The sequence below is a fragment of the Delphinus delphis genome, chromosome 11 (genome assembly GCF_949987515.2).
Source record: "Delphinus delphis chromosome 11, mDelDel1.2, whole genome shotgun sequence".
NCBI lineage: Eukaryota > Metazoa > Chordata > Mammalia > Artiodactyla > Delphinidae > Delphinus > Delphinus delphis.
Genome location: NC_082693.1, coordinates 64,241,555 through 65,394,987, shown reverse-complemented (window position 1 = coordinate 65,394,987; position 1,153,433 = coordinate 64,241,555). Strand labels below are relative to the sequence as shown.

At 36.1% G+C, this 1,153,433-nt stretch overlaps 6 protein-coding genes, 2 non-coding genes and 1 pseudogene across 18 annotated transcripts; 4 read left to right on the top strand and 5 right to left on the bottom strand.

Moving 5' to 3' along the window:
* The first annotated feature begins 66,316 nt into the window (after positions 1-66,316).
* PPFIA2 (PTPRF interacting protein alpha 2) lies at positions 66,317-399,967 on the top strand. The gene is made up of 30 exons (XM_060025306.1): positions 66,317-66,677; positions 205,844-205,945; positions 217,374-217,538; positions 223,954-224,028; positions 253,159-253,275; positions 278,476-278,697; positions 294,530-294,676; positions 295,747-295,881; positions 301,197-301,280; positions 301,535-301,666; positions 303,221-303,283; positions 306,924-307,015; positions 311,468-311,603; positions 313,309-313,529; positions 315,949-316,186; positions 320,254-320,283; positions 323,176-323,306; positions 325,029-325,183; positions 337,001-337,094; positions 362,182-362,263; positions 366,543-366,743; positions 374,101-374,163; positions 375,415-375,444; positions 377,031-377,206; positions 381,079-381,176; positions 387,202-387,377; positions 388,258-388,326; positions 395,879-396,038; positions 397,247-397,338; positions 399,362-399,967. The coding sequence occupies exons 1-29, from the start codon at positions 66,597-66,599 to the stop codon at positions 397,303-397,305; spliced, it is 3,534 nt and encodes a 1,177-aa protein (XP_059881289.1). The 5' UTR covers positions 66,317-66,596; the 3' UTR covers positions 397,306-397,338; positions 399,362-399,967.
* ACSS3 (acyl-CoA synthetase short chain family member 3) lies at positions 394,005-545,099 on the bottom strand. 7 transcript variants are annotated; one of them, XM_060025311.1, is made up of 18 exons: positions 544,668-544,781; positions 537,186-537,353; positions 510,999-511,143; positions 494,651-494,839; positions 490,778-490,912; positions 488,135-488,275; positions 479,105-479,185; positions 478,929-479,024; positions 456,917-457,068; positions 446,250-446,353; positions 432,023-432,118; positions 429,218-429,281; positions 419,368-419,449; positions 417,089-417,211; positions 404,748-404,847; positions 404,487-404,662; positions 401,612-401,733; positions 394,005-396,057 (listed from the first exon to the last, which is right to left on the bottom strand). In XM_060025311.1, the coding sequence occupies exons 3-18, from the start codon at positions 511,128-511,130 to the stop codon at positions 395,991-395,993; spliced, it is 1,860 nt and encodes a 619-aa protein (XP_059881294.1). In that variant the 5' UTR covers positions 511,131-511,143; positions 537,186-537,353; positions 544,668-544,781; the 3' UTR covers positions 394,005-395,990. The 7 variants fall into 7 exon arrangements, 6 of the variants coding, with proteins under 6 accessions (XP_059881294.1, XP_059881295.1, XP_059881296.1 ...); XM_060025312.1 differs by lacking the exons at positions 537,186-537,353; positions 544,668-544,781 and adding an exon at positions 515,903-516,640; XM_060025308.1 differs by lacking the exon at positions 537,186-537,353 and having other exon boundaries at positions 394,011-396,057; positions 544,668-545,099.
* On the bottom strand, positions 434,419-434,520 carry LOC132434609 (U6 spliceosomal RNA). The gene has a single exon (XR_009521333.1). It is a non-coding gene; the product is annotated as a U6 spliceosomal RNA (small nuclear RNA).
* A 3,746-nt stretch (positions 545,100-548,845) lies between the features above and the next one.
* Positions 548,846-948,006, top strand: LIN7A (lin-7 homolog A, crumbs cell polarity complex component). Of its 5 annotated transcripts, none has more exons than XM_060025316.1 (8): positions 548,846-548,963; positions 569,686-569,740; positions 571,596-571,713; positions 695,871-695,989; positions 745,396-745,467; positions 747,763-747,972; positions 779,287-779,505; positions 785,605-790,961. In XM_060025316.1, the coding sequence occupies exons 5-7, from the start codon at positions 745,408-745,410 to the stop codon at positions 779,503-779,505; spliced, it is 489 nt and encodes a 162-aa protein (XP_059881299.1). In that variant the 5' UTR covers positions 548,846-548,963; positions 569,686-569,740; positions 571,596-571,713; positions 695,871-695,989; positions 745,396-745,407; the 3' UTR covers positions 785,605-790,961. The 5 variants fall into 5 exon arrangements, with proteins under 5 accessions (XP_059881299.1, XP_059881301.1, XP_059881302.1 ...); XM_060025318.1 differs by lacking the exons at positions 548,846-548,963; positions 569,686-569,740 and adding exons at positions 633,254-633,331; positions 654,994-655,084 and having other exon boundaries at positions 571,655-571,713; XM_060025319.1 differs by lacking the exons at positions 548,846-548,963; positions 569,686-569,740; positions 571,596-571,713 and adding an exon at positions 633,236-633,331.
* LOC132433258 (lupus La protein homolog pseudogene) lies at positions 742,627-744,106 on the top strand (annotated as a pseudogene).
* Positions 843,158-845,169, bottom strand: MYF5 (myogenic factor 5). The gene is made up of 3 exons (XM_060023863.1): positions 844,669-845,169; positions 843,751-843,826; positions 843,158-843,348 (listed from the first exon to the last, which is right to left on the bottom strand). The coding sequence occupies exons 1-3, from the start codon at positions 845,167-845,169 to the stop codon at positions 843,158-843,160; spliced, it is 768 nt and encodes a 255-aa protein (XP_059879846.1).
* MYF6 (myogenic factor 6) lies at positions 853,212-854,466 on the bottom strand. Its single transcript, XM_060023862.1, has 3 exons — positions 853,948-854,466; positions 853,568-853,658; positions 853,212-853,330 (listed from the first exon to the last, which is right to left on the bottom strand). Exons 1-3 carry the CDS (start codon positions 854,464-854,466, stop codon positions 853,212-853,214), a joined length of 729 nt encoding a protein of 242 aa, XP_059879845.1.
* On the bottom strand, positions 894,320-1,090,936 carry PTPRQ (protein tyrosine phosphatase receptor type Q). The gene is made up of 45 exons (XM_060025305.1): positions 1,090,883-1,090,936; positions 1,090,426-1,090,537; positions 1,089,530-1,089,756; positions 1,089,123-1,089,192; positions 1,084,519-1,084,718; positions 1,083,120-1,083,369; positions 1,081,391-1,081,519; positions 1,078,487-1,078,633; positions 1,072,409-1,072,581; positions 1,063,613-1,063,793; positions 1,062,076-1,062,237; positions 1,061,793-1,061,972; positions 1,061,081-1,061,188; positions 1,060,659-1,060,937; positions 1,052,600-1,052,782; positions 1,052,144-1,052,245; positions 1,048,131-1,048,251; positions 1,030,066-1,030,226; positions 1,029,227-1,029,372; positions 1,025,159-1,025,327; positions 1,023,389-1,023,679; positions 1,022,845-1,023,120; positions 1,022,318-1,022,469; positions 1,017,894-1,018,035; positions 1,014,983-1,015,252; positions 985,878-986,201; positions 967,920-968,041; positions 961,095-961,281; positions 957,644-957,888; positions 955,257-955,323; positions 952,115-952,273; positions 951,323-951,545; positions 949,231-949,304; positions 939,919-940,018; positions 937,297-937,425; positions 922,135-922,161; positions 921,400-921,481; positions 918,191-918,281; positions 913,178-913,254; positions 906,524-906,658; positions 906,183-906,308; positions 905,222-905,370; positions 901,756-901,891; positions 895,620-895,743; positions 894,320-895,368 (listed from the first exon to the last, which is right to left on the bottom strand). The coding sequence occupies exons 1-45, from the start codon at positions 1,090,934-1,090,936 to the stop codon at positions 895,331-895,333; spliced, it is 6,900 nt and encodes a 2,299-aa protein (XP_059881288.1). The 3' UTR covers positions 894,320-895,330.
* Positions 1,090,937-1,121,006: 30,070 nt separating this feature from the next.
* On the top strand, positions 1,121,007-1,121,113 carry LOC132434681 (U6 spliceosomal RNA). Its single transcript, XR_009521396.1, has one exon. It is a non-coding gene; the product is annotated as a U6 spliceosomal RNA (small nuclear RNA).
* Positions 1,121,114-1,153,433: the final 32,320 nt, after the last annotated feature.

The window sequence follows — 1,153,433 nt, the reverse complement described above, 5'->3', positions numbered from 1 at the left end:
ATTTGTAAGTTCGTAGGTGACACTGATGCTACTAGTTTCCAGGTCACATTGTGAGAAACACTTCTCTGGAGAAGAGATTGTATAAGGATGAGAGTAGAAAAAAAGAACTCAAAAAGACACTATTTTGGAGAAATCCAGGAATAGGGGAAAAATAAAATGAGGCTTTGAACTAAGGTAGTGAATGGAGTGGATGATGAAAGGAGGTAGTAGATTGAACTAAGCAGATATCTAGAAGGAAAAATTGACTGGCTTGGTATTTGAATACCAGAGTGAGGGAACACTCTATTGACCTCCAGAAATCTCAATTGACTGTTTATTGGAAATGCCAAAAGAGATAAATGCTGGGAGAAGAAATTGGATGGAGGCAGTTGCCCAGAGTAATGGCAGAGGAGGAGAGGAGATAAGGTCTGATGTGACCATATTAAATCTGAGATAACAAGTACCCATCAATGTGTAAAAGTTGGCAAAAAGGAGCTGAGTCTGAGTCAGGATGTAGCAAAAGGTTCCCTTTATCACCTCAGCCATATGGAAGGGAATAAGGAAAAAAGCAGCACAAAAAAATCATAATGGAAAGTGCTTCAAAGAGGGCACTCCATGGAAAAGGCAGAACCTTAAATCTCTTTGGTACTTTCTTCAGAAAACCCTATTCCATGCAACACTGACACAATTATGTTTTTGATACATATTAGATTTCCTGTCTAGGTTTGAGTTTGAAAAGGATACTTTGAACTTAGACATATATAACAAAAATCTTTGGAATTTTACTTTTTTGCTAAATCCAGTGGCATTAACGCTCTTATCTGTAGGTCAGACAAGGATATTCGTTTTTCCATCAGAGAATATCCACCTCACCTCAGAAAAATTCTGCTTGCAGTTTTATTCATTTCTTCTACAAATATTGAATAAGTATGTTTTCTGCCAAGTCACTATATGGCATGCCAAGATGTCCTCCACATTTTTTTCCACACCTCCACTTACTCAAGAGAGCATAATAGTTAAAAATCATTGCCTCTGAAGTTAGCCTGTTTAGCTTTGAACACTTAGTAGTTAATGTAACCTTTGTCAAGTCATTTAAACTCTTGAAGACTCAGTTCCATCATCTTAAAAATGGTGAAAATAATCAGCTAAAAGAGCTGGGATGCTTTTTAATGAGGCAATAGAACTCTCAGCATGGCATCTGGTACAGTAAATGCTTAATAAATGTTAATTATTATGTTACCCAACCAAGGTCTTAGGGCAGACTTACCCAGTGTGCGTTCAAAAACAAATACAATTCCAGCAACATGAAATACTCAGACTTACTGTCACTTTATAAAATTTCCCTTTACAACCCCTATATGTTGTAAATTCAGCACCTTATTTCTCTGAATTCTTCCTCATGTTATTCTTCAGATTGACATTCTGAAAGATCCTTGAAGTCAGAGAGGATGTCATAGCGTCTGGATTCCATACACCAGATTCAGTGTGGTGCCTTGTGCTTATTTTGTGTGCAACATGCATTTGTTGACTAAATTGTCTTTGTCATTCTCATGCCCTACGAGACTGTGAACTCTTTGAAAGCTGTGACCTTGACTTATTCATCATCATGCTCTCTGTGTCCAGCACAGTGCCTCAGTCATAACAGATGCTCAGTCATTCTCATTTGAAGGAATTAATTGTGTGGCTCAGGGAAAATTCGGATTTGGGCTGGACTATGCTTGCAGTAAGAGTGTAGATATTTTCCTTTATTAAAAAAATTTAAAGAATGACTAAATAGGACTCTTTCTGGCTTCCGTAAGAAAGACGATTTATTGGTTGTGTGTGTTTCTTGCTTCTTCTCTGCCTCCCCGGAAATTTACCCTGTAAAGTTGCCAAGAAAACACTAACAGCTTAAGCCTGGTAGAGGAGGAAGATGCCTCATTAATAAACTCAGCTTCATTATTTGGATGCTTGCCTCAAGGAGCTGGTGTTCTGGGATGAAAGATTGTTTCCATTAAGCCTTATGTAAAAAACTGAATGATTTTTTAAAAGAAATTTTGTTTTCTGACTGTTACTCATTGCCAGTGCTATGTACCTACACACTATGAAATGTTACATAAAAATAAACATTATTGATTTTTAGTTTAATGTATTTGAACTATTTATTAATGCTCAGCACATATGTTATATAAAGTTATCAAGCACTGATTTATTTATTGTGCAATAATTAGGGTATCAGGTCTTTAATTTGAAGTATTGACAGTATTTCACCAGAAGATAAACTTAATATATTGTTTATTATCTATTAAATCATCTTGTGTGTTTTCCTTCTTATGAACTAGAAACTCTGGGATATATAGAAATGTATTGCCTCAAGATAATATAGAGTTGAGTGTCTTTTTTAAGGAGGATATCTCATTAGTGATGTATAATGGAAAAAAATGTACACTGTGCTTCGGGTTATAACACCCAGGATTTCAAAGCTTCTTTGGAGCATTTACCGGCTGTGTGATCTTGGGCAAGTCATTCATTAACTTGTTCATTCAGGCATTCGAAAAAGATTTGGTGTACACACTATTACCTTGAGCCATGCTTTCAAAGTGATACATTTATACAACAATTAGAAATCCTTCATCATTTGTATACTCTGAGACTTGGCTGTTTTAGGTATAAAATTATATTACCTGCTTCACTCATTCAGTCAGTCAGTCATCCATTCAAAAAGTACTTGTTGAGCTCCATGTGTGGCAAACTGCTCTAGAGGCTGATGAGTGGTGCTCATCCCTTGCTGAACTCGTGACAACATTGTTCTTTTACCTTTACTCCTTTGGGCTTGGAGTGGTTATTATGATTTTCCGTCAGTCTCCATGCTTCACATTCCGCTGGATCCATTAAACCCTCCATACCTCTATAAAATATCCTCTGATTAAATGCTCTTTTACATTGTTTTCGAGTTTGCCTTTTGTTACCGGGTAGAACCTTCACTGATTTAGACAGTTAGTTATATTTGGCTTGTTTTTCACACAGCAATGGAGCCAGTGTGGCTGGGTGGCATGAGAAAGAAGGATATGGCAAAAGACAAGATCAGTGAAGTGGGCAAAGCCAGATCATCACAGGGCTTGCATGACATAGTAATAAGTTTGTATTTTGTTCTAAGATTAGTGGGAAACCATGGAGGGGTTTGGATCATGGGAGTAATCTGATTTAATGTGCATTTTAAATAGATAGCTCTGACTGCAGTGTGGAGAATATATGAGGAATGAAGATACAAGAACAGATGCAGGGACAACAGTTAGGAAGATCATTCTTTAGCCCAAGGGAGAATATTGTTGATTTGGTCCAAGGGATCAGGTTGGTAGTAATGCAGGTGGTAAGAAATAGTCTAATTCAAGCCATATTTTAAAGATAGAATTGGCAGGATTTGCTGATGGATTTGGACCTAAGAAACTGGGTACATGGTGATGTCAAGATGGACAGTACTGGGACAGAAACCTAATTTGGGGGAGGTTTTCAGGTGAAAATCAAGTTTGATTTTGCATTGTTTTAGATAACTGTAATACACCCAAGTGGAGGTTGTAGGCAGTGTAAATCTCTGAGGATAAAAGGAATCCAGAATTCATTAGCATACATGGTACTTAGGAGCCATGGTACTAAATAAAATTACACAGAAGGTGAAACTCAATGGATACTAAGACAAAAAGTATTTCAGGAAGGATGGAGTGGTTAACTGTGTCAAATGTGACTTAGAGACAAGAAAAATGATGATGAACATTGCCAGTTGATTCAGCTAATTGGTTGTCATTGGCAGCCTTGATAAGAGGGGTAGCAGTGATGTAGCGGGGACAAAAGCCTGCATCGAGAGAGAACGGAACGTGAGGGATATTTGGGGGGAATTTTTCCATAAAACGGATGAGAGAAATGCTTAATTTTGATATTTTGAATATATGAATTTTGTAAACTTCTCTACAAACATAAAATGTCTCATCATATTTTTAAAGACCTTGAAACAAATTTTAAATATAATAATTCAGTAGATATGGTTGATGTTTTCCTATTGATTTCACTATACTAATATATTTTTGATAGATTGTTTAGTGCATGAAAATGTACTCTATATTGAAATATAATCACTTTCCTCTAAAGATATTCTAAAATAATTGCAAATTACAAATATGCATAAATCAAATTTCAAAATACTCATAGCTGGTAACAATATTGTAATGCTTTAAGTATTTTCATACTATGTAAAGTGATTCTTTAGAAGAGTAGTACTTGAAAACTTGATATTAACTTTAAATGTAACTATTAGGTTTTAAGATATTCTGGGTCTGATGGCATGTGCAATGTTAGATTCAACTGACTGTTTAGAATTTTCTATTCTTCATTTTTAATGTATTTGATACCCAAGCTACCTTAACATCTTTCCCTTGACCGTAACTGGCTGATCGTACTTTTCAGGGATAAAAATAAGGATCCAGCAATAGCCCTGAGTGAAACCTCAACTTCTAATATCCTCCTTTTTCCTACCTCCACACAGAGGAAGCAAGATTTACAACATCTGAACTTAATGATCTGCAGGGCAAACCACATGATTAATCCCTATAGCTCCATCATTCAAATTGTCTGTCAAGGGAAAAATATGTCAACTTTTAGAGCAAGGGAAAAAGTTGCAGATGGGCAACCAACAGCATCAGTGCAGCACAAAGTGGAATTTATTTTAAACCTGGGCGGAGGTGATACCCATGCTCCAGCCTGCCCTCAAATTTCACTCTGCTTAGAGCTCTGACACTGACTGCTCCACTGTATCTGTGGCTCGCCTTTCCCAAGCCTTAAGACTTCTGATTCATGGGTCAGCCTTGAATTACCAGGTTTCCATCTCAGAAGCAGGGTTTTCCCATATTAAAAGAGACTGACTGTATACGGCTTGTGTCAAGGACTGCTAATAACCTCGCTCAGGTATTTGAACCTTGGAGAGGGAAGTGAAACTTTCATTACCTGAATTTTCTTTTTAAGAAGTGAATTGGATTCCATAATTAATAAATCCTAGTTTATTTGGTTCTGTGTAGATAACAGCAGGCCGTATAAAGGAGGCTATATAATGCTGATATTAAGCAGCAAGCTGTCCCTGAGCAGGGACAGGTGTCAGGTTGGCTTGCCACACTTCTGTAGATTTGACTGGGAAGGAGACAGTGATTCCAAATGGATTGAAAGAATATATTACATATACAGCATAAACGAAGTCTCCGTGGTGTCAGCTTTCCACACCCCTAAAAGGGCCAGGACTAGGGTGAGACAAGTAAGGTACTTAGGGCACAAAGTTTAAGGAGTCATTCACTCTCAGGATTGTACAAGTGTCAGCTTGTTTTTGCAGATGTCTAAGAATGAGGTGCCTAGGGTATAACATTTAAGGAGGCACTCACTGTCAGGATCCTGCAGGGGCAGGATCAGCACCTGTATGACCTTCAAAATGAGTGCCTCCTTAAATTTTGCACCTTAGTCACATCAGTAGCCTAAATCCAATTCTGTACTTGGTCGCTAGGCCCATAGGACAACACTAAATTGGATGAGCCAGATGACAGACAACAAGAGTGACAGGCTGCTCTGCTGGGGAGGAGCCCACTCCATATTGCACCTTAGCAGTTTTATAGCCTGCAGATGGATCTGGGGATGGGGGAGATGAGTGCAGTGGAAAGTTCCATGCCTCATTGGTGCCAGGGAGGAGAATGAGAAACAGCCATGTGTAAGGTCTTCATGACTTGCTTACCTGGAGGTCCACAGGATATTCCACCAAGACATGGGCCAACCTAAGGTTAGCTTTGCCTACATGGCCCATGTGGGTATGTGCAAGGTCACCAGGACGCCAGGATAAAGCTGTTCTCCTACAACTGGTATTAAAAACGTAGGTTTGGAGTCAAACAAATATATTTTGTAACCCCACTTCTTAATAGCTGTGTGATATTGGGTAAATTATATAAACCTTTTAGCCTAAGTGAGAAAAGAAATAACTACTTTGTAAGGCTCTTATAACTACCCTATAAAACTGTTTATAATGTATATAAAGCATTTAAAGAGTGCCTGCATGTAGTAAATGTTCAGTAAGTAGTTATTATTTTATTAGCTATTAAATCTAAATGAATATGGTAAGCAACATAGTTTTAAAAAATTCCATAATGTAGTAAAAAATCAAAGTTCGTTTTGAATGTTTTAATCAAACAACATTATTACAGTAGTAAGTTTAAAAACCATCTAGGAAATCAATGTTTTTACTTTTTAGTGTCTCCCTTTTTGTTATCTCTATAAAAATACATGTAAATAACAAGATAGACAAATTTGTCAAAGATTTAAGTTATATTTTGTAGATAAGATATTCAGCAACCATCAGAAAGACTGACTCACTTTCAACTATTTTCAGAGTTTCTCAAGGGATTTATTTCACCTATTAATTTACAACATAAATGCATTCATGCACACTTATGCTTGTTATTCACACCTGAAAATTTTTTTTGCGTCAAGTGATAGATAAGCCATGTTTAATTTGGGCATCTATCCAAGTAGGACACTCTCTCTCAACTTACACTCAAAATAGAAAATAAGATAAAAAAAGATTTTTTAATTAAAAGAATAAACAGAATAAAAGAATATATCTGTATTCTCTTTAGAGCCATGAGTTCATAATTTGCTTTAATTCAACATGTTAAAAAACAGAAATACCAATGCCTTTTCCATTCATCTTCAAAATTCTATTGTTGCTTTATTTTTTTTTCAAGACCATGACTATCATGAAAAGTTTAAAATTTTACAGATCTGAGCATTGGCCCAACTTTTCTACGATGGCAAGAAATCATGGTAGAACTTTTAATTAACAAGATGACAAAATGCCTCAACTAAATTGCTAAAATATTTTTTCTCTGAATTAATTTCCCTATTATCTCTCTGATAATGTCATCAGAAATTCTATTGTTAATATAATTTATATGCCTTTCTATGAATAACGAAGGTATTAACTCAAAATATACTTAACACCTTTTTTTTGTTCTTTTCATTTAAAATGTGCTTGGAAGAAACCTTTCATGTGAATAGAACTTTGTTTTTTGTCATGGTCATAACAGGAGTATTATCAAAAAATGTAAAGGTCTGTGTGTTTTATTTTGTTAATCTAATACTTTAGCCATTTCATTACCATTTTATTTCACTCCATGAAATTCTAAAACAATTTTTAGATTATATTTTAATCTTTGGATTCAAAAGGAATGCTAATTTTGTTTGCCGATTTATAAATATGTTTCATGCTTAATTTTATTGTATACTGACATGATTTACTTAGATAACAATAGAAATGTTAAAGATCACATAAGATCAAATAATTTAGATGATTTGATTGTTTATGGTATGCGTGGTGTTGGAATAAAGAATTTCAATAGGATGGAGAGGGAGGGCCTTTTCAAAATAGACTTAGTATTGCAGACATATTAATTAGGATCTTTTAGTGTTTGGGAGCCAGAAACTTATCTTAAAGTTGCAGGCAGGGAGAACATACAGTTTCAAACATTGCTCAAATGATATTATCAAGGACTTAAGACACTCCCATTATATCTTATAGAATCCACATTGCCTTAATTCTCTGGCAGGCCCCTACAACATTTGAAACAATTTTTATAAACCTCTTTTAGAACTAGAATGGAGAGGGAAGAAGTTCTTCAAAGGGATGCTGGGTAGGAAAAAATATTATATACAATATATGCATTACGAAGAAGACAGTAAGTTTCTTGGCAAGCATTCTTGTGGTTGCCTTATCATTCATGGCCCTTAATAAAATATGCTTGCAGAAATTCATCACTCATCAAGTCAGCTCCTTCAGATGGAAACTTTCACCACACCATCCCTTCCTTCTTCCCTGCCCTGCCTTTAATGTTTCCTGCACGTGCTCATTTGAGTCCCATATTTATTGTTAAGATTCCCCATTTTTGAGATACCGGTGAAATGATGTAATTGAGTCCCGAGTGAATTAGTAGCATATCTTCTTAATGATATCCAGGTGTTGGCTGTTTCTCTGATCAGAGATATTTAAATTTCTTTTCCTTCTATCTTTACTCAATTATCTTTCTTTCATCTTTGATTTCTTACTGAAATACATTTCCCCAGGTTCCTCAAACCTATCCATTCAACTAGATGCAAACAGATAAGAAGTGACCAGGGTCACAATAAAGAAACTTTTTAGCAAAAACTGTAACTTATCAATTTAGCCCCAAACTCCTATTCATCTACCTATGAGCAGACAGGTTTTGTTGTTGTTGTTGTTTTGTTTTTTCGTTTGGGAGGAGTGGGGGGATGGTTTAAAAATTAAAACAGTTGCAAACATTAAAGTCCTGAGAGATTTTACTTAAAAACCTAAAATTCTAGCTTCTTTTGAAAAAGCTATATGATTAGTAACCCTGGGACCAAAGCCGTACAACTGATAAGGCTGAGCTCTAGTTCCTAAAACAGCGCATTTGCTCTCGAGTTTGTCACAGCATCACCCATTTCTTCATTTGTGATACCTTTGTCAATTGTAATCATTTCTCAGGCATGATCTACTGTGGTTACCGATTTAAGATTAGAAATCAATCCTTATAAAAGAATAGCTAATCTGTCCATATCTGTTAATATTTTCATCTTCTATGTATAGTAATAGAGTGAACTGTAGATAATTAGATTTTTTTGTAGTTTAAGCATTTTCCATGGGTTCAGTATTTGCAAATAATATATTAAATTGCAGTTTCATTAAATTTTCTTTTTTCTGTTCTGCCCTCACTTCAGCTTCTTAGAGAATGAAACATCTGCTTTCCCACCTAGAGCCATTTTCTTTACATATTTCAAAAATAATTAGTCTGTTTGTATTTTTTTTCTATTTACAGATTATACAGAGTTGGAGAAAATATCTAGATTTTTAGATATGACAGTTGGTATAGCATTACAGTGTGTAAGACTGTCTCAAAACAAAACAAAAATATAGCTGACTGCCCTAACTTTGTAGCTAAAGAAAATATTACACTGTGGGACTGGGAAATTCTCCATGCTGTTGAGTGGCATTTTACAATCAACACCTCTCCCCTTTTCAGGATATCGAATCCCTAACAGGAGGGCTGACTGGTTCTAAGGGGGCTGATCCACCGGTAAGTTAGATTCTTCCTTAAATTTAACTATTGACGAAATGAATTATGTACATACCAGATCATCAGAGTTACTTGTATACAAATTGTCATACAGGTAACTTTTTGAAATAGTTTCTTTCAAAACTTTATAGCTATTGCAGTAACTAATACAAAAATGTGAACTTGCTCTGAGGTGTCATTTAGTGTTTTAAAAAGTTTTAATACTCATAAAATTCATCTCCATACGTTGATTCTAAAAATAAGAATAAAAGCTTCATTAGTATGTGTAAACACCTTATGTCCTACTAACGGGCTACAAAAAAAGTTAAAGCTTTTTGGAACTTGAGAGTTTACCATTGTAAATAAGTGTATGATTTCAGTTGCAATATACTTTCTAGTTACTGAGAAAAAATTATTTTATCAGCCCATTTTTTTCACAGTATTGATTCTTGATATTGCTGTTTCTTTCCTGCTTTACCCAGGAAGCTTCTAGAAAATTGGAGAAAGTGCTTGAAAGTTTTAAAAGATTATCATTTTTAGGCAATAGCAAGAGATTGATAGTCTAGTATTGGAACATTGTAGTCCTTTCTGTGATGTCTGATTTCAGAAAACATTGAGTAAAACAACATTCCTGTGATTTCATGCTTGAGGCACAAACATGAGTTCATGGTGTATATCTAAAGTAATAAAATTCAATTTATTTCAACAAACAGCCAATGCATACATTTGTATCACTGCTTGCTTTTCACTTAGCACTGTGAGGTTTAATGTGGAACACACAGAATCCTGTGTTGTCAGTTTTTAGCTATACTTCATCTAGGCATCTAGCTGAAGTATATAACTACTTTAAGACACCACTGAAGTGTTAAAAAGATAACTTTCAATTGTAGCTCTTTCTCTCCTGTCTCACTCTCATGTGTCTCATGATGTTCTCTAATCTTCATAATGCTCCTAAAGTAGGCTAAACAACATGTTTTAGTCCTTTCCCTTCCTTTTGTTTTCATTGTCTAAATTTATGCAGGAAAAAAAATGTACTGTCTTCAGATAGCTGCTTATATTTAGTCCCTGAACCTATTATACTGCAGCATAAGACAAGATGAAATGTAAGTCAGTGTAGTAGTGTAGGTGACTGCTTATGTGATGTAATTTCATCCTGCTGCTTTGTGTTATGTTTGTGCGTAGCATTCAACTTTTATTAGAAGAAAAAATTCATTTCCTTTAAAATACTTCCCTCAGTGTTCACTGATTCCTGAAAGAATCCTGCGATTAGAGATAAGTTGGTTTTAAGAGGATTTGTCCCTTGTTCAAAACTAAACTAAACTAAACACCTCTCTTCTGCATGTGACCATAAAACTCTTACCTGCTATTTACATATTAAAATAAATTAGTTTATCATATCCTTTCAAGAAAGCAAGTTTCTAAACATGAAAGATTGAGTCAGCATAAATCCTAGTTACTGAAAGAAGCCCCTTACAGGGGAAAAAGGTCACAGAAAGGAAAGATGGTGACCTAAAGGCGAACTTAATCAACTTAATTCCCAAAAGCTAAAAGTGAACTGTATATTTGTCTGTATTTTTATACTATATGTGTGTATGTCTTTTTTTCTTTGGACATAATTTATAATATTACGAAGATATAGGTTCTCTCTTGGCCATCCCTTACCATGATGATGGGTATTTTATACTGCTACCTACATTTTCTGAAATTCAATGGTAGTGCTTACTTTATAACTTTTTGTAGAGTGGAAAACATCACACAAATGTCAGAGTACATAAGAGCTAAGACAATCTAGGGTGTTAACAGTATACATACATTTAGTGTTTCCCACTGTTAAAGAGATATTGAGAGGATATTACCAAGAGCTAGGTAATAAAATCACTTTTTAATCCTTTATAAAGCTTATATAAAGTAGTCTAAGTATGAAGGTAAAATGGTAATGGTGTCTAGAGTTGCTTCAGTCATTTAAGAATAAGGCTTTGAATTAAGCTATTGTTTTTGCCCCCGTTAGAAAACTGAAAGTCAGATTAAATTATATATAACCTAAGTCCATTTGAAGTTTCATATTACTTTTTCCTTCTTTAAAAAAAGGCCTTTCTAATAGATTATCTGAATACTGTTATCCATTATCCATTTCTAAAGTTGTGTCTTTTTTATAAATGTTGACAGCGTATTACTAAACCCATTCTATGATGAAATTTTCATTGGTAAGAAATTCAAGTTCCTATAATTTTTCCTCATTGAACAGAATATATAAAGTGTTGAATGAATGGTCTCTCACAAGGATATGTAGCTGTGGAGTAATTTCTTTACCAGTATAATAGAAATATCAGATACATCTTTAAATATAAATGGCATATTTAAAAATCGAAAAATTTTCTGTGGGTGGATATAAATATTATTTCTGAAGCATTAGGAAAAAGTGAATTTTGCATTTTTTCAAATAGTAAGCATGTATAAAAAGTTGCAAATGTCAAATTTGCAAATGTCATTATAAATAAATTTGCATATCTGGTAAGAATAAATTTGAGTGACTCCAGGAATATAGTTTGCATTAATACTTTTATTATTTAATATTTTTAACAATATGTTAAGTACATTTTTTGAAAATTCAAGAAGTCTCAGTTTTAATGCTAATAATAACAGAGAATCACTCATTCATTATTTTCAGGGGCAATTCAGGAAGTTTTATAATGGCTTTCTTCTGAAAAGAATTTCAAAAAGTATGTTTTTAAATTTGTAAACTGGAAATCAGTTGCTGCTACAAATAGAACTTGCAGATTTTTCTAAATCACATAGTTATCTTAGAAAATAAACCCTTCTATCATTAAGAAAAATATGGCCCATTATGTTAACTTAAAATTGTCTTTGAAAATTTGTATCAAAGATATTCTACATTCTGCATATATTTTTCATTCATAAAAATTAGATCACAGATTAACCTCCAGTGTAAAAACATAGCATATATTTACATATAAAAATAAAAAGGAAATAGATAATTAAAATCTAAAGGGTAAAATATCATTATTAAGTGCTTTTTTAATATACCATTTTTCTATAGTGTTTTAAATTTAAAATATTACCATTATTAAAAATGAAGAGCTTGTGAAATGTATAGGTGTCAGGGATATCCCTCATTATCAAGTTGTCAGGTCATCAGGCCGGCCATTAGGAAGGCCAGGGTAAGGTCTAGGTAACTCAGTTTCTGATAGCCAAGGGGATTTTAGATGCTGAAAAACAGGTATAAAGCATGAATAGTTATACTGCTATACCAGCTGAACCTGGTATCTGGAGAGCTGTGGATATGCAGGTCCATGTGGTACCAGTAGTGTGACAGATCACTGTCCTGTTTTGAGCCCATGAGCTGGTGACATAGAGGATTTGGAACCTCAGCCTGGAGCCAGGATTCGTCCCAGACTGCGAGCTAGGTCTAAGTCTGCAGGTGGGTTTTAGTAGCTCAGCTGGCTTGGCCACAAAAGTTAAGTTTCGTGATATAGATCTAAACAGACTAATGTATACAATGAGGGGAGTTTCTCTTTGTCATTTGGTTTAAGAAACTTTCTGATTATTTATAAACTGATATAAACTAGCTAGTTACTTTCCTATTATTTCTGATTCTTTTTGAGGGTTACTATGGACAAAATCTAATAAAGAGTAATGTGGGACAAACCCTGGACTATATGAAACAAATTACTGAACACACTGGTCAAGTGTCGAAGTGTCCTGATAGTTCACAGTTCTATTATCAGTGTTTGAATCAAGTCCACCTCATTGCCTCATCCAGGACTTACAGCAAGAATGCCACTGGGGCTATTCAGTTCCTCCCTTGTTTTTCTTTCTATTTGTTACCCCGGAGTGAGAAGCTCTGTAAATTTGCTTCCTACACAACTTAGTATTTTAATTGTTCTAAGTTTCCGTTATTCAAATGCTAATGGTTCTCTTTATTTCTAGAGTGTGATGAATAAGTGAGTATGCATCTAATTGGTATCCTTGGGCTTGATATGCACACTGTCCTGAACATTCTCCAGCTCTATTAATTCTTTCCCCACTGAGGAACCAGAATTGTACATTCCATGTTTTTGTACTTTCTGTTCTCATTTTAATGGTCTTCCTGATGGTTCTTAGCAATTTGAGTAAACACTCCACAGAATTTAAAACAAATTCAATTTCCTGAGGGTGCTATTTAGACCAGGTTATATATTTTTCATATTGTAGATAGCATTAAAATTTTAAAGTCTCCAAAACTGATCTTAATTTGATTATTCAAAAAATGCCAATGTTCTACTCACTTGCTTCAAAAGATAAGGGAATAAAATATGTGAGTCTGAATTTTTATCTAATTTCATTTCTTTCAGCCTGAATGTTATATTGCTATATTACTAACTTTCATTCTCGTATTTGTTTAGTCAGAATTCAGTGTATATTTGAGTGTATGCTGTTTGCTAGACATTTGTTTAGGTTTTGGGAATACAGTCGTAAACAATTCACAGTTTCTTATTTCAGAATCTTACAATATAGTGGAGTAGACAGGTTGGTAAAAACTAATTACAATATAATGTAAGCACAGGATGAAATGAAAATAAGAGGATCACGTAATCCAATTGATGGGAGTAAAAAGGGGCTGGAGGATCAAGGAGGGCAAATAAAAGAAAATAATATCTAATTGTAGAATGAGTTGAAGTTTGCCAACTGAGAAACATGGAACATGGAATTTTAAGTAAGGAAATACTATATGCATAAGTTAAAAATTAGAAAATAACTTACAGTGGCTAGAGTATGAAATAAGCTGAAGGATGGGAGGTAGTGGTGAGATAGAAGGTAAAAGATTAATCCAGGGCAAGAAGTAATTTCATGGAAAAAAATTGTACTCTATACTAAAGAACATGAGGACCCATTAAAGTCTTTAAACAGGAGAGTCACTTTATCAGCTCTGTCCTCTAGAAACATTTTTCTGACTCTAGTGGAGAGTGATTTAGAGAAACGACTAAGCAGGAAAACCATTGAAAAAGGCTCTTGCAGTCATCCAAAGGAGGGATGACAAAAATGATAATGGTGATTTTTTTTTTGTCTGTCCTACTATATTATAAAACTAATTGAGGCAATGTCTCAGGGGAAAGTCAACATTTTATTTTGTTTAAAACAATAAATTTTTAGTATGAGCCTATCAAGTGACAGTGAGAATGGAGAGGAATAAACTGATTCATGAGCTATTAAGGACTTAGTGAACACACAAGAATAAGTGGTTGTTTGGAGGAAGGAGAATAAAACTTATTGAAGAGTCAAGGATGATTTTGAACTTTCTAATTTGGCAATTGAATGGATAAAGGTACCATACATAGAGACAAGAATCCCATGAGGTAGAGCATTTCTGGAGGGGGGATATTGAGTTCAGTTTTGGACACATTAAATTGAGGTGACAGAGTTTGGAATATATGAATGATTTTGGAATTTAAAGGTTAGATATCATTTATAGCCATTAATTTGAACATGTAGAATAGTTAATTGACACTGTTGGAGCTGATGAAATCATTCCAAAAAAATGTATTCTGAATGAGAAGATAAGAGTTCAGAATAAACCCCTGAGGAAGAAAAGCATTTAAAGGTCAGAGGAAAGGGAAAGGGAAAATTAAGAGGAAGAGTATTTCTCAAAAAAGATAAAACAGGTTGGTTACAGGAAAGAATACCAGGAAAGTTTGTAATCACAAATGCCAAGGTCAAGAGAGGGTGGTGAAAAGGGTTATTAGCAGTTTCAGGATGTTGAGAGTTCAACAACAGAGTGCCCCACTGAAATTTAGCAACAAGAGGATAAAGGGTGGTCTAGGTGAGAATAATTTTAGTGGAGTAATTCAGGTAGAATCAAGTTTCCAGTGGCCTAAGAAATTAAATGGAAGGTAAGAATTGGATTCAGTGGCTAAGGAAACAATTTCTAAGTGTTTAATTATGAAGGAAGTGAAAAGAAATAATAGCCAATATAAGCGATGAGGCTGAGAGACAATTATTTTAAGGAGAGAAAATTTGAGTGTGTTGAAACATACGGAAAGCACATAGAGAGGGAAAAGAATTTACTGAGGAAAGAGAAGTTAATTAATAGGTCATTGGATGAAGCAGAAAAAGATGGACTCCAGAGCATGTTACACAGAAAGAGAAATGTCGCTTCAGATGTGAAATGGAAGTAGGAAAAAAGAATGGAAACTGATGCAAACATTTTTGTAGGTGGGGATCTTAAAAAGTGGCAAGAGTTTCCATTTAATCGTTTCTGTTTTCCCCACAAAGTTAAAAAGACCTAATTAGCTGACAGTAGTGGGGAGATGATGGGTTAAGATATTTCAGGAATATAGAGAAGATGCATCTAGCCATTATGGATTGTGGGAGAATTAGGTAGACCATAGATGGATTAGTGGAAAGTGTTGGGGTACACTTGTAGGCAGTGAATTTGTAGTGGTTATAAATAAACTCAAAGGTGTGTTTTCTTTTCCTCCAACAGTGCTCTGTAGCCCAGGTATGGGCGGGGGTGGGGGGGATGCCTACAGTCATTTTAATTTCAGGCTGTGGTTCTGCCAGTCAATTACTGTGGAAGGCCAATGGAGCAAGATAATTGAGAATATTAGCAAGAATGTCATAAAGTCTAAGCTGAATAAGAATTTCAGTGAAGGTAGGAAGGGATTGATGAAGCAGAGTATTCAGGGTCTCAATAAATTTGAAAAACAGGGTGTAGGAAGAGGGATACAGAATTGTGGTGAGAGGGTAAAATGCTTGATTTAAGCATTTTAGGACCAAAACATTCCCAGGTGCTGGTAAGACCCAAGTTATGGTCATGGAAATGGATGAAGTACAGAGGGAATGAAGCTCATTGGAACTGATGACATCAAGGAACTGAGAGGCCAGTTGGATGGATTATCTATGTGGACCCTGCAGTCTTTTCTACCTATATTTACTCCCTTGATAATCCTAGCCTGTTTTACAGCTTAAGTGCCATATAGAAACTGATAACTGAATAATTTACATCTCTAGACTGGATCACTCCCCTGAACTTCAGACTTGTATATCCAGCTAAACATTTGACATGTCTACTTGTATATCCAATATGAATTTAAAGCATAACAAATTAAAAACTGAGCTTCTGGTCTTTGTCACTCTCCACAAACCTCCTGCAGTTTCCCACCTATCAATTAATGGCAATTTCATGCACTATTTACAAAGTTAAAGCCTTAGAGTCATCCTATGAGTTCTGTCTTCATAATTTGTTGATAACTTAACCAATTTTCAGAAACACCCGTACAAAATTACCACCTTGATCAGAACCACCATCCTTTTCATATGTCCTTTTTCAGTGAACCAAGCAGAATAAATTTCTTAAAATATGAGTCAGATCATGTCACATCAAGGCTTAAATCATCATTGGCTTCCCATCAGAATAAAATCCCCAAAGCCCATGGAGTGGTTTCTAAGATGCTTCATGACTTCTCACCTTACAATTCCTCTAGGAACTCATCTCATACCTTCCTTCCCATAGTTCATTCCAACTTGATATCCCTTTACCTGGGTATGCTGTTGCTATTATTCCTTCTGCTTACCATACTGTCTCCACAGATAGCCCCTAAACCTACTCTCTCACTTTCCTTGGGTCTTTTGTTCAAATGCTAATTTATCAGAAAGATCATCCAATATTCTTTTCTCTGGCCCTATGTGTTTATTGTTTGTTTTCTTCTACTATAATATAAACTCCGTATAGTCAGAGGCATTGTCTCTTTTGTTCACTATTATATTCCAAAGGTCTAGAATAATACTGTTATGTGAGTTCCTCAGTGTATATTTGCTGAATGAGTAAGAACAAATACTGTCAAACACATGATTTATATGATCATATTTGTGTACTTAATATATTGATAAGAACTCTAGCAGAATACCTTATGGAGAAAGGGATTGAGGCTGTTATAATAATTCTGGAATGAGATTACACGAGTGTACTTCAGATTATGGTAGTGGTAGCAAGAATTAAAATAGCAGAGAATAAAAACCTTACAAAGGCAGTATTAATAGAATCTTCCGGTGGGAAAAGAAATAGGACTCAAGGATAACTACAAATATTGGCCACTGGGAAAAATAACAGCAGTGCAAAAATCATAAGGATATATTTGGATACTGAATATCTTATTTATTTATCTTGTTTAATATCATTAAATATAATCCCTTTGAAAGCAGAAATTTCTGCCTGGTTTATAACTACACTCCAACAAACAAATGAATGAAGAAGAGGAATTTAATAGGTCTTCAGATGGAACAAATGGAAACCAAGTATTGAAAATTTCAATAAATAAGAAAGTAAAAGATGTGAAGTGGAACTTCCATTGTGGATTCAAAATTTTACTTAGAGCCTCAAAGCATAGTACCATTGGTGATAAGCATCTCCGCATTTCATGAAGAAGTGCTAAACATACCCACAGACTTACTAGTTAATAATTACAGTAGTATCAGTCCTGCCACTGTGAATCACCACCTTTAGCCTCTCTAAGTGAAAACCAGAAAGGACTCATTCGCAGAATTTCAGCCGGTAAGAAGTAATGCAGGGTTTTTACTCTTATGAAGAAGAGAAGGGTGTCCTTCTCCTAAGCCAAATGGGAGTGGACCCAAAGGAATGACTCATAGAAGAAGGCAGTGTTATCTCTGTGTTTAGATTGTATTCAACAGCTATCTCAGCGGGCAATTCCATGGAATATATGTAAGGCAAGGGGAGAAGGAAATTAATGTGTATCCCTTAGAGTTTGAAGATATACACATAACAACTGAATCAAATGTTTGCTTCCTATGTGCCGGTGTGGATAGGGGATAGGGAAGAAACGAATCAATAACTTCATTTTAATTATTTAACTTATCAATATTTTTAACTAGTCAGCTAGTCAGAATAGGTACTTAAAATATTGAAGTCATGAATATGTAGCCAAAATAATGAAAGATAGTTCGTATGCAGGAATTTTGTCGTGAGAGAAATGTAATGCTTTGTATATATGATACCAAAAGATTTCTGTGTTAGGTAATTTCCTATTCATTAATGCATTACTGATTAGACCTATTTAAGCATCTGTATTTCAACACAAGCTACTTATTTAGAGGGCACATTTGAACATGGTTTCCTATATTCAAACATTTATATTATGTTTAATATGAAAGTGAGCAAAGAGATATGAATTACAGACTAACATCTAAAAGTTGGGTTAGAATAACACTGAATGAGGAAGCACTTTTGAGATCTCTCAGCATATTGTTTCACTGGTGATTAATGTGTTAAGAAATATTTTAGAAATGATTTTTTCCAGAATAGGAGAAGTTATTTGGGAAGCTTAAAACAACTTCTTGTTAGAAATAAGGGTCTTAGTTGTTACTTACTATTAATTTCTCATCAATCTATAAGAATAAAGGTACTTGAAATTTTTTTGAGGGAAAAGCAATATATTAATGAAAAAGGACATAATAAGTAAAATAAATTAGGAACTTGCATTATTGCAAAGATATATTATTTTTGTTAATAATAATAAAACAATAAACTATATATTAATATATACTCAGTTTTCTGATCATATAAAGTTTAATATGAATCATTTTAATTTACCTATCTTTGTTCCTCAAAATCCCTATTGCAGTTCTGTCCAAAATAGTAATATTATTTCAATTACAGACATTGTAAATACTTGTATTTTATTCTTTTCCTATCTTTTCTATTTCTCTTTATTTTTATTGTACATAAATTTATTTGTACATATGTGTGTATTTATATATAGCATATATAAGCACATTTAAGTATATATATAATATATATAAACATACATATTTATATATATTTCTTTTTTTTAATTTTAATATGTATTTTCTCCTACAAAAAATGGGATTTTTTTTAGTTTCTTGACTAAACAAGAGGCTGGTTTCTAATTAGACTTCTCTTATCCAACATAATAAAGTGGGACTATTTTTATTCTTGATATTCATCTTATTCATCTTATTCAAAGATGCTTATAATTTTGGATGTTTATTTGAAAGACAGATGGATGAATACAGCTTTATACATGTAATTGCTCATTAAAATGTGAAAAATATGAAGTAAGAATAAAAGTTTATTTAGGAAACATATTTGTAATGCTACTGTGTATGCAGTACTATTCTGGGACTTTAGAAAAAATGAAAGATATCAATTCAGTGCTATAGATTTTTGCACTCTAACTGGTTACCAATTGTTTCTTTTAAAAACATGATTGATAAGTGTAAAACAATGGTACATAGATAAATACTTTTGTGTTATATGGAAATAATCACAGTAAGTGTGTTTAGGGGGGATTTTTTGGAAGACTTGTTTTGAGAGGTGAATGTTGAACCAGATGTTGAAGATCTAATTTGCATTAAGCTAAAATCTTTATTTTGGATGGAAGGAATTAAGGATCTTTCGTATCCAAAAGTAGTTCAACTCTATAGACTTTAGCAACTCATAAAACTGGCTATTGCAACTTATTTATAGTACATCAGTTTAAATTTAATTGCTGAAGTTTAGAGTATAAAATTAAACCTGGTCTTGGGGTACTTTTTTAAAAGTATATGTGAGTTATTTTTTTCTAGGAAGGCCCAGACACCCTCCAGGGGCCTCTGCAGCTTAATGGCTAAACACCTGTTCAGCCTCAATGAGATTAGACTATGGGCCAATTCTTATTTGGCCATTCCAGAAAAGAGTCATGATTGCACCCAGCTGGCCCTCTAAGAAGGAGGGTCTGATGAGCCACTCCTGCATAGCCTGAGGCAGTAGAATTTGCACAGATTTAGGGCTGCTGCTATTGCTTTTCCAGGGATCCCAGTGAGGTGATGCGCTACCTCGTTTGGCAAAATGAGAAAGGAGCTAGTTTTCTGATGATTTGCCCCATTCTACCACTGGTATTCATCAAATGTTGGCTGGAGAAACTGCACACTTCTGTGGCTCCCCTATTTCCTCATTAGGCTTCCAGAGGAGGCAGCATTGAGGCTTACTTGTCCTTCTAGCCCTGCCTAGGAACTTGTGTTGCCATGTGAAGGAACTTACCTGGAAGGAAAACAACTTATTCTAACTACCTTGCAGTAACTACATTGTCTTTTTCAAATGCACACTCAGGGAAACATGAATCAGCAAAATGTGAATGCTGAAATTACATGCATATTCTCTTTTTTCACTTAACATTAATTATAACCACTACAGGCACTTTAAAAAGGAATCTGATTATATATTCATAACAAAGTTATTATTTTGCAAAATTATTATTTTCAGTTGAAATCTGTGTTGTTTCAAGAACACCACATAATAGGAATATGCCTTATGATAGGCTATTACATTATTTTTCAAAAGATATTTGAATATACTTATTTATAAGTATAGGCTATTAAATTAGTTTTCAAAAGATATTATTCAAAAGATATTTGAATTCAAATATCTTTTGAAAAATAATTTAATAGCCTCTACTTATATATATACTTATAAAATTATAAGTGTTATAGGAAATATACTTATAAAATTATAATAAATGTTATAGGAAAAGTAGAAGAGTTATAATATTAAAAATTTAATATTTGGCTAAAAATGTTCATCAAAGTCCCTGGAAAGTTGCAAAATCATCTTTTGGCTATATAGCAAATTCTCCAGATATCTTATATTTTACTCATAGGAACAATTTATATTTTTATTGGAGTATGGTGGAAAGTTTTGTGGTAATGCTAGTTATTTTTTCTATTTTTCCTTTTCTTCATCATAGATTAAAATGAGTAATCCACATGAGTGACTATTTTTCTTCTATGGACAAGCTTTTTGAAAAAAAAAAATTAAAAATCTTGGTATTCATATCCAGAAACACTGGGTTTCATTTAATTTACATTACCATTCTCTAAAAGGCCAGGAAATTCACTAAAATTTGATATTACAACCAACATCATTATTTTAACTTTTAAATAAGTGTATATAAGTAATTGTATTAAATATAAGTGGAAGTAATTGCATTAAATATAAGTGGAAAAAATAGTCAATGTGAAATAAAGACTGTCTGAATGCATTTTTTTTTTTTTTTTTTTTGCGGTACGCGGGCCTCTCACTGTTGTGGCCTCTCCCGTTGCAGAGCACAGGCTCTGGACGCGGAGGCTCAGCGGCCATGGCTCACGGGCCCAGCCGCTCCGCGGCGTGTGGGATCTTCCCGGACCGGGGCACAAACCCGTGTCCCCTGCATCGGCAGGCGGACTCTCAACCACTGTGCCACCAGGGAAGCCCTGAATGAATTTTTTTAAACTACGTGTAGTTTATAAAAGAAATCTAAAATATGGTAATAAAGGTTGAAACTAAAATGACAGAAAAGATATACCATATAATACTAGGTAACAAAATAAAGCAGATGCAGCTATATTAAGATCAGAAAGTGCAGTCTTTCATAAAAAATAGTAAATATAAAAAAGAGAGATACTTAAATATAAAAAATGGTATACCAGGGGGCTTCCCTGGTGGTGCAGTGGTTGAGAGTTTGCCTGCCGATGCAGGGGACACGGGTTCATGCCACGGAGCGGCTGGGCCCGTGAGCCATGGCCGCTGACCCTGTGCGTCCGGAGGCTGTGCTCCACAACGGGAGAGGCCCGCGTACCGCAAAAAAAAAAAAAAAAAAAAAAAAAAAGGTATACCAGGAAAGTAGAAATTTTATATGCTTATGTACCTAATAACAAACACTCAAAATATAGAGAACAAAAGTTAGCAGAAATAAAAAGAGAATTAAAATGCCCTTTGTCATGGTGGAATATTATAACACTTCTTTCAGTACCTGACTGAACAAGAAAATAAAATCTGTAAAGATAATGATAATATGAGCAATATGATAAACAAGATTGTCTTCAGTGATATATAGAGAATCTTGCATTTTATTTCCCAAAATTGACCAAATGTGGATCATACAGGAAAACTCAACAAATTTCAAAGAATTGAAATCATACAGAATATGTTCTCTTACAATAGCAGAATTCAGCTAGAAATTGATACAAAAAATGAAATTAAAAAATGATAAATAGAAAGTACTTAAGTTTTTGGAAAGTATGCTCTGTGCTTCTAATTAACTCGTTGGTCAGAGAATTCAAACTAAAAATAGGAAAAAAATGTTGAATTTAGTGATATTAGAGTACTACATATTGAAACGTATTAGGAGGTAAAGCCCCACTTAGAAATTTATATCATTATTATATGTTAGAAAAAATAAAGGCCAAAAATCAATGATCTAAGCATTATCTCAAGAAGCTAGTAAATAAAAGAGCAAATAAAACCTAGGGTATATAGAAAGAAGGCAAAAATGAAGCTAGCAGCAAAAATTAATAAGGTAAAAATATTTAAATAAACACACCATTGTAAAGCAATTATACCCCAATAAAGATGTTAAAAAAATAAAATAAATAAATAAAATGGAATATAAAATAAAAATATATATATTTAAATAGAGTATAAACAAAGCTAAACGTTGGGTTTTTTTTAAAATTAACTGATAATTCTTTGGTGGGTTGGTAAAGTTCAAAATAATGAGGCTATTTTGAGCACAATTTATGCTGATGAATTTGAAACTGTAGATGAAATGAGAAAATTCCTAGGAAAACACGTCTTAAACCATGTTAACCCAAGAAATTAAAAAGTGCCAATAATACTTCACATGAAAGAAATGGAATCATCAATTAAAAAATCTTTTCACAAAGAAAAATCCAGGGCCAGATGGCTTCACCTGTGAATTCTGTTATCGTTTAAGGGAGGAATTATACTATTAAAATTTCTAAAAGACAATTAAAATGAAGAAGCACTTCCCAAGTCATTTTATGAGATGTATTATTTTTCTATTGCTGTGTAACAAATTACCACAACCTAAGATGCTTAAAGCAACACACTTATTATCTCAGTTTCTGTGGGTCAGAAGTCTGAGGATAGCTTAGGTAGGTCCTCTGCTCAGAGTTTTAACTGGTTGCAATCAAGGTGTGGGCTAGGCGGCATTCTGATCTGGAGCTCCGGGTCTCCTGAGATCACGTGATTATTTGTATATATGTCTATATATACATGTATGTGTGTGAGTGCTTGTGTGTATATGCACATATACACACATGTGTGTAATGATGGTTATGATCTCCATTACCTTTGTCATTCATATTCTCTTTAGTTAGAAGCAAATCACAAGCCCTGTGATGCTCAAAGGTACGCCCCATATTCATTCCTTCTATAAACCCCCTGCCCATGCTCAAAGGGAGGGGTTTATAGAATGGATGAACATGAGGGCCACTCTTAGCTCTGTCTGCTACATGAGGCCAAAAAGTCTTAAAGCAAGACCTGAAGTATTACCAAAATGTTAGTTAATTAAATGAAGCAATACATGAGTATATGACATCAGGACCTAGTTGGGTTCCAGAAATGCAAAGTTATTTTAACTTTCACAATTCAGTGAATGTAATTCTCTGTGTTAATTAATAGAGAAAAGAATTCTTATGATCATCTACACAGATGCAAACTAAATGTAGATAAAAATTCAGCATTTGTTTATAATGATATTTTTATATCATATAATGACCATGTAATGACTTAATATCATTACATATTAATGATATAATGATTATTTATCATGGTAAAATTTCAACATTCTAGAAATAGAATGAACTTTCTTATTAATTATTGAATGTCATTATTTTATTCAAATGTTTATTGAGCAACTAATATTTGCCAGGAACTCAGCTGTTTTCCCTGTTTATATACACTCATGAGAATGTCTTCCTTTAAAATACTGACAGCTCTCCATGCACATTCACTATACAGAGAAGATTACTCTACTTATCAAAGTACTTACACATCAAAAGTACACACAAAGTACTCTACACTTACCATAATGTATAGCTGGGTTTATTTCTATTTAATAATAAATATTTTTCTCCCACCCTTCTATGTTTATTTCCTTCCTTTTTATTTAACCAAACAGTAGATCTTCCAGATCTTTCTATATCTAACAGCTGGAGATGTCTAACTTTCAAAATTCATTTAATATAATTACTCCCTTTTAATGGCTAGATCACACAAACTTACTTCTTGGCCAACCGTACGAAATTAATGAAATAAAAAATCTTTGAGGAAATGTGACTTTCACCCTAGTTTGATTTTTTTTAAAGTGTAAAGAAGATAGATTATAGAAATAAATTATGTGATATACTTTCCAGATTATAGAAGATAGAAATAAATTGTGTGATATACTTCCCAGATAATTTGGAGCATGAAAATTTTGTAACCTGTAATAGTTACACTCATTGTATAGAAAGATAACCAGCACCAGAATGAAGATTTAAAAAGTTATATTATTTTTGTTTCACTACTCTGTGCAGAACTTTAATTCTACAAACCAACCACCAAAATGCATACATAGTAAATGATAATTAGGTAGCGGTTTATATTAATATTCTTTTAAACTACTGGTAAATGTCTGGAATTATGTTTATTTTATGGTTGTTAACATTGGGACTTAATATATCGCAGCCTAAAAAAGTTTCCAGTATAAAATAGTCTTTACCTGGTATTGTTTTTAGAGGATGTAACTAGTATTAAGCTAAAGAGTACAGTTGATATCTTGGATCATATGGTAAGACTCCCTTCCTTCCTTCCCTCCTTCGTTCCCCCCTTTAAAATTTTTACTTATGGATCTATTTCTTTCAAAGCACTAATCAACTCTTTACATTGGATTACATGGCAGTCAGTCTTGATTTGCTTATCTAAACTAAATGATGTTGGATGCCATAAACAACACAGGAAGAATGCTGTGTCCTAGTCCTTAAGAAATGTAGTTCTAAAGTCGTCAAGGAATTAACTTACGTTCACATTTTCAGTGCTATTCAAACAATTTTAGATATTTATTTGGACATAAAGCAATTCCATTTTCAAGATATTGTAGTAAGAAAGGTTGCTGTAGATACTCAAAACGAAGTTTCATTTATATTAATGTTGAAGATGTGTCAAGAATTGAAATGTATTGCCAAAGTGTAACTCTAAAAATGCAGATTTTGCTGAAGTATATAAAGCTTTTATTTAACTATCATATCAAGCAGAGTATCCATAGCCACTCATCTAACTCTTTTATTATTTTCTATCAAGGTTAGATTTAATATGAATGACTGAGAAGGCAACTTTCTTTCCTTTTCTTAAGATGTTATTGCCTTCGGCAAGCTAGTTTTTATGGAAGCAACAAAAAAAATTTCCTTTTGCAGATCTATCAGAGAACTCTATAATCCTTACTCTCAGATTAACAGACTACAAGTTTTATATTTAGTTTTCTTGAACTTTAGATGTTTTTTCTCAACAGCTCATATAATACAAAGTGTTATTGCCTTATGTCTTCCCTTTTCCTTTCCATTATTTTCTCATATTTTATCATTAACACCCGTTTAGATTTACAGGTGTTTTTGTTCATTTTATTTTCTTCCTCACTTGTACTCTTTACTCCTCAAGTAATTTTGTTACTCTTCTCCATTTCTTAAATACTCCAGCTGTTTCTTGCTAGCTTCCTTTGAGTATGCATGATGACAAAGTTAAATTAAGAAATACTCCAAAAAAAAGAGAAATATCCTATGTTCTTAACTGATCATACAGAGCATGTGCGTGTACACACATACACATAAACACGTTACTATATAATGTTTTTTCTTACATTTATACATTTATATTTAGTATGTATATATGTATACATACACATATATGTAAACTTAAATACTCCACTGAAATTATACATGTTTGGCTGGTGTTGTGAAGGAAACAACAGGGGGCTATAATTAAGAATGGAAGACAAGGTCAAAGAAGTTCTCTCTGAGGAAGTGACTTCAAAAAGATGAATTACCTGACGAGTAGATGATGAATGATCTGGGAGAATGTAATAACATAAGGAGAGTAGTGGGTTAAATAGTGTTCCCCCCAAATTCATGTTTACCCAGAACCTTGGAATGTGACCTTATTTGGAAATATAGTCTTTATACGTGTAATTAGTTTAGGATCTTGAGATGAAATCATACTGGATTTAAGGTGGGCTCTAAATCCAATGACTAGTGTTCTTATAAGAGGAGAGCACACAGAGAGACATGTAAAGGAGAATGTCATGTAAAAATGGAGACAGGGATTGGAATCATGCACCTATGTATCAAAGAATGACAAGGGTTGCTAACAATCACCAGAAACTGGGAGAGAGTCATGGAATAGATCCTCCCTCAGAGTTTCCAGAAAGAACCGAACCTGCCCAACTACTTGATTTCAGACTTCTGGCACCCAGAACTATCCAGTTCTGTTTTAAGCTACCAAGTTTTTGGTAATGTATTTTTTTATCTTTTTTTTTTTTTTTGCGGTACGTGGGCCTCTCACCGCTGTGGCCCCTCTGGTAATGTATTATAGCACCCTTAGGAAACTAAGACAGGAATTAAGAGTGACTAAAGTTTAGTAAGCTAAGGACAAAGTGCATTTTCTTGGAGTATTACATTTGATTGGAGTAAGAGAAAATAGCCAGATCATGTCGTGTCTTACAGAAGTGTGGATTTTATTTCAAGTGCTATAGGAAGTCATAGGAGAGTTTATGTGAGAAAATTACATAGGATTTATGTGTTAAAATAATATGCTGGATGCTCTTAAGAACTGAGTAGAATAGGACAAGAATTGAAGCAAGGAGAACCTGGTAAGCGGGTCGGCTACTGTAGAAGTCCAGGTAAGAGATGGCGGGAGTTTGGTGTAGAGTCATGGCAACAGAGAAGTAAAGCAGGCTGAGATCTATTTTGAAGTTAGAACTGATGACTTGCTGATGGATTGAAAGTGCATGATGAGGAAAAATGTTAAATGCCTTCCTAAGTTTTGAGCTGAGCTACTGGGTAGATGTTCATGAAATTTACCAAAACAGAGAACACAAGGAAGATAAAAACTGGGGAGGAGTGAGAAAGGAGGATATTTTTAAACTTTTTATTTTATATTGGAGTATAGCTGATTAACGATGTTGTGGTAGTTTCAGGTGCACAGCAAAGTGACTCAGCCATACATATACATGTATCCACTCTCCCCCAAACTCCCCTCCCATCCAGACTGCCACGTAACATTGAGCAGAGGTTCCTGTGCTGTACAGTAGGTCCTTGTTGGTTATCCATTTTAAATATAGCAGTGAGTACATGTCGATCCCAAACTGCCTAATTTTCCCTTCCCCCCCACCCAGTAACCATAAGTTCATTCTCTAAGTCTGTGAGTCTGTTTCTGTTTTGTAAATAAGTTTATTTGCATCATTTCTTTTTAGATTCCGCATATAAGGGATATCATACGATACTTCTCTTTCTCTGTCTGACTTACTTCATTCAGTATGACAATCTCTAGGTCCATCCATGTTGCTGCAAATGGCATTATTTCATTCTTTTTAGTGGCTGAATAATATTCCATTGTATATATGTACCACATCTTCTTTATCCATTCCTCTGTCGATGGACACTTAGGTGACTTCCATGTCTTGGCTATTGCAAACAGTGCTGCAATGAACATTGGGGTGCATGTATTCTTTCGGACCATGTTTTTCTCCAGATATATGCCCAGGAGTGCCATAAACAAAATGGAAAGACAACCCACAGAATGGGAGAAAATATTTGCAAACAATGTGACTGACAAGGGATTAATCTCCAAAATATACAAACAGCTCATACAGGTAAATATCAAAATAATAACCAACCCTCCCAAAAAAAATGGGCAGAAGAGACCTAAACAGACGTTTCTCCAAACAAGATATGTAGATGGCCAAGAGGCACATGAAAAGATGTTCAACATTGCTAATTATTAGAGAAATGCAAATCAAAACTGTAATGAGATATCACCTCACACCAGTCGAAATGGCTATCATCAAAAAATCCACAAACAATAAATGCTGGAGAGGGTGTGGAGAGAAGGGAACCTTCCTACACTGCACTGTTGGTGGGAATGTAAATCGGTACAGCCACTATGGAGAACAGTATGGAGGTTCCTTAGAAAACTAAAAATAGAGCTACCATATGACCCTGCAGTCCCACTCCTGGGTGTATATCAGGAGGATGTTATTTAGCTTGACATATGTGAGTTCTTTACATGGATTGAGATTTAAATTTCAGGGACTCCAGTATGTAAATAATATTTAAAGGCATGGGAATAGTTAAGGTCATCTAGGGAGAGAGTGTAGAAAGAGAGAAGTCCAAGCCAACACTGAAGCTAATTAGAGGAAAATATGCAATATAGGACATTAAATAAGAAGCTTCCTGCTGGAAAATATATGAATGTTAATGAATGCTATGTTATAGAAAGAAACAGGTAAGTAGGAATTTTTCTCAGCAATACATTCAGAGTAAGTCTCTGGAATTTCTGTGTTTTTAGTCTTTATGCTACTTTTTTACTATTTAAGACAGGATAAGGAATTACTGAAGCAAATTGCCAATGACATTTTTGTAAATCCACAAATCTAATTCACATTGCTTTTGATAGCTTCTACGAGTAATAAACTTCAATAGCATTTTGTCCTTAACTTCACAGCCAGTTCAAATAGTAAACTTTAAAATGTTTATATGTAAAATCCAACTGAAAAGAAAGGTGGATGCAAACATATAGCCCATCCAAAGTTTGGTTCATCAATATGGTAGAACTGGTCTTTTACAGTCAGTCCATTTTTACACTTATATACTGTATAACTGGAATTGACCTTACAAACTGTATGGCTGTATACCTTTACAAATAAGGGAATCAAGATTCAGAAAGACAAATAACCTTCCGGTGGTGGTCATATCTTGTTAGTGGCAGAAGTGGAACTAAGATCACTGGTTTTCTTTTGGCTGGTCAAAGCTGCAACTGTGGAAACCCCTCTTTGGAATTAATCACAAGGGGATGCTGTCTTTAAAAGGCAATATTAGATTTTAGTTTCATTGAGGGAAAGAACAAAAGAGAGAATATTTATTAAATACTGTGATTATATGAGATAGAAATAAAGTCTTAAGAAATGACCCTAGGGTTTAATCCCAATTTTATCACTTTAATAAGTGCTTTGATTTTAGACCAGCTACTTATTCTCACAGAGCATCAATTTTCTCATCTGTAAAACTAAACCCGCATTTCATTGTTTTGTGAGGATTTATCATAATCCTTTAGTAACTATAATTAAGATTCTGAGCCTCTTGTAGCCTTCAGACATAACACCATTAAAGTAACACAATTTTGAATCATCACCTTGGAAGCTGGCCTTGATAGGAAGAGTCAAGTAGAGGGAAGAGGGAGAAAATAATGAAAAAAGAGAGAAAAAATAGCATTTTTATGTTTTAGTCATGTACATACAACATTGATACATTGACATTGTATCATGTACATGCTGGGAGATTTGTCTAAGTATTCCTGTAACACCCTCAACTTTCAGAAGACTCTGCATGCCTGTGCTACGAAATAGGTGGGGGGGGAAATTTCTCTTTGCATTCTTGGGCCCTCCCTAGCAATAGACTACTGTAGCTTGTTATACATTGTGAAGAGCCAGGAAAAGGGAGACTGGGAGTTCATAGTTCGACTCCTCCAGCCTTAGTGTTAAGCTGGTTCTGTGCATCAAGCCTCAGGACAGGGTCTTTCTCTACTTCCCTGGACCTTCCCTAGTGGTCTAGAGTTTTCTACCCTCCCTCCAAGGCAGCTGACCTCTGTCTCAAATCAGTAAGTGTTTCCACAAGCTAGTCTCCTGCCCTTCCCCCATGGCAATGGACCTCTTTTTTATATCATTGCAAAGTCCTAGAATTAGGTCGGTTTCTTCCTCCTCTCCCAATGGCAGATGTTTTTTTTCCTACTGGCCATGATGGTTAGAGGAGGTGGATTTCTATTCCACTCCCAGTGGCAGCTGACCTTGTCCTGGGAACAAGGAGTGAGAGGATTCTCTGTGCCCTCCCTAGTGGCAGCCAACTTCTGCCTGGGACTTAGGGCAGGATTTCCCTTCCTTTCTTTTGCAGACAGATGACTCTTCTTATCAAAGCAGGACAAGAAAGATGTTAGATGCTAAAAGGGTTCTCGCCCTTTCCTCAGTGGCAGACACCTTTTTCTGTTTTTATGCCTATCCCCAAACAGCAGTTGAGCCCATCTTATAAAAAACTGATGGTGGAGCTGGTGCAGGAATTCTGATCTCTCATGATAGCCCACACTAGGCTTTTAAGAATTTGTTAAAATGTGAGTTTATTTCTTCTCACCTACTTCTATGACTGCTTTTACTTGTCTCAACAGTTTGAGCATCCTGTGTTTCCTCAGAGGGTCTTGCCAACCTTGAGTATTTGATTTATCTGGTTGCCTTGCATCCTCAGCTCTCTGATTTTTAAAGGAAAAATTATGTTTTTAGATCACCTTTTTTTTTTCTCATTGTTAGCATAGGAGCAATGTTCTCTTAACACTTTCTGTTATCCTAAGTGGAAGTAGAACTCCTCACCTGATTTTTTTTATTTTTTTATTTTTAAATTTAAATATTATTTTATTTTATTTTATTTTGTCCACGCTGTGCGGTATGTGGGATCTTAGTGCGGCATGCGGGATCTTAGTTCCCCGACCAGGGATCGAACCCGTGCCCCCTGCAGTGGAATCTCGGAGTCTTAACCACTGGACTGCCAGGGAAGTCTCTCACCCAATTTTTTTTTATCCAGTATTAGAATTTATTATTCTTCCTTTGGTTGGTTACTAGGTAAGCTCTTTACCTAGTACTGATGAGTGATGTGAACAAATAATATAAAATTTTGAACATTATCATGGACCTTAGAAGGTGAGAAGTAATACTCTGAGAGACTTGAGGGAACTAAGGGCACTGAAGAAATAGCAAATTCAAACTTCCTACCTCATACTCAAGAAATGAGATTCTTGAAAGAAATGGTGAATAAAAAAAAAACACAGTCATTATTCATTCTCTGCTTTATATCTTTCCTTCTTTTTCTCTTTTTCTATTTTTTCTCCCCCCCCCCTTCCCCAATAGCTGAATTCTAGTTAATAAAATGTGCTTAATGTATGACTTCTTTGTACTTGGCTTGATATTTAAGATTTTCTAGACACTGTTTCCATGCTATATTGTAGCTTCCCTCTATATCCAGAGAAGAACTTCTGTTCCAGACAAACTTATATTCTTATTATCTTTCCCTCCATGTTTTTGCTTATGTATAAAATGCATTTTCCCATTCATGTCCTAACTCTTAATTTTTAAAACATCTAAATTCTCAGTAACTGAATTGCTACCACCACAACTTATTTGTACATTTAACATTTTTCAAATAAAAATCTGACTTTAATCCAATGTGAAATAAAATGATCAGTAAAAATAAATTTTAAGTAACAAATGCATTTTCACTGCTCATTTGATCATTTACAATATGCTGAAGCCTGTACTATATCTTTGCGCAGTATACAAATATAGAACAAAACTACTTTCTGTTGGAATTTTTAAATAAAGAGCACCACCTTGTGGGAATATATGCTTATATGTAATGGAAGACAGGAATAATAAGTCATTTAAAAAATAGTGCTTATAATTTATACTATACTAAATTATTAGCATAGAAATAAAACCTCATGCTTTTTCCTAAGGAAAATTAAAAGATGGAAAGATGGAATTAGAAAAATTTTATTATGCAATCATACATCAATTTTTTTCATATTTAATGAATCAATAAAAATCTTCTGTAAAATTATAACTACTAATGATTCCTTTTATAGGAACATTATTTTAGAACTAGTTTTTAGCATAACATAATAAATAGCATTATAAGGAACTATTAAGATGACCTGACCCCCAAAAAGCCTTTCATTAAAAGTAGGGAAACCAGAATTGAGGGAGTGAATTTAGTGTGTCCACAAACTTATGTATAACCAGTAGAGGGCTAGACGTGGTCACGAAAACATCATTCCTGTTTGCCTGACTGGTTTTGATCAATTGTCAGACATTAGAATATAGTAATAGTTCATTGACCAGTACTGGGGAATCCTTCATTGATCTGTACCAGGAAATAGATTACTTAACAAAAGCGAATTTTGTTATCATAATTTTAAAAATACATACCATATAATATACTATTGTCTACTTAAAAATAGTACTCATTTTTCTAGAATCTTTCTGTGGCACATTATCCCTGTTTTTCTAACAATAGATAATTAATTCATCTAGTATTTAATGGAATTTAAATTGTAAAAAACTTAACATATATTATGGATTAGATTGATACTGGTTCTTTTAGAGCTTCCACGTTTGACATTATTTCATCTCAACTTACTTTCAAAGGTTGGACTAAAGTTTGGTAATATTCCTCTTGCAATAGGGAGCCCAGAGCTGGAAAGTATTTCCTCCTCCCAAATATAAAAAGAACACAGGTTTCATCATCTTACAAAATCAAACATTGTACTTATGCTTTGGGATTCCAAATCACCTTACTACTTTTTGATAACAAGTCATATCACTCTTCTATGCTGAAACTGTGGAAGAATAAAATCCATTCTGGTTTTTGTTCTTTTAATGGTTTATTTTTCAAACATGGGATTTTCTTAAGCCAGGTTTTCCCCACCCTGTTCTAACATGTTTGAGTTGGGCAATTATTTCTAATGAAACTAAGCATCTGACTTTCATTCTTTCAGTTTGTTAGAATCTTTATATATCCTGATTCTGTTCTTTGCTCCTTATTTCTGTAACTTTGAGTGATAAATATAATCTGTAAATGTGCCTTTGTGTCTTCATATACAGCAACAGCAAACTATAAAGGTTCAGTTACAAAAACTTGAGTCTTGCTAATGGTGACCAACATTCAGGTGACTCACAATCCAGTTATTCATTCTGATAAGAAACCATCTCACCATCATATCGTCCAGTCTACATGCCCTTATCTTTTCTCCAAAAGCCTCAACTCAGACAATCAAACCCACCAGGATTATTGGACTATAGCAATATTTCTCTCTCTATTCTTATAACCAATTGTAATTCAAATAAATAATTTTACTTGTAGCTGTTTTCATTCATAATTTATTACATCTAATTAAAGTATGACTCTGAAGAACTACTAGTCACAGATTTATTGGATTTTGCATGATTTCAGACATCATTATACAGGGTAATGCATGGTAGCTTTAGGACAGGAGTCTGTAAAGGTATTTTCGTAGTTGAGAGGTCTTTGGTGTTTTTCTTTTAGTGTTTACATGAGCCAGGTGTGTTCAATAGACAGCAGTGGCAAATGTTTCAAGATAGAGAGCAGCGCATGAGAAGTCTCTTGAGACTTTGATTCAGAACTCATACAACCTCATTTCTGGAGCATTCTGTGGTCCTTAGTATATTGCGTGCCAGTCCAGATTCAAGGAGGAGGTAACTGTAACTCCACTTGTTAGTGGGTGGATCTGCAAAAAAATTGTGGTCACTTTTGTAATCTACCACAACCAGACTTGTAGCCATGGAATTGGAAAAGGTACTCTTTTTGGGTTCCTGGACCACATTCCAATGTGCATGTGTGTGTGGGGGGAATGTCTGATAATTTAATTCAGTTCTGACACTATCTATCCAGAGATAGCATCAGATTCCACAGGTTGAGGGCTCAGTCACATAAGCCCCCACCCCCCCACACCAGATACACACACACACACACACACACACACACACACACACACACACACACACTCTTATACATTTTCAGACACCAGTCAGTTGTAAGCTCTGGCTAAATAACCTGTGCTTCTGACCAATAGGCTATAGATTGGAGGTTCCAACAGCTCCCTCTTTGAGTTTAATTAATTTGATAGAGTGGCTCAGCAAACCTCTTTACTCGCTAGATTACTATTTATTATAAAAAGCTATAACTCAGGAACAACCACATGGAATAGATGCATAGGGCAAAGCGTGAAGAAATGGTGCAGAGTTTCCATGCCCTCTCCAGGTACACCACTTTCCCTGAATCTCCACTTGTTCACCAACTGGGGAGCTCTCCAAACTGTGTCCTTTTGGGTTTTCATGGAGGCTTTATTACATAGTCATGATTGGTTAACTGCTTGGCCATTGGTGACTGAACTCAATGTCCAATCCCCTCACCCCTCCCTGGAGGTCAGTGGGTGGGATTGAAAATTCAGATCCTCTAATTACTTGGTTGGTTCCACTGGCAACCAACCCCCTTTCTTAGGAGCTATCCAAAAGTCACCTCATTAACATAACACTTTATCACTCTCCACACTTAGGAAATTACATGGGTGTTGGGAGCTGTGAGCGAGGAATCACACAAAGACCAAATGTATATGAGTAATATAATTTGGTCATCTGAATGACCAAATATATATATATATATATTTTTTTTTTTTTTTCACAGTATCACCATACACACTGTGAGACAATAATCAATGGGACCTGGAATCAGAGAAACAATTGAAGAAGGGAGAAAAGTCAAATTAAATCATTTGACTTAAGAGACTTTGTAAATGAGAAGCAACATAATTTACGTGCTTAAAGATTTACAGTAAAGTTGACTTGGATTAAAAGTCTGTTCAATTTTATCACTAATTCCCTTCCCTAAAAACTGACCTTAGACATGTCATTTATTTTCTGTAAGTTCTGATTTGTTTCTTCATTTGCAAAAAACTGGAAATGATAATAGCTACTTCATTAGGTGATTGGTTGGATTAAATGAAATCATGAAAATAAAGTGCATAACTATGCTTGATAGAGTAAGGGCTCAAAAAATGTCATTAGTATATTATTTGTAGAATTAATAATTTCCTTAGTAGTATTATGAATAGTGTCCTGATTACAACAAAACACATATCAGAAAGAAAACTCATTTGAAAGTAATCTGTTTTGGACAAGGTGTGATTGTATTGTCAATGGAAATAGTTGCTGAGGCGTTGAAAATTTAAAACTGGGGTTTTAGACGGAAATCACAGATAGAAATGTCCATATAGAGATGACATTTGAAACCTTGGCAATGAAGGAAATGTGGAGCAGAGATCTGTACAAGAAAAAGAACAGGCAGCCAAAACTAAATATTTAGGAATTTAGAAGATTAGATTATGATTAATTTGGCAAGTTTGATCAAATATATAGGATAAGATGGTATTTTTGTTGTTGTTTGCTTTCCTGGCACTAATTTTTGCTCATCATGTTTCCAATCATTGGCATTGTCACCAACTGTTAGAATCCTTTTCCTCTGTAAGGACATTTCATACATCCCCAGCTTTCCATGCTTAATGATCTCAGCCTGAAGCATAGTGTAGGTGAATAATAATAGCTCAAGAAATATTTTAATTTAATAAAAGAGAAGACGTAAGGTTCATAATATAAATAAGATTCCACAAATGTTATGTAGTCCTTCATATTGCATAAACATTCAATTTAAATGTATCTAACCATATATATTTGTATGTAATCATGTTCACATTCAAGGATCATCTATCATATCTAAGTTTCCCCTAAACTCAAAACTCAAGTATTTATTAAAAAAAAAAAAAGTTATTCCTGGTAGTTGAGTATAAAATTAACAGTACCAGGTACAAATGGTAGTAACTAATTGCAATTGATATAGGAAAACATGGAATCATCTGGTTCTTTCAAAAACAACCTTACATTCATTTTATTAATGGCTCAACATAGGGCAGAATATTGTCCAGATTATGAACAATTTTGGACTCCTATATAGCTATTATAATCTTAGTGTGAACTCTTTTTTTAATTGAAATCTAGTTGATTTACAATGTTGTGTTAGTTCAGGTGTACAGCAAAGTGATTCAGTTATACATATATATATTATTTTTCAGATTCTTTTCCATTATATGTTATTACAAGTATGAACTCTTTAGTGAAATATTATGACAGCTTCCAGTTCTATATAATAGACATTTACTGAGCATATATTCTCAAGATGATGTGAAGAATGTTCTTCTTTATCAATTAAGAAAACATTTATAACCTTTGTGTGAAACACATATACTTTAACTTTCTTAGTTTAAATCCAGAAATATTTTCCAGCATTAGTAAAACCTGTTGTGACTGCATAATGTATTATATTTTATTGCTGACTTTAGGAAAACTAAATTTTTCAACTGAGTAGACATTCTTTATAAGTGTGGTTAGGGGGAAAGTGTGTGTTTGAGTCGTGCTAGATGTGGGAAGGGATGTAGGTGGTTGTGTTTTATTTTTCTAGGCTGTAGGCGGTATGTTGATATGTCGCAGATATTTCAAGACTCAGGAGTGAATGTTCTATTGTAGTTTCTATTTTCTTTTGTCAGAGATCTGCTGAATGTTGTTTTTGTTGCAGGTGGTATTTGGAAATTTGATCCAGAAAAACATGTTTTAAGAGACAAAAAGTGGGGGAAAATTGATACCAGTCAAACCTACTCCTACACTACTCATCTGGTAGTTGTTATTGCTTTTGTAGTTTTATTTTGTTTCCTCATGAGGCACATAGTGATGAACAAGATTGTTGGCTTTCCTATTTGACACACTAAGGGCTTTGACAATTCCCTTGCTAATAAGTACTTCCTTCAAAAGAGAGAAGAGAAAAGCCACAGGAAACTAGGGAAGAAATATGGGAAGGAGTCTCCAAAATATATTGAAGTGGGGAAGAAAATTTAAGACAATAAAAAGAAAGAATTGGAACTGCAGCAGTTTTCATCTCACCATATTAAATATGGAGCTCTAAGAAATCTTTGCATAGAGACCTCACATTTATAAAATGATTATCATCCTGGATAGATCATATGTGGGTGAAATCAATTAGACAAACATTGCTCCAAGACCCATCCTCAGCTCTCTACTTGTCTCTCTCCATAAAATCATCCAAACTTGTGACTCCAAGTATAGCTTTAAAAATTATCTATCTCTATAAAGATAAATTTCTCTCAACATGTGCTATTTACTACTTATTATTGATTACTTATGTTTTTCCTGAGTTCTAGATCCACTTTACAACTTGCATGTCACAAACACCTCAAGTACAAATCCAGTATTGCCATCATTTTTTCCTCCTATATTTTATATTTCAGTAAATGGTTCTACCACCAAGTCAAGTGCTTCAGTCCAACACTTAAATATCATTCTTGAATCTTTCTTTTTCCTGAACTACTCTTTCATCACCAACTTCCACCAATGCACTCTCCAATTTCTATCAATTAAATCTTTAAAATACATCTCAAACCCAAACATTCCCTTTTCACTGTTAGAACCCTGGTCCCAATCACTGCTATCTCTCAACTGGACCCCTGCAACAGCCTCCTAATTAGATTCCTTACACACAGCTTCACTCCCTCAAATTGTTCTCTAACTTCTATAGTAAGTGGCTCTGTGACATGTAAATCTGATCACAGCATAGCGGCAATGGAATACAGGAAGAAGTGAGGTGGATCACTGGAGATGGTAGTCAAATACTTAAATTCTTATAGCTGGGCTTTAGAAAATCAGGCAGTCACTGACGATGAAAGATCAAGCCTTGCCGTATGAGCATGGGTGTCAGAGACAAACTAACGGAGACAAGGACACTGAAAAGCCTAAAAAATCAGGTTGTTGAATGAATTTCCTGTCATTTTTCAAGCCATTAAGAATGGCAATAGGAATAGGTTGAGAACCTGGACTTCTGCCCCTACCTGGAATTAATGAGACAGCAAGCACTTCACCCACTGGAGTAGTCAATGGAGGCTTGCTAAAACATAAAATTTAAATAAGATTCAGGATTCATAACATAATACCCAAAATGTCCAGGTTTCAATAGGAAATTACTAGCATAGCAAGAATGAGGCAGAGTTCAAACTGAATGAGAAATGACAATCAACAGACATCAATCCTAAGATGGCACAATTGTTAGAATTATCTGTAAAGGATTTTAAAGCAGCCATCGTTAAAATGCTTCAATGAGAAACTATAAACATGCTTGAAAAAAATAAAGTCTCAGCAAAGAAATACAAAGTTTCATCAAAGTAGTAGAGGATATAAATGGAACCAAATGGAAATTTTAGACTTGAAAAGTACAATAACAAAAATAAAAACTCAATGGCTGGGCTCAACAGCAGATGGAGAAGGCAGAGGAAAGAATCACAGAATTTGGAGATTTAAAAGAAATAGAAATCACCTAATCTGAAAAAAAGAATAAATTGAAAAACAACATAGTCTCACACACATATGGAACTGAAACCAAATCTCTATCATTCATGTCAATGAAGTCTAAAAAAGAAAAGAGAAAGAAGGTGGGCTGGAAACGTCTTCTAAGAAATATTAGCTGAAAATTCCCCATTTTCCCATTCTAGTCAAATTTCTGAAAACAAATACAAAGAAAAAATCTTGAAAGCAGCCAGAGAGAAATGACATGTTATCTATAGGAAAAAATCAATTCAGATGATAGTGGAATTTCATCAAAAACCTTAGATGTCAGAAGAAAGTGGTGTAGTATTTTTTTTTTGAATGCTGAAAGATAAGATCTGTCAACACAATCTTATATCCAGTGAAAATACCCTTTAAAATTCAAGGGATAATCAAGAAATTCTCAGATGAGAGCAAAGTAAGAGAATTTGGCACCCATAGACCTACTCTAAAAGAATGTCTAAAGGAAATTCTCTAAACAGAAAGGAAATAATAAAAGAAGGAAACTTGGAACATCAGGAAAGAAGAAAAAACATGGAAGGCGGATAAATATCCTTTCCTTCATCTCTTGAGTTTTCAAAATTATGTTTGATGGATGGAATAAAATTATTACACTGTCTAATGTGGTTCTCAAAACTAATTATGATGACGGGTAATGTTTATGAAAATTGTATTATAATGTACAGCAAGTTCCTTAAAGGAAAAATACTTCACTTTTCTCCATAAGAGGGCAGTGCAAGAGCCTCTGGGGGCTCTTGTTTTAACTGTGGAGAATTAACGTGTAAGACATGAAAATGACTCAATTTCAAAAAGTTATTAAACAGCTTTCCCTGCTCTAGGGAACAGCCAAGTTACATTTGGATTGGACCACTTCATCAAGTCACCTGAAGACCAGAAATATTCCCTTTGCTCTAAAGAATACAAAATGAAAGCTTAAACATTTTCTCATTCCATGAAAGAAGCTTATAGAAATCATTCTGGCTATGAAAAATGGGAATAGTTAGCTGCAGCAGGAACATTCAAAGAAAGAATAGAGACTTTTTGCCTTATACATAATTTTAAACCCTTAACTATAAAATTCATATTGCAAGCTACAAAACGATGCCAACCTTCAAACCAACAATTTATGTAGAGCAGCTCATGAGAACAAAACCCACTATTAAAAAGATTACAGACATTTCTAGAAATGAAAAAAGCTCCAACTTCTACTTGCATTCATACTTGGTATGGCAGGGCACAAAAACTGCTTTACTGAAAAAAACAAATGGTAACATTTTACTTATATTCCAAGCCATTCCAAAGTGAATACCAGCTTACCACAGAGAGTACCTATAAATAGATTTTTTACTTCCAAGTTTTGCTAAAGAGTCCAACAGAGTTTTAAGTACCTGGTTCTCTCATTTTTGGCATATATTTTCCTGAGATCCCAGTAAAAATAGAAACAATCCCTCTATTACCCCCCAAAAAACACACAGCCACAAAACAAAAATAAAATTACCTTACATATCATCATAATAAGGGATTATGGCTAATTTTACACTCTCCTATCTTGTTTAATAGTTTCCATTGTCTCATTATCTTTTTCTATTTAATTATACAGTTTTGATCTGTATAAATGTGTGACCTTTAGTTTATTAAGATTTCTTTCCTTTGATCATAAAATTCCTCCTGCCTGAAATGCTGTATTGCTATATCTACCGTACTCTTCTCTATTGGCCAGTTCCTTTTTAGCTTTCAAGAACAAATTCAAAAGTCACCTCCTCTGGGAAATCTCTGCAAGTATTTTCTTGCTGTCCTTCAAGAAAAAAAAAAAAAATGAAGAAGAAGAAGAAGAAGAAGAAGAAGAAGAAAAAAAACCCATCCTAACCTAACCATGACTACAGCACTAGTTCTTTTAGCTGAGTACCTAGGTGACCGTGCATCACATTGTATTAGAATTGTTTGCATATCTGCTTTCCACAAGGTTGTCAAAAACTGGAAGGTGAGGACAATGAGAAACTTTTCACCAAATCTCCTGTACCTGGCCCAGTACCCAGCACAGGACTCCATTGTCTGGTTTAGTAAATATTTCCTGTATTTTCTGTTAATGAATACTTTCGAGAGTTGTATTTTGATAAGAAGTCTACATTAGCACCATGTAAAACACCTGTAGACAAATATATGATATCGCTTATATGTGGAATCTAAAAAAAAAGATACAAATGAACCTATTTACAAAACAGAAATAGACCCACAGACAGAAAACAAACTTATGGTTACCAAAGGGGACATGTGGGGGAGGGATAAATGAGGAGTTTGGGATTCACATATACACACTACTATATATAAAACAGATAACAAGAACCTACTATATAGCACAAGGAACTATACTCAATATTTTGTAGTAACCTCTAAGGTTACTACAAAGAATCTGAAAAAGAATATATATATATATACACATATATATGTATATATATATATACATACACATATATATGTATATATATGTGTATATATATATATAGCTGAATCACTGTGCTGTACACCTAAAACTAACTCAACACTGTAAATCAACTATACTTCAATTTTTAAAAAAAACATGTAAAAATGATTCTAAGAATGCTAGTCATATATATGTGAATAAGGACTGTGTTATTTCATTGAAGAAAAATGTGCTCACCACACTGGCGTATGCAGTATATTATGTAAAGGCACATGTATTAAAGGTATTTTCTAGGAGAAAAAGAAATATATTATAGAACACCTACTTCTCGTACATTTTAATGGTTTACAACACTAGAAACATATGGCCTAAATGAACATAGTGTGTGTCCCTAATAATGGACACAACTATTATTCACTCAGTATATATTTGACTCATCCTTGACTTAACATTGCTGATACATATTTTTTAATTATTTTTTTTTTTTGCGGTACGCGGGCCTCTCACTGTCGTGGCCTCTCCCGTTGCGGAGCACAGGCTCCGGACACGCAGGTTCAGCGGCTATGGCTCACGGGCCCACCCGCTCCGCGGCATGTGGGATCTTCCCGGACCGGGGCACGAACCCGTGTCCCCTGCATCGGCAGGCGGACTGTCAACCACTGCGCCACCAGGGAAGCCCAACATTGCTGATATTTATAATGAAAATGTACTGAGTAGTTAGTTATCCTGTACCGGATAATGTGCCAAATCCCTAAGGCATTATGTCATGTCATTAAGTCATGTTTCTAACTTATGAGTTAAGTACTATGATTACTACGGTTTTACATGTGAAGAGGGTTGTTGGAACATTGTAACTAGAACAGGTGAGAGCCAGAAATGGATATCAGATCTGTCAGGAATGAAGTCTTTGCCACTGAACACACTTCTACACTGCTTAAATGTTTAGGAGCCGTCGTAATGCAGTATTGGAATGAAAGTGTTTGTGGAAGCGTAAACACTGAATAGTAGACATTGTGGTACTTATGTTGTAACTTGGCTGAGATGATATCTTCCAAATTAAAATTCAACAATTTATGAGGTAGATATTCTGTACTTATCACCAGAAAAATGTTGAAAAAGAATGAAAAACAATTTTTTTTTTAATTTTTTAAAATTTTTTTATTTTTGCGTTACGAGGGCCTCTCACTGCTGTGGCCTCTCCCGTTGCAGAGCACAAGCTCCGGATGCGCAGGCTCAGCGGCCATGGCTCACGGGCCCAGCTGCTCTGTGGCATGTGGGATGTAGGATTTTCCCAGACCGGGGCATGAACCCGTGTCCCCTGCATCGGCAGGCAGACTCTCAACCACTGCGCCACCAGGGAAGCCCCTGAAAAACAATTTTGAATTTTGCCTTTTGCTTCTGTCTTTTTATATAACAATTTTATAATTTCATACAACATTATCATTTGTTTTCCCTTCATTTTAACATACCATTGACCTTTGGATTGGGTGAGGTAGAGGATTATTTTATTGTGTGTGTGTGTGTATGCATACATGCATACACACACACACACACACACACACACACACACACACACACCACATCTTCTTTATCCATTTACCTGTTGATGGACACTTAGTTTGTATCCATATCTTTTTTTTGATATTGAATTGTATGAGCTGTTGATATATTTTGGATATTTACCCCTTATGGGTTATATTATTTGTAAATATTTTCTCCCATTCAGTAGGTTGTCTTTTTGTATTGTCCATGGTTTCCTTTGCTGTGCAAAAGCTTTTAAGTTTAATTAGGTCCCATTTGTTTATTTTTACTTTTATTTCTTTTGTCTTAGGAGACAGATCCAAAAAAACATTGTTATGATTTACGTCAAAGAGTGTTCTGCTTATGTTCTTTTCTAGGAGTTTTAAACGTACTAGAGATTAATCAGCTTTTTTTTTAAATCTTTACATCTAAAAAAATTTTTTTTAATGATGCATAGGTTTAAAATCTATCGTTAAATCATATATTAAAGCTCATTCAATGAATATACATTTTATTGGTGTAATCGATACATTATAAAATCACTATATATAAATATATCTCCTCAGATCTATGTTATATAAATATTTACAAAGCTTATATGATCTAATTTATGTCCATTTCTGATCCTGATATTAGCCACAGAGCTTGTTTTACCTTTCTTCTTGGCATATATCCCTTCTGGAAGAGGTAGAAAGGTCAACTAATTTAGTTTACCCGGGGGAGCCTGCTCAGCCTCCCTTTGCCTGTGGTCCTTTTCCTCCATTCTGTTGGCTCTGGGCCACACCTTGCTATTCTAGCACTGAGAACAACAGGAGACTGTAAACACTGTGTGTTATTGAATCCCTTTGCTCTGAAAAGAACTATCTCTGAAGCCTGCAAATGGGATCAGGAGGCAGCAGCTTCAAAAAATGAGAACTCAATAGATATTTTGCCTTGCATTCTAGAAGTCAGGTGGAGAAAGTAAGAACAAGAACAGAACTGTTGATTGCTAGTTTCTTCTTGTGAATGGGATATAGTCACATCTGAAATAGGTGTTAGTCAAGATTATCTGGCTCAAATTTCTCTCTTTACAAATCAGGAAACTGAGGCCGAGAAAGCTTAAATAGCCAGCCCAGGATCAATACGTATTTAACAGCTTAAGTGCCTGATAGCATAGTGGTATTATTTTAAGCTGTCTTTGAGAATAAAAGTGCTTTACTAAGTATGTTAGATAACCAAGAAGAAATTCTTTTTAATACCAGTAGTAGTACTTTTCTAATACTAATCTTAGATATTACTATTATATTCTAAAATTTCTTTCTCCTGAAAATTATATTAAAGATAGAACTAAAACTTTATTTTATGAAATTAAACCATTAGCTTTATGGATCAATGAATGTTCATGGTTTAAAACTAATAAATAACCATATCAAACCTTCTTTTACGTATTATATTTCTTGAATAATTTTATTGCAGCCAATAGTGAATTTTCAGAAATCAATATTTTGCTTATAATTCAAATTGAAGAATATCATGGGTATTTTATCATTAAATGTTATAAAATGAATATTCAGATATTAATAAAACCTCAAGGCATTTACCAGATAGAACGAAACAAAATATATGTAGCATTTTCGTTTTATTGTTCGTAGCATCATATATGGCCACAAGAGGGCAATCTATGAAAATAATTGAAATTCCAAGGACCACCTCAACAGCATTTAATGTGTGGATGTTGTAAGTTATCCTTGATTATGAATTTAGTATTATTGTCAGAATATATAAAAGGGTACCATTTTAACTATATAGTATTTAATTTTGTTTCAAACTTGGAAATGAAGACAAATTAAGCTACATATTTTCCTTTAGGTTGTGATGTTTACAGATATGCAATTGATACATCCCATGTGTGACACCAGAATAAGATTACACCGTTCTCGTAATGATATAGTGGAAAAACAGTTGTAATGAACAGCCAGTACCGTCCTAGGAGAGTGACCGTCTTTCAGTGATCAAAATGACTAATTTTTAAAGATTGTCAAGGATTTTGGTGACCCTTGCCTAATCACTGATAATCTGTTTTCAAGCACATCATAGAGCACACCTAAGGCAAAAAAGGATCCCTTATAGATTAAGATCTATTTTGAGAGGTAAAAGTGGATTGATTAGTATTGTCTGTATCCCTATGACTCGAGGTAACGTAGCATAAAATGGGTACTTTCTTTACTAGGATCAAAGAGGAAAAAAGGGTTTAGAGATTAAAGAAAGATTTGGTATACTGAGTACTTCAAAAATCTCTGCCCATGCTAACCTCCCACCCAACAAATTCCCAAAATAACACACATCATTCAAAATGTATGCTTTTGTTCCCAGGGAAATAGTGCAACAGAGTTTCCCAATTGAATTTCTGGAAGCAGGTGTCCCTTATGATAGCATCACCTTAATTCCTGCCAAGAACATAATGTTCAGACCACAATTCCAGTTTTATTTATTTCATTATTGTTTGCAGTACTCTGCCCATTCTACCAGACATACTGCAGGGCGACTCAAACAGCTTGGCAGAATTTCTATTTATATCCAACATTGTGTCTATTTGGTTACATGCCTTAATTTTTAAGAGTATGTGTTTTTTTTAATTTAATAAAGTTGTAATAATACTGGATTAAATATTTTCTGGAATTATATTTTTGTGGTCCCTCACACCATGTAAATTTGAGATTTTGTAAGTTGAAAAAGGCTACATTAGTAGAAAACATCCCTTTGATATGCAATGGAAAAAGCTTGAAAATAGCTTCTTTTTCAATTTACAGAGAAGAATTCTTTCAGGTAGCTTTAAAGTCCTTTTTGACCTAGAATAAGTCCTCTCCACGTGCTTTAATGTTCCTGTAGTAGGTAAGATGTGTACATTACATTTACAAACTTGCTATAAATGGTATCAGCATGAGTTTATAATCTAACTTAGAAAAGGAGTAACAAAATCTAGTGTTAAATATCCTGCTATGGGAACTGGACATTTCTCTCAATTAAGTAAGGCTCTATGTTTGGGTTTTTAATGAAATCTGAGAATGCTTGCTATTGAGAATTAGTCCTCCCTCTTTCTGTGACTTGTGCATCACATTTCTCTCTATCACAAACAGCTAACGATAGCACATAAAAGGATTATGGGGAGTAAAAGTAAAAGAGAGAAAGAATCAGGAAATACCAATAATACTGAGAAAAATACTGGAGAATAATAGAAATATAAATGAAATCAATAGATCTTTTATTTTACTACCTATAATGCTAGTTATTTTCAAATAAGATGTTCAAATACAATCTTCTCAAGAACTCTCTCAGGTATGTGTTATTGTAGCCAGTTTACAGCCTTAGAAACCATGACTTTCAAAGCCAAGAATCTTGCCCAGGGACACAAAATAGCCGCTATGCAAAGTATCAGAGCCAGGATTCAACTCATGCCATCTGAATCCAAGCCAGGTGATTTTTTTTTTTGGCTCTTGTGAAAATTTTTAATGACCATTACTGAATTACCAGAACACTAGAGATCAACAAATTTCCTGGCCTAATAGAAGAAGTTGAAAGAGAAAGGATATAAAAGGAGGAAAAATAGAGGAAGAGCAAAAAAGAGGAAAAGTTTGCCAGGACTGGAGATGCAGAATGTTGGGCTCTGTATCTGAAAGGCACCAGAGCATAGTGGAGAGATAGAAGCCACTTCTCTACACATATGCTCCTACTCACCTGCATCCCATCCTGAACCCTGCTCTACGCATGTGTTGTCAGCTCTCGTGGTCTGTGCATAAGCTGTGTATCACCCTCTCACCAAATGTGATAAGGCTTCCTCTCAGATATTACAGCTATGTCAGTCAACTTTGGCTGAATTTTGAAAGCTCTTTGGGGCTTTTTTTCAGGGTTTTTTTTGTTTTGTTTTGTTTTGTTTTTTAAGCTGGGAAATTTTTGCTAAGTCTGACCGAGGAACCTTGCAAGGAATATCATGTCGTGACATTAATGTATCTATGATACCAGCTAAGGTTTTTAATACACAGCCTTCAGCTCTTTCATATCACACTGAGTTTTCCTGCGTTCGTGGGGTGCCATCCGAAGGGAGTTCAAATTTCAGTAATGAATCTGAGGGCAAGCATAATTTTTCTTGCTAAATTTCTTGTTTCAAGATGTAAATATAGGCTTTGAATTCCTCATTCACAGCTCTTTCCAAGTGTTTAGGACATGTCCATGCAAATTGGACATATTACAGACAACCTTGACGTATCACAGTTATGGAGATTGATGAGCTTAGGCCCCAACCATAACCCCTAGTTAAAGTGTATAAGTACACAGTAGTGACATGTCCCACACTGTCATGAACTTTTATTTAAATGACCATAGTTTTGAGCCAAGTTTCTCTATGACACAGGACAACTCTTTGCAAGACAGTGGTGAGCATGGGGTAAATTCTAGTACCACTTCAGACAGTGATTAATTTATGTGAACAACATCATAGCATCATTACCCATATGCTTTAACAGAGTTAATGTCATTCTACATGAAATTTGCCCAATTATTCACATTTTAACTGAATATTTAAGTTAATAAGCCATTGCAAGATGGCTTAATCTCCCTCACTTTTGCAAGTTGATGTCATATTTAACATATGAAAAGACTTTAAAATTTATATAACCTGTATCTTAGAAGTTGTTACTTCTATCAAAATTTTGTGAAAGGCCAAAACCAGTAAAGGGTATGTCATTGTCTAAATTCTCATTGTTGTCTCTGGTAGAATTTGAGGGGGAAGCCTTTAAGATATTTCATCATCATCCTTATCCTGATTAGATATTGTATATAAAATTGTGACTTGGGACAAGTGCTAAGCAACGTGCAGATTATAGGATTGGCCTGGCTCAGAACCTAAGAAATTAATAATTAAAAAATAGGGTATACAGAAAGTAACGGTCATATATCTACTCTATATTTTTTGGATTTGCAAGTTGGCATGTGATTGTCAACTACTAGGAAGAGTGTATTTTGACATTTAGTGTTTGTAGAGATGAAGATCCATTTTTCAACCTACCTGTCTCTTCCATTGAACCTGTTCCTTCCTATTCACTGTTTCACATGGAATCTTTTCCCTTGGCAAGGGGAAGATATATTAATCACAATAACCAATTAGTGCAAAATAATAGGTGATTCAATATAAAGGATTATTGGTGTTCTGATCAAGAAAATAGTGAATATTGTTTTAGGTTGTATGTCTGTGTGTTTTTTATTATTCTTTTTATGCAGCTATTTGAGTAGTGCCCCAAATTTAGCTGACTTGTTTACAGGAGATAAAAGAGTACTAAGTAAAATTTGCCTTTTTTAACCCCAATATCACAGTCTTACTTTCATCACATCTTAGGTGGAAAATGATGTGGTTAACACTTCTCTATTCAAAATAGACTCCAAACTCAAAAACATGATATCTTTAGCTAGCACATAATAATTTCCATTTCCACAAAAACTTTCTTGGTGTCCTGATTTATCTAACTTGAATTCTACTTTTTAAAGTATTCTTGTATAAGTTTTTTAAACTAACATGTATCATAATAACACAGGCTATTTATCCTGATGTCTATTGTTCTTCATAACAATACAAAAATTAGAAATCTTTTAAATTAACCATTCAATAGATATTGTTTTAAACATTGAGGCATAGAAAATATAGTGGTGAATAAGGATCTTTACTTTCATGAGGCTTACAGTCTTAATTTATAGGTGAAAATACAAAAATACAGATTTGTCTGTCACATTTTATGATTCAACTGTCAATATATTAATGCTAAAGGTTAGTAAGCCATTATACATGCTGTTTAAAAGAACTGACAGTGAATTGAGGGTAATGAATATACAAATAAGTCTAATGTAAGAAATAGTTACAAGCCTTCTAATAAAACTATAAACAGAATCATCTGGGAGTATATGCGAGGAAGAAATTATACCACTGTGGCTGGAGGTTTGTATACAATAATGAATAATTACTATATGAACATTTATATTTTATATCAAATGAATAATTACAACATAGTAATCACACAAGGATGATTGCACCTGTGATAAACTTATTTAGGATGTAAGATTTTCCTTTTCTCTTTCCCATTTTACACACACACACACACACACACACACACACACACACACACACACACAGAGTCCTTTTAAGAAATCAAAGTTGAATACTCATTTCTCTTTTGGATCACCTGCAAGCTGAATTTTAACCAACCCTGTGGTTCTTTATGCTTGTATACTTTTTGGTTTTGTTTGGTTTTAACTACTTTGGCCTACTTTTAGTCTGAGTGGAAAAACCTTATGCCACCTAACCATGTTTTAAAGCTTTGCTCCTTCCTGAATCACCCCTGATGATTACTGGCTTAGGTAAAATTAGAAAAATCAGTTTCTTCAGAATCAGGGACATAGAGAACAGACTGGTAGTTGCCAAGGGGGACAGGGGAGGGGGAGGGATGGAGTGGGAGATTGGGGTTAGCAGATGTAAGCTTTTATATATATAATGGATAAACAAAAATGTCCTACTGTATAGCACAGAGAATTGTATTCAATATCCTGTGATAAACCATAATGGAAAAAACATTTTTTAAAAAACTTGTATATATATATATGTATAACTGAATCACTTTGCTGTACAGCAGAAATTAACACAACACTGTAAATCAATTATACTTCAATAAAAAATATTAAAACTGAAAAAAAAGAAAAAAATGAAAAATTAGTTCCTTAATTTTTATGGTTTGTTTTGATTACCAAATACTGTTATCTTCTTATTTTCACCAAAAACTCAGTGTATTATTTATATATTGGGAATAACTAATGTCTTTTTTTTTTCTAAAGAGTGAATATATATTTTGGGGCCTCCTACCTGTGCAAGTCTACAATTCTACTATGCAAAGTAGCTTGTTTAAAATGGACATTTTACTGACTTCCAGGGACTAGTGTTGTCACTTTGGTTTGTGTATATTGACTGGTCTTCATTCATTCAATAAATAGTCATTGAGTTATAACTTTATGTGAAGCACTGTTCTAAGCCTTCAGGTTACAGCAATGAGCAAAACAAAATTCCCTCCCATTATATAATTTACATAATTCTAGTAGGAGGAGAAAATGAGTGAGTTTCATTCCTTGTCATGTGTTTTTGTATCAAACTTATATAAGAAAATGTCCACATACATATCTTAATCATCAGGATGTCTGTTCTTCGTTCAAATGTCTGGTTTTAGGAACTGTACCCATATACCCACCGGATACAATTGGGGATATACTGGATATACAATCTGAAAGCAGGTGGTGGTGGGAGTCTTATATTGTAAATGTAAGTTACTCTGACATCTTTGACAGATCATTTCACTGCTCACATTTGTAAACTAGTGATATATCTTTCAGCCTTAGACAGAAAAAATAATGTCCCAATTCTATGTAGTAGATGGATGAAGTTAATGCTATATCATTTTGAGCCATTAAAATTGCCTAAGTTCCTCATCACTTTAATGAGCATTTATAATTTCCAGTTTGTATCTCTCATGACACTTATTCCTTTTTATCTACTCTTTGAAATTAGTTCGTGCATTTTGAGTCTCTATTTTCACTGTTTTGAATACTGCCTGAAAGTCTTTTATCTCTAAATAAGTTGGAATATTCCTCTTGAGGGACCCTACAAGATTGCTTTTCTATTCACACTTCCACTTAGTGCTTGCAGGAAGGCTAATCTCCCATTTGATTAAAATAGATTGATATTGGATGCAATTGGAGGTTCATTATCAAGCGTGCTCTTCATTGCAACTTCTGTCTTTCCCGAATTAGTTGTGGAAGAGCATATTCACTGTCTTGTTTTAAAAAACTTTTAAATGCATTTTTACCCCTTTACCTTAGAGTTAATATATTCCTGAAATGGATAATCTTCACTGTATATGTGTATTCTTATTCACATCAGTTTTATTTTCTTCTAGACTATAAATCTTCTCTCTTTCTTTAAATTATAATTTAGTTAACATTATTGCTAGATGACCCTGGTTGTCCCCAGTATGTTTTCTTTAGTTTTGGAGGTTTTGTAACTGAGATGTCATAATTCTGGGGGAAAATCCAAAGTATTGACAACCTGGGCTCAGTCTATTCTATCCGGTCCATTTTTCCCAGACCTTCCCTGACTGCTTCAAATGTCAATTTTTTTCATCTCTGACCTGCTTTCTTTTTAAGCTTCTGCCAGTGCTTTTAAGCCATGTTTACCAGGACTCTAGGACTGTGTCAAGATGCCCCAAGGACAGTCCAACAGGGACTCTGAACAGGCAGGTCTCTGATTCTGCTACTCTGCCTCAAACAAAGAAATCCCACTCTTGTATATCTTATATTGTGGGTTTCCACATTTAATTTTATTTAACATACATTCTTCCATTTAGAAAAAAGTTCAAATTACTAGTTACTGGATTATATCAACATTTTACTCAAAGAATCTATATTATACCCCTTAACACTGACATCTAGCCCTCCAGATTATTTTGGTGTTGGTGTTGAACTCTATATCAAATTGCAAACACATGTTGTTTATTGGTATATTCCCATCCTGGCCTTCCATTGAAGTCAGAATAGGATAATATTTATGTGATAATTTGTCACTTCGTTGGTCACCACTGTGGGTTTATGTGACCTGGTTGGCCAGGAAAAGGCCACCTCCTTTTTCAATCCACCTGGCTTGTTGTCCAAGTTATCAGCTTGGACAAAAGCCTCCCCACTCTAGATAGGAGGCTCTTGCTTCAAGCAGGAGCATAAGAGTGGGCTGCTCCACCAGTGAAATACCAATCCTAGTGTGATGCTTACTGGTGCCTCCTTTTAGCTCCCTTTAGCTTTTAGCCTTTTAGCGTCTTTTGCTGGTCCTTCCTCATTTCACTGGATTCTGTAATATTGGGGTGCTGGAAGATTCTCTCTCTACATTTACTCCTATACACTTAAGCCTATACACTGAAGACTCCCAAATTTATAGTTCTTTCCAGGATTCGCCATTGAAATCCAAGCTCCTTGTCCAACTACCTCCTTGACATATCCTCATGAATGTCTAATAGATATCTAAAACTCAACATGTTGAAAACTGTGCTGTCGATGGTCCTTACAAACCTGATCCAACCGTAATCTTCCCATCTCAGTTTATGGCCACTCCGTCCTTCCATTTGTGGTAGGTAAAATTCTTGAAATTTTGCTTGTCTCCTATTTCCTTCACATCCAAATCTACCTTCAAAATATTTTTAGAGTCCAGCTAGGCCTCACCAACTTCCCCACTACCACGTTGGTCTGAGCCACCATCTGCATTTACTTGCTCAGCCTCCTAGCTTGTTTTCCTTGTTCCACTCTAACCACCCCTCTCCATGCTGTTTTCTCAACCAACCAGTTCTGAATGGTGACTTAACTCAAAAGAAGCAGTGTGATGATGTTCACAAACAATCTTTGTGTTTTGATTTTTATAATTATATATATATATATGCATGTTTGTTAATAATTAAAGATGCTTTTTTAAAAAAAATTATATCCGTCTTCTGAATTGTTGTATCCTCAGTGCTTAGTGCAAAAGTTAGAATGTTATAAGCACTCAATTAACAATTGTTGAATTAATGAGTGAGGGATCTCATTTAGAGAAGTTTGGCAGGTTATTGTTATCTATAAAAGTGCCATGGGGGGCTTCCCTGGTGGCGCAGTGGGTGGGGGTCCGCCTGCCGATGCAGGGGACGCGGGTTCGTGCCCCGGTCCGGGAGGATCCCACATGCCGCGGAGCGGCTGGGCCCGTGAGCCATGGCCGCTGAGCCTGCGCGTCCGGAGCCTGTGCTCCGCAACGGGAGGGGCCGCAGCAGTGAGAGACCCGCGTACCGCAAAAAAAAAAAAAAAAAAAAATCAAAAAAAAAAAAAAAACTTTAAAAAAAAAAAAAAGTGCCATGGGCATAAAAAGCAGAACTTTTTAATATAAAATGTTTTCCCAATTATTGAGAAATAATATATTGGTGATTAAATTTCAGTTTTCTTGGCTCTACCTTTTACATTTAATAACCATTAGCTGAAGCTAATTATTACCTGCATTCACTTATTTAATAAATATTTATTATAACTTTATGGCAAATATTGTCCTAAGCACTGGAAATACAACAGTTAATAAAACAGAAAAAATATATTAATCATAAAATGAACAAATATATAGATATATAATGAAGTGAAGAAAATAAAGCTGATTAAGGGAATAGAGAGCTGCAGTGGGGATTGGGAGTATACTTTTTACACTCTCTTCAGATAGGGACTTCTGGAAGTGTTGACATTTGGGCAGACACTTAAATAATTCATAGAAGGAACTATATGAATATTGGGTGGGCTTGGGGGAGAGCCAGGCAAAAGGAATAGCATTTGCAAATACTAAGGGGAGGATATGCTTAATATGGGATTTGAAATCACAACTAACTAATCTCTTCTTCCCTTGCTCTAGTTCCTGTCCTCCTCCCCTGCTCTACTTCTTTCCATTACACTTATTCCTTTTTGGGGTACAATATAATTTACTTATTATGTTGGTGGTTTCTGCACTTCTTTCCCACTATAGTGGAAGCTCTACAAAGAAGGGTATTTGTTTACTGTATTCACCAATGTACCCTAAATGCCTAGAATAGCATATGACTCATAGCTTGTGCTAAGTAGATCTTCACTGTATCAGTTGACATTATATTTTGGGGCCTGCAAGGAGACTGTGTGGCCACTGGATAGTGTGCAGGGGCATAATGGCATGAAGTAAACAGGCAGGGCCATGATCAAATATTGCATGGCTTTGTAGGCTTGGAAAGGACTTTGGATTTTCTCTGAAGTGTGATAGGAAAGTATTAAAGAGTTGAGAGAAAGAGAATGGAATAGTCTGATTCACATATTTACAGATCTTATAGGCTGCTGTATGAAGAACACAATTCACATTTTCTAGGAGCTCCTAGTTGAGTGGACAGGTGCACCAATATGCTAATAACTCACCTATTGCAGACCTTGTTAAGGGCTACAACTGAGGTGCAGACTAGTGGAGTGAAAATAAAAAAGATTCTGGACTGGTGAGACTTCATAGCAGAGGGGGCACTGGATCTGGATCCTCAATTTCAGTAAAAAGGGAATTCTGGGTAACAGAAGGCAATCAAGAAAGGCAATACAATCTATTGGTGAAAAAAAAGAAATTTAGAAAGTAGATTTGATTCTGAGTGAGAGGGTAATGATGACACTAAGGGCTTTACATACATTATCTCACTTGACTTTCACACCACCACCAATGAGTTAAAACCTATTTTAATCTCCACTTCTCAGAGAAAGAAAACTGACACTCAGAGAGACTAACTCAAAGTTTTATTGGTCAAGAAAGTAGAGGCATGGGGATTTGAATTTGGATCTGTTTGACACGAGAGCCCATGTACTGAGTTGATGATTTAATGATAATACAATCATAACTCAAAGACATATCCTATTCCTTGCATCTAATCAGTTCAACCAAATTAACATTTTTTGCATGACTGGGGTTTCCAGTGTATATAATGCTGTCCAAGACACTGTAATCATATTACTAATTATGTGTCCTTTTGATAATTAAATCAAAGCATTTATAATACAGATTTCTGCCTTTGTTATGAAATGTTAATATTTATGTTCCTTTCATTTATTTATGTGTGGTGAATGTTAATTACAAGGCAGATAAATTGAAGGAATTAATAAATGCCCACAATTTATCGTGACATAATAAACTCTTAATTCTATGTCCACATGGCCTCCTAATCAACAAGCTGCAAAACTGACTTGACCAGAGTCATTTAGGAGTCTGTGTACATTTATAGCTAAGAAGGTGTAATTCAGTAATAATAATTCACTGTCAATGTGTTCAAAATGAAGTTTTGCTGAGGTCATTCCCTAAGTGGTGGTTAATCATTCATTCCTTATTTAGTTATTGCACTGAAGAATGTACTAATAACACAAAACTGGTCACATGACCTGGATTTAGAAGAGAGGGTAAACATAAAAAATGGAATTTAATGGAGAACAAGGTGAAAAGATAAACTTCTCAGAGAGGAAATATTAGCCAGCAAATTTTGAGGACAAGGGTACACTAGATGAGTGTTTCTCAACCTGGTTCACATAATGGCACAAAGAGAAAATCATGAGATTTCTACATCACAGTAATGTAGACAGAGGAGCATACTCAAGCCTACAATTGAGCACCTCAGGAGCTCTGCAAGTCCCAGACTTTGAGGAGTCACCCTGAAACTGAGAAACTGGTGTTGCAGCACACCTGTAACCTATTTGCAGCACACTAGTTGAGATGCTCTGCCCTAGTTAGCTCAGAAAGATTCATGGTGTGACCAAGAAGAGCAGGATATTGTTATCTCTCTTATATTCAGCTTGACTATAAAATAAAAGAATTGCACTATGTCAGTGATCCCTTAATCTTGTTTGTACGTTGAAAAACAAACAAGATTAGAAAAATACTAATTTGGCATCCTTAAACTAATTAAACCAAGTGAGGTCTTGGTTTAAGTGAGGCCTAAATATTGGTATTTTTTAAAGCACCCTAGAGAATTCTAATGTTGGAAGATTCTAATATTGCTAGATGATTGCTAGGGTCTTTTATGTCTCTAACTATCTGAGATTTTAAATAATGTTTGGACATAGTATATAGCAGCCTAAGTTTAGAGGCGAGTGAATATGTGGATGCATTAAAGGGACAATCAAGGGAAATCTGTAAAAGAGACAGTCCTAGAAAAGAGATTGCAAGCCATTGGCAATGATGCTTAAGAAGATCCCTTGTAGCCCTGAAATTGCCAGGAAGCTTCTCTTTCTCGTTGTGACAAAATGAAATAGAAGTATCAGTCTCAGACTTTGAGATGAGAGAAAAAGATAAGCATAGGTGCAAATACATGTAAGCGTATAAAGAAAGGGATTTCACTATAAAACTACTGTTAATCTGTGGAGGGTGAGTGAGCAAGCAGGGGATAAAGGCCTTAAATAGATTGGAGAAAAGTTTATTCAGCTGCTGTGAAAGGAGAAAGAGGGAAATAATGAGGGACAGGCAGCTTAGGGAGCACTGTTGAGGTGGAGCCTGGCAAGCTTGAAAGTGCATTGGTTGTATGATGTGCTCCAGCAGCACACATCAACTCAGGTTGTAGCAGAGAAGATGGACAATTGGATTAAAACAATTCTTTACTGAATGAATCAAATAAAATTATGTTAGGAAAATAGGATGATGATATCAGCAAGAAAATGGAAGTCATAATAGACCATGGATTCTTGGTTAGGTGTGGAGAGAGTGGAAATAAGAATTGGCTGATAAATTGGGAGAAAACTGGATTAAATGATGTCTATTTTCATGCTGTCCAAGAAAAAATATAGTGGAAATATAAGAATATGGGAATGAGAGAATGAGGATTGATTGTTCTGGGAAATACCCTCTCTACCATGTGGCAGGGATCCCATTAAAGTAATACTTCTGGCCTGACTTGTTCTCTTCCAAAGAGAAATGATTTCCTGGGTAAGCCAGTCTGAGAGAATGAACTGGGATGCATGGCTTACTTTTTCGGTCCCTCATTTTATCAGTTTGTGGAACTGCCTGCCTCAGGGGCGCAGGCATTCTAAACTGCTTTTTGCCACACTGTAAACTTTGTAGCTTCTCTTAACCCACACATCTATAGCCAAAGCCTTTAATTTAAGGAGGTAAAGTCCACTGATTTGCTCACATATCTAAGCTATGTTCTTTAATATGGTTATTTTTCAATATTCTCTCTCTCCCCTACATGATTAATTCATACCATTCTCTCACTTCTCAAACATTCAAAACACCCTTCCCCAACCTACCCTCAGCTGATGGCCTTGCTTCTTAAGTTCCCAAGGATTTGCACAAACTCGTACCACCACAGTTACCAGCATAGGGACTCACATACTCTGCCTTCCACCTGTTATCAAATATGGGGTCCTCTTCCTCTGTAAAGCCAGTCTCTGTTCTCATAGATTCTGTCTCCTCTCAGCTACTCAAGGGCCTTGCTCCAGAAATTTGCCTCTTTTCATTCTGCATCATCAGTTTTTCATATTCTACTAGAGCCTTTCCCTCAGCACATCATGTACTTATTTCTCTCCTTCCTTTCTTTGCCAGCCACTGTCCCACTTCTTTAATTCCTTTTGCAACAATATGCTTTAAAGTGTTGTAGAAACAGTCTCCAATTTCTCTCCTCCCATTTTATCTTAAGCTTAACTTCAATCAGCTTTTCTTCCAACCCTCCACCAAGCCAACCTTCACATTGTTAAATCCGAGGGCCAATCTTCATCTTAATTGATCTCCCAGCATCTGATACGATGATCACTCTCAACCCTTGGATTCAGGTTTATCAGTGGCCTTTCAGGATGCATTACTGTCTTGGTCTTCCCCCTACTTTGCTGATTGTTTCTACTTATTCTCCTTTGCTGGTCTCCCAGGATGCTTACTGTTGGAGTGCATTAGGGCTTGGGCTCTTACCTCTTCTCTCTATTTACATTCACTTCCTGATGACTTCATTCTAGTCTTTTGGGTTTTAGTCTGTATGCTAATTTGGGCTCCAGATTTGTATATTCAACTTCCTTTGTAACGTCCCTATTTAGATGACTAATAGAAACCTCAAACTTAACATGTGTAAAACTGAGCAACTGAATTTTCCCCAAACCTGCTTCTGTGGCAGTCTTCTCCATCTTAGTTGGTGGCAATCTCATTCTTCCATTGATCAAGCCAAAAACTTGAGCAACTGCTCAGGTCAAAGGACTTGCAGTTGTACTGGATTATTTTCTGTCTTTCACAACCCACAACTGATCCATTAGGAGAATCTGAACACTTCAATAATTTTAAAATAAATAGTTCGCCAGATATACAGTCACCTAAAAATTTTTGGATGTATGAAATCAATCAATCAATCATGTGTAAATCCTCTTTTCATATTCTGTACTGAATTAAAATCAGTGGTGGATAAAGCAGTGCCAAGATATAATTTTGAGTTACAGTGTGGTTTTGCAATCAGATAAACCTGATTTCAAGTTAAGTGACTTTCTCACTTACCAGCTGTGTGACCCAAACAAGTTATAATTTTTCTAAGACTCAGATTCTTTATATATAACTGAGGAATAAAATACCTCCTTTAGAAGGTTTTGTAAAAGTCAGCACTATGACTGGCATAGAATATCATTCAATAAATGGTAACTATTGAACCATTGTTTTTGCTCTTAACAGAAAATAAAACAGGATAGTGATTGGCTTTAGCTTCCAAAGAAAATTCTTGGAAAAAGTATAATTAAGGAGGAAATAATGTACTTGCTACCATGACAATTTGGCAGTAGAGATTTTAAAAAGAAAGAAATAGTCTAAAGATTAGTTTAGTTCACTCCACAGTTTTGCGTAATATTGCCCTTGTTCCTGTGTTATTGCAATCTTTCTAATCTTAAACATGGGATTATGAATGGAGTGTCCATCCATATAAGTTAATTGTTTTAATTGTTTTATTATTCCAAGCTAACCATGGTAATGTTATCCTAAAGGTCCTTGCATAGAATTGGTTACCATCATGATTTCTCTCATCCTATCAGTTAAATCTGTTTCTTCTGGGGTGGTATAAAGTGTTTAACGTAAAGTGAACCGGATGACAAGCATTAGAACATCTGTCTTGTTTGCTTGGAATATACCTTTATTTTCTTTAATATGGTATTTCAAAGCTCTGGGAATGTGTGCATGGAGAATTTATGTGTACATTTGGGTGAGTGGATACATATGTGTGCAAAGTGAGCTGTCTCAACATATATATTTAACATCTATTTCCTAAACCGCTACATGGCATTATTTAATAAAAACAATATGGGTTGGTAGTTAGAATATCTGGATTTGTTCATTCTTCTTTTTGTACATTTCATTCAGCAAAGACTTGCCTATTATGTACCAAACAGTGCACTCAGCCCAAAGTTGGACTGTTAAATATACAACATATTAACTGTAAGAATCTGGGAATGAGAATAAAGATTTTTGAATTATCAGGACTAGTCAGCAAGTCAAAAAGAGATAGTTAATATTAAAATGCAATCCATGAGAAAAGAGAAGCAAACCAGCCAGAAGAGAATCTTTTTTTTTTTTTTTTTTTTTTTTGCGGTATGCGGACCTCTCACTGTTGTGGCCTCTCCCGTTGCGGAGCACAGGCTCCAGACGGGCAGGTTCAGCGGCCATGGCTCACGGGCCTAGCCACTCCACGGCATATGGGATCTTCCCAGACCGGGGCACAAACCCATGTCCCCTGCATCAGCAGGCGGACTCTCAACCACTGCGCCACCAGGGAAGCCCCAGAAGAGAATCTTTAAAGCATTTCCCAAATATTTATTGGATGCCTATTCTATGGCATGCATGGTACTGGTTTTTGTTAGGGACAGACAAGAAGTTCCATATAAGCCACAACTTTTGCACACTAAGGAAGCTTCTTTTACCTCAAACTTTAGCTAGGAATTATGCTTCCTGATGTAAAAAGTAAAATTCAAATTCTTTATGAGCAACTGAGAATTCTCTGTATTCTGATGCAATAGTTCTAGTGCAGAGTATCTGAGAACATATATGGAAACTGGACAGTATATAAGATTTGTCCAGAGTGGAGGTATTCTGTTTGGTAACAAATGGCTAAGAATTTTGTCAATTTGTAAGGAAAATTGAAACTTAATGTAAAAACTGTACCATATAGTACAGCATGTAGGGCATATTCTGGTTCAAGTTCAACATATAATACTATATATGTAGTTATCATGCCATAGAATGGACCTCCTACTTCTCTACTAACTCTTTTCATGTGTATAAAGTCAGAGCTCTGAAACTTTTTCAGATATCATTATAAAAACCTGAGCTATGTGGGCATCTGGTATCCAGAGTGGTAGATGAGGAAATAGCATCCTATCATAAAACTTTAATGTGATTTCTGTAAAATCAGACTAATGACATATATTTCAGAACATGTAATAAACTTAACATAATGTAATGAAATTATTGACTTGTAGAATTTAGAGTTCTAATCAATTAATATTTTTTCTGCTAAAGGGCCAAACCAAAAAAACTCAATGCTGAATTTCATACAATTAATATTTGTAATTTAAGCATAAAAATATTCATAGGCTACCATCATAATACATGTAAACATTTGTGAAAAATGTGGTTCAAGAGGGCTTCCCTGGTGGCACAGTGGTTGAGAGTCCGCCTGCCGATGCAGGAGACACGGGTTCGTGCCCTGGTCCGGGAAGATCCCATCATGCCGCGGAGCGGCTAGGCCCGTGAGCCGTGGCCACTGAGCCTGCACATCCGGAGCCTGTGCTCCGCAATGGGAGAGGCCACAGCAGTGAGAGGCCCGCGTACCGCAAAAAAAAAAAAAAAAAAAAAAAAAAAAATGTGGTTCAAGAGAAACCAGAGTGAAAGAGAACAAAAAATATGAAAACAAGATAGCATTTAAAATTTTTCTAAGTTGAGTTCTGAAGACAGTATACGTGCAGGTATGTATGTGTATGTATGTGTACACAGGTGTAATGTATATACACATATCTGTGTGTATATATGTACATGTGTGTATAATTTACACAATATATGTATATACATACATATATAGATACATATATAAAACTTTATGAGATAATGTAAAAATATAACACATTATTATCAAGATATGGATTCAAGCCAAATTTAATATTTTTGTTTTGCTATAAATGGAAGCTTGTCAATTTCAATTTCCATATGCTTGATTTTTTTTTCTTGGTCTACATGGTCACAAATCTTGAGGGATACTAAGAATTGTCTTTATTTGGGACACCCTCAGTGAATGGTTAACTAGCTAAAAAAAATTCTTGAACTTGGCAAAAAGTCTCTGAGGCATTAGAAGATTTTTTTTAATTGAAATACTTTAATGCAAGATCTCATTGCTAGACTTGATGACACCTGTTACGTTGAGCATCTCATTGGCATGGTACAAAATGCTGTTTCCCCTCAGTTCACCTGCCTTTCATTTCTGTTCTAACTGTAATAGGGGTCTGGTACATCCTCTCCCTTCAATAAAGATTTGTTGAATCAATGAGTGAGTGAATGAATGAACCAACCTTACAAACTTGTGCACAGCCAGCTGTATCAGAAAGTAGGAAACTCAGAAGCAGGATGTAAAAGTTTTGGCTATCTGTACAGGGTCATCTTTGCTGCGTCCTGAAAACTTCATGATATAAATACAAGGATACAGATATAGATAAAGGTGCATAATTATGAATATATATTTAGATAGATAAATAGATGATTGATAGATACATGATAGATAGATAGGTAGATAGATAGCAATATATACTTAATTATCTTCCATATGTCATCCATATGGATTCACTAGGATGTATTTCCCATCTGGGCTGTAAATTTCACTCCATCTGGCATGACTTCTAACTGGATACTTGGCTATAAAATTCTTTGTTATAATGCTGTGATGAAAATTGTATTGATATCTCTCCTCTCTCCTTTCCTCTTCCACCTCCTCCCCGTCTTTCTTCCTCTTCTTCCTTCTTCTGCACTCTCTCTCTCTCCTGTTCTTCATCCAGTATGGCACTTTCCCCCTGAGCATTTATTGGAAACTAACAGCAAATGAGAAGCCCTTTTCAGTGTATTCCTTTAACTCCCCAAATTCTTATGATTGTAGCAAATTTTTCAACTTGTTATCCAATACCTATAAATGAATGAAAGAAAAGCTATATTGAATTGCTTGTCTTGAAGCAGAATATGTCTAACAGTTATTTGTTGAAAAAAAATTATGTTGAAGGGATATAAAAATGTTTGTGCTTAATCTTCCTGACAGGATATGAAATAGTAGCTCTAACATATTTTTTTTTTTTACATCTTTACTGGAGTATAATTGCTTTACAATGGTGTGTTAGTTTCTGCTTTATAACAAAGTGAATCAGTTATACATATACATATGTTCCCATATCTCTTCCCTCTTGCGTCTCCCTCCCTCCCACCCTCCCTATCCCACCCCTCTAGGTGGTCAATCAAAACTACAATGAGGTATCATCTCACACCAGTCAGAATGGCCATCATCAAAAAATCTAGAAACAATAATTGCTGGAGAGGGTGTGGAGAAAAGGGAACACTCTTACACTGCTGGTGGGAATGTGAATTGGTACAGCCACTAGGGAGAACAGTATGGAGGTTCCTTAAAAAACTACAAATAGAACTACCATATGACCTAGCAATCCCACTACTGGGCATATACCCTGAGAAAACCATAATTCAAAAAGAGTCATATACCACAATGTTCATTGTAGCTCTATTTACAATAGCCAGGAGATGGAAACAACCTAAGTGTCCATCATCGGATGAATGGATAAAGAAGATGTGGCACATATACACAATGGAATATTACTCAGTCATAAAAAGAAACGAAATTGAGCTATTTGTAATGAGGTGTATAGACCTAGAGTCTGTCATACAGAGTGAAGTAAGTCAGAAAGAGAAAGACAAATACCGTATGCTGACACATATATATGGAATTTAAGAAAAAAATAAAGTATTTTTGAACTTTTTATAAAACCAAACTGATAACATACGTTTCAGAAGGCTTAAGAGTAATTATTCCCAGAGGCAGAAGGGTATATTATATGACTTCTGGGAATCTTCTCTGTAAGTCTATTAAAAACAAGTGTCTGGCTTGAAGACTTTTATTTTACCCACTTTTTTAAAAAGTGTAATTTAGTTATCCTTTTGCTTTTTCATTTTCAATTATTTTCTGTAAAAATTCAAGTGCTTGAGATAGCTGACATTAAACCTTCTAGAGTTAATATCGTTAATTTACTTCTGTTGGTGAAAGATATATCTTGAGAGATTTTAGGGAGTGGTTTGTGTGTAACAATTGAAACAGACATATTATTTACCCATCATGTGTCAAACATTGGCTGAAAACCAGTTGCTACCATCAGCACGTTACATTTTGTTTTACATAGTAATACTGTACTTTCTTTACTTTTAAGTTAATAATTAAAATAATCTTATTTTAAATCAGAGACAATTAAACTAAGTATGAAGTTTAATTGTCTCTGATTTCTTGACAAGCCACAGCCATCCTGGAAAGCTATTTGGAAAGCTAACCAAAAGTATGAGAATATGCCTCTACATTTCATAAATTTTTATTTTTTATTTTATTTTTTAATTTATTTTATTTTTGGCTGCTTTGGGTCTTCGTTGCTGTGCGCAGGCTTTTCTCTAGTTGCGGCAAGCAGGGGCTACTCTTCGTTGCGGTGCGCAGGCTTCTCATTGTGGTGGCTTCTCTTGTTGCAGAGCACAGGCTGTAGGCATGCGGGCTTCAGTAGTTGTGGCATGTGGGCTCAGTAGTTGTGGCTCACAGGCTCTAGAGCGCAGGCTCAGTAGTTGTGGTTCAGGGGCTGAGTAGCTGCACGGCATGTGGGATCTTCCTGGACCAGGACTCGAATCTGTGTCCCTTCCATTGGCAGGCGGATTCGTAACCACTGCGCCACCAGGGAAGCCCTCATATAATTTTAGAAGACAAGTATGTTCTAATTTTACTTGATTTCATAGGAATAGGGTGTTCATAGACTGTCTCTTTACTAATTTCACTTGAGCAAATGTTTCTATATGAAAACAAACACACACCTAGCGGACTTACTTCTTAGGCCCTGAAATGTTTTCAGCCATATTTTCCCAACTGTTCTATTTCTATGCCATCTCATATCTTTTCACACATGGATACTTCTCTTTGGAAAGACTTCAACCTCCTATTTTGGCGAGGGTCACTCTGATACATCCCTTGAATTAGATGCTTTTCAAATGACCTCACTTAGTCTCCTTTAGGTTAAGTCAGTCGTATTAATTAAACTGCATTTCAGTTGTCTTGCTAGTTAACTGTCTCTTACTAAATGATGTTTCAACCAAATTTAAAGTTCCTTGAGCACAGATATTGTGTCTTTTATAGGTATGCCCCTAGCATCTGGAAACAGTACCAGGCATCTATAACCAAAATGGATAAGGTAGGATTCTGTATCCTAGCAATTTTCAGAACTGGGCACCACTTTTATTATTGCTACTAGGCAGAGAGAGAAAGTTGAGTTGTCTCCAAATAGACCTTCAGAACAATGAAATAATGTTATTATCATAAATAGCCTACATAGAAAAAAGAAAAGTTTGGGGAAGAATATATACTTTGGCAATTTCAGTGACATTTAGAATAAAGCAGTATGCTTAAAACAATTATGTATTAACACTATTTCTCCTTCCTCATTCTTTCAACATTAATTCATACTGCTTTCCTCCCCTCTCCACAAAAGAAATATGAAAAAGAAAGAACATATATTCTTATTGACCAAATACTTCAGATTTCCTAGCTTATATAGTTTGCTGGATTATGCAAATTCAGCAAATATATGAGATTATTCCAGGAATATGTGATATTATACCAGAAATATTTGATTTATTGTCTATTCTACAATAATAATAAGAAATATAGTGAGTCATTTGATCTAAATTATACCAGAACCAACTTACACGTAAGCATAAAAGTAAATGGGGGTTATAGTTGTACCATAATAATCTACTTGGCAAACAAATTTTTCCTTTAAATCCTGGGTTCCCAAGAAGCTTCAGGTTTGTTTTTGAGACATTTTTTCCACTCACAACTCTTGAGAGTATGAGTTACATGGTCCCACCCACCATAAGAGGAATTATGATCCCAACATTAATTTCAAGGGGGAAGAACCAAAAATTTATATATACATCACTGATTACCACAGCTAATATGTGTATATAGTTACTTTATTTGAGAATCAATGGAATAAACCCCATGTGGGCTAAGAAATCAGAAGGGTAAAAATGATTAATTTGAAAAACAAAATAATATGGCCAATTAAAATAATAATGGAAAACATGACTTTTCAAGTAAACTTGCAGTGATAATTAGAGTTATAGTTAAGGAGACTAATCATTTTAGCAAATAATACATACTTTATACAGGAAAAAACATTTTTTAAAAATAATTATTTGTGCTTAAAGAAAAAAAGGATGGGAGCACATCAAAGGGTAACAGGATCCACCCTGAAGGATCTCCCAGTGGCCAATGCTGGGACAATTTAAGCATCAAATAAATGGTATTATAACCCAAAGTATAAAATAAATATACCTGAGTCCATGCCAATATAAATAAATGATCGAAAAAATAATCGGATGAGAGAAGCAAATCTTCTGTACAGAAGAATTCCGTGTAACATATGTACCTACTCCCACCTCCAGGAGGTAAAGCTCAATTTCACCCCTCCCTATCACTTCTTTGAGAGCATGCTAATGACTAACTTCCAAAGAACAGAGTATGGAAAGGGAAAAATAGTAACTTTACAGTTGAAAAACCTAACAAATATTACTTTAACCAAGTGATGAAGGTTAACATCGCTAGTAATATGTGGATATCATGTACACCCAGTATGATGTGATGAGGTCACTTCATTAATATGAGGTGATGAGAAAGTCACTTCACCCCTGTGGTATTCTTTTCCAAAACCCATAACCCTAGTTTAATCTTGAGGAAAACATCAGACAAAATAATATAAGCATCAGATCAGGAGATATCCTACAGAATACTTGACCAGAAATTCTTGATAGTCTTCTAGAGACTATCAAGATCATGAAAAACAAGGAAAAGCTAAGAAGCTGTCACAGCCCAGAGGAAACTAGGGAACCATAGAAACTAAATAAATGTGGTACCGTAGATTAGAACCTAGGATAGAAAAGGGACATTAATGAAAAGACTAGTGAAATCCAAGCAAAGCCTAGTTTAGTGAATAGTAATGTACCATATCAGTTTATTAGTTTTAACAAATGTACCATAGAAATGTAAGATGTTAACAATTACATAAATTGGGTGAGGGATATATGGGAACTCTTCATACTATCTTTGCAACTTTTCTATAAATCTAAAATTATCCCCCAATTGAACACTTATTTAACAAGTTATCTTCTGATTTATTTAGCAGCTTGCTAAGTAAACAATTACCTACTTACATAATTTACCATAATATAGGAATCCCATCTAAGGAAATGAAAATTTTTTCTACTTCTTCCCCATTGATATTATAAATTTGAATCATGACTAGACAATCAAAAGTAAAAATGAATAATAATTTAAGTTTTAAGAGCTCATCACCATCATATTACTTTTATAGTCTTCAGGTTCAAAGGAGGTGGTTCCTGGTTCTTGATTGTAAATAACTATGTCATCTTAGATACGTTCACAAAGACACCACTTTTGGTTCATTCTAGTCTCTGTCCTCCTGAAGTCTCCGCCTTTGAATGATGTGTAAATGGAACATTTATTTTTACCTCTAAAAAGTGTAAAGTCATCTGAATATGATCTTTTATACAGACTGAATAATCTGTGTGAAAAGACATAGAAAAATGAACATGCATTGCAACACAGCCTAAATATTTGTAATCAATATTTTTAGATCTTGGGTCAAAAATTTTCATGTATCTAAAATATGTTTTATTAATTGCTTTCTATATACATGAGTTAAAGTTGTAATTATTTAAAACACATGTATGGTACTTTTTAAAGCATTAATTGTGAAACAATTTTTTGAATTAATGTGGGGGAAATAAGAAAACAATGATTACATTCATATTCATGATGTTCTTTAAGAGTTTAGAAAAGTAAAAATAATTGAACCATTTTATTTGATAAAGTGCCTAGTATTATATAGCCTTACTGAATTATATGCCTTGCCCCTGAATGTCCTAGCCAGCTAAAATATGACTTGATCTATACATTTTAAAAAGAACTGTTCATTAAAAAAAAAAAAAAAAAAGGCTTTAAAATTTAAAATCTCGTTGAACAGACTGGGATTAACAAAGAGATTTAGAAACATACAGAAATAATCATGATGAAATAATAATTTGTTACTAGATACAGTTTTAAACAGTATAGGAAGCATGCTTCAGGTTAGTCAGAAGAGGTCCTCTGAATTACACTGTGCATGCTTCCCTGAAATGAAACTGTATGTTATTGGTTAACCAGGATATTTAGCATAATCACTCTGCTAGACTGTGGTGGAGGGAGGTGATTATCACTGAGAACAGATGGGCAGGTCCACAGCACTGCCAGATTCTGCACAAGCTCCATTTGTTGTTGGTTCTTGCTTTTTTTCCTTCGGTGTTTAAATTTTTTTTTTAAACATTGTATGTTCTAAAGAACTAGCTGCACAAAAGGTCAGTAGCCGATGACCTTTCAGCTTAGATTTCAAATGTAGGAGAAAGATTCAAAATGCTATCACTGTGTATCTAAGAAGGATGGGGCAGATTTCATTTTACCCTCTAGCCTCCCTCAATGCATGCACGGATTTATCTGTACGCTAAGCTCTCTGCTCTGCATCTCTAGCTCCTTGTGGATTATATTGTCTCTCTGATCAGAAATGATTTTCTCGGATATGAACACCGTTTCTGGCTCCCCTAAAGTGCATCCTCCTAATGGGACCCGGTTTTACACTTTTCAAGTAAGTGTGCTTTAAATGGCTTCACTACTTAGGAAGTTAATATATAGTCAAACTTTTAATAAAGAGAAAAGTAAGGGAAGGAAAACTGCAAAGTGTGAAAGTATTAAAGGGGATGTAAGAGATAGATAATGTGCATGTCAGTTTAATCTGTTTTTTTTTTATATGGAGATGAGATGGCGTTAGGATTCTCTGTGAGTTCAAGCAAAATAATAGTGAACCCTTAATTTTCACAAAGATTCTTAAATCTGCTACAGTATCATCTTTTGAGAGTTTATGAGTTATTCTCCTGAAGTTGTTATTTATGGATGTAATATGGTGAAAATTACAGAGTTACTTCCCTGATATATCACAGAAAGGGTAGAATTAAAAGACATTTTAGGGAACTTTGCAAACTATGTTCTCTGGGCTTAGAAAAATGTTTTGTATTTCATATACATAGCTTAACATAACTCCTGTTATTTAATTTTGTTATGTGTGCAATATACAGTCAATAATACAGTAGCTTAAGTACCAGGTTTAGTATGCTTTTCAATTTGAGATAAAGTAGAAACTCATTAAGATGGAAGATTTTGTGTTATCAAAAAGTCAAAATAATTTACAATATAAATGTAAATGTGAGTTACAAAGCTGTTACCTACTAAATATATTTCAACTGACTGTGAATAAATCAGTCATCAGTCTAGAAAATGGTTGTCTAAAGTAAATCATATTCTACTTCATTTTTATCCTCAAATTGCATTTTTCAGTACTAAGGATTACTTTGCAATTCAGTCATATCATCATTAGATTAAAAGGAAAAATGAAACTCTTCTCTTCGTATATTTTACACTATGGGAATATAAACAGCCTAACATTTAATTATTTTAGCTATATAGTTATAATGCACTGAAAAAATAAGTGTAAAGACCTAGAGAATTAATATAGTATAAGCAGCATGAATTCTTTTGAAAGGGGGCTCTGAATAAATGCACATCTGATTGATTAAAGTCTCTTGCCTTTGCAAACTATAGCAGTAGCTATAATTACTCTCTCCCCCCCTTCTTATACTTCTGTTTTTAATTCTGTCGCCTCTCCTGCCTTACACTGATGTCTACTGGTAGTGCAAGTCTGTGCTGTTACAGAATATATTTACTTCCCAGTGGCGATCAGCTTATTGTGGCAGTGACTCAGAATGCAATTGCCCCAGGGCTGCTCTACAGAATTATTACTTTTTTCTTCTCCATACACTGAGATATAAACACTCCTTACAATATATCCCATAGCTGCCTCTTAGGGGCAGCTTTTGACATTGGGTATTCTGCTTCAGTCTCTTAAAGTTTAAGGGTCAGTGAATTCCATAGCTCAGTCATGACACAGGCTTTTTACAATTCTTTCAGTAGATCTTGCTGACACATTTCCTGGCAGGTGATTTTCTTTGAAAACACACTAGAATGATTTTTAACCACTTATTTTTTTGTTGATGTTGTAACAATTCATGTAAAAACACTAGGATTTCAGATAAAATAGAAATGTTGGCAAATATGAACTCTGTTCTCCTACAGTTTTAAAATCAGAAAATGGTATTTGATCCTGACATTCATGGTAACAGGCAATGTGTGTTTAACTTTTTGTTGCTATTGTTTGTTTTTGCTTTTGGTGGAAGAGAAGGAAGAAAGAAGGATGGTTTTTAAAGCATGAATATAAAGGTTTTTAAAAGTTGACTCTTTGCTTTTATTTTCAAAGGACTGAATTAAACAGAATTATTTTTCTTATATATATATATATATTAACCTGTTTAATGCGGTATACTTTCTTTGGTTGAAATACTGTCATGAGAAATGAGATGCTGTAAAAGTAACAAACCGTTCGTCAAAAAATGTATCTTGTGGAAATGATTAGTTAAATTTTCAAAAGTGGTTCTCATTATAGAATGGCATAACTGCATTTCTGAAATGATTCTGCATCAAGGAATTGAGATTTTAATGCTTACTTTCTTAAAATTATTCTTGCACAAGAGTTAACATATGCAAAAACATTTAAGATAGCTTAGCATGAATGATACTGAGTTTCAGTTCCATCTTCTCATCAAATGTTTAAACTAGCTTGTCATTTTTGCTGAAATTGTACAATATTAAATTATAAAAGTAAGATATAGAATGTATTTGACCTGAAGGGTTCAAAGGTAAAAAGACAACAAATAAGAAGCTGAAGGATATTCTAATTACAAGCCTTTCTTTTTCATTGCATTTTAATTTAGCCAAATACATTCATACTTCTACACACACATGCAAATACTATTTTGTACAGACTAACACTTGATTTAAATTAATTTCCTTATAAATGAGACCTCACTTCAATATTCCGTGAAGATAATTGTGTCTGCATGTTTCTATTCAGAGGTTCTTAGACCCTGGGTGATGCCAACACCCAATTTGCACTATATATTTTGTGCATAACTTATCACCCAAAATCAAATTTTAGAGTATAGTTGCCTAGAATGATTTTTGATTGACGAAAATTAAAATTAATTATAATATTCGTATGTATTAGAGCTGTCAATTTATGGGGCTCAAATATGTACAAATGGGAAACCTACCTTCAAACAAAATTATATTTTATATATATATATATATATATATATATATATGTGAATGCAGTAAAAATTCTTTTAAATTTTATGTCTATAAAAATGATGTCCCACAGCTCGGTGCTTTGTGACCACCTAGAGGGGTGGGATAGGGAGGGTGGGAGGGAGGGAGACGCAAGAGGGAAGAGATATGGAGATATATGTATATGTATAACTGATTCACTTTGTTATAAAGCAGAAACTAACACACGATTGTAAAGCAATTATACTCCAATAAAGAGGTTAAAAAAAAAATGATGTCCCAACATCATTTCACATTTAGCTCTATTTTTGCAAGCAAAACCATTTAATAATGCTTTACTAAACTTCTAGATTAGCTAATCATGACTTAATTTGTTAATTCTCCCAGAGGTATTGATGAGCAACACGCTACCCCCTCATTTCCTAGAGATTAAGTATCTTCACCTAGACATTTTCAAAGTCTGCCCAGTCCTAAGATTTCATGGGAGTTTGTCAGTAGTTGCTAGAGACAGTAGGGAAGAGGAATACATTCTTTTGAGGTTCTTAATGTTTTCTTATTCTACATTTACCTATTTTATTCATTGGAGCTTTATGCAAGCTTTCATGAACTACAACAATACAAACAGTATACTACTATCAAAAACAAAGCAAAAGTGGTTTGTAAACCACTTCCTCAAACCAAAGGAATATATTTCTGATGGGAGCAGTTTTGATCTATTGAATCCACAGAGCAATTATTTCTGCTTAGAATACATTTCTTTGCCATTTCATCCTAGTATTAATAACATTAACTGCCAAGAACGTGTGTAAAAGTCTTTGACTGTTGCCCCCTGGTATCCACTGAAGACAAGAGAAAGACACTTTGTCACAAAATATGGAAACACATTAATCTGCCATTTCCATGTTTAAAATACTTTATGGGGGCTTCCCTGGTGGCGCAGTGATTGAGAGTCCGCCTGCCGATGCAGGGGACACGGGTTCGTGCCCCGGTCTGGGAAGATCCCACATGCCGCGGAGCAGCTGGGCCCGTGAGCCATGGCCGCTGAGCCTGCGCGTCCGGAGCCTGTGCTCCGCAACGGGAGAGGCCACAGGAGTGAGAGGCCCGCATACCGCAAAAAAAAATAAAATAAAATAAAAAATACTTTGTGTATCCCCTGTCCTTAAAGGATAAAATTCACTTCTTTAGCTTGTCATATAAAAGCTCTTCCTGGTCTGGAGCTCATGCAACATACTACTTTATTTACCTGCTTTCCCAGAAATTTGTCTGTATGCTTCTGTTCTTTGCCTCTTCACTGAACCTGCCCATTGGAAAATTGTTTTTGCTTAAAGACTCATCTCAAATGCCACCTACCCGTGAAGCCTTCACTCATTCACCTGCTTCATGCATGATGTATTAAGATGTATTAAGTATATTTCCTTTGATCATTTGCCTGTTTATACCACTACTGAAGCAGTTATTATGCTTTTTTTTCATTGGAGTATAGTTGATTTACAATGTTGTGTTAGTTTCAGGTGTACAGCAAAGTGAATCAGTTATACATACACATATATCCACTCTTTTTTTTTTTTAGATTCTTTTCCCTTATAAGCGATTATAGAGTATTGAGTAGAGTTCCCTGTGCTATACAGCAGGTTCTTATTAGTTGTCTATTTTATATATAGTGTATATATGTCAGTCCCAATCTCCCAAGTTATCCCTCCCTTATTATGCTTTGTTTTAATCCCCGAGAGCATTTTATTAATCTGTGTCCCTAGCAAATGGATACTGCAAATATCTCTGTATAATAAGCAGAGACATATATTTGGAAGGTGATTAAAATATGAAAATTCAACACAATAAGCAACAACTTATTTTTGTGTTAACTATATAAGCAGTTGGTGAGACATATATTATTAGAGAAATATCTAAAGATATATAAAGGTAAATGTGTTTAATACTAAGCTTTGTGTACCAGTGTTGGGGTCTTCAAAATAGATAAGAGTTACATTAGTGATCTCAGGAAAGCTTTAATTTTATTGTTTTTAAAATAGATTTCTGTTACAGCTAGACAAAACCTTTTTGAGATTTTTTTCTTTATACCACTTTACCATTCCTTATTAATTGGGGCATTTCATATTTTATCAAGAGAACTTTAAAATTGATTAATATATAATTTTTCATTTAGCAGATACTATTACTTGAAATATATAGAAGACTAATAGGCAAGTTGGAAATCTCAATTGCATGAAGAATTTCACTCAAATTCTTAATAATTAGGATGGGGCACCATATCTTTGTGATCATATGAGGTTGAGGTAATTCTGGCTTTTCAGGGAAAAAAAACAGATTTTTTTTATATTCTATCATTTTTTTCTCCCTGGGAATATACCATTATTTTTCTATTATTTGGAGCATATTATAACTTCTTACTGTTGATATATATATATTTTTAAAGCTGTGGTTTTCTTTTTTTGAAGATGTTTGGGGTAGGAGTTTATTAATTAATTTATTTTTGCTGTGTTGGATCTTCATTTCTGTGCGAGGGCTTTCTCTAGTTTTGGCAAGCGGGGGCCACTCTTCATCGCAGTGCACGGGCCTCTCACTATCGCGGCCTATCTTGTTGCGGATCACGCGGCTCCAGACGCGCAGGCTCAGTAGTTGTGGCTCACGGGCCTATTTGCTCTGCGGCATGTGGGATCCTCCCAGACCAGGGCTTGAACCCGTGTCCCCTGCATTAGCAGGCAGATTCTCAACCACTGCGCCACCAGGGAAGCCCCACTGTTGATATTTTTTAAACGCACTGGAAATATCTATCAGAATGCTTGGAACATGTTATGTATTTTTAAAAAAAAGAAGAATGAAAGCAAAGTAGCCTAATAGAGATAAGAAAGACAGACCCTTTGGCTCCAAGGTTACAGAGTAATATAAGCAGACTTCCCCAGCTTAGTGAGAGAACTGAGGTTTTTCTCTGTTGCCCAACTGTATGCAGTCATGATTATGATTATGATTGGTGGAGCTAACACAAGAGGTATTTCAAGCAAGCTGACTGACATGTTTAAAGGTACATATTGGTGTCTGGGAAAGGCAGAGTTTAGTATAACTGGAACGTAAGCTGGAGAAGGAAATGGCTAAAAGTCAATGTGCAAACTCCAGAATATAAAAATAGGTTTGAATGTCAAGTCCAGATCCTCAGGAACTTGAATTTAGGATTCAAGGATTTTCAGCAAAGAATGACAAGCTTCGATTTACTGTTTAGTTAGAATATTGGATTGTGCCTTGGCTGGTTGATAGGACAGAGAAAACTATTCAGTAGTTTTCTAGATGAATATCTAGATGAATTGTCATGATTTCCCTGCTTTACAGATGAAAAAAACTGATGCTCAAAACAGGCACTTAAGTAGTTGTTAATAATGCAGGGTATACGTAACGTAGTTTCTGTCTGAATCTGGGGTTATGGAACCCAAAATTCCACAGTCTTTTCTGTATAGTCTTCTTCTGAAATTGCTGATGATTACATACATCAGCAAAAGTATTCCAAGCTATATAATTTCTAATCCTGTTGACCTATTAATTCAGAAACTTATAGAAATTTAACTCTACTTCTTCAAAACATTGTACTACAGCCTCATTGGGTTTTTAAACTTGAGGTTCTTATTCAGTTACATCTCCTCATTTAATCCTTATTAACACAGTTTTCTTCTAGTTGGAAATATGTTTTTATAGTAATCAAATTGCTAATCAAATTGTGCTGAAAGGCAAAAAGGGAAATAGAGGGGGAAAATCTTCCCTAAACACGCACTTTTATTAATATAAGAATGCTCTGTATATCAGTGAGACCAACTGTAGAAAACAATGAGTAGCTCCTGAGCTCCCCATAGGAAATCATATGTCTTCCATCTGCAGAGGTTTGTGCTTGATAGAATTTGGCTAGGCAATATATTCTAAGAGGACAGGCACTGTGTACTTTTTTTTCATTGTTAAATCACTAGCACCAAGCAGTGTCCAACACACAGCCTTGATTTAGTAAGTAGGTGTTGAATTGAATTACAAATTGAAAAGGAGTATGTATTCTGATCTAGAATGACCTCTCCATAGGAATACATAAATGGTTGTAAGATACCCAGCATAGCGTCCACAAATATATTTCACTTATACCTAGCTAACATAGCTTTATATTTCAAGTATTGTCTGCAGGGGAAGGAAATTGGAAGTAGGGAAATTAATTAGGAGGCTCTTAAGATAAAGCTTTTAATGCACAGAGCACAGTGCCTGGTGGTTAGTAAGAGCTCAATGAGCAGCAGTCACAACAACAGCGACCAAAAGTGGGGTCTGCAAAACGTACTAGAGAAGGCAAGGGTATGAGCATAAAGGACAAAGGAAAAGTCATTAAGAGATAGATTCAAAGGAATCCATTAACTTACTGAATATAGGAGACGAGAGAAAAAGGCAAGATTACCTCTAGTGAGGGAGAGAGAAATATGGAGGAGGAGCAGCTTTGCAAAACAATATACTGAGTTTGGGTTTGGACAGATTGAGTAGACAGTTGGAAATAACGGGTTTGGCTCTGAGGAGGCAGGTCTGCCTGAATAGTAGATGTAAATGTGGGAGGCATCTGCTTACAGAGTAGGGAAAACTATGGAAATGGATGAAATGACCTTGGCAAAGAATGAGGAGAATGGGGTGGGGGTGGGGCTGGGCGTGGAATCCTTGGACCCGCTGACTTACCCAGAATTATTATCACTTGGAGTGTGTGTGCTTGGTTTATTTTGCAAACACAGTTTGGAAGCTTTTTCCTAATCACCTCTCCTTGAATATCACCTCTGAACCTAATTCAGTTTAGGTGCTCCTGCCTCTTTGTGTGTGTCTTTGCTTTATTTTGTAAATGCGTTTTGGTAGCTAGCATTTCCTTTTAACCCCCTCAAATATTGTCCCTGAACTTTAATTCAAGTTAAATCCTCCTGTCCTTAACACCTTCACAAAGTAACTTGATATATGTCTATTGTATTATTTATTATACCATATTTAATTTTTTACTTATCTCTCTTCACCACTAGTCTGTGAACTCCTGAAAAGCATGAAATTTGTTTTACTTAACTACTCATATTTGTTTATTGACACCTAGACTAATACTTGTCGTATAGACAGAATCTGTTTTTTGAATGAATGAATTCATGTGTAAATTGAAGGCTAGCTAAAATTAATCCTCTTATATTAATTTCTGAAATCATTTGACACACCTTGTTGAATATCCCCATTATGCCAGACTTTAACTATGGTGAGCAAAATACCAGTTTTCTGTGCTCAAAAGTATCAGTCGCCTCTTGGAATATTATCCAACAGTCATAATAGCACAGTATTTGGTTCTCTGAAAATACTTTGACTTTAAAGGTTCATATAGATATTACTATTATAATTTATGCAATTCCAATTAAATAATTCTAATTCCAAATCTATTTTTAATTCTGGTTCACAGTTAACTTTTCCACTGTTGGTTCTTTCTTTTATATTTTCAAAATATTTTACAAAGAATAAGAATTATTCTCAAAAAATAAAATTGCATGATAGTTTGGAGCATGCCTTTTGAAATTAAACACATGGTCCAAAACTAGTTTCCACCATTCACTAGAGTCTGGCTATAAGCACGTGAAATTATTTCTTTCTTTTCACTTTCCTTGACTGTCTATTGGAAAACAGTAGAGCATGTCATGAGGTTATCATGATGTTAAATTGATTATTTATAGAATAATATATAAAGTATTTACTTCCAATAAAGATGGCATTCAATCAAGATTAGCTAGTGTTGTTTTAATGATTAATGTACTTTCTAAATAATAGCATAATTTATTCCACAAATGATCTTTTTTCCTTTTGCTTATTTTAAATTTAGGAAAAAATTAGTGCTAAGAAAACATATTCACCACTTTAAATACTTTAAGCGCTTCATATATATGCTAAGGGATCTTATTAAAATATATTTATTAATTTTTCAAGATCTTAATTTTATATTAAATATTTTTGTGCTTATAGAATATAAGCTTTCAGAGAATTGATTTAAGTATCCCTTTGAAAGTATACTTGGATTCCTTTTATAAATACATTTTTGGTATTTTTCAATTGTATTTGGTAAAGTTATTTTGATGTTTACCTTGTATCTTCATTATGACTTTTATTACCATCTCAAGTTTCGCACAGATACAGATGCAAATTTAAAATGACCAGTTTGTGAAATTGGCTAACTTAGGATATAATTCAAAATATCTACAGATTAAAAGAGAGTGGCTCACTTTGTATGCTGGGTGCTCCACACAATATGTAAAGATTTAGAGTAATTACTAAATTTATTTAGAGCCAACCAGATTTGATACTATTATTGGCAGCAGAACGGTCAAAGAATTGCTGAGTATGTTAACAATGCTAAGGAGTGTATAACATTTTTAAACAGCATCACAAAATTATTCTCTAAGTTATATCACAAAACAGAAGTTGGCAAAGTTACACGGACAACTGAGCAATGTCATTAGGAAGAAATGAACATAATCTAGTTTTTACAGCTTGAATATTCTCAATTTTAATTATGTTGGTGAAAAAATACAGAAGATACACAAAAAAAGACATACTTATTTGTTGTTTTCTATCAAATAAAATCAATGCAAAAGCAACAGTTGTGAACTACAATGTAATGTTACACTGTTACATAGCATACTGTTTCCTTTTATTTTGTATTTTTGTTTTTCTCATTAAGCACATCATTAATCTTCTCTTTCTCAAATAATCCATCTTTGAAATTACAGTAGTCCTACGAGATGCTAAAAAAAAAGCATTCTTTGAACTCCTAAAACAAAAAAGCTATCATAAAATATTATAAACTCACTATATTTGAAAAGTTATACTTAATCATTGTTAAAGTATATCATGTTGTAATATCATTTTGTTTAGATGTTAAAATATTTAATGCATAAAAATCAAATATTTTAACAATAATACAAGGCAATTCAAACATTTGCATACACATTTCTTTCATTCAAGAAACACTCAGAGAAATTGCTTTAGACGTGGTCTACATTTTCAAGGAGCAAATGTTACAATACATAATAAGTAAAAATAAATATTAGAACAGAGAATCATGCAAAATACAGTGATGTGCTAAAAGAATCAGTTAATTTCAAGTGTGTCTTTGAGAAAGACTTCAAGTAAGAACATTACTTTTAAAAAATAGTAAAGAATTTCAAAATAACTATATCACAGAAATATAAATGAAAAAAATTTTTTGGCCATCGTATACCAGCCATGTTCTATGACTGGCCAAGGGGCCATGATCTGTGGGACCATCCTAGACAGACCTCTGCCCCTGCAGGGCTTTCCCCAGATATTCAGTGTCGTGTATCTTCTTGCAGTTCCAAAACATAGTATAGACACCAGGCCTCTGTGTCTTTACTTATACTTTCTCTGTGTCCGTGTTGTGTCGTGTACATGTAGAGACACTCATTCAATACAACCTTATGTCCCTGACTTCAGATTATACTACAAAGCTAAGTAATCAAGACAATATGGCACTGGCACAAAAACAGAAATATAGGGGCTTCCCTGGTGGCGCAGTGGTTAAGAACTCGCCTGCCAATGCAGGGGACATGGGTTTGAGCCCTGATCCGGGAGGATCCCACATGCTGCGTAGCAACTAAGCCTGCAAGCCACAACTACTGAAGCCTGTGTGCCTGGAGCCCATGCTCCGCAACAAGAGAAGCCACCGCAATGAGAAGCCCGTGCACCACAACAAAGACCCAATGCAGCCAAAAATAAATAATAAATTAATTAACCTTAAAAAAAAAAAAAAACAGAAATATAGATCAATGGAACAGGATAGAAAGCCCAGAGATGAACCCATGCACCTATGGTCAGCTAATCTATGACAAAGGAGGCAAGGATATACAATGGAGAAAAGACAGTCTCTTCAATAAGTGGTGCTGGGAAAACTAGACAGCTACATGTAAAAGAATCAAATTAGAACAATCCCTAACACCATACACAAAAATAAACTCAAAATGGATTAAAGACCTAAATGTAAGACCAGACACTATAAAACTCTTAGAGGAAAACATAGACAGAACACTCATTGACATAAATCACAGGAAGATCTTTTTTGACCCACCTCCTAGAGAAATGGAAATAAAAACAAACATAAACAAATGGGACCTAATGAAACTTCAAAGCTTTTGCACAGCAAAGGAAACCGTAAACAAGATGAAAAGACAACCCTCAGAATGGGAGAAACTATTTGTAAACAAATCAAAGGACAAAGACTTAATCTCCAAAATATATAAACAGCTCATGCAGCTCAATATCAAAAAAACAAACAACCCAATCAAAAAATGGGCAGAAGACCTAAACAGACATCTCTCCAAAGAAGACATACAGATGGCCAAGGGGCACATGAAAAGCTGCTCAACATCACTACTTATTAGAGAAATGCAAATCAAAACTACAATGAGGTATCACCTCACACCAGTTAGAATGGGCATCATCAGAAAATCTACAAACAACAAATGCTGGAGAGGGTGTGGAGAAGAGGGAACCCTCTTGCACTGCTGGTGGGAATGTAAATTGATACAGCCACTATGGAGAACAGTATGGAAGTTCCTTAAAAAACTAAAAATAGAATTACCATATGATCCAGCAATCCCACTACTGGGCATATACCCAGAGAAAACCATAATTCAAAAAGGCACATGCATCCCAATGTTCATTGCAGCACTATTTACAATAGCCAGGTCATGGCATCAGCCTAAACGCCCATCGACAGATGAATGGATAAAGAGGATGTGGTACATATATACAATGGAATATTACTCAGCCATAAAAAGGAATTAAATTGGGTCATTTGTAGAGACGTGGATGGACCTAGAGACCGTCATACAGAGTGAAGTAAGTCAGAAAGTGAAAAACAAATATCGTATATTAACGCATATATGTGGAATCTAGAAAAATGGTACAGATGAACCGGTTTGCAGGGCAGAAATTGAGACACAGATGTAGAGAACAAACGTATGGATGCCAAGGGGGGAAAGTGGGGTGGGGTGGGGGTGGTGATGTGATGAATTGGGAGATTGGGATTGACATATATACACTAATATGTATAAAATAGATAACTAATAAGAACTTGCTGTATAAAGAAAAATAATAAAATTAAAAAAAATACAACCTTATGATTATGGTGATCATGAAGAGGAAATACTTCTTCTTCTAAGAGGCTTTCATGAATAGAATCGTTCCTGAACTAGCATGGTATTCTGAAAAGAGCAATGACTGATTTGTTTTACTAAATCTTAAACATTCAACATTTATTCTTTTTTAAAGCAAAAAACCATTTTGCATAGCAAGAAATAAGCTATATATTTTCTTTGACCCTGAACATACGTATTGATAGAGGGTAGAGAAAGCTAGGGAAATCAAGAAGGGTGAGGCTAAAGGAAGAGCTGCAACATTGGCCTTGGAAAGAAGAATGCTTCGCTTTCCAAGAAATAAAACATAAAAGGTGAAAATGGATCAAGGGATAGAGGCTGTGTCTGGGATAATAGACATCAAGTGGCAATGAGAGTGGAGCCAAGAATGGAAGCATAGTTTTGGATCAGTCTTAAAAAGTGAGTTTCTGTGTTCATCGCCCTAAATGGAAATTGGAATGGGAATAAATATTGGTAAATGTGGCAAAAAAAAAATCAAGTAAACAAAGAATCAAAGTGCTAACAAGATTAAGGTTAAACTGTCTGAACATGGGTCAGTCTTCAGTCTAATACTGCATAGGAAGTAATATTTTTGATTGAAATTATATTTCACTTTTTTTTTTAAAAGGGGGATAAAAGCTCACTGAAAAATTACGCTTTACTCAATTCTTCTATAATATGATGTTATAGACATAAGTTCCAAGAAAATGTATTTTATTTAACAGTGATTCCCAGAACATTCCATCATGCCTGGCACATAGTAAGCTCTCCAAAAATATATGTGGAATGAATAGATGTTCTTTAACAATATAAATTTAAAGATTTTTTAACCTCATGAAATATTATAACTGAAAAAAAATTAATATAGTTTACTCTATTAGGTAATTATCAAAGTTATTTAAATATTTTGCCTATATGTAATATTAAAGATTAAATGGCAATATACAACATGTATTTAGGGAAATATGAGTAGATAAAACATTGTAAGTAATGATAAGAGTACAGTCATAACTTATAAGCTAAACAAAAGTTAGCGGAGTTTGTGCCTTTGTGGGGAAAGCTCTACATACAGTCATATATATAGCATGCCACAGGCTAGATTATCTAGAAAATTGCCCTTACTCTTCACATTACATTAATATAATTTCATTTAATATAGCCTGTTAGGGTACCATATTTTAAGATAAATCTTTAATATGGAATGCTGTCTACATAATTTATTAAATGAAAAATAGATCTTTGAAGAAAAGATGGAAAAAATTGTGGACATTACGTAGCCCAGGGAAAGGAATATGGAAGAAAGACATAATCTCTTCCACTCAAAAGAAATGTTCTTTTGATTTGATACACTGTAATTGTTCAACATATGTGGTGAGAAAACTGCAGGAACACATGAGTCTGAATAAAAATAGAAGAAGTTTCAGTTGGATATAGAAAATGAGTTTATGACTATTGGGGTGATAAAACATGAAAGTGGGTAGTTGTCAGTGATAGCTCAATGAAACCTTTATATTGGGGATTTTCAAGAGGAGGCAGAGTACAAAAGGCAAGGTGCAGGTGAGATAGATTTGAGTCTCATATCTGCAACTTAAAACATGTGCATATGCAAAAAGTATTAAACTTCACTAAGATTCAATTTCTTCACTTTTAAGTAATGAGAATAATACATTTCTCAGGGTTGATGTGAGAAAATGTACTTGAAAGCATTTTATACATTTAAAAACAGTTCAGTTAATGCTCTTTTACAAGCAACAGAAACTGATTATGGTATGTTAGTCAAAAGAAAAATGTATTTGAATGATATGGGAAACACTTTTATTGACTCATACAGTAAACTGTGTGCCTGGTTCTATTCTATGCATTGGATAATTAGTGAGTAAGTGAAAAATGAGGCTTTTATTCTGGTGGGACAAAACAGATAATAAATAGGATAATATATAGCAATGAGCAAGTGAACCATGAAGCTTATATTCTAATTGGATGAAACAGATAGTAAAATAGATAGGACAATGTATAGTATGTTAGATGGTGATAAACGCTAAGGAGAAATATACAGCATAGACAGTGGATAGGGAGCATCGAAGTGCACAGCTTAAACTTTGGGCAGTGGAGGCGTTGTGGAGAAGAGGACATGTGAGTAAAGACCTGGAGGAATCAGAACAGCTTTGGATCTCAGTACGAGAATGAACTGAAGGGTGTACTCTTCACAGTGCTACCACCAGATAGGTTAACTCTACCTACATTCCTTCCATTCAAGATTTAAATTCAAGAGAGAGAAGTCTGGTTGGTCCAACCTGGACCTCACTTAATCATAAACGTGCCGTCATCTACTTGCCTTCTGCCTGGCTTGCTCAACCTCTGTCCCAACACTTTTCCATTTACTATAATGAGGTACACTACAGAGAGAATACAGTGCTCAAACAGATTTTAGCCTTTCTTTAAGAAAAGAAAGTATCCATTACATGTCTATATTCCTCACTCCTCCTAGAACTTCCTTTCCCCATTTTCTACTTGTTTGCCCCCAACTCACTCATTCTTTCAAACTGTTTACAATATGTGTCTTTTGTGGATATGTCAGTTCCCAGCTGTTCACTACCCTCCTTGTTGAGATCCCATAAAATGTTGTGCTTACCTCTATCATAATAATTAACACCAATCTACTTTAAGTAGGCATGTCTGTTTCCCCATTATACTGTGAGTTCTTTAAAGACACAATATATATTTGTTAGCTGAACGAATTATGAGTGCTCAATAAATGTCTGGATATATAAAGGATGCATGTCATTTTCCCAAAAAGTCTCAAGGTGCCTTTTATACCAAGCTTTACGTTGAGACTATGTCAATTAAACTTGACATTGTGACTACAAAATATGAATTATCCAACAGAAGATAGTTATCCTGCCTCTGTGTGTGTGTGTGTGCACGCATGTGTGCATTATTGTTGATGTTGTTTTCTTTGTTTATTTGGTGGAGAGGAGATGTAATTAACAAAATAATTTTTTGTAAAAATTTTGAAAGAAAAAAATTTTAAACATTCCTAAATTTTAAATAAATATATTCATTCTTATTTAATGTTCACTAAATGATATCAGGATCTATGCACTTCATGTGAACTCCATATAACACTTAGATGTTCCATTTCAATGTTTGATGCTCTACATTACCATGCTGTACATCAGCTTCAATTTTCTTTCCCTATCTAATATCTTCCGAAAGCTATCAGGTTTGAATATTAAATCTTCATTAATCTATAGTGCTATATAGTATAGCAGTTTGAAGGCAGACAGACCTGAGTATCTCTGCCACCTACTGGGCATAATCTCTCTAAGTTCATTTTCTTCATCTATAAATGAAGTAGATAGAAATATTGCCCTCAAAGGATTGTCATTAAGGTCAAGTGAGATGTTTACCGTGGGGCTCAACATACACAAATGTAAAACAGAAGTACTTAAAGCATAATTTTTATTAATATTATTATTAAAGTATCAAATATTTGAATGGAATACTTTGTTTCTCAAGACTATAATTACTTCCTACTATCAATGGAAATTCTCTCTGGGAATTGATATTGGGCTTTCAGATTTTACATTATTGACTATAGTTTATTTTATCCTTCCTCTCTCATGGATCAGAATAAAAGATTCTTAGAACGGTTATATGGATTGTCAAACTTTAGAATACATAATTATCCAGAAATGTAAGCTACCATATACCACCCCCAGAGATGATTCAGAAAATCTGGTAAGGGCCAAGGAACTTCATTTTTAAACAGAATCCCAAGTGTTGTCTATGCAGAAATGTCACAAATGGGGAAACAGTGGACAGGAGATGGAGTTCTTTTATGACTATAAAAGGTACTTTCTATTTGAAGGATAACTGGTGGGAAGAAGGTTAAATATCCACAAGGCCTTCTTCTAGTTATAAATAGTTATTCTGTTTTAGAAAGACATGATTTTGATTTGTTGTGATGAATTCATTTAGTTATATCTTTCATGGGCCAATTTTTAACTCCAATTGATGTATGAATTATGAGAATTCCAAACCATTTCTTTGCATTAAAATAAGCTAATTAAATCAAGGACCAGCCCTCAGTAATGATGACCTTTAACTTATCCCTCCTTTAGGGGATGTGTTTGTCAGGGAATTTCCAAATTCAGATTTAATATATTGCTGTGTCAAGAATGATACTCATCTGTTGTTAATTAATGATTTATCTGTCACCCAGAAATTATGTAAAATGAAATAAAACCTTTAAATTATCTACTATAGTAAATGTGACCAGTTCTGTTTTAAAAATTCTGATTTTTAAATTAAATTAGAGCCTGATTAAAGTAATAAGTGTTCATTAGAAAAGTGGTGTTATGTGGTTGCTATTCCTGGACTACATAATTCTTAAATAACAAGAATAAGCCCTCTTGTGTGTTTGATAATTATCTTTATGCCTTCAGCTGAATTTCAATAATAAGGCCTATGAAGTGTCACTTTGCTTTCATAAAATATCTGCCCTTATGTCAAGATGTATTTGCAAGTTCAAAATCACAAGTTCATAGGAAAATTCTAATGTTGAAACAGTCGTGAAGAAAGCACTAGTTTATTATTGGTTATAAGTTCATTAATAGCTGTCTCAAGATTTTTTTGAATTTAGCTTCAATGAGAAGATAGTCAGCAATCTTATTCTAATCTTACAAAATAAGCATCATCATTAGATATATTTTAAGAAAAAATGCTTTTAAAATACTTGAATTATTAGTGTTTGTTAATGCCTCGGTCTCCTGCCCTTTGTGCTATTTTTAAAAAGTACAACAGTCACTATGCAGACATTTTTTTAACATCCAGCAGGATCATCCTTAGAACAGACAATATTTTCTGAGTCTTCGTGGCATGGTTGAAGGAGTGTAACATTAGAAATCAGATCAACAGATATCCGGCCAGTTACCACCTGTGTGACTTTGGGCAAGTTATTTAACTTTTCAGTTTCAGTTCTCTCACTATAAAATGAACACAATAAAACCTATCTCACAGGAATTTTATGAAGATTAAAAATGGGTAAACTACCAAGTACAGAGTAAGCTTTTATAATGATGATAATAATAATAATATTAATGATACATGACTTGGTTTCTAACTTCCAGGGTAACCACCAATGGTTCTCACCTCCTGAAGTTCATGCCTTTGTGTAGACCTCTCCTTCATTAAATTAGAACTGCCCCCGTGTGAATAACAAAATATGGTGTAAGTGGAAGTGCATGCCTTCTGAAATGCCCCAGAAGCCCTATAGAGATGCCCACATGAAACAGAACTGAGGCCCCCAGCCAATAGCCAGCACTAACTTGCCAGTCATGCAAGTGAAATACTTTGGAAATGGATCCTCTAGTAGTATAGTCAAGGCTTTACATGAGTGCTGCCCAAATCAATCTCTAACTGCAACCTTCTGAGAAGTTCCAAGGTAGAACTACCCAATTGAGCCATCCCCTAATTTCTGACTAACAATAATAATGAGATAATAAATAATCACTGTTGTTTTAAGCCACTGAATTTTGGGATTTGATATAGCAATAGATAATTAACACGACTGTCATGGCAACCTTGTCATCTCTAAACAAGTTCACGGTAACCTAGTCTGTCCATTTATATTACATTACCCCTCATATAGCTTTCCTAGCCAAACCAACTTGCTCTTTTGCCACCTGATTTATCTTTGCTCCCCACTTTACCTCCCTGCTTTTACTTCATAAGTTCTTCAATCTTCGAGCATCAATATCCTTCACATGAAAACTATTTCATGGGCCTTTCTTCCTGAAAGTCCTTTCTAAGATGTTTACAAAGTAAACGTATAAGTTGCTTTATCAGCAGGTAACGTCACTTCTCTTTGGATTCTTTTGGCGGCTCATCTGGTTTAACATTACTTTATGGTGGTTACATAAACATATATGTGCTCTCTGGTACTTGCCAAAGGCTTTTTCTTGGTAAGAAAGTCACATGATTGAAGGTCACGTCTACTTGCTAAGATTGTGCACAGGACAGGAGTTTTTCAGGCAGGGGATAACCAGTCCAAAGAGAATATTTGGAAGAAAAAATAAAAGAAGAAACCCCTCATAGGATTTTTTAAGTGGAACATTTTACTGTAATTTACAGTTTTCTTATAAGCAGAATAATTTTAATTTTAGTAATCTGGATAGTTAAAATAATTATTTTATGAAAGAAAGATACACGAATGTTCATCTTCCTTGAATAAAATAGCATTTTGCTTTGAAAGACTTTGAACCCCTATTAAGTAAATATACAGATTAGAGTAGCTTGGTTAGTAATGTATTTTATTATCTTAACAAAATTCAGCATAACATTGATTCTAATGTTTGAAGTGTGATAAAGTTTATGTGAAATTTTAATATCTTCAGTTGTACTTTAAAACTGTTCCTGTCAGCTCTGGGTTTGTCAACAAATAAATGATTGATCTAAAAGTATTTGAAATTGTTTTGGATAAATTTCCAAACCCCTTTCCTCAAAAAATAAATGGTCACAGGATATTTTCAGAGTATGTATATATCAGATGAAAACATAAGCAGTTAAATTGACTTATTTTAACATGTGTTTTCATTGAAATATTTCCTAAAATATGAGATTTTATTATCTAAACATTTTCAAAATCTTTGCTTTAGCTCAGCAAAAAGTGCTTCAAGCAGCTCTTATAGAATGTGTATGTGTATATATATATATATATATATATATATATATATATATATATATATCTGATGACATTTATATGATCTTGACTGTGTGTCTCTGATAATATTAAAAGCTTATATAAGCTCATAAAAGTAAACCTATTATAATTAATAAACAAAACAAAAACATTAATCATATACCAGGCTCAAGAAAAATAGTAGTATAGAGAAACTGGACCTTATCTAAGGAGTTAGCAAAGGCTATTATGTTACATAAAATTAGTTAGGATTCAGTTGAATTGAATATTTTAAAATTCTCAAAATAGAATTGACTACAACAAGAAAGAAGTTCTTTTCTGTACTACATAAAAGAATACTGAATACGAGTAGTCCATGTCCAGCTGTGTTGGAGGCTGGTATAGCCATGTGGATTGTGCTTTAGCCAGGAATTCTCTTCACTCTTCCCCTCTTCCCTAACACTTATTCATTCTTCAAACCTCAGATCTAAAGTCATTTTCTCAGGCAAACTATGGTAGATACTGATACTTGTCTCCAAATATCTATTATTTTATTCTTCTCTATTAAAAGTGACTCAGTTCTTAATTAGGCACATTTAATATGGCTATATCATCCTCCCTTACAGCTAGGTATGGCTATATGACTAAGTTCTCACCCACTAATGTAGTAGGACTAGTTGTGTAATACTTCTAGGAAGCTCTTGAAAAGAGATGAAAGGCACCATTCCCCACTTTATTCCTTATTGATAGTTGGAATGCAAAGCTGATTGTTGGAACTCAAGAAGGCATCTTTAATGATGAGGTAGAAGCACATTCTCAAATTGGCAGAGAGAAGGAATATGGGCCTCTGTTAAATTGGAACTTCCATAAATAGCCTTGGACCACATACATCTATCAGTCTTTTATATGAGACAGCAGTAAACTTCTCTCTTGCTTCTGTCACTTTTATTTTGTGATTTTTATATCAACTGAACCTTATCTTAACTAATATAACAGCTATTGCTAACGCATTAGATAACTTCAAGTTCCTCTGTTTTACAGGTTTATAAGCACCATACTCTTTTCTAGTTAGCTCATTATATAATTATATATATATGGATTTTTAAAATGAAAACTCCAGACAGCAGAGCCCATGTATGGTTTTGCTCACTTTTTTCCACTGAAGCCTGTCTTGATTCTGACCACAAAGTCAATATTTTCATAAATATCTGTTCTATAAGGAATGATCATAAGGTCAATATGTATGAGCTGAGATTGATAAGCTTAAGTGGAACTTTAAATTTCTCATAAAGCACAGAGGCCTCTGTTTATCTGTCCAGCAGTAGTAGTGGATTTAAGACTATCTCTTTGTCATAAGACTTAGCTGGTGAGAAAAGTAGTGTGAGAAATACTCTCTGTTTTGGTGGGATGATGAAATCCACTGTCCTCATCACTTTGATGAAATTCAGTTTCCAGGTTTCTTAATTACATTTATCTTTACTTTTAGGAACTATTTCCATTATGGAGATGGGGGTACTGAAAAATAGTTATTAAGCATTTGTTCACAAGTCTACAGTAAGATAGAAATTTAACAATCTTAAGGTGATTTTAAAATCTCACAAATATTGCATCTTTAAACTTAGAGGATATTCTTCACTCTCTTACATGCTTTGAAAAAATTTATATATATATATATATATATATATATATATATATATATATATATATATATATATATATATATATGATTTTTTGCTTCATTATGAGAATTCTGCCAGTTTTCAGAACCAAAAAACCCCACAATCTTGTTTCAGTTTATTTAGCATTCAAATTAGTTTTGATACAATTCCATGAAAGCAGGAGAGAATATGAAAAGAATTTGGGTTGCATGTCATCTTACCTCAGGAACACAAAGCCTTACCGAGCAATTAAACTTGGCAAATGTAAGAGCAGCAAGAAGCACAAAAGAATCAATTAAATTGTTTAATTGATCCTTGTTTAATCAATTAAATTGTTTCCATAAATGGACATGAATGTTAGCCTTCTCAGGGGAGTGGAGGGTTTTTTTCCCCAAGAAAAAGAGAAAGTCTATAGAGGCACCATGGTAACTACAGGTACAAAAGCATTCGTATGTATTTTGCTCATGGGAACTGGAAAGTCAAGGGCTATTCTAAGGATCATATTACTAAATAGGTAATTGTTGGGTTGTGCAAATTGTTACCATTGCATTCATTTAGTCTTAATAAAAGGATGTAAACATTTTTGCTTGGAAAGCTGAGCGCAGTGGCATAGAAATAAGAATAATCTTCCTCTAATTCTGACCATTTTTTATTTAATGGGATTTCTCTAAGTTTTTTTTTTTTAATACAAGAAATTTTAAAATTCTGATGGGCCTTCTGAAACATCAAAAGAGTCAGTAATGGTTCATGAAGTTTTAGTCTTAGATATATTCTAATTGCTTAAAAAAGATAATCAATTGCTATTAAATAGAATTTTATATTATCTAGAATCCTCCATTAATTCCCTGATTAAAACAAAAATATATTAACAAGCAATACATCAACAGATGGTAAGGCGTGACATGCAACCTGCTGGTTGTACAGAAGTAGATGATAAAAGAGGAAATGTGAAAGTTATTTTTCCTGGGTGTCTACAGAAAATGGATATGCAGCCCATGATAACTGTTTTTGTATTGAGATATTAGAAAATTTAACATTAAAAGTGCAATTGAATACCATCTGTATAGTTGTAAGCCAGAATCATGATCACTGATCAGACATATTAAGTAAAGCTCTAATGAGAGGGTGAAAGTCAGAGGTACAATTCCTACTGAGAATGTTTCCAGACTAGAACAGTGTACAGATTGGATTTATTTTTTCTTTCAGTTGAGATATTAGAGTGCTTTTAAGTTAGAAAGAAATATTGATCACTCTAGGAACTTGGGGTCAACTAAAGCTTCTTTAACAGCAGTAGATATTTCAAAAATAATTTAATACATTTAAGGACTGTAATTAATTTCTGTTCTACAGGAGCATTGTAATTAACAGTTTTGAAGCTTCTAGCAACAGTGATTGAAACTGTGCTGCTCTTTTTCTGTGTTCCTTAAGGGGTTTATAAATTCTTAGCTGGGAAAGTGAAGAAAGACTTGTGATTGTGGTTATCAGACCAAACCCAGGATCAGAATCACGAGGTGAAAGCTCTGAAATTAGAGGCAGAGTGGAATGTGGGGATTCAAGTTCACCAGAAAGAACCTAGAAGTAGAGACAGCTTGTGAAACCTAGGTATTGACTCTGCTGTTTCCCCTTTGAGGATGCAGTCTTGCTAAAGCCAAGTGTGGGTCAAGAATCACAAGAATGGGTGTCTGTAAACATTTTTTAAACGGACATGCATAGATTGTTGGCATTCCAAAATGATGACATAAGGTCTAAGTGTAGAACATTATGTTGTTATTAGAAAGAAATTGGCTATTTTCTCACTACTACAGAGAATGTGATAGCAGTTGTGTAGCCACCCTTTAGGGAGTCAAATGATAAGGAAGAGACAAGCCAAGATATGCTACTGCTTTGGCTGGTACCCCTTCTTTTCTTAAGGTCTGTGACTGTCACCATTTAATTGGGAACTTATAGCACATGAATACATCTGTGCGGTTTCTTCCCACCAATATGCGACAAAATCTGATAATCTGAAGATACTCATATTTGACATTTGGAGCATGATATTTAATTAAACTTATTATTAATTTAATTAATCAAACTTCTTATTGCCTTCTTATGATATCAACCAAGCTATATTAGTTCTTATTATGTATTTTATAAGTACTTTCGAGTTTAGGTTATGAATTTTTATTAATTTTCTTTAAGCATTTTCTTTACATATGATATGTTAATAACTCACCCTTATTACTAAACAACAAAAAAGGCTTTTCTAGAAAAAGAACTTTATTAAGCACTGACCTTTTTTACATGATTATAATTAGAATTATAAGAAAATCCTTATTTTATTCTGTTTTATAAATAAACAGTAAAACTGATGTTTTTTATACAGTTTGATGAATTTTAACACATATATAGATTCATGTAACCACCACCACAATTCAGGTACAGAGCTGTTCCATTACCCCAAAAACTTCCCTCCTGCTATCACTATGCCATCACTCTCCCTCTATCTCTATCCCCTGGAAATTTGATCTCTTCTCCATCATTATAGTTCTACTTTTATCTTTCAAGGATGTCATATAAATGGAATCATACATAATTTAACCTCTTGAGACTAGCTACTTTCACTCAACCTAATACATTTAGAGATTCATCCAAGCAGTTGTATGTATTAATAACATGTATGTTTTTAAAAGCTTCTTATACATAGTTCTGGAGGTAATTTTTATTCCAAATGCCTATATCTTTTTCCTAGTAAATATGCCATCGACCAAATTACAATTTTAATATCTCTTACTAGAAACAGCAAGCCTTAAACTACCAGGCCAAAACAATTTTTATTTGATCTCTATTCACAATAATAGTGTGGGAAAAGGCAAGATTTTATTTTTAAAATTTGGTAGAGGCTTTATCATAAAAGCATTTTAAAATTACATGTTTAAAAATGTTCTTTTATTGGCAATCCTTTCAACCATTTTTATCCCCAAGTATCAGAATAGAGACATATACTTTGTGTTTAATGGGAAGAGTTGGATTTTAACAAATGTAGTTTATATTAATGATCAATTAATTTTTATTTTCTAAATATCTGAAAAGTAGCAATTTGGAGGAATGCCCACAAAATTAAAGAAAAATCAACATGTAAAGCAGTGCTTCCCAACCAGAGAAGATTTTGTTCCTCCAGGGGACATATGACAATGTTTATAGACATTTTATGGGGGTTTTTTTTTGGGGGGGGTGAGGGGACAATATCCTAGCATCTAGTGGATATAAGCTGGAATATTGTTAAACATTCTACAATGCACAGGGCTGTCCCTCGCAACAAATAACTATCTAAAATGTCACTAGTGCCAAGATAAAGAAACCTTGAATAGGGTGTTGTATTCCAGAAATGTTAGCAATTAATTTTCATCAACATTTTCTAATTTATATACAAAGACTATATTATTTATTATCATTATGCCAATTTCAAGCATCCAAGTTTTGACACTTGTATTTCAACTTTTTGTTATGAAAATTTTCAAAATACAGTGAAACTGAAAGAATAGTACAATGAAGATTTGAATCACCGTATCTTGATGCACAACTGTTAATGTTTTCCAATATTTGGTTATATTATGTCTATTTTTTCTTTTTTCTGAACAATCTCAAAGTAAGTTGTGTAGATCATTGCAATTCATCATGAACTCCTAAGAGTAAAATATTCTCTTCTATAACTACAATCACGTCACATGTAAGAATATTAACAATAATACCCCAGTATATATCATCTAATACACACCTCATATTCCAATTTTTCCAATTGTTCCAGAAATATGTTTTATGACTTTATTTTTCTTTTGAAGAGGATCAAATTAAGGATCACACATTGTATTTGTTTTTTGTCTCTTTAGTCTCTTTTATTCTAGAATAGTTACCCAACATTTTTAGCATTCAAGGATCTGTGGTCCTTGACTATCATATTTTCCTTTGGGAATTGTGAAACAGTAACTTTATCATCCTATTATCCCATCTATTTATTAGCTGGGATACTACTGTAAAGAAGAGCATTGTCTTATTAGCTGTGGATGAGCTATAGTTCCACCTAAAATAACAGAGCAACTCTGAATTACCAATAGAGTAAAGAACTGATGCTATAGAAACTTTCTTATTTTGTGTGTGTTGCGTGCATAGAGATTTTATAGGTGAAAATTCTCACATTAAAATAGCACAAGAATCATTTTAGACACAGTACAATCAATACAGCAGTTGTTACACAGTATTGACAACTTTGAATTGTCTCACAAAATTTGGATATATGATTTACAAATATCTTTTTCATTCAGTAAGTTTCCTTCTCATTTTGATTATGGTTTTCTTTGTTGTGCAGAATCTTTTTAGTTTGATATAGTCCCATTTGTTTATTTTTGCATTTGTTTTCCTTTGGAGTCAGATCCACAAAAACATCACTAAATCCAATGTCAATGAGGGTACTATCTATGTTTTCTTCTAAGAAGTTTATCACTTAGGTCTTACATTCAAGTCTTTAATTCATTTTTGAGTTAATTTTTGTGTGTGGTGCAACATAGTGGTCTAGTTTCATTCTTTTGCGTGTGGCTGTCTAGTTTTTCCAACACCATTTATTGAAGAGACTATCCTTTCTCCATTGTATGTTCTTTGCTCCTTTGTCGTAAATTAATTGTCCATATAAGTATGCATTTATTTGGGGGCCTTCAGTTCTGTTCCATTGATCTGTGTGTCTGTTTTTTGTGCTAGTACCATATTGTTTTGACTACTGTAGCTTTGTAGTATAGTTTGAAATCAAGACGTGTGATACCTCTAGCTCTGTTTTTCTTTCTCAGAATTGTTTAGGATATTTGAGATCTTTTGTGGTCTCGAATTCAAATTTTAGAAATTTGTTCTAGTTCTGTGAAGTATGCCATTGGAATCTTTATTGCATCGAATCTGTAGATTGCCTGGGTTTTAACAGTATTAATTCTTCCAATCCATGAACATGGAATATTTCTCCTTTATTTGTGTCTTCTTCCATTTCTTTTATCAGCATCTTATAGTTTTCAATATATAGGTATTTTCAGCTCCTTGTTTAAATTTATTCCTAGATATTTTTTTGAGGCGATTGTAAATGGGATTGTTTTCTTAATTTGTCTTTATGATAGTTTGTCATTAAAGTATTATATAAAAGCTACAGATTTTTGTATTTTGATGCTGTATCCTGTGACTTTACTGAACCCATTTATTGGTTCTAATTTTTTTTGGTGGACTCTACGGTTCTCTCTATATAGTATCTTGTCATCTGCAAATAGTGACAATTTTACTTTTTTCTTTCCAATTTGGATGCCTTTTATTTCTTTTTCTTGCCCAATTGTTGTGGCTAGGACTTTCAATACTATGTTGAATAAAAGTGGAGAGAGTGGGCATCCTTGTCTTGTTCCTGATCTTAGTGGGAAGCTTTCAGCTTTTGACCATTGAGTATAATGTTAGCTATGAGTTTACAATATATGGCCTTTATTATGTTGGGATACATTTCTTCTATGCCCCCTTTATTGAGAGGGTTTTTTATCATAAATTCATGTTTAATTTTGACAAATGCTTCCTCTGCATCTGTTGAGATGATCATATGATTTTTATCCTACATTTTGTTAATGAATCTTTCAGTGTGGCAAATTAGTGTCTCCCCTTATCCCCTTCTCTCTCTCTCAAACACACACACACACACACACAAATCTTATTATGGACTCATGCATTTTTATATTTTCAGTACATTAAGATCAGTTAATCAATTGTAGACATTTGTTTTTATACTCAAGTTATCCCAGATTTAGTCAGTGGGAGCTCCTTCGAGCTGACCCTTGTGTCCTTTGACACGCCTCTGTTAGTCTTTGAATGCTTATTTATTTTCTGTCACAGAAAAGTTGTATTTCAGACTCACCTTCCTTTCCCTTCTCCAGACATAAAATCAGTCAGTTATCCAAAGGATCTTGGTTTCTTTTAATGGTAAAATGTCTTTAGAATCCAGGATCTGAGCACAAGAAGAGCTCATTACTAATTTTTAGTAATTGAACACAACTCCAGATTGTCATAATCTATTTAGATTGTACTCAGGAAAGCAAATAGCTCAAGATGCATTCAAATTGAGAAAGTAACTGCATTTATTCTTCTATTCATTAAATATTTGAGTATGTGCTATGTGGTAGTCACTGTTCTTGAGGATACAAATTGTATCCCCAAGATAGTCACTGTCACTGAGGCTACAAAGAAAGTTTACTGTTGTGATGGTGCTTACACTCTGTGGAAAGGAGATTGAAAATAATAAATAAGCAAATAAATATTTAGTATGTTATATGGTGATAAGTGATGTGGGGGAAAACTAAGCAGGACAAGTTAGGGGGCAGAGTAAAGGAGACAGAGTAAAGGTGTGGTGGCTATTTTATAAAGGAGTCCAAGTGGGGGGACTTGCTGAAATTGGGACTTTTGAGCAGAGACCTGAAGGAGCTGAGCGTGTGAACCAAGCAGGTTATAGGCTGGGGGAATGGTAGGGCTGGGAGGAAGGCTAGTACTTAAACTGAAGGAGCAGCAAATATAAATCTGAAGTGGAAAATAACTTGATGTGTCCTAAGAAAGCAAGGGGACCAGTGTGGCTGGAGCCAGAGTGATCAGATATGGTCAGGTAGAGCTGCATATCTGGCATGTTCTGAGGGATACCCTAAAGCAGTTCTCTCTTTAGCTTCCCTAGGTATCAATATTCATACTCTAGTATTAAATTTACCGGTTTGGCTTATTAACAGGATTAGGGAATATTTTACATGGAAGGCCACCTCTACATATGAAATTGGAAAGAACACATTGGCTTTCTCTTCTATTAAGTTCTTAATTCCTATAACGTATCAAGAAATATTGTTTCTCATCATCTTGGACAAAAATATTCTAGGCCCATAAAAGGAAAGAGAAACAGTTACAGTATTCTGTATATAATTTTGGAATAAGTGAATGAAAAGATTATTGAATGGATTTAATTATCATAAGGTTATAAAATAGAAGGAACCAGGGTTGTTTTTTTTTTTCTCCTACCAACATTTAGAGTACACACCATGTGCTCTGTCCTAAGCAGTTTACTCACATATTAGTTAGTTTAACTTTATAATAATTCAGTGTGGTAGTACTGCTATTATCCCATTTTCAAATGAATAACTTGCTCAGGGTCACACAACTAGTAAGTGGCAGAGCCCAGATCTCAGCCCAAGCAGTCTGCTCCCGAGTCTTTGAACCAATATTATAGAGTTCCTCTAAGTATCAACATGCTGCCACGTTGCTAGTAGAAAGGTAAAACAGAGAGAGGGAGAGTTGGTAGTATATACAGATATTTTTTCTCCTAATATTCTGCCTTTATGTCTCTATTAAGTTGTTAGACATTTTTTCCTTTATTTTTCTCTATCTCCAATGCCCAGTTCAGAGCTCAGAATATAGTTCAGAAACGTTAATAGCAGTAACTAATCACTACATGGAACTCCAAATCTGGATGATATGGAAGAATATTCTACAGCTCTTTTCCCAAGGAATTTTCAATCCTAAAACATCCTCAACGTAGTCACATTCTAATTAGGTTCTGCAAATGTTGATGCCATAACTGGTTGGCGTAATCATAGCATAGCAAAATGGAAAAAAAATCCTCAATATGAAAAAAAGATTAAACGAGTTAGTTCTCTGTTGATTACAGGAAATGTTCTAGAAGAATTCTTTTACTAGAAGATGCAATTTAAAATAGGCCATGTAGGGCTTCCCTGGTGGCACAGTGGTTAAGAATCCCCCTGCCAATACAGCGGACACAGGTTCGAGTCCTGGTCCGGGAAGATCCCACGTGCCATGGAGCAACTAAGCCCATGCACCACAACTACTGAGCCTGTGCTCTAGAGCCTGCGAGCCACAACTACTGAAGCCCACACGCCTAGAGCCCGTGCTCCACAACAAGAGATGCCACCACAACGAGAAGACCACACACCTCAACGAAGAGTAGACCCCACTCACCGCAACTAGAGAAAGCCCGCGCACAGCAACAAAGACCCAATGCAGCCAAAAATAAATAAATTTATTTTAAAAAATAAATAAATAAAATAAAATAGGCCATGTAAATTAAAAAAAAAATTGTGAATCTAGATTTATAGGTCAGTCAAAACCAGCAAGACAAATTTATCTTCAGTTAGTTTCAAACTGGCTTTCTATGATGGGATAATATCACCTGGTAGACACTGTGGAACTATTTTTATGAACTGCATTACAGTTTATTATGTTGCAATTAACATATAAAATTGTAACTTTAAGTTTCATCAATAGATACAGACTTTTTTTTTTACAGTGAATGGGACAAAATTTCTCCCCCTTTTTAACAAAAGTGTCTATCATTCATGAATGTTAATGAATGCATCAATTTTTGAAAATAAACAAGATAGCATAAAAGGTATATAATAGATTATTTTTAATGAGTCATGCATTCTGTATTTGTCTTGTCAAAAATAGCAGTGTCTCTTATTGCTCATAATTCAACTCCTATCACTCCGCCTAAACACATTTCATGATTTGACAACACAGCAGTTGTCTTTCTCTAAATTTAAGTTGCAAGACGTGAAGGGCAAAAAAACCCTGAAAACACCCAATAAACTTTCGTATGGACTTGGCAAGTTATCAGTAGGGCCTATGAGTTTTGAAAGTCTTAATTTAAAATTTTATCAACATTTAGGGAAAAATATACAGACTAATGTTAAATGCAATTGTAAAGTTAAAATAGAGCATCTTTTGTCCTATTTTTACTGGGTTTAGTCACAACAGACTTGTTCTTTGATAGGTTATTTTTGGCTCCTGATGTTAACCATATAGAAAATTATCATGTATTTGAGAAATAGAAAGTAGAGGTGATGAGCATAGATTGGAAACAAAGAGGAGGGGACAAAGAATTGCTGAGCTTTGAGGTAATTGGAGATAATGGGCTAACCTGTGTCTAGATTTAGAGACTTTGTGAAAGAGCTGGTAGATATGGCTCATTCTCTCAGGATTGTTTTTCAGTAGTAAATTTAAACTCCAACTTTAAACTTGGAGTTTAAATTTTAGATAGGCCTGACTTCAAATACCTTCACAAACTATTAGCAGCTCTGTAACCTTGAGTAGTTGACTTAACCACTTCTAACCTACTAAAAAATCGATACAAGGAATAATGATAGTGCTCATATCATGTGTTGCATATTAAGTAAAATAGAATATATAGTTTTGTACAATTCTTATTTTCATTAAGGGTAGTGAAGCTATTGATTGGTGATATTATTTAATAGCTCCTTAATTCCACAATGAAAGTGTTCTGAAATTTTTTAATATTCTAAATTTATATTATTTGTTGTTAAATTAAAAATACAGGGCACAATGTTCAATGTACAGTGTAATCCTATTGTTATAAATGTTTTTGAATGAATGTATTTTTAAAATTCTGGAAGTATACCCTGAAAGATACTACAACCAGATTTTTCTTTCCAGAACAGTAGGATTTAAAGTGATTTTACATGTCACAAAATACTAAAGGTTTTTTTTGTTGTTGTTAGATTTGCAGATTTTAGGTGATTTTATTTTGTTTTTGCTTACTTGTACATTCAAATTGTTGTAGAGTAAATGTACTTTACTTTTTTGCTGAGAGATAAAAGTTACATACAATGCTAATCTTAAAATATTTTAATTTTTCACTTGTACATCAGAGCTAATAAATAAGGTACAAAGTTCTTTCAAATCATGGAAAGCCTTCTAGGTATTTATCATATATTTTGTTTATTAACGATAAAAGAATATAACAGCTCCATTATCACCAGTGCATGCCTTTGGTCTAAATAAAATTGTTGTGAGCTTGTTTATCATTTGGCTCTGACCTGAGTAAACCTGAAAAACTGAAGCATAGAAAGATGACATGATTTATACAAATCGTGATACCATGTAGGTAAATTTTTAGCAATGTTAATGAAAAAGCATGATTCAAGATAAGTGCATATTGGTGACTAAATTAAATAGTTCAAATGTTGGTTTGTTTTAAACAATTCTATTTGAATATCATTATGAAGAAAAGTAGAAAAATATCTAATTTAGTTTTACTTTAAACAGTGGTTTTCTATTTTTGGCTACACATTTTTATTATTTTACATAAGTAATAAAAAATCTATATCCTTATTTAACAAAGGATAATGTTTTGAAAAAAGTTAAACTGAAATAATTTTCCCATCAAGCCATAGTTTCATTGGTAGCTTTTAACCTCTGACACTGAGTAATAATGTAGAGAATGGGTTAAAGCCTGACCCTCTCTAGCCAGAGGGGAAATAAGAGGAATGACAGACAGGAATTGAGCAGTCAAGATATAGTAGGTAAAAGAGAGAGAGGCATATAAGGCAGAGAGAAGATTTGACCATAATGGACTTCCTGTTGAGATTCCCTCAGCTAGGGGCAGAAAGGAATTTGGTTTCCTTAGCATGCCTATTTCCCCTGTAGGGACATATAAACCTGTGAGTTCCCAGACCAAATCTTCCTGAAAGGACACACTGAAAGGAGCTGATTTGAGAATCTGTGGGCTTGCCTTTGGGCTAGGTGTGAGAAAAAGCAATTTGACCCAGCAGTAAAGGTGTGTGTGGGAAGGGGGGACACCCATCCAAGGAAAATCAATGGACTTTGAGGCTTAGGTGAGGATAAGCTGGCTGGCAATGTTGACCAGCTCCAACAGACATCCCAAGCTACATTAACAAGCTACATTAAGACCGTTTGTGAATATAAGAATATAAGATGGGAGATGCACCACTGGACAGACAAGGAACAAAGGAGGTAGGGATAGCATCCTTTGAGGCCCCTACTCTTGTTCTTCTTTTGTGAGCTTATAGAAGCCTTACCACCCTGAGCTGTCATCTCAGAGAGTAGCCAGAGTACAAAATATGGAAGTCCTGGGGAATCAGAGCTTTACCTGAAGGGACTGTTTAAATTGTCAGACTGGATTAAGTTCATTTCTTATCCACCACCCAATGTATGTAGCTTCTTCAGGAGAATTAGGTGAATTACATAGTAAACAAACAAACAACTCACTCTACCTTCAAACATAGTGCTAGTTACATTTATGACATGGTTACTGTAGTGCAGTTCTGACACTGGTTACCTATAGTTAGCACAGACTTCATAGTTGAGGGCACAATCCTTTGTAAGACTCTTCATACTTCAGACACCAGTGGCAAGCTCTGGGGTTCCCAAGCTACCCATACTTCTGACCAACTGGCTCTAAATTTGAGGGTCAGTACTACTCCCTCAGGTTCAATAATTAACTAGGACAAATCAAAGAACTCAGGAAGCCGCTATACTTACAATTAAAGTTTCACTACAAAGGATACAACTCAGGACCAGCCAAATGTAGAGACACTTGAGTGAGATCTGGGAGGGTCCCAGCTGTAAAGCTTCCGTGTTCTCAGGATGCATCACCCTCCTGGTACATTGATGTGTATCACCAATCAGGAAGTTCCTCAGGCTGCAGGTGTCCAGAGTTTTTGTCGGGGTTTTATTATGCAGGTATGATTAATTGAATCACTGCCCAAGTAATTGAACTTGATCTACAATCCTATCCTCTCATTGGAGGTCATAAGGTCAGGCTAATATCACCTGGCTCAAAGCTCCAATCCTCTAATCACATGGTTGATCTTTCTGGATTGCTCTGACCCTATCCTGAAACTATCTGAGGGCCTATCATGAGTCACCTCATTAGCATAAACTCAAGTATGGCCTAAGGAACCCACCATGAATAATAAAGATACTCATCACTGGGGGCATTCCAAAGTTTCAGAAGCTTCCTCCTAGGAACCTGCGACAAAAGACCAAACAAATGTGTTATTATATAACAGTTTACATATTTTAGAAATTGTATTATTGTTAGAATTTTAACAAAATTCAATAGTTTTCTGAAACAAACTTTTATACCATCAAAACATTTCTTGTACTACATATATGTGTATAGTTGAGTATGCATATACATAGTATATACATAGTGTATACATAGTATGCATAGTATATATATCAGAGTATATACAGGTATGTCTCATATATATGAGAAAAGAGTATGTATTAAGCGGGATGGCACCATTTGCACACGTATATTATGTAAATTCAACTATTCATGTACTGCAACAACAAAAGGGGAGACAAATAACCATTTAAATGTTACAGAAGATTCCATGCAATGAACATATTCCCCAAGTGAATGTGATATGGGAAACCTAAACAATATCTGTAGTAGATCCTGTGCTTCTCATGGTGTGAGCACCTTGTGAGGCTGAATGCAACCCCTGTTTTAAAAGATACTTCTCATCCATTAAAAAGTACACATTGTACTTTTCATTCAAAGAAGCTCCATGGCAGGGAAGGTCATGCATCTGGTGCTCTTCCTCAGTGGGAGTGATATGTTCTAACTTGGGAGGAGAACTGCCTGGAATGGACTTAGTGTGATGCAGGATGTCGCTCTCCAGAGTGATGCCTCCCTGAGGGATTTTCTAGAGTGGTTTTGAATAAATTGGTTTTTGCCTTATGAGCTGACTTTAAAACCTAACCCTCTCCACAGAAAAGATGTGATTTCCCTGTAAACATGTATATGTGACAGGTTTGAAGACACCATATTCAGGTTAGCCTTTGGCAACTAATTTTTTAAAAAACAAAAGTGAATAATAGTTGTAGATTTGCCCTAAAATAGAGTGACCAGATGACAGGTAAAAGAAATATTTGTTGCATTATCTGTGACATTTTTTGAGGCACAGCTTGTAATTTTTTACATGAAAGACATTGTTAGGAATCTAATTTTCTCATTCTTGTTTCTTAGGGCAACACAGTTTCAGTTATGTTAAGTAACATCCATTTGAGCATTCCTGGGAGTTTAACACTGTGTTTAGGAGTTGGTCTATCATTTTATAACTGGAGTAAATGGGGGGAACACATGTGATACTCATTAAAATATTTTTCTTTAGCCTATTGTCAATACTTTCAGAAAGAGGTATGTGTATTTCACTATATAGACTTACTATTGTGCTCAATTTGCCTGTTTTAGAAAGATCATTTGGAACAGAGCATCCTGGGTTCTGATTCAATTATGCCCCTACAAATTTGCATGATGTGGAGCAAGTATCTTCCAGAGAACCACTTCTTTCTTTATAAAATAATAGGTTTGGACTAAATGATCTCTAAGACCCCTTCAGCTTTAAAAGACTATATTTTTATAAGTTTTTTTCAGTTCAAATATAAGCCTCTGAAGTGTCATTTGAATAATGATTAATTTCATAAGTATTCAATGAAGATGAATGTTTTCTATTTACAATGTTAATCAGAACTAATATCATTCAAAATAATTATTCTTCATACTTAAGTCTATTTTACAAAATGAATGAGTCATTCATTCTGTGAATTTATGTCATTCACACAGAACTCTTTAGAAGCTATTTTTATTTCTGTCTAAAGGAAGAGATTTATATAAAGTAAGTTTTGTTGATTTTATATACTTGAATTGAAACAATGATTTGTATTAAAGATTTTAAAAATGAGTCCTCTTCCATGATACCATACTGTAATGTAAATATCTCTATTACAGCATTTATCACGTTTTATAATAATTATTTGTGTATGTTTTTCCCCTCAAAAGTTCAAAGACCACATCTTACTGAGGTTTATACTTTAGCATCTACAATGATGCCTGCCAAGTGATAATGGTTTAATATCTGTTAAATGAAAAAATTAATAGTGACCAAAGAATGTGTCATTATAGAAGCCAAGAGTGGAGACAGTTTTAAAGAAAGAAGCAATAATTTGTATCAAACCGCTTATTAGAAGTGGATTAAAAGGATCACTGGATTCAATTCCTTAGAAATGAAGCCAGATTGTAATGAACAAATTAAACCAAGTGGAAGCAGTGAAGTTAGACCACTTAAGAAGCATAGTTATGAAAAGGAGAAATCTAAGGCAGTAGAGTAGAGGTTGTAAATATGTTAAAGGCATTGTTTTTAATTTTTAAATACGTCAATGGTGTATAATGTGTGAAGGTCATGCTGAAGGATCCAGTGGAGATGCTGGGAGAGAAAGGTACCCAGGGTGAGTAGCGGAATGACACATCGGAGGAGGTAGAGGAAAATAAAAGTAATTCATAAACAAATTGATATATTTGGAAAGGAATAGATGACTGAGTTCTTTGGAAAAGATACTTTAAAAAGAAAATGAATGCATGTGTAGAAAAGAGGGCAAGATAAAGAGATTCACACGTAAATAAGAAAGACTAAAGATGGAGGCCATAACTTCTCTGGGTAGACAATGTTCATTGTCCATTGCAATGAATAATGACTTGTAAGAATCTCTCTCCTTGCCTAATGCCCTGAAGGAGTATTCATATTACCATATTAGAATTCTCCAGAGCAAGTGGTTATTGTTCAGTCAACACAAACTCTCTTATAAAATGGCTATACACTTTGAAATATTCATCAGTGAACCATTTTTAGCTATCATCTTTAGTCCTAACAACACAAGAGTTTTCAATGTTTTTCTCTAATAGTATTGTTTCTGTAATTATCTGTAGAATAAAAGCAAATTATCTGTGGACAATAAAAACAGTACACTTTCTCTGAATTATTTTCATTTTATATGCTGGCTTAATCATTTTTTACTTAAGTTATAATTTTATGATCAGAGAACATTTGCAATTAACCATTGGTTTAGATTAGTTTACTGTATTCTTCTTAGTAACTTACCACTTTTAGATTCATTCAATTTGTTTTCTTCTACTGGGTTTTCGTAATTTTCTCCTCCTGTCTCCTAAGTTATATTTATTTTTCTGCAATGCTTGGCAACAGATAACTGCTGTAAAACTGGGTCTGAAAAACATGCAGGACCATCCTCTTCTCGTGAGATAAGAAAACTAGAATTAAGGTAGTTCTGTCAATATTAACTTATTAAATGATTTTTTATCTTTGATGATATCTCTGTTTTATGTCACTAGCAAAAAAAAAAAAATGTGAACACAGAGTATTTGTTACAGTTAAAAGAAAGTCTAGCCAGAATTCACTGGACATAAAAGGCTGTCACTGGACTCTGAATATTACTGCCTCCATTTTGGTGGAATGAATTGGCTCTGTCCATGTTGCTGCCTATCACATGTCTCAGATTATAAACTGCAGGTAGAAGCATCCAAATGGCTGAATGTACTGGTGCTCTGGTCGTTAAGGATCAGGGTAAGCATCTGGCTTTTGGCAGTGAAATGCAGACCTTTCCTTCCATCAAGACACATGCATCCATCCCTCTACCTCTCTCTCTCCCAACTCAGTCACAGTCTAGGCCCTCTGTATCCGCGGGTTCCGCATGTGCGGATTCAAAAATTTTGGATAGGGAACCCGCGGATACGGAGAGGCCGACTGGACTAGCCATTTTATATAAGGGACTTGAGCATTAGCGGATTTTGGTATCCATGCATTGTCCTGGAACCAATCCCCCATGGATACCGAAGGATGACTATACTTAGTTCAAGTGGTGACCACCTTGTCTGAACTCGTCAATGAAATCATTCTAGAGAATTTTAAGAGAAACAGGAAAAGAGGAAGCTCTGTACTTGTACACATAAAGTTTGGGAGCAGTATGGAGTCCCATCTTTTTAAGACTAGGGAACCTAAAGAGAGAAAGCAGACTTTCAGAGGGTAAAATAGAAAAGAAAAAAGATTAAAGAGAGGGGTACAGATAAAAAGAGTGAGTCTGTTGACATTCAAGTACTCTTTCTTTTCTTCATTCCTGAGACTCAGTTTTATTTCTATCCCTGAATTTTATGACACCCATTATTCTTATAATAATTTATCTTTCTTAAACTAATTCGAGCTGTTTATCTGTTAACTATGGTTGCTGTAAGTACATTCCTTATTTGTAGGTCAATTAAAATTTGATAAAGTATGGTGAAATTTGATGTAGATGAGATAGTCATTTATATAGTGTTTGATATTTATAAACCTTTAAAATTATGAACTAAGTTCTACATAAATAATGTCATATAGGTTGGTATAATATAAAAATCCTATTAAAAAGGAGAAAAAACAAAGAAATTATACCCTTGCAAAAGCCTATTTTTTTTGCTTAGAGACAGAATTAGTACTTCAGCGTTTAAACTTAACAAACAATAGGTTATTTCCATTTCAACAAATTACTTGCTTACCTGAGTGTATTTCTTTTGAAAATACTTTAGTGTCTACATTCACACTACAAAGGATCTAAAATTCTTCCAGGATTCAAGTAGTGAGTTTTTCTGTTCAGCATATTAAAATTCTCAATTAACCTTCACACTATAACATTTCTGGATTTAGGGGCCTCTTCTTGAAAAGCTTTTCAAAATATTTATCCCAACTTATAAGTATTATTTAAGAATAATACAGATAGCAGAATTTTAAGTTGGATAATTGTTGATATTAAAATGTATTTGTGCTTTTTATATCTTCTTAATTGTAGATATATAACAGATAGTTTTTACAAGAGATGCTGAATTATACTCACAATTCCTGAATTATTATCACAATTATTTTTATCAAAATATTATTGCTTTTTAATTTATACATATGATTGGAAGAAGAGTAGATATTTTTTAAATTGTTTTTCTTTAAACTATAATGTACGACCATATTTATTCCTTTTTATTTATTGAAAAGTACCCATGTGGAACTTCATTTCTATCAGACAGGTGACTTCACACTTTTCAACACTAGTGCCTATTCCAAGCTCTGTGTGTTATACTTCTCTATACTCGAACCCCCTGGTTCCCTCTTACATCATCCCATTTACCTGAACTCTATGTCTTTCTTCTCTTACCTCCTCCATGAAACATCCTTGATTATCTCCCCACACTCTATTCTCCTTTCCTTGAACTCCATGTGTAATCTTCTAATAACTATCTCAAAAGAGTTAATGCAAACATGAAATTAGATGGCATCTCTACAATGATTGATATATTTTAGGTGCTCAGTGTATACAAACTCTCCCTTTGATGAAGTACATAAGTATCTAGACAGAAATTTTGACTTGACATTAACCAAACCAAGCACCAAATGGGTGATGTTTCATAATATTTTAATTACATAAATATATACACATATATATTTTGAAAAGAAAGTGAAGGATCTTTGGAAAGTGATGGCTTTTACAAAAACAGAAGTTAATTGCTTGCATCTGATACTAATTCCACCAGAACTCTGTGTTATAATTAGGACAAAGTGGTTTGTGAAACTGTCTCAGTAAATGATCCGGAGAATACAAAAAATATTCACCAAGAGAAGACAAACCTTTTATCTACATAGGTTTAGGAACCCTTGGGGTGCCTACAGCAATGTCTCTACACACTGCGGTTTTCTCCTGAGCCACACTTCATGAAGCCATATCTTTCCTATGCGCATCCTCATACCATGGGTAAACCTCCTCTGAAAGTTGTAATAAAGTACGAGTTTAGTTGTGTATTTGTAAAATATAAGTAGAAATCAGCAATTAGCTTTTCATTTTAGAATCAAAGCTCCTTTATTATAATTTGTGCAGAATGTCTTTTGCATAAAAGATGGTTTGTTGATGTCTATTCTTCCTGATCAGAAGTCTCAATAGATTAAATTTATCGGCTGTTTTTAGATAGATATATTTTGTTAAATTTTCTAAACTAAATCCTCTATAGTCACCAAGATATCATTCCTATAATGATAGAATCTGAGGTACCTATACTAGAGCTGAAACTTAACTTAGGTCTCTGTGATTCCAAATATGGCCTCTTTCTACTATCCTATGCTTTCTCTTGCTTACACACATAAGGTTCTATGATGTTTAAAAATAGTAAAGGCAAATTGTTGACATATTTAAGCTAAATTAAAATATTTAGAGCTACAAATTTAAGATCTGAAAAAGTCTTTTTTGAAAAACTGAGAGAGAGCCCAGTTTTCTGCCTGACAAATAGTAGGCTCGTAATGGATATTTATGGACATTTATTAAATAAGTCAGTTCAGTTTTTATTTAAAACATAAATAAGACACCTGATAAATCTAAGTTCTTCTCAAAATACATATGATTCTGTTAATATTTTATAAGAACAATCAAATTTTAAGGTCATATCAATACTTGTAACTAATATATTAGTACATATTGCTTTTCACAAATAATTCTTCTTCCAGTGCTAAAGGATTTTCTCTCTTTCTCTCTCTCATACACACATGCAGAGTTATGTTTCTTAAAAAAAAGAGATGCCAGTACTTCTGATAATATTTTAAACATCTTACCTATACTACCTCTGGTTTCTATATCATTTCAAACATATTTTAGCATTCTTGCATTTTAGCCTCTGATACGTGTATTCCTCAGGATCATAAGTATAGCCAATAAATGTCATTGAAAAAGACAAAAACAAGAAAGGAGGTGCACAGCTCTTCTGCCTGTTAGTGTGAAACAGAATAAGGTGTTATACTTTGGTTGGAGGAGGCCACATAGGTCAGCCACAAATTAGCATTTGAACTTTTTATTCAGGCTAAATGAGTCTACTGAGATAGAATGTTAATTAATTTGAGCAGATGTATGTCAACATCACTCTAGGGAAATAAATGAGCAAAAAGACTGCAAAAGAACTTAGCACCATGGAAAAAGCACCGGATGAGAGAAAAAAATGTAAAATCATTTAGTAAATATTTTTACTTTGCAATTTTAAAGAGAATATCCCATTTAAATATGAAAATGTTTTCTTTTGATGTTTTTGTGAACTCTTTGATATAGTAGAACTTGAATTCATTCTTAAGTCTAGAATTACTGAGCCCTAAAAGCAAAGAGTCTTTTAAGGGCATCTTGGGTATAATTTTCCATATATTTATAAAATTTCTTTAGCTTGAAGTCATACTTTTGGTCATGCAAGAAAGAAAACACTAGTTTAACTTTGGGATAAAAATTATTTTCCTTTCAAATGAATAAAACTATGGAAACCCATAACAGACAGCTCCATGAAAGTCCAATTTTGCATCATCTTTTCTTGTCCTTTAATTGTCTTACCACCTAAAATATGTGTACGCATGTGTGTGCACATACGTGCACGCGGACACACACATACTGCTGTCACCACACCCACATTCCATTTTTAAAAAGAAAAACAATGCTCTTTAACACTTATTTTTGAAATGTAGCTAGCTATTATTATCTGAGTTTTGTACCAGTTAGAGTATCCTGAAGCAATTCTTGATTCCTTTAGAGAAATGGAGGATGACATTTTCTCCCTGTGTTTTAAAATTGTTTCAACTGTTTCGTGTTGTATAGCATTTTTTTTAAAAGGTTCAAAATTTCTTAACTTTGGGATGAATTTTTAAAAAGAGATTAAGCTAGCCAAATAGCCCTATATTGTATTTCAAGAACTTATGAAAACAAGTTTTATGCTTTTCTATTACAAAAAGGACTAAATTTCAGCCTTTTTAATACAAAACATACTCACCTAGACATGGCACTAATGCCATTGTGTAAAATAGAATGGAAACATACATATGTTCATAACATGCATTGCAGTGCATGTTTCCCCAGGCAACTCCAGCCAGAGTGTAAATTGGCAGGTAGTAACCCATATTTTACTATCTGTGCCCTCACTTGCCATTACAGGTCTTTAAATCCTTAGCACAGGGCCAGCCACAGCTTCAACTGTTTTAAAAGTCTCCAGAGATATCTCAGGAGTTCTCCTAAATAAATTCTTTGAGCTACTGTTATCTTCATTGACTGTCCTGGACTCTTTGATGCACATTGCTCTATAGCTCTGTGATCACACTCAGATGGGCTTGTCTCCACTATCACCAATATGCCAGGGCCATGATGTGTTCCATGCAGAAGCATGGGAATCCTCTCTCTGGGTGGTCCAATTATTGGCGACTTATTTGTATTTTAGTTATCTGGATTTCCTGATTATTGTCAGTGAGCTTATCTCAAGTTATAAATTATAAGAAAATATATTCACATTAGGGTAAAGAAATATAGACCATATTAGCTATGCATCAATCCTCCATTTGTTTTAAATACTGATTTAAGTCCAAGCATCACAAATTGAGAAGTCTAGAGAACATTTGGAAAACCATGAATATAATTCTCTGCGTATTTCAATTTAGTTGTGAGAAAAATCAGGCGTGATACAATAGTATTTCTTACTTATAAGGCAGAGTAAATCATCGATGTCTCCTCTGAGAAATGAGCCAACATCTGGGATCCCAAGAAACTATACTTGGTAAACCCAGTAGAACATCATCTTTTTTAGGGTGATTTTGTTTCACGGGATATCTTTAGAATAACAAGATAATGACTCAAAAACGTTTTGGACATTATTATTCAAATAATGGCCTTCTATAATGGCAGATTTCAGCAAGGACCACTTGATTCCAGGGAAAACCCTTTAGTTGTGCCATCCTATGGCTCTTATTTGAGAAGTGCTTTAGTTTACCAAAATATGTACATTTCTTGTCAGTGAGAGTAAGTTAGCGTCTACAACTTTTTTTTCTCTGTTCTACAACTTTTTTTCCTGCATTCTACAATGTATTTCTATGACATATAGATTTAAAACTTATTCTGTTCTGTTTCCAAAATGCATGTGGATTTATATGAAAATATTGTTTATTTGCATTCTATGTAAGATAGCATCAATAAAATATGCAATATAATTTTATTATAATACTAATATTTGCAAATCTAGATAAATTTAGATGTGTCAGATAATTAAATAAATATATTTTCTTACTCCAGTAAGAAAAATAAATGAAAATCTTGTGGTATTATATTTCTATATATTAACACTTTAAGAAAATTGAATTATAAATACATTAACATAACAAGTTCTTCAAAGAGAGCTATTGTAATGGCTGTCATGAAATTTGACCCAGGTACAATTCCATATTTCTACCCTTCAGATTTTAGAGAATGAAGGTGGAACATTTCTATGCCACCTTTTGGCTAATAAGATAGAAAAGGTGATAGCTATTCACCTATGCAAAGACTAACTTTAATGATAGCTGGTGGAAATTGCTGAAATAATGCTGCTTCCCAGAATAATTGATAGGCTTTGTGATAAGATCTTTGAATAAGAAATCATTAATTATAACAATTATATAACTTTTTAAAGTTGATCAATTTTAAAGAACCTTCTCTACTCTCGTAAGCAGAAAAGAAAATATGCAAGAATTCTAACCAGAGTGAGTCTGACAGAAAGGATTTTAAGTATTCCTTTAAGGTTTTGGTATTTGGGGATTTTGAGTCTATCCTGTACGAGAAACTGCTGATCTGGGAATATCCCAATGAATGAAAGTAGGCCTGATTCCTCCACACATGGAGCTTTCTTTCAGTCCTGTTGGCAGACAGTAATCACTCTAAATAGTGTATAGCTGTAAATCAAGGAAGAATATTCAGTTCTCTAAAAATATGTAAAAATAACTTTCCTTTAATTTGGAGAGGGAATAGAAAAGGCTCCCATAGATGAACATAATTATATTTCTTTTTACTTCAAATCTAGTGTCTCATAATTCTCTAGCAGTCTCTGTAATCATAATTTAATGGTAAATTGAGTAGGTTTTACCAATTATTCAAATCTAAATGTGAACAGGCATGGGAACTTTATCAATCAGAATAACCAAGATTGCAAGAATGCTTGGTAGGATTTACATTGAAATGGTTGGATAATCTTAACTTCATTTTATGAAAAAGACTATTTGTGTGTGTATGTGTGTAAGTTTTGGAATCGAAGAGACCTGATAAACCACTTTTTATTTAATACCTTCTTTTTCTTTTTAAAAAATAAAAGTAGGGGCCATCAAGATAACTTAGGTCATTTATATAAATATAAATTTTTTTTCAGCAGTTTAAGAAATTGAGTTGCTACTCAAAATTATGTTGAATCTGAAAATTAGATAATCTGACACATTCTTGCTAATAAATGAAAAATGAAAATATAAATTAAGAAGTGCAAGATGTATACTCCTGATGTATACCTTACATTTTAGCTTCTCTTAGATCTATCATGAATTTCAGTAATAAGGACCCCAACAATGGGTAGCTCTCAGGTTTCATGCTATACGTGGAATTTCTCTCTTAAATTGGTTGATTGCCATTGATAAGGTTTTTGCTTGATGTCTTACCAGCCACAAAAGTTAGTTTAGGGGGTAGATAAATTGAATCTAAACAACCTAGTAAGCATTCATTAAAAGCTGGCTCAAATTTCCCCACTTCCGTTTGATGACAAATCCCACTTCACTGCCTACCTAATCTCATCTTACGCAACAAGCGTTCACTCATAGAATGACCTATCAACACATTTTACATTTAGTTGGTGAAAAACAGTTCAGAATTTTGCATCTTTTAAAATGCGTGGAAAATTGTAAGAAATATTCTATAAATAATCACAAAACCAAAGTCAATCAGGTTCAACAAGGAGCCTGTTTAAAATGTTAGAATGTCAATAAACCCATCCAATTATTCATAATAAGATGTATTATTCACTCGATAGCCGTAGGGTTTTGTTTATTCATTGGGTTAATTTTGGTAAAATAACCATCACACATTTACCAATGAATAATTATTGGACGATCTTCACCCCAAAGTATTTGGCCTAATCAGTAAGTTTTCATTACGATGAATAAGTTATGATAACTAGAAAGTGTGAAAATATAGTGTACATTATTTAAAGTATTTGGAAACAGTTGGCAAGTGACCTGGATGCACCCAATCCAGTGATTCTTCATATCATGGCTAATCATAGACTAGTGGTATCAGAATCACCAAGGGTGCTTCTGAGCATAAACATTTATTAGTTCCTTGCCGACAACTTTTTATTCAGTTTATTTAGGGTTAACCCCTGGGAGTCTCTATTTCTAAAAACTATTTGAAGTATCCTGATAGGCAGCAAGGTGCAGGAGCCACTGAATTTGACTGTGTCCTCTTATATGTTATCGGTGCCATATTCAAACACCCAGAAGAAGTGTAACTGTAGTATGTATGTCTCTGAGCCTTAGGCTTTTTGTTCTTCCGACATGGGTTGAGAGTCTGGATATTTTTTTGCTCTTCATTTACATTTAAAGTGCTATTGTTTATTTTGCAAATGATCTCAGCTCTATCAAGTTACTGATTTGCTGATTTGTGCTCTAATCTTATTCTTGTCCTTTATGAAATGAATTATAATGTTTTGTGTTTTACCAAAGTATCAGTGAAAAGGTTAACAGAAACCCATGACTAAAGAACTACTTATTTTCTCCTAATGAAAGTCTGTCACTGTTTGAAAATTATACCTGTTAAGATTTACAGATTATCAATTCAAAGAATCTCATATTAATGAGATATAATCTGTTTTGGGAAAAATAGGAAAAGAATGCCAATGTTATTCTTTAGTTATAGTTATCATATTTAATGAGATTTCATTTAATGAATAACATGTGATAATGATTTTATACACATTATTATATGTTATAACACTATATTACATACCATATAATCTAAATTGGAATTATAGTTTGAATACTTACCATTTTGAAATCATGGAAATAAGTTTTTAAATTAACATTATCTTATATGCATTTCTCACAACATGTAGTATAGAATATTAGAAAGGTTATTGAAAAAACTTTGTCAACTACATTAGAAAGTACCATATATATGTATATATGTATACATGTATATACATACATATATGAAAGAGAGAAAGATATGTTTTCAGAGCTTTTAATCTTCTATATAATGAATGTCTAAAAGGCAGGCACAAAATGTACCACTTCCAGAATTTACATGATCACAAAAGCCTGTGTTTTTAAAGTATTTAGAGGAGCTCTCTTTGGGAAATGCTGTTCTAAAACCAATTCACTCCCTTAAGATTTGCTTACAAACCATAGCCTTTCATCCTATTCAGCAAAGAACTTCTACCTCTTTTAAAGACAGGAGAAAAGCCTTAGTTATTCAAATATCCACCCAGCCTTGTCACTGAGAATTGAAAATGAATTAGTATGGTACCAAACAAGAAAAACCCTGGCATACATTTCACACAACCTTCAGTTATTGTGCTGAAAATATTGTATAGATTTTTAATTAGCTCAGAAAACATTTCTGTTTCAACTCTCAGAACTAAGAACTTCTACTTGATCTGTTGCCCTTTCACCTGTACAGAAACATTTTCTTCTGTGAGATTATTCACCACACCTCAGACAAAACTCCCTTTGTCTCAAATATCTGCCCAGAAAATTTCTTAAACATTTTGTTCCTAGATCTGAGGAAGAGGAAATAGGCTTTCTCTTGGATTAGGGACTATTAAGTGTAAATCTTAGCCGATTTGGAGGCCATGTTTTCCTCCATTACGTTGAAAAAATTGGAAGAAGCCATTGTACAGAAAAAGAAAAAGTAAATAAAAAAGATTTAGGGGAACCCTTTTGCACTGTTGATGGGACTGTAAATTGATACGGCCACTATGCAGTACAGTATGGAGGTTCCTTAAAAAACTAAAAATAGAACCGCCGTATGACCCAGCAATCCCACTACTGGGCATATACCCAGAGAAAACCATAATTCAAAAAGACACATGCACCCCAATGTTCATTGCAGCACTATTTACAATAGCCAGGTCATGGAAGCAACCTAAATGCCCATCAACAGACGAATGGGTAAAGAAGATGTGGTACATATATCCAATGGAATATTACTCAGCCATAAAAAGGAATGAAATTGGGTTATTTGTAGAGATGTGGATGGACCTAGAGACTGTCATAGAGTGTGAAGTAAGTCAGAAAGAGAAAAACAAGCATCATATATTAACGCATACATGTGGAACCTAGAAAAATGGTACAGATTAACTGCTTTGCAGGGCAGAAATAGAGACACAGATGTAGAGAACAAACGTATGGACACCAAAGGGGGAAAGTGGTGGGGTGATGGTGGTGTAATGAATTGGGAGATTGGGATTGACATGTATACACTAATATGTGTAAAATGGTTAACTAATAAGAACCTGCTGTATTAAAAAAAATTCTTTTTAATTAAGAAAAAAAAAGATTTAGGAAGAAATAGAGAAGAAAGGAAGAAAGAGATGTGGAGACATTAGAGTTCCTAGTTCCAGTTGCCCCAGAGACCCAGACACATCCCAGGCTTTGAGTTCCAGGACAAACCTCACTATCCTGGAAATATGTCCTACTTTGGCTTAAGAAATTTAATTTGGGTTGCTGTCATTTTTGTAGTTGACTGCCCAAAACTGTATCTCCCAACAATTGAGTTCTACAATGTTTTTTTCCTATATAGATCTTGACACCACTTGTATCCTTCCTTCCTTACTGCTGGCATTTTAGTTCAGGCTCATTATTTTCACTTCAATTATTGAAGCACCCTTCTACCTGGTCCCCTGATTCTAGTGTTAGCATCTTTCAATTTAAGTTGCAATATCTAACACATTACTTGTAGAAGATCAATTTCTAACAACAACAACAAAATTGTATCAACTCAATTAGAATTTTTCTGTCTAACCACTGCCTTTAAGATAAAACCCAAGGGAATTCCCTGGCAGTTCAGTGGCTAGGACTCCATGCTCTCACTGCCAAGGGCCCGGGTTCAATCCCTGGTCGGGGAACTAAGATCCCACAAGCCGTGCAGTGCCACCAAAAAAAAAAAAAAAAAAAAAAAAAAGATAAAACCCAAATCTTAAAATTCCATAAAGATAATTCTTAATCTGGTTCCCAGCTACTTTTCCAGATCTATCTCTTACCACCTAGCCCATCATTACCACCAAAACATACACTCTATATTTCAGTTATCTACTGTTGCTGAACAAAAACTCCAAAACACACTGGCTTAAATCAACAATTGATCACTATTTTTCATTACCTGGTAGTTGACTGGATGATTCTCACTTGGAGTCTCTCATGAATTTGCAGTTGGAAAGCAGTTGGGGCTGGAGTCATGTGAAATCTCAACTGGGCTGGATATCAAAGATGGCCTCTTCACTCTATGTCTAGCAGCTCAGCGCTCCTCTGCGTCTTGCCTCTTAGCAGTGCCAGAACTTCTTGCGTGAAGGCCTGCAAGAAGCAGGAGGCAGAAGTTGTTAGGTCATTTAAGGGCTATGCTTGGAGCTGGCACACTATCACTTTTGCCACATTGTATGGGTCAAAGCATTCACAGGGCCTTTCAAGATTCAAGAAGGTAGAGAGATGGAATCCAGTCCACCTCTTGATGATGGCAGGGTAAGATAGCACTTCAGAAGAGCATTCAGGGATGGGATACACAATGTAATATATTAAGCGTTTACTTGATCAGGTTTTCTTCCCCACCCCCTATCCCCAGTGTAGAGTTCCAAGGCTTATATATATGAAACTGTTCATTCTTCAATCTGTAATTTTTGAGAGGCTGATTAATCTTATTAAGCAATTTTACTGTTTAATTATTTTAAAGTACAATAATAATTTTAGTTATATACCATTGTGCTATTATAGTAATGATAAAACAGATATTTCAATTCTTTAAAATTAAGTTGGCTGTACTGAAATGATTTCTTAGAATTTTTGTCCTCAGCATATTCATCCAGACCTCAGTGTGGTCATATAGAAAAGAGCATGTTGATTAAGAGAGGGATCAAATTATTAATTAGGTTATTTTTATTAAAAAACCCATAGTTTCAGAGTATGATCTTATTCTTTCTGAGAAAGGTTTTGGGGAGATAAAACTGAGACTGTAATTAAGGATGTGGCAAAAAATACGTGAATACCCTTGCTTGAAAAGATATTTATGTATACAACTAAAAAGCTATTGGTAAAATAAGCATTTCACAAAGATAACTCTGAGAAGTAAATTTTTATAATACAGAAATAAGTAACTATAAAAATATAACCTTCCGGGCTTCCCTGGTGGCGCAGTGGTTGAGAGTCCTCCTGCCGATGCAGGGGACACGGGTTCGTGCCCCGGTCCGGGAAGATCCCACGTGCCATGGAGCAGCTGGGTCCGTAAGTCATGGCCGCTGAGCCTGCGCGCCCGGAGCCTGTGTTCTGCAACGGGAGAGGCCACAACAGTGAAAGGCCTGCGTACCGAAAAACAACAACAACAAAAAAACAACAACAACAACAAACTATATATATATAAAACCTTTCAAAAATAGATCACTTTCTTATGACAGTATCTTCCTCTGAATATTATAGTAATGTATTGAAGTTTACTAAATTTAATAATGCAGTACCCAATAATAAGTACATTATCACTATTTCATTTGGATATGGATAAACCCAGCATTTTATTTGTCATTCATCTCTTCATTCAGTTACCCCACAAACTTTTATTGCCCATCTGCTAAATGCTAAGTGCTGTTGTCTTGGTCTTGATATGTTGACATTGCCACCAACTTCTGAGTGTGTATTTCTAGCTTGATCATTTCCCACTCCCTGTAATCTGTGTTCACCCTAGCTGTGCCAACTAGATTGCTTTCACCATGTTCTTTGTCCTTCTACTTGCCAAAGTCAATGAATATTTTTCATTGATCTCAGTGTATCATTTATCACTGTTAACTCCTTCCTTCTTGAGTTCTCTCAACAGGATTCTAAGACAGCTCAATCATAGGGTTCTTCCAATTTCGTTCTCAAATTTCTCCCTATCTCAGACTCTTCCTCTCTTTAGCCATTAAATATTGATTTTCCCCAGAGTTCACTTCTTAGTCCACTGGTCTTTTCACTTAAATGCTCTTTCTTCACATTTTTATCATATATTTGCCTTCACTCCCTCTTATGTACTAATGACATTATAGCAAAGGCATCTTGACTTTATTTGTAACTTTTAGTTCTACTAAAGAATTATCCCATATGCATATCAAGATTAGTTCAACTCAAATGCCAAATAAAACCCCCATTAAATAGTACTCTTACACTGCTCTGTGGAGCTACCTCAGCCAGAATCCTCAGAGTCCATTGAAACCAGAATCTGAACAGGAAACTTGTTTCTGTTCAAGTCCTCTAAGACCTGTTTACTTCCACTATCTGCCTTACTTAGATCGTCAAAATATATCACTTTAATCCCCTACCTTCTGGCTAATAGCATCACATCGTTTTGTATATTTAACCCTATCAAAGATATCCCTTTACTATTTTTCCAAATAAATTACTTCCATGATTTTACAGGTGCTCTTCCCTCGGTCTGGAATGCCTTAACTTCACAAATGCCTAGCAAATTCTTATCCATCTCTGAAGACTTAGCTCAGATCATATGTTTCCTCTATGTGAATCCTCCCCTAGGCCATGAGCTCTATAATCTCTGGATTTTCCCTGCTTCTTAAACATCCCATACAGCCCTATTATAGCACTTAATGCATTGTATATAATCTTTTTCACTTGTCTATCTTCCTGGCCAGGCTGTGAATTTTGAAAGGGCAAAAATTTGTGAAAGGGCAAAAATTTGTCATTTACTCTGTATCTCCTGTGTCTAGTGCTAATTAATTGGTCCATTTACTTGGGATTAAAGATTAGAAGTGTTTTTATACTAAATTATTTGTTTTACCATGAAGTTCACAAACTCAATCTCAGCAAGAAAACTCTTTGCTTCAGAATGTATCTTAATGGCTTGGTTTTTTACTTAAGATAAAATGGTCTGAGGCTGCTTTGGGATAGACAGAGACAAGTACACTGCTTCACATAATAAGTTAAATGGGATCTGTGGATATGGAGAGAAAATAATAGAGCCCCCAGCAGGAAAAATGGTCAGTTGGACAGCAACAGATTCACAGTGATGTGGAGAAGGAGTGGCTAAAATAACATTTCAGAATAAGAATAACTCATATTCAGATTACTATCATTTATTCTGTTGTTACTATGCATTATTATTATTTATTCTGAGATTACTATTATTTATTAAACATGCAAGTGCCATATGTGAATGATGTTTTGAGACTGTTTAGGAAAAAAAGGCCATATTCAAGAATTCAGTGAGACGAAAACTTTGAAGTGAAGAAGTTGTTGTGAGAACAAACATGCCCATATTTTTAAAAACATTAAGGAATGAGTTGGACTTCCCATAGGACATGATATGGAGGTAACCAATAATGTTTAAATCTCAAAATGAAAAAGGCCTCAGTTGACATCTAGGTCATATTTTTGTAGAAGCTAAAATGTCTATCAGTTTCTCTAGTGTCTATTGTATATCATTAGGTATCTTAAAAGTGGATTTTTTTCTTAGAATACATTAATTCTTCACTTGTCAATTCAAATACAATCTCCAATTATGAATGGTTGTGACTGGTATCTTTCCAATAAAGCTTACTCAACATCATTAAAGAACAGAAAGTTCTAGGAAGATAGTGGCAAAGCTAGAACTGTACATAAATGAAAGCAATAATAAATATATGGGGCAATGCTCTTTCCAAAGAGGCATGTGTGTCTAAAGGATGCAGTCGGGTTGGGACAGATGGGAGAGTATGACTCACTACTTGTGTGGAGGCAAGCTACGGCTCAAAGACATTGATTTCTGCTATTTATTTCTCTTGTGGGAAAGTAAGCTTCCTTATACTTTTGCTGATAAAAAGCTTACCAACTAAAGCTTTGGAATGACACAAATATTTTCTTTGCAAATGTATTATTATAGTTCTATAAGAAGCACCTGCAGTCTCTTCATGTAAAATCATAGTATCTATTGTAATGTTAGTTTAATGACTGATCTCAGAATTCCTAACTGAAGCTACAGGAGTCATGAATTAATGTTGTTATTGTTTAAAGGAAAATAAATATTCTAATTCTCTTCTCACTTTTTTTAAGGTAATAATAGTCCTTAGCTGGAAAAACACAATACAGTTCTGCTTCATTTCCTTATTACATTTATCCTAGATACTTTTATTGTTCCTATAATTAGAGATCATTTTCCTTATTAAAATATTAGTCACATGGAATTTACATCATTTCTCAGAGAACTTTACAGCAAATCATGGTGGAATATAGCTCAAATCTGCAATTCTCTTTGTTCTTTAATTTTGTTGCCTCTTCAGTTAAATATATCACTGAACCATTTACAAGTTAGTCAATAAGTTAACAGTTACCATAAAGTGAAGAGTATATAATTTTGTATTAGACTGAGGCTCAGAAGTAGACTTTTGATACCTGGATTTGAAATCATGCAAAATGTATAATTGATCAGTACATTTTTTGGTAATAAAATAAAATGTAAATGAAACTTATACACTATAACTTAGGTTTGTAGTTAAAGTGAGCATAGTTCCATAAATTGAGCACGATTTCCACAGAAGATAAATCATTTTGTCATGGACAAATAATTTTACTGCCAACACCAGAATCTAGGTATTGGAAAATATTATTTTCTTTTCCCTTCCAGCACTCCCACCCCCAGCCTCTGCCACACTTCTCACTGCCAGGCTTAGGGCATGATTAGGAACTGAGAAGTCACAACATGCTAACTCTTTCCATACTGCAGAAGAAAACAATCACAGGATCAGAAGCGCCTAGATCAGTGGTGTTCAAACTTCCTAGACCCTAAAACCCTGACTTATAATAAGTCCGTTGCTTTCCAATGTGATGCTCTTTTTTACATCCTCAAGTGAAATTCATACAAAATATTAATATAATTCATCTAAATATATAATTTTTAAAAAGTCAGTGTAACACTCTAACTGAAGTATAAAAGAAGTGTAAAAGAAAGTTAATGCATAGTAAATGGCATGTATTTTAATATGTAAATGTTTAGACATGTTCAGACATAATGAGCGTATTAGATGCCTTTACTTATGTGTAGGATCTTTGTGAATATGACAGATGAGGTATTATATTGGTGACTTGAGTCACTGATAGTTAGACTTTCCAAAATGTTTTCAAATAAAACAGGGTCTGGTTAGTATTCCCTTTGCTGTTGGGGTATCATTACTTCTAGGCCCTCAGCTGAAAGAGCAATTAAATATATGCATGTTAATCTATCTATCTGACCACAAAGATATGTATCTAGATAGCTATCTAGATAAATTAGATAGATAGATAATGTAGATATATAGATCTATATTTGTTTCCTGCAGCTGCTGTAACAAATTGCCACAAACTGGATGGCATTAAAAACTTTTTTTTAAAAACAGAAATATATTCTCTCACAGTCTGGAAGCTAGAAGCCCAAAATTGAGGCTTTGAGGCAGAGCCACACTCCATCCCAAGGCTCTAGAGGAGAATTCCTTCCTTGCCTCTTCCAGCTTTTGGTGGGTCTAGGCATTCCTTGGCTTTTGACCACATTTCTCCAGTCTCTGCTTCTGTGGTCTCATTGCCTGCTCCTCTTTTGTCTCAAAACTTCCTCGGCTCTCTCTTATAAGGATACACGTGATTGCATTTAGGGCCACAGGATAAACTAGATTAAGCTCCTCTCTAGATTCTTAACTTAATCACATCTTTTGCCAAGTAAGGTAATATTCATAGGTTCCAGGGATTAGGACAAACACATCTTTTTAGGGCTCATTAATTATCCCACTACAGTATTCCTCTATATCTCTATTAAGCTAAGCATGAATTCATGAAATGTCTCTAACCCTAATTTGGTATCATATTGATTATTCTAGTCTTCTTCCCTTGCTTCTCTATAACCTATGACTCCAAGAGAGAGACCTGGCTGTCACCATCAACCATCCATTTACTTAATTGTTCAATTCCATTATATATCTATAGTGATTTCAAAACTGTTAAGTTGTAGCCTGGAGCAAGTCAACTCCTGAGCAAGTGAACTCAAGAAAGTGTCTTTTTATCAGAAGCCTGATCACGGTTATCCTAAATACTCAAGAAACTGCTAGTCTTTTGTTTATTGACCACTTTAAAGGCATAATCAATCTGATTAATACTAAAAAAAAAAGGAACTATTTTGTTGAGCAATAACAGTTTTTTCACAAGACTTTTATTTTCCACAAAAGAAAATAAAGACTTTTTCAAATTATCATAGGTACTGTAAAGATCACATGGGGAGCCACCAAAACAAATTTACTCTGTTGTATATTTCTTCTTGGAGGTTACGATTTTCCTTTGGCACTTGACTTCCCACCACAAAAGACAACTCCTCTCATGAGAACTTCTTATAGAAACATTAATTTTTACATAAAATTATCTTGCATTAGTATGGACAGCTGTTGAGAAGGCGCTTATGGACAGGGTAGTCAGACTTGACCATGCTGTGGATAATTTCCTACAGCTGGATTCATTTGAATAGCACTCATTAAAAAAAGAAAATGCCTGCCAATGAACAGTGTGTAATGCAACAAGAAAAAAGGTAGAAATGACTGGATTTCTCTATAAAAGAATAAACTGTTCTGTTCTTATAATAGAAGACTGTTTAGCAATTAAAACAAAGGAACTACAGCTATATGTATCCATATGGACAACTTTCAAAAACTTAATGTTAAGTAAAAAAAACTAAGTTATTTATACAAATTTTAAACACAGAATACTACACGTTGCTTATAAATACATATATGTATATAATATGCAAGAATCCTTATGGGAATAATATACTCCAACCTCAGGATAGTGGATACCCCTGGAGAAAGAGATAAAGGTGGACTAGCTGAGGAGGTACAGGCTTTAATTGTATTTATGATATGTAATTTTTTTTTCCTAAAGAGAGACCTAAAGTTAATATGGAAATATGAAACATCTCTAAAATCTTGATAGGTGTAGGTTGTCTGTCATATTATTACTATACTTTTCTATATGTTACTTTCATTGAAATGCACCAAAATATCTTAGAATTCTAAAATGTAATAATTTTTTAATATAGATAATTATTGCAGTATGTAAATTTTTGTTTGCAATAGTCCCTGTTTTTATCAATAATAACACAAAGGAACACAAAGACATATGCATTATGTCCTTAAAAATATTTTTAAAGCCCTAAAGAACTATATTTAATACTAAATGGTTGATAAATTCCCCATTTCGAAGTTTCCTTCCTTAATGAGAAATAATTTCTTCCATCTATTTTCATGACAACTTAACCTTTGCTGAGTTGGCTCGGCAAGGCATTGTCTCATATGAGAGATTCATTTCAACCCTCATGGTGAGTTTGCAGGGAAGGTTTTCTAGTTGTATACGTATTTATTGTTGAAAGTGAGGAGGTTCTGAGACGATAAATCACTTTCCCCAAATTAGTTGTTCAGCTGGTATCAAACACAGTTTTTTCCATTCTTAATTAATCTTACAGTAAATCTTTCTAATTTCCTTAAGTATTAAAGAGAACTTCAAAAGGTCTGTCAGGTGATTTGTGTGTTTATTCTCTTGCTTTGATAAGGTAGGAGTGGTAGTTGATGAGACATACAGAATCTGCCTAAAAGAGGCAATTTACACAAACTTCTACTGGTTCACTTGTTCTCGCTCTCTCCTCTCCCTCACACTTTGGGAATTCATTTCAGTAAACAGAGTCCTATTTTGGAATGCTGATTATCCCTGGTTGGGTAAAACCTTAGTTAAGTTTTCATTGCTTTAATCAGATTTAATAGAAAGACACTGAAGTTACAGAAATCAACTTGGGAGGATAAAATGTGCTCCAAGCAATCATGCCTAAAAGAAGTGGAAAATGAAACAATAAGGAATATGAAAATAAGTAAAAGCATTAACATAAGTACTGTGTCAAACCCTGGAAAACACTGGTGAAACAAAGAACTCACTAAGAGGAAGAAGGAATTCGTTGTTTTGTGTTTTTTTTTTTTAACATCTTTATTGTAGTATAATTGCTTTACAATGGTGTGTTAGTTTCTGCTTTATAACAAAGTGAAGCAGCTACATATATACATATATCACCATATCTCCTCCCTCTTGCATCTCCCTCACACCCTCCCTATCCCACCCCTCTAGGTGGACACAAAGCACCAAGCTGATCTTCCTGTGCCATGCGGCTGCTTCCCACTAGCTATCTATTTTATATTTGGTAGTGTATATATGTCCATGCCACTCTCTCACTTCGTCCCAGCTTACCCTTCCCCCTCCCCACGTCCTCAAGTCCATTCTCTCCATCTGTGTCTTTATTCCTGTCATTCCCCTAAGTTCATCAGAACCATTTTTTCTTTTTTTACATTCCATATATATATATATATGTAAGCATACGGTATTTGTTTTTCTCTTTCTGACTTACTTCACTCTCTATGACAGTCTCTAGGTCCATCCACCTCACTACAAATAACTCACTTTCATTTCTTTCTAAGGCTGAGTAATATTCCATTGTATATATGTGCCATATCTTCTTTATCCATTCATCTGTCGATGGACAATTAGGTTGCTTCCATGTTCTGGCTATTGTAAATAGAGCCACAATGAGCATTGTGGTACCTGACTCTTTTTGAATTATGGTTTTCTCAGGGTATATGCCAAGTAGTGGGATTGCTGGGTCATATGGTAGTTCTATTTTTAGTTTTTTAAGGAACCTCCATACTGTTCTCCATAGTGGCTGTATCAATTTACATTCCCACCAACAGTGCAAGAGGGTTCCCTTTTCTCCACACCGTCTGCAGCATTTATTGTTTCTAGATATTTTGATGATGGCCATTCTGAACAGTATGAGCTGACACCTCACTGTAGTTTTGATTTGCATTTCTCTAATGATTAGTGATGTTGAGCATTCTTTCATGTGTTTGTTGGCAATCTGTATATCTTTGGAGAAATGTCTATTTAGGTCTTCTGCCCATTTTTGGATTGGGTTGTTTGTTTTTTTGATATTGAGCTGCATGAGCTGCTTGTGAATTTTAGAGGTTAATCCTTTGTCAGTTGCTTCATTTGCAAATATTTTCTCCCATTCTGAGGGTTGTCTTTTTGTCTTGTTTATGGTTTCCTTTGCTGTGCAAAAGCTTTGAAGTTTCATTAGGTCCCATTTGTTTATTTTTGTTTTTATTTCCATTTCTCAAGGAGGTGAGTCAAAAAGGATCTTGCTGTGATTTATGTCATAGAGTATTCTGCCTATGTTTTACTTTAAGAGTTTTATAGTGTCTGGCCTTACATTTAAGTTTTTAATCCATTTTGAGTTTATTTATGTGTATGGTGTCAGGGAGTGTTCTAATTTCATTCTTTTACATGTACCTGTCCAGTTTTCCCAGCACCACTTATTGAAGAGGCTGTCTTTTCTCCATTGTATATTCCTGCCTCCTTTATCAAAAATAAGGTGACCATATGAGCATGGGTTTATCTCTAGGTTGTCTATCCTGTTCCATTGATCTATATTTCTGTTTTTGTGCCATTACCATACTGTCTTGATTACTGTAGCTTTGTAGTATCGTCTGAAGTCTGGGAGCCTGATTCTTCCAGCTCCATTTTTCTTTCTCAAGATTGCTTTGGCTATTCGGGGTCTTTTGTGTTTCCATACAAATTGTGAAATTTTTTGTTTTAGTTCTGTGAAGAATACCATTGGTAGTTTGATAGGGATTGGATTGTATCTGTAGATTGCTTTGGGTAGTGTAGTCATTTTCACAATGTTGATTCTTCCATTCCAAGAACACAGTATATCTCTCCATCTGTTTGTATCATCTTTAATTTCTTTCATCTGTGTCTTATAGTTTTCTGCATACAGGTCTTTTGTCTCCTTAGGTAGTTTTATTCCTAGGTATCATTCTTTTTGTCGCAATGGTAAATAGGAGTGTTTCCTTAATTTCTCTTTCAGATTTTTCATTATTAGCGTATAGGAATGCAAGAGATTTCTGTGCATTAATTTTGTATCCTGCTACTTTACCAAATTCATTGATTAGGTCTAGTAGTTTTCTGGTGGCATCTTTAGGATTCTCTATGTATACTATCATGTCATCTGCAAACAGTGACAGTTTTACTTCTTCTTTTCCAATTTGGATTCCTTTTATTTCTTTTTCTTCTCTGATTGCTGTACCTAAAACTTCCAAAACTATGTTGAATAATAGTGGTGAGAGTGAGCAACATTGTCTTGTGCTTGATCTTAGTGGAAATGGTTTCAGTTTTTCACCGTTGAGAATGATGTTGGCTGTGGGTTTGTCATATATTGCCTTGAGATAATCATCTGGTTTTCTCCTTCAATTTGGTAATATGGTGTATCACACTGATTGATTTGCGTATATTGAAGAATCCTTGTATTCCCGGGATAAACCCCACTTGATCATGGTGTATGATCCTTTTAATGTGCTGTTGTATTCTGTTAGTATTTTGTTGAGGATTTTTGCATCTATGTTGATCAGAGATATTGGCCTGTAGTTTTCTATTTTGTGACACCTTTGTCTAGTTTTGGTATCAGGGTGATGGTGGCCTCGTAGAATGAGTTTGGGAGTGTTCCTCCCTGTGCTATATTTTGGAAGAGTTTGAGAAGAATAGGTGTTAGCTCTTTTCTAAATGTTTAAAAGAATTTGCCTGTGAAGCCATCTGGTCCTGGGCTTTTGTTTGTTGGAAGATTTTTAATCACAGTCTCTGTTTCAGTGCTTGTGATTGCTCTGATTATATTTTGTGTTTCTTCCTGGTGCAGTCTCGGAAGGTTGTGCTTTTCTAAGAATTTCTCCATTTCTTCCAGGTTGTCCATTTTATTGGCATATAGTTGCTTGTAGTAATCTCTCATGATCCTTTGTATTTCTGCAGTGTCAGTTGTTACTTCTCCTTTTTCATTTCTAATACTGTTGATTTGAGTCTTCTCCCTTTTTTCTTGATGAGTCTAGCTAAAGAATTATCAATTTTATTTATCTTCTCAATGAACCAGCTTTTAGTTTTATTGATCTTTGCTATCATTTCCTTCATTTATTTCTGGTCTGATCTTTATGATTTCTTTCCTTCTGCTAACTTTGGGCTTTTCTTGTTCTTCCTCTAATTGCTTTAGATGTGAGGTTAGTTTGTTTATTTGAGATGTTTCTTGTTTCTTGAGGTAGGACTGTATTGCTGTGAACTTTCCTCTTAGAACTGCTTTTGCTTCATCCCAAAGGTTTTTGGTCATTGTGTTTTCATTGTCATTTGTTTCTAGGTATTTTTTGATTTCCTATTTGATTTCTTCAGTGGTCTCTTGCTTATTTAGTAGTGTATTGTTTCACCTCCATGTGTTTGTATTTTTTACAGATTTTTTTCCTGTAATTGATATCTAGTCTCATATCATTGTGGTTGGAAAAGATACTTGATATGATTTCAATTTTCTTAAATTTACCAGTGCTTGATTTGCGACCCAAGGTATGATCTATCCTTGAGAATGTTCCATGAGCACTTGAGAAGAAAGTGTATTCTGTTGTTTTGGGATGGAATGTCCTATAAATATCAATTAAGTCCATCTTCTTTAATATATCATTTAAACCTTGTGTTTTCTTATTTATTTTCATTTTGGATGATCTGTCCATTGGTGAAAGTGGGATGTTAAAGTCCCCTACTACTATTGTGTTACTGTCAATTTCCTCTTTTATGGCTGTTAGCATTTGCCTTAAGTATTGAGGTGCTCCTTTGTTGGGTGCATAAATATTTATAATTGTTATATCTTCTTCTTGGATCGATCCCTTGATCATTATGTAGTGTCCTTCTTTGTCTCTTGTAATAGTCTTTATTTTCAAGTCTATTTTGTCTGATATGAGAATTGCTACTCCAGCTGTCTTTTGATTTCCATTTGCATGGAATGTCTTTTTCCATCCCCTCACTTTCAGTCTGTACGTGTCCCTAGATCTGAAGTGGGTCTCTTGTACACAGCATATATATGGGTCTTGTTTTCGTATCCATTCAGCCATTCTATGACTTTTGGTTGGAGAGTTTAATCCCTTTACATTGAAGTTTGTTATCGATATGTATGTTCCTATTACCATTTTCTTAATTGTTTTGGGTTTGTTTTTGTAGGTCTTTTCCTTCTCTTGTGTTTCCTGCCTAGAGAAGTTCCTTTAGCATTTGTTGTCAAGCTGGTTTGGTGGTGCTGAATTCTCTTAGCTTTTGCTTGTTTGTAAAGGTTTTAATTTCTCCATCCAATCTGAATGAGATCCTTGCTGGTTAGAGTAATCTTGGTTGTATGTTTTTCCCTTTCATTACTTTAAATATGTCCTGCCACTCCCTTCTGGCTTGCAGAGTTTCTGCTGAAAGATCAGCTCTTAACTTTATGGAGATTCCCTTGTACGCTATTTGTTGCTTTTCCCTTGCTGCTTTTAACATTTTTTAACATGTATTTAATTTTTGATAGTTTGATTAATATGTGTCTTGGTGTGTTTCTTCTTGCATTTATACTGTATGGGACTCTCTCTGCTTCCTGGACTTGATTAACTATTTCCTTTCCTATATTAAGGAAGTTTTCAACTATAATCTCTTCATATATTTTCTCAGTCCCTTTTTTTTTTCTCTTCTTCTTCTGGGACCCCTATAATTCGAATGTTGGTGCGTTTAATGTTGTCCCAGTGGTCTCTGAGACTGTCCTTCATTCTTTTATCTTTTTTCTGCTCTGCAGTAGTTATTTCCACTATTTTATCTTCCAGGTCACTTATCCGTTCTTCTGCCTCAGTTATTCTGCTATTCGTCCCTTCTAGAGTATTTGTAATTTCATTTATTGTGTTTTTCATCATTGTTTGTTTGCTCTTTAGTTCTTCTAGGTCCTTGTTAAACGTTTCTTATATTTTCTCCATTCTATTTCCAAGATTTTGGATCATCTTTACTATAACAACTTTGAATTCTTTTAAAGGTAGACTGCCTATTTCCTCTTCACTTGTTTGGTGTGATGGGTTTTTACGTTGCTTCTTCATCTGCTGTGTGTTTCTGTCTTCTTATTTTGCTTAACTTACTGTGTTTGCAGTCTCCTTTTTGCAGGCTGTGGGTTTGTCATTCTCATTGTTTTTGGTATCTGCCTGCAGTGGGTAAGGTTGGTTTAGTGGTTTGTTTGCTCTTTAGTTCTTCTAGGTCCTTGTTAAACGTTTCTTGTATTTTCTCCATTCTATTTCCAATATTTTGGATCATCTTTACTATCATTATTCTGAATTCTTTTTCAGGTAGACTGCCTATTTCCTCTTCATTTGTTAGGTCTGGTAGGTTTTTGCCTTGCTCCTTCATCTACTGTGTGTTTTTCTGTCTTCTCATTTTGCTTTACTTACTGTGTTTGGGGTCTCCTTTTCTCAGGCTGCAGGTTCGTAGTTCCCTTTGTTTTTGGTGTCTGTCCCCAGTGGCTAAGGTTGGTTTAGTGGGTTATGTAGGCTTCCTAGTGGAGGGGACTGGTGCCTGTGTTCTGGTGTATGAGGCTGTATCTTGTCTTTCTGTTGGGAAGGACCACATCTGGTGGTGTGTTTTGGGGTGTCTGTGAACTTATGATTTTAGGCAGCCTCAATGGGTGGGGTTGTGGTCCTGTCTTACTAGTTGTTTGGCATAGGGTGTCCAGCACTGTAGCTTGCTGGTCATTGAGTGGAGCTGGGTCTTAGCGTTGAGATGGAGATCTCATATTACGTGGGGCTGGAAGGTCTCTGGTGGACCAATGTCCTGAGCTCGGCTCTCCCACCTCATAGGCTCAGCCCTCACTCCTGGCTGGAGCACCAAGACCCTGTTAGACACATGGCTCAGAAGAAAAGGGTGAAAAAAGGAAAGAAAGAAAGAAAGAAAGAGAGAGAGAGAGAGAGAGAGAGAGAGAGGGAGGGAGGGAGGGAGGGAGGGGGGAAAAGAAAGAAAGAGAGAGAAAGAGGGGGGGAGGGAGGGAGGGAGGAAGGGAAGGAGGAAGGAAGGAGGAAAGAAAGAAAGGAGGGAGCGAGAGAGGGAGGAAGGAAGGAAGGAAAGAAAGAAAAAGAAAGAAAGAAAGGAAAGAAAGGGAGAGATTAAAGAAAATGAAGTTATTAAAATAATTTTTTTTAAATTATTAACAATAAAAAAATTTAAAAATAATAAAAAAAGGAAAGAAAGACGTGAGCAACCAAATCAAAAACAAATCCACCAATGATAGCAAGCACTAAAAACTATACTGGAAAAAAAAATGGACACACAGAACCCTAGGACAAATGGTAAAAGCAAAGCTATGCAGAAAATCACACAAAAAGAGAAAAAGGAAAATTTTATATATATATATATATATATATATAGTAAAAACAAAAAAGGGAGAGAACAACCAAATCAATAAACAAATCTACCAATGATAATAAGCTCTAAATGCTAAAATAAGATAAACATAAACCCGGAAACAAATTAGATGCAGAAAGCAAATCCCAAGTCTACAGCTGCTCCCAAAGCCAATTTTGGTATGATTCTTTGTCTCTTCAGGTATTCCACAGATGAAGGGCACATCAAGTTGATTGTGGAGATTTAATCCGCTGCTCCTGAGGCTGCTAGGAGAGATTTCCCTTTCTCTTTGTTCGCACAGCTCCTGGAGTTCAGCTTTGGATTTGGCCTCGCTTCTGCGTTTAGGCCGCCTGAGGGCATCTGTTCTTTGCTCAGACAGAATGAGGTTAAAATAGCAGCTGATTAGGGGACTCTGGCTCACTCAGGCTGGGCGGAGGGAGGGGTATGGAATGTGGAATGCAGGGTGAGCCTGCAGTGGCAGAGGCTGGCGTGTTGTTGCAACAGCCTGAGGTGCGCCGTGTTTTCTCCCAGGGAAGTTGTCCCTGGATCACGGGACTGTGGCAGTGGCGGGCTGCACAGGCTCCTGGGAGGGGAGTTGTGGATAGTGACCTGTGCTCGCACACAGGCTTCTTGGTGGCTGCAGCAGCAGCTTTAGCGTTTCATGCCCGTCTCTGGTGTCCGCGCTGATAGCCACGACTCGCACCCGTCTCTGAAGCTCGTTTAAGTCGTTGCTCTGAATCCCCTCTCCTCGCACACCCCGAAACAATGGTCTCTTGCCTCTTAGGCAGGTCCAGACTTTTCCCCAGACTCCCTCCTGGCTAGCTGTGGCTCACTAGCCCCCTTCAGGCTGTGTTCACACAGCCAACCCCAGTCCTCTCCCTGGAATCTGACCTCCGAAGCACGAGCCTCAGCTCCCAGCCGCCACCCATCCCTGTGAGTGAGCAGACAAGCCTCTCAGCCTGTTGAGTGCTGGTCAGCAGGGATCCTCTGTGCAGGAACCTTTCCACTTTGCCCTCTGTGCGCCTATTGCTGTGCTCTCCTCTGTCGCTTTGAAGCTTCCCCCTCCCCACCCCCCGTTTCCACCACTGAAGGGGCTTCCTAGTGTGTGGAAGCCTTTCCTCCTTCACAGCTCCCTCCCAGAGGTGCAAGTCCCATCCCTATTCTTTTGTCTCTGTTTTTTCTTTTTTCTTTTGTCCTACCCAGGTACGTGGGGAGTTTCTTGCCTTTTGGGAAGTCTGCGGTCTTCTTCCAGCATTCAGTAGGTGTTCTGTAGGAGCTGTTCTACATGTAGATGTATTTTTGATGTATTTGTGGGGAGGAAGGTGATCTCCACGTCTTACTTCTCCGCCATCTTGAAGGTCCCCCAAGAAGGGATTTTTAAAGTATTTTGTGATCTGCGCTCTAGTAGAGGTATGTTGACAGTAGAATAAATTGTCTATCAAGAGCATCTACATTTCAGGAGGTATAAGGAGGCATCTCAGGGATCTGGGTTAAATGAGTAAATTTTCCACAAAGTGTTGGTTGAGACTAAGGCACTGAGAAAACTGATGTATTCTTGGATGTCTTCAGTTCTAGTTGGGGCCACTCTGTACTTTTCTCTCTCTCCTTCCCTTATCTCTTGTACTTCCTTTATTTCTCTCTTTTTTCTTCGAAGTTAGGGAGTAAAGGATTTGGAGACAGTGTCTGGATGGCCAATGGGGAGGATTTGTGAAAAAATGGGAAAAGTCAGTCAAATGTTTAGATGCTGAATTTCCTCTACTACATAGTTGTCCCAGAAGAGATTTTTTTAAACCTTATATCACATCAAATAATTATCCTCTGTTTCTGGTTTCTCTATGACTGTTTCAGATTAAACTTTTTGTTTCATCTATAGAATACTTATGTATGTATTTAAGTGCTTCATTGGAAGAGACTTATTTTTAATTCTTTCACCTTCTGCTTTCCACCTAGGTTTTAGGGCTATATTGTACAAACAGTATGTGCTATATAAATTAATATTAACTGATATGAAAAAACAAACTTGTCAGGCACTGGCAGGGAACCATTCATGGCTTTTTAAAAATATTTCTATTTTTTATTTTCTCTAATAAAGTCATTGGGGAGCGGGAAACAAGATGTCTTTAGCTGGTATCTAAAATAAGGCTGGTACTTGAGTAGTTTGGAATATACAATTAGACACTTTATTTGTAAAGCACAATAAGAGTCTGAGATAAAAATTACAGTTTTGATGTAATAAATATCTGAATATATTAGAGTAAAATTGGAAATTATACTGAGCCAGTGAGGATTGCTATGTTGATAATTCAGAATGGATGATACATTTATCTTGTTTCCTGTTTATCTTCAGCTAATCTGATATGGAAGTAAGTAATAGCTGTTGGCTTTGCTGTGATTATTGAATAATTTTAAATGCTTTGATAATTAATTCTTATAGTGTATTCTACCCATGCTGAGATGCTGACTATATTTATAATACTTGTATTTTCACTGAGGACTTAGCTTTGATGATGTGTGAAAATGAATTTGTAGAATAAATTTGAAAATCTGGCTTTGCTCGTCTTTTATGACTTGCCTGATTTAGTGAAGTGACTAACAGCACAGTTTGCTAATGCTTTTCTCCTAGTTGTTACCTTGTATTTTATTCTCGTTTCATACATAAAGGATAGATCTGTACTGAGCTACAACAAAGGCCACATGAGTGAGTTTTTCAAGTTGTTTAAGTCTTATAATAGAACTTAAATTTTCATACAATTCCTAAATATGAAAAAAGTCCTATAAATATCCTTATTTCCTAATAATGAATATCTTCTTGTTCTTCAGCCTTCATTTCCTCATATGAAGAAACATGTGATAGCATCATAAAAGAGACCAAAATGAATAGCTTTTACATAATTATTCAGTTTTTGGGGGGAGGATAAGGTTGGGGAGGGGTTCTATCCATGTCCATGAACTGTCTTCCTTCCCTCCTTGCCCAGATTGTATCTGGATAGAGAGGAAATATTAGGTATTTTTTTGACATTGAATTAGGTTTTCTTAGTTTTAGGTGTCTCACCATGATCTCATAGCGTCTGCTGCAGTGAAATTTTACCTTCCAGGAAATTGGGCATCATGACCTGGTATCCATTGATGTGTGGCTGGTCCCATCTGATCTTTCAAGTATTGTTCTGGAACCCACTGCTGATAGCTATATACCTGGCCTTTGCCTGTAGTCAAGAGTTCCCAAACTCTGGGATGCTCTTATATTTATCCCAGGCCTCTTGAAATCCACCATCATTCTCAGAACTTCTGTGTATCCCTTGGTGTCCATTGTCCGGAAGATTTCAACCACATATTTCATAATTCAGGCTGGAGTGTGCCATATCTGCTGAGGCTACTCTCATGTTTATTCATCTAGACAACTTCTCCTGTCATTACTTTGTTGTGTCATGGAGACCATAGCAACTGGTAACACTGGGGTTTCTCTGAGGGCTTTGGAGTTTGCCAAGACTACACAGGGGGAAGCAGGAAATTTCCAAGATGATCAGTTTCTCCAATCAACCTGAATTGATTCAATCTTCCTAAATCTCTTTATGTGTCTGTTACTTTATCTGCTCTTCTGACATTATGGTCTATCATCTCGGCTTTGGTTCTTAACAGATATAAACTCTCCTTTGGTTGTTTCTAGAAAAACTTGTACTCTCTCTTTTGAAAGTCTGCTTTGCTATGAATTTTTTAGTTAAGTTTGAAACTCAAAGTTCAGTAATAAACTTTTAGTCCTGGAGGTTCCCTCATGGTCTTCTCTAAAATAATTCTAAAAGAATGAAAAGTAACAAGAAAGTAATTTAATTTCCAAGAAAGGAAAATACATTGGAAATATTTCAAAACTTTGGCCTCCTTAATTGCACTCCTTCTTTTACTTGGTAAAATATCCAGCAAGGAAGTGATGATTGAAAGATAAATATTATATTATTCAAGGTCACTAGGAAACAGGATAGCACAATGACTTGAAGCAAGGAAATATGAATTTAGAAACCATTATAATTGAAGATGATCTTTGTCATAACACTGATAAGTTGTAATTTATATTTCACACATTTTCCCTATTCTAATTCAGAACAATTTTTGCACCCAATTTCATTCCCACTCAAAACTTTTACAAGTTTTAAAAACTCATAAGTAGTGAAAATCACTATAGAAATTCTGCAACTGAGTATAATCTACCAGCCCTTATTGCTATAGATTTTGAGGTCTGCTCCATTGTACTCTTTTGTTTGTTTGTTTTTTAATAACCTGGGCCTGAAGAATAGGATAAAAAGGGTATTAGAGACATACACCATTTAAAGAATATATGTATATATTTGATAGACCCTAGAATCATAAATGATCTTTGGAGAAAATTAGTACATTTTATAGAATATTCTTTTATATTAAAATGTTTCAGCATTATTTGTAACAGTACCATATTGAATACCTATAAGCATTTTGAACATTTTAACCAGTGTCCTTTTCATCTAGTTACCCACTGCATTTTATTCATCCCTTTCTTCAGCCAAGGTATTGGTGACATTGGATATGAAACTAAACCCTACTTTGCTCAGACGGCTAAGTGCCCCTTCACAGTATTTCATACCAGTGTTATGATACAAGTTGGAATGTCAGCTAAATTTTGGCCAAAAACCAGTTACATGTGAGACACATTATTAATAGAAAACTCTTAAGGGAAATTTGATAAATGGAGACAACTTCTTAATTGAGATAAAGGGGCTTTTACTTTTATCAGTGAGAAGCTACTTCTGTTAATACGTTGAGAGAGAGGAAGATGCAAATAACAAATTTTAAAACTTTCCTAGGCACACTGCTGAAGAGTAGGTGGTTATGGGATGGGGGAAAAAACAAGCAATAGGCAAAGTTCATGCTTTGATAATTCCATCATAATATCAAGAACTTTCTAATACTTAATACCTAAAATTCTGAAAATGGAATAGACTGTATCCAAAAAAGTTGTGCTTCTGTTAACTAGATATTCACAGAGAAGCTGGATTTTCTTTTACACATAGAGTAAAGGAAAATCCTAACTGCATAATATCTTATGTGTTCGTTTGATTATTGATTTCTTGCATTTTTCACCCAGTTCTCCTTTGGCTGAAAGCAACAGATGCATGTGAACTAGATCGATAACAGGGAGTATTAATTATAAAGGTTTAAAGGACCTCACAGAATCCAAGGATGGGAGTGAAAGGATTATCTGACTTTATGAAAACTGGCAGGCTGAGCCAGTCTTAGGCTGCCAGCTGAGCTGTATGAACAGGCTCTCAGGGACTGCATGATTATTATCTCACTTTCTTTTTTTATGTCTGCTCTATCCTCCTTTCTCTACAAATTGGCTTAGTCATCAGTTTGCACAAGCCTGAAAATATCCACCCCAGAACCTAAGGGTACATAATCTTCCAGCTATGAAGTCAACAGCTCACTAGTAACAATCTCTAAATCTCTAATTTGATTGGATTAACTCATCTGTTAAAGCCAGACCACCCAAGTCATAAGTTTCTGTCTAGCAAATGTCATGGCTGCATTTATTTTAGAAGACTATTTTTGATCCAACTGTGACTGAAGTTGTGGGTGGGGAGACAGGCTTACATTAAAGATAATGCTGACCTTTTAGAAAACTGAGCAGCACGAGTTCTCAGAAAGTGTGTCCATTACATTTATTTTCTTAATTAACATCTACTTAGTTTATTTTGTTATTTCCAGAATTGATATCATAAACCTGGGAACTGACCTCTGAGTTTCTTTCTAATTTTCAGATTCTGTTGTTCCCATTTTTTCTTACCAATTTTGTTATTATTTTAGCCCTTAAATTCACCTCCTTGACTCCAGTCTTACTCCATTTCAGTGTACCTTCCTGAGTCATTCTCCTTAAGAAAAAATAATAATAATAATCTTCAAAACCTCCCCAGTGCCCTTACGAGGAAATCTTCCCTTTCATATCCTACAAGGTTTGTGGGAATGAAGACCTTCTTCCTTTCTATCTCATATCTTGCCACATCTTCACATGCCAATATGTCAATCATCTGATCACTTACTGGTTGCCAATTATTATCTTCTTCTTCATCATTTGTTTGTTTTGTTTTGTTTTGCTGTACTTTGATCCAGCCTTAGCCTACGGAACTCTTCATTATTCAAAATTCCATCCAAATATTAACTCATCCAAAAATTCCATCCAAATATTAACCCTGAAAGTCTCTGATCCTTTGATGCTGCATTTTGTTTCCCTTTTCTGTGATTTCATGGTATACTCTACTTACACTATCATCATATTTCTTCTGTACAGGTAGTGTTGTTACTTAATTATCTGTCTCTTATGCTCTACTAAAGTTTTCTGAAGGGCAGGGGCATTATCTTTTATCTGTGAATGTGTAGGGCCTTGTTGAGTCCTAGGCACATTGTAACTAATTACTCAACAGGCATTTTTTTAATGAATAAATACCATACTATTTATGACAGTTTGATTTGCTGGTGTGGTTTCCATTTTCTGGATGTAATAAAACTGAAAAATTTCCCTTGAGAAAGGTGAATGATATAGTAGGAAAATAATTCAAGTTATTTTTTGAATATAATTCCAAAGAAATATAACTTTTTGCACCTTAGGTTTCTTACTAATAAAATAAAGAACAAGGAATAAATGATCTCTAATAATTCTTCAATACTAAAACACTAATATTATAGAAAAATATTGACTTTTTAGTGTTTAGTAGTAACATCAGGTTTTTTTTACTCATAAATATTGCTATGGTAAATCAAAATTATGTGTTGATAATTGTACTCCAAGCTTATCACTAAACTGATATAAATGAATTTGAAGTATATTAAAACATAACAAAAAAACAGATAAACAGGTGTAAGTCTCAAATGTATTTCTGCTGCCCTGACTTCCACAGAGCCCTGAAGTGTATATACAGCTGCATACTTCACATCTCCCCTGGGATGTCTAACAGACACCTCAGATATCCTCAAAAGAGGATTTTCCACTCTCAAATCTTGCATCTCTCCAATCTTCTCCATCTCAATAAATAGCAGCACCATCTATTCAGATTGCTTTTTCTTTCTTTCTTTTTTATTTTTAGGATTCATTCTTGATCTCTCCCTTTTCCTTATATATACCTCATCCCCCAATTCTCAATGGAAATCAGCAAATTCTATCAGCTTTACCTGATGTCATGCATCCAAATATCCTAATTTCCTTCCAGTGTTAGATGATGTCAACTCTTAACTGAAATATAACAGTAGCCTTTTAACTGGGCCCCGTGCTTCCATATGTCTCCCCACCATAGAAACCAAAGTGATCCTTTAAAATAGCTATCGAGGGCTTCCCTGGTGGTGCAGTGGTTGAGAGTCCGCCTGCTGATGCAGGGGACATGGGTTCGTGCCCCGGTCTGGGAAGATCCCACATGCCGCGGAGCGGCTGGGCCCGTGAGCCATGGCCGCCGAGCCTGCGCGTCCGAAGCCTGTGCTCCGCAACGGGAGAGGCCACAACAGTGAGAGGCCCGCGTACCGCAAAAAAATAAATAAATAAAATAGCTACCGAGGGACTTCCCTAGCAATCCAGTGGTTAAGACTCCACACTTCCACTGCAGGGGGCATGGGTTTAATACTTTGTCAGGGAACTCAGATCCCACATGCTGCGTGACCAAAAAAAAAAAAAAAAAAAAAGTACTGATCGTGTCTCATGTCTTCCATACTTAAACCCTCTAAGGGTTTCCAGTGTACTTGGAAAAAAGAATGCTTCAAATCCTGACTCTGCCCTTCATAACCCTCCTCTACTATGCTCATGCCTGCCTGGAGTGCTCTGACCAAGATCTTTGACTCACTCTTTTTCGTGGGGCGTTTTCTGTTACTTTTATTTATTTTTTAATTAATTAATTTATTTTTTATACAGCAGGTTCTTTTAGTTATCTATTTTACACATATTAGTTTATATATGTCAATCCCAATCTCCCAATTCATCCCACTACCACCACCACCACCACTTTCCCCCCTTGGTGTCCATACGTTTGTTCTCTACATCTGTGTCTCTATCTCTGCCTTGCAAACCGGTTCATCTGTACCATTTTTCTAGATTCCACATATATGCGTTAATATAAGATATTTGTTTTTCTCTTTCTGATTTACTTCACTCTGTATGACAGTCTCTAGGTCCATCCACGTCTCTACAAATGACCCAGTTTTGTTCCTTTTTATGGCTGAGTAGTATTCCATTGTATATATGTGTCACATCTTCTCTCTCCATTCGTCTGCTGATGGGCATTTAGGTTGCTTCCATGACCTGGCCATTGTAAATAATGCTGCAATAAACATTGGAGTGCATGTGTCTTTTTGAATTATGGTTTTCTCTGGGAATATGCCCAGTAGTGGGATTGCTGGTAATTCTATTTTTAGTTTTTTAAGGAACCTCCATACTCTTCTCCAATTTACATTCCTACCACACCAACACTGCAAGAGGGTTCCCTTTTCTCCACACCCTCTCCAGCATTTGTTGTTTGTAGATTTTCTGATGAGGCCCATTCTAACCAGTGTGAGGTGATACCTAATTGTAGTTTTAATTTGCATTTCTCTAATAATTAGTGATGTTGAGCAGCTTTTCATGTGCCTCTTGGCCATCTGTATGTCTTCTTTGGAGAAATGTCTATTTAGGGCTTCTGCCCATTTTTGGATTGGGTTGTTTGTTTTTGTAATATTGAGCTGTTTATATATTTTGGAGATTAATTCTTTGTCCTTTGATTCATTTGCAAAGAATTTCTCCCACTCTGAGGGTTGTCTTTTCATCTTTTTTATAGTTTCCTTTGCTGTGCAAAAGCTTTGAAGTTTCATTAGGTCCCATTTGTTTATTTTTGTTTTTATTTCCATTACTCTAGGAGGTGGGTTAAAACAGATCTTCCTGTGATTTAGTCAAAAAGTGTTCTTCCTATGTTTTCCTCTAAGAGTTTTATAGTGTCCGGTCTTACATTTAGGTCTTTAATCCATTTTGAGTTTACTTTTGTGTATGGTGTTAGGGAGTGTTTTAATTTCATTCTTTTCCATATAGCTGTCCAGTTTTCCCAGCACCACTTATTGAAGAGACTGTCTTTTCTCCATTGTATATCCTTGCCTCTTTTGTCATAGATTAGTTGACCATAGGTGCTTGGGTTTGTCTCTGAGCTTTCTATCCTTTTCCATTGATCTATATTTCTGTTTTTGTGCCAGTGCCATATTGTCTTGATTACTGTAGCTTTGTAATATAGTCTGAAGTCATGGAGTGTGATTCCTCCAGCTCCGTTTTTTCCCTTCAAGATTGCTTTGGCTATTCAGGGTCTTTTGTGTTTCCATACATATTGTGAAATTTTTGGTTCTAGTTCTGTAAAAAAATGCCATTGGTAATTTGATAGAGATTGCATTGAATCTATAGATTGCTTTGAGTAGTATAGTCATTTTCACAATATTGATTCTTCCAATCCAAGAACATGGTATATCTCTCCATATGTTTGTGTCATCTTTGATTTCTTTCATCAGTGTATTATAGTTTTCTGAGTACAGGTGTTTTACCTCCTTAGGTAGGGTTATTCCTAGGTATTTTATTCTTTTTGTTGCAGTGTTGAATGGGATTGTTTCCTTAATTTCTCTTTCTGATCTTTCATTTTTAGTGTATAGGAATGCAAGAGTTTTCTGTGCATTAATTTTGTATCCTGCACCTTTACCAAATTCATTGATTAGGTCTAGTAGTTTTCTGCTGGCATCTTTAGGATTCTCTATGTATAGTATCATGTCATCTGCAAACAGTGACAGTTTTACTTCTTTTTCAATTTGTTTTCCTTTTATTTCTTTTTCCTCTCTGATTGCCATGGCTAGGACTTCCAAAACGATGTTGAATAATAGTGGTGAGAGTGGACATCCTTGTCTTGCTCCCGATCTTAGAGGAAATGCTTTCAGTTTTTCACCATTAGAATGATGTTTGCTGTGGGTTTGTCGTATATGGCCTTTATTATGTTAAGGTCAGTTCCCACTATCGCATTTTCAGGGAAGTTTTTATCATATGGGTGTTGAATTTTGTCAAAAGCTTTTGCTGCATATATTGAGATGATCATATGGTTTTTGTTCTTCAATTTATATTAACAATGGTATATCGCATTGATTGATTTGCATATACTGAAGAATCCTTGCATCCCTGGGGAAAATCCCACTTGATCATGGTGTATGATCCTTTTAATGTATTGTTGGATTCTGTTTGCTAGTATTTTGTTGAGGATTTTTGCATCTATATTCATCAGTGCAGTTGGTCTGTAATTTTCTTTTTTTGTAGTATCTCTGTCTGGTTTTGGTATCAGGGTGATGGTGGCCTTGTAGAATGAGTTTGGGAGTGTTCCTTCCTCTGCATGTTTTTGGAAGAGATTGAGAAGGATGGGTGTTAGCTCTCCTCTAAATATTTGATAGAATTCACCTATGAAGCCATCTGGTCCTGGACTTTTCTTTATTGGAAGATTTTAAATCACAGTTTCAATTTCATTACTCGTGATTGGTCTGTTCATATTTTCTATTTCTTCCTGGGTCTGTCTTGGAAGCTTATACCTTTCTAAGAATTTGTCCATTTCTTCCAGGCTGTCTATTTTATTGGCATAGAGTTGCTTGTAGTAGTCTCTTATAATGCTTTGTATTTCTGTGGTGTCCGTTTAACTTCTCCTTTTTCATTTTTAATTTTATTGATTTGAGTCCTCTCCCTCTTTTTCTTTATGAGTCTGGCTAATGGTTTACCAATTTTGTTTATCTTCTCAAGGAACCAGCTTTTAGTTTTATCAATTTTATCTTCTCAAAGAACAAGCTTTTAGTTTTATTGATCTTTGCTGTTGTTTTCTTCATTTCTTTTTCATTTATTTCTGATCTGATCTTTATGATTTCTTTCCTTCTGCTAACTTTGCGGTATTTTTGTTCTTCTTTCTCTAATTGCTTTAGGTTTAAGGTTAGCTTGTTTATTTGCAATGTTTCTTGTTTCTTGATGTAGGTTTGTATTGCTATAAACTTCCCTCTTAGAACTGCTTTTGCTGCATCCTGTAGGTTTTGGATCATCGTGTTTTCATTGTCATTTGTCTCTAGATATTTTTTGATTTCCTCTTCGATTTCTTCAGTGATCTCTTGGTTATTTAGTGACGTATTGTTTAGCCTCCATGTGCTTGTGTTTTTTACGTTTTTTTCCTTGTAACTGATTTCTAATCTCATAGCATTGTCGTTGGAAAAGATGCTTGATATTATTTCAATATTAGTAAATTTACTGAGGCTTTATTTGTGACCCAAGACGTGATCTATCCTGGAGAATATTCCATGTGCACTTGAGAAGAAAATGTAATCTGCTGTTTTTGGATGGAATGTCCTGTAAATATCAATTAAATCAATCTGGTCTATTGTGTCATTTAAAGCTTGTGTTTCCTTATTAATTTTCTGTCTGGATAATATGTCCATTGTTGTAAGTGAGGTGTTAAAGTCTCCCACTCTTTTTGTGTTACTGTCGATTTCCTCTTTCAGAGCTCTTAGCATTTGCCTTATGTATTGAGGTGCTTCTATGTTGGGTGCATATATATTTATAATTGTTATATCTTCTTCTTGGATTGATCCCTTGATCATTTTGTAGTGTCCTTCCTCATCTCTTGTAACACTCTTTATTTTAAAGTCTGTTTTATCTGATATGAGTATTGCTACTCCAGCTTTCTTTGATTTCCATTTGCATGGAATATCTTTTTCCATCCCCTTACTCTCAGTCTGTATGTGTAGGTCTGTAGTGGGTCTCTTGTAGACAGCATATAGATGGGTCTCATTTTTGTATGCATTCAGCAAGCCTTTAATCATATTAAAAAGAAGGGAATTTACATGGCATAACAAAAGATATGCAAAACTTAATGAAACACAATTCTCTTAAAATTCTCAAACTTATATTTATAGGATGCAGAATGCACTTGAAATGATTAAATGACTTAAGCTGATATTTTTTTTATTGCAAACTGTTTTAACATCAGCTTAACCCCCATGTATGGTATTCAAAAAGAACACAGCCTTTGAATTAGAAAGATGACTTTAGTTAAAACGAGGATTGAACTTAGGAAAAGGCTGGGGTTTCTTCTGAAAGGAATCTTCAAGTACCAATATGTGTAGAGAAAGAATACTAATTTTGGTTACATTTTCCACCTTAATGTTAAATATAAGATCTACATAATACCTTTCAAAATAAAACACTCACATAAGATAATTTTGGTTGGAGTATTTAATCCATTCACATTTAAGGTGATTATCGATATGTATATTCCTATTACCACTTTCTTAATTGTTTTGGGTTTGTTTTTGTAGGTCCTTTTCTTCTCTTGTGTTTCCCACTTAGAGAAGTTCCTTTAGCATTTGTTGTAGAGCTGGTTTGGTGATGCTGAATTCTCTTAGCTTTTGCTTGTCTTTTGATTTCTCCACTGAATCTGAATGAGATCCTTGCCAGGTAGAGTAATCTTGGTTGTGGGTTCTTCCCTTTCATCACTTTAAATATATCATGTCACTCCCTTGTGGCTTGTAGAATTTCTGCTGAAAAATCAGCTGTTAACCCTATGGGAGTTCCCTTGTATGTTATTTGTCATTTTTCCCTCATTGCTTTTAATAATTTTTCTTCGTCTTAATTTTTGTCAGTTTGATTACTATGTGTCTTGGTGTGTTTCTCCTTCGGTTTATCCTGCCTGGGACTCTCTGTGCTTCCCAGACTTGGATGGCTATTTCCTTTCCCATGTCAGGGAAGTTTTTGACTCTGATCTCTTCAAATATTTTCTCAGGTCCTTCCTCTGTCTCTTCTTCTGGGACCCCTGTAATGCGAATGTTATTGTGTTTAATGTTGTCCCAGAGGTCTCTTAGGCTATCTTCATTTCTTTTCACTCTTGTTTTCTTTATTCTGTTCCATGGCAGTGAATTCCACCATTCTGTCTTTCAGGTCACTTATCCTTTCTTCTGCCTCAGTTATTCTGCTATTGATTCCTTCTAGTGTATTTTTCATTTCAGTTATTATATTGTTCATCTCTGTTTGTTTGTTCTTTAATTATTCTAGGTGTTTTTTAAACATTTCTTGCATCTTCTCGATCTTTGCCTTCATTCTTTTTTCAAGGTCCTGGCTTATCTTCACTATCATTCTGAATTCTTTTTCTGGAAGGTTGCCTATCTCCACTTCATTTAGTTGTTTTTCTGTGGTTTAATCTTGTTCCTTCATCTGGTACATAGTCCTCTGCCTTTTCATTTTGTCTGTCTTTATATGAATGTGGTTTTCATTCCACAGGCTGCAGAATTGTAGTTCTTCTTGCTTCTGTTGTCTGCCCTCTGGTGGATGAGGCTATCTAAGAGGGTTGTGCAAGCTTCTTGATGGGAGGGACTGGTGATGTGTAGAGTTGGGTGTTGCTCTGGTGGGCAGAGCTCAGTAAAACTGTAATCTGATTTTGTGCTGATGAGTGGGGCTGGGTTCCCTCCCTGTTGTTTGGCCTGAGGTGACCCAGCACTGGAGCCTATCCGGCTCTTTGGTGGGGCTAATGGCAGACTCTGGGAGGGCTCACACCAAGGAGTACTTCCCTGAACTTCTGCTACCAGTGTCCTTGTCCCCACAGTGAGCCACAGCCACCCCGTGCCTTTGCAGGAGACCCTCCAACACTAGCAGGTAAGTCTGGTTCAGCCTCATATGGGGTCATTGCTCCTTCCTTCTGGGTCCTGATGTGCACATTACTCTGTGCCCTCCAAGGGTGGAGTCACTGTTTCCCTCAGTCCTGTTGAAATCCTGCAGTCAAATTCCACTAGCCTTCAAAGTCTGATTCTCTAGGAATTTAGGAATTCCCCCTCCCATCGCCGGTCTCCCATGTTGGAAAACCTGATGTGGGGCTCAGAACGTTCACTCCAGTGGGTGGACTTCTGTGGTATAATTCTTCTCCAGTTTGTGAGTCACCCACCCAGTGGTTATGGTATTTAATTTTATTGTGATTGTGCCCCTCCTACCGTCTCATTGCAGCTTCTCATTTTTCTTTGGATATGGGATATCTTTTTGATGAGTTCCAGTGTCTTCCTGTCTATGATTGTTCAACAGTTAGTTGTGATTCCGGTACCCTTGCAGGAGGGAGTGAGCACACATCCTTCTACTCTACCATCTTGAACCAATCTCCTGACTCACTCTAAAATGTCACCTTCTTACTGAAGTCTTCCCTGGTCAAGAGTTCAATTCATGTTTCTTTCAGCATACTATGATCCACTTTCTTTTGATGTATATTACTATGTAAAATAATGTACATTTATGGTTATTTATTTTGGGGGTTTCCTTCCCACCTTTCACATATATCTATGAGGTCTATTTTAACATGTAGAAACATTTTATTAGATGATTACTTTAGTTTTAAGAATTAATATTCATTGGTTTAAAGTTATTAGTCTCTTATTCTCTCATTTATTAGCCTTAAATTTTAAATTGTGACTCATATTTTTCTACTCTTAATTCTAACAAATTTTAACATTCACCTTTACAGAGCTTTGTTAAATTTGTATGTTGTCATTTACAAACTTAATTAATACCTTTTTATATTTTGGTCTGCATTCATATAGTTAATACCTTGATTTCCCTTTAATGGTTTAAATTGTTTGGCAGATAACATCATTTTAAATTGCACTTTAATAAATATAATATATTCAAGTCTAAATTCCCTTAAATATTTCAATATTGTAAACTTAGTAAATTTTTTTACTTAAAATAACAGTTCTAACTAAGCTGACACAGAACAAGAAATAGCCTTGGTCACCATTGTACCTAGAACAATCTTGATGCATAGATAATTTATCTCTGTCTCTCTATCTCCTTCTCCTATCTCCATCTATATATCTATATCTATAATTGGAATAAATATAAAGTTTATATTTTTCCCGGAGGTTATTCCTTCATGCTGGACTATTGGATTGGGCTTTAGTTCTCTCATTGGACCTCTCATTTTTTTCTCTCTCTTCCCCACAATTTTTTTTTGTGTTTGTTTTTTAATGCATTACTCATGATTTTAGAATGGTGCAACATAAAATAAAAGGTTAAGAATATTAGATTGAAAATAGGAAAATACAATTTTGAGGAAATTAAGATGTTACTTCATCATTTGATGCTGGAAAGGAAAATGAGATATTAGCATTAGGCTCAGGACTCTTTTTTGATTGGCTATAAAAATCTATAACAACCTCATTTTTATATTTTGTTTCTTAAATCTTTATTTAATATAGAGAAATGTCTTCTTTGCTAATGAAATCCATTAAAATAAAAATAATTCTCATTTTGGCAGTCAGTTTTTTATTCCTCTGACACATTGACTCTGATAGCCGATGCCTTCTTTGCTTTCAGATGAGTTCTTCTTTGTGTTGAAAAGAAAACAGTTTCACTAATGAGTTATATATGAAGATGTTTGATTTCTTGCATCTCATCTTCTAAAATTGTAACTCTTGGTGCAATGCTTTAATTTAGAAATAATCCAAAATTAGAATATGATACATTTTACTGATATTGAAAAATACCACGTGTTTCTTTTCATAGCCATTATTATAAAATATGTCTTTTACACTCATTGGCTTATGTCTAATTGTAGAGTGCACATGACTGTTTTATGTGTAAAATATAATTTTCTTTTGTTCATGCTGCTGATTCTGTTGTGTGGGTGAGCACCGCAGTCCCATGATTCTGAGACAAATAAAACTTGCCTTTAGCACATTTCCTCTGCTGCTGATTATAGAGATAATTATTCTGATGTTTCTGTGGAAATACTTTTAATGATGTGTTTTGTAGCTTGTGTTGCTGGTTTAGTATTTCTGTTTGTTTACTTATTTACAAGTTTGTAAAGTTAAATTATATTTTGTGGGCATAGACAATGATAAGTCACTACTGCTTAGGGCTGAACACATAAGTACCCAGTAATTTGAATGGAATGTAGATTCCCTCTCATTGTCAGGAACTCATTTTATTTCATTCCATAGAAGTTATATTTGTCTGCTTCCACTTATAAAAAAGCTCTGTTCAAAACAAGTTCTGTCTCTAGAATATATGCAGTATGTATGAATATTATTTTCAGTAGAAAGCTGATGCTTTACCTACTTCTATTCTGAAAGGTGGAGTCCTATGCATTTTACCTACTCTTCTTGAGTCCGATTTCCTGTTACCTATAACATTTTTGGGGTTCTTGATCCTTTTCAATCAACCTGTATGCTTTAAGACTGTACCCTGACATCCTCTGCCTATTAATGATGGCTGCCCTAACTCTTGCTTATTGGATCAATGGTGCTCTCTCATTCATTCAATAAAAATTATTGTGTGTCTACTGATGGCCAGGCATTATTCTAGGAACCGGGATACTGAAGTTAAAAAAATAAATAGAAGACTCTCCCTTGTGGAGCCTACATTCTAGTGGGAGTGACTGATGATGATGATAAATATATAAATAAAATATAGAGTATATCAGATAATCATTAAGCACTAAAGAGAACAGTAATTCTGGAGGTATTAGGAAAGGCTAATCTGAGTATTACATTTGGGCAAGAACTCAAAGGAGGTGAGAAATGAACTGTGCAGATATTTGAGAGTGAGTGTGTGGTGTCACTGTATACCCTTGTCAAAATGAGTTTTAGTCAGGAGGGTTTGGAAGGGAATAGAAAGAGTGGAGGTAAATACCGTGAGTAGAGACGACTTCTGTGGTTTTTTGCATGAATTATGGCTCATTTTTAATTTGTATATGGCTCCTTCCAGAAATTGTAACCCCTGTTCTTACAAAGCAGGTTTAAAATAAAAATATAATTTTGTTTAATAGACTGCTCCTATCAGAGGTTGTCCCTATATTAGTTTTCTTTTGTCTGTGGAATGTGATCTGGTGCTAAATTTAAATATAATTTTAGAATGAGATTAAGAAAGTATAATCTACTCTTACTTTGCATGTTTGTTAAAAATTATTTAGCACCTCATAGAGTTCCAGATAAAATGATTTATAATTGAAATTACATTGTTACTAATAACTTTTATGGTGTACATTTCTTTTTGTTAATTAATTTTTATTGGAGTATAGTTGCTTTACAATGTTGTATTAGTTTCTGCTGTACAGCAAAGTGAATCAGCTATACTTATACATATATCCCCTCTTGTTTGGATTTCCTTCCCATTTAGGTCACCACAGAGCACTGACTAGAGTTCCCTGTGCGATACAGTAGGTTCTCATTAGTTATCTATTTTATACATAGTAGTGTATATATGTCAACCCCAATGTCCCAATTCATCCCATCCTCCGCTTTCCCCTCAGTATCCATACATCTCTATATCGTGGAGACAACTTTTAAAAATAATTTTATTCTAAAGAAAAGCAGAAAAATGGGATGGTGGTAGGTAGGAGATGGAAGGATTAAAAATGCATTTTTTAGGATAGTTGAAATTGCAGCATGTTTGTATGCTGATGGGAATGGTCCAGTGGAAAGAGAAAAGTAATGATGCATCAGATGCCCATTTCTGGTTTCTTAGTCTGTTTTTATGTCTTGCTTATGTAGTACTGACACCTATTAAAATTAGATATTGATTATCCCACTTCCTACAGGCAAAGAAAACATTATGATTCAAAAAAATAGATCAAGACACAAATATTTTGACCATATAATTGGCATGGATTTTCTTACAAAATTAACTGAATTTCCCAGCAGTTTTGCTATTATGCCATTGCCTTGGTTCTGATCAAAGTCTAATTTAAATTCTCATGGAGAGAAATTCTTTATTTTAACCATTAGGTCATATTCCTATCTAGAAGCATAAGTATAATTCTGTTATTAGGATTCAAAAATATGAATAACTATATCTATTAAAACAGATATAAATCATATGTAGACTAAACCTATGCAGAACCATTTGACTATGAGGAGCTAGAGATAAATATCATTAAGAAATCAAGTATGTTAAATATTTTTAAATATCAGATATTTGTTACTTCTAGTTTTGTAACTTAACATTAAGCTGAAAAATACATTGTTTTCTGTTTACATTATCATATGAGGAATGTATTAACATGTCAAAATTATCAATTCAGTTATTTGACATTCTATAGACAACTAGTTGAGTGACTAAATGTTTACTTTATATCAAGTCCTAGTAATGCCTTAAGAACATAGTTTTAGAAACTGTATCCATTTTAGAAATTGTGTCTTATTTTAAAGCAACAAAATCCCATCTAAAACTAGTTTTGAACCATGAAGAGATTGACCAGTAACTCAAAATCCAAAAATAAGGTAGGACTCAGTACTAGATGGTACAGTACTTCAACTGTGTCATCAAGAACACAATTTCATCTGTTTCTCTGCTCTGCCCTCCAGAAATGTCATCTCCATCCCCAAAGAGGCAAAACTCACAGCCACAAATTATCTTCCATTAGCAACCAGGGCCACATGAATCTTTATTCACATCTAGTAGAAGACAGAACACTTTCTATTTCAGGATTCCAAGTAAGAGATTCACTGAGGGTACATCCCTAAGATAGTGTCCTGAGGACAAAGAAGTAAAAATGCTGATTTTCTCAAGTCAAAAAGGTACTCTGAAATTAGGAGATTAATTAGCTTTTCCCAGACTACCTGGGATGCATGTAGGAGGGGTAAACAATTGTTCTAAAATCTGGATATTTAGAAAGGAGAAAAGAAGCCAACAATGTCCACTGCTGAGACCTAGATTTTATTAGAATGTCTTGATTTTTAAATTTTATCTCTTTTACTAATGACTAGATTTCTTAGACAAGCATAGTGGAGAAATTTATAGGAATTTTATTGTGTAAGTATATTATTCAATTCAGCAATAAAATATTTACTGATTTATTAAATTTTATAGATGAGATATGCATCTTGCCTTCAAGGAACTCAGAGTCTCACCAGGAAGAAAGATGTGAATGAACCACATTTATAGTATGTTGAGTGTTGTAACCAAGTTAGTACACAATGCTAGGAAAACATATATAAATGATCTGGATTAGTTTCCTAGTGCTAAATAATAAATTACCACAAACATAGCAACTTAAATTGGATGTAGACAGAGCGGCACTGGGGCCATGGTTTAGCTGCTATTCATGAGTCAGTATGGGTTTAGCAAGGCAAGAGGTTTGGGTAGAAAAATTCAGTCAAAGCTCTTGCTGAAGTTAGTAGAAAATTTTCCTTTTTCAGTATCCTTCACATTATGGATGTAAGCTCTAGCTTCTCAGACAACACAGAGTACAGATACCACCCTCAGACTGGGGAAGGAAAGGGCAGGAAAAAAAATCCCTTATAAATAGAGCTTTGCCAAAACAAATAGCATTTTCAAGAGGCATGCAGATGAGGAAAAGGACACAGTATTCAAGAATTGAAATAATTCAAATGTTCAAATGACCAGAATGTGTAAAGCAGTGCACACAAGCATCCATGAATATGTAGCAGAAGAGGTGGAAGGCAAAGAATATTTTTTTTATGTTTAAATAAATTTAAAAGACAAAACAAAACTGGAAGCTAGGTTTTAGAATGGGTCAACCACATGAAGACTAAAACTTCTCACATTGATGAGAATATAGAAGGTGGTCAATTCTAAGAAGGTGTGATTTCTATACGGGTCTCAATGAATAAAGAACTATTTACTAAATAGAAAAATGCCAGTAAGCCTTATGCCTGTTGTACATGAAGCACAGGAGACTGAGAGAGACTGGTTAGCTGTTTAGCAAAACCGGTTTCCTTTCCTTCCAGGCACTGGGCTACAGGATATGTCCCTTCTTCCCTTGCTCTTAAGAGCAGCCATCTGACAGATTTATGGCCAATGAATTAGTGGCCACAAAAGCAAGCACAAGTTTCTGGCCTGTAAAATCCCATGTAATCTTTTGACAGGTGGGTGTTGATTCCCCAAACAAACTAGAAGCAACATGTTAAAGACCACAGAACTTCCATCATCCTGGGTCCTTGATAGAGTGTGTGGAGCAGAGTTCCCTGGCCCACTGATTAGAAAACAATTCCATTGAGGTTTAAGACTTTTTCTGTTGTAGAAGCTACCATTACCTTAACTAATACAGAATATTGTCCCCATGAGTAAGGGGATAGGAGAGTGATGCATTCCAAAGAAAGCTTGGTTTCAGTCAGGGCAGGCAGGTGGAAAGAATTCTGTGAAGAATTAAATAAGAGAGTTATTTTCATGGAAAAGGGCTTCTAAGGAAAAATTTGGATGGGAGGGAAACAAAGTGGGATAAAATGAAGAAGTGATGTAACTTTTGCAGTAATATGTAGGATGGATTTACTACTGAGCTAGAAGGAGCTTGGGGGCAGAAAACTTGTGTCATTTCCTAGTCAGAAATATTTCTATTATGTACTTAAAGAGATGTAGAATGATTGATTCAAGTTTTTATATCTAAAGCTTTCTGTATGAGAACTTTTAAAACATTTTTTTCAGATAGGAATGGTAGTCTATTTTAATGTATCATATCTTCTGAACATAGAGACACATAGAGTTACATTGAATTTTGCCTATATTGTATTTTATATATAGAATCCACACTAGAGGGTCAATGCATATTTCTAAAAAGAAGGTATATGTGTACGTATGAGAATACTTATTCATTCTGGGGGGAGGTATAGGCAGTAGAATCAAAGGAAAAATATAACCTGCAACAGATTATTTTGAAGCAGTTAAATAGCTAGCTTTAAATATCTTGAATAGTGCATGTTTGCAGTCCAGTTTACATTTTTTCCATATTCAAATCTACAGATTTAATATTTTCAAAAAGTCATGATGGATCAAATATACATAAAAAGCTATATTTTAAGTATTTTCCTTAATGCATCGTAATTTATTCCCCTAGATAAATGTATTCTCTGATTATGTTTGGTTGGAATAAAAACAATTGCAAAAATCAATTCTTGCTCTTATCTTTACATAACAACCTAGAGTGTAAACTTTATAATACAAAGTCAAGCAGTTCTGAATGTATTGATAATTTAACTTCTTCATAAGATAAAAAAATTGATTTGTATATAAAAATGTGCAATGGTTTTAACAAAAGTCTATTAACATTTCAAAATCTTTCCATTTGGTTGCCTTATCACTACTAAAAATCATACTTCAATTAAGAAAACAGCCATATTGAGTACTTATATATAAACTGCTCTTGCTATTGTGGATCATACATTGCAGAAGCTTGCAATATATTGGCTCTTTCCCAAGAATTCATGATTAAAGATTAGAATAAACCTCAATTAGATGATTAATATGTCAAATTACCACTCACCAGAGTTACTGTATTGAGCAGTATTTATTAAGGACTGTTATCTAGGGTGTGTAGAAGGCTCAAAACTCACTCTGATCTTTTGTTAGTGATCATTAGGCCACACATTTTCTTTCGTGTGACTCCTTAGATCTGTAAGTGTCAAGAACAGGTTGTTTTCCATTAACTCTAGTCATTTAGTTATACTCTAGCAATCTGTCTATGAATATTTAACACCACTCTTTTTTCAAAAAAAAAATGTTCTGTAGTTTCTGGATTTATGTGATTCTCTAACATTAAATACAAACTAGGACAACATATAATAAAAAGAAGTTTTAACTATTATCTTTTATGATACTTTGATAATTTGACACTACCCATTTTTCCTCCCTCCCAAAAAGCACTATACTGGCTTCCCATTGCACTTACAATAGAATCCAAACTCCCTCCCTGGGCTACCAGACACTACATGGTATGAGTGCTGCCTACCTACTCTCTTTTCACACACTTACAGTCATCCATTCTGTTCCCAACACACTAGCTCTTAGAATATACTATGCTTTTCCCACCAGAAAAGTTGTGTGTATGCTCTCAGGAAAGCATCCTGACCCCTCCCTCACAAGTATTCCCTTGACTGACTGCTTCTTAACCTTCAGATCTCAGACACCTTGTCTGTCTTGTTATTTGTTATTCTGCCAAACCTATCAAAGTACCTGACACATAGTAGGTCACCAAAAAATATTTGTTGAAGGAAGGAAAGAAAGAAAGCAGAAAGGAGAAAGGGAAGAAAACAACAGTTGTCTTTTGCATTGTGAGAGGTTACAAATGAATAAACCCAGATAATTCCATTTTTAAAATAATCCATCATAAATATTATGATAAGCTCTAAATAGCATTTTGTGTGATATGCCTCTACAGCTAAAGATTGTGCAGGTTTTAGCAGCATGTTAATTACACAGGACTTGAAACATTTTTTTTAAATATACTATTTCATGTAATTTGGCATACTATAGATCTCTGGATGGCTCATTATAGTAATGAAAGCAACATCACTGTAAACAATCAAAGTTACATGCATATAAGTGGGCAGATATAGGCTCTCCTATTGCATGCTTATGTAATGTAGATCTCTCTATAATTAGCTAATCAGTTCAAATAATTTTTCTAATTTAATTTTCTTCTCCATTTCCTATTAATAGATTGTCATGGTTGACTTACCTGATGTAATTAATAGCTTGGGAACTACATTATGACTGCTGAAAGGCATCATTAAAATGAATCTTTAAATATTTTCAAGCTTTTTAATTTTCTTTCTTTTTTTGCGGTACGCGGGCCTCTCACTGTTGTGGCCTCTCCCATTGCGGAGCACAGGTTCCGGACGCGCAGGCTCAGCGGCCCATAGCTTACGGGCCCAGCCGCTCCACGGCATGTGGGATCTTCCCGGACCGGGGCAGGAACCCATGTCCCCTGCATCGGCAGGCAGACTCTCAACCACTGCACCACCAGGGAAGCCCCTTTAATTTCCTTTCTTAAAGACAAATTGAAGAGGATAGAATCAGTTTGAAGAGAATAAGAGTTTCAGTACAATATTAATAAAACATATAGTTATTTTAATTGACCAGTTTGAGAATTCATTCAATTAGTTACCTCATATATTTTTAATCTTTAGAAATTATATGGTTACTTTAATTGAAGAAATTATCATTAAAATGATGGGAACTTTTATGAGGGAAAATAAAAAAGAGGAAACATTTCAAATATATATATTCAAATTTCATATAACTAAAAGAATAGGATACCTTTGTATTTCTTGTGTATCACTGACTTTACAAAATGGACTTTTCCATTTAGCTTTAAATGGGTAGACCAAATAGAATTGTAAGGGCTTGCTTCAGCTTAGAATGGCAATTCTTTATGACTCATTTATTCAACAAAATATTTGAGTACCTATAACATGACAACCAGTGTTCTAGTTAAATTAAGGAATTATTACAAGATAACTATGTCATTTATTTACTCAGTTGATATTTTTTGAGTTCTTAATACATGCCAGACAGTATGGTACATTCTGAGGCAAGAGCAGTGAACAAAACAGTCTTTGGCCTTGTGGAAATTATTGTCAAGTGAAAAAAGAAGCAGATAGATGGATGGATAGAAAGGTGTTAGGGAAAATTATAAGGCAAGAAAAATGATTTAGAAAGTGCTGGAGAAGACAAGGCGATGCTTGGAAAGGTGAAGATGTCTGTAAGATTATAATGATGGGTTACAGTATCTAAGATGGGTATCTAGGGATGTGAGGACATGAGGCAGAATGAAGAGATGATATGCAGTGGATATGGGTACTCCTAGCTTTGAAGAATAACTGAATTTTGGGTATTTGAGGGAATAGTTAGAAGTACAGAAAATGATATATAGAAATGAGATATTTAGAATTTAGATTATGGTAATTAGGGTGTAGCTGTTGATGTTAGCAGGACATAGCATGACCTTGAAAGTGGGTGGCTAAGATGTGATTGAGGATCAAATCATTGAAAACAAGAAGGTCAAGATTCTTTTGCATGAATGTTGAATCATCAAGAATTCTGACTGGAAAAAAGAAAGTGGCTTTGAGCCAGATGTTAAAATATTTAAAGTATGAGGGAAAATAATTAAATTACATCTTTAAATTACTACAACAAAGAAAGGTAGCAGGCAGTGTAGCCCAAGAGTTTGGGCTTCAAAACTGGAGATTTTCCAGAAGGAAATAGTCTGACAGTGACAGTGAAGAGTAAGAGCTCCTATACAAGAAATTTCATTGGGCACTCAGCTACTTCCATATCAAACAAACATTGCTAGTTTATCTGGTGGGTGTGGTAGATTGATGCTCAACACCATCCCACTTCTAATGGGTCTTGATGAATAGCAGAATATGGAAAGCTAGAACCTACATTTTCAAGATTCTCTTGCAGCCGGAGCTCCTGATAGGATTTGATTCAGGTTCAGTCAATCTCATGACCTCTCAGAAAGCTCTCTTTCTGTGGCTTCCATCCTATCAGCTGGAAAACACAACAGAGAGGTATTTAGGGCTTCTGTGGAAGAGTTAACAGAGGTCTCAGCATCTTGTTAGCCACTTTGTGGATGCTGAGAGGCAGGGAATGTGGCAGAGATCTTATTGCTGCCAGCTGTAGCAGGTATGCTGGGCTTCTGGAGCTGCCACTGCTGTTGTTTTCCTGATCACTGTGTGGTGCCTGAAAGCTAGAGACTTCCTGACTGGGAAAAGATAGCAGTTCCCCTTGATACTTGTCATGTGGGGTAGCTTTAGGATTCGTTGCTAAATATTTAACCTAAAGTCAGTTTATTTAGCCCTCCCAGTGATTCAGTAACTTAATATGCTATGACGAATCCCCCACTAGCTAGAGTGGATTCTGGTCTCTAATAGCATCCTCTTTAATAGAACAGTATTCAGCAGTTAGAAAGAGCTACACAGAATACCATGTGATAGTCATACAGAGAGAACTTAAGGAAAAATGTTACATGAATGACTTTTTTTCAGCTTCTCTTTTGATCACGAGGCCTTCCCTTTGGCTCTGTAGAATGTAAGGGTAATTATTTGAACATGTTTTCCTCTGAGTCTGATAGAATTTCATGTCTGGCATTATAAATATCTTTCATTAATTATCTGGTTACCTGAGAACTTTACTAAGTGCCATGACAAGTGATCTACGTATTCCAAGTGAGTCTTTTTTCTTAATTAACCTTCGAAAACAATTAACACAAGAACGGACACATTTATATAAAACAGCTGCATTACTTTGCTGAGGTTTCTTTAACAAGGTATTACAAACTGGGTGGCTTAGACAATAGAAATTTATTGTTTCACAGTTCTGGATGCTCAAAGTCTGAAATCAAGCTGTTGGCGGGGTTAATTTCTTCTGAGAGCTGTATGGGAGAATCTGACCCATGCTTCTGGTTGTCTCAGGGATTCCTTGGCTTTAGATAGTCTTCTCCCTGTGTCTTCACATTGTCATCCCTCTGTAAGTGTCTGTCTCTCTACCCAAATTCCCCCTATTTATAAGAACACAATCATATTGGATTAGGACCCAACCAAATGACCTTATCTTAGTGTGATCATCTGTAAAGATCTTATTTCCAAATAAGGTCACATTCATAGATACTGGGGGTTAGTACTTCAACATCTTTTGGGGGAACACAATTCAACCCATAACAGAAACCAAAAAATATATATAAATGTCTGGTAACTGAAAGGTAAGTGCATAGTAGAGTTGATAAAGAGACAAGAAGTTTGTATGTTATATCTAATTCACTAATTTAATCTCAGTAAGAACTCTATCAGGAAATATCATCCTCATTTCACTAATGACTAGACTGTCATGATATTTCTTATTTCTTAGTTTGATAAATATACCAGGACTATGTAAGATGTTGATATTCTGGGTATTTGCATCATTCAGCCAAATTTAAACAAAAAACAGTATTTGTACTCTGAAGTTCTAAAACTAATCTATTTGAAACAAATCTAATGCACTTTTCTACTCTTCTATACTGTTTTCCCCAAATAGAAATTTACATAAGAATTATAAATCTAGAAACATCCTTTCCTTGATTTTCACAATCTTCATGGAAAAAGATAATATTGTAAGAACTAGTTCAAACATGAGGAACAGAAAAGTTGGTATGCTGAGAATTTAAGGTCCTTCCCGGTATGTGATACTGCTATGGTGGAAACTTTTGGTAAGAGTTTCGGTAAGAGGTGATAAGGACTGCGGGGAAGGAGAGGAGGAGAAATGTGTCCAGGGTAGAGTTTATAAGTCTTGATGATTTATTGGATGTGTAGCAATGAGAAAAAAGGAGTTTAGAATGACTCCCAGATTTCTGATTTGAAAATAATGTCATAAAATAATGTCATAAAATAATCCACGTGTATATAGAACCGTATTCAAAAGGAGAAGACATAGAGAAAGTAAATTTTGAGGACATTGAGTTTGAGGTGACTTTGAAACATTCAGGTGACGTGCACTAAGTTCAAATATGAGAATCTGAGCCAATGGGAGAAGCCAATGATAGTCTTCAGAGGCCTGGACTGAACATCAGAGTAAATGTTCAAGAGCAGCCAATTCCAAATATGAGTCATAAGTCAGAAAACAGATGAAGCTGAAATAATTGTGGCACAGTACTTAGAATTTTTTCACTAATTACATTTTTATTAATTTAATTATATAAGCCCAGTATGTTGTACAATATAAATAATATGCATTTGGATTTGTATATTATTTGCAGTTATTAGAGTGTGTTTATACATGTTAGTTAATCCTCAGGATTTTTGAGAAAAAACAGGCTTTGTCCTACATGTAAGTTTCCTTTTGATTTACACTTGCCAATGATTCAGTACATCGAGTTGGCAGGAAAGAGGGGTGTAGCACTGTCGTAGATTACATTACTGTTAAGTTAGCATTATCTGCTATTTTTCAAGTGCCAAATACTGCTCATTACAAATAAAGTATAACTTTGTCAGTCCATTTTTTATAAGTAATTTAAAATTACTAAAAAGAAAATGAGTGTTATAAAATTCATGGAGATGTCAGTAATAGGAACATACTATACTTTCTCTCTCATTAAATTCCTCTTAGTTTTCATGTATATGATCTCACAGATTAAAGTTAATAGCAGGAAAGAACACTGAAGGAATGCCAAAAAATACATAAGAAGAAAAACACTGAGAATCCACAAGTGATTATTCTTTAAAATAAGAGCATAAATGACAGCTTAAATACTAAAATGTCATAGAGTAATAAATGAGTTAATTTATTTCTACAATATGTTATCAAGGAAAGGACAGTAGATTGCAGAAAGGAAAAGGCTAAACCATGCAGGATAGTTTAGTAAGTTTACTATAAGAAATAGAAATCAAATCTATTATTCTATAAAGGTAATTATTTTGAATTTCCAACTTTGTCAGTAATGTGTCATTTATTTGTATCAGAATACTATAACTTCCTAAAGTTTTTTTTTCCTAATTTCCTGGTCTTAATAAAGTATTTATCTATATGTGAATAAGTTATGAGAGAGTGCATCCCTCCAAAAAGATCCTAACTTTGTGTGGGTGAAAATGCTCATTTAAAAAATAACTTCTAAAAGGGTTAAAATAAAGTATCCTCACTTACAATTAATCCATTTCCTCAAATGATTGCAAAAAGAAGTTACAGGCATTTGTTATTATTTAGCAACTCAGTACGTGAATTACTATCATACAATGTAAAAGTCAAGGCCTTCATTCTGCTTGTTGCATATTACTTAAATTAGTCTACTCCCAGGGTGAAAGGTAAGGTAAGGTATTTTGAATGATAGCATCAGTAGGAGTGTACATGTGGGTAGGGCTTAAAGAAAAGAAGAACATTTCTGAGCAGGTCTGCTTATTGGACTGGCTCTACGTACAGAGTTTGTATGGAAGGGTTCAGGGGAGGAATCTGGGCTGGAACAGAGAAGGGCACGACCAATTAACAAATACAGTCTTTCCTTAGATTCTTCTAGTTCTATTGAAACAGACTTAAAAAGATTTTCTATCTATCCTCACAATTCCAATTCAATCTGCTCATGTAGTACTGATTCAGTGTGTCTTTAAGAAATAATCATATAAATAAATGAGAGGATGAAACACAAATACTTGCATATCACTTTTATTTTATTTTTCATTTGTTTATTTTTATAGAACAATGGGGTTCAGTTGTGGCACTGAGGGGGAAAGAATCATATATAAGACAGGCTGCTAATTTATTGCTATTTAAATGTCACAAATGGGAAGTAAATCTAGATTCATTTGATAAATTGCTATTAGAAAACTGATCTTAAGAGGTCACCTACCTATCTATGCTTGATTATTCTACAGTTACTATATGTTATTGATCTATTTCAAATGACATAGCTTTTTAAAAATACATAAATAATTAAAAAATAAAACTGTTAATTTCTTAGTTTGATAAATACACTGGGACTATGTAAGATGTTGATATTAAGAAAATCAGGATGAAGGCTTTATGGGAACTATATCTTTAGAGCTCTTTGAAAAGAAGATAAAACTGTCTTTGTTCACAGATAACATAATAGTCTCTGTAGAAAATCCAAAAGAATCATCAAAAAAACTCCTGGAACTAATAAGTGAGGTGGTAGGATACAAGGCTAACATACTAAAGTCAATCGCTTTCCTATATACCAACAATGAACAAGTGGAATTTGAAATTAAAAACACAACACCATTCACATTAGCACCCGAACAAGTGAAATATTTAGGTATTAATCTAATAAAATATATACAGATCTATATGAGAAAAAATACAAACTGATGAATGAAATTAAATAACTAAACCAATGGAGAAATATTTCATGTTGATGGAAAGAGGCCTTCTATAAATCTAAAAGTATTTTGTAATAAACAGTTAAGAAAGTAAACACTTTTGAAAAAAAGCTAAAATTATAAAAGGAAGTTCAGTAAAAACTAAAACAATCTATTTATTTTAATGGTTGTATAGTATTCCACTGTTTGGAGATATAACACTGTATGTAATTATATGTGAATTAATAGGCATTAAGTTTCTAGTTTTTTTGCTGACACAGAAAGTAGTGCAATGAACATACATTTACATACCTTTAAAATCATTTTAATAGTATATGGCAGGATAAATTTTTAGAAGCAGAGTTAAGTCAAAGAATACCTGAATTTTCAATTTTGATAAATATTACCAAGTTGCCTTCCAAAGAAATGTGTGACTTTACATTTCCCTAGTTGAATGTGTGCCTACTCTGCCTAAATCACCTTATAAATGACATTTGTGACATTAATTATCTTATATATGACAACTATAATACTATGTGGAAACACTGGCTTCCTTTTACAAATGAATAAAGTATATTTCTAGTCACTTAGGATATTTACTTTTTATGTTTATTGGCCTATTGTGTTACTTGGTAAACCCTCTTTTTCTGCCTTTTACCTTTTCTGCCTTTTTCTGGTTTAGTTTTTTTTTAATACAAGATATTCATGTTTTTAAAAATTTATTTATAAATTTTCATTGTTTTGAGTTAATCTTACTAAGCTCTTATTTTTCATTGGTAAACACTGTCACTGTTTGAAAATGAAAAATATCATTTTCTATTTTGTTAGAAAGAAATATTAAATCCTTCCCATTAACTGTTAGACTATTTTAGGAAAGGAGTCTTAATGGTATTTGAAATATCATAAATGCCTTTATTACACATAAGGTTACACATATGCTAATGATGAAAAAAACAAGGCAGATGTTCAAAGCCTATAACAATAAAGTGCTGTATTAGAAAATGAGGCATGCCAATGAGATGCCTATGAACATAAAGTGGTTTATTTCTAATTTGCAAGGTACCTTGGAAAGCTAGGTCCATACTAAATGTGCTTTTATGCTTAATTGGCCTCTTTGGTAAACCTGCCTTAAATTATTAAAATGTTCTATGAAAAATCAAGCCTTTTTGGTTTTGAAACTGAATACTGTAAATTTTAACTAATTCAGTGTAGTCGCACATCAATAAAATGATTTCATAAAGCTCTGTTCTTGTGTCCATACTAAGCTAGCTGAAAACACTATGCTAGGCAATTTATTCATCCCATAATTATGTCTTGAGCCTCTATCTGGGGCTAAGCTTTGTGTTGGGTACTGGAAAAGATAACTAAGACACAGTACTTGACCTTGAACATGTGCCAGTCTAAGTGGAGGTCAGTCAAGGAAAGCTGCAATGACATCAGAGGCCACTGAGGCATGTATGGAAGAGGGACCCCAGATCCAGCTGGAAGAGAGAGAAGGTGACAGTTGTGATTTTAAAGGAAGATTAAAAGTCAGATCAACGGAAAATTGTATTTCAAACTGGGGTACAGCATTGCAAAGTCCACAAAGTAGAGAATTGAGGGAATATAAGAAATGTGGTTTGGCTGAGGGCACCTACTCGTGGAAGATGGGACAGGAGAGGTAGAGGTGTGCCAGGCCATCTGGTGTCTCTTGTGTCAGTATGAGGAGTTTAGATTTTGTCATACAAACACAGGGGAGATGTTACGGGATTTTAACTGAAGGATGATAAGGCAAGATCTACTAAGTATTAGACACACTGTTAGCTAACACACTGACATTGATGGACAGTACGGAAAATAGAACTAAAAGCAGGCAGAAGACAAAAAATCACATTGTGCATCTCAATAGGCCCTAAGGGATTCAATTTACAGTCAGCCCTTCGTATCCCTAGGTTCTTCTTCCAAGGATTCAATTAAGGGCAGATCAAAAATGTTCGTGGGAAAAATAATCAAGAAAGTTCCAAAAAGCAGAACTTGAATTTGCCACAGGCTGGCAGCAATTTACATATCATTTACATTGTATTTACAACTATTTACATAGTATTTACATTTTATTAGGTATTGTAAGTAATCTAGAAATGCTTTACAGTATACAGGAGGATGTGCCTAGGTTATACTCAAATACTATGCCATTTTATACAAGGGACTTGAGCATCCTCAGATTTTGGTATCTGTGGGGGTCCTGGAACCAACTCTCCTCAGATACCAAGGAACAAATGTACTACAGTATTTGTAGCACGTATTTCTTTAGTGCTATATGTTTATGTGTGAAACGCTTTCCATGCCTTGAGTCATCTAAACTACACAAGAATCCTATGAGATTGTAACTAGGCTATTATCTTTTTTTTCATGGACAAATAAAAACACTCTACTGCTTAATTTTGCGATGCTAAAAGAGAATGCAAATGACCCTTCCTTTGAATAGAGGATGTCTGCTTGTGTAGCTGTTCTTGGTCTTTCAAGATAAGCAATCAGCTCAGGAGTTGGAAATGGTGAGGTCTTCAAAGGACTCCTGACCAGGTATCCAACTATAAATATTAATTCATTTGTTAATTTTATTTTTTGCATTGAGCATGAATTATGTTCCTGATATTGAATTAGGTGCCTGAAACATGAAAGTGAACAACACAATTTTTTTCCCTCATAGACCCTCCAGCATAATTTTATATATTTGAAATCAAATTATATATATATATATATATATATATATATATATGACATATATTCTTGTCCAGTGCTTTATGAAACAATACTATTTAGGACTATTTTTCTATACCATTTTTTTTTCTTGTTTTTTGGTTTTATTCCCTGCAGAATTAAAGTACTTCTTCACTCATCCAAGTATTCCAGAGTATACCATTTAAACTGGCATGATTGTAAATGTATTTTAGTAAGTTTAATTATGAATATCATTGTATATAAATCCTGATTTGCATTTCTGATTATTTCCTTATAATGATATCCTGGAGTATATACTAACTTTGTACAAGGTTATACCAGTTAACACTCCCACCAGAAAAGTGTTCAATAGCAATGATGAAAGGGTTTTTTTTAAATGTAAACATTATCTCTTGATGTATTGTTGGAAAATGTTCAGAGATGGGTCAAAAGTGATCACAAGATTGAACCAGAATTTTTAAGGATCCTCTTTGTATGCCAAGGAGTTTTTCAGCTTTCACTGTTTTGCTTGAAAATTTTTCAGAATTTTCTGTTGCTCACAATGACTACTTTCGGAAAATCTGTCATTTATTCTGCAATGAAAAGCTTATAATATGTGGCTTTAGCTTTTCCTAGTAAATTGTTGTGGATTTAACAACTACACATCTATCCCATTTCCATTTGAAGGTTATGGAAGAGATGAAGATGGAAAATAAGATAAAAATAAAAGACAGCTAATTAGAATATTTTAATAGGCACATAAACTTCCCTAGGTGAAGATCAGTTAGTTTTGTGTAGGTGGATATGTTTTCAGACTTGGCCTTCTTTTTATTCTTTCTTGTCATGAATATTTTATTTACAATAGCAATTTCTTTGAAGGCTTTTCTTTTATGATGACTATACAAAATTAGTACATCATAACATTGGTTTGGAAAAAAAAAAAAAAAAACAGAAGTAGTTATGCGTGAAGACTCTGGGGTATACCCTGTGTTTAAATCCCTGCTCTGCCACACATATTTGTGACTTTCTGTACCTCTTTTGTTTTCACTAAAATTGGTATACTCATGAAACTTATCTCATAGTGTTGTTTTTAAACACATTAAAATCTGTGAAGAGCTTTGAATAGTATCTTGTACCTAAGAGGTGATAAATAAATTTTAAGTATAGAATATGATTATAAATATATTTATATATTTTTCTTTTAAAATTCTGTTCAGTAGTCAATGATTTTATTGTGGCTGTACTGATAGATTAAAGTTACACAAGTATCAAATTCAAACTTAAAAACAAATGTGAATTTATCCATGAAAATTGGAAAAACTAACATGTAGACAAGCTTGAGGTTCAAATTACCCAAAGCTCATGAGAGATGTATATTTCTGAGGGAAGTTATTATACATACAATATGTACACATACACACATACACATCTATCTCATGTTTGTATATCTATTATTATGGGAATATATATATATATATATATATATATATATATATATATATATATATAAAATAGCTGTTTGAAAAATATTCAGTTCTTGGGGGTTCAGCTGAAATTTGGAATGTGTGTGAAGATAATTTGGAATCTGCCAAGTGAAGAAACCAAAATATAAGGCATAGGCAATTAGGTGGTTGGAATAGTCGGGTTGCTCTTTATCTGTGGAATATGTTCCTTTCTTTTTACCTCTTCTAGTCTTCCTTAACATCTAACAGATAGAATATAATGGTTCTGAACTTTTTAAAATGTTCGTTACTTCTGATGAAGAAAGACAAGTTTGGGTTCTCACAGAAATGATCTTGAGTTCTTTATTGTCAAGGAAAAGGGAGAATATTTTCTTTAAAGGTGGTGTCTGGCTTCCTCTTTTGTTCAAGTTCTGTTTTCAGAACTCTGACCTGTCCTGGATCCACAGAAGCCTCATTTGATTGTGGAATTGAGTGGAGGTGACCTGGAGCTTTGAGCTTGGGGCAGAGAGAAACCAAAGACTGAATTTCACACGAGAAGACATCATGCAATTTCAAGTTTAAAGAGAAAGTTAAGAATCAAGAGCTAAAATTGAAATGAAGGGTCCTCAAATGGGGCTGGGTAGAGTGAGCAGGTTCAGAAAGCAAAGACTGAAAGTAGTCCCTGAAGCAAGAGGACATGGTTAAGAGGGAGCTATCAAGGGCCCTAAGATCCTTGGGACAGAGATGACTTTATGTAAGTCACTGTAATTAAAAGCTTGTTCACCTCAGCTCTATACCTGGGATTTGGCCCAGATATATCATCTCAGATCAAAGACAGGAGAAGAGGATAATGGGATAGGCACTCTAGTAATATAATTTGAAGGTCTTCTCTCATCAACAGGAGGGCTAGTGTTAAAAACCTTCTTTCCCTTACCATTTTCTAATTCCTGTGTAATATCTGAAGTCCTTGAACCGCTATGGAGTGGTACTACCCGATTTCCAGCATCCGTATATCCATACTTCACTGGGAATTAATGGACAGGTAGTTCTGCTTTGGTTCAGACCCCAGTGAAGTGGTCTTGTTCCTCTTATTCTTTAAAATGCCTTATTTTTTGTATAGTCATGGTAGAGGAAGACTGGTCTAGATGAGAGCCACATCTGTCCCATCACCTATTTTTGTAAATAAACTTTTATTGGAACACAGCCATACCCATTCATTTACATCTTATCTATGCTTTTTTTGTGTTGCAACAGTAGAGTTGAGTGGTAGGAAAGAGACTGTATGGTCTGCAAATCCTAAAATATTTTCTTTCTGGCCCTTTGCTATCCAACTGATAGTCCTGATCAATGAAGATAATATATCTACTGTAGACCTTCCTGGTTATATAATATCTGAATATTATGTCACATTTTTCACAAAAGACATCGATAAACATTAGCTTCAAGATAAAGATTAACAGAATAGTATAGGAATAGAAAACCTAATATATGTGTTTAATTCAATTTATCAACAAATAGTGTCCTTAGTATATATCAGTAATGTATTTTGTTTGGAGTAAAGAATGAGCCACAATCCATGTGCTCAGTGAACACTCTGGGGCCTCTTTTATAAAGGCACTAATCCAATTCATGAGGGCTTTATTCTCATGACCTAATCACCTCCCAAAGACCCTACCTGCAGATACCATCACATTGGAGACGCTTTCAACATATGAATTTGGAGGGAACACAAACATTCAATGTATAGCAGGGTCTCTGATAAAAAGTAAGCCTAGGGAATATCTTATAAACCCAGTTTAACTGAGCATTATATATGACCTCCAGTTTCCTCAACCTTGTTCCTTACGCCTGCATGGCAGCATTCTCATGGTATTAGCAGCTGCTGAAATACTTATTGGTACTCCATCCTCACTCTTCATCCAGAACCTGACAAAGTCTGGGTAGCTCTGTTCTGTGTTCTGTGCTTTAATGAGCCCTGCTCTGGTCCTCCTTTGATCTCATTCATCCCACCAGAACAGGTGTTCTTCAGGTCAAGAGGATATGCTCAACTAGGTCCTCTACTACCCCTTTTAGGTCATCTCTATGTACCAGGAACCCTGAAATGCCCTGATCCAATAACCTGAGCCTGCTCCCAAGGCCTGAAGGGACCTCTTCCTTTGTCTATAGACCTCAACTCTGACATGTGCACCCATAGAACCACTGAGCCAAAGAGATGCTGTTTGTAGTGGAGGAGCTCAAACCTGTGGGCCAGAATGTACATGTGCACACATGTGTTTGAGCCTCTTCACTGTGTGGGACAGAGCTGTTTTGGGTGGGAAAGGAAGGCGGACAGCACTCAACCTCCTTTGTACTCTTGTCATAAGCCCTGCAAATGTTATGGGCAAACCTGTAGCCAGATGCCAGAAAACAAGTACTAACTGCTAGGACCAGTACTCACTGTAGCTCTGGGTACAGATCAGACCTGCTGGCCATCACTGTAGTTCTAGATACAGATCAAACCCACTTGCATAGAGAGCAAGAGCTCAACAAAGACATCAAATAAAAACTGTCATGGGGAAAATACTTGGGTAAAAAGAATAGAATGCCAGATCCTGTCCTTTTGATTGATTGACAAGATTTTCTATCTCTTTCCAAAGATGCCTTGTAACAGTTAGTCTTATTACTCTGAATACATTCAGGTGCAGCTTCTTTTCAGCATTTTAATAGTTTGGCACTTTCTTCTGTTTCCTTTCCATAGTCAACCTTCTTCTGAGCCTCAAAAATCTATGAGAAAGAAGATTCTGTGTTCATTAAGACTTTTAAATACTTGGGAAATACCTAATCTATGTGTAATTAGTTTATAATTAAATTATTTAATATGAAACTGCATGTAAAAGTATCTGACAACAAATAATAATAATCTGCCTCCAGAATATCAGTCTATCTTTAATTGTCTTACTTTAAATGTAGTATTATTTTGCTCAAATTGCCTTCTTTGTATTTTTTTCATAAACTATAACAATCCAAAAGGTTTTCTTTTAAATGAGTTTTTGAACTAAGCATTACTTAGCAGTCTGCCCCAGTTTTCTATACGTTGTAGATTCGGCTTAAAATAACTTCTTTGTGTGTTTAGGCATAAGCATTTGCATGACTACTTAGACTTTGAGGTCAATTTTAAAAATGTAAGATTTATAAATAGGAAAAAATGAACAATCTCCAGGGACCCAGGAAAATCAATTTCTGTATAAAGATTGTAGATTTCAGTTCCTATTCTACCAAAAGGTTGTCAGAAACTGCATAAATGACAAGAAAACTGTTTGCATTTTTTTGTTTTATATTTTCAGTTAGTAAAGGTTATTCTTTTTACAAAACAACAAAAGAGTGAATAGTCCTATGTATCTAGACTTGGCTAGCTAGAGTTGCACAAGAAAATTTGGTCAGAGTCAGGTTATGGAAAACTTTGTATGCCGTGCTAAACCACTTGATCTTGGAACTTTATCATGTGGACAGTGGGACTTTGTCAGGCTTTTTTTTTTTTTTAACAGTGTGATGAGCAGATCTGAATTTCAGGGATTTTTTTTGAGATCTGAAGTTTTGTCTGGAGTGTAAAGATTCTACAAAGGAAACTAGTTAGAAGGCTGTTACCATAATCCTTACCAGAAGAACTGATGTGGACCAGGGCTGTGGCAGTGAAAGGGAGAAAATGAGAGAAAAGGACTCACTAGAGAGAAGTGGTTATGGGAGGTGGGAATGTTTAATAAAACACTGGAGAATAAAAACCACACATAGGATTTCAAAATAATTGAAGAGCTCTTGTTTGGTGTCAAAGTGAAATTAAATATTCTCTCTCTGTCTCTCTTTCTCTCTCTGTGTCTGCCTCTGTTGCACTCTCTCTTTATTTCCTCTTTTAACATTTCTGTAGGTAGATGGCTTTTGATGGAGGCTGGGCTTTCTCCTAGAGGAGACTTTCCAAGTAAAGGGAGCAGTATAAGTGGTATTAGATAATAGATGATGGCCTACTTTTACTAATTGTAGATATAGTTTAGATAAATGATGAAAAATAAATTTAGATTAACTTGAGTTCAGATTGTCTAAGGCTGAGGCTAAGAAAGAAAGATTGAAAGGTTTGCTTATAATGAGAAAGGGTCATTTGATCTATTTTCTTAAAATTATAAATCAGGTCAAGGCATGGATTCGATGAAAACATGGTATTCCCCTGGGAAACAAAGCAGTGCCCCCAAAATGCACATCCCTTTTTCTGAGAGAAAATGTTCCTTATTATGCAACTTCCTCTCAGTGCCAGGGCTCAGATCTCTTTCTCTTCAAAGCCATACTAATGTCTAGCTCTGTGCATCCTTGGCTTTCAGTTTCTTTTTCTTTGCTCTACCTTAGCAGCAAATTGACAATAGGAGTATTAGAAGCACTAAATCTACTTGAGTCAGTCTTCATCTTGGAAATAATATTGTCTTTAGCATATTCTTTAAAAATTTTCATTAAAAATAAAAATATTAATGATAAACATAAAGATTTAGTAAAACAAGACCATATATTAGCTTCTGTAAACTGGCTAGTTTAGTAATATTATTTAGTAATAATAATTACTATTATTAGTTTAGTAACTATTACTAAAAACTAATTACTATTATTAGTTTAGTAACTATTATTTAGTTATAATAATCCATGCCTCAAACATTTGCAAAAGCTGATAATGACATGTCCATTTATTTACTCATTTGATAAATGTGTTTTGAGCATCTGTTGTGTGCCAAATATTTCTCTAGGCTCCATAATATAACATGGTCAAAACAGAGAAATGTGCCTGTGTTATGGAGCTTACATAGTGTTCAGGGGGACTAGACAATAAATGCAACAATTTAAGCAAATATATAGTATGTTAGATAGCTATAAATATCCTGGTTGAAAATAAAGCAAAGAAGGGTGCTGCAAATTTAAGTAAGGTGGCAGAGAATGCCTTGATGACATGAGGGAGAAATTCTCTGGGAAAAGGCAAAGGGAGTAGCAAGTGCAAAGGCTCTGAGGTGAAAGCATTCCTGGCATGTTTGAGCAAAAAGGACAATTCTGCTATAAGAGAATAGATTAGGAAAAAAAATAATCAGTGATAAAATCAGAGTAGAGGCATGCAGATCGTGTAGGACATTGTAGGCAATAGCGGTGACTTTGGCTTTCTTTTACTCTGAGCGAGGTAAGAGGCCCCTCGAGGATTGTGAGCAGTGGGTGGTGGTGCTGGTCTGACTTTGGTGTGAACAGAATCTCCCAGCTTGTGTTGAAAATAGACTGAAGTAGGGCAACTGCTATTATTGGCAATGGTTTTGACTTCTTCCCTGAAGCAGCTTTATCTGAATTTATCTGATTATGAAGAGGAAGTCAGGAGTACAAGAGTTAAGTCCATGGACAAACAGAAACAGCAGCTGAGAAATCAGGCTCAAATTAACAGATAAAATTCAGAAAAGCCCACAGTTCAAAGATACGGGTCATATAGCAGGTCGGGACTTGAACATCATTAGCACAAATGAATGAGTGACCATTTGACACCCTAAATGCTACTTTTATAAATAGCATCTTAAATGCTACTTAATATAATACCCAGGTAAGACAAAAATCTGATTATGTTAATTTAAGTTATATTTTTAAAACAAATAATTTACTGTATTTTTTTGGAAATAGAAATTGAGCAGTTTCTATTGTGTGTCAGTGGCGGCAGGTTGTTAGCTTGACAAGATGTTGGAATCTATTTGCCAAAAGTAGTGTTGTATGTGGAGTGTGCTCTTTGATCTGGAAGCTTTCCAGTCTGAAATGGCTAAAATTTGGGGTAAAATGTATAAATGAACTCAAAATAAATAAAAGATTATGGAAATTAATTAATGCAATGAAGTTTATGGAATGCTCATTGTATTCCAAGCACCTTACTACAAGCAGGGGCTGGGCAGAGGTGGCTGTCACAGGGATGAATAGGATAGAGAGGGCATATACTGCAGTGGTTATGAGGTCAGGCTTTGGGCCAAAGAGACTAGAATTCCAACCCTGATACTTGGTAGCTTTATGACATTGAGTAAGTAATTTAATCTTTCTAAACCTCAGTTTCCTCAAATGTGAATGGTGATTGCATATCTGCTTTATATTATAGGTCTGATGGAAGATTAAATTAAATGATTGTATAAAGTACTTCGCAGAGAGTCAAGCATATAATAATGACTCATTTAATGATGCTAGTTGCTCTGTTGCTGCTTTTTGTCTGAGTTTAAGAGTTCACAAGTTACGATATCAAACTCTACATTTCATAATGTTATGTGTTATAAAATAGATTGGATAGTATATAGATAGATAGACGGTTCAATGTAATCGCAAGGAAGAAAGTACTAAAGGTATCTGGAGGAATCAAAAAAGATGTCAAGAGGGAGCCAATAAGCCGGATTTTGAAGAATGCATTTGAGTTTCCAGGTGGAGGTCGTCATTCATTCATTGTCAGTCAGTTAATTAATATGCATTTATTGTGTGTATGCTATATCCTGGAACTGTGCTGGAACTGCAAAACTTTATAAGAAATAATCTTTGCCAACCCTTTTCCACTATGATGAGAAAGAGCAACTTGTAAAAATCAACTGTTAAACTATGTGAATGTGTATTTCCTAAAGCTGCCTGTAAGTTACATGCCCTGAGAGTAGAGTGGAAAGAAGGTAAAGGTTGATTCTGTTTACAGTAATGAGAAAGGGGAAATCCTGCAATATCCATTCTAGGTGCTTTACACACTCACTTAACCCTTACAACAACCCTCTGAATTAAGTATGTGTTCCTCATGTCACAGATGAAACTAAGGTTCAGGGATTTTAACTATCTTGTCCAGGTCACTTAACCAGCAAAGGGAAGAATTAGGATTTGAAGATGACCACAGCTAACTTCGTAGAGGGGAGGGAAGTGCATGTTGCCATGTGCCCAAAAGAAAAGAAGACCTGGAACATTTGTGAGCATCTCTAATGACAACCACAGATGGCTCCCTTCTCTGAGGAACTGGTCAGTGTTGTGTTGGCTGAAGTAAGACAGTGCAGGAGGATCATGTCCTTAGGTTTAAGGTTTCCTGGTAAGGTCTGGAAATAGCAATGCAGAGTATTGGAAGCGTAGTGTTCTGGAGGGATTATCAAGTAGGCACTTAGGCATGAGGAATAATCAGAGACCCAGACGCGGGATCTCACAAGAGATGAAAAGTTTCCAGGAAGTGCTGGGCAGCCCATGCTGCCATGAGAGTTATGTGATCAGCCGGACTTCTCATTTTTAATAGAGAGTCCTAAGACCTTGGGCATGAAGAAATTTGTTCTGTAAATTCAGGATCTTTACAGATAAATAATGTTAAAGCCAAGTGTAAAGGTCAGAATCTTTGTGTTTAGTTTCTCATTTTGCCACATTCCTACAAGGAATTCTTAGTTATTGTTGAGTGTGACACAGGGAGCCATCAGAAACAGGGAAATCATTTTTGTTTGTACTTTAGGATTCCAGCATTTCTAATACTCATTTGTATTAGAGTAGGACTAGCCATATGAAAGGGGAGGCACTAAACTCTTTAAGGGAGATAAACAAAATCCTTCTCAGACCTCTAACAGGGTCCAGTCTATATATAATCGAATAAGAACTTTGTGAAATCCTTGTGCGTTATGGATATCACTGTTTACATCATCTCTGCCTTTTAAAAGGGATCAGAGCCACAGAAATAGCCATTACCAAATATCTCAGGGTAATGATTGGAGTACCCACCCTCCAGAAGAATGGGATCAGGATTGGATTTGATTGGTGATATCGTGAAAATGTATGCCTTTTAACCTTGGACTGAGAGAGTGTGCATGATTTATACCTCCAGGTGAGAAAGGGAGGGACCTTTGGTCTTTACCCCTTACTACCTGGCTGTCTTTGAAGAATTTTTTTAATCCCACTGAACTCCACTCTCCTCATCTGTAAAATAGGGAAAAATAATATTCACCTCATAGGTACTCAGATTTAAATGGGATCTGATGCAAAGTGCTGAGCATGGTACATACATGGTGACTCATCTTCCCTTCTCCCCCTTTCCCTGTTCTTCAACAATATAATAATTATTAGCTGAGCCAATATCTCCAGGGTGAGAATTAACTCAGGGAAGAACGTGGACTCCCATGGGACATTGCTTTTGACTGTGCCTCTCTGCTCTGATGTAGATTAAAAGAGAGGATTGAGAAAATAAAAGAGAGAAGGAAAGTTAATAGCCCTTTTTTTGAAGTTATCAGCAATTTTCTTAGCTGGAACAACAACAACAAATAACAGTCAGGGACTCCCTTTAGTTGTTATAGTTTTTGACAGTAGAAGATGGAGAGCAGATGTGGAATGGTTCACCCTTCGAAGAGGCTTTGCAGAGACTTGGAACAGAGACAGGATGTATGTCCTGGCAGGGAGAATGTTCCATGCGCTCACTGCAGGGTTGGCAGGGCCTACAAAGATGAATGTGGCAGAAGTACTGGAGTCCTTGCAACACCCTACTTGCTAACTTATAGTGTTGGTTTATGGCCAGCAGGCCAAAACAGCTACCAGAGAGAATATCATAATAATTTTTCTCTTCCATTACTTGGTGCATAATGCTTTTCTTTCCCAGAGGGAAATATGCATTTTTTAAAACCCTATAATTGTACACCCTGAGATGATGCAATAAGAGGGGCACAAAAGTTCATAACCTCAGTGTAATCATGAGAAACTATCAGATAAACCCCAATTAAGGGTCATTATACAAAATATGTGACCAGTCCTTTTCAAAAACATAAAGATCATTGAAGACACAGAAAGACTGAGAAACTGTCACAGATTAGAGGAGGCTAAGAAGACTTGATGACTTAATACAGCGTGGTATCTTGGATTGGATCCTGGGACAGACTAAGAATATTAGTGGAGAAATTTAGGAAACCTGAATAGTTTAGTTAATAGTCTTGCACCAATGTTAATTTTTTTAGCTTTGATAAATATTCCATGATTATATAAGATGTTAACAGTAGGTGAAGTTGGGTAAAGGATATATAGGAACTCTCTGCACTGTCTTTGTAACTCTACTGTAAATTTAAAATTTTTTCAGGTTACATATTAAAAAACCTCTATGGCATATACTACAGTGTGCTCTCACCAGCCAAACTAACTATATGTAAATTTATGAGAAAAGCAGCTATTAGGTTTTTTGTTTATATTATCAGCATTTGGGATACTGTGTCCCCCTCCTCCAAATCAATTTTATTGAAGAGCCTGTGAAAGGACAAATTATGGAAAAAAAGAAATTGAGCAATGCCCATGAAATGTGAAGGAAATGCTTTAGAACTAGAACTTTAGGTGTGTTTAAGAGGATCAAAAAAGGTCCTAACTATGAGTTATGGGGATGTATTTAGACACAAGACCATCATGACCATAATCAGAGCAGAGAGGAGGCCTTTTTATAGTTCATCCCTATTATGTTTTCTTATGTAACCCATATGCCAAAAACATATAGGGAAACCTGTGTTCTTAAAAAGAAAATTAATATAAAGAAGATTAATTTACAAATAATCTTGGTAAGAAAAGATATTGTCACCAGTCTCATCTAGGAATTCAAAGGCATCTCATTTTTTTTTGATACTTAATTTTCAATATTGTTGAGCCAAAAATAATCATGAAATGACCTGAAAATGTAGCCTGGGTGCAAGGGCTTCTGTTTTCATTTTTATGAATCACAAAGAACAATCTCTAAGAGGATTATTTCTGTAGTCACAACTGTCATTGGTGAATAAAGCATTTGGTTGTCTCTAGGGAAGTGGGACTGCTGCCAGACAACTCATATGCATGAGGAACTAAGCATGGGTTAGAACATATATTTTGACCTTTATGATTTGGGACTATTCATTATGGCAGATTTTCATTACTGATTGTTGAATTTTTAAGAACAGTCTGTAACCCCACTCTCCAGGGAAATGGTGCTCCAGTAGGGCTAAAGCCATTTTAAAGTCTATTAAGTCAGCTCTATTTGCTCTGAGGCATGTCATAGTCAAGAAGAAGAGCAAGCTGTGGTACGTTGCATAATATACCACCTTCTCGGGTTTATTTTTATGCCTCAAATCTGTCTCCTTTTCTATCGTACTAAACCATCCTTCTAGTCTTACTCATATAAACATAACATCATCAGCATCCCATGATACACATATACTCAGCATACCCCTTCTGTTTCATTTCTGGCTGTTGAATTATCCCACAGGGTTGGGTGCTAGAAACATTGAACTCTGATCATGTGTATTAAAGCTGACACAGTGTGTAGAGTCAAAGTATATTGTTATCAATTTTTTTCCCTTCACCCTCTAGATTTGATTACTTTGCACATTTGTTTCACCTGTTTCTTTCTCTGACTTTTTTCTGAGACATTATAAAGTAAGTGGCAAATAACATGGTGCCTCACCCCTAAAGGCTTAGCATGTCTTTCTCCCGTTATAACTGCTGTACTATTATCACACCAAGGAAATTTCACATGATACAATACTATTGAAGAAATAATCCATATTCAGTCTTCTCCAGTTCTCCCCCAAATATTCTTATTCTTTGTAGCTTTTTAATTCAGTCCAGAATTTAATCAAGGATCACACATTGATCCATGATTGGATCTTCCATGAGCTCCCTTTCCTCAAACTGATTTGCCTATTGAAGAATCAAGCTGATTCTCCTTTCTCACATCCCATTTCTCAAATACCTATCTCTCTCTCTATAAAAGAAAGAAATATGAAAGGAGAAAGAAAGGAAAGAAGGAAGGAAGGAAGAAAAGAAGGGAGAGAGGGTAGAAGGGAGGGGGAAGGGGAGAGAGGCAATACATCACTTTCATCCGTCCCAAATTTTTCATGGCACATTGCTCTAAATTAGAAAAACTTCTGAGACACAAAACAATAAGACAAAACATGCATTGGCATCTGTGAAGTTTTCCTTAATCAAGTTACAATATTTCCTCCCTATCTTTTTTATTATGCTACGCATTGCAAATAAAATTTACTTCCTGTATTTTATAATTAAACATTCTATTATATGTATGTTGCTTTTCTTTGAATAGGAATTTGACTAATAATAATTAGTCAGTAATTTTGACTAAAAATAATTTGACTAATAATTTTGACTAACAGCAGTTCATGAGAACTCAAGCTAGAAGGAAGATTTAAAAATTGGAGCCTTATGATGTTGCACATTTTTGATTCAATTTATTTAAATATATTTATTGCAGAAATTTTTAATAGGCCAAAATTTACAATATATCAGAAACTGCATACTTTGCTCCCAATTTAACATAGAGTAACAAATTTTATATGTCACTAAAGATGTGTGAGGAGGTGTGTTCTCTAAATTTCTTTTAGGGGATAATTGAACAAATACATTTGAAGACTTGTGTCCTAAACAATACTTTCACACCTTCACTTTCTCTCACGTTTGCAACACCACCTTTCCCATCCTCATTTTCAGTCGCTGACTGCCTCTTACTCAGAGAAAACAGAAATTCCTATCACCACATCTCCCCACCCCCTTGCATCTCATGCTGCTATGGTCTTTCTTCCCTGTTGTTACTGTGGAAAAACCTGCCCTGTTCCTGGCAAAGACCAATCCCTTCCTCAGCTCCCTCTTGCTTACTCAGACGATTTCTATAATCTTCCTCTCTCTCTATGCTTTTCTTTTCCATCAATGTTCAAAACTCTGTTATTTTCCAATATTAATAATAACATTTTTACAAGTTCTCTTGACTCCACTTGTGGCTTTAATTACACTCCCCACCCCAGTTTCTCTCATTTCCTTTACAGCAAAATGACTCAGAAAATTGTGAATGCTCGTTGTCTCCAGTTTCTTCTAATTCTCTCAGGCTCTTGCCCCCAGCTCTCCAGTGAAACTGATAATATCAAGGACATCAGTGATCTCTGTGTTGCCAAATCCAGTGATTAGTTTCTAGTCTCCAGGGTTATTTGGCAGAGTTGATTACTCTCTGCTTGCAACGTCTTCCAGCCTTGTAGTAATAACATTTCTATGTTTTTTCCCCTCCCTCTCAGACCACTCTCTCCTAGTTTCTTTTATTGGCTCCCTCCTCATCTCCCCAACATCCAAACACTGAGAAGCACACCAGACTCCGTCTGTGAACCTCTTCACTTTTTATTCATTTTATCGCATAAATCTTGGCTGAATTATAGATTTGAGTACATTTTATAATTAATGACTCCCACATTAGCATCTTCAAGGTGGATTCCTCTGGTAAACTCCAGACCTCAAAATAATACATCTTCATTTTCTAAATGGCATCTCAATTTAACACATCAAAAACTTAGTTCCTAACTCCCTGCCCCTTGCTCCAAACCTGCCCTTCTCATAATTTTCCAGATCTCTATTCTGTTTTCCAGACGCTTTGGCCAAAATTCTCCAAATCATCAGCCATCATCCTTGACTTTCCTCTTTATGTCACACCCTCATATAATTTTACAACATATTTAAAGCACATTCATATATACACTGGCTACTGAAACTGGCTGCTTCAGTCTGGTCCAAGTCACCACTGCCTCTCTCTGGATTCTTGCAAGAGCCATCTCATTGATCTCTGCTTCCTTTCTTGCCACACTTCAATCTGTCTCTCCAGCAGCTACCCAAAGAATTACATTAACACAGAAATCCCATCATGCCACTTCCCTGCTCAAAATCTTCCAGTTGCTTCCCCAAAGCCAAGTCCTCACAATGGCCTATAAAGTCCTACATGCCTGAGGCCCAAGTTACTACTGGGACTTGGTCTCCTTCTCTTCCTTGTTCACTCTGCTCAGAATACTCCGTCCTTTATACTTGTCCTTCCATCATACCAGAAGCACTGCACCCACCCCTTAGATATTCACGTCTTATTCCTTCATCATCTCCTGCCTTTGCTCAAATGTCACACTCTCCCTGAGTGCTTTCTGCCCTCCCTATCTACATTGCAACCCCATCCCTCCCTGTTTTGGTTTACTCCTTAGCACTCACCACCATCTACTATTCTCTATATTTGCCTATTTGTCTTCTTTATTTTCTGTCTTCTCAGCCCTCACCACCAGCCCTGCAAGGATGTAAGCTCCCTAATGGCAAGGAGTTTTGTCTGTTTTGACTGAATATGGTCTCCTACTATGTTTCCATTTTCTGACAGAGCGCTGGATCCTCAACCAGAAAGACTTTCAGTGTTTCTGAGTGAATGCATGCATGGAGGAGTGTAATGAATTTTTGAAAACAATGATAATTGAGAGATTTTCTGGCTTTTTATTTTGCAACTTCATTATATCAAACATAAACCGTATAGTACTTATAAGATGCTTCTTTCATACAACAGTTTGTAAGACTATTTTAAATTGTCTTCATAGTCAGGAACATAAAACTCTTCCTGCTTAGATCTGAGTAAGTATGAAGAAAAAGGGAATGGTCATTAAATTCTGAAGCATTTAACATAAAACTCTTCCTGCTTAGATCTGAGTAAGTATGGAAAAAAAGGGAATGGTCATTAAATTCTGTAGCAGCTGGAGAAGTGTTCACTGAAGTGCTAGAACTTGACCTAGGCCCGAAATAAAGAACAAAGATTCAGAAATGTAGAAGGGTGAGTGAGAGAATGAAATAGGCAAGAGAAATGATGTGAAACTGAACTGACCAGGCAGGAATGTATGTAAAGATGATTTTTTATTCCCTGGGGCAGAGCATTCCTTTTAAAGGAGTAGTAGAAGTTATGGTTTAGGGCTGTAGGTAGAGGCTCTACAGGGTGACCTTGAACAAAAGCCTAAGGACTTTTATCCTCTAGGCATGGGGTGTTTATCAAATACTGGGTTGGCATATTTTGATTGCAGAATGGGGGAATGAAATGGCCAAACAAGGTGTTGGTTTCAGTGCATTCTAGCTGTAAGATGAATTAAACATAAAAGATTGAAGGTAGAGAACCCAAATTGGGTTTTAGTAGAGTGGGGATAAAGCAAAAAAATATTAATGCTGAATTGAGTGAAAATATCAGAAGGTAATTTTCCAAAAGCATGAAAGAATAGAGAGAGAGATAGTAACTGGTAAGAAAGGGTTGCAGAAACCTAACTTAGAGTGGGTGAAAAGGGAAGCCCTCTCTCAGAAGATGGCATTGAAGAGAGGAGAGCCTTCCAGGCCTAAAGAAAAGCAAATTAGAAGTCCATCTTCAGGCAAGAGTCTGATGTAATAGAGGAATGGGTAAAAGTAGCATTATGCTCAAGTGGGAAATGGCAGGAGATGAAGCCAGAAATTGTCAGAGGCCTTGAAGAAATGAAGTCAGATAACCGCTTACAGTTGGCAAGCTAGGCTGTCATTTCCTTTCATTGAAAGATTCTTAATAGAGGAGTTATGCATCGAAGAAAGTGGAATGAATTGAGGGTGTTAAACATGAGTGAAATCAATGGAACATGTATAAGTAAATGCCTAAGTGCCAATAGCAGCAGCATAAAATGAGAACAAAGCAGGAAAAGACTGGTGAGACTGAAGGAAAATGCACATTGGAAATGCAGAGGGGGGTTCTGTGATAGACAGTCTGAGAGTCTGGAAGTCTAAGAAGTCTGAAGAAGTTTTTGTTGCTTTTTCCATTGCACAGAGCTACTTAAGAAAAATTACTTACGTCTGATGAATGTGAATCTGACTCCCAGATTTCGTATAGGATCTAAGTATACAAACTTCAGCAAACCTCTAATTGCATTTAGTGCTCTTACTTTTGCATTTTCTTGAACATAAACATCCAATTTAGAATAAATAGTATGTTGCTTATTTAGGAACATTAGTGGTGGCAAAATTGTGATAGAGAGAACCATGGAAAAGATTGATGCTGATAGCCCAGATGCATTTCTCTCTCTTTGACAATTATGAGCTTCCATCAAGGTAGGTGTTTATGTTTATGCTGAGTTTCTAATGTTTGCATTTGCAATTTTCAGTGGGCTGCCTTTCTAGAAATATCCTACAAAGCAAAATAAACAAACAAAAAAATCAGAATTTTTTGAAAGGTGACCTCATAGCTCCTAAAATTCCCTGGGTAGACCTATCTGTGAATCAACAGACATTATAAGTTTGAGTTGTGTATTTCCAAACCAATTAATTTGTTTTATTCAATATGAATTTATTAAGCATCTACCATATGCTCAACACTGCTAAGATGTTTGTTCATAATACCAAGACGAATGTTATGTCTTATAATGGGGAAGATCTTGTAATGGGGAAACTGGACATATATTCAAAATAAAGACTAATAGTAAGAACAAATGATATAAGATAATAGATAGATAGATAGATGGATGAGAGAGAAATATAAGGACCATTTATTTCTAACTGGGGCAATATTTGACTAACCTTCTCTATAGTAGTAGAATACAAAATGTATCTTGAAAGATGGGTAGTATATCAATAGGAAATTATGCATAAATAAACCCATGTACTTATGGTTGATTAACCTACAACAAAGGAGGCAAGAATATGCAATCCTGAGGAAAGACAGTCTCTTCAGTTAAGAGATGCTGAGGAGTTCCCTGGTCGTCCGGTGGTTAGGACTCGGTAGTTTCACTGCCGTGGGCCTGAGTTCAATTCCTGATCGGGGAACTAAGATCCCACAAGCTCCATGGCATGCCCCCCCGCCCAAATAAAGAGATGCTGGGAAAACTGGACAGCTTCATGTAAAACAATGATATTAGAACATTCCCTCACACCATAAACAAAAATAAACTCAAAATGGATTAAAGACCTAAATATAAACCATACAACTCCTAGAGGAAAACATAGGCAGAACACTCTGTGACATAAATCATAGCAATTTCGTTTTGCATCTGTCTTCTAAGGCAAAAGAAAGAAAAGCAAAAACAAGCAAATGGGACATGTTAGATGTGAAAGCTTTTGTACAGCAAAGGAAACTATGGACAAAACAAAAAGATAACCTACTGAATGCAAGAAAGTATTTGCAAATGGTACGACCAATAAGGGGTTAATATCCAAAATTTATAAACAACTCAAACAACTCAATATTAAAAAACAAAGAACCCAATTAAAAATGGACAGAAGGGCTTCCCTGGTGGCGCAGTGGTTGAGAGTCCGCCTGCTGATGCAGGGGACGCGGGTTCGTGCCCCGGTCTGGGAAGATCCCACATGACGCGGAGCAGCTGGGCCCGTGAGCCATGGCCGCTGAGCCTGCGTGTCCGGAGCCTGTGCTCCGCAGCGGGAGAGGCCACAGCGGTGAGAGGCCCGCATACCGCAAAAAAAAAAAAAAAAAAAAAATTGGACAGAAGACCTAAATAGATATTTTTCCAAAGAAGGTATACAAATTGCCAACAGGCATATGAAAAAAAAAAAGTTCAGCATTGCTAATCATCAGAGCAATGCAAAAACCGCAATGAGATACCACCTTACACCTTTCAAAATGGCTGTCATTAAAAAGTCTACAAGTAACAGAAGTTGGTGAGGAGGTGGAGAAAAGGGAACTGTTGTGCACTGTTGGTGGGTTTGTAAATTAGTGTAGCTACTATGGAAAACAGTATGGAGGTCCTCAAGAAAACTAAAAATAGAATTACCATATGATCCAGCAAATCCACTGCTGGGTGTAAATCTGAAGAAAACGAAAACAGTAATTTGAAAAGATATGTGCACCCCAATGTTCATAGCAGCATTGTTTACAATTGCCAAGTTATGAAAACAACGTATAAGTGTCCATTGATGGATGAATGGGTAAAGAAAATGTGGTGTGTATGTGTGTGTGTGTGTATATATATATATATATATACATTGTATATATATACAATGAAGTGTTACTCAGCCATAAAAAAGAATGAAATTCTTTTTCAAAAGAATGAAATTTTGCCATTTGCAACAACATGGATGGACCTAGAGAGTATTACACTTAGTGAAATAAGATAGAGACAAATACTCTATGGGATCACTTATATGTGGAATCTAAAAAATACAACAAACGAGTGAGTATAGTAATAAAGAAACAGAGTCACAGTTACAGAGAAAAAACTAGTGGTTACTAGTGGGGAGTGGTAAGGCCTGAGATAGGGGTACTACTATGTATAAAATAAATAGCCAACAAGGATATATTGTACAGCACAGGGAAATGTAGGCATTATTTTGTAATAACTTTAAATGAATTATAATCAATAAAAATATTATACCTGAAACCAATATAATATTGTAAATCAGCTATACTTCAATTAAAAATTTTAAAAATAAAAGACAATGGTACTGGAAAAGGAGACGATGGATAGATACAGGAGATATCAAAAAAGCAGAATGACAAAACGTGATTATCAGTTGGAAATTGTGACAGAAAGACAAGGAGAAATCTTTGTGTTATTTGTCTCTGTCTCTTTTAATTTGTGTGTTTGTACGTGTGTGTGTTGGTGGTAACTGCTCCCAGTTATGATGGAACAGGGAGGGATAGCATGTGATCTTTAAGAACCAATCCTGCAAAAAGACATGTACACCCCTGTGTTCAGTGTGGCATTATTTACAATAGTCAAGATATGGAAACAACCTAAGTGTCCACTGACGGATGACTAGACAAAGAAAATGTGGTATATATATATATATATATATATATATATATATATACAATGGACTATTACTCAGCCATAAGAAAGAAGGAAATCTTGCCATTTGTCATAATGGAACTTGCAAGTGATTTTCACAATGCTAAGTGAAATAAATCAGATGGAGAAAGACAAATACTGTATGATCTCACTTACAGATGGACTCTTAAAAAAAAAAGAGCTTATAGATACAGAGAACAGATTGGTGGTTGCCAGACACAGGGTGAGAGATAGGCAAAATGGATGAAGGGGGTGAAAAGGTACAAACTTCCAGTTATAAAAGAAATAAGTCATGGGGATGTAATGTACAGCATGGTGACAATAGTTAACAATACTGTATTGCATATTTGAAAGTTGCTAAGATGGTAGACTAGACTAGACTTCTTATGGTGATTATTTCACAGTATATACAAATATCGAATCATTATATTATACACCTGAAACTAGTATAATGTTATATGTTAACTCTACCTTAATTTAAAAAAATCCCGAAATGTCAAAATGGCAGGTGATGACAATCGTTAGTAGTGCTGGTGGGAGGAAACAGATGACAAAGTAGTGCATTTTACTCATTTGCGGGTAAAAATTGGAGTGGATCCTGGTTCAATATGGCCATACCCTCTGTATGTGACAAATGTTTCACATTTGTCTGATCCTATTCTCGAAATGCAAATATTTTTAAAAACCTGGAATAATAAAATGATAGGAAAAGACAATGAAAGATCAACTTTCTAATTTATTTTGTGTAGTATTGTTACATAACAGAACTTTTCTTTGGACAAGTGCTGGAATTCTCAGCAATGATTAATATATTCACAAAGTATTTTACAATGTAACATGTATTTTAAATTGCTAATCTAAATGTGAAAATGAATAAAAATTTAAACAAAATGCAAATGCTAATCAAAAACTCAGCTTATGGGACTCATTACCCTCACACACATTCCAAATTATTTGTGAGTCTGATATATTTTTTACCTTTTGTCTTCTATGGTCATTTATATTAGTTGCTTTTTCTGTCCAGTTCTGTCCAGATCCTTTAAACATCAGGCTGGCCATCAAACAACTGTCATTATTATGATATTAGGCCCAAATGACACTTTTTTCTCTCCATAATAGAAATAACTGGAATTGACTATCATAGAATTCTGGGGGGGAACTTGAGAGCCTGGATATGAAATATCATCCATGGAAGCTGATGACTAATGTGACAGTGCCAGTCCTTATAGATAGGTGGGGCTTGGGTATAAATGGCTTACTCCTAGAATCACCTGTGACATGAGCTTCCTGTCCTTAAAGATATGAGCTGTGTGTTCCAATAATAATTTAAAAAATTAATAATAATATGTTAATCAGCAAGTACTTATACTTGCTAAGCACTTTACATGAATAATTTAGTAAAGTCTCACAGCAACCTAATGAGGCTGTGTGATTAGTTCTGTGATTCCTCCCTATTTTACAGATGAATCATATGAGACACAAAAAGGTAAAGTAAATTTCCCAAGGATACACAGCTGCTAAAAGAATGGAGCTGGGATTCTAACAAAAGCAGTTGTGTCCAGAACTGGACACTTAAACCACTTACCTAATTTACCTTCCCAGAAGTCACCTTTCTTTCTCATGTGAATAAACTAATGACAGACTCACCCCCAACAGACATTCTAGATCAGCGCAGTCATGGCCATTGGATGTTACAGATGCTTCAAGCTTAACACACGGTGCTGTGCGTGTTCACATGTTTTTCATCCCTAAGGGAAGCTCCCTAAGGTCAGAAATCACATTAAGTTTTACAAAATATGAATATCCATTGAATAAAGGAATCAATATATACAATTTTTATAAAGAAATCTAGTCCCAGGGTTTTACATGATTCATCATTTGACTATAAGAACATGGAGTTGACTGGCATATGTTTTCAGGTTTACTTAAACATTAATATTTAGCTAAAAGATGACATATTTCTCTTTAATTTCACTTGCACTTTCTCATCAACAAATTGGAATTGACAGTTATGTAAAAACAATACATTTAGACAGACTAAAAATGTTATTTATTATTGTTATAATGGTTACTATTAGCCAAGAGTGAATATATAGCTCTTCTAAACTGAAGATGTATAGTTCATTTCCTATTGTTACTAGAAAGAGTTACATGAATTAAACATGGCATACTTACTAGTTTTAAGATGTAATCACTAGCGGATTTAAGGATTAAGCAACCAAATTTGAAAATATTTGTGTACATTTATTGAATAGAGTTATCATTAGGAATCTGCAATGTTAAAATATTAATATGTTTATAATAAACAGAATATTTCTTAAGTAGTTTGTGCTTGAATATGCATTGGTAATAGCATTTTTTAGAAATACAGTGGTTATTTATCCTTTCTCTGAGCTTATATCCTAAAGTTTCTGCTTTGTACTATATATGAGATTGTGTTACAGTGTCCATGTAATAATGAATGAGAGTGGCATTACTGTGTAGTGCTTTAAAAACAGAACATTGACACCAGACAACTGGCTTCAAGTACTAACCTTTCCATATAAGACATTAAGACATGTAAGTCACTGGAGAAATTACTTAAATTCTCTGTGCTTCCATTTCCCCTCATACAAAATGAGATGTGCATAGTAGCAAGATCAAATAATTATCCTGAATATTAAATAAGTCAACACATGTAATGGTCTAGAACAGTGCTTGAAATATAGTGAAAATTATTGTTTGGGGCTATTATTATTGATCATATGAATTGTGTTTTATCTAGAAACTAATTTAATTTCTACCCCTGAAAATGTATGATAATATAACAGAAATTATCTACAATGAACTGACTGAAATGTGAAGCCTAAAGAGGAAATGTTCTTTCAGAATGTTTAATTTCCTTCAGTAGAAACTTGGTATTGAAAGATAGTGAAATATAAATAAATTAGAAATTATGAATTTTTTTTTTTTTTTTTTTTTGCGGTACACGGGCCTCTCACTGTTGTGGCCTCTCCCATTGCAGAGCACAGGCTCTGGACACGCAGGCTCAGCAGCCATGGCTCACGGACCCAGCCGCTTCGCGGCATGTGGGATCTTCCCAGACCAGGGCACGAACCCGTGTCCTCTGCATCGGCAGGCGGACTCTCAACCACTGCGCCACCAGGGAAGCCCCAGAAAGTATGAATTTAAATAGTATGGAAGCATGATGGCAAACAAAAGCCTGTTAAATGTTTGAATATATTCAACAATATGAAAACAATATCTTTTAAAGCCAACCTTGGCTCCCACACTTACCATTAATCCCACTCCTCTGGAGTGTTCCTATAGCACTTTGCACACTTTTAATCATAAGATCCTGTCCCACTGTATATAACTATATGCTTTGTTTTCCCCACTAGATAATCAGCATCAATGTGATTGAAACTACATCTTATTCAAAAGTGTCTAGCAGAGAGCCGGGCTTAAAATAGTGTGGACTAATTTTTTGAATTTGTGCATTATGCGTACCTCAAGAGCTTTTGACTCTTACCCTGGTGGTTTTAGGCTATTTATTTGGTCTTATATAGGGCAGTAAAATGAAACAAGAATTACTAGAAAACAATGGAGTTATTAATAAGGGAATGACTTTTACCCAGGCACCCGGCATTTAATTTTTTTCAGTGTCCTCTAAGAATATATTACCACAGATGAAGCAGTACGGCATTTTAAAAGTGATTCCTACCCCAAAGACCCTTCAAGTTTCTGCATGAAGACAAGAACCAATTTACCTTTATATGTTCATCAAACCAAAAAAAAGGGGATGGGGGTGATTCTATCAAGTACTTTGAAATTATTACATTTATAATGTTATAAATTCCCAAGTGTTCAGCAAGGTATTTAATTAAACTTGAAATCTATATCCTATAGAATTGAATATATTAGATCTCAAAAATGGAAAAGCTGTCTTCTATGGAAGTCATTTTCCATTTTGATTTTTAAAAACTCTGTGTAGCTTTCTTTCCCTTATAGTTTTTTATAATAGCTTTATTAAGATAAAATTTACTAACTTTAAAATTCACTCTTTTGAAGTGTACTCCTCAGTGATTTTTAGCATATGCACAGAGTTGTGCAACCTTTACCACTATCTAATTTTAGAACATTTCTATAATCCCCACCAAGAAAAAAATACTTGTACCTATTAGCGTTAATTCTCCATTCCCCTTCTCCTCCAAGCTCCTGGAAACTACTACACTAGTTTTCTTAGTCTATGGATTTGTCTATTCTGTGCATTTCATGCACGTTCCATATAATTGGAATCACACAATATGTGGTTTTTGTGACTGCTTTCACTTATCACATTTTCAAGGTTCATCCATGTTATAGCATGTATCAGTATAGTTCATTTCTTTTTATTGCTAAATAATATTCCACTGTATGGATCTACCATCCAACAGATAAAACTTTGTTTATCCTTTCATCAACTGATTGGCATTTGGGTTGTTTCCACTTTTTGGCTATTATGAAAAATGCTGCTATGAACACTCATACACAAGTTTTTGAGTAGAGATGTGTTTTCATTTCTCTTGGGTATATAACTAGGAATGGAATTTCTAGGTTATTTGGTAACTCTATGCTTAACATTCTGAGGGAGTGACAAACTTCCAAAGTAACTGCACCATTTTGCAGTCCCACCAACAATGATAAATGCTCTATATAACTTTTCATGATGCACAGTTGAGTTGCAGAAAAATTGTCTCCACTTTTTAGAATAAATTTCCATTTTTATCACAATATAATATATATCACAGTATATCTGGAACATGTCTGTCACCTCCTTAGACTGTAAGCAGAACTTTAGAGCTGAAACCTATTTCATCCATCTTTGTGATGCCAGCACAATTCTGACACATGACAATCACATAAAAAATGTTGAATTAATAAATGTTGATGTGAATTTATAATTTAATAAAAACATTTTTCTGACTTCCTTATAATAATTCCATCTGTGAAGTAATTCTTCCAAGTGAAAGCCTTTCAAAGGCTAGCTAGGTAGGTAGCTAGCTAGAAGGTAGCTCTCATCCTCTCTCCTCTCAATCCTGAGGTTTTGCTTTTCTTCTTCAGACCAAACATCTTTAACAGAAAGCACTTTCACTGATGAAATGTGAATTTTTTAGTTGACTGAATTATTTTCAATACAGTTCATATTTTATATGATATAAACCTAGATTTCTTGTGTTTTTCTTTTATGAACTTATTAATTTTTTTATGTCACATTTAATCATGTGTCTCACAAACTAGGTAACTCGCAGAGAAAAAAATTCCAAGGATAATTCCATGATAGCCTGAATCATGTTTAATGTTAATTCAGTATAGGAAATCAACATCTCTAAATATTTTATCATGTTCAACTTCCACTTTCTGCTCATGTGGCAAATATGAAAGTCTGAAAGACCTTCACAGTACAAAAGCCTTGGTAAAATGCAACAAATAGGCTGTTGAAAAACCAGTGCAGTGTTTTCTGAAGGCTTGAGCAGCCTGGTGACATTTGCTGAGCCCAAGAACTAAAAACTCGGGGTTTAATGTCAATGGGGTATGCTGGGAGCAGGGGAGGAGACAGGGCTTTGAATCTAGGAAGAAAGAGAATAACTAAAACCCCTGTATAAATCCGGAACCCCTGAAGGACTACACTCCCAGAGACAGGATTGCCTTGAAGAATTCTACCATCAGCAAAAAGATGTCAGACTATCAGTATGAACCTGAGTTAAGGTTTAGAAAAAAAAAAGTTATTACCACCATACTGCCCTTGAAAAGGATTTGAGTTCAGATTTTTAAATTACTAGTCCCTGCTTCACAGTGCCTAACAGAAGGAAAAATATATTCTCTCTGAAGGAAGTTCTTTCAGCCAGACCTCACAGAATTCCCACACATTAAGATAACCAAACATGAGCTTGCAATTTCTATTTTAAATCACAAGAAGAACTAAGTTGCCTTGTGCTAGAATCAGAAGACACAATAAGTAGCAAATTTTATTTCCAAGGATATCAAATTTTAGGATTATAATACACGTAATATAAGTTTAAAATGTTTAAAGAAGAGCGCTTCTAGGGACTTCCCTGGTGGCGCAGTGGTTAAGAATCCTCCCGCCCATGCAGAGGACACGGGTTTGAGCCCTGGTCCGGTAAGATCCCACATGCCACGGAGCAACTAAGCCCGTGCGCCACAACTACTGAGCCTGTGTTCTAGAGTCCACGTGCCACAACTACTGAAGCTCGCACGCCTAGAGCCCGTGCTCCGCAACTAAGAGTAGCCCCCACTCACCGCAACTAGAGAAAACCTGTGTGCGGCAGCAAAGGCCCAATGCATGCAAAAATAAATAAATTAAAAAAAAAAAAAAAAAGAATAGTGCTTCTAAAAGAATGAACCTGGTATGGCATGTTTTAAAATTCATACCTCAATAGCTTTATCAGGAACAATATTTTAGTTATGTTTTTTCTAATGCTAATCCATCTGCATTAAAGTTTTCATTACTAAATGTGAACAGTTTAACATTGTCTTTATTTAACAAATGTAATCTCTTTGACAAACCTAGAGTGAGGAGCTGGCAATATAACAGAGGCAAGAAAGTCTTAGTTCTGGCCCTCACAGAATTTACCATCTAGATGCAGAGTTATTTATATTGGATTAGAACGAAAAGCTTTTAGTCTTCTGTCTTACTGGGATCTGAAGATTTACTAACCTTGATGAACAAAAATCAAAGGGAGAGTGGAAAGAGTAATTTAAAACGAGAGATATCTCACCTAAACATCTCATTAATTTTAATGTTTTATGTATTATTGTGTTCTAAACAATTCATATTTCAACATCTGTCAAGATTCTTCAACCAATCAGGGTCCTCCTTTTGTGTGTACCATTGACTTCACCACTCAAATGATTCTAAGAGTGATTTTTTTTTTCAAAGCAACGGAGCAAAATTAGCAAACTCATGGCTAATTAGAAGAGGACTGAACCTTCTTTAATGCATTAAAAGCAGGGATTTAGAAAAGCTAATTTGATTTTTGCTTACTTGTGAAGTATAGATACAGGGTTTTTAAAGAACACAAGCAAAAGGCAATAATAAATTTCAGAGTAATTAAGTTATTGCACAATGAGACTGGGTGCTAGTATGTATTTAATAGTGTGGGGCTGTTAAAGAGAATGTAAAAACTCAGCACGAAGGAAGTGTTGAAAATGTTTTCTTCCCTGAAAAATAATCTCCTTTTACTTCTTCCTGTATAAAATTTACTCATAAAATATGTTCATGTACATTATTCTTGTACATTCTTCTTGATGTACATTATTAAACATTCTTCTTGATGTACATCTATTCTTCTTGATGTACATTATGAAACAAATTATTTCAACAACGAAAGATAAAATTGGGAAAAAAGAACATCTGAATATATACTTTGACTCATAGCTATTTTCCATTCTCCCAAGAAACATTAGCTTAAAAACAGGTAAGGAGTGCTATGGTCTCTCAGTCAAATAAAGTAACTTTCCTGTGTTGCTTTATCTGCATAATGTGGACAAGAGTCAATCATTCTAATGCAATTTATGCATGTAAACAAAAGATAATAATCTAAAACATGGTTCTGCAGTTGAAAAAAATTTCTACAGAAGTTTATAACTTGGACTATTTGCAAAGCATTAATTTTTGAAGAAGATGTGGAAAAAAATACAATTTCAGAACAGGATGGCAAATAGGGTTCATCTCCTGTGCCAGTTTGGGTAACTAAGTAGTTGCTACTTAAAGTTCAGATGGAGGAATTTTACAAGGCTGCTTCAAGAAATAAGTGATTATTTCACGTTGTCTCAGGTGAGGGAAGATAGAGTGCCAACACGTGATTTATTTGATGAAGCTGTAGAAAGACAGTATAAGACAGTAAAAATCAATGTATTATGTACATGATTATACATTTCACTCTCTATATGTAATTTTATGCACATGTATGTTTATGTAGCAGTTCAGTATTGCTAAGACTTGTTCTATAAATGAATAAATATCTGTAGGATAGAGGGAACTCAAGAGTTTTTCCTAACTTTGGCTAAGTCTTTGCAGATTTCTTATGAGCAATTGAAGAGGTTAAGAATATATGTGAGTTATTTTCCATATATTTCCTTCTTGAAAAATTTATCTTGAAGGGTACTTCCCAAGAAAGTAGAGTCTTCTGAGATTCTTCATGCTTCTATTGACCAGAAGATACTCAGATGTTAGGGGAAGTTTCCTGGAAGGAAAAGGGAAAATGACATATTTCTTATGTACAGTGTTGTTTTAACATCTTTTGTTTTGTTACTGGGGAAGGGATATCAAGATTGTCAAAAAGGGATGGAAAAATTTCTAATGGCAACAATAAATGAATGCTGTTGAAATTAAAAGAATTGGATGTCTACAAGTAGACTGAATGGTTATTAAAAGGAGTATGCCAGGGTGTTATTGCCTTGATAAATTTAGTAAGGCCCAGAATCCTACCCTTAGTTTGGCAAGTCCAGAATTTTGTTGCTTTCAATGTCTCTGAGTGGTTGTTAAATTCATAAGAAGGAAGATAATGTTAATAATGTCATTCACCTGCTTAAATCCCTTGCATGGCTCCCATTGCCCTTCACCAAAGACCAAAATGATTAACATAGCTTACACTACACTGAATCCATACTGAACTGCCTTTTTTAAACAGTTTTGTTGAAGCATCATTTACATGCCATCTAATTTACCCACTTAAAATGCAATTCATTGGCTTTCAGTAGATTCACAGAGCTGTGCATCCATCACCACAATCAGTCTGAGAACATTTTATTAACCCCAAAGCACTCCTGCACTCCTTAGCTATCACCTCCCCCAATCTCCCCATCTCCCCTAGTGCTAGCAACCACCAATTTCCTTTCTGTTTCTATATATTTGTCTATTCTGGACATTTGATATGAATGGAGTTATACAATACATTGTCCTTTGTGACTAGCTTCTTTAACTTAGCGTAACATTTTCAAGGCTCATCCATGATACAGCAAGTATCAGGACTTTGTTTCTTTTATTTCTGCATAATATTCCATTTTATGTAGATACTACATTTTTCCATCCGTTCTTCAATTGTTGGACATTTCAGTTGTTTCCATCTGTTAGCTATAATGAATAATGCTGCTCTGAACATTCATGTTCAAATTTCTGTGTGGACATATGTTTTCCATATTCTTGGGTATATTCCTTGTAATGGAATTGCTGGATCATATGATAACTCTATTTTACCACTGGAGACATGGCCAGACTGCTTTTCAAAGCAGTTGTGCCATTTTACATCTCCATCAGTTGTGCCATTTTACATCTCCACATCAAGGATGTGGCTTCTCTACATCCTTGTTAACATTTATTATTTATCTTTTTGATTATAGCCATCCTAGTGCATGTGAAGTGGTATCTCGTGGTTTTGATTTGCATTTCTCTGATAGTTAATGATGTTGAACATCTTTTCTTTTGCTTATTGGCCATTCGTACATCTTTGGAGAACTGTCTATTCAGATTCTTTGCTCACTTTTAAACTGGGTTTTGTTTTGTTTTTTCAATAAATTTATTTATTTATTTTGGCTGTTGGGTCTTTGTTGCTGTGCTCGGGCTTTCTCTAGTTGGGGTGAGCAGGGGCTACTCTTCTTTGTGGTGCACAGTCTTCTCATTGTCATGGCTTCTCTTGTTGCAGAGCACAGGCTCTAGGCAAGCAGGCTTCAGTAGTTGTGGCACGTGGGCTCAGTAGCTGTGGCTTATGGGCTCTAGAGCTCAGGCTCAGTAGTTGTGGTGCACGGGCTTTGTCGCTCCGCGGCATGTGGTATCTTCCCAGGCCAGGGCTTAAACCTGTGTCCCTTGCATTGGCAGGCAGATTCTTAACCACAGCGCCACCAGGGAAGCTCCTAAACTGGGTTATTTCTTTATTCTTGAGTTGTTATAGTTATTCATATATTCTAGAAACAAGTACTTATAATAAGATACATGATTTTCAAAAATGTTCTCTCATTCTATCAGTTGTCTTTTCTGGACGATTTCACTTGAAGTGCACAATTTATTAGTTTTGATAGCGTATTAGTGAGCTCAGCCTGCCATAACAAAATACCATAGACTTGGTGGCTTAAACGTTTATTTCCTCACAGTTCTGGAGGCTGAAAATCTGAATTCAGGGTGCCAGCATGGCCACGTCCTCTTCCTGCCTTAAACATGGCTGCTTTCTTGCTTCTCCTCAAATGGCAGAGAGAGAAACCTCTGCTGCCCCTTTGTTTTCTTCTAAAGGGCAATAATCCAACTGCTATGACCTCATCTAAATTTAATCATCTCTCAAAGGCCCCATCTCCAAATACCATCACATTGGGGGTCATGAATTTGGGTGGACACAATTCAGGCCATAGCAGATGGTGTCCAGTTTATCTGTTTTTTCTTGTGTTGCTTGAGCTTTTAGTGTCGTCTCTAAGAAGCCATTGCCTAATCGCAGATTACATTTTACCCTTGAGGCTTTTTCTGAGAGTGTTATAATTTTAACGTACTCATGGTTTTTTGGACGTTAGGAAATTGTTTACGCTGTTCCCTAATCTGGAAGTGTTTTTACTCAACAGATATTTTGTCTGGCTAACTCTTACTCATTTTTCATATGATGCTCCCTCCATACACATACCCACTACAGGGGTTAGTTGAACTATGCCTGTGCACGCTCAACACCCTGGTTATAGCTCCATTATAGCATTTCCCACATTGTACTGTAATTGCTTCAGTTACCTTTGTTTACTATGTTTTTTCCACCATTGTACATGTTGTAATATCTGAAAAAAATTACAGGATCTCCTGCATGTTGGACATTCAATAGTATTTTGTGGAGTCAATAAAGGAATTATCAAAATGTCAATTTATTAATTTACAGTGAGAAATAGAATTGTCAAATAACCTGGTCCAAACTGAGCTGACAAATCTCCTCACTGCAGGAAACTACACAGAAAATTCAATTATTCTAAGAATATTTCTTGGTATCCATAGACTCAGAACATGTTACTGAACTTTTAACAGTATATGTCATGGTAGTGTGTCCTGACAATTCCAGAACACACATACACTTGCCTCTCCCCCATCCCTGATGACTCTAATCCTTGAGCCTTGACTCCCATTCAAAGACAAAGTCCTTAGAAGAGCCCTGCCAGCTCTTCTTTTCCTATGGCTTGTTTTTCTCTGTTATTTGGTACCATCATCTCCCCCTTCTCACTGACAATTTCTGCTTTAATTATATATCAATACAACATAATAGGACACAAAATGTTATTCTCTGAGCTCTGTTCCTCTTCTAAATACTGCACACAGTAAAATTCTCCAAGGCAGGGCAACACGTTTTAATATACTTTGTAACTTTATAACTTTCTATAGCACCCACTACCACATTTTAACTCGGTGGATAGCAAACAATTCCATAGCCCGAATATTTTTGGTTATATAATTATAACTCTGTTGATTGCTAGAGAGACATGATTTAGTTTGTTTTATTTAGAGTTAGAGCTTTGTTGGGTTATGTTGGGAGATTTAAATATTCAGCTTGAATGCTATTTTGTGTGCCTGGGAGTGTTCGCCACAGCAGGTGTTACCTAACCAGATGCTAAAGCCTTTTAATTTAATACGCGGCATCTTGTCAAACATGCCTCCTGCTTTACACTGTCAGAGCTGTTGAAAATTCGCTTTTCCTGCCAACAGGGTTTTCGGTTGGCAGTGACTCAGCCCTGACATGCTTTAGCTACAATGCGTATTGGGCCAGGTGATTTTACTAATGTATTTAGAATGTTGAGTTTTAATAAATTTCCAAATTTTTCACGCACCAAATAAGCAAAGATATCTTTTGGACATTGGTAGAGATAAAAGATTCTTTCCCTTTCTTTCCATAAAGCTGAGTCAAGGACAAGATCATTAATTGGGTTATAGAATTAAAAGCCTTAGTTCTCTGTTAGGATTTCCCTCTGGTGACCTTCTTCTCTCTTCTTCCATACATCTAATACAATAAGATCAGGCCTAAGGGCTTTTTCTTTTTTGGCTAAAAATACACTGGGAACTGGAGGAGGTTAAAGGGAAAGGACACTTGAAGTGGGTAACTTTAGTCTTGGTTCTAGGCCATTGATTTTGTGTTTCTCATTCCAGTAATAATAGGCAGAGGGCAGGATCTGGGAGTTACAGAAGCTACTCAAACTTAGTCAGAGGCCAAGGGGGAGGGCTCTTCATTCAACATGGTTCATCCTAATCACCTGGGTTAGGAAATCTAAAAAAGGCTTTAGGCTGAAAACCTGGATTCTGGCCAGAATTCTTACAGGCAGCTGGGCTCCTCACAAACAGCATCTCATAGCAGCCAACACAAGGATTCACTGAAAGCTCCTCAAATATGTTTTATCCTGTCATTTCATATCTGATGATAGACAATATCTTGAGAGTTGTGTAAGCCCCAGGGTAATGGTTATAGATGCAATCAGAGAAGTGAGGAGAGAATAATAGCAGATAAGATCAGAGACATGTGTTCTAGGGCACTTTAAAGAACAGTTTTACGATGTCCAGAGAATTTCCTCATAGTTTCTATCTTTATAGCCATTAATATTATGGCTTAGTTTAATAAGAGAACATAGAGTGTTATTTGATGTGGTTTAGTTAATAATAACCCAATTAACTGATCAGCAAGAATTTACTGAGTGCAAAGGAACAAAGAGGTAAGACAAGTCATTTTCTCTTATAAAAATGTGCTGGGCTTCCCTGGTGGCGCAGTGGTTGAGAGTCCGCCTGCCGATGCAGGGGACACAGGTTCGTGCCCCGGTCCGGGAAGATCCCACATGCCCCAGAGCAGCTGGGCCTGTGAGCCATGGCCACTGAGCCTGTGCGTCCGGAGCCTGTGCTCCGCAACGGGAGAGGCCACAACAGTAAGAGGCCCGCGTACCGCAAAAAAAAAAAAAAAAAAAGTGCTGATTTTACTCTATCCCAATACTTTTGATAATTTTTTAGCATTCTAGTCCACTAATGACACAGTGACCCTCTCCTCTTTATTGTTACTCTTGAGAACAATCCTGCTGTCCCTGATTTATCATTAGGAGTGATATTAGGATCTTCCCAAAAAAGAGGGGATGGTTGATTAGCAATGAGATTTATGTAAGTGATATATTTGTCAGTTATGTGACTCTCCAGTTACATTTCAGTTAACATAAATAAAAAATAAAAAACTACACAATTTTTTTTTTTTTTTTTCCTGAAGCATCTAATGAAGTATCCCATCCTAATATGGAAAATTTGGTCTTGGAAGAAAAAAAAAAATTGTATGTCAAATAACTACATGTAGCTCAAAAATTACTGAGTATATATAATTTATGGACATCTATTGTAACCAGGACCTATGCTAGTCACATTTTTACTAATGTCTCATTTTTTTGTTTTACTCTAAGACTTTATTTTTTAGAGCAGTATTAAATTCACAAAAAAATTGATTGGTGGGTACACAGATTTACCATATACCCCTGCCCCCCATGCACACACAGCCTCCCATGTTATCAATATAGCCCCCATCAGATGGTACAGTTCCTACAACTGATGAGCCTACATTCACGCATTATCACTTAGAAGTCCATAGTTTACATTAGGGTTTATTCTTGGTATTGTACATTCTGTGGGTTTGGAAAAATGTATAATGACATGTATCTGTCATCATAGTATCATAACAGAGCATTTTCACTGCCCTAAAAATCCTCTGTACTTTGTTTTTTCATCCCAACCCCCTCCAACTCAATCCCTGGTAACCACTGACAGTAAAAATTACTGTCTCCATAGTTTTAACCTTTCCAGAATGTCATGTAGTTGGAATCATACAGTATGTAGTCTTTTTAGATGGCTTCTTTCACTTAGTAATGTGCATTTCAGGTTTCTCTATGTCTTTTCATAGCTCGATAGTTCATTTCCTTTTAGCACTAAATAATATTCCATTGTATGGATGTACCACAGTTTATTTATCCTTTTACCTATTGAAGGACATTTTGGTTGTTTCCCAGTTTTGGCAATTATGAATGAAACTGCTGTGAACATCCATGTTCAGTGATTTTTGTGGATATGAGTTTTCAGTTCATTTGGGAAATACCAAAGAGCATGATTACTGGATCATACGGACTAATGATTTCATTTTTACCCACACTAACCCAATAAGAAGGCACTGCCACCTACATTTCCTAGATATAAAACTGAGGCTTAAAAAGTTCACTGCTATTGGCCTAGATATTAACCTTGCTGCGTTTCACTCTGAAATCGGTACTGTTTGGACCAAGCCACACGTGACTTCCACGTAGGCAGAGTATAAGGCCAACTTACCCATTAGCCACAATGAAAGCACCACTTAGACCTCATGATACTTTTAGGAACCCTTGGAAAAGTTTCCATTACTTTTAAAATTAAAAGAAAATAAATGAATATATTTCAGTCTGTATTATATTAATCTTTATATCAGCACAGCCATAAAATAAAGATTTTAATATTTTTTTATGAACAGAGGGGCCCACAAAGGCAAAATTACATAGGGCCCACAGAAGACATAATGCAGTGCTGGCAGAGTCGTCAATTTTGGGGTTCTGAAAAACTAAGTGCCTCTAAATGTGTTTGCTGACAATCTATGATAACATTGCCTGCTCTCCAAAATTCAACCACAAAGCCAAATTATGTCAAACAAATGTTGTTAAAGAGCACATGATACCTGGGGCAGCTCTATACACACACTGACAAATTAAAGTCTGGAAAGCAGAGGAGGGATAAGATATAAAACGGGCACATTTCAGTGGGTGTGTAGCAAGCGAGGCATGATAGGAACACGACTTGATGGCCAGACAGCCTGAGGCTGCCTGACAGCACCTGTATTTGACTCAACAAGCATATACTTTTTGTATGATGCCAGCTACCTTGATTGGAAGATTTTTGAAAACAAAGTTACCCAGTACCTATGGCCACATCTATACCATGAAGTGTCTCTTGTAGCATGTTTGATTTTAAACAGACTTGCATCTCTCAGGTCATTATTAACATAATCTTCTTACATTAACATAATCTTCTATTATGCAGTTTTAGCAAAAAGACAAAACAGTTGTCTTATTGGAATATGGGTACTTAAAAAATCAAGGGGACACAAAATAGTATTTGCATAACGTTTAAATCTCATTTTCCTTTTAAATTGGGCAGCCTTACTCAACAATTTCTGTGAAAACTCTAAAAGTCCTGTTGTGCCTGTCAAATTGTATTATTATGCAGGCATCTCTACCTTCGAGCTGTCTAGCCCAGTGCTGACCATGAGGCACAGCGGTTTCACACAGTAATTTTGGATGACAGCTTTCCCTGAGCTCATGCAAGTCTAGGAGGCAATTATAAGACCAGAGGTCATTAATACCGCATTTGATTATATAACATGAGAAAATAGGAAAAAATATATGTAGAGAGGGAGGGATAGGGTATTGATTCTATGAAACAAATGCTCTTTTGCTTCCAACCTAAATGATTTCCAAACTAAATTTATAGAGACTCTTGTGAATTTATAACAACAAATATTCTGAGATATGTATACATACAAAAGTTAGGGAATATATTAAGTCTTTTAGCTGCTTTGTTTTCATCTCTCCAATGTAATACTTCTGTTATTAATTCTAGAAAGTATGTTCTATGGTGTGGAGAAGGAGATGGGTATCTTTATACATGTAAATTTATGACTATTTATATCCAAATAAATATAAATTTAAAATCCAAAGCTTTCCACCAAGTAATACAAATAGAATTGCTAGAAGAATTTTCAATTTTCAAAAAATGAGACACCAAAATATAGTAGACTGGGGACACAGCCTAAGGAAGTCATTATAAAAACATGTTGAAGTAATTAATTTGTCTAATTTAAATGCTAGATGGTCAAGTCAGCATGCTTTCCTGCCATATGCTTTCCTCAGAGCTATTTTTGAATTGCACAAATGTTAGATGGTTGGAGAATAAACTTAAAAGATGCTTTTTTGTGGTTGGTGAGTGTGTTGGTGGTGCTTAGGAAAGCTGAATTCCAACTCATCCTTTATTTTTTCTCTTCTCTTTCTGACTGATTTACACTCATGGTTTTTCAGCCAGTGCTTACTCAGATATATGGTTGCAGAAATAAGGCCATTGTCAGTTCATTAATTAAGTGGCCCACAGAACGCAAGTTTAATTGAAAGATAAAGAGTGTTAAAATTATAATTATGATGAATGGATTGTCATAGATTACTCTGGAGACTACTGCCTGGTGTCAATGTCTTGAAATTAAAAGGTTGAATTCCCCTTCTGTCATGCAGCTTCTGCTGACTTGCTTTTATGAGGCGAGGACTCATCTATTAAGTCAAGGCCTTTCAAGCTTATGGTTAATGAGAAAATATATCCTTTTTCTTCAAATAAACCTCCTCAAGTAAGCACACCATCCTGAAGTGAGGCCAGGAAGTTAGTCTCTTTCCGTCCTTCCATGTTTAATATTAGATACCAGAAAATGCACTTAAAGATGAACGTGTATAAGAATAGAATTTTCCATATCTGTGTGAAGATGGGCAGCCTGGTAGGTTGTGTTGATTTACAGGGTGGAAAAAGGAAACATTGCCTGAGGGATCTCTGAATCTATACAATGTTTGCCTGACCAGGATGTCTCTATAGAGTGTAAGTAGGCACAAGAACTGAATCAATCTGTACTTTGCCGGTATATCTTCCACTTTGAGAATACACATGGAGGGCCCAAAACAAGAGAAGTTTCTTTCCACTAAACTGATTGAGAACAACCCACTAACTTAAGGGCTGTTAACTGAAATACTAGCAGCTCAGGCACTTGAATTATTCAAGTTCACCCTTAGCTCACTTGCCAGCACTGACATTGTTGTATACTAGCCTGGGCCTTGCTAGAGTTACTTAATCTCTTGCATTCAAGTTTTCTTATCTGGGGAGAATAAGGCTGTCATGATGAATAAATGATATAACATGTAAAATTCCTAACAATATCCCTAACCTATAATAAGTGCTCAAGAAACGATAGCTTAAGAAGAGGATGCGGTGGGTAGGAGAGAAAAGAGGTAACACTAAGAACTTAGAGTTAAAAATTGACCATAAAGAAACTTTGAATTTTATGCAATTTATGAGACTTGTAACTTAGAATTAGGAGGACACAGAAATTAGACGACTCGTGTTCGTTTGTAAGAAATGATGCTTTCCTTTGCTGTACTACTGAAACTAACACAACATTGTAAATCAATATAATCTGATAAATTTTTTTTTAAAAAGAAGGAAAACAAGAAGGCAAGAAAAAAAGAAATGATACTTCAATTTTTTAAAAACCACTAACAGGAAGAAATTTATTTTAATTTGCTCTGTTTTTAAAGGAACTGCTGCTCTGTATCGTGAGTTGAATTAGTACTGAGGGGGATTAATGTAGCTAGAAATGTTTCACTCTGAATAAAGTACATTGAGTGGTAAATGCCTGAAAGCGTATAAACATTTTGAGAGTAGGGACTTTAACTTGCTTCCTTCACTGTCATCTCCCTAGCACATAGGGAGTGCTCATGTGAAGGTTTGTGTGTGTGGTGTTCATGAACACATGCTAAGAAAGAAAAGGGCACTCCCTTCTGTCTGAGGATATTTCTATGGCACTGTGTGTCCTGACCACTCTTTAAAATTCCAAGAAAAAAAATACAGAGTGGGGAAAGTCATTTTGGTTATTGGGAAAGTAAGAATTTTGGCAGGCTGTGTTTGTGGAACAAAATGGTCTGAAAATTGTTGAATATGGTTTATGATTGGCAACTGATCTACTAATTCTGTCTCAGTGATTCAAAGCAAACTCAGTTCTTCTTATAGACTCCTTTGAATTCAGACATGGTGAGGCATGAATTAAATTTTCCTCTAATATTTATCCTTCACTGCCTTCAGCTTCTGACAATACTCTGTGTTACACATGATGTTCTGTTTCTCACCTTTTTTAATGCAAAATCATATTTTTGAATTCTTTCCATGTTGTTATATAAAGATCTAGCCAACTTATTTTGCCTTTTACACAATATTCCATCATGTGTTTTTACTATATTTGATTCATCCATTTTCCTATAGATGGAAACCTGGGTTGTTTCCAATTCTTGGCCACAAAACCAGCTTTCGTCAGAATCTCTTATATTCTGATGTCTATAGTATATTTTCAAGAGCAAATTACGAACCTTGCATCATTTCCCAAATCCATTTGGCCATGCTTTGTTTCTGGGGAGCTTGTGGAAATACTGTTCTATGGAATATAGTTTGAGAAACTCTAGATTAGAGAAGTAACATATGAGTTAAACATGCATTTTTACTTTGAGAATGAACTTTGTTCATGGGACAAAAATAATGTCCCATGAACAAATGATAAATCTGAATGCGTGAATTATTTAGGAACAATAGTATTACTTCATATATGTGCAATAAAATATAGCAGACAATAATGCCACTTCTGTGTAGAATATAGTACAATATAATTTCAGATATAGGCAAATATAGTATGGTATAATTTCAGATATAGGCAAAAACAACAGCTACAAAGCAAAAAGAACATCGGGCATGTTATATATTGAGCAAATTCTAACAGTCTCACTCAGAAAAATAAATAATTCTAATTAATTATACCTTTTAAAAAATGTTTTTGGTATTAAAGTTAAAGTTTAGGGAAAGTGAACCATTCACATATTATTACAACAAAGATTTATTGAATATCCTCGATTTGTCAGAAACTCTGCTAAGTCCTGAGGCTATAAAAATAAACAAGGGGGCTTCCCTGGTGGCGCAGTGGTTGAGAGTCTGCCTGCCGATGCAGGGGACACGGGTTCGTGCCCAGGTCTGGGAAGATCCCACATGCCGCAGAGCGGCTGGGCCTGTGAGCCATGGACGCTGTGCCTTCGCGTCCGGAGCCTGTGCTCAGCAACTGGAGAGGCCACAGCAGTGAAGAGCCCCGCGTAATGCAAAAATAAATAAATAAATAAACAAAGGTAACAAAATTGTCTTAAAGGATCATGCTGTTTATTTGGAGATGAGTACATAATTCAATTATTATGAAAAAAAATGCAGTAAGTGCATTGATAGACCTTGAACAAGGTATTATAGATCATTAACAAGGCAGTGCTTTAAAAATAAGTCAGGCAGATAGGATAGGGAAGAGTATTCCTGGTAAAGGAAATAGTATGTGAAGGAGATAGAAAATAAGAGAGATGAGAAAATGGAAAGGCGGAGATAGAAACAGGAAGAAGTAATCTGTGTCAGATGCAATAGACATACTAAGAAGAAGGTATTAGAGAGGAAGAGTTACCTGTAAGTCAACAGTGCCTCTAAGCACATAAACTAATATTTCTTCCTGTGTGGCACTTTGGTGCTGGGTTTTGAGTGCTTATTAGTGATGAAAATTCCTGATATGCCTGAAATGTGAATTCTGAAAGATCTGTGAGGTCAAGTGCAACAACCATGCCTAAGTTATCTCCATATCTACAGCACTTAACATAGGGTCTGGTATGTGTAGATGCACAATAAATGTTGTATGTATGGATGGATAGTTAGAGAGATGATATGTTTGTATTAATTGTTACTGTTGAAAAATTTGATGATTTTCCATTTTCACAGAGAAGAAAGCAGTGGTGCAGAAATTAAAGAGTTTTGGAATCAAGGAGGATTATTTTTAGCTGTGTGACCATGAGCAAGTTATTCATCCATGCTAAGCTTCAGTATTCTCATCTGAAAAATAGGAAAGAGATGAAGTAATTCATATAAAATACTAAGTTCAGGGCAGAGCAAAGTGGCTCCTGCTCACAATGGTAGTTGCTATTTTTCAATGAGAAATAAAGCTAATTCATTGTGAAAGGGCCATGTTTTAGATGGTTTGGATTTTAAAAGTTAAAACCTGTTTAAATTTGATGTGCTTAAAAGTAGGAAGCTCTGAAAAGTTTTGTGAGCTTGAGGAAAATATAATTTTTTAAAGACTGAGGAAGGACAAATTAGAAGGGGAAAGACTGTAATCAGGAGAGGAAAAAAAACCCCAACAATCTATTTCAGTCATCCACTATGAAACAGATGTCTGGATTCAAAACCCAGCTATACCATTGACAAAGTGTCTGACTTTTGAAATTTTATTTACTTCTCTAGGCTTCAGTGATTTTTTTAAAAAGATTTTATATTCATAGAACAGTTTTAGGTTCATAGCAAAATTGAAGGGAAGGTGCAGAGATTTCCCATGTACCCTCTGCCCCTACAGATAAATGGTCTCCACCATTATCTACATCCCCCTTCAGGGTGGTACATCAGCTACAATTGATGAAACTATATTGACACATCATTATCACCCAAAGTCCATAGTTTACATTATGGTTCACTTTGGGTGTTGTATGTTTATACGTTTGGACAAATGTTTAATTACATGTATCTTCATCAAATATCATACAGAGCATTTTCACAGCCGTGAAAATCTTCTGTGCTCTATTCATCCCTCCACACCCCCAACACCTGTGGCAACCTTTCATCTTTTTACTGTCCCCATAATTTTTTTTGTCCCCATAATTTTTTCTTGTCCCCATAATTTTTTTTTCAAGAATGCCATATGGTTAAAATCATACAGTAGTAGCCTGTTTCAGATTGGCTTCTTTCACTTACTAATATGCATTTAAGGTCTCTCCATGTTTTTTCCTGGCTTGATAGTTTGTTTCTTTTTAGCGCTAGATAATATTCCATTGTCTGCATGTGCTACAGTTTATTTATCCCTTCACCTACTGGAGGGCATCTCAATTGCTTCCAAGTTTTAGCAGTTATGAGTGAAACTGCTATAAACGTCACGTGCAGGTTTTTTGTGCAGATGTAGTTCTCAGCTTTCTTTGGAGTGGCATTACTTTGGAATGAAATACCATGGAGTGAGATTGCAGAATTGTATTGTAAGAGTGTTTAGTTTTGTTTAGTGAGATTTTAGTATTGTGTTACAGAGTTTCATTACGATTAATGAGATAATTAATATAAATTGCTTGGCAGAGTGCCTGGCATATTGTAAGGGCTCAGTCAATGATAACTACCTTTACTGTTACTAGTATCTAGGAAAAGTTGATTTAAAAAATGCTCAGTTCATGTGATAGCCTGGATGGAGGAGTAGGTACCGGAGAGAGAGATGTCAGTGAAAAAGTGTAAAAACATTTGATGATTAACTCCAAACGAGGCATCTGCACCTGTTGCAGTCCTAGATATGCAGGATGTTCTTGTCTAACACTTGTTGCTCTGAATGGAAGGAGTACCCCATTTCCTAGTTCTCCACATTCCCTTTGGACTAATGAAGAAGAATCCTAAAAGGTAATTATAAGTAATGACTATATAATTCTCCAGTTAAAAGAAAAAGGATTGCTAAATGCACTCCAAATCTGAACCATATAAACCTGATGGACATAGCCTCATCCACCAGAGAGCAGACAGCAGAGGCAAGAAGAAAGAACTACGATCCTGCAGCCTGTGGAACAAAAGCCTGTGGAACAAAAACCACATTCACAGAAAGATAGACAAGATGAAAAGGCAGAGGGCTATGTACCAGATTAAGGAACAAGATAAAACCCCAGAAAAACAACTAAATGAAGTGGAGATAGGAAACCTTCCAGAAAAAGAATTCAGAATAATGATAGTGAAGATGATCCAGGGCCTCAGAAAAAGAATGGAGGCAAAGATCGAGAAGATGCAAGAAATGTTTATCAAAGACCTAGAAATATTAAAGAACAAACAAACAGAGACAAACAATACAATAAATGAAATGAAAAATACACTAGAAGGAATCAATAGCAAAATAACTGAGGCAGAAGAAAGGATAAGTGACCTGGAAAACGGAATGCTGGAATTCACTGCCATGGAACAGAACAAAGAAAAAAGAATGAAAAGAAATGAAGACAGCCTAAGACCTCTGGAACAACATTAAATGCAACGACATTGACATAATAGGGGTCCCAGAAGGAGAAGAGAGAGAGAAAGTACCTGAGAAAATATTTGAAGAGATTATAGTCAAAAACTTCCCTGACATGGGAAAGGAAATAGCCACCCAAGTCCAGGAAGTACAGAGAGTCCCAGGCAGGATAAACCCAAGGAGAAACACGCTGAGACACATAGTAATCAAATTGGCAAAAATTAAAGACAAAGACAAATTATTGAAAGCAACAAGGGAAAAACAACAAGTAACATACAAGGGAACTCCCAGAAGGTTAACAGCTGATTTCTCAGCAGAAGCTCTACAAGCAAGAAGAGAGTGACATGATATATTTAAAGTGATGAAAGGGAAGAACCTACAACCAAGGTTACTCTACCTGGCAAGGATCTGATTCAGATTCGACAGAGAAATCAAAAGCTTTACAGACAAGCAAAAGTGAAGAGAATTCAGCACCACCAAACCAGCTCTATAACAAATGGTAAAGGAACTTTACTAAGTGGGAAACACAAGAGAAGAAAAGGACCTACCAAAACAAACCCAAAACAATTAAGAAAATGGTAATAGGGACATACATATCGATAATTACCTTAAACATGAATGGATTAAATGCTCCAACCAAAAGACACAGGCTTGCTGAATGGATACAAAAACAAGACCCATCTATATTCTGTCTACAAGAGACGCACTTCACCTAGGGACATATACAGACTGAAAGTGAGGGGATGGAAAAAGATATTCCATGCAAATTGGAAATCAAGAGAAAGCTGGAGTAGCAACACTCACATCAGATAAAATAGACTTTAAAATAAAGAGTGTTACAAGAGACAAGGAAGGACACTACATAATGATCAAGGGAGCAATCCAAGAAGAAGATATAGCAATTATGAAAATATATGCACCCAACATAGCAGCCCCTCAATACATAAGGCAACTGCTAACAGCTATAAAAGAGGAAATTGACAGTAACACAATAATAGTAGGAGACTTTAACACCTCACTTACAGCAATGGACAGATCATCCAAAGGGAACATTAATAAGGAAGCACAAGCTTTAAATGACACAGTAGACCAGATAGATTTAATTGATACTTATAGGACATTCCATCCAAAAACAGCAGATTACACTTTCTTCTCAAGTGCACACGGAACATTCTCCAGGATAGATCACACCTTGGGTCACAAATCAAGCCTGAATAAATTTAAGAAAATTGAAATCGTATCAAGCATCTTTTCTGACCACAACACTATGAAATTAGAAATCAATTACAGGGAAAAACCGTAAAAAACACAAACACAAGGAGGCTAAACAATACGTTACTAAATAACCAAGAGATCACTGAAGAAATCAAAGAGGAAATCAAAAAATACCACAGACAAATTACAATGAAAACATGATGATTCAAAACCTATGGGATGCAGCAAAAGCAGTTCTAAGAGGGAAGTTTGTAGCTAGCTATACATGCCTACCTCAATAAACAAGAAAAATCTCAAATAAGCAATCTAATGTTACACCTAAAGGAACTAGAGAAAGAAGAACAAACAAAACCCAAAGTTAGTAGAACAAAAGAAATCATAAATATCGGAGCAGAAATAAATGAAATACAAACAAAGAAAACATTAGCAAAGATCAATAAATCTAAAAGCTGGTTCTAGAGAAGATAAACAAAATTGATAAACCATTAGCCAGACTCATCAAGAAAAACAGGGAAAGGACTCAATACAATTAGAAATGAAAAAGGAGAAGTTACAACAGACACTGCAGAAATACAAAGCATTCTAAGACACTACTACAAGCAACTCTATGCCAATAAAATGGACAACCTGGAAGAAATGGACAAATTCTTAGAAAGGTATAACCTTCCAAGACTGAACCAGGAAGAAATAGAAAATATGCACAGACCAATCACAAGTAATGAAATTGAAACTGATTAAAAATCTTCCAACAAAGAAAAGTCCAGGACCAGATGGCTTCACAGGTGAATTCTATCAAACACTTAGAAAAGAGCTAACACCCATCCTTCTCAAACTCTTCCAAAAAGTTGCAGAGGTAGGAACATTCCCAAACTCATTCTATGAGGCCACCATCACCCTGATACCCAACCCAGACAAAGATACTACAAAAAAAGAAAATTACAGACCATTATCACTGATGAATATAGATGCAAATATCCTCAACAAAATCCTAGCAAACAGAATCCAACAGCACATTAAAAGGCTCATACACCATGATCAAGTGGGATTTATCCCAGGGATGCAAGGATTCTTCAATATATGCAAATCAATCAATGTGATACACCATATTAACAAATTGAAAGATAAAAACCATATGATCATCTCAATAGATGCAGAAAAACCTTTTGACAAAATTCAACACCGATTTATGATAAAAAAAAAAACTCTCCAGAAAGTGGGCATAGAGGGAACCTACCTCAACATAATAAAGGCCATATACGACAAACCCACAGCAAACATCATTCTCAATGGTGAAAAACTAAGCATTTCCTCTAAGATTAAGAGCAACACAAGGATATCCACTCTCACCACTATTATTTAACATAGCTTTGGAAGTCCTAGCCATGGCAATCAGAGAAGAAAAAGAAATAAAAGGGATACAAATTGGAAATGAAGAAGTAAAACTGTCCCTGTTTGCAGATGACATAAGAGTATACATAGAGAATCCTAAAGATGCCACCATGAAACTAATAAAGCTAATCAATGAATTTGGTAAAGTTGCAGGATACAAAATTAATGCACAGAAATCTCTTGCATTCCTATACACTAATGATGAAAAACTTGAAAGAAAAATTAAGGAAACATTCCCATTTACCATTGCAAGAAAAAGAATAAAATACCTAGGAATAAACCTACCTAGGGAGACAAAAGACCTGTATGCAGAAAGCTATAAGACACTGATGAAAGAAATTATAGGTGATACCAACAGATGGAGAGATATGCCATGTTCTTGGATTGGAAGAATCAATATTGTGAAAATGACTATACTACCCAAAACAATCTACAGATTCAATGCGATCCCTATCAAATTACCAATGGCATTTTTTACAGAACTAGAACAAGAAAGCTTAAAATTTGTATGGCGACACAAAAGACCCCTGAATAGCCAAAGCAGTCTTGAGGGAAAAAAATGGAGCTGGAGGAATCACACTCCCTGACTTCAGACTCTACTACAAAGTGACAGTAATCAAGACAATAGAGTACTGGCACAAAAACAGAAATATAGATCAATGGAACAGGATAGAAAGCCCAGAGATAAACTCACGCACCTATGGTCAACTAATCTATGAGAAAGGAGGCAAGGATATACAATGGAGAAAAGACAGTCTCTTCAATAAGTGGTGCTGGGAAAACTGGACAGCTACATGTAAAAGAATGAAATTAGAACAATCCCTGACACCATACACGTAAATAAACTCAAAATGGATTAGAGACCTAAATCTAAGACCGGACACTATAAAACTCTTAGCGGAAAATATAGGCAGAGCACTCTTTGACATAAATCACAGCAAGATCTTTTTTGATCCACCTCCTAGAGTAATGGAAATAAAAACAAAAATAAACAAATGGGACCTAATGAAACTTAAAAGCTTTTGCACAGCAAAGGAAACCATAAACAAGACAAAAAGACAACCTTCAGAATGGGAGAAACTATTTGCAAATGAATCAACGGAGAAAGGATTAATCTCCAAAATATATAAACAGCTCATGCATCTCAATATTTAACAAACAACCCAATCCAAAAATGGGCAGAAGACCTAAATAGACATTTCTCCAAAGAATACATACCGATGGCCAAGAAGCACATGAAAAGCTGCTCAGCATCACTAATTATTAGAGAAATGCAAATCAAAACTACAATGAGGTATCGCCTCTCACCAGCTAGAATGGGCATCATCAGAAAATCTACAAAGAGTAAATGCTGGAGAGGGTATGGAGTAAAGGGAACCCTCTTGCACTGTTGGTGGGAATGTAAATTGATACAGCCACTATGGAGAACAGTATGGAGGTTCCTTAAAAAACTAAAAATAGGGGCTTCCCTGGTGGCGCTGTGGTTGAGAGTCTGCCTGCCGATGCAGGGGACACGGGTTCGAGCCCTGGTCTGGGAAGATCCCACATGCCGCGGAGCGACTAAGCCCGTGAGCCACAACTACTGAGCCTGCGCTCCGCAACAAGAGAGGCCGCGATAGTGAGAAGCCCGCGCACCGCGATGAAGGGTGGCCCCCGCTTGCCACAACTAGAGAAAGCCCTCGCACAGAAACGAAGACCCAACACAGCCATAAAAAAAAAAAAAAAAACTAAAAATAGAATTACCATATGACCCAGCAATCCCACTACTGGGCATATACCCAGAGAAAACCATAGTTCAAAAAGACACAGGCACCCCCAATGTTCATTGCAGCACTGTTTACAATAGCCAGGACATGGAAGCAACCTAAATGCCCATCGACAGACGAATGGATAAAGAAGATGTGGTACATATATACAATGGAATATTACTCAGCCATAAAAAGGAACAAAGTTGGGTTATTTGTAGAGGCATGCATGGACCTAGAGACTGTCATACAGAGTGAAGTAAGTCAGAAAGAGAAAAACAAATATCATATATTAATGCATATATGTGGAATCTAGAAAAATATTACAGATGAACCAGTTTGCAAGGCAGAAATAGAGACACAGATGTTGAGAACAAATGTATGGACACCAAGAGGGGAAAGTGGCTGGCGGGAGCAGGGGCTTTGGTGGTGGGATGATTTGGGAGATTGGGATTGACATATATACACTAATATGTATGAAATTGATAACTAATAAGAACCTGCTGTATTAAAAAAAAAAAAAAAACCTGATTAACAGGTCAAAATGGTATAGTGCAGAAGCACTGGACACACAGTCTGGAGAACTGTGTTCACAGCATAATTCACTCTCTATGGGTTGTGAGCTTCATGAACTTCAACTTATATCTTGATAATTCAGTTTCCTCAGCCATAAAATGGGAATGAGACTCCCTCACTATTTATTTAGAGAGCAAGATGAAATAATGAATGTGAAGATAGTGCCTGAAATTTGCTAGAAAGTTAATAAATGTAAGACTAATCTTAATACATGGAGTCACTAAATAGTTTGCTCAGAATCAGTGCCATGATAGTGAATTAAAAATGCAAAGTCTCTGTCACCAATAACATCTTGACTAATTTCTGTCGTTGGTTATGAACACATGATTGTTTCAGTGCACTTACAGATTTATATTTTCTTTTTTCACTAAGCATAAAAGCATTTTTCTCTATTATAGAAAGTTTTGATGACAAATACATAGCAGAAAGCTAAAAACAAAATTCACTGATAATTTTACCACCTGGAAATATGTAATGTTAATATTCTGAAATATTTCCTTCTGATCTTTTTTTTTCTTTCTGTAGATACCAAGCTAAATCTCTAGAAAGATAAACCAGATACATGTTTTGTTTAAAAATGGTATGATGTTAAATGTACAGATTTGATTAATATTTTGCCTTATAATATTCATGAGTATAGGATTAATTTTAAATATATATGTTAATAATATACAATGCAGAATCTTTGTTACTTTCTTCTTTTCTCCATCAAAACTATGCCATTTATATGAAGAAAAATTTTTTATGGAAGTGTTTATTGTTTTCTACTTGTTGCTTTTTTCCATTCTCCACTTAAATAATATACTCAGAGAATATCAACATTGAAGCAGGCACCAATCAGAGGAGAAAACATTTATCTGTAATGCCAGCCAAATGTAACAATGAACTCTTTCATCTTGATTCTACACTAAGTCTACTCTGAGGTCTTTGAAGTACCCACTTGGTTTGAAGCCACTCAGAGAAACTTAGCACAATAAGTGGTTTGAAGCAAACAAAAATATAAACCCTAAACCTTTCCCAGCTTTGCATAATCATCATATTCATTTACTTTTTGCTAAATTTGCCTTTGTGGAGATTAGGTTAACCAAACCTGTCTCCTCATTTTGCTTTTCTTTTTGATCTTCTGACAGTGCTTTCCCAGCCTGGTGCCAAATTTTCCCAAATATTTACATGCATTTGACAAGCATCAATTTTATTACTGAGAATCACTGTAAAGAATTTAATGTTAATATGGATCTATTACTATTTACTATTTTTCAAAATTTTTTAAAAATATTTGTTTGTAAGTTGGAGTAACTGAATAGTTGAATTAAGTGTCTTACCCTTCTTTTTAAGCAAACTTTATTGTGTCTAAATGCATAAATTAATAAGAGAATCTTAGATAATGTTATCAAGTCTTAGATACGTTTATTATTTTGTAAGATACAAGTGCATTCTCTTTCTTCCGCCTATTAAATAAGTAAACTTCTTAATCTCTAAGTAGTTTATTTAAGAATTTTTTTTTTGATTGTTGGTGGTGGTTGTTGGTTTTTTCTTATGATGTAGTATGCTCAGTCTAAACATTGCTATCTGGAACGAGAGTATGAGATCTTTGGAGTTGTTCACAAAATTAGCCAAATTTAAATTATTCTATATTATCAATATGCTATCATACTAATGTTAAATTCAATATGATGTATCTGATACATTTTGAAATATATTTTATGCACTCATCTGAGCAGCGTATTATAATATGTATTTGTTAAATACCGTGTACTAGCATTTTTTTAAAGTTGGAACCAAGTTAATTTAATAACAGCAATGTACATATAAATAACAGCAATGTATAGTAATCTAGGCCATGTTTTCTATTCTCTACACTCAAAAGTTTATATTTTGATTTTTTTTTCTTCCTGCTGGAATACATTTTTTTAATCTGGAATATGTCTTCAAAATTTTTTATTCCTCTTTCAGGAATTTGCTGCACTGACAAAAGAATTAAATGCCTGCAGAGAACAACTTCTAGAAAAGGAAGAAGAAATTTCTGAACTTAAAGCTGAAAGAAACAATACAAGAGTAAGTATAAAACTGCCTTTGCTTGGAATTAATTCCATGTATAGCTCAGTGCCTTATCTCTAGTATACTCATAGAAATATCAGCCTTTAAAAACTTGAGCAAGACTTTAAGCAGACGCCAACTCATGGTCTGTTACTTAAATTAAAGAAGAATTTACTGTACTACAAAAGTCAAAACAGGAAGACAGGAAACCTAAATTACAGTCTCGGCTACTAAATCATTATGTTGCCTTAAAAAAAGTTAGTATTTCTTCTGGTCTTTGCTTTATTCGACTTTAAAAAGAAGAGTTGTATTTCAATAGTGAGTTTCAAACTGTTGCATTGGAATAGGTGGGCAATGATACTTCAGAAGCTGGTGGTGGGTGATGGGGGAGGGCAATGGGTTTGAGAGGGGAGCATGAGTTTTGACTTTGGGGTGCTATGAGGGCATGACCTAACATTCATCCTCACCTCACCCCAGAAAAATAACAATTTTTTAAAAGGTGTTTAAAAACATAAAACCACTGGAACAGGACTCTCCTAATTAAAAGAGGCATACCTTTTCTGTTTTAGAGGATCATTAAGGAGACTTCCAGTTCTGATATTGTGATTTTATGAACCTGATGGAATTTACAGTATTCTGTTCTTGGAAACCCATGTATTTGTTTAATCTCATAACATGCCATGTAACATTAAAGTTTAAAATTTCATCAAAGATGCTATATTTTCTAGTTCAGAAGAAAAATTCACTAAATTTCATAAAATATATAAATCGCCATATTACCCATAAATAAGAGAAGTTCCTCTAGTAAAAGAATGTAGAGAAAAACCACTTTGGTGTGATTATAGTTCAATCTCAATGTGAAGTAGGTGAAAATATTTTAAGTGTTAGAGCTATGGCAGATTCATGCTGAGAAGGTAAGTTACAGTTAACTGTATATTCATTGCATGCTTGGTCTTAGAGAGTAATATAAAAATGACAGCTCCACAAACAGTCAGCTTGTGCCCCTGGAATGAGCTTGTGACCATGGAATGAGAGATACCATTGCATGCATAATAGTTATATGATCAAACTCAGTTTCTTATTTTTCAGGGTCTTACTTTATGGTAAAGAGAATTCACAGGTTATGTACGTAAGGAATTGGTTTTCATTGAGACTTTGATGAGCCAGTCACATGGACTGCCTCTTATAGAACATAACAAGAGCAATTTAGATCGTGTTATCAGGTGTCAGATTATTTTTTTCTGTTTCTTTCTCCCTCTATATATTTTTCCCACCCTTGATTTTTAAATCATACAAATTTAAAATGTATTTTCCATACAAATTTAAAATGTATTTCTGCCATGAGATTTATTCTACCCTATTTCACTATTTTCTATTTTAATGCTTTAGGCAACATTCCCAAGTGTAACTCAATATAGCCAAATGTAAAAGCAGGAACAGGAAGCTAAAAATGGAGGGAAATGCAAACTTCCCAGTAGACTTCCAACTAATCTTATTTAAAATGCACAAGAAACTCTTTTATTAGCCATGTATGTATTTCTCCTTTATACAGCCCTTTAACCCTTTCTACAGCCCTATGAGGGAAATATTATAATTATCCCCTTTTTACAGATGAGGCAGCTGAGCTCAGAAAAGGGCAAATCGCTTACCAGAAATCACACAGTTAGTAAATAGCAGGGAAGGGATTTGAAAGCTAAGACAAACTAACTCCAGAGCCTGTGCCCTTAGCCATGAGGAAGAAACTCAAAGATTTACTACAGTTTAGGGGAAACATTGCCTAAGAGTTGACCACTGTAGTATGGAGTGCGTTATGCCTTCTTGATTGTGACTAATTCCAGAGACTGGGAGGTTTGGCAACAGCATCCTCACAGCTTTCATCACATTACACCCCATGAAGCTTGGAACTACCTGTCGTTATTGCATCTGCAAAGGAATTTGGGGTAACAAAGAAAGCAAGGCAAGCTGTACTTGAAATACCCATTCAGGAATCAAAGTGAGAGAAGTACAAATATTAAGTTCCAATAGGGTAATAGAAAATGAAGCCATTGATTTTTAAACGTGAACCATAACTACTTTGAAAACATGAATCAAGCTGGAAAACATTTTTCTACCTTTCCTAAAGCAATGATGTGGAGGATTTTTGTTGTTCATTATGTCAAGGAAAATAGATTTATGAAACCTTCCTTGTGCAAAATATTGATTATATAATAACTTCTTAAGTTACATAACCACCTCTCACCCTCCCCCACCACCCCAAAAATACCCAGGGCTGAAAATCAGGCCACTTTCTTTCTTCCTCCATAATGCCCTATTAAATTGAGAACATCCAAATAAAATCATCCTAATGTTATTCATGATTATACAAAAATAAAAACTTCATAAATTGTAGTGGGTATTTACAGAAACATTCAACCAAGCTTTATTGTTTAATGTTTCCATACTACCAAAAATGTAGAAAAAATGATGAAACAAATTTTATTATTCCTAAAACTTCTCTGACCATACCTAGGCAAGTTATACTTACAGAAAACAGCATTCCTGCCATTATTTCAACATCCTCAAATTGACTACTAAAACTTATGTTTTGGCAGAATTACCTGAATTAATTAAAAAGTAAAGGAAAACTAGAAATATTAATATAATTATTTCTTAATATCAGAGTAGACAAGTTTTGTTGTTGTTTTGTTGTTTCAACTGTTTTTGTGCCTGAAGATCTCAAAGGATGGTTTATATTATTAACAGTGTTTCAGAATGCAACTATTGTATGACTTTGAAAGAGAAGTTAGGGTTTCAAGAGCTAGTCTTAATGTCAGTTATGAATCATTACACTGTAATTTCATCTCATAGGTTATAAACTAAAAAAAAGACAGTTATCTTTAGTTCAAATGAAAGACTGAATTTGAAACATTCCTTACTATGCCTTTTTGTTTTGATCCAAAATAATTATGTTAAATAAATGTTCAAATACAATCAGACACCTGCCATTAATAAAGAAAAGCTTCCCGTTCTTGACAAACCTGTTTATACAAGTTAACAGATTCCCTCCAAACTTATTTCCTCGATGAGTAGAACATACAATCCAGTTGAGAAAGGAAGACCCTAGTAGTTGAAAGCAGGTGAAGATATGTGCGTGCGTGTATGGATTCATGTATATATATTTTTGAAAGTGCTACAACAAGATATGACTGATACAAGAGTGAATAAGATAGGACATATACCCTCCCAACAGCTATTTCAATGTGGGACTCAAACACATACATAAGAAGACACATAGGTTATCTAAACCATACTTGAGAGTAAAGGATGCTGAGTGGACTGATCATGAAAGCAATCAATTTGAAGGTTTTCATTTTCAGATGTTAGTATTGTGTTATGTGACCATATTACAGAGGCCAAATTAATTTACAGGGCAGAATGCATTTCTACTTGAAAGCCGTGTGTGTTTGAAAATAATTGCACACAAGGTTATGTTGAATTCATATCTAATGGAAAGATTTATAGTTTTAGAAATTTAGCTTAAAAATTCCCAGTGAGGCAGTATGTGTACATGCATATACAATATTATATGTTTGTGTGTATACATATATAGGCTGTGGTCATTTAAAGTGAATTCCAACATAGATGAATGGCCACTCATATGGTCCCTGCAGTCCTTTGAGTGTACCAAAGAGAGTGCCTTCTGCAAGATTTATGAAACATTCGATTAAAGTTTGGCTCCCAGCGAAGGTGTACAAAGTAGTAGACTGTTAGTGTCATCTTAGGTAAGTTCCTTTTTATTTTTATTTTCACTTGAAGTTTAAAGCTATAGAAACATGCTAGATTAGGACATTTTTGGCCACATTCTCCAATATACATAATGTACATTCATTATTAGTTCAATTCAACAAGTACTAAGCATATATTATATAGAATATTTTCCTAGGCATCGAGGAGTATTCAGAATAAATTTTTAAGCCCTTAAGGAGTCTGTTTTATATGAATAAAAACACAATTGGTTTTATTGTTATATGGATGAGAGTTCCTAATTGCACAAAACAACACAGTTTGCTATTTTAATCAAGAAGGCATTAATTAAAGCATATAAGAAATCTCTAAACTGAACTTCCAGGCACAATTTCTAGGACCATGTTTCTTAGCTTTGTAAGTTTATTTTACACCCCAAGTCCCAGAAACATGCAGCATCTGCTAATACCTGTGCCAGCAAAATCGATGCCCCATGCCCAGAATGTTTCCTCATCTGGATCCCCTCAGAATCTGTCCTGTGCAGGGAGCTCTGGCTGGCCGGCTCTTAAGTCACATGTCTGCCACCTGGTGGTAAACATGCCTGAGAAGTGTTCCTTGAATCCTACTGTGGGAAGATGGCGTTCAGAACGTGGAGACCTAGCAAACATGGAGGGTATATTCAAAAGATTTGGGGCAACCTGAAATGGCAGTCTGCACTACCACCCAGATTTTATCATACCCTTTTTTCATATTAAAATGAAATAGGAGCAATACTGATATGTATCTACCCAACAATACAAATAGACTTCTTAAACAAAAATAAAATCACTCTTTATCAAAAAAGAAGGTTCATAACCTCTAGTTAACTGCATCCAGCTTCATCCAGCTTCATGGGGTTCTTCAGTGTGTACAGTCTTACTCTCATTAAATCACAATCTTATCTTAATATTCTGTAACCTATGGACTACTTTAAATGTTCATCAGAATCAACATAACCAACATAAAATAGAGTAAAAGGGTAAAAATATAACAAGAAAATGGGAAAATAATATACTCTATGTGTATGATACAATAAAAATAGAAAGATCCTATTTTCTCCAACTGGTTACAAAGTCCTATTGGCAAATATAAATTCCAATTCTAAACCTTGATTCCTGGACCTGGGTCTATACCCATATATATCGGGTCTGAAACTGAGAGAAACTGAACCTCACTTCCATCACTAATTCTGAGTGTATACTAATTCCAGGATGATAGCATCCCAACCTATCAATGTGTTACCTCTCAATTTAAATTAAAATAGAGTCTTCCTTGGGTCACTTAACCTTTCTTTAGGATGATCTGCTTCTGAACGATGTGATAACATGGTGAAAACAGGGCTGGGAGCATCAGTCAATCGCATTAGCCCTTTCACTGTAAGATGAGTTTTTTTGGGCAGAAGTAATATTGTGTATGATAACAGGATTTTAAGCAAAAATCTAATAAGATGGTGTTGCTGGTAGAGGCAGAGCCATTAGATAAGGCAAATCCATATCCAGAAAAAGTTTTTATTATAGTAGCAAAAGACAGCTGCCTCCCTGATGGAAGGGATTTGATGTAATCTGCTTGATTCAAGATAAGTAGTTTGTTTCTAGGTATATTGCACCATGTCAGGACTTCAAGGTTGATGGCTACAGCAAGTAAATTGGCTATTCAGCTGGGGTGGTAACCCTATCAACCTTAATGATGAGAGGCCCATTTTGTCTCAATGAATAACTTCTATCCCAGAAACCATGGTCACTATTTTATGCCCATTGAGCAAATGCTGTGGTGGCCAAAGAAATAAGTCAGTACCCAGAGGATGAATCATTTTGTCTACCAGATTATTGAACGCGTTTATACCAGTGGGTACCAAAGATATAGTCCTAGTTTAGAGCTAATAGCCAAAACAGTTTTGTATTCTATTTTCCTTAGGTGTTGCCATGCTACATGGTCACAGGTCCCTTTAGGGAAGATTTTCTGATTATCTATTGCTTTATAATAAACTACCCCCAAATTTAATGGCACAAACAATATTTTACTATACACACAGTTCTATGGGTCAGGGATTCAGAAAGGACACAGTGATGACAGCCCTTCTCTGCTCCATAAGGTTTGGGCTCTCAGCTGGGATGACTTGATGGCTAGTGACTGGTAGATGATTTATTTTTATCAGAAAAAGCAAAAAGCACTGATATATACTGTTTGTTAATTTCTGTGGTGTTAATACTCCCACGGTGGCTGTTTTCAAATTTCCAACATGTCACTAAATGCAGAGTTGGGAAAAGATGCACAGTAGTGAACCATTATATAGTATTTTCTGCTATCAAATACCATTGAAGTAAACAACCCTATAGGCATGAGTAATAGTATAATATAGTAAGATAATTAGGAAGTGATATATTTTGAGCGTTCACTATCTTTTAAAAACATTTTATTAAATCATAAGCTTACATAATTTAAGCTTCAACAATAACTGTGCTTAACTACCAGCTCACAAGATTTCTGAAAATTATCCTCTCTCACAAGATAGTATGGACCAGCTTTAGCATATGATTTTCAGGTGGTGACTCAAATATCTGGAGGCTGAAAGATCTACTTGTGAGATAACTCCTTTGCTCTTGTGTCTAGCACCTGGGCTGGAGTGCCTGAAGGACAGACAGATTTAACTGGGACTTTATATCTGAGATCCTCCATATGACCTCTGTGGCACAGTGGTCTCAGAGTAGTGAGTTTTTGTGTGGTGGCTCTGGGACCTAAGAACAAGTACTCCAGTGAACTAGATGGAAACTGCACTGCCTCTTAGGACCTAGACTCAAAGGTCACAAATTGTCACCATCACCATACAACACAGGTTGATCAAAAGAGTCACAGGCCCAACCAGATTCAAGAGGGGGGAACATAGGCTATGTTTTGCCAGGCACCTACTTAATGATTGAGTCATACATAGTTGTCAAGGCAAATAAGATGACACTTATCAGTGAAGCAGGGAGACCCATTGGAATTTGGTGGATAAAGTAAATCAGATTCATCTGAAACTTTCTAAATTTCCTTTCTCTAATTCTTGGTGGTACCTTTTTATTTTCATAGTAGTGCCAACATTTCCAAATAAGACACCTGGCAAGGCTCTGGATTCATCATACATTGTAGTTCAATGACCTCTCCTAGATCAGGCTCTTTATCTTTTGTCCGTTATGTCTTGGGACCTCAATAAGAGGCTGTTATGAGCAGCCATAGCAACTGTTGAGTTCTCTGAGCCTTGACCTAAAATTTAAAACCTTATGCTTGTCATTTTCTTTCTTTAAACTCTTCAATGCAATTCAAAGCACCCAGCTCACCTCATTGTCCTTATATTCTTCCTGCCCTTCAAAATGGTCTTTTGTACATATGACTCAGTCCATCAAAGCCTTACTGTCAGAGACAGCCCATTTCAGGATAACTCAGGTGGTCACTTCAGCAGCTATCCATGAACCACGGGAGACAATGCCCCTTTTTTGACGTTAATCTACTTATTACTTTGTCAAATCTGTCTGGGTCAGATATCCCATATTCCCATTTGTCTGAAGAGTTGTTACTTATAGCCATAGCTGTTAAAAACTACTGTTTTAATCAGGGTTCATTTATTCATTCAACCAAAAATTTATAAGGATCTACTATGCCAATCTTCTAGGCACTGAGAGATACAGCAATGGACAAAATAGGAAAAAAGTAAATAAAAACACTTCATTTCCTCATGGGCCTTACATTATGCTTTGGGAAACAGACTTAAACAAGATAAGTGTATAAAGTAAATAGTGACTTAGATATAGACAAATGCCAAGGGGGAAAAACAAACTGGAAAGGAGATATTTCGTACAGAGGGTGACTAGGGAAAGCCTTGTTGAAAGGTGAGATTTGACAAAAACCACGAAAGAGACAGTGGAATGAGATGGGCATGCATATGTCTGAAAGAGAGTGTTTTAGGCAGAAAAAAACAGCAAGCACAAAGGCCCTGATGTAATAGCATGGATGTCTGATAATGTTAAAACAACAAAACAAAACAACGCTACAAGGAAACCAAATCAGCTAGACTGGAGTGAGCAAGAATAGGAGATGAGTTCAGAGAATTGAGATCCCTTTGGTACTTTTAAGGACTTCGGCTTTTACTTGAGCCAGATGAGAAGACCGTGAGGATTTGAGCAGAGGTATGAATGACCTGGCTTCCATTTTAACTTAAATAGTGTTTTGAGAATAACCTGATGGAAGGATGAAAGCAGGAGGACCAGTTAAGAAGCTACTATAATAATTTGTGGGAGATAATGGGTATTGGGCCCAGGTGGCAAGTGGGTGCAGTGGCAAGTGGTTAGATTCTGGAAGTTGTAGGAACATGGAAAAGATTGATTTTAAAGACTGAACTATAAATTTTAAGATGGGTAAGAGAAAGTGAAGGCAAGAGTATGGTGAGAAGTAGTAATAAATTCCTACGATAAATAGATTGAAGGTGCAAGTATTTTTAGAGTTTGAGCATTTAAATAACTGAACTAAACTAATGATTTGTGAGTTGTATAATAAAAACTGAAATTAGTCGCATTTATTGATAACAGTAGAATCTATCATGAAACCATAATTGTGAGTTACTGAAATAGGGGGGAAATTGAGACCATTGGAGTACACAAAGTCTAGAAATTTAGATGCCAATATCCTGGAGAAATCAGCATATTTAACTCATATATTTAAATGAGTTTTAACTCATATATTTAAATGAGTTATCACTCACATATTTAAATGAGTTATCACTCATATATTTAAATGAGTTATCACTCATATATTTAAATGAGTTATAAAAATCACCAAGAATTACAACCGGGGTAACACTGGAAAAATGACAATAATCTAGTTGCTAAGACATTCAAGGAACAATGACCAGGGTATGGCAGATGACTGTTACAATGAAAGGTAGCAGTCAGTATGACCTGATGTACTGTCATAGCATTCTTACTTGCATATAACAGAATTCACTCTCTAGCTAGTTTAAGTAGACGACAGTGATTTTTAACAGTAATTAAGAAATTCTTACCCAAAACAATCTGTAGCCTAACCTTTCAGGAAAAAATTTTAGAACTTCACTGCAAAGCTGGTAAACAGATTTTTTCTCCTTTTCTGTGCAAAATCATGATTCCACCTCCCATTGAGCAAACTAGATACCTTCACCAACTTATTTATATGGCTTATAACTTATTTATACCACTCATTTCTTGCATGTGTGTAATTAATAGAACCTCTGTGGCACCAAACACTGAGAATTGTAGTTTTTTGCACTCTATGTTGAGAAGGTGGGATTAACATTGTGAGAAATTTGCCAAATGTAAAGAGTGTGATTGAAAGATTTAGATAATCTCCAATAACAGATGTTCTTTATAGCTTCAATATAATACTCATATTGTGTTTCTTGCCTAGAGGGTACAGATTATATCTTATACAATTTTGTATCCTACCTACTCCCATGCAATATTAGAAGCTCAAATAGTTATTAAATTACTGTATAGATGAAGACATCTCTAATTTACAGAGAAACCAGTTTTCTTGTATTATGTCTTGTTTCTTTGTAAGTATATCATCTACCTAAAACATACATACATATATATATATATAAAAACTGTGTTAATTAGCTTAAGCTTTTAGGAAATAATGCCAATTAACCATGGCTGCAGATTTAGCTTTGATATAGGCCAGAATGTACACTGGGAAATTTACCTAATTTATCATTTTTTTCTATTCATTCAATAAATATTTTTACATATGCATAAATGCCAGGAACTGAGCCAATACTCAAATACAGAAAAGATCAAGACAGACATGGTGCCTATCCTCATGGAACTTATATTTCAATGAGGAAATAGAATGAAATTTAGTAAAACTATTTTTAAGAAATTACACACATTATATGAAGAAATGAAGCAAGAGAATGAAATAGAGAGTTATGAAGACTTGGAAGAGAGAGACCTACAAATGCTTTACCTAGAGTAGTGGGCAAATGCTTTATTGAGAGGGTGATATTTAAACTGAGACTTAAAGGTGAGAAAGAGCTGACCAACTAAGGAGCCAAAGGACAGTATTTCAGGCAGAGGGTACAGCATGTGCAAAGGCTTGGAAGACTGAGGAACTGAAAGTAGGCTGGCATGGTTAGAGCAGAGTTTGCCAGAGAAAGACTAACAGCAGATAAAGTTGGAGAAATAGGCAAATCTCTATAACCTATGTGAAACAGCTTGGATTTAACCAATGCACACATGTATCTATAGAAATCAAGAGAGTAGAATACCATGAATATAATCAGAGATTGGTAAATAAAAGAAAAGCTCTTTGAAAATATTAATTGTATCATCTTCATATTGAAGAACTTTTAATATTACTTTGATGCTTACATATGACTCTGGCCGACTGATCTATATACCTTTAAGATCTCAGATATGTCTGGGGTTTTTTCTGTTAATAACAGGCAAAATTTTCTGACACATTGAACCATAATCAGTGACAGTGAATATAGCAAAATTAACCCATAAAGAACTAAGAAATGTGATACTAACATGTGACACTGAAATTAACAGTAGCATTGTTAAAAACAAAAATTTTCTTTACAGTATAAGCTTTAGGAAAAATCTTGAAAGAAAATAGTTTTTCTTTACTTCTTTCCACCTCAGTATCTTATATCTGCTTTTTACTTTATTGTTTCAGTAACTCCTGCTTATTTTGCCTAGACATCATTTGTTAGCCTATGCTTTTCACTAGCCTTCTGAAAATCTCTCCTCCTTACTAGTCATATATTATTCTTCACTAGTAAAATTTTAATAACTGATAACAGTTTTTTATTTTCTTTTCATATATCTTTGCTTTTAGTTGCAGAACTGACTTATAAAATAAAATGAAGGTGAAACTCCAATTCACAGAACATTTAAAAGCAAAATTTATCTGGGAAGTGTTAGAGCATAGAGTCTGGAACCAGAATGAAACATTGTTCACTGGACTTTCCCCTAGTCTCTATCATGGTACCAGACACTGACTGGTGAATGTAGGTTCCAGAGTAGACAGTTTAAAAATTATGTCCTTTAACCTCTTTTCTCAAAATGACTATTGCTGGTCTCAGTTACTATATTCCAGTTGGCTGCATATATTTTTCTATTATGTAATCTAAGAATTTAATTGTGAATAAAATCATTAGTGTTACCACTATAATTGCTATAACAACCTATGATTATAACTATAATCACATTTAAAGCAACATGGTGATTATACTCATTTCCTTCAATTTAAAAAATTTAAATGATCAGATATAAGTGAAATTAATTTTGACTTTCAGTTCTATTCTCTAACAAAATCATCATGCTTTGTTCAATGTTCTTCAGTCATTATCCTATTGGAACATATTATGGTGTGTTCTAGTTCTCCTCAATTTAAACTGAAATTATTAAATCTTCTAAAAGAATGCATATAATTCACATTATATTTTAAATTCAGTAAATTGTTACTTGATAGAAATGCAATTTACTTTTAATATACTTTATGAACCCTGGTTTATGAACTCAGATTTGTGCTTCATTGATGCTATCTGTAGTATAATCTGAGGTTATCATTAGATACTATATAAATCTGAAATCTAAAATGGAAATCATCTGTATGTATTAGTGACTTGTATCCATAAGATAATTACATTTTCTGTTAAACCCAATAGCTGTTACTGGAGCATTTGGAGTGCCTTGTGTCACGACATGAAAGGTCACTAAGAATGACGGTGGTGAAGCGACAAGCCCAGTCCCCCTCGGGAGTGTCCAGCGAAGTTGAGGTTCTCAAGGCGCTGAAATCTTTATTTGAGCACCACAAGGCCTTGGATGAAAAGGTATAGTATTGTGAAAGGATTGTTACAATTTTATGTCAATTATACTTCAATAAAGCTGATTTTTTTTTTTAAAAAACTACTGGAAAAAAAGGTATAGTATTGACAAAAGATTTCAGGCTTAACTGTGCTTTTGTCATCAGCATCAAGCTCCTTGTCTTCATCCATGACTCTTACTGGCTGCTGAAGTCAGTCAGTTCAGAGGAACACGTCTGAACTGCAGGAAAAATCACTAAAAAAAAAAAAAACGCACCCTGACAATTACATGTATACTGGTATTATTCATTATTCATTCATTATTCATTATTCATCATTCATTATATTATTCATAACCATTTTCTTTTTTTAATCCATCTGAATCTATGGTTTATCAAGACTTCTATTACGGCACATGAGAGTCCTAGTCCAGATGGCCATTTGAAATTTAATATTGTCATTTAACCTTTCTGTTTCTCCCTCTCTCTCTCTCATTCTCTCCCCACCCCACAGTCTCTATCCTCCCTACCCCCTCTGAAGTGCGTGGCTATAGATGCCAACATAGGAGACTGTTAACTGACAATAAAACATATCTTGAAGTGTAAATTGGAAATACTTTAACCTTTAGAGATTCATATTAGAATCATACAATTTTATTTTGGGGGTTTCTAATATCTTAGTTCTGAACACACATTTTTAAGAGTTTCTGCGGGTAACAGCATAAGGTATTAGTAGAAAAATCTGCTTTAGGTCTTTTTTAAAGTAACTGTAAGTTTCTCTTAGCTGTTACTCAAATAAGCTCTATGGACATTAATAAGCCAATATGATGATAATATTCTTTGGATATTAGTAAGGCTTATGACATCATTTCAATTCTGTAAAATTTCAAAGAATGAATTTTTTTAAATTAATGAGGCTTTAGGATTTTGTACAGTGGGAATTGGGGCACTTCATTGTAAAGTATCTGACAAGTTCTGAGCATTAAAATCCAAACTAAGGATTATTACTCAGTTATATATAGGTTTTGAGCATACAGACACTTTTTGCTCTATTTAATATTTATATACATATATATTTTTATCATCAGTCTTTCAGATGTTCTTAGAGCAGGGGATTTATGTGGAGTGTGTGCATAGCATATCTATAATTCTGTCTTCTAGATTATTAAGAAGAAATTGTATCTTATTTTTAATTTTCGTATGAGAGGCAACTAGTTTATGAATAATTTTGAGTAAAACAGAAATGGATATTATATAAAAATCCTGATGAATATAATATCAATCCTGATATTATAAATATAATATAAATAAATCCTGATGAATATAATATCAACTAATATCAAATGTCAAATAATAATTTAATATATTTAATGTATTTAATGTTTAATGTTTAAAATTTAATATATTTAATGTTTACTTTCATATTATATTTCATTTCTTATTACAAAACTGCATTATTAAGAATTTGCAAGACTTTACATTTATAGAATATCTATTATGTGTCAGACTCCTTGGCATATATTTAGCACACAAAGATAAATAAGACATTTTCTTTACAAATGTGGAGTTCATAGTTCTGGAGTTCACATGTCAATAAGAGGGAGTGGTAAGAAGAGATATATACGATGTGATATGGAGTCACAGGAAAAGTTGTGACTAATTTTTCCTGAAGAAGTGATGAGAAAGTCAAGAATGTCTTCACAGAGGGGGTGAAATTTGGTCTGGGTATTAGACTGTGTAAGGATTTTTTAAGCAGACAAGTAAACATACTGTAAGCAATATGATCAATATGTGAACTAACCCAGAGCTTTGAAAAGAACATGGCCTGCTCAGAGAAAACTTAACAGTTTTGAGTGACTTGAATGAGGGACTTGAGAATGAGTGATTTGAGATGTTCCCTAGATGTGCTCCCACATCACTTAGGTGAGGGATGCTTTTATGAAAAAATGAATAGAAGGCAATAAACAGCATTTAGGACAAATAACGTAATGAGTGTGAGTACATTTAAGAAGAAAATGGTTGTAGTACAATTTAGGATCTAAAAGTAATTTAGTATATAGATGTTCAGTGAACTTAGCATGACTAAATGAAGTATTTCATACTGTGACCCTAGGAATTGTAATAGGGTTTAGTAACTCACCAAATGTGCCCTGGACATTGGTGAGTTCGGGGCAACAGAACTGATTATCAACTAAGTAATACCTAACAGCCTGAAGGAAAAATATTATGATCTTGGGCTTTGGAGTTAGACAGACTTGGACAAGTACCTTAATTTCTCTTAGTCTGTTTTCTCTTCTTTTGAATGAAGAGAATAATAATACCTACCTAATAGCATTGTCTGACATGCAAAGCTCCTAGCCAGTACTTAGCATATGGCAAATGCTCAGTAAATGTTAATGAATGTTATTGTTAATGATAAATTTCAGCATTTGACAAAAATTTCAAACTAAGTGAAGATATTGGTATCACAGTTGATTCACATGCTTATTTAAATTAACATTCATTTAGTTCTTAAGGGGTTAATATGTGCCTAAGCACCTTCATAAACAATTCCCCTAAGAATAGCTCACAGCTTCTTGTGTAGATCAGGAGAGGTAAGGAGACAGACATATGAACAAGTAATTACAATATTCTATTTTAAGTGCTATGGATATTATGTTAAAACATATGTGGAGGGCTTCCCTGGTGGCGCAGTGGTTGAGAGTCCGCCTGCCGATGCAGGGGACGCGGGTTCGTGCCCCGTTCCGGGAGGATCCCATATGCTGCGGAGTGGCTGGGCCCGTGAGCGATGGCCGCTGGGCCTGCGCGTCCGGAGCCTGTGCTCCGCAACGGGAGAGGCCACAACAGTGAGAGGTCCGCGTACCGCAAGAAAAAAAATATATATATATATATACATATATATATATATAAAAAACATATGTGGAATATCAGAAGAAGATGCAATTAATCATATCGAGGGCAAGAAACTACCAACTTTACCACAGAAGGTTTAGAACACAGGAAGAGATAAATAAAATACAAAAGATTGAGCATAGCTGTGGACAGTTACAATGACTGGCAGTCTTCATTATTGATGTCCTTATTTACATATCCACTGAGTTGTAGGGTAGAATTTACACAATTATCTAAGACCAGCAGTGATTTTGACATAAGTCTCCAACATGTTTATCAATTCTGTGGGCCGGAGGAAATGAGAAGTATACATGTGTTTTTCAATCACTCAGATATCACTGAGTATTTTTTAAAAAGATATACTGGGTATGCATGGGAAATGTAACCAAAACACATGTTACATATACTCCACATATATTCCTGTGATCTAATATCACAGTGCTCAAACTGGATTTAAATGTCTGGTCTAAGATTCCCTCACGATGCTTTCTGTTGCAGGATTGATAATTCCAAAATAAACCCCTGCCATACCTTAATTTAAATTTGAAATGTATGCTTTTCCACCCAAGTCCTTCTTTATCCTGCAACATACTCGTCATTCTTAGGGACTTATTTTAATCCTCAGGGATAACATTTCTCTTGAAACATCTTTTTTTGAGGAAAATTTTTTTCTCTTTATTTTTTCATACCACTATGAAGAAAATAAGTGTAACAGATGAAATTAGAAATCAAAAATTCTAGATGTACATAAATATATTTAGGAGGTTATACTATAGCTCTATAAATAAGCAATCAATATATCTTAAAGACTGTGTGGACAATAGATTAATTGAATGTAATTAAATAGCAAAAAACTAGAAAAAGTAAAGTATATAGCCAAGACCATCAACTGTGTACTTATATTTAGGAAAAAATTAAAACTATAGTTTTTTCTTGTCTAGATAACTTCAAAAGAACACCAAATTCAACAAGAAAAATAAGGATATTATGGCATTCTGCTAGTGCTGTGCTCAGAGCAGTGCAAAAAGCTGCAAGCCTTGTCAGAAATACTATTTTTTCTTATTACCAGTGGAGTTCCAGTTATATAGACAAGATAAAACGTTAGATTCCTTTATACTCGAGAAAGGTTACTCCTTTGAATCCTCCCTTTGTTTTTTCTTTACCAAGTTTAGCAGAGATTAGTGCAAGAGTAAGCAAATATGTTTCATTCATTTGAGTCTTACCCAAGAAATAAATACAGAGAGAATACTTCATTCTCATACAAATGTGAATAAAGCATTCATATCATAAATGTATTAATATTTGTAACATCAATTTTTACATTTATAACATGAATTCAAAATATATTCAGCAATTGTTTTTATTTTCTTGTGAAGAGAGTTTTAGGTTCATTACTTTGTATATAATATAATTTCAAGTTGCAAATGCTGTTATAAATGTATTGAGGGGTGATTTTTCATATTGTTTGAAAAGCTTGATAATTTTTACTGCTCGAAGGCTCAATATAATAAGAATATACATGCTTAACTTGTGGTAAATTTGAAACAGTTTGGAACAGTTTCTGTGATTTTCAGTTTAACAAAGAAAGGAAGACATTTAACCCGCAGTATAGCCTGGTTTCAACTGCTCCTTATGTGGCTTGCATGACTCTTTTAGGAACATCCCAATGCATCAGTATGTCTTTAAATATAGTGCCTTAACCTCTTTATTGCAGTCTAAATGTGATCTGATTATGTTGCATACGTTGAGATTAATTTATATTTAGACTGTTTCATATTGCTGTTCTCATCAACTAGGATTCTTAGATTTTTATCAGAATACCCATATTTTATACCTGCTATTTTAGGAAGTGGACATAAAACTTTACAATCATCCCTATTAAATAACAAGGACATCTACTAAGATATTTGTTGATATCTGTATTCCACATATCAGCAGTCCTCCTCATTTTCATGCCTTTGGGATGTTTGCTTTGTTTGCATCTATCCAAGCACTCATGAAAAAAGTATTTCCCAAGTCAAATCATTAAAGATTTCCTTCTAAGAAGCTCTTGTTCAGTTATGAATCAGCATTAGTTTTATGCATTTTTATGAACAATTGGATATTTGTCTAACAGCACTGGTACCTGGCAGCCCATCTGGCATACTTAAATATCATGAAGGATCCTCTGTGATTATCTTTGATATGAAATGTCCATTTATATATGTATTACTAATTTTCAGAGAATTTGAACCTAAGTAAAATTAATATTAAAATTCCAGTCAGGCATTAATTCTTTCTTATTCAAGATGTATTTCAGGAGTTAAGTGCACCCAGTCACCTGAATATATTTCAGTCATCATTATACATTACTAAAATAATTGAGATTTTTTAAAATTTCTAATTAGATTCTAGATTCATAGGATATCACTTGTTTTTTGTTTGTTTGCTAACTAGAAAATAATTTTGTAACTTCAACTTTAAAATTACTATGTATCTAGGTTTTTAGATATTTTGTGTATTTAACTTATATTCCCAGTTAAATCTTGCTAAAAAAAGAAAAAGACCATTAATTAAAATATACCATTAATAAATTACTAAAATGAATGTTCATTTAAATAATTTATTTCTATAATTAAAATGCACACTGTTATATTCCCATGGTAAATCAATGTTAATTCATAAATAATCTAAAACTCACCATGAATTCCATATTGAATTGAAGCTATAAACTTTGGTGTTTTTTTTTTAAGGAAAATTAAATTGCTGTAGTCATTTATTTTAGTTTAACCAAATTTCTTTCTCTGAACTTTTCTACTTTTGACAAATTTAATATGGAGCATATCTATAGATCTGAACATATAATAACTAAAACAATCTTAGAAGTTCTAAGAAAACAAGGATCAAAGAAACACTTCTCTGAGTTTCATTTGTGTATGAAACATTTGGAAATCATTACTTTCAAACTAAATGTGCAGTCTTTGGTTCTATAAAATATAATGGTTTAACCTTTGGTATCTGAAAAGTATTTAGGAATTCCAGAGTAGATATATACTTTCCAATCCCTCAATAACAATGTAGACCTCAAACTAATACAAAATTAATTTCATGAGCAATGGACAACATTTTTCAGCTTCTAAGAATCCTTTGCTTTTAGACAAATTATTTTGTACTAAATGTCAAAGGAAAACACAGTTATTATTTTAAAGAAGTAGAAAGTTTTTTGCCTATATCTTATGCTTAATCATTGACTGTTTTTCAGATGAATTCATAATAAACTTTTGAACTTTGCCTCCACTTACTATGAATCAGAATTCAGAACAAGAGGGGTTGCTCTTCAACCCCATTGTAAACTCTGTCACGAAACACTAGAAGGACTTGCTTACAAGAAAATCCCTTAATACAGTCATACTATGAGGTGACAATGTAGTCATAGTATTCCTGAGCACTTAAGGCTATATATACTTTAATACTTTTTCAAATGTGACTGTCTCTGATAATGTTAATGGATTCAGCACAGTTTAATATGTATGGGATGTACATTACTGCACATATTTTGGTTTTTCTTCTAGGTAAGGGAGCGACTGAGGGTTTCTTTAGAAAGAGTCTCTGCACTGGAAGAAGAACTAGCTGCTGCTAATCAGGAGGTAACATACCAAACTTTCTCCTCTTTTGAGGTGCAATATCGCTAACCTTATATCCCTTGTGTTTCACGTCACTTTTATTAAAACTGTCACAAAAAATAAATTACATTTGGTATATGCCACTGAACAAGACCTGTTAAAACTAGTTGCCAGAGTCATGCTTTCTGATTTCTGGTGATTCAGATCTGTCACTAAGAGATGAAAGGAGAATTATCATGAGCTAGTGATATGAGAGCTAGTGAGGTGGGGATTTAGAAAGACTGCAGTCAGAACGCCGGGCCTTTTGAGAAGTAAAACACAGCTCCAAAACTGGAAAACATGTCAAATATCTGTTAAATTTAGAAAATGTTACAAATGAAGCATTGTTCCCATGTTTAGTGGCATCATTGAATCCACTCTTTTGCTCTCATTCATAACTCTAAGAAAGTATTTTATAATCATTCATGGGATTTAAAGAGTTGTTTTTTCCTTAGAATATTTTACTTCTTTGGTTATTTGTCTACAAATGAACTTGGGTCATTAGATAAGATATAGATAGGTGAATAGGTGATAGATAAATAGATCTCAAATTAAATGTATATAGGGCACTAAAATAGCCCCATCTCTCTCTCTCTGTCTCTCTGCCTCTGTCTCTCTCTCCCTCTCTCAGATAATTTACAAGGCTACCTTTTTCAGGAGTTTATTCCAGGAATGCAAATGGAGGTATTATTGTTACTAAAACTATTTAGTAATAACTTCCTACTTTTAAATAATTAAGGAAGTGGGAGGCCAGTGTCATTAATTATAAGTCTTACCAAGAGATTCTTAACAAAGTAATATTTACATTTACATTTCACACATAAACAAATACACATTTTCAACCATGCTAAAAATCTTGTTGTTACAAACTCCCTAGTTTTTTAAAATAAGCTAGGCCAATTAAATGAGCTTCTATAGGCTTTTGTTTGTCCTAGGTTCAACAATTTAAACTTCAGCAATGAATTTCCCATTCTCACAGATGGTTTTGGAGTTATCACCCTTTAACACTTTTCTTTATATAATCTCTCCCATGAAGACTTCACCCATTTCTCATCCATCCAAGGTTTCAATGATGACTCTGGTGAAAAAGAAACCAAATCTGTAGCTCAAAGTCCATGCTGTTTTCTGAGCTCCACAAAAGATTGTAAACATTGGTTTGGCATCTCCACAGGACTTTGCTTTGCTAATGTTTGTATAAATTGTTCTCTGACACACGTGTTCAGCAGGGGTTAATCAAGGATTAAAAACCAGCTTAGGGTTTGATAATGAAGACATGCACTAAAGGGACTGTAACCACTTATAGGGACCAATTTTTCTAGTTTACACAAAGGCACCATATGTGCTAATGGGCCTGGATCTCCACTTAATTTTTCCTTGTGTCCCCTTAGGTTCTCTATGGTACATTAATGCAGTGAAATAATCAGTCTTCTTAAAAAGAATATGAGATAACTATATGTTCTGTTCTGAAAAGATCCAAAATGTTCTACTATACACAAAGGAAGAAGCTGCAGAGAATGCTCCCAATTTTGCACAATTACAAGTAATAATAATACATTATTATAGGACTAGGAAAAATGAATTTTGGATATAAATACCAAACTGTTATTATTAGTTGTCTTTGGTATTTGCAAATATGTACTATATATTTCTGTAGTGTTTGATTTTTTAATAAATTTTCATTATGCTTATAAAGAAATGAAATAATAAAGATATTTTAGAGTCAGATGCCATTTTCCATATTAGATTATTCTATTGATAAGTTAATAATAACGATAGCTAATATTTACCAAGTGCTTTAAATCTCTTGGCTCTAGTCTAAGTGCACATATATCAGCAAAATGATACTGGAAGTTAGGTACTACTATTGTTTTACAAGTGAGCCCAGAGAGGTTATTTCTCTTAATGTACCACTGTTCTCTCCTACTTGAAAATGTGGTTATCTTTGAATTTATCTTAGCTCTATGTATTCAGGTGATTCCAATCCATGCATTTAACTATGTCCACAGTCTACCCTACATCCATTTACTCTCAGCTTTTTCTATATACATTAAAACTACTGTAGTTCAGATCTTCATTATTCTCAACTGGGATATTACAGTATGTTTTCTGCTATATAATTCTTCAGGGTTAAAACAGCTAAGCAAAGCTCCAATCATATTGATTATTTTTCATAATATTTTCAGACATGTAATATAATGTAACATATGCCATATTAATATACTACTAACATAATAATATAATTTACATATTTATATATGTTAAAATATAATGGTATCTACTACTAGACCTGTAATATACTATTGAGCACCTCTTCAGTGGTCCTAACCTAAAAATCACCCTTAATTCCTATTACCCCTACTACTCTGAGTCATTCTAAGTTCCTGTTAAGTTATAGTATTCACTGTTTTTGAAAGCAGCCAACATTCTTCCTGACTCTAAATCTTACTTATGCTAATGTCTCTCTTGGAATGTCTCCACAACCCCAATTCACCCACTGAAATCATACTTTCCCATTTAAACTCAAGTTCAGACATCACCTTTTCAATGAAATCTTTTATGATTTCTTGCCAACAGTCATTGCTTCTTAGTTTAAATTGCTTAATCTCATTGCTTCAGCATTTATTATGACTGTTCAACAAGTATTAGAGTTAATTATATACCTGTCTAAGCCTAGTTCCCTGAGAAAGAGGGCTATGTCTTGCTCATTTGTGCTTATTTCACTCAGTACAGTGATACAAACCTTGTGATCAATATATATTTGTCAGATTGCATTGTATAGAGTTCATTCTACCTGGTGTTTTCACATTATTCCTTGGCTATCCCCTTAATAGATAGTTGGAACAACCTGAGGCATGCTCAATAAACAGCAATACACTGATCATATTATTAAATTAAGTTGTTTGTTATTTCAAAATATAATTATCGAGTAACTACTATGTGCAGAAAATTCTGTGAGTTCCTGACAGGAAGAAATAGAAAAAAATAAAATAATTAATAAAGCATTATGCAAATGTTTATATAATTTGCACTCCAGTGATGGAGACCAACATATAAACATATAAGTAAGATGTAATTTAGTACAGAACTAAATTAACATAAAATAGAGACCCAAACAAAGTGCAAAAGAGCAGAGAGAAAGGTATTCATTCTAAACCAAAGTATCAAAGAAGGCTTCACCCTTGAAGGAAAACAATGATTTGGCTTCAAAACTGTGGAGAAACATTTCAAGCTGAGCAAACAGTATGATTAAGGAAACCTAAAATTGCTTGTTTTAGGGATAATGGATGATATTGTATTGGTAAGAATTAGGGTATGAAAAGATATAGGAGTGTAGAGAGTTGATAGGATGCAGATCCTAGAGAACTCTGAATGCAAAGCTCAGAATTTGGAATTTATACTTTATGAAATGAGAAAGCGCTGAAGGTGTAGTTTTGTTTTTGTTTTGTAGTGTTTTGTTTTTTGGTTTTGGTTTTGGTTTTGGTAAAGTGAAATCCACTGAAAGTATGTTCTTTTTTTTTTCTTTTTGTGAACTGTGGGTTTGGGTGGAGTAGAGCCGGAAAGTTGGCAATCTGATATGGCTAGCTGACATAGTCATCTGATATGTGATTTTGATAATGATGCATCAATTAAACAGACATTTATTGAGCATTTTCTGTTTGCCAGTCATTGCATTAAGTACTGGGTATAAATATATTGATAACCTAAGATATTAATAAAGCAACAATTCTCTCAAGTCTGTTATGGAAGATAAACATGGTAAAAAGTAACTATAATAAGGAGTTATTATTTAAAGGATACAGAATTTCAGTTTGGGAAGATGTGAAAATTTCTGAAGTTGAATGGCAGTGATGGTTGCATAACAATGTGAACGTACTTATTGCCTCTTAGCTGTACACTTAAAATGGTTAAAATGGTAAATTTTATATTATATACCTTTTATCACAATAAAAAGTAATTACAATACAATAAGACTAAAGTGAAAATGAAAGTACAAGCTTTAGTAGTATTACAAAGGAGAGTAATTAATTGTATGGGCATGAATGAGGAAAAGCAGATGGTGTTACAAAAATCTTCCTAGAAAATTCCTGCAATTTGCAAGAACATGGATGAGGATGAACTTTGAGGGCATTAGACTAAGTGAAATAAGTTAGACAAAGAAAGACAAATACTGTATGATCTTATTTATATACAGATTCTAAAAATGTCAAACACAAAGAAACAGAGTAGATTGGTTGCCAGAGGCTGGGGTGTGGGGGAAATGGGGAGATGTTTGTCAAAGAATATAAACTTTCTGTTATAAAATGAATAAAATTAGGGGATCTGATGTACAGTATGTGCACTATAGTTAACAACACTGTATAGTATACTTGAAATTTACTAAGACAGTAGGTCATGAATGTTCTCACCACACACACACACAAATAGTAACCATGGGGATGGGGATGAATTGGGAGATTGGGATTGACATATATACACTAATATGTATAAAATAGATAACTAATAAGAACGTGCTGTATAAAAAAATTAAATTAAATTAAAAAAAAACTAATGGTAACTATGTGAGGTAATAGGTATGTTAGTTAACCTTATAGTGGTAATCATTTCATAATATATACATATATCAAATATTCACATTGTATACTTTAAACTTACACATATTATTTGTCAATTATACCTCAATAAAGCTGGAAAAAATTTTTTAAATCTTCCTAGAGCAAAAAATTTACCTAGAATTTGAAGGGTGACTACAAAGAGCTTGTTAGCTGGAGGTGGAGGAAGAAAAGGGAAGCAGGCAGTGGTAGAGATGGGGATGAGGCTGCAGAGAAAGGCAAATCTGAGTTAGGGATGCCTAGAGCCTGGGCTTCGTCCTATAGACAATGATGGGTCAGTGAAGCGTTTTTAAAAGGGAAGAAATATAACCAGATTTTTAAGTTTGCAGACCAGTGTATAAAATTTAAAGATGAAAAAATATATATCCTAATCAAGGTACTGTGTTTATAGTTCAGATTTGTAAAAATCACTACTGTTTCTTGAAAGAAAGGGCTAGTGTTGCAAAATACAGAACTTGCACAGAGAACTTGAACTTGAACAGTCTGGCATTTCTTATGTTCTTTTAGTAGTGGGAAATATAGATATAAATGAAAGAATCAAAACAATATTGTAAATAAATATATATACATAATGAAAATTTGCTGTCATTTTATGCCTCTTTGAATAGCCCTGCAAGGGCAGATTGTATTGTTAACACTGAATACATTTTCCAGGCTATTGTCCTAAAAAAGTGAGTCCAGATTATTTAGACAGAGAAAATACAATCAAGTCTTTATTTCTTGCAGAATATTTTTGTTACTGCTTAAAATTAGAAAACTACAAAAAATGTACAGTAAAAGGAAATAAAGAGGAATAAATAGATTACCTTCTAACAATGTGTTCTCCTTTAGCAGAAGCCCATATGCTTTTTTAATTATTTAATTAAACCAGACAAAATGAATTATTCAGAAGCTACAGTAAATATTCAATTGACAGACTAATTTTCAGTGAATACACAGCTGTACATATTTTAAAAGCTTTTCTGCATGATTGTATTATATATAAAAAAGAACTGGCACATTTAATTGTAGACTGAACTATATTTTTATGTTGCTTTCATTCTTTGTTTTTTTTTTATTCCAACCACTGAATTTACCAACTTTCAATTTGAATTTTCTTAAGGAAATTAGCATTTCATGTTACCTCATCTACAACCAGCCTTATTCCTGAAGTCTAATTTCCTAAGGAAAAATTAAAGAACTTTATGGGCAAACCAGGTATCATTCATATTCAGAAGAATATTGGATCAAGATGGTGAGGGGAGCTAGAGGCAGCAGATTCACATTTTGGGGGTTTATAGGACCACGGAATACAGCCATTGTTTTAAATACATTATGCATTTAATCATCACAACAGTCTTTTGAGTTGAGTTAAGAACCAGTACTCTGTTGAATCCATGGAAATGAATGGAAATATGGAAAAGGTAAATAGATACAGGCAAAGGTGGAACCTACCCCCAAAAGCAAATAAAAGGCAGGGAAGGAGCAAGGAGAGATGTTATGTGAGACTCAAGTGAGTCAAGAGTCCCTGAAGCAAAGAAATGATAGAAAGAGGGAGAGAGAGAGAGAGTGAGGGAGATAAAGAGTTTTAAGTGTAGGGATTGGATGTGGTCGGCAGTATTAAATGTTGCATGAAGGCATGTAGGAATATGTCTACTATGAGGTGATTAGATTTACAATTAGGTCACTGAAAATGTTTGCAAAGACAGTTTTAGTAAACTATAGTGGAAGGAAAATAGCTGTGATGAAAAGAATTTGAGTCAATTAGAAGTCTAAAAATGGGAGACAGTGAGGAATACTCATTTGAGAAGTTTGGCAATGAAGGAGAGAGGAGGCTAAAAGCTAAATAATTAGGCAATATTGAAAGACGGCCTGTTGAAAATGCTTACAGCCAATGCAAAGGAAGAAGAGACAAAGGAGAAGGGATTATTGATGGACAACACGGAAGAGGATAAGCGTGATTTGGAGATCAATGGCAAGTAGCGGAACTCCTTCCTCTGAGAAATGCAGGAAGGAGAACAGAATGTGTAGTAGAGAGATGAATGAAGATTTTGATTTGGAGAGGAAAGAAGACATAGCAATTTTATCAGAGAGGCTTGCCAAGGAAATGGGTTATCTGCTAAGGGAAGTGGAAACAGTTACTTTAATGAGTTTAAGGAGACTAAGAATACGACAATGTAGAATATGGCAAAGAGTCAATAAGACTAAGCAAGGATATTTTAGGGTGGGATGGTAGACCCAGAGGAAGTTCTCATTACATTACCCTGGCAAATTAAATAAAGCCAGTTTCCACAGAACTTATGAACTGAAGCAACATGGATTCACCATGGTATTTCCTTATCTAATCTATGAAGTTCTGTTATTCATCATAATTTGAAAGGAAGAGATACAAATATGAAACTAATGTTGTCTCAGATGACTTTGGTCCAGAGGTAAAATGTTTCCCTAAACTTGACAGGGGTAAAAATCAGGAAGCTTCTGAAATCCATTAGCAGCTCTATATTTAAATAGTTAGAAAGATATTTGATAAAGATGATCCAGAAAAACATATGGAAAGTGGAAAAGTTGTTGAGCAGTAATTATTAGAAAAATTTGCCTTGGGGGAGCTGATAGCAATACTCACCTAAATTTATAGGATCACTTATTTGCAGAATTAATGAAATGACCAAGTAATTTTTTTCTTCAAATTAAAACTGCCATATCTGTCAGTGGAAAATTCCAGATGTAGAAAAAGACACCACTGAAAAAATTAAGTTAAATTATTTCAGAACCCTAAAATTGATAATTATTTATCTTGATAGACCCTTTGCCAGTTACTCATTTTTTTGATTCTCTTAATTCTGTTTCTTTCCTGTTCTATGAGATAAAAGCAGATTTAATACTTTATGTCTCTCACTGCCTTTAAAAAATGATTAATCTTACAGCAGCTTTCTAATTTCCTGCATGTTTATGTATACCACACATCCTAATTCAGCTGATTAATTTAGTTTCATCATTAGTAACTGTATGAAACTGTTTTCATTATTAGTAAATTCCATGACCAACTGTGAATTAACATTCTAACAGAAAGTCAAATATAAGTTTTGTGCTTTATTAACATTGAAGCAAGTCACCATGGCTCAATTTAACAAAAAATAGTATTTTTTTAAATGACAACAGTGTTTGCAGAAGGTAAGGGCATCCTTGCAGCTCCAAACTTACATCCCTTGAAGACAATGAAAAATTCTTTACCAGTTTCCAATAAAGCCAAATGTTATGAGTCTCCAATAAAGTTATGAGTTAGGAGTCTCCAAAATGTTACGAGTCTCCATTAAAGCCACTTATTGGGAACCTACTCTTCCTGTTGGAGTTGTATCATCTGGGGTTAGAAAATTGTATAGTTCTTAATTGATTTTGTTTAATGGAAGAGTTTAATCATAGTTGAATGATGTCCTTTTTTGCTTTATATTGATAAACTCGAAGTTTCAACATTGTCAAACCCATAGTTATTTACAAAGGCCTAAGGTTCCTCATTATACCTCTAGATGTTTCTTTACTATACTGCATTATAAAAATAAGTGTAGAAACTGTAAATTACCCAAATTATTATCATCAATAGAAAAATGTCTTCTTTGCTGTTGATAATTGTACTATTCCTGTACAAAGAATCTTTCCCAAATTGAAAGAAATCAAGACATCTTATGACAATGTATGTTAAAACCCAACAGTGAAAAGAGAGCTAAAGAAATTGCTGTTTGCTACTTCCACTGTTTTTACTATTTCCAAGACCTCTATGAAGCAATTGTTTAAAATATAGTTTAAAATTGTCTCCTGTTGTTTATGAGACTTTTGAAGTCTGTTTGTAAGTCTTTTCAAACTCTCCTGTTTTGGTTAGAATCTTTTCTTTAACGAAAGTATAAGGTTTGTTTTTCTTGTGATGGCAGACTTGGTTGTTTTATCTTTGCACATGGAGATCATGAACTGTTTTTTTCTCTTTTTATTAATAGCAAGATCATGCTTGATATTAATACTTTGATCATAAGCATCACAATTATTTTACACATGTGTTTATTAGAGTAGTCTTATTAATTTTAAAGCTAAATATTTGAGAGATTACTTATCTTTTTAAAAATGTAAGTAGAGTACTGAAATTTAGTGAGATACAAGGTACAAAGTAAAAATAAAAAAGATTCAAGTCAAAAGATTTCGGTTTGAGTTGACTCCTATATCTATCACCTACTGATTCTATAATCCCTGGCAATTTATTTAACCTCTCTGCACCTCAGCTTTTTCATCTGTGAAATGGAATATAAATAGATTTTGGACTAGCCTATCTTTCAAAGAAGTCATGATCTTTAGATAAAATAATATACAAGGAAACACTGTGTAAACTTGAAGTACTAAAGTTGTATTGCTATTATTACGTTCAAAAGGTGAATATCAGGTAGTTATTAGTTAAGTAGATGAAAACTCTCTTCTGTTGACAATTCCAACATGCTGATAAAATAACAGTACTTTATTTTATACTCAGAACAAAATCTCCTTTTATTAAAGGAACAAAAACCTTATTATTCATAGGATGATTCTGTAGCACATGCACTTTATAAATGACTTTGCAATTCACTCCTTTATGCAGCTTGTAAAAATAATAGCATCTACAAATTTGAGGGAGACTATTGTGTGCCTGGCTAAGCACTGTACATATCCCCCAACACACACACACACACTTTTCAGTTAATCATCACAATGAACATCTGAGAGAATTGTAATTATTACTAGCATTTTGAAACTGAGGCTTCAAAGAACTAGGTGAATTGTTTTGCATGTTATCACTAGTCAGTAGCAATCCAAGTCCAGGATATCAGACTCCAAATTTGAGTGTTTAACAGTAGGCACAAGGCTGCCTGGCCTTTCTCTTAATAGCAAACTTTCTTTATATGTGGAAACTGTGTTTCCAAATCAACAGTTTAACTTTTACCAGTTATTTAAATTCATCATGACATCTTTATATTTGTTGTATTTCTGTGGATTACTTCAAGGATCATAGCTTCACTATATTGACAGAAAGATAAAATAGGGATTAATTAATGACACGCATTAAATCAATTAGTTAAATTAACCTGCATTTCAACTGCCATATATTGGGTTGAAATTAAACATTTAACTCTACAGAAAAGATACATTAAAACATCTAGATGCTATTTGCAGTTATTTGGATAAATTCAATTACTGGATTTTAAACTTTTCATCTAAATGTTTTTCCCTTGGTGTACACTTCAGGGTGATGCTGCCTGAAGTCCTGAAATAAACAGCGTGATAGCATTGTATTAGTCCCTATACTTTCAGTGTAGAAAATGTGAGACCTCAAGTTCTACTAAACAATATCAGAGTATTTCGGTAGCACTTCTCTGTTCCGATTTCATTTTGGCAGGGAAGAACAATGGATCTCAAATGTTGAGAAATTTGGAAGTTCCAAATAGGTGAGCCTTGGGGATGCTAAAAGGAAATGTATGGACAAAAAGAATGCACGAATTGCTTTAATCTTGTTTTGTGTATGTGAGTGTGTGTGTAATTAGTAACTTGACTGCTCATGATTTTACTTTTTAAAAAGTTGATAGCAGAAAACATCATAAATTTGATCAGCTTGTATTTACCATATACTATTTATTTGTCTTAGTCTTTTGGGCTGCTAAAACAAACTATTATAGACTGGGTGACTTAAACAACCAACATTTATTTGTCACGGTTCTGGAGGCTGGGTAGTCAAAGATCAAGGAACTGGCAAATTTGGTGTCTGATAAGAACTTGCTTCCTGGTTCATCGATGGTGCCTTCTTACTGTGTCCTCACATGGCAGAATGAATGAGAGAGACCTCTGGGATCTCTTTTATAAGGGCACTAAAACCCATTAAATATGGACTCCACCCTCATGACCTAGTCATCTCCCAGAGACCCCACCTCCTACAACTATCACATTGGGGGTTATGATTTAAGATATGAATTTGGCAGAGGGGGACATAAACATTCAATCCATAACACCATTACCAGCATTTAGCCAAACTGCGAAGCTCCGGGGCACAGTCATTCGCAAGACTGGCCTCACTTCTGATACCAACTGCAAGTTCATGGGGCTCCCAGATTCATTCTTAGTTTTGATAATTCACTAGAAAGACAGAACTCACTGAAAGCTATTGCATTTACAGTTATGGCTTATTACAGGGCAATGATACAGATCAAGATTAGCCAAGGAAAGAAACACACAGGGCAGAGTCTGGGAGGGTTCCAAATGCTAAATTTCCATTGTCCACAGGATGCGTTACCTTCCTTGAATTGATGTGAGATAATTCTCCAACCTGGGAAGTTCACTCAAGCTTTGACTGTCCAGAGTTTTTATTGAGTTTTATTTTATTCATTACATAAGCATAATTGATTGTTTGATTGTCCATGTGATTGATCTCAGTCTCTAGATCGAGACGCAAAGACTCCTAAATCATATGGTTGGTCTTTCTGACATTACCAGTCCCAATTTAAGACTATTAAGCGTGACCAGGCCCATCCTAAGATCCACCGTAATTAGACCTCACCCTAAACGAAAACATTCATATCAGGTATGATGCAGATTACCTCCAAAAGCTGAAGGCAAAGTCGTGACCTCTCTTCGGGCAAAGCCAAATTCTTTACTACACAGCTAGAGATCATCTTAACTGGCTATCCTAACTGAAGATTTTTTAATGAACACTTAGTGTTAATAATATCTCCTTATTTAATAACATGCTGATAAAGCCAATATGTTATTTTCCACTCAGAAAACACTGTAATTGGGAGATAAGGAGGAAGAAAACCTATAGGTGGAATCAGAATATGTGTTGAGGAAGTTTTAAAAGATCAATTAACAAGAGAGAAAGTGAGAAAGGGAGAGAGAGAGAGAGCGAGAAAGAGAGAGAGGGAGAGACGTGTGGAAGGGAGTGGGAGAAAGAAAAATATAGTTTTCTTAAGAGAAAATTGCAATACAGTTATAGTGTCAGAAATATTTGGGGGGCACCTACTGTTTTGAGGCACTGGGCCGGGTCAAGCACTTAAGTGCTGTGTTTTCACAGGCTTCCAGGAAGTTTCAGTCATTTACCTCTCTTCACCTTCAGGTTTATGGATCCCCACATTATGAGATATTTGCTGTTATTAACAGAGAGAGTTTATTGAGATCCTGCTAACGTCTCATCACCTTATAGGCAGAATGTACTGTCACTATTTTAAAGATGCAGAAAACATGGTTCTAAAGCTCGAAGTAACTCACCTGAAATACACAGCTAGTAAATAATTGAGCAACTGCTCTTTTGTTGAGTCTATCCATTTCTTCAGATCCCTACTTTTAAAAACTCTTCACAAGGTATTGATTATTTCCCACTGATTCGCAGACGTATAGCTATTTTCTACCCAAGGAATTGGATGGATTTACACTCTCACTGATGTTTCTGTTGTATCAAGAACAAAAGGACAGGGAAGGAAAATAAGTTAATATTTCAATATTAGAAAAAGAGAAATCTACTGATATCCTTTTAAAAAAATTATTCTTTCCGATACACAGAAGCCTCTCGTAAAGAGGAGAAATAGAAAGGTTGTCCACCCTAGTGTACTAGTTCTCCATCCTGGCTGTACACCTGCCTCACCTGTAGAGCATCTGAAAAATACAAATGTATCCAGAAATTCTGATCCATTGTTAGCATGAGTCCTGGCCATCTGCACTTAAAAAAATTACATAGTATGATTCTGATTTGAGCCTATAGTTGAGAACTATAGTAGAGAAAAATCGTGGGCTTTGAAGCAGACAAACATAGGTTCGACTCAGTCTGCCATTTACAAGCTATGTGACTTTTACAAATAGTATCATTTTATGGAAAAGGAAAAAGGCACAGAGAAGGTAAATAACTTAAGTTCGTACTGTCAGAAAGTGGTAGAACCAGAATTCTACGTCATAGTTCATGATCTTAATCAGTACTCTGTAAAATCTACTTTTTTTTGGGGTCTTGAGGATATACCAGTAACCAAGTAAGAAGTAACTCCCTGCCCTCAAAGAGCTTATGTTAGAAATTTTTGATTTAAAATTAATTTTAGGTAGAGAAAAATTCTATAAAACAAATTACACAGAGCTATGGATAGAAAGCACTGCAAATATAATCCACACTTATTTTTAGGTTTTTTCTGTGTTCTCTCAGTTCTTACTTTTGTAATATTAACCAATGCCATCTAAAACATTCTTATTTAGACATGAGTTTAGCAAAGAGCATGTGAAAAAAACATATCCACTTCATCAGGTAATTGCATTTCAGGGATAATTTATTCTATGTTTCTACTTATTTAAGTGAAATTGGAAATAATGTATGAAAGTGAATATAGAGAATAAGTCTAAAAATCAGGAAGTAGAGTTATAATTCTGACTTTCACTGAGTCCATTTGGACAGTTTATAAAGAAAAATGGACGTGGGCCACTATACCAGGGATCAGCAGACTTCTTTAAAGGGCCAGCTAGTAAATACTTTAGGCTCTGTGGGCTAGAAGCTCTTTACCACAACTACTCTACCATTATAGAGCAAAAGCAATCAGACAATTATGTAAATAAACGAGCTTGGCCCTGTTCCAGTAAAAACCTATTTATGAGCAATGGAAATTGAATTTCTTTTAACTTTTATGTATCACAAAGTATTATCCTCTTTTGATTTTTTTCAACCATTCAAAATGTGAAAACCTTTTTTATCTTGTGGGCCTGACAAAAATAGGCAGCCTGGAGGATGTAGTTGGCCACCCCTGCACTACATGATCATTTAGGTCATGTCCTAGAGGCTTACTCTGTCACAGCGTTCAGCAGCCTTTCACGGGGCTGCTGCCTCTACCTGCGATACAGCAATAGCAAGAAAAACTTCTCTGTACTTGAAGACTTCACATGCGTTGGTCCTCAAACTGAGGGGTGTATAATGGTCACCTGGAAGAATATTAAAATGCAGATTCCATTTTAATGAAATCTGCATTTTAAGGAAGCATCACGATGATGTTGAACTGCTAATAAGTATCTTGATCTAAATATAACATAAATATAGGACATAGAATCCGTAAACTGCAGATTACAACACAGTGAGATATGTATCACAATAGAAAGAAAGAGACAAAAATATGAAATGTTCTATGAGAAGTGGATAGTAAGAAGCAGTTAGAAGTTAGTGTGGGCAAGTGGAGAGAAAGTGGCAAGTACAAAACCATCATTCTATCTAGACTATTCAATTGGGTGCTGTGAATATATTCTGCCCTGGCTGATGACAAGAAAGGAAAGGAGTAAGCATACTCCAAACAGGAGCTGTAACCACCGCACCTGGGTATTTACTTTCCCCCTAAATGGTTCTGCTCTTCGCTAGCTCTGTGACTACAGGCAATTTCCTTATAACCTCTTTGCGTCAATTACCTCAACTCTAATAGAATTTACCTCATCAGGTTGTTGTAAGGGTTAAATGAGTTAATACACTGTCGACTGAAAAAAATGCACAATGTGAGAATTGTGAGTTAGGTTTTAGTTGAGGCAAAATGAGGACTATAGCCCAGGAGATGGCATTTCGATAGCTCTAAGAAACTGCTCCGAAGAGGTAGGCGGGAAGGTCAATATATATGTGATTTTGGTGAAGGGGGAGTACCTGCAATCAAGTACATATTTTTTACAGAAGTTTTCTGCTAGTTTCATGAAGGTTACTGCTAGTCACGAGGAGTAGATATCACCATGAAGGATTTTAGTGCTTTTCTAAATATGAGGAGGTACAAGAATTGGGCTCATAAAATCTTCTCCTGAAAATATCTAACGATCTGAAGACCTGTTCTGCCAGTTTTTCCCAGAGCACAGAGTGCCTCATTCTTGATCTCCACCCTGAACTCCTTTCACAGGGTATTGAAGGTCAGCAGCTGCAGTGGTTCATAATTTAATCTTCGTAGAGGTAGATGGCAAGTGTCAATGGCAAGTGTCAATTTGTCGGTGACACATGTAGAGTGCTTAAAAGTGCTTGGCACGAAGTATCTTTCAGTAAATATTATTGTTATTGATGTTGACGTTGATCTTTTTAGCCATGATACTGTTCGACTCCTTTTTAATAAGATGATTGAACTGAGATCTGGAGAGGTGGAGTGTGTGTCCACCGTGGGACTGACCAGGTGACAATTTGCTGGGGATGGGAAGAGGCTTACCATTCATTCTCTGTAAACTTCATTTTCTTCACCCATAAAAATAAGGTATAAAGACCACATAAGCTGTGGACCCTTCCCATTCTGGCATTTTATAATATGTACACATTTAAAAATCACATAAAAATAAAATTGAAATGCGTGCAAACGAATATAACGCAAGATTACTACCTTTAGAACCCAAGCAAATGGATTACTTTAAAAAGAATTGTTCAGAATAATGGGTTTAGTATGCTGCTTTTGTGATTTCTAAGGAAGGAACTAAATGGATAAAGCCTTTTTATTGCCCTGGCTTGCTTTTTTATAAGCAAGGATGACTAATGGATATTGTTTCTGCCTTCTACAATTTCTCAAGTACTTTCAAGCACTTTGAAATGCTTTTCTTTCCCTTAAGACTCTTTTCCTTAGCATAACAGAGATAAAAGGAATTGTTTCAGGACACAGCCTATAATTTTGTCACTTCTGCCCTGATTGGAGGAAAACAACAACAACAAACCTCAACTATGTACTTACAGTATTAGCCCTGCCTGGCTGAGGAGGTCAAATTTCATGGTGCTGAAAGAATAGTATAGTCCATCTCCGAAGAGATTTATTTTATTTTTTTCATAGGCTTGTTGGCCATTTTGATTTTTTAAGCATTATTGAGGTATAATTAATATACAAAAAATGTACATTTTGTACAAGTATACATTTTGATGAGTTTGGACATATGCATACATTCATGATGCCATCACCACAGTCAAAGTAATAAACACATATATCACCTCCAAAAAAGGTCCTTGTGTTCTTTTGTTGGTTTTGTTTTGCTTTTGTTTTTGTTTTTGTCATAAGAACACTTAGATTAGATCTATCCTCCATTAAAAAATTATTGAGGGGGCTTCCCTGGTGGCGCAGTGGTTGAGAGTCCGCCTGCCGATGCAGGGGACACGGGTTCGTGCCCCGGTCCGGGAAGATCCCACATGCTGCGGAGTGGCTGGGCCCGTGAGCCATGGCCGCTGAGCCTGCGCGTCCGGAGCCTGTGCTCCACAGCGGGAGAGGCCACAACAGTGAGAGGCCCGCGTACCGCAAAAAAAAGATATATATATATATTGAAAGAAAACAATTTAGGTGATACAAACCAGCTTTATTTAACACGTTGTGAAGTGGACAGTCTCTTTTCAGAAAACTACAAAATGGGATGGAAGGCAAGAAGCTTTTATAAGATAGAGAATAAAGAACAAGGAAGAGAAAAATAGAAAATATCTGATTGTCTGGGCCCACACTGTTCACCTTGTTACGGGTGGGAAGACCCAGAGTTGGCTTGGTGTTTGGAGTTGACTGACTGGATATGCTGCTTTTCTGGTCATGAAGAGCATTTACAAGGACAGAGTTACCTAAGTTACCTAAGGTCTGGTTTGCTGATGTGGGTCCATCTCGGACCTAGAAAGTTATTTCAACACCTCCTAACATATGTTAAAGTGCACAATACCATATTGTTAACTATAGGCACTATGTTGTACAGCAGATCTCTAGAACTGATTCATCTTGCATAACTGAAACTTTATATCCATTGAGCAACAACTCCCCATTCTCCCCTGCCCCCAACCCCCAGAATGCACCAGATATCTTTTCTGATCTCTGCAGCTAAGCAGGGTCCAAGCCTGGTTAGTACTCAGATCACAGAGATGAATTTTAATGTGATGTTTTAAAGGATTCAAATATATGTTGATGGAAATATAGCACCTTTGGATTACTAAAACGGAAGGTTCATTCTAAAACATCCCAAATTTCCTGACAGCAGATGGACTGCAGTTGAATAAACAGATGACAGAGATGTGATTAATATTATCTAGACCTACCTTTATTAATTTAATAATCAGTATTTGCTTGATGAATTTAATACTACCTTGTATACATGAAATAACTAAAGAAGAAACTTTTATTCATGTCAGCATAATTCATAAAAGAGTAAATATTGAGACTTTTGAAGACAGACTCTTAGTCACAGAGCGTACCTGCTACTCTATAAACGTAAGTTCTCAATGGACTATTTAGTTTGCTGTGACCCTCTTCTCAGCATAACTCGGTCTCCTCATTTTGCTTTTCTTTTTTGTTTATTTGGAGGAGAAGGGATATATGTAGTCAGTTGTCCCTCTGCCTTTAGCTGAAGCCCAAACCAAATTAGCATATTTTGATACTTCTGACTTTAGAGAGTAAGGGACCTAGTGGTAGTGACTATGGGGAAAACGAAGAAGTAAGCCTTTGTTCCATGTCAAGAAGTACTTTATCATAATCAATACCTATAGTAAGTTCTATTTGCTTTTCTCATTCTGAGACAAGTGTTAAAAGATAAACTGAGGCATATTAAAAATTTGTAAGAGTTTATTGGAAAAAAAATCAAATCGAGCAATGCCAAACCAGAAGTGGTCAGGAGTGCTCCACCATAGGAGCATGGGGAAACCTCAGAAATAGTGCGGGAGCAAAGAAGAGAAATTATTTGATTGGCTGTAGCTTAAATCCTAACTGGCTGTTTGTGATCGGTTATCCTAAGTGTTTTGTTGTGTAATCTTGAGGCGTCACAGGCTTAGATTTTGGTTTGCTTCTGTAGGTCGCTTTGGCATTAGAGCCACCGCAATCTAATGGCCTCCTTTTTTAATTAAACTATTTTTTAAGTAGGATTCTGCTGTCTTCTTTAGGGAGAGAAGTTATTAGCAATGGCATCTTCCAGGGTGATGGAGATTGCAATATACTTTTTCCATGACATTCAAAACTTTCAACTAAATTGCTGCCACCATTCTCAGCACTCAACACTGAATTATTGCAGTTGTTTACATGTGGTGTTGCACTTCTCAGTGTCATTTGTTTACATCAATGAATATTTTCCACCCCTCCTCATTTATTTATTTGCTTATTTATATTTTCAACTGAGGCTTGCTTTCTTGCAGTGAAAAATAAAATTTGTTCAGTATGTGTTTTTCTATTATTGACACTTTGGGAAAACTCTTTAAGACTTCTCTTTTGCTTTTGTTCTCTGGATTAATTCCTGTACTTTACCACACTAACAGCCTCCTTGGCCATTTTTATTACTATTCTTTCATCTAATGTCATTCTTAGCTGCTACTCTACTACAATAGCAGTACTGTGCCTTAACAAAGTCCACTAATACTGTCCAATTTAAGTTGTTTTGTTTATATGCTTCTAATGCATTTATATGCTCCTAATGATGCCGGCATTTGATTTTATTATCGTTTTAAATATTAAAGAATTATTTGAATAGTGGAAATAAATAAAAATAAAGAGTAACCAAGTATCAGAAAAATGTAATGACTGAAATACCAATTAGATGAAAAGGATAGAGATAGTTTGATAGAGAGTTGTAATTTAGATCAGAATTACATATCAATAACTATACTAAAATACAGCTATTGTTGAATGTTATAGTTAACGTTGGAAATAGAAATCTTAATCATTCACTGTAAAAACAAATCTAAGGAAACATTTGAAATGTTATTGTTCTTTCAACCATTGTCTTAAACTTAAAACTAAAAATAACAGTTTTGCATGACAGTTACTGTTTTAAGAATGGTCTTAAAAATCTTTAATATTATCTTAAAAGAATTTTTTCATCATTAAAAACTAGATAAGCTTAGATTCCGTAGTCATACAAGGTATCTTTATGTTTTTAGATATAAGCAGATATAAAATTTGGAAATAGCCAAATTGCATGTACTGTTTGTGTACTATCTTTTTCATCAAAGCGTCACCAGAAACTTACTGGTGATGTGCTTTTAAATTTTAATATCCAGTCAGTTCATCTAATGGGAATTGGAAAGGCTGGTCAGACAGAGTGGAGTAGGTTAAAAATAAAAGTATGCAGTATGTTCTAATTAATTCAGTAATTATTTATTGACTGAATAGTATAGTGGTAAAAATTCTAAGCAACCACCAAATTAAACTATACTTCCCACCTCCAAGCTACCTGGTCATTCATTTGGATAAATGGATTCATTCTTTAAATCATTAATTAAATAACTATTTTTTAAACTTGACAAGAGGTTAATCCTCACAATACAAACCTCTGATTCCCATTTCAAGACAATTTGATTGTTCATTGGATCAGTTACGTTTCACAAATTTTCAGTCTATCCATTCTCACTGAAAAACAATGAAAGTTAATGTTACACATGAGCTGATCAAACTGCATTGGAATACATGAAGTTGCTTTTCACTGGCTTTAATATGCTTCAGTGATGCTCATAAATCTTACGTCCAAAAGCCAGAGCTGGAAAGTGAAATTGCTATTGTCTTAGTATCCTTAGTTCTGTTTGAATAAGTGTCTCAATCTTTTTGGTTTCCCAATTAATATATAACAACACAAATCCAAACTATTGTGTCTGGAGAGTTGAGTTGCTTAAGTGTAAATTGTAAATCCTTTCTGTTCTACTAGTTGCTTTGTCTTTGTTTTTATCATGTTGCAACCTCAGTGTAATCTAAGCCTGGAATTCAGCTAAATTAGAATAAGTTATCTGTGTAGAAGCAAACTATGTGTTGGTGTAGTGAGAATTCTGTAAGTCTCACTCTTGGAATTGTTAATTGAGTTTGGGGTAAAAATAGATGAAAAGAATCTTTGTTAATTAGATGTGGGCACTGTCTGGAAGTTGTTGTTAAATACGTAAAGGCAACTATGAATTTAAAAACATCAGAATGAAGATCTGAGAATTGGCATGAGTATGGTAGACATGATTTATTTTAAAAAGTAGCTGGGAAATTTTCAAGGTAAACTGGAATGGCTGTGCCACAAAAGAATTATAAATAAAAATGATAAATAATGTAAACAGCATGATTTCTATTCCTAAAAATAATTGAAGACATCTTATGTGTCTAAATTGTTTTGCCAAATCAGGGCAGATAAATTCTTCTGCTATCAGACCACAGAACTGTAGTCCTGATAAATATTTGGATTGTGTATGCAGTGAATCATTTCATTAATTTTCAAAAGGCATTATAGCATAATGCTTAAAAACCATCCATTTTGAAGGTATCATACCTGGGTTGGAAACCTTTGTCGTATCTTTTTCTGTATGACCTCAAGTATATTATTTATGCCCTTTATGTTAGTTCCCTTACTTATAAAATAAAAATAATAATACCCAGTTTATAAGGTTACTGGGAAGATTAAATGAAATAATGTATGTAAATTGCTTTGCGTGTATGTGGCATATAATTGATGTTCAACATAGAGCAACTATTATTATTGCTAGCAGTTCTTAATTATACATTTAATTTCTAAACTCCTATTCCTTATTTGTCTTCCTTCCTTATCCAACTTCAGGGAAATATCTCGTACATTGACATTTTCAAAAAGATGAGGAAGAGGAAAAAAAGTGAAAATTAAATTAATTTACATTGCTTTTCTGTTTCCACTTTAAGAATTTTGTTGGCAGAAACAAGTTTCTGGATACCCTTGGAATTCCACTTTCCATCTAATGTCAATCTGTCCTAAGTCTAAAGCATATAAACACAGTGTGTACTTCAGTGCACCTCAATCATATTATCTAGGCTACAATACACTTGTAAAATTTTTTTTTAATATTTTAAGACACAATGAAATTGCCTATTACTTTATATTTATAGAGTATCTCTTGTAGACTTTAAGCTGCCCTTCCGTGGTCCTATCCCTATCCTCCTTTACAGTTGTCTGTGCCTTCTACATCACCTCCTCACACTGAGAGTTGTGAATATCCTACAAGGCTATGTCAATATTTCTTGTTCTTTTCTTTCTGTATTTCCCCAGTGAGCTCTTCCATGCCCAGGGCTCCTTTTTAACCTTGAATCATGTAATATGAACTTTAGGAAAGACTTCAAGTTCATATGGTCTTTTATGTGGATAACTAATTTGCTTCTCCATGTATACATTCTCAAGTATTTTTCCATCCAATTTTTCCAGCTCCCTATAGGACTTTTCCATTCATACCGTCTGCTGTCATTCAATACTCCATAAATATTTCTAGAGTGCTTTCTACTTGTCAGAGAGTTTACTAAGAACTGGGAATAAATAATCAATCAGATATAGTTTCTGGTCTCAAGGCACTCAGCGTCAAAATGGGCAGTCAGAAAACTAACAGCCAATTGTGCTAACGAGTGATAATTTGTATGATATGAGTTATTGGAGAATGCTAAGGAAGTATGTAACTTAAATCGCTGGGATGCCACCCATCCCACAGTGCATGACATATAAGCTAAGACCTGAAAGATAACTGAGAAGAGTTTAGGAGGAGGAGGGGTGTGTAAGGAAAAACTCTGTCCTACCTTCTGTGATTCTCCTTTCCGCTCACACTGCTGCTACACTCGCAGCACTTCCAACACCAGTTGTACGGGAGTTTTTCCCCTACCAAACAATTCACTGCAACACCAACAGAGTGTCCTGTTCTGTCAATTCTGACACTATCTACCTGGAGGTAGCACCAGATCCTACAGGTTAAGGGCTCAGTCCCACTCCCACCCTACTTCAGATGCCAATTCCAAGTCCAATTTGTCATCTGTGCTTCTGACTGAATGGGTATAAATCAGAGACTCCCATTAACCCCTCCTTGGGTTTGATTAATTTGCTAGAGCAGCTCATAGAACTCAGGAAAACATTTACCTAACCTACGTTTACCAGTTTATTAAAGGGTATGATAAAGGATACAGATGAACAACCAGATGAAAAGATACATAGAGTGAGGTCTAGGAGTGTCTCGAGTTCAGGACCTTCTGTCCCTGTGGAGTTGGGATACATCACTCTCCCAGTATGTGGATATGTTCACCAACCTGGAAGCTCCCCAACCCCTGTACTTTTGGGAGTTTTATGAAGGCTTCATTACATAGGCATATCAGTCATTAAGTTCATTTCCAGCCCCTGTTTGCTCTCTGGAGAATGGTGGATGGAGCTAAAAATTCCAAGCTTGAAATCACAGCTTGGTCCTTCTGGCGATGAGCCCCCATCCAGGAGCCCACCCAGAATCCCCCATTAGAAAAAAAGATGCCCTGAGTGCTGTTGTCAGGAATTTTTAGGAGCTCTGTGCGTGAGCATTCCAAATGAATATAAACACTCACAGCCAAGATGGCATTTTGGGTGTGTGTAACTGCAAGTCCTTCAATAAGCTAGAACATGAAGTATGAATAAGAAGATAAAGGTGATCATTGTTACATTATAAATGCTTACAGTACATCATATACAATTAAGTATTTTACAGTCCAAACACACTAAAACATAGGTATTATTATCCCTCATTTTATAGCAGAGGAACATGAACTTGAGGTTAAGAAACTTGTATAAAATCATACAACCAGTAACACCTAGAAGGGCCAGGACTCATCCTAGGCCTTTTAAGAATATTTAAGAATGCTATGCTTCTCGGAATCACCTTCCAAATAAACTACTGTGTGAAATTATTTGTCTTAGGGTCCACTCTCAAGAAATCTTAAACTTGGAAGAAAAGATAGTATAGATGAAATGATGTAAAGAAGAAAAATTTATATAATGTGCTGAGCACAGTTTTTGGCACATTGTAAGAGCTCATTAAATGATTGTTATTTTGTTGTTGTTGCCTTACTGCTTCTTTCTTTGTTTCCTTCATTAACTAGAATGTAAGCTTTTTGAGAGAAGGGCTTTTTTCCCCAGTGGTGTCTCATATTTAGAACAATGATCAATGAATATTTGTTGAATAAATAGATTAATACATTTTAGGGACTTCTCTGGTGGCACAGTAGTTAAGAATCCGCCTGCCAACGCAGGGGACACGGGTTCGAGCCCTGGTCCGGGAAGATCCCACATGCCGTGGAGCAACTAAGCCCGTGCACCACAACTACTGAACCTGTGCTCTAGAGCCTGCAAGCCACAACTACTGAGCCCACGTGCCTAGAGCCCGTGCTCCACGACAAGAGAAGCCACCCAAATGAGAAGCCCGCACACCACAATGAAGAGTAGCCCCCACTCGCCACAACTAGAGAAAGCCTGCGCTCAGCAACAAAGACCCAATGCAGCCAAAAATAAAATTAATTAATTAATTAATTTAAAAAAATAAAGTGCTGCAAAGGACTTCCCTGGCAGTCCAGCGGTTAGGACTCTGTGCTTCCACAGCAGAGGGCATGGGTTCGATCCCTGGTCAGGGAGCTAAGATCCCGCATGCCACGTGACACAGCCAAAATAAATAAATAAATAACAATAATAATAAAAAAATAAAGTGCTTCAAGAAAAGAACTGTCAACAACTCTACATCTGGCAAAAAATATCCTTCAGGAATGAAAGTAAAATAAAGACATTCTCAATGAAGGCTAAGAGAATTTATCATCTGTGGGCCTGCTGTAAAAGAAAGTCAAAGGAAGTTCTTCAGGCTGAAGGGATATGACCCCACAGATAAACTTGGAAGTTTAGGAATAAACAAGGAGCAACAAAATATGAAAAAAAATACATTTTAAACACTTGATAAATGTGAGAATATAGAGATATGAAATAGACTCTATTATTTTCTCCCAAATCACATTTCTCTTAAGAATCACATGTTTCTGTGCATTTCCTGACACCTGAAGTTTCCAAGATGTCAACTTTCAGTGATGTTTTAGCTGTCTTTTGAAGAGGACATCTTACAGCATATGAAGAACTCACTAAAACATTTTTATGAATCTCAAACTTTTGTTTTCAATAATGAATTTCATTTTCTGAACTCTCTGCCTGGAAAGTTTTTCTCCCAGATAGCCACATTGCTTCCTGCCTCTCATCTTCAGGTCTATACTCAGAAATCACCTAATTCCTAATTAAACTGCACCTCATAGCATCCCTCCCTTGCTTTAATTTTCCCTTTGCAATTATCGCCATTTAAAAATGTATTCCACTTATTTTTGTTTGTAGTTTGTCTCACCCAACAAGAATGAATTAAAGAACTTTGCCTTTTCCCCCTATTAATTTTCCTAATACCTGATATATCATCAGTGAAATATCAATGAATGTATGTGAAATGAATGAATCTCTCCAGGTCATCAAGGAAAACTGTTTTTCAAAGAAAGAGGATAGAAGAGAGTCTGTTGCAAGACATACTAGGAACCCTGAAATAGTCTGGTAGAAAAAGGGATGGCGGCTGGGGAATTTTCCTGACTAGAAGACTGGCCACCAAGACCACCAGTAGTCCACTGTGTGAGCTCAGAGCTTGTCAGAGATTGATAAGAGCCAAAAACAACCTGACAGAGGCAAAGGTTTAAAGAAAAAAACTTGGAAGGCTGCCTTGGGAATATAATGGGTTTGGGAGTGCCTAGAAGCAGTGAGTCAGGCTGTCAGAAGCTTAATGAGCTATCAGGAAACACTAAGAAGGGTCCAGGCAAAGCAATAAGCCAGAGAGCAAGAATCACACAGATGCCAGAGTTTTAGCTGAAGTACGTTAGCTTTTTGAGTCACCTGTCATTCTTTTATCTTCTTCCTTTTTTTTTTTCCTCCTCCTTGTCACCTTGACTAGCCTGAATGAGTACTGGTACACCCTCATGTATTCTTTTTTTCTAAAGAACTCTTTTTTTTTTTTGCCCCAGATTTAAAAAAAAAAAAAATTAACTTTTTACTTTGTATTGGAGTATAGCCGATAAGCAATGTTCTGATAGTTTCAGGCGCACACCCAAGCTACTCAGCCATATATATACATGTATCCATTCTCCCCCAGACTCCCCTCCCATCCAGACTGCCACATAACATTCAGCAGAGGTCCCTGTGCTATACAGTAGGTTCTTTTGGTTATCCTTTTTAAATATAGTAGTGTGTACATATCCATCCCAGACTCCCTAACTATCCCTTCCACCCTTCACCCCCCCACCCCCGGCAACCATAAGTTCGGTCTCTAAATCTGTGAGTCTGTTTCTGTTTTGTAAATACATTCATTTGCATCGTTTCTTTTTAGAGTCCTCATATAAGCGATATCATACGATATTTCTCTTTCTCTGTCTGACTAACTTCACTCAGTATGACAATCTCTAGGTCCATCCATGTTGCTGCAAATGGCATTATTTCATTCTTCTTTTATGGCTGAGTAATATCAGATGTGAACTTGTTAACGGTTGATCCCCAAATTCCACCCCACCTCCATGGGTTGTATGTGTCTTTTTTTAAATAAACACACCCCAAATCTCTGGAACATATGGACCTCCAGGATCAGGAGAGGTGTCTGGGAAGTACCTGGCTCGGGTTGGCCAGAAGGGCACATTTCCACCTCCCAAATAAGTGCAAAGACACTTTTAGTTGCAAATGACAGAAAACGAATCCAAACAAGTTTGAGCACAGAGGGGAAATTTTGGGCTTATTTTACTGAAATGCCAGGGATAGAGTTGATTTATGGCTAAAATCAGCAGCAGAAGTAATTCGTCAGGGCTCCAGCTTTTCTACCTGCTTCTCTATGAGGAGGAACTGATGGCAAACAGAACTCTGATCATATCCCACCAGCTTACGTTCCATAGTAGAAAGGAGACTCTTCCCCCATATCTCTGCCAGAAATTTCTCTCAAGGAATGTTCTAACTGCCCTGGCTTAGATCATGTGCCCACCCATTGGCCATGAGTCTGGCCCCCTGATTGACAGTCTCTCTAAGATTAGAGTGGGGAAGGAAAATTCCCCAGTGAAAATGTAAGATGTTGTCACCAAAAGGAATATGAATGAATTCTGGACATTTTAAAACAAATGTCGACAAACACTTGACAAATCATGGTTGATCAGTTAAAATGACTGTAGAAAGTTTCTCTTGACCAGTGTTCCATGGGCCTCAGTGGATTGGTATGTGTGGAAATGCATGCAAAATTCTGCCTATATGTGAATCTGTCCAGGGAGGGGTCCATACTTCAATGAAGTACAAAGGATTCCAAGGTGGGAGGGTAGCAGTGCTTGGAAAGGAAATGCTTCCTTCCCATCCTCACCCACCATTAACTTCCCCTGACTTAATAGAGCCCAAATGCAAAGCCATGTGAGACAATGTGACATAGTACAAGGTATAAAGATAAGGACTTTTGTTTGATTCCTTAGTTCTCATTAAATTCTCTTTATCTCAGTTTAATCACTTGTTAAATGTGGATCATAAGACCTAATTTGCAGGTTAAAATAGTTCAACACAGTTCTTGGCACATAGTGGGTTTCCAGTGCATTGTTGCATTTATGTCACAACTGAGTAAGCAACAGAGACTCCCCAGAAGTGATTTGTCCTAACCACCACGCCATCCTATTTGTAATAGGTCATGCTGTTTAACAGTGAGGGATCCAGTCCTACTTAACTATTCTAGACAAGTCACTTGAGCCCTCCCTTTAACAGCGTTTTCTGTCAGTAGAGCCCAGAGAATGTTTTAAGGCTATCAGCCACTTTCATTCTGCTTGCTATATTTGTAAACCACTTCTGAAGCCACCTACTGCATTCCTTTGTCAAGCCAGCTGGGAGAATTTCCTAAAGAGGCCTGTGCTACCTTCAGCTACAGATTTCTAGGTGACCTTCACTGTGCTTTTGAACACACAGAAGAGCAGACCCAACCCCCAAAGTTGTATTCGCAGGAGAGAACCTCTCACTTTCCCCAGTGTGAAAGGAAGAAGAATCAAGCTTATTAACACCTACAATAAAATCAGATGCTGAAGCTTTGCTTTCATAACTACCCAGGATAATTTGTTAGTGAGCAAAAATAGAACAGAATATAATCATATTAGAATGATAGAGAATGTAGAGGATCCTGCATCAATTCTCCAGTTTCAAAAATCTAATGTGCAGGATTGATTTTTTAGAAAAAGTAGAGTTTGCATGTTAGTGGTTGAAAAGTTTGTCTTGGAATTAATTGTCATGTATATATTTTATGAAAAACTGGAAGTTTGTAATTTTTTAATATGGTGGCACAACCATATTTGCATAAGGTTTTCCATGTGAATTTGGTGTTCTGACTTTTCTAATTAAGGTCATTAATTTATCATTTCACTGAGTCATTCAGTAAATCTTTATAGATGGCCTGCTTTATTTTAGGCACCATGGTGTATTTGATATTTGTCTGAACTACTAAACAAATTGAAGTTATTCTGTAAACTGAGAGTTAAGTTTGATGTTTAAATATTTTTTAAAAAGGTCTCTCTTCACTTCTAATTCAATAATGAAAGAAAAAGCATCGAATTTTAAAATTTATTGTTACTGTTGTCTTAACATATTTAAGTCATGGATGTTATCTTAGTGAAATGTCAGCATACAATACTTTAATTTAAAAATTCATAATAAAGTTTTATTATGTATTGATTATAATATTATTGCTTTATGCAAGAGAAAGATGTTAAGAATGTAATATGAAAATGATATATCCCGGGACTGTTTCATTCTTGTTTTTCCTTTGATGTAATTCATTTCTACACTAACTAACATGAGAGGAATGTCTGATGATTCTCAAGCACAGTAAATCTTTATCTTTTGTTTTTTCTGAATGAATTAGGTTTACATTCTTTGTTTTTCTATATCCATTTATTATTTAATTTAACATTTATATTAAATCCCTGCACATACTAATGTGATGTGCTGCTTCATATGAAAATGTTGTTTTCAATAATGTATTCCTTTGAAAATTATTTTCCCATGAGATATCATTAGGACTTCTGCTAGCTAAATAAACAAGCAAAGTGAGTAAATAAATAAAGGAGTAAAATATTAGTTTTTAATGAGTAAGATACACACCAAAATAAACAGATATATTGTAAAAAGTATAATGGCTAGGTACACTTTCTCTGAGAAGTAGATTTTTCAGCTGCTTTTTGAAAGCTGAGATTGTGTCAGCTGTGGTCTGAGCTGGGGAAAAATCCTTCAGGCAAGAAGATCAGCAAGTTCCTCAGTTCTGGGTGAGAAAGTGCCAGGTCTGTTTGAGGGACAGAAAGGAGGCCATTGTGGCAGAAGGGATCATGTAGGGTGTTACAGACCTTGTTAAGAAGTTTAAAATTATGCTAAACAAGTTGGGAAAACAGAGAGGTTCTTTGGAAAGCTGAAGAGTGACACAATATAACTTAAGTTTAAAAGATGAATCTAGCTGCTTTGTGGATGATAAATTGTAGATGGGCAAGGATGGGAGTAAGGGAACCAATTATTTGGTGATTGCAGTACTACAGGAGAGAAGGGCTTTTACAGAGTTGTTCTTCATTATGTGGTGATATGCCCTTAAGAAATGATAAGTTATGTGTTGAATTGCTGGAGGTCATATGCAAAATCACTTTTTCTCATGAATATATCATTGACATGTGGGCAGCAATGGCAGGCAGCAGGACACATACCCAATCTCTCAATGTCTTTTGTTTACTTGATAATTCTTTGTCTGTGTGACATGTTGGTCTCATAATTTCAACATATAATTTTAATGATTCAATATTTATTTAATATAAATATTCAATATAAATATAAAATTCAATAAATATTGAATCATATTAAACTTATATGCTTAATATGTGCTAAATACTATGGACATTGATTTCCCCTAGAACCAATACTGACCCAATATCTGAGTTGATACTATAATAAAACTTGCCAAGAAACAAATAATTTATGGTATTAATATAATGTAAAATATTTTCAAAATAATATGTATAAATAGCAAATATATTTTTTAAATGCTAGAATGTGATTTTCCACTCTGTATATTATTAAGATCACTTAAACTACAACTATCTGAGAATCTGTTTCTTAGTTCAAAGTATCATGTGTATAAATCTGAGCTAAAATTTTGCAAGAATTAATTGCCTTCTGAGAATTTTTTTTCTGTAAATTAACTATATTTGGACTAGAAGTACTAAAATAATGGCCGTTAAAATAATGACAATGAGACCAATTTAATTTTAAATGCTCATGATAGTAGCACAAATTGTTTAAGTCTAGCTTCTTTATTTGCTTGTTTTAAAATTGCAGATGTGCTGTCTCTTAGGGAAGATGAATGTGCTCATAATTAGTTTTTAGTCGTCAATTTTCTGATTTATCTTTCTTTCATACTTTAAAAATTCAGACTAATACAAATTTTACTACATTTCATAAGTTAAATTAAAAAGTAATTTCTGAATTAATAACACATGGATCATGCCACTGATTTAAAAACATCTCAAGCTAGATAGATACATTTTCCAACTAGAAAATATTTTCTTAATTTCACGTTCCTATAAATATTATAAATATTATTCGAAATGCTAGCTTAAATTTTAGAAATATTGTTGAACTAATAATATGAGTAAAATTTAATGTTTATTTTCTGACTATTTGTTTGTATTCATTAGTTCTTAGCCACATTCAAGTAAACTCAGTTTTCTTATACTTCATGCTCTATTTTAGATTTTAAAGGCATAGTGCTTTTATTTTGCAGATTGTTGCCTTGCGTGAACAAAATGTTCATATACAAAGAAAAATGGCATCAAGTGAGGGATCCACAGAGTCAGAACATCTTGAAGGGATGGAACCTGGCCAGAAAGTCCATGAAAAGGTATGACACATATGACATGCTCTTACGTGGAAGTGTTTACTTGCTATATCGTTTGACAGGAGTATGAAGTATTTGTGTAATTCATGTAATAAACATTACTGTGTTTTGACTTGTTGATCAAAAGTGCATTATTATTTCCTTTATCATTAATTGCTCCTAATTTGATTCTCTCAAAAATAATATATGTGTGGATTTATGCACATATATATATTTGAATTTCTCATTACTTGCTATTAACTTGATTCTCTTAAAAAGAATTTAATTACATATCTGTTTGAACATATCTATAATTGAATAAATTATAAATTGAATAAATATCTAAATATATCTATATATCTCTATAGATATATTAATAATCTATATCCAGGACTGTTTAAAATACAGTAACAATAATTTTGATTTATAAGTGATATTATGTACAATTCGTGACTAATCTGTGGCTTATCACTGCAAAAACTTCTTTATAATATCTTATTTGGCTTATTTTCCATGTGTTTGATAAGACTACAGCAGTACTCCAGTTGATGAAAATTTACATTAAAAGATATCTGAAGTCATTAGACTTTTACTGTTTTTTAGAAGAAATTGATTTTCCTTTCGGGTGGGGCATAGACCCAGGCCAAGGAAACCAACAGTCTGTTTGGCGCTTTTCTGTGCTGAACCACTTGTTCCCAGCACAAGAGAAAGAAGGGCAGTTGCTGGTAGGTCTGGAATCAGATTAAGATTACATAAGCATTTGCACATCCTGTGCATGAGACTTAGACCATCTCCTGGATATTTGCAAGTTATAGCCCTGGATGCTTGAGCTCCTTAATCATCAAGATCTCATAAATCAGGTAGCTAAATTGGTGTCATTGTGAATATCAGGAGGTTTTAAAACATAGCGACTAAGAAGCAAGTGACTGTACCACAAAACAAATAGCACTAGACTTCTTATCATAATAAATTGAGCCCTTCCTCATTCATCCAGTTGAAACAAATGGAGGGGCTTCGTATGTTTCCTCCTTCAACTGTAAAAGCAAAAGAAGCCAAGTAAACCAGACATTTCCTGAGACCACCATCAATTCTGGTGGCTGAGAAGCAAACAACTCTTCATTAAAGGCTTTACTATTTTAGCCTTTATCAATGTATTTTATAGAAATCTTAAGGTAGGTATTAACAATAAGCTACAATCTGACAGCTAGATTTCATGAGCTATATTTCAAATTTGAATAAAACTTATTTCTCTTTTCTTCAGATAAGTAAACTGGCATTAATTCAGTAAATAAACCAGCAAGCTCTTTAGGGCATTTGCACACAATCCTCAGTTTAGGAAACTAACATGTCATTTTACTATTACTGTTTCATTTTAATTATGTCATCAGTAATACAGTGCTATACCTTTCCTCAGAGAATTACAGAATGACATTGATTTGAGTACGAAAATGGACTTTATGGTCATCTAGTCTTTTTCTTAGAAGTCTTCAAAATATAGTGATGCCATATTATGCTTATCTGGACGAAAATTAAAGAAATATGCTTTCAAAGGCATAAAGAACTTAAGATCTTGTCTATTCGATAACAAACCATTTGGTGCTTAAAGCATTCCTCTAGTACTTCTGGGGAGTGGTGTACTCATACATGTAGTTTTGTTCAAATATTATTTTTTTTAAGATATAACCCCTAAATATTTAGGCATTATAGAATATAAGACAATTCATGTCAGATTAATTTTCAGAAACTGATTACAGTATTAGGATGAGGACCTGTGAATAAATGATGTTTGTCTCTATTGGACTCAACAGATAGTGGTATATACATGGAGGTTTCTGAGTATTTGAAGACTTAAAGTACTTGTCTTTAACTTTCTTTGCCTTCCAGTTCTCGGTGAAGGCATTTCAGCCAGTGTAGAAGAGAAATTCTGTGCCATTGCTAACTCACTCACACTTTTTTATACATGTAACTAAAGATTTTTAAACATTGTAATTATCGGCATACTTTTTTTTAATTTCCCAGGATTGTAGGAAGAGTGATTTCCAAATGCTTTGAAATAATGATATACTAGTATTTTTTAAAATATCATGCCCCTATCCTGCAATGTAATCCTAAAGTATATGTCATATATTTTTTTTAATTTTAAAAATAAATAAACTGTGCTTTAATTCATATTACTCCTTAGATGATTCAAGAAAGCACTTTAAAAGTTTTATTTATATCATATTTCTTTGCCTGATATTTCCTTTGTTTTCAACTTTATTGAGATATAACTGACATATAAGATTATATAAGTTTCAGGTGTGCAATGTGATGGTTTGCTCTACAAATTGTGTAAAGTTAAGGTATACAGTGTGATGATTTTGTATAAGTATATATTGTAAAATGATGATGATAAGATTAGTTCATCACCGTGTGTGTGTGTGTGTGTGTGTATGTGTGTGTGTGGTGAGAACATTTAAGATTTACTTTCTTACCAACTTTCAAGTATACAATATTAACTATGGTCACCATGCTGTACATTAGATCCCCAGAATTTATTCATCTTCTAACTGCTGACATTTTTTGATAAAAGCTGAAATAATATCCTAATTATTATTTTTATCATCCCTTTATAAATACTGCTAAATTATGCACCTGAACATTATAAATCATCTTTTTGAAATTATCCCCTTTAACAGGATTCTTTAAGGTATGTTAATACCATTGAATAACAAGTGTTATAGGATTGTAATTTAAATCCTAACACTTAATTTTTCAGTAACAAGTGTTTAAAAGGTATATTAAAACAAAGGAAAAGAGAATATTATTTTGGAGTGTCTATGTAGCAAAGGTTATCAGCGTAGGATGACTGTAGTATTAGTGTATAAACTGCAAAGGGGTTGTTGGGGAGGAAACATGAAACTATGTCAGGTGCTGTGGAGCTGTCAGAAAGTGACTTGCAAATCCTAGTCACAAGGATCGCCCTTTGTTTAGGGCAGTAAAGTTACTTAAATTACATAGTCAGGGTGGGTTATTAGCCAACAGGAGAGGTTTTACGGCAGTGGCTTGAAAACTCTGTTGACAAAATAGTTGATAAAAATAGTCTCATAAAAGCACACTCTGAAACAGGCCTACTACTCATAGAAAAGTTGTGTAATTACTACGAACATTTTGAAAACAAAAATGAAAAGAAAAAAATAAGCTTAACTGAAACAATTTTGTTTCTGTGCGCCATGGATTTAATCAGGTGTTCTAGAAGAACGTAATTATCCACGGGATAATAAAAAATTTTTCAGAATACTAAATTTTACCTCATTAAAAGTTCAGGGCTAGGATCCATAACTTTCTTCCTGCTGCTTTCCAGAGAGGAGCTAACTTGTGAAAAATAAATTTTAATAAGCATGCTTCTCTTGTAAAAGAGATAGTAATGCTCCTGGCTCATATATTCTGTACTTCCAGTTATTTTTTCCAGCTGCAAATGTTTGCTAAGTAATGTGGGTAAGTAGTATGTTAGACAGTGGTTGAGATTCAGAAGACATTCCCTGTAAAATTTGCAGGAGTGAAAATAATATGCAGTGAAAATAATCTGCCCAAATTAATATTGCAAAACATGATGAATAAAGTGGTGTCAAAAATGATACTAGAGTTTAAAGGAGAGATACATTAATTGTGACAGGAAGTGTCAGAGAGACAGTGTGGAACGGTGACTTGTTTGAAGTCAGTAGACCTGGATTCAAATCCCATCTCTGCCAATAACTACCTGGGTGTCCTTACTCTGTAACCTCCCTGAGTATCAGTTACAGGTAAATAGTCATGCCTAACTGGTAGCTTCGTTGTAAAGAATAGAAACACTGACTATGAATGACAAAATTCTTGACACATTGATTACAAGCAATAAACAGTATGGTTATAATATTTATTAATACTGTGTTCTCATGGTCATTCATTTTTCAATAAATATTTAGCGGTGACCTTACTGAAATGCTGGGAAATTTGTCCTGTTCTGGGTGGTTGGGACGCTAATGAATAGGGCAGATGAGGGCACAGACAATAAGCACATACATGTAAAAGGGAGTGAGTGTGATCAAGGGGCAGGTGTGAGGTGGGTGGGGAGGATAGGTAGACATGGCACTGAAGAGCTTTTCAGGAGGTGGAGTTTGAACCGGAACCCAAAAGAATACAGAGAGTTAATGGAAAAGCTTAGAGTTTTTGAAACAAAGGAAACACTAAATGCAAATGCACCGACAGTGGGAAAGAGCTTCTTGGTACATTCTTGGGAAGAAAGGATGGCAGGGTAATGTAGTCTAGCTGTCAGGAGAGGGAGAAGCAGGAGACAGGCCACACAGGGGCACTGAGCAGGGACCAAATCATTTAAGTTCTTGTCGGCTGTATTAAGGAGTCCAATTTTATCTTCAGAGCAATGGGAAAACATAGAAGTGTTTTAAACATGGAAGCATCTTGATTAGATACTTTAAAAAAAATCACTTGCACTACAACTTTATGTCCATTTATCATTTTTTCACATATAATACTTCTGAAGCAGTTAGAGACTTTTTTTCCTTTTCTTAATTTTACAGACAATGAAATTGATGCCTACTTAGAAAAACTAAATGACTTATTTGTCCAGAGCAGGACGAGAACCCCGGTGTTCTCACCTCCTTTGTACTGTCATGTTCCTTCATGCCAGGATGCTTTCTCTAGGTGTTATTATTGATTTTTGAAAATTCATTCTAATTCAACCTTATTTTTTTCTGATCTTTTAGTCTTTCATAATTACACATATTTATTTGTCTAGAGTTGATTATTTTATTCTACTTGAGTATGATTTTTTTTAATTCCTTACTTTTTTTTCCCAAAAATCTCTATTATATTTTTTTACTCTGAACAGATGCTCCAAGGCAGTAGCATTTAAAAATTTTAACTAGTATGAGTATGGCTTTTAAACCTGGGCAAGAGGGGTCCACAATTTAGCAGGTCTATCTCTGGCCCTCTGTGCCTCTCCCTAAGGATGTTGAGTCCATGGGACCAGGGGAAACTGCACAGGTGTGAGCCACACCAGCACCCCTTTGCGACCACATGCCAAGCTCCTGGCAGCCCAGACTTTCTGACCAAACAGACCTTAGCCTTCAGGGCCTTTATGAGCTTGTTCCTAGGAGCAACATCTGTCCCTGCCCGCCCACCAGTGCACCCATCCCTGGACCTAAGAAGAGACCAAGGGATACCTGTTTCTTGGGTCCCACGGAGTTTGAAAGTGCTGACTGAGGTATCCACATACATACAGGTAAAATAGACCGGTATTCTGGAAGGAGCTGAGGCTGAGAAGAGAAGGAGAGCAGGCTACAGTCCAGGGCCATATCTGCGTAACTAAGTTCTGGTGTGGAACTTCAAGGAGTCTGAGAATTACTCATTCTGGCCTAAAAGCCAGTGTGAAGGTATTATTTCAAGGAAGATAGTAAGACATATTTTTATTTGACAGTTTGTTAGCTTGATTTATAATTGTTACATATTTGGAGTTATGGCTTGTATGCCTCTCTTTGCTCGTTTGCCTTGGGCTCCACAAACACTAAGGACCCACCTGTCTGCTACCCACTGTAAGAAATATGATTTAGTTGCAACATTTTACTACGCACGCACACACACACATATGTGTGCACGTGTATGTATACCTCTGTGTGCATGAGGGTGTAAAACTGAAGCTGAAGTTTCACAAAAGAATAGTTACACTTTACTATATGCAATACATTTTGATATTTTTTGTTCATTAGTGGCTGAGGAATTACCATAGTTCTTCCCAGAGCTAAGGGTGGCTGATCTTTCCAGTGATCACACAACAGCACATCCTTGGCACGTCATGGGACGTCCTTTCCAAACTGGCTGGCCTCTTCTCACCTCTCAAGCTTCTCTGCTTGTCACTCCACTTTGAACTTAGCTACTCTGAATGAACCGAGCTGATGCTTCCCTTTTCAAAAGCGTTGCTCTCGTTATTCTCTCCTCTTAGAATTTGACATTAATTTGTGACTGTTCTTTAAATTAATAAAATGCAACATGATAATTGGGTAATGTGTAAATGTGCAGGCTGAATAAATATAAAATCAGAAATATATTTCTGTTTGCATTTTTTCAGTTCTTTAATTCATGCCAGATAGGCAGAAGAACTTGGCCAAAAACATGTAAAACAAAATGAAGAATCGGTGGCAAGAATAATTCTGAGATCAGAAAATCTAGTAATTGTGTAATGGTTGCATTCTGTGCATGAAGGACACTGAGCTGAAGTTTTGTAAAAGATGAAACATGGGATGTGCCTTTACCAAAATTAAGGGTTTTGTGGATTTTTAGTGATACAAGGCTATTTTAGATTGAACCACCAAGGACAAAAATGGGCACTTAGAGAAAGTTAATATGACTATGTGAGCAATATGCACCTCAGTGGTGACAAAAGACCTTTATTTCCTCATGCTATTGTGCCATATTATGAAATACCATAATATACAGATTCTACACAGCCTCATACAGACCTGTTAGCTGTATATTTAAATGTTTGGCTTATGAACATACCACATATCTATTTAAAAATACTGTAAGATACCATTTATCACAAATGCTATTCTTTCAAAGATCTCTGCTATGTTCCGGCTGAAAGCCCTCATCCATAGGGATGTGTCCAGTTATTAACTGTATTTTACCCATTTTTATATGCCCTCTTCACTCCATGTCAACTACTGCCAGTAACTGTTCATCCAAAAACTCAGTTCTTTGTTAATTGTGGCTTATTTTATGCATTATTGATTAAGCCCCAATTTCTTCTCTGTATCAAAGATAATTATCATTTGAATTTTTTTACATCTGAATAACCCTAACAGAATATTTTCTTCTGTGTGTTGATCTCCTATACAGTGATCTAATTTCTCATAATGACATGATAATAAAGTGTATACTTCTCTTTTAATTCATCAATTGAATTTTCAAGCAATGAAACCAAACAGAACTATGGGGTTTATGAATTTGCCATTTTGGGATTGGCACACCTCCTAGCAAAAAGAAGGTCCAAGTATAGCCCTCGATATACGAGGCAGGAGTGGCCTAGAGGACTACGATTGGCTAGAAAAGGGCCCAGAAGAGGCAAGGTTAGGCTGTTTCATGGTTCATCCATATGCACAGGAAGTTAGACTGTATCAATTTTATAGGAGTTGAGTATCAATTTTATAGGATAGGAAGATTATGACCAAAAGTCATCTTTTATATACAATGGCAAAAGTAAGAAGTAAAAATCTAATGTTGTATGGGAATTTACTCAGTTCAAAACAAATCTCTCTCTGAATACAGTGACTGGATTTTTATGCTTTCACTATTCTTTTAATAGATGGGAAGTGAAAGTGGAATTGACTCCTCTATCTTTTTTTTTTTTTAATTTATTTTTGGCTGCGTTGGGTGTTTTGTTGCTGCGCGCGGGCTTTCTCTAGTTTCAGCAAGCGGGGGCACACAGGCTTCTCATCGTGGTGGCTTCTCTTGTTGTGGAGCATGGACTCTAGCTACCCGGGCTTCAGTAGTTGTGGCACATGGGCTCAGTAGTTGTGGCTCGCGGGCTCTAGAGTGCAGGCTCAGTAGTTGTAGCGCACGGACTTAGTTGCTCCGTGGCATGTGGGATCTTCCCGAACCAGGGCTCAAACCTGTGTCCCCTGCATTGACAGGCAGATTCTTAACACTGCACCACCAGGGAAGCCCTGACTCCTCTATCTTTAGTAACAAATTTAGTATCATTTATATTATTAGCCCAGATTCGAGAGAAGCAGAAAAAACAATTTTTTTGCTGAAGTAGGTTAGTTTCAGACTTTAAAAGGCTGAGTGATTCACAAGAGTTTGACAGAAAGTTTGTTCATTTATCTCTGTCCTATTGGCATAATTTGAGTGTCTAGTCTGTGACAGGGACTCTGCTTTCTTATATGGATATAGAGAAGAACAAATACTTTCCTTCCCTCTTCATTGCTTTGTCTGGTCTTTAAGCCAATCCAGGAGAATTTTTAAGTCTATCATTCAGATGTTCTGCAATTGGCCTAATTTTATTTTTCACTTTGGTAGAGTTTATCCATCTTAACATTTCTCATGAAGCACGAGTTCCCCAGAAATTTAATGGATGTTTTACAGAACCCACTCCCACAAAAAAAGAGATTTCTCAGGACAAGAATATTAATATATATAATGCGATACAATTTTGAACTGTTATCTTTACTGTAGTATTTATTAAAATTGCCCAAGAGGAAACATAGTACACGGTGTTTCCTAAACTTGTATGACCAGAAATTCCCTTTATTTGCAGGAGAATTGCACATGCCAAAATGAGTACTCTGAAAAATATTCCTTAATGCTGGCTCTGGCCTTTCAAAGACAGGCAGACTGTTCTTCAAAGCTGTCTGTAAACCTCATTAACAAAAGGGCTACATGCCAATGAGAACAAGATAAATAACTTGTACAAAGCCCTTTACATTTGCCAAAAGTACTTTTACATAGTTGTTTCATTGGATTCCTGTAATAACCCTGTGATGTTTGTAGAGCAAAGATTACTGGCTCAAAGTCACACAGCTTGTGAGCAGGATGAGCCGAGATAAATAGTGTAACAAGTATACAAATATTAAAAGTGAACATGGGTGAAAAAGGTGGCATATAAACTACCTGGTTTCATGGATTTCAAAATATAAGAATATTTACTTTAAGCAAAGTCTTAAATCTGTCCAGATGTCTAAAAGCATGAAAGAGCTTATTAGGCTGAGCATGAGTCTTCAAAAAATAAAAAAAAATAAAAAAAAAAAAAAACACCTTAGACAAAGAAAACTTTGTGACACCTGTGAGTTACACCATGTGATGTCTCCACAATCATGTAGTCAAGTGTACTGCTCCAGCAATTCTTACTGTGCTCTCCTTTGCCATCAGTTTTTTTCTTTATCCATCCCATTCCTATAACATACAAAGTTCTTCCAACTTAAAAGAAATTCTCTTTTGGTCCTACTTATACCATCAGCTATTGCTCTATTTTCTACTCCCCTGTGCAGCAAAGCTCTTCGAAAGGGTCATCTACTCACTGTCCCCAGTTGCTTTTTGTGCTTTCTTTGTAAACCTATTCCAGGAAGGTCTTTGCTCCACCACTACACAGAAACCTCTCCTGTTACCATCATCACTAATTTTATATTGCTAAATACAGTGGCCAATTTTCAGCCCTTCTTGAGTTGATGTCATAGTTGTTCACCTTCTTTTTTTTTATTATTAGATTCTCCTTTATTTTTCACTTGCAGTATAGGAAACTTCACTCTGTTTTTCTCTTCCCTCACCAGTGGCTCAGTCTTTTCTTGGACCATATTCTTCTTCCTGACTTCTTTTTTTTAAGCATCTAGATATGTACTTTATGCCCAGTGAGTTTATTTTATCCTGAGAGTTACATTAAATTTGCTTTAAACTCCTATCCCCATCCAATGGAAGCTCCTATATACTTCCCAAGATTTTTTCAAATTCCAGAAAGTTTACATTCTCATGGTCAGACCTTGCTCTAATATTTATTTGTTTGTTTGTTTGTTTATTAAAGTATAGTTGATTTATAATATTATATTAGTTTTAGGTGTACAACATAGTAGTTCAGTATTTTTATAGATTATACTCCATTTAGAGTTACTATAAAATATTGGCTATATTGCCTGTTTTCTTCTTGAATTCTTAATGTTGAGGTGACCCGGGGCTCGGTTCTCCATCTTTTCTCTCAGTGATTTCAATCAGCCTCATAGCCTTAAATGCTGTCCATATGCTAATGGCTTACAAATCTTTACCTCTACAGACCCTACAACCAAGTATATATATCCAACTGCCTATTGAACATCTGTCATCTCCACATGTGTATCTAAAAGTCACTGAACCTTAAAATGTGAAAAACCTTACCTTTTGATATTCCCCTCCAAAACTCCCTGCATCTTCTCCATCTCAAATGATGGAAATCTCACCTTTCCAGTTGTTCAATCTAAAGAATTTGGAGTTATCCTCAAGTCCTCCCTGTGTCTCACACCCCACATCAAACTGTAAAGAAATTCTATTTGCTCTACTTTCAAAATATATCCAGAATCTGCCACTTCTCACCACTTCCACTAAGCACTCTACTCTAAACCACTATCATCTCTCACCTGGATTATTGTAATCACCTCCTTCCAAGTCTCTCTGCTTCTCTTGTGGGCCCTTATTGTCTATTTTTAACATGACATGAATCAGAGTGATGCTTTAAAACATAAATCCGAACGTGTCAATCATATGCTCAAAATTCTGCGAGTGTTTCCCATTTACACAAGGCTCTGCATGATTTGACTTTCCTCATTCTATGACTTCATCTCCACCATCACCCCAGCTACACTGGCCTCCTGTTGACTTCCGACTTGCTCTTCCTTCTGTCTAGAATGCCCTTCTTCCAGATATCTGCGTGGCTATCCTCACTTCCATCAAACCTTTGTTCAAATGTCATCAATATATTCTGATATTCTAATATAAAGTATGATTCATTTATTTATAATGTCTATAATTTATAGTCTGTCACCCCAGCTAAGAATAAACTCCATAGAGTTTAATTATAATATCAGCTTTTGAATTCCCATTTTAAAACCCTATTGATATTTTCACTGAAATTGCTTAAATAAATTAATTAATTTGGGGAGAATAGTCACTTCTATGATATATTGTCTTGCCATCTGTAATATGGTTTGAGTCTCCATTTATTTATGTATTGTTTTATGTTCTTCTATAAAATTGTTTAATTTTTCACATAGAAGTATTGCAGATTGTTAGATTTTATTTCTTACATATTGGTTCAGTATAGTGTGGAATAGCATGGGTCAGAATGGTATGCTTGACTTTATAGTCTTCAAAGTATCACTTCAAATTCGGTGGCCCCTCAAAATCAAATGCCACCCACGTACTATTGCAATAACCCACTGACATACGAGCTAAATGAAACCATTCCATACCAATCACTGGCCTGGTTTTCAAGTTCCACTAACAGTAGTGTCATTCCCTAACTGAGTGGTTCTTCAGAGGTTTTTCCTTTCTCCAAGTTATACCAGACTGAGGCTTAGTTTCACACTTAAGTTCCCAAATGCATCAAGATGACTGAGCCAGGAAGGTTTTTCCAGTCTTAGCCACACACCAAGCTGGAACCTGCTGACATTGGATAGTGAACTCAGGTCTCAGTCCAGACTCTTACTTCCCTCGTGGTAAGTTCTCCTTGTGAACTCTTGGAGCCCTTTCTGATGTAGTCAATTGTCTTAGTCTGTGAGAGAATTTGAAATAACACTGAACTTCATAATTAAATGGAGAGCAATTGAGTCTCTCAACATCATTAATCATTAGAGAAATGCAAATCAAAACTACAATGATATATCATCTCACACCAGTCAGAATGGCCGTCATCAAAAAATCTAGAAACAATAAATGCTGGAGAGGGTGGGGAGAAAAGGGATCACTCTTGCACTGTTGGTGGGAATGTAAATTGATACAGCCACTATGGAGAACAGTATGGAGGTTCCTTAAAAAACTAAAAATAGAACTACCATACAACCCAGCAATCCCACCACTGGGCATATACCCTGAGAAAACCGTAATTCAAAAAGAGTCATGTACCACAATGTTCACTGCAGCTCTATTTACAGTAGCCAGGATGTGGAAGCAACCTAAGTGTCCATCAACAGATGAATGGATAAAGAAGATGTGGCACATATATACAATGGAGTATTACTAAGCTATTAAAAAGAAATGAAATTGAGTTATTTGTAGTGAGGTGGATGGACCTAGAGTCTGTCATACAAAGTGAAGTAAGTCAGAAGGAGAAAAACAAATACCGTATGCTAACACATATATATGGAATCTAAAAAAAAAAAAAGAAAGAAAAATGGTCATGAAGAACCGAGGGGCAAGACGGGAATAAAGACACAGACCTACTAGAGAATGGACTTGAGGACACGGAGAGGGGGAAGGGTAAGCTGGGACTAAGTGAGAGAGTGGCATGGACATATATACACTAAACGTAAAAGAGTTAGCTAGTGGGAAGCAGCCGCATAGCACAGGGAGATCAGCTTGGTGCTTTGTGACCACCTAGAGGGGTGGGATAGGGAGGGTGGGAGGAAGAAGCAAGAGGGAGGGGATATGGGGATATATGTGTATGTATAACTGATTCACTTTGTTATAAAGCAGAAACTAACACACCATTGTAAAGCAATTATACTCCAATAAAGATGTTAAAAAAAAAAAAAAAGTCTCTCTTTTCCTCTCCCTCCAGAGGTTTCATGCTAATTTTGCAAACCCCCACCCCCACCCCAGCAAGACACTGTGGAAGAAATAATTTATCAAGGCTCCACTAAATATTCTTCCTCTGGGGCAGGGTGTATACTTTTCTTATATTTACATATCTAAAAGGACTCCTTAGTAATTCTTACAGCTAGAAAGATCCTCTTCAGTGTTACTTGTTTATTCTATAGCTGAACAAAGAAACATTTGAAGACTTTCAATTGAAAGCAAAAATAAAAAACAATAACAAACAAAAAAACTCCTTATGTACAATTCATCTCCTCGTATCTTCTAATTATATAGATTAAGAATTTTACAGATGAGTGTTTTTCCACATTAATAATTCAATATTTTTATTTCATGTTGTAATATGAGAAATAGCTACTTTTTATATTTATGAGTGTTATTAACATTGATCATGGTAACATTAGAAATTTCTCATCTTTTATTTAGATTTAAAACACTATAAAAATGAATTATATTTCTATTAAGCCACATACATCAGCTAGTGAATGATGTGTATTCTAGTTTAAGCATTATAAGAACTTCAGAATGACAAGAGATTCCTCAGATGAAAAGATCCTTAAATTCAGTGGAAATTAAAAAGTGATCTAGAATTTCTGTAAAACAATAAATCTGTTTTATACTTATTAACAAAACATTATTGATCACATTAAACAAAGAACCGACAAGCAAAGGTCTATTGCTGGATATTTTAATTGAATAAAATTATCAGGAATTTACTTTATCATAATGAGTTTGCAGATCTCAGTGTTGAACAGTAAAATTATTAATGGAGAAGTAACTATAAGAAATCATTTGGGGGGCTTCCCTGGTGGCTCAGTGGTTAAGAATCTGCCTGCCAATGTAGGGGACACAGGTTCGAGCCCTGGTCCGGGAAAATCCCACATGCCGCAGAGCAACTAAGCCCGTGTGCCACAACTACTGAGCCTGCACTCTAGAGGCTGCGAGCCACAACTGCTGAAGCCTGCGTGGCTAGGGCCCATGCTCCGCAAAAAGAGAAGCCACTGCAATGAGAAGCCTGCGCACCTCAATGAAGACCCAATGCAGCCAAAAATTAATAAATAAAAATAAATATATTTATTAAAAAAAAAGAAATCATCTGGTCTAGAAACCTTCCAAGCAGGGCAATATTTAGTCAATTCTATTATAGAGGTTTGTTTCTTCTAATCATTTGGAATTAAGAGATAAAGTCAAGTCGTTCCATTTGAAATATTACATTAAAAAATAATTAGTTGATTCTAGGGTCTACTATTCTTGGGTCTATTATCACATCTTTTATTACATATATTTCACCAACAATTTTATTATTGTATTACTTTGAAGCTTTTCCTCTTTATGCCAGTTTTTTAGGTTTGATGAATAAATTACATACAGTTATTAGTAAAGTACCTGGATAATATAGATCTGTGGTTCTTAACCTCAACTAAACATTGCAGTTACTTAGGGAGATTTAAAAACAATTATATGTCTGCACCCCACCCTTGGATATGGTCTAGAGTGGTTTCCATTCTATATTTTTATTCAGTTCTTCCAAGGATTCTAATGGTTGAGAATAACTGATGTGGAATACAAATATTAGTTCTGCTTTGTCATAGGCTCTAGGTTTGCAGGGATTGTAAATAAATGATTTACATATAATGAAACAGATTTAAGGAATCATTGTGGAATTAGAAGTAACAGCTGTGAATTCTGTGCTGTAGAATTTCAAATCAAAGACAAAATGTTGTTATTTGTTGGACAAGATTTGAAACCTGAAGTCAGGTCTGATTTTTGAGAGCTAAAAGCAATATGGAGATTAACAAAAGCAGTGTGGGCAGATGCCCAAAAGCCATAGCCTTGAAGCATTAGAAATCCCCAGTGCTGAATTGCTATCTGATCCTTATGAATTTGGTTAATTGGTTGCTTTATTTGGTTTATTCTTTTTTCCCACATTATGCTGCATTTAAGCAGGAGTCTTCATATTCTGAGCACCCAACGTAGTGTCTGGCATATGGTAGAAGCTAAACAGAGTTTTGGTGATTGAATGAATAAATGAAACAATAAGTAGGTTTAATGAATGGATAAATGAAATGATAAATGAACAAGAGAGAATGAACAAGAAAAGAGAGAGAAAATTGACAAAAGAAGGAAGAAAGGAGAGGGGTAGGTAGAGAGAAAGTACAGACTCCTAGGAATATGAAACTGGAATGCCTTCATTCAAATCTTAATCTTATGACTTTTTAGTAGTGTGACCTTAAGCAAAATATATTCTGTGCTTCAGTTTCCATTTCTGTATCCAATAGGTTGTTACAGGGATTAAAGAGTTTATGCACATAATTCATGTGGAACAGTACCTGACACTTAGAACTTAATAATGTTAGGGAAATGGAGTAATTGTTACAAATGAAAGCTTAGAGCCAGAAAAATTTTTAGCTATAAGTTCTTGGGTAAGTACTCAATAAATGTTAGCTATTATTATAATTTGTCATTATTCTAATGAAAGATACAGTCTTATATGGGGATTTGGAGGCAAATCCAAATTTGAGAATTTGAAGTAAATTGGGGAGTACAACGATCTCTTGGAATAAAAGGAAATATTTGCTAGGGTATCAGATTGACTGAAGTCTTCCAAGTCCCTTCTTTGGTCAAGGCCTGGTCTCAGATTTACTCATATAGTCCACATACAGACTTCATTATCAGCCTATGGAATCCCTGACTGGTTCCGTCTTTCATTCTGTTATGTATATTTCTTTCATCCTAATACATTGATGACTCTCATGGAATTTACAATGAACTATCAGCTCTAATTTTTGTTACTTATTATTTTTATGCCTATGAACACTTCCTTTTTATGGATTTGGGGTTTTTTTCTTTATTCTTTGTTCTACATTTCTTTTGTATTACATTTCTCTTTTCCTCACAGAGTGAAATATATTTTATTACTTTCCTGTTTTAAGGATTTCTTCATATCCGCTAAAGAATTATTGGTGCTGGATATTTACGTTAATGATTGAAAATCTTAGTGTAACTTCTTTGAGCAGATAATCAATAATTCATCTCTAACCATAAAATTTTATAGAACTATTTTCAAAAATGAAATGGAACTGCTTATTGTTTATCCCTTAAATGCTGATGAATTTTAAGTATATCTGTGCCTCTAATATCTGAATTAATAGTAGGATAAATTCCTAATTTCCACTCTTTAGCATCTTTTTCTATTTTCTCTAGAAAGATTAATAAACCATGAGAAGTAAAATGCATAAAAGAAAAAAGAGCTTTTTGAAATTCATTAGGAGAGAATCCAAGACTTATGTTTTAGTCATGAAAAACATGGGCAGGGAGGTGTCAAAAATGTACAAGTCAAGTTCAGAAATATGTTCAGAATAAAGTTTAAATTATCAGCTGCCATAGTGACTGTAGTTAACAATACTGTATTGTGTATTTGAAAGTTGCTAAGAGAGTAGATCTCAAATGTTCTCACTACAAAGTAAAAATGGTAACCATGTGAGGTGATGGCTGTGTTAACTAACCTTACTGTGGTCATCATTTCACAATGTATATATACATCAAATCATCACTTTATATACCTTAAACTTGCACAATGTTATATGTCAGCTATATCTCAGTAAGTCTGGGGAAAAACTGTCTACTGCCAAGTGTAATAGCTCCTGAGGAAAATGAAAAAGGTCAACCAAATATTCATTCCGCATGGGCAGCACCATCGAACTCTAAAAATTTATAATTAACATAGTTCCTAAATCCTCTGGAATAGCTTGTCAAGAAATATCTATCCAAGGGAGAAATCAATTATTGTTATGTTAATATAGCAATTTAAATGCCCTCTATTCTGTACACTAAAGAGGCACTCTCATCACTTAAAAGCACTGTGAAAAACTATTTATTATTATGTTTAACAAACTGCTATTCTTTGGCAGGAGAGCAATGTATGGCCACAAATATATGCCCAAAATAAGTAATAACCATTAAAGGAGTATAAAATGCAGAATTAAAATGGTCACATTAGTAATTTAACTGTACCACTGTTTTGTAAACATGTTAGAGTATTCTTTAATATATGCTAAAGCTAGAAGTAGAGTGAAAAAAATATTAATGGTTAGGTCATTTTGCCAGTGATTCTCAAATTCAAAGAGAGACCTATTTCCATTTTTTACCTGGTATAATATGGAAGAACATGTGTAAATTCCTGGCTTCATCTCATGAGAAGTCACTGTGACTGTGACATGATGAGACCTCTGGGGCTTCATTTATTCCACTTGGTCTTGCACATAGGCTGTCTATTTTGACCATATTATTTATTTTAAGGTGAATTTATAACAATGCTTTCCTAATTTTACTTCAAATTTTTCCACTCTTATAGATAATTCATCTATATAGTGCTTTTAAAACAGGATAAAAGAAGACTAAATTCCCTGTCATAAACTTTATACAATGAAAGCTAAGTATATTGTCTCTATATTTCTTTTCTTTTTGAATCCTTACTGTTTTTCCTAAAACTCATCATATTCATTAATGGAAACATTCATTCATTCATCCAACAAATATATTTTTGTGGAAGATGCTGTTTTGGTCACTAGAGACATAGAAGGAATCAAAACATTTATTTAGTCAACAAAAGTCTATTGCATCATGTGCCAAGCATCTTTCTAGACACTTGTGATACACCAAAGAGTAAACATATAAAGGCTCTTTACCTCCTGAAGCTTATAATCCAGCAGGTTGGAGGAGGTTAGCAGAAAATAAACAATAAATATAAATAAGTAAATCATTTGTCATGTTAGAAGATGATAAATGCTATTGAAGAAAAAAAAATTAGAGAAACACAAAAGGATCAAGAGTCCTAGGGAGACATAGGGTGGAGACAGTTTGCACTTTTAAATAAGGTGGTCAAGATTGGCGTCCTTGAAATTGTTGAGGTTTTTAGTCATGTGGGTTACTAGGGGAAGAGCATTCCAAGCAGAAGGAAGAACTAAGCAAAGACTGTAACTTGGGACAGTGATTGACTTTATTAGAGGAACAATGAGTTTGCCAGTGTGGCTGAAGCAAGAGAGCAAATGGGAGAATAGCAGGAGAGAGTTCAGAGAGGTAAAGGCATGGGGGAAGGGGAGGGGAGTAGGGAAGGGGAAGGGGGATGGGGCAGTGGTTATTGCTCACTGTAAGTTTTCGCTCTTGTGCTGAGTAGAATGAAAAACCATTGTAGTGTTTTGAGCAGAGGCATAACTTTATCTATCATGTAACAAGATCACCATGGATCACTCTGGTTGTTTTAAGAATGAACATAAAAGGACAAAGTTAGAAGCAAAGAGACCAGTTAGGAGGTTATTACAGTGATTCTAGTGAGAGTAGATGATGCAGACAAGGGCTGGTGTTGAGCAGGAAAAACCAGCTACCAATCCCAGGTGAGGATTTGCATGGAGGATGGCAAAGATTATAACAGTACCAACCACCAGAAGTCAGAGCCCACATATCTCAGCCTATTGCATCTTCTGGGGTTTCAGAGTCAGCAAAGAGGACTGACAACAAGGAGCTCCTTGACATACAGGAGGTAGCATACATGGGGAAGATTCACATGTACTGCAAAGATAAAGCAAACATCTTTTCCTAATAGATTGCCCCTGCTCTGCTCATAGAATCTTCCTCCGGTTCCCATCTCACTCAGAGTAAAAGTCAAAGTTCTACGGTGATCTCAAGAACCCACATCATCTGCCCATCTATATCCACTCCCATCCTCTTTCTGTAGTTCATTCCATCCTAGCCACACTGGGTCCCCTTGAAAATTCTAAACCCACTTGTGTCTCCCAACCTTTGATCTTTCCAGCTGGAACAACACTACTCACAGAAAGGTGAAGAGAGGCAGCAAGATCAGCATCTGTGGCCTGCACAAATCTCCCGTGGCTAGGGAATTGGTCCTTCCTGGTAGCAGAGGCAGGACAATGGACTGCACGCACGCCTCTCATGCTGCAGGAGAAGACCCGTTCTCTTCCCATGAGGGGCAGATACACTGGTGGGGCTGGCCAGGTGACATATAGCACATGCAATACAAGGAAGTTCACTGCGTACCTAGAACAGGGAAATGGTTTCTCCTAATAAGGAAGAAGAATCTGGGGCCAAGTTATAGCTTGACACCTAGCTTCCATGTAGGGGAATATTCCAGATGCAGGACATTGACTGGGCAATCCTGGAGAGGGTTGGCAGTTTGCATGAAGACTGCTTCCCCAACAGGTGACAGCAGTAGACAGCATGAAAATGAGTCATATTTATTCTATTGCAAAGATAAGGCAAACATGTTTTTCTAATAGACTCAATAGGAGATGGGAGAAAAAGAGAGGACTTGGTGACACCAAAGTTTTTCAGCCTGTGGAAGCATATGGAAGGATGGAGTTTTTACCAACTGAGCTGGTAAAGGTTGAAGGTGAAACAGATTTGGGGAAGAGGCACAGGAATTTGGTTTTGAACATTCTGAGTTTGGTTGGACTGCCTATTTGATATTCAAGCAGGAAAATGGAGTAGTAGTTGAACATACAAGAATATACAGGTTAAGCCTGGGATAGAGAGAAAATTTTGGAATATATATTTTAGTGAGTGAGACAAACAACAAACAAAATGCATATTACATAGCAGGAATAAAAGCCCTCTCTGATAAAGTGATATGTGAAGAGATCTTTAAAGATACCTTCTTAGTCACCTTTGATGATCCTCCCCTCTGACTCCACAGGTGATCTCATCCAGTGTGATAATTTTTCATAGAAAACATCCATGCACTGACTACTCCTGACTGCAGGCTCATGCAACAGCCTAAGAGACTTAACTTCGACATCTCACAAGTTACCTCAAACTTTGCTTCCAAAACCCAGTTCTTTATTTTACCCCATCCTAATCCCAAATCTGTTTCTTCTGAAGATTCCCCCTCTTCTATAAATAGCAACACCATTCTTCTAATTGAAGACCAAAATTCTTAAAGTCCTGCTTGAGTCTATGCTTTTGGTCTCATATCACGTCTAATCCATTGAAAGAATATGACCAATTCTCACAACCTTCACTGCTAACACCCTGGTGCAAGCCAGCATTATCATCCACCTGGATTACTTAAAAGCCTCTATAATTCATCTCTTTAATTTTATCCTTTACTCCTACAGTCTGGCTTTTACAAGAAAGCAGAGGGATGCGTTGAAAATGTGAGATCATGCCACTCCTCTGCTCAGCACCTTCATAGGGTCCCCATCTCACCCAGAGTAAAAGTCAAAGTCCTGCAATGATCTCAAGAACCCACGTCATCTCAAGAACTCATATCATCCTTCCACCTACACCCCCTCCCATCTTCTTGCTGTAGCCTATTCAATTCTAGCTACAACGGGTGGCTTTAAAAATCCTATACCCACTTGTGTCTCCCAGTTTTTGATTTTCCTGTTTCCTTTGTCAAGTAAACACATAATTTATGCTTTCATTCTGGGTTTGGCTCAATGTTTTCTTTGCATAATCAATTCCCCTAGTATATGCTTGACCCAAATACTGCATGAGACATACTGAATAATTTTTCATTGTCTCTCTGAAATTCAAATTTACCTGGGTAGGTAAAAATTCGGGAGATGGATGATGGTGAGAGCAGCACAGCAATGTGAATATCCTTAGTGCCACTGAACTGTACAGTTAAATATGATTAAGGTGGTATGTTTTATATTATGTGACTTTTACCACAATAAACAATTTTTTTTAATTAAAAGAAAATAATTAAGTACATTCCAAAGGAAAAAAATGTTTAACTGGGTACCCTGTATTTCATCTGGCAACTCTAACTGTGGGGAAGTGGGAAGGAAAAATGGATGCTGAGCAGGCAAGCAAAAATTGTCCACTACAGGCAGCTAAGAAAGGCTTTACACAGACCACCAGGATCATGAGATGAGCAGGTTGCCAGCAAATGTTTACAGGTAACTTCCCTGTTCAGAAACCTTTGATGACTCTCTGTCATTCTGTTTATACCCAAAGTTCATGCTATTTCATATGAGAAGTTAAGGACATCTTAATGTATGCTGGCCCTCCCTTTCAGGTCTCATATCCTCCCATTTCCCCACAGCACATCTTTTGCTCTGCACACAGGGCTACTCATAATCCCCCTGCAGAGAATGCCTCCCTGCCTTTGCTCATGTTGTTTCCCCTTCCTGGAATAACTACCCCCTCCCTTATTTTACTTGAAATATAATTGCTTACCTTTAAAAACCCAACTCAAAGGGTGTCACAAAAGGTATCTTCTTTCTGCTCCCATAACACAAATATGTAAGCAAAACATAACTCTATGATAATATTTCATTGCAGTACTTAATACCTGCTTGTTTGTGTGTCACTTCTCTGCTCGATGAAAATTTCCTTAATGGCAGGAATGTATCATCATATTTTTTAAAAATCCTAAAACCTAATTTCTTCCATTTGGCACATAGTAGGTGCTCAATAAATAATTATTGATTGAATCAAAATATATATTTAAAACATTTTATCATCTGAGCCTTTATTGCCTTTGAAAACTAGTAATTTAAGTGTATACTTCTACACTTTAAAAGAAAAAAAATTGAAGTCTTTATAAACTTATGTTAAGAAATAACTTCTTGGTATAACACCAAAAGCACATAAAGGAGAAAAATGATAAATTGGACTTCATTAAAATTAAAAACACTTTCAAACTGTGCCATCAGGAAAGTAAAAAAGATAATCGAAATACTGGAAAGAACTATTTATAAGTCATATATCTGACAAAGAACTTGTATCCAAAGTATATATAAGCAATTCTTATAACTCAATAATAAAAGACAAATAACCCAATTAGTAAATGGGCAAATACTTTGAATGGACATTTCCCCAAAGTAAATACACAAAACGTCAGTAGGCATAAGAAAAGATGCTCAACATAATTAGTCATTAGGGATTGCAAATCAAAACCACAAGGAGATTCCACTTCATACCCACCAGAATGACTATAATAAAAAGACAAGTTTTGGTGAGGATGTGGGGAATTGGAACTCTCGTGATTGCTGGTGGGAATGTAAAATGGGGCAACCACTTTGGGAAATATTTCTTCAAAATGTTAAACATAGAATTATCATATGATCCAGCAATTCTTCTCCTAGGAGAAGAATTCTTCTCCTAGGAATCTCCTAGGAGTTCCACAAGAACTGTAAATGTATGTCCACACAAAGGCTTGTACACAAATGTTCACAGGTACATTATTCACAGTAGTCAAAAGGTGGAAACAATTGAAATGTCTATTAACTGATGAATATATAAATTACATGTAGAATATTCACATGGTAAAACACTATTCAGCAATAAAAGATATGAAATACTGATAATATGCCACAACATGAATGACTCTCAGAAACATTATGTTCAGTGAATAAAGCCAATCACAAGACTATTCTGTGATTCCATTTATGTCAAAGGTACATAATATGCAAATCTGTATTGAAAGAAAGTAGATTAGTGGCTGCCTCGGGCTGGGGGTGGGGGTCTGCTCTTAGGGGACTGCTAATGGGTATGAGGTTTCTGTTAGGGGTAATGAGAATATTCTCAAATTAGATTACATCGATAGTTGCACAACTCTTTAAGTATTCTAAACACCGTTGACATTTACACTTGAAATGGTTGAACTTTATGGTATGTAAATTAGATCTCGATAAAGCTATTTAAAATAAGCATTGATTTTTCCTTTAATTCTCTCATTTGCCCTTTATGTTAAAGTGCCACAATTTATTTTAAAGGTAGACCAAGATAATAATGATTTGGAACAAAGTTGTATATTCTTTTTCTAAGGTATACACCACAGGTTTAAGATGACCTTTCCACTCTGAAATTATGAAAACATATATTAAGCTCAGCACAAAATATATTTAAGGTGATTTGAACAGATGAAATATTACACATTTTTAAACATATAATGTCAATAAGCACTTCAGAGAAAAATTGACTGTTCAAAAATTTTCCATGGGTAGTACTAAATTCCAAAGTAGCATAAAGACTATGCAGTACACATCTGTTACTTAAAGGAATTGAAGAGGTTAACATTTTGAAAGTGTTTTATTTTCGTTGTCTGATTACTGTTTATATTTACTTAAATTTCTCTTACCTTGAGCCCATTAAAAAATTTGCAACTTTTAGACAAGATTTTAATGGACTTCAGGTGCACAGATTTGGAATAATCATTTTTCTAATTAGAAAATTAACATCATTCAGTTGCACTGAACAAATATTTGTAGAATTTATACACGTGTGTGTGTGTGTGTGTACTGTTGTATGTATATTCATATAGCTATACATACACACACTACATTCTTGTTACTTGTCAATACCATCCAGCATGTGTTATTCTATCGTTTTGATTTTTATGTTCTGATTAAAAGTAATATGGCAAAGGGTAGATGAAATGACCTCGGAATTCAAAGTTCTGCATTTTAATTCAAATCAACTTCGTATAATTACCTAAGTCTCAGTTTCTCCAAAGTTCTTAAGGACTCAAATCTTAAATGTAATTTTTCAATGACAAAAAAAATTTTTCACTGCAAAAATGTATTTTCTAATGACTTTTGTAGTTTCTAAAAATTGCCATTTTTTAGTTGACTAGAGGAAATTCTCAATGTGAGGAGGCAGAAATTCTATTAAAGCTTAAGGTTGCCTCATTACTTGTAAGTGGTGTACAGAGTTCGAAGATATTTGCTGTTATTACAGAAATCCTGTAATATCATACCTCAGTTATCCCAAATTTGGACATAATTGATTGGCAGTTCGCTCTAGCCTTTCTCCCTAAACCAGTTCTCAATTGCTGTCTAATGAATATAAATAGGCTTTTCCCAGTTCAATGTACAGATAATGGTATCTTATATAAATGTCACTATGAATGTTTTTGGGTTTTGTGTTCATAAAAACTGTCTAAAATGTTGGTTTTTTATTAGCTTCACAATAATACTGCTCTGCATTGTATGTGGTATTGCATGCCCCAACGGAGGGGTTTAACTTTGGAAAGGCAGTTCCCTTCCACTAAGAGCAATTGCTAGGCATGTTCTCAGCTCTGATCCCTCCACAAGCAAGCAGTCCCAGCAGCTAGGGGAATCAAGACTCTGAAGGAGCAACTGATCAACTGACCTTTGATCCTTTCCAACACTCTTACACCTTTCACTAGATAAGAAAAAGTTTGGCACTTGCAATACAAAAGTTCAGTCATATTTTCAAAGTACTAATTCTGCAAATCCAACTGGTATCTTAAGATGCTATCTTAAGACTGACTCTATCTTTCTCTGCCCTTTTAATTTTGATTTGTCCAACTGTTTCTCCACGTGTTAGGCAACTGGACTTACCAATACCTCTTGCCATTTGTTTGCTTTCCCATTCTCTCTATTTTATCTTTCTCACTGCTTTTTTGATGCTTTCTATACTCCTTTTATCCTACAGTCAGTTTTGTCTAATAGGACATTTGCATTTCAAAATATCATGAGTTATGCAAAATTTCAAAATAAAAATCACAGGGCTTATGGGGGAAAGGGGTTTGCAGTACAACACTAAAACCTTTATCAATGACTTTTAAAATAAATAGAATACTATTTCTAAATACTATTTCTAGTATTTCTAATACTAAAAATAGTAGCACAGTTTTACACATGTTAAATGGTTAAGGATTGCATAACTGCTGTGATAAATTTAACTCTTTACTTTGAAAAAGATCTGAAGTTTGCTGATCACAGTGGATGTCAGAAGGGTTATAGCTGTGATCTGTTGTGAAGTGTTGGAAGGAGGAGTATCTAAAATCAGACAGGTGTAACACAGATATGGATGGGCTGACTCAAAGCGCTTGATGAAGTGTGAGGTTGGTGTTAGATGTTTGAGGAAAGTGCATGTGTACATTTTGTATATTCCTACACTGATTGATTCAGCTAGGTCTGGTTTTCTGTGTTCAGCCAGTGATTATCAGGAATGAGATTGTACATAAGAAAACACAAAAGTTACATTATGTTCAAATTCTTTTTTTTTTTTCAAATTGTTTCTTAATGTATCTGTCATGCTAGAATGAATTCATATTTTCCAAACAAGCATTCTAACAGAATTGATAGTACTTTTTTTTTCTTTTTCTCCATACTTTCCTATTTCTAGTTTATTGTGATCTTTTTCTCTTAGCACTTATTTCTCCCCAGTTCCTGCACTGTCTTCACCACAAAATTTCTCCAGTGCAGGTAGGCTGTAGGTCATCCTTCTGAAGACATGAGTTACCCTGGTTTCCAGGCAGCCCCTTCAAAAAGAGGAAAAATCAATCTCAAAGTATTTAAACTCTTCAGCCTCTTTCCTGTGGATTGTGTGCACTCATTACTTTTATGTTGATAGCAATATAGAAAGCAAGACTTTTCTATGCTATACCTTTGTTCCAGCTAGGTCAGATTCACAGCAGGAATAACTTTCTTTAAAAGAAAAGTGTAAGTTTTCTTTTACTGAGAGTCATGGAAAATAAGACTTGCAAATTCACAAAGGATCTTGAATAAAAATAGAAAATATTACATAGTTTCTGTGCCCTTATTTATTATTTAATAATAACATGCTGTGTTACATAAATATTTATAATAAATTTTATATGTAATTGATTAAAAATAGCTGCCACTTATTGAATGTTTATGCTATATCCATGTTTTGTGCTAAACTGTGTATAATGTAGCATATATAATAGTTTCCAGTTCAAATGCATCTATTAACCTATTTGAAAATTACTGATCTACTTTTATATTTTAATGTCAATTAAGAGTTTTCTCAGAAACTTAGTTTTCCTCCAAAGCTAGTTCTGTTAGAGTTCTTATTTCTCAGTATGAAATCTTTATCAGTCTCATATCTTTAAGTTCATGAATTTTAAATTAATGATGAAGAAAACTCTAAGTGCAGTTTCTTTCTCTTTTCCTGCAGCGTTTGTCCAATGGTTCTATAGATTCAACTGATGAAACAAGTCAAATAGTTGAACTACAAGAATTGCTTGAAAAACAAAACTATGAAATGGCCCAAATGAAAGAACGTTTAGCAGCCCTTTCTTCCCGAGTGGGAGAGGTGGAACAGGAAGCAGAGACAGCAAGAAAGGATCTCATTAAAACAGAAGAAATGAACACTAAGTATCAAAGGGACATTAGGGAGGTAAGTGATTCGCAACACTTTCAGTCTTTGCTTCCTGAATGCTGTCTCTGAGATGCTTTTTCCATAATTTCCCCTAATGGCATATACTCTTTACCTTTTCTCAAAAGACCGTAAATCAGTATGCATTATATTAGTTATGAAACTTGTTCACTAAGGCAAAAATAGTTTACTTCATCACCCCTTTATTTTTACTTTTTTATTTTTTTTCTGCTTTACAACAAAATGAATCAGTTATGTATATACATATGTTCCCATATCTCTTCCATCTTGCGTCTCCCTCCCTCCCACCCTCCCTATCCCACCCCATAAATATGTATGGAAAGAAAATGTTGGTATCAAATCTCAGAAGTAATAAAAACTACAGGTTTTTAAATGAATTTTTAAATGTTTTAAGCTGTTAATTTTAAATAACCCTAGATTCGGGTACGAATAATGAATTGCTATACTCTTAGCAGATGGGAATACTCAAAGACATTACTTTAAAAATATCCCTCTTATTTTGGTTTTCTATCTGTGAATGTGAAAGTACATGTGTGAAAGTGGGAACCTTTCTTTCTCTATATGTTCAGTTCTTACTAAACTTAACATCACTTCATCTATTTGAAAAAGTGGTTACTTTAAAGTTACGACAAAAATTACAAGGAGATGTCTTATTTGTGATATTGCCAAATCATCGTACCAGCTGAGGTGAAAAGTTTAGAATCTTTTCACTGTTATCACTCTATTTAATTAAAAAGAAAATTATCTATATTTATGAAAATTTTATTTTGTGACTTTTCACCTTTTCCATTTTTACATGTTCTTTTAAATCATATTTTTATTTTTTTATCTTTTGTACATCATTAACTAGCTGTTATTGGAGTTGACTCTATGTATCCAATTCTTTTCTTCCAATTCTCCTTTGAGCCCATTTTATCATACTTTTGCCTCCACGGTCCCATCAAAACTGTTCTTATCCAGTTTGACTTCCATGTTGCTGAATCCAGGAGACACTTCTCAGTCCTTGGAAGCACTTGATCTAATTACCACTTCCTGGTGTATTTCTTCACTTGGCTAATAGTACACTACACTGTTCCTGATTTTCCTTCATTTGTACTTGCTACCCCCATCTCAGCCTCCTTTACTGGCTCTACTTCTCATCCCCAACCGTGGAATGCCTTTCCTCCTCAATTTACCTTAACTCCCCTGGTAAATTCATGCCGTTTCATGGCTCCAAAAACTACTCGTGGTCTTATGATTCCCACTTTATATCTCCACATTATCCATCTCTCCTGATTTCCAGATGCCTGTATCTAGATCTCTGACGGGTATCTCAAAATTAACATTCTCAAGACTGTTTTCCTGATATTCCCCCCAAGAAGCCAGACTTACTTGCAGTCTTACATATCTCAGCTGATGGCAACTCCATTATTGGTGCTTAGATCATAAACCTTGGAACTGTCCTTGGTACCTCTCTTTCACTCACACACTGCATTTGCTTCATCCATAAATCTTATTACTTCCAACTTCAAAATATATCCGTCCTGTGACCTCTTCACACACTCTTCATGGCTCTGCCTTATTTCACACAACCACCATCTCTCATTGGATTATTCTAATAGTCTGTACTCAACACAGCAGCCTGAGTGACCTCTTGCAGTGTAAGTCAGCTCAAGTCACTTTCTCCTTAAAACTCTTCAATCGCTACCTATTCTACTTACAGTAAAATCAAAGTCCTTGCAGTGGTCAACAACCCTGTACAATCTCTACTCCCACCCTCTGACCTCTGGGAACTCACCTACTACTCTTTCACTTTAATCCACTCAGTTCAGTTACTGTGGCCTCTTAAGCAAGCCAGATCTATTCTGTTGCATTTTCTTTTCCTTCTGCCTTTTACTCAAATGTCTTAGTGAAGTGTTCCCTAACCGTGGTATTTACACATACACACTCTCCTTCTTCTTTCATTTTTTAAAAATCTCACAGAATTACTGCCATCTGACACAGTATGTACTTTGCTGATTTACTTGTTTGTCATATGCTTTCCTCTCCACTGTATATAAAGATTCATAAGAGCTGGGTTTTTTTGTTTTGTCTAGTTTTGTTCATTGCTCTATTTTAATCACATACACAACTACTGAGTATATACTAGGCACTCAAAAGCTCTTGTTGAAAGGATGGATATTTATGGGTGTTAGGTGTAAACATCAAAAGGCATGGATGAAATCAGACTATGTCCCCAAACAATGCCTACTATCTCAGAGTAAGATAATCCATGAAGTGGTTCTGTCACCGCACAGATAATGATACACCTTTTTATGAGTTAACAGTTCGGGAATGCATCTCTCATCTTCACTCCTCCCACAACCCAAACTCAGAGAATTTATAAAGTACATGCAGTTTAACCCCTCTTCTATATTACTGTTAAGGAACACTAAGATTTTTGACTAGTAAACCACCAGGGCCATTTCTTGAGCTTTTGCTCATTTCCTATTTCTTCATTCTGTTTAGCTGTTTTTAGCTGTTTTTCTTTCACTTAACACTCACCTATTCTATTAATGCTTGTTTAATCCAGTGTCATTTGCAGATAGAGCCCAGTATCTCCAGCTCTCCCTTTCTTATGACCTAAGTAAAAATAACCCTTTGATTCTAATAGTCTTTGGATGTAGGTGACAAAAAACTAAGTCAGATTTAAAATGTCAATCATCTATCTGATGCCAAATTTTTTTTCATAATTAGGAATACCTTCTCATAGGTAAGGTGTTCTGCTTTCACCAGGAATTCTTTGTTTTTTTCAATTTATTTATTTATTTGTTTTTATTTTTGGCTGTGTTGGGTCTTCATTGCTGTGTGCAGGCTTTCTCTAGTTGCGGTGAGCAGGGGCTACTCTTCGTTGTGGTGCGTGGGCTTCTCATTACGGTGGCTTCTCTCATTGTGGAGCACAGGCTCTAGGCACGCGGGCTTCAGTAGTTGTGGCATGCAAGCCTCAGTAGTTGTGGCTCGTGGGCTTTAGAGCACAGGCTCAGTAGTTGTGGCGTACGAGCTTAGTTGCTCCACAGCATGTGCGATGAGCTCTATGAGTTCTGGGTAGTTATATCTTAGAAGAGTTTCACAAGAAAGGAGTATTTCTCATCACTCACCTTTGAGGGGGCTTGCAAACACAAATGTCTTCAAAGCCAGGTAAACAATATAAATGTGTGAAGTGCCAGGTGTAACAGTAGGAAGTGATAGGGTTAATGAGACCTGAACAAGGAGCCTATACTCAGTCTGCCTTTCTAGGTGCATCACGTGTGTGTGTGTGTGTGTGTGTGTGTGTGTGTGTGTGTGTGTGTGTGTGTGTATTAAGCACACTGTGAAGACCAAATAAAATATTTCCCATAAGATTCAGGATGCAAGCCGTGGGAGCCTGGTTTATATTTAATTTCTTTAATTCCTTCTGTCCTTTAGGGAAGGTACTTGTAATTGTGCCATTTTTCTCAGGTGATGTAAAGTAACTTGTCCAAGGCCTAACCACTATTCTCCCCAACACACTACCTTCCCCACCCCCCAGCACCAGGAAGAATAGAGGACTACCCCAGCTTCAAAATCTGTGCTTCTTCCACTATGAGCAGCTTCCAAAATCAACAAGATGCAATCATTTACTCAGTGATAGCAACTATCATAAAAAATGCAGCTGCACTATAACTGCTTCCTAAATAATCAATCTTTTGATCTTTTCAATAAGCAAGAAAATGTGAAAATCACATACTTTAAAAAGGTATCACATAACACTGAAAACTCCATACTTCGCTTTTATGTATTCTTGAGCTGTGGTCACAACAAAGTCTACTAGATTGCATGATTTTAAGTAGAAAAGACAAACAAGGTGATTCTCCTTGCTACCCCTATAGCACTGCTAACCCAGTATGATTTATATATGATATAAGCAATAACTATTTGTTGAATTAATTAGGAAAAAGAATAGAGAATAGGAAAAAACTGACCACATAATTAAAAACTGAAATGCATTTTGCTGTGCATGTGCATAGTCTAATATATCTGAAACAAATTGTGTAAATATATTTCATTCATGGTTTTAGAATATATTTTTGCAATTATTCTTTGTCAAGAAATAAATCTATTCAAAGTTTACTTTTCTTTTTTTTCTTTTTAAGCCAGGGTGATGATTACATCTGTTTAATGTCTTGTATATTTACAAAGTTTACTTTTGTTTGAAGTTTTGTCTTAAGCGCTCCTTAAATTGACTGTCACTTCTTGGAGTAAGGGTTAAAGCTTGGCACAGTACCCAGACTACAAAATATAGTCAGTCTCATATGGAGGCTTAGTTTACCTCTCCACTCTTTTTTTTTTTTTTTTTAATTGGGGTATAGTTGCTTTACAATGGTGTGTTAGTTTCTGCTGTACAACGAAGTGAATCAGCTATATGTATACATATATTCCTCTCCCTCTTGGACCTCCCCCCCATCCCATCCCTCTAGGTAACCACAGGGCACTGAGCTGAGCTCCCTGTGCTATATGGCAGGTTCCCACCAGCTGTCTGTTTTACACATGGTAGGGTATATATATCAATCCCAATCTCCCAATTCATCCGACCCCCCTTTCCCCCTGCCCCATGTCCACACGTCTGTTCTCCACGTCTGCATCTCTATTCCTGCCCTGCAAATAGGTTCATCTGTAACATTTTTCTAGATTCCACATATATGCGTTAATATACGATATTTGTTCCACTCTAATCAAGAAGGCTACTAATTGGGTATTTGGATACTAATATCTCATTAAATATATTGATATTCAAAGAGTTAGAATTTTCTGTGAAGTATTTCAGTTATATTTTGTTTTGTGAATACAGCTTATCACTCCAACTTCTTATTAAGAGCTCTTTGAATGTTCACTATGTGATTATATGAGTGAATACATATCAATTTTGTCTTTTCTGTTATCTGAAACATGGAGTTATATTTTTCACTTTACTAGCTCTAGGTTACTATAGAATTATATTTATTTGATATAATAAAATACAGTTTTAACATAAACTTCAAGTTAAGAGAAAATTAATCCTTTATACAGTTTTTCAACTTTTTTTAGGCAGCAGTTTTCAGGAACTAGAAAAAGCTTTCTTTTTTAAAATTTCCAAGTAACACACAGCGAAAAGATACTTCTCCAACATGTAAATTCAAAATTTATTCTTGGCAACACAGCCTGCAGTTATAAATTGAATCTCCCATATGAATCACTGAATTAAAAATGAAATACCAAAGTCACATCCAATGACTCCTATATGTAATATACGCCATTGTCAGATCAGCTAATTATAGGCATAATAGTAAGAAAAAGATAATACATAAATAATAATAAAAAGCTATTATTTATTTAGTGTGTATTGTACATGGTAATAAAAAAGAATAATAATAAAAAAGCTAGAATTTACTGAGTGTATATTGTACATAAGACATCATGCAAAGCACTTAAAATATATCACAACAATGTCATGTATTAACATCCCAACCAAAAACCGAAATAAATATATATAAGAAAAAAGAAAGCACATGAAGTTTAGAAAAGCTAAGCAGTGTTTACCCATAACAGGGTTAATAAGTATCGAAAACTAGAATTTAAAGCAAGTATGTACTACTTCGTGCTTATGTTCTAAAGAAACACGTGTATGCCTTTAACTGAATTTATGGCTATTATAATTTTGTAAGATGTTTATATATGTAGGCTAAATTTAGAATTTTTTCTTGGGCTACAAAATTGACATAACATTCCTAGAGTTCTGTGTGAAAATGAAATTAACAATACAGAATTAATCATTGTAAGCAGCACTTTGAAGGAATAGTCTAAGATTGAAAACTACCCTCATTGGACTAAAAAATACAGGCAACAGAAAAAGTCAAAATCTTAAGCAAAAGCTTTTTAAATAGTAGCTTTTGTTTGGATGACTAAAATCTAGGAATGCATATATAATGTTGAAAAAAATTAGTTTGGATAATTTTTGCCAAATTGATGGATTAATTTTTGCATACATTTGAACATTAATATTAACATAATTAACCAAGTAGTCTTTAGTTTGGTCTTGAAGTTCAGCAAGACTAAGGTAGTCAAAAAGGCAACAAAATCTCATTCCAGATAGAAATGTTGCACAGTGTGTTAGTTTCCTAGGGCTGCCATAACAAATTACAATAAAAGGGATGGCTTAAAACAACAGTAATTTATTCTCTCATAGTTCTGTAGACTATAAGTCCAAAATCAAGGTATCAACAGAGCCATACAGTATTCCCTCTGAAGGCTCTGGTGAAGTATTCTTCCTTGCGTCCTCTAGCTTCTGGTGGTTGCTAGCAATTCTTGGTGTTCTTGGCTGGTGGCAGTATAAAGACAATCTCTGTCTCCTTTTTCACATTGCACTTTTCTCTGTATATCTTCGTCCCCAAATCTTCCTTTCCCTATAAGAACACCAGTCACTGGATTTAAGGCCCACCCTATCCTGTATGATCTCATCTTAACTTGATTACATCTATAAAACCTTATTTACAAAGGATATCACGTTCCCAAGTCCTAAGTGAACATGAATTTTTCACTATTCCTCTCAGTACATAGAGATATTGTACATAAAGAAAGTGTCAGGAAATTAAGCTATGTGTTTGCAAGGCTTTGTAGCTCAGATTTCACATTGAAGATGGAGGGGAACATACAAAGGTATTGTCAAGAAGCAAGTTGGTCAGCAGGTTGGGAATAAGTAAGCAGGAAAAAAGACTAATGGCAAGATGACAGATTAGGCTATTAAGTGGGAGTTAGGGTAGAGGAGTTTTCAAGGATGATCCTAAATTTCTGTGCAGCACGGTGTCATTCCCTAGTCAAGTAATACTAGGTAGGGGGAGGCAGGGAGACTAAGGACAACATGATGAGTTTCTTTATAGAATATGACTTTTTAATTAATTTTAATTTTTTTATATACACATAATTTTCAAAGTCAAATACTATCAAGAGAGTACAAATCTAAACACACATGTGCACAAAACACATACATATAGAAAAAGCCACCACTTACCTCCCATCTCACTTCCCTGAAATTCTTTTTTTTCCCCCCCACTGTGTCCAAATTTCTTTTTTTTTTTTAACATCTTTATTGGAGTATAATTGCTTTACAATGGTGTGTTAGTTTCTGCTTTATAACAAAGTGAATCAGTTATACGTATACATATGTTCCCATATATCTTCCCTCTTGCGTCTCCCTCCCTCCCTCCCATCCTCCCTATCCCACCCCTCCAGGCGGTCACAAAGCACCGAGCTGATCTCCCTGTGCTATGAGGCTGCTTCCCACTAGCTATCTATTTTATGTTTGGTAGTGTATATATGTCCATGCCACTCTCTCGCTTTGTCACAGCTTACCATTCCCCCTCCCCATATCCTCAAGTCCATTCTCTAGTAGGTCTGTGCCTTTATTCCTGTCTTACCCCTAGATTCTTCATGACCTTTTTTATTTTTTCTTAGATTCCATATATATGTGTTAGCATACGGTATTTGTTTTTCTCTTTCTGACTTACTTCACTCTGTGTGACAGGCTCTAGGTCCAACCACCTCACTACAAATAACTCAATTTCGTTTCTATTTATGGCTGAGTAATATTCCATTGTATATATGTGCCACATCTTCTTTATCCATTCATCTGCTAATGGACACATAGGTTGCTTCCATGTCCTGGCTATTGTAAATAGAGTTGCAGTGAACATTTTGGTACATGACTCTTTTTGAATTATGGTTTTCTCAGGGTATATGCCCAGTGGTGGGATTGCTGGGTCGTATGGTAATTCTATTTTTAGTTTTTTAAGGAACCTCCATACTGTTCTCCATAGTGGCTGTATCAATTTACATTCTCACCAGCAGTGCAAGAGTGTTCCCTTTTCTCCACACCCTCTCCAGCATTTATTGTTTCTAGATTTTTTGATGATGGCCATTCTGACTGGTGTGAGATGATATCTCATTGTAGTTTTGATTTGCATTTCGCTAATGATTAATGATGTTGAGCATTCTTTCATGTGTTTGTTGGCAATCTGTATATCTTCTTTGGAGAAATGTCTATTTAGGTCTTCTGCCCATTTTTGGATTGGGTTGTTTGTTTTTTTTGTTATTGAGCTACATGAGCTACTTGTAAATATCAGAGAGTAATCCTTTGTCAGTTGCTTCATTTGCAAATATTTTCTCCCATTCTGAGGGATGTCTTTTGGTCTTGTTTATGGTCTCCTTTGCTGTGCAAAAGCTTTTAAGTTTCTTAGGTCCCATTTGTTTATTTTTGTGTCTATTTCCATTTCTCTAGGAGGTGGGTCAAAAAGGATCTTGCTGTGATTTATGTCATAGAGTGTTCTGCCTATGTTTTCCTCTAAGAGTTTGATAGTTTCTGGCCTTACATTTAGGTCTTTAATCCATTTTGAGTTTATTTTTGTGTATGGTGTTAAGGAGTGTTCTAATTTCATACTTTTACATGTACCTGTCCAGTTTTCCCAACACCACTTACTGAAGAGGCTGTCTTTTCTCCACTGTATATTCTTGCCTCCTTTATCAAAAATAAGGTGACCATTTGTGCGTGGGTTTATCTCTGGGCTTTCTATCCTGTTCCGTTGATCTATATTTCTGTTTTTGTGCCAGTATCATACTGTCTTGATTACTGTAGCTTTGTAGTATAGTCTGAAGTCAGGGAGCCTGATTCCTCCAGCTCCATTTTTCATTCTCAATATTGCTTTGGCTATTCGGGGTCTTTTGTGTTTCCATACAAATTGCAAAAATTTTTGTTCTAGTTCTGTGAAAAATGCCACTGGTAGTTTGATAGGGATTGCATTGAATCTGTAGATTGCTTTGGGTAGTAGATTCATTTTCACAATGTTCATTTTTCCAATCCAAGAACATGGTATATCTCTCCATCTATTTGTATCATCTTTAATTTTTTTCATCAGTATCTTATAATTTTCTGCATACAGGTCTTTTGTCTCCTTAGGTAGGTTTATTCCTAGATATTTTATTCTTTTTGTTGCAATGGTAAATGGGAGTGTTTTCTTAATTTCACTTTCAGATTTTTCATCATTAGTATATAGGAATGCCAGAGATTTCTGTGCATTAATTTTCTATCCTGCTACTTGACCAAATTCATTGATTAGCTCTAGCAGTTTTCTGGTAGCGTCTTTAGAATTCTTTATGTATAGTATCATGTCATCTGCAAACAGTGACAGCTTTAGCTCTTCTTTTCCGATTTGCATTCCTTTTATTTCTTTTTCTTCTCTGATTGCTGTGGCTAAAACTTCCAAAACTATGTTGAATAAGAGTGGTGAGAGTGGGCAACCTTGGCTTGTTCCTGATCTTAGTGGAAATGGTTTCAGTTTTTCACCATTGAGGACAATGTTGGCTGTGGGTTTGTCATATATGGCCTTTATTATGTTGAGGAAAGTTCCCTCTATGCCTACTTTCTGCAGGTTTTTTTTATCATAAATGGGTGTTGAATTTAGTCAAAAGCTTTCTCTGCATCGATTGAGATGATCATATGGTTTTTCTCCTTCAATTGGTTAATATGGTGAATCACGTTGATTAATTTGCGTATAATGAAGAATCCTTGCATTCCTGGAAAAAAAACCCACTTGATCATGTTGTATGATCCTTTTAATGTGCTGTTGGATTCTGTTTGCTAGTATTTTGTTGAGGATTTTTGCATCTATATTCATCAGTGATATTGGCCTGCAGTTTTCTTTCTTTGTGACATCTTTGTCTGGTTTTGATATCAGGGTGATTGTGGCCTCATAGAATGAGTTTGGGAGTGTTCCTCTCTCTGCTATATTTTGGAAGAGTTTGAGAAGGATAGGTGTTAGCTCTTCTCTACACGTTTGATAGAATTCGCCTGTGAAGCCAACTGGTCCTGGGCTTTTGTTTGTTGGAAGATTTTTAATCACAGTTTCAATTTCAGTGCTTGTGATGGGTCTGTTCATATTTTCTGTTTCTTCTTTGTTTAGTCTCGGCAGGTTGTGCATTTCTGAGAATTTGTCCATTTCTTCCAGGTTGTCCATTTTATTGGCATAGAGTTGCTTGTAGTAATCTCTCATGATCCTTTGTATTTCTGCAGTGTCAGTTGTTACTTCTGCTTTTTCATTTTTAATTCTATTGATTTTTTTTTTTTTTTTTTTTTGCGGTACGCGGGCCTCTCACTGCTCTCACTGTTGTGGCCTCTCCCATTGTGGAGCACAGGCTCCGTACATGCAGGCTCAGCAGCCATGGCGCACACACCCAGCCGCTCCGCAGCATGTGGGATCTTCCCGGACTGGGGCACGAACCTGTGTCCCCTGCATCGGCAGATGGACTCTCAACCACTGCGCCACCAGGGAAGCCCCTAATTCTATTGATTTGAGTCTTCTCCCTTTTTTTCTTGATGAGTCTGGCTAATGGTTTGTCCATTTTGTTTATCTTCTCAAAGAACCAGCTTTTAGTTTTACTGATCTTTGCTATTGTTTCCTTAATTTCTTTTTCATTTATTTCTGATCTGATATTTATGATTTCTTTCCTTCTGCTAACTTTGGTGGTTTTTTGTTCTTCTTTCTCTAATTGCTTTAGGTGCAAGGTTTGGTTGTTTATTTGAGATGTTTCCTGTTTCTTAAGGTAGGATTGTATTGCTGTAAAATTCCCTCTTAGAACTGCTTTTGCTGCATCCCATAGGTTTTGGGTCATCGTGTTTTCGTTGTCTTTTGTTTCTAGGAATTTTTTGATTTCCTCTTTGATGTCTTCAGTGATCTCTTGCTTATTAAATAGTGTATTGTTTCACCTCCATGTGTTTGTATTTTTTACAGATCTTTTCCTGTAATTGATATCTAGTCTCACAGCGTTGTGGTCAGAAAAGATACTTGATACGATTTCAATTTTCTTAAATTTACCAAGGCTTGATTTGTGACCCAAGATATTATCTATCCTGGATAATGTTCCATGAGCACTTGAGAAAAATGTGTATTCTCTTGATTTTGGATGGAATGTCCTATAAATATCAATTAAGTCCATCTTGTTTAATGTATCATTTAAAGCTTGTGTTTCCTTATTTATTTTCATTTTGGATGATCTGTCCATTGGTGAAAGTGGGGTGTTAAAGTCCCCTACTATGATTGTGTTACTGTCCATTTCCCCTTTTATGGCTGTTAGTATTTGCCTTATGTAATGAGGTGCTCCTATGTTGGGTGCATAAATATTTACAATTGTTATATCTTCTTGGATCAATCCCTTGATCATTATGTAGTATCCTTCTTTGTCTCTTGTAATAGTCTCTATTTTAAAGTCTATTTTGTCTGATATGAGAATTGCTACTCCAGCTTTCTTTTGATTGCCATTTGCATGGAATATCTTTCTCCATCCCCTCACTTTCAGTCTGTATGTGTTCCTAGGTCTGAAGTGGGTCTCTTGTAGACAGCATACATACGGGTCTTGTTTTTGTATCCATTCAGCCAGTCTGTGTCTTTTGGTGGGAGCATTTAATCCATTTGTATTTAAGGTAATTATCAGTATGTAAATTCCTATTCTCATTTTCTTAATTGTTTTGGGTTTGTTATTGTAGGTCTTTTCCTTCTCTTGTGTTTCTTGCATAGAGAAGTTCCTTTAACATTTGTTGTAAAGCTGGTTTGTTGATGCTGAACTCTCTCAGCTTTTGCTTGTCTGTAAAGGTTTTAATTTCTCCATCAAATCTGAATGAGATCCTTTCTGGGTAGAGTAATCTTTGTTGTAGGTTCTTCTCCTTCATCACTTTAAATATGTCCTGCCACTCCCTTCTGGCTTGCAGAGTTTCTGCTGAAAGATCAGCTGTTAACCTTATGGGGATTCCCTTGTGTGTTATTTGTTGTTTTTCCCTTGCTGATTTAATATGTTTTCTTTGCATTTAATTTTTGATAGTTTGATTAATATGTGTCTTGGCGTGATTCTCCTTGGATTTATCCTGTATGGGACTCTCTCTGCTTCCTGGAGTTGATTAACTATTTCCTTTCCCATATTAGGGAAGTTTTCAACTATAATCTCTTCAAATATTTTCTCAGTCCCTTTCTTTTTCTCTTCTTCTTCTGGGACCCCTATAATTTGAATGTTGGTGCGTTTAATTTGTCCCAGAGGTCTCTGAGACTGTCCTCAGTTCTTTTCATTCTATTTCTTTATTCTGCTCTGCAGTAGTTATTTCCACTATTTTATCTTCCAGGTCACTTATCCGTTCTTCTGCCTCAGTTATTCTGCTATTCATCCCTTCTAGAGAATTTTTAATTTCATTTATTGTGTTGTTCATCATTGCTTGTTTCCTCTTTAGTTCTTCTAGGTCCTTGTTAAATGTTTCTTGCATTTTCTCTCTTCTATTTCCAAGATTTTGGATCATCTTTACTATCATTATTCTGAATTCTTTTTCAGGTAGACTGCCTATTTCCTCTTCATTTGTTAGGTCTGGTGGATGTTTACCTTGCTCCTTCATCTGCTGTGTGTTTCTCGGTCTTCTCATTTTGCCTATCTTACTGTGTTTGGGGTCTCCTTTTCGCAGGCTGCAGGTTCATAGTTCCCGTTGCTTTTGGTGTCTGTCCCCAGTGGCTAAAGTTGGTTCAGTGGCTTGTGTAGGCTTCCTGGTGGAGGGGACTAGTGCGTGTGTTCTGGTGGATGAGGCTGGATCTTGTCTTTCTGGTGGGCAGGTCCATGTCTGGTGGTGTGTTTGGGGGTGTCTGTGGCCTTATTATGATTTTAGGCAGCCTCTCTGCTAATGGATGGGGCTGTGTTCCTGTCTTGCTAGTTGTTTGGCATAGGGTGTCCAGCACTGTAGCTTGCTGGTCGTTGAGTGAAGCTGGGTCTTGGTGTTGAGATGGAGATCTCTGGGAGACTTTCGCCATTTGATATTACGTGGAACTGGGAGGTCTCTTGTGGACCAGTGTGCTGAAGTTGGCTCTCCCACCTCAGAGGCACAGCACTGACTCCTGGCTGGAGCACCAAGAGCCTTTCATCCACATGGCTCAGACTAAAAGGGAGAAAAAAATAGAAAGAAAAAAAGAAAGAAAGAAAGAAAGAGAGAGAGAGATAGAGAGAGGGAGGTAGGGAGGGAGGGAGGAAGGAAGGATGAAAGGGGATAAAATAAAATAAAGTAGGATAAAATAAAGTCATTAAAATAAAAAATAACTATTATGAAAAAAATTTAAAAAGTAAAAAAAAAAAAAAAAAAAAAAAAAGAACAGACAGACAGAATCCCAGGACAAATAGTGAAAGCAAAGCTATACAGACAAAATCTCACACAGAAGCATACAAATACACACTCACAAAAAGAGAAAAAGGGAAGAAAAAAAAAAAATATATATATATATATATATATATATATAGTTGCTCCCAAAGTCCACCTCCTCAATTTGGGATTATTTGTTGTCTATTCAGGTGTTCCACAGATGCAGGGTACATCAAGTTGATTGTGGAAGTTTAATCCGCTGTTCCTGAGGCTGCTGGGAGAAATTTCCCTTTCTCTTCTTTGTTAGCACAGCTCCCGGGGTTCAGGTTTGGATTTGGCCCCGCCTCTGCGTGTAGGTCTCCTGAGGGGTCTGGTCTTCGCTCAGACAGGACGGGGTTAAAGGAGCAGCTGCTTCGGGGGCTCTGGCTCACTCAGGCCGGGGGGGGAGGGAGGGTATGCGGGACGAGCCTGCGGCGGCAGAGGCCAGCGTGACGTTGCACCAGCCTAATGCGTGCCGTGCGTTCTCCCGGGGAAGTTGTCCCTGGATCCTGGGACCCTGGCAGTGGCGGGCTGCACAGGCTCCCAGAAGGGGAGGTGTGGAGAGTCCCTGAAATTCTTAATTTCAACCCTTTTAGCCATTACTTCTGGTATTTTCTCTTATTTAAACTTATCCTATGTCTTGCTGTTATATTATATGAGGATTTTAACTCTCTTCTTTCCCTTCCTTTCTCTTAACACCCATCCTTCCACTATAATCATCTCAAAATCACATTCAGTGTTACCATTATTATGACTATGTAAATAATTCCACAAATGATCCAAGTAGTCATTTTCAATGGTAATATTTCCTTTTGTATGGCTTTCTATTTTTCTAGGATTTTATTAATTACCTGGTAAGTAAATTTGCTTACTTATTTTTAAAGCTATGGTAAGTCTTTCCACCCACTCCAACAGTTTGGTTTCATAATTTCAATTCAGATTATGGACAATGGTCCATAATTTATCAGATAATTTATCATTCTTATTTTTAAGAATGAGAATAAGAATTCTCATTCTTATTTTCTTCGAATCATCTCTGTTTCCTCTGCTCTCCACCTCTGATCTGTACCAAATTTTTTATAAGCCTGTTTCATTCTTCTTGCTATTGTTATGGGATTTACCTCTACTAGCACCTTGAAAATTCAGGAGAAAAAGTGACCAAATCCCTGAATTAGAAAAGGCATAGGGTTTCCCTGGTGGCGCAGTGGTTGAGAGTCTGCCTGCCAATGCCGGGGACACGGGTTCGTGTCCCGGTCCGGGAAGATCCCACATGCCGCGGAGTGGCTGGGCACGTGAGCCATGGCCGCTGAGCCTGCGCGTCTGGAGCCTGTGCTCCTCAACGGGAGAGGCCACAGCAGTGAGAGGTCCGTGTACCGCAAAAAAAAAAAAAAAAGAAAAGAAAAGAAAAGAAAAGGCATAAAACCCAGAATACAGATAATGACTGAACTTTGAGGGAAGGTGGGACACCTGTTCTAAACTAAAAGATAGAGGTTAAGGATTTATGTGGATGTAGTTAAATTTCCAGATGGTGGTTAGGGAAGATCAGGAAGCTGAAGGACTGTCCATTTAAGGGCTTCTATTTCTGTTGGAAAATTAGAATGGAATTTATCTGTTCTGTGCATGTGGCAGGATTGACTCTGGATCTTGTAGGAGAGTAACAAAGAGACTGCATAGGAACAAGTGGTCAAAGAAACCTGGATGGTAATAAATGGAAAACACCACCATCTCCTCAATGTCAGGCTCCTTATGCAAAGGAGCTTCCCAAATTATCAGAAAACCACACCAGGCCCAAGATGCTCACTTCTGCAGCTGATTTTTCCCAATATCTCAAAAAAGTAGGTTATCTACCTACTAATAAATTCCCATGTAAGCTATTAGGAAGATAAAATCATTTCCATGTTATCTATGAATTATATGGTTTAAAATTATTGCTTAATGTAGTTAATATTATATTAATAATATAGTATTTAAAATCATCACTTCATTTGCACCAATAACTGATTTTCCCCTAGAGATTTGTGTTTGTTGAGTTCTATAAATTCTTTTTCATTGGAATATATCATATTCCAATTAAACAAGGGAAATGGTTAAGTTCCAAAGTAAATTCGTCAATTCATTTGTGAGTGTGATTCAAATTTACTTTTTTTTTTCATTTTTGCCTTCTCTTTTAACCACTGAGCTATTCTTACTTATACATGACAATAAGGATACTGATGATATTTATTATCCTTCTTTGAAAAACCCTTTGCAATTTTGAACTATAGCCACCATTTTACCAATTTTATGGTTTGCAACTCTACCCATAATTATACTTATTTCTACTGTGTAATGAACTAATTTTTCTGCCACTTCTTTTCTAAGAATACCAAGTCTACAGTAAGGAGTTTTAAAATGTGCTCCATTGCATTCTCAGATAGAGAAAGCTTTTTGCTAACCCAAGATGGAAGAAGAATTCTGACAAATAAGTTGAGAAAACTCACATGAAATCTTGCATCCCCTTAATGAAAAGAAAGGAATGAATATTTACCTCAAGAAAGCAATAGTTTCTTTTATAGCTCACTATTTAATTTAAATAATAAGACAATATATAAACTAAGAATCTGATTTTTTAAATTATTTTAATTGTAGGCCATGGCACAGAAGGAAGATATGGAAGAAAGAATCACGACCCTTGAGAAGCGTTACCTCAGTGCTCAGAGAGAATCTACCTCCATACATGACATGAATGACAAACTAGAAAATGAGTTAGCAAATAAAGAGGCCATCCTACGGCAGGTTCAGTATCTCTATCTTGGTTTTGTTCTGGTCTGTGTGTTCTCACCATTCTCACAAAACATGGAGTAAATAAAATATGGTATTCTTTGGTAATCAATCATTCTCTAAAATTTATAACAAAGCTAACTAAACAGATGTGATTTTCAGTATGTAATCTAGAAATCTATCTTAATAATAATAAAAATAATGACTAATATTTACTTTGGATCTAGACATGAACCAGAAACTGTGCTAAACAGTTTACATGTATTACCTCACTTAAATCCAACCACCACCTGTAAGTACAATTATTATACTGTAAAGTATAATAATTATTATATAATTATTATACTGAGGAGTAAAGTAAGTACAATTATTATACTGAGGAAACTAAGGTTCAAAGACATGAATCCTCTCCTAAGGTCACACATATGGTAATTGCAGAGTCAATAATGGAAACCTAGGTCTATTCGGCTCTAGAGAAGGAGTGGGCAAACTATGGCCCATGTGCCAAAACTATGGCTCTGTTTTATAAATTAAGGTTTATTGAAACATAGACATACCCATTCATTTAATCATTGTCTATGACTGCTTTTGTGCTACAACAGTAAAATTGAATAGTTGGAACAGAGACTTTATGATACACAAAGCCTAAAATAATTACCATCTGGCCTTCACAGGAAAAGTCTTCCAACTTCATCTCTAGAGCCTGGACTCTCAATCATTATGCTACATTCCCTCTCCTACTCCAGCTAATGTTACGATTTTCAGTATGTTGCTATTATGGTGTATCTGAAGTCTTAGTACTAAGTTGTATTCCATTTGTCCAGGTTAATACTCACTATTAACTTCTTTTCTTTTTGCTGCCGTCAGTAAAAGGTTTTCTTTTTTTCATGTGCTGAATTTATTAAGGATTATGGATAAGTAATATATGAAAACATGAGAACAATAATCTCTTTGCACAGTAGGTATGGTAGTAGTAGCTTATTTTAACTCTAGAAGAGTGGCTTGAAGCCCACAGCCCCTGGTGACTGGTGTTTGCTATCCTAACTGTGACAATTTAAGTGTCTCTTTTTTCGTCCCTATTTCAGATGGAAGAGAAGAATAGACAGTTACAAGAGCGTCTTGAGCTAGCTGAGCAAAAGTTGCAGCAAACTATGAGAAAAGCTGAGACCTTACCTGAAGTAGAGGCTGAACTGGCTCAGAGAATTGCAGCCCTGACAAAGGTACTGCAATAAAACAGTTGGTCAACTTAGATATACTTATAGAAATGACTAGTAATCAAAATGGAATATATGAAGATTTTCTTTAGGCTTTATGAAGATTAAGTTTATTTAATCTTTACTCTATTGGTCTGTTATTTAGATGAATTTTTATGTTACACATATTTATGTTGAAATGAATGACTGATATATATGATATGATGATTCCTTTGCCTATTTAAACATTAACAAAAACGAACAAAATATCACATCCTTAGAGTTAATTTTCCATGGTTATATTTGCACATATGGATATACATGAGACATAATAATTTAGTAAGCTCAACATAAATTGTACAGTATTAGAAATGTAGGAGATATCATAAGCAGTTGATTCCTTTCTGACTATGGTATGAAAAAATTTTGTTAGAAGTTAGACATTAGATTTGTAGAAGTCTAAAGCCATTAAATAGTCAGAAAGTGATTTTAATAGTTGTAATTTCTTCTGAACCAATTAAAATCAATAATATTCTGAAGAATGTTCAAAATTAACTGCTATGTTATGGACATTAGATTCTGCAATTATATGCATATTTTAGAATTTAGCAACCATTATAATGCTAAAACGACTATTCTTACCTTTCACAGTCAAATGGAATGGCATTGCTTGAAAGTCACATGTCACTAGAATAAAAGTACAGATTTTGTCACTAAAAGCATGTTTGACTTTTAATATCAATTCAAAAATTTACACACATTTTAGATGTTCACATAGTCATTACCATGTGCTGTTTTCCACACCACTGCAGTAAACGGGTCAGATAGATACATGAACTGCAAGTTATAAATTCTGGCATTAGGGATTATCCAAAACAACTGATGCAACAAAATAAAAGTAGCCACATATAGTTACTTTTGGAAAAGTAAATAATTAAAGAGGAACAGTAAACTGTTGCCTATTAGTTAAAATAGGGTAGTTAAACAGGTAGTGAAAAGACAAACAGTTGACAAAGCAGAAAGTATTGGTATAGTTTGTTGTAGAGTATTGGACTAACTAGCTGAATGAAACTTTAGTCTGATTAGGGTGATACAATCTGGATCCTTCCACAGTCACAGACCATGCCATAAACCACTCTGGAAATTTCAGAGATGTGTGATTTCTAAAATAAATATAAACTTATTTAATTTTAGAAATATTATTGAAATTATATAAAAAGTGCAAACATAGTAGTAGTAGTATGCTATTTTTTCTTGCAAACACATTTAAAATTACTATAATATGGATTAAGATATGTATACTTAGGCTTTTCATTTTAGGAATATAAAGAAATTTTATAAAGAGTTATCTTATTGAACTGAACTATTTTAGGGGGAGTTAGGCAAGTGGCTAAATAATAAAAGTAACTTTTGTAATATTTTAGTGTAAAATAATCAATAGTGTCATAAGTAAACTATAAGAAAGTCTGGAATCTCTCCCCCAAAAACATAATTTAAAATTCAGCAAAAAATTGCCCCAAATTAACCTCTGATGGATTGAGAATAAAGCATAATTTAAAATACAATACTTGACATATGAGGCTTTAAAAATTCCTAAGAATCCTTAATTTAGAATGTAAAACAAAACAACTTAAAATAGGTGTCTCATCTGTTTTTCCCTCTATTTTATTTTACTGAGGTCATATTTGATACATATATTCACTTATGCACCCAAAGTAACTTCCTCAGTTCACTCCTACCTGATAATATATTGCTAAAATTCCACTTCATCTGGAATTAAAAGAGAATAGAAAGGGAATTAAAAGGGAATAGACCCCTTTGATTTCCTCACTTTTCAGGAGTTTTACCTCTCTTAAAAAGTATGAAAATGTTAGAATTCACTCTGCTTGTCCTTTTTACTGCTTTCTCTCCTGACTGGCTCTGTATCAACATTATTTCAGATATACAGTTTGTAGATTATCGCCATATTTAATTCATTATTCACACGCCTCTGGTGCTGAGATTTTATTTTCAGTGTACTCCCTCTGCTTGTAACCCTTTTATAACATTTGAAGATCAGTCTTTCATTTGCTCTCCCAAGCTTTATGGCTAAAAAGATTTTTGACCATTTTCTTATCTCTGTTCTCAAGACCTTTAGGGACTGTCTCTAAAACCGGTTTTAGTTATTCATTACTTCAATTCCAATTTGTTTTCAATGTCTTATTATTGATCTCCATAGTCTTTTCTACGTCATAATGTTTTTGACTTCTCACTAATTTATGATTTATGCTTAGTTTAGGCTCCCTCTCCTATATTTTGAATGATATTGTTAACAATCCTTCATATATTTTAATTGGCCTATAAGTATTTTTTCTGCTTTTATTATCTGCCACTATTGTTTTCTTCTCTTTGGCCCTCCTCTCTTTAAATTTGATTGCTTCTCCATTTCCAAATATATTCACATTCTTCTCAAAACTATTTCTGCCTATAAAAGAAAACTGTAAAGTTTTCTTCTAAAACTTTAGCTCGTTTGAAAATTCCCTTGTCACATTAAAGAGTGAAACCAAAATAAGCCCTATATCCCATCAAGGAGTCAAAATATAGAAGATTGTTCTTATGTGACTATAGTATTTACACCAGTTGCTTAAATTGCAGTCTTCATAAGGTTAAGGTGAACATAAATCAATAGTGGTTGCAAATTGATCCAGTGTTTGTTTAGAGATGATGTCTGAATTTATTCTTTGGTTGATAAGAATATCTTTTTTTTTGCCAGTGTGGGGGTGTGTGTGTGTAAAAATAGGTAGCTAAAGCTCATTTAAAAAAGCTTTTAGAAAGTAAGAAGTATTGAATAATGGCTAGGGATAAAATTTAAAATTTGGCTTTGGTGAGTGTATATACAATTAAATAATAACATTTTGGGATCCCAGTCTTATTATTTATGATGTTTACTTCTTTAATTAAAATGCATATTCCTCAGCAAGGACATAATTCATCTTGAATTCCATAAGGTATTTCATTCATTTTTAGTACCAATAAAAAGTATCAACAATAACAGTGATTTAAACATGACAGAATTCTCGTTTAATCTCTGAAGTGAATTTTCACAATGTTTGGTGTGTTTTCAGTAGTTAAGATGGAAACAGCTAGAAGTTTTAAGGACCTACTGACTTACTTGTATATTTGAATAAACAGTTTTGGAAATTGAAATGTTCATGCCTTGACTACCTTGAGTCAGTCACCAGATTAATTGTCATAACATTAACTGCTTGTTAAAATGTACTTTTGAGAGATTACAGATATGTTTAAGAATTTAAAATACATAATTTCAGCAACATTTTGAACCATTTACTATATTCTTAATTGAATTATAAATTTTAAAAAATATTATAAAATCATTTTGTGGCATTTGAAGACTATGGTAGCATTCTGTGTTGCTTCTGGTTGAGGAGAGAAATTGGTTATTTGTTATTTCTTCATTATTTTCCTGATTTATGAAATAAGAATATCAGAAGGAAAATCTTTCAAAATGTAAACGTTTAGTTATTTGCATAAGCACAGCCGTTAAATGTTTATTTTATAGATTAAGTTGGAATTTCTTGCATAAAATAGTACATATGCATATGAACCAATACATGAATAGGTTACTATTTCTTTTCAGGTACTGCATGATATATTTATATATAGTCCTATATTTGCATAAAGTACATTTCACTGTTTTAGAATAAACTTATAAAATGTAATAGAATATGCTCTGGAGTTAGATTTTGTTATACTGACATAGGGTACTTTGGCTGTTGTGATTATTTACCTTGTAATTATGATTAAAATGTTGATGTAACTTTACATGTAATCTGTGCATAACATACTAATACAATTCAGCTATCAGCAATGTCACATGTGTTGAACACTCTGCATCTGTGGTAACCTGACATTCACCTCCAAGACATGTAACTAACCTTGGCACTGGACAAACATTAGCTCACAAAAGGCACTGTGCTGCCTATTCACTTTAGGGCACTATTTTGTTTCCATAGCAACAAATCAATGCAGAATCAGTTTTAGAGTGGTCCCTAGTATCATTCAGGAGAATTCACAATAAGTTTTCTTGTCCTCACAGCATTATTTTCACTTTATTTGAGGACTTCTAATCATTTTCATTTAAAATGTCGAATTAAGGCTATGTCTAAGAATAGGCGCTGAGGTTCTACACCTACAGCCATAGTTTGTATTCAGAGACCAGAAGTCATTTTGTAAGTTTGCCAGTGCTGCTGAGGAAACAATCCTGCTTGAATTGGAGAATACTCATAATAATTAACCCCGTGGCTTAGCTTTTTCTCTAATTTCTACAGAGCTGGGTTTATAATAAATTTTGTTCCAAATTTATTTCACCTGAGTCATTGGCTTGGCCTACTCCTCAATATTGAGGTACTTTGTTTCCATTATTTTTAAGTAATATGATAAACAAACAAACAACCCAAAATATAAAACTTTTAACAATCTATCAGAGACATATTCTAGTGTTTGGTTTCCCATAATTCCAATTATTACATGACTCTTTCAGAGTTGCTTTAATTCATTCTGTAGTGGTCTTTCATTGCCAGCCATCACTAACCTTCCATACCTTAGGTTGGTAGCTTTTTATTTGAGCATATTATTTTTCACTTATAACCATCAATTTCATCATATTCACCAGATATCAGTGTAGTTCTTTCCACATAAAATTCTATTAAAGTATTAAATTTGCTGTCACGTTTTTCTTTTAAGCATTCTGTGCTATGTTCTGTTCAGTGTCAGTGCCTTTAGTTCTGATTTTTCAATTTTGTCCCTCTCCTTTTCCTTGACTCGTTAGTCTGATCCAACCTCTTCTACCTCATCTGATGATTATCAATATGTTATGGAAGCTAAACTACAAGAAATGATCTCCATACGTAGGAAGGTAGTCCTACTGGACTTTACTTTCTATTGCTAAATAGAATTCATCTAAGTTTTTCTTTTCATTTGTAAAAATTATGTTACTTTTATTTATTGATAATCGACCATCTGTGCAGTTCAGTGCTTCAGGAGCTTAAGATTGGACAATGGCAGGTTTGTGTTCAAACCATGCACAGTCTGCATGTTACATTTGGCTGATTTCATTGCTCATAAATAACTCCGATGTTTTGCTGATGCTTGGATGTAACAGGCCTTTGTAGCTGACACATTTCAAGCAATGCTGTTCAGCTGCCTGTTTAAAAAAAGTTTATTTTTTGAAAACTACATTTGCGGTTGGTAGTAGCTTGCTTTACATTTTATTTCAGTTTATTTAGAGGAAAAGTGTTAACCATATCTTACATGTCAGGTGCATTCTTCATATTTCTTAACAGGCTGAAGAAAGACATGGAAACATTGAAGAACGTATGAGGCATCTAGAAGGTCAACTTGAAGAGAAAAATCAAGAACTTCAAAGAGTATGTATTTTAAGACCATCCCTCTCAAGCATCAGTTTATGGATTTATATTCTACATATAAGAACTGAATGTCTTTCTTGATTATAGGTTATATTTAAAATGATATGGATATGCCCTGTGCATTAAAAAAAGTTTCTGCCAATTTAATCAAAACAGACATAAAATTAAATCCAGTTTTAAAAGTAGAAAAAACAAACCCAAATATTTTAAGTGATTTTTATGTTAAATTTATTTATTTATTTTTTGAATGTAAGGCTAGGCAAAGAGAGAAAATGAATGAGGAGCACAACAAAAGATTATCCGATACTGTGGATAGACTTCTGACTGAATCCAATGAACGCTTACAGCTACACTTAAAGGAACGAATGGCTGCTCTAGAAGAGAAGGTAAAAGGACCAGTAGAATCACATAGTTATCAGCTATGTTCTTACGATCATGTTTGTTTTACACTCTGCTACAATCATTGCATTGTTCAGATGATCCATTTACTTTCCTTAATTTAAAAAAAGCCTGATATATTCTTAAAAGTGAACAAATAGTTTCTGTAAAAATATGTAAGATCAATTTTTAAATGAATAAAAAATGTTACATGGTATATAAATCTTACATATTAGCATGATCATATAAGACAAAGGTATTAAAACATGTTGCACTTTTGTGAGGAAAATATTTCATTTGTCTTTCATGTGGTATGCAAAAACGAAGAGTAAGACAAAAATTAGTATTTTGGAGTGTGTGGGGAGGCTTGCTTTGAACCATACAAATGTTTCAAGTAGCTGAATCTACTGCTAGTCTAAAAGCCAAAATGTGAGTGAGTTTATATCACCAATAGCACTAGTGTCAGTCCCACCACAGAGTTTAGAAATGCAAAACTTTCAGCTGCATTGTTTCCAAAAAAGTGTTTCTGTACAATCTACAACTTCATTCACAGTTAATATGTCCGATTAATAGTTGGTGACTACCTGACCAGCAAGAGCTAGTGAGCTGGTTGCCAATTCCAGAGTATAAAAAAAGGTAGGGACTAAAACCTAGGTGGAGAAATCATTTTGGAAATTTAGATGGAATGCCAATCGCTACCTAAGCTAGACATTTTCCCCTGCTCCATACAATAAACCAAAATAGGAAAAATGTTTCAATGAAATGTTAAAGTAGTTTGATTAATTTACCCATTAAGAAGTCATAAGGCATGCCTTCTTCCCATTCAGCACCAAATGCATGCGAATAACCACACTCGTGTTTTAATTTAACTCTATAAATGTGAAAAGAATACATTATTTTAAATCATGCTTTGTAATACTATAAGAAAAGCATAAAGCTTTTACAACAGTAATACTTTTATGGCAAGGATTTTTTTCAAATCTATGATGCAAGTTATTTCCACATCATGATATGTAACATTAGTTTTTTAAAAAGCTAATATTTTGTTTTTATTTATCTAATAATTTAAACATTATTAGAAATTGTTAATTATGTATTTGAAATAAAGATCCAGAAATTGAACTTTTAAAAAAATCTGATCTTACAATTTCTTCTTTCTTCGGGTAGTAAAAATGAGTTTATCTGAATTCTTCTCTATGATAGCTTTGGCTAATATTTTACTTTTTATTCACTTTTTCTCATTTGAAAAGTAACCTAATTATTTCAAATTTTAAAAAGACTGGGAAGAGGCAGTCAGAAATAGCTTAAAAGTTAATATTTATCTTATTTGTCAATCCAAGTGTTACAAAATGACATTTCCTATTTAAATTATGTATTTCTAAAAATGTTAAGGTGTCTTGTTTAAAGATTCCATTGAAACTTGGTTTCCATGGAAACAAAAAAATAGATGTACCAAGGAAGGAATCAAAGAAGATTCTTGAGTGATAAAAAATTAATCTACACATTTAATTATTTTCTGTTTTATTTATTATTTATCTTTTTTTTTTTTTTCTTTTCTGTAGAATGTCTTAATTCAAGAATCAGAAACTTTCAGAAAGAATCTGGAAGAATCTTTACATGACAAGGTATTATGGAAGCTTACATTTTGCCCAGTTTTCTATTTCACATTGGTGAATATTTTGTTATAAAATAAATTTGATAATAAATAATTTTAGGATGTTATCTTTTAAAAATATTTTAACTTTTATATTATACATACAGAAAAGTGTACATATATAGGGAGAGCTTGATGAATTTTTACAAACCAAACACACTGAAAATCAACATCCTGGAAGCCCCACTTAGCATATAATCACTACTCTTATCCTAAAGGATAATCACTAGCTTAACTTCTAACAGAAAAAAAATGGTTTTGACTTTTTTCATGCTTTATATAAATGGGATAAAAATGTATGCACTGATTTGTGTCTAGTTTGAGATATTATTTTAACAGAAATGTATTAAATACCTACTGTGCATAAAATTGTGCTGTTATATTTGCAAACATGAACTTAGTTCTAAAAGTCTAATTGAGAGAAAATTGAAAATTGAAAAGTCTAATTGAGGAGAGAAAACACAAAACAATGAGTTGTAGAGTCACAGATGCCAAGTGTCAAATGAATGAAAGATAGTAAGAACTACAGGTAGGATAGATCAATATACATCGCTGCTATAAAGAAGGCTTCAGAATGCTTTAAGATAGGACTGTTTTGCAAGGCTTTCAAATACAGTGCCTGTGCCATGATTGCAAGTACTTAGAGTGGGGAGGAGGTGAGTAGTGACTTTGATATCTTAAATAATAATGGACATAACAGTTTGGCTGGAATCAGTTATTCTTATTGTAGGATATGTGACAGACTAGGCAGATAAGGACCAGATTATAAAATGTTAAAAGCTGTAATTGCTAATGTGTTTTCCTCCTTCCTTAACATGTAAAATTCTTGTTAGCAATTTTGTCTTATTTCATTTTGTTCAGTATCAGTAAATGAAATAATATAAAAATCACTAACTTAAGAAGTGACTTATAGATGTATATTAAACAAAAGATGGAAGGAATGGAAACAGAGAAAGGAGGGAGAGAGGGAGTAATAGAAGGAAGGAAGGAAGGGAGGAAGAGAGGGAGGAAGGGAGGGAAGGAAGGAGGGAAGGGAAGGAGATCTGGCAACGGCATGTCATTTGGAAGGTATTGGAAAAGATGAGAGAATAAAGATAAGAAAGAACAATTGTACATTTAACTGAATTGAATACTACATATTATGATGTTAATTTAAAAAATAACTATTTAGTCCCACAGTCAGAATGTACACACCCTTAAACCCAGAAAATATAGGTGTATTAGAGCAATACAGTATGGTGCCTAGAAGATAGCATCTAATTCTTTCTAAAGTAGTTCAGAAAGTCTACAGTGAAGAAGATAACATTTCATCAGGCTCTTGAAGGCACATTTGATCTTAACAAATAAAGAATGGTAGGGAAGAAGATGATAACTATGCAATAGCACAGAGAAAACAAAGATGGTTGATTTGCTGAATCACCAGAAGTTTGCTGTGACTGGTTGTGTTTAAAGAACTAGGGTGTAAACGGATTGTGAATTTGGGACTTAATCCTGTTATGGAATGTTATGTTATCCAAAGCTCTGTATGCTTCTGGCAAGATCCCCAGAACCCACTCCCCAACCTCCTACCCAAGCCTGTAGCTCCAAAAGTCTGCCCAGGCAACCCGCAGTACTAATCATTCCATGCTTTGCATTCCTGTTCATGTCAATCATTAGAGGCAGCAAATCCCAGGTCATACCTCATTTCTGAATATCATTCCATACAGCTGAGCACATTTCCTCATCTAACCACATCTCCTATAACTCCTCAAATTTTCACTCGATTATATTTAACTCACAGTCCATTATTAGTAAATATCCTTCATATACTCAACCTCTTCTTTTCATGTTTCTCTTCATTATTTTGATCTCTAAAATTTGAAGTTCCTAGGACTGTCCTTGGATTTCTTCTCTATGTTCGGTCCCTGGTGAGTTCATGGATTTAAATACCATCTGTAAATTAAGAATTTGCAAATTTAGATCACCTACTATACTTCCTCTTCCCTGAGGGAGTACATACATTCAAGAGTCAACTCAGTATCTCTATTTGGACACATGGTCATCTCAGTCTTAACAAGTAATCCCCCAACCCCCCAAACACCACCACCACCTAACCTAATCACCACCAGCAGCAGTCTTGTCAGTAAATCACAACTTCTTTTTCTTAACTATGCAGGCTAAAAACTTTGGAGCTGTTCTTGGCCTCTTTCTTTATCACACACCCCATAGCCAGTCCAAGAGCAAATTCTCTTAATTCTATCTTCAAAATATAACCAATATCCTTGCCATTCTCTTTCTAACACTATTGTTGTCCAAGCCATAATTCTCTTGCCTGTTTTTGGAAGAACATAATAATTTTTTATCTTCTCTACTTCCTAATCCCATTCATCAGTCCATTTCACAGCCATCAGAATGATCAGGTCACTTCTCTGCTCAGAAATCCTCCAATCATTTCCTATCTCACTCAGAGTAAAAGTCAAACGCTTTAAAAGTAATTTGTAGGGCTTCCCTGGTGGCGCAGTGGTTGGGAGTCCACCTGCCGATGCAGGGGACGCGGGTTCGTGCCCCGGTCCAGGAAGATCCCACATGCCGCGGAGCGGCTGGGCCCGTGAGCCATGGCCGCTGAGCCTGCGCATCCGGAGCCTGTGCTCCGCAACGGGAGAGGCCACAACAGTGAGAGGCCCGCGTACGGCAAAAAATAAATAAATAAATAAATAAAATAAAATGATACATCTAGCAGAGGAATGTGTGGGAAAGAGATTGAAGGTAGCAATACATCGTGGAAGCTGGTAAAATAATTCAGGAAAAAGGTAAAAACATGTGTAATGGTGGTAGAAAGAATTTTAAAAAGCAGATAAGAGAAACATTGCAAAGGCCACATTGACAAAAAATTGTGGTGAGAAAAGAAGTATGAGTCCAGTAAAATGTCCAGCATTGGCCACATGAAGGGGGAAAAATAACAGCAATAGAAAATCTGGAAGGACACATTTATAATGTTATAAAATTTATAATTACAACAACAAAATTAAGTCCTTACATGAATATTTAATTAAGGGCTATAAGATCACCCTCATCTTCATAAATTTGCAGACTGAAACTGTTAATGCCAATCTGAGAAAATTATCAGATGCATAAATTATTGTACCAATATCGAGCTAATAATTTTAACTCATATCAAGTAATAATTTTTTTCTCATCCTTTTAATTTAATCTTCCTTGTCTTTCACCCATGTGTCCTTCGACCATTATAGGATGGTTGAAATCCTTTACTTACTGTAGAAATAAGACCTTTTCTTTATTTTTTAAACTGCTATACTTTCTACTCAGATTTTGAAGTGATGTATACATAGCTGGTCATGACCTTAGTTTTCCCATATATTTAGAAAAACTTAGCATTAGTGAATGTTAGGGAATGTAGATAAAATTTTATTGATTTCTGCTGTCATATTTTCATTTCAAGGAGAAAATCAGGCATTTTTTGCTGTCATGTCTAACAATATGTAATAAAAATATGTTAATCATTTTTTCCATTTTTAAAAAGTCATTAAGCTTGGTTGTTTGGCTTATCATAGTTGAGTGTTGGTACTATTGTCATATGCATATCATCTGAGTAACGCCTCTTTGACTTTTAGGAAAGATTAGCAGAAGAAATTGAAAAGCTGAGATCTGAACTTGACCAGTTGAAAATGAGAACTGGCTCTTTAATTGAACCCACAATATCAAGGTAACATTAAATAAAAAGCTTTTTCACCAATAATCATTATGAATTTCCTTATGGTTTCATATCTCCTCAAGTAAAATAAATAAGTACCTCCTATTTCTCAGCAGGCATTGCCCTATTTTGATCCCTTACTGATTTACAGTTTCTACACTCAAAAATAATTCTCTAATTCAGTAATTCTTCCCTTAAATATTCAATAAAAATATAAATTATTACCTTTTGTATTCTGTATTAAATATATAGAGCTATGTCTTCTTATATATTATAAATTATAAATGAAGAAGTGGAACCATATATAGAGAGATTACATCTCTTTCCAGGAAGAGTCATTTTCTCTACATGCAGAAATGTTTTCAATGTTTAATTTTGCTGAAGAAACATCATTGGTATGATCACTTAGTATCTGACTATTTTGTTAAACTAATTACAATAAAAAGGGAAGGAGAAATTAAATGTGTTTAAAAAAAAACTTCAAGTAAACTTGTTTGTACTCATCTACTTTGACTCAATACCTAATCTTAAAAAAAAAAAAAGCAAAGAGATCCTTGTTTACTCTCTAGATAGGCAGATCAAGCTCAATAATTCATGTATAATTTTCCTTTGTGCTTAGAGCCTTTTATTTAAAGTTGATAAAAAAACCATAGAGGGATTCACCCATTTGAGCATTTATTTGATAGACAACACAGTATCAGCTATTTGAAACTTTTGACCACCACAGACTTCTAAAAGTCCATTTTTCTTGGTCTTATGCTTATCCTAAGAAAGTTAGCTCTACAGAGGTTGGATATTTTGTCTGTTTTGAGTACCATAATCTCAGCACCTAAAAAAAGAAACCTTGTATATAGTATACTCTCAATAGATATTGTTGAATAAATGAATATCTAGTAAAGCATTTTTTGGACATTCAGGTGAAAAATCCAAATTAAAAAAAATCCTAAGGGTGCTTACATTCTCTTCAATGTGAGTATTAATAAGGACAAAATTCAGTATTTTGAATTCAGTTTAGTATAAGAAACACAGTTCTGCAGGCATAAATACACCCAAGGAACTTTTAAATAGGTAGGTCTTTAATTTTGAAAATAATGTTTATTTTTCTAATGTTTTATTATGGTTTATATATCTGAGGCTATTAATTCAGTGATATACATGGTGATGATGATGATGACGGTAAAGGAGAAAGAAAGAGCTGATAAAATACCAACAGAGTAAATACATAGAACTAGCATTATTCAGTCAACAAATGAAACATATTTTAATAAGACCAAATGGCCATTTCATCGTCTTTTTGACCTTCAGTCTCAGAAATACAGAGTTCTAGAAGTGTTGTCTAAAAGTTCATCACCTTAGTGAGTCATCTTAGCAGCCTAGCAATGTGACATTAATCCACAATGAAGGATCATCAGGGAAACTTGGGAACTACATACAGAGCAACTATTCTTTGATACAATGGATTGTAATAGAAACGCTAGACCAAAAATAAGAAAATTGACATTCCTAGGTCTTAAACATACAATAACTAGCAGTTTGATTTTGGAAAACCCATTTTTCCTTAATAAGTTCAAATATATATATATATATATGTATATTTACATAACTATATAAAATAATTTTTTATAAAATATATATGTATATTTACATGAATTATATAAAAATATTTTTTATAAAATAATATTTTATGACTATCTCACAAGATTACTTTGCAGATAAATGAGACAAGTGAGAAAAGTGTTTTGTAAACAGTAAATCAACTCAGAAATATAAAGTATTATAGGAATTATTAAGATAGCTAATTTATAATGAGATAACTGAATATTTATTAAAGAGCAATTATTTCTTGAACATTCATATTTCTGAGTGCACATAATTGAAAAAAAACAATAAAGAAGACAGAAAGTGCATGAGAACTTCATCTACTAGTTTTTGATCTTACAGGTGGGGAGGTAAGAAGAGTTGAGCTAAAGTGAGTATCAGTGACTAATATCCTCTACTAGAATCTGAAATGAAAGTAAAATGAGTTCCAGAGTGGCCGAGAAAGCCTGATTTGGCTCAACTCAGGGGAAAGGGTAGGATCTGGATAATTGGAAAGGACAATGAAGGACATCCCAGGAAGCAGAGAAATGGGTAACAGCTTTTCTCTAAGAAAATTCGTGCTTGATTTATCTATTGAAGCTCCTTTGTGAGATTATATTCAAGAGTCACAGGAAATTCAGGAGGGAAAACTACCTGTTCCTTGTTTAAAGGAACCAGTGACTGTATTGTAACTTATATCTGCAAGTGCCTCTCAAAATATTGTACACCAAGAATAATTTTAAAACTGAGATATATGGATATACTGCCTCTGACAGATCACAGAGTTGAATAAAAAGAGAGAGGTGAGGGGTAACTGCTTTAGATGAAGTATAAGCAATGGCTCTTCTACAATTGTTGTTGGTTCAGGTCTTTGTTCTCTCAAGATCAATTAAGTACTTTCTACTTGTGAGCCTGTGACATTGGAGATACAGTGGTGATGGTAGTGAAGAATACATGTTCCAGATGGAAAATGCAGGAATATGAATTTGAGGACTGTTATAATAGAGGGAATGCCAGGAGCTGGAATAGTATATGAGGATGGGACTTTTAAGCTGAGACCTTAAGAATAGTAACCACATAAATGTTTGAAGAGACGATTTCAGGCAGAAAGAATAGCATGTTCAAAGGCTCGAAGCAAAAGAAAGTATAAGTTTGAGGAAAATGACAGACAGCACAGCTAGACGAAGAGAGAAGGCAGAGAGTAACTAGCAGTGAAGCTGGAAAGTAGGAGGGGCCCAGATAGAGGACCTTGTAAGACACTGAAGAGTTTTGAGCAGGGCTTTGATGGGACCAGATCTGTGTTTTGTTTCATGTTTTTATAAATGACTTGGAGTTGAGAGATAAAACAACAAGAAAAAAAAAACAAAACAAGAAAACAGTACTCCTAGTATGAGGTGTTAAAATTTTAGAAATTCTACTCTGATACCCACAGAGTCATTACCCTAAGCAGCCACAGACTAAAGGTCGCTAGGATGTTCTGACCTAGACAGTTAGGACTGTATTATAATCAGTTGCATCCATTCATTGTCTTACCAGATATTTATTAAGTTCTTATTGTATTCTAGGAATACCTCCTTGAGCATACGATAGTGACTAAAATCTGAACTTTTCCTTCATGAAACTTATCCCCTCTGCTATAAATAAAGACTGAGAGTTGTGCCATTTAATGACTATGGCCTGGTTGGTTAGTTTTTAATATATGACTAATTCATAATAAAGCCATTTTGCTTGATTAAGTCTCAAGTTCACTTCTATAAAAACAATAGCTGTCATCTATTTGGGGGATGATTCTTTAGTTCATTTGCTTTAATGTCCAATTTGGCAAAACAAAGACATGCATCAGTTAGGTCAGTGTCTTGTACTTTTTCAAAAACCCAGACCTCACCTAACCTTTTATAATCTTGCCGAATATTTGGGGATGTTTGTCTTTGTTCACAAAGAGAGCTAAGAGTGAAAGCATAGTAGATCAGCAGGAGCCCCAGGTTCAAGAGAAAACATGGCTTTAAGCATATTTCCTAATGATGATGGATCATTTTATAGGACAGCATGTTGCATTTGTAATTATCATCATCATCGTAGCAGTAAACTGAATTTGCTGTAAATCTCTATATAAATAATATATTTGGAGAAACCTTTAGTGCACTTTGATTACAGTGTACTTTATTATCATGTTTTTTGAAAACCAGTCTGACAATATTTTCCAGTTAGAATTTTCCAACTGTTTCGTCTCTAAGCAGATTTCAGAATTAAATGTGCTTATTAAAAGATTTTTCTTAATCTTTTTGGAACAATGTCTTATCAAAAGCTGAAAAACTCTTCTGGTGAAATATCCTATTTTATTAAAAAGATAAGATTATTAACCTTGGGCCAATCTGATTTTAAGTATTTTGTTGATTTTCTAAATTGAAAAATAAAACATTGGAAAATAGATAATTTTGTGACCCAAAAGTTTACACATTTTTCTCTTAGCTTAATGAGGAATATTTAAAACAAATACAGTGATAAATAGCATGTACTGGGATATCCACTAAATAGCTCAAACTAAGAGTTGTCGGAATGTAAGCCAATGGATTTTGGTTGTCAATCTTAACATGTTCCATTGGACTACTGCTTTTGAAAATAATGATTAATAAACAGAAAGGTTTTTTAATATTCTAAAAAGAGAAAATGAACTTGACCTTCAGAATGAAACTGAGGTTTCTGACATAAGCCTCCGAAGAGACCTCTGAGAGTTACAACACTTCAACACTTATTTTCTTCCTTGAAGTTTTTTTTTTTCTTCCTTTGAGGATTTGTGCTTTACTGCCAATTAAGCAGTGGATACTGATTTGCTGGTAAAGTTCAAGTTTTGAGATTGAGCATATTTTATGTTTTCCTTGTTTCCAGAACTCATCTAGACACCTCAGCTGAGCTGCGGTATTCTGTTGGATCCCTAGTGGACAGCCAGTCTGATTACAGAACAACTAAAGTAATAAGAAGACCAAGGAGAGGCCGCATGGGTGTGAGGAGAGATGAGCCAAAGGTTAAACTTTTTATTTCAAGTCTTTGATGGTTTAAGTAAATGCACTCTTCCACTTTGGATAGTATTTTAATACTGAGAGAATTCATTGTTATTAATTTCAGGTGTGATATATAACATATTTTTAAAACTATAACTAACGTTTAACCCCTACTACGTACCAAAAGTTGAACCAAGTATGTCCCAAGTATTTATCCACATAACATTGTAAATTGAGTACTATTTTGTACTAATTTAAGATGTGAAAATATTGAAGCTGAGAAATTTTAAGTGTTCAGACTTACGCAGCCATTAAAGTGATAGAGTCAAAACTTGAGCCTGTATTCGTGTGATTTCAAATTCCATACTTTTATCTATTATGCCATATTGCCAAACAAATGGGCTTTTAGTTTGCTTGGGCATTTAAGCAATGGCACTCATATTGTTAATTAAAATTACATATTTTAATAATAATTACTGTTTTAATAACACTTTGAAGAAAATGTACACAGACTGTTGAAAGTGTTTATAGAAAACTGTTCATTATAAGCTGCAGTGCCAGTCTTTCATTCAGTCAATAACTTAAAATCTGTAGGCTGTATATGTTGAGTAAGTATATAGTTGCATTTTATAGAGAAGTAATATATAGTTCCTGTGTGCCCTAAGTATAGTTTGTTTTCCTCAACCTCTTTTATGTGTCCAAAATACTATATAACCTACTTGTCCTTATTTATACAAGGCTCTTGACATCCTTTGATATTTTAGCTGGCAACTACATGTCATGTATAAGTTAGTCCCTTGTAGTAGGCATTCAATATCTAATGAATGGATAAATAAATAAATGAACAAATGAAGAATAAATAAATCCATCTCAGTTCTTTTCTCAGTTTTATGTGGTAAATAAATTAGTGCTACTTGGTACCAAAACAATTTGTAACACAAGTACTTACTCAGGTCCTCAAATCTGAAGTAACTACTCAGGGCAGTATCTTGTGGTCCCCCCAAAAGTCATTTTACATCATCACAAAAATGAAAAACAATTTTTTTTAAAGCAGAAAATCTAGGACTGCTCTCTTACTTTCAACCATCTCCTACCTTCAGACCACAGCTTGAAAAGCACTGGTCTGTTGGTTACTCAAGACTTTTGTTCACATGGAGGATTTATTATATTCATTTTAAAAACATAGTCATGTAAATTATTGTAGTATGCCTTGGGTTTAAAAAAATCAGTGAGGCATTTAAGTGACCAGAGCACTGGAGACGAAATTAAACCTCTGCACAATATTTTTATTAATACTTTCTTAGAATGTTGGAGAGAGAATTCTTGTGTAATTTATTGAGTGGTAATATTCGTACCCTCAGCCTAATTAGTATAAGAGATGAAAATGCTGAAGTACAAGTGAATAGAGATTGTTATATTTGAAAACAAGTTAAAATGTTGCAAACATAGATGCTTTAAAGTAATTGCTGCCTTGAATTGGGGTTGAACTAAAAATCATGCAGAAGTTTATCATTTTTATTCCTATTAAAATATTGATATTTATGCTGAAAATTAGTACCTACCATTATTTAAGTACCAAGGAACTATTTTATTGAAATGATAAATTAAAATATTAATAGTCAGTTCTACCTTTGTCAAGTAAGCTATAAAAGCATGTATGTTTTCAGTTTTTATTTTCAGAATAATGAGCAGCATGATAAATACTGTAATTGTTCCTTTACCATCTAGGTGAAATCTCTTGGGGATCATGAATGGAATAGAACTCAACAAATTGGAGTGCTAAGCAGCCACCCTTTTGAAAGTGACACAGAAATGTCTGACATTGATGATGATGATAGAGAAACGATTTTTAGCTCAATGGATCTTCTCTCTCCAAGTGGTCATTCTGATGCCCAGACCCTAGCCATGATGCTTCAGGAACAATTGGATGCTATCAACAAAGAAATCAGGTGAGTTCAATGATTTTTGATGGTCTCAAGTGATTAGAAGACCTTGATCCTAAAAATGTGATCAACAGATCAGAAACATTGGCATCACCAATAAAGCTTATTAGAACTGCAGTATCTCAGACCTCGTTTCACACCTACTGAATAAGAATATGCATTTTCACAAATTCCCGGAATAAAATTAGGACAGCTTTTGTAAGAAACATATATGAAAAATATACAGATTAATGATGATATTAGAGCAATATAAAAGAATTAGGTAAAGGTGAAATCTTTGATGAGTTTTCCAAATAAACTGAAAATCTGGGTAGCATTGGATTTTTTGTTTGATTAAACTTCAATCTATCTCTTACTCAACTAGTTCCTCAAAGTTTTACTCTCCCTTACAATTAATAGAATACCTAGAGTTTAAAACTACAATTTTTTGTATAGCAGAACCATATTGCCTCTCACCAGAAGGTTTTTCTGGAATCATTTACCACCAATCATTTGAAAGTACAAAATTTCTTTTTCTTTTTTGAAGAGGAGACAGTTTTTCCATTGGAATGTGTTTGAACATTAATAATGTACTGTGTTACTTGATTAAACCTTCCTTTCGGATTCTGATCTTTGGGTGAAGTTAAAATGCACCATGAATTCACTTTGTTATACAGCAGAAACTAACACAACATTGTAAAGCAATTATACTCCAATAAAGATGTTAAAAAAACATGCACCATGAAAATAAACTTCAAAGTAACAGAATTCATATTCTTTGTGTAAGTGAAAAATTAAAATTAAGAGTAAATTTGCCTCAGTATTTGTATTGATTTATTTTTTAGAGAAGTTTAAATCCACAGCAAAATCAAGGGAAAAGTACAATGGTTTCCCATATACCCCCAGCCCCACACATGCATAGCCTCCCCCATTATCAACATCCTTAACCAGAGTGGTACATTTGTTACAACTGATGAACTTACATTGACACATCATATTATTCAAATGCATAGTTTACATTGTGGTTCACTCTTAGTTGTTTGGAAAATGTATAATAATGTGTATCCATCATTATGATATCATACAGACATAGTATTTTCACTGTCCCCAAAATTCGCTGTGCTCTGCCTATTCATCCCTCTCCCCGACCCAACCCCCAGAAAACACTGATCTTTTTACTGTCTCCATAGTTGCCTTTTCCAGAGTGTCATATATTTGGAATCATACAATATGTAGCCTCTTCAGATTGGTTTATTTCATTTAGTCACATGCATTTATTGTTCCTCCATGTCTTTTCATGGCTTGATAGCTCATTGCATTTTAGCAATGAATATTGTTCCACTGTATATATGTACCAGTTTATCCATTCACCTACTGAAGGATATCTTCGTTGATTCCAAGTTTGGACAATTATGGATAAAGTTCTAAACATCTGTGTGCAGGGTTTTGTGTGGACATAAGCTTTGAAATCCTTTGGGTAAATATGAAGGAACACAGTTACTGGCTTATACGGTAAAAGTATGTTATGTTTCGTAAGAAACTGCCAAACTTTTCCAAAGTAAATACGTAAAAAGAAAACTTTGCAGTGATCATAACCTTGAAGTTAACAGTTATATCATAGGAAATCACAATAAGCCATTTGTAGTTAAGAGGAAAATATCTCAGGAGAGGTGGTTTCTAACTCCATTTTTCAAACAAACTATACTGGTACCCAGTTTTATTATATCAATATGCAAAATGTGTGTAGATTCAACTTAAATAGGATCTTGAAGCAACCCAGCTAAAGTTCTTTATTCTTTGTGTCTTTGTAATAAATAACGTATGCATATTCTTGAAGCTTCTCCCTATTTAAAGAAAGAGTAATAGTGTTTTGTCTTCTCAAAAGCATTATAGCAACAGTATTTTTTTTAAAAATTTTCACTATCTGTCTCTCATATCTACATTATTAAATTGCTTGGTGCTTATGTAAAGGCAACTTGGCTGAGTCAGGGTTTTATTTGGCCAAATTATAATTATGAATGACCATTTATTGAGAATTCTATCAGTTATACTTTTTCATTGGATAGGAGGTAAGACTCAATGACTTTGTTGAGATTTGGGTTTCTAAAAGTCTCATATATTCGTTCCTGAGTACAAATGTAAGATTAGGATTAGTGACAGAAATTAACTAGGCACTCAAGGTTTTAAAAGAGTTTTAACAGGTGGTAGTATAGAAATGGGGTCAAAATGAAAGTTGGGAGGAATTATGTATCATTTGAAAAGAAAGATTTTCTAATTGTCAGCCAGGAAATCTCTGGAATTTATTGAAAGTTATATTGCCTAGGGAAAAAAGAAAATATTAGATTTGATATAAAATGTTCACAAAGGTATTTATTTATTTATTTAGTGAATTCCGATTAACATTATAACAGCACAAAATGTATCAAAAATAAACTGTATCTTTCAGACTAATTCAGGAAGAGAAAGAATCTACAGAGTTACGTGCTGAAGAAATTGAGAATAGAGTGGCTAGTGTGAGTCTGGAAGGCCTGAATTTAGCAAGGGTCCACCCAGGTACCTCCATCACTGCCTCGGTTACAGCTTCTTCGCTGGCCAGTTCATCTCCCCCCAGTGGACACTCAACACCAAAGCTCACCCCTCGAAGTCCTGCCAGGGAAATGGATCGGATGGGAGTCATGACACTGGTATGATGTGTCCAGAGAACCTTTGCTTCCATTAGAATTACTGATGCATTAGCTGAAATCTATTCTAGTCTAAAGACTTTCTGTGTGTTTTATTTTTTTTCTCAACAAACCTATGTGGTAGATACAAATATTAATCCCACTATGAAGTGAGGAAACGAAGCCTACACAGGTGTAACTTTCCCAAGGTCACATAATAAGTAAATGGGAGAGCAGAAATCTAAATATCACATCAGAAATCTGAATGACTTAAACTATTAAATTCGTTTTTACTGATGATACCTTGATGATTGAGACTGGGTGGGTTTTTTGTTTTGTTTTGTTTTGTTTTGTTTTTGCGGTACACGGGACTCTCACTGTTGTGGCCTCTCCCGTTGAGGAGCACAGGCTCCGGACGCGCAGGCTCAGTGGCCATGGCTCACGGACCTAGCCGCTTCACGGCATGTGGGATCTTCCCGGACCGGGGCACGAACCCGTGTCCTCTGAATCGGCAGGCGGACTCTCAACCACTGCGCCACCAGGGAAGCCCTGGTTGGATTATTTTTAACACAATAAGTTTCAAAAATTATTTATTATAATCACTTCAATACACCAACATAGAATGTTATAATTTTATAATATACATAATATAATTTTAAAAGAAGAGCCATCAACAATAGCAGCAATTACCCAATTGAGTTTTATAATTCATGTCAACATTTTCACCCTTCTTTATTCTTTAATTCTTTATTTCATGTATCTTCTTTTGGGATTAAAAGCTGGAAACCTAAATCAGGAAGTACCCTTAACATAAGAGGGAAAAAAATCAAAGTACTCCTTGCTAAAAATAATGTTAGGTGGAATGACTACTGAATGTCATGATGTTTAGTCACTTGATTCTCGTGATGACATTTGAAAATGTTATTATCTCGAGCGAAAGTAACTGAAATGTTGAGAGTATGGGTAAATTGTCCTTGTTCAACACAGCTTGTAAAGAGGGGCTGGATTTTTTTTCAGATTTGCTAACTCAAAAGCATATACTGTTCTTTTTTATTTTTCCTGTGATTACCTGGGAACATGTTGAAATGACAACAATAATGAAGATTTAAATATTCTGAACTCTTTATGGAGGTAAAATTCTATGTTTTGTATAATGAATATTAAAACTATGTTATTAAAACAATAAAATTCCAATTAAAAATAAAAGTTTGGGGTTTCCCCGGTGGCGCAGTGGTTGAGAGTCCGCCTGCCGATGCAGGGAACACGGGTTCATGCCCCGGTCCGGGAAGATCCCACATGCCGTGGAGCAGCTAGGCCCGTGAGCCATGGCCGCTGAGCCTGTGTGTCTGGAGCCTGTGCTCCGCAACGGGAGTACCGCAAAAAAAAAAAAATTAAAATAAAATAAATAAATAAAGTTTGGGGATAGAGATTAAGTAAAATGCAAATAGGTCAAATTATAGTTTGTATATTGCAAAAATCTAGCACAAATGTAACAAATGGAGGAGAAATTAATAACACAACAGAAGAATATTAAGTGTATATAGTGTTTCTGGTCAGAAGGCTGTGAAACTTCTATAAAAAGTGTCACAATGCCTGCATCTCTCTGTGTATATGGGTGTGTATAATATCTGAACCAAGAAGTTTAACTCAATTTCTAAGTGGTATCTTTAAATAACTATGTTGCAATAATGTGTATTGTGGCCAAAAAAAAAAAACCTGTAAAGATTATTTTCATTAGAATTAATTTATATAAATGCACACATATGTGCATATGTATGTGTGTATGTATATATATGATACTCTCACCCCAAGGGGAAAACTACCTTATAAGTAAATAAGTTTTAAAATTTTATCTTCATAGAATTTCTATTATGTCTGTCAGTTTAGATATCTTTTTCTTTAACTTTGCGACTGAGAATTGATACAGAAAACTGTTTATATGGTGAGGCAATATTTCCCATATCCAAACCCTTTACAATTATGGAACTTGCAAGTAAATCTGTATAAATGAGAAATGATGAAAAAAAAATTTTTGAAAGGAAATACTTACCTCCTTAGGCCATTGAGTTTACTATTCTTTGCTTATTTCCGGACTTGATATTAAAGATATTTTAAAGTAGATAGCACAGACAATGGCAAGTCCAAACAAAGACCAGCTAATCAAAGCTGATCCCAGCTAGATACAGCACAAACTTTTAGCCAATGTACTAAGATAAACTAACCCAATATACTGATCTACATTATGATCTGCTTATTTTAGAAATCTAGGAACCGTCCATCTGATTTTATTAACTAAAAATGATATTGTCTCTGGCTTAGTTTATCCATATGTAATTGATGACCTATTTATTATCAAAGCTACGGTAAGAATATTGGCCCACAGAGCATAATTTAGTCGGCATTCAAATTAAGAAAACTTTGGTTATTTCTGTATTGCTATTATTTCCTTACATTTTTGCAACCTAGTATTTTGCCCTTTTAAATATTTTCATTATATATTAGCATTATAACCCTTGACAGTGTTCTTATTTTTATAATAATAAAATAATATATTCATAGCCATTTAGACATAATGTTTATGTATGTATGAATAGGATGCCACTGCTTTCATGCATTTTCTTGAGCAGTTAGTTATAAATAAATCAGTGGTAAATCAGCATTATTATACTATAATTAGAGTACTTAAAAGATATTTAGAGGGACTTCCCTGGTGGTGCAGTGGTTAAGACTCCACGCTCCCAATGCAGGGGGCCCCGGGTTCGATCCCTGCTCAGGGAACTAGATCCCACATGCATGCCGCAGCTAAGAGTTCACATGCCACAACTAGGGAGCCCACCTCCCGCAACTAAGGAGACTGCCTGCCGCAACTAAGAGACAGGGTGCAACCAAATAAATAAATAAATAAATAAGAGACACTTAGTTAAAAAAAAAAAACAGATATTTAGAGCATTTCCTGAGGGTAAAAAAAAATATTTTAAATGTTTAATATCTGACTCAGAAAAACAAAAAATAAAACCCAGAAAGTCTTTATCACCTAACAAAACTTTGTCGTCAAATTCATTATTGTTATAGTGAAAGACAGGAAGGTTTTCTTTTACCTGTAGAAAATATTGGAGAAAAAATAATTTTGTTGCATATAATTCATGTTTGAATATTTAGAGCAAAATTTGAAATTTTAGGGACAGAGATTGGAAAGACATTGTATTCATTCATATTGTATATGTTTATATGTTTTGCAAACATTATTATTTGTCCTGATAATAAAGCCTATTTGTATTTACTTTTACCTCACCACAAATCCATAGGCATAACTAACATGTTAGCGATATCTAATTTGAATATTGAATGAGGTAAATCAACCCATTTTTCAATAGCAACAAAAATGTAAAGTATAATGGAATAGTTTAGTAAAATGTTTTACTTACATAAGAAAAATTAACAAATATTAAGTGAATAAGTTTTATCTAGGATCATAAATAAATAACTATTTTTTAAAAATTCTATAAAAGAGCACTGACAAGAAAACAGCAGCCCCAGAAATATGATATACTGAGGCCAGAGCTTTTGGTATTTGGAGATGGAGAGTTTGTTAGGACGCCAGGAAGTTTGAGATCACGTAGGAACAGCATATCCACCCTGAGAAGGTCCAAAGCCCTGTGTAGATGAGACAAAAGGGAGTGTTTATAAACTACATATATGTGCATTGGATCTTCATTTACACATAGTCTTCTTCACTCCCATCTATATTTTCTCTGGAGGATATAGTCTCATATTTACTTCTGACTAGCTCACTCCATATGTGCTTCATATTCCCTAAGGTCCATGTCTCATGTCTCATGTTTTACGTATATACACATGATCCCATCATGAAGACCTGTCCCCTGCAACATGCCATCTAGGAAGTTTCCTCTCTAAAATAGGTCCCTGGAGGAATGCTTTTATAATGGTTAAAAGACATTTATTTTGAAAAGAATGGAATGAAAACAAAAAAAAGGTAGTTAAATTATAGATACTATTTAACTTGTGACATGGTCAAATGGTAATCATTAATCGGTTCTGTTTTATGTCTCTTTTATTACTGCCAATCACAGCCAAGTGATCTAAGGAAACATCGGAGAAAGGTACTGTACATTTCTTTGATCTGATTACTAACTGAACATTGTTTTTTCTGAGATTTAAAATTATATTTCTTCTAACTGAAGCATTTTATAAAAAATATTAAAAGTATTTAAGTGTTTTTGAATTGTTTAAATATGATCATAAGAGCAAATGTCTCAAAATAAAATTGTTTATGCTTTCTAGGGTAATGATTAGACTGTGGGGACTAAAATATCCCGATTTCCCACAGAATTTTTAGATCTCTCTTGGTAGAATTAGATAGTTTACTATCGATATCTAGAACAACAATGATGCTTGTTTTAAAATATAGGTTTTACCATTATTCAGATATATAAGACCAACAAATCAAGAAACAATTGCCAATAAGTGATAGCTTCTTGCTTCTACTTCCCAAGAGCAAGGGACCTGCTTCACTATGCCAGGTCAATGGGAAGCACCAGGTCAGCAGTCAGAAAGAGTGAGAGGAAAGCATGGGAAGGAATGTTTATTGTGGTTTTTGTAGGAATGGAAAGGCAGGGTAAGCAGGTTTAAGATTGGCTAGTTTGAACAATTTCAGTGGGCTGTAGGGTCTAGGGGCTCTCTCTAGTTGTCAGATACCTGGCCAGGGATGACTAAGACAGAGGAATAGTGCCTCCTGGAATGTAAGAGCCAGATAGAGAAGAGGATCTGAGGTACTGATGAAGATGATTTGTTTGCATATGGAAGACACACTCCAGGAACATAGTTACCTATCTCTAGGAATTAGCTAGCCCTGGGATGGGCATTCTCAGCATGGTCTCAGATACTAGAGCATCACAAATACAGAAAATATAAAAATAGAATTAATATACTACTTTACTGCTTGGAATGAAGTCCAGAGAATAAATATTGGGTATAGGAAACAAAATGCACTACAGTTCTGATTCACAAAATGACAACTTGTTAGATGACTGAGAACGGCAGAGCTCAGACTCACAGGATATCAGATAGGACAAATTTCAAAGGTTCAACCTACTATCCAGTACATCAATCTATTTTCAGCATCTCCAAGATGTGGTAGTCAGCCTACGCCCAAATAATTCTGGAACCAGGGAACTTTTTTTAAATTAAGGGAATCAATACTGTGCTTACATGGCCTTAGATTGATTGAATTTCTTTTTATTTTCCATTGTCTATCTTCTTTTAGCATCTTCTCCTGGACACTACCAGTTAGTTCTCAGCTGTCAAATTTACCATGCATAATGTTATTACTATTTTTCTTTGACCTCTTCCACCACTTAAAAGGATTATACTGGGAATAAAGGAAGAAATCTGAGCAGATGATGTAAAAGAATTTCAGTGTGTATAAGGAAAAAAAAGATCATAAAGGAAGGTCCCATGCAGAAGTATAGCCTCAGGGAATTCAGGGAGTAAAGAGATGATTGGTAAGAAAGGTAGGTCATAAGAAAGAAAACCACAAGTTAAAATTTGTTATATATATATATATATATATATATATCAGGGTAAGGAGTTATATGCATGATTTAATTTGTACATCAAAAGGACAAATTAAACTAAGTATTATCAGTTCTATTTTATTGATGAGGAAATTTAGTCTTAGAGTAGATAAGTAATTAGCACATGTCATTCAACAAATAAGAGAAACCAAGATTCAAATCCATCTCTGATTATGAAGCTTTTCTCCTCCACTTTGTTTATATAGTGTGAGCTCTAAGTGTTATTCAGAGAAATGGTTTGTGTATGATGTTTTTAAGAGCTGATATTTTGGTAAAGTTGGCCTAGTTTGACCCGCCATGTGGAGAGAGGAGGGCATTTTATGAGTGTGTTTCAGGAAAACATCTGAAACAGAAGTAATCAGGCTTCACAGAAACAATTGTGGAAAACAATCATGGTTAGATAATGGAATTGTGAAAACTTAAGTACGTATTAGGAAGAGTTTAGAAATATGCTTTATGAGTTTAGATGAGATGTGAGTTTAGAAAGGGTTTTCCATAGTGTTGACATCATGCTGAAAGCAGTTCCTGAAAACAGTTCTTCTGGTGGCACTGTGCTCGTTGAAATGGAGAGAGGAGATCTTATTAAGATGACTGCCTAAGCTGTTAAAAGTTACCTAGGCTTAAATGACAAGAGCCCAGACAAACAATTTCATTACGTTTCTCCAACACATAACGTCTTTATCATATATAACACACTTATGCATAATAGCTTAATGTAGAAACTAGCAAGACATGGTATAGACAAAAGATGAGAACACAGCTTTAAACATTTCGTTATAGCCATATTGAGAAATTTCTTCGTCAGAACTTCTAGAACCATATATCTTTTAGCTATGCTTTCTACAATCTGTCTCTCTCTCTCTCTCTCTCTCTCTCTGTCTCTGTCTCTGTCTCTCTCTCTCTCTCTCTCTATATATATATATATGTTTTAATGCACAATGGTGCTATGAAAAAATGCAACATTGTTTTTAAAAATATCTTTATTGTACAATTAAGTTGATTTTTGAAAACTCTTACAGTTCTATATATCTATCTCTGACAAAATTTATGGTATCCTGAATTGTTCTGGACTCTGAATTAAATTCTTTAAAGAAATCCCTTCCATCCCATCTGCTTATGGTGCTCTGTATGCCTTTGTCAATTTTCCCATGAGAGGTAATGAAATGAAAAAATTTGCAGAAATTCTGTTCTTACCTTTTATTATTCTCACTTTAAAAAGAAAGCTTTTTTCTTATAAACTGCAGCTCTTTTTTTAAACATCTGGGAACACATTTAAATAGCCTAATTTAAAACACTTTATCTGATACAGTTATATTTTGCAGAATTACTCAAATAGCCTTGCTTTATTGATTCTCCATTTTCATCAGTTTCAGTTGAAATCTAGAAAAAGTTCATCTGATGTATCGTTTTTGCTTCTAGATTGCAGTGGTAGAAGAAGATGGTCGGGAGGATAAAGCAACAATTAAATGTGAAACTTCTCCTCCCCCTACCCCTAGAGCCGTCAGGATGACTCACACCCTCCCTTCTTCCTACCACAATGATGCCCGAAGGTATGACTCTCCCAGCACACTGCACATTGTATGTTCTCTTTCCAAAAATATTCCTCCTTCTTTCAGTATCAAACAGACTACTTAAAAATTTATATAAAATTTTTGATTTAAGCTATAATTCTGCTCCCTCTCCACAATGTCACTTGTGAAAAACACAAATTTTCATTCTGAGATCAAATTTTCAGTTTTAAATTTAACTGTATATTTATGGTCTTATTACTAGCCAATATTTATGAGAATAGATTTTCTACTTTTAGTGGATATTTCCTATTAAAACAGAGTCACACTACAGGAAGGACTTATTAGAATAGTTACAAAAAACTAAAGGATTCTAATACAAGACTATAAATCTGGCTTCTAGTATAAGGATAATTAAGGTCTGAAAAGTCCATGCTTGTACCCCAATTACTCTTAACAGACAGGTATGTAAATCACCCTATTGGTGCTGCAAGTGCCAGCTATAACAGCTCCTCCTTAGAGAAGAAAAAAAAACCACATTTGCCGAAATATTAAAAGAAAAGTTTACATGGGGAAATACCCCATTTGTCATAGCAACTCTTCATACTGTCCTTTCCATCTGCCTAAAAAATTGAAGCAGATCTCTATTAATGCCATAAATAAGTCTAAGCATGCAATTTACATCTTAAATGTATGTTCTTTCACTGTCATCAATTACAGCATCTCTGAACACTTAAGTGATATAACCGAATGTAGTGACTTAACGATTAATACTTTAAGAATCTGTCTTCTAAATAGTATGTGTTTTACAATAAACGGTTTTGAAAACAGAGCTTTCTGTGCCAGCCGACTTTTTTTTTCCTGTTTTGTTTATTTTTAATTTCTAATGTGAAAAAAGTTATTCCAGATTCAAAATTTATACTTACTTTACTCTCAAAAAAAAAAGAGTGAAATATATTGTAACATATGAAAAGCAGTAGCTTTTGGAGTTTAGAGAATATGAACTCAGATTAATTTGGATGAATAAAGTTAAATAACTCATCACAATATTGTCAAATTAACTGCTGTAAAGAAGGATAACAGTATCATTGAACCTATCGTATTAATACAGTGTCAAATACATTGACCAGGAATGGAACCTAGATCAGCTTGCTTGGAAATAATTTCAGCTTATCATGTACCTAAAAGAATACCTGAGAACTGTAAGAAAAAATATACAGTGATCACTCGGGTATATGATTTGTTACTTCAAAATCTCACAGGTGATTTAAAATTCAATGAATTAGTCTCCAAAACTGAGAGAGAGAAAGATAGCTAGAGGAAAATCCAGTAAAACCATGGGCTAGAATAGAGCATAAACTTTATTAGCTATATTTAAATTTCTTGTCATAGGTCATTATGTTTAAGATCTAAAAATCAAACTCTGCAAGAAGGAAATAGGTAAAGAGTCAAGGGCTAATTTATAGAATTTATAAGTTAATAAACCAACCTATGTTCATTGATTAGTTTGATATTTTATGAAAAATAAGGAAAATATATTTGAGAAAAAAAGAAATTTTTCTAGAGAAAACCTGGAGGCTCAGGGCCCTAAGCCTGAGGAAATCACACTTTAATATGCTTAAGAAAAAACATGGGAAAAAAGGAGAAAATAACATTCAAAGTGTACTTGTTCCTCCTTTCGTACTTTTATCAAGGAATTTAATCTTGTGTACTTTGTGGATGCTACACCAAAGCAAGCAGTTTGTCCTCTTTCGTGTTTTACAGTAGTTTAACTGCCTCCCTCGAGGCTGAAAGCCTTGGGCTTGGCAGTGCCAACAGCAGCCAAGACTCTCTTCACAAAGCCCCCAAGAAGAAAGGAATCAAGTCTTCAATAGGTCGTTTGTTTGGTAAAAAAGAAAAAGCTCGACTTGGGCAGCTCCGTAAGTATGCATGTTTGACTTTCCACTGCCACTCATTTTCCTCACTTCTTAGCATCCATCTGTCTTTCGTTCCATTTCTCATATTTTTATTTTTTTCCTACCTGACAAACTTTCTGTTTTAATCAGCTGTATTTAATCCAATACAGCTGAATCAAGCTTGACAAAAGTTTCAAAGGAAGAATATTGTAAAATTTTCAGTCCTTTTGATTTCTCTGTTAATAACAATACCTAGAATTTATGTAATGTTAACACTGTGATAGACACAAGGACCCTCTGAGGCAAGTGATATTACTGTCATCCTTATTTATTGATGAGTAAACAACGTATTAGTAATTTGCAGAACTGAGATAGTTGTCCTAGGACCATGTTTCAAAACCAGCTTAAAACCATTGAGTATACTGCATAGATGTGTATAAGAGCTTAGCTGTGTGAATTTAAAAGCTTTTCTGTTGAAAAAATTAAGAAGCCTACAAAAAATCCAAAAGAATTCTTTTTAGGTCAGAATACATTATAAAGGGCATAAAATGTAAAAAAAAAGACAAGGTTTCTTTGTTTTAAACTGTCACAACTTTCCACTAACAAACTCAACAACATGTAGGTGGAGAGACAGAGGGAAGAATCTGGCAATAGAGATTGTGTTAGAATTAATTATTGTTGGTGACTAATTGAATAAAATAGATCAGTACATTTGAAATGACCCTAGGTAAATATATAAATACATAGATACCTTGTTAATAGATGGATGGATAGATAGATAGATGGATAGATGGAGAGTCTGAAACAAAAAGAATATGTGAGATGTATTTTCTAAAATGATGATATATACACTTGATCTTTTTTTCCTTTGGTGTCTTTCTACATATTTACTTTTTTTCTGAAATCTCTTTTCATCATCTTGGTTATTTATGATTGCCTCTTCTTTTTCCCTGCTCTTCTCCTTCTATTTAATTTAGAACTAGAGTTAAGTTACAGGGAAAAGGATTTAGCTCCTACTTCTAATAGTAAGTGATGAACAGAATGATACAAAGTTCGTAGCACTCCCTTTGGATTCTGAAATAAAGGAATTATTATTCACAAGTAATGTCCCAACCCCTAGACTTAGTTTCCTGCCCTGGCACCGCAAGAATTTCTGAGAATAATATTCATTTTTGCAGATTTACAACCGTGATATTATTCAAAAATATCTTTCCCCACTTCCACAGCATGAATCCCACACAAAACATCAGAAACCATAGGAAACCGATGTTTATAACACATGAACAGCCAGTTGTGTGATTGAGCGTTACCATCAGGAGAATTAAATCCTCTTTGGGTTTCTCTTTCTCAGGATAGGAACCCCTTAGGATATAAAAAAAGAAAAGTATTATTGCATAAGGAAAGAAAAGAAAAGGTGATTACTTGGGGGATACAAAATGTACATGCCAAGACGTTATAAAATTTGTTTTATTTTATTTGACAACTATTCATAGTCAAAATCAAGGTATCCAGGATATAATGTAAAGTCTAGAAAAATATAGAACCTTCTAGAAACTTAGCCTTTTTACCCATTTTCAGTGACTGTGTGTCTCTATGTCAGAACAGATGAGAAGGGAATCAGTTACAATTAGGTTCTTATCAACTCCATCCAAGTCAGAAAATAGCAATAGCTATTCAAGATCACATTATAGTCCTGAGAAGATTTCTGAGCTCTGAGCAATTTTGTTTTACTCCATAGAACAACCGAGTATAAACAAAGCCAGTGTCAGCAGCATAGTAAGGACTACAATGCTGATGAGGAAGACAAAGACAAAAATCTATACCTCTGGAGCTATACAGAAGCTACACTGAGGGTGAATCAAAGCTCCTGGAGAAACCAAAAATAAAGGTCTTTATTGAAAATAATACTTGAGAAAATAAGAAGAAAACACAGACACAAGTAGGTTTCAGGAATTCATATTTTTTTCCAGAAGAAATGGTACATGGTACCACTAGTGCTTTGGTTGAGGGATATGGACTCATGTTTACTTGTGTCCTGAAAGATGTACATCCAGGTTGTGAGGGGAGGACCATGAAAACTTACCAAACCCAGGGGCTACCACTTAATGCTGCTGATTCACACATCAGAAGAAATTAGGGAAACATCTCTAGTGATCATGATTTTAATATCTTGATCTAGAAAATTCTGACATGGGAGCACTGTCAATGTTCTTTCCTCTACCAATGAAAATAGAAATACAAGATAGGAAATGATGGCATGGAAAGTAATATGGTAGAGTGATGATGGTGTCAAAGAACCAAATTTGAAATTTTGGACCATGTCCCAGTATTTAGAACTCTTAAAGAGTTTAGCTCATAAATGCAAAGAAACGTAAGTTAACCTGAGAGTAGCTGTGCTAGATGCCTTTAAATGAAATGAGGTGTGGAAGAAGAAAACTTTCTAAATAGAACTATGAAAATGTTCACTCAATTCCATCAGGAATGACAAACAGAAAGGGAGGAATTCTTAGTAATTCACAGAGAAGAATAATTATAAAGGGGACATTATTTTCCTTATATAACAATCTGAAAAGCTAGGGTAATAAAGTGAACTTCAGTTATGATGAGTCAGTCAGTGTGACTGCATTGATAACCATTAACCATGTAGAATCAAATTCAATATACATATAATCTATTTTTACAAATGTGTTATAGCAGAGGCAATATAAATGTGGAAACTCCAAAAGTCAAAGGAAGCAACACATTGAAAAGCATTTGAATAAAGCTAAAAATACTTTAAAGATAAGTATTTAAAAAGATAAAACATATATATGAACCATGCCTCCTTGAAAGTCACAGTTGAATTTGGGGAGAGTGTCCTGGCAGAGGAAATATTCCTTCTAGCAGACTTGGGGATCTGGTTTTAGTTTCTCTTTCTCTCTTCTTTCTTCTTTCATTTTCTTTATATATTACAAGCACCAATATGAAAAGATGCAAAAACAGGTTCGACAATCTCATTGAGCATTGAGGGACACGGAGACAGCACGGCCAGTAAATACCTCTGCTTACTTCCTAGAGCATACAATAGATACAGGATGCAATAACACCCTTTAAAGACTTAGCAGCTGAATAACCACAACTTTTCCCCCCTGAGTAATGCATTCAGATGCAATGCATCTCTGATATTTCCATTCATTTTTTTTTTTTTTTTTTTTTTTTTGCGGTACACGGGCCTCTCACTGTTGTGGCCTCTCCCGTTGTGGAGCACAGGCTCCGGACGCGCAGGCTCAGCGGCCATGGCTCACGGGCCCAGCCGCTCCGCGGCATGTGGGATCTTCCCGGACCGGAGCACAAACCCGTGTCCCCTGCATCGGCAGGTGGACTCTCAACCACTGCGCCACCAGGGAAGCCCTCCATTAATCTTTAAACATGCTCATGTCTAATCTATATTTTAAAGGTCATCATTAATCCTGCCATCTTCCCAAAATATTGACTTATCTTTTCCCTGCCCTTATAATCCAAGCTTAAGTGAGTTGTCCACAACTACTATTTTTACTTCCTCATCTGTCAGTCACTTCACAACTTTCCATATCCTGACTTCCACACATAAAATTCTAGAAACAAGTTCAGTTTTAACCAATATGGAAGGAAAGGCTAGATAGTATCAAAGCAATTTGAGGATGGTAACAAACTCACAGCTATATTTATGATAATGTAAACTTAAGTAGCAGATCTGAAATAGGTGACCTCTTCCTAAAAACAGATTCTAAAAAATTTTGGTACAAAAGCTGTTATCTAACAAATAATAGATATAAGTGAATGGCATAGACATGTAAGAACAATGTCAAAAAAGCCACCAACCAAAATAAACTGATTATTGGAAAAACTGCCCAGACCAAAAGGGGAATTATAAAATTCTTATTTTTATTATTTTTGTTTAGTAATTTTAAAGTTTAAAGAAAATGAATAAACTGAAGGTGTACCTTATGTGAACAAGATATACAAATAAGTGGACCTATTCCAAAACTCACATTTTTGCCTCTATCTGCTTACTTGAAAAGCAAAACTTCATCCAGAAAAGAGGCACTAACAAGAGGACACCGAAGCCCAAGAGAGTTGATATCTTGAGGGGTGAGACGGGGGGAATGCTGATAATCCAAAGTCATTTATTTATTCCTACTTTGAGTGAATAGCATATGTTGAGCCAATGTGAAGTATAGAGTACCAACCATGGACTTTAGGAAAATGGTTAAAGCATGGCATTGGCATCAAAGAACACTCAATTTAGTGAGACAGATAGTACATAAACATGGACAACCATTCACTTAAAACAAATCAAAAACTTGAATATGTTTCTGGCCCAGAAAACTTTTACCTGCTACATTGTCTGTCCTGTCAGGACAACCATGAACAGGAGTTCTGAACCTCGAGATCCATGATTAGGCATCAGTAATTGGAATCTTGACTGGCTTGACTTTTAATTTTATCTGAAGGCATCAACCTGTTTTGAAACAAAGCAAATTAAATTGTGTTTAAAATAGGCATATCAGATGAAGCGTGTTTGTTTCTTTGACAAAGTTACTTGGTAACAGAACAGGAAAGGCATTTGGGTGAGCTGTAACTCATGACAGCCCTGTAGACAAGATGTCAGAATGGGGCCTGGGTGATGGAAAACTTTGGTGAGATTTATAACTGGTTGCATAGGCCTCCTTTATAGTGATGATAAGTGGAGTGATGCCACCTTGGATCCAGGTTTCTAGTGGCAAGATTAGGATTCACCCTGTTCTTGATCCTCACATCCCCCAATCACTTGGACATGAATATTTCGACAGCCCAGTAATCTGATTTTTGGATCACTGATAGGGAAAGAAATCACAAATGAAAAAAAAAAAAAAATCAGTGTTCTTCCTTAAAGACTACCTCAAAAAACTGAGATTTGGAAGGTCCAAAAATATCCCACTTTAAAAGTATAACTCTCAGGAGCATTTTTTACAAGAAAAATTTAGAATTTTCAGGTAACTCTAAAGTCAATATATAAGTCAGTAAATTTAGTCCACGTTAATAGATGTACAGCATTGAGATAAAAGAAGACTTTTCCATTCTGTTCTGCTATTGTAAAACAAGAGCCAAGGAATAGTATCCATTTCTGTTTACTACACTTTCGGAGGCATATCATAACCTCGGAAAAAGGTTGGAGGAGAGGATTAAGCTGATGAGGGTTGAAATTATGTGAGGAGTAGCTAAGTACAGGGGTATGTTTATTCTCCTTGCTGACCTGTCTGGATGGCTGTTTAAGAATATCTGAAAAGCTGTTATGTGGCGGAATCTTTGGTCTTTTTGTTGTTGAGTGAGGGTACAAAACTGTAGCCAAAGTGTTAAAGTTGTAGAACGATTAACCTCATCTCAGTGTAAGAAAGAGAACACTGGTGAGTCATAATTGTATACAAACAAGCTAGCTTGTCAAAAAATGACTTATTTGTCACTGGAGATGGTCAAGCAGAAGCTAGGTAAATACGAGTAAGAGCTGTTGTGGAAGGGGTCCAAGAATTAGAAAGCAGTTGGACTGGATGGTTTTTAAGATCTATTTCAACCCCAGTAATCCTGAATCTATGAAGCTCTAACATTTAAGCCTTAGACCCAGCAACTCTTCCTTCTACAAAATATATACCATGAGTTATTTACTATGAAAATGCATATTATTTTTAAAATTACAGACTTTCAGAATTAGAAGATATCTAAAGATCATGTAGTGAGCCACATTCTATATTATACAGAAACTGAGATGATTTTAACAATCATCATGGCAAAGCAGCTGCTTGGTAGGAGAATTAGCAGTGGTTCCCAGATGTCACTTCCTGGTCTAGTGCTCCAGACAATATATTCGTGGGACTGTTTCCATCAAAAATTACCTCACTGAGCTCCTAGTCCTGTGGAGCATGTTTGGGAACTTAATGAAATTAAAGACATGATTATTTTTTTCAGAAAGTTTATAACTTCTTGAGGATATTACACACAAATGCATAAAAAGTAAAGAATAATTCAAGGCAATAATAAAAAAGATCACAGAATATATTATAAATTTTCTTATAAAACATATAGACATAATGTCAGTAAAGAGTTCCGATTATTAGTTTTTCTCTCCCTGGATATGTTTGATTCTACTAGGAACATCTAAGTGCTGTTTTCCTTCAGAATTGAAAAGGTTAAAGCTTGAGTTTCAAGTAGGACCTATCTCTGAAAAAAAGGGTACTGAAGCCACATGAAAGGACAATTTCCAAGGGAAACATGATGGAAGGGAACCTGGCTCTTTTTATGGTTAGTTGGGAAGTGGGTACAGTCTGGGGTCCAGAGTGTGAAACCAAATTATTAATATCAAGCAAAAGAAATGATGAAAATTGAGGGTCAAGTTACCAAGCTGTGGAGAGATTGGAAATGCAGAGATTAGGAGACAGCAAATTGAAGCAGACACAACACAGGAAATGATCTAGGTTCCAGGGTCAAGTATCCAAGCAGAAGTGAGAGTTAGGAGTCAGAGCAATCAAGTACCATGCTTTAGAGGCAATTTACCAGCTTAGGGAAACGGTAATAGAGAGTGAAGAGGTAGTGATGTTAAAAACATTTGCTACTTCTGGGGGAGTCATCTGTTCCATATGATTTTAACACATTTACTGCCTAGGAAACACCAGCCCTCCCAGGCCTTCAGAGAGTCCTAATAATAATGACTGTAAAGAAAAAAGAACAGATCACACGTGACTACCCTAGCAGATGTCAACAGTGAATGGTAAGCATAAAGAAAAGAGGCATTACAAGAAGGAAACAGAAATCAAAGACAGAGATTTTCAAGAATAGGGAATTGATCAAAATATAGCAAAGCTATGGAAAAATGGTAAAAGCAGAAAAATGTATGTAAATTATACAGGTAGTATCTCTGATTACAGATGTATAAAATGCATATATTGTTGAGTAAAAAAAATAAAAACTACTCTTGCAAATTTCCTTTAAGTGTATATGAGAAGCAATATATTTCAAAGAGACTTTTTTGCCTGATAAATTGCAGTTTTCTTTCCTTTATTGTCATCTGTCAGATTATGTAATAATGGTCTGAATTCTTTGATTTGTTATAATCAGCATAATGAAGAAAATAATTTCTCACTGACAGAAACAACATCAACATTGCACCAGCATTAGTTAGCAAGCACCTTTCTACATGTAAAATTTGGGTGCCTATGCTGGCCTTTACCCCGAAATTCAGATTGTTCCTAGATGTTATGGAACTAGAAAATACAATATAATTTCCCAAAGTATCAATTAGAGATGAGTCATGCTCTGCATAGTGAAAGGGTCTTCTTTTGAAGAAAGCATTTTTTAGCTTCAATTGTGAATGCATTTATTACATACCATTTATGAGCCAGGCACAGTGCCTAGGTGCATCCTCCAGAGAACTAACAGACTAAGAGTCATGAAACAGTTAAGTAATCACTTATAAATTCAAGTGCATTTAAAATCAAAATGAGTGGTATGGATTAATACTGAAGTGAGGTCAAGTAGAAGAAAGATGAAACTACTGATCAGCAGCAGATTATAGTCTTAATCTCCCTGGAATTAGAGTTCCCTTTTTAATACGATAACAGGGAACTCTGCGGGAAAAATGGAGATACAGAGCTTTTGCAATGTGGGTTTTGGCCAGAAATTCCTACAGACTTGTACCTCAAGGGTCAACATGAAATATATTATTCTGATTGGAGTCTGAGGCCCAGGCATCATAGAGATATTTGCCTTCACAATCCAAACGAACAGATATCTCCAACGAGTACCATCCAAAGATCTGGGCATATGAAGGTCCTTCCTCAAATTCCTCAGCCTGGGTCTTAGGTAACCTCACAGTCTGTAGCACCTCTCTTGAAATTCTCTAAAACCTTCCTTCTGGTGCCTGGGAGAGGTTGGGGCTGGCAATGCCATCCGGGCAGAACACCCTCACCCAAGACCTGGACCTGTGTAGGTCGAGTCTCTAGAAGAATTCAAATTTTTTTTTTACCTTTCAGACCCTGTAACTAGCCAGGAAGGCAGTGCCATCTGGGCAGGGTGCCTAATCCAACCAAACCATGTGCACCTGTGTCCCTGTTTCTCCCTAACTCCCTACCTCGTATCTGGGGTTGACCAGATGCCTTAGGAAGCCCAGAGACTTGCCTATGGGGTTGTTCTGGACCAGTGGCCTGACCCTGGTTCAGAAGGATGGTCTAACAATCGAATCACTCACTCCTGCTGTTAGAATGGTATCATATGAGATTGGACCACACTAGATTGTCATCCCACTAATTTTGGGTTACTCAAAATGTCTGTATAGAAAGGGGTTGGAAAAATATTTGACTAGGCCCCTCACACCCTAAAAGTTATTCTGTCTCAAACACTTCCAAGTCCTTGACAACCTCACAAAAGAGAGTGTGCCTGAGTGATAGAGTGCCCAGAGAACTTCACTGAGGACATGAAGTTTGGCTTGGGCTTTTGCATATGCAAGCACTAGGGGGCCACTGACAAGGTGATAAGCAATTTATTATCTGAATGTACACTGGCTCATGGGACTCGAGCCTTCTATGCCTGAGCACTTTATGCCATGAGACGGATGGAGTTAATGATGCTCTCTCCATATTCCTAAGGGGTCTCCTGGAGAATAAGTAACCCTTAGCGTCCACCAGCCAGTGTTTCTCTTGCCATTTCAAGAGAAATGGGGACTCTCTTGCCATTTCAAGATGGGCAAACTAAAGAATTTTCTACTCATTGAAGGAAGTTTAGATTTCTTGTCTCCTACCTAATATATATCGGTTGCACTTTGCAGTCATTGTGACATCTAAAAATGTGGTCCTCTTCCTCCATCAACATATGCAAATATTTACATTCCCTCTGGAAACTGCTACTGTGTCCAGTATAGAACCACTACTATATAGCACTGCTGAACAGGAATATAATGCAAGCCGCAAATATAAGTTACATATGTAATTTTTAATTTTCTAGTAGCCATATTAAGATAAGTAAAAAGAGACGGGCGATTAATTTTAATAATGTATTTTATTTAAACCAATATAGAAAAAAATATTATTTCAACATGTAATCAATATAAAATTATTAATTAGATATCTTATTTTCCTTTTTTTTGGTACTAATTTTTCAAAATCTTTTGCATATTTTATACTCAGAGCACTTAATTTGGACCAGCCACATTTCAAGTACTCAATGCAATATGTGATTAATGAATACATTGGTCTAGATGAGTAGATATTCCTAAAGTCCACACAGCCATGGGATCCCACTGATGCCTAGGAAAAATTGAAGCAGACTCTCACCAGATTTAGATAATCATCCACAGAGTAAAAGAGTTCATAAGCTGGTTTGACTGAGGTCATCCTACCAGTTAGCTGGTCAGGTGGTTGGAAAGACGAACCTGGGATTTATGGGGCAGATGGATCAGTTCTATGAAAGAATGTTTTTCTCATCTAGAAATGTTTTATTTGGGCTTAAAAAATGCACATAATTAGACTTTTGCTCCTGCTTAAGGGTACGGTTCTACATATGCTGCTTAAAAATAATTTTGCCTACTTTGGCCTTAAGTGTCATTTTCTATTGGCATTTTCAAACAGGATGTGTCGACAATTCTTTATTAAATTCTCTTCAAAGGATATTAGATTTTGAAGTGCTCAGAGTATTTCCAAGCTCCTCATGCTTTTTATTTTTATAATTTTATTTATGAGAAGAAAAGTCTAATATCTACTTTTTCTGGGTCTAGTTTTGACTCACAAAATTCCTCTAGAGCTCTCTTTGTTTCTCCTCCAGAGTGTTAATTTTTTAAAAAAACTGTTCTTTTCTCTAATTAAAATGTTGTGTTCTTGAAAAAAATTTAAATCATAATTTATATGTTCTTTGCTCAGAAGGGCAAAAAGCCTGGTTCATTCAAACGTGTAGTGGTTGAAAATGTCTCATTGTTTATAGAATGGGTCTACTCATCAATCTCTGTGTCCCCATCTGGACTGATCAAGAATTTTTAACTTTTTTTTTTTTTAAGAATTTTAAACTTTTAAGTGAATCATTATTCATTTCCATTTATGTTTCAAGAGAACAATTTTATTGTTGATTGCAGATTGTGAATAGTAATTTATGGGCATACAGTAGGGCAAGTATACCAATGAGAGAAATAAAATGAAAATATTCACTCACTGTGCATAATGGAAATTCCCACATTTAAAAATGTTTCCTGGGCTTCCCTGGTGGCGCAGTGGTTGAGAGTCCGCCTGCCGATGCAGGGGACACGGGTTCGTGCCCTGGTCCGGGAGGATACCACATGCCGCGGAGCGGCTGGGCCCGTGAGCCATGGCCGCTGAGCCTGTGAGTCCGGAGCCTGTGCTCCGCGACGGGAGAGGCCACAACAGTGAGAGGCCCGCGTACAGCAAAAACAAGTTTCCCAAGAGTACTTTAGTCAACTAGTGGATGACTTTCCTAATGATACCAACAACGAAAATCATTCACAATAAAAAGTTCTTTAAGTATTAATTGCATACGTGCATAATTGAATAAATTTCAGTCCTCAAACTCTGAATCCCTGAATAAGATCTAGACAGCAATCAATGTGTTTTCAATTAAAGAGGACTTTCTTATAATTATCCAGTTCAGTAACAGAGTTAGTAGGCTATGAGATTAACTTATTTATATCAATGATCCAGAATTAATAATACTGAGTATTTAAATTATTTGTTAAATGAATTATGAAAAATAATTACAACAAAATTATCCTTAATAGTACTTATTTACTGATATATTGGTGAATGTTTGTGTAGACTCTTAAGAATTAGTATTAGCTTAAATCTTTCTACTTAATCTTGAGCTTAAATGGAAATTTAAATCTCTTCCAATTAAAATGACTTAAAAATAATGAGCATTTTTCATTTACCTTGACTTCATGTTTTTCACATAGTAAATAGCAAAGAGAAAACAGAACCCAGGATTAAGTTCTCATTTTTCAATTACAACAGATAATTTATGAACAATGATATGTTTAAAGATACTAAATAATTGCTTTGTAAAATTGTTTGATGCCCAACATACTTTCCTTTCTTCCTTCTCTTATTCCAAGGTTATATATATATATATATTGGATATATTCCAAAGCCAATAAAACTGACACTACATCAAATAATTTGTGACCCGCTAGGTAAAAACAAGTCTTACCAGGATCTTTTGAAGAAAGATTTCGAATTTTTTCAGGTATTATTATAGAAATTACAAAACAAAACAAAGCCTGCTAGAACATAGGAAGTTCTGGAAGTTACGTTGGTACTGAAGGATATAGGAGTCATCCAGGTGAGCAGAAGAGGGTTCCAGAACAAGATACAGAAAGTTTTGGTAACTCAGCAAATGTTTCTCCATTCTCTCAACTTGGAATTGAAGACATACACCTGAGTTTCTGCTCATTGGGCTATCATTTATTTCATTATATATGAAAAATTTCACACGTTTCAAACATCGAAAAAAACCTCACACACTGCACAGTTTTTTCATTTTTCGTAAGGAAAAGTAGACCTCATAGCTTTCAAACTATATATTCAGGTGTTTGTCAGCGTACAGGCTACATGTATTATGTTGCTACTAGGTGCAATTGAATGGTCTACCAGGAGGTACCTTTTATTTTTTTCATCGTCTCAGCGTATGTTTATGTATGTACCCATGCCATTGAATGCATATTGTGTTAGAAATACAAAGGCAGGCCAAAAAAAAAAAAATGTAATACTAAACAATTGCTCAAATAAACTTTTAAAAATTTAATTTCAGAATTGACACGATATATCCAACCTAATATGAATAGTTACTTCTTCACAGGAGGCTTTATGGAGACTGAAGCTGCAGCTCAGGAGTCCCTGGGGTTAGGCAAACTTGGAACTCAAGCTGAGAAGGATAGAAGACTGAAGAAAAAGTAGGTTTGGAGATTTTTTTTTTCTAACTTTTACTTACTTTGTGTCATTGTTTGTGGGGAATTGAAAAGAGAGTAATTGGAAACAAAGCAATAGACAGAGGCCAGTAGTGTCCTGGTCTTCCCTAAAACTATTTGGTGCACCAGTTTCATGGTTATAATGGGCTAACTATTAAAATAAAAATCTTTGGCCCATAGTAGAAGTAAAGTTTTTTTCTAGAGATCATTTATTTCAAAACTCAAATATATTTAAAATATTTAAATGTAGCCTTACAAATAATGTAATATTCCATTTGATGTTAAATTCTACTGAATTGGTATGATAAAATGAGAGAGTATCCAACTTTGTGTTCCTCTCACAACAATTAAAGGCCCTCCTCTTAAAATGGAGTATTTAAAAGGAGAATGTTTCTCTGACTGACTGAACATAAACTTATTTTAGACTCACAGCAGATTGTTTTGCATCTGTCAGGAAACTGATAGTGTATTTTTTTCATTCATGTATAATATGGAACCTTTAAATGACTTGCAAAACTGGCAATTTTGGAGTCTCAGCAGCTGTTAGAAAGCAAGTGGGTCCATATATAACAAATTTTTTAAAAGCTTAGTAACATTTTCACTGATGAAATAGGACCTTTAGACCATGTTCTTTAAAATCCAAAGAATTTCTCTATATTCCAGAATCATTTGGTTGGTTACTTCTTTTCTTCCCTCTCAAATATTACATTATGTTTATAGTTTTCATATTAACCTTCTTTCCTATGAAAGAATGTTCATTGCTTTAGGCACCATTATTGTAACGTGGTTATATTAGTCATGCTAATGTGCATGTGGTTATACTAGTCAGGCTAATTAATTTATTTCATATTTTGCCTTCTCACTTGCTTTGCAGATGTTTGCTAATAATGAAGAAATACGTAGTTACAAGTTGTAGAAAAGTCCACTAGTCTAATTGCGTCATTAATTTTCTACTTACTAAAATTAGTTATATACCTAAATTTAGTAGAAATACTGTTCAGAAAAAAGAAGTGACCGTGGGAGCATTATTTCTTGAAGACAATTAAGTGCTCAGTCACATTCCACACTAATAAATATTTCCTCTTTCATTACTGATTACTCAAAAGTGTATTTAAATATTATCACAATCTGTTCCTATCAATAAATGTTACATTTTATGGTTATTTACTGAGAAAAAAATTTTCTCCTTTGATTGACTCTAAAATTCATTTGATGTCTAAAGATTTTGAATGTATTTATTTAAGATTGCTTTAAATCTAAATGAATAAGAATAATCAAAACCTAGCCTGACTAATGGACATGGTTTATTTCCCTTAAAAGTTAATTCTCATTTTTCCCACAATGAAATATTTACAAATAATGGCAATCTGGCCAGTTTTCATATTGCATATAAGGCAGTGCCTCACATAGTTCATTTGTTGTTTATGGACCAAGTTAAGTGTCCATTTTAACAGCTACTAAAGTTAAAAAATTCCAGTTATACAATGACTTGACAATATCATAAATTTAGAATTAAAGTTTAGCAATTGTTAAGTTTACAGACTGTTGGATTGATTTGATATTAATTTTATGGAATTATTTCTTGAATCCTAAGTATTCTCATAGTCAGAAAGTGATTTTAGTTCTGGACTTGATTTGAGATCTTACTATGCTTGACTTTATTGTTTCATTTTGCAATATGTTTTGGCAAAATATAATTTTTAAATGTAATAAATAGAATACTAGTCTTGAATATTAAGAAGAATATTAAAAACAAACTATAATACAACAAAGGTTAACATTCCTTAGCACAACTATTTCCTACAGAATAATAATATTTGGGTTAAAATGGATCTAACAAGGCTAGCATTGTTAATCAATGAAAGGACAGAAATATCTCTCTTATTGTTGATCATCTCATAGCAAAGCCCTTTGAGCACAAATATGCAACCTGTATTTGTAAGACATATAAGGAAGTGCTAACACTTATTCAGGACTTCCATGGCACCATGCCTGGGTTTCTGGGTTACCAAAGAGTGAAGTGCTTTCATGTAATGGGTTTTACAAGATAAGCAAAGGTAAATTATTTTTAAATGACATAGTTTCAAAATTTACTTTTATCAAATATATTATTAATTATGATTAAATATTGATCACGTTCTCAAATTTTCTAAAGCATTTACAATTTTATTTAAACAATTCCAATATTCTTTTTTTAAAAGACACCATATCCTCTTTAAGTGTGCTTCAAGGAATCATACTCTTTTCTGTGCTCAAATTTCATGTGTACTTGTCTACTTTCAAGATAGAAAAAAATTCAAGTACTTTTTTTGAAAAAATACACAAAAAAATGGAGGAAACTATTTCAAAATGTTGAACACTATAGACTGTACATGCATGGTTGCAATGACTATAGTTTCTTAACAGTTGTTTTTCTACATTTTATCTAATGACCAAGCCAAATGATGTGTCCAGGACATAGCACTTAGACCTATGATCACTGTACCAAAGTTCATATCAGAGATTCATTAGTCTACCTCTGGGAATAGCAGAGCTGGAAAAAAGTCTTCTTTTTAACTTTACTAGGATATCAGGTATCTACAGTTGACAATCTGTGAATTTAAATTTAATTGGAAGAAATCTTTAAATAAGTTACTTATGACACATTTTTAAAAACCATATGGGGGACATACTTTCAGAAAGCAGCATTCAAGACATTCCAAATTCTTGCAAAGTTCAGAAATTACATTGTTAGCAGTCCCAAACAAAGGTCTAATTTGAGGTGCATTTACCATCCAGCAAATTAAACACGTGTAGATGAAAGCATTTTACTTGGTCTGTGTTCCTACTTTGTTCTACTTCTACTTTGCTTTCTGGTGCAGAAATTTGTTTTTCTTATATTTCTAGCTACTGTCCTATAATGATAAATAGGAAATCAACAATACTGGATCTGTTAAAGCACCTACTGTTCTAAAAATTCTTGAGTATTATCTTCCTGAGTTGTGTATTATCACTCAGGTGCTATTCTTCCATCAGAACAACATCTAATCTTCGGGTCTAAAGTCAATCTATTGTTGTTCTACCTGGTTCATTTTTACTACATCTTATCTTTGTTGTACTTTACTTTAAAGCTTTAATTCCATAAATTTCTTCACCAGGCTTATATAGAGTACAGTCAATACCTACAATAATTGCATCAAACTGAAACTCATCTTGTAATCCTTCAAGTACTTCATATTAATTTGTCTAGCCTTCCCCTTTAAAATTGGACCAGTTTTTCTGCAGTCTTGTTGTATAGTTCTCCTAATCTTTAAGAATTGAGTCACTTATTATTTGCAATATGTGTCTCCGTATTAAATTTATGATGCTCCACAGTTTTCTCAATGTGTCACTACTCTCTGAGATCTTTTCCATCATCCCTTGTTTGATTTCATTGGATGGCAAGCATCTTTTCTGATTTAACACAAACTGAATATCTTCCTCATTTCTAAGACTAGACCTGAGAACTTCACTTCTTCTCTTTCACACTTATCATCCTGATCTTCAAGAACTTATTTCCCTTTCTTAGCTCTCCAACAAATGTTTTACACTAAGACCTAAAGCTACTTGCTCAGGATGGCCAATGAAAATCAACCACACAACTCCAAAAAATAACTGCACAGCATAATAGAAGCTACTTCAAGGTCAAAAATGTACATGGTCTGGCCCACCAAGAACCTCAATTTATGAATGTTCTTTAACTCCCTAACTCCCCGAACTTCACTTAGAATCTAGGTGTGGGTATTTTAATACCCAGTAAATAGAAACTCTGTTCTTTGCCAAAGTTTAGAATTTATTTGGTAATAGACAAAGGAGTCAGACAATAAGAGATCAAAATGTCAGCTTTATTACTGACACAGCTGATAGAACATGATTTAGGTATATGGGAAAAAGGGAGGTTCCTAAAACTGAACCCCCAAGTTAGATAAAAGTTACCTGACACTGAAAGAGCTGGGTAGTCATAGGTTTCCAAGATGTGAGAGTATAAGCCCCATCTCTCCTTAAAAATAGCATCTACAATATTATGGTTCCATAAATATGTTACTCTAGAATCAATAACTATGAACTCACAAGGAAGAAAATGAAATTTTATGTCATTAGCATCTTTGCCTAAAAAAGAGTGTTAGAAGTATCAATATATTTGTATTAATATCTCTTCAGATTTCTTACCTTATTTTTTCTCCTGGAACATATTTAGCTGCCAATTTCCCATATCACCATCTCTGGAAATGTGTTGATAAGGTTTATGACAAACTTCTTAAGATCTGTAAATATATTTTATACATAAAATTAATTGAGGGCTTCCCTGGTGGCGCAGTGGTTGAGAGTCCGCCTGCCGATGCAGGGGACACGTGTTCGTGCCCCGGTCCTGGAAGATCCCACATGCCACGGAGTGGCTGGGCCCGTGAGCCATGGCCCCTGGGCCAGCGCGTCCGGAGCCTGTGCTCCGCAACGGGAGAGGCCACAACAGTGAGAGGCCTGCGTACAAAAAAACAAAAACAAAACAAAATTAATTGAAAATTGTAAAAGTATTGGTTTAAAATAATTTTTCCTCAAAACTTTAAACATAGTGCTCTTCTGGCTTCCAGTTATGTCTAATGTCAATTGATTGTCATTCTTTTATGTATAACATAGGATTTCTTTTTCCTTTCTTTCTCTCTCTCTCTCTCCTGAAAGTTTGAGTTCTCCCTTTATCTTTGAGGTTCAAAAATGTCATAAGTATGTTTATATTCAAATGATTTTTATGTTTCATTTTTCTATTTCATACTTTCAATCTAAAGATTTGTTAGACTAGTCTGTGTTACATGTATTGACTTAAAAGATTTTTATTTCTAGACTTAACTTTGATTCTAAGAAGCTTATTTTTAGAGACTTATGAGATTAAAGATGAAGTTGTCTGTTTCAGTAGTAATACACCCGTCTAACTCTCACGACAGTCCTTGATAGGCAGTGAATGTATTAAAATCGACAGAATACCCAGTGAATGGTTACTTAGCTCCAGAAATACAAATCCTGAAATATCTGTGTCATTTTTTATCTGCTAATGTTTTTCTCCTGCATTTTAACACTGTGTAATTTTTTATTAAAACATATATGCATGTTGAAATCTTCTGTATCTTGAGACTAAATTGAAAGATACCATATGAATATTAATATACTAATATATCATTTTCAATCTTTAGTTATAATATAGGTAATATATTATTATATGTTAGATTTGCTATGTTCTCCTGAATGGATATCACTGCTAAGTGAATATGGAGTTCGTATTTGAAATCAATTTTTCAACATCACTAAAATGAAATTAACATTCCAACTCAGCTATCGGCAGCATCCTCCAGAGAAGTAGTTTTATCCTTGGAGCATAACAGGCACAGTTAATCACTACCGATGAATCTTTATGTTAGAACTTCAAAGACATAAAAGTGAAGCTCTATAGATTTAGTTAATTCATTTCCATTGCAATCCTAAGGGTCTTCTTCAGTGCATAGACATCAATGTGTTTTGAGACTTGGCACTTTTAACCTTTGGCATTTGTAAGTTTCAGAGTTTGCATATCTCTAAGCAAAATAAATGTCACTGAAAAGATTCATAATTAAAGGTATCACAGAAACTCCACAACATTCTTTCATTCAATAAATATTTATTAAGTGCCTATGTGCCAAGTTAAACTTATAAATGAGTCATATTCCAGAGGTTAATTTGTAAGACATTTGTTAGAAGCTTTGAATACATTTGCCCATGTAAGTAAGGTCATATATATGGAAGGTAAATGTCTTTGCTTCCCCCACAAAAATATATTTTGTAAGAATGTTATAGGCACTAAATTTGGCTGAATAAAACAAAAAGGGGAATTCACTGGTAGGATATTAGAGTATCTCAGAGATTGCAGAAGCAACAGTGCCAGGACAACTCTAAAATTTCAACTATGACAGATTATGAAATACTTCTCTAGAGTGTTGTCAAGAACTCATCTTTTCTATTTCACATTTTTAAGTTCTTAGGTGAAAGAATCTGATTGGCCTAATGTAGAAGAGATATTTGTACTTGGATCAATTAGTTATAGTCAAGAGTTCATTTAGCACAGACATGGTTACAGGGGAACACTCTTGGGCAACCAACTCAAAAAGCTCTAATAAAAGTAGAATATTTCAGAACCTAAACCCAATGTTCTCGATATTTATCTGGGAAAAGGTGTCAGTTTCCTACTTGGAATTCCAGAAGTTTGTCCGCTCTGCTGAGGAGCTAGAGCTATCATTGCCATCTGATCATGGATAGCCCTGCCAAGCTCCAGCCATGGACAATTCTAAGAATTTCTTGAACCTAAAAAATACTAATAGCCAAAGGCTAAAGGCCAAAATCCATTGAAATTTGTTAGGAAAAATGAATCTGAGGAAAACCAATGTGCTCTTTATATATATATATATATGTATATATATATATATATATATACACATATATATATACACATACATATGGAGGAAGGAAGAAAACATGGAGGAAATAGGACTGCTCTTATGAACCTACAGTGCAATGTTAATAGATTACAGAGTATGTAGAACCAGAAGCCCTGTATAGTCTCCATATTTGCTGTCCATGAAAATGAAAAGAATAAAATAAGAATTAATAATAGTAAGTGAAAACTCAAGATAGTTACATGTACCAGAAGAATGACCTCCTTTTCTAAAAACTAAAATCCATATTGTTTGTCTTGATTGAAGTAAATCCTGGATTAATGGAACATGCAAATGATAACTTTTCACTCATTCACTTAGTGCCTATTATGTCCCAAGAACTGTGTTAGAAACTACTGATATTTGAATTATACAGTTCCACTCTTCAAAGAGCTTATAGAGACACAGTCATGAAAATAAATTATTGCACTTAAGAATTTCAGTGGCCATGATCCCTTCTCTAAGTCTCTGGTCTTTGGATAGAATGAGAAAAGTGTCATAAGCCTAAAGCCACCTAATGTTCTTATTTAACGGATGTTCTCTGAGCTAAAGACTGGTCACCTCACTGTTAGTTCCCAAAATAAATGTGAAACATCTATTAGGTTATTTTTGAACAATAAGAAAGGGGATTATTGATCACCAGGAGTAAATGGAGTTCCTTAAGAATAAGCTGTGTCCTTAAACTTTTCAAACATTTTCCAGACATGTAGATGAGGAAAAATGCTGCTGAAATACCACATATTGAGTTTAGCAAGGTATTTCAATTACTTTCTAAATGAACATAAGATTAAAATGAGACTAACAACATGGAAATATAACTGGTGGAACCGTTGTAATCACAGGGGCTGAATAAGTGAATTGATGATGACTAAGTGAAACAGAAGGTGGTGGACTCAGCCTTTTCATATTTGATTTAAATACGAATATGAGATTTGTGAAAGCATGAAACTAAAGGACATAGTTAAGTTTTAGATAAATAATTTTGTTTAAGGAAGACCTTTAAAGAGAGATGCAAATCTAACAAGATGAAGTTTAATAGGGTCATTTACATAAATCTGCATCCAACTTCATGACCATACATATTGATTACTTGTGTATAGGGGGATATATATCATTTAACTGCAGCTCCTAAGAAAAATGTTTCTACCAAAAAAAGACAAATTAGCAATGCCTGATAAAGATATTGATTTCCAATATCCAAAAAGCAACTGATAAGGCCAAAACTCTATGCACTGACCAGATCATAGCTGGATATTCGGTTATTTCTGGGAAATAGGCTTGAAGTAGATGTATTCAGACACATATTCAGAGGAACTTGACCAGCATAACAAGATGACACCAAACCATGTCTTCAAGCAGTGTTAGAAATAATTAGGAACATGTGGAGTGTAGACAACAAGGATCCAGATGCTGCTAAGAAAAAGAGCAATCAGGTGTATTCTTTCGACTGCATGATAGGATCTTGGGCCAAAAGTGAGAGATTGTTACAAATAAATTTGAGCTGCGTCTAAGAATTGTTAACAATCACAGATCTGAGAAGAATTGACCGCTTAGAAAGAGAGTTGTTCCTCATGATTATGTCCAACATAGACCTGCCAAGCATATGGATGTGGCAAAATTATTAAATGAGGGATTCAAATTTCAGCTGAGAGATTGGATTACATGCTCTTTAAATTGCACCTGTCTTGGGATTCTGTGATTCTCTACACAATTCAAAGAACTAGATGCAGAGAATCTCCACTTTTTTTAAACATTTGCAATGCTTGGCATAGTGTAGGTACTCAAAACATATGTTCAGAATAAATGAACACAGGACTAGAAGCTGGGTGGAAAAAGAAGACGAAAAACTAAGAATATGGTACAGGAACTAGGGCAGTGACTTTCACCCAGATGACCAAACCAGAAATCTGGGCTTTGCCTTTACCCCTCGTTCTGCTTTGTTCTTACCCTTCCTCTAGGCACCTGCGTACATGATCACTGTCACCTCCCTATACTATTAATCCAGATACTAGGTCTTTAAAATCTCTCAAGCATGTTGATTTTCTTCTTTTCTTTCTCAGGCCATCATACTAAAACAATGTCTATACTTCCAGCCTTGCCTTCTTCTAATCCATTCTTCACACTTCAGCTAAAGAGATCTATCTAAATCATATTTCTGAACTTGCCTAAAATCCCTCAATCATTTCCTAGCATCCCTAGGATAAATTCCAAATGCTTTTATATAGCCCCTAAATCCCTATATTATCTGGTTCCTGTTTATCTCACCAGCTTTATCTGTCTCTACTTCCCATCTTACATGTTATGTTCTTAGGATACTTAATATCTATTTCTTGTTTATAACTTCTTCTGTCTCCTTGTGTGCATATATCCTGTTCCATCTTCATCCTCATCCTTTGTGTAGTAATGGTAATAATGATCTACTTTATATGTAATAAATATTTAATAATCACACTGAGTAGTTGCAGTATGCTAGGCACTGTTCTACACATTTTACATGTATTTTCTCTTTAAGTTTTCACAAAGATTTTGAGGTAGAAACTGCTATTTCCTCCACACATGAAGAAGCATAGCTTTCCAAGCACTGTGATATATAAAAGTGCAGGTTTCCTGAGCCCTGTTTTCTCTGAATTATTTAGGATTCAGGATAAGGCCACAATTTAAAGAGTATGTAGTCCAGTCTTTCAGCTGGACCTTGAGTACCCTATCTAATTTTAAATAGTCTCCATGAGGAGTCAAAAAAAATCTATCTCTTTATACTCTGAAAAGAGTAACATAATTTTTTTCATAGAGAATATTTAGTTTCTTATTTGACCCCATCCCATCCTTCAAAATGAGCAACAAATATATTCAAATTAAACACCTTTTTTTAAGAATGAGAAATGGAGGTAATTTCAAAGTGGTGTAGTTGCTTTATAAAGTTGATTTTTTTCTGATATAATTAGCCACACATATTATCCCAAAGTTTGATATAAGAATAGTAATGCTGGACATATAACCCGAGAAAACCATAATTCAAAAAGAGTCATGTACTACAGTGTTCACTGCAGCTCTATTTATAATAGCCAGGACATGGAAGCAACCTAAGTGTCCATCGACAGATGAATGGATAAAGAAGATGTGGCACATATATACAATGGAATATTACTCAGCCATAAAAAGAAAGGAAATTGAGTTATTTGTAGTGAGGTGGATGGACCTAGAGTCTGTCATACAGAGTGAAGTAAGTCAGAAAGAGAAAAACAAATACCGTATGCTAACACATATATATGGAATCTAAAAGAAAATAAAAATGGTTCTGATGAACCTAGGGGCAGGGCAGGAATAAAGCAGCAGACATAAAGAATGGACTTGAGGACATGGGGAGGGGGAAGGATAAGCTGGGACGAAGTGAGAGAGTAACATTGACATATATGCACTACCAAATGTAAAATAGATAGCTAGTGGGAAGCAGCCGCACAGCACAGGGAGATCAGCTCCGTGCTTTGTGACCACCTAGAGGGGTGGGATAGGGAGGGTGGGAGGGAGACGCAAGAGAGAGGGGATATGGGAATATATGTATGCATATAGCTGATTCACTTTGTTATACAGCAGAAACTAACACAACATTGTAAAGCAATTATACTCCAATGAAGATGTTAAAAAAATAGTAATGATCACTAATAAATAAGCTATGTAAGAAATTTAAATGTGTGCTTGACTCAATCTAATGTTATTCATCCCAGTAAAACGTTCAAAGTTAGTGCCTAATAGCAAGGATAATTAAATTCCTTTATTAAAAGAAAAAAAGTGACTAATTAAGGTAAATTTAAATATAATGCTGACTGACATCTTAATTGGGAGAGTATTCTCTATATTTCCACAAATTTAGGCTCTTATATTAGCTCTGTATGGTAATTTTTATAAGGACTTTGAAGATGTGCTTTTTTTCCATAGTTATTTAAAATTAGCCTTTCAGGAAGCAAGCTTCTCTACCTTGTTTCCACATTTCTAAGAAGGCCACTGATTACGTCCTATTGCTAGGATTTTATAAAACATAGTTCTATAACAAGACTTTTCATTCAAAAATATGTATGTGTATATATGTTATATTTTATGCATATATATATATATATATATATATATACGAACATACAATTAAATGTCTTTATTTCAGATTTTATATACTTAATATTTTAATTTGGGGCTTGACTGTGGTATGATTGCTAGGCAAGTGAATAACAAAAATTCTTGGAAGAATAAAGATTTTTTAACCTCTTTTAAAGAGTCTCAAATATTTTAGCTATTTTGAATCAATATTAACTTTAAAGAAAAATTATTTCTGAAGAAGTATGATGATGAACCATACTTAAAACTTCTGAACCATTTTCTTTCATTTGTAAGAATCACTAGAAATGTGCTTCGCTCTTTATTTTTATCTGTATCCCATCATCTGTCTTTATATGTAAAGCAATTTCTGCCATCACCCCGGGTGCTCTTGTATCCACATAGAACAACCATTCACAACTTAACCTTTAAGTTCACAGCTTCATTACTTCCAATGTCATTCTCTACTCCAAGTCAGACACCTCTCATGCTGTATTCTGAATCTTGTCATCATCCCCAAATCATTCCTGTTCGAAAATTACTAATTCAAGCATATCACTCCTTCCTATCTCCTCCCTTCAGCTCCCTTTATCAGCTTCTACTATCGTCTTTTTAAAAACTTCTATCCTTTCCCAGTGCATCAGCCCCATTTGGTCCTCTTCTCTCTCCCTATTTAGCTTAAATTCTATGTCCATAATTTCACCACACTCAAAAATTCCTAAAGCCCATCACTCCTCTTTCATTTGGTGACATCCACATCGTAACTACAGCCACCAATGAATATTCTTTCTCCATGGCTACATTAGGGCACCTCTGTGCTGCAGGAGAAAATTAATGCAGGGAAATTTGGACCAGCTTCATTTGGGAATTCAACACTGCCAGGTAATCCCAGTACTTTTCTCTCACCGATCTTCTTTCTACTCTCTGCAACTTCTGTTGGAGACCTCCACTGTCCTCAAACCCACATCTCCTGCAGATGCGTTCACATTCTACTTCAGAGGGAGAGAAAAGAAGAGACCAATCTGAGGCCTCTGAATTATTTGCTGCCAAATCCACACTAACACTTGCCCCCATCCTGCTTTATTACAGAAACTAGGTTAATCTCTTCTTACTTAAGAGCATCCTTTCCCATTTTGTCTGTCACGTTGTGCCAGTTTCCCACTTGTACTTATACATTCAAATTCTGCTCTCTTCGGTGTTGTGGCCATCAGCATTTAAACATTATCAAGTTTTACCTATTGAAAGAAATCCTTTCTTCATTCCACTTTTCCACTTCAGTTACTACCTGTTCACTTCCCAATCTGGTGTTAATAATTGATTTTTAAAATTTCTGAGTCACCAACTTGAACCTTAAGAAGCAAGAGGCAACTATATTCCACATATGGAGTTCATTTAGTAAATTATTTCTAATATGGAGTTGTACATTCAAAGTTAGCTAGTTTATAAACCGAAGGCCCATTCATTCAGTAAGAGATCTAGAAGATTCAAGTGAGGAAACTTAAACATTTAAGAATCCGGTTTTGGAATATAAGATATACGTTAGTTGATAATGTCTTCTTGTTTGTGTCTGGATGTATGCTGATGTTCCCAAGGAAAATATTGTGCCAGTAACTGGATTGATCTTATTCATTAGTGAGTACCTTAAAACCTGTTTTCTAGGTCAATGAAAAATTGTTATTTGCCTATTACTTACAGTGGTCTTTAACTGAAAAATGTTAATTCTTGACCAGAATCTCTCTTGCTAGTCTCATAACCTTGACAATCTGGAGTAGAAAGAAAAAGAATAAGAGGTTATATGTTCCTGTAAATAACTGCATGTAGAAAAGAATATCAATTTTTATAAGAAGAAAAATCACTTTATCCAGACCAAAAAAATTATGCAAATATATATTACCTCTGATATGAATTTATAATATATTATCACAAACTCTCTTACAGTCATTTACGATTCTTTGCAGAACATATTTTTTTGAGGGTCGTGAGCTAAAATACTAAAGTGAAATAGCTGCTCAGTATTGCTCTTAAACTAATTGACTATAGAGGAGAAGAAAGTTCATGAAAACTATGAAAAGTCAGATAACTTATATACATCGATACATATATTAGAACTTTAAGCAATACTTCTTGAGTGATGCCTTTATATTTGTGTTTCCTGTTTATTTTCATCATTTCTCTTATGTTTTATATTCAGGGTATTTCTATAGGTACAAGTTTCCTATTTTAAAAATGATAAATATGTGAGAAATATTAATATTCCACTGTGTGCAGATTTGTTCAACTTGTTTTATTGGAGAGCAATTCCTAGGTAGCTAGTAGACTGAGGAAGATTATTTTGTCCATGGTAATAACTGGCCCCAAATACTTTGGCAATTTTCATGAAGAGCACAGAAATTGCCCTTTTCTCAGAACTCATCAAAGTGTTCACAGGTATGTTGACAGGAAAACCACTTTAACCGCCTGGAATGTATCTCTTTTGGGTCTTAATTTTCTTTATGTTGCATATATGATGTAAGAAATATGCCTTAAATTTCTTAGGCCATTGTGATGCCAATCTGTATGGACAATTATGTTTTCGTTTATGTGAAAATTTAAAGAGCTTGCCACAGCTGTTCCGCAGCTAAGGTCAAAGAACATGCATTTCTCTAAAATGCACATTTAATGAAAGAATACACAGTTTCTCTGAATGAATGTGTTTGGAGGAGGCATGTGCAGGGTGTGGCATCGCACGTCCAGCTTTTCTTTATAATGATTGTGCAATAAAAAAGGGAGCTCTCTAACTTGCCTCATTTCTTAGATAGGAATCTCTGCTTCATATTTTGTTATATTGACTCTATTTTATGAGCTATAGTAAGTTTTATTTTTCTAAGAATTAATCTATTATGCTTGTACAGAAAATTTTAAATAATATTCTCATGGCCTTTTGTTGGATTATTTAAATTCCATATTTTCCCAGTGACTCTATTCTATCCAGGGAACAAGTGGGCTACTTCAACCACTACATTTAAATCTACGTTTTTGTGAGGATTTTTCGTAGCATTGGTGAACCAATCTAGTTCATTTTCTCCCTCAGAGCAACATTTATGAACATCTGTCCAGATAAATAAATGCTTCTACTGAAAGACACCCAGTTAGCACAGCTCAACATTTATTTTGGCAGTTCAAATAGAGGAGGCAGAATTCCATGTGGCAGGGGAAGAAGAGTGATAGAATTTTTTTATACTTTCTCATGATCTGATTACTGGCACATAATTATTATTGTTACAGCACTTGTTAGAATTATAAAATTATGGATCTGGAATGTACAAATTTCTTCTTGCCTCAAATTAAGTTCAGGAGATTGAACATCAGAACCTACTAGTGATTTTGACCAAACCATGTATGTGAACTGGAATCCAGACACTCGGACCCTCAAACCAGTGCTTTCTTCAAGTTGCTGCCTTTCCAAAAGTCTGCTGTATTTTTCTTAAGCTCTAACAGTAAGCTTATAAATCTGTATGAGAATCTGAGCACCACTTAGTAAGTTACTGCTTCTATTTGTAAACAGTAGCCTGAGGCAAAAAACATTCTTTAACAAGCTGCCTGACTTCCTCCAGGGGTTTACTAGAGGCTGGGAAAATGTGGTCATGCATGTTTCAGAGTGGCTCATTTTCAAGAGACAGACTTACTGGTCAACTATTAGAACTGCCCTCAGCCTGATTATGCTTTTGGACGCAGTGAGTATGTGTGTCATGGTGAAAAAAAAAATACCATGTCTTTCTCGTATCTGAGCTTCCACACATCTGAAATGATGCTCTTGTTTTATTCCATGGCTTTCTTTGGATTGAAATGTATCCATTAACATTTGTGTGCTTTTCTTTTCCATCCGTCCTTCTTCATCTCATGAAAAGCACGTCAGGGTAAGTTGAATCACAATGGCTGCTGAACATGTTTATTTTCAGCACCATCCTCTTTTTCTTTTATCTTTAGTATTTCTCTTTTCAGTTGTAACACAAGCTGCACTGCCTCTGACCTAAAATGAAAGTTGTGAAGTGTATTCATTTCCTTACCATAAAAGGAATCATTGGTTCAGAGAAATGTTGTTCACATTCAGATTAATCATGTTGTCCTTTCAGGCACTTCAATTTCTTCGGTTCTATTACACATATATCAAAAGGCAATCCAGATGACATTTCCCCTGTTTCTCAAGTCACTCTCTAGGAGTTAGTGTGACATTCAGTGAGGCTTAAGTAATAGCTGCAGGCCACTTGAGTACTTTTGACTGTGCTGCAAGGCTGAGACTACCTGTATGGTTTTCCTAGTGCTTTGCGGTTTTCCACCAGCATTATATTCAAGAGATAAGTTTATTTGTTGATTATTAGAACTACACTTACATGAAGAAGGTTAAATGCTGGATCTTCCCCAGAAGAACTTTTACACTTAGATTCCAAACTAATCCTTGGTTTTGGCTGAACCCTTTGGTTTTGTGTCTTCTTTTGTTTCCTATACTACTAGTTAATTTTTAAAGCTTTGAAAAGGTATATTACTAAGATTATTGTTTCAAATTTCAAATCCTGCTTTTTGAACTAAACTTAGAATTTGTTATTTATTTCTAAAACCAACTGGGCTTCAAAGTAAAACAAATTATGCATAATATTATAAAATATTACCTTCGTGTAAATGTCTGCATTGGTAACATGGTGAGCTACAAAACACTTTAGATCGAGAGAGGTTTTGCTTTTACATTTAAAGCAAAACATTTTGAAGGGACAAGTAAAATGGCTCCAATAAGATGCAATTATTCAGGAATTGTGGAGAGTGTCACTAATTGGCAATATGGATACTTTATATACCAATAAAGGTCATGTGCTTTGTTCATTAATATGGTTTATATTTGTTATATTTTTCCTACTCTAATTTTAAGTTATAGTTACTATTACTAATTATTTAACAATGCAATGTTTACTTAAGTAAGGATAATTTATGATATTAAATTCTAGGAAGTGTTCTTGCAAATGCAAGGTAAGCTGTGATTAGAATACTATTCAACTATGCTGGCCAAATGCAAGTTGTAAGATCTTACTTTTTAAAAACAATCGATATTCTGACATTGGATTTTTAAAGCATTATTTTCATGTTATCATGAATTATTGGCCTAATGATTTTAAGTTTCATGAGGAAATTGAAATAATGAACTTCATTCACCCATCCCTTTTTGAATGAAATATTGAAAAATAATAGATTCATAATGCATCAATATTTATGGACTTTAAGAAACGGATATAATTACCTTAATTGGAAAATTCAATTTCTTGTCTTGCACATGCTCCTGGAATTTAAACATTTTAAGACCTCAAAATCATTCCCTTAGTACAGTTGCTAAAAGAAAGCTTAGGAGGTTAAATGTCAGGAGAAGATAGTACAAACATAGTAAAGACGTGGGAAGATTTGAAGTGGAAAGAATATTGAATTAGGAATCAGAAGACAAGACTTTAAGCCCCAACTTTCCCATGTGTTTGTTGCATACTTTTGAGTGACTGACTCATATTCTGTGTACTTTCTAAAATTGCTGTCAACTTCCCAATACTCACAAGAGTATGAGAAGATATGAATAATCTCAGAAGCATAGAAACTATAAACTTCAAATCTGAGTTAAAGAGGGCTCAAAACTAGATGAAGCACTAAAGCCATCTAGTCTAAATGGCATCCATATAAACCTAAAAAATTACCAGTGTTCCTCCAGTAAGTCCCCAATTTACAGTCAGGAAGGGACTGGGAAGAAAAAACCACAGTGTCTTGCAAAAGTGAAATTGTTTACTGGAAAGTAATACAAGCCCCTCTAGTTTTTAATAACAGCATGAGTAACTGTATTGCTCCATCACATTTGTGCGTGCATGTGTGTGTTTATACCTTTTCAATGGTTTTGAAAGTGATTAAATTCAAAATAAAATGAGGAGTGAAATTATGTAAACCCCTACTCAAATTCACAAATAAATTAAATTTCTTTCCTGAGACCGTGCCCTCCATTTCAAGTAGCTTGCAGGGGAAAAAAAGGTTTCAACATGAATGAACTTTGGTTTTATGTAATTAAATAATTTCAAGCAACCTAGCATGTATTCTGAGAACCTAAATAAAACACTACTTAAATGTATAATGGACTTTTATATGCACTACATGTGAAAATGTGCCATAACAGGATACACAAACACACACACTTGCACTTACACACATACAAAATCGCTGCATGCGGTGCTTTCAAAATCAAGTCAACCTTGTTAATGTCGGATCTGAAACTCTTAATTTTATGGAGCTAACTGTGTTTACTTAGGTAATCAATGTCTGAAGCAGCTGATTAGGATTTGTAATATATTTCTGTTTAGGATAATTATGTTAATTAATATATACATTTTCAGCTTACAGAATTTAAAAAATTTGAAGTGGCACCATATTTCCTTCATATTTGCTGACCAGAATTTCAAACAGTTTCTCAAATATGTAATTTTAATTTTCATGGAATTGATCAACAGATAGAGATTTCTGAATGATGAGATTATAGCTCATTGTCTGGTTGAAATTTGAGGAGATCATGTTCTATTTACCCTCTTGACGTTTATTGGAATAAGATACATTTTATAATTAATAATGGTGTGAAGTCTATGTAAATTTACTGTTATATTATGTAGGGAAGATTTATTCTCTGTGCTACACTTTTAAGAAGTAGATTCAATTGTCAGATTATTTTGACTTATATTTCATCCTTGGTTCTTATCGAGCTACATACTTATTTCTCCCGGTTGTATCAGTGAGTACTTGTTGTGTGCCTCAGTAAGTAAATAAGCCCTAAAGATAAATTATTCAACCAGAGAATTACTTTGTATTACAATAATACAAAATTAATTGAACTGAAACAAATTACAACAAATTCAGCTTTTCCATCCTGATTGTATACATGGGGCTAACCTCCTTCCTCTGGCCAAGATTCAGAGCCTGTTTGTAGTAGGGAACAGCAAGAAAAGAAAAGTCATAGCTCTTTTTTTCTCTTACAGGGTTGAGGACTGAAATGTGTGATAGTGAGGGGGTAAAGACTATCAATATTAGCCAGGAAGTCACATAAATGTATGCCTAAATATGAATGAAAAAAAGGAGAGAAATAAAGGTGGGAAACTATCATTGTCTTTAATTCTAACAAAGAGGTGGTTGTTACTCTCTTCCTTTTACGGTTATGAAAAGTTCAGAGAGGTTAATTAGCTAAAGGATAGTATGGGGTGTTAAGAGGCTGACTGTGTGACCAGGTGGCTGGCACTCAAATTCTGACTCTGCACTCACCGACTCTGTGCTCCAAGCGGCCTCTTTTCTTCAGTGTCCTCATCTGCAAATGTGTATCAATATGTATCTTATTGGATTGTTGTGAAGATTAAATGACTTACACATATAAAGCACTGAGGATAGTGCTTCACACATAGTAAGTGATATATGCATGTCAGCTGTTATTATCTGAGATCTAAACCCTAATTTGCCTGCATATAGAAACTTCGGTCTTTCAAACCATGATATTATATCTTAGAAAGATATGAGGTGGTTCATATGAATAAGAGAGCACATTAGATAAAGTTCTATTATAGTACTCACTGTATTCAATTGCAATACAACTTATTTAATTACATTTAAATACAATTTTAAATGAGAAGTATAGTAAGTGCAATAACTAGAGTATATACAAGTTGTAATATTTTTGTAGAAGAGAAAATTAATTCTCCCTGTGAAAGGTCTTGGCATCTTAACAGGAAGGGTAAAGCATAAATTTTGTCAGAAAGATAAGTGTGAGTTTGTCACAATTATGATGCGAAGAAGGATGCTCTAGGCAGAAGAAAAAGGCATATACAAAGTCATAGAGGGTAAAACAGAATGAGGTATTTGGAAAATGGCAAGTATTTCAGTATTGCTTGAGCAGAAGAAGCTGGGAGATAGCCAAGGGCCAGATCACCAAGGGTCTTTTTAGTTGAACTAAGAAATTTGACCTATATTTTCAGTTGCCTGCTTAAAAACCTCAAGGGGGAGATTTTTAAGCAGGCAACTCTTACAAAAATATTTGTGTTTAGAAAGGTCTTTCTGGAAGTTGGAACAAGGATGAGAGGTAGGTAATACCAAAGGAGAGGCAGACTCTGGGAGTTCATTTCCATGATCTACAAATGAGAATTTGAACAAAAGCTTTGGTAATAGTTGATCAATTTACAAAATGTCATATTTAATGTTAGAGAGGGCACTTTTATTTCTTCCTGCAGCCAATCTGTGTAACAGGTAAGCAAAATTCTTACTTCTTTTTAAGATGTAATAAGTAGTTGGATATTAACAAGGACATAGAATACTTAAAAGCTGCCCTTTGATCAAGGATCCTGGATGGTTGTCAGCACTGAGAGTTCATGGATTACAAAATAGCAATCTTGCAAAAGATATTCTTGGCTAGATCCTGCAAAGAAAAATGCATGGTACAGTAGAAGAGCAAACTCTCATCTCCAGGACTTTAGTCTTGGGTGGGAGATGAGGCCCATGTATGTGCTGCTCATCAACCGTCTTTAGAGCAATGCTGACACTATGAGTTTCCAGATTTTGAAAGATAAAAAAGTCATTGTGGGATCTGGGATGATCAAAAATAAAAGGAAGTTCCATGATTCAGGCAAACAGTAAGATTTTGATAGTGGAGGAAGAAGAGAAAGAACTTACCAACTCTGGAAAATGGTACTTGCAAAGACGGAATTATTCATATTATTTGCCAAAGTAGGTTTTCAGTTCTAGTGAAAAATAAGGAAAGATGATTAGAAAGGAAAATCAAGACTAAACCGATTTCAGTCTTTGTAATCCAGGTTAAGGATTATGCTCTAGGCATTCGAGGAACCATTGAAGGGTTTTCAGAGGGTAGTGCAATGATAAATAGCTCACGTATTGGCTATTTCCTTTGTACAAGTCACTGTTGTCATCACATTACATATATTTTCTTATTCAACTCTCATGCCAACCCTCTGAGGTAGGTACTGTTATCAACTTCATTTTACAGATGAGGAAACTGAGGCACAAAAAGGTAAAGTGACTTGTCTTTGGATGCACAGCTAAGAAGGGAGGGCACCAGGAATCCAGCCCAAGCATTCCCACTTCAGAGCCCACTGCATTACCTACTTTGCCATGACAGCAGATTTTTTTCATGGCAGTGAATTGCAAGGGTAAGAAGCTTGGAGAGTGGGGCCAGTTAAAAGACAGAAAAAAGAATAATGGCAGTGAAAATAGAAAGTGAAAGAAGATAAAATGCAAAGTATGAATGGGAAATTGACAGGCATTAAATGGAGGGTGACTGAAGTGGCCAGTCTGAGTGACAAAGGAAATGGTACCGTGTGGTATTTAGACAGTCATGTTGCAAATTGGCCGTCCCAAAATAGCATCCTAGACTAAGTGGTCTGAGAATAAAGTCTCTTTTCACTGACAGCAATGAACCATCCACATTGGGAAAAATATGGAAAAGGAGACTTTCCTGTCCCCATAGTTTATGAATTTTTGAGTAACTAATGAATTTCATTTCTCAGAGTTTTATCATCTTATTGAATTTGTTGATTTACAAGTTGTTCTCCCAAACTGTAAGGGTACGAGAACAGGGACTTTGTATGCCCCCGGACTAGGTTTGGCAGTCAGTCATTAGATTTTTGTAGACCTACCATGTATCTGGTTTTTGTCCTCAAAACAAAAAATAAAACTGGCTAAATCTCTGACTCAATAAAATGTTAAAGATATTCTAGGGAAAATTGTTTAGTACTAAGGGGCCTATAAAAATAAGTAGTAAATATTGCCCCCGGGTCCAGGGTAGGATGGCTTCTGAGAGGAAGTATTTTTGTTGTGTCTCGAAAATCAAGATAAAGTGAGTGGAAAGACAAGACAGGAAGGTATGTGGATGTTGTTTAGTGTGAAGGAAACAGAGCTTAGAAATGTAAGCATACTCTACCTATGAGGTCAAGACTGAAATAATTGGAGAAAGACATAAAACCTGAAAAGGAGGAGCCAGACATTTCTATTTGGATGGAATCATTTAAGCAAAATCATACTTGCTTAAATTAGTCTGGATTAGTATTTAGGAGCTACAAGCCTGGAAAATACCCTTGATTTATTTACATTTTTAGACGTTCTCAATCCTTTATCTAGAAATCCTTTGGTGTAGACATTACTAGGCTGCCCACACTTCGTTCCTGTCTTCAGAGCAGGCACAGGCAAGTGCAGGCTGCCCTCTGCACATTTCTGTATGAACTTGCCAATTACTCACACACCTGAGCATTCCCCAAGTGCTGGGCCTTCTTAATGTGTCACATTCCATTTACAGTAACTCACTGACACCCTTATCAAGAGAGTCTGAGGCCTTTGGAGGGAATCTAATGGTATTCTTTATTGCAGACAAGAATGTGTTCCCTGAAAATACTCAGTGACTCACAAGTTTTTCTGATTCAAAATGACCTTCCCTTACAATTAGTACTTTTCTTTTTTTGTTTCCACACAGGAAATGACAATCCTGTACCTGAAACTTCCTCTAGAAGGAAGTGCTACTGAATCTGGTCTAAAACTTAAAACAAAAATGGGTGCCCTTAACTATAGTAATGTATAAGTGATTTGAGGGGAAAGGATGGTTAAATATTAGATTGTCTAAAAGAAAGGAAAGAAGGAAAGAGAGGAGGGAGGGAGGGAGAAAGGAAAAAAGGGAGGGAAGGAAAGAAGGGAGGGAAGAAAGAAGGAAAGAAGGGATGAAGGAAGGAAGGAAGGAAGGGAGGCAAAAATGTTTCTTCAGGCCTGAATAGAAAGACAGTAATTTCAGACGCAGATGTGTACTGGGGAATGTGATCATGACATCGCTCTGGAAGAACTGTCACTGAACCTTTGAAAAGGTTGAATCTGGGATACAGAGAGAATGCATAAATTTCTACACATGCACTGGACGAACAGAGAACACCAGTATATACAAAATGCCTGTTTGGGCCAAATCAGCTTTATATTTAGTATTTCTAATATTTTTCTGACAGTGACTTCAAAATATCTAATGACAACAAGCATGGCCCCATAAAATTAATGCTATACATGCCCTTAATAATGTTATGGAATCATCATGTATTAAACTCAGTGATTTCCAACAATTAGAGCATTACCCATATTGCTTTATTTTTCTAACAGTGCCTCTCTCTCAAGCCAATATGCCCAGATATATGTCTCTTATAAATTCTGTATAATGCAGACTTTTTTTTTATAATAGAGAAGAATTAAATGTAATATTGCTTTGAGAATTTCAATGCATTTCTTTACATAATAAAAACTGCCCTTGGGTTAAGGAAAAGCAGGTCTGGAGTTAACATCATGTAGCACACAGTCCTAGAGTAAAATCCAGCCATCCACTCCAATCTGGCCTGTTTCTCACAGTTTCAAGTGTGTCATTTCAAAGGCCTCTACTTGGGATTTAGCCCTGCCAGCTGAGGACCAAAGGGCAGAATCCACTGGACTTGAGCCCCCTTATTTCATTATCTTTGCAAACTCTTACTAAAGTTAATGTGCTATGAGAGTTTGTGATTTAAACACAATAACAAAGCAAAAAAAAGGAAAACTTTCCCAAGGTTTACATCGTCCAATGACTTCTCAAACAATTGTGTGATAAATTTCTGTTCAAAAAGAGAATAGGATTATTTGAACACACTGGATTACCTCAACCAGATTCCTATCAGGGGTCGCAAACCAGATCAGACTCTTACAATCGTGTGGAATGGGTGCTATGCTGACAAAGTGGCTAAAAAAATGGACTAAAAAATACATTATGGGATGCAAGTTGCTGAAACAAGAAGCAGCTAAATGTAAATACTGGCTGACATGTTCAACATTCACAACTATTTACAGAGCACCTCTTTGGTGCCTGACTTTGTTCTAGATGCTTCAAGTGCACTTCTGAACAGAATATGTATATGAAACATTGGTCCTCCTTGAGCTTATTTTCTTTCATGTGATGACAGATTGAGGAGTAAATGACACTGTATGTTAGAAGCTAAGTGCCATGGAAAAAAAATAAGGCAAGGAATGGGGATAAAGAATGTCTGTTTGCTGTTCTGGGAAGGAGGGGAAGAGATATTCAGAGGGAAGGAGACATTTGAGTGAAGATTTAAAGTATGTGAGGGAGTAAGGCATGTGAAGATAGAGGGGACAAGCATTCAAATAGAGGGAACAGCAGATGCAAATGTCCTGAGGCAGAAAAAGGCCTGGGCTGTTTCCAGGGAGCAACAAGGAAACTAGTGTTGCGGAGTGAGATGGGAATTGAGTCAGAAAGATGAAGAGGGTAGGGTGGATCCTATCAGCTGCATGAGCTTTTATTCTCAGTGAGACAGGTAGTAACTGGAAAGTTATGAGCAGAGAAGTTACATTATCCAATTTAACTTTTAATAGGATCACTCCAGCTCATGTGGTGCATTTTTTTAATAAGGAACTAGTCAGAATTAAAATGTTCTAGTTTTCTAAAATGGCGTATGTACAGTTCATGTAATTCACTTGTGAAAATGTTATGTGCTTCCTAAGTGTTGAGTGCATATTGACTTGATTTTTTGCTAAATGTAGCAAAAACCAGTTATAAATGTATACTTGTTTCTTCCCCTTTAATGCCACTCACCTGTCACATAACTGGAAGTATTTTTTTTCCCTAATGGATATAATATTACAACTTTCAATAATGCTCTTGGCTCTGTGGAAGCCTACTCTAAATTTTCTTGCACGTATTCTGTGCTCAGTCCTGCCTCTGCCCATCCACCCTTACTGCTCATCCAGATTGGAACATCATCTGTAACTCCTTCCCACCAGCCCTTCGAAGTCAGTTCAGTTGCTTCAAAGCCTTCACTGATCATTTCCATTGCTACTAACCCCTTCTCCAAAACCCTCACCCTCAGAATATGCATCACTGAGTTTTGGCATCTAATTGTGCATTGTACTACGTTTTTAAACAATTTCATGTGTTTGCTTTTTCTACGTAACCAGGGATCTCCTGGAAAACTGGGTGCATGTCTGTATTTCCACAGGTCTCAGCTCACAATAGGTGCTCAATAAGTACCTGATGGTTGGTTGTTTAACCCTTCAACCCATTTCTGTCAATACATCTGTCACAGTGAGACTATGCTATTCAAATCTGGTATTCAATGAAGGAATGTCACTGGGAAGCCTGAGGGAATGGGTGAGGGTAGAGCAAGCCAGGTGAGGGAGTCCCTCTAGTTTCACCTTGGATTCATGGCACCAGTGTTGCTGTTCCCTTTCCCAGGTGCTGAATAGCTTACACATGCTTCTTTGCTATCCCATGAAATGAAAGAGCAGTTGATTTATGTGTCTCTTCATCTACTATAACTTTAATTTTTGTTTTGCCTCCCTGTTTCTTTGTCACACTGCATTTTTTTTGGTAGCATCCATCACAGACACGGAAAGCTTTTGTGTTAAAAGACATTTTTGTCATATATTTTAACATATTATAGTCCACCACAATAAACAATTAATCCGTTGGTAGTAGGAAATAATTAAATGCTTCATTTTGGAGTTCCTAAGCATGAAAGACACACAGTCAATATAAAGCAATATGTGTAAAAATGTGTGTGTAGGATCAGTGCATCTAAGGAATAGAGAATGTATTTTCCAATCTAGTCCTGGCCAGGTATATATCAATTTGAGTTTCAAAGAAAACAGAAACTTGCTATTTCAATCATGAGCGATCTGAAATTGGTTTTGTAGATGGATGTCAAGGGTCAGTAGTAGAAATAGTGATTAAAGATGCATTTGTCAAGGTTCTTTACAACTTTTTGTTATCAGAAACAACCATTTGTTGTCATTGAGATGTTTTGCTTTCGTTAAAACCAGTAGTGATTATAAATGGAAATAAGTGTACTATTGAATTTTACACCTTACATTGCTTTGTAGTGATGGAAGTCAATTTACCTCGGAGTTCTCTTCAAATGAGAAGTAATTTTGTAGTCTATACAAAAAGCTAACTCCTAAGATAGCCACCTGGACCCAGAGAGCATACTAAAATCAAGCATATCACTTGAATGGGGCTAAAATGACCAACTTGATCTTCTGCCTCTATAAACAGGCATTTATCTCCTACTGAAATAATAAGGGAAACAGGCAAGACAGATGGAAGAAGCCTCATTTAGATCCTGTAGTGCATGCCAGAATACACATATGTGGGCCAGTTTCTTGTTTAAGGAATATGATATTTGCTGATAATAAAATTCAGCTTCTTAGTCCATTAACATTTAATGTTTGACTTTTAGTGAATAAGTGTTGAGGAAAATTATTTTTAGATGTCAGTGTTTCATTTCTAATAAAATCAATGGATGATTTGCATGTATTATTCAAAGGAAGAAGGATTTCTGTTATTTCTGTATTAACTCATAAAAAGCTTATAAAGGATTATTGGGTTTTTAAAAAATATTGTCATTAAAAATAATCACAGCCGTCTTTTCCCATATTACCTGACTAATAATCTTTGCTGTATACTTCAGGCATGAACTTCTAGAAGAAGCTCGGAGAAAGGGATTACCTTTTGCGCAGTGGGATGGGCCCACTGTAGTCGCGTGGTTAGAGGTAAGAGAGTTAAACCAGAAGGCTCTTAATCCAATCACTGCTAACTTGATAGTATTTTTAGAGACAAGTAAAGACCGGTTCCTGACATCCTAGTTTTCCAATAGTCTTGAATAACTTATAAAGAGAATATTTGCTTCATCTAGGGACCCATGGGCATTCTTGTGATTTTACTCTGATGTTTTCTTGCGATTGTGGCAGAAGGAAGCAGGCTATGAGATAAAAGAAAGTTTTGGTAAATTCTATCTTCTTCATATCTAGAGTAAATCAAGAAACGGTTTTTGAGTGATACTTCTGTTGTTGCAAGAAAACACGTGTCCCAGTACATCAGTCCAGAGCCCTTCCTCATCAGCAGGTTAACAGAGAAGAGGCATCTCCATATATTTAACACTCTGTCTTATCCAAGATATTGCTGCCGTTCCTTTGCTTGTAGTATAATTCCTGAACCTAGTTCTTTAAGACTAGGGGCCAGCTAGATTTAGACATTTGGAGCTATGCAGAAGAAGATGCATTCCCTTATTCCCTTCTGTGTCTAGACTGAATGTTTTAATGAAACAAAAATTGCATTCAGCATTTCCTGCATAACACAAGGGTCTGGAAAAGTGAGTTCATACTTGATCAGCTTGGAGGCAGCAGGAGCAGACCAGGACAGTGAACGAAGTACATATTTGACCACGAAGGGCCCCTTCATACCACTTATCAATAGTTTTCACTGCCCCTTCCATTCAGTTCTCTAGTGCGGGCTGTTGGTAGCTGCTAGGATATGCTGATGTCAAGGCAAAGAAGAATACAGTCAGCCCTCCCTATCCATGGGTTCCCCATCGTGGATTCAACCAAACACGTTCAATCCGAGACAGAATCCGAGGATGATGAGCCTGTGTATACCGAGGCCCAACAGTAAGGGACTTGAGCATCTGCGGATTTTGGTATGGGGTGTCCTGGAGCCAGTTTCCTGAGGGTACCAAGGGACTGACTGTATGAACTTTTCTTGCTTGGCAGAGGCAATTAAAACCCATTGTTTTAAAAGGTTTGGGATTATAAAGTTGTCCACCTTCATTATCATATCACATCCAGAGCTAATGAATTAATCAATAAGGAACAATCAAAACTCACTTGAGTGTAAAAAATAATAATATACACATAAATATAACAACATGCTGCATTTTTTTCTTGGACTGAGTGAAAGAAGGCTGTGTCTTGCTTTATTTTATTCTTTTATATCAGTCAGGGAATTTTTAGCTTATTAGTGATCAGAGCTGCTTCTTCCAAATATTTCTTTCAACTTACTATATTTTAAAAGTCAATTATAAGACAAAATGCATAAGAAAGCCCACCTCAAAACTGAGAGCAAAAAAAAAAAAAAAAAACTGAGAGCAATTCTTTGTTCAGTTTCACTCCAGTAAAATGAGCTGCAGTTTGACAGAGAGTTAACTGCTGTTTTGGCAAGTGATGAACAAATCCTTTATATATTAAAAAAAAAAAAAAAAACAGATTTACTGACATTAAGGGGCTAGGAAATGACAGGCAGTGAAGTTTGTGCTAATTAGAACTATCCTGAGCATGCAGAAATTGCTCATAATGTGCTCCGTAAAGTGACTTTATAAAATGACTTTATGCAGTGACTTCACAACTATTTACAGAGCACCTCTTTGGCACCTGACTTTGTTCTAGATGCTTCAAATGCACCTCTGAACAGAGTATGTATATGAAACATTGGTCCTCCTTGAGCTTATTTTCTTTCATGCGATGACAGATTGAGGAGTAAATGACACTGTATGTTAGAAGCTAAGTGCCATGGAAAAAAAAATAAGGCAAGGAATGGGGATAAAGAATGTCTGCTTGCTGTTCTGGGAAGGAGGGGAAGAGACATTCAGAGGGAAGGAGACATTTGAGTAAAGATTTAAAGTATGTGAGAGAGTAAGGCATGTGAAGATAGAGGGGACAAGCATTCAAATAGAGGGAGCAGCAGATGCAAAGGTCCTGAGGCAGAAAAAGGCCTGGGCTGTTTCCAGGGAACAACAAGGAAACCAGTGTTGCATAATAAGTGAAATTATACAATGGAATAAACAAGATGAATGAGGTGGGTGATCCAATGAATGAGGGCTCTTAACTTTCACCTCCTTTAGTATCTCCTTCAGTGCACAGCCCGCTAAGAGTGATGTGAACAAATAAGTCTGATGCTTCACACACCATTTATCGACACCAAAAACTTTGTAGAAGTCTAATCAGGGATGACCTTGGTAACCATGTATTGGCAAGCATTTGGGTAATGTTAACCAGTGTGGAAATCCAAATATCTTAGCATAGAGGAGATGAAAAGAGGTGACAATCTTTAGGGTCCAGTGAAGGTATATTTAGATGTTTAGTTATTTTGAACAACTTGAGTTTACAAACTATGAAGTCAAGTCCCATCTTCTGTCGTAGCTAATCATGTCTGTCAAGGCAAGGTCAATTCCTTTGCCTAACCTGTAGGAGATACTATATTCAGTCATGCACTGTACCTATATCCCCTCTCTCCTTCTCTTATCTCAGTCAGGCCACATTGACTGAAAGATTTGACTTTTTGTGTTTCCTCTACAGAGGCAAGCAACCCTTTAATATGGCAGAATTTTTTAATTAAAAAAAATCGGTGTTACCTATTATCATGTAACAAATTATCCCAACACTTAGCATTTATTTTCCTCCTGGCTTCTGTAGGTCAGGAATCTGGACATGGTTTAGCTACTGTCTCTGTTCAAAGTCTCTCACAAGGCTGCAAGCAAGGTGTCAGCCAGGACAGCAGTCATCTCAAGGCTTGACTTGGGGAAATCCAATTCCAAGCTGACTCAGTTCCTTGCTAGCTGTTGGCCAGAGACATCTGTCCCTTTCCATGTGGGCATCTCAAAGGACAACTCACAGCCCTGCAGCTGGCTTTCCCCAGAGCGAGAGCTCGGAGAAGACAGAGGGGGAGAGGACTGGCAGGAATGAAGCCACAGTCTTTTCATAACCTAATCTGGAAAGTCAGATCCCATCACTTTTATCATAGTCTTTTCATTACAATAAGTCACCAGGTCCAGCCCAAACTCAGAGGAAGAGGACAAGGGCAGGAATGTCAGGAAGTGAGATCATTGGGAGCCATCTTAGAAGCTGCGTAACACCAAGCCTTAGAAATAATAAAGCCGAATCCCTTCCATTTTACAAGTGGGGAAAATAAGGCTGAGGTTTAGAGGACTTGACTTGCCAATGACAAGGAAGGAATGAGAGCCCAAGCCTTCTGATTCTTGATCCAGAGCTCTTGGCATTGTATACTGATGATTTATAGGTTTTCTTCTCTTACTCTCTCACTTTTTCTCACTCTCATGCTCTCTCCTTTTACTCAATCTGTTCATATCAACAAATAAAATCAACAACAACAACAAAAAAAATCAGTATTTTGGCTGTTTAAAACCAAGATTTAAACTGCTCATTTGCATGTGCCTGTTTCTTACTCATAGCTAATGATGGAGGAGGGGTGGGCAGGATTGGAAAGAATATTCCTTATTTAAGTGTATGTAATTCAGATGCTACAACACAGTGCATTCACCCTGTGCTGCAGATAATATGCCAGGCATTATGCTGTGCTCATTGCACTACCAATTCAATTGTCTTTCCAGAGCCTCACAGCAAAGCTGAAGAATCACAATCCCTAATTTCTAAAGCAATATTCATTTTGTAACTCTCTTTAGCTAATGTTTTCCAGATGTTTATAATGTTAGCCTCTTCCATTAGCCCAGCATTTCATTCTCCAAAAAGTATTTTCATATTTAGCATCTAATTGCGTTCATACACCTATAGGTAGAGAGATTGGAAATGTGGATTAGCCACATTAAAGCCTTTGATCAAAGGCACTCAGAATTCCAAAGGAGAGTTATAAACTGAAGTCGTTTATTAAACAAATGTTAATTGAGCCTTTACCAAACGCAGCTTGTAGCTGTTCTTGTCCTTAAACTCAAGAGGAGATTTGGTGAGGTGCAGCCATTATATGTATCCCTAATAATATAAATTAGTTGTTAAATTGCAGACCCTGAAGTCTACATTTCCAACCTTTGTTTCCATTACTGCCTAACTGGTTTTTTTGAATAAATTATTTAATGTCTTTGTGCATCTGTCTCTTCTGGGGAAAAAATAATAGCATCTCTTTCATGGGGTGTGGTAATAAATGAGTTCATACAAGTAAGATACTTAAAATAATGTCTAGCGCATAGACATTGTTAATGGTTAGCTATTATTATAACCTGGGTATGTATTTTTCCCTATCTAACAGCTCTGGTTGGGAATGCCTGCTTGGTATGTGGCAGCCTGCCGAGCCAATGTGAAGAGCGGTGCCATTATGTCTGCTTTATCAGACACTGAGATCCAGAGAGAAATTGGAATCAGCAATCCTCTGCATCGCTTAAAGCTCCGATTAGCAATCCAGGAGATGGTTTCCCTAACCAGTCCTTCAGCTCCTCCGACATCCAGAACTGTGAGTCCATTTGTGCTCCTTCCCTCTCCCAGTGCTGGGTGAATAGCAGCATCTCCAAGTCCACAGAGCAAAACTGTGGCAGCACACATTTCAATGTCAGCATGAATTATTCTGAGGAGATTTAGCTTGCTCTCCATTAACCTTGCTGCTACTTTTAATAGGTTTTCAACTGAGGAGCTGTGATTCCTATCAGACTTGAAGCCTGCAACCAAGATAGACTTTTGAGCTAGCCTCTAGACTAAAGTTTAGATTTTTCTCCCAAGCAACAAGACCAAGAGTTTACTCTTTTTCAGAATTTTTCTTTTTAATGTAATCCAGCATCTCAGGAGATGAGCAATAGGGCATTAGTACTTTTTGAAGATGTAATGCTAGACTCACTACTTCTTAAGCAGTTTTCATAATTACGAAAGTACCTTAGTATTTAATGTTTTATAAATACCAAGTGGATTATCTTCCTTCAAAACCTGTTTGCCTTTTATTTATAAATCCCTATTTCTCTCATAATTTCATCCCTATCTTAATATTAGGAAAGAACAAAATATCTAAAAAAAGGCATGCCAGATGACAAATTCAAACACAGAGGAAAAACTCCCAAATAATATTCATTCTTTCTTTAGTCCTTTCCCAAATTATATCTTTTGCTGATAAAGGATATGGTTTCTGTTGTTAAATGGATTTTTTCTGGTCCCATGTCTTATGCAAAATAATAAAATATGGAAGAATGAGGTAAGTTTGAATAGTGGGCAAAAGATAGAAAAGTGATATTACTTTATTTCAGTTTTCAGGCACAAAGCTAACTTGAGTATAAATTTTTACACATGGTCTTAAACACAGACCATAAATTAGAGAAATTTGCTTCTTTTTTTTTTTTTTTTTTTTTGGCGGTACGCGGGCCTCTCATTGTTGTGGCCTCTCCCGTTGCGGAGCACAGGCTCCGGACGCCCAGGCTCAGCGGCCATGGCTCACAGGCCCAGCCGCTCCGCGGCATGTGGGATCTTCCCGGACCGGGGCACGAACCCGTGTCCCCTGCATCGGCAGGCGGACTCTCAACCACTGCGCCACCAGGGAAGCCCCCCATTTTTATTACATATATTCTTGTATTCCTTCCCAGTGCACTAGATTCCAATGCTAGAAATACAAGGTCAAATCACCATTTGACCAATCACCATTTGACCAAGATCACCATTCTTCTCCAACTCATCCTTCATCTAATGATTCCTGAATGTTCTTCCTCTAAAGAGTTTTCACTAAGCCCCAAAGTCTGGGTTTTCTTCCCTTCCTGAGTTACTACTCCGTATACTTATAAAAGCTATTTTATAATTTTCTCTTCTTGATTCATCCCACACTAAGCCAAGCAAGTATATTATCAGGTTTTCCATAGCCCCCAGGCCTTAACTCAGTGCCTGGCAAATTGTAAATAGTCAGTAAATATGCATCTTAAAATGATGATTGTACAAGTCACTCTACTCACCATTATAGAGGATATGAGATATGTATGCCCTGATTACAGAGAGGGCAATCAAACTAAGAAAAGGAAGATATGTTCACCAGCAGGTTTAGTAGAAGATGACATAGTTTAATTCCTTAATGTGAGATAGAAGCAGAGTGCCGTGGAATTCAAAGGAAGGAGAAATCACTTCTGGTTGAATAAGGCTTCAAAGAGGAATTAACATTTGAAAGACAGGTAATATATTGTTAATTATTAAAATTATTAATACTTTCACTATTAACTTTTTGATAGAGACCTTTTCATTCTATTTCTTTATCATTTTATAAAATTGGATTATTTTCACATAATATTTTATTTTGTACTTTTAAAACTTAGTAATATAGCAGGAATATTTCCCCCATTTTATTAAGTATGCAGTTGTAATATTTTTAATTGCAGCATAGCTCCTTAATGGAAATGCTGTAATTTATTTAACCAAGTCCCTAATATTGGACATTTTGCTTACTTAACAATTTTCTTTGTATTTCTAATACCATAGTGGATAAGCAAGTAGTTATATTATTGCATTAACTGAACTGTAGTAATTTCCATAGCAATATTTGTATACAGGGCATTTATATTCTTATTACTTTTGAACCTTAATTGTCAAATTGTATTGTGTAGTCCTTTTTTCCTTTGTCAATGTTAATGTTACATTGCTTAAATTTACATTTTAGAAATTACTAGTAAAGTTAAATTTTTTCATATGCTTATTTATTTTAACATTTAAATAAATTACCTATTCATAACCTTTTTCATTTTTCTATAGAATTATAGGAATATTCATTTTTTTACTAATGTGTAAAAGCTCTTTATTCACAGAAGACATATGCCCTTTGCTAAATACTGATGCAAGTTTCATAAGAGATAAGTTGTCTCTATTTGCTTTAAAAATAATCTACTGAGTGCTTTTTATTTCTTTTATTTCATCTACATGGAAGTATTTACTTGTTTCTAATATAGTTCAAATATGATTTGCTTTGCAAAAAAACTACATGTGAATTTCTAGGAATTAATCCACTGCATAAAGTGAAGCTGAAAACATTTTAAAGTCATCACCTAAAATTATATACTAGTATTCACACTTTGAAAATTCAAAAGGAGTTGGTTTCGTTTTTTTATTTTTTGTTTTTTTTTTAAGAAATGTTATCATGTCTTCTAGAACACTGCACATAGTTCTGATCCTACAAGATTTTCCGTGTGTTTAGGTTTGGGTTTGGTTTCTAAGAAAGATGTATCTTGTTCATTCACTCAAGTTCTAAGAGGAAAAAACAAGATACTTAGATTTTTTCTTTTTAAACTGAACAGAACTCTCCCTCCTTTTCTGTCTAGACAAAATGGGCTAACATTAGAAAATTCTAATGTTTACATTTATTATTATTATATTATTTACATTTATTATATCTTTGGGCCAGCCCTAATCTTCCAGCTTTCTGTTTCCTCTTCCTAAGCTACAGTTACTGTAGAAGGCCTCTTACAAAATAGAATAGAGATGGAGATATCTATCAGGTAATTGAAATATTTGGTTAAAGAGGTGTGTCATAAAGAATAAATAAATACTTTAAATATTTTATCTTAAGTAAAAATATGTAAATGTTCAGGCATTTGCAAATTTAGATGAAACCCTAGGACTTTTCTTTGAGTATAATTTCCAATGCCTGGAGTTTCACATTATGTTTATTTGATAACTTCATCCATTAAACATCTTCAATTTTTAAAATTTGAGTTTCTTTTTAAAGTGATAACTTGAAGATACTTGAAAAGCTATGTGAGCGCAGAATCCTCCTGGAAATTTACAACTTCTTCCCCAGACTTTGCTGAAGTTGTATCTCACTGACAATGTGCTTTAAGATTTACCTTTATCTGGTCTTTCCAAATAATTCAACTTAGTGCTCATACATGAGCCAAGTTTATTTAATTTTGGCTCTATGTAATATTTATTTAAATTGCCTAATTTTTTAAAAAGTGCAGTGGAAGTAGACAGGTTTGGGAACAAATATAAATGATCTTTAGTAAACTTAGAATTCAGCAAATTTGAGCAGTCACGTAAGGCATAAGATAGGCTTCAGCACAATGTACGGGGAAAATAGCATTTATTAAACTAAAGATTTACTTGGGTAGAGTTTGTTTAATGAAAATTCTAGTGAAATTGTAGTAACAGCCAACATCAGTGGAGTACTTACTAAGTGTCAGTCCCTGTTCTAAGTGTTCTACATGCAATAACTCATTTCTCAGGACAATGCTATGAGATGGGTACTTTTTTGACATCTGTTTTACAAATGGGAAAAACTGATGAACAGAGAGGTTAAATGACTTGTCTAAGGTCACACCCCAGGTTGTTTTGCCCCATAGTCTATGCTCCTAACAAGTGTGCTCTCCTGCTTCTTGAACTCTACCAGTTTTCCTTCTTCTTTGCAACATTCTTCCAGTTTACTTTGGTTCCACTTTTCATTATTACTAACCTCCTAAGCCTCAACCTTTAATATAAATAAGGTGAAATATAATTGTGTAAAACTAGTCTTATTATAATGAGAAATATTTCTCTTCTTATGGTGAGAAATATCAATTCAGATAAGGGAAAAATGTGGATCTAGGCCATTTTGAAAGTGAAAAGTAAATTTCAAATTAATTTACTTTGTAATTCAATTATAAAATAAAAAATTCTTCAAAATGACTTATGTAGTAACAGAAGTTACTTCTAGCTAGGTAAAGTTTAGGATTATTCTGAGGTCTGGCTGGTTTACTTATTTTGTATTTCTGACAGCAAGAGAATTATTTTCCTCCAATTAATTTTCATGAGTTAGCCCTTAAACTCATTTTTTCCTTAAACTCATTTTAATATTAATTTTTATATCATAATTCTGTCCTAAATGATTTAATTAGTTAAGTGCTTTAATTCTCAACATCCTTTAGGAATTTTCCTGCTAGATCTCATTTGATAATACTATCTGAATACTCTACTCCATCTGGACTAAGGTGAGGCCAGCAAGGCACCTCAAATAAAATTGAATGAGACACTCACTGTCAGTACCGACCTTGCACTTGCATGATCCTGAAAGTGAGTGCTTCTTTAAATGTAGCCCCCTTGACACCTCACCTACCTCATCCTAGTCCCAGCCCTGTATCAGAATATATTACATCATAATTTTAAATTATTTGTATTTTTTCTAGTATGAGTATGCACTTTCAGTCTACTTAATGGATGTAGATTCTAAAATCTAGAGAGGTTTAGGAAATGTCCTGGGTAGTTACTGAGAAGTGGCACTGCTAGAACTCAAGCCTCTTGATTATAATTTGGTAAATTTCCAGATAGTTAAAATTTTAGAAATCATTTGCTAGACTCAAATGGTATTCGCCACAAAAAAAAAAAAAAAAAGAAGAAGAAGAAAAAAAGTCTACTGGTTTGCATTCTCCAGCTCAGATACTGGGGGTTGCAGCGTGCACTGATGTAAATGATTTTCAGTGGCTCTTAGAAAACCACAACCAAATTATATGATACTTGTCCTTTATGCTTTTCCAAGCTACTTTTTGCATTGTCTTTATCCTTGGACCCAAGGCACCAGAGTCCTTTGGTTGCTCAAAGCGTCCCACTCTAGCTATTCTCTAAGATGTGCTCTTTGCTGAAACACTCATGCTCTAAAGCACCCTTTTATGACTTACCCTGTTGAAAGTTCCATCCTTTAAACTGGTGGTAAAAATAAATAAATCTGAATAATTGACTTACTACACATGGGTTTGCTTATAAAATAAACTTGTTAAAACCTCACCTCATGCCTAACTGATTGGGTTGTTTAGAAGTCATTTTATGGATTACTTTACAAGACTCTAGAGCAGGCAGTGCTTCTCAGAAGTAAAACTGCAGAGCATAAGTGAACAGCTAACTTACAACTTCAGAAAGTTTTGCAACCATATTTTAGAAAATTGCCCTGGATATATACTCATGTTGCATGTAAAGATACAGATAAAGCCATAGCTTGCAGAGTCCTACTCACCCCAGAATATGGTGATAGACTGGCAAATATAGACTTTAACCTGTGAAAGAGATTATACATGTATGTATTCTAGTATGAAATAATACTGGTCAAGTTTCTTATAGAAGGAGGGAGATCTTCATTGTTTGGATTCACAATCAAGGTCGAATCCTTAGAAATCATTGTAAAACAATCTGGCTTAAATGAATTTCCTCTCAGGTAACCATCACTGAAGCTTATGTTAAACAGTATAGCCACTCAGGCAAAACACTGTTGTCACTGGGTGTAAAGGGAATGTGACAGATGATTGTAAAATTATTTTTAGCATAGTACACGGCTCAAAAATTCAGTAAAAGCAATTTCTGCCAAATGATTTAATGATTCATATATTCATACACAACTTTCTCTTTATAATGAGCACCATTCCTGGAACCTAGGGATAGAAGGGAGGGGCATTTAATGACATGGATGGCTGCTGTATTCTCAGTATATTTTACGGATGTGCACGGTTTTATCTTTTAGGAAAAAATTCATATATGCTCAAAATTCCAAAATGGTAGGAGAATGAGAATTCTTTACATATATATGATGCTTATCCTTTGAGATTTTATGCCCATATTATTTATTATAATTATAAATATTTACTACTCAACTCTGTTTTGTTACACAACTATATATATGAGTAACTCTCTTATATATGAGATTTATCTTATGTCAAATTATATTCATCAATTTAGTTTATATGTGGTTATTTTAAAAATTATATTAAATTATATTATTTATGATAGAAAATAAGTCAACATGGTACTATGTGTTGGTAGAAAAGGCAAGAGAGAATTATGATGATGACTTATGTCGGGGTATCAACTTTGCTACTTCCAATTCTTTGAAACTAGACCCCTTCCAAAACAAGTAACAAGCAATACATAAGATTAAATTCCACTGTAACTATAGAATTGATGTGCTTGGACAACATTGAAATGTTCATAAATATTTCCCAGTGAAATGGTGGAATTTGATGGGAGGTGGTTCCCAGTGATCTGTATGTTACTGAGTGGACTTTGGTCTAGAAATTGTATGTATTAATACTTCAGTGTATAAAACAAACATCATGGGTTGTTTTATTTAGAAGGCAAATGAGACTTCATAATAGAATAGTGCCTGCTAGAGGGAAAATTTCCTTTTACATCTATAATAGTGAAGGATACTGCTAAAAAATTAGGAAACCTAGGTTTTGTGACTTCTGACAATATTTAGTGGAAAAATACCTATTATTAACTCCAAAATAGCATTTCTCTTCTTTTTTCTCTATAAGAATATAGGAAAACAACATATTTACTGAACTGTAAAAGGAAGCGGTCATTTGGGAAAAGCTGATATTGGTTTCCAAACAGTTTATGATAGAGCTTTCAGCTTTGTATTTACAACCAATTTTCTCTTTCCAAGGACTTTGAAGGATTAAAACTTTGTGAACAAAATATAGGTAATAACACAACAAAATACATGTGCCTTTGTTTACTGAAGAAAAAAATAAAAATATTCTTCTACAGATCAAATTTATTCAGTTCTCCATGATTACAAAAAGTGGATCCAATAGCCGCATACCACTGAAATGCAAATTTTGATTAAGCCTTTTTCCTGATTAATAATTACAGAAGTATCATTTTAAATCTATCACATGTGAGCTTCACAGCATGCCTCTTTCTATTTAATCTTTTGAAGTAGAAGAAAAAGACAGCTATGAGAAACTAGCAATGCTGTCTCTTGTGCATGCTATAGAAGCAAGAGCATGGTCGTGTTACTGTGGTACCATTAACTTACAGTGGTGCTGCGTTTCTTCTTTACCACTGCTTCCCTCCCATGGATCCCACTGCTTCCCTCTGGGCCTCCTCACTAGCCTTCAGGCAACGTTTGGGTGACCCATGAAGAAATGGAAAATCTTGCAGCTCCAGCAAAAACGGTTAGTCTTTACAGCTTTGTTGAACATGAAGAAAGTTATTTTGCTACTATTTGGATGGAAAAGCTATTTTGTTTGTGTAGATCAGAGTAAATGGGGTATGTTTACATAGTAATATGCAATGATAACTAACATTTTTCATTATGGTTTTATTTCACTGACCCTAGACATTTTTAAATGAAGCCGTACTAGATTGGCATAATGTGGTTAATGTAAGAGTTTGTAACATGCAAACAATAATCAAGAATTTAATGACACTTATTTATACATTTTGCAACATTGAAAAGTTTTGATAACAAATATCACTTAAAATTGAACATAGTCACAGGTAATGCATGTTACCAAGCCCAATTAAATTTGTAATAGAATGTGTAGATTGAATGCTCATTTTAAATATAATTATTTAGTTTCTTGTACTTTACCATTCTGAAATACAGAGCTTCCTCCTCCCACCCGCATGCAAAGTGTTCATTTAGTATTAAAAGCACAGACTTAAAAAATTCATCGTGACTCATTGTAATTGTCAGCTTTTAAAAATATATTACATATAATCATTTCTCATTTAAAGTAACAAAGTTGGGCATGCCATGCATTTTATTATGAGCAACTTATTTTTAATTTAATGTCCTTTTAATTTTATTCCTCTTTGAAAAATTGATTATCTAGTTTCTGATGAATAAAAATGCCAATGTTGTGTCCTAATTACATTTTTAGTTTGTTGTGCTTGGTTTTTTCTTGTTTAGCTTTGTTTGTTGTTGATTCTTACTGAAACCCATTCGATTACCACAGAGTTTTGTTAGAAGGATGCAGTTACTTTGTCCACTCCATTAATTTACTTTATATAAGATTTATCCATCATATGTATGTATACACATTTATGTATCATATATTTGTATGTATATAATCAGAAATTTTTGTCATAACTTATTACATTTGTAAAATCCCACACTTTTAAGAATTAGAAAAGGTTTGGAATGACCAGATCAAATGTATCATGAAAATTCCATATGTTGTATGTGTGTGCATTTAATTAGAATAAATTAGAAACTGTGTAGGTGCCTTTTTAGTTGCCCTTGAACTGCTCTATTGATTACTGTGGATCTGAATAAGGATCTGTGTACTTATTTGTCTGTGTCTTAATTAACATTTTTAATAACAAAGCAATTTTGCTTCTACTAGCAAAAATTTACTGTATTAATTTGAGATTAATTTATCTTTATCTGCTTTATTAATCATTTCCTGCTGCTAACACAGAAAGAATCTGAGGAAGGAAGCTGGGCCCAGGTAGGAAATTCATGTGCTTTAAAACAATATCATTTAGTAGGCTATAAGGATATAAAGTAAGAAAATTGTATGTCATAATATTATAAGTCTTCACTTAGCTTAAGATTAGGCTAATCATGTATTTGACTTTATTATGTTGAATACTATAAGGTCTTTTAAAATCACCATATTTTGCAAAGAAGATGATCATCATTTTATACCTGGCCTCTTTTGAAAGGAAAATTTCATTTCTCCTTTAAAAGAATGAACTATAACTTAAATTTCTTGGAAATCACCCCTGAATATATTTAATCAGGAATCATTTATGTTGGTTGTAAGCGGGGAGGGGAGATTTCAAAAAACTTATTTGGAATCACCTATTCTTTAAAGTATAATGGAAAGTGTGTGAGAAATGGAGTTGGAGGGACATGTGTTAGCCTTGCGACTACACGTCAGAAGTCACTCCCATTTATTGAGATGGCATATGAGCTAAGCATCTGTACTTTGAACAAACATATATGCTTGCAAGGAAGCTGTTCCTTTTTCAACATTTCTGCATGTTTATTACTAAAAGAATTAATGTGTGTTATAGGTAATGTGATTCAAACTTTGACTGTAAGAAAAATTTTTGTAGTTATTACTAGGACCTACATTTAAACATTGAGTAAATTAGGGTTGCATTAGGTTTTTATTTTAGTGAGAATTTCATTTTTTAAGAACACACAAAATAAAGGGAACACCTAGATTTTCATTAGAAATACATGTTATAATTGTGAATTTGTTGTTTGATAAGGAACTAAATAGAAGACATTATCAAATTAATAGAGATTAATAGTTTTTTTTAAAATTGCTTTAGAGATGATGGTTGATTTTGGTTTTCATTTTGGCTTTTAAGAACAGTGGTAAGATCAGTTCATATTGTTATATTAAAGAATTAGATTGTCTTAGAGTTTGATCATGCTCTGCTTCTTTAAGTGCAGAGTCTGTATTGATTGATATCTATGAAAGACTGACTGCATCAATTTTTATAGAATACGGGCTGCATGCCTCACTAGGTAACAACAATGGCCACATAAAGCTTCAGCATTCTATCTCTCTAGCCTTGTGCCTCCTTTCTCTATTCATTTACTGAGGTTTCTATTTTGACATCAAGATTTGCCATTACACCATGGCAATGGTAATAGTAGCATTGAAGAGAAGGAAATGGTGGCGTATTGGCTAACAGATAAAAATAAAATAAGTTGAATTAAATAAATCTATCAATACAAAGAAAGGATCTTTAAGCTCAGCATTTGTATGATATCATTCATTTTAGCTTTTGAATTAAAATGCATATTTGTATAAAATGTAATTCCTTTTGAGCAAAACAAAGTGAACCTAATCATTCTCTTTAGGCAAGGACCTTGATACATGTACCCAGAGTTCCACTTTGTACCAAAATAAATCAAATATTTAGAGGCTAAATATTATTTCTACTTTGTTTCAATATACCATAGGAATTAAATATCAATTATAATGATAGCCCATACCCTCCAATTACCGTCTCATTTTATTGGCTAAGAAACTTGACTGCTATAAAACAATTCTAGTGTCCGGTTTTCCTACAGACCCTGGCATATGGAGATATGAACCACGAGTGGATTGGAAACGAATGGCTTCCCAGCCTGGGGTTACCTCAATACAGAAGTTATTTTATGGAATGCTTGGTAGATGCAAGAATGTTAGATCACCTAACAAAAAAAGATCTCCGTGTCCATTTAAAAATGGTGGATAGTTTCCATCGGTACGTTTTTTTCCAAAAAGTAATTAAAGTGAAAAATAAATAACTGTGTATATTACTAGAACATAAAGATATTTAAGAAATATAGAATATGTGCTCTTTGAAACATCTGTGTACATCAACTTGGCAAAGTATCTTTATGCAACAAATTGCAGGGACTATCTAATGTAGAGCTGGGTGCATATTACATGCCCAAAGTTTATGGAACTGGAGAGTACAAAATTCTCATACAGCATAGATCTTTTTTTCCCCTGTATCTGTAGGAAATTTCATGTTTGTGATTTGTATCTATATATGTTTTAATATTAGAAAATTATTTATTAAGAATAAAATCATCAGTCTCAACTATATATGGAGTTATAAATTATATAACTTAGGGATATACTAGAAAAAAATTTGAGAAGGAATTCCCTTCTGAAGAAAATTTTTGTTTTTGTGTAAACCTTTTAGTGCTTTTGCTTATTTGTACATTAATTTTCAGGAAAAAAAATACTGAATGGGTTATGAGACATTGGTAAGAGCACAGATAAATGAAAGGCAAATGAAAATTAGTTTTTCAAGTTGCTTATCATCTAGGGAGTAAAAAAATGGTTGTTAAAATGCCATGTCATAAATGTTATGTTGTAGCCTGATCTCTTTGTAGGTTATCTGCAGAATCTGTATTATGATTATTTTATATACAGTTAGTTATTATAATAAATTAATAAATATAAATCTAGACAATTTGGGAAACTGTGTTCACATCCTGTCCAACATTTAATTAGTGATGGAAATTAAAATGGTATAAAAATCATATAGGTTAATGACTAAAGTTAGGATAAAGAGATAATAATTGAGATTCTTCAGTCAAATTTATCAAAATGTTTTGAATCTTAACACAGTTGTTTACACTGTTGGATTAAATTTAGTAGAGATAAATATAACATCGTTTTTAAAAACCATTGAAATGCTGGATGGGGAATTCATGATTTAAAAGCAGTTCAAGTGAAAAAGATGTGATTTATAGTTGACACAAAAATCTCAGTTCTGGTTAATGGCTTGACAGGGCATATCTAGACTGTGTTTATTGGCAGGCACAATAAAAGTCCTATCATGTGGTGAGATAACAATAAGAAACTGTATTAATTTATGGACATTAAATTGTTTTTGATAAAGTGGTAAAAATCTGGGGGAAAGGAAGGAATTAAAGAAATTTAGCTTGGATAAGGGAAGACTTTAGATAAATTTTCTTATGTTTTAATATTATGTGATAGAGTAATATTTGCTGTCTTGAACATGTGCTTTTCTAGTACAAATAGGTATAGATAATAGGGTGAGTGATTTATGTTCAACAGAAAATACAACTTTGTATCACTCTCAATTGCTCTATAGTACACACATTGTGAGGTAGTGAGTTCCCTGTCACTGAACATTTAGGGCCTCAAATTTTGTGTGGTTGCAATAGACTTTTAAATATTAGAATTTTTGATGACACACTTGTGCCTGTTTTCTATTCTTCACTGGATCAACTTTTAATTGCTTTATTATTATAGTAGAAATGATTCATCCGGAGATCAAGTTTTCTTTTTTAAAAAATAAAAATTACTCAAATGGCAGGGTTCTTGTTTGTTCTGGGAAATACACAATCTTCATCTTTATGCTATGCTTAGCTCTGACTTAAAGCAAGTAATACTTTACTGCATATGGCATCCCATTGTCTTTACAGCCCAGTTTTCCATCTGACAAGACATTGTTGTAACAACATATATCCTTTTTATAGCACAGTTTTACATTACATACAAAAATTGGGCAGAAGTTAGGCAAGACCCAGTGGTTTAACCTCAAGCTGGCTAATGTCTATGATGGTTTTTACATCAGTATTATCTGGTATTCCACTGAATTAGTTTGCTTGGGCTAGCATGACAAAATAACATAGATGGGTGGCTTAAACAACAGAAATTTATTTTCTCAAAGTTCTGGAATCTAGAAAACAAAGATCAAGGTGTCAGCATTATTGGTTTCTTCTCCTTGGCTTGCAGATAGCTGCCTTCTCACTGTGTCCTCACATCGTCTTTCCTGTGTGTGTGTGTACTTCCCAGGTTTCTCTGTGTGTCCAAATTTCCTCTTATAAGGACACCAGTCATACTGGATTAAGGCATACCCTGATGATCTGATTTTAACTTAATTACCTCTTTTAAGACCCAGTCTCCCGTCACAGTCACATTCTGAAGTATTGGGCGTTAGGGCTTCGTTGTAAGAATTTGGGGAAACACAGTTTATCCCATAACAGCAATTAATGCAGATTTCTTTCCATTTTCCTCTGATTCTGAAATATTTGAACTCAGCATTGTTCTTATTAAAATGCAGGGCTTAGAAATGAATCCAGCACTTAAGAGCAGCCTGGCCAATGTGTATGTCTAAATTTGTCTATAATTCTAAACATTTAAGAAATCACTAATATTCAGTGCTCTTTGTTCTTGAGGCCTAGAGGTTCTTTTTACCTATTATACTCTTCCACACCCTTTATATATAATATCAGTAAGTCTTCTTTCTTCTCTCTGAACATCTCTGGTTTCTAGATTTTCTTTTCATGCTTTTCTTTGTCCTTAGTGGGACCTTTATTTTGACAGCATTTCTTCTTCAACTAATTTCCCTGTCCCCTAGAATTACCTATTTTCCCCAACTCTTGTGTTACTTCCAGATTATTCTCTCTTAAACCAAAACCTTTTATTGTCATTTTTATCCTCCTGTGAAAATTGTCCAATAATTTTTATCACCTTGATGTGTTCTACACTTACTCTGAATGCAAACTTTCCTTAATGTAACCCCATTCTCCATATAAAATCTTATTCCTCCTAACTTCCTGGCATAGATCTTCACTGTGGACAGAGGATCTATCACCACACATTTAACATTTCATCAGCCATCCTATGTTCATGGTGTTCCATATCCTTTACTAACCCTCCCTTTGCCTGATCCTTTAAGGATCAGTCAGTTTTCTGCTCTTCCACAATATCCTTTCCACATAGAGTTTCAATATCTGCTGACTTGTTCCTTTCACATATTTCTGTATCACTTAGAGTTGGTGGCTATTCATTTTGATATTTGGTTCTGTATGTTATCACTTAACTCATTCATCTTTTTATTATTTATTTATAAATTTATTTATTTATTTATTATTTTTGGCTGCGTTGTGTCTTCGTTGCTGTGCTCAGGCTTTCTCTAGTTGTGACGAGCGGGGGCTACTCTTTGTTGCGGTGTGCAGGCTACTTATTGTGGTGGCTTCTCTCATTGCAGAGCACGGGCTCTAGGTGTGCGGGCTTCAGTAGTTGTGGCACGTGGGCTCAGTAGTTGTGGCTCATAGGCTCTAGAGCGCAGGCTCAGTAGTTGTGGTGCATGGGCTTAGTTGTTCCGTGGCATGTGCGATCTTCCTGGACCAGGACTCAAACCTGTGTCATTCTTAACCACTGTGCCACCAGAGAAGCCCTCATTCATGTTCTTATATTATTTTTCTCATCAGCTAAAAAGAAGAGTATCCCTTTCTTATAATTTCCTTCTTGTCTCCATAATAGTGACTCTTTTCAAAGGAGTAAAATGTTCATTTGTCTTCAAACAATGTTGAAATAGCCTAATGGAAAACAAAGACATGTGGATGAACAACATAATCCAAGATTTATTTTAAGAGTATGGTTATTTTAAAAATATATTTTTTTTACCCCTTAGAAACACTGTGTGCTTAGAATAACTATAATTTTAATTCCCTCCAATTCTAAAGGATTTAATTACAAATGGAATTTATTAACCTGTTGCCTGAAGAAGTAGTGCATAGTGTTGACTATGCTTAATCATCTACTGAGTAAACTAAATGTGTTTTCTCCTTTAAAAAAAAATAACAGAACAAGTTTACAATATGGAATTATGTGCTTAAAGAGGTTGAATTATGACCGAAAAGAACTAGAAAGAAGACGAGAAGCAAGCCAACATGAAATAAAAGGTAATATGTCTTTCTTTCATATCAAATGCCTTTTTTTTTCTGGGATTTTTAGCTTTCACTTTTATGAACCTAAAATGCTGTATGCATTACAATTGTCATTAAGTAACGTAAGTATTCAGCTAGAAGAGTGTCATCATTATTTCTTTTTCATTACTTTTCTGATTAAAACTCAGAAAAGGATATCATCACTTTATAAGATAGATATCCCACTTGGGGAATATTTTTGATTTTCTGAATTGAGATTTATTCCTCTGAACCTATTGCTTATATATACTGTTTATCGTAAACATGCCTCCACATAGTTTTGTCAGACTTTTTATAGAACATTCTCATTATGATTCAGAGAAACATGGTATATAATTTATTTATAGCAGTTTATCCCTGGTTTGCATCATTTGAATTCTATTTCAGTGACCAGATATTTTATTTTTGTAATATAGTTGTTGAAATTATACAGGGATTTTTATATAGAAGTTACAGAGGGAATTTTCCCCTATAAATGAGACTAGTCCATTAATAATTTTAGCTAGGAATGATTTTAGAAACATTACTAACTGCTGCAACAGTTGTTTGTACAAACCAGTAAGACACTTCCTATAACAGACTTTAGAAAAGTACTGTATTTAGTAATTAACTCTTTAAATGTTGAGCAGTACCTTAATATACAGGGGAAATAATTGTTTAAAAAGAACAACATGTTAGACTTTATACTTGTTAGAGACCACTTTATTTTTATTATTGTTGTTGTTGAAGGAAAATTTAATGATTAGGTATAAGATATAAATATCTATGGGACTTTTATGGGCAAAAATCATAAGCCCTTTTATGTCTATTTATACTTTTTAATGGAAAAAAGTCTCAAATTTTTTGAAGAAAATTTTGAGTAGAAGCAAAATAAACTCCTTATATTTCTGTTTACCATTACCCAGGAGTTGATACATGGAAGCATTTCATCAAATTCAATAAGTGTTTGTACATTAATTGTTCAAAGTTAGGCACGAGTCTGTTTATTGTCATCTTCACTGCCTTTAGGGCTTACCTTAGACATGAAAATAGTATATATTACATGTTACCCTTCCTTCCCATATTAAAGTTTAGCACTGTTTTATTCTTTCAGATCACCTATCTTAGACTTCTGTAATTTTCATTTGTGATAAATATTGTCAGAAATCACTTTTATCTTTGGCAGTTCTTGGACAGTACATTAGTTAGAGTGGAATGGGTTTGAATGCCTGTGAAGGTGATTGATTAAAAGTATTTTTCTATATATGGTTCATTGGAGAGTAGACAGACACACAATGGATTTCTTGTAACACTCCATTTGACTCATTACCTAGGAGCAAGAAGGTGTTCTTCCATTATCAAAATTGGGTTATTTGATTTCACTTTATTTTGGGGACCCAGGAAATTGCAAGCTGTTTTTAGAGCACTGCTGTTCAGTTGAATTGAAATTGGGAACTAATTGGCCAAATAAAGACACCAAAAGGAAGTCTGTGCTTGACCTAACAGAGATGTTTTAGCACACAAATAGATTTTACCCGTGGGATACCTGTTTCTGGTTTTCTTTTCTGAAGCATTTTTTCCAATTAGATTTTATTATGCTTGGTCTCATCACATGAAATGCTTCTTATGTAGACAGATGATTTGGCACTACATCAAATATTATATTAGTATTTGGCAATTGCTAGTTAGAGTGTAGCTCTGAGAAAAGCTGCCAGGATTCACTATGATTATACACAGGCAACTCCATGTGTGATGTAGCTGTGAGTGAGATCATACATAGCCCATTTCCTGTAACTGATCTGATGACATTTACAGGAATAACTCTTGACTGTGACTAGGGGTCTCTGTTATTATCTGAAGTGTTAATTAACCTGGACCTTAATGAACAGCTTTCTGAAGTGAAGAGACCATGTGAATATCAAAATCTATAAGCATTTAATTTGTTGCTAGGAAACAGTCAACACTGATCTCTAGACATTTATTGTTTAGGTCAAGAGGATCCTTACAAAGCTTTAAAGTCAGAGCATAAAATTTGCTTGGAAACAGATTTATAGAAAGGGATCTGATTTACAAAATGAAAAGAAAAACAAAACTGTGTTGTTCTGAAGAAGAGAGTTTGGTATTAGTGTCTTATTTACCTTTACCCTGTAAATAAATGGATTATTTTATACTTATTATTTCATGAATAACTACAGATATGGCAATGGAATTTTTGGTAGACGCATATTTGCAGAAATATGGTAACTACAAAATATGTCATAGGCTATCAAAATACAAATCCAGCTCCAGAAAAGAACAAATACTTCCTATTTGCAAATCCATTTAGTGTAAAGAAAACTCTACATTTTTGTTGAACTATTGTCCCATTTTTTTTATTTTTATTTTTTTTAAGGGCTTCAAATGCTTGGCTTTTTATTTACTTATTTATTTATTTATTTATATTTGGCTGTGTTGGGTCTTCATTTCTGTGCAAGGGCTTTCTCTAGTTGTGGCAAGCGGGGGCCACTCTTCATCGCATTGCGCGGGCCTCTCACTATTGCGGCCTCTCTTGTTGCGGAGCACAGGCTCCAGACGCGCAGGCTCAGTAGTTGTGGCTCACGGGGCTAGTTGCTCCGCGGCATGTGGGATCTTCCCAGACCAGGGCTCAAACCCGTGTCCCCTGCATTAGCAGGCAGATTCTCAACCACTGCGCCACCAGGGAAGCCCCCATTAGTTTTTTAAATGTTGCATTTAGTAAAAATAATTGGAGAACTGTTACTGCCAACCATACATACCTACCCAACTTTTGAAGTGCAAGTGTGGTATAACCAGTAGTTAGAACTAATCGGTTGCTATCAACAGCAGCTGACTAATGTAACCAAAATATAATGCCAACCAACTTACATCCTGTTTTCTGAGGTCTAATGCCTCAATGGAAAAACTAATGAATGCTCAGAGGAAAACATATACTTTAGGACTGACCAGGGAGACCCAGTGAATATATATATAATATAAAATTTCCATAGATAGTAAGGATTATTACCAAAGTCCTTTGCTTTGCTGAAGACATGGGGAAAGAAAGAGCTGAAACTCTGAGGGAGACGATAAACATCCTACTTCCTGAAGAAATTCATTCTTTGGCTGGAGCAGGATATAGTAATGCGATTGTGGAAAGTGGGCATTTTGAGTCTTTCCTCACATGTTTCTCATTAAACCAAATCCAAAGAGAGACTTAGGGCCTTTCTTTTGAAATAAAATTGTTCAAGCCACAATAGGAGTTAAGTAGAGGTATGTGAGGTATATATACCTTCCAGATTCATATGCAAATGCTTTACCACCACCATGGATTGGTAGAGACAAAAAGAGTACAAATTAATCTCAGGAATCTCCACTTCTGACTCTAATGGAATACGTTAAATCAACCAAGAACAAGTAGAAAAACGAGATCAATCAATAAACAGCTGTTTGAAGGCAGCAGAAAGCAATTAAGACACCCGAGCCTTGAGAGGCCGTGATCTTGAGAAAAAGAGGAATGTGTTGAGAGGTAAGCCTGGTCATTCTCTGCTGCTTTTCCCTGTCTTACAGAACAGGGGAGGGAACATTGTAATTTAGAGGTGACAAAGCTGCCAGTCTTGAGGAACCAAGAACCTGGAGAAACAAGAAATAAGTAAGCCTGACACTTTATGCAAAGTTCCTCTTGAGGCATTTTTCAGTCATAAAGTCAGGGATTTATATATATATATATATATATATATATATACACACACACACACACACACACACACACACACACACACACATATACATATATATATATGTATATATATATATAAAACATGTCAAATAATGGGGCAAAATGAGGAAAACCAAAAGGAATAAAACAGAAAATATAAATATATCCACAAGTGACCCTGGATGATTTTTTTTCAGACATGGACTTTAAAACAATTGTGATTAATGTGTTAAGAAAATAGGTGACAAAATGGAAAATTTTTAATAAAGAGCTAGAATCAATATGTTAAGAAATGATTAAATGGAAATTTTAAGAAGCAGAAAGTTTAAACTGAAACTAATAATGAAATAAAAGATATATCAGTTGAAAATATCTGGCCTGAAACGTGAAAAGAAACAAAAGGATGAGTGATACAAAACAGATCATTAGAGACACTGGACACAGGGAGGAGTCTAGTATAGGTGTAATTGGAATCCCAGAAAGAGAGGTTAAGAGAGAATGAGGAAGAAGCAATAGTTGAAAAGATACTGGTGGATATATATATATATATATTTTTAGCGGTACGCGGGCCTCTCACTGTTGTGGCCTCTCCTGTTGCGGAGCACAGGCTCCGGATGCGCAGGCTCAGCGGCCATGGCTCATGGGCCCAGCTGCTCCGCGGCATGTGGGATCCTCCCAGACCGGGGCACGAACCCGCATCCCCTGCATTAGCAGGCGGACCCCCAACCACTGTGCCACCAGGGAAGCCCCAAAGCAGCACTATTCTTAATAACCACAGTAGAATCCACCCAAATTTCCATCAACAGTAGAAGGGATAAATTGTGACATAATCATACAATGGAATACTAAATAAACAAGCTACTGCTATTTGTCATAGCATGGGTGAACCCTATACTGAGTGAAGATACATATTGTACGACAGCATTTATAAAAAAACTAAAAAATCAGGCAAAATTAATCTGGCGTGAGCATAGTCAGAATATTGGTTATTGTTGAGGTGAGGATAATTGAGAAAGGACATGAGGGGACCTCTGTGGTGCTGAAGTATCACTTTATTGCTTTGATGTTATACACAAGAAAATCTGAATTGGTTATAAATTAATGCATTAGGACAAATTAGTAATGCTTTTGAAAAACTTAATATATAAATACTCTCCCCCCCACACACAAACACACAAAGAAGAAAATACTAATAAGATTTTTGCAGATAAGTTAAATTGGGGAAATGAACAGTTGAAGTTGAAGAATAGTGCCCAAAGTATTCTTTATACTTTTTCCGGATAAGGTATATATTTCATTCTGAAAGAAAAAAAAATTAATAGGAAAACTTACTTTTACTGTACTAGTAAATTATGGGTTTCATTTCCCTTTCTAGAAATGAAAAAAAGTTTTGATTCTTTTTTTAGAAAAAAAGTTTTAATTATTTTCTCATTTCCCCTTAAGTTCCTCAAAATTCTTTCTTTTCAATGGAACATTCTTGTCCTTCTGACTGTTTTGCTGGCTATTATGTAGTATTATGTCCACTCATAATGAGAAGGAATGTAAAAAGGATAAAATATACTTTGATATGTTATGGTCTAAAAAGGTATATATGACATTTTTCTCTAAAGGTTTTAGTTTTAGAAAATAAAATTCAAAGTGTTTTGTACCTTAGTAAAATATTGCGTTTCAACCTAAAAGGAAAAACAACTTATGACTTGAGAGTGGTTGATTTTTGGATTAGTATGTGATTGAGAAATAATGGATTGACAAAATAGTAGGGTAAGTATCAAACTATTGAGTGCCTGTTCTCTTACTATTCTGTTCTCTGACTTATTGCTTCAGATGGAAAAAAAAAAAAAAGTTTCTTCTAGCCTATACACAATAGTTAGGTAGTAGTTTAAAAATGCTCTGATGAAGAACCATTTTAGATTGTCATCTTGCTCTCTTGACTGAAGAGCTGTATATGGACACAAATAAGAAACGTCCCCATCTGGTGGTAAAAGCATTGAACTTCAGACAGACCCCTAGAGCTCCAGAATGAAAACAAGAAACACTTTGAGACATTATGTTCCATGTGATGGAAATGCTCTCATTTCAGTGATAACAAACACTCTTAAAATCACAATTTTTTTTCTGGGCTAAAAGTAGAAAGGGTTAGTTATTAGAAAGGTAAATACATGTAACACAAGGAGCCAGCTGCACTAGGGAGTGGATAAAGAAGCCAGCATAAATGTTAACTTGGCCAGACGCCTGTGGCTCATTTCAGCCAGCAGTTTTTATTTACTATGCAAAATACTGCAGCCTAAAATGATGCACCTCTTTTTCTAGATGTGTTGGTGTGGAGCAATGATCGAGTTATTCGCTGGATACAAGCAATTGGACTTCGAGAATATGCAAATAATATTCTTGAAAGTGGTGTGCATGGCTCACTTATAGCCCTGGATGAGAACTTTGACTACAGCAGCTTAGCTTTATTACTACAGATTCCAACACAGAACACCCAGGCAAGCCCCTTTGTGCTGTAGTTGCACTGTGTCCTGGTTTATGTAAGGACAAAGTAAACTTTTAGGAAAAAAAAGTCGGCTGTATATTCATGATTCCTAATGGGAGTTAGTTCAACGTTTGATATATGTCACTGGGACTTTAATTTCAAGCTACTGGATTTCTAGCCAAAACAATATCATAAAATTAAGTTGAAAGGGATTTAGAAGTTATGTGGTCCAACCTCCCACCTGAATGCCAGATTCCCCCAATCAATATCCCTGACAGATGGCCTTTAGTCTCTGCCCCTCTGAGGGGCAGTCATTTCTATTTACATGTCTGAATTATACAGACACTCAGCTCTGGGTGTGCCATTGTTTCCCAAGTCTGGATAATTATTTGAATTGCTGGAGTTTCTTAAAAACTTAAAATAAAACGTGCAATCTACATCACAAGCCTAAGAAATCAGATATCAAGAGATAGGGCACAGGAACCCTAATCATTTAAAGTTTCCCCAAATGATGATGATTGGCCAGGTTTCAGGACTACCTGCATAGACTTGATAAAAATGTGGCAGTCTAACTTTACTTTTTATTTCATTTTTGTATATTTCAAAGTTTACATAAAATATTCAATTGGAATAAAGTAACAAAGTGAGGTCAAACCCTTTGACCTCAGACGTTTATGTGAGGCTGTCTCTACTGTCCACAGACTGAAGAAAATTGCCCTTCCTTGTGTTTATAGTTTAAATTTACAATGGCTTATAGATATAGAGGATGAAAAAAATGAGACCCCTGTAAATAAAACAGGGTATTGGAATGTTTTCTCAGGTAAATATAATCGCTATGATTTTTCAAATAAAAGGTGACTTCAATGATGTTAACTCTAATCTGATCTCGACAGGCAAGGCAGATTCTCGAAAGGGAATACAATAACCTCCTGGCTCTGGGAACTGAACGGCGACTGGATGAAGTAAGTCTTTGTCTGTCATTGTCATTCAAAAGGGGCCTGGGACAGTACAAGTAAAACGGCTTTCAAGGACTAGTGCTCAAAATTAATCAGATGCTTGTTCTATGGATAGAATCTAGAATTTTCCCCACTATTATTCTTAAATATTTAATTTTACTAATTTGATTTGGAAAGAACTTTATAAATTCATATATATTATCATATCAGCAGTTAGAAACACTAAGAAGTATTTCAAATTCAGACATTTTTCATGAGCTATGACAGCAAAATAATGTTGAGCAAAAATTTTTTTAAATTGTAAGTAATGACAACACTAGCCCTAATAAATTCAGCTCTTTAATAAGGGATGTGCTTATTTCTTAAATATCAGTATATCTTCACAGGAAATTTTAGGATATTAAAAGGAAGAAAAAACTTGCTTTCAATAAATGGGAAGCTTTTGATTATTTTAGATATCAATATTGTGTTTTCCTTAAAAATATATGAGTAACATTTTAACAGTCATAGGAATTGAAGGTTATATTGAGTGTAAGAATCTCTACACATAGTAAATGCATGTTTAAATGATTTGGAAAATAGTAAACATGTAAGTAGTCTCCCAAGATGAAGGAATACAAGGGACGTTAGCACACTCTGTGCATTGATAAACTGTGGATTTTAATATTCCTTCTGAGGTTTTCAAGGATCTTTCTGGAAGAAATGAGGAGGAAACCTGAGTATGAAGTGGAAAATACAGTGATGCATAATTCTGTTTTGCAAAATGCAGGTGTTTCTTGGCTGTAAAGAAAAGCTGATTAAAATAGTTTTGTGAATGAACACAGCAATTCCTAAAATGAGACAATAATTCCACATTCAAATGGGCAGGGCAGGTGATCTTGGTTTTATAAAACCCAAGCTGTCCTTTTCAAAGGAAGTTAGACGGATTAGCTCTACAGTCTTGACCTCAGCTAACTTCCTGTAAATTCATACTCCTGTCCAATCAGGATAATGATTAATATTTTTTAAAAACAGTTAATATTTAACTGATTTTAATTTTATAACTTTGATAATCTTTTCAATCCTTATTCTTTTTTTAAAATTTTTTATTGAAGTATAGTTAATTTACAATGTTGTGGTAGTTTCTTGCGTACAGCAAAGTGATTCAGTTCTCTCTCTCTCTCTATATATATATATATGTATATATATGTATATATATGTGTGTATATATACATATATATTCTTTTTCACATTCTTTTCCATTATGGTTTGTTTTTTTTTTTTAATTTTTCTTTTGGTTTTTATTTAGCCACTTAATTTTAAAATTTTGTTATTGAAGTATAGTTGATGTACAATATTATATGTTATGGTGTACAACATAGTGATTCTCAATTTTTAAGGGTTATACTCCATTTATAATTATTATAAAATATTGGCTATATTCCCTGTGTTGTACAACATATCCTTATAGCTTATTTTATACATTATAGTTTGTACCTCTCAAGCCCCAACCCTATTTTACCCCTCCGCCTTTCTCCCTCCCCACTGGTAACCACTAGTTTGTTTGCTATATCTGTGAATCTGTTTCTTTTTTTGTTATATTCACTAGTTTGCTTTATTTTTTAGATTTCACATATAAGTGATATATAGTATTTGTCTTTCTCTGTCTGACTTATTTCACTTAACATAATACCCTCTGAGTCCATCCATGTTGCTGCAAATGGCAAAATTTCATTTTTTATGGCTGAGTAGTATTCCATAGTATATATACATGCAACATCTTTTTTATCCATTCATCTATTGATGAACACTTAGGTTGCTTCCATATCTTGGCAATTGTAAATAATGCTGCTATGAACATTGGGGTGCATGTATCTTTTCGAATTAGTGTTTTCATTTTTTTCAGATATATACCCAGGAGTGGAATTGCTGGGTCATGTGGTAGTTCTACTTTTAGTTTTTTGAGAAACCTCCATACTGATTTCCACAATGGCTGCAGCAATTTACGTTCCCACCAGCAGTGTACAAGGGTTCCCTTTTTGCCACATCCCCTCCAGCATTTCTTATTTGTGTTCTTTTTGATGACAGCCATTCTGACAGGTGTGAAGTGATATCACATTATGGTATTAATTTGCATTTCTCTGATGATTAATGATGTTGAGCATCTTTTCATGTGTCTGCTGGCCATCTGAATGTCCTCTTTGGAAAAATGTCTATTCACATTTTCTGCCCATTTTTTAATTGGGTTGTTTCTTTTTGTTGTCGAGTTATATGAGCTATTTATATATTTTGGATATTAACCCCTTATCAGTCATATCATTTGCAAATGTTTTCTCCTGTTCAGTATGTTGTTTTTCTAGCTACTATTGTGGAATGCTCTATTTCTCCCTTCAGTTCTGTCAGGCGTTGTTTCATGTATTTTGGGACTCTGTTGTTAGGTGCACATAATTATATCATTTTGATGAATTGGCCCTTTTATCATTATAAAGTATCTCTGTCTTTAGTATATTTCTTGGTCTTAAACTCTATTTTATCTAATATTGGTATAGACATTTTACCTCACTTGTGGTTACTGTTTGCATGGTGTATATTTTTTCATTCTTTTGCTTTCAACCTATTTGTGTCTATGCATCTAAAATGTCTCTTGTAGGGAGTGTATAATTGAATCTTGTTTTTTTAATCTGGTTTGATAATGTTTAAGTCATTCACATTTAGTCTGAATGTTTAAGTTATTTATATTTAGAGTAATTATTGATATGCTTGGATTTCTCTCTGCAGTTTTATTTTTTTCTATATGCTTCATGTCTTCTTTTGTTCTTGCTGTGCTTCTGTTCTTCCTTTACTGTCTTCTTTTGTGTTAAATACTTTTCTAATGTACCTTTTAATTCCTTTGTGGTTTCTTTATTATATTTTTGAGTTACTAGTCTCAGTTTGTTCTAGAGATTATAATATGTAATTTATCACAGTATACTTCAGATTACTACTAACTCAATTCTAATAAATTATCAAAACTTTGCTCCAATATAGCTCAATTCCCTCCTTACCCTTTGTGCTATTATTGTCATATATATTACATCCATGTGTTATAAATCCAATAATAGTGTTATAATTATTGCTTTATATGTCTTTTTAAAAATTTAAGAGCGGAAAGGAGAAAAAATGTATTTATAGAATTTTTTATATTAAACCACATATTTATCATTTATGTTTCTTTTCATTTTCTTCTGTGGATTCAAGCTACTGTCTGGTGTCCTTTCCTTTCTCCAATATAACTCTATTCCCTCTTTATGTTATAAACCCAACAATTGTTTTTTAACTCAGTTAAGGGAATAAAAGAGAAAAATATGTTTGTAGTGTCTTTGTATTTACCTATATAATTGCCTTTTGCTCTTTATTTATTCATGTGGATTCAGTTTACTGTCAGGTGTCATTTCCTTTTACCCTGAAGGACTTCCTTTAGTATTTTTTATAAGGCAGGCCTGCTAGCAACAAATTCTCATTCTTTGTCTGGGAGTGTCTTTATTTCACCTTCATTGTTGAAGGATACTTTTATTGGACAAAGACTTCTTGATTGACAGATTTTTTTTTCTTTCAGCACTTTGAATATGCCATCTCATTCCTTCTGGCCTCCATTGTTTCTGATAAAAAATTAGCTGTTAATTTTATTGTGGTTCCCTTGTATGATACATCAGTTTCTCTCTTGTGTTCGAGATTTTCGCTGCCTTTTAACAGTTTTACTATGATGTCTACTTGGACTTTGGATGTGTAGATTCATGTTTTTCATCAAATTTTTGAATTTTGGGACTATTATTTCTTCAAATATGTTTTTCTGCCTAATTCGCTCCTCTTCTGGAATTCCCATTAAGTGTATATTGTGTGTTCAAAGATGTTCCATGGGTATCTGAGGCTCTGTTCATTTTTCTTCATTCTTTTTTTCTTTCTGTTCTTTAGACTGAATAATCTCAATTGCTGTATCTTCAAGTTTGCTGATTCTTTATTCTTCCAGTTCAAAGATGCTACTGAACCTCTCTAGCGAATTTTTTTTTTAGAAATGGCTTTTATTTATTTATTTTTGGCTGTGTTGGGTCTTTGTTTCTGTGCGAGGGCTTTCTCTAGTTGCGGCGAGTGGGGGCCACTCTTCATCCGGTGCACGGGCTTCTCACTATCGCAGCCTCTCGTTGCGGAGCACGGGCTCCAGACGCACAGGCTCAGTAGTTGTGGCTCATGGGCCTAGTTGCTTTGCAGCATGTGGGATCTTCCCAGACCAGGGCTCAAACCCGTGTCCCCTGCATTGGCAGGCAGATTCTCAACCACTGCGCCACCAGGGAAGCCCCGTCTAGTGAATTTTTAATTTCAGTTGTTTCACTTTTCAATTCCAGAATTTCCATTAGATTCTCTCTCTCTGTATATATATATAATATATATATATATCATATATATAATACATATCATATATATGTATAATTTCTGTCTCTTTATTGATATCCTCTATTTGATGAGTCATTTGATGAGTCATTTTTTTTTTTCTTTGCGGTACGTGGGCCTCTCACTGTTGTGGCCTCTCCCGTTGCGGAGCACAGGCTCCGGACTCACAGGCTCAGCGGCCATGGCTCACGGGCCTAGCCGCTCCACGGCATGTGGGATCCGCCCGGACCAGGGCACGAACCCGTGTCCCTTGCATCGGCAGGCGGACTCTCAACCACTGCGCCACCATTTCCATTTTTTTTTAAACATCTTTATTGGAGTATAATTGCTTTACAATGGTGTGTTAGTTTCTGCTTTATAACAAAGTAAATCAGTTATACATATACACATATCCCCATATCTCTTCCCTCTTTCATCTCCCTCCCTCCCACCCTCCCTATCCCACCCCTCTAAGTGGTCACAAAGCACTGAGCTGATCTCCCTGTGCTGTGTGGCTGCTTCACACTATCTGTTTTACATTTGGTAGTATATATATGTCCATGCCACTCTCTCTTTGTCCAGGCTTACCCTTCCCCCTCCCCGTAACCTCAAGTCCATTGTCTAGTAGGTCTGTGTCTTTATTCCCTCCTTGCCCCTAGGTTCTTCATGACCATTTTTTTTCTTTAGGTTCCATATATGTTTTAGCATACAGTATTTGTTTTTCTCTTTCTGACTTACCTCACTCTGTATGACAGACTCTAGGTCCATCCACCGCACTACAAATAACTCAACTTCGTTTCTTTTTATGTCCGTTATGTTTTATTACGGGATATTGAATATAGGTTCCTGTGTTGTACAGTAGGGCCTTGTTGTTTATGTATTTTACATATAGTAGTTTGTATCTGCTTTTAATCCTTATTCTTAATTGTTGAATCAAAAAGATAGTCTGCATAAACACATACACACTTTTTTTTTTTTTTTTTTTGCGGTACGCGGGCCTCTCACTGCTGTGGCCTCTCCCGTTGCGGAGCACAGGCTCCGGACGCGCAGGCTCAGCGGCCGTGGCTCACGGGCCCAGCCACTCTGTGGCATGTGGGATCTTCCCGGACCGGGGCACAAACCCATGTCCCCTGCATCGGCAGGCGGACTCTCAATCACTGTGCCACCAAGGAAGCCCCATACACACTTTTAAGTACAATTATTATCCTTACTTAAAAGTTGGAAAAATAATTTTAATAAAAATTATTAAAGATCTGTCATATCATAACAATTCTAAAATGCAGACTGACCTGAAGTAGAGGTCCAGTCAGAGACACAAGTCTATGTGGGTTCTAGTGTTGCTTCTTAAAAGTAATGAACAAGTTGAAAGGCCTATATGGAACGTTATTATCTGCCTTTAAAATATGCTACCTCTTTTTATTACTAAAAAAGCATATGATTTTATCATTCAAACCCTCTAGTCGCTTTTGTCTCAGTTTTTTGTTTGTTTCTTTGTTTGATTTTGGTTTTGTTTTTTGAGTGTGAACAAAAATATCTAAACAACTTAGCTGGAGCCAGAATAGACTTGTTTCTGGGGCTGATCGCATTCAGATTCCACTGAAATGATTTGAGAAGTGTTCATGTGCTGCTACAGACAGAGGATATCCTCAGCTGAGAGCATATCTTTCAGTCTCCTCTCATGGAAACCTTTTCCTGTGATGTTGTTGCTTATAGTTCCCATTAACTTTCTGCAGTAACACTATGTTAAGTTATGCTAAGTTAAGGAATCATGATTTAAATTCTCAACTTACTGGCATATTTTTGAGCCCTTATCTCAAACATTATAGGAGCTGTACATTCCTACAATGTAATGTAATGTTTTATAGAACTGAAGAAAATTTATGTTCATGCAACAACTTCTCCAAGATTCAAGAAGTCAGAGAGGCCACAACTGTGAAATTCTGCTTCTTTTTTCCATCTATAAACATTTGGAGGTCTAAGGCAAAGTCAAATACAGCAGTTGAGAAGAGTAGCAGAAATCTCTTAAAGTGTAAAATGGCTATCAAATCTGAACAAAATTTATATATTAATAATAAGGATTCTAAAAGAAAAATGGATAAATGTAATTACATAAATGATTTTATTTTTCCCAGATTAACCTTGTATGCTACTTAAATTAGTAGTCTATGATGAATACTTTATAGTGTTTCTTATTTATAACAATAATTTAGGCTGAATATCTATCTATATTCTCTATGCCCAAATGAAGTCACCTGAGCTAGCAGAGTCAACCACACATATTTAACTATAATTTTAGGAAGTAGACAGTTCTTCCTTAGATGAAAAACTTAGTGATATAAGAAGATAAGATCTGTGTAGAATGATTAATATTTTCCTTAGATTAGAAACAAAGAATATAATCAGTCAAATGGTAAATTACATATTGTTGCTTACCAATTCAGAGAAAATAATGGTTTGTCTGCAGGTACAATGTGTATGCACAGAGAGGGAAGATTTTATGCAATTAAGATATAATAGAATCAGCAACAAGAATTACATTGTAAAACAGCAGCCAGAGTTACATTATGCTTTTAGTGGCATCTAATGAGCACATGTATTTATTAAAAGGAAGGTGACCATTTGCATAGGTTTTTCAACAAACTACAAGTTAATTCTGTATCAGCTGAAATCTAGCAAATGACAAATTTAGTTTCTTACACAGAATATAAATTATCGTATCCCATATGAGCCAGGCTGTATCAAATATAGATTTCCCATAACATGTATCTTGTATACATAAAAGCAAAATTCATGAAATAATCAAGTGTGAATCAAATAGTGTTTACCCAATACTTATTCAGCTAAGTATATCATCTCATAACATAAAAACAGTTGGCATGAAGTGCAACAAAGTATACCCAAAATTCTTTTTGGAAAAACTTTGGGGTTTTATTTTAAATTTTCAAAGATTTTACTTTCATATATGTTTTAGATTCGAAATCATATGAACTTTTTAATAAAAACATTTCTATTTCACATATCCTGCATTCTCATTTTGGAATCAATATAACCCTTGAAATATAGTATTCCATATGTATACTTTACAGACAATGTAAATAATCAGAGTTACATGTTTTAAGCATCTGGACTAGTTTACTTGTTTTCATTACATCAAATTGTATCTCTGTACTGGCAGAGTGATGACAAGAATTTCAGGCGTGGGTCGACCTGGAGAAGGCAGTTTCCTCCCCGTGAAGTACACGGAATCAGCATGATGCCTGGGTCCTCAGAAACGTTACCGGCTGGATTTAGGTTAACCACAACATCGGGGCAGTCAAGGAAAATGACAACGGATGGTACAGTAGTTTTGCATTTCTGCTTATAAAGTAAAAAGCTTGTTTAGCAAATGCTGTCATTCTCTGATCTTGCACAGCTTTCTGGAATTGATTCTTTTCTTAAGTTGGTTTGCTCTGCTTGACGTTTACTTTGCTTTCATCAGACCATACTCTTTTGTAAGCTGCTAATGCATGAACTCATGGCACTTTATTCATATTTTAAAAATAATTTAAAATATCCTAAAAAGGACTATTTTGGCTAATGTCCACATCTAGGAAGAAAAACATCTGCATGATTTGTGTTTCTTTACTCTTCTATTCACCAAGTAAATAATTTGTTTAGAGGATGGATTTGGACTAAAGATCCTTAATAAACGGAAATTAACTCCACTGTCACCCTACATGCTTGAATATTGCAAGTTTTCTATTTCATCTTAAAAACTCAGACTCATCAGATATTCTCACCTATGACCAAGGCAGAAGGCCTTAAATAAACAAGCACAACCATGAGAAGAGAATTAAACAAACACAAAACCGACAGTAATTTCCCAATTAGTATTTCCTTCTGTGGACATTAGACTTGTGTTATATACTTCACAAAGGAAAACAGCCATTCTGGAGGAGAGACAAATTTGAAGTTGTAGTCACAAAGTTATGTCTGTCTGGTAAGCATCAAACAAAAAAGCCCCACTCTCTTTATTGAGACAATCACCTAGAATTATTATTTCTTGTCAAGGTGATAGTTATCATGACCCTTAAAATAAGTTCCAGTATAAACCATGATCTTTGATCTATATTCCATGATCTTTGATCTCTATTTCTTCTAAGTTGTTACTATTATGGAACACATTAGCAAAATTCGTGAGCAATTTAACATGATTAAAATGAGTATAGAAGCTTTTCAGTATTGGAGGGGAAGACAATCCAGCATACTGACTTCTCCAAGAGCAATCTTTGCTTCAAAAACAGGAGCACCCAGGGGAACTGTTCTTGTTAACAGATTTCATCTAAGGAGGAATACACAACTTGAAAGCTCAGGTGAATCACACTGGAATAAATTTTCTTTAGTAGCTTGTCTTGAGAAAAGGAATATGAGTGGCTTCTATCTGAGAGAAAGAAGGTCTATTAATATGTTCAGATCCCTTTATGCAGGGAAAATGAATCTTTCTCATCTGAAATTTTGTACTCAATCATCCAAGTCCCTCTAAAGCCCTTTTCTCCATTTGCAGTTCCTTCATCAAGACTGCAGAGGTTAGACAACTCCACTGTTCGCACATACTCATGTTGACAAGCCACTCAAAGGAGGCAGCACTGACTTGCTGTGAGTAGTTTTCCTTGGCTGACAAAAAACAAACCGCCAAAAAAAATGTAACCTACATAGACTAGTAAATATACACGATACTCTCCGTTGTGGCGAAGAGTGAGAGAAGTGAGAGAAGTGAGAGAACCCCTTTGAATTGCTAGAGAGTGGAAAGTTCTTTATATTGTAACTCTTAATCTAGGATTTCCTATCACCATCTGTCTGCTATGGTTTAAGGCCCATCTGTTGGAGGCCTGTCACTATCTTATTACACATCAATGGGTTGCTACTACACTGGTTTCTACTTTTTCGTAGCACTTTATATTGATGCATATAGCATTTTACTGATGAGAGTTTGGCACTTACAGAATAACACACTTTTAAGTGAGTATTTTATATAGGGGAAGTTGAAATAGGCAAATAGTATTTTAGTAGGTACCCAGAGTCAAATAGTGGCAGAATCAGGAAAATGATTTGGAGGTGATTTCACATTAAAAACAAAAGTATAACTGAAAAATCTGAACTTCTGGTATGTTGTTTTTCATCAATGTGATTAATACTTGTTGAAAACGTATAGGAATTTTAAGTATCTGGGGTTTACAGCAGATAGAAACCAAGTGAAATAACATTATAACAATGGCGGACAGGACAGAAAACCATCCTATAAAATCATAAGCTATAAGGCATTTGTACTTCGAGAAATACTAGTTGATGGAATCTAATTCCAAATCCATATGAAAATGGAATTTTATTGGAAACCAGTCTTAGTAAAACTGTGTTTTCATAGAAAGTAAATGTCAAGAACTCATAAACATTTCTTAATCTACAACTGTGCTTTACCAAAATATTCTACCATTTACGATGAATTAAAATTTTGGAGAAACACTTTTTAGAGCAATATTTAGAACCAAGTATGTGCACAGGGTTGGGGAGGGGAACAGCTCATCTTGTGCTGTTTATTCATTGCCTTGAACTAAAAGCTCCACACAATTTACTGATGGTCTTTGGGGCCTGATATAGGAGCTGATATGCTGCCTTATTTGGGTCATTATTTGAAGCTGCTGATGATAAAACAAAAAGCTTTCAGATAAGAGATTTAATTTCAGAATGTAAAACCCTAACGTTAAAAATTTAATTATGGTATACAATTTGGCATCTTATTAGGCATGATCTAAAATTTGTAATAATTTGGCTAAATAAGAGGCTTTCCAAAATACTGTTTGTAATAGTTTCTACACATAACATGATAATTTACCAGGAACTAGAATTAGAATACTTCACTGATTTACAAATGACTACTTAATATGTTGAGTAGTGCTTGCTTCTTAGCTCTTGACTGATGGGTAGAATTAGTCTTTAACTATTTATAATCTGTATTTTGTGCTTGGCATTCTAGTTCATATTTCCTAGTTTTTACCATTAAATGGAATAAAGGTATTTATTTCCAATAAGTTAATCTGGGACAACCAATTTCTATTGTGAGGAAACATTAGCATTTTTGTTATTAACACAATTCAGAACATATCATTTATCTCTTGTGTCGGGATAGTAATTGTGACCTTTTCCTAAGTATATTATGACTGGAAAGAATCAGTGATGCCACATCACTAACCCAGATTCTTTATATGTTACTGATTATCATTATGTTTTTGTCACAGTTAAACAAAGGTCTCTTTTAAAGAGCTCTAAAATATATGAGTTAGAATACAGATCTATTCCATGGAATAGGTCAACTCAACTCAATTATTAATGAGCAAGCTGTACGCTTTTCAGAAGGACTGCTGAGGTTTTCTGTGACTACCTCTGTTTATATTACTGCCATACTTTCTACAAAGTTGAGCAAATCTTATTTATGAACTTCGCCTGCACAAAATTAGAGAGGAGCAAATATTAATTACATACAGCCATTGGTTAGACCTGAGATGATATCCTACCCTTAGGACAAAAGTGGGCAGGATGCATGGAGGTGCACCAAGAGTCGCAGAGGGAGATTTTCCAATCTGGGATCTTTCAGTAAACTAATGCTGTCCATTACATATTTTAGATGTCGTCTTTTCAGTCTACTCTACCTAAAGTGCACTACCATCTAAGAAGATAAGCAGTGAAAACCTTTGTGAAGACTGAATTCTAAGGAAATAATCACAACTAATGGTTTATTAAGCTGAAAATGTGATTTTGGGGGGAGTCAGATATTAAGTTTGATTAGTTTACTACAATTGTAAGAAAATGCTTAAGTCATTTGAATAATAAGCATCATCCACATCATAAATTCTGTACAACAGATGCTTTTATGAAATGGAGCCACTTGTTTTTTCATGTCTTATTGTAATATACTTGGCATTTATGTATTACTGTGTATGCATTTCTTTTTAAATGTGTAAGTCTTATGTAAATGGATATAAATATGATTTTTTTAAAAATAAAATATATGGTTCATGGAGTCTTGAGTGCAAACATTTGACAATTCCAAGTACTGTTTGTATTTTACCATTCCACCATTTTTACAGTTTTTGCATTGTAACAAATTGATATGTTTCCTGGAAGCATGTTTCATGCTTCCACATGTTTCTCCTTCAAGTCTGTCAATCCTTAAAGCTGAAAACCTGCCTCTGATCATGTAAAAAAGAATGATTTAACCTGGAACTGGAGCCAAAAATAGACCTTTAAAGGAAATCAGGGATGTCCTATATCTTTAGAAATAGCACTGTGATGGCTCGATCTCCTTTTCAATACAAAACAAAGCCAAACTGTTTACAAGAGTCAAAAGCAATTATTTAAAAAAAATTATAAAGAAAAAAAAATCTCTTCTTATTACCTGTGGACCAAGAAAAAAAAAAAAAAAAAAAAAACTTCTTTACTAAGAACCACATGTTCATCCAAATACCTTGAACCTCCAGCCAGCCCTGTTCAGTGAATGTCAACCACTGCAGAGTCTGAGGTCATTTCCACTGGAAAAAGCAAAACCCCAGAAACCTTTCCCTTTTGTCAATGTAATAGGGCATTAGCCAGACTCATGTCTAACTAACGTTATATGCTCTTAGCCGAGAAGGCCTTGTTGCGACTTCCCTGAAGTCAGTCTTATCAGAGGAAATAAGACAGAATGATTAACATATATAGTGTATAAAAGTATAGAATAATCATCTCTCTCTTCCCTGTGGCTTTATTTGGTGGTGTTACTGTTGTTTATTCTTTGTTTATATGGGAGATTTCAAAGTAAATCTATTTAAGAATACCATTTATCTAACTGCTGATTTTCTGCTGCTTGATCTTAGTAACAGCAAGACCTGTCATTAGTAATTCCTTTTTTGTATTTAATTTGCTATGTTTGCACGTACATTACATTTGTTTTGATGTCAATTTTTGTTTAACAGATTCACTCAAAAGGTAATGGTAACAGAAACCCTCTCCATTGTCAATAAACAAAAATACTTCCAGTTCTCTGTTTAAGCTTTGTTTTCTAGTCACATATAGTTTAAAATTTTACTTAAACTATAATGAAAATCATTCTTTTTAGTGATCAATCTTTTAGCTTCAAAAGTGAGTCTGCCACAAGAGGGAGCACTAAACTTGCTTATGAAAGTGATTTTAAATTTTCTAAAAATGTTGCCTGATTAGAAACAATGGGAAAGAGCTTTTTAAGTTTGTCTGAATATGGGGATCTTGACTTACAGAAATGAAATATAATATAGAAACTACGGTATCATAATAATACAAACTAGATTTGTATCTACTGTTCTGCACAACTTAATTGCATAAACAGTTCTTCCCCTTTAAGAGATCACCTAATAAGAGATATTAACCATTTAAAATAGACTAACATACAGGGATATAAAAGATCCAGTTACTTGCCTCAAAAACCATAAAATATTCTTCGATGTATAAGATCATTTTTGCCAGATTCTAAAACCCATTTCATGGATTAAACTTAGAACCTTGGTTTTCTTCCTTTTAACTATCAACATTATGAATTTTCATATTTTTAATAATCAGAACCTTTACAAATATAATTCTCTATAAATAAAACTGCTTTTAAATGTAAAGCAGTTCTCATTTGTATACACTTAGTACATTTTCACAGGCAAAATAGATCAATTAATTGGCACTTTTCTATAGATTTTAAAATAAAATATTTACATTTTAATTTTAATACCTTACAGTAAAAAAATTCTATGCAACTACCAAAAGAAGATCATGCAGAATTTATTTCAGCAAATTGCACTTTTTAGTAACATTATATTGTTATTTTTAAAGACATTTAATTCAAAATATTTTAAGTACTATTGAGTGAAAGTACCTTATGGTAAGTATTAAAATAGAAAATTCCTTTTTTTTTCTTCCAAAATTTAAGCAATCTGATGACTGTATCTTTCTTGCCCCACATTCAGTCTTGTGAGAGGAACAGTACTTTCTCTGACCCTGCAAAGGAGATCACTTTCTTTAACCAGATACAAGAAAACACCACTTCCCCAGTCTTGTGCACTGTTTTCCAATCCCACTCAACAGGAAAATAACCCAAGCCTGCTTGCTGAAGTGTCTCTCAGATTGATTACCACGAAAAATGTGCAAGAGGATCAAAGATGTAATCGTTAACACAATTCTTGTATATGCCTGGGTTTATACCTTGCAGATGAACTATGATACACAATCGGCTACAGAATTTGCCATTTCAAATTAACTGAATTTTATATGAAAAAAGAAGGTAATACATCTTAATTCTAAGACATTAAAAAGTGTGAGATTACAGTTGTGATAAGATAAAATGTACTCAAGAGAAGAGACAGTTTAAGGAACCCAACAACTTCAAATTATAAGTTGAATATCTATCTAATTAGGTTAACTCAGTCTACTAAAATAATTAAAAGGAACAGTTAGACGAATGTATTTTTTCAGGTGTAACAATCAAAAAGCCAATTTTAGCAAATAATTTACTTTGAGAAGCCATTTATCTTATAGGCTACAGTCCAAAAAATCCTAACATTTTCAGAATGTCTTTATACAAGTTGTAAGCAATTTTTATGAAACAAACAATAAGCTCTTATCTATTATCTCTCATATATATTTTGTGATATGTTACCAGACTATATGTTAAGACAGTTGCTCTTAAAAATAATGTTCCTGATGGACTGAAAGACTGAGGAATACTTTAAGAACCGTCAAGACATGGGTATGGTATTTTTTGAGTTTAAATATATTCTTTGATAACTGATCTCATGTAGAGCCCTAAGTAAACCAAATAAGTAATTATCTGTATCTACCTACTCTGGATAATTGGCACATTATCATATGCTTATTAACAAAGACTAATTTTCAGTTATTTTTTTAATGCGCAATAGCTTTACAGAAGTTTAAATGGAAAGATGTGCTTTGGATATGACAATTTTTTTTTTTTTAGTGAGTTATTTAAAAATTAGAGATTTCACATAAAATCTGGATTTTTGGTTTCTCTTAAAACTCCTCCCGGTTTTTAGCTAATGTAAAAACTTTTACATTTCTTCCTTAAGAGCTTTCCTTGCCAGTTTCCCCATTTCTACACATTTCCTTGTTTCCAAAAGAAGCTGGAATCATTAAGAGTATACAGTCAGCTAAAGAGCCCTCATCTCCATGACAAAGAGATTGGATTAATTGACCTCTATGCTCTCTGCCAGCCTGTGATTCCCCTTGACTAAGTAACAAAGGATTGAAGAGAGCTGTACCTTGGTTGGTACCCAGCCTTCCCTCAGGAAATATGTGACTAGACAGATTCTCCTACTTAGAAAATCATGTCTAGATGATTACCTAAAACTTCCCATTTCATCCATTTCATTTAAAATAACCATGCATGTGGGCATCTCAAGAATATTAGAAAATATTCAGAATTTCTATAAGAAAATTATAATTGTTTTCTGACTTCACTTGAGTTTTAGGTCTTGGGTCAAAGCTGCAGAGTCCTAATTTCAGCAAGTGGCTCGATATTAGTGTCACTTTCAATTAAAATGTTTTTTGGGGGGTACAATTTTTATAAATCGTATGTCAGATATATTTTTCTTAAATCAAAGTTCTGGAAAATCTATAATGAGCAATGTTACAGGTAACCAGTAACAGTGCTAATTGGGCTAATCAAACAGAAGGCCTTTTACTAGTTTTCACGTACATTGTTTTTAGACCAAGCTCTACAACTTACATTTCAGTTTGCATGTAATTTCTATTTAAATATTTATTTCTGGGAAATAATTCCAAAATCTAACTCCAATTAGAAAAGTGACAAAAAAAGAAAAAAAAAGTCATAATGCCTGCTTCAGCATTTCTTCTATGTGCCCAAAAATGCTGGGGTCTTCAATTGTAGGAGATACCTGGAAAGAAAATTAGAGCCAGTTGAAGGTGCTTCATTGAACCCTTCCATTCTATACAATTAAACAATTGTATGCAATCTTGTATTCCCCATTATCTTATCATACTCATATGGAAAGGTTCAAAAACAGGGAACTTTGAACTCAATATTTTAAAATGTATCTATAGTAAAATAAACTGTTCAGTTAGCAAAACTATTGGTCCTAGATGGTACTTTCTTTTATGGGCCTTTCAATGAGCATCTATAGAAAGAATTTTTTTTTTTGGCATTTGCCCATACAACCACTCCTTACTATTGCATCACTTTTTATTAGATCTTGATGATTAAAAATACATATATTTGTGCATGTATAATATGCACAAAATTAAAAGAATGCATATGCTTGAATCAGCCTAAATTACCTAAAATAATTTTCACTCAAAACAGGAAAAATAATGAGCATATATATCAATTAGAATTTTCAAAATATCTATAGCCAGCCTCTCTCTCACTATTAGTCACTAATGACGGCAATGAAGGAAAATTTATCCTTAATTTAATAAGATTGAGTTTCCACAAGTTTGAATTTGACATATTTACTAACAGTAAAATATTTTCCCATACTGGTTCTTATAATCAAAAGTATATGGTCTTAATTAATCTGTGTTTCTCTCCAAAACCCTCATTCCTACAGAGAGAATGGCTATGCAATTTTTCCCCCGTAATATTAAAAAAAAAGTACTGTTACGTGTTTTCTAGGGATATAATTCATGCTTGAGAACCACTGAAAGATCTTAGTTGACACCAAAGAAGTGGGGGAAAACATTTCAAAACCAAGCACTCAACATCCTTGATCATTTACCTTATATGGCTTGCCATTGACAAGGGCAGACAGAGCTGAGCGGGGAATTTTGCCAGATCTGGTTTTGGGTAACTGTTTCACAAACACCGCTTTTCGAAAAGCAGCCACGGGGCCAATGCTCTGTCTAACATGTTTCACAATTTCTTCTAAGACTTGTTCCTCTGTTGTATTTATATCTAGGGAGAAAGTTCAGATGGTAAGCTCTGAATTAACTTCAATCATTCAGGGCCCCAGCAGTCGGGGAGGAGAAAGACCTCTCACCTTTCTTCAGCACGCAGAGTGCTAACGGGACATGACCCTTCAAAGGGTCTTCCTTGCCAACAACAGCGCAGTCGGCCACAGTGCCATGGGAAAGGACAGACTGTAATTTAAAACAAGCATTCATTTAGAATATCTATACACATATATATGCAATATTTATAATTTCAATTGAGGAAAATAGTACACATCAGATAACTTAAAAACCCACAGCTACCTCTGTGAAAATTACTACCAATTCACCGTTCACATCACTATTACTGAGGTGACTGGTTAGGATCCCCAGGTAGTCACTCAGTAAAGGCTGACTAAGCAATTAAGACAAACTGCTTAGCTTACCTGGAAAGTAAGGGAATGATTTCTTCATCTCAATTGTTTATTAATGAAGTCTGGGAAACTATGCAGTGATACCACTTGGGAACAAATTGCAATGAGCCTCGGAAAACAGATGGCCTCATGGTGTTTTGGCTTCAGTGCTGGCTACCATAAGGACACCTTCCAGAGGAACCCAAGGCAGCCCCATCAATAAACAGTGATTTGGGACTTTCCTGGCGGTCCAGTGGTTAAGACTCTGCACTTCCGCTGCAGGAGGCACCAATGTGATCCCTGGTTGGGGAACTAAGATCCCACATGCCGCATGGCACAGCCAATAAGTAAATAAAATAAAATTTAAAAAAATAAATGGTGATTTTATTTCCACCTCTGTTACTGAGCAATGAACAGAGCACACTTCTCTTCTTGAGTGACCACCCATCCAGAGAGGATTTTCCAAGATGTGGAGAAAAGGCTGGACATGGAGTGAAGCCCTGACATCACCACTGTTGACCAACCATTTTCATATTGTTCACCCTAAGCTCTAAATGCCTTAAAGAGCAAAGCAAATTTCTATCTGGAATCACAAGAACTCAGAGAATACAGTAACCACATGAAATACAGAAGCTTAGGATTAAGAAAAAAAAAAAATTCTGCTGTGATTGGACTTTTAAAAATGAATGTTCAAAAAGTTCTTTTCTGAGAGATTAATATATATTTCAAGTGACTCCAAACCCCTATGGCTGGAGAAAACAGTGAGCAAACTTGTAACCAAGGGCTAGTTTGGCAGTCCTCATTCTTTCCTCCATGCATTCAGTCAACAAACATTTACTAATACCTCCTATCCTCCAACCTCCTATATTGCAGTAGACTTGGTGGTGAGCAAAAATAAGCTGGGTACTGTCTCACGGTGCTTACAGTCTAGTAGCAAAGGGTGATGTTAATAAATAATCATGAATATTTAATTACTATGAATGTCTAGATGTAAAGTGGTACAATCTTTGGGGAAATAACTTGGATTTCTAAATGAGAGACAGAACCAAAGCAACCAATGTGGCAGAAGAATATGGATCTCAGAGAAGACTCCCCTTAGGAAGTGACTCAGGATGAGCTCAGGTCTAAAGGGTCTGTATGCAAGGACCCTTGCATACAGGGGCGGGGCAAAAGCCCTGTGGAAGCACGGGGCTTGTACCATTGAAATCTATAAGGGACCAACGTGGTTGGAAAGCAGAGAGCAAAAGTGAGAATGGTGTAAGAGGAAATGAAGCTACAGAGATAGACAAGGGCTGTGAATGCGAAGGGCTTCCAACTATTTTAGTAGCATTGGAAGGTAATAAAGCACTTTCAGGAGGTAAGGAGGCGATGCAAGATCAGAATGGGTTTTTTAACAGACTTTATTTTTTCAGAATAGTTTTAGATTCACAGCAAAATGGAGCAGCAGAAAGTACGTTGTTCCCATATAACCCCTGCTCCCATTCACACACAGCCTCCGCACCATCAAAATCCCTCATCAGAGCAGTAGAGTTACAACTGCTGAGCCAACACTGACACATCACTCTCACCCCACTCCACAGTTCACGTTAGACTTCACTCTTGGTGTTGTACACTCTATGGGTTTTACAGCACGGATCCATGATTACAATATTTTACAGAGTAGATTCACTGCCCTAAAAATCCACTGTGCTCTGCCTATTCATCCATCACCTTCCAATAACTCCTGGCAGCCACTGATCTTTTTAACTGTCTCCAGAGTTCTTTTCCAGAATGTTAATATAGTTGGAATCCTACATATGTAGCCTTTACAGATTGGCTACTTTCACTTCAGAGTGGATTTTGAAAAACAAAAACTTACTTTGGTTCATTGTGAAGAATAAATAGAGGATTGTTGAAGGTGGGTGTCATAGTTTACCCAGGCAAACACCCAGAGAGGCTACAATAGTAGACTAAGGTTATAGTAGTGGGTATAAAAAGATTCCAGAGTTTTTAGAGGTAAAATGGACAGAATTTGATGATAAATAGGATATGAAGTAAGAAGTCAAAGGGGTTAAAGATGATTCTGTGGTTTTTGGCTTGAGTAGCTGGTTGGATAGTGGTGTCATTTTCTAAGCCAGAAAATGCTGGTGAGGGCTAGGCTTGGGAGGAAACATCATGTATTAAATCTTGGAGATATTCCATTTGAAGTACCTTTCAGACATCCAAGGCAAGGCAATTGGATCTGAGGAGAATCTTAATCTGAAAATGTGTATTTGAATGCCATTAATGTATAGATGACAATGAAAGCTATGCACATGGATGAGATTATCTGGGGAGAAAGCAGTGAGAAGAAAAGGTGAAAGCCTTAAAGAACTCTTAACATCTAAGGACCGTATGAAAAAGGAAAAGCTAACAAACTGCACTGTAAAGGTACAGTCAGAGGGAAGAGAAAAACCAACAAAATCCGGGACATGCCACTAAAAATCCCAAACTTTCTATGGAAAAAAAAAAGTAATTCAAGCTGAAAATGAGCTTTCTCTTCTCTGAACTCCTAGAAGACTCAATGAACTGCTAGAATGTTTGGTACAAAGCCAGTGGACTAACTCACACTGCCCCTAATTAAGCATGCAAATCAACATTGCCCCGTATCCTATCCTAGCACCAGCCTTGAAGTATTCAGTTGTGAGGGCTGCCATCGACATAGCTTTTGACTCCTGCAGTGCTCAGAATGGTACGTGATAAATAAATGATTTTTGTACTATATGTTTTATTAACTTCATTGCTGAGGTAAAGGTGTCTACGCCCTCTTTCCTTTAGTTGGTCCTGACTCAAAAGCTTCTGCGAAACACATACTACACAGACCAGACCATACAATACCACCTTCTCTCACTGCTTCAGTGTGAACTCTCAAAATGTTTCCCATTTGTTAAGTTCTTATTTTCTTTTCAGTCTGTATGTTGAGAGTAGAGACACATTTTATTGTCAGAGCTTTGTTTGGGCAGTTAGTCTTGACGGTCACCAGCCCGTGGAAGAGAATAAATCTCTATAGCAGGTAGGACACAGACTTGGTAGGTTCAATCCTTTAAATCCTATTTAGTATTCCCTTAATGAATAGAGAAAAATACTTTTACCTGGCTTACCAGAGTTTTAATGGTCAAAAGCCCATTTATTAAAGTGTTCACTGGTGCTTCTATACCTGAGTTTTTGAAGTTTTACAGTTTAAATCACTGTAAAAAAAAAAAAAAAAAAAACATACATCTAGATATTTTGCACCTAACCAGCATGACTATAATTTTAACTAAATTGAACAACAAAACTTCTAGTCTGCCATGATTTCACCTTGCTATTTTAACTTCCATCCTTGGTCTCAGTGTTTTTAGAAGTGGATGGGAAAACGCTGACTGGTTTTCTATAAGGGCAGAGAGAGTATTTTAAAATCAGAAGTAATATATAACACAATTCCTTATAATATCTAAGTTTCCCATTTTTTGCCAACTGAAGATATGATTCTTAAAAATCTGTGAGAAACATGTCATTCTCCAGAATTCCGTGCCATCTGTAAATGAAGTTCATTATAGTGGATAAAACATTATATTATTCTATCAGTGTTAAAAAAAAATGCCATAAAGGAAGAGAGGCAGCTTTCTGTGTTGGCTCCACAAACAGTATTTGCATGCCAAATAATGATTTCAACAACCGAATTGTGAAAAGGGAAAGCATCAAAATATATCTTGGCAACATATTGGGACAGAAGCCCACCAAATGTCCTATGGGGGGGGGGTGGAAATCAAAAGCCACTCATATATTCCCTCCATATAAAATTCATGAAGTATCTGTGGTTAACTGGCATTCAAGTACCAAAAAAAGTGACACAACTTAAAAGGTAATTGTTTCACCCAAAGTGAGCATATAAATGTTATGGTAACAGGCCTGGCAAGTAACTGTCATTCTTGGTTTCTGCAGTACTGCCATTTTTGTGTAAATTTTATTTGATTTAAATGGTTTTATGGTTTTAGTGGGCTAAATTATACAGGTTTCTTAATTATGTTTTAAGTATTTTAATTTTAGAAAAAATTAGTTTAAATCAAGCACCCTCGTACAATACACTCTGCAGAGGGAGATTGTCTTTGCTATGGGAAGAGGAGGAATATTGTTTTACCTCCTCTGACAATGGAGTCACCTAGGAAACTGCCAGATTCCATATCTTCATCAATATTCATATCAGTGCCCAGGAAAATATTCAGCAATTTTACAACTATTTACATCCAGTAGTCATTTAATGTTGGGTAGAAATGAAATTGCACGGCACCTTTGTTGAATATGCACTTTATGGAAATATATTCAATCTTGAAGAAATTATTCCTAAAATAGTGAACAAAATAGCTAGCTTGAAAAACAAACAGTGATGCTTTGGTCAGAATAACCTTCGAAAGGGAAAACTGTATGCGAACACTGCCCTAGGCTTTAAATGTAGTATTTTAACACCAGGTTTCCAAGTTTCCAAGGATACTCGTAGGATTATTTAACAAACTACATCTTAAGCTACAAGTGAAAGAATGAAATCAGGGAGCCCAATTTGTTCCCTGGAGATGTCTCTGCATGAAAAGATCTGCCCACAACAGTGAAAGAGAACTAAGCAGAAGGACCACATTGACTCCTAGTAACTTGAGCTCGCATGACCTGAACTAGCAGATTTAGGACACATTTTTCTTAAGAATACCTTGAACTTCCACCTAAGTGTCCCAATTGTCCAGCTAGATGGTAGGCTTTCAAAGATTAATCAGCTGTTCAAATAGATTTGGTTATTACTTGATATTTATAGAAGGCCCTCACATGCATTGGGATATGCAAGGATAATGTCCTCTTATATTTCTAAAAGCCATTGTAGGACTCTATTTTCTTATGTCGAGAACAGAAAAGAACATAGCGTTTCCTGAAATGTTTGTGATGTAGTCATTTTAGTAGAATTTCTGTTTGATTTAGTCTTATGTAAGGTGATAAATTTGTCAAATGTTACTTTGGGAAACTGAAAAAGCTCAGATATTTTCACTGTATATAAATAGACATTCAGTCTATTTTTATTTTCTATAAATAATATTCCCAATGGATTTAAGACCCTCAAGTCCTATTTCAAAAAATCAAAGTGGAATCCAGCATTCATTATTAAGACTCCCAGAAAAGCATTTAAATATAAAATAAGGTTTGGGCACTTTAGTAAAAGCTGTCATTAATATGAACATTTCATGTACATATTATCAATTTGTTAAGCAACTTTACTAAGGAGCTGGGAAAAAGCCGGTAAAAATGTTGGTTTTCAACCCTCTAATAGATTCTAACGTGGAGAAGACAACCCAGAATTGAGATATTAATTTCCTTATTAGACATAAATATACAATAAAGAGTTAATCATTTAATTCATATAAAGGGAGACATTCACTTCAAGAAGGCTTAAGGCTGAGAGGTGTCCTGTTACATGCTATGAGCACTCTAAGACCCAGGGACAAAATTCCTGTTAGATGTCATGGATTCTGGCACAGTTTTTTCAATTTTGCTGTTTTAACTGCCTATCTTCTGCCTGCCTCGCTCTGCTGTTACACATAGTGAGAAGCATGTCAGTAGAAACATTAAAGCACAATATATATTTGAATAGGTTGGCACTCTTCATTCTAAAGATAAAAGCACTAAGAATTTTGACTGATAATAAGAGCTATGCATATGTAATCTCTGTATTTTGATTAGCTGAGTCTGCCAGAAATGGACCTAATCTCCTATAAGCAAGAAATTAAAAGTTCCTGAAGCCAGAACCATCTTTTGTCAACACACCAAAATACATGAAGCATAAATTTCAATTTCAGGTTATCACAAAATTCACAGTCAGTTAAAAACAATATTATAACAGCAGATAAAAGTCACATGTTCCAAACTATTTTATAAAATTATTTCCTTTTACTCAAATAATATCACATTGACTGTCACTAAGAAAGAAAAGCCTACATGACAAGACGTGTTAAGTGTTAATTTTGGGCTGAAGTTAAGTACAACCTTTTGAGAAAGTGACCATTTTTTTAATTAGAGAAAGGGGAACTATGATTCTGCATACTCTCATCCTACTGCATTATCAGTCATACTGCTTTAAGCATTTTCTTTAATTTAAACTGCAGTTTGCCCCATTCCATTCAAAAACTATTCTGGGTTTGGTTCTGGAAAAGATGGAGTAAATACATTCCATCTTATCACTTCCACTAATTGTGATGGAATACTTTGGGCTAAAATTCATACCAGAAGGGCTTCCCTGGTGGTGCAGTGGTTGAGAGTCTGCCTGCCGATGCAGGGGACACAGATTCGTGCCCCGGTCTGGGAAGATCCCACGTGCCATGGAGCGGCTGGGCCCATGAGCCATGGCCGCTGAGCCTGCGCGTCCGGAGCCTGTGCTCCGCAACGGGAGAGGCCACAACAGTGAGAGGCCCACGTACCGCAAAAAAAAAAAAAAAAAAAAAAAAAAAAAAAAAAAAAATTCATACCAGAAGACTCTATCAGAACTTGAGAGACAACCTGATGGTGAGTCCCTTGTTTTTTGCTTGTTTAGAAGTTTTTGGTTTTCATTGTTGTTATGGTTTGTTGGTTTGATGATTTTGCCTCCTATATATTCTGGCCTGGGTTCTATATCAGTCAAAAATGTGGAACTGTCAATAAGTACAGACAGAAAAAGCCCTTAGAAATGCCTGCTGTGTCCACCTAGAGGTCCAGGAAAAGGAGCAGAGGAGCTGGGAAACAGAATCATTTTGATTTTATTGTCCCTACTCCAGATGGACACCAATGAAGAAGCAGTGTCTCTCTTCCTTTCTACAGAGCTGTAACCACCTTGTTGACTCTTCACACCTTTCACCAGGTGAATGCAGCCAAAAAGCTGTGTCCTCTCCCTTCTCCACTATCACTGTGCAGCAGATCCTGGGGATGGAGCACTGGGGACTCCCCCATCTTACACCAAGAGAGCCAGGAAAGATTCAGTACCACTTGTGCTCCCCACCAGCAGCCATCCAGTTCCTGAGAGTTGATCCCTGTTGACTAGCTCTGCCCTATACCAGGCAAGTGCTAACAAAGAGACAGAGTCCCTTCCTCTCCCCAGGGACGCTATGTAGGTAGACCTTGCAGGACTGAACCCCAGCAGGAGTACGGGGAGGCTGAAGCCCTGACTTTATACCGAGAAGAGCAGTAAGGGGGAGCCCTGGGAATCAAAAAGTGAAGAGTAGCTCGTGGAGAGAAAGGAGCTAGAAAAAGGGATATTTTAAATCTGAGTATGATGTCCTGAGCCTACTGTAAGTTGTATATGCATGAATCCAACCAGAATCAGCATAGCACAGATTTTGAGCACTTAACTTGAGTTTCAGATTGGCCTCTGGGAGAGAGACACAGTGAGATGTACTAGAATAGCACTGTAAAGGCTTTGAAAACAAAATTGACATTGGAACCACAATCCACAGAAAGTGGGTAAGGACGTGTGGTATGATCTTAAATGGCTTGACCATCTGCTAAAATAAACAATCACAAGAACAAAAATCCAGATGATTTTCAAAGGATCCAAAATCTCATAAAGTAATAGTCAAAATATAAAATGCAAAATTACTGGACATGAAAAGAATTAGGAAAACCTAAACACTCCTTTAAAAAAGATAATCAACAAATGCCAAACCCCAATCCAAATATTACAAATATCAGATAAAGATTTTAATGTAGCTATTATATCCGTAGGGGAATAAAACTTTTCCAGATTTCCTCATTGGCCCTATAAAAAACCCTAGCCTCCTGAGACTCTTCAAATACCTTGAGAATTTGATCTATAGCTGTTTGTTTAGTCAATTGCTCTGATATGAAAGGATAATAAAATTTTCTAATTTCCCTGGGTGGGCAAAATGCTTACATCCTAGACTAGATCCCTAGGTTAAACTCATAAGGTGCTGGGGAGACTGGCCCACTCACTATCTTCCTTGGTATTTCCATGTCAAAAAGATGAAGGCTTAGAAGTTGGAAACATTTCTAGGTTGTAAAAGTTGAGACACAGGGGGCTATCTGCCTCCTGGAGAGATGTTATGTACATACCAAAGAACTGGAGTTTGGATTCAGCCTATTATGTGTCCAAGGAGACCTCTTTAGGAGGGGGAAAGATAGCTGCCTCCTTCCTCTTTATAAGCAGAGAAAAATAATTTTCCTTATTTCTCATCTATGGTATGGCTGGCTACTTATGTAGGGAAATTTCCCATCGGCTCTTGTTGGGTCCCCTAGGGATAAGACTGGGAGTAAGAAAGCAATGACACACTTATTATTAAGAAATCTGTCTTTGACAAAGAATGCCTCATTTGCACATTTAGGATAAAATTAACAAAGATAAATATTAACAACTCCACAGTAACTGTGGCCCAGAAAGTATGGGCAAGCACCCTTGGAATGAATGGAGAAGTTCTCAGCAAAGAAATAGAAGCTACAAAAAAAGAACCAAATGACTTAAAAGAAGGGAGAAAATGTAACATGAGGGAAATAAAAAAGAGAAAAGGCAAGAAGGAAACCAATAATAAACTTGGAGACATAAATATGTCAATACTTAAGTTAAATGTTAATGGTCTTAAAAACACCAGTTAAAAGATAAAAATTATAAAACTGGATTAAAATAAGAACAAGACCCAACTATGTTATCTACAAAAAGGCCACAGGAAACATAATGATCTAGATATATTAAAAAGGAAAGGATGAGAAGAGATAAATGATACAAACACTATTAAAAACATGATTACCACACAAAGCCAACTTCCGATCAGCAAAAATTACTATAAATTAAAAAAAAAAATCAATATATTAAACAATAATACATTGCAACTAAGTGAGGTATATCCCAAGCAATGCAAAGCTGGTTCAACAGTTGAAAATTAATTAATGTGATTCACCATATTAACAGGCTTAAAAAGAAAATCCACACAATCATATCAATAGAAGCAGAAAAAGCATTTGATAAAATTTAACATTCTTTCAAGATTAAAAAAAAAAAAAACCAGCAAATTAGTAATAGAAGGAAACTTCCTCATCTGATAAAGGCCATCTACAGAAACATCTACAGGTAACGTCATTCTTAATGGTAAGATATTGAATGCTTTTACCCTAAGATCAGGAACAAGACGAGGGTAACTGCTCTCATCACTCTTACTCAGTATCATAGTGGAGGGTCTGACCAGTTCAAAAGGCAAGAGAAAGAAATAAAAAATATTCAGATTGGAAAGCAAGCAATAAAACTACCTCTATTCACAGACAGCATGATTGTCCACACAGGAAATCCCAAGAAATACAAACACACACATACACACACATATACACACAACTCTTAGAACTAATAAATGAATTGAGCAAGATCACAAGATACATATCAGTTCATAAAAGTCAATAGCAGTTCTATATCCACTAGCAATGAAAATTTGGAAACCAAAACTAAAAAAAATTCTATTTACAACAGCTCAGAAAACTAAATACTTAGGTATAAATTAAGAAAATATGTTCAGAAATTGGATCATTTGTAGAGACGTGGATGAATCTAGAGACTGTCATACAGAGTGAGGTAAGTCAGAAAGAGAAAAACAAATATCGTATATTAACGCATATATGTGGAACCTAGAAAAATGGTACAGATGAACCGGTTTGCAGAACAGAAATAGAGACACAGATGTAGAGAACAAACGTATGGACACCAAGGGGGGAAAGCGGTGGCGGGGGTGGGGTGGGGTGGTGGTGGTGAGATGAATTGGGAGATTGGGATTGACATGTATATACTAATATGTATAAAATGGATAACTAATAAGAACCTGCTGTATAAAAAAATAAATTAAAAAAAAAGAAAATATGTTCAGAATCTGCATACTAAAAAGTATAAAATGTCAGTGAAACATATCAAAAAAGACCTAAATAAATGGAAAGACATACAAAGTTCATGAATTGGACAATTCAGTAGAGTCCAGATATCAATTTTTCTCAAATCCATCTATAGATTTAACACAATCCCAGTCAGAATCCATGCAGGATTTATTTTAACTATAGAAAAGCTCATTCTAAAATATACATGGAAAAGTAAAGGAACAGAATAACCACACGATTTTTGAAAAGTGGAGCGATTTCGAAAATAGTGGACACTATTCAACTCTAAGACACTCTATAAAGTATCAAGACAGAATAGTATTGGTGAAAAGGTAAACACACAGATCAATAAAACAAGAGATACTCTAGAAATAGACCCACTCAAATACTGTCAGCTAATTTTTTACAAAGGTGCAAAGGCAATTCAATGGAGAAAGTCCAGTCTTTGCAACATATAACACATGGAAGAATTGGCATACACATTAAAAAAAAAATCCTCAACCTACATCTTGCACTATATACAAAAAAAACCCTCAAAATGTAAATGTAAATTGATATAAAATGTAAAACTATAAAATTTTAGGTGAAAACAAAGAAGAAAGTATGACCTTGGGTTAGGAAAGAGTTCTTCGATAAACATCATCATCTATAAAAGAAAAAAATGCTGAATTAGACTTCATCAATATGAAACACACTTTTGCTCTATTAAGAGCACTTTTAAGAGAAGAGAAAGACCAGTCACAGACAGGAAAAAAATACATATCTTCAAACTGCATATCAAACAAAGGACTTGTATCCAGAATACCTTAAAAACTCTCAAAACTGAACAATAAGAAAAACAACCCAATTTTTAAAAAGATGGGCAGAAGATTTTAATGACAGAGAAGAACATTGATGGCAAATAAACACAAGAAAAGGTTTCCAACATTTTAGTCATTACAGACAATCAAATTCAAAGCACAATGAGATACCTTTACACATCTATTAGAATGATTTAAATAAAGAACAATGGCAATTCTGAGTACTAATGAAGATGGGAAGAAACAGACCCCCTCACACACTATGGGTGGGAATATAAAATGGCACAGCCGCTCTAGAGAACAGTTTGATAGTTTCTTATAAGCCTAAACATACACTTAACATGTAACCCAGCAGACTCACTACAGGCATTTATCCTAGAGAAATGAAAACTAACATTTGCACAAAAACCTGAACTTGAATGTATATGGCAGCATTATTTATAACTGCCTCAAACTAGAAGCACTTAAAATATCCTCTAATGGGTAAAGGAAACATAAATGGGTTAGTACATCCACACAGTGGAATGCCGCACAGCAACATAAAAGGACAAATAATCGACATACACACAACTTGAATGGATCTCAAACGCACTTTCCTAAATGAAATAGCCCAGTCTCCAAAGGTTACATACTGTATTACTCCATTTATATGAGATTCTAAAACATAGGAACAAAAAAACATAGGAACAAAAAAAAAATTAGTGGTTCCCAGGGGTTAGGGGTGGGGAAGGTCAGAATAAAAAGGTGACATTATGGGGAAATTCTTGGGCAGTGTTGAAATTTTTCTGTATCCTGGTTGTTGGTGATGGCTACAAGAATCTATACTATAAGTAAAAAACTCATAGTATTATACAATAAAAAGGAGGATTTTATTCTATTTTAAGGTAAAAAAAATTGAAAACATTTTAAAATACTCTTCTGGGGACTTTGTGTAATTTACATTGGAAGAAAATTCTCAGGATTTAAGAGTATGATAAAATGTTGAAATCACACACCCAGTAAAGACTATATGTAAACCTGGTTATCAACAGGCGCAAATCAAGAAGCTAGAAGCAATCAGGTAGCAAGGATCAAGAACCAAATGTATATAGACTCTCCCATAAATTACAAATATATGTAAGTGCTTAAAATTCCTCTCTACCACTCAGGCAGGAATCAGGGGAATTTGGAGAACAGGAAAATCCACAGGAGAGAAAGTGAGGTGAGAGAAATACCAGAGTGACCAACCGAGCCTATGCTTCAAAGGAAGGGTCTGGAAATTTTCCAAGTGGAATGACTTAACCTCAATATGGACAACCTCAGTATTGACTTCAGCTCAGTTCTGTCCCTAAGCACCACCTGGAATAAAAGACCAATAGTCATCAATACCTCTTCAATGGCACCTGCAGAAATCCTGTGACCTGCAACATTTATCACGTCATCAACTCGAGACATAACATATATATAACCTTCTTCATCCATGTAACCAGCATCCATGGTGTCATAGTATCCCTGAAAATAAGAATAAATAATGTCTGATTAGCATATAGTATTAGGTAATGTAATCATTTTTAAGCTTGGTAAAATATAAAATGTGATAGAAATAGGTTTACTGTAATCATTTGAATTATTTTCATAACTAGCCTATGGAATTAAATTATTTTTGATTTTGAAAGCCTACTAGAATCTCTCTGCTCCCCTAACAGCCAGGAATAAAAGTGTTCTTATATATGTTCACGTTAAGTGTTTGAACTGAGAGTTGTAAAGCTTATGAACCCAATTTCTTCCTTTTAATGGAGAAATAATAACTCAATATTTCCAGTATACTTTGGTATTGCAAAGTAGTTCTTTGATAGATTTCTTCTTGAATTGTGTTAATTTTTAAAAGCATTAAAGCTCTCTATGAATAATTACAAAATAGACCACTAGTTTGTTAACATAGATTTGGATTGCACTGAAGCTTCAGTGAAATATAGTTAAATAGTAAGTATAAAATTTATTTTTTTTTTATCGACTCAAGAGTAGCAGTACATCTTCACTGGTCCAGATATCACAATAGAATGAAAAATCAAGAAGAATAAGAAGTAGAAAGAAATAAATATTATTTTCCCTAATGCTTCTGAGTTACATTAATACCTGTATTACAAGCATGGGCTTCAGGACAAATCCAGGTGAGTCACTATTTGTGTTTCTAAATCTTCCTAAGACTCAGTATGCTCATCTATTAAATAGGGTAATGGACCATACCTTATAAGGCTGTGAGAAGCATACATGAGATGGGGCATCTAAAGAGGGCAGACCCTGGCACATCATGAGCCCTGAATAACCGGCAGCTCTTACTGCAATTACTATCAGAGAGTAAAGTAAAGACATGGGCTCTGGAGCCAGAATATATGGGTCCAAATGTCAGCTCTGTTACTTCTAAACTAGGAGCAAGTTATAGAACCCTTCTGTGCTGTTATTAAGTCCTTAGATGAAAGGGTTGAGGTCAGGGTAACAAGACAGAGTATAGATTCACTACATATAGTTTAACCATAAACTACGGTTTATGGGGCTTTGAAGGAGCTTTCAGTGTTAAAGGTGGTCATGCTGAAAACCACATGCACGTATTATGAACCACTGTCAGGTTGTAATTAATCACATCAGTACTCTGGTGATTTGACTGCGGCCCATCAGGCAGATAGATTGGGCTGATTGAAGTCAACTCTACTGACAAATCTTCTCTGTCACAGTCCCTTGGGGCATGTTTAATCTTGGCTACTGAGGTCATTTAACCCTGAGATGTCTTTCTAAAGGAAGCTGTTTTAATTCTTGTCATTTGTCTAGTTGATTAGGTTAGCTGTCCTTCACAAATAATAAAGATAGAATGCTAAATAGACTCACCTTTTTTAAAAATGAAATTCTAATCATTCATTCTTTTTTACCCAGTGTAAAATGAGGACCAGGTATCTCTCTCAGGGAAAGAAAAAGAAGCGAAGAAACAGCAGAAAGATGATAGTGGGACCCTTTCGCGTATTATCAATTATGTGCTGTTATAAACACAAACCACAGAGTAATACGTAAATGATTAAACAGAACACAGAAAGATACTGTTTGTTATCCAGAGCGCTGGAGGTTAGGCGTTGAGAACACTGTCTCTATCCTGTATCTGTATTATAAAATAAAGAACTCAGAGGACACTCAGGAAAGAATGTCAGTAATAGCTAAAGGGATTTAAAAAAATACAACTTCTGGCAAACAGAACAAATTTTGCTCACATAACCGGGGGAGAGGAGGTAAAGAGGTTCTAATGACAGTGTCCAGTTCTGATCAGATGTTCTCAGTCTGTGCAGAGGAATCCAATGTGAGAAATCATACAGAAAGTCCCCAGAAGTTTTAATTTAACAAAACGTTTCTTGATATGAAAGGCTGTTACGTTTCAGAAAAAGCTGCTAAGAGAAACGGAGAAATTTCTACGTCCAGAGATTGATAAAAAATATTAAAATGACTTATTTAGACATTTGAGGTTTGGGCATTCTTATCCCTGAGATCTGGAAACTGGTCCAAATAACCTTTAAAAGTTGCTTTGTGATCCATGATTCTAAAAGCCAGCCACTCAACTTAATAGGCAAGAACTATAGAGAAGTGTGTAAGATGATTTAAAAAAAAAAGTACAATAAAGTTCTTACAGGAAATTTTTCAAAGTATAAATGCTTGAATGCCTCCTGATTCTTCCAGAGTCCTGAAAAAGCTCCAGGTGGTAATGGCAACCTTATATAAAAACAGAGCAGTGAGAATTATGATGAAAATGGTAATAAAGACAGATTGATTAGAACTAACAGTTTTTCACTGCGATGGACAATTACAATTCAAATCCCACATTGAATTGTAACCCCTAAATCCACTGGACAGATCATGTCTAACTGAGGCTGAAGTGGTTGACCATGACATAGCAAAGTCACGAAGGGATGACTGGTTCCTGGGAAGGGCACAAAAGGCACACACATCTGGCATTCAAATAGTTATTAGCATCAATCATTGTTTCAGTAAGAAGCATAACATCTGCAAAAAGGAACCAAAAATGCATCACTGAATGCATTACTTTTTGAGAGAAATATCCTTCCACCATAGGCAAATAAATCTATTTTTTTGAAGTATCAAGGTGCTAACTGCCACCTTTGCCAGTCTCTTTGTGATAAGATGTTCCAATTAAACATCCCACAAACAGTCTTTATCTTCACAATCAATGTGCCTCCCCACTCTGAGAATTCCCTCTCACTCTTCTCTCTTCTGTTCTTTCTTTTCATGAGCATCCAGACCTATGAGATTTCTAACACCTATGAACACATGAAGATAGGTGAGCATATAAAGTAGAAGGTAGCGTATATCTGTTCTTTTCAATCGATTTCCTCTTATATTTCTTTCATTCCTCCATAGTATGAAACAGGTGTTATACACACAATAAGGGCTTAATCTTTATCTATCACCCATCTGTCTATCTATCTATCTTTATGTAAACAAATGAATTCTCATATCGGTTCCCTGTAGGAAGTATTACCTAACGAAAATAACCGCTCAGTGTATTTTCAGGAAACTTTTTAGATGCTTTATAGTTTGGAAATTTAGATACTGTAAAACTTAAAGATTTTCAAAACCCTACCCTCCTGTACTCACAAAAAACACCAAGTGAAGTGGTGACTTCACAGTGCAGATGTGAGAAAATGGAAAATGAAGTAGACATGGTTACTGCCAACATGAGGCAACATCACACACCTTCTACCCCAATATTAGACTTCTGAGACACTCAACTGTATTCTCACATTCTGTCAGGCAGAAAATGCTCTTACCAGTGGGATCAGCTGCCCAGCTGGGATTGCCCATTGCCTCTATGTCTGGCCTACCCATAGGTCCCCCCTTGCTAGGTTTTTTTTTTGTAATATTTTAAGATGGAGGAAAAAAGGCTACATCAGTGTTTCTGGACCTCCCGTAATTTCATAAAATGCATGCGAAAGCATTTTGTAACCTGAAAAAAAAACCCAAAACTACAGAGATGCTGCTATATTGTTGCTGTTGCTGTTGTTACTGTTACTGTTCATCACTAAACCTGCAGGAAGGCAGCAAGCTGAAGCAGATGATCCCTTCAGGTCCTTCTACCTGATTTTTCTATGTTAATCTTTCGAATGAACCTTGTATATAATTTCACTTTATCTGTTTAATTGTTAATATTTTTATAACAAGTGTAAAAATCATCATTACACATTGAAATACAATGTGAATATGGCAACCGCTAAAAATCATTTATTTAGCAGCATTTACAGGATGCTGAGGGTAAACAAATGAAGAGGACGTTAAGAAGAAATGACAAATCAAAAGCCAACATGGGCCACAAGAGGAAACATTAATGAGTGAAGCCTACTATACTCAAAATATACAACTAGAACAATAAACCTGACAGAGATGCATTCCGCTTGCATATTAAGTAAGAAATAATTTTCAGTTGTTCCCCAAAAATGTACCACAATATATAGTACTTTCTGTGTTTCATGGAGATATTCTTTTAACAGACGCTTGGGTATAAGAAAATACCTCCCTACAATAAGAATAAAAAGGCAACTGTGATAATAAATGGCAACTAACATTCAGGCTGTACTGGGGACAACAGAGAGTGGTGCGGTCTGAGATAAGTTTGAATGTACACACCAGGTCGAGTGGCAGCAGTTGTTCCTTAGCTCCACAGATACACGAACACACAGATATCCTGATCCAAATCCGTAAACACAAAACACTGCCCATACGAAGAACAATGCACATAGAAGGGCATATTGTTAAAGCAGTGTCTCATCCGTTTTATCTACCCCAAAGCTAAGACTTTGGTTCACCGGCAACCACGTACCGCCTCTTCACAGCAGAGACTTCTGGGTGTTTGCAATAATATCCAAATGAGTTAGTACTTAGTGTATTGAATGTGAGCTGAGTTTCCTGGTGGCCTAGAATGTATCTAATTCAGTGTGTGCACGTGAGACCAAGAGTTTAGCATTTTCCGGTAAGGGTGTTACTGGAGAGAAAAGGAAATCTTACACTTCCCAGAAGTTGGTTAAGTTTGCAATCTCCATTCTTAAAAGAAGATGGCCTGATAACCTGTGTTTTCTCTTCCTGAAAAAAATTTGGTACTAGCAATTAGTAACATATAGATTATATTCTTGTAATTCATTAAAGCCTAGAGGATTACAAGTAGAGGTAGCCATCCTCCAAAATAAACAAACAAATAAATAATAAGCTTTAAGGATACCAGCTTTCTCAGCTGTTGCACAAAACTTTAAATATTTGCATAAATCTTCTGAAGAACAGGGACCGTAGGGATATTTATATCATGTGTGAGAAAGGTCTTCATAAGTTTGGATATACCTATAGACCTTGGGAATTAAGTATAACATAGCAAGGTATATCCAGGAAGAGATTACAGAATAGGAAGGAGAAATCCAAGGCCAAACACAGTATTAAAGAGGGACCAAGGAAAAAAAGACCATGAACAAAAATAACCAAATCACAACTGTACGAGAACCAGGATAGTATGTGAGGGGCCTCCAGAGCAGAGTTTTAATAATGACTGAGCGTTCAACAAGGTGAAGTGAAGTGCAAATTCTGTTTGAAAGTGGATTCAACAGAGGTCATGGAACTTAGTGACTGAGATGCTGTGAATCTCCCCCAGGATCGCCATTTCTGCAGAGTGGAGCTGAAAGAACTGGAGTGATCAAGGAGTAAGCAGGAAAGTAAGTGCAGGCAGTAAGGTTAGACTATACTTTTTAAAAGTTTGCAGGTGACTGGAAGGAGAGATGTAAGTCAGGGTTTAATGCAGAGAGGCAGGCTGATTTAGGATGGGGAAAAGTTGGGCAGAGTAGCCAATGGAGAGAGGGTGGAGATTTGAGAGTTAGAGAAGAAAACACCAGAAGAATTATTTGAGCATCTAATTTGAGCATCATTCATGTATGCATGCATTAACTCATGCATTTTCTTTATTCAGTCAAGTATTTGTTGAGTGCTTGGTATTCCTAAATCACTGTGTTAGACATTAATGGAAAGAATATATAAACTATTATCTGAGATGCGTGGAGATCCTGGAATATTGTGTATTTACAAGAAATTTAGTAATTTTTAGAATACATATAGGGAGAAAGACTGTAATGAATGATGTCTATTCCATTAAATTAATGACATAACATCGAAATGTAAACATTTAAGATATTTGTCAGGCAAGTTTTACAGCAGATGGTTAAATCCTATACTGACAGGAACTCTTGGAAGGGAAGTTTTTATCACCAGCCAAGGTATGGACCTGCTGCAAATGGCATATGTATCTGGTCCCAAGTCATTTTAGAGATGTCCCTAGAAAACTTCTTCATTATCCCCAAGTCTAACTGAGGAACAGGCTGGAAAGCAAGATATGAAATTACGATTGGTAATTAGTAGTATAAAATAAGAGAACGCTATCCATTCTTCACTAATAAAGCCCGGTGTCTAAAAATTCAGATGTTATTTCAAAATTGAAAAGAGACTCTAAAGAAGGTACCTTGGAAAATGCCATTTATTGGTCCTGAAGAAAAGCAGAAAAGAAAAGGGAGTTCCAGAATTGGAAGTGTGTACATACACACACACACACACACACACACACACACACACATATGTACTTCATATATATATGAAGTAAAACATGTGAGAAGAGAAGCAATAATCTCCAGAAAGAAGTTAAGTGTATATGAAATAGAGCAGAATTTTTTTGCAGTATTTGAAATTAATGCTTTTCTTTTTGCTAACCTAATGATTATTCAACATTAAATGCAGGTTTTCCTTCTGGAATAGCGAGTGCATTGGGGCTCTATTTCTAAAGTTCTAGAAAAAAATACTTTTTTTTCTGTAGTTACAATAACATAAAAATTCACATAAAACATAAATAACATAAAAATTGGACTGGCAGAAGGAAGGAAATTTTCTGAAAATACTAAGAAATATGTCGGGAAATGCCTATCGTCATCCTTCAAATGCAAGATCAAATGTTACCACCCTGTGATACCTTTCCTAACTCTTCCCAAACAGAGTGAAAAGGTGAGTTTTGTTACAAACTATCCAATTGTGAATGAGGAGTTCCTCTTAGAGAAAACCCTTTCCAAAGAGAACATTCTTAAGCTGTAAGAGAAATAACTGAGGCAGCAGTAATGTGTGTGTGTGTGTGTGTGTGTGTGTGTGTGTGTGTGTGTGTGTGTGTGTGTGTGTTGAGGGGGAGGTATCATAGAGAAATCCTTAAATAGCTAATGAAGGAAGAGAATGTCCATCACTGTAGAAGGTAAACATCCCTGACCAATCTGAAATAAATAAAACTCCTAGATGCCTCCAATCCCAGATAAAGGACAGTCTGTACTCACTGCTCCATCAGAAATAGCCATTTGCAACACAAATACTGTAAATTGAAGACAAAACTCCTGTTCCCTAGAGAATTCTGGAGTTAGACCCCAACTTTGCACTCCCAGTATTTCCTACAGGGTCTTTAGGCTTTACTTGTGATTTTCCTATGAAGCTGCTTTTCATCTCCCCAGAAGAGACTGATTAGGCCATAATTTCTTTCTCTCTGGGCAGACAAACAACTGGGTTAGAAATCTGAGTTCTAGCTGTGTAACTGCTAATGATGTTCAGATTCCCATGTCGAAAATGAGATAATATCTGTCCCACTGCCTACCGCACAGTGTTGTTGTAAGACTAATAAAAGATCATACTAAAATCTGCAGAGGAGATTTAGAAAGGAATGGGATTACAATTACACGACATCCTTGGTTTATTCAAAGGATACACTGGTGAAGGAAAGCCGTACTGATCCTCTCCCAAACAGCAGCACAGTAAGTGACCAAATCACTCCTGCAAAACTATAAGGATGTGAACAAACATCATTAAGGACCAAGTGTTCAATATCTGGAGGCCGAGAAATCGGCAGGCACCAGAGTAAAAGCCACTTAGACAAGGCCATCCAGCTCCCTGGCATCCCATCACTGCCTGCAGGGCACAGGCCAGTGGGACAGAGCAGGAGGCAGACAAGCTGCACTTCCAATAGCAACAACCGTGTCTGGTCAGAGAAAAATGTGTACCCACGAATCAGGAAGAGTCAGAGACCTATGGCTTTAATAACAGTGAGCACTGTGGTACTGAGGAAGGCATTGCAGTTAACCTTTTCTCTCATGCCCTGCACGGTGTTGCCTGGAAATCACTGACTCATATTTCTGCACTTTGAAGCTCTGGTTGCAATTACAGAAGCACCTTCTAAAATTCATGAACATTTTGTATTCATAGCAATTCAGGTATCATAATTTTCCCACAAAATTAAGTGCCTGGAGTTAAGTTTCAAAATCAGAAGAATTTTCTACCATGCAGGCATACAGTTTGCTCTTGTACTAGAAAGATAAATCCTTTGAAAGCAAGTAATCTACAAGAACTGCAAGATTCATGTTTATTACATCCTAGGGTCTACAGTAGTTTAGGAATCACTTAAATGTCTACCTTCTAGTTTAGGGATCCCCAGAGGAGCAAAACAGAGATTTCTAGAAAGCCTTAACAAAGGAGTTAAAAGAGCTGAAATGGATCAAGAGGTTTTTTCAAAATTACCACATATCATTATTTCTGGTTTGGGGATGAGTCATCTTAATATGATAAAATGAATCATTATGCTTAGTACCTTGCAAAACTTAGATATATGATTATAGCTTCAGATTTTAAAGAAACTGCCAGAGAAAGATAATTTCAAATGATACTTACACTATTTATAACAGATTTTACAGTGAAACAAGAAGCTATAACTGTATTTACAAAAAATAAATTTGGGGGCTTCCCTGGTGGCGCAGTGGTTGAGAGTCCACCTGCCGATGCAGGGGACACGGGTTTGTGCCCCGGTCCGGGAAGATCCCACATGCCGCGGAGCGGCTGCGCCCGTGAGCTATGGCCGCTGAGCCTGCGCGTCCGGAGCCTGTGCCCCGCAACGGGAGAGGCCAGAACAGTGAGAGGCCCGCGTACCGCAAAAAAATATATAAATAAATAAATAAAAATTTGGGATTAAAACAGTGAGATGTAATTTTTTACTGACTTACTTTAATGTAGTTTGAACCCCATACATTTCAAATATTCTATGCAGCTTTTTCTCTCTATTCTTTCTAATCACTACAGGTATAATTAGTGAACATAAGTAGCATTAGGGAATATTTTTCTTTCAAAGAATATTCCACTTAATTATTATACAAGTAATAAAGAAAAGCATGGGCATGAATAATGGAGAAGAATGGACATCTATCTCTGGCTGGCGGTCTCTCCCCACAGTAGCTTTTAATGCCATATCTGTTTTAAGCCTCTTAGGGACAGAGTCTTTTTTTTTTTTTTTTTTTTTTTGTGGTACGCGGGCCTCTCACTGTTGTGGTCTCTCCCATTGCGGAGCACAGGCTCCGGGCGCACAGGCTCAGAGGCCATGGCTCATGGGCCCAGCCGCTCCGCGGCATGTGGGATCTTTCCAGACCGGGGCACGAACCCGTGTCCCCTGCATCGGCAGGTGGACTCTCAACCACTGCGCCACCAGGGAAGCCCGGGACAGAGACATTCTTATTATTGATGGCCTCACCTCATATCCATGCAAAGATAGTATAATATAGCAATACACCATATAAACTAGAACTTTTTCTGAAAAAGAAAAGGTTATATTTTTGCTTTTGAAATCATACGGCAAGAAGCCACACCTATAGTTTACCACTGGTTATTATTTCTTAGCAATCACTGTACATACTCAGGAATCATGGGAAGTAAGAAAATACAACCTAAAAATTGTTTGCAAATAAAATGAAAAATTTATGAAGACTAAATTGACAATGAAGTTGTTATGATGTTAAAGTTTATAGATTTTCAATTAAATATATATTCATTTTGATTATAAATTTTTCAAGTTTCTTAGACATTAGAATTTCAGATATTTTGTGAACCCTGGAAACCATATATAATCTCTCATCAAACACCTTTAAAAGTCCACCAAGTGGTTCTGGGGACTCAGGTAGCTGGTCCCTGGAAAGTACCCTGCTTTTCAGATCACAGACCTTTAGAATATGGTCTACATGGAAAAAATTATTCTCTTCTCAAATTACACACTGCTTTTTTAAACCACGGTAATTTTTATTAAGGCAAGAAGGTGTGCTTTTTCCCTTCCCTTAATTCAATTAAACATATATCTATTATGTACTCTTAAAAAGCATTCATCAGCCATTTTCCATTCTGGATGAATGATGTGTGTCCCTTCAAAGCATACAGAATAGCTATAGATGGATACAAGCAAGTCTTCTTGATTAAATACAAAAACATCCTATGCATACTGCAAGCAGCTATTGGGACGCATGAAAAATTTTCAGGTCAATGAGTTAGACTGGAATGGCTACTGGAGATGAGGGTTTCAAAAGGAAATCCTTACTCTCACAGATAAAAAGGAGTTCCCGAAATAAGGTTTCAAGACTGTTCTATTACAAAAAGAGAGATCTTGGTGGTAACTTTTTTTCTCATTATTTCTACCTTACTTTTTGAATATAATTTTATATATATAATATTTTCAAATACCTAGTTTCACTATTAACTTAAGGGATGAATCAAAGACCACTGCATGTCATAATATATTGTATCATCGAATAATTTATAATGAAATCTCAGAATCCGAGATCTGTACAATAACATTCCCTGTTTAGGAATAGAGAGGGAAGAAAATCTTTCTGAATTGGTGACAACCTAAAGCACAGAATGTTTTAAGGCAATAAACAGTTCTGTTATTTTCAAGTACTTGAAGTAACACTAATGGCTATGAGAAAAAAAATTATAGTTTATGTGCTTTATTATTTCTGAATGGATGTGGGGTGAGGCCACTGATAATTAGAGTGACAGGATGCATGACGGGTTTAAAACACTACTGGCATCAAACGCCACCTTTGGGATCTTGCGAACATTGCTTTATGAAATAGATGACTCACTTAGAGTTAGGGGTTATTGAAAAATGTAAGCTGCTAGAGTGCTTTTAAAAGCTCTCACAAACCATGTGCTTCCCTAAGCTAGTCAAGCATCCATCCACAATCTTGTTCAGATTAATCATTTAGCAAGCCTTCCTCTTGTCCCCAACAGTTTTCCCCCTCACAGGGAAGATTTCAATCAGCTCTATGTTAATATGGATTCTGATTCAGAAAAATATGAATAGAAATGGCATATTCAGTATTCATTTTTCCATTTTCCAGCAACGTCTTAAAATTTAAATTAAAAAGAGTAATAAAGTGTTCACATGTTTACTGATAACAATAAAAAATCTGAGAAGAAATATACATATAGTGCATCTCCTCTATTAGCCTTTTATAAGGTTAAAGTATCCCTACTTGAAAAAATACATTCTTTTTAAAATAACTATTTTTCATTTAATTTTCAAAGAACTTAAAATGTTTTATTAATCTGAGAAAAATCTTATACCAATCTGAGAATGCCAAGTAATAAGAATTCTTTTAAATAAATAGGAAAATAAAACTTTTTTAAAAGCACATGCAACGTTCTTTATTCATAAGAGCTCATTCTGGCAAATTCTACTACTTAAGGCATATCAGTAGAGATGCCAATATCATGCTAATCAGAAGCAATAAAGCTACCTGTATCAATTATTAAAATGTCACATACTGTGTGTCTCCAACTTAATCAACTTCCAATTCAGCTTCTGCTAGCTTAACAATTTTAAAGTACTGATGTAATGAAAGTACGTTTGAATATTTTTACTACAAATTTTAGCACTTCGTCTATCAAATGAACAATGATAAAAACTGCTAGCAGGAAATTGTGGTACTTGATGAGTCAGGGATTATATATTGTACTATTATCTAACCCAGTAATCACACTTTTAGAAATTTATTCATACTATTGTCATTATCAGAAAAGAAGAATAGACAACACAAAAAGGATGTTCAATACTGCATTATTTATAATCATAAATATTCAAAAAAGACTAAGAGGCCTAGAAAGGGAATAAACATTTTTAAAAGGCAGAGTAAAATTTAAAATGCTTGTGAGACAGGGTTAAGGAAAAACAGGAATACATGAGAATAAACCAAGTTGTTCCAACAACCTAAAACGCATTTCAAAAAGTGGAAAGTCATATATATTACAAAATTAACACTGTATTACTGAAGGGTCAGAGTACAGAAACTTTATTTACTTCTTTATATTTTTGGTACTTAAGTTACTTTTATCATCTATGCATTACTCGTATAATCAGAAATATTTTTTAAAAGATGCAAGATTTATGTTTTTACAAGTCCTATCTAAATTGGTTCCACTTTATGGGGCTTCCATGTTAAAACTACAACAGCTGGCATTGAGTATTCTCAAACAATTTACAAGCTTTTTCTGGAACCTCTTCACTAGTAATATCATTGCAACAACTCTATTTTTTCTTAATTTTACATACCAATTCTTGCTCTTTTAAATAGTAGCACTGCAAATTTTGCTTACTTTACCACAATGTTTCCTAAACACCGAGCCTTCAGTTTTTGCATGTTGTCATCCAAAATCATAACTGGAAAGTAAAATATTAAAAATAAATAAGTAAATAATTGAATAAAAACACATAAACTTAAGGCTTAAATGTTTCCGAATATTTCTATATTCAGCTTCCCAAAACTCTAGCTTTAAAAAGGCATCCTTTAATTCCTGTGAGACCACAAGCGTACATAAATAAGCTAAAATGAAAATTTTAAGTGTACATGTTTTTAATTTTTAATTAGATAATGAATTTTTGCTCAGAATCACCCTTAAATAAAGACATAGTATTTTAAATACACTGGTAATTTTTAAATCTACGTTTATATCCATTCAAAAATACCCCTCCATTCTGTCAAAAATATTAAAAATATGTTCGGCTTTTCAAAAATTAAAGGATACAAAGTGTTAAAACACAGACAAAACATATTTCAAGCAATAAAAATAAAGAATTCAAAAGCCTGGCAAACTCCTTTTTCTGATTTAAGGCTTAATATCCACTTATGAGCTTTAAGGTCAATTTAACCTTCCCAAATATTATCCCAATGTGTTCTATGCTACACTGTAAAAATCCTGAAGGATTTCAAGAGACCAAAGCTTGTATCCACATGCAGTAATCTTCAGTACAAACTAGAGTAAGGATATATCATCATGTTTTAAGCTTTAATAGATCCTTTATGTGGCTTCATCCATCCAGGTTACTCTACTGAAAAATGCTATAAGAAAAGAAGAACATTATCCCCAGAAAAACTTAATTGCTCCTGTGTGTTCCCAGAGCACTTTGTTTCAAAATTCTCTTCTGACAATAATTAGCGGTGTAGGTATCTGTCCCTCACTAGATGTGAGCTCATTAAGGGTGAAGCCATGATAATTCATCTTTGTCTCCCCAGATCCCAGTACAGTGGCCAATTTACTATGTGCCCTGGAACACATTCTTGCTCTATTACCCCTCCTATTTCCCTATCTAAAAAGTGGAAAAAATTCCCTTCTCATAGGGTTGTACAATAATTACTTGAAAAAAAATATAGTGATAACCTTGCATAAGATACTCAATGAATGTGAAATTAAGTATTACATTATGTTGAATGTTTTTCACACAAAAATGATTTTCTTTCCTTTCCCAAAAGGATATGGCTTTTTAACATTATAATAGTAAATGTTACATTATACTTTTGAATCTCTGAATAACCATAAAAATCATGCGTCATAAGGTCATTATTTCCTTGGTTATACTTTAGTTGTAGCATTTAAGCTGTGCTGTCTGTAAGCCAACGGCTTTCAGACAATGAGAAACATCTGTACTGAAATTCCATGAGGCATCAAAGCTTTAACTCTTTCTTACAGCTGGATATGAAAATGGTACTGAAACACTGAAAGGGAACGTAGTTAACATCTCCCACAGTCATCAGCCCCTAAAAATGGTTCAACACAAAAGCAATTTTTCTAATAAAAGGAGTAGGGATGACAGAACTGTTCAAAGGGAAGATTTCATAAAGCTGCGTTCACCCTTCCATGCCCGGAGAAGTCACTGACTTCACAGAGTATCTATTTTTGCCCTTAAAAAAAAATCTTACAAGTCTTTTTATAAATATATCTGCTAGGTTAAACCAAATGATCCTTAACCAGTCATTGTCCTAGAAGGAAAATGTAATATTTTTACATTAGAGAAGCAAAAACACATCTCTAAATTTTGTAATTTACATGCAGATACAAACTGTATGCAGGAATTATATTCTGTTCCTAGATGCTGGGTTTAAGCTAAATTGTGCGACTTTATGCAAACAACGTAACTTCTGTACCTCATTTTCCTTGTCTGTAAAATGAATGTGTAAGACTAAATCAAGTCAGCCCCTCTGGCTTCTCTGAAATATTAATGACACTACCAGCTAAGACTCAGTTCAGTCTTTCTACCAGCAGGTGCTATGTTAGTGCTTCATTGTGTTCCATCAGCAACCCTATGAAGCATATAGCACTATTATTCCCATTTAGAAATAAGGAAGTGGAATGTTTGACTTGTGTAACAATGTATAACTTAAACAAGTCACCTTGTATAAGACATACAACTAGGAGGTGAAATCCAGGGGATTATTGAACTATTATAATCACTACCAATAAGTTAAAAACAAATATGGAAAAGATAGTGTTTCTCATTGTCACATACTGCCAGCAAGGATGAAATTATTTTTCTTTTTAGAATCCTTATCTTTATATTCATTTTTTTTAGCCAACAAGATTCAAAAGCTTTATCATCACTTCTAAATTAAAAGATAGCATATATAATGGGAAAAACTGCAGCTATTGTAACAGAAACAAACAAACAAAATAAAACATAATGGTTTGCATTGTCTTCAGGACCTAATGAGCTGTGTTACCTTAGGAAAGTTATTTAGTCTCTCTGGGCACCAGCTAACTCATCTCTAAAATGTGAATAATATCGGTAAATTAAATATACCTCAGCATTTGTTGAAAAGATGTATGCAAAGTTCTTGGCACCTAGCATGTATTCCATAAGTGTTAATCTCGCGTACATATGCTTAACTTACCTTATATTATGACAGTCATTTAGAATATGTCCTTAGAAGTCTACAATCTTACTTTTGATCAAATTGGCTGATAACAAAAGTTATCACAAAAAGTTAGACATTTTTAATACAAGGCATTCACTCAAATACTTATTAAGCACCTAGTATGTTTCAAGCAATATAATTCACACTAAATACAGAAAAATACCAAATTTATTAGCATTACATATTTCAAGTAATCAGGGTAATTTCTCACCATTGTATCCTGGAACACTTTTTCCTGCTTGCCCTGGAGGAGGTGTTTTAGAATTACCTAATCCAATGCATGATGCTGTAATTGGGGAACCAGTCTCTGGAGAAATAAATATTATTTATAATTTAATATTTCAACTAGAGATCATGATGTTTCTTCAGTGCCTGCACTGCCCCCTCCCTCCACAGAATTTCACTGCATGAGGAATAGATAAATGGTCCAAATGAACTATTTAAAAATGAAACACATCCAGTAATTGATATGATATTGACATTTTAAAAATTTAAGGACACAAATTTAGAATAATATATATAGTAGTGCTTCTTTTAAAGAAAAGAAAGGCCTCTCTAGTGTTTTCAGTTGTGGATCAGCAGGATGAAGGATGGAGAATTAAACGACTGTGATAGTTTTACAAAACATGTTAAAAACTGAAAAATCTCTAGAAAAGATGCTTTCTTTTAACTCACCTAAAGCTATTTTATCAGGGTAAATAACAGCAATGAGCAAAATATTTCTGTTATTTATAGTTTAGTCTCTGGAACAGGTAACATGAAGATTTTTTAAAATATATCAACAGTATCATATTCTAATTTTTTAAGAACTACATTTGCATCTAAAACTGAATTTACCAATGCTTTATCAAATTTCTCTTAAATCTGTTGCTCCTGGACTTCTGAAGGCCCAAAACCTAGGAAGGAAGCTATTTATCTTATGCTGATTATTTCCTCAAGACCAGAGACTTATTCACAATTAGCCTTCATTGATTAACAGAAATGTTAAATTTGTCTTCTCTGTCTCAAGTTGTAACGGTCAGAATAACAGCAGCTATTACATAATAATCATAAGTTCTGAAACTGATAATTTTTTATAAAAGGATGCATTCGTTATTATTGGCAAATACAAGTTTGGAGTCACCAGAATATTTTGAATATGAGATTTGTCTCTATGGAGGGTAAGATAAGAGGGTATTGACTGTAAAAATTTCAGAACTACTGGCTTAATATTATACACATAAATGTACACCTACATACACCCAAGGGATTAACTGCCAAGCCATTCAGATCCAAAGTAATCCAAGATATTAAAAACATCTATCTTCCTAAGGACTCAGAATGTATTTCTTCCATTCTGGTTTCCACCATGATTTATCATGTGTTTATATCACTTTAGAATGATGGGAAGAATTTATTACTGTTCTTTACCTTCCAGAGTAGTTCAGTTTATTATTCACGTTTTGATGGCGGCTCAGCTGGTATCAATAACAGAAGATAAACTCTCGAACTTTAAAACCCAGTTCCTGAGTGACAGTCCAGTGCTTAAGGTGCTAAGCCAGACGGTCACCGCTGAGGAGAAGCAGCGAGTAACCGGAGAAGACATTGCTGGTGTTTGACAAAGAATTCTCAAACACTTTCATATCATGACAAAAAATCGGGAGGCATTTTATGACCATGGCATTCTATCAGCTATGAGCATTCTCCCTACAGCACAATCAAAGCATGGGAGGAAATCCACAGGTTTGGAAATTTAGCAGCATTTTTCCCTTTGCCTTTTGGAAAACGTCTGAGTATTTATCTCAGCTACCCTGCAAGAGCAGTGAGATGAGAGCAGTGGTGATGACAGGAAGCAACCCTGCAGAGTGAGGTGCTTAAAGGAAGGTACTCAGACATAACAAGGTGACAAGAAGAACAGAAGGTACTAAGACACATTAGGAAAAGAGATGTCCCCTTCAAGATGCTGCCGCTCTGCCTCCCACCGTGGTGAGAAGCAGCTTCTGAAGTCAATCTTCTATTTTTAAAGCATATCTTGTCAAGTTCAGGTGCTCAGTAGGGGCACTCCGATTACCTGAAGTACAAACTCTTGACACTTCTCAACACCATAAGGCCTCTCAGCCCTTGTCACCACATAGCTCTAGAACGTACAAATGTACCTTCCAGTGGCTCTAATACCTATCCATGGTTCTAGTATCTGCTGCTTAAAAGAAAAAAAAAACCCTGCAACAATGAAACTGTAACTGCACCCTGCTTCATCTCATCTCAGTGTGGATTCTTATAAAAGACATGGGCACTCTGTTCTTCTGAAAACGGGGAGGAAGGGAGTGTGGGAAAAGGAAGGGAGAATAAAACCTACTCTTAAATAAAGACACAAGAAACTGAAGCGCTGTCAATATCTACTGCCTAAGTTGACACTATACATCCTTCCTGAGATTCTTAAGCATCTTTTCATAGTGATTACATACTCATAACCTTTAACCTTCAGCTGTTTTGTTGTAGTTTATGATTGTAAAGGAACTATGAAAAGCATATTTTTCTATATGATTATTTTGACTGAATTTTAAGGGCAATGAAAAGTATTATTCATTCAGTTACTTCAAGAAGATAATGTAAGTTTATACTTTGAACATTAATAATCTGAGCATCTTGTTGTCTTTATTTTGGGCAGGGGCCATGCTCATCTTCTCTATATCGTTCCAATTTTAGTATATGTGCTGCCAAAGTGAGCACTTATTGACTTTATTTTGATATTCATTTAGAGCATTAAAAATGAACTGTTGGTAGTGACATGCAAAGGATACAGTCAGACAAAATGACAGTTCCTAGGAATCTAAGTATAATAAGCAGCCACAGTTAGGACAAAAGTGGGTTGAGAAAGACCATAATGGTTGTTACAGAGACTTTGGTTTTCTCTCTTTATACCCCTGAACGTCCCAAGACCCAAGAACTGATCAATGTGCACCGCAGGCACACAGATGCATGCTCACACATTCATGCACACAGACTGTATAACCACCCTGGCTTCCCAGCAGGTCCACGTGCAGAACAGGCTTCCAGTTAGGGAAAGCCCCAGGCACGCTGCAGTCCTTAATCAAGCTCCAAAGGACTCCCAAAGCCCCATTTCAAAGACGTTCTAAAAACATCTGCTTCACACCGCCCAGGCTATAATTAACTGGCTAGCAGTTATCTAAGCAGACAGGAAATCCAGATGTCACATTTTGACTGGGAAAGGGCTACATTGAACAAACCAGAACATTCTCTTTGAAGAAAAGAATTGGACACTTCATTTGGAGAAATCTTTCCAAAGAGGTCCAACCTTAGAAAGACAATGCTCAGCAATTCACCAGCATAATTTCCTTAGATAAGAGACAACCAGGAAGAAGATGGCAGGAAATTGAAGGCTGTGAAGAATAAGTTACCTTGGTATGTTTTATATTCACACTGCATGAGAAGCTAATACAGATATTTCATTATTATTTTAGTGTTTTTACTGCCGCACTCCACCTTATTGCATTAGTGAGCTGTTACCTAAATGAATTTTCCTTAAAAATTCTAAAGGAAGAAAAGGAGAGAGAACTAATAAACATAATTTTTTCAAACATGAGTTATGCCATGTACCATGTGCTAAGTGCTTTTTGTTTATATTATTGCATTTAATCCAACTATAAGCTGATAGGGAGAAAAGGAAATATTATTTTAACAGATGAAAAGTACTAAGGCCTAACATAGAAAATTTAAACCATTTGCCCTGGTTCGCATAGTTCTTTCAGAGCAGAAGAATGGCATAGATAAGTGTGCCACTCATGAGGTTCCCGTGTAGAATACAGAGGAGAGAAGAAAATAGAGCTCACCCAGACTACATCCCAGCAGAGGAAGAAAAACCTTTGTGACACGGAGTGAGTCCAGTCTCTCATACTTGCAAATGGAAGTAATGGTGGTACGTACCACTTATTAGCAAACATTTATTGAGCAGCTATTATGTGCTAGGTGCTGTCATTAGAACTGGGGATAGAGCAATAAACAAAAGTGACCAAAATCCCTGCCTTTGTGGAGCTCACATTTTAATTGGGGAAACAAACAATAATAACATTCAAAAGTCTAACATACAGCATGTCAAAGAGTGATAACCACTAAGAACATAAAGAAAGCACAGATAGGATATGAGACTAGGATATGAGAAGCGATGGGAAGGGATTGCAATTTTAAACTGGGTAGCCAGATAAAAACTCCCTGAGAAGTGACATTTGAGTAAAGACTTGAAAGAAGTGAGGACGTGTGCCTTATACATATCTAGGGACAAAGAATCCAGGAGAAAGGAACCGCAAGTGCAAAGGTACCGAGGTAGGTTTATTCCTAGAGTATTTGAGGAACAGTGAGGCAGCCACTGGGACTGAAGCAGAACAAATGAGGAAAGTATTAACAGGAAATAAAGTCAGAGACGTAGTGAGGAGACAGCTCACGTAAAACTACTTCAAAGTCCTCTTAAAACCTTAAGTTTTTAGTCTGAGTGATGTTGTGAGCTAGCGTGGACCTTTAAACAAAGAAGTTAACCAATCGCAACAATGCAAATAGAATCTACTTAAATATTTGAGCACCATGTAGGTTTTATGATCAGGTTTATTTAATTTGGGGCTTTGAGAGAGACGTGGGAGAAAATGATGGACAGATGGGAGCTGTTTTAGGATGGCTGGTTAACGACAGAGATTCCTGTGGCTTTCTGAACAGCAAGAATCAATTCACTAGATTGACAGAAAGACTAGAGCTCAGTTAGGTGGTAGATGGGAGACAGATTGCCCGCACAAGCCAAAGACAATCACTTTTGTTATATAAGTGTTAGTGTTTCTACAAATCAATACAGCATTTCTGAAAGGCGAGTCGGCAATTCTTATAAAAAGCCTTAAAAATGGCAATTTTTCTAAAAACTCTTAAAGGTTGAGCATAGCCTCTAACTCAGTTGTTCCACTTTAAGGGATATACACAAGGAAATATTTGTAAGAGCTCACAAATATTAAGCATCAAGGATGTTTACCATAGTATTGTTTATACTAGAGTTTAAAAGATTGTCCAAAAAAATAGGAATTATTCTATATTAAGGAGTAATGCAAAACCAAACACCATAGGAAAATGTCTAGTGATAGGAAATAATTCTCACAAAATATTGTTTAGATAAATGTTGTAAAATGCACAATGTGATTTAATTTTTTTAATAAATAATATACATTGGGCAAAAATATACATCTTGGCAAGATACACATTAAAATATTAACAGAATTTCTTAACACCATTTCTGAATGGTGAGCAAAGGAGAAATTACATTGAAGAGTCCAAAGGCTACACCCACAACCTTGAAATCTCTCCACAGTTGTGGATTACAGGCGGGTGCAACTTGTTTAATACTTCTTCTACTGTCTTGTGATGGCTTTGAGTAACAGAAAAGAGTGAAAGTGATGTTTTGTCAGTTTATAGGCACAGGCCTTAAGAGATTCAGAACACTGTCTCAGGAACCCGTGAGGGGCCACGTAAGGTGGTCCACTACTCTGAGTCTGCCAAGCTAAAAATGCCACTTGCACGCGTTCTGGACAACAGTCCTAGCTGAGTCCAGTCTTCCAGCAGTCCCAGGCATGAGAGTGAAGCCACTTTGGAGCCTCCAGAGCAGCTCATTCACCGCACGATTCTCTCTGTGTTGTCTCAATCAACAGTACTTGGAGCACAAAATCCCTAGCTGATCTCTACTCATATCTTTGATCCATAAAGTCATGAGATATGGTGGTTATTTTTAGCCACTAGGTTTTAGGGTAAATATTTTTTACAAAGCAACAGATACTTGGAACACTTGACATTAAGAATATTACAAAATCTTTCAAAAAAGAATTGTGCATGTAATTATATGAAAACACTCTCCTAGCCTGCAGTTGAAATCAGGTTCTTCTTGTGTGCTTTGAGAACCATTTGTATCAGCAGGACCAAAGCCTATTCCCTGACATTTTGTGCTCAGGAAATGTTTTCTGACTAGTAAACACATACTTACATAATTTTAGGCTCTGACTCCCATTATTAAGATCCGTGTTCTTAAAAAATAAGTAGCAAATCACACAATGCAATCCCAAAATGAACAAGAGAACAAGAGAAATAGAGGACTCAGGAAAGAGAAAAAAACTGTATGTTACTGTTGCAAGTCTGTTACAATCTTTTTCTTATTCCAAGAATGATATTCAAAGGTCAGTCCTTCAACAAATATTTATTGAACATATCCAACCTACGTAATGCATTTCTTTTGGGGAGAAGAGAGTGTTAAAGATGGAAAGACACACATAACAGAAATAGAAGTTATGTGCAAAGTTGAGACATTAGACCACCAAGGACTGACTGCAAATTATTTACCAGAGCAAAGCTTGCAGGGCTGCTGGGGTGGGGGATGGGCGAGGGGTGAAAGAAGAGAAATAAGGAACAAAATGAGAGGGGGGAGCAAAGGCAGATCGCGAAGTGTTAAGAAATTTGGATATTATTCCGGGAACACTGGGGGACTCGGGGAGTTGTAGCAGAGGAGATTTGTTCAGATTTGCACTTTAGAAAAAGTTCTTCAGTTGCAAACTGTGGCACTAAACTGAGAATCCCAACCCAGAGCAAGAAATCAGTTAGATGTTGGTGGTCTGATGCAGGTGAGTGGCAGTGGAAGATGAGACCAAGTTGGAGTTACACTCAGAATCAAAAGGCCTTGCTGATGGTTTGGATATAGGGACAGGGCAAGAGGGAGAAATCCAGGACAACCCCCAGGGTTTTGGCTTATAGATGAAAGACAACACAGAAAGAGGAGTAGATGTGAGTGAGGGCTAAGAGGAAGAACATTATGGCAGGTTCAGCTCTATAAATAGGTGCTCCTGCTGCATCTGGAAATCTGCCATTGTGCTCCCACTGCGGTTCTAGAAACACTACATTTAAGCAGTATGGATTTTAGAAGTTGGTGGCCCATGCAGAGAGCTGAAGTCCTGGAAAGAAATCGATTCAGTGGCACAGGGCCCTTGAGTCATATTAATCACAGCATCATGATGGGCACAGAAGCAATTTGTAAAGAAACCATTGTCTACACCTCTAAATCTATACTGTAAGCTATAAATACCTTGCATGGTGGTAGCAGAAAGAAAGTAGAAACAGTGAGATGTACAACAGTGAAAGAAAATCAATTTAATCTTTTGTGTTCACGAGATGGTACAATTACATTTTAAAATACTTGATTCAACGCAGCCTACCTTTTGGTACTGGAAGCAAACCATTAATTCAACCTGAGAGACACTGGTCTTATCCTACTCTCTCACCAGCACACTGCGTCTAACCTTAAGAGAAACTCATAAATAACCTGTAGTTGAATTAGATAAAGAATGCTGTATTAATGAAAGCATAAGATAAAACATAAGAAGAAAGGGCTCTGATCAACACAGAACAATGAGAGTTCTAGTTCTAATGTTAACTAGCTAGTTGACACTGGGAAATTAAATTCTCTATGATTAATATTTTCATTTATAAATTGAGCTCTTATGTTCTAACTTTTCTTGAGTCTGGACTATCTACAGACCAGGATGCTAAAAATGGCCTTCATATTCATGAAAGATTATTCACAGAAAGGAAAGGAAAGGAAAAGAAAAATGTTTATTGAATGTTACTATAGGCCAGGAACTTGCTGCATTGTTCATACACATTTCACTTCATTTCAAGGTTTCTACAAGCCTGTGAGCAAACACATGTGCACTAGATTAGAGACTTGCCAGCGGCTACAGAGTAAGTGGCTAAACCAGGATTTAAACAGTCTTATTGGGATTCAGTATCACTTTTTACTACCCACATTGCTTTTCCAAGGAGAATAGTCACCTGTTGTTTTCTAATTAGAACGGACAGCAAAAGAGGAATTGGCAACTACTACTTCATGGGGCCAAAGGGCCCACAGTGCAGAGAATTACATGCAACAAGGGAAAATCAAATTTCCAGACAATAAGGTTTGTTAAGGGAGGGTTTAGGAAATCTTCGTCTCGTAAAGATCTACAAAAACATGACATATTTCCACCTTTCTAGAGTGTATTAAATGAGATTCTTGGCAAGGATAGGACAATTAAATGATATTTCAAAGACCAAACCAACTTCATATTATTAATCAATTTCTTAGTGTTTAGTCTCTTGTCAAAAATTATCACTAATATAATAATGAGCATAAACAGGGATTCTAAAAAGCAATTATACATATCTGAACTACTTCATGTATAGTAATCATATCTGAAAACACCACCAACTTGGTGTTCTTCCTACATTATAATGCTGTAAAGATGAAAATGTCTGATTCAATGGCTGCTATGTGACTTGGGATATTCATTTTCAGATGGATTAATAATTTGTAAACAGTTATTCATTTCAGAAAGAGAAAGTCTCACCAAGCCTAACATTTGACAAAAGATTATTCCTTCCACAGATCAAACTCACACAGCTTACCTCTAAGCTCCTGCTTCTCAAATTGTCAGTAACAATTACCTACTTTAAACTAACGAAGACTTGCTCTAAACGAGAAAAAAAAATGCTGTTGCCAGGCAACAAAGATGACATCAAGACATTTTTCCTCCCTCGCCAGATGAATACTTTCACAGTCTTACTAGCTGAACACTGCTGACATGACACTGTGTCTATATGACTGCTTTTCCCAATCACAACTTCTCATGCCAAACTATCTACAATTTCTTTCCCGTGAATGAAAAAGAGAGATGAATTTATTTTTGACCACTCTGCTGGGAAAAACAAAATTCATCAGACAATAGTGATTCATTCATATTTCTAAAGACTCTTTACATTCTGCTATTTGAACGCATCATAGGGTATATTCTGGACAAGCCAGTTCATGGGGCAATGGCACTGCCTATCCAGTCTAACCCTGAGTTCCACAGTGTGTATTTCAAAAGTCTACTTCAATCCACCGTCTTTGAAAATGCAGGCCTATACTTTAACCAAACCCTACCACCACAGCCCGAATTTGATGGGCTCAGAAAATATTAAGTAAAACCCAGAAAGCAGGGAATGACAGTTGAAAAGTAAAACCTAGAAAGGCAGCATTTGGTTGTACATAGAAATATTTTACTTCAAGATCTGCAACCAAAGGAATGTATGCTAGTGGCTATTGGCACCCAAACCACAGAGAACAGATTTTTGAATAATTAAAGATAGAGTCATCAAGATAGTCACCAAGAAGATACTTTCCTCACTGTATTGTCAGCCATACAGAGCTTTTTATCCCTTAGCCCTAGGAAGCCATTTTGCAGGAAAACATACAGGATTTTGCATGGGGCACAAGCTAGGTATGTTTAAGATGGAAGAAAGTCACACACTAGCACATGGGTGTAACAAGGTTTAAAGAAAGGCAGAAATAACAAGAGTCATAAAACTCCCAATGTGGAATTCCAGGGATGAAGAGAATACCCTGTCACAGACTAAACTCAGAACTACACACTGACAGATGGAAATTCCTCTTCAGTAAGTATATCAGTTCAGATGCCTGAAAGTGGAAAGTGTGAAAATGCAAGGGTAACCAAGGAAGAGGATGATCCAGAAAAAACTGTGGCTTAAACTTTGACACTCTACCTATCAAGTCTTAAATCACATTTAGTCTACCCAGGAGGAATGAGACAGTACTATATTTGAGCCTGTATCACTTCTCATAGAGATCTCTGGTTAGGATAACTGTTATTAAACTATAATGAATTATTCCATTTTGTGGTTTTGATTCTTGTAAATAAAAGATATTGCTGCCTTTAAAAAATCCTGGGCTAATGGATCTTCTCCAGATACACCTAAGGATAAGGACTGAATTTGGTCAGCTTAACCAATTTTTGTGGGTTAAAACTCTTGTCCCAGTTACCTATCCTCAGGAAGTATATCCTACCAAACAGCGCAAAAATAAGGATTATCAGGTCAAGTAGCCTTGACACATTTTAATACTATGGTATTAGGATGTGTGTGCCTTTAGGATCAATGATTTTGATTTAAGAATCAGCATGACTGAAGTTTTCTGGAGCCTGTGGGTCCATTCTAGTAAAATCCAGAATTATCAGATTCTTCCTCAAAGGAGGAGCATTTAGGCTATATATAGAATATAGTTACTTCAGAACTAGCAATTGCAACTAAAACTGCAGCAGTTCGATCAAACAGGGAGAGAAATGTTGTGATTACTTCAAGATATAAGAACTCAGCAAAGGTGGCTCAAGGCAGATAAAGTTAAGATCAATGGCCACCAATGTCTCAATCCATTAGGAGATTACCATTTTCTCATTGAAATCCCTCCTAGGGGTTATAAAAACTCTACGAAGAATTTTACTCCTCCATTAAAGTGATGGAAACAAAACAAACAACAAAATCACCCAGTGCTACTCAAGGTGGTGGTCATTACCTCATTTCAATTACTTCATCACTACGGGGAGGGGGGCATCACTTAAAACACTTTAACATAAGGTTTCTATGTATCTTCTGATGGAAACCACACAGATTTGTTCTGCTAGCAGGTGGAAAGAATCATTGATTCTTTCGATCTAAACCCTTCACCAAGTTGTTCCTTATAAAAGCTACTGTGGAACTTGAGTGTTCTAACTTTGCAGTGGTTATCTTTATTTAAGTGACTGATAGCAAGTAAAAGAATAAAGGTTTTCTACGTAAAATTAAATAACATTAATTTTACATTAATGTTAATAACATTTGCTGCAGTCATTTCTAAACTAGTGCCATATCTTATAGTAAACAGGAAGGAAAGAGAGAAAGAAGGAAGGAAAAAGAAAGGGAAGAGAAGGGAAGGCCAGAAGCCAGGAAGGAAAGAAGGAAGGGAAAAAGGAAGGAGGAAACTTCAAAAAGGGATAAGGTCTACTATGTTTTGGGTTTTAGTACTTAGTTGTTTAATTTTTTTTTTTTTTTTGTACTAGGTGATTCACTCAAAAGGAAAACAGTTCCTTCATACGCATCTTAAATAAGAAAAAAAAATTCTCGCAAAGGACACAATGCACTGCACTGACAGTTCTTTCTTTGTGCTGTTTGATTTCTGGAAAAGCTCATCTTAGTACTAAAAATGATCTATAGCAGTGCAGTGTTTTATCTGGTGATTGTACAACTGAGGGTAATGAAGTTCTGGCGGTTTATTTCTTTGTACACAAATTATCATATCTTAAGGGAACAATTATCAATTCTCTTAATTTCCCCTTTTCAAATTATGATTGTAGCACCTCTATTTCTTAACCCCTATTTAAAAAAATGAAAAATTCAGTCAATAATCCAGATGCTTCCAATCATCTTATGGATAAATTACTATGAAGATAAAGCATCTGAGTAAATGACAATTTGTCTATTACCCAGAATTATGAATCAAATATATACAACTCTCCTATATAAACTTAGCAAGACCAATTTCCTTCATGAGAGCATTAAATGTTTACATTATTGCAATCCAAAACAAGGGGTTAATGCTTCAGTGGTGTTGAACAGAGACAATTCTTTATTAAAATGCCCCTACAAGGAGTTGATCTGTTCTCGGATTTTCCACAGATTAGTTCTCAATTTAGAATCTTAGGTATTATTTAAATCAGACATCAAAGAGTGTTGATATTAACAGATCAAAAGAGGATGTTAGTCACTAGAAATCTGCTGTTGCTAATACAAATTTCACTTGTGTAACAAAAACAACATTGTAATATAAATGGAATGACTGCAGAGTGCCTTCTTATAGCCCAAGTCACAGGAACTAATCAATTTTCACTCATACATTTTAGTTACTTAACATACCCCTGACTAATTCCAAATTACACATCACAGTTTCTTAACAACTCATTTGTACACATATATTAATGTAATCAGAGAGCAAATTCATAAATTATGCATTGCATGGAAGGCTCATAAAAGTGTGTGATTGTATAAAATAATATCAATTTCTAAGTCAATAACAAGGAACAGCAACCTTGTAGATGACTTGAAATTTTAAATAAAGAAAAATATTCCTTTGGGCAAAGCTTAATCTTCCTTCAAATGTGATCAGGTTTTTGCTGATCTACCTCTTGGGGAAGTGCATGACCATCTATTTGATACGTAAAATATTACGAAATTCATAAACGTGCTAGAAATATCAAAATTTTCTTTCTTTGTTCTAAGAGTTAATAATAACCCATAAAGTGCTTGCCTTTCCCCCCATTAATCTGATATCACCTTAAGAAAGGTGAACAGCTGCAAGTATTAAACTTCAGTATCACTTTGCAATTATTTACCACAACATACAACTTTGAAAATACTGAACTGATTTCTTCTATGCAAATAAATAAAGATTCTAACTAAATTTTCTGTTAGTAGCAGACACCTGCACCACGTAGGATAAATTTCTTTTATAAAGGACAAAACCACTAACCTAGCTAGCTAGCTAGCTACCTACCTACCTACCTATCCCTATGTATGTATTTGTGTACTTTAGTTGGACACAATATCAAATGCTGTAAAATTAAATATGGGGGATGGAAAGAATCCGTCATTATTAGTAGAAATACACTGTTTTCCACAGTAATGAGCAGCCATTCAAAGCACACTGACATAATGTGTCTACTAATTCCTTCTGAACAATACGTCAAAGAAAAATTGCAAATTCATGTGGAACTCAGTACCCACCAGAGACCTCTTATGCTTGTTTCTCAGGATTCAGTGAGCTTTTTTGTAAGGCTGGATGCACTAACTACATACATCTGCACAGGCTATTATGTGCAACGATAGCAATAAGCAAAAGTAAAGGAATCATAATTTTATTTATTAATGTGTTGGTTGCCTTCAACAAGCTTTAGCATAGTCACCTTTAAGAGAGCCAGGGGTGGGGAACAGAACTCTTCTGCAAGCACTTGTGTGAGGTCACTGTGTATTGGAAACAAGTTGTACGTTGACCAGGAAAGGAAAACCACCTTGGAAAACCATCTTAAAGGTGATAAAATATTTTCCTCCTTACGCCCAGAAAAATAACTGTTAGAACTTTCTGGATGAATAGGGGATTCATCAAGTCTATAAACACTCTTCCTTGCAGAGGCAATAATTCTTCGCTTGTTTTTTATGTATTTTACGCATAGCACTGCTCTTTCTCCAAATTGAATCTTACCTTTTTTTATTTCCCGAATAGTTACAAATCTGAATTTAGATAAGAAATTTCTCCCTTAGCAAATCAAATTACAGACAACAGAAACTTTCTTTCTGATTTGCATCTTATTTAAAGAACATGTATTCTGCTCTGATCATTCATTTTATGTTTCATATTATAATGAATATAGAAAACACATTTTCCAAAAGAGCAATATCCAAGAAAATATAAAAGTATAATTTATCAGAATCAAAGAGTTCTAAAATATTAAACACTGAACTTCAGTTTTAGTCTCTCACTTGATCTTCTAGATCTTAACATTAGACCTAATTTTTGCTAGAATTTTTAAAATCAGACCTAATTTTTGCTAGAAATTTTATTAATTTTTTAATCCAAATTTGATGCCCTGCCCAAAATGCTCAGAAGATGGAAATTCTGAAAATACAAATATACAATTGTTGATCTAATTAGTTGAACTGAGTAGGACTGAACTGAAATATACACATAGGAAGTCTGTAAAGGCTCTGATAACTCACAGCTGCTTTCAGTGGGCCAAATGGAAAAGCCAACAAAATCACTACATTCGGTGACAAGGAAAACAGATTCCAGGTAAACTTCTTACTTTCACATATGTACACAATCATTCCTCAAAAGAAGCAGCAGAAAGTCTTTTTTTATCTGTACCAGAGTTTTATTCTATCCACTTAATACGACAAGCTGTTTCCCAAGGATCAATTAGTGGGAGGAAAACAGAGAATAAATAAGTAAATAAATAAATTACAGATATAATGATAAGCGTTTTGGTGAAAAATACATTTGTCTGTTGAGTGCTAGGCAGAAGAGATTTGATTTGATTGATCATAACAAAAGAGCCAGAGAACCACAGGAAATCCTATAAAAGAAACAGTGCTTTAAAGAAGTACTCCTGCAGCAGTGTGCAGGGTTATAGGAAAGCAGGGAGCACAGAGTGATGAGGATCATTTAAATCATGGTAGATGACAGTGTGGCTGCTGCAGCTAGAGGCAATGGGAGTACTGAAGATGGGATGAATCCAAAGGGAAATCTGAGATTTAGTGACTCACTGGATATATGAAGCAAAGAGGATGAGAAGCAAAAGTGGTCTTCAGGGCTTTATACCCAGGGACCAAGAGAATGGTAGCATCAATGCCATTTAAGGAGACTTTTTAACAAAAAGATAATCAAAGAATTGCTTATTTCTATCGAAACCAGAACCACCTGATTTCTGAGTTTGTGCCTGACGGTCATAATTCAGAATTTCCTCCTATCCTTGCAGTGCCTCTGAGCATGTCTGCAATATTTAGGTGCGTGTTTGGAAGATGCTCACCAGTTTGCCACCAATGGTCTAGGACAGGTACTCTGAAGACCTTTTTGGACCATTCCAGGGTCTCCACGTCACATCGTTCTCCAGCCACAAATAATGTTTTGAACCTGAATATTAGAGAGAGAGTAAATTCAAATTATTCCTTGAAAATAAACTGAAACAATTTCATCTACCTTCTTTTAAACATTGTAGAATCTAATCACAGTAATTCTGTCAGAGGAAAACACTGTAGAATGGTTGCAGAATGGTTAGAGGCATCATTTGTTTGGACGCGGTATAACTAAATGCATAGCACAGCACTGGAGAGAGATGCTTCAAAAGCAGAATTCACAGCTACAGCTTCTCAGTTCTGAGAAGAGCAACTGAGTTGATCTTTGTAATATATGTCATAGTCACCTAATAATCAAAAATGAAAAACCTTTTTCCTCCTTGACATTATCTCTGCTAATTTTAGCTCCAAATTTGATTGCTGTATTCTACTTAAGTCTATACACAAAAATACACTCTGGAGTAACAGCTAAGGCAACAAACATGCTCATAAATATGATGCACTTGCTCCTTCTCATGAGTTACTTTGGTAAAGATTATTACGATTTCAACACATATTTCCCCTATTCCAAGGACATATTTAAGAAAGATTAGTGATTTAAAAAGAAATGCCATTGTGGCCTTCTAGGTTAAAAAGCCTCCTATCAAAAGGAATATATGATTACTAAGAGACGAAGAATCCTTTGCAGGGAACATCATGCCACAGTGTAGAAAGGATGAAATAGGAAAAATAGAATTGAGTTGACACTATTGGTGGTTCATTGAGAGAATGACTATTTTTTTCTTCTATTCTCAATGCCCCCATGGCCTGTCTGTCAAAGAGTCTGTTATACAGAGTGAAGTCAGAAAGAGAAAAACAAATACCATATGCTAACACATACATATGGAATCTAAAAAAAAAATAGGGTCTGAAGAACCTAGGGGCAGGACAGGAATAAAGACGCCGGTGTAGAGAATGGACCTGCTGACACGGGGAGGGGGAAGGGTAAATTGAGATGAAGTGAGAGACTGGCATGGACATATATACACTATCAAATGTAAAACAGATAGCCAGTGGGAAGCAGCCGCATAGCACAGGGAGATCAGCTCCGTGCTTTGTGTCCACCTAGAGCGGCGAGGGAGGGAGACACAAAAGGGAGGGGATATGGAGATACATGTATACATATAGCTGATTCACTTCGTTATACAGCAGCAACTAACACAACAATGTAAAGCAATTATACTCCAATAAAGATGTTCAAAACAAAACAAAACAAAAAAAACAAAGAATGTGTGTATAAGAGTTAATTCATTATCATCAAAATAAAAACCAAAAAAATAAAAAAATAAATAAAAACTAATCAAATAAAAACCTGCCTACCCATCCTGAACAATGTAGTATAGCCACAGAAGATTTTTTACCCTTCCCTTAACTTACATCATTTCATGATGATCTGATGAAGATTCAAATATTCTCACTCTGTGCTCCAACAACATGCATTTCCTGCCTCTGCTACAAACATATATCTCCTTCTATAGTTGTTTGCTTCTTGCCTATTTCTCACAGTGCACTGTGAGCTCCTTAGGATCGTTCATCCTTATGACTTTGATATCAATCAAAATACCTGGGATTTTTAGGTACTTAAACTTTAAGCAAACTACATATATATTTGCAATTCAAGCTAAAATTCAGGTAATCAAATATGTATTCATTTATAACTTGCTTGAAATTAAAATTTGGATTATCAATTATGACCTCATCAGACAGAAATGTTACAGCAGGATGAAATAAATAGTAACACATTAAGCTATTAAAAGTAAGTTAAAGTATAAGAAAAACTAGTGTAAAGTTTTAAAGTTTAAAATGATGTTGATAGGGCTTCCCTGGTGGCGCAGTGGTTGAGAGTCCGCCTGCCGATGCAGGGGACACGGGTTCGTGCCCCGGTCTGGGAGGGTCCCACATGCCGTGGAGCGGTTGGGCCCGTGAGCCATGGCCGCTGGGCCTGTGCGTCCGGAGCCTGTGCTCCGCAACGGGAGAGGCCACAACAGTGAGAGGCTCATGTACAGTAAAAAAAAAAAAAAAAAAAAAAAAAAAAAATGATGTTGATACATCTATGATTTTAGATGCTATGTAAAAACAAGACAAAATAAAAATATAAACACCATATTGTTGATAATCTTATGAGTGAAAAATATAAACATATTTTAATTGTATCTTATTCAAACTATTAGCTTCCTGATTTTTTTTAAACTTCTGTGATTAAGAATATTATGCATTTCTAGGGTAAACGAGGAACAAGTGATGCCATTTGGAGACGCAGGCCTGGGCCTTGTCATGAAGGAGCTTATAGAGTTTTCTAAGGAATTTGGATTTCTCCATGAAGGTGGTGAGAAGCTAATTAAAGCCAATTAAAGCATACGGTATTTGTTTTTCTCTTTCTGACTTACTTCACTCTGTATGACAGACTCTAGGTCCATCCACCTCACTACAAATAACTCAATTTCATTTCTTTTTATGGCTGAGTATGCTAACACATATATATGGAATCTAAGAGAAAAAAAAGGTCATGAAGAACCTAGGGGTAAGACGGGAATAAAGACACAGACCTACTAGAGAATGGACTGAGGATATGGGGAGGGGGAAGGGTAAGCTGTGACAAAGTGGCATGGACATATATACACTACCAAATGTAAGGTAGATAGCTAGTGGGAAGCAGTCGCATAGCACAGGGAGATCAGCTGGGTGGTTTGTGACCACCTAGAGGGGTAGGATAGGGAGGGTGGGAGGGAGGGAGACGCAAGAGGGAAGAGATATGGGAACATATGTATATGTATAACTGATTCACTTTGTTATAAAGCAGAAACTAACACACCATTGTAAAGTAATTATACTCCAATAAAGATGTTAAAAAAAAGCTAATTAAAGATTTTAAGCAGGAGAGTGGCACAGTGAGATTTTTGCTTTAGGAAGACGCCACTTGCAGGAGTGGGGAGGACAGAAGGAAGGTCAGGACAGGAGCCCAGGGGACCTGGCTTTGGGAGGCTGCTGCCATCACAGAGATGGTGAGATTTGAACCCAGGCAGCCCCCGGGAACCCCCGGGGAAAAAAAGCGGAGGTGGAGACGGGGGATAATCTAGGAGGTCTGAGCAACGGGACTTGTTACCACTGACAGTTCCCGTTTCCTTGAAAAGCCTTTTAGGAATACGTTGTATGTCACTGGAAGAAGAAAAACCAACACATAAATAAACCAAAGACCCAAACTCTCAAATACCTGACACTAAATAAAAGTAACATTAAAGAAAACATGATTAGGAGGAAAACACGGCTATCCATGACAAATTGTAGAAGCAAAAAAGACTGAAAATGTCCACTATTGCTTGCTTTTGTGCTGCCTCAAACTGTACTAAACAGATACCTTTAACGACTGATCATTGATACATGCTTCACACTTTATCAATAGATTAACTTTAAAATACCATATTGCTGTTGTATAATATCACAGGAAATTTGAAGAACAGAAAGAACACACACACCTATATGTGCATATTGGGATTTTTGTTGTATTTTTGCCGTTTATGACTACAAGGGGTTTCAAGCATGGTTTTCTTACTAACCAACAGAGGAGCTATTCTTTGTATTTCATTGAAGGTGTAATCATTTTCTGGAGCATATTGTACCTTTTCCACCTTCTTTCTTTGTAATAGCACATGTATAACAGAATTTATTAGTCCCAAATTTTTCTTTAAGGGCAGAAGTAAATTTCCAATAGTTTGCTGTCTGAAAAAAAAAGAATATTGTGCATTTGGATGATTTGTATTAAAATTTGTAAAATGCTAGGTTTGGCTGATTCTAACAGTACAGGCAAAGAACAACCAAAAGGAAGAGTTTTGTGGATATCAGAGGTCACATTTCCATCACCTGCCAAGCCACAGATTACTTCAAAGAGCTCTGGACGATCCATACAGTCATGTGATTAGTTTATATATGAAACTTAATACCTAGAATTTCAAAAATATTTATTAATGAAAATGTAATGCAAAATGTTGTCACTTAAAAAATGTTAGCACACCATATAAAATAATATTTGGCTAATCCAGGGATAATTCATACCTGATATTACCAGCATTTTTACAAGTTTTAATTAATTTTTGGGCTTTTTTTCCCTAGCCAAGTAAACTATTAATTTAAATAATTGATTGTAATAATGAAAAACCATGCATAGCACTGATTCCTTATCTCATGATAAATTTCAGCATTATATATCTTTAGACGTAGTATTATTATTGTTTTGCATTACATTTCTATTGCCTTTCTTCTTATCTTTTAATTACATTAGTATCATCATGATAGCAATCTTCATAATGGCGCTAATAAGCAAAATAGAAAGGTGTGATATTCAATAAAGAATAGTAAAAGTGGTGTCTGCCTTCTCTGCAAGTCAGAAAAAAATCCCTCCATTTCCATTAAAATCACTTTACTATTTACCAAAAGCAGAGGAAAATTCTGGGGCTCATTGGTAATTTAGAAAAACATCAAATAGTATAGATGATCCCCTTTCCCTAAATACACTAGAAACTATCACTCTACTTTTGTATTAAAGTTCCTAAAACTGCCCCAAAGTTATTATTTTTCTCAATTACAGACTTCAAATTGTATAATATTAATGAGTATAAACACATTATAAACAAAGATAAAATTCAGGAATAAGACATGACTGACAATTTAAAATCTTCTAATAAATATTTAATCCAATATTACTTAACACCTAATTCCTCCCAACAAACAAAACCATGATATGTAATTTTATATTTTTATAACCAAATGATTACTTAAAAACTCTTAGTATAAATCTATAATTGAAAGATAAATTATAAGATAGTTTAAAGATAAACTCATGCCTAAGAGCAAGAGTTAGATTCTTATTTTGTAAAGAACATTTAGTCCTTTAGGCTTGCAAAAAAGGAACTGAAACATTTTTCAACAGTGAAATTTCTCATTAATGACCTTGCCATTATTTTATTAATATTACAAACAGATAAATGCCCCATATTAAAAAATTTAAAAATATATTTTTGTTTACAAATTCATTTCATAAAAGTGAATGGGGAGCTAGTGTTTAATGCGGACAGAGTTTCAGTTTAGAAGGTGAAATATTTGGGAGATGGATGATGGTGAGAGTTGCACAACAGTGTGAATGTACTTAGTGTCACTGAACTGTACAGTTAAATATGGTTTAAATAGTATGTTTTATATTATGTGACTTTTACCACAATAAAAAAAAATTGTTTTAAGTGAAAATTAGCCATTTTTCACAGTAATTTGGATTCTCCGGAGAGTACATTTACCCATATTAATTATATATGTCCTGTCTCTGCACTGTACAATATGGTCGCTTCCAGCCACCTCTGGCTATTTAAAATTTAAATTAGTTAAAATTGAAAAAAATTAAAAATATCAATTTCTTCATAGTATTAACCTTTTGTCAAGAGTTCAGCAGTGACATGTGGCTGGCACCTACTATATTGTAGACATCAGTTTTATTGGAGAATGTTTCCCTAGATTGTTATATACTAATTCAATATATGGGAGATGCTCTGATAATGGTAACACATGGAAAGATGAATCTACTTCCAGATGAATAATACTAAAAGGATAAACAAAATGATAATATACAATACCCAGAGTAGAAAAAAGGGGGAGAGAGATTAATGTGAATGAGACCTATATCTCTTTCCCCAATTCTATATAAAATTGAGTATAATTCAAGACTCAAATTAAGTTGAAAATTAAGCAAAAAGGGAAACAGAAAAATGGTTATGTTGTTAAATTAATTTTATTCCAAAATACACAGGAAGCTGCATAGTAATGGATAAAAAGCCAAAGATAGATTATGGTGAAGAATTCTGAGGTAATAAAGTTAGGGCAGAAGAAAACTAAAATGAATATTTCTTTCAAGGTCCATAAACTACCAAACAAGAGAATATTACTCTTCACTTGTGCCAACAGAAGTTAAATAAAAATAGATTATTTCAGTGATGCCTCATCAACTCTAGTTCACACAACAGAACATCATTATTTTTTTCCATCAACGTCCCTGTGGTTATTTCCATCTTTCCTTCATTCTGTTTTCTTCTATTACTCTCCACTAGAAAATTCAAATTACCTTTTGAAAAAACTCTCCACCGTTTTGTTAGTTATTTATTGCATTTATTTTGGCTTCTGTTTAAACATAATATCCAATTATAATTAGTACAGTAACAACTATATAAATTCAACAACATATTTCATCAGTTTTTGCTGCTGCTTTTTCATATCCCATACCATTTCCCCTGTGTGCATTTTTCCTGTCAAGAAAGTCTCTGGGTTTTAAGTTCTCTTAGCTTTGTCCATATGCACATTTTTCTATTTTGCCCTCAGTCTTCAATAAAAGTTTTTTGTTTAACAATTCTCCCTCAGAACTTTGCAGATCTTTCACTATTGTCATCTAGCATCTATTGGCATCAGTTTGGATTTTCCTCTTTGGTGCTCTGTTGATTCCTCTGGTAGTTTTTTGGATTTTATCTATAGCCTCAGTTCACGTTTTGAGATTTTCAAATGACCTGTCCAATGAGAATTTACTTATATTTAACCTTCTTAGTACTTGGATGGCACTTTCCAACTAGGATCCACATCTTTCTTCAATTCAGTAACATATTCAATTATTGGCTCTTCAACTTTCATTTTTTTTAATGATTCTTCCATTTTCTTCTGAAATTCTTACTAGATACATTTGTAGTTTCCTATTCTTCCCTCCAAGTCTCTTTAACAGTTCTTTCAGATTTATTACTTTGTCTCTCTGTTTTACATGCTGGGTAGTTTCCTCAATAATATCCTGTAATTTTTAACAGTCTTTCCTTGTGCCCATATATTTGTTTCATTTATTTAGTTTACACTATCCATTGTACTTTTTAATTTTTTCATACCCAAGTTTAGTAATTTTACATAAGAGTTATTAGTTTATGACTCTGATTATCCTTAACATACTTATTTTCACGTTTGATTTGGCTATATTACAAAAATAATCTCAATTGGAATGAATCCATGTTCTGTTGATTTTATTAGCATTAGAGTTCTTTGTGTGTTTGGAATTTTATTTCCCACACTCTTTCGAAATAGAAGTTCTTTGTCTTTGTTTTTTTCTCCTTCTCTCTCTCTCCTACGCTCACCTTCTCTGTTCAATAGGTTTGTGAGTGATATAACTATCCTCTAGAGGTCCAATGGCATAATGATGATTCAGAATTATTAATCCACAGTGATACTCAGGATATCACAGATCCTATTCTAGGATGACAGATGGGCAGTTTGGTTCAGTCTCTGGTTGCTTTGTCTCAATCAGATCCCTAGACCAAAGCCTGCTATATGTCATAGGCCCAGAAAACAACTGACAGTCATTGTTATCAGCCTCCTTTCCTGAGTGGGGAGGAACACCCCAGCCCATCCTCAATCACTGAGCAAGCTCTGACTCCATGACCCAAGCAGGGTAATACTGAGTCCCTTTACTCTGCCAATGCATGCTTGTACACCTAGCAAGCCTCTGGCGTCAGCCACCCTTACCGCTTTGCAAACCTAATCCATTTCCAGTCCACAGAAAAGTTTATTTTTCAGCTCAGCTCTGATGCTCTCCTTCTTGTTTTTCATATTATCTCTCATTGTTGTGTAATGGGGAAAGAAAGGCTGCATCAAAGTACAAGGTACTGTTATCTTGAGTGGAAATCCCAGCACAGAATTTTTTCTAACTTTACTAAAATTGAACTAGAAGATCATGGGAAAATAAATCACTATGATGTGACAAAAAAGAGCAGTGAATTAGAAAGCAGAAGATGATAATAATTGCTAAGGCAGTCTATGTTATGAACAGTTCCAAGTGCTTTGCATGGATTATGTACCTTTTATTTTCATTATATTCTTGTACTATTACTGCTCTTATAGTCCACAAAAAGAAAGAAAGAAAGAAAGAAAAGAACAGAGAGGCTATATAACTTTCTCAAGGTCACACAGCCAGTAAATGGTAGGTTTGAACCCAGGGAGTCTAACTCCAGAGTCAGAATCTAAATTACCATACCATACTGCCTAGTCCCAGCTTTGCCCCAGAGTAGCTTTGTAATCCTGGGAATGTTTTTTCACCTCTTTGTACCAAAGTTTTCTCTACTGTGAAATGAAATCATTACACTAGATGATTTCTCATCTATTTTTCCAAACTCTAGTTGTCTGATAAAATGAACTTACAGTTCTGGTTAGTTACCTATTTCAGAGTACCCTCTTAAGTTGGGAACATCTTTAAATTTATTTTAAAACAATCTTTAATGAGCTATGTAACATTTTAAAAAGAAAACTTCATCACTTAAAATGTTCTATAGAAGGAGAGATAAGCAAACTGCAAATCAATCATGAGCCTGCAATTACAATATCAACAGAACATCCATTCAGTAAGTTAGTATGAAATGTCTTGAACGTAAATATAAACTTAAAAGTATAGCTGTATGAGAAGACTTGGGTTCTCTAACTTGGGTTCTCTCTTGTCTCTAACCCAAACAACTTTTCTTGGACCTTGGTTGCCTAGTGAGATAGTTGGATGTTGGAGGTCCCTTCTGTTTCTAACATTCTCTTTAGTCCACAAGTGAGAATCTATGAAAGTAGATCAGTGAAGGTATTATTTGTACAGACTACAAACATATGAAAAGGAAAAGCTACACTTATGCCATGAATGACAAGAATCCCTGGGTCAAGTTAGTTTCCTAATTTACCTTTCATAGGAAGAGTATGTCCATGGAATTTAGTTAGGAGTGTGGACTCTAGTCAGATCGCCTGAGTTACTTTCTTTCTAAAGAGTTACTTAAACTCTCTGGCCCTAACTTCACCCATCTGTAAAATGAGAATAATCACAATTCCTACTTATTGTTATAACCAAATGAGATAACAAACTTTAACTGCTATGCCTAGCACATAGTAGGTGATCAGCAAGTGTTTGCATTTATTAATAGGAGTCATTTGAATAACTGAGGCTGTTTATAGAGTCTGCATTCCTAAATATCTATTAAAAACAGGTTCACATCATCATGAAAAACTTAGATGCCTAAAGACAAAGGGGCATGATTGGGGGAACTCATTGCAATTTCTCTTACCCTAAAATCTCATACTCCATGTCTATACCTATTAGTTTAAAAAAGTGATGTTTTAACAGGTATTCAAAAAAAAAAAGGTATTCATTCGGTATTGTTTGATGCTTTATATTTCAGGCAAATTAGAAATGGTTCTTGCCTTTACAGTAAAGGTTATCATCTAAAACCCATGTATAAATGGGAAAAGATGATGCAGCAAACAAGACACCTTAGCTTGCTGGTCACACATCTACATGCCCTGTAATCAGAATGCATTTGTCAGAAAAGAGACACTGCAAGAACAACAGTCACTGTTTCTTCAAAACCCCTGAATTGTCTTAAGACGTGGAGACGATACATAACCTCAGATGTTTTTACCAAAATCTATGTTTCTATGCTTTTGACTGAAATGGAGAAAACTAAGTTGAAATGTAGTGAATAAAGGAACAAAGAGAGAATGAATAGAAATATAATACAAGATTCATTTTATGAACACATTGTATGCTCATTTTATGAACACATTGTATGCTCGTTTTATGAACACACTGTATGCTCATTTTATGAACATTTTACGTAAATCTGGATCCATTTTTTCATAAAACAAAAAAAAAAAGAGGAAAAAGAAACAAATAAACAAAACCACCGACCCTGCCCAAATTGAAATCTTCTTAATTATATCTGCAATTGCTGTATGATACCTGTTTTAACCCCTTCTTGGGCCATAGCAGCATAAAATTCATAACATCTGGCATTTAATTTAAAATATTCAAACTGACTTAATTCAAACCCACTTTTGACTTGAAGAAACTACAAAATACTTTTAGTTCATGATAGCAGTGACCTATTTCAAAAAGGTTCAATACGATTCGATGTTGGAAACTGCCTTGAAGACACAAATTGCTATAATTATCTTTGAATATACATATCATTAAACTAAAATGAATGGCAATAAACCAGCACAAAAATACCTAAACTATTCAGAGCACATTATTACAAAACAATAGAAAAATAATTTCCTTCACTCTTTCAACATAAGTAATTTGGACTATAGTTTCCACGTTTTATCTCTATAAGTGAAATCAAATAATATTTCCCTCTATTTAGACTATTAGTCTATTTTCAAAAGACAGATGTTATATATATCTGTGTGTATATATATACATACACATATATGTGTATATATATATATATATACACATACTCATTTTAAGTTACACTTAGCATTTTATTTTAAGGAAAATATATAAGCTGAGTAGTTTAAAAAAGAGAACTATTTTGATAAAATTTGAACAGAAATAAACAGGATATGGTATTAAAAAATATTCACAGTATAGTTAAATTTCCAACTATTTCAAAGATATGTTTAGAACAGTCATTCTTAACATTCAGAACCTTTGGCTCTTTCCATAGCGGTACTGCAGTGATAGAAAAAATATATAGGATGTTCAGTTATTCATTCTGATTGCAGTTTTTAATGTAATTTGCCCTGTGCATCCCGAGTTCACCTTGTCAGAGAGTACTGCTTCCCCAAGGCTGCCCCAGGGTCCTGTTGACGGATTGCTCTAATGGCAGTTGGCGCTGTAAACAAGGCAGCTACTCCATGCTCCGCGAGCACACGGAAGTAAGCGCCAGCATCTGGTGTTCCCACAGGCTTCCCCTACAAGGAGATGCATTTAAAATGTCACTGGGTAAAATGTCTCATATTTCATTGACTGTTCAGTACCTACACATTTAACACAGCAATATTAACAAAATGGGGTTCTCAACATTGAAGCTATTCATCTTAGTTTTAAAATATTCCCATGTTCCATCAGAAATAAAACAAACCAAATGCCCAGGCATCAGAGAGCCCATTTGCTCCAATACTGCATCCTAAAAGCTTTTCAAATTGCACTTTTCCTTTCATAAGTTTTGAAAGATAAAGGACTGGAAATATATATATATATATCACATTCAAATTAATAACATACAACAGTCTTGTATTTTCCAAGCAATTAAATACATTGTTTTGTCTGGCAGATTATATGAGAAATGTAGTTGCTATGAATTTCTAATATTAAACTTTTTTCATGATAGCTATTAAAAGTGAAAATAGCAATTCTCAAAATATATGAGAAGACAGAAAAATCTGGAATCACAGTGATTTCTGAGGAATGACCTTTTCAATTAAATGTCTCACTCCAAGAAAAGCAATTTCTAAGAATTTTTTTAAAAATCCAATAAGATATCTCAAAATATGTAGGTTTTCCACAGCCTCAAAATGACATTATGCATGTTCAAAGGATAATCCATTCATAAAAATTTAACAATTTTTATAGACTATACAGTTCAAAATGACACAAAGCATTTTTTAACTGATGTTCCTACAAAGTGGATAATGAGCATGGCATAAATAAATAAGTAATTCTGCAAAAATTCAAAGTGTCCCATAAAATCTATGTTGGCCCAACCATATCCCCTCATTCCTCAATACATTCTCATCACTGGTACTTCTCCCTTTGTTTCTAAAGTCAGGTGTCTGGAATGTTAATATATATATATATATAAAATATATATTTCACAGTCAAATCATTTTGGAAGGGGTTGGGGTAAACAGGTTTACTATTTTGGACCATTTCTTGAGACTAAAAAGTGTTAAAGTACATCAGGAAATTCTAAGAGATGAGTGACTCTATGTAATATTTCCTAAACTTTGTCCACATCCCTCAACTGAGCATCCCATGGACCTTGTATTCTGGAAAACACACTTGGGAAACACTGAACTATGCTAACAAAAGGAAGGGGGAGGAGAGGGGAGGGGAGGGGAGGGGAGGGGAGAGGAGAAGAGAAGAGAGGAGAGGAGAGGGGAGGGGAGGGGAGGGGACAGGGGAGGGGAGAGGGGAGGGGAGTGGGGAGGGGAGAGGGCAGAGGGGAGGGGAGGGGAGAGGGGAGGGGAGGGGAGGGGAGAGGGGAGGGGAGGGGAGAAGGGAGGGGAGGGGAGGGGAGGAGAGAGGGGAGGGGAGAGGGGAGGGTCAGGGGAGAGGGAAGGGGAGGGGAGGGGAGGGAAGAAGGCAGGAAAGAAAAAATTTGCTAGAAGTCAACTCAGAGGTCTCCCCAAATAAAGAATAATAAAGGAGTGGATGACAATATGAGGCCAACCATAGCCATTTAATAATTTTGATTCACTATCCACTTCTAATCGGATCTTTGCTAGAGCACTATTTAGTTTTTACATTTATTTTTTTAATAGTTACCCTTAATATTCTTTAATGTAGTTATATTTTCCTTTTTTTACTACCTCTTTGTTATATTCTGTTGCTTCTTCTCATGCTCTTTTAATACCAAAGAAGATATTTGTTTCAACTAGAAATTCATTTTTATTATCACAACTATCCCAAAACACTTGATTTCAATTTATTTCATTACTATCCCATACAGGTCAACACATTGGCAGAGTATAAAAAGCTGCCAGATACAGTATGGCAACTCATGTATATAATTTAATGCACAAATTTTGAAGCCTTGAGTATATCAGCACTAACTGTATTATTTCTAACCAAGGGAGGTAAACATTTGACTTTTATTTCTTCAAATCTGTCTTAGGCACTGATCACCCTGTGCAGTAGACTGTGTCTTTGGATACTTGACCTCACCCACGTAAAAATGATTTGTCAACTGATCTTACGCAATTGACTTGCCCTGTCAATGCTGCCATTTTCTTGACTGCTAAATAAGAATAAATCACTTTTCCAATATGATTCCGATAAGCTAAAAGCACTGAGGTAATATTTTAAGATGGTTTGACCTCTACTAAAGAAAGATATTTTATAGCTAATTAGAGTTGAATTCCACTGCAGTGCCAGTGTCATGGGACAATGATAATATACTCACTAAAGAATGCTATTAGTGTCATAATGAAAATGCTATACCATAATGACTACCTACATGGAGGACACAATTTGATGTATTTTATAGTGCCTTCAAATTAATTGTATCTAATGATAATGAAACAATAGTTAATTAGAAATAATAGTTAACAACTGCACTATACTTTTTATAGATAATATAAAATTGTTACTGTTGCAATTCTGACCCTGCACCAAGTTTCCAGCAATATTACATTTATTGAACATAAAAAATCAAAATAACATGTCATTACAATTAGGATACTAACGGAAGTGATGCATAAAAGCTCACAATGTTTTTTGTAAGTCAGTTGAATTAAGAAAGGTTCAATTGTTTTGTCTTTTATTGTCCATGCCCCAGAAGACCATTTGAGGCAATGAGTGATATTTCCTTATTTTGGAATTACGTTAATATATATTTTATTTTTTATTTTCTTAAAACTTCTATTTGATCTCAAATTTTGATTAAAATATAAGTTATGATACATCAAAGAAATTATTGTTCCCCAAAACAGCCTGCTGATTAACACATACATTAGGCTCTGAATGATATAAACATCTCAGCAAGTATAATACAGCATAGAATAAGATCTTTCATCAGAAATGATTGTTTGCATACAATCATAATACATTAAACAGTGCTAATATATTCATTAATTTAATAAATACTTATTGGTCATCTACTATGGTCTAGACACTTTTCTAAATTCTGGGAATAATTATTTGAACAAGCCAGGTAAGGTCCTGCTCTAAGGGAACTTACACTTTAGTAATTGGGTGTGTGTGTGTGTAGTAATATTATTAAAAATTACATAGCACGTGCTATAAACTATTTTGTGTCTAATAAAGGGAAAGACTACAGTGATAAACGTAGGACCCATATGTTCTCAGCATCTATCACCACTAGCAGCTTCAGAAAACTGAAGCAATGCCAGTAAGCCTCTTTCATTATGAACTCTAAATGCAGATGACTCAATGCCTTATTGATTTGATCGAACACTCTTCTCTCCTGCCCTCCTGCACATCATAGGCTCATGTGCACACACAGACATGCATGCACACATAAGCAATATGACTCCTTTATAATGCTTTTTAAAAGTAACCAGTAACACACTAAGTATGCTGAGCTGCTTGGAAAAAATGACACTGACTCCAGAACTTGCATATTCAGTAAGGGGCAATAGCCCCAAACCTATTCAATTTTAAAATAAGAAGATTCTAAGATTATAGGGATTTTTAACAAACAACATATACACCCAAAGCAGTAATGCAGGTAACTTAACATCTCTTTAAAACTCAATCGATGTCATTACCAGTTGCTTTGATTCCCTGCCTCTAAACTAAAGTCTACAGTGTTGATTGCTGCCCAGAAAACAAAGGCAGAAAGCAATCCCTAAATGGCAAAGCAGAGATTATGAGCTTTCAGCTGTTATAAATCATGACTTTTTAACATCAGAGATCTATAAAATATCAACTGCTTATATTTATATTGTGGTTTAGCAAAGGTACAAAGCACAGAGAACATGACAGTTCTCTTCAGATACCAAATATCGTAAAATTAACCTTCACTTATAATTGTCTGCCACTTACTGCTTCAATGTGTTAATGTTAATGGACCACAGATGTAAGTTCAGAGTTAGAAAACCAGGTAATGCCTAGACTTCCCACACAAGTTCCAGTGAGGTTAAGTTTTCAACACAGGAAAGTAGTGAAATACAACTTAAAACAAAGGTATATGTAAACATCAGAATTAAATTTTTGAGTAAAAAAAAATTGGCTTTATTATTAATCCTATGATTTCAGTTTATTCAAGGCTTGGGGGTCAACGGTACTTGTGATTTCTCAGATTTTGACATAAAATTTTTGAGTCAACTACAGTTTTTGCCTCTTTTTGTGGCAGGATTTGAAATATATTTGGTCTCTTTTTGAACACTACTTCTGAGAATGTCATGGAAGGCACGCTTTTACTATAGTTCTAAGGTGAAGACAGCAAAAATCCCTTATGGACTAGTTCTGAATTTCATTTCAGCATACAGGTGCCGCAGTGTCAGTTTATTTATTTAGGAAGAGTGATGAAATTGACAATAGCATTTGTTGAGTTCCTACTACATGCCTGGTATCAAGGGATGCAAGTTTGGACATGCAACATCTAAACCTGAGACTTGTTAAAACATAAGCAATTTCCAGGGTATATTGTTTAGTGAAAAAAGCAAAATGTAGAATAGTGTGCATACCATTCGTACAGTGCTGTTTGTATACAAAAAGAAAAGACACTGCTTATATATGAATGAACTATTGTAAACAAGAGATTGATTGCTTCCAAGTGAGAGAAATTGGACAGCTGGGAACAGAGGGCAATGAGGTTTGCACTCTTTACCCTTTTGTGAGTTTCGAAATATGCACCAAGTGTGTGCATAACCTTTTGTAAAGATGGGCTTTTTCTTTCCTGAAGTTCCTCTCCTGATAACTCACATTATCTTGTGCCAATTTTGAAAATATTACTGCTGCTTTAAAGCCAGATGGGATAATTGCCCTATGCCTTAAGACCCTCAGCCCTAAGAGTCTATGTTACTATAGCAGACTCCTTTTTGTTTGTTTGTATTGTTTTTTGTTGGTTTTTTTGTTTGTTTTGTTGTTTTTTTTTTGTGAAAAGGAAAGTTTGCTTTATTTTGGCTGCTGGCAACCACGGGGGAGGGGGAAGGGCAGACTCCTATCCAAAGGCCAACTACCCCCTACTGACAACCAGTGGTCAAGAGCTTCTATAAGGAATTTTTTTTTTTTAAGTAGATCTTTATTGGAGTATAATTGCCTCGCAATACTGTGTTAGTTTCTAGTAAAAACTTACCTATAAATACAAATTAATAACTAAAAATTTATACTGACTAACTCATTATTGACTAGAGATTTCCCATCATTCCACGGGCCTCACCTATGAGAATATACTTTTATCTTGCTTTCCTTCATCGTATCCATACCACCATCTAATTTTACTCTAAACCAGTGATTGTCAACCCTAAATGTACATTAGAACTTCTTGGAATGCTTTTAAAAGGTACCAGTGCCTGGTCCCCACTCCCTGAGATTATGATCTAATCTGCCTTGAGATGGGGCTGGACAGTGTTATGTTTTATGTGTTCACAAAATAATTATAATCCACAGCCAGGATTAAGAACCAATGCCTAGTCCTTAGATATTAAGCATTACCCAAGGCTAGGCTATCTTCCAATATCCACCTGCCTGGTTACCCTACTGGATGAGCCTAGAATTTAACACTAAACTTTGCTGCTTTGTTCCATATGTTATTAATAAATAAGCCAATCAAAGTATTGGTAGAAGAATATACTGATAACTGAAATCTGATAATAGGAAGCCATCTACTGAGAAAATAATTGGAGAGAAATGCCTCATTGCTCCAAATTCTTTATGCCTTGATGTATAACCCAGACTCCAGACTGGAGATATATATATATGATTTGTAAGACTTAGCATGCTGAGTACAAATGCCTTATCTCCAAAGGTGGAATGATTAACCCCAGCTGCTCTTTCGTGCTTTCCAGAGACCTTTGAAAATTAAGTCTTAGTTTGGGATTTTACTTTGGTTGTATCACTGCTTGAGATCAATACATCTTTATCTTTTAAATGAGGGGTTTCTCACCTGAATTTCAGGGGGTTCATAAATATTCTTTTTTTTTTTTTAATGTGTATATGTTCATTTTCCTAGGGAGGGAAGTCAACTGCTTTTATCAGATTCTGAAATCCCTTTCATAACCAAAAGGTTTCTACATATATCCCTAGGTTTCTAGGCAAAATCTCTTCAAAGATTTTGTTTTGCTCTGAGAAACAGCTTGGATGAAGCGAGAGGGCAGATGAACAGGTAGATATCATAACATTTGTTCACTTTCTTCTCCACAGGGTAAATAAGTTTCCCTAGTCCTACCCTTTTAATCCACTTTTATCAAAGGGCTACGAATAGTCTCAAAAACCAAACTTAGTCGTCCACCTGAGGTCCACCTGTCTTTTCCCTCCTATTATTTTGATTATAAAAATTTGCCATTTGTGTAAGTCAAAACCAGTCGAATATCATCAATTTCACCTGGTTCAAATTAATGCTTTCTATAAACTTGTTATTTATTTATTTTTTTTGCCATACGTGGGCCTCTCACTGTTGTGGCCCCTCCCGTTGCGGAGCACAGGCTCCGGACGCGCAGGCTCAGCGGCCATGGTTCACGGGCCCAGCCGCTCCGCGGCATGTGGGATCTTCCCAGGCCGGGCACGAACCCGTGTTCCCTGCATCGGCAGGTGGACTCTCAACCACTGCGCCACCAGGGAAGCCCCTAAACTTGTTATTTTGACAATCCCTCTTTACTATCTCCTGTGGTAGATACCACAGGGATGCAATTCCTCAGGCTTGAGTCCTTGCCTTTCTTCAGTTAAGAAGGACATGCTCTAGCTTCCAGCCTGAAAAAGTAAGACTTCTCCATGACTATATTAAGGGTGTGTATGTTTATCTGTAACTCCATCTAATCTATCCCTTTTGTACAAACCTTCACCTGTAAGATGAATAAAGTCTGAGAATCTAATGTATAACATAGTAACTACAGTTGATAACACTGTATTATATAATTGAAATTTGCTAAGAGAGTAGAACTTAAACATTCTCAACAGAAAAAAAAAAATTAATATGGGAGGTGATGGATGTTTTAATTAAGTAGATGGGAGGAATCCTTTCATAATGTGCACATATATCAAATATCCTACAATTTTACTTGTCAATTATACCTCAGTAGAGTTGAAAAAATTAAAATAGATCTATTGCTTTTGGTTTGGTTCTTCCCCTGCCTTCTCCCATCTCTAGAGTTGACCATACTGGGCCTTGTGGAGATCCTACCCCCAATGAATAAACCACTGCTTCCACCTTGGTCATAAAAATACTAAAAAGATGCTTACCCCCAAAAGTATTAATGGCAAGTGAATGAAGCAGAGCAATGGAACTGGTAATTCTGCAGACCCAGTGCTGAGCTAATTAGGGACTCTGACATATTTACCGTTCTCAGCAGTCAGAGAGCAATTATCACTAGGATAGCTGGTAGTTCAAGGCTTCTAGCAGGACTGCTTTCACCTCTGAATTCCTCCAGGCTGATGAGCAATCGCTCTGCTATCCTGTACTAGAGGTACAAATTCAGGTTTTCTTTACTCACAGTGAGTAGTGAGAGACTTTGCTGTAAGCAGAGAAATTAGATGGCTTCTTGCATTATTACCCTAACAGATTTCTGCCCAGAAAGTAAAGTGTGGCTATTCCGTATGTATACTGCTATTCAACCTGAGGCTGTACAAAGCCTGACTCCTCCGTACATCCAATAATTTACCAGTACAACCTTCAACATGCTCCTATTTCCCCACGTTAAAAAAAAAATGAACACACAAATTTTCTCACGAAACTGCTCTGATCAGGGTGACGAACCATATCCAAATTGCCAAAGCTCTCTTCAATATTTGTCCTACCAGACCTCTCTCTGTAGCACTTGGCACTGCTGATCCCCCATCTTCTGGAAAACCTCTCCTCCACTGGTCTTCAGGACACTTTTCTGATTCTTCCATCGCCTCTCCAATTTCTCACTCTCAAGTTATATTGCTTTCTTTTCTCAGTCTTCACCTCTCTGCATATCTTGATCATCTTAGGGACTTAAATTATTAACTCTTCTACATCTCTAATTCAGAAAGTTCTTCTGAGTTTCAAACCTGACTTCCCAATATCATACAAATGTCTGCACAGCCCCTTTAAACTCTACATTGCCAAAACTCCTCCACAAGAACTGTTGCTCCCACACTATCGTACTTCAGTTGATAACTGCCATTAATCAGTTGTCCTAGCTGAAGACATCAAAACTATTCTCAACTTCCTTTTTTACCTCTGTCTTACAATATCCACTTGACACTCTAACATCCTGCCTTTGCCTTAATGTTCAGATCACTGACACCCTGGCTCTGGCCATCTAGTTTGCAATACTCAAGTTTCCCAATTGTTCATCTTAAGATTATGACTAGAGAACACTGCCTTTGGAGCCAGAAAACCTTGTTTCAAATCCCAGCTCCATCACTCTTGTGCCACTGATAAAGTTATTCAATGTCTCTGATACTCAGTTTCTACAGCTGTAAATCAGGATGCAAAAAATTTACCCCATGGGTTTGGAGACAGAATTAATTAAAACCATGTAAACTTCTTAGAGGAGTTCCTATCATCCAACACTCAATCCATAGTAGCTATTATTATTACTTGTACTGTCTCATCCACAAAGCTTTTCCTGTCTACTCTAGTCCTAAACTTCTCTTAAGGGACTAGTAGACAGATTTTTGAGCCAAGGTGGAATCCAAACACTGCCATTTACAAGCTATGTGACCTAAGGCAACTTATTTAATTTTTTTGAGCCTTATTTAGTTCCATCATCAGAAAATTGTATCAAAACAGGTTCAAGAATTTATTGTAGCGTATTAATGGTTCAATGTAATAGTTTCTGTAAATTTTTTCACATCTTCTATACACTGTAAGAAATTTCTTGGGTAGTGTCTCTTCAATTGGTTTGCTTTCTGTCCTTTAATCTTAATTATTTGACTATATTGTCAGTGCTTTCAGTGCAAGGAGTGTATCTGATACACTCTGCTTCCCTATCAACCCTAGCAAAATGTAGAGCTCACAATAGGCACCAATAAATATTGTTGATGGAGCTATGACAATAGCTGCACTTGCTTGTTCTCACGTAAAACACAGGCACACACAGAGAAAAATACACTCAGAAATAAAAATCTTTGAACAACTAGTCATGTGAGAAACCTAAAAGATGCTGGCATCAGCTTTACAATCTTTTCCAATTGAGATGATGAAATTATATAGCTGGGATCAAAGTAATAACTGAGTCATCATTTTTCTCATTCTGTACATACATAAAAGCTCATTGCCATTATACTAGATTTAAAAGAAATAAATAATTTTCTATTATATGAGGAATAAGGGAAAAGTCTCTGATGTGTGCCTATTGAGTGTACTAGTTAGCAACAGTTGTGGCTACTAGTATTAAAGAAGTAACATACTCTATGCTGGAAAGAAGCAAATCTCTGTCCTTGAAAAGGGGATCATCAATAAAGAAAACACGTTAATATAGGTGGAAGTACAAATTTCTTGCAAAGAGAAGATAACTCTATATATGCAAGTGACAGTTACATTGTTGAAAAGAAGCCTGGGAGGGGCTAAGAATTCAGAACATCCATGTGTGGAAAAATACATCATAGGATGTCTTCATGGAGGTTACAGATCCAGTGCAGCACAGAGCAGACAACATAGCATTGAAGAAACACTGGGGATGATTTAACAAGAGTGTTCAATACAAAAATAATTTGAAAGTAGTTCAAAGAATTATCCTCAATATTCTCAAACACGAGACTTTCATACTGGAAAATGGCTTAACATTTTGATCCATGTATATACAGTGATAATAATGTCTCACATTTTACACAAATTTATATTGTACATACCGTCATATTTTGTATACATTTTATACATACAAATACATACAATCATATTTCTTTGGAGCTTTCAAACTAATTTCACATAGTCTTATTTGATTTTTATACAAATAAAGGAAAGTAAAGAGCTCACTTCTACACTAATCATTCTATAAAGAAAGAAAAAACTAGGGGTATCTAAACTCTTCCATCCTCCTATGAATTCAGGAAAAGAACATTCAGTAAGAGATTATCAAGCTGAATACTCTGAAGTTTTCAAAGACATATAGGCAGTTTAAAAGCCAGTAATGATAAAGCCCATCAAAAATAGAAGTGAAGGGTTATAAATGTTCGGATAATAACGAACCATGAAATGTGTTATATTATTTGCAGATTAAAGACTTCCAGGCCACTCTCATTTCACTCACAAGTTCTACTCTGAAAGGACAGATCCTTGAGGGGAGAGACCCCTGGGTTATTTTCCACAACTGCTGCTCATTCTTCAAAGTTGGTAGGACCAGGATCAACACATCTCTGTGTGCTGATTCCTTTGCCTGGTGCTTAGAAGGGAACTAATGGGCTCCAAAGGGAGTAGCCTCTAGTGTTCTGATGGTCGCTTCACAGTTGTGAGGACAAACACAGTTTGAAAGAAGAAATGTGAGTACCTGAAAATTCAAGCATTACAATGGCCGGATTCCATGGGAATGAATGGTTAGTGTTTATATTATAGAATTTTATTCTGGGAAAGAAAAAATTCATAGTTTTGAATAATAATAGTAGCTTATAATATCTAATATTTATTGTACAATTATATCCTGGTAACTCTCCTAAGGGATTTCAATGGATTAATCAATGTAATGCCATGTAAGAAAGGTACTATTAATAGTGATATTTATTTATTTATTTATTTATTTATTTATTTTTTGCGGTATGCGGGCCTCTCACTGTTGTGGCCTCTCCTGTTGCGGAGCACAGGCTCCGGACGCGCAGGCTCAGCGGCCATGGCTCACGGGCCCAGCCGCTCCGCGGCATGTGGGATCTTCCCGGACCGGGACACGAACCCGTGTCCCCTGCATTGGCAGGCGGACTCTCTACCACTGCGCCACCAGGGAAGCCCAATAGTGATATTTATAGATGAGAAAACTGAGGCTAGGAACAGTTAAGTAACTTGTCTGAGGTCAAATAATTAATATGTAGAAGTTTCAGGAATCATGCTATGGAAGTCTGAACTTCCATGCTTCCTCTCGAACATTAAAAATTTTCATTATTTTAGAATGAAACCTTTCTTCAGTAAATGCGTTTGGAAGGTGAGCATCACTATGAAAAGAAATTGGAATTAATTCCAGAGTTAAAAAATTAAAATGTTATCAAACAATATATTTATACTAGGGAAAAAAAAAACAACCAACTGACTTGGAGAAGATTCACAGAAGTGCAGAGCTGGGAGAATACATGTCAATTCTCCAGCTTTAATGATGAAGAATTACCAAAGAGGGTGAATTCATTTGTCCAGGGTCATATAGGTAGATGAAGGCAGACCAAGATAAATAACATGGATATTCATATTTCCAGTCCTGTGACCGTGCTACTACAACACAACTCAGAATCTTAAATCCTCTACTTCTTCTAACTAATGTATTGCCTGAGAAGGCAGAATGTAGTACGTATCTTCAAAGATAACTGTTGAATTATTAACAGACAACCATCTGCCCTGGTTAATCTAGTGAGGATACTAAAGAGTTTATTGAAATGGCTTGCTGCTATGAAATAGACAATTTGTGAAATGCAAACAAATATAAAATGAAAGCAAGCTTTCATTCCTTGATTCCAAAGAGACTGTTATTACATAAAAATGACAATTGCCACATCAAGGTCAATTATACCAACTGGTTTATAATTTAATGCCAAGATAGATTTATGGTGACTAATAACTAATAATCCACTCTAGGTAATAACTTATCCAAATTGATTTTTTTCTTTTTTATTTAAAGTACAATCTATTTTATTTTGTGTTATTTTTATATACAAGCAGTTTACTATCATTTTTCTCCATTTACACCTTTGTTGAGGTGTAATTAACAAAATTTATATGTATTTAAGGTGTATAACTTGATATTTTGATACATGTATATATCAACAAATAATCACCACAAACTAATTAATATATTCATCACCTCACATAGTTACCATTTTCTTTTTTCTTTCTTTTCTTTGTGTGTGTGGTAAGAACACTTATGATCTACCCTCTTAGCAAATTTCAAGTATGCAAAACTGTGTTGTTAACTATAGTCACATTGCTGTACATTAGATCTCCAGAACTTAATCATCATGAATAACTAAAACTTTCTATCCCTTGCCCAACATCTTTCTACCCAATAGCAGAAAAATATACGTTCTTCCCAAGTACATACAAAACATTCTCTAGGATAGATCATATGTTAGGTCACAAAACAGCCTTTACAAATTTAAGAAAACAGAAATCACTCCAAGTATCTTTTCTGACCACAATGGAATGAAACTAGAAATCAAAAACAGTAAGAAAATAGTAAAATTCACAAATACATGGAAAATAAACAACACACTCTTGAACTACCACTGGGTCCATAAGGAAGTCAAAAGAGAGTTTTAAAAGTATCTTGAGATAAAAAGAAATACATACAAAAAGAAATACACAACATACCAAACTCGTGGGATACAACAAAAGCAATACTAAGAGGTAAATTTATAGTGATAAACGCTGTCAATAAAAAAAAGAAAGGTTTCAGATAAAATAACTTTATACCTCAAGGAGCTAGAAAAAGAATAATAATTAAGCCTAAAGTTAGCAGAAGGAAGGAAATAGTAAAGACTAGAGTAGAAATAAATCAGAGAATGGAAAAACAATAGAAAAAACTAAAATTACAAGTTGATCTTTTTTAGAAGATAAAATTGACAAACCCTTAGCTAGACTAACTAGGAAAAAAAGAGAAAAGACCCAAATAAATAAAATCAGAAATGAAAGAGGAGACAATATAACGGATGCCTCAGATATTAAAAGAATCGTAAGGGACTACTATGAGATGTTTGTCAGCTAAGCTGGTTTCTTGTTCAGCCACCACTACCATGTGGAAAGCCTGAGTTCCATTGTACTAGGCAATTGAAATGTGTGTACAAGATACATATTTGTCCATTAACACCCAAGCAAAGATAAGGAGAAAGACAGGACCAAGGAGAATTTGCTTGCCCTTGAGAAGATGGGTTGGGTTTTGATTTAGCAGATGCCAGGCCTTTTGAAAAAGGGGGCAAATAGGAAATAGAAGAGAGAGGCCAGAAAACATATGAGTATAAACACCATTTACAAACACACACACACACACACACACACATACACACAGCAGGTTGCTAAATTTGTTTATATATGAAAGTTTCTATATTAGAGTACTGTTCGTTACATTCTTCCTCTTTGACAAAACCTCTGTACCAAGTACGTCCTCGTCCATATGTTGCTGGGGATAGGTCTGTTTCAATCAGCATGCATTAATAAAATAAATTTATAGAAAGGTACTGTTTGTTTTCTTCCTCTCAAAAACAAGGACTGAATTATTCAACATTGCTTTACATATTTTAATTGGTCAGTCCAATATGGCTTCCAGAATTGCATACATTAAATATGTCCAGGTCAATGAACAAAATTAACTCTTTGCTTATTAAAAAATATAACAGATTACTTAAGTTGCTCATGAAGTTCTCTAGTAAAGAGAATATTAGAATTACTTTTTCCTCTGTCAGGGAAAAAAGTCCTTACTTACAAATGAAGTTCTTGTGTTTCTTTTTCTGATATATTCATTCAGCCATTTATTTAACAAATATTTATTGAGAACTCAGAATGTGTCAAAAACAAGGCTAAAAGTTGAGACTTGATGGGGAGCAAACACTAAAATGAAACCTTCCCTCTCAGAGTTCAGAACAGAGAGGGGCAAATAAATCAAAGGAGCCTATAAACTAATGTGAAATGGCAACTGTGACACAAGTCAGGAAGGAAAAACTCAAGGTGCTTAAGAGAGACTACAAAGATTTGACCTAGTCAGAGAGGTCAAGGGGGGCTTCCCTCAGGAAGTAACACCTGGCTGTGCTCTAAAGTATAAGAGGAATATATTTCAGGCAACAAGTAGGAAAAGTACTGTAGCAGAAATGAGCATAAGAATAACTTCAAAAAAATAGGAGCATGTTGTGCCTTAGAAGGGAAGAAAGTGACTAAGATAGAGTGAAAGTCAACCCTTTCAAATGTTGAAAAGTCAAGTATGAAGAGGACTGAAAATGTCCATTGGCATCTGAAAAAATAAAGATCACTAGGAAATTATCAAAAAGCTGTTATTATGAAATGATGATGACAGAGGCCAATTGGAGAGGATTGCAGAGTTAAGTTCTAGGTTAGAAAATGAAGCTATTGGGTATAGGCAAGCCTTTAAAGATGAAGAGAGAGTATTGTAACTGCAAGGGGATAGAGAATCAAGGATTTTTGTGGGGTTTTTTGGTTGCTGTTTGTTTGTTTTAATGAGAGAGACAGGGATGTGTTGAAAATTTGGTAGTTATCAGGAAGCTAAAACCAAAGAAAACCACCAGGATTTCCAACATGTTTTTAACCTGCAGATGTTGGGCTATATGTCCTCTATGGCAAAAAAGAAAATCTTATTTAAATATCCACTGTAAGCTTTTATGGTGAAACACAGATTGTTTCAAGTGGGTAACTCTTATGTACTTCGAAGTTAAACTGGGGCTTCCCTGGTGGCGCAGTGGTTGAGAGTCCGCCTGCCGATGCAAGGGACACGGGTTCGTGCCCTGGTCCGGGAAGATCCCACATGCCGTGGAGCGGCTGGGCCTGTGAGCCATGGCCGATGAGCCTGCGCATCCGGAGCCTGTGCTCCGCAACGGGAGAGGCCACAACAGTGAGAGGCCCGCGTACCGCAAAAAAAAGAAGTTAAACTGAATATCCAACTTAGTTATAACCATTTTCAATATTCTTTCGGCCACTGTAAATATAGATTTGTATTAAAATCCAGGATATAACTTTTTTTAACTTTGCTGAGAAAAAAAGGATTCATTCATCATTTATTCATAAGATATCATGAACCATTTGCATTTAATAAAAAGAAATGTTTTATGAACTGGTTGCTGTACTCTAGATGATTTGGGCACATAATGAACTGCAAATCTCTTAATACTTCAGAATATCAATTTTTGTTAAAATATATCATTAAGGAAAAATATTATCACAGATACCAATTCACTGTCTACCTCATTTATAGCTTTGAAATACTATAATTCATTAAGAATGAAAATAAAACTGTGGTCAACTGTATGCTTTTATTTCTCTTTAGAAAAGGTAATCCTATGAAGATATGAATGATCTACTAAACTATTCTGTTTACTATGTAAAGAATGTATTTTTATTATTTAATGGGAGATTTTAGTTTCCTAAATAAAAAATACTAATAATACTAAAATAAAATCATATTAATATTAATTCGGTAATCCAACTAAAATTGGGACACATGTGGGACTATTATTTGGTGGAGGTTAATAAAGATTTTTTTCACTTGCTGTCCTAGTGACAAGTCAGGACTCTTCTATACCTTTGTTTGGTGTTAATGAATCAAGCAAGTAAGTTTTTTCCCAGCATTTTGCATGTTCAAGTTGTGAATCAATCTGCTTAGAAATGGTTCATTCACACAACGAATTTTACCTACTTCCTGAAAGGCACTGTGCTGGACCTTGGGGGTACATAAATGACAAACATTCCCTGCCCTCAAGGAGTTTACAGTATCACAGCACCGTATTTACAAGATCAAAGGAATCTAGATGGTATAACAGAAGCATAAAGAACTTCAATCCGCCTGAGGAAGGCAAAGAAAATATCAGAGAGAAGATGTAATTTAAGTTGATCCCTTAAGAAAAAGAACCACTCGGCTACGTGATCAGAACAAAAGTGGGATTTTAGTAGAGGAAACAACTTAGTCACTGGCAGTTCTGTTCATGTAAGTGCCAGTAGGAGTGGATTGTTGGGTGGGAAGCTGAATTAGGGGCCGGGAACAAGAGACAGACCTTAGAGGCAGGCAAAGGGCAGATGACCATGGATCATTTGTATCGTGCAAATGAGTTTGAATTACGTTCTTTGACAGGAGTTCCCTGAAGCCTTTTTTGTACTTTTTAGTTACATTTTTTATATGAGATAATTGTAGATCCACATGGAATTGTAAGAGATAATACAGAGATATGTCGTGCACCCTTAATACAATTTTCCCTATCAGTAATATCTTGCAAAACTATCGTTTAATATCACAATCAGGATATTGATATAATCAAGATAAAGGACAGTTCCATCTCTACAAGGACTCCTCATGTTGCTCTTTGGTAGCCAAAGGTGTTTATTATGGAGAAAAACAATTGATGTTTGTATGCTTACCTTGTCTCCTGAGACCTGGTTGAACTCACTTATTAATTTAGGGTTTTAAAACATGTTTTATAATTTCCTACATAGACAATCATGCCATCTGCAAATAAAGACAATTTGATTTCTTCCTTTCTGATATGTTTCTCTTTTTGTTTCCATATATTGCCTTATCAAATTGGCTAGAACTTCCAGGAGTATATTGAATAGAGTGGTAAGAGTGGACATCCTTGCTTTGTTCTCAGACATCAGGGGAAGTACTTAGTCTTTTATCATTAACTACTGGCCACTGGCTGTCCTTTCTGGGGAGGCCTAGTGGTGACAAATTCTCTAAATTTTTCTTCATCTTGAGAATGTCTTTATTTCTCCTTTATTCTCAAAGTATATTTTGGATGAATATAGAATTCTGGATTGACAGTTCTTTTCTTTCCACACTTGAAAAACATTGTCACTTCCCTCTGACTTCCCTAGTATTTGAAAAAATCCTGTCATTCAAACGGTTTTACCCATACAGATAAGGTATCCTTTCTCTTTCACTACTTTCAAGATTATTTCTTTTGCCTTCAATTTTCAGAAAGTTAAGGGTTTTTTGTGTGAATGTGGATTTCTTTAGAGTAATCTTGTTTGGGGGTTTGCTCAGTTTCTTAAATCTATAGATGTATATCTTTGGCCAAATTTGAGAAGTTGAGAAGTTTTCAGAAGTTTTCCATTATTTTTTTGAGTACTTTTTTCAGGCCCACTCTCTTTCTCCTTTCCTTCCATGACTGAAGTCACAAGTGCTAGATCTTTTGTCATCATTCCACATATCCCTGAGGCTCTGTTAGTTTTTTCTTTTCAGTCTATTTTCTTTCTGTTGTTTAGATTGGGTAATTTCTATTGTTCCTTCTTCCAGTTCATTAATTGTTTCCTCTGTCCCTTCCATGCTGGTACTGAGCCCATCTATTGAGTTTTTATCTTGGTTATTGTATTTTTCAGTTCTAAAATTTCCATATGGTTGTTCGTTATAGCATCTATATCTTTGCTGGAACTTTTTATTTCTTTACTGTGACTGTCTATTTTTTCAATTGTTTCAAGAATGTCCATCATCAATTGTTGAAGCATTTTTACCACAGCTGCTTTAAAATCTCTGTCAGATAATTCTAACATCTCCGTCATCTCAGTATTGGTATCTATCAACTGTCTTTTCATATTCAGCTTGCGATCGTTTTAGTTCTTGGTATGAGGAACGATCTTTTCATCAAATCCTGGACATTTTTTTGTACTATATTATGAGACTGACTCATATTTAAATCTTGTTTAAAGTGGCTTACTTAGATTTCACTCCAGCAAAGAAGGAAGAGGTAAGGGTAGAAATCCAGGTCCCTCATTTGGCCTCCATTGATACCCAATTGGGAAGATGCACTTCATTACTGCTGGGTTGCTTCTAGTTCTAACGGTAGGCTTCCAATGGCACCTCCCTGGCTGGACAAGGTGAGAGTTCCCTGTTACTGCTCCCAACGTGGTGTCCACTGACACCACAGGGAAGAGACAAGTGGTCTTATTATTGCTGGTGAAAGTCCTGACTTTCTACTAGGCCTCCACTGACCCCATCCATCCCAATGGAGAATGGAAGGGGTACCTCATTACTGATAGGTGAGGGGGATAAGTCCAGCCTCCTTATTTGGTCTCTACTGTCATTGCAAGTTCAAGGGGTCCTCATTACAACCTAACAGGGATGAAAATCTTGGCTCCCTAGTCAAACTCCTTTGACACCACCCTGTGGGAAGAGGGAGGGTTACGGCTCCTCCTTAAAGCCTGACAATTTTGGAAGTCTAAGCTTCCCACTTAGCCTTTGCTGTTTGGTGGTGGGGGTGGGATTATGGATTTTTCTGTGGCGTTTATCTGGAGTAGAGCCATCTAAAAGTTTTAAGTCTTGCTTAGGCTGCTCCTTCCTAATTCTTTGGCTTGAGAGATCAGGCTTTATTTTTTTCTTCTTGGAGGTTTTTTTTTTGTTTTTTGGTCTGCAGTTGTTGGCATTTCTGGATTGCCAGCTTCTTCAGACACAAATGTAAGACATATGAAGGAAAAGTAAAACCCAAGTTCTCATCATTATGTTGTTTTTTGAGTCCCAAGGTCCCTAAAGACAGTTTTCCGTCTTCTCTCCACCTTTCAGTCTTATGTTTGTTTTAGACATAACACCTAAAATGTTTAGTTCTACTTAGCGGGAGGAATAGAGAAAAGTATATCATCTCTATCTTCCTGGAGGCAGAACTCAACCCTTTGAAAAATCTTGGCCTTTGCATTTTAGATAGATAACTGTAAGTGAGGAGAGCTCAGAAATTGAAGTTTGGGTAGAGATGGCCTGGAGGACGTCTGAAGGCAGAAGTATTTGTTAGAACATTCTCTAGAGTGGCTATCTGAAATATACAACTGGAAAGGATAGGCACCACACAAGTGAGATCAGAAGCCAACCATAGAATACACACCAGTCAACAACATACTAGCTAAATTATCAGCCTTGAACATATGGCAGGAGACATGGAAACAAGAAGACACTTTTGATAGGTACTAAAATGTAAATTCAGTAGAATGTAATGAGCAATAGGTTATGATATGTAAGGAGAATGAAGTTAGAATCACTTCTTGATTCTTAGTTTGGATGACTGAGTGAATGCAGGTAACATTAACAACACTGTAGAGTATATGGAAAGCAATGTCTTTGCAGGGAAGAGAGGAGATAGTGAGTTCATTTCACATTGTCTTGAGCATAAGGGATGACTGGGCTGTCTGAAGGTGCCGAATAATAAGCTGATGCTTAGCAGAAAGGTCAGATATAGAAAGGAGGAGTTGGGAGCCTTGGTTTAATTAGTAATACTCAAATCCAACTGCATGGGGATTATCCAGGAAATATAAGCAGAATGGGAAAAGAGGGCTAAGAACAAGACCCTATTAATCCCCAATGTTTAGCATCAAAGTAAAAGAAACCAAGAAAGGAAAAGGAGGACAAGCTGTCAGAGAGGTAGAAAGAGAACAGAGGAGTAGCATACAATTTAGTTCTATACGCATTTGTTAAGTGTTTACTGTGTACTCTGCACTATGCTGAGACTGGCTTTTGAGGTCCCCACACTTTACTAGGTATAAATTCAGGACAGTGTGGTCAGCTCACTAACAGACATATGCTCGGGGGGGCAACAGAACCACAAAAGGGGAACCGAGCACAGCCAAAGACTATGAGGAAATTTTCCAAGAGATGATTACATCTAATCAGAGTCTACAAGGATAGGTAGAATTAACCAAACAAGCAAAGACAGAGGGAAAGTCATGCCAGGCAAAAGAAACAGCCTGGACAATAGCAAAAGGGCAGGGGGCTCAAGAAAACAGAGAGAATTACCTTCAGTCAGCAGGGTTGATGCCACTGAGAGAAAAAATAAAATCAAAGTGAAGGGGGCCCTTTGACTTTGTCATTTATGAAGTCACTGTTGACCTCTGATACAGCAGCTTTATAAAGCAATGTGGAGAGAAACCAGACTTCAGTGAGATGAACAATAATTGGAAGAATATAAAGTTCACACAGTATGGGAAGTGTATTTTTTCAAGGAACTTAGTGAAGAAGAATATAAAGATGGGATAGCTAGAAATGTGCAAAAGTCTAAAAGGCTTTGTTTTGTGATCAGAGAGAATTGAAGATGTTTACAAGTCGCAGGAAAGAAACCAGAGTGCAGAGATAAGGTTTAAAAGGTTAAAAAAAGGATCACTCTTTTGTACGACAAATACTTTTAGAGTATCTGCAATGTTCTTAAGCACATCATTCCAAGATAAAGACAAACAACGGAGCCCCTTGCATGGTGTTAAAGTCATGTTTCAAATAAACTTGAGAAATAAAAAAAGGCCAATGGTAAATGCACAAAAATTACATGTACTTCAGTTCTAAAGGCAGGTTAATACTTATAAATATAAATACTTTTCAATATAATGGCACCTTTGGCTTTGTCACTTTATGTTAGCAATTTCATAATTCATTATAAGTATTCAGTGTTGAGGCTTATTTTGTTTACTTCAAGGGGAATTATTATTTTAATAAACATTTATTCTATTGCAAGGATTTTGGTATGGGACAGATGTGTCAAGATTATTTTATGTTTTAATTATTACAAACACCACAGTGCATGTTAAGTCTACAAAGGACAAAGGCATAGTATAAAATATGTGGAGAAGTGCATGATGGTTTAATACTTGTGTCAAAGTCTGCCTTAGTATCTCTGAGCATTCAGAGACAGAAAACCAGCCAGCTGAAAATGAAGAAACACTCATGTCTTTAAATGGTGACTGGGACTAGAAGACTTCCATGAAGATCAAGAATAGTCTCTAATTTTTTCAGAATCATTGAGTTAAAGAATTTTAAGATTGTAAAGAACTTTGACATCATCTAATACTATTATCCACACCTCGCATATAAAATTCCCATCTTCAAATTTCTTTCTTGATGTTGACAGACTTTAAGTGAAAGAGAGCCTCCTATTTGAGAACTTCCCTATTCTACTAACGGACAGTTAAACTTTCTCTGATTATTCCAAAAGATAGGTCTCTGGAACTCCACATTACTACAATTACTACACTACTTCCTTTATATGTGGCAACTCTTTAAATGTCAAAAGATACTTAACATATATGCACACTAAATATATTATTTTTATCAGACTAACCATTCACAATTCCTTCATCTCTTTCTTGTATGACATTTTCACCCTGGTCCCTTTCATCCAAATTCTTTCTAATAAGTTAATGATTTTTTTCTCCTCCTCATTAAACTGAACACAGTTTTCCAAGTGTGAAAAGATAAGATTATAACATTGCATATGGCGAGTATTTTTTTAACACAATCCTATCAACCGCTCATGTTTGAACTCATAATACACAGGGATTTAACCACATAAACTGCAACCAACTCAAGTTTCCCTTACTTCATTTTTGCAATTATTTTTAATATAAATATAAGATTGTAAAGATTTCCATATTTTCCCATCTTGTGTTTTTTGTCCCAAAAGTCCAAGATCATTTGTATACTGATCTAGCAAACCATCATTTTGCTGTCCCTCTCAAATTTTGATCTCCTACATATCTGATAGGTATGTGTTTTAAATATTTGTATAAGGCATTTGCTAAAATTAAATAGAATAGGCATAAGAGCAGAATTTTCTAATATACACACAAAAATATTATTCCTAGGTAACATTAGTCCATGCAACAGAATCTAAAGCAGTCATTTATTCAGCTATGAATCTGATCAGTCTATGACTCTCTCCCTTATACATATAGCGATCATCAGAAACTACCAAAAATGTCTAGCTAAAATCAAGAAACCACGTATTTGAAATCCATTAATCCTACAAGAACACAAAGAGGTGAATCTCTGTTGCTTGTTTTATGATGGCTGTTTTCTAAGATTCTAAATCAGTATCAGTCTAGTAATATTTTCTAGAAAGTGATAGACATCAAGCTTGTTAGTGAATATTTTTCAGAATATAATTTTTATGTCTTTGTTCAACACAATTTAAATAGTTGTTTATTTTTTTCTAAATATATATTTCTTTCTCTTATGAAATAACTGGAAGAAGATATAAAAACGTCCCCTGCCCCCATTCAATTTTCTTTTCCTACTTAGGACTACTTCTCTAAAACTTTTAGTAAAATTAATATTATGTATATGTAGTACTAATTTTATTTTATTACCTCATATAAAACTGTTGTGTTTCCGTGTAGAAGAGGTCCATAACAGATATAGGAATGTCCGACAACCCAGCCTAAGTCAGAAGCTGCCCACCACACCTAAACAAAAAGAAGATAATAAAATACATATATCTTAACCAGAGAAATGTCATGTAATGTGAATTTAAAACCATGATTACCTCTCCAGGTTTAAGTCCATATATAGAAGACATTGACCAGTTAAGCATTACAGCGTAGCCTCCAGTGGGCCTCACCACACCCTAAAGAGAAAAGGTGAAATTAAAATCAATAGACAGTGTGTTAAAAGATTCTCTCTCTTCATACTGTCCACTTAAGAAAAGTTCCTGTTTAGAGTATTTCATATTCTATAAGCTATAAATAACTCTGGCTTTCATATAATTGTATCTGAATCACTATTTCTTTGGCTCCTCCAATAATAAAAACAGAATAATTTGTCCATATTAGTCCATTTGCAGAATCCATTCTCACAGACCATTCTGAACCTTCTAAAGAAAACATGATTTCATGGAATCACATGCAATAAAAAAAAATTTACAGTGGTAACATAAATTATCAACATTACAGGGAATTCCCTGGCAGTCCAGTGGTTAGGACTCTGCACTTCCACCGTGGGGGGCATGGGTTCGATCCCTGGTCGGGGAACTAAAACCCTGCACGCTGTGCACAGCCAAAAAAAAAAAAAAAAATCAAAGACTTAGCATGAAATTTTCAACAATTACATTTTCACACATATTTCCGGAACAAAAATGGAAACTCTCAAAATTAAGTGCACAGAAATGTCAAAGGTAGCTGTATGCCTAAGAAACAGACTACTATAAGGATATTTATTCCTTAATATTATTAAATAATAACAGGATGCTTAGAGGAAAGAGTCATATTCTAACTGGATCCTTCATACAATGCTACCCTTGTGGTCACACTACCACAGTATCAGAGCTGAGCAGTTCTTTAGTGATGAATTCTCAAACTCTGAGGAATCAATCCTGATGAGTTGGATCTAAGGCTGACAGATTTTCCTTACATTACATTTGGGCAAAAGTAGGGATTGTTACACCACGGTACTATAGTTTCTAGCAGCTATCCTTGACAGTGAACATATTCAATGTTAATACAAGATTAATTTTTGAAAACTGAGCACAAGAGTTATCATAAATAATAACTGATAGTAAATTTAATAATTAATTTCATTTATTGCTTCACTATAAACATTAATCATCATTGGCTCAAAAAGACTTAACGATGTGAATATTCAGAGCAAGAAGGTGAATGCTTGCTAAGAAATATGTTATATTTCACTCACAAATATTTTCAAGCACCTCTCAGGAGAGCAACTAGAATTGCTTTGTGAAGAAGATAATTATTTTACCTGAAAGGGCACACATGGTCCTAATTAACGAACGTGCTACTAGTTGAACATTTTTTGGCACAGTTCTGTAACTGTAACACACATACATGAATCAGGAAATGAAAAAGAAATTGACTTTCTGTTTGTTACTAAAATTGCTGCTCTCCTCAGGTACCACTAATAAAACATAGGTACCAAGCTGTGGAATAGCTGTGGAATACATTTTATCTGGTCTCTTGGCAAACATCACAGGCAACTTTGTTGGCATTTGATGGGTACTTTCTAGGTTGTATGACATGGTTAGCATGCAGTTGGCTCTCTTGATCACCTTGGGAGTATTAGAAATCCTAAGCCCCTGCCAGTAAATTTCACACATGCATTTTCCCACATAAACTGAGCAGCTCTTTACCGAGTATATGCTGTATGGTCTTCCACGCATTTTGCTAATTTGTTTGTCCTATTGAGAAGGTCTTTTCCTATAGTTCAATACCTTGATGAATTTGATATTAATCAACTTGCAAACACTCTTTTCTAAAACTTTTTATTCGTTTGGTAGAGGATAAAATGTGAAGTTTTTTCATAGACAATATGCTATCCATATTCTTTGATAATTAATGTCAGTCATGATTTCACTTAAGATGTTTTAGAATTTCTCTTCACCTGCCTGTCCCTGCATTTAGAGGTCATATTTATAAATAATTCTAAATATCATTATAAATGGGTAAATTTTTATATTAAATGAGGGTAAGATTAATCAACTGGAAGTTACAGAAAGGAATAAAAGGCTAAGGAGAAAATAAATGAGTAGTAATTCACTTGTAAAACTCAGAAGATATTTTAAAGGATAGGTTATCAAATTTCTGTTTGCCTCTCAAGTGAACCCTTCTTTAAAGGTTATTTACCAATGTTGCTTTGTCTGTAAAATGGTGGCTACCTAAATCCATTTGACCCCAAAAAGTTAGACTTAAAAATGAGACCATGCATGAAAAAGTATATAAAATTATACAGGTTAGAATTTACTGTCCTCCTAACAAAATTATTTCCTTAATTCTAGCAATTACTGTTTTTTTTTTTAAAGTTTTCCCTATGCTAATACCACACAAAAGGCAGAAATGTTAAAAATTTAGAGGTTATCATTGAACATTCTCCTTAAAAACAACTAAAGTGGAGCTACAGGAGACAGAAAAGTCATGTCTGTTTATAATTGGTCTTTGATATCCACTTATTTTTATTTTTTTAAAAAATGAGTATAAAAATTTTCTTCAGACGTCTTTTTTTATTCATTAATATAGATTATCGATATGAAATATCAGATGACAGTTTTCAATTTACTGGGTATTTGGTATGGCGTAGAAAATAAAACTGCATCATTTCATATTCTCCATGTAGATCTTTTATAAGAAGTTCAAGAGTAAAAAAACTGAAAGATTAGTTTTAAAAAGAGAGTTTCTTTATTATAATATTAATATGTGACTAACATTAAGATGATAAAGCATTTCTTGTTTGTAACCATATTTTCCAGGTAATGATAATTAAAATGCAAAAGATAAACACTGTTCAGCCTCCGAAAATACATAAACCATGCTCAGAAAAACCTACAAATTATTATACTCTAGTATGCAAAATTAATCAGAAACAAAAAATGGTATTTTAAAGTATATTTGAAATCTTGAGTATGAGATATAAATATTCAACATCAGTGCTTACCCCTAAAACACAAGCATGCTGCATTTCACTCTTTTGAATATGTTACTTTATGTATTTATACCCTATCTACCTTCAAAATAAAGATAGATGATCTAATATATTTTCAGAAAAGTCCCTGCAACCTGCCAATACACTGTTCTAGTTTTTGTAGGATCAGCCATAATACTTCAAGTCTTCTGGAGAACCTGAAAAACATCCAGGTGGGACTAACACTCCATGTCCCTAATAAAGACATGAAAGTGAATTCTATCTCAGAATAGATAGGTGCTCTTTAAACAAAACACTTTTAATGTATGGGTATTTTAAAAATTCAGTCCATATGAGTGAAACTAAAGGCTGATTATTCATCATCCAGGAATGGGACGGCAGTTATCACAGATGGTTCTTTATGATTTCCAGTTTAATGAGCTGCCTTTGAAGACAAGGAAAGCCACAAAATATTATAAATGGGGCCATTAACATAAAACAGAAAACATGTCTGTATCAAATGTGTACTGTTTGGTTGCCAAAATTAAAAAAAAAAAAATACAGTTGAAATAACATCAGTTGTAGTAGAAGAGAAAGGAAGTTTGAGATGTGTGGTAAGATTAAGAGTTTGCGAGTCTTTAAAATGTTTTTTAATAGATCTATAAAAATCTGAATGGCAAATCTCAAACTATTCAGGTAAGAGAAGTCTAGATAGAGTAACCGACAAAACCTCATACTTCCTAAGTTGAGCCCCTCTATCACCCTACTCTGTAGTAAAGACTTGTACAAGACAAATATACATATTTACATACATAAAATAGATATTCATTCACACATACATATGTAAATACATATGCATATATGTTTATATGTACACGTGTATATGCCTATGCTTTGTATGTATGTTGATATATACATTTCAATTCAGTCTGGCAAATTAAGTAAAAACAAAACAAGAAGAAAGAGGAAACAAAAATATTACCTGAAGAAAAGAAATCTATCACCAAAGAACAGTTGGAGTCAGTGAGTTGAAAAGTATGAGGTATGGTTCTGCTTACTTAAAAACTCCAACAAACCAACAATACTCTTGCTCTCATAGTGGTTTTACAGGTGATATCCCCTCTTCCTAGAATGCACCCTCACCCCTTTTCTGAACCTGGTTAGCTCCTACTTGATCACACAAGTACTTAACAACACTGTGAAAGTGTCACCTCTTCTGGAAGCCATCCACACCCACTAGGTTTGTGTTAAAAGCCTCTCTCTCCTCTTTCATGGCCCCAAGACCTGCAAACTTCTCTAAGCCTCTGAGCACTAACAACATGCACATACTGCTAAGCCTCCTCCACCACTCTGGGCACCATAAGAATGCTTTTGTGTCTTCAGCATAGAATAGGCAGTTAATACATTTTCTGACTGATTAAAAGAGTTAACAGTTAAATGAATAAGCACATGTATGAAAACTATAATTTTTTAAAAACATTCTTCTTTGTTCAAGAGAAACCCTTGAAACCTTCAGAATTTAATGAATCATATTAGTAGAAATGGAATGATTCCATTTGGTATATTTCATCAAACATAAAAGCTCTTGCTGTAGACAAGACAATGACTCTGAAGCTGCCTCTATGGAGGATACTTTAGCAGCAGTATAATTTTTTATTGGTCTGAGCAACTGTGAGATAAGGGGCAAAGGTGTAGCAAATTCAGCATTTTAACTGCAAGAATTGTACCACAGATTAAAAAAAAAAAGTTCACAGGTTTTTTTATTTGACTTTCTCTTACTTTTTTCTACAGTATAGAATATGAATAAGTCACCTAACACGTAGGAATAAAAGTTAACATAAATTATATAAATTCACATCAGGACAAAGGACTTATCTACCACTTTCCTGTCATGCCTTCTTTTCTAATTCTTTGCTTTTGGTTTCTTTTCCCCTGTGCTCCTTTGGCACTAATTTTTTTTTTTTTTTTTTTTTGGTTATCTCCATACCTCCATGACAGCAAGCCGGAAGAAGATAAATATGACCATCACTAAATCTCCCACTCCCAAAACGACACCCCATCCAGATGAGGGATTCTTCTATTGTGTAGTTCCTTGAAGTAACTTGAATATAGGTACCTAAACCAAACAGGATAAAAGTGTACAACAGGACAGAAATGTATGCAAAGCAGCTCAGCTGTGGTTGCTAGAATATGTGCAGCAGCTAACAGATTAACCTGTCATATAACAACCTGACAAATCCAGGGCTGGCAGATGCAGAGACGCAAATATGCCCTAGATATATCTGAAAATTCTAACCAAAAAACAGACTGCATTGTGTGTGTCTTATATGTGCCTATGAGAAATGAGCTTTTCTTTTTTTTTTTAGAAATGAGCATTTTTAAGCAGCATATTTTTATGAGCTCACAACATTATTTTTCCTCATGGAGATCAAAGATCAAGAAAACAAATTATATGATGACATGAAATTTATATTTAAATGCTTGTGTGCTCATCTTTCCTGTACTTCTATTCTGGGAATCACAATATTAAAAATTCAGATCCTATTAATTCTGATTATGTCTACCAAAAATGAAGTGAGAATCTTATGAATAAAGAGGCATCTGGATACTCAATATCTTGTAATAACCTATAATGGAAAAGAATCTAAAAAAAGAATATATATCTACATAACTGAATATATACATATACATATATATATATATATAAAGCTGAAACACTTTGCTGTACACCTGAAACTAATACAATATTGTAAATCAGCTATATTTTAATTTAAAAAAAAGGCATCTGGGAGCTAACTGGAAAAGTAGATTATTTAACAAATATTCTGATGATCTACCATGGCCCCATTCTAAGGTTAGTGCCAGAGTGGATTCAAAGATGTATGAAATATATTCTAAGGTCTCAGAGAACATGCAATGTTATGAAAATAAGTAAATAAAAAGTAATATATTAAAAAGTAGAATAAAATAAGTGGCATAAATATTTGTTGGCAACATATAATTTCAATGCAATTGAAATTCTAAAGTCCACTGGAGAGTTAAAGGAAATGTTTCTGAAAGACCTTGAGAAACAACTACTTTGTCTTGCCATTCTGCATGTCCTACTCTGTTAAAACCTACCCGTTCCCATGATTTAAACACCATTCCTCTACAACCAATGACGTTCCAAGGGTCTATCTGCAAATCCAGATGTATTCTTGGACCCAGACTTTCACTTCCAGCTACTGGCTGGGCATCTCCATGTTAATGTCCCAAGGATACATCATACTCAATATGTCCAAAACCTCCCAGTTTTCTCAGCCCCAAACCATTTTCCTTTGTTTATACTTTAGTAAATGTTCGAAACCACTCTTCTATGTTCTCAGGTTCAAGGTCTTGGACTCCTCCTCTGCCTTACTCTTATCCTTGAACCGAATCTGATTGTTCCCTAATAAGTTTGCTGTCCTAAGTAAGGTCCTAAACTAAACACAGCCTGGAAAACCAATCTCCTAGTTTCCATTATGTGTATTTGCCTATCTTCTCAACAAAATGTTGCAAGGGTTACCTTCCTTCATATTTTTTCTTAAGAAGCATTAGTGCTCTCCATTCCTTACATACAGTATATAAACTAAATTTCTTGGCTCAATTTTAAGCAATTGGCCCCTGCCTATATATCTGGCCATTTCTCTTCTTTATCTGCACCAAATGCACTAGCCATCCTGGAACCTTCCTTACACACTCCTGCCTTTGCTTATGTCGACCCAATCTACCTGGCATGCCCTCCTCCGTATTATGTCACCTGATGAAGAAGTTCTATTCATCTTTCAAATGTCACCCTGTCAGGTTTCCCTGGTGGTGCAGTGGTTGAGAGTCCGCCTGCCGATGCAGGTGACACGGGTTCGTGCCCCGGTCCGGGAAGATCCCACATGCCGCGGAGCGGCTGGGCCCGTGAGCCATGGCCGCTGAGCCTGCGCGTCCGGAGCCTGTGCTCCGCAACGGGAGAGGCCACAACAGTGAGAGGCCCGCGTACCGCAAAAAAAAAAAAAGTCACCCTGTCAAGTGCTTTCCCTGACATCTCCCTGATAAAACAGCACTCCCACTCTTTCTATCACCCTATCCTGCTTTATTTTTCTTCATAACACATCACAGATTGTATAGTTCTTTGTTTACTTCCTGTGTCTAGCCATAGAATGTAAACTTCTAAAAGACAGATATATACTTGGGTGCTCAGTAATCTTTGTTGCATTAATGGAATTTAATCTTTCAGACACCATCCAATCTCATCTTTTCTTCAAGAAAGCAAGAAGTAAGGTTGCCCTCTTAGGGCAAGGATCACAGACTATCTTACATTATCTGTGTTGATATATATGCAATCCCACTATGCTGAAGGGGCTGTGGTTTACTCATATTTTTATCTCTTTTAGCACCTAATGAACACTCAATAATGCATACTGAATAGAGCTAAATTCAATGTGAATAGAAATCTCCAAACAATTAAATCCTTCTCCAATCTATAGAAATAGATTATCTTCAGGATGGTACTACATTACAAGGAAAATGAGGATGATTAAAACATCAAACAACCTTCAGTTTGGGCATCTAGGAATCCCACAAAGAACTCCTTGACCCAGAGAAAACCTGGAATAGCTAGGTTTCTTCCTTATCTGGAACCACCACTTTTCAGATTCAATGCCCTGTATATTACTTTTATTTTATTTCTACTACACTAGCTGAGTCAGCTTTGAGTTGATGACAAGCTCTTCTTCGGCCCTCTCATAAGGATCCCCCTCCAGGCCACAGTGAGTTTCAGTGATTTAAAGTCTTGAGGTGACAGAAAAGTTTTTATAAGATTCCTTCAGGCTTTTAAGTAGCTAAATTGATTTTCTTTATTTGGTTAGGTTATACTATGTTTTCAGGGTCAGTGGTTTCATCTCATGCTGATACTTTTATATTAGATTATAACTTGCTGAGTCCCCTTTTATTTTACAGCCAAACGTTCATTTGGACTCTATGTGCATAATGCAGGATTGCAAAAAGTGAAGGGTAAGAATTGCATCCAGCAGATCCTTTGGACTGCTTATACAAACATATCTTAGAGTCTGCAATATAAGAAATATTTATTTTTCAGATGACCAGAGTTCTTAAAATAATCATAGGGCTTTGATTTTACAACAACACAAATATCTTCATGTATATGCATTAATTTATTTATGCACTCAACAAAAATTTGAATACCAACTACATATAAAACACGATGGTAGACCAAAATGTAATAAAACATGGTCTCTGTACTCCGAGAAAATATATCCCTCTACCAAACGTTCTCTTTTTCACAAGCAAGTGAATTTTATATAAAACGACTTAAGTCTTAATTTTCCTTTATTTACATCTAAACTAACATAATCACAATTTTAAGAGTGTTAGCAGGTAATTTTTCAGAATTCTGATGCTACAGAGGTCCGATATCAATAAAGAGGCCAATGTCCTATAGGATTCAAGTGACTGTAAAAGTCCCTTTGCCTGCTAACATTCTATGATTCAATGAATATTGAACTCCTTAATGAAGATTAATAGGAAAATGATATCACAAGTCTTTATGAATTTATATGAAAAAACAGTATTATTTAGAGATACTAGGCAAAAGTGGTATTTGTTTGGTATCTGACACATTCAGGATTATTGACACTTTTGACTTTGTTTTGTGAAAACACCTTTCAGGGTAAAAGACTTAAAAAACCCCTGAGCGTCTTCAGTGCTGCAAATCAAATAGTTCAATCTCCTGGATAAATTCCCTGTTGTTCAGACTGTCTAGGCCAATTCTCAAAGTTGCATTTTTAACGATGAATTGAATTTCTCTAAATCAAAAATCAGTTTTCATACTGTATGAAGGTTATGCCTCAATTTAAAAAATAAAAATATTTCATTTAAAATATGTTTTATAAAATTTTATTAAACCAACTGATATTCAATCAAATATATATTAATTTTAACAGCTTACTAAAGCAATTGAATATTGCTGATAATTGTGAAGATTCTGAAAGAAATAAGGACAAAGCATTTGACATTAAACATAATGAATATTTTTATATATTTAGACACAATATGTCTTTAAGATATAAAGTACTTTCAGTCAGTAGTCAAATATTCGCAGTGCAAAACAATCTGCCACTATCCCTAAGATAGTGCATACCTTTGGCAACCCCGTTGTTCCAGATGTGTAAAGAATATACAGCGGATGTTCGGAAAGAACAGGAACACAGTCATGTGACTGTGCTTTTGCCATCTCTTCATCCCAATCAAGGTCACGGCCTGGAGCCAAAGGAACCGGCTCCTACAAAGCAAAAATATAGGAATATGCACTGAACAAAGGAGATTAAATCAGGAGAACACTGGAGAGTAGCTAAATCTACATTAGTCTGAGCATCTGACTAAAATCTAGGCCTATAGAGCACTAAATATCAGACTTATGACTCAGTATTTCAGGGTCACGAGTTAAGATAAATGTTCATAACAAAATCCAACAGTTTGATGTTGGCTTCAACTAAACTTACAACAGAAAATGTTTTATTCAAACCTAGAGATATCCTTAAGAAATTCAATATGATGCAGGCATGATTTCATCAACAGTCAGAGCTTAACTAACAGAGGTTCATGCTTCTATAAATGCATGTACACTAACACCTTTATAAGCTAACTTCTATTTTCTTTTTGACCTGAAACACACACTTTATTTTTCTTAATTGGGGTATAGTTGCTTTACAATGTTGTGTTAGTTTCTGCTGTACAAAGAAGTGAATCAGCTATATGTATATATATATCCCCTCCCTCTTGGACCTCCCTCCAATCCATCCCCCCATCCCACCCATCTAGGTCACCACAGAGCACCAAGCTGAGCTCCCTGCACTATACAGCAGGTTCTCACTAGCTATCTGTTTTATACATGTTAGTGTATATATGTCATTCCCAATCTCCCAATTCATCTCACTCCCCCTTCCCCCGCCCCTTGTCCACATGTCCATTCTCTACCCCTGTGTCTCTATTCCTGCCCTGCAAATAGGTTAATCTGTACCATTTTTCTAGATTGCACATATATGTGTTGATACACAATATTTTTCTCTTTCTGACTTACTCTGTATGACAGACTTTAGGTCCATCCATGCACCCCAATATTCACTGAAGCACTATTTACAATAGCCAGGACACGGAAGCAACCTAAATGCCCATTGACAGATGAATGGATAAAGAAGATGTGGTACATATATACAATGGAATATTACTCAGACATAAAAAGGAAAGAAATTGGGTCATTTGTAGAGACGTGGATGGACCTAACTTCTATTTTTCACAACCTATTTCTTTTACTTTGGAACTACTGTCTTCACAATGAAATCTCAACTAACCCACTAAAATTTCTCTTTATACAGGGCCATTTAAGAGTAATACTGCAGCCATTTTTCCAAATGAGAGAATATTAAATAACTTTCAGGGGTGGAGGAGTAATCTACTTCTGCTTTTTCAAGAACAAAAATCAGTTTTGAAGTTAATGAGAGTATGAGACATACACAAAAAGCTATCCAAGTTTTCCTCCATCTACGTTATTGACTAATATGGTAGAAATGTTTGTTTTCTTTTATGTTCCTAGAACCAAGCTCTAGTGTTATAAACTTTATAATAATAGAGCCATGAATTAGACAGACAAATCTTAAGTTAGACAGACCTCTTTAAAAATGGTGCCAATGAAATAAGCCAGATAGATGAAGAAAAAGGAAGTGGCTTATGGAAAAATTACTCTAGTGGGGAGTTATAGCTATTTAATTCTAGTTATGATCCAGTACATATCTAGTTATTTTATGAAATGTTGACTAAGCTCAAGATGACACAACAGGAAGTTTACAGTTGGCGAACTTGTTAGTAGGCACAAGGCAAGACTTGTGAAAGTAAGTTCCTCAGTGAAAGTAAGTTCACCACCACTAATACTGTAGTATGAATATTACTGTAATGCCATATGCCATAAAAACTGTATAATTATTCACTCATTAGTGTGTAGGCTGGGCTACTATGAAGCAATCATATCGCTGCTGCTTCTTTATCAATGCATGAATCATTATACCTAAATATTTCTTTTTCACATTATCTTTTCTGTGAATTTCTTTTTCACATTATCTTTTCATTTTTGATGTTTAGTGTTGTAATACGTAGAACATCTACAGTGTTTTGTATCATATAAGCCAATATTGATGCAGGTACTGATAGACAATTCATCTTGTAAACAGATGACATAAACTTATGGTATGAGTAAATATAGTTATAAATCTACTTTCTCTTCCTTTTGATTTTTTTAATAACATTTTCTTTTCTCTAGCTTACTTTATTGTAAGAGAATATAGTATATAATACATATAACGTGCTAATCAACTGGTTATGTTATTGGTAAGGCTTCCAGTCAACAATAGGCTACTAGGTAAGTTTATGGGGGAGTCAAAAGTTATAAGCAGATTTTCAACTGCCCAGTGGGCCAGTGTCCCTAACCCCCGCATTGGGTCAACTGTATTATTATTATAGTTATAATGTAAATTAATAAAGGACACCACAATAGACTATACATTCATTCTAATTCATTAATATTACAGATACTCCTATGTTCCACTCTTTTTGTTTTAAGCTCATTTTTTATAATGACAGAAAATATCATTCTTTTTTGCCAAAAATAGTGGCATTCCTGAAGTATTGTATATTCAACAGTTTATAGATCAAGTGTTCCTTTCAAATGGTCAAAAAGAGTCATCCTTAGCACATCACCATAAGCAAGGACCAAATTCAATATTCAGATTACCATATTTGGACGATTATAAATGAGAACTTTATGTGGCTTGTGTTGTCCTATTCTCAGAGCTTCTTCTAGAAGTGGTATGTATTCTACCTTCCTTCCAGGTTCCATGCCAAACGATGCTGTAACAACGACCTTGGGCTACAATGAAAAATAAGTAAATAAATACATGAGAAAGCCTAACCATCCTGATTAAGGTAACCACAATATTTCAGATGCAGGCTGACAATTTAACATTTCTTAAGAAACGTTTGAATGATTCTGTTCTCTATTAAATAAAAGGCCTGAAAACCAATAAGCTATTTTAAAATGTTATAGCCCTAACCACTTCCACATAAATCTCACTTACCTGTTCAGAATTCCACACTTAATGATGCTTCTGGCTAATAAACATGAGCTTTTAAAAAATACTTTCGAAAGAATTCATTAAATCAGGTAGATGTAAATTTGCCATGAACCAGTGAAACGGAAGCCTAGGGCCCCCTCACTTGCAGAGGCCTGCATAACAGCTGGTTGTTGCTGAAGTTGTAGCATTTCTTAGCGGGGGAAGACCCAGCCTGACTGCTATTAAAGCATTTCTAAGGTTTTTTATGTAAGCATCTCTGCTTGAACACCTAGAGAGAACTCAGAAGGAAGAGACCTGAGTCTCCAATAATTATTTTATGATTCTTTTCTCATTCCAAATACATACTTTTTTCCACCAAATTTTATATTGTCATTTTGTCATATTTTTCTTAAAAGGGCCCTCATTTAAGTTTCAAGGCCCACAAAACCTGAACATGCCCCCGTCATTAAGACACACTTGGCACTCTTCTTTACCTGACAACTTGCTAGTCATTCTTCAAGATATGCACAGGTGTAGCTAAAAGGCTTAGGATCAATCTTCCTTCTCTGGTAGATTCTGAGCAGGCCTCAGATATCCAACTATAGTCAAAGTGTTCCTTTGTCCCCACCTCTGCAGAGGAAGCTCTCCAAGGCCAAATTTGGACCCTGTTACCTCCCTGTCTCCTATGCCTGTTACAATGCTTGCCATACCATAAGCTCTCAACAAATATTTGTGGCACTGAACCAAAATTCTCGTTAATCTGCAAAACAAACATACCTTTATTCTTTTAAGTACACTGTTTCTTCACGAAGAAATCCAAAGCAAAGGAAACAGATAATAAATTACTCAGGAGAAAGATAATCAGTCCAACATAGTGCACCTATTCCTGAATTTTGATTTCTGGTTACAATACATTTCATCTAGGGAAGGTTTATATAATGTCAAATATATGCATATATAGCACTTTCTGGTTTTTAATATCATTTAATATTCATGGAGCTGAGGCTCAGGGCAGTTGCATAGCTTGCTCCAGGTTAGAAGTGTTAGAATCAGAAAGAGGGCCAGTACTGACTGATTTCAGAATCTTCCTCTTTCCACTATTTCAAGCTGCCTTTTAAAAGGAAAGAAATAAAGAGTAAATCTTGTATCCTTTTTTAAAGGTCAGACATTTGAATATAATTCACATTTTAATATCTGAAATATGTACAAAAATAACTCCAGATAACATTCCCTAAGATTAGAATTTTAAATTCTGAATAAATGAAAGTAAGTTATACATCAAATTAAAAACATATATAGAATATATCAAAAGTTGAATAATTTAATAATTATTGATAATTTATATTAATAATTTATAAATAATTTATATTTATAATATTAATATTATAAATAATTATTGAATAATTTAAAGTCAAAATTAGATTCTTCCTCTAGAAAACAATCCCTTTCACATTTCTATTAAGAGCCTTTTATTGGAGGTTTTATTCCATCTCAAGTGGACTACATTCTTCCCATCTTCATCTGTTAAAATAAAACTTTTTCTTCGGCCTAATTAGTTGAAAATTACGACATCAAAATCATCCCTGGTTTCAATTATCATCCAAATATCTACGGTATGTGTCTCTACCTCCATCTCCTCGCCATTAATTTGACTTGCTCAATGGTCCCGCCCATAAGAATATGCACTTACTGCCTAAACTCCTTAACAAGTTTGGGGGTGGGGGAGGTGTCTATGTGTGTGTGTCTTATGGATGAAAACTCCTCCAGTGATACCGCATGAGTTTTATAAATTCTTATTATATATATAGATATAGATATAAATTTTCCCACATCGTATAAAATCTTTTAAAAAAGAAACAATATATCTCATACCTTTCCCCAAATGGTGTTTAAGATTTCTGTAGCTGAAAAGCCAGAGTCTATAGCTTCCTCAGGGAAGTCTCCAACCGCCCACTGATTTGCAGATCAGTGACTGATATTTCCCCCTAGATTTCCCTTCATAAGCACTAACTCAACATGTTTTTAAAAAGATAGAGAAAAGAGAATCCAGCCAGTTAGTGTGCAAACCAGCTTCCTAGTTCTAATAACTGATCTATTACCAGATGAAGTCAGATATGTAAAACCTCACCTCATGCCTAGTACTCTGGGGACCCTCAATATATATTAGTTCCCCTTTTTTTGTTAAGAATGTTTCTCATCCTGGCCTTATAAAACTCTATAAAGGTCAGTCATCTCCTACTCCCATAATGACCTTCCTTCTTTAATCTTCCCACTGCTGTTCTTCTCCTGCACATTGCCCACTAGCCACTGATTCACAAAGAGACCACCTACCAAAGGTTCTCGTTCTATCCTCTCTCCCACTCACATCATATTGCAAGACTTACCTCCTCTTAACATTGCTTAAAACATGACAGTCACCTGCTCAAAAATTTGACCGGTCAGCGTCTACAGGATGCAATTCAGACAATAACTGCCTTTTCAAGCTCACCTTCTCTCCCTCTCCAATCACATTGGTCTATTTGCTGTCCTTTAAATGAATTTTTACCCTTCCCTGCCTCCCATGCTAGACTTTCATTCTTTTTCTAGCCTTTTGGATCCCACTGTCATTCTCTTCAACTAGCTGAATCTTAGCCAAGATGTAACTCAAATCTCACCTCCTTCAGGAAGCTGCCTTCAGCCACCCCAACTAAAAGATATCATTCCTGCCTCTAAATCAGGGATCTGCAAACTATGATTCAGAGCCAAACTCTGCCCAAATTACATTCTGTAAAGTGTTGTTGGAACACTGCTTTGCCCTTAGTTCCTGCAGTGTCTAAGGCTGTTTTTGTGCTACAACAGCACAGCTGAGTAGTTGCAACAGAAACCATGTAACCCGAAATGCCTAAAATATTTACTATCTGGTAACTTACAGAAAAAAGTTTGCTGATTCCTGCTCTAAATTCATAGAATCATAACAGCTAACCTGTTTTTTATAAATGAGTATTATATGCCGGGCACTGTGTTAGTGCTTTAAACTCAGTATCTCAACGATATTTCACAACAGCCTTTCAAGTTTGTGATCTTAGTACCCCACCTAAACGTGTTACTTCACCTGTCCCTAACACACCCTCTTAACCACTGTGCTATACCACCATTCCTGGAAATATATAGATTATAAAACTAGTCATGTGTCCCATCCATTTGATAAGTATCATTTCTTAACCAGTCCCAAGGACAGTACCAGGCATAGCGTGGAAGCTTAATAAATACATGTGGAATGAGTAAATTAGTTATTGTTTTTCTTAAATGTCTTACACAAATATATGACAAGTTAACTTGAAAGGCTTGCACCTTATATGTTATATTCTTCACAGTATCTAGAAGGATGTCTACCACATAGGACTGACTCGAAAATAAAATTTTGGTTAATAGCGTATGCCAAATAAAAAGTAAACTTTACCGCAGTTGATAGGAGGATCTGATAAGTACAGATCACTCTTCGATGGTTCCTCCACAGATAAATACAGCTGTACTATATGCAGCTACAACTTGATTCCTCCAAATAAAGCACTTACCTTTGCATGATCAATGCGACTGCTGAGTTCTCTGGATGCAAATCCCCCAAATATGAGACTATGGATGGCTCCTATCCTAGCACACGCCAGCATGGTGTATATCGCCTGGGGGATCATGGGCATGTAGATAACCACGGTGTCACCCTTCTTGACATCATGCTTGACCAAAACACCAGCCAGCTTAGAGACCTATAACAACATCATCAGATCAGCAACGTGTTCTCTGTGGTAATTCACTGAACTTCTCAGTTACGACAGTAATGCAAGAAGATGATCACTGCACCCCCCAGCCCCCCGCCTGTAGTGGATTATAGAAGTCTGAGAAATACATATTTGATGATGGTGGTAAGAGTTTAGATGGTGACAATAATAACAGACATCTGGATTATAATAACTGACTACAAACCAACTTACTATTATTACCCCATAAGAATTTCATGGCTTAAATTTGCTTAATTACTCATTCAACAACATTTTTACTAAGAAACTATCATGCGCCAGACATTGTGTTTAGGGTTGGGAACACAACACTGAAAAACAAAGACAAAGACTTGTCCCTGTGGAGCTTTTATGCTAAAGGGAGAATCTGTCAAGTGAGCAGAAAAATAAAATAATTACAAATTTAGTTATATGTTGGGTTAACTGTTGAAGGAAACAGTTAAGATCAAAAGCCTTTGTTGCAAGAAACCTTTTCATGGGCAATTACAAGTAGCTGTAGGAAGTATGCCAGATCTAAGTGAGGATCTAAGAAGTTCAACATTCTTTTATTTAAAAAATATATATTGAGTTCCTATACATCACACACCCTGTGTTCCGATACATCAGTAAACAAACAAGACAAAGATCTCTATCAGAGTACTTATGTTTTAGCAGAGGATATGCAATAAATGTAATAATTATGTATTATGTTAAAAGGTATTGAGTGCTATTTGATGGGGGAATAGAGCAAAATAGAGGGGATTGGGAGTGCAGGGGATGTAATTCTCAATGGGACGATCAGAATAGTCCCAAAAGGGATTCCCTGGTGGTCCAGTGGTTAAGACTCCACAATGACGTCCACTGCAGGGGGCATGGATTCAATCCCTGGTTGGGGAACTAAGATCCCGCATGCCGCAGCACAGCCCCCCCCCAAAAAAAGACAGACCTAAGAAAGTGACATTTTAGCAATGACACATAAGAGGTTGAGACTAAGTGGATATCTGTGAGCATACTATTTCAGGCAGAAAGGGCACCAGTACAGTGACGTAAGGGGGATCATAGGTGATGTGACTGAGGAACGTAGAGGAGACCAGGCGAGCTGAAACAGAAAGAGCAAGTGAGAAAGTGGTCATAGATCAGGTCAGAGAGCTAAAGGGTCAGTAGGGATCCACCGGGCAAATGGGAGGACTATGGCTTGGCTTTGAATGTGACTGTTCAAGCTAGTAAACAGAGGAGGCCTGAGAGAAGGAATTAGGCCACACTGCTATTTGAGGTTCCTTTCCTTTCACTCTGCCTCTCCTACTTTTTGAACAAGTTCAAAGGATTCTGAATCCTGATCATTCTTCCTTTTTCTCTCTATTCCCTTCCTCTGTGCAGATGGGGAAAGATGTGGTCAAGGTTAAGGGCTCTGGGGAAAGACAGACAGTAACAAACAACTCTCTCAGTGTTTTATCCTGCCCTATATTGCAAACTCTAATTTAGTGCAACTTTTGAAGAGCCCCAAGTTGCCCAGTAGAAAGTTACAAGAAAGATAAATCAAAGTAATATCAATCGTGAACTTAAATTCTATTATATGGAGCTCAAGAACCAAGACAAACACTGAACGTCATATCCAAATATCTCAGTGTAAACCCTGCAGAAAGTGGCCATGCTCTGGGATCGCATTACTGGGTGTCCTGTTTAAGGTACAGCACTGGGAGAGACCAACGAGAAGAGTTTGTCCTATTTACAGCTATAGCCTTGGCATCTTAAATAGTGCTGAATAAAAAGAATTTTCAACCAAAACCCAATCTAGCAATGATTCAGTAACTTTATAATCCTGTCTTACTTCACAACGTTGCTGGAAGATGTCCAAAATGTTTCTGTCCTCTGAAAGAAATGAAATCAATAAATTCAAGACTTTCTTTAAAAGAAGGATCTCACAATGGCTAAATGTAGCCCCAAGATGTATTTAAGGTGGGGTCATGTCACACCTAAAAGAAAAAGAAATGAGCCAACATATTAAACTTAGAAGGTTTCATATGCAAATTCAGATTTCCAGGTTCTCTTGAAAAACTGGAAGGTCTAGCCACAGTGGGTCTGTGTTCTTGAATGACAACAATCAACTGATCCCCATGATCAGCTGCTGGGTTTGCCGTGAAGTTGCTATTCCCTAGGGCTATTTATAACAGAGCTTGCATTTTTCTTTCCTTCTGGGTTTAAAATATATTCTTCTACATCCTGTTTATTTTGTCATGTGCTTACACCATAGTTCCATAACCACAGAGATGTGATATATACAGATAATTGATTTTTCTCTCATCCATGTCTCCCACTTATATTATCTGCCTGGTTCCTGCAGGCATCTGAGCTGTTAACCACTGCCTTGAAGACAATCTTCAGTCAAATTAAGCTGTACTGTGTCTATATCACCAATAGATGGTGCCCATTTGGCCTTGCTAACCTCCCTTCTTGGAGCTACTCCTCAATGTTTAGATACGATACTAACCACACCAAAGTTGCTCTGAAGACAAAAGTTTTATATGAGCAATAGAGGAAAATACCTTTTTTAGTAGTTTCTGGTGCTAAATGTCACTCCAGTAAAATTTTCCATTGTTACTTCTAAATTTTAAAATATATATATTTATTTTTATAAATATGAAAATGAATGGGTAAATATGTTTCAGGTAAGACTTCTAACAAATAAGCAAATGAAAAATGAAATTTTAGCTCATAGCAAAAGATGGGATTGATTTAATGTGAAAATATTTGAGAATGTTTCATTAAAAAATATTCCTCATTAATATTATATCTAGTGTTGGGACTTCCCTGGTGGTGCAGAGGTTAAAAATCCGCCTGCCAATGCAGGGACATGGGTTCAAGCCCTGGTCCGGGAAGATCCCACATGCCGCGGAGCAACTAAGCCTGTGCACCACAACTACTGAGATTGCGCTCTAGAGCCCACGAGCCACAACTACTGAGCCCACATGCCACAACTACTGAAGCCCGTGCGCCTAGACCCTGTGCTCCGCAACAATAGAAGCCACTGCAATGAGAAGCCCACACACCACAACAAAGAGTAGCCCCTGCTCGCCGCAACTAGAGAAAGCCCGCATGCAGCAACAAAGACCCAATGCAGCCAAAAATAAAAATTAATAAATTTATTAAAAAAATATATTATACCTCACGTTGGTTAATTTGGAAACCCCAGAACAGAATACTTAATAGTCTTACTCAGATGCAAAAGTAATCATTTTGAAGATAAGTGTAAGCAACAGCGAGCAATTAGAGGAAATATCTAGAAATCTCAGTCACCTAAGAGTTCATAATCACTCAAATAAAGTTCTATGAAACCAACACAAAGGACAATCTGATTATTGTTATTTCAGGGTTCACCTTGTTTTCATTGGCTTTTTGATGGAAAATTATCAAACGGTAGATATTATTTTTATTCAACGTTATATTCTTATTCTACCATAGGTGTCTGAGTGTAGATTTATAATTTTTGTTATTATCCAAAAGGAAAAAATTTTAACATGTATTTCATATAACCTACAGTTTTTCAACTGAAGAAAAAATTAAATCATGTGCCACTCACCCAATCCATATTAATCTTTGCACCTTCTTAGAACTATTTTAATTTATCAACTATTTAATAGTCTTACACAGGCACAAATCACTAAAATTGGTTTTCTTTCTGACATCAAGCGCAATACATAACCCATACAATCATGGTCAGGCCATGATACTCCTCTAACATGAGGATAACTGAGCTGGGGACGAAGCCTGAAGAAATGAAACAAATGTATATATACATATTCATTTAGAACAACAGTGTTTGCTTTTTCCCACTAGTTATTTATTACATGAACTAATTATTATTTTGGTACTAATTTAAAGTTATTTTAATATCTAAGTATCCTGCCATTGATTCAAGTTATATAGTATCTGCTATGTGTCCTATACTGAGGTCAAGTCGGCAGGTGCAAAAATGAGGAAGATATGTTCCTTAAGGCAAAGAAATTCACAGTCCAGGAAAAAATATCATACATAAATAGTAATGATAAAATAAGAAAATGCAACAAATATTTATGTAATATAAAATGGTATACACATATATTTGGTTTATATATAACACACATATATTTGGTTTAGATGCAAATAAAAACTTTAAATTTTAGAATGGTAAAATAAAAACATGTAAGCATAAATAATGAAAAAAACTTCAGTAAAATTTTTATGTACTCATTCTGGAAAATCTTCATTCCAAAGCAGTCTGTGAAGAAAGACAAATACCATATGATGTCACTTATATGTGGAATCTACAATATGACATAAATGAACCTATCTATGAAACGGAAACAGACTCACAGACAAAGAAAACAGACCATGGGGGGAGGCGGGGGAGGGATGGATGGGGAGTTTGGGACTAGCAGATACAAACTATTATATATAGGATGTTTAAACAACAAGGTCCTATCGTATAGCACAGGGAACTATATTCAATATCCTGTAATAAACCATATTGGAAAAAAAGCGGTCTGCGACTTAGTAGAATTTCATGACCAAAAGTCCATGACACAAAAATAAACATTAGTCAAAACTGATCAAAGACTATGTTCTATAGAATAAATTAGCACTTGCTTCACAAACTGCCAGTGTGTCCATCTAAAGAAAATCAGGTTTGTATGACAAAGACAGCGTTGGTGTCCAAATCACAGTAAAAACAACAATCAGAGGCAACCTCAGGGCCATGTCAAAGAAAATTACATGGAAGAGAAGACAAGAGAAAGCATGCTTTTCAGTGGCGATGATATTACTCTGCAAACCCTGGTCGAATCAATATCAGAAAATGTAACTACTTTAAAAATCAATTATAATATCTGAGGAAACAGTTTACTAAAATTGGGGATGAATGACCTGTTCTTCAGAATATATAGAATTGCCCACAGAAAGAGATAATCACCTAAAATACCTGCATTTTACTTTTAAACATATAAGTTAATCACACATTTTGTACATACACAGACATCATACACACGTTTTTGGTTTTTCTTGTACACACAGAGAGAGCCACCGAAAAGGTAAAACTTTATCTCTAATGAATTGTTTCTTCTTTTGGCCATGCAGCAGCCATGCATCCAGGTAAATAAATACCTGTGAAAAGAATCAGTTATACTAAAACTGCTTAAGATCTGAAATAATACTAAAACCATCTTTTTGAAAGGAAATCTTTCAGGAATGCAAAATATTTTCATCGAACATAAGAAGCTTCCAGAAATGTAACTTTTTAAGACAGTGACTATTTATTGGAGATGAAATTGAGAGAATTCTCATTTAAATATGATGCTGTATTAAGTCCATTCAATTGTGAGATATTCCTTTCAATAGCAGGAAAGTGGAGGTGATGTGATGTTATTAAAAGAAGAGAAATCTTTCCTCAAAAGATAAAAGTATACCATTTATATTCAAGAGTAAAATGTATTATTACTATCTAAAACAGAATATGTTTCATATTTTAAAACAGAATTCTATTTAAAAAAAGTATAAAGTAGTATCTAATTTTCAAAACAGTTATCTGACAGTGAGCTAGAAAACATTTACTAACACATTTCCTTTCAAATAATTTTCTCCAAATGAAGGAATAAATATCATTACACAGAATAATCATTTTTCTCATTCCCATTTTCTTCACAAGTGGGTTTCAATCAATATTTCATCATCTTAACACTGTACATTTGCAAGCAGAATGAACTGGAGGATTATTTAATCCATTTAGTTCAGGCTCAAATTAACCACAATTTCAATAATCTGTGAGCTTTCAAGACTAATGTGATTTCAGACTATATTTCACAGAAAATTAGTTCAATGCTACATTTCTCTATGCATATGTGCTCATAGACTTGATAAGGAATATGTTCTTCCGTTTCTTTAATATTCATATGTTGTGATTTACAAGTACATCATCAAAATTTATCACATCTTATAAAGGACACTTTGTTCATTTTAAAATAGTACCTCTATGTAACATTCAGGCCATTGTTGACAGAGAAAATAATCTTACATCAAGGAGAAGTCCAAGGTCTAAAAGAACAGAAAATGTAATTGATGCCCACCATTTATTCATGACATGACTACAGAATGTGTAATAAAAAGGAAAGGAATTATATAGAAAAGAAATAATTAATTATTGCCTCCACTTTTTCCCATTTTAACATCTTTCCATTCTAGGCGTTAATGGTCGAGTAATAATGACTTCCTCCTGATTTTACTCACTTGATAGTTTCTGCCAAAGTTCCTAATCCTCATGGAATTTGCTATTTGGATCAGGAATTTGCCTGAGAAAGTAAAGGCAGTTCAGAATGGATAGAGCAAGAATTCAGGGTGAAAAGGTTGTGCGATGGCCTGGAAAGGTATAGTGTCGCATACTGTATCTTTTAGAGCCTTGTTAAGCTCTGTTAAGTTTAGATTTATCCTAAGTTCAATGTGTAATAATTCAAAAGTGTTAAATCCTCTGTAGAAGTAGGCATTTTCCTTATTCTTGCAATGCAATGATTATTGCAAGATCTAGGGTTGTGACACTGGGGATAAACATAAATAATACGATTTGAGAAATACTTCATGTAGACTGTACAGGGACTGATGATTGATGGATGCAGGGAATAATGGGAGGAAGGGAAGAAATGGGCCCAGATTTTTGGTTTTAGCAACTGGTTGGAAAGTGATGTTGTTCACAAAGTTGGTTCCTGGGTTTGAATCAATGTTCCCTGTTAAGCTTGAGGCATGGAGATGGGAAGGTCAAAAGTTTAAAATGGCCTTTGGAGGGCAGAAGACAAAACTTATTAAGGGAATGCTAAAGGAGAAAAAAATACAGCACTGAAGCCCCAGTGGATACCAGGGACCATGAATTTGTAGTAAACCCTTATTTTTAGTGAGTTAATTTTCCTCCAACAGGATTCAACATATTAAGAGACAGGAATGAAGATAACAAAGGACTGGGTTGATCCAAAATGTAAACTAGATAGCTAGTGGGAAGCAGCCGCATAGCACAGGGAGATCAGCTCGGTGCTTTGTGTCCACCTAGAGGGGTGGGGTAGGGAGGGTGGGAGGGAGATGCAAGAGGGAGGGGATATGGGGACATATGTATATGTATAGCTGATTGACTTTGTTATACAGCAGCAACTAACACAACAATTTAAAGCAATTATACTCCAATAAAGATGTTTAAAAAAAAAAGGAAACACAGTAGGCAAAATAAAAACAAATTTTTTAAAATAAAGAATTGGGTTGATCCAGGTCTGGAGTTCCACCACAGAGGTGAGGTAGAACAACAACAGGTAAGACAGGTGAGCATATTAGCAAGAGAGCTGTGTTGTTAAAGAAGCTAACCAGGATAGCTGAGAGATAGAAACAGAAGAACTTAGGTAGTGACTACACACAGTCAGAACCATTTAAAACTACGATATTCAAATGATATTGTGTCTAAAAATGCAGACTGTCTGAAAATGTGGTTTTGCTGCATTGTATACCAGAGGTTTAAAACAGACGCTCTGAAAATTATAAGACCCAATTTACATATGATCTTGACCCTTTCCCCACCTTCCATCCACCAAAAAAGCCAAACTCTAGGGTTGCCTCCTGCATCTGTTTCCAGCTGATCCTTGCAAAGTCCTCCTTTTGTCCTTGGGACATCTACGACGTCCCCCTTTCCCTCCACTGTTCACCCCATCCCTCAGCTTATCCCATCTCAGGTAAATCTCCTTCTCACAGATCCCTCCATTTACTACATCAACCTCTGTAGCTCTTTAAAATGCTCAGAAAGCCCTCTCAAAACTAACTCACTGGTCTCTATCTATCTCTACACTTTCCTCTAATTGAACCTGCTTTTCTCTAGCACCAATATTTCCAATAATTTTTCATTTGTATTCATTTTATTTCCCTCCCTTAATCCCTTGAATTATGAATATTGCAAGAATATTGACTTTATTATTTGTCACTGCTAATGCACTGTATTTCAGCTATATTATGTGTTAAGCAGTTTGGTAGCTACATTGGAACCCAAGCACCACTCAGAAAAGTACCATTCAGAGATATATGGAGAAATATCATACAAATTCCAATTAAAGAGTTCTCAAATGAATTTTTAAAGCATAGCTGAAGTCAAAGTTGATTACTTTCTGTATGTTTCCTAGAGCATTTCTAAAGAAAATATTCCAAGTCCTGAAGCAAGTTTTATTACATTTTTAAAAATATAACCCACCTGGACTGAAATGAAACAAATTTCAACTACTAGAGAAGTCATTTTTCACAATTTTACACTCACAGATCTTTACATAGACATTCTAAAAAAATCTAACAAAGTGTGGTTAAAATATACATTTTTCCAAATTTATGTTTAAAAAGGTACAGAATCTACTGTGTTTTATTAATAAAGAACATTCAATTCAATACAAATTTACGTAAGTCATCTAGATATGGCTATATTCTTCAATGAACATAAAAGCCATGATAATAATTATTGCTCTACGTATTTGTATATATAGTAATAAGCATGCAAAATGTAAAACAAAGTTAATATTTTAAAACAGTTACAGTGTGGCTGCTATAAACACCACATTAAAAGGCTAATGGAGAATACCTTTTTAAGTAGCAGTAAGTGAATTAAAACCAGATTCCTTTCTCTTGGTCTAATAAATTGTTTAATGTTGTGTTTCTCAACCTGGGAGATATTCTCTGTGGAGATATTTTCACAGTTGTCCATGAGTCTTCTATGAGAATTTTTTAATTTTGTGTTTTACTTTTGATGACAATTTTTAAAAATAAGGCAAAGCATATTCTGGATTATATGAGCACTCATGCAATTTCACTGTATTTATTTGTATTTGTTTTTTATAATCTCATGTATATTTATTAAAAGCCAAATGATATCACGATTTTTTATAATAAAATTGTATAATAAAAGGCTTTGTGAAAGTTCAAGTACTACTATGTGACAAGAGAATTAAGGCATCATAGGGAATGTGTTGCCAAACTCAAAGGACCCAGGGCCACAGCACTCAAACCATAAGCACCTTGCAATCAGTCATTCCATTCTAGCTCAATATCATTCACTATATGAAATTAATATTGTCAATTTGAGATTGACTGACTTTGTACATTTGTTTTTATCCTGCTTATAAATCAGACATGGCTTTATATATGTATTGAGCTATAAATAAAGGATATTAAAACCTAGCTTTAATTGCACATTAAAAATAATTAAGTCAATACAAAAAGTATGTAAGAATGTTTTTTCTTTATGAACTGTTTGTATGTCTCAATTTTGAGAGGGGGAAAATGGTTTCTTTGATTTTTCTTCTCATAAAGAAAGACAAATATAAAAGAAGCAAGAGATGTCAACAGGAACCTTGAATCATTTAGAACAATTCTGCACTGATTATTTAATCAAAACTTTAATTGAACAAACACCCCCAGAATTTTTACAAACAGTACATAAAACAGCACAACTAGTCTGGGTACACCAACCACACTTCCCAGAATTTGCCTGTGTTCCTGTTAACCTTTAATGGTTTTGTTGGTCAACACATCCTAAAAGTCAATCAACATATATAACTGGCTCAATTTATATTGAGAAGTTGCTAAATATCCCAGAAGTGGTACAAGGACATGAGATCATTGCAATAGCTGGGTCTGTTCTCAACAGCATTAAGATCAAAAGGAGGCACACATATCTTTAAAAAATGAAAAATTCACAAATATAATGCATACCCTAGTAACTAATAAACAAAGCAACATAGATCATCACACATGCCAAGAATATATCATAAATATCCATAAATAGATCAAACTTCCCATAAAAACTATATATGATAACGCTAACATAATTCAGCTTTATAACAGAAACAAAATGATCTTAAATCAAGTACAGTATGAGAAAATGAACAACCAATTTCCCCAAGAGCTCCAATCTTCACAATAATTCTGCCGAATGCAATATGCATTGATTTACTAACTTATTTAACTAGTACAAATGGCAAAAATATTAGCATAAAACTGTCAAATGAATTAATAATGTTAACAGCATCACTTCCCATGTGTAGATATTTATTGATTTTGAAAAGTCTTATATGAAAATATTTCACTTCATATACTTGAAATATGATTCTATCCTCATATCTTTATTTGCATCTCTAAGACAATCAGTGTCTTCTATTTATGTTAATTACTTTATCCTCTGCTTGCTATGAAAATTATGTCAGGTCAAATAATTTCATAGTTTCATACATTTATTACTAAAGGTCAGAAACTGAAAGGTGATGATGTACCCAGCTGTCCTAAAGTTGGTGACTATACAACAGGTACAGGTGCTTGTCAACAGAAAACGAGTAATTGTTACCAATTCCTTGCACTTCCACCCGTAGGAACATATTTTTTTCTTTTTCTCCTCTGCCCCTTCTTGACTTTAGTAACTGTCTGTCTCCTTCCTTTATTCTTCAACAATCTTTCTATTTGGTTTCCCATTTAATTCATCTTGTGGGCCTAATTTAGGCCAGCAAAGACAACCATTTTTTGTCTTCACAGTGCACACCTTCATCATTAACTATGTCAGGTCCAGCTCTTGGATAAATCTGCTGCAGACCAGGGACACCTATAGGGAGGCCACCTGTGTATGGGGCACATATTTCTATCTTTCTTTCATGACTCAATTAATGCATCACTTCCACGCCAAAGGCTTCTCTCAGCTACTGGAGCCAGACTGGTCCCTTTTTCCTCTGTGCTAAAAATGTTATTGTTATATTACACACAGTTGCTTTTGTGTTTTTCTCACCAGGCAAACTAAGAACTTGAGGGCAGGAACCATTCATCTTTCTGAGCCCACTGCCTAATACAATTAGCATTCTATATGCTGAGGAAAACATCACTGAAGATGTTTTCCTTCTCTACCTCCAGCACACCACCTATGAGACTTTATTTTCAGCTATTATTTACCTCCCTGAAAAATTTTTTATTATCAAATAAAATGTCAATTATAACATTAACAAGTTACAATTATTTATATATAAAATCTGGTATTTGCCTATGGAATGAAAAGTATTTGTGGTTAAAAAAAAAAAAAAAAAAAAACTCCTAATTGCCCATCAAAATCCATCCAGCTACACTACATTTTCCAGCCTTCCTAGAAGCTGATCACCAAATAGGATGTACAGGAAGGTCATTTATGACATTTCTGGTTATGGGTTTAAAACACAGCATGTCTGATCCTCTACATCCTCTCCACCATCCCGAGAGTTGGGACACATATGCCTTTGCCTCAGCTTCAATGATGCAGATGAAAACAAGGAACTAGGGGATGAAGGTACAGTAAGATTTAATCTGGGTCATGCCAAACTGAACCTCATCATCTGACAAGAAATGCATTTTAAAAATTTTAAGTCACGATATTATTTGGCACATTTGTTTTAGCAGCTTAACCTTTAACCTAAAATTTTAAAGCTTTTGTTTAACATTATCTCAATTATGAGGCAAATTTTTAATGATGGTAATTATCCAAATAGTTTTTTGTGTAATATAACCGAAAGAGGGACTTCCCTGGTGGCACAGTAGTTAAGAATCCGCCTGCCAATGCAGGGGACACGGGTTCGATCCCTGGTCCAGGAAGATCCCACATGTGGCGGAGCAACTAAGCCCATGTGCCGCAACTACTAAGCCTGTATGCTGCAACTACTGAAGCCCGCATGCCTAAAGCTCGTGCTCTGCAACAAGAGAAGCCACCGCAATGAGAAGTCTGTGCACCGCAATGAGGAGTAGCCCCCGCTCGCCGCAACTAGAGAAAGCTCGTGTGCAGCAACGAAGACCCAACACCGCCAAAAATAAATAAAATTTTTTAAAAAAGGACTCTCATTAAAAAAAAAAATTTATATATATATATATATATATATATATAACAGAAAGAAAGAAAACTAAAGCGCTTCTAACTAATAGTCTTCTTTTCCTACGATTCTGCTTGAAGACTATACAGAAACTTTCCCTCGGGGCATTACACAAAAACACCTCAAAAGATGGAGAGCTGCAGGGCATCTATAGGTGGCTGCCCTATAATAGACTTAATGAGACTTTTTGCAAACCCATTAGATGAAGCCAGAGATCCAAGATAAGATACATATGTGGAACAGCTTCCAGAATCCCATGGCACAAACCATATCCTATCCTTTAACTGCCCACATGCAAGCACATGTTGGTATTGTTAAGGGGATTTAAGCCCAAGTGGTGTCCATTCATTTCTTTCCTGGATCATTTGTCATCTCCTGGTTTCCAATCTTGCCCACTATGTTCTCTGCTTCTTCAGAGATGCCAAAGTGATTCCTTTAACAATATGGAGCTTCCTGTCATACTCAGAATAAAATATAGTCTTTACCGTGGCCTGCGAGGTCCTACATGCCGACTCCTAGATATTCCCCCATCCTCACTTTCAACCACTCTCCTTTCATCACCAGCCTTCTGGCTCTCCAAGTCTATTCTTACTTCAAGTCTTTGCCTGATATAATTCCTCCAAATGTTCACATGGTTTCTCCCAGCCTTTATTTGAGTCTATGTCACTGGGGCATCTCCTCAATGATACGTAGTTTTCTCTGACAAATCTATATAAAAGGGCAGCCCAAGTTACTCTCTAGCCTTATATTTTTCTTCCCTTATATCGTGCTATCTTTTCACTTATATTGTATTATCTTTTTATTCATAACATATCTCCCCAATTAGAATGCAATTTTCCTGTAGATAAAGACTTATCTTTCACTACTGTAATACACGGTGTCCACAGAAGTGCCAAAAATATATTAAGTTTTCTAAAAGTATGTTTTGAATAAATAAATAAATTTGCCTCCATCACCATTCCAATCCAAGAAAATAAATTCAAAGCAGACTGCCTACTGATTTTATTGAGTTTACTTTCAAAAAGGTCAGAGTTTAACCACCCTGAAGATAAGACAACTCATCTAATAAGAACTTACTAATGAATGATAAATAAATTCATTAAGCAAATGTAAGAATAAAAACTACTATAGACCAGACTTCCAGGTTTCCAAAATGGCCAAGTAAGCTAAATGTTTTAAGCAGAGCTTTGGATGCAGAAAGATATAAACCTTCACAGCTAGGCAATGTGTTAAAATAAAGAAGATTTTCATCCTATTAAAAAATTAAAATTTCCCAATGTAAAAAAAAATTACGGTGTGGAAGAGGCAAGTGATATTATTGGAAATAATCATTTCTCTTAGACAAGAATTAAAGTTTTTTTTTTTACTTTTTGAATGAAAGTAGAACTATTGAATGTTCTATTCATGAACTTAATAACTTCTCTACTTAATAAAATAAAAGCCACAGAGAACCAGGAACAGGTAATCAAAGTGGAGCACAATGCCTCCGTCTTTCCTAACAGTCCTTCCTTTAGTACTTTAGAGAAGAAAAGCCTGGGGAATCAGAAGCTGTCAGCAGGTGAGAGAAACAGGCCTTTTAAGTACTCTGATGTCAGGCTAAACTGAAACCAATGAACCAGTACAAATCTCAAAAGGGTCTAAGAGTCTAGACTCAATATTAGAAAATCAAGATGAGTTAGCAGAACGGCTTCTAAGCAAAATGTGTGTGTATACTTATCATATACACTTATTGATTAAAAAGAAAACAACAGAAAATGCGAATAGAAATAACCATTATTTAACTCTTCCAATTTTATGTTTCTAAAGTTTTTCTTTGATGCTTGGTCATGTGTCAAATTCAATATACTGATACAGATAATATATTTATAATGTATAAATAAGTTTCCTAATCAGTATAGCAATTAAGATTAACCAGTATCTTAATATTAACCTAAGTCTTAATAAAATGAGACTATGGCAATATGCCCAAATCACAGAATTAAGTTTTTAAACATAGACTAAACTTTATCTAAAAGCTGAAAATGCAAACCTAAAATAAAACAGAATATAACAGGTTATCAGGAAATTTCTGTTATCTCATAATAAAACACAGCCTCAGATGAAAAACAAGGTCATTTGGTAACAGAGTGCCTTAACTCCTCAGCCCCAGGATGAGCTCTGTCTCTGTACACTTCATTCTGAAAATACACAGTTCCCACTTACAGACCAACGAAATATATCCAACAGTATATTTGCAGCATTATTTCCTTCTGTTCTGTATTCAGTTGCCCAGTATTTGAACTCCCTTCTTATTAGATTGGAATTCCCCTAGTATGAGTTCTAGAGAGAGGCAGGGCCCCATTCCTACTAAGAAATAAAAAGACAACAAGACAGTTCCTCCCAACTGCCTAGACTTTGGGCATGTAATCTAAATTTGGCCAACTAGATGTACCTACTCTGTCAATCTAGAAGTCAGGTCAGCAAGTCTACTTACTAGACAATTTGTGGATTCTTAACTTTTCACTGCTGCCCCTTCTGCCTTGGGGTGTGCCATTTTTCTGAGCCTAGTTCTTAAGTCCTCACTTTTCATAAATTCCTCTTATGTTCAAATCAGCTGAAGGTAGAATTTGTTGCTGCAGCCTGGCTGATACCCAGCCTGTGCAAAACCACCTTTTCTCTCTTTATTGTTTGTAGCAACTCAGGATTGGGGCAGTAATTGTTTTGTCTCAGTTGCCTTTCTTGAAATCTCTTAGAAAACTAAACACAAATATTGCTGATGCAAAAGGATATTATTTCAGAGAGCCAGGGGGAGTTGACTGAATACTCTAAAAATTGCATGAAAGTTCTAAATGAGGCTTAAAAAAAAAAAAAAAGGCAAAGTAAGAGAATGTGATTCAAAAAGCTTCCATTAAAAAAGCAAAGGCTGGGCTTCCCTGGTGGCGCCGTGGTTGAGAGTCCGCCTGCCGATGCGGGGGACGTGGGTTCGTGCACCGGTCTGCGAGGATCCCACATGCCGCGGAGCGGCTGGGCCCATGAGCCGTGGACGCTGGGCCTGTATGTCCGGAGCCTGTGCTCCGCAATGGGAAAGGCCACAACAGTGAGAGGCCCGCGTACCACAAAAAAAAAAAGCAAAGGCCTCCAAAACCTAGCATGACAGACTCTGCTCAACCAGAAGTTCTCAACTAGTGGTGATTGTGCCACTCCAGGGACATTTCAGCAATGTTTGTAGACATTTTTGGTTATCACAACTGGGGAAGGGGTGCATCTAACGGGGAGACCAGGAATGCTGCTAAAAATCCTACAGTGTACATAACAGCTCCCCACAATAAAGAATTATCTGGACTAAAATGTCAATAGTGTCAAGGCTGAGAAACCCTGCCCTCCACTCTACCTCCCTTCAAATCATAAATAAATAAATGCCCTCCCCCAGAAGCTAGAATAACTCTCCCACAATTCATAATACCCAAATACTTTTATAATTACTTATGCAATCCCATTTCTACCCCAATATTAAAAGAAAAAAAAAATCTCATAACTTATCTGTCAATATCATGATCCATCTGAGAACTACCCAAATGGGAAAAAAACTAAAGAGCGAGCAAATAAGGGAAAGTAATGAGTATGTGCAAAGAGCTTTAAAGGGCCAGGAAGCCTGAGGGAGTGGCAGGAAATATGGGTTGAAAAACGGTTGCGTTCATGGCCAAGAATGTTGGGAAATGAAGCTTGGAGGGATGATGTGATCAGACTCCAAAGTGTCTTGTACATCACAGAAGTCCCGATTTTGCTCTCTGAATAATGATAATTTTTAAAGAAAAGATTTTTAAGTGGGGTAGAGAAATATGTTGTTTCTTAGGAAGAAAATCCTAGTGTCACTTTAGGTGACAGTCTGACAGGAGCCGAGCCTGGTAGTAGAGAAGTTAGTAGGTTAGGAGACTACTTCAATAGTACAAGAGCTGAAGAGAACAGCTGAGCAAAGGTGATGGCAATGTGGATGGAAAACGAAGGCCAGAGAGATTATAAGCATGTTCTTAGAGATTTGTTAACCTCTTCCTTTAAAATAAGTATCTTCCCGTACTGTAAAGTATAATTAAAGTATAATTAAATAAAAATACTTTAAATGCATTAACACACCTCTATTTCCAGTGTGCACCAAAAGTACAGTAACATGTCAATGAATTAAAGTTATGTAATGAGAATGTATGCTATTTAAATAATTTCTGTATGATTTCCAAATAACATGTACAGAAAGTTTATAATATTACCTGCTCCAGGACTTCTTTATAGGTAATAGTGGCTTTAGTATTTGTAACAGGACTGTCATAAATGATAGCAATCTTATCTCCTTTACCATTTTCAATATGACGATCGATGGCATTGTAACAAATGTTAAGCATCCCTTCCACAAACCTGAAAAATAATTGGAAAGTAAAAGTGAATGACTTCAAAATATATATTGTTACTTAACTAGGTTTCTATAGTCCTAGTTTGGCAGAGCTGCCCTTAAAAGTGTTTCCCCATGCATGTTATGTCAGGTAATGATGGCTGTAAACTATTTAAGATGGTACAGAAGTGACACTTTTAATAAATATGTATTTATTTTCATGTGCACAAGAAGAAAATATACCTCGCACTTCAAGGTGACAATTTTGTGGATTTTATTGCTTAGGATGAAACTAGAGTACACAGCACCAAAATAATCTACTTTACATGGATGAAATGAATTGTATATAAGTGCAGCACAGATGCATTAAGCTGAGAGGGCAAATAGTAGATGCATGACTGAAGTTTGGGTACCTGCTGTAAAAAGACAGACTTACTGGAAAAATCAATTCTTCTTTGAAAGATGTATATATGTGTGTGTGTGTGTGTGTGTGTGTGTGTGTGTGTGCGCGCGCGCGCGTATATATACACACACACATATTTGTTTGTTTCAATTAAATGCAATACCCCCAATTTCACAAAGAATAGGTTAGTTCTTTTCTGCATGTGTGAAATGCTTCATAATCTGAATAAACAATCAAAATGCACATAAAACGTTAATAGCTTTTTGAAAACTTTTCAATTCACCACTCTTTATCTCAATTGCTGAGTGCGTTCCTTTGAAAATAAAGACATAATGTAGATAGATGGAGAAAATTTTTAAGAAAATATAGCTCATTTTCCTGAGCATGGAATTTGCCACTTTTTTAGAAGGAGAGTATTAGATACAAAATACAAGTATAGTAATGGTCCATTTGTTCCAATGTCAGACTAGCAAATATTATAAAAATGCAAAATAACAAGAGGAAAATATTGAAGCAACAAGAAAAAGTCCCATTAAATAGCTGAGTATCACTGTCAGGTCTTCACTCAAAGAGCCCTGTGTGAAATGAAGCAGGGAACTAAGAATGCCTATAGATACAGTGGCAGCAATAAGAAATAACAGATACAGAAGGCAGTAGGAGGAGGAATCATTTAATCAGCATCAAGTGACCCTGTATACATCAGTAATGGTGAATATGATGACCTTACAGTACAGCACAATGAGTAATTAATACAATGATTCTGAATTGCCAAGTGTAATAGATTTGATGTTTGCTCAAAAACATTGTCTCTTCTCCTCACCCTTACTTCTATTAAAAATATTTTGTCTCTTCCTCTTGCCTCCATCTTCATCAGTGGAGAGAACTTCCCTTGACTTTGGGGTCATCCATGTGATGTCAGCTCTGGCTAATAAGCAGTCATGAAGCATGCACTTGCTTGAAAGCGCCTGACACGACGGCTTGCTCTCCTGCACCTACACCCTCTCCAGGAGAAGAGCCTCCAGGTATTACTGCTGCCTCCTCCTCAGCCTGGTGCCAAGAATGAGTATTTGCAGATGGGAGCAGAGCCCAAAAGAAGCAAGGAGCCCAACCCAGCCAGACACATGTCTTAGAACAGCGGCCCCCAACCTTTTCAGCACCAGGGACCGGTTTCATGGAAGACAATTTTTCCACGGACCCGGGGGAGCGGGGGTGCAGGGGGGATGGTTCAGGCAGTAATGTGAGTGATGGGGAGCGGTAGATGAAGCTTCGCTCACTTGCCCGCCGCTCACCTCCTGCTGTGTGGCCCGGTTCCTAACAGGCCACAGACCGGTACTGGTCCGCAGCCCGGGAGTTGAGGACCCCTGTCTTAGAATAACATTTCCAGTTGTGTTGATCCCATGACAACCTACAAATTAACTGACGAATAAATACCTTATGGCTCAGAGATTTTTATGGTGATATGCAGCATAACTGTGGCCACAATTAACTAACGCACTAAGAAAAAGTAAAAAATATTTACTCAATATTTTGGCAGAAATAAGGAAAGATACTTTATAGAATTTTCCCACAAAATACTTATTCATATTTTTGTGTTTCTGCTTTTATTTCTGAAAAGAATACGTTTCAGACACATGAAAGACTGACTCACTGGAACACTTCTTGATGATGTCATTATCCTCTATCTACCACTTCTACTCTACCACTCTTTGTGCTCAATATTGAATTATGCCCATAACATTTCATAAAACAAGGAGCCCTCTCGATTCCAAAGATTCATGGAGGACTCACTTTGTCATTTGCCTTATTGTTCTACTTCCTACTTGTTCCTTCTAGATATCTGTTGAAGGAGTTCACAGAGAGGATGTGACCCCAGGTTGACCTGTCAGCTGGACCCAGGCAATCAGAGGATCCCCCCATCCTTGGAACATGTGTGCCACCTACTATTCCCATACTAGTAGCTGTTTCAAGGACATAGTCTTGAGAAAGCAATGTGTTGTTGAGTCCATCTGGACTGAATATGTGTCTGAACCCAGATAAGGACATTATTTTCAAGATTCCTGTGGGTGGGTGCGGAGATCTACTGATCTCCTGGCCACCCACGACACGCCTCAGATGCAAGTTTCCTTGCTTATTAAATCTGCCACCCACCTACCATTCTGGAGGGGCCTGCCCCTTTCTTTGGGCTCTCCTTGCCCTCCATGAATGGGGGCCAGTTTGCGAACCAACAATATTTTTCATGAAATCTCCTTCCTTTGCCAAATCTTTAATTGACAGTAATTTCTAACATTCTGTATCCATCCCTTTGCTCACTCTATTTACATTCCTTGGGTGATCTCTATACTTTTATGGTTTCAACTTCCACCTTTAGCTCCAGCTCTGATCCCCTTTCTGAACTCCATTTCCTTATAGCCGACAGCCTGCTGGACATCTCTCCTTGGAAATAATAATACGTCCAAAACGATAATCATTTTCACCCCACGTCCAACTCACAGCCCATCTCAACTGCAAACTTGTTCCTCCTGTTTTCCATATTTCAAGGAACCACCTTGCACCCACTGCAAGGTATAGAAACTCAAAAGTTAAATTTGATCCCTCATTCTCCACATTCTATCGATTGTATGTACTGTCACATCTGTCTTTGCAATTGTTCAGTTCTCTCATTGATAACCTGGGTTACAATTCCTTTCTCTTAATTAATCTCCTTGCCCTAGGTCTTACCCCATCCTCTCAAGTCATCTTCCTTTGCTACTAGAATGTCTTTCCTCAAATTAAATATTATCACATCAAATGGCACTCAAACTCATTTAATACCTTTCCATAAAGCTCAGGATAAAAAGTATATATCTTTAGATGATATAAAAGACCCTTCATCTACTCAGCTTCATTTCCCCTCATGCAACTTCCCATGCTCCAGCTATATTGAATTACAAAACGTGCAATTCCTAGAGTTCACATTATTCAAAGAATTTCTGTGGCTGTTCTTTCTGTGGCTGTCCTTCTCCTTTACCACCGCCCTCTCCCAGGTAGTTCCAAAGACCTGTGCACATATCTCTACAATACTACTTATCATATTACATTAACAATTAGTCCACTTACTTAAATGTTTCCCTCATTTTACTATAACCTGACAGCAGAGACTATATTTTCCTTATAGTCTGAGAATCTATATATTAGGCACCCAATAAATATTTGATAAATGAAGAATGAAAATACTAGTAAACCTTCAAGACACTTTGGATTTAGGATCCATGTACAGTAGCCAGGGTAGTTTTTACTATTTTATTTTAAAGTTGAGTGAATGGAGTCTTAAAAAGAATAATGCACAGGACATTTGGCTGAGAATTGGAAAAAGCCATACCTGCAACCCAAGTCTCTGGACATCCTGACTGGTGTCCTAGTCCACAATATCCTATTAATTCATTCATTTATAAATATATATTTTTTCTATCCTTGAGTTCACTGATCCTTTCCTTTGTGGTTTTCATTCTGCTGTCGAACCAATTCAGTGAGTTTTTATTTTCATTATCATATTTTTCAGTTCTAAAATTTCCATTTGTTTTTTTCTTTACATCTTTTATTTCTTCGCTGAGTCTTTCTATTTAATTGAGGCTTTTTAAAAAATGTTTCCAATGTGTTCGTAGTTGCTCGTTTAAGCATTTTTTTATGATGGCTGCTTTAAAAATCCTTGTCCAATAATTCCAGTCTCTGTCACCTCAGTGTTAGCATCTACTGATTGCTTTTCTCATTCAAGTTGATATTTTCCTGGTTCTTGGTATGACAAGTGATTTTTGTTTGTATCCTGGACATTATAGGTATTTTATTAGGAGATTCTGGAGCTTATTTAAAGATCGTATTTAAATCTTCTGTTTTATCAGGCCTCCTCTGATACTGTGTCAGTGGGGGAGGGAGACAACTCATTACCACCAGGTTCAGGTGTAAGTTCCAGCTCCCCATTAGGCCTCCACAGACACTCATGAGAGTAAGGGGTACCTCATTACTGCTGAGCTAGGGTAAAAGTTCAGGATCCCACTAGGCTTCCATTACATCATCCTGGCTGATAGTGGGGAATGGCACCTCATTTCGCCTCCCCACATGGACTCCACTGACAATGCCAGGGGCAAGATCCTTCTTACCTCTTTATCTTAGCCATAATGAAAGTTCCAATTCCTGATATAACTTTCTCTAACACCACCAGGGGAGGTGGCGATGTTTAGGACACCTTGTCACAGCCTGGTAAGAGTAGAAGTCTAGGTTCTCTATCACCTTTTCACTGGTGAAGATGGGATGGGAGCCACAGAGCTTTCCATAGTGTTTGACTGTATTAGGGAAGTTACTGGCCAAAAATGTCGTCTTGGCAGGCTGTCCCTCCCCACCCCTTTTACCTTTGAGGGGGAAGGTCCAAAGACGTTTTTGTTGGAACTTTTTTTCTGCACCCATTGGTGTTTCTAGGTTGCCACCTTCTCCAGCACTCAGTATAGGATATATAAGACAAGAAAGAAAACCCAAGGAACTCAGTGCCATGTCATTTCTCATGTCCCAAAGTTCCTAGCTGATTTGGTTTCTTCTCTCCTCCTTTCAGAGTCTTATGTGTATTTTATATATAATGTCCTATGTTTTTAGCTATATTTAACAGGATGAATAGGAAAAAGTGCATTTTGTCCAACTTGTCCCGAAAGTTTCTAAGTAATATTTATTGATCCCTTATTCTAGACCAATATTTCATGTGTATGAAATCATCTAATCAAAAAACAACCCTAAGGACCCTTGTGCACTGTTGATGGGAATGTAAATTGGTGCAGCCACTATGGAAAACAGTATGGAGGTTCCTCAAAAACTTAAAAACAGAACTACCATAAAATCCAGCAATTCCATTTCTGGGTGTTTACCTGAAGAAAATAAAAACATTAATTCAAAATGATATATGCACCCTTATAACTATTTACAATAGTCAAAATGCAGAAGCGACCTAAATGTCCATCAATAGATGTGTTGAGTTGATCAAGAAGATATACATACATACATACATACACACACACACACACACACACACACACACACACACACACAGGAATATTACTCAACCATAAAAAAGAATGAAATTGTGCTATTGGACGTAGAGGGTACTATGCTAAGTGAAATACATCAAAGAAAGACAAATACCATATATTCTCACTTATATATGGAATATAAAAAAACAAAACAAATTAACAAACAAAACAAAAGAGAAACAGACATACAGATACAGGGAACAAATCGGTAGCTGCCAGAGGGGAGGTGGATAGGGGTTTGGGCAAAATATGTGAAGGGGAATTAAGAGATACAAACTTCCAGTTATAGAATAAATAAGTCACAGGGATGTAGTATACTACATAAGGATGTAATATAGTCAATAATACTGCAGTAACTTTGTATGGAGCTAGACAGTTACTAAACTTATCATGATGATCATTTCATAATGTATTTTATTGTCAGATCACTCTGTTGTACAGCTGAAAAATGACACAATATTGTACATCAACTGTACTTCAACTTTAAAAAAAACCTACCCTATGAGGTAGGTACTATTGTAAACCCCATTTTATGTATGAGGAAACTCATCTGACAGCAACTTGCTAAAGGCAGCATATTACGGAACCAACCCCATGAACATCAAACAGCAGTAACTCTACAGGCAATACTCAAAGAACTTCAGATTTTCTTTCCAATTATTTGCAAATTTTGGGTGGTTTAATATTTAAATTACTTGTACCCTAGCATTTTCTTTTTGAAGGATGCCGTTAAAGAAACTTAAAGAATTTTAAGGGTACCCTTTGGGACAGACAGGAAGGAAATTCAAGCAGAGGGAAAGGCCTGCAAGCAGTGTTAAGCAAGAACTGTTGGAGGAAGTAACACATTGGCATGGCTCCAGAAATGGTTATAGGTAATGAATATACCACTATAAACTGGCTAAATTTAAGGACTGGTTTACTGCGGATTACTGGACCAAGTGACCTGCAAAGGGCCTCCTGGCTCAAAGATTTGATTTTTCTACTATGAGAAGATTCTTATTTCAGTTAAAATCAAATCATTTCAGTAAAGGTCAACTGAATGCCTTCTATGTGCTGTCTCTTCAGTACCCCTTCTAAATTTATGAGAAGGTTTTAAATGGTTTGTCTCCCCAGATTATTAAAATAACTAATGCTCACTGCAGAAAACTGAGAAAATATACTTTGGAGTATTTTATATTTTCTATATGTAAATATTCTGTCTCTATGTTTAAGAGTACATTATGGGTTTTTTCCAATGATCTGAACAACTCTCAGAATGCGTTTAATGAAGGCATAATATTCCATTCAACTGCTGTTCAGTAATAGCCTCCGCAGCACTATTTAAGCACAAAGTTATCCTGCATTGTTGCAAATTCCTTTTCACAATATTTCCGTAATTTTAAATGACCCCAGGATGATGTTTCTTGTAGAGAAATATTGGTCACACTGCTTTTTATTACATATGCCAGCAAGATTCCTACAATCAAGCACACACACACTTTCACACATCAAACAACCAAACTGCTTTCCGGAAATATTGAATCAATTTATATTACCGTCATCATTACCTGAAAGTTCATTTTATCACACTCCTCTAAACACAGATTCTTCTCAATCTTCTGCAATTTTAGCAGCAGTTTTAGAAGTTTTAATTTTGGTTTATGTGATTACTAGTATTAAACACAATGTCTTACCAATTTTTAAAAGTTCTTTATATAGGACATTGAATTAAGTCTGACATTGTTACAAGTTATATTCTCAGTTTATTCACTAATTTTAATTCATAGTGTTTCCTGATATAAAGATATTTTAAGTTTGTATGTAGTCAAATAAACTCATAATTTTCCTTCACAATTTTTCCCTCTAATTCATACTACTCTCTTCTGATTTAATTTTTTATATTGATGCCTTAAATGTACCATTAATTTATTCATATATGTATATAATCTGTATGTAAAATCTGTTATATGTTATACACATGTACTATATGTGTGTATATATATTATATATAGATATATATATATTATGATGTGGCAGTACAATTATATTTATTTATCAGTAGTCAATTTGCCAAGCATCATTTTTTGACTAATCCTTACTGTCCTCATTCATCTGTGATGCTGCATTCTTCCCATACGTATTAGTATTTTATATACACACACACACACACACACACACACACACACACACACACACACACACACATATCAGCAACTTTGTCAGGGCTATATAGCTACTAGATAGAACTACTGGAATATTCTACTAATAGAGTCTTTGACTAGCTCTCTTTTTAAACTCAGTCAGATTTAGTTCTGTTGCAGAAAGGAAAAATTTCATACTCTTTATCCTACCCAACCCCTGCCCTGAATTCCTTCTGCAGAAAACTGGAAGCAACCTGAATGTAACCCGTAACCTACTTGAATAACAGAAAAAAATATAAACCTGAAATAAAATTGAAAGCAATATGGAGCCACTAGAAATGGTGCTAGCCCCAGATCAGAACAGTGGAAAAAGTTTTAACATATAAAACAGATAGGAGCAAAGTGACTGCTTAATCCAGAAATCATGAGAAACATGACAGATCCAAGCGTATGATACTGAAAGATTTCCGTGACATTTTATATACTGCTAAGTTAAAAGAAAGAAAAGGAAGGTGTAGAAAAATTTATAGAGCCATACCACAGAATACTCTACATTCATGAGGAACCTATAAACCCTAAGAAGGAAATACAAAGGCTCACCAAAAAACCTCTCTCGGGCTTCCCTGGTGGCACAGTGGCTGAGAGTCCACTTGCCGATGCAGGGGACACGGGTTCGTGCCCCGGTCCGGGAAGATCCCACATGCCGCGGTGCAGCTGGGCCCGTGAGCCATGGCCGCTGAGCCTGCGCGTCCGGAGCCTGTGCTCCGCAACGGCAGAGGCCACAACAGTGAGAGGCCAGCGTACCGAAAAAAAAAAAAAAACCTCTCTCAATAAAACTCTGAAATAACTCCCAGATCAGAGGGAGGTAGGAATAAAGAATGGGCATTGATGTTTAGATGGAAAATTAAGACATAATCAAACACACACACATCATACAATACTTAACCTGTCTAAAGTCTTTCTAAACTAAGTATAATTTCTGCATGGATGATCGTCCCAAAGATTCAGGACCTGTAAAATAGGAACAAGGCTCTGTACAACTTCTAAAAGGCCTAGAAACTCTACATACGATTGCCACATGGAAATCCCCTCTTCTCCCTCAAACAATTATAGGAAGAATGACTCTAGCAGTCAAAACCTGTATTCATTGACAAGTGAACAAGGATCCTTACTTGGGTTTTGAAATGTACTCAGCTACCTGCTGAATCTTGACACTCAGATGAGCATATGTGTGTGTGTGTGTGTGTGTGTGTGCATGTGTGTATTATGTGTATGTGTGTGCATGTATGTGTGTGTATATGAGTTAGAAGACAAAATAAAGCTGAGGTGTGGGGAGGGCATACTCTCAATATAAATAACAAGGGGAAAGGTATATTTGCAACTTCAATAATATTTAAAGTGTTCCTACAAGTCAATAAGAAAAAAATTTTAAATCCAATAGGCAAAGAATTTCAGCACACTACCCATAGAGAAAAAAAATGATAATGGCCAATAAACATAAAAACAGTGCTCAGTCTTACAAACACCAGGAAAATGAACATTAAAGCAATAATGAGATGCCATTTTTCTAAACTGGATTGGTATAAAAATATAATACACACTGTTGGTGAAAGAAAAGAGAAACTGGCATTCTCAAGTAAAGCTGGTAAGCAAATAAATTAGTTGGTAAGCAAATTTAGGAGTGGATATATATACTTATCTCCAAAATGTGCTTTTAACTTAACCAAAGCAAGTTGCTTATGTGTTCATCTCTGTTGCATAAAAGCACAAGAAGGAGTCTAGAAAAATGGACAAGAAAATATTAACAGTAGTAAACTCTGGGTAAGAGAAAGTTGGGGGACAGTATGGAGAAGGGATGGTCTATATTTTTATATGATACGTACTTCCTCTGTTATTTAATTTTTATGAGCATGTATTTATATATTGAATACATGATTTAAATATATTTAAATAACATTAAAAGCTTTAACAGTCTAGATGGCTTGTCTCCTGATGTGACTCAATCATCAACTCTATAATCAGTATAACTGTCATTAATGAAAAACATTCTAATTTAATAAAAACACCTTCTTGAATATTCTTCTGGTAAAAAGAAGCATTTCTTACACTTATGATAACATCTAAACTCAGTTTTAAGAACTAAAATTTGGACCACAGAAACTTCCTTCTTTTTATTCTCACCAGTATTAACTTCAAGCAGCAGCTGAACAGTCAATAATAAATAGCTAGATAGAATCTTCAAATCACATAGAGAGATCTGTCATAAATCTGTGGTCATCATTCCTGCTGTCCATATCATTTTGGTTGTCCTCATTCCAGGCACTTGTAAGACTGCACTTTCATATACACTTGAAATGAGGTGTGGCCATGTGGCTTGCTCTGGCCCGTGCAATGGCAACAGAAGGAATGCAAGCAGTCTTCAAGAGCAAATGCATGCTGACAACTTCTCCTTCTCCCTGCCACAAGGATACTCCAAATGGCAACTGCACTATTAGCTTATATCCTTGAGTGAGGATGGATGACATGGAGCAAATCTCTTGGGTAACCCAAGATAAACCTGTAGTATAAGTGAGATACTCCTGGGCTATTTTAAAACGGGGAGATTTGAGGGTTGTTTATTCCTACAGCATAACTTAATCTATCCTGATACAAAAGTCTTAAGATCCATAAATTTTCACAAATTCAAACAAGCTTTAAAATTGTCATATTTCATAATTTAAAAGGCAAAGGGATGCATTCCAGGACAAACGAAACAGGAGGAATCTCAGCTAGTGTAATTCTATAGTCACTACAGTAATGTTAGATTCCTTGAAAAGGAGTCAGAGACAAGCCATCATCATCAGTGTCTGAGTTCACAGAGGCGGGGCTTGAGGGTATGCAGAAGGGGCTCAGAAAAAAAGAAAGGTTCTGAAATTCGTTCTAGATGTCCTGAACATAATTTTCTATTTTCCTTTGCCTTTTTCTCATCAAGCCCTGCTAGCTTACATCTAGCATAAAACCTTGGACTCAGCTCTTTGGAAAAAGTCTGCCTTGAGTTGTATTTCTTCTGTTCTTCACTTTAGCTGACCTAAGTCTTCTCTGTCTTTCCTAATATTTGATTCTAGCCTACCCTGCATTTGACTTTGGCTTTCTTCATCAAATGAGTTAGACTGGAGTGTGTACTTGGCCCACACATTGGGCTAAGTCAGTGAATGTGGGTGGATGTCTAAAAGATTTTTAAGAGGTAGGGAGCCTGACAAGCGCCATGGTCTTGATCTCTGGATGCCAGAAAAAGCTACTGGCAAATTTTCACATGATTCTTCTGTTCCCATCAATTCCTATAACCATCAACTTCCCCTCTGTTGAGGGTTAAATTTTCTTTTTTAAGCATGTATTTATTGTCAGTTTTCAAACATTACAAAAGGAAATAAAACGCTGACACTCAAAAAAAATAAATAATCCCCGTGTCAGAGGGGAAAATTGATAGCATTTACTCTGTGGATTTGATTACCCAGCAATGTAAAGTTAAATTGGTAAAGTCTAAAATGTTCCTCTCAATTCCACCACTGCCTCCTTTGCCAAGAATAAAATTGATTTAATATACTTTCAACAGTGTAGCCTATGAAACTCTTTCACAAACTGTCATATTTTGACTTGCATAAAATAACTGTTGAAAGCTTCCTCCAGCACAACCATATTTAGTGGTGACAATGTTGTAACCCTCTCTGTACTCTCAGCTGCTCTGTACTCTGCAAATTTTCATTATTAAATAACTGGAAAGTCTAACTTATAATTTACCTTCTGATATGAGTTTACTTCCTTCAGATCAGATTATAATTTCCTTCCTGGATGACCTATGTGGGTCTTCATTTCATCACAGTTTCAGAAAAAAACAAAAACAAACTCCAAGCTCTTTTTCAAAAGTTAAATAAACCTGAAGCCAACATACTGAAAACAATTCAAAGATGATGAACACATTTGGTTATTTGTATACTAAAACACTAAATCTATATACTAAAATAGTGATGAACATATAATCTTTATAATTGATAATTCATTATTTTATAAGAAGACTATGGCAGATTATAACCCCCAGTATTAACTGTCAATAACCCTTTTAAAACATTTTTCTGTTCAACAAATTTAACAGTAAATAATTTGTTGTTGATTAGAACTGAGACTGTGAAGGAAGGGGAAAAAATATAACTGGGTACATGTTCTCCACTCTGAAAGGCAGACTAATTTGCAAAAACTATAAGAAGCAGCAAAACGTGGCAAATTTCCTGACAGAAGTACAAACTAAGTATGATGAAAGCGCAATAAAAAAGAGTTTAATTCCAACTGCAGATATGTGGTAAGGAGAGGGCTGGATGTTGTAAGGAATGCATCAATAGTTAACAGCTTGGGCTTTCAAGTCAAAAGGCCAGAGTTCAAATCTCAGACATGTTGTTTACTAGCTGTATGACTGTAGGCAAATTAACATGTCTAGGCCTTTCTTCCCTCATCTGTGAAACTAGGAAAATAAAATAAAAACCAACTACATAGCACTTACCAAGACAATACTACGAGCATTTAATACAAATTAATTCATTTAATTCTCTTAACAACTCTGTGTGTATACTAATATCACCCTCATTTTACAGATGAGGAAACTGAGGTACAGAGAAGTTAAGTGGCCTATCTGAGGTCCACACTGGAGCGTGACAAGCTGGGACTGGATGTCAGGCTGTCAGGCTCTGAGTCACAACCACTATTCTGTGTGGATGAGTTAATGTGAGAGAACTCTACACCCACCATGAGCACAATTTTATACACATTTCATTGACTCCTTTCAGTAATGCTATGAGGTGATTACTATCACTACATACATCTACAAACGAGCATCTGGCTTAGATGAATTATGAAAGAACACTTTTGTGGCAATGGGTACAATGAGCTGCAGCAGGACAAGAGGAGAGAGGACTGATAGAGATATTTTGCAATAATCAAGTGTGATGATAAAGATGGAAATGAGGGAGAGATCTGAGAAATACAGAAGAATGAAAAGAAAATTTTTAGAGTAAAAACAGGAAGAGAATGAAAAAAGTATCTATCAAAGAAACCGGGACTCTAGAAGGGTCAGCAACCCTAGCCTCACGCCAAATCTGGACAACCACCTGTTTGTGTAAATAAAGTTTTATTGAAACACAGCCACACTCAGTTGTTTATATATTCTCTGTGGCTGCTTTTGCTTGACAACAGCAGAACTGAGTGGTTGCAATGGAAGCTATCTGGCCTGCATAGCCAAACATATTTACCATTTTGCACCTTAAAGAAAAACTCTGCCAATCCTTTCTCCAGAGAAGCCCTGTCCAACAGAAATTTCTGTGATGATGGAAGTGTTTCATATCTCCACTGCTCAACAGGGTAGCCACTAGCCACAAGTGGCTGGCTAAATTTAAATTCAAACTAATTAAAAGTAAATAAAATTTAGTTCTTCAATTGCACTAGCCACCTTTCAAATACTCAATAGCATCATTAGCTAACATAAATTAAATTTTATTTAATTCTAATTAAATTAAACTTAAATTTAAATAACCACAGATGGCTTACTGACTACTATATTGAACAACACAGTTGTGGGGAATTTCAAAGAGGTAGATGTGGTCCCCAGAGTTAAATACTATAGAGAGACCAAGCAAGGTAAGGACTTCAAATCAGTCCATAGAATTAAGCAACAAATAGGCACTGATGAACTTTGGGAGAGTAATTTGGGTAGAGTGACAAGGCCTGAGGCTACCTTTCAGTGGATGCAAGAGTGTAAGGGAGAGGAGGACCTGGAGAATAGACAACATGGCCAAGAAGTCAGCATGTAAAGAGAAGGGGAATGTTCTAGCTCCTCTTATCTTGTGCAAATCTTTCAACTGAATTTTATTAAAAGAGAAGGGTGAAACATGAAGGTAGCTGAGGGGACAGGGACTGAAAACTAATGGAAATACTGTTTGTTTTTTAATGGCATTGGCAAATGGGGAAGTAAAAAACAGGGCAAAGTTCAGGTTCTGTTTTGGAAGTCCAAGTGCATCAGTGCCACTGAAAGAAGAGATGTGTGTTTTGGGGTGGGAGCATAACAAGAGCTAAGGCAAGAAAGAGCAGTGCAAACCTTACCTTAAAAGCCCTGAATACCTCGTTAAGAAAGGGGAGGCCATTAAAGGGGAATGCCCTCTTCAGAAAGGGATTTCAGGTCACTCTTGGGAGGCAAACGAGGAAACAGAATCAGTGAGGATCTATTGACTAGCCTAGAAAGTAACAGGAAGTTAAAAACAAAATGTGGGGGAGGTATAGAAACAAATCAAAGGAGCTAGAAGTAGGAAGAAGGGTGTATCAAAGAAAACTGAGGTCACATCATCTCTGTGTATCAGGTTTATGTTCTCTTTAAGGGACACCTGAAATAAGAAAGAAAAATACATAATTTTGAAGTAAGAGAGGGAGTAACATTTTGTTAATTACCAATAATGTGCCAGGTTCTGAGTTTGGTAAATCATTTAATCCACGCACTACCCCTTCAGGAAGACAGTGTTATTCCTATTTTACAGACGAGAAATGAGGCTTAGAGAGGTCAAATAACTTCCCAGAATTATCAAACTAACACATGGCACACTGGAACCCAGTGCTTTCCCACTCCAGGGAAAATATGATGAATTTCCAATTTTCCATGTCTGTGTGCTAATTTGAGTAATTCTTATATCCTCACTAGACACTGTTTGCTGTGGGCAAAGACCATGTGCTAGCTCATTAATGGCACACAGCAAATTCTCAATAATTATTTTTATCTTTTTTAACATTTTTTAATTAATTTATTTTATTTTTGGCTGTGTTGGGTCTTCGTTGCTGCACGTGGGCTTTCTCTAGTTGCAGTGAGCAGGGGCTACTCTTCATTGTGGTGTATGGGTTTCTCATTGCAGTGACTTCTCGTTGCAGAGCATGGGCCCTAGGTGCACGGGCTTCAGTAGTTGTGGCATGCGGGCTCAGTAGTTGTGGCTCGCGGGCTTAGTTGCTCCACGGCACGTGGGATCCTCCCGGACCAGGGCTCGAACCTTTGTCCCCTGCATTGGCAGCAGATTCGTAACCACTGTGCCACCAGGGAAGTCCCTCAATAATTATTTTTAAATATATGTTACAAGTGTGAATGAATGTGAATTGAAGTAGTACTCTTCTGACACATTAACACAAATAAGTAAAAGAGTCTCATGAGGTAACTGCTCAGCAAAAACAATGACGCACTCAAAAGACTACAATTGCACACAAACAGAGAAGGCTTTAAGCATTTTTAAGAGCGCATCATATTGCTTTGTTCACACTGTGACATCCCATCTAAATTACAGGTACTTGGCCTTGGGCAGTATGAACTGACTGTTCCGGGAAACCCTCCAAATTGGGTAACTGCTTACTTGGGGCAGCATAATAACCTCATGTTAATTGAACCACTAGGATATTGTTTTTGTAAAAGTAGTTGGAAAGCACATCTCTCTATAGGACAACATTTTAACAAAGAAACATAACGCAAAGAGAAATCTGTTCTTTAGCCCTACTGATACTTTCCACATGAGTACACTCAGAACCTGGCCCCATCCCACTAGCTTTCGCCACAGATTGCCCTCATCTCAGCATGAAAGGACAGCCCAGGCATCTACACCTCTGCCAGATCAACTCGGATTAAAATTGAGTGAATTGCCAGTGAGAAATGCAGCCAACAGGAAAAAGAATAAAAAGAAAGGCTTTCAAGAAATCAATACCTGTTATCTGAACTGGATCCACTGTCAACAGAGAGAGAAGGCATGAATGAATGATCCTAAAGATCCCCAGGTTGTGAGTCATGCTTGGCAGCTAAATTCAAAGCAGAAGATGAGGACACAATTTTATCTTGCTTGTTTTATTTTTATTCTAGAGGAAATGCAGGAAAAACAAAGAATTGAAGCAAAAGGAAATGGGATTCAGCTTCATTCAAATGAGGAAAAGATAAAATTATAATTAAAACTAAAGGTCAAATGTAAAAGTGAAGATAGAGATGTTTAAATTTCAAAGCATAAATTTATTAAAATTTAAATATAATTCCCAATAAATATATGTTTAAAAGTACATTCTAAAGGAAAGTAAACTTCATCAGTCAGCCCTATTCAAGAGAGCTACTGAGGACACTCTTTGGAGCAGTGGTCCTCAACCAGCCAACTCGGAAACAGGTCATGATGATCTCATAAGGAACCAAACTCCAAATCAGAGCAGGTTCCTAGAAAACCAGACAGAGACCAGGATGCCCACGGGGACCCTAAGCAGGTAACCCTGAAACCTCAGAACCATCCAGGGAATCAGGAGGGGGCAGAAGAGGAGGTACACTCTCCAATGTGAACCGATATTTGTTGGAAGGGAGAGAAGATGCCTTTTAGCATTTAATCCTAATGATAGCCATGACAACGTGATGAAGAAGGAACAAAAAGGAAAGGGGGAGAGGGAGAAAGGAGAAGAGAGAGCAGTCCCAGCACCATGCAGGTCAGGGGAAAGCCAATTTGTTGACATAGTGTCATCTTGCTTTGGTTAAGGAGGAATGGGAAGAAAGGGGAGAAATAGGTAAGGATTGAAACTAACGTGCTCTAAACCTTAGGACTTTAGGACTGCATATTTTTTCTGTGTTCATATTACATCTTCACCTTAACTATCCATTTCTCTCTCTTTAAGGCTATAACTCAGGCAGAACGATACGCTGCAATGTTCTGATGAAACTGTCCTCTACAGCTGATGCTCCCAGAAGGCAGACACCACATTCATTAACTCATTCTGCACACTTAGCTCATGTCCACAGAGAGATGTCCTATACAAGCTCTTATTAAAGTGGAAGGATACAATCAATCATTTTAGAAGGTCTAAAAAGAACTTTTTCTTCCCATTGAGCCTTGTAAATTATTCTGAGATTGTTTCTGTAAAGATTATTTAATTGAGGGAGATACACAGGGAGCATCAATTTTGTTTGTGTTATTGCTTAAAATAAAACGATCTGAAGCAAATGTGACACAATGTTAAGAGTTTACAACGCACAATGTTAAGAGTTTACAACGCCCCATGTTCAGGGTCCACTAAATTATTACTTTTATTTATTCTCTAAATGTTTCGTAAGGAAAAAGACTGTGGAGTCTTATTCACAATATTTCTTAATATTTTTGGAGAAATATTTTGACAATATACATCAAAAAACGTATAATTTCTCTTTGACCCAGAAATCTTCTAAGAATTCATCAGCAAGAAGGAAGGAAAGAAAGAAACAGAGAGAGACAGATGGACAGTCAGACACAGGGACAGAGAAATCTTTGGAATGCTGCGTCCAAAAAAGCAAGTATTTCTGCAAGTAAAGAGAAACCACCCAAAAATCAACAGGAAGGGATTGTGAAATAAATAATCTTACATTCACCCAATATGTTTAAATATTCTGCATACACTAAAAATCATGAAATAGAAGAATAGAGGAATGGAAACATCACAACTTATTCCAAGTGGGAAAATGAGTTATCAAACAATATGAACAGTATAATTCTATTTTTCTGTAAGAACAAAAATAGAGACCCAGAGAGTCAAACAGACTGACAAACAGACAGAGATAATAGATTTTTAAAAGGCACAACACATACACATACAAAAATATGTGTGTACAAAAACTGGTCGTGAATCTGAATAAGGTTTGCCATCTAAGTAACTATCGTACAAATGTCAGTTTTGGTTTTGATAATGTACTATAGTCATGTAAGATGTTACCATTGGGGAAAGCTGAGTGATGGGTACAAACGACCTCTTTCTACTATTTTTGCAACTTCTTATGAGTCTACAATAATTCCAAAATAAAAATTTAAAAAGAAAATAAAAGACTGAAGGGAAATATACCGACTATACCAAGATATATACTAAGAATTATTTACATATTGAACTATAATTGATATTCCACCTATTTTGGCTTTCCTGAGTTCATCTAATTAAAACTTAAAGTAATACTGCACCTTTGTGGGGGAAAAGCATAAACCTAAATTTCAATCAGAATTACTTTTGAATAACAAATGTCAATGAAAAGTAATTCAAAACTTAGATCTCAAACCTAGGCTTTATGATTATAAAACCGCTGCTCCTTTACCTAAGCCAGATTATATCCCCTCCAATTTCCCACCTTCACTCTCACCAAAACAACTTTACACATAGACAGAAACTAAATCCAACCTAACTAACCAGATACCACTGAGTGTAAGTTAAAACATTAAGGAAAGTAACCTACCGTACAGCACAGGGAACTCTACTCAGTGCTCTGTGGTGACCTAAATGGGAAGGAAATTCAAAAAAGAGAGGATATATGTATACGTATAGCTGATTCACTTTGCTGTACAGTAGAAATTAACACAACACTGTAAAGCAGCTATACTCCAATAAAAACTAATAAAAAAAGAAAAGTAGACAAATTTTTTTCTTTTTTCCCTAGTTTTATCATCAAAAAATCTAAGAACAAGGTCACAAACTACATCTTTGCTCTATCCTTGCCAATTCTCCCACTATCTACATATCATATCATAGATAAAACATTTTCCACTCACATTTCGATAATTTGAAACTTGGACACAGTGCAGCCTGCTCAATTATCCAAGAGTTCACTATCCAGCTGGTGCTAACCAAGCCCATTATGTCTCTTTATTCTCTTTTTTGTTACTTGTCTTTTCTTCACCTTCCTGTGTGTTAGCCCCTCTAGCAGAAAATGAGAGGCTGCACAAAGGGATAAAGTTAAAATTGGTTGACTCTTTTATCTATTAAAGGATTCATTGGTTACAAAATGACCACTGTTCATCAAAATGTGAGCCTGGGTGTTCTAGTCACTCACACCTCAACAGTCAAAGGTAATTCAGAGTAGATTGTAAAATAAAAGCAAATTTTATTACCCATATTTTCAGAAAATAATAACTAGATATCACTCATGATTACTCTCCTTTTATTAAACAGGAAAATGAAAGCTGTCTCATTACAAGCAAAAACACTTTTTTTCTTTGATGTATGAAATCATACCTCAAAGTTATACTCTACCTGGACTCTCATTCAGCACCTGGAATAGTGCCTGGCATGTAGGAGGCATTCAAACATTTGATGAGTGAACAAGAGAAAGAATGAGAGAATAAATGAAGGAACAATTGAGTTAGGAATGGATAAGTTCTAGAGCCAAAAAACTCCACTTTTAACAGGTCAACAAACGTGTGTGTGTGTGTGTCTGTGTGTGGGCATCTGACTTGCTTTTAAATCTGTTAACACCAGTAGTATGAGGATAAAACAGGATTAACTGGAGAGGAAATATGACACAATGAGAAGCTGATACACTCTAAAGTCTAACAGATTTGGTTTTTCATCCAAGATCTGCCACCTGCATTCTAAGTGAACATGAGCTAGTTACTTAACTTTCCCTAAATTCTTCTTTAAGAACGTATTCTCTTGAGAAGTTAAAAAAACTATGGTAAGGAGTATTACTGGTGCTATTCTTACTGTGATAATATATTTTGTATTGTGTAACACTTCAACACACACTCACAAACACACTCACATATGTGCATGCACACACACTCATACAAGTACACATGTACAGAGTAAAATCATCTTTTAGGATTTAAGAGATTTTGATTTGAGTATTATCATTTCCATCAAATACAATATTTGAAATAACTAGATATTTAATAAGAAAAAGAAAATCTTCCTAATTAAAAATTTTTTCTCATGGACATATATACACTAACAAACGTAAGGTAGATAGCTAGTGGGAAGCAGCCGCATGGCACAGGGATATCAGCTCGGTGCTTTGTGACCACCTGGAGGGGTGGGATAGGGAGGGTGGGAGGGAGGGAGACGCAAGAGGGAAGAGGTATGGGAACATATGTATATGTATAACTGATTCACTTGGTTATAAAGCAGAAACTAACACACCATTGTAAAGCAATTATACCCCAATAAAGATGTTAAAAATTTTTTTTTTCTAATTATAAATTTTAAAATTAATCCTTTTATAAATTAAACTAAGGAAAGGAAATTTCATTAAGTTGGATCTTAGGCTGTAAGATCTAAGGTTGTAACAACAAATTACATTTCAAGCAGTTCTTGAAATATTCAGGTGAAATGAGATGTTTAGAGTAGATATATGTTGAAGATCTTGAGCAGTGAGAACTCAACATTTTAAAATAATAATAAAATCAGTTTTGCATTTTTCTAAAATTCAAGCTTTTATCAGATTAAGATCAGCTTTTATTCCCAACAATGTAAATATTAACATTTTTATCATTTGTGGCAATACCATAAATGTATCCTAGAGAAATAATATTTTTATGTTATCTCATAGCTGTCACTTTTTTCTTTCTTTCGTTTTGTTTTTTAAATGGAGGTATAATCCATATATAACATTATATTAATTTCAGTATATAACATAATGATTCGATATTTGAGTACACGGTATACAAATTTTTTTTCTTTTCTTTTCTTATGATGAGGACTTTTAAAATTTACTCTCTTAGCAACTTTCAAGTATGCAATTCAGCGTTATTAACTGTAGTCACCACGCTGCCCATTACATTCCAGGACTTATTCATCTTGCAACTGGAGGTCTGTACCTTTTGACCACATTCACTCATTTCACCTACCCCCAACCCCCTCCCCTTTGGCAACCACCAGTCTGTTCTCTGCATCTATGAGCTTAGTTTTTGTTTTGTTTTGTAATTTGTTTTGGTTTTTAGAATCCACATATAAGTGAAATCATATAATATTTGTCTTTTATTACTTTTAACCAGTGGGCTTTCTTTGTTAAATAAAATTTGGTTTATCTGGTTAAGATATTTACTAAAAAAAAAAAAAAAGACTAAAATATGATAATCTGGTAACATGATACTGATACAACTCTTAAATCTGAAATTCTTGGAACCTGATATGTGCCGAGACAACTTTCCCAGTCCATACTCACATGGGAACTTGGTCTGTACCATATAAGTAAAGTATTTCCCTCCTTGCAGTATGTGTGTCTTTGGCTTGAGGCCTCGATAAATATGTTGAAGAGAAGCAAAAGGAGCCAACTGCCTCATAGTAAAACTTAGACCCATGAAGACAAGAAAATTTCAAACCCTCTGATGCCTAGGTAGAAAGAAGATTCATGGATCATTTTGGGTCTTGGTGGGATGGATGATTCAGGTAATATCTACCTGTAATTTATATAAGAACCTAGATTTAGAAGATGGATTAAGAAGGTTAATCTCTATGTGGTGAAGTTTTAAAATCAGTCTGATGGATATATACAAGGTTATGTGCACTCTACTGCAGAGATAACAACAAAGGTGACTGAGATCTGACCCCTGCCCTTCTATCACCTAGTTGTGATTTTCTTAATTACTGGTAAGAGAAAAGTATCAGTGGAGTATGAGCTTATATAGTGGGTGTATAGTGACTAAATGGAGATGGGAATTGAGCATTCTTTGCCAAACTAGCTTAAAGGGAAATAAGATTCAAGGTGATGGGCTTTTTAGGAAAGAACCATTTGTCAAGAAGACATGTGCAAGTTGACTCTGGGAAAACAGTGAAGATTTACATTCCACTAAAATGAGAGGAGAGTGGAAGACACATAGAAACCTAGGAGACAAATGGGAGAAAGGAAGTTGCATCTCTGATTAAATTTTTTTAAAAATTTTAACATTGTTTTCATTCCTTTGTACTTTCTAGGTACAGTCATATGACAGCCAGACAGAAGAAGTTAAAGAGTGTAGTCACAACTCATTACCAAAATTAGGTTTTTACCATGTGGCCCAATGGGTGTGAAAAATTAAGTCTACCGCTATATTACAAGTCACTTAATCTCTCTGTCCTTTAGTTTACACAGTCATAAAAATGCATTATAACTAAACCTATCTCACAAGGCGTCAGAAGGATTCAAAAAATACATACAGTCTTAGCATAGCATCTGACCCAGAGCAAGTGCCCCATAATTAGTGACGGCTGTTGTATTGCCATGGGTGTTATTACTGTTGTTATTATTATCATTATTGAGAGGCATGCCTCAGTTTTAAAGAAAGGAATGAATAGCTCAGTCATGAGCTAGAGAATAATCACATGTGAGTTTCCTTCTCAATCTATTACAGACTCTCCAAATATTATTGTGTTTCACCCCCTAAACATTCAAAGGAAAATTTAACATTTTTAGATCATTTGTTCCCCAAAGTTTTGCAACACCTATGGTATAACAACAGGTAAGTGAGACAGTCCACAACTCATGGTCCTTGTACTGGATTTCAAAAATAAGATATTCATATTAGAACCAAGAGAGACAGATGCAATATGATTGCTAAAAAAACTCATCTCTGCACTTAACATACGCCATTTATCAAGGCCTGTCCACCTGCACTAGGATCAAGATGAAAAGCAATGAAAGCAAAACAGCAAAGAATACTATACTTGAATGCATTAAAAAAGTAATCAAAATCAACAACTTCCATAATTACAAACATACAACAAGTCCTAGTATTTTCTTTTACTGAGAAGTTGAAGGAAAGGAAAATTTTCAAATATTCATAATTATATGAATTAATTAGGCTACTTATTACCATGTTCTCATAAAAATAATGTTAAAGCATACTACAAGCAATGAGTAATGTGGCCATTATAGATTTTCCTTAAGCCAGAAAACCAACACAGCATTTTTAAGAGAAGGGCTTAATATTGTTTTCTACTGTCCAGGCAACATTTCTAAAGTAGGTAACAATTAATATAAAGCCCCTCTCCCACCACTTTTGGGACTGTTGTACACATTTTAAATATTTTATATTAAAAAAACAGTTTATTTTTTCAAAGAACATCAATCTATTATTCCAGATATAATAGGGATATTTTCCAAATGTTTCTGACATGTAGATCCAGATTTTTTTTTTTTTTTTTTTTTGCGTTACATGGGCCTCTCACTGTTGTGGCCTCTCCCACTGCGGAGCACAGGCTCCGGACATGCAGGCTCAGCGGCCATGGCTCACGGGCCCAGCCTCTCTGCGGCATGTGGGATCTTCCCAGACCGGGGCACGAACCCGTGTCCCCTGCATCGGCAGGCGGACTCTCAACCACTGCGCCACCAGGGAAGCCCGATCCAGATTTTTTAAATTACTTTTAGTGGTTTCAGTGGAGAAGGGGTAAGAAAAGAAAAAAAAAAAAAAAAACCTAAAATTAACTAAGACAATTATTATAGAAACAATATAATGTAGTATATATTTAGATAGAGTACAGACACTAAATTCAGACTGCCTGGGTTCAAATCCTAGATCTGCTATTTACTAGTTTTATATGTTTAGGCAAGTTTCTTAAACTCTCTGTATCTCCATTTCCATACCCACTAAACGAGAATAAAAGGTACCCTACGTCACAGGGTTGTTAGAAATATTAAATAAATTCAAACACTTAAATAAATTTAAGTACTTAGTATTGTACCTGGCTCATAGCATGGATACCATAAAGCTTAGCTGTTCTCACTATATGCTGGACACTCACTATTTATGTACATGAGCAAACTTACTCATTCTAACAGTCCTAGAAGTAATTATTATAGATTATATATATATTGTTGATTTCACAATCAATAAAGATAGGCTGGATTACACACAGTAACAACGGCAAACTCTCAACTTGAAAAAACATTTACTTCTCACTCATGCAACTTTACTCAGGCTTCAAGTGGACTCCTGGAAGCATTGTTATCTATGCATTTTTGCTCAGCAATCCAGGCTACAGGTGCTTCCACGATGGATCTGACAGACCAGAGGGGACTAAGGATTGAAGCACTGGCCACTAAATGTTTCACCAGGAAGTGACACGCCTCAGTCTGGTTGCATTAGCCAAAGCTAATCACATAACCACGCCTGGGTGGGGAAATCCAATCCTCCTGTGTGCTCAAAAGTAGAGAACAGACATTGCTGAACAATAATACCCATCACAGTCCCCATTTTATAATTATTTGGGACAATGTATTGTTCAAAGAGTGGGGCCTAAGTTTTAACCCAGATCAGTTTGTTTTTCTCCACTAATAATGATCCTCGGGGCTTCCCTGGTGGCGCAGTGGTTGAGAGTCCACCTGCCGATGCAGGGGATGCAGGTTCGTGCCCTGGTCCGGGAGGATCCCACATGCCGCGGAGCGCCTGCGCCCGTGCGCCATGGCCGCTAAGCCTGAGCGTCCGGAGCCTGTGCTCCACAACGGAAGAGGCCACAACAGTGAGAGGCCCGCGTACCGCCAAAAAAAATAAAATAAAATAATGATCCTCAATAGTTTTTTTCTCCTACCCACCAAGATAGCTTATCACAGGGGTCCCTAACCCCCAGGTCAAGGACCAGTAGCGGTCCACTTCCTGTTGGGAACCGGGCCACAGAGCAGGAGGTGAGCAGTGGGCTAGTGAGCTCAGCCTCATCTGCCGCTCCCCGCCGCTCCCCATTGCTTGCGTTACCGCCTGAACCATCCCCCCACAGCCCTCACCGACCGTGGAAAAACTGTCTTCCACAAAACTGGTCCCTGGTGCCAGAAGGTTGGGGACCGCTGGCTTATCGTACAAATTCCCATTAGTAACAGTGACAAACTTCATTCGGCCTTGATTAAGCAGGGAGAGTTGGGAAGAAGGCAATGTCAGGGCATTTGTGGTTTAGAAAAGCGCTAAATTCTCAACTGAGAATTGATGAAACTCTACGAAAACTTTAAAGAAGTGTGGAGAGAAAGCAAAGTGAGATTAGTGCAAAAGTAGATTTTTCTAAGCTCCGTTGCATTTGCCTATGGTTATTTTAGCAAACAGTCAATAATAATGATTTTATGTCCCTTCGACTACTAAATTTTTTTACCATTTTATTGTACTAATTTTTCTTTTTGCACAAATATCTATATTGATCATGTCTACAGCAGATACTGAGTATTCTTTCTTTTCCCTTAATCTTCCCAAATTTCTTTTACTTAACTGATGTCTCTTGGGAGACATCTTAAAAATTATACTTGGGAATTGTTGTTATTCTAACATCAAAACCTAAGGAGAACGTATTCCTACTGTCCAGAGTTATCTCTTAAATCAAAGACCTACAGACTTCAGATGAGTTTCTTCCACTGAGAGCAACTTATATGTTAAATCAGTAAAATTCACTACTTACCTACAAGTTATCAATCAAACGCTATCCAAACAATGTATTTGAAAAACCTGTTTTCAGCTATTCTAAGATTTTCAATTGGACTATTTCATACTGGAAACTCTTAAACTTCAATTTTCCTAGATAGTATAAGAATAATACTTCTCCTTTCTATGCACTGTCGCTTACCTCATTTGGCCATAATATCAGCAAAAGTTTATGTAATTCATACTTTTCACAAGTTCTCTAACCACATGGTTTAAATAATTTCTACATTCAGATGTGCTTCCTAAAACTGTAATTTAAAGAAGTTATTACACTCATATATATTATCACAAAGATTCATTAGCCTTCCACACATTTCTTTCACAAATGTCACACCACAATGGAAAGCAATGATCTCCCTCATGGAGTTGCTGCTTAAGCAGAAATTCTTTAAAATAAAAAAAAGAAGAAGAAGAAAGAAAAGGAAAAGAAGAAGCAGGAGGAGAAGGAGAAACAAATAATTTCAACCACTGGATTTTTTTTTCTCAACTAACAGTATATAGCATGAACAAAGGAAAAGTAAGCCACCTTCCAGGAGGTGATAAGAGTTTGGACTTTCTCCCACACTTGGTCACAGCTGATTGAATTTCCATTGTTCATTGATTGTGCCATTTGTCAGGCAATCCATCCTTGCTTATGTAATCATAGCATTCCAGTAGTTCACTCTGTTCTGTCCTGAACGTTCAGCAGCATGACAGAGAAAATTACACACAGAACAGCACCAAGCCGCTGACCTTTAGAATATAAAATAAGGCCGATCTTTTGAAATTGGTCTTTGTTGATGAGGTTATCTGAGGGACAGTATTTATAACAGGCCATTTTTCATGCTGACCAGATACCTTCATAAAATATTTTTTATTTATAAAAAATGATAATTTAAATTTTAAATATACCTGTACTGTGCACAATATTATGAATAAATACATTTCATTTAGAGTTTGTCAAAAGGGGACACATTTTTCATCTCTAGGTAAAACTCTTACCTTCAAACCAGAATTAAGTATAATTTTAATAATACCTGATAAATACGAAGGAAATTTTACAGGAAAGAAATAAAGAGAGAGATTGAATTTCTGAAACAGCTTAACGTGGCTGACTAATTGTTTGCCAAAAAATCAAAATTCAGTAGAGGAATTAAATTACTTTCTGGTTATATAAAATCCGCATTATATTTTCCTTATTTGTTTTCTTTTGAAAGAATGTCAAACTCAGAAAAGTTGCAAGTACAAGATAAAGAACTTCCTTCCCTCTGAACCACTTATAGACATGATGTCTGAAACCCCAGAATAATTTAACAAATCAACAAATCTTAGTTCTTTCACCTTTTTTAACTGTCTCCTTATCTTCTCTGTCAAACTTACAATCAAATGCTTAGATATCCAGCTCACTAGAATCTGCAATATACAACAAGAACATATAGATCTGCTGAGTAGCTTTTTACTCCATCTTTTAGACTTTTCCATTTTGTTCCTTCCATGAACTTGTGGTATCTAAAGAAAAAAAAAAAAGAAAGAAAGAAACCACACAAAGTTCAACTTGTAAAAACACGGAGTCCTGTTGATGGGGAACAGGTTTCAAAATAAGCAAAATTCCCTTGATTCCTATTTCACAGGTTTCTTCACTTCTGCCTTTAAACAAAGGATTCTCCTACAGGGGGAGGAGGGGAAAGTAAAGATAGTGAGGAAACTATTTTTCTGGTAACCCAGACACCTCCACATGCTATCATCTTGTCTCCCCTTCCTGTCACTGTCAAACATCTCCATGGACTCTTCTTCCCTACCATCAGTTCACCCTGTAATGCAGGATTCTGGCTTTGGCTTTCATCTCTCCATTGACATCGCATTATTAAAAGTCACTGAGGAGGGCTTCCCCGGTGGCGCAGTGGTTGAGAGTCTGCCTGCCAATGCAGGGGACGCGGGTTCGTGCCCCGGTCCGGGAGGATCCCACATGCCGCAGAGCGGTTGGGCCCGTGAGCCATGGCCGCTGAGCCTGCGCATCCGGGGCTCGCGTACCGCAAAAAAAAAAAAAAAAAGTCACTGAGGATCCCTGAGTCAAAACTGCTGTCTTTCAATCCTCAATAGCCTCAAAACATCTCTGGAGCCCTTTACCGCTATTGATTTGCCCTATTTTTATCTCTTCTCTCCCTCTTACTCCATGGCACAAAAACATCCTGCTGTTCCTTCTCCTACTTCTTTGAACAAGTCTCATTCACTCTCATAGGTTTTTTTTTTTCCCCTTCCACTTGTCTTCCAAGTTCAGTTTTTAGTATTTTTTTTCTTTCTCTCTCTCCCTCTCCTCTTTCTCCCTCTCTCCCCACTTGGCATTCACCAAGCTTCAGCTCTCACCTCTTTACAAATTTCAGTCAAATCTATAATTCTACAAGTCCTCGCCAAGTTTTCAACTCATTATCTTTAATTTCACAATCAATTCCTCCACTAGGATATCTGAGTCAAATTGTCACGTTCACCATAACTTCTTTACTTCCCTACACCTCACTGCCAGGAAGTCACTATGTCTAATTTAGCTTGGAACAGCAGTCACTCAGTTCCGGCCAAGTGTTGCAATGCAGGAATGCTGACTCACTGCTGACAGATATTCTGCTTTTTTTTTTAAGGGAAGCCCCCAAAAACTGAATCATTAAAGGAAATTTAGATTTTAGATGAAATCTTCCAATGTTTAAATACTGACAACTACTTTAAAAAGCAAACAAACAAAAAGCACCTGGGTCACACAAAACCTATCTGCAGGATTACAATCAGGTTGTGACTTACAGCCTAAGAAGTGAAGGCAAATGCCTTAGCTTCTATTCCAAGCCTTCCAAAACCATCCTGAAACTACCTTCTGAATTCGAGTACCAGTAACTCAAAATAACCACGAGAAGCCAACTGGTCTACTGTTCATTCTATCCTACAAGTGTATTTGGTTCTTTCTCACCGCTATCCCTCTGTCATGTTTGTTCTGCACACAGAAGTGTTTTTCTTTCTAAGTCCTACTTTAAGATTGAGTTTAAATGCTATCATTTCCCTGAAAACTTCCTGGACCATAGTAGCTTATATATTCCAAAGACATTAGTACCTAGGACTGTGTGTCAGGCACAGTCCTAGACGTTTTACATGCTCCCCACCACCAGTATAATCCTAAGAAATTGATACTATCATCATTCTTATTTTATTCTTACTCAATAAGGATAATGAAGCCTGTCCAAAGCAAGCGGCGGACCTGGGGTTGAACACAAACATTTCTTGTTCCAGTGCAGAAAGAAGAGTAGTAAATTCAAGTTTTGATCATCTACTATGTGACATGTGTTTTGTGCCAGGAAATTTTCAAATGCTTAACGAGACTCACCAGACCATTTACAATATGGCTCTCTTCTTCTTCTATTATTTCTTGATAATTTCCCTGCCTCATTAGCCTTCTTTCAGTTTCTAGAATTTACTGAGCTACTTCACACCTCACAGACTTTGCATGTGCTGTTTTCTTTGTCTGCAATGTTCCTCTCTCCTTCTGATTCTAATCTCTACTCATTGTGATCTCAGTTTAACCATCATTTCTTCAAGACTCCTACCATGATCCTTCCAGAAAAGATTATTTTAAATCCCCCTATTATTTCATAGCATCTACTGCAACTCTACATAAATAGGTTTGTAATAATTTAATGTATGTCTCCCCTACCACTGTGTAGTGAGTTTCTCCACTATCTCTTTCATCATTTTCTCTGTACTATACACACAGTGAGTGAATGATTGGTGTCTTTATCACTTATGAGCCATTTTAAGACCTAGAGGGATTAAACAACCTTTATCTCATAGCTAGTAAGAAACTGAGATCTTGCATGTTAACCTAAACAATTTCCATCATAGAGATGTTAACCAAGCAGAAATCATTTTCTAATAATCTGCATTTAGTCAGAGACTTTTCCTTTTCAGGTTATAGTCATTGTTAATGCATATTAAATTCTAAACCAAACAGTATGTGAGAGTCTGATCATTGAATGTTGTTTAAATAAATAGAAAATGTTATTTAAAAAAAATAGAATTGCAACGCTTCCAAAGAAAGGGATAAGGGATGACGCAGACTGAAGAGTTAACCACAATGCATGCAAAAGTGAATTGCCTAATTTTTCAGAGTGGCAGCTGGATTTCATTTTCAGGAAAGGCAGCAGGATGTCTAATTCATCAGGAGAAAATAACCAAAACTTCCATTCTGTTGTTCCAGGATTAGAGAAATTACTAGGAGTTCTAATTGCTTCACCTTATATTGCAGTTCTCTACTGAAGTCTCTATAATAGAGAATTTAGTCCCCCCAAAGCTAGGTGTCAACAATGTGAATTAACCAACAAACTGTGAGGAAAGGTGGTTCTTCACATGTTCCTAAAGCACCTACATGTAATTTGTCTTTCAAAGATCTCAGCGATTACAGTCCCAGAAATGTATTTTACAGGGCTATTGCCTACAATAGAAAGTCCCTAGTATATCACCCTTAAAGATTTCTATTCCATGCTCACACTACTGCATTCGTAAAGTACTATTGGGTAGTGTACGCCATTATGAAAGCTAATATGCATTACTATTTATGCATTGGGGCTTTTGGTAGGCCTGTAGATTCGGAGGGGCGTTTACTTTCATGAAAAATGAACAGACAACCTTATAATGAGGAAAGAGAATCCCTCTTGCCTCTTGGAAGCCAAAGGGCATCAGAGATCTTGACTACACCTATGCCAGCTCCACCTAGAAGAGAACAATTAGCTGTAGCGACCCCTCCTCATTTTACTTAAGAACTTGGCAGTCAACATCTCCCTTCCCCCATCCCAGCTTCAAAAAGAAGTAAGCAAAGCACCTTCACATCAAATTGTGCCTGTATCCACTTACCACCTCCCAAGACATACAGAATCAAAAATCATCAGGTCTATGTATCCTGTTATCTGACTATCACTTTTCAAACTCATATGTCTGTTCTGTCCTAGAATCTATGGACATAAATTAAAAAAAAAAAAAAAAAAAGACATTTGTCCTGCCCTTGAGTTTACCTTTGCAGAAAAATGTTAACCAATGAGAAATATCTGCAAATAGGATTCAGATTGGAACCACATATTGAATGAAGTGTCAGATTAGATGTATGGTCTGCTGTGTCTACTTGCCTCCCCAACTCTGCTCTGCCAACCAAACTCCTTAGTAAGACGGAATCACACTGCTAAAATAAATACAGACTCAAAGACTTATCTGTTATTCACTTTGATCTGTTGGGCTGCTATAAAACAGGTACAGCCACGTGATTCCAAGAGTACAAAGACAGAATTCAGATACAATATTGTCAAATATCAGTGATCTACAATGTAATGAATTTTTGAAAATACCTACAAGGACCCTTTGACAAAAATCCTCATTAAAAAAGGAACATTTTGGGGTTTCCCTGGTGGCTCAGTGGTTGAAAGTCCGCCTGCCGATGCACGGGACATGGGTTCGTGCCCCGGTCCGGGAGGATCCCACATGCCGCGGAGCGGCTGGGCCCGTGAGCCATGGCCACTGAGCCTGCGCGTCCGGAGCCTGTGCTCCACAGCAGGAGAGGCCACAACGGTGAGAGGCCCGCGTACCGCAAAAAAAAAAAAAGGAACATTTTAGGCATACACATTTTTTAAATTAATTTATTTGTTTTTATTTTGGGCTGTGTTGGGTCTTTGTCACTGCATGCGAGCTTTCTCTAGTTGCAGCAAGAGGGGGGCCACTCTGTGCTGCTGTGCGTGGGCTTCTCACTGCTGTGGCCTCTCCCATCGTGGAGCACAGGCTCCAGGCGCGCGGACCCCAGCAGTTGTGGCATGCAGCCTCAGTAGCTGTGGCTCATGGGCTCTCTACAGCACAGGCTCAGTAGTTGTGGCACACGGGGCCCAGTTGCTCCGTGGCATGTGGTATCCCCCGAGACCAGGGCCCAAACCCACGTCCCCCTCATTGGCAGGCAGACTCCCAACCACTGCACCACCAGGGAAGCCTGCATACAATTTTTTAAAATTTAAGCAAGCAACCAGAAATTAAAAAGAGAAAGAAACATCAGAGAGAAAATCTCCAGATCTTAAATGTCTATCTAATGGACACTTTGATTTCCACATTCTCTGCACTCCCTTGAGCCCTCACCAACTTCAACTAATCCTCTAGAAACCTGTCCTTTCCTTTCCATTGCCACCATTGGCAATGGTCTGACCATTGCCTTAGGTCTGGCCCTCATTGGTTTTTACTTGGAATATCCCAGTGACTTCTTAATTGGGTTCTCTGCACACAGTTTTATGCGAAGGACGCTCACGTAAATAATCTCAGTTCCATACTTTATGACATATATACGGACACAGAACTTTTTGAGAACACATTCTTAGGCGAGACAATAATTCTGTGTTTTGATCTGAGAAACACTAGGATTTCCTGTTCTTAAATAATTGTGGTATGAAAGTACAAAGACAACTATTCTTCCTCTAACACTTACAGGGTCTATTTCATTAAGACTTGGTCTTAACCCTTTAATAAATTTATCTTCTTACTAGTTCTACATTTATATACGAGAAAACTGAAGCACAGAGACATTAAGCAACTTGCCTATGAACACACAGCCAGTAACTGTAAGGGCCAGAACTCAAACTCAAAATTCCAGCACCAGATACGATGCTGTTGACCATCATGACTCCTACCCCTACCGCTTTGCCGCATGCATACCGAGTGATTGGGCCACTGTCCAGCACATAAGAGAGGATCTGAAAAATCCTCTGAAACACTACTAAAAAAATTGACTGGTTGGGGAAATATGCTCAGATTCTAAAGATAAAACCACCTTAACAGCTCCAAATAATCGACAGAGGGCAGAGCATGGTGGTGACAGAGAACAGTCTCTGGTCAAGATGTCTTTCTCCATTTCAGGTTCCTACTTTCAACAAGAAGGCATTTGTCACCATCATCAAAAAATCTACAAACAATAAATGCTGGAGAGGGTGTGGAGAAAAGGGAACCCTCTTGCGCTGTTGGTGGGAACGTAAATTGATACAGCCACTATGGAGAACAGTATGGAGGTTCCTTAAAAAACTAAAAACAGAACTACCAGGTGACCCAGCAATCCCACTACTGGGCATATACCCTGAGAAAACCATAATTCAAAAAGAGTCATGTACCACAATGTTCATTGCAGCTCTATTTACAATAGCCTGGACATGGAAGCAACATAAGTGTCCACTGACAGATAAATGGATAAAGAAGATGTGGCACATATATACAATGGAATATTACTCAGCCATAAAAAGAAATGAAATTGAGTTATTTGTAGTGAGGTGCATGGACCTAGAGTCTGTCATACAGAATGAAGTAAGTCAGAAAGATAAAAACAAATACCGTATGCTAACACATATATATGGAATCTAAAAAAAACAAACAAAAAAACTAAATGGTTCTGAAGAACCTAGGGGCAGGACAGGAATAAAGACGCAGACCTACTAGAGAATGGACTTGAGGACATGGGGAGGGGGAAGGGTAAGCTGGGACGAAGTGAGAGAGTGGCATGGACTTACCTATACCACCAAATGTAAAATAGATAGCTAGTGGGAAGCAGCCGCATAGCACAGGGAGATCAACTGGGAGCTTTGTGACCACCTAGAAGGGTGGGATAGGGAGGATGGGAGGGAGACACAAGAGGGAGGAGATATGGGGATATATGTATATGTATAGCTGATTCACTTTGTTATAAAGCAGAAACTTAACACACCACTGTAAAGCAATTATACTCCAATAAAAATGTTTAAAAAAAAAAGAAGGCATTTGTCAAATGCAAACCTGACCATGTCATTCCCCCATCTCACTGCTGGGAACTTGGAAATGGTAGTGGGAAACCTCACTGCAGTGTTTTGCAAACTTTTACAGGAAACATCTCTCCCTAATGGCTTGCTGATGAAAGCAACCACACTGTTAAGGCCCATGGCCCAAAGAACAGCCACAACTCTTGAGTTCTGACTGTGTGACTCACCCTTAATACTCTGGCAAGTTTGAGATTTATTCTACAAATGTATCTGTTTGTTACAATATAAAAACAATGTTTATAACTACTTATAACTGCAACTCTAGGAGGAAAACGAAAAACAAAAAACTTCATTCCTACCATGATTTCTAGCACCACCTACCTGTATGCAAATTCTTTCTGGGTACCCAGTACTGCAGCTTCATATACAGGACAGGGCTGTGGACCTAATCCGAGCTACTTGGCATGATACCTAAATCCCTTCCCAAACCAACCCCTGACTCACCAGCCCCCTTTCCCACCTCTCCAGCCAACACAATTAGTTGCAACTACATCAACAGTCAAATTTCAACCTGTGTTCCACTTCGTGGACTTTAATAATTAGGACCTTGTGGACTTTGAGAAGACATATCCACCCTTCCAAACCCTACTTAGGTGTAATCTTATTGAAGTCGTTCTTCCTCCGAGTGTGTGGATACTTAGTAACACTCCCCTAGTTTATCCCTCTTCTTGCACTTGTTTCCCCGTGGCTGCTTCCCATACTAGACTGTGCTGTCCCTGGGGGCTGGCTCTTGCTCAACTAAGCAGAGCCCTGCCATACAGGTAAATTTCTGGTCTATAGGAAGCGGGGCTCACAATAGGTAACCTAATCCTTCAGGACAAGGCAAAAGAGCTGACTACGAAATTGAAATTAAACACAAATTAAAAGGTCTGAGCATATCTCCAGTCGCATTGTCTTTCCCAAAAGAACTCCAGGTTCCGGTGCAGGGGACGCCAAGCCTTGGCACCCAAGAGAGAGGGGGGTGGGCGAAGGCGTCACTTACCAACTGGTGGAAGGCGAATGTCTGTTCTCCAGCGTTTTGGTCCAGGGCTTGTACCAGCTGATCTGCTCCGCGGCTTTGCCCCAGAACCTCTCGGGGTCGGCCACCGAGGCCGCGAAGTGGGTCTTGTACTCGCAGCCGCCCGAGGACAGCGCCCGGCAGCCCCGGCCCCCGAGAGCGCCCCGTTGGCCGGGGGCCACGTACGCCCTGCGGGCCGGGCCGGCTCCCCGGGCGGGAGAGGACGCGGGCAGGGACCCCCCGAGTCCCCCGGCGCCGGTGACTTTGCGACACTGCAGCCAAGATGGCTTCATCGCTGCCGTTGGCGCCCCCCTGCAGGCTGCGCTGCCCGCGGTCCCGAGCCCACTCCTCGGGCGACCCCTAGGGCGCTCGCGACTTCCTGGAGCCCGAGGGGAGCAGGCAGGAGGCGGGGGCAAATTCCGAGGTGTGCCCAGAGCCCGGGAGTTTGGAAGTCACACTGGAGTCGCCGGGAAAAACCGACCTGGAGCGGCGGGGGGAAGCCACAGGCTGCAGCGGGGGCGGGGAGGGGGGCGCACAGCGTCCCCGCGCCGGGCGAGAGCGGCGCCGCGCGAAACCCGACGCCTCTGCGCGTCTCCAGCTCCGCGACTTCGCCTGGAAAACCGCCCTCAGGCTGCAGAGCGGCCTCCCTTCTCCGACGCACAGGTACCCCTAAGGTGAGGCCGACGGACCCAATTCATTGTTTTCCAGCAAACAAGCAGTGCGCAGCTTCTCGGGGTTGGTCTCTGGAGAGCCAGCCGGTGGAGCGGCCGCGCCTCGGCCCGCAGCGGGAATCCGCCAAGCTGGGCTCTGCGGCCCAGCCCCTGAAGCGTCGAGTTTTGTTTCTTTCTCTTTAAAACAAGCTCCAACCTCGGCTATTTAGAAAACAAGCGGCTCCTGGGTAAGGGCTGCTCCAGGATTTCCCGACAGCTGTGAGAGGAGAAGTGGAGGGAGGTTGCCCAACCGAGTTGGGAAGTGCTTTGGGGTGACTGCCGCTGGGGAAGGTTACGCCGTTGGAATGGGGATTCACTTGCCAACTGGACTCCCCGCAGGATCTAGGCAGAAAGCAGGGTGACTTGTTGATTTTCCTCCCTGCCCATTTGCCTCTTTGGAGTTTCTTTGCCCTTTTTTTTGGATGAGACCCCACGCTCCCCACACCCCAAAAAAAATTTAAGCCCAAACGAAGAGCAAAGTCAAGATGAATCTAAAGAGAAAAAGAGGAAGCTGAGGAAAATTAAAAGAGAAAGGCGGTATAGATTACCGTCTGGGTTTAACATTCTTCAGATTCCTTCACTGTTTTTTCTACCTGTTAGTGAATCACAGATGCGGTCGCGTTTGCCTTTGTTACGCCAAACATATGCTGTTTGGTGTGACGGTGTTTGCAGTTTTAAATGTAAAGATGTGTATTCCCAAATCTGAAGTGGGAAATAATGAATGCCCCGACCCTAGGAAGATTGTAAACAGATTTTTTTTTTTCTGCAGGAAAAGAATAATGTGAAGATAAAGGTTAAACAGAACAGAGATAAATCTAATGCAAAACAAAGAACATTTCTTTAAATAATCACCTCAGCTATTCCCTTTCAACTAAGAAGGCGCTAGACTTTTCCCTAACACCTGCAGCCTACCTCTCTACCAAAGGCCTCACAGCAAATGATTTCCAATAGCAAAAGGCACTTGTCACTATTTGAATGCAGAGAGAGTTAGGAAGCCCGATAACCTCCTGTCCTCCTTCTTTCCTCTGCCCAGCCGTCTAATGCTGCTGTCTGGTCTACAAGATCCTCTGACTCCAAATCATCCCCTATTGTATTACAGTGATGTCCATCCATCTTAGTCGTTTGCTTAACAGATATGTGAGCCCCTGCATTGTGTAAGTTGTGACTTGTTGCGGCGGGGGCGGGGGGGGATATGAAGGAAGCAGGCAGATCTCTACTGGCTCTTACCGTGTATCCACATTGTTCTGGCACGTTCAAATATGTTAGCTCCTGTATTTCCCAAGTACTAAGAAACGGGAAGTATAATCCCAGTGTTTACCACCTTGAGGCTGTGTGACGGGTATCCTGGCACACCAGTAATTCAGGGTGCACAGGCTCCTTAGGTTAGTCCTGCCACCCACCCCAGCATACTATACAAAGACCATTTTCTCTCTGTGCCCCGACTTGAAAAAGGTGGAGAATCTGACTCCAAAGTCCATAATTTTCATACCAGGATGATTATTAAAAAGAAGAAAGATTTTAGACTTCCAATAAAATATGACAAGGTGAATACCCACATCCATTCCTCTTCTTCTAGAAACCTCACTGAAAAAGAAAGTACGGTGGTGGTGGAGGTGGTGGTGATGGTAAACACCCAGAAGAACAAAGAGAACAGGAGAGGACAAGAAAACAAGTGAGAGAATGGAAAGAAAATGAATTCATGGTATGTAATTGGCGTGGGGGCAGGGGGAAGTGAATGGAGAAAATGGATTTCCTCATCACACACCTGAAATGCCTCAGGATTTGGAGGCCCTGGGTTCCCCTGGAGGTTCAGAATGAAGGTTAAGGGCTTAAAAAGCAAAGGCCTAATTAAAAGATTGTGTGAGATGAAATTAAACCCCCCACACACACACTGCTGGGTGGAACCATTTTCTCTGGACCCTGCAGTACATTGTCATGTTTTAAGTAATTTTAGGAAACAGATTGTGAATGTAAGTTCCATTTCAAGCCAAGGGAAGAGCATACAGTACAGTGCAGGAGGAGTGTAGTGGAGAGGCAGAACAGGAGTGGGCAGTAAGACTAGAAACGTGAGCCAGATGCAGAGCTGCAAAATAGCGTCAAATGCAGGCCAGGACCTGAGTTTGAGACCATTCACCTTTGACACTAAAAACCTGTTGACTATCGCCAAGCATGTGAAAAGCTTAAAATCATTAGCCGTTGAGACCCTGTTTGAATCCTAGTACTGCCTGTAATTAGGTGGGAAAACTAGGAAAATGAGCTAATTTCCCTACACTGTAATTTCAGTATCTGTATTTTGAGGCTGATGATCCTTACCTCACAGGATTGTTGCAAGGTTTAAATATGTGTAAATTGCTTAGCACCAAGGCAGTAGCAAACAAAGGTAATTTAAAGCCTGTGAACAAACAGCCACTCCAAAAAAATCAACCCCCAAACCTCCAGCTTCATTAACACCCTTAAAATTTTACAGTTAGAAATTTTTGCAAGAAATTATTTTGATTGAAACATGCATGTACATTCCATACTGCTTCAAAAAATAAAATAAGATTTTTGACTAATTTGGAGACAAGATTGTTGCAATCTTTTCAGTGTTCAAGCCCTCTAAAATTCCACCTTTTTATAAGTACAATATTTATTTCATTGTATGGCAATAAACGGTATATTTAATATGCTATTCAAGATGACATTTTAAAGAAATCTTAAACAAAGATTAATTGATCAGATTATCCGAGAGAAACTTTCTAGTAAATGGGAAAAGCATAATAATGAAGGAAAGAGTGAAGAGAATCAAAAAGTGTGAAAGACTGCTCAAGAAGGAATGAGCGGAAGGGAGGAAATTGGAATTGAAATACTTAATGCCTAAGAAAACGTTGCTGAAAATTAGAAGAGCAGAGTGGAATTAGCATTAAAAGAGAAAAAAGCTACAGGAATCCTACAACTTAATTTTTCTTAGGATTACAATTTCTGCCTAGGATCAGTCATTCTTAGTACAGACTAACTTTTTTCGCAGAGAGTAAAAGGGATTAAAGAGTACACAATTGAAAAGTAAGTGTAGACTACCCTGGTCATGTATTCTGCTGACCACACAATTCAACTTTTTGCATAAATTTGTTAAGAGTTAAATGTCTAACTTTGGGTAAGTATTAGAACTACTAAGATTTTCACTTATGACAAAAGCAAAAATGTTATATATTGAATTTCCTGGATATGGAAACTTGGCAAGTACACATGGAATCATTTGCAAAAATTACTTTATCTCTGCAGCAGGTACATGCTGAGCTGAAATTTGAGCCTGCAGAAACACTGCAAATTTATTCTGATTTAGCAGAGAATTTCTGGAAAATATGCTGACTTTCATGGCTTAGTAAATATTTTTAAAACTTCTAAAGTGAAATGACTCATAGTAATGTAATTATAGACTCCTATTTTGAAACTTTCTTCTTTTTGCCCACATAGTAATTACAATAAAGGCAAGGAGAAAAAGGCGGATGAAAGAATTGTTTTAAAACAAATAACATTCCAGTGGATGGGAAGAACTCTACAACTTCATTTCATTCTAGCAACCAAATATAAGGTATGGGATTCATCCACCAGCCTTATTTTTATTTCTTAAAAAGATGCTAAAATTTAGTGTTAATTAGTAAAAGGTAATAAAAATGTAGCTGTCTTTATCTGAGAAAAACTGGAAAAGGAACGACCTAGGCAAATATTTCCAATCATATTTTTCAAGTTCTTAGGGTTTTTATTTTTTTCATTTTTTTGTTTGTTTTTGTTTTTATCTGTATAGCAATTTCCAGTTGAGGGGGGGAAATCTCATCAATGCAGTTGTGATGGAAAATCCAGTAAAAATGGCTAATATTTTAATCAGATCACCGAAATCCTTGAGAGGTCATTTTAATTCTTCTTCACAGATTATTCCTAAGAAAGTATTCTGTTTCTGTTTTATATTCTTAAACCAAAGCCACTGCTTGTTACTCAATTTTTTGTAATAATACTTTAAATATATAAGAAATGATCTCATTTTCAGGGAACAAATGATGAAAAGGAAAAATATCCTTTATAATAAAATAGTTCATAAAGTGTAGTTGATTACCTAACATTACTTTGGGTTACCAATGTGTGTGTGTGTGTGTGTGTGTGTGTGTGTGTGTGTGTTAAGAAGATATAAAATTAAACTAGAAAATGAAAAACAAGTCCAGTTAACCAAAACAAGAGCTACTCTTATGTAACAAGGAAGTGGGTAATCATTTGGGGGTTTTAAAGACAACACAAATCTTTCAAATGAAGCTATTTTAAAATTGAAGAAAATATGGAGGCAAAGAAATTGCTTACTTTAAGTAGATAGTGAAAAAAGATATCTCATTTACATGCATAAGAAAATTATAAAGTATTTGGACACTTTTTCCAACCATCATTCTGAATGATGAGACTTCAGATGACTCTTGTGATACTTTTCTGTTTTACCTGTTAATACAAATCCCTACCTGTTTTTAGAATTGAACACCTGAATATTTAGAGTTCTAGAGTGTGTTCAGAATTCCCAGTGGAGATATTTTGTGTATAAAAAGGATTTCAATGGACTTCTCTTTGTTATTTGCTTACACTTGCTTTTTTTTTTTTTTTTTTTGCTTAATCCAGATACTCTTATAACTTGGTATGAATATAAAGTTTGCCTCTTTATATCTATATACTTATAACTGTATGTGGATATAGAGTTTCTCTATAACATTATATTGCTTCCTCCCACTGAAACTTTTATTAGCCTAGTATAAACCAACTTATCAGTTTTGAAAGAGTAAGAAAACTGTTATTTTTTTTTGTTTTTTATCATTTTTTTAGTAACATTGTTTCATACCTACGAACTTCAAGTAATGTTTCTGGGAATCTCCCCCTTTCATCTCTGCTGTGACAACCCCAGGAGACAGTACAAAGATTTAGGTTTTTTGATAGACGATTGCACCTGCAAAACTAACTAAAAATGTATGTGTGTGTGAAATGACTAATTTCTGCTTTCTTCTCCTTTGACATTTCTAAAGTCCATTCCTTCGTCACTCCTTCAGTGAGCTAATCTAGTACCCTGCTAGCCCAACTCCCTTTCTGCAGGTTCAACTATCTCCTATCACTCAATTAATTCATAGGGCTTTACTGAGTGCCTCTCCCTCCCCATGCTCAGCAGGATTCTCGGAACACAAAGAATTGTTTATAAATGACTAAGAGGTACTAATAAATCCATCTCTGTTCCCAAGTAGCTCACAGTCTAGTCAGGAAGAAAACACGTCAGCAAGTGCCATATGGTTTGTTAGGCCCTTTAGAGGCAGATGAAAAAGCAATAGTGGAGGACCCAAAAATGGAATGGAAGACCCTAGGATTAAAGTAATCACTCTAAAACATAAATCAGTTGTATCACCATCTTGCCTAAAATCTGTCAGTGGCTTCCCACCTGCCTATGGTGAGAAGTCCAAAGCCCAAAGTCTTTGGCATAGACCTGCCGGTTTCACTTGGGATCTATTCTGCTCCCCTAGAGGGCATTTGGAAATGAGTAGTGTACTATTATCTATTGCTGTCTAATAAATTATTCCCTAACTGAGCACCTTAAAACAACAGATATTTATTATCTCATATGAGCTTCTCTGGATCTGGAATCAGAATGAGTTAGTTAGCTAAGTGGTTCTGGCTCTAATCAAGTGGTAGCCAGGTGGTCTGTTGGTCAGAACTATGATCATGCCAATGGGCAGGGGTATCGAGTTCATGCTCACTTACGTGGCTGTTGGCAGGAAGCTTCAGTTCAAGGGACTGTTCAGAGGACATGGCAGCTGGCTTTCCCCTGAGCAAGATGAGTGATTGAGTGATGGATTGATTAAGTGATGTGATATATGTGTGTGTGTGTGTGTGTGTGTGTGTGTGTGTGTGTGTGTGTGTGTGTGTGTGTGTGAGAGAGAGAGAGAGAGAGAGAGAGAGAGAGACCAAGACAGACTCCACAATCTTTTATGACCCAATCTCATCTCAGAAGGGCAATTTATCACTTCTCCTTTATGCTATTGGTCACACAGACAAACTTCGGTACAATGTGGGAGGAGACTATACAAGGGTGTGAATAGGAAGAGTCTGGATGATTGGGGACCATCTTGTTGGCTGGCTGCCAAAAGTAAGAATACTTTTGCTTTGTCGTAGTGACTGGAGTTTACTTATTAACATGGGCAAAGACCAAGGATACTAAAATCTTGTACAGGAAAGAATTATAGCCCCTTACCAAACTGCCAAGAGTGTTGCCAAATAGTTCTTCTACACTTTGTATATACTGCCTTTTCCTACATGCACACACCTGGCTCTATTCATACCTGGCTTCTCACAGTTCCCTATAAAATCCTAGTCCTTCACCTTCCAGAAATCTTCCTTCTGACTGCAGTGCCTTCTTCACCTTGGCAATGCTTCCAACTCTCTCTTTAGGATTTAGTACAAATCTCTTCATCTCCTAGATGCATTCCCTGATCACATTAAGCAGATGAGCCCTTGCTTTTCTCTGCCCTATTCATATATTTGTTATAGCATACACTACTGTAATTACCTTTACCAACCCTTCTCCCCTGGAAGACTGTGAGCCCCTGCAGAAATATGTGTTATAATGTTAGTTTAACCTCAGTGTCCCCATACCTTACACAGTTCCCACACACAGCAAACACTTCTTAATACAAGTTAGTTGAATGAATGACCAAATTAGTGGCATGTTGTCTGTGTTTGTGTACCTGTGTGTACTGGCATTGTGCCACTTAAGAGAGAATTGCAGAGTGTAAAAGCCTGAGAACAACTGATCTGCTCTGTTTCAATCCAGACACTGCTTGGTTCCATTTGTTTCCCGTTAAAGTACAAATTTGCCTTCACATCCCATAATCTATTTTTGAAATAAACGTTTTATATCTTTGCCAAAAGGATAACCGAAAGTTATATTTTCATAGATCATGTCTATAAATTTTAGGGGGCACTACCTGATTAATACACTTATTTTTCAGAAAATGTTTAAGAGTTTAAGATCCTCTCTAAATCAAGAAAGAATAATCCTGCTTCGGTGCATTTAATGATGTTTAACTGTTGAACTCAAAGAGTTAATATAAATTCTAAATGTGCTATGTTACAGCCTATAGACTTTATTAAAATGAATCTGCAGTAATAGGACAAAAGGTTACTATCCTAAGAGAGTTATTACAAGCATTAGATGAGCCAAGTTATGGGCAAGAGAAATCTAAAGCTATGAAGACTGACGCTTACTATTCTAAAAGAGCTAATGCAATATCCAAATGCATTTACCTAAGGAGTAGTTTATTAACTGAAGCACCTATGCTGTTTAGGAATAATTTGGGAGCCTCTTAGGGCTTGGAGTTTTGCTCCTAGAGCTGGATTCCAGAATTGTCCAGTTTCATGAATTTGTATTTATGAAAGATTCGGCCTCCCAGTCATGATTGTGCCCTGACAGACTTCTGCCAAACCTTCCAGATGTTGAGTGACTTCCTGGACCTTCACCTGCTCCAAAACTCCTCTGTTATTCTGCTTGGAGACATGACTAGTTCGATGTATGCTCATTTGTTCAGGTAGCCCTTTCAGCAAAGAGCTATTGAATATCAACTATATGTCAGGCATACATGGATACAGAGGCCAAGAAGACAGATGCTTTTTGTTAGATCGCATGATGTATATGTTCTAGTAGTCAGATACAGAAAATAATAACTTAGCACACTATAACACAACATATAACTATATTTGAGATAAGGATGTGGGCTATGATAAAAATAAAACAAAGTAAAGGGCAAGTGAGCAAATTCCCTTAGGAAGTGATATTAAACTAAGACCTGATCTATAGGAAGGAACTGCCAATGGGAATATATGGGGGAAGAGAACTTTAGAGAGAGGGACAGATGGAACACTTTTAAGGTCTCTGTGGATGGAACAAGCTTGATAGGTATGGGAGTTAGAAAGTTAACAGGTGATGTTGGAGCATGTTTAAAGGTTGAGAGTTGCTGTATTAGAGACAGGAAGAGCTAGATCCTGAAGGATCTTATAGACTACAGAAAGGAATTTAGATTTTACTCTAAATGCAGTTGAGAGCTATTGGATGGATTTCAAAAACAGAAGTGTATCTGATTTATGCTTATAGAGTTTGGGGGTTTTGAGCCTCCTATTCTGGTCTTTACCATAACCATTAGCTCCTGAATCTGACATCTGTAACAAAAGGCCTTCAAAGAGGTGGCTTTGGGATTGCTAATGACACACTGTCCCTTTTTTCTACGATGTTTATATTTTATGGAACTTTAATACTGAATCCCATCTTGACTCAAGTTCAGGAAGCCCTTTCTCCTAGATTCTGTATTCCAGTTTTACCTGTCATGTAGACAGGCACTTAATTCTTCAATCATTCTTAGCCTTTGCTAATTCTCTTGTCAGGTCCGTATTAGAGAGCTATAAGGAAATTTCACCCTCTCCCCTTGCAAACAACCAACCAACCAACAAACAAACAGAACAAAACCTAAACAACCAACCAAACAAAACCCCCAAACGTCAACATCTTAAACCCCCTTCTGGACTTCATAAGACTCAAGAAAAGTTGAGTGCATTAGCGCCCCCCCAAAAAATACAATTTTAATACTGCCAAATAGTGCCAAATACCCTTATTCTTTCACTGTCATAACTGATAGTAATTTTCCAAATTACAGTACACTCAATGGCTATTCTAGACCCAGAACATCCAGTCTGCTTAATAAAGTTCTTAACCTACTAACCTTAGAAAGAAGATCAGTCATTTTAAAGATATTCCTCACCCCTTTCCTCAAAAACATTCTCCTTGACATCATCAAGACCATGCTTTTCCCATGTATGTTCTCTGTGATGGGAAAACATTAAAAACAAGCAAGAGTCACTTGGTATAAACAAGTACAGAGGAGGCAGAAGCTCAGCTAAGTAGACGCCTCCTTTGTAATTTATAATTTGTCTTCCTGGGAGCAGATGCTTTAGGAAGTGAACTAAATATTTTGTCTTTGAACAACACTGTTTTGAATGACACTTAGACCACAATCAATATTTGAATTAAAAATGTAACTTAAAGGGCTTCCCTGGTGGTGCAGTGGTTGAGAGTCCGCCTGCCGATGCAGGGGACATGGATTCGTGCCCTGGTCTGGGAAGATCCCACATGCCGCGGAGTGGCTAGGCCCGTGAGCCATGGCCGCTGAGCCTGCACGTCCGGAGCCTGTGCTCCACAACGGGAGAGGCCACAGCAGGGAGAGGCCCGCGTACCACACACACACAAAAAAAATGTAACTTAAAAAAACACACAATTTCCTTAAGCATGAACATTTATTCTTTTCAGGATTAGATAAGCAATAATAGAAGAGTGACTGACTTTTGCCCTGTGTACTCCTTTGTTGCTTACCTCATGTGCAATGCCTGTTGATTTTGACAATGCTGCATGTAGTAGCACTCTATAAGACTCTACAGAAGGCAAATAAATTTGAATCTCAACACTGTAAATGCATTGTGGTAATTAAAAAGACCAAACTATTATAATTAAGTTGTAATTAAGATATGTAACAAAAAAAAAAGATATGTAACAAAATTCTTAAATTTCTATGAAAGACAAAATACGTAGAGCAAAGCAAAGACTTTTACTATAAAAACTAAATTAAATCTATACTAGGGATTTAGTTATGTTGTATATAACTGAATGGTAATCAGATTTTTTTGTGATTGTTATGATAACCCCAAAGTTGACTTGTTTCTCCACAAATAGTATTAGAAAATAACATTTAAGTGATTTATTGCAGTATACATTTAAATCAATTCAAAATAAATAATCCTGTGAATGTTTAACTGAGCTGCTGCAATTTTACTTTTGGTAATTTGATCAAGGTTTTTGTGCAAGATCTAGATCTAAGAGATTTGGGGTTTGTAGGCAGTATTCTTCCTCTGTCTCTCAAAACTACACTTAATCAGCTTAGGTTAGAAAGATGACAATCAGAAAGCTTCCCAAGGAAAAAACACAACCCACTTCAAATTTCTCTTTGGAAATGGAATGTAGGTTAAAAAAATTTTTTTAAATAACAGTAATACCATTGGCATGCAATCAAAACAGATTTATTAAGAACAAAAGAGCATAACTATTTTAACTCTACTTTAAACTTACCTGTAACCTCCCCTCTTATTAACAAAAAGAACCAAGATGTCTAACCATACGGTAGAGGCAAATTAACAAAATTTGAGGTGTACACTTTGAAAATACATCAGGTCAAAATACAAGTGGAAGCATTGATAATGAACATGTGTAGCTAACATTTATCCAAGAGGAGAGAGAAATGGAGAAACTTAAGAACATTTAAAAACTATGATTTTTTTCCACTCACTCAAATAACCTTTGATATAGGCCAAACAAGTTGTAAATCCCAGTTCAACAAAAGCAAATGAGTAAATATAATAGGGAGAACCAGGGAGAGATTGTTATAATAGAGAGGCTAGGAGTTCAGGCTCCTGAATCAGACAGTCCTTGCTTTCAGTCCTTGCTCTATCACTTATTAGCTGTGTGATGTGGAGCAAGTCTCTTATTCTAATACTCAGTTTCCTCGTGTGTAAAATGGGAATAATACTGGTGAGCTTAAGTGAGATAATGCATATAAAGCACTTGGTGCAGTGCCTAATTCATAATTGGTACTAAACAAATGGTTATTTCCATTCATTGATTCAGCATGTATTTATTAGGCATCAGATATATGCCAAGCATTCTGTTGGCTAATTGGAATATAACAGGAGCAAAATTCTGTTGTCATCAAATTTATAGTTTAGTTAGGAAAGAAACTTAAATAATCAATTACAAGAAAAGTGCTGTGGGAGTATGGGAGTACATGATCATTCTTGAAAAAAGTGGGGGAAGGAGGTAAGCCAGAGAAGGCTGCTTGAAGGACATGATTTTTAAATGTGGAAATGCAATAATAGACAGGGGTTGAGCAAGAAACAAGTACAAGAGTGTTCCAAGCAGAGGGAAAAGCTTATGAAAATAGCTATAATTTTTTCAGAGGTTCAGATAGACATATGCCTTTCTCATCTTCATCTCTGGCCATGCTGTAACCTCTGTCTGGAGCACACTTGAGCCTCTTTGTATTCTCCCTGCCCCATCTCACCTCACCCAGACACAGCGGTTACTAACAGTCAAGTGAAGACATGGCCAGGACTTGTAATGTCGTCTTAGTGCTTTTTAAGCCACATAAAATAATATGGAATTTATCTTCAGGGTCACAGAAAATTGGAGGCTTTTAAGTACATGCACATGAGTGTGTGTGTGTGTGGGTATCAGACAGTGTTGTTTCCTGGAGGGTTGTAGTCCCCATTGCATTTTACTAGGGCAGCATCAAGTTACCTTGGAGAAAGGAGAAATGGATCTTTCTGGGCTGCCGAGAAAAGAGGGCCATACATGGAATAGTCCAGAAGCATCAAGTAATAGCATTAATTTAAGTTTCAGATAGTTTCATGGTCAATGTACAAACAGTATCTGCCATGATACTAGACTTTTTTTTTTTTTTTTTGCGGTATGTGGGCCTCTGACTGTTGTGGCCTCTCCCGTTGTGGAGCACAGGCTCCGGACGCGCAGGCTCAGCAGCCATGGCTCACGGACCCAGCCACTCCGCGGCATGTGGGATCTTCCCGGATCGGGGCACGAACCTGTGTCCCCTGCATCGGCAGGTGGACTCTCAACCACTGCACCACCAGGGAAGCCCTAGACTTTTTTTTTTTTTTTACAATCACAGACAATTTATTATTCAAAAAAAAAAAAAAAACTGAGGCATAAGGACTCAAAGAAATTAACAGAAGATATTTTACAAGGGACCTTGAAATACTAGACTATTTGATATATAAATCACAAAGGAAAACTGTACCCAGCAGAATATAAATGTTTAAATGTGCAGAATATATAGTTCAAAATACTTAGTAATGGCAGTGATGACAACAGAAGCATGACGGTACACTGAGAAAACTCACAGAAGACTTTATGCCAAATTATGACCCAAGAAATGGACCATTCAGGTCAGAGACAGAAGAGAAACTGGGGAATAATTTGATTTGCCTAGTGTACTCCAGATAAACTCCAAATTCTTCAACCTAACTTACAATGCCCTCCATGAACTATCCTCTCTTTCCCTCCCCTTCCTCATCTCTTACCAGATCTCTAAGTTGCTTTATGACTGGTTCTCACTCTCCTCTGCTAATACACATTGTTTTATTTTGCTAGACCATTCTTTTCTTTTTTCCTAAGATAATTCCTCCTCAGCCTGAAGATCCCTCCTTGTACATTGCCTCTTCCAGGAAGACTTTTCTAAGTATAGTAGGTGCCTCTGTTTCCACTGTCTTAGCACTTATCACAATCCACTCTCTGCCACAGTAAACTCTAACTTCTGAGGGTAAGGATCAGGCTTATCTTGGTATCCTTGATATCTAGCATGGTAATGTTACATGGTAGATATTTAATAGGTGTCTTCTGGAGACTGTATCTGATTGACCAGTTGACTTAAAGAGTGAGTGAATGAATAAGGGAATAAAAGACACACACACAGTCCCTCCCATCAGGAAGCTTGCACAAGCCTCTTAAATAGCCTCATCCACCAGAGGGCAGACAGCAGAAGCAAGAATAACTACAGTCCTGCAGCCTGTGGAACGAAAAACACATTCACAGAAAGAGAGACAAAATGAAAAGACCGAGGGCTATGTCCCAGTTGAAGGAACAAGATAAAACCCCAGAAAAACAATTAAATGAAGTGGAGATAGGCAAACTCCCAGAAAAAGAATTCAGAATAATGATAGTGAAGATGATCCAGGACCTTGGAAAAATAATGGAGGCAAAGATCGAGAAGATGCAAGAAATGTTTAACAAAGACCTATAAGAAGTAAAAAAGAAACACCTAGAAGAATTAGGGAACAAATAAACAGAGATGAACAATACAATAACTGAAATGAAAAATACACTACAAGGAATCTATAGAAGAATAACTGAAACAGAAAACGGATAAGTGACCTGGAAGACAGAATGATGGAATTCACTGCCACGGAAAGAATAAAGAAAAAAGAATGAAAAGAAATGAAGACAGCCTAAGAGAACTCTGGGACAACATTAAACGCACCAACATTCGCATTATAGGGGTCCCAGCAGAGGAGAGAGAGAAAGGACCCGAGAAAATATTTGAAGAGGTTATAGTCGAAAACTTCCCTAACATGGGAAAGGAAATAGCCACCCAAGTCCAGGAAGTGCAGAGAGTGTCAGGCACGATAAACCCAAGGAGAAACATGCTGAGACACATAGGAATCAAATTGACAAAAATTAAAGACAAAGAAAAATTATTAAAAGGAACAAGGGAAAAACGACAAATAACATACAAGGGAACTCCCATAAGGTTAACAGCTGATTTCTCAGCAAAACTTCTACCAGAAGGGAGTGGCATGATGTATTTAAAGTGATGAAAGGGAAGAACCTACAACCAAGATTACTCTACCCAGCAAGGATCTCATTCAGATTCGATGGAGAAATCAAGAGCTTTACAGACAAGCAAAAGCTAAGAGAATTCAGCACCACCAACCAGCTCTATAGCAAATGCTAAAGGAACTTCTCTAAGTGGGCAACACAAGAGAAGAAAAAGACCTATAAAAACAAACCCAAAACAATTAAGAAAATGGTAATAGGAACATACATATCAATAACTACCTTAAACGTAAATGGATTAAATGCTCCAACCAAAAGACATAGACTGGCTGAATGCTGAGTGGATACAAAAACAGGACCCATATATATGCTGTCTACAAGAGACCCACTTCAGACCTAGGGACACATACAGACTGAAAGTGAGGGGATGGAAAAAGTTATTCCATGCAAATGGAAATCAAAAGAAAGGTGGAGTAGCAATTCTTATATCAGACAAAATAGACTTTAAAATAAAGAGTGTTACGAGAGACAAAGAAGGACACTACATAATGATCAAGGGATCAATCCAAGAAGAAGATATAACAATTGTAAATATTCATGCACCACACATAGGAGCACCTCAATACATAAGGCAAATGCTAACAGCCATAAAGGGTAAATCGACAGTAACAAAATCATAGTAGGGGACTTTAACACCCCTCTTTCACCAATGGACAGATCATCCAAAATGAAAATAAATAAATAAACACTAACTTTAAATGATACAATAAACAAGATGGACTTGATTGATATTTATAGGACATTCCATCCCAAAACAGCAGATTACACTTTCTTCTCAAGTGCTCATGGAACATTCTCCAGGATAGATCATATCTTGGGTCACAAATCAAGCCTTGGTAGATTTAAGAAAATTGAAATTGTATCAAGTATCTTTTCCAACCACAATGCTGTGAGACTATATCAATTACAGGAAAAACCTGTAGAAAATACAAACACAAGGAGGCTACTGAATACACTACTAAATAACCAAGAGATCACTGAAGAAATCAAAGAGGAAATCAGAAAATACCTAGAAAAAAATGAAAACACGACGACGCAAAACCTATGGGATGCAGCAAAAGCAGTTCTAAGAGGGAAATTTATAGCAATACAATCCTACGTCAAGAAACAAAAAACATCGCAAATAAACAACCTAACCTTACACCTAAAGCAATTAGAGAAAGAAGAACAAAAAAACCCCAAAGTTAGCAGAAGGAAAGAAATCATAAAGAACAGATCAGAAATAAAAAGAAATGAAGAAAATGATGGCAAAGATCAATAAAACTAAAAGCTGGTTCTCTGAGAAGATAGTTAAAATTGATAAACCATTAGCTAGACTCATCAAGAAAAACAGGGTGAAGATTCAGATCAATAGAATTAGAAATGAAAAAGGAGAAGTAATAACTGACACTGCAGAAATACAAAAGATCATGAGAGATTACTACAAGCAACTCTATGTCAATAAAATGAACAACCTGGAAGAAATGGACAAATTTTTAGAAAAGCACCACGTTCTGAGACTGAACTAGGAAGAAATAGAAAATATAAACAGACCACACACAAGCACTCAAATTGAGAGAGAGATTAAAAATCTTCCAACAAACAAAAGCCCAGGACCAGAAGACTTCACAGGCAAATTCTATCAAACATTTAGAGAAGAGCTAACACCTATCCTTCTCAAACTCTTCCAAAGTATAGCAGAGGGAGGAAGACTCCCAAACTCATTCTATGATGCCACCATCACCCTGATACCAAAACCAGAATAAGATGCCACAAAAAAAGAAAACTACAGATCAATATCACTGATGAACATAGATGCAAAAATCCTCAACAAAATACTAACAAACAGAATCCAACAGCACATTAAAAGGATCATACACCATGATCTAGTGGGGTTTATCCCAGGAATGCAAGGATTCTTCAATATACGCAAATCAGTCAATGGGATAAACGATACTCACAGACTGCAGGAGAAAAAGCATATGATCATCTCAGTAGATGCAGAAAAACTTTTGACAAAGTTCAACACCCAGTTAGGATAAAAACCATCCAAAAAGTAGGCATAGAGGGAAGCTAACCTCAACATACTAAAGGCCATATATGACAAACCCATAGCAAACATCATTCTCAATGGTGAAAAACTGAAATCATTTCCTCTAAGATCAGGAAGAAGACAAGGTTTCCCACTCTCACCACTATTATTCAACGTAGTTTTGCAAGTTTTAGTCACAGCAATCAGAGAAGAAAAAGAAATAAAAGGAATCCAAACCGGAAAAGAAGAAGTAAAATTGTCACTTTTTGCAGATGACACGATACTATACATAGAGAATCCTAAAGATGCTACCAGAAAACTACTAGAGCTAATCAATGAAATTGGTAAAGTAGCAGGATTCAAAATTAATGCACAGAAATCTCTTGCATTCCTATACACAAATGATGAAAAATCTGAAAGAGAAATTAAGGAAAGACACCCACTTACCATGGCAACAAAAAGAGTAAAATAGCTAGGAATAAACCTACGGAAGGAGGCAAAAGACCTGTATGGAGAACACTATAAGACACTGATGAAAGAAATTAAAAGTGATACAAACAGATGTTTGTATCATGTTCTTGGATTGGAAGAATCAACATTATGAAAATGACTATACTACCCACAGCAATCTGTAGATTCAATACAATCCCTATCAAACTACCAATGGCATTTTTCACAGAACTAGAGCAAAAAATTTCACAATTTGTACAGAAACACAAAAGACTCCGAATAGCCAAAGCAATCCTGAGAAAGAAAAACAGCTGGAGGAATCAGGCTCCCTGACTTCAGACTATGCTACAAAGCTACAGTAATCAAGACAGTATGGTGGCACAAAAACAGAAATATAGATCAGTGGAACAGAATACAAAGCCCAGAGGTAAACCCACATACATATGGTCACCTTATCTTTGATAAAGGAGGCAAGAATATACAGTGGAGAAAAGACTGCCTCTTCAATAAATGGTGCTGGGAAAACTAGACAGCTACATGTAAAAGAATGAAATTAGAACACTCCCTAACACCATACACAAAAATCAACTCAAAATAGATTAAAGACCTAAATGTAAGGCCAGACACTATAAAACTCTTAGAGGAAAGCATAGGCAGAACACTCCATGACATAAATCACAGCAGGATCCTTTTTGAACCACTACCTAGAGAAATGGAAATAAAAACAAAAATAAACAAATGGGACCTAATGAAACTTAAAAGCTTTTGCACAGCAGAGGAAACCATAAACAAGACAAAAAGACAACCCTCAGAATAAGAGAAAATATTTGCAAATGAAGCATATGACAGAGGATTATTCCCCAAAATTTACAGGCAGCTCATGCATCTCAATATCAAAATAACAAACAACCCAATTCAAAAATGGGCAGAAGACCTAAATAGACATGTCTCCAAAGAAGATATACAGATTGCCAACAAACACATGAAAGAATGCTCAACATCATTAATCATTAGAGAAATGCAAATCAAAACTACAATGAGACATCATCTCACACCGGTCAGAATGGCCACCATCAAAAAATCTACAAAGAATAAATACTGGAGAGGGTGTGGAGAAAAGGGAACCCTCTTGCACTGTTGGTGGAAATGTAAATTGATATAGTCACTATGGAGAACAGTATGGAGGTTCCTTTAAAAACTAAAAATAGAACTGCCATACAACCCAGCAATCCCACTCCTGGGCATATACCCTGAGAAAACCATAATTCAAAAAGAGTCATATATCACAGTGTTCATTGCGGCTCTATTTACAATAGCCAGGATGTGGAAGCAATCTAAATGTCCATCGACAGATGAATGGATAAAGATGTGGCACATACATACAATGGAATATTACTCAGACATAAAAAGAAAGGAAATTGAGTTATTTGTAGTGAGGTGGGTGGACCTAGAGTCTCTCATACAGAATGAAGTAAGTCGGAAAGAGAAAAAGAAATACTGTATGCTAACACATATATATGGAATCTAAAAAAAATTAATTAAATTAAATGATTCTGAAGAACCTATGGGCAGGACAGGAATAAAAACGCAGACATAGAGAATAAACTTGAGGACACAGGGAGGGGGATGGGTAAGCTGGGATGAACTGAGAGAATGGCATGGACATATATGCACTACCAAATGTAAAATAGATAGCTAGTGGCAAGCAGCCCTATAGTACAGGGAGATCAGCTCAGTGCTTTGTGACCACCTAGAGGGGCGGGATAGGGAGGGTGGCAAGGAGATGCAAGAGGGAGGAGATATGGGGATATATGTATATGTATAGCTGATTCACTTTGTTATACAGCAGAAACTGTCACACCATTGTAAAGCAGTTATACTCCAATAAACATGTTTAAAAAAAAAAAGCTAAGAGAATTCAGCACCACTGAACCAGCTTTATAGCAAATGCTAAAAGAACTTCTCTAAGTGGGAAACACAAGTGAAGAAAATACCTACAAAAACAAACCCAAAACAATTAAGAAAATGGTAATAGGAGCATACATATTGAGAATTACCTTAAATGTGAATGAATTAAATGCTCCAACCAAAAGACACAGGCTCACTGAATGGATAAAAAACAAGACCCATCTATATGCTGTCTACAAGAGACCCACTTCAGACCTAGGGACGCATACAGAGTGAAAGTGAGGGGATTGAAAAAGATATTCCATGCAAATGGAAATCAACAGAAAGCTGGACTAGTAATACTCAGATAAAATAGACATTATAATAATGTTTCAAGAGACAAGGAAGGACACTACATAATGATCAAGGGATCAATCCAAGCAGAAGATATAACAATTATAAATATATATGCACCCGGCATAGGAGCACATCAATACATAACGCAAATGCTAACATCTATAAAAGAGGAAATCTACAGTTACACAGTAATAGTGGGGAACTTTAACGATTCAATTACAACAATGGACAGGTCATCCAGACAGAAAAGTAATAAGGAAACACAAGTTTTAAATGACACAATAGACCAGATAGATTTAATTGATATTTATAGAACATTCCATCCAAAAAACAGCAGATTGCACTCTCTTCTCAAGTGCACATGGAACATCCTCCAGGATAGATCACATCTTGGGTCACAAATCAAGCCTTGGTAAATTTAAGAAAATTGGAATCATATCAAGCATCTTTTGTGACCACAGTGCTATGAGATTAGAAATCAATTACAGGGAAAAAAATGTAAAAAGTACAAATGCATGGAGGCTAAACAATACATTACTAAATAACCAAGAGATAACTGAAGAAATTAAAGAGGGAATCAAAAATTACCTAGAGACAAATGACAATGAAAACACGATGATCCAAAACCTATGGGAAGCAGAAAAAGCAGTTGTAAGAGAGAAGTTTATAGCAATACAATCCTACCTTAAGAAACAAGAAAAATCTCACATACACAATCTAACCTTACACCTAATGGAACTAGCGAAAGAAGAAGAAACAAAACCAAACTTAGTAGAAGAAAAGAAATCATAAAGATCATAGCAGAAATAAATAGAAGCAAGCAAAGTAATAGCAAAGATCAATAAAACTAAAAGCTGGTTCTTTGAGAAGATAAACAAAATTGGTAAACCTTTACCCAGACTCATCAAGAAAAAGAGGGAGAGGACTCAAATCAATAAAACTAGAAATGAAAAAGAGAATTTACAACAGACACCACAGGAATACAAAGCATCCTAAGAGACTACTGCAAGCAATTCTATGCCATTAAAATGTAGCCTGCAAGAAATGGACAAATGCTTGGAAGGTATAACCTTCCAAGACTGAACCAGGAAGAAATAGAACATATGAACAGACCAATCACAAATAATGAAATTGAAACTGTGGTTAAAAGTCTTCCAACAAACAAAAGTCCTGGTCCTGTTGATGGCTTCACAGGTGAATTTTATCAAACGTTTAGAGAAGAGCTAACACCCATCCTCAAACTCTTCCAAAAAATTGCAGAGGAAGGAACACTCCCAAACTCATTCTACGAGGCCACCATCACCCTGATACCAAAACCAAAGATACTACAAAAAAAGAAAATTGCAGACCAGTATCATTGGTGAATATGATGCAGAAATCCTCAACAAAATATTAGCAAACAGAATCCAACAATACATTAAAAGGATCATGCACCATGATCAAGTTGGATTTATCCCAGGGGTGCAAGGATTCTTCAATATACACAATTCAATCAATGTGATACACCATATTAACAAACTGCAGAATAAAAACCATATGATCATCTCAATAGATGCAGAAAAAGCTTTTGACAAAATTCAACACCGATTTATGATAAAAACTCTCCAGAAAGTGGGCATAGAGGGAACCTACCTCAACATAGTAAAGACCATATATGACAAGCCCACAGCAAACATCATTCTCAATGGTGAAAAACTGAATGCATTTCCTCTAAGATCAGGAACAAGACAAGGATGTCCATCTCACCATTGTTATTCAACATAGTTTTGGAAGTCCTAGCCACGGCAATCAGAGAAGAAAAAGAAATAAAAGGAATCCAAATTGGAATAGAAGAAGTAAAACTGTCACTGTTTGCAGATGACATGATATTAGACATAGATAATCCTAAACATGCCAACAGAAAACTACTAGAGCTAATCAATGATTTTGGTAAAGTTGCAGGATATGAAATTAACGCACAGAAATCTCTTGCATTCCTATACACTAACAACAAAAGATCAGAAAGAGAAATTAAGGAAACGATCCCATTCACCATTGCAACCAGAAGAATAAAATACCTAGGAATAAACCTACCTAAGGAGATAAAAGACCTGTACTCAGAAAACTGTAAGACACAGATGAAAGAAATCAAAGCTGACACAAACAGATGGAGAGATATACTATGTTATTGGATTGGAAGAATCAATATTGTGAAAATGACTATACTACTCAAAGCAATCTACAGATTTAATGCAATCCCTATGAAATTACCAATGGCATTTTTTTACAGAACTAGAACAAAAAATATTAAAATTTGTATGGAGACAAAAAAGACCTCGAATAACCAAAGCAATCTTGAGGGAAAAAAGCAGAGCTGGAGGAATCAGACTCCCTGACTTCAGACTATACTACAAAGCTACAGTAATTAAGACAATATGGTACTGGCACAAAAACAGAAATATAGATCAATGGAACAGGATAGAAAGCCCAGAGATAAACCCATGCACCTATCGTCAACTAATCTATGACAAAGAAGGCAAGGATATACAATGGAGAAAAGGCAGTCTCTTCAATAAGTGGTGCTGGGAAAACTGGACAGCTACATGTAAAAGAATGAAATTAGAACACTCCTTAATACCATACACAAAAATAAACTCAAAATGCATTAAAAACCTAAATGTAAAGCCAGACTCTATAAAACTCTTAGAGGAAGACATAGGAAGAACACTCTTTTACATAAATCACAGCAAGATCTTTTTTGACCCACCTCCTAGAGTAATGGAAATAACAACAAAAATATACAAATGGGACCTAATGAAACTTCAAAGATTTTGCACAGCAAAGGAAACTATAAACGGGACAAAAAGACAACCCTCAGAATGGGAGAAAATATTTGCAAATGAATCAACAGACAAAGGATTAATCTCCAAAATACATAAACAGCTCATGCAGCTCAATAACAAAAAATCAAAGAACCCAGTCAAAAAATGGGCAGAAGACCTAAATAGACATTTCTCCAAAGAAGACATACAGATGGTCAAGAGGCACATGAAAAGCTGCTCAACATCACTAATTATTAGAGAAATGCAAATCAAAACTACAATGTGGTATCACCTCACACTACGTAGAATGGGCCTCATCAGAAAATCTACAAACAACAAATGCTGGAGAGTGTGTGGAGAAAAAGGAACCCTCTTGCAGTGTTGGTGGGAATGATATAGCCACTATGGAGAACAGTATGGAGGTTCCTTAAAAAACTAAAAATAGAACTACCATATGACCCAGCAATCCCGCCACTGGGCATATACCCAGAGAAAACCATAATTCAAAAGGACACATGCACCTCAATGTTCATTGCGGCACTATTTACAGTAGCCAGGTCGTGGAAGCAACCTAAATGCCCATCGAATTTAAGCCTCAGAAAAATTAATGCCTTGCTGAAGACTAAACTGATAGTATGTAGAAGAGCTTGGAATAGAATCAAATTAGATATAGTAAGATTTTGAGTTAGAGAGTAAAGTGTAAACACAAAAATATTTTTATGGAGTTGTAGAAAAAGATAGATTACTGGGTAGACTCACTTGTATTGATATTTACAGTGAAACAAATATGGTCACCTTTGATGCCAGTATAAACTTTGATGTTCCACAGTTTTATGGACATGATATAATAATTGTACTTTTTTAAAACTTCAAAATATGTGGGTAAAAGTATTGTGGTCTAACTAGTATTTGAATCTTGGGTAAAGCATGTACTTTTCTTCTTGGGTCATGTGGTCATGATTTATTCACGATGCAAAAGCTGAGAGCTGGAAATCCAGCTCCAGATATCCTAGATCTGCTGATTAACAAATATCAGCATTTTGACCAGCAGCATTTGCACAATTTTTCTCAGAGTAAACGTATTATTAGGAGTGGAAGTTTAAAAAAATCTAAATCTCAAATACCTTTAATGCACATTAATTAAAATAAATTATAAATGACACCCCCAAGCTTGAATAACTAGAATATTGAGAGAATAAGAAACTTAAAGTTCCTGATATGAGTATTTTGAAAATACAAAGCAATTGGCCAGGCTTTAACATCAAGTAAATAGTAGAATAGAAGTTTGAAGAATATTTATAAGTCAGTCACCTATCAAGACACTAAAATATAACATTAGCAAGGTTTGGGTGATGCTCCTTTCTTGTTAGATCTTACTATCATAAGATTTATATCCTATCACCCATAAATGTAGTAATTTATTTGCAAGAAGATCTATGAGATTTTAGTTTTATGATTGTTATTTTTATTATTAACCTTGAGCTTTTGATGCTTGTTTACTTGGGTGTTATGGAAAATTGTACTTAATCTTTGTGGTTTTTTTTTTAGGAAATTAGATTTTAAATCGTTCATATTTAAGCTGCTGGCAATTACTTAATTGATCTTGTTATCACTGACACAATTTCTTTACAATAGAATTAAGTCAGTATGTACACAAGATTGTTCAGAGTCTCACAGAATTAGAAATGAATGAATTAATATCACTTATGATTAAATAAAAATAGTGTATGAATATAACAGAAACATCTGTAAAAAATAATATCATTACAATATCAGCAAGAATCTGTGAACTTTGGGTTTCCCTGGTGGCGCAGTGGTTGAGAATCTGCCTGCAAATGCAGGGGACACGGGTTCAAACACTGGTCTGCGAAGATCCCACATGCCTCAGAGCAACTAGGCCCGTGAGCCACAACTACTGAGCCTGCATGTCTGGAGCCTGTGCTCCACAACAAGAGAGGCCGCGATAGTGAGAGGCCCGCGCATCGCGATGAAGAGTGGTCCCTGCTTGCCGCAACTAGAGAAAGCCCTCGCACAGAAACGAAGACCCAACACAGACAAAAATAAATAATAAATAAAATTAAAAAAAAAAAAAAAAAGAATCTGTGAACTTAAACCAAGTATCCTGAATTTCTATAGAGGATTACCAGACCCCAGCCAGTTGGGACTAATACCTATGTTCTCGTCTTGTTTTTGAATGATGTATAATGTCTGAGCTGGGCCCCAAACCTTGGATGAGATACTCCAGGTACTTTTTCCTACCTCTCTGCTGCCTGGCTGCAGAAAACCCTGTGGAAGACTCCAAGACCTTAGAAAATGGTGGAACTACCTGACAGGAATCTATGTCCCTGACAAATCATAAAGAACAGTCTATGTCCCTGTCACTTCCTAGGTGAGATGGAATGTGAGTGAAAAATAAACCTCTATTGTGTTAAGCCGTTGAGATTTAGGGACAGTCTGTTACAGTAGGTAGCCTAACATGAATAATACAGAGGGTATGAGGAAAACCCCAACCTTGTCTCATGCTTTCCTCTCAGCATCCTCAACCTTGCTGTATATTAAAGTATCATTAATTATGTACCCATTGGTCTAAATAAAGGTGGCTTTGATCTGGATATTGCTAGAAAATCTATCAGTTGTTTCCAGCATTCCTACAATAAGAAATATGGGTCTAAATTAGAAGTATACAGTGCTTGCCATAGGGCCAAAATATTCTCCCTTGTCCCATAAAACACTGAAATGATTTTGTTAATGATTACTGATATTTTCCTCTCCCACAAGGGTCATATTTTCTGCTAAGATATTTCTATTAGACAATTTCCTATCAGTGGAAAAAGAACAATTTGGGATTCTAGGGAGTCTGATATAATGAAAAGCTATATTGGTAGTTCAAACTCATCAAATCATATAATGAAATGCTCATTCCAATTAGAGTTAATCCTCAAGTTATTTGAACTTATAAGATGAATGTATTTTCTATTAGTAAACCAAAATTGTATGCTAGCTACCAGATTGATTAATTTTTAGCAATATAAAGTTTCTCATTCTTTAAATGCACAGAAAAAGTTTGATCATGATGGCTAACAAAAGTAGTACAAGTATTTCTGAAGTAGGGTACACTATTTTCACTTGATTATATCCAGAATCCAAACATCAGAATAATGAGTCTCTGTTATTCTGAAATAACATTTTTGACTTACTGATTTTATGGATGGATGAAATGTTTCTCTTAATTAATTCAACCTAAGAGGAAGTGAGCATTTTACATTGCATTATATCTGTCATTTTATAGGTGAGAAAACTGAGATTCAGAGAAGGAAGGTAACTTCCCCAAGGATCCACAGCTGGTAAGTGAGGGTGCTGCAATTTGAACCAGATGAGATTGGCTCTATGGCCTGAGCTCTTAATGACTAAGTCCATTAACCAGAATTTCTCAGACCTGAGATCATGCAGACTGTTGAGAATGTATCTGTGGATCCCTAAGGGTCTATATACCCTAGATTGAGAAATACTATAATTAAATATTAAACACATTTAAAATTACTACTCAGCACACATAAACTTCATTATGTAATATCTTGGTCTAATAAAACCATAAACACAAATTTACATAGAAAATACAACGCAGTTGCATGATGATAAAAGAATCTATCAGATGATCTAAAACGTGTATACATACATGCAAATCTATCTATCTGTCCATCTAGTTTTTCAGGTATTGAAGAGTATGGACTTGGTTAGGTACAAATAGAGAGTTTTAGTTTTCTTTAATTACTGCCTTTACAATACTCTTTGGAGCAGTTTCTAAACCTCGGTATGCAAAGCAATATAACACCAAGAATTTAAAAGGAATAATGGAGCAAGGATGTGTCCTTTCCTGAGAGGGATCTAGCTGAGAATAAATCTGTAGAAGGGACTTCAAAGCAGGTTCCTCCCGTCTACCTTCCTCTCCCTATCTCTTCTATCCTGCTTCACAAAAGAAAGACACACATCTCAAAAATCTCTCTGGACGTCAAACAAAGTGACTTCAAAATATTGGCTTAAGAAAACAAATCAGTGTCAATGGATAACCAAGGAAATATAAACCATCTCAGGACTTGGGTCTTTTTCCGTCTTACAGATATTTCTGTTAAAAGTGAAAAACTGGCATTTAAAATGGATTGGTATTGATAATTGTTATTTAAAGATCTCACCTCTTCCAGCTTTTCACATTGTCAAAGAATGTATCAATTTTCAGGGAGCTCCATAAGAGCAAAGCAAATAACACATAGGTAAGAAATGTTAAATATCGAAAATAGCTTTTTTCATGTATTTAATTATAAGTAGTTCTTTTAAGCTATTCTCAAGATTCATCCTTGGGACCTGTCATTAGCTAAAAAGAAAAACTTTGAAGATTTGAAGCAGTATAGGTTAGTGAAGTAGATCCTTTTAACGTAATTGGAATATTTTTTGAGATTACTGAGATCTTCAAGATACACTGGATAAAACCCATAGGCAAATTTTTTATGCTTTCTTTCAGATTTGGTATGTATTATTCAACAAAGTAGTTAAAACCTGTTTTATCAAGTCATATTGTGAAATATTTAATTATTTAATCCTCCTCTTATTTCATCTTATGAAATGACTATTTTCTACCTTTTATTAATAAAAAGTAAAAGTAAATCTAGCCAGACTGGTTAGTTTTGGCAATAGATAAGTTTCTCTTTATTTAGATACAAGAAAAATGTGATCACAATAGCTAGTAAAATAATAGAGTTCTTTCTGATTTTGTACAATGCTTTAATTTAACTATTTGAATGACCGAGCATCAGAGTTTAATACATGTATGTACACACATTTAACAAGGAAATATTTCTAGGTAAATAAATGATTTATGATCTGAGCTACGTATTACATTGCATTGTTAAAAAATACGTAATGAGAAATAACACATTGATTTATAATTTTGTTTTATAGCTTATAAAATTATATGAATTAATCTTAAGAGGATGCTATCTTAATCTCATTAAGAATTCATTTCTAAGAAATTATTATATACTTGTAATAAAATTTTACTTTTAGTTATTGTATTTTGATGAACTGCAGATCATATTGAAACAACTGGGTCCAGAAAAAATACATATTAAACGTACAATTATAGGAAATTTTTAATAAATCACATTTAATTTATATCCATAAACTAGTTCTCTTACCTCTGAACAGACAGGCATAAATCAACAAGTATGCTGCATAAGAAAACGTTCACCTGGGGAGTGAGATACCAGTGTTGACTTCTAATTTGTGGTGGTGGCACTCCTTGAGGTCTTCTCTCTTGGATTTGGTAAGCACCATTTCTTCACTCTTCAGGCAAGGAAGTAAAAATCCGTAGTTTCCTCCTTGGGTAAATAATTCACAACTTGAATAAATTTTGGTTCTCCCTGTTTCCTGGGGTTCTGCTTAAATGGACTTGAGGTTGGGATGGGGACTAGGGCGATAATCGGGAATGGGAACCAGCCATCAGGGAGATAATAGCCTCAATTATTTTCAACATTTTTTTAAATGCAGAGAATTGATGCTGCTTTTTTCTCAGCCTTGGGTTTTTAGTTGTTGAACCTAAGACAATAAGAACATTGCTACTCAGCTCACATACACAGAATGAAGCATAAATTTTTAAAATTATACAGTGAAATGATTGTAAAAACCACAGGATACATCCTCAGATCCAGGGGGGCTGCAGACCCCAACTTCAGGTTCTATAATCAGTACACTTTCCACCTTTTAGACAGGTGCCATCCAAATCCAAGGCAGCTTGTGAACTGGAGATTACATCAGTCTCCACAGAATGTCTATACTACTGTTCATCGAACAAATTTCACTGAGATGTATTTTAAAAAGTCAAAACAGATTTGACCATTTCTAAGTAATCAGCCGTTTTATTTAGAAATTTCAGGAAAAATCATGATGAAAATTAAGATTATTATAATAAGCATTGTAGGTTAAAATTCAGAACAACTTTTAGTACTTTAGTATCAATCAAATCTTTAAAACTTTATTAAAGAATAAATGTACCAAAACTAGAAGAGAAGAAAAAGCACATATATAGAAATATAATTCTCCAAATTAAATTATATTTTTATAGGGAATTCAACAATCTAGATGAAAAGAGTATTTTCAGTATACAAATATTTTCTAAAAATAATTATCTAACAACATTGCTTTTTTTTGCTTGTTTTTGGTCACCATTCTCTAATTTATCACTGGAGTAATCAAGTTAACATCTCTAGGGTCTGGGAATAGACTTCAACTATATGAAAACAAATGAGTTTTAGAGATACATCAAAGTCCTCTATAATGTAGATATAATAGAGACAAAGTATCAATATATTCAGCCTAGGAGATATTAGTAAGAATAAAAACACAGAGAATAGTTTGGCAATATATAAAGAAACCCAGAGAGTTCCCAAGGAATGCTCACTAATCTTGCAGTTTTCAACTTATACCACATTATCCTCTCAGGGTACCATTACGCAGAATTGATTCTGGCCTCACAAGTGGAAAGAAGCAAATTCTAAAGTTGATGTGTGACTTTTCCTCTATATCTAAACCAATAACTAAAGATAAAAACCATTCAAGGCAAGGCATATATTTGTTAATGTAATAGTATTGCCCAAGAACACAATATATTATTTCCACGTGTCATTTTCTCATTGATAATAACATCTGATTTATTCAGTGGTCAATCTTTTGGTAAATTCAACATCTGTAACAAATCTGAGAACCTGACAGTAAATAGAAAAAGTTCTGACCCACTGAAATACCTAGTATTCTAAGATTCATGCATCTTGTGTACTGGCTAGACCCTTGATTCAACATTAGATATAATGAATACACATTTTTTTTTTTTTTCCTTTGCGGTACGCGGGCCTCTCACTGCCGTGGCCTCTCCCGCCGCGGAGCACAGGCTCCGGACGCACAGGCCCAGCGGCCATGGCTCACGGGCCCAGCCACTCCACGGCACGTGGGATCCCCCCGGACCGGGGCACGAACCCGCGCCCCCCGCATCAGCAGGCAGGCTCCCAACCACTGCACCACCAGGGAAGCCCTGAATACACATTTTTAATACTTGGGTGTCGTACTTCTCTGTCCACATCAAATTAAGAAGAGAACTGGAAGCTTCATTTGAGAGTTTGTGCATCCATTCCACAAATATTTTTTTAAACTTCTCATGTGCTCAGCATTACACTGACAAACTAAACTGTTATTTAATAACTAAATAACAGTAAGAAAGGAAATAGAGAAGCAACCATACTAAAGCCAAGCATAAAACTGATGATTGTAAAAATGACTCTAAATTGTTAAAAGAAGAGCTTGATACTTTCTGTTTATGTAAGCAAGCAGGTAAGTGTGTTTATTTTAGTAAAAAATTTATTTTATTTTCATGTTAGTAGGATTATAACTTGAAATACATATTATTAAAAAGGTTATTCTTGGTACTTAAAGAAACAATTTGCTATCTGAAATTCATTTATTGAAGCAATGTAATTCATAACAGCAGCAGGTGTATGCCAATAATAACAGGCAGTGTCTCACTGTTTCTTTAGAAACTTTTAGAATTTATTCTTATAAAAATAGTCACCTCTAAAGGCTGGTACAGCAATTTAATAAGCTTGAGATTAATTTTGGTTACATCGTGTCTCAGAAAATAGACATTGTGAAACAAGGCACAGCCAGGTTCCTGGAGAAACCACAGTGGTTATTTTCAATTGGCTATTTCTATTAGATACAGGAATAGCACTGAGAAGCTTTGAAAACTTAATAGTTTCTGGCCTTCCTAGAGGACTAAATCAGTAGATTGAAATGAAATGTTATGCTGGATTTCAAAATAGAATATTGTGAATTATGTACACAAAATAATATTAGTGGTCATTCAGAAAAACAATCAAGCATTGCACATGTTAAACCAGCCGTGTAGACTGGCATGGGTTCATAAGTTCAGGGACTTCATAAAATACTGCTGTGGACAAGTAAACATTTAAATCAAAATTGAAAATACAATCCTCAGGTCTATCGTGTCGTGTATTTTTCAGTCTGAGCTACATATGCGTTATCGCATTTTGTGATCATGTAAAAGCACAGGTTCCCAAAATAAACACAGTCACCTCCAATCAAGTTATTAACAACCCAGTGAAATTGAATTTGGCCAAAAACCAAAATTGGCAGTCTCCTCTCTCATCTTCTATAGATGTTCTTTCTTCCCTGTATAATGCATCCATTGTTTTAACCTAACAACATACATCAGTACTAATCATTAACACAAACAGCTATGCATGACCATCCATATATTTTGACATGTGAAACTGACAATTGTTTCTGAGCAAATGTTTCATATTTTACTTGCCACCCACTGATTTCTAGGCTTTTCCCAGAAATGGCCGTTTTGAATTAATAATCCTACATTGTTATTATGTTTCTATAACAGCATTCTGTTAACTGTTGTTAGCACTCCATTATATGTAATTAGAGTTATAAGTGCAAATGAAGTAAAAATAAAAATTCTACCAGATGTTTGATTCGTCCCTTAGTAAAGCAATTGAATAAAATGAAAATCTGCCATCTGTTTTATGGATTAAAAATCCACATGTTTGTAACATGGCCTTTTGTAGCCTTTTGATAGCTATGATTTCCAGAGGAAATATATTAAGATAATTTTTTATTATACTTCTCAAAATATTTTGGATTCTCTGAAGTTTTATGAATTTATGATTCTTGATCTATATCAGTTTTTCTTTCCATTCCTTAATTTGTATTATAGATCATATAGGTGTTTTAAATCATGAAAATAGCTTTTAGCTTATTTTCTTGAATGCTAAAAAGAAATTAAAGAAAAATCTGTTTTTCTGGGCACTATCAATGAAATCTCAAAAGAATGAGTTTTTAGATCTATTACAATTGGGGAAAATAGAGCTTTTTTTAGTAGTGATATTGTATAAAATCACCAGATGGCATCTCCTAGTCCCTGTAGAAGATTTCTGTTCTCTTGCTAAACAAAATACTCAAAAGAACAACAAAAAAAAATTACGCTATACCAAAAAGGAGGCGTTTCCAAGTACTAACTGCTTATTTTTGTATTGTACTTCTCTCACTTGTTAGTCTCTTGCTTCCATTTTTACTGATTTCAAAAAATATTTATTGCCTATGTAAACTGTAAGGTTTACAGACAAGGAAAAGTCTAGAATCAACCACTAAAATTCTGTTCTTGAAATCTCTCTCCAAGGACATTAAATCCAGGGTGAATATCAAGTATCTTTTTAAAGCTCACAGTACAATAATGGTACTTCTGATTCAAAGCTGAGCTTTGCTACAAGAGGCAGAGCCCAAAAGGTAAAATTAAATGTGCAGTGTCTAAACTGAGCTCGCTGATCATTCTTCTTTTCCTCTGAGAATCTCAAGCTGTGGTTTACAAACAGCTTTCTTGTGGGGTGTGCTGTGAAATAGCAAATGGAATTTTAACTTATCTGTTACTTCAGGGCTTTGTTTACTTTCCTAAATGGAGAGCAGCAGGATATAAGAAAGAATTCTGGAAAACTATACCATCTAGAACTGTTTCCCAACCACTCTTCTGAAGAAAAATACTGTTATGGTCCAATATATTGTAGACGTAACTGATTAAACAGAAATAAGTGTTTTTGTTTATCTGCTTGTTTGAGATGGCTCAGGACTTCTCCTATTCTAATGTGTCTGGTGAATCTCTCAAAAGGAAACATGGATTAAAGTAGTATAAACAGTTATTTCACCCTAGCATATGTATTTTGTTGATTTCTTATCAAGATTTTTATTCAAACGAATATGCTTTGGGGAAAGTTGACCAGGAGGAAGGTAATATTAATCATCAGCTTGAAGGGATCAATTATAAAAATTTCAACAATATCATTAATGATGCAATTTTTTTGTTTGCTCATCCATTAATGGATGAGCAAATTTGGAATTTTTTTGATTCCAACTTCTATTGGAATAAAAGTTTTCTCCGCTATCTGAAAGTTGAGTGTTCCTGTGAAAACTCTGGGAAGCAGAAATGGAGTAAAGTGAAGAAGCAATTACCTGATGGCACATCTTGCTAAGGACACGCAAAAATAAATTGAGATAAAGCACAGATGCTCACAGACAGTGTAAAGCTTTCGTGGCCTGATGCTAAGGTGCTGAGTGTAGTTCCCGGGAAAAGAGCTTGGAGGTGCCCTCTCGCTGCTGGGGGGTGAGCACTGCCTCTGTAAACGGCTCCCTGCAAAACAAATACTGAGTACTATTGTCCCGTTTTTCCTGAAAGGAAAAATCCTCTTAAGATTTCTTTCAGTTAGCAAAAATAGGTACTAATGAGGGTCTTTTGTAAAAGTGAAGTGACATAAAGCAAACTTTTGAAAAGAGGGCGATACCTGTATATTGTATTCCATTTTAGGTGTGATGTATGTCATCATGTGTTTTCTCAAAGAGAAACTTGTATACATTAGAAAATACCTGAGTAATTGACTGAAATTTTCGCTTTTTATATAAGATGTGTTGATGCAAACTGACAGGGCACAATTGTTTAAGAGATTTTTAAAAAATTTCCTGTTGAATCATACAGAATGTTGAAATATGAAGACATCAATGGGACTATCTTAACAACTTTACCTCCCTCATTTTAAGGAAATACCAGCTCAGGGAGGTAAAATAATATGTTCAAGTTTGAGTATTTTTTTAAAGCAAAAAATTAAGAGAAAACCATAGTAACCAAACAGAATACCTATGGCATAAATGAGACAAGTTTATTTCTCCTACATATCCAGGGAGCCCAAAGGTTTCTATCCCAGGCTCCTGTCTTGCTAGTATGCTATAAAGGACTTCTATTCCCAAGGCCACCTCAAGGTCCCTGATAGCTGTTGGAGTCTCAGCATATAGGTACTCATTTTAACCAGCAAGAAGAGAGGGATTAAAAGGACCCTCTTTAAAAGCATTTTCTGGAAGTTGCACACCCTATTTTCCTTATAGCCGTTAGCTAATATTTAGACATATGATCAGACCTAAAGGCAAGGAAGCTCTGTGCCCAGCTAAAAATTGCGAAGAAAGTGAGGATAGTGATTAGGAGATAATTAGAAGCCTCTGAACTCAGGTAGCTAGTGAAGGAAGAACTTGTGAGTTAATTCAGCTCTTTAGCATTCCTGTCTTTTCTTTCTTTCTCACATTTCCACTTATTATGTGAATATACCCAAGGTTCTTTGTTGTTACATTCTTTTTTTTTTTTTTTTTTTTTTTTTTTTTGCGGTACACGGGCCTCTCACTGTTGTGGCCTCTCCCATTGCGGAGCACAGGGTCCGGACGCGCAGGCTCAGAGGCCATGACTCATGGGCCCAGCCGCTCTGCGGCATATGGGATCTTCCTGGACCGGGGCACGAACCCGTGTCCCCTGCATCGGCAGGCGGACTCTCAACCACTGCGCCACCAGGGAAGCCCTATTGTTACATTCTTCAAAGTGTACTTCAAGTCTCCCCTACCTCACAAAATTTTTTCTAACAACCACATCTCAAAATAATGAATTAACTCTCTAATTTTGATGTTCAGTCTATACCACGAAGTCTGGGCTGTATTGTATTGTGGACACTTCGGTTTCTATGCAGCGTTTTTCCAACTGCATTACAAGTTTCAAGAAGCCAGGGAGTATAACTTTATTACAGTTTGTGGCTGGCCCTATTTTTTGATTTGCTGGATCCAGTGGCCTTTGAGTCCTCATCCTAATTTACTGGGTGTAACCTAGTCCTACCTCTTGGCTTCTGTGGTATCTCTCACCAGCTCTTCTTAGTTTTAGAATACTGTGTACCCACAGTCCACAGGAAAAGAGATCTTGAACTCTGGTCCCTCTCAGTGTTCATTTGTAGGATATTTTAGTACTGTCGAGGTTTGCAGACTATTGGCCTACAGGTCTAGTTTGTAGACATATTTTGTTTGGCTCATATAAGGTCATTAAAAGAATGATTTAGTTGCCAACATTTAAAAATCGGAGATGTCACATTAAAAAAACAAAATTAAATTTCTGGCTGCTCTTAAAAAATGGAAAGGTCTGCCATCTTCAGCTCAACATTCCCACATGCTTAGTAGTGTCATCCCTTGTGGAAGAGACTGTGCTTTGTGTTCACTAAATTTCATTTCTTTCCCTGTGCACACAACTAAATTACATTTCTCAATAAATTAGGTGTGGCTGTTTGATTGAGTTCAATCAATCAAATGTAGATTTATAAGTTCAAGGAATAGCTGTTGAAAAAATTACCCATATGATGCTCAGTGCTCACTTTCTCACCCTGTATGTCACACTGATGCATTTTTACTTCCATAGTTCCTAATATCAAAAATAGATACATGAAATTTTATGTTTCTCTGTATGAACTCTCTCAAAATAGGCCCAATAACTATACAATATAACCATCTTTAAATTTCATGAGAATTTTTACAGAATCCCAGTTAATGTTAATGTCATCAAAATATAAAATATATTTAAGTGATTTTCTTAAAATAATTCCTTTACCTGAAAACATCAAGTATTTCCACATTTCTGTCCTTCTCTGTACTTTTTCAATCTATATGACCTAACTGGAAATTAAAATGTGAAAGATACAGTTGAAGTCACCTGGCTTCTTTTTCTCCAATCTTATTCACATCATTCTCTTTCCAGAAATAACTATTAGCCTAAATTTGGAATTTATCATTCCCATGCACATTTAAAAATTATTATTATATAAGTAACAACAAGTTATATATTATTGATTATATATTATTATTGAGTTATACATTATTACTTATATAAGCAGGTATCAATAAGTTATATATTATGATTTGCCTGCTGTAAAAACATGTCCATGCACAACACAGAATGCAATTTTCTTTTTCTTATTCAGTGTTATGTTTTGTTTTAGAAAAAGAAAATGCATTTTTGTTAAACAGTTTACTTATTTCTTCCCTTTAAACATTTAAACAGTTAATTAATTTGTAGAACAACTAATCCATTCACATGGATTCCAAAATCAGTAAACCTAAAACACTATAGAGTTGAAAATCTCCCTCCCACCTCTGTACTTACAGCCACTCAGTTTCTACCCACCTCAGTCCCCCAAAATAGGTACCCATGGTTACTAGTTTTTTCTGTATCTTTGCAGACAAGTTTTATAGGCGTAAATAAATGTTAGCATGCTATGCGTTATTTTGTACATTGCTTTTTCACTTAATAACATATTGATTATCTTTTCATATCAGTGCATAAAGAGCACTCTTATCCTTTTTTTGTGTAGCATCATGTTTTAGTTCATGAATGAACCTCTACTTATTTAACTACTGTTCTACTGATGTACATTTTGATTGTCTCTACTTTTTTAGCAATTACAAATAATGCCACAATATATAACACACATACATAATTTTGCAGGTATGAGTTATATCAGTTATTTATTCTAGCATAATAAATTAGCAGCTTAAATTGATAAATATTTATTATCTCACATTTTCTGTGGGCCCAGAACACAAGCAGAGTTTATCTAGATTCTTCTGCCTCAGTCAGTCTCACAAGACTGTAATCGGGATTTGCCAGGTCTGTGTCTTCATCTGAAGGCTTGACTGGGGAAGGATCTGCTTTCAAGCTCACTCACTTGGCTGTTGTCAAGATTCAGTTCCTTGGAGATTTTTAGACTGAGGGCCTCAGTTCCTCATGGACTGTTGGCTGGAGCCCTTCCTTATATCCTTGCCAGATGGACCTCTCCATAGGGCAGCAAACAACATGCCAGCTTGCTTCCTCCAGAACAAGGGCTCTATGAGAGAGCGCAATGTAAATAAAGAGCCACAAAGAATAAGAAATAAATTAATAGATGCACATGCACTTGTGTGTTTGTATATGTGGAGGAAGAGGCTGCCAGGGGAGAGGGAAGTAGAAGAAAGCAGTGGGGCCACAGATGGGCATGAGAAGAGAGCACTCAAATAGCCAATAGATGTTTGCTGGAAAGCACTGCAAGACAATAACAACCAGAACTGACACTGGGGGGAGTTTTGGCATGCTTCAAATGTAGATAAACACAAGAGCTTGCAGTAAGGAAGCCTGAAGGAGTGGGGACAGTCGAGCTCTCAGAAGGCTTGAAATTGACCTGCCAAGGCCAACTTCCAGGGCAGGGCCCAGGGAAGAACTCAAATTTAGCGTAACATAGATAACAGAGTGTAAGGAAAAGATAATAGTTGTGGAGAGAGTAGAGCCGAGCCGGGAATGTCAGGAAGCAAGTTACTACTGGAAACAACAGAAGGGGGAGCTCTGTGAAATAAAAGAACCAATCAGAATCAAAGCTTCCTTTAAAAATTCAGGAAAACTAATTTCACACTAAAATTAGTAAGAGAAAACAAATGTGTGAATCCCATAAGTAGAAAGAAAAAAAGGAATAGAAGAATATCTACACAATTAAAAGACCCCAGAAAAGAAATACAATAGATAGACAGACAAATAAATATTAAAACCATGCCTAATATTTCAAAGTGAGCTAAAAGATATCAAGAAAAATACATAAGAAATAAACTAATAAAAATACAACATAAAATCAGAATTAGAAAAACTCAGCAATGACCTGACAGCACTCAAAAAAAATCAGATTTGACTTTTTAAATGCTCTTATAAATATTTTGTACCTTTAACTTGGAACACATGTGCTAGAGTTTCCCTGAGGCGTATGCCTAGTTGTGGGATTGCTCCATCAAGGTGTGTGAACATCTTCAAATTTGCTAAATATTGCCAAATTGCTATCTGTAATAAAATGGTTGTGCTAGTTTACATTCACACCAATATCTTAGGAGAATCAACAGGTCTGTATATATTACCCACCTTTTTACTGTCAGGCCTGTTTCAATTTTTCCAATCTATTGGGCATGAAATGGTATCAAAATATTATTTAAAATTTTATCTCTGTGCTTACTAATGAGGTTTAGCATTTTTAATGTAATTTTTATCAAACTTTCTCTGAATTACCTACGCACATGCTTTTATCTATTTTCTTCTGGGTTGGTTTTGTTTTTCTTATTGATTCATAATAATTCTTCTATTTATTTTAAAAAGTAGTTCTCTGTTACATGGATTTTAAGTATTTTTTTAAGTTTAAGATACGTCTTTTTAAGATATGTCTTTTTAGTTTACAATGTCTCTTTTCAAAACAAACCTTGTAATTTTAATAGGATATATATTTCAGTAAGTTTTCATACACAGTGGTATAACGTTTTTGTGCTTTTTTTCTCTCCTACACCAGTAAATGTCCTATACATTCTTGAACACTTTATAAAGTTTTGCTTTTACAGTAGAGTCTTTAACCCATGTGGAATGGATTTTAGGTGCAATGTGAGGTATGGGTCTAATAGTTTATTTTTGTTATATCAATAACCACATTAAAACCAATTTTCACTAATACAGACAATGCTGCAATTGGCATGCCTGTGCTCATGAGCACGTGCTTCTTGTGGTAGCACCTAGAAGTGGAGGGACTGGGATGAGGGGCATGCACATTTTCTTATTCAGTAGCTGTTGAGAGATTATTCTCTAATGGAATTTTTGAATTGACACTCACCAGTGAAGTTTGAATTTTACATCCCTATGAGTGTCATCAGACATTAATTTGAGCCAATCTGATGAATGTTAATTGTTGTATCAGTAGTCATTTTACAAAGATTTTTTTCGTTCAATTTGTGTTCTTGAAATATATAATCATTTGTTCAAAGTGGACTATTTTCTGAAGTTGCATAATTTGTGAATCCCGGAGTATTTCTTTCAGAGTGATAAGCAAATATCCCCAAAGAAGGTATTAAATAACGATTCCTTCCCTGCATTGTTACCTTGTATGTAAGACACTATCTTAAAGATGATCAAGGAGGGCTTCCCTGGTGGCGCAGGGGTTGAGAGTCCGCCTGCCGATGCAGGGGATATGGGTTCGTGCCCAGGTCCGGGAAGATCCCACATGCCGCAGAGCGGCTGGGCCCGTGAGCCTTGGCCGCTGAGCCTGCGCGTCCGGAGCCTGTGCTCTGCAAGGGGAGAGGCCACAGCAGTGAGAGGCCTGCGTACTGCAAAAAAAAAAGATGATCAAGGAAAAGGAATTTATAATTATTTATTTGAATTTTCTCATCCCCATGCTTTAAATATTCATACTACTACTACTAACATATCTGCATGAGCACTTGACAATTTTAAAGAGTTCTAGCATGCATTTGGACAAGAATTTAAAACTCAGAGTTTGTCATAACTAAACATTAATAAAAATGATTAAGTGTTCTTTTTTGTGCTAATGAGTCACTCCCAGTTTTTTAGCTCCCTATTATTTTGTTTCATCAAAAATGTTTGCATATTTATATCAACTTTCTGTTTACCCTTAGATTATTCATGCCTGAGTGGTGTGTCAGCTGCAGAAATAGGTTTAATGAGTTTCATGGGAATACCTCATTCCAAGAACAAAAACTGGAAAAGAAATAAAACACAAATGCCTGCATACTAATATGGCCCCTTGTTAGAACCAGTCTCAGAGTACAAGATATAGAAAGTCCCTACACAATATACATCTCCTTTAGAGAGGCCTTTACTTTGGCTTTCTTTGTGTAATCTCCTACAGACACCACACTAATTCTAAATATATAAACAACAAATACCCAAAGGTAGAGGTTACCGTTACTCTACCCTGAATATTGTATTTCTCTGCACCTGCTCAGGTTTTATTTTATAAACTATTGCTTTGTTCTGCTGCTTTTTTTCCTTCTTTCTTTTTTAAGAACGATTGTTGTTTATGATAGAAACCGTTCCCATAAAAATAAACATTTAACTTATTAGCATTCTACACAGACATCCTATTTCTTTGAAAGAGAGCCTTAATTTACTTTGGTGAAGATAATGCATTATAAAGCACCTTTTTTACATATTTAATATATGCTATGTAGTGCTATTCTATTGGGACAGCAAGCAAAGTTAATTTAAAAGAGTGAAATTTAAAGTTGATCTATGAAGCGTATAAAAAATGGAGAACTAAGGCAATTACTCATGCTTTTCAGATTAAAAATTCCTATATATATATATAGAGAGAGAGAGAGAGAGAGAGAGAGAGAAAGATTTTGGATCTGTATAATTTAGATGTATTATTTTATGTATCGTTCCTCTGTGTGTGTGCATGCATGCACGTATGTCCATACACAGCAAAATACATGGAATTATAATCTTGATATTCTAATGCTCATGAAAAATTTGATCTTAAATTTTACAGTAAACATTAAACAAAAGATTTGCAAAGAACCCTCCATTTTTTAAGCCAGGTGAAGTTTTTGAAGCAATATTAGCCAGTGGTATTTAGAAGGAATCCATTAACTTGTCTGAAACACAGGGGGAAATATTGTTTGATTTAGTTTTGATCACTTTGAACTATATTCAGCACTTTAAGATGGATTTCCCAATTTCCTTGGATTTCAAAGAGAAAAAATTTCACTCATTAAAGCAGAAAAGTCTTGATTCCTCCACACATAAAAAAATACTCTGATGTGGTGCTTAGGTGACAGTGAAGAAGGAGATAGGCAAGAGGGACAAATAGGAATAAATATTAATGACTAATTTATGCAAAACACTTTACACATATATTTATATTATTATCGTGGTTGGTGCTATCTCTTGTAATCCACTCACTTATTTCATTAAAAATAAAAAAGAATTCTTCTTCTTTTTTGGCAAATGACCTGAGAAAAGTTAGCAATTGCTCAGTTTGCATGGTTGGTATCAGAGTTGGGATCAGAATCGAGGTTTGAATTTTATAGTCTGTTTGACTACAAAGTCCATATCCTATCCTATCTAACACACCATGCAACAAGGAGAAGTACACAGTAAATTTTGACTAAGGGTGATAAGATGTGCAAATGTGTCCAGTAAGAGCATAAGTGTTGTGTTTTTTGTTTTTTGTTTTTTGCGGTACGCGGGTCTCTCACTGCTGTGGCCTCTCCCGTTGCGGAGCGCAGGCTCCGGACGCGCAGGCTCAGCGGCCATGGCTCACGGGCCCAGCCGCTCCTTGGCATGTGGGCTCTTCCCGGACCGGGGCACGAACCCGTGTCCCCTACATCGGCAGGTGGACTCTCAACCACTGCACCACCAGGGAAGCCCATAAGTGTGCTCTTAATGCTCTTCTGTGTTGCCAAGAAGGAATGAATATGTACCAGCACCATTTACCTAAGGAACACAATTGTTTGGAGAAAGTTCAGATATTAGATACTACTACTAACAGCCTCTATAGTGATACAGAATTTACAAAAATATTTTATATGATTTAGACACCATTTATTGAGGGCTCACTTTCTGCCAGTCATAGTCCTATTATCACATTTCACTTTTTCAATAAGCCAGTGAGTGAAGTATTATTAACTAATCTTTGTAGACAATACTGAGGTTCAAAGACTGATCAATATCATAGAGCCCTTCAGGAATTTATCAGAATTTAATTTAAGGTCTCCAAACTTCTCATCCTCTAAACTTATACTCTTTCCACTGCTCCAAACTAACCACTCAGTACATCAAACAGAGAAGGCACTCAAGAGCCCAACAATAATTCCAAATTAGAGAAATGGAATAATTATTATGATTGTTCATACTTTCAAAATTCCTTTTTTATACAGAGTAGTCCAACTCTTTGGATTCCAAAACATCCAAATCATTATCTCAGTCCTTTATATAACATTGCCCCAAGAAATTAAATAAACAAAACAAACCAAAAAACCCAAACAAAAACCAACCTCACCATCAAAATTTTTTCAATTAGATGAAGAAATAATAAAGAACACTTCTTTAAACTTTCTTGAATGTGATAATAAATGCTACAGTGTTTTCAAACATCATTTAGGAAGGCCATCTATGGTAACAGTTAAACACTATAGCTGTAGAGTTCTGACTTCCAGAATCCAAATTCTGGTTCTAGAACTTATTTTCTTAGGCGATGACATAGCAAATCTAATTTTCTGCATGTATGTAATGGGGATAATAATACATCTGTGAATCATTTAGGATGGTTGATTATAAGTTTTTAAAAACTACCTCCCCAAAAATTTAAATAACCAAAATGAATGCATTTAGCTCATGTAAATTGAGATTTCAAAAGTTTCAAGAATGCTTTGATCGCAGCTCTGGCTGCATTTTTCTAAGGTTGTGTGCCAATGTTGGCTTACTTTGGGCTAGCCAAATGTCTGCAGCAGTTGTGAGCCTCCCATCTCACCCTGTTCCCTCCAGCGTTAAGAGAGCCCTGCTCTTCCCACAAATGTCAAATATAAGGCCTTGAAACTTCATCTGGATTTAATCATCTAGAGGCTTATGCCTACCCTTTAAAATCATTTCTATAGCAGGAAAAATGACAAAGAGTTCTCTTACTGGTGTAGGCCAATGTATAGATTTGGGACTGAGTTCAGTCTTAAATAGACCACATAGCAGCTTCACTGCAGTGAAAGAGGGAGAGAGATAGCAGCTGAGAATGTCAAAATCAATGTCCCCTGCAGCCTGCCTTATAGGGTGAAAGAAATCATCTATGTAATGCACCCAGCAGAGCTTCTGATACACAGTAAAGGATACATAAATGTAGATAATATTATCCTTCTAATGTTTTTACTTTATTTTTATTTTATTTGTTAATTTTATTAGTAGGCAATAGAAAATATTGCAGGAAAGATTATATACAGTATCTTAAAGATAATTTTTGTTCTAGAATATAATTCTATATAACTAACTTAGACTATTGTTACTTTATGTGCTGAATTTGGGCTTAAAAGAGAACCAAATCATATATCTTGATTTAAACAATTCTTTGCTCTCATCCTCCTTCATTTTTTTTTCTATGAAAAATATTTATAAATTAAATTAATCTTTCAGCGACAGTTAATTTGGCGATAAAAACTACACTAGAGGGCTTCCCTGGTGGCTCAGTGGTTGAGAGCCCGCCTGCTGATGCAGGGGACACCGGTTCGTGCCCCGGTCCGGGAAGATCCCACATGCCGCGGAGAGGCTGGGCCCGTGGGCCATGGCCGCTGAGCCTGCGTGTCCGGAGCCTGTGCTCTGCAACGGGAGAGGCCACAACAGTGAGAGGCCCACGCACCGCAAAAAAAAAAAAAAAAAAAAAAAAAAACTACACTAGAATAATTTCATTAACTAGCCTGTTGGTTCTCAAGCTGCATGTATTCGCGATACACTTTCAAATGCACCGATTTTTGGCTGAATACTTAAAGGGATTAAAAGAAAATGGGTGATTTTTTTAAAGTGCACTTTAGAAAATTGAAGGAAAGAAAACCCCTCATTTCACAGTTATTCAGCTATCCTCTTCAGAGCTGAGCCACAGTGTTGTTTTATTTTCTACTCTGACCACACTCTTGTGAACTTGCAATGCAAAGTTTTCACATGTTCTGATAAAAATGTCATTTCTCTTTTCTTCACCTTCCCTTTCCTTTTACCTCTTTTTTTTTTTTTTATCGTAAGAGATCACCAAACCCAGTTTTCCGTAATGATAATAATAGCTAAAATTTATTGAGTGCCCATTATCTCCCAGAGACTGTTTTAAGTTTTTTTATATGCATTAATTCCTTTAATCCTCAAAATGGTGACATTTCTTGTGAAGGGTTGTTATGGTCCTTTATGCAGTAGCACACATTATTATTGCAAACCCTTGAGTACGTCTATCTTTTGTTGTAATATATGCTTTAAGGAGTTATTTTTGTAGTTTGAATAAATTACTATAAGCAAGAATGCTTATATAGTCATCCCTTAATCCCTTAACACACACACATTCACTCACACACACACACATATATCCGTGCTATGTGATTAAGTCTCGAGCTCTTGAACTAGCGTGGGTCTCCAGGCACAGGACCCCCACAGTTCTTGAGTTTACAGCTTTGGATTCATGCACACTCAAAGACTGCCTACCTGTCTCTGAATCATAGATTCAAGTTCCTATAAGGCAGAATCTGATTGACCTATATAGGGTGAAGTGTCCGTAAATGATTCACTCAGCTATATCTGGGAGGAAGAATTTTATAGGTTGAAAGAAGAAGGAGAAGGAGAAGAAAGGGGAGGAGAAGGAGGAGGAGAAAATGTATCATAGACTCATTAATTTCTGCTATTAGTAATAATGTCCCTGATAAAAGGAAGCAATTTTATATCAGTGGTTAGTGGGATTGGAGGAAATTGGGACATACAGAGATCAGCAGAGGCTGGACAAAGGAAAAGGAAAGATACCTTACAAGGAGAGTTCCTTAGCTTTATGTCTAAGGGTCTGAGCAAGTGCTTTAGTAATGAGCATGAGAAATATATGAATTATTTATAGTTATTTAATTGTGTTTAACTGCACAGCACACTTGGTTTTCTCTGCAGTGTGAGTTGAATCATTCTCATTCAATTTCTCATAATTTGAATCAAAGAAACCTTCTTAGTATTATTATAAAGTTATATTGGAATAGAGACTTCCATTAGAAATTACAGTTAAGATTCTTATACTTAGGGCAGATCACATAGTTAGCAAAATTTGTAGAATACTGCAGTAATGATACATTCCTGTCTGCAAGTGTTCTGCCATTATACCTACCATTATTTAAAATGTTATTTCTACAAGAAAAGAAGTGAAGGAAGAATATAAAGACAAAACAAAACAAAACAAAAACAGAAGTGCAATAATCAGTTCCCTGGACATGATGCCTCTAGAAGTCTATTCACATCATTTCATAGAGAGTAATTTATGCTATAACTGAGTTCTGTTCAGAAGCTTTCTATGAGCCCCTCTCTTCTTGTCTTGTTTGACCTTTCTCCCCACTGTACTGAAGAACACCATAGTTTTCTTTGTTAACATGACGAACCACAGGTTTTCTTCCAAGAAGCTTACTAGTCAATATCCATAACGTCTGTCCCCTGAGAATATTAACATGTAGAGGAAAAGAAAGAATAAGACCCTGAATTATCAATTTAAACTTAATATCAAATCAAGAATCTGAATTTTACCTCATATCCAAGTTCTTTTAAGTAAGAAAACATGTGGTATTATTAGTCTTTTAATTTTAACAATTCCAGTTTTTGTGCAGTGATACCTCATTACAGTTTTAATTTGCATTTCCCTAATGACCAATGACACTGAACATGTTTTCATGGTTCTTGGCCATCTGAATCTCCTCTCTTTGTTTGCCTTTACGTTTCCTCATTTATAAAATTGAGATCTATGTTTTTCTTATTGATTGATTTTCTTAATCTTGTTGATTGATTTCTATTGAACAAGATGTATATTATTCTGAAGACAAGTTCTCTGATGGATGTATGTCAGGCAGTTATCTTGTTCCAGCCAGTGGCTTATCTTTCCACTCTCATAATAGTGTCCTTTGTGGAATAGGTATTCTTAATTTCATAAAAACCAATTTATCATTTTTTTCTTTCAACATTCACTTTTTGTGAACTGTTTCAGGGACCTTTGCATACCTCAAACACTTGAAGACCTTCTCCTATATTTTATTTTGGAAGCTTTATTATGTTACCTTTTATATTTATATCTATGGTACATCTCAAATTAAATTTTTAGAGATCAAGGTTTATCCATATTATTTATGAATATTCAACTGGCCCAGCACCATTTATTGAAAAGACTGTTTTTGTACAACAAACTTTAGTGATGTTCTTATCACAAAACTGATGAACACACGTGTGACTCTATCTCTGAACTCTCTGTTGTGTTTCCTTAATCTATATATCTATCTTTGCACCAATATCACATATTCACAGTCACTATAGATTTATGTCTTGATGTCTAGGAATATAAGTAATCCAGCTTTATTCTTCTTCAAGATTTCCTTGGCTCATAAAATTCTTTACATTTCCTTATAGAATTAGCTTTACATTTCCTTTTAGAATTAGCTTGTTCATTTTACTTTTTAAAAGCTTCTGGGGTTATTGGAATTTTGTTGAATTTGTAGATTAATTTGGGTGAGATTTAAAATTTTTAGTGTTTTGGGTTTCTATTGCTGCATAACAAATTACCACAAATTTAGGGAATTAAACTGACACTCATTAATTATCTCATTTTCCACAATCCAATGTCTAGGCATCATTTATCTAGGTTCCCTGCCCAGGACTAGGGGTCACACGGCTGCAGTCAAACTGTTGGCAGGGTCTGGGGTCTGATCTGAAACTCAGGGTCCTCTTTTAAATATTCATTTCTTTTTCTTTTCTTTTTTTTCCTGCACAGAGCACATTATTTGACTAATTGTGACAATTATGGTAGCATCACTGTTTGGCTAAGTCCTGCTCCAGATGTAAAATAAATTGGAGGGTAGGGGATGGGATGGGTAGCAAGAGAGGAGAGATGAGGAGACAGCTAAATAATCCAAGAAGAGAGGAGGGCAAAAGAGGAAAGGAATTTACAGCAAGAAGAAATATATAAGCTCTAGAGAAAGCAGCCCATCAAGAGTGCCCTAAATTAAACACTTCAAGCAGGTAAAAGCTGGTTGAGATTTTTCAGATATGCATTTGGTAAGTCAGGCCTGGAGGGTGGAGTAGTTAAATAGCCAGCATAAAACAGAGAAGCCAGATACCTTCTAAGATAGGAGGGGCCAGAAAGCCACTCCATCGAGGGATGGAGAAGTTGGGTGGAGGGATAACCAGGTTCCTGCTGGCCCTCCCTCACCCCCGGTCTTGTTCTTGGATGAGTTTAGGAGTGAGCAGGTGGGAAGTGTAAAACTGGCCCCAGGTCTATGTCAATATTCTGGATCAACTCAAAGATAAATTTCACCTGGGTCTCATAGGCTTAGACTGAGATATTATTGTTAATTCCTTGAATGTTCCTGAAGCCCTAAGGCTGGAGGTTGAGCGGGTTGAGCCAATAGATGCTGGTGGTGAGGCTTATATAGTGTCAGCTGTCAGTGTTACAGTAGTAAATACAGTAGTAGTTGGGGGCCAAAACTGACTTCCAGGTATATGAACTACAAAATCTGGTGGAGCAGTTGGGAGCCCAAGGCTTGGTCATCAAGGAGGCTGATGGGCAGGGGTCAAAGGCACTCAACACATGGAACCGGACACAGTCATCAGCCACAGTGTTCTTAATGAGCTCTAGGGTCTCCTGGACTGTCTGTGTAGGGTGAATCTGGGAGTTCATTGTGGCCTGAATCACTGGGGGGAATAACATTTATTTGACCCCTGCATTAAACGTGGTAAATGCTGTGAAGGACCTTACCAGCTCATTGGTTATGTGATTTCTCTCCATTAACTTAAGGCCCGAGTCTCCCTCGACTTTAGATCTGCCTCAGGGGCCCTCAGAGGTCAGGAATCAGACCTTGACCATACAGAAATCTGGCAGCATAGAAATCTGGCAGCTTTTGCTTCTTCAAGACCAGGAGGAAAGAGTCTCTGACTTCTTCCTTCTTTGCTGTTCTAAACCCTTTTTTAAATGGCTCATGTGATTAGCCAGGCCCACTCAGGATAATTGTCCTTTTTCTTAATAATTAGGGACCTTAATTATGTCTGTAAAATCCCATCACCTTTGCCATATTCTGTAGGTTAGCAGCGAGTTAAAAGGTCTGCCCACAGTCAGGAGGGGGAGATTACACAATGGTGTGAACCATTAGGGCTCTTTTAAAATTCTGCATGGTACAAAGTAGTGAGTCTTCCAATCCAGGAACATGGCATTCTTTCTGTTCTATTTATTTTTGTTATTTTGAACTTGTCTCAACCATATTTTGTAGTTTTAGCAATCTATTGGAAGATTTATTTCTAGGTGTTAGATTTTTTTGTGCTATTATAAATGATATTTTATTGTTATTTTCTAATTCTTGTCTACAACATATAGAAATAAAATTTACTTTTGTATATTAGCTTTGAATCCTGATAAATTTACAGAGCAATTTCTACTAGTTTATCTGTAAATATTACTAGATTTTATATATATACACAATCATGTCATCTGTTTCCCTTTTTCCTCCCAACCTTTATACTTTTTTAATGCTTTTTGACCTGGACAGAACCTACAGTACAGAGTTTAATAGAAGTGGTAATAATGGCATTCTTGCCTTATTCGCAACCTAAGGAAAAAATATTAAATGTTTCATCATTAAATGTAATATTAACTATGAGTTTTTTTTATAAATATCCTTTACGCAATTGAGGAAGCTTACTTCCACTGAAATTTGTGGAAATTTTTTTTATCATTATTGAGTGTTGAATATTGTCAAATGACTTTTCTGTATCTATTGATATAGTTAAATTATTTTTATTCTTTATTCTATTAATGTGATTAATTATATTGATAACTTCTCTAATATTAAACCAAACCTGCTTTCCTGAAACAAGTCACAGTTCATCATGATAACACATCATATATTTTTATATTACTTTATTTGACTTGCTAATGTTTATTTAAGGGTTTTGCTTACATGTCACGAGAGATACTGGCCTGTAATTTTTCTTTCTTACATTGTCCTTGTCATGTTTTAGTATCAGATTTATTCTAACCTCATAAAATACATAGGAAAGTAGTCCCTCTCTTTATATGCCAAGGAAGGTTTTGTTTTGTTTTGCTTTGATTAATATTATGTATTTTTTATACGTTTAGAAGAACTCACAAGTAATGGCTGGCATTTTATTTTTTGTGAAGATTTTAAGTTATAGGTTCAATTTCTTCCATAGATATAGAACTGTTCAGAGACTTTTTTTTTTTTGCGGTACGCGGGCCTCTCACTGTTGTGGTCTCTTCCGTTGCGGAGCACAGGCTCCGGACGCGCAGGCTCAGAGGCCATGGCTCACGGGCCCAGCCGCTCTGCGGCACGTGGCATCTTCCCGAACCGGGGCACGAACCCATGTCCCCTGCATCGGCAGGCGGACTCTTAACCACTGCGCCACCAGGGAAGCCCAGAGACTATTTTTTATTATGTCACTTTTGGTAAATTATCTTTCTTAAGGAATTATTCCTGTCATTTATCCTGTCTTGCTTCTGTGCCAGTCTCAGTCCAGGCTTCTAGAATCTCCACCCCCACTCAACTACCAATGGAGAGTAAGTTAATTATTGACATAAATTCTTCTGAAGCTGTTAGGTAAGCTTAGTAACTATTAATTAACTAAAGAGATTTAGTTGTCTAATTAACTAAAGAGATTTATTTTTTACCAAGTATAAAGAAATAAGGTTTTCAATTTATACCGTTCTATAAAGTCAAAGAAAAATCAGGCAAATAAAAATTGCCTGATTTTGTTCATTGGTTGGTTGGTGTTTTCCCTCTCTTGGTTTGTTTTGGGTACTCTTGGAAGCGTGTAGCACGTTATTGAGGGATTAGTGAGGGATCAAATGGAGGGCATGCATGCTCAGACAAGGACAGTATTCTACAAGTAGAATTGAATATTCTGAGCTATGCGATAAGCATCATCAGAGTTTCACACACCAGATATACTGTGTTTGCTCTGAAGCCCAACAGATGACTTTCCCTTTTGTGCGTTTTGATTCTTTCCCCCCTCTCTCTGCCTGTGTAAGTTCTTGTTGATTCTCAGCTGACATGCCAAATACTCTTTCCTCTTACTGCCAAACATCCCTTTGATGGACTCTCTCTAGACCTTAGTCCCTCATTATCCATAACTTTAAACTAATGCTTAAATGGTTTACACCATTTATTTTCTTATGCCAGTGTGAACCTGAATTTGTGCCTAAAACCCAAGGAAATAGATCTGTAACCGTTTAATATAGAGGTGCACATGTACGACCAGCTTTCTCTGTAAGTATCTACTTGGTAGTCTGATGGAAGAGAACTTTGCTTAAATATACTATAATATTGAGATTTCATCACTTAGGTATTCACCACTTTGGGTCCTCAGTGTTAAAATCCATGTATTTTTCACTGAGTAGGCGCCTACCTAGCACTTCCCTATAGTGAGTAAACAGGTGAAAACTAGTCTTAGCATTAGTGGGCAAAAAGAACTCCTGTGTTCCAAGGAGTTAGAAAAGATATCAGTATAATGGAAGGAGGAGCCCAGCATGAAGATTAAATATTTGGGATGCAAGACGGTGTCTTCCTATAGATTCTTCACACATTTACCTATGGTTGATTTTGTCAAAATATGTTTATTTTGCAAGTGGGATCAAGTGAAAAACAGATACTTTGATAAAAGTTACAGAATATATTTTTAATTCTTTCCTATGGGTTATTTAAATGCAAAGCAGAGTTATTTCTCCTTTTCTGCTATATTTGGAAGGGTTTTCAGTTAAACAATATCTCTTCTTTGTGTATAAAAGATTTTTTTCTAAACACAGGAGATGTGTACAGACTGATTAAACTATGAGAAAGAAAAAGATAAGACACATAGCTTATCTTCTGGCAAACTCTTTGCATTTTCCATTAAGCCCTTTTTACCGCAGTTTCAGAACCTTTGTGAATCTAGTATTAGTATCATGAAACGTTAGAGCTGATAAAGACAATCTAATTTACACTCCTCATTTCCCAGGTGACGAACAAAGATCTCCTAAATCCCAGTTCAGAGGTGATTCCACAACATCAAAATGCTGTTGTCTCCTTACATATTTATTTTCATTTATAATTGTTTCAGGAATGGAACTGATATCTGTAAGAGAATAATGTTCAGATTAGTTAGCATATTGGAGTAATTTTTGAGTAAGTGCTTTAGACAAAGCACATTGTTTTAGTATATATTTTGTTCAAAGACTGAGTAGCTGTTTTGCTTATTTTCATGTCATGTGAAGATGCTGAAATGACATTATCAGTATTAAAGGCAGATAAATTAATATGAAATCTAGTCAAAATTCTCCCTTGGCTAAGTGGACTTATCATAAACAACACACATATCATTTGAAATTTCCATTTTAAAAAAGCGTAAATCCAAGCCTTCAAGTGAGAAATATTAACAAATAGTCTATCTTTAATTCGAGTTCAAGTAACTTGCACTTTAAAGCATGAAACTTAACTAAAAATCCTTATTGTCTATTTACTCAGTGTTTTTAATCTTATGCAGTGCTTTAAGTATTGAGTGTCCTGCAGCTCTGGTATCCTTCTATTCATTAAATGCATGATTTTGAACAAAGAACTGACTCCTTGAAATGCATGTTGTTGCATTTCACTAAGTGAATTTCTAAGTAGATCAAGAAAATTAACTTAAATTCTTCTGACTTAACGCAGAATAATTTAGTGCTACACAATAGAGAACTAAAAAACCAGCTTAGTCACTTGGAATTTTAGGAGTTATATTAAGTAAGAATTACTGGGTGGAAATATTATCATAAAGTACGTAGACATAGATATTTAAAATTATTAGATTTATAGGGAATTCCCTGGCGGTCCAGTGGTTAGGACCTCACACTTCCACTGCAGGGGGCCCAGGTTTGATCTCTGGCTGGGAAACTGAAATCCAGGAAGCTGCATGGTACAGCCAAAAAATAAAAATAAAATAAAATTATTAGATTTATAAAATTACTAGATCTGTAAAATTTAATTATAAGAATGTTTACTTCATTAGTTAGACCCTATCTTGAGCAATTTTCCCTCCACCTTTCAACTTCAGAAAGTGGAATACTATGGGAAAAATGAAGTAAATGAAATAAAATAACTATTTTTAAAAAATACCTGGCCACTGTTCTTTCAGGTTTGGTCATTACTTCCTATGCTCCTCTAAGATTGTGGTACCGCATTTTAAGAATCACTGTTTTGAATCGCTTGACTCTTATCTACTTTTTCTTCAAATCTGTTCCAGTTGCCTCTTTTTCTAAAGCTTTGTCAACCTGAAAAATGAATCCTTGAAAGTTTTCCCCTCTTCTGAATAACATATTATTCTGATACATGGAATGTATTTTTTATTATCTGCTATTATTTTGAATCATATAAAATTGCCATTTGAATAGTCAATCCATTAAAATGTTGGCAGTTTCATATAATTCAAATTAATATATGCCAAGCAGTTCATGCATGCTTTCAAATGTGTGATTCATTTCGTTCCTTCACATACTCATTGTATACTACATTTTATTTTATTATATGTAATTACATATCAATTTCCCATCTAGCTTATAAACTCCCAAGGAAACGAACAGTCACATTTTTTGTTTTTAATTAAGAAGAGCACAAAAAATTTCTGTTGAATGAACAAGTGAAAGTAGCAGTAGAATAGAAGCAAATACTGTTATTGCATTAATAAATCCACTTTTTTTTTTTTTTTTTTTTTTTGCGGTACGTGGGCCTCTCACTGTTGTGGCTTCTCCCGTTGCAGAGCACAGGCTCCAGACATGCAGGCTCAGCGGCCATGGCTCACGGGCCCAGCCGCTCTGCGGCATGTGGGATCTTCCCGGACCAGGGCACGGACCCGTGTTCCCTGCATCAGCAGGCGGACTCTCAATCACTGCGCCACCAGGGAAGCCCCAACTTTTAACATTTCTTAGCTTGCGTTTTTTATATAAGAAGCTAGAGCTTCTTATATAACTTTTTCTTGGTTTAAAAAAAAAAGAGAAGCAATATAAAATTTCTTCGATATGTGATATGTATCTTTTAATCCAGAAGCATAGATATTCATTCATTCAACAATATGTTGTCTGCACCTACTGTTTTGGACATCGTACTATAGGCATGAGAGACAAAAATAATATAAAATATTTATTGAGTTCTTGTATGCCAGGCACCATTCTAATGTTTTACATATTTTAAGCTCACATGGAACCTATGAAATACTATTTACACTTATCAAATGGTGAAAATGAGACACAGGGAAGTACCTTGTTCAAGGGTATACAGCTCATAAATAGTAGAGATGGGCTTCAAACCATGCAGTCCAGTTCCAAAGTCTGTCCCCTTAACCACTGTCTAGTACTGCTTCTCACAACAAAATCTGAACACAACACCCACTACACTCTGAGTTAAAAAATCATTTGTAGTATTTTCGTCACTGTATCCTGAGCACCTAGACCAATGCCTGGTACATCTTACGCACAGAGGAGCTGTTGTTGCATAAATGAATAAATGTTCAAGAAGAATTCCTCTAGAGAACTGATATGCTGAGATAAAATCTGTTATAGACATATAAAAAAAGTATTGTAGAAGGTCTTAGGATGCAGGACCTAACCTTGTCTGTTAGAATTAGGACAGATTTTATGAGTAACATGTGAGCAGTATTGAAAAGATATTAGCCATAAGACTATCCTTGGTGTAGAAAACAGCATTTGCAAAAGTTTTGAGTCTTGAATTGAGTTAGGTTCTACTGCTGGGTGTTAGTAGAAGATAGCAGAGACTGGAAAACTGGAAAGTTACTCTGGGATGGGACTATGAAGGGTGATGTATCTCAATCTTGGGAGATTACATTTATCCTAAGGGCAATGGGAAGGCAACCGGCTTGTTTTCTTTCTTCGTGTCTCTCTTTCTGTTTGAAAACCTTTTAAAAGTGATTCAATCCAGGGACTTCCCTGGTGGCACAGTCGTTAATAATCCACCTGCCAATGCAGGGGACAGAGGTTTGAGCCCTAATCCGGGAAGATCCCACATGCCATGGAGCAACTAAGCCTGTGAGCCACAACGAGTGAGCCTGCGCTTTAGAGCCTGTGAGCCACAACTACTGAGCCCACGTGCCACAACTACTGAAGCCCGCGTGCCTAGAGCCCATGCTCTGCAACAAGAGAAGCCACTGCAATGAGAAGCTTGCGCACCTCAACAAAGAGTAGCCCCCGTTCTCCGCAAACGCAGCAACAAAGACCCAACGCAGCCAAAAATAAATAAATAAATTTAAAAGCGATTCAATCCATTAGCAGTGTTGCTGTTTTTATAATTGCTGTCAACTATATCTCAGCTAGATTTAGTGAAATATCAGTCATTAAAATGGTAAGTTTCAGATTTTAAAACAAAGTAGCAATGTATTGAACCAACCCTCCACAAGGTCAAGGAGAATGACCAGTAATTTAACTGTCTGTTAGAACAAAAATAAACACTTTCAGAGGAAGGTAACAGAAATTACAGTTTTTACATCTTTCTCCAATAATGTCTAACATGTAATAAAAAGTACTAGACTTCAAAGAAGTAGTGAAATATGATTCATTGTCAAGAAATTTTTAAAAGTATTCAACAGAAAAAGCTCTAAGGTGGCTGAGGTATTGGAAGGAGCAGACAAGGCCTTTACATATATTCAGTGGGCTTAACAGCAGATTGGAGACAGAAGAAAATGTCTGAAATTGAACATAGATCAACCGAAATTCGCCAATCTGAAGGTAGATAAAAAAATTGTAAAAAAAAATAAAGAGTATTACTGAACTGTGATAACTGTTACGTGGTCTGATACATGCAAATGGAGTTCTAGAAATATAAGAGAGGGACAATAGGGCAGAAAATATTTGGAGAAATTTTTCACAAATTTGGGGACTAACAAGAGGCTCAGCTAACTCCACACAAGAATAAATACAAAGAAAATAACACTGAGGGACAGTATAATCAAACTACAAATGAATATCAAAAGAAAAGAAAGTGTCTTAAGTAGCGAAAGGTGGGCGGGGGGGGGGCGGGATATATGACACTCAGAGGAATAGCTATATGAATTAAATGAACTGGTTTCCCATTCGGAAAAAAAAAAACAAAGAAAATGGAACGGCATCTTTAATTGCTGAAAGAAACCAGAATTCTATGTGCTAAAAGAAATCAGAATTTGATGTTCAGCAAAAATATTCTTTTAACAATAAGAATAAAGAATAAAATTTTCAGATAAGACAAAACAGATAATTTGTTTCAGAGATCTGCACTACTGGAAATGCTGAAGACTTTAAACTGTAAAATATGACTGGGTAGACTTCTTGCTTCTTTATGTATTCTTCCTATTGCATGTCACAGTACCTTACACAAGGTAGGTGCTCAATAAATGTTTTTCAGAATTCATGTTTGTAATTAATTAACAAATAAAAAGCAGTTTGGGACCAATTATCTGAACTAGCAATACTATCATTCACCAACTTTTGCAATTTTTGTTTTCCTAGTCCAGTTCTGTTTTTCCTGGCATTTGAAGGTTTTGATTTACCTATACTCTCCAAAAAGCTTTACTAAAATTAGGTCAATATTTAAAGAGAAAATGAGATTTGTGATGCCCAAACAAATTCTGAACAACCAACAAGTTTCCTTGAAAGATTCATGGTTTCATTTTATTGATTTATTACGCCTGAAGCGTCCAAGTAATTGCCTTGTGTTTAGAGACTTACACTTTATCATAGTATAACGTATTTAAATATATCTACCTTTATTTTCTAGATAAAATATGATTTAAAAAGTATTAGTGTGCATTTTTCTGGGATATGCATTAAACTATGGTCTGCAAGAAATAATTATGGGAAATATTCTGCTGCGTGTGTGTGTATGTGTGTGTGTATGTGTGTGTGTGTTTGGCCTGCACAAAATTTATTATAGCCCTAAACCTTCTATTCTGTATTTTAATTATCTTAATTTCCAAAAATAGAATACAAACTCCTCATGAACAGAATAAAATTTGGAATCCTTTGCTACAGTGTTTTCTCCCTAGTAGCTGCTCAGCTATTGGTGAATGAAAGAAAGAATGAATGAATATTATAGGTGATAGAATCTCTAGTTAGGTGTACAATCTTCTAAGTTCTAGTTATTCCAAAGTTGATATTAAAGAAGTTGGATAGTTTACCACACAATTCAATTATATTATTGATTTTTGATAAATTATTGATAAACAATATTCAATTATTTATTGTTGACCTCATAGCCAACGTCATAGATTTATCTGTATTTCCTCTCTGTATTCTCACTCTATTCTCCCTTCTGCTCCTGAAACTACATTTAGCAAGGTCTCAATACTTTCCATCTTACTTAACACAATGGCTTTCTTTCTATCTTCATTATATTCCAAATCTTAGAACCAACACCCAACCTGTTAACTGAAACATTTTTCTCAAGGTTTCTGTAACACCATACTTACCTCATTTTCCTCTTGGTTCATAAGCTTTTAGATATGTAATTCTATTATATACAGTTTTGGTTATTTATTGAAATGGTTGTATTTTTTCTATAATACATTGATAATATAATATCACTATATTTCCTAATACTAATATATCCTTGAATTCCTATGAATAACTCTATGCGGTTGTAGAGGGTTATTAGTTTGTTGTAATTTTTGTATTGAGGTATAGTTGACTTAAAATGCTGTGTTAGTTTCTGGTATACAGCAAAGTGATTCATATTCTTTTTCCATTATGGTTTATTACAGGATATTGAATATAGTTCCCTGTGCTATACAATAGGACCTTGTTGTTTATCCATTCTATATTTAATAGTTTGCATCTGCTAGTCCCAAACTCCCAATCCAACCCTCCCCCACTCCCCATCCACCTTGGCAACCACAGGTCTGTTCTCTGTGTCTATGAGTCTGCTTCTGTTTCTGTTGTGATTTTTAATCAATCCCAAAGGTTTCTTTTTTATTCTATGTAGTCATAAGCAGGTTTGCCTAAAGTGAGTGAGGGAAAGAGAACTTTACTATGTTTTGCGCTCAGAAATATGTTCACTTTGAAAATGACAGGAAAAACTTTCCATTTTTCTAACCTGTGGTAGTTTGTATAGAATCAGTCACATCTACAATTAAGCCATTAAGGAAAGAATCCTTTAATAAATTTAATAATGTATTTTTTGTTTCTCCATGGTTATTATTCAATTTTTTTTTACTTTTGTAGTAAAGTAAATATTGGTAATTTTTCAGAAAATTACCTATTTCAATAATATTTTCAAATTTATTAGTGGGTCTCTGAAAGGTAGTCTCTTAAACTTCATATCTCTCATTTTATCTCCTGTTTTACGTCTAAAATTTTTTTTTATCACATTTGTCATAGAGTTTATGCTCTATTTTATCACACACCCTCCTCATCCCTACTTTCCACAAACATGCAAAAACAAAAATAATTGCAACAGAAATCACATATTTTGGATTTATTTATGAATTGTTTCTTTCCTAATTTTTAAAAAATTATCACTTTTCTACTTTGATCCCATTTATTTCCATTCTCATATTTCTGTAAACCATTTTCATCCCTTCTGTATTCTTTATTTGAATAATTTATTAGCATCTTGGTTTTTTTTAACATGATGCCCTCTTTAAAGCATGTTACTTTACCTCTGAGTATACATTTGGCTGTATCCCCCAAGTTCTCATTTTTCTTTCCTTTTTATCTAAGAAATTTATTAATGCAGATTTTATTTTCTATTTGAACAGATAATTGCTTTGGAAAATTTTTAATTAAAGTTTTAAAATTCTTACTCTTTGTAGGGCTCTCTCCTGAGAGAGATTATTTCCTATCAATGTCTGATACTTGCCAATCAGAACTCCCCACTCTTCCCTGACACCCTGCACCCAGCAGTTTCCCCTGCAGACTTCACAGGTCTCATATGCTTTCCTTATGTGTACGTGTAGTTTCCAGAATGTCCCTGCTTCCTAGCTTTGCAGAAAATATAGTTTGTGAATTCCCTCTTTCCTCCCTCCATTCTCCTTGATGCTGTATATGGTGTCTAGGAAAGCAATGGGAAGATAAGTAACTAAGCCATTGCTACTTTTTTTTGGAGACTGAATTTGTAAAATATTAATAGTGACTTAATAAATCTGCTACAGCAGAAAGGACCTTTGCTCTCTGCTAAAATTTCTGCTCATTGAATATATATACTTTTTATAGCATTTCATTACTGCTAAAGTTAATGTTAAACTCTTTCATCGACTAATCTAACCTTAATTAATGTTCCGGCCTCCTGTATCTATTCAAAGAATGTGTGATTAACATTTTAAAAGCTAACTTGAGTTAATACCTAGGGAAGTATACCAACAGTGGTAGCTGGATTACAAGGTATTTTGTAGGAAAATGATAAAAATAAAATGAATCCAAGGAAAAACAGTAAGCTGCCTATTTGAATGTCTTCAATACTTAGAAAACTAAGTAAATCATTAGAATAATCTATTTTTTATCATGGACTCATTAATTATTTATATGACTTAGTGAACTATTCTATGACCTCTTTATAGAGTTTGATTTAATTTGTATGTATGATATGATCAAATGAATTTGTGTCTTAGACTCAGCTTTTAAATATAAAATGAAAGGCCATCCAGATTTTTTTAAATTGAGGAAGGATATTAATATTTATTAATGTAAGTTTTAAAATACCTTTCATTTAAAAAGTATTATCAAGATCCTAACTTTCATGTTTTTAGTAATAGGCTCTAAATAATGATCTATACACAAGATCCGCTCTTGCCCAAGCTACATGTAAGCCTTCTACATATAAGCTTATTATTCATCACAATATCATAGTCTCTCCTCCGGCTAACAAAATTGTATCTAAAACTTCTAGTGGTAGATTTATATTAATAAGGACTAACCTGTCTCATAATATTAAACTGCATGCATTTTTCAAACTATCATATATCATTACCTTTCAAAGTTGCTACCTTCTACTTGGTTAATTTCCAACACTACATTTTGGTTACAATTGAACACATATAATGTGTGTTTTTTCACACTCTTATTTTACAATTTTAATTCAAACCTTCTATGATTACTTGATTAATAGTTTGCAGGTGCTCTGTGGACTCTGCTTCTAAGAGTAAACTGGATACCTCTGTCAAAAGTATTATAACAGCATTGTGGTTATTGTATTAATAATTTCTATGATTACCTACATTAATGCATTTTTATGTAGCTCATCCCAGCTGCACAAACCCATTCTCTTATTAATAACATAATTGTGATGTCTACAGAGTTTGATCCTTCTCTTCTTTCAGGCCGTAACTCAAATGTTATCTTCTTGGCAACGTCTTCCCTAGCCATCCTATTTAAAAATATACCTCCAATTTCCCTACTCTCTATCCTGAATTATTTTGCTCCATAGCGTTTATCATCCTCTGATAATTTATATTTTACTTATTTATTTGTTTGTTTATGGTCTGCCTCTCCTGTTTAGAATTTAAGCTTTATGATATCAGGAATAATATGTGCCCTGTTCATGCTCCAGTCACTGCTGCCAGAACAGTTCCTGGAATGTAGTACGTTCTCAATAAATATTTGTTGAATAAACAAAAAAGCAAAACCCAGAATAATATGGACATTATAGGAAAAGATACATAGGAAGTGTCAGGGGTGTTAAAGAAAGTAATGTTTGACATAATCTTGAGATAGAAAATAAGAATGAAGTCTCTGTACTCTGGATTCATGTTTACAATAAAGATGTTAAATGAGTAGTGAAATTATGATCTGAGCATGGGCTATGAAAGGGTGGGAATATAGTAGAAGCTAGAAAACTGAGTCAGATATGCTCATGCTACACTGCGTCTTCATTTCCCTTCAGATGCTGGGTCTCATTCAGTCATCCTCATTGTGACTTGCCTCTCACTGTAAAGAATACTTCGCTTGAAAAATATGACAGCTCCACCATCTCTATTGATTTTTTCCTGTCTTCTGGCACGGATGGTACTCTGGGAAATAAAAACCCCCCATATAGTTGGTTCCTCTACTATTTAAGGCGCTCCTCAGTGTCTAATGAAGCAAAGTGTTCTATAATTGAGTAAGTAAGGGCATCAGTACCAAAGCAGCTGGAATCATAGCTCATTTTGCCACTAGTGCCTGATGCAGGATGAAGAAAGTAGCAATATGCCAGGTCGAGATAAGTCACTTAGCTGGCTGATCACATCAAATTGCTCTCAATATAATCAGCTGGGACACATTTACCAAACTGGCATTTTAAATCATTATAAGGAAGTTGAATTAATTACCTGGTTATATGTTTTAATATTATGTGTTCAGTATATGCTCATAGCAAGCACTTAATAAAAATGTTAACCATTATATACAGAAGGAAAAAATAGAACAAATAAAATCATAGCTGATTTCTTGGTAATGTTAGACTTATCTTTACATTATGACTCTGGAATATTGTCCTAATCATAAACTCGTTAGTTATCAATGAATGTTTTTGATTACCCGAAAATCTGTACTGAGGCATCAGCTGAGAAAATTAGGAAAAACAGACTGGAACCTATAACACTTAGCACCCGAATTTCCTTGTGTCATTTTCCATTTAAAGTCAGTCAAAATTGGATTACAACTCATTTTTAAATTTCCCTAGTTCTTTGTTGCTGTATGTCTGCCAGCCCCTGAATCACAATTCAGCTGTGCTGTGTCCTGCATACATTCCTCTTAAGAGGCTTTATTGGTTGCTTGCAATGAGGTTTTACACAGTCCCTTGATCCCACAGAGTTCATTATCCTGCCGTTTTCACATTTCGTTACATGGCATGGAGAAAACGAAACATGGGAAAGACTGGGGCATAGTATACATCATTTTTCTAACCTTTGAAACTGATTACAAATGGCAATAAAAATGCATTTTAAATCCTAGTTATAGTGACATTGAAATTAATGTAAATGGTGAGTTCTGTGGGTTCTCAGTCTTCTTCTTCCATTAAAAAAACTACTGCATACTACTGCCTTGATACCATAACAAAATTTTTTTATGCTTTTTTAAAGCTGTTTTTGGAACTAAATTATTTTTTTCTTAAGGACTTTAAAACTCTGGCAATGTCAAAATTACAGTGATAAAGAGTTTATGAAGGCTTTTATTTATCACTTCAAAATAATTGTCAGAGAGCCTCTAAAATTTTACTCCTGGCACAGGAAAAAAAACCTACCAAACATTTAACACTGGCTACGTTATGAAGCCATGGTTTTAAAATTTGATTTATTAAAATCAGAAATATTATTTTTTAATGTAAAATATTTAGCAACATAAATGTGATCAAAAAATAGTAACTCTCACTTCAAATAAGCCCTTAGTTTTTACTGAGGGCATTTATGACAGCCCATAAATTCATTTGCCATAAATAAGAAAATGCACTTATTCCACTGTATTTATTTCCCCAGTGTTTTTGTAGGGGACAGTTGACTTCTTTATCCTACTGCCCATTATCCTACCATGCATCACTGTACTGCCCATCTTATTTGGGAAGAATTCCCCTGATTCAAGTGATAAGAGAATTCTGTCTTCTACTACAGAAACTGAAGGATCCAGATATCACTTCTCCCTGACCCCCTAAAGAGCCAGCTCATGATACTGAATCAGTGAAATTCTTCAGCTTTGACTTTGAATCTGCAAAGATGCAGGTACATATGAAGACATTAGCAAAGCAGTACTGTGAGGCTTGCACAGGTGCCACGAGTGGTATCCTTAGCATGAACTAGACTGTATTCCCTGATTTCTAACTGAGACTGATTCTCTGGCTTTTGAACTGAAGTTTTTTAACTAATCATTATTCATCCAGGAAAATAATTTCTCCTTAAGTTCTCCAGAGTTGGTGGTGTTGCTTACAATAAACACTCTGGTGAAGAAATTGGTATTTGTGAATAGATTGTAGACAGCAGATGCTTAGAGAAAGGAGGATTCTTGGGTTCGATGTTGCCTAAACAGTGCTGAAGGGGAATGCAAATCTGTTCTTATCGACAGGTGAAAATCTGGCAATGAAGGTATGCAAGGCATGAAGGATTCAAGACTATAGGGCGGGGTAGTTACTTATAATCATACTGAAAAGCTTGAAGAGAGAAAAAGAGGTTAAAACCTGTGCTGTCCATATAGTAGCCACTAGCCCCATACGGCTAAATAAACCCTGGATACTTGAAAACTTAGTGCTTAAGAACAAAAGAATGTAAAATATCTCATTTTTACTGCTTATATGTTGAAATAATAATATTTTAGGCATATTGGGTTAACTAAATTATAAAAATTAATTTCATGTGTTTATTTTTACCTTTTAAATTGTGGCTTACTAGAAAATTTTAAATTACATAAGACACATTTTTTTTATAATTTTAAAAAAAAATTTTATTGGAGTGTAGTTGATTTACAATGTTATGTTAGTTTCAAGTGTATGGCAGAGTGAGTCAGTTATACATATACATATATCCACTCTTTTTTAGATTCTTTTCCCATATAGGTCATTCCAGAGTATTGAGTAGAAGTTCCCTGTGCTATACAGCAGGTCCTTATTTATAGTAGTGTGTATATGTCAATCCCAATTTCCAATTTATCCCTCCCCCTCTTATCCCCTGGTAACCATAAGTTTATTTTCTACATCTGTAACTCTATTTGTTTTGTAGATAATTTCATTTGTACCCTTTTTTTAGATTCCACATATAAGCGATATCATATGATATTTGTCTTTCTCTGTCTGACTTACTTCACTCAGTATGACAATCTCTAGGTCCATCCATGTTGCTGCAAATGGCATTATTTCATTTTTTTATGGCTGAGTAATATTCCATTGTATATGTGCACCACATCTTCCTTATCTGTTCCTCTGTTGATGGACATTTAGGTCGCTTCCATGTCCTGACTATTGTAAATAGTGCTGCAGTGAATGTCAGGGTGCAAAACATATTTGTGACTCACAATTTATGGCATCGGTTCTGAAAGAGTGAGGACATAATAGGTGTGGTTATATGGGTGAGATTCTTAGGGCTTAAAAATATACCCTCATGGGGCTTCCCTGGTGGCGCAGTGGTTGAGAATCTGCCTGCTAATGCAGGGGACATGGGTTCGAGCCCTGGTCTGGGAGGATCCCTCATGCCGCGGAGCAACTAGGCCCGTGAGCCACAACTACTGAGCCTGTGCGTCTGGAGCCTGCGCTCCGCAACAACAGAGGCCGCGATAGTGAGAGGCCCGCGCACCACGATGAAGAGTGGCCCCCGCTCACCACAACTAGAGAAAGCCCTCGCACAGAAATGAAGACCCAACACAGCTAAAAATAAATTAATTAATTAATAAACTCCTACCCCCAACATCTTCTCTAAAAAAAAATATATACCCTCATTATCCAATCCCACTAACCAGATAAGGAAACCCCTTTCCATTTGCTTAAAACACTGTAACTCCCTTGCATGAGAGTGTTCTGCGGACAATTAAGTCAATTTTCTTCATATCCAGTGGTCCATCCTTCATGGTCTCCAGGCTTCCAACTGGAGTCATATACCAGCATGTTTCCTACAGACTCAGAGAACTTCAGAACTTTGATATTTATGTGTGTAAATATGTGGGAATATTAGTGAAAATAGACGGTGTTCCACAAAAGAGGGAGCAATAATGGACATATATACACTACCAAGCATAAAATAGACAGCTAGTGGGAAGCAGCCGCATAGCACAGGGAGATCAGCTCGGTGCTTTGTGACCACCTAGAGGGGTGGGATAAGGAGGGTGGGAGGGAGGGAGACACAAGAGGGAAGAGAGATGGGGACATATGTATATGTATAACTGATCCACTTTGTTATAAAGCAGAAACTAACACACCATTGTAAAGCAATTATACTCCAATAAAGATGTTAAAAAATAAAAAAGGAGCAATATAATTTGAAATTGGGCTGAAGGTATTACTGTGAGCACACCTCCCAGAGAGTCCTGATTCATTCAGTGTGTTACTCAGTCAGCTGACATGGGTCTAATTATTTGCTTCCCTAAAATGACTGATGACTGGTTACCCACCTAACTTGCCCAGACCTTTCAGGGAGTTGTACACTGAGCCAAGTTAATTCCCAGTATCTCAGACTGCCATTGCAATCTGCTGGAAAGAATGAGAGTTTATTGCAGTTAGTAGGTTGGTGGAGTTCTGGCCAAAGTCTGTCTCTTGGTTGACCCAACTGAAGCCAAATTCATAGTGATTTTATTTCACAAGTCCTAACATTATTCTGTAAATTTCATTTCTGCTGAAGTTAACTGGAGTTTATTTCTATTGCTCACAACAGAGGGCACTCACTGGCTGATGTAGATTTGTGGAACTTAGCAGTGTCTTCCATTGATTGGAAAGGGTACTGATGTTGATACGAATACACCTATTTTAAATTTCAGCTTTGAAACTAAATAACTGTGTGACTTTGAGCACCTACCCTCTTCACTTGTAAAATTAGAATATTTGACCATCATTTGGCTTGCTTCCAAGCCTAAAATTCTTGATTCTTTCCACCATAACTGAATCTACATGTAGTGTCTCCAAACTACATTTATTTTTAACCCAGTGGTTTGACAGCTCCCACCACAAATACTCAGTGTGTCAATAGAATTAGGATTATTAAGAAAGCCTGCTCTAAATCTGAGGTTTTTAATTTTCCTGCTCAGTGATATATTCACCAAAGTTCTAAAACATAAGCCTACATTCGCTAGTTTATCCCCTGAAAAAATGTTTCTCCCTATTTATTTTTAACCCTATAGTTACAACCTTTGATTGTTAATTTACAACAGTTATAACTAAATCAATTTCTTTAGTCTACAGTAGAACATAATCTCCAGGCCAAAGAGGAAGACAAATTCAAAAAGAATAATTTTACGAATATATCACAACAACTGTGGTAAGTGCCACAAAATTTAATAGGGTGGGGACTTCCCTGGTAGTGCAGTGGTTAAGAATCCGCCTGCTAATGCAGGGGACTTGGGTTCGAGCCCTGGTCCGGGAAGATCCCACATGCCGCGGAGCAACTAAGCCTGTGCACCACAACTACTGAGCCTGCACTCTAGAGCCCACGAGCCACAACTACTGAGCCCATGTGCCGCAACTACTGAAGCCCACACACCTAGAGCCTGTGCTCCACGACAAGAGAAGCCACCGCAGGGAGAAGCCTGGGCACTGCAACAGAGTAGCCCCTGCTCGCTGCAACTAAAGAAAGCCCACAAAGCGAAGACCCAACACAGCCAAAAATTAATTAATTAATTAATTAAAATAAATGAATAGGGTGTTCTGAGATCACATAATGAGGCACCTGGCAGATAACTGCCTCTGAAAGAAGCAATGTATTTTTCAGAGGTATGCTCAAGGTGAAACCTGGATCACTCTAAGGCTGGCAGCTGATGGGTACAGGCCTTCTCCAGCTGATGTGTTAAATGCAGAGCAAACTGAAGCACAGGGCAATGTGTGGTGTATCAGTTTGCTGACATCAAAATGCTTTATTAATCCTCGTTTCCTCTGGGAGTTATAGAACCTGAAATCTCAAAGGGCTTAGATCCAGATTTCCTCCCCTCACCAGCCCAAATAGGTGTTCATATCACCTGAGAAAGATAGTAATGAAAAGGCAAATAAATGCCTTCTGTTTGCTTCAAACATCAAGATATCTGCAGAACTCTGCCTTACATGTATGCGGCCTTTCCTGGTTCTACTTTCTTTTAAACTAAGAGAATAAAAGTTCTCACTTGCAGGAAATAAATCCAGAATTCTCCTTAAGAAGCAAGAGTCCCATAAGAATCCACTATCGACAAAGCAGAAAGTAGTTTTTCTTTTAGGCCTAGTGTCCTCATTTTCTTTGCCACTTTAGTTTAATTTAGGTCCCGGGCATGTGTTTATTTTCACAGAGGTATTTATAGAGAGAAGAAGAAAAGAAAGAAAAGTTTAAATTTGAATTTCTCCAATGCCTTCAAGATACTGGGACTTTCTCTAAGGGACATGAATGTATATATTTCCTTCATAGTGACAGCTTCCTGAACATGATAGCCTGGTTAAGTGCCACTCTCTGGAGAGAGTAGGCTGGGTTATTACTGATATTTCATCTACATGGAAAAATCGCTCAGTCACCTAGGCCTCAACTTTCCAGTCTGTAAAATGTGAACAATAATAAGACTGAATAAAGTACATTTCTGAAGTGTTTGGCACAGTGCCTGGCCAATATCTACTCATTAAACATTAGTTATTAATATAGCCATCATTATTGTTTTTAACAAATAACCAATACCAGAATAGTGGTGGGAGTTGGGGGAGGGGGCACAGAAAGGCAGGGAAAGGAGCACAGTCACGTTACATAGACAACCTCTGAAAATATTTTAATTTGTATAAAACCTATGGTCACGTATTATACATTTTAACTGCTTCTATTGACTATGCATCTTTGGATTGACTTTTATATATTGCATTACACGGCAGCATATTGCAATGTTTAAAAGTAAGGTCTCTGGAGTCACAATACCTGGATACAAATGCAGTCTCTACCATTTTCAAGCTCTGCAACGTCAGGCAAATTACCTGTCTGAGCCTCTGTTATTATATCCTTAAAATAGGGGTAAACATAGTGTCTTACCTCCTAGGATTGTTGTGAGAATTGAATGAGATAATATATGTCAAGTTTTCAGAACACAGCCCGACACAAAGTAAACATTCAAGAAATAGTAACGCAATATAATTGTTATATCAAATATCATAATTATGTTATAGATCAAATATGATATATCAAATATCATAGACTTTTCATATTCTGCCCTAAGAATAGTAGTGTTTTCTCATTTCTTATCCTGGAAAGCCTATTTAAGGGTTTTGCTCAGTGTGGTGAAAGTTGATCTATCAAATTTTCATTGAAAAGTTGAGGCTAAAACAAGCAGTGTTGCCAAATCTCAAATGTTTAAGATTGATTTAAGCAATTGCATGGTATCAGTCATAGTTCAGTCATAAAAATAGAGAAACCACTCTGCTGTTTTAAGTAGCGAGATATTTAATACAGTGAACTAGTGACTTAAAAATATATAGGAAGGCCTGGAGAAGCAGCGACTGTGGAAAGAATTCATTATTACTCACTATTACTCAGTTTTATCACCAGCCATGAGGGGATTAGAAAGTTTCAGGATCACAGGAAACTTCCACTAATGATCTCAGGTCACCACGACACCAGATGAACAACTTCCAAGGGGATCCAAAGGAACTGCAAAGCATCACAGTTGTTCAAGCCCATGAGGTCTACTTACTGGACGAAGAACAATGGTTTCTGCTTCTCATGGCATTTTGAACTTTGTGGCCTCTGCTTGGTGGACTCTAAACCAGAAACCCGCTGGCAAGAGATTCTGGGAAATGCATTTGCTAGACTTCCAGTTGCTGTGATATGAGGACAGGAAGGAAAAGAAATAAGCGTGCAGGCGGTTGGTCCCTCCAAAATAATACACAGCACAGTCATTCATTTGTCCATTCAGCATTCATATAGAACCTTCTACCTATATTCAAATTTAAAAATAGCATTCTTAAATCTAACATGTTATAATTATTTCTTATTCAAATAAATATATGCTCACTCTCTCCCTATAAAGGTATGATCCCAAATTCCATCAGTTAATTTACCCAAATCAGGGTGATATCCTTCTAGTTTGGTCACAATATTTTGGGGTGAACTTTAAACAATATATTATAAAGTTAACAACCACAAAAATACTTTATATAAAAATAGGAGAGGGCTTCCCTGGTGGCGCAGTGGTTGAGAGTCCGCCTGCCGATGCAGGGGACACGGGTTCGTGCCCCGGTCTGGGAAGATCCCACATGCCGCTCCGCGGCTGGGCCCGTGAGCCATGGCCGCTGAGCCTGCGCGTCCGGAGCCTGTGCTCCACAATGGGAGTACGCAAAAGAAAAAAAAAGGAGAAACGGAAAAAATGACATAGGTTAATATACATAAATATATGCATAAAAAATTAAGCAAGAAAGTATGCCTGGGCACTGTAATGATTTCTGCATCTGGATGTGAATCAACAGTTGATACTAACTACTTCCTTTTTCTGGCAACTGTTCTAAGTCCTCTTTGTCCTCACCTGCTTCTGAGTTTCCCTTCTATTTCACAGGCCACCCCACTGTGTAGTAGAGACCTTATTTTTCCTTAACGGGACCATTCATCCCAAACTGTTGAGTAAGCCCCTTCATTGCCTGTTGGTTCATTGACAATTGCAACTTCTAGTTTTATAGAAATTTTATTTTGTCCCATGGTAGAAGTATTCCTCCCTTATGCATCAGAGAGCCTAAAGTTGTTAGGACAGGAATTGAGACTGTAGTAATGAGATGAACCACTCCCACTTATTCCCTTAGTGCCAGACCCACATGTTCTCATTGTCCTTTTAGGTGATTGGGTAGCTGATAAGATCAGTAAATCCCAGGGGTATTAATTTATTGCCACACATGGCACAGTAAATGAGTTTCTTGGTCATAAACAATGTTTGAGATTCTATGACAGTGAGTAAGGCATTCAGTGGGCCCAAGGGTTGATGCTTCTGGGAAAAGATTATGGCACTGAGAAGGGATATCCGTATACACAGTGTCTGCTCCACAGAGCTCAGATTGCTACCCTTAATAAGATGTAAAAATTCAATATATCAATTTGCCACCAGGTGACTGGCTGGTCCTAGTGAATGGTGCCATACTGGGGACTCAGCTTTCTTAAGTCTTGACGGACTGGGTATTAAGCAGTAGTGTTCACTGGCCAGATTAGCCTTGGAGAAGGTACGCCCATATGGCTTAACTTTTGTACAACTTCCATCTGAATGGCCTTGGACACTTTGTTCTTGAATTCATTGAGCAAGCACCGGGGTGGCTGTTGAAGGAGACTGATTAACATCTATAGGTCAAGTCATCTTACCTACATGATTATTAAGAGTCTATGCAGTGTATGCCCTTTGGTGAGGCGGTGTATATATGGGATACAATTACCTTCACACTCAGTGATTACCTAAAAGGTTCTCCTCTGCTGATCTCCCATTTACTCCTCCCCTAACGTCCCTGTTACTTATGCTCCAGTTATGTTCCTTCCATGTTCATCACTATTCAGTAAATCTTTTGAGACCATCTATTAATTGGTATATACAGACTTATGACGGTTCGACCTATGAGTTTTCAACTTCACGATGGTGCAAAAGCGATACACATTCAGTAAAAACTGTATTTCAGATTTTGAATTTTGATCTTTTGGGCTAGTAATATGCAGTATGATACTCTCTTGTGGTTCTGGGCCATGGCAGCTAGCCTCAGCTGCTGGTCAGCCACACGGGGGTAAACAACTGACACTTTTACAACCGTTCTATATCTATACAACCATTTTGGTTTTCACTTTCACCACAGTATTCAAGAAATTACATGAGATATTCAGCACTTTATTATAAAATAGGTTTTGTGTTAGATGATTTTTTCCCAGCTGTAGGCTAGTGTAAGTGTTCTGAGCACGTTTATAGTAGGCTAGGCTAAGCTATGATATTTGGTAGGTTAAGTGTGTTAAAAGCATTTTCGACTTACAGTGCTTTCAACTTACAATGGGTTTATCAGGTTGTAACCCCATTGTAAGTTGAGGAAGATCTGTATCCATATATCTTGTCATTTCCATCACCAGCAAAGTGAAACACTAAGTGTACTGCTCAAGCTTCTACCTGCTAGGAAGATCTCCCACTGTCTTCCAGGAACCTAACTGAGTGGAGTTGTTATGTTATATTTTGTAGTTCTGACTGGTTGCAAATCTGTTTTCTTTCTTTTTTTTTTTTTAAGATTTTTTTTTTTTTTTGGATGTGGACCATTTTTAAAGTCTTTATTGAATTTGTTACAGTATTGCTTCTGTTTTATGTTTTGGTTTTTTGGCCCCAAGGAATGTGGGATCTTAGCTCCCCAACCAGGGATCGAACCTGCACCCCCTGCATAGGAGGGCAAAGTCTTAAGCACTGGACTGCTAGGGATGTCCCACAAATCTGTTTTCTTATGTAAACCACCCTTGGAAGTTTCCTTTCTCATACAGTTGTTTGTAGAAACTCCCCATGAGGTCGCAATGCATATTGAGAGGGAGGTGGCAATGGGTGCTGCCTGCAGAATTTAGAGGGGCCTTTTTCTCAATGGTGGGGGGTGGGGTGCAAGATGTAGCAATTTATCTTTTACTCTGGAGGGAATATGTCACCATGACCTAGGCTACTGGCACTTTAGAAACTTCACCGAGATAGCAGGCCCCAGAATAATCCTGGAGATTACTTCCTGACTTCTGGCACATCGTGCGTCATGACAAGGCGTCTGAGAGATTTCTTGACTCTTGCCAACCAGACCTAAAAAGAATGTCATCAGTGTAGTAAACCCCAAACCCTATGGGTTGAAGAGATGGTTAAGATTCCTATAGAGAATTCCTGTGGTGAGGCATAAAATTAAAATAACTCTGCTAGGTACAATTTAAAAAAAAAAAAAAACCTGTTACCAGTAATATTTTTTATGGGTATAACTTCAGAGACAGACTGCAGGTTTTGAATTTATGTGAGTTACTATTTTAGGAAGATTCAAAATTGGGTGAAAAATTATTTTCATATCTAATAAGCAGATTTATAAAATAAAGCCAATGAATAAAAGTGATTTCTAAGAATAGGATAGGAGTATTGCATAAAAAGAATAAATAATAATGTAAAATGGCAAGAGGTAACAAATAGAATCATAGGATAGAAGTTAGAAATTAAAAATAAATTTTAGAGAGATAACGAATATGAGGCAAAAGTACGGATAAGGGGCTTTCCTGGTGGCGCAGTGGTTGAGAGTCCACCTGCCGATGCAGGGGACACGGGTTCGTGCCCCGGTCCGGGAAGATCCCATATGCCGCGGAGCACCTGGGCCCGTGGGCCATGGCCGCTGGGCCTGCGTGTCCGGAGCCTGTGCTGCGCAACGGGAGAGGCCACAGCAGTGAGAGGCCCCCGTACTGCAAAAAAAAAAAAAAAAAAGTACGGATAAGGCAGAGAAAAAAAAGCAATGGTTATAAAGAATGCTAGTATAATCTACTTATGAGTTATTCTATCATAATTATTTTTGTTTTTAAATTAGTAACTATGAAAGGGAAAATATCCCCAGTGGTAAAAGCATATATGACTGGTATAGAAGAAAAAAAACCATTTTGCTACAGTGCTGATACCAGAAAAATCATAGATTTTATTTGAAATTTAAATGTGCCCACTGTTCATCTTTATGTAGACATTTAAAACTCAAATATACTGATTCATTATTTTCATTTTCTTAGTTGCCATTGTTCTGAAAAAAATTTAAGTATTTCTCTTGAATAATTCAACGTCATTCTCTCCTAGTAAAGTTAGTCACCTTCATGCTACTGTTATAAATTAGAAAGATGTTTCTGGTTTTAAAATAGCTTTCTTTGCTTCAGCTGAAACATAATAAATACAAAAACATGTATTTTCCCCCAAATTTCTTCCAATTGAATGTTATTTAATAATTCTTTTAGTATTTAACATTCACATTTTATTACCTTTATTTTATGGCAATGTACATATAACAGACTTTTAAAAATCAGAATATATGTCTAGATTCTTTAATTTTGCTAAGTCTAAAAGTGTCAGCATTTCACATTCTTAATACTGCAATGCTGGAAGGGATTGAGAGAGAAGCATCATTAAAAGTTTGTATTAGGCATCCATGTAGTAGGATTGATACCATGTTGACTATAGTATGAAACGTAAGTGCTCATTTTCATCTGGTAACATATAATCTAATTTATAAGCCGCTCCAAATCCCTCCTCACTTTATATACCTGTGAATAAAAAACTTTTTAATCTCATTTCATTATTTTATAATTTGTTTTGTATTTTATAACTTATAGTTCTAAGTATTTGTCAGCATAAGAGTTTAAATGACTAGCATTCTGTTCTTTGTTTTACTTTCAGATTTCAGCTCTGCCATTTTTTAAATTACAATTTTATTGAGATATAATTCACATACCATAAAATTCAGCTATTTAAAGTGTACAGTTCAGTAGTTTTTGGTATATTCACCACTATCTAATTTTAGAACATTTGGTCACTCCCAAAAGCAACCCCATAGCAATCATGACTTGTTCCTCCTTAACCTCAGTCCCTAGAAATCACTATCTACTTTTTGTCTCTATGGATTTTCCTATTCAATACATTTCATATAAATGGAATCATATATGTGGCCTTTTAATCTAGTTTCACTCACTAACAATGATATTTTCAAGATTCATCTATGCTGTAGCATGTATCAGTACTTTATTCTTTTAGGGAGGAATAGAACTGTAGGACTATACCACACTTTGTTTATCCATTTATCAGTTGATTGACATTTAGGTTGTTTCTACAGTTTGGCTACTATGAATAATGCTGCAGTAAGTATTAATAAGCAAGTTTTTGTGTGGACTTGTGTTTTCAATTGTTTGGGGTATGTATATACCTAGGTAGGAGTGGAAATGCTGCTTCTTATTGTAACTCTATGTTTAACATTTTGAGAAAATGTGAAACTGTTTTCCAAAGTGGTTGTAGCATTTTACAGTCCCATCAGCAATGTATGAGGGTTCCTGTTCCGCCACACCCTAAGCATACTTGGTATTATTTGTCTGTTTTGTTTTAGCCCTCCAAGTGTGTGTGAAGTGGTACTTCATTGTAGTTTTAATTTGCATTTCCCTAATGAATGAATGGTGTTGTGCCTCTTCACATGTATCTTTTTTCTCTTTGGTTTATCATCATTGGAGATAGGTCTATTAAAATCTTTTGCCCATTTAAAAATTAGATCATTTGTCTTTTTGTCGTTGAGTTGTAAGAGTCTTTTGTATATTCTGGATACAAGTCTCTTATCAGGTATATGATTTGCAAATTTTCTTCCCTTTTGCAAATATTTTCTTTCACTCTTTGGGTGGTCTTTTTACTTTACTGATGCTGTCTTTTGAAGCCAAAAGTTTTGTTTTGATGGAGATGAACTTATCCATTTTTTTCTTTTGTTGTTTGTGCTATTGGTGTCATATTTAAGAAACCATTGCCTAATCCAAAATCACAAAGATTTACTCTTATGTTTTCTTCTAAGAATTTATATTTTTAGCTATTACATTTAGGTCTCTGATCCCTTTTGAGTTAATTTTCATATATGGTGTGAGGTAGAGGTTCAGTTTTATTCTTTTTTTTTTTTTAAATAAATGTATTTATTTATTTATTTGGCTGCGTTGGGTCTTCATTGCTGCACACAGGCTTTTTCTAGTTGCAGCAAGCGTGGACTACTCTTCGTTGTGGTGTGCAAGCTTCTCATTGCAGTGGCTTCTCTTGTTGAGGGGCACAGGCTCTAGGTGCACAGGCTTCAGTAGTTGTGGCTCACGGGCTCTAGAGCACAGGCTCAGTAGCACCAGGGAAGTACCAGTTTTATTCTTTTGCATGTGGATATCCAGTTTCACAGTGTTTTTTATCAAAAGACTATCCTAACTGTTAATGCCTACAACTAGCATTTCTATTTGCTTGTTATTCATCTATGAAATATATATATTTAACATAACAGTATAAATAAATATACTGAAAGTACACCGATCAATATAAATAAATTGCATTCTTCTTTGAAAAAAATGTTTTAAAATGACCCAGACTAAAAGCTTTATGAATGTCTTTACCTATCTTAGCGTGTACCTACTTTGCTTAGTGGAAACGTTATTTTCTCTTATCTATGTTTGTTGGCGACTTAGCACCATTCCTGAATCATTCTATTCTCTGTCTGTTTCCCTTGCCAACAAGATTATGGCCTAGATTTACCAAGAAAGGTGCTCATGTGGGAAACAAAATGCATTGCTCCTGGTCAACAGTGGGATGTATTTGAGCTTAATTGGATGTTTTTGCAGTAGCCTCTGAGAATTTCTCTGCAAATTATCTGCCTTGAAGCTTCAGGCAACTATAAACATACGTAGTGGATCCCTACATTTCCTGAAACTGCCTGAGTCGCAGAAAGCTAACAGCGAATCTGAAAGTTATGGTAGCTGTTCGTTACCTTTACTCTTCCAACATACACAGTGGTTTTCCAAGCTTCCAATTCTTTGTATTAAACCTCTTCCTTCTTGGACTATTTAGAGTAATTTTTGTGTTTCTTTTTGAAGTATAACTGATATATTTATGTTGGAGGATATGCCACACACATATTTTTAAGTACTATGGAATCAATATTATACCCACACATTTAAGAGGTTTTTTAAAAAAAAAAAAAACCTTAACTATTTATTTATTTTATTTACTTTGGCCATGTTGGGTCTTCATTGCTGCCCATGGGCTTTCCCTAGTTGCAGCGAGCGGGGGCTACTCTTTGTTGCAGAGCGCAGAGGCTACTCTTCATTGCTGTGCATGGGCTTCTCACTGCGGTGCCTTCTCTTGTTGCGGACCATGGGCTCTAGGTCAGCAGGCTTCAGTAGTTGTGGCATGCGGGCTCAGTAGTTTTGGCTCAACAGCTCTAGAGCGCAGGCTCAGTAGTTGTGGTGCACGAGCTTAGTTGCTCCATGGCATGTGGGATCTTCTCGGACCAGGGATCGAACCCGTGTCCCCTGCATTGGCAGGTGGATTCTTAACCACTGCTCCACCAGGGAAGTCCCCTAAAACCTTAACGATTATAAAAGCTTTCTCATGCTGTCATCTTCCTTGCCTTGATGCTGCTGAAGCTTCGTCTGGGATATCTACAAAAGAGGGAAAGTTTTCCACTCATACTCCTTGCTGAATTCACTGACTTAGTGCCTGTGGCATAATGGGCTCTGCTTTCTATCCCCTGAAAAACGATAGCCCACTGAATTTTCTTCCTCTTTTCACCAGATGTCTCCTCATGGACAATATGTAGAACCTTCTCTGATTTCTTATGGGAGGACTGAGTCTTTGTGGGAGTGCATGGAGAGTGTCTCAGTTTCTATTTTTCACCTCGGAAAAAGAGTTCCCAGAGTGTTATTTTCTCTTCATTTTGTTTTCAGCCAATTGTCCAGTTCTTTCTTTTATAATACATTCTGGTAATACAACTACAACCGAGGTACGTAGATAATGGAGATTGATGGAGATGTTGATATCTATAAACACACGAGTAAAGGCTACATTTTCTGAGAACCAACTATGTTCTAGGTACTGTATGATGCATTTTACATTATAATATTTTTAGTGGATATTATGTTCAAGGCTATGCTAAGGAGTTTATAATCATTATTTTATTAATTCTATGAGGTAGGTACTATTATCATTTCCACTTTACTGATGAAAAAAACAGATTTTAAAAAGGTTAAATAATATCCCCACAATCATAGAGTTATTATGTAGCAAAAACTAGGTTTCAAACCCAGGTCTGTGTGGCCTTGAAGCCCATATATTTTAGATTAGTCAATTCTGTGACTTATATGTGTGCATATATTAAAGAAGTTTATACCTTCCTTCTTTATTATTCCAATCCATCCTCCATTACCATGGGGTGCTTGTTTGTTTCTTAAGCAACTAATACAGTCACCTCTTGTTCATGAATTTTCAGTGGTTCCCTACAACCTACACTCTTTAGTATGGCTCAAAAGCCGTTTGGTGATTTGACCCCTTGAACCTACTGAGTCTTACTTCCCTTTCCTCCTCCAAACTGTATCTTATTCTAACATGTTTTCCCTCTGTGTGACACACTTACATGACTGGCAAACTCCTAATCATTCTTCAAGTCTTGTCTCCAAACATCACCTTCTCTGTGCAGGTTCTATTGATTCGCTTTCTTCAGGGAGACTTGGACAGAACTTCACCTCTACTCTCATTGCTTCTTGCATATTTGTGTGAGCAAAGTATACCTCTGTAATAGGTTTGTTGTGAAGATTAAATAAGATTATCCATGTAAAAGACTCAACAGAATGCCTAGCACACAGTAAATGCTCATCAAAATGTTAGTTATTATATTTGTATTTTTATTACTAAGCATTAGCCAAAAATATAAAATTAGAACATTGCAATTTTATTTAGTTTTTCTTAAAGCTTTCCATTTTTTATTGTTCTACCTTTTATATTGTAAATTCTTTTACATAGTGTTTGTGTTTCTGACCAGAGAAAATCCTGGGAATATTATAGGCAGGGCTTGTTGGCTAATAGTTCCCTGCTGCTAAGGGTGTCTAGTTGGTTATCAAACCAAATTTGAAAAAGTTCTTAGACCCCTATTTGAAAATAATTTGTTACGATGATGTACCTGTTGGTTTGTATTTAAATAGTGTGATGGGCTGGGAAGATTTGAAGTGAAGCAGCTGAGCGTCTATGGTCATGGCAGAGAAGAAGCATAGTTTCAGTTGCTCAGCTCTTTGAAGGGAGGTGGTGCTAGGCCTACTTTCAGGGACAGCTTGATGGAACCACTCAAGCTCCTTGCCTGCTCTGTTGGCTGCCACCATGACATGCTGATAAAGATACCATCACTTGACTGAAAGGAAGAAGAGGATACAACAGGGACTCACAGACTGATAGGATATACCTACTCCTTCAGATAGGGGAGCTCATGCAGTGTGCCCTCAGTGAGAGCCAACAAAAAAGTGGTCTAATGTTCTTAAACTGAAAGTAAGTAGGTATATGCGACTGTGTCATGTCTTTCATCTTAAAGCATAAAAGAACTTGACACAGACATGGAGTCAGGTTTACAAGCTGAGTAATAACATACTTAGGCATTACTAATGCACTATCTTTTTAATCTTTATAACCACAATTCTTAACAATATTTTTGTCCCAATCAGACATTGGAGGAAGATACAAGGAGAGATGAGGACAAAAGGAGGGGGGGAGGGAGACATAGAGAAAGGAAGAAGGAAAGAGGGAGGAAGAAAGAAAGGAAGGAAAGGAGAGAAGGAGGAAATAAAAAAAATGAAAGGAAAGTTAAGGAAAGGAAGCAAAAGGAAGGGATGGTTGGAGGTGACATTTCTCCCTTTTACTGACTACACCACACCCTGCTTCATTTTCCTGTTGCCTCTACCTCTGGATTGTTTTCTGCTAAAAAGTGTTTTTTCTCCTTATCTTTTAACATTATGCCACCCTGCAACAGCCAGTTTCTATTGTAACCCTTCTTTTCTACTCAGAGCTGTTATGGCAGACATAACTAGAGCTTCCCTGTATAGACAAGAAGAAAATATATCCTCGTAAAGTCAGGAACGCCCATGTGACTTGCTTAGGTTCATTAAATGTGAGCAGCAGTAATGAGTGCCTCTTTGTCTTCTTTTGGATAGAAGCATTTCCGAGTGGAGAGCAAATGTTCATGCTCTCCTTCCCTGCCAAGGCAAATGTGGAAGCATCATGCTGAAAGAGTGACTTTACTTGTAAACTAGCAGATCCTTGTGCCACCAGGATACACTCAGCTTTCTGGCTAAACCAAGTTCATATGTATAACACAAATAAACAGTAAATGTTATTTTAAGCAACTAAGATTTTGGCATTGTTTACTGCTGCAACATAATCTTTAATATTTTGAATAATACAAACATACCTTTTCATTATACACATGGATCTGAAAAAGACATCAGTCCTCTCAGTCCAATAAAAGGTCCCATTATATTAATTTGACCACGGATAAAGGGAACTTCCTAGACATATATTTCTTTTTCATAAAGTTGATCAGTTGGGCTATACATGTCATTAGGTACACTGAGTTTCAGCCTGACCCCACAGTATTATTGGTCTGTCTCTCAGTATCTTGGCAGAAATTCTTTATCAACTTCTATACTTGTGAGTGAAAAAGACGGTGGCATGCCCCCATTAAAGCAATAATATAGAAAAATCTCTGGCTTACAATGGATGGCTACCACACGTAGAATAGCCACTCTTTCTATCTATTTTAACTTTTATCCTGATAAAAGACAGATTCTTATGACTAAAAGAATTCTTTCTTAGTCCAGCACCCTTCTTACAAATAAGTTTTTTGGTTCATTGTATTCCTAATTATACACAGTTCTAGCCTAGCTCCTCAGGTCTGACATAGTCGAGCGTTCCTTTGGTTTCTGTTTCATAGTACTAAAAGTTAGCTGTAGTTACTCACAGATTTTAAGAAATGTAGGAGTCTGGGTCATTCTGGTTTCCTTTTTCTTGCTGCAGGAAAATCAGAGATGTTCAAGGAGCGGAACTGTTTCATTATTTCCTAGGGATGTGTCTATAGTTCTAAACTAAACACATCAGCCTGACAACAATAATTACTTTCCTGGAGAGGAAACCCTCAAAAACCTTAGCGTTCTTCATTTATTTATTTGTTGAACAAATATTTACTTTATGATGATAGGAGTTCAGGTAGTTTTCCAAGTACTGGGGGCCCTGCCATCATGGGGATACCAAATAATATACAAAAAACCAAATGAACTAGAAAATGTTGGATAAACAATTATTGGACTAGGCAGTGCCTGGGGTGGGTCACTTTAGATTGGGTGGTCAGCAAAGACTCCTTACTTAATTAGTGTGATTTAGCACTTATTACTGGGCTCTTCCAGGTGAGTACACACGTGGAAGCAAAACAGAAACAAAAATAGTAGAAGACAGAAAACTGCCCTCCAAGATATTAGTGAATTGGGGAAGAACTATGACCAAATTGACTCCAGAGAACCTGTTCAGCTCCTGTTTTACTACTCACACCATACCCCCTTCCAACAGTCAGGCCTGATCCAAATCTGGTCACATCAGTTTCTATCAGAATAAGATGGGGGGGGCGGGGTTTAATGTGGTGAATCACACTGCAATCTGACTCTGCCTTTGGCTCTGAGCGATGCCCCAGGCATGGAGAACGTGTAAAGCCAATTCATTTCAGATCTGAAAATATCATCAATATTATATTCACTAAACATGCTCATTTTTATCACAGTGCTTTTACTGACAGATATGAAAAGGCAAATGATCCTAATCAGAACCAAATTTTTAAAAGAGTCAATGAAAAAAAGTTCAAGTGCCTTGGAGTACCAAAGATATCTTGTTCTGTGTTGACAGCAAATGAAACAGTCATTTAGAAAAACTAACAGTGTGTGGATTAAGTGGTCAGCAAGACTTAATGCACAGTGGATTTGAGTCTTTCATTGGCATCTAGGAGGGCAGTTATTGAGTCTCAGCGCATGGAAAGTTAAGAAGTCTCCCTCTGAACTTTTCGCGCATGCTAATGCAGAGGATGACTCTCCAAAAGCTAGGCAATCATTCAGCTGACACCTACAAACTGATGGAAAAAAGGAAAAGGTAGCCACAATTTATTTAGTGCTTTTGGTGGCTACTCATCCCTGTTGCCCTCACATATCCAGCTGGAATATTTCACCAGGGCATCAACCTCTGCCCTTATATACACTCTTCAGTTATGTTCAGGTCATTCTGCAGCATTTACTGGGACATAGACATGGAGGCTCCATGGCTGTGGTTATAGTTTATCAGTTCAGGAGAGTAGTGTGTATATTCCCATAAGACAAGTAAACACAAACTCATAAAAGGTTAAAGGTGCATATTTACAGAATCCCTTTCTACAGGCAAATTTAAGAGATGGAGAATTCTGTGCTGTAACCATATTCGAATTATACATGCACAACCTCTTTGATAAAATAAAAAGGATAGAAAAGAAAGGACAAAGAAAGAAAGTAAACAAAGGATTCTATCATCTTGCCTCTGATATTTTTTAAAGCTTTTTATATGGTAAGATCAGCAAAGAAAAGATAACGTCAATACTGGGAGGAGATGAAGGGAAGAACCAAACGCTGGAACACAGGTTGAGAGCCTCTGTGGCATACCCCCTTAGGCTAGGACATAAATTAATCCATTCCCCAAGGGTTGCTTCACAAGAGCAGACGGTCTATTAAGGCAAGGCTGAGAGACTGTCTTATTTATTGTGTGGGTTTTTGTTGTTTCTTTTTGTAACTAAAGCATAATGGACTTTTTTTCTCCTATATTTTCATTTGCACCAAGGTTATAAAAGTGATCTGAATTGTATATTAGCCATTTTACATCCTCATGAAATCTCTCAATATGACGCTTTTGAAAGTGAATGATTATGCAAGGTATGTTTAGAATAGCAAAGTTGTACTGGGAAATGTGAATTGCATTTTTGACATTTATCCATAAATTAATTACTCAAGTATTCATGCATAACGGGAAATTGTTGAATTTTTTCATATGTTAATTATTGACCAAGATCGTATTAATATTTAGATATACATCATTCCGGCATTATTTTCTTATATGGAGTATATCTCCAGAAATAAAATATGAATCTCTAGGGTAATTGAAAAGCCACTACATTTTACAATTATCAGATAAAGTCTAAGGTGATAAATATTGCTTTTAAAACACCTGGGAAACTATAATTTCTAAAAATAAATTGTAAACTAAGCATGATTTTATTTTGCAGGGCTTTGAAGCTATAGATCAATTTATGCTTGCCTCTCTATTCATTTAACCTATGGTTCCCTCGCTTTCCTATTTCCAAGGAACTCATTCAAGTATCCCAGGAAGTGATAATAATAACCCCTCTGTATCTCGCAGCGGCTACTATGAAGATAAATGGAATAATATATGTGAGCATGCTTTGGGATACTTGAATGAGTATATATACTGATTTGAAAGAATACATAAATTAAAAAGTGGCTATGGGCTTCCCTGGTGGCGCAGTGGTTGAGAGTCCACCTGCCGATGCAGGGGACACGGGTTCGTGCCCCGGTCTGGGAAGATCCCACATGCCGTGGAGCGGCTGGGCCCGTGAGCCATGGCTGCTGAGCCTGCACGTCCGGAGCCTGTGCTCTGCAATGGGAGAGGCCACAACAGTGAGAGGTCCGAGTACCGCAAAAAAAAAAAAAAAAAAAAGTGGCTAATATTGATTTTTATTGAGGAACTATAGAATGAACATTTAATAAGATTTTTATACTTTAATTCAGATAAAATTTCATAAATATATTCAACATATTTCAATAAAAGAATCAGTGATTTAACACATCCTCTGATTCAGGTGATTCAGAATAAATGCTATTGATTTCCTCTTGACTTTGTTATTTCTGATCACTCTAGTAAGTCCTCATGTGCCAGCACTCACTAGCACATTTTCTGGTCTGTTGAGCCTAGATTCAGAAACACACCCATATCCTCCTACCCTGTGTTACAACTCTAAACAGTTAAATCAGAGGCTATCTAGAGTTAACAAATTATATTCTTCACATTAAATTTTAAAAGCCATTGTGTTATCTTCAATCTTAATTGTGCTATTTTTAATCCACCATTTTACTCACAAATAGAGAAGAGTAATGATGTAAGTTATCAGAAAAAACAGATAATCCATTGATCTTTCCAGCAGAATAAACAGTTGTGTGCAATGGGGACAGTTGTGAGGATTGTAAAAATGTGGCTGTAACTGGGTTGAATTGATTCTTCTATGGCTTTAGTATATTATTGGAGGGGAGTCCCAGCTGGGCTCTCCACGCCCCCTCCCTGTGAAATTTTGGCTATTCATGGTTTCAAGGTCATCAACAGTCAGAAAATGAATGCAGATTAATATAGGGAATTGAATTTAATTCTCATTACTCTGGAGAAATAGCACTGGGAATGGATGCTATACTTGCTTGTCTAATAGATCCTTCTTCTGTGTCCCCAAGGCACCTTGCCTTCAAAAATATTTTCACTTGGGCAAATAAATAAGCCAGACTATGACATATATCCTTTAAAAGACCAAAGCATGGACTGTGCACTTTAACCCTCAGCATCTAGAGTAGTGGCTGGGATGGAGTGAATGTAATATAAAATATATGAAGAATGAATAAAAAAATATTCATTAGCCATTTTAGATCTCAATTTGGAAAAATGTTACTCTTTTATTCTGACATCAGATAAAATTAGAAAAAGAGGCTTGGAAAGGAACTTGGGAGAAAGTGATGGAATTCAAATAGTCCTTTAAAACATAGATTGCTTTCTTGGGGAAGGGGAAATACCTTATTAGGCTATTCAGTTACACATATATAAAGCAAGCACTCTGCCTCCTGTTTTTTGTTCTTGAGGGAAACTGGTGCAATTATTTGGACCTTTTTAATCAGAACTCTCCTTGTTCTTTCCTTTGCCCAAAATGTCTTTCTCTCTTTCTGTTTTGTTTTGAATGTTTACAGCAAGATGCCCTGCACTGGCAAAGTATTTGCCTTTGTAAAGATTGTGTGTTCTTCTTTGGGAAGTTACTTATGAAATAAAAAGAGCTGAGTCTTGGTCTTATAAGATGATGAAATCTGACCTTTAACTATGAATTAAATGATGGGCCATTTGTAGGGAATCTATATATCGCAAACACTGGTCAGGCCCCAGGAAAGGCTACTTCACATCGCTTGCCCTGTGTCTTCAAAACAAAGGCAACTGCTGTTAGTAGGTGTGGAGGTTTATGTGTTGTACTGCTGCTGAAGTTTGAGACAGACTACGCTTCCAAGCACAGGGATGATTCGAGTGGGAAAAGATAGAAGGCAACTAACTTGTTGAATTCACTCTCTTAGGTATGCAGTAGAATCTTGCCTAACAAAGTACCATTTCCCAGTCATACTGAATGTCCATTTTCTTGCTTCCTGTTCCAATTCATAGTTTCTGAGGTACTTTCATATTGTGCAATAGTTGTGACAGTCACTAATGGAGACTGAAAAACATTTTACAATATAAAACAATTCATATTTCTCTTAAATTTGAGTATAAGTCAGTCTATACCTACACTGTCAACATGGTAGCCACTAGCCAAAGTGGCCATTGAACACTTGAAATGAGGCTGTTCCAAAATGCTATAGGTGTAAACACTGGATTTCAAAGAGTTGACAAAATAATGTATTATATCGTAATAATCTTTTATATTGATTATTTGTTGAAATAACATTGTTTTTGGGTATGTTAGTTAAAACATTATTAAAATTAATTTCATCTTTTATCTTTACTTTTTAAATTGTGACAAGTAGAAAATTTGTAATGACGTATGTGCTCACATTATATTTCTATTGGACAGTGCTGGTCTAGACCTAATATGTGTGAAGTGTAATACCAAACCCTCACATAGGCACCTAGTAGGACACTAAACTCTAGAAAGCAGAATAGTAGTATTTGCTACAACTACTAGTGTAAAAATGTTTAGTAAGATTTAATAGAAATTTCAAAAAGTGGTTAAAATTTTCTATTTTATTTAGTTAAAAGACTAAAAATAGAATACATTATTGAAATTAGTAATTTCAAGGGCGAGTTCATGAAATAGCCCTAAATGTGTTGCTAAAGAAGAAATATGTACATTCAACAATATGGCCAAACACCCAGAATAATTATTCATGCTATGGGGAATTCCCTGGTGGTCCAGTGGTTAGGACTCTGTGCTATCACTGCCGAGGGCCTGGTTTCAATTCCTGGTTGGGGAACTAAAATCCCACAAACTGCATAATGTGGCCCAAAAAAAAAAAAAAATTTATCTGTGCTATATATTCTACTTTGAACTGCAAAAAAAAAAAAAGCCTTCAGCTATATCAGTATAGTGGAAAATTTTTTTAAGATATTTGGTGGAATAAATACCAAATCCCACCTTATCACCATTCTCAGACTCACTGTGGAAATGTCTACTACATGCTTTTAAAACAAGATACACTAGAGGAGTTAAGGAAAACAACAAGGTTCTCAAATAAAACCTGAATGATGAAACCACACCCTAAACACAAGGAATGCTGAGTAAAGGGAAGGCTTGAAGGTCTTGCTCTGTTTGGGGAAAGATTTGTGGAATTTCTGTATTTCACATGTTATCCAAATATTATACCAAACCATTATCTTGTTAAATAAAGTTAATTAGTCCATACATTGCCCCAGAAAGCCCAAATTCTTAAGAATTTGTCTTAAGCACAGAATTTTTCTATCTTCTTTGACCAATTCCATAATAGGTCTGAGAATCTCATGGGATGTGTATGAGTATGGAATTGTATCTTTGAAATAGTATAAAATTTTTATACTGTTGTGATGGGAATTTGAGGTTTCAATGTTTATTAATATTTTTAGAATCTGTAATTTTATATAGTTGATGCTCAAAATTGTGTGTATATGCTGCACAAAATTAATTGCAGAAAATGTTCATCATGTATTAAAAATCTCCATTTGGCTTAGTATAAATAATTGGATAAAGCATCAAAAATATTAAAACAATCTTTAAATAACCAACAATAAAATAGCAAACTATGGTCTTTGACAGAAAATGAAATCAATTTTGAATTTGTGCTATCTGCTGTTGTTTGATATGAACTTTTGCTTGACATTGATAGTGTTAACAAATACTTATAAAGGTAAACAAAACTAATTTAGATACTTTAATTTTTGACCGTTTAAAATACACTATTTCAAAATTTAGAGAAAATGATTTTTCTAATTTAAAAAACTTTGTGTAAAATATGCAACAAAATTGAATTTCTAATAAAATGAAGAAATTAAGAAAATTTAAAATATTTGCATAACTATTATAAAGGAGAAGATTCGTAGACAACTAATACTGAAACTAAGTTCTATAGATACTGTTTTCTGGCTATTATAAATTCAAGGTATGGTCTTGATGGAATAGAGCTGAGCAAACTGTGCAAGGCATATATCACTACCTTACATTTTCCTTATAATATCCTAGCAATGAAACAACTCAAAGAAACATGTATGGTTATAGATGGTGCAGTATTAAATGGGAAAAATCTTGATATAAGTAATATAAAATTATATTAATATAATTAAATTAAGTATTTTTGAAATAGTTTCAGTGAAATGTTAATTTTTCAAGTCTTACCCCCATTACAAATATTTGAACATGAAACTTTATAGACTAATTCCAAGTACTGCATTATAACTTTATAAACAGTTCCAGATAAATTTTTCCAAATTGAAGTTTTTAAAGCAAATAAACATATTTTAAGCACTGTAATATTCAGCAAAGGTCTAATATGGCAATATTGTCAATAGAATACAAATTATGTGAAAACCTTGATTATAACAGTGTAATGAGTAATTTTGCTGAGGGCTAAAAAATTAAATTATATGAAATAAATATATAATTTATAATTTGCTTTGCTTTATTACTCATCCAAATACTTTACTCTTTTCAATAGACTAACGAGTATGTGACGTAATATTTGAATTTGTTCATTTTTGGAATTTTGCTGACCTTCGGTAATAAACATTACCAAAGCCTAATAGATATTTTTCAATGTGTTTATTATGAAGTGATATTTGTCAAAGTAGAAGGGAAGAATATATTTCATTTAATAGCCTGTAGTCATAATTTATAAGTTTCAAATATTTAGTCTTATTGTATATGGACCTACATTTGTAATGTTTTCCAAGTTCAGACTTGCTCTGAAGGAAGTAGACATTTCTATTTTTACTAACCTTGTGAAGAAGCCAATCAGAGTATCAAAGTATAATTTTCTAAAATTTAAAAATATAACTCACAGAAACATAAAGTAAGCTCAAGTCAAAAACATTAGTGAGGGATTAAGCCAAATGTTAAGCTGGTTCAATGGAGTATAAGAAAGAACAAAGTATGTACTACAGAGAGAAAAAAAAATGCTGAAATGACATTGCTAAATTAAATACAAAACTGTTTAATAGACTCCAGGACCATAAAATGTAACCTTTTGGGTTACCTTTTCTATCAGACAGAAATCATTTGTATCTCAAATGGACAAAAATCATTTACAGTTTAACAGTCTTCTAAAGCTTAACATTTAACTACATGGAGTGTGGAACTTTGTCAGTAGTAAATAGTTAATCAGACAAAACCGAATCCTCTTAGAGAATTAGATAAGCCTTGAGCAGACCTGTTAAATGGTACTAAAGTATGTCATGGAAAGGACGTGCAGTCATTCTTTTGCATCCCAAGTTTTGGATACTTTCTCTTAGTAAGGGAAAAGAAACAAAAGCTGGGAAATTCAGTCTTGAGAGGGACTTCTTCTCTAACTGGAGCTTGGGCAGTGAGCCAGGAGGCTGATGAATAGAGACAGACTCAAAAACATGCCATGTGGTAAGAGGAAATTGGCCCCGGCCATTTAGAGGCAGGTCTGAAACCAGGCCAGGAGGTGCCCGATGACTGCGACTCTTCAGGGATGGGCCTGGACTGGCACACTCCAAAAGCAACCTTATTTTGTTGTAATTATAATTTATTCTGTATTTTCAAATCCTTTTTTTATCTTCAGCCTTCAGTAAAATCCAGCCAAGTGGTAGCTTCATATTTAGCTGTGTTGTGGGAACTTAAAGAGAGAGTCTCTTTGTTGTTTGGGTGAAGTATTCATATTATGCATAGAGAAAATGGGGAAGGCCAGTGTTTTTCCTCATGCTGAAGCCAGAACAGTGATAGTAGCAGTGGCTCAAGGGAATGTGGCCAGAAAGAGAAATTACTCACCATTGAAATTGTTGGTTATACAAAAAGGAGGAGCTATGTTGATCAAATGTGGCCAATACCAGTGGCAAGAGAAGATCAGGCCATATGAAATACCTGGGCAGGTATGTATCAGAAATACTTGGAAGGGGGTCTTGGAAAAAATTAGCTTTTTCCTTTGGACAAATGAAACAGGTTCCAGAGCACCTGTGCTTGTTGAATTGTAGTACAGTGATTACAGGTATCAACTCTAGAGTTATATTGCCTGGGTTCCAATCCTAATTCCACCTCTTAATAGCTATATCAAGTTGATATTATCTAGCTTCTTTATGTCTCAGTTTCCTCATCAGTGAAATAGGTATAAAGCATACCTACCACACAGGATTGTTATGAGAACTAAATTAATATCCTTCTATCCGAAAATAGTTAAAATGGTACCCATCATATTGTATGTATTTTGGTAATTTTTCTCCTGGAATAAGCTCTATTCTTGCCTTCCTTCATTCACTTTTGAACTTTAGAAGTAGTATCCTGCAAACCGATATATTTCCCTTTTTAGTTGTGTACAGAATTTTGGAAAGCAAGAGGAAGAGAGATGCCATCTTTCCTTGCCTTTGGAGATGCCTTCAGCAGAAGTAGTAGCAGTAGTGTCACATAGTCTCTTCTATGGGAGTGGGAGTGTGGCTCCCAGGTTCCCACTCATCTGCAATAACAGCAGGGACATAGCCTCCATCAGAGTAGTGGCAAGGCTGGGCTTCAAGGCAGGAATGGTGCCAGCTCTGGATCAATGGATAAAGCACTGTACTCTTTGGTTCACCCAGCTTTTCCAACAATTTTGTAACTAATTCTGCATTAAATCCCTTTACACTTGAAATATCTAGAGTGGTTTCTGTATTCCTGACTGATGGACACATCTATTATTGTGTCCATTATTATATTATATAATATATATTATATCATTTCCATTAGTAATATCAATTATAGTATTAATATTATTATTAATATCCTCTGGAATATTATCTATGAACCAAAAAGTCTAACAATATAACCTTTTTACCCACCTTTTCCAATCTACTACTCTAGTCCTTTTTTCCACAGACTTCTTCCTTGAACCAGAGCATATATAGTGAATGATGAATAGTTATATGAACTGGTGTATCATTTAAATACATCACTGTAGGTTTATATCACTGATCAATGGCATAGTGGGTAGAGAGATTTATTTCATTTGACACCAGTCTAAGAAAGATCATATTATTTTGGAGAATGAACTTTGAACAATTAGAAACAATTAGTAAAATCAGTAACAGGAGAGTTCTTATGTCCCATATAAGGCATACTGTGTGATTAACCTGTAATACTTTATCTTTCTCCAGCTCTCTACTGATTACCATGACTTGTAACAGTTTTAAGGAAGAAATATATACCACACAAGTAACCTTGTTTCACAGCTGGACTGCCTTGGTAACGGAAACTTTGATCAATGGATTTAGCATCCAAAATTATAAACTCATAGAAGGATTTATGAATATGAGGGTTTAAAACTTGGGAATAATTCAAAAAACTGGTCTGGAAAAGACAGAATTGATACAGAGGGAGAGTACCTGGCTCAGCAATGAACTTAAAATGTTCTGAGAGATCAATCTGGCTCATATTTTTCCTTGGTTCTAATTCTTCCCTTTCTTCTTTTTGTGGTCCGCGGGCCTCTCACTGTTGTGGCCTCTCCCGTTGCGGAGCACAGGCTCCGGACGCGCAGGCTCAGCGGCCATGGCTCACGGACCTAGCCGCTCCACGGCATGTGGGATCTTCTCGGACCCGGGCATGAACACGTGTCCCCTGCATTGGCAGGCGGACTCTCAACCGCTGCGCCACCAGGGAAGCCCTGGTACTCTTGATATGATATAATGAGAATGATACTTTGCCTCTCTGGTCTTTCTCCACAAAATACATTATCCCGGTCTAATTATGAGAAAAATATCAGACAAATCCCCATTGAGGGATATTTTACAAAATATCTGACCAATATGCCTCAAAACTGTCAAGGTCATCAAAAACAAGGAAAACCTGAGAAACTGTCACAGCCCAGAGTAGGCTAAGGAGACGTAACTACTAAATGCATTGTGGTTTCCTGGATGGAATTCTGGAACAGAAATTCTGGAACAGAATTCTGGAACATTAGGTAAAAAACTAAGGAAATCTTGGACTTCCCTGGTGGCGCAGTGGTTGAGAGTCCGCCTGCCGATGCAGGCGACCCGGGTTCGTGCCCTGGTCTGGGAAGATCCCACATGCCGTGGAGTGGCTGGGCCCGTGAGCCATGGCCACGGAGCTTGCGCGTCCGGAGCCTGTGCTCCGCAACGGGAGACGCCACAACAGTGAGAGGCCCACGTACCAGGAAAAAAACTTAAGGAAATCTTAAACTATAGACTTCAGTTAATGATAATGTTAGGATTTTATTGCCACATTAATTGTAACAAATATATCACACTAACGTAAGCTATCAACAATTGCTTGTATTGGAAACTAGGTTTGGGGTATATATGAACTCTGTGTTCTATTTTTGTAATTCTTCTGTAAATCTAAAACTATTATAAAACAGAATATTAAAATATTTGGTAGAACACTTGAAAAGTTATTATATTTGGATGACCATAAGTTACATATTTAGATGTAGAAATTATTTTACCATATAGATCCAACAAAGCAGAATAAAATGAAGAAGGAGTTCTAAATATGTTTATTCTTTCATGATAATATACCATACTAAAATGTGTTGTTTGGTAATGTTTGCAGCTTTTGCCTATGTAACTAATGGGCTTCAATCCTAAAAATGCTAGAGAAATAAGAAACTATATTTCAAGTGAAAAGACAAAAATCGCAGGAAATAACAGTCATGCTCTGAAATATAATAAAGTCATTGAGGGATTCTATATAATAGCAGTACAAAAAAGAGAGAAGGACACAGTTAAAGGGTAAAATCTACTGGGGACACATTTAATTCAAGTATTGTATTTTGGAAACTACCCAAAAGCAGTAAGAGAGTTAGCCTAACATCTGGGAAATCACAGTGAGCAATACAATAGAATGGCAGTTCATTTGTATATTGGGAGGAAAAAAATCAGTATAATAAGGAAGAAAACAAGGTTTTCCTACATATAAAGGAAAAAAATAGTCTACACCATAAACATATTTCCCAAGTAAATAACTGTCTCCCAGGTAGAAAATGTGTAGCTTGTAAGGTGCAGCTTGAAATGCAAGGACAAGTCTATGTCAAGAATACATCTAAAATTGACGCACAGTTCATTGCAGAGATTGCTTTAAAAAGTTTAAGCAAGGAAATCCAAAGCTGTCATCTGAAGCATTTCAAATCTGTGACAAAATGCTTAGTTATAAAATGATGGTTCTAAGCCACATTAAGCCACACTGGCAATCTTACGGAAAGAGAAACTGATATTTCGCAAGGGTTGTGTCACATCATGTTGGAATAAGGTATCACTGATACCCTGGGTCTCTGATGCTAGAAGTGAAGTGATAGACCCTGATTTAATCCTCAGGAAATATCTTTTTCAGTCTATTTGAAGATAAGGAAGCAATCTAATCATTTGGAAGACCTATGATAGTCCCTTCAAAAGACATATTATTAGGAATATAGTTAACCACAAATCAGTGATTTCAAGGGCTTCCCCCAATATAACAGAAAAAAATAATTTAGAACCATCCTGCCTTTGCCTAGAAAATAACTTTTTTTGTTTTCACTAATAATCTCCATTTATTGAGAGTTTATTCTGTGCCAGGCAGCACCAGGCTAAGTTACTGACCTTATTTCACAGATAAAGAGGCTTGGAGAGTGTGAAGAGTTTGCCCAAGATTAGGAGCTAGCAATTGGGGGAACTGGGGTTTGAACTCAGGCGAACTTCAGAGGTAATAGAATCACGTGACAGAACATTAGAAAAGGTACACAGGGGAATTCAATGAAAACTCACTCTTTTCCCCATGTTCCCCAGCCACACATTTCCCTCCTCAGAGACATCTGCTTTTGCCGTGCTGTGGATCCTTCCAGAGAAATAGTTATACCCCAACATGTATGTATCACAATTTATTGACTAATCTGTCCCACTGATTTGAAATGTCACTTTTATGGTATAATAGATTCTTATACGTATTTATATTACTCTTTTCAGAGCTGTCCTGACTCTTTTTTGCCTATCTTTTATGTTTGCCATTTCTCTAAAATTCTTTTTATCTTCTTTTTGGTTTAAAAAAATTTTTCCTTTTCTTGTTTCTTTCTCTTAAGGCATTATCCATTATGTTCATTCACTCGTATTATTTTATTTAATTTATTTAATTAATTAATTAATTTAGAAAATAACTTTTTTAAATGGATAGTCCTCAAGCAACTCAAGCAATTTAACTTTATCTATTCATGATGCTAGATCAGAGAATATGTGTTAAATAGAAAAAATATTTATTAGTTTTTTGGTACTCTATGCTAATACTTAAATATAGAAAATCTATACAATGTGCTATTGTGAACTTAATTGTCAAAATAATTTTCAAAATCTGATTTTATTGATTAACTCCAAATTGAGTATGTAAATTCTACACATGCTTACTTTGGCCTGATGTCCATAGTTTGAACATTTCTTTTAAAAAGCAACTAGTAATTCTTTCAATGAAGAGTAAAACACTAAAGGTGAAACAGACAGACTGATTCCTGTGATTGTTGGATAGTTATGTTGTTTAACTTCTTGGCTAAAGGAATTAATTTTGCTTATTCCATTATAGGCTTAGCACAGATCATTATTAACATTCATTTATTTAACAAATATTTACTGATCACAAATTTGCGTCAGGCATTGTGGTAAAATTCAGGGGATACAACTGTAAACAACATCAGAAAAGTATCCTCATAGAGCTTATAGTCTAAAAAAGAAGACAGATATTAATTAAATAATCATATAAGCAAATATGAAATTGCTCTTGTAATAATTACTAGGAAGGACAAGTGTGTGGTGCTGTGTGATTTAGTCAGACTTGGAGAAAGCTTCTCTGAGAGTCACACTTGGGCTCAGATATAGTGAGTAAGAGTTCACTAGACCAAGAGAAGAAGGAAAATTTCCCAGGTAGAGGGTAGAATGTATGCTACTAACTTATGGCGGAAGATAGTTTGGACCGTGAATAAGCTTTGAGGATCATGGTAAGAATGTTTGCCTTTATTTTAAGAGAGTAGGGAAAGCATTCAAGAGTTTTAACCCAAAGTGACATAACTATTTTTGCATTTTAAAAATGTCATGCAGTCTATTATGTGGAAAAATGGTGAGACGACGCTGGCCTGGATGCAGGTAGATTAGTCAAAGGGTTATTATAGCACTCAGGAGTCAGTTTTTGAGAAGATGAGCCATGATGTTTTTACTGGAAATGCTAAAAAGTGGATAGATTTGAGAGCCATTTAGGAAATAATATATGCTGGATTTGGTAATGGGTTGAATATGGGGGTGAGAGATAAAAGAGATTTCTGGCTAGTGTAGCCTAATGAGTATTGGAGCAATTCATTAAGACAGACTATAAAAGAAGATTATTAAAATGTAGGGAAATACAATGTGTAATTGATGATTCCATTTTGGGATGTTGACTTTAAGATACCACTGAGACATACCAGAAGGGATGACCCAAGTAGCATTTCCAGAGTGACAGAGTCAAGATCTCCAGAAATCTCCTCCCCATAAAAACAATGAGAACAATAGCAATAATGCTCAAAATCAATTTTTTAAAAACTCTGGAAGTGAACTAAAGGCTTGCAACAATTACAGAAGTCTTTATTCAATAAAAATGGCTGAATCTCAGTAAGAAGAGTAAGTATTGTAGCATTTTAACTTGCCTTACTCCCATCACCCACTTCCCAGCTCCACAGTAGAACTGAAAACCCACAGGCTCACAACTAAACAGCTGTAACAACAAGCAGTCTAGCAGCCACTGGAGGGACAGAGTGGTTTTGGATTTTCCTAAAGTCTCATCCCCAGAGAAATGGTATTATCTGACCTTTCTAGCAGCTGCTAGGTAAAGTTTCATTCTTAGAACTTGCCTTTATTTGACCTAACTCAGAACTCTCTATGTGTGAGTCTTATCTCCAGGGTATTTGTAGAAAATAGTTACTGGTAATTGTTTGATACTGCAGCTGCCTGAGGCAGTGATGCTACTTGTAGCTAACAAGAGGTTGACCAAAAATCTCAAAAAGGAAATGGGGAATGAGATGTTTATTGGGGGATTTGAAAAGGACTGGCATATTCCTGAAAATCTAGGAGACGATGCTCACATGCAGAGCTGTGCATATACCCAGGAATGACCTGAGAATGCCCATCTTTGGCTGATGTTGATGCTCTACCTAGGTAGGAAGTAAAGACTAAGCCAGAGATTTAACTGTGCTGGAGCACTGAAGGCGTACCCTAACACACAAACAAAGGGTCTCAGCAAGACTGAGAGACTTACTGGTTCAGGGCCTTAACGCAAATCTCTGTCTAATCATTAGCTGATCACTAAGTTAACTGAGAAGAGACTTCATTGGCTGGATACAAGAAAGAACACAGACTGAATTAGTCCAAGAAAGTCACTCAACAAACAACTTTGCTGGTGGGGTTGTAAAGTGTTGCAGCCACTTTGGAAAACTGTTTGATAGTTCCTAAAATTGTTAAACATAGATTTACCATAAGATCCAGAAATTCTACTCCCAGGTATATGCCCAAGAGAAAGGAAAACCAATGTCCACACAAAAATTCATACATGAATGTTCATGGCAGCATTACTTATAATAGCAAAATAGTGGGAAAAAACAAATGTCCATCAACTGAAGAATGAATTTAAAATATGCTGTATGAATGAATGTGATACACCACATTAACAAATTGAAGGATAAAAAACATATGATAATCTCAATAAATGCAGAAAAAGCTTTTGACAAAATTCAACACTGATTTATGATAAAAACTCTCCAGAAAGTAGGCATAGAGGGAACCTACGTCAACATAATAAAGGTCATATATGACAAACCCACAGCCAACATCGTTCTCAATGGTGAAAAACTGAAACCATTTCCTCTAAGATCAGGAGCAAGACTCACCACTATTATTCAACATAATTTTGGAAGTTTTAGCGACAGCAATCAGAGTAGAAAAAGAAATCCAAATCAGAAAGGAAGAAGTAAAACTGTCACTGTTTGCAGATAACATGATATTGTATAGAGAATCCTAAAGATGCTACCAGAAAACTACTAGAGCTAATCAATGAATTTGGTAGAGTAGCAGGATACAAAATTAATGCACAGAAATCTCTTGCATTCCTATACACTAATGATGAAAATTCTGAAAGAAAAATTAAGGAAACACTCCCATTTACCATGGCAACAAAAAGAATAAAATACTTAGGAATAAACCTACCTAAGGAGGCAAAAGACCTGTATGGGGAAAACTGTAAGACCCTGATGAAAGAAATTAAAGACGATACAAACAGATGGAGAGATATACCATATTCTTGGATTGGAAGAATCAACATTGTGAAAATGACTCTACTACCCAAAGCAATCTACAGATTCAGAGCAATCCCTATCAAACTACCAATTGCATTTTTCACAGAACTAGAACAAAAAATTTCACAATTTGTATGGAAACACAAAAGACCCCAAATAGCCAAAACAATCTTGAGAAAGAAAAATGGAGCTGGAGCAATCAGGCTCCCTGATTTCAGACTATACTACAAAGCTACAGTAATCAAGACAGTATGGTACTGGCGCAAAAACAGAAATATAGATCAATGGAACAGGATAGGAAGCCCAAAGATAAACCCACGTACATATGGTCACCTTATCTTTGATAAAGGAGGCAAGACTATACAATAGAGAAAAGACAGCATCTTCAATAAGTGTTGCTGGGAAAACTGGACTGCTACATGTAAAAGAATGAAATTAGAACACTTCCTAACACCATACACAAAAATAAACTCAAAATGGGTTAAAGACCTAAATGTAAGGCCAGACACTATAAAAAACTCTTTGAGGAAAACATAGGCAGAACACTCTATGACATAAATCACAGCAAGATCCTTTTTGACCCACCTCCTAGAGAAATGGAAATAAAAACAAAAATTAACAAATGGGACCTAATGAAACTTCAAAGCTTTTGCACAGCAAAGGAAACCATAAACAAGATGAAAAGACAACCCTCAGAATGGGAGAAAATATTTGCCAATGAAGCAACTGACAAAGGATTAATCTCCAAAATATACAAGCAGCCCATGCAGCTCAATATCTAAAAAACAAACAACCCAATTCAAAACTGGGCAGAAGACCTAAACAGACATTTCTCCAAAGAAGATATACAGATTACCAACAAACACATGAAGAGATGCTCAACACCACTAATCATTAAAGAAATCAAATCAAAACTACAATGAGGTATCACCTCACACTGGTGAGAATGGCCATCGTCAAAAAATCTACAAACGATAAATGCTGGAGAGGGTGTGGAGAAAAGGGAACCCTCCTACACTGTTGGTAGGAATGTAAATTGGTACAGCCACTATGGAGAACAGTATGGAGGTTCCTTAAAAAACTAAAACTAGAACTACCATGTGACATAGCAATCCCACTGCTGGGCATATACCCTGAGAAAACCATAATTCAAAAAGAGTCATGTAACACAATGCTCATTGCAGCACTATTTACAATAGCCAGGACATGGAAGCAACCTCAGTGTCCATCGACAGATGAATGGATAAAGATGTGGCACATATATACAATGGAATATTACTCAGCCATAGAAAGAAACGAAATTGAGTTATCTGTAGTGAGGTGGATGGACCTAGGGTCTGTCATACAGAGTGAAATAAGTCAGAAAGAGAAAAATACCGTATGCTAACACATATATTTGGAATCTAAAAAAAAAAAAAAAAAAGGTTCTTATGAATCTAGGGGTGGGACAGGAATAAAGAAACAGACATAGAAAATGGACTTGAGGACATGGGGAGGGGGAAGGTTAAGGTGGGACAAAGTAAGAGAGTAGCATTGACATGAATACACTACCAAAATATAAAATAGATAGCTAGTGGGAAGCAGCTGCATGGCACAGGGAGATCAGCTCTGTGCTTTGCAACCACCTAGAGGGGTGGGATAAGGAGGGTGGGAGGAAAACACAAGAGGGTAGGGGTATGGGATATGGGGATACGTATGCATATAGCTGATTCACTTTGTTATACAGCAGGAACTAACACAACACTGTAAAGCTATTATACGCCAGTAAAGATGTTAAAAAAATTTATGCAGGAGTGAATTGGTATGTCTTAGAGCAGTGGAGTTATGTTACAGGAAAACAACTTTTGAGTAGGATTTGGAACCTAACCCTCATATAAATTGCATTTAATGCCTAAGGGCCTGAGACTGATTCCTGTTCAGTGGGGCCTCAATACTTACCGACAGTCTGGAAAGATAGATGTAAGCAGTCAAGGTCATCTCCGTATCTTTTCCAAGAATAGTATGCATGTCCAACTACTCACATGCAAGATTTAGATTAAAATCCAGTAAGCGTTGTCTACTGTGTGCCAGTGACACTTTATCTTGTTAACCTCCTCCTAAGACACAATTTATTTATATTCATTAAGTTTACAGAGGCTGATTTATTAAAACAGAATGGAGTAAATCCTTCAGGCAAACAGAAACGTTTTATAATTCTCATCCATCATTTGTTCTCTATTAGGAATTTTATAGTTGTTATAAAGTCAGGAAGAATAGCAAACACACTTACTGCATGCCAGACACTGTTTCAAACAGTTTACACAGATTATGTCATTTGACCTTCACAACAACCTATTCCATAGGTACCATTTATAATCCAATTTTACAGATGTGGAAACAGGGCAAGAGACATTGTCATTTAGCCAGGGTCACACAGGTTCTAATCATTGGATCTAGGATTCAAAATCAGCAGGCTGATTTCAAAGCAGAGACTCTTAACCTTGAAGCCATACTCTCACTGAGCACTGAGTGACTCACTCCTGAGGGTTTCAACTTTGTTTTGACTTAATACAGTACTCCTAAAATTTTAATGCATTTAAGAATTACTATATAAGGGTATAGACCCCAAATCGAGTTTTATAGGAGATAGAAGGGGTTTTTCAAGGGCAATCTTTTGCCTTACTAGCTGACTTTAAGATTAACCTTAGGAAGAAGCAATCTCACTGTAATTTGCAAAATCACAGCCATCCTGTGAAGTAAATGCAATGTAAGTAGAAGTCAGTCCTCCCTAACAGGGTGCTGGGATATGCCAATTACAGACAACTTATCTGTTCATTAGGTCTCAGAAGTTTTTAGGTAACACTAGTCTACTTGCTGTATTGCAGGTGGTATATGAAATTTAAGATATAAAATAAATACTTAGAAATATATTTTTATTAGCAGTGTCGCCTTTTCAGACAAGTTTTAATCACTCTTCATTTATTTGTTCATTCATTTGTACCTTTCCTCTTTCCCTTCCTTCTTTCCATCTACTCATTATTCATTCACTACTATATTTTAGGTATGTGGACAAAATAAAGCAAAATGAAACAAAACTCAAACATGGTCTTGTCCATGTTTAGCTTATGCCCTTTAAAAGAATAAGGAGTTTTCACATTTTTCAGTATTGGTTTAACTCTTAGAAACATGCCCAATGTTGATCAGTGGAACTGGATCTTTTGCCAAAAACCATAGAAAAATGTTAAATGCGTTGAATTATGTCTTCATATTAATATATTAGAACTCTAATAGATAACATTCTGGTACAAGATAAGGATTATAAGAATCTCATTTGACTTTGATAAATGCATTTGTTTGTAATCACAATACTTTCTTTTACTGCTAGATAATAGAGATAATGTGTTTAGCCTAAAAATGTCCACCTGTTATCAAGCTGGGAGAATCAACTGCAATTGTCTATATTCTATTTTTATATGTCTACTTTTAAAATTTTCTTAATAAAAATTCCTGGATTTTAACTTCTAAACTATTCCAGTGATACAAATAGAATTAGGCAAATTTGATGCCCAAATGCTGCTGTGTCCAAATGAAAACTTCTAAGTCATGAGTAACACCAAAATATTAATAAATGAAACCTGTAGGAAGTAGAGATTCCAGGCCAGTAAGATGAGGAAGTTCAACCTACATCTCATTCTGGAGGAAACACAGTTACGATCCCTCATCGCAATAAAGTAATGCCCATCTGAAAAGGTCTCGTCTGATGGAGGTGTTGCCATGTTATATTTAATTTGTTTAAATTTTATAACGAACTTGTATTTTGTATAACCAGGAAAATGAGTGTATGACTCATGGTTTCTATACAGTTAAAAGAAAAATAAAAATCACCAATAAGCCTGTGAAACAAATATACAGTATAAGCCTTTCTACCATAGAAGGAAATTTGTAACTTAATGAAAAGTTGTTTTCCAGAGCTCTCTTTGAAAAGTTGAAGACACAAAAGAAAAGTAAGTTTTGTTTATTCCTCTTTAAAAAGGATTTTTGCATTTCATAAGATGACAACTTACAGTCCACAAAATGTTTTATATTTCTTTCTGCTACTTTCAGTTCCCTCAGGATTTGTGTAAACGCTTTCCAAATTTAGCAATGGAATGTCTCAAGAAATAAAAATTTGGAAGGGCAATATTAATATTGGTAAAAGGGGTGAACATAAAAGCAAACAAAGAAGTGAAAAATTTGAAGAGTGAGAAGGAGAATAAAATAATACTTAAGAAGACAAGAAGCAAAATGCAGGCATTCTTTAATTTACACAAACATTAACTTTCTAAATTAACAAAGTAGTGAAGAAACACTGATAATAAAGTCTCAGATTTAAAGAGAATTTCTACCTGGAGTTGGCGATAACTAGGCAGTAGTATCCTTGACACATTATTATACTATAACCCAGATCTAAATCACATTGTGAAGATGAGGACTCAGAGAATATGAAGGCCAAATTATTGAAGCAGCATATTTGAAGTCAGAGGTTCTTTGCTTACATAGAAGAAACTACTAGTCATTGAGTAGGTGGATCCCAAAGGAAACTACTAAAAAAGAAAAATGACCTGTCGGATGATAATTAAAATTACCTGGAGGCTTAGCATTGATGGTGTACCGCAATCCTTAGCATGCCAGGGAGACATATAGTAAAATACCTCTTTCCTCACAAAATCTGTTTTTCAATCATATTACTTGGTCATATTTTCGAGGAACTATATTTCCAACTCTGTATTGAAAATGGATAGATGAATGGCATTTTCTTTATTTTTAAAATGCCTTGAAAGTCAACTTCATGGACCGTATCTCTTCAATAACCTAAGGAGTCAAGGGAGGAAAACATTCAGACACGGGATATAAATAATAAGTGAAGAAAATACAAGTATAGAGATGAAGGAGAATTGAAGGGCAGAAGTATAAATGCTGCAATTTTACCTACACTTTTTCTCCTGAATGATGTTGAATGCAACAATTAACCTGGCTCTAACCTCCACCCACACCTCCCATTGACTCAGTGGGAACTCTTCACAGAGCAGCAATTATGAGCTGCACATAACAGAGAATTGTTAACTTGCTCATTTGCATCTCTCCTATTTCCTAAATATATCATCTCATCTCCTACTATGAAAGTTCCACTGATATCAGATGCAGATACTTTATGTCTCAAGAGCTATAATATTTATATATATATATCTCATATGAAAATGAAAGATTAAAAATCTCATATTTATGGTTAAAATATGTCTTTCACACATATGGATCTCTGTTTTATATGACCACTAGTCTGAATAAAAATGACAATCACTATGTACTAACACATTATGATGCTGAAAATCTAGGGTGGGAATTTTGTCCGCATAAAGACTTGGGGTAAGGAGAGGAAGGTACCTCCCGCCTGATAATACAATTTCTACAGGCTCAGTAACATGTTCCATTTTTTTTCTTCAGGCTTTGTCTCTAATTTTAAAACTGATGTTAATATTAATTAGAATTGACATAAATGACCCAGTATAGGCACCACCATTTAAATCTTTATAGCCACTCTCTGTCCTCATCTAGTTCATTTTCCTCAAAACATTTCAACTGAATGAATGTATTATTATCATTATTTCAAAGCTTACCTTGGAATGAAGAAGTTTTCTCAATAATTCCCTAAAACGTCTCCTAATGAATATCTTATTTTCTATGTAATAGTAGTATTTTCATTATATCCTCTCCATAACAAAATCTCTCATTTTTTTTACTGTTATTTTATTGTTCTTTTTATACTACCTGGAGTATAAGGTAAGCTACTACAGTAGTAGGCGTTCACAAAAGAGCAAAGAGTTTGGGGGGATATATACAGTGACATTTTAGGGAAGATGTGAGGTGTTAAGAAATCTTGAGTCCTCAGAATTTCAAACTTTGGCCACTGCTTACTTTTCCTTTGTATACTAGAGATACTTCTTTAGCCAGAGTCAAAAGCCTTCAAAAAAGTAATGTTGTTTCATATCTTCCATGATGAACAATGAAGAAAATTGCATTGAGTGCTATGCAACCAATCAACCAAGCTATAGTTTGGTGTGAAGGCCTGTCTGTGTGACCTCAGATTGGGTCTTTTCTCTTCATATGTGACTAGAACATCACCAGTTGATATGGATAATTTTGACTTTCTGCTACTCTATTTAGAATTTGTAATCATTTTTCTATAATAAATTTTAATATACTATTTCAAGAAGAACCTCCTCACCTTCCTGCTCAAAAACTTTAATGGCCATCTGAATAAATTCTAAACTTTTCTCAGTGACCTCCAAAGCCCCCTATGGTACCTGCCATTCCCCTTCCCTACCAGCTTCTTTCTAATCTTAATATTTTGCTACTTCCTTCACATCTTCCATGTTTCAGTCAAGTTTAACTGTTTCAATAATAACATACATGCCATTGCTTCCTGAGGCGTACATTTACACATTCTGTTCAGTTCAACTGAAATGTCTATTCAGTTCTGCCTCCACCTAAAAAATCCTTCTGTTTTCAAAGACGCAGCATAAATGACATGTCTTTCATGATGCCTACCATGTTCCATGTAATCCTTTGTTCATATATTTTAATGTTGTGGCACTTACCAAGCCCTACCTTATTCTGGAGATAATTATGACAGCTATATGTTACTGTAGGGCAGGGGTCACATTTTATCTATCCTTTTCTTGTAAATCTCCATAGAATATAGTAGAGCAAATATCTTGTACAAATGAAGCAATCAATAAATATAGTGACCTAATTTTTCATTGTAAAATGCATTTAAAGTGAAGTTTATCTTCTAGGAAAAATGATTATTTTACTCATTCTTTTATTCACTAGTGTTTATTGAGCACTGGTTTTATGCCAAGCAATGAATATACAGTGGCAAACCAAACATTGTCTCTCTGCTCATGAAATTTACAATCTAGTGTTATAGTGTAGTATAAAAAGGACTGAACTGATTGTCACTTGGCTTTCAGTCTGAGCCCTGTTCCTCACTAGCTAGGAAAAGTTGGGCAGATGATTTAATCTCTCTGGATCTCATTTTCCACTATTGGTCAGATTTGATGTTCTTTAACATCCTTATTGGCTCAAAAATATCATTATATTTTATTTTGACTCTGGAGGAGTACATTTGGGTGGATGCAACTTGTTCAGTAGTATATATGTCAATATCAATGCTGTCTTTTTTTTAGAATTAAGTTGCTTTCTCTCTGTTCGGACCAAATACAGTAAGAGCATGTGTGGGTATTTCCTAAGTAATATCAAATAGTCATGAAAAATAGTAATTAGCTTCAAACAAATATTTTAGTAGGCCTAATATAATGTACTAAATGTTAGTAATAAATATAGGACTGGTATGTATTGCTTTAGACAAATGATGACCATATTGAAAACTCGTGGCCAGGAAGTTCCCCAGAGTAATGAGTGTTCCTTCCATTTATGTTCACTCAATCAGGCAGTAATGATGGAAAAGATAACTTTCCCAAATCAGTTCTGTGCTTAAGAAGGAACTGAGTATACTAAAGAATGGCTAGTGTTTAAACATGCTCACATCTCTCCTTAAACACACCATTAATGTTCCATTTTTGGAGAAGTCATTTCTGAATCCCTAAACATTGATTTAGGTTATAGATTCTCACTGTACCATGTACTTCCCTTAATAGCATTTGTAACTATTTTATTTGAGAAGTAATTCCACAGATACCAATAATTCCAGTAGAGTATCAGTGGTCTTGATTACTGCTTTATCTTCAGTGCTTTATCTTCAGTGCACAGGGCTTGGTGCGTAGCAGCCACTTGACATGAAACTATTGAATGAATGAATGAATGTATTTTCTTTCTCTCTATCTAACACACACACACACACACACACACACACACACACACACATACTTCCGAAGCAAATAGCTTTCATAACTACCGGTAATAAAATTTGCTCTTAAGCTTTAAAAAAATCACCACTAAGTTGATTTTTTAAATATTTGAGGAGTGGAGCAGGAAGGAGTAGTGGAGGGAAAAAAAGAGAAGAGCTCATGATGGTGACCACTGTCCCGTAAAAATTGCTGAATACACACAGCCACCCATTCTCCTCCTAGGAGGCCTTCACCTGTCTTCTCCAGGGATCAGGAAAAGCAAGCACCTTAGATGCTGCCACTGCCTATTAACTGTACTGAAAAACATTATCCCTTGCATTAAAACTATATACCCGTCTTTTTTAATATCTCTGTATTACTGAATTGTGATAATGTATGTCATCAATTCATGTGCAGGGTTCAAAACTGACTTCAGTATGGAAATTCAAAAATGAATATTTGTGTGTCCATGCACGCGCGCACACACACACACACACACACACACACACTTAAAGCAGACACCAAATAGAAATTTTTAAAAAACACTAGTAGTCTTTTGGGATAGAGACAATTTTCATGACCTTTTGTAAATACAAATTTGACACAGTGTGGTTGCAATAAAGATAAGACCAGTAGAGAGCACTACATGCATTAACATTTAAATATTCTTTTGAATAGTAACTAGTAACAACATTTAATGAAAGAATAGTATTTCTCACTTTAAATTTTACTTAGAGTTTTCTATAATTAGTGAATCACTGTGTTACTTTATTTGAAAAAACAAGGTACTTAAACATCTTCTTGTGCTTTCACTGTGTTTCTATCTCATTTGGTGGTAATAAAACCTTCAATAGAACAAATATCCAAAAGTGGATTATTTTAGGCTCTTAATTTTTTTTTTTTTTTTTTTTTTTTTTTTTTTTTTTTGGCTGTACGCGGGCCTCTCACTGTTGTGGCCTCTGCCGTTGCGGAGCACAGGCTCCGGACGCGCAGGCTCAGCGGCCATGGCTCACGGGCCCAGCCGCTCCGCAGCATGTGGGATCTTACCAGACCGGGGCGCGAACCCGTGTCCCCTGCATCGGAAGGTGGACTCCCAACCACTGCGCCACCAGGGAAGCCCTAGGCTCTTAATTTTTAACTTGCTTTAGACACTGTTAGTTTCTCAGTTGAAAATTGGGGTGATCATCATTGATTTACTGGATTGCTGGATGGTGCTTCATACCACATATTTTGAAGACAAAAATGGTCCTCAGTCTATGGCAAATAGTTTTTTTCAGTCACTTTGACATTTTAGGTTCAATTAAATATGACAGTTCTATAGAAAAGAGGTATCAATTCTCATGGGATAGAATGTCTACAATGAAACAGGAATAAAATGGCTGCAGGTGTGATAATCTGAGAGCATTATCATTGAAAAGGGCCACATTAGTCCTGGGTTATACGGAAGTACAAAGTTATAACCGAGTGGAATTTATGCTCATAAAGATGATATAAACAAGAAAGATTTTCCTTCTTAATGCTGTTTGAGATAGCAAAAACCTAGAAACAGCCTGAAAGTTCATCTATAAGAGAAGATTTCAGTGGAATTTTTTGAAGTAGTTAAGAGATCTTACATATATAATGTATTGATATGAAAATATCACTAGATAAAATAATCAAGGTGTAAAATATGGTGTATAAGGCTATTTGAGTTATTTAAAAGATATGTGAACACACATGAATGTGTGTAGACACATATATATGTGTATGTACATATAATTTCTGAAAGAAGACACGAAAATCCCTGTTAACATCGGTTACTTGTGGTAAGATTTTGTAATACCTATCAAGAATTATTTTCCATGTGCCTTGTCTTACACTTAACATTTCAAAAAAAATTCCTCGTTAAAAAGAAAATATATTAACTACATAAAAGACTTAATAGTTTACTTGCGTGTCCTAGGTTAAAAATGGCAGAGATTTGCTTACTTTCTCCATTTATTTGCAATTGCTTTGATTTGGGGTCTAGACAAAAATATTTGTTCGGCTTGATTTGCCACTACTGATCTATGCAAAATTCGAGGTGACAGGAACCTGATGATACTTAGAGTTAAAACATTTTTCATTTGCCTTATTTTTAAATTTTTTTTATTCTAGTTAAATCCTCAAGAAGCCAAAATAAAGCCATAATTGTATTTATTATTCAAGTAAATGCTTTGAGCAAGAAGTAAAATTAAGAAATCACTGAAAGAGGAAGTTTCTCAGAGATCCTGTATTTCAAGGTGGTGTCTTGCATAGCTGCGGACTTGGGGAATGGCACAATAAGATTATAAGCATCAGAAAGATCACCTACACGAGCAAGGGGATAAGAATTCATCGAGGACCAGAAAAGCAGGGAAGGCAGAGAAGCAGAGAATGGGGCACTTAGTTTAAGAAAAACATAATTTGACCCCACTGAGAAGTTATAGGAAAAAGATATTACACTTTATGCTTCAGGCTGAGCCTAAGAAAGATCACATTTAAATGCAAACTGATTAAAATTGTAGTGATTTTTGCTTTAATTTAGAGAATTGAAGGATAAAAATAAGAGTTTATAACTCTCTCCTGAATGTGCTGTCCATGCTAATGTTGCATTTTGCCCTCAAACTTGCTAATTACTGGCAGTATGGCCCTCAGCACACCTACAGTAAATTCTGTTACTGCCTCAATTACTGTATCATGTCACAATCTGGGAAGAATTTGAAGATGGCCTTTTCATCTGTTTCTTCCTAATATTCCTAATTAATTCCATTGTTCCAGAATTCGAGAGAAGTTGGGCAGGATTAAGAAAAAAATGAAAGTCAGGACTGAGGTGCTTTCAAGAGAAACCCATTTAAACCATATTTTAAATAAAGCTAAAGTTTGAATAAAACAAGCCTTGAACATCCTTAGTGTCCTTTTTTAAGGATCAAGGCAATAGAGTTCTCTCATCACCATGATAAGATTCTCTAGTAACATAGGCACCCAATTATGATAATCTTGTCCCTCCTTTTCTTTACTTTTCATGAAATCCCATAGAAGATCTGGTCCACTTGGTTAGCAATCTTTTTTTTTTTTTTTTTTTTTTTTTTTTTTTTGCAGTACGCGGGCCTCTCACTGTTGTGGCCTCTCCCGTTGCGGAGCACAGGCTCCGGACGCACAGGCTCAGCGGCCACGGCTCACGGGCCCAGCCTCTCCGTGGCATGTGGGATCTTCCCGGACCGGGGCACGAACCCCTGTCCCCTGCATCGGCAGGCGGACTCTCAACCACTGCGCCACCAGGGAAGCCCTGGTAGCAATCTTTTGATTCAAAATTGCAAAGAGTAGCTTTCTCCTCTGTGACATTTTATTATCCGCATATAGGAAAGAAAATATCTCCAAGTCTCCTCTAAAAGTGAATGTAGGGACTTACCTGGTGATGCAGTGGTTAAGAATCTACCTGGCAATGCAGGGGACACGGGTTTGAGTCCCGGTCCGGGAAGATCCCACATGCCGTGGAGCAACTAAGCCCACGTGCCACAACTACTGAGACTGCATGCTACAACTATGGAAGCCCATGCACCTAGAGCCCGTGCTCTGCAACAAGAGAAGCCACTGCAATGAGAAGCCCTCGCACCACAACGAAGAGTAGCCCCCGCTCGCCGCAACTAGAGAAAGCCCACACCCAGCAACGAAGACCCAACAGAGCCAAAAATAAGTAAAATTTAAAAATTTAAAATTTATTTTAAAAAAATAAAAGAGCTTCCCTGGTGGCACAGTGGTTGAGAGTCCGCCTGCCGATGCAGGGGACACGGGTTCGTGCCCCAGTCCGGGAAAATCCCACATGCCACAGAGCGGCTGGGCCCGTGAGCCATGGCCGCTGAGCCTGCGCGTCTGGAGCCTGTGCTCCACAACGGGAGAGGCCACAACAGTGAGAGGCCCGCATAACGCAAAAAAAAAATAAAAAAATAAAAATAAATAAAATTAAAAAATGAAAGTGAATGTAAACTGCCTCCAGGAAGCAAAGAACCCAGACTTTTTTTTTTATTATGTATGCCTTTAACATATACAAATTTATACTATCACTTATTCTTGTTGATACATCATTGTGTAATTCATACTATGCCTTTCCATTGATGCTTCTCTTTCCTTTCCAAATATTTTGTAATTCCTCAGAAATAACATGAATGTCTCGTATTTCTTCTAACTTCATCCCAGGCCCAGCATCCTAGTCAGTACTCCATCAAATACAGGGTAGATATGTTATTTTTAAAAAATTTTGTATCAAACACAATGTGACTTATTTTCTGATCATTCTAATGTTGCCTGCTCCCTGCTGCATGTTTCATCACAACTTTCTGTTTTATTTTCCTTGTAGGCTTCATGGTATGATGGCAAATGTTTAACAACTAGCTTTCCTGAGGAAAACACAAAGCTTCCATATGTAATATTTGCCAATATCCATGGTGTAAACACTCCCACCATGGCCAGTCTAAAGATACCAATGTGATGTCACTAAAAGTGACGTTGGGGCAAGATGCGCATAACTGGGTCTCACGTGTGAACAGCCTTCAGCATATCACTGTTTGTGGTTCTTACTACTACCTAAGATTATCTGATTTATTGTTTATTTGTGTTTTATCTGTTTCCCTTCATAAAATCTAAGCTCCATAAGGAAAGTCACTCCTTCCATGTTTACCACTGAACATAGAGCAGTGTCTGGCATATACAGTAGCAGGTGCATCATAAAGATTTGTTGGATAAAAGCATAATTGTAGACTCAAAATTGAGTATATTAAAAACATTTTAAGATGTGATGGTAATAAAAATATTTTTTAAAAAAACATTAAAGTTTGTGGGTTCTAAAAGTTCAGAAGTATCTCCTGAGTAGATGAGAGAAAGAAATGAGTCCAGTATCACTTTTAAAAATCACTTTATCTTGCCTCTCTTGCATCTATTAGGCTTTCCCAATGATGTAACTGTGAGGCTGGGATGCATAAAGAAAAAAGGAAAATTGTAAGCTTTGAATTTAAATTTCATCATAAAAGATCAATCATAACTTCTGTGAAAACAGAAAAATGTTCATTTCAAAATGAAACAAAAACATCATTTTATATTCTATGAATTAAATAGGCATAAATAAAATATACAATTACCAGAAAGACTTTGCACTTATTACATGTGCTATTGCCTATGGCAGAATCAGAGCAAACATTAATTATTATATTTATTATTTTCATGATAACTGGTAATGTAAAATAATGCAAATAAGACCCTACAAATGAGGATTATTCAGATTTCAGAATTCTTTTAAAATTTTTAAAAATTTCTTTTGAGGACTTCCCTGGTGGTGCAGTGGTTAAGAATCTGCCTGCCAATGTAGGGGACACAAGTTCGAGCCCTGGTCTGGGAAGATCCCACATGCCGTGGAGCAACTAAGCCCATGCGCCACAATGACTGAGCCTGTGCTCTAGAGCCTGCGAGCCCGCGTGCTCAACTACTGAAGCCCGTGCGCCTAGAGCCAGTGCTCTGCAACAAGAGAAGCCACCACATTGAGAAGTCCGCACACTGCCACAAAGAGTAGCCCCTGCTCAGTGCAACCAGAGAAAACCCGTGCACAGCAATGAAGACCCAACACAGCCAAAAATAAGTAAATTAAATTAAAAAACTTTTTTTGAAAGAAATGAAAAATAATTAAAATGAACATTTTATATTTTATTTCATCTTCAATTTTCTAACATTCAACACAGAATTAGTAACTCTTTATTTCATTCTGATGTTAGTAGTTTTTAATGTAGATGCTACAACACAATTTTTTTTCTTAGCCTGGATAGTCTGTACATTTCATTGTATGATGGGCACAAAGCTATTCATGAAAGGTTCATTACATTTCTGTTAAGTACATTATCTTTCACAACCTGACTCTCAATGGCCCTTGTTTAGGCTTGTTTTTCTTATGCTCCAAATTGAACTGCCTATTTTGCCCAAATGCACCATGTCTGCTCTCCTATCCCTGGCTTTTCTCTCCCGCTTCTCAGAATGCCCTTTTCCCTTATCTCTGTCTTTTGTAATCCTGACATTATTCTAGACTCAGTTCAGTCCTCAAATTATTCATTCTCTGCACAGCACATAGTCACTAATTGACCTCTTTCTTGTTTGTTTCTTAGTTTGTTTATTGTCTTTCTCTCCCATATAGAATATAAGCCAAGTGAGAACAGGGCCTTTTCTTATTCACTGCAATATCCCAGTGCCTAGAACAGAGTCTGGGATATAGTAAGTACAGTATTTATTGACTGAACAGACAGATAAGTAGTTATTAAAACAAGTCTAAGATTCAGATATTTTACCGTGAACATACTTGCCACTCAGTTTAAAAAAGCTCTAAGGAGAGAATAATATAGTAAGGTTCTCTATGATTATTCAAAAAACCCCAAACCTTTATATTCCAAAGTATAGGTTGGCACTTCATCTTAATCTAGTGCTATTTTGACAAAGCTGTGAGAATTAAAGAAGATAACGAGATATCGTGACTCAGTCAAAAATAATTTCTAACACCCAAGGCTGAAAGAATTCCAGTTTGTGGTGTTATTTTCCTCATATGAAACTGTGCTTATTATACTCCATTTATAATCTAACTAAACACATTTTCTTGGTATGCTAATGCTTTATTCAAACCTTCTCTTGATTTTGTCATTTAATTCACAAAGATTCAGTTAAGTGAAACAGACCTTAACGTAACTTTGAATGAATTTTTTAACAAGAAGAGACTTTATATTCAAAATAGGTAGTCATTTTAATATTAACCTGTATTTATATAAAATGGAACCAGTGTCATAGTTCTTTCCTCCTTTGACCTAAATTTCCTCCATGCATTTCTCTCTTTGAGTATATCTCAAGCATAACAAAAAAGAGAAAGAATACACACACACACATACACACACACACACTCATATATGGAACTCTGAAATAAAAGACTGAAATCACTAAATCTTGAATAATGCAAGGTGAAGTGTGTTTCTCAGTGGAAAGCACAGGGGCTCTTGAATACAGGTGCTACTATTTTTTTTTTTAAAGACATTTACTTTTTAAAAAAATTATTTATTTTTTGGCTGCATTGAGTCTTTGCTGCTAAACGCAGGCTTTCTCTAGTTGCGGCGAGCGGGGGCTACTCTTCATTGCGGTGCGTGGGCTTCTCATTATGGTGGCTTCTCTTGTTGCAGAGCATGGGCTCTAGGTGCGCGGGCTTCAGTAGTTGTGGCTCGCGGGCTGTAGAGTGCAGGCTCAGTAGTTGTAGTGCACGGGCTTAGTTGCTTCACGGCATATGCTATCGCCTATGGCAGAATCAGAGCAAACATTAATCTTCCTGGACCAGCGCTTGAACCCGTGTCCCCTGCACTGGCAGGCAGATTCTTAACCACTGCGCCACCAGGGAAGCCCCAGGTGCTACTATTTTTAAGCAAGTTGCTTAACCTCTGTGAGTCTCAGTTTACTTATCTATAAAATGGGATAATAATACCTAATCCTCTGGGCTGAAAAGATAAAGAGAAACCAACCTAGCTCCAAGCCTGGCATATATATAAAGTGTTCAATAAGTATTTCTGAATTAATGAATTTCATTGAAAATAAAGGTGCCACAGAGGTAAATTAATATATATCATTTAATGAAAAATTGCACTGATTGTGTAACCAAATAGCTAAAAGTATAATCACAGGTGTTTTTAACAATTCCCTGATTAATACACAATTAGCAAGGCAACACACATGTGAATGGATCAAGTATATTGACCTTGATGCAACACTGTGTTTGATACAGGAGTGGTCCAGGCAGTTACTCAAGAGACTTAAGCATGGTCATATCTACCAAAGCAATACAGTAGATTAAGGATATTTTCTTATGTTTCTGCATGTCTCAATTAGAAATTCACAAGTGTTATCAGAGACAGTAGTTAGTTATTCATCCTTCATAAAAAAACAAAATCTAACAGATAATGAATTGTTTATTATTCATTTTTTACACCTGTGCAGACATACGCTAAAGGCATTGAACTTGCCACTATTAGAAATAATAACTAACGAATATATGGTGATTTGTGCTTTCTCGTCCTGTCTTTTTCAATCCATACAAAACCCTACAGAGTCAACAGAGAGGGAGAATGGTAGAGTAAATTTTCAATTAGGGAGCTCAAAGCATAAGTCCAGAAACATTCTATTAAATGTTTGGTGCTGAGGCTACATCAGGAAACAAAAAGACAAAAAGCCTAACATCATGGACTTCACAATCTGGGATTTGTATTGAAATCATGGCTTTTAGATTTATGAATCAAGCCACTAAAGTACATATTCACAATACAGGATGTTGTTAAGAACTACATTAGTGGCCAAGGGATTTGTATGTTCTTTTCGTCCTCAGTTATTGAATGAGGTTTGGTATTTTGTGCAAAGCCTTGGAACATACTCTGTTGTTGTTGTCCACAATTCAACTTCTGTCTGTTGTTTGATTTAGGGGAGGTGAATAATGATAATCCACCAGAATTGTTGCTTCTTCCTGTCTCCCACAGCACTTCCTTTCTACGGTGCTTAGAGCACTTACTGCTCTCATTTTTGCTCAGAGCTTGCTCATATTCTCACAACCAGCTCATTATTTGTCTCCCAACCTGTACTGAGCACTGTCTAGAAAAAGTGCCACATCTCATTAATCTTTGCATGGCTACTGTCTAGCAGAGTGTTGCCATACAGTTCAGGTGGGATGTATGTTTGTTGTATGAATATATTTGTATATACTTTACTGTTTTCAAAGCACATACATGTGCATGATCTCATCAGACCCTCACAAAACTCAGTGAGATTGCAGGGAAGAATTAGTTCCCTCATTTTACAGAACCTCAGTGAGATTGAAGATTACAAATGCCCTTGTTTGACAGATGAAGAAACTGGGGATCAGTGAGAGATTTGATTTCTGAAAAGCACATAACTAAGACTTGAATTTCCAGATCAGTGTTCTGTCTAAACACTAAATGAAAATATAGGCATGCTGAACTATTATTTTCCGTTTGTCTTTAAGGTCTGTTAGGTGTTTGGCCAATCATTTATGACTTTCCCAAATCACTGGTGAAATCTTGTTTGTTAGTTTTTTTTCAAATGTAAACCATGAGATGGGAAAGTTTTCAGAAACCATCCATATTGTAATCAGAAGACAATGACGTAGATTATATGCAAATATTTTGCTGTAAAACTGTGTCTGTCTTCAGGAGTATATTGCTAGCCAAAACAATTCTGCTCTGTCATAGGGAAGGTGACGGAGGCAGCTTTGTCATTTCCAATCCTGAACCCATAGTCATCACCCTTCTGCTTACACAAGATTTCTATATGCCTCTTAATTTCTTGATCAAGAAAATGAGAGTCCCTACAGTGGCAAGATAGTGAAAGCAGTCTGTTGGGGTGAAGGGGTCACAGCTAATAGTTGAAGGTTCTAGTAACTGAATCTTGATCAACTGACTCTAAAGTCACCCTTTTAAAAACATCATCTCCCATTAGATTACAGGCTACTGGAAGGCAGGGACTGTATTGAATCCCCAAGTCAGGCCATGGCTTAGTTCAATTCCTGTCACATATGTTAATTAATCAGCAAGTGGCAGCTCTGAGGGTCAGCCTGGAGGAGTGCTAGGGACATGGTTTTCAAACTTAGTAATAGAAACTTCTCTTTGTGTTTTTAATTGTTTTCTCATTGTGATTTTTAATTTAAAACCATTATTAAGAAGTTTGCTTGTGAGATAAGTTATTTTCTAGGCAATATACTCAGGTCCTTAACGGGGGCCTAGTGATGGAACTCTGTCTGTGTACTGTTATAAGTCAACATTCCAAAATAAACTTTAACAGAAATTAGCAGCAACTACAGTTAACCCCCAACATTTCTGAACTAGAAGCATTTTCTTTCTAGGGGATGGGATTAAGGGGTTGACAAATTCTCTTAATCCGAAAAAAATCATGTCTCTGCCTCCCTCCCCTCTATCCCCTCCATCCCCTCCCTTTCATTCTTCTCCCTTCCCCCAGACGCACGTACACTCTGACCATTTTGTTTGAGTGGAAAGTTGAAAGAAAGCAACACACTAGCTACACGCATCCAGCGATCCTTGGGGTGGAAGAGCAAAGTTCTAGGGCAGAGCCTTCCTTGTCAGAGCCGGCGATGCTTTCGCTCTCCGGTACCTGCTCAGCTTCACGCCGCATCTGAAGGTCTGCCCCTCGTGGAACAGTTGCGTCTCCATCTGGCTGCCAACCCACCCAAGCCTTCTCTCCTCCACAACCACCACCTTCCCTCCTTCCCCCCTCCTTTCCGTCTTCCCTCTCCACCCCGCCCCCAATCTCCTCCTCTTTTTCTCACTACAAGCGGTTGCTGATGCTGAAGCTGAGCGTCACTTCGGCTCCCACGGCAGACATGGCGACATTGACAGTGGTCCAGCCGCTCACTCTGGACAGAGGTAAGGGAGCAGCTTACCCGTCAGGCCACTGCGTCCCCTCTGCCTCCCCCTCTGCCCCCGCCAGCTCCCACCGGGACCGCCAGACGCGCTCGGGCAGGGGGAGCAGGGCAACGAGGAGGAGCGAAGAAGGCTTTCGCGCTGAGAGCAGGATACTTTCTTCCCCCTTTCTCTGCCCGCCACGTCCCCGGTGCCCCCTTCACGCCTCACTCGCCCGGCACAAGGGTGCCTTCGCCGGGCTGTGGCGTCCCCGCCGCCACTCCCAGCCCCTCGCCGGATCGCCTCCGGGCCGCCGGCTTTGTTGGAGCGGAGGCGCGGGGATCGCTCGGCGCCCGCTCGGGGCTCGGGGCTGGTGAGGGGCAGGGAGGAAGCTTGCCGAGCCGGGCGAGGGCGCCTGCAGCCGGAGACCGGGGAAGCCTGGCGAGTGAGCCGCTTGCCAACCTACGCTGCCGGGGGCCTGGGAGGAAGGAAGTTTGTCCCCGCGCCGGGGGGCGAGGGTCGGTCAGGCTGCGGGTGCCCGGGCAGCCGCCCGGAGGCGGACAAGGCGTACCCCGTGTGACCTGTGCCGGGGCGCAAGGCGGCTGGACTGCCGCGGCGGGGAGCTGACCTCGGCCGAAAGGGCAACGCGGAGAGCGGGCAGCCGTGCCGGGGCCGGGGGCGCAGCGTCGCGGCAGCCGTGCCCTGCTCTCCCGGGCTTCGCGCTCTGAAGGCGCCAGGGGTCGCGTCTGCCCCCGCCGCCGGCGGCTCTCCGGCAGTGGCAACTCACAGTTTGTCCTGCCCCAGTCAGCCTCGTCCTCTCCCAGCCCTGTGCCACCGCGGTGCCCGGGCTGCGGAAGGCGCTGGGACGCAGCGCAGGCTGGGTTGAAATTCAACTTCTGACCTCCGACCCTGTGCGTTCTGCTCTCTGACTTGACTGGGGAAGCAATGTTTGCTTCCTTCCCAGGCCCTCCCCAAGCCTAAGGATGGAAACCTCCGCTGCGATCTCGGCCTCTCCGGTGCATGCGTGCGGGGTTATACCTGTCCTTTGCGTGTTCGAGTTTCCTTTCTGGCTTCCGACGTCCAGTTATGAATGCGCTGAGTCTCACGACTCTGCAGCGGAGGACACCTCGTCCTGGTCCGCAGAGGCCGGATTTAGGACCATGGGCGGCCATTTGGAAATGGTGTGCTCAGATGAAAATGATTTAGTCCGATGTGCCTCTAAAAATATTCTTTCTAGCGGATTAAACTGGACTGTGGGGCAAGGCAAAAGAGCATCCTGCTGCGAGTACAGTGAAAAAGCCAGGGCAAACTTAGTGAGGTTTTTAATTTGGAGAGATTGTGGGTGACTTTAACGTAATCTGTTGGCGCCAGAGCGGATGTTATGTGGTGCCCATAGCAACCTTACTTGGGGTAGGAGTTGAAAGATAAAAAAAAATAATTGATTTTATGTTGGGAAATGTTGTTTTGCAAGCTAGTAAGTTAATAACAGTAGTTAAAAAGGTCAGAAATCCATTGCATAATCCATGATTTCTCCCCAGGATCATCATCTGCCCTAAGCAGGATAAATCCATTGCCTCTAAAAACGAGACAGATGGCAAGCTATTAGAAATTATGGATTTCCCAAGTATTTCTGTTTTAATGTAATGAGATCTTATATTGTCCCATTCCTAAATCATAGTCTTTAAACATCCCAAGTAAAACGACGTTAGGAGAGAAAACGAACAAGCAAACAAACTCCAAGAAAATTGCATACCTGAGGAATTTTATATACTACTACTACTAAAAACATTTCACTTTGGGGGGTCTTACTTTAAATGCTTGGATCAGTTGTGGAGAGGAAGTGCAATCAGACTAAGTTCTATTCTTTGTTCTTGTTCACAGCCAGACTGTACCTGTCCTTCCCAGTTGTGATTAGGTTCATGGAATAAGTAGCTCAAGAGGCAAGGGTGGGTGAGACAGTGAATGTATCTGAATAAATTCACCAGCAGCTCACTGCGAGGTCTGTAATTTACAGATGGTGGGTTACTGGCATCATTAATGTGCATGAAGTCAATACATATTAATAATTTCCCCTATACATTATTAAAATATAATTAACTGTTTAATTACATCATTAAATTGATGAAATAAACTGATAAAAATTTTCCTACAAGAAAAAAAATCTCTTAAAAGAGAGAGCCCAATAATACTTATCTGGCTGCTAGCTGTAGCTCTGATACTCACTTTGGAGTAGTTGGTTAGCCTCTTTGGGCATCAGTTTTCCTCTATGGCACATAAGGAGTTTGGATTAAATGATTCTGCCACTGTGCAGCTTTAACAGTCTAGAATTCAATGAATTAAAACTAGGACTCAGTTTCTGGTCACCTGCTGGAAGATTTTGCAGATCACTTCCTCTCCCACCTCTTCCAGGTGTCCTTTGACGTCCTCTGAGGTCACCCACTACTTTGGCGTCATCAAAGCATTTCTCAAACTCTGTTGCATCTATCTCCTCATTGAACGGAACTCCTTGAGGGAAGAGACCATTTCTAAATTCATCTTTGTATTCTCAGTGCCTGCCATAGTCCCTGATCACAGTAGAAGATCAAAAATTAATGTAAATTAGTGTAAGGGAACTAAGGATTGTAACAACTTAAGCGCCGTTAAAATATAAGGGTTTCATAGTGAACAGAGGTACAGCTCATAGATTCACAACATTTTGACCCTGGAAAGAATGGCAGGGAGAACATAGGCCAGTGGTTCTTAAACTTTCTTTTCCCCCATGCACTTGACAGATTTCCATCAGCAACCATAGCTCACTTATCTGTGATTATTAACCAAGGGGGATTGTGGCAGGTGAGCACAGGAGAAAAGGAAAGAAGACACTGCATAAAGCCTCCTAAGGGCATCTCATCAAGCAAACCCAAATACATGATCCATATGTATCCTGCTGGTTCTTTTCTAGCATCTTCATTTTTCAAATGAAAAACATGCAAGAAGCAATGATAAGAGATGTTTTCAAGGTTACTCTACTAGTTAGTGGGAGATTTTATGCTAAAATCTAATTTTTCTTGTTTGATGCCCTTTGGCATTATCAACAGATTCATCTGGAATCTTCAGGGCAGAGGTTTTAAGCAAACAAAGCAAAGCTATGGCTTGAAATTAAGATTGATCCCTCCCAGAATTCAAAAGATATCTGAAAGTAAGAAGCTCAGAAGTCTGCGCTAGTTTCCTGGGTCTTGTCTGGGAAGCAAGCCTTTGCCAGAACCAGCCTGGCCCCTGAAAGGACAAACAGGGTGGCTTCAGGTTTTCACTGCTCTGTGTGTATCCTAAACTCTTTTCCATCTGCCATTAAGACCTCAGATTACCTCTGTGGGGGCTTCTGGGTGGCTGTGGTCACAGCAGGTTCCTGTTCACGCTGGTCCCAGTCCTTAGGATTGCTTATTGAGTGCCTACCGCAAGTCAGACCCTACTGTGGGATTGCTATATACTGATGAGCTAAACAGACTACCACATAGTCTTCATGGTAATTAGAGCTTGGGGGGGGGGAAGAAATTACACACACACACACACACACACACACACACACACACACACTCACTCATTCAAACCATTCATTTATTCAATAAATATTCATTTATCACCTGCTATATAAGAGATGCTACAGGAATGCCAGAGACAAAGTTTCTGCTTTTAAGAGTCCAGTGGGGAAAACATAATAAGTTAGGAATTCATTCATTCATTCAACAAATTATTGAGTGTCAGCCTTATGGCACGCACTGTTTTAAGCAATATGGTGGTCCTAATGAACAAAGTAGATAAAGCCTAATGGAGTTTACATACTAATGAGAGAACCACACACTGAACAACACATAGATATACAACTATAAGTGCTAGTGAGAAAAGTAAGACTGAATCAAAGAGAGTGATGGGCTGCTGTTTGAAACATGATAGTCAAGGAAGACCCTTTCCTCCGAGTTGGTGACATTGGAGAAGAGACCCGATTAAAGTGAGGAAGCAAACTTTGCAGGTATCTGGAAGAATGTGCTCTGGAGAAGGACCTCACGTGTGTATCCTGGGAGCATCAAGAAAGTCAGTGTGAAAATGTGAGCACAGGGAAGAGTGGCAAAAAATGGGATTTGTGAATTGGTGGCCAGGGGCCAGATGATATAAATTATAATTAGGATTTTAGATTAGTTGAAAATATGAAGTGCTCTGAAGACAATAAACATGACAGGAGGATAGAGAATAATGGGGAAGGACCTATTTAGATGGTGTTGGTCATAGAAGGCTCACTGAGAAAGTAAAATTTAATCTGAGTTCTGGTGTATTAATAAGGTCCTTAGGAAAAGCATTATGGATAGAGGGAAGAATACAAGAAAAAGCTGTTGCACACGTGAAGCTTGGCTACCATCCCATTAATACCTCCATAACCAAGCAAATGACTGAAAAGAAAAATTACCAAGAAATAACAACACTCTAAGTATGCATCTGGGGCAGATAGTTGGTTATAAGTATACCAAGAAAATCTCAACTTTTTGCTTCTTACTGCTAGACTAAAACACTATATATTATAATTAAATTTTCAAAGATACCTTTTTTTAAAAATTAATTAATTTATTTATTTTTGGCTGCGTTGGGTCTTCATTGCTGCGTGTGGGTCTTTCTCTAGTTGTGGCAAGCGGGGGCTACTCTTCTTTGCAGTGTGCCGGCTTCTCATTGAGGTGGCTTCTCTTATGGAGGAGCACGGGCTCTAGGCATGTGGGCTTCAGTAGTTGTGGCTCGTGGGCTCTAGAGTGTAGGCTCCGTAGTTGTGGTGCATGGGCTTAATTGCTCCGTGGCATGTGGGATCTTCCCGGACCGGGGCTCGAACCTGTGTCCCCTGCATTGGCAGGCAGATTCTCAACCACTGCACCACCAGGGAAGCCCCAAAGATATCTTGATCATTGTAATTTACATGTCACTATGCATAGATCTACATGTTGAACCCAAGTGGTCATAATACGAGATATATTCATTTTCAGTGTAATATTTTATATTAGACTGTGATGTAGAAAGTAGTAACTGTAATTTACCCTTGTGGCAAAGAGAAGATGCTGATCAGGAGATTAGTGTGGAATCATCTCTTCCAGAATTTAAAATATTCAGTGCAGTTCTTCCCTACACCTTTGCCCAGATTTTAATCTCTACAACCAGGAATGACCTTCAGCTAAAATCAAGGGAACAAAGCAGGGTGCAATCCATGATATTTAATACCATTATAACGAAGAACATAGGAATACTATACTATATTAAAAAATGCATGGATTTAGGCACTTTCCTTCAGTCCAGTAGCTCCAACTCTCCTTCACTTACCATCTCAAGGTCAGAAAAGATAATACAATGGAATTCTCCAAAATGTTACTTCTGCTTATCTTGTTGCCCTGATTTTAAGCAGAATGGCTTTTTAAAAAAACATGACTTATAAGGAAGTCTTTGCATGACTTATAAAGAAGACTGACAAAATCAATTCTTGGAGAAAAATGGATAATTAAAATAATTTCTATGAGTAATTGAAACTGTGTAATTTTAGGGGCTTCCCTGGTGGTGCAGTGGTTAAGAATCCGCCTGCCAATGCAGGGGACACGGGTTCGAGCCCTGGTCCGGGAAGATCCCACATGCCACGGAGCAATTAAGCCCGTGCGCCACAAGTACTGAGCCTGCACTCTAGAGCCTGTGTGCCACAACTATTGAGCTCTCGTGCCACAACTACTGAAGCCCACGTGCCTAGAGCCTGTGCTCCACAATAAGAGAAGCCACTGCAATGAGAAGCCTGTGCACCGCAACGAAGAGTAGCCCCCACTCGCCGCAACCAGAGAAAGCCCGCACACAGCGATGAAGACCCAACACAGCCAAAAATAAAAATAAAAATAATTAAATTTAAAATAAATTTATTAAAAACAAAAGAAATTGTTGGGCTTCCCTGGTGGCGCAGTGGTTGGGAGTCCGCCTGACGATGCAGGGGATACGGGTTGGTGCTCCAGTCCGGGAAGATCCCACATGCCGCGGAGCGGCTGGGCCCGTGAGCCATGGCCGCTGAGCCTGTGCGTCCGGAGACTGTGCTCCGCAACGGGAGAGGCCCCAACAGTGAGAGGCCCGCATACCGCAAAAAAAAAAAAAAAAAAGAAATTGTGTAGTTTTAAATATTTGAGACTTTGCTTATAACATGATCAATAGTTTACAATCTGCATTTAGGCACCTATATAAAATAAAATGCTGGTGTCACAGCCACTGAACTTTTCTGTGAGTTAAATTCAACTTGGATACATTGCAAAAGTGTAAATGTAAATCTTGTTTTCTTGAATTCTAAAGTAAGTTTTAATCTAAAATATTGATTAAACAAATTTTGATGTGTTTTCCCTTTAAAAAAATTAAAACTTTCGTCCTTTGAAAATTCTAATAGAAAACCAAGAGCCATTATTTTGTGGATTTCAAACTTATGAAAAAAAACATGAGTACAAAAGTTGAATGCAAATGGAAATCCCATGAGTGCCACACTTTTCATAGAATTTGTGATACATTAAAAGTTTTCTCTCTTCCCTTTTCCCTTTTCAAGGCAAGCGGAGCTTATTACTTTATGTATTTCCCAATTCAAGCCTTGGGCAGCCTGTAGCTTTTCTAATCAGCTGTATTCACCAGTTTTTATAAAATCTGTATTTGCCTGAAAATTGCTTTTGTTCATAGTCCAAAGGGGCCTTCCTCCTCTCTCTCTCTTCGTTATTTATTTATTTTTTAGCATGAGGAGAAATTAAGGAAGAAGGAAAGTAAAAATTAAGCTAGTCTTTATGTTGTTTTAAAGTTGTGTGCCCTGATGGTTGTGATGGGGAGGAGAGAGGGGCTGACTATATTTTATGGCTCTTGTCCTAAAGTCTTTTTACATCAGCAGCCAGAATGTTTTAGTCTACAAACATTAAGTATTTGCTTTCTTTCTCATTTTTTCCATAAGCGTCACTAAACATTTAAAAACATATTGAATTTTTTTTGCAAATCAATATTGAGTTTCTTTTTGCACTACTGTCACAAAATATTTTCCAGGAGTCAGAATCGTGTCATATTCACCTTTTCTTTTTGTTTGATAATGAAAAGTTACAAAGAGAAGGAACCAAATTTCTAAAAAGTCTTAGTTATTGAAAAAGGTATTTTCCATTTAATGAGAGTTTTATACACAGTTTTAAAATTGAAATTGAAAAATTAATGATTGAACTTCCAGGAAAAGAAACAGAAATCTGGTGAATACCTTCTAGTTTGGTGTGTCAGCCATCCAAGCTCTGAGACGTATTTGGTGTTCTCTGGTCATTTATGAAAGTAATGCTTTTGCTTTTGGGGTGCTTTTTCAGGATCACAGCTAGGGCTTAGCTATTCAATAGGGAAAAGAGAACATTTAGAGAGGAGTATCAAATGGGAAGATATGTGTATTGGGTTTTAAGGATGCTACTATAGGTGCAAAGCCAATACCTCTTGGAGAGAGTTCTTTACTTAGTTCTGACATCTGTCTATTAAGATATAGTCTTCATCAGGTCAGAGACTCTGCTGGATTTGCTTACACAGAGCTCAACACACTCTTAATATTGATTGATTGATTAATTGAATAAATGTATGAATGAAATTGACTTAGTTGGACTAGCTATCATGGAGTCATTCGTAATGCTAAAAAAAAAAAAGCCTTCCAACATATAATAATGTAAAAGTGGTGGCTACCTTACTTTGTCACTTTGCTTTGTGTGTGTGTAGCAGACCTAAAAGTGGAATGCTCTCCAGGGCCAAGAAAGGATGTGAGGTGCTGGTGTTGATACTTATACTTGTAGCCCTACTTCCATTGCTTGCATCCACCTGCCATCTTAACTTGTTAATTGAACCAGGCAAGTTAATGCCAGAGTACAACTGAAAAGGGTAAAAAAAAAAAAAGACAAAAAAGGAGGAGGGCTTGGCAGAATCTGCCCCCCCACCAACACACACACATAAGCTATACTGCCTTACTTTTTTTTTTTCCTTTTAACTACAAATGGATGAATAATAGAGCTATGTCCTGATAAACAAGTTAGAATCGATTTAATTTGAAATCACTCTGGGTTGGCAAATGTAAACACAACCTTAAAAGTCATGTAGATTAAGTCAATGCTTTACTTCTGGTCTAAGTGATAAAGAGGTTTTTTTTTTTTTTTTTTCTCCATGACTGACTTTTACTAAGTGATGTGCTAGCTGAATTTGAAGACTTGTCTATTAAAAGTAAAAGTAAATATACCCAAAGACTACTTGAAAAAAGTTGGGTTGAATTGAAACTTATATTGAAATTATACTCAGATAGTATCTGACTTGGACAGAAAACAAGGGCTTCTAGTTTAAACTGGTGGTAATTTCCTCTAGAAACACAGTAGCTATTCCAAGTCCAACTGGATATGCTATTTTTGTTTACTTGCCTACTGTGGTGATAGTTAATGATATTTCAGTATGAGCTCTGTTTTTTTTTTTTCTATCAAAGAATCATCTTTTACCAAAAAAGGAAAAAGGATAGAATAATGGGAATCATAGAATGACAATAAGATTTAAACCCCCAAGTTAGATGGGGAAAAAAACTCCATCAAATCATAGCTGGGTCTATTTAATGGTATTGAATTTGGAAATATGGCTGAGAGAATGCTGAAAGTGATTTTTGAGGAAAGTTGTCAAAGAGCACTAATTGCTGATGAACAAATATCCTGGCTTCCAAAAAGGTGTTAAAGATGTTTGGGGAAACTACAGACCGATCTACTTGTTGTTGCCTCCTGGAAGAAAAATTTAAGGCATATTAATAGAAGAATGTGATATTGGCACTTAAAAAAGAAAGTGGTGATCCCACAGAGCCTACATGGGATCACCAAGAATAGTTTTTTTTCAAATTTCAGGTGTGTGCCATAGCAATACTATAAACTCACGACAGCACAACTTTCATAGAAACACTGTGGAAAGTGTGAGGTATGTGAAGTGGATGATTACACTGTTGGATTTCTAGTGGTTGAAACACTATTCCAAGGCGATTTGGTTCTCTGTCCTATTCAACATTGTTACCAATATTTTGGATGAGTGCCATAGAAGATTTTTTATAAGTGACATAGAGCTAAGAAGAATAGCAACTAATTTGGCCAACCAAATCAGTATTCTAAAATTATAACTAGCTTGGAGTTTGGGATTAGCAGACACAAACTACTATATATAGAATAAACAACAAGGACCTACTGTATAGCACAGGGAGCTATATTCAATATATTGTAATAAACTATAATAGAAAAGAATATGATATAACTGAATCACTTTGCTGTACACCAGAGACTAACACAACATTGTAAATTAACTATACTTCAATTAAACTATATATATATAACAAATCTATAAAGAAAGTTTAAAGATCATATCTACCATTCACTGGTACCAAATCAATTTTCCATACTGAATAGAGAAAAACCCGTGAAACAATAGCAACAATTCAAAGTAAAATATATATATAATGTTTAATAGCCAGGTAAGCTCACAAATTTAGATATTTTAAAAAGTGTAACAAGAATGTAATGTTTTTCAATAAAAGTTGTTTGCCAAAATCTTTAAAATAAATAAATAAATGAAATTATAACTAGCTTGGACAGGGTACAGTAAAAGAGATAAAATTTAATGAAAATGAATGTATTCTTCATTCATTCATTCACCAGGAAAAGGGAGCCAGCGCTGTCTATTCATTGCTCTTGGTTCTAATGCCCAGTGAATACTGCCCCACTGGACTCCACTCAACCACCACTAAAACCTCAGGCAGGCCCTGTACCTCAGTCAAGCCCTAATGATTCAGTTCTGGGTCGAGACAGGGATGGTTTAGTATGGCACTTAAAACATGCACCCCAGGACTTCCCTGGTGACGCAGTGGTTAAGAATCCGCCTGCCAATGCAGGGAACACGGGTTTGAGCCCTGGTCCGGGAAGATCCCACATGCCGCAAAGCAACTAAGCCCGTGGGCCACAACTACTGAGACCGTGTGCCACAACCACTGAAGCCCACGCGCCTAGAGCCCATGTTCCGCAACAAGAGAAGCCACCGCAATGAGAAGCCCGCACACCGCAATGAAGAGCAGCCCCCGTTCACTGCAACTAGAGAAAGCCCGCCGTGTAGCAACGAAGACCCAACGCAGCCAAAAATAAATAAATTTAAAAAAAAAAACAAAAAACATGCACCCCAGAGCCAGCCTGCCTGAGTTTGAATCCTAGCTTTTCTATTTACTAACTCTGTAACTTCCAGTGTTACTAGACTGTTTTGAATCTGTTTTCTTGTCTGTGAAATGGGAAATGATAAAAATAGCAGTGACTTCATAAGGTGGACGAACCTTAAACGAGTTAATACGTGCAAAATACTTAGAACAGGCCTGACGCGTGAGCACCACTCAACAATGATAATTATTTCTTCCCTGAGTCCTCAAAGTCACCTATAGTAGCATCCTTAAAACCCAATACACATATCTTCCCTGAGTCCTCAAAGTTTTTTTGCGGCCCACGTACCGCAAAAAAAAAAAAAAAAAAAAAAAATCTGTCATCTTGTATCCTTTGCTAACTCACCTAGTTTTACCCCCTGACTGCTATGCAGTATTTGAAGAAAACAACACTAATTTATTCAGCACACATTTGAGCACATGTCTTTCAGGCACTGTGATAGGCAATGGGTACACAAAGATGAATATAAATAACTTATGTTGTTACGGTGACGGCAGTGTAAAAGAAAAAATTCTATATTGTGTGGTAAGTGCTCTAGTACAATTATGAAAATTACTGTTATAGAAGCATCAAGAAAGAAAGGATTTAGGGAAAGAGTGAGCAGGCAAATTAGGTATTTATACAGGAAATATTTGCTTTGACCCCCAGGCATCTCCAAATGCTTCCTGCTTCTACAGCATACCAAAATAAACACGGTCTCTGCCTCTTAGTATAGCTTGAAGGCAACAAACAGTATCTGTCCTTACCTCCTGGCAGTAGGGTGGGAGTACAGTTGACTCTCCATATCCGGGGGTTCCGCATCCACAGATTCAACTAATTGCAGATAGATGGTTGCTTGAATCTGCGGATGCAGAAACAATGGCTGACTGTACCACACCTTTTTATGTAAGGGTCTGAGCTTCCTCTGATTTTGTTATCAGCAGGGAGTCCTGGAACCAATATCCGGCGGATATCGAAGCCCTGTTTAGTACACTTCTGATATCTGTATAAATAAAATAAAATTAAAACCCTGAACATCTACATAAACTCTAGTCCCTGTCCTTAACAATTACCGAATCATAAAGTCCATCTGTAACAACTTTTCCAATTTGTCATTCAAGTTTTGCCTGTACTTTTCCAGTAATCTGGTAATGGAATGTTCACAAATTCCCGGAAGGCACCCATTCTAATTTTGAACAGAATAAATGTGGGGAATTTTTTTTTTTCTTTTTTTTAAAAATAAATTTATTTATTTATTTATTTTTGGCTGTGCTGGGTCTTGGTAGCTGCATGTGGGCTTTTCTCCAGTTGAAGCATTGTGGTGAGCGGGCTTCTCATTGCCGTGGCTTCTCTTGTTTCGGAGCACGGGCTCTAGGCACGCGGGCTTCAGTAGTTGTGGCTCGCGGGCCCTAGAGCGCAGGCTCAGTAGCTGTGGTGCACGGGCTTAGTTGCTCCGCGGCATGTGGGATCTTCCCGGACCAGGGCTCGAACCCGTGTGCCCTGCTTTGGCAGGCAGGTTCTTAACCACTGCGCCACGCGGGAAGCCCCGGGGATTTTTTCTTGAATAAAAAAAATCTGGGCTTCCCTGGTGGGACTGGGTTCGTGCCCCGGTCCGGGAAGATCCCACATGCCGCGGAGTGGCTGGGCCCGTGAGCCATGGCCGCTGAGCCTGCGCGTCCGCAGCCTGTGCTCCGCAACGGGAGAGGCCACAACAGTGAGAGGCCCGAGTACCGTCAAAAAAAAAAAGTGTACTAAACAGTTGACTGGGGAAAATATAACCAAGAGTGACTTTTTGACTCTTGTTTAGTGCTGTTTAATTTTGAAGCATCACATGATGCTGAGAGAGGCATACACGTGCCAGTCGGGGGTGTGAGCACTGGATCCAGACGTCTGGGTTCAAATCCTATCTATGCCTGCCTCTTCCTTAGCTCTGTACCCTTGGCCTGTTAATATCTTCTCTGTGTCCTTTACTTTTCATCTGTAAAATTGAAAATAATAATAGTTTCTATCTCTTAAGATTACTGTAAAAATTAACTAAGAAAACATATGCAAGTGCTTAGAACGCTGCCAAGTCCATAGTAAGTGCTCAACACTGATTGATTATTCCCCACCCCTTCTCCCCAGAGCATGTGTTTTTCCCAGTGCAGTAAATGAAAAGTGCACAAGCTTTGGATTTAGACGGATATGGATTTGAATTGCAGTTCTGCCACTTACTATGTATGGAAGCTTAGAATACTGCTTACTCTCTCCACATTCTGTTTCTTTCATTCTTAATATAGGAATAATGACACCCACTTTATGGCTGTGGTTACATAGGCTGTGGTTACCTAGGCTTGCAAGGCTAAGGTTCTTCCTTAGGCTTGCAAGGAAAAGAGAATGAGAATCTACCATGTGGCAGGTACCGAGTCAAAGGCTGGGGGTAGAGCGTGCGGTCCAGGGGAGACAGACATGAAACATAATTTATGATAACATAGTTTGAGTATTATAGTAACAGCTCACACATATTGAGCATTTACTACGTGCCAGGCATTGTGCTTAGAGTTTTTCATATTTCATTTCAATTAGTCCTGAAAACAAACCTCTGAGGCACATGCTATTAGTATTTTGAAGATGTGGGAATTGAGGCAGAAAGAGGCTAAATAAAGGGATTGGAACTCAGTCTGGTTTATATTGTGACCTTGAGCTTAATCACTATGCTACACTGTGGAGAGCAAGTACATAGGTCTGTAACAGGGTCTGTAACAAGACTTGAGGGACGTGGACTTGTAAGGGATGGCAGACACGGAGGTGCTTGCAAAGGCTTCAAAGAGCAGACAGACTGGTAGGAGGCACCACCAGGACAGTATGTTCAGACAAAAAGGAAAGAATTTTATTCAATGCTTATAAAAGGAGTATATACTAATGCTGGTAAAGACTAATTTAAGTGATGTATTTTAAAAGTCTGTTATTCGAAATTATTCGAAAATAGCAGGTGTTTAATAAATGGTTGTGCTTATTATTAATCATGTTTATTACTTTCTTGGTACAAAAGATCAAAATACCCAAATATGGAATTAAAAGAAAGTCTAGCAAGATTCTGTTCCTTCTTTCCATGCTGTGCCAGTGAACCAAGAGATTATGACTGTGACATTTAGATTATCTTTCAGTGATCTGTCATGCGCAGATAAAACTTCTTCATATACTTGGAATTTTGACAGGCTCACAGAGGGAGTTGAAAAAGTGATAATAGGGCCCCAAGTCCCTTTCTGTACAGTCTTTGCTGTTAAGTGAGACAAGTGCAGCACAACCTGAGTTTCAGGCGTGAAGAGAAAATTGTGACTTCTTTTCTTCCTTCAAGATTGGCTCTAAATGGCCTGAAGGGCATAAACACACTCTGCTAACCCATGATCTTTAAAATATATGCCTTGAAGTTTTAACATGTGTTTCAGTGGCCCAAGCCATGCTGTATTTGCCTAGCATTAAATGTGGGAGAGATGATCCATCTAAGTAAACTGATCTCGGAGAGGCAGCAGTGAGTGGTGGCATGAGGCAAGATCTTAATTCCCTGCCCAGGAATTGAACCCGGACAGCCTGGATGAAAACCAGGAATCCTAGCCACCAGACCCCCCTGGTTCTTGCCTCCTAGTAAAAAATACATTTCTCACGGAGGCAAAAACTGTAAAAACACGTACAAAGTTTATTATTGGAGACATAGCACAACAAGAAGTGGGAGAGCACACAGAGAAACGGTTGGTTTAGTTAAGATAGAAGCAAGGCAGAGATGCACACCCGGAGAGAAAGGTGTGGGCCTCCTCCCTAATGAGGAGGCATGAAGGAAAGAGACTGTTAAGTCATCTATATAGGTAAGTTCTTCCGGGTCTTTGTTTATCTTTGGCCAATTATCTGGTTTCTTTTTCCACACCTGCCCTAGGACTTTCCCCAACATGTGTGCACAACTTTTTTCCAAGATGGATCACAGCCCAGAGGCCTATGGGACAGCCTTAGCATCACAAATTATGGGGTGGCGCCCCTCCTTTTTGACCCCCAAGGAGCCTTTCTGCGCATGTGCAATGTTTCCCTTGCCCTAAGGAGGGGAAATGTATGACCTCCTGATCTTTTAACAGGGTTTAGCCCCTCTCTATCCCTGCCATAAAAGTGTCCAATGTCCAGTTATCTACCCTATTCCTGTTGCTGTTTCTTATATCGAAGTGCAGATCTCGAAATATAGAGAGGAGTCCGGTCATAAATATGTAGTCCGGAGCCCGTTTTTCTCTTGCCTCAGGAAGTGTAAACAGGGGGCTGGTAATGAAAGTCCAGCCTGGAGCCCATCTTCTTCTCACCCCAGGAAGTGTGAACAGGCCAGGTGTAAATGTCTGGCCTGGAGCCCATCTATCTCCTGCCTCAAAACCTTACAGATAACTAAAAATTAATCAATGGTTAATTTTTAACCATTTTTAACCCGAAAATATAGGATTCATTTTCTTTCCTTCTCTGGTATAGTATATGTTCTCTAGAAAATGGAGCTTTTGTAAAAGAATAGTGGAAAATAAAACAAGTAAGGCAGGACAGCAATGCATATTACTAACGGAATGATGAGATATTTATGTGGATGGCTCAAAGGGCAATTCTGCATCACTCCAGCTTCTCAGACCTGTTTTAGTTAGTTGAATTTGACAGATACATGCCTCTGGATAAATAAGGTATTCTGGATCATGTAGACACTCATTTCTTCTGATGACACACATTTTGCAAGTATTGACAGTTTGGCTTCCAAATGATAACTTTGAATAGCAAAGTATTAAGATTGTATATGCTACTGACTGAATGTTTTTGTCTCTCCCTTCCCCATTCATATGTTGAAATCCTAACCCCCAATGTGATTTGGAGGTGGAGGCTTTAGGCAGTAATTAGGGTTAGATGAGGTCATGAGGGTGGGGGTCATGATGAGATTAGTGTCCTTATAAGAAGAGACTAGAGCTCTCTCTTCGCCCTGTGAATATACACCCACAAGGTAGATGGCTGCAAGCTGGGAAGCGACTTGCACCAGAAACTGAATCTGCTGGCAGATTGATCTTGAACTTCCCACTCTCTAGAACTGTGAGACATAAAGATCTGTTTTTGAAGCCACTTAGGTTATGGTACTTTGTTAGAGCAATTTAAGCTAAGACAGTATAGCAATCATCACATGATCTTAGCCTCGGCAATCCTCTATCCTAAGTAGTTGAACACATTAGCTATAGGCAAGATAAGTTGTACACAGATGCACACTGAGGTATACCTAATTTCCTCCTTAGTTGCATCTTTTTCCCTGTGTGAGTTTTGAAATCTTTGTCTTACATGTACTAACAAGTTTTCAGAGCCTCTTCTCTTGGATTGTTCTCCATTATTTTCAAATACATTGAATTCTTTAAATACATTTACTTATTTTTTTCTTAGCAGTTTCTCCTGGATATTTTTCGAGATGAAATTTTCTATTTGTAAATTACGCATTTTCCAAATGTAAAGGAGCTGTATCTAATCATTTGTCTTACATTCAAACCATACTTTACTGATCTAATATTGATGTAGGCCTTTGCTTATTTTGCTATAAGTCTTTCTTTTAATGTTTGTATTGTGGGGGGGGGGTGTTGGCTAGGGTCGACAGTGTGTATCTTTAACTTATCACAGCCTTCCTTAAAATAATATACTTCCAACTGCTGCCTCTTGTCTTTTGTGCTATTGTTAAATCTATGCTGTAAATGCATAATTCATTGCTACTAATTGTGCTTTAAACCAGGACTCACAAGTTATAACCCCCAAACCAAATCCAGCCTGAGAGCTAAAAATGTTTTTTTCATTATTTTAAATGGTTGGAAAACTCAAAAAGAGAAATATTTTGTGACAGTGAAATATTTTAATACAATGAAAATTGTATTAAATTCAGATTTCCATGTTTATAAGTAAAGTTTTATTGGAACATAGCCATGCTCATTAATTTACATGTTATCTATGGCTGCTTTCAGGCTACAGTGGCAGAGGTGAGGAATTTCAGAGACAGAGACCATTTGGTCTGTAAAGCTTCAGCTATTTACTCTCAGATTCTTTACAGAAAACGCCTGCCAACCTCTGCTTTTAGAGCATTAAAGAAATAGAAAAGAGAGAATGGCCTTTACGTTTGCATTCAGTTGAACCATCTGAGTTGCTTGACCCTCAGCTTGCAGTCTTCCTTGTACACCCGTGTCCCAGCTGATTCTTGCTCTTTGCTCTTACATTCCCACAGGGGTAGACTACTGTCGCTCCTTTCTTGGTACTTACTAGCCTGGTGGCGGGGGACAAAGGAGCTTCTCTGTTGTCCTGGCCCAGCCTCGGTCTCACGAAGACCCTGTGCCTGAGTCTCAAGGATGGGGCTTTCTCAATGATGCTGCCTCTTCCTGGTCTCCCAGACTAAACTCTGGCTTCATCATTGGAGGGTCTTGGTGGGAGAGCTCCCTGCCCCTCCCTCAGCGGTAGGGGGCCTCTAATAGTATTGGTATTAGATCCTGGAATTAACACTGTTTCCTGCTTCCCTCTCCCTCCACCTTGGCATACAGGTTTTTTCTTTTATCTGTCTCCCAGTTGTAACAGGTGTTTACCTTTACTCTTAACTCTGACCCATTCTTTCTCACGAGCTCCCAGTAAAAGTTTGTAAAAATTGCCTGTCTTTGCCACTCCCAGAGGTTTTATATTGTCATGCTAGCTCACATTCGGACTTTCATCAATCAGTTAAACACTTTAGCTGAATTCTTCTTCCCCATTTGTATGGCACTCTTCTGCCCATGCTCTGCCACAGATGAGTGAGCCTGTGCTGGGTGTGAGCCTGGCTCACCTCCGCTCTCTGCTTGGATGGGTTTCTATGCTCTTCAAGGTTCCTATACTATTACAGTTTTGCAAAGTTAACTTATCCTATGTGAGCTAAAATTCACACTAACCTAATTGAGTAAGAAGTTGTGTTCCCAGTTGGGAAGACAGACTTTGAAAGCATTTTTGCAGCCTGGTTAGTTTTTGGTATTTATCTGCACATCTGAGCGACTGTTTGGTTAGGCAGACTGTCTTTATGTTGTTGCTCATACTTCAAATTAAAATCCAATTCAGAGACTAATTTGAGTGAATCTGTAATATGGCAGACTGAGCTAACACAGAACCTCTCCCATTACAAAGATCAAGATGTGCTACATAAAATCTAACAATTAAACTCTCTACAGCTTAGAATGCAAGTGAGAAAGCATTATCTCCAGGTGCCAGGAATGAAAGGGGAAGTGAAGGCTGGAATGGCGGTGGTATCACGCTGACATCTTGGTACAAGTGGACGGAGGGAGATGAAGGGGATGCCAAGTGGTCCCAGACTGAGAAATAAGCCCCATGACTGGGGGCAAAGCAGGAAATGAGGGTGACGTGTTAGATCTTCATTATACCCATACCCTAAACTGCATTGCTTAGCTTGGAGTCTGAATATATACCACTGAGCTGGTTCAGGAAACTTTTTCTCAAGGAACTTACATAAAACGAGTCCTAGCCTAGGACAGACTAGAGGAAGTAAAATGAAAGCACTCTTAAGAAGCATTCAGCTACATTACTGGTTTCTCATAGAACAAACAATCCCTGCCAAAGGTGAGCTCGCAAATAAACATTAGAAATGAATGAGAAGGAGGTAGAACATTCGAGTGAGTCAGTGCTGACAACAAACCAGGGGGTTAGTGAGCCCTGTGTTTTGGACAGAAGGAACAGAAATTCAGAGAGAAGAAGGAAGCTATGTCTGAAAAACTAAAAGAACTTGATATAGAAGAAATCAGAAAGAGACTATAAACATATTTATAATGATTTTAAAATGCACTTTAAAAATAGAAACTATAAGGAGAGAACATGACACTGAAAAAATAAGTAAATTTGAAAAAGATTCCTGAAAAATATGAGAAAAGAATACTAAAAGCAGATTTTTTAAAAATAAAATGACATTAAATTATATTAAAGTTTTGAAAAACTTGAAAACTTCTATTTATAAGACTTTTTTTGTTTTGTATTCACATACAGGAAAATAATTAGCACCATTTTCACTTTATCTGATTCTAAGGGCTTATATTAGAAATGACTGTGGAACCTGAAAGGAAGCTCTTCTTGGTTAAGTATCAAAACAGCCAGGAACTGGGGGTAAGGCTTATGTTTGGTTTTGATTTTCTGAGATATTAATCTGATCATGTCATTCCTTGCATTAAACTTTTTAGTGGCTTCCCATTTTCCAATATTTTAAATATATCTTAATATGTTCTTAATTTTATTAACTGATCATATGCCAAAAATTATTTATGTATAGCCTTTCCCCTTTATTACTTATGTTCCAAATACCTAGAACACAGCCTGGCACATTGCAGGTGTTTAATAAATATTTGTTAAATAAAATCAGGATCTTGGCAATGTTGTTCTCTTTGTGGGGAGAACTCTTCCCTTCCTCTTCCTCCCGTTTCTTGGCAAATTCCTACTTGTCTTTTTAGCATTTGGGTTTCAGATTCCTCAAAAACTCTTGTTCCCTGAGCCTAGTTTAGTTCCCTCTGTTTTATGCTTCCATAGCACCTTATAATGCCCTTTTGTAAATTCACCCAATTATTCACTCGATTCTTGAGTGCCTACTATGTCCCAACTCCTGTTCTAGGTCCTACGTAGTGAACACAGACAGAATTTCAACTCTTGTGAAGCTTATATGGTAGTGGGGTGGAGGTGGAGGATGACAAGACAAACAAATAAGTACATAGTACTTTCTATAATTTTAAGTAATCTGAAGAAACATGAAGCAGGTTTGCGGGGGTGGTGGCGGTGACAGAGCCAAGGAAAGTAGGGGTGGATCCAGGGAAGCCCTCCTGTATTAGATACAGTAAGTCCCCTGCATACAAACGAGTTCTGTTCCAAGAGTGTGTTCATAAGCCCAGTTTGTTCGTAAGTCCAACAAAGTTAGCCAGGTACCCAACTAACACAATCGGCTATATCGTACTGTTCTGTAATAGGTTTATAATACCTATCACCACTGCTTTTACGCTTGTTTCCGGACATCCTGGGCTTGAAATAAAGATGCTGTACTACTTGAAATAAAGATGCTGTACTACTATACAGTACTGTACAATAAAGTACACAAAAGCACAACCACTTGTGGAGGATGCACGCACCTGACAATATAACCCAGACACGTGAAGTAACTTATGTGATTGGACATGCGAATGCACATTCGCGTCTTTGAAAGTTTGCAACTTGAAGGTTTATATGTAAGGGACTTACTGTATAAGTAAATAAGTAGTTTTCCCCGAGGATAACTGGGAAAAAGTAGCACAGAGGAAACAGCAAGGGTAAAGGCCTTGAGGCAATAATGTTCTGAAAGTATTTTAGGAACAGCAATGAGCCCTGTGCCTGGGGCACAGTCAACAAGGGAAAGGGTAGAAAGAGATGAAGACAGAGAGGCTTTGGGTTTTTTTTTTTTCTTTTCTGGACAAGTGATGTCATTTTAGTTGTTACAGTTATCTCTGGGATGGGCAGGGCCAAGGGGGAAGGCGCAGGGTGTGGCTTCTGGATGGATAGTCCTAGGAAAGCCAAGTCCTAAGGGTGCAGCCCCGGGAGCAGCCACGAGGTGGCGCCAGGCCGCTCCCGGAACTGCAACCCGAGGCTGGGGGCTGGGAGTCTTGATGATTCCCTGGGACGCCAGGCCTCGCCCTCCACCGGGCTGGTGGGCCCCCGAACACCCTAGAGGGGTTTCGCTTCCGTCCGGGGTTCCGAAGATGGTTCCCATATGTTTGAGGGGCAGTTCAGTTGTCCCAGCCTGGGGACTGCCACCGCAGAGCATCCACCGCAGCAGGTCTGCGCCCAACTCCTTTCTGAGCTGCTGGAGCGGTCGGCGGTCGGGACAGGGGGCCCCAGGCAGCCTCGTCACCACGCAGCTGTAGGTAACCCGCCGCCGGACATGGTGACTGCGCCCGCTGAGGGCCACCTGGCTGCCCCCGGGAAGACGGCGGCCTGGACGCGTTCCGGGAGCCCAGCCGAGCACTGGAGGTAGGCCAGCGCGCCCTCGGACTGGAGGAGGCTGACGCTTGCTATTTTGAGGACTTTGGCTTTTAGTGTAATATACTAAAGCCACAGATGGTGGGATTTTTAGTTTGAACGGGCTAGATTAGTTGGGAAGTAAATAAAAGAATCCAGACCGGAGATGACGGTGGTAGGGATCCGGGTAGTAACAGGAAAGGTAGTGATGAATGGTCAAATTCTGGACACGCCTGGAAGACTTAGCCTGCAGGATTTGATGCAGGTTTGAGTATAAGGTGTAGGAGAAACAAAGCAGTTGATGAAGAATCAGGTGTTTGTTCTGAGAACCTGAAAAGATGAAGTTTCACCTGAGATTGGAAAGACTCCAGAAGAGCGTAGGGGGAGGGGTTTACGTCCAGGAGAAATACCGATTTTGGATGTGTTGAGATATCAGACGCTAGAATGAAGAGTTTGAGTTGCCAGCTGTATAAAAACTCTGGAGCTCAAGGGAAGAGTCCAGGATGGAGATATAAATACGGGAATTATCAACGTATAGATGGTATTTAAAGCCATCTGGAGGATGAAAAGATGGGACGTTTGATGACTCAGCTCTGCGTAATTACAACACTTAAAGGTTGAGAAGATGAGGAAGCACCAGCCAGGGAGGAAAAGCAAAAGACAGTGGTGATCAGAGGCCAAGTAAATGAAGTCTTTTAAGAAGCTGGGAAGGCTTATCTGTGTGAAATGGTAACAGGTGAGGTAAGACCTCGTCTGGGAATTGACCATTGCGATTAGCAGTGTGAAGATCATTGATGGTCCTGACACTTTTTAGAAATAGTAGGTAAAAGCTTCATTGGTGTAGACTCAGGAGAGGATGAGATATTTTAGGGACAGTAAGAACAACATTTTGTAGAACTTTTGCTTTCAGAGAAATAGCATACTAGCAGGAGGGAGATATAATTCTCAGCATGCCTGGAACTCCTGGTAAGAACTACACACTGTGGTAACAACTGTGTCCATCTTGTTGACTGCTTTTTGCCTGGTACCAATGCTTGACCCAAAGCAGATGTGCAACTGAGTATTTCTTGAACAGTAAGTACCATTTCAGTTAAAATTATAACCTAAAATTTTTTAAGGTTTAGAAGTATTTTCAATAGATGTTACTTTTTTAAAATTGGACAAGAATGTGTGTTTTGACACTGGTTAAGGAATGATCACAGATAATATGATCATTCCACATCTACTTACCAATTTCCCATCTGGCTCAATTATACTAAGCACCACATACCACCTTTATTTCAGGAAAACCATGCAATAATGACAATTCAATTTGTTAAAAATATTCAGTGCATGTAACTATCTACAGCAGAGTTTTTCAAATCATGGAGAGAAGAAAGTAAATATATTTTTCTTTAGCAAAGTAGACTTTGGTTTAAGTTTGGAGAGCATCAGGAAGCCATTAAGTCTTTAAAGAGCTGTTCACAGTACCAGAGTTTTGTGTGAAAGGTTGATTCATTGCTAAATGATGGTACACATTTATTTAATGAAACACATTTATTTGGTTTGAGGATGAGCGCTTGTAGTACAGTAGATCCTAGGCTTGATGTCTGGTGAACTACAGAGATGAATGAAGTCATGAAAGAGCAGATTAAACGTGTAGGTTGCAGATAGATAGAGGTGCTTAGCTTTGTTTGATGGGTAAGCGAGAGTGTTTGAAAATTTTGAGCAGGGAAGTGAAATCATCTGAGCTGTATATTTATTAGCTGCTATGAAAATTGGCTGCAGGATTGAATCTATGGGGAAGAAGAATGTTTTACAAACATGACTCTGGGAGATTTTATTGGATGCTCTTTGAAAACCTTTCCATGGTAAAATGAATTAGGAGATATTGGGTTTCCCAAACATCAGGTTAAACAAACTTGATAAGATGTTTCTTTACTGTAGCCTTTCAGATACTTTGTGAATCTCTAGGTCGTACGGAATATGCAGATCCTGGAACTCTTTGTTCCAGGAATCCTATTATTCTTTGGAACAGTTTGACAATTTTGGACCACTGTTGTATTATTGTTGTAATCTGGATGACCTAACCTGAATTTGAGGAAGAGTTATAGGAATGAAAAGGAAGGATGAGATAATGATGGGCATGCCTTACTGACTAATAGATGATGAAAATGGGGAGAGGAAAAAAGTCAAAGGGGAGACATGTGGATTCACAAACTTGATGAGTTTAGCTTAGCACTTGATGAACTTTAAGATGTTGAAGGACAACCAAGTATAAATCAGGGTTTTAACCTGGAAAGAATTCAAGGCTGGAAACAAGTTTCAGGAGAGCAGATACCATGTATACAGTGCAGGAGGCCAATGATTAGAGCATGAATTAGGGATACTGAAGAAGTGATAGCTACAGATTTTTTTTTTCCAGAAAAAAAAATGTGGGATAAAGCAAAAGTCTAGTTTTAGAAACGATGCGGCAACAAGTGCTTGAAAGTAAGCACTTGAAAGTAAGCATCATTTTCAGTATTCAGACTGAGACATAAAAAGAAAACCAGTGTCAAATCTGTTTTTATGCTCAGAGTATTAATTCCCCATGTCAGTAAAGTGTGATGCCTCCTTCAGAAATCCTGACATCCTCAGCATACTTGGGCAATCGGTATATTGTGACAAGCCAGGAATTCCTCACTGTTTCAGCTTTGTCATCCGCCCTGTGATGATTCATTGTATCCACATAAGGAGTACAATCCTAGTTTCCAACTCCTCTCCTTGACGTTCTCAGATCTGCCTTCTGGGCCTCCTTGTGGACCACTGCTCTCAGAGAAGCAGTTGTTACGCTTCCCTGGTGGCGCAGTGGTTGAGAGTCCGCCTGCCGTTGCAGGGGACACGGGTCCGTGTCGGAGCGGCTCGGCCCGTGAGCCATGGCCGCTGAGCCTGCGCGTCTGGAGCCTGTGCTCCGCAACGGGGGAGGCCACAACAGTGAGAGGCCCGTGTACCGCAAAAAAAAAAAAAAAAAAAAAGAAGCAGTTGTTGCTTAGAACTGTGCTTGTCAGCACTTGCAGGTGTATCATGGAATATCTAGGAATTTCTTTTTATTTATTTATTTTTTAAAATATCTTTATTGGAGTATAATTGGTTTACAATGGTGTGTTAGTTTTTGCTTTATAACTAAGTGAATCAGTTATACATATATATATGTTCCCATATCTCTTCCCTCTTGCGTCTCCCTCCCTCCCACCCTCCCTATCCCACCCCTCTAGGTGGTCACAAACCACCGAGCTGATCTCCCTGTGCTGTGTGGTTATTTCCCACTAGCTATCTATTTTACGTTTGGTAGTGTATATATGTCCATGCCACTCTCTCACTTTGTCACAGCTTACCCTTCCCCCTCCCCATATCCTCAAGTCCATGCTCTAGTAGGTCTGTGTCTTTATTCTCGTCTTACCCCTAGGTTCTTCATGACCTTTTTTTTTCCTTAGATTCCATATATATGTGTTAGCATACGGTATTTGTTTTTCTCTTTCTGACTTACTTCACTCTGTATGGCAGACTCTAGCTCCATCCACCTCACTACAAATAACTCAATTTCGTTTCTTTTTATGGCTGAGTAATATTCCATTGTATATATGTGCCACATCTTCTTTATCCATTCATCCATTGATGGACACTTAGGTTGCTTCCATGTCCTGGCTATTGTAAATAGAGCTACAATGAACATTTTGGTACATGACTCTTTTTGAATTATGGTTTTCTCAGGGTATATGCCCAGTAGTGGGACTTCTGGGTGGTATGGTAGCTCTATTTTTAGTTTTTCAAGGAACTTCCATACTGTTCTCCATAGTGGCTGTATCAATTTACATTCCCACCAACAGTGCAAGAGGGTTCCCTTTTCTCCACACCCTCTCCAGCATTTATTGTTTCTAGATTTTTTGATGATGGCCATTCTGACCAGTGTGAGATGATATCTCATGGTAGTTTTGATTTGCATTTCTCTAATGATTAATGATGTTGAGCATTCTTTTTTTTTTTTTTTGCGGTACGCGGGCCTCTTACTGTTGTGGCCTCTCCCGTTGCGGAGCACAGGCTCCGGAAGCGCAGACCCAGCGGCCATGGCTCACGGGCCCAGCCGCTCCGCGGCATGTGGGATCTTACCGGACCGGGGCGCGAACCCGTGTCCCCTGCATCGGCAGGCGGACTCCCAACCACTGCGCCACCAGGGAAGCCCGATGTTGAGCATTCTTTCATGTGTTTGTTGGCAGTCGGTATATCTTCTTTGGAGAAATGTCTCCTTAGGTCTTCTGCCCATTTTTGGATTGGGTTGTTTGTTTTTATGTTATTGAGCTGCATGAGCTGCTTCTAAATTTTGGAGATTAATCCTTTTGTCAGTTGCTTCATTGGCAAATATTTTCTCCCATTCTGAGGGTTGTCTTTTGGTCTTGTTTATGGTTTCCTTTGCTGTGCAAAAGCTTTTAAGTTTCATTAGGTCCCATTTGTTTATTTTTGTTTTTATTTCCATTTCTCTAGGAGGTAGGTCAAAAAGGATCTTGCTGTGATCTAGGAATTTATAGAACAGCTGAAAGGCTGAAAAAGTATCACCATCAGAAATAAAACCTTTTAAAAAAAAATCAGAAAACTGAGATAAAATAAAATACAGCACAATATGTCCTTTGTTGTGTTAATATCCTTTGCATAATTAAGTCTACCTGCATTTATGTTTAGAAGGAAATGCATGTAGCAAAACATGTAGATGCATTTTCAAGGTCAGAATGGGGAGTTTGGAAGAAAAATATGGAGCAGACGGTAAGCTCACAGGAAAATTGAGTCAGCCAGCTCTCCCCAGATGGTCACCTTTATACTGTTTTTTGTAGTTTGCGAATTAGGCACCTGTGTTTTCTTCAACTCACTCCCTGCCATGTGAATTCTTGCATTTGACATTTTAATTGCAAATAAAAACAATAAAGTCTTGATTTGTTTCCACCAAAACCCCCATATTTTTTATTCTTATTTTTTCTTGGAATGAAATAACACTTATTCATATTTTGGAATTCCTAAAATGCTTATTTGAATTTTACTATTTTCTATTCACCTGGTATGGTAATGGATCAGTTCACATAAAGGATTTCTTTTTGCACTTCTCAGGAGACTGGCTTGAGTAACTTTTAAGAACTGTTCAATTAAAAATATATATATATATATGTTTTCTCTAGAATGTAGTTTTAAAGGAAGTCTATGATTCATGATAAAAATAGCCATATTGATTTCATATCTAATTTAGTTTAAAATGTTCCTTGACTTTGACAGTCACATGTTAAATACATCATCTACCCCCATACATAAGAAGAGCATAATGCCTTTAAATACACAATGATTTTCAGGTAAGCAATGTGTTTCTCTTTTTCTTTCTTTTTTTTTTTTTTTTTTGTGGTACGCGGGCCTCTCACTGTTGTGGCCTCTCCCATTGCGGGGCACCGGCTCCAGATGCGCAGGCTCAGCGGCCATGGCTCACGAGCCCAGCCGCTCGGCGGCATGGACCGGGGCACAAACCCGTGTCCCCTGCATCAGCAGGCTGACTCTCAACCACTGCACCACCAGGGAAGCCCAACAATGTGTTTTTCTCAGTCACTGCTTTCAGACTTCTATGGCATTTGAACTGGCGTTCTATTATTGAAATGTCAGATAAAAATAGTAAGGCTACCTCTATCCGCACTTAATAAACCAACATAATTTCCTCTTTTCTTTTGCATCGTTTATATGCATTAATAAGTGTTGACACTGAGATGCATGTAGAAGAAAAAGGATCCCTAAGAGAGACATGTTAATCTTTTTCCTTACCTGTTAGAGATATCCTTGATCAATGTAACAAAAATAAATGTGTTTAAAGTATTATCAGAATGTGATGACGTTCTTGCACCTGAGTTAAGGTATTCAGAGTATGTATAATTAAAGGTAAGATAAAACTACTCAGTAAACTATGGCAAGAGTGGCTTATGTTAAGGCCACTTGAAAAATAATGCCTTTCAAATTAAACTTGTTTATGTATGAGTAGCTTGTTCTGCATTAAAAAATGTGAATTCATACTCAGATTTAAGTATTGCGATATTAGCTTATTCAAAAGATAAAGCTAAGCTTATTTAATCTTCTCTCAAATGGAGCAAAACCCAGCTATTTACTATAAATTCAGGACCTTGTTGAACAAGTCATTTCGAGTTTATTGCATTTGCCTGTTTGTTTTGAGTCAGATCCTAATGACTCACGAACTAGAAAAGGTACAAGTATAATTTTAAGGACATCTAGTGGTCTATGGGATTAAATTTTTTTCATCTGACAAGAAAATATTAAGTTATTTTTAATCTAATATGAAGTTGTAGCATCTGTTTTTATCCAAATAAATGTTTTATTTGTGAATTTTAAACTTAACTCCTCATGCTTAGAGTCTACAACCGAACCTCCAAACTTCATCTCCTAGAACTTCCTTAAAATTACACTTAAAAAATATTTCTGATACATTTTCATGCATACAGCAGTTGAGTTATGGTTACAGAGTCAGTGAACAGTCTTTTGTGTAGTGTGTGTTGAATAGCATAGAGCAAGTCAACACTACTCCAAAATATTTCCTCCATCTCTGGGCAGGTATTTTCTTTTGGCTCATTTATTTATTCAGTAAATATTTAATGAGTACCTGCCCTGTTACAGGCCTTCAGCTGGGCATGGACATCAAAGGAGAACAAAAAACAGTCATGGTTCTTGTTCTCATGAAGCTTACAATCTACAGGAGAGAGGTAGTAGTCAAAGAGTCATGGAAATAAATGTACAATTACAATAATAAGTACTAGGAAACAAAGATGGACGGTACTATGAAAGCACCATGGCACAGAGTGGGCATCTTAGAAAGAATGATTAGTGATAGTCTTGATAACATAAATTAAAATTTTTTTCATATTTTTTAAACAAAGAAAACATATCTAAAGCATAGGACTGGAATTTATATTTACCCTATAAACCTCCCCAAGAAGTGAATTTATTTTGTAATTAGGGGAAAAAGGCATTCAAGTTTGTTTTTTGTCATCTTTAAATTTATTTAACTGTACTTATGACTAAATAACACTTCATTAGTTACTATTTGCTATGCAAATGCAATAAGTTACTAAACAATTATTTTTCCTCCTCCTCTATTCCCAAGATTTGTTTTATAAAAGAAACATCAATTGAAAGTCTGACAAAGCAGCCCCAGGGAATCTAATGTAATGAGGAGAAACTCATTATTTCACGATTTTTATTTGGAATTTTAAATCATCTTTTGCACAGCTTGAAAGTAGTCAATGTTCTAAACAACTATTCACCATAGCAATTTCTGCAAACACCAAGCTTCACTTTGTCCTCTAATCATCTTTTAAAGACACAGATAGCACTGCACTAACCTCACTATACAATTCTCAAAGTAACTAAGCAACTGAGTCATAGTATGATATAGTAGTGATAAGGTAACAGAGGAAACATTATTAAGTAGCTTGACAGCAGAATAATTTATCAAAGTGTCAGTTTAGATAAAAACATTCATCCATTCTCTAGTATAGGAGATATTTGAGGACGTGAAAAGTTAAATTTGTAAGGTTTCTTTATAATGAGCTCTTTGAAAACACCGAACTCGATTGGGTGTCTCTCCAGCAATTTCCTGATAAAATTTTCCCTTCCAATTTCCTAAGCAATATGAAAAAGGCGATTGGGATGTCCTAGTAATAATTACCAGGAAAAAAAATTCCAATTTGACAATATACACAGGTGGAATCACTACCAGTGTAAAAGCTTGGTTATGTCTTATGTACTAAGCCAGGGAAATACTAAAACTCATAGAGCCTAAGGATCCATATCGTTTTGTGTCTAGTATTTTAAGATGCCAGACAATAATTATTTAACTAACTTTTATTGAGAAAACGTTAGACAGATAAGGAGTTATGGAAGGGAAGGTAAAATATATAGACTTCAATTAAGAGTTAAATTTAAAGCTCTGTGAAAAGTGTTTTGTTCTTTCATCAAGTGCATCTAAAATCAGTTGAGACTGTAGATGAAGTGTAAGTAAAGCATAGTGTGGATGGACAGGCTGGGTCGCTGGTGATGCAGTGTTGAGGTATCATCTTGCTAATCTGTACGTGGCAGTTGTATTCCTACAACTATACTCCCAGTACTTAACTGGCTAATGAAGAAATGCTCATTGTATCCATTGTCTAAGAAATTTTAGAAACAGTTTGTCTGCATACAAAATGTAGTTTGGACAATGTACTTTGAAATACCTCCCAGAGAGTTTAAAATAAGGCTTCCCTAAAAATTTTCATGAGTGCTAAAATAAACTCTGATCCACTTTCCAAGTCAGACCCATGGTTCTTACTCCACCCACTTGTAGAAGGTTAAAGTTGATTATTATAAAAAGATGGAGTCTAGTCCCTTAAATCCTAATTTTCTCAGAATTCACATTTTGTAAGAAATCCAAATCTTGTCAAATTGGGCTTGATATAGTATCACTGTTAACTAGTGAAGACAAATACTTGTATATAATATTAATATAATATATAGGTATATATAAGTACATAATACATAATACTTGTATAATATAACAATAACATTTAATTCTGTACAATCAATTGTATTCAACAACCAGTTTTTAAGGGCCTACAATTGTCATGATTCTGGATTGGATATAATGGCGCATACAAAAATTAATAGGATACAGGTGTTTTAGTATTTAGCGTAAAAGAGGGCAGTAGTTGGTTCAACTTCTTTCAGACATGCAAAAACAGATTACATTTTGGCCAGGTCTAATTTCTCATAGATTCTCCAAACACGATCAAGTCAGGTGTTCATTTGCGTTGTTGCCAAGAAGGCTGGAAACAGAAAATGAGATGAGCTAATTTCACTGTCATTAGGACTAAGGTTATAGTTGGCTGTCATTATGTAAAGACATGGATGGAAGATTAAAAAGAAACGTGAGGTGAAAACATAGAAGAAAGGGAAAGACATCAAATACGAGATAAAAGAAAGCGCAAACAAAAAAGGAAGTTGAAACTCCTGATTTCCTGAGGTCTCAGGTGATGGTAGGCAAATCAGGCTTCAATTTTAGCTGCTTGGGAAAATTAGATGAATTTTTTTTAAAAAGGAAGAAGAAGGAAAGAAAAAGAAGAAAACGTGGAATATAGTTCCTTTAAAAACTGAGAACACGTTACTCATTCAGACCACATAACGGGGATTGTTTAACAAAGCTTAAGCTTTGTATACTTAACGATTTGTTTATTGGGTAAGTAATCACTTTCCCGTGAAACAGGTACCGGCCACTTCAGAGAATCTCTTAGCAACTACAGCTTTTCATTTTGTAGCGTAAAGTGTTCTTCTGGTTGCAGTAGGTTTGGCAAACAATTTGAGATTCATGATTTAAAAATTCTAGTATTGTCAGACTTTTGTGATACACTTCAGTGTCGTCCCAAATCCTAGAAAGAGAATTCATTCAGCTTTTGATAATAAACATAAATTGGGATTCTTTTTCACAGCATACTAAGTAAAGCTTTTAATTTGAGCACATTTAAATTGAGCTAGTCCTAAGGTTTACCAGTTAGTGTGCCTCTAAGGAACATGGCAAGTCGTGGGTGGATCCAGAGATGAGTGTCAGATGAGAAGGACACAATGGTTGTCATGTCTCATTATTACTTGTAAATTGACAGAATTTCCTTTCATATCAGAGCAATGCAAGTGCAAAGCATTATTGGCCATTTATTTTCATTTGTTGGTACACATGCTCTGTTGTGCAGCATGAGATTTTTAAACTGAGCATTCTTTGGTCCAATTTTTAGATACATCATGAAGCTAGTAACCAGTCAGTATTTCATGTACACTATTTAAAATGTAGACTTAATAATGACTTCTACAATACTGTACATGAAATACTAACTTACGGCTAGATTTAGTTGTCCATAGCCATTTTCCTTAAACTCTGTGGGTCAAGTATGTCTTCAAAAAGAGGACCTCTAGTCACCTTTTCAAAGCAAATTTGAGTAGCATAGTTTCCTTCCCATAATTTAACATTTCCTTTTCAAATATTTCCACTAATAGAACAGGAAGTGAGGGCCCACAGAAAGAAAGGGTTAAAAGAAAAGATGGTATAGATGTCAGGTATAGTTCATGTGCCAGGTACTCTATATGAAAATCTCATCGTAATTACATTCTCCTTCAGACCTCACAATCACTGTATATAATCAGTATCACCACATTTTATACTTCTCAGGTCTTTGACTTTTAGGTTTATATCCATATTCTCCAACTGCTTGGTGCAGTGCTAAAACATTTTATATCATCCCTAATTGACGCTGAATAGAGGGATCTTATATGGATAGGAAGAGACTAATAGGAGAAAGTACCACACTCTTATTATGTGCTTTTAAAATAATTCTGTCTTCAGGGTGCTGATACTTTTCTTCTCCCTCGTTATTCTGGTTACTTGTTCAATTTGTTGACACCATCTGCTTATGGGTAAAGAGGCAGACACAATTATTGATAGAACAGGCTAAGGCATGTGACTGTATTCACTAATAAATCCTTTTCTGCTGAAGAGACATTCTTTTGGGACCTCATCATACAGCTGTGCACCTCCTCGGGGTACTGGTTCCTCTTCTCCCCACCTGTGCTGTCCGTGCCTTGGCAACCACGCTGCCACCATTTAATTGAAGCTTTCACCATTTCTTGCCAAGACCACTGTAATAGCCTTCTTCCTAACTGGTTTCCTGTGTATATCCTTGACCCACTGGAATTAACATTTCAAACAGTAGTCATAATGATATTTATAAAATGTGAACCAAATCATATCATTCTTCTGCCCAAAACTCTTCAATGGCTTTCTTTAGTAATTACACAAAAATATAACCTTCTTTTTTTTTTTTTTAAGATGTTGGGGGTAGGAGTTTATTAATTAATTAATTTATTTTTGCTGTGTTGGGTCTTTGTTTCTGTGCGAGGGCTTTCTCTAGTTGTGGCAAGCCGGGGCCACTCTTCATCGCGGTGCACGGGGCCTCTCACTATCGCGGCCTCTCTTGTTGCGGAACACAGGCTCCAGACGCTCAGGCTCAGTAGTTGTGGCTCACAGGCCTAGTTGCTCCGCGGCATGTGGGATCCTCCCAGACCAGGGCTCGAACCCGTGTCCCCTGCATTAGCAGGCAGATTCTCAACCACTGCTCTTGTAAAATCTGCTTAAAATCTAACCCCTGTTTACTTCTCAAACTTTGTTTCCTATACAGTGGTGTGCCGTAATCGGTACTTTCTGCCTTGTGAGAGCTGAGTGTTGAGTAGTCAAGTAGTCAAGAATTTTTCAAGCCAGTGGTATCATGTTGGTAGCTTGAAACTGGTCATGGTAGCAGTATTTACACTACAGAAATCAGAAAACGCTACAAATAAGGGCTTTTTCTGTTTTGTCCATGTGTTTTGGAGAGCGGGTTGTTAATCATTTACCAGTACACCATTGCTGCTATTGCTCTCTGCCTTACACACTGTGCTCCACTGACACTGGTTTTGTCTGTTCTTCCACTATGTAGGCTTGCTCCCCTCAGTTTAGGGTCTTTGCCCTTGCTATTCTCTTCAGATATTTCTCCTTCGGATTTTCATATGGCTGGCTTGTTATCAATATTCAAGTCTCAGTCCAATGTCACCTTCCCAGAGTGGCTTTCCATGGTTATCTTATTCAAAGGACCACCATACGTGACTCCAGTTTCTCAATAACATCAACCTTATCCCTGCTAGGATAGTGCCTTTAAAGTCATTTCCTCTGGTATTAGTTAGTTTGTATTTGGTTGCAAGTCACAGGGAACCAAACAGTAAAGCATATATTTGTCTCATAGACAAGAATCATGGGGTTGCACAGTTCAAGGCCAGTACACAGCTCAGTGATGACATCAGGGGCTAGGCCCCTTCCTTCTTCCTACTCCACCTGCCTTAGCATGTGACAGCCATTTTCATGATCACAAAATGGCTGATTCACCTCTAGGCACATTTAAGGCTGGCAAGAGAATGGGGAAAGAGTAAGGGTTCAAAGACCAAAAAGCTGAAGCATACGCCAGCATTTTGTTCATCTAAAAAGCCTGCCTGGGGCTTCCCTGGTGGCGCAGTGGTTGAGAGTCCGCCTGCCGATGCAGGGGACACGGGTTCATGCCCCGGTCTGGGAAGATTCCACATGCCGCGGAGGGGCTAGGCCCGTGAGCCATGGCCGCTGAGCCTGCACGTCTGGAGCCTGTGCTCCACAACGGGAGAGGCCACAGCAGTGAGAGGCCCATGTACCACAAAAAAAAAAAAAAAAAAAAAGCCTTCCTGGAAGCCATACCCAGTGACTTTACACTTACAACAACTTGGCCAAATGACAGAAGAGTCTGGAAAGAGAAGTATGATTGCTTTCCAGATTTTGTAGTAGAAGGCGGCAAGGGATATGAGGGTTTTAGATGACTTTGGGGTAGATCATTCATATTGTTTGCCATAGTACTCAATACATTTTTATGGAATTAGTGGACAGTGTGCCTTAAATGACCCAGCTGTATCTTCATCCAAGTTCCAGATGCAGATGAGTCATCAGTTAAATTCTGCAGTCTAAATGTTAACCAAGTTAATAAAAAGTCATCATTAAGGAAAGAGAAGATGATAATTGCACTCTTCCAGATGACTGGAAGTTCATCCCACTTAAGTTCCAATATTTTATTGTTTTTGGTTATAATGTTCAACTATTTTAAAGGAAGTCTTTCCAGAATATGGTATCTTACTATCATCAGGCAGTTGATGATGATTTGGTCATTTTTAATTATTAAAATATGTTATCAAGGGGCTTCCCTGGTGGTGCAGTGGTTGAGAGTCCGCCTGCCGATGCAGGGGACGCGGGTTCGTGCCCCGGTCCGGGAGGGTCCCACATGCCGCGGAGTGGCTGGGCTTGTGAGCCATGGCCGCTGGGCCTGCGCGTTCGGAGCCTGTGCTCCGCAGCGGGAGAGGCCACAACAGTGAGAGGCCCGCGTACCGCAAAAAAAAAAAAAAGTTATATCTGTTTGCCTCAGTTTGCGATGATGCTATATTTAAAAAATAAGTTTGCCATACCTTTATTGTTTTATTTCTAATCCCTTTTCCATGGCAGGTTAGAGAAATAAATAAGAGCATGGGCACTGGAGTCAAACACCTCTGGTCTTAAATCCTGGCCCTACTAGCTGTGTAACCTTGAGCCAGATAATTCATCTTTCTGAGCCTTAGTTGGTGTTTTGTTTTATTTTGTTTTTAACTATACAATAGGAACAGTAGTAATCCTTTTATGTATTTTTGAGGATTTTATAAGATGAGCTAAGTAAGGCAAGTAAACAATGAATAAATGATGGCCTTTAACTCACTTTATTCTGGATCCCATATTAAACTATCAGTAACCTTAAAGTGCATCTGTGAACCACTTTCTGCATCAGCACCATCTGAGGTGACTACTAAAAGAGCAAATTTCAAAGCTTCACCCTCAGCCTCTTTTTTTTATCTTAATTTTTAATAAATGGTCCAGGGTTATTTTGTTGTTGTTGTTGACTAAAATTTGAGAACCACTGTTTTCAGCCCTCAGGCAAGGATTTGTTGATCAGATTAGCATAATCTCTGTTAACAATGTTGGAGAAGTGGTGCTGGGAATGATTTTAACAATATAGATTCCTGAGACACATCTCAAATGTAGTCCAGATTCTAGAGCCATATTGCCAGGATTCAAATCCTAACTCTACAACTTACTAGCTCTTTCCTCAGAGAAGTAATTTTAACTCTATGGGTCTCAGTTTCCTTTTCTGTAAAATGGAGATAATAGTACCTACTTCATAGTGCTAAGAGAAGGAAAAGGTTTAAAATTCGTGCATACTAAACACTGTACGTGAGAGCAATTAGCAATTGCTGTACGTGACAGCAATAAGTAACATTGTTATTAGATTTCCTGGCGTGTACCTTGAGAGGCCATATCAGTGATTCTCAGCGTGGTCATCTCTAGGGAGCGCTCTGAAGATACTAATGCCCAGGCCATATCCCAGAACAATGAAATCCGAAATATATGTAGGTAGGATCTAGGTATCTGTTTTTTGTTTTGTTTTGTTTTTCAGTTAACCCAGGTGATTCCAGTGGGTAGCCAAGGCAGAGAAACACTCTTCCCTATCATTTAAATGCTCTCCAGAGAGCTCCCTGGCAGTCCAGTGGTTAGGGATAGATGGTGGAAGTATGGGCTTGAGAGTTGGCAGACCAGAGGACGAGTCCATTTCAGAAAAAAATTGTGAGATCTTCTTGCCTTCACTGTGTTTGTCAAGCAGCCTCCCCAGTCGTTACCTAATATTTCTTCTAATCTGAGCTATCCTGATAAACCCAGACTTCTGTATTAGTAACCAAATTTTGTAGAATAGTTTCATAAAACAAGTGTGAGGTTCTCAATGAGAACCCTAAGGGAACTCATAAATAAACTACACACACTTTACTGCAATCATTTTAAGAACAAGTATTTTACTTACTCAAAGGCTTCTTTTGCTTCCTTCCAGACCTTGGCTTGCAGGTTTCTGGTACTTTTGCAGAGCTAAAGGGAATCAGAATTTCATTTTAAGCTCCAGTCTAACATCCAATTTATCACTCACCACATCTTTGCAGCACCAGCCAGACCTGGGCTGGAGCGACCTGATCTCACTCACTCACAGTTTTTAGACTTCTTTTGGCTTTTACCAACTGCCACATACCCCATGACCTCATACTGCTAGATTTCCCTGGATAGATGCCAGCAAGATGGTTCATGCTCTAGTGCCACTGCTCTCCAGATCTCTCCCTCTGATCAGATAGGCAGAGGGCAGGCAGATCACCATGTCTGCTGCCTGTGTCACCAGGAAAGGGATTCTAGTCTCCCTCTGCAGGCAACCCCCAATGGCTACAATTGGTTCTATTTGGAACACTCCTCGCTTGGTTAATGGAAGAGAAGCAAAAGACCTAGTATTCTGTCCAAAGTTAATGACTTAACAATTTTTCATGAATTTTCTTTCATCTCACAATTAAATCTTTTTTTTTAATCAGTTTATTTATTTTTGGCCGTGTTGGGTCTTCGTTGCTGCGTGTGGGCTTTCTCTAGTTGCGGCGAGTGGGGGCTACTCTTCGTTGCGGTGCATGGGCTTCTCACTGCAGTGGCTTCTCTTGTTGCAGGAGCTTGGGCTCTAGGAATGCGGGCTTCAGGAGTTGTGGCTCGCAGGCTCTAGAGCCCAGGCTCAGTAGTTGTGGCACACAGGCTTAGTTGCTCCATGGCATGTGGGATCTTCCCGCACCAGGGCTTGAACCTGTGTCCCCTGCGTTAGCAGGCGGATTCTTAACCACTGCGCCACCAGGGAAATCCCACAGTTACCTCTTAAACGGCCTATGGTATTACATTACATAACAGGACCGGCCCAGCTTTGAATAAGTCTTAATATGGTGGATAGTGTCTAATTTCTTTGATCGCTCTTTTTTGAACTTTATATCTCAACTTTGGATGGTCATAGGAATCATCTGGAAGCTTAAGAACAAAGAAACAAACAAAACCTCATGACTGGATCTCACACTTAGAGATTTTGAATAATTGGTCTGGGGAAGCAGGCTGGTTTTAAAACTCCACAGGTGATCCAGGTGAGCGGCCTTTGCTAGCAGCATTGTTTCAGGATGGGGCTGGTACTTAACACTAATTACTTTCATTCATGGACTTTTGTCAATAATTCTGAGACTCCCAGAAGAATCCCATTCAGTGTCCTGTTCTACAGGGTATCAAAGAGTAATAGAAAATGCAAGTGTTTCTGGAATGCTGGGGCTGAAAGAAACCTGAACCATCATTTTGTTCACTATCTCTTGAAATGGGGTCTGTGAAACTACTTTAGAATCACTTGAATCATTTGTTTAAAAGGCAAATTCCTGGGCCTTATCCTCATACCTCCTGAATCAACCTCCCTCAAGTGGGGGTGAGGGGTCAGGAACCTACATTTTAATACATTTCCGCAGGTAATTCTTAGGCACACTCATGTTTTAGAACCATTGATTTGTAGCAGAGGTTCTTAACCCTGCATGCACATTTGAATTAAATAGGGCTATAAAACTACCCATGCCAACTAGACCAGTGGTTCTCAACCATGGCTGCACTTCAGCATCAGCTTGAGGGCTCTCAAAAGCCTAATGCCTAGGCCTCCCCCTAGGCCAATCTCACTGGAATCTCTGGGGTGAGACCCAGCTATCCAAGGGCTTTAAAGCTCCCCAGGTGGTTCCAGTCTGCAGCCAAGGTTGAGAACCACTGTTCCATATATTCTGGTTTAATTCATTTGGGGTGAGTCTCAGGCATTAATAACTTATTGTGGTAATCATTTTGCTGTATACATATATCAAATCATTATGTTGTACGCTTAAACTAATACAGTGTTATATGTCAGTTATATCTCAATAAAATGGGGGAATAAATAAATAATTTTAAAATGTATTCCAGGTAATTTTAAAGTGCAGTCCAGGGTGAGGACTCCTGAATAGTCACTTTCAGCTTTTCTGAACTTCTTCTAGTTCAGTCACGTGATACCCTTTAGCCTACGGATTCAGGCTTGAGTCCTTTCCCCCCACACCAGACCCAAGCCAGTCTTGATCACGGCTGATAGTGATCTGGAGGTTTCGTCTCAGGAGAAGTTAGTTATATGTCCACCTAGACATAGACCTCTAACCCCTGCCTTCCTAGCTAGTCTCATTAATTAATCCATCATTCATTCAACAAATATAAACACCTAATATCTGTCAAGTACTCCTCACTGAACTATGGATACAATAACAAATAAGATACTGTTCCTGACCTCAAGAAGCTAATATATTTGCAAGGGTGAAGGATGGAGACATATATGCAAAACGAGCTATAGCAGAGAGTAGTAATTATTACAGTGGATAAGTGAACAAAGGACTGTGGGATCATGGCTATGATAGCAACTAAATCTGCCTTGGAGGGTCAGGGAAGACATGCCTAAGGAGATGCTATTTAAGCCAAGTCTTCCCTACATGACCTAACACACCCTCCGTGATATGATTTCTCTCTGCTGCATCTCTTGCTACTCTTGGCCTGGTTTCAACTTCAGCCATACTGAACTCTCAGTTCTGTGAATGCCCCACACTCTCTTGGTAAGGCTTCAATCCGCACTTATTTGCCTGGAACTTTTTTTCTCCTTGTCCTCACCTGTACCTCCTACCCAGGGCTGTGCTTAGCTGTTATTTTCACAAAGAGCTCCTCCCTGACCTCCTGGATGATGATAAATGTCTTGGTTAGACATCCATGTACTAGCCTGTAGAGCTGCTTTTATAGCTCATGCCCCCTCTGTTGGGTATCTGTGATCCGTCAGACCTATAAATGCCATGAAAGCAAGAGCACCCCTCTGTCTCTGTTACCACAGTGTCTCCCATGCCTGGCACTATTGGATGAATAAATTAATTGCATTCCAGGAACAGGGGATGATATGTACAAAGTCACAGAGACATGGTGTTCCTGTGGCGTGTCCTAGAATAGTGAAAATTTTGGATGGTGAACGTATAGAATGGGCAGGAGGAGGTTTCTAGAGATGAGTCATACGAGGTTGGTTGTTAAGGGCTTTGTATGTAGCCCTAAGTGGTCCGAATTTCACCCTTTAGGCAGTAGGAAGCCAGAGAAGGTTTTATGCAAGAGAGTATAATAATGAGATTTATCACTCTGGGAGCAGAGTGGACAGTGGACTGTAAAAGAAAAGCCACTTAAAGAACAGTTAGGACATGTTCCAGTACCTCAGGAGAGAAGTAATGAAGCAAAGGGTTTCCATTCAAAAGGCATTTTGAGATAGAACCTGCAGCACTTACTGACTAATTGCATGTGGGGGTGAATCTGAAAGATGATGCCATGGTCTAGCTTGGAAGACAGGCTGGATGGAGATGCTATTAATAGAAATATGGAATATAAGAAGAGAAGAGCTAATTTCAGGAAAAAAATATGATGAGCACAGTTTTAAACATGTTGAGAGTTCCAAGTGCCTGTTGGCATCTAGAGTCTTTCATGCAGTTAGAAATGCATACAATTCTTAGCTTGGTATCTTACTGATTGTGGATGTGGCTGGTGTGGTACAGTTGACTATATTGACTTTCAGTTTATGTAACAAAGGACAGACTTTTGAAACTGGCAGTGTCTTACTGATTTCAGGATTTATGCTTCCTTGGGCTAAGATTGGCAATCAGTTGGCAGTACGTCAAAGGAGAGTGTCCATTAAAGTTACTTTTTGGTTATTTTCTTTGGTTAGATACATAAACCTATACCAACCCCACCCTAATTCAGAGGTGGTAGAAATTTTATTATAGGTAGCTATACTGTTATGTTTTTTTCTCATTTAGCTGTGAATGCAGAAGTGTGTCTTGTTAAGCTAGTGCCAAGTTTAATAGGAACACAAATTGAGGGATGGATGGATGGATGAATTTATAATCTGATGGCAGGGATACGGGATACTTTCTGGAGTTAATCACTTAGGAATTGAAAATCTCTATTCTATACATAAATGCCTAAGTGACTTTTCAGTGAGTTATTGACTACAGCAAGAGAGGTAGAAGAGATCACCATAAGTATTATTATTATTATTTTTTTGCGGTACGCGGGCCTCTCACTGCTGTGGCCTCTCCCCTTGCGGAGCACAGGCTCCGGATGCGCAGGCTCAGCGGCCATGGCTCACGGGCCCAGCCGCTCCGCGGCATGTGGGATCTTCCCGGACCGGGGCACGAACCCGTGTCCCCTGCATCGGCAGGCGGACTCTCAACCGCTGCGCCACCAGGGAAGCTCCACCATAAGTATTTTTAAAATAGCCTTCATCATATCATTTTCTTTTGGCAATACAAGACCATCCTGGGAATTTTAAAGCTATGGCTATAAGAGGCTGTGTTTCTTGATATATTAACGTGTGTGTGTGTGTGTGTGTGTGTGTGTGTGTGTGTGTGTGTGTGTGTGTGTAAGTTTTATTTGGGGCAAAATGAGGACTATAGCCCGGGAGACAGCATTCCACATAGTTCTGAGAAACTGCTCCAAAGAGGTCTGAGGGAAGGTCAATGTATATATGATTTTCATGGAGGGGGAGTACATGCAATCAAGCTCTTACTTTTTGGAGAAGGTTTCTGCTGGTCCTGTGAAAATTACTGCTAGTCACGAGGAGCAGACACCACCATGAAGGATTTTAGTGCTTTTCTAGATACGAGGAAATGCAAGAACTGGGCTCATAAAATCTTCTCCTGAAAATATCTAACTATATAAAGACCTGTTCTGCCAGTTTTTCCCAAAGCACAGAGGGCCTCATTATCGACCTCCACCTTGAACTCCTTTTAGGGGGTGTTGAAGGTCAGCAGCTGCAGCAGCTCATAATTTGATCCTTGTGGAGGTAGATGGCAAGTGCCAGTTTGTAGGTGACAGGGCCCCCTCACTGTCATAAATTCGACCATGGTTTGAGAGGTATATCGTGACCATTTTGTCCCACAGTGCTAGGAATGCTCATTCCCAGGTCTGACAAAGATTTTGTTGGTAGGCCACTCTATGTGCTACTATTGGACTAGACCTTATTAACGTAGCCAAAAGTCTCTGGACCGTCTGTCTTACTAGTCTGTTGCAGTCCAGGAAAAAATCCCCTCTTGTTGCATCTTGCCATATCTGGAGTTACACTGTTACAATCATCGATCTCATATAGAGCTATATATTTTTGTCAGAGGCTCATTGACACATTTGGTAATGCAAGAAACAACAATCTGGTAAAACAGGCAAAGTGTGAATAACATAGCTAGCAGTATTATTGAAGTCATAAGTAAGAATTAATTTTATTCTTCCATTAGGTGCAGCCCAGTATACCCCCAGGTCATCTGACTTAGTCTGTTCTCTACTGGTCCTTATCTTCCAGGGAAATTATATATTGGCACTGTCCATACGGCCCAATTTCCTAGCATTATTAAGCTGGTTATCCTTAGTATAATTTAATTGTTCCCAAGATACAGGGGGGGCCTTAAAACTTAAATGACCGTAGCCTGGTGTTAACCACATAAATTACACCAGACTCTGGGGCTGCAGTGATGAATAAACCCAATTAAGTTCTTACCCTCAAGGAGTTTATCGACAAGTGGAGAAGATGCACATTAATCAAATCGTCATACTAATAACTGTAAAAATGCAGGTGTGATAAATGTGGAATGCGAAAAGAAAACCTGAAAAAAGCATCTCAGAGGTAAAATTAACAGGGTTCATTTGGTTATTGGGGTATCAGAATATACAAAAGACATGCTTCCTGCTCTTCTTTCCTGAAAGAATATTCAGACTAATTTGTGTGACAAGAAATAACTTATGAGAAATGCCATTAAGGAAGATGTATTAAGTGACAAGTTGTGTGGAATAGATTTAAATGACCTTTTATCAAAAGATGAGATCAATAAGCTATGAATTGTAAATTCTCATTTTGCAATTAATTCCACTTACTTTTCTTTGTCACTGTTTTCATTGTCACTGAAATGATGGTACTTTGGTGATGAGATTCAGTTTACTCCATGTCTCTCCATTTTGATTTTTTTTTTTTTTCATTCAGATGTTGCCAGAGCAATTGAATTACTGGAAAAACTGCAGGAATCTGGAGAAGTACCAGTGCACAAGCTACAGTCCCTCAAAAAAGTGCTCCAGAGTGAGTTTTGTACTGCTATTCGAGAGGTATGAGACTAAGATTTTAATAACTATATTCTGCCATATGTCTTCTGAACAGAAAACATGTCTTTTCCACACAAACAGTTGAAATAGTTAAGATTGTAACTGCATCTTAGCTTTCTAACTGCTTGGACAGATGATAAAAATAATTTAGTCTGCTAAATTCCAAAATTAGATTCAGTTAGGATTTATGCATTCATATAAAACCAAATGTTGATCTTATGGTACCAATGAAGTGACTGCCTCAGCAGGGGACTCTGGCGTGTAGTCTAAACTATTTAGTAGTCACATGAAGTCATCTGGAAATTCAGGTAGAAATAGTCATAATTAATGGGGACTGAGCTTTTCTTAAAAGAACACTCAGCTAAATCTTCCTCAGGTAAATCTGAAAGAGTAACCTCCTACTGACTAAAGTTATAGTTATCCAGACATTACTGTCTAGTGCAATAAGGGGAAATTGAACAGGCTGATATGCCCTTCAACAAATCTTTATAATGCTTTCCTGGTTAACAGTTTCAAGAAGCCTGAGGTGAAACAAGTGTGTTTAAAATGACTGTTTGAATTTTTTATTGACTGGTGGTGGAATTGACTAATCAATTAATGTATTTCACTGGTTACAAGATGTACACTTAAGATATATACACTACATTGTTTTATTCAGTAAGCCCATCACTCCTTCCCTATCAGGTACTAAATAATAATTCATTAATTAGCACTTAAAGTGCATATATCCAACATATTTGTCCTGCTAGAAGTCCCCAGTAGTGAATTAAGTACTGTCATCCTCTCCAAAGCCAGCTGAACCCAGTGACTGCCAGGAGAGTTTGTTGTAGCAGAGGGCATGCACCTCTCAAGGAATGCTTGTATCAGCCTCCCTTCCTCTTTGCAACTCTACTTGTGGGTAACACATACTCTGTGCCTCAACAGTGCTAGTTTATGGGTTGTCACTAAGTGAAAAAACCTCAAGTGCCTAAGGCAGAGACACACAAGACCTCTCTCACTACATATGTAAGCCATAGCCTACCCAATGAGGTTAATATTTGGATTTTGCTGGGATTTGACTTAGACTGTGCTTGTGCTAAATCTTTATTAAGTGAAGGCGTTAACTACTTAATTTTTGTTTATAATGAACGCAGCTTAAGGAAATAACCATAATTCTATCTCTAAGCTTTTTTTTAAATTTATTTATTTATTTATTTTGGCTGTGTTGGGTCTTCGTTGTTGCACGCAGGCTTTCTCTGGTTGCAGTGAGCGGGGGCTACTCTTCGTTGCGGTGCACGGGCTTCTCACGCGGTGGCTTCTCTTGTTGTGGAGCACGGGCTCTAGGTGCACGGGCTTCAGTACTTGTGGCACACAGGCTCAGTAGTTGTGGCTTGAGAGCTCTAGAGTGCAGGCTCAGTAGTTGTGGTGCACGGGCTTAGTTGCTCCGCGGCATGTGGAATCTTCCCAGACCAGGGCGTGAACCCATGTCCCCTGCATTGGCAGGCAGATTCTTAACCACTGCGCCACCAGGGAAGTCCCCCATCTCTAAGCTTTAATTGATGAATTTGACCGAAGACTGAAAGAAAATTCCTCAAAGTGTATGAATTCTCGGCTATCAGCTGCTCAGTGGGAAAGGTATAAGATATGTAGAAACTCCACAGGCCTCCTGTAGTCACTCTGTAGACTAAGGCTAAGTCCCCTATCTTTCACAGAGTGCTGCTCCCCTGAGATTTGGTGGCTGACTTTTCATCTTAGATATCCTATCACCTTTCTATTTCCACAGAACTAACTAAAGAATAGGAACCATCGAATCTCTCTCTCTGCTCACTGGGAGTTTGGCTTGTGATCAGTGCAAAGTCTCTACTTTTATGGAACTTACATTCCAGTGAGAAAATGATGATAAATAAATATATAATACAATATCAGAAAGTGACAAGACTATGGAGAGAAATAAAGCAGGATTAAGGGAGTACGGGTAGGGCTCTATTAAATTAGCGTGGTCAGAAAATAACCTAATTGAAGGAACAAGTCACACAGGTATCAGGGGGTATAGTGTTCCAGGCAGAAGAAATCACAAGTGAAAAAACACAGAGGCAAGAATTATCTCAGTCCATGGAAGGAACAGTGAAATAAGGAAGGTAGGCTTCCTAGAGGCAGCTGGAGAGCAGATCACACAAGGCCTCGCAGGCCATGGTGAGAACACTGGACTCTATCCTAAGCATGATAGGAAGCCCTTGGAGAATTTTACCTCACCTGATTAGCTTTTTAAAAATGTTCCTCTGACTACTTAGAGAATACAAGTGTCTGTGCAAGAGTAGAAATAAGAGAGACCAGTAATAAGGTAAGGAGTAGGTCACGTAAGAGATGAGATGATGGCAGCCTGGACCAAAGTGACAGCAGTGCACGTAGTGGGGAGTTGTCAAGTTCAATATGTATGTTTTTGAGAATAAAGACAATAAGCATTGACATATTGGATATATGATGAGAGAGAGGCGTCTCAATGGATTCTTAGGTTTGGACTTGAACAATCGGATCAGTGGTGATATAATGAGGTGGGAATCTCTGGAGGTGGACCAGATTTGGATAAGACTATACAAGAGCTCTGTTCTGGGCATAGTAAATTGACGGTCCTTTTCAGACATCCACGTAGAGATGTCTGGCAGGTATCTAAGTCTGAAGCTTAGGGGAGAAGCTGATGCTGGAGATGTAAATGCGATGTAGATACCTGTTCACATAAACACACAGGCCTTCTTCTTTAAAGACCTTGGTAAGGAAAAAGAGGATGGGAGTAAGAAAAAAATGAAAAGAGACATTGTATAGGCATTATAAATATATCTTACAAACTCTGTGGTAAAGTGTGATATGTTTATCATTAGTGGTCCATGCAAATCTATAACTGATCTATAAGCAGTCCAAAAATTTCAGAGGGGAAAAAGAGATATAATTTATCTACCTTACATTTTATAAACTTGGACTAAGATTAATTTTATGTTCACAGCACCGTCCTTAGTAATAATTTTGTTCTTAAAGGCAATACATGTTAAAAAAATAATAAAAAAAAAAAAGGCAATACATGTTATATAGAAATTGATTTGGTCCCTTCATCTTGGCTAACATTTCATACCAGTTGCATAGTATTGTTTATATTTGTTACGTCTGGGATTTTTATTATTCTTATGGGGTTGTTTTACACTAACTGTGGGAAGTAATGATAAAAGTGTAAAGCCTATATGTATACAAAAATTCTGAATCATTGAATAATATTGCAAATCCATCTAATGAAAATTTGTTCAATAAAAATATAAAATATGAATACAGTTTGCCAGACAGGTGAATCCACAAGCCAATAAAGTACAACTAGGAAGTACGATGATGTAAGATGATGAATACCTGAAAATAACATCTAATTTCACTCCTGGTCTCTTGGGTACTGCCTGTCATGCTGGCATGAAACCTTTGAACTTTTGGTTTCTTATTCAAATAATGCTCAGAATTTCTGTGGTTAAATTATTTGGCTTTTCAGAAATATTTGCCAGTAAATACTTTCCAGTGTGAAAGTTATAAATGTTGTCAGGACTGTTGGAGAAAAGAACAAGAACTACAGAGGCACCCTTCTTAGTTGCACTTACCAGAGCAAAAACAGGTGCAGGTTACACCACTGCCAACAAGACTGTAAAGCCCAAATTATGCTTTAAAAGAAAGCAGGACAAGCTATTGCCGGTTTTGTTTTTGCCATATACATGTGTGACAGTAGTTATTGTTTCATGTTGAGGCAATCCCATATTTTGCTTTACATTTGGGTGAAACCACCGAATCAGCTTCTGGCGTATGTGCAGCACTTATATGGGAAGAATAGTTTCATGAAATTTTATTTTGTTTTTTAATGTGGATGATTAAAAGAGATGAGGTGTTTTCTCTACTTAACTTTTTCTGTACTCTGTAACAAAGACTGAAAAAGTTTTGTTGAGATCAGTACTGAAATGAGACCATCTATGTATACAACTAAGAAAGTCATTGATCTATTAATAAATGAGTGCACTTGAATGACAATCCACACCCAGCTTTACTCACAGAATACAGATGGTCGTTGGCAGTACTTACCTTGCTTGTGTTTTTTTGCTCAGTGATCTTAACAAGACCTGATTAATAATTCAATTGTACCTATTCGGTGCAAGTAATTTCGGAGTACATGGCAGAGAAATGGGGTGACAGGTGATGCTGCTTTTCCAAAGTGAGAGGTACCGGTTGACAAAAGAAAGTTCACACAAAGTTTTGAATGAGAGATGAACTTTAAAACTCTATGCTACTGATTCCCAGTAAAAATCATCTCTGCCACTTTAAGTGGCTTCTTCAAGTTTTAGTTCATCACTGTATTAATTAGCTTGAATGACGCAAACTTATAAATTAAAATATAAGGAAAAATAAGGGTTGAAATAAAAGGATTATAAAATGTTGATTTTTGGAGAAGAGAATTTCCTAAGAGAATTAAGTTGCCGTTCAGATAGCTCAATTGCCAAAAGATGGACTTTTTCCCAACATTTTATATTCTTGTGCTTCAGAGTAAGAAATCAATAGTATATTGAATGGTCATATTTTAAGAGAAAATCCAATTTCTGCAACAGAATACCAAAATATTCCTTCTGAAACTAAAATGTTAAAAAAAAACCCATGAACAAACAGAATTAGTCATCTATTTACTATCATTATCTTCCAAGTTTTAAAGCCTTCAGGCTTCCTGCTTTCCAGAGTGATATGCTCACTGATCTGGTGTATGCTGTGCTGCTGAGAGCAGACCGTGGTGTGGACTTACTCCTACACTTATGCCTATCGCTTGCATATTTGAACCAAATATACAGAACTGAATGACATAGTTACCCCAAACTACCTTCCTTGGCCGATCACCAGATGGTGTGTGCTAGTATTTTCTAATACAATAGAACTATACAATAAGAAAATAAAACCAACTCTACCTAGAAGCTATCATTCTGTGATAGTGGATTATTGAAAAATATTCCAATTCTCCTCTCCTTCTTAGGACATATTACAGTTGGACTTCTCCATCCTCCCTTCAGCTACATGTGGTTATGACAACTGCTTTGATTAAGGAAATGTGAGTGGAAGGGTGCTTGCCACTTCCTCATGGAAACCTTTGAGTCAGTGCAGTATTTGCTATGTTCCCTTTCCTTTTCATACGACTAGTGATGTTTTATTTGATAAATGATCTATCAGCCTGGATTACAGAGTGGGAAAATGAGAAATGCAGGCTTTAGCTAACTCTTAATGAACATGTAGGATCAGCAAGCAGTAAACCTTTGTTACTTTAAGCCCCCAAGATGTTGGGGTTATGGTACCACAGCAAAACTCAAGCCATCCTGATTGATACTAAAATAGTCATCAAACTCAAATATGTTTTCTATTAAATCATGCGTCTCCATTTTCATAGCTAAAAAAAATAAAATAGTCATCAAGCCAAATTTACCTTGGAAAAAGGTTATAAGCAGTATCAACCCTTTTACTGCTATAAAACAAAATTAATTTTTTAAAACTATGTTGTGTTTTTAGTAAGCTGTGATAAATCTTTTTAAAACTATGTGAAATTATTATCTGATCTAGTGTACCAGTGCCCATTAGATGGCTCATAAATTTTTAAATGTTGAGACACTTTGGTCATAGATTGCATTTGCTTCTAGCTTATCTCCCATTTGCTCCTACTCTTTTTTTTCTTCCTTAGGATGGAGCTCATTAACCCTCCATCACTACCTCCCACCCCATCTAAGTCTCACACCATTTCTTTTTTTTTTTTTTTGCGGTACGCGGGCCTCTCACTGTTGTGGCCTCTCCCGTTGCGGAGCACAGGCTCCGGACGCGCAGGCTCAGCGGTCATGGCTCACGGGCCCAGCCGCTCCACGGCATGTGGGATCCTCCTGGACCGGGGCACGAATCCGTGTCCCCTGCATCGGCAGGTGGACTCTCAACCACTGCGCAACCAGGGAAGCCCCCCAGTCTGCCATTTAAGTGCTCTTAGTTTCCAATGAGTTTTTTTTTTTTTTGGAGGGATGTACAGATTTGAGAATTATCACCACCATGCCTTCCACCAGTAATATGTGGAAAATGTCACTGCTAGACGTTTTGTCAGATCAGAGTGAGCAGCAAAGTCATTAGAGCCGTGCTGTAGTCAAGTTTACCAATGTTCGAATCCCAACTTAGCTACTTATTTTTGACCTCTCTAAAATTTCGTCAGTTTTTAATAGCGGGAGTAATACCATCAGCCTTGAGGTGATTATGATAATTAGAGATCATACATGTAAAACCTCCTAGTACAGTCTGGTAGCCAATAATTACACAATCAGTGGATGCTATTATTATTAAAGAGTAGAGTCCCAAATTATTACTGGGTACAGTGTTTTGGTAAGTCAGGAAATAGTTAACAGATGGGAATAAGAATGGTAGTTTCTATAGACTAGATCTAAGAAAACCCATAAGACTAATAGACATATTCATTGCCCCACTGTCATGCATAAAAATAAATTGAGCCATTGCATCCTAATTCCACAGTCTCATGGGCCATAACTTTATGACTCAAGTGCTCATTCTTGATGCTGTTTTGTACAGCATCTTAATCTACTTTGTGCATGGAAACGCAGATGGCAAATGCAATGAGCTTTATGAGAAAGCTAATGATTGGTTGTATAATAGCATATAGATTTCTAATTACTTTAAGAAAACATATCCTTGGGTCAGTAGCGACAAGATGAGATGAAACAAGGATACACAGATGGAGAAAGAAGAGTTGGAGGAAGGGAGAGTGAGAGGAAAAAAGGAAGAGAAAGGAAGAGGAAAGAAGGGAGGAGGGAAGAAAGAAGGAAGGCTGGTTGATGCTAATCATGGCATAATGTACTATAATATAATGGAAAGGGCTACCCTGGTGGCACAGTGGTTGAGAGTGCCTGCTGATGCAGGGGACGCGGGTTCGTGCCCCGGTCCGGGAAGATCCCACATGCCACGGAGCGGCTGGGCCCGTGAGCCGTGGCCGCTGAGCCTGCGCATCTGGAGCCTGTGCTCCACAACGGGAGAGGCCACAACAGTGAGAGGCCCGCATAATGCAAAAAAAAAAAAAAAAAAAATATATATATATATATATATATAATGGAAAGATAGGAAGAACATTACATGGAATTAGAAAGAGCATTGACAATGGATTCAGATAACCTGGATTCAAAGTTTTGCTTGGCCATTTAATTATGTGATCTTGTGCAAGTTACTTAATCTCTATGATCTTGGTTTTGTTTGTTTTATTTTATTTTTTTTTTACATAAAATAACTTCCTGAGACTGGTGGGAATACTAGATCAAATGAGATAAAAAGTATAAAATACCTTGACTAATATAGTGCCTAGCTAAAAGAGTAACTAGTTAAGAAATTGTACCTATTTTGGTGAAATAATTAGTGGTTTTAGTGACAACACAAAATTTTACTATGTTTTAGTGGAAATATTAGTTACAACTATAGAGAATAATAGTTCTTTAGTTATTAATCAAACAAATGTAGAATTTTTTTTTTACACGATTGCTTTTTTTTTTTAATTTTATTTATTTTTGGCTGCATTTGGTCTTAGTTGCTGTGCGTGGACTTTTCTCTAGTTGTGGCGAGCGGGGGCTACTCTTCGTTGCAGTGCATAGGCTTCTCACTGCGGTGGCTTCTCTAGTTGTGGAGCACGGGCTCTAGGTGCGCGGGCTTCAGTAGTTGTGGCTCGCGGGCTCTAGAGCGCAGGCTCAGTAGTTGTGGTGCACAGGCTTAGTTGCTCCAGGGCATGTGGGATCTTCCAGGACCAAGGATCGAACCCGCGTCCCCTGCATTGGCAGGCAGATTCCTAACCACTGTGCAACCTGGGAAGTCCCTAGAATTTTTTTTTTTAATAGGAAGATCCACATTTTAAGAAAAATGTTGACAGTCTGGAGTGGTTTTAGAATAAACCAATATCGTAAGGAATCTGGAACCCTTGTCATATGTTGAGAAGATAATAACAACGGAGGTCATTTGGTCATATTTCGGATTACTTTAGAACAATAGTTTTTAACTTAAGGTCATGTATAGGCTTCATGTTGTAAGTGTGGAAAAAACAAATATATATAAGATTTATTTTTATTTCCTTCTCTTTATGTGCAAAAAATTTTATGGCAAACTATGTTTTTTAGTGTTTTACTTTAAATATGGATAGAGTGGCATGGATTCATTCTGTAAAATTATCATCCTTGTCATATAGTGGCATTTAGAATAGCATTACATTCGTCAGAATTAACAAAAATGTATCTGAAATTATGTTTATGCATATATTTCTGTTCATACTGAACTTAAGTTGGCAGATGACAAAGAAAAGAAAGCTTGGTGGCTCTTACACTTCCTTTGATTTTATTTGCATTGCTAAATGTGATGGGGCACAAAAGCCAGACTGTTTCTTGTGTGATAAGTTTCCTGCCAACAAGAGCCTGAAGTCAAGAAAGCTTATTTCTGAGCATCCTGAAAATACATCACAGAATATAGAATTTTTGTTTTCTACAGAAAAAGCTCAATTTTTAAAAAGTGAAAATTTACTAAAACTTATATTTGCCACAGTGTGTCTTGACACATTTCCAAGCAAAAGAAACCATTAAATAATTGGAGAAAGCTTGATCAAATCATGCGCTCTAGAAATGTTTGAACTGGTGGGTTGCTGAGAAAAACAACACAAAATTAAGAGTGCCTCTGTTCACTTGCTATAACCTACTTCTGAACTTTGATATTTTGCTAATATTTTGCAGCCAGTTATGGTGAAAATAATAGCTGTGCCATTTCCACTTGGCATGCAGTTGGGTGAAAACTATGATTGTTTCAGTAAGTTCTGATTTTTATCTGTCTTGTGAATGATGATATCCTGGTGTGTGTGTGTGTGTGTGTGTGTGTGTGTGTGTGTGTGTGTGTGTGTGTGTGTGAGAGAGAGAGAGAGAGAGAGAGAGAGAGAGAGAGAGAGAGAGAGAGAGAGAGAGAGAGAGAGAGATACCCCGTGGATATTTTAAAGGCCAAGTTCTAACAGTGAAAAGTTTCTTTGTTAAGCAAAACTCCTAATGGAAGAAAAATCTTGATACTTTGTGTACATGAGGAGTACATATGGAGTTTCTGGGTCTAGCATCCAGCTTGATTAGTGTGGTGAAGAAGACAGACATTCTACTTTTCATAGAGACTTATTAATTTCAACATCAGGGTGCATTAATGTCAAGGACTCTGACAATAATCCTAAAAGATGCCTTGCCTGCTCTGTGGAAAGTGGTCCAATAATTTCACAGCTATAGCCTGCAACCTATATTTTCAAGTTTTTATTTAGGAATGGAGCAAAATGTGTTCTTTTTACTGACAAAAGTTTCTTGGCTTTCCAGAAGATGTGTTAATGCTCTTGGTTGAACTTGGGTCAGAGATTTCAATATGTTTATTTTTTAAGTAAAGGATTGCTATATCTTAGAAAAAATTGACGAGAGGTTCATTCGAGGCTAGATTTTATTGTAGAGATGTTAGGCCATAAGAAGGAGGCCAGTCCCTAGATTCCAGATTTGCTGATTGTGTACAGTTGCTGTTGGAAACAGCTGCCATTTTGGAGGGAGAGATTTTAGAGCTGAAAATTTGTGACATTTACAGTGCTGAAAGAAGGATATCTGTGAGGGAAAGGGAGTTGAAATGGAGAAAGCCTTGTCAGTTTATGCATGGGGAAGATCTACAACAACTGGAAAGCCTGCAAAACTCTTTTAAAGGTTACTTCTGCTTAGATGATTCAAATGTAAAAAGGATTCAGACGTCATTCCTTGGTGACAGAGGCTGCATAGTTGACACCAGCCTTTCAAAAATAACATCATTTGACTTGAGGATAAAGGATTTGGTAGAACCTGAATTCAACTTGAAGTGTATTAGAGAAAGCCCAGGTGTCAATAGAAGGCTACTCTGCTCTGATAAAGTGTTTAACTGACTTTGCTATTGAAAGTGATGTGAGCTGCAGCTTTGAGCACTTGCTGCTATGAAACCAGACTCTAATTGATTGGATACTAAAAATGACATAAATATTTCCACGTAAAAGATAACTCCAAATATTAGCTTTTTCTAAACCAAATAAAACAGCCTTCTTATTGAAACATACTTTAAGCAGGCACAAAGTTTTCTTTTTTATATGATTTGTTTAATTTGGAATTATATTTTCTAGGGAACAGCCATTAATTTTTACGGAAAAAGAGTCACATTATCCTTTGTGAAATGACTCAATGTCAAAGGCCAAAAAAAAAAAAGAAAAAAAAGACATGAACATTTACACATGTATTTTCTTGGGATAACACCATAACTTCATTAGATTCTCAAAAGGGTCTATGATATCTCCTCCCACCCCCATCCCTCAAAAACTGAAGAAAACTCTGTAATAAAGGATGATGGTATCAGTTCAGTAACTACGTGACTAGTTCATCTTTAACTCTAAGGTCCTTCCAATTCTATGAATTTATACATAGTTACACAGCAAGTAATTTTCTTTTTAAATATTTATTTATTTTATTTATTTATTGCTGCGTTGGGTCTTCGTTGCTACGCACGGGCTTTCTCTAGCTGCGGAGGGTGAGGGCTACTCCTTGTTGTTGTGTGGTGGCTTCTCTTGTTGCAGAGCATGGGCTCTAGGTGCGCAGGCTTCAGTAGTTGTGGTGCGCAGGCTTCAGTAGTTGTGGCGCACAGGCTTAGTTACTCCGCAGCATGTGTGATCTTCCCAGACCAGGGATCAAACCTGTGTCCCCTGCATTAGCAGGCGGATTCTTAACCACTGCACCACCAGGGAAGTCCTTAATGTTTTTCTTTATGTAGATTACATGGAATTATGTAAAGCTGAGTATATATGCATGGTAGGAATATATGACTATGTGAGACTGTATGAATGGGGTGGGAAAGACAGATACTATGAAGATTTCTAAACGGATAAAAATAATAAAAGAATAAGTGTACTCATTTTATTGAGCTTTTCGGAGAAGCTAATCTATAATTTTATCACAGGAAATTGCAAAAACAAAATGACTACATCACCCACTGGAAACAGAATTTGTAAACTATAGTTAGAGTTCTATTCCTGCAGCTTTTTCAGAGAGAAGACACATTTTTAACAATGTAAGGCGTGTTTATAACATCAACATATCACTTTCTGGTAGCAAGAACAGGGTCTGTGTGGCAGGAACCATCTTAGAGTATAATTGCACTAATGGGTCATTGATCTTAAAGGTATCTAAACAGACCCTTACAAATAGTCTGTAATGACTCTGAAGGCTGTTAGCATCACTGTTGGGTAAATACTCAGCTCTAGCCTTTCTATTTGCTACTACAAATGATAAAATAAACAGTACATATTTCCAGAAGCTTGTAATTACATGTACTTACACAGTAGTTCAAAATAATAGAGCCCTCAGAGAAGCTGTGTTTTATATCAGTCAGATAAAGTGAACATTCTGTCTTCTGTTGAGGTCATAGGACTGCAAATCAGAACTTCTATTTTTGGCACCACGGATGATAACTTTTTTCTCTCAGTGAACAAGTCATTTAACCTTTTCTTGCTTCAGTATTGCCAACACATGTAGACAAGTCCATTTGTACAAGCCATCTAAAATGAATGTTAAGTTACAAACTGGCGTTTTTAACCAGCTTGCTGTTATCCCTGAGTGTGATTTGTACATAGAAAAGGGAATGAAATTAGTATCACTTGTAATTCAAATATATGCAAGGCACTTAACTTCCTCCCTCCCTTCTTTGTTTCCCTTCTTCATTCTTTTCTTCCTTTTCTTCTTTCATAGAAGACTTAGGGTTAAAAACTGACCACCACATCTTGTATGCATCATTTCCTTGATTTTTATATAGTTTGAGTGCCTGTGTTTAATCCTCAAACACATTTATTTTAATTTTATGTGTTTAAAATGTTATAAGGTATCATGCTAACAAAATCTTTGGGGATATTTTTTTTTTCACTTAATATCAGTGCTAAGATTCAAACTTTGTGTGTGTGTTGCTGTGATTCACTTGTTTTGACTGTTGTGTGATATTCCATTGTGTAAATGTTTATTAATTCACTCTCCCATTGGAGAGCATTGAGTTGTTTCCAAGCTTTTCACTATGATCATTGGTGTGGCTATTAACATACATGTGTTTATTTATTTATTAGATGACTAAGACTTCTCTTGGATATATATGTAGATGTGGAATTTCTGGTTCATAAGGTATAAAAATGTTCAACTTCAAGAGGTAATGCCAGTTTTTAAACTTGGTTGCTCTAAGTTATACCCCAGAAAGCAATATAGAAGGTGCATACTCACAGTAGCTCCAACTCTTGGCATATGAGACATTTAAACTTCTACCAGTTGAATAACTAAAATGGATCTCATTGCAGTCATCATTTGCATTTAATTGATCACTAAATTGTTGAATATCCCTTCTTGTGATTATTGGAAATATGTTTCTTTTTCTGTGAAACATCTGTTCATGTATTTTTCTACTAGTTTGTGCTTTTGTATATGTATGTATACATATATATTTAATATATTCTTGTTATCAATTCTTTACTGGTGGTGTATATAGTGAATATATTCAGCTACTTTGTAACGTGTCTTTAAGATGTCTTAAAATTGTTAAATTTTAAATATTCACATTAATCATTTTTTAAATAATCAATGCCATTTTGGTATCTCACCTCAGAAATATTTCCCTACTCCAGTGTCTAAAAGATAGTCACCTATAATTTCTACTAAAAGTAAAAATTTTATTTTTAAAATTTATGTCCTTAAACTATCTAGAGTTGATTTTTGTATAGTGTGAGGTAGGGATCCTTTTTTTTTCTTTTTTCATCTATAAAGGTAAATATTTCCAGCTTTATTTATTAAATAATCCATAATTTCCTCCTTGATCCATTACATTAATATACCAAAAGCTATACACAGGGATCTGTTTCTGGGTTTTCTGATTAATTGGTCAATTTATCTATCCCTTCATTATTTCCCTACTTATCTCATTTGGGAGATCCAAGGCAATGAATATGGGGGTGGGTGGGAGCGGCTGGGAGCGAGGCATAGTTTTAATTCTTGCAGGTTGTGATCCTAGCTTTTGTTTCATTAGGAGGTTTGTCAGTGCTTGCTAATGTGTAAAAGTAAATTAATAAGAGCAAGCCATTCATGGATCAGTGGACAATGATGAGTATGTGCCATAAATTAAAGCTTATGGTAACTCCAATTCTGTTCTTTGCACCCGAGGCCCAAGGAGGGAAGGAAAAAAAAAAGAACATAGCCTAATGTTCTCAGAGCATAGTTTCACATTCACAATTTGTGGGTCTCTTTCTGTTTCTTTCATCGAAGTTAATAAAGGGTTTAAAGTAAAGTCATCTATCTTACTAGAATGAAGGCAGAGAATGTTTCAGTCATCACAGTAAAATTAGCACCTAGTATAGTGTCTATAATAATGAGCATTTAATAAATACTTGTTGGATGCATGAAGAAATTCATTAAGATGGCTCATTTTCATTAGTAGACAAGCAGATATTTGATTTTTATAAGTCTTGAATTTCAGATAGGACTCTGAGTTCATACAAATCCCAGACAAAACATGATGACACCTCTAGTTCAAAAGAAGATCTTACTCACATTAAAATGGCTTTCAACTTTGAAAGGCTACATGTAATTAGAAGCAAAATTTTATTTACATTTAAAAGTTGTTTCCAACCTTGAAAACTGACTTTTAATTAGAATCAAATTTCAAGGCTCTTTATGTATTTGCATAAATATATATGTTGGTATAAATGTGCAAATATGTAACATGTGGGTTCTCATGTAGTAACTGTATTTGACATAAAATTAAATAATATGTATAGGGTGTAAAAGGAATCTTAGGAAGCACTTAGTCCTGTGCTTCTTAACTTTGGGGAGTTATAAACTGTGTGATTCTGGTGATTGTGAATTTGGTAAAATTATGGACCATTTTTCCAAGAATACGTACATGTGCAAATATTTTTTAAAAATTCAGGAGCTGGAAAATCCTCTGAAACTGATCCATTTGGCATCTTGATTTATTATAGCCTCTTAATTTTACAGATGAGAAAATAAGATCCAGAAAGTTTACATGGTCTTTCAAGCTAGTTAGTGCCTGAATTAGTACAGAATCAGTCTCTTGAATCCAAGTCTAGTTCTGGTTTCACTTGTTAAGGACAGTGGCAAAAATAGAACACTATGCAATGTAGAAACAATGAAACATTTGTTTCACTACTTATTGGTAATGAGCTAAAATGATTGGAAAATTGTATCATGATTCCATTTCCGTAATTCCTATTCATATCAGTGTTCCATGTGTACCAACAGCGTTATTTAAAATTTTTGCTTCTGGTTCTTTCTTTGCCTAATTTAACACAAGATAATGTATTGTGTTTTTGTAATACATTGTATCATATATTTGTTAAACAAATTTCCAGAAGGCAATGTAAAAATCTAGTTACTAATCTTTGTATACTTGGCATTATATCACCAAAACAGTTATGACATTTCTAGAAAATTTCAGTCCCTTCTGGAATAACTTAGGGCTTTTTTTTTGGAAGTATAGTTAGTTGATTTACAATATTATATTAGTTTCAGATGCACAACATAGTGATTTGATATTTTTATAGATTATACTCCAAACAAAGTTATAAGTTGTTGGCTAGATTCCCAGTGCTGTACTTTACAGCCTTGTAACTTACTTATTTTATGCCTAGCAGTTTGTACCTCTTAATCTCCTTTACCTATATTGCACCTCACCCAATCCCTCTACCCTTTGATAACCACTAATTTGTTTTCTAGGTCTGTGAGTCTGTTTCTGTTTTACTTTAGTATTTTTAAGACTAAGCTTTAGCAAATGTGTTTCAGGATCTATCACAAATATGCTTATCTATTCAAATGTGCCCATAGTCCTTTTCCTAATAAGTTAGCTTGACAGCCAGGGAAACCATTTCAACCAATAGCCACAACTTTAGGGAGAAGGCCTGCTCTCCTAGATAAAGAGAAAAGAAAACTGTTACAGGTAATCTTGTCTTCCAAAACTACCTTGTATTCTCATGTCTATTTGTTGGCCATATTATAAGAGACCCCAAATATTTATTAAGCCTGATACTTGGAAACTTTTTTTTTTTAAAGAAGATGTTGGGGGTAGGAGTTTATTAATTAATTAATTTATTTTTGCTGTGTTGGGTCTTCGTTTCTGTGCGAGGGCTTTCTCTAGTTGTGGCAAGCGGGGGCCACTCTTCATCGCGGTGCATGGGCCTCTCACTATCGCGGCCTCTCTCGTTGCGGAGCACAGGCTCCAGATGCGGAGGCTCAGTAGTTGTAGCTCACGGGCCTAGTTGCTCCGCGGCATGTGGGATCCTCCCACATCAGGGCTCGAACCCGTGTCCCGTGCATTAGCAGGCAGATTCTCAACCACTGCGCCACCTGGGAAGCCCCTTGGAAACTTTTTTTTTTTTTTTGCAGTACGCACAGGCTCAGCGGCCATGGCTCACGGGCCCAGCCGCTCCGCTTCACGTGAGATCCTCCCGGACTGGGGCACGAACCCGTGTCCCCTGCCTCGGCAGGCGGACTCTCAACCACTGCGCCACCAGGGAAGCCCCACTTGGAAACTTTTGAACTGCATTTTCTCCATGCTGCTGTTTCCAATAGGTCAACAGAAATACATCCCAGGCTTGGCCTACTGGCTAAAGTGCAGCCAAAAATTTCTTTGCTCTCCGTTCACACACTGCTAGCAGCTGGAGGTGCAATCATAGCGTCCAGTCCTACCAGTTAATAGGCAAGAGACAGCAGTCATTTTTATTTTTTAATTTATTATTTATTTATTTTTATTAACGTATAGTTGATTTACAGTGTTGTGTTAATTTCAGGTGTTTAGCAAAACGATTCACATATATATCTATTTTTACACATAAAATAGTTATACACATTTATATACCTATTTTTTCACATTCTTTTCCTTTACAGTTTATTACAAAATATTGAGTATAGTTCCTGATGCTATACAGTAGGTCCTTGTTGATTACCTGTTTTACATATAGTAGTGTGTATATGTTAATCCCAAACTCCTAATTTATCCCTCCTCCCGCCCCTTTCCCCTTTGGTAGCCATAGTTTGTTTTCTATGTCTCTGGGTCTATTTTTGACAGCAGTCATTTTTAAAGGCATCTTTGCAAATTTCTCAGGGGCTGTGCAAAGACATATGCAAGTATAAAAATCAAATAAAGAACTAACCAAGCAACAACAAAAACAACACAATAAACTATTTACCTCAGAGTCACTGAGGGAGGGATTAGGGCCCAGCAGACACACATACTCTTCCTCTCCTCAGTCTTGCTTCTGGAAAGATGGGGTCAGTTGCCAAGGACAACAGCAACAGGGAAATCATGGAGGTCTGGATAGCCCACAGAAGTGTCACCTTGATGATAATGGACAGATGTGTACCTTCTGCATTAAATTAGTAATGTCTCTCTTTCTTTAAGGTCAAGAAAGGAAAGGGAAATTAATCTCTCCGCAACACCCAATAGAATACATTATTTTTCTTTCACTGATTTCCTTGATATCATTTTCTTCACACACCTTGATCACCATTTTTAGGTCCTGTCTACTTGGAAATATCAACAGGCATGCAGTCATACAAAGATGACAGTGCTGTAACACATCTTCTAAAAAATACTCAGGGCTAACTATTCTGAGAACTATAAACCCATATGTAGTCAATGTGGGAAAGGTTGCTGGCTGTGTAGAGAAATTAAATAATACTACTTCCTGAAATTTCTGATTGAAAGAATATTCTGTTAAATTTACTCTGTGACCACCTGCTTAACTGCCAGATATTTTTGACTGTTTATTTCAGAAAGTGAATTATAACTGGATTCTAATAAAATTCATTTGAAAATCATTGTTTCCTCACAGATGGGACAGCAATTACTTTTGTGTCTAGGATAGAGATTAACCAACTACCACTGCACATTGAGAGAATTGGGATTGCCAGACATTAGCTAAGTAAATTAGACTTTTCTAAACAAGCTATAAAATGTGTCCTTCCTCCAGATATGACAAAGAGTTATGTCATTTATATTTCAATAAAAAATATATCCAAATAATTAGGTTGGAAGAAATTAAAGGACTTAGAAAATTATGAAGGCCCCATAAGAGTTCAACAGAACTTCTCAACAATAAATACTTTAAATATTTGAAGATAGTCCCATAGGAGGATGATAATTTATTAATTACTCTGGTGAAGAGTTTATAATTATGAGTGTGATTCAAATCACACTGTTGATGTTTCATGCAAAATACCTTGTCAAGCATAGGCAATTATTTGAACAGTAGTTAAGGGGCAGAAATTCATTGAGAATGTTCATTTGCTTTAATCGTGTCACATGATTACAGCTGAGGGAGGAATTATCAAGATCTCCATGACACAAGGACTAAAAGTAATAGAATTGCTGAATCATACCTGATGTTCAAACTTTCATCTTAGAAAGAATAAACTTGGGTAATAAAAGAATCCATTTAAAATATGATTTAGTCATCATGGTATAAAAATAAAAACAAATGAAATTGACTGTTATTGTAATTACAGCTTTATAATATTTGCATTGCCAAATGCAAAGACAGACTGAAATGTCCAAATATTTGAACATATGACTACACATATGAATTTCCCCAATCTGAATTTCTGTATAATTAAAATTGGACTCTGTTAAGCTATAGCTTTAAAAAAAAAAATCCCAGAACATTTATTCTATCTTTAGTTAGCTAGTTATAATGATCTAATAGTGAGAAAAATAAATATTGACTAATGTGATTATATTTCATAAAATATTTGCATTCTGTAGAAGACAAAATGTTTTCCGCTCATTGAATTTCCAGTGATATAAAGATTTACGTTTGTTCCTTTATTATAAGATTCCAGAAAGTTGTTTTTTTTTTTTTTTTTTTAAGTTTATTTATTTATTTTTGGCTGCGTTGGGTCCTTGTTGCTGTGCGCGCTTTCTCTAGTTGCAGCGAGCGGGGGCCACTCCTCGTTTTGGTGCGCGGGCTTCTCATCGCGGCAGCCTCTCCTGTCGTGGAGCACGGGCTCCAGGTACGTGGGCTCAGTAGTTGTGGCTCGCGAGCTCCAGAGCACAGGCTCAGTAGTTGTGGTGCACAGGCTCCGTTGCTCTGCGGCATGTGAGATCCTCCCGGACCAGGGCTCGAACCCCTGCCCCCTGCCTTGGCAGGCGGATTCTTAACCACTGTGCCACCAGGGAAGTCCCAGAAAGTTTTTGACCATCAAATACTTATATTTAACTTTGAGAGATGTTTTACAGTGGATGTCTAATTAAATATGAGCTTACAAGCAAAAGATTCATAAGTTAATCATCTGTCTGGCTATTTTATTTATTTAATGCCAAATGTTCAGATGTTTACAAATATTGATTTCCTTTGAAGAAAGCAATATTTAAAATTGTTAGAAAAACATATGCTTATTGAACTATATTTCAGTGTGTGTTTGGTATCAATGTGCATATTAGCAACTAAAAGTAAAAGGAGAGTTTTCCTCAATTCAATGGCTAATTTGAATACATAAAGCTATTTAATTGGATTTAGAAGCAGTTGCATTGTAATTAAGCTTGTTGACCCACTTTACTAATAGAGAAATAACCTTTTAGAGATAGCGTTTCAGACAATGCAATTCAATATACATAATTTTATATTAATGTAGCAAGTTATTTAGGAAATAAATAATATGTTGTGTTAACTCTGAAGGACATTTCCTGTTTCCCACTCTTCTCCATCACCTCTCCTTTCACTTGGCCTCTAAAAACCAAGTATCCACTGATATATTCTCTTTACCTTCTCTCCTCCCATTGCCTTTGCCTTTTAGTGTCCGGAAGAGAGAAAGAAGCTGAATGAGATGGATGCATTCCCCCTCCCATGCTCCACCCTGCACATTCTGTTTTCAGCCTAAGATTCTTTAATTCTGTGTGTGATATTGGTTCTTTTTCTTTCTTTCTTTCTTTCTTTTTTTAATGTAGCATTTACTAGGTTTATGACGTTGGGGCTTAGACCATTTTTACATGAATGCATTTTTCCATTTATAGCAGAATTTTCCACTGACCTTTCCTAAGGAATACAAATAATTCCTTAGAATCCTTGTTGGCTGCTAAAAATGACACAAACGTATCACAGTTACAGTTTTCACGTACAACAGTAAATTAGGCTCAAAATGAGTGAATCTGAATGTACCTATGATAGTACAGCAAAAATATTTTACCTTATTGCATGAAATGCTAATTTTCAGTTTCCAGCTAGTACCTGAGGAGCCCTTGGTGAAGTTCCTGACTCATCCATACATAGTCTGGCCATAGTCTTGGCTCATTTGAAACTTGGAGAGTTCCTGCTCACTGTGTCTAGTAACAAAAGACTCTGTCTTCCTTTGTGGCTTCCCAGTAAGCCATAGATGATGGTGCCAAACACCGTGGGTGTTTGTGATGATAGTTATAATTTAGTGCGCCTTTGGAACATTTCTTCAGTCCTCTATGCTTGCTGTGCTCCCCACTTCTGCTTATTTTGTAGCAGCTGCTTGTCCTTCACCCTTTGCCCAGGACTTGCCTGGTTTCTGTATGTAGCATCAGTTATTATGGGGACAAGCAGGATTCAACTTTTTTATTGAAAAGGAGAGTATACTTACATTAGTAAGTCTTCTGAACTTCTCAAGGGTACCATGTAAGATTGTGCACTGAACCTTTTAGGAACACCATTTATTTTTGTGGTTGTCCTGAATTTGAATATTTATTACTACAATTTCCTGGCAGATGGCTGTGTCTTGAGGAAAGGCCAGCTTTTTCTAATCGGCGCAGAAGGACCATTTGTGCAAAGTATAGGACTGGATTTCTCATAACATATTCTTTGTCATTTTGTGCATTTGTCACAGAGGAGAAATACTATGTACATTGACATTCTACGAGAAACCCCAAATCTATTAGGATTTAGCAGAAGTTCTTGGAGTCTTGCAACCAGCAAGTTTCCTCTCCCTGATTTAAACATCCTCACATCTTTTAACTTCCCTCATGCAGCATGGTTTCCCTTCCTTTCAATCATCTGGTTACCTTCCTCTCCATGAAGAACTCCAAAGTTTATGAGAAATGCTTACTGGAAGTGTTTGATTCTGTAATTTTATATTTTGTATGATTGGTTTATATGCAACACAGTTACCTAATTCATGTCCACTTACTCTCAGTATACCACGGGCCAGATTCAAGAGTATTCAAATGTGACCTTCTCTTAGACTGAAAAGAAGAAAATATATATATAAAAAAATTACGTAAGGGATAATTATGCTCTTAGTAGCTACATAGTCATTTAAATTTGTAACAACACATATACTGTTATATGGCCATCTATCAATACTTCTTAGAATCTTCCAAAAAATGTTATTCAGTGAAATGATTCCCAACAGTTTCAAAGTTAAGGATATGGCTATTCTAAGGACACCTGAGAAGTGAATTTAGAAAAATCAGAAGGTGCCAACAGACATGGTTTTCAGCCTAAACTTCTGGGACTCTTTACCAAGCTTATTGCATGGTGCTCTGGTAGAGTGCGGTGCCCTCTGACTGAAGATGACTCCACACACGGCCAACTAAACAATCTGACCATGCAGTTTGAATTGAGTAGAAGGGACAGACATATCAGGTGTCCACAGAACTCCCCCAACTGAGGAAGCCTCTAATTCAGATTGAACGCTCTCTTTATTTATGTGTGACCAGAAAGCACATGCACCTTACATAACAAAGTGAGTTCACATGTCAACTTCACTTGGGCTTTGTAGACTTCTGCTCATTTGTCTCATGAACTAAAGGACTTTTTTGTTGTTGTTGTGAAAGATTAAAATACCTTGGTTTAAATTGCTGAATGCCAGCGTCCTTTCTCCACCTAAGCCAAAACTTAGGCTACCTTAGCTTCACCTTGTACTTCACCTTGCAGCTTCTTGCTGGCTGTTGTGTCATTGTTTAGATTGGGTATCACACCCTTATCAGTCTTCCTAAATTGTCAAGTGCAGAGCAGTTGAGATGCAGTGGGTTGGTTTTTGACACTGGAGACTGTTGTCTGCTCTAGGATTTCCTCAAGGGTGAGCCTATCCTGCTACTTGATAGCGATTATGGGTGATAAAAGCCCTTTGTGAAACCAGCCCAGAGGCAGGTACTGCCCTCTAGTGATCTTATCCAATAAGTTGTATATGCTCACTTAGTTAATTAAAGCTGAGTGATAGGTCACCTGAGCAATGTGGCAGGTAGCAGTTCTGATGTATCTTGTTAGAGGACAGTTAAATGAGATACTATCCACTTCTTGGTTTCTGAATTAATTAGTTCCTGGGAACTTTGACACAAATAATACCAAGAGACAAATAATACACAACTGTGAAGAAAGACATAACTCTTTTCAGTGTCTTGCCTCTCTTATCATCAGGGCTGGTGTCTCTTTATCCTTGAGTAGACAAACACTGACATGTTTGAAGAACTTTGTAAATGATTACCTTGCTCCTAGGCAGATGGCCTCCCATAATTACTATTACACTCTCCTGGGAGGCAACTTCAGCATTATTGGAGGGAAGAAAAGCTACCAAGATGCAGTCAAGTTGCTAACCATCCATTATTTCACTACAGGAGGCTTAAAATAGCTGTTTCCAGCTTTCCCTTGCTCTCCTATCAGTGTAGTAACGCTTCAGAGATAAGTATTTTCGTGTGGACTGTAAGTCTGAAGTATACATCTGGTTTGAGCCATTTTGAATTACATCTTTTGTTTTTTCCATCTGAGTGCTCCCTAACTGAAACAATAGAATTTAAATTAAAAAAAATTGAAACTAAGAACATTATTTGTATGAGTAGCTATACTGGATTAAAAAATAGAAATAATAGTAAGAAAAATATAATAAAAAGTCAGAAAAAATGCTTTAATAGTTTTCAAAAGGAACTCTAAGTCAGTTACTTAGCAATCTAACTGAACCATATTCAAATGTAATCAAGTACCTACTACTCTTTTTTTTTTAATAGATCTTTATTGGAGTATAATTGCTTCACAGTACTGTGTTAGTTTCTGTTGTACAACAAAGTGAATCAGCCATATGCATACACATGTCCCCATATCCCCTTCCTCGTGAGCCTCCCTCCCATCCTGCCAGTCCCACCCCTCTAGGTCATCGCAAAGCACTGAACTGATCTCCCTGTGCTATGCTGCTGCTTCCCACTAGCTATTTTACATTCGGTAGTGTATATATGTCAATGCTACTCTCACTTCGCCCCAGGTTCCCCCTCCCACCCTGTGTCCTCAAATGCATTTTCTATGTCTACATTTTTATTCCTGCCCTGCAACTAGGTTTATCAGTACCTTTTTTTTTTTTAGATTCCATATATATGCATTAGCATATGGTATTTGTTTTTCTCCTTCTGACTTACGTCACTCTGTATGACAGACTCCTCTAGGTCCATCTACCTCACTACAAATAACTCAGTTTCCTTTCTTTTTATGGCTGAGTAATATTCCATTGTATATATGTGCCACATCTTCTTTATCCATTCATCTGTCGATAGACACTTAGGTTGCTTCCATGTCCTGGCTATTGTAAATAGTGCTGCAGTGAACATTGAGGTACATGACTCTTTTTGAATTATGGTTTTCTCTGGGTATATGCCCAGTAGTGGGATTACTGGCTCATATGGTAGTTCTATTCCGTTTTTTAAGGGACCTCCATACTGTTTTCCATAGTGGTTGTATCAATTTACATTCCCACCAATAGTGCAGGAGGGTTCTCTTTTCACCACACCCTTTCCAGCATTTATTGCTTCTAGATTTTTTTGATGATGGCCATTCTGACTGGTGTGAGGTGATACCTCATTGTAGTTTTGATTTGAATTTCTCTAATAATTAGTGATGTTAAGCATCCTTTCATGTGCCTCTTGGCCATCTGTATGCCTTCTTTGGTGAAATGTCTATTTAGGTCTTCTGCCCATTTTTTAACTGGTTTGTTTGTTTTTTTTAATATTGAGTTCCATGAGCTGTTTGTATGTTTTGGAGATCAATCCTTTGTCTGTGGTTTCATTTGCAAATATTTTCTCCCAACCTGAGGATTGTCTTTTCGTCTTGTTTATGGTTTCCTTTGCTGCACAAAAGCTTTGAAGTTTAATTATGTTCCATTTGTTTATTTTTGTTTTTATTTCTGTAACTCTAGGGGGTGGGTCAAAAAAGATCTTGTTGTGGTTTATGTCAAAGAGTGTTTTTCCTGTTTTCCTCTAAGAGTTTTATAGTGTCTGGCCTTACATTTAAGTCTTTAATCCATTTGGAGTTTATTTTTGTGTATGGTGTTAGGGAGTGTTCTAATTTCATTCTTTGACGTGTAGCTGTCCAGTTTCCCCAGCACCACTTATTGAAGAGGCTGTCTTTTCTCCATTGTATGTTCTTGTCTCCTTTGTCATAAATTAGGTGCCCATATATGTGTGGGTTTATCTCTGGGCATTCTATCCTGTACCATTGGTCTATATTTCTGTTTTTGTGCCAGTACCATACTTCTTGATTACTGTAGCTTTGTGGTATAGTTTGAAGTCAGGGAGCCTGATTCCTCCAACTCCTTTTTTTCTTTCTCAAGATTGCTTTGGCTATTCGGGGTCTTTTGTGTTTCCATACGAATTGTAAAATTTTTTGTTCTAATTCTGTGAAGAATGCCATTGGTAGTTTGATAGGGATTGCATTGAATCTGTAGATTACTTTGGGTAGTATAGTCATTTTTACAGTATTGATTCTTTCAATCCAAGAACATGGTATATTTCTCCATCTGTTTATGTAATCTTTGATTTCTTCCATTAGTGTTTTACAGTTTTCTGAGTACAAGTCTTTAGCCTCCTTAGGCAGGTTTCTTCCTAGGTATTTTATTCTTTTTGTTGCAGTGGTAGATGGGAGTGTTTCCTTAATTTCTCTTTCTGATTTTCGTTGTTGGTGTATAGGAATGCTAGAAATTTCTGTGCATTAATTTTGTATCCTGCAACCTTATCAAATTCACTGATTAGTTCTAGTAGTTTTCTGATGGCATCTGTAGGATTTTATATATATAATACCATGTCATCTGCAAAGCGTGACAGTTTTACTTCTTCTTTTCCAATTTGTATTCCTTTTATTTCTTTTTCTTCTCTGATTGCCATGGCTAGGACTTCCAAAACTATGTTGAATAAGAGTGGCGAGAGTGGACATCCTTGTTTTGTTCCTGATCTTAGTGGAAATGCTTTCAGTTTTTCACCATTGAGTATGATGCTTGCTGTGGGTTTGTCATATATGGCCTTTATTATGTTGAGATAGGTTCCCTCTATGACCATTTTCTGGAGAGTTCTTATCATAAATGGGTGCTGAATTTTCTCTAAAGCTTTTTCTGCATCTATTGAGATGATTGTATTGTTTTTATTCCTTAATTTGTTAATGTGGTGTATCACATTGAGTGATTTGCGTATATTGAAGAATCCTTGCATCCCTGTGATAAATCCCACTTGATCATGGTTTGTGATCCCTTTAATGTGCTGTTGGATTCTGTTTGCTAGTATTTTGTTCAGGATTTTTGCATCTGTGTTCATCAGTGATATTGGTCTATAATTTTCTTTTTTTGTGTGATATCTTTTTCTGGTTTGGTATCAGGGTGATGGTGGCTTCGTAGAATGAATTTGGGAGTGTTTCTCCCGCTGCAATTTTTTGGAAGAGCTTGAGAAGGATGGGTGTTAGCTCTTCTCTAAATGTTTGATAGAATTCGCCTGTGAAGCCATCTGGTCCTGGACTTTTGTTTGTTGGAAGATTTTTAATTATGGTTTCAATTTCATTGCTTGTGATAGGTCTGTTTATATTTTCTAATTCTTCCTGGTTCAGTCTTGGAAAATTGTACCTTTCCAAGAATTTGTCCATTTCTTCATGGTTGTCCATTTTATTGGCATAGAGTTGTTTTTAGTAGTCTCTTATAATCCTGTAGTGTCAGTTGTGATTCCTCCTTTTTCATTTCTAATTTTATTGATTTGCATCCATTCCCTTTTTTTCTTGATGAGTCTGGCTAAGGGTTTATCAATTTCGTTTATCTTCTCAAAGAACCAGCTTTCAGTTTTATTGATCTTTGCTATTGTTTTCTTTGTTTCTATTTCATTTATTTCTGCCCTGATCTGTATGATTTCTTTCCTTCTACTGACTTTGGGTTTTCTTTGTTCTTCTTTCTCTAGCTGTTTTACGTATAGGGTTAGACTGTTTATTAGAGATGTTTCTTGTTTCTTGAGGTGAGATTGAATTGCTATAAACTTCCCTCTTAGAACTGCTTTTGCTGTGTCCCATAGGTTTTGGGTCATCATGTTTTCATTGTCATTTGTTTCTATGTATTTTTTAAATTTCTTCTTTGATTTCTTCAGTGATCTCTTGGTTACTTAGTAGTGCACTGTTTAGCCTCCATGTATTTGTGACTTTTACAGTTTCTTTTCCTGTAATTGATTTCCAGTCTCATAGTGTTGTGGTCAGAAAAGATGCTTGCTATGATTTCAATTATTTTAAATTTTCCGAGCCTTGATTTATGATCCAAGATGTGATCTATCCTGGAGAATGTTCCATGTGCACTTGAGAAGAAAGTGTATTCTGCCACTTTGGGGTGGAATGTTCTATAAATATCAATTAAATCTATCTGGTCTCTTGTGTCATTTAAAGGTGTGTTTCCTTATTTATTTTCTGTTTGGATGATCTGTCCATTGGTGTTAAGTGGGGTGTTAAAAGTCCCCTGCTATTATTGTGTTACTGTTGCTTTCTCCTTTCATGGTTGTTAGCATTTGCCTTTGTATTGAGGTGCTCCTGTGTTGGGTGCATATATATTTATAATTGTTATATCTTCTTCTTGGATTGATCCCTTGATCATTATGTAGTGTCCCTTCTTATCTCTTGTAACAGTCTCTATTTTTTAAAGTCTATTTTATCTGATACAAGTATTGCTACTCCAGCTTTCTTTTAATTTCCATTTGCATGGAATATCTTTTTCCATCCCTTCACTTTCAGTCTCTATGTGTCCCTAGTTCTGAAGTGGATCTCTTGTAAACAGCATACAGATGGGTCTTGTTTTTGTATCCATTCAGCCAGTCTGTGTCTTTTGGTTGGGGCATTTAATCCATTTACATTCAAGGTTATTATCTATATGTATGTTCCTATTACCATTTTCTTAATCGTTTTGGGTTTGTTTTTGTGGGTCTTTTTCTTCTCTTGGGTTTCCCACCTAGAGAAGTTTCTTTAGCATTTGTTGTAAAGCTGGTTTGGTGGTGCTGAATTCTCTTAGCTATTACTTGTCTGAAAAACTTTTGATTTCTCAATCGAATCTGAATGAGATTCTTGCTGGGTAGAGTAATCTTGGTTGTAGGTTTTTCCTCTTTCATCACTTTAAGTATATCCTGCCACTCCCTTCTGGCCTGCAGAGTTTCTGCTGAAAAATCAGCTGATAACCTTATGGGGATTCCTTTGTATGTTATTTTTTGTTTTTCCCTTGCTGCTTTTAATATTTTTCTTTGAATTTAATTTTTGTTAGTTTGATTAATGTGTGTCTCAGTGTGTTTTTGCTAGGGTTTATCCTGTATGGGACTCTCTGTGCTTCTGGACTTGACTATTTCCTTTCCCATGTTAGGGAGGTTTTCGACTATAATCTCTTCAAATATTTTCTCAGACCATTTCTTTTTCTCTTCTTCTTCTGGGACCCCTATAATTCGAATGTTGGTGCATTTAGTGTTGTCCCCGAGGTCTCTGAGATTGTCTTCAATTCTTTTCATTCTTTTTTATTCTGCCTCTCTGCAGTTGTTTCCACCACTTTGTCTTCCAGCTCACTTATTCGTTCTTCTGCTTCAGTTATTCTGTTGTTGATTCCTTCTAGCATATTTTTCACTTCAGTTATTGTGTTGTTCATCTCTGTTTGTTTGTACTTTAGTTCATCTAGATCTTTGTTAAACATTTCTTGTATTTTCTCAGTCTGTGCCTCCATTCTATTTGTGAGATTCTGGATCATCTTTACTATCTTACTCTGAATTCTTTTTCAGGTAGATTGCCTATTTCCTGTTCATTTATTTGGTCTTGCAGGTTTTTACCGTGCTCCTTCATCTGTGACATATTTTTTCGCTGTCTCATTTTAAAATTTTTTTTATGAGTGGGATTGTGTTCCTGTCTTACTGGTTTTTTGGCCTGAGGCTTCTAACACTGGAGTTTCTAGGCTGTTGGGTAGGGCTGGGTCTTGGTGCTGAGAGGAGCACCTCCGTGAGACCTCACTCCAATGAATATTCTCTGGGATCTGAGGTTCTCTGTTAATCCAGTAGTTTGGACTTGGAGCTCCCACCACAGGAGCTTCACCCGACCCCTGGATCATGAACCAAGATCCCCCAAGCAGCATGAGGAAAAAAAAAAGAACGATAACAAGGTTAAAAAAAGATTAGACTAGGAAATTAGCAGATATGTTAGAAAGAATATAAAAATAAAAATATAGATGAACCAGCAACTGGGAGGTGCATCAGTACCACAATAGGAAAACAGAAGAGGAGGGAAAAGAAAAAAAGAAAGAAAAGAAAAAAAAAGGGGGAGAAGGCCTTGGCTATGGAGGGCGGGGCCTAAGCAAGGGCGAGGTTTGGGTGGTGGGTGGGGCTTATGCTTAGGACAGGGCTGGAAAAGGCCCTGGAGGCTGTGGAGGGTGGGGCTTAGGCTCCAGGAACAGAAGGGGCCCAGTCGTGCCCCCCACCCCGGTCTCAGAGGGCAGAGCACCTCACCTGGGAGCCCAGCAGGCTCCCAATACCCGAGTGGGTGCGGCAAATGCCGTCTGCTGCTCTCCCGCTCCTCCCAGAGGGCCCCTCCCACTTGCCTCTCCTGTTCTCCCCTCGCCCTCCTTCTTTAGCCCCCAGGACCAGTGCAGCGTTGGGGCCGGGGGGCTTGGAGGGCAGGGGATCAGCCTGGGAGCTCAGCAGGCTCCCTATGCCCGAGTGGGTGGGTCAAATGCCCTCTGCTCCTCTCCAGCTTCTACTGGAGGGCCCCTCCCACCTGCCTCTCCTGATCTCCCCGGCCTCAGGGGCACCAATCTTGTCTGGCCTCCACTTCTCCTCCCCCCTCAGTCCCCCCACCTCCTACCAGTTCACTTGGGGGTTCCTCTCGTCTCCTTGGGCATCAGGGTCCCCCACCAGCGGCCGGCAGGCGCCCTAGTTGTGGGGAGATGCTAACTCGGTGTCTTCCCACACTGCCAGCTTGACTCCGCCCCCCCCCACCGCTACTCTTGATAGAGTAGTCTGATCATTTCCTTTTTTAAAGCTTTATATCTGTTTAATAACCTGAAATTTAATTTATGTGAGATAATTAAAAGTGAGAGAATCCTTTCATCTTTATTACATTTAGTCTTTGAAGAATATGTCTACATAATAGAAAGAAATATGGGCTTTTATTATATATAATTTCAAGAAAGGAAGATTTATTTTTCTTGTCAGCTGTTACAAATCCCCTCAAGCGCGCGCACACACACACACACACACACACACACACACTTTTATTTAACATTGGTGAATTAGATTAAGGCCATCTGCTTTCTCACCTTGTTACCTGGTCCATGATTATCATAATATTGAATTTAGAAAACCACCTAAGAAATGGTCCACAGTGGCGTATGCTCCACTTGGGAGGCACAGGCAAGAATCCCAACAGCTCAAGGTAAATCATGGCAACAATTCTATGACAACCACTTTATAGAAGAAACATTTTCCACTCTCTGGAAGGCTGTACTTCCTCTTATTTTGAGGAGGGTAACTTCTTGTCATCTGCCTTTTCAGGGTGGAGATCACATAGCAGTAACTCTTCAGTTCATCTCCTTATCTAAGAGCCAGAGGACAGCGGCCTGTTTGTCTTCTCATAGTTTCATAAAACACTATGCAGTGGACTCTGAATCTTGCTGAGAATTTCAGTGTCACCTTACTGTGTAAGAGTAGATATTTTGGGTGTGCTACATGCTGACCACGTATGTGATCACACTACATCGTGACAGGTGCCAAAGAAAATTTCCGGTTTCTCCAAAGATGTTGTTAATATCACCCGGCAGTCATTGATCCTATCCCTCTTTTCCACTTCTCAGTCGTTGGACTGGACTTTTTTTTCCCCCCAAGGCCAAAAAACATTTATATACATATGTATACAAAAAATATATATACACATATATATATAAGTATAGAATTTTTTTTATATTGTAGTATAGCCGGTTAACAATGTTGTGATAGTTACAGGTGCAGAGCAAAGCGACTCAGCCATCCGTATCATGTATCCATTCTCCCTGGACTGGGGTTTCGATTTCTTACTTTGTCCTAAAGTAAGATAATAAGAACTGTATAGATAGTGTATAATAAGTAGGCACCCCTAGTCTCATTAGATAACAGGATAGGCCACTCAGTTTAAAAAAACAAGCCCGGTAAAATTTCAGATAAATGGGCTTTTCATTTCATTGGTCATGTCAATGTAGAATTTCTTTAATTTTATAATACAAAGTGATAATTTGCTTAACAGATGAGAAAAGTGACTATGTGAACTTATTCTTTCAATAAAAGCTTTTAAAAATATGCATTTACATAGGCAGTAAGAAAATAAAGAGGACACTAGACTTGCAGGCATGGAATCAGAAGTTGTTTTCCTTTAATGCTGAGTTATGCTGACAGTTATCCCTGATAAAAATAAATGGGCCATGTAACAGGAATAATCAGTGGCTGAGAAACATTCTTTGCATCAATCTGAATTCATAGCATTTACCTGATTGAGGGTAGGTAGTAATGAAGCAGTTCAGCCTAATTAAAACTTTCTGAGCATTTTTCCCCCTTCAAAAGTTAGATTTTTATAGGATTTAATTTGCAGGATATGGAAATACAAAGGCAGATTTTTGTCATGCCTAAGGGCTGGTTAATAATGCATTCGGATTCAAATCATCTTCCACATTGATAAAACTGACCTACTTTTTCTTTCAGAGAGAAAACGTCTTATGAAATATTTTCACATAAAAAATGTTGCATTTTGGTGTCTTTCTTCTTACATTCTATAATTAAACCTGGCATATCACTCCCAAAAGTTAAATGAAGTTCAGTTCTTTTTCAGGTCTGGGCTTTTTAATGAGTTAGCATCTCTGCTGCCTGAGACAAGTGGCATTCCCTGCTTTGCGTGCCAGAGAATTTTTCTGACAGTAGTAATAATGATGCAGATGTTTTTCTTTGTGGGAATCTTCCAACAATATCCCTAATGAAAACACATGCCTACTTCCTGGCAAATAAAAAAAAATCATTTTTCAAAACAAAAAAATTCAAAGGCCTTCATCCTAAAACGGCAAATATAAACAGTCCGTTATTTTTTTCACATCATTTTTGCTGTGTTCTGTTGTAGCAATAAAGTGATTTTCTTAAACTTTTCTTTCTGGTCTTGATATGGAACCAACTTTTACAAAATCTCATATAGATTCCAAGTAGAGTGGGGATATTTAGAGCCGTAAGGTTATAATTAGATCATAGGGGTCAAGTTTGGGAATTGACTATTGAAATTGATTTGCCATGCCATCTTGAACCTCATGTCTAGCTCATTTGGTTTCAACAAAGAAATAAATACAGTTGCTCTTAGTATTATGCCCTTAAACTTATGAGTGTAACTTTGTCTGTAGATATGGAAATAATGAAAGGTCTGTGTAAATAATCTTAAATCATTTTTTTAGAAAATTGAGGTATAATTGACATGTAATTTGACAAATCTTTTTTATTTTAAAAATGTGAAATTTTGCAAAAATGCAGATGAGGTTTTTCTAAAATAAAATCTAGATATATTTTGGGGTTTAAGTGAATGTTTGCGGCTGCCCTATCCTCAAAGGAATATTTTAATGTGTTTTCCCCCGAAAAAGAGCCTTTCATCAGTTAGCTTTTAAAAAAGAATTTCCAGTTCAGTGCACAAGAGGTGTCCTTACCCTATTCTTTGTTAAAAATGATATTAACAAGACTGAACATGAGGTATATCCTCTTAACAGATTTTTAAGTTTGCAATACAGTATTGTTGATTCTAGGCACAGTGTTGTACAGCAGAACTCTAGAATTTATTCATCTTGCTTAATTGAAATTTTATGCCCATTGTTTAGTAATTCCCCATTTTCCCATCCCTCCCCCCACCCCCTGCCACTTGGCAACCACCTTTCCACTCATTGATTCTATTAATTTGATTTAAATACCTCCTGTAAGTGAAATCATAGAGTATTTGTCTTTCTGTGGCAGGCTTATTTCACTTAGCGTAAACAAAAGACAAAAGTGTTGGTTGAGGTGGAGAAATTGGAATCCTTACACACTGTTGGTGGGTTGGTGGGAATGCAAAATGGTGCACCTGCTATGGAAAACAGTATGGAGGGTCCTCAAAAAATTAGAAATAGAACTACCATATGATCCAGCAGCCCCTGTTCTGGGTATTTATCCAAAAGAATTGAAATCAGGATCTTGAAGCGATATTAGCACTTACCCTATTCCTAGGCATTATGCGTGCCTGCAATCATGACAGCTTTATTCCTGACCCACACCCCCAGATGGGGTTCAGGATGGATGAGGACCAGAGATGTCTGTTGTACCCATTGCTTGGTCATTAAAACAAAATAGTGTTTTACATTTACTTGTCTGTGTTAGGAGGACTATGTCAAAATGCCACATCAGATGGGCCACATCAAAATATTCTCATTTTCCACACTTATTTACCACCAGGGGAGTTATTGTGAGCCTCCTTTCTCCCTTCTTGGGTGACTGAGCAATCATAGTCATTAGGACATATAAGTAAACAACTCATCAGAATAGAATGGGAAGGGACCTGAGCAATCTGGATAATTCAGGCCAAATGAATCTGCCATCAGTAGCAGCTTGGTTAAGTTTGTGTGCACCTATGGGTAGGTGCTGTCCACTGTTCCTAAGGGCGAGAAGGCTGTGATGTACCTTTCAGAGAGAATGCTCTTGCTAGATTAACTTTTGTTCAGGCATGAGTTATAGTGCTGTTGGCCTTGAGTTCAATGTTAATTATCAACAATATATATTGAATAAAGTGTCTTTAAACAAAAAGTCACATAAAACAAGCTAATAAATTCATCAATTGATGGAGATGTAACCAGAGGCTCATAGGATCCCAATTCTGAATTTTCCATAGGAGCAGTGGTCCAGTATTTGCTAGTTCAATGTTTGCAGAGACTTTATAGACCATAACTATTGCAACTAACAAGAGTCAGCGGTGGTGTTCATATTCAATATAGTCAATTCAAGAAGAGAAATGAGGCCTAGGAATGCAGGTGTATAATATAAAGGATCATAATTCATAATTTTCCAGGATACCTAAACATGTGAAACATGATGAAACTATTTTTATAGGTTTCCCAGAGATTACCAAAATGTGCCTCACTGTAGGGTTAGTGTACGCTGAAGGATTTGGTCATAACTGAGACAGTTAAAACTTCTGCCATCTGATAACTTATTTGAGAAAGGACCAAATCTTCTGCTTCTCTATTTTGAAGACTACTTGAAGGCTGCACAGCTACTATCTAAAAAAGTCTTTAAGTGGTGAGTTAGCACATGTTTTAAAAACACTTTCTAAATAGTAGGAGGAACTATGGAACCTTTGGAAAATTTAAGTGATGATGCAATCATTTGGTATTAAAACCCAGACCAGAAGTCAGGATTCTTTTTTACTCATTTTCAGCATGTATCTGCAACCGCTTCCACTCTGAAGCTTCATTTATTAAACAAGCTTTTTTGGTACTGACTTAATTTCAGAAATAATCTGTTAGTAATTTTCACTATTTAATTGTTATAGAAAAATTTATCTATAGCAAGCATTGCTTCCTGTAGTAAGTATAAAAGATCTTTATTTCTGTGTACCACATAAATTGGCAGAAAACCAGATAGGGAATTACTAGAATTATAATTTGTTAATATCTTCTCTTCTTATTGAACTGTCTATAACTCAGTTTTAACTTCATTTAACTTTCAAGTAATCAAAATAGAAAGAAAAAAAGCAAAGCAAAACAAAAATAATTAGTAGATTATGAAATAAGTCACACAATCTGATTTTTTTTTTTTTTGCATTAGGAGTGAAATTCTGTGGTTCAAAAATCATATGTCTATCTCCAATAGGATTTTTTCTAATTCACATTTTCTTATGAAAATCAGGAGGACCCACTACTTAACATGTCTGTGCCACTAGGATTCTGATGAGTAATGCTTATAGATACAATTCGTTTTTGTGTTTTAATGATCTGGCTCTGATCTAATTGGTAAAATACTGAGTTAAATTATATAGTGTATACTTTCATGCTCAGGAGTTAAAGAAAATCAGGACAAGTCTAATATGAATTTGGCAGTGAATATCCCAAAGTTGATCAGGAAATAATTATAAATAGTCCGTTTCTCTTTTCTATCGATCCCATCCCTTTCATTTTTTATCAGACTTCTAGTTACCAGTAAAAGGGCCTATATTTTCTTGAGTCTATCTGAACAGAAGCAAGAAGAGGTAGGAATCACTAAGTATGAAGTATATAGGCTATAGTAAAAAGGGTAATTGATAAACTCTGTCTTTTGGACAGATGATATATACATGGAGCGCCTTTCATTTTTCAGTCATTTTTTCATAAATACATTTGGCACATTTATAAGATTAAATATGATAGCACCATTAAAATAATGTAGAAGACTAATACATGGCAAAAATATTCCCAGCATTTTAAGTGAAAAATCAGATTATAAAAGGTATGTAATGACTGACTTGATATTGATTTCTTAAAATCAGTAAGTAAAGCAGACTAGAAATAAATCCCCCAAAATGTTAACAGTGGTTATATCCTGGTACGGAATTATAACTGATTCTAATTTCTTGCTTGTACAGTTGTACAAATTTTCTATAGTATATATCGATTACTTTTACTGTCAAATCACTTTTGAAAATTTTATTTCTTTGTATTCCCTCTCTCCTGAATATATTTTATTTGACAAGGCCTATATATGAGTTATATAAATTCAAATAGATGCCTTGGCTCTATAGGTTAAATATAATACTAAGGCTTAGCTTATAAATTACATAAAAAGATGTTGGAACCCCTCAAGACCCTCACATCTTCTCACTCTAAATTTCACCCAAAGGATAACATATACATAAAGGACTTCATTTGCCAACTAAATAGATAACTCACAAATTATATCTTACAGCCCATATACTTCTAATATTCAGTCCTACATATCTAGCTGTCTACTGAACATTTCTTGGAGATCACACAGTGACTCAAACTCATTATCCTGCATCCCTGCCCATGCCAGCAAACTAGACCCCTTTCCATCTTTTCTCACCCAGAGGCTTCCAGCACCAAATTCTGTTCAGTTTACTCCTTAATCATATTCACCATTCTACTCTGAATTATATCCAGCATCTCTTGGTTGCCAAACTATAATAGTTTCCTTTTCAACCATGATCCATTTATGATGTCCTAAATATTGCACAGAACATAATTTAACTAAAAATTTTTCATCATTTATCTGAAACTCCAGTCTAACTGTACATCCTGTATTTTTACTGTTACCTCTGGCAACTTTATTAGCTGTAATAATTTTATCTCAATCAACTGAATAATCAAGTTGATTTTTACTGAGTTAAAGTTTTTCTTTACTATTCATTTGATTAGCTGATATGACTCATATGACACTGACAATATACTCCTAATTATCCAAAATGATTAGTTCATTTTCCTGATAAATACCTATTTTAAGAAGCAGAAATTGATTTTACAACTCTTGCAAACTTTTAAGTATGCAGGTAAATTTCAACCCTGCTGAGCCAATATCCTAGAACTTTGGAATCCTTCATGAGATTTCACATTGTCTTAATCCAATCAGAAAAAAAGGAGACAGATTTTAAGCCCCAAACTTTGTTTGAATTTTACCCAAAGTAAGCAAATAGAGATAATCCAGCCCCTTTGAATGGTGCTATACTAATTGGAAATGACATCTTTCCAAAATTTTGCTCAGGCGTTTCCTGTCACAGGGGACTCCTGCTGTGTAACAACGACAGGACAGGAACAGCTGCCTTAAGGGAATTCTTTTTTAGACAACCATAAGGAAAGAGATTTCTCCCTGGTGGCTTGGCCACCTGCCACGTGGACCCTGTGGAAATCATCCATTATTTGTGATCTCATTTTTTCCTTGCAGTTATTAAATAATTTGTACAAAGTATTTGTACTACCTTATGAAAGTTAATGTGTGTTAAGAACCCACTAGGAAATATAAACCAATTATAAAAATAAGTAGAGAAATTAATGGTTAATGGCATAGTTTTAAAAATTATAGTCATTCTTCAGTTTTATAGTTTGACAACTAATGCTTCTGCTTTTATATAACAGAATAATTATAATTAGTTGTAAAACTCTACAGAGTATTTTCTGTTCCCTTTGGAAAATGTAAGTATATGGCAGAATCATTTTAATTCACTTACAACAAATGATATAACTAACTTTTGGAAATTTTAAAATTGATGGCGATTCTGAAGACTGTGATATGTAACATACCAACAGTCCTGATGCCTCTCTACTGAGTTCCTACAGAACTAAAAGAAGAAGAAGAAAAAAGAAAGGATGTGCCATCCATTTACTGTCAGGCATGAAGGGGCATTTAATCCTCTTTGGGAAGTGATCCCAGGTTATCCTCCTTGAGGATCCTCTCATCCCTGCCACATCATTTGGGAAGCAGAGTTCTGGAGAACTTTCTTAGTGTGCCCTTCTCATTAGAATTAACCTATAACAGCATTTTAGAAAAAGTTCCTGTCCCTTTATAACTTGGCTAGGAAGATGAGTAGATATTGAAAGACATCAATTTGTCCAAAACGTTCCTTATCTTCATCTCTATCTAAGCATTGGTGATCACTTGCAATTTGAGACCATATTTTCCTTCAGTCTAGTAATACCTTTTTCATAAATTCACTTTAACACACGAGTTAGGTCACAAATGATGGACCATTTCAATTCAGCTTTTCTACTGCTGTAGTCTGCTTAGTGCCCTTTAAAGCAGATCACAAATGGCATGTATCACATTGCAGCAGAAAGTCTGAGTTATGGAGTCTCATGTGTGGACTGTGAGAGGTAGACTTGAGATTTCAGTGCTGTTAAGATGTTATCATAGCCAGTGGTCCAGGAGTACTCAGATCCTGTCCTGCATTCTGTCGTTCTTCTCAAGGAGTTACCAACCAAGGAAGCAACGTGAAAGGCCCATAACCAAATAGGAAACAAACGACCACTTTGTTATTAGCATGGAAAGCACCCAAATCCTCTCTAGTACGGCTCTTTCTGGTAAAATATAGATTGGAGAATGAAGTTTGGGTCCTTACATCTAAATGAATCCTCCTTTTTCTCCAGTCTGAATCTGAGATGTCAGGTTTGGCTTAAGGAGGTATTATAGAATAGAAAACGAGAGCAACAGCTACATCTCCTCCAAGCAGGCAACTCCTACCTGAATTCTTGTGACATGGGTGCAGAAAGAGTAGAAGATGGGTCTTGTGGCTCCTAACCCTTTTAGAGACACTGTCAGTAACCCTGGTAAAACCATGGCTTAATACGGTTCTTGGGTGCTGACCAATCATGTGAGCAGATAGGTCTTCCTTCTCTGGGGATATTGAGGCAATAAGTAAGCAGATGTACAGAGGCCCACACTTGAAAGAGAGGGGTCAGAAATGTTTAGTTACCCCAAATGTCACATATTTTTCAATCTTCAAATTCAGTGATTTTTGTTTTTGTTTTTGATTGTAGGTAATGCCACCATTTCTGGCAAGAATGTCAGTCGACATATTGATTTTACCAGTAATATTGTCAAATGTCTGTTTTAATGACTGAACTCTCTTTTTTAAAATTATTTTTATTTTTTTATAAATTTTTGGCTGTGTTGGGTCTTTGTTGCTGTGCACAGGCTTTCTCTAGTTGCGTTGAGCAGGGGCTACTCTTTGTTATGGTGCGCAGGCCTCTCATTGCAGTGGCTTCTCTTGTGGAGCACAGGCTCTAGGCATGCGGGTTTTAGTAGTTGTGTCACGTGGGCTCAGTAGTTGTGGCTCGCGGGTTCTAGGTGTGTGGGCTTCAGTAGTGTGGCACACAGGCTTAGTTGCTCCACAGCATGTGGGTTCTTCCCAGACCAGGGCTCGAACCCGTGTCCCCTGCATTGGCAGGCAGATTCTTAACCACTGCACCACCAGGGAAGTCTCTGAACTCTCTTTTTAAATCATTTCAACCTAATAGAGATGTATTATCCTTTGCTTCTCTATACCTGTCAGTGTTTTTCTTGGCCAATGGGTGGCGTGTTCTCATCAAAGTTGATGGTCAAAGAGAGATGTAGAAAAAGACATTACCCAAGATATTTTATTCTTGGATTTTCACAGGATTGATTTGACTCTTGATGGTCTTAGTGTAGTAGACATGAATTGTAACCAGTGTGTACCATTTTATTTTCTTTTCAAAAAATGGTTGGTTCTAGACATTAAATTTTATACCCTAAATTTTGTAGTTTATAGGAATTCTAACACTGTGATTTTAAATGGAACATTTCCACAGTTAGAAAAGCATATGGAAACAATATAGATACATGGATTGCTATAGATTTAAACGTATAACATTTAATTATAGCTGCCATTTTTCCAAAATGGAAGAAAAAGTTCAAGGCAAAAATTAGATATTTTTTGAATATCTCTTCCTTAATAGATGAGCCAATTTTCAATTGGTCTGGAACTATTTCTACAAAGCCTCCTAAAATAAGTAGACCATGTGTTTGGTGACGAAATCTCTATTTCTGTTTTATTCTAGTCACATCGAGTACAGTATGCACATTCACATCAGGGCACTCGATTTCTGCATGCGTGGACTCCACTAAATGCACTTAAATTTAGAGCCACATATTTATTTTAGATACCTCCCTTGGCCTAAAATTTGCTTTCAGAAAAACTGCCAAGTTTTTATTATAAATACACTGTGGCTTAATATTGTGAATGTTGTCCAACTACCCAGGTGGCCTCTAATTATATAAGGACATGAGGGGGCTCAGTCTTCACTTTTAGTGTTATGAAAATATTTAAGTATTTTAAAATCAAAGTCTACATCAAATAACTTTATTCAACTCTTATCTCAGTTTCCAAATCTGAAAAATCAAGGAATCCATTAAAAAAATTATAGATAGCTATAGATATAAATATCAGTCTTAATACTTACATTGCTTTTTTTCTTATTAAAAAAGTACATTCTTGCTTGCTTTTTAATAAAAACCTACATATAAGAAGCTTTGATTAATATTATAATGTGGTAGGATTTGGACCATGTAATTTTCTCATTTAGACTTTCTCATTCATTTTCTCTAATCTGATCATATGTCTTTCTACTATTTTCCCTCTTGAGGTAACTTGGTTTAATGCCATTTTCATTTTTCACAATGTTGCTGAAAAATTTATTTCTTTTTTCCAGTCATTGATATAGAGAAGTTTATTTAATCTTGATTATAATTCTATTGACATTTTAGTAGCTAGCCCATCTATAATAAGACACTTTGAAAGAGATATTACCATCCGTTAAAGTATATGTTGCTTTCCACACTGATAAACTTTGAGGAATGGGGGCTAATGTTATCTTTTTATTATATTAAATACTTTCTTAAATATCTGTAGGTTTTTTGTGTTTTAAGGTCTTTATTTTAGGTTTCCAAAATAACAATTAAGTTTCTGAATATTTTCATCTCTTAAGAAATATTTTCTGCTTTTTTAAAAGTCAGGTTTATTGAAGTATAATTGCCATCGAGTAATATTTCCCCTTGTCAATGTACAGTTTCAGAATTTTAGTAATCCCATACAATCATGTTAACCATAACCTTTATCAAGATATTCGAACAGTTCCAACACTCCGCAGATTTTCTCATACCTGGAGGTCAATTCATCCCACCCCCAGCTTCTGACAACCTTTGATCTGTTTTCTGTCCTTATTATTTTGCCTTTTCCTGAGTATCATGTAAATGACATCTATAGAGTCTGGCTTCTTTCACTTAGCAACGTGCATTTGAAATTCATCCACGTTGATGCATGTATGAGTAGTTTGTTCCTTTTCATTGCCTAGCAGTATTCCATTGTATGGATGTGCTTCCATTTGATATTCATCCACAGTTGAAGCCTATTGAGTTTTTTCCAGTTTGTGGTGATTATGAATAAAGTGTGCTTGTATCTAATTTTTGTATGAATATACATTTTTTATTTATCTTGGATAAATAGCTAAATGTAGATAAGTGAATCTTACAAGTTTAGGTTTAAATCTGTGGAAGACTATTAATTTGTTTTCTCAAGTGGATGTGCCATTTTCTATTACCACAAGAGTTTTGAGGTTCAACATTCTTCCACATACTAGGTATTGTCGGGATTTTTAAAAATCTAGATATTCTAATAAGCGTGTACATGTGTCTAATTATGATTTTAATTTGAATTTCCCAGCAACTAATGATGTTGATTATCTTTTCATATTTGCCACCCATACACCTTTCTTGATGACATGCCTGTTCAGATACTTTACCCAATTTTTAATTGGGTTGTTTTCTTGTTATTGACTTTTGAAAACTCTTTCTATATTCTGGATAGAAGGCCATCATCAGCTATGTGTTTTGCAAATATTTCCTCTTAGTCAGCTTGTCTTTTCATATTCCTAACAGTGTTTTTCCAAGAGTTAGTTTCTGCATCTTTTTTTTACTGTGACTTTAGTCTATCCTCTCTTAGTTTCTAAACCCTCATATTAACAAATTTGCTTTGACTTCTAATGAAAAAATTGTAACTTTTGGAATTGGAAGAGGCTAGAAGAAAACAGGCTCTAAATATAGCATAGTTCTGTATAACATTTACTTGAGTAATGTAGCAATGAGGAATTCTCTTGGCTGAAAGTAGCAGAAAATCCAACTTCAGTGGCTGAAACAAATAGACTGTTTTTCTTCATTACAATTAGTTGAGAGTAGGCAGCTGCTCACAGGGATTCAGGAGCTCCAAGTGATCAGAGCTGATGTCTATGTGTTTCCCTGGCCTTTCTCTTGCAGTTACAGGTTGCTACTACAGCTGATACTATCCACAATCAGGATGAGAAATAGAGGTGGGGAAACAGACAGTGTTTATACCAAAACAGCAACACTTTCATAGAAGCCTCTCATCTACTTCCAGTTGAATTCTCGCTGGACAGAACTGGGTCATGTGACCAGGCAGTGCTGGGAGGAGGGAGTGGAAAATGGGGGTGGGGTAAGGTGAGCCTAAGTAGTGTTTGCCTCACGCAGCGACTTTAAATAACATCAAAATACAAGAGTCAACACAGCTATCTGCAAGAGCGGAAGACAGAACAATCAGAATCTAGTTTTGAACTCAAAGTTTTTTCCACACTTCTCACCAAGCAGCTAAATTCTAAAGGCATTGTTCCAATCAAATCTCAGACACGCATATAATAGTAATAATAGAAATATAGCAGCTATTATAATAAAAGTATAAGAATAACAGGTTATGGTTCATGAAGCCACATACTTTGTCTTCTTTGGCTGACTCTTGAAGGTAGCATTTTACATAGTAGAAAACTAAGGTGCACAGATAGTAGGCCCCTTAAAGTCACATAGAAAAGGAGTAAAGGGCAAGAAACTGATGATATAGATTTGTCATCCCTTTCCTACATCTCTGTACCAATCAGGGTTTTCAAGATCAAGAAGAATGATTCAGTGTAAAGTTTATATTGTGATATTGTCTACATAGTCTATGATAAATGAGAGCTAAGAAGCAAGAATCCTCTTGCATTTGAATTTTAGCTGTTTGTTTTAACTCTAACTGGGAATTCTGTTGTAAATTTGGTCCACAAGAGAAGCTTTTATGACATTTGTACTTGATATTCTCCCAGTGACAAACTTTCCATCCAGAAAAGATAGGCTATCTGCTTTTTAATATAAAGAAAAGTAAAATTTAAACTATTCACTTAAAATATTTTAAAACACTCCTTCTATAATGAACATTAACACTAATTCAAAGTTTTAGAAACAGCCAATATATTTTTTTTCATATTTTGGCCCAGGTGCCTAACCTACTGACTAGAATAGCTTGTAAGTAAATATTAGTTGAATGAATGAATAAATGGATCTTTTTGAACCAACTCACCACAATTCCACTGCCTTTATTGAATTGATCTGTATTTGTAAATTTTCAATAGCTTAGAATAGCTTCTAAATATACAAAATGCTATTGAATTTGTGGGATTTATTCAAGGTTAGGAAATTATTGACTAAGATGTAAACTAAAACTCTATACAAGAGTTTTTATAAATTATTTGACTTTCACTAGGAATTAAACCCATAATATCCAATAGAATGTGCTTAGAAATGCTGTAGGTAAGGTTGCCAGACATTTGGGGACCCAAAAGATTCAGAGGACCATAAGCCCCATGCACTGTCCCTTGAAGAAGCTCATACAACCATTTTCTGTTTTCCCTTCAGAAACTTTATCAGGGTATCTGGGAAATACTTTAGCTTTCCATAACACCTTTCTTCAAAATTTTATACTTTTACAATTGTCCTTGAAAAGTAAGATAGGCAGGGATAGGTTTTGCCTCTTAGGAAGTAAAAAGCTAAGAAACGTTCCTAAGATGACATAGCTAATGGAAGTAGAATTAATATCTCCAAGTTTTGACTTGACTCTATAACTAGACCATGACCTTTTTAGCTCACTTTTGAAAACCAAGTATCAGAATCTATTGTATTTTATAGGAAAAAAGACTGACGATAACACTGGATTTATTTCACTTAATCTTAGTATGTTATAACCAGAAAAGAGGATTGAAATGCTATTTCACTTTCATTTGGAGTTGGTGCATTTGTTGGTTTCAGAATCGTATTGTTGATTGGCAGCCACCACTTGTATAGGTGGTAGACACCATATAAAACCCAGAAACTTTTATGCAAAATATAAGTACTTGTGACATCTGCACATCTGTTTCAACACATGCTGCCAAAATAGTAGTGGTCCGATGTTGTCTCAATATAAGAAAACCTGATGTGGTTAAAAGAGGAAACATTTGGGAGGCAACTGGATATCAATTTCTGTACCAAATTGGCCACTAACTAGCTGTGCAGTTGTGGTTTTGTTATCATCTCCATGGCTGTTTTCTTGTGTGTAGAATGCCTGAATCACAAGTTGTGAGAATTAAATGAACTCATAAATATAAAACGCTTAGCACTACTCTTGGCCTACAGCAAGTCCTTGTTAAATGTGCACCAGAATCATATTTGACTCCAAAAATTATTTACTGAACATTTACGAGACCCTTCTCTCAGTGCGATACAAGTGTTGTTTTATAGCTCACTAATTATTACACATCAAAAGAAAATATATAGCTTGATTCATTAGTTCAGGGTTTTACAATCTCAGCATCATTGACATTTTGGCAGATAATTCATTATTGTGGGGAGCTGCCTTGAGCATTGTAGGGTGTTTAGCAGCATCCCGGCTACTGGGCATGTCGACTACTAGATGCCATCAGCACCATCCCTCTCCCCATTTGTGACAACCCAAAATGTCTCCAGACATTGCCCAGTGTCTCCTGGAGGAGGGGGCAAAATTCCCCTAGTTGAGAACTACAGTCTTTGATCAGTTCTTTCTAAAAGTGTTCATAGACTCCTAGTCCTAGAGGATTCTTCCTCAAAGATCCCAGGGTCAAATACATTGGGAAACATTAAATAATAATGATAATAGTAATGATAATAACTAATTTTTTATGCACTTACTACATCCTACAAACTGTTCTTATCTTATTGAATCTTCACAACAGACCTAGAAGTTAATTGATGCCTTAAGCACATTTTTCAAATGCAAAAATTGAGCCCCAGAGAAATGAAGTAACTGACAAAAATCATACAATTAATAAGTGGCCCAGGGTTTGTTTCCAAGTCATCTCCAGAGCCTGTGCAATTATCTATATATAGTACTACTTCTTGCATAGCACGTTTTTAAGTTCACAGTTCAAATTGGGGTGTTAAGGATAATTATTCTTAATTTGTATTTGCTTTATCTCAGGCTCTTACAAAATTAGTTTTTCTTCTGTGCTTCAGTTTTCCTCATTTTTATTTTTTATTGAAGTATAATTGACATATGTTAGTTTCAGATGTACAACATAGCAATTTAATATTTGTATACCTTGTGAAATAATCACTACAGTAAGTCTAGTTTAAATCTATAACCATGAATAGTTACAATTTTTTTTCCTTGTGATTAGAACTTTTATGATTTACTCTCTTAGTAACTTTCAAATATGCAATACAGTATTATTAACTGTAGTCACCATGCTGTCCACTGTATTCCCATGACTTATTTTGTAACTGAAGTTTGTACCTTTTTGCCCACTCCCAACTCCCCTCTCTGGCAACCACCAATCCATTTTCTGTATCTATGAGCTTGGTTTTATTTGTTTGTTTGTTTTGTTTTTTTTAGATTCCACATATAAGTGAGATCATGTGGTATTTATCTTTCTCTGTCTGACTTATTTCACTTCGCGTAATGCCTCCAAGATCCATCTACATTGTTATGAGTAACAAGATTTTACTCTTTATTTTTTTTTGGCTGACTAGTATACCATTGCATGTATATACCATATCTTCTTTATCTATTTATCCACTGATGTCCACTTAGGTTGTTTCCATACCTTGGCTCCCCTAAATAATGCTGCAGTGAACATGGGTGTGCATATATCTTTTCAAATTAGTGTTTTCATTTTCTTTGGATAAATACCCAGAAGTGAAATTACTGGATCATATGGTAGTTCTATTTTTAATTTTTTGAGGAACCTCCATAATGCTTTCCATAGTGGTGCACTAATTTACAACGGCACCAACAGTACATGAGGGTTTCCTTTTCTCCACATCCTCTCCAACACTTATTTCTTGTCTTTTTGGTAATAGCCATTCGGACAGGTATGAGGTGATATCTCATTATGGTTTTGATTTGCATCCCGTGATGGTTAGTGATGTTGAGCATATTTTCATGTGCCTCTTGGCCATCTGTATGTCTTCTCTGGAAAAATATTCAGATCCTCTACCCATTTTTATATTGGATTGTTTCATTTTTGTTTTTGCTGTTGGATGAGTTTTTCATATATTTTGGATATTAACCTCTTATCACATATATGATTTGCAAATGTTTTCGCCCATTGAGTAGGTCGCTTTTTCATTTTGTTGATGATTTCCCTTGCTGTGTAGAAGCTTTTTAACTTGATGTAGACCCATTTGTTTATTTTTGCTTTTGTTGTCTTTGCTTTTAGAGTCAGATCCAAAAAATAATCTTTAAGATTGATATCAAGGATCTACCACCTATGTGTTCTTCTAGGAGTTTTATGGTTTCAGGTCTAACATTCAAGTGTTTAATCCATTTTGAATTAATTTTTGTGTATGGTCCAAGATAATAGTTTAGTTTAATTCTTTTGCATGTGGCTGTCCAGTTTTCTCAACACCATTTATTGGAGAGACTGTCCTTTCCCTATTGTGTATTCTTGCTTCCTTTGTCATAAGTTAATTAACCATACATGTATGGGTTTATTTTTGGGCTCTCGATTCTGTCCTATTGATCTATGTGTCTGTTTTTATACCAATATCATACGGTTTTGATTACTACAGCTTTGTAATATAGTTGGAAAACAAGCAGTGTGATGCCTCCAGCTTTGTTCTCCTTTTTCAAGATTGCTTTGTCTATTCAGGTCTTTTGTGGTTCCATATAAATTTTAGGATTGTGTTCTATTTCTGTGAAATATGCCGTTGGAATTTTGTTAAGAATTGCATTGAATCTGTAGATTGTTCTAGGTGACATGATCATTTTAACAATATTAATTCTTCCAGTCCATGAGTACAGAATATCTTTTCATTTATTTGTGTCTTCAATTTCTTTCATCGACATCTTATTAGTTTTCAGTGTACAGGCCTTTCACCTCCTTGGTTAAAAAAAAGTAGTTTTTCTCTTAATCAATTGATGACAACCATTCCTCCTCCCCCAATTATTTGCTACGTGATTGTCCTCATAAACATCCTTGAATGCAAACAAACACGTCACTCCTCCGGAAAAGATGACCGCAATGACTCCAGACAAACTCAGTTGGCCAGGAGCCAAGGAGGGAGAAATTTACTCTGCTTGGGGAAGGTAGAGAATGTTTAACAGAGAAGACAATATTTGAATTAAGCCTTTAATGATTGTGTTAAACTTAGATAAATAAGAGTCTTCCTGATGGAAGGGCATTCCAAACAGAACATACAGCATGTGCAAAAGCCTGGGCAACTAAGAGGGTACGATATGTTTGGGTAATGCTCAGGGAGGAGAAAAGGAAGTAGGAAAACAAGACGAAAGAGGAGGCTGTGCTCTGCATTATTTTCACTAGCTTGACTTTTGTAAGAATTTGACTTTGCAACCTTTACTGTAAGGGCAGCAGACAGCCAAGAGCACAGCAGCAGTATGGTCAGGTAGGTACTTGATGTTGATAACTAAAGTCTATAGTGTTTTGGTGATAGAGAGACCCAATTAAGACACTAATTCCGTGCTTCGAGCAACAGATAATAAATAAGTTAGGATGGAGCAAACGGGTCAGATTTGAGAGAGTTTATTAACAAGAGAAACAGGCAAACAGGCTGGAGAAAATCCTCTTAAATGGGCTGTAAGAGCAAGTAAGTGGCATTTATTTGTGGAAGGACCATTTCTGTGAAACAAAACGATACACTTTCAAGGAAATAACATGGAAACATGTTTAGCAGTTATTTTGGTAACCTAAAGAATTTGCATGAACAGGTCCCAGTTCCACAAAATGGTCTTCTGGAAACTTCTCTCTTCCTGTTCAGATTTCCCACAGAAACTGAATACCCCAGTTATTTAGTGGAAACATAAGGATTAAAGGTGGATCCTCAGTAGTGCTCCTACCTTTCTACTCCAGACCACTTTGTCTTTCTCCTCCTAAATATGCTACCTGGGAAAGATGAATCAGCGTTAGTGGAGATTCAACCAAATATATTTGAGACATGAGCCAATAAAAAATGTTGGGAAATCAGTCCCAGACATTCAATGAATGGTTGTTGAATGGATGAATTAATCACATTTTGAATTCACCGTAATAATTTCTGACTTAAGAATATAAAATAAGATCAATAGAAAGGAAAAAATCTTCAATTAAAATTTTCCTGTTTCATCTTTCACTGATGTAGCTAATGGGTCACTCCTGAAAAATACTCCAGCATAATACCAAATGGACTTTCACCCCTGTGCCTTATGCAATAGATATTTACAAATTTATTATTTAAATCTTCAAAATGAGCATATAATCAAGCATATTTAATCGTGTTATTTTTTCAAAATATCTTCTTCAAACTATCCTTTAAAAGTCATCCTCTATACTTCAGTTTATTTAAAATTGAGCAATTTATTTTACTACTGATTTCCTAACCCCCCCCATCCCTGGTAGTTTAAAGGAAAGACAGTTTTTCTGTTATGTTTCAACAATTTGTATAGTTGTGTCTAGAATCATAATTAGTAATAATACCTGCTGTCTAAGGAGTACCTGCTGTGGATGGCGTTTTGAAAGTATTCTTTCAAAGAAAAATAACCATACTGGCCGGGACAACCCCCATCTTCTTGAGGTGCATTGGGCAAGCTGGCGGTGCTGGGGAGGGGAGATGTTGCGGTCGCTGTTAGTGACCCTGTGGCGCGTCTCTGTGGGACCGGGAACTTTAAGATAGCCAGAATGGCAGAAAATGGTGATAATGAAAAAATGGCTGCTCTGGAGGCCAAAATCTGTCATCAAATCGAGCATTATTTTGGTGACTTCAATTTTCCACGTGCCACATTTTTAAAGGAACAGATCAAACTGGGTGAAGGCTGGGTACCTTTGGAGATAATGATAAAATTTAATAGGTTAAACCATCTAACAACAGACTTTAATGTAATAGTAGAAGCATTGAGCAAATCAAAGGCAGAACTCATGCAAATAAGTGAAGCAGAACTCACGGAAATAAGTGAAGATAAACTAAAATTAGAAGATCTCCAAGCAAACCCTTCCCTGAAGTGACTGATGAGTATAAAGCTGATGTAAAAAACAGATCTGTTTATATTAAAGGCTTCCCAATTGATGCAACCCTTGATGACATAAAAGAATGGTTGGAAGATAAAGGTCAGGTACTAAATATTAAGATGAGAAGAACATTGCACAAAGTATTTAAGGGATCAATATTTGCTGTATTTGATACCATTGAATCTGCTAAGAAGTTTGTTGAGACCCCTGGCCAGAAGTACAAAGACCCAAAGACCTGCTAATACTTTTCAAGGACGACTACTTTACAGAGAAAAATGAAGAAAGCAAAATAAAATAGAAGCTAAATTATGAGCTAAACACGAGCAAGAAGAAAAACAAAAGTTAGCAGAAAATGCTGAAATGAAATCTCTAGAAGAAAAGATTGGCTGCTTCCTGAAATTCTCGGGGGACTTAGATGATCAGATGTGTAGAGAAGATTTGCATGTCCTTTTCTCAAATCATGGTGAAATAAAATGGATGGACTTTGTCAGAGGAGCCAAAGAGGAAATAATTCTGTTTAAAGAAAAAGCTATGGAAAGCAAAAGACGCAAATAATGGTAACCTACAATTAAGGAACAAAGAGGTCACCTGGGAAGTTCTAGAGAGATGTGGAAAAAGAAGCATTGAAAAAAATAGTAGAAGATCAACAAGAATCCCTAAACAAATAGAGTCAAAAGGTCGCAGGTTTAAAGGAAAAGGAAAGGGAAATAAAGCTGCCCAGATTGGGTCTGCTAAAGGAAAAGTACAGTTTCAGGGCAAGAAAACTAAATTTGATAGTGATGATGAACATGATGAAAATGGTGCATCTAGACCAGTAAAAAGAGCAAGAGAAGAAACAGACAAAGAACCTTCATCTAAACAACAGAAAACAGGGCTTCCCTGGTGGCGCAGTGGTTGAGAGTCTGTCTGCTGATGCAGGGGTCACGGGTTCGTGTCCTGGTCTGGGAAGATCCCACATGCCGCAGAGCGGCTGGGCCCGTGAGCCATGGCCGCTGAGCCTGCGCGTCTGGAGCCTGTGCTCCGCGACGGGAGAGGCCGCAACAGTTAGAGGCCCGCGTACCGCAAAAAAAAAAAAAAACAATACAACAGAAAACAGAAAATGGTGCCAAAGACCAGTAATTTAGTAAACACTTTTTATTCATTTTAATTTGATTTTAAGCTGCTTTTGTCTTTGGAGGCTTTAAACAGAAAACCGAATTAGGTCCACTTCAATGTCTACCTGTAAGAAAGGAAAATTTTTTTGTTGCTTAACTTGTCTTTTTGTTGTTGTTGTTGTTATCCAAACGAGTATGCTTTTATGTATAATTCTGTTCGTGTTCTTTCAGATTATTCAAATATCAAAAGAAACATTCTTCCACTAAATTGCCTTTGTAATATGAGAATGTGTTAGTACAAAGTAATAAACTGTATACTGCATAAAAAAAAAAAGAAACAACCATACTAAATAAATATTCTTTACCCATTTTTCAGATGGGCAAAAAGAGCATCAAAGTGGTAAAGTAGTTCAACCAAGACCTCATAGTTCCCCAATGGTATTATAAGGCTCAAACGTAGGTTCGTTAGTCAGCAAAACCTGTATGCTTTCTATGACATCATTCTGGGTCCAGATTTTACCCCCCATTTTTTCTATTTCATGTAAATGTTAACATGAACCCATAGTTGATATGTTGTTCTGTATTACTAATTCCAAGAATCTCTTACTTTGCTTGTCTTTGCTCCTGAATCTCTATAGTTATGAATTATGAATGTGTGTCAGTAACACATTCCAACTTGCATACCTTCCAACATTCAAGGAAAAGATATTGTAATCCCAGCTCTGTGGAATATTAACTTAGAAAACTATTTTTAAAGTGTTACCTAGATTCAAGAAATAACTATATACATTATTTTTATTACGTATTTGAGAGATAGAACTATAAATAATGGTAGAAATTTTTACCAACAGTGGTTTTTATAAAACCAAATATAAAAGTTTTATTACTTGATAAACATGGATAGCCAAATTAAAAAGTGAATAAAAGTGATTGCCCTCTCTTCTCTGCCCTAACCACCACCTGCCCGCTCCCCCCCCAAAAAAAATTGGAGGGATTTTTGGTCCAAATCATCAGGATAATTGATTCAAAGCTATTTCACTTTGTGATAGGGAACTTCTGCCTTACATTGAAAACTTATTGTCCTATCTGCAATGAAAGAATTGATATTCTTAATGTTCTTACACGTTCTTTTTTTATGTGAACATTTTAGGTGTATCAATATATGCATGAAACGATAACTGTTAATGGCTGTCCTGAATTCCGTGCCAGGGCCACAGCAAAGGTAAGACTTGAGTAACTTTAAAAATATACTTAACCCCAGTGATCTAGTAATTGATTGTGCGCGTGTGTGTTTCAGGTATTCTCGTGTGTACACTGTAAGAGAATTTAGACATCAGTGGCAGCCCAGAGTCTAGAACCAGTACTACTTCCCAGGTAAAAATCCTAATGGAAAATTGAACGTTTCTGCTGCTTCTGTAGCTTAAGAAAGGAGAATGATTTCATTAAACTCACTGAATGTTCATTTGGCACAAGCAAATCTGCTGGTTCATTGTATAAATACTTCTTGGTTTTCTGACACATTCCTCTGATCCAAAAGAACCTGTTCCCTACTCAACGCATGAAGATTTGTACAAGTCTAAAAGTTTGACTCAAGCTAGACATGACGAGAACTCACCTGATACCCACTGATGCAGAATTCTTCCATGTACTCAGCAGAGTAGCTGAATGAATATGATGTTGACCTAAAGGGAAGGTCTGTTACCTGTTTTGGTAGTGACCACATTTGCTCTTGAAAAACTCAAATCCAGAGATTGCAGAGACCTTCCGAATGAAAATGTTACAGCAGTAGGATCATGAAATTATCTGGGAAACAGACCATAGGAAATAATAGTTTTAAACTAAAATCACTAATGCAGTTCTTACTTTACAAGTACAGAAATGTTATAATAGATACACATTTGCTTTTTAAAAGCTTTTCTCTTTCTAATATGTGTAAGAAATAAGAACTGCTGAAAGTAATCAGAATTTTCCATTTAATTCTTTTGTGTTACATCACCGCTTGTTTGGTTTCTCTCCTGATTTTTTCAGTTTTCATTCTGTAACTGAACACTATAGATTTGTGATTTTTTTGGTTTTTGATTTTTTTAACCCAGGCAAAAAGAGGGTATTATTATCAATACATCATGCTTTGCTTGTACTGAAGTGGAACACACACAGAAAAATGATCCCTACATGGTTTAATTAAGGGGAAAGTGAATTATGTAGTGTTTTACCATTCTCATTTCTTATTCATGTAGAACAGCAGGATAGCAGCATAATGTTGCAATAGCACAATATTTTCTGGTTGTTTCTGGGCTGTCTGCATTGCATCCATGTCAGCCATTAAAATCTATGCATGACAGCAAGGTTTGCATGAGCAAATGCATGTAGCTGAAAGCAAGCCATTATTTCCATATCATTCACTATCTTTCAGTAAATGCAGACAGTAGCATAATGCTAAATTGATGTGATAATGCTGTGTGTGGAAAAGAATGTACAGTCGTTGGGAATCAATATTTTCACAGTGTTGAGTAAATCACTTTATAGTAGGTATCCAACCAACTGTGGTTAAGGCAGTTTACCAGAGGTGGAAAATAAGAAGCAGGCAGAAGAATCTTTTCTTGATAGAAACTATTTAAATCTTCTCTATGGAGGGGAGGGGGGTGAAAACTAATGGTAAGTTGTTTCCTTCAACTTATTTTTTAAATTAATATATATGAATTTTAAAATAAAGTTATATCCATATTAAATGATATTTTGTACATCTAGGTATAAAACCATGGAGTGCTCATTTTGCCTACGTTACTGCAGTAGTTGAAATATTAATGTAAAATATAGGGGAAAAAAACCTGTGCCAGATAAGAGGACCTCTCATAATAATATGGAATATTGATATGAAATAATTATAATCTGTTTGAATCTATTATTTTCTTTTAGCTTTTTTTTCTTTTAGGCATTTTCAATTAAAAAAGAAAAAGAAACTAAATTTTCTAAGCCAGTGGTTTGGCAATAGCAAAATTCTAGATGTATTCACCAGTATATATACATATAAGTGCTCATCAGTGTATTGAATACATTTATGCGCAAACACCAAGTTAGACCGTGTGTCATACAAAGAAGTGGAAGCCACGATCTCGGCCCTTCGGGTGCCCATGGTCAACATATATACAATATATACAGTAATTATAGTTTATGTACCATATGTAGGTATTATATGTACCAAAGCTATTTGGAGTCCAAGAATAGGAAGATTTGCATCTAACCAAGGTTAGTGGGAAAGATGTTTATGAGGAAGGGAAATTTTTATCATAATGGGTAAGGTCTAGAAAGGTGGAAATATCAATAGTTGGGCTGAGCTTTACCAAAGAAAGGAATTATAAAGGACATCTAAATGAAGAAAGCCCCCTCCCTTTCGTGTTCTTTCTTTCACAGGAGAATGCTATAAAATAGGAGGAGTTGCCAGATCTACACACTGCAGGTCATGTGATGAGCCTTATTTCCCTCGTTTTTATCACCAAATGACCATCTTTTCTTTCAGGCAACAGTTGCAGCTTTTGCAGCTAGTGAAGGCCATTCCCACCCTCGGGTAGTCGAGCTGCCAAAAACGGATGAAGGCCTTGGTTTTAATGTGATGGGAGGAAAGGAGCAAAATTCCCCCATTTATATCTCTCGCATCATTCCTGGAGGGGTGGCCGAAAGACACGGAGGCCTCAAGCGAGGAGACCAGCTACTATCAGTGAATGGAGTGGTACGTTCATAACATAATCAGAGGTTTTTCTCTCTAAGCACATTCTTGTTTTTCCCCTGCTGTTACTAAAGTCAATGCTGAAATCCTAGAACAAATCTTAATTTTGTGTCCAAACAGCTTCCTCAGCATTGATGGATATTAAGCCTACAAAAGCAGCAATTTTATAGTTTTGATGTCTCATTTTGTCTTATTCAGGGATGATAAGTAGGACCTAGTGGGAAAATCATCCCAAGATATTATCCCAACTAGTAGAATTTCCCCCATATAATACTATAATTGAATTAATATTTAAAAGAACATAATTTCAAGTCACTTTTATTCAGTTATTATAAGCAAATATACACATTTAAAAAATAAAGCTAAAACTTCTCACTCTATATATTTTTCATTTTCATTAAAGAGGAAGAATAATTTTAATATGTATAATAATAACACACATGGGAAAGGCTAATGCACAGATAATTCTGTAAGCCGGGTATACAGCTAGAGTATAACAAAAATAGATCATCCTCTTTCCTGGAAAAGTTTGATTATATTATCTATTCAGCATATTTATTTTAGTTTTCACATGAAGTTAAAACTAAGAACATACTTTTTTTTCATAACCTCATATTCTTTGGCTGCCATTACCTCCACATGTAATAACGAGTTGTTAATGAAATGGCTTCATGTGAAATGAATAATTTTTCCCCATAACTTCTACTTAAATAAAAAAATTAACCTAAAAGCATAAATTTCAGAAGTATAGATAGGAACATATCAAAGCTTACTTTTCTGTTCACCTAGGATCTGTCTTCTAAGAACTTAAGATTTTAAAAAATAAATTAGATTTGGGTTATTTGTGACCATATTGATTTCTGCTAAGGACATAATATCCAAAATAAATGAATTTGGAATGTGATATTTTGTTGGTAACTATGGAGTAAATTCTTCTATTTATTATCTTGCATTTTTTTTAGCCTGATTAGTAGCTTTATAGGACCCAAAATCATTCATTCAACTCCACTGATCCCTGCTGTACATCAGAATCATCAGTCCATGAATATTTTATTTCCCTTAAGCATTCCAATTCTAAAATTACCATTTCATTTACTTTTTTCTATGGAACAATGCTTTGAGATGAGCTTTTTATTGACCTTTAGATAACTATGACTTTTCAAAGCATGTTTCAACTGATAATTTTATAGTCAAGCTTTCTAGGAGAGGGCTCTAGAGCTAGGTCATGCAATTATGTCACAGAGTAATCTGTGCCTCAGTGTATGAAATTACAATTTCTCTGAATATATTGGGTAGATCAAAAGAGAGTATAGATTTTAAAACATGAGAAGTACAAAAAAAGAACCAAAACTATATTAATAGTGTGTATATATATAAAGGAACAGTAAATATATATCAAATCAATTTAATATGAGTTGACTTTAAGCTATCTGTCAAAAGGGCTAAAGAGCCTTTGTTTAACCCATACATTTGCAGAGAACCCAGCTGCTGCCATTTCATAACCACTCATCCATTCCTTGCAATGACCATGTGACTTTATCTGGGAGTCTGCGGGAGCAGCTGGAGCAATGAAATCAGACACATCAGGCTCTACCACTCAATATCCATATTTTTATGGATTAATATCCCCTAAACCTGAATTTTCTAATCTGAGTAAGGGGAGTAGTGACTAATTTGAAGGGCTCTGATGAAAATTAAAATGAGGCAAAATGTCTGTTGAGAGCTATCCTGTGATAATTTGGTTATACACACCTTTGATAGGTAAGTGTGGTTACTGCAGAATGTTGAAAAGGGTTAGCAGTCCCCCTATGATATTGCTATTGCCAGCTATAAGTTTTAAAGCAAATTCTGCTACACATATAGTCATATTTTAGCAAACATTTACTAGCAAATAGGCATTAATAGACTCATACAGCCTCTTCCGTAAGTTTGATGATATCCTAGTTCTCTGCCTATTCAGATATTCCAGTCATTACCTTGAAAAAAAGGTTTACTTGAGGCAGATGAAACAACGTTCCAGAGCCACGATTTTGTTATCTTTATATTCAGCATCAAACAACCAGAAATTCTACTAGACTGACAGTTGGAAATAAGAAGCTTTAGTGTTCAACTTAGGCCACTGATCCTTCGGTACAGGCTGTGGGCCTCCTTAAGAGTTTTGTAACCTGGTCATGCAAAGGTGGGGGACATCTCCAAAATCTCTAGTATTCCACTTATATTTAAAACCTTTAATTTTGTCCATTAAGTTCCATTTATAATGCTAGTGAATAAGTCACTAATTGTGCCAGTGGGAATCCATTTCTGACATATGTTGCTAATAAAACAAAGCATCAAGATGGGTATAACAAATGCTTTTGTAGTGACCAACCTCTAGAATGTTGCCTTGGTAACACTCTATAATGTTTGCTGACCACCTAGACTGCTTTAAGCTTCTAAGTTTGGAGTTTAAAACATTGTACATCTATATAATCAAACTATACATTATAAACTACCTATTTTAAAGTACTTAAAAGTAAGTTATATACATTTTAACAGTACTAATATTTATCAGATATTCATCAAAAGGTAGTTTTCCTTCTGTAAATGAGAAATTTCATGACCCAGTGGGTTTCCAATAGTCACACAAAGTAGTTAATCCAAGGCAACAACCCTGGGCTCCTAACATTGAATCCACAAGTCTTTTCAGGATAAATAATTCCAGGCAGATAGCAGTATTTAATGAAAAAAAAAAATCTGTAATGGAAGGGCCAAAAAGAGAAAATGTTAGCAAATGATCAAATTTACACTTTAAAATAAAGTACCATTTGGGGAAATTAATATGGAAGATTTTCAGAACATGCCATTCTAAACTGAGAACAAATTTTGGAAGGAAGTGATTTGAAGGGCTGAAGCAAACCTTACTACTTCAGTACAAGTACTCTGGGGAAAATTTCCTAGTGTCCTACTTGAAAAGTAAAGAAATTGTTGCATGGACCTTTAAACGTCTGAAAAGACACATGAAAAGATGTCTTAATTATGCATGTTCGTTTTTATGCCCTACCTGCTTTTAGAAAGGATATATCATGATATCTGATAAAAAGTAAAATATGTTAATACGGATTTATTAACATGGCATGTTAGGTAATGAAGTGGGATAGAAGGGAAGAAAATCAATAAATAGAAATAAAGAAAAGATACAGCAGTAGAGCAAGTACTTTTTTTTTCTCTTAGCCTCTTAGAAATCAAAGCAGAAGGAAACTTATACCAGCTCAGCTAGCATTGGTAGGGATTTTTTTCTGTCCCTGAGTTCCAGGAGAAATTTCCCGTGGGATTTTTACAAATGAGATATTGAATCGCCTAATAAAATTTTATAGAAAACACAGAGGCTTTTTGTGCATGGCTACTTCTTAGGTCAATCCTCAGTAAAAACTTAGAGCTGAATGCTCAATTAAAATTTAACGGTAACAGGAGGTCACAGTGGTATAGTTAGAATTTATAGCTTTCTAATGATCTCCTTTTTGCCCTTTTATACCAAAGTGTTTCATCAGCAATTTTGAGAAGGACCTAAAGGGCTGTATATAAAGGTTACAGCCAACATGCAGCCAGCAGGGTCAGTAAATACATTTAGTGATTGAGTCTGGATACAAAAAATATCAATAGAATGGTACAACAGGCCTAATTTAATAAGAATCTACATGAAGTCCTGCTCATTTGCCCAGAAAACTAGCTACCTATGTGCAGAATCAGGAAGGAATGGCTAAATAACAAGGCAAATTTACACTTTAAAAAAAAAAAAAAGCCCAGGGGATTTCAATTGATTTCAAGAGAAAAATGAAGCAAGTTGAGGGGAAAAAAAAAAAAAAAAGCCCAGGGGATTTCAATTGATTTCAAGAGAAAAATGAAGCAAGTTGAGGGGAAAAATGAAAAACACAAAAAGATGTTAATGTAATCACAGGGGCCATTAATACAAGTATCATGTACAGACAGAGGAGGAGACTGGTCCAGCTCTGAATATGCTGTTCAGCTCACACCCCACTGTACTTTGATCGTGGCTGCATCCTTGGAGAGAACAAGAAGCTCATCCAGAGTCAAGCAGTCTTGTACGGAAAGAAGGACTTGCCTTGTTCAGGGTAGAGAAGAGACTCAGGGGAACGACGGCTGCCTTCACTTGTCCTCCATTGTGTGTGGCAGCAGATGGTAGAACCAAGACCAGTGGATAAAAGCCACAGGGAAGGCAGATTACAGCTTATTATAAGGAAGGACCTTTAAACACATAGGGAAAGACTGAATCATTAGTCAGTATGTGCCCATCATTTGAAGTTTTAATCAGAGATTAGAAGACTAACCAGCAAGAGTATTTCAAAATATGTGTACAATGTAGAGGACTGGAACAGTTGGTCCCAAGGTCCCTTCTAACTGTGTACTGTGTTTTCAGATGGGATTTTGCTGAGACTCCTAAATACCCCTACACACACACACACACACACACACACACACACACACACACACACACACACACACACACACACACACACACCTCCTTATACAGGTAAGTAGGCTCTACCTACTCTCTGTGTACCCTACTAATGAGACATTTTTTCTTGAACAGAGCATTAGACATGTACTACAATATAATGCTTTTTATTTATCTAGCATTTTACAGTTTATGAACAGTATTTACCTAAAATTCTCCCATTTGTTCCTCAAAAGTCTCATGAAAAGGGTAGGGTCAGAGTTTGTTCTCTCTCTCTCTCTCTCTCTCTCTCTCTCTCTCTCTCACACACACACACACACACACACAAATGGATACACACACATGTGCACACACAGGCCCACACCAAATACACACACAAGAAGTGAATTTCAGCCTTTATTGTGATCATAACCGATGCTTACCAAATGTAATAACTGGTTACTTAAAAAGTAAATCCCAATGAAATCTGAATAAGCTCCGTGGATTGAGCCTATGTCAATGCCCTGGTTTTAATATTATACAGTTGTTTTAAAAGATGTTAATATTTAGGGAAGCTGGGTAAAGGGTGCATAGGACCTCCCTGTACATTTCTTTTTAACTTCCTGTGACTCAATAATTATTTCCTAATAATTTTTTTTTTTTTTTTTTTTTTTTTTTTTTTGCGGTACGCGGGCCTCTCACTGCTGTGGCTCTCCCGTTGCGCAGCACAGGCTCCGGACGCGCAGGCTCAGCGGCCATGGCTCACGGGCCCAGCCGCTCCGCGGCACGTGGGATCCTCCCGGACCGGGGCACGAACCCGCGTCCCCTGCAACAGCAGGTGGACTCCCAACCACTGCGCCACCAGGGAAGCCCCCTAATAATTTTTTAAAAGGGAGAGAGTCCACAAGAATCAACCTGAAATATGATATCCTCCTGGTGCTGATGGGAGAGAGGACAGGTGGAGACAGGAAGGCACAGGGCAGAAAGATAAAATAAAAGCATAAGAACTTTAAAAATATGTCATAGTCAAAAGAGACCTTCATTAGCTCCTGAAATCCAGGCATTGTTTTAGAGCATCATTGGTAGGGAAATTGCAGTTAAATTTGCCCAGTAGTTAATCCTAACTAAAGCTGTTGATACAGTGTATGAACAGTGCTAATTGATTTTTAAGCATAACAGATGAATGAGTAAAACTTGAGGGATGGGACAGCATAAATTGTTTTCCTGGAATCTGGCTTTTCTCCCATTTTATAAATACCTATGCCAAGTTACGGGTGAGTCCTCACAGCCCAAATTATTTATACAGAAAGGCTATCAGGTGTGGAATGAGGATGAAACACAAATTAGAACTGTCTAGATCTGAGCTCTGTGAACCTACAGCATCCCAGATGGGAAATCTGTATTAAATCTTACTTATCTATTATCTGAACAAAGAGAAAATATACATAATAAGATATTTTTAATTACTATGAAATACACTATAAGATTTCTATGAAAATTTAAGCTCTACATTAAAAACACATGCCCCATTGACAGCAGTAATTTTTGTTCATTGCCTTCAGTCTTAGAACAGCACCTATCTAGTCAAAGCTCCATATATATTTGTTTAACTCCAGGCACCATTGTAAGCACTTTACATATTGAATTTATTATTTCCTCATAATGATCTTTTGTGGTAGGTGCTCTTATTGTCACTCTTATTTTACAAATGAGGAAGCTGAGGAAGAGCGAGATCAAATGACTTGCCCAAGTTTGTACAGCTACTGAATGACAGAAGTGGAGAGTCTAACCTGGGCAGTCTGGCCTTATTCATCCTAATTTAAGGGTAAATAAATATCTTAGCCCTTAAAAGATGAGTATTTTCCTGTATGGTATAGAAATGATCAAGTGGTTTTTTAAATTTTTTTTTAACTTTTATAGGTTTGCATAAGCATTTTTTGTTGGGAGAGGGTCTGTTGTTTTTCTGTTTCTCATAAAGGGCTTTGACCTTTAAAAAGTTAAGAACCATTCCTAAAAAACAGTAGCATTTTGGAAAAGGAGGCATTTACTTGAATTCAAACGGCTCAGAATCCTGAGGGGATGCAGAGAGTTTGGTATGAATGTGTTTGATGGTTCCATCCCTGCCTAACCCATCACTCCACCTTGTGTCAGGCACAGAAAGCACGGGGCCAGAGTGTGACCTGAACAGCCAGTGACAGCCCTGATCCACACTCACTCTTGGGGGTCCACGCGGCTGTTAGAGGGAAGCCATACAGGCATAAAGAGGGGGAAGGCAAAGCAGAGCCTCAGCCTTTGGGTCCCTGTAGAGGCCTGGCATGAGCATCCCTGAGTTCTAGGCTAGGAGGCCTCAAGTAAAGCTATTCTCAGATTCTCTTTGCCAAGGAATTGTTACCAGATTCTTTACCTTGCTGGGCAGCTGAGTGCGAGATTGTTTGGGTTATAATTAAATAGGAGTGCAAGCTGGAATTTCAGTTAAGTGCTGAAAATTTTTGTTCTCTGAATAATTTCATGTGACACTCCACTCACAATTGTGAAGGCTCCAAGACAAGTACGATGATGTTGCCTTAACCCAGTCACTTTAGGAATGGCACAAACAAGGCAACATAATCCGGTATATTTTGCAACATTGAACAGGTAGTGTTCTAGTCCCCTTCATTCTGAATTGGCTCATGATAGATCTTCTCACTTAAAAAGCAGAATAGAAGAATATTGTGCTATCCCAACCGAGCAGGTAACCATAGCTCACAGGCCAGAACTGCTACATTCCCGCCCTGCGATTTCAGCCTACAGGAACAGGCACCAGGTACATTAGCTCTCAGACGTTAATAGACCAACTTGAGCTTTGAGCATACCCTGAGGTTGTGCTGATGAAATTGACCAAAAATGTATCAATGCCAGAATACACTCACATTTAACAAGTATTAAAGTACAGGTCTCTATATGCCGGAAAGCATTCCCACCCATGGGATCAGACTGGCCTAAATCTCTATTTAGATTGCTAGTAATGGGTATTTGACTATTTAGTTTTCTTCTGGTACAGTCTTTTTCATAGTTATTTTTACCATTTGTTTGTGTTTTTCTCATTTTGTGCTATTTTAGCAATACTTTTCATTCATTCAACAATTATTTGTAGGGGCTTCCCTGGTGGCGCAGTGGTAGAGAGTCCGCCTGCCAATGCAGGGGACATGGGTTCGTGCCCCAGTCCGGGAAGATCCCACATGCCGCGGAGCGGCTGGGCCCGTGAGCCATGGCCGCTGAGCCTGCGCATCCGACGGGAGAAGCCACAACAGTGAGAGGCCCGCGTACCGCAAAAAAAAAAAAACCCAATTATTTGTAAAGCACTTATTATGTGACAGCTGCTAAACAGAGACCTGGGTATAAATGTGAACAAAAGAGAAAGGGTTATAACCTTCGTGGAACTTTCTGTCCGGTAAAGAGTAGAAAAATAGTGATGATGATAATAATAAACATACAGGCATACCTTGTTCATTGTGCTTTGCAGATAATTGAGTCTTTTACAAATTGAAGGTTTGTGGCAACCTTGCATTGTGAGATGATGGTTAGCATTTTTTAGCAATATTTTAAAATTTAGGTATACATATTGTTTTTTTAGACATAATTCTATTGTACACTTCATAGATTACAGAGTAGTGTAAACATAATTTTATATACACTAAGAAACCAAAAAGTACGTGTGACTCACTTTATTGTGATATCTGCTTCATTGTGGTGGTCTGGAACCAAACCCTCAGTATCTCCAAGGTATGCCTGTATACATATCCATGTATATGTAACTGGTGGTATAGCCATCACTTATCCCAGCATAAAGGAAATTCCCCCAGAGATTCAGTTCAGTTCCACACTGGTCAGAGTAATGAGATTTTTACTCCACGTGTGTATTAGTTTCTGTGGCTGCTGTAACAAATTACTGTGAACCTGATGCCTTAAACAATAGAAGTTTATCCTCCCACGTTTCTGGAGGTCAGAACTCAGAAATCAGTTTGAATGACCCCAAACCAGGGTGTTAGCAGGGCTGGACTCCCTCCAGAGGCTCTAGGGGAGAATTTGCTTCTTGCTCCTTGCAGCTTCTGTGTTGAATCTCCCTCCACTTCTTTCTTACAAGGACACTTCTGATTGCATTTAGGGCATAAGTCAAGGTAATCTCATCTCAAAATTCTTAAGTTGATCATATCAGCAAGGACCCTTTTTCCATACAAGGCAACATTTACAGGCTCCAGTGAATAAGACCTGATGTCTTTGAAAACCATTATTCTAAATTCAGAGGGCTTACAAGTTTCCAGGACTATGGAAAGGGATCACTTGTCCACAGACCATGAGCACACTGGTTTTCCACTCTCAGGACAGTATGTGCTGAGTATTTTCCACCTACTCCTGGTTCTGACAATGCAACTTTCTTTTTCCCCTCCCACTTTGAATACTTTTCTCCTTTTACTTCTGCCTGTATGATCAGTGAAGCTTTTCATCCTTCTCTTCCTCCTGCCCCCCGCCCCCCGGCCCCAATCTCTATCTAGTCTTTGGATAATGGGGCGGGGTGGGGGGGGAGTGCATTTCTGCCTTACTGTCAAAGTCAAAGTCTTTCAGCTATTTCTGAGTTCTTTGTTTGCTCTGTAGATGTAAGCTGAAGGAAGCAAAGGGGGAGGGGAAGTACAGAAAAAACACAAATTTATATCAATACTTCAGAATATAACACTGCCTCATAATGAAGTACTATAACAAGTGTTAAAGGGGGAAAAGGGGAAGAAAACAAGGTGCCATATAAAAGAATAAGAGGAGCTCCTTTTAATAGTGTTAGGGATAGCCTCTTTGAGGGGTGACATTTAAGCTGAGACTAAGGGCAAGGATGAGTCAGTCATCATCAGAAGAAAGCTTGTGTGAAGGTATCCAGGCAAGAAAGTCCAAGACAAGAAATTCAGGCAAGGCTTTACTGGGGCCCCTGCTACAGCAGGGGGGAGCGAAAATAAGTAACAGGTTCCCTTGCTCGCTGCCCAAGGAGGGGTGAGCTCATTCCTCTATGGGGTGAGGGTACGGGTGTGTCCAGGGTCTGGCCGGAGGGATGGCTTAGGTGCTTTGCCCACCCCTTTGGTGGTGTTGAGTGCAGGGGGCATGCGCAATACCCTGCTTTTGCTCCCAACATCTTGTTTTTGCTCCTGGCTCTTCAGAAGTAGCAATAGGATTTGGTCCTTTTGTTATCTTGTTGTCCATAATTTGCCCCAACTGCAGTTATTTTTGGCCCCTTATAGTTTCTTTGTATTTTGTTGCTGGAGGAGACATTTGTCCAGGTGCAAGCCCTGCAGCAAAGGGTCCCAGTCTCAGGTCCCAGCCTGTCTCAGGATTGGCTGAAAGAAGAGCAGAGAGACTGGGTCATGGAGAGTTGGATAAGATGAGCTGAAGAGTGGTGGGAGCCAGATAGGGCAGATTCCTATAGGTGCTACCAAAAAGGTTATATTTTATTCTAAGTGCAATGGGAATCTCGATGTTGTCCGTCAATTCTGAAATCTGGTATTATGCTAAGAATTTCTGATACCTACTATAGCTAGTCACTAAAAACTGAAGTGTCTTATACTTTTTCTGTTTTAGTGTAGTATTATTATTTTTTCTATATTGAAATTTTCTTACTAAACCCTTAAACCACTTAAATAAGATCTGGCATCTGATAACTTTAGAAGTAGTTTTCTGTCTTTTTATCACTACTTTTAATGGAAATTAGAAACCTTTTACTTTATTGTCAATTGATATTTTCAACATTTCAAATAAGTCATTACATTTCAAGTTCTTATAGTTTCTGAGGAGTTTAAGGATAGTCTAACCACAATATGACCATTTACAATTTGGGGACTCTATTTCATCATCTGTAAAACAGAGATAATACTATCTTTCTCACATGGCTGATCTGAAGATTAAAATAAGAGAAAGTGTGTGAAAGTATCTGCCACTATGGCAGATATCTTTTAAAAACCCAATAGCTGGGACTTCCCTGGTGGTGCAGTAGTTAAGAATCCGCCTGCCAGTGCAGGGAACACGGGTTCGAGCCCTGCTCCGGGAAGATCCCACATGCCGCGAAGCAACTAAGCCCGTGTGCCACAACTTTTGAGCCTGTGCTCTAGAGCCCACAGGCCACAACTACTGAGCCCATGTGCCACAACTACTGAAGCCCACGTGCCTAGAGCCCGTGCTCCGCAGCAAGAGAAGCCACTGCAATGAGAAGCCCGTGCACAGCAACAAGGAGTAGCCCCCACTCGCCACAATTAGAGAAAGCCCACGCACAGCAACGAAAACCCAAGACAGCCAAAAATTATAAATAAATAAAATAATTAAAAAAACCCCAATAGCTGCTAACTATTAATTATTATTAACTGTTAATATAAATTTCTTTAAGGCAGGTAATAGTCGCCTTCCTGTCTTACAATTTTCTTGCATGTAGATATAAACTTTCAGCTCAGACTAAGTCATTTCCTCTGCTCTGTTTATTTTCAAGGGACAATAAAAGTCTCTCATTAAATATTCTAATTTCAAAGGTAGTTAGCTCCCACTCATGTGCTGTTGATTATTGGCAAGTCATTGGATTTTTGGGTGTCCTTACATCTGTACAACTGATGTAATGACAGCATCCTATCTACCTTTCCTAATGAAGGTAAAAGAGAGAATTGATAAATATAGCACTGGCAAAAATATGACTTTATCTTTCCACAAAAATATAGCATTATTGCTGTATATTATTAGTAAACAGGCTTTTCATCAAACCCCCAGATGGATGTCTTCATAGTTCTTGTGGCAGCAAAGTCTTAATTTACAAAAGCAGAAAATGTAAACAGAGTAAGGATCTTTCTATTGGCTGAGAAATAAGAGGTTCACCTTGAAGGAGTACAGTGCTTGCCTTCAAGTTCTGTGCTAGGTCACATTCTGGCATCATTTATGCTTTATGAAACTCATCAAACCCAATTACCAGTTATTGTTTTAACCATTACTGGAGAAACCAATTTCTGTTACCTAAAAGCTATGCTTTATGATTCGATTTAAGCCCAACTTGCTTGAGAAGGACCATTCTTCTAACTTACTAAATGTTGGCCTGGAGACTACTGGTACCAGCCTAAAGCAGAGTCGGAATGTTGTTAATATAACCGCAGCTCCACAGGTGTACCCAATGAAATGCAAACCGAGTTAGGTCTCAGAGTTTGTACAGTTTTATAGAATGGATTATGATCTTGTTCCTGATTATACACTCAAAGAAAGAAGACACTGATACAGATGGGAATCAAATAACACTTCATGAGCTACATGTGATTACTGGGGGGTTCATGTAACATGCCCAAACTTTAACTCAAATGTTAGTTACTGAGCCTCAGCTATGGGAAATTCAGTGAGAGAGTCTTAGATGTTGTGGTGCCAGAACCACAGTTTCTAAGTTCAGCCATGGGGTGTGGACAGTTTTAATGAAGTTGCAAAGTGTCTCATATTGAACCATAAGCCTTCCCTCCTTGGTTTGCTCTGTCTTCTCATAGATACAGAATCATTTGTTGGTAACTTTTTTACTGCTGACTTTACTCTGAAATGTAAATTACATTGTAGCCCTTCAGTGGCACCTAAACACTTCTCAGAAGTCATGTTTTTATTCATAGGTGTGCCTGTTATCACCAGCAACTAAGCAAATATGGCGTAGCTTAAGACTTAGGAAGGTAGCTTTGAATATGAAGCAAGGCACTGAGACTTTACATCCTGGAGTTAAAGTCTGAATATGTTGCAGTTATGTTTTTGAATGAGCATGAATTTAAATCTCTGCAAGGCTGGTATGCACAAGATTTGATCTCCTAAAATCCGCCTGAGCCTAGCTTATCACCCAGCACCTGCATCTCAACTCAGCTTTTTCCTTCTGAACTCATCACCACATATGCAGTAGTCAGTACGTATTCAGAAATATAGTAAAATGTGACATTAGAAAACTTGAGGATTCTAGACAGTCACTGAGCTTCTACTTCTGAAAGCCAAGGGAGCATGATGCTGCAATAGATTTGGTTTTGTAAAAGTAGATTTGGCTCCCCTTAGAGTAGGAGAGATAAATTTGACTACAGTGGGGACCAAGAGGAGATTATATAAATGAATGGAGATGACCAAGTGGGAACTGTGGCAATCTAGAGAGGAAATGTCCCAACACAGTTCCAGCCAATTATTGCCATAGGATAATGTGGACAGTGTTGGCGGACAGTTCAGAATTTTTAAAAACGAAAAACACCTTCTGGCTTTGTAGAGGAGATGATATATAAGTAGAATTTTAAAAGGATAAATAGTAGTTATCTATAGAAATGTCGGTTGATGGAGGGTTACTCCAGGCAGAGGAGACAACATAATGCACAAACGTAAGAAACAGCATGATGTCTGTAGCTAAAGAATAAGGCAAAGTGTGGTGGGATTGGGTTTGGAGGGGTGGGCAGGGGCCATGTCGTAGTGTGCCCCATACACCATGATAAGTAGTCTGGACTTACCATTTGAAGGTGGTAGGAAATGGCCAACATAACATGTTTTTTTTTTTGCATTTAGATAAGTTGGTCTGGCAACTGCCAGCATGTGGGAGTGGGAGTATGTGAAGGAGTGGAGAAAAAACTGGACGTGGGGAGATCAACTAGGAAACTCCTAGGAGTTTTGGAGAGACATGATGAACGTCTTGCAAGAAAAGAATTAGGATGGAGAGAAAGGAAGAGATTTCAAAACTATTTTGGAGGTAATGGTACTATAAGCAAGACCTGGCGGTTGACTAGATGTGAGAGGTAAAGGAGAGGGAATTACCAAGGAAGTCCTAAGTTTCTGGCATGGTTCCTGCCTCTTGTGGATACAGGAGAAAAGATGTTTCAGGCTGAGCTCTCAGGAGGACTCGGTGATGTCAGGTCAGAGGCGGGAGCCCACAGGCATCATGGACAAATGTAGAGAAAACTGCATTTCGGGGCCTAAGAGTACAGTTCCACTTGGTGATGGTCCAAAACGTGTTCCAGTGACTTGGCAATTAAAAAAAAAAAAAAGGTGTTTCAGGCAAGAAAGTGAGTGCCCATTACTTAGCAAATTGTGGTGTCTGCAGGTCATCCATGTGAAAGTATACAAAATAGAACGATTTCATCTGGTTTTGGAGAGGGCATAGGTTTTAGGCCGCGGGTAATTTTAAATGAATTGAGTTCTAGCAAACTGGCAGCATTTTAAAGTAGGAAACTTTATTTTTTAAAAAAAATTCTGCTTCGTAAACTTTTCACTAAATTAATTTGTCTTAATCAGAGTTTTTCAACCTTAGAACAGTTGATATTTTAAACTGGATAAGTCTTTGTTGGAGAGGCTGTTCTGTCTATTGTAGGATGTTTGGCCGGCATTCCTGGCCAGTCACACTCCCTGCCTCCAGTGGTGACCAACAAAAGTGTCTTCAGACATCGCCAGCTCTCCCCTGAGGGGTGAAATCATGCCTGGTTGAGAACCATTTTCTTAAACTAAACGGGTCCAATTTCAAGGAGACTGATACAAACCAAATATTAGGTGCACCATTAAAATCTAAATTGCATACATTATACACTGTATGGTGTATGTGAATAGAATGGACTTCTACCAAATCATAGCATGTGCGGAATTTCACAAATGAGGCCAATTCTTGAAAAGAGACTTTATCTAAGGCTTGTCTCTGAATTGAGGATCTGTGAGGAGGAGCCCTGCAGTTGACCCTAATTACCTTCTATAACAAAGGCAAGACCGCTCACCATTATTGAAACTGTCTCTACAGGCAAACAGTATTTTAAGAATACCACTTTAAAGGCTTCAATCAGACTGCCAAAAAAGAATTATTAACCACGTGCCATGTGCTTGGCACTGGGAAAGGGAAAGTTTAAACAAATCATAGCTCATACCCTAAAGGAGCTCACTTCTACCTAATTCTCCTAGAAACATCAAGTTAAGTTTTTCATAAATAGACAGGACCACATTACTTATAATTGGCCTGAGCTGTAGGTTTGGGTGATTTGGAGAAATTGTGTGTCAATATGTCATAAACAGAAATATGCTAAGGCCTTGCCACTTTTCTCTTCTGCCTAAGTCTAGAAGGCACAGTATCTATTTGACTACTCAATAAAGTCTAAAAGTGAAGTCTTCAGCGTACCAGAGCCCTCTGAGTTTTACAATAGATCTGAAAGGCTGGCCACAAGCCTAGGAGTGGGACAGCTGCTAATCCTGAAATTCTCTTTATTTTTGTGCCCATGATCTGTTTAAATTTTTTTAAAGTTTATATTAAATGATCATTATTATGTTGCTCTTCACTCTTATACAATGTTAGAAGCAATTTTAAATATTACTGACCAGGATGTAGTAATTTCTAGCTAATTACCACAGGGACCCATTGCACACATCATTTCACATGGGTCCTGTTTTTTTGGATGCAGTTGGCAGGAGGGATAATGCAAAGCTGTCTGATGCTAGTTATCAGATCACACATCATTTTATGGTGTCAACATCTGTAGGTATTAAGATATGTTTTCCTTCAGTTGCATTGAATATAATTTTGCACATATTTTGAGTGTTCCACAAAGTACCCCAATCACTTAAACCTGCTTGGCCTGTAATAAATTTACTTAATTTTTAAGGAAATCATCGAGAGTTTAATTATGTGGAATTTTTTAGTAAGCATGTTTGATTATTCTGTGAAGAAAACAAGTCAAATATAGTCATTAAAATTCCCTCTGACGCACTTTCAATTATTTATAGGAACATGGGTAACCTAAGCTGAACTTTTAGCTTTACCTCTCTTCGTTGTGTTACTCTTCCTAGATCAAACCATTATCACCTCAGCTACTCCACCAAACCCTAAGTTTGAGAGCTACTAAATAGGGCAGTATATTGACAAAATATACATAAATGCCCTGTATCTGGAGCACATATGTGGCCAAACGAGGTTGTAGAACATTGCCTGGACATAGTCTTAACATGCATTCATTCATTCAAAAAGTATTTATTATTAACCATAATAAAGATTAAGTAGGATAGGGGGTGTCAGGGTAGAGAGAGGAGTGTGCGCTGCTGGGCAGAGTAGCCTCAGTGAGGAGGTGGTATTTGAGAAGAGGAATCAAGGAGATGAAGTGGGGGGAGCCGCATGAGTATCTAGGGAGGAACATTCCAGGCAGAGGAAAGAATCAATGCAAAGTCCCTAAGATGGAAGAGTACTGGCATGTTGGAGAAGAAACAAAGAAGGTAGAGGTGAATTTGGCAGTAGTAGCTCACAGTTTTAATTTTTAAAGTTTTTGCTGATTAAAAATATGCAACTTTTCAAAAATGTATCTTCTACTCAATGTATATGCCACTATATTAATGGTAGTTTGAAAATCCCCAAACACTAGGTGTAGAAATAAAGCAGGCAGCCCTTTAAGTGTAGTAACAGAATTGACTTTTCTGTAGTAACAGAAAAGCCTTCCTTTGAGAGCTTACAGGCCAGGCATTTCCTAAGCACTCTAAATGCACTGGGCAAATTAACTCTCACAAACTAATTCAGTGTAATTTATGGAGTTTACGAAGCAATCTGGTAACTTCTCTGAACCTTAGTTTCCTCACTGCTAAGAGATGGTAATAATAGTGGCTACCTTGTTTTTATGTTTTGGTGTTCAAGTGGCATAACATAGTTCCTGACACGTAGTAGGTACCATATAAATTATTTAAATTAATTAATTAAATAATTATAAATTATTTATTTACTATATAAATTAATTGTGTTGATTGTTACTAGTTCATAATTAAGGGGGCAGCCATTGGTTTAAATAAGAAATCATTATGTTTTCTCTGAGAAGTGACAACATCGTTAAGTTACAAGTTTGTTGATGAACATTAATCAATCCATAAAACTTAGATAATTATTCATTCATTCATTTGGCAAAATATTATTGGGCCTGGTATTGTCTTAGTCACCAGTGAAATAAAAAATAAAATCCCCTGATTTCACGCTTACAGGTATGGGGAGGAAATAGGGAAGAAGACGATCTTTGCAACATAGGCTATTTTGTAAATAAGGATAAGTATGGGGTTCCATGGGAGATCATAACAGGGGCATCTAACCCAGGCATGGGAGGGCCAGAGATGGTTCCTTCTGTGAAGAAAACTCATAGGCAAGTAGGTGCTGGGTAGGTGGATGGAAGCAGCAAGGAGCATGAAAGGGCCACCTCAGAGTAAACCATGCTAGAGTCCAGACACGAGAGAACATGGCCAGGCCAGTTCTTCCATTTGGACCCTTAAGAGTTGGCAAATGAGGCTAAAAATGTAAGCAGGGCCTAGATTGTAATGCACACTGGACTGCAAAGCTAGGGCCGTATCTGAGCAATATGGGGATTTAGACGGATTTTAAGCAAGAGAGTGATACGATCAAATATGCATTTTAGAAAGACTGCCGTGATTGCAATGTGAAGAGTGGTCTAGAAGGGGCTGGAATTTGAGGCAGGGTAACCAGGGGTAGATATAACTTAATGTTTTAATGAGAGAAGAAACAGATCTCATGATGAACCTGTTATGTAGGGAACAGCTATGTTTCTTTGTTACAATACATTGTTATTTGGGGAAATGGGAGGAGAGGATCAATAATAATCGTACTAAAGGAGAAATATAAAACCAACTCATTTCATTTTCAAAAGAATTTCTAGGTCGACTGATTCGTAACTCTCTCTGGGATCTCACATCTGTCAGCCTCGAAATCACTGCAGTTTTTCATCTTAGGAGCCATTAGTGAAAAACAAAAATTCGAACATGCAGTGTTTCATAATTCTTCTTCACCAGTTCTTAGTCAAACATCATCCTCAATTTATATCATTCACACTTAAACATGAATGATCTAGCAGGTCATGTAACTGAAGCTAGCATGGACAAATAAACAACCAAGAGTTAACGGAGGAAAGGAAAACTCAGGTTTCAGCAAATTAACGATGCCAGGAGAAAAAGCATTCGGTCATGATTGAATGGAGTTTTGGTGGCCTTCCCTTATAATTGGGGTTTTGAAGCTCCCACAAACCACACTTCTACGTCCATAATTTCTGAGGTAATGTAGCTAAAACCCCTTCATTTCACCTAAGTGGCCCAGGCAATTGCAAGTATAATTTATTTTTTGCTCAAATTACCTCAAAGCTGTGCCTCAAAGCACTTTGAAAACAAAATTATCCTTTGTCCCACCTTCTTCAGTTTATTCTAGAATGACTCACTTTCCTCATGTTGATTCTGGGCTACAGTAGTTATACAAGAAATATGTGAATGCATCCTTATAAAATTTCCAAAGAATTCAATGTTAAAAAACTGGTCAGATTTTTTTTAAAAGCCTCTTTAATCATTTTCTGCACCATCACTCCATTCCAGTTCCTTCCTCTCCCCGCCTGAGGAAACACTATGATGGTGGGTATTTACCCAAGTGTTTTCCTTTGCATGCAAGTACACACACACACACATATATTCAGTTATTTGTTTATTTATTTTTAGATATAAAGTGTATGAGACAATATAGAGCCGTGATTAAGAGGCCAGGCTTGGAGACAGATTTGTTACTCGTTAATGGTGTGCCCATGGAAACTTACTGTTCTTCAGTTTCCTCATATATAAAATTGGGATGATAACGTTACATACCTCACCAGGTATGTAGGAAGAGTCACTATTTTGATAAATTTAAAGCACTTAGAACAGTACCTGATAGTAAACACTCAATGAATGTTAGTCATTATTTTAAGTTTTTAAAATACACTAATATTTTCATATATACTTATTTTTCTATGACTTGCTTTCTCAGAACTATGTCTTGGATATCTTGTCTTCTCAGTACATACTTACGTTTTTTAATCTGCTGTATAGTATTCCACGGTATGTGGGTACCAGAGTTCATTCAACCATTCCCCTGTTGATGGACATTTAGCATGTTACCCAATTGTTTTTTTGTTTTGTTTTGTTTCATTTTGTTATTGTGAACACTGCTTCAATGAAAATCTTTACGTATATGAATGACTATTTTTCTAGGGTGAATACTGATAGGTGGCAAACCAGGTTAGGAGCACATGGGCACACTTTATTTTAATAGATGCTGCCAAATTGACCTCCAGCTTCTATTGCCAATTGTATGAGAATAAAAATTTCCACCAAATCCTTGGCAATAGTTACCAATTTTTAAAAATAAGTGAACAATGTTTATTCCATTCTGGATTTAATCTGCATCTCTCTAACTAATATTAAAGTTGAACATCGTTTACCTGAGAACTTTATGAGAGGGAACTAGTCATACAAAATCCTGGCAGGAATGAACCAGGCATGTATAATACAAAAAAGAACTCCAGTGTAATTTGGGGTTTGAATGAGAGGGAGAGTCTTAGAAGGTGGAGTTGGAGAGGCCAGCTGGGAGCGGAGAGTAAAGGTCCTTACAGGCCATTGTAAGGTGTTTACACTTAATTTTGAGCAAGAAAATAACATATTAGAGAATAAGTGCTATTTGGAATGGACTTTGAATGATGAGTGGAGCTTTCCTAAGACAGGAGAAGGAGGAAGAACCATCTAGTCTGAGGGAATAAAACTGAGAGATTACAGAAACACGAAAATATGTGGTAAAATCAAAAGCATGGTGCTCATATGTTGAAGCTGAACATAAGGAAATAGAGTTGGACCTGCCTGTGTGATGGAAGTGCTTTGCATGACACAGGATACTTTTATTTTCATTTCTAGAAAATGGGGAAATATTCATGGGGTAAGGGGACCCTCATTTATTGGGTGCGTTCTGTGGGCCAGGTGTAGCACTTGGCACTTTACATGGGTAGTTCATTAAATTTTAAATGACATCTTTAAAGGAAATGTCATTCACATTGTTTTGCATGTTGGGAACTGGGCCTCAGGAAATGAAATAACTTTCCCTACAGTATACAGCTGGCAATCTTTGGGCCTATCCTTCAAAGCCAGCACTCACCAGATTGGGTGGGTACTATGCACTGTGCTGGGTCCTGCCTGGGAAGAAACAATCAATGTAGCTCAGTAGCCCCTGCCTTCAAGGACAGGGTCTACCAGAACTGTGTTCTTTCTGCCTTTCACTAGATTGTCAGCAAGGACACAGGAAGACCAAGTGACTCAGGCTAGAATCTGGAGAAGAATTTAGACAAGAGAGAAACTAGAGGATATTTTATAATGGTAAGAAATAAGAGGGAGGAGAGGATGAGATGAGTTGGTAAATGGGGAATAAATATCAACCAGTATCCGTGGTTAATTGGATGTGGGTTGAGGGGAGAGTTAACCATATCCCCTGGATGCCTGGTTTGGGTGGCTGCATGGCTAGTGATAGCAGGAGCCAGAGGGGAGGGGTGAAAAGAATCTTTGGGGATTAGAGCCAGTTAGAACATTTAAAATAAGTACAGTTTTATTTTGTTGAATTACCTGAAAAATCTTAGTGTAAGTCACTGGTGACAAATTCACAGAATATTCTGTGGTGTGCTTTTTTTTTTTTTTTGGCGTTCTGCGGGCCTCTCACTGTTGTGGCCTCTCCCATTGTGGAGCACAGGCTCCGGACGCGCAGGCTCAGCAGCCATGGCTCACGGGCCCAGCCGCTCCGCGGCATGTGGGATCCTCCCGGACTGGGGCACGAACCCACGTCCCCTGCATCGGCAGGCGGACTCTCAACCACTGCACCACCAGGGAAGCCCCTGTGGTGTGCTTTTAATTGGAAAAGACATTTATATGTAGAGCCAGTGAGATATTTGACAGTAAAACCTGAAATATCCCTTAAATTTTCACTCCTTCTCCTACAAGAAGGCATCTGTAATCTTGAGTCTCTGTAATTAAATTAAGCATTATAGCTATTATTACTGTACATTATTCATGGTACAAAGCAACATAAAAGTCCCTGCTGCTTTACACTGTACAGGAAACACATTTGACAGCTCTGGACTCGACAACTTCTGCCTAGATTTGTTGTGTTTCTCCTTTATGCTTTATATAATTGGTAGGGCTTCTAGGATTCTAAGACAGGTTAAATAATAAAGGGTACCCTTTGAAGGGTTTGGGTGAATAATTTCAGAGACCTGTTATTGTCTCCATTGATACCCCTTAGAAAACAACGGTCTCTCTGAGATCACTAGAGTAAGATACTGAAGGAAAAAAGAAAACTATTCTGGTTGACAGAATCCTGATGCCATTGCAGCATAATACAAGCTGACATCTAGGGAGAGGAGATGGGATGATGTATGCCATGCTTAGTGAAAGGGAGATTTCCCATAAACTCCCTATAGGCTAAGCCTTTTTCTAGGTTGCAAAGTCTTTCAAAGAACCTTCCAGTGTTGGTCCTGTCTGCATCACATCATAACCCACCTGCCATAAAAGTCAGTGGAGACTATCTGAAGGATGGGGTTTGGTATTTGTCCTCGGGGATCCAACCAGTGTCCAGGTATGCAGGCCTGGTTCATCAGTTTAAAAGCCTCACCTGAATCTGGATACTCCTCCTAAACTAGCTTTGCCATTTAAGCCAGGCTCCATCATCCTTGGGATTCTACAGTACCAGAAGGAGATAATGCTCCGTGGTACTAGACCTGTCTTTAGGGTGTTGGCAGGGTTTCAGAGTGAGCAAAAATGACTCCCCTGCCCTCGAACCTATTCTTCCAAACCTTTCTCTTAACTCAGATCCCTCCTTCCCTTCCCTTTCCTCTCCTCATGCTGCCCTTTGGTGTTCAACAGACCCATCCTTCTTTGATAAAATTGCTCCCCCCTATGTCCACTGAAAATTCAAATTCCACAAGGGCTACTGCAAAAACAAACATTTACTGAAGATATATCATGTACCAAGCACTACTATGCATTCTTCAATCTTTACATTTTCCTGCGTCTTAGTCAGTGACCAACTGTCTAGGTTTGCCCAGGACTGAGGTATTTTCTGGGACTTTCAGTCCTAAAACCAGGACAGTGTCCATCGGAGACCTGAGACACAAAGAGGTGAGGTCATTCTCTAAAGGTCACACTCTTCGACAGTGATTTGTTATGACTCAAACCGGGATCCTCCTAATCCGAATCCCTGGCCTTTCTGCCCCGTCACACTGGCTGTACTCAGGGTTGGTCTGACGATTTGATTAGGAACCACACTAGATTTTAGTGACTGAGATGTATTTGCATGTTTAAGTGGAGCTGTAATGGTAGCACGTATGGGTATGAGGGAGGGGATTCTTGGTGGGTATGTTATCATCACCTCCACAACCCCCCTCTCAGGTCAAACCAGACCTGGAAGCAAATATCAAGAGTCGGCAATTTTGATATTCCTGCTTCTGGACGTTTGCGAGAGGCTCTGCTCCTGGGGGGGGTTATTGTCACAGAGTGTCACGGCTTGGGAGAGTGTGGGTGGGCAGAGCACGTATTTTGGAAGCACAGATCAGCGTGAATCCTGATGGGAAGTGTACCCTGGAACTCGGCTTCCCGGGTGAAACCTACCCCTCAAAAATTAACAGACCGATTTCAAGATCTCATTTTCTAGGAATATTTTTCCACACAGCTTTGTTCTGGTTCCAGATGTCTAGTGTTCACATTTGTACTCTTGAAGATGGCTGTATGTGTGTGTATGCGTATACGTGTGTGCATGTGTGTGCATGTGTATATATGTTTATTGAGTGTATATGTATAGGTATACATGTATGTGTGTGCATGTGTGTGTTGTATTTATCCCAACAACCATCAGGACTTCTTTTGCCTCCTGTCGGTGCCAGAACATTGAGGGTTAAGCAGAGTTACTATAAAGCATTACAACTGACATGTAGTAGCTGTATTTGTTTCCAGTTTTAGGCTCCGGATCTGAAAAGGTGGGCTCAGATCAACCATCTGTTAGATCTGTGATTTCTGGTGCTGATTTTTTTCTTAAAGCTTTTGCTTGCTTTAAATTTTCTGCCCCTGGGCCGACTGCTAGTGCTCTGCATTCTCTACTTCCATGGTTCAAAAAATTTTATATGTATAACTACTCTCACAGGATAAACATGTGTGTAATTACATACACTTTTTTCCCCCATTAACCTCTTTGCTCTCTTGTCGTGTTTGGCTATTTGATGGTTTTCCCCTCTCAAGTTTGCTCACATTATGCATGCTCCTATCAAGAGAATTTCCTGCACGCTCTTCCTTTCCCTAACAAAGTCTGGCACCGTGGAGGGACTGAGAGAGCAGTTTTTCATGAATAAATGATGATCATTTGTAATTAGCATATCAACTGTATGTATGGAAATGATGCTTCTAAATTACTTGACTGTGATTAGAAGCAGTTGATTTACCTAAGTAGTTTCAAACCTTCCAACAAACTCCATACATAATTAATTTAGTAAATACATTTTCTTTGGCTTCCTAGATAATATAAAAGAAACTTCTACCTATTCCAAAGGCAAATTATATTTTGTTGTTGCTGTTATTGTCCTTAAGCACCTGAAGCCCTACAGTGACATGATCACCCAGGAAACAGTTCAACAAACAGCTCACATTTTTTGGACCCTTTTAAAGTGTCAGGTGCTCTTCCAAGTGCCTTGTGTATATTATCAATAAATGTAATGCCCATAATGATTCTATAAAGTAAACACTCTATGATACCCTTTTTACAGATGAGAAAATTGAGGCGTGGGGATGCTAAGCAGCTTGTCGGAGCTCACAAAGCTGCTAAGTTAAGAAGCTCAAATTCAAACTTGGGCAGTACTGGCTCCTTAGCAGCCGCATAGCACAGGGAGATCAGCTCGGTGCTTTGTGACCACCTAGAGGGGTGGGATAGGGAAGGTGGGAGGGAGACGCAAGAGGGAGGAGATATGGGGATATACGTATATGTACAGCTGATTCACTCTGTTATAAAGCAGAAACTAACACACCACTGTAAAGCAATTATACTCCAATAAAGATGTTAAAAATATATATATATAAATGTGTGTGTGTGTGTGTATGGCTTATTCATTGACTAAGTATTTATTGAGCACACAATAGATGCTGGGCACAGAGATAAATAAGACTCATCTTGCCCTCGGACAGTCTAGTGACAGCAGAATGGTTGAAAACTAATAAATTACAGTGCACTGAAATAGATATTAGCATTTAGGCAGGAACAAAGTACTATGGGAGAGAATTAGCATATTTTTTCCAGAGGATAAATGTACTACTTTTTATACTTGCCACTTTTCTTCAGGAAAAGAGAATACATTTAGAACAGGATATTAACATATTTGAGAAAAGGAAAGGATCAAAGAGTCATAAAGGTTTTTTTCTGAATATATCCTATAACCTGTGTGGAGATAGTTCATTTTTTTTTTTAAACATCTTTATTGGAGTATAATTGCTTTACAACGGTGTGTTAGTTTCTGCTTTATAACAAAGTGAGTCAGCTATACATATACATATATCCCCATATCTCTTCCCTCTTGCGTCTCCCTCCCACCCTCCCTATCCCACCCCTCTAGGGGGTCACAAACCACTGAGCAGATCTCCCTGTGCTATGTGGCTGCTTCCCACTAGCTATCTATTTTACATTTGGTAGTGTATATATGTCCATGCCACACTGTCACTTTGTCCCAGCTTACCCTTCCCCACGTCCTCAAGTCCATTCTCTACGTCTTCATTCCTTCCTGTCCTGCCCCTAGGTTCTTCATAACCTTTTTTTTTTTTTTAGATTCCATATATATGTGTTAGCATACGGTATTTGTTTTTCTCTTTCTGCCTTACTTCACTCTGTATGACAGACTCTAGGTCCATCCACCTCACTGCAAATAACTCAATTTTGTTTGATAGTCCATTCTGAATTAAACATCCAGTCCATATGGTTTTTTTTTAATGACCAAAAATGCTGACTACAGAGCTACACCAAGGCAAAATCGTAAGATTTCCCTCACCTATCCAGCCCTCTTTCCTGGAGTGACATAGTAAAGACACTCCTAAGATGGCATTTACTGTTTGAGGTGGTTATAGTCTAGGGCACTATGTCTAAACACTAATCTGCACATCAGTGGCTGGCTGGCTGTATCAGAGTTTTATAATGTCACAAGTTCCTAGCTCGTATTGCTGTGGACCCTGATATGGCAAGTCTGGGATACAGCCTAGGTCTCTATATTTTAAAAGTGTTTAAGTTGATTTCTGTGTACATCCAGGTTCAAAAACAACTGGTCTGAAAATACCCATGAATAGGAGAACCACTGATATGCTATTTACTTTCTCTTTATTATCTTATTTAAGGCTATGGATTAGTAGGTAAGAGCCTAGTCTCTGGAAACAGATCTCAGTTAAGTTCCATCTGACTAGCTGGGGACTTGGGACAAATTTCTTAAGCTCTCCATTACCTCTCCATTACAAAGCAGCTAACAGCGCCTTGCACTCAATAAGTGCTCAATGAATGTTAGAGTATACACACACACCCCACACACACACCCACATTTATTATGTATAGACACACACACTCTTAAAATAATATCAAAACACCTTCATGGACTAAAAGCAAAACTATCATAAGAACAAAATGAACAGTCACAATTACCTTCGTGGGAAAGGAGTAGGTCTGTCTTTGGCTATATTGGGCCTTTTCAAAGTTGAGAATAATAACCCACTAATAGTGAGCATAGAGTCTTATTCTGCTTCTTCACTGGCCAACTCATACACTTTAGAGCTAGGAGTTGACACATCCTTGTCATTAGTTTCTATCCTTTCACATCATGTAAAAACCGACCCACCATTATCTAAATTAGTTAATCTAAAAAAGCAGAATGAGGCTGTTGAAAGAGCAGTCATTAAGAATAATGAGTTCTAATCCAGCACTGCAACTAACATATTGATAAAATGGACCAAGTCACAGCCACTCTTGGTCTTTACTTCCTTATGTATTAAGGTACAAGGAGATAAACGAGGTTGCTTCTAAGGGCCTTTGCAGGTATGATATTCTGAGTTTGTGAGCTACTTAATTGTACTAACATATCATAACTCAATATCCTTGATTTCATTTTATTTCCTGATAACATTATTTGGTTCTTAATCCAAAAGAATGACTGATGCATTTAGGAGCCTATGCATAAACCTGGCTCTAGATACTCCTACAGTAACTGAGAGGTATAGCCAACTCTCGGTTATCCAACAAAGTGTTTAAGCAGCTTATCAGCAAGCTGGGTCAGGATTATGTCCATGTAATCCTCACAGAGAAAGAACCACATGCACATGAAGACCTGGGCATGGGCCATTGGGCAACTGATTGTGCACAGATATTGAGATCCCTTTCCAGGGCAGGCATCTCTTCTGTCTGAGGTCTAGCCAAGGTAAAAATTTAACAACTGGTTTTTCTATAACAGGGGGGAGAGCACATATTGTGAGCAAATTCATGTATGCAGTGTAATCCAAAGTTCTCTCTTATTAGAGGGGATTCTTAATCAACCAAGATACTGAGTGTACCAAGAAATAGCAGCCATTTTGATAACTCATATTGTGTGGGGGGAAAAAAAAAACTACTGAAAAATCAGAATGCAACAATGTTTAAAAGTTGGTTCATTTATCAGCCACTGACTTGCCAAATTTGCATCAAAGTAACTAACTTTAAAATTTCCCACAGCTTACTACTACTACATGAGATTACTAATGAAACAAGTATGCGTCTGGTTATTTACTGAGATCATTTTTCCCAGCTTCCTGAATGAAAATATATTCCTTTATAAACATTTTAGAAGATCCAGGTCTTACGGTTTTTCTTCAGTTTAGTATTTTATTAGTTTGTATTTATGCATTTGGAAATGGTAATATTAATAAAACCACTTGAACTCTGCTTTTCATTTGGATTTCTCTCTGTGTTTTTTAAAAATTTAGCAGCGGAAAGAAATATTTTCAGGATGGGAATGTCCATTCTTCCTGTGCATTTTAATTTACTTTGGTAAAGGCTCGTGGCAGGACTAGGCACTACTATGGAGTAGGTAATATTTCTCTTTAGGGGCTTTTCTTTTTTCAGACCACTTCTCTTTGGTCTAAGTTTCCTGGATACCTAGTATACCCCCATGCCTTCCCCACCACCCCTCACCTCCTTAATGACATCCAACTTTTACCAGATGTCTGTTGGAAAGCCTTGTTAAATTAACCCATGCTAATGACTTCCTCAAATTGCAATAGGTACAATAAACTCTTAAAGCAATAGGTACAATAAACTCTTAAAACTACAGAATTTCTTTTAGAAAGTATAGAAAGCTCTTATGGAAAGTATAAAGTTCAGGGTTTTTTAATAGAGGAGGGAATTTCACTTTGAAATTGGAAGTTTTCCTTGGTCTCCTCAAATCACATAAGGGCCACGTTTTCATCCTATGTGAAAAGCTGGTGTTAACAGGTTTTCAGTGACTACTCAAACTGAGCTAATTGTTATAAAGGACAATTCCTGAATCAGGAGGGTGTGTGTGTGTGTGTGTGTGTGTATACACATATCTATATCTGTAATAGAAATCTTAACTGTTTACAAATAAACTATTATATTTCAAAACATGTTTTAAATATTTAGCTTGAAATGAGGCATAGTTTCATTAAGAGTGAGAGAGACTAAGTCAAAAGTAGGAATAAATGATAAACTTTCAGGGCTAAGGGAATACCTGCTGACAGGTGTTTGTTCCTCAGCGTGTATACCCTAACTGATCAGATAGCTTTTTCTATGCATGGAACAGGAAAGGTTGTCTGCTTTTTTGTTCTTACTTTAAAAGGGAGAGAAAGGAGAGAAAGCTGCCTTATTCTTATTAAAAAGTTATACTGAAGGACTAAAAGCACTCCAGAGATAAATTATAGCTTAAGACAAACATATGCCCCCCAAAGTATTTATAAAGTAGGCAAAGCCAGTGGAAAAAGAGAGCCACCCAGAATAATCCTCAAGATTTTTCTGAAAACAATTTTAAAAACAAAGTTATTGAGTGTTTGAAATGATAGTCTTATAAACATGCTTATATTTCTTCAAATCTCTGAGTTACCTCTTAGTTTCTCTTATACTGCTTAATCATGTGATTTGTATTATTTTTAACACAGCATTTTTAGTAGTAGAAATGAAGAAGTGTGACACTGCCCAGATCCCATGTGGGTTCTGTGCCCTGGTGGGAAAGACAGACTGAAAAGGTAGAGTCAGACTAGGAGACCCGTTAACTCTGCCGAGCCCGAAAGAATCTGAGTCACCGTCTAAACCAAAGATAGAGCACTGAGGCAAAAATCTGGATTCAAAGACCATGGAGTCTGCTTTTTTTTTTTTTTTTTTTGCGGTACGCGGGCCTCTCACTGCTGTGGCCTTTCCCGTTGCGGAGCACAGGCTCCGGACGCGCAGGCTCAGCGGCCATGGCTCACGGGCCCAGCCGCTCCGCGGCACGTGAGATCCTCCCGGACTGGGGCACAAACCCGCGTCCCCTGCATCGGCAGGCGGACTCTCAACCACTGCGCCACCAGGGAAGCCCCCGTGAGATCTGCCTTTTATCAGTTGCTAACTGTATTGCGGAGAGCAGCGCTGGGGGTGAGAGAGGTAATCCTGCCAGTTCTGCAGGGCTGAGTATGGCACACCAGCCGTGTTTCTCAGCCATTCTCTATGGTGAGAGCCTGATGGTCCCACGTATTAGTCCCACAGCCCTCCTGTGGCAACTCTAAATAGTAGGCAGAGCGCCTAAACTGGGATAATGGGCCTCCAAAGGTCCGGCCTAGAATTTCCAACCCTATTAAATGAAAGCAAATAGAACAAAAGCCAAAAAGAAGTCTGGAGACTAATCATCTGGCCTAGAAAATGGGTGAACCATTGTTATTAAAACATATAAACATGTAAGTTTTAATATTAGAAAAGAAACTAGAGAAGGGTATGAACAAGCAAATCAGCCAGTTTTCCTTTTAAAGGAGAATTCCATACATTAATTGTTAATACATTAACAATTCACCTTGGGGCAAATTACAAAGAAATTACAAGCACACTGAAAACAGAGTTTGTGTTATACAAAGTTGTCAAAGTTTTCCCCTGTCCGTGTTCTTCCAGAGAACTTAGTAGAACATGACTGGTAAAATAAATGCTTAATAAACATCTGTTGAGTGTCCAAGTCAATGACTGAGTGAATAATTAAAGGAATAAATTAATCAGTGAACAAGCCTATTTTCCTAGGCTTCCGCCACAGATAAAAATTCACTCGACTCAACAGCTATTTATAACCCCTTGCTCTCTATTTAACCCAGACTCGGCAAAGGAGTGGTTATATAAGTTGCCTCCAGGGCTCTCCACAGTCATTTCTTAAACCCTTAGTATCTGCCTGGTTTTCAGACAAATGACTGAAGGCCACCAATGGCTATCTCATTGCTAAGTTCAAAGCGTTTTTTTTCTGCAGTCCACATCCACCTCGCTGAAGCAAATGACAGAATGGAACACAACTCTTAAGTCTCCAAATCTGTACAATAGTCGTAATTAGGAACCTCAAGATATAATTTGTGTGCTTGAAATGCAAATTGTTTTTTGTAACTCAAGATAATATTCATTTTAGCCCCCCTTCTCCTTGGCTTGTGAAAATGTAATCTCAACCAATTTTGGGTGGCCTTCTCTGCCACTTCAGTGCCACTCTTCAGTATTCTGGCAGTGTTTAAGCCTATCTTGCTCTCTATCTGTCACATCACACACGTTTCTCCCCCGAGCTTTACCCAGGAAGCAAGTCAAGAAGACCTTTGCACTTGGATCCTATAAAATCGGAGTTATGTCATCTACCCTGGGGGTCAGCTGAAAGGGAAGGACTGCCTCCTTTCTCAGGGTTCTATTATGTCTGATTACAACTTTTCTTCTCTTTTACTACTCCCTAATCCCAACCTGGAGAAACCTTAAAAGGGTTGGGAAGTGTATATATGTCCATGCCACTCTCTTACTTTGTCACAGTTTACCCTTCCCCCTCCCCATATCCTCAAGTCCATTCTCTAGTAGGTCTGTGTCTTTATTCCTGTCTTACCCCTAGGTACTTCATGACATTTTTTTCCCTTAAATTCCATACATATGTGTTAGCATTCGGTATTTGTCTTTCTCTTTCTGACTTACTTCACTCTGTATGATGGACTCTAGGTCCATCCAGCTCATTACAAATAGCTCAATTTTGTTTCTTTTTATGGCTGGGTAATATTCCATTGTATATATGTGCCACATCTTTATCCATTCATCCAATGATGGACACTTAGGTTGTTGCTTTGTGACCACCTAGAGGGGTGGGATAGGGAGGGTGGGAGGGAGGGAGATGCAAGAGGGAAGAGATATGGGAACATATGTATATGTATAACTGATTCACTTTGTTATAAAGCAGAAACTAACACACCATTGTAAAGCAATTATACTCCAATAAAGATGTTAAATAAATAAATCTCACATATACACATACACACACACAGGGAGCCTCTTTGAGTTTACTTATAGTAAACATAGTTTCCCCAACTATTGTCTGTGCCATGACGTTCAAAGAGTATTTCTGAAACTCAAAAGCCAAGAATTGATTTATTTTTTGTTTTCTGTCACATCACATCTATCTTATAGGTATGTGTGTATATCTGATTTTATCCTTAGTAAATTTTCCTGAAAGTAAAAATCTTCATTTATAAAGGGTTTATCCAGTGCATAACGATAGTGCCCTCCAGAAAAACTGTACCAGTTTGTGTTATATTAACAGTATATGAGTACCTTTTCCCTACGTCCTTTTCAGTACACCATATTTAAAAATACATCTTTACCATTTTTAAATTAAAAATTTTTTCATCTATATTTCTTTAATTATTAGGGATCTTGGACATTTTTTCATAGGTTTATTGGGCATTTTAAAAATTATTATTTGTCCATGAGTTCTCTCGCCTATTTTGCTTAGATCTTTACTGACTTGTAAGAGCTTTTCATTTGAAGAATATTAACAAATTGACTGTCGTGTATTGAAAATATTTTTTATAGTTTGTTATTTGACCTTTCATGGTGTGTGAGACATAGAAACTTACAATCTTTAAATCTGATTTTTGTGGGGGGTTTTCTTGGTATTTTTACTTAAGAATTCCTTTTGCATTGCAAGATGATGAACACTGACCTGTGCTTTATTTTAGTTGTTTCAGCATCATTATTTAACAATCCTTTTCCCCTTTGGTCCAAATTTCACATTTATCATACAATCAAGATTTATATATGATGGATCTACTTCTAGACTCTGTTTCGTTCTACTGTTCCTTACTACACCAATAAGACACTGCTTTAAGCATTGTAGATTCTTTTTTTTTTTTAATTATTTTATTTATTTTTGGCTGTGTTGGGTCTTCGTTTCTGTGTAAGGGCTTTCTCTAGTTGGGGCAAGCGGGGGCCACTCTTCATCGCGGTGCGCGGGCCTCTCACTATCGCGGCCTCTTGTTGGGAGCACAAGCTCCAGACGCAGGCTCAGTAGCTGTGGCTCACGGGCCTAGTTGCTCTGCGGCATGTGGGATCTTCCCACACCAGGGCTCGAACCCGTGTCCCCTGCACTGGCAGGCAGATTCTCAACCACTGTGCCACCAGGGAAGCCCTAGATTCTTAATAAATGTTAATATCAGATAGGCAAAGTCCCCATTCGTTACTCTTTTTAAATTTTTTCCAAAGTGTCCAGACTAGTGCATTTACTCTTTCAGGTCAAATTTAGAAATTCCATTCTAAATGTTAGTGTTATCGTTTAGTTCTTCACTGTTTCTCACCCTCCTAACTTGAACCTCCATTCAACCCATCCTGTACCCTAGTGCAGCCTAACCTGCCCACGATTCAGCTACAAATGTAATAAATAATAACAATGGCAATACATCTCATTTGCCATATCTTCTTGAAATTTCAGAGTAGGATTGTACTATGACACTAATTTCACATTTGGCTCTCGAGAAAAGAACATGGAAACTCTCCCCTTTAAGAAATGTCACTGTCTTTTCAGAGTGTGGAAGGAGAACACCATGAGAAAGCTGTGGAACTACTCAAGGCTGCTAAGGACAGCGTCAAGCTGGTGGTCCGATACACCCCGAAAGTCTTGGAAGAAATGGAGGCTCGCTTTGAAAAGCTACGGACAGCCCGGCGTCGGCAGCAGCAACAATTGCTAATTCAACAACAGCAACAGCAGCGGCAGCAACAAACACAGCAAAACCACATGTCATAGGTAAGAGGTGCCTTCTTCTATACAAGGAAAGTCCCTTACATGTTTTTTTTTTTAATATAGTTTCTTAGACAGCTGGAACATAATTACTAGATTTAATAATCCAAACAAAATCAAACAAATTAAAAAAATGACCTCAGAAAATGTAAACAAGACAGTTGCTTACTTTATGTCTCATTCAGCCATATTCCCTGCAAATGTAAGGTATTTTTGAAAAATGATATTCTTTAGGAGGCCAGGCACACACTATATGATGCCTTTATACAAATTACAAAAATGCAGCCTCTGTGCAAACCCAGATCCTCAGGCACATGGCTATATGACAAGAGTGTGGGCTAGATTCCAGCCCCCCTCACCTCCTTGGCCAGTTGCCTTTGCACAGTGTACAAACTAAACTGAAACAGTTTACTAGAAAACTGCTCCACTGAAAAGAATGAAATAGAGACCTGGCAGTGTTTATGCTCTGAGAGATTTTGAAATTCTCTCTGGGTGCTCAGTTAAAATGTGTCTAAGGTACACCTGCCTTTTTCTAAATTCCACTTTGTGACAAAGAATGCTAAATCAGGTTTTTGCTACATGTTTTTAAGAAAATTCAAGAAAAAATGTTAAGAGTGAGAACCACCATCTCTGAAGTGCCTGTTATGTGCTAGGCTCTCACATGTCATTCCTTATCCTCAAAAACCCCTTCACAGTAAGTATCACTAAAACACCATTTTTTAGATGAATGATACAAAGCTGCAATAGCTTCAGTGGATTCCCCACAACCACACTTACAAGGATTATTGTAATAGAATATTTTCCCTTCTTATTTTGCCAAGTATTTCATGTACCAACGTCAGAAATTCTGGAGTTACATAAATTTTCCTTGCTATCCTTTGGAAGAGACAGTTCATATTGTTATATACCTCTACACTATGATGTCTGCAAATGTGTATTTGAAATGAGGTTCAAATGTTCTTGGGAAGATGACAATGGGTAGTGGTGGTTTTAACTCATTCAATATCAGATTACTATTTGCACACACTGAATTCGAGAAGAGATTTTCAACTTTTTTGCGCCACTCATGAAAAGAAGCTGCATGGGGAAGTAAAAAGAGTATGGGATTTATTCACAGAGAGTTCTGGGGATTCAACTATCTTTCTTTTATAGCCTGCTAGTTTTGTTATATATATATCACAGTTTGGTGTCTTTATCTAAAATTACATTCCATTCTAAAAACTACATTTATTTAACAATAAATATTTATTTGTTACCGTGATGGGCCAGGCACTGTTCAATGGGCTATAGAAACAGCAGGAGCAGAGCAAAATCCTTGCTGTCATGGTGTTTACATTCTGGTTGGAGGAGATAGTTAATTTACAGGTAGATAAAAAATATCCTATTGAGACCAGTACTTTGTAGAGTTAAAATCGTGTGCTTTGATAGAGACTGGCTAGGTGATGACCTTCTGTGAGGTGATCAGGGAAGACCCCTCAGAGGAGGTAACATTTAAGCTGAGGTTGAATGACAGTGTGAAGCCAGGAAATGAGCATAAGAAGAGGAGGAAATAGCCAGTACAGTAGCTCTGAGGCAGATGTAAGCCTGTTTGACGTTTGAGGAATAGAAAGAAAGCTGAGGTAGTTAGGCAATAAAGAGTGAGAAGGACGGTTAGCTAGATGGGGGCCAGGTTATAGAGAGCTTTTTAAACTGCTTAGGGAAGTTAGATGTTATTGCAGTGGAAACCACTGAAGGTTTTTAAGCAAAAGAGTGACATGATTTATGTGTTAAAAAAGATCACTCTGGCTGCTATGGGGAGAATAGATTAGTGCAGGGTAAGAGTAAAAACAGACCAATTAGGAGACTATTATATAGGAGTCCAGGCAAGAGATATGGTGGTTTGGGCTGGGATGACGCAATGATTTGGATGCATACAGACAAGTCATTTTGTCCATATCCTCCTTCTCTCTAATCCGTTTCAAACATAAAGGTACTTCACATTTGTACTTTCAGAATCCTTGCAAAGGTCTTCTTGCTAATAATAACAATCCAGTATTCTTCAGTCAAACACTGACACTCTTTTCCTGAACACATTTTTTCTTCCATTCTCAATAATACAGACTTGTACCAATTCTCCTAAATTGTTTTACCACACTGGCCCATAGTAAAATTGTTTTAAAATGTTTTAAAAGAAGTATGTTGTCATTCCGACTTCTGAGGTCTTACTAAAAGCTTCCAGTATTTATGCTCATTCAGTCATCTTTGGAAGTATACAACTTGGCTATAAATACTGCTGGGCCATATACTCAATTCCATTTCTCTGTTCCATCAGTCTTCATTAAATCACTTGAGAATTTCCCACTGTCTCATTATCGAAGAGTAACATTTTTAATAAAAGGCATTTAAAACCATGTTTATTTGTTGCACAGGATACGGTAAAGCTCTGTTTAAGTAAACATAAAATTTATATCTATGCCTGCCAAGACAGCACTTGTAGTGCACAGGATCATGGACCCTTGAGATGAAACTGTAGTGACCATTTCAAGTACAAGCAAAGTACAACTCTGTCATGTCATCCATGGATTTTATGGTGGATTCAGTCAAAGAGACCTACATTAGTTCTTGTTCAACTTTTAATTAATTAGATTTTTTAAGGATTAAATGGGATTTGTTACACTTGCTAACTCATACTGTGGTTGCTTTTGAGAAGAGATCTGAAACTATTTACTTTGAACAGATCTCTGATTTTTTTTTTTTTTAAGTTTGACAAGTCAAGCAAAGACCAGGTAAAGCAAAAATACTTGTCAGATATTGTCTTACTGTTTATCGCATGAAATGTAACTTCTGTTCTATAAATTAGAAATAATATTTTGTCTGAGATGGTAGACGTTATTAAGTAACTAGCAATGGTCAGTGGTACATACAGATGGAAAATAGGTTGAATGCAAGTAGTGTGTGGAAAACGTGTCTTATGCCTACTTTTAATTTTAAACTTCTCCTGAAGCGAATCTCAGTTGTCTTTTTCCCTAACTTCCATCTTTGTTAATCAGGAAGAATACACTACATTTCTTAAATGCAGTAAATATGATCACTACATAATTACATTACAGAAACCTAAGCAGATAATATGAATATAGGTTTCTTTTTAATACTGTACCCACTTTTTGTGAGAAAGTGTCACATTTATTCAGCTTTAAGCATTTTTTTCTCTTTTTTTACTGAAGTGTAGTTGACTTTATTAAGTTTTAGGCATACAGCATAGTGATTTGACATTTATATGCATTATAAATTGATCATCACGATAAGTCTAGTTACTACCTGCCACCATACAATGTTATTACAGTATTATTGGCTATATTCCCTATGCTATACATTGTCCCATGATTTATTTATAACTGGAAGCTTGTACCTCTTAATCCCCTTCACCTATTTTGTCCCCCACCCCGTAAGCATCTCATTTATTTTATTTTGTTTTATTTATTTTTACTTTTGGCTGCATTGGGTCTTCGTTGCTGCCTGTGGGCTTTCTCTAGTTGCGGCGAGCAGGGGCTACTCTTCATTGCGGTGCACGGGCTTCTCATTGCGGTGGCTTCTCTTGTTGCGGAGCACGGGGTCTAGGCGCGCGGGCTTTAGTAGTTGTGGCACACGGGCTCAGGAGTTGTGGCTTGCGGGCTCTAGAGTGCAGGCTCAGTAGTTGTGGCACACGGGCTTAGTTGCTCTGCTGCATGTGGGATCCTCCCGGACCAGGGCTCGAACCCATGTCCCCTGCATTGACAGGTGGATTCTCAACCACTGCACCACCAGGGAAGCCCATCTCATTTTTTTTTTTTTTTTGTGGTACGCGGGCCTCTCACTGTTGTGGCCTCTCCCGTTGAGGAGCACAGGCTCCGGATGCGCAGGCTCAGCGGCCATGGCTCATGGGCCCAGCCACTCCGCGGCATGTGGGATCTTCCCAGACCGGGGCACGAACCTGTGTCCCCTGCATCGGCAGGCGGACTCTCAACCACTGCGCCACCAGGGAAGCCTGTCTCTTTCTTTTAACAGCTGTGCTGCTCTACCTCTTTCTTCAATGGCACCTGCCCTTTCATATCCCATCCCGCCTCATAGACACATTCACATGAGCTTTCCAGGAGTTCAGTCTCACACTGCTTAGAGTTGGCGCTAACCCTCACCACTGACCTCTAAAACAGTGCCCTGTGCTTCAGAGTATTTCGCCATTACAGCTCTGTTAGTTTCCTGTTGCTGCCTAAAAATTACAAAACACATTTAATGTCTTAAAAGAATACAAATTAATTTTCTTGTAATAATGTAGGACAGAAGCCCAAGACAGTCTCATTGGGCTTTCAGAGGCTCTAGGGGAAGATTCATTTCCTTGCCTTTTCCACCTTCTAGGGGATGCCTGCATTCCTTGCCTCCTGGTTCCATTCCTCACCCTCCAAACCACCAGTGATGGTCGAGTCCTCACATTGCGTCCCTCTGACCTCTGCTTCTGTCATCACATCCCCTTCCCTGAGTCTTTCTTCTCTCACCGTCTTCCACTTCTAATTACATTGGACCCACCTGGACAATTCAGGATACTCTCCCTATTTTAACATCAGCTGTTTAGCAAGCTTACTTCCATCTACAACTTTAATTTCCCTTACCATGGAATCTAACATATTCACAGGTTCTGGGGATTAGAACGTGGACATATTTCAGCGGCCATTATTCTGCCTACCACAGTGGCTCATTGAAAAATTAGCAAAGCAATTTGATCAACAAAAATTCAACTAATGTGAAAATGAGGCTTTTATTTTTTAAAAAATGAATCATTAATCTGTTCAATTGTAAATCATGGGAATGAGGGAAATAATGAGAACATTTGGTGCAGGTGGTTCTTCCCAGTGGGTATCTCAGTGATGCACAGTTTGGATGCCCCGTGCTCTCTCAGCTGCTGGCATATCCCTCAGGCCTACTCCCCCTCTGGTAGATGAAGAGACCCAAGACTCTTACTAAAATTCATCTGCTCTAAGTCCCATTCCCTTAGGACATGTAACTGTATGATAAGTTAATGGATTAAAAACTCAGTCACCTGGAAGCTAAGGGACTTGAAGGAAGTTTTTCAATGTGAGACTCATGAAAATGGTCTGTTATGGAGATTAAATAAGAAAAAATATGTAAAACTCTTTACAAAATATGGGCAGTTGGTGAGCACTCAATAGTAATAGTAGTGGCAGTAGTACAGCAGTGCGAATGCTAATGGCAGATGATTTTTTTACGCAGTATCTTGTTAGGTGACTCCTGAAGAAGTACAGTGGCCTCAGGCTTGACCTTCAGTTCCACGCTGTAGCCCAAGGTGCTTTTAGGCATTTCTCTAGAAGGCTTGGTGGCTGGAGAGCGCTGATGCAGAGTAGGCAGATGGCAAACCTACCCCCCCACGCACACTTTCACATGAACCAGAACAATTCGTTAAAAATTTTTTTTTGTATGTGGTGCTCTGCATTCATTGAAATAGAAATATCTGCAGCTTTAAAAACAAAGATTGAAAACCACTGTTCTTTCTGCAAGAAATGACTCCATAATGGTAGAAAAGTGACAGGTCTGGGGGAAGGTTTGGGGAGGCTGCTCCCCCAAATGTGACCACGTGGGGCATCTGCTTACTCTGTTCTACTCTGTGTCAGGCTGGCTGACCTCATAGGAGAAGAGACAGGCCTACTATCTGCTTTACAGAAGGGATATTGGTGCTTCCAGCCTATCAGAGAGAGGCTTTGCTTGCATGTATCTCAGCAGGAGCAACACTAATCACCCTAAAAGTCATAATATATAAAAGTTATCTCTTCTTTGCCTTCGTGAAGAAAAATAGAGTCATCTGGAATTGGGAGGAAGAAATGTTTTACATTTGAAATGTTTCCAAACTGATTTTTTAAACTTTAATCTTAGGGAATAACTGTGTCTTTTCCATCCTCATTTGATAATTACTTCCTTTGCAGACATCAGTTTTTTCACATGTGGAAGGCTGTGCATGAATGATAGCGCCCAAAATAATCCTTGCTGTTCTCACATAGCACATGCTTCTTTGATATTTTTAGCATATTGTAGTTGAATACTAATCACTGATTTCTCTTCACTCTTTCCCCCCCCTTTCAGGTCCTTGAAGCTACTTGATCAAACACCCAATAGTCACAAGTTTGAAACCGTGCTTCAGAATCCCAGCACATAGTAAAGGAAAAGACAACACTGATAATTATACCTGTCAAGAAACTGTGAACACGTGGTGTATAAATTCTTTACAAAGGCAACTCCACACCTTCTTTCTCTGGGGCTAAACCCCCGCTGCTCACGTGCTCTTTACACACACAGACCTTCCATTCACTGCAGTGGGAATTCTCAGTGTGTAAAGGGAGAGGTTTTCCAGTCTGCAGACTGAAACAGAATAAGAAGAATAAAGTCCATGACTTTCAGATAAATCACCAGGGCCAGGGTTAAGTGAATCTTGGGTCTATAGCTTTTCCAGAGAATAACAAATCCCTCATTAGGCTATAGTTCAAACTGCATCAGTTCAAGGTCGTCGCCACTTAAAAGAAACCTACACATTGCCCCTCACCCAGACCTGTTCCACCTCTGTATTGCTGAGTTGTCTGAATTAGAATTCCAGTTAATTGCAAATTCAACCTCTGTTCCCCTCTTGAAAATGGCAAGTTATTATACTATATTTATACTCAATTCAGGTTCTAGAAGCATTTGGCTTTTTATTTTCTGTTTCCATGAATTTTATTATGCATTAATAGAGTGGGCAATTTCAACTCAACTTTTAGTTAGTTAAAAGCAAGGATAGAGAACTCTAGTACTGTTTTTTGTTTTTTTTTTAATTTAAGTCTTGCTTGTATCTATTCTTATTAATTCTAACAGAATATAATGTCTTTTATTCCACAAAATATATATTATCAGAGTGTATTTGTCACAAACTTAGGTCTTTTCTTACCAAGTGTTATGAATCTGGTAAGAGAATACTAGCAAAGGACCCGGCTTCATGAACTGATCCTCGTATGATATTTATATATAACCCTGCTCTCAATATTTTTTGTTAATTTTATATTTTTGATTGATAAACTGGAGAAATTTAAACTCTTTTTACCTACACGGATGTGCTGTCATAGAAGTCTGTTTGATATTTCAAAGCTTAGGGCTTTACAAAACTAAATTATGGATGTGCATATATATATATATATATATATATACACACACAAATATATGTCATACAAAATCTAGATCATTTTTCCCAAGTATAAACTGGATATGTTTGGCAATATAAGATCAAAAGTATTATTCCTCTTAAAATTAGGCATATGGAAACCAGAAATATTAATATTGTGAATGAAAAGATATTGCTGCTTCTAGGGTAAAAATATACCTACTTCATTACACATATTCATGTACGTAAATAGTGAGATATCTTTCAGAAAGTATCATTTACTATAAAATGATCTGTTAAAATCATCTATACTGATCATAACTTTTAACTTATGGTGAATCTAGGCACATAAGTCTGATTTTACTTTATGGAATTAGCAGGAAGCAATAATTATTTGGGCACTTAAATACCTTAGCCACACAAATGTACCTGAAGAAAGAATAAATGTCAAGTTGAAACATTCTAGAGAGATCATTAAAACTTGAGGCAAATATTTGAATATTCCGTTTTCTCAAATGAAGAAACTGATTCCCCAAGAGACAATAAATTTCACATTTCAGATAGTCCCTCAAATTAGAAATTTATGAAGCTCAGTTTAGGAACTGTTTTCTTGAAAATAAAACCAATTGGAACTACCCCACATGTTTCATTTTGCCCTGTCGGGTGGTGTTATTGTCAATACCAAGTTCTGCCTACTCTTCATAGCCCATCACTCAACAGAGGACAAACAGTAAGGAAACCAGGAGGTGCACCTATTTCAGCAATGTCCTGCCGTGGTAACAGATTCCCATTCTTGAACACGTATCACTTTTTACTAGAGAGAACTGGGGTGGGGGTGGAGCAAGGGTGAGGACCCTGAATGTTATGTAAAATAGGGTTACAAAAGAGGTAAGCATGACTAAGGGAATGAATGAAGAATACAGGACTATTATTCAGTTTGAAAGAGGTAGTTCCCATTTTTATAAGAAAAATTTAATAAAACATATATTTTAGTTATCATTTAACAGAAAAATATTCAAGCTATTCAGGCTATACCACAGACTGTCATAAAGGGAAATCATTGCACCCTTGTGATGAGGAAATGGTCATTTCAACACATCTCAGTACACTGTATAAATTTGGAGCTTAAGGTATGTTTTCGTTTAGCTGTAAGTGGTTGGTTACTATTAAGTTATCATATGTTTTCATGTCAATATAAATATTGTCATGGTGTTACAGAAGCAACTGTCAAATGGGCAGACAGCTTACATTTGTGTTTTCTGGAAACCTTTGTATTTTATGCTTCATTTGCATAATGTTTTGTGCTAATAAATGTATGCCAAGTCGTTTGTCCAAGTGAAGGGGCAATCCATCACACCTAAGGCATCTAAGGACAGATTACATGTCACACTAGTCCTGTTTACAAATGACCAGTCAGATGGCCAGTTTTCTTCAGTAAAATCTAGTTGTTGAAATGTAAGCTTTCCCCTAAAGTTTTCGTCAAAAGTAGCTGCTTTCGTCAAAAGTAGCCAGTAGACTTAGAGAGGCTGCTTGTGGTTGTCTAAAGGTTCACTGAAGCCAGAGGGAAAAGGAAGAAAGTTACCACAACTTGTATTAATGCCTTTTATTATTACTGATCATATTAGAGCCACTGACAAGTCCAAAATCATATTAAAATAAAGACATATCATGTTGCTCTTACATGAAGCTTTATAGTAAACAAATGAGATATTAAAAGTTGGGGAAAAATCTGTTGTGACTATTCATCAGTGATCCTGCTGAATTTTAATTCTTTCCCTTGACCTAATTGGTGGCCAGATTTTTCTAAACTCGATCCTGCTGAATTTTATTTCTTTCCCTTGACCTAATTGGTGGCCAGATTTTTCTAAACTCTTTCCTGCTGTGATTTTGAAGGCAAAATACACAGCATAGTTCAGTAAAAGAATCCTTAAACCTTTTCACTGAGGCATTTACATTTTGATTCTGTTGCCATTTGAAATAGAACCTCCACAGGGAGATAATGAGCTTAAATTACAATTGACTTTGGAAAGAATAACAGATTTTGTGCTTCCTCAATCATGTAATCAATAGGGAATTCTCTAGTTATGTGAACTACCACTATCTTTTAAGACAATGCTAAGATCTTAATACAAAATCTGTCATTCAGGAGCTTTTTAAGAATTCAAGGCTGTCTCTGAAGAACTTGGCTGGAGATGGATTATACCAATTTACAAATGCAGTTTTCAACCATGACAAATCAAACTGATCTGATCTCAGTTCATTGTACTCAACTGTGCCCATAGGACTCTGAGACGTTGGAATACTTTGTCTACATTATTTTTAACATCTATAGGTATTTGTGGATGTGTGAATAATGCTTGAGTTTCTCATCTTTTGGCTAGTTTGTGTTTATCACACAGACACAGCCTGTTAGTAAGACCAGCTTTAACAGCATCATGAAGTAGAAATCAATGCTCTGAAGATTCAGGGAGGCCAACGTAAGGCAAAATCTCCTGCAACATGGGGTAGTCCTACCCATCTCATCCCTCTCTAGATCATAAAATCCCTGAGAAAGGGCTATAACCGCCTTGTGGACTGCTGTATCCCTAGCATCTGGGATAATGCCAGCACAGTAGAGGCGCTCAATTAATATTTGTTGAATGAATGGACAACTAAATAAATGAATGAAATTAGACAAAAAAATAAATTTTGCCTTCTGATAATTTGAAAAATTTCACCAATTTATATTATCCTGATTGGCATTATAATTTCTGAATTACATAATTAGAATTGACTCTTTATAAATACTTTTTAGATATATGAATTTGGAATCAATTACTTCAAAGGCTTCAAGGGTTTGAGAACAGTTAGATAGGAATGTTTGGGGATTCAGAGTTTTTACAATGAATAAAACTCAACCTTTCTAGCTATTTATGAAAGGTCCCTGAGTTGTATGACAAGGAGGATCCAAACATGGAACTCCATTTATAAATTTTGTAAAATATTTTCATTTTTAAAAAAGAAGAAAATTCATATCATCAAGCATATTATTAATATGTCCTTCAATATATATTAACCACTTTTCTCTAAGGCTTTCATTGTAATTGGAGACACCATCTCTAAATCTTTTCCTGCTTTCAAAAGATCACTTCTTTCTTATTTGACTCTTAGAATGTACCTGAGCTAAAGATTAATCACATAGCAATTAAGACTTTTCCATGTGTTTATTCATCTAACAAATATTTATTGTATACCTAGCATATGCTACGTTTTGGAAATACAATGGCAAACAAGACAGATGCGGCACCCCCATGGAGTTTGCTGTGAGGGGCTCCTCAACACTTGCTCTAGCAATAACTAGGGTTACTGTCTAATGGATCCTTCTTCACAGCTAATAGAAGAAATGAAATCCCTTACCCCATGGAAATCATGAAAGACTCTGCACATATTTATGTGAACTTGCTTTTCTAAACACACCACTCAAAAATGCTGCTCAGTGTACCCAAACATCATAGTTATACCCCAGTGAGGTAGGTAATAATTTATTCATAACTAACACTTATTTAGCTCTTACTACTATGCTCAGTACATTCATAGACTATATCATTGAATCCCTTCAACAACTCTATTTAGTAGGTTCCATTTTATAGACAAGAAAACTGAAGCACAGATATGTGACCTGTCCAAGGTCACACAGTTAGCAGATGGAACTGGGATTTGAACCCACACAGTATAACACAAAAGCTCATGTGTCTAAGCGTTATCTGTGGCTTGGGGGACACCATTACATTAAAATAAATGTCAGTAACATAAATGGGTCACTGTATATAAAAGTTCTTTGAAATTGTAAAGTAGTATATAAAAAGATATTAGTAAAGTATTATGATCAACAAACCACATCAGTGGCAGAAACAGAGTGAGAACGCAATCTTAAGTTGCAGCTTACTCTCATGAAGAACACTTCAAGCCAGGGAAATGGATAAAAGTACAGATCCAGAAAATTTCTGACATGTGATAACTATTGCAATGACTTTTGAGAATTACTTATTGTTAGCCACTGTGTCTATTTGGTGCTACAAAAAAAAAAAAAAAACAAACTGAAAGAACAAAATCCCTTGCTGTAAGGGCTTATGATAAATATACAATGGGGAGATGAATCGAGGATATTCCACATTTATGGGGAAAGATTGGGCCATAGTACTATTTTCTCACCATTGCATGTGATGTTGTCTTTCTAATTGTTTTCATTATTTTTCTGAAAGAGCTGCAAAATTGTGCAGTGGTTCAACCTGACCAAAGTGGTAATATGCTGCTGGGAAGTAAAAGTATTAGATACCAGACTGGAATTATTGTCTTCATTCTCAAATTTAAGTTCTTTTAAAGCATGAATATAGAGGGACTTTTAGATGCTGAAGGCACCTGAATATTTGGATTTATTAAGTAAAATGAATTAAGTTCCTTGTGTTTCTCCATTCCAGATCATACAGTGAGGTCATGCTATTGAGGGGTTAGGTTCTAAAACCAATATGAAAGGCAAAAATTGAGAAAGAGGAATCATACTCATTATTTAAATTTATTCTCCCTCTGGCCCCTCCCAGCTAAATGGGCATATGATGCAACTTAAATGCTGGTTCATATTTGTGGAAGCAAGGAGTATTCTTAAGAAAACTATATTACCTCATCATTCTTTCCTACTACCAGCTAATTAGCTCCTTCAAATAATATTTTGGAAAGTTTAGCTTTACACGTAATACAACAGTAAACTCATAAGCCTTTTGTCCAAAACGATACTTAACTTCTACTTCCCTTTTGACACTTTTATTTTTACTAATGATATTACCGTTCTCTGTACAAATCTACTGAGCTTTCTCATTTGCCATTCACATCAATTCTTACATTCTACTTTGACAAAGTCTCTTGCAACTATCTTATCCATTTTCAATATTCCTACCTATGAACAGAAATTTAGTACTTTTTACTAGGACTTCTGTGAGCTTTTAACTGTTTTCCCAATTACTGTGTCTACCCATATAAATTTCCCTACATATTGATGCTTGATAACTCCCCCTGTAGCTATTCCTTTGCTCAAAATTCTCCAAGGGGTCCCTCATCAAAAAAAATTAAGATTTCTAGTCAAGACTCTGAACCAAAACACTAACATGATGTTGGAGAAGAACACTATAGTGCCACCCCTCCATCTACAAGGGCAAAACACAGAACATGAACTGTGATGGTACCGAAATCTGGTACATGGACTGTGAAATAGAAGTCACGGGGTTCCATGACACTGAAAAATATCACAAGTTTTTCTTCTAGATGAAATGAAATGCAGTGAGAGACTAGCAGTGTTCTGTGGTGAAGATACAGGACTGTATCAGATTATGATGCACCAATTCCAAGATATTTGTTTGGGGTGGTGTGTGTGTGTGTGAATGTGCGGGGTTATGCTGACATCCTAACATTAGACACAAGTATGGTTTGAGATGTGGATTTCCGGACTAGATAGCACTGCTTTTTCAGCCGTGCTCTATCTTGCCATCCAAGTTGACCACTACCTATTCCTGGAAACTCCTAAACTTTTCTTCCCCTGAGCTTTTGATTATTTCTGAAATGCCTCTCTCCTTCTCCTGAAAAAAAAAAATCCTCAACTTTTAAGGCCCATTTCAGATGGTCCTTCTTCCAAGAAGCTTTTTCTAATTTTTCCAGGCCTGATATTAACCATCATCAAATCCCACTGTGGTATCTGTACCCCTCCTTAGCTCTTTTCTTAGCTTGTCTTGTAGTATACCCATTTGTGTCTTTATCATCTTGATTTCTCCTGCAATTAGTAATTACATATGGCGTGGGTGCTTAATATTTCATAAAAGGAATTACCTTTCACTTGTCAACTTCACAGAATGGCTTCCGGATTATTTTGGGGGTCTCAGTTCTTGGTACCTCACCAGCGAAGTTCATCTGAATTGAGAACTCAACACCAGATACTTTTAAAGAGAATAAAGCCTTAATTATTGAGTATTTTGATTAAAAAAAAAAAGTAACGATAAAAGTGGTAATCCTTATCACTTATTTCCTAGGTTTTTCTGATCTGATTTTTATTCTCAGGATGAATGTGGAGGTCAATGTAAACTTTTTGGATGACCATCACCACCACCACCCCCTCCACACACACAATGATTTACTGCTGGTTTATCCCCACATATTTGGTTACTTATTCCGCGGGAGAAATGATGATGGATAAAACTGTTTTTCGGGCTTCCCTGGTGGCGCAGTGGTTGAGAGTCCGCCTGCCGATGCAGGGGATACGGGTTCGTGCCCCGGTCCGGGAAGATCCCACATGCCGCGGAGCGCCTGGGCCCGTGAGCCATGGCCGCTGAGCCTGCGCGTCCGGAGCCTGTGCTCCGCAACGGGAGAGGCCACAACGTGAGAGGCCTGCGTGCCGCAAAAACAAACAAACAAAAAAACTGGGTTGCAAGTCAACAGCCAAACAAACAAAATGGGCACCATAATACTACTTTCAACAGGACTCCAGTCCTGTATTAATGGTCCTCCCTATGGCTACTCTCCAACAGAACACAGAACTACCTACTCTTCATTAGACCTCCCCCTCCCCCCGCAAACCACTGCATTCGGAATGGGGGATTGGGAGAGTAATTACTATTGTCTCAACTCCTTAACTTACCCGGAAAAATAAAAGTTAATTGAAGTCAAAACATTTCACTAGCCTTAACCACACATTGTGTTATTTTGTGTTGCCAACACATTGTTTTATGAGTATGACATTTATATAACAAACATGTTCAATGTTTAATTTAAACATATTAATTTAATCCCTCCCCCCAACCTAAGGAAAACAAACCACCATATCCTAAAGGAACATTCCCATACATAGACAAAGAAATGCACTTTTTTCCATTCTTTAAGTTAGAATGATTACAAACAGAACTTCAAGAAATATCCCACATGAATGCAACATAATTTCAGAGAGTTTAATTGCTACCTGTCTAATAAATCGTGCTTCCTATGGGCTTCTGTTCATTAAATGCATTGTTGTATCTAAAAGGGCTATAAGAGTGAGAGGCTGACTGGCTGCCATAGAAGGAGACCCATAAATGGTCTATACCTGAATTTTTTGTAACACAAGTTTCTAGTATCTGCTCCTCAGCTTTGCAGATCCAGGCTCATTTGTTTTCTCTAGGAAACCCAGGGACAGTCTCAGCTAACACCTGTTTTCTCAGAATAATTACAGCACCCCCTTCAACTCTCAGAAGTGCCCCAATGTAGACAAAACAAGATGTTGCCTACCTACCTAGAAATGATAAAGCCCTAGGATGATGGTTCTTATTGACCTTCTTCAACTCACAGGATGACTGGGAGGATTCCATTTTGCTGCAAGTAACAAAAACAAGACTGAATAGAGCTTGAGTGAAAAAGAGAATTCACTGTCGCCAAAGCAGGCCAGATCTGGGATCTCAGTGTTGATAGAATTCTCACCTCCTCTCTCTTTCTCAGCTCTACTTGTCTCTCCTCTTTTTGTCTGTGGCCCTTGTTCTCCCTGCTAGTCAGTTTCTCTCCTTTGTCTGTTTCTCCCTTATTCCGTGCAGTACCAGGCATATATCCTTATAGCTCTTAGTCTAAAAAGAAAACTAGACTCCTTTCTCAGAGTCTGTATCGTACAGGCAGTCTCTGAATGGCCCTGCTTGGCTCTGGTGCTCACCACCTGAGGCAAATCACTCTGGGAAAAGGCATGATTGGCTAGCCCCGGTCACAACCTCATGTCTACTGAGTATCATTTGTTAGCTGCAGGGAAGCCAAAAAAGAGTAACACACTAATAGTTCTACTCAAGGCAAGCTAGAAAAAGAACCACAAAATGGACACAGATATCAAAAAGGGGGTCAATTACAGGTGAGATAACACAATACAGAGAAACTAGAAAAATCTTCTTAGAAGAGATACCAGTTGAAATGGGTGGTAAAATCTGAGTGGGATTTGGTAGGTATGGAAGGAGTCTGGAATAGCTTTGAGATAGACATTGACTAGAGGAGGAGCATTACCCCAAATCTTGGCTTAAAACAAGAATCATGTATTAGTTCTTAATTCTGAAGCTCATCAATTTAGGCTGGGCTCAGACAGGAAGTCCTTGTGGGTTTGGCCGCCTGGGCTTCCCCAAGTGTCCATAATCAATCGCCCTGAATCAGCTCAGCAGCTCAGCTTCTTGGTTGGCTGACTCCCAACTGAGGTGCCTCAGCGATCCTCCACATGGTGTCCTATCCTCCAGCAGGATCGTTTGGGCTTGTTCCCATGGCAAAGGAAAAGAATTCAAGAGAGAGCAAAAGTCCACAAAGCCTTTTGAGAGTTAAACTGACACAATGTCACCTCCACCACATTCTATTGACCAAAGCAAGTCACAAGGCCAGCCCAGATTCAAGGACTGGGGGCGAAGTCTCTATGATTTGGGGTTGTTTTTTTTTTGCGGTACGCGGGCCTCTCACTGTTGTGGCCTCTCCTGTTGCAGAGCACAGGCTCCGGACGTGCAGGCTCAGCGACCATGGCTCATGGGCCCAGCCGCTCCACGGCATGTGGGATCTTCCCGGACCGGGGCACGAACCCATGTCCCCTGCATCGGCAGGTGGACTCCCAACCGCTGCACCACCAGAGAAGCCTAAGTCTCTATGTTTTGAAAGGAGAAGTTCATTGCAAAGGGCACGCATACACAGAGAGACAGAAAACAGCCATTTTTGCAATCAGTCCACAAGAGTACTTTTACTGAAATAAGATGATGGTAAAGAATCCTCAGTAGGCAAAGTTACAGTTAACAGTTAACATTTATTAAGTGCTTACCATGTTCCAAGCACTGTTCTAAGAGCTTCACATATATTAACACATTTTAATTCCTGCAACATCTTTTATTTCAGAGAAATAGACTACCTGCATATGGAAGTCTAGATGTGGCTTACTATTAGAAAAGGAAACAACTGAGTCCAAAGTCAGGAATTCCCTGAACTCTGGGTTGCTGTCCCTCCTCAGAAGTCAGACTACTCTGCATAGTTGCTGCTTGGGTTCCCAGCTGCCCATGTAGAAGGCGACAGCTAATAGGATGATGTGTTAGTTGGGGTTCTCCAGAGAAACAGAACCAAAAGGATAAACAGATAGATGTATATAAGAGGAGATTTATTATGGGAATTGGCTCCTGTGACTATGGAGGCTGAGAAGTCCCATGATCGCCACCTGCCAACTGGAACCAGGAGCGTCTATATCAGACGGCAGGAGAAGATGGATGTCCCAACTCAAGCAAAGAGTAATTTCACCCTTCCTCTGCCTTTTTGTTCTATTTCTGGCCCTTAATGGATTGGATGACTACCCACCTGCACGGGTGAGAGTGACGTTTACTCAGTCTACTGATTCAAATGCTAATCCCTTCCAGAAACACCCTCATAGACACACCCAGAAACATTTTACCAGGTCTCTGGGCATCTCTTAGCCGAGTCAAGTTGACACATAAGATTAACCATCACAGGTGGTTTCAACCTTTTCCTCTCAAACAGAATGTAATCCACTGAGGCAGATATAACAGGATGTTGAGAGAATTTGTTTTTCTGTTGTTCAGAATGATGGCTAAGGCCTGAAGCTGAAATCAGAATTTATCATATGTTCCTATAATCTAAAGAAAGCCTTGGACTTTCTAGGAGGTAGTTGAATTAGCCCCACTAACTTCAACCTCTCTCATACCACCAAACACCACAGCAACAGAGAGAGAGAGAGAGAGAGAGAGAGAGTGAATGCAGTTTTTGGAGAGAAAGCTTTCAATCTCCACCTCCATTTCCAACCAGGCTAAGCCATGTGAGAGAGGGGAGCTTCAAGACACTCTCTCATAAAGAGTAGAGGTGACTGTAAGAAAAAAAGTCACTAGGGGCTTCCCTGGTGGCACAGTGGTTAAGAATCTGCCTGCCAACACAGGGGACACGGGTTTGAGCCCTGGTCTGGGAAGATCCCATATGCCACAGAGCAACTAAGCCCGTGTGCCACAACTACTGAGCCTGCGCTCTAGAGCCCGTGGGCCACAACTACTGAAGCCCGCGAGCCACAACTACTGAGCCTGCGAGCCACAACTACTGAAGCCTGCGTGCCTAGAGCCTGTGCTCTGCAACAAGAGAAGCCATCGCAATGAGAAGCCCTCGCACCGCAACAAAGAGTAGCTCCCACTCACTGCAACTAGAGAAAGCCCGTGCACAGCAACAAAGACCCAACACAGCCCCCCCAAATCAATTAATTAATTAAATAAAAAAGAAAAAAGTTACTAGAACCTCACTCCCCAGATGAATGGCTACTGAGCTGCAGAGATCTATTGTTCCCTGATGTTGCCATTGCTTCTACAGCTGAGTGCCATGAGAGGGTTCTTAGGAGAGCTTTGACATGTGGGGTGTGGGGACATACATGAACAAAGAGATGGAAGTTAGGGGGACCCCCTTCAGGGTTTGTGCCAGCAGGGCTTGAAGGGAATGTGGTGCCTGGGAAGAAGATGGGGACAAATCTCCACTTCATTCCAATTCCCTGTGGCCTTCAGGATTCACAGATAAGGGCCTCAGCAGTGGCACTGTATCCATGTGATGGAGTGTAGAACTTAGAGGAAGGGCTTGGATGGGCTTGGATGTTACATCAATGTCAAGTTACTCCACAAGCTGCTAAATGCTTATTCTCACTTACTTTGCCTCTTACCAGTAGCAAACCTCATGGACCAAAAAGTGTCTGTCAACCACACTTTGAACAGCACAGCTTAGGTACACTCTGGAGAAGGACTGTGTATCAAACATAAAAATTGCAGTTTTAAATAGAATTGGGTTTAATTTCAATAAAATAAGCTACCAGAAAGTTGTGGAATCTGTCCATGATATTGCAAGGGGGAAATTCAAGTAAACGTTGCTGAAAAAATAACAGGTTAGAAACAAACAAAAAACCCACAAGGTATAGAGATTCTGAAAAAAAAAAACGGTTAGAAACAAACAAAAAAATCCTATCACAATTCTGTTACACTCTAATTTTAAACTTGTTTTATCCTTTTGTGAGTCCTTACCTTTGAATCAAAGTCCAATTATAGCAAAGGACTTGCTTCAAAATTTAACCAATCAGGTAACAGTGTGACTGAATAAAGGGCTCACTGTCAGAAGATCACAGAAGCCAGTACTATGGCACTGGTTTTTGAGAGGTCGACCGGCAAGCAGAAAGGAGGCGAGGCTCAAATCCGTCTTCCCCCAATCTGGGATGAGGTCAAGCTTTTTATGCGTTGTGGGGGAGGGCTGGTATGCGGAAGCACGGGCGGGGCAGGTTTCCATTGCAGGGCTTTGGAACTTGGCCATTTATGGCAAGATGCGGTAAAGAGGCTTCAGCGGCATATCTTCCGGAAGTACGGACCCTTCACTTCTGAAAGTGTTCTTGCCTTCAGGTTCCGGTCATGTCCTGGCTCTTTGGCTCCTGAAATTTTGGTTCCGGGTAGTGTGTGAGGTCAAAATTTTTTCCTACGAGCGTGCTCCGGCTGCATGACTTGCAGTTTTGTTCTGTTGTCTCTGAAAAACAACTCAGTATCTTGTTAGAAACAGGACCAGGCCGGTTTGGGGCTGGTTCTGCTGTTACAATAGCCGATTACGATGTGATTTCTTTTGCGTTATGATTTCTACTCATCGTGTGTGAAACTCATAGGATTTAAGCTAAGTAATTCAAAATGGAATCACAATGGCCGGTGTGAACTGCCATTATTAGTTTCAAAACGTTCTATATAGGACTGCGAGTGTCTTAGAGTGTTGCTTTAGACAAGAAATTTGTTTGGTAACGTCGGTGAAAAGACTTCACTGAAACAGGAGATCTCATAGAGGCAAGACCCCTTGGGGCATAATTGTTACACCCTATTAGCAGCCTCCTTAAGAGACCATGAGCGACTTGACCAGACTTTAAGCTGTTGCGAGCTGTTCCAGAGGGATGCTGCCGCAGGCTCTGTCAGAACAGAAGGCAACTTCGGGATGAGCGCAAGTCCAGTTGCTGGACTGGAGACCACCTCTCATGCTGAGACGCTGCTTCCTGGATCCCTCTTCGGAGTGGTTCGTTACCTCTTTTTCTCTTTCTTCTTTGCGTGACTAACCTTGTGCAAGGTTGTGTGGTTGTGTGCCATAAACTGAGGGGATTTGTAAATTGAATATTCACTGCACTTTGTATATTTCCAATCTCATGATTCTTACCTAGCCTTACCACTGGGTCCTGTGACACAGCGCTGGATGATATTATTTGTAATAAAAAATACAGTCAGCCCTCCATATCCTCCAGGTCTGCATCCAAGGATTCGGCCAACTTCAGATAGAAAATATTGGGAAAAATAATTCCAGAAAGTTCCAAAAAGCAACACTTAAGTTTGCCACATGCCTGCAACTATTTACCTAGCATTTACATTTTATTTTCAACTATTTCCATAACATCTGCATTGTAGTAGGTATTAAAAGTAATCTATAGATGATCTGAAGTATACAGAAGGATGTGCTGCATAGTTTATGTGCAAATACTATACCGTTTTATATAAGAGACTCGAGCAGCCTTGGGTTTTGGTATCCCTGAGGGTCCTGGAACCAATTCCCATTGAATACAGAGGGGAGACTGTGTTTGGTCTTTGACCCCCTTTGTGGCAGAAAGCTCCTAAAACCTTTGGTACTTCCTGTGTTGAGAACAATAAAGGCGTCTTACGTTATGTTAATGAAATGACTTTTGGAAAGCCTCTGGGTCTTTTTTTTAACCAGTTTTTAAAAATTGAAGTACAGTTTTTTACAATGCTTCAGGTGTACAGCAAAATTGTATATACAGTAGTATGTATCTGTTAATCCCAAATTCCCAATTTATCCCTCCCTTCCCTTTCTGCTTTGCTAACCGTAAGTTTGTTTTCTATATCTGTGAGTCTATTTCTGTTTTGTAAATAAGTTCATTAAGTAAATTTGTATCATTTTTTTTAGATTCCACATATAAGTGATATCATATGATACTTGTCTTTGACTTACTTCACTTAGTGTCATAATCCCTAGGTTCATCCATGTTGCTGCAAGTGGCATTATTTGGTTCTTTTTTATGGCTGAATAATAATCTGTTATATATATATACCACATCTGCTTTATCCATCCCTCTGTTGATGGAAATTTAGGTTGCTTCCATGTCTCAGCTATTGTAAATAGTGTTGCTGTGAACATTGGAGTGCATGTATCATTTTGAATTAGAGTTTTCATCTTTTTGGGATATATGCCCAGGAGTGGGATTGCTGGATCATATGGCAACTCTAGTTTTTTAAGGAACCTCCATACTGAATGTAAATTGGCTGCACCAATTTACATTCCCACCAACAGTGTAAGAGGGTTCCCTTTTCTCCACATTCTCTCCAGCATTTGTTACTTGTAGACTTTTTGATGATGGCCATTCTGACAGGCATTAGGTGGTACCTCATTGTAGTTTTGTTTGTTTGTTTGTTTGTTTTTTGTGGTACACGGGCCTCTGACTGTTGTGGCCTCTCCCGTTGCGGAGCACAGGTTCCAAAATCGCAGGCTTAGCGGCCATGGCTCACGGGCCCAGATGCTCCACGGCATGTGGGATCCTCCCAGACCCGGGGCACGAACCCGTGTCCCCTGCATCGGCAGGCGGACTCTCAACCACTGCGCCACCAGGGAAGCCTCTCGTTGTAGTTTTGATTTGCATTTCTCTAATAATTAGCGATGGAAGCCCCCAGGTCTTTATTCTTAGAGGAAATTAAATCACAATTGAGTGTGTGTGTGTGTGTGTGTGTGTGAGAGAGAGAGAGAGACCTTGTTTTATAAGAACTGAGGAGGGACCCATGATCGGTAACAGTTACAGTAAAGGTGTGTATAGGGGTAAATTCTGCTTTTGAGGGACCTGAAGTTTATACTGAGGAGAGGTGGAAAATGAAGCTTTTAAAGAAAAGTTGCAGATAAAAATTAGGTGAAACTGCATATTTATTTAGAGTGAGAAAGAAATCACAAGAAATTATAAATTTTCACAACTTGACAAATTCCACAAAATCCAGATGTTACATAATTTCTAACTTTCCCTTTCTCGTTCTTTTTCTTCGGTTTTTTTTTTTTTCTTTTTGCTGTCTATGAATTCTCTCTTTTTTGTAAAATTATTTATTTATTGTTGACTGCCTTGGGTCTTCGTTGCTGCACATGGGCTTTCTCTAGTTGCGGTGAGTGGAGGCTACTCTTGGTTGCAGTGCGTGGGCTTCTCATTGCAGTGGCTTCTCTTGTTGCGGAGCACAGGCTTTAGGCATGTGGGCTTCAGTAGTTGTGGCACACAGGCTAAGTAGTTGTGGCACATGGGCTTAGTTGCTCCGTGGCATGTGGGATCTTCCTGGCATGTGGGATCTTCCCAGACCAGGGCTCAAACCCGTGTCCCCTGCATTGGCAGGTGGATTCTTAACCACTGTGCCCCCAGGGAAGTCCGTATGAATTGTCTCTTGATACATTGACTTAATAATATTTTCCATGGAAAAAATAGAAAGATCATTTAGCAGTCTCCTCTAAACTGGTTGATTAAACTTTGTTGTTATTTTTTTGTTGTTTTTTGTTTTTGGTAGAGTTTCTTAAAACTTCATGACTTGATATTTGGTACATAAAATTAATTTTTTAGGACTATGGTTAAATTTGGAAAGCCTTCTGTCATATATAAGTCATAAAGTCTCAGGACAGTTTTTGCTCATGATTTATCTTAATATTAATTCTATTTGAATTGACAGTACTCCTATAAAAAATTAATAACGAGAAACCTCCATTAAATAGAGTCTGGAGACCAGAACAGGGAGCTCTCATGCTCTATGAGGATAGCAGAGCCCACCTAGAAGAAGAAAGACTCCTCTCCTTCCCTGGCAGGGACTTGGCCAGTGAAAAGCCATGGCCTCTGTTTTCCACAACCCTCCCAACTTCGCTTTTCCCTCTATAAAGGTGTTCTCCTTCCCTTGTTACTCAGGGACTTCAAGTGGCTCACCATGGTTGCAGACCCTGAGTTGCAATTCTCTGCTGATCCCGAATAAACTCATTGTTGCTGGAGAAATATCTGGCAGTCTATTTATTTTAGGGCAATACTTTCTAAACACTTTGTTACTGATGTCCTCACTGTAGTGGTAGTGCATTGAGAGTTTTTAAAGTTTTCTTTTTCTCTCAGTATTTCTTACCAAATTGGCAAGCAGTTTATCTTTTCCCACTCTGTTCATATAGAATACTTCCTTTTGACTGGATTATCAAGCCAAGAGCCTACTTATTACTTTTATTCAAGCTTATCTTTACCTCTTGATAAAATACTATTTTGGATATGATCTGATTTGTTGTTTTGTTGTAATTCACTCCTCAATATTGGATTAATTTGTATTGATTTTATCACTCATTTTTTTTCTTTCTTTCTTTTTTTTTTTGGTCATAGTTTTTATTTTATTTATTTATTTATTCATTTTTAAATTTTTGTTTTGGCCGTGTTGCTGCATGCAGGCTTTCTCTAGTTGTGGTGAGCGGGGACTACTCTTCATTGCAGTGTGCTGGCTTCTCATTGTGATGGCTTCTCTTATTGCGAAGCACGGGCTCTAGGTGCACAGCCTTCAGTAGTTGCAGCATGCGGGCTCAGTAGTTGTGGCCTGCAGGCCCTAGAGTGCGTGGGCTTCAGTAGTTGTGGTGCATGGGCTCAGTAGTTGTGGCTCACGGGCTCTAGAGCACAGGATCAGTAGTTGTGGCGCACGGGCTTAGTTGCCCCGTGGCACGTGGGATCTTCCTGGACCACGGATTGAACCCATGTCCCCTGCATTGGCAGGTGGATTCTTAACCACTGCACCAGCAGGGAAGTCCCAATCACTCATTTTTGTGACCTTTTCTTTTCATGTTTCACTCATGTGAATTTATATGTCCTCTCAGTTCATTATTAAATACATTTTAAAGTGGTACAATAATATCCATATATATCCACATCAAGAGTTTATAATTTCTCCCTTGTTTTATTGAAACATTCCAAACTGGCTTTATAAATTACAATTAAAATGGGGTATCCGCAACTCATCGTGCCCTTGTCCCAAACCTAAAATGCCCAAGGCCACTGTAGGGGAAATATAAAGAAGTGCCAGTCAGTGAAAAATGGTTTTGATGGATTACGTTAAAATGCTTTATTTTTTGCTAATCGTATAGGAACACATGATTATGTGAAAACATTTGCTCGGGCCTCTCGCAGGGCTGGCTGCTGCAAGTGAGGAGCCCCAAGCTTTAAGCCTCGTTAGTGTCACAGTCATCCTGCTTCTGCTTACGGATTTTCAGAGTTACTTGCAGATGGGTAGGTAAACCTACCTCCTGTTGGGTGTGCATATGTTTTAGGGGATTTGGGGACTTAACTTATAGGAGAGAAAACCTAGAGAAGAGAAGCTGATGCATTTGTCTTTCTAGGGGTACTGAGTTAGACTGAACAGTTGCCACACCACTTTGGGCCTGGATATCAAAATGGAAAATTATAAAAAATGAATAATCACTACCAAGAAAAGCCTATCTTCTTCATGTGTGTGTATGTGTTATAAAGAAGACAAACCAGAGAAAAGCCTAGGCCTTACCTACCATTCCAGCAATTCAGAAGCATCTTGTGAAACGCCAGTCTCCCTCCCAGTTCTAGGAATGACCCTTAATCTTGCTTTTCTCCTTTTTTGCTCCTTAATAACTGATATCCCAGACTATAACTCTGTACACTTGAAATGAAGCAAATAAAAATTTCTCTGTATAAATGTTAGGATATTATAATGAAAGGGATATTTGAAGCCTCAGCGAAATTAAGAAAACAATGATTTAACCTAATGCAGGACACACCTACTGATAAAATGAAAGACAATGGACTTCTGAATGCCAATTTGAAATATTATTATTATTTTTTAATGTGATTCAGAAATACACACATGGTTTTTTAGTGCTTGAAAGTGCAATTTTCCATCTGACCACCAGGTAGCAGACAAATGCCTTGCAATAAAGGCTCTTCAATCACTTGAACATGAAAATGTCAAAAACTTACAACAAAAGGAGCGTAAATAAAGCCGAAGACATAAAGTGATTGACAAACAGTAGTGCTTTTGTTTTCAAAAATAAAGGATGCCAGAAGGGATACGCTAAAACAAAACGTCTCAGCCATTTTCCATCTCAATATATTTAAAGACTTTATCAACTGTCATATACTTTGTGGGTTTGGATTGAAGAGGCAGGGTCTCCTCTCTGAAAGTGAGCAAGTACTAATAAAAGGAAAGATGTCCACATGTACCGCCCCTGCTTCCTGGAATTACTTGAAGTGTCTAAAGAAGGTGAACATTGTGGGTTGTCACCGTAGTTAATCTACTGACAGAGACATCCCTAGAAGTTCTCTCTAGTCATAGCAAGGCTAGCTGCAAAAAGAAGAAAAGTGAATTCTCAATTTAACTTCATGTGTAAGTGCCAATAAAGAGTTTAGTTTAGTCATTGGCACATTTTAAATTAAACTCCACTCCATCAACTATAAATCAATAAAATTGCAGTATAAAATTCTTGTTTCTAGGCAAGTTTAAACAAATTATTCTTTAATACACAAGATCACCATGATATGTATTTTTCATTTAATTTAAAATATAGGCCTACCTCATTTTACTGAACTTCACTTTATTGTGCTTTGCAGATACTGCTTTCTTTACAAATTGAAAGTCTGAGACAACCCTGAGATGAGCAAGTATATTGGCACCATGTTTCCAACAACATTTGCTCACTTCGTGTCTCTGTGTCACAGTTTGGTAATTCTCACAATTTGAAACTTTTCAGTTATATTTGTTATGGTGATCTGTGATCAGTGAACTTTAATGTTACTATTGCAAAAAAGATTATGACTCATTGAAGGCTCAGATGATGGTTAGTATCTTTTAGCAATCTTTTGATTAAGGTATGTACATTTTTTTTTAGACATAATGCTACTGCACACTCAGTAGACTACAGTATAGTATAAACATACCTTTTACATGCACTGGAAAATCAAAAAACTTTGTGACTCACAATGGTGTGGAGCTGAACCTGCGATATATCCGAGGTATGACTACAGTCCCTTAATGTTGTAAAACCTTCCCTGGGTTTTATTTAAACAGGTCTTCTCTAACGGATAATTAGTCTTTCGTAGAATCAAGTTGGAAAACTTGTCTTTGAAATCTGGGCGTTCTAATCTTCCCCCTCCCAGGTCTTTAACTCTTACACTCTCTGTAACCCCAGCCCCCCATCTTCCCTGAGTGCCGAGTAGTCAGTCACGTGATTGCTCCTCCCTCTGTCAAAACATCTGTTGTCATATCCTCAATTGCCATAAAAGACATGGTGACTGGCTTTCAAAGTTTCCCTTCTGAGCACTGACTGCATTTTTATAGGACTTGAACACTTAAGCTGAAGGGAGAAGGTACAGAACTTGAGACTCAGAAGTCAGAATGCTGGATTTAAATCGCAGCTCTGCGCCTTACTAGCAAATTGCTTAATCTCTGTGTAATTTCTTTTCCTTTTATGTAAGATGGGGGAAAAAGTTACAGGACCTAGCCCACGGGCCTGCTGTGAGCCTTAAGTGAGATCACGGGACAGTGTGTCTGGCATGATGCAAACTCTTAATGAGTGCTAGTTGTATGTCTTTGTTACAAGGGAGGTTTCCCATAAGCCCCTTCTCGGGTGACTGGAATCATTACCCTTGACAGATTTTCCCTTCAGTAGGCCAGAGGATTCTGACCATGGCTATGGTTGTGCAATCTGACCATGACTAGGTTGAAGTTTGAAAGAACAACTGTTCGTGACAACAATTGTCATGCTGTGTAGCCCTATGCAAGCCATCCAATCCTTTCCACAAATGAACCTCTTAATTTGTAAAGACATGTTATTGATTAGACAGACAAATACTCTATTTACTGTAGTCTCAAAGCTCTTTTTCAACCAAGAAGTTCAAAGGTAAGTTCTCAAATGACTAATGGACATCTCAAATCTAGTACATCCAAATTGAACTTCTGACTACCTCACCCCCCATTCAGTACCCTCTCATCTTAATTTGTGGCAGCTCCAACCTGCCACTTTTTTTTAAGGCATGTGCATTGGAGTGACCCCCAACTCCACTTTTTCTCTCACATCCTACTTCCAGTTTGTTAGATAATTCTGTTGCCTCGACCTTCAAAATGTATCCAGAAGCTGACCGCTTTTCACTAATTCCATTGCCATCATCCTGGTCCCAGACACCATCTCTCACTTGAATTACTGTAGTAACTTCCTAACTGGTCTCCCTGATTCCCCATACCCACCCCCAATCTATTCTCAACACAGCATCCAGATCCTTTAAAAATAAAAGTCATAGTGTCACTCCTCTGCTTAGAACTCTGTAATGACTCTTCACCAGGAATAAAGGCCAAGGTACTTAAAATGTCCTTCAAGGCTTCCTGTAACCCAGCTCTCACTTCTCTGTCTCAAGTCCTACCATTAGCTCATTCCCCTCCAATCACATTGGCCTCTATGCTGTTCCTCAAAAATATCAGGCATGGCCACCTTCAGGCCTTTGAGCTAGCTGTTCTCTCTGCCCAGAATACCCTCCCCTGTTTGACTAATTCCTGCAGATCCTTCAAAGCTGTGTTCAGGTCTTATTTTCACAATGTGGTCTACTCTTACCACTCAGTTTAATATTGCAACCTGCCTGTCCACACCCCTCCACATCCCCAGACCATAATACCCTGTTCTACTTAACCTTTTGTTCCTTAGTACTCATCACCTCCAACAACATACATGTGTGTCTATATTCACTCCCCCTTCCCTCCATCTTTTATGCTGCTCATTTTATTTTGTCTATTTCCCTCCTTGAATGTAAGCTCCACAGTGGCAGGTATTTTGGTTTGTTTGATTGATGGATGTGTCCCAACTACCACAAATACTCAATATTTGCTGAACGACTGAATTGGAGTAGGGGGAGAGAAGTAGTGTATAGAGAGGAATTAAGATACATTGAAGATTTATTGGTCACTGTTTTAAGCACTTTCACATATAAATTCACTTGTTTTCCTCTTTTATGTGAGATTGGCAAAATTCAAACCTCTGTTAACACAGATTTCTATCATCATTTCTTGCCGAAGAGTTGCTTTTCAGATGCCAGGAGTATAATTGGGTCAGAACAGTAAGAGTAACGAGAATGGGGGGAAAATCTAAGAGAAAAGAACATGACAAATTCTTTGAATGGAGTTTCAAAATGTATTTTACAGTGCTTCAGGGTCTAGCAGTCAGGTTCATCAAATATAAGCTCACGCTTATAACGTCATTTTCATTTCCTTAGGAAAACTGGCTCGGATCCAGTCTATTAAAAGAAAATGTCTCAGCAGAAGTTAAAATGAATAATTTAAAAGATAACTAAATTCAATCCGGCTTCCCTGGTGGCGCAGTGGTTGAGAGTCCGCCTGCCGATGCAGGGGACACGCAGTGGTTGAGAGTCCGCCTGCCGATGTCCCGGTCCGGGAGGATCCCACATGCCGCGGAGTGGCTGGGCCCGTGAGCCATGGCCGCTGTGCCTGCGCGTCCGGAGCCTGTGCTCCGCAACGGGAGAGGCCACAACAGTGAGAGGCCCGCGTACCGCAAAAAAAAAAAAAAAAATATATATATATATATATATATATATGTATATAAAACTAAATTCAACAAACATATATTGAGTGATCATTATGCACTAAGCAATGTGTGGGTGGCAAGTAGGATACAAAAAATGAGGTATTTTCTTTTCGCAGTAAAAGGTTATAACTGAGTAGGAGGCACAGACATACAACACCAATAATTATAATTCACGGCAGGAAGTGCTAAGTGCTATCATAAAGGTATAGGGTGCAATAGAAAGATGAGAATAGGAATGATTAATTTCAGTACTTAGAGACAGCCACTTTTAAATTTCAGTTTAAATATGTGTGTGTGTTTATCTCTTGCAAGACGCTTCAACTAAATTGACCTCAACCAACTGCAAATAATAGCTGTGGGTTTCATTTTATGTTATCAGACTCTGTGCTCTTCATTTGTCACTACCTCAATTTGTTTAAGTAATGCTTTGCAAAGTACAAAGCCCTGAATCCTGAAGCTTTAACGATTTTTTTTTTAATATAGTAACGTCCCGTAATCTAAAGTGCTGACTGGGCTCAATTTAATTCATCATTTTATCTGAAGTTGAAATGAATCAGAAAATATGAAGTATGAATTCCATAAGACGTAATTCAATCATCTATCGATAAAAAATACTATAGTGTTGGCTTCATGAACACTACTATCTGAATGTATTTCAAGTAGATGATAAAAATTATAAATATAGAAACAGATCAAAAATGATGAGGAAATTCCTATGCTAATATTTGCTTTTTTAGCAAATGATAACCTCAGAATCAGAAACCTAGGAATTATCTTTGAAATCTCCCTATCTTTCCTCATGCAATAGCCAATCCAGCATCAGACCCTATAGATTTTTACCTCCCCAGTATCTTTCTTTTTTTAATCTGTTTTATTTATTTCATTTTTGGCTGCATTGGGTCTTTGTTTCTGCGCGCGGACTTTCTCTAGTTGCAGTGAGCGGGGTTTACTCTTCGTTGCAGTACGCGGGCTTCTCATTGTGGTGGCTTCTCTTGTTGCAGAGCACGGGCTCTAGGCGCACAGGCTTCAGTAATTGTGGCATGCGGGCTCAGTAGTTGTGGCATGTGGGATCTTCCTGGACCAGGGATCGAACCCGTGTCCCCTTCATTGGCAGGGGGATTCTTAACCACTGTGCCACCAGGGAAGTCCCTACCTCCCCAGTATCTTTTAAATGCATCCACTTCTTCTCATCTCCTCTTTTATTCTAGTCTAGTCTACCAACCACCGTATCTCGTGTGGACAATCGCTATGGATTCTTAACTAGATACTTTACATTGGCTTTTGCCCCCTAAAAGTCATTCCCCACTCTACAGTAAGAGTGATTCCTGTTGGTGTGTGTGGTTATTTAGGGACCCCAGGTGTCAAGAATTGGGTGACTCGTATTTCTCAGCTCATGGCACACTGTCGTCATCAGTCCATGCAATGTTCTTCTCTTATTTCATATTTTTTTCTCCCTGTACTTCCCATCACCATTCTTTTCTCTCATTCTGCTTATTCATGTAGGTATATATACTTGTTAATAAATATGATACTATTTCAGCGTAATGGGCTTAGAAACTGTGTAAATGTCATAATGCAAGAGATTATACTCTCTATCTTATTTTTTCTTTATTCAACACTATGCTCTTAAAATTTATCCATGATGCTATTTGTACATCTAATTAAGTACTTCTGCCTGCTGCCTAGTACTTTCTTGAATGCATTCACCACACTTTTACTCATCATGCCCTGAACCCGAATTCTTTTGTTCAGTGTGGATTCATTGAGCAGCAGCTAAGGGTCTGGCAATTTTCTAGGCCATTGGAGATAATAAGGGAAAATATAATGGACAAAAAATGTCCTCAGGAGCTTATATTGTAATGGTAGAGACAAATAATAAACAAGATAAATGAGTAAATATAGATTATGTTGGATGGTAATAATTACAGGAGAAAAATAAAGCAGGAAATGAGGGGTAAGACATGTGCAAGGATGGGGGATGTCAAGGAACACCTCTGTGTTCAGAGAAGGTGACATTTGATTTAAGCCCTAAAGGAAGTGAGGATGTGAGCCACATGGGTATTTGGAGGAAGAGCATTCCAGGTACAGAAAGAGTAAGCTCAAGTCCCGAGGTAGGAGTGAACGAATGTGTGCAATAAACAGCAAGGAGGGGAAAGAGCAATACAGGTGAGAGTAGAGAAGTGACATGGAAATACCTCTTCAAGGACTATGTAGATCCTTGTGCTGAATTATATGAGAAATTATTGAAGTATTTGAGCAGAGGAATAATGTGATCAGATGTATGCTTCATTAGGAATTTTCTGATTACTATGTTGAGAATAGACTGAAGAGGGCAAGGCAGGAACAGAGACTAGGTAAGTGAGTCTCACAATAATCTTGTGTGAGAAAGTGGTAATTTAAACCAACATGGTAGCAATAGAGGTGATAAGAAGTTCTTTGGTTTTCGGAATATTTAGAAGGTGGAGCCAACAGGATTTTTTGATAAATCATTATAGTGCATGAAATAAAGAGAGGCAAAGATTACACAAAGGTTTTTTGTTGTTGTTGTTTGTTTTGGGTTTTTTTTTTTTTTTTTTTTTTTGCCTGAGTAGCTGAAATAATGTATTGTCATTTACTGCATGAGGAAGATAAAAAATTCAGTTCTGTTCATGTGCAGTTTGAGATGCCTATTAAACATTTAAGTAGAGTGGTTCATCAGACAGTTGGATTTATGAGTTTATAGTTCAGAGAGAAAAAGCTAGACTAGAGATATAAGTTTGGGAGCCTTCACCACTTGATAATATGTAAAGCCATGAGATTGAATGATTTCACTAAGGGAATAATTATAGCAATATAAGACACTGATGCCTGAGTCACAACAACATTTTTAGATCAGGGAGATGAAGAAAAACTAGCAAAACAAGGAAAGGGTATCCAGAGAGGCAGTTCTTTATCTAGTCTAAAAGAGATTTTCTAAAGGCATGCCTTTTTCAGTCTATGGAAATATACCTCAGGTCCAAACAAGGACCTAGGTTTGGGGATTTGATGAGTTGACAAGACCAAGAGAAACTGCAGATAAATACCACTTAGCTCAAAAGGCTTTCACTTTTTTTATTTTGTAAAGAAGCTAAGAAACATCTGCAAGCAAGCAACATGGAATGGGGGTAGAGGGCATAAGCTATCTGTCCAGTGACTGACAGTCTTTCTCTCTAGCTTAGCCACTGCTCACTCCCAGCAGGTGTGTCTCATGGTGTCACTTGCAAGACTTACCTAATGGTCTGCACGTGGCGGTTTGCAGGCAGCTCTGCACACTCTCGAGGACTTGGCGATTCAATGTGCCTCATAGTCTGGCCAGGAGACCTATAAGCTAATTGGGGAAACTGGGCACTCTGGAAGGGCCTCATGTTCGATTGGTTTGCAGTTGTATCAGCCTCATTTTGATTGGTTAGACCCAAAGTTACATAAGCCATTACATCATTGATTATATAATGTTTTTGCAAGTTCTATCACTCCTTATGAATATATTCCAGAACTTTCTTTTTTTACTTTTCAAAATATGTTTGCATCTTTGAGGCACAGCAGGTGTTCATCTTCTTTAACCAAAGTGCTCTATGCTTACCCAAAATGGAGTATACATCTTTACAACTTTAACCACTAGTGAGAAAAACATGTTTACAAGCAAAAGAACACTTTCAGTGGGAAAGCTTGTTTACCACTTTAAGCACAGCAAAACAGGTTTTTATTCATTCTTTTAAAATGTAGGATGAGGCATACTTAACAAAAAATTATTTCAAACATGACCCATGACAAACCATATTATCATTCTTCTGCTTCAAATGCATCAAGGGCTTCCTGTTGTTCTTAAGTCAAAGACCAATATATCTAAAGTGGTTACCAGGATCCTACAAGGTCTGGCTTCAACATACCTCTCTAGTTTCATCTCAAAATGATCCTTTTCATCCACACTGGCCCTTTTGCTGGAACCCAGTTTGGTGCAGGGGCTTGGTATGCAGTTCCTCTGCTTGGAAATCTCTTCCCTAATCCCACACCCCAGCTACCCTCTAATCACTCAGTTAATTCCCTTAAATCTCACATCATTTATTTCTTCCTCAGGGAAGCCTTCCTGACTTTCTAAACTATATCAGGGTCCCTATCACTTGCTTTTAAAGCACCATATATTCTTCCTTGGTAACCACTGTATCCTTTGTAATTTAACTTTTGTCTGAATAATTATTTAATATCTTCCTAATTAGAAAGTACATTCCATTTCATTCCAGCAATTAGCACAACGCAAGGTTACATAGTAGGTTTTTATTAATATTTGTTGAGTGAATCAATAAATGGAAAATACTTGTCATTGTATTTTAGTGGAACAGCACAGCTTTCATTTACTCCCCTTTTTGCGTTGTTTTCTTTTCCTTTCTTATTGAGGTGTAATTGACATATAACATTGTATTAGTTTCAAGGGAGCAACATAATGATTCAGTATTTGTGTATATTGCAAAATCATCAACACAGTAAGTCTAACATCAGTACCCATACGTGGTTACAATTTTTTTTTTCTAGTGATGAGAACTTTTAAGATCTAATCTCTTAGCATGGCTTTCCTTTTTATATATATATAAATTTATTTATTTATTTTTTGCTGCACTGGGTCTTCGTTGCTATGCGCAGGCTTTCTCTAGTTTCGGCGAGCGGGGGCGACTCTTTGTTGCAGTGCGCGGGTTTATTGTGGTGGCTTGTCTTGTTGCGGAGCACAGGCTCTAGGGGTACGGGCTTCAGTGGTTGTGGCATGTGGGCTCAATAGTTGTGGCTAGTGGGCTCTAGAGCGCAGGCTCAGTAGTCGTGGTGCACAAGCTTAGTTGCTCTGCGGCATGTGGGATCTTCCTGGACCAGGGCTCGAACCCGTGTCCCCTGCATTGGCAGGCGGATTCTTAACCACTGCACCACCAGGGAAGCCCAGTACAGCTTTCTTAAAGTGCTTATTTTTTCACTTAAAAAATCCAACTTGGAAGCAGCATGTTATATTGAGAAATTCTGCATGTAATATAGGCATCTTAAATTTACCATGAAACTGAATTTTTTGCCTTAGTGATGCAGAAACTAGAATAATGGATTTTATAATCCGTGCTCAGTGATGTTTCAGTCAACAAATATGACCTGTTGTTAGTCTGAGTATCTAAAATCTATGCATTACTTTTTGGAAGAGCACAACTTACTAAGAAATCAATGTGAAGGGAATTTGACTCATCCATAGTTCTTATAATGAGTTTTGGGATTATTATAGAACATAACCACAACGCTTATGGGTATGAGTCATGAAGTGCCTGAATTGAACATGCTCACATTCAAAGAGAGAATTTTGACAACTCTGTTGACACTTCAGTGCTTTCATTAGATGTTTTTAAATTGTAATATGTATTTTGGGTTGACCAGCATGTAAATTCCTTGATTATTGTTAAGTAGGTTTGCAGAAGAATTTTGGGTTGCCATTCATCTCATGCCACCCAGAGATCTATTACATATCTGTGTGGACAGCCACAGTGTTGTTTATCCCATTTAAGAGGAAGACACTTTTCCCTCAGTGCCTGCTGACCGCCAACCCCACAACACATTTTTTTAAAACTCTAAAGCCCAAACATAAGACACCACTTTCTCCTTTATTTTCTTGTCTTCTTCTTGGATCATTTGGCTAGGGAGACAGAAAGGGGAACAGCTTGTTTGCTAAGAGATTTGGAGTTTGATTTTAGGCTTAACTGAGTAAGAGGAAGGGGTTTTGTTGAGTGTGGAGTAGAAAAGGGCAGAAACTTTGGAGTAGGAGAGCAAGGAGCAGCAAGGTGCTGAAGATCTTGCCCAACTAGAGCAATGTGCCTTCCAGAAGACAGCTTTAACACCTCGAGTAAGCTGCAAGCTTGAGAGTTGAACAGAATCAGTTAACAAAATTATAAAGAGTTTTTGATTAAGTTAAACTCTGGAAAAGTTGTACTCATTTTTGCCCTTATTCATGCCCTTTCATATAATACTGTTTTATTTTCATCATAGCACTTATCACTACCTAAAATGTTTTTATTTACTTATTATTTATTTATCATTTATTTATTTATTAGTCTGTTGTTTATAGTCTCTTTAGCCCTACTCTGTAAGATCTGACAGTAGAGACCTTGACGTTTTTGCTCTGGACTTCCTGTACTTACCATTACCTAGAAAAGCATATGGCACTGAGAAGTCCCTCAAGAAAACTTTACTAAGTGAATTAAAGAATGCTTAAAGTCCCAACAAGTATTTCTGTCTTCTCTGTAAAGTCTTCCCTGATGAAGTAAGTCATTCCCTCTGTGTTTTGGAGTATATTTCATTCATCCATCCATTCATGTTTGTTCATTCCTTCGTTCACTCATGTATTCATTCCTGCAACAATCATTCATTGAGTGAGTGGGGTATGCTAAGAACTCTGAGAAGTAAGAATGCTATACGGTTGAATAAAACTGCCTGTAGTTACAGTCTAGAGAGGAGACAGGAAGTCCAGGGCTGTAATAGAGATGTGCACAGGCTTTTATGAGCGTGCATAGGAAAGAGCTATTAATCCAGCCTCGTAGGGGCAGGAAAGGCTTCCTAGAGAAGAGTTCCTTTAAGCTGAGATCTGAAGAACAAGTAGAAGGGAATCATATTTCACAAAGAAGAAACAGCATTTCCAAGGCTGAGAGGCTAAAATGGAACATGGTAGATGTTGAGAACTACATTGTTCATCAGACAAATCCCAGCAAAGAGACGATACCCTGCACATAGTAAGTACTCAGTAAACGTTTCCCCCAGTGGTTGTATGGTTTCTTCATTGAAAAACAGAATAGTTATGGAAACTAAAAAATCATCCATCATGAGTTACTCTGTGCTTTCCTTGCCTTGATTTAAGATGAATCCGTTTCTGTCTCCTGCTATATCAATACATGGCTGAACTAGCATTAATTCCTACACACATTCTATTTTAAATGTCTTAAAGGACAGAATTTATGTCTTCTATGTGGAGCCATTACTGCACCACACTTGACAGTTTAGTGGCACAGAAACTCCTGTCGTGGGTGGCAGAAAGGACATGAGTACCAACCATTTCCCCATCCTATACCCTAACTACTGTGTGTCTGAAAGGAAATCATCCATCTCTATCTTAGGAGAAGGAAAACTGGTGCTTAATATCTATCAAAAAGCGTTCACTACTCTTTGGCAAAAACAAAAGACTCAATTATTCTTCAGTCTTCTGGGTCTTCATTATATTCCATGCTAGTTAATACAGAATAACTTTGGAGGATTTCTTGGCAATTGTAATTCATGGCTGGCTTCTCTCTGTTCTTTATGATTTCTAGCCAACTCCCATCTGTTTTGTAGTTTCAGTAGGAACTGTCACAAAAGAGATTCACTGCCCAACTAAGGTTCAAAGGAGTAGCACAAAAGCTGCAGAGATGTTTCACATCTCAATCTGTAAGAAAAATGCAAATGCTAGTGTCCAGGGTACATATGAATCCTGTTAGAGTCAGAAAATGTGCGTTATTATTGAGGTAATGAAAAGACATCCAAAATAGATAGTTCAACAATTACTTCACTCTAGAACAAAACCACAAAACTCATATGGAATATAACAGGATCCTAAGGAGAGGGATTGCTGGGACAGGGTCAGCTGTAAACCTGCATGACATTTAGCATCCTGCTTGAATGGCCATCTCAGCCCCACAGCCTTTAATCATTTCTAGTTCATCCCTTTTCTCCTTTTTCCTTATCATTCCTCCCTTTCCCTACAATGCACATACAAAGTTAGGAATTTTAACACAGTTTCATTTAGTTGACACCATTTAAAAATATGACAATTTTAGGGGCTTCCCTGGTGGTGCAGTGGTTGAGAATCTGCCTGCCAGTGTAGGGGACACGGGTTCGAGCCCTGGTCTGGGAAGATTCCACGTGCTGCAGAGCAACTAGGCCCGTGAGGCACAGCTACTGAGCCTGCGCGTCTGGAGCCTGTGCTCCGCAACAAGAGAGGCCGCGATAGTGAGAGACCTGCGCGCCGTGATGAAGAGTGGCCCCCGCTTGGCGCAACTAGAGAAAGCCCTCGCACAGAAACGAAGACCCAACACAGCCCAAAATAAATAAAATAAATAAATAAATTTAAAGGGTTAAAAAAAAATATGACAATTTTACATAAAAATTGAGATTCTTAGTTTCTCTTGAAAAAAGAAAATGGGCCCGCGTTCTTTCTTGGTGATAATTAGGTAGAGCTGACAATACTCCCTGGAGTCTCTGTTTGCCCCAGTCCTCGCTAATCCCTTTATTCACACACAGACTCTTTCACATGTTTACATTATCTGTCTAGTTTCTGTAGGAGTTAGAGTTTCATTTCTCTGATTTTCTGTTTTAATGCCTGTATCTCTCATGTATCACTTAATGTCTGCTCTTGCAGTTCTGGATAAACAAGTCCGTCCTCTTACTCAGCTGTTAGCTCTATAAGAGTTCTCTGATTCAGTTTTGGGCCTGTAACGATGTTCTCTGATTCAAAGGGCCTATAACGATGTTCAGTGAATAGTTGATGAAAAAATGCAGTAGATGAGAAAGTGTCACAGAGTAAAGAAAGGACTGTTTAGGGCATTTGGCTCTTCTGTTAATGAACAATGTGATCTTCAGCAAGAGATACCTCCATCTGGGATCTCAGTTTCTGTGTTTTTAAAAATAGGAAAGTTAGTTTTGATGACCGTTGCTTTCTCTTCACTCTAGCATTTTATGATTCTAGAGTTCTTTGAACCGGACTTTCCTCAATTTCTATAAATTTGCCAGCTGGGTCACGAAATCCCCACGCTCTTCCCCATTGAACATGAGTGGGAAATTATTCTGATTATAGTTTTGCAAAGGCAGACAAAAGAGCACGTCAAAGAAAATCACACTTTGCACATTGTGAATGAGGTTTTAAACCAAATATTTTTAGACTGCGTTTATTCTTCCATGTGCCGTTATCTAAATCGTCCTTGCAGGGCTCTCGTTTCAGAAGTGATTTAGAGTTAATGATATGGTAGGAATCAAGCAACTCTGTCTTCCTGGTTATGCCACACAAAAGGGGAAAATACAGACACCAGAGAACTCATGATGAAGAATTTGCCGAGTCATGTGTTCCTTTATGTTCTGCAGAGCAGAGAGAATTCTATTGCCACTTGAAAGATAAATAATAATAATTGTGATAAGTTCTTCTTTATTCCCAGCAGGGCTGTCAGAATCTGAATAGTACTTTTTTTGCAATCTTCCAAGAGGGGATACAGGCTCCCGGATGTCTTTGCGAGGCTCAGAATCATGTCGAGGTTTATTCTCTTTCCCCTGACTAGGGCTCAGACTGGTTGTCTCACGTAGAGGATGTGACTTACTCCTTCAAATGTATCACTACAGAAATATTAATTAACCATCGTGGAAAATTTTAATATAAATAAAAATTTATATTTTTATAGGTTTAGAAATGTTGGAATTAAAATCACCTAAAATATTGCCTTGTAGTTACTCTTAATAATTCCAAATGTGAGCACACACACATAGTTTTGAAAAGGATATTTGTCATTTTATACTCTAATATCTTTCCCCTTCCTACCAGTGCTCTGCTATCTGTGGAGAATCACGTCTACCTCCCTTGTGTGTACTGTTGGCGAGATGACAGATTTGACGTTAGAGGGAAATATCATTTCCCAACTTTTATATTTCTCAGCTTCAGCACCACGGACATTTTGAGGCTGAAAAATCTTTATTGTAGGAGCTTTCCTGTGCTTCGTGGGATGGTTAGCAGCATCCCTGGCCTTTGCCCACTAGATGCCAGTAACACCTTTCCAATTCTGACAACCAAAAATTTCTCCAGTTATTGCCACTGGGACAAAATTGCCCTCAGTTGAGAACTAGCAGTATAGTGTGACTGTCCTACAATAAAATTCCAGGCCTCTTATGAGGGAGGAGTGACTTTGCTGTTTGGAGACTTTGAGGGAAGGAACTAAGCATGCATGGCCTGGCACCTTCTGGATTCTCTTTGGAATCTGTTTGCCTCCAGAGAATATATTATGGTCTGCTCTTAGGCTTCTGGTAATATAACTGGAGCTTGAAGTGGTGGTGGTGGTTTATTTAATCAAGTGTTCATTTTTTTAAAACCTAGCTAATAGTCAAATTTGTACCACCATGTCATGCTTTAAAGGTTACATAATTGACTTTAAACTGGCATGATTTAGGTGAGTGGCTTTAGAACTTAGGATTTTGTGAGTGCAAGCTCTGTGGTTCTTTTGACCTTGACAGGTCATCACAACTTAAGGTGGCTTTATCCTCAGGCACATTAACTGTATCTCAGCAGAAATGGGCTGTAATGGCCTTGGCAGATGTTGGCCGCTTGGGCTCTAGCATGCAAGCTGCTGTAGCTTGATTGTAAACAGCGTTCTGTCATGGCACTGCAAAAGAGACAGAAAGATGCACTTGTTCTTTTTTGCACATTGACAGGGAGAGAAACATTTGCTGCTTATGCTCTGTTTTTTCAGCCAGGCCTTCAGATCGGGACTTTGAACAGCAGAGACCGTTGAGTTCCAAGTGAACTACACTAATGAATTTCAGACTTTAAATTATTAGTGCCAGGCCTGAACAGACAGTGCTAGGTCAGCTGCCCAAAATTCCATCCTTCTTTTTGTTGTCTTAACCTGCATTCCTGGCAGACGAAGAGCTAACATCTTCGATTAATGTTCCTTGTCTGCATGTTCCTGCATGTACACCCTCCACTACCATCACTACATGGTCTCGAAATGGCCGGAGCTTTGTTCATTACGGACGTTCTAACCTTAGTTTTAAATCTCAGAGGCCCAAACTCTGATTTTATTTGTATTAGGTTGGTCAGTTTGGGTAATTATGCAAAAAAGTAAAATTAGGTAGTTCCTTACCATAAAGAGAATATTCCTTCTTCTTGGTTGGAGGCAGAAAACAACCCAAAGAAACTTTGCAAAACTAAAGGTTATGAAAGTAATTAAAGAGGCTTCTACCTGGAACAACATACTTCTTGGAATCACAGTTCCCAAGAAATCAAGAAATGGTTTGGAAAAACAGGTTTCAGCCATACACTCAGAAAGGAGCAAGAGAAGAATACAGATAAATAAAGGAAAGCAAATAAGTAAACTTGAGGAAGAGAAAGCATTCTTTAATTTTAAGACCGTAGATGATATTCTAGACAGATATGATCTTCAAGGCTACAATAAACAGATATAAAAATAGAAAATGCTTCCAGGTCTCATTTCTTTTAAAGAGAACATATAAAAGAAAGGAATTATTTCCATGATTCACAAAGAGTGACTAGGATCCAATAACATCTAATAGAGGAAGAGAAGTAAGATCTTAAAGAGCAGGTTAAAATACTGCACAAGAGCTTCCCTGGTGGCGCAGTGGTTGAGAGTCCGCCTGCCGATACAGGGGACACGGGTTCGTGCCCCAGTCCGGGAAGATCCCACATGCCGCGGAGCGGCTGCGCCCGTGAGCCATGGCCGCTGAGCCTGCGCGTCTGGAGCCTGCTGCTCCGCAACGGGAGAGGCCACAACAGTGAGAGGCCCACGTACGGCAAAAAAAAAATGCTGCACAAAGAGCAGGATTCAGGAAATTCCTGACCTTGAATGGCACAGTTAGTTCAAGTAAAGCTGCACAAAGTGAGTACCCCTGGAGTCCCCCGCCTTCAATAGCTGTTATCAAACAGTTTTAATGTAGAGGTTTTGGACCTACTGAGAAAACAAAACCAGGGACATTGACAGAGAGACTCAAGAATTACTTGGTAGACTTTCAAGGTGAGAGTTATTGTCAACAGGCCTGCATTTACTGCCTCTGCCTTGAAGGGCTATGATCCAGGGAGTTTTAACATCACAAATCCTAGGGAAGGCACAGACGAGATGAGACCCTAAAGGAAGCTGGGCAGGACAAGAACAGCATCCATGCCTGATCTGAATATTTGCCTGATAGAAGAACATCTCCTGGGTGAGATTATCTGACTTGGGGAAAATAAAGGTGGACATAATTTGTTTGAATTATGGAAGCTTTTAGCAGCCCCTTAAACTTGATATTTCTGTCTAAAGCAGACACCAAGGAGACAAAATCTAGAGAAATATGTAAGAAAGATAAGTCTGAGCCAGAAAACAAAGATAGGAAAGGAAAGAACAAGACATTCAAGTTTGGCCAACAGTGTTAGTTCCACCTGTCTCAACTAGGAAAGGGAGCAACTTAAGAATCAGGTTAACTGTAAAAGCTGGACTTAACTCTTCTAAGCAGAGTAGGAGAATATTAAAGGGAAATAAAATATAGCAGCTCTGTAAAAAAAATATGCACAAGGAAGATCTGGAACCTTCAAAAGCTTCAGGAAGACAGTGTCTTGGGGAGCACATAGCAGAGGTATTGGTCTTTATTGGACCCTGGAATACAAGCTTCAATATTTCGAAAGCAGCATCAGTTCGGGAATCTGCTGAAGAAGATTCTGCAACTGAACCAATGTGGAGATCAGGTGAAAACCTTCCAAAGCATGCTGGTTTCACACGCCTAAAAAATACTACAATGAAAAGCAGTGGGAACAACCACTATGCTTGGGCCCAGGAGAAAGTGGAGGCTTTGTCATTTAGTGTAGAATCACAACATAAGAAGCGCAGATTCTAGTGGGAGATGAAAATAAAGAAGCTTTGAATATGCTGAGTAGAAACAAATTAGACCTAGTCACTGAGGATCCCACAATGCAAATTTTTAAACTGTGCAAAGAAAAGGCAGTATTACCACGTGTCTAGGTAAGCATTTGCGAGGCTGATTAGGAAGGAAGAGTACTCCGGAGAGAGGGAACGGTGTCTTGTTCAAGACTAAGAGACATGAGATAAATGTCACAGTTGGAGGATTGCAACTAGGTCAAGTGATGGAATGAGGTAATGGCCAGAAATGAAGTCAGAGGCTAGACTTCATGTTAAAATATATGTATATATCCTGATCCATGGTAGGTGCTGAGTATATGTTAGAAGGGAATGTGAAACCAAACAACAAACAAGTTTTTTTACACAGTTTTAATAATGGAAATATTTCTTACATTAGGAAGTGTCTTGGGAAAAGCAACAGCAAGTAATATTCAGGGTAAGATTGATAAAATTGAGCTGGGGAGGGAAGAGGTGCTACTGGAAGTAGCAAGTAAATACAATATGCTGTATCCATTGTCTACTGCTGCAGAGCAATGTGCCCCCAAATATAGTAGCTGAAAACCACAAAAGTCTATTATTTTCGTGATTCTGCGGGTTGTTTGGATGGCTGTTCTGCTGGTCTCACCTGAGCTTCCTCATGGGGCTGCGTTCAGCTGGTGTGCTGCTGGGGGATCGTGCTTGGCCGGGGCAGCTGGAACGGCAGGGTCTTTCTCTCTATGTACTCTTTCATCTCAAGAAGGCTTGGTTGAGCTTCTTTACAGAGTCTCAGAGTTCCAAGTGTGGGAAGGGGACAGCTGCAAGACTTCATGGGTTCTAGGTTCAAGAACCTGTACAGTGTCACACGACATTTTATTTGCTAAAGCAAGCCACAAGATCAGCCCACGGTTGATATGCAGCAAAATATTGTGGCCATATTTTTTCAGTCCACCCAATCAACTAAAAACGCTTTGACGTTTTGTGGTCAAAATCAGTTGAGAACTGACCTCAAGTATCTGAATTAAAATCCACCGACCAGCCTATGATGTCATCCTCATTCCAGATTACTCCTAGTCTTAGGTCTTGGGGTTCTATAAGTGCTACTCACAGAGGGGCCATATATCATATGGGTTATTCTTCCCCTCCTGCACAATGTTTTGTTTTCCATAGAATTCATTTTTGTTTTCTTTTGTTCTTGTGTGAGTTTTTTGTACATTTATATTAAGTTCATCTCCTCACTCATTCCCACGTTATTACTTCTCGATATATTTAAAAACAGAAGGTATTCTCCAGTTTTCTCTTCCTGAAGATATTTATTCTGGTGAATTCTGTCTTGCTCCAGTCTGATTGGCCAGATGAACAGCTGTTCCCTTGAAATTTCCCATTAACCCATTCTCGTGTTTGCTTTCCCGTTTCGTGGATTTTGTTTCGCTTGTTCTTTGAACAAGTAGAACTCCTTTCTACTTGTGAAATGCATCCTTTAGAAACTTTCTGAAAGAAGGTAAATTTTTTGAAGCTATGCATGTCTACTAAAAGTGCCCTTTTTCTACCTTCACACTTAATTGAAAAAAGTCTAGATTGAAAAAACTTTTGTACAGAATTGTGAAGGTATTGTTCTTCTGCCTTCAATCTTTCAGCATTGCTCCTAAGATGTTTATCGCCTTTCAGATCTTGATCGTATGTATAAATCTGAGTTCTCTTGGAAGGTTTCAGAACCTTCTCTTTGTCCTCGATCTTCTGAAACTGCATACTGATGTTATTTGATTTGGCCGAGTATTCCCTCATTGTGCACCAATGGTTAATTCAACCTGACGAACCCTGTTCTTTATTTCTGGGGAATATTTCGAAGTTTTTTCATTATTCCTTTCCACCGCTTTCTTTATTCTTTCTTAGAATTCTTATTGTTTGGATGTTAAAACACTTGGCCTGGTCCAATAAAATGTCTAATCTTTTCTATTTGCTCTGTCTTTTCTACTTTTTAGGAGGTATCTTTAATTTTATTGTTCAATCCTTCTCTTGAATATTTCGTATTTTATATTTCCATGACCTCTTTTGCTCTCCAAATATTCCTTTTGTAGGGTTTTTTCTTATTTCATGATACAATAATTTCTAAGCATCACAAGGTGGAGCCTTTTGTCTGTTCTACTTACTACTGAATCCCTAGTGCCTGGCACATAGTAGGCCCTTAAATATTTGTTTAATGATCGCCCATGGAGATATTTTTATAGATTCTTGGAGGGTTTTTTTTCTCTCTGCACAGTGTCTCTTTCCTCCAAAATGTTATTTTCTATTAATTATGTTTTCTTTCATTGTACATCTGCTTATTCTTGGTTGTCTACTCATGTTTAAAAGCTCGGCTCTGAAAAGCTGATCAGAAGCTCTATATACACAAGAAAAACTTGTTGATGGTGGATTTCCTTATATGATTAGTCCAATCGAATTTAAAATATTCAGTCCCAGTTTTTAGTACACATTTACTTAGATTTAACCACAGAATGTTCTAAATCATGTGAGATGTATTTAAATTTCTAGTTTTAACATGTTCTATCATTTTTCTCATCTTCCTGAATTCCTCTTAATCCTTACGGTAATAGTCTACACAGAGTAGGGTCACATCAAATCCTTTAACTCTTAATTTTACCATCCAAATATATTCATATAAATATCCAAAGATCTACATACAAGGATATACATTGCAGTGTTGTTTGGAAACAACCCAAATGCTCATCCGTTTGGAAAGTATAAAGTAAATAATGGTATAGTCCTATAATGGAATACTGTACTGATTTTAAAGAGCATGAGGGAGACCTACAGTGCTGATATGGAAAGATGCCTGAATTTTGTTTTAAGCAAGGTAGAAGACATAAAAATAAATACGTGGTATTCCACTTGCATAAAAAATGAATAGGCACAGAATTTATTATCCCATTCCAGAAGTAAAGCCTGGGTTGTTGCAGGGGCTGAAGGAACCTCCTTTGGTAACTTATTCTAGGGATTAATAGAAATATATAAAAATAAAACCATCTCTATGGTTTTATTTATATAAGACACATTTTAAGTTATTTCTTTATATATTACTCACTGTATTTCAGGTACCCTTTTCTGTACATGTATACTTCAGGTACTTTACATGTATTAACTTTAATTCTCACAACTACATATAGACACCATTATTATCCCCACTTTTAGATGAGGGTGCTGAGGCACAGAGAAATTAGATAATTGGCATAAATTTATTATCTAAGGTTTGAATCTACAAAATTCATGTCCAGGACCTATTCTTTGACCACTATATTATCCTATTTATTTAACCATTGAAAGTTGAGGTTTTTGCTACTTTCAGCCCAAAACATTTCTAGCTGATAGATGGTTAGAAGGGCCAACCTTTAATAATCACCTTTGATTATTCCAAAGAAAATGAGTTTTTAAACCTTTTAATCAAAATGCTATTTACTCTAATATGCGCCATTACTCACATCTTCCTCTTTATTGGATTATAATTCCTACTGGTATTTCATTTTTATATCTGCCTCCTTATAAAGGCATAAATTCCAGACTTGCGTTTCTCTCAACTGGTGCTGAAAGCAGCCAAGAAATATTTGTAAACTTGAAATCTAAGAGGTAGATTTTTCCACAAGAAAAAAGAAAATGGTAACTGTGTGAGGTGATGGATTGACAGATACGTCAATTATCTTGATTTTGGTGATCATTTCACAATATATACATATATTAAAACATCAGGCAGTATACCTTACATATAAACAATTTTTATTGTCAATTTTACCTCAATAAACCTGAAAAAAACCCTACATTTGTACTTACATACCTTTCCTGGATGTCTTCTTTTCTAGTAGCTAGAGATACAGTCAGCAAACTGGCAGATTTATCATAGCATGAGCTCAGGCTAAACTCAGGAAATATATTCTTTCCCATATCCTCCCCTTGCCCTCTAAATTATGCCAAATAGTTCCTTCTTAAAGCTTATAAAGTGCATTGTAATTAAATCATATTTATGTATTATGACTGGCATGCCAAAGTTATTTCATTCCTACAACGTTAAAGAAAATATAGAAGACTGGAATAATATATCCTTAAACTAGCCCAGTTCCCATTCTCATATTTTTAAAAATTATTTTATTGGGGGGGGGGTGGTTGATTGTATTTTTATTTATTTTCCCTAGGAGCCCCTGGGAACCTTCCTATCTATGGCTCACTTTACCCTTCTGAGAGACCCTAACTGGCCCTTTCCATAGCATTGTCTCCTACTGAGAGAAAATTATTCCAAAGGGTAGTGCACACTATCATTGTTGCTCTTCCCAGTGCCCTCACATCCCTTTGATTTCATCTCTGTGCTCATCTCCAGGTTCTGTGTGCCTTGTTTCCACACAAAGTGCTGACCCTGTCTAGAGCTACTTTCCCTGAAAGTGCAGAGAGCAGGAAGTTCCTAGGAGGTCACCAGCAGGGCCCTTAGGCCATGACTGACTTGATACTTAAATATGAAAGCCCAGATCCTTTGCCTACAGAGAGGACAAATTCTAAGACAAAATTTACATTCCAGAGATCCCAGTGACATCAGGCTGTTACTGGAGCTTTGTCTGAAATCATATCCTTTCTTGGCTTCTTCCTCTTCCCTGTTCTGATTCTCTCACTCTCTTACCAGATTTTTCTGGGAACACTTCTTTAATAAACTACTTGCACACAGATCCCCATTTTGAGATCTACTTCTGGAGATGCCAACTTCCTAAGATGTAAAAGAATAGATCTTCATCAGGTTTTTATAGTGTAAGACTCTCCCCAAGCTCAGCCCTCACCCACGTGTCTCTGTTCTTGTATGGGCTGGATCTGTTTACTTTAGTAGGTTTCTTCTCCCTATCAACCTAATTCATACTACTGTGGTATATGTGTGTGTTTGTTTCTTTCTCCTGAAATTTATCTCTAAGATTCAGGGTTCTTCTGGCTACTGAATGTGTCCTGTACCCCACAGCCTCCTGAAAACTATGTTCCTTGCTATCAGTTCTTTCTCAAGAGTTCAGGTTGATTCCCAAATATGTATTTTGAGATCTTAAATAATTTTATACATACATACACATATACGTGCATATACATTAAAATATCTATTTGGTAGGACAAAGTCTTAAAGTCTTACTCTTTCAGCCTTACTGCTCCTAGGTTATTGTTTCTGATTATGTGGCTTGCTGCATCAGAATGACCTGAGTTGGGATGATCTTTGCTGTTACTCTCATGAAAATTATTTTTACATATCATGATTCATTATACACATAGATACCTACACATTCCTACACACATGTTGTACACACACACGTGTAACTGAAATAGCATTTTAAAGAAGTGTTACTCTTACGACATATAATATGATCTGATATTTTGCATTGTACTTCATATTTTTATTCCACTTAAAATACATTAAGTTTAAAACATATCCCTGGGCTTCCCTGGTGGCGCAGTGGTTGAGAGTCCACTTGCCGATGCAGGGGACACGGGTTCGTGCCCCGGTCCGGGAAGATCCCACATGCCACAGAGCGGCTGGGCCCGTGAGCCATGGCTGCTGAGCCTGTGCGTCCGGAACCTGTGCTCCGCAACGGGAGAGGCCACAACAGTGAGAGGCCTGCGTACCGCAAAAAACAAAACAAACATATCCCTTTTTTTCAAACTTGTGCTTCTATTTATTTTGCCCATATGATCTTAATACATTATAATTTTTATGACTCAAGGTCTTTTATTGATCTCACTGTTATAATTTCCTGCAACAAAGGTAGATATAAAATTTAAATTTAAAAAATGAAACTTCCTCTGACTGTAAAATCCTAAGTGTTAAAAAATTTCTTTGGGATTAAGTTGTGATTTTACAATTAGTAGTAATACATAATTGATCAAAATAACTAATGTTTAGTTTTGATAATTCTTAAACATAAAAAGCAAAATTATATTGGAAATATTCCTTAATGAAATACTTTATTTTTTTTATTTTTATTTTTGAAATACTTTATTTTTTGAGACAGTCCTCTTTGTCAATTCATGTATCGAAGAATGACTGTTACTAATCGCTAAAGTAAAACAGGGTTCAGATCCATTTTTTCATAAAAATAAGCACTAAGAAATCTTATTCACATAAGTAAGTATGAACAGAAGAAGATAGCTGACTAATAACTAATGTCATTTAGTTCATTGAATTGTTTCTGAGTTATATGTCAAAATCACATAGGGCTCTACAATAACACACTATTTTTAATGACCTATTAGTAAATACCTTGATTAGGTCCTCCATTAAATAAGTAAAAGGGGATGATTAGAAACTACTTGTCATCAAAAGGCTATGTTAGTCATTATAGCCATTCACCTTCCTAATACATACACCAATATTTAAATTTGTTCCATTGTTTGGCATCCTGGTGATTTTTGCACCTGGGGTCAATGTACCCTAGTAAAGTTCAGGATGGGTGAGAGGATTATCTTTTTTTTTTTTTTCTCGGTACGCGGGCCTCTCACCGCCGTGGCCTCTCGCGTCGCGGAGCACAGGCTCCGGACGCGCAGGCTCAGCGGCCATGGCTCACGGACCCAGCCGCTCTGCGGCATGTGGGATCCTCCAGGACCGGGGCACGAACCCGCGTCCCCTGCATCAGCAGGCGGACTTTCAACCACTGCGCCACCAGGGAAGCCCGAGAGGATTATCTTTGACTCATAAAATGGAAGAAAGATTGAGAGGGGAGATGGAGAAGAACACGTAAGAAACTTGCTGAGATGTGTTCTCATGCACACCAATTTTAAGCAAGTGTGCATATGGGAATTGAGCACCTGAAACCCTCTTCCTTTGAAATATCTTGGAAAGTCTTTGTATACTTTGAGATATATAAGTAACTCAGTCAGAAGACTTCTGCCCTAGGGTTTATATATTTAGGAATGAAATTGTTTTGTCACAGCCATGTACATGATTAAAATTATTAGTTAAGGGACAAGTGATTATCAAATATTTGTTCTAATTTACACTCCCACCAGCAGCATTTAAGAGCTCCCATTATTCCACATCCTTCCCAACACCTGGGATTGTCGGCTTTTTCAACATTTGCCAATCTGCTATGCATAAAATGAGAGCCAATTATAGTTTCATTTTGTATTTCCTTGATTACAAATTAAGTCGAGCAAATTTCTCTATGTTTATTGGCCATTCAGGTTTCCAGTTTCCTTTCTTATGATTTTCTGGGTTACATATTTTGCCCAGTTTTTAACTTTTTCATTATTTATTTAAATATTTTAATATACATATATACACCTATATATTATATATGTATATTAGATACAATCCTTTGTTGGTTGATGTGTTGTAAAACCTTCTTTTGGCTTATATTTTCACTTTTTATTACGTTTTTTGATGAATAATACTTAAAATATTAATGTAGAAGAATTTATCATTTTTTTCTTTTTGTGTTTTGTGCTGTGTCTTATGTTAGAAATCCACCTGAACATCATAAAGATATTCTTCTATATGTTCTTCTAAAAGTTTTGCTTTTCACATTTACATTCTACCTAAAAGTCTCCCTCCCTCCCTCCCTTCCTTCCTTCCTTCCTCCCTCCCTCCCTCCCTCCTTTCCTCCCTCCCTCCCTTCCTCTCTCTCTTTCTTTTTTTCTTAGGATAATAAAATGTCCAGGCACAATTTGTTGAAGAGCCATAATTTCACCACTGAATTTCAAATACCACCACTATAATTCATAAAGTGTCCACATATGGGTGGGTCTGTTTATTTGGGGGCTCTCTATCCTCTTCCTCTGCCCCACTGCTCTATTTGTCCCTGAATCAGTATCAAACTGCCTAATTACTATAACTTTTATAGTAAATATTAATATTAGGTGGAGCAAGTACCCCACCTTTGGCTTCTTCAGTTGTATCCTGGTCATTCAACATAAATGTTAGAGTTCTCATCATATTCCCCAATGAAAGTATACTGGATTTAAAGATTAAATTTGATGAAAATTGACATGAGTAAAATATCCCATTCCCCTATTTATGGATATAGTATACCTTTCTTTTTATTCAGATATTTCTGAATATTTTTCAATAAAGTTTTAAAAATTTCTCCCAAGAAATAAGAAATTTTCAGATATTGATCTTACAGTTAACCATCTGCCTGAACTCTTATTGGCTCTAGTAATTTGTATAATATTTAAGTTTTATACACAGGCCTCACATCTATGCAAATAAAGGACAGGTGGATGATTTCCAAAGTTTTTCCATGTTAGAGCTGAAACCAGAAGTCTGACTCTTTTTCTTAGAGTCCTGTGCTGCTCACTCCCCTGCCACCCACTTTATAAGGCATTATGGAACACAAGCTTTGGTAATAAATAACCCCATCTTCACTCCCCCATCAAATCAAGATCAACTGACACTGTTAATTGCCACAAAACTAAACATACAACAGCAACAGCATGTATTATATTTGGACCGTTGGCTTCCATATAACGCTTTACTCATTTTCTCAGACTTGTCAGACTGCACTTTCCCAGCCTCCTTCACCAATTTGTCTTCCTTTCCCTGATTCATTTAAATATTGGCAGTCTTAAGGATCCTTCTTAATCATCTTCTCTTCATTCTACACTCCTTCCAATATGTTCACCGCTTCAAGGAATATTTAGCTAATTTAAAATCTGAAAGTTTTACTTCCATCCCAGTCCTTTTTTTAAACTTCAAACATATATATCCAATTGCCTCTCATCATTTACATTTGAATTTTTAAGAAACATCTCAGTAAATATTTTTGATTGATAGAGTGATGAAAGGGTCTTGTGCGCTTCCTTTCCCTACAATGTCATTAATCAGTGAGCTCAGTAACTAGTGCTTGAAGATCAGTGTCAGAGTCAGATTGAAGCTTAAAGGCAAAAAATGTCTGTTTCTTTCCTCCACAAGTGATTGTAAGCCTCTTGAAATTAGGTACCACAATTTGTTTATTTTGGAAGGGCTCATAAAATTTTTTTTAACACTTGAATAGTGTTAACCTCTTAGAAAAAAGTGACCAGAATAGCTAATTCTTCCTTTGAACTTATTTTACTGTGTTTATTGATGATGTGCACAGCTCAAGTAGCACTGACATAGCATTTATGTTGACCTTAAAATTAAGAATTGATGAGATGGGATGGAGATGATAAAGAGGAAGAGGTCAGAACTGGGAAAGGTGGAAGGAAAAAAAAAGGATAAAATGCAGATTCTTTAGCAGAGATATAATTAGGTTTACTCTGCCTTCTTTTGAATGTGAATAATCTAACTATAGGAAAAAAGAATGATTCTGTCATACATCTTGGGCTTGAATGCTAGTCTAACATTTGAGTAAAGTTCTTAATCTAACCTCACATGGTTTCATAACCTGTAAAATAATGCATGTAGAGGAATGATTGCAGTGACTGTCCTTAGGTAAATTCTCAGTAAATACCTGTTATTAAAACAAGGCAGTGAATTAAAGTCCTTTGGGAGGAAAGACATAAATAGATGTCAGGAGTTGAGGAACTCCAATTGGCCACTCATTACTTAAACTGATTGAACACCAATTTAGAATTATTCAATCAGACTTTTGCTTTCAGATGAATGACTTTTTTTCTTCACTTTACTTACATTTACCCCTCTTCAGGCACCCCACCTCGCCTCCCAGTACTTCCATGTATTCACTGACCTCTCTCTAAATCACATATTCTTTCTCAGGGGAAGGGTTTTTAACATTTTCCAACCGAGTTCTTAAAGGAACAGAACACTTCTGTAGTGCTTACCTGGGTTACAAAATCAGAAGATTAAAGAAATAACAGTTTTCTTCGACAGCACAAAAGGTTTTTCACCAGATTGATGCATCCTGAGCTTTAGATTTTGTGCACACTCCACTGAATTAACCTGAACAGTTTGAAAAGAAAGAACATCTTCTAAAAACAAACAAGAAAACTACCTTTAAAATTCTGTCTACTCTGCATAGCAATTGTGAAATCAGTTTAATATTCCAAATGATGTACTATTCAACAAAATCTGCCCAAAATGTAAACTTTCATGTTACTCTGGTTTCTCCAAGAACATTTTTTCCCTAGTAAACACTGCAAAATGTACAATGAGGGCCCCGAGTAACTAATACCTGAAATTGGCTTTATATATTATTTGTTGCCTGGTTTTCATCATGGTAGGGTTGCTTCTCACCCTACAAAAACCTAAGCTCCTCACGGGCAGCCCTGTATTGCCTGATTCTTTTATGCCTCCACATAAGTTCTCTGCACACTGATGACTCAATAAAGACCTGACAACTGGTTATATTTTAAGTCCATATATTCCAAACAAAGGCATAAAGAGGGTGAATTCTGATTGAACTAGCAGAGCCTTCTAAAGAAGGAACATTTGGGAAATATATTTGTTAAGAGGCATTGAAAGTCACCTCCTTCTAAAAGAGCAAAAGAAAAACCCTGAAGCCAGTTGCATATCAGAAATGGCATCCATTAATCTCTTTGCCAAGCAGCATAATGCAAAGAGGCCTTTGAAAGCAGTTGCCCTTAAGAATGGAGTCATGGTTTAATGTGTTTGGTTTGGAGCACCTTGCTTTTAGAAGCCAGCACCTGCAGCAGACTGACTGAGTCACTGCTTCTGGTAGCAGATTGGGTAATGATGCTGATGACATTTATGGTCCAACATTTCAAGAATTAATTTACAATGGAAATAGTTCTTAGTGCAATGAATACATCACTGCAGTGAAAGATTGACTCCCAGTTTACCAGCTATAAACTATGCAGCTCAGCTTAAGTCCTTTAGAAGGCAAGCATTACAGACATTACAGCTATTTGGGGTTCATAATTCACTGAGAGAATATTTGAAATATGATGGTATATGCCACTATAGTAAAAATCAAGAGCAAAAACCTAGAAAGGGATTTGGAGGGGGAGAAGAACAATAAAGAAATGTGTTCCAGGTGCCTCTGTGTCTCTTCCCTCCTCTGGTCAGATTTCCTATGGAAGCCATGCAATTTCATCCCTGATAATCCCCTATATTTTACATCAGGAAGTTCCCATGAAAACATTTTCTTCTTTCAGCTTCTCTTCTTTATCACCAACTTATAGCCAGCCCATCATTTTTATTAGAAAATTTTCTGTAAATCTGTTAGGAAAAGTAACATAAAGTATGCATCTTCATGTTATTTTGTGGATTATTAAAGAATTACAAGTCCCTCATTTCCAGTCTTCAGAAAATCTAGTATTTTCCTAGGACTTCTGGAATATTCTCCAGATGACTCTGACCACCTGTTTTTTTCAGGGAGAGATGGCTCTGTCTACTGAAAGTAAAAAATACGAGGGATGTACTGGCAATAAACATACATCTAAATGTTGATTAAACTATTGGCTATAGGAATGAGACTTGTCTTATAATTATAAAAACTAATACAAATTATGCAAAGGGATTAACATAAGCTATTATACTGCAGTAAGCTACAACAAATAATTGCATTTAAAGGCTAATTATTGAGAAGCAGAGATACTGGAGTTGTAATTATTAGCACCTATTCTTGGCCCTGAAATAGACTTGGGATGAGCTCTTAGATTGAAATCATTATTTTTCTGTGTCTTTAAATTAGCATGGTCTTTCTCAAAGCAGATGTCTTGAGTATAAATAATATGTGGGGAGGGATAATTTTTTAGGGGGTGGTCTGAATGGTCACAGGGCAGTAGGGAAAGACATATACTCCAATTAGCGTTTGCAAAGCTTTTTGTCAGTGTTCTGTATCAGCTTAATGGGTTTTTAGTAAGTCTGGTAGTACCCCTCATATACACCTTCCTTCTCTCCCAACCCATCCCAACCCTTTCTTCTTTTGGTCATATCTAATGAGAGTAGATGTATCCGTGTGCAAACAGCACATGAAACATTAGGGCTGCTTTCAAAAGTCAACTAACTCTCTAAAGAGGAAATTACAGGTTGGATAATGTTGATATAAGAAGAGTTTGTATAAGTTGTGCACTGTTTTGTTTTCTTTATTAAAGTGTCCATTTAGAAAACTTGGAAAAAACTCAAAAGGAAAAAATAATGAAGCAATTAAATGTATAGTTCCCTCATCCAAACACACCGTCATTCTTTGTGCATTAATACATAGGAATATGTAGTACAAGTACTGCGTGGAGGAGTCTGCAGAATTCTATAAAATGTCATTACTTTTGACTGAACATTTACTGGGAGCTAATACATAAAATAATTGAAAAAATACCACCCATAAAAATAGAAGTCTTTTATATAGCTTACCAGCAAGTGATATGGCTCAGTGAGTAAAGCTAGGATGGGCATACCGGAGATACTCAACCCTTTGTCAATGTTCCCAAGTGCCACAGTAAATATAACACATGAAACTTAATAGCCATGATTTTAGGAATTAACCTCCGGAGAGGATTATACTAATAATTAGAATCCTATGTATTTTAGTTTCAGTGAGCTTTAAGTCTTGCCGCTCTACTTTTGTTATACATTGATTTTAAAAGGGATGATTTTGCCTACCATACTCGAGTAAGGATTAAAAATGATATTCTCACATATGGTGAAATAGCCATATTAACCTAGATAGATTGAAGAGCATATGGTTGTAATATGACTGTAGATCACTTAACACCAATCACTGGTATATGATTTCAGTATAGAACTCAGATATTTTTCTCTAAGGATTGTTAAGAACTAGTTTTTGTAGCACTTTTGTATTATATGTTCACATACATTTGTTCATATTTCAGAATTTAATTTATATTGTGAAAACATTTTAAAGTTATATCTTTAGTTATTCATTCACAGAATGAAGGCCAAAGTTTAGAAAAGAGATGGAATGGAGAAGATATAGTCTCTGGAGTTGAAGATAAGATTTTATTAGAACTTGTACATTAACCAAAATAAAAGGAACAATGATTTTAAGTAATTTATTTAAATAACTTTAATATTACAGCATTATATAACTTCCTGTTTAAACAGTAATATCTGTTTGAACATTCTAGAGTTTGTCAAACTGAGCTGGAAACAATTCATCTTGGAATTTTGATTAAGTATTTATTGCTAGGCAGAAAAAAAAGGAAAAATAATTAGTATGCTTATCTTTCTCTAGTTCCACCTAAATATAACTTCTAGCTATGGTATTTAATCTATCACTACTGCTGTAATGTCTTAAGTTAAACCAAACAACCTCTTGGGTCAACAACTTGTCAGATCCCTAGGTTAAGAATAATTTAGTGTATTAGGAAATAATTCTCAAAATCCCCTCCCTGACATTTTGTATGAATTTTGCTGACCATTAATAGGCAAAATAATTTGCTCCATGTATGGTGTGTGTTCTATGTACTAAGAATTGATTTCAGAGCTTGATACACATATATATAACTAACCCTAAAAATATCTTGTGGAAATGGGTATTAAGAATTCTGTTATAACTGAGGAAAATAAAGCACAGAGAGGGAAAGTAGTTTGATCAACTTATAAGCTGGGAACTTGTGACTTGACCAAGGTCACTCTGACTTCACAGGTCATTCCCTTAAGTACTATATACATAGCTTTCTACATTCTTTATGTTGGATCAGAAAACCACAAACGTTTCCATGTGATAGTACTAAAGAACTCTTGAGCTGTTGAATCACATCTTGAATTCAGTTGGTTATACTAACATGACTTTCGTGGTCATTAAGTATACTAGAGACTTTATACCAGTACAGAACATTTAACCTTTCTGCCGGGCCAGAAGTCTAATTTGAGCAGTTTTACTTTGATGCTCTATTTTTGATTGGTTAAGCCATTCATCCTGTTTGACATTGTTGTGTGGTGTTGCTATGCTTACTTTAACCAGCTGTCACATTCCAGCCCAGAGGTGGGTGAAATGATTTGTGTTTATATGTAATTCTGAAAGGCTTTTAGATGCTTTGAGTTGGCAGTATGTCAATATAAAAGACATTTATCCATCCAGCATAGCAAGCCTGAGAGACTTTCAAAATTCTTCATGTAACTTTATAAAAATTTCTTTCTGCCATTCAAATGTTGGCAGACTGTTCTTATGCAATTATTTCTAGCTCTATTATTAAGCCTGTGACTGTAAAGAGCTGTCTTTGTAGCAGATACTCATTTCTTCATGTTGAATTGGTTCTAAATTTGTATGAGACTATTCATATCATATATCCTGTCTTTCTGAAAGAGATTATAACACTTAAAGCAGGATAGTTGTTCTGAGCTACAATTAGATATGGGAAGAAGTTTGAATTCCTCCAGTAGAGTTTCTGCACAAGTATACAGATTGATATAAGAATATAGACATTTAATGAGCATTTAAACGCCTGAAGCAAGTCCAGGTGCTAGGGATACATAGAACAGTTCTGCATTGAGGGTACTCATAATGCAGCAGCAAAACAAAACAAAACAAAACAAAAAAAAACAAACCCACATACTTTTAGTATTCTTTAGCCACAAACTCATAATCCTTCCAAAAAGTTTTGACAGCTTAAATCAGTGGAGTTGTGGGTTTCGTTATTCAGGAAATCATCTCAATTTTTTGTCACTTTCCTGTGTAGAAAGCTTATCTTCCAAAAGAGTATTATCCCTATTCACAAAATGTAAAGCCACCCAAGTGATTCAAAAAGTAACTTTAAAAATCAGTAATTTCTTCAAGAAAGAAAAAAAGGCCAACCCCATATTAATCAATCTCTTTATCATCATTCACACAAAACACCCAGTTAACCAGTTGCTTTACTCAAACTTTCACTTGCAACAGGTCAACTTAGCATTTGGACATAGAATGAATATGATTAAAAGGCATTATCTTCAATGATAAATTAATATCCTTATTTTCAAGTTATATTTACTTGGAGACAGTTTTTTAAAGAACAAAGGTATGTTTCTATTACCATCATTACTTACTTACAGCAGTATGATTTTATCAAAATTGGGATTTTAAAAATACATTATTATATGCAATATAGTTACTTAGGAGGATAATTTACTTTTAGTGAACTAAATATGATATTACAGTGCTTCGTTTTTATATCTCATTTTAACTGTGCGCAGAAGGAAAGTGTTAACATTTAATTGTCTGCGAAATATTTTCAAGGAGTTAGCTTTGATGTGAAAAAATAATAGTTACTTAGGGAACTGTAATGCTATAAGCTTGAGACACCCAACCCAATGAAAATTCTTTGAATGAAAAAGAGGGCAACCACAACAAATAGTATTTAAAATGCGTCTCTGATCATATGAAGCTTTCACTTTCTTCATTATTTACTAGTTCTCATTTATTTCCATGTCCACCTGTCTAGTATACCACCATTACTCTTTTAGTGATTCATCAGCATGGCAACCTAACCATTCCCTAAAAAAAAGCAAGGAATAGCAATTGGTACATGCTCAAGCTGAGTTAACTCAATGCTGTTTATCTGGATGTAAAGTAAGAAAGGCAGTCAATCAGTTAAAAGTTTTAAATGTTTGATGGTGTTGTATCATGTAACCTTACCATCTGGATGACTGGATTTTCGTCTTTATATCCAGATGTCTGGCATCATGCAGACACCACCTCAGTGGTTCAATCAGTCAACAACTTTCATTGAGAGCCCCCTTTGCCTGGACAACTCAGCAAGGGCTAAAGGAAATGTCACCTCATGCATGGGCTATTACAGTATCCTCTTAATTAGTTCTCTTTACTCGCTCTCCATTCCAAACAACCAGGATACCAAAACACCATTTTCAAGATCTAAGTTAAATACTTGCTCAGGAGCCTCGCCTTGCCTCAGGTTTTCACTGAACTCTAGTTGCTTCATAGGTCTGTAACAGAAGAGTTTACAGAAACTCTGCTTTTAAATTAATCATGTTATTTACCCCTCTGTGTGTAAGCCCTTCTTCAGCTGTAGCCTGGAGTGGGTAATACTCAACTCCGTGAGCTGTTTTTATGCTTAGCTATATATTATGCATATCAGACTTCAAAAACTGTTCCAGGATCATAGTAGTCACCCCATGGATGGAGGTAATTATTTTTATCTACTCATGATCAACATCAATAAGGCATGTAAAACTCAGTTTCTGATATAAAAGAAAGTGATGAATAAATGTCCCTTCTTAAACTTCATTTAGAGTCAACATTTACTTTACCCTAAAATCTCATTGATTATAAGATGTCCAATTTGCAACTTTTTTGAGGAGAAAAGGCATCCTATTCCATGAATGTAGTCAAAGACTATAAAACTCAGACTGATTTCATAAATTGCAGTGTGGAAAATTATGCTTATTGAGGAAATACACTATTGTTTCTACTGCTATTACTACTATTATTTTAACAATTCCTTTTTGCGTTATGATCCAAACTAAATTAATTGTTGAGGGAAAAGGAGGAATCAAAAATGATTCTAAAATTTTTGGCATGCATACGTATGCATGTGGTGCTACGAAACGAAATACGACATGTAGGAGTAAAAGACAAGTCAAATTTTGTCCATGTTGAGATTGCCATCAAGGGGGAAAGAGTCCATCGATCACTGAGTATATGAATGGCCTTCTGAAGAAAAATCTGCAGATTAATATTTGGAGAATGTTTTACTGTGATTCTTTTAGTTACAGATCCATTCAGGGTAGCTCATATATGACTCCCATGAAAAGTAATAAGGGAATCACTTGAGCCAATGGTCACTAAACCAAGAGGACTTCTTTGGAATCAAGATAATTCCAAAGATCCCCACATCAGGCATTCATGAGTCTTCATCCTAAATCTCAATCATTGTACTTTCTTTTATTATCATTGTATGAGTATGTGTTATGGACTAGGCACTAAGCTAAGCATTTTTTATGCCTTATGTCATGCCACTCTCACAAAAAGTCGTGTGAGTTGTTCTGTTATTATCCACATTTATAAGTGAAAAAACAGCTTCTGAGAATCTAAGTAATTTACCCAAGTACCCTCAGCTAATTAGTGGTAAATTAGTGGTCAACTTCAACTCTTATCCAGGGACCTATATGTACTACAAATAGTGGGCGCTGTGTTCTCTTCTGCCTCTGAATCCACTCTATTCCACTACCAATTGGCTTTTTGGTTTACCTTAACTCATGTTCTCCCATAATTTCAGCCTGTGTATGGCCTTTCATAAATTCTCCAGTCCCATCAACATCATGACCTTTCAATTTAGTTCCCACTATTAAATGGTGATTTAATTTCTCTATTTTTTAGTCTGACTCATGATAATAAGAATCTGTTTATCTCAATGCAATATTGAAATCAAGCTATGCATTTCATAAATGTTGTTCAGTCTGTTGATTGGTTGCCCTCACATCAGATACCCATCCCTAACTGACTAACAGTTACTAAAAAGGCCAGCCAAGCCAATCAAAGGATGCATGTGGGGCAGCTTTCCTTAGGAAAGGTAAGACTGAAGCAATAGTAGAAACATCTCTACATTAGGAGATAGGTGGGAGTTGAAGCTATGGAAGTGGGAAAGGTCCACAGTAGACCAAAAAGAAAAGAGGACACACAACAGAACCCTAAAAAATTAATATATGAAAATTGGCCAGAATAAGAGAGGTCAGTATAAGAAATTAACATAAAACAGAAAATTATGAGAAAAGTAGAAAATAGTGTCAAGGAATTCTATGAATGAGAAAGTTTGAACATTAAGGGTGCACTCCACAACAAAAGCTTCAGCGATATCAATTCTCATATAGTCCAGGGTTGAGCAAGACAGGTCCTTGCTCTCAAGGTGGAGGAAACAAATGTTAGTCATCACACTAATTAATGCACAATTGCAATTCTGAGACATGCTACAGAGAAGAGGTATATGGTATTTTGAAATCGTAGGATACGAGGACTTGATACTGTGAAAGAGTTCAAGAAAATCTTGCCTTAGAATTGATGCCTGAATTGAGGTCTGAAAGGAGTGGGAATGGACTAGGGGAAGTGGAGGAGGGAAGAGCATTGCAGACAGAGAGAATGTGTAAAGGTCCTTTGGTAAGAGGGAATGCAGTGACTGATAGAAGTCTCTTATGTAGCTGGAGTGGAGAGAACAAGGACTTGACCAGAAAGACGTACTACTAGAGAGGTAGATAGGAGGTAGACACGCAGAAGCTTGACGGTCACATTAAGGGGCTTGTTCTGTCGATACCCTACGTGCAATAAGCTGGGAGGGAAAATGGGGTGATTGACATGATGAGATGAATATTCTGAAATGATTGCTCTGGCTGCAATAAATAGGAAAGATCAAAGAATGGCATTATGCAAGATTTTTCTGTTTCAGTTAACCAAGTTCCCACTATTACTGGTTTAAGGAAAAAGATCTTTGTTGGCTCCAAACTTGTAAAGCATGGCCAAGAGCAGATATTCAGGCATTTGGGGATCCAGATACTTAATGATATTTTCAGGGATATATCACTCTGTGTCACAGATCTGATTTCTACTGTGTTGGCTTTATTTTTAGGCAGGATCTCCTCTCCCAGGGATGACATGGCAGCTGGCAGCCTAGAGTAGAAAAATCTCTTATATTAGAACCTCAGCAGAAAGAGAACTTTTTCCTTACAGTTCCAGCAAATATCCCAGGACTGACACTTATTGAACAACTTGGTCACACTCCCATCCATGAAACAATCATGTGGCCAAGGAAGAGGACACACTCATGGTCAGGCTCATTTCTGGAGGTACACTCAGTCCCACCTGAACCACATGGCCTGAGAAGAGGAAAGGGACAGTCCCCAAAGACAAACTTGGATGCTGTCTCCAGAAATGGGAGGCCCAGAGAAATTATGGGGGAACAGGTTGAGAAGGTCTTATGATATTCCTGGATAGAGATAACCATAGTTTGGATTGAGAGGTATTTAAGGAGAATAAATTTGTAGGATTTTGTAGTGAATTAGACAAGAGGTAAGAGAGATTGAAGTATCAGGAGTATGTCCCAAGTTTCATGTTTATATAACTGGTGATATCATTCACTGAGAGAGTCAACACTGAAAGGGTGCCAGGTTAAGAGGTAGGGAGAGAGGCAGAACAGCATGAACCTAACTTGGAATGTGTTTACTTGGAGGTACCATTGAGACATTCAAGAGATGATAGGAATCTAAAGATCAGTTGGATATACAGGTCTGAAGATCAGGGAAGATATCAGGGCTGGAGGATAAGCTTGCCCAGGGCTGGAACACTCCGTTTTGAAGGTTGTAATGACCATGGATAGTGAGAGAGGCAGAGCCTGATTACGGTCAGTGGAATCAGTGAAAGGTAAAGAAATAGAGACTGCAAGTATATACTAGTCATTATGGTAGATTAACTATGGCCACAGATTCATTACTATTTCTTCCACTGAAAAGTGGAGTTTAGTTTGCTTCTCAGTGATTCTGGATTGACTTTAGTAACTTGCTTGACCAGAATAATGCAATAGACACAATGTTCTGGGACTATTCATGCTATATCATAAGGAACCTTGTGATTTCCACCTGAGCCTCCTGGAATATGTGCTGTGAAAAGGCCCAAATAGCCAGCCCAAACAGAGTGTTCTTGGGAAAATTATTAAACTCCTTAAGCTTCTACTTCTTTATTTGCATAATAATGCAAACTCAATTTTTAGTTGCTGGTTTATCATTAGTGTTCACTCAATCTGTAATGAAGTGAATTAAGTAGCATAAAAGGAGATAAGAGTTGGCTTGTTTTTCCCTTTACTAAGGATTATTTCTATAAGATTTTAAGACTATAACAATTTTAGTGGTAACTATTTATTATATAATGTTATCTTAAACTATCATTGACTCCATTTTACAATGTGGCAAGTAAAATTAAAAAGAGAGCAATACATTAGCAATTTTAGACCCAGTTTAGACTTTGCATTAAATTCTAGATCCTTTGCTCAGCAGATGTACCATGTTAAACAATTAAATCACTAGTCAACTAATATCAAATCAGAACTGTTAAAGAAATAAATTTCACGTTCTGTGCTTTTTGTGACAACGTGGGAACTTTCAGTGGTGACATTTTCAGGGGTACTTTGCCATTTGAGCAGGGATTTTCTAAAGTTACAAATAGCTATACTCTAATATCATTCCCAGAAATACCACCTCTGAAAGTCAGAAAATTAAATTACTTCTTTAATCTAGTAACTGTTGTAAGCTCAAAGAGAGAATTTCAGGAAATACCACTGTCAGATTAAGTATTTGTAGGAATGCCATCTTAAAGAAGAATTTAGGGCTATAACATAGCCAGTAATTTTATCTGACTTGTATTTTTCAAATGAGAAAAAAAATAGGGGCAATCAAGACACCTTGATTTATGTAGCGACTTGCTTCCACATAGTACTTTCCAATTTCCATAACCTCACTTGATGACATTTTCCTCTGTAACCCAGTGAACTTGCATTTCTCAGGCATGAGGAGAAAGGAGTCTCTTTTGACTCTTTTTTCCTGAGAACCTCCTCGCCATCAGGTTGCAGATGGGAAAGGGGATGTTTTCCTATAAATTTGACTGTTAGGGGCATGTTTTCCACCAGCTGAGGTGGGTCTGATATAAGCTTAGTGGCAGCCCACTTGTTCACTCCAGGGGAAAGTCCTGTCCTTACTTGACTATTTTGTCAGTGTCACTCTTTTCCCCCTCTTCTCCCCTACTTTCTTGGAGAAGGGAATGGGTCTGGATTACTGCAACCAACTCCCAAAGGCCCTTGCAGAAAAGTGTATATGACTGCATGTGATGTGTTGTGCTGAGCTGTTTACTGAATAGACACCAGCCTTCACTGTTAGTCCATTGGAAATGAGATTAATCCAAGCAAGCTGTCATGCAGAGTATTGTATTAAATCATACATTTATCACCATCTGTATTATATCCAGAGCATTGAAAAACTCTTAACTAAATACTTTGAGGCATTATAATATTAACTGAGAATATCAAATACATTTGCAAGTATAGAAGTAACTGAAGTTTGGAAATAAAATTAATTTTTATTCACTTGAATTAAAAATTACATTATATTCTCTGCTTACTTTTATTAAATGGAACAGAATATGGTAATGTGGTTTTTTTAAATTAATTAATTAATTTATTTTTGGCTGTGTTGGGTCTTCGTTTCTGTGCGAGGGCTTTCTCTAGTTGTGGCAAGTGGGGGCTACTCTTCATCGCGGTGCGCGGGCCTCTCACTGTCGCGGCCTCTCCTGCTGCGGAGCACAGGCTCCAGACGCGCAGGCTCAGTAGTTGTGGCTCACGGGCCCAGTCGCTGCACGGCATGTGGGATCTTCCCGGACTAGGGCTCGAACCTGTGTCTGCTGCATTGGCAGGCAGACTCTCAACCACTGCGCCACCAGGGAAGCCCCTGGTAATGTGTTTTAAAATTGAACTTTAAAAAACAATCTTTGGATAGTTCTTTTTATTCTAATTCTACTAAGAGCAACAACAAATTTCCCACTTCTTCATAGAAGTAGAAGGAGACAGTGTCTAACAAAAGTGAATCACTCAAACTAAAGTTGAAATTATATGTGGATCTTTATAATGCCCTCTTGAATTCTTTTCACTTCAAATCCTCACACTGTCAAATCATGGATAAAGAAAGACTTACCTGTGTAGTAAAGTCAGCATCCCATATCAGGGCATGATGCTAACAGAGTGACAGTGGCTGCAATATTTTTTGAACCCACCCCCTCTTCTTTCCTTTCCTTTATGGAATAATATCTATTCTTTTTAGCCTGGTGACTGGACAAGCAAAAGAAAAGAAGGGGAAACCTTCCTAAGAACAGTACAATTGCCAAGCTCCAGCAAAGAGTCCATATGCTTTGGCTGGTGAATATACGTAACTACAAACCCTTAGAAATTTTGAACTAATTTACAAATTAGAAGAGAAGATCATTATCTTTATTTGCTCTCTGAACAGCCAATTTAGATGCTTCAAGGATATTTCCCTTTTTATCTCTCTCAGTGGTAACCTTGTGAGAATTATTCCAATGATTGGCTACCTAATTTTCCACTTACTTGCTCTGTTTTCATCTCAATTCATTCTAAAGGAGATTTAAATGATGAACAATAAAAGACACATGTCCATCACGCACACACAACACAGAAGCATAACATATGATTAATAAAATCAAAAAGGCTGTGAAAAGGAGGAGGGCAGTTGCAGTCTGCTTCACTTTACTATGGTTTCTGTAAATTTTCATATGCCAGCACTTTAATAATACAAAAAAACGCTCAATACCTTTAAATATTTTATTGACAATATTAATATACTAATGTTTCAAGATGTTTTCAGGCAAGTAGATAAATATGACCTAACTCATGATTTCTAATGTACTGTAGATATTAAAATGATGTGATGTTGTACATTCTTTTTGTTTAAAAACATTTTATTGTCCTGAATAACTTCTATCTTTCCCCCACATACACACACAGTTTGACATTATATGGTGCAACATTAAGATAAAAGAAAAATTTTAGTTAGTAGGCTCCCTTGAAGTATGCTTAAAATAGAAATGTGGTATTTTCATCTGTGACACCAACAGGACCTAAGGTGAGTCCATGAGATGATAAATATTCAGATTTATCTACAAAACCAACTGTTTCAGCCCCACCTTAAAAATATCATATCAATGACTGCCAACCCCATTAGGGGGTTCTTTCACCAAAATCATAAACCAAAATGTTTCTTCATTTAAACAATTTTATTTGTGGTGGAATTTCCAAAATCTCTTATATCTTGAAATCATCCACAAAATACTATTTTGTGCTTACATTAAAGAGATGCATTTCTTATAAGATCAAAATATATACCATTAGGCAGTATTGTTATATTTTTTTATTTTACACAATATAATCAAAGGATTAAAGAGACAAGCAAAAAAGTTAAATATATATAAAACTCCCTATAACTGATTTACAGCTATTCTAAAGTTTTAAAGAAAAAAAATAAAGCTCTAAACATCAGATGTAATATTTTGATAAGCAATATTTATAAAAAATATAAGTTAAGCATTGCAACAAGCTACCTTTGATGAACTGCCCCCTGTAAGAAATAGTATCTCTGGAACTATATATCTAAAGCAAGACAAAGGAAAAGAAGAAAAGAAAGTATTAATTGCAATAGTGACTTTTTAGTTAAATATACTTTCTTATAAAGTGGCAAGATAATATTTACAAATTTACAACTGAAAGGAAATGTTTATTTACAGGTTGTCTTGCTTTTGGACTTTTTGGGCCTCTTTCCTCCTGTGTAATAGGCCCTCCTGGCATAACTGATCTAGACTAGATTTTTAGTTCATAGCACATGATAGATGAGCCTGGAATTAGAGGCCCCTTGAGTTGCAGGCTGAGAATCGGTGCTGGCAACTGGGGAGAGAGATGCTGGGTCCTGGAGAGGCAATCCAGGTTGCTCTGAGTTGGTGATCCGATCCACTATGCTGGATAAGCAGTCCAAGCTGGATAAGGAGCTTTTATCTGTGGCATATACTAAGGATACAAAGAGAAAACCATTAAAATAAAATCCTTGCTTATGTTGCCCCTTAAGCAGCAGGTCAGCTCCTTTGAAACCCAGAGGTCAGGTGGTCACAGAAAACCTGATGTAGAAATTTGCAACAAATATCTAGCAATTCATGGGGATGAAGGTGGGGAGTGGAGAAGCACCTGGGTAATATTTCAAGCAAAAGCTCCTATGTCTGTGTGTGTGCATGGATGTATCTGTTAGGGGGATTTTGAGCAGAAGATGTGTGTTTGTTTTGCTCTGTCCCAAAACGCCATAAATACCATTCTATCCTCTTCCCAATACCGCATGGAAGAACAGACTCTGCTTTGATAGGCTGAACTGTGAAGTTGAACTGGTTTTTAAACTCCTCTGAAGTCATCGATTCTTACCATTTGGTACATCAGGACAGTAGACGCTGTCAAAACTGCTGCTTTTTCTGGACCAGACAGGGCTGTTACATTCGGGCTATAATAAAAGACACAAAAGAAGGCATTTGTTTTCAGGTCTTGGCAAAAGATGCTCTGACCTAGGGTGAGGCAGTGCTTGCCCACCAGCTCCATAAACTGACCGCTCTCAAATACCTTCATTGCCTTGATTTAGGAAGGGCTAGCCTCACCAAATTGCAAGGGCACTGAGGTCAATCTCTGTGCTTGGAGAAGAGGAGAAAGGCAGCAAAAGGAAGAGGGCGGGTGGAATTCAGCAGCCATGTGCATTGGGTTAACCATGCAAAATGGATTGGAGTAGAAGGAAGCCACACTAATTCAGAGAGAGAGCACTTTCCCAGGGCAAAAACACATTAAAACCTGGCAGCGTTGGCGCAAACGCCCTCTGTAAAGAATGCATCAACATCTTCCAGCCAGGCCTCAGCAGAGCAGGGACTCGGGCCACGCGGGCATTTCTCTCTTAAGTTACAAACTGCGGGACAGTGGAAGCCTCACACCGTTGCCTTTAGATGTTAGTGTATGGCAGGGGCCACTGGTGGTATATATTGGAAATAAACCGAGTTGTAGAGAAAACATCTGATTGATCATTCACAGCCACCTATCTCACGTGACAGCCTCTTCCTACGATGTACACTTAGAACTTGGTAGGAAGTCACACTAAACTCCTGGTCCGCAGCTACCTGTTTCCTGGCATCTGTCTAAATGCGGCACCTCTCTTCTCTTTCAGCACCTGCCTCCCCATTCCCACCCCCAACTATCCACCAATAACTACTGGCTGTTTGGTCGCTACACCTGGCCTAAATGAGATGTAAAGATTTTTGTAAAAGATTGGAAGGGCCTAGTAGGTGCAGAGCTCTCTCTTACCATGCCGTCAGAGCAGCTGGAAGTGGGGCTGGTGGGCTCAGAGCAGCTCTGCCCTGGCAGGCTGTAGTAGTTTTCCACCTGTTCCCTCAGCAGCTCCTGCAGGCTCTCAATGTAGCGGATGGCATTCCTGAGGATCTCCACCTTGGGCAGCCTCTGGTTGGGGTTGGTCGTGGTGCACCGCTTGAGCGTCTCGAAAGCCTGGTTGACCTTCTTCAGGCGTCTCCGCTCACGCATGGTGGCCGCCTTCCTCCGATCCATGGTGGTGGACTTCCTCTTGCATGCTTTGCAGGCCCACATGAGGCAGTGGCCGGCCTGGTGGTGGCCCGTAGGTGCTCGCACGTGCTCGTCCTCGTCTGAGCCCTGCAGGTCTGCTTTGTGCGCCCCGAAAGCAGCCACTCGCGGCTCAAACTCGTCCCCGAACTCGCCCTCGGGGGACGGGATGCAGGAGCCATCGTAGAAGTACTCAGAAGGCGAGAACTGGCAGCCATCCATCATGTCCATCTTCTGCGGAGAGGCAGGGGGTGCACCTGGGCAGCAGCGAGATAGGGGAGAAACCGGAGCCTGGCGCCGCTGCGGGCAGGCGAGTCCCGGGCGGAGCTCCCTGGTCGGTTTCTCCGGTAATTAACAAGGGCAGACGCCTGGCGGCCTGGGTCAGCCGCGCTGGGGTTGAGGCTCTTTATATATTCTTGGGGAAGGGAGGCCGGCCCCAGTGGCCCCGCACTATTAGCATATCCCACCGCAACCCCCGCCGGGGCTGTCTGGGCAAACCTCCGCCTTTCCTCTAGAGACAACTTGCTGTTTACTGCCCCTTTTGACGCTAATGGTTTTACTGCATTTCTGCTGGGGCGGGGGTGATGGATGGCTCCCCAACCCACTTACTTGCACACTCTAGATTACCTAAACCGAGGGACACTTAAAGGGTGTCACAGACAAAAGGAACGAAGGAAATCCAACTTTGTACGATTGCTGTCACATTAAAAAAAGATAATTAGTAAATAGAACTCCCTACTTCAGCTGACACCAAAAGCGGACCTGCCTTCCCAGTCCGGGACATGATCACTTTATTTTCAGATGTTTCTCTTTTTCATGAACTTTAGTTGTGTCAGGCATTTTTTCAGCCAGTAGGCCAAATATTGGTTGCTAAAAGCTCGAAGTGGCACTTTCAATAATGGAGTGAATCTAGATTTTTGTTTTAATCTGTTTTGTTTCTCATCATATTGCCATTTTGTAGGCTCTGTGTTATAGGGGGTAAGCAGGGAGGGGAAGGTTCCTTTTCCCCAAAACAGCCCGCTCTGAGTTCTCTCTCTACGCTCATTCAAAAGGCGTGGGCACAGGAGGGCCAGGTGGCCAGGAACACACCTCCCTTCCTCTCTTTCCCGCTTATGCGCATGTTTGCCGAGCGCCTCCTCTGTTGCGCCAGACCTTTGATGGGCCCTGAGCCGGCGGGAGATACGCACTGACTGCGCCTCTTAAGATTTGTATTGTAAGAAACCCAGTTTTAGACGGCGAACTTCTTTCCAGGGGTGCGTCTCCCTTCTCCCTCTCTTTCTGCTCCGCCCTGTCGTTTCTACAGACTAAACAGCCAAGCAGGGCTTTGGGGTCGCTAATTTTCTGCTTTCAGGCAAACTAACACCGTTACAGATGCGTCCCAGCTGCCAGCACAGCAATCCTTCTTGGCTCGTGTAAAATTTCCAACTCCTCCAATCCGAGAAACTTCACACACTTTGGCGACAAAAGCCTTCCAGAAAAGCAATCACAGCAGGGTCTTTGAAACTTTGGTGGCTAGAAGGCGAGAGGGGAGGGCTGCCATTTAAGTGACAATGAACCTATTAATCAGCTTTTGTCAATCCTCCTCCACCCTTACTTAACCCACTACCAAATCACTTGTGGGGGGTTGGTGGGGGACTTGCTGTTTATACATGGGAAAAGCTCTTACTTCAGGCCTAAACAAGTAAAGTATTCTGAGGTTTGGGGTCAGGCCTTGTAGCCTCATTCAAAGAGGAGAGAGAGTTCTCACCTTGATCTTGGGTCATACAGTCCAGTAACTGTTGTGACTCCGAACGTATTGGGGGCTGGGGGAGCTTTCTTTTCTATTACTTTTTCCTAAAATTATTTTCCGAAAGCAACCCTGGCAGGCAGATCCCTGTCTGCAGGAGCCAGAGAAGTATTAACTCTTTCAGGTGAAATCTGTACTCCAAAGTGAAGGTCCCAGAAACCAGAGGTGGGAGAGTGTCAGTCACCAAGGTTTGCTACAGACATCCCCGCCGCAGTCCTCTCTTCCAAGTTCTGTCATCTCTAAGACAAAGACACTACCACCACCACCATCACCATCCACCCTCGAAAATCAGGCCCATTCATACCAACGGGCTGCTTAGTAGGCCTGTGGGAAATTCATCTGTACCTTATTTAGGACTATTAACAAGTGGCTGCCTTTGAAATGAATAGGTACCCAGGGCTACACCAGATAAAAGAATTAAGTTCCTAAAGGACTCATCCAGGTGGGTGGAAACATTCCAAACCATGCACATTGCTACCTCTGAAACACAGTAGTGGGTAGATACTCTCATCTGGGAATTCTCAGCCAAGTCCCACAGGTTCTGGTCAGCAGCAATAGTACCATTTTCTTTGCCTAGAGAGTCCAGAAGTTCACACACTGGTTGAAGCTAAAACTGAGTTGTGTGCAGATTTAAGATTTGGGCACAAATAAACTTTAAGTGGAAGATAGAAGTTATCTTGCCTTTCAGCTGATTTCTTTCCACCAGGCACCTAATGTGCTTTGTACCCAAACTGCTCAGCGTTGCCTGTGTGGAGCAAACAATTATTAAGAATTTTCTATTTGCCAAGCACTCTTCCCAACCCTTTCCATGTATTCACTCGTTTATGACTTACAACAATTTTGTGGCAACTGTAAGTGGGCCATTATTAAAAGAAGGTAACCAAGCTCAAGGAGTAAGTCATTTGCCCCCGGTCACACAGAATTGGAAACTAGGCATCCCCGTGGAGAGTTTGTGCTCCAGAGGTGAATTTCGTTTGTTTTTTTCTTGAATCAATTTGTTCTCACTGCGCGTCCTTAACGCTCCAGAGCAGAAACTCGCAAATGCCGGTCCCCAACAGCTTTCCCTCGGCTCCCGGGCTGGGAAGACGCTGTCACTCAGGAAGCTCTGTCAGGAACGGTGGTTCTCAGAGGTTAGGGCTGTCTTTGGTAAGGTGATCTCAAACAATTTTACCAGAGTGCCGCGGGTGAGTGGAACTAAAGAGGCCGAGAAAACACAAGCGCCCGGCGGCTTAATGGGACTTGCTAGGGGGGAAACAGGGTCCAGGGTTGAGGACCCTTGGGACCCAAGTGCTGAAAATAGGATCTCAGAGCACCAAAGTTAAAAAAACGAAACAAAACTTTTAGACCTCTGTCAGGGGCGAGAGGAGAAAGAGATCCAAAAATGGGAGGCAGGATACAAAGAAGGCAGGGAGCCAGCGCCTCAAAGATGGCTGGGCTCCCCTAATTCGGGAGAGATTCCCCTGCTCTTTTCCCAAGAAAGACCGTGGGTGGGGAAAATGCGAAACTGAGTGAACAAGACGGAGGAAAAAAAATTTTTTTTGAGTGGGAAAATTGAACAGAGAAGTATGAAAACAGTTAAAATTTACTTTTTTAAAAAAAGGTCGTTTGCAGTGCTCATCTGGGTGGCCTCTTCTTCTCAAAATCAGACTAGATTGGCTTTTGCTTCTCATAGAAAAGAATGAAAATACTGTTTTCCACTATTTCTCCAGAGAAGTGGATGTCTTCCATGCAGAGAAAACTCACGATTGTCTAATATGTAAACGGGTTGTTAGAAATGATATTCCAACACTGACTGTCTGCTAGGAAAGTATCACAGTAGTCAGATGATGGGAGGAAAACTCAGCCCAGCTGGGTGTTATAAATGAATGCCCACCAAGGTTCTGGTGAAGTATCAACAGATATAATGTTTTTAAATTTTTGTGTCATTTTAGATTCTGAATAAAAATAAACACATGCTTAATTTTCTTACAATTTAGACTTGTAAGCAGGTATTAATTGCAAAGACCTTTAAGTAATCATCAAGTTTTTTTTTTTTTTAAAGAGAACGTATTTTAGTTTAACCATTACGGCAACAATCCTAGTGTTGATGGACAGACCACACCAGCAAAATGATGCTTAGAGCTTCCTTTTTTAGTAAAATTTGCCCACCCTAGGAATTCTGCACAATTGAAAATTCTCCATGCTTCTCTTAGCAGGAGAAATCAAATATACATAGGAAGATAAGTTCATTTCAATTCGTTTCTGCCCCTACCTGAGACCCTTATCAACTCCTGGACCAAGGGAGTTGTTCTTGAAATGTTTGCTTATTATATCTGACGTAACAACGTGCTAAACAATTTCAAACCGCTATTAGCTCTGGGAACCAGGCACACCTAAGTAAACACATTAGTACCTGTCAAAGCTGCTGGAAGAATTTGTGGAGAAGACAGCTGAGGAAGACATTGGCCTCTGCTTGAATTCGAAGACTCCCAGGAGAGATCAAAGGCCTGAGTAAGGACTTTTAGCAGCCTTGAGAGTAGAGAAAGTAGCCAGTCCTTGCAGCGTTATCTTTGTTCCAGCACATGGCACAGGCATCCCGTCTCACAGGCTAACTCTGAACTAGGCTTGCAAGAAATTGCTTTTTCAGAATGAAACCTCTAGGAAGGAGGGTCATCTTTTGCAACACTTCTTCTGACTTTAAGGGAGTGACTGGAGGGGTCTGTTGGGGAAATGTCTTGATGGCTCAGCTCTTGGAGGAAATGCCATGTTATTGCTAATTTACTAATAATAATTTACTAATAATGCATTACAGTAGGAGATGAGATATTCAAAGTTTAAACTAAAAATTTTTTAAAAATACTTTTTCCAGATAAGGTGTTGTAGGAGGAAGGTTTTGAGATGAATAAAAGGGATAAAATATTACTAAGAGAAAAGCACAGATGGGTAAATTGTAACTTTGAGTTAAGAAATGTCTTAATAGGGATAGAGGTCACTTTAGCAGCCCAGGACTTCTCTGCCAGTCTCAAGAGGACTTGGGAACATTGAATTTTAGCACCACACCTCCACCCTAAAAACACATGAAAGAGTCTGAAAAAAAGAAAAATGAGTCCGTTAGACATAAGTGGATTTCCACTACGTTCAGGCTTGAAACTCAATGATCCAGGTGTGATGATTAAAGTTAGTTTCAGAAAGCTGACATTTGACATTCTACAAATTGTTTCTATAGTAACATGAAAGAGAAAGTCGCTCGTTGTTTTATACTTGATAACTTCATGCCTGCCTCTGGAAAGAGGCTCAGTTTTAATCTCAAATTGCTTATCTTTACCAAGTTATTAACATCTTGATTTTTCTGCTTCCACAGCCCTGTTTGTTTTGGCTTTGGCCTTAGTCAAGCTTATCATCATTAATATCAAATAAAAACATTTAAATTGCAAACACACCAAGGATTTCATTGGAAAGCCTAACATGTCAGCTATAGCAGTGGAGGTCACATGAAGTCTTTGGGAAATATTTGCTCTATTTAATGAAGAGACTTCTATAGGCAAACTTATTCCAAACAGTTTCTCAAGTTACCCCGCCAAGAGAGATAGAGAGGATTTGATTTGCAAAGACTGAATAAAAACTATCAGCAATTAAAGTCCGTGAATTGATAAAAGCTTTCTGCTGATGAGCAGACTATAACACAAATCTTATTATAAATATATGCACAGTTATAAAGTAAATGAGTTCACCTGGTCACTTATGACATCTGATTTCAGTTGTGGCATGAGTCTGATTTTCCAAAATATAGGGGTGTGCATGTATATATACATTTTTAGGAAATCATTATCGATTCTCAGGAAGAAAATCATAGATACATAATAAGCATGATTAATGGATATACACGCCATCAAGCCATCTTCAGTCGCATGTGTTCTGATTAGATAGTTTGCAGTGCTTGACCACGTATCTTTTAATTAAATGACTCCTCTAATTTGGAGTTTACTAGCTAATCACTCTTGAGAAAGAGCTTTTGGAAAACAATTGTCAAATACAGCCAAGTTATTCTGCAGTCCTTAAATACTCCTCATTTCTCAAGGGCTTCTCTTTCAGGATGCATAAGCAATTCAGAGAGCGAGCTTGAAACCCCTGAAGTTGACTGGCTCCAAATCCTGGCTCTGTACTTAAAACTGCAAGAACTCCTCTCTGTTCCAAAGTATCCTTTTCTCATAAGAGATAAGAAAAGGACCCCTTTACAGGTTTTCGTAGGGTTATATGAGTAAACAGGTAAAGTGTTAGTAATGGCTCATTCATTTTACTGCTAGTCTCATTGTTATTAATACTTTCTCAGCCAGAGCCTGCAAAAAAGCTACAAAACTAAATCTCATGGAACTGTGGCTTTTGGTGGAAGAAAAGCCTCTTGATGGTCAATTTAGATTTACTAATGAAAAATAAAAACAGCTGACATTTAGTGTTTATTTTTGTGTCCTGTTTTGGTTAAGAACTTTATCTCAGTGAATCTTCAGAACCCCAGGAGTTAAGCCCTATTATAGTCATCCCCATTATTTTATAAATGAGGAAACGGGAAAAAGAGAGGAGCAGTGATAGTTCCACGTTTACACCATAGCAGCAAAGATTCAATCCAGTTTATGGCGCACAGAGGTTCAGCAGTTTGCATCCACTAACACTCCCACCTACTTCTCTCACACTTTTGAGAGGGATTATATGTCAAGATCAGTTTCCTCTATGAAGCTTTCTGCATTTTAGGAGAAAGTAGAATTATCCATACACTCAGAAAATTGAGTAACTATTATCCCCAGGAAGAAGCTTTCTGAAATGCTAAAGGGGCAAGACACTGCTCCATGCCTGCGGGGGGCGCGGTCTGTGGCGGCATCTGGAACTCTGGCGGTGGGCAACAAGGTCCAGACTGGAGCGTTGGGAATGAAGTTTGGGCTGGGAAGTGCTGAATTAGATTTGATTTTCACATTTCTGAACTGAGGACTAGCTGTAGAGAAAAAGAGGGAAGGAAGCAGTTAAGGGCGGGCGGGGAGAGCGAAAGTACCATTTACGGAATGTAAGAGAGAAGTAACAATTCCAAAGAAATAGCTCGCCTCTTTCCTCCGCTTCACTTCCCACTGTGATTCTTGGTGGTCGTTTCTTCCTGAGGTTACAGGATAAACAAACCTGGCACACGTTGTAAAGTCCTCACGGTGAGGAGCTCCTGGGGCTTCAAGCCTCTCTGGGGCTTTGCTATTTGGTTCAGCTAAGAGGTTTCATGTGTGTTGTTGTTGTCTTTTGCCCTCAGCCATTTAACCCTTACCTCTCTTGAAGCAACCTTCCTTCAAAGATGCCCACCCCACCTCATGAGACAGATCGTCCCCTTCTTTTATCTTTCTATTTGGAAAACAAACCCAAGCCACAAGAGGTCTTGAGGCTATTCCAGTCTTCTAGCCACCAGTCTAGTTCAAGAAAACCCGGGAGGGACCAGAGACCTGGCTCAGAAGCCAGCGCAGCCCCTGGTGCACCATATGAATGCTTCCTCACGAAGGGCCGGGCCTGTAAATTCAAAGAGGGAAAGTAATTCGGCCTAAATTAGCTGAAGATTTTTTTAGGCAAATGAGCAGAATTTTTGTGTGGTCATTTCTTGTAACAATGAGATTTTCCTCGATTGAACATTCAGTTGTTAACTTTGAGAAAGTAAATCTCACCCAGATCTCCAGGTAAAGGACAGTTAAAACAGAAAGAAAAGGGATGCTGATAAACGGGAAAAGGGCAGATTTCTTCCGGATGGTCTTCATTTCTAACCACAAGTGTGGGGTCTACATGAGATAGAAAAGTGAACAGTTTAATTCAGACACAGGAAAACAACCCATTTTCCTCCCTTTAAATCAGTCCATAAGTAAACGCCCAAATAAATGGGCTTGGGTGATTTCTAAATTAAAATGTGGTTCACCTTTATTTATGTCTCAAACATAGTTTTTTCAGTTGAATCAAATTAGGAACAACTTTGTTCATATAGAAACTTACATTTTAATATTACAATACCAGGATCCTCGCACATTTTATATACAATACGTCACTACACATTTAAAATATATTTCTTAGGTTTACATTAAAAAATGAAAGTACTAAGATTATTTACAAAAATATATTCAATACCACTAACATTTAGATGCAACGTTCCCACTTTGCTTTAAACAGGAATGAACTTCTTTTGAACATGGCACAAAAGGATCATCGTAATAAAAGTAAATATATTACAAAACCAACCAAACAAAAACAAAGCAAAACTGCTAGATCTAAGCCACTCGCGGTTCCCCAAATACAAGCCCAAAGCCGAAAGGCTTTTTCATCTGAGCGTGCACAACAGTTTCCGAGAAGTTTCTTTGTGAATATGGCTCCTTCCCTTTCATAAGCTCCTGGGTCTGGGTTCCTAAATATTACTGTAACGTGACCTAAAGGATTAGGCGAATGAGGGAGGGAGGGATCTTCCTGCTACGTGGAGGACATCCCTAGCACCGGCGCCGGGTTACTTCTCCACCACCTCCTCCGCGCAGGGGAGTTTGGGCTCCTCCGAGGAGATGCTGTCCACGATGGAGGAAAGACATCGAAGGCTACTCGAGGCCGATGAATCAATGCTTGCCCCTCCTGAGCGCAGAAAACACACACACAAACATAACCCCGAAGGAAGGAAGAACCGGCAGCCCCGCGCCCCGCGCGAAGCCGCTTAGACCGCGCGGGAGGACTGGTCCCCGTGCAAGGAGCGCCGGTCTCTTAGGGACCGTCCAGGCTCCTGCTGGGCTCTGAGCGCTTTCTGCCCCCAGCGAGCACCCCAGTCCCCTCCCGGGATGTTCTCCAGCGCAGTCCAGTGCCCTTTTACTTTACCTTCCTTGGCAGTTATCACGAGCCCCCTGGAATGATCCGAAACACTTGGCCACTGGGAGCTGCAGGTGCGCAGGAAATCCGCACCCTCAAGCTGGAGGAAAACCGAGGCAGCAGATTAGTCAAGAAACATCGGTTCCGGGGGTGGGGTAGGGGACCCTTTGTGAGGGGGTCTCCCCTGTTTCCTCAGGCCGGGTACGAATTTCCTGCCTATTGCAGGCACCCCGTGTTCATGGGTCACTGGGGGTTCATTTGAGAGGGACCGGGAGGGGCGGGTGAGGAAGGAGGACGCGAACGGAGACAGAGCAGCTGGAGGTTAAGGCCCCAAGGAGGGCGACTAATCAGCCTATACATTCCCCGGCCCCGGCAGCATCTGGGCTTACATTCTCTTGCTTGGGTCTGTAGCTGAAGGGGTCCACCCCTAGCTCCTGCATTTTGTCCTGCTGATCCAGCCGGTGCAGCAGGTCCTGCAACCGCTCGATGTAGTTGATGGCGCTCCGCAGAATCTCCACCTTGGGCAGTCTCTGGTTGGGGTTGGCCACAGTCCGCCGCTTCAGTGCCTCGAAGGCCTCGTTGATTTTCTTTAGCCGCCTCCTCTCGCGCAGGGTGGCGGCCTTCCGCCGGTCAGTGGGGGCAGATTTTCTCTTGCAGGTCTTGCAAGCCCAGATCAGGCATTGGCCGGGGCAGTGAGGAGGCTGCAGGCCTGGGGGCGCCAGGACATGTTCCTCTCCGCTGCTGTCGCTCCCAGCTTCCGGGGGCATTTGGTCCTGGCAGGGGGACAGGGTACCATCACTCCCTGGATACAAAGGAGAGCCCTCTGCCACTTCTAACGGCTGCAGGGTAACATTTTCCCCATCCAAGTAGAAGAAATAGGAGCCAGTTTCAAAAAGGTCCATCATCATGTTCTCCTCCTTGGCCTCTGACTCGGTCTGAACGGGGTGATGGGCTCAAAAACCCAGAGGAGCCACCCAGATGGCATTTAATTAGTGCGGTGACTTAAGTCGCCCCAGCTTTATATATAGAAGCTCCTGAAACTCAATCCAACTTTTAGCTGTCATGGAGCATCAGTCTCTCAACGTGATTACAGCCAGCGCTCTCTAGAACATCTAGTTTGAAAGAAAACTGAGAAGTGTCACCCCCAGAATGATGTGACAACCTATATGCAGAACAGGTTAAAACAAAATACATAGAGAGAATCCAATAATTTAAACAAAGCATCGAACACTTCCACCTGGGGCAGTTTAGACGCTAACCTGCTTACAGGACAACTTCAGAACAACTGGGGATTAACACTGCTCCATTCCCCTCCCCCAGGCTCATCTGAGTTCTAAGTATAGACCCATGATGAAAGATTTCAAAGGCAATAGCCATTGCTCCAAAATAGCTTGGTTAATGTTTGCAGACTGGTTCAGCTCTTTTCTCCCTCCTGCCTGTCAAAAAGGTGCTATTCCTGTGATTAAAACCCTTACAGTCCTTCAAAGGTTATACATGACTTTCAGGCTTCAGCCTCAATAGCAGCAGGTAAATCTCTTTCCTCTCTTTTACTAAGGTTGAATGACAGTTTGGGAGCTGGAAGGGGGTGGCTGGAGGGTGCTCAGATTCCTTCCTTGGCTATCTTTTTTTGGAGGGTGGCAACCAAGATCTGAATTCCGTACCCCTGCTCCACGGTGGAGCAGTAGTACCTATAAGGTAAGGGGTGGGACTGAGGATGGGGATGCACTAAATGTAATAATGTCTCTTGAAAAATAGTTTTAGTGGAAATAAGACTCACACTATAGCTATTTGATATTCCAGGATTCAACGTGCCACTCCAAGATGCCTCTGTTAAGGCTCCTGTTCTACAATGTGTGGTCATAGCTTTTTCATTAGCATTCTCGGTATCCACTGACTCCAAATAAGTTCTTTCATAGGATTCAGATGAGAAAGGTAGCAACCAAGATACCAACCAAGGAACAGAATGTTTAGTTGCAGTTTGCCCATGGTCCAATACACACAAGTGTGGTGGTTGAGGAGGCAGTACAAGATAAGGGTGAAGTGCAGGGCACCTAAATTCCAAAGATGCCCCCTCAAGTCTTAGCTAAGTTAATTTCTATTTATGTGTGGATGGGTAATACTAGGTCTTGATTTCTTTAAGATAACAATGGTTGCCATATGGAATTTTGGTGAGAATTCGATCAAATGATACCATGCGTGTGAAGCATATAACCTTATATTAGCTACTTGATGAACATTAGTTATTTAAAGCATAAGGCTATGTCAAGGCTAAGACCATTTCTTATGAAGGAAATAAAGCACAGCTGTAGCAGAGATTTATTTTTTCTCCTATTTAAATTCTTTTATTTAATTTATTTATTTATTTAATTTTTAAAATATCCCTTCCCTTTCCCTTTCCTTTCCTTCCCCTCCCAGAGCTCTGGAAGGACTCCTTCCAACCTTAAATTGCCTTTGGGGTGACAGTCAACTCTGGTTTTAGCCTTTATAGTCAGGGCCTGAAAAACTAGATGGAAACATAAGATCTCCTTATTCTACCCCAAGCAGTGATAATTATAGGCTGTGTTCAATACGATTTCACTTTTTAAATGAAGAGACTGAAGACAACGTCCTTGGACTCAATGGTCAGACAATGTAGAAACTAGTTACATTTTTTAGTTAAATCACTTATTCCAGAAGATAATTCTTCATAGTCTCTTCCTATTGAGCCACAGACTTGGGATGTTAAGTTCTGACATTTTGTGCTGTTTTTACATTTTTCTTATGTGCAGCTGAATAATTCCTTATCAAGTGTGAGAACCATTTTTCTGTGTTTGGAAAAGTAGGAGGCACAGGGAATAAGAAGAAGCCAATACTTTTGTGACATTTTCTCCTATTTCTGCCATTCCCCTGGTTGTGATATCAGAAGTTAAGACTCCAGATTGGAGGCTCCAAGAGTTAAGGGAATAGCCTAACATCTATTAAGGAAAATTACCCTGTGCTCTGAACCTCACTCTGTGCTGTATCTTGTAATGTGAAGACAATTTGAAAAGTCATTTTAACCAGTATAGTTATATAGCATTATTGCTAAGATTATTAAGATAACAATAGCTGAAATTCATTTATTCAACATGTTTGGGGTACCTACTGAGTGCCAGATAGTGTCTTGGGTGACAAGAATAAAATGGTGAAAAATGATCTCTTCTTATGGAGTTGGAATCTAGAAGGGTGAGTGAAATTGACTAAGTAATTAAAAAAATGGAAGCAATAGCACTGGAATTGGGGGTGGAAGACCTAGATCACAATCGTTTGGGGCCTATGAGAACTTAGTCAACCCTAATATCTCAAATTCTCAGTTTTTTCACCCATGACATGTATAATGACAAAGACATCATACGCTCAAAGGTCATGATAAAGTTTTTAAAAATGTGAAATTGCTTCAAAAATGTTGCATACCTATAAAAGTATTTTTATTACTGCAATTAGGTATAGAGAAAAAATGAGATAAGAAAAAGATCACTTCTAGGGAATTTTGTTGCTTGGGTGACAGAAGTAACAAAGCATCGACATATATACACTACCAAATGTAAAATAGACAGCTAGTGGGAAGCAGCTGCATAGCGCAGGGAGATCAGCTCGGTGCTTTGTGACCACCTAGAGCGGTGGGATAGGGAGAGTGGGAGGGAGGCTCAAGAGGGAGGGGATATGGGATATATGTATGCATATGGCTAATTCACTTTGTTGCACAACAGAAAGTAACACAGCATTGTGAAGCAATTATACTCCTATAAAGATGTATTAAAAAAAAAAAGAAGTGGGGCTTCCCTGGTGGTGCAGTGGTTGAGAGTCCGCCTGCCGATGCAGGGGACACGGGTTCGTGCCCTGGTCCGGGAGGATCCCACATGCCGCAGAGCGGCTGGACCCGTGGGCCATGGCCGCTGAGCCTGCGCGTCCGGAGCCTGTGCTCCGCAACGGGAGAGGCCACAGCAGTGAGAGGCCCGCGTACCACAAAAAAAAAAAAAAAAAAAAAAAAAAGTAACGTTTAAGGTGACACCATTCTTAGATTCGCCACTGATTTTAAGAGGTATCGGGTAGATATGAGAAAGTCTGCACATCATGAACCTGCTAAAGAATATGAAAGTGTGCACTTTCTCCTTCATTTCCCCCTTATTTAAGTGTTGTCACTGGAGAAACAGTGGAAACAGTTCAAAATGTAGAAAGAGAAGATTCTAGAGAGAAGAAGAAAAAGCTTTGGGGTGCTGATCAAGAGCAACTTCCCAGAAAGGGGTGGCATTTCTTTGTGTGAATTCAACTATCACTATTGAACTGTCATTTCTTATTAAACTACAAAGCCCCTTTCACAATATTCTCTAGAACTCGGGCCAATAAAATTAATGTTGTTATTCACCTTTGTTCAAACAGATTTTTCCCTCTTTTGTTGTTGTTTTGGGGATTGGGAGTAGGGATGGGAAGAGAGAAAAAAGGAAATGCCAGCTTGGGAAATAACCATTTTTTATTAGATTAGGTAATGGGAAAATACACAATGATTCCAGACAACTAAATACGGAACTCTTGGAACTCAAACAAAATGTGAGATGCCTGTAATTGCAATTACATTATTTCTCAGTACAACTTGGGAGACACAGATCTTGACAAGTGGTCAAAACAGGTTTATCCTCCAAGGTTTAAATAGTTCAAATATGTTTTTTTAATTATGGAAAAAGTAAATAATAATAAGAGAATAATAATATTGTGTCAATAAATCACTTCAGGGGCCTAGAGTTCATTCATAACAAAATGTGAAAGTAAGCTAGTGATAGAATTGAGAGTTTTCAAATAGTTTACCACCCCATTATTCTTACTTCATGCTTAGTTATTTGTAAACGCATTTTCTTCCCATCATCTCCACAAAAGCTTGAGTATGTCCAGTTCTTCTTCTCCGTGAAAAGGAGTGGGAGGAAAAGGATTATGGCCAGCTCAGCCAATGGTGGATTTTAGCTATGAGCCTTTGGGAAGGTGCTGTTATGTGGTAGAAAAACAGTCTCGGAGTAAGCCAGAATCTAAGTTCTAGCCATCGTCAATTATACATTCCAAGCCTCAGTTTTATAAGAGATCAAATGGCATATGTAATGTATACATCACAGGTTTGTTGTTAGCATAAAATGGAAAAAAAAAATATTATGTTGAGTCCTTGCTATGGAATATGCACTCAACAAATTTTAATTTCCTTCCTTCCCCTACTCAATTCATAAGGCCTCTGATTGAAATAGCCAGAGGGAATTAACTGAAATACCTAGATTTGTTAAGACAGATGTTTAGGATAAATTTAGGGATTTATTTGTGTTAATGGGGTAATGGAAGTGAAAATATTAGAACTAGTGACTCTGATAATTGTGTTTCATGTATTTATGCCCTCAACAAATTTCCAATTACTGGGGGACAGACACTAATTAAAAAAATGACTACCTGAGCTAGGAACTTTGGAGGAAAAGAATGTGGTTCTTTATGAGTGTATAACAATGAAGAGTCTGTCATGAATGGAAGCTTGCAAAAGGACATAAGTTCCTGAGATGTTGGGTTGGTATTTCTAGGGAGCAGAGTTGAAGATTTTTAACAAACCTGTGGATTGGAGTAGTGGTGACAGTAGGAGGAAGGTCACGGAAGAAGTAGACACAGGGTTAGTCAGAAACTGATGAAGAGATTTTTGTGGGTTATACCTAAGGAATTTGGCTATATTATTGCATATCTGGGTTCAAAGAAAGCAGTTTCAGTCACAGCTGAGAAAGTAGACCTGAGGGCCAGATAGAAAATATACTTTTTCAGCAGTGGAAAGAAAGAGGAGAAAAGGGAGTAAAAGAAAGGGGGTGGAGGAGGGCAAGGAGAGAAGGAAAATGAACAGCACTAAGTCCAGCCTGCCGGGAGAAGACGATCAACTAACAAGGCCAGTGAGTGGCCCTGAAGAAGTAGAAGGTGAAGGAAGGGCCTGCTGACTGAAAGGGAAAATTCAGAAGAGGCAGATTAATGCTTTAAACTTGTGGCTGCTAAATGAGTAACCTGAACCCATGCACCTGTAATTTACCTAATCTGCAGACAGTGTGTGCCCAGAGATTCCCGAACACTGTGGTAAAAATAGTTTGCACTTAGACTGACAGAACATTCGAGTTACTTCAGAGGACATGGGGGAGGGGCACAGACCAAGCAGAGGAGAAGGGAATGTTTCAAAGGCGAATGCAACTTCCAGACTGTGGCAGTGAGAAGTTGGGCAGAGAAATGGGGCTGGATCTGGATTACGGGGACTGCTGCGCAGCTGCCTTTTTCAAAATAGCTCCGAAGAAATGTGTCTAAGATGAGCAGAGGAGGAACCAGAGAGGCTGCTCTTCAGATTTTTCAAATATATTTTTTACTCTTTGCTCTCACCCCCCTTTCCCTTCCACTTGGGAATAGAACAGGACTTCCACAAAAACCTGTGTTCAGTTCATGTACTAGACACAAAATGCTACTGAGAGAGGCTGCTGCTCGTTTATTTTCTAGGCACAGTGTCCAGGGAAAGAGACCATAAATGCTCGTCTCCCTGAGAAACTCTTATTTGGTGCTTAAAAAATGAAGTTCTCTTTATAATTCTGCACTCTCCCTATTTTCATTCAGATTTAGGAGTTTAAGAGCAACATTTGTGAACCATTAGAATGTTTTCAGGTTACGTATTCCTTCCCTGTGGGTCACCAACTGGCAAAGGTTTGCTTAGGACAAGTACCCAGGAGGTCCCACTTTCAGTACAAAGATTGGGAAATCCTGGACAAATCAGAGCAAGTTGGTCACCCTACTTCCAGGAAAAACAGGATAGATGCTGACAAGTATCTATTCATAAATAAGAACAATGAACAGAGTGCAGTATATATAAAGTAGACTTTTTTCTTTAAACGTAATTATAGTGATTACAAATATGGGGTTTGATGTTAGATCAAAATCCTAGGCTCAGCTCTGCCACTTGCTAATATTTGACCTTGGGCAAGTTATTTAACTTCTCTAAGTCTCAACTAGTCCATAAAATGGAAATAATATTACCTTATAAGGTTGTTTTAATGATTAAAACAATGTTAATAAACAATATACAGTGTCTAGCACGTAGTAAACAATACAAATTGGTATTATGTTATTTAACTTTTGATTGAAGAAAAATCATCCATCTACGTGTCACCTCAATAAGTCATACTTTGCTTTTTTTGTCTTCTATATGACCAAAAATTTTATATAATTAATAATACATAATGTAAATTTTGTATTACATAATTTTAAGAATATAGATATAATACAATATCATGCATATATGGCCTTTTTCACTTAAAATATTACATAAACATTTTCCATGATGCTATGTAAAACTAATGTTTAAAATTTCTAAGATATATGGAATGATTTTTCAATGTTATTTACATCTTTTAAAAACTAAATGAATTGTGATATTCAGATGACCCAAATTATAGTAGGGTCTGATGTTACTAGCTTGTTAAGCTAAACAGATGTCTCTAGTATAGAATGGTTAGCCAAGTATTTTGTTACTGCCCTCCAACTGGCTGGTTATGACATATTGCCCAAAATAGTTGGTGCTTTAATGCCTATGTCACAGCCTGCTGTGACAAATAGTCACCACTGTACAAACACATTTATTCCATAAAGTTTTTCTACCGGTTTGGAAAAAAAAGTTGTTTAATCAGACGTACACACACATTTCATACTTTTTCAGAAGCTCAGACATTTCGCCTTGAGATAATGCATGTTAGCTTTTAGGATAGTAAGTGATAGAAATATGGCAAAAGTTATAAAATGTTTAAATTGTATATAATCTGGTGTTTTTGAAGTACAGGGATTATATTTTCAATGTGTCACTAGTCACATAAAAATTAATCACGTTAAGTTTTATCTTCCCTGATTTCAAGATCTGAGCTAGATATTGTGATTGGAAAAACCGTGCTGTATAATTTCACAATGTAAGTATAATCTTTTTATTAAATCATTTAAATTTTTTTTATTTTCTTCTGTTTAAGTATAAACTATCATGAGATTTAAGCTATAATATTCCACAATTTGTACTTTTAAAGTATAGAATAAAAAGTAGTTATATATATTTTACTTTGTAAAGTTGTAGCCGTTATTCAATTCTGAAAAACAAAGTTGCAGTCCCTGTGTCAAAGTGCTTTAAATAAATGATTTCATTACATCTTTTTTTTAAAAATAAATTTATTTATTTGTTTATTTTGGCTACATCGGGTCTTTGTTGCTGCACATGGGCTTTCTCTGGTTGTGGCGAGCGGGGGCTACTCTTCGTTGTTGTGCACCGGCTTCTCGTTGCGGTGGCTTCTCTTGTTGTGGAGCACGGGCTCTAGGCGCACGGGCTTCAGTAGTTGCAGCGCGTGGGCTCAGTAGTTGTGGCTCGTGGGCTCTAGAGCGCAGGCTCAGTAGTTGTGGCGCACGGGCTTAGTTGCTCCGCGGCATGTGGGATCTTCCCGGACCAGGGCTTGAACCCGTGTCCCCTGTGTTGGCAGGCGGATTCTTAACCACTGTGCCACCAGGGAATCCGGATTTCATTACATCTTCACAATGTTTTATCAAGTATGATTTATCTCCATTTTAAAGAGGGAGTGAAGCATTGAGAAGTTAATCTACTTGCCTGAAAATCACATGCTTATAAACTAAACTCTGGCTCTTAGAGCAGTAATTTATATAATCAAAATGAAGTTCTTATTCTGAGCCTCCTTACAGTGCCCAATAGAAGAGTAGTCTTCAGTGGGAAAAATAAAGTCTAGGGGCAAACTACCTTAGAGGACCTTTGAATGTTTATTTGGCAACCTGTAGGATAACTTCCGTTTTTCTAGTGACCAAAAGAGGCACTGTTGATAGCTGCTGGCTGAGATTTGGACCTGTGTTGTACTTTGGGAAATAATGATGCAATGCTATTTTCCATGTACAGTGCCATGTACAGGCAGCCTGTCCCAGAGGTCATGAAACTGATGCTCAAATTCAAATGCTTGAAACTCATGGTCTATTTGATTATTTTAAAATATACAGTAAGAAGGAAAGAGAAAGACAGAGTAGGTTAGCACGCTTAAGATAGGGTAAAAGTGGGGTGGAGAGACAATACTATACAAGTCTTGAGCTACGCAATGCATATATATCCTGTCTTTCTCCCTTCCCCTTCAGTCTGCCCCACTTACAGTATATACAAGGACTAGAATTGAGGGTGATCAAAGGATTTCAGCAGATGGAAGGTGTCTGAACAAATACACGGATGCTCTATACACCTAGTCAAAACTACAGCTCACCTATAATCTACTGGGCAGCCAGCAGAGTCTGTGGACCAAACTGGATTTCACCAATAAGTGGTCAGTTTAAGACTTCTTAAATATTGGGTTTCTCAGGCATATTTAGTTATTTGATGCTTAATTGGCCCTCCATCCCTTTCTATGTTGACAAGCATAGGCTACACTTACTTTGTCTGTCTCTAACCTGTTTTCCAAGCCATTTGCTTTTATATTTAGTTTCATCTATTCTCCCTATTTTTTCCTCTTATACTCTATGGTAGGATTGAATATTCTTAAATAAGAGCAAATGTATATTATATCTCCTCTCAGAAGTTCTTTACATGTTTTCAAATAGAATTGCTATCGCTTGATATTTTCTAGTTTCTTGCCTAATTTCTTTGGATTCTTTAACATAAATCTATCTTATAAAACTTTCATAATCTCTAATTTCTGTTTGCCACTTCCCATCCCGTCTTTTTTTTCCTCAAAATGGTGGGTACATTTTGTTCCAAGAACTACCACATCAGCTGAGTGTAGAATTTCTTTCTAAATTTGTTTCCAAGAAAACAGACAATCATATGCTTTTGGAGATCAACAAAGTAAGGTGCTTACGTAGCCCTTAATAAAGCATTCTTTTTACTAAACACAGAGTAATGTGGATTGTGACAAGCATGACTCCTATGATGGATATTCGGTAAAGTGTGATTTTCTTTTCATACAAACCAGGGCTCTATTAACATGGTTTCCTCAAGTCTACTTCTCACTTCCAAATCCTCTAGGAATTGACACCAACTGTCCATTTTGACACTTGTTCATTAATTTCCTTTCAATGGGACTATTCTCTTCTCTCAGCTGTTGTAGCAATTTAAGGTTTTACAGACTCTTCTGGTATGGTTCTTTGTTGAACATTCTTTCTGTGTTCAGACTGTGTAACACCAGAGCCTGAAAGTATGTCACAGAGTCATTAGTGTAGTTCACCACTTGTTCCATTATCCACTCTCACAGAGGGAGACTTCAGCTGACCCCTTAAAAACTGAAAAGGGCAAATTCAATTAGTTCTCTCCAGCAAGATTTAATGGTCTTGATAGCAGTAAGTCCGTGCTTCCTTTCCTAACCTGCATCATTCTACACACCTGACCTGACTGCATCCAATAGATCTCTAGTTATAAACTTCTTACAGAAAAAAAATGTTTTTTCCTGTTTGGGAGGTGTGTGTACACACGCTGTGTGAGGGAGGTCATTTCACTGCCATGACTGTAAGCACTAACAGATCCCAGTAAACAGAGAATGATTGTTGCATCTCTTTGTGAAAATATGAACAACCTTGCTGATTTTTATTCATGATTGGGAAACCCCAGCATTTTGAGGATTAAAGGGGATAAAAATGAATAATACAAGAATGGCTGTAGAAGAATATAGCATTTGTTTTGTAGTAAAATGAAGTGGGACCGTGTGACTTTTCCATGGCGCAAGTACTTTTCTTGTGTGTCAAGTTTTGTTTTGGGTTAGTGAGAAACATCACATCACGAAGAAAGAATGCAAGAAGCAAGGGCTGCTTTACACTTTACCAATCTGTTGTGCTTTTCCTGGAAATTTTTGCATTTGAAGTTTGACAGAAGGTAGCAAATTTTGTGTGTGTGGTTGCTATGCTTAAAAATAAGTATGTAATAAGTGATATTTGATTGTTTTATATTATTTTACCATTTTATAGATGAACATGGTTTAATCTTTTAGATTTTCTTTCATCTTATGATATAATAGCGCTAAGAACATATGCTGCTTTTTTTAACTAAGTAATTTCAAGATTTTAATTCTTTAATGTTCCCTATATAATTCTAAGACAGCTAGACTTCTTATGTTTCAAACTTTATTTTTACTTCTTTGAGTGCTTGGTATTTTATATAGCTTTCTAAAACTTTCATAGCAGAACCTTTTCTTTAATCTTATCCATTTTAATTCATCAAACAGCTTATTCTTTCCTGACTTTGAAGAAAATCCCAGTCTTCTCTATGGAATAAGTTATCTTTTGAAGATTAAAGTGATGATTAAAATCAGCTCTTGGACATATGATAATACTATAATACTATTTTTGGCAGTGGTGTGTTACTTAAAAAGTTTTATAAATACATTATCTTAGCAATAACTTCAGCCTCAGGAAAAAATGAAGCACGATCTTATAAGATTAGTGTGAGATTTCCTGAGGGTACAGTAATTTAGCTCTACCTTCAGAAGTGGGCAGCAAGACTTTTCTGGGACTCTGGGGCTTTTAATAGTCTATCTAGTATAAAGGCAAATAATGGAGACAGAGGAGGAGGGAAGGGGGAGAGGCAGGGAGGAAAGGAGAGAGGAGAGAGGGAAAGGAAAAGCTGGAAGGGGAAATGAAGGGTTGTGAAGTCATTCTTAGTTTAGAATTGACCATTAGACTTCTATCAAAATCTACTCTTTTTAAAAAATCACAGCGTTTTGAAAACCAAAGGCCTTAGAATTAAGCACATGTTTTATTGGTGGGTTACTTGTTCCTAAGCACAAGTATCCTTCCTTGGTAATAGAATTTGCTGAAAAAGCACAGAATCACTGGAAGCTTGATGTTGTCTCGTATGTTCCTATTTCAAAGTTTATGACTGTAAGGAAATACTCACAAGAGACTGTGGAGTGTGGATCATCAAACGATTTCTATTTTTCACAACTGCCTCTTTTCACATGTCTCATATTGATTACAATATTTGCTTCTATGGTTATTCATAACCAAGCACTTTTCACATTGCCCTTTAATGCTTATTTATTCATATCCTCCACTCTGTAGAGCAGGAGCTATGTAATCATCATTGCTTAGAAGGATCACCTGGTGGAAAACAGGTAGTATGTAATCTCTGCTCAATGATAATTGTCAAAACCCACATCATCTTCTCTGAGATGAAGTGGCGTTTTCCCTTATTGGATATTTATTTCTTTTTCTATTTGGGATTTGTTTAAATTTTTTGGTGCTTTGCCCAAAACATTGTGTGTCTCGATCAGTGCAAGATATAATGCTCGTTTTATTTTAGTAGAAGTTCCTGGAAACTTCATGGGACAAGAGGTGCTCTACTCAAAAAAAACATTATATAGCAAGATTTATTTTTGGAGCTGAAATTGCTAAGCCTTAGATACTAAGTCTAAGTAATTAATTGCTAAGTCTGGCTGCCACAACAAAATTAGAGTACATCAATTTGAGTTAAGGCACTCATGCTATGTTTATAAGAAGAGAGTATGATAGTTTATTGGCTACTTGTTTTAAAAGTACTGGTGGGGGCTTCCCTGGTGGCGCAGTGGTTGAGAGTCCGCCTGCCAATGCAGGGACACGGGTTCGTGCCCCGGTCCGGGAAGATCCCACATGCCGCGGGGCGGCTGGGCCTGTGAGCCATGGCCGCTGAGCCTGCACGTCCGGAGCCTGTGCTCCGCAACGGGAGAGGCCACAGCAGTAAGAGGGCCGCGTACCGCAAAAAAAAAAAAAAAAAAAAAAAAAAAGTATTGGTGGGTTACTTGTTCCTAGTCATCCAGCTCCTGAATACCTGGTCATCCTTGTTTTTTTCTGGCCTCCATGTCAGTGAGAGTCTCTATTTTACCCAGCTGGCCCTGAGAGTGAAAGGCTTAGGACAGTGGTTATCTTACCCTTGGCCATTCTTCTGGACACTCTCCAGAAGCTGGTCTGTGTTGCCACCTTTTCACTTCTTGAACCCTGCGGGTTCAGGGTTTCCTGGGTACCTGAAGGTAATCAGAATAGTATGTATGGAACCCAGCACTGGAACTAGTAATCCTTAACTCCCCTCTTTGTATCCTTCAACTTTCTTCTTCATAAAGTCTTGGCTTTATAGTAATAAAATATTTTAATTTACCTTAAAGTAACTTAATTTTGTACATTTTTTAATCCAGTAAATATTCATTTTAAAAAATGGTATCTTAAATGTTACATACCGTGTAACCCATTTATAAGAGGACTTTGAAATGATTACAGTAGTCTGTATAAGGTGCTGTTGGAATTACCAGGCCTCAGTAAACTTCTTAGAAAAGAACACGAACTAGTGGAACACCTAGTAGAGCAGGCCTCTCCTTTCACGTGACTTAATTTGGCAGATTTTTTGATGGATTAATTTATTAAATTTTTTTTTGTAAATTACATATAATTCAGGCCCAAACTCTGAAAGCAAAATGGTCATACTTCTAGCCAATGCCATAAACTCCCCAATTATCTTATTAGGTATCTTCATGAAATTTTGATGAATTTCTTTTGTTGACCATGATGAGAAGAAAAAGGTTTGGAAAGCACTACTCCAAACTGTTGATAATAGTTATATTTAGGTACTAGAATTTTGGTTGATATAAGTTTAAAAGAGAGTTTTCTGTAATTTAAAAAAAATCTATAATAAGCATTCTCCAGTTTTGTAATGAGAAAATCAAATGAATATTATTTAAGAAAATCAAATAAATATAGGAACGTAGTCACAAGTAGAACTAGTATATCTGGCAAATAAGACAGAATCTTAATTTTTAGGACAGGAAACAAGGCCTGTACCATATTTGCAGCAAAATTCTCTTGATGCTGCAGCAAAATTCTCTTGATGCTGCAGCAAAACTCTCTTGAAGGAATAAACCTAAAATTTCTCAAGATAAGGACTAAATCTTCCCAGAGTTTGGGGTGAATTGCTTCTGATATACAGAGATGAGGACTGTGGGAGCTGGGAACCATGTAGCTTTCTCCAAATGATAAGCTTCAATTATCTGGGCAATTCAATTATGGGAATAAGGTCCTTCCCAATTATAACAGATTATGGTATATGCTACTTTAATTCAATTTATTGAACTGGGAAGTAAGGTTACTCAAAGTAGCCCAATAGTCTAAACTTCAGTTTGGTTTTTTTTCTCTCAGGAATGCTGTATTTTTTATTGAGATACAATTCACATGACATAAAATTCAGCCTTTTAAAATGTACAGTTCAGTGGTTTATAGTATTTTCACAAAGTTGCACAATCATCACCACTGTTTCCATCACCCCAGAAGAAACCCTGTATCCATTAGCAGTCACTTCCCATTTCCCACTCTGTCCCTGGCAACTACTAATGAGCTTCTATGGATATGCCTATTTTGGATATTTCATATAAATGGAATAATTACAATATGTCTGGCTTCTTCTGGAACCATGGGTGAAATCCATTTCACCTGCCTTCACTAATCAAGGTTTTAAGACTTTCATGACCTCTAAGCAGCACATAGCCTGAACAATAAGGTGTCTGACCGAGTTGTTTTCCAGGAACTTGGAGTCAGCTGCATCTATTTCAAGCTGAGCCAAGGGTCAGCTGTGTCTAGTTTGAACTGAGCTCCTTAGGACCGGGAAGGACCACTGACCCTTGAACTGGGCATGCGCAGGCATGCGCACTTGTGAACTTTAGAATGTGAAGAGGCCTGTAGCGTAGTTAAGCCTGCGCAGAGCAACAATTATCGCACCTTTTTCTAATCACCTTTCCCCGTTCCCCCGCGCCTCCGACAGCCCTGCTTCTTTTTTTTAAATCCCATAAACACCCAAGCCTCTTGCCTTCTTGGAGCAGATTCGAGACCTGCTCTCCCGTCTCCTCGCTTTGCTGCAAACCTCGGCATCTCACCGTTTTAGCTTGCTGCACGTTGGGCAAAACAAACCCGGTTAGTACCACCTTCACTTAGAGTAAAGTTTTCAAGGTTGATATATGTTGTATCATGAGTAAGTACTTCATTCCTTTTTGTGGCTGAATACTGTTCCATTGTATGGTTATACCACATTTATCCATTTCTTGGCTATTATGAATAATGTTGCTATAAAAATTTACGTACAAGTGTTTGTGTGGAGCTATTTTAGTTTGTATTTTTGAACTGGCACCAAAATAAAGCCCACACAATGTGATTAGTTGATAAATCTTTTAAGTCTCTATGGTTCCTCCTCTACAACTTTATGTCTTTTGCAAGTTTGTTGAAGAAATTGAATCATTAGTCCTGTACAGTTTTCCAAAATCTGAGTTTTGCTGATTGCATTCTTTTGGCATAATTTAACGTTCTTCTGACGTCTATAGTTTCATTCATTGGTAGCTCGCTGTAGAGGCTTGATTGGATTCAGACTTGATGGGGGAGGGAGGGCTGGTAAGATTACAGTATAGTCTGTTATACTACAAACCTTATGTCTGGTTGTCTCTTTTTTTTTGATATTAGCAGCTATTGTTGATCTTTGCTGGGATCCATTATGGAATGAGAAGTAGTGATAGTCTAATTCTGTCATTTCTTCTTTATTTATAGCTAGAATATGGTATAAAGAAAAAAATCTGTCCTCAGATATGTTGTTACTGCATCATTCAGTTTATATATAAAAGGAAAGATAAAATGCTTGAATCTTTCCCTTTATTTGCTCGTTTTCAGAATAAATTGGTTATCATCCTCTAATAATTGACTATTCATGGGTTTTAAAAATGAACTCATGGACTAAACATATTCAGTATATTCTAATCAATTGGAGTTATTATTTTTCAAATTAATAGTTGAATTTTTAAAAATAAGTTTCTGTATTTTGGCAGGAACACGTAAGTAGATTTTGACATTCATTATATTAGATGATTAACCATGATATTTCTTTTTATATAAAGTCCCCTTATTTAGGTTCTTTGAAAATGTATTTATTTTGTGTTGAAGTATAGTTGATTTACAATGTTGTGTTAGTTTCTGGTGTACAGCAAAATGATTCAGTTATACATGTATAATATACATTCTTTATCAGATTCTTTTCCTTTATGGTTTATTACAGGACCATATGTATGTACTATACAGTAGGACCTTGTTCTTTATGTACTTTATATATCGTGCTTTTTATCTACTAATTCCAAACTCCTAATTTATACCTCCTCTCCGTGCTTTCCCCTTTGGTAAACATAAGTTTGTTTTCTATGCCTGTGAGTCTTGTTTCTGTTTTGTAAACATGTTCATTTATATCATTTTTTTGGATTCCATATATAACTGATATCATATGATATTTGTCTTTCTCTGACTTACTTCACTTAGTATGATAATCTCTAGGTCCATCCATATTGCTGCAAATGGCATTATTTCATTCTTTTTTATGGCTGAGTAATATTCCATTGTGTATATTCATATATATATATATATATATATATATATATATATATATATATCTCCACACACATCATCTTTATCCATTCCTCTGTCAGTGGACATTTAGGTTGCATCCATGTCTTGGCTATTGTAAATAGTGCTGCATTGAACATTCAGGTGCATGTATCTTTTCTAATTAGACTTTTGTCCAGATACATGCTCAGGAGTGGGATTGCTGGATCATATGGTAACTCTTTTTTTTAGCTCTCCCAGTGCCACTTGCTGAAGAGACTGTCTTTTCTCCATTGTATATTCTTGACTCCTTAGTTGAGGATTGATTACTATTGGTGAGTGGGTTTTTTCCTGAGCTCTCTATTTTGTTCCATTGATCCATATATCTGTTTTTGTGCCAATACCACAATGTTTTGATTACTGGAGCTTTGTAATAATTGTCTGAAGTTTAGGAGGGTTATGCTTCCAGCTTTGTTCTTTTTCCTCAGGATGGCTTTAGTAATTCTGGGTCTTTTGTGGTTCCATATAAATTTTAATTATTTGTTGTAGTTCTGTGAAAAATGTCATGGTTAATTTGATAGGTATCATTAAATCTGTAGATTGTTTTGGGTACTGTGGCCATTTTAACAATATTAATTCTTCCAGTTCAAGAGCTTGGGATATCTTTCCATTTCTTTGAATAATCTTCAATTTCCTTTATCAATATTTTACCGTTCTCAGCATATAAGTCTTTCATCTCCTTGGTCAGGTTTATTCCTAAGTATTTTATTTTTTGATGCAGTTTTAAAAGGGATTTTTTTCACTTTCCCTTTCTGATATTTCATTGTTAGTGTAAAGAAATGCAACAGATTTATGTATGATAATTTTATATCCTGCTACCTTGCTGAATTTGTTTATCAGTTCTAGTAGTTTTTGTGTGGAGTCTTTAGGGGTTTTCTATATAAGGTATCATATCATCTGCATATAATGACAAGTTTACCTTTTCCCTTCCAGTTTGGATACCTTTTATTTCTTTAAACTTCAGGTTTTGTTTCTGGGACATATATCTTTGAATTCTTATAAATTTTGGAGAAAATGTAAATGTTTCACACTGGGGTGGTATGATCCACTGGGCATTAGAAGCTGGGTGAGTGTTCATCCTGAAAAGGTGAAATTATTTATGATCTTTAAAGGAAATGAAGACCAAAGGAAATAAGACCATGGAACATACTGAGATTTTTCGCTCCAAAATTCATTTTGGTTTAGAGTGAGGGGGTTAAATTTAACATGATTTCATTTTTTTTTTCCCAGCAGCCTATTTCCCTACATCATTTACTGAATAATGATGTATCTTTTCTTCCTTGGTGGATGATATTTCCTTACTGACATATTAAAATCTTATAACATGGCCTGTGTTTGAAAACTTGTCTCTTTCATTAGGTATTGCTTCTTCTCATGTCAGTTGTACACTTTATTTTGATAATAAAATATTTTAATAGATGGAAGTTCTCGCCTCATCACTCTTATTACTCAAAAAAGTTTATCTTATTTCTCAGTTATTTATTCTTCCAGATGAACTTACGATGTTTTTATAAATATGAAATAATCTAATACTATTTAAGATTTTTAAATTGGCATATTAAACTTATGAAGTAATTTGAGAAGAACCATGTGTTTTATAATAGGCTTCCCTTAGCAAAAAATGTAATCATATCTTAGATTTCCCTGTTTTAGTTTTCTTCAGAAGTGACCTCTAAGTTTAGCTTCTTGGTATTTTATATTTTGGACACTATCAGTGAACTGACTTTTCCCGTTATATCTTCTCACTCATTAATTGGTTGCTTATAATTTTGGAATATTTATTTTGTGGTCACTTGTATTAGAGAACTTGTTATTACTTATAAAGTATTTCAGTCTGCTTATTTGTATCTTCTAGGTATGCAATATTTTTGTGTTGAATCATGACAGTTTTGACTTCTGTTATTTTTGTTTTCCTTATTGCTTTGGTTAGATTAGCAGTATACATATTTGGTACCTGATTTTGATAAAAATCTTTGTCTTTAAAATCTCTCTAGTACCTTAGTTATTTAAAGCACATATGTATTTTTCATGCAGTTACCATTTATTTACTACTGTTAAGCCGCAGTGAAGGAGTGATATAGAGATAGGTACATATGTGTATGTGTATCTCTGTTTATCTATATCTATCTTCAGGAAATGAGGGGTTATTGAACCCTGCCTGAGTCTCTCTACTTTGTGTCTGTCCCTGAGGAAGGGAGATGCCTCTGAATCTAGCTGGACAGTAGGACCCTGCTCCCTGATGACCCACTTCCCTACCTCCGGCTTTTCTTGGATCTGAGTAGTGCCAGTTCCTGGATTCTCTTTAGCCTTGCTCCACCTGCCTGTTATGATATGCTACCTCCTACCAGTCCACCCTCGTGTGTCCTGCTAGCCTGGTTTGCCACCTGTTGCTCGTTACTGTCTTCTCTGGCCCTGGTGTCCGCCTCCATGCCTGTACACATTGGCAGCTGAATACAGACCTGCCTCTGCATGGCCAGAAACTGTCTCACCTCGTGGAATATTTTGTTCCAAGTTTCTTCTGGAACTGCCTCTCCCTACCTTTCTAGTCTAATTAGTTTTGATGAGGTCTTTAAAAGAATATATTAAATCCATACCTGTCTCCTTAAGGAGTAAATATAATGTAATTTAAAAAGAAAAATACGTTTTCTTAAAGAGGACTTTGGTTATAATATTCCAGTGGCCATTGAAATATATTGGATTTCTATAAATGGTCCCCAAATTTTATGTTTTGAAGGCCTATGTGCTTTTAAGAGGAAGGTGTGTGTGTGTGTGTGTGTGTGTGTGTGCATGCATGTGTTTGTGTGTGCATAATATAAGGATATAAACCATTAGCTTTGCTGTTTACAAACTGCTGTGAACTGGGAAATCATGTTTGTTGAAGTGTCTATAATGTAAGACAAAAAATACTGTTGATGAACTGTTTTTTAATATGTTGCCCAAATATACAGTATTCCTTTTTGTCACCTTCAGTTGTTCAGAGGTTTTTCGCATACTGTTAAGATCTCAGTTTCATTCTGGATAACTGATGATCCTGAACAAATGACAGATTACTGTCTGCCCATTTTCCCTGCTCCCCCACTTTCATTTATCTTTGATCCAGTAGTGTTTGTTTGCTCCTTGATTGAAAAGATATTTTAGCAAGTGTGGATTGGTAGGAAAATACACTGTTGCATAGACAACATTAGTTTACCTCTTCTAAGGGAAACTTTCCAATTGCACATATTAGTTCAAGTTTATCTCATATAGAAGATGTTATGCTAAATGCAACGAGGTTAAAATCATGAGAAAAACTTAGTCCTTGTTCACAAGCAGCTGACAATCTAGTAAGCGGGGAATGCCAGCGGAGGATAAGAACTATTGAGGAGAATGTAGGAGCTAAAATGTGGTACTGGGAATGTGTACAGTGTGTTTTAGTAGGCAGCAAGTACTCTAGTTTGGCTGGAAAATTGGAGTAAGACTGTGGGAAAGGCATTTTACGAGTTTAACTCGATAGGCAATGAAGGGCTACCGAACGGATCAGTAAAATGATCAGAGCTGTGAGCTAAGGAGATAAGTCTGGCAATGAGTTCCAGAGAATCGGAAAAACAAACAATACATTTTGGTTTGGATCAAATATATATTGGAGGAGGCAGCAAATTACAGAAAGACTATCAAACTAGATACCTGAATTCAAAGGCTGTCACTACCACTGGCTGACTATGTGACATGAATGATTTGCATAAAAGGGCCTATTTTAGATGCTATCAGGAAACTTCCGTTCTTGAGGATGGGAGTAATTAGAGTTCACGTGTATGTTCTACGTCCAAGTAGGTGAGATCAAAGATAATATTTATCTGATGGTCTCTGGGTAATACAATGGCATATGGTGGCTGATGCTGGAGACTTTGAAATCAGATTTCCGGTTTCAGCTCTAGCTCTTTCACCTACTTGATGTGTAACCTTGGGCAGGTTATTTAACCCGTTTTTTGTTTTTTTGTTTTTGTTTTCTCATCTGTAAAAGGCAAATCACAGCACCTACTTCCAAGAATTGTTAGGAGATTAATTAATATTTGTAAAATCCTTAGAAGAGTGCCTGGGACATAGTAATGATTCAATAAAGAAAGCTATTAGTAATCACAATAAATAAAATTATGTCTATTTCATGTAAATTTTTCATATCACAGTTGTAAGTGTATTCTTTTTTTTTTTAAACATCTTTATTGGAGTATAATTGCTTTACAATGGTGTGTTAGTTTCTGCTTTATAACAAAGTGAATCAGCTATACGTATACATATATCCCCATATCCCCTCTGTCTTGCGTCTCCCTCCCGCCCTCCCTATCCCACCTCTCTAGGTGGTCACAAAGCACTGAGCTGATCTCCCTGTGCTGTGCAGCTGCTTCCCACTAGCTGTTTTACATTTGGTAGTGTATATATGTCCATGCCACTCTCTCACTTCGTCCCAGCTGACCCTTCCCCCTCCCCGTGTCCTCAAGTCCATTCTCTACGTCTGCGTCTTTATTCCTGTCTTGCCCCTAGGTTCTTCATAACCATTTTTTTTTTAAAGATTCCATATATATGTGTTAGCATACGGTATTTGTTTTTCTCTTTCTGACTGACTTCACTCTGTATGACAGACTCTGGGTCCATCCACCTCACTACAAATAACTCAAATTTGTTTCTCTTTATGGCTGAGTAATATTCCATTGTATATATGTGCCACCTCTTCTTTATCCATTCATCTGTCGATGGACACTTAGGTTGCTTCCATGTCCTGGCTATTGTAAATAGAGCTGCAATGAACATTGGGGTACATGACTCTTTTTGAATTATGGTTTTCTCAGGGTATATACCCAGTAGTGGGATTCCTGGGTCATATGGTAGTTCTATTTTTAGATTTTTAAGGAACCTCCATACTGTTCTCCATAGTGGCTGTATCAATTTACATTCTCACCAACAGTGCACGAGGGTTCCCTTTTCTCCACACCCTCTCCAGATTTATTGTTTGTAGATTTTTTTGATGATGGCCATTCTGACTGATGTGAGGTGATACCTCATGGTAGTTTTGATTTGCATTTCTCTAATGATTAGTGATGTTGAGCATTCTTTCATGTGTTGGCAATCTGTATATCTTCTTGGGGGAAATGTCTATTTAGGTCTTCTGCCCATTTTTGGATTGGGTTGTTTGTTTTTTTGATATTGAGCTGCATGAGCTGCTTGTAAATTTTGGAGATTAATCCTTTGTCCAGACACTATATAATTTTTAGAGGAAAACATAGGCAGAACACTCTATGACACAAATCACAGCAAGATCCTTTTTGACCCACTTTCTAGAAAAATGGAAATAAAAACAAAAATAAACCAATGGGACCTAATGAAACTTAAAAGCTTTTGCACAGCAAAGGAAACCATAAACGACAAAAAGACAACTCTCAGAATGGGAGAAAATATTTGCAAATGAAGCAACTGTAAGTGTATTCTTTAAAACATAAATAAATAAAAACTCTGATGTAACAGCCCAGGGAGTAGATGTTGATCCTGTTAGCATGCACCAGCTTTATGAATGTGGTGCCTTCAAATTGAGGAAGCTCTGTTTTCTAGTACGAGAGCACAGCAAGTGAATTCATCATATCTTCCATGGCGGTTCACCTGGTTATAAATACTAAGTGAATAAGGACTTAGTGAATTCTGCGGAAAGCACTTGCAGCATGTCAAGTTTTATTTTTAATGTTTAAGACACCGATTTTAGAGCTTTGGGAATGGAGTAAATAAATAACAAAGTAAGTAAATATTTCTCTCCATATTGCCCTCATTCAGGCAGGAGAGCAAAATACTTTGATAGATCCGTGAAAATAGTCCATAAACATTTAAGTCATTGTTATAAATTATTAAAGTTTAAATTGTGCTTTTAAAATTATGAAATATTGCAAACACAAAACTTTAGAGAATAATATAGTTTTTACTCATTTAATTTTAACAAATCTGTGTTGCCACATATGCTTTAAACTTTAAAACAAAATTTACAAATGCGTTTGAAACTATTGTGGATCCTCGTGATTTCCTGGCAATCCGTCTTCTCCCTGCATTCCTCCCACATCAGAGGAAGCCATGATTCTGATGCCAGTACGTACATTACCATTTATGATTTTATGTATGTACTATAGTGAATGAATCCATAAAAATATGTACTACTTGTATTTTAAAAACACAAATAGCATTCTGTAAATACTTAACTATTTTTTCATTATTCTATTTTTAATCAACTTTATTGAATTATAATTTACATGGAAAAAATGCATTCACTGTATGTACACAACTTAAAGCATTTTGACAAATGAATATACCTGTATAAATAACACTCCATTCAAGATACAGAACACTTTCCTCACCCCCCTAAAGTTGCCTTTTGTCCATTGCAGTTGATTCCCCACATATATACCGCACTCCAGGTAAACACTGATTTGATCTTCATCACTCTAGATTAGTTTGACCCGCTCTAGAACTACATCTGAATCGATTCTTACAGTATGCATTCCCTTGTATCTGTCTTCTTTCACTCAGTATAATGTTTTTGAAGATTTTCCCTGTTCTCATGTGTATCAATAGTTCATTTTATTTTATTGTCAAAAAATACCACAACTTATTTGTTCATCCTGCTGATGGGTATTTGGACTCTTTCCATTTTTGGCCATTATGAATAAAACTACTAAGAGCACTATTAATAAGTGGACTATTAATTAATAAAAGGACTATTAACTAAGTCCTTTTCTGGAAATATATTTTAATTTCTCTTGGATAAATGACTAGGAGTGGTAATGCTGGGTAATATGGCAATAGGGTATTATCTTTTTTTTTTTTTTTTTTTTTTTTTTTTGCGGTACGCGGGCCTCTCACTGTTGTGGCCTCTCCCGTTGTGGAGCACAGGCTCCGGACCTGTAGGCTTAGCGGCCATGGCTCACTGGCCCAGCTGCTCCACGGCATGTGGGATCCTCCCCGACCGGGGCAGGAACCCGTGTCCCCTGCATCGGCAGGCAGGCTCAACCACTGCGCCACCAGGGAAGCCCCCTACCGTATGTTTTTTTAATGACAAAAATCTATATTTTAAAAATATTTTTATGTCCAGACCAGAACAACAAAACAAACAACTCCCAGTTAGTTAGTTGATGACATGCTATAACAAACATAATTAATACTAATAATAAAAAGGGATAAATATGGACAAGTGAAATACATAGAAACCTGTAACAGTTAATAAACTTTTCCCAAATACAACTTCTAGCATGTTTACAAAAGAAATTAATTTGATTCATTTTCTAAGCTTCCCAAAGGCTAAAGACAAATCCATTTAATGAATTATTTTCTATATGCCTATCAGTATAAACAGGGTACGATGAGTAGTCAGTAACAGTGCTGAAGGATAAGTGGGGCATGTGGGTTTCGGTTCTCCTATAATCCCCATCAGCTGCCGTCCCCAAGACCCTGCCCCCACCCAGAGGTTTATAATGTAGGAAAAGAGAATGTCTGTTTTGCTAATATAGTTCAAGGCCATATCTAACCAGATCACTGCCACTAAGATCCTTCCAGGCAGAAATTCTAGAGCTGATAACTGCTTGAAGTTTTAGATATCTTACCAGGTTTTGTACCATGCACATTCTTTCACTTCTCAGTTCAGCTACTAATCCATGTATATCCACATATCCATATATATCCATATATCCATATATATGCTTTATGCATATATATCCACAAAATCATGATCATTTATATGTTGTGTTAAGTGGTCCAGAGCAATAAAAACTCCTGTTGCGGAGCACAGGCTCTGGACCCGCAGGCTCAGCGGCCATGGCTCACGGGCCCAGCCGCTCCGTGGCATGTGGGATCTTCCTGGACCGGGGCACGAACCCGTGTCCCCTGCATCGGCAGGTGGACTCTCAACCACTGCGCCACCAGGGAAGCCCGGGTATTATCTTTATAAGAAACTACCAAACTGTTTTCCAAAGTGATTGTACCATATACCATGCAGTTCCAGCTGCTCAGATTCCATGGTGGGATGACTTGATATTACCAGTCATTTTAACTTTAATCATTCTATTAGTATGGTTACTTCATTCTGATTTTTATTTGCATTTTCTTGATGACTAATGATGTTGAGTACCTTTTCATGTATTGGCCATTTATATGTGTGTGTGTGTGTGTGTGTGTGTGTGTGTGTATTATTCTGTAAATATATATGTATTCTGGATACCATTCCCAGGACTTGAATCTTGTCACATTTATTGTGAATATTTTCTCCCATTCTCTTCAGCCTGTGGCTTGACTTTTCATTTTCTTAATAGTGTCTTTTAAAGAGAAGAATGTTATAATTTTGGCGAAGTACAATATGTCAGTTTTTTCTTTTATATTTTATTTCTTTATATTCTGAGGCATCTTTGCCTGTCCCAAAGTCGTGAGGATTTTCATACTTTTTTTCTATAAGCTTTATAGTTTTAGCTTTTACATTTAGATCTGTGTTGCATTTCAAGTTAATTTTTGTATTTGTCATATGGGCTAGAAATGAAGGTTCATGTTTTTCCAAATGGGCATCCAGTTGTTCCAACACTGTTTATTGGAAAGACTATCTTTTCCCCATTGAATTACATTGTCACCTTTGTTGAAAACTAATTGACCAACTGTGTGAGAATTTATTTTTTTACTTTCTATTTTTTATTTTAATGGAAATGCTATAGATGCGTAGTATAAGTCATTCAACTGTGTTCTATTTGAAGGTTGTTTTGGCTATTCTAGATCCTTTGCATCATTTCTATATAAATTGTAAAAACAAGTTTATTGATTTCTAGAAAAAAAGCCTTATGGGATTAAGATTGATATTCCATTTAATCCGTACATCAGTATGAGAATTGACTTCTCAGCAACATTGAGATTTGAGTTCATGGATATGCATTTAAAAGAATTTACTTAAGTCTTCTTTAATTCTTCTCATCAGTATTGTTTTTAGTGTATGAGTCTTGCATATACTTTGTTAAATTTACTCTAAGCATTTCATGTTTATGGATGCTGTTGTTAGTGGTATTTTTAATTGCAGTTTCCAGTTCATTGATTAATATGTAGAGATAAAATTGATTGTATCTTGATCTTATATCCTGTAACCTTTTTAAAGCTATTTATTATACCTAGTGGCTTTTTCTCTTTTGTAGCTTTTTCAGGAATTTCCTCATACATAATTATACTCTCTACTCATACAGACAGTTTTTCTTTTCATTTACAAACCTTCCTTTTCTTTCTTTCTTTTTTTTTGCCTTATTGTAATGGCTAGAAACGCCAGTACAGTGTTGAATATAAGTTGTGAAAGTGGGCGTTTTTCTTGCTCTTAGGATGAAGGCCTTTAATATTTCACCATGGTATTAGCTCTAGTTCTTTTGTATTTGCCCTTAATCAGGTTTAGGAGGTAATTTGAGCACTTTAAATATGTCGTTCCATTGTCAGTTGGCTTGCATTGTTTCTGAATTGAAGCCAGCATATTTTCTTATATTTGAACACCTCAATAGGTCTCTATTTTCTTTGTTGCCTTTAAAATTTTTATCTTTATCGTTGGCTTTCAGTAACTTGATTATGATATGCAGCTTCCATCTTTACTAAATGTGGTCTCTGGCACATCTGTTAAGCTTTCATTATATTTATCTGTAATATGGGACACTGCAGATCTTAGAGGATTTTGTAAGGATTAATCAGGATGATGGGGGTAAAAGTATTCTGAAAAGTTTATAAGTTACTAAAATGACTTCTCAATCTAATACTTTCAGTAAAAATTAATTTAAGCTTGTGATTCTAAAGAAACATAATCTCATTAACAAGGGAGAATAATGCTTTTCATCACCTTCTATTAAGTTAGTTTTATTTTCAAATGACTGTATTGTGGACAGTGATTTAGTATGTCCATTTGAAACACCTGAAATGGAAATTTTCTTGATTTGTTTTCTAAATCACAATTTTTATTTGTTTATCTATTCACTTTAGTCCAAACATTCCTTGAGAACGCTCTTAATCATTCATGAAAAACAAAGTATCAGTGGTTTTATTTAGCAGAAATCAGTATATCTGCCATAATTTTCTCTTTAACGTTTGCATGTGAAACAGACATACAAACATGGAATTAATATCACAAATACAATACAGTCTTATAATGGGGTGCATTATCTTACTGATAAACATTACATACTGTCCAACCTGGGTAAAAAATTATCTTAACTTTGTAGAGTTCTTTGTACTTTGAAACACCTTCATATGTGTGATCTAATCTGTTCCTCAGAACATCTTCATGAACTGATGGGTATATGAGTTTTGATTCCAAATGGAAGCTCTATGCATATTTATGATGTCATTTACCATGAAATATTACTTGTGCTAAGAAGGCAAGCTGTTTTGTCAAGATTATGCTTTATGAACTTTTTTATCCCACATTTTCACTTTTTAATATCATTCAGTTGAGAATTTCAGATCCTTTTGTGTTACTGGCATCATCAAAAACTTTACTGTGAGTTTTCTAAAAGTTGAACTACAAAAGTGGACCTATCACAGTAATGTCATGGACGTGTAGAGTAGTTTGCTGAACTTAAATTTCATTTTTAAAATCTAGTGTTTGGTACCAGATGTGAAGAGTGAATCACCATCTCCTTTATGAAGAGGGAAAGGTTTAATTAGCTTTTTCAAAAGTCGTATCACACATTTCACCTATAAAGTGAAAGAAGAAAATTCTGTGTTTTAAAGCAGGATGAAAGTAGAGGTGATACCCACAGCTGCTCTCGTTTCTGGCAAACCATTCTGAGAGGCTCCAGTTTCATTTGGTTCAGATAAAACACATGTTGCTCATTTATTGTACATATGCTTCAAAGTATTTTGACAAATCTAATCTAAAAGTGTTACAGATGTTCCTCATTATTTTAATTTGCACTTAGTAGCCACCTATAAAAATTTGGCTGTGAACTAGCATTTTCACAATATAATTAAGAGAAAATTTAGTTAACATTAATATGTGTTTCAGTTCCATTTCAGTTACAGTTTTGTGGTATAGCTAGTGAGCTATACACATTTAACAGGTGCTTTGTTATGTTTTTGATAATGAAGACAAATCTTTTTTAACATGTTTCAAATAATTTCAGATGGAAATAAAATTATTCTGATGCTGTCTTTTAGAGATTTGCTATTCAGTGTATGGCCCGAGCTCAGGCAGCAATATTATTACTTGAGTACTTTCTAGAAATGAAGAATCTTAGGTGCTCTCCTGGACCTACTGAAGCAGAATCTGCATTTTGCCACAATCTGCAGATGATCTGTATACACATTATAGATTGATAAGCACTCTTTTAGAGGAGGCCTTATATTAAAACTTTTTTTATATGCACACACATGCATATACACACGGGTCAACTCTATTCTGTACTCTCTGTTTTATATAGATATTATAGAAAATGGACTGGCTTGTGGATTGAAGGATTTATTTTCTTACCATTTAATACATTTAAAAGTAGACTCACCAGTACTTTCCACAGGCTGTTATCTGTCTTCCATGAATACAAAAACCCACATTAATAAGTACTGGCTTACCACTCATTTTCAATGACTGACACGTGAAGCAAACTGAAGACCTTGTCACTCAAACTTGAATCTTTTAGCGTTTTCGTCATTTCTTATTGTTTTCTGTGACTTTCTATAGAGTAAACTTTTTGGTTGGAACATTAATGGATTGTATTTATTTACACACCCTTGCCATAAAAAACAGAAAGCAGGATTGCTTGTAAGACTAAAGGATTTAATTTCTTGCATAATAAATTCGATTTTAAAATTACTATCTTTGGATACCTTGGGAAATTATTATATCTTAATTATTTATACCACATTATATTACTGTATTGTACTTATACTTCATTATGTTAAGATAATTATTAATTATATCTTAATATGTGATACAAAATCAAATTTATGTTTATAAGGACCTCTGAAATCATGCTGCAGAGTGACTCAGTTCCTTAAAATTCAATTTTATTGGCCATCACTTTTTCTATATGTATATTCCAGCAGAAATAAGTATAAGATATGATTCTTACCATAAAAGAAATAAAATAATTAATACTATTTTATGACCCTTAATTGAAATCTATGACAAAATAATTTCATATAGTTCAAAACTTACTTTGTACATTGTTACTGTCTAACAAAAAGGAGGGTGAATTATTTGCTTTTAAAAAAAGTCTCTAATTTGCTACAGTCTGGTTAATTTCTTTGTGTTCAGTTCCACCTAATACACTCCTCAATAATCAACCTTGGGAAATGAAATAAAGACCGTTTTATGTAATCTATTCAGAAGTCTCTGGTTGGCACCACAGCAGCACATCATTGGTTTATGACCTTGTAACACATCACATTTTTATTACTGTTTTCATGCATTTCTGCTGAAGAAACCCTTCAAAATTGTTATTAGGTTGCATACATATCTAATGGACAAATACTGATACATTTAACTATGTATTCAAATATACAATATAGTGGTACAGCTTGTTCCTGAAAATGTACAAATGCAGACAGGCTACAAAAGTACTCGACAACTTCACATGAGCAATTGCACTGTTTAATTTTTCCTTTTGTTTTTCAAACTAAAGATTACAATGCAATTGAAATAGCCCTAAGTGTACCCGAAGAGCTACTGTGTGTTGTATAAAGGCTAAGTAATCCCAGCAGTGTCAGGGGGTTACTGTTCAGCTGTTCGAGATCATGAGATGATATCTCAGCACTCATAAAACAGGGGATTCAAAACACAGGGGCATACATGGAAGTACAGATCATTATGACAGTCCTGGAAGTTATCCACGAGAAAAGTCAACACCCTGGAGGCCAAAATAACACTACTGAATCAACATTTACAACTTTTGTTCAAGATCAAATCCAATATGTAGGGAAAATTCACATTGAAACATTAACGTAAATATAATAATAATTTTATATTTGGCTCATTCCCAAAATATAGAAGGCTTCAAAAATCTCTGGGATATCTCTTCTTAAACATTTTACATGTATAATATTTATTCTGTACAAAACAGATAACTATCCTGAATTAGCTATTTCCTAGAACTATTCATAAAATGTCAATCCATTTAGTAAGGCACAGTAAGGGAAGCGTAGAGTTTTATTTAAGGTTGCACATTTCAATTCAGAAGAGTAAGGGGGTATTTTGGCCCCTGGGATTTGAAAATGTCTTCCAGTTGTAATCTTTGGTCTGAATATTTACATGGTGGTTTCTTCCCATTCAAGCTCAACATCACCTATAACATAAAGTAACATGTCACAAGAGAGAATTGAAGTTAACAGTTCAAAAGATTTAAATGTTTCATGACAAAAATACAGTGAACCTGGAAAGGCTATTATCCTAACTTGGATTAGAGAGAAATTAAAGAATTGATATGTGTGCCAGCCAAGCTTCTAAAACATTTTCAACATACGGTTATTATTAAATTAATGCTTCTGCTATAGGTGGTAAACTAGTAGTAAATTGATATACATTGCCTCTGTTTACCTTCCATGGTGTCCAAAGAGTCCATCTTTTGAAGTGCTGAATAGTTAACAAAACAGATGGGCTGATTACTTCCTTTACTTGATAAGAGATCCAGAACGCACTGATGTAAAAAGATATACTGTGCCTAGACACCAAAGAAAGGATGGTTAAATAAATGGACGGGGTAGGGATTTTCTTATACGGGGGCGGGGGGGGCTATACTTTTACAGTGAAAAGTAATATTGAACTCAACAAATGTTAAATAGCTAAGTTAGAGGCACAGAATTTACCACGAATATAAATGATTTTTTATCATTTCAGACATAAGATTTGCTAAATTCCTGTGGCTTTTTGTAGTTTCCAGTTTTTAAAAATACTTGTCATTAAATACTAAGTGTTCATATGTTCTTTCTTTCTGTAATTTTAAAAAGTAGCAAATTATTTAAATTTGTTTATAAGTTTCCTTTTTCCTGTTAGGCATAATTGAGTAATTTTTCTTATAAATATTTTTCTTGTTAGAATGGCTGCTGGAATGCAGATACTAAATTTACTTTCAAAAGCTGTGACTGAGCATATCTACACACCATCAGCATATTTAAAATATTTAACAATTCTGTTAATCACCCAACATTTGGCCTACTTAATGTCAAGGATCTGGTCTCTATTTGTAAATGTAAGGCAGGACTCCGAACATTTCATCTAAAGTTAGGATGAAATTCAATACCATCTGGGTTCTTTAAGTTTATTCAATATAATTCAGTAACCTGTTAGCATTTCTGGGTTTGGACTTTCCCAAAGGTAGTTACGGTTACAGTCATAGAAAAGCACCCTCATTTTTACATAGGGAAGGTACCTGAAGTTAAAGGAATATAACCAAATGTTTAAGATTCACACACACACACACACACACACACACAAACACACATACTGACAACTGATTTAAGTAGAATGTTCTCTAAAGTGACCATCTTAAGAAATTATATTCATATCTATTGCTACTATACCTCAAAACCTTTTTGGAACTTCACTATTGAAACTGTCTCTAGAGATTGTTGGCCATTATTAGGAATACCTATTTCTTCGTGGATTACAAAATGTTTCCACACACATCTCATCACTGTCAGTTCTATGAGGACAGAACTCTGTCATATTCACTGCTCTATTCCCATTGTGTGTAATAGAGCCTGGAATGTGGTAGTTGCGTAATGAATGTTGACTTAGCCTCATTTAATTCTCACAGTTAGCAGATCTTTACCATTTCAGGACAGACTTGATTTGGAGAACATTCAGAAGTCATTAGGGATCAAGTTTGTGAGGTGGATGATCAAGTTACATAATTCAGTTTTGGTAAGAAATGAAGGATTGTTATAAGGTAATAAAAATTCTATTGAAACTGCTGTTAAATTTCTTCTCAGGGTAATTTCAAATGAGTATTTTAAAATATGCACTGCACAATGAATAACATTATTGACAGAAATATATTGACATGGTATAATTTCTTTGAAAACAACAGTCATTTAAGTTTATGAGTTCTGGTATTTAAAAAAAAAAACACATTTGAATTTGAAGTCACATTTGATATGTGAAACTTCTAACTGTCCCAATCTCATCTTTCTCCACTGGAAAGAATGATGGGTGTAAACTCTGCCAGCAGGGCAGGCTGAGCTCCACAGGGCAGTACTACATTTTCCAAGATCCCTCTGCCGTGGTGTGTTATTGCCAAAGAGGCAGTGAAGAGTTCAGTTCCAGTTTCTACCCTAGATAGTCCTGTTACCTTAATAATTAAACTTTTCTGATGTTCAGTTTCCTCATCTGGGGGATCAGGAAAGCTATGTTGTGAGATTTAAGGCCAGCCATGTATATATGTTGGTGGCAAAAAATTAGGCACCAAAAATATATTATTCTTTTTTCTTCTACCTCAGGAGTTCACATCAGTCTATTTTCAAGAGAACCAGAGCAGGAAAGGGATTCATCCAGATTAATCCTTTTTTCAGGCAGGAATAGTAGCTCAGGATATTACCTCACTGCAGAGTATTCTCTCAGAAAGCTCTTTCACATCTCCTGGGGCTGCTATGAACTGTGTTTTGGTAGACAGTGAAAGAACTTTAGGTTCTCTCCAGGGTCTGGGCCCTCTGGTGTCTTTTAGTGGTGATATATTGCTGAGGTTCCCACCTCCCCACCCCTGGCCATGGCCACTGTGTATGTGCTGAGACACCATTCTTCACAGAAATTGGAATCATTCCCAAGTGCAAGAGAAGAAACTAAGAAACCACTCTTGTGCAAGGCAATGCTGGTTTATAAGGACTGGAGCCAAGGTGTGGGCATTTTCCTTTTTTTCATCACAGAGAAAAGACAGTAAAGAGCATAGCTTCTGGGAACAAAGTCCGGTGAAAGAGAGCTTTGGAGTACCACATTTTAAGCGAGGATCTGAGAATTGTGATTTATATCGTTTACAAAATGGAGGCTAATTATTTAGTAAACATGGATGTATCTTAATTTTATAACCTCTATGGAAGGGCTACCTATACTTTTTTTTTTTATAAATTTACTTATTCATTTATTTAATTTTTTGCTACATTGGGTCTTTGCTGCTGCACAGGGGCTTTCTCCAGTTGCAGTGAGTGGGGGCTATTCTTTGTTGCGGGGCGCAGGCTTCTCATTGTGGTGGCTTCTCTTGTTGCAGAGCACAGGCTCTAGGCGCGCGGGCTTCAGTAGTTGTGGCACACGGGCTTCAGTAGTTGTGGCTCGCGGGCTCTAGAGCACAGGCTCAGTAGTTGTGGCACACGGGCTTAGTTGCTCCGCGGCATGTGGGATCTTCCCGGACCAGGGCTCGAACCCGTGTCCCCTGCATTGGCAGGCGGATTCTTAACCACTGCGCCACCAGGGAAGCCCTATACTTTTCTTGAATATCGATGAAGATGTACTTATTTCAAACATGCCAACTAATATTCGTGACTTCTACCTTTTGATTCAGTAAGTGTTTATCAGGATTTTAACGAACTGCCACCTTTTTATCGTAAAAAGCGATCGGCACAACTATATTGTCAGACCTTTACTGCACGCTGGGCGTTGACTGCATGCTTGGTGCTTTAGATATCTTCTCTTATTTAATACTTACAATAGACTTGTGAAAAGTGTAACACAGCTATTTTACAAAAGAGAAATAACTCAGAGAGGTTCATTACACAAAGTCACAAAGCCAGCAATTAGCAGGACTGGAATCTGAACTCAATTCTCTGACACCAAAATTCAGGCTCTTTTCATTCCCCTACCCAACCTGCAACATTTTCCTCTGGCTGGTTATTCCAGCATAATGTATGAAGTTTATAACATATACTGAATACTAAATTGTGTGCAATTATTCACAGGCATGCTTGAACACACTCTTTACAAAGTTTGGTTCCACAAAATTGTAGAGCATGACAAAATTCGACTTCTATAATTTGAAGACCGAATCTAGTCTCTACAAGGAAATATCCCAATCATTTGCACCCTCTAACCTATCCTAGAGAGCCAACCAATCTCGATCAGTGCCAAGAACATTGATCAACAGTGCACATGTGTACACCCAGGGACATGGGAGGAAAATGCTAGCTATTTATTCTTGTTCTCAACTAAAAATAATTTGGTTTTAATAATCATTAATGGTCGTATTGATCTTGAAGCCCTTAAAAGATCTTTGGATAACAACCAGCTACATAATTGGTGGGGCCCACTACAAAATGAAAATACGAGTTTCCTTCCTCAAAAATTATTAAAGATTTTCAAAACAGTGTCAGCAAACATTAAATCAAGTGCAAGGCCCTTTTGAGCATGGGGACCCGTGAGACTGCATAGGCTACATACCCATGAAGCCAAGCCTGGCCACAAGTTGAAGTCCATTTCTGAAGTTTCCTAAGGGAAGAGTGATACTTCACTCATGTGCTCCCTTTCAGCATATAAGGGAATGCACATGGACTACAGTACCTAGTTTTACCTAGCCATCACATAATTGAAGTGGCTTAAAAAGATTCCTACAAAGAGACTGTGGATTAAAGATAAGATCTGTCAGGCAAGCACCAATGAATGACAATAAAATGGCAGTGCTGACATTTTTCATGCTCCTAGAATAACCGTCTTAGAGCCATGCTGTGAGGTGAAAGCAACAACAGTGTAATCAGATCTGACAAAAAGCTAGATCACTTTTTTAAAAAATTACAAAGAATTTAAAACATGCATTTAAAACCACTATTGAAACAATTATTTTCTGCTAAGTATTTATCTTTTGAAAATACCTTATGATAATATGAAGCCACCAGTATCAGCAAGGTTGTCAGAATTGCTTATTTGACCTTTATCTCATGTTTTTCAATTTCTTGTGTACGCTTTATAATTTACATAATTGCACAATCTACATTTTAAGAATAAATATATACGTATTGGAGTTGAATGCTCAAACATTTCTCCTGAAAGGGATGTGTGTTCCTAAAAGTTTGGATGTCTCTGGTCTAGAGCAGCATCTTCCTAAGAACATTAATGTTCCATGACATCATGGCATTATAGGTTTTGGGGTCAAAAAGTGTTCAAGGATTTCATAGTCATATAAGTCTGGGAAATGTCCACAAGGGCTCTGTATTTATAATTGTCAATGCACATTAGCATAGAGGCTGTAATTCTAAGAAATTCTTTCTCAAACTTATTTTAGCAAAGAGCCTGTTTTCTCACACCTTTAATGACTGTAAAGCCACTTGTGTTTTCTAGTAGGTACCCTGGAAAATACCATTACAGAAGAACTGTATATTTATTATGAGAAAAATCTCTCTGTAGCATAAAAATATCAATCCAAAGATATGACAGGAACATCCTATGTATTATAGTTAGACAGATTTGGGTTTGAATTTTAGCTCTGACCTTTAAATATCACTGAATTCTTGAACATCTGCTTCCCTATTTGTAAAGCAGAGACCATAATACCTAGTCTGTTGATTAGTTTCATTGGCCCTGCCTTACAAATAAAGAATTAAATAAGATAATACATGTAAAGGATCTAGTATAATACTTGGAACCTACTAGACACTCAACAGGGTTTTTAGTTTCATTACCATTATACTGTATAATTTTTTAATTTTTTTTACTTTTATTTTTTGCGGCACGCGGGCCTCCCACTGTTGTGGCCTCTCCCGTTGCGGAGCACAGGCTCTGGACCCGCAGGCTCAGCGGCTATGGCTCACGGGCCCAGCTGCTCCGCGGCATGTGGGATCCTCCCGGACCGGGGCACGAACCCGTGTCCCCTGCATCGGCAGGCGGACTCAACCACTGTGCCACCAGGGAAGCCCCCTACTGTATGATTTTTTTAATGACAAAAATCTATATTTTAAAATATTTATATATAAAATATAAAAATATATTTATATATTATATTATATTATATAATTATATTATATAATTATTATAATATATAATAATATAATTATTAATTATATAATATAATTATTAATTATATAATATTAATTATATAATATAATATAATATATAAATATATAATATATAATAATATAATTATATTATATTATATATAATTATATTATAATAATATTATATATTTATATATTTTTATAATTTATATATAAAATATATAAAAAATCTATATTTTAAAAATATTTTTATGTCCAGACCAGAACAACAAAACAAACAACTCCCAGTTAGTTAGTTGATGACATGCTATAACAAACATAATTAATACTAATAATAAAAAGGGATAAATATGGACAAGTGAAATACATAGAAACCTGTAACAGTTAATAAACTTTTCCCAAATACAACTTCTAGCATGTTTACAAAAGAAATTAATTTGATTCATTTTCTAAGCTTCCCAAAGGCTAAAGACAAATCCATTTAATGAATTATTTTCTATATGCCTATCAGTATAAACAGGGTACGATGAGTAGTCAGTAACAGTGCTGAAGGATAAGTGGGGCATGTGGGTTTCGGTTCTCCTATAATCCCCATCAGCTGCCGTCCCCAAGACCCTGCCCCCACCCAGAGGTTTATAATGTAGGAAAAGAGAATGTCTGTTTTGCTAATATAGTTCAAGGCCATATCTAACCAGATCACTGCCACTAAGATCCTTCCAGGCAGAAATTCTAGAGCTGATAACTGCTTGAAGTTTTAGATATCTTACCAGGTTTTGTACCATGCACATTCTTTCACTTCTCAGTTCAGCTACTAATCCATGTATATCCACATATCCATATATATCCATATATCCATATATATGCTTTATGCATATATATCCACAAAATCATGATCATTTATATGTTGTGTTAAGTGGTCCAGAGCAATAAAAACTCCTGTTGCGGAGCACAGGCTCTGGACCCGCAGGCTCAGCGGCCATGGCTCACGGGCCCAGCCGCTCCGTGGCATGTGGGATCTTCCTGGACCGGGGCACGAACCCGTGTCCCCTGCATCGGCAGGTGGACTCTCAACCACTGCGCCACCAGGGAAGCCCGGGTATTATCTTTATAAGAAACTACCAAACTGTTTTCCAAAGTGATTGTACCATATACCATGCAGTTCCAGCTGCTCAGATTCCATGGTGGGATGACTTGATATTACCAGTCATTTTAACTTTAATCATTCTATTAGTATGGTTACTTCATTCTGATTTTTATTTGCATTTTCTTGATGACTAATGATGTTGAGTACCTTTTCATGTATTGGCCATTTATATGTGTGTGTGTGTGTGTGTGTGTGTGTGTGTGTATTATTCTGTAAATATATATGTATTCTGGATACCATTCCCAGGACTTGAATCTTGTCACATTTATTGTGAATATTTTCTCCCATTCTCTTCAGCCTGTGGCTTGACTTTTCATTTTCTTAATAGTGTCTTTTAAAGAGAAGAATGTTATAATTTTGGCGAAGTACAATATGTCAGTTTTTTCTTTTATATTTTATTTCTTTATATTCTGAGGCATCTTTGCCTGTCCCAAAGTCGTGAGGATTTTCATACTTTTTTTCTATAAGCTTTATAGTTTTAGCTTTTACATTTAGATCTGTGTTGCATTTCAAGTTAATTTTTGTATTTGTCATATGGGCTAGAAATGAAGGTTCATGTTTTTCCAAATGGGCATCCAGTTGTTCCAACACTGTTTATTGGAAAGACTATCTTTTCCCCATTGAATTACATTGTCACCTTTGTTGAAAACTAATTGACCAACTGTGTGAGAATTTATTTTTTTACTTTCTATTTTTTATTTTAATGGAAATGCTATAGATGCGTAGTATAAGTCATTCAACTGTGTTCTATTTGAAGGTTGTTTTGGCTATTCTAGATCCTTTGCATCATTTCTATATAAATTGTAAAAACAAGTTTATTGATTTCTAGAAAAAAAGCCTTATGGGATTAAGATTGATATTCCATTTAATCCGTACATCAGTATGAGAATTGACTTCTCAGCAACATTGAGATTTGAGTTCATGGATATGCATTTAAAAGAATTTACTTAAGTCTTCTTTAATTCTTCTCATCAGTATTGTTTTTAGTGTATGAGTCTTGCATATACTTTGTTAAATTTACTCTAAGCATTTCATGTTTATGGATGCTGTTGTTAGTGGTATTTTTAATTGCAGTTTCCAGTTCATTGATTAATATGTAGAGATAAAATTGATTGTATCTTGATCTTATATCCTGTAACCTTTTTAAAGCTATTTATTATACCTAGTGGCTTTTTCTCTTTTGTAGCTTTTTCAGGAATTTCCTCATACATAATTATACTCTCTACTCATACAGACAGTTTTTCTTTTCATTTACAAACCTTCCTTTTCTTTCTTTCTTTTTTTTTGCCTTATTGTAATGGCTAGAAACGCCAGTACAGTGTTGAATATAAGTTGTGAAAGTGGGCGTTTTTCTTGCTCTTAGGATGAAGGCCTTTAATATTTCACCATGGTATTAGCTCTAGTTCTTTTGTATTTGCCCTTAATCAGGTTTAGGAGGTAATTTGAGCACTTTAAATATGTCGTTCCATTGTCAGTTGGCTTGCATTGTTTCTGAATTGAAGCCAGCATATTTTCTTATATTTGAACACCTCAATAGGTCTCTATTTTCTTTGTTGCCTTTAAAATTTTTATCTTTATCGTTGGCTTTCAGTAACTTGATTATGATATGCAGCTTCCATCTTTACTAAATGTGGTCTCTGGCACATCTGTTAAGCTTTCATTATATTTATCTGTAATATGGGACACTGCAGATCTTAGAGGATTTTGTAAGGATTAATCAGGATGATGGGGGTAAAAGTATTCTGAAAAGTTTATAAGTTACTAAAATGACTTCTCAATCTAATACTTTCAGTAAAAATTAATTTAAGCTTGTGATTCTAAAGAAACATAATCTCATTAACAAGGGAGAATAATGCTTTTCATCACCTTCTATTAAGTTAGTTTTATTTTCAAATGACTGTATTGTGGACAGTGATTTAGTATGTCCATTTGAAACACCTGAAATGGAAATTTTCTTGATTTGTTTTCTAAATCACAATTTTTATTTGTTTATCTATTCACTTTAGTCCAAACATTCCTTGAGAACGCTCTTAATCATTCATGAAAAACAAAGTATCAGTGGTTTTATTTAGCAGAAATCAGTATATCTGCCATAATTTTCTCTTTAACGTTTGCATGTGAAACAGACATACAAACATGGAATTAATATCACAAATACAATACAGTCTTATAATGGGGTGCATTATCTTACTGATAAACATTACATACTGTCCAACCTGGGTAAAAAATTATCTTAACTTTGTAGAGTTCTTTGTACTTTGAAACACCTTCATATGTGTGATCTAATCTGTTCCTCAGAACATCTTCATGAACTGATGGGTATATGAGTTTTGATTCCAAATGGAAGCTCTATGCATATTTATGATGTCATTTACCATGAAATATTACTTGTGCTAAGAAGGCAAGCTGTTTTGTCAAGATTATGCTTTATGAACTTTTTTATCCCACATTTTCACTTTTTAATATCATTCAGTTGAGAATTTCAGATCCTTTTGTGTTACTGGCATCATCAAAAACTTTACTGTGAGTTTTCTAAAAGTTGAACTACAAAAGTGGACCTATCACAGTAATGTCATGGACGTGTAGAGTAGTTTGCTGAACTTAAATTTCATTTTTAAAATCTAGTGTTTGGTACCAGATGTGAAGAGTGAATCACCATCTCCTTTATGAAGAGGGAAAGGTTTAATTAGCTTTTTCAAAAGTCGTATCACACATTTCACCTATAAAGTGAAAGAAGAAAATTCTGTGTTTTAAAGCAGGATGAAAGTAGAGGTGATACCCACAGCTGCTCTCGTTTCTGGCAAACCATTCTGAGAGGCTCCAGTTTCATTTGGTTCAGATAAAACACATGTTGCTCATTTATTGTACATATGCTTCAAAGTATTTTGACAAATCTAATCTAAAAGTGTTACAGATGTTCCTCATTATTTTAATTTGCACTTAGTAGCCACCTATAAAAATTTGGCTGTGAACTAGCATTTTCACAATATAATTAAGAGAAAATTTAGTTAACATTAATATGTGTTTCAGTTCCATTTCAGTTACAGTTTTGTGGTATAGCTAGTGAGCTATACACATTTAACAGGTGCTTTGTTATGTTTTTGATAATGAAGACAAATCTTTTTTAACATGTTTCAAATAATTTCAGATGGAAATAAAATTATTCTGATGCTGTCTTTTAGAGATTTGCTATTCAGTGTATGGCCCGAGCTCAGGCAGCAATATTATTACTTGAGTACTTTCTAGAAATGAAGAATCTTAGGTGCTCTCCTGGACCTACTGAAGCAGAATCTGCATTTTGCCACAATCTGCAGATGATCTGTATACACATTATAGATTGATAAGCACTCTTTTAGAGGAGGCCTTATATTAAAACTTTTTTTATATGCACACACATGCATATACACACGGGTCAACTCTATTCTGTACTCTCTGTTTTATATAGATATTATAGAAAATGGACTGGCTTGTGGATTGAAGGATTTATTTTCTTACCATTTAATACATTTAAAAGTAGACTCACCAGTACTTTCCACAGGCTGTTATCTGTCTTCCATGAATACAAAAACCCACATTAATAAGTACTGGCTTACCACTCATTTTCAATGACTGACACGTGAAGCAAACTGAAGACCTTGTCACTCAAACTTGAATCTTTTAGCGTTTTCGTCATTTCTTATTGTTTTCTGTGACTTTCTATAGAGTAAACTTTTTGGTTGGAACATTAATGGATTGTATTTATTTACACACCCTTGCCATAAAAAACAGAAAGCAGGATTGCTTGTAAGACTAAAGGATTTAATTTCTTGCATAATAAATTCGATTTTAAAATTACTATCTTTGGATACCTTGGGAAATTATTATATCTTAATTATTTATACCACATTATATTACTGTATTGTACTTATACTTCATTATGTTAAGATAATTATTAATTATATCTTAATATGTGATACAAAATCAAATTTATGTTTATAAGGACCTCTGAAATCATGCTGCAGAGTGACTCAGTTCCTTAAAATTCAATTTTATTGGCCATCACTTTTTCTATATGTATATTCCAGCAGAAATAAGTATAAGATATGATTCTTACCATAAAAGAAATAAAATAATTAATACTATTTTATGACCCTTAATTGAAATCTATGACAAAATAATTTCATATAGTTCAAAACTTACTTTGTACATTGTTACTGTCTAACAAAAAGGAGGGTGAATTATTTGCTTTTAAAAAAAGTCTCTAATTTGCTACAGTCTGGTTAATTTCTTTGTGTTCAGTTCCACCTAATACACTCCTCAATAATCAACCTTGGGAAATGAAATAAAGACCGTTTTATGTAATCTATTCAGAAGTCTCTGGTTGGCACCACAGCAGCACATCATTGGTTTATGACCTTGTAACACATCACATTTTTATTACTGTTTTCATGCATTTCTGCTGAAGAAACCCTTCAAAATTGTTATTAGGTTGCATACATATCTAATGGACAAATACTGATACATTTAACTATGTATTCAAATATACAATATAGTGGTACAGCTTGTTCCTGAAAATGTACAAATGCAGACAGGCTACAAAAGTACTCGACAACTTCACATGAGCAATTGCACTGTTTAATTTTTCCTTTTGTTTTTCAAACTAAAGATTACAATGCAATTGAAATAGCCCTAAGTGTACCCGAAGAGCTACTGTGTGTTGTATAAAGGCTAAGTAATCCCAGCAGTGTCAGGGGGTTACTGTTCAGCTGTTCGAGATCATGAGATGATATCTCAGCACTCATAAAACAGGGGATTCAAAACACAGGGGCATACATGGAAGTACAGATCATTATGACAGTCCTGGAAGTTATCCACGAGAAAAGTCAACACCCTGGAGGCCAAAATAACACTACTGAATCAACATTTACAACTTTTGTTCAAGATCAAATCCAATATGTAGGGAAAATTCACATTGAAACATTAACGTAAATATAATAATAATTTTATATTTGGCTCATTCCCAAAATATAGAAGGCTTCAAAAATCTCTGGGATATCTCTTCTTAAACATTTTACATGTATAATATTTATTCTGTACAAAACAGATAACTATCCTGAATTAGCTATTTCCTAGAACTATTCATAAAATGTCAATCCATTTAGTAAGGCACAGTAAGGGAAGCGTAGAGTTTTATTTAAGGTTGCACATTTCAATTCAGAAGAGTAAGGGGGTATTTTGGCCCCTGGGATTTGAAAATGTCTTCCAGTTGTAATCTTTGGTCTGAATATTTACATGGTGGTTTCTTCCCATTCAAGCTCAACATCACCTATAACATAAAGTAACATGTCACAAGAGAGAATTGAAGTTAACAGTTCAAAAGATTTAAATGTTTCATGACAAAAATACAGTGAACCTGGAAAGGCTATTATCCTAACTTGGATTAGAGAGAAATTAAAGAATTGATATGTGTGCCAGCCAAGCTTCTAAAACATTTTCAACATACGGTTATTATTAAATTAATGCTTCTGCTATAGGTGGTAAACTAGTAGTAAATTGATATACATTGCCTCTGTTTACCTTCCATGGTGTCCAAAGAGTCCATCTTTTGAAGTGCTGAATAGTTAACAAAACAGATGGGCTGATTACTTCCTTTACTTGATAAGAGATCCAGAACGCACTGATGTAAAAAGATATACTGTGCCTAGACACCAAAGAAAGGATGGTTAAATAAATGGACGGGGTAGGGATTTTCTTATACGGGGGCGGGGGGGGCTATACTTTTACAGTGAAAAGTAATATTGAACTCAACAAATGTTAAATAGCTAAGTTAGAGGCACAGAATTTACCACGAATATAAATGATTTTTTATCATTTCAGACATAAGATTTGCTAAATTCCTGTGGCTTTTTGTAGTTTCCAGTTTTTAAAAATACTTGTCATTAAATACTAAGTGTTCATATGTTCTTTCTTTCTGTAATTTTAAAAAGTAGCAAATTATTTAAATTTGTTTATAAGTTTCCTTTTTCCTGTTAGGCATAATTGAGTAATTTTTCTTATAAATATTTTTCTTGTTAGAATGGCTGCTGGAATGCAGATACTAAATTTACTTTCAAAAGCTGTGACTGAGCATATCTACACACCATCAGCATATTTAAAATATTTAACAATTCTGTTAATCACCCAACATTTGGCCTACTTAATGTCAAGGATCTGGTCTCTATTTGTAAATGTAAGGCAGGACTCCGAACATTTCATCTAAAGTTAGGATGAAATTCAATACCATCTGGGTTCTTTAAGTTTATTCAATATAATTCAGTAACCTGTTAGCATTTCTGGGTTTGGACTTTCCCAAAGGTAGTTACGGTTACAGTCATAGAAAAGCACCCTCATTTTTACATAGGGAAGGTACCTGAAGTTAAAGGAATATAACCAAATGTTTAAGATTCACACACACACACACACACACACACACAAACACACATACTGACAACTGATTTAAGTAGAATGTTCTCTAAAGTGACCATCTTAAGAAATTATATTCATATCTATTGCTACTATACCTCAAAACCTTTTTGGAACTTCACTATTGAAACTGTCTCTAGAGATTGTTGGCCATTATTAGGAATACCTATTTCTTCGTGGATTACAAAATGTTTCCACACACATCTCATCACTGTCAGTTCTATGAGGACAGAACTCTGTCATATTCACTGCTCTATTCCCATTGTGTGTAATAGAGCCTGGAATGTGGTAGTTGCGTAATGAATGTTGACTTAGCCTCATTTAATTCTCACAGTTAGCAGATCTTTACCATTTCAGGACAGACTTGATTTGGAGAACATTCAGAAGTCATTAGGGATCAAGTTTGTGAGGTGGATGATCAAGTTACATAATTCAGTTTTGGTAAGAAATGAAGGATTGTTATAAGGTAATAAAAATTCTATTGAAACTGCTGTTAAATTTCTTCTCAGGGTAATTTCAAATGAGTATTTTAAAATATGCACTGCACAATGAATAACATTATTGACAGAAATATATTGACATGGTATAATTTCTTTGAAAACAACAGTCATTTAAGTTTATGAGTTCTGGTATTTAAAAAAAAAAACACATTTGAATTTGAAGTCACATTTGATATGTGAAACTTCTAACTGTCCCAATCTCATCTTTCTCCACTGGAAAGAATGATGGGTGTAAACTCTGCCAGCAGGGCAGGCTGAGCTCCACAGGGCAGTACTACATTTTCCAAGATCCCTCTGCCGTGGTGTGTTATTGCCAAAGAGGCAGTGAAGAGTTCAGTTCCAGTTTCTACCCTAGATAGTCCTGTTACCTTAATAATTAAACTTTTCTGATGTTCAGTTTCCTCATCTGGGGGATCAGGAAAGCTATGTTGTGAGATTTAAGGCCAGCCATGTATATATGTTGGTGGCAAAAAATTAGGCACCAAAAATATATTATTCTTTTTTCTTCTACCTCAGGAGTTCACATCAGTCTATTTTCAAGAGAACCAGAGCAGGAAAGGGATTCATCCAGATTAATCCTTTTTTCAGGCAGGAATAGTAGCTCAGGATATTACCTCACTGCAGAGTATTCTCTCAGAAAGCTCTTTCACATCTCCTGGGGCTGCTATGAACTGTGTTTTGGTAGACAGTGAAAGAACTTTAGGTTCTCTCCAGGGTCTGGGCCCTCTGGTGTCTTTTAGTGGTGATATATTGCTGAGGTTCCCACCTCCCCACCCCTGGCCATGGCCACTGTGTATGTGCTGAGACACCATTCTTCACAGAAATTGGAATCATTCCCAAGTGCAAGAGAAGAAACTAAGAAACCACTCTTGTGCAAGGCAATGCTGGTTTATAAGGACTGGAGCCAAGGTGTGGGCATTTTCCTTTTTTTCATCACAGAGAAAAGACAGTAAAGAGCATAGCTTCTGGGAACAAAGTCCGGTGAAAGAGAGCTTTGGAGTACCACATTTTAAGCGAGGATCTGAGAATTGTGATTTATATCGTTTACAAAATGGAGGCTAATTATTTAGTAAACATGGATGTATCTTAATTTTATAACCTCTATGGAAGGGCTACCTATACTTTTTTTTTTTATAAATTTACTTATTCATTTATTTAATTTTTTGCTACATTGGGTCTTTGCTGCTGCACAGGGGCTTTCTCCAGTTGCAGTGAGTGGGGGCTATTCTTTGTTGCGGGGCGCAGGCTTCTCATTGTGGTGGCTTCTCTTGTTGCAGAGCACAGGCTCTAGGCGCGCGGGCTTCAGTAGTTGTGGCACACGGGCTTCAGTAGTTGTGGCTCGCGGGCTCTAGAGCACAGGCTCAGTAGTTGTGGCACACGGGCTTAGTTGCTCCGCGGCATGTGGGATCTTCCCGGACCAGGGCTCGAACCCGTGTCCCCTGCATTGGCAGGCGGATTCTTAACCACTGCGCCACCAGGGAAGCCCTATACTTTTCTTGAATATCGATGAAGATGTACTTATTTCAAACATGCCAACTAATATTCGTGACTTCTACCTTTTGATTCAGTAAGTGTTTATCAGGATTTTAACGAACTGCCACCTTTTTATCGTAAAAAGCGATCGGCACAACTATATTGTCAGACCTTTACTGCACGCTGGGCGTTGACTGCATGCTTGGTGCTTTAGATATCTTCTCTTATTTAATACTTACAATAGACTTGTGAAAAGTGTAACACAGCTATTTTACAAAAGAGAAATAACTCAGAGAGGTTCATTACACAAAGTCACAAAGCCAGCAATTAGCAGGACTGGAATCTGAACTCAATTCTCTGACACCAAAATTCAGGCTCTTTTCATTCCCCTACCCAACCTGCAACATTTTCCTCTGGCTGGTTATTCCAGCATAATGTATGAAGTTTATAACATATACTGAATACTAAATTGTGTGCAATTATTCACAGGCATGCTTGAACACACTCTTTACAAAGTTTGGTTCCACAAAATTGTAGAGCATGACAAAATTCGACTTCTATAATTTGAAGACCGAATCTAGTCTCTACAAGGAAATATCCCAATCATTTGCACCCTCTAACCTATCCTAGAGAGCCAACCAATCTCGATCAGTGCCAAGAACATTGATCAACAGTGCACATGTGTACACCCAGGGACATGGGAGGAAAATGCTAGCTATTTATTCTTGTTCTCAACTAAAAATAATTTGGTTTTAATAATCATTAATGGTCGTATTGATCTTGAAGCCCTTAAAAGATCTTTGGATAACAACCAGCTACATAATTGGTGGGGCCCACTACAAAATGAAAATACGAGTTTCCTTCCTCAAAAATTATTAAAGATTTTCAAAACAGTGTCAGCAAACATTAAATCAAGTGCAAGGCCCTTTTGAGCATGGGGACCCGTGAGACTGCATAGGCTACATACCCATGAAGCCAAGCCTGGCCACAAGTTGAAGTCCATTTCTGAAGTTTCCTAAGGGAAGAGTGATACTTCACTCATGTGCTCCCTTTCAGCATATAAGGGAATGCACATGGACTACAGTACCTAGTTTTACCTAGCCATCACATAATTGAAGTGGCTTAAAAAGATTCCTACAAAGAGACTGTGGATTAAAGATAAGATCTGTCAGGCAAGCACCAATGAATGACAATAAAATGGCAGTGCTGACATTTTTCATGCTCCTAGAATAACCGTCTTAGAGCCATGCTGTGAGGTGAAAGCAACAACAGTGTAATCAGATCTGACAAAAAGCTAGATCACTTTTTTAAAAAATTACAAAGAATTTAAAACATGCATTTAAAACCACTATTGAAACAATTATTTTCTGCTAAGTATTTATCTTTTGAAAATACCTTATGATAATATGAAGCCACCAGTATCAGCAAGGTTGTCAGAATTGCTTATTTGACCTTTATCTCATGTTTTTCAATTTCTTGTGTACGCTTTATAATTTACATAATTGCACAATCTACATTTTAAGAATAAATATATACGTATTGGAGTTGAATGCTCAAACATTTCTCCTGAAAGGGATGTGTGTTCCTAAAAGTTTGGATGTCTCTGGTCTAGAGCAGCATCTTCCTAAGAACATTAATGTTCCATGACATCATGGCATTATAGGTTTTGGGGTCAAAAAGTGTTCAAGGATTTCATAGTCATATAAGTCTGGGAAATGTCCACAAGGGCTCTGTATTTATAATTGTCAATGCACATTAGCATAGAGGCTGTAATTCTAAGAAATTCTTTCTCAAACTTATTTTAGCAAAGAGCCTGTTTTCTCACACCTTTAATGACTGTAAAGCCACTTGTGTTTTCTAGTAGGTACCCTGGAAAATACCATTACAGAAGAACTGTATATTTATTATGAGAAAAATCTCTCTGTAGCATAAAAATATCAATCCAAAGATATGACAGGAACATCCTATGTATTATAGTTAGACAGATTTGGGTTTGAATTTTAGCTCTGACCTTTAAATATCACTGAATTCTTGAACATCTGCTTCCCTATTTGTAAAGCAGAGACCATAATACCTAGTCTGTTGATTAGTTTCATTGGCCCTGCCTTACAAATAAAGAATTAAATAAGATAATACATGTAAAGGATCTAGTATAATACTTGGAACCTACTAGACACTCAACAGGGTTTTTAGTTTCATTACCATTATACTGTATAATTTTTTAATTTTTTTTACTTTTATTTTTTGCGGCACGCGGGCCTCCCACTGTTGTGGCCTCTCCCGTTGCGGAGCACAGGCTCTGGACCCGCAGGCTCAGCGGCTATGGCTCACGGGCCCAGCTGCTCCGCGGCATGTGGGATCCTCCCGGACCGGGGCACGAACCCGTGTCCCCTGCATCGGCAGGCGGACTCAACCACTGTGCCACCAGGGAAGCCCCCTACTGTATGATTTTTTTAATGACAAAAATCTATATTTTAAAATATTTATATATAAAATATAAAAATATATTTATATATTATATTATATTATATAATTATATTATATAATTATTATAATATATAATAATATAATTATTAATTATATAATATAATTATTAATTATATAATATTAATTATATAATATAATATAATATATAAATATATAATATATAATAATATAATTATATTATATTATATATAATTATATTATAATAATATTATATATTTATATATTTTTATAATTTATATATAAAATATATAAAAAATCTATATTTTAAAAATATTTTTACGTCCAAACCAGAACAAAACAAACAACTCCCAGTTAGTTGGTTGATGACATGCTATAACAAACATTATTAGTACTAATAATAAAAAGGGATAAATATGGACAAGTGAAATACATAGAAACCTGTAACAGTTAATAAACTTTTCCCAAATACAACTTCTAGCATGTTTACAAAAGAAATTAATTTGATTCATTTTCTAAGCTTCCCAAAGGCTAAAGACAAATCCATTTAATGAATTATTTTCTATATGCCTATCAGTATAAACAGGGTACGATGAGTAGTCAGTAACAGTGCTGAAGGATAAGTGGGGCATGTGGGTTTCGGTTCTCCTATAATCCCCATCAGCTGCCGTCCCCAAGACCCTGCCCCCACCCAGAGGTTTATAATGTAGGAAAAGAGAATGTCTGCTTTGCTAATATAGTTCAAGGCCACGTCTAACCAGATCACTGCCACTAAGATCCTTCCAGGCAGAAATTCTAGAGCTGATAACTGCTTGAAGTTTTAGATATCTTACCAGGTTTTGTACCATGCACATTCTTTCACTTCTCAGTTCAGCTACTAATCCATATATATCCACAAAATCATGATCATTTACATGTTGTGTTAAGTGGTCTAGAGCAATAAAAACTCCAGTTCTTCCAACTCCAGCACTGCAGGAAGAGTGAAATTACATGCAAATTATTCAGCAAAAAGCCTGTTTATGTTGATTGTGATGAAGGAAATAAACTATGATAGCAATAAATTATAAATAGTTTCTTTTCTTATTGAAGGTAGATTTTCTTTGGAGTTTCTTTGGATTTATATTGTTCCCAAGACTGTTTAGACAGAGCAAGATGATTATCGTTAAATACTCTGTCAAATATTTGAGTTTTTTTTTTTAACCAGTTGGACTTTCCCTGTTCTTTCATAATATTTTAAGGGTTGTAGTTGGAGAAGTATGGGGAAGATTTTTAAAAGTCATTGAAAATTCTTAACCCTAGAGACTTTTTATTGAATATATTTTTGGTTACCAATAGGAATGCTAAACATGAAAAATGTCAACTGTAATATTTAGCCCATATAGTACTTCCTCTGCATCACATTGATAGATTCTCATGTGTTCTTTTCACCTTCCCTAGAATTTTCTTTTCCTTCCTATAGATAATAAAATTGGAAAGCTATTTCCTTTTAAGAAATTAGTTTAATACTGAAGGACAGGTATGTGCTCCATATAAACTGTTAATTGATAAACCTGACAGGATTTTTTCAGAAATTCCAATTAGAAAGACAAGACTCCTAGGTACTTAAATGGTTAATATAGGAAGTAAATCTGGAAAAAAAAAAAAAACATTTGAAAGGTCACCTAATCTTAAATGTCATTTTGAACATCACGAAACTGCCATCTTTGTAGGTGAAAAATATTCTAATGTCGACAATACCTATGATTCAACCTAAGAAATAGCATTACAACATAAATCTGATCACTACAACACAGACACGTATATGCCCAAACAGAGTAATCAGTCATTACATCATTCAATATATTTTGAGTGTCAGACACTGTCCTAGGCATCTGCGGTACAGCAGTGAACATTACCAAGTCCCTGAACTTATGGAGCTTATATTCTAGAGGACGGAGAATGGTAGTCCACACAACAAAGAAACATGCATAGGATATACCCAGCCGCAGTAAGTGCTATGGAGAAAGATAAATTAGGTTAAGGACATAAAAGGTGATAGGGTAGGACAGGGTCATTAGAGAAAGGTTCTCTGACAATGTGATATTTGAAAAGAAACTTGAGTAGGGTTAGGGAGTGCACCACCTGGGTACCTGGGAGAGGAGCATACCGGCCTGAGGGCGCAGGAAGAGAACAGATCTGAGTGGGAGAGTGTTCTGTGTGTTCAAAGAAAAGCAAGGAGACCAGGGTGGGGAGAGTGTGTGAAGAGGTGATGGGAGGCAGGGATCAGAGTATTTGCTGTTGGGTTGGATGTGGAATGTAAGAGGAAGCAGAGAGTTGAAGATGAGTCTAGGGTTTCTGTATAAAGCAGAGTGGACTGCTGTTTACCAAGATGGGGATGAGAAGGAGGGAGTTTGGAGACTGATCTAAGTGTTCTGTTTTGGACACATCAAATTTTCAGAATGTTGTGGTTAAACTGGAAGTTAAATGTGTAAGTCTAAAGTTGAGGTGAGAAGTTGGGGTTGGAGGTAATTATTTAGTAGACAGTTTTAAAATGATATTTTAAAATGATTATTAATATAAGCATACTTTTTCTCTGGTCTCTTTTATGTATTTAAATCACAAAGGAGGAGACTACTCTTTTTGAGGCTACAAGAGAGATGGTACTTTTCTTTTTTAATGGATTTTTAAATCCACTGTTTTAATCCAGTGGCAGTGTATATGTAAAATATGGAGAAGCTGAAGGAAGCTTACTATCCGTTTTAATCATCAATGATGCCAGTTTAAAATCAATCACTGACTTTATAAGCAAACTGTTATTCTATTTATACTATATACTGATCTGTTAAAAATTTTATATATATGGAGGGGATATGGAATTGGGAGGGTAAGAATGAGGCTTTTACTTTTAATTCTATATGCTTTTTAAATGTAAAAAAGATATCTCATAATGAGCAATCATTTGTGTACTACTCTTACAATTTAAAAAATCTAAAATATTCCTGGAAGATGTAGACTCATTTAAATTACATGCTGAGTTTTTTCCTCTAAAAAAAAAGTTTAAAAATTGGATGGATTAATATTTTCTTACATATTTAACCACATTAATTATAGTATATTCCCATTAGAATAATTATCCATCAATTAATTTCTGGAATTATTATAATTAATAATAATGGGTTAAAAGATATTGTTACTTAAATTTTTTTATTGTAGCAAAAGATACATAACATAAAATTTACCATTTTAACCATATTTAAGTGCACAATTCAGTGGCATTAAGCACATTCAGTCTTGTGCAGCCAACACCACTATCTGTTTCCAGAATATTTTCATCATCCCAAACAGAAGCTATGTACCCGTTAAACAGTAACTCTCCATTTCTCTCTCTCCCAAGTCCCTAGTAACCACAATTCCAGTTTCTTGTCTCTATGAATTTACCTCTTGTAAGTATCTCTTATAAGTGGAATCATAAAACAGTATATTATCACCCACTTTTTCTTTAATTTACAAACTACAACTGTTGACGAAACTCATGTTGAGACTGACTTAGATATATCATGTTAGAAATCATAAATCATATCAATATGTCCAGAACTCTGAATTCTAAACAACTGTGAGTTTTATTTCTTTTTGCGGGGGAGTATTGGTATTTCAGTGGTATAAAATACCAGTGAAAATAAAGAGGGGAAAAATCTTCATTTATGGTCACATTCTATTTATCATGTTCAAAAAGCTAGGTCAGAGAAAGATATTTGAATAGTTTGTAAAAACTCTGAATCATGCTTGGGTTGGTCACTTAATTTGATCTTTAAAGTTCATTTTCTTTATTCTTTGTAAGTCAAATCTAGAAACTTGCTTTTGCAAAAAAGTTTAAATTAGTATATTAGACTAATACCAGTTGAAATAATGAAGGACCAGATGTTTATTCGTAAAAATAAAAAAATCCTACATACCCACACTCATCCATTTGATGTGTAGCCACATCAAAAATGGGCTACAATTTTTTTGTTTTTAATTTGAAGTCCTTCGAGAGGTATAATCCAGTCAAGATTTCAGGAAAATTCCTGTACCAGGGTATATATTTCCCTTGCTTTTAGACATAGTCATTACTCATTTTATCTCTGCCATCTAACCTTTTATAAAACTACATCTTGATTTGTTATAACCAGTAAAATAACTGAAAACTAAAAGGTGGATTGAATCTACATTAACATTCTGCCAGAAAATCAATGGTGTCGTGATAATAAAAAGGTCACGCTGAGTTTCAGTACCATTCCTAGTGTTTCTAGTGTTCAGAGGTTCTAAAAATCTCTTTCTTACCTGCAGTGAACAACCATAGGTGTGGTGTCATGTGCTCTGCTTGCTCGAACCAACTTCACAAAGTGAACTAGAGGCGCACTGTTTTCAGGAACCCCATGCTCAGGCCAAGCAGTAAAGTTACACTGTCTAATGGTCATGCAATCCCCATGCTAGACAAAATGACATTAAAGAAACATGGTAAGACAGCTGACTTGCCAGGTTTTCAAGGTGATCTTTTAAAATGACAATTTACCAAACAGAAGAAACTGTGTTTTCATAATTTCCTATAAGAGAAGCCTTCTACTATTGCTACAATAAAGAAAATTGCCTTTCTGTATGAATGCAAACAATGAGAAGGCTTGCAAGCAGATGATAATGTAGGGTATTTAAATTCAAATACAATGTAACGTTTTGTAACACCAGAGTAGTAGATTTTGAACAATTGTGACCTAACAACTTAAACACACTCACAAATTATTCACAACACAGGTATAGAGTATCTGATAATGTCAGAAAGTATAAAGATCCTTATATCATTTTCTGTGTTTATAGGCCTTTACGTTATATAAGTGGGATCCTATGCTATCGCTTCTGTATTGGTTCTGGATTAAACAGAAAATCCAGTTTTTAGGATGTAGACAGAGATAAGTGATTTGGGAAATTCCTGTTTTAAATCAGATATTACAGTTTCTTTATAAAATAAGATAAACTTAGTGATCTAGTTGTTTCCTCCTTTTTCTTCCCCTGTCTACCTAAGAATTTGATATTAACTGGTTAATATGAACTTTATATAATTTGGAATTAAACACAGTGACGTAGATATTGAAGGCAGGTGCCAATTCAAAACTTCTATTTTGAAAATAATAGAAAAGCATTATTGAATATACAGGTATCAAGCAATATGTCTAGAAATTAATTTTACTTTAGACATTTAGAACATTCATATTTTATATCATGTTTGACTTCCCCTCCTTTTTTTTACCCTTTCAATTTTCAGATCTCTGATGGTCCAATCTATTTGAACATCCTCCATTAGCTTTGTAATCACTATATCTCCGAAGACAGTAACTGGTTTGTTGTCCTCTGGCCAATACTGATGGCATCTGATCTGTATTCAGAAAAGAATCACCAGTCATAAGAACCATTTTTTTATATAGATACGTTTGTGTGTGTGTGTGTATAAAATATCACAGTTATCGCTGCTAAGATAAAACTGCTTTATAGATGTCCAAGTCATTGATGACTCAAAGTATTAGCTAAAATTGTCACACATATATTAACAGAATTGTAAAAGTTTTGTGAAAAGATTTTCAAATAACTTACCCGCCCTTTCTCAAAACACTGTGTTAGCATTACTAATGTTTTTGCTCTGGTTTCCCACACCATTCTCCAAAAATCCCCAACTGTTCCTGGTAATGGACCTTGAGTAGCAATAAATTCATTTGGACATAAGTAGCCCTAGAATGATATAATTATAACACTGCATCAATATTTACATATATATAGTATTTTTTAGTTTTTGAGCAATGTAAGAAAAACATACTAGTTTAAGATGACCTAATATTTTAAAATATTGTACATTTTTGAATGCTAAATAATAATAGATACTCAAAATTTCCAACATTAATTTTAACCTCACAATGTAATATACTATACAGCTAACTGTTCTTAAAATGTATTTCTAACTCTGAATAAAGCAGTAAAGACTAAAAAATAATAATACCACTTCACAGCAGACAATATGCTAAGCATCTTATAGTTAGTATTTCAATTAATTTGTTTCTTATAAAAACCTTGAGAATTAGAACTATTATTATCCTCATTTTAGAGAGGAAGATACTGAAGCTAAGGAATGTGAAGTAATTTGTGGAAGATTTCACAGTTGGTAAGGTAGTCTGAGTCCAGAGCCAGCGCTCTTACCCATTCCACTAAGTTACTGTCATATATTTAAAGATTGTGCAGATATTTTCATTCTTTCTCCAAGAAATTACTTATCTATGTAAACTATGGCATTAGTAATTATTCTCCAGAGCTCCAGACCAAGAGTAATGTGAATAATAAGAAGGTTCATTTAACTACTATAGGACCTGAGATTTGTCTCAACCCTATTATGATAGCTCTTGTAGATTTTATCAAGTTATTCTAAAACTCAGTCCATTCACCTGGAATGTAAGGATGCCACTTGAGTAATATCTGTGGATTTTTCTTAAAGAAAGGTACTGTATAAATAAAATATAGTAATGAAATTACATGTATTCCAAACATCAAAATATTTTGAGGAATGAGGATTAAAGGTGAATTTTATTTTTAAATTGGAATTGTCTCAGTAGCCAGAGAATATAGTATTACACTGAATAAATATACATTTTAAAGTTCAAGGGGTCCTAAAATCTAATCCAACCAGTGTATTTTACTCTAAAGAATAATGAGCTACTTGAGGTGATTTTCCCAAAATCACCCAGTGACAGTTTCTGGTATAAAACCTTGAGTCTCTTAAATAAACTATATACTAAAGCATTTCTATGTTTCCAGTCTCAGTTGAAATATATAATTATTTTACATTGTAAAGGTTTTTTTTTTTAGGTTAAAAAAGTAATATATAGTCAGTGTAGAATGTTTGGAAAATTCAGAAAAATACATAATAGAATGTGGAATTAATCTGTAATCTCACTATCCGTAATGAAGCACCATTAATATTTTAGTCACTTTCTCTGCAGACTTTTAAAATATGCACATTCCTCCATTCAGATAATATTTATGAAGGTCTACTGTGTGTCAGGCACTATTCTAGGAGCTGAGGATTCATCACTGACTAAAATTCCTACTCTCATTTATCTTATATTCTAGTTAGGGGAAATAGACATCAAGCCTATTAATAAGTCTATTAAATAAACAATTTACATAGAGTTTTTAAAAGTGATGTGTTGTGAGAGAGAGTTTTCAGAAAATAGGGTGTTCAGAAAAGACTCATGGGTGAAATCTGAGGAAAGAACTGAAGCAGAAAGGGGGTAATCCCTTCAAGCTCTGAAGGAAAAGTGTTCCAGGTAGAAAGTCAAGTATAACAGCATTAAAGGAGAGATGTGTCTGGAATGTTCTAAGAACAGCAAGTGGCTGGAATGAGGGGGACAGTAATAGAAGGTGACGTCGGAAAGAACAAGGGAGGGAGGACAATGGTGCTTTAGGTCCTAGAGTAGGTAATTATAAGATCTTGGATTTTACTCTGAATGATATGGAAAGCCTTTGAAAGATTTTGAACATACAGAGTATATGGTTTAAGAGTTTCATCCTGGTTTCTGTAAGACAAGCTGATATGGTTTAAAGGAGAAAGGAGGGAGAGTAGTTAGAAGGTTATTGCAACAATCCAACCAAGGGTTAGTTTGGGCGATAGCAATGGGGATTGTGAGAAGTGATAAAATCTGGATAAATTCTGAAGACAGAGCCAAGAGAATTTGCTTATGGATTGGATACTGGGTATAAGAAAAATAGAGAAGTCAATAATGATTCCAAATGAAGATGGGGAAAACTTCAGGAAGAGCAGACTTAAAAAAAAATTTGTTTTTTACTTAAGTATAGTTGATTTGCAATGTTGTGTTAGTTTCTGGTGTAAAGCAAAGTGATTCAGTTATACATATATAATATATATTCTTTTTCATATTCTTTTCCATTATGGTTTATTGCAGGATATTGAATATCATTCCCTGTGCTATACAGTAAGACCTTGTTGTTGTTTATCTGTTTTATAGATAGTACTTTATATCTGCTAATCCTGAACGCCTAATTTATCTGTCCCCTACCCCCTTTCCCCTTGGGTAACCATAAATTTGCTTTCTATGTCTGTGAGTCTGTTTCTGTTTTGTATATAAGATCATTTGTATCATATTTTAGATTGCACATATAAGTGATATCATATGGTATTTCTGTCTTTCTCTTTCTGACTTCACTTTCTCTTTCTGACTTACTTCACTTAGTATGACAATCTCTGGGTCCATCTATGTTGCTGCAAATAGCTTTATTTCATTCTTTTTTTTTTAATTTTTTAAATTTTTTTTTATTTTGTGGTACGCAGGCCTCTCACTGTTGTGGCCTCTCCCGCTCCGGATCCAGACGCTTAGGCTCAGCGGCCATGGCTTACGGGCCCAGCCGCTCCGCGGCATGTGGGATCTTCCCGGACCAGGGCACGAACCCATGCCCCCTGCATTGGCAGGCGGACTCTCAACCACTGTGCCACCAGGGAAGCCCTATTTCATTCTTTTTTAATGGTTGAGTAATATTCCTATGTATATATACACCATATCTTTATCCGTTCACCTGTCGATGGACATGTAGGTTGCTTCCATGTCTTGGTTATTGTAAATAGTGCTGCTGTGAACATTGGGGTGCAAGTACCTTTTTGAATTAGAGTTTTCTCCAGATATATGCTCAGGAGTGGGATTGCTGGGTCATATGGTAACTCTACTTTTAGTTTTTTTAAGGAAGCTCCATACTGTTTTCCATAGTGGCGGCACCAATTTACATTCCCACCAACAATGTAGTAGGTTCCCTTTTCTCCACACCCAGGATAAGCAGGTTAAAAGGAAAATCAAGAATTCATAATGGAAATATTAAACTTGAAATTTCTTTTGGATATTCAAGTGGCAATGTCATGAAGGCAACTGAGTATATGAGCTTGGAATTCAGAAAGAAGTCCAAACTAGAGACATAATTTCAAAGTAGTTAGCAAATAGATCTTACTTAAAATCACAAGAATGGTTGAGATTGTCAAAGAAATGAGTTTGGAAAGAAACAGTAAATTCAAGGATTGGGCTGTAGATAATTTCAGTGTTTGGTGGCCAAGGAGATGAGAGAACCAACGAGACTGAGATGAAAGTGTCAAAGCTGTAGATGGAAAATCGAGAGAATGGTGTCCTGGCAGCGTTTTAAGGGTGAGGACAATAAACTGTAATTGATCAATTTATAAAATGTTTCGCCTAGTTATTTGCATTTCCCTTTTTCAGGGATTCAGTGTCCTTTGGTACTATAATCTTCTTCCAGAGTAGACGAAATCTGATGTTTCTGATACGATTACAGCTCCTTTGCATCATAGCCTTTAATCTTCAATCTCCAGCTATGGTAAAAGCTATCCTCAAATTGAAGTAATTTCAGGCATCTCAGGTTGACAGGAGAGATAATTTGGGGTGGTGGGTTGGGGTCTTGTCCCATTACATAATGTTCTTATTGTTAGCTTTCTTGAAAACATTCCTAAAGTCACGTGTACAATTAGTGGTTGTTTACAAGGATGCAGTATCTATTTTCCTCCCTACCTCTCTCCCATAGTCCATCCTTAATCAACATTTTCCAGGCTCTCTCTGAGTCCTAGCTTCAGGAGCACAATTCCCAAGAAGAGCCAAGGGCAGAGAGATAAACATATAGTAATCTAATTACAGACCCAGGACTGGAGTTCCCAGTCTTAAAGTACATCCTTCAGACCACCTACTGGTCTTCCCTTTTCCCTTCTCCAGACTTCACTTTTTCTTTTCCATCTAAACACTAGTTATTTTGCTTTTTCTCTACCTTGCTCTATAGTTCTTTTCCCTTTTCCTCCAGCTTCCAAAGAAATAGGAATTCAGAGTCCATTTGTAGATGGCCTTTGTCTTTTGCTCCTGGAACAAGTGTTCATGAACTTTCAGATGGAGGTGCCATGGAACAAAAGTGGGGAGTTGGGGGAAACTGAGGCATCAAACATTCATTCTGAGAAATCTTCACTATTTCTGAGGTGAAGACTGCCTGAATTTGGGGATAGAGAAGTGAGAGGCCACTGTGGTATTATGACTTTGTCTATTTCCATCTGTTCCTGACATCCCAGGCGAAGGAGATATCCCCAGAAGTAAAAGCAATACAGCATACTGCCCACTCCAATACTGAAACCTGCCTTAATATAAAGTGCTTTCCATCTGGGCCTGCTTACCATGTAGCTCAGTAATGATTACGCATATCATTACATATGGGTCATAGTGAATTTGCTGTAAAATTTATTATATTACAACATCACTTGACCACAGCAGAATATATATATATATATGTATTAATGTACTCAGATTTAGTTTATTGCTCATCCTGTATTGTGATCTTCTTATGGTTGTCTCCTGACAACTTATAATATTTAGAGGGAACACTGGGGGTTCATGAATATTCCTTTGTTTATGTGTGGTTCAGTTATACCTCCTAAAACTGTCTGGTTGCCTTCCTAATCATATTCATAACCTATACTGTCATCCCATAACTGGTTGAACATTATAGGATATAAGCTATTCATTTGTATCTAGTTATTGGTGAATAAAAATGATACGAATTAATAGATCACTGATACAACAATTTGTTCTTGCTCTGTTCTATGGTATCATAAAATACATGATCATTGTTTAAATTTAAATATCTAAATGTATATATGCCTCATTCTACAAATCAAAGTAAAACTTCTACATGCTATATTGTTTAGGATACAATTAAAATTGGTAAGCACAAGATTTCACCAAAATCTTTAGAAAAGAATTACATTTTCAGGGAAATCAATGATTTGATAAATGAATAAAATATATCATCACAATAGTAAATTTGGGTTTTCTTCAAAATAGATTTAAAGTTCTAGCGCAAAAATGGGATGAAATTCAAAGGATGACTTATTAACCTCTGCAACCCCCCGTCACTTCTCCTATTAAGAAATCTTAAATGCTCCCATTGTTCACTTATTTCACAATAAGATTCAATATATAATTGTAATTTTGGAGTAATTATCAACCAATATAAAATTCAGGATGAATTCTTCTTTTCCCCCTTAACAGAGTCTTGGGGAGAATGGGACATAGGACAGGTTATGTTTGATGTTGGGGAAAGGATGGAGCATCACATAAGCAGAGCCCCAGTGGGACCAAATGAAATGGCAGGCCTGGATGAGAAGACTGAATAAGGAAAAAATAAAACACCAGTGGGAGTGTGGGCAGTAGAGGGAACCTTCAGGTATCTGTGGAGTCATGATAAGAAGCATAGTTAACCTTGGTATGTATTAGAATTGAAGTCAGTGGTGAAAATGTAAGGGAACATATCTTGTTTTTATAAAACAACTGTATTTGAGTAGTTCAGTGATAGAATCATCTGCCTTAAGGAGGAAATAGGTGAATCAATGCCAAGATAGGCTAATATCTAATTACAAGTAATTTTTCAGAAAGATTTCCTGGGTGAATGGTTGGATTAAATAACCACAAAAGCAGGTCCTACTCTCGGATTTCGTGATTGTGTCAACCCAAGTGGAGGTCTTGGGTGCATCTAAGGTCTCTGTGTACCTATGATAGTGGTGAGCATTGAGAGAACAAAAGAGCCATGGAGAAGGAGAGGGAGAGATCCTTAAAACACTTTGGTTTATTCAACTTTCAATCCAATGCAGCAAGCATTTATTATCTGTGATGTGCAACATAGTATACTAGGCATGTCACAGTTCACCCCATGTTGGTTCACTTAAGATATGCTTGTTGAGTAGCTACAATGGAGTGCACGTTCTGTAAGTAGCTGAGGCTGAAAAGAACAAGGCATCATAGTTCCCTAGAAGGACTGAAAATCTAGAAGGGAGGAAGAGCATAATAGGTTTTTATATTATATGGACATGACTGTACATATGACTAATTTTTCTTTGAAAGAGAGGTTGGCCGACCTCATTGTGTACAGAGAATATTCTGACAAACGTAGGAAATAGTGGAAAGACCAGGGGATATGTAGCTAGAAGTTGTACGTCTGCCACTTATTAGTGAAATGATCGTTGGGTAAATTGCAATCTCTGTTTGGAGCCTCCGTTTCCCCATGTATAAAATAGGGATACATAATGTTGTTGTAAGGAACTGGTACATTAAATTCATAGAGGTTGTAATGAATTTCTTGTTTTAAATAGTTTGAAGAGTAATACTGCAGTATTTATGTTTTATAAAAATATATATAAAAATAGCAACTTACAGAAACATAGCTGGCATTAATATAATCCGATCCTGGAATACTGGCATCAGCTATCAGTTTCACTCTGTTATTGTTATCTAGAAGAAAATATAAGAAATTAATGCTAATTCACTTTGCTACTTTCTTACTATAGCAGTAATAGAAAGAAGTTCATGATATAACATCAAAAATTATAGACGGCTGTAAAATTTTAAATAGAAATTCCCTATTATTCCATATTTTCACTACCCAGAGACAATGACTATTAATATGTTCTTGTATTTATTTCCAGGATTTTCTATATATATTCATATAAAATTGACCACAAGTGGGCAATATACACACTATTCTGCAAAAATTTCTTATTTACCTGTATCTTTCCATATTAGCATAAACAACAATATCTAGCTCATTACTTTAAAAAGCCATATAGTATTTCAGTGCTTGAATATAACATACTTATTTAGCTCTTTAGGGTGATTTAAACTCATCTCATTTTGTTATTATAAAAAGCTGAATAAATATAACTGGACTTTTTACACATATGTAGGAGTCTATTTGTAGAATACATTACCAGCAGTAAAATTCCCAAATCATATTGTGCATCTCAAATTTTGAAAGATACTGACAAATTGTTCTCAAGTTATATCATATCACTCTGAACAAAAGTGCTTGAACAGTTTGAACTTTCCTCTTACTTTCACTGCCATATTATTAAACATTTTAATTTATGACCTTTTGATAGTTACAAATTGATGTCTCCTAATATTTATATTGATTTTCTTAAATATGAGTGAAATTGAGCTTCTTTGCTTATGCCTTGGCCATTTTAAATACATTTTCTATTAATTACATTTTCATATGATACTATTTTTCTAAAAATATACTAAGAATGTTTTACATGTATTGAATTTTTCTTTTAGTTTGTCATTTGTCTTTGCCTCTATTAATCAGTTTATCTGCTAGCTACCTTGCCATGGATAAAACTTATATATTTTGTAATCAAATTTCTCATTATTTTTCATTATGGCTTCACTGTGGCTTCTTGTGTGATATATACAAAGGTCTTTGTCACACCAATATTCTTATTTTCACAAATTCATTCATAGTTCCTTCTGGGACGTTAATACGGTGTTCTGCTTTTGTTTTAAATATTTTGATTTTTGATCCATTGGGCTTTTTTTTCTTTTGAAACAGAATGAGGTAAAATCTACCTTTATTGTTTGTTTGTTTGTTAACATTTGGAACAACAAATAGTCCATCCTTACTCCCTTGTTCAAAACACCACTTTTATCACACACTAGTTTTCTCTATGTGTTTAGGTCTATTTCTGGACCATTTATACTCTTCCCTTAATTTATCTGCCTATTCTTTCTTTAATACCAAACTTTTAATGATTATTTTTTAGACTTTTAAGGTATGGCAAAATTAGATAACCTTTACACATTACTTTTCTTCAAAGAAAAGTATCAAAAAATTATTTTTTCCTGAGAATTTTTACCGAGTTGGTATTATAATTGAAATGTCCAGTGCTAATTTTAACTAGACAAGGGAATGATATCTATTACTATTACTACTTACCTATTACTACTTATCTATTACTACTTAACTATTTTGAAGGTTTTTTGTTTGTTTTGTTTTGTTTTTAATCTTAATGGGAAGGCACTCAGTACTGAAGGAAAAATAGGTAAATGTGGGTTTGTGTTTGAATTACAGATGATCTATCTACCATTTATGGCATTGGGTGAATTGCTTAACTTCTCCATTCCCTTGTTACCTCAGCTATAATATATAGTTATAATATTTATTTTGTAGAATCCTTTGAGGAAAACTTATACGAAAGCTTATAGAACTCATAAAGCTGTATAGAACACAAAACACGTTCTTATGTTCTTAAAATTAAGCACGTTGTATGTTAAATGACTTTGCTGTACCAATAGTAATCATAATGACCTGACCAATGTGTTTGAATCTGAAGAAGGGGGATTGTTCAAGCAAATTTATGTGAATGATTTATATCCCAAAGATTTTTAATTTGGTATGATCTGCCTATTTTAATGACATTGTGGCCAGTCATGTAACTAAGGAAGGGAAGCCATCAGGTTTCTATTCACTCGATATGCCTGCTTATAACTGAGTCAACAGCAAGCTAAACTTTTCTTCATGGTATTGGAACACTTCTGAAGGTCATAGTGTCCTGTCAAAGAGAGACTTGGAAATCTCTTCTGCATGCATTTGCTGCTAATTCTAGTATCTTAAAGCCCTGTAAGCTAGTATCTTCTAAAATGCACTGTGATATTTGAAATCCTACTTCCTACATTACTCAGGGGAAACAATGAATCTCACTTAGCTGACTCAAGCTAAAATTCAGACTCTATTAAATGAATTCACTCTCTACGGGAGAAAAAAAACATTTCAGCTTTATGGCTTCTCTGCAAGCACAATGGGAGAATGTATTTAGTTTAAACATTTCATTTTCTTGTTCCACGTATATGTGGGCAGGGGCGAGGGTCTGTTTGTCCATCTAGGCAGAAGTGAGTTTATAGCTTGTCTTCCAACTGAGGTTAGGGAAGTAGGTTTATCATCTCCAGACCGTAGACTCTAAGGGCCTGTTACTAAATTTTTTTCACCCAGAAAGTTAGAGGCTTTTAAAAATGAGCAGTCTATTGATTACTAACAATCATAAGAGCTAATATTTAGGAGAGCTTCCTGTGTTCTGGTATTGGGCAAAGTGATTTACATGGTTATTTCATCTACTCCTGAAAGTTAGGAGGTCGACACCACTAAATAATATGTCCAGTCACTAAAGTAGTTAGTAGGTAAACAGAACTGCAGCCCAGGAAGTTTGATTAGAGCCCACATGGTTTTAGTCATTTTACTATACAGCAGGCAGTATGTATTAGTTGAACTAATAAATTATTCTAATAATATTCTTGAAAAATACAACATTCTTCCTAACAAAATTATTTCTTATAGGACCTCCAACTCTTTAAGAGGACACTTAAGAAAAAGCTTTCCCCTAAAAATCCATTAAAGGATATTGGATGTGGATGTAGTATATTATTAGAAAAATTACCATAAGTTTTCTGTACTGAAATCAAGAAGAAAGCAGAATACAATTGGACATTATCCATTTGACTCTAGAAAAGGCGAAAAACATGCATGCAAAGCTTTTAATATTCTAAAACGTCCTTGGTTTACAACATAATTCCATCACTAGTTATTTTTTGTCTTAGCTTTAGATATCTGGATAATCTTACCCCTCAGTTCTTGTTGTTTTAAGGATGTCTGTTTAGTTATATTGACCACTCGTATTCATTTCTTATGCTGTAAGAGCTAGCAAGCTAGCATTATGTGACTTTTCCTATGGCCATTATGTGAACCCAGAAAATAATGCACTGAGATCTTAATAATAAAAGATTGAAATGACACATTTTTTAAAATGTCTAACATATCAAATTTTTATATATATTTTTAAGTCAGATACTCTTTAGTCTTTGGAAATAAGTTAGATATATTTGATTTACTTATATATAGTGATACACATTACTTCAGCCAAATACACAATTGTAAATAAATATTAAATATTCCACAGTAACTGTCCTTCAATCACACTATAGTACTTTTTTTCACAGAATATCACTAAGTAATCATGAAGCAGAGAGTCTGAAGGAAATTTAGGTATAGATGAATATAAAAACATGAGAATTTCCGTATCTCTTAAATTTATGATGCATCCAACTCAAGTTAACTCTCTGAAAGGGAAAACAAAAGGACTTATTAAGAAAGGTCATGCCACAGGAATTGAGAGATGTAACACTAACATTCCTTATTTCCTACAATGATGTCTTATTTGTCAACTTACTCTTAAAGTCATTTACCTTTGATTTGTTTTGTTCCGGGAAGGATTTTAGGTGATTAAAGCTATTTGTATTTTCATCCTTTTCTAATTCTTGGGAATTAACAGATTCCATTAGATTACTACCTGCTATATCATGTTTCCCTAAATTTGTTTACTTCATGCCTCTAGTTCTAGAATAACAGAATATGGTCCATTTCTTCCTATCCATATCCTTATGATTTTACATTCTGTGATTACACCCTTCTTTAAGTCTGTGTCTTTCTAGACAGAAGAGTTCAATTTATATATATATATGGAAGTTTCCCCAATACAGTTTTGAAAAGGCATAGAACATAGAAAAAAATATATATACTAACTCTAAAATTAGGAATATTTTAAAACTCTAGATTTTGAAACAATACTATTTCAGAGCTTAACAAATACCACTTTTTAATTTCATATATAAAAATGTATTGAATCAGAATATAGTTAGTAGGAATATCTGTTGAAAAAAATATATCAAACATATAGCTATTATTAGCAGAGGAATGTTATTTTTTTTCACATCACTGCTAAGTCTTAAAGCAATAATATGGTTTTTTATTTCACATCAGTAGACATTCTTTTTAATGACATAAGGAATAATAACAGTGTACCATGTAAGATGGTTTCTTTTCTTATTGACTGAAAAATGAAGCCATGTTCACTGTGGTAAGGCACAAGCCCGCCTCCTTTGTAAAACCAATCCTGGTAAGCATACCTTTATTCTGATCTTCAATGAATATTTTGCAATGCATTTTTTATATTCCTTAACAAAGCACTGCCATGCTTTTAAGAAAACTAATGCACAAAGTTATGTGTGAACTTTCTCTTTTCATTTGAGAACTAGGTCTGTAGGAAGATATTAGAAAGGTTCGTTACTTGGGTTAAATTACAAAGCTAAGAAACTACTAGGTCTACAGTTTCTTACACCTGCATGAGTAAACCTTGTGTGAATAAGCTGAAAACCATGTACATTAACTTTAATAAATATTAACAAAGCAAAAGAGATACAATTTAACAGCTGCTAATAAAACGCATTATTATAATCCAATTAATATGTAATATATATTTAAGAAAAAATGCTAAAATGCATTTTGCTCTCATTTGAAAATGTTTCATTATCTAAAACCAGAAATAGTATGTACACATACATGGTTTTATGTTTGGAAAGCGGTTTTTTGCTCTGTTCCAAGGCAGATCAGCATCAGTGGAAGAAAGATCCTGAAGAAATTTTGGTAATTCCTGTGGATTGAAGTCATTGCAAAGTTTAGATTTATTTCAGAGGTAAACAAGAAGTTCCACTTAGTAAAAGACTATTCTTTATTCTAAATCCTTTTACTTTTAAAATGACAACACTTCTCATAACTGCAGAAGCAAGGTCAAATTAACAGTAATGAACTTACATGAACTTTCACTGAAAATTCCTGAATAGAATTGATTAGTTGAGCTACTGCTTTCTCTGGCATAATTTCTTTGCCCTTTGGGAAGCTCTGAGGTGCAGCAACCATGTTAGTAACTCCTTTCATAATTTACTAATGGTTTTGTCAAATACACACTGTGTATTATTTAATATTTTAATGTCTATTTAGTAGGGTAAGGGAGTTGGTGATTTATTTTTTGTTTTTTCTCGTCAGGCAGTGTGATTTCACGCCTATTAATTGGTACAACATTGGTCAGTTTGTGAGAAAATGCCAAAGGTCAATTCCTGTTCCTAGTGGGCACTGTTAAATCGATAGCGGAATACAAAGGTGTGATAAAGAATTATCAGAGGAAGGGTCAAGATCTGTTATTGACATTTTGGTGAAAAATCACGATATAATCCATTCATCATAAAGAAAGCTGGTGCAAGAAAATGTGTTCATTATTTTGCTGAGCTGATGATTTACATTTATGAAATTTATAGTTTTCCATATTAGAAATGCCTCAATTTACCAAATTCCTTAAAAAGTGTTAAAACCGTGGGGTTTTGCAATTTTTTCCCACTTTATTATAAAGGATTTCTTTTAACTGGATAATTTTCCCTTCTCCCTTATTTTTCCTCCAAGAGAATTCTGGACAGTATTTTATGAGTGTGTATGTGTTAGAGAAGAGGGACAGTGTTAATAAGCATCTGAATTCTGGCGTTTTGGCACTAAAGGCTTAGAAAAAAAATTTTTAACCAAGTGAGGAATCCTAGAACAGCTTCCTTGTGTCAGGTTTTGGGAGTATATGTCAGCATATTTATAAGAGACAAAGAAATAGAGGGGGGAAAGAAGATGAATTGGAATCACCTGAAAAGTGGTACCTATTTTTCTGTAGTTACAGAAGTTTCCATTTATAGATTTAAATGATTATGGCCTTGATAATTAATACCCAATTACTAGGTTGACTGTTTGGATAGTAATGTTACACTCAGTGGTCTTATTCTTATCAGAGCACACAGGGCCTCAACCAACCTTTCCTATGTAGCTCTTTCTCCTACGGTTCCCAGTTTTTAGTGGGATCACAGATGAGTGGAACTGCTTTGCATCCTTATGTTTTTGCATTCATTCTCTCTCTCTAGAATACCTTTCCCCCTTTATAAACTTATTGGACTTCTGCTCCATCCTAAAGTTCATCTGGCAGGTCACCTTTTTGTAAAGTCTTTTCTGACAGCTATCCAAACAGAGTTGATCCTCACTTCTTTCTGCATAGCTCCATCATGATACGGTATCATTTGGGTTTTTTTTTTAATACATGTCTGCAGTTCTTCTTCATCATTTGAACTTCTTTATGAAATCATCACTATGATGGCAAATAGTTGTGCCAGCCACTATTCTCAGTATTACACACATTCAATCAGTTTAGTATTCACAATTCAACAAGATACAGCATTTTACAAATGAGGACATTGAACAACAGAGAGTTTAAGTGATTTACCCAAGGTCACTTAGCTGTTTAAGTGTTGAATTCATATATATCAATACCTGTCACGTAGTGGAGCTTATTAATATTTAAGGTATAAGCGAATATGACCTGAGTTACAAGTTTTATCAAACATATGCATCAAATATGCATTTGTTTATTAAAACAGTTAAAAAATACAGCACTAGAACTAAAAGCAATTAAAAAAACCATGTTCCTTACATGTGAATATACATTTACCTAATATATACAACCTATATATTTATATAAAAACACCCAAGTACTTAAAACCATGATCTCCAAAAAAGTTAAACTAGAAGCTTTCTCATTATAATGTATGAGAAAATGTTATTGCTAATAAAACTTTTCATCTACTCAGTCATGTATAATGTTAACTATATTCACTCCTATTCTAAACAAACTACCCTTTTGTTCCTGAAAAATTGACAGTTCTTGCTGCATAAATGCTAAGAAGAGTTTTATGGTACCACTGATTTTGTTAAAACCAGACCAATATTACTTAAGAAGCATAACCAAAAGCTGTAGGAAATACCATTAATCTTCTCACATTTTTTGTGATTATTTCCTGAGAGACTGAAATATTACAATCCTGAATTATTCAAGCCAATTGTTTTTGTTCACACACTAAAAGTTCAGGAAAAACTAGAAATAAAGTTTTTGGTAACATTTAGAAATCTGTTTTATTTTTATAATACAAAATAAGTTAGGAAAGAGCCTCACAAGTTTTAAAATAGCTTGTAGACTAACACATGCCTTATGTTTTAATGTAATTTCAACTTTATGGATATATAAGATGCTAAAAGCAATAAAATTAATCTTAACTTTCAAAAAGTGTAAAAGTAACAAGTTCTTAACTTCATATATTCTCCATAACGTGATACTGCATTTATTCCATGATCACTTAAGTAATACCTGTGTTTTATAGGCTTCTTTTTATCTGTTTTTTATTTTTGGAAAGTTCTAAAAGTAACATTTTTTAAATAATTTCTGGAAACATCAAGTTCTGTTCTCAGGTTCATCTATACCACTAACATAAACTAAGCAGGCAAATAGGAAATGGAATTATTTAGTTTCTAAAACAGTTATTTAAATATAAAGCCACATTTACGGTACCACCCAAACCTCGTACACACACAAAACCTGATGCATACAGCATTCTATAGTTGCATGTACATCTGGGTGAGAAAGCAAAGAAGAAACAGGGCCAGGCTGCCCTTGCTGGGGAGGTCTCTGATCCGGAGCACCTTTTCCTGACACAGTAGGTGAATAATTCTGTTCAGGTTGCACCAGAGGCTGCCCAGTGTAACGTTACTATCCAAACAATCAACCTGGTAATTGGGTATTGATTATCAAGGCCAGAGTCCTTCATGGCCTTGCAAGCTTAAACTGGACATGAAATGTGACACATGAAACGACTGGAGGTCTGGCAATGTTGTGACAACTGCTAGTAACATACCGAAAATTCTTCTTGAAACTTTAGGTTGTTGTTTGTGCAAAGCTCTTCAACATGTTGCAGAAAGGATTTCTTGCTTATCGGCCTCCAAGCAAAGAAAGGTATAAAATGGAGTCACGTTAGGTTGAGTTCTTTTCCTTTAGCCTGGGCACTCTCTTTACAGTTGACAAGTTAGAGGACAAGGGACATTTCAAAAGCACACAGCCCTTTAAAGTCACTCTGTCATATTTACAAAATTAGCTTCCCCCTTTAAGTTCACTTTCTTTGTATTTCATGGTATAAAAATCCTTCAAATTTTAAGTGACTTTAAATGAATGACTTAACATTTTAATGAAGAAAGTTTTTCAAGCAAATGTAAGGGCATAAAGTCATCATTGAATCCTAAAACACATAAAACCTCTTTGTCATACAGAAAACATTTTATACGTTACAAGGTTTTAGAAGATATAAAATATTGCAGTGACCTCATTCTCGTAACGACATGGTTTTTAAACCCTAAGGAGTTTAAATATCCCTGTATTACTTCCCAAGCTAAAATACAGACATGCAGGCTTCACCCCAGAGAGAGAGAAAGCATTTCTCCAGTTACCATGCAATTAGTCATGCATTTATGATTTATATCCAGCTTGGAGGTTTTTCTAACAAACATACAAAAAAGGAACCACACATTGAGATTCATCGAATCAGGGAATCCAGAGTTGATACTCAGAAAGAAGAAAAGATATTTAACAAACTTACTTGATGGATTTTCTATAACTAAGTAACCTGCAACAGAGATTGTGTTAAATGGATTATGAGTTGAGGGTACAGCTCTTTCTGAAAGAGTTTCAGATTAAAATCAGAAAAACAGGGTAAATCAGCAATATATAATATGCTATGCCTTTAATTGATATTTGATCATTATTTTAAATTCTATATCATTTTTGAAATTATATTATTTGGACCCAAATATGGCCAGATAATAATTTGGCTTCTTTCTCAAGCTGAGAAGGTACTATTTTATATTGTTAGGCATTTGGGGCATTACATCAAAAACAGGTCACTTTTTAATATATTGCATAGTATTTATTGGTCTAAAAATGTTAATGTGAATTAAATTTTTTTCTTTGTTCATAAAAAGTGCTAAATCAGGGAGGGTGAATCTTTGAAAAATGACATCAAATTGCCTAAGTCTTGTTTCATGAGTGAGTTTTCATGAATATATAACCATAAAAAATGACAATCATTTCAATTACTTTGGATATACATATCTTTTGTGGCAGTTCATTGGTCAAGTTATTTATACTCTGAAAAAAATTGAAATAATTTTTAACAGCTAAATAGACTATGCAACACACAAATTCAGAGATGGGTACATCTTTAATAACATTTGTCATGCACAACAAATTAGCACTGCAAAAAAACACAAAAGGCACAAAGTATGATGAAATAAAATGAAGAACATGTACCTTTATCAAAGTTTTTAATTTTAAATATTATTAGAGACGATTTCACTGTATTTCTTAAGTGACAGATATTTATAAGAGGATATGGTTTTTGAAGTAAAGGACAAATGAAAAATATTAGATTGAAAAATGTGGCTTAAATACTTTGAAAATGGTCACAGATGTGTGTGTTCAATGAAGAAAACGTGAGTCAAAAGAGTGTATTTCATTACAACACAGGAATTGGTGAAAAATATGGAGGTGCTGGAGCAAGTATTATGAAGAAGAGTGGTAGAATTCTTGGTTAATGCTATAGGTGTCCCCAAGCAGAAGGAAGTATCTCTCAGCTCCTCAGGGTATAACCTAGTACAGCAACATAGCATAGCATAGAATCATAGGTTAGAGCAGAGTCTTAGTGGATGACCTTGTGGGCTTCTCACAATACCCTAGAGTGATTCTAAGGAGGCACCAGAGAAATTCTGACTCTAACTAGGTTGATATGGAGATGCCTGAATGGGATATTGAATCAGAAGAATCCTTAATTTGGGGACAGGAAAACAGTGTATGAATTGGAGGGCCTGGAAAGACTTCTGACACATGCAGTGGGGACTAAGGCAGCAAGCAATCCCCGTTGAAAATAATTACGCCTCAGCAAAGACCAGCAAGAAAAAAAGACAACCATGAGCCAGACACACACTACCCAAGACCCTGAAGATGCCTGATGCCCCAGTGTTCCTATGCCATGATATTCCTCAGAAATAGGAAAGGAACGAAGGTCAGGTTGGGCAAATATTAATGAATTGAGCTTAAGATAGAAATGAATGAGATACTTGAATTAGCAAGATCATTTTCCCTGCTACCACGCAGAAATGGGAATGCTTGAGTTAAGTGGAGATCACTTTTATAACAGGGAACATTACTGAGTTTGTGATTGGTGAAATTCAAACACTACATCTGCTTTAATGACAGCCATCCTATATTGGGGAGATTCTCTTTTCCCAGAGGATCCAGGATTATTTGAGGTAGTACTGGCAAAAATATTTTTACTGTGCTGTCTAGAACCTGACAGATAGAGCTAGTTTGTAGAGCAAGAAATAGCTAAAGCACGAGATTATTATTCATATCCTTGTTCTACTTTGATTAATGTTCTATTCTCTCATTTAGAAATTATGATTAATACCTTTTAGTCAATTTCATTTCAGTGAAGAACTCCACAGAAGGTTGCTTTTATTTTACTATTATTATTTTATTTTGCATTTGAAAGCTCTCTCTAGAGATACTGATTTTAAACCATAACTGGCTAGCTATTGGATTTGGGTGGATATTTGTGAATTCTTTTCTTAAAAAATACAATGCCCTTTGAAAAATGGTTTCAAATACCTGATCCAACAATTACCAGCTATATTATCTTGAGCAAGTCACTTAATCTTTCTTAGTTCCTAATTTAGAAAATAGGGCAAATATATGTAAATCAAGCTCATGTATGTAAAATGCTAGGAAACGCCCACCCCTGGCTTTGGAAGCAGTACGTAAATGTTAGTTACTATCATTAGTATTAAAATTGCTATTTCTAGTTTTATTGAACTCAAGTTCCTCCTACTGATCTGTTCTACAATTGATACTGATACAATGATTTTTTTTTTGTTTCCAAAAGAATAAATTTTACTCAAAACTGGGAAGACTAGATTGCACTAAATTAAGCAGCAAGATTTCCTATGGTATTCTTCCTAATCAGAGTCCCAGAATAAACAGTGATAACAAATATTTCAAAGCCACGTTTGGTTTTCTAGTTCTCAATTCAAATTCTAAATAAATCCCTAATAATATAAAGGCTGTAATAATTGTTTTCATATTATCATGTGAAAGCATTTCTAATCATGCCTGCATTTTTTACATTATTCCTTATAACTACCCTTCACATTACCCTGTTTGTACTCCAGATATTTTCACTATCAGTTTCTTCTACCGTTCCAGGTGTTTCCCCACAACCAGATTTTCCTGATTGCTTAATGGCTGATTCAAATGTTAGCTCCCCCATGGACCTTACCCTGTTCTGTTACAGAGAAAATCATTTCTTCCTTCTATGAAACTAAATTTCTATGGACAAATCATCTTCCACCTTCTGTTACGGCTATATAAAAGTACATGTATTAAGGACACATGTATTGAGATTCATGTGTGCTTGAAGGCAGGGGCAAGATTAACACTTGGCTTACTACAAGTCCCTCATAAACTTATTCGTAGTAGACAGTGAATAAATCATTGTTAAATATAAAATTGTGGATGAATTCAGACTAAGATACATAGTAAGCTAAATACAACTGCTCTGATTATTATGAGAGGATATCTGAATTAAATGAATTTTCCACAAAAGTATTAAGTGATTGAGAATTCTCAGGAGATCCTACTCAAAGGTTTAAATAAGTATGATCATAGATGCATCAATAAACAGTATACAGGTCTAAACAAAGCCATATCAGATCCTCTCACATTAGAAGTTAACAGGTGCTAGATACTTAGGAAATTACATGAACAATAGAGTCACTCTTGTCTAGACAAGTAATTAAAAAAACATGTTTTAAAAAATAAGATCTGTTTGGCTTTATGTATTTATTTTTCAGTATCACTGTTTATCTAAACCCAATCACTTTACATAAGCTGTTCGTCACACTTGTATTTACATAATGTGAGAAACGAGGCTTCTAACAGTCTGTTTTTATGTAATTTTCCAGTCCATGCTTATCTCACAATTATGTGTGAACTGAAATCAAAATACCTATCTGGAAAGCTTAAATAGAGAAGACATTTTGGCATAAATGACCTGTTTCAAATAAAAGTTAGTTTTTTTCTTGTTTTTGTCTGTAGTCTCCATGTCATTGTCTTGATTCTTAGCTTCATATTGTATATTTTTCTCTTAACTAGTGGCTGCATTCTAAATTTTATTTTTCTTTGAAGTTTTAAAGTTTTGTTTGTAAACAGGAGAAAATAGTAATGTGGACAATTTATGCAGGGAATTAGAAAAGAAGGTGGCATATAATATGAAGAAAATGCATTGACTTGTTACTGATGAAGAAATTAAATTCCTTTAAGAAAAATTATTTGGTTAGATAAGCATAAAAAAACCTCATAGAAATTAATGTGTATGAAAATCAACAATGTTATTTCAGGAGTGCTATTTTCAAATAAAGTGATCTATGGAGACACTCAAAGAGACGCAAAAAACTTTCTATTAATATTTTTAAAAACTTAAAAAATTGTTACATGGAGAGCATGTTAGACTGGTATAGTCCTCTTATTTTATTCACTTACAATACAACAGTGAAGGATACTGTCAAATCATATTCAGTTCATTAGTGTATAAATCAATTTGGGAATTATTCAGATTTCAGTAAGATAACTGACCACTTTCCAATATGAAGGGCTAAACACTTTTTATTACATGAATCTTAGCTTAAATCCTGTGCCCTTTTGTTGAAAAGGGTATTATTTCATGTCTGGGCTCATTTTTTTTTCAAAGTCTATCAAAAACTTAAATTCCACTCAGATTACTCTTGATAGATCCAGAGAGGAACCATTTATTTATGTTGGCAGTGGTGATTGAAGACCATATTGTCACAGAGACTGAGCTTTACCTCAAGGTCAATTAGTTGAAATCTATAGGGAATTAAAATATAGTGCAAATAGAGAGCCATAGATGATAGCCTATAGATGAGCAGCTTAAATCAGCATTACCAGTGGAATAAGACAAATTGAGAAAGTGTTTTCTACTTAACTGGTTAAGTTAGGTTAAAAAGAAAGGAACCTCAAATTTTATTGCCTTAATGTAAAAATCTGTATTTGTCACACTAACATGTACTTCATATTCAACTAAAAATGTTTGAAGAATCTTTCTGATAAAACATGTTAACTGATCTTTCCAAGTTTTGTAAAATATTGAGTGTGAGGTTTTTAGTTTATATATTTCAATTCATTATTCCAACGTTTACATTTATTTCTACAATGATATTCTGTTACTTATCCAAAGCATTTACTGTAATGCTTTCAAAGGGATCTTAATTTTTGTTTTTTTCTATTGTTTTTATTTGTTATAGGCTTTCAAATAGTATCCTTTCAGACCCTCCTCCTTTCTTTTATCAAATCACCAATGACTTTTCTCTGGTCCTCAATACAAGTTAAAAATATTATCCCAACCAGTGGCTAGTACTATATAGCTGACTCAAACTTCACCTTATAAGGTAAACACGCCACCTGAATAAGTAGTAATGCAGTATTTTTCTTATTATCTAGAAAAATAATCAATTAGTAAAGGCTAAGTAGTTCCTCAGCATGTCTCTTTATATCTGTAAGGACAAATAGGTTTTAAGGGAGCTTAGCTCTTTGAAGGGCAGCTTGTTAGAGGCAGTGCCCCTTCCTTTTTCATCACAGTATTTCCAGTGCCCGGCATTTGTAGGTGCCCAACTGATAGTTCTTTTATTCAAACAAGGTGAAATGGTCTTTTAAATACATATAGAAGAGCAACATTCTTGCTGACATCAAAGAGGTGAGGTAAGGTTCCCAGGGTGGCAAGAGTTGAATTTTCCTTATTACTGAAGCCTCTCCACATTAGCACATGTGAAACCAAATTCTTGACAGATTCTTATTTTGTAAACCATGTATTCTAAATTAAAACTCTGGTCATAAACCTAGCTACCACCGGGGCAATAGGGCAGAAGCAGTAGAGAGGATGAAGACACTGCCAACAGCTGTGTGAAGAGATGGGCAGAGGTTCTTAGTGAGGGGACCTAATGAAGAGGAGACAGATGACATAACACCATTTAAAAAGAAGTCTTGCCAGGCAGGTAAGCACAGAAATTCCTCTGTCAGGGGTTAGAAGGTGACCTCAAAAAACTAGATTTGAAAGAAAACTACATCTATTTTGACAAATGTGATTTATGTAGAGGTGTTTAAAGGTTCTGATTAACCTGAACTATTAAGTTTAGTTCTATCAAAGTAGAAGCTCTGACTGAGCAGGACACTGTTCACTGATTCCAGGGGAAGAAAATGTGGCGATAGAAGAGATACAGAGAGGGTTCGATAAAAATGGAAGCATTTTTCTCTGAGGTTAGCTATGATTCCAAAATGCTAAAGGTGATTAGAGTAGAAAAGGGCCTGGCTTCCTCTGTTTTAATCACGCTGAGTACTATTCACGGTCAAATGTCAGGAGTCTTGGCCCCATCCCATCCAGCCTTGTGGCTCATGGGACTAACTCTGCTGTAGTAGATCTGGGATTTTGAAATCAAATGCACTTTCACTCTCTGCCTCCATTCACATCCTTTACATGAAGAAATTGAGTATCTCTGGGGCACTCAATCAATTGTTGGGTCCCTGCTAATGCTGACATTTTGCTATGCTACCTTCAGAATGTATACAGCAATTTTTATCCTAGGATACAAAAGGCATTTCTGGGCATTAGGGCGAAGCCTGAAAGCATGCACAGTTGGCCATCCATTGGTCAGGATAGAAGTCAAATTTCTATGAAATGTGCTGCTCAGTATATGCCCCAGAGTCAGAGAACAGGGAATGTCATTGTCTTAGGTCCTTACAGATTAGCACCTGCAGTAGTTGAAATGAGCTTGTGTGAAGTGTGAACCCAGACTCCACCCATCAGACAGAGAACTCAACTCTTGTGTCATCGTAATAGGACAAGAAGCATGTGAAGAAATCTAGGTAAAAACTTACTTTACTATCAAAGTTAACACAACATGATAACACAGCAAATTCTTATGACATGCACATTGCAAGTCAGTGTGCATTTTGATAAGGTTAACTTTACCATATCAATAGCATGCAATATCATAGAGGACACTTAGTAAGTAGAAAGTTTAGAGTATTTTGTTTTACAGTTTTTTGGGCTTTGGAAAAAATAGCACATTAACCAACAGCACTTCATATCTTGTATTTTAAAATATAGAGCACACCACCTGAAAAGATTAAAATAATCACAGCAGAGCTCTGCATCACCACAGTAACTTACTGGATGACAAAAATCTCCTTTCGTCTAAAGAAAAATGAAGAGTATCTGGAAGTAAAGATTCATTATTTATTTAGTATAAAAACACACTGCAGTATTTTTGCTTTGCTGCTATAAGAACATGAGCAGTAACTATCTTAAATTTCGTTCTACTGTAGGATATTTCTTGTCCCAAATTCACATTTTGTCCAGACATTTCTTATTTGGATTCACATATTTTTGCCATTGCTTGCAAAATAGTTAAGACAGAAGTAAAATTAATGACCAGAATCTGTCAAAGAACTGATGGCAATTAACATGCTAACAATTTTACAAAGAATTTCATATATCAGTCAAATTTTATGTATTCTTACTGAAGTCACAAGAATTGTACTACTATTTTCCAGTTTCTGCAAGATTGAACCTACACTAAAATGCCATCATTCCTTTGCCCCATATCACTAGAGAATAAGTAATTCAAAAGAAGCAGTTCTTCCCTTAGAATCATTCTCTGTATAGAAAATGCTACTTGAAGAAGGATGTCATGGGCCCTTGTCTTTTTAAGTGGGTTTATATTGATTTAATCTAGTATGCTTCAGAGTTAAATACACACACACACACACACACACACACACAATTATAGGTGTATGTTGAGACTTCAGAATCAAACTGACCTGGGATCATCTTGGCTGTCCTATTTACTAGGTGCATGACCTTGGACAGTTACCTAAATTCTCTAGGCATCTTTTATTTTTCATCTGTAAAGTGGGGATAAGAGTACCTACCACAAATGATTGAATGAGTTGGGTGAGATCATTACATACAAAATTTAACAAATAGTAATTGCTCCTAAACGGTAGCAATTACTATGTTAGCAAACCCTGGATGTGAAAGTAGACTGGGGTCATTCTTAATTTTACAGATATTATAAATAATAATAATAATACCAAATGTATTCTGATTTACAGTTTACAAAACACATTCATAGGATTCTTTTGAATGGTAAGCTTCCTGAAGGCATATATATTTAATAAAAATTTGACATGCAAACTTCTAAAGTTATTGAAGAAAGAAAGATACTCTTAAAATAGCCAATCAATTGTTTGCTTCATTTTGTTGAGAATTTTAATTCCATTCATGATTACTGGATTGGGCCTTGAGTCTTAACATAATGCACCATTACATTCACTCAACTAAAATAGGCAAGATAATTAGTATGGAATGATGCCTAAAATTTGGGGGAAAAAATTGAGGACTGGAAGAAGAGGAGTATCTGTCAAGTAAGAATAGTAGTGACATTGATCAATATTATTTTATTTTTTTTCTGATTTTGTCACTGAAAGAAACAAAACTTCTAACTTAAGTGTAGAAAGGAGACAGTGAAAAATAAAAAATTTTTAGCCAGTAGTATCTTTATCTTCTGAAAATTTTGTTGGGTTATTTAATTTTAAGTTTTATAACTCTCTTGGGAAGGTAATCTGTGTTACAGTTAAATTAGTTAAAAACAAACCACAGGGCCGGCTAGGCTCAGCAATGTTTTTGCCTTTTAAATTATATCTTTATTCTTTTAAACTTTCCCAAGAGTTTAATCCTAGATTTAATATAGGATTTATTTTGTAGAAGTATAGATAATCTATACAATTAAAATACTAGATTTTTTCAACTTCATTGGATCTTTTTTAATTGAAGTATGGTTGAATTACAATGTTATGTTAGTTTCAGGCGTACAGCACAGTGATTCCATTTTATATGTGTGTGTATATGTATATATATTTTTTCAGATTCCTTTCCCTTAGAGATTATTACAAAATGTTGAGTATACTTCCCTGTGCTATACTGTAGGTCCTTGTTGGTTATCCATTTTATATATCGTAGTGTGTATATGTTAATCCCAAACTCCTCATTTATCCTTCACCCCTTCCTTTCCCCTTTGGTAACCCTAAGTTTGTTTCTATATCTGTGAGTCTATTTCTGTTTTGTAAATAAGTTCATTCGAATCTTTTTTTTTAGATTCCACATGTAAGCGATATCATATGATATTTGTCTTTGACTTACTTCACTTAGTGTGAAAATCTCTAGCTCCATCCATATTGCACCAGATGGCATTATGTGGTTCTTTTTTTATGGCTGAGTAATATTCCATTGTATGTATATGTGTGTGTGTGTATATATATATATATGGCACATCTTCTTTATCCATTCATCTATTGATGGAAATTTAGGTTGCTTCCATGTCTCAACTACTGTAAATAGTGCTGCTGTGAACACTGGGGTGCATGTTATCTTTTCAAATTAGAGTTTTCTCTGGATATATGCCCAGGAGTGGGATTGCTGGGTCATATGGTTACTCTAGCTTTATTTTTTTAAGGAACCCTCCATACTGTTCTCCATAGTGGCTGCACCAATTTACATTCCCACCAACAGTGTAGGAGGGTTCCCTTTTCTCCACACCCTCTCCAGCATTTATTGCTTGTAGATTTTTTGATGATGGCCATTCTGACTGGTGTGAGGTGATACCTCATTGAAGTTTTGATTTGCATTTCTCTAATAATTATTGATGCTGAGCATCTTTTCATGTGTCTCTTGGCACATGTCTCCTTTGGAGAAATGTCTATTTAGACCATCTGCCCATTTTTTGATTGGTTTTTTGATATTGAGCTGCATGAGCTGTTTGTATATTTTGGAGATTAATCCCTTGTGGGTCACTTTGTTTGCAAATATTTTCTCCCATTCTGTGGGTTGTCTTTTTGTTTTGTTTATGGTTTCCTTTAATGTGCAAAAGCTTTTAAGTTTAATTAGGTCCCATTTGTTTATTTTTGTTTCTATTTCCATTACTGTGGAAGGTGGATCAAAAAAGATATTGCTGTGATTTGTGTCAGAGTGTTCTGCCTATGTTTTGCAACTCCGCTCTAAGAGTTTTATAGCATCCGGCCTTACATTTAGGCTTTCAGTCCATTCTGAGGTTTTGTGTGTGTGTGTGTGTGTATGCTGTTAGAGAGTGTTCTAATTTCATTCTGTTACATGTAGCTGTCCAGTTTTCCCAGCACCACTTATTGAAGAGACTATCTTTTCTTCATTGTATATTCTTCCCTCCTTCATCATAGATTAGTTGACCAAAGATGAGTGGGCTTATCTTTGGACTTTCTATCCTGTTCCACTGATCTATATTTCTGTTCTTGTGCCAGTACCATACTGTTTTGATGACTGTACCTTTGTAGTATAGTATGAAGTCAGGGAGTCTGATTCCTCCAGCTCCATTTTTCTTTCTCAAGATTGCTTTGGCTATTCGGGGCCTTTTGTGTTTCCATACGAATTGTAAATTTGTTTGCTCTAGTTTGTGAAAAATGCCATTCATGATTTGATAGGGATTGCATTGAATCTGTAGCTTGCCTTGGGTAGTATAGTCATTTTGACAATATTGATTCTTCCAATCCAAGAATATGGTATATCTTTCCATCTGTTTGTGTCATCTTCAGTTTCTTTCATCAGTGTCTCATAGTTTTCGGAGTACAGGTCTTTTGTATCCTTAGGTAGGTTTATTCCTAGGTATTTTATTATTTTTGATGCAATGGTAAATGGGATTGTTTCCTTAATTTCTATTTCTGATCTTCCATTGTTAGTGTATAGAAATGCGACAGATTTCTGTGTATTAATTTTGTATCCTGCAACCTTGCTGAATTCATTGATGATCTCTAGTAGTTTTCTGGTAGTATCTTTAGGATTTTCTATGTGTAGTATCATGTCATCTGCAAACAGTGACAGTTTCACTTCTTCTTTTCCAATTTGGATTCCATTTACGTCTTTTTCTTCTCTGATTGCCATGGCTAGGACTTCCAAAACTATGTTGAATAATAGTGGTGAGAGTGGGCATCCTTGTCTTCTTCCTGATCTTAGAGGAAATGGTGTCAGCTTTTCACTGTTGAGTATGATGTTAGCTGTGGGTTTGCCATATATGACCTTTATTATGTTGAGGTATGATCCCACTATGCCCACTTTCTGGAGAGTTTTTATCATAAATTGGTGTTGAATTTTGTCAAAATCTTTTCCTGCATCTACTGAGATGGTCATATAATTTTTATTCTTCAGTTTGTTAATGTGTATCACACTGATAAGCAGATATTGAAAAATCCTTGCATCCCTGAGATAGATCCCACTTGATCATAGTATATGATCCTTCTAATGTATTGTTGTATTCAGTTTGCTAGTATTTTGTTGAGGATTTTTGCATCTATGTTTGTCAGTGATATTGGTCTATAATTTTTTTGTGTGGTATCTTTGTCTGGTTTTGGCATCAGGGTGATGGTGGTCTCATAGAATGAGTTCAGAAGTATTCCTTCCTCTGCAATTTTTTGGATGAGTTTCAGAAGGATAGGTGTTAATGCTTCTCTAAATGTGTTGTAGAATTCGTCTGTGAAGCCATCTGATCCTGGACTTTTGTTTGTTGGGAGTTTTTATATCACAGATTCAATTTCAGTTCTTGTAATTGGTCTGTTTGTATTTTCTATTTCTTCCTGGTTCAGTCTTGGAAGGTTGTACCTTTCTAAGAGTTTGTCCATTTCTTCTAGGTTGTCCATTTTATTGGCATATAGTTGCTTGTAGTAGTTTCCTATGGTCCTTCATATTTTTGTGGTGTCTGTTGTAACTTTTCCTTTTTTGTTTCTAATTTTATTAATTTGGGCCCTCTTCCTTTTTTTCCTGATGAGTCTGGTGAAAATTTAATCAATTTTGTTTATCTTTTCAAAGAACCAGCTTTTAGTTTCATTGATCTTTTCTGTTGTTTCCTTTGTCTCTATTTCTGCTCTGATCTTTATTTCTTTCCTTCTATTAATTTTGGGTTTTGTTTGTTCTTCTTTCCTCTGTTTGCTTTAGGTATAAGGCTAGGTGGTTTATTTGAGATTTTTCTTGTTTTGCAAGGTAAGCTTGTATCGCTATAAACTTCCCTCTTAGAACTGCTTTTGTTGCGTTCAATAGGTTTTGGATCGTCGTGTTTTTGTTTTCATTTGTCTCTAGGTATTTTCTGACTTTCTCCTTGATTTCTTCAGTGATCCAGGCTCAGCAACTTTAAAGAGATAGGTCTGCGTTACCAGTGTGTGTATGCTCATCTTGCTAATATTTCCTCCTAGAAATGTTTCTCACTTCATTGTGTTAATGGCTGTGTTTTGAAGGAGCCATCACAAAACGTTGTTTTGTTCATTTGTTTATCAAATAGCAAAACCCAAGGGTTATTTTCTAATCTGGTAAATGTGGGATAGATGAGCACAAATATCAAGAATTCTTCCCAAGAAATAAAGCTTGCATTCACTAAACTTATATAGAAAATGTGCATAATGAAATGATGTCATTATCATTCCAAATAAGAACTTAAAAAACATTTTCTTGGCATATCTCTGAATTTTCTCGTGGATTTATAGAGTATTAAATCTTTGAATTTTGTTCTCTTTCAAGAGAAGAAGAATGAGAGAATTCTTCTTCAGGTTCTTTGTGAAATAAGATATAATCAAATGATGAGAGTTTATACATATAAAAATTATAGGACAAATCTTAAAATGTATATAAATATATAGGCAGATATAAAATAAATAATTTCTTAACCACAAAACCCTAAATCCTGAAGGGGATTTAGTACCAAGTATTGTAATGACCATTTTTGGTCAACTAGGTGACTCCCTAAAGTTAATATTTTAACTACTGATTAGATATTTTATCATTTCTGTTATGGACATGTGAAGACGTATAACACTGAGGAAAACTGCAAGTCCAATTAGCCTCAAGAAAGTAGGCAGGTTGGAAGGAAAAGAATAAGCCTATGCCTCATGTATAAAGAGCATATGTTAATTGGGTAGATTTAAAGGAAATTATCTAAGTTCCTTCTTGTAAATCACAAAGACATATGGCATAAGTTACTCAACAGTTTGGAAGCTAACTCCAGCTCTTTGGTTCTTCTGTCTCAGAATCTACCATTAGTCTTTGTGGCTCTACCCTCATCAGACATGTATGGCTTTGAATAGATTTAGATTTTCCAGCACCTGAAATACAGGTTAAGAGCTTTAGAGCTTCAGTGAAGAATGACCACATGCATATGTGCACATGGCTAATTATGAATCTGGTAATTACTGTTTTTTCTAGTCTTATTGTCTAACGTATTAGTGACTTTATTAACATGAAAAACCTTCAGTAAATAATAAAGCTGGAGATAGATCTCTAAAATGAAAAGAATTACTACCAAACCACTTGATAGTTATTTTAATAAATTTCTGTAATAAAGCAAATCATATTAGTATGTGCCATTGGAATTACCAATGAGAAAGGTTTTACAGTCACGAGTACTAGAATCATAACAAGTAAATGAGAAAGCAAAATGCATGAAAACTAGAATTTCTAAGTGTGCTATGACTAGTGGTAATACATACCCATTTTCTATATGCAAAAACAGATAAAATTGTTTGAAATATACTTTAAAGGCAATTGTACATCCATGTACAAATAAAGTGGCATATATATAAGTAAACATGGAACAGGAAAATAAATGAGTCAAGGTTAAATAAGGCTGTCCCTGAATTATAAGTACCCGATAATAAACAATCTATACAGTCTTTGCCCACCTTTTCCATTAGCTGTCATGACAGTCATTGTTTAAAAAATATATATCTTATCCCTTTTTGATAATGGCTGTGTTCAGTAGTGGAGTAGGGGGCAAGCTGTGAAAACACATAGAGCTTAGGGGATCTGACCTCACATAGCCTCTATAGAATGGTAACCTCCTCGAAAAAGAATACTTTCTCCAATACTGACTGGCTTTTTTTTTCCACTGTATTATAACTCCTAAAGATCTACTTACTAGAGACTTTTGGGGGATTAATAAAGAATCTTTAAAAAGTGCTGTAAAATTGTTTGGGCACTTAGAAATTCACGTTTGAGTATGAACAGATTCAACTAAATTGTTCAAGAAACTAAAATTAATTGCACTCAGAGATTTGAAGTTCTATCCCTTGTATACTTTCACTTGTAGAAGAAAGAGATGGAGATCCCAGGCCTGAACTCAGAAAGGAGTGTGGAAAGGGAGTTGGGCCCACAGGGGTAAAGGAAAAGAAACTTCCTTTTACTATGCAGTATGACCCTTATAGAACTGAGACACAGAGCCTAATACTAGTAATGCTCTATTGTTGCTATGATATGATTTAACTTTGACAGGTTACCCTGAAAATCGGTTGATCTTTCTTTCATGTGGAAAACTATGTCCTGCTTAATATATAACCATCTTACACATAGTCTTTGGAGCACTATCCATTTTAGATAGGAACAACCTGTATTGGAACATAAACAAATGTAGATAAATATAAAGAGGTTTTCATATCCAACAAACCAAATTTCTTTGTAATTTACTGATAAAACTGAATAACTTTCATTTTTGTCGCATTTGGAAGGACCCTGCTTATCAGATGACACTTCCCTCTATAGCACGTATATATACTTATACGTATATCTACGTATAGCACATAGATATTTTTAGACATACTGGAAATATTTTTGCAAAGTCAATCTATCAATCAGGTAAAGACCAACTTTGGTAAATGACAACTATAAATGATTAATTCCTTTTTAAGTTTAAGACCTTTGATGCCATATTTTCAGTTGGTAACAATTTCTAAAATTCAGCACAGCTGTGCAGGTACTTTGTAACAACTGTCATGTGCTTGTAAGCATCACAAAACATTGGATCTCGTAAGAATTGAAACTTGTTAAGACAATCTGATGATAGTTTTTATTAAGAATTTGGAAAAAGAAAAAACTATCAATCACTGAACAAGCAAAAAAGTATAAAAGAATTTGGTGAATTATCTTAATATAAGTTTTTCAAATGTGCCAACATTTTGAATAATTTATCTTTACAATTAAGCATTCTATTTCCAATACATATTGATGACATATTTAGTATACATATTTTTACTTTTCCTTTCAAAGGTAATTTTAACTTTGTATTTAATTCTTAAATACTAAGCAATTTAAAAAATGAAGTGTTAATACACAATTTAGACTTCTAATGTCATTTTATACTAAAATAAGGAGGCATAAGACAGGCTTTTATAAAAATGATATAAACAATATCAAGTGGTTACAAATTTAATTTAAATTTGTGATAAAAAATGTGGACACCTCCAGGAAATCCAATGTAAAAAAAAAACTGTCATCTGAAGTGAATTATTAAATATAATTTTAAAGATTTAATGTGTACAAATATTTGTCTCAGGAAAAAAAAGCTTGGTTGAACATTATAGTCCAAGGTTCCTATTGAACTCGAAAGTATTAGGAAGATTGATTCTCCGAACACCAGTGAGAAGTGTGTAGAAGATGGAGGTCACCCTTTGAAAGAAGATCTCTGCGACCTGTGTAAATAGGAGCCCCACAAACACTTCCAACAAGCATAGGTCAGAATAGGGTCATGGCTCCGGGCCCTCTGGACCACTGTTCACCCAGAGGAGTGCTCACCGCGTTAATCTCTCGTCCTTCAGTTCCAGGTCTGCCACTGTGATGAGCTGATCTAGGTTGAATTTAGTGTCAATAATTTCTGCATCCCGAGGAGAATATGTCCCACCTTCTTTCTGCTTCTGCCGAATTCTAATAAAGTCCAAGAAGGGAATATCATAGAAAGCATATGAAATTATATTTAGTTTTCTTAAGACATTAGTCAGATAATTTCTTTGTTGGGATCACTTCCCTGAGTATGTTGCAAATTTGCAGCTACTCAACTCTTTCCTGTTTTAATTCCACAGAATGTATTCTATAATTTTTTAACATGCTGCTTTTAATGAGAATTAGTTCATCAAGGCCTGAGCCACTGGCACATTTAAAATACAGAGCAAATGAGACTGAGGCTGTGAGCTTGTTTCTCCTCCCTCAAGCTGTCTCATATGTTTGTCATAAAAAGGAAATATGCCAGTGTGGACATAGCTCACTGCTATCAGCACCAGTGCTAAAAGACAGTGCTCCACTGTTTTTACATAACGTGAAAATACATAAAAATGTGTTTGAATTGTCTCATTGGCTTTTATAAAAATATTGTCAAATATGTAATATCTAAGTATAATATAACTATACAGATTATGTAATCTAAGAATATAATATATAACCAGAAAACTCAGGTTCAAAAATAAAATCACATGCATCTGCGAATCAAATCAAAGTCTCTTCATTTTGAGCCCTTTTACATGTTTATTTTTATATGACATAGTACGGTACATTATAAAGTAATATTTAGCTATTCTATGTATCTTTTGCACTTCAAACATTTAACATTTATTATGATTTATGTGTTGAGGATGATATAGGAAGTATAAAATATGGTCCTTATCCTCAAGGACATAATTTAGTTGAGAAGTAGAATCTAAATGTAGAAAAAGCATAACAAAAGAGAAAAAAAGTCAAATTACAACTCCTAAAACAGTAATTGATTAGTTATAAAATGTTATATAAGTGATTACAACTATTAGTATTTAGAGGAAATAAAAAGTAGGATTTGACTTGAGTGTTCCAGAATCAGAAGAAGGAGGAAGCACATTTCCAGCTGACTGAACAAAAGCAGAGTTGTATGAAAACTGATGGAATGTTCAGGTGAGAACAGACTCTGTTGGCTGAAGAGCCGTATGTAGGAAAGTTGTAGGGAATAAGAGGGGCCCATTTTCTGCCCACAAAAGGAGTTCATCCTATAAAGAAATGATTTTAGAGCAGGAAAACGATATCAATATGGTGGATGCACATCCCTCAGGGACAAGGACCATATATTACACAACATAACTTTAAAAGTGCCTAAAATAACGACCGCCTCTCACCATCTTCTGGCTGAATCTGAGAACACTTTCTGGTATAAGAAAAATATCTTTCAAGAGCCCTTCGAATTATCCATCAAAATGATAATTTAAAAGATACAAGATGAAACAGAGGATGCTTGGCAAACGGAATACAGGACACCATTCTTCGGATATAGAGTCTATTGAGCTACTTAGAAAATTAGTATAATGGTTATTTTTACAAATGTAAGGTCCCTTTAACTCGGCAATCTACCTTACGAAACTAATTTTAGGATCACAACTAAGGCTTCCCCTGAGGTCCTGTAAACAACGGAAATTTTAAGAGACTGATACCGAGAATTTGAAAAGACACTTGGAAAACACAGTACAGACATTTTGATAAAGTAAACGTGAGGAAAGGGCCCACCGTATAAGGAAGTTGGACATTTTTTTAAGTGTTCTTACTGGAAAAGTGATCTCTTCTGTATAAAATCTGAAATTTAGACCTGATTAAAATATTTTTCAATTAAACCTATCAGAGTTATAAAATATTCAAAAAGATGGAGAAAGCCTGGCAGCTTCTGCTTTTGGGTTACCACTTTGTCTCTCAGCTCTACATCCACACTTCTTTGCCCTGCTTTGTGATACTGAAGTTAGACTCTAACATTTCTCCTTTGCCAGCTGGCTAGACGTTAAACTTTGTCAATAGAGGACACTGCAGTCATCCTGCAAGGCAATAGGGACAGGGAGATACTTCCCTTGAGTGTTCTAGCGCTGCAATATTCTTATTCATTGTGGAAGCCCAGCAGCCCACCTGGGTGAGCACTAGCTGCCTCTTAAGTTCATGCTCTCTCCATCAGTGAAGGATTCCAGGTAGCTCCAGCCCACCCACGCGATCAGGCAAGAGTGGGCTGCTTCCACTGTCTGATTCCAGCCTGCCAACTCTCCAGTAACGATGGGTAGCTTCTACAGATCAGCTCCAGCCCTTCCTCTGTCATATTTCTTTGCACAAAGCTAGGTGATAGGGTTGCGTGTGTCTGTGGTAGCCATTCCATGTCAAACTTGGGAGTGAGATTTCTTCTAGTTCTTTGTTCCTCTATTGTCCACTCTTCCTTAGCCTAGAGAGAGTAGCTTTGTTGCACTTGCTACTTCTGGATCCCTTAGTGTTTTCTCTTACCCCCTTCAGTTGTTAACTATTTTTACTAGTTAACATATTATTAAATGTTTCTCATTAAAGTAACCATTGTGGCTTCTGTCTCCTGATTGGACCATGACTGAATGATGTCCATAAAGCATCTTAGGAATAAGTACAAATAAGTCTTACCTTGCAAATGCAAAAACAGCTGTTCCAAGAAGAATAATTGAAAGGATACACAAAGTGACTGAAAGTATAATCTCTACAGATCTTTCTGAAAGCCCTTCACCTGAAGAGGAAGACATATAAAATCATTAATTATTATTATATGTAATACTACATTGGGTCTCAAAATACAGGAAAAAATTTGGCATATTTCTCAATAATGCTAATGAAGTGTACAGATGTGTTTCTCTTCTCCTAGATCTTCTAACTTTGGAGCTCAATCCTTGGTGCTCTTCTTTTTTTCTATCTAAACTCACATCTTTGGTGAACCTGTGCAGCCTCATGGTTTTAATTTTCATCTATATGATGATGACTACTTAACTGTAATCTAAGGAACTCCCGACCTGTATATCCAATTGCCTACTATATATCTTTATTTAGAAGTGTAATTAAATTTTAAAAATCAAAATTTCCAAAGCTGAACTCCTATTCTTCCCTCCTTTCAACTGCATCTTTCTACATCTTAGTCGATGGCAACTCCATTGTTCTAGTTGCTCAAGCCAAAAATCTTGGAGTCATACTTGACTTTCTCTTTCATAGAACACATCCAAAATCTCTGAGGAAATCCTGTTGGCTCTATGTTTTTCACTAAAAGAAACTAGGGAAACTTGGAGAGATAGTAATTCCAAAGTGTGATTAGGGAACAAAAGGAATTTGGGATATCTAATGGGGCAAGAAAGCTAAGAAATGATCAAAGCCTAATGGTATGGAAAGAACAAAAGATCATCTTGAAGAGGTGGCCAAAGATGGAACAATTTAAACTTTATAATGAATAAAAACTGAAATTGATTGAAATAGATTCAATATAAAAATCCATGAGTTCTAATATTATTCAATGAAAGAGAAATGAAAATTAAAACCAAAAAGGTACTAATTTGTAACCTCTGGTTTTAGCTAAACAACTCTTTTTTTCACTCTAAAAATTTGTAATTAAAGAGATAAAATTAAGCATTTTTTTCCCGTGGCTTTCTCATATGAACTGTTTTTTATGAATTAAAAAATAGCCCCAGTTAAGGAGATAAAGCTCCTTATTAGAGGAGAATTCTGTTTAATAAATGTGGAAGAAATAATAAAATTAGAAATTAATTTTGCATTCCTAATGAAATAATTGACTCAGGTAACAATCATAAGTGTATCTCTAAATGACTAGGAGGAAGGTTGAAAGGCATTTGGATATTTAGGGAATGTCAAACTATCATCTCACAGATTATTTGCTGGTTATAACAAGGGAAAAAACAACTTTCCAGTGAAAGGTCCTTCTGTCATTACCACTAAACTTACTGATCAATTTTAACATCACTGAAAATGTGACAACCAGGTATTATACACCTCCTGATGTGAGGTATTTTGATCTACGCAGCAACACCTGTAAAGTAGCCCTGCCAAAAATGTTCATTGTGAATATTCAAACCTTTAGATCTTATCTCTAATTTATAAGAAAGTAGGAAAAGGAGTTAATGACACCAATAAAAAGCAATCAGACAAATTCAAAATATGGAACCTCTTGATCCTGTTTTAAACTACAAAGAAAAAAATCAGAGGATGCTTTGAAACTATATATATATATATATAGTTTTACATAATATCAAGGATTTATCATTAATTTTGTTGAACTGCAACAATATAACATACTTATTAGAGAAATATGCTAAACTGTTTTGGAGTGGAATATATAATGCTTTCTGTGATTTACTTTAAAATACTTCAGAAACAAAATGAAAAATGTGTAATTAAAACATGTGGCAAACCATTAAAAGTTATTAAATTAATAGGTATTTGGGGGTTCATTATACAAAACTTTCGTGTACGCTCTACTCACTTCTCACTACCTCTGCTGCAAGCATCCTGATCAAGGCGACCGTCCTGTTTTGCATGAATTGTCGTATGGACACCTAACAAGTCTTCCTGTATCCACCCTGTCCTCTTTCCATCTATTCGCAACATAGTAGCAAGAGTAATGATTTTAAAACATTACCTGTCTACTTAAAATCCTCCTTATCTCTCACAGGCAAAATCCAAAGTCCTTCCAATGGCCTATGGCCATAGGTTAATGGCCTCTGGTTCCCTGTTATCTGTTTGACTTCCCTTCCAATCTCCACCTTGCTTACAACTCTGGAGCCAGACTGGCCTCCCTATTGTTCTTGGGACACACCAGGTAACTCTTGATACAGGGCTTTTGGCCAGCTTCTTCCTGTGCATAGAAATGTATTTCTCTTATAGATCTGCCTGGGTAGCCATTTCATTACCATAAGGAATTTGCTCAAATATCACCTAGTCAGTGAAGCCTACACTGACCACCTCTTACGGACTGAATGTATGTGTCCCTCCAAAATTCATATGTTGAAGCCCTAACACAAATACAGTGTGACAGTATTTGAGTAAGGAAGTAATTAATGCTATATGAGGTCACAAGGGTTGGGCTCTAATCTGATAGAATTAGTGTCCTTTTAAGAAGAGACACCAGAAAGCTAGTTCTCTCCCTCCGAGTGCACATGCTGAGGAAAGGCCAAATAAGGACATAGCGAGAAGGAGGCATTCTGCAAGCCAGGAAGAAAGCCCTTACCACATACTGAAGTGGCTGGAAGCTTACCTTTGATTTCTTGCCTCCAGAACTGTGAGAAAATAAACTTCTGTTGTTTAAGCCACTCAGTCTATAGTATTTGTTATGGCAGCCCAAGCAGACTAAGACATTACCATATTTAAGATTGAAAGCTGCAACTCCTTCACTTCCTGCCTTCCCCCTTCTACCTCCTCTACACTCTGTTCTACTTTTTCTTTTCTCCATAGCCCTTTGTAACATCTTATAATTCATTTATTTATTATCTTATTGTTTATTACCTGTCCAGAATGTAAGATCCCTGAGGACAGGACTCTTTGTTGTTCAAAACTGTATTCCAAGTCCTGAGAACAGTATCAGGCACATAGCAAATGCTCAATAAATAGTTTCTAAATTTACTGATATATAAAAATATCGATTTTGAAGTATATTAGAAATTAAAAATTTTCAGGTTGAAGATTAGGCATTAAACCAAATAAGAATATATGTTATTAATTATTTTGATACAACTAGTAATTATAATTATAACCAATTTTAAGTTATATAATGTATAATTTTACTGTAGAAAGTATTAAAGTCAAGTGACAAAACAGGTTAACTATCTGTAAAATACGCAGGGGTTAATGTCTTTTCTTCCCTGGATTGGTGCTTATGAAATGTTAATACTATGAAAGAGTTTCTGTGGCTATTCTGCATGGTGGATTTGAATGAACACTGAATCCTGAACAGTTATCAGAGTTTCATGGTCATCTAGAATCGCCAGCTAAATTTAGAAGACTCTAAAGGGGCATGTAGCTCATAAAGTATTTTAGATACACCTTTTTCATACATTAAAATATAAATGGTTTGTTTCATGAATTTTCACATGCTGACTCCTAACTGGATATGCTTGGGAAAGGAAACATGAAGATGAATAGAATCATCTTTATCAAGTAGTATTGAGTCACTGGACCTTGGAACCTAGTGGGGAAAAAATGATTTCATAGACCACAAAAAATTTTCAGATTAGATTACCATTTCAAAGCACTAGCCAAGTGAAGTGAGGAAATGACATATGATGTATTAATAAACAATAGGTAATCCTTTGGGCACATGTATTACAAATGTACTACTAGGAAAGGACAAAATGTACTATGACTGTCCAGCACAAATTTTGATTCACTGCTATGCATGTACCCACAGAGCATTACCAGTACAGAATGAAGTCATTTCTCTAAATCCTTTCACAGAAAACAAAACTCTTTCACTTAAAAATATAAACATGATTCTTTTTGTAACGTGTACATTTCCTGATTAGACTTAAAATCTATTGAAAGGTCAAATTAAATTGTTTTATGTGCATAACAGAATGTACTACTGTAGTAATTAAGCAAATCATAATTATAAAGCACTACCTAATTTTTCATAGTATTATCTTTTGATTATCATTATTTAAACTCCTCTATGGATCTGACTTTTTAATGCAGCTTTATATCTCTAAGAAGCTTGAACTAAATGAGTTATAAAGCTCCTAGGATAATGCCCGGCTCTTGATATAGGTACTTACTGCATGAAAGATCATCTTCTTAATATTATTATTAATCTTAAAAGAAAACAACTTCTTATAACAGAACTTAAGTATAAAAAGTTCTTCTCTTTTAGCCCAGTATTAGCCATCCAGAATATTCAAATACTGCACAAAGAACTTACTAAAGTTCTCAATTTCATAATTCAAGAAATGTAAATTAAAATACCCTAAATAAATGTTTTTTAATACATCATATTGGCAAAATATTAGAAGTAGATAATAAACAGTGGCCAGGTTGCAAAGTCATACTTAGTCATTGTTAAAACAAACAAAAAGGAATTATTGCATCTTTATGTGTAAAAACAGTATACTTATGTATGAATGTTAGCCTCAGAAAGCTAAGATGAGCAGGTGCAAAGAGAACAGCTAGAAATAATTTAAAATGTTGAGAAGAGAAAATGGTACAGCAAAGATAGGAAGTCTGTGGGAACAGAAAAATCAGAAATAGTAATGAAATCAAAAGCTACTTGGGCACTTAGTGATTTCCAGGCAACGCAGTACAGTGGTTATAAGCACAGCACTGCCTGAAGTCAGGTTGCCTGGGTCTAAAAGCTGGTGCTGCCACTTCCTAGCTCTGTAACCTTGGGCAAGATGCTTAAAGACCCAGCTTCAGATTTCTTACCAGTAAATTGGGGATACCTATAAACAGGAAATCGTGTTATAGGGTTGTAGTGAAAAATACATGAGGTTATATACAAAAAAAATCATAAAGGGCTTGTCACATAAATAATGTTTCATATCTTTATTAATAACATTTCATAGTCATGAATCTGTCCATTCATCTGATTTAATCTCCCAGTTAGCTTATGAAGTAGGTATTATTATTCTCATTTTGGAAATAAGATTGCAGAAGTTAATTTGTTAAGTAACTAACCCAAGGTCACATAAATTCCATATATGCCAAAACTGCCTGAAATATGCTTGTCTGACTACAGAGTTTACGAGGTTCACCATCACATTGCCACTGCCTCATTAACATCATAAAACCTTCCCCTGCTCCTCTGGTGTCCCGGGGGCAAGTGATCCTTTTGCTGCAAAAAATATATAGTGACTGACTCCCTATCTCTGTTCCCAAGTGAGCATATTGGAACTTTTCATTGTTAGCACAGTAATTAAATGAGAAGTATTATGACAAAAGAAAACAATCACAGAGCGCCTTTGCCATGAGGTTTAAGGTTTCAACTTGTTCAGTTTTAATGAAGCCCTGTGAGGTGCAGAAAGCAGTGTCTGGTTTTCAAATCACAGGAATCCTCTATAATTAAACCTTGCAATCAAAACATTGCCTACAAGCAGTTTCCATAAACTGATGTGCCTAAGGGGGTTTCTTAAAAAAAAATTTAAGAAGGATTCTTGGGAATTTTCTTAATAAAAATCCTAATGCTCAATCCTGAGTGAAAACAAAATCAAGTAAGTTGTAAGTATTTCTTTAGGGTCAAAATGATGGCACATCTCATTTCCCATTATTCCTACAGGCTACAAAGATTTCCCAACGTGCAAACCTCTTCCAGGTTATCAATCCTTACTCAGCAAAGCCCTGTCTGGCCCCTTCTTACTTGTACTGCTGTTAGCCTTTTTCCCAAAACTTAAGCCTTTTAGTTCATCAGTGATTCTTTGCCCCTAATTTTAACATCCAAATAATATCTCTGACAGGCACAACCACTATCAAAATGGTCTGTCTTGTAAATGTATGTCCTATACTAACTTAGAAACACAGCTTTGCAAAGGCACTTAAATCCTTAAGATTGTATTGATAGGCGACTCAACTTGAAGCTCCTTGCCTGTGGTGTGCAAAATACCAGTACATCCATTGGTGGTTTGATGACCTAGATGGGACCTAGACTTTTTTCACTGAAGTGTGAGATGCACACCTAAGTGTTGGGCAGACCTGTTAGAAATGCTGGGAGCCACTAGCCTGTTGCAAATGCTGTCCTATATCCCAATACATGACATGTTTGAGAGAAAAAAAGGACTCAATCATCCTTTGTATGCTTACAATGACACCAATGCATTTTACTGTTTGCTTGCCTCCATTCTTATAGCCATGAAACCATTCTTGCCATTGACCACCGCCCACTGTAGAAACAGTCAACTTTATTTCCTTTTTGGGTCCTTCTACTATATCCTCCTCGGCAATGTTCTTTTCCCAAAAACTCTATGACTCCATGGCCTTTTATTAATGCCAATTATAGACCAGCACCTCTTCTGGAGGGTGTTCTTTGGTTCCTGACTCAAGAGTGAATCTGATATACACAGAACCACAATATCCAATAGCCAGGTAGAAAATTAATATGAGGCCAGAAATCGATGGTGTTACATCCATTAACCAGCAAAATGACTGGGCTACTTTGATGGACATCAAGGAATTCTGCTCCTGTGGTACACACCATATTCCAAATCTGAACATTTCATTTCACCACAACTGAGGGTTGCACTCCTTTTAATTTCCTCCACTCCTGCCCGGCACTATTTTCCTAGCTACAAATAACTATCTAGATAGCAGAATTTTATGTGGTCAATTGGAATAAGGATTAGAGAGCAAACTCCTATTATAAAGCTGCTATCTATCAGGAGAGAGCCCATGGGAGGCCACCCTAAGGAGGAGCCTGAAAGGCTATCCTGGTGTCACTGGTCTCCAAATAGCATATGAACCCTGAAAAATTGATTGTAGATACGTGGGACTCTTCCTTGTCACAACCCCTTACCAACCCAATGGCATTTCACTGACTGTGCCCAGCCTGTGTTTCCCTAGTCCCTCCTGTTCTGACCTTGACAGGATCTGGTGCTCTGCCGTTCATTATACATCTTACATCCCCTTACACTCCTGCTGGTACCAGGGCACACAAACATTAGCACCTGGATGACTTGGGTGGTGGTGATGATTCCAAAAGGGGAATCAGAGAACTGATGATGTATTTCTTCTATCTTCTAGAATTACTTATTGTATTCCACTGCCTTGGCTGAGAGACAAAGAAAGAAAGAGAAGACCGTCGCTGAGGGACATCTTGAGACTACCTGTGGCCAAAGTGATGGACGAGGCCCATCCTTGGCCAAAGGGAAGCCATTTAGCAGAATCTGGGAATCACGTCCCTGTACACCATGGTTCCTGATGCTTGGTTTCCCTCCTCTTTCGTTCCTATTAACCTAGATGTCTCAACTTTACCTTTCAGATAATTGGCTGAATATGTTGTCCTCATATCCATAATCTACATAAAACCAGCAAGCTATGAGATGAACAGCAAACAACACAACAAAGTGATCTCTTTTTAGCACCGCATCCTCAAAATATCATCTCTCTAAGACATATGAGCTAATCCACTTGTACTATGTTTCTTATCTTCCATCGGTAAATATACCGGGTCACCATTTAGCTTTGATAATACGTAGTTTCTGAATGCTGTAACCTAAAGGAAGTTAAGTTGATGCCATCAAAACATGTACTGTGGTGGTGTCAGGGTGTGATAAACTCACCTATCAAATGCAGAAACGCTTGACACAACTCCAAAACCACAAGTCTAGTCAGCTGATTTAAAAATGATTACGTAAAATTAGTCAAACCAGTGATTTTATGGAATTTAAGCAGACAGCACAGCCAACGAAATCTATGTTATTCCCCTATAAACATTAATGTAGCAAACCGTGTGCCCCTTCATTTCTTCAAGGTCCAAAGTTTCCTTAACTAAGTGGAGGCTGCAGAAACTGGTTTATACAATTAATGTTCCACAACCAGATGAGACTTTCTAACTGAAAAGGGTGGAACATTTTCCGTCTTCTTCCAGCCATAATTATCACTGAAATCTATTGCATTCATGATATACTGTGGATCAGAACAACACACAAAGTTCCACACTCTCAGAGCCTGACACAGAGGAAACAGAAAGCTGTGATTTACTCAGAGAAGTCCTAGGGAAACAATTTCTCCTAAGGAAATATATTTTTAAAATCTTCCCTTATAACTCATCCAAAAAGAAGCTATTAAGCATTGAACACTTTATAACTATAAAATATTAATATCTTTACCTATATTATTTTACACAGATCTTTCAAGGCAGGTAATATCACCATTTTCCAAACAAGGAAACTGAGGTTTGTAGAAATTATTTTCTCAAGTGGTAGAGCCAAGATTTGAATCCAGGTCTAAATCCTGCATTTTTATCATAATGGTTGTAAAATTTGTGCCGGCAGAGCCACGTAATTACTTAATCTGGGCCACGGTTTCCTCGTCTGTAAAGTGGAACTAACACTGACACCTAACAGGGTTTCTGAACCTCAGCACTATTGACTGTGGGTTAGATAACGCTTTGCTGGAGGGGCTGTCCTATGCACTGTAGGATAGGTAGCAGCATCCCTGGCCTCCCCGCTCACTAGATGCCACTAGCTCAGCCTGCACAATTGTGACAACCCAACCAAAAATGGCTCCAGACATTGCCTAATGTCCCCTGGAGAGTAAAATCACTGGTTGAGAACCACTGACCTAAATTAAAGGACAGCTGTGAAGAGCCCATCAGTGAATACATACAAAGAGCCTCAGAGTATGTCTGGCCCAGAATATTTAATGTTAGATAGGTTGGTGGTGAAGAAGGACGAGGGGAGGAGGGGGAAGAGAAGAAGTAGTAGCCATAGTAGGGAGAGCAGGAGGGGGTGAGGAAGGGGGAGAAAAGGAAGAAGAAGAAGAAATATACTTGCATCTGACTAATTGTATTGATGTTTTATTCAGGCCTGACTGGGTGTATATAATTGAAAAACTCAGAGTTGATCAGAAAGAAAATAAAATTTAAAAAGACAGGTAGGCTTCTATCTTTTAGGATTATTTCAGGAAAGTTTCCATCATCCTTTTTCTTTTTTTATGAAGTAAAAATGTTCTACATATAAGATTACATATTAAACAGCCAAATAAATATTTGCTTAGTGTAATATTCCACACATCAGCCTAGACCAAATACCATATTGAAGTCTATGTCCAGATTTGAATAGATGGAACGTCCATCACTTAAAAGAGTATTATAAATACTATTTTTTCCTTAGGATAATTAACCTTGAAATGATTTTATCCTTGAGAACATTCGTCATGGCTTAATACATTTACTAATGAATGTTACAGCTGTGATTAGCGTGTTGAGATTATAAATGAAATTAACTACAAAATATGTCTTACCTAAAGTCTTAACAGGATCAGAGTAATCAGAGTCAGTAAATTGTCCCATGACATTTGTGGCTCTAAATTTAAACCTATGAAATAAAAAACAACAACAATTTACATACCATATGACTTTTTTTTTCTATGAATAATTTAACAAATGGCTGTGAAAAAGACAGTTTTGTTAAAGAGAAAGTTAACTTACAAAGCGTAAACTTGGAAATCAGTCACCATCAGGACAAATAAATAATATCTTTACTTGAAATTATCTTGTACATGGACCTCTTGAACTTCATGAGAGAGTGACCAAAAATTTGACCAGACTCATGAAGAGTCAGCAGGTTAATCAAATGAAGTAGATCACCTCCTTCATGGATTTATTTGGATGAAACCACTGAATGTCTGCACAAGCACACTTTATAAATATAAAGCATAATAACTTATACCTCAGCCACCTTGGAAAATGCCAATAAGCCAGGTTTAGAATAGTCATATAAAACTCATCCTGTTCAAATACAAACAAATGAAGAACAGTGCTTCTTAATTCCGAGTGTGCACTTTTCACTTTCTGTGCTTTCATGACATATGAAATACAAGATGGATGCAGAAGAAAGTCAATCTTAAAAATCACCGATTGATTCTGTCACCACAGAGACAACCGAAATTTACCTTATTTTAAAACTATGGGACTTCCCTGGTGACACAGTGGTTAAGAATCTGCCTGCCAATGTAGGGGACATGGGTTCAAGCCCCAGTCCAGGAAGATCCCACAGGCCTTGGACCAACTAAACCCGTGCACCACAGCTACTGAGCCTGTGCTCTAGAGCTCACGAGCCACAACTACTGAGGCTGCATGCCACAACTACTGAAGTCCGTGCTCCTAGAGTCCATGCTCTGCAACAAGAGAAGCCACCATGGTGAGAAGCCTGTGCACCGCAACGAAGAGTAGCCCCCGCTCGCCACAACTAGAGAAAGCCCGCGGGCAGTAACGAAGACCCAACGCAGCCAAAAATAAATTTATTTAAAAAAGGAAATCTTTAAAAAAACAAAACTATGAACCTACAAGAATTTTAAAATATAAAACCAATCTAGATTAATAAATTGTACTTCATAATTTAATCCCTACTCTTCTCAAATTCTTACGATTTTATGGATTATATGAAATGTTTTGGAAAAAATGTAAAATCAACAATTCTTGGATAAATATTAAACTTTGTGGTATATCATTTCTGTAACTGTTATCGTATGATGATTAATTTCAGGCCATAACTTAGTAACCCAAGTAATTGTACTTAATAACAGATAATAGAGCATTCTTTTTTCAAATGCCTAACTTCTCTAACTTTTCTAATGTTAACTTGTCCTAGGATGTTTATGAAGAACTTAACAGTGCTTTAGCAGGCAAAAATGAAACTAGCTGTATTTTTCAAATTTAGTAGTAAAAATTGTATTTTGAAAATTAAATAATTTAAATAATTAAAAAACTATAGTCATGACACAAAATAACAGTCAATTTAGTAGGAGAAAAATAACCAATTTAGCAAAGCATTTAATAAAGCTAACATATCAGCATTGGTTTTTATATTAGATTATTATAATCTATACAATACCAAATATTAAAGTGAATTGTAAAGATTTCAATTCCTCATTCAGTTGTTTGATAGTATGAAAAGCTGAAAATGATTGCTATGACTGAGGTAAACTGAAGCCATAATTAACTGAAAGAAGAGGATCATGTTTCTAAAAACCTGACATTAGCATGCACGGCAGAGAAATGAGTGAAAAACACAAAATAGTACACATTCGTCACACTGCCCTTTACAGAAAGAATTAAATTCTACCTGTGTTCTCCAATTTGCACATTTTTCATATTGCCCTTAGTCACTTAACACGTCAAACCATAATTACTTTTAAGCTTGCCTACTTTCCCTACAACCGTATGTTTACGGGATATAAGGACAATGCCTTGTTGATCTTTATCATGCATTAGGTCACAATACATTATGGATGCCCAGCACTTACTGGAAAGATGACAGGAGAGGTAGATGGATGATGAAAGTTGTCAGCTAACTTGCTAACATGATGCACAGTAAGCGTAAACTATACTTACAAGTATTGCTTTTTTGGTTTCAGAGGTCCATTGCAGATTTTGTCTTCATTGCCAGGAATCATACATGCGTTATCAGCACCTATGATGTAAATTTCTTCATTGCCACTAAACTTTGTCTTTTCCTCTGTACATGGGGGATTAGGAAAGCCTTCATTTGTAAAATATGGCCTTGGCTTATTAAAATATGCATCATACCACTTTGTTACATTTCCATCATGCTGAGCTATTTTCAGAAAAAAGAATAATGATTACAAGTAATATCCAAATGTATTTTCACATTTATAAAGGGTGTTTCTATAATTGCATGAGGAAAACCTGGATGCAACATCTGTCACTCTATGAACCACCAGGGATGATTCAGCTGATCTACCTGGATAATTAGGGAACCCTATCCATTCCCATCACACATGAATCCATAGGCATTGTGGAGAATGACTTCTCGGAGAAAAAACATTCCTCAGTCAAGGGTAACTAACTCTCTTTCACACCTCCAAAGAAGCTATCAAGACTCCATCCTGCCAAACTCAACACAATCCTACCAGCATATGGAATAAATGAATCACATATTTTAACCATGCCTTTTTAAATTCTGGTAAAATATTTTAGGCATATATTAATGATCAGTAATATTAATGATAATAAATTAATAATAATATTGACAATCTATTAAACTCAAGAGATGTATAATAATCAGGAGTCAACCTCATATTACTAATTTTGAGTTGAAATGTCTTTAGCATTCAGCAGTTCACACACTGCAATTTGACAAGATAAGCTGGCATGTGATGATACCTCCTGCTTCTGCTACAAGCACCTGTACATTTTTGATTGGTCCATGGTCATCATTATAGTAACATATTGGCATTCTGATTGTAATTGTTGTTGAAGTCACAAGAAGTTTTCCCGTGGCATCATAAATAGGGGTTGGTTTGGTTTTTGGTCGCGCTGGAGCTATAAACAAAGAAGAAATATCACTACCAATTCATTTTTTGTTTCTGCAGAGAAAATCATTTTGAATTCTCCTTTCATGCAGTAATTTACAGATAAAGTGATGACAAATATAAATAACAAATGAAACAGATTTCTGTTTGGATACAGCAGATATTTAGCAATTATTACCTCCTAATGGTATAATTATATATTTGAGACTTGCCTAAGATAATGGGACCCAGGTGTGATTTTCAGACATCTGACTCCTCTTTATATATTAAAGAAATTCAAACTGTATTTATAATTTTCACAAATGCATTAAATCATACTAGTATTTTCATGTTTTTTTTTTCTTTTACTTCCTTTAGCTGATTTACCAGTTTCTATTCTAGTCATACCAGGAGCCCTGCCCTCCAACCCTGCAGTTATCCATACCAAACATCTGGATGGTATCCTCACATATTTTTCTCTATGTTCACATAATCATATAAAAATACATAAAGTCATACATCATGGATTCTTCTCACTGATATGTTTTAATGGTGCTATATTAAGTATTATAATTACCCCACATATTGTTTTTCTCACTTAAATAAGACTTGTGTAAATCTTTTCAAGTCACCAAGTTCTGGCTAACTCATTCTTCTTAATGACTATGTTGTACATCATGGTGCAACTGCATCATATTTATTCAGTCATTCATCTAGTGATGGGAATTCACTTTTCCTTCAGGTTTTGAACATTTGCTTCACTACTCAGCCTTATACATTTAGCCTTATTTACTGATCCTTTTATTTCTATGGAATATATTCCCAAGGGCAGAATTTCTGGAACAAAAGAAACATGTACTTTTAACTTTAACAGATACTGCCAGAATAATTTTCTAAAAGTGCCATCATGATAATTCACATTTTACCGTCAATGCATGCAGGTATCTCCAAAATCAACATTTGTAGAAGCTCCTCTTGTTTCATTTCATGTTATACCTACATACACTAGCTGAGCATCAGTAAGTTGCTTAATCAAACTTCAATTCTCATATTTATAAAATCTTTTAAAAAAGCCTCTCCGACAATGCCATAAAATTGCCAATATCATTTCCATTTTATACATGAGGAAAATGGTCTTATGCTACGTAGCGGTAAGAGGGAACTATCAAGACTGGAACCAAATCTTTCTGACCTGATCCCTGAGCTCACTCCTCTGATACATAAAAGTTACGATGACATTAGATGTATAGAAGTTTATTGGGGAAAATATCTATAAGAATCAAGGGGCAGGGTGCAATAGCAGGTGGCATGATCACAGGCCTGACACGTGTGAATGGGGAGAAGGAAGGAAGAAAGGATTCAGCAGGAAGGGCCTCAGGTTTCAGGGAGTTCTGAGAAACTTTGAGAGAGGCCACTGGGGAGTCCCCAAGCCAAGGTTTCCTGTTAGAGGAATCTGGCATGCGACAGTACTATCCAACTCGGTATTATCTGTCAAATGCAAATCTAATGAGACAACTATTAATCCAGTGTCACTCCATGTCAATAAAATCATGCATATTACTGGAGAAAAATTCATTTCTCTAGGACTGAACCACTGCCCCTTAGTACTCATATATCTTCTCTAGATAACTGGTCATGAGTCTATCCACCCTATGTAAGGCATGGAAAGTCAGAACTAGTCATGTCTGCCTAAGGATGAGCAAGTATCTGAAATGGGAAGTTTTACTAAATAAATATAATGCATCTATTGTTACCTGTATACTGAATATATGAATATGTCTGCCACTAAATAACAAAGAGAAATTAGGACGGTATGAGGTAAGCTCTTCTTCATGAAGTCACTTTCTGAAGTAGCTGATATTTTTTAGACTTCAGGAGTTTGTACATTCCAAGTACATATTTATCAACTAAAAGCAAATAACACAAATAGTATTATAGGTATATAAACTACCCATTGATAAAAAGTAAAATGTATCAGCTTCATCTTATAGTGATTAGTTCTTATTCTTAACAATGCTTGTTTCCAGGCACTGTCCCATGGGTTTTTCAAAGATTCTCTATTTTAATCCTCACAGCAACTTATGAGGTAGGAACTAGTATTATCTCCATTACAGGCTTACAGGTGTTAAGAAACTTGTCCAAAGTCAAACAGGTATCAAGTGGCCAATCCAGAATTCAACCTCAGCAACCTGACTCTAGACTCAGCCTAAAAGCTGGCACTTTTAATCACTGTGCGGTGCTATGCTTACCAAAGACTGAGAAAAGCTACTTTTTGTTTCAGAGAGAGGAGCATCAGGTGGAATTCTACCAAAGGTCAATACACTTTTTTTTTTTTTAATCTCTCTGCAGGTTTTACACAGGATTTTAGAGAAGTGGCAAAACTGTGTGCATATTTTCAGTCTTGAGAAAGCACCTTGAATGACTGAATGCCCCTGAGGTCCTCTTAGTAATCTTTTATGGCTTTTGTGGAATTTGGTGGGGGAGGCAGTCTCCAAATTTTTGTATATTTTCTATGAAAAAACATCCCTGTCAATAATGAATTGATAGATCTACTTTTATAGTCAGAATCATAAAGTTGATTATATGGTAGTTCAGTAAGCACTATTTGATTAACTGAAAAGAATCTGACTTTCAAAATAAATAAAGATCAGTCAAGGAATCTAATTAGAACTAGTCAAAGTCTAGTCACGGGTAATTTAAAGGAGCTTTCTTTTCAATAAAATTTTAAAAACATAAAATACAATTATAAACCTTGTCTCAGAAAAGTTTAAATTTAGCAGAAAAGAAATATAAATAGCAGTGGGCATTCTCTGTAATTAACATGGTAATTTGCATTATGATTAAGACATTTTAATTATAGCCTGAATAAGCATACATTACTTATTACTTAATATATGCTTATTATATGCATATGCATGGTTTAAAAGCTTAACTACATCCTTAACTCTAATACAGAATACAAATTATAATTACTCTTTGATTAATAGTATTTCATGGGAAGGCAGCTCATGTACCTTTAATATCCATGGTTATTCTCATTTGAACGTTTGGCCCTGCACCAGCACTATTGATCGCATAAACCTAAAACAAAGAAACACCTTGTTATTATTTTCAAATTATTGCATATGTGTATGTATAACTGATTATGGTTATATGTCATTTTAAAATGATTGCACTTTTGAAAACAATTCATATAGTCTGTTAGTTATATTTTCTTGCACTCAAATTAATATATGGAGGAAGAACGTTAGCAATAAAATAGTTCTTACAACTGATATTATGGTACTAAGCCCTGAGAACAAAGGTGACCTAAACAGCCCTATCATACAGCCCAAGAATGATGTGGCTTCAATTTGAACCTTTAGGAGGAAACAGCAGAAAAGTCACTATGTCTACACTCTCTCTTCATCTACTCCAACATCTGTTCCTTCTCTCTGTAGCTAGGTTAACTCCGGCTTTCTTTAAATCCATATTCAAGACGCTCTTTTTTTTCCTTCTCTGAGATGAAACCCTATTCCTCAGCCTCCCAGTTTTCCTGTATTAAATCATCCCTCTGAAAGTTGGCCTTTATACCCTGCTTCACCCCTGCCCCAAAATTTCTGACGCTATACCCTGCATAATGCAGCATATACACATAAAGCATTTCTGTTCGAATCTACAGCGGGTGATTTACACAAATGTGAATCCTTTCAATTAACTTTGTGCTTAGGAAGCGGCAGACACAGGCTCTTCTTTTATTCACTTTATCTTGCTATGTAAAATAAAGACTGTGTTCTTGGCCAATTTCATTGTATCCAATAAACGCAATTCAGAATATATCATTTTTGGAATTAATAAATTTGTTTCATACGTTAGTGACCCACCCTCCACCCCCTGGATAGCTTCAGAAGTATTTTGATTGAATTAAAATAGTAATATACGTGATGTGGTAGGTATACTAAATAAACCAAGCCCATAAAATGCTTAAAAATATCTAAAGGAAATATTTATTGGTGCATGTAATTTTAAAAAGGAAGTATTCAAAATAAAAGTGATGTTATGAAGTGCTTAATTATTTTTATTTCTTTACAATCTAACCTTTAAGTGAGATAATAAAGTTGGGCAGTGCTTCTCAACCTGCAGTGAGCAAAGAAGTCACTTGCAAACCCTGTTAAATGAAGATCTGTAGGTTTTGATTCAGTAGGTCGGGACAGGTGCGAAAGTTACACATTTCTAATAAACTCTCAGGTGTTGAGGACACTATGTTGCACTTTGCAAAGAATCAGATTTTTCTTTAAATTATGAATTGGTTGTACTTTATTTCCTGTTTTTTTTTTATTTGCAAGAGCCAAAACTGTTACAACACTTGCTACCTACCATAACTATTAATATCCTACATAGAAATTACTATTATTACTAATTTTTCAGATAAGGAAACTGAGGCACAGATTTGAGGAAATTGCCCAGAAAGAAACTAGCAGAGCCGGAATTTGAACCTAGGTCAGTTCATTCCCTTAACCACCACCTTCTCTCTAATAGATCTTCTACAACGGGGGTTCATTTAATGGTACATGCAGCAAGAATCCTAGCAAGTCAGATTACATAATGAGATATAAAGTTTGCGAGGGAACACAAATTATTAATGACAGTTTTCTGATATAAACAGTTGATAGGAAGGAGCTACTTGAATGTATAGGGTGAATTCTATGTTGCTTAAAAGATGATTTTCTGAACTTCATGATTGTTTGAAAATTCCAAGACATGCAAAAATAGTGAAAGGATGAAACAAATTGTGTATGTGTTTGGGTGTATGTATATGAACTCACACACATATTTACTTTACCAAATGGATAATTTAGAATTAAGATGTAAAATAACATTAGCTTTTAGTAATAGTTGTGTGAAATACATGTGAATTTCAATCACATAGTTATTTCTGACTTCTGCCTTTGAAATTTGTTTTTCCATTTTCCACCTATAATCACACAGAAACAGTTTTTCTTTAGGCAGAATCATCTCATTATATATATCTGCTCTTTAACTTTTATTTATCGATTTTATTTATTTATTTTTGGATGCGTTGGGTCTTCACTGCTGCTCGCAGGTTTTCTCTAGTTTCGGCGAGCAGGGGTCACTGATCTTTAACTTTTAACGTGGATTTTCTTCCTGCTTTATTTCTGGATTTCCACTATAATTGTGCAAACTTTTTTGTTGTTTACATATTTTCACAGGACTTGCTGTATTAAAATAGGAAAGCAGCAATTTTGTTTCTCCAAATTTATTTTCAGTTGGCATGTCTTAAGCGATCCCACGAAAAGATAGGAAAAATGTATTATGTACATAAGCTGCAGTATTTTTGAATGCTGAGTTTGTAAACCAACTTTGTAAGATAGGTGAATAATTAAAAGCTATGTATTCTTACACTGATGTTGTATGTATGTCCGCCTTTTAGTCCTTCTAACATTGCAATGACAGATGTGTCCGTTTTCTGGATAATACTGAGGTTGCGAATCTGGACAGCAGTGGGATCATCTTCTTGGTAAACCAAAGCTTGATACACTTGGATATTTCCATTAGGTTGAGAAGGGGGAAGAAACGTTAACTGAAATTTTGTAACTTCATCTGGTATCTTCTGAAATGTCATGTTGTTCGGTGGGTCCTTAGGGACTGAAATGAAATATTTAGCAATTACAATTTAAAAAAAATTTGTGTTCATTTTGATGTCCATATAAAACTGATTTGCTTCAAGTTTCTGTCTATAAAGAGTATTACACAGATCATTTAAGCCATTTAATTTTGAAAACAAGCAAAATGGCTCATGCATTATAGAATCATTGACATCTATAAATCACAGAAACCGTAACAGTGATCCAATTTATTTGCTTATTTATTTAGCCTTTTATAATATATGTATTTTTATACAGAATGCATTTCTATGATACTCTGAACTTAAAAATAATGTAGACTCACAGGAAGTTGCAAAAGTCATACATACAGTCCCCTGTAACCTTCCCCCAGCTTTCCCCAGTGGTGATATCTTATGTAACTGTTGTTTAATATCAAACCTGGAAACAGACACTGGTACAATAATGTTGACTATAGACGTTATTCAGTTTTCACCGTTTTTCATGCTTTCCTGTATCTGCGTGTAGTTCTATGCAATTTAATCCCATGTGTAGATTCCTGTAACCATCACCAGAAATGAGATACAAAACTATTCCATCACCATAAAGAAATGTCCCCTTAGACTTGCACTCCATGCCTCCTCACAACACTAATCAATCTCCATTTCCATAGTTTTGTCATTTGCAAAAGACAATAGCACAGTGACCCTGAGGTCCATCAGGGTTGTTGTATATCAATAGTTCATTCTATTTTTATTGCCGAGTAGTGTTCCGTTTTATGGATGTACGAGTTTAATTTATAAAAACATTTGGGTTTTTTCCAGTTATTTTGTTGTTGTCATTACTAATAAGTCTTCTATTAACATTCATATACAGATATTTGCATGGACATTAAGTTTTCAATTCTCTATGATAGTTGCCCAAGAGTGTATTTGGTGGATCATGTGGTAAGTGCATTTAAAAAAAAATTTTTTTAACATCTTTATTGGAGTATAATTGCTTTACAATGGTGTGTTAGTTTCTGCTTTATAACAAAGTAAATCAGCTATACATATACATATATCCCCATATATCCTCCCTCTTATGTCTCCCTCCCATCCTCCCTATCCCGCCCCTCTAGGTGGTCACAAAGCTCCCAGTTGATCTCCCTGTGCTATGCGGCTGCTTCCCACTAGCTATCTATTTTACATTTGGTAGTATATAAAAGATCACCAAACTATTTTTCCATTGTAGCTATACCCTTTTACATTGCCACTAGCAATGTATGAGAGATCTAGTATTTCTGCATCTTTTCCAACATTTGGTATTGTCACTATTTAAAACATTATTATTTCATCTGTTCTAGTCGATGTATAGTGATATATCACTGTGGTTTCAATTTGCATTTCCCCAATAGCTAATGGTGTTGAAAACCTATCTTATCATGAGTTTATTTGCCAGTCATATATCCTCTCTGGTAAAATGTCTGTTCACGTTGTCAATTTTCTAATAGGATTCTTTTTAAGTGTTGAATTTTAAGATTTCTTTATGTTCTAGATATTCCAGTTTATTTTTGATAAATAAAAGTTATCCTAACATGTAACTAGCTAAATATCAATAAATTATTTTAGAATGATACACATGAGGATAAAATTATTTATGAATAATTTTATGAAAGACTAGTTTTTGTTGTACTACATAATCAGTGTTCTTTAAATAAATGACTCATTGAATGAACGTATCTTATTTTGATCACATTGAAATGGATATTCCATTCTAAATTCTAAAATTCTAAGAATTTCCATGAAAAGGCTGTTGATATTTGGCTGTCAATGATTCAGATATTCAGATATTGCTGCAAACATCCCTAGAGATAGTGCCCTATGGCAAGCAAAAAATAAGTAAATAAATAACAGTGAGAAAGAAAAGAGAGAAAAGCAAATAAACATGTCATTGTGCCAAATATCACAGGATGAAAAAATGCATAGCTGAAATAAAGGTTAAATTGGTTCAACACACATTTTCACAACATTTGCTGTTATACATTTTTATGATACATAAGAAGCATATATATTTTTTCTTTTTATAAGAATTGTTTCTCTAAAATTAGGATCAGCTTTAAAAAGCTGAATACATGAAAGAATTATCTGAATGCTAGAAAGAACCTTCTATCCGCCAAATATCTTTCGTTTGACATCTAAAATTCTACTCTTAGAGGTTTAGTAGAAATTTATTAAACTATGATATCCTTGGAAGAGTTAGCACATTAGGATTTGCAATCAGTGCTTTGTGGTGTGAATGTGAATAAGTTTAGCAGCAACTTTCCTCACAGATAGGTAGGATGGGGGAGAAGTGCAAAAAGTGTAATAAGAAAATAAGTACCTGGAATATACATGGCCACAAAATGGAAACAAGCAGAATTTTAGGGTGCTGAGGATAGGATGTACTTTTCAATTTAGAACCGTAAGTTTATAGACAACAGAGTATGTAGCATAATGAAAAGACTAGCTAAAAAATATTTTACCTCCTATACTTACCTTACAGATAGCAACAAATAAACTATAGCAACACATCCCTTCATGTGCTCTTTCCAAAGATATATCTGGTGGCAAAGAACATCAGGAGTCTGGAGGATGGGGCAAGCGAGTTCTGGGAAGTTGACTTTCCACATTAAATTCTTATTGGTTACAATCTTATTATTCATTCAGACCCTGTTCATAGGAACTGGAGGAAATCTGTACAGATTCTGACATTTATCAAATAGATTATGTAATAAAACATGTCACTTAACTAAGTGAAGAAAACAGATATGGTGAAACATAACCTGGGTTCTACTTCTGAATTCTAGATTATTTAATAATGGAGTATTATTACTTTAATGTGCATTTAAACCGTGGGAGAGAAATAATTAAAATGGAATTTAAGGTGAAGCTTTATTGGCTATAGACAGTTGGACAAAATCATCTCTTAGGCAAGGTAACTCAACTTCTGAAATAGTGTTTAAATAAATGCAAAAAAGTACAATTGGTTACCTTACTATGAACTAATTTATTTTTGTATTTACAAGTATTGATTATTCTACATAATTCCACTTTGCCTCAAAAATGTAAATACAAGCTTTACTCTTGTCAGTCACAGTGAGTCACTGAAGTTTAAACTTATATGCTTAAAAAATTTCTTTTAACACATATGCTTTGTAGGGTAAGGTGTGAGAAACTGTAAGAAAGACACCTAACTCAGTCAATTTTTAGCATGAAAAATAAACCTTACCTGATTCTAAAGTAGTAACAATCACTTCAGCACTCGACTTTCCTTCCACATATGCAGCACTAATATTTCCAGTGAATGCAGTGATCACCACGGAATATCTTGTGAATATTTTCAGATCTTTAATTTCTATGGTTTTATTTTCTCCATTTGACTTGATTAAGGAAATATTAAATTCATCACTATCTACCTACAGGAAAAAATAGCTAACAATTAAAGGAAGCAGCACTTGAGATACAAATCACTAAAACATAAAAATAGAGAGCTATGAGTGGTATATTTTTCTAGCCAAGATTTAAAAATTCTTTTATTTACAGTCAGACAGACCTGGGAAATCCGAAGTGCTACTTTAACAGTTTACTAATTACAATTATTTCAACAATTGAAAGTAAAAGAAAAAAATCAATCACAATTAATCAGAACAAGCAGAAATCATCTCCGCAGTCAATGAAATTTATACTCCAGTTATTTTTTAACATCTTTATTGGAGTATAATTGCTTTACAATGGTGTGTTAGTTTCTGCTTTATAACATATATCCCCATATCTCCTCCCTCTTGCATCTCCCTCCCACCATCCCAATCCCACGCCTCTAGGTGGTCACAAAGCACTGAGCTGATCTCCCTGTGCAATGCGGCTGCTTCCGACTAGCTAGCTGTTTTACATTTGGTAGTATATATAAGTCCATGCCACTCTCTCACTCCGTCCCAGCTTACCCTTCCCCCTCCCCGTGTCCTCAAGTCCATTCTCTAGTAGGTCTGTGTCTTTATTCCTGTCCTGCCCCTATGTTCTTCAGAACCTTTTATTTTTTTTTAGATTCCATATATATGTGTTAGCATACAGTATTTGTTTTTCTCTTTCTGACTTCACTCTGTATGACAGACTCTAGGTACATCTAGGTACATCAGACTCTAGGTACATATAGTCTGTATGACAGACTCTAGGTACATCCACCTCACTACAAATAACTCAATGGAAAATAATATTCCATTGTATATCCATTGTATCCATTGTATACATATGCCACATCTTCTTTATCCATTCATCTGTCAATGGACACTTAGGTTGCTTCCATGTCCTGGCTATTGTAAACAGTGCTGCAATGAACATTGGGGTACATGACTCTTTTTGAATTATGGTTTTCTCAGGGTATATGCCCAGTAGTGGGATTGCTGGGTCATATGGTAGTTCTATTTTTAGTCTTTTAAGGAACCTCCATACTGTTCTCCATAGTGGCTGTAACAATTTACAGTCCCACCAACGGTGCAAGAGGGTTCCCTTTTCTCCACACTCTCTCCAGCATTTATTGTTTGTAGGTTTTTTGATGATGGCCATTCTGACTGGTGTGAGGTGATACCTCATGGTTGTTCTGATTTGCATTTCTCTAATGATCAGTGATGTTGAGCATTCTTTCATGTGTTTGTTGGCAATCTGTATATCTTCTTTGGAGAAATGTCTATTTAGGTCTTCTGCCCATTTTTGGATTGGGTTGTTTGTTTTTTTTTGATATTGAGCTGCATGAGCTGCTTGTAAATTTTGGAAATTAATGCTTTGTCAGTTGCTTCATTTGCAAATATTTTCTCCCATTCTGAGGGTTGTCTTTTGGTCTTGTTTATGGTTTCCTTTGCTGTGCAAAAGGCTTTAAGTTTCATTAGGACCCATTTGTTTATTTTTATACTCCAATGTTTTACAGAAGAAAGAATATAGGTTGGTACCCAGCCATCAGGGGTTCAAATCCCAACCTGGTCACTTAATAACTCCTGTAGCATTTGATAAGTCATTTATGCTGTCTTACTTTCTGTATATGTAAGATTGGAGTGGTAATATCTACTTAAAATATTTTGATGATTTAGAAAAAACAGATCTGAAGTAGCTGGCACAGAAATTTGCAATTTTGTTTTTTACCATGATCAACAAAAATGAAACACATTTTGCAATATAATTCAGGATGTGTGTGTGTATTCTTTATAACTGAAAATTGCTTTTCAGAAATACAACTTCTGAAATGCACTTTGATATTTTCTGCTCTTTTTAATTTTACTCCAATTCATTTAAAAAATGCTGGTCATAATTAAGTTTGAAAAACTGATCTAGCACCATGCAAGGCACTAAGTAAGGAATCAATTAACATGATGTCATAATTATTAAATGTGTACAAATGAGTATGCTTAGGTATATTAAATATAGTTGTATAATTTATTAAAACATAGTCTGTCTTTGATGGAGAGTCTGGCCTATTCACTGTAGGGATTAAACACAGCTAAAGTTTCTAGCACTAAATAGAAGGGCTTTGCCTGAGATGAACAACAGCAAGTTTGAAATCCTATTATGCCTGCTTCTCTCAAGTACTTGAAAGACTTAAAAACAAGTTGGATACACTGTCCTCACTATCAAGTTCATTTTCAACCTGACCCTCTGTCATAACTTTGAAAGATGTTTTTTTTGTTTAATATGTTCTTCAAATGCTCTTTTCTAAGAGCTTTTTTAACTAAAAACGATGTTGCTATGAGAAACACAGCAAAAGGCTGAAAAATATCAGATCTGCAAAAAGTCAAACAGATCGAACCAGAGCAGTGGAGGAAGGTGTTCCACCTCTAAAATGTCAGAAAAACAAATCAATCAGTGTAGGAATCCAATTGATCGGGTGCAGGCACCCACTGGTAGAAAGTGTGTATGTATTTAATTAGTTGTCAACATCTAAATATCTCATACAAATCGGGCTTTTAAAATTTCCCCTATGACTAGGCTTATATTCATGCTGGGTAACAATTATCTAGAGATGAGTGACAGGTGACTCCTCTAATGGGGCAGGGGTCTCCAATTCATCACTGAAGCTTCATTGTGACTGTTCCTTGATGTTCCTTGCCTGACTACTATAGCTATTTCAACTCTGATTTTATTGAGTTGAGCTGAATTCCTCAAGATGCCATAGCAACTTGGTAGCTGAGACAGGATTTACTCCCAGGTCTTTGAAGAGTCCAGACCTCTCTACACCAAGTCATGGGGCGTGGTCTTATAAAGTAAAACGAAATTATTCCAATGCCTTCCATTAAAAAATGGATAACAAATAGCAAGTAGTAAAACATGCAATAACATGCATGTGATCTACTATATCTTAAAAAATATACAGTAAAATTCAAAAAGAATGCTGGGCCCTCAAATACAGCATGTGGAAAAATTTTCTTTCTTCACTAAACCTACTATCATTAACTAATATTCGTCCACTTACCCAGGACTGAAACCTCAGACCTTTTTGACCCATCATTTCCCTTCAATCAGTTCCAAATTTGTTTGCTCATATTTGATCATCGATTATTATGATGAAATGTCTGCCATTTTTTTTTGAAGTGTGGTTGTTTCATATACACTGTCAGTAATTAGATTCTGGTTCTATTTTCCTCTCCTTTGCCTGCCCCACCTGCACTCTTCCCCACCTGGTACACCCCCATTTAATTCTTACATCCCAGAACAGAACAAATTTCATCTTCTCTGTGCAGTCTCCTCTATATATTATGTCCCCCATAACAGAAACTTTCATTACTTTGTTAGTTTATATTCCAAAAAAGACTGCATACCTCATACTCTACAACTAGCTCTTTATATTCTGGTGTCATTCTCTAGAGTGTGAGCTACTTGGAAGCAGAACTTTGTTTTCCATCTTTGTCTTGGTGAAAGAAGCTACTAAGTATTCGCTAAGTTAAAAAATAAAGGGGCCGACAAACAAAGGGCCACAAAATGCATTAATTTCCAGTAGAATCATCCAGGATGATATCTGAGCCCATATATCTTTATTCAAGATTGTCAATTTTTGCTTAATTTGAGTCTTTTAAGGGAAGAGTTTTATGCTCTTGCGGTTAGTATTTGGCAGAGGCCAGGCTGCAGCATAAGTCCTAAATTCAGTGACATACGTTCTTCTTTGGCCTGCGAGCCAATGACTTTTGAAGGTAGATAGTTATATATTCATGAAATGAGCTGCAGATAAACTCTATAAGGATAAGCAGACTTGTTCACTTCTACATACCCAGCACGTACCACAGTGCTGGCATTTGAATGTATTTAAAAGCGTGTTGGGAGTTTGGGATTGACATGTACACATTGCTATTTTTAAAATAGATAACCAACAAGGAACTACTGCATAGCACAGGGAACTCTGCTCAATATTCTGTAATAACCTAAATGGGATAAGAATTTGAAAAAGAATAGATGCATGTATATATGTATAACTGAATCACTTTGCTGTACACCTGAAACTAACACAACATTGTTAATCAACTATGCTCCAATATAAAAATTAAAAACATAAAGTGTGTTGAAAGAATGAAGGGAAGAAGGAACAAATGACAACTTAGTTCCAAGAATCCTAGGGAAACTCTGAAGTGTTAGAATCTGTTTAGATAGAATTTTTGCTATCTTTGATCCAAAGGTGTTTTGGTGAGCATATATTTCAGTTTGGCAATTTTTATTTGCTTTTTGATTTTTTTTCCTATTTTCCATCACACCATTGTCTACTGGTTTTAGCCACGTCTTAATATTTGAGAAGTTATTTATCATCTCTGTGCCTCAGTTCCCCTTTATGCAAAATGAAGACGATAACATTAACATCAAAATGTTATTAGATGAGATATGATAATACAGTGCATATGAAGAGCTAATATGTAACTGAAATAAGCAATTACAATATTAGTTATCTTTCCATCCTTCTCTCTTTCCCTTGCTCATTTTTAATCTCAGTAAGAATGCTAAGAGAAAGAGGTTATAAATCACTTTTTTTACTGTCTTATTTTTCCCTCCTTTAAACACAACCAAATTCCAAGAGAGAGCTTTTTCCTTAATAAAGTGTCTTTTACTTGATAGAGCACAGCATTAACATTTTTTTTTTTTTTTTTTTTGCGGTACGCGGGCCTCTCACTGTTGTGGCCTCTCCCGTTGCGGAGCACAGGCTCCGGACGCGCAGGCTCAGCGGCCATGGCTCACGGGCCCAGCCGCTCCGCGGCATGTGGCATCTTCCCGGACCGGGGCACGAACCCGTGTCCCCTGCATCGGCAGGCGGACTCTCAACCACTGCGCCACCAGGGAAGCCCCAGCATTAACATTTTATAATTTGCTTTTAATGCTATTCCCAGAGCATTTGTCATTCGTGTTATTTTTGGCTAATTATTAACTAAAAATCTTCACAGATATGCTCTAAAAAAGGAACATAAACTGAAGACTGAATGGGAGAACAAATGTACCAATAAACCCTGAAACTTTCTCTTAATCGTGACACGTCTTTTGAGAAAGAAGTATTTCCTTTAAGAAATAATATAAAGACATAAAAAAATCATAAAATTAAACAAGAGATGGATAGAAACAGTAAGGAGGAGAGGAGAATTCACCATGAATTACCTAATTTAACGTGTTAGACGCAACCGTAAGAGACTGCTCATCAGGTCCAGTAAAGCTCAAGCAGGCTGGCAAGGAGATATTTCCAATTCTAACCCTAGATAACAACTCTGCATTATTCACATTGTGCAGCACCCTGTCTTAGGTGAAAGGCTTGACTCTCATGCTTGGGTCTCCTTCTGTCTGGAAGGCTACTCCAATTTGGTGTCTTCAGGGACATCTTATTTAAATGTTTGTATTCCCCAGGATACTATCCTCAGGTTAGTTCTTACAGAAGAGGCTTTACATGCTGTGTAGTTAATCTCATCTACTCATATTATTTCATCTATCATCGAAACACCAACAGTTCCCAAATCTGGGAATACAAACTTCCTCTCCGGAGCTACAGATCCACAAATAAAACTGTAATGGGCTATCTTCATCTGGAGGATTCCCAGGCATCTTAAAGTCGGTGCATCCAGTACTGAATTCATGCCTTTCCTCTACAAATCTGTTCTTCCTCACAATTTTCCAAATCATATATCTTAAAGTCATCCTTGATTTTTTCTCTTCACTCACCATCCACAGATTTTTTTCACCAAATCCTGTAGTTTTAAATTATTTTTCATTCTGTTTTCCTCACTCCATTTCCTCTGTCCTTCTTTTCTTGTCCAGTTTTACTCTTATAGTTTCCTGTGTCCTTATTTAATTTTGCACCCCCAGGACTTCTCTAAAACTATTCTCTACAATGCACCCATACTGATCCTGTAAAACAGAAATCTGTATCCCGACACTGCTTTAATTCCACAATTGGCACCCCACTGCCCTTACCATGAAACCCACGCTCCATAATATGTTATAAGCCTGCCTCCTGATCTGGCCTCATCTCTCAGCCTTTTCTTCTTGAAAGTTTTGACCAAGGATTCCAGAACTACTTACTTTTTCCTGAAGGAAGCTAACTTTTCTATTATTCTAACTTCTATTACCATTTCCTTTCCATGTTCTGCTTCAATTATTTTCAAACTTAAGCTCTGATGCTATCTTATTTGGGAGATATTTCTCCTAATGCCTTGTCCATTCTCCTTTTATGTTTTGAGTTCGTTTTCACTGTATTTTAAACCAATAGATTATTATCAACTTAACCTCGTTTATATACGTCATCTATACCCTGACGATAAATACAATAATAACCATGGTGACAATACTTTATTTACATTTATTGAACACTTACTATGCGTCAGGCAATGTTTTAAGTTCTTTAGGTAAATTTTCTAACTTAGTCCTCACAAAATCTCTCTACACTGGGTAGTATTATCAATCTTTATTTTACAGATGTGGACACCGAAACACAAACAAGTTAAGTAAGCTGCCTAACAGAGCTGAGATTAAAATTCAAAGTCTGGTTCCAAAACCTGTATTCTTAACCATGCTCTATACTGTCTTTTGTAAAAGGTAAGACATGCCTTACCGATTTGACATCTATCAAATAGAATGTTGGTCCAGTAATGACAGCAGGTTCACTCCAGCTGATGTTGATGCTAAAAGGTGATGTTGCTACTACATACACATTTTCAGGAGGACCATCTGGAGCTATGAAAATAGAAAAAAATCAATGACCTTGCTACACTGAAGCTAGTATTTGCCACAATACGATAATAGAAAAGACCGTAAAAAAGGATAATCATGCTGAATTAATTATACATAAATTTGTAGTTCACAGCATGCTAAAAGGCACTGGCAAATCAAACGATGTAATTACTTTCAAAATAATTACTATGCATAAAGAACTTCCATATGAGAAATTAATGGTCATAAATACATGATTTTCAAACTTGAAATAACAGTTTGAAAAGAAAGCATTACTATTGCTAAAATAAATCTTTTTGAACAAATCAATATTTTATTTTAAAATAATTAGCTTAACAATGTTGTTTTAGGAAAACCTGCAGAAACTAAACATATTTGACTACAGAAAAGTGGAACTGGTTCAAGTGAATTATATTTAAAATGTATTGTCTTACAAATGTGTCAATAAATTGGGTTGGTTTATTGTTTTCACTGAGGGGGTAGCATAGGAAATAGGATATACAACTGATCTTATTATTACAAATGTAAACATTTCCTGAGTTCATTATGATTCCAAACAAATTCTTTAATTTGTCTGACTTTTATTATTGTTGTCTTTCCTCAAGAGTGCAAAACAAGAAATAATATTTTAAGGAACTGACTGATGAAAACCTGTGTTGAAATTTCAATTTGTGAAACTACTAGGAATTAGAAGAGTTTTCAGTATGTTAAGAAGGATTTAGTCACAGTTACTTTGACATAGACATTGACCTAGAAACACTGTTTACACATCCCTGTCCTATCACGGCCCCTCGTCAATTCCAGGGATATTAAATATTGGGAGATGAGTATTCCCCAGCATTTCTGATTTTTAAATCCACATGAACAAACATTACTGAACAATATCATTCCTTAGATCCTGAGAAGGGGTAAAGAAGAAGAGAAAATATTCACTTCCTCAAATTTATAACAGCAACAAGTTGTATGATCTTGGTCAGACAATAAAATTTCTGGACCTCAGTTTTCTCTTCATATGCATACTTCACAGTGTTTTAAAAAGAACCGCGAACACAAAATGTGTGAAAGTAGCCCATTAGTTTAGTGTTTGGCCCTTTTTGTAAATTAATACAAAATATTATAACAAAGGGCAAAGTAAAGATAAGAACTAATTAGAAATACAAATAATCTACTATGAGAGGGCAAAGACAAAGTGGTGAGTACAGCTGGGCGGGGAGTCAAGGTAAAGTTGCAGAGAGGAGCTGGGGATTGAATAGGCTTTGAAACATGAGAAGGATTTCAATAATCAGAGGGGCAGGTTTGGGGGCACTTCTTTGCTAAGAAGGTCCTAAGCAAAGCCACAAAGATATAAACAATGGGATCCACAGACAGAATATTATTTCTGCAGAATGGCTTTCTTATGCTTATTAATCTTATGCTTATGCTTATTATTTTATAATTGAAAAATATAACTCTAGGAAGGGGTCCACACACTTCACCAGACTGTCCAAGTAATGCATGGTACAAAAAAAAAATCAGAACCCCTAAATTTAAGGAATAGAGATATCACAGAAAGACCAGCATTAATGGAGGGATAGGGTAGGGAACAAGCCTCAGGCAGTCATTTGGGAACTAAGTTAGGGAGCACTCGATTCTTAAAGCGTTTGAAGTTCATTCTTTAAACAATGGGATGTCACTGAAAGTTCTGAGAAGGGAAGTATTTTTCTAATGATTTAGGAAGAAATCTGATGCAGCTATGAAAAAGATATGTGCTCTGAAGCAATGAGTCCAGATAGGCTATTTCCAAAAAGCCAGGTGAGATCTGATGAGACCCAAAAGTAGAAGAGTGACAGTAGGGAGAGATAGGAGGAGATGAATCCCAGAGCCCTTAGAAAATCTAATAAAAAGAACTGAAGGGCAGACGAGATGTGAAATAGAGGAATGTAGTAAAAGCTAACTCATGTATTAATACTGGGAGAGTATTGCTAGAATTCACAACAACAGCACGTTCAGGAACAGACACTAGTTTTGGTAGGGATAAGACTATGGCAGGAGATGATACATTTGGTCTGTACTCATTAAGTCTGAGATACTCACAAGGATTCAGATGCCTGCCTGGCAACTGGAAAGATGAGCCTAGAACCAGGGAGACAGGACCAAGATGGAAAAGCGTTTTTAAAAATTTTCAGATCATTCCTTACAAATTGGGATAGTATAAATATGGCAAGTATATCTGGTTCAAGTGAGTCACAGGCTCTGAAGAAAGACAAAAGTTTTATTCCAACGCCAGGTAGCTGTTTAAGATGCTAATAGTAGTGACAATCTTTGAATATGAATGAGTTATTGGTACTTAGAACATTTCCAAGAGAGATGATATTATATGTTTTGGAATTTGGGAGCCCAGCTCAGCCCATAAAGGTATTTTTTAATAGTAGCATTGAAATAATTTAAAGAAGTACTCAAATGTTACTATAGAGGACTCTAGGAAATATGTATAAGAAAGTTTCTGTGGGAAAATGCTTTTGGGGTGACAAACATATCCTTCCTACTTGTACCTTTTCTGAACTTTGTGTAATACTCTGAACATTGACTCAGAGATCCAGTCTATATGGCCTCCAGGGGAGAGAGTGAGGAGGGGATGCTCCTGGATTCAGAGGTATGATAAGCTGAGAGGTGTTAAAAATAATGACAGAATTAGGCACATGATTTCTCTGGTGACTAAATGTAGAGAGATCATGGAGTCTCAGCACTTAAACACACCCTGCATGTCCTGAGATCTTCAGTCTTATTCTAACTTTAGGATCCTAGATTTAGAAAAACTGCCTCAAATTGTAGCATAATTCATTAGATAACTATACATATAACAAATGAGAGCTATAGGAGGTCTCCTGCCACCAGCATAATTGTTTTTGGATGCCCTCACAGAATAACGCACTCCATATTCAAAAGTGGCAACTCTCTTTCCTTCCCAAGCTGGATATTCCTTAGAAATAAGGAGTGGACAGGCTTCAGGATGAGGTACACCATTACTGATCATCATTATATACTTTCCTCATGGAGAAATGGCTCTGAAAAATGTAAGATGTTTTGTGGGTTTCAATGGCCTGTCTCCTGCCTTTGACTCTGTAAAAGGGGATGGGCTAGAAGCTAAGTAAAGCTTTATTAAGGTGGCTATTGATTAATATTTTAATTATTTATCCTTTATTAATGTTTTTGCAAAACCTGCCTTCTAGCTCTGTATGGACCATTGTGGAGAGGAAGAATTTTCTGACAGGCTGCACGTTTAAAGTGGTATGAGACAGGAAATATTTTAGCCTACCTTTTCCTTTATTTCTACCAAAATGTTCTGTTGGCTTTTAGGTGAAATTTATGCATTTATCCAATCAATATTTATTGAGCATCTTCTATGTGCCAGGGACTGGGAAGACACCAAGCTTATAGAAGTGATCAAGGTAGCTGTGGACCTATCCATATAGAGCTTCTAGTATGTACCCACTCTTCTTCACTCAGCAAGTTTATTGAACACCTACTCAAGGCAGGCATTTTTGAGGTGCTGGGAATAGAGAAGAAAACCAAAGATACAAAGATCATGGAACCACTATTTCCGTGGAGGGAGACAAATAATATATAAGTATATTATAAAAAAATTATATAAATTAATATATAACATACAAATAAATGATATACTATGTTAGGAAGTGATAGGTACCATGACAAAAAATGAAGCAGGGTAATTGGGATGGGAATGTAGATAGGAGTTACTATTTTAAAAAATATGGTGGTCAGGCTATGCCTCTCCTAACAGGTAACAATTTAAACAAAGATTTGAAGGAGGTGAGGGAGCATGGGAATGTTTGAAGAAGGAGTGTCACAGGGAGGAGAATGGCCAGTGCAAAGACCCTGAGACAGGACTGTTCCTGGTGTATTCTAGGAATAACAGGGACTCCAGTGAGGCTGAAGCCAAGTAAGTCAGAATGTTGAGTCAGACAGGAAGTGAGGCCAGATTGTGTAGGGCCTTTAATGCCACGGCTAAGGTCTTTTAAGAACTGCTGTCGTAGACAAAAAAGATAAACGCCATAGTTTAATAAACTAATATCATGAACTAGAAGGAGCCTCTATAGATTCTGGTGCCTGGTATCTAACTCATACCAAGAAGATGGGCCAAAATTCATTATATCAAAAGAGGACAGATTATCTCCAGAATGTTATTCTTATACCTCTATAACATATATAAACTCGATGGCTGTCGGGATTGCACTTTTAAACCTAACTCATTCTAGCAGGCAGGCAAGGTGGTGCGTTATTGTTGCCCAGATAACACGGACAGCTTACTGAGAATTTTCTGTGATAAGAAAGCCGATGAGATTTTTCTGTGACTAGGTTGATGGTAGTTTGTTTTTACAAATATTTTCTGGAAATATTCTTCTATGTCTGTGTCTTCTCTGCTCTGTAGTCTGGATCTTTGGGGTCTCAAACGAGGACAGATCCAAAACCATTTGCCAAGGAAAACCTCGGCTAGTCTTGCAAACATGTCTGTAGACCAGCTCAGAAAGCAGTATGATGCCTTGCTTCAACTTCTCGTCTTTCATAGTAAAATGTCAACCCTGCAATCATTCCTTTAATACCAGCAATCAAAGCCCTCATCAGGGAGTGTCTGCTACCCCAAGCAGAGCTGACAGAAAAACGACATTCAAAGATCATTCATGGTACATACTAACCACTTGAACTACTAAATATTTTAAGTTCTATGCACTAGTCAATCATTATAAAAAGCCAAGGTATTTAGCCCCTCGCTGAGCTGTGCTTTAATTCTTGAACTTTCCTAAAGTGTTTTTTTTCTTTCTCTTTTAAGAAACAATCAGATTCTCTTAATAACATTTGCATTTTCAGTATACTTGATAAAATTGCCTGTTTTGTTACACAAGTGTTCCCTGTGTTAAATCTTTTATGAAATATTTCTCTTAGAACATATTATATTAATCTATATTCTTGAAGAATTATAATATGATGGAATAAGAACTCCTAAATCTGAAATTAAAAAAAGTAAACACATACCTAACTAAACTGATATGAATATATTATATGCACATAATATATAACTGAATATATATTTCATCTGTGTAAAGCAATGAAAGATAAACATTTGATTAATTCACGGATATTTTAAGAGAAACATTTAGAACACCAAATGCTCAAAGTATACTATAAAACAGTATCTAATTATTTTAATATTGTCCAAATATTATAATGTACTTTTAAGCAAATAACATTTTCAAGTTTCTTTTATGCAATTTTCTCTTGGAATTTATCAAAATTCCAAAAATGCATAATAAAATAATTCAGTATTATTTTTTTCTTTTATTCCAGTGTGTAGTAAACTATTATTAGAGTTACATAAGGGGGGATACAAAATTACAATTATGAATGTCAACAATCGAAATAAAGGAAGCTTAAAGCAGTAAAGGTATGGGGAACTGAAAATATGCCAGTTTAAAAGCTTAGTAATATATAAGCATCTTTGGGAGACTTTGTTTGTCTCTCCATAAACTGTCACATTCTGATTTAGGATTGTTTGTGAAATGAATCTAGTCAGTAGTAGGCCAAGATATCACTATACCCTTTCTCTTATAAATCACAGCAATTTACTCAGTAGGAATGATCTATCCTTATTCTCTCATTCCCCATAATCCAATCACTTCCTCTCATAAGCACTTTTCCCCTGGTTTTCGCAATAATGCATTTTCTGTAACTAACAACCATCATTTCCTGATTATCATGCTTCTATCCTTGCACAGGAATGTGGGTCTTATGTGGGTCAGGGTCATCTTTCCCATCCATCTGTGTCCCCATGCTAAGTGTGTTAGCTGAAAGGTGAGTCTGGATAGACCATCATTATGCCTAGTACATATAAAAGTTTGAATGCCCCCAGGTCTATGACACTTTGATTAAGAACCAACAAATTTTGGTGTGTCTAATACTACACTTTCAGAATAAGCACATTCAAAGAGTTATTAGAAACTCTGCCTTCTGCAGATCCCTGTAAATTTTATTTAATGATGAAAAATGTTGTAGAAAATACTCTGGTTTTTAGTGCATGCTGTAGTGACCTTCCGAAAGAATAAACATAAATAAATAAATGACCTGACAGCAACTCACAAGACAAAAAATATTGAGCTCTGTACACATGTATGATTTAGATTGTCTGCACATCTATTTGAATTTAAGTTCATTTCAAGTTTATTTAAAGGTCCTTCCCTTCAGGGTACTTTAGTTTCAGGATTTGGTACACTGGACCATCAGATTCCTATCTACTGTCATCACTAAATGAAGGACTCCCATTCTTTCTCAGCTTATACAAGTATTAACAGCCTCTAGGACTGTGAGTTGCCTTAGATTCACCATACCTGAAGGAATTTGCTTTAAGTTTTAGATGTCTCTCAGGACTAAACAAAATCTAATTGGCTGGGTGGTTTGGGTGGATTCCTTACATCTTAAATAATTCAGGGCATCAAGGGCCCTGAAGAAGTTCAGCGATTAGATTGACCATACTGATGGAGGCCAAGAGCATCTCAGGTCACATCCGACTGGTTACAATACTGCACTAATTGGCTATCCTTCACTGGTGTTGAATGTTTCCCTAGAGCCCAGTGATTTCACTGCCCAGTATGAGATACTACTGTTGGTGTATGAAATATTTCCTACCCTTTTACAAGATTTTAATTTTGTTTTACAGTTAGATTTCCCAACAGCAAGATAGTAGCACAAAGGGCAACTATTACAACCATAAGAATCTGACCTATTAGACTGTTTGATGAGTACTGAGAATGATTGATGGATGCCCACAGTATTAGACTTCATTGTATGACCATTTTCTTTGATGCTGAATGAGTAATTTTCTGAGTCATTTCAGGTTAGCTTAGGTGGAAAAAAATACAAAATACCAAAAAACTCTCACTTCCAATATTAGCCATGCCAGGTAAGAATGAAAATATTCTCATATTAGTTCCACTGCTTTTAGGATCAGATAATACAACTTTTTCTAGAGTAGCATTATGTTCATAAAACAACTTTCTACAACAGTGGTTCTCAAAAATGTGGTCTTCAAACCAGCAGCATCAATATTACCTGGCAAGTTGTTAGAAAAGCAAATTCTGAGATCACACCCCCGACTTACTGAATCAGAAGACCTGGGTAGGGCCTAGCACTCCGTGTTTTAACAAGCCCTCCTGATGATTCTAATGCTTGTGGTACAAGTTTGAGAGCCACTGCTCTGTAACATCAACGTACTATTGGAAAAAGCAGTGGCACTGCTCTTCAGATCAGGTACCAATGATTAGAACTCTTGGTAACAAGGTTAGAAAGGGGGATTACTGTTTCTGTGAAGACTGGGAATGTAGTTAGTGGTGGAGGGCTTGGGAGCTGGTGATAAACATGGAAACTTGCATCCAGCTAACAGACACTCCACACACTGGTCTCCTTGTGCCTTTCATGTATTTTAATTCTGAATAAACGATGAAGAGGTTTCTCCCTACCATCACTCCCTCTCATTCCCAAAGTTTCTAGAGTAATAACAGGTCATCATGTTCCGTAAGAACATAAGAAAACATCATCATTTCTATGGTACCTTGAAGCTATGTGTAGGAGCAACCTGGAATAATTCAGATAAGGCCATCACCATTACAAAGTGTTAGGGCTGAGATAAACATTGCTACTTCAATTCTCCCATGCATTGTATGCAGGTATAATCAGGGTAAAATAACTATCAAGGGTATAATTAAAGAGAAGAGAAACTAAAAGTGTAGTTAGAGGTTATGTGTGTTAGGGCAAGTCCCATTTAATTTGTTTGGGAATGGAGATGGTTGGATCATGTATCAGAAGCTTGTACAATATCTCCAGGTCTTTCTTAGTCTCAGTTTTCAAAGCTAATAATGCCACATACTGATTATCCTTTAAGTTTCCTTTAACTGTTTGGTTTTTAGTGCTTTGCTGAAAAAGACATTCCACTTGTTCATGCAAATGGGGATGTCTAATTATTTTTATTTATATTCCGTAAAACTTGCTTAACAACCTGGCAAAAGTTTTTTGTTTTTGTTTTTTTTGAAATTAAATATAGAGTTCACCTAATCAAACTTACAAGCTTTTGCACAGCAAAGGAAACCGTAAACAAAACAAAAAGATAACCTACAGAATGGGAGAAAATATTTGCAAATGATGCGACTGACAAGGGCTTAATTTCCAAAGCATACAAACAGCTTATACAACTCAACAACAAAAAAACCACCCAATTGAAAAATGGGCAGAAGATCTACATAGACATTTCTCCAAAGAAGAAATACAAATGGCCAATAGGCACATGAAAAGATGCTCAACATCACTAATTATTAGAGAAATGCAAATAGAAACTACAATGAGGTATCTCCTCACACCAGTCAGAATGGCCATCATCAAAAATCTACAAAAAATAAATGCTGGAGAGGGTGTGGAGAAAAGGGAAACTTCCTACACTGTTGGTGGGAATGTTAAGTTGTTACAGCAACTGTGGAAAATAGTATGGAGTTTCCTCAGGAAACAAAAAACAGAATTACCATATGATCCAGCACTCCCACTCCTGGCAAATATCCAGACAAAACTCTAATTCAAAAAGATACCTGCACCTTTATGTTCACAGCAGCACTGTTCACAACAGTCAAGACATGGGAACAACCTAAATGTCCACTGACAGATGAATAGATAAAGAAGATGTGGTACATATATACAATGGAATACTACTCAGCCATAAAAAAGAATGAAATAATGCCATTTGCAGCAACATGGATGCAAGTAGAGATTATCATACTAAGTTAACTAAATCATAAAGACAAATACCATATGTTATCACTTATATATGGAATCTAAAATATGACACAAATGAACCTACCTATGAAACAGAAGGAGACTCATGGACATAGAGAATAGACTTGTAACCACAAGCCAAGGGGGAGGGGGTTGGGGGAGGGACTGACTGAGAGGTTGGGGTTATAGCTATTATATATGGAATGGATAAACAACAAGGTCCTACTGTATAGCCCAGAGAACTATATTCAATATCCTATGATAAATCATAATGGAAAAGAATATAAAAAAAGAATGTATACACAACTGAATCACTTTGCTGTACAGCAGAAATTAACACAATGTTGTAAACCAACTATACTTCAATAAAAAAATTTTTAAAAAAGAGCTGAATGCTTTATTAAATAGTTTAATTTTACATGCATTCTGTTAGTTCCTTTAAATTAGGGTTTCACCTATCTTCTCTTTGTATACTACTTAGCACCCTTCCATCTCTTAGTACTTTCATACCACCATGAGGCTTTGCCCAAGTCTTTGTCAAGATCTAAGAGCACAGGCTCTAACCTAGAAATGAATGAGGTTCATGAATAAATCAATGTGTGTACAGTTCTTAGAATAGTACCAGCACATAATAAACACCTGATAAGCTTAGCTATTTCTGTCATTATTCTTAACTATGCAGCCAAGGAGTCTCAGCTCAGGTACTGGGCCCAACCCAAAGGTGCCCTCAACTACCAGACATAGCAATCCTATGGTTTTTTCAGAAATGGGAGTTTTCCATAGTCAAATCAGAGTTCTCCCTTCTTCCTTAATAAATGCAGAAGAAAAGAGAGCTGAAAATTTGTTGGCCTAGGGCCTAATACTGAGGCAGGCCTGAACTGAGGTTAATGACCAGAAATCACAAAGAATGAAATGTACTTCACACTTCTTTCTGAACCAAGAGAAAGAAGATTCTCAGAAAAGTCAAAATCAATTCAATTCAACATGAGATTTGAAGTTTGAGATGAGAAAGTGGGAGAATTCACTGAATTTTTAAAAGATAAAATACAGCTAGCTATTATTGGGAGAAAGATAGTTTCTTCTTTTATTCTTTTAATAACCAGGCTTTCTAGAGGCATACTTATGTCTTTTCATGTACCTTGAATGGTTCATCTCACAAAAATCCAAATAAACTGAAGAAACCCCGATACGGGCAATAAAAGCATATAAGATTAAAGAAAAAAAAACCCAGGCTTTCTATAATATTGATGATTTTAAAAATAATATAGTGATCATTCTTATCCTTTGATTTTTAGTGATTTTGCTGAAAAATACGTGCTTATGTAATAGGATTTCAAAATATTTTTATTTATATTATGGAAAGCTGTTTAATAACCTGGCAAAAGCTCTTTTAAGTATACAGTTGAATACTTTAATAGACAATTTTACATGCTTACTATTATGTTCTTTAAATTATGATTTCATGCAAATATCCTCTCTTTGTAATTATACTTAGCAACCCAGATTTATACATTGGTCTCCTTTGTTTTCTTCATGGACTATCAATCACAGTTTATTATCTCAGTTAATCATTTCGATACTATTAAAGCTTCAATCCACTCCAAAATAGGCATTTATTATTTTCTTTCATTGTCTGAAATCCTCCTCAATTTATTATGAGCATATTTCTTTTCTACATGCAGTAATTCAAACTTACGTTAATTAATGAAAAAGAAAAAAAAATCAACAATATAAAATAGACTGGGTCTTTCTCACCTTCTGAGATGGCCCACACTCCATCTGTGGAGTGTGTTTCTCTCTAAATAAATCCACTTCTTCCCCATCACTTTGTCTCTCACTGAATTCTTTCTGCAATGCGACATCAAGAACCTGAGCTTCATTAAGTCCTGAGACCAGCTAGACCAACTCCTGCTCATTGTCAACACCGTTGGGGACATCTTCTGTGCCGTTTCTTTGCGACAACTTTTGGGGCACTAACAACTGGTTGGGAGACTACTTTGAAAGTGATAGCATCTAAAATCAAACTAAGGCCCCCACCCAGGTGGAAGATGGTAACTTCAGGCAGAGTATGATTCCTGAAGCAACACCCTGTTACCTCACCACCAACCAATCAGAAGAAAATCTGCACACAGTGGAAGATAGAAGACTCTGACACCCATTCCCCAAATGATTAACTGCGATTAACTTCCCCTTATCCCTTTAAAAACTTTCATGGTCAAGCAGAATCTTGGGAGTGGTTCTTGGATATGAGTCTGCCTTCTCCCCAGGTTGCTGGCCTCCTGAATAAAGCAATCTTTCCTTTACAACCAACCAACCAATAAATAAATACATAAAATAAAATAAAGTAAAATAAAATAAACTGGTTTTGTGAAATAAAAGAAGCTGAACATGTCAAACATAAATGGAAACTGACCAGGAGAATTTTAATTTTGACAATAACCATGTAAATATTTGAAAGACAAGCTATAGTCAGAAAGAAAATCTGAAGAAAATTTGTATAAACATTTTTGCAATATGGAGAATTTTGACATTGAAATACTTTCCAATTAAAGTCAAATGTCTTCCTTGAGTCCAAATGCCATATTCATTTAGTCTTAGATATTGAATAGGCATGAAGATTAGAAACATACATAAGACATGATCACCTGTCATCTCTGCCTGTAAGGAGCTCAGAGTTCGACAAGAGAGAGAGATAAACAATTATGATGTAATACGTTCAGTATTTAGAAACAATTTTTGGAAGGTGGGAGTGGAAAGAGGAATTTATAGAAGGCTTTGCAAAGGAGAGATTTGGTCTCCTTTGCAAAGAAGAGGCAGTTGGTCTCCAAAAGAGGACAGAAAGGACAGTAAGAAAGAACACACATACTTTGCTCTTTCTCTGGAGCACAAAGGAGAAAGAGCAAAGTACGTGTGGGGAATATGAACAAAAATCATAAGTAACCATATAGAGCATACTAAAAATATAATTTTTACACAACAGAAAAACAGAAAACTATCAGATTTTAAGCAGAGGAATAATAGATAGGTGTATTCAAAAACTAGGTTCAGGTGGAGGGCAGAGAAAATGGGACCAGAAAGACCATTTAGATATCTTTTGTAATAATCTAGGAGACGGCTGAATTTAGGGAGCCTTAACAGAGAAACATAAACAAATTCAAGAAATATTTAGAAGGGAAAGTCAGTAGGAGTTAGGTATGTACTTGGGGGTGGGAAAGGCTAAAAAGAATTAAGAATGATTCCTAGATTGCTGGCTTGAACAATCAGACGAACAATGGCACAATACACTGAAACAGGGAACACACAGGTAGGAGGAGGCTTGCAGTGGGGCAGGAACAGTGGTAATACGGGGTTTGAGATGTCTGTGGAAACCTAAGTGGTCATACCAGTAACTTCAATCTACAGGTCTAGAAGAGAGAGAGATGTCGTCTTGAATCACACATTTGGGAGTCTTAGGCAACTAACTTAGAAGACTTTCAACAGCATATAATTAATTTTGCAGAAGTACAACCATCATGTCTAGAATAAATTATATTCAATTCCTTTACTGGCACCAGGATAGAGCCTATTCTAAAAACCCACTGCCACAAAATGGGCTTCTTCATGCCATGAATTATATTTTCCTATTTATTTATGGCTAACATCTCTTCTTATCATTATATAATTGCTTCTTTATAGAAAGGAGAATACCTACCTCTGTTATGATAGCTTTCACCACATTATAAGTGCATTATACCATTTAGAATATATGAAGAAAAATAATTGAATATATAGTAACTCATCAACAATGTCTCATTTTTAAAAATGTTAAGGAGTGCTTTGCCCTCTATTTGGTTTTTCTTCTTTTTAAATCATAAAGTTGCATTCCTTGGAAGCTTCTTTGATGAGGCATGTTTTGCTGAATTTTTTTTTAACCTAACAGATGTTTGGGTAGTTAAAATTCCTCATGAGTATGGTATCCCGTGGTTTTCACAACCTAAGTGTTACCCCAGGAATTTTCCTCTCTTGCTGTCTTCCAGTCCTGGTGGTCTATAGGAGATGCACATTATGAGAGTCCCATTTCACTCCATACTAAATTTCACACCCACACTCTTTTAAAGTTGTACATTCCCTCCGCATTATAAGTACCTATTGTGCACCACAGAGATATTTAACAGCTTCCATTGTGCATTCCTCCCACACACACAACTCAAATTGCTTTTGAGTATAAGGATAATCAGAAAAATAAGAGATGAGTAAAATAAGCTATAAGACTTTAATGTTTCAAGTTAAATATTTCTGCCATTTGTAATTTCTGTGCTTATGTTTGTATCTCTGCACACTTAGCATGAAGTACAGAGTAATGGGTATTATACAGATGATTTAAGCAGAAAAACAATTTGGTTTCAATTATCTAGATCAGAGTATGTGGGAGAAAGAAATGTTAGCTTGAGCTGACCGAATGTTGTTTCTTTTATTCACTCCAGTGTACAGTGGAAGATCTAGATTCAGAAAGTAACCCAATGTAATTCTCAGCCTGCATTCCAACTTTGCTCCCTGCATCTTCAATTTGAGTGCTCTTCTTTATGAGCTCAGAGAGAGTTAATACAACATATTTTCTTATTCTACAAGTCATTTGAGAACATCTTATAATATTTATTATTCCAACTGGTGGTCTTCTTATTTGAGCTATTCAAATTTTGAATAATCTGACCTCAAACTAGCTATCAATTGCTAGCTCCTTATCAAAGAAGCTCCAGGTTTTGATAAGAAGTTCTGGGAATAAGTGCTTGGGCACAACTTGATGCTATTAGAGTAACATGCACAAATCTGAAATAGTGATTTTATACTAAGTTATACTGTTGTTTAGTGTTTTCCATAATTCAGAGGAATCATTCATTTTCATTGTTTTATTTTCTTATAAAGCAACATAACACTTTTTTGGAATCAATGACATAAAAAATCGTATTAAATTTCTTCATCCAGATTACTTTTTATGTTTGCAAAATGTCTGTCATGCTTTTCATCTTTGGTATGTAGAATCAACATCTAAGCATTACTTGCTTTCAATCTTAAAAACATTACTACTCCTCAAGATTTTTGTTGCTTGACTGTTCTTATTTCTCATATTCTTATACAATATGTTAGTAGTTCACTATATATATTGTCTTGCGATAATATATGTAGTGTCTTTCTGTCTTTCATATCAAATGCCACCTCAGAGTATCTCTCCTTGGCTTACTAAATAAAACTTTTTTACCATACACTTATGAAATTCAAATACATTTATCATTAGAAAAATGTCCCTTTCATTTCTGAGACTAAATGAAGAGTGACCAACTCATTCTCATAACTTTCAAAATTAATTTATTATTACCACCCCCATATGAATACTCAGCTGAAAAGCTAATAAGTTTGAGAATGCCAAGAAAAATAGTAAGTCTGTTGTAACAAATTCTGAAATATATAAATCTTTTCACTTTTCTCTCTTAATCACAGTGATAGAAAGGCAACTTTCCATGTATCCCCTTTTCTATCTTATTGATAAAGAACAGAGTAGAAAATTAGTCCTTAAGGATAAAGAACAATAAAAGGGAATAGGAGTAGCATAGAAAATCTACTTAACTACTGATAAATTTTTTTCACACCCAAGTACTCTCTGATGGAGAAGTCAAATTGTGGCAGTGAGATACCAGACCGAGAGAAGAAAAGTACCAGATAAAAGTCAAACTGGTACTCCATACGAAGGCACTCTTTCGATTAGTCATCAAGTAAAGATCTGGGAGCTGGGGTGAAAAAGAAGCCAAGATTATCCTCTCCATTCCATCAAGAACTAACAAATCAACCAACTAACCACCGATGGCAAAGGAACACATCCTAATAAAACTAGAAAAATAATGCTATTTATTTTTTAAAAAGCTCACACCGATTGTGAAATATTTGAAATATTCTACCATTATTCTTTTAAACCAGAATAGGCAAAGTGGAGTAGTAGGGAATTGAAAATGACCAAATTCTAGTGAGTGGGTCATAGACCTTAAAGTGGGGTTGGAAGTAGAGGGACTCAGGGGGGAAGAAATGACATTCAAGCAGAAAGACTCTCAAATTTTCAGAATAAGAATGGGGGATTCTTTAAAAATCCAACTTCCCGGGCTTCCCTGGTGGCACAGTGGTTGACAGTCCGCCTGCCGATGCAGGGGACACGGGTTCGTGCCCCGGTCCGGGAGGATCCCACATGCCACAGAGCAGCTGGGCCCGTGAGCCATGGCCGCTGAGCTTGCACGTCCGGGGGCTGTGCTCCGCAACAGCAGAGGCCACAACAGTGAGAGGCCCGCGTACTGCCAAAAAAAAAAAAAAAAATCCAACTTCCCAGTTTCAATTACCAGCTTTTGAATTGGTCAGGTTATATGTTGTTTTATGCTAATTGAACATCTTCCACCATCCTGTCTAGAGTACTTGAGGAAATGATACATTTAGAAATTCGAATTCCTGGCTCACTGTAGCAGGCTTCTGTCCAAGTGAGACCCTCCTAAGGAGTGGGACGGGAACCCTGAGTGGCAGCAGATGCACAGGCATATGGTCTATTTTAATCAAAGGTAACCAATGAGCTGCCCACAGGCCAGATGTGGGCTACTGACATGTTTGGTTTGAAAAACTAAATGTTTTTAAATTTTAAAAACTTGTTACAGCAAGAAATAAAGTATTTTCACATTAAAAAATCTAACTTTCCTATTTCTTTGAAAACATCCTAAGTCCTAATAGCATGACTTCTCTATAAGACAGTAATCAGACAGAGGTGAGTAGTGGTTGCCCCTATAGATGGCACGTTCTGTTAATCTGCCAAGGTTTCCACCACTCTCAGTCGCCTTACATCAGCCTGCTTCATTCATTATGGTACCTGACTGATGTCTTCAGGTAACTTCAAGTTGTCCCTGGTAATTACAATAACTTGTAATTTTGGTTATTCTTACTGGCTGAAGCAACTAAAATTCCGAACTTTACCTATGTTCTAATCTCTAAGCATCTGTTTCTTTCTGTTTTCTAGTCAATTAGATTATCATAGTTATTTCTTCTCAAAGTTAACAGGCTCAAAATAACCATAATTACTGACTAAACGCAACCTGGATTTGATTTTTCCATATTTTCCTTTTCTTTGTTATGGCACTATCATCCTCTCTATCCCCTGCACGGGAAAACAGTTCACTCTGCCTCCCCCATTTTAGCTTATTTAATCAAGTTTAACACGTTCAGGAAATATTTATGGAGTGCCTACTGTTGCCAGGCACCATTCTAGGCAATAAAGAAACAGCAATGGTCAAGACACCTTCTAAAAATAAGCAAATACATATAACTAAAGAATGATCAGGTAATTATAAATTTTCATTAAGATAAGATGATATTCTAGAAAAAAACTGTATGGCTCTTTTAGATTGGGTGGTCAGGGAATTTCATTCTTAGCAGGAATCATTCAAGTAGAAGTATACATTATAAAAAGCTGCTCATGCAAAGACAGACGTGGAAAAACATTCCAATCCAAACGAACAGGGCCAAGTTCTAGTACTTTCGTGTGTTCAAACAACACAAAAATTATCCAGTATGAGTGGAGGATAATGGTAAGTGGGAAAATGATTATAGATGAGGTTAGAGTGTTAGGTAAGAGCCAAGTCACATAGGGCTTTGTTAATCATGTTAAGAAATTTAAATCTTATTCCAAGAGCAATGGAAATTCATTGAAAAGCTTAACAAGGCTTAAACAAGGAAGTGACATCATCTGATTTACATTTAAAAAGATCAGCGTGAAAGCTAAGGAGGTCAGGTTAACGCAGTGGTAGCAGTAATGAAGGATAGGACTAATATGCTGGTAATGCAAATGGAGGGATGTGTTTAGATAGCATGGTTGAAATAAATCATTGGCGGAGTAGAAGAGGAAAAGAACACTGCCTAAATTTTCATTTTCTGCATTCGGACGATGAGACTTAGTGTTTAGACCACGTTAATTTTGAGAGGATATTAGACACACCTTCCCAATGATGTCAGGTAAGTATACTGATTGGGTTCCAGGGAGCAATCAGAACTGGAAATAGATACTTGAGAATAATCACTATATAAGTAGACTTTAAAGCCATAGGACAGGATAAGGTCACTTAAGGTAAGATCTCATAGGGGTTGTGTGTTGATAAAGAAAAGGGCCAATGAAAAAGAAAAAAAAAAAAAGGGCCAAGTATATTATCTCTGAACACTCCAACACTTAGATTTAAAAAATGAGAGAGAGAGAGGAGAGAATAAGCAAAAGAGACTGAGAAAGAGCTATCAGGGAGGTGAGAGAAAAACCAGAAGAGCAGATCTCACAGAAATCAAGAGTCCAAGAGCCACAAAGAAGAGAGGTTGGACGACTGTGTTGAAGGCTGAGTTGTCTGGATTCTGTCTCAAATGTTGAATTGCATTAACAAACATTCATTGAACATTTACTATATAAACATTATGCCAGGTACTCCGGGGAATAGTAAGAAGATACAATTTGGCAACCTAAAAAATAAAGCCTCTAGATCAAAGTTTATTTCACTGTTTATAAAGGTCTACAACAGCATCTATTTATCACTGAAACTCTATGTGTGTGTGTAAGCCTAAAGTCACTGAAAACGTGGTAAAGCCTGGCATAAAAGCAGCAGAGCTTCCAGATACGAGGGGGAAATGTAGGCATAGATGAAGGGTACTTGATGGCTATCAGTATAGCCTAATGACAGACCACTTAGAGGATCATAATGCTTTTTGTTACAATATAAGACTCTAGGACCTTGGTACCACTCTGGGAGTTTGAGAAAAGCCCTAATAATGACTGAAATTGAATTTCCCATCGGGATTCAATTAAGAAAAAATAAATGCTATTATGGTTAACGATGTTTAAGCAATTAGGGCAACCAGTTAATTTTAAAATATAAAACTAAAGTTACAAGAGCAATCTTTACCTATATTTTGAATGATTTCTATGGAAAAACATTTAAAGAGCTTTTTCTTGAATGCAGAAGTATATATACATATACAGAACAATACTTACGACCAGGCAGAGTTTGTGTAGATATCCAATTTGACGCATCGCCATAGCCGGCATTGGTGCTGGCAGCCACTTGGAATCGATACCATCTAAATTTCTTTAAATCATATACTGTCTCTTCAGTTAGGTCAGCTTCGTAGAGGTATTGAACTTTTTGATATTCAACACATTCTTCAGATTCCCATTCTCTGCATTTTTGAGCCCGAAGTTGAGTGGTAATCTTATAATTTTGGAAGTAGCCAAAGATAGTGTCAGGTCTCATCCATGTCAATGTTGCACTAGTTGACTGAACATCAGAAAAAGCAATGTTTGTGGGAGTGCTGGGAACTAAACGTTGAAGGGAAAAAAAATGGAAAACAATTGGAATTACCAAACGTTGTGTGAACAGGAGGGAGAAATGGGATTTACAAATACTTCTTTACTATGCACGTAGTGGTGATCTCTTATTACAACTGCCCTTAGATTAATGTCCCCACATTTAATAAGCAGAAACTTAAGGTGATACTTCACAGAGCAATGGTCCAAAGGGTTAGGGGACAAAACAATTGTGATGTTTTTATTCCTAATTTTGCTCCCAAATTCACTCACAAGCTACTTATAAAAACTTACTTTGGTTCCTTATATAAGCACTGGTACAAAGAAAAATTGCATGCTCATATAATCCTATGTACTTTCCGAGGAAGGGTCTGAGTTTTTAATATTCAGTTCCCAAGAAAGACGTTCTTATATTTAAAAGACTAGATAGACACAAACACATCTTACCTATAGTAGGTGTTGATTATAAAATAATTTAAACAAGATTATTAAATGAATTAATAATGTATACAATTAATTTTTATTTTATCTTGCACATATTTAAAATTAGTATAACCCTTTCTAGAACATCATCAAGCACACTGACATTAATACACAGAATAAGGTATCTGTATATCACCTACAATCACATGGTCCTACTTGGAGTCATTTATTAGATTTTGCATTAACCACTGGTTTGCTGTATTCATACTGTGTGTCAGGCTCTGAGGCTGGTGTTAGGAAATCAAGATACATAGGCTTATGTCTTGTTTTCAAGAAACAGTCACTTATTAGACAAGTATAATAATATAAGTGTGTTATGCTTAGAAATATAAAAGAACAATGAATTAAGTGACATGGGCACTTTTTTCATGCCTGTCCTTGTATATGTGCAAGGACCTTTTCTCAGAAGCCTGAGATAGAAAGACTGATAACAATGACTTGTATGAAAATTACACAATTCATAAAAACTATATGTTAATATGTGCAGTAAAGATAAGAAAATTAATGAGTTAGAAAATTCATTCATAAAAGTCATTCATTCCTAAACGTATCATATTAATTCAGATTTCAATAAATACCTAATGAGCATCTAATTTATGCCAAGTACTACTGTAGGTGCTGGGAATACAATGAACAAAACAGACAAAAGTCCCTACCCTGGTGTAATTTACATTCCAGAGGTTTATATACAACACAAGTATAAATAAGTATTATATATAGTATTTTGGATGATGATTAGTGTTATGGAAAATAATAAGAAAGGGAAAAAGGAGAAAGAATTCAAGGATAATGAAATGAGGACAGCCCTTGGCTAAAAAAAAAAGAAAGCGTGACTGATTAGGAGACATGAAGTTCCTGATGAAGGTGGGGAAACTAACCATGTGACTGTTTGGAGGAAGAACATTCCCAGCAGGGGGAAATGTGTGATTACAGGCCCTATGTTGGAATCATGCCTGGTATATCTGAAGAATAAAAAAGAGGCCAGCATTGCTAGTAGGAGGTGAGGTCTGAGAAGAAACACCGAAGGCTTGATTATATATGACATTGTAGAACTTTAAGACTTTCACATGAGCAGAGGAGTTACAGGCTCTGAAGTATGTTTTCACTCTAGCTACTGTGTTGAGACTAGACAAGGGAGAGAAGGATGAACACAGGGAGAGTAATTAGTAGGCTATTTCAGTGTCAACACAAGAGATCAGGATGGTGTGAGGCAGGACTGCAGCAGCAGAAATGAAAGCAAGTATTCAGATTCTGAATATAATTTGCAGGAGAGCCGACAGGATTCGCTGCTGTGTGACATGTCAGGTATAACAGAGAGAAAGGAGTAGAAGAAAGCTTTAAGGTCTTCGGGTTGAGCAAACAGAAAGACGAAGTCACTTAACCAAGAAGGGGATGACTGTGAAAGAAGTAAGCTTTGGTAAGTAAGATTAAGAATTTATTTTGAGCATGTTAACTTTGAAGTGCCTATCAGATACCCAGAAGGAGATGTCAAATAATAGATGGATGCATGAGTCTGGAGATCTGTAGGGAGATCTGGACTTGAGTTAAAAATTTGGATTTCCTCTTAATTTTTTTTACTGAACTATCTACAGACCTATTGCTTGTAAATTTGCCTAAACCTGGAAAAGAAGAGAAAGTCTAATGTAATGGAAAACAAGTAGTAAATTACTTAAAGCCATGTGATCAGATTCACTTACTCTGTTTTCAAATACTAATATTTATCATCAAATCTTACTGTATTTAATTGAACAGTAACCTTTAAAAAGGTAGCTCTACAAACAGAACACTTATAATATGACTTACAACACATTATCTTTAGTTATGCATAAGAGCAATGAGAGAAAAACTTATTTTAAGGAACAATTACCTTTATAGAGGAAGAAGTTTTAGAACTGACTAAAAAGTAGAGTTTCCATAATTTATTGAAATCCCTCAGCCACTAAGTTTGAATCAGACCTCTTGGAGATAAGGCATATTTTCAAAATATTCTAACACAAAGCAGAGAAATATGACTGATTTGGGGGTTCAGGAAAAGTGTTAAGAGAAAAGGTTGCATGTGAGAGGAGATTCCACTAATTGTAAAGGTAGAGATTCAAGAAGAGGGGGGTAATGTGATCTAAGTCAAGTTTACAGCTTATAATTGACACTGGCAATGACAAAGAGAAATAGTCTGAGGACATACTATGGCACAGGGTTACAGATAGCTTCTCAGGCAATGGAAAGCTGTCAAGGCGACAGAATCAGATGTTCAGTAGTACATTTTATCAAGTCTAGTCTGATAACTGCAAACAGGAAAAGGGACAAATTCATAGAACATTTGATTTGTTCAGCAAAGAAAAAAGAAAATGATAGCAATAGGAAAGAGGTGAATTTTTAGATCTATTTTGGTGGTAGTCCATAGAACAGGCAAATGAATCAGAAGATCACAGAATCAGAATCTGAAGGAAACTTAGAGATGATCTTGGTCAACCTGTCTTGTTTATGGAGGCAGATGTCCCCCAAGAATTTTGGTACCTACACCTTCTTCCAGTTTTTCAACCAAACACTGATAGGTGCTGATGCAAAAAAAAAATTTTGCAGCTGTAATTAAGATCCAAATCAGTCAGGGAGAGATAATCCAGTGGGCCTGATTTTATAACGAGTCCTTTAAAAGCAGAGAGTTTTCTTCGGGTAGTTACAAAAGAGGAAGTTAAGTATTCTAAGCAAGAGATTAGATTCAATGTACAAACATTTCTCCACGGCTGGCTTTGAAGAAGGAAGGGACCACCAGGACATCTCTAGGAGCTGAGGACAGCCCTTGGCTAAAAGCCAACCAGAAATTGGGGATCTCAGTCCTAGAACTGTAAGAAACTGAATTCGGCTGCAACCATGTGAGCTCGGACGAGGACCTGTACTCCACATGAGAACACAGCCCATGGATAACTTCATTTGACCTTGTGAGACTGAGTAGAGAATCCAGGCACAGCATACCCAGACTCTGACCTACAGAGCTGTGCTCTAATAAATGAGTGCTTTTTATTTTTTTTTTGGGTACACGGGCCTCTCACTGTTGTGGCCTCTCCCATTGCGGAGCACAGGCTCCGGATGCGCAGGCTCAGCGGCCATGGCTCACGGGCCCAACCGCTCCGCGGCATGTGGGATCTTCCCAGACCAGGGCACGAACCCGTGTCCCCTGCATCAGCAGGCGGACTCTCAACCACTGCGCCACCAGGGAAGCCCAATGGGTGTTGTTTTAAGTCACTAAGTTTGTGATAATTCGTGACACAGCAATAGAAAACTAATACAAATTCACTCTACCAAATGACCAATCTCTACTTATCTAGCCTGTTCTTAAATATACAGAGCAAAATCTTGAGGGGCTTTATTTTAAAATTGATTTCCAGATAGCTCTATTAGTTTGTACAGCCTTCATTATTTTGAACAGATATCTACCTTCCTATAAATCCTAATTCTACACTGAACACCCACCTCGAATAGTCCTAGTCCTATTTTCCTCTCCACTTTACTCCAACATTTATACCGAAGAACTAGAAAAGTTTTTATTCTGCATTCATATTAATAAAAAAGATTGAGCAATTACTCCAAAATATATGTTTATTTATATATTATATACATATATGAATGTCAACCATAATTAGATTATTTCTCTGAGGGTCTAGATTAATTCTTGGAACACAATAGGCATTTAATAAATATTTTTGAAAGTAGGAACAAATGAATAAGAGGGTATAACAGGAGACTTGATTTAGATAGATGGTCAGGAAAGGTTTTCCTGATGAATTATAATTTAATCAGAGATCTGACAGATAAGATGTAACTTCCCAGGGGAAAAGCATCAGGGTGTTAAGACTCTGAGGAAGAGAACATGGCACATTGGAAACACGTAAAGAAGGCTGCTACAACCACAAGGAGATGAAGAGGAAGACAGAAGGTTGGAGATGCAGGCCAGAATCAGATAATGTTGAGCCTTGCAGTCTGGATTCAAGATTTTTAGTTTTATCCTAAGTGCAGTGGGAATACTTGATAAGTTTTATATTGACTTTTCATTTGCATTAAAACCATAGACAAGGGCTTCCCTGGTGGCACAGTGGTTAAGAATCCACTTGCCAACGCAGGGGACACAGGTTCGATCCCTGGTCTGGGAAGATCCCACATGCCGCAGAGCAACTAAGCCCGTGTGCACAACTACCAAGCCTGCGCTCTAGAGCCCGCGAGCCACAACTACTGAGCCCACGTGCCACAATGACTGAAGCCCACGCCCCTAGAGCCCGTGCTCTGTGACAAGAAGCCACCACAGTGAGAAGCCTGCGCACCGCAACGAAGAGTAGCCCCCACTCGCCGCTAGAGAAAGCCTGTGCATGCAGCAATGAAGACCCAACGCAGCCAAAAATAAATAAAATAAATAAAACCATAGACTCTGCTCTTCCCCATGAGAGCAAGGGACTGTGGTCCAGACATTTCCCTTTCTTTCCAGTCCATCACTAACTACCCCTTTCATGTTTCAATTTCCTTTACCTAGGGTTTACTAAGCAACTAAAGGTGGAAGGAAAAAAGGATGCATTAGCTATTCAATGAACTGGAGAAGGCAGAGGAGGCTACCCTTTCCCCATATTTCATCAGGCGGGATGACTAGATGCCCATGGCTCTCTAACCAACTTTTTTAATACCCTCCAGTGTTTAGATTTCAGGAAAGAAAACTAATGGCAAAGTTTGCTGCACAGTAAAAAATTTTCAGCAGATTAATATTTGTCCACAGACTCCACTATTCTCCAAATAAGTGTTACAGAGAAGAAAAGGTCTAAATAGGACAGTACTTTAACTTGACAAAGAAACAAGATCCATACAAGAGTTATTTCTAACCTGGCTAAAGGAAGGGTAACAATAATTGCAATTGCTTTCCATGTGACAAGCACAGGGATGGGCCTTGCACGGGACACCCAGAGTCTGGCACGTATGGGCACTCAGTAAGTGTTGATTATGTGAATAAATCATGGTTCATGAAATAGTCCTTTGGTTTCATGCAATACAAAATTTTGTCCACATTTTTCACTCAAGTGTATTTATAAAGATGAACAAGAAATAAATCTAATCTGAGGCCAAATATGTACAACTTGTAGACAATTTTTTTCAACAAGGCTACCTCAGACGCACACACAAATGACCAGCAGTATGTAGGCCTCATTTATATCCAGCATCTTCGCTTTTGATGAACCGTGTGTTGAACTAGACTATTTCAAGGCAACCGCCCTATTGAATTACAGATACAAAAAGGATTACACTCAGTTTAGCATGGAGAATCAGATTTCCATTCTTTAAGAATGACTAAAAACCTCAACCTTTTTCTATCCACAGATGGTACTCATTTGAACACATCATTCCATGCTTCCTGGAATAATCATGCAGCTTGTTTAGATTTTCTAAACATGACTGAACTGTGATGAAGCGATCAACATTCTCTGCCAAGGTATTCCGTAAATTACATTTTTATTCATAAATTATTCTTACCGGCGAAATACTTTCATCATGGTTGAATTGAAAGTCTGTAGATCTATCTATACAAGTAAAAATTTGTTACACTTTAAAGGCGTGCCAGTTTTTAGTGATTATTTAGTATATTCCACTTAGAAGATGAAAATGTGTATAAAATGTAATTATTCTCTAAACTTCTGAATATCAATTATAAGAAGTTGCCAACCTCTTATGATAGGATGGTAGTTTGTACTGACTTCTCACTGACCTGGTTAAGTATACTAGCATGGAAGACCAAGTTTTCTTAAATCTTTAGTCATGACTATATACATGTATCTTCAGGCAAAGATATACTCTCTTTTAAGCAAAACAGGTGTCTGAAAAATATATAAATACTTATAAAAGTTACAAAAGTATCAACACAATCTTTCCTAGTTTATTAAGAATATTTTTGTCTCTACTAATTTTAAACAAACTACAAAACACAAGGTACAAATATATGATCTGAACATACACAAACAAAAGTACAGTTTACTAACACTAACATAATATGGATCAATATAAACATAGAAATGCCTGAAAAGTCGGGTGCAAAGAATATTTCCCAAACCAGATATACATTTTGCACTAACCTGAATTTAATCAATATCATTTACTAGACATTCAGATTGAGTGGTATTGGCAAGTTATAAGTCTTAGGGTATAAGCCCTTCTTCATACATATATAAAAGTAATTTAGCTAATAGAAACTATCACAAATAGGTGATGCCAGGAGGAAGGCTCAATGGAAGGAGAAGATCTGGGAGCTACAACTTAAAGGAACAACTGATGATCAGTACAGATGAGGAAGAAATACTGTTTTAAGTACATTAATATAGGGAGAGATATATAAATGGCAACAAGATGTTTGTCATGGTCTGGAAAGTATACCAGACTGGAGAAAAGAAAGTCTAAGGAAGTCATAAGAAAGAAGTTGTGGGCGGTGTAATATCAAGTGTGGTGCTACTGAAGGGCACTGAACGTTGGAGAGATGAATTTAGATGACTACTGCAGAACACAGAGAACAACCAACAGATTCACCGGTAAAGTATAAACTTAAAGAAAATCCTGAGCCTCCATATGGCTAGTCATTAGGAAACAGTAAACGTGATAGAAACTGGTTAGATACTGTACATATGCAGTACGATGTAGACTACAGTGATAAAGGATAATTAGGAATAGAGCTAAAAGGCCAAAGAATATTGGCAAAAATGTGATGATTTATTGGGCAGAGAAAAAAATAGGAGTAAAGAAATGGAATCAACCCAGCAATTAGGTTAATAGATCAAATGTACATTGTACATGTCCTAGAAGTAGGCTGTGATTTGGCTCTGATGTTACACAAGATAATACAAAGGAAAAAATTAAGACTGTAAATCTCTGTGACCATAAATAAAGACAAATTAAATGAGCAAGAAACATGAAATAAACTCTGGTATTGAGATCAAAGGTAGATTTCTCCCCCAGAAAAGCACATAAACAATACCATGTAATTTAATAAACAGCGTCCTCAACAACATCCTTACATAGTAAATTCTAAGTATGTTTAACTTGGCTCTTTCTTATAATGTCTCTCAATATGGGTAGGTGGAATAATTATCAAACGCATTTTTGTAAAACTATTTCTTTATAAGTTCTAATTATTCAGTTCAGGTATACTTCTCTCTGTTGGTCTGGCTTAATTCAGAGATAGATTTTGGAGTAGCTGAAGCAAAACTTACCAAAATAGGCTACATAAACATGATTTTAGGTGATACTACAAAGCTGAGAATATGGAATGACACACTTATTAGTATGCCAAATTAAGTCATTTTAAAATATCCCATCTGCATGTCTTTCATGCTTGAGAAAGTATCTATAAACAGAACTAAAGTTTTCTAAAATAATTTTTAAGTGTCTGTCACAGTGCATGTATAGATGGACAATTGGGGACCCAAAATTCTATGGACCACAGCTATAACAATATTAGTTATTAATCCAAAAATTATTGAAACGTAACTTATTTATAAAAATATCTCAGTAAAACTTCTGGGGAAAATGTCACTTTTTCTTGGAGAACTCAACAAGGAAAATGATGATACATATTCTATTTGGAGACAAAGTGAGTTGATTTGTTTTATAGAGTCATTAATTTGACAGCTCTATATAGCAAGTCATCTCCTGAGAATACCTATCAAAAATGACAACTTTGTTTTGAAATAGTTCATCACAAGCAGTTCTTAGGGGAATAATTATATAGCAGAATTAGTCATCTATTAAGACCACTCCTATAACACCTGGAGTCTAAATTGAACCATTGACATTGATGAAACAATGAGAAAGATATACGGGTTAGTGATAATGTGCTTGAGGATGGATATGAGTAAATAAAATGCTAGTTTCATATCTTGTTAGCATGAATAAATAGAGCTGTTTTGGGAGAAGCTTAGGTTAGAGTAAAAGGTAGGGAAAAACAATTTGGGATAAATATGTATATATAAGCTTTGAAACCATGAGAGTGAATTAACATATAAGGGGGTGGTATTTATAGTATCAGAAAAGCAGGCGATAAAAAAAAAAAAACTGAGTCTCTGTCAATAGTCAATCCAGGGTAAATTATCAATAAAACAGGAAAAAGAGATCATAAAAAACTCACATAAGCCAATAATGTTTGGCACACATTGGTACTTAAGAAATATTTGTTTAACAAATGAATGAATAAATGAACAAACTAATGGATGGATACATGGATGCATGGATGCATGCATGGATTTCAAGAAGAAAATATCACCAATGTTGACTGATGAACAAGTGTCACCAATGCTGATTATAATCAAATGCTGCTTAAAACCATTCTTTTCTAAAAACTGGCTGTACAGAAAACCTCGATAGAGTAAAGTATACAAAAGGAGTCCTGGATGTAAGTTTGGGGAAAGCTCTACAGGACAGAAGAATTTGGATTTTTCAAGGATTCCATAAGAGAAAGAGAGAGAGAGAGAGAGAGAAAGAGAGAGAGGAGGAGGAGGAAGAAGGAGAAGAAGGAAAAGAAGGAGAAGAAGGAGACGGAGGAGAAGAAGGAGACGGAGGAGGAGGAGGAGGAGGAGGAGGAGGAGGAGGAGAAGGAGAAGGAGAAGGAGAAGGAGGAGAAGGAGGAGAAGGAGGAGAAGGAGGAGAAGGAGGAGAAGGAGGAGAAGAAGGAGAAGAAGGAGAAGAAGGAGAAGAAGGAGAAGAAGGAGAAGAAGAAGAAGAAGAAGAGGAAGAGGAAGAGGAAGAGGAGAGGAAGAGGAAGAGGAAGAGGAAGAGGAAGAGGAAGAAGAAGAAGAAGAAGAAGAAGAAGAAGAAGAAGAAGAAGAAGAAGGGAGGGAGAGAGAATACAAGGAAAGAAGGAAAGATGTAAGCAGAAACAATCAATAGAGGAGAAAGGATCAAAGGATAGAGACTGGAGGCACTGTGAAATAATGTAGCCAGTAGAAAAATTCCAGATTGCCAAAATATTTTTAAGAACAAAAATACTGTTTAATTTAAAGTCATGTATATTATTGCAGTGTAAACCCTTCCTCTATGTACTCACAAAATGTTTGGTAAGGCTATTATACATAAAAGTGCACAGTGTGATTAGAACTGTCAAAATCGTGCAAAAAAATTTTGCTGCAGTAGTCAAAAATTTATGTAAAAATATTCCATTATCCAAACCTAATAAGTTTGAGGGATGTTCTGATGATGCCAGAATAGCTTGTGTCACACTAATCCTTCTGCAGATAACAGCTATAAACTCTGTGGCGGAGGGAGGGACAGCTTCTGGCTTGTGGTGTCAGGGAATGGGATGCAGGATTGCCAGAGTAGTTCAAAAAGGAAGAAGCCACAAAGGCGTTAGACCCAAATTACAGTTCTAAATTCCCTGAAAATCCTTGGCCAATCTCATAATTGTGGAAGTATGAAGGATATGCCAAGAAGCAAAGTGGAAGGCAACAGATGAAAAACTTACTAGAAATTTTAGTTGCTTCCCAATGCAGAGGAGATAAAATTCAGAATTTGAATCCCACCAAAGTAAGGAATTGGTAAACAGCAGGCCTCATTTTAAAATCCCAAAAGGGCCATACATTTACTTTGCTCTATGTCCCAGGATTAAGGAATTCTCTCTACAAATAAGGTTGAAACCAAAATCAAACATTCACAAAACTGTAATTCAGTAATTTAATGGCCTATTTGAGTAAAAAGCCAACACCCTTCAAAAGAAGATACCAAAATCCAGAGTTTCTGCACAATGTCACAAACAATATCCAATATAAGTTTAAAAATTTCTAGGCAGGGCTTCCCTGGTGGCGCAGTGGTTGAGAATCTTCCTGCTAATGCAGGGAACACGGGTTTGAGCCCTGGTCTGGGAGGATCCCACATGCCGCGGAGCAACTAGGCCCGTGAGCCACAACTGCTGAGCCTGCGCGTCTGGAGCTTGTGCTCCACAACAAGAGAGGCCGCCATAGTGAGAGGCCCACGCACCGCGATGAAGAGTGGCCTCCGTTTGCCACAACTAGAGAAAGCCCTCACACAGAAACGAAGACGCAACACAGCAAAAATAATTAATAAGCTCCACCCCCAACATCTAAAAAAAAAAAAAAAATTTCTAGGCAGGCAGGAAAATTACTATTGACAGGAAAATGTGACTTGTAGCCAGGAGGAAAAAGTGTTCAATAGAAAGAGATCACAGGATAATGCAGGTGTACGAATTAGTAGAAAATTAATTTAAAGAAGCCATTATAAATATTTTATTTGACTTAATGGAAAACAAAGCAAATGGGGAATTTCAGCAGAGAAATGGAAGTAAGGAAACAGAAATAAAGGGAAATTCTAGAATTTAAAAGTATAATACCTGACATGATATTGGATTTGTTTAACACCAGATTAAAGATGGCAGAATACAGTCAATGAACATCACGTCACATCAACAGAACTCCAATCTACAGAATAAAGGAAGAAACGTGAAAAAATTTAATAAAGCCTCAGTCACTTAAGAGGTATGGAATTAGAGTCCCAGAAGAAAAGAAGATGGCAGAAAAATAATTTAAAAAATAATGGCCCAAAATTTCTCAAATTTTAGAAAAATATTAATTTACCAATACAAAAAACTAAATGAACCCACAGCAAAATAACTGCAACAAAAACCACACTAGCCATATTATTGTAAAACTGCTTAAAAGTAAAGATAAAAAAAAAACTTGAAAAGTGTCCCCCAAATAACATTTCATACACAAGAGCTAATGATAAAAATGGTGGTTGATATCTCATCAGAAATAATGAGTACTAGAAGACAAAGGAATTACATCTTTAAAGAGACAAATATTGGGTGGGAGAACTATCAACCCAGAATCTTATACCCACAGAAAAAGACCCTCAAAAGTGAAAACAAAATAAATCTATTTCCAAATAAATAAAATCTGAGAGAATTTGATGCTAGCATACCTTCACTAGGAGAAATTCTAAAGTGAGTTCTTTAGTTGAAAGGGAAATATTAGCTGTAATTAGCTGTAACTCATAACTACTGGAATAGAAGAACACCAATAATGGTAATTATATGGGAAATACATGGTCTTTTCTTAATTTATGTAAATGTCTACTGGCTCTGTAAGTAAAAATAATACCATAAATTGTGGGGTTTACAATGTAAATATATGTAAATCATTTAAAATATATAGATGTCAAATGTATGACAAAATATATGGAATTGTACTTTTGCAAAGTTCATATATTTTATGTGAAGCTGTAGAATATTAATTTAAATACAATAAACTAAGGAATTATATTGTAATCCCTTGATCGACCACTAAAAATAATGACAAGGAAGTATAGATAAAAATCCTATAAAGAAATTAAAACAGAAAGCTAAAACCATCCAATTAACCCAAAGGAAGGCAATAAAGAAAGAACAGAGGAACTAAAAAAGAGCTAGAAAACAAATAGCAAATAGAACTAAACTCAACTAACTTAATAATGACTTTAAACATAAATAGATTAAATGCTCCATTTAGAAGACAGAGATTGTCAAGTAAGATAAAAATAAAAGACCCAATTATATGCTGCCCACAAGAGACATAATTTGTCCACCAGACACACAAATTAAATATGATACAAATAATTCAAAAGTAAAGATAGAAAAAAACATACAAAGCAAACAGTAAACTAAAGAGCATGTGCCTATATTAATACCAGACTAAAGAATCTTTAAGACAAGGAGTGATCTAAAGATAAAAGAGAGTTTATAATGATTAATGGATCAGTTAGGAAGTTATAACAATTATAATATGTGTGTATTTAATAAAAAACTTTGAAGTACATGAACCAAATACTGACAGACTTGAAGAAATAGACAAATCCACAATATATTTGGATATTTTAATATTTCCTTATCAATAATATATCGAATAATTTTTGTTGAAAAGTGGTAAGAATACAGATTCGCAAAACATTATCACACTGAATTAATACATAGAACATTATGGACAACAACTGAAGAATAGACATTATTTCAAGTGTGCATGGAAGAATATTCAACAAGATAAATTATATGCTGAGCCACAGAAACTGTCCCAACTAATTTTTAAAAATTAAGTGTTACAGACATATTCTCTAACAATAATGGCAATAAATGAAAAATTGATGACATGTGACTATCTAGATAAGTCCCAAATATTAGAAATTAAATATATTTTTAAATAACCATGGCTCAAAGGAGAAATTTCAAAGGAAATTAGAGAATATTTTTATCAAAAGTAAGAAGTCAAAATTTGTGATATATAATTATTAGGAGATTTATAGCTGTAAATGATTATATTTGAAAAGACGAAAGGCTTAAAATCATTATGTAAAGTAAAATAAACTAGCTACAAGAAGATAAATACTGCAAGATCTCACTTATGTATGGACTCTAAAAAAGTCAAACTCATGGAGACAGAATAGAACAGTGATTGCCAGGGGCCGGGGGAGTGGAGGGGAGATAGTGGGATGTTTGTCAAAGGGTACAACTTTCAGTTATATGAATAAGTTATATGAAAAAGCTAATGTACAGCATGGTGACTATAGTTAATAATGATGTATCAATATTACATACTTGAAATGTGTTAAGAGAGTAGATCTTAAGTGTTCTCACCACACACACACACACAAAAGGTAAATATGTGAGGTGATGGACAGGTTAATTAGCTTGATTGGGGGAATCATTTCACAATGTATACATATATCAAAGCACTGCACTGTATACCTTAAATATATGCAATGTTTATTCATGAATCATACCTCAATAAAGCTGGGGAAAAAAGACAGAAAGAAAATTATGATAAAAATACAGAAAAAAAGAGCATATTAAAAGCAGAATATTTAGAAGGAAGACAATAATAAAGATCAGGACTCAGTGAAATAGAAAACAGATAAATAAAAGAGAATATTAACAAATTCAAAAATTAGTTCTTCAGAAAAATTAATAAAATTTGTAAACACTTGTCAAGCCATATATAAAAGTATAGTGCATCTGATCAAGTGTGGTCTATCCCAGGAAGGTAAATTTCACTTAATATTAAAAAAGCTAATCATATAATTTACCACAGTAACAGAATAAAAGAGAAAAAAGCATTCGATCATGGGCATCTACAGATATCCTACAGCACACATCATACAAAATAGTGAAGGATGGATGCTTCCCCTTTTGATTGGGAACAATGCAAGGATGTCTGCTTTTACTACTTCTATTTAATATAGTACCAGAGAGTCTGGCCAGTGCAATACGGTAAGGGAAAAAAGTCACAGGGTTTAGAAAGAAAGAGATAAAAATTACCCTAATTGTAGATGAAGTGACATTTTTAAATGTAGAAAATTCTAAAGCAATATATAACAAAACCCTTCTCGGACTAATAAGCAAATTTAGCAGTTGTAGGATACAATACCAATAAACAAAATCAACTGTATTTCTAGATTCTACATCAAACAACTGGTGACTAAAATTAAAACGTTAAATAGGAATAATTTTAACAAAAGACATGTAAAATTCATTTGCTGAAAACTACAAAGCACTGCCGAAAGAAATTAGAGTCTAAAAATAGAGACATATACCATGTTCATGGACCAGATAACTCAATATTAAGATGGCATTTCTCCCTAAATGCATGAATAGATTAAATGCAATCCCAATGAAAATGCCACGGGGTTTTTTTGGTAAAAATCAACAAGGTGATTCTAATAATAAAATTTATATGGAAATACAAAGAACTAAAATAGCTAAAACAACCTTGAAAAAGAACACATTTGTAGAACCTACACTACCTGATTTCAAGATTTGTTATAAAACTGTAGTAATCAACACAGTGTGGTATTCATAAAGGTATACAAATCAATGGAAGAGAATATATTCCAGAAAGAGATTCAAGTGCATAGGGTCAACTGCTTTTTGACAAAGCTACCAAGGTAATTCAGTAGGGAAAAGGAAAGTCTTTTAAAAAGTTTTGGAAAAATTGAATGAATATATTGAAAAGGAACTTTAAATCATATCTCATACTATACACATACACAAAATTTGAGATGAATTATGGATATAAATATAAAAGCTAAAACTGTAAAATTTCTAGTATAAAAGACAGGATAATATCTTCATGATCTTGAAGTAGACACAAAATGTACTAATGTGAAATTAAAAATTGCTACTTTGGATTTCATCAAAATTAAAATAATCTGCTCATCCAAAGGTACCATTAAGGAAATAGAAAATCAAGCCATTTACTAAGAGACAATATTTGTTATATATACATCTAATAAAGGACTTGTATTCAAAATATATAAAGAGTTCCTATAACTCAACACCAAAAAGAAAAGCAACTCAATACAAAATGGACTAAAGACTTGAACGAAAACCTGTCCAAAATGACAGAACAATCCTCACGTTGCATGTTCTAATATGCTTGAATTTCTGTTTTTATGGTTTAATTAAATAACACCTGTCTGCCCAAAACAGGGGTTAAACTTTGTTACCTTTATACATTAACTATGAGTTCTTATATAAAGTACTTCACTGCTAGCTCTCCTGTCCACAAAATTGCTACCAACAAAGACTTACTGTATAGCACAGGAAACTCTACTCAATATTCTGTACAATCTAATTGGGAAAATAATTTTAAGAAGAATAGATACATGTATATGTATAACTGAATCACTTTGTCGTACACCTGAAACTAACACAACATCGTTAATTGTACACCAATATAAAATAAAAAGTTTAAAACAAATAAATAAAAAATGATTTGGTTTCACACACACACACACACAGATGTACATCATAATCAGAGACCAACAATATCATTTCTTTTGAAACCTATCATTGATTGGTCACTGTGCATCTGTTATTTAGTTCATGCACAGGCAGCAAAGTGTGTAGTTATATGGCCTCCTTATCTCCCATGTGCATATGTCACGTGCCCATATGCATGTTCAAAGCTAATCCAAACTTTGCCAAGTCATAGAAAAGATGCTCTCTCTATATCATAAGCTAAACAGTGAGAAAAAGCAAGTAACCACTCTTGATGTTTTTAATAAAGTGAAAGCTTTCATTCTCAGTTATTTCTAATGTTTTAAATTACAGTGTACTAAATATTGTTTTTGTTGTTTTTTTCATTTCCTATATATTTATAACTGAGAGTAAGAGAGTTTTTAATGTAGTGACAAAAAACTTTGAAGGTTATGGAACAATCATCATTTTCCCTATTGATTATTAAGGTTGCTTTGCACACATTTTACAGACAGCTTTACAGTCATTTTTATGGTCCCACACTATCAGGTAAAGCAAAGACTGTCTTTATATGAATTATCAATAACCGTGTTAAAGGATTTAACATCATTAGTCATCACTGAAATGAAAATTAAACTTACAATAAGATAGAAGTTCTTTTATACCAGCTAGACTGTCTAAAATTAAAAAAGACTGATAATACCAAATTCTGCTGATACCGAGAAGTAATTAGAACTCTCACATATGCTGTTGGGTGAGTATTTAAAATAGAACAACCACTTGAAAATCATCAGTTTCTTGAATAGTTAAACATCCATCTGGACTATGACCCAGCAAGTCCACAAAAAAGTTTTATACAAAAATATCTATAACAGTTTTATTCATAACACTTAGTTTGGAACAATCCATATGTCCATCAAAAGAAAACAGGGCTTCGCTGGCGGTGCAGTGGTTGAGAGTCCGCCTGCCCATGCAGGGGACATGGGTTTGTGCCCTGGTCTGGGAGGATCCCACATGCCACGGAGCAACTAGGCCCGTGAGCCACAACTACTGAGCCTGCGCGTCTGGAGCCTGTGCTCTGCAACAAGAGAGGCCGCGATAGTGAGAGGCCCGCGCACTGCGATGAAGAGTGGCCCCCGCTTGCCACAACTAGAGAAAGCCCTCGCACAGAAACGAAGACCCAACACAGCAAAAATAAATAAATAAATTAATAAACTCCTACCCCCAACATATTTAAAAAAAAAAAAAGGGATATTAAAATGGTGGAAAATGACTCAATAATAAAAAGAACAAATTACTGAAACCCTCAACAACATGAGCTTCACAATTATGTTGAAAGAAATAGACCAGATATAAAAGAGTAAATATAGCTCAAGAACAACTGAAACTAATCTATGTTGATTGAAATCAGGATAGTGGTTGCCTTGGGGAGTGGGTGTCCAAGGGAACTTTCTGTGGAAGATGGAAATATTCTATATGTTGCTGAGTGGTGGTTACATGGCTGTATACATGTGTGGAAACTCATTTAATTGTATGATTAAGTTCTGTGCATCTCACTGTATATAAAATAATTTCCCATAATTAGAAAATGTTAAAAAAATGAAAAGAAAAAGGCTTTCCCATTAAATCGTACCAACAATATTCAAAATGTTATACATTTATATAGAAAATTAAAATCCTAGATACTAATACTTTCTAGCTAATATTTTATAAATCTAGACATTATGGAAAAAATCATGAGCTTTATTGTATTTCTCGTGTATCCATACTAGAAAAGAAGCCTTATAGATTAGTCCAAGTATGTCAACAACTACTTTCAATTCTCTTTTGGTAACTGTTCAATCTTCAGACAAATTTTCTAATAGTACTTGTAAGAAGAGCATTCTATCCAGCTTCTAGGGAGTATGTCTCACACAGTTAATAACTTCTCTGTAATAACATCCTAAATACAAAGTTAGTTTTAAATTTCAGGCTAAACTTTAAAAATGTCAGACTGTCATACATAGAAAATATTAATGTAGTTACATTTTAAAAATTACTAACAACCTTCGCTTTTAAAAAATCCTATCTAAAGTAGGCTAATTTAATTAGTAATAAATGTCAGAAAATTGGGCTACTGTTTTTTAACATATCCTTTAACTGGTATAGATTTCATTACTGTGATCCATATGGAATTACATTTATCTTTCTAACGCTGCAAATTGCCTTTAAAGTAGTAATTCTTCGTAATAAGGTATCCAGGCACCGAACTAATGGGTGAATCAAGGATGCAGTGAATAGGAGGTGGTGAATATTCAAATTACCATAACATTAATATACTAAGAAATGTTACTTTATTTGAATTCTAAAAGTGGCTGCTATTTATGCATGTCTTATATTTATAGAATAGCTTCCTCCAAAAGTTGTTTTCTTATATACCATGAAACTTGTAATATTTTGAGATTAATGATAATTTGCACAACCTACTATTCGTTTAAAGCCTTTTCTTTGTATTCATATTGCATTTTTAAATTGTCTAAATTAACGTAATATTGTTAATGAAAATTTTGCTATCATTAAAACTCATTTATTCTACATTTCAGAGTTTTTCCACCATTAGTAAATGTTTTTCCCTGAAGCTTATAATCTCATAGAAACAAGGAGCACATTCTTGAAGCTTTCAAGTCGTATGGCTACCAGAAAGAAAGAAAGAAAGAGGGGCTTTTGCATGCACACACACGTGCATAATTTACTTAAAAAGGAAAGTAAAAGAGAATAAGAAAAAAATGAGGTGAAATGGAGGAGGAGGTTGATATGTAAAGGCTGTTAGGAAAAGTATCAACTACAGCTGCATAGGACAGGAATGGAAAATAGGGTAATAAGATATGCCCCAGTTCCTAAATAAGTTAATAAAAATGTTGCTTGAAGAACAGCTGGCCTTAGCTGGAACTGGGATGAAGAAAAGAGTGGTTGCCTGGACTCCACTTAATGAAAGGTATTAGAGCATCAGTGGGGTCAAGGAGAATTATGCAGAGTAACTCAGGTTCATTATTTTACAAAAGGAATTGCATTTAAAAGGACTTTTAAATTTATAATTTATAATTTGATACCTAAGACAGAAATTCATAATAGCAAAGATTACACTTTTGGAACTGATCCAGGATAAAAAATGTGATATGTGACTAGAAAGTATAAAATTTCCCAGAATGGCTTCAGTATTTTACAGATCTTACTATATTAACTCACAGTATTTTTAGTATTATAGGTTAAGCACATATTTGATAATAGAAATTTAGTTTTCCTAAATTTTAAAACCATATTTGGACAAAAGTATGTATATACTCAGAACATATATATCCCTGTACAAATTAATGAAATTCATATGATGAACCTGAATTTCCCTACTCCATAATGACTCTATTTAGATATTGTGAAATAATGTGAAAAACATTTTAATTCTAGTAAACACAAATGATCGGTTGAATTTCTAATGTAAGGGAAGTATCATAATACGGTAGAAAGAGTTCTGGATTAGTAAGAGTTCTGCTAATAATTAGTTAAAGCACACTCTCAGCAGACACTAAACCTCTGTGCTTCATTTTCCATGCTTGCAAAATGAAATGGCTGAATGGGGTTATCTTCGAAATCCAATAAAGATCTAAAATTATATAATTCTAAATTTTAAAAGCACAAGAATATAATTTTGTTTCATCATAGTCTTACCAGTAGTCTCTGGCAGAGTACTTCATATGTATTAAATAACTTAATCTTGAATATATGGATTTAAAAGGGTACCACACGTGATATTAAGCATATCCCCACAAATGAACTTCAGGCTTTGAAGATGGAGTAGATATATTTTCCCAGTTCCCTCCACTGAGTACAACTAAAACCTTGGACATTAAATATGAAACAAACATAAGAAGACTCTGAAAGGTGGTGAGAAGGCAAAGCAACTAGGGAACTCACGACCCAGGGAACAACACAGTGGTGAGCTCCCTGGCTTTTCTTTTTGTCTTGTATATCCCCAAGGCCAGCAATCTCCAAATGCCAACCAGCTCAGACTAAAAAAGCCTCAGAAAAAGCCTCCTCCCTCTAACAGAAAAAAAAACAGTGCAGCCTGGCAAGACAGAAAACTTTTAGACAATAACAACTCTACCCAAAAACTACAGAAAAAAGCTGTGGTCCCACTCCCTCCCATGATGACAAAGGTCAAATGAAGAACCTAGTCTGCCTTTACTAGGTGGTAGTGAGGTACCTCAACCATCCTTGATAGAGTGAGGTAAAATAGGGAGCCAGAACTTTCACCCCTTCCGGAGGTAGTAAGTCCCCTCCACCGTGTCAGTGGAGAATATGTAGGAAGAATACGAGGCACTCCTATCCTTCTTAGTGGAAGCCTGGTGGACAACCCTGTTTCTCATGCTCACCCAACATCCTCCCCTTGGGTGTCAGCAGAGGCCAAGTGGGGAATTTGGATTTCTACATACATCTGGCGGTAATGGAGAGGTGCCCTCCTTTTCTCTACCAGAGTGCTATCAAAGGAAACCATCACAAATTTAGTATCCTTAATAGTTATAGGACTAGTCAAATCATGTATTTCATATTAACTGAGCTGTGGTCATTGTGATTTTAAAGAGTAAGTTCATATATTAATGCATATATGTGGAATCTAGAAAAATGGTACAGATGAACCTATTTGCAGGGCAGGCATAGAGATGCAGACGAAGAGAACGGACATGTGGACACAGTGGGGCAAGAGGAGGGTGGGACGAATCAGGAGATTGGGGCTGACATATATACACTACCATGTGTAAAATAGATAGCTAGTGGGAAACTGCTGTATAGCATAGGGAGCTCAGCTTGGTGCTCTGTGATGACCTAGAGGGGTGGGATGGGAGGGGGGTGGGAGGGAGATCCAAGAGGGAGGGGATATATGTATACATAAAGCTGATTCACTTCATTGTACAGCAGAAACTAATACAACATTGTAAAGCAACTATATACTCCAGTAAAAAAAAGAGTAAGTTCATTTCATCTAAGGTGTAAAATTCTTGATATTATTCCCTTATTATCCTTTTGATGTCTGCAGTGATTTCATTTCTAAATATTGGTAATTTGTGATTTCATTTTTCTTTGTCAGGCTCACTAGACATTTGTCAATTTCATCTTTTTGAAGAACCAGTTTTGTTTAACTGATTTTTCCTACTGTTTTTCTGTTTTCAATTTCACTGATTTCTGTTCTTATTTTTATTATTCACTTCCTTCACTATATCTTCCTTTTCTTTTTCTAGCCTCTAGTGGAGGGGAGAACCTTAGATTATCGATCTGAGACTTTTCCAATGTATGTATTTAATGCTATAAATTTCCCTCTCTTCACTGCTTTAACTGTTTCACACATTTCGATATATCGTATTTTCATCTCATATCAATTCAACACATTTTAGTTTACCATATTTCATTATGTCTCTTGAGACTTCCTTTTTGACAAATGTATTATTTACAAGTACCACTTTCTGCAACTGATTCGATATACATTTCAGCTCCAACTTTGCATGCTGAGAACACTTAAACATAATTTTAAAACTCCCCAAAAAGAGATCTCCATGCCTTGATAGTTTCACTGGAGAACTCAACCAAATGTTTAAAGAAGAATTAACACAAATTCTACACAATCTCTTCCAGAAATTAGAAGAGATTTGTATTATAAAGCTAGTATTCTCTGATACTGATACTAGACAAAGACAGTGAGACTCATCAAGAAAAAAAGAAAGAGGGCTCAAATCAATAAAATTAGAAATGAAAAAGGACAAGTTACAACGGACATAGAAATAAAAGGATCATGAGAGATTACTACAAGCAACTATATGCCAATAAAATGGACAGCCTAGAAGAAATGGACAAATTCTTAGAAAGGTACAATTTCCCAAGACTGAATCAGGAAGAAACAGAAAATATGAACAGACCAATCACAAGTACTGAAATTGAAACTGTGATTAAAAAAACTCCCAACAAACAAAAGTCCAAGACCAGATGGCTTCACAGGTGAATTCTATCAAACATTTAGACTTCTCTAAAGTTAACACTCTAGAGACTTCTCTTAGTTAACACCTATCCTTCTGAAACTCTTCCAGAAAATTGCAGAGGAAGGAACACTCCCAAACTCATTCTATAAGGCCACCATCACCCTGATACCAAAACTAGACAAAGACAGTGAAAAAAAAAAACCTCCGCAAAACTACAGACCAATATCCCTCACGAATATAGATGCAATGATCTTTAACAAACTATTAGCAAATAGAAATCAGTAATAAGTAAAAAGAAGTACACCATGATCAAGTGGGGTTGATTCCAGAGACCACAGGTTTGTTCAGTATTAGAAAATCAATCCATTTAATCCACCATATTGACAAGCCATATTAACAAGAAAATTACATGAACATATCCATCAGTACAAAAAAATTTATATAACATTCTTAACATGACAATATTACAGAAAATGGAGAGCAAATTAGTGGTTATCAGAGGGTTAAGATGAGCAGAAGTACAAGGAGAGTGGGCAGGAGTTGGGTGTGGCCATAAAAAGGCAACATGAGAAATTATTCTCATTAAATATTCTCTATATTGATTGCACTGATATAAATATGGTGGTTGTAATACTGCACTGCAGTCTTATGAGATGTTCCCATTGGAGGGAACTAGATAAAGGGAGCACAGGAGTTCCCTATATTATTTCTTATATATGCACGTGACTCTATAACTATCTCAAAATAAAAAGTTTAATTAAAAAGATTTACCACAGAAGACATGCCTTTCTTAGATATTTTACCACATAATTGTCTAAACATAATTTTGTGGCTGAAAGTTTCTACTTCAGGCACCCAAAGTATGCATACTGAGTGTTCACTGTGTCTCTATCACTATTCTAGGCCTGTATATTGATTGACTAATTCATTCATTCTTTAATAATATATTTATTGAGTATCACTGTACGCCAGATGCATTCCTGGGCACTGAAAATAAGGGTGAACTGCACAAAGGAAAATCCCTATTCTCATGGAGCATGCATTGTGATGAGGACAGATCCACAGATAATGATACCTATAACAGAGAAAAGTAAAGCAAGAAAGAGGCATAGAAAATTCTAGCTGGGAGGAGTTTTAATCATAAATAAGTTAGATCCTCTTTGAAGAGGTGATATTTGAGGCTAAATTTCTTTTCAAAGATGAAAGAAGAGACACATACATTACTAGAGAAGAGAATGCTGGGTTGAAAAGACCTTACGGACCATTAAAATGACTGTGGATTTTATTCTTTATGATTTGGGAGATTCAGTAAATTTGTAATGAACAAATCCTTCTCCATCTGAAGAGATTACTGCAGGGTTTTAGGAAAACGACCAAAAAAAATCACTGTTTTCAGAGTCAATTTATGTTGCTTCCTACTCTAAATTTAGCAGAGTACCCTATTTTCCATAATATTGTATTCAAATTTCTGCTACAACTATACAAAGCAGAGTAAGGTCCACCTGAGTTATTCGATCTCATGTCCTATACTCTTTTCAATACAGCACCCTCTAGTCAGGCTTCCATCTCAGCCTTGACCCCTTATTACATTCCTTTGTACTACTATGTGTTTTCCCTTGCTGTGTCTTGGAATTTCTATTTACTCCCCTCTATCTATCTCACCATTTTCACGAATAGCGATGGGGCCACAGAGTGGCTTACCGTAAGTGCTTTAGCATACCCATAATCTTCAGGTCTACCTAACCTCCGCCATCTAAGATTGCTCAAATAAAAAGAAGAATGTTCTTTGATATGTACAACTGACATTTTCTCATAGCATATTGAGGAACAACAAAAAGAATATTTAGTAAACTTAGCTATTTTATTGATCTATACCAGGTAAATGTAAGTAAATATTAGTATACCTGACTATGAAATTCAAGTTTCAAAACCATATCATCATCTTCTAATTAGGTTACTGAGTCTAAACTTCTATAAAGCAATTCCTAAGCTATCAATAAGCAACATCCAGTTCCTATTCCACTTCTTCAATATGGCCTTGCATAAAAGGTATTTCTCCTGAATTCCTATTTGATTCAATCTTCAATCCACACAACTGACATATTTATGTAGGTTTGTGTTTAATTGCTTTATATTTATTAGATACGTCTTTACAATAATGGTGGAGTTATTTGGACCTGCAGAGCCGAGATCACCAATGCCATTTGGGATTCAAACTTGAGTCTTGGACCCCAAACACAAAGCCTGGACTCAGTAAGCATTACATGAGTATATACTGGTCAAATGTCCACCACACCACAAGTATAAAGGATACTTTTCACCTGATGTTCACTCTTAAGGAAAGTATTATATTTAATAATTAAGTCTGTATGAAATATATTTTGTAAAGCATTTGAACTTCAATTAAAGTAGCAATGCTAATAGCTATTTCTCTCTGATCCATGACAGGCAACTATAATGGCTTTTGTGCTTTCTACAATTACTGACTGGTAAGTAGAAATGTGCCAATTCACTTGCTTAAGAACCAACAGGATCACCCAATTTTCCTGCATGTTTGACTTCTCATCTCGACTGAGGAGAGCAATGTCACTGGGATGCAGACAAAGGAAAAAGTAAACTTCGTTTGAATTAGCACATTAATTTGCAACCTTGAGAAAACTTTTACCATCCACATCCACTCTATTAAATGGTACTTAAGAATGGTCTAAATTCTTACAAATGGTATATCTTATTTTTTTAAAAAAGCTGGTAAATGGAAGTTAGATTTTGTCCTAATCACAGTTCGCCCAGTAATCTCTACACTGCTCACAGAGGCCCACAAAATAGGGATCCGAATAAAGTACATAACAAATACATTTCTTAAATACTTCTTAGGGGAACAGCGGTCATGGCTTTGTAGAAGAGGCCTGAGAGTTTACATATATGCTATTAAACAGTACACAGTTATTTGAAACAACCAAGTGTAGAAGGGGAGAAAAACAGGGATATTAAACACACTCCCATTCGGTGCTGATCCATTAATATATCTGCAAGCTCAGTGGACTTCCAGTGGGTCCATCTAGGTGCCTAATACCTCCTACTGAACAAAAAGCTAATAAAGAAATCACTGCTGAAAATAACACCCCTAAAAACCACAACTGAGTATTTCACTTTCCCTCAATTAAGTTCTGGGCATCCAAGGGATATAGCTTATTTTCCTCTTTTGATTCTAAATTACTGAACTTGGAAGAGCTTTGAATAAATCCAAACTGTAAAATTATCTTCCAGAAAAAAAGAAACAAATTTTCAAACTCAATATTAAATCACCATATTTACTAAGATTTGAAAATAATAGGAGAAGTGCATGCAATTTGAGATTTTAAAAGTTAAGTCTTGTATGCACTTGAACCTGCTATAATATTTTTATTGGTACATATAATATACTTGGACAGAAAATGCTATTAAAATTACCAGGTTTGGGGGCCTTCATCTGTATTTGCCTTATTCTGACGTGTTTGACTGCGACAATGGAACCAGTTTAGACACTGAACACTAATCTCCTCATAAATTCAATCATCCATGATGCATGTTTAACTGTGCCCAATATGACCAAGTTTACACTGAGAAAAATACCCAATAATCCCTGGAAGGAATGTTAAGGTCAGACACTAGGCAGCAAGGGAGTGAGCCAAATTTGATTTTACTTCATGTCAGAAGTACAGAGTCAGTGACTCACAGCTGACTTTACACTGTGACTAATCTTAGACCACCATAAATTAGAAGTTTGCAACAGCTATAAAACTGCTTCCATTCTGAACAATGAATCTCCAGTTCTTACTAATGTCTTATCAACAAACAATTCATGTGAACCCAGATAGAAGCAAATTATTTACCTAGTAAAAATTGTAATCATAAATACAATTACATGCTAGATCTGAAAATTAATTTTAAAGATAAACAAATTATTTAAATATTTTTAAAGCAGCAGTTAATACTCATGTTTCATATGAATGACTCTCCTGAATTGAAAAAACTTACATTTGCCTGGGAGAAAATATCTATAATTTTGCCTGATGAAAGTGTGGAAATAATACATTGCAGTGGAGTAACACCCTTATGAAAAATTATGAATTTCATGAGAAAACAATTCATTTCTTTCTTTTACAAAAATTTGAGTGCCTAGAATGCCCAAGGCTCTTTGCTATGAACTGTGAGTAAAATAAAGACAAATAAGACATAGCTCCACAAGCAAAGAGTATATAGTGGAATAGAATGGTTCTCAAATTTCAGCACTGTCTCTCACCTCACATACCTTGTTTAAAGGAAGATTTGTGAGTTTTATTTTCCAAACTCTGATTGCACAGGTCTAGAGTAGGGCCTCGGGGATGTACCTTCTGATGCAGGGAGAGTCAGCAGTCCAAACTTTGAGCAACATTTGTCTTCAGTAGTAAGGGAGCACATAATACATGGTACAATATGCCTAATACCTTCCTAATTCATTGGTTTAGAATTCCTTCAGTCTCCATTCATGCGATCTTTTAATCCGGACTTAAAATCTAATTCAAATCCTTAAAGGATTTTTTTTTTTAACAAAGACCTGTCCTTAAGTTCAGGTGGCCCTACATCAAGTGTATATACTTTGATTATGCATCTCTGTTCTACTAATTAAACTTCTGCTTCATTCCTGTGACTGAGCAGTCACCTTGAGTACCAGTGGAATCAATAATAATGAGTCCTCTGCCTTGTTCTCTGAGTTCTGAACCTCTCATTTATCTCAGAATTACTGTCCTGTCTTTCGTTGCCAGTTCTCTAGGACTCAGCTCCCGTCCAATGATCAAGACCATTTCACCTGGTACTAGACCACCCTGATGCAGACCACCTGCCTGCATTTGAACATATTTCCTTCTCTCAGACTCTGTATAGCAATGATCTGCTGCCCACCCACTGAGGAAACACCTGCTACCCCTTTCTGGACCTCTCTGACACTGTTTGCCTGTCCTCACTGCTACATATCACCTGCCATCAAAATTCCTGGGTAATCTAGTCCAGTAATTCAGAAAATTTACAGAGAATCATCAGAGAGATGCTTAAAACTACAGATTCTTGGGCTTCATCTCTTGAGGCTATGATTCAGCCAAGTCTAGGGTGAAGTCTAGGAATCTGTAGTTTTAATGCTTAGCATGTCATTGAAGACTTAAACACACTCACACACACACCCACTTAAACTGGGCTTTTAAGAACTAATACAATTTTGTGTGACGTAGAAAGGGAGTAGGACAATCTGATGGTGAAAAGTATTGAGTAAGTTTAAAGAAGAGAATCTAATCAATTATTAGCCCATAGCAGGTGCTTAATAAATGTCTTTTGAAGTGAATACATGAAATCTAATGTGTGAATAAATAAAGTTTGGCTACAGGTATCAGTTATATGAAGAGATGCAGTGGAGGAACAAAAGAATGAAAAGCTAGACAGAAGTCAAATCTAACTGGTGATGAATTCTGGGTATATGTTGTACACGATGAGAATAGGTAAAACATTTGAAGTATTCTGGGCCATCTCTTATACATAGTACCTTTCATTATCACCTCTATGCTTCAGATACCTAAATCTCCATGTCTGCTTCTTACCCCTCAGGTAATAAAATTCAACAGCCAACACATAAATGCTCTAAATTGTATGTTAGAGCCAATTCAATCAAAATAAGTGGGTAGAGAGATGGTACTGACAGGCAGGCTGAATGAGTATGGGTGATAAGGCCCCTCTGGGTATTACTACAGGAAGCAACAAGTCTGATATAAAATGGGGGCAGTCAAGTTGAAGAAGGGGCAAATTGCAGAGCCATGGTGGAGACTGAATTGATAAGCTCTGATTATATGTAGGAGAGATGGGAGGAAGAATCACATAAGAATATGAGGCTTGATCCCCAACTGATTATAAAGAACAGGTATAGAAAAGTGAGGAAGAGAAGGAGAATTCATGTTACATAAATTCCATTTTGAATATGTTTAGGGTTGATATACCAACCAGGTCCTCAGCTGAAATTTTCTAACAATTTGTGTGGCTGTTGGTGTGTGTCTGTGTATGCAAGAGACAGAGAAAGGAGATAAAATGCAGGAGAAAGTAGACTAAATTGATGGAGTTATGTTCTAGAGGAAACACAAGTTTGAAACAAAAATGAGCAGTTAGATTCCTGAAAAGAGAAAGGCAATGACATTCTCAAGGGAGGCTACCTTGAGAGCATAAATAAAGATATCAGTAAATTTTGAAGGAAGGCAAATCAATTCTCTTTGATGCTATTAGTAAAATGAATAATAACATCAAAGATGGATCATAGTGGGGGTAGACCATGTTCAGAGTAAGAGCAGAATTTTCCTATGGAAAACTGATTAAGTGTAAACAGGGATGTAGAGTAGATTGTGGAGCAATTGGGAGAGTTAAAGAATAGCTGAACAAGATAGAACCATTTACATTTTCTCCAGCACTATTCATCAGCCAGCATCTAGTGAAAACAAACAGTGGGGTCCTTTCAGAGTTGGGAATCTCCTGGAAGATGAGTTACAGTGACATGCCTTGCGATGTAAGGAGCAAGAGATAGTTGTTGTTGCAACGCGTCCATTCCAGATGAATAGGTAAGACACTAAAGTCTCAAGAAATGTTGCCTTGAAAGGATGAGAAGAAAAAGATGCTGAAATCAGAGAAGGTACACCACGTCTTGAAGTTCTGTGGTTTATAGCCTCAAAGATAGAAAAGTAGAGTAAAATTGGGTGATGCTGATTTCAAAAGGAGGAAAGGGTTAAAAGATATTTCAAAGATAAGGATCAAGAGGTGCCAGAAGTAAACAATTATGTCAATACCTACAGTCCCCAGTAGGGAGGACCTCCAGGGAAGTGGTGTTATTGGGAAGGAGTCAGGTTTTCATTTATATGAAGAGGTACAATATTAGAGAAGGTAGAAGATGAAAGAGATTATGACTTAGGGTGGATCACTGTTAGGGAGAGTAAGAGTTTTCCTCTTTAAAGACTAGAGCTTAGTGACCTAGATATTTTTATTCCAATAATACAAAAGATGAAGGCTGGTATAAAGAGAAGGAAGTAGATGAAAGGAGTCTGACACTGCAACTTTGGAATTCAGGGAAGCATCAAGAATGCCATAAATCAATTAAAAAAAGATATATATATATGTGTGTGTGTGTATGTGTGTATATATATGTTACATATTCATTTCCTATTTTAAATTACAATAAAGCATAGTTCAGTAAGTTTGGTGTTTGTATAATAAGAAATAGATACTTGTAAAAACACAATGAAGCAGATTTTCTCTTTTTTCCTCCTTTCAGCCTCCCAGTGCTATGGAGGTGGTTCAATGGACCACACAGCTGGCCCTCAGGTAACATGTGGGATAAAAAATGTATGTGTTATATTTTTTAATATTTCTTTTAAAGTTTCAGACAAATGTGCTATAAAGATTACAAAGGTTATTGACAAACGTAGGACACAGTCCAGGAACAGTTTTGTGTTTCAGGTTAGTTCTTTCAGGTAGATTACATGCTTCAGATCAGTTACCTGTTTCACATTAGTTACCTGTTTCGGGTAGCGTGCTGATGTTGCATGCACTTTCATCACCTTCACCAGCTGAGGTTGAAGCTCTTATTTTAAAGACATACGAGGTATTGGCGAGAAGTTTCATGAAAGTATACATGTGATCTTGGGGAGAGATTTTTGTAGCATTCCTTTCAACTGTTATCATATAATGTGTAATTATTCCATTTGCCTTTTTGGGTGGATCCCACTTCACTAAAGCTGACTGCCAGCTAGTTGCCATACACTGTATGTTCTGTACAACATCTGGAACTTAAGAGATAAGCAAATGCCCAAAGTTAAAATTTATACACATGTAGTAGATAAATGATTTCATTATGCGATTGCTAGATAAAGTCATGTTTAGGAGTAGAGACAGAATAAAAATTTAACATATCAACCTTTCAATGTGTGCTCAAAAAATTCTTAACATGGGCTGAATCAAATGGCAGTTGGCCCATTTTCTATGTTACCATATTAATCCTTACAATACTGAATCCATCACTGAATATTCTCCTAGGCCCAAGCAGCAATCACATCCTCAAATCCTCAGTAGCAACTATGTAGCCAGCCTCAAGCTCAGGCAGTGGTTGAAGCCTGCCCTCTTTACCTCTTAATGGGAAGGAGCAGTCTTAGCCATACTTTATGATGGAACTTTTTAATGCAAAACGTAGATGTAGGTGCCTCACTGAAGTGGGTACTTCTCAGGGAAATGTCTGATTATATAATGTCCCCTAATGTAAGCATAGCTCTTTTTGTCACACTAAAAAGAGGAAGCTATAAAGAAAATTTGCATAGAGTCAATTTGTGGATTACAAACAGCAAGCAGTGAAAAGAAACAATTTGTCATTGTGCAAAACATAGTTATTTAAAGAATATTCAAGTAATCTTTGACTTGCCTACAGTTCTCTCCTGTGGTGTAAATTTCTATCTTTACAAACGCTTCTCCCTCTGTAAGATAAAGGCATCAAAACTAAAGGAGAATAACTTAGGGGGATGGCATTTAAAATGAAAGAAAAGACAATTCCTAGGCTGATCCAGGGCTCTGGCAGCTAAATATGGTTAATTATTTGCTTTCTTATTTTCAAAAACATATACTAATACCAATACATGAAAAAGAGACAGTTGATAATTTACTTAAGTTTAGATTATAAACCTGGATTTTGTGAACATCTATTTCACTGACTCTCCAGACTTAAAAACAATTAATTAGCCAGCTGATAACACTTCAAGTTCAGAATTTTATTTAACCAATCAGGGTATAGGATTTTGTGGAATTATTTTTTTTTTTGGTGGTAAAAAAAATTTTATTGGTTTACATAATACTGTCTACAAGATTAGCCTTGATTTTTATCAATCTAATATGTGTGTAAATAGTTAAAATGTTTTTTTCTTTACGGGTTTAGCCTTCTTCTATAGTACCACTCAGTTATGATATGCATTTCCTACAGTCACGTCCAGTTTGCACTAGAGGTCAGACGCTGATGTTCTAGTTCAGTTTCTTCACTAATTTTCTCAGCCCTTTTCATCTAATCTGCCTGAATCATGGCTTCTTCATCTGAAGTACGGGAACAGGGGCAACCGTAATGTTTTTTTTAGTATTTGTGTGTCCAACACTAATAAGTGCTTCATATGGGTCTTTTCAAATATTTTTCCCAACAACCTTCTGGGTGGCTACTGCTAATGTGTGTTTCTTTTCAGTTAAAGATACAAAGGCTCAGAGGAGGCACGTGCCTTTGCCAGGGTTATACAACTAGCAAGTCGCAGAACTTGGATTCCAATCCAGACACTGACTGCAGAGCATGAACTCTTATCCACTATAAATACTACTTACTTAGGCTGTCTTATAGGCATGCCATGAAAATAGTATCAGGTATTCATAAATTAATGTAAAATGGTTAATTTATCAGTGAGTGGTCTCCAATTTCAATTTAGAGATTCACTAAAACAAAAAGAAATGCACCCAGAGGTACAGGGAAGAAATGCCTAGAGCAGGATCTTGAGCTTATTCAATAATCACTGATCAAAAAAAAAAAAAAGAGTGAGTAAGAGTTGCCTTTAAAAATATGGTCCAGGGCTTCCCTGGTGGCGCAGTGGTTGAGAGTCCGCCTGCCGATGCAGGGGACACGGGTTCGTGCCCCGGTCCGGGAAGACCCCACAATGCCGCAGAGCGGCTGGGCCCATGAGCCATGGCCGCTGAGCCTGCGCGTTCGGAGCCTGTGCTCCGCAACGGGAGAAGCCACAGCAGTGAGAGGTCTGCGTACCGCGCAAAAAAAAAAAAAAAAAAAAAAAAAAAAAAAAAAAAAATGGTCCAGTTGAGAGAAGGAAAAGTATTAAATCATTAAATCAGTTATAAATTAAACTATTCCGTACACAGTTGAGTTATGACATGTAGGTGATGCACAGGTAAGTTGTTTAATTAGAGCGATGGTATTTCAGTCTTCACAGTCCCCTCCACATATCACAAATGGACTACGGGAAAGTAAAAGTTTACATACTGACTAGTGCTCTTCAAATGTCACAACACATCTTCTTTAAAAAATTACAGATTTTTTTTCATGAAAATATAAATCAACCTATTAAAAGTGATTAATGGTTCGTTTCTCCTTTTTTTCCCAGCTGTCTCAGATGGTACTAAGAAGTAGGTAATTTTTACATATATCTAGAAGCCTACTTTGTTCCTAAAGTAGTCTTTTATTTCAGCTTCCTCAGTTCAAAGTGAAAAAACATGTGTAAATATGTATCTATTTGATTGCAAACAAGACAACCCAGCCTATCCTTAAAGCACTGAAATTCAACTTCCCTTTGAATGAACAATTAAATATTGATAGTTAGTCAAATAAACTGAGAAAGGAAAGGGAAAAGTGTTAAAATACAAAATCAAACATTTTAGGATCCAAAATCCATATCTAACCTGATTCTTGGGTTGTGAATTTTACTACGTTACTAAATTGATTGCCATTTCCAACTTTAGTAAAGGCAGATATGCTGATAGAATAGGTGCTGATGGGTTCCAGTCCAACAAGTTTGGCTTCAGTTTGCAAACCTGAAATATTCTGAAAAGCAGAAATAAAATTCTTTGTCACAATGCATCATCAAAAAACTTATTTATAACTGGAAGAAATATTTAATACATCAAAATTATGTCTTCTGTGTTTAACCTATGATTTAGTAAGCACAGGTATTTTTTTATTAAAAATTTAAAAATTAAACATTTTTTGTGTGTGCCCCAGGGTGTGCTCAGCTGATAAAGCGAGGATGAACTGGATACCCTCTCAGCACTGAAGAATCTCATAACTGCCATTTGTTTTTAAAGCTGAAGTGTTTTGTTTTCATTTTGTCTCCCTGATTTTTACTTGGAATTACATACGGATTACTTCGTTAAAATTTGCTAAAATTGAAGTCCTCAATTGAAATCCAACTTAAGAGCAGTCAGTGGTACTTGATTTTTCTTGAATTCATCTAAATTCATTTTTTAATTCTCAGTAGCATTTTGTGTAAATTAATTTATTCATCAGCTATTGTATGGTAGGCACTGGGAATACAGCAGTGAATGAAACAGAACCTCTGCTCCTATGAAGCTTAAACTACGAGTTTTCCCAGACAACTCCTAAATTTCTAATTTTATGCAATCTCTTAGGAAAATGAAAAAAAGAACAAAACAGTTATCACAGTTGTTCAAAAGAGGATATTATTTCTCATAGAAAATTTTACCATCAAATATAAAGGCTTCATTCAAAGAGAATTGTCCTAATAGAAAGAGCACTTAAGATTGATAGTTACCCTATGGAAAAAGAAGACAATCTCCTATGTGGTATAATTTTAAGAATACTGCATTATATCTAATCCAAAATATAAACTACTTTCACTTATATATTAAACATTTCAGTGGCAGAAATTTAGCAAGAATACTAATGCTCAGGGCACTCACGGTTAGAATCATATTTTAAATTAATCTCTTGTAAGTCATTGACATACTTTATGAACTCACTGTATTACGCTGTTTCCTTTCATTCTTCCACAATTACTATTTACCAAGCACACTGTTAGATAACCAGGAGATTATAAAGATATATAAGACATGGTCCCTGTCATCAAGGAATTGTTATATTAATTAGAGAAATCTACCAACAACTGCATTCTAAGAAGAAATTAAACACAAGCAGGTAAATTTTGACTTGGGTTAGGAAGGGTGAGTAAGTACGCAGAGAAATGACTGAACTCAGGAGATAATAATAAAAAGTGTGTGTAGCTTACTGGATAGTGGACAGACTGACAAAGTAAGTTGTAAGATGGAGACATGAGTAAGGAATATTTCCAAACATAACAGAACTTTTTTACTGAATAAAAAATTTCTTTCAGTATGTGTGAGTGACCTGAGTTACCAGCAGACCTGCGTCTTATTTATCTCCAAATGGATTAAACTGGATTGACTGAGATGGCAGGAACATTTGAAGTGGTTCTGGAATTATTATGCCTCCAGGAACTCACATATAATCTGAAAGAATAGAAAAGAAAAGAAAAGAAACTAATAGTTGGGACATAGAGGTAGCTGAAAACATAGAAAGGAAAACAGGACAACACACTCAAAGAGAAAGCCACACAGAGGGAGGAAAGCAGATAAAGAAAACTAGATGTTGAGAAAGGAAAAAAGATGGCATGAGGATACATTTAAAGGGATTTGAAAGAAAATAAGGCTATGAAAATTCATGGAAGACAAAATAGATGTAAAAAGGAATAACTAAAAGCAGTAGATTTTAAAAGAAAACTACTCCTTCCACCCCAAAAAGGATATATTTAATACTTTATGGTATAAAGATTATATCTTTGCTACTAGTGAAATTTCAATGGTGGCATTTCTATTGAGAAAACAGATGTCTAAAACTCTTAGAATATAACCTACCCTCATATTCAGGTAGAGGAGTACTGTCATTTCAGGCTTAGTGCTATTACAATGCTGAATGGAATTTGTTCTTTTTTTTTTAAACCATATACAAAAACAATAGCTACCGTGTTTATCATATGCTGGGGATTGTTCTAAATGCTTTATATAGATTTTCCCTTACAATCTTCACTTTTTAGTGGATGTATCTTTACAGCTCCCATTTTGCACTTGAGGAAACTGAGTCATAAGAATTTAAGCAACTGCCCTAAGGCAGAACAATATGTCTCAAAGTCAGGCTTCTAACCAGAAAATTTGATGCCAGAGTCCTTAATTCATGACTGTGCTAACGGTGTTGATGGTAGAGATCTCTGTTCTGAGGAAAAGATCACACATACACATCCACACTTCAATATACATACATGTTTATCCTAGGAATCACATTCCTAGGATAATAAAGATTATTATCTTTAAAATATAGAAATATAGAAAATGATTCCTTTTCCCCATTTGATACCTATTTACCAGTGATCCATACAGACAAAGCACATTAAAAAAAATGGAAAATGTTAAGATTAGACTAGAAATAGATACTAGAGGGCCAGAGACTCAGCACCATTAATGAAATTTCACACTGCTGGGAAACAGATTCCACATTTATGAAGAAATACAATTTGAATTCTACTCAGCCTATCAGATTTTAGAGTAATATCTTGATTTCCAAAAAGAAAATCATTATTCCTTATGACATAAACTTACGCACTGCTTCTGATTTTTACTATTCACCTTTTAAGCTACACATGCTATAAAAATGATTTACCATCAGTAATAAATTATAATGCATATAATATTGGGGACAATGTTTATGCAAAGTTTTTGCACTCTCCTTGCTGCAACTAAAGAGCATTCCAGTACTTCATTTGCCTTTGGAAAAAAAATAAGAACACTTTCTCAAATAAATGCTAGTTAATTACAACATATTTTGGCAATTAAATGCTAGAAATCATATAGGTATATTTGAGACCTTTGTTACATCAGTTCTTTTGGTATTTTTCATTGATTCTGAAACCTAAAAATGGAGGAGTGAAAGGGCATTTAGCATTGAAACTAATTAGCATTGAAAGAAAAAGAATAATGATATATTTTAAAAGACCAATTAGTGTGGGATTACATGCTATCTGGAAAGGTTAACAGAAGTCCAGTATAAACACTTTTCTGAACAGGTTAAAAACATTCATTTGGTACTTCTTTTAACAACAAATACAGTAGTCCCCCCTTATTCACAGTTTCATTTTCCACGGTTTCAGTTACCCACAGTCAACCATGGTCCCAAGATATTAGATGGAAAATTCCAGAAATAAACAATTCATAAGTTTTAAATTGTGAGCTGGTCTGAGCTGCATGATGAAATCTTGAGTTGTCCTGCTCCATCTTGCCCAGGGTATCAATCAGCCCTTTGTCCAGCATTTCCCACCCATTAGTCAGTAGTCTTTTTGGTTATCAGATCGACTGTCAGTGCAGTGCTTTTGTTCAAGTCACCCTTATTTTACTTAGTAATGGCCCCAAAGTGCAAGAGTAGTGATGCTGGCAATTCAGAGATGCCAAAGAGAAGCCATAAAGTGTTTCTTTTAAGTGAAAAGATGAAAAATGTTCTCAATAAGGAAAGAAAAAGTAATCGTATGCTGAGGCTGCTAAGATCTTCGGTAAAAATGACATTTCTGTGACATTCTATGAAATTGGGAAGAAGGGGAAAAAATGTACAAGTTTTGCTGTTGTACCTCAAACTGTGAAAGTTATTGCCATAGTATGTGATAAGTGCTTAGTTAAGATAGAAAAGGCATTAAATTTGTACAAGAAGATGTTTTGAGAGAGAGAGAGAGGGACCACATTCATATAACTCTTATTACGGTTTGTTATAATTTTTCTATTTTGTTATTAGTTATTAGTTACGGTTGTTAATCTCTTACTGTGCCTTATTTATAAATTAAACTTTAGAAATTAAACTTTATGTATAAGAAAAAAACACAGTACATATCGGTTCAGTACTATTCATGGTTTCAGGCATCCACTGGGGGTCTTGGAATGTATCCCCTGTGGGTAAGGGGGATGAATGTAGAAATATATTACCCTTACGACAATAACAGGTTTTAAATAGTCTGAAAAAATTTACTCTATACTTTCCAGCATTAACAAAATGGTGCAATTACTTCCTAACTTATAGCTATCTAGAAGTTACAAATTCTAAGTAAAACGCTATATGAAGTACTCCACTTCCATATTTGACAAACGTTTGCTGTGTTTTCTGCAAGCATCCTTAAGGTGTAGGAAACCAAAAAGATTTTTTAAAAAGATGGTCCTTGTGTTAATTAAAGCAGTCCATTTTCCCCCTGCAGGTCAATACTTTAATTGACTTTCTAAATTTTTGAAATAAATATATAGTGTTATCATCAACCTACCTTATAAAATATAGTATCAGTTTCATGCTCATGAATTTTTAAACTATATACTTTAACAATACCGCCTGGAACAGGACTCGGGCTCCATTTCAGCCATACAAGGTCTGAAGTGTAGTTGACTAAAGTCAAATTTTGAGGAGGTGCTAAAGGCACTGCAGGAAAACACATTATAAAACTTATATTCATAACATTTTTTAGCAGAAAAATATCATCGTGACTCTAGCTTCTTGAAGACACTAGTTAAGAAAGACTTATAAACTGATCATATTTTAATTTCAGAAATAAAGAGCATAAGTAATCATGCTTTTGTACTTGGAACTCAGTAGTTCCAAAGTAGCTTTAAACAGAACACCCTGTTCTGAAGATCAAATTAAAAAAAAAAAATGTTCAGCAAAGCAGATGAATAGTTGTCAGGCTGTTACAAATAGACAATCAAATATCCTTTCATTTTCCATGCTGTTCCTTAAAAAGAGAGAGCAAGTGCTGCAACAGTGAAATCATTGGAAGAAATATGGATTCTGGCTTACCTGACTCATCTGTGTAAAAGAAAAGAACACTGGAAGGACCCAGTCCTTTTATAGTTCTTGCAGCAGCAAAAAAACTATATAATGTAAATGGTGAAAGCTCGTCCAGTATTACATAGTTATCAGAAGTAACAAAAGAATAATTCTCACTTGGTCCTTGTAAAATTAAATCATAACTTATTATTGCACCATTTGGTTTTACTGGGGGATCCCATGATAAGAGAACTGAGGTAGAGGAAAGGTTTTTAAAAGTGTTGATTATTGGTGAAGTTTCTGGGACTATAAAAGAAAAAAAGAATATTAAGTGAAACAAAAGTGATTAGCATCAAGAAGAAGAGGCTTTAATAATAATGGGACTTAATTTTTATCAACAGGTAATTATTTTAATTTTAAGAAACTTAGAGCTTACTGTGTTTATTGAAAGGCTAATTACTTAAGAACAAACAGAATCTATGTAGTGATAAGAATAATGTTTTCTATCAGAAAGCAATATAAATAAGAGAACACCAACAATCTGCTTAATAGGCAATAAAAGGGTCCAGCCTACCATCTTCTTCAGTTTTGATGTGTAGTTGGGCAGTATAGGTATCAGAGAATCCCTTTTCTGTTGATGGAGTGATTTTTAATATATAATCAGTATATTTTTCCAGATTATCAAAATACATGCTTCTGTCATATGTAACTAGAGGTGGTCTCACGTGGCGAGGAGTTTGCTGTGAGCTCAGAGAAACATAGTAGAAGACTAGACCGTTTGGTTGAGACGGAGGGCCCCAGCTTACATTTATTGCAGTTGACGAAATGGACTTGTAAGTCAGGTTTCCAACAACTCCTTCAGGTACTATGACAGGTAATGTGCAAAATATAAAAATCATCAGTCACCCTAAATAAAATATAAGTAAATTCACAAACCGGAGGATAATTGTTGAAATGGCAACTACTACATCACCTGCTCTTACATTATTTAAATCCACATGTGGTAACATCATCTACTACAAAATATCTTCTAAATAATTATATTAAAATCATTCAAAATAAACCCTGTCATCTTTAATATGTGTGAGAAATATTGTTTTATGCAATATTTTCTTGGCTTTTCCTTCCTACAAGATGGTGATTATGAGTCTGTATATGAGATTATGAGTATGTGATGGAAATTATGTGTATGAGATTAGGAGTATGCACACATGTATGTGTGCATGTATACTCAAATATGTAAATATTTTGATAATGTATGTTATCTAAACAATATTTTTAGTTTCTTTCTTCTAAAGATTATCCTTATTGTACATATGAAGTCATCCAGGGCCTCTCACTGGGAACAGTAAACAGTAAGTGTTTATTATTCATGGTGCTATAATAATAACTGATAAAACGTTATAGGTTGGTGAAAATCTTGGGAGAGATCTGCATTTAAAGAATTCCTGAAATGATATTGACCACAAATTGCACTAAACATTTTTGCTAAAGACTCCCCAAACTTGTATTTCCACATATCATTATCTACTCTGCTGATCAATGAGTAAACAATTTAAAAGATTGTTCCAACAACAGGGAGAACATTCATTCTTCATACTTAAAGTATCTGTCAAATTTATAATCTTCAAATAATAAACAGAATTCTACTCTCAGCAGAAATTTAGGTCAGTATCATTTCTCAGTAAGAGGACTAATCTTTAAAAAATAAATGGACCATAGAAACAACCACAAGAAGAAATAGACAATGATCCAAGTATCATCGTATTCTTGAAACTGAAACCTAAAAAACAGCAAGAGCTTCAGTCATTATAGTTTTCTGAATACTCAACACAAACAGGATTCTGCAGAAGCCACAAATGAGAAACTTCCAGAGTTAAAAAAAGAAGATATTTTGGACGTATTAGTCACAAACACAATAAGAACAAAGACGCTGCATAAAATCCTTTGTGGGTTCAAAGACTGAAAAGGAAACAAGTTGCTAGAGAGAAAAAAATGTCATTTCTAGAGCAAATGGATATTAAGTATTGGAAAATCCATCCACATACGCAACGGTTTTTTCCATGCCCATAACCGATGGCTGTGACATCTTTCGAAGCAATGAAAGTGACAGAATTTTTATAAATGGATGGTAGCAGTTTTCAGGAATAGAAAAGGCTGTTACTGTTGTAATAGGTTTATAGCTATATTAAATGCATTTTCAAACTTCTATGACTGGTTAAATGTGCCTAAATAAAACACATATTTTATTACCAATACATACAAATAGAAAAAGATTCTGAAATAATTATAAAGTTTTAAGTTAATCCTATTAAACAGTAATGAATGCTTTTCATTTACATACTGTCTTGATCTGTGTATACTTGAACTATGTCACTGCTTTTATTCCCATTTCCAACTGAAGTACTTGCTGTTACCCAAAATGTATAGTAGCTGAATATTGCCAGTTTATCTATTATTGCAGATACGGTCATATTGTCAAAGTCATTGGTTACTTCATGGAGTGTAAAATTCTGAAAAATAAACATATTGTTTTAATTGTTCAGAGTATATTTTTAGTATACATGAGCATTTCAAAGTAATTATTATTCATGGATTGGTTGCCTCAGTATTTTAATATGTTAATTTTTGAGGAAAATAAACAAAGAACTTTTTTATTGCAATAATTAAACTGGAAATATGTTTGTACTAAAAGAGGAATAGATGGTAGCAGTTTTATTAAATCAACATACAGAGTAGCAGAAACTCCAAGCTTAGCTGCAGTGAGGAAGGTCTAGTGGTGAACTGGAAATGCTACAATGTGCTGACCAGTGTCAGTTTCCCTTATGAAACATTCAAGTATTTTTCAAAACATTGACTATATATTCTTAAACAAGTTTGGGAGTATTATAAAAATTTTAAGTGTTTTCTTCCTGTTAACAGTGTAGGAATTACGAAAGTGTTCACCTCTTTCTATGAAAAATGGTTATTATCTTTCATAGACCCTCTTTTTTTCTACAATCATGTAGAGAAATGGGAAGGCAGTTGGATACACTCTCATATGTGCTGAGTAAGAGAAATTTTAAAATTTTCTTGCATGACCCTAGTTATATTTGTCCCAAGGCATTTTTTGATAATTAAGGAATTACAATCATCCCTTCCTTGACCAAATTTTAAACACAAAACACACATAGTCAAAATCAATTCTAAAATAAAGGAAAACAGACTTTTTAAAAAGTCACGTAGGTAATTAAATATGAATTAAGTATGAATAATTTTATAATAATGTCTACTTATACTGAGAAATCTGAATCATTCCAATCTGCACAAAGCCCTTAGAGTCCAAAGACCTGCATTCAATTCTGGCAACAGCTCTGGATAAATCATCTGATCACAAAGCTTCTCCAACTGTAAAATGGGAATAATCATTTCCACTTCACAGAGGGCTTTTGAGGATTAGATAATATAAAGCATATAAAACAATACCATCTCTGGCACATGATAAAAAACTGATAATTAGTAAAAAGTTCATTAAAATTAGTAACATAGGATAATCAATTTGACTAAACTTTATAGTTATCGTGGTTCTGCAATGTATCAACAAACTAAATTCAGCAAATTTTTGTGGTTCTTTCCCAGTATAGGGAGTGGGGGAGAGTAAGTGTCAGAAAAGATCTATTTTACTTTTGTGGTGACTTATTTAGGAACAGACAAGTTAAAACATATTTAATCTCACACAAAATATGATCTGTGAACTTAATATCTTCCAACACATCTACTTTACACATGGCATAACTGGCTTACATAAATTCTCTCTTAAAATATTAATAGAGCTTTTTGACTTTTCTTTGCTATAAAATTTATTCCGACTACCTATGACCTACCTTGATGACAATATTAAGTAACAAATTATTTTTAATCACCCAGAAGTTATTCATGCTGAGTGTGAGTAAACATGCACAGACATGTAACAAAGTTAGAATTATACCAATTATCCAGATGATTATTCCATTCACCTATTTATTTTTGGAAAAAATGTCTTGTGGCTCAAACTATCTAATTAAGGTTTATTCTTTGTGTATATGAATGCAGTCAGAAGGTATTTAGTAAAAACTTCTCAAATTTGATTAATCAGCCAGTACTCATTTAACACTTTTTAATAAAAGACACTATGTCAGGCAAACTGAGGAGACATAAGTGGGTAAATGTTAAAATGTAGAAGAGTTAATATACCACAATTGGAGGAGGGACAAGATGTATTGCCAAGTAGTAGCAAAGAGATTAAATTCCACAAAGTCAGAAGAAGGAAAGATCACTTCACAACAAACTCAAGTGCTCCAAAATTATAACTAAGTACTGAAAATAATGTTGATCTGTTGTAAGAATTTTACGTTCTATGATTAAAACATTTATTGAGCATTATCATACTGTACCAGAGGACTTCAGGGGATGGAAAGACAAGCGTCACACACAAGTCTTTTCTTCGTGTTATTTGCTATGGGATGAGGGAGCTAAGATAAGTAGCAGATACCAGGAATAGAAAGCAGAATATGATGTGCCATGCATGAGATATGCCACAAAGTTCTATGGGAAGAAGAAAGAGAAGGAAGAAAACAGCTCTACATCTATTCTGCTATATAATTTTCATTTTGAGGATTTCTTCTATTCTACCAATCCAAAATAGAAAATTAGGTAGTGAAGATTTTTATGCTATATTTAATGTTAACTTCAGAAATAAATTAAAGCACGGATGAACTTCAAGAAATATAAGAAATGTTTTAACACCATTAGCCTGTGTGCCCTCTTGCAGCTGTCACACCTAAAAGCACTCTTAAGATAATTTAATAAAAGATTACGTTTTCTAAGATAGATGAATTGCAAATGGTATCATATTATATACTCAGGTTTGAATAAGAAGATTCATAAAATCATGTTGAAATCATAGTTAAACATTTACACTCGATTACCTAGATGTGGACAAAGAGAACCAAAACTGAATCAGAGACAAGCCATAAAGTAAACTGTACAGAGGCAAAACCTTTGCTAAGATTCAGAACTACTGAATTTTGAATACTGAATATTGGTTAAATGCATGAAAAAAATCTGCAATTTGAATAGCCTCTATGACATGATGACACATTATTAAATTTGTAAACACATTGTGGTAAAAAAAAAATAAATTGCACACTGATCCCCATTCTTCCCCAAATACAGAACAAAAAGGAAGAGCAAAAATTGCTTGATGTACAGAGTTAAACAAACAAACAGATCCTCTTTTCTTATGCAGTCCCACTCTGAGAGGGCCTTGAGCAGAATATAAAAATAGAACCAAACTCTGGACTGTCTTTTACTCACTGCTGAGTAAGGCCTAAGATAGCTTGCAAAGTTCTGCTCTGACCTTATTCATTAGCCTAAACTGTACTAAATCAAGTCATACTTTAGTCCCAGAGATTTCTGCTCACAAGAACTCTAGTGGCTACACATGGGTTGTTAATCACAAATGGAATTAGGCAACTTAGAATTAATAAGACTCATCTCTATCCTCCTTCTGCTTAAAAGGATGCAAACACTTAATAATGGTCAGAGTCATAATCAACATGCAGTCAACAGTCCCTATCAGTAAGGTACATATTCTGTAAATTGCAGTATTTCTTCTAAATTAGTGTTTTCTAAGTTATATTCCAACTCTCCCCATTCCTGATTCAATCACAACCAGTCCAGTTTTAATCTTTTCATCTACTAGAGTTCTGTGAAACAGTTGAGAAATAAAAGAATTTGGCTGAAAAATTAAAACTATTTCTTTAAACAAAATGCACTTTAGCTATCTTTATAACTGTTATTGTTCATATCTCAGAAAGTGTCCATCTGCAAAGTGTGCGACCCTATAACCTTGCATACCTCAAGTTAAATAAGCACATTTTAATAGTTTCATTACATCTGATACGAAGCAATGATGATGATCATGATGATGATAAGCCCTCCTGCTAACAACTGAAAATCTTTTTAGAATTGAAGAAAAACACACAAACACATCCAAACATGAAAACTATTTATATTATATACAAACAAAAAGAAATTTTTTTTAGCTGAGAAATAATTGAGGGTAAATGAAACCATTAACTCTCTAGTGAACACTTCTTGGAGAAGAGGCACTCAGGGCCATATTTATATACAGAATTTTTAAAAGGTGGCAGCTTCATTGTTGGTAACACATTTGAAGCTGATAGAGAAACATGTGTGTGTTTGAGTATATGTGTGCATGCTTAGACAGTTTAAAATGTATTTATTTCTCCACCACATTTTTCTATGTCAATGGCAGTTCTACAAAATGTCTACACAAAATTCTAATAAGCAACTTTTTCTACCATGCCAAGTCTTTATCAACAGAGCTGAAGGATGTAAGTAAAGAAGCAGGAGAAAACTCAGGTCTTACCTGCACAAAAGTTCCTGAAGTATTCCTGTAATAAACAGAATAATATTGTATAATCCCATTAGGTTTTGAAGGAGGCGTCCAAAAAAGAAGTACTGATGAAGAACTGAGGTTTGCATAATGAACATCTTTGGGAGGATCACTTGGTGCTAGAAAACAAATGATCGAACAAAAAACTGTACTTGTGTCTCTAAAAAATGTGTGAAATGTTCTAAATGTTACCTGCCTTTGATTAGTTATGATAATTGTTTAAAAACTAAGAATAATATCTAATTAGAAATCAGAAATGGAATCCACAAGGCTCATTGGGCCATCCCCGTAACACTCTACCATAGCAATATCTAAGCAGAGACAGACGGATTTCTTACTCATAAAACACTATCCCAGTTCTAAAACATGCCTACTGCCCTAGATTTGAAAACAACATTATGACAAGTTACCGATATAGAATGCATAATATGAAATTCTAATTTAATTTACAATTTTGAAATTGAATAATAGAGGACAAAGGCGGAGAGCCGACTTCATGCATTTTACTTCGTTTCATTTAAAAACACACTAAATGCTTACTAAATGTTGAGTTCTGTGCTGAGTGCATTTACAAATATAAATTCATTTAATCCTCATAAGGACCCTGTGAGGTAGGTAACATATCGTTTCCATAATACAGATGGGAAATTGAGGCACAGAGAGATTAACATCACATAGGTAGAGAGTGAGCAAAAAGCAATTTTGCATGTAACCGTGACAGATATTAGGTTTAATAAGACATATTTATATTTAACACATTTTTTTTCTGAGTATGATATTCTTTTACTTGGCCTACATCCATAAGAACTCACCTCCTTCGGGTGTTCGAAAGTTAATGATATTGCTTCTCGTTTTCCCTTCACCAAATCGGGTGCTAGCTGTTACATAAGCACTATATTCAACATTATAGTCCAAATCTGAGAACTCTAATGATGTTTCAGTTACATTAATGTTCTTTAATGATGATCTGTCCCTAAGAGGAAAATAAAGGATTATCTGCACAACTGACCTTTAAATTAAACGTTACAGATACATTTTGAGTACAAGTACATTAAAAATAAGCAACATTTATGCACAGATATTAATCCGGATTAATGGGATAAAGATGCTACTTATCCAGAAATGCTGAAAAGAACGAATTTCAGAATAATTCAGTGAGTAAATTCTTTTGTTTTCAAGTATATCCAGTAATTCAATCAAGTGTTAATAGAATGTTCATATTCAGAGTTTGCTTGGACTGATTTTAATGGCTCTCTAGGAATTCTGTGTGTTCAAAGTAATTACAGCATTCTTTTTCATACGAATGTTTTAGTTGTTCAAATATGTGTTCTACTGAAGTGTTGGCAAAATCTAATTTATACCATATATTTATCAAACACATTTTACATATATTGTACAAAAGTAACATTTACTTCAGACCAATTCAAATCAATTTCAAATGATAAATACCTGAAGAGTAATATCTAAAATAACGAGTATGGGTTATCCTTTATTTATGTAATTAGAAACAAGATTTAAAATAATGTATGTACAACATAACAGGAAAGCAAAAAGTAGAGCTCACATCTCTCACTCAATTAAAATCTTAAATGTATCTGAAATATCACTTCAGAAAAGAAAGTAAATATTGACTTAAACTCTCCAAGTAAGCACCAAAATGCCAGGAGAGGGGGGAAATGTCTAAAGAGCATACTGTTGCTAAGTAATACAGCACTACAATTAATTTCAGTCATGTTAATTCAGTTTCCATAGAATTGGGTATAGATTAGAATTTAAAGAATGAATATGTATATAATGGTACTGAAAACTATGCATTTTAAAAAGAAATTTTGATTTTTAAGAGCAATAAAGCGAGAGAGAGGCATGGACATATATACACTACCAAACGTAAGACAGATAGCTAGTGGGAAGCAGCTGCATAGCACAGGGAGATCAGCTCGGTGTTTTGTGACCGCCTGGAGGGGTGGGATAGGGAGGGAGGAAGACGCAAGAGGGAAGAGATATGGGAACATATGTATATGTATAACTGATTCACTTTGTTATAAAGCAGAAACTAAGACACCATTGTAAAGCAATTATACTCCAATAAAGATGTAAAAAAATTAATTATTAAAGAATTTAGATAAGAAAATATGAGTAATATCACAGAAAAGATACAAATCTCATGTAATCTCAGTTTTTTCTTCTTTCGAAGCACAAGGCATCCGAGAGGTAAATGGATATTCCCTCTGAACATAAAATGCACTTTCTTTACCACTGAAATATTTGAATCCTTGAATCATTAAGGGGAATAACAGATTTTAAGTGAATTAAGGATATCCACAGAGAGATACATTTCAGCCATGGTTTTACCATTACAAAAGCATCAATTCACTCCAAATATAAGTATGGTTATCTGAAAAATAGCTGGAAAGCTTACCATGGTGAGAAATATGGATTCAGAGTATGAGATTAGAGACAGGCAGGATTAGCCAGGCTATTCAGTAATTTGAAAGAGTTTCATCAGACATCCTTTTTCAGAAGCCATAGGGAGAGCTGAGTTCTCTCTTTGACTTCACTGAGACTATAGGAGAGAACCTTTTAAAACCCTTAATGCTGTGGCTATTAGGTTATTAGTCTGAGAAAGATGCCTTGTCATAGAAACTTTACCCAACTACATACTCCTGTCATTGGTCACAGGTCATTAGAACACTACAGTATAGCTAGTCCAATTCAGATCTCTAAAGCTATGAAATTAGCTAAAGCAACCTAATTGCATTATATCTGTTTCAAAACTTTCTTTTCAAGCATATTTTTAATAATATCTGCTGCCTTGTATGACTACTTTCTTACCCTGATCTTCACAGCAAAATAGTGCAGATAAGGATCTGCCTACAATAAGAAAAACCCCAATTATGTTCCATAAGTAACACAGAATCAAGGCAATTACCTGGAAAATGCAGGTCAAACATAAATTTTGTCTTAAATATCTGGATATTTCAGTAAAAAGAAGATAGTCTTTATAAATTATCTGAATAACAAATTCAATAGTCCACCTCAGCATACATAGGTATAGTTTCCACATCTACTCCAGTTTATCTCCAGGGACAAAACAGTGCTATCAAAAATTTTTCAAATACTGTTATGTCTTGTCTGTTTGGCGTTTGTAGTTTAGAGTTGTGGCTGATATTTTAATAACTATGGTAGAAAAATATCTGCGCACAGATAATCTTCAATCGAAGCTTCAACTTCTGGTACAAGTTCAGAATGTATCTTGGGTACATAAGAGATGGTCTGCCATAAAACTGAGAACCCAGAAGTAGGAAAAGGAAAGAGAAGTGACGCTGTTCCCAAGGATCCAACTCCACCCTCCTTGCTCTTATGCTGCTGCCAGATTGGCGGAAACACACAGAAACCTCTGGGCTGAGGCCTGAGCTCTCTGCTCTCTGAAGAGCCATCTCATGGGCAATCCTACAGTTTCTCCCATGCATAAGAAACCCAGCTTTGACGCTGCTGGAATCAGTTGTTACTCCTGGTTTTAGCTGGTTTAGTTTTAAAATGTCTGTTTTGTTCTTATTAGTTTAAAAATATTATAATAGGATTATGATGTGTTCCACTACAGCGTTTTATTTCCATTTATAAAAGTATATGTTCTATATCTTGATTTTTCTCATGTTAATAACAATAATCTATACCATTATTTTCTTTTTAGTTGCCTAATTTGGATATAGCATATTTCTTCAGCCTTCCCTCTATAAATTAACATTTAGGTTGTTTCTCTTTTTTTTCATATTACTATCAGTGATGCAGTAATCATTCTTACTCAAATATCTTTCCATAACAATACTTTTATTTCTGCAGGTTAAATTCCCAATAGTGTGACTGAGTCAAATGGTTTTATAAAATCTTTATTTTAATGATAATTAATAAATCATTATTATCTGGAGTCACAGCAAGTGTGCAAACTTTCACCACCTGTCTGGATATTAATTTTCTTAATTTCTGCAAATTTAATTGACCAGAAACATTTATTTAATTTGCACACCTCTGATGATGAGTAAAACAGATTATCTTCTTATTGGTCATTTGCAGTCCAATTTTTGGAATAACTTATTCATACATTTTCTTTTATATACTTTATTTTAGTCTTTTAAATGGAATACAGTATATGTCAGGGAGTTAAGGAGGCATTGTTCTTTTATAGTGCTGCTAATTGAGAAAGATAGATACCTTCCCCACTCCTTCTGTATTTAGTGATGATATATATACAATCAATATTCAACAAAATTCAGCAAAATTCTTTGAGCACCTATTATATGTCAGGAACTATTAAGTGAGTAAGAGACAGGCCTTACCCTCAAAACAGAGAGACAAAGCAGTAAGTAATTATAAAACAATTTATTAATAACAGTGTGATCCCCTTAAGGGCAGTAATTTTTCCCCTAGTGGCTAAAAGCAAAGAAAAAGAGAAAGAATGAGTGAGGAAATTAATTGTGATCCAAGAGTAGAAAAGGAGAATAAAGCACAGCCCCCAGAGATGCAGGAAGCTGTTCACTAGAAAGCAAGTTTGTGAGGTTTGAGCGTAGAATAGGGAGTTGAGGAGGGAAGAGGAAGAGAGAAGGCCCACCTGACAGAGCAGGTCTAACTCTTACATATCCAAAGCCATAAACTGTGTGGAAATGGAAGGACCATAAATGTCACACAATACTTAACCTATAAAGTAGATAACTTAGAAAATCAGCCAAACCTCCCACGCAGTGCAGATTTTCAAACTGAGGGAAAAAACAAACTTGGGGAGTCTTCAGTGCTATCATTTTACTGATTTAACTTATAAACTCATTAGAACATTTTTAAAGCCTTTTTTTTTTTTTGCAGTACGCGGGCCTCTCACTGTTGTGGCCTCTTCCATTGCAGAGCACAGGCTCCGGACACGCAGGCTCAGCGGCCATGGCTCACGGGCCCAGCCGCTCTGCGGCATGTGGGATCTTCCCGGACCGGGGCACGAACCCGTGTCCCCTGCATCGGCAGGCGGACCCCCAACCACTGCGTCACCAGGGAAGCCCTAAAGCCTTTTTGAATTTGAGAAATCAAAAGAATTTGAATGACTTTGAAATTATTCTGAATAAATATAAGATGGAGTTTTTCTGTTTGTCTATACTCATTGGTAACATCAAGAAAACATATTGGGATGAAATTAATGGAGTCTTTAAGATGAAGTTATTTCCTAGTTAATTTACACTTCTTTTCAAAAGACAGACCACATTTTGACATCTAGGGCATAAAGGAAATTCTAGAGCTTAAGAGCAGTTTCTCTTCTCTGCTTTACCAATTCCTTTGCTCATTTCTTATCACATCAAGACTATGCTAAGCAACAACTGCCTAAGAGGAACCATGAATATCAAAACCATATGGAAAGACTTAAACAAAAGTCCCCATTTCCCTAACTGTGAACATGAATGGTTTCCTAGACAAGGTATGAGACTCTTTGAAGGTCATGGTCTCAATTCTAATCTTCATCATTTGGTATTTTGTTCCATGTGGGCAATCTAGCCTGATGATACACCCATTCCTGTACATTCCTATGAATTTATTTTTAAAAGTTTAATCTGCTATTATCTAAATATTCTACACTAATCCTTTCACTCACTAAATACCACTCTCCAAAATAAAGAATTTCAACATGCATTTACTTGACTATCAAATCATTTTCTCTCTCACATGACCCAGCAACTTCACTAATTTTCCCACTCCAATGACACTGGTCTTCTATGTTGCAATTACTCAAGAATATTTACTCTTCATAGATGGATTGAATCAGTAGGTTAATAATTACATATCAAAGAACCCCAAACTAGCATAAATAGCTGCATATTCTATGATCCTAAAGCTTTACTAGAATCTCAGAGAAAGTCTGAGTCGAAGTAGGGTATTCATTTATTGTTACTCTTATTCCTGCTGTCATCATTTGCTTGGCTGGTTGATTTCATTTGATTTGGTTTGACTTTGTTTTGCTTGTTTGCATTTAGCAGAAAAGACACATTTATAAGATTAGAGGAGAATGAGGTTGAAGCTCACTTATACACTTATAAACCATCCTCTTGAAGCCAACGTAGGAATTAGGGTCCACAAGACAGGAGGAGGGACTGTACTTAAGCTGGAGGAGAAAGATTTCATCCCCTGAGGACAGACACAATCCCTCAGGCCAAAATAAAGCATTTGGATTTTATTCCAAGAGTAATGGAAAGTCTTTTGAATGTTTTCTCCTGTGTAATCTTTGGTGTAATCTTTGGGTGAGTGATGAAAATAAAATTTAAAAATCCCATTCAATACTGAGATTCATTCTTCTCTCTCTCTAGATAGACACACACAGGGAGGGAGGGAAGGAGGGAAGGAGGGAAGGAGGGAAGGAGGGAAGGAGGGAGGGAGGGAGGGGGGAGAGAGGGGGAGAGAGAGAGAGAGAGAGAGAGAGAGAGAGAGAGAGAGAGAGAGAGAGAGAGAGAGAGAGAGAGAGAGAGAGAGAGAGATCCTTATTCAAGCCTCAAGTCTCCATGTATCTGGCCTGCCTACCCCTCCAGTTTCATCTCTTTCCACTTTCCTCCTGTGCCACTATACTCAAGACACAGGGCCATCTTGCTGTTGCCCACACCAAGCTTCTTGCTGTTAACCACACTTGATGAAATTATTTGAGTTTCTACAACCAGTTAGTATACCCCTGGACTTTTCAGCTAAATATGTCATTATTTTGCTTAAGCCAATTTAGGTTGGGCGCAATCATTAGAAACTAAAAGAATCTTGACTAACACCTATTTCCATTATTTAATAGTTTATCATATGCCTCGATCCTGAGTATTTCCACCATCATCATCACTCCTTGCTGAACAAGACTGCTTTGTCCATTTACCATTGTAACTGTGAGGACCAGTTATTCAACTGGTTTACACATAAAACAGTATGATCATGCTCTCACAGGGATAAAGTCCATGAAACTATGCAGACCAATATCAAGCCAGTGATTTTTTTTTGGTAGAAATACGCCATATGAGTTGACGCACTAAGCTTAATTTATTATAACTCCATTAGTCTTTAATCACAAATGCTGTTATCAAACTAAGACTTTCCCAATCCTATAAGCATACTGTTGAGTTTTTAGAACAAAGGGCAATTAATTATAACACTTATTCCTAGTGATTTGGGGAAAGCATGATTTGAGAGTAATACAGATCTGGTTATGATCCTAGTTCTGTCATCTTCTAGTTCTGTAACCTTAATCAACACCTTAACCTCATCAAGACTTAATTTCCACAACTATAAAATGGTGATAATATTCTTCACTTCAAGGTTTTGTCATGAAAAGCAAGTGACAGGTAAGAAACCAAACACAGCATTTGTCCCAAAATGTTAACTATTCCACTATCCCTCTTGAGTCCTTTTCTTTAGCTCTCCAAGATGTTTTGTTCCCCAATCACAATCTTTCCTAGCTTTGTACATTTCACAAATGGGATGAGAAGACCCCTGAAATTGAAGGTATAAAAACTCAAGATCCACAAAGGCAAAGTAAATGACTAAAATGATTGAATTTAAAACAGAGTGTGGTGGGAACTGAGGTAAACTGCAAAGCAAATGCTCCACCTAAAGACCACCTCTATTTAATTCCTGATTTATTTTCATGGGGAATACGGCAAAAGAATTCTGATTTTTGTAAGAAACAAAGGAAGTTGAAGTTTCACTAGATATCTACTCACTATACTGACGGAATTCTATTCAGAATTTATTAACAGTTTGCTGGTCCAGCAAAGCGTGGGTGGCCTACCAATAGCCTGCTTGTCGCCTCGGTACCCAAGCTTCATCCGAGTCATTCATGAAAATGATTAGCAAAAAAAGAGCTGAGACAGAGTTCTTAATATCCCACTAGAAACCTCAGGTTAAATGATCAAAAGCACCCTTACACTCAACCCCTCCATCTACCTGTGTTTGTATCTCCCACCATCCTAATCCCGCCCCACTATTTCATGTCTACAATGCTCCTTATCAACTTCTTGACAAAGTTCATTCATGCTGCCTCCAAGCCTTCATATACTGTTCCCACTGAGATGTTCTCCTGACTTATCAATCTGCCTTTACCAACTTCATTCCAAACGGGAGGTGAACTCAGGAAATTTGAAATAGCCCCCTCCCCATTCTGATTATTGATCTATATCATATGTTCAAACTATTAGGTAGTTTTAATAGAGGGAAAATCGTTTAGAAAAGTGGAAGAAATAGGACTAAGCGTATCTTTTTAGCATAATGAAAGCCATTTCCAAAGGTAAGCTTTTATGCTACAGGGGGAATCATTTGACCAGTGACATTTAATAAAATGCTGCAGTAAAACTGTTTTGACTTCCTAATATATTGCTCAGCAAGTATTTTTAAGTTATCTCACATGGGCATATTTTATCTCTAATTAGTCTAAATTATTTTAAGGTTCTATATATTTTTTATCTCCCCACAGAGTTTAATAAACATTTGTCAGACTGACTGATTCAAAGTTACTTCTCATAACAACTACTAAGAAGACCAAGAAACATTTAAAGGCCAAGGTTTGTATATAAGCTAGAATTTTCAGCATCACTTTCATTCCACAGTCTTTTAGCTACACCTTATGGGCCACTCACTTAAAAGTTTTATAAACGAGGAAGAAAACTACTGTTAAATTTTACTGACATTATGAATTGCTAAACAAATCAAAGTTGAATTCAACTATAAAATAAATAAATAAGTTGTATAATCAGTCTACTAGAATACCACACCTCAATCCGAAGTGTATTAAAAGAATAAGCTTAGAGGGCTCTAGTAGAAATTCATTTATTTAATGGTGGCCGCCCTAGGAATGAAAGGATTGCTTCTCATTTGAAACCATATAAACATAATTTACCAGTATTACTGAAGAAAAAGCGCTACTTAGATGACAAAAGTTATTTCACAAAGCAAACTTTAAAAGAAAACATTATTTTAAAATGCAATGGGTCAGGACTTCCCTGGTGGCACAGTGGTTAAGCATCCGCCTGCCAATGCAGGGGACACGGGTTTGAGTCCTGGTCCGGGAAGATCCCACATGCTGCAGAGCAACTAAGCCCATGCACCACAACTACTGAGCCTGAGCTCTGGAGTCCGCGAGCCACAACTACTGAGCCCACACACCACAACTACTGAAGCCTGTGCGCCTAGAGCCCGTGCTCCGCAACAAGAGAAGCCACTGCAGTGAGAAGCCTGCACACCGCAATAAAGAGTAGCCCCACTCACAGCAACTAGAGAAAGCTTGCAAGCAGCAACGAAAACCCAACACAGCCAAAAATAAATAAATAAATAAACTTATATAAAATGCAATGGGTTAAAGAAGATTTCTGAACATGCCATCTACAAATCAAATGTGATTCACATAGCAGTGGTTATACAATGATTGCACAGTAACCCTCATGAGCTATTTTGTAAAGAAATACTCATGACAAAGGGAGGAGTCACCAGTATAACAAATATAACAGGTAACCTGCAATTTGCTGAAAACAGCAAATATCCAAAGATGTTGTTTTTCAAAGAAGTTAGTAGTTATTGAAAGAACTAAAATAATGGAAATTGAGAACTGTGAGAGAAATATGGACCCCTGAAACAGGAACTCTGCCAATAAAGATAGCCACCACTTATACAGTATTTTAAGAGAACAACACAGATAATTTAGTGGCTGTGTCATGACTCAAACCTATGTCTCTCTGACTCAGAATGCATGTCCATTATATAGTGATACATGCCTCCTATTCTCTCCAGTAAAACTGATACAGCAAGAGTTCAAAAAAAGTATTAGTGATTAGTGACAGTGATACGAAAGCACCTAAGATTATGACTATCCCTTTAATTATAGTGGTTCCAACAGGTATCTTAGGGAAGAAGATGCTAGAAATTTAAAAATATCTCTGTATATACTCCATTACCATTTATATATTTCAGTCTATTATAGATAATATTCTTTAAAATGTTAAGGTGTTTTTCCTTCTTTGTTTTTTCTTTGTAAGACCTAATTCTATTCAATTGAAGGTATTTATTGTCTGGAAAAGCATCACTACGCTTATGCCAGAAATGAAAAGCTAGTAAGTCTATATTAAGTTTTTAACTCTTAAAATATATTCTTCATTCATTCATCCATTCAACAAATATCTAGCTTCAATTATGAGCCAGGAAGTTTTCTGTTCCAGATACAGCAATTAACAAACCAGATCTTGAAGCAGATAGGATCTCAATCTCTTTCTGTCTCTCTCTCTCTCCTCTCGCCCTCTCCCTCCCAGTGTGTGTGTGTGTGTGTGTGTGTGTGTGTGTGTGTGTGTGTGTGTGTGTGTGTGTGTGTGTGTGTGTGTGTGTGTAAGATAAAGCGAAGTTCTACTGAGGAAAAAGTGTTTTTTACATTCTCTTTCCACATCGAGAGTCAATCCTGCATGATTTTAGACCATAAAGTTTTATAATAAGTCATGGTATAGAAAGGAAGAAGTATATGCAAAAAGAAAGCTTTCAACAGTCAAGAACAAGAAAAAGTTTTGCTCCACTAAGAAAAGGTGAGAGAAAGAACAGGACAAAGTCTTCAGACAGGAGTGTCCTGGGATCTTAAGTTGAGGGTAGTGTGGTGAAGACAAATAGGTTTGTGAAAGAAATACCAGCGTAGAGCTCCTTCTTCTCAGGATGGAAAGGAAAATGGCAAACCTCTTAGAAAATATATCTTTCATATGGCATTACTTATGTCTAGTAAGTAATTATGTCCAGTAATTACTTATGTCCCCGTAAGATCTAAGGGCTCTTCTAACAGACCATCCAGAGCTAGGGAACAGTGTGGAAGCCACCTTCCCAGTCCTGCACACTACAGATTGGTTCAGAGAAAATGACCAAGAGCATCTAGCTACCTGAGGGTTGAGACAGACATGCTGAGAGAGCCAGGGCACTAGAATAAGCCTGAGGCTGGATCAAGGCTAAAACAGAAAATAAAAACCTTGAAACTAGAAGCTATGATGGGAGATGGGTCCCAGGATGATTCCCAAAAGCCAGGTGAGAAGAGCTACCATATCCCAGACTTGAGATCCCCTCATCCTACTTTCAGTGAGCTTCCCCTTTATCTATAATCCATCTTAGGAAGAGAGACAAAAAAGGGATATCAAAGGAGAGAAAAAGCACTACTGGGGAGTTGAACCCACACAGCATGATCGCTGTGCGACAACTGCATACAGAGTAATGACATTGTTCTCACAAGTGTAGGGCTGGAACCCCAGCCAGAAAAGTCTTGATTCTCATTTTCATTATTTTTTTTCACTTTCAATTTTACTTCTAACTTAGCAAAATGGTGTCAAAAATCTCAGAGTTATCACCCTTTGATTCAAAAATCTAGAAGTCGAGATTGGTTCAAAATGGCAGAGTAAAAGGACATGCTCTCACTCCCTCTTTGGAGAACACCGGAATGCAAAGACAAAGGAGAAGCCTCAATGAGACGGTAGGAGGAGCGCTATCACAGTAAAATCAAATCCCATAACTGCTGGGTGGGTGACTCACAAACTGGAGAACACTTATGCCACAGAAGTCCACCCACTGGAGTGAAGGTTCTGAGCCACACGTCAGGCTTCCCAACCTGGGGACCTGGCAACGGGAGGAGGAATTCCTAGAGAATCAGACTTTGAAGGCTAGCGGGATTTGATTGCAGGACTTCGGCAGGATTGGGGGAAACAGAGACTCCACTCTTGGAGGGCACACAAAAAGTAGTGTGAGCATCGGGACCCAGGGGAAGGAGCAGTGACCCCAAAGGAAATTGAACCAGACCTACCTGCTAGTGTTGGAGGGTCTCCTGCAGAGGCATGGGTCAACTCTGGCTCAACAAGGGACAAGGACACTGGCAGCAGAAGTTCTGGGAAGTACTCCTTGGCGTGAGCCCTCCCAGAGTCCCCCATTAGCCCCATCAAAGAGCCTGGGTAGGCTCCAGTGTTGGGTCGCCTCAGGTCAAACAACCAACAGGGAGAGAACCCAGTCCCACCCATCAGCAGACAAGCAGATTAAGTTTTACTGAGCTCTGCCCACCAGAGCAACAGTCAGCTCTACCCATCACCAGTCCCTCCCATCAGGAAACTTCCACAAGCCTCTTGGATAGCCTCATCCACCAGAGGGCAGATAGCAGAAGCAAGCAGAACTACAATCCTGCAGCCTGTGTAACAAAAACCACATTCACAGAAAGACAGACAAGATGAAAAGGCAGAGGGCTATGTACCAGATGAAGGAACAAGATAAAACCCCAGAAAAACAACTAAATGAAGTAGAGATAGGCAACCTTCCAGAAAAATAATTCAGCATAATGATAGTGAAGATGATCCAGGACCTCAGAAAAACAATGGAGGCAAAGATCAAGAAGATGCAAGAAATGTTTAACAAAGAACTAGAAGAATTAAAGAACAAACAAACAGAGATGAACAATACAATAACTGAAATGAAAACTACACTAGAAGGAATCAATAGCAGAATAACTGAGGCAGAAGAACGGATAAGTGACCTGGAAGACAGAATGGTGGAATTCACTGCTGTGGAACAGAATAAAGGAAAAAGAATGAAAAGAAATGAAGACAGCCTAAGAGACCTCTGGGACAACATTAAATGCAACAAAGTTCACATTATAGGGGTCCCAGAGAAGAAGAGAGAGAGAAAGGACCCAAAAAAATATCTGAAGAGAATATAGTTGAAAACTTCCCTACCATGAGAAAGGAAACAGCCACACAAGTCCAGGAAGTACAGAGAGTCCCATATAGGATAAACCCAAGGAGAAACACACCAAGACACGTACTAATCAAATTGGCAAAAATTAAAGACAAAGAAAAATTATTGAAAGCAGCAAGGGAAAAACGAGAAATAACATACAAGGGAACTCCCATAAGGTTAACAGCTGATTTCTCAGCAGAAACTCTACAAGCCAGAAGGGAGTGGCATGATATACTTAAAGTGATGAAATGGAAGAAACTACAACCAAGATTACTCTAACTGGCAAGGATCTCATTCAGATTCGATGGAGAAATCAAAAGCTTTACAGACAAGCAAAAGCTAAGAGAATTCAGCACAACCAAACCAGCTCTACAATAAATGCTAAAGGTATTTCTCTAAGTAGGAAACACAAGAGAAGAAAAGGACCTTCAAAAACAAACCCCCCCAAAATTAAGAAAATGGTATTAGGAACGTACATATCGATAATTACCTTAAACGTGAATGGATTAAATGCTCCAACCAAAAGACACAGACTGGCTGAATGGATATAAAAGACCCATATATGTGCTGTCTACAAGAGACACACTTCAGACCTAGGGACACATACAGACTGAAAGTGAGGGGATGGAAAAAGATATTCCATGCAAATGGAAATCAAAAGAAAGCTGGAGTAGCTATACTCATATCAGATAAAATAGACTTTAAAACAAAGAATGTTACAAGAGACAAGGAAGGACACTACATAATGATCAAGGGATCAATCCAAGAAGAAGATATAACAATTCTAAATATTTAAGCACCCAACATAGGAGCACCTCAATATATAAGGCAACTGCTAACAGCTATAAAAGAGGAAATCGACAGTAACACAATACTAGTGGGGGACTTTAACACCTCACTTACACCAATGGACAGACCATCCAGACAGAAAATTAATAAGAAAACACAAGCTTTAAATGACACAATAGACCAGATAGATTTAATTGATATTTATTGGACATTCCATCCAAAAACAGCAGATTACACTTATTTCTCAAGTGCGCATGGAACACTCTCCAGGATAGATCACACCTTGGGTCACAAATCAAGCCTCAGTAAATTTAAAAAAATTGAAATCATATCAAGCATCTTTTCTGACCACAACGCTATGAGATTAGAAATGAATTACAGGGAAAAAAACGTAAAAAACACAAACACATGGAGGCTAAACAATATGTTATTAAATAACCAAGAGATCACTGAAGAAATCGAAGAGGAAATCAAAAAATACCTAGAGACAAATGACAATGAAAATACGACGATCCAAAACCTATGGGATGCAGCAAAAGCAGTTCTAAGAGGGAAGTTTATAGCTATAAAAGCCTACCTCAAGAAACAAGAAAAATCTCAAACAATCTAACCTTACACGTAAAGGAACTAAAGAAAGAAGAACAAACAAATCCCAAAGTTAGCAGAACGAAAGAAATCATAAAGATCAGAGCAGAAATAAATGGAACAGAAACAAAGAGAACAATAGCAAAGATCACTAAAAGCTGGTTCTTTGAGAAGGTAAACAAAATTGATAAACCATTAGCCAGACTCATCAAGAAAAACAGGGAGAGGACTCAAATCAATAAAATTAGAAATGAAAAAGGAGAAGTTACAACTGACACTGCAGAAATACAAAGCATCCTAAGAGACAACTACAAGCAACTCTATGCCAATAAAATGGACAACCTGGAAGAAATGGACAAATTCTTAGAAACGTATAACCTTCCAAGGCTAAACCAGGAAGAAATAGAAAATATGAACAAACCAATCACAAGTAGTGAAATTGAACTGTGATTAAAAATCTTCCAACAAACAAAAGCCCAGGACCAGATGGCTTCACAGGTAAATACTATCAAACATTTAGAGAAGAGCTAACACCCATCCTTCTCAAACTCTTCCAAAAAATTGCAGAGGAAGGAACACTCCCAAACTCATTCTACGAGGCCACCATCACCCTGATACCAAAACCAGACAAAGATACTACAAAAAAAGAAAATTACAGACCACTATCACTGATGAATATAGATGCAAAAATCCTCAACAAAACTCTAGCAAACAGAATCCAACAGCACATTAAAAGGATCATACACCATGATCAAGTGGGATTTATCCCAGAGATGCAAGGATTCTTCAATATACGCACATCAATCAATGTGACACACCATATTAACAAATTGAAGAATAAAAACCATATGATCATCTCAATAGATGCAGAAAAAACTTTTGACAAAATTCAACACCCATTTATGATAAAAACTCTCCAGAAAGTGGGCATACAGGGAACCTACTTCAACATAATAAAGGCCATATACGACAAACCCACAGCAAACATCATTCTCAATGGTGAAAAACTGAAAGCATTTCCTCTAAGATCAGGAACAAGACAAAGATGTCCACTCTCACCACTATTATTCAACATAGTTTTGGAAGTCCTAGCCACAGCAATCAGAGAAGAAAAAGAAATAATACAAATTGGAGAAGAAGTAAAACTGTCACTGTTTGCAGATGACATGATACTATACAAACAGAATCCTAAAGATGCCACCAGAAAACTACTAGAGTTAATCAATGAATTTGGTAAAGTTGCAGGATACAAAATTAATGCACGGAAATCTCTTGCATTCCTATACGCTAATGACGAAAAATCTGAAAGAGAAATTAAGGAAACACTCCCATTTACCACTGCAACAAAAAGAATAAAATACCTAGGAATAAACCTACCTAGGGAGACAAAAGACCTGTATGCAGAAAACTATAAGACACTGATGAAAGAAATTAACGATGATGCCAACAGGTGGAGAGATATACCATGTTCTTGGATTGGAAGAACCAATTTTGTGAAAATGACTATATGATCCAAAGCAATCTACAGATTCAATACAATCCCTATCAAATTACCAATAGCATGTTTTAGAGAACTAGAACAAATCATCTTAAAATTTGTATGGAGATGCAAAAGACCCCGAATAGCCAAAGGAGTCTTGAGGGAAAAAAACGGAGCTGGAGGAATCAGACTCCCTGACTTCAGACTATACCACAAAGCTACAGTAGTCAAGATAATATGGTACTGGCACAAAAACAGAAATATAGATCAGTGGAACAGGATAGAAAGCCCAGAGATAAACCCACGACCTATGGTCAACTAACCTATGACAAAGGAGACAAGGATATACAATGGAGAAAAGACAGTCTCTTCAATAAGTGGTGCTGGGAAAACTGGACAGCTACATGTAAAAGAATGAAATTACAACACTCCCTAACACCATACACAAAAATACACTCAAAATGGATTCGAGACCTAAAGGTAAGACTGGTCACTATAAAACTCTTAGAGGAAAACATAGGAAAAACTCTTTGACATAAATCACAACGAGATATTTTTTGATCCACCTCCTAGAGTAATGGAAATAAAACCAAAAATAAACAAATGGGACCTAATGAAACTTAAAAGCTTTTGCATAGCAAAGGAAACCATAAACAAGACAAAAAGACAACCGTCAAATGGGAGAAAATATTTGCTAATGAATCAATGGACAAAGGATTAATCTCCAAAATATATAAACAGATCATGCAGCTCAATAACCAAAAAACAAACAACCCAATCCAAAAATGGGCAGAAGACCTAAACAGACATTTCTCCAAAGAAGATATACAGATGGCCAAGAAGCACATGAAAAGCTGCTCAACATCACTAATTATTAGAGAAATGCAAATCAAAACTACAATGAGGTATCACCTCACACCAGTTAGAATGGGCATTATCAGAAAATCTACAAACAATAAATGCTGGAGAGGGTGTGGAGAAAAGGGAACCCTCTTGCACTGTTGGTTGGAATGTAAATTGATACAGCCATTATGGAGAACAGTATGGAGCTTCCTTAAAAAACTGAAAATAGAATTACCATATGACCCAGCAATCCCACTACTGAACATATACCCTGAGAAAACCATAATTCAAAAAGAGTCGTGTACCACAATGTTCATTGCAGCACTATTTACAATAGCCAGGTCATGGAAGCAACCATAATGCCCATCGACAGCGACGAATGGATAAAGAAGGTGTGGTACATATATACAATGGAATATTCCTCAGCCATAAAAAGGAACAAAATTGGGTCATTTGTAGGGACAGGGATGCATCTAGAGACTGTCATACAGAGTGAGGTAGTCAGAAATAGAGAAACAAATATTGTATATTAACGCATATATGTGGAACCCAGAAAATGTTACAGATGATCCGGTTTGCAGAGCGGAAATTGAGACACAGATGTATAGAACAAACGTATGGACAGCAAGAGGGGCAAGCAGCTGACGGGTGGGGGTGGGGGTGTGATGAATTGGGAGATTGGGATTGACATGTATACACTCATGTGTATAAAATGGATGACTAATAAGAAAATAAATAAACATTAAAAAAAAGAAAGAAAAAAAAATCTAGAAGTCATCATTGATTCCATTCATTTGTTTCTTTTTTTTTTTCGTTCTCACAGCCAATCCATTCACCAAATCCTATCAACTCTTCTTCCTAAATGTTATAAAAAGCTGCCCACTCCTTTCCTTCATCCCAGCATCATCCACGGCCCAGACTCCTTATCTCCTACCTAGTAACGCTGTTAACACTTTTGCCTCCTGCAATTCATTCTCCATAAAGTATCCAAGGTGCTTGAAATTCTCTAGTAAGTCCCATTACAACTGAAATGAAAACGAAATCCTTACAGTGGCTTAGCTCCTGACCTTTTTTGGCCTCCTACCCTCCAGGATAACTCTCCTCTCTCTCTCTCCGACAACACTGACCTCCTCTATGGTCTTCAAAATGACAAGTGTGTCCCCCACCGAGCCTATGCGGTTGATGTTCCCTCCTCCTGCAGATCTTCTCTTGACGAGAAGCTCCTTCTTGGCATTCAGACCACAACTCAATGCCACTTCTTCAAAGAGGACTTCCAAAGCACTCTATGAACAGTAGCCCTCTTTCCCCCAATTTCCCCTCATTTTTAAATTTCTGGGTATATAATCCACTTATCTCTTTAGAATATGAGCTCCTTGAGGGCAGGGGCCTTTCACAGGTAAATAGATACTCTATCAATATTACTGAATGAAGGAATGAAAAACTGAATCGATAAATGAATGAGTAGGGTAATAGAGGGGAATGGTTACCTTCTTCTCACTGCTTCTCTTCCCACTAACATCCCTCATGTCACTCCCAATTTTGCCAAATAGTAAGCAAAATGACTACTAATCAGGCAATGAATAATACAGGACATGTCCTAAGGAGCAGTATGCAAAGGGTATAAACAGGCATTGGGGGGGCAGGAAATCTTAATTTAGGAAAGAGAAGAATAGACTTTTTAAAAACACCATAGCCTCTTACTCAATGATGGACCTTCCAAGTGAGGAATACAAAAGTAAGAAATGCCTATGTTCTATAAAGCATTATGTAAATTGTATTTCCTGAGTTGAAATATTTAAAATACACTAGGAAATATGTTATTGAATGGTGAATCCTTTTACGAGGATTTATATTAGATCAAAGTAAGCATTTTTATCTGTTGAGCTTTCATGAAGCAATATAGCCATGTTGTTAATTGATGAGAAGCACTATAGGATTACATCTTTTTCATGATTGACTCATAAATAGGCAATTAGGGTAAAGGTGATCAGTAAAAAATAAATATACTGCTTACATCTCAATAGAAAATTGACCTTAAATAATCGATTTCTGGAGAAATATCTTTTAGTTAAATTTTAGTTTAATTATTCTGCTCAAGGAAACTTAAAGAGACAGTGGCACAGAGAATATTGGAGTAAAACTGAAAGCCTCTGTATTCACTTGTAGTCACATAAGCTGACCAGTCCATGACTCTGAAGAGCAGAATTTTAGTATAATTGCACATAATACACAGTTTTTTGTTTTGGTTACAAAAATCATTATCTGACTATGCTTGGACCTCTATGTAATATAGGAAAAAGTTGTTTCTTAATAAAGGCATATTAACTAGCCTATTAATAATCAGATTCCTAATGTACCTTCACAATCTGAAATTTAAAAACTGCATTCCTATTATGTTACAGATTAATACTTGTTCTCAGAACTATTTCCAAAAAAGAAAAAAATTCTTACCAGACATAAACTGTGTAATAGAGGATAATTCCATTTGGCTCCAGGGGTGGTTGCCATGACAACTTTACCGTGACACCAGACAACTGTTTTAGAGAGAAGTCTTGTGGGGGAGAATCAGGAGCTGAAAAGTTAGAATATATGATAATGCATTTTATTAAACATATATAAGAAAAAGTTAAAATAGAAATGCACAAAATTTTTATTATGAACTTTCTGGTAAATGAATCAGGTACAGTGCCTTTCTCCATGGGCTTGAGAGACTGTTTACTTTCAAAATGAGATGATAAAAGAAGATTTTGCATGGTGGTGTTAGAACATCTGTTTCTGTGATTCAATGGAAAAAAATATTTCATGAGAAAAAAAGAACAAGGGCTATGTCATTGTGATTTACCTACTGTTCAAGTACATCTTGGTAAATTATCATCCTCTAATAAAAATAAAACTATTGGTTGGGGTGAATAAATATACAATAAAAGAGCTCCACAAACAATAAAAAGAGATGGGGAAAAAACATGCATCCAAGAAGTGGGAAAGTGATAAGTATAACATTGTGAGAGCAATTAAAATGACGGACCTCACAAATGAAAACTACATTCCTCAATTTCAGTAGCGTCATTAAACTGCAAAATAATATCAAAATCTGTTGAGTCTTCAAAATTGAATGGGTTACAAAGGAAATGCCAATGTAGCACATAAACAAGAATATAGACATTTTAGGGTCTACTTCTAATTGTGCTATAATAGTGTAAGGATTTAAATATTTTAGCCATTCTGAATTGAATAAACACTAAAAAAATTACTGTAAACTAATTAGCAAGTTTATATTTCCACTTAGATAAAACATTTAGAATGGCACTTCTCAGCTCCTGTATAACAGCATAGTAATGTCTTAGAATATTAACACAATTTTTTTACACGTAAAAGGGTATAAATTACTACAATTTTGATCATTGTTTTAGTTATGCATGGAAAGTAGACTCATAGCTAATAGAAATTCCAAGAATTTATTCAGATCTTTGAACAATGTCATAGATTAGTATTTGTGCAAATCACTTTTTCCAATAATTTGGAGAAAATGCTGCCTGAATTATTATATTTTCTTTCTGATTTTCTGAGTAATCCCCACTATAGTGTACACATACGTGTGTGTGTTTTCATTATTTTGGTAACAACAGTTTTTTTAAAAAAATTTATTGAACAGAGAAAAGCTTTATGAGTTCTATAGAATAAGTGACAGCTAATTTATATTTTCAGTTGGTATTCTCACTGGCACTATAATAAAAATGCTAACAAATATTGATTATCACAAGAATCCATATATCATTTGGAGATGTCTGTTTCCCAAGATATGAATTACCTCTAACCAAGAACTCTCTTTCATCTGTCAAAACAAAAACCTAGAATACTTTTTTTCTGAATATCATTGCAAAACTTAACTTTTGTTTATTATTGGAAAAAAAGAATTTTAATCAAAACTAGTACTGATATAGAATATTATATGTTGTAACTGAGCACTTTTCTTCTATAATATGCTTTAAGATGTTTATGTGGAATATCAGTTTTTGGTGTTTTATATTTAATCTTCAATATATTCTTGGGTTTTTTTATGTAAAACATTTTATTGCTAAATAAATGTAATTAACACGCTTTTTTTTTTTTTTTTTTTTTTGCGGTACGCAGGCCTCTCTCTGTTGTGGCCTTTCCCGTTGCGGAGCACAGGGTCCGGACGCGCAGGCTCAGCGGCCATGGCTCACAGGCCCAGCCGCTCCGCGGCATGTGGGATCTTCCCAGACTGGGGCGCGAACCCACGTCCCCTGCAACGGCAGGTGGACTCTCAACCACTGCGCCACCAGGGAAGCCCTAACATGCCTTTTTAAATAAAATACTGAATATCTACTATAGCAGACTAAGTTTCAATCATTTTAGCATTTGTTAAAATAACCTTTGTATTCAGAATTGCAGTTTTAAAAAATGAAATTGGAAAAATTAGATTAAATAAATGCAATATCTTTTGCAATCTATCCAAGTCATCAAGACAGAGCATATGAGGATAGATAAGGGTCTTCCTAAGGCTCTTACTCACTCTGCTTGGCATGATCTTTCCTATCCCTCACCCTCCCTCTACTCGTCTGTCTTCAGGTCACAGTTTAAACATAACTTAATCAGCTACATTTTCCTGGATGCTTCAGAGTAGCTAAAGATCCTTGGTTTTGGTCCTGGTGAACACTTAAACCAGTAATTAGAATAAAAAAATTTACTTGTCTACACCTTTGTCAAATTTAGATCTCTTTTGTTGAACTTCAAGCTCCGTGAAAGCAAGGAGCTCCTACTACCCAATAAAGCAAAGCTTCTCAGCCTTTATCCATTCTAGATTTGCTATAATTTTTCTAAAAGAGGTCTTGTTCTTCACCCTATTCCGTAGCAATTATATCAATAACTGGGCCAAGGACTTAGATGGAAGTTTACCATGACTCTGCATTTTTAACAGCCCAGGTAATTTGGATGCATAGTATAATTTGCAACTATTGACTTGAGTGGTAATAAACTGCCTGTTCAAAATATATGTTCACTACGGGTCTAGGGTCCTTCATATAAGACCTCAGATTCTTACTATAGGGACTATTTCATTAGATTGGAAATAAAGAGGGTACTATGTCTATTAGGGCATTGCTAAAATGATTTAATACATCTTTCTTAGACATTACCTAAGAGAGAAGGAGAGCTAACCTTCTTCCCTAGCCTTTAGCCATGGTCTCTTTGGGAGAACTTTTTTATTTGGTTAATTTTCACTTTGAGAGCAAGAAGAATCTATGAAAAAAATGAAAATTTGGACAGGTGAGTTTTGCTGAAGAAACAAGCATGGAAAGTAGAGGCAATAACTAAGGAAGACTAACCCATGAGAAGACTTAGAAACTGGGGCAACCAGTTCTAAGTTTCTAGAAATGGGGGTAGAAACTAAGATCTACCAGTTTCTGACCCTGGTAGATCACCTTACCAGGATGTTTTGATGAAGTATTTTGGTGGAGGGGAAAACATAGTGGGACCTGAAATGGGGGAAGAGGGCTTCTGAAGACTTTATTACTTGGAGTAAAGTAAGAAAAACGCAGAGAAAAGCCTTTCTTCTTCTAGAAGTAAGTAACATACATTTTGTCCTGGTGAATGACTAGAATCTGAACCACAGAGTGCAGCTTAGTGTGAAGTTGGGGAAACCTGAGAGGGTGAAAAAAGATATTCTACAAACACATGTTACATCCAGACCTACCCCTCTTCGCAATGGGACTTTCTTTTACAGAAGAAAAATAACATTCTCAAAATACCCAATGTAAAAAACATAAAATGTAAATCCAAATCCCAAATATATCTCTCAAAAGTAATTTTCTTAGCATGATATATGCCTATAACTTGGTGAAGTAGTATTGTAAAGTGGTCTCAGTAGTAAAATTGATTTTATTCAGGTTAGGAAAATGTATGCTTAGATATTCAATATGAAGGCTATTAACATTCAGGAACAGCATCTTGGCAAATTATGTAGAGAAATCCAGAAAATAGCCTGCAGTCATTAGCAAAAAGCTAATCCTAATAACAATAAAAAATGGTGCAGGTTGACATAACAGAATCTACTACAAAACTTATGTAAATGTCTAGTCTTACGAATGTTAAAGTTGAAAAACACAGTTGTAACATATACTAATTGATGTTCAAACTATTTGCACCAAAATGTTAGCCTTAAAAATTCCCATGGAAAAAAATATTACTGATTTTTTTTTTTTTTACAGAGCATGGATGACTTCAGAATTTTAAAAAAATGCATTTTATATAGCTGATTTTACTGAACATAAATCTGACTTTGCAAGCTTCTTTTAAACCATGACAATGAAATCTCTGTATAAAGCTGGTGCAGCACACAAGTGCTACCCAAGGCTGGAGAATTCTTAGTTATATCTTCATTCTGTATACATGTTTTCTGAAGTGTGATGGATTCAAAATATATCACTATTCACTGCTATATTTACCATCTTCTTCAGTCAGCACACTTATGGGTGCACTCCGAACTCCTTCACCTTTGAGTGTACTAGCTGACACCTCAATTATATACTGTGTATACTTCTTCAGTCCTAAAAAGAAATAAAATAGATAAGACTTACAAAATGTCCCTTAATTATATGCAAGAAGCAAGCTATGAAATGTCTCAACACTCTTTCAAAAGTAAAAACTAAATGAAAATGTAGTTCTTGGAATAGTAACTCCTATTATGAAGACAAAATATTAAAAAATGTAGAAAAAACTGACTTAGAGTAGTCTTTCACATGACCTGCCATAAACTTCCAGTTTATTTACCAGAAGGCCAGAATTGTCACACCCTGTATAAAGCTAATCACACTTACCATTTCTAATATAACAACAAGCTAATATTTTGTGGCCACTCTGTCAATATAAATGTAAATATCCAGTATTATATATATTTTTACCTTTAATGTTCTGGGTCAAAGAGGTTGTATTTATAGTTCTTTCCTCATTTCCATCACTTTTCTTGAGATAAATTGTATATTTTTGTATAATTCCATTGGGACTATTTGGGGGAAGAAATGATAGCTCAATCTCTCCAGAGGAAATATTTTTGTAAGTAATATTTTCTGGTGCACTATCAGGCACTGAAAAAAACAAAAAGATACATGCATAAAACAATTCCACCCTAATAGTGCATTCTGCTGAAGTTTTCGCTCCAGTGGATAAGGATATGTATACATGAACATTCATTAGAGTGCGATTATAATAAACATCCTAAATGCAGTAAAATATGGGTAAATTATAGCACTTACAACTGTTTAAGACACATTTCATTTCAAAGAAAATTCATACTACAACTCTACAGAATAATGTTTAGAGGATGATTTTTTTTATTTTTTATTTTTTATTTTTTTGGTACGCGGGCCTCTCACTGCTGTGGCCTCTCCCTTTACGGAGCACAGGCTCCGGACATGCAGGCTCAGTGGCCATGGCTCATGGGCCCAGCCGCTCTGTGGCATGTGGGATCTTCCCGGACCGGGGCACGAACCCGTGTCCCCTGCAACAGCAGGCGGACTCTCAACCACTGCGCCACCAGGGAAGCCCTATAGGATGATACTTTTATTAAAATACCTGAGACTCTATTAAACTGTCTTACATTGCAGTACATGCAGACAAAGTGGTCCCTTGGTATCTGCAGTGAATTGGATCCTCACCCCCACCCCCTTCATGGATACCAAAATTCAAGGATGCTCAAGTCTTATATAAAATGGCATAGTATTTGCATATAAGCCATGGACATTCTCCTGTATACTTTAAATCATCTCTAGTTTACTTATAATACCTAATATAATATAAATGCTATATAAATAATTGTAAACACAATGGAAATGCTATGTAAATAGTTGCCTGCCAGCATGCAGCAAATTTAAGTTTTGCTTTTTGGAACTCGCTGCAATTTTTTTTCAAATATTTTCAATCCACAGTTGGTTGAATCTGTGGATTCAGGGCCCACAGATACAAAGGGCTAACTGTACAAGAAGGAGGACTGAAAAACACTTAAAAATTGATTCTGCCTTTCATTAATAATGATAATAATACATAAATGATTAATAGAATAGTTTTGATATACAACAAGATCTATGACAAGGATCCTCTCCTAGATATAAGGCTGCATATAATAACCTGGTAACAAAACAGTCTACTAAGGATACAGGATATCAATAAATAAAACACTAGTTTTCTGTATCTATTAATGTTCTTATTATATTGAATGTAATGGTCATAAAATGGTTTTCTACATATATTCAAATACCAATACTACATATGGGATTCCAATTCTGCCAAAATGCTGGAATAGATAAACACGAAATTGAATGACTATTATAATTAAAAGAAGTAAAACTCTGCATAAAATTAACATTTTTCTTGTCACGTAAGGAATTGCAGAGCTGACAAGGGAGTTAGAGATTTCTGGTGATCCAAAAACAAATGCAAAAAAACAAACAAAATAAAACAAACAAACAAAAAACAAAGTAAAAACAAGAATCCTGAGATGGAAGCTGGTACTAAAGCCTGCTCTGTCTTGGAGGGTACTGGTCAATCCTGGTGACTTGGAGTTTCTGTATTAACAGCTATGTAGAGTGCCAGAAAAAGAATATAAAACCTTGGGCCAGAAGAAGGATAAGGATACCCCTGCATCAAGAATTGGAACCCCAAAAGAATGCAATTTCAACTAGGGCCATGATATTGGCCAACTCTAGGGGCACCTTGAATTCTTCTGCAGAGTACCACAGACCTCAATGTGAGTGGTAACTCCTAGGCTTGTGCAATGTGGTGTATTCACTCTCAAGGACTAGGGAGTGAGAAGTAAGCCCATCATGCAAAAGAGGCCAGAAAAGTAACTTTTTTCCTCTTGCCACTCCTCTGGATGAAGAGGTGGAATAGAAAAATGACACATTTTTGGAACTTTAAGCCTATCCCTATGAGCATATGTAGCCTAAATCCATGCTACCCATATAGCCTGAAAAGACCTCTACTTAAGAATATAAATTAAAATGAATTTGAGTTGCCATTACTCAAAAGCAACTAGCAGAAGCAAACACACATTTTCTTGGAAGAAACTCAACTTCAACTCAGTCTACATAAATTTCCCACAGATGAAGTTTCAAGGAATATGAACTCACTGATAAAAGTCATAAAATACACAGGCAAATCAGGCACCAATACTTAAAGCCAGCAAAGAAAAAGGAAAACACACACACACACAGCAGTCAGACTTCAAAAGACTTTAGATACTGAAGTTATCAAAGAATAAAAATACAAACGTTTAATCTATTTCAAGAAATCAAACATTTGAAAGTATGAGCAATGAATTCTTTAGCTAGTAATAAATAATGTAAATAACCAAGCATACTTGAAAGAGAACCAAATAGGACTTGTACAACAGAAAAAAAATAACTAAAATTAAAATTCTCTTGATGCACAAAAAAGCAGATTAGATATAGTGAAAATTTTAGCAAAAAAAATTTACAGTATTGAATAAAGTAACTCAGAGAAAGAAAATGTAGAGAATATAAAATGGCAGTTAAGAGACATAAAGGATATACTAAGGGGGTCTAAGAAAGTAGAGAAAATGAAGAAGAAATATTTGAAGGGATATTGGCTGGGATTGACCAAAATTGTTGAAAGATATCAAGCTTCAGAACAAGGAATCCCAATAAATCTCAAGCAAAATTTTCTTTAAAAAATCATATGGGGCTTCCCTGGTGGTGCAGTGGTTGGGAGTCCGCCTGCCTATGCAGGGGATGCGGGTTCGTGCCTCGGTCCGGGAGGATCCCACATGCCGCGGAGCGGCTGGGCCTGTGACCCATGGCCACTGAGCCTGCGCATCTGGAGCCTGTGCTCCGCAACGGGAGAGGCCACAACAGTGAGAGGCCCGCGTACCGCAAAAAAAAAAATCATATTTAGGGGCTTCCCTGGTGGTGCAGTGGTTAAGAATCCGCCTGCCAATTCAGGGGACACGGGTTCGAGTCCTGGTCCAGGAAGATCCCAGGTGCCGCGAAGCAACTAAGCGCATGCACCACAACTACTAAGCCTGCACTCTAGAGCTCGTGAGCCACAACTACTGGGCCCGCGTGCTACAACTACTGAAGCCCACATGCCTAGAGCCTGTGCTCCGCAGCAAGAGAAGTCACCGCAATGAGAAGCCCGCGCACTGCAACGAAGAGTATCCCCAGCTCCCCACAACTAGAGAAAGCTCGCACGAGGCAACAAAGATCCAATGCGGCCAAAAATAAATTAAATTTTTAAAACTCATATTTAGACACATCATTGTGAAAGTACATAATACCAAAGAAGAGAAGATCTTAACAGCACCAGGAAGAAAACAGATCATCTACATAGGAATGACGATTAGACAGAAAAGTGACCTCAGTTGAAAAACGAATGGAATTCTAAACCCAGAAAAATTAACAAGAACAAAATAAAAGCATATTCAGACAATCAAAAACAGAGAGAAAGCCATCAATGCAACCTCAACAGATGAAACTGTAAACAATGCACTTTAAGCAGAAAAATATTTGCTGGAGATGACAGACCACAGTTGGAAAGATATTGGTTTAAAATTGCCTTCATAGAAGAGTAACAATAATGACTAACTTGATGGTTAAACAACATAAACTAAATATGTGCATATTATTGCCATTATAGAGTCCTGATAGAAGTCCTTTCCTTTCAAAAGAAAGAAGAGAACCTTTTTTATTGGTAGTCTAAATACAACGGATATAAAAAATGCTACTAATAAAGTTAGTAGAGAAAATTCAAAAGCCTTAAAAATGTAGAAACTCACCCCCACTGTTACCTGTTATGAAGTGCATTGCATCTAAAGCAGACTTAAGAGGAAAAACTTAGATAAGAATGTTGATATTTCTAAAATTTGGGGAAGAACTGTAATTCAATACATAACTTGATATAGCAATATACAGCAATATAATCCTACTATCCCTTCCCAAAGAGTCAAAATCTTCTGTACTATCTTTCCAAGCCAAACCATTAAATTGAGAAAAATCCTCAACAACTACTCTGAATGCTCTCTTAGCCTTCTGGCTCTAAGTGAAATCTTGGAACTGCTTGAGAACACTACAACTCAGCACTCCTGGGTAACAGATAGCTATTTGTTTTTCTCTCATCATTCCTATAACCATAGGGCCTGGAAGTCAAGTATTTATGCTTTTGTTTGCCATATCCAGATCTATTCTTCTTCTTCCTGAAAAACTCGAAGTGTCACCCCTCCTTTAAGACAATCACCTAGTGGTACTCTTCCACTTCTCCACACGTCTTAAAAAGTTTATCACCTGTATGACTGACTTCCTCTCTACCACTCTCAGAGATGTCAACACTGATGGAAATGATCTGTGCTATTCCGTGGACTCTGTATTCGTCGAGGTCCATAATTTCAATAATCTTTTCCTCCACCTCACTTTAACCACTAGCTTTCATGGCAACACCTGAGGGCTTGTCATTACCTATAACTGTCAGTATTCCTCTCTTTGGCAACCACCTATCTTTCCAGCTGACTGACCCCCGTACTGCCAATCCAACAAGTCTTTGACCCTCATCAAACCTTCACTGTCCATCACCTCCCTTATGTCCTCATCTCCCTACTTACTCAGGTCAGAGTCCACAGTCTATCACTAAAATCACTCCCTAGCAATCTCCAGAAACTCCTTTTTCTATCTTACTTTTCCTGCAAGATTCCAACTTAGGTTAAACTGAACTCAGGACTAGTTCTACATCTGCAATACAACAGCTAAAAATGTCTGAATAAAATACCACTCCATGCTCACTAGCCTTACTTTAATTTATAACCTCAAATCTCAAATCAATCTTTTTCACTGCTTGGCAACCTATCTATTTTTTAGTTCATTTAGTCTCCTCTGTTATGTATGTTTTCACCATATTCTCTCTCCACAAACATCCAATATCTCCTCTCCCTCCTTATTCGAAGCTGATAAACTTGCTTCTAATTTCATTGAGAAAATAAAAACCTTCAGAAGAGGACTACATACGTTCCTACCACCCCTCTTCCTTTAACTGCCTTCTCTCCTTACTCCTTTCTAAAACCCAGTCCACTTCAGCACTAGATTCCACTCCGTCTACTTAGTCAGACCTTAGACTTGACGTTCTTTCCTCTCTGTTGTATTTTTAGTTTTTCTCTCTTCACTGAATTCTTTCTATCATTGTATACATGTAAACACACATCAGCTATTGCACTTCCAAGCATTAGTAAAATAATCAAGATAAAACATCTGAACAAATAATGTACTCCTATTTGTAATTAGCAGCATTAACACATTACTGAGTTAGCATAGCTCTCAATTTCTCATGAAATAATATTGAAAAGTGGGATCTTGTTTTTTATAGTAAGAGTAGAGTGTGTATTTATTGTATTTAATAAGAATATTGAGCCCTGGCAGCAAACAGATAGTTGCTCCTGAGCACATCCTGCTTCAAATGACACCTTGAGACTGCTTAAAATTATAGCTTCCTGTTTTTCAAAAAGAACTGAACTCGGTGGTCCAACTTAGCAAACATGATCTAGGAAAAGTCATTAATGTAGATTCCATTGCCTATGAAACACCCAGTAATTTATATTAACTTTAGGAGGGTGGAAATTCATTTTCTTTTACAGTGCTAATATAGCCCAGTAAGGGTTGGTATACTGTAAATTATTTGTTGAATATTTGTTGCAAGGATGAACTTCTCAGACCTCAGTTTATCATTAGGAATGAAGATAATAATACCTTATTGCTTTATTCTGGAATTAAAAAGGCAATTTTTGTGAAAGCCAATAGAAGAGCCCACAATGGTATGTTGCAGGTACTTAAAATATGCTTCATTCCTTGACATGGTGTAAAATGAAACCAGGTAGAGTAAGATATTTTTCTCAAAAATATTTATTTTAAGTACAATATTTATAAAAGTAATGAAGCATGCCAATATATATATCAATTAAATTGCACTATAATGGATAACTTATAATAATAAAAAATGTTCTTTTCATTACACTCTTATTCCTGCCCTTACAACTACTGTCATCCTCTATGGTCAATCTTATTAATTTCTGTGACCAGTCTGAAGAGGATACTTTTGCTCAAAGGTAAGCCACTTTACTAGATTCCTAGTTCCTCAAGGTCAGGGACAAGGCCTCACCTATAGCATCTGTCTGAATCAGAAGAAATTGTTGATATTTGGCCAATTATGACATATAGGAATAGCAACTCCATATGGTTCAGCCAGTATCTAGGCAATCAATAAATATTTATTTTTTACAATGCAGGGATGAAACAGTAACTTTACGGAGTTGGCCTAAAAGTGATGCTGCAAAATATATGACTATAAACATAATACAAACAGTGCACTAAGATCATCAGGCAAATGTCGTGCTTTGTGCTATTTGCTCTTGCATCACTGAAACACAATTAACTCTTTGCTTGCGTTATTTCCTTTATATGGGATACATCCCCTGGCCACCCAACAACCTCTATAATGTCCATTCCACCAACTCCTTAAGACTCAGGTCAAATGCTACCTCCTCTGTAAGCCTTCTCCAGGCATGTCCTTTCTGTGCTCAGACTCTGCACCTCTGTCTATACACATACCTCAAGAATGTATATAAACTATAACAGCTTCATCAAAGAATATATTCCCAAAATAATCAAATTATTTTTATTTAAAATATATTTAAAGTAAACTTATTTTTCTCTATTTTTAGAAAGAGTTTATGTTATCCAACTTTGAGATGGCTTATGTACTGTGTTAACATAACTGATACTACAATTTCTAAATAAAAACAAGTTTAATTACCAAAAAAAAAGAATGTAGGGACTTCCCTTGTGGGGCAGTGGTTAAGAATCTGCCTGCTGGGCTTCGCTGGTGGCGCAGTGGTTGAGAGTCCGCCTGCCAATGCAGGGGACACGGGTTCGTGCCCCGATCCAGGAAGATCCCACATGCCACGGAGCGGCTGGGCCCGTGAGCCATGGCCGTTGGGCCTGCGCATCCGGAGCCTGTGCTCCACAACAGGAGAGGCCCCAAGAGTGAGAGGCCCACGTACCTCAAAAAAAAAAAAAAAAAAAGAAAAGAAAAGAAAAATCTGCCTGCCAATGCAGGGGACACGCGTTTGAGCCCTGGTCCGGGAAGATCCCACATGCCGCGGAGAAACTAAGCCTGTGCGCCACAACTATTGAGCCTGCACTCTAGAGCCCATGAGCCGCAACTACTGAGCCCATGCGCAACAACTACTAAAGGCCGCGCGCCCAAAGCCTGTGCTCCACAACAAGAGAAGCCACTGCAATGAGAAGTCCATGCACCACAACAAAGAGTAGCCCCCGCTAGCCACAACTAGAGAAAGCCTGCACGCAGCAACAAAGACCCAACGCAGCCAAAAATAAATAAATTTATTTTTTAAAAAAGAATGTATGTAGATATATGTATGCGTCTATACACACACGTACATATATATGTATACAATTTATATATATAGTCTCTATACATCTATCTATAGATATACACTTACATTCAGCTTTACATATATGTACATCTATACATACATATGTATAAATATAGATACATCTATATCTATAGGTAGATGTATATGGACGTATAGAGAATGTATATAGATTATATATAGTATAGGAGTCTACTCTTATGAACGTGTCTCTGCTATTACCTAATTTGAAAGCAACCAAATTTATAGGTACACTGAAAAGACCTTTGATTTCTCAAGGTATTTCATTTGAAAAAAAAAATCACTGATTTTTATTCTGGAGTTCCCTTATATGTAAATCAGACTTAAAAAATTTGCACAGCAAGTCTTTTCCCACACTTTACCAGAAAGAGCATATAAATTCCTGGATTATACAAAACAGAATGACAGACTTTAGGTTATGTAAAATATAAACAATATGGCAATTATCAGCCATGTTTACTTCCTTACTATGTATTAAACAAACAAAAACTTACCAGTCTCAGATGTCCTTACAGAGAGTAAAGATAACTGATTGCCATGACCAAATCTGGTATATGACCTTACAGAAATGTTATAGAGGGTGTAAGGTTTTAAGTCTCTTAAAATTATGCTTGTTGTTGAGGTGTTCTTCATGAATAAGGCATCTATATTTTTATAAAGCACTTCATAAGCAACAATAATCCCATTGGGTTTCTCAGGTGGTGACCACTTCAAACTTATTTCACTAGCAGTAACATCAATAACTTCAACATCTTGAGGTGATGATTCTGGTTCTGGGGGGAAAAAAACAAAACTTTAAATACATGTATTTTTTCATCCTTATTACTTCAGACACTAAAGGCAGCATGAGGTAGATGGCAATAAGCATGCAACACCATTTGCTTCTTTTTATTAAAACTGCACCTGATACTCTTACCATCTTCTGGAGTTCTCACAAAGATGTCATTTGCTTCGGACAAAGAACTTTCTCCAACACTGGTTGAGGCGGTCACTCTCATTTTATATTTTGTGTATTTCTTTAACCCTATAAGGACAACAGGCAATTTGTTTAAAGTCCTTAAAATAATATTCTTGTATTAGTGCCATTTAACACAGGACTAGTGAAAATAACTTCTTTGGGAGACTGGTTCTCTAAATCAGCCCCCTTATAATCCCCATCTCCCAAACTTCCTTGGGATGAGAGCCTTTCCATCTTGATGACGTTTTAGTTTTTTCCTAAAATATTAAGGCGATCATCTGAGGCTGAAGAAATCATTTTTGGCACACTGCAAGGAGTACAGTTGATTTGGCACAAACACCATGTCAGCTCAGTTACTTCAGCTGATTGGCACATACACTTAATCAAGCCATCAATACTGAGTTATATTGATGTACCAGGCATAAAATCCCCTAGGTTAAGAGTATATTCTTAGGATACCTGTTATCTGATGACTTTATTTGCAGACAACTATAGTTAAAGAAAAACACATCTAATCAAGTAATTTCTGCAAGTATTTTTCAAGATATCCATGGGAGCATAGCACAACAAAATCTGGAATGATGCAACACGTGCCCTGCTGTGTTTAACGGCATAGAGAGATGTGTATTTTCCATCAGGAAAAGAATGTCGAAACAAAACTTTGTTCTACCTGTTATGAGAAAGCTGTTATCTACAGTAGTCATCTGGAATGCTCTGTTCGTATCCAGTTCCATTGCATAAATGGTATAATGAGTTATTTTTCCATTAGGATATTCTGGAGGATCCCAATATAACAAAATAGATGAAGAACTAATGTTTTTATACTTTATAACTTGAATGGAGCTTGGCACTTGAGAAGAAGAGTGAACAATTAATATGAATGAAAAGAAAAGTATTACAGTGTACAAGAGCAATATTTGCAGGTAATTATTTCAAAGGAAACACATTCTTACCTTGCTCACGTGTCCTAACATTGAGAACCGTTGGTGGTCCTTCTCCCATGATGGTGAAAGCAGATACACTAATCATGTGCTCAGTGAAAGGTACAAGTCTCCTGATAACGTAAGACAGCTGTTCAGCAGCAATGTCAGCGATATACTGATTCCTTGAAGTTCCTATTTGAAATCAGTTTTTAAAAAATGTTTGGCTTTGTGATCAAGATCATTCTTGCTCACACAGTGAAATTTTAAACCCAATTTCACATTATTCATTAATCTCTCCATGTAATCCTTTATATGAAAGGTAGATATATAATTAATAATAAATATGCCAAATATACCCCAACAATATATATAAATAGTTTGTGATCATAATATAGTTTTGCTAGTTGTTATACACTATCCTGGAACAAGAGATTAGTGTTTTGAGAAAATATAACTTTCTAAAAAAGACAGGCTAGGAGTTTTTTCTGAAAAGACCATTAGGCAATAATATCAAATTTAAATATTGTAAGTCAATGCTGCATTATAATTTGAAAATCATAGAAATAAGGTTTTATTTGGACTCAAAATTCGCCACACATTTGCTAAATCCATTAGTGATTTAAAGCAAGCATGCTTATAAAACTGCCACATAAATATGTCTGGACAAGGATTTCAGAAAATGTTAGTTTTTTAGAACTTGCGCTTACAATGTTAATTAGCATTTAGGCCAAACAAAGTATTTAAGGAAACATCTACATCAGAAATCATGGGCCTCTAATTTTTAGTGTCTTCTAAAAATTAAGTCTTCTTTGCTCAGGAAAAACAGATCAATGAATGAAATAAACATATATTAAATGCAGTGTGATACTTCTGCCTAATGCCATCATCAATAAAATAATATAACACTTCTAATTTGGAACGGAACAAATCAGAGAAAAAGCAGTAAGAAAAAAATTTTTTTCTCACTTAGCATTTTAGAAAAACCAGAGAGATAATTTAGATTTGTGTCTTCTAACAAAGTATTTTTAATTCGCTATATATGACATTCTCTTTTTAGAGACAGTAAGATCCATTGACCCTGAAGAGCAAGTGTATACACTAATGACATCACCACATCATTGGGGTCACCTACACCTGTTTATCACCCCATGCACTAGAGTTGTAACTTTCTGACCTATTTACCTTCAGTGACATTTGAAAACCTATTAGTCAAAAACTGCAGAGAGTGTGAGGCCTGTAAATGATTTGAAGATATGTTAATCCCTTCCCATCACACCTGCTTTGGCAACTGTAATAACTGATTGTCTATGCAGCTTGGCTAGAGACTCTAGGGTGCTACTTTCTCTCCAAGGAAGGTCAGATGGGTTAGGAGGGGCCAGCTCCTGCCTGTGTGGCATTTCCATTTGCTGTATGAGGTTATCCGACAGTTAAAGAAGAAAAAATCTGACTCCAGCCCATGGACCATTAATAATTGGGTTGAACTCCCAGCTAAGGTTCATATCTGTGCTAGCTAGTACTGGTGGTTTAAATACATTTCACAGAACAACAACAAAAGAAATGTACCTACCAACTGCTGAAGGCTGGTCTTCAGCTCTACTCCTCACAGGAAAGTTATGATGTGGATGACTGCTATACATAACTGAAGCAATCGAGTACAGGTCAGAAGACATCTCTGCTGAACCCTCAAATAATCCTGCCATTGACTCTACTACGTTCACAGTTTCTGGAGCCATGGGGCCTTTTATATACTGCAATTGAAAACAGATATTTACAAAGACTGCTCGTGACAGTTATGTTAATAATGGCTTCATTCAAGGACTAGTTTCAAAAACTAGTAATTCTGGAATCACGGTTTTTTTAAAAATAATATTATTTCCATGACTGCTGTCTCTTTCACATTCCAAGATTTCACTCTGAAGCTACTAAAATCCTGCATCACTGTACCGACTGTGATCAATTCCATATCTTAAGAGACCAATACTGTATTGTGGGGAAAAGGAGATAATTCGTTTCTGACTTAAGTTAGCTTCTTTATGGTAAAATTAGACATCCTCATGCAAAGGTTTCATGACTAAAATATTTTAACTGCTCACCCCCCAAAAATAAGTGTTCTAGGCTTACTGCTTTATTAATATGTGTTTTGCTTTGCCATCTATATGTCTTCATTTGTATACGAGGTGTGAGCAGCCTGCATGCCTGGTAGATACATATCACTAATAATAGTTTAATCTATCATCGAGACAAGTTACAGACATGAACAAAATTACATAGCAATAATTTTCAGAGTTCAAGGCAGACCTCTCCAAGGCTCTGGATTTAAGGAATATTTTGGGTAACTGTAATTGTTCCTAGATGCCATAACGTATCTCACAAGTGTCGAGTTCACCGAAGTGGCAAATAATGAAAACAAAGTGTCAGGAGCAGATTACAGATATACACAGTAGAGTTTTATGTTGGGACAACAAGAGGACTCTCTCCTTTCTTTCCCACATAACAGATTGAAAGAGAATGAGAAAATTTGAATATGGTCTACGTTTCAGATGGTACCAAGACAATATCAGTAATTGTGTCAATTGTGGTAATGGAATTATTGAATAAATTAAAATGTCCATGTCTTGTAGGAATCCATACTTAGGCACGTAAGAGCAAAAAGATATGAAGTCTGGAATTTATTTCAAAATAGCCGGCATCAACAGCAACAACGAGAGACAGCTGGGGCAAGAATGGCAGCATGCTGATAATTACTGAATCCAGGTGATGGGTTAATGGGGACACAGTTTATAATACTCTTTTTTTCTCCATTTATACCAGTTCAAAATTTTCCAAAATGAAATAGTTTTGGGAAAAAAAGAAACTGTTGCAAGAACTACTCTCTTTTTGTCAATTCCTTTTCAAGTTCAGTTTCAAAACTCACTCCAAACCCTTTTTTTAAAAAAGAAAATTATTCTGTTCCTTCTCAACTCCCTGCTCTCGTACCCTCAGAATTTGTAATTAATTCATAGTATAGGTTTTATTTATTTATAAAATTTTGGTACACCTGTGTTTTAATTATCTTACATGTTTTGGGATTGTGTTTACTCCGAGAGCCAAAAACAGGCTTTTAATTCCTTATTAACATAAAGCACTTAGTATCGTTAAAAAAGTAGTAGATACTCAGGAAGAATATCGGGAAGGCAAGAAATTTTAAGGCAGTTTACTTATTTAACTAGCTACAAAGACAGCTCATTTAAATATTAACTTTTCTGAAAAATAAAAAAATGGAGAAAAGATGCAAGGATATCTCTAGTTCTCCAAATGATATTTATAAAATAAAATTATCTAAATCTTGTTACATCTTCAGCCAAAAAAGTATTGTGATAAAAAGTAGGGAGATACCAATAAGATTTACTCTAAGAATATTGTGATAAAGCACTCTGGATAAGGAACCCTATATGGAACAAACTAAAGCTCTTCCATCTTTCAAGGCACACTTCAGCTCTGTCTCCACTGGGAAATCAGAGAAGGCATGAATCACAAACACATAATTCAGAGATGCTCTGGTAGTCCAGTCAATAGTTTAATGCCTGAACCACACAGCTGTTTCCACTATCAATCAGCCACCCTTTGAGAATCCAGGGTACAAAGCACTTTATAAAGGGTAAGACAGGGTAATACAAAGAATTTCCCCTGAACTATGATTTTGCATTAAATCTCTCATATTTTATACCAATGTCAGATAAGCTTCTGAGAGTTAAACCATCGTATCCTATCAATTAACTAAGTTAAGCATCTCTGTTGACAAACTGCTGTTCCAGCCTAAGAGCTGACCTGAGTTAATTCTATCTGAATTTTCCCGAATTCATTGGAAAGACCCTCCCTAACTACAAATGATTTGAACATTGGTTTTGTAAAAACCCAGAATGTTACTAATTATCACCAAGTGTGCCATGTTGTGAATATTTCCCACACTTTGCCTCTCTAAAAAGGTATTAAGTATTAGGTTTTTCAAAGGATGAAAAAGAAAGATTTTTAAGAGCAAAAATGATGGGAAAGAACCAGAACTTAAGAGGGTAATGAGAAGGGGCTGAGAAGTAGGAGTGGAAATGAGGGATATAGAAGGGAATAAAGGCCCATCACAACTCCCAAAAGCTTGGACTCATTGAGTTAGTCCAGCATTCTCAACCTCAGCAGTAATAACATTCTGTGTTAGATAATTTTTTGTTATAGGGAGCTGTCCAGGGCATTGTAGGAAGTATAGCAGCATCCCTGGTCCCTACCCACTAGAAGCATCTTCCCAGTAGTGACAGTGAAAGCTGTCTTCAGAGATTGCCAAATGTCTCCTGGAGAGCAAAAGTGCCCCTGGTTGAGGACAACTGAGTTAGGCAATGTCACAATTCATCAACATGAAAAGCTTCTCAGATGCTACTTAGAGATCTTCAGAATTTATGTGAAAGAATTAGAAGTCTTCAGAGTTAAGTTCCTAATCCACCTGAATAAACCAACCTGATTCTACATGTAACAGTCTTCATTATAACTAATATGATTTTAAAAAAGAAAAGAAAAAAACTCTAGTACATCTATCAACTTCCACTCACTAGAAGTCTGCTCGATTGAATTAATGAAAATTCTGACTTATTCTAAGAAATGCTTCTCTATTTTATTATAAACTATAACATGATTTGTGCTATTATCAACCAGTGGTAAAAAGAAGTTTACAATTAGCATTATGTTTGGAAACCTCTAATGGATACTATATCATTCTGCACATTATTTGGGTGATAAATCCCTAAGACTTGATTCTATTTATGTTCCTAATAATCAATGAAGTAAACTTGTCTCAAGCATTCCTTAACTACCTTCAAGTCCTGTCCTCAGCCTCAATCTGAAGCAACTGTCCAAGCATTTAGCTGGCTTTCTTCTCATGCTCATCACTGACAAACACTGATATACTTGAGAAATAGGTTGGATGAAAGGATGTATCTATACAAATCTCAGAAATCTGTAACACTACATAGCAAAGCAGCGTCTCTGGGGATAAAATGTCCCAGGGTTCGATTAGAATAACAAGTACAGGATGAGATTTTAGTGTGAAACTCAGCCAGAGAGCAATCCATGGAGAGATGACTTTAGGGGTTTTCTAACTTCTGTCTCAGCAGAATGAGTCTCCCAAAGAAATTAGTTTTATTCTTTGCATTGACAGAAGTAGAAAGTTTACACAAAAGGAGAAAATAATTCTGCTCAGTTTGGCTCTAGTCAAACTACATATAGAATATTGTGTTCAGCTGAGAAAGAGGCTCATTGACAAATTGGAAAATATACACAGAAGAGTTATCAATAATATGAAGGACGTGGAAACCATGACTGATGAGAACCTGAGGATGTTAAGCCTTAGGGAAGCCATGAGCATTATTTCAAATGATAAAAAGTTAAATCACTGTGTACTGTTATTACTACTGCAGAGACTAACATTTAAAGCTACTGTGTATCAAGTACAGTGCTAAATACTTTTTCCCATGTGATATCACTTCATTATAACCTAAAGGGAAAGATATTATTATCTCCATTTTACAGTCATCTGTTCAAGTTCACAAAGCTAGTCATAGCAGAGGTGGGGTTGGAACACATTTTCCTGGTTGCAAATCCCAAACTCAAAGTCATTATATGCTACTGTGTGGGTCTATAGAGGAGAGATGGGACAAACTAGTAAACATTAGAGGACGAATATTTCAGTCCAAAACAGTTAAAGAACAGGGTAGTTTCTTATTTATCTATGTATATTCTGGACCTATCGCAGTGCCTAGAACTTTATAGCTACCTAATAAACGCATGTCTGTGAGACCATAAGGAAACATAGTTTAAGGCTTAAAGAACAGGAGCTGCTTTTCTAGTAGTTGATTCCCTATTGTCAGAGTTGATCAAATATTTTAGCAGAGGCTGGATTCCCAATCATTTATTAGGCATGTTATAGATGACATTCATATATAAGCTTGGAAGTTGAAATAACAGTCCTCAAACGCTGAGATTAAATTTTCTAATGTATTTCTTCAAATATGTTTTTAAATATCGAGAGTAAAATCTTATATGTATTTCAGCATGCTTAAATAACCTCTGTTTATTAAGAAACAAACAACTCATGAGAGGTCACTGGAAAAAATTTCAATAAGGACGATGAGATCAGGTCAAGCCTAGCATAGGATGATTATATTTTAATACTTTTTTAAAAGTGTAATCATCATGATATATGCACATGGCTAAAAATGCAAGAGGTGATGAAGGATTTACAATGGAAATACTTCCTTGTCTGTACTTTTCCAGTTGCAAGTCTTACACTCCAGAAGCAACAATTTTTTGAGATTTTGAAATCGTTTGTTTATTTTAATTGAGATATAACTGACATATATCATATTACTTTCAAGTGTACAACATAATGATTCAATATTTGTTGGAAGCAACACCTTTAATCATTTCTGTTTTCAGTTCTTATGGCGTTACTTCTAAAATCACTAGATAGCATGCTTATACTGTTCTGTTAAGGCTCACTTACTTTAGACAGCATCAACTGACTTTCTGCTACGACAGGAAAGCTAGATTACTTAAATAGATACATATTCCCGTTCCCAGGCCATTCTCATTTTTTATTTAGTTACTTTTTTAGTTTAAGTAATATACTTATATCTGGAAGGATTCTTCTCATAGACGCGTGAAACACAAAACAGTGGAGAGACTACAGTGGATGGCCTCTCTCGTGATCCCTCCACTATCCCTACCTCCTGTTGTTCATGCTTTTGTATAATCCCTTCCTCTTGGGCGGGAACTGTGGTTTGCATCTAACCAATGGTGATGTGATGTCACTCTCACAGTTATATTATACAGACTCTCCCCGCTGGCTTGATGAGGTAAATGGCCAGGCTAGGAAAGTTCTGTAGCAAGAAAATGTGGGGGATCCCTATGAGCTAGAGCTAAGGGTAGTCTCTAGTCAAAGGGCCAGAAAGAATCCAAGGCCCTCAGTTCTACAATCAAAAGGAAATGAAATATGCCAAAATTCTACATGAGCCTAGAAGGAGATTCTTCCCTAGTCAAGGCTCCAGATGAGAACACAGGACAGTAAGCCACTTAACTGCAGCTGTATGAGACCCTAAGTAGGGAACCCATCTAAGCTGTCTGGATTCCTGACCCACAGAAACTGTGAGATGATAAATGTGAGTTGTTTTAAGCTTGTGGCAAATTGTTATACAACAATGGAAAACTAACGTAGTAAGCTAACAAAAATAGTCCAGGCAAGAGACTATTCAATCCTGAGCTGGGGTGGGGACACAGGAATGGAATATAGAGGTATGAAGGTCACACTGTGGAGGCAGAAATAACTGGCCTTAACACTGAGTGGCTATTAAATGCTAAGTATAACCAAAGTCAGAGGTAATTCCAAGGTTTCACGCCCTCATGAAGAGAGGATGATGGTGCCATTAACCAAAAAGAGAGACATCAGGCATGTAAAAATGCCATGAAAGCCTTCCAAATGCTTAGACAATGACCTTCAGATCAGAGATCTGTGGTGTGCCCAGTCCAAGGGGTTAGGAATTCTAAGCCTGTTATTTAGTATCTGGGTTTCAAGTCAGCCTCTCTCCAGGCCTTGTTCTTGACCACTAAAACTATTAATTGCCTTTACAGACTTTCTTCTTGTGTCCTGTGGGAAACTTTATATGCCCCCATCACTGTCCCAGAACCTCTGTCTAGTACCTCTTCTTCATTCCAACTTCATCTCCTCCTTTCAATCAAGAACCAAGTCCTGTTATCCCCCAAAGGATGCTTGTTTTGTTTTGTTCTGTTTTATGAGTTCAAATGTGATGAGCCCTGGCAGAATTTCACCACAAATGATTTGAATTAGGGATGCACAGTGTCAGAGAGAAAAATCATCATGGAAAACAAGGCAAAAGAGTCATGAAAATAGGAAGCAGTGATTGAAACTGTGCGGTTATCAAAAAAAAAGTGTAATGACATGGCTGAAAACTCTCTGCAATATCCTTATAATGAAGAAGCTAGAAAATTGTAAAAGAGCTAGCTTTTTTATTTTATTCATTTTTCATTGCACAAGGCCAAAATTTTTGCATAGTCACAGTATATGAAAGTGGAGCAAGTATTAGGGAGAAAATGGTTGTATCAAAAGCTGGAGAGTAGGAGGCAAACGAATGGATTTTGGAGGAGACAGGGAAGATGAGGACGGCTAAAACTATATTACCACCTTATCTGACACTTAGGAGGCCACTGGTGACTTCTAACAAGATTTCAAGGATTTAAACAATTCTTGAGACAGGGTGTGGAGGCTATACTCTGAGAAGTTGAAGACTGAATAGAAGAGTCCTTATCCTACATCAAGGTCAAGGAAGAGGATAAAAAATGAATACACTAAGCCAGAGGTTTTATCTGTTATCTCCTTTATTCCTCATCATATAAGGTGGGTATATAAGCTCTGCTTTAAAAGTAAGGGCAGCAAGTCTCCAAAAGTTGACTTGACCGAGGTCATAGATCTAGAAAAGGGCAGAGCCCGGTCTAGGACCCTGGTTCATTTGGATTTAGAGCCTCTGCCATATGTCAACCTCTTGAAAGGTGAACCCAAACACCAATCACATGGGGAAGCAGAAATATCAATATAGCGCCTGATCTAATGAAGAAAGATACAATCACAGAAATAAAGAGAAGTATAATGCCTCCTTTTATTGAGACCTAAGGAAACTAATATTGAGTCCCAATGAGGGTGAAAGGTCCAGTGCCATGATTGATAATCACAACAGGTCACAATTACTTAGCACCAAACTTACCATATGCCAGGTATAGTTCTAAGCTCTTTACACACATTAATCCACTAAACCTTCATTAACAATCCTGTGTTATAGGGACTCTTAGAGTCCCTATCTTAGAGAAGAGGAAACTGAAGTTCAGAGAGGTCAAGCCTACTTTCTCGAGGTTAAACCATCACTACAGGCAAAACCAAGGTTTAAACCCAAGCATATTTCCTCCTAGGTCCATGCACTTAACCTTTCTGCTGTACAGCCCAGTAAGTGACCAAATTAGGATATAAGCCCAGATCTGTACAGTACCAAAGCTCATGTTCTCTCTACTATGTCACAGAGACCACAGATCATATAGATATAGGCAGAATAACAAAGAAGTCGTTCCACAATCTCTTACTTTCAAGAGAAAAAGAGGTGTGGCTTGCCATTCAGTAGATGTCATTACAAGTGAGAGACCTGTCACCCAGTCCTAAAATAGTGAAGTATCTAATTTAAGGCCTTCTCAGCAGGAGCAGAGGATTAAGCTTTTGCCCTTTGCCTGAGTTGTCAACTAAAGTATCAGAGAAATCATAACTCAACATTTTTGCACAGAGGAATGGAGTCCACATTGGATTAAAATTTAACCCTGGGCCAGAGATGTCAAACGACTTGGAGTAATAAGTCCTGGGTGGCCAGAATGCATTAAGCACATAGTGAGGTCAACTTTCAGGTAGATGTCAGAAATGGAGGAGAGCTGGGACTAGAAATAGAATAGGTAATATATGTGGAGATAGGAAAAAACAGTGATTCTGGACCAAAGGAGTGGAACCTAATTACTGAATAACCATCAGGTAGTACCTCTAAGGTACAGAGATTGCTACACTCACTGGTCCCAAGTATATTTAATTTTTGTGAGCCCCAGGAGCCACCAATATCTGGATACAACTAGTCTGCAGTTTTAGAGGGAACTCACAGGTGAACAGCTGGCTGGATGAGGTGAATGAAGACAGTGAAGGAAAATCACTGCTTCCTAACAGAAACAAAGGGGAGAAAAAACTCCCGGTGTGAACAGAAGCAAACATTGTCCTCTTATTTTACATCTATGAAACGATTTCATCTCTTTTATTTATTTGATTTCTTTAATCAAATGTATATTGTTCGTTTGTTTTTAAATGAGGCAGCTTTGAGAAATCTGGCTTCCTAAGTAGGTCAAATCATTTGTCAACAACAGCTACTAAAATTACTGTGCCTTTCGTTGGCAACTTTTCCAAATGACAAGCACAGCCTTAGAAGGAGTACTTAAATCATAACAGGAGTTTCCAAACAATTCATTACCTTAATTACCATAATAATATTCACTTATGGAAGTACCTTTAGTCCTGCTTAATTCCTCAATTAACATTTTTCATTGCTGAAAAAACATAATAGCACTTAATAATATATGTCCTAAAATGAAATATGATGAGCTAGATTATCAACATAGCCTAAATTTACTTCATTTTGTACTCTGAAGCTCGTCAAATATTTTATGTTTGCATGTTGGCAAATCTTCCAAGTTATCAGGGCCAAAACCAAGTAGAAAGGGCTCCCCAAAATAAGAAATTAAAGTGCAATACCTCATCTTTTCCTGTGAGCAAAGTATTCTCCAATATTACTCCTGTCTCAGAAACTAATACTTTCACTCGATATTGGTTAATGATTCCATTTGGTTGTCGTGGTTTCTTCCAAGTAATGCTTATTTCTGTGGCTTCTACTTCTGCAACTTGCAAATCAAATACTGTACCTGGAACTAAAAAAAGAGAATAAGAAAAGGGAAATTTAAAAATACATTCTCAAATTTTTAAAAATTCCCTTAATTCTTAGTTCACGATTGAAGATATATAAGCAATTCTATTAGAAAACAGACTAAAACAATTTATTAATTATTAAATTTGTATCTGATCGTTTAAAATATACAGATATTTAAATTTCTACACGTTGTTCTCAAAATGTCCACAAGAAACAGAATAACATGGAATAATTTTCCCAAATCAAAATGTCACAACATTTGTTCAAAACAAATTAATTAATAAAAACCACTTCCCAGGGAAAGTTGTTTATGATTGATGAATGCCCAGTAGAAATCCTGAAGACTTTATAAAAATTACAACATACCAAAAAATAATATCCAGAATACCATGAATGAAATTACATGTAGTTGGTAAAAATCAATTAGGCAAATTTTAATTCATTACATTAAATTGTTTGAAGAGTTGATTGATATTTTCCTGCTGATTTTACAAATTAATTATGTGAATCTCAAATTTCAGATGCCCTCACTCTTTGCAACAGTAAAGAAAAAGAGAGAAAAACTGACAATTGGTTTAAGATAAAGCAAGAAGTACTTAAATTCTAGTTAGATAGTCATCAAGTGATAATAATTTTGTAATGTATAAAAGTATAAAATCACTAAATAAATGAATGAATGAATGAATGTATGTATGTATGTATCTATGTATGTCACCAAGAGCAACCTCTAGGAAACCTCCCAGGGCCACAGGAGTAATGAACCACGAGTAAACCTGCTCTGGGCACTTGTCCACTTTCTGTCTATAGTTCATTGTGTGATTATAAATAACCAATTCACCCCTCCACCTTTAGTTTCCCTATCTATAAAATCGGTGTGATTAAAACTTTCCTATCACCATACAAAGTTAGGAACAAATTCAAAAGACTTTATAATATGTTGGTTCAAGAAAGAGAAAATGAGATGTAAAAATATTGTCCTTTATGATTAGGACGTGGTCACACATTAAATTCATTTCCCTCATTTCCCTATTTCCCTAAGCTGAGATATTTCACAGTAGTACAGGTTTTCCAAATTCCAGTTAGAAGAAAGACATATTGGGGGTATAATACAAATGAAGAATGACTCTGTTCTCCTTTAAGATAACAAAAAGGAATTGAAAATTAATGTCACAACTCCCATAAATATTATTATAATTAATGAACCTAATTATGCTTAAGTTAACCATGTAGTAAGCTCCTGTAACCATGTAGTATTTTATCCAGTAGATTAAAAGTTGTTTTTTTTTCTTTGTCTCTATGAAGTAATCAGTAAAAAAAATCTCCCTGGAGATTATAACAATGTAAATATTTCTAAACGTTTGTTGACTAGTTAATGGCTAGATGGATGAATTCCGGACTAAGAGCATATCTGATTACTGCAGTCAAATTTCCAGTGTCCATGGGCTTCCCTGGTGGCGCAGTGGTTGAGAGTCCGCCTGCCGATGAAGGGGACACGGGTTCGTGCCCCGGTCCGGGAAGATCCCACATGCTGTGGAGCGGCTGGGCCCGTGAGCCATGGCCGCTGAGCCTGCGCGTCCGGAGCCTGTGCTCCGCAACGGGAGAGGCCACAACAGTGAGAGGCTAGCGTACCAGAAAAAAAAAAAAAAAAAAAAAAAAAATTCCAGTGTCCAGTATGGGTATAACCTGTGCTCAAAACTGAAATAAACATAACATGGGTACACCTATAATTTGCCAATTATTTGCATCTCCTTTTCTAAAAACATTTTGGTATATCTCTATATAGAAGGATAACTCTTTAGACTGATTTCCCCAAAGGTGTTCAAATCTGAAAGAAAAATAGTTTGACCTTTGAAAGACTGAGGAAAGACTGAGGCTAGAACCCTACAATCACTGATTGATTCATTCATCATTCAACAGACTGAGGACTCATCATACAGTCACTGTTCTAGGCGCTTGAGGATAGAGGAAGGAATAAAACAGATAAAATCCTTTGCATAGGTCACCTCTTACACGTTTTATTTCATTAACATACACTGTTCCTAAAGCTTATGTTTCTATCATCATATATGCCAATATACATTTTTCAAGAGTGGAGGACCTTTCTAATTAACCATGTAGTGTGAGAACAACACAGCTATTTAAATATCAAAACTCCAATTCCACCTTGCTTTGACCTTTTATTTTGGGGTCGCTATGTAGACAAACTCTCAGTATTGCATAACCTAAATCAAAGAAGAGACCTGGCACTTTTCCATCTAATTTGAACACATGTAGAATCTTAACTGAAAAAGCCAGTTTAATAAGTACATTGATCAGATTAATCAGATAACTAAACCCTGCCTACTATAAAATAAGTGAAATGGTCAGTCCCATGTGATATAACATAATAATGTAGTAGGATACCAAACATTACCCAGTACAGCAGTATATTTAAAAAGTACTCTCTTATTCTGTTAGCCAAACCTAAAAATAGTAGCAGATACTGTTTCTCTATCTTTTGATTTATACTTTTCAATATAACTTAGTAAGTATTGCCCCATGACACTAATGCCTAAAGTTACAATCCAACTTTAAGTGGTTCTATGTTACCCTAAAAATGTACCCCAAACTTGTGTAAGAATGATTCTAAGGCTGTCTCTTTTTTTTATGAAAGAAGAAAAAGCTTAGGGGATAAAGGAAATGGAGTAGACAGCATTGTATCTTGTCTTTAGAAAGATACTTGATATGTTACACCACAAATTCTTATGGGGAAACCAGAGAAGTGTGGATTAGATCAAACTTCTTTAATATTGATACCAAATTAACTAAAGAAAATCAAACACACAAAGCAATTATTCATGGTTCAGCATCAATTATGAAGGTGTTGTCCATGGGGATGACCTAAGAATCATTCTCAAGTCAATACACCTATAAATTTTACTAAGAAATGGGAAACAGAGTACACATATGATTAGTAAAAATATATTCCAAATGATTTGGAGTTTGCAAATGAAAAATTCTTAGAAAAAAATGAAATGGAGACGAACGGCATTGGGGTAGAGAAAATACATTAAAATAAGCCTGCCATTATCTAGCAACTTAAACTTCCATTAGAAGTGAATTTTGCAAAAATCTACTGAAAAATAAAAGTCACGGAGAATCCTGAAAAACACAAAGTTCAGAGTTTCTCAGTGATCTCCCTACAAAGATGTTGCTACTATTGGCAGAAAGTAGCAAATTGAAACTACTAAGGACAAATGTCTTCACTTCCAATATCTATTTATGGAGGAGTAAATATGGATTTCAATACTTTGTTTGCTTTTAAGGAATGATGTTAACCTCCTTAAAAGATATTTGACACTAGTGGCAGAGAAGTTTTAGGGGATATTGAAGCAACAAAATTTACTTAAGTTTCTTTAATCCCGATACAAATAATAAGAAAATTCTGTTGCCTATGTTATATTCAGCAGATTACCTCATTTTGGAATAGGCAACTATGATGTTTTATAACATTAGAGATTATTAAATTATCATTTTTTCCAAAACCATCTCTTCTTCATGCCTATGTAGAAATCTGCTCAGTAAAATATTAACGGATATGTAGAAACATTATGAAATACATAGGATAACTGCTTTAACAACATCATGTTGATTTTCTTTGATAAACAAAGTAGACCATGGACCATATGATTCTCAGTATTAGAGAAATCAGCCCCATTAAAATGTGATAGCATATATTTTCTATAAGAAATCAATTCAATATTTTTCTATGAATATCTGGAGGTTTGTTAGAACCCTAGTTATTTTAAAATATATTAATTTAAAAGCTGGTCCTAATTAATTTTTTAAATAGACTATAGACTACTTTTAAATATGGAGAAAAAAATAAATTGAGTAACTTTAATTAGAATACAAAGAACCCTGTTGTATTAATGAATAAAAAGAATAATCTAAAACTAAGGTATAAATTTTACTTGAAAGTAAAAAGTTCTAATGAATTATTAGATTGTTCTCATATAGTCTAAAGATTCCTTTATGGCAAAGTTTTAATTAGTAGGACCAGGATTAATTAGTGCTGTCAGAGTCTACATTCACTGAATTTGCCCCAGCATTCCACTGAAACTCCCTGAGAACTCCATGGAGAAGCAGACATGCAGAGGTAAGAACTGTGCTACGCCTGCCCTTAGAGAAACCCACCTGTTGCCAGTGGGTTCTCCTGGAAGCCACCTGGATGTGGTCTACATGGTGAGTAGTACAGGAGGCAGTAGGATAAAACTTAGGATACACTGCTCGTTACACAGGGCAAGTAGAGTCAGATATTCAAAATAACTTGGTGTGAAAAATAACCCATGTGAAATATGTTGAACAATGTCCTTAAAATTCTACTTTTTTGTCAATAAAATGTACAGATATAAAGAAAGGGAAATAAATGCTTAAACAATATCCCAAATAAACAAAATGGCACTGTATGTGGCAATGTATTATCTATTTCCCTATTTTGGTCAGATACTGTAGGCCAAGAATGATGACAATAAAACAAAAATCTTAAATTGTGGATTCAGTTTAGGAGCACCAAAATCAGCTTGGCTTGAAAGAAGACTGAATTTATTTAATTGCATAACATGAGAATAGAAATTGGTCAGTTGGGGTGGTTGAGAAAAGACCAAATTCAAGGGCTCTAAGTATGATGAAGGCCAGATTGCTCTGTGGTGTTTGACAGCCATCCATAAATCTGTCTAGATTTCTTGAAAATGCTTAAGAGCAGGTTTAGGTGGAGGTGGGAGAAATTTCACGTCTAATTGAGAAGACGTACAATGCTAAGACTCTTCTGATAGTAATACAATGGAAAAAGTTTTGATATGAAAAAATAAGAGCATTTTGTTAATGAGTGTGCGTCTCTTTTTTAACCTGTGTATTGAAACTGTATACACATTAGAATTTTCATTTGAAATCGATGTAACATAATTTTTACGTTCTTTCAATAGCAAAATATTATCAAGGGTTGTTCTTTGAAATGGGGGAGAAGTACAAAATTCCCTAATAGTTGCTGCCCTCTCATGGTGAAACACTTGAATGATTTATCTGATGAAGGTATGCCCAGCCTCGTGTGTGTGTGTGTGTGTGTGTGTGTGTGTGTGTGTGTGTGTGTGTGTGTGTGTGTGTGTGTATGCACGTGCATGTGAGCACACTGTGTACTTAATTCACAAGTTACTGTATGTTAGCTCTCACATAAACAAAAACTGAAAACTTTTTCAAGTGTTAGTGTGACTGTAAAAAAATGATTGTATTCTCCTAAATAATTACAATATCTAAATAGAAATGAAGGCATTGAGCAAGTTTGGTGTGGGCCCAGAAAACAGGTTGTGAAATGGCATGGTAACGTTTTTTTAAACACTACAGTTCGCCTCAGACTGTGACGTTTAATATATACAAATAAAAACTTTCTTCAGGAGAAACTTTTAAAAATAATTTCAGTATATTCTGGTAAATTTATATTATGCACCTTCCAGAAATCCTCACTTCCTTAGAATATCCTTTTGATTATAAATATACTTTGTTATAGGCATTGTGGGATACGTGGATTTCTCTGAACGTTATTTTGTGGGAAGATAGAGTCAACATTAAATAATGTGGTTTAAACCATGTTAAATGTGTTCACTTGTTTAAGTATTCTTGAGATTTTGCCAGCACTATTCCTTGTGAATTATGCAGGCTGATACTGCATGTAATGTTGATCTTTGGTCCCTCTTATTATGAAGCATGCTATGGGTTTAGTGTTCTAAGGAACACATGTTCAGAATGCACTAGGTAGTAATCTGATAAGGAAATAACATGAATTAGGTAAATATCAACCAAATAGCTTCTAATACAATGTTTAACCGATGCAATAAAAATTTTCATTAACACACTAGAGGAGGTGTTCTTACCTTCTGGAGGAGTGAATACTGAAATATCTGACTTGGGTCCAATCCCTGCACTGGTTTCAGCTGCAACATACACGTCATACTTTGTAAATGGTGTTAGATTAGTGAATACAAACTTAAGGTCTTTTGTGCTATTATCCAAAATCCGACCTGCAAAAAGCAAAAGATAATTGTGGATTATTTACTCTTCAAGCATGTAATCATTCTTACATTTAAGTATAGAGCAATTAAAGTGTTAACCTATGCACTAACATTCACTATTACAATTTTAAAAGTGAATATATCTTAAACATTTAGCTTAGTGTCACACTGGTGTCAATTTATTTAAAATGGAAAAAAAATGAAAATCTTGCAGTATTTAAAATTACTTTTATATAAAGCCCTATTGGACCATAGTGTTATTTTTTGACATAGTTAAAATGAACACATTAGGTTTTACCAATATAAAAACAGTGACAGTGTTTGATACTCAAATTCATTCAATTAAAATGCTAAATATTCTCACTATCTTCTATAAAAAGATATATTTAGAAAATTTCTGTAGCTTAGCTTCTGAGCAAAATTTCTTAACTGGGCCATCATCAAAATTCCTTAAATCCTCAACTTTCTCTGAATTGTTTTTTCCCCTTCTTGCTCTAACTGAAACCTAGCTCTCCCCTGAGACCACTGCTTCTGTTCCCTACAGCCACCCTGAATGGTGGTGACTGATTTTTCCCCGCAGCCCTCAAGCAACTAGGCGGTCAGGTGTGGTATGTGTTCTCCTTGCTCCTCTTTGCTCTTAGACAATTGTAGCTCCTCCTTAGAAAAGCCCACAGCTTCAGCTCTCATGTCATCGGTGACATCCACTGACTCTCATTGTTGTAGTGATCTGTGGACCCCAGGGTCACACACTCTCATTCTGGATGGTTTAGCTCCTGCTTCAATGGCATTTTCTTCAATGCTACCATCTTAATTTGCGGTGATTTCAATATCCTTAGAGATCATCCTTAAACTACTTCAAGCTCTCCTTAAATAATCTAGTCCTCCACTTGATCTCAGTCACTCCCTCACAGTCATAATAGACATGGCTATTACCAATAACTGCAAATCCTAAATTATCTCAATTTCATGCAGCTGTCTCTGACCACACTTCCTGTCTCCTGATCACTACCCTAGAAGCCAGAACCAACAATTCTTTGGGACCTCCAATCCATTGATCTTACCACCTACTTTATTTTGTTTGGTTCCTCACCACTTGATGTCTACTCTTTATCCATTGTCAGTAATAATCACTGCCTTACATAAGCCCTCTCTTGTTGAAGGGACCTGGAGAAAAACACAAATCCACTCTGACTGATATCACTTTATTCATTACCACACTTCAAATGAGCCCTAAATGGTACTCAGCACCTTACCTAACTTCAGTAGTACAGTCACTCTCTACTCTTCTAGGTGAATATTTACACTTTTTCTTCCCAGTTGATTAGTTGGAAAAATTAATCATTCAGAAGACATGTGCCACATACTCCCACCAACGCAACTACCGATGTACAGCATCTGCACCCACAGACTCTGCCTTATAACCTGTCACAATGGATAAACCATCTGGATTCTTATTCAAACTAATCCCTACATTTGAGCAAAAGATCCCATTTTCTGCCTACACAAAGATATCTTTCCAATAATTCCTGCCTTTCTTATATCATCAACATATCCTTTTTTTAATTTATTCCCATCAGCAAACAAACATGCTTTGCTTGTTCCCTCTGAAAAGAAAACCTGTCGATGCTGCTCACCTCTCACCCCCACTACCCACTTCCATTCACTGCTTCACTTTGCAGCAGAACTCAAGAGCTGTCCATTACCCACTGCTCCAATTCTCTTCTCCCATTCTCTCTTCAGTCTACTCCAAGCAGGCATTTACCCCACATACTCCACCATAACTGCTCTTGATAAGATCGCTAATGACTTCCAGTTTGCTAAATTCGATAGTTACTAAATACATTCTCTTGACTTACCAGCCTCACAGATATAAGAGTACTTTGTCAAAATTTTGTAAAATAGTACTGATAGAAAAGCTATGTCTGGGTATCCATGTGTGTCTATGTACTGAGGAGGGAGGGGGAAAAACAGACTACCATATCTTTAGGCATGCAAATATTTCAGAATTTTAGGAGCATAAGGTACTCAGGGATGAGAAATAAAGTTTACTCATGTGTTTCACGATAGATTCCTAGAAGTTCCCAAATGAATAATTTGGACATTTGTCGATTTTTCCACTCTTCCAAATAAATGATAATATGTGAGTTTATGTTATTTCATTACTATCTGAAATAAACTTATTTCATAGAACCACAGAATGCAGATTATGAAAGAATTGTAGAGTTTACTTAATCAACTTCTACTAATATAGTTTTTGAACCCCTTAAAATATTTGACAAGTGGATGTCCAGCTCCTCCTTGCTCAGAAAGATGATGAACTCGCTACATTATGAAGTTGCCCATATTACTTTTAGAGAGCCAATTATTAGAAATACTTTCTTTCTTCTAAGCAGAAATCTGATTTAATATAACCAAAGCCCATTGTTCTTCATATATTTGCAATCAGAGTAAGTCAAGGTCCTCCTGTCCAAATATGTGAAGACATGTATCTCTTCTAAAACTTCTCTTCTTGAGGGGTTATCCTTTGTTCTTTCAGCTCCTTGTCATGAAATATGGAACATGGACAATGTTTTACCCTCCTTATACTTATTTATGATTTTAAACAAAAAGTTCAAAGAGCCTCACTTCCTTATTACTTTTTTACTGTTTGCTTCAACTATAGGGTCTTTTAAAAACAGTTAAATACTTTTTAAAAGTTTGATCATAGTAACATATTTTATATAATTCTTACTCCAAAAGGTAAACACAAAACTGATTAAGACTTACCTGATGGTCCATATAATTCAACTCTGTAACTAAATTTTCCTGTAACTGTAGTTGGCGGGTTCCATGAAACTGAAAAGGACTTTCCTGTAATGTTACCTGTTACACAGTTTTGTGGTGGTCCTTCAGGCACTAAAATGATTACAGAAAAATAATGAATAACTAATAGATACATATATAAAATTTAAAAGCACCTTATTAAATACACAAAATAAAACACAAAATCAGAGAAAAAAAGGTCACACAGTAAAGTGTTCGTTTTTTCAACCTACAAAAAGAAAAAATAGGCTATAATTGAAGAATTTGAATAAGTGGTGGACCATTAGATAAACTCCTTATTTGCAACAATTACTATTTTTATTTAATGCTGTATATTATTGCACAGGGTGTTTTATTCCTATATAGTTCATTGTACAGTTACATTGTCTAGAAGCATTTATACGTATTGCATTCAACAAGCCCTGGGCATCTGGCTTGATAAAAGCTCTCCCTCTGGTGTACACAGGTAGAAGGGGCCAAGAAATAACTCAACCTTCAGAATCTGTTGGCAGTGATTTTACTTTTTATATCAATATCTGTATTTGGTTCTGAGAGGAAATTTATAACCTATATTCGAATGTAACATTGGTAACATATAAAAATAATAATGATATTTAAAAAGTCTTTTTCATAGTCTTTTTCACAGATATTTAAAAAGTCTTTTTCTATATTAAAAAAAACACCTTCTTTTAATTGAAATGAAACATTCCAAATATTTTTAAAAACAAAATTCTTGTCTACCAAATTTCACTTTGTGTGACCTTCATGAAATTCTTTTTTTGTATGAAAAGAAGTAAGGAGTATAGAAGAGGAAATGGTCTGATTCAAAGATGTTTAATTCAAGAAAAATCTTCAAATTTACATGTACTTAAACGACACCTATGTAATCAGAAAAAAATACTATGCTTTAGAGAAATTACCCTACAAGTAATAATTTCCAGTAGACTTAAAAATCAGCAATCCAACTGAATTTCTGATACTATATATTTAGTATGGCATTATATAGTATGTTTAGATGTGTATGTCTATATATATATGTGTATATATGGACGCTGACATATTATCATAATTAAATATACAAATACCATACCTAGAAATATGTACTCTTAGAATTTAGTAGTAATAATAATATCTAATCATACTCATTTAGTACTAACACCATCTCCATAAGGAAGATACTATTACTGTCTCCATTTTTCACAAAAGGAAACTGAAATACAAAGAGGATACAGGTAGGTATTTTTTAACTACTGTTTTTATCTGATGCTGAATGTTAATCGCATGATATTTCTGCTACTGCAGGTGTTATCTCCACATCTGGCAATAGCAATATCAGTGAGAGAAGTCATCTACACATGACTATAGAAGATGAAGGACAGGATGATTATGAAAAATTGCTGGGGTCACAGAATGATAAAAGCTGATCTTAGGATCAAGGTTATTAGTTCAGGAGTCTCTTCTCTGAAATCTCCTTTCTCATTTTAGATGCTTATGTTAGTATCATAAAAGAGTATTGAAAGTGAAGATGCTCCAGAAGGGATACCTATTATCTGTTATTAGGGCAAAAAAAAGTTATTGAAAGGGAAGGAAGGTTTTAACAAAAATACCTACATGAAAAAAATGAAAGGTTATTCTATGAATAATTTAACTCCTTTTCCTACCAAAGAAAAAAAAAGAAAGAAAGAAACCATACCTGATTCTGGTGTTCTGACAATCGTACTATCTATATAACCTGCTTCAGTTGTAACAGCAGAAACTTCAAAAAGATACGTCGTATAAGGTCTCAAATGTGTCACTACAAAACTGATAGGCTCTTTCCACACAGAGCTAATCTTCCTCCCGGGCAACATGCTCGATGGGTAGGTGGTACGTGATGGAGGCGTCACTCTCCCGAGGGTTGGAGAAGGGCTGGTTGTACTCCATAAAAAGGATTCATTACTCTCCTAGTGAATAAAATAAACATCAATGGGAAAATAATGTGGTATCACTTGATGGCGATGATAAGGGTAATTCATTTTTTCTTTATACTACAAATATTATTCCTACTTTGTGTGTGTATGTGTATGATTGGGTAAGAGTTTAACAGATTCACTTACCCATTAGAGCTACAGACAAATCTGCTAGATTTTAATTATACCCACTTACCGTCTAGAGTTATACCATCAATACCATTGTCCACAGTTTTAGAACAGAACGTATTTACTGCATTCTTTACACCTTAATCTTTCTTATAAGTAGGATTTCATGTGGCTTTGAGTAAAGGCACAACTATAGCAAAATCATTATTGAGAATTTTTAAAATTCATATTAAAAATGCAAGAGCCAAAGAGATGAAATGTTTTCCCTATTGTGAAATTTCAAACATAACGTCACTTTCTTACCGTTATGATCATTTTTTTCTGCAACAGTATTCAAGACAAAGCTAATAGAACATGTGTTTGTGTGTATATGGGTACATGTGTATATGTGTTTATGTGTATTAGATATCCAAATTAAAAAAATATTTTGTGACTTCTACAACTTAAAGCATTTAAAAGAAAAGTAATTTTGGTTGTTTTCACATCAATAATATCACAAAGATAACCAAAATTAACTTTAAAAAAGCATTATTACAGTACTTCCAGGGATTTCCCATCTATGACTAGAATAGTAACAAATTCTTCACTAAAGATATACACAACAAAAACAATCTACTTCCACAAACTTAACCTTGACTATTCCCCTCCCCTCCTCTCCTGTCACACGGAAGTATTACCTTTTTTCCAGTGATATCCTACGATTTCCTACTTCAGGGCTTATAAAATATCCTCTACCTCCACATAATCTCCACCTATCCTTACTCCAAGGCCTATCACAAATGCCATGCCTATAATGTAGTCTTTCCAGAGCTCCCTAAGTGATCTGACATCTCACTGCTGAATTCTCAAACCTTTCTCTTATTCTGCCTTGACTATAGCCAATTGTATATCATATGATACTATAAGTAATCAAATAGCTAAGAATCATTTTGGTAAAATGGAAATTTTACCAAAACTTCAAGATGTAATTTACCTAAAATTTTTGAGACATAGAAAATGTTCCATGATACTTACAATACATTCTGGCAATTTCCCGGGCAAAATGTCCTCTACTCTGATTGAAACATCTTTCACTACTATCCCACTTCTGGCATGTTTGACGCTAATCTTGAAGCTGGTAATTTTGCCATTTGGTTGCCGAGGTAAATACCAAATCAGGCTTACTGCTGAATAGTTAAAGGCTTCGACTGTGAGATTCACCACTTTTCCTGGAGCTGGGGAAGTGAGAGGGATTGAAGGAGAGGAAAAACATTGTTATAAAACTTAGAATGGCATTTATATAACTTTGGGATGTTACGTTTCCCATGTTATATGAAATTAAATGTATAATACATTGTATAAAATCTACTTGGGTATACTTTTTGAAATATATACTTGAGTATACTTTTTGAATTGACTTTTGCCTAAAATAAAGAACTGGAAATTGGGCCCATAGAGCTGTGTTTAAGAGGCACACAAGCTTTACTTCAGGATTATTTGGCCAATACATCCATCAATAAACTATTTCAAATAAGTCTGAAAAAATATTCAGTCAACAGTTGTTTGTGGTTATAGAAATTTGAATAATGAATATCTTACTTTCTGAAATACTTTGGAATTATGTAAATTCCTTATATAATGAAGAAGTGGCAAATTCAAACAATTATATAACCATTTGCACCAAAAAGCACATTTCTAGAATGTATGTAAATATTTAGTGTTTAATATAAAATGGATACCACCCAATTAATTGTGTTTATTATATTTTGACTTTCATACACCCTCAAAATCAACTTTCATCAGAATTCATGATACTTTGTTATTAATTATTAATAATCTGCATAATAATAAGCTATATGCTATCTTAGTTGGAATGAGATAAACATGAGGCCAGAGTGAAGAAAAATGATACTTATTAATTCAAGGTTAATTATGCAAAATTGACCGAGTAAATAATTAAGGTCCTTTAGAATATAGAACAACCATGACAAGTCACTATTGAAAGAAATAAAAACAAAACAAGATGTTTGGGGTAAAACAATATAAATGATAGTAGAAGTGCCTAGCATTGAGAAATCAAACAACCAGAGTTTAGGCATACATTGTAGAGAAGAATACCAAAATGTGATTTGTAAATGAAAGCCATATAAAATATATAAGAAAGTTAGGTCCTGGGCAGGAGAGCTGTATGTGGATGATATGAGTCAAACAGAAATTAAGAAACTTAACAACAGCTGCATTTTAATGGAAAAAAGTAAAATACAACAATTTGGGAAGATGATTAACCATTAATAATGGATGTCATAATGGATAGAAATTTTTTTCTTCAAGAGAAACTGATCAATGGAATTAAAGCTTAAGAAGGACAGTCTAAAGTATGCAAATTTTATAAGAATGCCTGAAATATATATCAATAACAGACTGCATACAAGCTGGCACATTTCCAAATCGGCCTTAACAACAATCATGAGGAACTGCCCAAGTGTAGAGAAATTTGAATTTACAAGGTAACCAAACCTTTATTACATTCCAAAACATGATTTCAAAATATCTTTTAAAGTACACAAAATATATTAGATAAAAATTAATTAAATCTGTTAAACAACATTTAGTGAAAAAGAGGTTATTTTTATTCACTTAAAATTACATTATTTTTGCCTCAGTAAAATCTGTGTGTTTTCCTTTTGTGACTTCATGGTGCCTGAAGACTAATTTGGGCTGTTTTTTGTAGCTGACAGGTCTTCCCCTACTTTAAATATTCTAGTTTCTACTTCTGGATTTTTAGGTACCGAAATCCCATCATCTTTTGATTTTTATAGTGAATTTATCCATCTTGGTCCAAGTAAAGATCTGACACTAAAGCACCAAAAAATTCTGTTTATAAATCACTTCACCTTTCAGATAAGTCTTCCACACACTTTGAGGGCATAGCTAAACAAGTGACTTGCGTAAATATATAAGTATGTGAAACTAATTAAAACTTTTCGAAGTGTATACTATACAAAACATACATTTTCTTGAGCCAGAAAAAAAATAAAAAACCTTTCTAAATCAAATATAGAGACTTTTAAAAGAATCTTCTACATTTCCAAGGATCCATCAAGTTAGAAATGAAGGTACAAGAGATATTTCTAATATTTTAAAGCTAAAATTCTACATTTGTCTGAAACAATGTTGTGTGAGAAGTAAGAAAGTTGAGATTTTTGTGCTTGTGGATGTGATATCAGCTCAGTATGGTATAATGGATTAACTTTATACTTTACGAGTATTTTTATTCATGGAGAAAGAAATTTGGTTTAATAATAATAAATGCAATTTATTATTCCACAGAAATTTTCCTTAAATTTAGTTCTGTGTAGCATAAATAATAAAAAGGAATCCTTGGGGGAAAACTTGGACATAACTGATCTAACTAAATTTAGGTTTATATTTTTACCACATAACCTTTTTTTTTTTTTTAAAACAAAAGATAAGGCAAGACTGATTATGTAATTTCCCCAAGAAAACACAGCAAGTCAGAAACAGAGTAAAACTTCTGTTCCGGTATTATTTTCACGCCATCCTAGAGTGTTAGTCTGTCCCAATCATAATTTGCCAAGAGAGAAAATAACTCCAGAAATTATGTCAGTTAGTAGAGTATAAAATATATAAAGTTCAAAATACTGTCAAGTTGAAATCATAATCTGCATGTACCAGGCTTTATCAGAAGCTGTATCAAGATGACAGTTTTAAAAAAAGAATAAACTATTTGCTAAGTCATTCAAAAATTATTCCAATTATTTTCCCTGAAGCTAAAAACATAATAAATTTTTCTTTTATATCCTAGTGAACATTTAATTTAAAATAATAATTTTCTCAATTTTTAGTTGTGCTAATAATCTGAATGTCAGTAGGTTCAATATCAATAGGAAAAAGACCTCATGAATCATTAATTTCTAATCTTAAATAAACTCTAGAATTTTCTCTTAATTCTTTCTATGGCATAGAGCATGTATTCACATGCTTCTCTTGATGGGGTCTCAAATAAAAACTGGGCCATAAAGCTTGGCACATGTTTCTTTTAACATTATAATTGCATAATCCCCTCTAGATATACAGGGCCCATTTCAATGTAACCCTTTGGCAGTGGACCACTGGATATTTTTATCTTTATCTGTATCTTTATACAGAACATTTATAGTTGCACAAAATTAAGAAATTGTTTTTATAGCACTTCTCACCAATCTAGTATATTACTTAGTAACTCATTTACTTATCTTAGCCCACTAGAATATAAGCTCCACAGAAAATATTTGCTATTGATTGGAGATGCCATTCTTTGTGCCATTTTTCTATTTATTGGTTCTGACTGTTTGCTATTATAAATAAACAGCTGAATTACTAAATAAATAAAATTACCTCCATTCCATAACAACTTATTTTCATCACAAAGCTTATGTTCTACTAGGCTAACACATACAATAAAAAGTAAGCAAGTAAATGTATTACATGTCAGGCTTGTCCAATGGAGAAAAATAAATCTGTTGGAAATAAAGATGGACAGAAGGAAACAGGGGCTATATTAGAAGGTGTAGTCAGGAAAGGTAAAGTGAGATCTGGATCAACTGGGGAGAGAGTTCTACAGATATTTAGTGAAAGAGTATTCCAGGCAGAGGGAATAGCAAGAGAAAAGACCCTAAGATGGAAGATCAGTATGGCTGGAGTAGACAGAGGGAGAGGAGAAAGGTAAGAGATGAAGTCAGAGAGGGGAAAGGGCATACAGAGCACTGTAGCTCATAGGAAGGACTTAGGTTCTTGCTCTGAATAAGACAGGAGCCATCTTACGAGGAGAGAAGTAACATAGTCTAGCTTCTCTCTCAAAAGATTATGTAGCTCTTGTCGATAGAGTAAACTATAGGTAGGTAAGCTGGAAACAGGAAAACCAGTGAGGAGACTTTCGATTGTTCAGGCGAGAAATGATAATGGATTACATAGGGTGATTAACAATAGGGGTGAGATTCAGGATATATTTTGATATAATGTTGGCAGTGTTTGTTGATAGATTACAGTATACTATGAGAGAGAGGAATCAGGATGATATCACGTTTTTCCTCTCAGCCATTGGGAGAATGGAGGTAGCTTAAATTGGTTTGGTAATGATTGCATGTTATGGAATAATATGATAACCATTATAATCTGTATTTCCAAAAGTCTAATGTCATAATAATACTTATGATTTGATGTTAAGAGGAAAAGGCAGGCTATAAACTTGCATAAATGGCACAAGCCTACTTTTACTAATATATAGTCACAAAGACATATATTCATTGGAAAAAAAAAGATCAGCCAGAAATGGACCAAAAGGGTAACAGCATTTTTTATATAACAGGGCCATGGATAACTTTCATTTAGGGTATTTTTTATTTCTGTTTTTTTCAAAGTTTTCTAAGATAACACTTAGTGTTTTTATAATCAGAAAGAACAATATACATTTTAATGAGTAAACTTACTATCCAAGAAGACTCTAAAAGTAATTGAAGGGCCACGTTGTTGAAAATTTTATGCATTTTAGTGCCGGATTTTGTTTATATCCCTATTTATTTTCAATGACAAAAACTCATAACGAAGCTAATTCAGAATAAATGATTTAGGAAAATTACCACTTTCTGCAGTTTGGAAGAGAAATGGGTCACTAAACACTCCAATGCCAGCACTGTTTTCAGCAGCAACCTAGAACAGACCAAAAGAATTACATTGAAGCTTTACACTCTGTAATTAAACAGAATCTGAAACAATAAAACTTTGATTTGTCCAGAAGATAAATGATAAAGAGCTGACTGTCAGTAGGTTCAATATCAATAAGAAAAATAAATTATATAAATACACATAAAAATGAAAAGAGATTATAAAATTTGTTCAAGTTTTAAAAGCCCAGATGGGCAATGAGGCCAAGACTCAGATGATCCTTCTTCAGTCACTTGCTGCAAAGGCTTGACTGGTGGGATAAAGCTCCTTCACTTTTAAAATGAATGAATATTCTAATACTAACTATTTACAAAATAATTACCTTGATTTCATATGTTGTTCCAGGTTTAAGATTAGTAAGAAGAACTTCCAGACTGTCTGGCTTTGCTCTAACTTGTGTATACGCTGCTTGCATCCATGGACAAACTTCCTTATATTTTACAACGTAAGATATAATCCTTCCATTCGGATTAGGTGGTGTATTCCAAGACAGAAGAATCCCAGCAGATCCGACTCTTTCCCCTGCTAGGAAGACTGGAGGCCCTGGTTCTATTTTTTTGAAAAAAGTCATGTTGTTATAAGGTCAAACAATTATTATTGTATTTTCACAATCATATGTAAGAAAAATATCTACAAATTGTAGACTTCTGAAGTTCCCAAAGACTAATGGTCTCATAAGTGTAAGTTTACCCTCCCTAGAGCTTTGCTACCACAAGAAAAAAAAAGATTAAATGCTTTGGGGAATACCAAAAATAGTCTTTTATAAGAATGTAAAAAATGGAATGCTACTAAAACCTACATGCCAAATATACTTTTAATGCCAAATCATTTTTTAAAAAAACTTACTTGATGCAAGGCTTATACACAAACACTAAGAAAACAAGAACCAGTATTACAAACTGAATAACTCTTTCAGAGCAACTATAGTGAGTGTATTTTCACGGCTCTGTATTATTTAAATATTACCATTAACAGTGTTTCTGATCCATTTCACAAACAAGCATAGAAAAATTATCTTTGCTCTTTGAAAGTAATGGAAGATAACTCGTAGAACTCAGGTTCTAAACAGATCACTTTCTTGTTTCCATTTTGCTTTAATTACTAAACTGTTCACATGCATACAATGCACATATCGCCAATGTAAATATTTCCATCCAACAGATTTATAATGGTTCCAAATACTTTGTAAAAAAAAAAAAAAGGAAAACATATACTTACTTGTCACATTCGTTGTCACTGTTCTACTAACAGGTAAGCTGTATGTTGTAGCAGAAATGGAAGAGATGGTTACATCATACCGCGTACCAGGAACAGCATTAGAAACATCAACCTGGAACACCAAAAGCAAGTGATTGTGTTAAAATTCTGAAAAGCAAGAAAGTTAAAACCATAAATCTATCACAATCAATAAAACAAAGTAACACTTCACTACATAACTCTGAGCTATTTATCACAATATATTTCCTATCACTGTAAAATGTAAATTTGTTATATCACATAACTACTTACCAAATAACAGATAACAAAAACTTAACAAAACATACTGCATTATCAAAGACTAAATCAGTATTTCTACCTATCCTACTTCATTGTCACAAGAAACAACTATTTAAGAGTCTTAAGAAAATTACAGTCCATTGCTTAGCCCTGGTATTTAAGAGTGTGTACAAAATACCTGTGTCTCTGAAGTTCCAATAAAAAGTAAAAGAAAAATCATAAGAAAATCCATCATTATTACATTTTTCAGGCAGTGGAATCACATTGATGGCTCTAGAGAGAAATGTTGCCTGCATTAATGATTTAAAGACAGATCCTCCTGGCAAGTGCACAATTAATGAGCGTGGATTACTCAATAGCTCTGCCCTTTCATTGTTAAACTATTCATGAACCCTTGGATCGCTGGCTGTAGGTTCAGGGTAGACTTAAAAAAAGAGACACAGACGTTACTAAGGTAATAGTCCACCAGTGCTGAAACTTAAACTCATCAATTCGGCATCTGTGTTTTTGTCTTCATCTTATGCTTTTAAAAAGTCTCAAAGGAGTAAGTTTTCATGGTGGATGAGTTTCATAAAGAACTTTCCTATTTGGACCAAATATAAATACAAGTTAGTTTGGCAAGTACGATAATGAAAACGATACCTGATATTCTCCACCTCCAAGATCTTTGATAGTAACAAAGCCACTGTCAGGAACAAGATCCACGTGAAACCCATCCACATGGCCAGAGGGTTGGCTCCAGTGCAGAGAAAAGGAATGTGCAGAAATATTGAAGGCTTTAAGTTTCTCAGGTTTTTCCGGTTCTGATATTGAAAAACAGAGGTTTAAAATAGTTATTCTCCTAAACCTTCAAAGAAAAAAGGAAAATCAATAGTCTAAGGGCCAGGTTTCAAAATAACCAAATTGTCAGAAAGCATCAGATCCTTTAAATTATCTCTAGCTCTATGTAGGTGTTAGGCATGTATATCTTTAAAATTAGCTAGTTTCTAAGCTTAATTATCAAAAATGATACATCAATTCATATACGTATTTCTGGGATATTCCTTACCTACTGAAATCTTTTGGTTGACTAGATAGTTTTTTTTAAAGCTTATGCTCTAATTGAAAAACTGAATCATTTTAAAGATAAGTACAAACTACGATCCACTTACCTGGATATTTATCAAACTGAAATAAATACCCAAAAAATATCAAAATCTGCCAAAATTTCATATTGGAAATGAAAAAAAGATAGTTTTTAAACAGTAAGTAGTAAGTGTCCTAGCCATTTCAACCATATTTTTTCTACCTTTGCTTCCACTGTTTCCAAAGTTTTGTTTATGCTGCCTGTACCTACTTGAAGGGAGTTTTCTATGTAAAGTTCTTTGGATTGATTGCCAATGAGTCAGATTTGTACTCTTCTTATCTTTAGTGCAGATTCCAAACAATATACGGGGAGGGACAGAGATTATGAAGCCAAGCATGTGAAAAACATCCTGATACAGATCCAATCTAACACTATTTCCAAAATAAAGTAGTCTGGAATTAGTCACTGAACTCCATTTATCATTTTAAGCACTCCCGCCCACCACCCCCACCTCCCCCCCCCCACCAGAGATGATTTGGAAATCGATATATTAAAAAAAATAAAGTGTACATTTCCTAACAAATCTGATAGGGCACATTGCATAAAATAGATAACAGGTCAGTTTCCTAGTATTTTGGGGGGGATACACTTTTAGAATGGTTTTCCTTAACTCCTTTCAAAAAGAGTCACGTACCAAAATGTTCATTGAAAAGTTCCTTTAATCCTTATAATACAACTGTCTCCCTAGTGGCCAAAGCTAATATTGATCAATTAATTTTCACATGACATCCTCAAAGAAACAAACATTCTCTTGGCATCATCTCCAAGTTGTCCATTCAGTGAGCACTACAGTTTTATAATACCTCTTTAGAAATGCTGCAAACCTAAGGTGAAAGATCAGAGAAATACCCAGTGTGTGATGGGTAGAATTTCTTTGTTGTACATAGCTGCTGGCATTTTTCCTGGATGATTCTGCACACAGACCTATGTCTTCTGTATTTTCAGGCTTGAGAGAAAAGAGCTTGATTCTCCTGGCCAGCCAACTTTAAAATGGACAAAAGTCTAACATGACAGAAGTCCGACCACTACTCACACTTACTGGTTTATGTAAGGGCTGATACTATCTCTTCAAGAGTCCTAAAAAGTAACTAACATTTACGACGTCTTAGGCAAGAAACTAGAAAAAGAGCTGGGATGAGACTTTGGAAGAAAAATGAAGACAGAATGAAGGGCTGTTTACTGAGATGGTGGGGAGATAGGATGCAGTTTCCTAGACTGTGGCTTAAGATTACACACTGAAGAACCCTTGGCCAAGGATGAAGTGTGTCTCACCAAGAGGAGGAAGAATATATTTGTCTGGAAATTTGCCAATCTGATAAAAAGGGAAGGCCTGGAAGCTTCAGGACAGTTTGGTAAAGTCCTTTCAAAGCAAAGTTAATAGAAGCCCTGGAAATGGACAGAATGTAAAATGACTGAGAAAACCAGCCTGCGTTGTGGGAACATTTAAGAAAAAAGAACAGTCTCATGATCATGTAGGCCACAATAAACATTTTAGATTTTTTTCCCCTAAATGCAATGGAAAACATTGAAAAAATTTAAGCAGAAAAACAATCTGACTTTTTTTTAATTTTAAAAAGATTACTCTAGAATATGGGCTATGAATTGGACAGAAGCAAAAGTGGCAGCACGAGGCCAATTAGTAGGATTTTGTGGTAGTCTGAGCAGAGAGGAGGGAGGCTCGCCCTCAGGAAAAGGTAGTAGAGATGAAGTAATGCTTAAGTCATTGTGAAAGAGTGTAGCTTCCTGAATATGAACTGGAAGATTCAATTAACTGAAACAGATTCCATAATTAAGTGCATGATTTGCACTCCATGGAATTTAATCTCTGAAAAGGTAGGAAAATATGAAGCAAAAATATCACTCTCAATCTAACTGTTATTAACCAACAAAAATCAGATCATGAGGTGGATTTTGAGTTCTAAAAGAAAAAAATCACATAATGTTCAATTTAATTAGGGCTAGCAAGAGGAATTCTAGGCCTAGTCAGTTTTTTTAGACCGGAATTTTCCAAAAATTAATCCTTAGTACCCTAAATCCCTAGAATTGAGTACATGTCTTATGATCAAACCATTTTGTTCAATAATTCCTTTTCTAAGTTAAACATCTTCTTTTATTGCAGGGTAGCTCAGAGCCCTAAATAGGCTTAAGTATGTGTCTTGTGATTCATACTTAAGCAACACTGTTTGATAAAAATACAATGTAAGCCACATTAAACAAGTAAAAAGAAACATGTAAAATTAATTTTAATAATACATTTTATCTAACACAACATATCAAAAACATCATTTCACACATAATCAATATGAAATTATTAATGAGATAATAATATCACTTTTTTTTCATACGAAGTCTTTGAAATGCCATGTGTCTTTGGCACTTAGAGCACATCTGAATTTGGACTAGTCCTATTTCAAGGCTCAACAGTCACGTGTTGCTAATCACTGTCTACTGGACAGTGCAGCTCTAAAACATCTCTCAACTTTTCTCCTTGGCATTTCAGTGAATTTACTTCAACTGCATTTCGAGAAACTGAGAAAAAAACAGAAGTATGATCCTATGATGTCTATACAGGAAAAGAGCTCAAAAGAGTTAAAAGGACCTCACATACAAAGTTCTGATACAAACTATGGTGGATTAACCTTTGAGACAGAGAGTAAGAAGAGATTCAAAATGGAAAAGCAAGCTTCTTAGGGAGTTCCTCAGTAGATTGTGATTCTTAAAAGAGTGTATACAAAATGAGACCAAAATGTTACATACTTCAGAATACCCACAAAAGAGTCAGACAAACCTATCAGAACAGTCCCAAGGAAACAAAGCCTACAATGGACAGATATTTTAAAATAAAATGTGAAGACTTAAAAGTCCCATCACCATTATTATTAACTTTTATTTATAATTCATATGTACCAACACTATATATGATATGCTTTCAATATCACATTTAAGCCTTTTCATGATTTATCATAGGTTGGGTATAATATATGTTCTGACTGAGGAGATATCAGACATGTAGAATATTAAGAAGTAACTCATATCAAGTTTATGATACACTATGCACTGCACTAAGCTTTTTCACTCATTGTTTTATGTAACAGCTGTAACAAATCATAAGGAGATACTATGATTATTGTCATTTAAAAATGAGAAAACTGAGGAACAAAGCATTTAAGTAACTTCACCAAGGTCTCAAAGCAAATAGGTAAATAGTAGAGCCAGGATTTGGACCCAGGAGCAATAGCTTCAGAGCTCAAGGTTTAATCACCTTGATAACTTTGCGTCCCTCTAACCTTCACAAAGTGGCTTATGAATAATAGCACGTTGAAAAATCCTAAATGTATTAACATTTTAGGAAGGATTCAAGCATTAATAGGATGATCTATAATTTTCCTTTAAAGTCTAAGATTATTAGTTGAAATGACCTCCAATTTAACTTTAGGGGACTCCATCCAAATATGTCCTTATGTCAAGGCAACATTTATTTATCAAGTTCCTGTAGCTTCTTCCCTCTTTGGAAATGGGCTAGGTATAATAAAATAAACATCCTCTAATAAGTCAGCATCATATTAGGTGCCACAAGTGTCTAAAAAAATCAATTTTTAGTAAGGCACTGGTCACAGGTCCTATAACTGGATAACTAGGTTCAAATCCTAGCTTTGCCACATAAATTAAGAATTTAGGCAAAACTCTTAACCTCTCTATCTCTCTCTGGCCTCATCAACCTGAAGATAATAATCCTCCTATCCCACACACTGTTGTGGGAATAAAATAAGTTAACACATGTAAAGTGCTTAGAAGAGTGGTTTGAACATAGCAAAATCTTAGTAAATGCAAGCTATAATTAAAGCTATTGTTCATTCTGCTATCTTTCCCTATAAACCCTGGTCATCTCTTAGTAAAACCATGCATTACTGCCATTTCATTTCTTAGCTTTAGCTCCCTCCTCATATCCACTCAGTGCTCTGCCCAGCATTGCTCCATGATCACCACTCTCTCCTTTATAAAAAGTAGAGCAGTAAAACCTCTTTCTGCTCCAGAGGTACATCAGAAAACCTAGATTACCACCCTTTCCCATTTCCTCTTATCAGCTCACCTCCTAAATCACAGCTCTCCATTACCTACCTCTAATCTCTCAAAACCATCACCTAAACCACACAATCCAACCAGAACATAAAGTTCCTGCTATTTCATAAAGTGCTCTCTTTAATTAAAATGGCCATTGTTATTCAATATCTTCCATGAAACTTTCCTGATATTGGCATTACCTTGCTCACTTTTTCCTCTGATCACAATCTAAGTGAGCGAATCCTGTCACTCACACTAACCACACTGTCTCCTTGACTTGTGCGTAAGCAAAACATTTTATTTATCGTATCTTTTTTCAACCTTTGCTCAGTGGACTATTTGATTTTTCTATCTAACCATACAGATCAGTGCTTACCATACATCTGTTGTGATTTTTACCAACTTATGGCAATTTCTGGACTTCTGGGGATTTCTAGAAAAAAATTTGATTGTCACAATTAAGAGGATCCTACTGGTATCTAGTAGGTAGAGGTCAGGGATGATGCTAAACACCCTAAAAAGTACAGATCCCCACAAGACGGAATCACCCAGCCCAAAATGTCAGTAGTACTGAGGTTAAGAAACCCTGCCATAGACTAAAACTTCTACAGTGAGTCCAGTTTTAATGTGTTTGATTGTGTACTTTACCTACTGCAAAATCTGAAGAAAAAGACATTCATCATTTAACACACATGCTTTTTAGGAAATAAAGATGTGCCTTACATATTGATATATAATATAAAAATAAAGTGTAATAGAGTGTTTAAGAGCCATAAGGAATCTCAGAGATCATCAACTCTTTTACTAGGTAACTTGCCCAATAGTACTCAGCTTGCAAGCGTCAAATCCAGGAGTAAAGTTGGTGTATGATTTCTGAACTCTGCTTGCTTTGCATTATCACATATATATATATATGTATATATATATACATATATATATGTGATACATTAGGAGAACAATATATACATTTAGGAGAACAATAGTATGTAAGACACATAGAATAATGGGCTCCCAAGATGCCCACATTCTAAACCCTGGAACCTGTGAAAATGTTACATTACATGGCAAAAGGGACTTTGCAGATGGAATTAAGATTATGAATCTTAAAACAGGGAGAGCAACCTAGATTATCCAGGTGGATCCAATCTAATTACAAGGCCCTTAGAAGAGAAAGAGGAGTCTGAAGTAATGGGGAAAAAAGGAAAAAGAGAATTGAATCATGACTGCAAGACAACCTCCCTTTGTTGTCTCTGAAGATAGAGGAAGAAGATCACAAGCCAAGGAGTGAGACGTTCTCTAGAAGGGGATCAGATCTCAGCTGACAGTCAGCAAGGAAATTGTGACCTCAGTCCTACAGCCACAAGGAACAGAATTCTGCAATGACCTGAATGATCAAAGAGCCTACAGAAAGGAACACAGCCCTCACAATATCTTGATTTTAGCCTGATGGGAACCATGTCATATCAGACTTATGGCCTACAGAACTCTGACACAATCAATTTGTGTTATTTTAAGCCACAAAGCTTGTGGCACTTTGTTACAACACCAATAAGAAACTAATACAGTGTGACACCCACATAACAAATGTCTATAGACTGAGTTATCATCATATGTCTGCTTTGGGTTATCTGTCAGATCCATAGCCTTAAAGATCATTTAAGAGTAATCTCATTAGTTATTACTGCAATCTTGTTCTCTTTTGAAAAATTTTAAATATTAATAGGTTTCACAACTTCATTCAGATATAAAAGTGATGCTTTAAGTTATTCAGAATAGGATTTTGTTCTCTTCTCATATAAAAACAATAAAATCTTGCAATGTTGAATTGCTTAAAGTTCCACAAGTACACCATATCATTTACACCTCCATAATTTTGCACAGACTGTTCCCTCTCTCTGTGAGTCCTCCTTTCCACACACCCCACATGCCCTCTAATCTGATTAGGAAACTCCTTATCCTTTTGCAGCCCCAGAGAGCCTTTTCCATCCATTCTATGAAGGTAATCATTCCCTTTTCTGTGCAACCACAATAAGACTTAAACACTTCCACTGCTTCACCTATTAATTTGACTTATACTATATGTATTTCCATGCTTGTATCCTTTATTACTCTCCACACACCCTAAGACTATGCTTTTTCATGTGTATAGCACATAGTGGAATATCAAAGAACAAGGTTTTAGGAGAATGGATGATCCCCAAATCAACCACCTAATTTCATCAGCTGGACCTCTCATCTGATGTGAAACTATGTATAGTATTAGCTACATTTATTGAGCACTGACTATGTGCCAGATACTATGTTATCCAATTTACATCTTACATATCTCAAAAATCCTCAGAATATTCCAGTAAAATGAGTATTTTTACCCTCTGAACTATCCTATAGACTGTAAAATTTCAAATTTCAAAAAATGCATTGAAATTTTATCTTGAACAGTATAATATGAAATACAAATGTAAATTTTTTAAATATCAAAAAGAATTTGTATACCTGCAACAACTCTGATAAATGTGCCAGATCCTTCAACATTGCCGCTCATTCTATGTACTGTGATGTTATATATTCTACCAGGAGTCAGATCTGTAACTGTGTGCTCAGTCACCACTCCCCAAATAAGATATTCTTTAGCAAATGTTCCGTTTGATATATAAATCTTGTAATGAGTGAAGTTGGTCTCTGTTGGATTCCATATTAAATTTGCAGAAGAAGTATTCACAGCTTTCAATGTTAAGCCACATATCCTGGATGGTTCTATTGAAAAGGTAAATATATGTAAATAAAAACTGCACACATATATGTGAAAATAAAGCAAACATAAATAGTATAATTTAAACATCTACATAATAATCCTTGAATTTATTCATGTACAATATAATGTCTTACATGTTCAGCTCTGCAAATAGAGAAATAGGCTATTATATATACAAGAGTTTTATTTTAAGTGACACATTAACATCCTCCCTAGTTCCCAAATATCTTTCCTTAATCAATCATGAGTCACTTCCAATAGTCATTCCTTTAGAATTGTGCCTCCTGAGTGCTTGCAACCAGAAATATCCTTATATGATACAGTTATAGGTTCATTAGCTACCACCTAGCAGATAGCTAGATGGTGGTTGAAGATGAAACAGAATAAGTTAAGAGAGGGTGTGAGGGCCAGAAGTAAGGGCATTTTCAAATGTGGTTCTTTCAGTTACATCAAAGTTTTCAGCATGCCTATATCCCTGCATTTTTAATCCATTCATCAGGTGAAGTAATATTGTTTCTTGCGTTATCATTTAGTTTCCACCGAGAGGGGATCCTGTAAACATCATAAACTTTCACAAGACTTGTTGGTGACAAACACTATTACTCCACCCCACTCCAAAACATTATGAAACTGATTTACAATGAATTTACAACCATCAGGGAAGAAAAAATAGAAGTTCTCTGCTTATCAAACCCCCACCTCAATAGAAAATGAATTGCATTTATATCATTATGACATAGTATATATAATGTGTGTATATGTATACATATATTCCATATATGTGACATACATGATATGTATGTACATACATATATATACATGTTTGCTTCAGATTAGAAAAAAAACTCTATGTAGTTCCCAATACATTTAGACAAAGACTTTTTTAAGTTCACATATATCTTGAGAGTTCTCTTAATCATATTATGATCATCATTATTCCTTAATTATCAAGTTTTATGTTTAAAAATAGCTTTAATTATGCTGGGCCAAAATACTTTCAGTTCTTATAAAACTATAAAGCAAAAATTTTATTTATGACATTTCCTTACTTGTAGCCACTTTTTTCATTACAGATATGCTGTAATCTTTGCCTCTAACTGTCTTCACGTGGAACAGATATTCCATACCCGGAGTCAAATTCTTGACTTTGGCTTTGTTGCTATAAACAATTACTTTAAATAGTTTTTCCTTTCTAGATGTCATATAATAGGATATCTAGAGAAAGAGAGAGAGAAATACATGTTTTTCATGATTTAAAAATGATTTATTTGTCACGAACTCGATACCAGTCACATCACATAGATTAATACTGCAAGGCAGAATTTGTGATCTGTCCTATCTTCACCAAGAAGTAATCTGGTAGTTCCGATACCTTGGAGATTTTTTAAGTCATTAAAAGCTACTTATAACAATCTTTACTCTTCTTTACTCCATATTTCATGTTGTAAAAGAAAAGATACATCTAAATGAAAGTAATCGCATTAATTTTATAATTTAAATTACACTATGCTTTAAAAAACACTTGTCATGTGGTAAGAGTCAGAGAAACAAATTTCCTAGGCAAACATGTTTATCACTGTCTTGTGGGAAGAGTGTTTTGTTACTGAAGGAAGATAATCATGAGGTCTAGAAGCATATCATTGCTTATTGATTTATAAGGTGTCACTGGCAATCACCTTGCTTGTCTGGCATATGGGAAGATAGGAATAGTGAATAGAATGCTGAGAACTTCTGGTATGAAATGGTAGGGAAAAGTACCATGTAGCAGAGGAAGAATATAATCTTAATGAAGTGCTAAATTCAAACATACAAAGAATCATAGTAAGGCATTAATGAAGGGTTAAAAGAAAAAGAAATTGACTGCAGTCATCTCATGATAAAATGATGTAAATTTTTTAAAATAAATTTGTAAAATAGAAATTTGTTTCCCCAACTATGTGGACTTCATACATCTAATAGAAATCAATTGAAGAAAACATAATTTGTGCTTTATTTCTACTTTTAAAGCATAGTTTGAAACCTGGGATGATTAATTTTAAATGATTAGGAAAATGATCCCAATTATGCAAGTACACTTTGCTAAGCAACCAGGATACTGTTGCTTAATTCATTAAAATTTAACAAATAATTTAATTGGTTGAGAAAGACTAGAATAATCATTAGTGATATAATATAGTTAATAAACAATCTGAATCTGAAAGATTAATGTGACTTCTTAAAATAAGTTTTACTTAAGAAATACATAAATTACAGTCTCTGAAAAAAAATGTGTTCATATAAAAATAGTAAAAACATAATTCTAGGGGTATATATTTTATCTGACAACAAATAAATTTATGGCCTCGGTTAACCCCAAGGAAAGATCATCTTTTTAGGCACTTGTCTTGAAATATAAGAATTAGGACAAACAGATAAGGGTGAAAAATGTGGATCTTTTACAATTAACATTGTAAGTGCCTAGAATTTTCTCTAGAGAATACCTACACTAAAACAGGAATGAATTAAATCATTCTAAAAAGGCTAGAGTTTTTCATGAATCATTTATTATTCAAGATGCCCCTATCACTGAATGACATTTACGAATGACAAATAGAACGCTCTCTCCTATCTGTGAACTTCCTCGTGTAGAATATCCCCTCCTCTTTTCCAAGAGTCTGAACACTACCCGTTCCTAAAAGTTCACCTCAAGTTCTACCCTTTGCTGGTAACTATATTCAGTATTGATATCCTCCCTCCATAATCACCCCAATCATATATGGGAACACTGTTATGCAAAGTTTTATTTATTTACCAAATACTGGGCTGGCCAAAAAGTTTGTTCCATAATATCTTATGGAAAAACCAGAAAGAACTTTTTGGCCAACCCAATATTTATTGAGCATCTATTACAGGGAAAGCATTATTATTGGTACTAGGTATTTTATGGTAAACAAGACAGGTAAGGCTTCTGATTATAGGGAACTTACATTCTCGTGGTGACGCCAAACAACAAGCTACTCAATATTAACAAATGAATGAGATAACTCAGCTACATCACAGAGTGAATAGAAAGAGTGATTTTATTTAGATTAGGTAATCAAGGAAGGAGATGAGAATATAAAACAGAATGTTGCTCACCATTTAATTCTACAAGGATTAAGTCATTAGCCACTGCAGTTGCTGACTTACAATACACCCTGAAAGGAATCTGGGATGCAAAACAGAATGAGGCACTCTGCTTTGGAAACACAGGCCCCTCAGAAAGTTAGATGTATATCTCAGGAAGAATTTTAATGAACCCAGATTCTTACATTTTCCCATACATAGAAAAGTACTAAAATCATTATCTGTGTCTTGTGACTAACAGTAACCTTTTACTGAGATGTATGCTTCACTACACATATTTCTTAGCCCCAAACCATATATGTACTGGCTTCTCCCCTACCTCCGCAGAGCAGTTCCCTCGACCTACTTGAGAGGCTGTTTCCTAGGCTACAGTCCTTATTAAATTCCCTGAGTAAAACTGAAAGCCACAACTCTTACAATGTGCATTTTTCTTTTAGTTGACTAGATGATTCTTGAGCTGAGAACACAATGATAGGAAAAAGTCGATCCAAACTGGCGGCAAGATATCCATGCAAAATGAATGTCAAGCACAAAAACCCTGCAATGGGGAAGTGTTTGCCATGCTAAAGGAACAGAAAGAGAGCCCAATATGGTAGCAACATGGTAACCAAGCAGGAAGCACAATTAGATGAAGATCCAATCAGGTGAGCTCTTGGAGACCATGGCAAGGAGTTTAGACTTCATTTGAGGGCAATGGAAATCTAATGGAGGTTGTTAAACCAATGAAAGATACTATGTTTTTAACAATGCTCTCTCGCTCTCTGTTTCTCTCTCCCTCTTTCTGGCTGTTGTGTGTGCAAAGTAGATTATATGGAAAACAAGAATGGAAACAGAGAAACCAGTTAGGAGGTGAGAGGCTATCGTCTGTCACCTAGGCTGTTGGTCTCCATAAGAAATGAGAGTAACTAGGACAAGGGTGGTGTAGTGGAGATGAAGAGAACTGGACACATTAATGATCCATTTCAGAGGCAGAAATGACAGAACCAGGTGATGGATTGAGGAATGAAGGAATGGGAAGAATCAAAGATAACTGAGCAAGTGATTTCAGTACAGGGTCCTTTCCTGAGATGGGAGAGATTGGTAGGAGCTGGGGTGGAGTCATAAAGGACAGGGAGAGCCTTGAGCCATGGTAAGGAATCTTTCAAGCACAAGAATGACATTTTATTTACTTTTAAGAAAGAGCACTCTGATGGCTGTGTGGCAAGGGAGAGGGTAAGGAGGGATTCACATCAAAATTAACCTTCCTTCAACCTAAATGTCCATCGACAGATGAATAAAGAAGATATGATACATGTATACAATGGAACATTACTCAGCCATAAAAAAGAATGAAATAATGCCATTTACAGCAACATGGATGGACCTATTATATTAAGTGAAGTCAGAGAAAGACAAATATATGATATTGCTTATAGGTAGAATCTAAAAAAAATAATACAAATGAACTCATATACAAAACAGAAATATGCCCACAGACATAGAAAACAAATTTATGGTTACCAAAGGGAAAAGGGTGGGGAGGAATAAATTAGGAGTTTGGGATTAACATATGCACACTACTATATATAAAATAGATAAGCAACAAGGACCTATCATATAGCACAGGGAACTATACTCAGTATTTTTTAATAACTTGTAAGGGAGAAGAACCTGAAAAGGAATACATATATGCATGTATAACTGAATCACTTTGCTAAACACCTGAAACTACTGCAACACTGTAAATCAACCATACTTCAATAAAAAAATAAACAAATTAATTTTTTAAAAATTTTAAAACACTAAGCTTCCTTGATTGTGAAATATGAACTGCAAAAACTAAAAAAAAGAAAACTGATAATCATTCAGTCATCAAAATATTTACTGACTTCTGCTGTATGTCAGATACTGGTCTCAATAATGTAAAAAATGGTGACCAAAGCAGATAAAAAAAGCCCCAGTCCTCACAGAATTTGCATGCCAGAACACTTGCCAAACACATGATCTAACTGAATACCCTAAACAGTTCTATAGAATAACAATAATCTTCATTGACAGATGAGGAAACAGGACCAAAGAGGATCAAAATTTGCCCAAGGTCTCACAACAGAGGTGAAGTTAGGATTCAAAGCAAGGAATTCCAGGGCCTTAATCCTTCCATTGCACCATACTGCCTACCACACCTTATAAAATCACAGGAAACTGAACACAGGCATGTATATCAAAGTTGCATCAAATTAGTGTTTTCATTTTCTTTGGATAAATATCCAGGAGAGAAATGGTAGATCATATGACAGTTCTATTTTTCATTTTTTGAGGAATTTCCATACCATTTTCCATAGTGGCTGCACCAATTTACATCCCCACCAACAGTGCACAAGGGTTCCCTTTTCTCCACATCCTCATCAACACCTGTTATTTGTTCTCTTTTTGATAGCCATTCTGACAAGTATGAGGTGGTATCTAACTGTGGTTTTGATTTGCATTTCCCTGATGATTAGTGATGCTAAGCATCTTTTCATGTGCCTTTTGGCCATCTGTATGTCTTCCTTGGAAAAATGCCTAAACAGGTCCTCTGTCCATGTTCTAAATGGATTGTTTTTTAGATATTGAGTTGTGTGAGTTATTAACATATTTTGGATATTAACCCCTTAGCAGATATATCATTTCAAATATCTTCTTCCATTCCATAGGCTGCCTTTCCACTTTGTTGATGGTTTCCTTTGCTGTGCAAAAATTTTTTAGTTTGATGTGGTCCCATTTGTTTATTTTTGCTTTTGTTTTCCCTGCGTGAGGAGACAGATCCAAAAAAATATTGCTAAGACCAGTGTCAAAGGGCACACTATGTTTTTTTTCTGGAATTTTTACAGTTTCAGGTCTTACATTTAAGTTTTTAATCCATTGTGAGTTTTTCTTTGAATATAGTGTAAAAAAGTGGGCCAGTTTCACTCTTTAGCATGTAGCTGTCCAATTTTCCCAACACCATTTATTGAATAGACTGTCTGTTCCCCATTGTGTATTCTTGGCTCCTCTGCTGTAAATTAATTAACCATATATATGAGGGTTGGATCCTTTCTTTCTTTCCATTGATCTGTGTTAGTTTTTGTGCCAGTACCATACAATTTTGACTACTATAGCTTTGTAGTATAGTTTGAAATCAGAGAGCATACAACTTCCAACTTTTTCTTTCTTTCTTAATACTGCTTTGGCTATCCATGGTCTTTTGTGGTTCCATTTATGTGAAAAATGCCACTGGTATTTTGATAGGCATTGCACTGAATCTATAGATTGCTTTGGGTAGTATAAACATTTTAACAATATAAATTCTTATCCATGAAAATGATATACCCTTCCATTTATTTGTATCATTTTCATTTTCTTTCATCAGTGTCTTACAGTTTTCAGCACACAAGTCTTTTGCCTCCTGGGTTAAATTTATTCCTCAGTATGTATTTTAATCTTTTTGATATAACTGTAAATAAAATTTTCTTAAATTCTCTTTCTGAGAGATCAGTATTAGTGTATAAAAATACCACAGATTTATGTATATTAATTTTGTATCCTGCAACTTTACTGAATTCATTTATTAATTCTAATAGTTTTTTGGTGGAATCATTAGGATTTTCTATATATAATATCACGTCATCAGCAAGTAGTGACAGTTTTACTTCTTTTCCAGTCTGGATGCCTTTAATTTTGTTTATGTGTCTGATTTCTGTGGCTAGGACTTTCAATATTATGTTGAATAAAAGTGGTAAGAGTGGGCATCCTTGACTTGTTCCTGATCTTAGAGGAAATGCTTTCAGCTTTTCACTGTTGAGTATAATGTTAGCTGTGGGATTGTCAAATATGACCTTTATTATGTGAAGTTAAGTTCTCTCTATATGCACTTTGTTGAGAGTTTTTATCATAAATGGATGTTGAATTTTGTCAAATGGTTTTTCTGCATCTACTGAGATGATCATACAATTTTTACCCTTCATTTTGTTATTGTGATGTATCACACTGATTGATTTGTGGATGTTGAACCACCTTGCATCACTGGGATATAGACCCACTTAATTATGGTGTATGATCTTTTTAATGTATTGTTCAATTCAGTTCACTAATATTCTGTTGAGGATTTTTGCATCTCTGTTCATCAGTGACAATGGCCTGTAATTTTCTTTTCTTGTAGTGTCTTTATCTGATTTTGGTACCTGGGTAATGCTGGCCTCCTAAAATGAGTTTGGAAGTATTCCTTCGTCTCCAGTTTTTTTGGAATAGTTTGAAAAAAGTAGGTGTTAACTTTTCTTTAAGTGTTTGGTAGAATTCACCATGAAGCAGTCTGGTTCAGGACTTTTGTTTTTGGGAGTTTTCTTATTACTGACTCAATTTCATTACTCATAATCAGTCTGTTCATATTTTCTATTTCTTCCTGATTTGGTCTTGGAAGATTGTGTGTTTCTAGAAATTTATCTATTTCTTCTAGGTCATTCAATTTGTTGATATATATAGTTGTTCATATTAATCTCTTATGATCCTCTATTTCTGTGTGGTTGATTGTAACTCTCCTCTTTCTTTGACTTCTGATTTTATTTATTTGGCCCTCTCTCTTTTTTTTTCTTGATGAATGTAACTAAAGGTTTATCAAGTTCCTTTATCTTTTCAGTGAACCAGTTCTTAGTATCACTGACCTTTTCTATTGTTTTTTTGGTCTCTATTTCACTTAGTTCTGCTCTGATCTTTATTACTTCCTTCCTTCTACTAATTTTGGGTTTTGTTCTTCTTTTTCTAGCTCCTTTAGGTATAAAGTTAGATTGTTTGAGATTTTTCTTGTTTCCTGATATAGGCCTGTATTGCTATAAACATTCCTCTTAAAACTGCTTTTACTGAATCCCATAGATTTTGCAATATTGTATTTCCATTTTCATTTGTCTCCAGGTATTTTTAACCTTCCTCTTTGATTTTTTCATTGACCCATTGGTTGTTTAGTAGCATGTTACTTAACCTCCAGGTGTTTGTGTTTTTTCCAGTTTTCATCTTGTAACTGGCTTCTAGTTGTGTACTACTATGGTCAGAAAATGTGATCTGGATCTTCTTAAATTTATTGACACTTGCCTTGTGGCCTAACATGTGATCTATCCTGGCGAATGTTCCTGTGTGAAAAGAATGTGTATTCTGTTCTTCTGGAGTAAAATGTTCTATATAGACTTATCTATTAAGTCCATCTGGTCTAATGTGTACTTAAATGTCAATGTTCTCTTACTGATTTTCCATCTGGATGATCTGTTCATTGACCTAAGTGGAGTGTTAAAGTCCCCTACTATTATTGTATGACTATCAATATCTCCCTTTATGTCTGTTAATATTTACGTATTTAGGTGCTCCTATATTGGCTGCATAGGTATTTACAAATGTTATATCGTCTTCTTGGAATGATCCCTTGATCAATATGTAATGTCTTTAATTGCTCCATTACAGTCTTTGTTTTAAAGTCAATTCTGTCTGATATAAGCATTGCTACCCCAGATTTCTTTTCATTTTATTTGCATGGAGTATCTTTTTCCATCTCCTTACTTTCAGTCTGTGTGTGTCTTTCGATCTGAAGTGAGTCTCTTGTGGGCAGTATATACTTGGATCTTTTTTTTTTTAACCACTCAGCCACCTTTGTCTTTTGATTGGAGCATTTAGCACATTCACATTTAAATTAATTATTGATAGAAATATACTTATTACCATTTTTTAAATTGTTTTATGGTTGCTTTTGTAAATTATTTTTGGTTTCTTTCTTCTTATCTTGTTCTCTTCCCTTGTGATTTGATGAATTTATTTAGTGTTATGTTTGTATTGCTTTCTTTTCATTTTATGTGTATCTGTTACAGATTTTCAGTTTGTGGTTAGCACAATGTTCACACATAACAACTTATGCATATAACAGTCTATTTTAACAGGCTGAATGGATACAAAAACAAGACCCATATATATGCCTTCTACAAGAGACCCACTTCAGATCTAGGTACACATACAGACTGAAAGTGAGAGATGGAAAAAGCTATTCCATGCAAATGGAAATCAAAAGAAAGCTAGAGTAGCAATTCTCGTATCTGACAAAATAAACGTTAAAATAAAGACTATTACAAGAGACAAAGAAAGACACTACAAAATGATCAAGGGATCAAACCAAGAAGAAGATATAACATTTGTAAATATTTATGCACCCAACATAGGAGCACCTCAATACATAAGGCAAATGCTAACAGCCATTGAAGGGGAAATCGACAGTTAATACACAATAGTAGGGGACTTTTTAACACCCCACTTTTACCAATGGACAGATATCCAAAATTAAAATAAATAAGGAAACACAAGCTTTAAATGACACATTAAACAAGGTGGACTTAATTGATATTTATAGGACATTCCAACCAAAAACAACAGAATACACTTTCTTCTCAAGTGCTCATGGAACATTCTCCAGGAATGATCATACCTTGGGTCACAAATCAAGCCTTGGTAAATTTAAGAAAACTGAAATTGTATCAGGTATCTTTTCCAACCTCAATGCTATGAGACTAGATATCAATTACAGGAAAAAAAATCTGTAAAAAAATACAAACACATGGAGGCTAAATAATACACCACTAAATAACCAAGAGATCACTGACGAAATCAAAGAGGAAATCAAAAAACACCTAGAAACAAATGACAATGAAAACATGACAAACCAAATCCTATGGGATGCAGCAAAAGCAGTTCTAAGAAGGAAGTTTATAGCAATACAATCCTATCTCAAGAAACAAGAAATATCTCAAATACACAACCTAACCTTACACTTAACACAATTAGAGAAAGAAGAACAAACAAAAACCAAAGTTAGCAGAAGGAAAGAAATCATAAAGATCAGATCAGAAATAAATGAAAAAGAAATGAAGGAAACGATAGCAGAGATCAATAAAACTAAAAGCTGGTACTTTAAGATAAACAAAATTGATAAACCATTAGCCAGACTCATCAAGAAAAAAAGGGAGAAGACTCAAATCAAGAGAATTAGAGATGAAAAAGGAGAAGTAACAACTGACACTGCAGAAATACAAAGGATCATGAGAGATTACTACAAGCAACTCTATGCCAATAAAATGGACAACCTGGAAGAAAAGGACAAATTCTTAGAAAAGCACAACCTTCTGAGACTGAACCAGGAAGAAATATAAAGTGTATCAACAGACCAATCACAAGCACTGAAATTGAAACTGATTAAAAATCTTCCAACAAACAAAAGCCCAGGACCAGATGGATTCACAGGTGAATTCTATCAAACATTTAGAGAAGAGCTAACACCTATCCTTCTCAAATTCTTCCAAAATATAGCAGAGGAAGAATACTCCGAAACTACTTCTATGAGACCACCATCACCCTGATACCAAAACCAGACAAAGCTGTCATAAAAACAGAAAACTACAGGTCAATACCACTGATGAACAGAGATGCAAAAATCCTCAGCAAAATACTAGCAACCAGAATCCAACAGCACATTAAAATGATCATACACCATGATCAAGTGGGATTTATCCCAGGAATGCAAGGATTCTTCAATATATGCAAATCAATCAATGTGATACACCATATTAACAAATTGAAGGAGAAAAACCATATGATCATCTCAATAGATGCAGAAAAAGCTTTCGACAAAATTCAACACCCATTTATGACTAAAACCCTCCAGAAAGTAGGCATAGAGGGAAATTACCTCAACAGAATAAAGGCCATACATGACAAACCCACAGCCAACATGGTTCTTAACGGTGAAAAACTGAAACCATTTCCACTAAGATCAGGAATGAGACAAGGTTGCTCCCTCTCACCACTATTAATCAACACAGTTTTGGAACTTTTAGCCACAGCAATCAGAGACGAAAAAGAAATAAAAGAAATCCAAATTAGAAAAGAAGTAGTAAAACCGTCACTGTTTGCAGATGACGTGACACTATACATAGAGAATCCTAAAGATGCTACCAGAAAACTACTAGGGCTAATCAATGAATTAGGTAAAGTACCAGGATACAAAATTTAATGCACAGAAATGGCTTGCATTCCTATGCACTAATGACAAAAAATCTGAAAGAGAAATTAAGGAAATACTCCCATTTACCATGGCAACAAAAAGAATAAAATACCTAGGAATAAACCTACCTAAGGAGACAAAAGACCTGTATGCAGAAAAGTATAAGACACTGATGAAAGAAATTAAACATGATACAAACAGATGAAGAGATATACCATGTTCCTGGATTGGAAGAATCAACATTGTGAAAATGACTATACTACCCAAAGCAATCGACAGATACAACGCAATCCCTATCAAACTACCAATGGTATTTTTCACAGAACTAGAAAAAAAAATTTCACAATTTGTATGGAAACACAAAGACCCCAAATAGGCAAAGCAATCTTGAGAAAGAAAAATGGAGCTGGAAGAATCAGGCTCCCTGACTTCAGACTATACTACAAAGCGACAGTAATCAAGACAGTATGGTACTGGCACAAAAACAGAAATACAGATCAATGGAACAGGACAGAAAGCCCAGAAATAAACTCACACACATATGGTCACCTTTTTTTTGATAAAGGAGGCAAGAATATACAATGGAGAAAAGACAGCCTCTTCAATAAATGGTGCTGGGAAAACTGGACAGCTACATGTAAAAGAATGCAACTAGAACTCTAACACCATACACAAAAATAAACTCAAAATGGATTAAAGACCTAAATGTAAGGCCAGACACTATCAAACTCTTGGAGGAAAACATAGGCAGAACACTCTATGACATACATTACAGCAAGATCCTTTTTGACCCACCTCCTAGAGAAATGGAAATAAAAACAAAAATAAACAAACAAACGGGATCTAATGAAGCTTAAAAGCTTTTGCACAGCAAAGGAAACCATAAACCTTTCTCCCTCAGAATGGGAGAAAATATTTGCAAATGAAGCAACTGACAAAGGGTTAATCTCCAAAATTTACAAGCAGCTCATGCAGCTCAATATCAAGAAAACAAACAACCTAATCCAAAAATGGGTGGAAGACCTACATAAGAAGGTCTTAAAAAAAAACAAAAAGTCTTAAAAAAAAAAAAAGTCTAGAGCACCCTAAAAGCACATTTTATTACTTTCCCCAACAAGCACTTTACACTTTTAACATAATTTTTTTCATTTTTATTTTGTTTATTGCTTGACTAAGTATTTAGATATATTTTACTTCTTTTGTCATTAAACCTTCATAGTAGCTTTTACAGGTGGTTGATACACTACCTTTACTACACGTTTGCCTTTACCAGTGGAATTTTTTTCATAATATTCTTGTGTCTAGTTACGGCCTTTTATGTTTAAAGAACTCCATTTAACAGTTCTTGTAAGGCTGCTTTAGTAGTGATGAATTTCTTTAGTTTTTGCTTGTCTGGGATAGTTTTTATCTCTCCTTAAATTCTGATTTATAACCTTGCTGAGTAAAGCATTCATGGTTGTAAGTTTTTTCCTTTCAGCACTCTGAATGTATCATGCCAGTCCCTTTTGGCCTGTAAAGTTTCTGCTAAAAAAATTCAGCTCAGAAGAGGGCTCCCTTGTATGTAACTACTGTTTTCCTCTTGCTGCTTTTACATTTCTCTCTTTAACTTTTGACATTTTAATTATAATGTGTCTTAGTGTGGACCTCTTTGGGTTCATCTTGTTTCAGTCTGTGCTTCCTGGACTTGGATGTGTTTCCTTTACCATGTTAAAATTTTTTTCAGCCATTATTTCTTCAATAGGTCTACTAGAACTTTCTCTCTTTCTCCTACTGGGACCCCTTAAAATGTAAATATTGGTATGCTTCGTGTTATCCTAGAGGTTCCTTAAACTATCCTCATTTTTTAAAATTCTTTTTATGTTCTGATTGGGTGATTTCCACTACCCTGTCTTCCAGGTGCTGATCCATTCTTCTGTATCCTCTAATGTGCTGTTGATTCCCTCTAACATCTTTATTGGAGTAAAATTGCTTTACAATGGTGTGTTAGTTTCTGCTTTATAACAAAGTGAATCAGCTATACATATACATATATCCCCATATCTCCTTCCTCTTGCATCTCCCTCCCACCCTCCCTATCCCCCACCTCTAGGTGGTCACAAAGCACCGAGCTGATCTTGATCTCCCTGTGCTATGCGGCTGCTTCCCACTAGCTATCTATTTTGCATTTGGTAGTATATATAAGTCCATGCCACTCTCTCACTTTGTCCCATCTTACCCTTCCCCCTTCCCATGTCCTCACGTCCATTCTCTAGTAGGTCTGCATCTTTATTCCCATCTTGCCCCTAGGTTCTTCATGACCTTTTTTTTTTTTTTTTTTAGATTCCACATATATGTTAGCATATGGTAGTTTTTTCTCTTTCTGACTCACTTCACTCTGTAGGACAGACTCTAGGTCCATCCACCTCACTACAAATAACTCAATTTCGTTTCTTTTTATGGCTGAGTAATATTCCATTGTATATATGTGCCACATCTTTTTTATCCATTCATCTGTTGCTGGACACTTAGGTTGCTTCCATCTCTGGGCTATTATAAATAGAGCTGCAATGAACATTGTGGTACATGACTCTTTTTGAATTATGGTTTTCTCAGGGTATATGCCCAGTAGTGGGATTGCTGGGTTGTATGGTAGTTCTATTTTTAGTTTTTTCAGGAACCTCCATACTGTTCTCCATAGTGGCTGTATCAATTTACATTCCCACCAACACTGCAAGAGGGTTCCCTTTTCTCCACACCCTCTCCAGCATTCATTGTTTGTAGATTTTTTGATGATGGCCATTCTGACAGGTATGAGGTGATACCTCATGGTAGTTTTGATTTGCATCTCTCTAATGATTAGTGATGTTGAGCATTCCCCTCTAGGGTATTTCAAATTTCAGTTATTGCATTCTTCAGTTCTGCCTGGTTCTTTTTTATATTTTCTATTTTTTTGTTCAAGTTATCACTGTATTCATCCATTCTTCTCCTTAGTTCAGTAAGCATCTTTATGACTATTATGTTCAACTCTTTACTTGGTAAATTGTTCATCTCCATTTCATTCTATTCTTTTTCTGAAGTTGTGTCTTGTTCTTTTGTTTGGAAGCTTTTTCATTGTCTCCTAATATTTCCTAACTCTCTGTGTTTGTTTCTATGTATAAGTTATATCAGCTAATCTCCCAGTCTTGAAAGAGTGGCTTTATTTAGAAGGTGTCCTGTGATGCCCAGTGATGCCGTCCTCCTTGGTCACCAGAGCAAGGTGCCCCAGGATTATCTCCCATGTGAGCTCTGTGTGCCCTCCTTTGGTGGTTGGGCCGTGCTTGCTGCAGGCCCACTGATGGGTGGGACTGGCCCCAGCATGACCAGCTGTGATGCCCAGCTGTGACTGTTGCAGGTATACTGGTATGCAGAACTGCCCCCCCCCCCAGAGTGGGAGCTGCTCTGGAGGGGCACTGGGCCAGCCAAGGCCACCTGCTGGGTGGGGTGGGTTAGGAGCTACTTTGGAAAATCTAGCCAGGGTGGGTGGCTGGGCAGGACTGGCCTTCGGGGAATACTGGGGCAGGCACATGGTGTTGACTAGGCTGATTGAGAGTGATAGGTAGGTGGAAGGAGAGTTAAAAAATAAATTGCACCCGCCAGCCCTTCCATTCCCAAAGAAAGCTCCACCAGATCCCTGCCCCTCCAGCACACACCCTAACACTAGTCAATGAATCTTCTTGTCTTATGACTTAGCTGCTTTTCAAGCTGCTTCCTCTGCACTGGGACTCAAGAGTCAGCGAGTTTGTGCCCTTCTAGAGCAGAGTCTCCATATCCCATGGCCCTCTGGCTCTCCCATACACAACCCTGCTGGTTTTCAAAGCCACACCTTATGGGGCTCTTCTACTCAGTGCAGGTCCCTCAGGCTGGGAAGCCCAACGTGGGGCGCGGACCTCTCACTCCTCAGGGTGGACCTCTGTGGTTGTGATAGCCCTCCCACTTGTGGGTCACCGCACTGGGGGTGTGGGTTCTGACTAGACTGCACCTCTGCCCCTCCTACCTGTCTCACTGTGGCCTATTCTTTATATCCTTGGTTGTAGAAAATGTGTTCTGCTAGTCTGTAGGCCATTCTCCGAGACAGTTATTCTATACGTAGTTGTAGCTTTTGTGTGTCTATGGGAGGAGGTGAGCTCAGGATCTTCCTACTCCACCATCTGGATCTAGACTCTCTATAATCTCCCTATTTTAAAACCTGCGAACTAGCAAACTTAATTCCATCTGCTTCCCCTTTGCCATGTAATACAACGTATTTCAGGTTCTGTGAATTAGGCTGCGGATCTCTGGAAGGCCATTATTCTGCCCACTACATCCCTCTTTGTCTTTAGTACCAGATACCTTAAATAAGTGTGGATTCTTTTTATATCTATCATATAGTGACTAATATCTTGTTTCTCTTATGAGCTGTCATTGTTAAGAAGTTCATACTCAAATATAAAACCCAGATGTACTAATTAGTTCATTTCAAATGTCTGGTAATTTTACGGCTCTGGTTCCTTTTAGGCTGTATTGATTCTATAAATTATTAAACTTTATATTGTTTTTCATTTACAGGAAACACCTTTTGTTATATCTGCTCAAATTCTAATGACTCTATAACCCCCATCACCCACAGACCCACGGCCACCACTTTTACACTACAAGCACAGTTGACTGAAACTGGACTGGGTGTCTACAATATGGAATAACAGTCTCTTCCTTGGGAATTTAGGGAGCATATCTGTCTTTCTCTGTGGTTCATAATGCACCATGTGTGCTTAGAAGTTGTACATGGCATTTTTCCACTCACCACATGGATTGCTTAACAGCTGGTCATCAGGAAAAATAAATAAATAAAAATAAACTACGGCTGATGAGCAGAAAGAAGTAGACAGTAAGAAAATAATGCATGGGGCCTCAGTAGCCTTAAACATCCGATTCCAGTTCTCCCCAACACCTTGTTATATTCTTTGCCTTGGTGTCCATGACGCACTCTTTCATTAATAAATTTTTATTTCTTAAACTATTTCAGGTTGTTTTCTGTTATTTACAACTAAAATTACCATCTCCTACCACTATGAAAGTATAGAAAACTCGTTTGCCCACGTAGAATACAAAGCAATAGTGCTATCTCCAGAAGCTTACTCTCTCTGCAAGCCACACAATGCAGGACGCAGGGTGTGTATAATATGTCCTCACATGACGCCAGGTCACATTATTAACAGCAAAAGCAACAAAAACGTACGCATTTACTTCACAGACACAGTTGAAAAGCGGCCTCTCTGTACATCTTTCTCTCCTACCCTCTGGGCTGCAAGTCTCCACTCTCAACTAAATCTGTAGAATGGAGTTGAAAGGGAGCCTGTGGCACATCACCTGTCTTTAACTTCTGGAATCTTCGTTGTGGCCAGTGCTGTCACAGAAGCACTATCTTCCAGCACCAGCATTTCTTTATGCACGTTTTTGTACTACATAAGCACGTGTCTATCTCCATTGAAAACCCGAACTCATTTAAAGTCAAGTACCAGCTTTTACTCAAATTTGAAAATCTCCCATGACAACTTTGTACTTTTAAAGCAACAAACAGAAAATTTACTTTGGAGGAAAACCTTACAGGAAAGGAGTGGTACCATAATTTCTTAAACTGTTAAGAAATGTAAAATGAAGGACAAAAAGGAGAGAAATAAAGGCCTCAATAAACATCAAGGTTGCATGATACCAACTTTACCTGAAACCTTTCAAAGCCTCCTTGTGGGAGTTTCCAAGACAAATATATTGTGTGTTCTTCCTGCCCCAAAATCAGCAAATCTGATGGTGGGTCTGGATCTAGGGCAAGGAAATAAGACACGGAAATGAAAGCTTTGAAAAAAAAAAATTTCTATCATCATGTTATCTGTACTGGACTGATAAACTTGAGTGTCACACTATGGAAGACAGACATGATACGCAGGTTTTTCTAGTCAGTTTAGCACTATGTGATCTTGCGCAGGCTGTTTACCTTGAGTCTCAAGTCTCCTCATCTCCACAAAGCAACAGGAAAACAAATTTTCTAGAAAGCCTTTTTCCACAATAAAATTATATAAAGTATGGATTTTCATATTTATTTTTGTCATAGCAGAATTCAGTATGAAGTTATTACAAGTGAGATTTTTAACTTAGAATTTTATGCACTGCCTAAGTTAAGAGATATATCTAGCCCCCTTCCTTAAGTTTCCAAACTCCTTTTCCCTTTAAACATTTTATCTGAGAAGGTTCTAGAAACTTATTTTTTCAATTCAGTAGCATGTCTCTATTTCTAATTTATAGAAATTTCAAATGAAATGTAGAATTTCTTTCCTTAACTGGAAGAAATGCCACATTAAAATTTTATTGGAAAAATCTCACATCTAATATTCAAATTCTGTGTGAGATTTTTTTTGTACTTACTTACTTATTAAGTCTATTAGAATTCAATCCAGTGGTAGATTTAAACCTGTGTCACTGATTCACAATCCTTTTTATCCTATTTTTCTTTGATGTATATTCCCTTTCAACTGGAATTAACTTACTATTTCCCCAGAGTCCCATAATATTTTAGCTTTTTTTTTTACATTTATTAATATTCCATCTACTTCCAAATGGATTTGAGGTAGCTTGCAAAGAAAGAGAGGTACAAAAAAGACCAAAAATTATTAATATACAATAGAAGACAAAAGTCAAATTGTAAAGTGGGAAGGTGGGGGGGAAGTTGCCAGGTTTGTTTGGGAAAACACAGCCTGCGCTCTAGAGTCCTCAGGCCACAACTACTGAAGCCCCTGTGCTCCACAACAAGAGAAGCCACCGCAATGAGAAGCCCGCGCACCGCAATAAAGAGTAGCCCCCGCTCTCAGTAACTAGAGAAAACCCACATGTTAACAGATATAGTCAAAATATTAGAAAAATATTGAGTATTTCAAGATGACAATACCTTAGGATTTCAGAGTACTTTGCTCTTTTCACAAAGAGCTTTGCATTTGATTTTAGTAATAAGATTTTATACCTAGGCAGGAATAATTATTCTCATCGTTTAAGTAAGAACCTCATAGTTTTGCCCAAGGTCACATAGTCTTGCCCAAGGTCACAATAAATGATAGAGAAAGGAATATAATGCAGGCATTCTCCATGTAAATGAAGTACTCCTTCTCTTCAAGCCATAATGTCATAAACCACTTCTATATTGATTGTTAACTAGATATTGGCTTTAAACACAACTATTTTCCCTTAACCCATGAAAAGTTAATTAAATATAAAATGAACTTACAGGTGCTAACCATGAGGACAGTAGGATGGCTTCTCTTTAGTCCCTTGGTAGCTATAATGCTAATTAAAAAGTCAGTCCCTGGAGAAAGGTTGTTAAATGAGAATGTCCTACACATTAAAGAAAAATCAAACATTAAGATATTTAGCTCAGAAACATTTGGAAAACTCCATCTTCTCACACTATTTGCAGAAAGAATTTTATATATAAGTTTTGGTTTTTTATTATCTATTATGGAAACAATTTGCTACGTTTACACACAAACAGTTACTGAGAAAGCATAGCTTCTTACGTGGAGAAATTTAAGTCAAAAAGTGTGTATGTCATACATACAAGCATGATGAAATCATGAATTAATTCATTACTATCTGTTAGCATAAATAATTTGGTACTGTATATCAGATCTAGTTATTCCTATCACACTACAGTCCAAACAGTTCTCTTGAAAAGTTTTCTAACTTCTATTTATACTAAACCACTAACATAGCTTTCTAACAACACATATAAAATGTTCATCTTGTGTTCCATGTAACTTGATATAAGTTCTTTTCAATATTTTCATACCTTTTTGTGGAAGGCAGGATTTCTTCTTTCATTAAGCTTTCACTGGATATTGAAATAATGTATCCATCCAGAACACTTCTAGCTGAAGGCCAGCTAACGGTTACTGCATTTGAATTCCTACTGTGATTCAGAAATTCAACCGCACTTGGGGCTATATCATTTAAAACATACACGTAAAATAACATTTTTTACCGTACAAAGCACCTATTTTATAACCACCCTGAAATACTCTCAGGATTTGTTTGACTCTTTGCAAACTCTGAGGGTAACCAAGACATTCCTTTTATTCCTCCTGGTAGATATGAGAAGTTAAAAGAGTGGGGGGGAAAAAAACAAACAAACAAGAATCATTGTAAACTTTGAAACAGAGCCGATATGTACCCCAGCAGTGTTGTACTCAATATTTCCCCTGCTTCTATAATGTAGGAAGAGGTGATATCTTGGTCTTGTGTAATCACCAACCTCAGAAATAGTTAATGATTTTTAGGACTCATTCTAATTAAATACCAAACAGTGACAAGGTTAATCAGCAGGGAAAGTTAACTGCAATCTAAATATGAAATGCTTCCTTTATTTTCTGAAAAAAAATGTTAAAATAGTGTACAATATATATTTTGTTGCCCCTTTAAAATTCTCCCATGTATAAGAAACGAACAAAATTGCCACGATATTCTCTCTCAATTCCATTCTATGTTATTACAGTAAAAGAATACCAGACATGACCAGTTTCTAAATACATCAATCGATGTTCCCATACCATCCATGTCAAGAATATCTAAAATAGTTATATTAGTAGAACAGCTGACGATTTTACTTCACCTACATTTGAAAACGTACACATTTTGCATACACCCTTCCCAATCATCCTTTATTTCATATGACTACCATGGAATAAATCACCATCTGCCACTGGGAGTAAGTTGCTAATGCTGGGGAAATGGCACTTCACTGTCTGTTTAACTGAACAATGGAAAAATTAAATCACAAATGGAGACTCTGGCCAGAACCCAGACAGTTAGCAACTCTATTGTCTGGAAACAGACACACAAAAGAGACTGTGCTAATTCATACAACGGGAAATAGAAAAAGAGATAAGAGGAAATACTGCCTGCCCATTAAGAAAATTTGAGAAGAATGAACTATTTATTAAATCTTCCCTATAAGAACCAAATGAATATTTGAACATTGAAACTTATATGTCAATGGTACCTCAATCAATAAATAAATGAATTTTTTTAAAAAGAAAGAAAATAATACATAAAACCAAAGCATTTTTATGGAATCCTTCTGATTATATTAACAATAAAATATTTTAAAAAATTGGAAATTAAAAAAAATATTTGAACACTGAATAATAACTAAAGTGCTTACATAGGCTGTACCTGTCTGTATTTCTTTTATGTAGGGAGAACTGTCTTTAAAACCTTCTTTTTCAGTGCGAATTGAAAAGGTGTACACTGTGGCAGGATCCAGGTTAGAGAATGTTGCTGCTTCTTGAAATACTTTCTGGACCTATTGATCCAAAAGAATAACTTACCAAGTGTTCATTTAAGAAATGCTCCACCATCAAACACAAGCAAAAAAAATGTTGGGGGTTATTTAGTTTCACTACTACCTAATATAAGAATGCAGCAATACTGGCTTCAGAATAAAAGTTATTCCTCTGAGAACCCCTTATAACGTACCATGAAAGCAGCAGCACAGTTTATGCATGTGATTTCATAATGCTGAAAATTCCCATCAGCTCGATTCCAGAGAATTTCAATGGAAGAGTTTGTAACTTTGCCCTCATGGATATTTGATGGTGCTTCCAGACCTACCCAAAATACACGAAACACTTAAATTCCTCCTGCATGTTTTCTAACCATTTTTTTTATTATTATTATTTACCCCTTTAAAGGGAATAAAAAGCACAGTGCAAAAAAGGACAATAGTTTAATAATGAATTATCTATCCTAATTAAAAATAGCTGTTTACACATGACAGCTTATAAAATATGATAATCTATTGCAATACTCAGAATCACTGTAAATACCATTACATGTAGCTAACTTTGATGTTGCAGTAAAAACTACATAACAGCAAATTCACAGGAGTAAATGTACAATATTCAACGGAGGAAAAAAGAATTAAAGCTTTCTGAAACTATTAGCATAAGCTGAAAAGACAACAGAGAGAGAAATATGAAGTATACACAAAGAAGAATCCCTTTGTATCAAATATTGGATGAAGTTAAAAACAAATTTTATCTGATGAGTTTTAGTGTTTAGTTTTCCCAGTTTAAAGATCTCATCTAGCATAAAGGAAAACAATTATTTTAGAAAACCTGAAAAATGTCAGCTTTAGACAATCATCTCATATATTGGTATTTCTGCTGATTGATATAATGACATTGATATAGATGATCAAGTATAAATTATTTTTAAAGAAAAGAACTGTCAAATAGAATGCTGCCCACAATGATTCATAATATAAGAGAGACAGAGAATACAGATACAAAAAGTTACAAAAATTACAAGCAGAAGTAAAATAAACATATACTGAGCTGATTATGAACATGTTAAAATGCTATTGGAATAATGTGATTTGTGACATCAATTTGAGATTATTTTGTGGAAAAAATTGAGTTTAAACAGTAAGGGAAGGATTACAATTTGGGGGAAGAAGACTCGTAGTGGTATAATTACATATGTGAAGATTTATAATCAGGAAGAGCAAATCATTAAGAATCTGGACATTTATTTATATTTATACTCAGAAATATGTTTTTAGGACACCACATGATTTTTATATGACATTTATTATTCTTTGCCATTTATTTCTACATCAAGTAGATGGATATCTTAGAAAATTTCAAGTATCCCAAAATTTCAAAATTAATATCTGTAGAATTTTTGAGTGACTTAAAGATAAATCAAAATCAACATGAATCTGGAAACGTAAGTATTGGTATGAACAAATATTAAACATATTAATTTAAAATATTCAAAGAGGTAAAGAAAATACAAGCTAGTTCTTTCCAGACAAATGGCAGCATGGGATAAGCAAACACACACTTAGATTATATGCTTTGAGAGACACTATCAGGGCCCCTACACTCAAACAATGTGATCTAGATTTCATAATCTGCCTAAATATTACTCACATTCCTCACTCGGATTAAGTCGTTGAAAATTCTGATTAATATGCAAGTATTTTTTTTCTGTTAATACGTAAGAAAAAAAATCATGACTTACTAATTTTAAACAAGGTTAGCTCTATCTGCATACTTGGGCAATTAAAGATCAGGCTCAGTAATGAGGTTTTTGCAAATGTTTTAAAGCATCTTTGAAAACAACTGTGTTAAAGTGAATGTAGACTACTAATTTGAAATGACACACAAAATCAAAATCAAGAAGCAACTTAGGTGCTCTCTTCAGCAGCACATATACTAATATTGGAACGACACAGAGAAGATTACCATGGCCCCTGCACAAGGATAACATGCAAATTCGTGAAGCGTTCCATATTTTTAAGAAAATGGTACTAGGAACATACATGTCAATAATTACCTTAAATGTAAGTGGATTAAATGCTCCAACCAAAAGACACAGACTGGCTGAATGGATACAAAAACAAGACCCATATATATGCTGTCTATAAGGGACCCACTTCAGACCTAGGGACACACACAGACTGAAAGTGAGGGGATGGAAAAAGATATTCCATGCAAATGGAAATCAAAAGAAAGCTAGAGTAGCCATTCTCATATCAGACAAATAGACTTTAAAACAAAGACTACTACAAGAGACAAAGAAGGACACTATATAATGATCAAGGGATCAATCCAAGAAGATGTAACAATTGTAAATATTTCTGCACCCAACATAGGAGCACTTCAATACATAAGACAAATACTAGCAGCCATAAAAGGGGAAATCAACAGTAACACAATCATAGTAGGGGATGTTAACACCCCACTTTCACCAATGGACAGATCATCTAAAATGAAAATAAATAAGGAAACACAAGCTTTAAATGAGACATTAAACAAGATGGACTTAATTGATATTTATAGAACATTCCATCCAAAACCAACAGAATACACTTTCTTCTCAAGTGCTTATGGAACATTATCCAGGACAGATCATACATCGGATAACAAATCAAGCCTTAGTAACTTTAAAAAAACTGAAATCATATCAAGTATCTTTTCCCACCACAATGCTATGAGACTAGATATCAATTACAGGGAAAAAAATCTGTAAAAAATATAAACACATGGAGGCTAAACAATACACTACTTAATAACCAAGAGATCACTGAAGAAATCAAAGAGGATATCAAAAAGTACCTAGAAAGAAATGACAATGAAAACACGATGATGCAAAACCTATGAGATAAGCCAAAGCAGTTCGAAGAGGGAAGTTTATAGCAATACAATCCTACCTTGGGAAACAAGAAACATCTCAAATAAAAAACCTAACCTTAAACCTAAAGCAATCAGAGAAAGAAGAACAAAAAAACCTCAAAGTTAGCAGAAGGAAAGAAATCATAAAAATCAGATCAGAAATAAATGAAAAAGAAATGAAGGAAATAACAGCAAAGATCAATAAAACTAAAAGCTGGTTATTTGAGAAGATAAACAAAATTGATAAACCATTAGCCAAACTTATCAAGAAAAAAAGAGAGAACACTAAGATCAATAGAATTAGAAATGAAAAAGGAGAAGTAACAACTGACACTGCAGAAATACAAAGGATCATGAGAGATTACTACAAGCAACTCTATGCCAATAAAATGGACAACCTGGAAGAAATGGACAAATTCTTCGAAAAGCATAACCTCCTGAGACTGAACCAGGAAGAAATGGAAAACATAAAGAGACCAATCACAAGCACTGAAATTGAAACTGATTAAAAATCTTCCAACAAACAAAAGCCCAGGACCAGATGGATTCACAGGTGAATTCTATCAAACATTTAGAGAAGAGCTAACACCTATCCTTCTCAAATTCTTCCAAAATATAGCATAGGGAAGAACACTCCCAAACTACTTCTATGAGGCCACCATCACCCTGATACCAAAACCAGACAAAGTTGTCATAAAAACAGAAAACTACAGGTCAATACCACTGATGAACAGAGATGCAAAAATCCTCAGCAAAATACTAGCAACCAGAATCCAACAGCACATTAAAAGGATCATACACCATGATCAAGTGGGATTTACCCCAGGAATGCAAGGATTCTTCAATATATGCAAATCAATCAATGTGATACACCAAATTAACAAACTGAAGAATAAAAACCATATGATCATCTCAATAGATGCAGAAAAAGCTTTTGAAAAAATTCAACACCCATTTATGACAAAAACCCTCCAAAAAGTAGGCATAGAGTGAACTTACCTCAACATAATAAAGGCCATATATGACAAACTCACATCCAACATCGTCCTCAATGGTGAAAAACTGAAACCATATCCACTAAGATCAGGAACAAGACAAGGTTGCCCACTCTCACCACTATTAGGCAACATAGTTCTGGAAGCTTTAGCCACAGCAATCAGAGATGAAAAAGATATAAAAGAAATCCAAATTAGAAAAGAAGTAAAACTGTCACTGTTTGCAGGTGACATGATACTATACATAGAGAATCCTAAAGATGCTACCAGAAAACTACTAGAGCTATTCAATGAATTTGGTAAAGTAGCAGGATACAAAATTAATGCACAGAAATCTCTTGCATTCCTAAACACTAATCATGAAAAATCAGAAAGAGAAATTAAAGAAACACTCCCTTTTACCATGGCAAAAAAAAAAAAGAATGAAGTACCTAGGAATAAACCCACCTAAGGAGACAAAAGACCTGCAGAAAACTGTAACACACTGATGAAAGAAATTAAAGATGATACACACAGATGGAGAGATATACCATGTTCTTGGATTGGAAGAATCAACATTGTGAAAATGACTATATTACTCAAAGCAATCTGCAGATTCAATACAATCCCTATCAAACTACCACTGGCATTTTTCACAGAACTAGAACAAAACATTTCACAATTTGTATAGAAACACAAAAGACCCCGAATAGCCAAAGCAATCTTCAGAAAGAAAAACGGAGCTGGAGGAATCAGGCTCCCTGACTTCAGACTATACTACAACGCTACAGTAATCAAGACAGTATGGTACTGGCACAAAAACAGAAATACAGATCAATGGAACAGGACAGAAAGCCCAGAAATAAACTCACACACATATGGTCACCTTATCTTTGATAAAGGAGGCAAGAATATACAATGGAGAAAAGACAGCCTCTTCAATAAGTGGTGCTGGGAAAACTGGACAGCTACATGTAAAAAAATGCAATTAAAACTCTCTCTAACACTATACACAAAAATAAACTCAAAATGGATTAAGGACCTAAATGTAAGGCCAGACACTATCAAACTCTTAGAGGAAAATATAGGCAGAACACTCTATGACATACATTACAGCAAGATCCTTTTTGACCCACCTCCTAGAGAAATGGAAATAAAAACAAAAATAAACAAATGGGACCTAATGAAACTTCAAAGCTTTTGCACAGCAAAGGAAACCATAAACAAGACGAAAAGACAACCCTCAGAATGGGAGAAAATATTTACAAATGAAGCAACTGACAAAAGATTAATCTCCAAAATTTACAAGCAGCTCATGCAGCTCAATATCAAAAAAAACAAACAACCCAATCCAAAAATGGGCAGAAGACTAAATAGACATTTCTCCAAAGAAGATATACAGATTGCCAACAAACACATGAAAGAATGCTCAACATCATTAATCATTAGAGAAATGCAAATCAAAACTACAATGAGATATCATCTCACACCCGTCAGAATGGCCATCATCAAAAAGTCTACAAATAATAGATGCTGAAGATGATCTAGAGAAAAGGGAACCCTCTTGCAGTGTTGGTGGGAATGTAAACTGATACAGCCACTATGGAGAACAGTATGGAGGCTCCTTAAAAAACTAAAAATAGAGCTACCATATGATCCAGCAATCCCACTACTGGGCATATACCCTGAGAAAACCATAATTCAAAAACAGTCATGTACCACAATATTCATTGCAGCTCTATTTACAATAGCCAGGATATGGAAGCAACCTAAGTGTCCATCGACAGATGAATGGATAAAGAAGACGTGGCACATATTTACAATGGAATATTAGCCATAAAAAGAAACGAAATTGAGTTATTTGTAGTGAGGTGGATGGACCTAGAGTCTGTCCTACAGAATGAAGTGAGCCAGAAAGAGAAAAACAAATACCGTATGCTAACACATGTATATGGAATCTAAAAAAAAAAAAAATATATATATATATATATATAGTGATGAAGAACCTAGGGGCAGGATGGGAATAAAGATGCAGACCTACTAGAGAACGGACCTGAGGACATGGGAAGGGGGAAGGGTAAGATGGGACAAAGTGAGAGAGTGGCATGGACATATATACACTACCAAATGTAAAACCGATAGCTAGTGGGAAGCAGCAGCGTAGTTCAGGGAGATCAGCTCAGTGCTTTGTGACCACCTAGAGGGGTGAGATAGGGACGGTGGTAGGGAGGGAGATGCAAGAGGGAAGAGATATGGGGATATATGTATATGTATAGCTGATTCATTTTGTTATAAAGCAGAAACTAACACACCATTGTAAAGCAATCATACTCCAATAAAGATGTTAAAAAATAAATTAATTAAAATTTTTTAAATTTTGTAAAAAAGAAGCATCTTAGACAAGTCCTAAAATACTTACATGTTTTTACTGCTGGCGCATAATACATATTACTTAATTTAGTCCCACTGATCGTAGAAACAAAGAAATTATATTCTGTGCCTGGGGTTAAATTGTCAACAGTTATTTTATTGTCCTGTTTCAAAAACCTGGTTACATTTGGCCCTCTGTCACTTGCAATATGTATGCCATCAAACACTCCAATATCAGGCATCTGAACATATAAGATTACAGAGGTACTATGACTTTCATAAGGGATAACAATTTGAACTGGTTTCGGCTCTGAAAGATAAAGAGAGATATTTATAATTAGTATTTTCTTAAAACTTTCATATTTCTCTATATTATGTCTAGCATGTTGTAGAATTTGTGAAAAAATTAAATGCCTATATATGAAACTTGTGTTTACTAGGTCACCACTGGACAGAGGAATAAGGTGTACATTCTGAAAGACTGTATGTACCTATATATTGAAAGGACCTAATTAACTTTCATTTTTTGATTCTCATTAACAGTCTGAAAAAAACATAAAAATCTGAGATTTTCCCGTTTTTTCCTTTTTATCTATTTATTAAGAAAATACTTTTGAAAACCTATATACTAGGAGGAGAGCTCAAATAAAGTAAATAAGGCCAGATTCCTGCTTTCAAAGAGTTTCCAATCTCAGAAAAGACATGCACAGATCGCTAACTATAGAGTCCCAAATGGTTAGAGTGACATGAACAAAAGGCTGTTGAGAACAGAGGAAGAAATCAACAATTCTAGCAGAGATAATTGGGGAAGCCTTTCCAGAGTCGATGATGATGTTTTATCTGAGTCTTATAGGATAGTACAAGTCTACCGGAAAGAGTGTGCATGGTGGGGAGAGGTAGTCAGGAGGGAATCCCAGACCAAGAGAAAAGCATTAGCAAGGCCTGGAAACCAAAATGGGCATCATCGTGTATTCAGGGAATACCAAGTTCTTCTCACTCTTTACTAGCAGGGCAAGTTACTAGTCACTAGTCCTTGGCAACTAGTTTCCAACTTCTAGTCTTTGGTAAGTTACTTAGTCACTCTGTGCCTTGGCTTTTTCATCCCTATAATGGGAAGGACATCTATTTTGCAGGGTTCCTGTGACAATTAAGTGAGAGACTGCATTTATGCATAAAGTGCTCAGAGCAGTTCCAGGCACAGGGCAGGCACTCAGGGTGGTTCAAGCACAGGGTGTGTGTGAGGAACAGGGACCGGGCATGAACGGGCCACCTCTGAGGCTGGCCGCTGTCTGTGAGAGGCTTTGCGTGCCATGCTCTCGAGATCAGACTTTATCCTGTCTGCACAGCGACTGTGAGCAGACGTTTCATTTCATTTTTAGGAACATGGTTCTGGCAACAGTTTGGTGGAAGGATTCATTTACATTTCATACTCTCCCTGACCTCTATTAAAGAGCTTTATTGTACCACAACCCTCTATTCTGCTATTTAGAGCAGATTTGAAATTTTAGGTGACTTCTATTCACATTATTTTTCCTCAGGTCAATTTTAATTTCAATTCTATTTTTAGATTATTGGGACACCATCTAGTATATCCTTAAGTCTGTCTTCTTCCAAATAGATGTCTTCTATCTTCTTCTAAAATATACATTCTGAAAAAGTCTTTTTTCCTTCCAGAAAATGACACGGCCTTTCCTTTTTTTTTTTTTTTTTTGGTGGCATCTGGTTTGATGCAATGGAACTTGTTCTAAGTCACTGTTAGAACAGCGACAATGTGATCTGACAATGTGATTCTGTCACTTTACCCAGAGCCAGTACTGTCTAAAAAGATTTAAACACACATCTATAATTAGAAATATAGAACACAAAATCTGTGCAATCTCTCCAATTCATTCAGCTGTAATATATAACTTTCGTTTTATGTTCTTGGTGGTTATGAGGAAACGTTCAATATACTAACCATAGCACATTCTATATGGTATATTACTGGGTTTCAAGGCACTTTCACCATGTTTTCCTTTTTCCAGTTATGTTTACTTTCTTTTTCTGTCATCACTAACATTTTTAGTGGGTTTCCTCTTTAAATTCCTTACAGCTTTCTTCGGCTACAAAGCTCTCACAGTAAGCATGGTTTTGCAAGACTGGCATGACATTCCCCAAGTATCCAATCCATCTGAATCTGTGGGCAATGATCTATGAAAGCTTCTAAATATACTTTGAGCAACAATTAAAGACCTGCAGATTGGAAATGAGTAACGGTGCCCTCATGGAGAAAATTCACTTGCATGCTCTTGGGTGCTGAAAACATTTTCTAGGGAGAGACAAGCCTTTAAATAGGCATAGTTTACTCTAGGTTCTAAAAGTATACAGAGTCAGCAACATTCCCTCCAGGGGGTAAATATAAGGTTTTACACCAACTCCACTTGTCCAAGGAGATATAGTCAACAGTATTAACACATGACATGTTAAAGCAGAGGGACACCAAGGCTGGACAGATGTAGAATAGGATAAAGTTATTCCTTCTCTTCAAAACTATACCCTGAACTTCTGAAAACTCACCTGGGAGAAGATTTTGCCATTTCTGGTGGATTCCAGTGGGTCTCCATCTCTGTAACCATGACCTCCATCCTTACCTATTTTCCTGCAAAAGCTTTTTCAGAAGAAGTGGCAGCCCTGAGGGCTGTATGAGTTTTTTTCAATATGAGATAAACTGAACTAGGCCAAATTCAAAGGTTTTTATTATAGGTAAGTTAGAATGAGGCCTCAGAGATGCCCAGTCTATCTTAAAATTTATTCTTCTAAAAACGAGAGAAAAAAAGAAAACTCAAACACCAGCTCTCCTACAGATTTCCTTCCCTCAATAAAAACTTGGATGTAGCTAACTCCTTAGACAAAGAAAGACCACATAAATAGCTAAAACAGCTTTACTAAGAAATAAAAATTATAACAACCTCAAAGACTCTCAGAGTGCTTGCTTCGTATCTGAGCCCTTAAATTATATTAACTTCATAAAGTAGGTAAGATTATTATAATTCCCATTTTAGGGAGAAGAAAACTGAGGACCAAAAAGGTTGAATGACTTTCCAAAAGACATAAACTGATCATCGTGGAGCTGGAACTGTAACCCAGGTAATCTGGTTCCAAGGTCTGTTGTCATAAGCACCGACTTCTCTCAAAGTGCACACTTTATAGTTCAGGCTCACAGTAATAACTGGAGATCAAGTTTTGTTTGCTTGCTTTCAGGATAACTGAGAAAGAGACAAAGAGAGAAGGTTCAAAGGGGAAAGGAAAATAAAGGAATGTGTAAATTTTATTTTTTTCTATATGTCTGTAACATGTAGATGCTCATTAAAAGGTAAATGTCCCTCTATTCTTAACAGCCTCAAAGCGTATGGAAGAAAGAGAAACAGGACATAGTAAATAATAGTTAACAACTATTTGTTGAATGAATACAAGGAAAGAGTTAATTTCCACCTTTGCCCCTTGGGATAGGTCAATATTTGCTTAATCATCTTGACACAAGTAAAAATGATGAATGATAATCAAGTGATGCCAAAAGTGATTATAAAGTTTAAGAACTGAATAGAAAGACAAATAGGATTATAAGAAATAGTGGAATACTTGAAGGAACTAGAGAAAATTCACCAGAAGGAAAGAAAATATAGACACCACAAGCACCTAATGGGGGTTTCCAAACATATGATGGACTTTTACGTGAATCAGGGAGTAGATTTGCTTTGTGATACTCTGGAGAACAGACATGGCTCCAAACTAGAGGAAAATTACAGGGATGCATTACAAAATGATCAGAGGAATTACGTATCTTATGAGAAAATCTCTGTTCTAACTTCAAACCCTAAAATTCTATTATTCTTCCTAGGATTTATAAATATTAATCCATGTTTCAGCATCCATTTGGATGGTGACTTTATAAATAAGTACTTGAATTAACCAGAGTCGAGAACTATGCATACACCTGAAGATAGACAGCCTAATAAGATTTCAAAAGAGCTCACTGTATAGAAAGGATGGCAAAATTTGGTTTTAGATGGTAGATGGGCTGAAATATGCTAAGTTCCCTACAGTCAAAGAAGAATAAGACTTTAGAGATGAAAACCAATTTAAAAATATACTCAGTGGGGACTCCCCTGGTGGCACAGTGGTTAAGAATCTGCCTGCCAATGCAGGGGACACGGGTTCAATCCCTGGTCTGGGAAGATCCCACATGCCAGAGCAGCTAAGCCTGTGCGCCTCAACTACTGAGGCTGCGCTCCAGAGCCTGCGAGCCACAACTACTGAGCCCACGCACTGTAACTACTGAAGCCCGCGCGCCACAACTACTGAGCCTGTGTGCTGAAACTACTGAAGCCCACGCGCCTAGAGCCCATGCTCCACAACAAAAGAAACCACCGCAGTAAGAAGCCCGGGCACCACAACAAAGAGTAGCCCCCGCTTGCCACAACTAGAGAAAGCCCACATGCAGCAACGAAGACCCAGTATATATATATATACATATATATATACCCGGTATATATATATGTATATATATATACACACAAGTATATATATATATACACACAACGAATATATATACAACGAAGACCCAGTATATATATATATATATATATATATATATACACACAAGTATATATATATATATATATATACACAAGTATATATATACACACACATACACACATACACACACACACACACACACACACACACACACACACACTCACTCAGTGATTTAAATCTTGTGGAGCAAAAACCTAGGCCCTGAGACAATATGGGGAAAATCTAACCTCATACTGGTAATAACTAGTAATGATTGGTGGCTCTAAGACTACAGTTCATTTTCCACTTATGCATTTTAATTTTAGTACTTCTGACTATAAATTTGCATTGGGTCATTTAATAGACATGAAATAGTTTTTTGGTTTTTTTTTTTTTTTAGCAATATCTCTTTCTTAGTTGTCTCCTTTTTCACAACGGTTTCCTATTATATTTATCTTTAGGTAGGTTTTCTCAAAAATTTAAGCTTGAAAGTTATGGAGCTAAATTTAGGTTTAGCCTTTGGAAGTTAAAACAGGAGGATCTGATGCTGGTTGAGTGCGGACCCTGCTACACAATTTTTTGAACCAATTCACTTTTTCCATCAGGCTGCCCTTTTTGTTAGCCAAGAGGCCTGTGAGGTCCAATGAGCTTTCCTTCCTCACAGTCACCACTATCCACCCAAATTAGTCAACTCAAAACCCCAGTTTCTCCCTTACTTATCACAAGCACTCCAGTGTGAAAGCTCAGACTTCTTACTTCCATAATATAAAATGTGTCTTCTATTTTCCATCTGCACTTCCCCATCATGTCCACCATCATCTTTTGCCTATATTCTACAACACCCTCTTACCCAGTTTCTCTACTTCCACTCCCACTCCTATAGAAATCATTCTTTGCACATATCAGGAGAGACATTTTTGTAACATAGGTCGCCTTGTCACTCTCCTGCATAAACCCCTCAATGGCTTCCCATTGCCCTCAGAACAAACTCAAAAGCATGGCCTACAAGCTCTATGTGCTCTGACCACTGACTACCTCTCCAATACCATTTCCTACTACCCTTCTCCCTCTTCCTTAGACAACACTTATCCTGGCCTTTTTCTTCTCAGACACACCAAGCTTTCTCCTGTTTTACAGCCTTCATGCCAGCTGTTCATGCCTAAAGTACCCTTCCTCCACCTTGTTCTGCTCTGGCGCCTTCTCACGGTTTAAGCCTCCGTTCAAATGAAACTCCTTCTGTTACAGCCCATCTCCAGTAGAACCCTCCATCCCACTTCAATTACTCTTGTAAAACAAGGAATGTCACTTGCCATACTGTTACACCAGGATTAAGTCATTAGCCACTGCAGTCGCTGACCTACGATACACCCTGAAAGGAATTCAGGATAAAGAATGGGATGAAGCACTCTGTGCTTTGGGAAAACAGGCCCTTAAGCAGTTAGATATATTTCAGGAAAAATTTTTATGAACCCATATTCTTACATCTTCCCATGCTCAGAAAAGCACTAAAATCATTAACTGAGATATCTGTTCCTCATGACTAGCAGTAACCTTCTACCAAGACGTATGTTTGATTGCACGTACCTCTTAGCCAAAAATCACATATGCTGTACTGACCTCTCCCCCTACCTCTTTGGAGCAGTTCCTCAAAGCTCTCTGAGAGGCTGTCTCCCAGGCTACAGTCCTCAGTAAGATCCCCAAATGAAACTGAAACTCACTGTTCTTATGCTTTATGTTTTTATTTCAGTGGACACTCTCTGACATCACTTTTCTCTTTTCCTTCTTAATATTTACCTTAATTTATAAATATCTATAAACATTATTTCATGTATTTACTTTTCATTTTTTCCTTTTCTTTCTTCCTCCTTATTAAATTTTCAATAATTACTTATTGAGTATATTGATTTTATTTGAGAAAAAAATGCAAAATTTTTGTTAGTCCTAAACCTTTTATACACTGTCAATATTTCCGTCCAATGTGCTGCAGCATGCCTTTGTGGATGCAATAAAAATTATAAAGACGTCCAGCTGTATGTCAGGCACTGTTCTAAGTCCTTACATTTATTAAATCAGTTATTGTCAGGACAACCTATGAGACCACACTATTATTTTCTCCCGCTTTACAAATGTGGAAACTGAGTCATAAACAGGTTGAATACATTGCCCAGGGTTACTCAAATAGCTGAACCCAGATTCAAACCTAGGTAGTGTGGCTTTAGGATCAGGTTCTTAATCATAAACAATGCTGCCTTTATACAAGCACAGGACATTTTCAGGATACAAGAGATGCGAACTGCTCCAGATCCTGAAGCACACTAATAACCTATTTACTGTAAAATAACCTATTTATTGTAAAACCTGCTACCAGAGGGCTCTTTCAGAAACTATTCTACAATACCCCCAAATCAGCAAGTATCTGTTAAGAATGAAAAGTACTTGATTCTCACTTAGAGTTTGTTGAATAGTGACCAGCTTGCTCAAGTTCCCATTCATTACTGTTGCCATTCCAATGTCATATGTCATTCCAGGGATTAAGTGATCAACCTTGACTCTATTAGCATCCTTTACAAAAAGCTTCCTGACTTCTCTTCTATCTGATATGGATGTGATTTGAATGTAGACCTCGTGGCCGTCTGGTGGGGATCCCCACTGAAGAATTATACTGTCTTCTCCCACATCTTCAAGTTTAGCATAAACTTCCTGAGGTGGATTAATACCTTCGAGAAATAGATAAATGGATACATACATTTTAGTTTATTGTCAGCGTTATTCATGCTGAGTAAAAATATCTCAGTTCAATATTAATTCATGTTTAAAGTGTAACAAATCCTCAGGTCACCATGTCTTGAAAAGGACTAAATTTTAGAGAAAAATATGTCTTTGTGATTACTATACAAGTATTGGAGAATTTTCTTGATACTCTTTTGTAATAACCAAAGAAAATACTTTGGCTTATCTCCTTACACAATTTATTTGAATATCAGGCTTGGGGATTTTCAATACTATACAATTCTCTGGAAATTGTAATGTCTTCCTTTTAGTCTCATTGTCTTGTGTTACACGCCTCCCCTAAATTTTTGATAGTTCTCAGGTACAACGATCAATCATTAGTTCATGTCTATAAGGATAATTATGCAATTTTAAACTGTTCAACAGTTTACTTTAAATAATCTTTAAAGAATTCTCTACGATATTCAAAATTACTTTGTTTTCAGAAACTATAAAGTGATTTTTAATCTGTTTTGAAGTTCACCTCCTTAGAAACACAATTAAACACCACATTTTAATTTCTTAGGAAAATATTCTGGGTCAGACCCATAGTCTATTCATTCCATACCTTCAATTCAAAAAATTGGAGCCAGCCTGACTTTAGGTGTTGAAATTGATTATGTATGTAAAATTATCAGAAAATGCCAGAACAGTCCAATTAGAAAACTGTTCACAAGATTCCATGATGAAACAGCTTCAGATATTTTTTTCTTACATGCCTACAAAACTTATGAGTCTGTTATAGTCCTATAATTACTCAAAGAATTTTCTATCCATGCCTGTGCATTTTTATGGGAGAAAAGTCCATTATTTTTTCCACATTCTCAAAGGCTCCATTAACCCAGAAGAGTTAGATTTTATTGAATAAAAATATATTCTCTATATCAAGGCCCTTCATGTTGTGTGCCTAGCTTACATTTTCTGAACTCTCACTACATTTCCCCTGTCCTCTAGCCATGCCAATCTACTCCCCATTTCCTACTGTTCAGTTGTCAGTCTCATCAAAAAGCCTTCTCTGGGGCTTCCCTCGTGGCGCAGTGGTTGAGAGTCCGCCTGCCGAGGCAGGGGACACGGGTTCGTGCCCCAGTCCGGAAGGATCCCACGTGCCACGGAGCGGCTGGGCCCGTGAGCCGTGGCCGCTGAGCCTGCGCATCCGGAGCCTGTGCTCCACAAGGGGAGAGGCCACAACAGTGAGAGTCCCGCGTACCGCAAAAAAAAAAAAAAAAAGGCTTCTCTGACTTTCCCAGTTATGGTTAGATAGATGCCTCTTCTTCGGTCTTCACCATCTGTGCACATGCTGTTTGCCCTACTCACAACATCCCTCTGCCTCCCCATTGCCACCTGGTTCACTCTTACTCTTCCTTCGTGACTCAGTGCATCACTCCTCCAGAAAGATTTTCATGGCCATCCCTGTACCCCAAGTCTGGGTTAACTGACCCCTCTCTATGCTCCCACAGTACCAAGAGCATAAGCCATATAATAGCAATTATAATACAGCATCATCCTTTTTTAAAAATTTGTCTCACTCCATTAATATGTAAGCTCTCTGAAGGTAGATACTAGTCTTATTCACCTTTGCATATCTAGTACCCATTGCAATTCCTGACACTGAAACATAATCTACTGAGTGAATAACAAATGAAAAAAATGCATATTGCTTCAACCTCAGGAAAGTAAAAGAGCACTGGATTACTAAATCCTAGACATGCACAGCTGTGTCACTTTAGAGTCAACATACATAGCAAATGACATAATTAAACGTGCAGACTCACATGTACCTTTCTCCTGTCCCTATTAAACAAATAGGGACATACCATGGAAGATTTTTTTAAAGTTTTATTGTGACTTAATTCAGGTACCAAAACACCATTTCAAAGAATATAATTAAGTCATTTTTAATATACTGACAAGGTTTTGAAAGCATCACTATTATCTAATTCCAGAACATTTTCATCACCCCCCAAAATAAACCCTATACCCATGAGCTGTCACCCACCACTCCCTTCTTTCTCTCTTTTCCCATTCTTGGCAACCACCGATCTAATTACTGTCGCTATGGATGTGCCTATGGATTTCATATAAATTGAATCATGCTACATGTGGTCTTATGTAACTAATTTCCTTAATATCGTTTCAAGGTTCATCTATGTTGTAGCATGTATCAGTACTTCACTCTTTTTAATTGCTGAATAATGCTCCACTGTAGAGATACACCATGTTGTGTTTATCTATTCATCAACTGATAGACATTAGGGTTGTTTCCATGTTTTGCTTATAGGCTATGAACATCCATATAAAGTTTCCTTTGTGAACAACTGTTTCCAATTCTCTTGGATATATAACTAGGAGAGGAATATCTGAGTCACATAATAACACTACGTTTAAATTTTTGAGAAACTGCCAAACTGCTTTACAAAATAACTGTACCATTGTACATTCCCACCATTAGTACAGGAAGATGTCAATTGCTCTACATCTACCACGGAAGATTTTAATGTGACTTCAAAATTAATGAGTCTGTGAGAAATCCTCCTAGTCTGCCTGTCAGTTAAAAATGAAAGCATCTCCCTAAAGTGTAAGGGAGTCAATCAAGCATTTACCAATTGACAGATGCTTTGGGCTCAGGGAAGAGAAAACATCTGCTCTCGTATCCAATTGGAAAAATACTTTTGATTAGGATTTGCAACAGTGAACGCATGTATCTTAAGCATTTGCATTCAGTAATCATGAAATAATATATTTTATTACTTACTTTACAATTTATTATTGTTATTCAAAGAAGCCCAAGTATTCCCAGCAAATATGAGGTTAATTAATCTACGTCTGTGCACATGCACGTTTTCCTTTCCTCCTCCCTCAGTTCTAGTGCATTTAAATTTTAGCTCGTGCAATTTCAAAGAACTCTGCATATAGACATGTAAAATACACATGCACAGACAATACACGTGTTATACACACACAGGGATATGCCAAAATGTGCTTAGTTATGTACTTTCATAAACAGTGTTTTCGCTTTTCAAAAAAGATTGACTTATACTTAATGGGGTAAATAGAATGCTTAATTAAAAGATAGAGTACTTTAATGATTATATTCTAGACAATGATTCAAAAACTGCCGTGTGGTGAGTGGAGATTAGAAATGCATTTGCCAAAAGTCCTGGGATGACACTTCCCCCTAGAGGTCAACTCTCAACACTGCATGAGGAAAGAAAGAAGGACCAGGTAAAACTGATTAAATGTGCAGATCTACTTGCTGGATCTAGTGCTGTTAAAGAGAACTGGGTGAACTAATCTTCATCTCTTAGGATAATTTATTTTCCAGCAAAGGCTATGATACGAAACATGTCTTCTAGGAACTCTGGGAGGAACAACACAGATGTTTACGGGGTTCATATAAATCTAAATGAATTTAGTCTTTAGAATCCACGCTTAGCATTGCGATTCAACATCCAAACAAATGTTCAACCCGATTATTTGTATCCATGAAAGGATCGACACTATTAAATTTTGGCAAAATACTATTTTTAAATATGCAGTTTGTATTTTTGATCAAAAGGCAAAACGTGCCCACACTTACCTGTAATGGCTGAAACAGGTTTCTCAAAGCAGCTTAAAGTTCCTCTTTCTGCTACACTAAACAGATAGATCAGATAATGATGGAAAGGTCTTAGATTTCCAATTGTTGTTGATGTGTTGGATTTTTCAACAAACACCTCTTCTGATTTATTGTTTACAACATCCAAAATAGCCACAAAATAATGGTGAAAAGATACAGGATCTGGACCATCCCAGTGTAAAAATATTTCCGTTGGGGTCACATGAGTAACTGTGACATTTTGGGCTGATAACGGACCTAGTAGATGGATGAAAAGAAACCAGAAAAATACATTATACTAGTGATCTTGAGCCTCGGAGTTTTTTGTTTTGTTTTTACTATAAAATGGGAATTATAGGAGTAATTATGAAGATTAAATGAGATAAGGAGGGTAAACCACTTGTGTTTGACACACACTACTGTTCAATCAATTTTATTACAAGCACCATCTACTACTACTACAATGGTACTTCTGGCATTCAGTCATCATACATTATATATGTCTTTTACTTCTGTCTTGTCAGACCAGAGGGCAGGGACTTCATATTATTTATTCTTCATTCCCAACATCACCAGAACTCAGGCATTCACACTCTTACAGAAATGTTTCCCAACTCCAAATTGTTTCATCCAGTGCCAGTGATTTTCCTAGTTAATCCCTCCAGATTAATTTTCTTAAAACAGCACCTTGCACATATCAGTCTCAAACCTGTATCTGTTCCCTACCCTCCCAACTCACAGATATGCACGCACATTCTTTTTGATTCTTTCTTTAGAAGCAATAACTGGAGAGTTAAAACGAGACCATCTGGGTTCCTGGACTCCTGTGTGGCTTAACAAAGCATGTTAGTCTAGTCAGTTTACTTAACCTTTCTGAAGCTCAGTTTTTTCATTTCTATATAGCTACTCCAAAGGTTGAGATAAAGACTGTGAAATAATGCATTAAAACTGTTTGTAAAAGGCAAAAGGGGAAAGAATGCATTAAAAGTGTTTGTAAAAGGTAAAACAAGTCTTAGAAACTATAGTCTTCATGGATTTCCTTTGTTTCTAAGGTCAAGCCCAACCATCTAAGACAGAGACCCCTGGCATGCCCAAATCTGACACCACCTACCAGTCAAACTGATTTCACCCTGAGGATCTCCAGTCAATCCACACTGTTCTTTTCCTACAAATTACTACCTCCACACTTTTGCTTAAAACGTGCTTTTCTTCCTTCAAGTGTGAATCTAAGCCTCTCCTTTCCACGAGTTTTCCCCGTCACCCACCTTCTGAATTCTAGAAAGCATTTATCAAATGTACCACTGGATGGGAATTTAGGTAATTATATTTTTCTATACAGTTTTATTTGCATTTAATTTTATTCCTTACTAATTCTCTCCATTGTAAGTCCCTTTAAGTCTGGGATGCATGTCTGTTTATCTCCTGCTATTGGCACATATCGAAAATTCAGCTTCCCCCAAATTTACTGATTATCTACTATGAACTGGACACCAGTCTAGCTGGTATATAAAACAAATAAGATACAGTTCCTGTCCTCCTGGGTGTTTAATTTAATAGGAAAGCCAAACACGTAAACAGATTCATTGTAACCTACAATGGTTAAAGGGAGAGATTTCCCAGAATGTTATGAGAAAACAGCAGACCCTCAGGAATTATGTACTAATGATGATATTAAATATTTGAAAAATTATACTTTCAGATGTCTTGTAACTTACATGTTTCAACAATGAATACTGGACTTAAAGTAGTCTTTGCCTCCCATTCACTTATTGCAGAGAATAAAAATCTGTAAACACGGCCAGGAGACAGTTGGGTAATTGCTTTTTCTGTAGTATTTGGGGGCACGCTTTCAAAATGCTGTTCTTCTGTATAATCTAAATAATATTTAATGATAATTTTATACCCCAGTTTCAGCCACTTATTCAAATTATTCCAACCACTCAAATCATTCCAACTAAATACAACCTCAGTTGTTCCAACATCCTTTACATAAAATAAAAGGTTTTCCTGTGGAGAAGGTGCTGAAAAATATAAAGGAAAATTATTTTGATTAGAAATTATAATTCTGTCTTTAAAGTAGTAAAAGAGTAAGATGCATGAATATAAGAATACTAATAAAATAATTACATTCATATTCACAAACATATGGCAAGGGAACATAACAGAAAAATCTTGTAAAGAAATAGTTTGATCCAGTTGCATTTTGCTGTAAAATGTAGCAATCTGTTTCATTCTTGGGTAGTAGTGGAAAAGGAAAAATTTCATTTTTCTTAAGATCAAAAGATGATCCATCTGTCCATGTGAGATGACCTTCTTTCTGTAATAAGATGTACAAATTAAGCCAATTTAAAGGAAAAGTATCATGTCTTCAAATATGTGTATAAGATTTTTATTAGACACATCTATATTATAAAATTTTCTAAGACTGTTAAATCATCAACCAGTTTCACATTTTTGTGGGGATTTCCTTCATGATAAAGATTCTGAGCTGGAGAAAAAGTTCATTTTCATTCACTCATTAGCCACGTTTTCAGGAGAATTGCTAAATTTCACATTAAACCTCTATTTTCTCAGCTGTAAAATGGGTATACTACATCTAAGTTGTTGTGAGGATCACAGGCAGTGCAGCATGCAAAGGGCTCAACACAATGCCAGGCACAGACCCATTATTCCTTAGATGTTAGTGATTTTGTTTCAAGTCAACAAATAAGTCTTAAGCATCAGAAGAGGCTGTTGTTACCTTTCTGCTAAGGATGCCACTGGTGAATATCATCAACCTCAACTCTCACAGGTAATGAATCTATCTTTAGATAGTCACGTGGCTACTCTCCTTGAGTAGGAAAAAGAGAAGCCTCAACAAAGATATATGTGGATTCTAATCAGTATTTCTGTCACTTACTATCTACTCCCAGATAACTGCTAGCCTCTTAGAAATGAAATGTTTTCACCTATGCAATGGGACTAATCATGACTACTCTGCAGGGTTTAGAGAAGACCTCTCTCAACAGGTTTAGAAAATATGTATGTAAAATGCCAGGCACATAACAGCACCTCACAAACAAATATAATTCTTATAATGAGCTCGGTAAAACAGAGACTATGTCCGTATTGTGATTATGACACTATCCCCAGCATCAGGCATGGTGCCAAGCTAGTTGCTTGGGTGAGGACTAAAGAGACCTGCTCCCTCCTGAAGAGATTTTAAAACAGTGCATTCCAATTCCACCAAATAGAACGGAGGAGTATCGTTTCCTAAAGAGTCTGCTTTATTGCATATATCGTACTGCCATTTTGAAATCAGACAGAGGCTCAGAGGCAGTATGGTCAAGTGATCAGTGCATGAGGGTTGGTCAAACAGATACAGGTTCAAGGCCTGGCATGGCCATTTATTAGCTATGTGACCCAGGATCTTTCTGAGTTCATTTTCCTTATCTATAAAATGAGAATAATGATACTGCCTATCTCATTAGGTTGTTGTGAGAACTCAGTGAGTTTACCCATGTAACTCTCCCAAAGTAGAATAAAGAAACTATTAATCTTTCATTCGTTAAGCTCCTACTGAGTGGCAAGGTCCCAACTGGAAGCTGGGAATGCAATGATGAATAAGACAGTCTTTATCCTTGACATCCAAAAACAAATTCACACTTACTCAGCATGGGTTTACTTAAAGGGGTGAGTACTTAATCTACCACAAGGATTAAGACCTAGCAGCTAACTCTGATGTCAACCTCAAGAGACCAGCTTCATGCAGAGGTCGTAGAGTACAGTGGTTAAGATCAGACTGATGCCTGTCCACATGTGCCCCAATTTCCTCTTACGTCATACAAGTAAATCACATAGAATTGCACTTAGCACTTAGGAGACACTATAGGACTCAGTTATTACTACAAAGGAAGTTTTCTTTTTTAATAGTTACTTTGATGGTTCATTTGCTTCCCAAATTATTTTTAAGTATATTGAAGCAGAGTCCGTATCTTAGACACCCTAGAAAAATTCATAGCAACCACGAGGATGCCTTGAGAGCCTCACTTTAGCTATCATGACCATGTGACCTAACTTTATAACAGAAACCAGGAACCGTAACTATTGGAAGAGAACATTCGAATTTAAACAGTTTATAACCACCATAACTAACAGCAGGGAACAACTATATATACACTAACTGGCCTACTTGGAAAGACACTGGCACTCTGGGAGGGGGACTTCTGAGATGAACTGTGGTTTGAGGAATCTTTATTAGAATTTCATTCACTTCCTATTAAAAGATAAAGGAAGCTCATTAAGAGAATGATGAAAATGCAATCAAAGATTGCCAATAGTTTCTCCCAAGCTTATGCAAAGTTCCAAAGAAAAATTGGTTTCAAACTGAGTGAATTTGCCTTGGGTCACTAGAGATCAGCATATCTCATGGAGAATAGGATTTATTTTTGAATGGCAGGAAATAAAAGTAAACGGATCATCAAGAAGAAAACACAGACTAGACAGATAATTGTGTTAGGTCTCAAGTTTTCCTACAAAACGTGAACCAAAATGAGATTTCATTAGCTCTTCCATGGTATTAAGAATTTTTGGAGAAAAATGTCACACATTCCTTATTTCACTGGTATTGACTAAAATCTTCAGATCTTTCTGTATCTCTCTTAGTGAAACTGAACTTCATAAACCTGGATGTCTACAGTGAAAGAAATAAAATGAAGACCGCCATGTTTTGGGGTTCATATTATGGTATTGTTCACAGAGGTGAGAAATAGAGGAAGTGGAGCAGGTTTGATGGGAAGGAGGTAACAAGTCAGTTTTAGCAATGTTGAAGTGTCTGTGGAAAATTCCAAAAGGGATAAGTAGAGGAAAATTAGATAGGTGTCTGGTAGTCATAAGAGGAAAGTGGACTAGATAAACATTTGAGACTAACTGGTTTAGGTGGTAAACTAAGTGAAGAAATAGATAAGATCAATCAAATGAATTTAAGAGGGGTCTGGGAAAGACCAAAATGAAAGAGAAATTAGGTAAAGAAATAAATGCCTACAAAAGAGATTGAAGGAGGTGGGGAAGGAATGAACAGACACGGTACAGAGGATTCTTAGGGCAGTGAAAATATTCTGTACCATACCAAAATGATTGATACATATTATTTTATATTTGTCCAAACCCACAGAATGAACACCACCAAGAGTGCAGCATCATGTAAACCTTAGACTTTGGGCTATAATGACGTACCAGTGTAGGTCCCAGGGTTCTAACAAGTTACTACTCTGGTGGGGGAGGTCACTAATGGGGGGCTGTGCATGCCTGGGGGCAGGCGGTATATGGGAAACCTCTGTACCTTCCCCTCAATTCTTCTGTGAACCGATGACTACTCTAAAAAAGAGAGAGATTGGAAAAATAAAAAGAGAAATAGTGTCTGGCTTATAAGAAGTACTCAAAAATGGGACTTCCCTGGTGGTCCAGGGGGTGTGGGTTTGATCCCTGGTCGGGGAGCTAAGACTCCACATGCCTCGTGGCCAAAAAACCAAAACATATAACAGAAGCAATGTTGTGACAAATTCAATAAAGACTTTAAAAAATGGTCCACATCAAAAAAAATCTTTTAAAAAAAAGTACTCAATAAATACTTATTGAGTGAATGAAAGTAAGAAGGAATCAATGAATATAGATAAAACAGTTTTATCACAATATACATATTTCTTTACATCTACTGACCTTCAAATTGTTAAGACCAGTCCATATTATTATTTGATTCTTTGACCTGAGATGTGAAAACATAAATTTTTTTTCCTCTTCATTTTTTATATCCACAAGGTGTGCAGAAATTAAAGATAACTTACAATGTTGCTGGGCTATATTCCATGGCTTATTCTCTTTGCTAATTCTATAACAGTTATTTTTTAATGCTACCCATCCTTGCGAACATGAACCTACCAAAAGAAAAATGCTTTGTTAAAGATGGATTCAGCAACGTAGCATTTCATAATTACGTTTCTTAACATCTACATAAGTTAATTGTGAAAACCTCATAGTATTAACTGTGCACTTTCCCTATGTTTCTCCCAAACCAATAAAAGTGCTAAAGCTGTCATTATTCAAGTAGTAAATGAATTACCACCAACTAAAACAGTTTTAAGTAGCTGTAAGAATTAATTATGCAGAATTATCATCCAATTATAACAACACAAAACAACAGATGTTTTTCTTTTTAAATTACTTTGTTACCTTTCCTTTCCCTTACTCTTGTACTGGTAGAGAACTTTTAAAGTATATTTCAGGCTTCTTTTTAATTTAGAGAACTAGACATCATGCTTGCTTAGAATTCTGCTGTCACTTGACTTCAAATGGGTTCACCTTCCAGAAAAAACTGAACGGCCAGCCACTTAGCCTTTTTCTCCAAGATTACACATCACAGAAAGACAGGAAAATATCAGCCTGTTCAGAGTAGAAACTGTACTTCAGCTCATGCTTATGCTTCATCAGTGCCCAACCCAACATATTAGGAAGATGTAAGAAGGATCTTTTGAACTGCTGTCTTTTTTTTCATAGGGGAAAAAGAAGAATGGGGAGAGGGAATGCTTAAATACCTTATTGTCTTTTTATTACCAAAATATTATAAAAAATATTGCAGTTCATTGATTATTCCTATAGAAGGTATTAAAATGGGATTCTTAGCCCATCACAGAAAGTGCACTGCCCCCACTAGCCATCTATGACTGTCTTCTTCTCATATCTTTTCCTACCATACGAGGGAAGGAACAGGAAATAGGAAAACACCAGAATATTGAACACATTCACCTCCCCCTTGCAGTATTCCAAATTTGGGTCAGGTCTGATCAGGGATGAGTAATGGAGAAACTTTAAATAGGATGAAGGATTTATATATACATATATTTTTTCCTTCAGTAAAGAGAGATTTATTTGACTCAGTTTCTTAAAACAACTTTCTTTTTGGAGATAGTCCATTGACATACCATAAACCAACGACTCTGGACTAGAATATCTCTAAATTCCATAGCATACAATTTGATGCTATGTTTCTAAAAAATAACTTGAGACCAAAGGAGTTAGCTCTCTAAGTCTGCTGAGCTACACTTTTCACCTCTTATTATATATGAGGGTCCATTGCATTCTGGGTATGCTCATGAAAGATTTATATTTTTATACTAGATTTTAATGATCTTTTAATATCTGAAAATGAGAATGTTCATTGATATACTGAAGTCACCTAAAAAGCCATGGAATCTATATGAACCATTGCCAGAGTTAAAGAAAAGAGAACCCACTTGGTTCAGTTTAAAAGAAGAGGTGGAAGAAAAAGTTGGTTCTTACCTTTACCCTGCTAAATCAAGTTTGTTCAGTAAATCATTCAAATATCAGAATAATATACTTAGAAAAAGAGGACTATATTAATTCATTTACAAGCAGTTTACAGTGGTTAATACTTGGCTGAATCGTATTTTAAAAGTTGCCAAGTTATCTACAAAATATATAATATATAAGTTAATAAGAAATATCTACATACCTGTTTCAATTTGAACATCCAGTCTCTGAAATATATTTATAAAATCCAAATGCAATTGTTTAAATTCAAATGTAAAAACATATAAGGTGGCAGGTTTCAAATCATCCCACTCATAAAACATGACATTATTTTGCATAATTTGTGAAGAATTATTAAGTGATATTGACACTAAAGTGTCATTGGAAGATAGAACACTCCAGTTAAAAGAAACACTCGTACTTGTTGCTATTGTTTTAATATTTCTAGTTGATATTCCACCTAAAAGATCAGGGAGAATAATTAGTATGGTTTCAAATAAAACTGAATGAAACACAAAGGATATTGAATTACAAAAGATTCACCATGATGGGAAAATATTATCTAACTATAAAACCTTTTCTAGACTATATGGGAGTTTCTTGCACTCTGCTTAGAATGAATGAATTAGATTACAATCCACATTATAGGATTTTTAAGAATAATCTGGATTACATGTAATACCTCCACTATACCTATCTATTCATATTAGCACACATTAAATGTCAAAACTGAAAATCATATTCTTACCTTAGTTTACAATTTCCTTTAAATTTTGAAATTTAAATTATAATCAAAAAAACAAAATACTATTGGGATGTGATTTTTAATTACCATTGCATATCTATTAATCACTGTAAAATTCAAATGATCTGGTAATAAAAAATTTTCCCTTTTATAATTAGATAAGATAGCTGAACAACACACACATATTACTTACGGGTTTGAAATGACTTTTCACTTAAAATTTGTCCATATTTTATGGACTGGATAATGATGTGACAGTCTTCACTTTCTTCTAGTGTTATTATTGATTTTGGAAGCCTTTGTGGGTCTGCGGGAATCCTTTTCACATTCTGTAAATAATGAGATTCATCTGCTTAAGAAATGTTTATTAACTCTATGTAAGATGCCTTATAATTAGAGGTTTGACTTCTCTACTCTTCATAAGAAGCAGTTTTTCCAATATGAAATGCAAATATACATAAACTATTTATTTTTACATAAAATACTAAGTTTTAAATAGTTGCTCTCTGTGTAGTACATAAATTCTAAAAAGGAAAATACATAACCATTCTGATGATGAAACAGTCAAATATTATTTTGATCAACTAGTTATTGAAGATATTTAATAAAATGCTAGCATTTTATATATTAGTAAAATTAAAGTAAGATATTGCAATGACTATTAAATTCCTGTTTATGATGTGGCATTCAGTTACAACAAATTTACACTATGCTCACTTTTATCAGAGCCAAAAAATAAAACATGCCTTACTTTTTGAGCAAAATTATTAACAAGTTGATATTTTAAAAAATAAAATTCAGGATTTCCTCCCTTAGGAAATTCATCCCATTCAATAAAAATTGTTGTTGTTTGTTTATTCTTTGGTATAAAATGGAAACTTTTTGAGATCTGAAATGGGAAAGAAAAGTAACAGTAAATAAAAATGGCTTCTTTGTTATTTTTTATAAGCAAATTTACAAAAAATGAAACCTAAAATATACCAAATTATGATTGAAAAATATTTCAGTAACATCAATTTCTACACATAAATTAAATAACATCCATTGGATACTGTATTTATAAGCATAGTTCAGGAAATAACTTAAGAAAAGCAAGTAAACATAAAAAAGAATGAAATAATGCCATTTGCAGCAACACGGATGGACCTAGATATTACCATACTAAGTGAAGTATCAAGTATCATATGATATCGTTTATATGTGGAATCCAAAAAAATGATACAAATGAACTTATTTACAAAACAGAAATAGAGTCACAGATGTAGAAAACAAATTTATGGTTACTAGGGAGGAAAGGTGGGGAAGGGATAAAATGGGAGATTGGAACTGACTTGCACACACTCCCACATATAAAATAGATAACTAATAAGGACCTACTGTATAGCACAGGGAACTCTACTCAATGCTGTGTAATGACCTATATGGGAAAAGAATCTAAAGAAGAGTGGATACATGTATGTACAACCAATTTACTTTGCTGTACAGCAGAAACTAACACAACACTGTAAATCAACTATACTCCAATATAAATTTTTTAAAAAAGAAAGGCAAGTAAACTAAGAGCAGGCAAATTTTAGATGCATATCTCTCAAACGAGGAATCACCAGGATCCTGGGGTCAGGGAGAAGGAAGAAACAAAGTCACAGCACACTCTCTTAGCATGTCAAACTGTGTACCCTGATGATAATGGATTTTTTTTTTTGCAGCTCTATTTATTTATTTTTTAATATCTTTATTGGAGTATAATTGCTTTACAATGGTGTGTTAGTTTCTGCTTTATAACAAAGTGAACCAGTTATACATATACATATGTTCCCACATCTCTTCCCTCTTGCGTCTCCCTCCCTCCCACCCTCCCTATCCCACCTCTCTAGGTGGTCACAAAGCACCGAGCTGATCTGCCTGTGCTATGCGGCTGCTTCCCACTAGCTATCTATTTTACGTTTGGTAGTGTATATATGTCCATGCCACTCTCTTTGTCCCAGCTTACCCTTCCCCACCCCATATCCTCAAGTCCATTCTCTAGTAGGTCTGTGTCTTTATTCCCGTCTTACCCCTAGGTTCTTCATGACTTTTTTTCTTTTCCTTAGATTCCATATATATGTTAGCATATGGTATTTGTTTTTCTCTTTCTGACTTACTTCCTCTGTATGACAGACTCAAGGTCCATCCACCTCACTACAAATAACTCTATTTCGTTTCTTTTTATGGCTGAGTAATATCCCATTGTATATATATGCCACATCTTCTTTATCCATTCATCTGTTGATGGACACTTAGGTTGCTTCCATGTCCTGGCTATTGTAAATAGAGCTGCAATGAACATTTTGGTACATGACTGTTTTTGAATTATGGTTTTCTCAGGGTGTATGCAGGATAGAAAACCCAGAGACAAACCCACGCACATATGGTCACCTTATCTTTGATAAAGGAGGCAAGAATATACAGTGGAGAAAAGACCACCTCTTCAATAAGTGGTGCTGGGAAAACTGGACAGGTACATGTAAAAGTATGAAATTAGAACACTCCATAACACCATACACAAAAATATGCTCAAAATGGATTAAAGACCTAAATGTAAGGCCAGAAACTATCACACTCTTAGAGGAAAACATAGGCAGAACACTCTATGACATAAATCACAGCAAGATCCTTTCTGACCTACCTCCTAGAGAAATGGAAATAAAAAAAAAAAAAAATGGGACCTAATGAAACTTCAAAGCTTTTGCACAGCAAAGGAAACCATAAACAAGGCCAGAAGACAACCCTCAGAATGGGAGAAAATATTTGCAAATGAAGCAACTAACAAAGGATTAATCTCCAAAATTTACAAGCAGCTCAATAACAAAAAAACAAACAACCCAATTCAAAAATGGGCAGAAGACCTAAATAGACATTTCTCCAAAGAAGATATACAGATTGCCAACAAACACATGAAAGAATGCTCAACATCATTAATCATTAGAGAAATGCAAATCAAAACTACAATGAGATATCATCTCACACCCGTCAGAATGGCCATCATCAAAAAATCTAGAAACAATAAATGCTGGAGAGGGTGTGGAGAAAAGGGAACCCTGTTGCACTCTTGGTTGGAATGTAAATTGATACAGCCACTATGGAGAACAGTATGGAGGTTCCTTAAAAAACTACAAATAGAACTACCATACGATAATGGATTCTTGGCAAAGCACTTAGAATGAAAATAAGTTTGAGTGCAAAATGTTTGACTCTGAATTATTTTAAAACCTTGGTTCGTTTGTAGGTAAAGAAAATGTTAGCAACTGAGGCAAAATAGCCAGACCACATTATCAGAGACCCTTTACGTTCCCTAGATGACAAAAAAATAATTCAACTCCCAAGAGAATGATACATTCATCAAAATTCCTACCAAAAAACAACTTGAAAATGCCTCACTATACCTTGACTTCTACCAAATTCTGAACTCTCTCCCTCTGCACTGATCATCCCCCAAAACAATTTACAAGCAGTGAAAACAGCTGCCACCAATATGCATGTATTTGTGCAGCACCTACCAAAGAAAACTTTTCTTAGGTACTAAATCTCATATTTAGTGTTACTTGTCTTCAACATACGCTTTCTATTCCAAAATGGATAGACTCAATGCAATAGCATCTTGCCCATTAATTCCAAAAAAGAGTACATTCAAAAATGTCTTACCTTAAAAACATATTGTATCCAGAGCAGTAGAATAATTGATTTCTCCATCTGGAAAATAAAGTATAGTCAGCTCAATTAAACATGTATATTTTTAGTTTCAAAACTAAACTATTGGAAATTCTTTAGGTTGTGTGTGTATATATATCACTTTAATGTCAGGTCTTTTCAATTTAGACTGCCCATCGAACCGAATGTTAAGGCATTAATAAGTAGGTGCTTCATAACATTGTCCACCCAATAAAACTGGAAACATCAGTACTTTTCAACTAATAACAAATAGCAAAACAATTTGCTTCTAGAAGCTGCTATAATTAAATATAAAGGAGATGTTAGCAATAAAATGAATTATCAGGCAATTACACAAAATTACATTGCATTGTGTGAAACTATTTAAGCTTAATGGATGAAAATCTAAAACACCTACACACTGCTACTTTGTTGGCAGTAATTCCTCACATTTTTAAATTATACCATCATTATGAAAAATATTTCAAATACAGTGGATGCAATTGAAACTTAAATGGAAAAAACATTCAACATTCGTTCCAACTGAATTTATTTTTAAAATGCATTGATCCAAAAAGCTTGTATAACTTTTCCCAGGAACCTTGAGTCCCTGGGGACTTAGGAACTGTCACGTTCAACTTAAGGTATAAAGGAAAAAATAAAACACCTCTGTATTTTTTTAAAAATACATATTTCTGAACCTGAAAAATATCATTTGAATAGTAAACAGGTCCCCAGGATCAATTTTAAAGCTCTCTAAAGCCCAATCTAAAGCAGGTTTCTTCCCACAAAATCTTCTGTGGGTCTCCTTAAGCAGGTGTTCACCTCGGATAAAATGCAACCCAGTTAAAAAGAAATACCTAATCATTCAATCCACAGACTCCTCCACAAAACTGCAAAGCTTTAACCCTGTTCTTTATTCTCAGCAACCTGTTATAAGCGTTCCAACCGCGGGGTTGGGGTATTAATATTTTCCCCAAAATCTAAGCTGTCAGGTAGAATTTCGAAGGTTTGGGTGCTGCAGGATAAGAACGCCGCTCCCTGCTGCTTGTTGAAGTCCAAATCCCCGTTCAAATATAGCTCAGTCAGGGTTTGCTCCCAAAGTGTAAAAAGAGAGCAACTGGCCCCGGCCGCGCGGTTTTAGAAATAGTCCCAAACTTTTGACCAATGGAGAAAAGAACAGAGTTTAAAGAAAAGGGCGGCGGTTTTAAGAATGGTTAGACTGGTGGGGAAAGGGAAGAGACCAGGGACCTGGAAGCCGACTGGTGCCCAGTGGAGGAAGTCTGTTGGGTGCCGGGTGCCCCGCGCAGGCCGCCCTGACACTGCCAGACCTTGACCCCAGCCGCGCAGCCAGCACTTTGCAAGTTTCGTGCGCCGCGTGTTGCGCCGGGGTGACGGGGTCGGGGGTTGCGGGGGGAAGGAGCTCGCCATCGCCCCCACCTCGCGGCTGCTCCGCGCTTCTCCTCCAGGCCCCGCTCAGCAAGCCTCCGCTCCGCTTCAGCTCTTCTCGCCGCTGTTCTGGTGGATTTCGCTCCCGCCAGCAACGCCCTCTCTCTCCGCGGGGTTAATTAAGTGAAGGTCTCCATGGAAACGGCAAGCTGCGGGAAGGGAGAGGCGTGGGAGGCAAGTCCCCAAACACTCATGTGGAGGAGAATTACAGTACATACAAGAAGGGAGGAAAGGGTAGGGCGGTGAAGGAGGACTCAAATTGGCCTGAGGAAAAACAGAAGTCGACCGCCGTGGCTGCGAAGAATCCTGGCTGAGCCCAGTTTTAAGTTCATCCAATGTGGCTGTGTATGAAGCCGCTTTCTTTCATTGGTAACAGTTGTGTGGTCTGCTTACTTGCTTTTTGTAGTGTTTAACAGAATTGACTGAACCTTACTTCCATCCTGAGATTTCAGTTAGCTTCCCTGACATCACCCTCACATGGTTCTTCTGTCTTCTTAAGTCCACATCATCCTTGACATTTGCAACTTAAAAACTGACTTGACCCATGGTGCCTTTTTTACCACTAGGGTCTTTGGACTCTATGTTTGTTACAGGCCAGGGTTCTTGGACTCCTTCATCAATAGAATTTGATGAGAGGCCAGATAAGAAATTCAGGCAAGGCTTTATTGTTTCAGCAGGAAGGAGCGAAATCAAGTAACAGGTGTCCTTGCTCGCTCCCTTGGGGGGTGGGGTGCGTGAGCTGATTCCTCACATAGGGTGAGGGTCTAGGGGTCAGGATGCAGGGATGACTTGGGTGGTCTGCCCACCCCCTTGGTGCTGTGTGCGGGCTGCATGCCCATTACCCTGCTTTTGCTCCTGACTCCTCAGAAGGGGCAGTTGGGTTTTTGGTCTTTGTGTATGTTGTTCTTAATTTTCCCCAACTGCGCATGCGGAAAGTTATTTTTAGTCCTTTGTAGTTTCTTTGTATTTTGTTGCGGAAGGAGACCTTTGTCCAGGTGCAAGCACTACAGCAAAGGGTCCCAGATCCCAGGTTTCAGGCCCCAGGCTGTCTCATGATCAACAGAAATTGGTAAGAGGCCGGACGAAGAATTCAGGTAAGGCTTTATTGGGCTTTATTGGGACTCCTGCTACAGCTGGAGGGAGTGCGTACAAGAAACAGGTGCACTTGCCCATTCCTGCGGGGGGGGGGGTGGGCTGTTTCCTTAAATGGGGGTGAGGGAGGATTGGTGGGTCTGGCACAGGGCTAGCCTAGGTGGTCTGCCCACCCTCCGGGTGGTTCTGTGTGCAGGGCTCATGCACAGTTCCCTGCTTTTGCTCTTGGCACCTCAGAAATGGCAGTTGATTTGTGGCCTTTTTGTATCTTATTGTTAATATTAGCCCCATCTTGCATTCAAGCAATTATTTTTAGTCCCTTACAGTTTCCATGTATTTTGTTGCTCTTGAAGACATTGGTCTAGGTGCATGTGCAAGCACTCCCAGGTCCCATCCAACCCTTCATGAGTCGGGGTTATTTCATTCACTTTTATGTTTTTCAGTCATATTCAGACTCCCAGTCATGCCATCTTGGATCTCATTTCTTTCCAGGGCTTCAGAGCAGTATTTACAGGTCTGCATTGGCCATTTCCACATGGATGTCCCCCACAGACAACTCAAAAGCATCCTTCCAAAACTAAATTCATGATCTTCCCTCTCCCAGACTTTCCTGAGCAGAGGCTCAGCCAACCAAACAAAAAAATCACCAACTCTACATCCTCAGATCTTTTCCCTCACTACTCAAAGCCAAGTTGTCCTCAAAAATCCCTTTGGTTCTCCTTTTAAAATATTTCTTAGGTTGATTACTTCCTCTCTATTCCCACAGTCATGGGCTTAACTGAAAACCGAATTACCTTTCTCTCTGGAAAGTATGTGCCATGTTTAAGAGTTGGAAACTCAGTTCAGAACCTATGGCTCCATTTACTAGCTGATCATCTCTCTGAAAAGTTGACTGTGGCCAAAAGTAAGCTTAAACAGTGCTTAGTAAAGTGTAAACACTGACTAGAGTGACAACTAATATTGGTTCACTGGATTAATGGAAATAAACTCATACTTGGACTGTCTTTTTATCTGATATCCCCAGCCTCTCCTATACACCATTAGCTAATGTGATCTTTCTGAAATACTTCAGTCCATTTTCAACTGTCCTCAGATTAATCTTCCTAAAGTAGTCAGTTCTGATAATGTTAATTTCCTACTCACAGTGTCTTCGGTGGCTCCTCAGCCTTCCTAATTCCTTACTCTGCCCATTGAAGTCTTCCAGAAACGTTTTCAGTTCACTTCATACATTTTTGGTTTTGTCCTTAAAAGTTCCCTTCTATTTTACCTTTTTCATGAAGCTTTGCCTGGGTCCTCCTCACAAGAGTCATATCCCCCTCCTCTGTGCTTCTGTGGTACTTAATGCCTCTAATGGATGCTTCACTGAATTCTATTTTTTATATAGATATCTGTGGACATCTTAGTACCTCTACCAGACTATAATCTGCCCAAAGGTAAAATTTATGTCCCATTGATCATATTACCTGTGGAGCCAATCATGATACCTTATATAGTAGGCACTCTACAAATATTTTTTGAATAAATACTTGTTGACGGAATATTATAAAACTCTCTTTTCTAGGTGGCACTTGGGACTTACCACAATGTAAAGGTTAAAAATGTTTTTGGAGGGCTTCCCTGGTGGCGCAGTGGTTGAGAGTCCGCCTGCCGATGCAGGGGACACGGGTTCATGCCCCGGTCCGGGAAGATCCCACATGCCGCGGAGCGGCTGGGCCCGTAAGCCATGGCCGCTGAGCCTGCGCATCCAGAGCCTGTGCTCTGCAACGGGAGAGGCCACAACAGTGAGAGGCCCGCGTACCGCAAACAAAAAAAAAAAATGTTTTTGGAAATATTGAATAGAAATTTTAACATGAATCATGCCACTCTGGAAAAACCCATGCGTGATTTATAATATTACTGTAAACTTCTGCCTTTGCCATGAACTCTTAAGAGTCTTTTTCAGAGTCCTTTGCAATATTCATGAGAAACTTTCTTAATGTTGTTAAAAACAAGACAACAGGCCCCAAACGGAGTCACTTATGCTAAGCCTTACATCACCAAACTGAGACTTAATTACAGTTTCAGCTCTCCCAGATTGACTGGAATCTTACACCAGTCAATCAGGAATCTCCTGATTAGCACTAGTTAGGTAATCTGCCTGATAGACTCCTGCCATTCCCTAAAGGAAAGTGACCTTGTCATAACCAACTGCTCTTTTTCATCTAGTATAACTTCCTTGTTCCTGATCCCTTCTGCCTGTAAAAATCTTTCATTTTATACAGCTCCTTGGAGCTCCTTTCTGTCTGCTAGATTGGTTGCTGCCCCTTTCATGCATCCTTGAATAAGCCAATAAGATCTGTAAAATTTGCTCAGTTGTATTTTGTTTTTTAAACTATGTGTTAACCTTTAGAGTGGCCAAGATCTGTCACATTCCAGAGTGTAGAAGAGTGTACTGTTTTAAGATTTAAATGGAACCATACTTAAAAATTAAAGACCAACATAAAAACATTCTTCCATAAATCTTCTGAATTGGAAAACTAGTGGCACTATTTTTTGTCTTTCCTTGTCTCATGTTTCCTGTTCTTACAGATCTTTTTAAATTTCCTCTTTCAAAGAAGATATTTTCCTCAAACTTTTCTCACAAAAATAACACTTTTACAAGCTGATATGTAATCAAAGTGAGCCATATTTCTATCACTATTTAATGGGAAGCTATTGTTGCTATAGAATTCCTAAGCTTTATTGTGCTGGCGTGAGTTAAAAGAGAAAGAAAATAAAAGATGGATCAGCAGCATTTTTTCATCTGTATTTGACTTCTTAAATGTGGTGCCAAAAAGATTGGCTTTTTGGTTCTATAAGTAGGATTGGCCTTTTCTACAATGTAAAACTTCCTTAAAATGGGTGGTAGTCTCTTTCAGCATATT

Excerpts from the sequence above, each read along its gene's own strand:
- PPFIA2 (XM_060025306.1), top strand. The coding sequence starts at position 66,597 with ATGATTTTCTCGGATATGAACACCGTTTCTGGCTCCCCTAAAGTGCAT. Across the intron at positions 325,184-337,000 it reads AGCTCGACTTGGGCAGCTCC|GAGGCTTTATGGAGACTGAA; the intron begins GTAAGTATGCAT and ends ACTTCTTCACAG. Across the intron at positions 381,177-387,201 it reads AAGCCAACATGAAATAAAAG|ATGTGTTGGTGTGGAGCAAT; the intron begins GTAATATGTCTT and ends CTCTTTTTCTAG.
- MYF6 (XM_060023862.1), bottom strand. The coding sequence starts at position 854,466 with ATGATGATGGACCTTTTTGAAACTGGCTCCTATTTCTTCTACTTGGAT. Across the intron at positions 853,659-853,947 it reads ACAGACCCAAGCAAGAGAAT|CTTGAGGGTGCGGATTTCCT; the intron begins GTAAGCCCAGAT and ends GTTTTCCTCCAG. Across the intron at positions 853,331-853,567 it reads CGTGATAACTGCCAAGGAAG|GAGGGGCAAGCATTGATTCA; the intron begins GTAAAGTAAAAG and ends TTCTGCGCTCAG.
- ACSS3 (XM_060025308.1), bottom strand. The coding sequence starts at position 544,975 with ATGAAGCCATCTTGGCTGCAGTGTCGCAAAGTCACCGGCGCCGGGGGA. Across the intron at positions 488,276-490,777 it reads TTTATAATCGTCCAAATATG|GAGCCGGTTCCTTTGGCTCC; the intron begins GTAATCTGAATA and ends TTTGCTTTGTAG. Across the intron at positions 401,734-404,486 it reads TCAATGGCAAGCCATATAAG|GGTCAGAGAAAGTACTGTTC; the intron begins GTAAATGATCAA and ends TCTCCTTTGCAG.
- LIN7A (XM_060025314.1), top strand. The coding sequence starts at position 655,003 with ATGCTGAAGCTGAGCGTCACTTCGGCTCCCACGGCAGACATGGCGACA. Across the intron at positions 695,990-745,395 it reads TTTGTACTGCTATTCGAGAG|GTGTATCAATATATGCATGA; the intron begins GTATGAGACTAA and ends TGAACATTTTAG. Across the intron at positions 745,468-747,762 it reads GTGCCAGGGCCACAGCAAAG|GCAACAGTTGCAGCTTTTGC; the intron begins GTAAGACTTGAG and ends CTTTTCTTTCAG.
- MYF5 (XM_060023863.1), bottom strand. The coding sequence starts at position 845,169 with ATGGACATGATGGATGGCTGCCAGTTCTCGCCTTCTGAGTACTTCTAC. Across the intron at positions 843,827-844,668 it reads CCAGCTGCTCTGACGGCATG|CCCGAATGTAACAGCCCTGT; the intron begins GTAAGAGAGAGC and ends CTTTTATTATAG. Across the intron at positions 843,349-843,750 it reads CTGTCCTGATGTACCAAATG|TATATGCCACAGATAAAAGC; the intron begins GTAAGAATCGAT and ends TTGTATCCTTAG.
- PTPRQ (XM_060025305.1), bottom strand. The coding sequence starts at position 1,090,936 with ATGGATTTTCTTATGATTTTTCTTTTACTTTTTATTGGAACTTCAGAG. Across the intron at positions 1,062,238-1,063,612 it reads AGACCAGCCTTCAGCAGTTG|GAACTTCAAGGAATCAGTAT; the intron begins GTAGGTACATTT and ends GATTTCAAATAG. Across the intron at positions 913,255-918,190 it reads CTTTCCAAACATAAAACCAT|ATAACAATAACAGAGTGAAA; the intron begins GTATGTGTACAT and ends ATTTTCTTCTAG.